Source organism: Pinus tabuliformis, chromosome 8 (assembly GCF_031772625.1).
Source record: "Pinus tabuliformis cultivar Carrire ecotype Pingquan chromosome 8, CPIR1, whole genome shotgun sequence".
NCBI lineage: Eukaryota > Viridiplantae > Streptophyta > Pinopsida > Pinales > Pinaceae > Pinus > Pinus tabuliformis.
Genome location: NC_142294.1, coordinates 848356946 through 849510378, shown reverse-complemented (window position 1 = coordinate 849510378; position 1153433 = coordinate 848356946). Strand labels below are relative to the sequence as shown.

The 1153433-nt window shown below is 39.2% G+C and overlaps 2 protein-coding genes and 2 pseudogenes across 8 annotated transcripts; 3 read left to right on the top strand and 1 right to left on the bottom strand.

Annotated features, from left to right (window-relative positions):
• The first annotated feature begins 22172 nt into the window (after positions 1 to 22172).
• Positions 22173 to 25253, top strand: LOC149238234 (uncharacterized; annotated as a pseudogene).
• Positions 25254 to 204285: 179032 nt separating this feature from the next.
• MLH3 (MUTL protein homolog 3) lies at positions 204286 to 679182 on the top strand. 5 transcript variants are annotated; one of them, XM_089372964.1, is made up of 25 exons: positions 204286 to 204667; positions 269015 to 269162; positions 369164 to 369215; positions 369350 to 369397; positions 390773 to 390927; positions 391067 to 391124; positions 428220 to 428277; positions 428456 to 428548; positions 428631 to 428796; positions 428942 to 428957; positions 429036 to 429280; positions 465443 to 465521; positions 465634 to 467214; positions 467367 to 467463; positions 467566 to 467660; positions 467764 to 467873; positions 468117 to 468317; positions 506453 to 506497; positions 506572 to 506628; positions 506782 to 506888; positions 507101 to 507152; positions 606380 to 606439; positions 678419 to 678491; positions 678571 to 678656; positions 678782 to 679182. In XM_089372964.1, the coding sequence occupies exons 2-25, from the start codon at positions 269037 to 269039 to the stop codon at positions 678983 to 678985; spliced, it is 3864 nt and encodes a 1287-aa protein (XP_089229090.1). In that variant the 5' UTR covers positions 204286 to 204667; positions 269015 to 269036; the 3' UTR covers positions 678986 to 679182. The 5 variants fall into 5 exon arrangements, with proteins under 5 accessions (XP_089229090.1, XP_089229091.1, XP_089229093.1 ...); XM_089372965.1 differs by having other exon boundaries at positions 204286 to 204674; XM_089372966.1 differs by having other exon boundaries at positions 204287 to 204667; positions 507104 to 507152.
• Positions 679183 to 845532: 166350 nt separating this feature from the next.
• Positions 845533 to 856404, bottom strand: LOC149238232 (DNA topoisomerase 1 alpha-like). 3 transcript variants are annotated; one of them, XM_089372961.1, is made up of 17 exons: positions 856022 to 856404; positions 854968 to 855160; positions 852136 to 853808; positions 851772 to 851966; positions 849495 to 849575; positions 849327 to 849386; positions 849055 to 849149; positions 848706 to 848862; positions 848442 to 848567; positions 847859 to 847939; positions 847623 to 847713; positions 847382 to 847515; positions 846880 to 846945; positions 846652 to 846741; positions 846223 to 846326; positions 845952 to 846120; positions 845533 to 845854 (listed from the first exon to the last, which is right to left on the bottom strand). In XM_089372961.1, exons 2-17 carry the CDS (start codon positions 854981 to 854983, stop codon positions 845786 to 845788), a joined length of 3207 nt encoding a protein of 1068 aa, XP_089229087.1. In that variant the 5' UTR covers positions 854984 to 855160; positions 856022 to 856404; the 3' UTR covers positions 845533 to 845785. The 3 variants fall into 3 exon arrangements, with proteins under 3 accessions (XP_089229087.1, XP_089229089.1, XP_089229088.1); XM_089372963.1 differs by lacking the exon at positions 854968 to 855160 and having other exon boundaries at positions 852136 to 853825; positions 856022 to 856403; XM_089372962.1 differs by lacking the exon at positions 854968 to 855160 and having other exon boundaries at positions 856022 to 856403.
• Positions 856405 to 1011078: 154674 nt separating this feature from the next.
• Positions 1011079 to 1011609, top strand: LOC149238231 (uncharacterized; annotated as a pseudogene).
• The last annotated feature ends 141824 nt before the right edge of the window (positions 1011610 to 1153433 follow it).

The window sequence follows — 1153433 nt, the reverse complement described above, 5'->3', positions numbered from 1 at the left end:
TATAAATAAATATGCATCTTTAAATAATTTTATTAAAAATATTTTGTTTGAAAGATATGTAGTAAAAATATTGTTTGAATTCTTTATTAATATGGCATCTACGACAACTCAATATGAAGAAGATGTAAAAAAATTCACCCTCACCTTTTAACATAAATAAAATAGAAAGATGAAATAGAAACAAAAAAATACATTTTATTTTTTCATTTTCCAATGTGAAGAACATGCATATTTCTTTTATTTCTTAATTTGAAGTTGGAACTTGCATTTATATAATAATGTGAATTTGTAGCTTTTCATGCAAATTTTTGTATTCAGATTTTATGTTATTGGTGCATTGTTGTCTATTATTGTATTGTTGAGTATGTTAAATTGGCCAGATAATTGTTTACAAGTTTTAAAATATTGATTAACTCCTGTCCAAGTATATTTTCAATTCCTAACAATGGGTATCAAAGTAGGTTCCATTAGTAGTAGTCTAATAACTGAAAGATAGATCTAAGACATAGCCAACTTGTTTGGAAATTTCATTAACAAGACTTTCTATGATCATGAAAATGAATTACACATTGGAAAGTAAGAATAAGAACATAGATAATTTTTGTTTATGCACATGGCATACAAGAGCATCTTTCCAAAGTCTAAGAGATCTAGAATTTTTTATCACAATTAATAAAGAGAGTAACTTACCTTGATTTGATTTGATGTAATTATAGTTATGAATAAAGATTAGCGAGTTTGTTTATAATGTAATATAGTTTGTTTGAAAGAAATGAGAAATCCATTTCCTCAAGAAATGTAATTCATTATTTTAAATTAGTGGTCGAAGGAGTTAAAAAATTTAAAGGAAAATTTGAGACTTTCATAGGAAAGGTGATTTGATCACCTTTAGTGAATCTCAACAATCACCTTTAGTGGATATCAACAAATCTTTTGTTATGGTACATACACAAATAATTATTTCTTATGGCACATACACAAATTATGTAATTAGAAGCAGGAGAGTAGGTGATAATATACAATGAGGAGATAGAGTAAAACTTTGGAATGTTCTTTTTGGTGATTTATTTGAATTTGTAGTTTCTTTTAAGAGTCATATGTGTCAATCAGTTTTGTTTATAAATATTTATATTCAGTATTTTTTGAGTTTTTGGATTTAAGCTTGGATCATATGACGTTCCCAACATCTGTAAATATTTAATTACCACAATCAACGAACTTGATACAATTAATTATTGTACATATTTAATTACCACATTCAACAAACTTGATACAGTTAATTAAGTAGGAAGTAGAAAGACAATACTTCTATATACATTTAACTATGTTTAAATATTTTGATGAAGATTATGCAAAATGTGAATTGCCTGAAGTAACATCAATCATACGTTTCTCACATGTCAGGTAGTTAGGGCAGGACGTTAGCTACCCTAATTACTCCTTAGAGATTTATTCTCAAGGAAAAGGACTGAGAGGGTAATGCGTACTTGAGGTTAAGAAAGGAAAAATAATGAGGAAGAAAAGATCCATGTTGGAAGGTCAAACGAATTGTACAGGCCATTGGGCTAAGTCTGGTCAGGCCTAGATAGCCATAGTGCGCGATATCTAATAATTATGAGTTTCTGCATGTGAGAAGTTGCATGGGGGGAGACTTGGTTGGGTAATTTCTGATTTCATGGTTGGGAGGCATTGACAAACTGAGTCCAGAGACTGGAGTGAAGAACGAAGATAAGTCTTGACTATACAAAGGCAATATTTAACTTGTACGAAGTACCAGATAAGTATCTACTCTGCCTAAGAAATTACAGTTTCTATTTATTAGAAATATTCATATAGAGTAATTAGGGGTTTAAGAATTGGTTCAAAACCCTAAGGCCAAAATAGATTTAGTAGAGATTTTAGAGAGGAGAAATAAATAGAATTTCCATAATTATGTATTTACCACTATAAAACATAAATAGAGAAAATGCAATCCTACTTAAAGTTGTGTATTTACAACTGTAAAACGTAAATAGAGAAATACAATCCTGCTTAAATTATACCATCCTCAAGAGAGGATAATCTAGTGCCTGGCATGAAAAAAAAAAAGAATAAATCAAAATGTGATACATCTAAGGATAGACTAGCAGACAATTATTTAACAAATTGCTAAAGAGTAAATTAGACTTTCTTGCCGTTCAAAAGATAGAGAAAACTAGAACTAATCTTAAACAATAATAACTGACTAAACCCCAAGTAACCAAGATATTGTCATATATATATATATATATATATATATATCTATATATCTATATATATATATATATATATAGACATATATATATATATATATATATATATATATATATATATATACATATACATATATATATAGATAGATATATACATATATATATATATATATACATATATATATATATATATATATATATATATAAAAAGCGGATGTAACCATTGATAAAGAAAAAAAAAAAAAAAAAGGACAAATTACATTAGCGAGCAAAACCTTGTCAAAAATGGGTACTCATCAAAACAATGATGAGAGTTTCATTTAAATAAATGAAGAAAAAAGAATAACCATGAAAATATGCATTACTACTGAACCCAGAAATCCATGCTCAAGTAATTACGAAAAGGAATAGAACGATAAATACATACATACATACATACATACATACATATATATATATAAGACAAACTGAAAATACACATAATATTGTAACCATAGAAATTCAGTGCATAAATAAGGGTTCTTCCCCAGTAGGTTGTCCAAACCCTTGAAGGTATTTACATTCAAAATACTAGGCACTCTTAATAGATTAACCTTCTTCGAAAGTAAGGAAAACTCATAAGTATCAATTATACAATTAAAATATCAGTCAAAGTAGAAGAAATGACTGAATAAAGGATTGGGCTAACAACTAAAAGCAATTCCCTAACAATCGAAAAACTCAATAGAAAATCTAAGTTCTCGTAAACAAAGACTAACCATCTTACCCTGTATCCATAGAAAATTGGGGCTAGGCATAGTTTAATGACCTGAGAAGGGAACCCTAATCCAAGCTAGCCATTCCATAGCAAAGGAGTGTTAAAACCCTCGCTAGTTCTTGAAAAGGAAACACCATGTGTTCTGCTATAAATCAACTATGAATTTATCGCCAAAGGAAACAACGGTGTTGGAGGGAACATACCTATAATGGATTAGTGAAGTTAGACAAGTCTTTCTTGACATTTAATTGTAGCAAGGACTTTAGTAATAATTGTGGCAGGACGAAGGAGTCAATGAGGCACAACATAGGTACTGGAACCTCAAAAATTCATCAAAAATTAACAAGAACCATAACCCCCTCACCTGAGCAATACTATGTAGCTGAGGAGCCTTACAGACAGATTTCGAAAATGTTGGATCCCACAGTGGTGAGGTTACCCAAGAGGAAAGGGCTCCGTAGTTGATTGTTTGATGAAGCTGAGTTATGGATAGTCGCTGATGAGGAACTCTTCCAAATGCGGCAAGCCCGAAATGTAATGCACCTAGAACTCTCTAGAAGCCCGCACCCACCGATGCTAAGGTGTGGTAAGTCGGGTGTTAGACATAGGAATAAAAGTATGAAGAACTTTGAACTCAAAGCATCACTGCAATAATAATCTTAAAATTTTTCATAAATCATTTTCGTGTACCATAGTGCTAATTTCTCATGGGAAATCTCTTATAAGTCATAACTAAAGTCATGTAATAAATGATTCGAGGACTTACAACATAAGGTCATTTGATTGGTTGATGTTGCTTTTTTTTTTATATAGTAATTAATTAAATGTTGAGGTTTATGACAAGTGGTATCACAATGCTCAGGTTGCAAAGCTGAGACCTATGGAGAATGAATGAATGACATCATTTTTGATGTGCACAGAAAAGCAACCATGATGAGGAGGACTAGATTTACACCTCTTAGACCTGTGACGGGAATCGAACCAACATCCTTTCCAGAAACCAATCCTTAAGTATGGCTACAGTTGGGGGATGAGTCACGTAACCTCAACACTACCAGTTTGGAAACAGTACAAGGATTGAAGGATGAGATGGCCAAGTTGTGGGCAGACAACAAGAGACTAATGCAAGTATAGAAGAAGATTATGAAGAGTTTATCCAACAGATAGAATCAGTGAGAACTGATTCCCAGTCCTAAACATGGGAACATGACTGGTGATGAAGAATTCAGAAATGAAAATCTGGAAATAGAAGGTAGTGAAGAGAATCAAGAGGAGGAATCCGACAATGTATCAGATCACAAAAAAAACAACAGAAAATTGAGTTGTAAGGAGAATTTTTAAAGATAAAATGCTCCCTCTTTGGTGTTGAACAGTAGGAGGTTGTTGAAGCTTGGCTTATCAATATGAATAAGTACTTTCAGTTGTATGAATATGATGACAATCTAAAGGCTCACTTAGCCATCTACCATCTCCAAAGAAAATCCACCTTATGGTGGGAGGAGGTGAAGACAGTACATAAATGAACATAATGTAACATGGGAAAATTTTCAAAAGTATTTTAAGGAAAATTATTTAATTGAAAGATTTTATGACGAAAAGGAAAAATAGTTTCATGACCTTTGACTAAGACGAATATCTATGGATGAATTCATAATGAAATTGAAATCTTTCTTGCGATTCGTCGCCTACATAGGGGAGGAAAAGGAAAAAGTACATAGATTTTTTAGTAGCTTTTCGTTATTTATGAAAGAAAATCTTGAATTTGAAAATCCAAAAACCATGGACGAAGTTATACAAAATGCTTGTTTGTGCTGTTAGAAAACTAGGCAAAAGGGAGATGGAGAAAAGAGATGGACTGATAAAAAGGGAAATAAGTTTACACTAGGCAGTAAAGGAAATAAAACTATTATCAACAAAGAACCCCATAAAGGTCAACCAATTAGAAATTTGAACATAAATTAGCCCATATTCAAATTCCCAAGTGAATCCAAGACAAATGAGTAGTCTTGTAAGGCAAAGTTGGAAACAGTTGTTAGGTCCCCAGTATAACGTTGAAGATGTAGAGGACCACACTATGTTAAAAATTGTCCGTACCGTAAAGGAACTAATCAAGTTGCACAAATCCAAGAAGCATCAACATTTGGAGAGGTGGTGAGAAGTATCCCCAAAATCGATGCTGCTCTCGAGGATCATCAAGCTGAGTACCAAGCTATGATGGTAGAATTGAAAGGTAAGATCTTCGACTGAACTATATCTATTTTCATTGATCGAAGAGCTACTTTGAGTTTTATAAGTCCGAAAGTGGTTGAACAATGTTTCTTATAAGTTCTTAAATTTAAGAACCCTTGGCCAGTACAACTCGCCACATGATCAAAGAGAAGGGTGTTGGATAAAGTCAGCAATTTCCCTCTAAAGCTAGAGGTCTAACCTATTATGATGGACTTGAATGTCTTACCTTTAGGATCGTATGATTTCCTAATAGGTATGGACTGGCTAGAGAAATGATGGTCGCTCATTAACTATAAAGAAAAAACTATTAATTACATGGATGAAGAATGTATAAGACAGGAAATTTAGGGTATACAAAGACCATTGAAATTAAGACCAGTAACAACTTCCCAATTAGAAAAATGTATATGAAAAGGATGTCAAATTTATGCAATACAGGTAGGGTATACTAATTCAAAGGAAAAATTTGTTACTTTAGAAAATATACCTGTGGTACAAAATTTTACGAACGTATTTCCAGAGGAGATTCTGGGACTGCCTCCAAAGAGGGATATATATTTTACTTTTGAGTTGATCCCTGGAGCTACGCCGATATCCCAAGCTCCTTATCACATGAGCATACTAGAACTGATAGAATTATAAATGCAGCTACAAAAACTACTTGATAAAAAGTATATCCTTCCAAGTGTATCACCTTGGGGAGATTCTATACTCTTCGTCAAGAAGAAAGATGGAACCTTACGATTATGCATGGATTATCTGCAGCTAAACAAACTGACAGTCAAGAATAAATACACTTTACCTCGTATTGATGAATTGTTTGACCAAGTGAAGGGAGCTACAATATTTTTGAAGATTGATCTTCGCTTGGGTTACCACCAAATTAGAATAAAGGAGGAAGATATAGCCAAAACATCCTTTAGGACTCGCTATGGACATTACGAGTTCATTGTTTTACCGTTCGGGTTAAATAATGCTCCCACGACCTTTATGTGTCTAATGAACATTGTTTTTCATCAATATTTGGATAAGTTTGTACTGATTTTTATTGATGATATATTGATATATTCCTAGAATGTAGAAGAACATAAGGAGCACCTATGAATTGTCCTGCAAACCTTGAGGGAGCATCAGTTGTATGCCAAGTACATCAAATGTGATTTCTTTAAAGAGAAAATTCAGTATTTAGGACATATCATTACCAAGGAAGGGATTGTTATGGACCCAGAGAAGATAAAGGCCATAATGGAATGGCCAGTACCAAAGAATGTAGCTGATACAAGATCATTCATGGGTCTAGCTGGATACATGAGATTTGTTGAAGGGTTCTCCAAGGTGGCATATCCTATTACCTCTTTTCAAAAGAAAGGGAAAACTTTCACCTAGACCATGGATTCTCAAAAACGTCCTGACCGATCCAAACACTTGCTTGCTACCACACCTATTTTAAGAATTGTAGACCCAAATAAAGAGTATGTCATTTGTACATATGCCAACAAGGAAGGTGTGGGCGGCATTCTAATGCAAAAAGGCAAATTTATTGGCTATGAGTCTCAGAAACTTAATGAGGATGAACAAAAGTATTCAGCTTATGATTTGGAACTGATGGCAGTGATCCACACATTAAAGATGTGGCGACATTACTTAATGGGTAAGAAATTATTATTAATGATGGATCATCATAGTTTAACTAACTATTTCAAGCAGCCTACCCTGAATGCTAGACAAGCCTGCTCAGTCTCTTTCCTAAGTGAATTTGACTTTGAAATGAAACACTTGAAAGGAAAGGAAAATCAAGTCATGGATGCCTTGAGTCGGAAAGTAAACTATATTTATGAAGTCACTTTTAGTGAAGTTCATACCACATTCGAGGAGTAGATTAAAGAAGCAGCAATACATGATCCTGAATATACATTTTTATGGAAGAAAGCTAAAAATCCAAGAAACAATGAACAATAGCTAGGATATGAGGTAAATCAAGAAGGAATGTTGATTTATAGAGGAAGAATGTATGTGCCTAACCAAAAAAATATTAAACAATTAATTCTAGATGAATACCATAAACGTTCTTATGCACGCCATCTCGGATATTAGAAATTAATCACTGCACTCAGGAAGGAATATTTCTGGCTAGGTATGAAGAAAGAAGCTATTGATTATTTGACTAATTTCTCATAGTGTCAGCAAGTGAAAGTAAAGCACCAACACCCAGTTGGATTACTCCATCCATTACCTATTCTGGAATGGAAGTGGGAAACTATTTCCATTAATTTTACTATAGGGTTATCTATGTCCAAAAATAGAATGACTCAATAGTCGTGGTAGTAGATAAGTATAACAAGTATGCTCACTTTATACCAGTACAATCTAATTTCAAGGTCGTACAAATTGCCAACATATTCATGAAAGATATTTTTAGACTACACGGAATACCAAAGGTTATAATTTCTGACCGCAATGTGAAATTTACATATGCTTTTTTGAAAGAATTATTTAGGGGTTTAGGCATGCAACTGCGTTTTAGCACCACCTATCACCCTCAGACGAATGGGAAAACAGAGCGAGTTAATAAAATAGTGGAAGATATGTTGTGTATGTATGTAATGTAGAAACCATCTAAATGGAAGGATTACATACATTTAATGGAGTTTGTGTACAACAAAAGCTACCATACATCCTTGCAGATGAGTCTATTTGAAGTACTATATGGATGCAAGTACAGAAAACCCATGAATTGGGGTGGCGTAGAAGATCAATTAATGTTGGGACCAGACATGTTAAAGGAAATGGAAGATATGGTTAAAAAAGTAAGCTTGAATTTAAAGACTGCTCAAGACCAATAGAAGAATTATGCTGACATGAAGAGAAGTTTTCGATAATTTTAAGTTGGAGATCATGTTTATGTACAAATTAGATCCAAGAAGAGTTCCTTGCAATGGAGTGGGTGTGCTAAATTAGCACCCCGATTTTGCAGCCCTTTCCAAGTCTTGGCCTGAATTGGACCTATGGCTTATCAACTTGCTTTACCCAACCACATATGTGGGCATATTGTCTTTCATATTTATGTGTTAAAAAAATATGTATATGATTCTAACCATATAATCAATTGGAAGGATATACAGGTAACTTAAACATTCATGGGAAACATTGTTATTTATAATAATTTGTAGAAAGGGATGTCAAGGAAAAGCTAACTTTCCATACTGTGTGTAGGTCAAACCAGAAGGCGAGTTCTTGATCAAACCTCTAGGTATATTCGATCAGAGAGAGGTAATGTTATAAAGGTGATTTAGCATCCAAGTTAAAGTGCAATGGTAGCACTTTGGGCCAGAGGAAGCCACCTAGGAGGATAAAGAGGTTATGAAGGATTCCTACTCAAATATGTTATGTAATGAAAAAACATCAGGATGATGTTTGATCTAAGGGGGGAAGATGTGATGTCTCCGACAATTGTAAATATTCAATTACCACAATCAACAAACTTGATACTGTTAATTAAGTAGGAAGCACAATGACAATACTTTTATATATAATTAATTATGTTTAAATATTTTGATGAAGATTACACAAGAAGTGAATGTATTGAAGTAACATCAATCATACATTTCTCATATGTTAGGTAGTTAGGGCATGCGGTTACCTACCCTAATTATTCCTTAGAGATTTATTCTCAAGGAAAAGGACCGAGGGTAATGCGTACTTGCGGTTAAGAGAGGAAAAAGAATGAGGAACAAAATACCCATGCTGGAAGGTTAGATGGATTGTACAGGCTACTGGGCTAAGTCTAGTTAGTACCAGATGTCTATAGAGCATGATAACTAATAGCTATGACTTTTTGCATGTGAGAAGTGGCATAGGGGGAGACTCGACTAGGTTATTGTTGATCTCATGGTTGGGATGCATTGACAAACTGAGTCCAGAGTCTGGACTAAAGAATGAATATAAATTTGAATATACAAAGGAAATATTTAACTTGTACAAAGAACCAGATAAATATCTACTCTGCCTAAGAAATTAAAGTTTCTATTTATTAGAAATATTCATATAGAGTAATTAGGGGTTTAAGAATTGATTCAAAACACTAAGGCCAAAATAGATTTGGCAGAGATTTTAGAGAAGATAAATAAATAGAATTTCCATAATTGTGTATTTACTACTATAAAATGTATACAGAGAAAATGCAATCCTGTTTAAAGCTGTGTATTCCTGTTTAAAATTGTCTATTTACAACTATAAAATGTAATCAAATAAATACAATCTGCTTAAATTATACCATCCTCAAGAGAGGATAATCTAATGCCTGGCATTAACAGAACAAAGTATAAATCAAAATGTGATACATCTTAGGATAGACTAGGAGATAGTTATTTAACACATTGCTAACGAGTAAATTAGAGTTTCTTTCCGTTCAAAAGACAAAGAAAATTGGAATTAATCTTAAATAGTAATCACTGACTAAACCCCAAGTAACTAAGATATTGCCTTATATATATAGTTGAACTTAAAATAAATTGACAAATTATATTATCTCGTCGGAAAAGCTCAACCTTGTCGAAACGGGGTACTCACCAAAACAGTGATGAGGGTTGCATTTAAATAAAGGAAGACAAAAGAATAACCATGAACATCTACATTACCGCTGAACCTAGAAAGCCATGTTCAAGTAATTATGAAAAGGAGCAGAATGATATATATATATATATATATATATGTGGGGTATGAGGAGAAACTAAAAATACACATAATATTGTAACCATAGAAATTCAGTGCATAAATAAGGGTTCTGCTCCAGTAGGCCGTCTAAACCCTCGAAGGTCTTTACATTCAAAATACTGGGCACTCTTAACAGAGTAACCCTCTTCAAAAGCAAGGAAAACTCATAAGTATCAATTAGACAATTAAAGTCCCGGTTGAAACATATGAAATAACTGAATCAATCAATGGGCTAACCGCTAACAACAATTCCCTAACTGTTAAAAAAATCAACAGAAACTCCAAGTTCTCGTATACGAAGACTAGCCACTTTACCCGGTATCCAGAGAAAATTGGGGCGAGGCATAATTTAGTGACTCGAGAAGGGAAACCCAATCCCAGCCAGCCATTCCGCAGTGAAGGAGTGTTACAACACTAGTTCCTAAAAAAGGAAACACCGCATGTTTTGTCAGGAATCAACTATGAATTTATCGCCAAAGGAAACGACGGTGGTGGAGGGATCATACCTGTAATGGATTAGTGAAATTGGGCCGGCCTTGCTTGAACTTTGATTACAAAAAGGACTCTAGTAATACCTGTGGCAGGACGGAGGAGTCAATTAGGCACAACATAGCTACTGGAACCTTAGAAAATCATCAAAAATTAACAAGAACCATAACTTCCTCACCTGGGCAATACTGTATAGCTGAGGTGCCTTGCAGACAGAGTTGGAAAACGCTGGATTCCGTGGTGGTGAGGTTACCCAAGAGGAAAGGGCTCTGTAGTCGACCGTTCGATGAAGCTGAGTGATGGAGAGCCATCAATGAGGAGCTCTTCCCAATGCAGCCAGCCCCAACTGTAATGCACCCGGAACTCTCCAAGAGCCTTGACCCATCGATGCTAAGGTGTGGTAAGTCGGGTGTTAGACATAGGAATAAAAGTTCGAAGAACTTGGAACCCAAAGCATCACTGCAATAATAATCTTAAAATATTTTATAAATTAGTTGTGTTCCACAGTATTAATTGCTCATGGAAAATCTCTTATAAGTCATAACTAAAGTCATGTAATCAATGCTGCGAGGACTTACACCGTAAGGTCAATCAATTGGTTGATGTTGTTTATTTTTATTGTATATGGTAATTAATTAATTCCTGAGGTTTATGGCCGATCACAGTGTTAATTTTTCGTTAGTTGTTGCAGAACCATTGTACGCCTGACATAAGAACCATTATTAGTTCCAGAGATATTTGTTTTAATTGCATATTGAACTGGATTCAACGTTTCTTAGGTGCGTCCGCTAATTAATAGAGATGTGGAGAATTATTTCATAAAAGTCGTTTGTAGAAAGAATCTGAACCCTTCTACATCTGGTGGATATTAAAACGTGCGCAAGTTAATACTAACTAGACCTCCTTATTGGTGAAATAAACAAATAGAAAAATATCTATTTGACATAGGACCATTTCGAGTATTCAACCCCTCTTTAAATCTACAATCATATTTTTTTTCCGAAAATCCCCGACCAGTGCGAGAACAGCCTTGGTTTATTAAGAAACCATTTAGGCCTTCAAACTATTCCAATTTAATAAACCATTTAGGCCCTCAAACTATTCCAATCTTGATTTTTTTTTTTCAACTTAAAGTAGCTCTCAGACATACATAGTCTTGCTTCAAACTATTCCAATTTAATAAACCATTTAGGCCCTCAAACTATTCCAATCTTGATTTTTTTTTTCAACTTAAAGTAGCTCTCAGACATACATAGTCTTGCTTCAAACTATTCCAATTTAATAAACCATTTAGGCCCTCAAACTATTCCAATCTTGATTTTTTTTTTTCAACTTAAAGTAGCTCTCAGATATACATAGTCTTGTTTTAGGCATACATAGTCTTCTTTTAAGTTGGATTACTAAATATATAAGACAAAACTTTACTGCCTAACCATTAAACCACAGCCACAAAATGTATTCCAACCTTACTCAAGTGGACATACCTAACCTTCAGCATATCATACCTCCAGACTCGGCTGAACACTATTGTGAACCCCAGCGAAATGCGTAGATATAGGTAGAGTTCATTTAGTTCATAAAAAGCTTTATTTCCATGCTTTAGAGAAATCTAGGCCTTGTGGCATCCAAATTTTTAGAACTTCGATCCTCCAATCCTCCAAATATTTGATAAACATCTAGAGCTTCCTAAATTTGGATTTGAGAAGAAAGCAATGGAGGAAGATCTGTAGTTACGACCCAGATCACGTGGAAGGAGGATTTTCGATAAATTAATCATAAAGGGAAAAGAATTAAGCGACAAGGGCACCAGCTTAGGCGCATTGAGACTTAAGCTCTTGGTCATGGTTGTAGACATATAGGAATTTTCAAATAAGATCCAGGTGTTAAAGAGATAACAAAGGATTGAGTTTCACACATCTAAATTATGAGAAAGTGGCTTTTGCTTCGATTGTAAATGAGTTATTATGTTTTTGAGGAAAGTTATCAGTGTTAAAAGTTGAAACGAGAGTCGAGCAATGGTATTAATTTAATTTGAAAGTAAAAGTTCTAATGTCAAACTCAGAAATTATAGACAAAGTGGATACGCTGCATCAGAGTAGAAGTAGTATATTTACTTCGAAGAAAAAGACATGATAGAGGGGATTTGTGTATGAAAGTGTTTTGTTTTTTGTTTTTTGTTTTTTTTTCGGATAAATAAGAAATGAGATATGAAATATGATAAGGAGAAGAGGGTGCCTATGAGTGATACAAGTTCAACCGAAGAACTTTGAAGTGGTAAATTGGAGAACAATTTCAGCAAAGAAGAAAAGTTGGATAAAAGTAGCACCAAAAAAGGTACTCTAGCAAAAGAATTACAATTATAAAGATGAGATAGAGGAGCTAACGATAATTGGAGTTCTCAAGTAAAAAAGAGTGTGACAGAAATCCTTTATAGCCAATATTTTATAGCAAGAAAGAAGAACAACTTCTAGTTGAGGTTGAGTAGAAGTTCTCAAAGGAACTAGGTGTGAATAGAGTTGTTTGGAAAAAGAGCAAAGGAAGATAAGGTGAAGTTCTCGAAAAGTGAAGTGAGAAAACTACAAGGGCCTAAAAAAATAGAGAAAGCTCAAAAATTGTAGCTCAGAGAACCTAAACTCACTGAGGAACTGAATCCATTTTCTTTAAAGTTGACATCCTCAGTGTTCATGTAGCTGGCTACCATTACGTTTTTTATACACATGGTGTATATTTTCCAATTGATACAGAATTTGATGTTCAACTCATTCATATATATATATATACATTCTCATGCCTTAGGTTATTGAGAACCTTGCGGCTGGAGTTCTCTTACCCATTTCATGTTTTCGAATAACTTTGGCCTAAGCCTTATTCCTTTTGTACTCACTATAGTATTAGAGTTAAAAATATATGTTTCAGGACTATTGTTTTTGGAATGTTATGTGTCATTGGTAAGTTCTACCATTGCATGTATGGGTTGTCCATTCACCCGCGTGCAACCTAGTTTAGTGGCATCTAGCTGTCGAGATGTACACATGAGTTGTCATCAAGGTTTACCAATTAACATAGATGGTGAACACAGATTAATTGGTAGTTAGGGTAACCAACAACCCCCTGTCCGGTCATAAAATCACATTCTCTTCAAACTTTCTCGAGGAATTGATCTGCAAATTATCAGCTAATTTGAAACCCTAAGGGTCTTGTTTTAAATTTCTATGAGATCAGTTCCATTCCAGGGCAGCGAGACGTGTTTTTCTACTTTCCCCATATACATTTATTTGGTAAACTTTTATGCATTTTTCGTCTTCTTTTTCTACACAGTTCTTGGCTAGTTAGCACAATGTGACTCCCTTATGTTTTTCGGATAATGGTTTGACTTCTGCTTCCTATATTTCTAAGTTAGTAGCCCCTTTGTACTGCGGGTTCTTTTGCAACATTCCATGGAAAGCACAACTTCAGAATTCTTGGTTTTTGGTTGAATATGTCCTCATTCCCCTCGACCATTCGACAGGGTGAACAAATTATTTATCTTCTTTAGAATTCTTATTTGAGAAGAAGGTTACTTGGTATTATGGTTTCCTTCCAGGTTTCCATCTATGGGACCTAAACAAGTTTGGCTTTTCTATTTCTTGTGATCGAGGTTCAAGTATAGTGGACGACCATCTTAGTTTCGCTTTTCTCAGGTATAATATTTAGTAGAGTGGACAAACATATCAGCTTCACTTTTCTCATGTATAATATTTAGTTATGTTCATACTCTATAGATTTTTCTTAATTTTTTTCATTGCTAATCTCCATGACTCATCATCACATGTATGGAGATTATTTTCAACAAGGGAAGAGAGAAGTAAATTGGTCTCTATGGGTTGCTAATACAAAATGGGAATTCCATTCCTACATCAAGTCCTCACATTTTCTTGTTTATTCCAGGTTGCCTTATGCCCTTGTGGTTTCATGACGAGATTGTATCATTTGGAAATTAGAAACCCTGACCATTAGGCCTAGACTCGATCCAATCGATTCTTTAAATAGTTTAGTTTATTAATGTATCATGTAAAATTTGTTTATGAAATCAAAGGTTGTGGCCTTCGCTAAGTTTTTCCTAGAAATGAATAGAGGTAAATCATAAGTATATAATCTGTGTCTTATTTTCTCTCCTGGAAAAGAAAAGGGTTTTATGTCATATTTGAATAATCTCTATTTTTGTTCTAATATGAGAATTGTTTTTATCGTTTTCAGTGACAATATATTTTCCTTAATTTGGTAAGCCCTTCAAGGATTTGGTTTCAATTTACTTGTGTTCTTTTGAGAATATACGTGGGTATATGTATTGTCGTTAAAACTATTAGATTAAACATTTGCTTATATAGAATTAGAATGCAAGTTATTCTTTCCATCTGAATATAAATATAAATAAATATATATATATATATATATATATATAGTGTTCAATATACATGGAATCTTTTTTTAGAATTCTTTAATCTACATATAGTCCTAGTGGACCATTTGGAACTCTAATGGCATTAATGTTAATGTTTCATAGAATATTTCTACCTTTTCTTTATATGTATGTATATGTGGTTCACATATCTCTGGTAATGATAGATAATTTCTTATTTTTATGTGTCATTATAATATAATATAGACTGAGAGTTTCTATGGATCTATGTGAGGGATAATCCTAGTCTTATCTTAGGTCCTAACTTCTTTATCGTGCAGGACTGAGGGTTCTGCACTATAAATTTCTTTTTACAACTCTACCTTCTAACATGTATGAACTTTTCACTAGTTTCTACAATCTCTTCTTAAGGAAATATGGTAGAAACTAGTGAGTATATGCATATATGAAGTAACTAGTGTTTAATACTTCAATGCATATTGTATTGAAAATGTGTTATAAATATATACCACATTTTCAACACAACCTGCACTGAAGTATTAAACACTAGTTACTTCCTACAACATAACATTAGTCAGTACATCGATTTCTCTTAAGCATATAAACTTCCAAATTCTCTCTTACAGAAACAAGACTTTCCTGTATGCACAACGTTAGTATTTTTTCTAATCATCCCTCAACTTTGTTTTTTTTTTCTAATCATATTTCAACTTTGTTCCTTTCTTTTACACATGAATATGTACTCCTAGTCATACATATATTAACACTTCTCTATTACACAAATAATATTTTCCTGTATGCACAAAGTTATTTTATTTTTCTAGTCACATTTCAACTTTGTGCCTTTATTTTACACATAAATATGTACTCCTAATCATACATATATTAACACATAGTCATTTTTCCTCAAAAATACTTATTTAGTACAAATAACAAATTCTCCTAAACTAATACAATTTTTATAACTACTTCTACATTCATAAATTTAACCTACTCTTGTCTAAGTCCTTTCTCGAAATATTTAAAGGCCTGCATAATCGTCTCAACCTTGAACCTAGCAATCACTGGTTTCCCTCTGAGCTATCCAAAAAATGTGAGGAGAAACAAAAATAAAACAAGAGTTATTTCTATAGCTTTCCCTTTCTAACCATCAACAACATCCTACAAAAAATTTTGGGTTCTTCCAACTTTTCTCTCTCATTGGAAATTTTCAAGAACTTTCTTTATGTCCCATGGAACTTGAATTTACAGATTCCAAATCAGAGAATTTATCTCTATCCATCAAAGTTTTTTGGACTACCACTATGTCTCTCTTCTCTTTTTCTCTCAGAAGACACTGATAGAAGGATGATTTTCTTTGCTTTATTTCTCCCTCACTAGGCATAATGAACTCTAGTTGTTTTTCCTTATAGTTAGGGGTTAATATGTTGCATTAGCGATTCATTTTTCCTAAGAGGATCAGTATACTGAAAAAGTTCTCATTCATTACCATTTTTTTTTAAAATAGTACAATAATTCATCATGTGTCATTTATCTCTCTCTTTTTAAACTTTTCAACTCTCATTACAGTTTGCATTTCTGAACTAGAGTGGGGCATCATGCCTAGAGAGTACATGAATGCTGATGAGAGATCCATTAAGAATCTCTTGGAATGTTTGGATCAACATAAAGAAAAGAACATAGAAATATCAACAATGACTTGGGAATCTCATGTTTTTGAAATTAATGAATTGTGTGTGAATGTAGGCTATGGAGAAAGACGATCCTTAAAAATTGTTCCAAAGAAAGAAAAAATTGTAGAATTGCCTAAAGGAGATAAAGGTAAGAGGCATTCAACGAAAGAAGATTAAGGAGAATAGAACTTGCATATAATTCCTATTAAAGAATAAACAAACATTAAATTTAAAGGAGGAAATATAAGATAAAATGTTTTGTACATTGAGGTAAGGTAATGAATTTACCTTTAACAGGTTCAAATTTGTTTAGTTAATATGTGTTGATAAGTAGTAAACAAGGAGTTTTCTTTCAAGACAACAATGATATTTTAAATAAGAAATCTCTACAAGAGGCAAGGTGGATGATTGCTAAATCAAATTTATAAATATAGTTGGTAAATAGGATAAGATCAGAGGAGCATGAAGTTAGCATAAAACCAAGGAGAAGGACAATCATTTGAAGAAAGTAAAGTCATAGGAGGATTCTTATGATTATATTTTAGGCAGCCATACATATTTTTGAAGATTGAGCAAAAATTTTCAAAGAAAACAAAACAAAGAGTTATAGAATGGAAATTTGTTTCAAAAGAATAAAAATATTGCTAGAAATGGAAATGAGACTCAAGAAAATTGATGTGAAATGCACTAGTAGAAAATGAGATATTAGTGACTAAGTGACTAAAAAAGTTAGTCACCACAGATTTTCCAAGTGAAATACTACCAAAAATGAGAAATCTTAAGTGCCCCAACTAAAATGACTGACATAAATGACTAATTTAGTCTTGGGTTGAGATATACAACTAACTAATAAGTAATACAACTAGAAATGACTAATGCAAATGACTAATTTTGTCTAGGAACAAAAATACAACTACCTAACAAGTACTACAATAATATGAATCCTTTTTTTTGTTAGTAATTTTAATACAAATCAATATCCTTATTTTAATTCCCTAAAATTGTTACATAAGTAATAAGGTATGAAAAGTCAAGCTATCTTAACTATTATCCCATATTGAGCTTCCCTTATTCTCTCTAACCTTACCTCTATAAAGAGGAGCCTACCCTCTCTCTATCTTTTCACAATTATGTGGGTGCCATTCCTGCCGTTAACTAAAAAATTTCAAGATTATATATATATATATATATATATATATATATATTAGGAACTCTCGGGTATTCAAACAATGACCTAAGTACCTTTTGAGCCTTTCTTGGAGTTGAATTTTATATTGGATTTAGAAAAAATCACTAGTACACATGGGTGGAAAAATGACGTTGTATTGTGATAGTTTAGTCATGTTGTTGGATTTAATTGCGATTTTTTAAAAAGGCCCAACTTTCATCAAATATCTGATGGACACAATTATCATCGGATATTGTATAATATGTTAGTAAGATATCTGACACTAATTATATTCTGAGGACAATTGAATGTTTACCTAATATCCCACAAAGATTCACTTTTTGTCAGAAATGCAACATTTCACCATATCAATAATAAAATAAACTTAACATAATACATATAACACTTTATAAATCACTATTTTAAACATGAATTTAATTCATTTACATTTACACCACTACCAATTTTTTTTTATCCTCATGTAATTTGTGAGCTTAATGATCCAAATATTTGAAGTCCCTCACAAAACTCCAACAGTCAAAGAGAAGGCACTAGCTGGAAAAAGAATTGTGAACCATCTCTTATGGGAACCGTCGACTCAACGCTGGAGAAGGGGTTGCAAAATCAGTTTCCATAGGGTGAACGCTATTTTCCCTTGAAATTTTTGGCGAAATCTGCTACTCTAAAAGTGTCCTTCAAGTATGTTTGAAGTCGAAGGTTTTCACATTGAAGCCTTTAAATTATTGAACATCTCGAAGCCTAGCTGCAAATTTCGGTGGGGTTTCAAATTTTGTGTGTTCAATCTCAAGAAAAATCAAACCAGTTAAATTTCATACACCTAATGGTGAAATGATCCGCTTGTCGATTTCAGTAAATTCAAGGACATGAGCTTAGGAAATTCCATATTGTTATTAGGGTTTAAACTATAGAGGGTTTGTACACTGGCATCGAGTTACAATCGTACTCCATAATTGGAAGATCAAACCCAATTCTTTGACTGGATTTTCTTAGGAAAAATTGTCTTATATAAGAGGTATTCCTTCATCCCCATAATATCCCTCGTTGTGACTAAAATAAATTGTGTGTACATTGTATGATATTCAACATTCTAAAATTTAATTATGTAAATGATTTATTAGCATATTTACATCTATTGTCTATTTCTCCATGACTATAAACATATCCTGACTAGAGGCATACACATGTTTTCCTATGGTATGTTGGCTTCATTATTAATTTTGCATTTTCTTATCATGATGGTGTATTTTTCTATAGGCATAACCGAATGAATTCGATTCTCACCAATAACTTTCATGACACTTTGTGCATGCTGATTTAGTTGGTTTCATTTCGAGGCCTTAATTTAATCATTAGTAGAATTTTGATTTTGATATTTCTTGCATTTTTCCATTAAGAACGATACTCCTTATGATTGAAAATTTTTCTTACGCACACCATCAATATATCGTCCTTGGTCTTTGATAGAGATAAAGACAATCAAAAAATAATGCCACGAGGGCAACCTAGTATTTAATATTCTAAGTCACTAATTTGTTGGGTCATAAAAATAAACAAAAATAAGCCAAAATTGGCAGTTAAGAGAACAAAATTTGGAAAAGGGGGGTTTAGGTTGAGAGTCCAAAGTCACAGAAAAACAATTCAAAATTAAATCCTTTGTTGATAGGCTAGGGTCCTAAAATAGACATATAATTCAAATTATTTATGGGAACTTGGGGTCTCTCCACATTTTTCATCTGGCATCACACCTTGTCACAGTAGCTTTGACAATATTCACCCTTAAACCACTTTTTTCATATTTCCTCTCCAATTGGGAGAAATTGGCTATCCTATTTATTCCTGGATATTAAGGGTGGGGCACATTTCTGCTAAAATTGCAAGTGTCTAATCCCGAGTGCTTCGGACATTGTTTTCATGTGGAAAGATATGAAGAATAAATAAGCGAATTACTGTTTTTTGAAATTAATGGTTGAACTCTAATAGTGAGGCCACATAAATATAAATTTATGGCTATGATTCTAGATGTAGTAGAGGATCTCCACTCTCAATAATTGTCATGTAGTGTGAAATAGTGATAGACCATTATGTCGTAATTCCTAGATGTTTGATAGCCAATCTAAGTGGGAGTCTAGGAGGGGTTTGGCCAAAGCAATGATTCAATTCGATGAAAATGACTAAGTTGAAGAATGAAAAGATATGTAGAGCCAAGTGTTCCTTTTGACAAATTATATAATGTGAGACAACCTGTATCTGTTAAAGAGATCATGATATAAAAGGGAACAGGCTAAGAAGGCCTTTCTTAACTCGAGGAATTTTTCCACAAATAGTTGAATTATGATAACCATATCCAATAGGAACCACACTCCCCATATATTGTACAATTTCCCTGTTATATAAGGACCCTTAAATAACTATAAAGGTGAGCAGAAGAGACATATATAGGATAGGTGTGGAGAACTTCTATATCCAATCTCTCCGAATACTCTCATAATTGTTCACTGCTATCTTGGCAAGTGTATAAACTGGTAACAAGTCGAAACTTTCTGATGTAATTTTGAGTTTAAAATGTTTCTCAATATTTTCTAATTGAAGGAACCCATAAATCTAGTAATGTTATACATTGGTTAAAAGTCCTTTTTACTTAGTCTATTTATATAAGACCAGGGATCCCTGACAAAACACATATTATTAAGATAAAAAAATGATGCACCATATAGGCAACTTGTTTGCAAGATATCTTATGGTAGACACATTCCATTAGAGAAGGAAGGTTGTCATTTATGTGACACATCTAGGGAGTTCCTTTGGCCATTTTAGGTTGTAGAAGATTTTTTTATCTTTTTTTTCTCTGGATGATCTTGACAATCCATATAGTAGAAAAGGCTCTACCTTACTTGGCGACATAAGTGAAGCCAAGTTCCTCATTCTTGCTAAGGCAACAAAAGACCAATTTTGGTGTGGTGAGGCCCATTTTTCCCTCTCTTGGTCTTGATAAGAACTTATAAGGTTATGAAAAAAAATGTCAACAAACTATGCCTTTTGGAAGGGCATTGGAAACATGCATAAGGTGCAGTGAAACTATCTTGATGAGACACATTTTTCATGCTCAATGTGGAAACGCAACCATCAATATCCATCACATATCATATTGGTTACATAGGGAACCTTTTCCTAATGGATCTTAAAAGACCAGAAGGGTTTTAAGGTGGATTTTAAGGATACATTTAAGTTTCCTAGAAGTGTCATTATCTAGGATTTTCAAATACAATTGGAGGTCAATCTAGGGTAACTTCATTTGGATATGAGCTTAATATTGTTTGTATTACCAATTTATCATGATGCCAAGTAAATTGCATCTTAAAACTTCTTTTAAACTTTCAACAAGATAGGCCCAAAGAATTCCCAATTGGTTTTGTAGTATTCACAGGGAAGCCCAGTTATTCTTGGATATTTACTATCAACCATGTTATTCAAGGTAATGTTAAATTCATTTATTGAGATGTTCAAATCACAAACCTCTCTATCCACATGAGAAAAATTAGAAGGGACAACTTGTAAACAATGAGCCAATACCTCTTCATTAGACTTCTCATTGAAGTTCTGGATGTGATATTAGTTTGTGGTAGGCTACAAGCATTTGAAAAAACTCTTTATTATTAATAGGCCTACATTTCTTAGTCTGAATAGCTTTGATGTCTTAAAAATTCTCTTATTGTTGAAGATCCTGAAAAACGAGTTTGGTGCATTTATCCTTGTCCCTTAGTTCTATGGAGTTTGGCCCTAATTTATACACCTTTTCCTTTTGTACCCTTAGCATCTCTAAGGACATGCCTCGATCATGGAGCTTGTTTTTTGTTTCAAGATAACATGGGTTTAATTTTAAAGCCAATCCAACTAAGAGTAAGTATTATTATTATTATTATTAAAAATACATTTATTATTTTTGTTGGGAGTTATATTATTCAAATTATTACACATATTAAGAGAATTAATAGTTTTCTCATTATTATTATTATTATTGTTAGGGGTATTATTAGAGAAATTATTATTAATGAGGGGTTTATTATTAATTAAATTATAATTAGTAAGAGAGTTATAATTGGAGAGTATATTATTAAAGTCTGATAAATGAAGGGGGAGGAAAATAATTGGGGACTTCAGGGAACATGATTAGGATTAGAAAGTGAAGAGATATATTTATAATCAATTATATTTTTAGGGTTATTTTTAGTAAAAAAATACTAGTGATGGAAGAATAAGAATATTAGAGTCAACATGTGAGGATGAGGGGGGATTTTAGGCGGGATTAAGAATGAGAAAAATTTGACAATCCAATACAATCCAATGGTGGAGGAAGAGAGGTTAGAGGGGAAATCATTCGCGAAGGTATCACTTGCAATTGTTGTCAATTAAACTATGTCATCATCCAATGATACTTGAAATCCTGGTGGATTTATAAGTTATATAGAAATAATCCCCATTTAGATATAACATAATGGATCCCGATGATAGAGGTGAGGGTCGCTATGGTGGTGGCTTTGGTAGAATTTTTGGGGATTTTCCAAGTTTCAGAGACCCTTTTTCCGGATTCGACTTATTTGGTGGAGGGGCTTTGGTGGAGGGGTAGGAGGACGAAGCTTGGTGGGGGAATTCTTCATCCATGATGCATTCGATGATCCTTTTTTCTGGCACCCATTTGGGGGCTTGTTTGGCCCTCTTGGTAATAGTTTGTTTGGTTTCGGTAGCATTTTTGGGTTGATGAGGGGAATATGGACATGGACATGGGCATGCTAGATGATGAGCCTTTCCCTCACCCTTCCAACTAGGTTTTTATTGATTGGAGGCCCTTCAATCTTGCACAACCATAAGGTGGATGGGTAACTATTTTTGAGGAGTTGTCTAATGACAATGAAGCTCCAGCATCTGAACCTAAACCTGCTAGCACAAATCCCATAGTTGAACACCTAGATGAGGAGGCTGTTTCAAGTGATGTAGCATATGAAATAAGAAATATCAGCCAATAATACCAGTCATCTCAAACCCACATTAATTTTACTTCGCAGCCATTCAACTACCATAGATCTACAATTTTTGGGTCTGAAGGTGTCTATTATACTTCTTCATCTAAAAGGAGGGTTAGTCCAACTGGGGTGATGGAAGCGAAACATCATGAGAAAGATAAATTTGTTGGTATCCTTGACCTTCTACCAATTTCCTATCTGTGCCACTCTGAGTGAGAAGATGAATAGAAATGACGAAGGACTGATGATTATTATTGAGCTAGGGAAGATGTACTCGCGTGTCAAAGTATGGCATAATGCCAGGGTGGAGATCATCGCCAATGATCATGGGAATGAAACCACTCCCTCTGTCGTCAACTTCACTAATAAAGAGCATCTTATCGGAGTGTGCGTTGAGAACCAAGTTGTCAGAAATTACAATAATATAGTTTTCGATCAATAATCATCAATTACTTACCCACACAATTTTATTTGTTACATTCTTCCTCTTTTAGTCAAATTTGTATATGTTTTTCATGTCTAATGTTATATTATAATTATAAGGCTAAGTTGGTTTGTTAACTTATGGCAGATGCAAAGTCGTTAATAGGAAGGAAGTTCTTTGATCCGTGCATTTAGAGAAATTTTGGGCTACGACCTTTCAAGTTTATTCCCAGAGTTGGTGATAAGCCCATCATCATTGTAACATACAAATGGGAGGACAACCATTTTGTAGCCTAGGAGATATCTTCCATGGTTTTAGCAAAGATGAAGGCGATTGTTGAAGCTTATCTTATGACCACGGTGAAAAAGGTTGTCATTATTGTTCCTGCATGTTTCAATGATTCTCAGAGGAAGACATACAAGAATGTTGTTGTCATTGTTGGCTTGAATGTTATCAGAATTATGAATGAAACCACTACTGCTGTCGTTGCTATGAACTAGACAAGAAATCGAGTAGTGTTGGTAAGATCAATGTTCTCATTTTTTACTTGGGTGGAGGTAACTTTAATGTTTTTGTTATGACAATTGAAAGTTGTCGTTTTGAGGTGAAGGCCACAGTTGGTGATAACGATTTGGGAGGCAAATATTTTGATAACATATTGGTTAACTACTTTGTATGCTACATTAGGATAAAGTATAGAAAATACATCGGCAACAATGAGAGAACCCTTGTGAGACTGAGAAAATTGTGCATAAGGGCGAAGATAACCCTCTCATCAAATGCCAACAGCACCATTGAGATTGATTCTCTCTATGATGGTATTGAATTTTATTCCACTATTACTATGACCATTTTTGAAGAACTTAACTTAAATTTGTTCTAGAAGTGTATGGAGCTTGTTGAAAAGTTCCTACGAGATGTCAAGATGTGTTGGAACTACTACACACCTACATGCGGACTCTTAGTTAGAGCATGGGACTACATGCAAGATTCCTTCTATATGATTTACTCCTTGATTTTCTCCTTCTTTAACTCCACAATTGGTTAGTTCTTCTGCATGATTTACTCCCTAATTTTCTCCTTCTTTCACTCCGCAACTGGCTAGTTCTCTCCGGAACTTGTTGTAGGTGTTGAGTCTTCTCATTGATCACCACTATGGTGCATTACCTTGGGATCTTCACCTAGTAATTCTATATCATGAGCATTGTAACCTATTTTCTAATGAATCATTCTTTTGCTCTTTCGATTTATTTTAGTGTTTTTGCTCTGCAAAGCTGTGTGTAAAACCTTTAATAGCTAGATTCATCTGTGCAGGTTTTCTAACAAATTTACATGGTATCAGAGACCTAGGTTTGATTCCCCCGAGCTACGTTTGAGGGGAGCTGTTGGAAAATCACTGCACCTCTATGGAATCCATAATTTCCACCCTGGGGATCCTAGTTACATGTTTGTAATGTTTACCAACACCTGTGAGTTTCGGTGTAATGGCAAACCTCCACAAGATGGACAAGAGTTCCATTCATGATGTGATTCTTGCTGATGGGTCTAATAGGATTACCATAGTGCAATCGTTATTACAATAGTTGTTTAATGGCAAGGAACTCTACAATAATATCAACCCGATGAGGTCATCACATATGGAGCTGCAGTGTAGGTTGTTATTTTGAGTAGATAGGGTGATGAGAAAGTTCGAGATACCCTTCTTTTGGATGTAACTCCTCATTCTTTATGGATTGAAGCTATAGCTGGTTGTCAGACCATCATGATTCCTAGGAAAACCCTCATCCCCACCAACAAGAAGCGAGTCTTTTCTACTGTCTAAGACAACGAAACTGGTATTGAGAAAGATAACTTTTCTCTGGAAATTTTTGATAAGATGCATGTTATGTGTAAGAAACAGAATGTAAATGGAAGAGAGAATAGTGTAGAGACTCTTTACAACATGGCTGAAGAGGAAGTTTTCAAGTTGAATGAAGCTTGGGAAACGCATGCAACAAGTTCTCTCCCTTGATCAAGAAATAGGTCAAGGATGTTGGAAGGCAACTGTAGTGGATAATCTAGTAGACCTCGACTTTGCTTTCCCTCTACTGAAGGTCATTTATATGGACGGCCTGGATTTAGGCGATATTAAGATCTTTTCATATGCACGACATGTACCCTCACCCTCTCGTCTTGGGAGGCCTGCAAGAGTCAACTTCACAGGTTTTGAGCATGAGATGATTATTCTTTACCTTGGTAATCAATATTTTCATCTAATTCTCATCCATGCTTTTATTTTTATAACTGATAGGAAATTAAGTTTGAACCTTGTGTTATGCGTGAGCGTATTGACAAGAGAGTTCCTTTCCGAAATAGCCAGGTGAATCTTTTCTATGTCGTATCATGTCTTCTTTTGATTTATTTTTATTGCTGGATGTTTATGTTTAGATCTTTGCTATTTGTATTTTTATACAGTGCTATGATTTTTTTTTTCACTTCTGGTTCACGGATACCCGGGTCAATGGGTAGCCGCTACATCCAGGGTTGTTCAACACTGAGTGGACGCACCCGAAGGCATCAACACCCCTCGGCCTATTTACTGACCTAACCCCAAGAGCTTTCGGGATTCGACCCTGTGACCTCCCATTGGCGAGGCACTTGATTTGACCGATTGAGCTAACTCTTAGGGCTTATACAGTGCTATGATATATCTTGAGCTCTATGCTTTTTATTTTACCATAATTTTGTAGCTTTTTTAGCAGTTGCATGTACATGTATACCTTCATTTTGTCATCAATCTGCAGCACTATAATTGCTTGTGCCATTTAAATTTTTGTGAACTCAAATATAACAACCCTCTTATTAATGTTGGAGATATTATTTGCTTTCAGAGGGCTCTCTCAACAGATGAGGAGGAATGGTATCGATATCCACATGTGAGGTTATTTTTGGAGTATGTGTGTAACAGATAGGTAAAATACTCTTTTACTTCAATATTAAAATATATGTAGCATTTCAAGTAAAATACATGAGAAGGATTGCAATGCAGAGAAAAAATTATGTTTATTCCATGGATGAAATTATAGTATTTTTGTTGGTAGTTGTTTCCCTCTGCAACAGTCTGAATATAGGTTTGCAAAATTCTTTTAATCTAAAAAAGTCAGCTAGGTTCTTTTCTAATTAGTAGTTTCGTTGTAAGTCATTTTTTGTTCTTTGTATCTTTTGGGCTATTCTTTTTGTGATTCAAATAGTAAATACCTCTTGGGTTCATATGGTAAAAAAAATTGAAGGCTTTGGACTGAAGATAATGAAGATTGAAGGTATACCAAAGATTCAAGAAATTCCCAAAAAAAAACATAATGTATTATATCTATAGCTTGCTTCTTGTGTTTGTACATATAGCTGGTGCTATTTGATAAATAGGGACTTCTTCTCCATGTTTTGTTAGCTTTAGGTTTCGTATGTACTATTGGGAGATGACTTTTGCAATCCTTTCCCAAGTACTTTTGGGGTCAAATTCCCATTATTTAAATGTCTAAAATGTTTCCTTTTACACTTCTTGAGAAGTTGAAAAATTCAAAAATGGGGGTTATCCTATTTTGGTCCAACTTCAAATGAAAATTTGTTTTGAGCATTTTTTTTGCATTGACAAAAACATTGCTTTATCCAAATGTTGTAACTCTAAAACAATTATCTGGGTTCTTCTCTAGCGTGATTTGTAGTTTTTTAGTAAGCCTTTTTTTTGTTCTTTGAGTCTTTTGGGCCTTAGTAATCCAACTGTGAAATTCACTATTGCAATTTGTGGTTATTATTCTCCTATCTTTTGAGGGTATTCATCAATTGAAATTACTTTGTGAACATAATGAATAAAAAAAATTGTATCTCTACGAAACAATGAATACAGGAATTGAGAAATATATGCACACACAAATATAGAACAAGAATATTTTCAAAAAATGTCCCTAGAAAAACCTTGAAGAGAAAACCATTCTACAAATGAGGGTTTTATTATTAATATTCTTTAGCAAAAATAATATTACAACTACTTTCTTGACACTAGCAAATCTTCACTCAAATTATTTCTTCACTTCTACAAGACACCTCAGACCTCCTAGAAGCTACTTGACCCACCAAAATCAATTTGACCTCCCTCTGAAGGTGATTTTGACTCGCACGTGTGGCCCTAGATGAGGAACTCAACCCTCCTTGCTACTCACACTGGCTAGGAAAGGAGAAGCATGAGGAATTTTGGACTTAGAATGATGTGAATGAAACACTGTGAAGACGAATGGTAATCGAAGCCCAATTCTAGCATGATGAGTTAGAAGATGAACAAGAGAATGTGAGAATCATTGTTTTATGTGTTGATCCCACATAAAGTTATCATCCTTGGGCTCATGTAATTAGTATCAAAATATTATCTTCTGATCTGCATTTCTTGTTGTTTAGTTAATTTTCTTAGTAGGAGTAATAAAGAAGTTTCCACTGCTACAAAACTTTTGTGTATCCATGAATTTCCACAAAAATCACACATTTCTATAGAACTGACGCATTACTATGAAATTGCTAAAGAAAAATGCATGGGAATTAATTTGGGTTCTCAAAGGGAAACTCACCATGCACTACCCCTAATAATTTTTTAAGACAACTCAGGAGGAGGTGAAGTACCACTAAGATTGTTGGACTACGATGTGAAATTAACAGTTTGAGGGTGAATTGTAAATCTAGTGAGTTAACTAAAGAGACTTTAGTTCCAACAGGTTTCAATGGGAGAAGAGAAGGTTCAGCTCAAATTTTGAAACAAGAGAGAAGGTTCAATTCAAGCTCTACAATTGAATAAGGGGTAAGCTCCAAGGAACTGAAAGAAGAAGAATAAAATGAGTACCACCGTATGTTTAGGGAAGTCTTAGACTAATTGGTAGTTTTATCATGCTAGTCTAAAATAGTATGAATTGTGGAGAGACTATAACCTCTAGATTGCATTTCTTAAGCCCAAATCAGCATGTTATTCAATAAGGGGTTAGGTTGTCCTTCTATTTTATTTTATTTCCATTATTAATTATGTCATATTTAGTTATGTAGCATTTGTATATTGTGATTTCTTAAGTACACTACTTTTGTGGTCAGTGCACTTTGCGGGTGCCAATCTAGTTATGTTGTTGTATTAGGGAATTATAGAACCATATCATGCAAGAAAGGTTTAACTCTGTTTCAAAATTTTCAAAATTTTTAGAACTAATTCTCTCTTGAAAGTTGGTTTCCACAAGATCAATTATTTTGCAATTGATGTACCAACGAAATAGGTAGAGGGTTGTTTCAACATGAATTTACTAGAAGAAGAGTGGTGGGAGGTAGTGTAGAAACAAAATTATTTCCTAATAGATATATAGAATATTCCCTCTTTATCTTTATCAACTCCAACAATCCCTGCCAACCCAATGTGAAATGTAGTTGCTATGTTAAAGTGAATTTTAATCATCTCACCCTTAGGATATGATGAAGTGGTGTTGCATGTAGGGACATGCAAGTAAGAAGTGTCCAAACGCCCTAACATTGGTAGTGTGCAAGAAGAACCCAAAAGAGTGGTGTGAATATGAGAATGAAGTAGCTAGAATGTTTTGGATGATATCAAAGCCATTAGTGGGAATTTCAAAAGCTTCCATTTCTGCTCCAAAGCCCATGGGTATGGGTCCCCTGAAACTTGAAAGTAGTTCTTATGTAATCATGGTTGTAAATTTGTAATCCACAATCTGCTTGCATTTTGTAGGAAGTACAATAGATATATCCAATTATAAGTTTTATTTTCCATTGTTCCTTACATTAGGCCATCCAATTGTAGGGATGATAGTATGAAAATTTAATTATATATGATAAACATTATCTTCCATGCATTTGTGGAATGAGTTAATAATTTCCTTACATACATTCTACTTATGGATATATAGGTCAATTTCCACACTTGTTCATGAGTTCATATGTTAGTGTGTAACTCTCTTAGATCATGTTATAGTGTATCATGTGGATTATGCACTGAGGACAATGTTGCATAGGGGTACTTGTCCCTACTTCTAGGATGCATCCTCTGGATTTTCCTGTCCTTGGGGTTTTTAAGGGGAAATTCCCTATTTTGAATGACACATCTTTGAGGATGTGTGATCCTCTCCCACATTGTCTAAATGTTTATTACTATGGGATGTTTGGTAGATGTCTTATGATGGTTTTGGGGACTTATCCCAATTCCTCTAGATTGTTCTTGCCAAAAATAGGGAGTTTTAGGAGATCTATTGGGATGGTTTTGAGGAAATATGAATACCCACTATCAAATATAGTGCCCATTTGGTTAAAATTCTCAAATAAAAATATTAACCAAGTGGTTGTACATTCAAACCTATACAAAGGTTATATATGTGTTGCATGCATGAATACTATGTAGTATGTTTTTCTAAATAAGACTAATTGCCTTCACAGTTTTGACTCCCATGTTTGGTAAGTTTATGTATCCTATATCAACTCTTTCTTTCGGGAAGGTTATAACATCTATGTAGGCAAGATATTTAACAACTCTTATCTAAGACTTGTTACTTTTGTTTGAGTTACATTATATATATTATCTATGGTAGTTACTTTTATTGACTTATATTATAGCACTATGTTCTAGAATCTTTGTTTTTAAATTTTATATTTCTTTAAAATTTTATTTTTTAAAAACATTTTTGGTTGCCCCATTGAAATTTGGGGTTAACTTCTATCCATCTTTGAAATCATTCCCCTCACCCCCATCCCTAAAACACCATGAATAATATCCCAAGTTGTTCATAAGTTGTACGATTTGGTATGCAATGTATTAATTTCTTCAAAAATCAGAGATTTGCCCCTTTTTCCCACTTATCATTTGAAAGTTAACATCATTTTAATTTCCTCCCTTGATTTTATCCTTGGGTTGACCATGCAAAATTTTTCTAGTTACTAGTTTACCTCGCATCTTCCTTACCCCTTTATTTTCCATTCATTCATTTTTTCAAATTTATAAAGTACAATAAAAAGGATATGGAATTGTACCTTGAGTTCTATTAAAACTTCCATCTTATTTTATGAGTTTCCCATTTTCACTTAAGACCTTCAATAAATGGAAGCACACCTCAATATAATATGTAGGATCAAACTTTGAGGCTTTGTGGAAATGAATCAATTATTTATTCTTTCTAGTTGTTGGAGTTTAATGAATTGGGACAATAATGGACCATGTTTCTATGTTTTTCCATTTAAATTGTATGTTTGTCCCATTATTCACATTCATTCATTTTTCCAAATTTATGAAGGATATACAATTATATCCTCACTGCTATTATAACTGCCATCTTACTTTATGGGTTTTGAATTTTCACATAACACCTTCAATAAATGGAAGCACATCTCAATACGGTATGTGGGATCAAAATTTGAAGCTTTGTGAAAATGTTCCAATTATATATTCTTTATATTTCTTGAATTTTAATGGATCAAGTCATAATGGCCTACCATGTTTAGATGGTTTTCTATTTTTCTATTTGGCCAGTTATGGTATAATACTAAAAATACAAGTTGTTATATGGTTTCTAGATAGTTAGCTCAGGATTGAATTTTTTCAATCAAATTAATGAAGATGGTAGTTAGCTTGTTTAGTATAAAACTGATTCATATGGTGTTCATGTATAAGGAGATGTTATGTACCTATTCCTTGAGACAAATAATTCTATCACAATGTCAGGAAACATTAGTGTGGAAAAAAAATTAATCAAGAGCCACCAAGCAACATTTAGGAATTACTTTAGATGAAGAGCTTCATGTTTCTTATCCTTATGTTTTTCACTATGATAGGTAGGTGAGTAAATATATATCTTATTAACATCATTTCGTAAACATATGTTTCGAAGAGAAGGATGTTTCACTATCATTCTTGTTTAATTAGAACTAAAAGTTGACTTCTTAAAATCTAGGTAATTTCTATACAATTATGATACCACTTTAAGTATAATATTCTTATTGATAGATTCATTTCTTACAACCTTTGTCCACATTTGCTCTTCTATGTTATTGATATTTACAAGTTCAATGAGCCAATACCTAAATAGGTAGGACTTGTACTCTTCTGAAGGTACGTACAAACAATTCTTTTGGTAAATATAAATGAGACAATTTGTTTAGTAAATAGTTTTGTGAAAATTTTGAGTGATATTAGCATTAATTGGTAAGCTTTAGAGTAGAAAATTATGATGCTGTCAAAAAAAATGCATTCCTTGGGATTTTGGTTAATTCATATTTTCTTTGTAAAGAAGGTTTTTAATATTGAAAGAATGTTTGTGGAACCTAGAAAGATCAACATTATTTTTTGGCTTGTTTGAAATCATGTGAATTTCTCCCTTTATCATCCTCTTCAGGGTACACTTTAAAATAAAAACACTTTTGATGATGTTTAGGAGAACTGGTATGAACAAAATGGTTATAACGATGATATTTTTCTTATGTAAATATTGAGATTTGTTTGTGATTTTTGCTTGAATTTTTCCTTATGAAAATAAATTAGGTTTATCAATTGTATTTCCTTTTTCACATCATGTTACCATCGTCATCTATTTCAATTTTATATATATTTTTTCTGCACACTTTCCTCTTACACTCTTGTTTTGTATATGTAGATATACATGATTCTTGAGAGTAACCAGAAAGGGGATCCTCATCTTTACCGGCATTCAATTTCCCTCTTGAGTGGAGAATGTAGAAGGTGCTTCTTAAGAAGTTTCTTGTAGAAAATTTCTTGATCCACTATAATGAAAATTATTGGATTTTTGGATTAGATGTTAGTTGTTTTGGTGCAATAAAAAATGGAGAGTTGGAAATATGGTATACTAACTACCACTTGGCTCTTAGATCATGTAACTTAGTTTGCATGATTATGCCTAAGCTTTTTCCCAAAGGTCGAATACTAAGTTCCTAAAGTGTTCTTTTCTATAGTGATATTTTATTTACTTTCTTTATACAAGTCATCTAGCCACATGGTGGCCACTATCTCCAAACTAAAGAAAACTTGTTCAAGTTTATAGTAGGGATTCATATGGTTTTTAATGTTGTGATTCTTTCACCCCATGGTTATTTTAGGCAAGAAAATGTTTTATGAATTCCAAACAAGACACTAGTGGATAGGTAAACAATATTTTTATAATTGCAATGTCCATTGCATGATATCCTCGCTTTATTGTTTGATTGTATTTTGAATTTTTCTTTTGATTTTGTTTTGTCTTTGAACTATGAAATTGAAAATACTTGGCATCATGTCCATTTAAAAAAAAAGCCAAATCTTGAAGGTGAAATTAGTATTACACTCCATTGTTTGAAATCATTTTAGCTATTTTGTGTTTAAATGTTTTCATTACTTTAGAAAAGTTTAATTTTGTGTTATAACTTGAGAAGAGGTTGTTTATACACTTGATCAAGTTCATGGTTAGATAATGAAATGTTGTTGTGAATAAAAAGGCAAGGATTAGACATCACACCTTAGATTATTTGTTTTCACAAGTTATCTACAACTTGATATTTTTAGCATGTAACTTAATTGACATGATTGTGCCTAAGATTTCCATCAAGGTTGAATACTAAGTTACTTACATGTTAGTCTCTATGGTGATGTTTTATTTTCTTTGTTTATACAGGTCATCTAGACACATAGTGGCCATTATAGCCCAACTGAAGAAAACCTGTTCGAGTTTCTTGCTTTGATTGGGAAAAATGGCTTTGACATTGCTGACGTTGAAGTATATGTTGTATATCTTTTTTATAGTCTACGTTAGTTTATATTCTAGTGTTCAAAATCTTTCATATCTTATACTTTGTATTGTATATTATTTTGTTTTTAGAAAAGGAACTCAATATTGACGGTAAGAAGCAGAAAATGAAGAAAAATGAGAACGATAACACTCTAGCAACAAATACAAAAAGAGAGAGAGAGAATAGAATCGATCTAGTGATAGCCTTAGAGACAATATTCCACATAAGACGTATACATAGAGACTGATGGTGAAGTATTCAAAGTTGGTTTATTCATGTGCAATGCCTTGGGAACACAATCATAATGTTTCGAAGTAATGAAACAATATTTCATGTGTAAATTGTAGTCCAACCAAGATTAAGTTGGAAACTCATATTGTAATACTTGACATTTCATATAATATAATTTTTGTGGTTGAAATTATTTATAGTTGCACTTGATATTGTTTAGTATTGTAATTAACATATGTAACTTTGTGTTTTCATATTAGATGAATATGCAAATTGTGTGATTCTTTTTTAATTTATTTATTTATTTTAATTTAGTCGCAATGTCATCCTAATTAATTTATGTTGATAAATAATGAACACAAAATTAATCTAAAACTACTACATTTATACTTTATATTGATTAATGATGAACACAAGTAAAATGAATATATGGCTAAATTAGTCATTTATTATGATTATTAATGAAAGTAAATGAAATTAATATAAACTACTAAATTAGTTGTTTATATAATGAATATGAAACCACCACGAAAAGATAAATGACTACTGAAATTGATAAATTTTTAATTACAAATTACGACTACAATTTTCTTATATACGACTGTTAGTAGCTAATTTACAGTGTCTTATAACACGACCAAAATTTAGTCATATTTCTTTGGTCATTAATTGGTTTTAAATGATGACTATATTTTGCAGATATATGACTATTAGTAGCTAATTTACAGTATCTTCTAACATGACCACTATCTTGGTCATTAATTGGTTTTCTAAGGTCATCATATAGTAATATATTTTGTTGTATATTTGGTCATTAATTTTGAAAATTAATGATTAAATCAATGACTAAATTAATGACTAAATATACTAGCATACGATAAAATTGAGACAAGTAATTAATGACTAAGGCAAAAACAATTAAAAGTTGGTCGCATTATACGATACTATAAATTAGCTACTATTGGTCACCGACTGAAAAATGGTTGTTTATATGCAAGTTTTAGTAACTAATTAGTCATTTTGTACTAGTGATATTACTGAAAGTTACAAAGTTTTGGGTGTATGATTACAATTTAGATAAAATATTATTTGGAGAGGAAAGGAGAAATTTGTTTGAGTGGATGGACAAGGATTGTAATTGAAAAGGAATTCTTTTTCAAACACTGCCAAATAATACAAATTTGAATATCATTTTCAAGGATAAGGAGGCTGAAAATATAATTAGAAATATGTGAATTTTAAAAATAAAGAGTGGTCATGGGAGCGATGTAAGAGTGTTTTGAACACTTATTGTGAATTGTATCGAGTAAACTAGAATAGGATTTTGGATGACATAAAATTCCCATTAATATATGGATCTTTAGAAAAGGAATTTGCAAATTTCAAAGGGATAAAGGAGTTATAAATTATCATGAAATTTTAGGAGCAAGGTGGTATAATATCCTAGTCACATATTTTTCTATTTGGTGATATGGAAATGAAATCTGAACTCTGTGTTAGCAATTTAATTAGCTGGTTATATTCCTTACAATTTTAACGAGAAAGGAAGACAAAAGGAAATTTTATAATTTACTTACATCTGGAAATTAATTGGATTGACCAAAAGGAAGTGGTAAATTGGAAGAAATTTATATTTTTGAGGTGTAATGGAAATTGGGCTTGCTCAACATATTTATACCTAGAGATACGAGAAACTCTAAATTTGTCATCCCTCCCAAATGTTTGGAAGACCATAGAACAAGGATAAGATCACTAGTACAAAATGACTAATTAGTTACTAAAACAATTACTAAAATTTGCATATAAATGACTATTTTTCAGTCGGTGACCAGTACTAGCTGATTTACAGTATCTTATAACGCAACCAACTTTTAGCCATTTTTAGCTTAGTAATTAATTGATTGTCTCAATTTTATTATCTAGTAGTATATTTAGTTATTAATTTAGTTATTGATTTAGTCATTAATTACCACAATTAATGATCAAATATACAACAAAATATATTACTATATGATCACTTGAGAAAACCAATTAATGACCAAAGAAATATGACTAAAATGTTGGTCGTGTTATAAGATACTGTAAATTAGCTACTAATAGTCATGTATATGCAAATTTTATTTATCGTTTGAAACCAATTAATGACCGATGGAATATGACTAAATTTTTGTCATGTTATAAGATATTGTAGATTAGCTGCTAATAGTCGTATATATACAAAATTTAGTTGTCATTTGTAATGAAAAATTAATCATTTGCAGTAGTCATTTATATTTTTTTGGTAGTTTAATATTCATTATATAAACGACTAATTTAGTAGTTTATGTTCATTTCATTTATTTTCATTAATAATCATTATAAACGACTAATTTAGTCATATATTCATTTTATTTTTGTTCATCATTAATCAATATAAACTACTAATTTAGTAGTTTTTGATTGATTTTATGTGTTCATTATTAATAAACATAGATTAATTAGCATGATTTTGTGACTAAATAAAAAAAACATCATACAATGTGAATTAATTCATCTAATATGAAAATTCAAAATTACATATGTTAGTTAAAATACTAAACAATATCAAGTGCAACTATAAATAATTTCAACCACAAAAATTCTATTATATGAAATGTTGAGTATTACAATATTATTTTCCAACTTAACATTGGCTAGACTACAATTTACACATGAAATGTTGTTTCATCACTATAAAACATTATCATTGTGTTGTCAAGTCATTGCAGGTGAATTCATCAACTATGAAGACTTGAACATCAGTCTCTATGTGCATGTCTAATGCAGGATATTGGCTTTAAGGGTACCACTAGACTGATTCTCTTCTCTTTATTTTCTCATTTGTCTCTCCAGTGTTAGAGTTCTCCTCTTTCTTCAAATCCTGCTACTTACCATCAATACCGAGTTCCTTTCCTAAAAACAAAAGAACCTAGAATGCAGAGTGTAAGACCTAAAAGATGATGAATAGTAGAATATAAGTGAAAGTAGACTATAAAGGATTTATATTGCATATACATCAACATCAACAATGTTATTTCCATTCTTCCCCATAAGAGCAAGAAACTCAAACAAGTTTTCTTTAGTTGAGTGATAGTGGTCACTATGTGGCCAGATGACCTATATAAACAAATTAAAGTCACCATAGAAAATAACGCCTTAGTAACTTAGTATTCAACCTTCAAGGAAAGCTTAGACACAATCATGCCAACTAAGTTACATGTTGAAAATCTCAAGCTATAAATAACTTGTTAAAACAAATAGTCTGAGATGTGATGTCTAATCCTTGTTATTTTATTCGCAACAACAATTTGTTGTTTAGTGCATGAAATTGGTCACGTATATAAACAATATGTTCTCAAATAATAACATGAAAGTAAAATTTTCTAATAATCATGAAAATATTTCAATACAAAATAGTTTAAAGGATTTCAATCAATATCGTGTATATTAATTTCATCTTCAAGCTTTGGTTGTTGTTTAAATAGACATAATACCAAGTACTTTCAAATTCATAGTTAAAATACAAATAAAAACCGAAATAAACATTCAAAATACAATCAAACAATAAAGACAGGATGTCATGGAATGGACATTGCAATTATAAAAAAAAAATTTACCTATCCATCGATACCTTATCACACATTCCTAAAGCATTTTCTTGCCTAAAATAGCCATAAGGTGAAGGAATCACAACATTAAAAACCATAGCAATACTTACTAGAAACATTTCCAAAGTCAATGGTTGAAGTGCCTGAAGGATCTCAAACAATAAATGAATCATATCCAAGACATGATTTCTATATTGTCTCCCAATCCTTTTTCCAATCACATTTCATGTAACCTACCCACACCAGAGTCAAGTAATAATCAAATGAAGGAATTGACATTTCCTTTTATCTTTTATATGTATAAAATTCGAATATAATTTTTTTGGTAACGTATTAATTCGTATTTAAAGCCTTCATGTCATGAGAATGTATCAATCAAGTAGAACATCAGAAAAATTGACCTCAATGAGGTCCCCTAACAATTTCTACAATATCAATATATGTCTTGCTGTGATATCTTGGATAGAAAAAAGAACATATCTGCGAACGAAAAAGCCATATATTACATATGTGCAAACTATGTATATGGTGTATTCTTAGGTAACTTTTCAAGATGTCCCTCTGCCTTTACCAAAGTGGATTGTAGCTTGGTTAAACTGCTTATCCTTTCATTCAACATCAATTTCTACAAGATAAATGTCACACATTATTCTTTCTCAGTTCTCAACATTCTAGATATGATAATTTTAAAGTCACATAAAAGCAAGAGAAAACCATTTTCTAACAAAAACAAATAAACAAACAATGCCTCTAATAAAACTTCACACCTCAGAAATTACTCTGCCACATGCTCAAACTAAAGGTGATATTCTTAGAATAATCTTTAGATCATATTTAATGGGATATTCGTATTTTTACCATGATTTAAATTTGGTGCTAAAAGAAATATATAAATCCAAGTTATTATCAGTCAACTTCAAGTATAATAAAAAAAATAATGTCATTATATGGTATGGAGAGAGAAACATCTTCATAACTAGGATTCTCTATTTTAGTTTGGTTTGAGTTGAGTTGGTATTTGAATATATATTTTTCTCTATAGAAGTGAAATATAAAAATGAGAATTGAAATAACCTTGTGAATTTTTAACTAATTCATATTATATATATCTAAAATAGATAGGTCATCCTTCTCTGCTATTTGATAGAGATTTATTGGCATAGAATAATAATGAGTTAACTATCAAACACAATGATGCAATATATTAACCAAGGGAAGAAAAATGGCATGGCTTTGGTATTTGTGTGCTAGAAGGAAATCCAACAATGGTTTTGTTCATTATTTATCATGAAATAGAATTGAAGACAAATGTTGGTTCAAAAATTGAGCTTCGTTATGAATAGGAGATGGTTGTGTTGGTTAAGGAAAGGATAAATTGAATGGCTCAAGATCTGGCTCCAATAAATAGTTATCCTTGTCACTACAAAATACAAAGTTGTCATCATTTGCTTATCCAGGTAAAAATAAAAGTGAGTTTGTATTTGTGCACTTGTGATAGTATATGAAAAAGAGAGCACTGGTGTGTTGTCCCATCATTCATCATAAAAGAAAACATATATATTCAGTTGTTGACTACAATGGAAATCAAATGTAAAACCCACTCAACTTGATCTCTACATGACATAGTCATAATGAACTAGTACAATAGAAGCATGTTAACTCATAAACAAGAGATGATAAAAAATAATAATGGAACATTATTTCCTGCCACATAATTGGCATGAATAACATTTCCATAGAATTCATCCAAAAAATGAGAAGAATTTAAGGAAAAAGAACATATCATTAGTGTTTTGTACCCTCTTTAACACATGTAGCCTAGGGTAGTAGAGGAGGCCAAATGTAGCAGGATTCCAATTGTGTGGGATATAAGAACAAAAATGTGGAAAAACATGCCTGCTAATTCATGAAATCTCACTCTAAATAATAGAACATGTTAAGGATAGTAATGATGAAAATATATCATGTATTAAGATCAAGCCCCTTATTAGTCATGAATTAGCAAGGCAGCTGGTAATTTTTACTCTTAAAATAATATATCATAATTAGTGAATGACTGCGTGGATCTTTTTGTGAATTTTTTTACATTTATATTATGGCGTCCTTGCAAGAGAGAGTGATGAAAGTTTTCCAGGTTTGGTCACAGTGGTTTCTCCTTTCATATTCTTATGTGAATGGATGGAGAGCTACCTTTCTTCGGTTTGGAATTTCAAGTGTCCCTCCCTTTCATTCAATATGTGGAGATGCCCCACCATTGAAGAACCTTGATAGTTCTGAATCCAATCTTACAGAAATAAAATATGGATGTAGTCCAAATCAAGATGTTGCTATGGTGATTGGAGAGGGAGAAACAACTCGAGAATTGTTTAGCATTCCTCTTATGGAGCTTTAGATATAGTGTAGGAAAAATGGTTTATCTAGTTGTGGTGGTAGGGGGGTAATGTATTTATGATTACTTAGCTTAGAAGAAAAAGAGAAGCATAAGAAAAAATATCAAGATGAGGAGTTCAATTATAGGTATAACTTTGCAATCAGAGGGAAGCATGCAAGAGAAACTAATGCTTATATACAATTGGGAGGGGGATGTTGGAGCACGGGTGAAGAAAGAAAATCCATACTTTATGATGATAAGGACTATATATCATTATCATCATCTAGGAAAAATGTTTAGGAAGAATCATCTTTACGGTCACCGGTTGTGGAAGGTGAATCAGTGGATGCCAATTGCAATGGAAATTTACCAAAAAATGTCGGTGTCATGATGGTAGTGTCACATGATGTGCCCCCAAAAGTTCAAAATATTTTAGGCAATGTCAACGAAAATTTCTTTCTCTACTCCTTAACTCATATTTCGCCCCATCCACGTTTTGATAGACCAATTATCAAGATCATAGAATGATCTTTTCTTTAATGTAGGAGTCCAATGGATAACAATTTAAGGATATGATCATTTTTTTTTAAAATGGACAGTCTTGTCTAACTTGCAAGGACTTGGGTGTCAAACTTGCTGCCGAGCCAATGTTATTCACATGTCACAATTTTGAGTATGACTTGGGGTTTAGTTTGAATGAGAGGATTTTTCTTAATACTGTTTAGTCAAGGAAAAGAACCAAATTCAGAATCCATCTGAATTATGATTCATGAAGCATAGTAACAGAGTTGGTGAGATGAATTTCAAAAGGCTAAGATATGATATAAATCTTTGGTAATTTTGACCAAATAAATAACCCAAACCTGACACTTGAGATACGATATAAATCTTGGGAAATTTTAACCAATTACATAGCCCAAACCTTAAACCTAGTAGTGTGAAATCCATTGTTTGAAGTGTGGCTACTGAAGACAAATTTTTTAAATACTTTTAAAAAGTAACGTAAAAATAATTTATAAATGCATGGAATTTCATTGTCAATCAAATTTCAATCCAGATAAAAATTAAAGCAATAACCCACAATGATAATCCAAAATCGACAAGACATATTGGACAAATGTTCAAAACTCATTGGGAACATCCTAATCCTATAGGTTGCTCATCTAAAGAAGACGAAGATGTTACCTTTCCATGGAAACATGGAATGTTAATGATATAAATGACAAAAAGATAAATAATTAAAATTGACTATTAGAAACAAAGCAAAAACATGAATGATAAATGCCTAAGTTGGCATTCTCTGTAATTCAGTTACGCATGGAAAATCAGTATTGTATCCTTCCAGTTGGATGTCTGGAATATGTAGAATTCGATATAGCAAGGGTAAATACTTATGCATATTTTGAGGTAATAAACATTATGGGAGACAAAGACCCCTATCTAGCATTACTAGGAATAGAATTGGCCTTTGAAAACTATATTGTAATTGACCTGAGAAAATAAACCATGACCTTTGAAGTGGAGGGAGTCAGGGTGATCCAATCCCTGGACCCTTATCAATGTTCGAGGTTCACCGAGCTAGGAAATGACAAAGAAGAACCTCAGTTACTAGACCAGTTGTACCAGATCACAACAGGAAACAAGGAAGATTAATTCAATCCCATGGTTGGAAGTTCAATTAGCTGGATAAGTGTTCAAATATATGAAGTTGGATCTGAATCTATGTGGGATGACTGGCAGTAAGGTGGACATGAGATCAACACTAGGTGATGCGCAACGATCCATCGTGTTCACTAGGTTGGTACCAAGGTGTGATAATTTCCTATTTTTAATGGTATGGGTTCTATTACCAATCTTATCAATGAAGTTGATTCAAACATTTTGGAAGTACATAAAGTGCCCTTGTTGGATGTTTCCCTCCAAGCGATGCCGACAAGGTGGTGGGGCTCTCATTGCAACCATTTTAGAGAGTGTCAAGTGGTTAAATCTACATTGATAGCCAAATTATGGTACTCAAAATACTGCCCATCTAATTTCATTTTCATTAGGTATGGAGGGAAAACTTATCCCCACCAACAAATACAAGATTGTAAATCTAGATGAATCAAAGAAGGACTTTCGGAATACTTGTGGGTTCATAGTTTTGTCCACACTTTAGGGACTTTTCCACAAACGTGGTATGTGAAGGAGGAAATAAGGAGGAAGACTAGTGAATGGGATTGTATGGTAGCTCGGTTTATTAATGACATTTCCTTCATTGATGATGACAAAAGGATAACAATTGCTCTGAAAGCATTCAAAAGGGTCTTATTCTCAGCAGGTAAGCTTACTAAGGACTACCTTGATCATGATTCCCTCAAGCACATATATGAATATGGATTCCAAGAAGTTGTGGCTTGTGGAATGATAAACCTAGAACCTGATGGAGACGACCTAAAGGGATTAAGGCACTTGACATTTAAGTAATCTGAATGGGAGGGGAATGTCAAAGATGGGCTTTCAACCGCTGGTCTGCAACTACTACCTCTGAAGTTGTGGAAGCACAATATCAGTACTGAGTAGAAGCCAAAATTAGCTTTGATTGGGGATTATTGGGATGAGGAGACTAACAAAGAAATATTTGATCTTTTATGGGAGTATGAAAACCTATGCCCTTCATCTATGGTGGAGCTTAAAGGAATTAAGGGGAGTTGGGTGAAATGAAGATTATGCTTAAGCCAGATGTGAGGCCAATGAAACACCAGCCATATAGATTGAACCCGAGGGTCAAGGAGAAGGTGAAGAGGGAGAGTGACAAAATATTGGTAGTATGTCTTATCTTCCCAGTTGATAAGGTTGAGTGGTTCATTCTAATTTTCATACAAAACAAAAAAGACTCTGAGAAAATACAGGTTTGTATGGATTAGAAGAGTTTGAATAATGTTTGCATTCATGACCCCTTCCCTACTCTATTCAGTGATGAAGTCGTAGATAATGTTGTAGGTAGTGAAGCTTACTCCTTCACAGAGGGGTTCTCTGGTTACACCAAGTTTGTGTTACAAAGGAGGATAATAAGAAAACCACATTCATGACTAAACGGAGTTCCTATGCCTACCATGTCATGCCCTTTGGACTGAAGAATGTGCTGACAATGTTCTTGAAGATCATAATCGTTGCCTTCTGGGATTATGTTCATAGATTTTTGGAGGTCTACATAAATGATTAGACAGTCTATAGTTTATTAAAAATACTCTCCAATTTGCTCTGAGTGATGTTTGACCACTATAGGCAGCTACAGATATCCTTGAACTTGAAAAAGTGCATTTTTGTCATCCCCTTTGGAACACTTCTAGGGCATATATTTTTCTAGGAGGGGGTGTGCATCGATCCTACCAAGGTCAAGGTAATCCTGAATATGCCTCCACCAACAAGTGTTAAGCAGCTGAGATCAACTCTATGTTGGGCATGGCCCAACTTGTTCCAAGTTTTGAGTAAAAGACCCTGTGAAATAAGGAGCGGACTGCGTGGAGCTGGCGAAGATATATTCATCGCACATACTTTTATGGATTTTGGAATGGGATAAATCCCTTATCGGGTAGTAGTCCTTGTTTTATCTATCCATGGCATGTGGACCATGGTTTTTGTATAGATGAATTGTATATAAGGATATGTAATTCTTTGTAAAGAAAGTTAGTAGAATGTTAAGTATAGAAGCATAAGTGAATATATATTTTTCATCTATAGTCTGAGTGCGTGGAGACCTTGAAGAGTGTGTAGCTGAGTGCACAGTTCAGGGAAGTGAATGTAATTGAAGATTTGTCTAATAAAGAAGAAGATTTGGTGAAGTATTGTGCCTTTGTATATGTTATTTGTCTATTGTTATGTATCTGATTATGCATGCTTTTCACCGGATTATGCGAAGACCTGTAAGATATATTGTTATGTGTTAGAGTTTATGTGTTTCTATAAACTAATTATATATGTGAAGTTATAAGATTGATACAAAGTAGAAGTAAATACATGGCACCATTTCGTAGATATACCTTCGGTTATGGAAACCTAGTTCTACAACCTCCCATAAATGCTTCGGGTGAGACTGTGACCTGCTTGCAGGGCATTGCCAAAAGGGCTAGCAGTTGAGGGTTTTTTTGGTGCGCAGAACAATCTGAACCAGGGTCAAGCCCCCTCAAACCAACAAATGGTTCCATTGTCGGGACCGAGATCTACTTAAGGGATATGTTTTGGTGTTCATCAAAGAAAGAACTCCAGGAGTGCGTTGAACAGAAAGAAAGGAAATTTGTAGAAAAAGAGAACAAAAACTTGCATTTATCTACTGAAGCTTGGTTGCATAGATATATCTTCAAAGATCAATACAAGATTTTCTTTGGCATTCCACATTGAATTGCTTGAGTGGATAGCTAAGTTAGCTGAGCATAAGAATTGTTTCAAAGGTGATAAACCTAAGGAGTGGAACCCTAATTTGATACCACGGCTCAATAGAATTGATAATAGTATCTCAAGGGTTGTTGATTTCTGGATCAATAGCATTTTGGGAGGATTTATCACTGAGTTCGTGATCGACCAAATCATGTCCTATAGTGAAGTTGAACGAATATTCTTCAAAGTACCACGAGGTAAGTTCTTAAATTCTTTGAAGCTCTGGATTAAGATGTTATTGTGTGAAAAAAGGATTTTGCGGATGCAGTCAAATTAATGTTTGGGAAAAGAAGAAATAAGTCAGAACCAGGAGCTACGCGAAGTGGAAAATGATATAGAATAGATATGAAGAATTTTATTGAGGCTGACTATAGCCCTCTATTGGGATCTGAGAATGAATAAGAAATAAGTAACCCTACAACCCCGCGATATTCCCCCACCCATCCTGAAGGCGCCTTGAAGTCAAGGGCTAAAAAGAATCAGATCATATTTAGGATTCCCCATCCATCCACCCTCCTCACACCAAATCCCCCTCCCCATACTTCCCCTACAACTCCACCTCAACACCCCTCTCCACCAGGTGATGGATGTCTTCATGGTGTATCACAGCTTCACCTCCAGATGGCGAAGTGCGCGGAGTCTTTGATGGTCTTTGGTTCACTTAATTTGGCATGTTGTTCCTTGCTTGCATGTTGGAAGGCTTGACGAGCTCATCTGTTCGTGAAGGTTTATGTTTATTTGTTCAACCATTGGTGAGCACATCCCTTCCCATGCATCGTTCATTCATCCGTTGGTGAACCTATCCTTCTGCATGTGCTCCCTTCGTTCATCCCATTCGTTTTCTTGCCATGTTTGTTGGTGTACTTGTACCTGTAGTCACTCAAGATGAGAAGACATAAAATCCAAAACCTCCTAGTCTATCATGACACATGAACATTTCGGATGCAGGTGAACGGGAGAGGCAGCAAGGTTGTGAAGCGGGATGATGTCTCTGGGAACTGTTGTTGAAAACTACGCAATAGTCACTAAGTGATGGAGACAAGCAATCTGAGTCGACAGTGACTTTCTGCGAGGTCTGGCTCGGCTAGGAGGCAAAATTGGGCAAATTTTGGGAGGGACAATCCAGGCTCCAGGAAGGCAAGGTAGGTAGTGTTATCACTCAGGTTGTCCCTTGGCTCCTTAAGGGATACAGCTGAGGTAACCATAAACCAATCTTTGGATTGCAGGTACTAGCCTACCTGCAATCAAAGAGGGCTCTCTCTTTTATAATTTAGCTTTGTTTTGATATGATTTTAGGCTAGTTATGGTGTACATGGGTTTTGTTTAAGTTTTGGTGGGAAGGATGATGCTCTTCAAACGGAGTTGGACTGCAAAGTGTGAGAAGTTCAAACCATTGGGCATGGAGTCAAGGATAAGGGTTGTTGGTGTGTTTTCTTGGTCACAAGAGGAATACAGAGCAGGATAGCTACACAGAGAACAATATCCAGCTGGAATAAAGATGGAATGAAGGTCAGAGATGAAAGGAAACTAAGAATATTTCATCAGCTAACAAAAGGAGGGTGAATGAACTTTATCTAGGAGCAGTCAAGGATTCTTAAACAATCATTCATAAATGAGAGAAACGGTGTAAACATGATCATTTAAGTATGCATATTCATAACTATTTCTGAGGAAAACATGGAGAAATAACAGGAATTGAGCATAGAGTGCTGTTGAGCAAATTCTAAGATATTCTTCTTTTCTGTTACTTAGATCATGACACAATGGTGATATAAACACATATAAAATGAAAACAGAGGCAAGAAAGGCTTATTGGGCCATGTAGAAGCACAGGATTCCCATAGTTCACTCTTCAGCCTTTAAAACACAACAGACAGTTCATCATCCAAGCATTCCAGTGATCTTTGATTATAGAGGCTCTCAAAGAATACAGAGCAAGTCTTGAGAGGGGTTATCAACCAACCAACCCTTAAAACAATGAACAGGGTGGTTTATATAGAAAAAATATCCACAAAATATCTACAATCAGTAGATCTTAAATAGATTTGAGGGAATAAGTGCCTTTAATCTAACTTATCCTGAAATAAATGCATAAAAGATCTATCTAACTGTTGCGTTGGGGCAGCTGCTTCAAAAATGAGTAAATATGATGTCCTTTGAGCTCTATGTTGTTCATTTGGCCATAACTGTGCTTTTGTTTCTGCAGCGCTGCCCTTAGGTGGCCTTATGTGCATTAACTCTGATCTGGTGAGCATTAATGGCTTTAAATTCCATCACTGATACTCTTTGACTTTGTTGGGGCTCTTTAATGTTCCTTTGATGTGGCTTTATGATTTCCATTGATATTTTCCACTGATACACTTTGCTGCTACTCTGATACTCTTTAATACTGAATCGGGGCCTTTTCTCTCCACTGATACACTTTGTTGCTACAAAATCACCCTTGCCTTCCACTTTATGGCGAGATTTGACTGTTGTTGTGCCTTACGTGACCTTTAGAACTGTTTCAGTGCTTGGCTGATCAAAACATTATCAAAACTGAAGAAATATTGCAAAAAAAGAGGAGGAATGGACGTTGATAGCCTGCTGAGGCTGTGCTCGTTGTCCGGAGCAAATCTAGGTTTGGAGCGATCAAAAATGGCCGAGAAATGCTAAGCTTCCTTTGAACTGGAGTGCGCGCGGGCGCAGATTGAAAAACATGAAGAAATGCCCTTTTTCCTTTATAAAGTAAAAAATCACTTTACATAGGAAATTTGATGCAAAATAGGGCAGAAGCGATTACTGTAGCGGAGAATTAATCTGGGCCATTGGATCGCGCGAAGGCAAATCCAACGGTTGGCGCTCAATCGGCGATCGGTGATCGGTGGATTTACAATGAAATGGGTTCGCGGACCCGAAATCCCTTTCAAACTGTTGTTTATAACTTTTTGGCTCCAGTTATGGAGCGTACAGTGCCAATCCCTTGCGGATCCGACACCCTATTAAGCTCCATTCTATAGTATTTCGGCTCCGGCATATCAGAGCTCTATATGGGGTTGCGACTTAATGAGGACCGTTGATCTGAGGGCCCAAATGGGCGGCTGCGATTAAATCGGCATTTTGCTATCGGCGGGGACATGGGGGCGGGGCTTTATATATATGTGATTGCCGAAATGGGACGATCGCCGATAAGATCTGAGCCGTTGGATGGACGGGGTGATCGGACGGCTGGCGTGCAGTCGGCAAAGGGCCACTTGCGATCAGAGGAAGGAAATATGGCATCGGAGGGGTTTTTGCATGATCGGAAGGGTTCCAATAACATAAAAAGAGGGTTTTTATGGAGTCGGAAGGGAAAATATGAGATCGGAGGTGGACTTTGATGCATTTGAAGGGGTTGTTAATGCATCGGAAGGGGTCCGAATGCATAGGGATATGGTTAAAGAGGCAAAATGAGGGTTCTTACTAAGTTTCAGGCAAACTTAGTAATTCCCAAGCAATATTTATGGTTATATTTCAACCAGAGGGAGGGGATATGTATATAGAGGAATTCTTATCATATTTTAGTAGGGGAAGGGGAAATATATAGGGATTTACATAATAAGTTAGAAATTAATATGAATTTCGATCAAAAAGCACTAAGGATAGAAATCTTTAGGCTTTAAAGGGGAAATATGACTTGTAGAGGAAATATAAGCATCCTTAAGCAAAGCAGATCTTTACTTAGGCAATATTTATGGAATATGATGAATTTTAAAGATATCAAGCAGATCTTAACATCTTTAGGGGAGGTTAGTGAATGATTTTGGGGAAAAGGAAGAAGGGGAAGTTAGACATGCCTCGCCTGAGCTGCTCTGAATGGATTTTGCCTTATACTTGTGATCAGAATAGATTTAACACTTGAAAACTTGAAATAGATCACAATTCATCATTCTGCCACCTCAAAACTACCTACCAGCCTACTTACCTAGCATTTTTTCTTCTTTTTGGTTTGGGTGCACTTAGGCTAGCAAACCCAGCTTTTCATCTTTTCTTTTTGGCTATCATCCTATCTAACTCTATCCTTATTTCTGCCAGGGGCTCAGATTAAACAGTTGAGCACCCTTGTTTCTCTACCTATCTAATGATCTACCAAGATTAAACAGTTTGGACAGATATTTATTCTCTATCTCTACAACAAGCAATTTAAACCTAGGGAAGCCAAGATTAAGCTGTTTGGCCTTCCCTTAACTGTGAAACTCTCAAAAAATGGAATAGTTCTTCAAAAATGGAATATAGTAGTGGCATTTGAGCTAGCACACTTTCCTGGCCTTTTGTTTGGGGTTCATTTCATTTATTTTTCTCTTTGGCCAATTGATTCTTTTTGCCCTTTGATTATTCTTTTAGGGCATACCCTCTTTACATTTTTTAAATTTTCTGAGTTTTCTAGGAAATATGGAACCTTTGCAGCATGGAAAGAATGACATATTTGGCATGTAAACAGTCAATCATGAAATATGAAAACCTATTGCAATAGGAGGCTAACAGTGGCTCCACTTGGGGATGGCTTTTCCAGATGAAAAGCCAAGAACAACAGGTCAGAATGCCTTGGTCTTCAATTGTTGTTGTAATCTGAAAACTTCCTTCTTCTTTGATGCTTTTGACTGAATTCTTGTAAGCTGATATACAGTATCCTTTTTGAGCTGATTTGCAGAAAAATTACAGCTCTGCTTCTTGCCTTTTGGGTGCTTGTAAACATATTCAAATCTACCTGAGCACTTCTTTTTGAAAACAATTCATAACAGAGATCAAATGGTGCATTTGCTTTGATCCTTCCTTCAAAATTTGTTGTGTTATTCCCTTATCAGACTATTGTAAATAGACATGCTAAAAATACAAATAATAATGTACAAAAATAATATATAGCTGCATTATGTACATCAAAAGGGGTCATGATAGTGCTTTAGCATTCGGCCATTGACAGGGCCTTCTTTAGCTTCTGTGCCATCCAAACTCTTGAGAAAATATGTGTTATTGCCTTGTACAGCTTGAATAACATATGGCCCTTTCTACAGGAAATCGAATTTGCCATGCTTTTCTTTGTCCTCTCTCCTTGAATCCCACCTTAAAACTTTGTTGCCTATGTAGAAATCTTCAGCCTTTGCTCTTTTATCAAACATCTTCTTCAGCTTCTCTTGTAAAATCTGAGCTCTGTCATACACTTGCTCTCTTGTCTGCTGTAGATGGATGGTTTGATTGATTCTTCTTTGGATATCATTGGGCTCAGCCTGAATCTCTTGCAGTAATTTGATAACAGGGATTCCCAAAGATGAAGGGAATCTTGCCTCCATTCCATAAACTAACTCATATGGGCTTGCTCCAATGGATCTCTTAGTTGTCAATCTATCAGCCCATAGTGCATTTGTGAGCTTCTTGTGCCAATTCTTTTTATTCTCCTCCAAGACTTTCTTGATGATATTGATGAGGCTTTTATTGGATGACTCGGCTAGGCCATTACCTTGAGGGTAATAGGTTGTGGAGTGACCTAAGGAAATGTGGTATTTGTGGCAAAAACTGATCATTTTCTTGGATTTAAAGGCAGCAGCGTTGTCTGTAATGATCTTCTTTGGACAGCCAAATCTGGACAAGATATTGGTCTCAAGGAATTGGATGATGGTGGAGTCATTGGCTTGCCTGCAAGGGATGGCCTCAATCCACTTGGTAAAGTAGTCTGTGGCTGTTAAAAGCCACTTGTGCTGGCCGGAAGAGGATGGGTGGATCTCACCAATGAAGTCTAAACCCCATTGTTGGAATGGTTTCTCGGTTGAAATGGGCTTAAGGGGTAAGGGCAGCAGCTTTCTTTTGCCTTCAAAGATCTAGCATTTATGGCAAGACACCACAAATTTTTTCACATCAGCAAACAGAGAGGGCCAATAGTAACCAACCTTTAATATCTTATCAGTAGTAAACTTCCAATATAAGTTCCCTCCACAGTCCCTTGCATGAAACTCCTTCATAACACTATCAGTTTCATTTAAAGTTAAACAATTCAGCAAAATTCCTTCATGAATCTTCCAAAACAGGGCACTATCCAAGACACAAAACTTTGATGCTTTCATTTTTAAGAATCTCTTTTTGGTTCTGGACAACCCTGGGGGAGCAAACCTGTTTAGCAATATAAAACAAATATCAGCATACCATGGGGATTGCAAGAAAGCTTGACTGATCTGTGGAGTTGCCAGCTCCTGTTCGTTGTCCAGTTCATTTATGTCTAAGGCTTGGAAATTTGTTTCGGACATCAGTTTGGCTAAACCTTGTCCCTTTATCAGTTTAGTGGGATTTATCTCAATGTCATACTCAAGGATATTGGCAATCCATTTGCCTCTTTTTCCCTCAATTCCCTCTTGAGTTAGGATGTCTTTTACAACAGAGTTTGGGACATAAGCAATCACATGTGAATATAAAATATAGCTTTGTAAATCTTTGATTGCTTTAACAAGGGTATATGCTTGCTTCTCCATGATTTGGTACTTCAAGGGGGCATCTCTAAGGGCTCAGCTGAAGAAAGCAATGGGATTTTCACTTCCTTGGTCATCCTTTTGTAATAAGACAGCAGCTATGGTATGCTCAGAAGCAAAGGAAAAAATGATGAAATATCTATCAAATTTGGGGCTGGTAAGGACTGGTGTTTCTGTTAAGGCTATCTTGATGCCCTCAAAGGCTTGCTTGGCTTCTAAAGACCATTTAACTTTAGAATCTTTCTTAAGCATGTTGTTTAGCATTCTTATCAGCTCGGCCAATTTTGGGATAAATCTTCTCAAGAAATTAATCTTCCCTAAAAAGGCTTGCATTTCTTTGATGTTTCTTGGATAAGGGATTTGGAGAATGGCTTGAATCCTTTCCAGATCGATTCTAATTCCATCTTTTGAGATAATATGGCCCAGCAATTTGCCTTCTTCTAGGCCGAAGAGAGACTTCTTGGGGTTTAAAGATATGCCATACTTCCTACAAGTAAGGAATACTTGTCTCAGATGTTTCAAATGTTCTTGATTAGATTTGGAGAATGGAGTAAGATCATCAAGGTAGACCACTAAGAAATCATGGATCTCTTTGGCAAAGGCAATGTCCATTTCCCTTTGAAAAGTAGCACCTGCATTCTTAAGTCCGAAAGGCATTTTCACATATTTAAAAGTTCCCCATGGTGTTGTAAAGGCTGTCTTGTCCTGATCATCCGGGTGAACTAATATTTGATTGAATCTTGAAAAGCCATCAAGCAAAGAAATTCTTGAAGACCCCACAACCCTTTGTAGAATATGGTCCATCTTTGCAATGGGTAGTGGTCTTTGAGAGAGGCTTGGTTCAAATTTCTTAAGTCAACACACAATCTAATCTCACCTGTTTTCTTCCTTGTGGGCACTAAGTTGGATACCCATTCTGAAAATCTGATTGGTGCAATGGTACCTGCTTCAAACATTCTCTTCACTTCTTTCTCAATCAAGGGAAGAATCACAGGATTGATTCTCCTTAATTTCTATTTGAAAGGCTTTTGATTTGGTTTCAAAGGGATGGTATGTTGAATGACAGAGGTGTCATAGGACTTGAGGTCCTCATAACTCCATGCAATTACATCTTGGAACTCTTTAAACAGGTCAACATACTTTAGCTTTTGATTAGGGGGAAAAGACTTGGACAGTTTTATCATTTTGGGCTTTTCTGATGTTCTAATATTACAGTCTTCAATTGCAGCGTTTAAGGGTTGCGTTTTTGGCTTTTTGGGAATGTCATTTGAATCGAATATGTCTTCTAAGGGAGTCAAGCCTGTGGGTAGGAAATTGTCTTTCAATTGAATAATTTCAATCTTTACCTCAGCTATTTCATCCAAATTCATTTGTTTCAGCTCTTCTATGTTCTTGTCATCAAAAATGATTGGGTGCAGCATTTGATTTGTTGCTTCAACTGTTATAGTCTGCTCATTTTGGCTCATTTGTTGTTGTGGGTCATCCATGGCATCTGTATCAATCTTTAGGCTTGAAAATTCTTGCTGTAAAGTGAGGAAATTATTGATCTATGCATCATTTTCAAAGACTTGCCAGTCTTTGACATTGTTAGGGACAGCAGGCCTGTGCTTTATCTCAACTGTAAAGTGGTGATTGGGCTCAAAAGGCAGCTTACAAGTGCTAGAAAAAGTAGCTAGACTATGCGCATGGAGATTATGGCTTCTTGGAATTTTGGCAAGTTGGGATTCTGTGAAGGTATTGAGTATTTCAGTGGTTGCCTTCCTATAAGCTCTTAGCCTATTGTCATTTGTAACAAAGTTGCCTTTCATCTATTGAATGATCAAATTGGAGTCACCTAAAATGGAAACTTTTGCAGCTCCTAGAGATTTGATTAGCTTGAGGCCTAAAAGGAGGGCTTCATACTCTGCCATATTGTTGGTACATCTGAAATTTAATCTATAAGCATGACCCTCTGCATGGTTGTTTTGTAGATTATGGATCCACACTCTTGCCCCTGCTCCTAGCTTATTTACTGAACCATCAAACTCCAAATACCATAAGATTTCTTGCTCTTGGCTAATATTGAGAGTTTCAATCATTGTCGGAGTGGGCAAATTTGAATTTTCTATTTCATTGAGTTCTTCTTGTGTGCTGGTTGCATTGATTGTTTTGACAGTTTCTTGGGTATGGGCAACCGATTCCTCACTTATGCATGTTTCTTGTTCTAAAGCCAAAGGCTTATCATCAGTGGGAGGAGACATATCATCATTAAACAAGATAAATGAATCCATATCAGAATGGATTGAGTAAATTGGAAAGTTTTGGGGCTTTTCCTCACTACTTACCACATATTTCATAAGTGTTTCCCTATATAGTCTCTTTGGTTGCCCAAAGACCGATATAGTGGCATAAGAGAGGTCTAATTGGAGAGATCCTTGGAGTTTTGCTCCCCAAGATCTTGATAAGAGCATGCCATACTTTGGTGGAATGTCAGCAACCACCACGTCCATTAGGATTGTTTTGTTTGGGTATTGGACTAAAGACACACATAAATCTTTGATTAAGCCTAAACACTTGACTTGGCTAGAATCAAATGAGAACAGGTCTTTGTATGGTCTAGTAACATCAAGGTTTAGCTTCTCCATTACAGCTTTGGGCATTAGGTTGTGTGAAGCACCTGAATCAAACATTGCATTGTGCAAGACTTTATCATGTATGTGCAAACTGACATAAAAGGGTAAAACAGCTCCATTTGCTGATTTTCCATCGACTCCTAGACCAAAAAGTAGCTCAGGTTGATCATCTAGGACATTAACATCATCCCTATTCCCTGGCATTTGCAGCGATCTTTTGATTTTCTGTCTATATACACATGCTTAGCAAGCTCAGAGAGAGGAATAGATACCTTTAATTTACCAATTTCTGCCTCTAAATCGAAGGGTTTCCTAATTGAGTCTTTGTGTTGTGACTCGCAGATTTTCCTTTTTCAACTGCACTTTCAGTGATTTTCTCTTGGTTTTCAGTGATTTCTTGAGATTTTTCTGTTTTGGGAAGGCTTTGAGGAGTGTTGTTTGAATTCTCTTTTGAGGAAGAGGATACACAAGGCTGATTTTTAAAGATCTGAATGTCTGATATATCTGTTATATCTTCCACAGTCACTTCTTTTAATTTTGAGTCTATTTTATCAGCAGGTTCTGTGATAGCGACCTTGTCTTTTACTTTCTTAGGCTGCTTGGCATCCTTTGGCTTGATGGGATCAGACACATCAATGGTTCTTGTTCTCAATTTGTATTGTTTAAGGACTTCATATACTGTTGCATCATAGCCTTCTCTAAAGTCAAATGACTCTCCAGATTTAGTTTTAAATTTATTGATATCCTGGTCATCTTGGTCTTCTTGGGTTAGGAAAACTTGTTGTTCACCCTTCAAACCCATCAAGTTTATGTGAGAGTCCTCTGTTGGCTCACTAGATTTTGATGCTTCAACATAGTTTTCTTGAAAAGGAGGTCTTTTATCATGGTCGGGGCTAGTCCTTCCAACGTTTGGATTTTGGTTTTTTCTAAAATTTGGGTTTCTGATAGTATTAGCTTGTTGTCCATCCCATGATGTCTTTCTTTCAATAGTTTCCATTCTATCTCCAATACTGTGCACGGTATTGCTGATTGCATCCAACTTTTGCTCAAATGTTGAAGGTTCTTCTTTAAAAGTAGTTCTTCTCTCAGCTCTTGCTCTGTTTCTCTTGGCAATTAGGTTTGCCTCCACACTAACAGCTACATTCTGCATGTCTGCTAAGCTTTGAGGGGCTCTTTCCCTCAATTGATATGCCATGTCAGAATCAAATCCGTCAGGGAATTTGTATAAAGCTAGATCAGGTGGAGGTCTAAGGTTTTGTGGAATAGCATTGTAAACATTGTTGAACCTAGCACAATAGTCTAAGACAGCTTCTTGAGGGCCTCTTTTGATAGTGTCATATTCGGATAATATGTGCAGAGGGTCCCTCTTCTTCTCCCATCTGTTGAGAAATGTTTGGTAAAGGGCCTCTGGATCAGCTATGGAATTTGCAGGGAGAGCTCTAAACCAGGGCCTTACATCACCTGTTAAACTTTGGACAAAAATCTTCATTCTTACATGATCATCATCTATTTCATAACTCTCAAAATAGTCCTGCATTTTCTTGGTATGTTTCAGGGCAGTGTTAGAACCAGTACCATCAAAATATGTGATTTTGGTTTGATAATCCTGAGGCATAGCCCCAGGATTTGCAGGTAATTGTAAAGGAGCATATCTATTCGCCATATTTACTGGTATAAGTGGAACAGCAGGAAGAAATGGAACGACTGGAACAGTAGTAACAACAGTGGTAATAGGAGGAGTATGTGCAGAGAATGGAGGAGTGGAAAAGGTGCTTTGAGAGGTGGATGATGAACTAGGAGAGGTGGGGGCTGAACGAAATAAAACTTTGACAGGGGTTGGAATATAGCCTTGGGGAATTGCTTCAGGACTCGAATCAGCAATATCCTCTTTTCCCTCTTGTTTCCTTAGAAACTTTGGGATTAAATTGGGATTTTCAAAAACAGTTGGGGGATTTGGGTCTGGATTTGACCTTGTATAGCATGATTTCTTCTTGGGAGCCAGCTTCTAACTTGTTTTTTGGAATTTTCTGAATAAGTCCCCAGGGGAGTCGTCAATGATGTTATCACTCAAGTTTTCCCTTGGCTCCTTAAGGGATACGGCCGAGGTAACCATAAACCAATCTTTGGATTGCAGGTACTAGCCTACCTGCAATCAGAGAGGGCTCTCTCTTTTATAATTTAGCTTTGTTTTGATATGATTTTAGGCTAGTTATGGTGTACATGGGTTTTGTTTAAGTTTTGGTGGGAAGGATGATGCTCTTCAAACGGAGTTGGACTGCAAAGTGTGAGAAGTTCAAACCATTGGGCATGGAGTCAAGGATAAGGGTTGCTGGTGCGTTTTCTTGGTCACAAGAGGAATACAGAGCAGGATAGCTACACATAAAACAATATCAAGCTAGAATAAAGATGGAATGAAGGTCAGAGATGAAAGGAAACTAAGAATATTTCATCATCTAACAGAAGGAGGGTGAATGAACTTTATCTAGGAGCAGTCAAGGATTCCTAAACAATCATTCATAAATGAGAGAAACAGTGTAAACATGATCATTTAAGTATGCATATTCATAACTATTTCTGAGGAAAACATGGAGAAATAACAGGAATTGAGCATAGAGTGTTGCTGAGCAAATTCTAAGCTATTCTTCTTTTCTGTTACTTAGATCATGACACAATGGTGATATAAACACATATAAAATGAAAACAGAGGCAAGAAAGACTTATTGGGCCATGTAGAAGCACAAGATTTCCATATTTCACTCTTCAGCCTTTAAAACACAACAGACAGTTCATCATCCAAGCATTCCAGCGATCTTTGATTATAGAGGCTCTCAAAGAATACAGAGCAAGTCTCAAGAGGGGTTATCAACCAACCAACCCTTAAAACAATGAACAGGGTGGTTTATATAGAAAAAATATCCACAAAATATCTACAATCAGCAGATCTTAAATAGATCTGAGGTAATAAGTGCCTTTAATATAACTTATCCTGAAATAAACGCATAAAATATCTATCTAATTGTTGCGCTGGGGTAGCTGCTTCAAAAATGAGTAAATATGATGTCCTTTGAGCTCTGTGTTGTTCATTTGGCCATAATTGTGCTTTGGTTTCTGCAGCGCTGCCCTTAGGTGGCCTTATGTGCATTAACTCTGATCTAGTGAGCCTTAATGGCTTTAAATTCCATCACTGATACTCTTCGACTTTGTTGGGGCTCTTTAATGTTCAATTGATGTGGCTTTATGATTTCCACTGATATATTCCACTGATACACTTTGTCGCTACTCTGATACTCTTTAATACTGAATCGGGGCCTTTTCTCTCCACTGATACACTTTGCCACTACAAAATCACCCTTGCCTGCCACTTTATGGCGAGATTTGACTGCTGTTGTGCCTTACATGGCCTTTAGAACTATTTTGGCAATTGGCTGATCAAAACATTATCAAAACTAAAGAAATATTGCAAAAAAGAGGAGGAATGGACGATGATAGCCTGCTGAGGCTGTGCTCGTTGTCCGGAGCAAATCTGGGCTTGGAGCGATCAAAAATGGCCGAGAAATGCTAAGCTTCCTTTGAACTAGAGTGTGCGCGAGTGCAAATTGAAAAACATGAAGAAATGCCCTTTTTCCTTTATAAAGTAAAAAACCACTTTACATAGGAAATTTGATGAAAAACAGGGTGGGAGCGATTACTGTAGCGGAGAATTAATCTGGGCCGTTGGATCACGCGAAGGCAAATCCAACGGTTGGCGCTCAATCGGCGATCGGCGGATTTACAATGAAATGGGTTCACAGACCCGAAATCCCTTTCAAACTGTTGTTTATAACTTTTCGGCTCTGGTTATGGAGCGTACAGTGTCAATCCCTTGCGGATCCGACACCCTATTAAGCTCCATTCTATAGTATTTCGGCTCCGGAATATCGGAGCTCTATATGGGGCCGCGACTTAATGAGGACCGTTGATCTGAGGGCCCGAAAGGGCAGCTGTGATTAAATCATCATTTTGCTATCGGTGGGGACATGGGGGCGGGGCTTTATATATATGTGATTGTCGAAATGGGACAATCGCCAATAAGATATGAGTCGTTGGATGGACGGGGTGATCGGATGGCTGGCATGCAGTCGGCAAAGGGCCACTGGCGATCAGAGGAAGGAAATATGGCATCGGAGGGGTTTTTGCATGATCGGAAGGGTTCTGATAACATAAAAAGAGGGTTTTTATGGAGTCGGAAGGGAAAATATGAGATCGGAGGTGGACTTTGATGCATTTGAAGGGGTTGTTAATGCATCGGAAGGGGTCTGAATGCATAGGGAGATGGTTAAAGAGGCAAAATGAGGGTTCTTACTAAGTTTCAGGCAAACTTAGTAATTCCCAAGCAATATTTATGATTATATTTCAACCAGAGGGAGGGGATATGTATATAGAGGAATTCTTATCATATTTTAGTAGGGGAAGGGGAAATATATAGGGATTTACATAATAAGTTAGAAATTAATATGAATTTCGATCGGAAAGCGCTAAGGATAGAAATCTTTAGGCTTTAAAGGGGAAATATGACTTGTAGAGGAAATATAAGCATCCTTAAGCAAAGTAGACCTTTACTTAGGAAATATTTATGGAATATGATGAATTTTAAAGATATCAAGCAGATCTTAACATCTTTAGGGGAGGTTAGTGAATGATTTTGGGGAAAAGGAAGAAGGGGAAGTTAGACATGCCTCGCCTGAGCTGCTCCAAATGGATTTTGCCTTATACTTGTGATCAGAATAGATTTAACACTTGAAAACTTGAAATAGATCACAATTCATCATTCTGCCACCTCAGAACTACCTACCTAGCCTACTTACCTAGCATTTTTTCTTCTTTTTGGTTTGGGTGCATGTTAACGGGAAAAGTGTCTACTTAGAATGCCCCTATCCCACTAAGGTGTGACAGTACCTTAGAAACAAACAAGGAAAACTACTTTCGTATCCTTCTTTATGAATTATAAACGAAGAGGAATAGGATGAACCAACCTGTGTCTTGCGCTAGTCCTTTGATCCAATCTCTCTCCTCTTTGACAGCTTCCAGCTACCTGCTCCTTTACTTGCCCAGCTTCACCAAGTTCCCGCAAGATCACAGAAGAGGAAAACTACACAAAGACATGGATTTATATTCATAAATAGCTTAGGATCAGATTTAAGCTAAACATGCAAATATAACAAAACATCACTGATACACAAGCATGTAGGAGAAACTCAAATAGTTTTATTGATATAACAAGAAGGTCCAGGGAGAGTTACAACCGATGATTCTTGATCCAGCATCAAACCCCCAGCAAAGGAATCCCCTCTTCACCTCCAACAAAGCATAAATCACCCAATACACTGATCTCTATCTCAAAACCAACAGCAATTCTCTGCAATGTACAAAATTCCAGCCTCTGGATCTCTGGGATGAGGGATCCATATATAGATGTATGCAAAGAGGATGAGTCAGCTTATGATTTGACTAGTGGCCTCTCTCTGTCAGTTCTTGCTTCCACTTGGAGACTGAGAGCCTCTTACTCATCCTTGGTCGAACTCAGTGAGGCAAGTGTCATTGGGGAAGATTCTGGAAGCTTCCATTGTCTGTCCACCTCGCGGAATGACACTGCCATTTGTCATTTCCCGGTCAGCGCACCCTGGTAGTGTATTTAGGTGAGTTGCAACGCACCTAGCTAGTGTACTGGGGTGCTATGCAACGCAGCTAGCTAGTGGAGCAGCTGAAATGATCCTGATTTGACTGATTCTGAGCAGTTTCTGGTGGAGAACTTCTGGGAGAAGCTGTAATTGGTTGACCTTGTTCCTCTAGGGGTAGGAACGACACTTTTAGGGACTTAGGATCCCTTGGTTTATGGACATTTCATGCTTAGAGCTGTAAGGCACAAAAATGTCTATAACAGTTGCCCCCTAAAGTATGAGGTCGTTTATCGGGTGAAATGCTTTATTAGGAGGATCCGAAGTTCTTTCAATGCTGGGAGGAGACCTGTAATAAGATACAATACAATACATTATCTTCATATTGTTTTCATGATCTAGCTGAGGCGGGCATTCCCATGCTCAGCTTTATAAATTCATTTTTATGTACACAGGACAGACAATCGTCTGATGGTAGACTGATGATTCTAATGAAGTCATCATCCTTTTGGTAGGATGATTATCTGTGCTGCAATGTTGTACATGTCAATGTTTTTATTTTTCCTAAATATATATCACAGCTCAGATGGATGAAACTAGATCCGGGGTCTTCAATCTCGTCTGATCTTCACTCGAAGTACAAGTCAATCCATGTGAGAAATGTTTTGAAGTCGAACATGGAAAGACATCGCTTGATTACCAGTCGATGATGTAAACTGTTAACAAGCGCGAGAGGAATCACCGATAATGATGATGACCCTCAAGGTACTGCAGTACAATTCACGTGGTGTGAATAAAGGACTTGGCATCAAACACCACGCAAAATCTTTCGGTCGAAGGTCATTGATGTATACCTGTCGCCGGAAGTGAGAAACTTGTCATTGAGGCATGCAAGCTTCAAAGTACTGAATCGGGTGTTCCTAGATCAACTTCTTGGATAATGAGCTGATGTCGACAAGAAGCGATCCGTCAAAGGAGGGCCTTGATGAATCCCACATCAATGACACGGAACGGAGCAAATGATTTTGATGGAGGTGAAAACGGTTTGATGATATATGGTTCAGGATGGCGGTCATGAAGGAATGAAGTATAATGTATGTTAGTGGATGGGACATGGGTGACTTCTCTGGATGACTTCTCTTGAACATGTCGGCGACACTTATGTGATGGATTGGTAGCATTTACCCCAAATGTGGATGGTATGGCGTGACCATGGTGATGTGACCGGTGAATGAAACAACCCAACCCGACTCAGGCACGGAGTGGAAGTGTCATGTTCAAGAGTGACTTGCTACCAATAAAGATTCTTTGAGCTTCTTCCCAATTTTTCCCCAGTCATTGCTGACCAGTACCTCTTTATTTTTGTCAAGCTTGAGGAGGATAACGTATGCTTGTTCTATAATTTTCCCTTCGGGCAAACCCATCGCTATGTTTTAACGAGCCTAGCGATAGTGAAACTCGTTCTTGCCTAAAGACAAGTTTGTCGCTATTAATCTTTTTAACGAGTTTAACGACAAAGATAACTCGGTCCTTTTCATTTTTAGAGAGTCTGAAAAGGTACATAAAGGTAACTCCGAAATTCCTTTTTCATCATCTAATCCCTTAAGTCCGAAAAAGTATAAAACAATACAGAAGGGATGAATTTTCGATAGTTTTAACGAGCTGAACAAAACAAGTGCTCTATCTTTTTGTGCAATAATCCCTCAGGTCCAAAAAGATTAAAATCTAGAGGAGGGATAGCACTTCCGGTCGCTTTAATGAGCTGGAAGGCCAAAACTCGGCAATCTTTTCATATTTTACGATTCAGTTGAAAAGAGCTTAAAGAAGACTCGTCTTTTGAGGAACGAGTGATAAAATGGGTAGCAGCTGATTCCAGGTAATGGTTGGAATTTTCCAATCACGGCAGTGTCACAAGGATGGCTAGTGAAATCACTCTTCGCAGTTGTTCCTCAAAATGGGTAAACAATCAAATGGAGGTGAATGATCAGCCAATGGAAAAGTGGAGGTGATGGTGCAAACACGACCAAGGCTTTAATGGCTGAAATGCTTCATTCACGGTGGTTATTTACCGAGGAATAGTTCATTTTTTAATGAGCTTAAACGCGGGTGGAAACATTTGCTCATGTCTTATGTTTATTTTTAACGAGCTTGAACTATGCGCTAAAACTGCTCGATTTTCAATTTTTACCATAAATAGCTTTGTCTTTCCAAAGATAGTACTGTATCTTCAACTGCTTCATCAAACTAGTTAGAAATGAACAATATTTGCTTGAAAATGAGATTAAAACGCTAATATTTTACTTTGAACTACGTAAAAGCAATCAAAAAGTGTTTTTTTTACCTCTCATTTTACCATTTCATTTGAACTTGGTTTGTTGGAGCTTTGGAGGTGCCTTTTCCCCCTTGATTTTCATCAGCTGATTTCGGGAGATTCTGTGGACGATTCTCGGCGCCGTCTGGACCAGGTAGGAGCTCAACCCGAGCTCTTTCAATTCATGGTTTCCTTTTTGCATTCTATGCTTCATTCCCTGCTTTTCTGAGTCCCTGGGGTTTGATGGGTTCATTCTGCCATCAACGCACCCTGAGCACATCGAAACCTGCGCTGAATGTTGGCCAGTATGAAGGCAGTTTGACATTCAACGCAGGTGGAACACTGCTGCAAGTGCGCTGGGCGCAGAAGGGGAATTTGTTGCACAGTTTTTTATGAAAATTTTTGCCTGTTTCTCATCAAAATCAGGATCTAACTCCTCTCTTGTTTGTTTTTCAGAGATCTCGGAGCAAGATGACCCTTACATGGCGAGAACAAGAACATGAAGAAGAGGACATGATTGCCCTACATGATCCGGTTACAGTGAACGCGCTGCGGAACTGTGGCTTGCTGAAGTTCTTCTGCATCTCTAGCATGAGACAGCAGATCAACCTACTGTAGTATTTGCTCGATGCTTGGGATCCTATCAATCAAGTTTTCCATATTAGGGGCAAATCTATCCCCTTGACTGCAGTAGACATTTACTTCTTGACTGGCTTGTCGAGGCGGGGTGCCCCCATCTCTTTGTCAGGTTCGGCCCGAGGAGGTGACTCTGTGAGAGATTATGTCCGCCAGTATTGTAGGGAAGGATCTCAGCCGAGTAAAGACGGCAAGATCATCATCCGTGATGTCACTGACAGGTCCCTTAGGTCTATCCTATTTACTTTTGGTAGGATGGCTGGTAGTGCGTCTCTTCATGTAGCCAACAGATCCTATATGCAGCATGCCTTGGAGTGTCTCCAACCGAAAGTATTCAACTGGTGCGACGCAGTACTTCTTGTGATGAAAGATCAGTTGACCAAGATAAAGGACAGGAGGTTGAAGAACTTTGGGTTCAGTTCTATTTTGACCGCCTTTGCCTTGGAGAGATAACCACTGATGCAGCCACAGTACATTGCACTCGACTTACCTTCTCCTACTGAACCACGTATGCAGAGATGGGTTGACCATATGTCTAGGCATGCTGGCCAGTCTCAGATTTCGTTTTCTGATACCTTCTTTAGGTGGTTTGATCGTCAGGAGATGGTTTATGCCGAGTATCCATATGCTGGTATGGACTTCCGGGGTGATCCAGATTTAGTACTGCCGGATGGCGAGCAGTGGGGTGCTATTGGTAAAATCTTTGACCATATCATTGTTTACTGTTTTTTATTTATAATGTCCTTGTGCTTTATTCTATCAAGACTTTAATCAAACTCATGTGTACATGCAGATGTTGGTCCTGTTCGTCCAGTAGTTCGCCTGAGAGTGCCAGCCGTTGCCACCACAGGAGAGGCCGCCGGGAGGGTTATTCTTCGTGACCTCGATGTGGCCGAGACTCTCACAGCTGTGCAGGAGCAGGTTGAGAGCCTTACTCTTGGTATTCCAGATGTGAGGATCGACGAGCTACCTTTGCAGTTACAGCGGCATACTACTGGTGTGCCCAGACGATGGACTTGTCTCTTAGCATGATCGCACAGGCTGTGACTTGCTATCACGAGCATCATTAGACTAGGGTGCCCCCTAGATTTTGAGTTTTTGGGTCATGTGACCGATTTTGTCTTGGTTACAGAACATTATATGTAAAACATAAACAGCTATATATATATTTTGATTTTCGGGGTTTATTTTGGTTGAGCTATATGATCCACATGTAGAACATTGATGATGTGTTTCTTTTTATAAATGTTGCAAATGTCTATCTAAACACATATTTTGCTAATGAGTCGGTTAATGTGTTTAAGTTTCTGGAAATATGTTGGTATTGAATAAGATCAAATTGTTTTTTCTTTCCAAAATCTTAACCCTTAGGAACATGCGATAAATAGCTGGTTTCGGACGGAATATATACCATTGAGTTGTAGTATTACGAGTTGTGAGTCTAGCCTGACAATTAGTCGGCGTATACCATGGGTGATGGCATCAGAGAGAAGTTCTATCAACGCGCTATACTCAGCGATGTTATTCGTTGATTGACCAATACATACACCTCTGAAACTTACTAACTCGTCGCTTGGATCAAAAATGGCCCAGGCTGCGGAGGACAGGTTCCGCGAACTACGACTCGCTCCGTCGGCATATCCAACACATGTCTCCAAAAGGTTTGACATCTGCAATAAATGTAAAAAAGGTGGATTACTCGACCAAAACAAACACTTTAGCGAAAACAAAATATAACAAAAGCATATTGGTTACTATTTAAGCATAGTAACGCTTGAGGTACAACCCATTACGAGGTTGCGCCAGTGGAACTCCGTCATAATCCATTAACTCGTAGGCTCCTTTTGCCAACACTCGTTTAACAATATAGGGGCCCATCCATAAAGACTTAAATTTACCTGCTCCCAATTTATCGGATTCTTGGTCGTAAAGCAAGACCAAGTCACCTTCTGAGAAGAAGACACGGGGTTTGAACATTTTTGTCGAACTGCGCCTTGACTCGTTTCTTATGGGCTTCATTAGCCAAAGCCGCATCACGACGGGTTTCATCCAATTGGATTAATTCCAAGAAACGAGCCTCTTCTTCTGAAGTTCCGGGGAGGAGATCGATTGCGAGTTTAAGAGAAGAGATTTCGCACTGGACTGGTAAGACTGCTTCCAGGCCATATACCAATTGGAAGGGTGTGAACCCGGTTGCATTCCTTACTGATGTTCGGCAAGCCCACAAGGCTGAGTATAGGATTAGGTGCCACCTTGTTTTGTGAACTCTGATCATCCTTTGCAACATGCGCTTCAGGACCTTGTTGATTGCTTCAACTTGTCCGTTGGCTTACGGATAATACGGAGTAGAGCTGTCGTGAGACAATCCTAGTTTGGCAGCTAATTTGAGCATCATGTGATTGTGAAAATGCGATCCATGATCTGTGACTATAGCCTGTGGTGCACCGAATCTGGCGACTACATGATTGAAAAAGAAAAGGGCAGCTGTTTCACCAGTATTATCTAATGTAGGCATCGCCTCGGCCCATTTGGTAAAATAGTCAACTGCGACTATAATATACCCATGCCCCCCGGTCGAGGTGGGATTACATGTCATGAAATCGATGCCCCATTTGGCGAACGGCCCAACAGCAACTATTGGTTGTAGAGGTGCGGGTGGTCTTCTGGTTTTGCTATCAAAAATTTGACAAGCATGGCAACTCCTGATTGCGGTTATGCAATCTTTGAACATTGTTGGCCAGAAGTATCCTGCTCGTAAGATTTTTTGTGTTGTAGCATATCCAGATTGATGCCCCCCACAGGCTCCTGAATGACACTCATTTAGGGCTTTTTCAGCCTCCTCATAGGTGAGGACCTTCTTAGAACTGTATCGATACCACGACGGTAAAGTGTATCACAGACGATCATGTAGTCTTTTGCTTGGTATCGAATACGTTTTTGTTCAAAGTGTGAGGTGTTAGGCCTAAACTTTTGGGTTTGGAGATAAATTATTATATCTCCATACCACTCATTGCTTGTAGATATCAGAAACAAATTTTCATCCACGATTGATTCTTCGGATGTTTCATCGTTGGACGACGATGGGAGATCGCATAATAGTTCCGCAAAAACTAGAGCTTTCTTTGATTTGGATTTTACGAATTCCAGATCAAACTCTTGAAGGATCGCTATCCATTTTGAATATTTGCCCCCCAGCAACTATCGCGACAATATATAAGTCATGGGGTTGCAATCAGACAGAATGGTAGTTTTCTGAAAGAGGACATAGTGTCGAAATCTTTGTATCGCTTGAACAGCTGCAAGCGCTAGTTTTTCAACGTAAGAATATTTGCTTTCTGTATCATTTAAGTTCTTACTTAAATAATATATAGCATGTTCAATTCCATCGACTTCTTGAACTAAAACCATTGCGATGGTTGTATCTACTGCAGCTAGATACAGGTTAAAATCTCTTTGATAATCGGGGGCGTACATTAAAGATGCTTTCATTAGGGAATCTTTTAAAGCATCAAAGGAAGCTTGCGCGACCTGATCCCAGACAAAGGGTACCTCCTTTTTCAAAAGACGTGTATAACCTTTAGCAAGTTCGGCATAATTTGGAATGAACCTCCTCAGAAAGTTTGCTTTCCCTTGGAGTTTCTGAACATGAAGCAAATTTGAAGGTGGAGGCAAATTTATGATTGCCTAGACCTTGCACGGGTCGAGACGAATCCCATCCTTGGAGAATACGAAGCCAAGTAAACGACCAGAACTGACGCAAAATACACATTTGTGTGGATTGAGTCGTATCTTGTAGTGTCGACAACGTAGAAATATCGCTCTTAAATGCTGCGGATGATCAGTCCGCTTTCGCAAATGAGCCGGAAGGTCGTCGAGGTATGGTTGAACGATGTTTTTGATATCATGGAAGGCATAATTCATTGCCCTCTGAAACGTCGCCCCTGCGTTCTTTAAACCAAAGGTTTTTTCGATATGCGAATGTGCCCCACGGACAATTGAATGCAGGTGTTGACGGGTCCTGCGGGCGGATATTTATTTGATTATACCCGGAAAATCCATCCATGAATGAAAATATTTCGCATCCAGCACATTCATCAATTATCTGGTCGATGAAGGGTGTAAGGTTGTTGTCTTTTGGACAAGCTTGATTTACATCCCTGTAATCGACACACACTCTAATTGTCCCTTGTTTCTTCATAACAGGGACAATATTCGATACCCAATCGGTTAGAAGAGAACGGGTAGATGAAACCAGCATGGAGAAGTTTTTCAACTTCTGCCTTAATGGCAGCGGCTTTCTTGGGGTGCACCTGCCTTAGCCGTTGTCGTACCGGTTTGACATCTGGATACATCTTAATTTCGTGTTCAATGATACTCGAGTCGATGCCTGGCATTTCACTGTATGACCAAGCAAAGACATCTCTGAATTCGCAAAAAAGAGCGTTATATATTTCCAGTTTGGAAGGAGAACAACATTTGCCAACATAAATATTCTCTACAACATCTATTTTAGTCGAGATATTTATGGCTATAGTCTCTTCAATGTTGGATAAGTTTCGCTCGGAATCCACAGTATTTACAGTATTTGAAAGAAAATCGAATACTTGAGGGATGATAAAGGTCATGTTGAATCTCTTCTTCACAATTCGGAAGAAGGGAACGATGGTGGGAATCATTCCATGGTGCTCCTTCAACTACCATAGCTTGGAGAATTCCTTCGTCGGTGACATGCACTTGCGACCAAGGATCTGAAGGAGTACCATATTCTCTAGACCTATCTATCCAAACGCTTGATGAGCGTTGATTTGGGTTTGCCTCCCATGCTAGAAACATTGATTGCTATAATATTTCTATTGGGCTTGGGGGAAAAACCATTGCATGATCCATGTTGATATCGTTTTCTAAGATCTTTGTGGAAGATATCATATTGCAGGTTCCTATCAACGCTACTTCCGATAGATTGATTGGAGGTGGAAGAGCGAAAGTTCCCATTAGTATAGGATCTTTTAGTAGGTTACTCCGATATTCTGAAGCGAATGGGGGCTTCCATGGATCATGGGAATGCTTCCTCTAACTTGAGAACCATTGGGGAGGAAGTTTTGTTGATCGACGATTGTAATCCCTCCTTGAAAGGGAAATGCAATCTTTCTAAAATAGGTCGATACAACAGCTGCCATGGCATATATCCATGGTCTTCCTAGTAGGATGTTGTAATCAAGATTCCCATCGATGACTTCAACATCTATTTCTACCGTTTTTCCCCCTAGTTCAACTTTCAAGTTATTTAGGATACCATATGGGGTATATGTCCTTCCGTCAAATGCTTTTAATGTCGTCGAGGATTGTGACAAGGTTGGATATCCTAAAGTTTTCCAGCAACTCATCGACATAATGCATGTAGATGCCCCCTCATCAATAATTGTTCGATGAACAGTTTTGTTGAGGGCTTTCACTTGAACAAGGAAAGCTAGTTGAGCCGGTAACTGAGGATCGTATCCTTTGTGGTCGAAGGATACAAGATTGGAATCCTTTGGGTCAATCCCACCAATCGCCGATAACAAAGCCTGCCTTTGGAATGGGCAATTTTGTAGTACTTCAAGAGTCGACATAGCGGATGGCGATTGGGCCAAATCATCCACTATGTTATAATGCTGTGCCGCTCTAGCGCGGGGATTAAATGTCGACTTGTGTACTACTCCCTTTGGCAGTTTTATTGTTAATTCAGGAATGATGGGTGGTACAACTTCTGTCGAAGTTGTTGTCAAACTACTTGGTTGATCTTTATCCTTGTCGTTCGACAGCTGCGGATTCCCGTAATCTTTGTTCCTTGTCGAAATCAAAGCATCATTCTGCTGTTTCGAAATCGACAACATTAGCACTTGAGACGGGGAAGCATTTCCACTTTCAACTAGATTTTCTCCTGGATTTGGGAATGGATCAGTTAACACAGCTGAGGTTTTCGAACTTTTAAAGAATTTCTTAAGCTCAGCTCTGTGTGGACAATCTGCGGTCCAATGATCCCCATCACATATATAGCATGGATTTTTTGGTTTCCTATTTCCAGGAGGGTTTGAAGAAGATTTTTAGGTGATTATTCATCCTGTTTCTTCTTCTTCCCTTTGCCTTTCTTCTTGCTTCCTGGTTGTTTGGTTTCTTTGCCCTTATCCGTCGACACGGCATTTAATTCCGAAGCAAGAAGTTCGTCTTTTGCATTTTGATCTGAAATCTTACGGGCCTTCTTAGATGTAGCCTTTGTCGATTTCGTGTCTGTTGTGCCAATCACGCCATCGCCGGCATGAGAGTCATTGTTCGATTTAGGAGGAGGAGGAATTGAGAATTCCGGTCTAGGGGCGTTAGGTATCTTGCCGTAGAGCGTGCCGGACTGAGTATAGATCAAGTCCAGATATTGCGCACGAGCGATAACTTGCTCTTCCTTTACGACTCCCCCTTTGCCACATCTTCCGTAATGGAAGGTAGTAATGACTTGATAAACCATTCAGCTAATAGCTGATCGGGAACGTACGTTTTTACCATCCTACGACGACGTCGCCACTCATGTATATGATCAGATATGTGAGTGGTTGTTGTCTGTTTGAAGTTGGTAAGGAGTTCTGTTCCCGTTTCATACCTTATCGGTAATTGAAAATGGGTTAAAAAGGTTGTGGCTAAGGTACTGAAGTTGTCGAACGAAGCTCTAGGCAATTCAATATACCATTTTGCCGCTGGACCCGTTAATGTCCTCTGAAAGAGGCGAAGCCTTATCGAATCATCATTTAGGGTATTTGATGAACACCATAGATGAAATGTCATCACGTTATTCGATGGGTCTTCACCCGGATTTCCATTAAATTTAGGAATATCTGATGGAAGTTTATGCGGAATTACTGGCCACCAAGGGGCGTAAGCAATTGGATTGTTTGTTAAACGGTTTAAATCAGGTAACTCTAAAGTTGCCACGAATGGTAACTGCTGATTCAGATTAGGTGAAGCATACCCAGGTTAAGATGGGATTGCCTGAGCAGTTGGTCTTTGCATGCCAGCATAATGCATTTGATGCTGGTATGACTGATACGGTTGGTGGACATGACCATTGTAAAATGGTTGATTTTGACCATTTTGAATGTACGGCTGTCCACTGTTCGCAAATATTTGCTGCTCAGAACCTTGGTATACTTGTTGGAATTGTGGTTGTTGGTATTGCACCAGCCATGGTTGAGAGGCCATGTGTTGTTACGCTATACTAACCGTTGGACCAAGGTGTGGGGTAATTTTACCCGTCTGGACTTGTGTCGCCCCACTAGTTGGTGATTGCGGTTGAGTCACAGGGTCAAGGGGCTGTTGCATTACAACCTGAGAAATCTGAGGTTGACATACAACAGACAGCATTTGAACTTGTGACACCGTCACAATAGCTGGTGTAGTCGGGATATTCGACATAGGTACACATTGTTGCATCGAATACACAACCCTTGGTTGTTGAGGTAGTATAGGTACCCAACCACTTGAGGTAATTCCAGTATAACCTGAATATTGTTGTGAAATCCCGTATGGATATCCTCCCGGAGGGGATAATGATAGGGCGTACTGCCCCCCATACGGTGGTAATACAGAACTCAAGGGGATTGTTTGCCCTTGGGGACCAGACTGCCCAAATTGACCTCCAAATGGATCAATTTGTTGAGACTCAACACAAGAGTTTTCGGATATTATTCCGGATGAACAAACAGGAACGGACCAGACTGTCGAAATGGCCCCTGAGTGGGCTCCTTCTAGCGGTTGAGAGCTAGTTGGGACAGATGGTATGCCGGCGAACATTGTCGGAGTGACGGCAGGGAGTTCTGTTGTCACTGTGTCAGACGACATAGTCCTAGATGTTGACGGTTGTTCAGACATTTGGAGTCTATCTAAAAGATTACCTAGCGATTCTACAGGAACTTCCACTGGTGGTAGACCAACTTCTGATGAAGAAGGAAATAGAGTGACCCCGAATCCAAAGTGCATTGGAGTACTTGTTTGAGGATCTTCTACAATTTCTTCAATCGCAATCAAACCAGGTGGAAGGGGAAGACCGTCAGGTCCGTAAAATATTTCTGGTGCCGAAGAAGGGGTGGAATCGACAGCGACAGATGTTTGAAGAGTAAGACTCTCCGAACCGGTTGTAGATGGAACTGGTTCGGTAACACAAGTGTTTACTCTCAGACTAGGATCAGTACCGCTGTCCCTCTGTGACTGTTGAACTTCTTCTGTAGAGGCAGGGTTTCCAGAAATGTTTGGAGTAACCGGAATCTCGGATGTTGTTGGAACACTTGTTCTAACTTTAATAGGAGATTTCGAACCGGTTAAACGAGTTCGCTTTGTCCGTACTGGTTTCGATTCCGGAGACAAAGACGGTTGACTCGTAAGCCTTCGCGAACGACGGGGTTTCAATTGACTTTCTTCCACGATTGCGGATTACTCGATCAACTAAAATAAAAAGGGGAAGTATGTTTCCGAATTAAATGAATTTTAGACGCTTTTGACACAACTTGTTTTTTCAATTTTAAAGAGTCGAGAAAAAACAAAAGATGACTCTAGTCTCCTTCAATTTTTAATGAGCCTAAAGTGACAAGTGCTCAGATGGACCTTTTCCGTTAAGGAGTCTGAAAAGGAATGAAAGGGACTGCTCTGGAGATCTAGGTAGAGGGAGTACCAAACCAATCGCAAAACTGCAGAATACTTTTTACGGTACGGCAGTCAATCTTCCCGAATGTTGTGTTCGGTGCATTGCAATCAGTAGGGCGGCCGACACGGCTTCCTATGGATAAAAGGTTTTAAGCCTATAGGGGTCTCCCAATATATACTCGACGGTACGTGGGAGCACAAGTCCGTACTGGCACTTATCGTCTCAAAGTGGAGGAATCACCCAACCATCAGTGAGGACAACAGTTACCAGGCTTTACGACGCCGGAATACGTCTCTAGCCTAGACCTCTAAATGTTGTGCGTTAAGTTCCAAAGCGTTGTTAGATTCATTCAATTTATTTTAAGTTGATATTTCTTAGAAGTTTGCCTTTTGGGATCACCACGAGATGTAGATGTAATTCCTAAAATGCAATCTAAAGATGATAAGCAAATTTTATCTCTTTTCAGCAATGAAAATCCTAGCTACAAGGGGAAAAGAAAGACACAATCTTTTCTCAAAGAGCAAAGAGCACACTGTAAATGCACTTTTCCTAAATCAAGCCAAATAGACTATCAATATGCAAATGCACATATGCATGTATTTGTTTTCACTTTCTTAATATTGATGCCTAAAAAGAAAGTTGATGTACAAATCTGAATTTGCTTTCAAGTGACAAACACAAACAAGCTTCTTTTCGAAATCAAAAGGTAGAGAAGATTACGACACTTTATGATTTTGAAATAAACACTCGTTTCGACACTAGAAAGTGACAAATTTAAACCAAAGGCAAAAGTAAAAGCATAATCGACTGTCAACAGCAAATAAACTTTCTCCTAAGATCAAAATCGACACTTACGACAGATCTAAATCCAAGGACGACAGTATGACTGTTCTACTCTTTCAATGGAAAACTTTAAATGATGTAACAAACACACAAAGAACATCTACAGTCTTTTTGTACAAAGGAGGCGGAATTAAGGCAAAGAAAAGGGGTTTTTCAACAGACACACACTGATCACAGGCTGCAAAAATCAGAGACAAAACTGAAAAAATGAAGCAAAGAACCTCAGCTGCACAGGGCAAGGCTGATCAGCGCACCTGTTACACAGAGAAACTGTATTGCAGCGCAGGTATCCCTCTCGGGAACTGTGTTGAAATGCAGAATCTCTTCACAGAGCCTGCGCTGGGGCAGAAACGAGAATTCCTTCCGGGTTCTGGGTCACGGTTTGCAGTTTAATCTATGGTTTTTGGCCGAGTAAAAGCAATCAGTAATGCACAATCAAAGGGTGGATTTAAAGGAGGTCTAAGAGCTATCGCAAAGGGTAATCAGATCATTTGTGAATCAGCTGTTCAAGTCATAAACAAATCCAGTGAATGGATTGAAGTAGCAGGTGTCTACTTTGCATTTGATAATGGCAAATGCAGTTCGATTGCTACTTCTGTGTTTATGAAACAAACAACAAGAGAAACAGAAACAAACTAACTAGACACGATCCCCAGTGGAGTCGCCATTTTGTTAACGGGAAAAGTGTCTACTCAGAACGCCCTTATCCCACTAAGGTGTGACAGTACCTTAGAAACAAACAAGGAAAACTACTTTCATATTCTTCTTTATGAATTATAAACGAAGAGGAATAGGATGAACCAACCTGTGTCTTGCGCTAGTCCTTTGATCCAATCTCTCTCCTCTTTGACAGCTTCCAGCTACCTGCTCCTTTACTTGCCCAGCTTCACCAAGTTCCTGCAAGATCACAGAAGAGGAAAACTACACAAATACATGGATTTATATTCATAAATAGCTTAGGATCAGATTTAAGCTAAACATGCAAATATAACAAAACATCACTGATACACAAGCATGTAGGAGAAACTCAAATAGTTTTATTGATATAACAAGAAGGTCCAGGGAGAGTTACAACCGATGATTCCTGATCCAGCATCAACCCCCCAGCAAAGGAATCCCCTCTTCACCTCCAACAAAGCATAAATCACCCAATACACTGATCTCTTTCTCAAAACCAACAGCAATTCTCTGCAATGTACAAAATTCCAGCCTCTGGATCTCTGGGATGAGGGATCCATATATAGATGTATGCAAAGAGGATGAGTCGGCTTATGATTTGACTAGTGGCCTCTCTCTGTCAGTTCTTGCTTCCACTTGGAGACTGATAGCCTCTTACTCATCCTTGGTCGAACTCAGTGAGGCAAGTGTCATTGGGGAAGATTCTGGAAGCTTCCATTGTCTGTCCACCTCGCGGAATGACACTACCATTTGTCATTTCCTGCTCAGCGCACCCTGGTAGTGTATTTAGGTGCGTTGCAACGCACCTAGCTAGTGTACTGGGGTGCTATGCAACGCAACTAGCTAGTGGAGCAGCTGAAATGATCCTGATTCTGAGCAGTTTCTGGTGGAGAACTTCTGGGAGAAGCTGTAATTGGTTGACCTTGTTCCTCTAGGGGTAGGAACAACACTTTTAGGGACTTAGGATCCCTTGGTTTATGGACATTTCATGCTTAGCTCTGTAAGGCACAAAAATGTCTATAACAGTACACTTAGGCTAGCAAACCCAGCTTTTCATCTTTTCTTTTTGGCTATCCTCCTATCTAACTCTATCCTTATTTCTGCCAGGGGCTCAGATTAAACAGTTGAGCACCCTTGTTTCTCTACCTATCTAATGATCTGCCAAGATTAAACAGTTTGGACAGATATTTATTCTCTATCTCTACAACAAGAAATTTAAACCTGGGGAAGCCAAGATTAAGTTGTTTGGCCTTCCCTTAACTGTGAAACTCTCAAAAAATGGAATAGTTCTTCAAAAATGGAATATAGTAGTGGCATTTGAGCTAGCACACTTTCCTGGCCTTTTGTTTGGGGTTCTTTTCATTTATTTTTCTCTTTGGCCAATTGATTCATTTTGCCCTTTGATTATTCTTTTAGGGCATACCCTTTTTACATTTTTTAAATTTTCTGAGTTTTCTAAGAAATATGGAACCTTTGCAGCATGGAAAGAGTGACATATTTGGCATGTAAACGGTCAATCATGAAATATGAAAACCTATTGCAATAGGAGGATAACAGGCAGGGTCTGCACAGTTACCGGAATAAGCGGGCAGCAGGGGATGGAAGGAAAAATTTGGCAATTTTCTAGAGGAACAGGTCGGGCTGTAAGGAGGGTCAGCAAGCAGGGATTGTGTAGTTTTTTGGGAGGAAATTCTTGGGAGGCTTGCTGGTCACTGGCAACAGAAACTACGTAATTCCTGGAGGGAACTCGCAGTTTGCTGTTAGGAGCTGCTGGCAGGGGAAACTGCACTGAGGCTGAGAGGCTGGCCTGCTGATCATCTCTACACAATTTCTGAGATGAGTTGACTGCTGGGCAGCAGAAGGCCTGCTCATGAAAATTGTGCAATTTATGATATGAACAGTCGGGATGACTAACTGGGAAAACTGCGCAATTTTCTGAGGGAGACAGGGATGGACACTTGGTATCTGTTTGGCCTGTCTGTGCAATTTCCTTAGTTAGATGAGTGAGTAAGGTCAGTGGCCTTTGCGAAATTTTTGAGGGGAGTCAATCCCGATGTGATTTTTAGGTCCAACTGCCCGAGTGGCTAGCATCAGAGTTGATTGAATTGCTTCCAAGCAACACATCTTGAAAAGACTAGCTTGGTGCTTTTGTGTTGTTCTGGTTGACAGTTGAACGAGTCGATGTCAGGGTGATGGTCCAGCTGTCAAAGGGGAGTTTGGTCGTCAAAACTTCAGCAAAAATGATTAAGTGTGTGAACGATCAAAAGATGCATAGGTGACCATACAAACACACTCTCACATGACTCAACAACGAAATGACTCAAACCATCTAGACACACATGTTCAACATGACTAACTGACGGAGCAAGCGACAAGCGCGACACTCGTGATTGATTGTTCATTGATCGAGATGACACTTACACAACAGTGAATGTGACTCCGTGCATGAGTGCGACAAATACTTTCATAGCGAACACAACAAGCACATACGAAGCGAAGACTTTGAGCATAACCAGAACATGGTCGCAAACATGACTTAGACACCAACATGCAGAAACTTGAATGAAATGAACAAGCAAGGTGGATGCAAGGACTCACACGAGCTTATGGAGTGAACTCGAGTATGTGTAGTCATCAAGTGAAAATCTTAAGCGAGGCTCCGAAATTGGTGCAAGCTAAAATTTTGGAGGGTGGTTGTAGTCGCTACAACACTTGGCAACACACTGGTAGAACTCCAGCTTCTCTGTTTCGGTCCATTGCTAACACAGGGCCTTGGTATTTTGATTAGTATTGAATAGTTGTGTGGGTTACTTCAGCTTCCCCACTCACCCCATTGACATACATGGTTTGCCCTTTGCCAACTTAGTCAAACATAATCAAAAGTTTAGCTTCATCTAAGTGTTTCGAATTCGGGAAGGGTATTTTAGCCCGCGAGTTGAAGATTTTCAGAGTATAAGATTTCATCTCTGGTGTTGTTCCGCTGCCATCAGGCCTGGACAGTACCCCGGTAGAGTCACGTAGGAACACACACATTGCTCCACTGTCAGCGAGCCTAGTCAGTACCCCGATGGAGTTGCATGCTTCACCTCTCTATGCAGGAAGCCTTTCTCTACTTTCGTCGTTGTATTTTTCAATAGGACTATGCATAAGCACTTATTTATTTTTGGGGTGGAAGAGTCCCAAATTATTGAGAGCAGAAGAGGTTGTTCATTCAGAGAAGCATGTAAGACCTCTGACATATGTTTTCTCATTTAGATTTCCCCTTCTCCATTCCTACTAGTTGGATGAGCTTGGACACACATAGCAGAAGGCTGAGTATAGGCATGGGGCTTCCTAGTGTGGACACAGGTTCATGGTTGGACCCAAAACTTCCCTTGTAGACGGTTCATATTTTTTGTCAAGACTTCATCGGCCGAAGGTTACAACCAAACATATAGAAGATGGACACAACACTGGCCAAGTGTTATAGTGTCACAAGCTCCTTCAAATTTCAACCACATACTCTATCCAGAAACCATAATGTAGCAGTTGGCAGCATTTATTTCTGGAAACAAAAATAGTAATATATCAAACAAACAAAAAGAACGTGAATAAAAATAGTAAGCAGAATCAAACAAAGCAAACAAGATGAAAACAATAAGCAACAAGTAGACTATGTACATGGCATGGGTGCGGCCCGACCTATTGAGGGTAATGCTTGAGATCTTGGTCGTTGATAGGAAGGTTTTCAATCCTCCCATCAAGTGATTGCAAGTGATATGTGTGTGGGCCAATCTTCTCGAAGACCAGTGCAAGTCCATCTGGATCCACTACCTAAACCTGGTGGCATTCCAAAATACCTTTAAGTGAATACGACACCACTGTTTCAAGTATTTTGTGCAATCTGGGCTCGAATGATGGCACAGGGTAGTTGTTTTTATTCCAGAAAGGGTTCAAGTTTTTGAAGTCAATGCATAAGCGACTTTTCCCAGATTGCTTACGTGCGGGAGTTAAACTAGAAAACCAAGTATGATGATGAACTTTGCAAGTAGTCCAATCACCCAAAATGTTAGTCAATTTTTCTGTAAAAGGAGTGCAAACAACATGTATGTGTTACCTAGTCTTCGCTACAATTTCTTGTCTCCTCCTTTACCTGGAATCTCATGTTGGATTGCTCACGTGTAGTGTGTACTCAGGTCATCATCTACTCATGCAGACCCATCCCGGTACTGTTTTTTTCAAGTGGTTAAATATTTTTCACTGCTATGGGTGTATCTTGCACCAAGATTGGCCATCTTTGGATCATGATAAGTCCCGAGGATGCTTTGTTCATTCGTAGCGGTGGTCCTTTCTATGTTTAGCATGATAGCTTCATACTCAACATTGTTGTTTATTCCTTCGAACTTCAAACAGCTTGAAATCATGAATCGTTTGTTGTTTTGGATGACTGAGATACACTTGGTCCTTGAGCCATCATGTGTTTATGATTCATCAAGACTCATGGCCCACAACTCGTCTATACATGGACCGTTTGGCATACTAGTAATACTGCTACTATTGTTGCTACTACTACTGCTACTATCGGAAAAATAAATTGTACAAGTTTCATTACCATTAGTTAGGAAAGGAAGGAGTCCCTAATGCGTGTCTGATGAGGTTGGAGCTAGACGTGTAAGATAACACTCCAATGTCATTTCTAGGAGGCAGTTTCCAAACATGAGTTCTGCGAAGGCCAACGGTTTGTTCTTGTCGTTAAGGGGAGTGACATTGTGTTTCATATACCTCTTGGATAACACCCAGATTTGGTTTCATTTTCCCTTATACGGAATCCACATGTGAGACCAGCCAGTGGCAAAATATCCATCTAGCTTGTTGGACCAGTCTCTGCTGAGTAGTAGGCCATATGCTTCCGATATGTCCAGAACAACTATGTTGATCCATTGGTGGACTCGACTGGCATGAGATAGTCGAATGATCAGGTCTCGCAGTTCACCAATGGTTGGTACCGATGTTTGATCAAGTTGGATGATTCTTACGGATGTTTCGCTCCATTGTGCATTGATCTTCTTAGTAATGGAGAGCGGCATGACATTGGTTGTCATGAAAGAATCAACCAAGGAGTTGTGAACATTGTAGTTAAAGAATTCAAATGAGAGTAGGAATGGAGGGCAACCTAAGTTTTCTTCTTCCATCTGAAGTGTATTGAGCACAGTGAATAGTGATCCGGGAGGTGTGCTTTCTCCCTTGCTAGTGGAGGCTGCGTTATCCATTACTATATGTCTCATTGCGCGCAGTAGGATATATCGCTGACTTTGGACCTTAGCTAACTCAAACAAACTGATTTTCACTCAAGTTTTCTTCATATCTTCAATAATGTTGTTGTCCAGAGGTGGTAGACTTACCGAGGTGTCCAGGGTGGAACGAATGTCTGTGTTGTCCGGCGGGGTGTTTTGCAACTTGAAGCTCTTGGATGTAGTATTATCTGCCACTGTCTTCCGGAATTGCTTTGTGTTTTCTGCCTTGGGGCAGCCGATGGACCAGCCTTCTTTATCAATACTCTCACCTTCTCTTGAATTTCCCCAAGTGTAGGGGGAGCCCCTTTAATCCTAATATTGTAATGATCATTTTGCTTTTGGGATTTCTTCTCAGTGTTCATCTTTGACATTACTTGCAAGCATTGGTATGCATTCACCACATGCCCAGCACTTGATGTTTCATCAGGTGCAGCCTCTTCATCATCGTCAATGTCTTCTGGCTACTCCTGCATATTTTTTTCCGCATCAAGTGTATGACTGCAGATAGAGCTAATGACTCGCTTCTAATCTAAACAAGAGTTCTCGGGGTGATACTCTTTGTGGAGGGAACAGAACTTAGGATCTACGCACTGTTTGAGTTGGAACACAGGCTTCTATTGAGTTTTTGAAGCGAACCGGTTGTTGCTTGATGAGTCGGTTCATGAACTGTTTTCCTATCTCTGACTGGGCAGATGAATACTTGTGAATGTGTCTGTTTTCTATTGCTTGAGCTCGAACATTTCCGTGATCAAGTTCTTGACAAGGCGAGTGAGGGTCTCAAGATCAGTTGCTTCCTTGTCTCTACCCTTACTCATTGTTGCTTGGGGCTTCCTTGGAGTCCTTTGTTGATTCGTCATCGTTGATGACTTCGATTGTGCGCAAGTCCTTTTCAACAACAATAGCCTCTTCACAACTTTCCAAGAGTGTTGGTTTCGCAGCTCGCTTGACGAACTGCGCAATGCTGGTTGGTAGAGCGGATGTGTAATAGTCAACAGTGATGGAGTCGTGAGGTTTAGTGTCCACTACAAACTTGTTCAAAATATGTGTAAACCTTTGATTGAAGTCTTTCACTTTCTCTTTTCCCTCCATCTTCAGGTTTCCCAATTCTTTGAGTAGCAAGGTTGGGGTCTTGTCATCAGCAAACTTTTCAAGGAACATACATTTGAAAGCACCCCATTTTTGTATCGAGTTGGGTGGAAGGTTGTGATACCAAGTAGCTGTGCGGTCGTCCAAGGTACATGGAAACAATATACATGCTACATCATCATAACGTACCTCAAGGGTCTGCAGCTGTAGGTAGAAGTTATCTAAGTGGTGTTCTGCCTTCATCATGTTGTTAGGGGTGAACTTGATGTTCATTCTCTCCACTCGCTTCAACATCTTATGTAGAACAGTTGGGAGAGCCAATGGTCCTTGAGTCATCCATTCAATATTTGGGTCAGCCATCTCTTCTTCTTCTTCATCCTCTTCCTCTCCTTCAGAGTCTAATGGTTCTGGCTCTGACTCTATTGGTTTGTCTCCGCCTCCACCTCCTATACCAGAGTTCAATCCCAATATCACAAGAGTGCCTTGTTCACCTTGCCAGAAAATTGGAGGTTCCTCTCCACCTTCAATAGCTTGTTTTAGACCTTCAAGCGTGGCAAGGACTACTTCTTCCACAGATGATACAACAACTCCTGTAGGAGTGGATTTCAGCTTCTTAGATGTGTGTGGGAGATGTTGTATGCCTGGGATCATTCCGACTGCTTTCGCAAACTGGCAAGTTATGGGATGGATGGAGCGAAGGTGTTGATATGAAATATCGTGTTCAATTCTGGGAGGTGAGGAGTAACAAACTACAGAGTCACGTGTAGGTGAGAGGGAGTGCAAGTTACTACCTTGACCGAATGGTTGATGAATGAGTGTGACGGGAATTTCAGCCATGTACAGTTGGATGCCCTCCTTCTAGCGCCAAAAATGTTGATGGTGTTGGACCTGCCAACATTCAAGGGATCACCCCAGTATGAAGTCCCAATTAAACCTCACACCATTTAGTGTGGGTGTCCCATCCGCTATGATGGCTCAATTTCCATTGTCTTAATGATTTGCCTCAACTCTTGCTTGTTAGCACAGGAGAGTGGTCTGCTTTGTCTTCGAGAAGAGAGGTTTGCGTGCCTGGTGATTGTAAGTGTCACTTATGTAAATGGTTCTTTCACTATAGAGGGAGAGGGTGGGAGTGAGTCCCAAATTTTTTTGGATGAATTCCCAACTCAGCTAGGAACACACAACACAACAGGACATGCATAGATTTTGGAGGAGCAGTCCACACGGATGTGGCAGTCACAACGTACAAGGTAAGATAACTCATACAACACTCAACGAATGAGTCTGAACAAGTGCAACATTAGTTATAGCAAGTTTTATGTGAAAGGTTTGTCTGGTGTTCGGGAGAGTAGTCTACATGGGTCAGACAGCGTTAATAACATATACAACACATTTCCATTAATACATTATGTATTACAACAAGTGAAATAGTTTAGATGTAGAACACAAGTTAAAGCAACATGCATCACAAGTGTTAAATATTAGTCTAACAACATGTTGTATCGGCTATAATCACCCTCCAAAATTTTGGCCTACACTAATTTCAAAGCCTCCGTTCAAGAGTTTCACTTGATGACTGCACACACTCGGGTTCACTCTGTGAACTCATGTTAGTCTTTACATTCGCCTTGCTTGATCATTGCATTCAAGTCTCTGCATGTTGATATCTAAGTCATGCTTGCGACTGTGTTCTAGTTATGATCAAAGTCTTCGCTTCGTGTGTGTTTATTTTGTTCACCATGAAAGCACCTGTCGTGCTGACACACAGGGTCACATTCATTGTCACACAAGTGTCATCTTGATCAATGACGATCAATCACGAGTGTCGCGCTTGTCACTTGCACCATCGATCAGTCATGATGAACATATATGTCTGCATGGTCTGGTCGTTTCATCGTCAAGTTAGGCGAGTGTGTGTTCTTATGATCACCGATGCATCTTTCAACTATTCACACAATTAGTCATTTTTGTTGAAGTTCTAACGACCAAACTCCTCACTGACAGTCGGACCATCACCCTTCCTTCGACTCAATTGACTGTCAACCAAAATAGCACAGAAGCACCATGATATTATTTTCAAGTTGCGCTGCCTGCAAGCATTTCAATCAACTCTCATGCTGGCCACCAGGACAGTCGGACCCGGCAGTCACCTCGGGACTAACTGCCCTCAAAATTTACGCAAAGGCCATTAAACATACCCACCCAAATAACTAAGGAAATTGCGCAGTTTTCCTAGTCAGTCATCCCGACGGTCGACGATTTCTCATCCAAGAAATTGTGCAATGCTCATGAGAAGGCCTTCCGTTGCCCATCAGTCAGCTCAACTTAGAAATTGCACAAAAATGATTAGCAAGCTAGCCTCCTGGCCTCATTGCAATCTTCCCAGCCAGCAACTCCTAACAGAAAACTGTCTGTTCCCTCCAGGAATTGTGCAGTTTTTGCTACTAGTGACTGAGCAGCCAACTGGCAATTCCATCTGGGAATTGTGCAGTTTTGGCTACCGGTGACCCCAGCAGCCAACTGCCAGTTCCCTCTGGGAATTTTGTAGTTTTCACTACTAGTGACCCCAGCAGCCAACCAGCAGTTCCCTCTGGGAATTGCGCAGTTTTCGCTGCCAGTGACCCAGCCGCCAACTGGAAGTTCCCTCTGGGAATTGCGCAGTTCTGGATGGCAATCTCCCAGGCAGTTCCCCCAAAAAACTGCGCAATCCCTACTTGCTGACCCATCATGAAACCCAGCCCGTTCCTCTGGGAAATTGCACAAATCTGGTTGTCCAGCCCCCACTGACTATTCATTCCGGAAAATGTGCAGAGCATGCCCACCTTGCCCTCCTGTAGTCTGGGCTGTACCTCCCAAAATTTTCACAATTTTGCCTCCCAGCCGAGCTAGACCTTGCAGACAGTCATTGTCAACTCAGATTGTCTATCTCCATCTCTTAGTGACTCTTGCACAGTTTTCATCAGCAGTTGCCCAGAGCCATCATCCCACATCACAGCCCTACTGCCTCTCCCAGTCACCTGCATCCGAATGATCATGTGTCATGGTAGACTAGGAGGTTTTGGATTTGATGTTGTCTCGTCATGAGTGACTGCAGGTACAGGTACACAATAAACATGTCAAGATGATGAACGGGATGAACGAAGGGACCACATGCAGATGGACAGGTTCACCAACAGACGAACGAACGAAGCATGCAAAGTAGACGAATGCGATGAACATGCATCTTCGCGAAGAAGTGAGCCTGTCAAGACTGCCAGCAAGGAACAACATGCTAAAGCTTCATCAAGCGAACCAAGGACCATCGAAGACTCCATGCACTTCACCATGTGGAGGTGAAGCTATGATACACCATGAAGACATCCATCACTCAGCAGCACTGTAGCTCGACATGCACTTCAACAGCAGCACGAATGTACCAGCATTGTCATGTCAAGTCATTTCGAGTCAAGTCATGAGTCATGTTTCCCACATCTCCACTATGGGTTTGTTGTCAATCAATGTGTTGTAACATGGAAGTCCAAGATACCCACTCGTTGAACATAGAGTCATGTAAGTCAGAAATTCATGGAAGTCGAATGGTTATTAGGGTAATCGAACATCCATAAGGGTCAGTTTCACCCTTGGCTATAAATACCCCCCTCATTTGTGCATGAAGGGACATTTCACCTCAGCTCCTCCCACATAACCAAGAGAATCTATAATATTTTATTTGAGGAGTAAGTAGTGACTCCGACATCCTGTTGACGGGGTTAGTGATGTATGGTGTAATGATGTGTCTTGGAACTTTCGCTTAATTCAGAAGCCTATTAACAGACCAGCACGTTTTCACACATGTATTGTATTTGTTGTAAGTCTGATATTTAACACTTTTAATGCATGTTGCTTTAACCTGTGTTCTACATTTGAACTCATTCATTTGTTGTAATGCATAATCTATTAATGGAAATGTGTTGTATATGTTGTTAATGTTGTCCCGTCCATGTTGACTGCTCCACCGAGCATCAGACAGACCTTTCACATGAACCTTGTTGTAACAACCATTACACTCGTTCAGACTGATCCATGAGTGTTGTATGTGTTATCTTACCTTGTATGTTGTGACTACTGCATCCGAGTGGACTGCTCAGTCAGAAGCTGTGTATGTCCTTTTGTGTTGTGTGTTCTTAGCCGAGTTAGTACTGATCCCTTTCAACTTGGAACTCACCTTCACTCTCTTCCCCTCACAGTGAAACAACCATTGACACAAGTACACTTACACTCACCAGGCACACGAACCTCACTTCCCGAAGACAAAGCATACCACTCTCATGTGCTAGAAGCAAGAGTTGAGGCGAATCCTTAAGATAATGTCAATCGGATCATCATATCGGATGGGACTCCTACACCAAACGGTGTGAGGTCTATTTGGGACTTCATACCGAGGAGACCCCCTGATGTTGGCAGGTCTAGCACCGTCAATATTTTGGCGCTAGAAGGAGGGATATATGACAAGTTGAGCCCGTACAGATGGGTTGAATCTCTTACCCAATGAATAATACACAATTCATGCTCCCAGGGTGTTTCTCTCATTTCTCCCATAATCAGTTATCAATCCCCAATGAGCTTCTCGATCACTTGTCCTTGTTAAAGTTTGACGGTGAGGACAAAACATCTGTAACCGAACACTTTCTGATTTTCTTCATTTCTGTGAATCTCATGAAATCCATAGTGATGAGCTTGCTTGAGTACTCTTCTTCCTCGTTGTTATCGGGAAATCTAGTGTCCACTCGGAGCTGCTAGTCCCACTAAGACTAGTAGCTATCTTAGAAACAAAGAAACTAAAACTACTTCCATTTTCCTTTATGAGAAGTAGATAAGAGTGGAATGAAGGACACCAACCTCAGTCTTGCGCTTGGTTCCTTGCTTGATTCCTCTCCCTTCTGACAGATCCTTGTCGCTTCTCCTTCGTCTTCCCAGCTTCAAAGAGCACCTGTGGAATCAAAGCAGCATAATACTATCGAAGAACAGAGATCTACAATCATAAACAATATAGGACCAGATGTATATTGACCACACAAGTGCATATATCATCAAACATACAAGAATGTGGAGGAAAACTTGAATAGCTTTATTAATATCAAGAATAAGAAAAGAATATTACAACCAATTGTTCTGACCCAGCGTCACCCTCCAGCATGAAAGCCCTTCTTTCACCTCATGAAAAGCTTAGATCACCCAACACTATGATATTCCAATAAGAGACCAACAGCACTTCCTTACAAGATACAAAATTCCAGCCTCTGGATCTCTGGGATGAGGGATCCATATATAGATGATTGTAGGGGGGTGAGTCAGCTTCTGGGATTTTGATTAGTGTCCTCTCTCTGATAGTTCTTGATTCCACTTGGAGATTTATGATCTCTTACTCATCCCTGGGCGAATTCAGAGAGGCAAGTGTCACAGGAGAAGTTTCTGGAATATTCCATGATCATCCACCTCGCAAACTGTCTCTACCATTTGTCCACTCTCGCCCATTGCACCCCATAGAAGGGCTTTTCAGTATGCATCGCACCTCCCGTGTGTATTAGGTGGGATGCATCGCACTTTGACCATGGAGCAGGTGAGATGGTCCAGTTTTGACCAGTTCTGAGCAGTTTTTCATGGAGAACTTCTGGGAGATAATGTAATCAGCTAACCTTTTTCTTTTAGGGTATGGAACAACACTTTTAGAGACTTAGGAGCCCTTGGTTTATGGACATGTTTGATTGGGGTTGCAGTGCCCAAAAATGTCTATAACAGTTTCCCCCTAAAGCATGAGGTCGTTAATCTTTTGATGTCGGGTCAAATGCTTTATCATGAGGATCCGAAGTTTTTTCGAGCTGGAAGGCGACCTGTAATAAGATACAATACAATACATTATCTTCATAATATTTTTCATGATCTAGCTGAGGTGGGCATTCCCATGCTCAGCTTTATAAATTCATTTCCATGTACATAAGACAGACAACTGTTTGTGCGGGAGACTGATGATTCTAATAGAGTCATAATCCTTTGATTCGGATGATCATCTATGCAGCAACAATGTATATTTGATGTCTTTATTTTCCTGAATGTATCGCAGCCCGGATGGATGGAACTAGATCTGGGGTCTTCAAACTTGTTCAATCTTCACTCGGAGTACAAGTCGATCCATGTGAAAGATGTTCTGGAGTCGAACATGGAAAGACATCACCTGATTACCAGCCAATGATGTAAGTTGTTAACAGGTGCGAGAGGAATCACCGATAATGATGATGACCCTCAAGGTACTACAGTACAATTCACGTGGTGTGAATAAGGGACTTGGCGTCGAACACCGCGCAAAATCTTTCGGTCGAAGGCCATTGATGTAAACCTGTCGCCGGAAGTGAGAAACTTGCCATTGAGGCATGCAAGCTTCAAAGTACTGAAAGGGTTGTTCCTAAGTCGACTTCTTGGATAATGAGCTAATGTCGACAAGAAGCGACCTGTCGTAGGAGGGTCTTAATGAATCCCACATCTACGGCACGGAACGGAGTAAGTGATTTTGGAGGTGAAAACGATCTGATGATACAAGGTTCAGGGTGGCGGTCATGAAAGAATGGAGCGTGAATGTATTACAGCGGATGAGACACAGGTGAATTCTTTGAGTGACTTCTCTTGAACATACCGGGGACACTGACATGGATTGGAAGCGTTAACCCCAAATATGGATGGTGCAGTGGACCAATGGTGATATGATCTGTGAACGGAACAACCCAACCCGACTCGGATGCGGAGTGAAAGTGTCATGTTCAAGAGTGACTTGCTACCAATAAAGTTTCTTCAAGTTTTCTTCCCAATTTTTTCCCCAGTCATTGTTGACCAGTACGTCTTTATTTTTGTCAAGCTTGAGGAGGATAACATGTGCGTGTTCTATAATTTTCCCTTCGGGCAAACCTGTCGCTATATTTTAACGAGCCTAGCGACAGTGAAACTCGTTCTTGTATGTATGGACAAGTTTGTCGTTATTCAATTTTAACGAGTTTAACGACAAAGATAACTCAGTCCTTTTCAATTTTAGAGAGTCTGAAAGGGACGTAAAGGAAACTCCAATAATCGTTTTTCGTCATATAATCCCTTAAGTCTGAAAAAGTATAAAATAATACAAAAGGGATGAATTTTTGATAATTTTAACGAGCCGAACAAGACAAGTGCTCGATATTTTTGTGTAATAATCCCTCGGGTCCAGAAATATTAAAATCTAGAAGAGGGATAGCACTTTCGGTCGCTTTAACGAGCTGGAGAGGCCAATCACTCAGCAATTTTTTCATATTTTACGAGTCATGTGAAAAGATCTTAAAGGAGACTCGTTTTTTGAGGAACGAGTGATAATTTCGGGTAGCATCTGATTCCAAGTAAGGTTTGAAATTTTCCAATCACGGCAGTGTCACAAGGATGGCTAATAGGATCACTCTTTGTAGTTGTTCCTCCAAAGGGGTAAACAATCAAATTGAGGTGAATGATCGGCTAAAACAGAGTGGAGGTGATGATGAGAACATGACCAGTGCTCAAAAGCTGATGATAATACATTCACAATGGTTATTTATTGGAAATTGGTTCATTTTTTAATGAGCTTAAACTCTGGGGGAACATTTGCTCATTTCTTATGTTTAATTTTTAACGAGCTTGAACACCACATAAAAACTGCTCGTGCCAGTCGTATAATAAGGATATCTCATCTAAGATGCCATTTTTTATGGAGCTTGCACCTTTCAAAGCTTTGCCCTGGATCCTTTCTTTATGCAAGTTAGGAACGACCAATCCTACGAGTTTAAAGGGTTTGAGAATCTACAAACTAAGAAAATAAATGGTCGCTCTTCACTTGCATGCAAAAAGGTTTTCATGCCCCCAGGTATAGTGACAAATTTCCAAGTTACCATATAGAAGTTCCTGCTTTTGCAAGATAGTTTCCATCCACACCACAGATAGAAACACTCTCTGGCTTAGTCCATATGGACCAGGGTGGTTCTAAATCCCAACCTCCTAACCTTGACGAAGGAATCTTATTCCAGTCCAATCCCGAACAGGTATCGGATCAGTCATTTTCCTTCGCGGAAACCTACTCTATACCTAGAGTTTCCCTGCCGGAGTAGGCCATGGTGCATGCCCCCTGGGATTCATTCATGTCCTCCCGAATCACTCATGCTCATCAGGTGGACGGACTGGAGATTGATGAGACATTCCTTGTGTGAAAAGACCATTTAGGGATGGTATTTGACTATTAGCTATGTGTGAGCTGGGAAATGACAGCTGGTCTACGAGCTTGACCACTCTACCTTCATGTGGAAAACACATTACTCTAAAGAGTGAGGAGACAATGGCTCCTATGCTATAAATATAGTCGCGTCCAAGGAGTAGATTATAATCTAGAGGTCCTCGGACTACCATTACGTTCATGTAAACGGTTTTCCTTCTCAACATTATGGGCACATTAGGAAGGATCCCTAATGGTCGACTGGTTCCTTTGTCGAGGCCTGCCAGATTTCTCATCTCAGGCAGAAGCAATGGCAAACCAAGATCTTCCCAAGCAATTGAGGAAAGGATACTCACAGAAGCCCCTTCATCTATTATGGTACCGACCATGATCATTTTGTGAGCTTGTACAATGATTCTGAATGGTACATTGGCTGGTAGCCGGGGTCTACCTAGTAGATTCCAATCGAAAGAAACGACTAGGTTGCTTGGAGGTGGGACCGAATAGACGGCCGGATATGACTCTGATGAACTTCCTTCCTGAGGTAAAGGAATGGGTAGACTGCCCTCATGTTCATCGGAGTCTGTGTTTACGAAAAAAAAATGGACGGTGTCGTTCTCATTCTCTTCGGTGATTGTGTCATCCGAAGATGGACCTTCCAAAGACAAGACTGGGTCGACTGCCGCCTCAACCTTTTGAATTTCGTCTGGTATGGGTTCAGCGGGTTTATCTTCAATGGCAGATGATTCGACCGACCACAATGGCGTGTCGGTCGGATTTTCAACTAGCGACAGACTCGGAAAGAGTTTCTTATATCCAGGAGGAAGCCGTAGCGGTGAAGATGGACGGTCATCCAAAACTCTTTTAACTTCGTCTAGGAAGGGACAATGGTGGACGGCGTGATCGCCTTCACACAGTTTACAAGGAAATTTACATTTTCCTTTTTGTCCAGGGACTTCATTTTCATTAGTTGATGGTGTGCTCTCAACATGATCAACCAGAGGTCGATGACACCGAATTGTGCAAACGGGGACACCAGTCCCTTAAGATATGAGGGATGCAGGGACAATCTCGGTGGTAGTGGTCTCCTTTGCAAATGACACATGGAGATTTAGGCCTAGATGGTGCAGTGTGTGGATTTTCACTAGACGATGCATGGTTGCCCCTTTTCGCCTTTGGCTCCTTCTTCTTCTTCTCTTTCTTCTTCTTCTCTTTCTTCTTCTTCTCCTTCTTCTTCTCAGTTACTTGGTTTTGAGCCTTACCGGCTTTATCAAGCGAAGAGGAAGGAGGGGAGGGAGAATCAGATGAAGTAGGAGGTTGGGGGGTAACTTTAGTATCATCTAGTTGCTAACTTGTTTGTTTAGGAATCACGGTGTTCTGAACGACGGAGGTCGAGAAGAGCCATATTGGCAAGCCATTTGTCAATCTTGGAAGTGACAATGTGGCCATATGAGGTGCCCCAACATCTCCCCAAGAGGAGAAAGGACTAGGATTTCCTCCAAGGGGAACTCCTAGGTTGGTGGGCTCCATTTTCCTCAACCTAAGACCAACGCGGGAATGGTGATATTATTCCGATTAAAATAAATTTTAGACGCTTTGACACAACTTGTTTTTTCAATTTTTAAGAGTCGAGAAAAAACAAAAGATGACTCTAGTCGCCTTCGATTTTTAATGACCCTGAAGTGACCAGTGCTCAGATGGACCTTTTCCTTTAAGGAGTCCGAAAAGGAACAAAAGAAACTACTCTGGAAATCTATACAGAGGGATTACCAAACCAATCACAAAACTGTAGAATACTTTTTACGGTACAGCAGTCAATCTTCCCGAATGTTGTGTTCAGTGCATTGCGATCGATAGGGAGGCAGAAACAGCTTCCTATGGATAAAGGATATAGCCTATTGTGGTCTCCCAATATATAGTCGACAGTATGTGGGAGCACAAGTCCGTACTAGCCCTTGTCGTCTCAAAGAGGAGGAATCACCCAACCAACAGTGAAAGCGACAGTTACCAGGCTTTACGACGCCAGAATACGTCTCTAGCCTAGACTTCTAGATGTCGTGCGTTAGGTTCCAAAGCATTTTTAGGTTCATTAAATTTATTTTACAGTTGATCTTTCTTAAGAAATTTGCCTTTCAGGTTCACCGCGTGATGTTGATGTACAATTCCTAAAATGCAATCTAAGATGATAAACAATCGTTTAATCTTCTTTTTGCAATGAAAATCCTAGCTACTAAAGAAAGAGAGACGGTATTCTTTCAACATAGAGTAGAGAGCACACACTAGATGCATTGTCCTAAATCAAACCAACAAGCAGTCTAAATGCAAATGCACATGCATGTATTTGTTTTCAGCTTTCTTAATGTGTAAATGACAAGAAGAATGTTAAGTACAAATATGAATTATCTTTCAAAGCGACAGTACTAACAAATTTCTCTTCAAAACGGAAGGAAGATAATGACGACACTTTACTATTTTGAATTGATAATTGCTTTCAACACTTGAAAAACTACTAATTCAAATCAAATACAAGAGTAATTGTATAATCGACCATTAAGAACAATAGAATTCTTTTCTTTGACTGAAAACTACACTTGTGACACTTTCAAATCAAAAGACGACAGTTCGACTATGCTACTACTTTGTAAAAGAGAACTGAAAATGGCAGAAAATACATAAAAACATTCACAGTTCTTTGCACAACAGAGGCAGAATAATGGAAAGGAAGGGGGTTTCCACAGTGGTATACTGATCACAGACAGCAAAACTCCTTAATAGAGCTGAAGAGAATGAACATAGAAACCAAAATCTGAGAGCAAGAGAGGTCTTGTCTGATCAACGCACCTGTAACACAGGGAAAGTGCGATGCAGCGCACCTACCGCACACGGGAAGTGCGATGCATCCAGATTCCCAAGAGTAAAAGGTGTGATGGTCCAAGGACGAGACTTCAACTGGGTTCTAGGTCACAGTTTGTAGCTCTGTTCAGGGATTTAGGCCGGGCAAGTGATGTACAGTAAATAGAAATCACAGGGGTTGATCTAATGAGGTTACTAGAGCCACCACTAGGGAAATTAGAAGGTTTACAAATTAATTGTTCAGTTTATAAACAAAACCCGGAGATGGACTGAAGCAGCATTGATCTACTTTGCACTTGCATAGCAAATGCAGTTCGAAGGCTAGCTGGCTTGACTTCAGGATCCATCTGTAAGTTTATAAAACAAACAAATATATACAAAAAAACAATCTATTCGCTCCCTAGTGGAGTCACCATTTTGTTATCGGGAAATCTAGTGTCCACTCGGAGCTACTAGTCCCACTAAGACTGGTAGCTATCTTAGAAACAAACAAACTAAAACTACTTTCATTTTCATTTATGAGAAGTAGATAGGAGTGGAATGAAGGACACCAACCTCAGTCTTGCACTTGGTTCCTTGCTCGATTCCTCTCCCTTCTGAGAGATCCTTGTCGCTTCTCCTTCGTCTTCCCAGCTTCAAAGAGCACCTATGGAATCAAAGCAGCATAATACTATCGAAGAACAGAGGTCTACAATCATAAACAATATAGGACCAGATGTATATTGACCACACAAGTGCATATATCATCAAACATACAAGAATGTGGAGGAAAACTTGAATAGCTTTATTAATATCAAGAATAATCAAAGAGGATTACAACCAATTGTTCTGACCTAGTGTCACCCTCCAACATGAAAGCCCTTCTTTCACCTCATGAAAAGCTTAGATCACCCAACACTATGATATTCCAACAAGAAACCAACAGCACTTCCTTACAAGATACAAAATTCCAGCCTCTAGATCTCTGGGATGAGGGATCCATATATAGATGATTGCAGGGGGTGAGTCAGCTTCTGGGATTTTGATTAGTGTCCTCTCTCTGATAGTTCTTGATTCCACTTGGATATTGATGATCTCTTACTCATCCCTGGGTGAATTCATAGAGACAAGTGTCATAGGAGAAGTTTTTGGAAGATTCCATGATCATCCACCCCGCAAACTGTCTTTGCCATTTGTCCACTCTCACCCATCGCACCCCATAGAAGGGCTTTTCAGTATGCATCACACCTCCCGTGTGCATTAGGTGGGATGCATCGCACTTTGACCATGGAGCAGGTGAGATGGTCCAGTTTTGACCAGTTCTGAGTAGTTTTTCATGGAGAACTTCTAGGAGATGATGTAATCAGCTGATCTTGTTCTTTTAGGGTATGGAACAACACTTTTAGGGACTTAGGAGCCCTTGGTTTATGGACATGTTTGATTGGGGTTTTAGTGCCCAAAAATGTCTATAACACTCACCCTTGAAGGTTGTGCTAATTGGTGGTGTCAGACCCTGCCACCTGCTTCCGTCCATTCCCTTCTCACTTTCGCCACAGAGCTCCATCAAGCCTTTGATGAGTGTGACCACCAAGATGTCTATGAAATAATCTCTCATTTAAGAATGAAGCCTAGCGATTCAGTTAAGGACTTTTCTACCTGCTTCCTTCACCTATGTCACGAAATTCCAGAGCAGTTTGTGGACCTTGAATTCATGAGCCAAGAGCTGAAACGCTTGGTTCATGTCTCCCGAAATGGTGAACTTCCTGATTTCCCTTCTTCCTCAACTCTTGCGGATCACAAGACACCTCATGTCTCGAAGAGGGTGCCCCCTCGCAGCAGTTGCAAAGCTTATAGATCTACGCAACATGTTCCCAATCCATCTGCTCAGTTGTCTCCCACCCCAACAGAGGAAATTCCAGAATGGTTAGGAAAGCCTATGGAGAAAACTCATCCCTCCATTCCGCAAGAGGACATCACCATTCCTAACCCAAGTCTTGAGTCTAATCTGCATCTCTACCATCCTCCATCATCTACAAGCCATGACTCCTTGCACCATGACTCGCTTGAGTGATCTACTTCATAAGCTAGTTGTGCACACTCTCTTGATTCTCGAACTGCTGACTGAAGTTGCAGAATTGTGCAAGGTAGTCTCATCATATAGGTAGAGGAGCAGGATGGTGAAGACACAATCAATTCCTCTCAAAACATTGAGCTTCCATTCTTGATCGATCCTCGATCTGCGAATCTTGGTGAAACATCATGCACAATCAATTCTTTCGATCAACCTCCAGTCTTGGGATGTCATCACTCCCATGCTTCTGTATGTTGTGATGAACACCCAAGCACATCATATGATCTATTGTCATCTCATGTACACTCTAACTCAGATATGGAATGCACACCGGTCAAAGCAGACATCCATATCGAAGCTTCCTCTGCACCTCACTTGCCTTTGTGTCATATCATTCACAGCGCATCAACATGCGTCGGAGACACTCAACATTCCCTTGTTCTTTTCATCTTCTGAGTTATCTCCTCGATCAACACAAGACAACAAGGTTGTCCATGATGAAAAAAGTTTCAACACAGAGGATTCTTCCCACCCGTCATCATCTTGTGTGTTGCATGAAGACAGCTCGTCGAGTCAGCTTGCTGAAAATTTTGATGAAGACTGTGATAAAGATGGTTGTAATCCTAAGTGAAGTTTTGAAATCAGTAACAACAACCATCCTCAAGCCATGCATGATCTGGTTCACATCCCAAAATGCAATTTCTCAATTCTGGAAAGTTTCGGGACATGCCAGGGAGTTGAGGCAATTCAACATCCGTTCATGGTTATGTCAAGACCTCATGACTCTAGTAAGCCTTCAAACCAAATCAAAACTAATTTCTCATGCACAATTTGTCCATCTTCATGGTTTCACTCGATGTGGATCCCCGTGTAAAGAATATTTACTGTGCGGGGTATGATTTTTCAAAATTTCAGATTTTCGCTAATGATCGAATCCACGAGTCTGTTACAACATGTTTGTCTTCATGCACCTCTATTACATCCAATTCAGGTTGGGAGTTTCCATCCCTCATCCAATCATGGGACAGTGAGGTTGACCATCTCTATCTGTAACCACACTTATCAGATGTTCTCTCTTGTAATCAACTCCTTGGTCTTTTTGCAAATTTTGCACGTCAAATCTACCCACTCATCACAACCTATCATGCGAATCAAGTTACTCTCATTCTGCCAAACCCTAACCAGTTTCACACATTCACAGCGTTGGCATCCTTTCTACATTTTTGTGATGACCATGATGCCTACGCACTTTTTTACTAGTTGCAAGTGGGTGTTCTATCATGCCTAACACGCGATGAACTTGGTTCCCTCATTCAGAGCATTCGTACAATTGTTCAAAAGGTTTCTTTGTTCATGTCAAACTGGGAATCCAGCATCTCGACCGACTGGTCTCATTTCTCTTCTATCTTGGGTGGCTGGCATGTATTTTATCATTTTCCCAACAATATATCCAATGACAGTTGCTTCGCGCACTATGATCTTCACCATGTAACATCTTTCTTCTTAGACTTCTGTCAAGCAAGTGAGGCACTTCGGCCTGCATTGATGGCTATGGCAGGCCCTCACTGTCTTGACATGACTGATGAGAATGACCAGATCTATCTATCTGTATCAAATTCCCATCATGATCCCCTCTCTCGAATAAGGAACCCATCTACTCAAAGATCACGAATCTTTCAGAACAACCATCACAAATTTTATGATCCAATCGTTGAATGGTTGGAACAATCTTACTTGGCGAGTCATGTTGAAGGTAACAAGCTTTGATCTTTCCTCGCACTCGCCGAGAAACTTAGTGCAGAACAACACACACTCACAAGAGGCCTTCGAGGTTTGTTGAAAAATGGTAGTCATGGAAGAGGTAAGCATGTGTGTTGGGTGGTTGTGACACATCCTTCCACCCACAAGCGAGACCTTCTCTCTCGTGTGCAAGTTTTTCAAGTTTTTTCATTTTATGTTGCACACTAATTTTTATATGTTTTAATTACTCGTATCTTTGTGACTGCAGGTCAAGTACGCCTACAGTGGATTCATTGGAAATTTTTTTTACGTAACCCCGACCATTTAAATAGGAGTAGGAGTAGTGTTTTCTTTTTCGCTTGTATTTTCTTTCTGGTTTGCATGATTGTTTGCTCACTGATTTGGTTGCTTTGCTTGCTTGTTGTTGTTTTCACTTTGTTTGCTTTGCTTACTATTTTTGTTTACGTTTGTTTTTTTTGTTTGGTATATTACTATCTTTGTTTTCATAAATAAGTGTTTCCAACTACAATGTTCTATCTTTTGAATAAAGTACGTGGCTGAAATTTGAATAGACTTGTGACACTGTAGCACTTGGCCAGTTTTGTGTCCGTTTTCTCTGTGCTTCGTTACAACCTTCGGTCGATGAAGTCTTGACAAAAAATACGAACTAGCTATAATGGAAGCTTTGGTCCAACCTTGAACCTGTGTCCAATGGGAATCCCCATGTCTATACTTATCCTTCTGCTCTATGTGTTTAAGCTAATCCAACTAGTAGAAACGGAGAAGGGGAAAAATATAAATGATAAAACCTATGTCAGAGGTCTTACATGCTTCTCTGAAGGAAAAACCTCTTCTGCTCTCAATAATTCAGGATCCCTCTTCTGCCCCAAAAATAAATAAGTGCCTATACACAGTTCTCTTAAAAAATAAAAAAATACAAAGGCGAAAGAAGAGAAAAGCCTGCTACGTAGAGAGGTGAAGCATGCAAGTCCACCGGGGTACTGCCCAGGCTCGCTGGCAGTGGAGCAATGTATGTGTTCCTGCGTGACTCTGTCAGGGTACTGTCCAGGCCTGCTGGTAGCGAAGCAACACTAGAGATGAAAACTTATACTCTGAAAATATTCAACTCGCGAGCTAAACTACCCTTCCTGGATTCGAAACACTGAGATCTAAGTTGAACTTTTGATTGTGTTTGACTAAGTTGGCAAAGGGTGTACCATGCATGTCCATGCTAGAAATGAACCGAAACAGAGAAACTCGAGTTCTACCAATGTGTTGCCAAGTGTTGTAGCGCTACAATCACCCTCCAAAATTTTGGTCTCCACCAATTTCGGAGCCTCCCTTGAAGAGTTTCACTTGATGACTGCACACACTCGGGTTCACTCTTTGAGCACGTGTGAGTCTTTACATTCGCCTTGCTTGTTCATTGCATTCAAGTCTCTACATGATGATGTCTAATTCATGCTTGTGACCGTGTTCTAGTTATGCTCAAAGTATTTGCTTCGTATGTGTTTATTGTGTTCGCCATGAAAGCACCTATCGCACTCATACACAAAGTCACATTCACTGTCACACAAGTGTCATCTCGATCAATGAACGATCAATCACAAGTGTCGCGCTCGGCACTTGCACTGTCGGTCAGTCATGTTGAACATATGTGTTTGGATGGTTTGGTCGTTTCATCGTTAAGTCACGTGAGTGTGTGTTCGTATGATCACCAATGCATCTTTCAACTATTCACACACTTAGTCATTTTTGTTGAAGTCCTGACGACCAAACTCCTCACTCACAGCCTGACCATCACCCTGCCTTTGACTCGATCGACTGTCAACCAGAATAGCGCATAAGCACCAAGCTATTATTTTCAAGTTGCGTTGTCCGCAAGCATTTAAATCAACTCTCATGCTGGCCACCCGGATAGTTGAACCCGACAGTCACCCCGGGACTGACTCCCCTCAAAACTTGCGCAAATTCCATTGAACTTACTCGCTCAACTGACTGAGGAAATTGCGCAGACAGGCCGAACAAACACTAAGTGCGCGTCCATGTCTCCCTCAGAAAATTGCACAGTTTTCCCAGTCAGTCATCTGGAAAACCGACTAACTGCTCATCCAAGAAATTATGCAGTGCTCATGAGCAGGCCTTCCACTTCCCATCAGTCATCTCAGCTCAAAAATTGCGTAGAAATGATCAGCAGGTCAGCCTCTTGACCTCAGTGCAATTTTCCCGGCCAGCAGCTCCTAGCAACAGACTGCCTGTTCCCTCCAAGAATTGCGCAGTTTCTGCTACCAGTGACTGAGCAGCCAACTGGAAGTTCCCTATGGGAATTGTGCAGTTTTGGCTGCCAATGACCCCAGCAGCCAACTGTCATTTCCCTTTAGGAATTGTGTAGTTTTGGCTGCCAATGACCCCAGCAACCAACTAGAAGTTCCCTCTGAGAATTGTGCAGTTTTGGTTGTTAGTGACCCCAGCAGCCAACTGGCAGTTCCCTCTGGGAATTGCGTAGTTCTGGTTGCTAGTGACCCAGCAGCCAACTGGTAGTTCCCTCTAAGAATTGTGCAGTTCTGGCTAGCAGTCTCCCGAGCAGTTCCCCCAGAAAACTGTGCAATCCATGCCTACTAACCCATCATGCAGCCCAGCCCATTCCTCTAGAAAATTGCACAAATCTAGCTATCCAGCCCCTGCTGACTATTCACTCTGGAAAATGCTCAGAGCATTCATGCCTTGCCCTCCTATAGCCCAGACTGTCCCTCCCAAAATTTGCGCAATTTTTCCTCCCAGCCGAGCCAGACCTTGTAGACAATCACTGTCGACTCAGATTTTCTATCTCCATCTCTTAGTGACTCTTGTGCAATTTTCATCACCAATTGCCCTGAGCCATCATCCTGCATCACAGCCCTGCTGCCTCTTCAGGTCACTTGCATCTGAATGATCATGTGTCATGGTAGACTAGGAGGTTTTGTATTTGATGTCGTCTCGTCATGAGTGACTGCAGGTATAGGTACACCAACAAACATGTCAAGATGATGAATGGGATGAATGAATGGAGCACGTGCAGATGGACAGGTTCACCAATGGACGAATGAATGAAGCATACGACGCGTATGAATGTGATGAACATGCACCTTCGCGAATAATTGAGCCTGTCAAGCCTTCCAGCATGAAAGTAAGGAACAACATGCTAAAGCTTCATCAAGTGAACCAAGCACTTCGCCATGCGGAGGTGAAGCTATAATACACCATGAAGACATCCATCACTCAGCAGCACTGTAGCTCAACATGTACTCCAGCAGCAGCATGAATGTACCAACATTTTCATGTCGAGTCAAGTCATGAGTCATGTTTCCCACATCTCCACTATGGGCTTGTTGTCAGTCAATGTGATGTAACGTGGAAGTCCAAGAGACCTACTTGTTGAACATAGATTCATGTAAGACAGAAAGTCATGGAAGTCGAATGGTGTAGTCGAACAGCCACAAGGGTCGGTTTCACGCTTGGCTATAAATACCCCCCTCATTTGTACATGAAGGGACATTTCACCTCAGCTCCTCCCACATAGCCAAGAGAGTCTGTAATTTTTTCTTTGAGGAGTAAGTAGTGGCTCCAACATCCCGTTGATGGGGTTAGTGATGTACGATGTAACGATGTGTCTTGGAGCTTTCACTTAATTCATAAGCTTGTTAACAGGGCAGCATGTTTTCACACGTATTGTATTTGTTGTAAGACTGATCTTGAACACTTGTAATGCATGTTGCTTTAACCTGTGTTCTACATATGAACTGATTCATTTGTTGTAATGCATAATGTATTAATGGAAATGTGTTGTATATGTTGTTAATGTTGTTTCATTCGTGTCAACTACTCTATTAGAAATCAGACAGACCTTTCACATGAACCTTGCTATAACAACTGTTGCACTCGTTCGGACTGAATCGTGAGTGATGTATGTGTTATCTTACCTTGTATGTTGTGACTACCGCATCCAAGTGGACTACTCCACCGAAAGTTGTGTATATCCTTTTGTGGTGTTGGTTCCTAGCCACGTTGGGACTAATCCCTTTCAACCTGGAACTCACCTTCACTCTCTTCCCCTCATAGTGAAAGAACCATTGACACAAGTACACTTACACTCACCAAGCATGTAAACCTCACTTCCCGAAGATAAAGCAGACCACTCTCCTGTGTTGACAAGCAAGAGTTGAGGAAAATCCTTAAGATAATGGCAACCAGGCCATTGTACCAGATGGGACTCCTACACCAAACGGTGTGAGGTCTAGTTGGGACTTCATATCGGGGAGACCCATGATGTTGGCGGGTCCAACACCGTCAACACAACAATTACAATACATGTGTGAAAACGTGTTGACCTATTAGCAAGCTTCTGAATTAAGCGAAATTTCCAAGACACATCGTTACACCATACATCACTAACCCCGAGTGCAGGGCATTGGAGCCACTACTTACTCCTCAAAGAAAAGGTTATAGACCCTCTTGGTTATGTGGGAGGAGGTGAGGTGAAAAGTCCCTTGCATGTACAAATGAGGGGGTATTTATAGCCAAGGGTGAAACTAACCCTTGTGGTTGTTCGACTACCCTCATGACTGTTTGACTTCCATGACTTTTCGACTTACATGACTCTTTGTTCAATAAGTGGGTCTCTTGGACTTCCACATTACATTACATTGATTGACAACATAGCCCATAGTAGAGATGTGGGATACATGACTCGACATGACAGTGCTGGTACATTCGTGTTGTTGTTGGAGTGCATGTCGAGCTTCAGTGCTGTTGGGTGATGGATGTCTTCATGGTGTATCATAGCTTCACCTCCACATGGTGAAGTGTGTGGAGTCTTTAATGCTTGATGAAGCTTTGGCATGTTGCTCCTTGCTTGCATGTTGGAAGGCTTGACAGGCTCATTTGTTCATGAAGGTGCATGTTCATCCATTCATCCATTGGTGAGCACATCTCTTCGCATGCATCATTCATTCGTCCGTTGGTGAACCTGTCCTTCTGCATGTGCTCCCTTCATTCATCACATTCGTCAGCTTTCCATGTTTGTTGGTTTACCTATACCTACAGTCACTCATGACGAGACGACATCAAATCCAAAACCTCCTAGTCTATCATGACACATGATCATTTCAAATGTAGGTGACTGGGAGAGGCAGCAAGGTTGTGAAGTGGGATGATGGCTTTGGGCACTGCTGATGAAAACTACACAAGAGTCACTGAGTGATGGGGACAGTCAACCTGAGTCGACAGTGACTGTCAGTGATGTGTGGCTTAGCTAGGAGGAAAAATTGCGCAAATTTTGGGAGGGACAGTCTAGGCTGCAAGAAGGCAAGGTAGGCAGGATCTGTGTTGTTTTTGGAATGAGTGGGCAGCAGGGGCTGGAAGGCCAAATTTGCACAATTTTATGGAGGAAAAGGTTGGGCTGTAAGGAGGGTCAGCAGGTAGGGATTACGTAGGTTTTGGGAGGAACTACCTTGGAGACTGGCAGCCAAAACTGCGTAATTTCCAGAGGGAACTGGCAGTTGGCTACTGGGGTTTGTGGTAGCAAAAACGTTGTAATTCCTAGAGGGAACTTGCAGTTGACTTCCTTGTCACTGGTAACTGAAACTACATAATTCCTTGAGGGAACTAGCAGTCTAGTGCTAGGAGCTGCTAGCAGGGGAAACTGCACTGAGGTCAGGAGGCTAGCCTACTGATCATCTTTGCGCAATTTCTGAGTTGAGCTGACTGTTGGGCAGCAAAAGTCTTGCTCATGAAAACTGCACAATTTCTAATATGAACAGTCGGTCGACTATCGGCATGACTGATTGGGAAAATTGCGCAATTTTCTAAGAGAGAAAAGGACGGACACTTGGTGTCCGTCCAGCCTGTCTGTGCAATTTCCTTATTCATCTAAGCGAGTAAGGTCAATGGCCTCTACGCAATTTTTTAGGGAGCGTTCCCGGGGTGATTTCTGGGTCCGACTGTCCGGGTGGCCATCATGAGAGTTGATTGAATTACTTTCGAGCAGTGCAGCTTGAAAAGACTAGCTTGGTGCTACTGCACTGTTCTAGTTGATAGTCGATCGAGTCGATGGTGGGGTGATGTTCCAACTATCAGAGAGGAGTCTAGTCGTAAGAACTTCAGAAAAAATGACTAAGTGTGTGAATGATCGAAATATTTATAGGTGATCATACAAACGCACACTCACATGACTCGATGACGAAACGACTCAAACCATCCAGACACACATGTTCAACATGACTAACCAACGGTGCAAGCGACCAGCGTGACACTCATGATTGATGGTTTATTGATCGATATGACACTTGCGCGATAGTGAATGTGACTCTGTGTGTGAGTGCGACAGATTCTTTCATAGCGATCACAACAAGCACATACGAAGCGAAGACTTTAATCATAACCAGAACATGGTTGCAAGCATGACTTAGACACTAGCATGCGGAAACTTGAATGAAATGAACAAGCAAGGCAGATGCAAGGACTCACACAAGCTCACGGAGTGAACCCGAGTATGTGCAGTCATCAATTGCAACTCTCAAGGGAGACTCCAAAATTGGTGCAGGCCAAAATTTTGGAGGGTGGTTGTAGCCGCTACAAAATTACGAAAATAATATCCAAGAATAATACTACAAAAAATGGATTTTCTATAACCAATCTCTAATTTACCATGGAACAAATAAAATAAGAAATATTCATGGTTTTTGAAGGATTGGCACGAGAGATAAGATTAGTTCCTTTATCAATCCACGACTAATGGATTCTAGGAATAAATATATTGGGAAGAAAAGATATGGATGTGTATTCAAATAAATTAAGGGAGACAAGCACGTGTCCCTCAACCTAATGTCCTTCTATCTTCTTTGGAGATTGAAAAGGAGGGAGCTAAGCCTATGTCACCTTAATAGAAACTGGATGAAAATATTATGCAAGGAGATTTTAGAGACATAAAATTCGACAAAACCTTGGTGAAATTTTGATTAAAATCTAATTCACAAACAAGAACAAGATGGAAGAAGGTGACACACATTAAAACAACACATCAATCAAAGATTCACCAATAATCATCTAAGGAAGAGAACCATCCATAAAAAAATCCTCTCAGGGAAATTCACTCCACTAAGGCTCCATGGAACACAAGAGAGAATGGACAAGTTTTTGGATAGTTGGCATTGTCTAGATGGTTATTAGTAGCAAGTGTGTTGGCATGGATGTCAACAAGCATGGGGGAGATGTGTTGGATAGTTGGCATTACCTGATGCCTAGTGACAACAAATGTGGTGGTATTGGTGTTAACCAGGTGTGCATTTATGTCGACTAGGCTATTTGTGATGGAAACTAGGCTAGCATTGATATGCATGGTGTGTCAAGCTCAAGGGAAGTTTCATGGTTGTTGCAGTCTTAGGTAGAGAACCCTCATAGTAGCAAGATAAAAAAATATTCCATAAAGTATTATAGCTATGATGGTTAAGGAGTCCCTGTATTTGGAGGAGATTATGCCTTAGGAGTTTAGTTTAGATGCTCTTGGAGATGGCATAGATGGATTGAGCTCAAAAAGTGCTTTCCAACGATATATTGAATTCCGCAAATGGCCTCCTAGATCGGGAAACATTTCCAGTCAAATTTAGGTTCCCTTAAAGTCAAATGGCCAAAGCCAAAAGTTGTTGGAGGACCCTTTAGGACAAGTTTAAGTTTGGTGGTGTGGCAAGAGCTGGCAAAGCTACTAATGGAGGCGTTAAAAAAGAGTCATGCAGACATGGGCAAACAAAGCAGCGACAGGAGGATTTTTTATTAGCCAACGCTAGATCCCCTATTACAACACACCCCAGTGAAGGTATCCCAGAGGTAATACCCCGACAAAACCTTAAGGAGTGAAAAGGAGAGTGAGTAGGCAGACGTGGAGAACCTACGCAGCGGGGAGACTTCCCATTGGTCGTAAGCGGATCCCACCTACAACCTGGCCCAGTATAGGAAGCCCAATGATACAATCCCGAAGGATTTTGGTGTGCACACAGTGGAAGTGTTGGTCAGCAGGTGTCGATACACGTTGCACTTACACAACGCAGCGGATGTGTTGAGAGGCAAGTGTCAAGACATGTCGCACTTACATAGTGCAGCGGAAGGGACCATTCATGGAGATTAGAGCATGAGGCCTCCACACTAAAAACTCAGCTCATTGAGGCTAGTCTGGAAAGGTGACCCTAGAAGGATATCAAGGTAACATGCAAAGGAGAGTCGACCCAAATAAATTTGAGCAGAATAAAAGAAATAAGTCATGAGCTGTTAAAATTTTTATAAAGGAAATTAGTGAGAAACTAGGTCGTGGGACCCTTCTCTCTTCTCTATGATAGTGGGACACATGGAAGTATTTCATTAGCCCAAATAATGAAGTATGATGATGTCAGCACACCTAATAGGAGCATGACACATGGCAGGTAGATTTGGTGTTTTTGGGCACCTGAAGGGCCCATTTCTGATTGACACATGGACCAATCAAAGGTCGACACATGACAGAGGTAACATCAACATATCGTCATTCCACTGGTATGTGCCTGAAATGTTAAAGTGATAGGATAAATGACCTTCAGGAAGATGTGGCGGCTGACTAAGCCCAACGAAAATGTAATTGGCTCTTGGTTCCAATGGCATACCCCACGAGACATCTCAGCCTATAAAGGGAAGCACACTGGTTTTTTATGATGCGCAGGGGGCATTGGGAAGCCATCATCGGGCTGATGAGCCATTATGGCAGAGTGACAACCAATGAAAGTGTGGGGAAGACCCCGCAGGACAACTAAGCCCGTAAGGCCCATCCTGAAAGATTTCATGGAGGCAAGATGATAGTGTCAGGATAGAAGGGCTACGAGGTTAGCCTAACATAAAGGCTAATCCAGGTAAGAGAACCAAGGGAATGGAGTAGTTAAAAAATGCAATTAAGCCCTCGTATTCCTTTAAAGCAATAAGTGCCTCAAGCCTTGAGTGGAGGTCATCGCACTTGATCCTACGGCAGGAAATCAGACTAGCATCAGAGCGAAAGGTGCTTAAGGCTAGTTTCGACAATTTTTAGCAACGATGTTTAATAACATAAAAAGGGGCTGAGGTAAGTTAATTTGAAAATGTAGTTTTGGCAAGGCTTGTGGGTCTATAGTAAAGTGCTTAGGCACTTAGATGAATGAGTTGACAGTTAAAATTGCTATTTGAGCTAATGGTGAATGTCAAGAGCTCTGGTTCAAGACAGTGAAGGACCACAATGTGCAAGAGAAAATTAATGGAGTATGTCTTGAAATAGAATTAGCCACTTTTAATCCTTCTTGCATGTCATAAAGAAAATATGGTCGGGTGCATAACTTTCCGTACCTGAGTGGATCTCATGGAAAGAATAATTGAGGAAAATAACTGAATGATTTCACCATAGCTTTGAAATTCATGCCTGCGGTACATTCTATATTTTGTGGGCAATTAATTAGTATGGGGAGCCTTGTTGTAGCCTACAGATTGACTAAGAATTAATTATCAATATAGAGAAATGCTCAAAAGCCTATTCCTAGTGTTTAATCATGTTGCAATGGCTAAGAAATTAAACACAACAATAGGATGGAGAGCCATGTTGCGAGTACACTCTCAAGCAGTGTGGATGGCAGCAAAGATAGGATGATTCCATGTGCAGCAGAGGAACGAAACCCAATATTGTAATTGATAAAAAGGGGGGAATGCAACATAGTTGAGAGAGCTTAGTGGAGATATCTATGAGTGGGTGATTTTTTGTGAGAGGCCAAGTGTACCTGTGTCGCAGAGAGAGGTTGAGAGTGCTAGTTCAGAAGAAGAGTACAAAGAGTTGTTATGTGCCTAATGTATGAGGGTCGAGAACAATGAGTTGTTGCAGTTTGGACAGAAGGTGTAAAGAGGGTTGAGTACGCGTGAAGCATGTTGAGTAGAACATAGGGTCAAATGCAGAAGAGAAAAAAGGGCCAAGTGGATGAGAATAGAGAGCTGAAACAAGGAAGAGTAAGTGCGAAGAACAGTGAGCAGTGGTTTCCTTATTAAGTGTGGGTTGGAGCTTGCAAAATAGGGAGTTAGTGCTTCCATATAAGTGGATATATGAATAAATATTGGGGGTTGGTGCCTCTTGCAAGTTGGTGCTTGGATAAATCCAAGAAGCTACAAGTTGGTGCTTGCAACAAATCTAAGAAGTTGGTGCTTCTAGTAAGCAGATCAGGTGTCTACAAAAGAAGGGATTTTGTGCTTACTTCTAGTGGGTGCTACCAAACAATATAAGGGAGTTGGTGATTCCTATGAGTGGGTGCTCACAAAGAATGATGTAATAGAGTAGGATCTCATATTTACATCATAGTAAAAAATAATCTTAGGTGGTTTATTTCCCAAAAGGATTTCCACATTAAATCCTCAGTGTCATATGTGATTTCTCATGGTGTTTGTGTTTATGTGTTGATTTTATATGGCTACCACATGATATTTTGTTGATGATGTATATGGTCGATTTTCAAGTTTGAATGTTGAATACAAATCAGCATAAAAGTTTAAATTAGCCTTAATATTAATGCACCCCTGCGCCCCCCACCACCTCTTAGTATTAAACATTATTTCCAACAATTGGTATCAGAGCAAGGTTCCTTCAAGAACATCTTAACTACTTGAAGGTTAATCAAAAGGAAACAATGGCTAATCAAGTTTCGATAACACTAGAAGGCATCCCATTTTTTAATGGAGTAGAGTATGAGCTCTGGAGGATTAGAATGGGAGTCTATTTAATGGTCATCAATGAAGATGTTTGGTTTTCTGTGGGATATGGAGATAACAATGAGTTTAATTCAAAATCCAATGAGATCATTATGAAAGGGCTATCAAATTGAGATTTTGATAAAGTAAGGCATTGTGAGACAACAAAGGAAATGTTGGATAGACTGCAATGTATATATGAAGGAGAGAGCTACGCAGCAACAGAGAAGGTTGATGAACCTTTATACTCAAGTAGTGAACTCGAACATGCAGATGTTGTTTCTGGAGAAAAGAAAATAAGGAGAAAGAAGAATGATGTTCAAAATGTATAAGATCTTTTTCCCAATGTGAAAGTTGTTTATCATCACTCCAAAGATGATGAAGAGGAAGACCCAAGTGAGAGGTCAGGCTACTTACAAGGTATGATATTTTTTGTGATGAATGTAAAGAAATAGGTCACTTTTCTTCTAGATGCTTAGAGAGATTGTCTAAAGAAAACAATAAAAATACATCTAGTAGTGATGTAGATAAACCTACTTTAGTAGCAATAGCAAATAAGGGATCCTCTGAAGAAGAAGATGGTATATCCCATGAATAGAATAGGAGTATCCTAGATAGTGATGAAGATGAAATACTTCTCAGACCTATGGAATATCCCATGGACACAAAGAGGAATTTAGATATTTGTGGTGGCTTAGTTAGCACCTCTGATAGCAAAGAAAAATATATGAATGGAAGGATATACTATATAATAAGCTCATCTCTCCTCTAAAAGAGATCAAGGAGCTATCATAATCCAATCTCAATAAAAGGGAGTATTTTCTTGGGTATGAGCTTGAGAATGAGAAGTTGAGCAAAAAAATTGTTGACCTACATTATCAAAAAGGAAAAGTTAGTAGATTGAATGAAATGATGACCAATCAAATGAACAAAAAAAGAAACCTTTTGTGAAAGACTGCAAGTTGAAATAGTCTCGTTGAGACACGATCTAGAAAAGAAAAATAAAGAGATGTCTCAACTTCATAAGCTTGAGTAGAGTAGGAAGGCCTTGGATGAGATACTTGCTAAGCAGAGATCTCTTCTCATCAAGGCTAGTTTTGGTTTCAAAGAAGTTTCAGACTACATGAAGACAAATGTTGATCCCAATAACAACAAAGGAAAATGAGTTGTTGGATAGTAGCAACGAAAAAGGCAAGCAAATCAGCAGCAAAAACAACAACGCCAAGAGAAGGAAAGTAGCAGAGAAGGAAATAAGAAGCAGAATGTTAAGCAACAACAGCGAGGAGTGCAACAGAAGAGAGCTAAGTAGTAGCAAGGAAGAATGCAAGGAAACAACTCAAACAACCATGCAAGGCATATGAACAATCAATAAAAGTTGTTTCTCCCTCAAGGAAACAGGCCCCATAGAAAATATATCTTCTGTTATCAATATCCATTTTGAGACTATTATTTTTCTTATAGTAATTTTGGACATAAATCCATTTATTGTATATGGCATGCAATAAAACAAAATGTGTTGGGTAGTAGCAACCCAAGAATGCACAAAGTGGAAAAGAAAAAGCATGTTTCTAGTTGTAGCGGCTTTGACAAGAATGTTTTAAGATATAGCAATTCTTTTTCTCTATTCCTGAGCCATGTCGAATGTTATAATTGTGGGAAACTTGGGTACAAGATAGCAAGCTGAAAAAATAAGAAGATGAAGCATGTCTCGTAGCATATGCATACAAATGTAGTAACTCGGGCATTAAAGACAAAAAGGAAAAATAGAACAAAGGAATATGAGTTTGTCTTCAATGCTCTATGTCATAGGAGCAAGCAAAAAAGTGGAGAAAGAAATCAAAAGGAAAATAAGAAGAATGATCCTCTTGTCCCTATGATGGACCCCTCTGTGATTATTGGTTGCGTTCAGCATAAATTGCCGAAAGAAAGGCAGCAACAACCCAACTACTTCTCTCTTGCAAAGAAAGAAAATATGTTGCAAGAGGATTTGGGTGAAGAAACAATAAAGGAAGGAGGAGTGATCTCTGGCCATATGCAGTAAAGTGAGAATCCAAACATGGGAAAAGGAGAAACTAGAGAGAAATGTTGTTGTTAGGGCTCGACTAGTAAAGATGTGGAAGAAAAATGAGGACATTCTTATCAAGGGGAGTAAATCCTCTGGTTCTATTCATTAAAAGAAGAGAATGGACTCAAGTGAGGCCACATAAGTCAATTATAGGCAACCAAAGAAGAATAATCAAAAGTGCATCTAAATGTTGAAGGTATTATTGAGTCCCCATGCTGATTATTGTGATAATTTTTTATATTTCGAATGTATCAGCATTTCAAGAGTAAGCAAAAGGAAAATGCATCTAGCATTGGCTCAAGGGGAGTTTCTTTAGCAATAATAGCAAGAAACAATTGATAGCCTTAGGAAGGGTGATTGTTTGGGAAATGAAAGGTCAGCATCTTAGGTGAAATACCCTTATTTCATTTAAGTTGTGAATTTGAGTATCTGACCCTATCTTGTATGCATTGGAAGGAATTACCACTCCTCAAACTCTCAAGATAGATGGATAAACGAACATAGTGAACAAATGTTTGGAAGGATATCTTCGTTGCTTTGTATCTGATAAACAAACGCAATGTGTCAATTGGTTACCTCTGGTTGAATGGTGGTATAACACTTCAGTAAAAATGACCCCATTTATGGCACTTTATGGATATCATACACCATCCATCACATCATCTTTAAGAGAAAAATCTAAGGTTCAAGCAATGGAATATCACATCAAGCATCAACAACAAGTTCTCCAACTCTTAAAGGATAACCTCACTTTGGCACAGAATCAAATGAAACAATAGGCAGATCAACATCGTAGCGAAAGAAGTTTTGATGTAGGCGACTGGGTATTTTTATGGCTACAACCATACAAACAAATGTCCCTCAAGCAAGATAAGAAGGATAATAAATTATCACCAAAGTACTATGGTCCTTACAAGGTGTTGCAAAATATTGGTACTATGGCATAAAAATTGGAGCTTCCTGCATCTTCCCGAGTGCACCCAGTTTTCCATGTTTCATGCTTAAAGAAGGTTATAGGTTACAAGCTCCTAATACAAACAATATTGTCGGAACTTGACAAGGAAGGAAAATTCATAGTGGAACCTGAAGCAGTCATGGAAACAAGAACTCGACAGCTACGAAATCAATTAATTTTAGAGTATCTCATCAAGTGGAAGAACTTACCCATTGAAGATTTCACATGGGAGGGTGATAATTTATATATAAGCATCCAAAACAACTCAAGCGTTGAGGACAACACTTTTTGAAGGAGAGGGGCATGTTAGGTCCCTATACTACTAGTGTAGCCCCTTATTGTTATTAGTGCAACCCCCTTATTGTATTGTTGTGCCCATGTAGTCCCCATATTGTTATCATTGTGCCCCATAGAACCCACTATTGTTACTATTGTCTCCTTACAATGTTATTGTTTTGTTAGCTCTAATTATATTATGACCCCTTAGACTCCTATATATATATAAAGGAGGTATTGTCATTTATATCATCCAAGAATTGTTCATTTTTGTAATGTAAAGGAGGTTTCCCCCTCAAAGAGGCTTATTTTGAAGACGTTGATCTATCTCTTCTTCTATTTTGTGAGATGGTTGCATAACAGTTTTGGCAAGGTCTGTTGGTTTATAGTAAAGTCTTAGGAATTTGGATGAATGAGTCGACAAATAAAATTGTTATTTGAGTTAATGGCGAATTTCTAGAGCTATGATTCGAGATAGTGAAGGACCACGATGTGCAGGATCAAATGAATGGAGACTATCTTGAAACAGAATTGGCCACCCTTAATCCTTCTTGCACGTCATAAAGAAAAGATGGTCAAGTGCAGAATTCGACATACCTAAGTGTATCTCACAACAAGAAGAATTAAGTGAGGAAAATAGCTCAGGGATTTGACCATATCCATGCCTAAGGTACGTTATGTATTCTATGGGCAATTAATTAGCATGGGGAGCCTTGTTGTAGCCTACAGTTTGACTAAGAGTTAATTCTAATTATGGAGAAATGCTCAGAACAGGATGGAGAGCCATGTTGATAGTACACTCTATGGCAATGTGGATGGAATCAAAGACAACATCATTCTCTGTGCAACATGTTAGAGTCGGTCTGGTCATCCCTCTGTCAGAGATCATTTCTCTTATTGCATTTCATTTTTAGGTGTCTCACTTGATTCACTCAGCTGCATTCCGCTAGGGGCATGCCATAATCTGGCGGAAGGGTCTTGTCATTCTTTACCCCTCATGCCTTATCCATGTTGGCTCAGGTCTATTCATCAAAATCCAGTTTTAAAGTCACTCACAGTCCGGTTTCAGTTTCTTGATCAGCAAGAGTCATTTCAGTCACTAGGTCTAGGGTTGGTTAATTTTGTCTTCAACAATGTCCAACAATGCCAGCAGACCCATGAGGGAGGTCCTTAATAGGTTTTCATTTCCAATATTTTCATCATCATATGCTCGACTATAACTTTTCTTCAAAACTTTGTTTTGAAGAAAATTCGTCATTTCGTTTTGTAATAAATTGCCATGTAATTTTCAAAAGTTTTTAAGTTGTTGAATTCTCCAGGCGCAGCCCTGGTCTTCCTTTGTAAAGACATGCCACTATCCCTACAAAAATTGCCAAAATAAAACATCAATCAAGTCAAAGAAACAAAGAGACAGAATTGAATTAATTGTGGAAAAAGTGCCAAGTCAAAACATTACAAAGTGGGTTTGTGGGAAACAAAAATCAAATCCATCACTATAATATGTTCTCATTGTTTTAAAACATTCATTTGCATCTAAGAGAACAAAAAAGGTCGAAGTTTAGTGGTGAGAGGGCGAAATTGTAAATTCCCAAGCCAAAGCTGTGTTCAAAGCCGGCGCGGCGCACTGGGAGAAATCGCGTAGTGCATTTTTGAACGGGCGCGACACACTGGGAAGGCGCGGCACGTTGAGCAAGCTGCGCGGCGCGTTGAGCAAGCTGCGCGGCGCGTTGAGCAAGCTGCGCGGCGCACACAGCTGACTGACCTGAAAAGTTCCAGAACAGCCTCCAAACGCCAAAAACGTGCAAATTCCATTTGTTTCAAGTAGGTGGAGCTCCATTTCTCTTGTTCATCAAAGTTTGGCAGTTATGCTATGATGGTTGATGTGTTGAGTGTCCAAACAAATGATCAAACCCTATCATCTTAAATTCCTCAAATAAAAGTTGTTGCCTAGGGTTTCAAAAATTGTTTGCCACCAAGCTTATTCTTTTTCCATCATTTTCTTTCCTCCTTGATTCCATTTTTTCCCCTGATTTCATTGTTCCCTATCCCCTAAAATTACTAAACCCCTATCCCAAATTTCCTTTCCCAAACTTTTAAATGTAAAACCCTATTCCCACACATAAATCCCAAACCCTCTCCCATATTTCCCTAATGAATCTATCCCAATAGTCCCTAATCCCTTACTATTATTTCCCCTTCCTAACAGTCCCTTGTTTCATTTGTTTTCCCCTTGGTGGCAGAGTTTAAACACATCACAAAAGAGCAGTCCAACACAGTTTTTATACATCAGCAATCAGTTTTCTCCAAGGCATTTTGTACAGTAGTCATGTCATCCGGTCATTCATCTGATTATGGAATGGAAACCCAAAGTGACTCACCCATGGAGGAACATGCACCCCGGAGGCCTCATAGAGGAGGCAGACATATCAGAGAAGAACCAATCACCCTCACTGAATTACAGGCCTGCCCTCTAGCCATTTTTTGTTTTCAGCATCAGTCATGTTATGAGTTTTGTGAGAAGGTGGCTAATGTTCAATTTCATCATGAGTTGGCTCATCTATTTGTACTGCATTTACATGGAGATCAGGTTACTTTGGCTGGTGTCACCTTCACACTTACACCAGAATCTATCTCACTGGCAACCGGCATACCCAACATTGGAGAACCATGGAACAAGAGGAAGAAGATTGACCGACAGCATTATGAGCCATATATTAAAACCGGTTTCTTGAGGCAGCTCAAGAGAGTGTTTCCATTCTGATATCTTAAAGATGAATATGCTCCACTAATGAAATTAATCATGAAGTATTTCAGCTGTGAGGGACGGTTCTCTCGTTTATATGCTTATCACATCAGGTTTCTCATGCATTTCACCTGGGTACGGATGATGAACATTCCGTATTTCATTTGCCGGAACATAGAGAGGATGACCACCCTTGTGTAGCACAAAACCCCTCAGCAGCAACTTAATAGTGTTTATCATTTTGCTCTTATTAAGATTTTGGTGGTTCATCAGCTTGGATTACAAGGCATCACTTGGGATGATTTCATCTCCCGTGATTTCTTCAGAGCTTCACAGGGGCTTTCAGAGATTGGGCATGACACAAGTGGACCTTCTCATCAGTATGAGCACCATGAGACCATTAGTGTGCCAGTATTCATCACATATCAGAGGGGCACTAGACATTTGTTTGCAGCAGCGAAGCGAGTGTTATCTCCACCCAGTGTGGAAGGGGCCTCGCTTCTGACATCAGCACCACAGGTACAAGACAAAAGCAAGAGGCCAATGCAGGATGAGGGGCCTTCAGGTGAACAAGAGACCGACTTTATTCTTATTCAGGATGACGATACAGACATGGGCCCACAAAGTGCACATCTTAGGGAGATCATCCAGGAGCAACAAACAGAGATCAAAGCCTTATCCCTTGACTTGGAGAGGGCTAAGTGGAATACTAAATATTTGGAGCAAAGGAATAAGCAGCTTGAAGATCAGCAGGCGATTATGGAATTACAAAACATCAGCGAGAATCGTCAAGCTGCCCAAAGGAGGAGGGCAGAACTCTCTTCATTGGAGCAAGAGATTAATGATGATCGGGAGTCTTGGCTAGAGAGAGTCAACATCCACTTAGAGGGACTGCTGGACAAGGCTGACAGAGACAAAGCATTGTTGAGACACATGGCTTTCCAGTACATGGCGCGGAACAAGGTTTGCAAGACATGAATAAGGAATCTAAAGGCAAAATTAAAGAAAGCAATAAGGAAGCAAAAGAGGCAAAAGGAGCATGATCGTCTTCAGATATTGGTCGAAGCCTCTACAGCCTAGCATGACACTTGATGGAGAAGCTCTAGCCAAAATTTCAAGAAATTTGGGGCATTTTTGGCATTTTGACAAATTTTGGCACAAAAAACAGGGTTTTCCTCCCAATGTGTCGCGCCATGTGGCGCGCGCTTTTGCTATGGATCCCCAAATTGCAAAAACTTTGCATTTATAGATTTGGCATGAAAAATCATGGTTTTTGGTGCATGGCCAAGAAATTTGGGCAGGTTTTGAGTCCTCGGGAGGCCAAAAACACCCAAAAAAATGACCTCACTGCCCCTATTTTGACACACAAGAAGTAGTCTTGGGAGATTGAAGTTTTGGAGGGGAAAATGACATCCAAATTTAGAAATTCCACTTGGGTTGGAAAGTAGACAGGCAAGGCTTTCCAAAAAGCACACTTGGGCTCAATTTGGACTTCAGGAAGTACCTCAACATCAGCTCCAAAGTGGCACAATGCATAGAGAATCAGGCGCGGTGCATAGAGGATTTTTACCTATTTTTCACTGTTCAGCTCAGCAATTCGCCCAGTTTTGACCAGTTTTTCTTCTTGATGTTATTCTTGACCTTTCATGATGTAATTTGATAACCATGATGTAATATTGGCACATTTTTACTTGTTCTAGAGGATTCATTCACTAAAAAGTGAAAATTAAATGAATGAATCAGTTTCCTAGCATATAGGGGTAAGTTGTTTGACTAGCTAGATTTTAGTTCCTTGTTTAGAATTGGTTCAAACAGCTCCTAGAATGATAATCTCGACCCCTAGAGGCATGGGAAGGAGTTAGGCTTGTCTATATCATGTAATTTCTCAATCCTTTTTAGGGTTGGATACTTGGGATTGCTTGGCACCCTATTGTACATTTCATTTCTGCAATTTTGGCAAAGGAAAGACCAAGGTTTTGCAGCACTTGTTGGGATCCATGTGGCTCTATGTTTTGATGGTGTGTTTCTCTATGTATTTGTAAGTTCACTGATGTTTATGTGTATCATTTTCCCTGCTCTTGTCTTCTGCAATTAAACAAATGAGTGATTAAGGTAGAATTCATTGGACTGATATGCTCTGCCTAGATATTTTGTTTAATTCTTCATGTTTTCATCTATTTAGGGAGGACTCTTGAGACCATCTTGCCCTTCTTGGCTCCTCACCAGTCTGAACCACCCATTAATTCAATCCAAAGCATCAAAACTACTACCTATCTTGCCCCTACCTGAACTCTGCAAAAATTTGGCCTCATCCCCGGACCCGAAATTTGCCTGTCCCTTTTTTCCAACAAAAACCCTTAAAAAATCAAATAAAATCCTTGCATTTCATACCTAGCCTAAAATTAGTTGGTATGTCAGTCATCTCTAGCCCCATTAATTATCTTTTGCTGAGATTGACCTAGAGAGAGCCCTCTCCTATCCTCGTAGGGCTAGCTACGAGGCTGAGCGTGGTTTGATGTGGACCTAGAACCTTGCCTTTTCATCCTGAGGCAAATCTAGGCTCTAACACAACAAAGGAACAAAACCCAGGATTGCAATTTAACAAAAGGGGGAATGCAACATAGATGAGAGAGATTTGTCGATTGGTGAGCTACTGTGAGAGGCTAAGTGTGCATGTGCTACAAAGAGAGGCTGAGAGCGCTAGTGCAGAAGAAGAGGACAAAGAGTTGATATGTGCCTAATGTATGAGGGACAAGAATAATGAGCTGCCACAGTTTGGACAGAGGTTGCAAACATGGTTGAGTATGAGTGAATGTTGTTGAGTAGAACAGAAGGTCAAATGCAGAGGAGAGTAAGGGCCAAGTGGATGAGAGCAGAGAGTTGAAATATGGAAGAGTGAGTGCCAAGAACATTGAGCAGAATTTTCCTTATTGAGTGTGGGTTGGAACCTACAAAATTGGGAGTTGGTGCTTCCATCTGAGTGGATATATGAAGAAATCTTGGGGGTTGGTCCCTCCTAGAAGTTGGTGCTTTCATAAATCTAAGAAGTTGCAAGTTGATGCTTGCAACAAATCCAAGAAGCTGGTGCTTCTGGTAAGCAGATCAAGTATCTACAAAAGAAGTGAGTTGGTGCTTCCTGCTAGTGGATGCTAGAAAATAATATAAGGTATATTGTGCTTCTTGTGAGTGGGTTCTCACAAAGAATGATGCAATAGAGTAGGAGCTCATATTTACATCATAATAGAAAGTAAGCTTAAGTGGTTTTTCTCCCAAATGGGTTTCCTCGTTAAATAATTTGTGTCATATTTGCTTACTACTCATGGTGTTTGTGTTTATGTATTGATTCTTTATTGCTTCCACATGATATGTTGTTGATGATGTATCTGGTTGGTTACCAAGTTTTAATGTTGAATACAAATCTACATAGAAGTTTAAATTAGCCTTAATATTGATGCACCCCCCTTCCCCCACCCCCCGAGTATTAAACATTTTTTCCAACACAAGTAGCTAGTGTGAGTTGATCTCGAAGTGTGTTAGTGATCCAAGGAAAATTGATTTCCTTCTTTTTGTATGACGCTAACCAAGTCAATTTTCCCTAAAATTAGCCTAAAAGCCTTAAAATAATAATAAATCATGATTATAATATGTCACAAGACAACCCCCAAAGATAGCTAAATCATTTATTTAACTAAAATTATGCATTAATTAACCCACATGTGTGAGTTAAATGTCCTCCAAGGTGACGCCATCCTTCAAGAGGTGTGTCTATCCATGAAAATTGTAATAAATGGCTCCAAGGGATGCATCTCATTCCAAAATCCATGTGTTGTCATCAAATGGATGTCTAATCATCAAGCAAGGCCTCCTCAACCCAACATCATCCACAAAGGTGCCCACATCATTCTCCAAAGAATCAAGAAGATGATGTCATCATGTTAGGGCACAATGCATCATGGTGAACAATGTGTAATATCCTATAAAGGGGTCCCATGTGATAATGATCATCAAGTATCCTCAAAAGCATGGAAATGTCCTTCAAGTAGGTGTAATGCCATCCTATTGTCTTCCGAAATGTTCCTTCCTGGAAAATCCTTAAATTTTCAATAATTTTTTGAGTTTATGTTGAAGTTTTTCAATGATACATTTTGTCAAACAATTTGCTTCCTTACTGTTGTAGGTGCAGATCATATATGTTCTAACACAATAATTTTTATGACAAGCATTTCACATTAATAGGGACATTCTTCCTCAATCACATATGATTCCTTAAATTCTCAAAATTGCATATACAAATGTGCACAATGTTGATACAAAGGTAATGACATTAAAACTAGAAACAAACAACCATATAAATTTGTTTACCAATATATTTTTTTCTTTATAATGAGAGCTATATAGGAAGAACCTGGAATATTTCTTCAATAACAGGCTTGAATTCGAGACTTCTCAAAACAAAGTATTAAGGTGTATGAAAATATATGTATATTAGCTTCCCTTCCAACAACTATTTTTTAGGAATGACACAACGCACGAGTTGACAGATCAACATTCATATCCCCTTGAATTATTCTCTCTGGAACTTTGCATATGTAGGGATGGAGATAGTTATGAAGGCATCCAATAAACTAGAGTCCAAGACTTCTCAGAACTGTGGTATCCACCAACACTTAACACGTCCCATACAACTAGCTAGTGACTCTAGAATTCATTTTCTTTAGGAGGTAGGTTCAGCCACATGCATAGGTATTTTTGTGGCACAAAACTAGATATAAAATTTTCCTCTAATGGTAGAAATACAACCCATAAATTAATGGTTCCTCTAGAAACCAAGATAGAGTGATTTGATTTTGTTTTTCCCTTTAGGATTTCGACCCAACTGAGAAAATTGTCCAACAAGAAGAAGAAAGGACTTGAGCTCTATACTTGCTTCAGGAATTCTTCTAATGGCACAAGAAAATTCATCCCCTTCAGTCGTATGAATCTCATTTACAAAATCGACCCATTGGATTAATATTGAGGTTGAAACTCTTCATGGGTATCTTCAATTTGTCAAGAAATATCTTAAACGCAATATCATTATGTAAAATCATTGATAAAACATCAATACCTCATTGTCTCTTGCAAATCATCTTCTCCTTTGAATCCTAATGGTGAAATCTGAGTGATTCCACTGCTTGAACCAATTAGAGTGTATAGTTTCAACTCTGAAACCAACTATAATGGCTAGGGTTTCCCAAACCCCAAATTCTTCTCCAAAAACTCTCCAAGAGATATTTTCTCAAAAACACAAGTGAATGAATGAGGAGAGAGCCCCTCATTTCCCTTTTTTAACTCACTTACCTTTTCCCTCCAATTAAATATTAAAAGCACTTTTCCTTTCTTTATTAATAAAGTGACTTTTATAAACTAGTGAAAGTCACTTTTAATGTCAAATTATGCTTAATTCGCTTCTATGGTCACATTGGCCACCCAAAGCCCCTTTTTATTATCCTACCTTGTAGATATTTTCACCCCAATTCCAATAAGCTATTAGACTAAGGTATTTCTCCAAGTAATTGACCTAAAACAACACCTTAACCGTAATTAATTAAAATATATCCATTAATAACTTCGTTTTCAGAAATTGTCAAAATGCAATGGAACCAAAAGAAAATTGTGTATAGTTTACCCTAATGATGAAATATGGTAAAAACATCTCAGTTAGACCCCATAGAACTCCTCAAAACCCTGCAAGCCCACTAATAATGTAATCCAGCTCATGTAACCTAGCTGACATAAGCTCTAGAGACTCCTCCTTATCTCTTCATAAGATAATGTAAAAATTGGGGACATTACAGTCTCCCCTCCCCAATAGTGCTTGTCCTCAAGAAATTTCATAACTTGTTTCCTTTGCACAAGTTTATCATGATTAATACCAGAGACCCATACCATCCTGATCATCATGAAGCATTCCTCACTCCACTCACTCCCCAACAAGGCATAGACACCAAAGGCCCTTTGCATATTACCAGTAAGTATAGTGTCCCAAAAATGTGAAATTCCAACCAACTCCTCGAGAAGTTGCTCTACTAGAAAACCAATCCCATGTACCTCTCGAGTGAACTTCTGAAAGTACGATCCATCACGTGTTGAAAAGGGTCCTTGTCCACATGAACTAACTCCTACATCCTCCTTTGATACCATCAATGAATAGCTAAGAAGTGAAACGATCTCCTCTAAACTAAAGTCCAATGGAATATTTGAGTGGTCTTCCCCTATAAATACCAGCTCACCCATAATGGTAGCTAAGTTGTCAAGTCCTATAATGTCAAGGTCCTATGCTAATCCTAAAAGGAAACTACCATGTTGTTCTTGTGCCATTCTGATCATAACTAGCTATTGTGGAGAAGTATTACTAATTAATGGTGCTCATATATGCCTCATCACTAATCCCTATATGCAACCAATATATGGAAACCATGTATCATGAATCAATATGGTGCATGCTAAAATACCCTACTCTTGCCTAATAACAAAATGGACTCTGTTATCCCATCCCCGGGTGATGTACCTAATTACAACGTGGAGCCCACACACCCTATTGTAAAAGAGGTCTACCATCTGTTGTATCCCATGCTCGTGAAATGCCTCAAAATGTCCTACCAAAGGTGTGTCATGAAACTCTCTCCTGATAATCTCCCCAAGTGTATACTCAAGGGTGGAAAATATGTTGCATGTGCAGTGGGTCACACCTTCCCTAATCTTGTACCTATCAACTCGCGCTTCGACCATCTACCTCAAATGGGAAGTCATTCTCTTGTCCACAATGCATTGTGTCTCACCCAACTATCTCAAGTGAGTCCCATGTGTTCTTATGTATGTGATGAGAAAATCAAAGCACAATAACATAAGCCTTTGCAATAGTATATAGGACTAGAAAGTGAGAAATGCATGGCTCAATACCAAGGGTGTGTTCAAGAACCCATATGGATACCCAAGGGTAGTCCTACAAGTATCATGTTCTTTGACTCTGATTAGGCGATGTTCCAATCAAATATCAAACTTCGAGGAATGTAATTCTCCCTGATGCTCATCCATCCACTCATGAATCCTAGGTAAGCCAGGCCCACTAGTATGCCGGATGTCCCAATCAATCGGTCTCCCCAAAAGCAATTCTCCAAGATACTGCTATGCAAAACCATACACCACTGCATAAAACCATGCATCATCGTACTCCTCTACGTAACTTTGCAAACCATGGCATATCCATGTACCCAACTAGGTATCACCTCCTGTTGTTGACGCACCTTGAATCGTCTGGTATCCCGCATGTGCCAATGTATTATCCACCTTGCTAGTGGACCCACTATGATGTGATGCCTATCTCCTTCCTTGTCCCAGTAGACCTAAGCAGCATTACTCCTCACATGTTAATGGGGATGTCACTACTATGTCGATCCTTGGTGGCTGTTGGCTTGTTGGGGCCTGACCTAGGTTCAGAGTTAATTAGCCAAACAAATCCCGGTACTACTGGCCCTTTCGGCAACAGTCCGTGGAGCAGGGATTAAGGTCTCACCCGAAGTAGTATGGGAGGGTGCTAGAACCATTTTTCCACACCCTGGAGATGTCTGATGAGTTCGACTGGTCCTTCGTTTGTCCCTGCACGCAAGTGGCTTCGCGCACTTTCCTGTTCCTCGCGGCCTGGTACACTGCTTTCGCGCAACCCTAACTAGGGGTTGTACCGCGCTCTGCGCTATTACCCGAGATCTTATTTATATTCCAGTCTTGTTTAAGCACCTTTGCCTACTTAAGTGTTTGAAGTTATACTTAACAATACAAAACATTCATACAGGTGTGTGCAGTGAATAAGCAGTATATTTACAAACTATATTAATCATGCATTAAACCAGGAAAAGATACACAGAATTATAGAAAAACTTATCTTTATTAATTCGTCCAATGGTTATATACTCGACCTGCCCTACGCACTCAGCTGCAGTGGTCCACGCACTCAGCTGCGAACTACTAGGCCTTTGTGCACTCAACTGCATAGCCTTCCCCTACTCTATGACCCACAAACACCCTTTACACTTTGGCTCAATCACTTAGACTTCCTTATTCCTTCATTATTAGTTCTTTTTTTCTTTTACACCTAGAGCCTTGCTCTATTTATACAATCCCATGGTCTGCAAACCATGGGTAGGTCTATCCAGCCGACATTACATTACAAAACTAGGGTGAACAACCCTATGACTCTATCATACTCTTGCACCCCGTGCCCGCAATTCGCGGAGCTTTTACAAAAATATGGGTCAAAACTTGGGCTTTAAGCCCCAAAACATGCCTTGGGGGGGATTCCATGCCCAACAGTGGCTCTTGTGCCCAATAAATCATCCCCATATATTTCTCTATCTAGTGGCATATAAATTCCATCCCATATGAATAACAACTGTTGGGGCAAGTTGACCACCCTGCAACCCCATGCATGAATGATGTTCTAAGACATATCTCGATGTTTGCACACTCCTTCATCAAACAAATTGATCACTAGCTTGACCAGAACTCTGGTGGAAGTGTGAAGGAATGTGATTGTTTGGTCATCGGGTCAATCACCATGTCAACCAGGGTCTCTAATATCCACTCCACTCATGTCAACTGAATTTGGATCCCAGATGGATGTATCCTCATGTGAAATATATTTGTCGCCACATCCCGTGGGTGTAGAAACCTTTGGAACATACTTCTCCGCATGTGTTAGTTCATCCTCGTGCTCCATTATCACCAAAGGCTCCTCTATCAAATCATGAGTGCCTCTAACATCCTCTTATGTGACGATTTCCATAGTTAATTGATTGTCTGCTATGGAGGATTAAGAACGCACATAAATCAACTCCATACAAAGTTTCTCAACCTACAACTTTGATTATTGAAGGGCCATTTGAGTTCTCTTCAAGGAAATCATGGGTAGTCTCAAGCTCATTTGTAAGCCTGTCAACTTCCACCTCTTTCCCTACTAGTGCATCATGATATATCTTAGCAAGTGTGAGTGGGTGATCTTTGTCTGAGATAAGGTGTGGGTAGTTGAATTTCATCTCTACCAATGCCTTTCTAAGGGTATAAAAATATGCAAGTGAGGCCTCTCCTCCTAAATTGTTATGTGTCACTGCACTTATCCAACAATAATCTATCACCAATGCCAGTGTATCATCATAATTCCCTGTGGTTGCCTAATCTTGTCTGCATCCATATTTAGTTGGTTTTCTAAGTTATAGGCATAAGTAGGCTTGTGAGAAACATTTGCCTCATCAACTAATGGGTTTGGGTTTGTACCATCAACTACATATGCGTTATCATCTTTGCATGCCTATTAGGAATCGTCATCAATTGTCGTAGCCTCGTGACTTTCTTTACACTCATCATCTAAATCAAAAATCTCACTAAGTTACGACAGGCATTCTATAGCAATTTTTTACTCTCCTTCATCCCAAACCCTTATACCAACATGTTGGGGTGGATTCGTGCAAGCTTCATCTTCAATGGGTATGTCTTTCCCCAATTCATCCTGGGAGGTTTAGTCATGTTCTTAACCTTCAACTACAAGCGTTGCCCCTTCTATATGAGTTAATACTTTTCTCTGTCTTTATCTGAACTATTACTATCCTTTGGGCTCCCTTCAATCCTTACTTCCTGGTCCTTAGCTACATTTTCATCTTTGGATCTATTATTCCTTTTTGTATTCGTCGCCTTTGATGACACCCATGTTTCCATGTGTTCTATCACCGTTGCAAAGGTTTTGTCATAATTTTCAAATTTTTGGGCAAATAGTTATCCAAGAATATGCTCTGATACCACTGAAATATTCCTTCCCATAAAATCCTTATATTTTCAATAAATTTTTGAGTTTATGTTGAAGTTCCTTAATGATACTTTTTGTCAAACAATTTACTTATTTATGGTTGTAGGTGCAGGTCTGATATGTTCTCACACAATAGTTTTTATGAGATGCATTTCATATTATAAGGACAATTTTCCTCAATCACATATGATTCCTTAAATGCTCATAAATGTATATACAAGTGTGCACAATGTTGATATAAAGGTAATGATATTAAAAATGGAAATGAACAGCTATATAAATTAGTTTACCAATATATTTTTTCTTTATAGTGAAAGCAAGATAGGAAGAACCTAGAATATTTCTTTAATATCATGCTTGAATACCAGACTTCTCAAAACAGAGTATTAGGTGTATGAAAATATATGTATATCAACTTCCCTTCCAACAACTTATTTCCAGTAATGACACAACACACAAGTTAACAGATCAAAATTCATATCCCTTTGAAGTCTGGTCTCTGGAACTTTCACACACAAGGATGGAGATAGCTATGAAGGCATCCAACAAAATAGAGTCCATGACCTGCTCAAAACTATGGTATCCATCAGCGCTTAACACGTCTCATACAGCTGGACACTAAGTCTAGAATTTGGGTTCTTTAGGAGGTAGGTTCAACCACATGCACAAGTATTTTTGTGGCACAAAACAAGATATAAACTCATATTCTAAGAGCAAAAATACGACCCAGAAATTAGTCGTTGCTCTAGTAACCGAGATAGAGTGATTCAATTCCCTTTTCGCTCTAGGGATTTCAACCCAACTAATAAACTCGTCCAACAAGAAGAAGAAAGGACTCGAGCTCTATATTTTCTTCGAGAAGTCATCCAATGGCGCAATAAAACTTGTCCCCTTCAGCTATATGAAGCTCAGTTCCAAAATCAACCCACTAGATTAATAATGAGGCTGAAACTCTTCATGGGTAGCTTCTATTTGTCAATAAATACGATAAACACAACATCAGATAGTAAAATCATTGTTTACACCTCAATAGCTCAATGTCTCGGGCAAATCATCCTTTTCTTTCAATCCCAATGGTGAAATATGAGTGATTTCACTCCTTGAACCATTTAGAGTGTATAGTTTCAACATTGAAACCAGTCATGGTGGTTAGGTTTTCCTAAACCCCAAACTCCTCTCCAATAGATCTTTTCTTGAAAACACAAGTGAATAAATGAGGAGAGACCCCCTCATTTCCCTTTTTATAACTCACTTACCTTTTCCCTCCAATTAAATATTAAAAGCACTTTTCCTTTCTTTATTTAATAAAGTGACTTTTATAAACTAATTAAAGTCACTTGTAATGTCGGAACATGCTTATTTCACCTTCGTGGTCACACTAGCCACCCAAATCCCGTTTTCATCATCCTTCCCTGTAGATATTTTCACCCCGATTCCAACAAGTTATTGCACTAAGGTGTTTTATAGAAATCGTCAGAATGCAATGGAAACAAAATCAAACAGTGTGTAATTTATCCTAGTGATGAAATATGGTAAGCGATCTCACTCGGAACCCTTAGAACTCCTTAAAACCCTCTGGGCCCACCACTAATGTAATCCAACTCATGTGACCTGGTTGACATAAGTTGTGGAGACTCCTCCTAATCTCATCACAAGATAATGTAAAAATTGGGGACATTACATATTTCCATTTCTAGGGTACGTCTGCTTCGAAGGTGATGTCTTAACTCTAGTAGATAGTGACCAAGGTCCCAAATATGGGCGACGGTGTCGTCAATTATTTCAATCCATCCTAAGGTCAACACTCCTCAATAAGTGCTCAACAACCTCTATCAAAGTGTATTGTTTCATCAACTAATGGGTTGGACATCCTCTTTAAAGTGTTAAAGAAGCATTATACAAACCCTTGATGGATGGTGGTTGTACCTAGGAGAAAATATCTAACACATACTCAAAGTATCAAGTGAGATCAACATCATGGGTGTAGTAACCATAAGAGTATCTAAGTGGGCCATATTCAATGTTAAAGGCATCAAGCATTTTATACAAGCATCATCTTCAAATGTTTTCCTAGCTTGTAATTTGTACACGAGTTATCATGCTTAGGCATGGGATGGTTATTACATGGCCCTATTAGATGCTTCCAAATCTGATGGAAGGAACAATTAATAAGTCAACCCTTTCAAAAGATAGGTGTATGTGATGAGTGTTATGGATTTGGGTGTACTTCATGAATGAATCCATAGTCTCATGCTAGGTTAAATCAAAACATTATCCATGAGTGCTTTTGTAGAAGGAGCACTTATCTTGCGAAGCTTACCTTCCTCACCTTTTTTTTTTTAAGCCCTCTTATTTTCATTTTTTCTCTCTTCATATAGTTTGTTTAATAAGCTTCATTGATCATTATGTAATAATTGTTGATAAGTGGTTGTCATCGATGTCAACCCAAGCAACACAAGGATTACCTCGATCTTCCATGGAATATTTGACATAGAAATTCGTGGAATCTTCTATCAAGATCCTTCTAGATAGATTTTGCTCGACGAGATGTTTCCAGCGATATATGATACGCCTCGCGGTTCCTCCTGATTTGAGAGAAAATTGAGGTTGAAGTTGAAGACCCATTTTTGTGGGCTAAAACCCCTGGGGGTAGAGACATGACACCTTATTCACCAATGATTATCAATGTATGACAATGATTCTCACCGTAATCTCACCACGTATAAGTTGAATAACTTCAAGATCCAAAGGTAGTAAACTAATCATTGACTCACACCCGGGTAGGACTATATGCATTAAGAAAATCATTGATTTCACATTTCTAAGTAAAATTGAAAATATTTCTAAGAAAGATACTTAACACAATATTAAATAGGGATCTTAAGGGTGAGTTATTATTATTAATATTAATAAAATTATATTGTTGAATTATTAAAATAAGCGTTCATCCATTAAATAGGCTAATAACCTTGTTTGCTTGGCTTAAGATAATATAGAAATTAATTAAAAAATAAACATTAAAAAATATTTGTAATCATAATCCTCTCTAATGTCTAGCTCATTAAGCTCTCCTATCCTTCAACATTCTATCTTTGAAACCCTCAATAAGGTCAAAAGGTCTACGCATTATTAAGATTAAAAGTGTATTTAATTATAGCGGTCCTTCCTTAATTTACAAGGCATCTATTTGTTCTAAGGGCTTTTGAGGTCTCTAACGGTCACAAAATAAATCCCTCCCTAACCTATAATAAAAAGAAGACTAATTCCTCACCAAAGGATAGATTGTACAAATAGAAAATAATAAGTTATTCTTGTAATCTTCGGCCACCCTCAAGAATTATTAATGCAAGTATCTAAGGTGATTGGGGTTCGTTCTTTTATAAAGTTTGGATATAGTTCTAATACAGGTCATCTCCAAGGAAGAGCGAGTTTATACTCGCATCATCTAGGCCTTTGTTTAAGATTGTATGGTACAGGATCAACGTCTTTGGACCTGGTGATTACATTGAGCATTGCAGAAGGAAGCGAAACATTTTAGAATCACCTTTTGGATTTAAATCTGTGGAGGTAAAATCTGTGTGTATGCTCAAGTAAGAACGAGTTCATAACCATGCTTCCTAGATCACTTTTAAAGGTAATATATCGGCAATTTCAGACCTATTAATTAAGTCTTTCATATATCTCTTTTCAAGGTAATATATCAACAATTTCAGACTTGTTAATTAAGTCCTTCCTAGGTCTCTTTTCAAGGTAATATATCAACAATTTTAGACATGTTAATTAATTCCTTTAAGGATAAAAGTTCAGAAAATTCAACGCATTATCTTCACAACTTGATTATTTTTTTTCATAACCAAGATGCCTAAAATTGTCAAAAACTCATATATGTTTAATGTCTCAAATCAATTTTGATTACTTAAGATTGTTTAGAACATTTTTGTCTTAAGTTTGAATCTGGTCTATCCCCAGAATTTATGCTTGTATAAGTGTGTATTCTAGGATCGTGTTAAGGTTAGTTTTTAGGTAAATTAAGGGTTCAAAGTAGGTCTCTTTAGGTCCTGTTTTATATAATGTCAAAAGTGGCTAAAGGTTAGGTTAGCCCTAGAAAGTAAAGGCTTTGTTCATTCTATCAAACTTGGACCAATGAGGAATTCTTCCAGTGGAAGGGTTGGACTTGTTGCATTCATCTATTCAGGTAAGTATTGCAGTAGTTTTTATTTTGTTTGCTTCAAATCTAGCATATGTTCTTATTGCAAGTAGAAGTGAGAACACATCAAGTACGTAGATTTTGTTTTGATAATTGATCATTTAAACAGCCTCTTGATACACTTCATTTGTCATTTAAGATTCAAATTTGGGTTCAGGGTTATTTTTGTGTTTGGAAATTGGTGTTTTGCTTGGGCATATTGCAGGTTCAAATAGAATTCAAGCAGTACAACAACCTTGAGTAGTGGATTAGTGGAATGAACTTAAGGTCAACCAGTGGCATCAAATGAAGTAGTGAAGGCACAATCAGTGAAGTTTGAGCAAAAACATTACAACAGTGGAACATCAACAGCAGTAACCCACTATCTTGTACAAGATATTTACAACTCATAACTTCGAATTGAAGTCTCTCTAAGAAATGAATCCTATAGCATTTAACTGACAGCTAGAAAAAGTCTAAACATCAAAGAGCAAGAGCTAAAGCCATTTATCACAAGCAGAGACAGGAGAGAAGTAGACCCTTAAGGTCCAGTATCACTTGCAACAACATCAACAACTAACAGGTAGAGCAGTCCATCACTCTCGACCACTTTAATCTGCAAGCGCCATCATCAGAATCAAGGATAATATGTTCAACAGTTTTCAAGTCTTGTAAGAATTGTAAAAAAAAAATCCTAGAGTCCTTTTGTAAATTGAAGTCAAACATTGTAAAAGGTTTGTGTCATTGCCTAGAGTTGAAGAAGGAAAATTTGTCTTGGTAAAATGGCATTGGTTTAAATTTGGGACAAGGGTTCTTGTTTCGTCGGGTCAAGGGTTTAGGTCCTAGTGTTATTGTTCAATCAAGAAAATCATTGTTGTGGATCATTGTCCCTGGTACAGGAGTCCACACTTTATGTATTCAATTTTTTGTCTTTAGTGTGGTAGGGTGGTGTTAGGTAGGTGAATGAAGTTACCTACAATTTGGGGCCTGTAAACACTTCAGGGTGGTAGGATGGTCCTAGGGCGAGTTGTGGCTCGCTAGGGTGTTGGGGCATCCATTCAGCTGACTACTGATAAAACCAAGGCATTGGGGCGCCCTTCGAGTGGGAGCTAGAGAAGAATTATTTTCTAGATTTCTAGGAAGTCGTAGCTTTATTTTTAGTTGGGGCTAAAGATTAAAGAACTTATTAGAAAAGTGTTTGGTGGTTTTTGACTCGAAGGGGGTTTTCCACCTAAAAATTGTGTGCCTATTGTCTCTATTTTGTATTATTGTTTATTGATCTTATTGAACAATAATAATAATAAATGAAGATTAACTAATGCTTTGAAAAGGTTTAATAAAGTGCTAATTGCCAAGAAATATTGATTCACCCCCCCCCCCAGTATTTCCAACAATTGGTATTAGAGCTTGTTTCCTTCAGTAGCAGTTTAACAACTAGAAGGAGATCATGGAATACACCAAGAATAGAGTTCCTCTATTTAATGGAGATAACTATGCACTTTGGAGCAGAAAGATGCAAGTTCATTTACTTGCATAAGGATATGAAGTTTGGGAAATTGTCGAGCAGGGCTACGCAACAAAAAAAGATGAACAAGGTAAGAAAATTATCGTAAATGATGCTAAAGCAAAGGATCTTATTATAAGTGGACTCACTCAATCTATCTATGTTAAAGTATTGGGTTGTAAAATAGCTAAGGAGGTATGGGACAAGCTTCAGAATATATATGCAGGAGACTCGAAGGTCAAGGAAGCAAAACTTCAAATTTACAGAGCTCAATTTGAACAACTAAGGATGAAAGAAGATGAGAACATCGAAACTTACTTTCAACGTGTAGATGAAATAACAAATGCCTTGGAAGGATTAGGAGAACCAGTTGATAAGAAGGTCATTGTTTGGAAAGTCCTCAGAACTCTTCCATCAAAATTTAATCCTAAGGTTTCGATATTAGAAGATAGATCAAATTTAAGAAACTTAAGTATGGACAAACTACATGGGATACTTATAGCTTATGAAATGAGGAAGAAGAAGATGGCTCATCTAATATAGAAACTGCATTTACATCATCCAAGAAAATCGAGAAGGGCAAACAGGTATCCAAAGCTAGATCTAATTGTTGCAAAGAAGAAGAAGAAGAAGAAATGGGACTTTCATATGAGGAATTTGCATACATTATAAGGAATGTGAAAAGAGGAATAGGTAAGTATAAAGGAAAACTTCCATTAGTATGTTTTGATTGTGGTGAGATAGCTCATTTTTCTGCTAAGTGCCCTCATAAGAATAAAAAATTTACAAAAAGAAAGAAAGTTCAAAGAAATTTCAACAACTAAGGTAAGAAGAAAGGGTTTAAGAAAAACTTCCTCTCCAAGGAAGATAGTTCCTCATCTGAAGAAGAAAGTGACAGTGATGAAGAAAACAAAGAAAGAGTATTATTTGTTGCTAAGCATAACAATATGGAAGCATCTAACAAAGAAGAAGATGAAGAAGAATAAATGACTGAAATCGAATTTCAAAACGAAGTTGTCAGTATTATAAAAGAACTCAAAGCATAGAGGAAAAATGTTAATTCTCTAGAAACCAAATTGAAGGAGGTAAAGAATCTCAACAAAAGGAATGAAGAAGAAATCATCAATCTTAGATTAAAGATAGAAGAAGCCAAAAGAATTGAAGAACCACTCAGGGATGAATTAACATAAAACAACGAGTCAAGGGAAGAACTAAAGGCCGAAATAGTCTGTCTACGAAGGGACGTAGAAAGGGAAAATGTCCAACAAAACCTTGCAAGTAGCTCTAGAGCATTGGATGAGTTCATAAGTAGTCAAAGGAAAAATCAAAATGAAGGACAAAAGAAAATTAAAAATGACGCAATGCCAAGAAGTAATCAAGAGACTATTCCTCTTCCAAGAAGGAATGAATACAAAAGACCGTTTAGACAAGATAAATCATTCAGACACGCAAATTCGTTTAATGATTATTATTTTTCATGTGCTAACTTTGGACATATGGCTAGGCACTGTCAAAATTATAATAGGTACAATTATCAAAGATATTATCAATGGAATCAAAACCCTAGAAGCAGCTATCCTAGAAGTAAGTTTGCAAGATCACAAGACAGGTTTCACAACAACTCTGACAGTATAAATTTTACATCATATGCTCCATTATTCAGGGCCAACATTGAATGTTACAAATGCCATAAGTATGGGCACATAACTCGATATTGCAGGTACAATATGGAATCCTCCATGAATAACAACCCTAACATCAAGTACAAGAAAGGACAACAGATGCAAGAAGATCAAGAAAATGAGAAAGTTTCAGCAGTAATGCTTTCAGGCTTTGTAAAGGAAAAATATCTTGAGGTAGAAACAAGTGCAATAGATAATGACAAGGTTCAAGATGATCCAGCCAAAGAGCTCGGTGGTACATTATTTTGAACAATCCATCATGATGACTCCCTAAATATTGAAGAGGGGGATTCTAAGTAGCAATAATCGCACATTTGAAAAGCAATCATTGACAAGTTGACATAAAGGAATATTATGGACAGTTTCAGTGGCAAGCAAAGTTAATCCATACTAATAGATAAAATCAACAATAACAGTTTGTGTGAAGCATAGTAGGTTAAGTGAGCATTAAGAATTTATGTATCCCGGTTCCTAGCAACACCAAAAGAATCCCATGTCATTACAGTAAAAACTATTTTTCGATATCTTAAGGGAACAACAGAATATGGACTATGGTATCCTAAAGGAAATGAGCTAACCATCAAGGCTTATACCGATGCAGATTGGGCAGGAAGAGTTGATGATCATAAGATCACTAGTGGAGAAACCTTCTACCTAGGTGGTTGTCTAGTTTTGTGGTTGAGCAAGAAGAAATATTCAATCTCATTATCCACAATGGAAGCAGAATACATAGTAGGAACAACTTGTTGTACCCAAGTCCTCTTGATGAAACAAACCTTGCACAATCTTCAAGTGAAGTTTGATGAGCCCATTCCAATATTCTGTGGTGAGACTAGCGATATCAATATCTCTAGGAACCTTGTCATGCATTCAAAAAGGAAACACATTCCGATCAAGTACCATTTTTTTATAGAACCAGTTGGTGAGGAAAACATCAAGGTTGAATAACTTGGGACGAAAGAACAAATCGTTGACATCTTTACCAAACCTTTACCACGTGAGGCATTTGAGTATCTTCACCAAAAGCTTGGGATTCTCCCACGTTCGCATTAGACTATTCTTGTATCCAGTCAAGTTGAAAGGGAGAGTTAAGGTAGGTTACAGGTCTGTAGGAGAGGCAACTTATCAGGGGGAGTTACCCTTTGCCATTGGTTTCAAGGGGGGGGGCTAGGAAGGTTAGAAGCATGATGTCATGGGGAGTCATTATCACTGGGGGAGTACTTGTGTTTCCATCAATGCCAAAGGGGGAGATTGTTGATAGGTCGTTGCCATTGGTTTCAACCCAAGCAACACCAGTAGCTACCTCGATCTTCCATGGCAGATTTGACATGGAAATTCATGGAATCTTATGTCAAGATCCTTCTATATAGATTCTCCTCGACGAGATGTTTCCTTTGATATATGGTATGCCTCATGGTTCCTCCTGGTTTGAGAGAAAATTGAGGTTGAAGTTGAAAACCCAGTTTTGTGGGCTAAAACCCCAGGAGGTAGAGACATGACACCTTATTCACCAAGGGTTGTCAATATATGGCAGAGATTCTCACCGTAATCTCATCATGTATAAGTTGAATAACTTCAAGATCCAAAGGTAGTAAACCAATCATTGGCTTCACACTCAGGTAGGACCATATGCACTAAGCCAATCGTTGATTTCACATTTCTAAGTAAAATTGAAAATATTTCTAAGAAATATCCTTAACACAATATTAAATATGGATCTTAAGGGTGAGTTATTATTATTAATATTAATAAAATTATATTGGTAAATTATTAAAATAAACATTCATCCATTAAATAGGCTAATGATCTAATAATATAGAAAATAATTAAGAAATAAACATTAAAATTATTTTTAATCCTAATCCTCTCTAACGTCTAGCTCATTAAGCCCTCCTATCCTTCAATGTTATATATTTGAAATCCCAAATAAGGACAAAAGGTCTACGCATTATTAAACTTAAAAGTGTATTTAATTATAGCAGTCCTTCCTTAATTTACAAGGCATCTATTGTTCAAATTCTATTTGTTTTAAGGGCTTTTGAGGTCTCTAACGATCACACAATAAAGCCCTCCCTAACCTATAATAAAAATAAGACTAATTACTCACCAAAGGATAGATTGTACAAACAGAAAATAACAAGTTATTACTATAATCTTCGGCCACCCTTGAGAAGTATTAAAGCAGGAATCTAAGGTGATTGGGGTTCGGTCGTTTCTAAAGTTTGGATATAGTTTTAATATAGGTCATCTCCAAGGAAGAGTGAGTTTGTACTCGCATCATCTAGGCCTTTGTCTAAGATTGTATGGTACAGGATCAACATCTTTGGACCTGGTTATTACATCGAGCATTGCAGAAGGAAGAAAAACATTTTAGAATCACCTTCTGGATTTAAATCTGTGGAGGTCAAATCTATGTGTATTTTCAAGCAAGAACGAGTTCATAACCATGCTTCCTAAGTCTCTTTTCATGGTAATATATCAACAATTTCAAACTTGTTAATTAATTCCTTCCAAGGTCTCTTTTCAAGGTAATCTGTCAACAATTTCGGACATGTTAATTAAGTCCTTCCTAGGTCTCTTTTCATGGTAATATATCAACAATTTTAGACCTGTTAATTAATTCCTTAAAAGATCGAAGTTCAGAAAATTTAACGCATTATCTTTAGAACTTGATTATTTTTTTTCAGAACCAAGACACCTAAAATTGTCAAAGACTCATATATGTTTAATGTCTCAAATCAGTTTTGATTACTTAATATTGTTTAGAACATTTTTGTCTTAAGTTTCAATCTGGTCTATCCCAAGAATTTATGCTTGTATAAGGGTGTATTCTAGGACCATGTTAGGGTTAGTTTTTAGGTAAATTAAGGGTTCACATTAGGTCTCTTTAGGTCTTGTTTTATATAATGTCAAAAGGGGCTAAAGGTTAGGTCAGCCCTAGAAAGTAAAGGCTTTGTTGAATATATCAAACTTGGACTAGTGAGGAATTATTTTAGTGGAAGGGTTGGACCTGTTAAATTCATCTATTCATGTAAGTATTGCAGTTTTTTTTATTTTGTTTGCTTCAAATATAGCATATGTTCTTATTGCAGGTAGAAGTGAGAACACATCAGGTACGTAGATTCTTTTTTGATAATTGATCATTTAAATATCCTCTTGATACACTTCATTTGTCATTTAAGATTCATATTTGGGTTCAGGGTTATTTTTTGTGTTTGGAAATTGGAGTTTTGCTTGGGCATACTTTCATATTGCAAGTTCAAACAGAATTCAAGCAGTGCAACAACCTTGAACAGTGGATCAGTGGCATGAACTTAAGGTCAACTAGGGGCATCAAATGAAGTAGTGAAGGCTGAGTAAAAGCATTACAGCAATGGAACATCAACAGCAGTAACCCATTGTCTTGTACAAGATATTTATAGCTCATAACTTCGAATTGAAGTCTCTCCAAGAAATGAATCCTACAACATTTAACTGTCAGCTAGACAAAATTTAAACATCAAAGGGCAGAAGCCAAAGCCATTTATGACAAGCAATGACAAGAGAGAAGTAGAGCCTTAAGGTCTAGTATCACTTGCAGCAAAATCAACAACTGACAGGGAGAGAAATTCATCATTCTTGACCACTTTCTACTGCAAGATTCATCATCAGCATCAAGGATAATTTGTATAGCAGTTATCAAGTCTTGTAAGAATTGTAAAAATTTGTCCTAGAGTCCTTTTGTAAATTGAAGTCAAACATTGTAAAATGTTTGTGTCATTCCCTAGAGTTGAAGAAGGCAAATTTGTCTTAGGAAAAGGGCATTGATTTGAAGCTGGGACAAGAGTTCTTGTTTTGTTGGGACAAGGGTTTAAGTCCTAGTGTTATTGGTCAGTCAAGAAAATCAAAGTAACGTGGATCATTGTCCCTGATACGGGAGTCAACACTTTCTATATTCAAATTTTTGTCTTTAGGGTCGTAGGGTGGTGCTAGGAAGGTGAATGAAGTCACCTATGGATTGGGGCTTGTACACACTTTAGGGTGGTAGGGTGGCATTAGGGTGAGTTGTGGCTCACTAGGGTGTTGGGGCATCCATTCAACTCAATGTTGATAAAACAAGGGTGTTGGGGCGTCCTTCCAGTGGGAGCTGGAGAAGAATGCTTTTCTAGAGTTATGGGAAGTTGTAGCTTTCTTTTCAGTTGGGGATGAAGATTAAAGAACTTATTAGAAAATCGTTCGGTGGTTTTTGACCCGGAGGGGTTTTTCCACCTAAAAATAGCGTGCCTACTATCTCTATTTTTGCGTTGTTATTTACTTCTCTTACTGAACAATAATAATAATAACTGAAAATTAACCAATGCTTTGAAAAGGTTTAAGAAAGTGTTAATTGCAAAGAAATACTGATTCACCCCCCAGTATTTCCCACAATAATGATATAGGCCCTTTTAGTGACAAGAAATTTATTACTTCATCAGGGTCGCGATGTTCATAAAGAGTTCCTTTTACTCTGATAGGAATGATATGCATGGATACTCTTGGAAATGAGTGGATATATAAGAGGGGATAAAGCTCAAGCTATAATCTCACTATTTATTACTTTCCATCCCTTGACATTCTTTCACATTTTGACATTTTGGCTCGTGCTCTTTCTTCTCTTACAACTACATCAACCTTGAGTATATACAACCCATTTTATTCATAGGACAAGGTCAACATTGAACTAGCATGAGTGATTGAAAACAACCAATCAAAATATTGGACAACATAGTAAGGGAATGATGACAAATGTTAAGTATGGATAATATGGAATGTTACAATCATTAGCACCTACTATTTGTGCCCTCTTAGATAGTGAAAGAAAGGCCCTTAAGAAGGTCAAATTGGATTGGGGATAAGTGATAACCACTAAGGTGAATCATGGGAACAAGTATACAACCAATAATGGTCTATAATATAATTCAACCTATCGTCCATGCTAAAATGCCATTAAACATCAAATGAAAGCACTTGAATCCAAAAATAGTCATTGTACCTCACAATTAATGACCCAATTTCATTAGATGAGCAAGCTAGATGAATGAATGCAATAATCAGTGGATGAGAGGCATTTGAGACTAATTATCAATAGATCATGGTAGGGATGCTAGCTGGAAAATAGAATCATAAGTGAAAAATTATCCTCGGGTTATCTAGACATGTGGGTGGGTAACATGGATCATGGATGATAATGTTGAAAAATGCAGCGAGAAAATCTCAATTTGATTTTTCCTTAGTGAAATTGAGAAAAATTGATTTTCCACATCAGCAAACAACTTGGATGTAGTTAACTTGTATGAAATGGCTCTTGTCACTCAATTAGCTCAGTAAATTTGAGTTAGAGGAGTTGGAGTTCAGTTAAGCATGTGTGATTGCTAAATTGTAGCAATCAAGGTCAATTATTTCAAGTTGTTTTCAGTTAAACTAGTTCTAACTATTGGAGGAACTAGTGGAAGGTCAGTTGTGTAGTGGTATAACAATCTAACTCAGTTATCATCCAATTAACTGATCAATCAACCCAAAATAGCTAGTGCATTCAGAGAATTCAAGTTCCCTAGCTTTGGTGGAGATTCCAAGGCAGTGTGACATCAATTGTAGACTAGTCTTAAGTGTACATGTGTTGCATGCAGCCAAATGATCAACCTTGGGAATTGCACAAGAATTTTGGAGGAAATTCCTAAATAATAGGCGCCTAATTTCCTCAGGAATTACGTAAGGAAATAGGGGCTCAAGCTGAGGCAGAAATTGAAATTCTAGGTCATATATTCTCAGTGAGCAGAGAGATAGGTTATTCACTTGCAAGTTGAGCTCATATTGAGCTAGCAATTGTAATACATCTCTATTCATTAGAATACTGCAAGCAGGAAAAGGGGTTTTTAGCATATTGCTTTCCCCTAGAAAAATATCGAGTGCATGTATGTGATTGTTGTTCTAAATTGTGAATTGAATTCAACGTAGCAGTAGAGTAGGATTATGTCTTGTGATTTAGATTAAAACTTCATGAATAGTTGCAATTATACACCATAATTTATACATGGTATCAGAGCAAGATTCACATTAGAACATGAATTTCAAAGTTGTTTCTCAGGAGGTTTGAATTTGCAGCTTCAGTGCAATAGGATCTCTTCAGAGGTGGGAAGATCACCTTTAACGGGTTGAGGATAGAGTATGCCTTGGAAGGATACTCTAATTTCACTACATGGAAGGATCGCATCGAGATGGTGTTGGATGACAATGGATTGCTAGAATATGTTAAGACAAATATTGCAAAACCACAGGCATCTGATGCACATAACCTAGCCCAATGGAAGAAATATGTAGCCAAGGCAAGGATAATAATCTTGGAGAGAGTGTGAGACCACGTTGTCTCAAATATCCATGGGAAAGAAACTCCTTACACAATCTGGCAAACATTGACATATCTATTCCAGAATAGCAGTGACCATAGGAAACTCGCCCTCAAAGACAAACTTCAAAATATCAAGATGCAGAAGAATGACATTATTCCATAGTATATAAGCATATTTACACAACTTCGTGATGAACTTGGTGGGGCTAGTGTTAAAGTTGTAGAAGATGACTTGGTAAACCTAGTGCTACTAGGCCTTCCCAAACGCTGGCACAACTACCAAGACTCGATGAACGGGTGGGGGAAATTACCAAGTTGGGAACAGTTATGGTGTAATTTGATACAAGAGGAGATCAGGAGGAATACCAGAGATGGAACTTCATCCAAGGGCGAGGATGAAGAAAACTTTGCATTGGTTGGAAAGGGAAAGAAGGGAAAAGGGAAGAAATCTCAAACCAAACCAGAATCCAGCCAAGGGAGCAAGAAGAAATATTTGTCCAAAATTAAATGTCATGAATTCAGGCACTATTCCATGAAGTGCCCACACAAAAATTTGAGCAAGAAGAAATCGGGAGGAGCAATAGGTGAATTTTTGGCTTCACAATTCAATCTTGACTTCACCCTTATCACATGCATGGTCAGAAAAATGATGGGGAGTGTGTGGTACTTGGACTCTGGTGCCTCATTCCACATGACAGGGTGTAGAGAGTTTTTAGTGACCTAGACAAGAAAGATCTCCATATGCATATTGAGTTGGGGGACAATGGAAGGTACAACGTGACTGAGATTGGTATAGTCACCTTTCAAAGGGAGTCGGGATCCCATCTTCACCTCAAATATGTCATGTTTTTTCTAGGCCTAAAGAAGATACTCATCTCTATAAGTTTTGGAACACTGCGGCTATGATGTGATCTTCAGCAAAGCGAAAGAATTCATGGGACAGATAGCCATTGGACAGGTGAAGCATATTGGGGTTCATGTGAAGAACCTATATAAGCTAGATGTGGAAGATTGTCTTTCTTTAAATTATGTCAGAGAAAGTGCAGAGTCATGATGTCGGTGAACTTTGGCCCAAAAGACTAGGACATTTGCATCATGGTGACCTGGAAAATATGCAACAAATAACCATTGGCCACCCTGGTGAGCTCCATTATTGCAGCAATAATGTTGCAACCCCAGGGGCTCCCTACTTTACTTTTATCAACCCGATAGTTCGTAACAAACTTGGAAGAAACGATGATGTATGAACAAGTACTAGCTCTTAATGCAGGTTGTCACTTGATCATCTAGTGCAAGTTCGGTAGGAGCTTAAGCCAACTTCTATGAATTCTCAGAAAAAGCTTTTAACTGTGATGAAAGAAAGCTAACTCGAAAGACGTTATTCTACTTGCAAAAAGAGAAGGAAAACTGAAATGTAACGCAAACCCTAGCAAACCCTAATCTACCCATTAACCCTACTGTTGCAGGAAAAGAGATCAAAATTGATGAAATGAGTGCCATTAACTACTAAAAAGATAAATTTCATTTATTCAAGCTACTTCTGAAAGGAAATGAGAAGAAAACATCATTTTGTATTTTTTAGTGTTTTTATGTGAAATTATTATGCTTGTGATTTATCTGGTTAAAATTGTGCAGAGGTTTGGTGGCAAAGGAAGATGGAGTTGGCTTTTGCAGAGGGTGAGGAAGGTGTGGAGAGGTCCTAAGAAGCCCCTAGTACCCTTCTGAAGACTTCCATTGCAATTAGACTTTGAAAAATCACTCACAGGAAATTCTACAGGAGGCTGCAGGGGATCTACAGGAGGATCTACACAAGGAGGCCGAAAGCTATTTTTGGAGTTTTGAAAATGGAAAAATGTTGGGAAAGGGGAACTAAAGGCTGGGTGAAGGTTTTGAGGTGTCTAGAACTTGTCAAAGAAGATCAAGAATGAACATGATGGTTGGATTTGTTTAAGGGACGAAAGGAAAGCTTATGGAGCAAAACGCAGAAATTAGGGCAGATTGGCGAAATGATGTGATTGACTTGGGAAATCTATGAGAAGTGAGCTGGTGTTGGTTGTTGCATGGATGGATGGTGAGCTAGAATGTCCTACAAGAGATTTCTGCAATTACTTAGCAAAACTGACCAGAGAAAGAACTAAAAACAGAATTTTGTCTAGCTTGACCTAATCTCTGACCTAAAAACAGAAAATGCTAAACAGTACCTTGTGAACAGAAAATCAGATGAGAGAACTATGGTAAATTTACAGGAAATGATCTAAGCAAGTGGATCGGAACTAATGTCAACTTTTCCCAAATCAGGTTATCACACTAGCAGTTGCATGGAAGAGCAAAAACTGTGTTTTTGGTGGCCGCAATAGTGCCTTGACCTCAAATCATAGTCCCAAGAAGGGAGAAACGGGATCAGGGCCTATTGTTGCATTTTTTAATCTTATTTTGTCACTACAGTAACCTAATTGATCAACTGAAACAATAAAAACTATACTAACCATCAAAAGCAACCTATTCTAACAAAGCAAAGTGAATTGATGCAACAGAAATTAACTAACGAATGGAATAAAAAAAACATATAAATACACAAAGGAGGTGCTCGGAAACTTGGGTTGGGCCCTAACCCAAGAGCTTCAACCCTCTAAAAGAGATCAATGCTGGCTCAAAAATTGTTTCATCTTCATTTATAAAAAAATAGCAGTTACATCACATAAATGGTTCTCAAAAAGAACTCGAAAATAAGCTGACCAATGTGCTACACAAAAGTGCGAAAATATACTAAGAACTGACTAATCTATTGAGGCTCAAAGCCTTCTTATTTATACAAATGGAGACTTCCAACAGTCCTCCTAAAATCAAGGAACTCGCTTCCTAGAACTGAAGATAAACAGCAGTCTGACTTGACTTGCTCAGCTGCCCCTTGGAATCATCAATGTGGGCCTTTGTGCTCTAAGTTACTGAAGGAGGATTCGAGGAAAGGTGTCATTAATGAAGGAGACACCCCCCTACAAGTCCTCTTCCTTGTTTTCCTCAAGTTTGGCTGCCATTTGCTCATAAATTCCTTGTCTTTGTCCAAAAAATCTGCATAAAACACTCATTAGACTACATGGCAAAGTGACTAACCCAAATCACTCTATTAGCATAAATATATTGAAAAACATGCATTAATTCGCAATAAGAGGCAGAATGATCCCATATAATTACCCATTTCTGGGGCTCATCATCACCCCCCTGCTAAATGGGTTGCTCATCCTCTAAGAAACTAATCTAAATCTTCATCCTTAAGGGCTCTGACAGATTCCCTAACATCCCAAGCCTCTGATGTGATGTCTTCCTCTTTATCATGGAAACCTGCTTTCCTATCCACTTTCTCCCATTGTTTTTGTTCTTTCTCTTCCTTAACTCCTTCCAATAGTCCTAGCAGTGGTGGAGGACTGAACTTAAGACCAATCCAGTTGGCTTTCAAATTTTGCATTGAGTGCTTATGCAGGGCACTTTCCTCATGGCCTCCCTCATCCTGTTTGGGGAGTGATACTCCCTGATCCTTAGGTTATGTGGCAATGTATTCCACCTTCTCATGCAGGCATGAAGGCATTCATCGCGAAACAATCTCTCCATATCCTCGAAATGAGCAATAGCCTGTGCTTACCTGTCAACATAGTCAAGGAGAACTTGAGGATTAGCTGCAAGGTGTTGGTGGGCATAGATGCGAGCTAATGGGTCTGTTGGTTTTGCTCTAATCATCAGGGGCTCACTTAGCTCTTTTGTCATCATTTTCTAAATTTCCACTGCTCTCTTTTCTTCATGGCTCATCCACGAAGCCATAGCCATTAGCTACAAGTCTCCCAATGCAGCATTTGGATCCCATAAATGCATGTCAGGAAGTGCCATTTTGTGTAGGTAAAATTATGCTAGCTTTGCTTTATCCTCAGTTGAGCTATGATCACATAAATGCATAAACTGGCCATAATTTTGAAATGGTATTATGCTCCTCTGGGCCAGTGCCTTAATATGGAATTGGAGCCACTGATCTTTGAGATACATTGCATATGATTTAGCTGGTTGTCTGCACTGCAATGCCTCTATTGCCCAGCTGGCCATGCAGGCTAACTGGGCTTCCTTTTCCTGTCGCTGCCTTTTCAAAATCATCACTTCAGTTTCTACCTGGGATTCTTTTTCTTGTTGTTGTTTCATCAGTGTTTCACTATTTGCCTATGGTTCTTCTTCTTGCTGCTATTTCTCTACTGCCTCACTATCTACTTGGGGTCCCTCCAAGATTGACAACTTATTTCCTCCTTGAGGTTCCCTACTTGTTGTCCTTCCAAGATTGACAGCTTATTTCCTCCTTGAGGTTCCCTTTCTTGTAGCTTCTTTTTCAACAATTCATTTTCTTCCCGTAGTTGATCTCTTCTGATGCTCTCTGTGTGCCTTACCATGCTCAGTTCTCTGCTCGTCTCTCTCAACTTGTTTGCCATGTGCCCTATATCTTCGACCCCTTTGGATTTTGCAATCTGCATCCAGGTGTGGGTCCTGACTCTTTCCTTCTCTAATTCGAAGAAGAGAGACACTGCAAATTTTTGTGGGATGATCTTCCCACCTTCTAGAAGGTTGTAGTAGGAGCCTAACTTAGGCTGTGGTCTAGGCTCGGGAATCTCTTTTGCTTTACCTTCATCTTGGGATTGTTCTTCTACCTTCTTTTCCAGTTTTTCAGTTTCTTTGAGCTTGGCCAATGTCTCCGGTAGAGAGGTTTGTGCCTCCTGTAGGAATGCTTTAGAGTCCATTAATTTGATCCTTTCCTTCCAGGTGGAGGTCTTAGGACTCCCTCTCTCATAGGTGATAGAGATTTTGGAGGGAGATTCCTCCTTTGTCATAGTTGGTGCATCTTCAATTATGATGGGCTCCTTTGAAGGTGGCTGAGGCTTCCCTATCTTGATCCTGGTGCTCTTTTGAGCTTTGAAATACATAGATGTTTGTCTCTTTTTCTTCCCTTTTTTCTTAGCTGGAGTACTAAGTGCAGCAAGAACAGTTGCTGCTTCTCTTGCTAGTGTCTCAAGAGACACTTCTTCTTGTTGTTTTTCTTCTTCATCTTCTACAGTCTTTCCTGTGTCTGTTGTTCCTGATTTTGTTTCTGCTGTCTCTAGTGTTGTTTTCTCCTTTTCTTGTTGAGTTTCTGCCTTTCCTGTGGCAGTCTTTTTCTAAGCTATCTTGGGCTTCTTCTTCTCAGATTTTGACCTCTTCCTTTTCTCTGTTTTGATGCTATTTTCTTCTCTGCTTTAGGTTCAACTGTGGTTGTGTCATGTTTCTCTTCTCCTCTCTGTTTTTCTTCTTTGTCTTCTCCCAATTGAATATTTTGTGTTTCCTCATGGATTTCCATCTCGAGTTCCTCTTTATGCTCCTCCTCTTCACTACTAGATGGGCTAAGGTCATCAGTGAGAGTTTTTATGTCATCTTCCCTAGATATATTCCTGAAAATTTCACAGGCTATAGGGATGGTGTATGTGTGGAGGGCATCTTCTACCAATAACTTAATAAGCCCATGGTGGGCCAGTTGGTTTGGAACCCCTGCATTCAACTTGGTGCCACACTCTATCAAAGATTGGAGGAGGAAATATGGGAGACTGAGTTTTCTAGACGCAGGTAGGTCCATTCCATATCTTAGTTCATGCAATAATCTGAAATGATAACCATAGACTATATTGTATCTCCCTTCACAGGAGATATATTTCATGATCTGGTAGCTGACCTCACCCCATGGATGGGGTATACTTGTCCTTCTGACCCCATTCTCATCCTCTACAGGTTGTTCATCAGGTTGGAAAAATGTCTTTTTAGCAACCTGTCCTAATAATTCTTCTTCTTTGCTCCAGGGGAGCACAAGTGGAAGACCTGTGATTCTACTGATAAATTCTGGTGTAAGCTCTATGGTTAGACCCCTGAAACTGACTGTAGCATGGGTTTTTGAATGGGGTCTTAAAGACATTAAAAATTCCTCGGTTACTTCCTCATCATACCCATGAATTCTCTCAGAGAAATGCATCCAATTTGTCCTGGTAAAGAGGGCTACCACCTCTAGGTGTTCATGCAATTTGGTGGAATTCAGAGGCTTTTTTCTCATGAAACCCCCTAGCATGATGTCTAGTGACTGCTGGAAATTCTCAGGTGAGGAGGAAGGCAACCAATTTTCAAGACCGAAAACAGAGAAACAGCTGAGGTTTGTCTTTCTGGAACCAGAGAGGGAATTTTTTTGTGTTCTTTTTTCACAACAGCAATTTGCAATTTCCCTCCCTTAAAACCTTGTTTTCAACCTGAATCTACTTCTCGGGCTTTTTGAGGAAATCAAGATTTTGAAAAAACAGAGAGTATATAAACTAGTGCTTTGCTTTCTCACAAGATAAACAGACTTCCCAAATGCAAATTCACTTTCTTTTTTTTTTGACAAGCTTGATTTTCTATGATTACATCCCTTCTTACAGGAGAATACGGAAAGAAAATGACATATTTTTAGTGTAGAGAGTAAAATGGAGAGACTGTATGTAATTCAGAAAAACACAGGCAGACTTTTGTTTTCACTTTCCCTTCCTTTTTCAACCTAGTACTTTGCTTCAAATCCCACCACCTTTTGTAGATATATCACATGCAGAGTGGGTTTCTGAGCCTACCTTGTTTCGAGCTCGAATTTGGCAAAAATTTTGAATTTTCCCTCTACAGAGCTGCTCTCTGGGCTTCCTGTAGAAAGGCTCCTGTAGACTGTGTTTTTGCTCCTGTAGAATGCGATAATGCTCCTGTAGAGCCCGATAAGCGGGAGGGTTTTGAAAACTGGCAGAGAGCGACTGTTTCAATGTTTTGAAGGTGGTAGGTGAGTTGTTGCAGCCGAGAACTCGTCGATGCCAATGAAAACAAAAGGTGGTGGAGGCTTCTACCGCAGTGTACTTAAGCTGATGGCGTGATCTGTGGTGACGAGGTGAGGTGGCAGGATGGGTACGTTATCCCCATCCGGACCATTGGTCCCTACTCTAGTGCCATTATGGTTTTTCATGTCACCTGCTTGCCATCACTTCCATCATTCCCGTTATACACCGCCACCACTACCGGTTCTGAGTTTTTCTTTCCGAGTTGACGGACCACACGTGCTGACTGCACCTTCTAACCGTCGTTTGAATTGGACGAGGCTTGTTTGAACTAGACGAGGGTGGCCAGTTAGCTGGCCACCGATTTCGTTTAATCGTGACCATCTCAAAGGTTCATGCAGTTTCTAAATAATATTCATGCAATAGAGGAATGGGTTTAGCCACTTACCTGTGAGTCGCTACCGTGCTCTACATGCTCAGACTTTGGCTCTTTGTTCTTTGATTGTTGTTGTTGTTGATGCTCATGGCCTCTGAACTGGTGGCTTGGCTACCTTATGCTGGTGATTGTCGATCACGAACCATTCCTTACACATTGCATACATCTTGACTGCACTGACCCTATCTCTGGAGATTTTTTTTAAAAGGGATCAGCTGCTACAGGAATCCTGCAGGATTTCCTATAGTTGCTTCTCCCTCTAAAATTTATGGTTGATGCTTGAGAAGGGACTGAAGAGACAGCTAAGGAAGGTTTTGAAGGAAAGAAAGAGTAGTTGGAATGCATCAGGTAAGAAACAAATGAGGAATGTTGTTGTTTTATTCATCATTTTTTATTTAAAAACAAAAACAAAAAACAAAAGAAACAGAATTTGTGTGTTTTTTGTGCAGGGAAGGAAAAGCGAGTGGAAATGTAGTGGTGCATGGATTGGAATGGAGAGTTAGGAGGATGAATGGTGGCAGGGAGGTCCATAGGCCTTTTGGACAAATTTCTAGCCCTCGGATTCTCTTCTGAACTTGATTTTGAGCTTTATGTGGTTTCTACAGGAGCCTCCTATAAAATGCACAGAGTTTCCTGTAGGATGCAAAATTTCTAGCACGAGTGAGACCAAGGCTTGGGAAAAGACAATGGCAATAGAGAAATGAGATATCAAGGGTGTATGCAGCCTGGCCATGTCCTTTCTCCTTTTGTGACCCTCCTACAATCTGAAATGTATTCAAAAGAAGTTAGTTTTTCTGTTTTTTTATTTTATTTTATGAGACAGTTGGGGCGCCTCCTGGAGGTTTTCACCCTAACTGCCTGCCCTGGGCACCTCCAAGAGGTTTTCACATAGAAATATATATATATATATATATATGGTGTGGGTGGAGTGGACGCAGAAACCTGCTCCCCTACCAACACTGTTTTACTCAGATTTTCAACGAATTCCTGCTTGGAAAGGAGCTTCATGTAGATCTTCAACCTATTCCCATTGACGATCATGGGGATGGCTTCTTCATCGATAGTCCGGATTAGGACTGAACCATTGTCATTGCATTTTTCTACTGTGTACGGTCTTGCCATCTTGTCCTCAGTTTGCCCTTGAAATCCTTATATCTGGAATCATACAGCAGCGCCCAATCTCCTTCCTGGAATTTTTTTTCTTTTAGGTGTCTGTCATGCCATATTTTTCTTTGAAGTTGGACTACCTCTAAGTGGAGAAGGGCCTGCAATTTCTATTCATCCAATCCATTTAGCTGAAGTAACCTTTCCTTTTGTGCATGGCTGAGATCTAGGTCCAGCTGAACTGCCATCCTTAATGTGTTATATTCAAATTCTATTGACAGCAAAGCCTTCTTCCCATAGACCAGCTCATAGGGTGTGAACCCCGTGGTGGTTTTCCAAGTGGTGTTATAGGCCCATGTGGCCTCAACCAATCGATCTGCCCAATCTTTCCTGTTGCTGCTCACTACCTTAGTCAAAATCCCTTCCAAAGCTCTGTTAGTGACTTCCACCTGTCCGTTTGCTTGCGGATGATAAGGGGTGGAAGTTTTGTGCTTAATTTTGTGATGTGTGAGTAGGTCTTCAATCAGATTGGATGTAAACTAGCTCCCTTGATTTGTGACTAATTCTCTTGGATAGCCAAACTTGTAGAAGATATTCTCTCTCAAAAACTCAGCTACTTTTTCTTCTGTTGCTGCCTTGATCACCTTTGTTTCTACCCATTTTGTCAGATAATCAGTACACACAATGATGTAAGATTTCTATTTTGAAGGAGGGTTGATAGGACCCACAAAGTCCATGCCCCACTTCTCAAATGGCTTGAAAGTCACTTGAGGTTGCAGGGGCATCTCATCCCTTGGAGTAGGTTTCCCCATCCTTTGACATCGGTCACATTGGTTGATATATCTCCTGACATCTTGATGAAGAGTGGGCCAATAGTAACCTTATTGCAGAATTTTGAAGACAGTCCTCTTTGCTGCAAAATGGCCCCCACAGGGCCCATCATGATAGGTTAGGAGAATGTCAAAAACTTCCTCCTCCTTGACACATCGCCTCAAAATCTAATCTGGGCCAAGTTTAAAAAGATTGCCCCCAATCCAAGTGAATGGGGCACTTTTCCTCACAATCTTGCTCTTCTCTTTTGAGGATAGGTGTGGGGAAAACTGTGCTAAAACCAAGTAATTTGCTATATCATCAAACCATGGAGAGAGTACTGAAATAGAAAATAGGTGTTCGTCTAGCATTTGATCATCCACCATTCCTTCTTCACCTGTAGGTAGATCCAGTCTAGACAGAAAATCAACAACGACATTTTCCTTACCCGGTTTATCAACAATGGTTAAATCAAATTGCTGCAATAAAAGTAACCATCTAACAATACGAACATTCACATCTAGTTTGTTCATCAAATACCTAATTGCAGCATGATAAGTGTGCACGAATGTTTGATAGCCGGTGATGTAGTGTCTGAATTTATTTAGGGAATGGACTACAGCTAGGAGCTCCTTTTCGGTTACAGTGTAGTTTAATTCTGCCTTGGACAAGTTTTTACTTACAAAATATATGGCATAAGGCATCTTCTCATCAACTTGCCCTAAGGCTGCTCCTATCGCTTTATTCAAGGCATCTGTATGAATGTGGAAAGGTAGGGTCCAGTTTGGACCTCTCAAAATTGGGGCAGTTACCAGTTTACCTTTGAATGTGTCCAGAGCCTCTTGACAGTTGTCAGTCCATATGAACTCAGCATCTTTTCCCAAAAGACCAAACAATGGAGAGGCTAGCTTACTAAAATCCTTAATGAATCTTCTATAATACCCTGCTAAGCGTACGAAACTCCGAACATCTCTTACCTTTTGAGGAGGTGGGACCCTTTAGATGATGACAATCTTATTGGGATCCACCTGTAATCCTTGCTAAGAAATTGTATGACCTAACACGGTCCCTTTACTCATCAGGGATTCGCATTTTTTAGGACTGAGGGACAGGTTCATTTCGATGCACTTGGATAAAACTCTTCCCAGGTTAGTCAAAGCTTCCTGGAAGTTAGAACCATAAGGAGTAAAGTAATCCATATAGATTTCCACTAAATCATGAACCAGTTCAGCGAATATGCTCAGTACTGCTCTTTGGAAAGTGGCGAGAGCATTGCACAACCCAAAAGGAAGGACCTGGTATACAAAAGTACCCCAAGGACAAGTGAAAGTGGTATTATCTTGGTCTTCCGGGCTGATTTGGATCTGGTTGTACCCACTAAACCCATCTAGGAAGGAGAAAAACTTCTTCCCTGCCAGGCCATCTAACACTTGATCTATGAAAGGTAAAGGAAAATGGACCTTCTTGGTGACCTTGTTTAGTTCTCGATAATCGACACAGATTCTCCACTTCCCATTTTTCTTTGTCACTAGCACCAAAGGAGAGACCCATTCACTGTCAGAGATGGGGTAGATGAATCCTGCATCTAGCAACTTTTGCAGTTCTTCTTTGACAATGTCCTTAAGGGCTAGATTCATCCTCCTTTGAGGCTGCCTGACTGGTTTACAATCTTCTTTAATGTAAATGTGATGAGTATAGACTGAAGGGTGGACTCCCTTCATCTCCTTATAGCTCCAAGCAAAAGCATCCAAGTGGTTTTTCAATAAGCTACACAGTTCTTTTTCCTGAGAGGTGGATAGGGATGAGTTGATCTTTAAGGTTCTCTCTAGGCCAAATTCCACATTCTTAACTCGGAGAGAGGTCGGATCAGCCACACAGAGATCAACTAAAGCATTGGTTTGGGTTTCTTCCACCAGCTCTTCTAATGGCAACACACTGGTGGGTGGATTCTGAATCAAGTTTTCAATAAGGTCATCTTCAATTTGTGGGCACCCCATGGTAGCTTCTACTGTACACAATGGTGTGGAATAGACTTCATCCTCATCTTCCTCCTCCAACCAGAGACATATGCCCATTCTTGATTGTCATGTTCCCAGCTCGACTACTGATGTAGGCATCCGCAGCAGCCAACCAGGGTCTTCCCAGGATGAGAGGATACCCAGTGAGCTTTTCCTTTGGCTGGAGAACCAGGAAATCAGCAGGGTACTCCCAAGAATCAATAGAGACCATTACATCTTCCACAATCCCTCAGGGGTCACGGTGGAGCAGTCTGCTAGCTGCAGTACTGTTGTGGTCTTTCTCAAGGAACCTTGAAGGTTGAGCTTGAGCATAGTGTCCTTGGTCATCACATTAATGGCAGCCCCTAGATCAATCAGGGTATGGGGGATTATGGTGCCATTGATGTGGACATCGACTACAGGACTCCCAGGGTCTAGATATTTCGGACAGATTACCTGCCCCAACATTAGGTTGGACAGTTGTCCTATGACATTGATAGTTGGAGCATCTCTCCTGCGCCTTCCTGGGTGCCTGAAGCACTTCTCCTTGATCATCTTGTTGTATATAGGCACATCTTTTATGGCTTGGAGAATTGGTACCTTTACACATAACTCTTTCAATTCTCCCAGAAGTTCAGTCTCTTCTGGGGTCAGTTGTGTGGTTCCAGTTAGTCTCTCGGGAAAGGGTGGAATGGCTTTTGGTTCACTTTCTTGTTTTTCTTCCTCATCCTCCTTAGGAGGAGGTTGGCTATCTAGGAGAACCTTCCCAAATTGTACATTAATCTCCTGGATCTCCACAGCATACATCGGGAATGATGTCTCTCCAGTATATACCTATTGGGCCTGTCTGTTATTAGGGTTTGAGTTCGGTTGAGCAGGTATTTTGGGTTGCCTTGGTGGAGCAGGAGGCAATGGTTGTGGTTGAGCAGGGGGTGGAGGCAAAAGAGCGAGAGGAGAGTTGTACTAGGGCCTCCACCCCTGATGAGGTGCATTCCACTGAGGCTGTGGCTGAGCATAAGAGTGAAACGGAGGAGCAACTGGTTGAGTATGATAGTGAGATGGATATGACCAAGGAGGGGGTGTGGACCAGGAAGGATGAGCAGGGGGACCCCAAGAAGGCATGGAAGTGGCTTGATTGGGGTTGTAATAGGTCTGAGATGTCCCTTGCATCCCCTGTTGGTAAGGTCTGGGTCCATGTGGCCTTCTTTGGTTCATGAAATAGAGTGGTTCAGTGGCGCCTTCGGCCCCCTGATATGTAACTTTAATTCCAGGCAAGGAAGGGCACTGATTCATAGGATGGTCTTCTTCACAAACTAAACACACTTCTATAGAGTGCAATGGACATTCGTTCCTAGGATGCTTTCTAGTGCACTTGGGACAAAAGATGGCCAAATCCCTTTCGGATTCCTCTTGTTTCATTTTGATACGCAACGTATCCATTTGCATGGCAAGAGTCTGCCTCATCTTGCTCTTGAAATCTTCCCGTTGATTCTCAAGTTCGCTTCTAAGGGATGAATTGCATAAGGGTGTACTGGCTAAAGGTTGACTTACCCTACCTCTCTTTCGGGCTTCCCTAGAATGGTTTCTAAACACAGCCTTTATGTCATCATAAGGGAGTTGGTAGATGTCTCCCCCAGCGAGCAAATGGAGGGTATCTAGAAGGTCTTCAGGGACTCCTCTGAGCAGGACCAACTTCAGAGATTCGGGGTCAAATGTGCACCTGGCCCTTTTATAACTGAGCTGAAACCTTTCTTCATAGTCTTCTAAAGATTCATCACTTCCCATGCTCATTCGGAAGATTTCTTCCTTGGTATCCTTTGACCTACAGTAGTCCCGGTATTTGTTGTTAGAGGCTTGCTCCATCTGAGCCCAAGTTGTGATACTCTTTCTAGGTAACCCCATGAACCAGCGCAATGATGCATCCTTGAGGGCAGAAGGAAACAGTTTCAACTTTTGCTCATCTTCTGCATAGTCATAGGTTCGACAAAGAACAACAATTTCAAACAAGAAGGTATCAGGATCTTCGGTAGTCCATCCATGGAAGTGAGATAAGGCTGAAGGACTTATGTTTTTCATTTTTGTGTCCCTATTGGTCTCTCGGATAGGAAAGGTACCCTCTATTCTTTCCCCATTTCCTCTAACATTTATGTTTTTAGCCATAGTCTCAGGAGGAATGGTTTCTTGCTCTTCTTCTGTTATAGGATCTTTGTATATCTCTGGAGGTTCACCTATAGGTTCTTCTACATCACTTCCACCAAATAAAAGAGAAGGGTGACTTAGTGATGTGGTGGAGGTGTTGGGTAGGAATTTTCCTAAATTGTCTCTGTTCCTCCGAGGCATGAAAGGAAATCTTTTTTTGGATGATTTTTTTTTTTCCTTATACCTGCAAAACTGAAATGGATTGAACAACAAACTACAACTAACTGAAATGAACTTGTTGAAATAAAATTGCAGAATTGAAATGAAAGCAAGGAAATGACTAATCTATTTTGCTGAAATGGAAATTGCAGAATTGAAATGAAAGCAGGAAATGACTAATCTATTTTGCTGAAATGGAAATTGCAGAATTGAAATGAAAGTAGGAAATGCCTAATCTACGCTTGCTGAAATGGAAATTACAAAATTGAAATGAAAGCAGGAAATGCTTAATCTACGCTTGCTAAAATGAAAATCGTAGAATTGAAATTGCAGAATTCAAATGAAACAACTACTCTACTTTTGCTAAAATAAACTACTTAGCAAAATGTTGCAGTAGAAAATAGAAGAAAAGAAGTAATCACAAAATACTCTGACGCTTCCCTGGCAATGGTGCCAAAAAGATGGTGAGCTCCAGTATTGCAGCAATAATGCTGCAATTCCTGGGGCTCCCTACTTTACTTTTATGAACCCGGTAATTCGTAACAAACTTGGAAGCGACGGTGCTGTATGCACAAGTACTAGCTCTTAGTGCAGGTTGTCACTTGATTAGCTGGCGCAAGTTCGCTAGGAGCTTAAGCCAACTTCTATGAATTCTCAGAAGAAGCTTTTAACTATGATGAAAGAAAACTAACTCGAAAGAGGTTATTCTACTTGTAGAAAGAGAAGGAAAACTGAAATGTAACGTAAACTCTAGCAAACCCTAATCTACCCATTAACCCTATTGTTGCAGGAAAAGAGATCAAAACTGATGAAATGAGTGCCATTGACTACTGAAAAGGTAAATTGCTACTTCTGGAAAGAAATGAGAAGAAAACATCATTTTGTATTTTTGAGTGTTTTTATGTGAAATTATTATGCTTGTGTTTATCTGGTTATGGCTATGTAGAGGTGTGGTGGCAAAGGAAGATAGAGTTGGCTTTTGCATAGGGTGAGGAAGGTGTGGATAGGTCCTAAGAAGCCCCTAGTACCCTTCTAAAGACTTCCATTGCGATCAAACTTTGAAAAATCACTCACAGGAAAATTCTATACGAGGTTGTAGGGGATCTACAGGAGGTTCTACAGGAGGAGGCCGAAAGCTATTTTTGGAGTTTTGTGTTAAGTTATGGTATGTTCTATGCTTATAACAGTTTACTTCTTTTTCTTATTATATTCCACCATGTACATAAAGTAAAGTGCAGATAGAACATTAAACGATCGACAGAAAACAAGCCAAGACAAGAGACACAAGATGTGGCGGCTAGCCAGGGACAAACCCCACAATGTGTGGGGAAACCCTTTGATCAAATCTTCTTTTATATTCAATAATTTAGCAGAGAGAAATAGTACAATAAATCTGATTCATATCAGTAGTAGCAAACCCTAGATCAGTAGCATCAGCATTAGCGGCTTCATTATCAAACTAGGGCAGAACATATCTCACAAACCGACAGTCGGATTGACTTCATTCCACCACCAAAAGTTTCGGCTTCCAAAGGAGGTTCAGATGAACCTACAGCACAGTTCAGATGAGGAGATCTTCTAGGCCAGGCAAGTCAATCTTTACTTCTACAGTTGCAGCTTCAGTTTCAGCAGTTTCCGGCTTCAAACTAGGGCAGTCGATATCTTGCAAACCTTTCGTCGGATTGACTTCATTCCACCACCAAAAGTTGCGGCTTTGAAAGGAGGTTCAGATGAACCTACAGCACAGTTCCAAAGAGGAGATCTTCTAGGCCACGCAAGTCAATCTTTACTTCTGCAGTTGCAGCTTCAAATTCAACAGCTTCCGGCTTTACATGTGAGAGAGAGACCCATTTCAGCGCAGTAGAGAAGAGACTCATATTTGCGCAGTAGAGAGAGAGAGATGTGATGAGATGAGTGAGTGCAAATGAGGAAAAGTCCTCTTATATTTATACACAACGTTGGTGGGTGAATAGATGCGACTGTTGGGCTTCTGAGCCTACATGAGTTGTAGGTCGGCTTGATAATAATTCCATAATCAAAATAAATTCATATCTCCATGAATACTAATCGGAATTGGATGATATTTATATCAATCCTACACCTCTCGACAAGAGGAATCTAATAAAAATATTATTAGCCATGAATAAGATGACCCACGTGAATTTTTGCCATGGTTGCCAATTTTAACACTCCCTCTCAACCATGGAGAACTTCATCTGCAATCAGTCTATCGGTCGTTACTATTCATCCATCAAATGCACTACCTTGTACAGCCTGACCCTTGCCCTGCTCTGCTCTATTTTGCTTGTTCTGCTTTGTCTTGTTCTGCCCTGCACTGATCTGTACTGTTTTGTTCTGTTCTGCTCTGCTCTTGCATTGTTCTGTTCTACTCTGCTTTTGTCTGAATTATGAAGAAGAAGAAATGATCGAGGATGTATCATACTGACTCAAAGTCAGTCTCAGAGTATGTACCACTGGTCCCAGACCAGTCTCAACCGACCCGAAGTCAGCGTCATAGTGAGTACAACTCCAATGGTCCTAGACCAATATCATCCTCCATCGACTCAAAGTCAGTCTCAGAGTATGTACCACTGATCCCAGACCAGTCTCAACCGACCCGAAGTCAGCGTCATAGTATGGTACAACTCCTACCACTGGTCCCAGACCAATATCATTGATCCCAGATCAATGCAGGTCATCCTAGCGTAGGGAGTACGGTAGTTACAACGATGCATCCATCAGTACTACTATGGTCCCTAACTTAATTTCCCTGCTCATTGATCAGATGAGAGGTACTTCCCATGAGTCCCAGACTGCATGGGTAGGATGCATCGACAGGAGAACTAATCAATCCTGTCCTCACAGGAGAACACATCAATCCTGCTACAATTGCCATGGAGAACACATCAATCCAGGCCTCACAGGAGAACACATCAATCCTGCTACAATTGCCATGGAGAACACATCAATCCAGGCTGCCATGGAGAATGTTAGCGCTTGAAATTTCACCTCATGCTGAGAAAGGTAAACCTCAAGGCAACATCAAACCATTTAGCCTCGTAGCTAGCCCTACGGGGCAGGAGAAGGCTCTCTCCGGTCAATCTCGGTAAAATCTTCAATAGATGAGATGACCAATAAGGTAACACTGATATTAGGCTAGTAAACTGGTCAAAGAGTTTGATTTGGGGTTTTTTGGGTTTTTGGTGGCAAATTGAGGAGAGGGCAATTTTGGGTGCGAGGATTGGACACAGTTTCTGCAGGGGGTTCCTTGGGGCGAGGTAGGAGACAATGTTGATGCCTTTGATTGAGGTGGATGGTCAGGAATGAAAGGTGAAGAGCTAAAGAGAGCAAACAATAACTTTGAATTCTCTTTAGACAGTAGAAAACATTGAAATTAAACAAACTTAAAAGCAGAGCATGGCAGGCATGAATTCTTACTTTAACACTTCATTTGTTTAATGTGCAGAAGTAAAAGAAAGGAAATGAATCACATAACAAGCTTACAAGTACATTGAGAAACACACCATCAACACATGAGTCCACAAGAATCCCAAAGAGGACTGCAAAACCCTGGTCTTCCTTAGCCAAAAATTGCAGAGATACAGTGAATAATACAATGATAGCTTCTCCCTCAAGAGTCCAACCATGAAAATGAGCAAGAAAGTACATAATATAGATGATCTAACCTCTTTCCCCGCATCCATGGGTCGAGCTCACTATCCTAGGAGCTGTTTCAACCACTTCTAAACTAAGCACTACAAACTAGGCAGTCAAAACAACTTGCCTCTATAAGCTAGGAAACCAATTCATTCATTTAATATTTATCCTTTTCATGAATGAATCTTCTAGAAATGTTACATAAGAGTAAAAGTGTCTAAAAAGTATAATAATTACATCAAAGAGGATCACATTTCATCCCAAAAAGTCAAACTGGGTCAAACTGTGCTTTTCCGAGCTGTACAGCGCATTTTTGGAAAACTCTGCCTGACGGGTCGCGTGCCTTTGGAGCCATATTTGGGGCACTTGCATGTGGCCAAATTGAGCAAAATTAGGCTTGTTGGAAAGGCCTGTGAGTCTACTTTCCAACCCAACTAGAATTTTTGAATTTGGAGTTCATTTGCCCTGTCAAAAATCAAATCTCCCAAGACTGCTTTCTGCAATTCAAAAAAGTGGCAGAAAGTCATTTTTTGCTATTTTTTGACTTTCTAGAGGCCCAAAACTTCATAAAATCTCAAGTCCATTGATGAGCATATGTAACTTCTCATGAAAAATCTGGAAATGCTGAGTTTTTGCAAAATGGAGTTGCCAGGATGAAGGGTCGCGCGGGGGGTGAGATCCGTTAATGGAGAAAACCTGTAAATTGCCTGAAAAAACCAAAATTGACCCAAAATGCTCAAAATTTCTTGGGATTTGTGCTGTGGCTGAGCTATTTAGTGCCTTTATCCTTCAAGGAAGCCTCGGCCAAGATGTGGAGGGGATCGGGCCTTTTCCGTCGTTTTAGTGCCTTGGCCAACCTCCTTGGATCTGGCGATTGCAATTTTGACATTTCTCTAAAACCATGACACATGTGCAAAACGTGAAGGAGGTTTTTCTTCTTTTGCATATTGTGGACAAAAACCTCTCTCAGTTTTCCAAAATTCATCTTTGATTTCTCTGGAACATCATTTGAGTGCGACTTGTCCCGATGTGTGAAACAAGGAATTTTGTCGAAATGGAGCGAAATGAAGGGGATAAGAGGCTTCTAAATTCTTGGGGAAATTTTTGGGAGTGGGGAGGGATGTTAAGAAGCAGGGGAAAGTGGAATCTCAGAGATTGAGTGAGGGGAAGGGGTCCAAAAGGGCAAAACACAGGCAAAACCTAGAAAATTGCCAGGTTGTAGCTAGAAACTAGGGTTTGTGCAAAAATGAGGAATTTGGCAGATCTAAGGGATGGGAAGTGTTTGATAAGGTACTTTAAGGATAGGGGAAGGTGTATGAACATCAGGAAACAATTTTTTCCGATGATTTGACCGTCCAAGAGAAATTGGCTTCAAAACCCTAGGAGAGGAAACTGACCTTACCTAGGCGCAACTGAAGCATGAACAAGGTGTACAATGACTCATTAGACACTGAGATGATAATGACAACCCTATGAATGATGATAGACTCAGCTGAATGATGACATGGACTGCCATTTGGACAACTTTAAAAGGAGTGAAAGCAAACCCTAGACCTAATGCCTAGTGACCAAATTTTGCTTGAAGATTCACTGAAATGACAAAATTTGGCCTTGACACTCTGAGACCACTTTGTAAGAGCATATTTGATCACTGGAGGAAGGCTGGAAAGACTGTCACTAACAGAGAACACATCAATCCAGGCCTCACAGGAGAACACATCAATCCTGTTATAATGTCGCCACGGGATGTACATGTATACCACCAGGGGATAGTGAATAATCCTGTGGTCATATGCTGCTCCAAGAAGCACCCCGCACCCCCCTGGAGCTCTCAGAGCTCAATGCATCATACATGACCGTGTTGGAAATAATACTGAGAGGGGGGGTGAATCAGTATTATCAGATCAATCAATCTTTTCAATTTCATACTCAGAAACATATACGCTACTTCAATTAAGTGAACACGCGTGTACACGCTACTGTGTCTAATGAAACTCGCGTATACCCAGAGATCTTATAATTCAGTTAGCTTAATCTTCAGTAAATGCATCAGATCATTATTAAGCATATTAACAGTAAACAGGTGCAGAATAACAGAACAGAGCATCACACAAGAGCCACACACATGAACACAAAGATATAAGGTGGAAACCCAATGTGGGTGAAAACCACCTGCTGCAAGTCATCTCAATCTTCTTCTTAATAAGAAAATCCTTTTACAATATTTGTACTGGTGCAGTCTTATACCAGTACGGGAGCTACAACCCCCTTTGCTCTTGTACTAGCCGATCCATTTACTAGTACGCAGGCTGCTACCTGCTACAATGCTCCAAAGATCTCCTTTAGCTTTTGTACTAGCTTAGATACTAGTACGTAGGTGCTTGCCTACAATCTTCTCACCTCCAGGTACCACGTTTCATCAATTTTCAGACTGGATACACTGAAGCACGACACATAATCTGTAAGGCCACTTTTCATCCAATTTTCATACTGGACCCATAACTATCATTGAAGCTTAAAACAATCATCAAACCCTGAATCACTGAAACCCTGTTAACAACAGTCACCAGAACACAGAGCAGACACAGAACTCTGTAATAACCATCAGATCCATCTGCAATTTCAAATATTAAGATTTACAATGTATACGCTACTTCGATGAATCAAACCCGCGTGTATACGCGCTTTTATCAAAGCCAACCCGCGTACAGATTAAAAATAATTTCTCATAACTTGCAGCTGTACCAGACATCAGTCATACTCATAACACTTATAGAACAATACATGCGTCAGTATGTAGATCTAGAATAAGCATCATAAAGATAGTTCATTTCAAACCATTTGATCCCGATCTCTCCTTAGATCTAGTTCTCCATCAACAGGTGAGATCTCTCCTTAGCTCAGATCAAGCAATGCATCATCAACCCATAACCCTGCATCCTGGATCTAATGCTTCATCAGATATTCAAGACATTTCAGATGCACTTGCCTAATGATTTCCTTCTCCTTATATAGCCTTAGGCCTTGTTCAATACCAAGAGCCAAAACCATAGTAACACAATACCATCAACTTCAATACTAGGGATCGACACGCCCGTCGAGACACAATGGTCCGAAACCATAGGCACAACTTCCAAGGACTAACCGCCATGGATCAAAGGTACGTTTCCACATACACGCGCTTTTGCTGAAGCCAACCTGCGTGTACACGCGACTTGGGCTTAATGAACCTGCGTGTATGAACTTTTCTCTTCTTCTTATAGTCTGATCATCAATTCCTTGCTGCTGACCTTCTGTACTATGATTTGTCATCAGTGAGGTTTGCCATCAAGGACAACACTTATCTCATAATGCCAACAATCTCCCCCTTTGGACTTGATGGCAAAGCTAACTTTGTCATACTTAGAACTATCATCTGATTCCTTTGAGCTGTCCTCCATCAGTCACATCTGATATCTCTTCTGAAGATTCATCCAGTTATACTTAAGTGAGATATTCTTCTATGAGAGGGTTGCCATCAAGTACAATACATGCATCATAATGCCAACAATCTCCCCCTTTGGACTTGATGGCAACAACACCAAATCACTCTCCCCCTTTGACATCAAGGGCAAAGGGTGGACCAAGATATTCTCTTCCTTTGCTGAATCATTCCTCTGTCCATACTCCCCCTGAGTACCTGCTGAAATCTCTGAATAATCTCCCCCTTTGTATATGCCAAGGTGTACCAATCTGTCAATGCTCCCCCTGAGTACATGCCAAGTCTCTGTACTGCTAAAGTGTGCTGTTCATGCTCTTCCTGACTGTAGGCAAGATCTGCAAAAGATGTTCTTCAAGAAGAACATGACTCTATACATCATAAAAGACCTTCCTATCACCAAAGACTCATACATACATCCATCTCTCAACTAAGTGAGGATATACAAAAATTGGCTCATCCACCCAACCAAGTGGGGATATATCAAAAGTTTACATATGACAACCAATCATATTGTATTAATCATCCCAGGCATAGTGGGGAAACCAAAATAGGCCGTTACATGACCTTGACACCATGAAAGAGATACCACAAAAGAGATATATGACATAGAGATTAGACCAAGACTTATGAAAGTCACCAGCAGCATCTGATAATCACCATTCAGATCAGCAACCAAGAGATCCTTCTGTTCTCCTTTCGCCTTTGTTCCTCCTGAAATCAACACCAAATGTGAACTAGAACCAAAAGATTTAAGATAATGCCAACAATGCATTATTGGAAGATTATCTGCTCCCTCTGAACCTGTGCCAGATGATCTCTGTCAGATCCATATCAGACTTTCTGCAACCAACATCTGTCCCTGCTGATTTCCTTCAAAAACTCCATATACGCGTCTGCATCCACATAAACAAGCGTATATACGCAGATATCCCTTACGCAACACGCGTACACCATATACGCGACTATCCCCTTGTAAAACGGCGTATGCACGCGGATATCCTTTAAACAACACGCGTACACAAATTTTCATATCAGCAACCTGTAAATGTCCTGTAGAGAATAGGTCATCAACCTATAACAAGGTATGTCTGCATCAATTTATCCCTTTGAACAGAATTCAGAGTCATTCACATTGTTTCATGTGTGAAACCACCATAGCCATTTCATCAAGCTCTACATGATCCAAGTATCATTACTTGGGAACATCTGCATCAATTAACATATGTAAGGATCAACCTATCATCATATAGATAAGAACTCATCACCATGTCTTCAATAAAGCAACTTTGAGTAGTCATCCATGTGTCAGCACTATGTATCTTGAGCTCAAGCTCATTTGACAAAACTTCTTGATATCATCAACAGCAACAATCCTTATCCACATGAGTGCCTGCATCATAACTGTATGATCTTTATGTATATGACAACAGCAGTATATAAGTGACTCATCATCAAGTGAGGAAGATGTGAATTCAAGCTTTGTACTTCTCCTTGTTCTTATGAAGATCACCATGTAAGCACCATACATGCATCATCAAAGAATCAACCATAAATCTGATCTGAACATCTTCTATGTAACTCCAAGAATCATATGAGAGTTTATCATAGACAACTCACAATAGCAAGATATATCATTTAGCCATATAAGAATCATCACCAAGGATTATTAACCATAATGCCAACATTGAATTGCTAAAGGCATATGCTCCCCCTCAACCTGTGCCATCTGTTAGATCTGATTATGTATATATCAGCAATAAGCACCAAAACATCATCATCCTCAAGTTAGGATCAAAAACACTTCTAGACATCATACAGGTAACAAGACATTTCCACACATCCTCAGCAGACTGTAACCAATAGAGCAAATAATAGACTGAATCATATCAGATCCTTTTTCTGATCCTGCCCCCACTGCTTTTCCTCAGACTGACATATACGCGACTTTGCAGTGTCTAACTCGCGTATACACGCGACTTCCATTTAAGGAACTTGCGTATGAGATTCAGAACACTGAAGTTTTACACCTTCAGCTCCCCCTGAGTCTGATATGTCTGTGCTGTGCTGTGTCTCAGTACATTGTGCTGACTGTACTTCCTTCTTCCTCCATATCTTCAAGTGTGATGAGGTTTTCTTCTTTTGGTGTGATGTCCATCCTTTGTTCCTGCATTCCTTTGCTATATGTCCAGGCTTGTTACATGTATAACATCTTACATGTTTCATATTCCTCCTGTAGCAATCAGCAGCTTTGTGACCATACATATTGCACGCAAAGCAATATCCATTAAAGTACCTTGATTGAGATGACCTGTCCGCATAATGGTCTTGAACTCTTCTTCTTCTACATCTAGCTGCAACATGTCCAAGATTATGACATACATAACATTCAACATTATTCATAGGAGGAGTAAAAGATTTTCTTTGAGGAGTTTCTTTCCTTGATTGTTGATGGGGTTGACCTTTCATCTCCTTGTTGATCATCTTAGATTTCTCTTTAGAGTTCCTTGCCTCACCTTGTGAACTAGATTCACCTTCAACAGATTCTTGAAAACCAAGACCAGTCTTGATAGCAGGAGACCTTTGACTACTAAGAATATCATCCAAGACTTTAGAACTATCTTGAAATCGTAAAAGCTTATCCTTTTCTTCTATTTTACCTTTCAAGATATTTACCTCAACTTGAAGTTGTTCCTCGTTTTCTAGACATTGCTTCTTCATGTCTTCTCCATCTTTCCTTCCTTCTTCCAACTGATGCCTTAGATTGAGTATCTCCTTTTCTTGCTTTTCATACAGATCCTGCTGAATTTGACGAACTCTGAAGGCACATTCCAACTGTGATTTTAAGCTGATGACTTCGTTGTCTTGTTTTTCAATTGCTTGGTGTAGATCTGTATTCTGCTTCTTTGATTCTTCAAGATCTCCTTTTAGTGAGAGGATTGTAGCTTCAAGATTTTCATAGTAGCTGGATCTATCTTTGAGTTTCTTGATGGTTGTGCTTCTTTCGTTGACTTCTTTTCTTAATGATGTCACTTCATGCTGCAATTTTTGACATTGGTCTTCCTTGTCCTTGAGAAGCTTTCTTACCTTGTTTCCTTCTTCTAGTTGGGCCTTTAGTTCGGTAACTTCTTCTTTGAAAGCACATTCCCTTTTGTTCAATAGATCTTGTTGATCTTTAACTTTGTCTGTAAGCCTTCTAAATAATGCCTCTATATGATACTTTTCTTGCTCACCCATAAAAGCATGTTCAGTAGTTTCACTATCACTTCCATCACTTTCACAAGGAAATATAGCAGGAACATCAGAGGATAATACATTCATACCTGATAATGATTCTGAATCTGATTCTGAATCTGAAGAGCTTCTTATACCTAATCCCCAATCGACTCTCCCACTGTCATAGATCTCTTGAGATGTCTTCTTCTTCTTATGAGCTTTCTTTTTAAGCTTCTTTCCCATTGTTCCACGGATCTCCTTCAAGCGATCAAGCTTCTGTCAAAGGACCTGCTCTGATACCAATTGTTGGAAATAATACTGAGAGGGGGGGTGAATCAGTATTATCAGATCAATCAATCTTTTCAATTTCATACTCAGAAACATATACGCTACTTCAATTAAGTGAACCCGCGTGTACACGCTACTGTGTCTAATGAAACTCGCGTATACCCAGAGATCTTATAATTCAGTTAGCTTAATCTTCAGTAAATGCATCAGATCATTATTAAGCATATTAACAGTAAACAGGTGCAGAATAACAGAACAGAGCATCACACAAGAGCCACACACATGAACACAAAGATATAAGGTGGAAACCCAATGTGGGTGAAAACCACCTGCTGCAAGTCATCTCAATCTTCTTCTTAATAAGAAAATCCTTTTACAATATTTGTACTGGTGCAGTCTTATACCAGTACGGGAGCTACAACCCCCTTTGCTCTTGTACTAGCCGATCCATTTACTAGTACGCAGGCTGCTACCTGCTACAATGCTCCAAAGATCTCCTTTAGCTTTTGTACTAGCTTAGATACTAGTACGTAGGTGCTTGCCTACAATCTTCTCACCTCCAGGTACCACGTTTCATCAATTTTCAGACTGGATACACTGAAGCACGACACATAATCTGTAAGGCCACTTTTCATCCAATTTTCATACTGGACCCATAACTATCATTGAAGCTTAAAACAATCATCAAACCCTGAATCACTGAAACCCTGTTAACAACAGTCACCAGAACACAGAGCAGACACAGAACTCTGTAATAACCATCAGATCCATCTGCAATTTCAAATATTAAGATTTACAATGTATACGCTACTTCGATGAATCAAACCCGCGTGTATACGCGCTTTTATCAAAGCCAACCCGCGTACAGATTAAAAATAATTTCTCATAACTTGCAGCTGTACCAGACATCAGTCATACTCATAACACTTATAGAACAATACATGCGTCAGTATGTAGATCTAGAATAAGCATCATAAAGATAGTTCATTTCAAACCATTTGATCCCGATCTCTCCTTAGATCTAGTTCTCCATCAACAGGTGAGATCTCTCCTTAGCTCAGATCAAGCAATGCATCATCAACCCATAACCCTGCATCCTGGATCTAATGCTTCATCAGATATTCAAGACATTTCAGATGCACTTGCCTAATGATTTCCTTCTCCTTATATAGCCTTAGGCCTTGTTCAATACCAAGAGCCAAAACCATAGTAACACAATACCATCAACTTCAATACTAGGGATCGACACGCCCGTCGAGACACAATGGTCCGAAACCATAGGCACAACTTCCAAGGACTAACCGCCATGGATCAAAGGTACGTTTCCACATACACGCGCTTTTGCTGAAGCCAACCTGCGTGTACACGCGACTTGGGCTTAATGAACCTGCGTGTATGAACTTTTCTCTTCTTCTTATAGTCTGATCATCAATTCCTTGCTGCTGACCTTCTGTACTATGATTTGTCATCAGTGAGGTTTGCCATCAAGGACAACACTTATCTCATAATGCCAACAATCTCCCCCTTTGGACTTGATGGCAAAGCTAACTTTGTCATACTTAGAACTATCATCTGATTCCTTTGAGCTGTCCTCCATTAGTCACATTTGATATCTCTTCTGAAGATTCATCCAGTTATACTTAAGTGAGATATTCTTCTATGAGAGGGTTGCCATCAAGTACAATACATGCATCATAATGCCAACAGACCGTCATTGGAGGGTCTTTGAACAACTCCAAGTTGTTCACGGAAAGTCAGAAATTTTACTTTCCCAAGGGGTTTTGTCAGAATGTCGGCGACCTGTTCATCTGTACCGATATGATGGAGCCTTATAGCTCCCCGTTGCACCATATCTCGAATATAATGGTATCTGATATCAATATGCTTGGAGCGATAATGGAATACGGGATTCTCTGACAAACGAATCCCACTTTGGTTGTCACAAAGGATCATAGTGGTATCCAATGTGAATCCAAACAACTCACTGAAGAGCTTTCGCAACCAAACTGCCTCACAAGAAGCCATGCTAGCAGCAATATACTCTGCTTCAGCGGTGCTCAAAGCCACCGACTTTTGTTTCCTGCTCATATAGGATATCGAAGCAGATCCCAAGGAGAAACAACACCCGGAAGTGCTCTTACGGTCCTCCACATTGCCTGCCCAGTCAGCATCTGTGTATCCAAATAGTCTCACATCTCTGGCGATGTATCTTAACCCATAAGTGATAGTGCCACGAGAATATCTCAGCAGATTCTTGGCACCAATCCAGTGTATGTGGTGGGGTTCAACCATATGCTGGCTCAACGTGTTGACTGCAAAGCATATATCTGGACGGGAGTTCACTAAGAACATTAATGCTCCGACGAGTTGCCGATACTCGGTAGCATTTCGTAAAACAGGTCCAGCAGCACTACCGCTTAACTTCTTGAAGTCAAGCTCCATCGGAGTAGTTACAGGCTTGCAGTCCACCATTCCGAATCTTTCCAATATCTTCACCACATATTTTCCTTGAGATAGGAAAATTTCTCCTGGCTTTTGCCACACTTCAAGTCCTAGGAAGTAGTGCATCAGTCCTAGGTCTTTCATTTCAAATTCAGAGGCCAGCTCCCTCTTACATTTGTGAATGAGAGGGTCTGCACCTGTTAGAAAGAGGTCATCCACATACAACACCAATATGAGAGGCTTGTCATCTTCAACCTTAAAGTAAAGGTTAGGATCGGCTTCACTCCTAGTGAATCCCAGCTTCATCAAGTAGCTATCGATCCTCTCATACCATGCTCGGGGAGCTTGCTTCAGCCCATAGAGAGATTTCTTCAACCTGCATACATGAGATTTTCGATCATAAATCTCAAATCCTTCGGGTTGCTCCACGTATACCTCTTCTTTGATTGAGCCATGCAAGAACGCAGCGTTAACATCCATCTGATGTAGGTTCCATCCTTGTGAAGCGGCAAGGGCTATGATCGAGTGGATGGTCGTATATCTGGCAACAGGTGCAAATATCTCATCATAGTCTATACCTTCCTTTTGGGACAAACCTTGAGCAACAAAACGAGCCTTATACTTTTCCGTGCTTCCATCTGCTGCATGCTTTATCTTGTAAAGCCATTTGGAAGTAACAACAGTCTTGTCCTGGGGTCTGGGAACTACTTCCCAAACATCATTCTTTATGATAGACTCATATTCTTCGGTCATAGCATCCTTCCATACTTGATGCTTGAAGGCATCTGAGAATGACGAAAGCTCATTTTGTATGATCGTGCTCATGATGGTCAGGTATCCTTGATACCTATTAGGTTTCTTACTTTCACGAAAGGTTCCTCGGGGTACAGCATGTCCTTCAGCATCATCAAGTAACCCCTTAAGCCATGAAGGCCTCTTCCTAGAAGAGGAAGGCTCATATGGAGGAGGATCAATCGGATCCATGGGTTCTTCTACATCAGGCATTGATTCATCATCCTTTTCTTTCGGTTCCCTGGTGTCGGCTTCTTGAGAGCGCCTCAAAGTCGGAAGATTGATCACCTTGCTGAGAGCCATATCTTTGTCAAAGGTGACATCATGACTAATTATGACTTCCCTTTGACCGGCTACATAGATTCTATAGCCTTTAGTATTTTCACCATAGCCCACGAAAATTCCCTTCTTTCTAGATGCTCCCAATTTATTTATTTTCCCTTTCGGCACATGAAAGTATACAGGGCTTCCAAAAATTTTAAAATGAGAAACATCAGGTTTCTTACCAGTGAATTTTTCTTCAGGAGTCTTGGAACCCAATGCTTGATGAGGGCATCGATTTTGTACATATACGGCAGTGTTTGCAGCTTTAGCCCATAGAAACTTAGGAAGACTTTGATCATGTAGCATGGCCTAGACAGCTTCCATAACTGTGTGGTTCTTCCTTTCTGCCACACCATTTTGTTCAGGAGTATATGGTGTAGTAGTCTCCCTCTTGATGCCAGCCTCTTTACAAAAATCATGGAACTCATTAGATTCATATTCAGTCCCATTGTCAGTGCTTAAGATCTTGATCTTCTTTTCGGTTTGATTCTCGATTAGGGCTTTGAAGTGTCGGAACCAAGGGAACACTTCATCCTTCTTTTTCAAGAAGTATATCCAGGTCTTTCGAGAATGGTCATCTGTAAAAGTGAGATAATATGAATATCCTCCAAGGAGTTCACAGGCATCATACCTGATATGTCTGAGTGAACTAGTTGTAATATATCGGAGGTCTTGCTTTGACTTGAAGGGAATGGTCCCCTTTTGAGCTTTCCTTCGGCACATCCCGGACATACACCTTCTTTCTCTACTTGGAATTCAGGCATCCCTGTTACCATCTGTCTTACATCGGGTAGAGCTTTGTAATGAAGGTGGGCAAACCTCCGATGCCAAAGTTCGGACTGAAGCATTGTGTCAGAAGACATGACACCTAGCGGACTTCCACCGACTTGATATAAAGAATCAACTCGAAACCCAAGAGTGAAAGCATCTTTAACATTATTTTTCCATATGCGTACCTTACCATCGCTGAAGGTTACCTTATAGCCTTTGTCTTCCATTGCCGACATGGATACCACGTTCTTTTTGAGATCAGGTACATATAATACATCTTGTAAGTGAATCGTATTACCTTGATTCAGTTTAAGAGAAACATTGCCTACACCTTTCACTGGGTATTTCATGTCATCTCCAAGGACAATTTCCAGGTTAGTTTCTTTTTCTACCAGATTATAGAGTACTTCTTTGTAACCAGTGAAATGTCTTGAGGCACCACTATCAATGAGCCAAATTCCCATTGAGTCCGAAGGAGCGGAAGTAGATAGAGCAGCTGGTAGATAATATTCAGCCTGCTTATCGTCAACAGTGTTAGATTCATACCTGGAATTTCTATCCTTCTTGAATGGTTGCCCTCTTCCTTGATTTCCCGCATTCCTTTTTCCTTTGTTGTTGAATTTTCCATTCCTTCGATTACCATGAGAGGGATTTTGATCATCGTCACGGTGAGAGTCCTTTCTATCAGGGCATTCCCTTGCATAGTGACCTGCTTTATTGCAAATGAAACATCGTCCTTTTCTTCCACCCTTAAATCCAGCCTTTTCTTAGCATGAGAAGAAAAAGCAACACGAGGACCTTTAGGCAAGGGCATTTCCTGCTCTTCTACCCTTGTTTGTTCTTGAATGCATGTAGCCATTAATTCCTCGAAACTAGGAATTACATTATTGTTCAGAAGAGTAGTCCTGAACACATACCATTCAGATGGTAATCCTCCGAGAGTTGTGAGTGCCATTTCTCTGTCAGTAATGGTTTCCCCAATAGATAGGAGATCGTTCTTGATCTCGGTGATTCTTAAGAAGTATGCTTGCATAATTTCATCTTTACCCTTCTTGATTTCCCTCAACTTATTTCTAAGAAACAAAACTTGATTTGCATCATTAACTTTAAATAAACTCACCAGTCTGTCGTAGATTTCCTTGGAGGTGTCTAGATCAGAGATGTAGGCCACCAAGCGCTTGTCGATAGAGTCCCAGATGATCTTCTTTGTTTTGACTTCTCCATTTTTCCATTTGTTCCAGGCAGCAACAGATGCATTTGATGAAGGCTCAACAATATTACCTCTTACATGGTCCAGCACTCCTTGATCTTCAAGGGTTAGATCGATAGACATCTTCCATCCATGATAGTCAGCTTTCTCACGGAGCTTGTCTTCGGCAGGAAAGAGTGTTGAGGACCCCATAGTTCTTTTAGGATAGCCTTGCCAATCTTCTCTTCAATGATTTCTCTTGCTCTTGCTCGGGCTTTGTCTTCACCTTAGCTCCGATACCATGTTAAGTTATGGTATGTTCTATGCTTATAACAGTTTACTTCTTTTTCTTATTATATTCCACCATGTACATAAAGTAAAGTGCAGATAGAACATTAAACGATCGACAGAAAACAAGCCAAGACAAGAGACACAAGATGTGGCGGCTAGCCAGGGACAAACCCCACAATGTGTGGGGAAACCCTTTGATCAAATCTTCTATTATCTTCAATAATTCAGCAGAGAGAAATAGTACAATAAATCTGATTCATATCAGCAGTAGAAAACCCTAGATCAGTAGCATCAGCATTAGTGGCTTCATTATCAAACTAGGGCAGACCATATCTCACAAACCGACAGTCGGATTGACTTCATTCCACCACCAAAAGTTTTGGCTTCCAGAGGAGGTTCAGATGAACCTACAGCGCAGTTCAGATGAGGAGATCTTCTAGGCCATGCAAGTCAATCTTTACTTCTACAGTTGCAGCTTCAGTTTCAGCAGTTTCCAGCTTCAAACTAGGGCAGTCGATATCTTGCAAACCGTTCGTCGGATTGACTTCATTCCACCACCAAAAGTTGTGGCTTTCAAAGGAGGTTCAGATGAACCTATAGCGCAGTTCCAAAGAGGAGATATTCTAGGCCACGCAAGTCAATCTTTACTTATGTAGTTGCAGCTTCAAATTCAACAGCTTCCGGCTTTACATGTGTGAGAGAGAGAGACCCATTTCAGCGCAGTAGAGAAGAGACTCATATCTGCGCAGTAGAGAGAGAGAGATGTGATGAGATGAGTGAGTCCAAATGAGGAAAAGTCCTCTTATATTTATACACAACGTTGGTGGGTGAATAGATGCGACTGTTGGGCTTCTGAGCCTACATGAGTTGTAGGTTGGCTTGATAATAATTCCATAATCAAAATAAATTCATATCTCCATGAATACTTATCGGAATTGGATGATCTTTATATCAATCCTACACCTCTCGATGAGAGGAATCTAATAAAAATATTATTAGCCATGAATAAGATGACCCACATGAAGTTTTTCCCTGGTTGCCAATTTTAACATTTTGAAAGTGGAAAAATGATGGGAAAGGGGAACTGAAGGCTAGATGAAGGTGTTGAGGTGTCTAGAACTTGTCAAAGAAGATCAATAACGAATGTGATGGTTGTATTTGTTCAAGGGACGAAAGGAAAGCTTATGGAGCAAAACGCAGAAATTAGGGCAAATTGGCGAAATGATGTGATTGACTTGGAAAATCTATGAGAATTGAGCTAGTGTTGGCTGTTGCATGGATGGATGGTGAGCTGGAAGGTCCTACAAGAGATCTGCGCAATTACTTAGCAAAACTGACCAGAGAAAGAACTAAAAACAAAATTTTGTCTAGCTTGACCTAATCTCTGACCTAAAAATAAAAAATGTTGAACAATACCTTGTGAACAGAAAATAAGGTGAGAGAACTATGGTAAATGAATAGGAAATGATCTAAGCAAGTGGATCTGAACTAATATCAACTTTTCCCAAATCAGGTTATCACACTAGCAGTTGCATGGAAGAGCAAAAACTATGTTTTTGATGGCCGCAGTAGTGCCTTGACCTCAACTCATAGTCCCAAGAAGGGAGAAAGGAGATCAAGGCCTGTTGTTGCCTTTTTGAATCTTATTTTGTCACTACAGTAACCTACTTGATCAACTGAAACAATAACAACTATACTAACCATCAAAAGCAACCTATTCTAATAAAGCAAAGTGAATTGATGCAACAGAAATTAACTGATGAATGGAAGCAAGAAAACATATAAATACACAAAAGAGGTGTTGGGCAACTTGGGTTGGGCCCTAACCCAAGAGCTTCAGCCCTCTGAAAGAGATCAGTGCTGGTTCAAAAATTGTTTCATCTTCATTTATCAATAAATAACAGTTACATTACATAAACTATTCTAAAAAGAACTCGAAAATAAGCTTACCAATGTGCTGCACAAAAGTGCGAAAATCTACTAAGAACTGGCTAACCTACTCAGGCTCGAATCCTTCTTATTTATACAAATGGGGACTTCCAACAGTCCTCCTAAATTAAAGGAACTTGGCTTCCTAGAACTGAAGATAAACACCCGTCCTACTTGACTTGCTCGGCTGCCCCTTGGAATCATCAATGTGGGCCTTTGTGCTCCGAGTTGCTGATGGAGGATTCGAGGAAAGGTGTCATTAATGAAGGAGACACCCCCTACAAGTCCTCTTCCCTGTTTTCCTTGAGTTTGGCTACCATTTGCTCATAAATTCCTTGTCTTTGTCCAAAATTGTCCAAAAAATCTGCCTAAAACACTCATTAGACTACATGGCAAAGTGATTAACCCAATTCACTCTATTAGCATAAATATATTCAAAAACATGCATTAAACTAATGAGAATGGTGGATTAAGTCGAAATAAGAGGCAGAATGAGCCCATATAATTACCCATTTCTCGAGCTCATCACACCCTAAAGGAGAACTTGAGCAACAATATGCCTGCAAAGGTTTCACCTTGGGGAAGTATGCAAAATCCACATTCCATGATCAAGACAGCAAAGCACATGCAGTCTTGGAAAGGATCCACTCTGATGTTTGTGGACCTTTCTCGACAGCCTCCACTACCAGACATAAATATTTTGTTATTTTTTATTGATGATTTCTCAAGGAAGTGTTGGACCTTCTTCATGTGGAAAAAGGATGAGACATTCCCCAAGTTTATAGGATTCAAGGCACTAGTTGAGAAAGAGACTGACAAGATGATGAAGGCTCTCTAGAGCGACAATGGAGATGAGTACGTGTCGAATGACTTCAAGAATTTATGTGTGAAAGAAGGCATTCGAAGAGAGCTGCCAACACCCCACAACCCACTTCAGAATGGGGTAGCTAAGAAGAAGAACTGGAGCATTGTGGGAGCAGCGAGGGCTATGCTACATGACCAAGGCATACCGCTGCATTTGTGGGCAGAGGCATGTAACACAACAATCTACTTGTAGAATGGGAGTCCTCGTTAGATTCTTGGTATAACTACACCAGAGGAGGCTTTCTTAGGAAGGAATTCAGATGTGTCTCAGTTCAAGATTTTTGGAGCCTCTATTTACTACTATGTCTCCAAAGATTCTAGGAAGAAGCTTGAGATGACACCAGAGTTTGGAGTATTTGTGGGTTACACAGAAACTTCACACAACTGCAGTGTGTACTTGTCTTCCCTTAGAACGAAGGTTGCGTGAATCACAGTAAAGTTTGATAAGGAGAAATTGATGTGGTGCTCTCTTGAGAGGGAGCTTCATATCCCATCAAAAAAGGAGCCTCAGGAAGTTGTGGAGCAGCCATAAATTGAGGAGCAGAGAGTGGAGACATCCACTCAAGTAGAACCATCGAGAGAAAGGAAAAAAAAAAAAACCAAGGAAGTTGAAAGACTTGTGCAGGATGAGAGGGAGAATGTAGGAGCTCCTTCAAATTTGGGCAGGTAAAGGAGGTCACCTGAGAGGTACACTAGCTACATGGCTCTAATGAGTGAGCTTGTAGAGACTGAGACATCCTCTTTTGAGGAAGCAGTTGAGAAACCTGTTTGGGTAGATGCAATGGTGGAGGAATATGAATCCATTATAAAGAACAATGTTTGGGAAGTGGTCCCAAGACCAACAGATGAATCAGTTGTGGGTTCAGGATGGATCTTCAAGGTTTAGCATGTTGCAGATGAAAGCATAGAGAAGTATAAGGCCAAATTTTTGGCCAAGGGATACTCTCAAGTTGAGGGAATTGACTAGGAGGATACCTTTGCTCCTTGTTGTAGCGGCTACAACCACCACCCCAAATTTTGGCCTGCACCAATTTCAGAGCCTCCCTTAAATAGTTTCACTTGATGATTGCACACACTCGGGTTCACTCCGTGAACTCGTGTGAGTCTTTGCATATGCCTTTCTTGCTCTTTTCATTCATGTTTCTGCATGATGGTGTCTAGTTCATGCTTGCGACCATGTTCTGGTTATGCTCAAAGTCTTCGCTTCGTATGTGCTTGTTGTGTTCGCTATGAAATCATATGTCGCACTCACACACAGAGTCACATTCACTGTCATGCAAGCATCGTCTCAATCAATGAACAGTCAATCACGAGTGTCGTGCTTGTCACTTTCACCGTTGGTCATTAATGTTAAGCATGTCTGTTTGGATTGTTTGGGTCGTTTTGTCGTCAAGTCATGTGAGTGTGTGTTCATATAATCACCTATGCGTCTTTCAATCGTTCACACACTTAGTCATTTTTTGTTGAAGTTCTGAAGACCAAACTCCTCTCTGACAACTAGACCATCACCCCGCTTTCGACTTGATCAACTGTCAACCAGAACAACGCAGAAGCACCAAGCTAGTCTTTTCAAGTTGCACTGCCCGCAAGCATTTCAATCAACCTTCATGCTTGCCACCTGGACAGTCAGACTTGGCAGTCACCCTAGGACTGACTCCCCTCAAAATTTGTGCAGAGGCCGTTGACCTTACTTACTCAGCTGGCAAAGGAAATTGTGTAGATAGGCCAAACAGACATAAGTGCCCGTCCCTATCTCCCTCAAAAAATTGCGTAGTTTTACCAGTCAGTCATCCCAACAGTTGATCGATTGTTCATCTTAGAAATTGTGCAGTGTTCATGAGCATGCCTTCCAGTGCCCATCAGTTAGCTCAGCTCAGAAATTGCACAGAGATGATCAACAGGCCGGCCTCTCGGCCTCAGTGCAGTCTCCCTTGTCAGCATACCCTGGCAACAGACTGCCAGTTCCCTCCAAGAATTGTGCAGTTTCTGCTGCTAGTGTCTCCAACAACCAACTAGAAATTCCCTTTGGGAATTGTGCAGTTTTGGCTACCAATGACCCCAACAGCCAACTAGCAGTTCCCTCTTGGAATTGCACAGTTTAGGCTGCCACTCCCCTGAGAAGTTCCCCCAAAAACTCTGCAATCTCTGCTAGCTGAACCTTCATGCAGCCCGGCCTATTCCTCTGGAAAATTGCACAAATATATTTGTCCAACCCCTGCTACCCATTCGTTCTGAAAAATGCACAGAGCATGCCTGCCTTTCCTTCCAGTAGCCCAGACTGTCCCTCCCAAAATTTATGCAATTTTGCCTCCCAATCGAGCCAGACCTCGCAGACAGTCACCATTAATTCATATTGCTTTCCTTCATCACTTAGTGACTCTTGCACAGTTTCCATCAGCAGTGCCCGGAGCCATCATCCCACTTCACAATCTTGTTGCCTCTCCCAGTCACCTGCATCTAAAATGATCATGTGTCATGGTAGACTAGGAGGTCTTGGAATTGATGTTGTCTCGTCATGAGTGACTGTAGGTACAGGTACACCAAAGAAGATAGCAAGATGACGAACAAGATGAACGAAGGGAGCACATGCAGAAGGACAGGTTCACCAACGGACGAATGAATGATGATTGTGAAACGGATGAACACGACGAACATGCACCTTCGCAAACAAATGAGCCTGTCAAGCCTTCCAACATGCAAGCAAGGAACAACATGTTAAAGCTTCATCAAGCGAACCAAGGACCATCGAAGACTCCACGCACTTCGCCATGTGAAGGTGAAACTATGATACACCATGAAGACATCCATCACCCAGTACCACTGTTGCTCGACTTGCACTCCAACAACAGCACAAATGTACCAACATTGTCATGTCAAGTCATGTCGAGTCACGTCATGAGTCATGTCGCCCACATCTCCACTATGGGCTTGTTGTCAATCAATGTGATGTAACGTGGAAGTCCAAGAGACCCACTTGTTGAACAAAGAGTCATGTAAGTGAAAAAGTCATGGAAGTCAAATGGTCATGAGGGCAGTTGAATAGCCACAAGGGTCAGTTTCACCCTTGGCTATAAATACCCCCTCATTTGTACATGTAAAGGACTTTTCACCTCAACTCCTCCCACATAGCCAAGAGAGTCTGTAATATTTTCTTTGAGGAGTAAGTAGTGGCTCCAACGCCCCACACTCGGGGTTAGTGATGTATGGTGTAACGATGTGTCTTGGAACTTTCGCTTAATTCAGAAGCCTGCTAATATGCCATAATGTTTTCACACGTATTGTATCTGCTGTGATACTGATCTTTAACACTTGTAACACATGTTGCTTTAACCTATGTTCTACATTTGAACTGCTTCATTTTTTGTAATGCATAATCTATTAATGGAAATGTGTTGTACATGTTGTCAATGTTGTCTCACCCATGTAGACTGCTCTCCCGGACATCAGACAGAACTTTCACATGAAGCTTGTTGAAGCAACCGTTGCACTCATTCGGACTGATCCGTTGAGTGTTGTACATGTTATCTTACCTTGTATGTTGCGACTGTTGTATCCGTGTGGATTGCTCCTTTGGAAGTTGCACATGTCCTGTTGTGTTGTGTGTCCCTAGCAGTGTTGGGACTACTCCCAATCGACCTGGAACTCACTCTCACCCTCTCCCTCGACAGCAAAAGAACTATTGACATAAGTGACACTTACACTCACCAAGCACACGAACCTCACTTCTCAAAGACAAAGCAGACCACTCTCATCTGCTAACAAGCAAGAGTTGAGGCAGATCTTTAAGATAATGGCAACTGGGCCATCGTACCGAATGGGACTCCTACACCAAACGGTGTGAGGTCTAGTTGGGACTTCATACCGGGGAGATGATCCGAATTGGATCCATAGAAAGACTGTTAAGAACCATGACTAAATCAAGTCGAACAAATCTCTAATGAAATCCAAACAGTATCAAAAACACCCTGAACCAGTGGCCATGGCAGCCGATGTGGAACGACGAGGACCTCGGTCAAAGCGTGCTGACCAAGGCCCATGGAGACCACGCAGGGGGCCAAAGTAACCCCTGGGAGCCTAGAAATGGAAAAAGGGTGAGGTTTTTGATGCGTGATTAGCGCATCGCTAAGCGAACAAGGCCAAAATGGGAAAGCCCAAGCACCCGGTCGCGTGGGGGAACTCGAGGACTGCGGGCGGGAAAAGGTAAAAGTGCTAAAGTACAAAGGCATGACCCATGCTCTAGAAACTAGTAGTTTTGATCGAAGTGCCCTTGAATGGTAAGAGGTTTTGGACAGGAGCGGAGCGATTCCATACACCGATCAACGCATGGCAAGCGGAGGTGAGAGAAAACCGTCATTGATCACGCGCTATCGGTCGAGCAAGTCAACCGCACGAAACGTGCGTATGGCATCGAATCTGGAGGGCCCAGATCGGACGGCTAATATTGCACCCGATGGAAAGCAATGGAATCAACAGGGAATTAAGCCGCGTTCTAAAGGGTTTTGGAATCCGTTTGACCGCCATGGTGGAAGAAGAACACATCCATGGCATAATTGAAGAAACGAACTGACGAAGCATGTTGGCACCATTTAGAGGAGGACAAATGGCCACTCCCTGAGCGTTCATGATGACGCCGAACACAAGGAACTCCAAGCACAGCTGCAAAAGGTGAATCGACACAGGCGGAAGAGGAACCGAACAGGCATAGGGATCGAATGGCTAAAGCCATGAACAGAGACAGTCGAACCAGTTGGAGTTGATTTGGAATCAGAATTGAGGAGATTCCAAGCGACCAACAGAGACAGTGAAAAATGAACCTTGAGAGGAGGACTGAACACAGAGAACAGTAAAGCCAAGTAGAAGAGACAAAGCGTCGAGCTGACCACAGGCAGTGTCGAGCACCAGAGAGCTTGAAGATTCAAGCCTTCCCATAGATGAATCTGTCTGGACTGAGCATCACATTTGGCTCTCTCCACTGTAGACCAAGGGTCACAAAGCTGGTAGGAAGAAGAAGAGTTTGTGTACTCCGAGTGGCTTGGGGAATCCAAGAACCACCTTGCTAAGCAAAATCTGCTTCAGGAGAACTCATATTGAGTCCCTGTATTATAATTTCTCTGCTGAAAGACACAATAAAGCAAGGCCACCACTGAAGCTGGACTGGAGACGTAGCCCTGGAGAATAGGGTGAACTCCTTATTAAAATTGTTTGTGTCTTTGTGTTGCTTACTGTATTTCTCTGTTGTCTTTCCGTTTTATTTTTTGTATATTGGCAATCTGATCGATCCGTTGTTTCAATAACACAAAACACCCACACCAGCACATGAGTTTGAAATACCTTTAGTTTAATAAATCTTTAACTCATGGCACTCATAGGGTGAATATCAGAAGTGAGAAGCTTCTCAGGAGCAACACAATATTGGAGGAAGTTCATCTCTAACTTCTCCATGATTGCAGCTCCCTTACATGCTTTAACATGATTGAATAAGGTGTTTCAATGGGGAGGCAAAGATCAAAAAGCCTTCGACACCTTGAAAGACAAAATAAGCACAACACCTGTACTAGCACTGCCAGATTAGCAAAGACCATTTGAGATCCAACCTGATGCCAGTGACTATGCCATGGGAGCAGTGTTGACACAGCACGGCAAACCCATATGCTATCATTCTGAGACTCTTAATCCTACAGTAGTTAACTATCCTACATATGATAAAGAATTGTATGCATTAGTTCAGAGTGTGGAAAAGTGGAAACATTACTTAATGGGAAAAGAGACAGTAATACATACTGATCACCAGCCACTCCAATATCTACACTCCTAAACTAAGTTGTAACAATCAAGACATTACAGGTGGATGGGTTTTCTACAATAGTTTCACTTAGTCATTAGATATAAAAAGGGCATACATAACAAGGTTGTAGACATGTTATCTAGACCCATTATAAATGCATCTACCATACTTAAGCATAATTCTGTACTACATGAAAGCTACATAGAACAATATGCTCAAGATATGGATTTTAAAGATGTATATGCAACTTTGAGTCAAGGCAAAAGAGTAGAAGAATTAGACTATCATATAAAGGACTGACTCTTATACCATTTTGGGAAAATCTGCATTCCACAAACTGAGACGATAAAGATAATTATGGAAGCACACAATTCTCCGATATCAGGTCACTTTGGAGTAAGCAAAACAGTTGCAGAGCTGCAAAGATTCTGCTATTGGACGAAAATGAATGAGACAGTTTTTAGATATGTAAGAGGGTGTGCCATGTGTGCTAAAAGCAAGCCCAGCAATAGAAAACTAGGCTTGTACACTCCATTGCCAGTCCCTTCTCACCCTTGGGAAAGTGTTTCCATGGATTTTGTAGGAGGACTGCCTAAATCTAGGAAAGCTCATGATTACCTATACGTTGTTCTGGATAGGTTCAACAAAATGTGCATTTTGATACCTTGTAGTAAATAGGTCACAGCTGAACATACTGCAAAATTGTTCTTTGAACATGTATGGGTTCATTTCGGATTACCCACTTCCATTGTATATGATCGAGACACCTAATTTGTGGGCAAGTTTTGGTCTAGTCTGTGGGAACTGATGGACACCAAGTTAAAGAAAAGCACACCTTTTCATCCACAAACAGATGGCCAGACAGAAGTAGTAAACAGGACTTTGATCCAGTTACTGAGAGAATATTGCAGTAAACATCCTAAGCTTTGGGATGAACACTTGTGTTATATGCAGCATGCTTATAGCAGAGCCAAACACTCTTCTACACAGAGATCTCCTTTTGAGACCTGCTTTGGTTTCACACCAAGGTCTCCTTTGGATTTTGTCTTTGGTAAAGATACCATGGTTGATGGGCACAGTGATGTGGATAAGGCAACCAGGTTCATTGAATAGATCCAGGAGATCCATCAGGCAGTACAGGAACAGCTAGAAAAGAGCCAGGCCAAGTATAAGGCTAGGCATGATAAGCATCAAATGGAGCATAGTTTTCAAGTTGGAGACCAAGTCTGGCTGTATATCAGCAAGGACAGGATGCAAGGTGAAGGTAAAAAGCTAAAGCCTATCAGGTATGGACCTTTCAGGATACTTGAGAAGATTGGTGAAAATGTGTTTCGCCTTGATCTACCAGCTTACATGCACATCTACTCAGTCGTAAATGCAGATTGTTTGAGATTGTTTGAACCTTCAATGATTGAGGACCCTGAAGAGAAAATTCAATTGCCTTCTATTGATGACCTGCTACCTGAATACCTCAATGAGTTGCAGGAAGACACAGTGCTGGACAGGAAGGTGAGGACAACGTGCAGGGGAGAAGTTGAGTACCTTAGGATTGGGCTCAAAGGTTCAAAGCCGAGTAGCACAAAGTGGATTGAGATTGGACAAGTGAAGAAATAGTATCCTCACTTAGTCGATGCTTGAAAACCAACTTTTGGTGGTCCAAAATCTTTTTCATTAGGGAGGTCGTGATCCGAATTGGATCCATAGAAAGACTGTCAAGAACCATGATTGAATCAGGTCGAACAAATCTCTAATGAAATCCAAAACAATATCAAAAACACCCTGAACCAGTGGCCATGGCAGCCGATGTGGAATGACGAGGACCTCGGTCAAATCACGTTGACTGAGGCCCATGGAGATCGCGCAAGAGGCCAAAGTAGCCCCTGGGAGCCCCGAAATGGAAAACAGGCGAGGTTTTTTATGCGCGATTAGCGCTAAGCGAACACGGCCAAAATGGGAAAGCCCGAGCACCCGGTCGCGTGGGGGGACTGGAGGACCGCGGGCGGGAAAAGGTAAAAGCACTAAAGTATAAAGGCGGGACCCACGCTCTGGAAACCGGCGGTTTTGATTAGGGCGTCCTTGAACGGTAAGAGGTTTTGGACAGGAGTGGAGCAATTCCATACACCAATCGATGTGTGGCAGGCAGAGGTGAGAGAAAACCGCCGTTGATCGCGCGTTATCGGTCAAGCAAGTCAACTGCACGAAACGTGCGTATGGTGTTGGATTTGGAGGGCCCAGATCAGACGGCTGAGATTGCGCCCAATGGAAAGAAGCAGAATCAACAGGGAATTAAGCTGCGTTCTAAAGGGATTTGGAATCCGTTTGACTGCCACGATGGAAGAAGAATGCATCCACAGCATAACTGAAGAAACGAACCGACGAAGCATGCTGGAACCATTTAGAGGAGGACAAGTGGCCACTCCCTGAGCGTTCATGATGACACCGAACACAGGGAACTCCAAGCACATCTACAAAAGGCGAATCGACACAGGCGAAAGAGGAACCGAACAGGCATAGGGATCGAATGGCTAAAGCCATGAACAGAGACAGTCGAACCAGTTGGAGTTGATTTGGAATCAGAATTGAGGAGATTCCAAGCGACCAAGAGAGATAGTGAACAACGAACCTTGAGAGGAGGACTGAACACAGAGAATAGTAAAGCCAAGTAGAAGAGACAGAGGGCCGAGCTGACCACAGGCAGTGTCGAGCACCAGAGAGCTTGAAGATTCAAGCCTTCCCATAGAGGAATCTGTCTAGACTGAGCATCACATTTGGCTCTTTCCATTGTAGACCAAGGGTCACATAGCTGGTAGGAAGAAGAAGAGTTTGTGTACTCCGAGTGGCTTGGGGAATCCAAGAACCACCCTGCTAAGCAAAATATGCTTCAGGAGAACTCATATTGAGTCCCTGTATTATAATTTCTCTGCTGAAAGACACAATAAAACAAGGCCACCACTAAAGCTAGACCGGAGACGTAACCCTGGAGAATAGGGTGAACTCCTTATTAAAACTGTTTGTGTCTTTGTGTTGCTTACTATATTTCTCTGTTGTCTTTCCGTTTTATTTTCTGTGTATTGGCAATCTGATCAATCCGTTGTTTCAATAACACAGAACACCCACACCAGCACATGAGTCTGTAATACCTTTAGTTTAATAAATCTTTAATTGATGGCACTCATAGGGTGAATATCTGATCAGGAGATCCCCTGAATGTTGGTGGGTCCAACACCGTTAACACTCCTGTAGAAAGGTACTCATCCATTAGATCAATTCTTTCACTGACTACACAGATGGGGTGGAAGATCCACTACATTGATATAAAAATAACGCTTCTCAATGGAGTTATTGAGGAAGAGGTGTACATCAAGAAACTAGAAGGTTTTGATACATTTGATCGAGAATCTCACGTGTGCATGCTCAAGCGAGCATTGTACGGTCTCTAACAAGCACCTGTGCTTGGTACACCAAGATCGACGACTATCTCACTGGTTCGAGTTTCACCAAAAGTGAAGCGGATATGAACCTCTATCATATTTTGGTAGAAGGTAAATTTATTATTATTATCTTATATGTTGATGATTTAATTTTAACTAGTGATGAGAAATTGATTAGATCTTGCAAGGAGGATTTTGCAAGGCAATTTGAAATGAAGGACATGGATCTCAAGCGCTACTTCCTTAGGTTGGAAGTATGTCAAGGCGGGGGGAGTTGTTTGTATCTCAAGGAAAGTATGAAAATGAGATACTATATAGATTCTGCATGGAGAGTTGTAAACCCATGGAGACACCTCTGGTGACAAACTATAGGAAGGAGGATGCCACTTTAGGTGCGGAAGTGGATGCTACCATTTATCGACAACTAATGGGTTCACTAATGTATCTTGTGAACACATAACCATATATGTGATATGCAGTCAACCAGCTAAGCCAAGTTATGGTTAGGCTAACCAAATTATATTGGAAGGCAACTAAGCATGTTTTATAGTACCTCAAAGGCACTACCCAGTTTGGACTATGTTACATACAGACAAAGGGAGTGAAGTTGTATGGCTTCACAGATGCAGATTGGGCAGGAAGTCCATCCAACTAAAAGAGTACATCAGGTGGAATTTTCAGTGTTGGGTCCATAATTATTTCCTGGTATAGCAAGAAGCAAAGATTTGTGGTGCCCAGCTCAACAGAAGAAAAATACATGGCTGCAAGTCAAGCAAGATGTGAGGCGAACTCGATGATAAAGATAATTGTGGGACTATTTGGTCAGATGATGGATCCAATTGTGATCTATTGTGATAATTAGAGTTGCATCAATCTCTCCGAGAATCCAATATTTCACGATTGATCCAAGCATATATCCAATATCACCATTTACAGGATTGTGTGCAGAGGCGGATAATGTTTCCACAATACTTTCTGACAAAGGAACAAGATGTTGACATTTTGACAAAGGATTGTCAAGAGGGAAGTTCGAGTTCCACATTTGTAGGATATGGGTGGTTGAGAATCCCTTTCTTGCTAAGAGGGAGTGTTGAAAAATGCAGCAAGAAAGTCTCGATTTGATTTTGCCTTGGTCAAATTGAGAAAATTCAAATTTCCACATCAACATAAAACTTGGACGCAATTAACCTGTGTGACATGGCTCTTATCGCTCATTTATCTCAATAAATTTGAGTTAAAGGAGTTGGAGTTCAGTTAAGCATGTGTGATTGCAAAATTTTAGCAATGAAGGTCATTTATTTCAAGTTATTTTTAGTTAAACTAGTTCTAACTGTTGGATGAACTAGTGGAAGGTTAGTTGTGCAGTGGGATAGCAGTCTAACTCAGTGATAATCCAATTAACTACTCAATCAGCCCAAAATTGCTAGTGCATACAGAGAATTTGTGTTCCCCAATTGTGGTGGAGATTCCAAGGCAATGTAACATCTGTTGTAGACTAGCCTTGAGTGTATAGGTGTTGCATGCATTCAAATGATCAATCTTGGGAATTGCAGAATCATTTTGGAGGAAATTATTAAATAATAGGGGCCTAATTTCCTTAGGAATTGCATAAGGAAATAGGGGCTCAAGTTGAGGCAAAGATTGACTAAGTCTGGGTCAAAGCTTCTCATTGAGCAGAGAAAGAGGTTATTCACTTCCGGGTTGAGCTCAAATTGAGCTAGCAATTGTAATACATCTCTATTCATCAAATTAATGCAAGCAGGCCAAGGGCTTTTTAGCAATTTTCTTTCCCTTGGAAAAATACTAAATGCATGTGTGTTATTTCTTATTGCATGTTTGTGATTGTTGTTCTAAATTGTGAATTGAATTTCGCAGAACAGTAGAATAGGATTGTGTCTTCTGATTTAGATCAAATTTTCAGGAGTAGTTGCAATTCATTATCATAATTTCTACAGATCATGCATAAACAAGGTGTTGTATAACAACATCAAGAAACTTTGGGTCCTTTCAATTCAAATCATATTTATGGTTTTCATTTTTTCTACAACATATTGAACATTATAGTGGCAGTGGCATTGAGATAGAATGAACAAGTTTTTGATATCGGAGGATTGGAATGTTATTGAAATCAAATAAAGGTAATGGTTTGGGCTACAACAACTTTTGGGTTGCCAACTACAACATTTCCCCTCCTATTAATAAGGGAATTTGCCTATCCTAATGGGTAGTCTAGTAGTAGTTGAATCCTAACTTGCATTATTAATTTGTGGGGTTTTCAAAGGACTATAGAGATAGGTCAGCCAGAAAAGAGATTGGGACCATCTCGAAAGACTTTAGAGGAATTGGTTAGGTTCTTAGGACATAACTTGTTGTCATTGGTTGAAAACACCATTAAAATTATTGTAACTAGACACATATATTGGCTACACTTTATAAAGTTTTATACTGTCTTGATAGGCTCTTCACATTTTCTAACCAACATAGTCTCCCTACTCCAAATAATATTCTAGCCACCACTTAATGCCACAATGCTCTACGCAACACTCCACCCATGATCATCATTGACTGGAACCTCTACTAGATGCTTCATTTCCACTCTCACTATCATGTTATCCCATCACAATGAGGCTTTCATTGTTCATATCATACACCATATTGCCATCCTATGTCTATACACAAAGGCCACCTTATAATACATCTACTTAGTGTGTCATAGGGAACTCATGCAACTCCAAATCTTGGTAGTCATTGTCTACTTGATTAATCTAAGACAAATCCTTAGCCAGGTCTTTACAACACTATCATTCTAGTCAAGCTCCAGGTTTATAAACTATGGGCCCACTCCCTTATTGGCTATCCAACCAACTAAATTATTGGTTTTCCAATGAATATGGGAGGGAATGAAGATAGGGATGAAGTTTAATAGAGAATAGACTTGGTGGAAATTATGTAAGAGGCACCAACTCCTATAAACCACTTTTGGATTAGTTATGCACTGCATCTTTTCCAATTGGATGATGATGAATGTGTCACATTCAACTGAGAGTTGATGAAAGTTATGTTGGCATGCAAATTGTAGGCATTGGATATGAGATTAAAGCTAAATAATGTTGTTTGTGGCTTTACCTAAAGAGGAGGTTAAGATAAATAATTCTCCCACCACCATTACAAAAGACAATACTCACCCCTACAATTCTTGGGTTGCATGCCCCATCAAAATTTAGCTTAATAAAAGTGTCAGGTGATCTCGACCAAATATCAAGGCATACTAGGCTTGGCCTAACATTAGAAAGGATGTATTTTGGAAGTGTTATTGGAAAACATGCTCTATTCATTACCTTGTAGCTAGGCTACATCTTGCGGAAAAAGAGTGTGGTTGATAAACTCCTCGATGCTCTTCTTGATATCCAGCGAGATGTCTTCTCTTTTCTTGTGTTGTTGCTTAATATTTGTTTGTTTTAATTCCTTCCATGGCAGCCATGGCAAGAAACACAAAAATACATTACAAGCTTTGTTGATCATAAGTTTTTAAGGGTGAGGATCTCTAATTCTCTAGAGTGAGGATGATTCTTTCCATTGATCTATTCACCTACCTGAATAGGGTTGCATATGCATCCCACATCGAACTATTTCTAGGGAAACTATTGAAAATACATTTTATTGTATCTTCACTTGCTTGCCACATATAACAAACTTTTAGATGGACCTCTAAAACCTCATTTAATGAGTCTTAGGTAAGAACTCTTGGGCTAGAGCTCCATATTCGAATTTTCCCATATTGAAACTGGTTTTGCTAGGATTAAAGGGTGCAAGGTTGCTTAAATATGAAATTCCCACTTCCTTGCAAGCCCCATCATAAGATATCTTCCCCATTTTGGCTTTGGATTCATAGGTTTTTGAGGTGGTTATCTAGAAGGCTTTTTGCATCAGAGGATTGGCATACCTTCTTCAACCACCCAAGTATGAGATACTCTTTGTTCATTAATGTTGGTATCAATCAAATACTAATTTGTAAACTATAACCTCATTTATCAAAAGAGACCATGTTTCTCTTAGGGTGGGTTGTTTTTCCAGAATAGCCCCTATTGTCAAACATCATCTTAGAAATGCATCAATGTGGAAACTTTGACTTCCCATAAACAATGATTCTAAACCAATTCTTTACTATTCCATCCATGCACCAACCTATAAATGCATCGAGGATGCCACTCTAACTTCACAAAAATAATGATTCTGAGCTATTTTTGTACTAGTCCAAACTCGGGATAGTTGCCATCCATTTAGAACAAGGTTTATTTGTTAGACTTATTGGCGTATTTATTTCTCCAAATCCTACACAAAAGGGCTTATTTATCCATCTCCACCAAATTTTGTTTGTGAATGCTTTACTCATGAGTAGGGGATCTTTCAAACCCAAGCCACTAGCTCACTTAGGGAGGTAGAAAATATCCCAAGCTACTGAGGCCCATTTACACTCCCTTGTCGAAGCCCCCTAAAGGAAAGATCTTTAGAGGGCATGGATGCATTTAATAACTTTGGCCAAGGAAGCTAAAATAGAGAACAAATATAGAGGCATATGATGTAGGACAAACTCGACAAAGGTAATCTTTCCAAGGAGATATTTCCAAGGAGAGTTAAGAAATAGAAGGTCTAGGAAGTGGGCTTGGCTTCCTACTTAGATAACAAGTCTTCTTAGGACACATTTCTTGGACGAATATTAAAAATGGGAGCTACAAGTTATTTGGAGTGAATGGTGTCTGTTTGGAAGCCCAAAATTGTGAGTATATGGATTTGGACTATGAGGTGGTTATAGAAATGAAAACTAGATATTTACCATTATTGATTTTACTGTTAAAGGCTAGCATAAAGGTATCAATGAAAATTTTGAATGCATGAGCCTCCTAAGTAGAAGGAGTATCTACAAGCATTGTGTCATTAATAAATTACAAATAAGAAAGGGGGTCAGAGTTGGGGCATAAGTTGATACCTTTTCTACGACCATCCAAAAGGGTTGTTTTGATGCTCCTTCTTAGACCTTTTGCTACCAAGGCAAACATAATTGGGGAAAGAGGATCCTATTTACTGATACCTTGAGAGGGGTTGGAGGTGTCTAAGGGGGGACCATTAATCAAAATGAAAAAAAAAAGGTTAGAGATGAGGTCTCAAACCCAAAGGATCAACTCTTGATAAAATCTAGAAGCCTTAAATACACATTGAAGGAAGGTCCAACTGAGCCTATCATAGGCTTTTGACATGTCAAACTTGAGATTCATATAAAAGGTTTTATTTATTTTTATGGAGTGGATGGCCTCATGAACCATATTAAAACATTAATGATATGCCTTCATTCCACACTACTACCATGTTCCGAGGAGATTATTTTATCAAGTGATTAGCAATTATTTTGTAAATAACATCACACACAAAGATCAATTGAAACTTATCTATCGTGCTTGCATCTTGTTCCTTTGGAATGAGGGTAATGAATGTTGAGTTGAAGTATTTGAGGATGTTATTAGAGACTCTTGCACTTTACTCCACTTCCTATGCCTCCTTTCTAACCATGTATTAACAAGATAGGAAGAAATCCACTATGAAACTGTCTATACTTGGCCCTTGTTGATTTTATTGATGCCATTTCGAAAATTGTTTAGGTAAGCCCTTTGAAAGAGATGAAGTATAGTAGGTTGGGGTTTTTCTTTGAAGAAACCATGTTATGAATCGACTGGGTGGTGTGTTACATTGTGGCTTGATTATCCTCAACAAGCTAAGATAGAATTTGGTTGAAGTGACCCCTTAGATCTTCTCTTATATCTTGGTGTCTTTCCAACTTATCCCTGGTGGCTTATTTGAGGCTAGATATGTGGTTTTGGTTACATATATTGACAATGGAGTTGTGAACAAACTTGAAGTTTTGACCCCCTTCCTTGAGCTATTCGACTCTTGATTTTTTCCTCCTAAGAGTTTCCACTTGTTGGGATCTAACATTTAACTCCTTTTGAATGTGGTGCTATTGTTCTACACATTCCAACATCTATAATTGCGGAATATGTCTACTTGTAGCCAATCCTTTTCATATTCAAACAAATTCTATGCGTAAAATGTGTTATTGAAGACCTCCTTGTTTCATGTCATGATGCATTTTTTGATATACTTAATCTTATATTGGAACTAATACATATTGAAACCTATTGGATGAATAAATTGATGCCACTAGGCTAAAATACTAGGAAGGAAGTGATTATGTTCTAGCCAAAATCACTTGAACCCAAATGGTTTCAAACATGATGAGAGGGTTTCATCCCATGAGAGGCTACCCATAAAATGGAAGAAGTTATGCTATGATTTCATATTACATCTGCGTGAGATTATTCAAGAATAGGAAGTGGTATAGTCTAGCTACAATTTGTTGTGTTCCTCTGTGTTTGTTGTTTCAAGTGTGACACCCATTGGAGATTTGGATGTCAGCTAGTCTAAGTTGAGAAATCATATCTTTAAAGGATAGGCTATCATTGTCCAGACTTTGGTGTCCACCCTTTTTCTTATGTAGCGATGTTATCATGTTGAAGTCTCCCCACTATAATCCATGATTTATCTAAGATGAGATTCTTGATGGTTAACAAACTATCTAAGAGTCTTAAAGATGTCTCATGGGATTCTTCCAACAACAACTTCCAAGTTCTTTGATGCCTTGTTCAAAGATGTCTTCCAAATAGATCTTCCTTTAGAGAGAGAGATCAACAATCTTCTTGAAGTCTTTCTTTTAGATTTTCCTTATATTTGAGCTTGATGTTGACTTGATCTCTTTGTATAAATCCTCCTACTAGGTATTCTACCAATGATTCCTCCATCCTTCTTGAATTCTTCTTCTTTAGTATTTTCTTGAGAGTTTCCTTTTTCCCTCCCCCTTGACGAGAGAATCATTCTAGTGTCCTTCCAGCTGCCTTACTTATTCACCTTAGCTCTAATACCATGTTGGAAAATGGATAGTGGAAATTATTAATATGATTTTCCTTAGCTTTAATATTTGCTTGTGAACTTATTAGCTTTCTGGTGTTCTTTTAGTTAGATCTTTCATCGAATAAATATTAAGAATATAAATTGCAACAATAAAGGACACATGTATTAGGATTTCAACCATGGTAAAATCCCTCCAAGGGGAAAACCCATAAACTCTTCTCTTCTTAGAATCTGCTTCAAATGAGATACAAAGACCCAAACCCTAGACCAGTCCTTCTCCTAGTACCAATTCAACCCTTCTTCAACTCCTTCTTTGAATCTGCACGCAACTGCTTTACATTGCAACTTTGACCTGCCAGCTTCGATATTGCTACTCATCCTGCAACTTCAACCCTACGATTTTGGTCTTGCAGCCTTCAAGAAAACCCTAAATCAACCTCCTCTTGAGACCTTCCTGGAGCAATACAACTACTCCTAAGATCAATGAGGTCTAGACAGAGTATCCTTCCCTACAGCTACAAGATGTTTCAATTCATCTCACTGGAACTCGGTCTATAATTGTTGTGTTCTTCTATAGCACTAGAAACCCTAGAACTTCGCAAATGTGAGAGAGATAGAGTCCAAAACAAGAAATTGGGTGCTTCATTCTCTTCCTTGCCTTCCACTCTCCTTTTTCTCTTCCTAGTTACTGGTCAAACTTCTTCTTGTGATATTTGTGGAGAGAGTGTGTCCCAAATGAGGTCGAATTTCTCCTTTATATAGCCTTCTCAAGGGGTCGAATTCCCTCCTTTAGGCTGCCTTGATGTTCCTAGGGCCGAATTATACTTTTGGACTTTCGCGGACTTTCTAGACTCAAAATAATTCTTTTTACAATTTCATTTTTCCCGGAAGGGTCTTATAAACATGATGTTGACTCCTTTGACTCATGACAATAAATCCTAAGACCTAACAAACCCTAAAATCATGAAGAACATGATTTTACCTAGAAGACCATCAATAACGAGCATGAAACCCATGCTTTAATAATAATATCTTTTCTTTTCTTTTTTCTTGTTTGGTAAATAGGATACATATTGAAATGAGTACAACAATTATGAAGATTGAAATTGGTTATATTTCTCAACAATTCCAACTTTAACTCATGCTCCCATCTCAAAATGCCCCTTTCGACCATCCATTTCTCCATCGCTACCTTTTTTTTCCATCTTTTCTTGTCCTCCTCAATGGGAAATCTCCCTATATTTCTAATTTGGATAGTCTTGCAGGTCTCCCTATTTGGGTTGGTGCTTTAGTGGCATCTTCCAGTGCCTATAGACTATTGTTGGTTTTGGATTTCTATGAGCCAAAGGTAGCATTACCTTTTCTACTATACTTCCTTTTGCATGAATATTAGCAAAAACCTCTTCATTAGTAGCCTCCTTGGGTTTAGTTGGATTGGGACCAACATTTAGTGGGAAATCTATTAGAAAGGGATATATAGCCAATATTTTACCCCCATTCCTCATATTTGAAGTTGATAGATATGGATTTTGGTAGAGCTATTGCTATATCCATATACAAGTAGATCCATGCACAAGAAGTGTATCACCTTATTCTCATGACTTAGATATCTTCACAAATGAACCTAGGGTATTAGAAATGCCCTCCAACTTTTCCTTACCTAGGAATTCATAAGGGAGAGATTATATCTTAATCTAGATTGAAACCTCAATGAAATATTCCTTTTTTGAATTGAAGTGCTCCATCCAATATTCTAGATACAACCTAATAGAGTTAAAGAAGTAGGGGTCTTATTGAAAACCATTTATTTATCTTATAAACTCATGAAAATCATGGTAAAAATCCTTTAGATCCCAATTTTAGTTCCACTTGGTCTTTGGGTCTCCATTTGGAATATATCTAACCCATAAATGCTCTCTCAAATGACCAGATGCCCATGAATTTCCCAATCATTGCATGACATTTCGTGAATTGGATGTATTTACCTATAATGGTGAAGTGACTTTGTACCTGGGGTTCTTTAGCATTTTGGGTGAATCATTTAGCATTTTAACTATTCATATTTTCTAGATTCCACTTTAACCGTCACATCTTTCCTCCACAAGTCCTCTTCCTATCCTGCCCATTTCCACATTCGGAGTTTTTGACTACTTCTAGCTTATCATGGTTTTGTTGTCCTGAAGGGGGTGAGCCTATCACCACCATTGTCTGTAAAAAAATTGCACCCAAATCCTAAAAACAAAATTGAAATCTATATGCTCTTCCATTTTCCATCTCTTTAGTCCCAATGAAAACAAGTAAATTTTTTTGTTAAAACCATTCAAAAGATGGACTAAGTTAGCCAAATATACATGTTTGCAAAAACTATCATGATCTGCAATAGTTCTTTATAATATTTAAAAGAATTCATTTAATGTTTGTGTTTGCAACCCCTTTATGTCTTGTGATAGATGTCTACAGTGTATTAAAATCTCCAATTAAGGTTTGTGTTTGCAATGACTATGGCCTTGATAGCTTATTGTTCTATAACAAGTAAATGTGGACATCTCTTTTGCAATCTACAAAACTAATATGGATTGGAGAGGTACTTGAGAGAAAAGAAAGTTGGTGAACGCTGTTCCTACTATGACCATTTGCGATGCCCTTGGTATGTGGGCATCTAAATGTTTCTTCTTCTCAACAACAACATCTATTTGAGCTAGATTGGTTTCATGCTTTATTGTCTTCTTGTCTCCATGTGGTCTCCATGTGATCACATATTTAAGTCTCATAACTAGCTAAGCTTTTCCCCACTTGACCGCATAGTGGAATTTCCCACAAAGAAAGAGACACCTTATATCTTGTTAGGACAAAGACACATGTTTTTAATATGAAGAAAGGAATACATAATTTCAATATCCCCATCTATGACTCATCCATGTGGGAGGAAAATGATCCAATGATTCATTCAAAATGAGGAAACTCTCAATTTTGATAGGGACAAACCACCAAGATATGTGCACACTTTACAAATATAGCTATTGACGAAACTTTCTACAAAAAACTAGGTTTCCATTGTTATAAAAACAACAAAACATTTGCTTATGAGGGATTCTTCATGGTTTAATTTGCAACACATTTTGACCATATTCTAATATGATATTTATCCTAAGGTATTATTTTGATTCCTTAACAAAGTATTAGACACTTTACAAACTTGGAAACCTACCATGCTAAAATAACCAAATGAAGAATACACAAATGGGAACTCCAAGGTGATTGGGGAAAGGAATTTCAAGGTAAGGCAAGAATTGCGATTGAACTAGGATCTCATCGAGTAGTCACCATAACATTTTTCAACAAAGATGTTGAGTTAGAGATATGAACATGCTTTAGGAAGGATATGTTTGACCCCACTTCCACTATTAAGTAATAAGAGAGGTCATTATTTAGCTTCTTACCAGAGAGAAGTTTTGATGCGGAATGATATCCAATATATCATCTTCAAATGTTACAATTTATAGTATCACATTAATAACAATTACAAGTTAAGTATGTCCATGGTTGTGATGGGGAATTGCCATATAAACACCCTAATGAGTGTAGAACCGTTATGCTAGGTTGTGGACCGTGTAAATGACAGAATACTTAAACAAAGAACATGCTTAAATATAAGTCTTATAACACAATTTTTAAACAAAAGAGAAAGTGGCTCCTACTACAAATCTTGAAAATTTTAACAAAATATATATATTCATCTTATTTACTTTGGTGGAAAAGAGAGTTCATTTTTTAATTATTATGTTTCACATAAAATAAATTGTATAATAAAGGGTTGAAGATTAGGTACATGTCCTTTAAATAAATAGTATTAGATTTATTTTTGCTTTGATATCACATGCTCTAGAGTATATACATGAATTCTAACCTTCTTTATGCCAGTGCCTTCATTCTCTTATCCAACATCTACTACCAACTCATCGTAAAATGGTCCAATGTGAAGCCTTGTCAATTAAATAAAGGAAAATATTAGAAATCAAATAAACACAATGACTATTTTTTCACATAAATATACTATTTTTAAGATGGAGAATCCACATTAGATGGTGAGTATGTCTCAACATTTATAACCTCAAAGTCAGTTCATCTCCGGGATAACTTTAAAAGGGTCACAATTCCCTTGAACATGGATTAATGGTATTACTACTTATAATTCAATCTATCTTGAATAGTTAGCTATGAATCAAGTCACTGAAAAAATGCAAGAGGAAACTTGATTCTTGAGATGTTGAATTTTCCAAGTCTCTTTAAACCTCAAACAATCATCTCAATTGATATTGTTTTTAGATTTTTCAATTTCTAATGTCTCTCTATTTTTTCTTTTATACAGGAATTATTGCTATAACTATTGAATATTCAAACATATATGGTGTTTGGAAGTGTGAGAGTGCCTGGTAATCATTAACCCTTTCATAGTGAATATCCAATTTGTGTTCATTTAAGCTGGTTTTGATTGAGTGACTAGTTTTCCCAAGGTATACTTTTCCACAAGAACATGGAATTGCATAAACCTCGCTAAGAAGCTTTGGTTCAATTGAATCCTTTATCAAGTCTAACATATTTCTTAAAAATGTCATAAGAGAGAAGGATACCCTTACGTGTATCTTCCATATACTCCTGCAAATATCTTTGGTGGCACCTTGAGCGTACAAGATAGTAATTTTAAGATTATCTCTCAGTGTTTTTCTATCTATTTCTCTTACAAAGCATGCTTTTTGGATCATTTCAACATTTCAGTTTTTCATTGTACCCTTTGTTTAATAGGACCTTACTGAGATAGTTGATTTATTATTCTAGGCGATCCCTTTCCGAAGCTCTTATAGCTTGAGTTTCTAAAGTATTAACTACATTGATCTTTTGTGTTGGGTTGTGATGTGACTCAATATACATGAATATTTTCATTGAAAACATTGACCATTCAATCAAACCCTTAACCTAGATCAAACACATATTCATAAATAGTTTGCAATTTCAAAGTAATTTAGATTTATCTTCAATTCTTACCATGTACACCATCCCCTTTGTGAATGTCATTGCTAGATCAAACCAATGAATTGATGATGAGCACACCAATTAGTTGCACCCAAACTATTTTCTATGGTGTGTATGTGTTTTACATACCATGAGTCTCACACTCTCTCTTCAAATTTGACACCTATACATGTAGAGCACATGAGTAGTGCCCTTGCCTCCTCTGGTCCTCGAGGCCTAATCTCCCAAACTCTCTTCCATATTGTTTCTGCCATCCCACTCACTATTATAGATGTCACTCTTGTTACAACAAAGTCTCTAACCATAGACAATTCTTTTTGGTATCTAATTATTGTTAACATTATTTAGTGAACCATAAACTGTTGTGGATATTCCATTGGACAGTTCGTCACAACAGATCTAATAATATTATATTAAAAACTCTGAAAATTCTACACTATTACAATTTATTAAACTTTAAGATCTGTGGATTTAACTATAATTAGTGCATGCACGCGAATGGAAATTATGCAGAAAAATAAAGAATGACAAATAAGCACACACAAGACACAAGATATGCTCTATGGGAAACCCTTTCGAGAGAAAAACCAGTTGGAAGGTGAGGCTGCTTCACTCTCTTTCTCTATCTACAAATATGGTTGCAGGTACAAAGAAGTAATGTCTGTGGCTTGTGGGTTGCTATAGTGCACAGATTCTCTGTGTGTGCTCTACCTCCTATCTCTCCTCGGCTATTGAACAAAATGCTCTCTAAAGAATGGAATGCCTCTTCCTCCTAGTGGCTCGGTTATAACATAGCCCGATAGCCTTCTAGTGGTTAAGTTTGACTACATCAACTCTTAACTAGAGTTCAAAATATACTCTTATAGAGTCTTTGACATCATAAACACGTAGCTAGCCCCTTTTCCATTAATATTGGGGGCTGACGTGACATCCTCCTGAACTATAGGTGTGAAAATAGGAAGGTCAACTTCTAAGTGGCATAACTTTTGCATACAGACTCTGATTGACGTGTTTTTTATGCCGTTGAAAAGGTCTATGTGTGTAGAATAACATGAGAAGGTTATGCGCTCATGCACCAAAGTTTTACCTTTAAAAAGAAAAAAGAAAAAAAACGTCATTTGATGCCTCAAAACTCTCCCAGAAGGTTTTAGACCTTGTTTTGCCAAACTGGGTCCTGTCAGTAAAAATGGTCTTGTGAGTTGATTCCTCCACTTTTTCCACTCCAAATGCATCGAGATGGATGAAAAACAATATAATGATCCAATTTGGATCACACCTCCCCATTTTGGGAGGCTTTTGATCCCCAAAAGATTTTACTGAATGAGGTGAGGAAATTTTTCCTCCACCTTCTCTTTGGTGTACCATTTAGCTTTGCTTGGAAGTTGCCCCTTCAACCCAATCTGCCAAACGTCATGTTGCCCTTGTCTTGTAGTTCTAGACCTCTTCTGCAAAACTGTATCTTCTAACAACTTTGTTTGAGTGTCTAGTGCCAAATCCTCCACAGAAGGTAGGACCTATTCCTCTTCCTAATCTAGCATGGAAGGCTCATAGAGTTTCAAATTCTCTACATTCACAACTGAGTAAATGCGCATATATGGTGGTAAACTGAGTTGATAGGAATTATCACCCACCTTTTCCAGTATCTCAAAGGGGCCATACCTTAAAGCCTTGATTTTCTTACCAGGCCCTTGCAGCCTCTCCTTGTTCAACTGTAGCCATACTCTATCTCCCACCTTGAATGATTTCTCTATTCTGTGTTGATCATGTCTGGCCTTATACTTCTCCTATGACTTCTGCAGTGTTTCCTATATACCCGTAGATGGATCCGCCTGATCTTCTCAATAATTTTTTCAGCCCTCAAAGCATCTCCTGTAAGATGTTCATTCACCCCTCCTTGTTTCCCATATGCAATATCCAAAGGTGAAGGTGGAAAATATCCAAAACAAATATCAAATGGGTACTTTCCTATAGAAGTGTTGACTGCTCTGTTATAAGAATGTTGTATATATACCAGATTTGCATCCCAGGTCTTTGGATGCTTCTCGTTGTATCCCCTCAAAAGCTGCACCAAAGTGCCGTTGACTACTTATGTCTACCCATTTGTCTGTGGATGGAATGTTGTAGATCTCTTAAACTTTGTGTCCACCTTCTCCCACAATGTAGTCGAGAATGCACTGAGAAATATTGTGTCCCTGTCTGAAATGATGGTCCTTGGTATCCCAAAGTGCACCCATACCTGTCCAAAGAACAAGTTTGCTACTTCTTGTTCGTTGATGGTCTTTTTACAGGGCATCAGAATACACATCTTGTTGAACCTGTTAACTACCATGAACATGTAGTCATGTCCCTTCCTGGTTGTCGGTAAACCTCCCACAAAGTCCATGGAAATGCTTTCCCAAGGAAGAGTAGGTATAGGTAAAGAATGATATAGACCTTGTTTCTTGTTGCTATGCTTGTTGGTACAACAAATCATGCATCCTCTTATGAACCTAGCTACCTGCTCTTGCATCTTGGGCCAATACAAATACCTCTGCGAGTTAGCCACAATCTTCCCTACACCAAAGTGCCCTGCAACCTTAGAGGTGTGAGCCTCTCTAATTAGCTGCAAACGATCACCTTTAAGAACACATAACTTATCCACCCTGTAGAGTAACCCATTCTGGAGATGGAAGTCAACAATTTTGTCACCATCCTGCACATTACTCTAACTCTGTAATTGTTGATACATCTCCTTGAAGTCCTCATCTTCTGAATATGCCTCTTTGTATGCATCATGGGTGAATGGCTCCATGTGCATAAGAGTCCCCAAAGTTGTAATCTTTGATGTGGGTGGCCTTGAAAGCATATCGACCAACTTGTTTGTGCTTCCCTTCTTATACTTGATCACCAAATGAAATTGCTGTAAAACCCCATCCACTTGTAATGCCTGGTCTGTTGTAGCTTACTCTAGGCTTGCAAGTACTGTAATGGTTGGTGATCTGTGCAGATTATTGTCTTCTTTCCCATCAGATAGTGCTTCCACCTCTTCATAGCTTGCACCATGGCACATAATGGTAGCAAATGAGTCTTCCTCCTTGTATCAAGACAACTCCCATAGCATACCCACTCGCATTTGTTTTCACTTCAAAGGGCTACTGCAAGTTTGGTAATGCTAGAACTAGTGCTTGACTGATCTTCTTCTTTAGCTCCTTGAAAGCCTTTTGCTGACCTTTTCCCCACTGAAAACTCTTGCCACTTGCTATTATGGCGTGGAGTGGTGTTGCTACCGCTGAAAATGAGGCTATGAACTTCCTCAAGTACTGTGCTACCCTAATGAAACTCTTGACCTCGGAAACATTAGTAGGCACCGACCATTTCATGATGGCCTTCATCTTGGAAGAATCTATCTTCAACTCTCCTCCACCAATCACATACCCCAGATACACCAAAGACTATTGTGCAAAGTCACACTTCTTTATATTTGCTAGCAGTTGGTTCTTCTTCAATGTTTCTAGCACCTATGTCAAATGTGACATATGCTTATACTAGGTAGCACTATATATCGGTATATCATCCAAATAGATAATAATAAATGAATCTATAAAAGGGAGAAATACATCATTCATTAATCTCATAAATGTAGCTAATGCATTACATAGGCCAAATGGCATAAATAACCACTCATACGAACCTTGCCTGGTTTTGAAGGCGGTCTTCCATATATCTTCTTCTTTGACTCGAACCTGGTCATATCCAGACTTCAAGTCCAACTTGGTGGAATGCTTTGCTTGCTACAATTGATCTAGCAGATCGTCTATCCTAGGAAGGGGGTATCTGTTATTGAGTGTGATTTTATTACATGCCTTGTAATCTATACACATCCGCCAAGTCCCATCCTTCTTTGGCACAATGATGATGGGTGACCCACATGGTGATGTACTCGGTTAAATGACACCCTGTTCCAGTAGCTATTGCAATTGTTTCTTCACCTCACTTGCTTCTATAACAGACTGACTGTACAACCCAATATTTGGCAATGGGGAGTCTAGCAATAGTTGGATCTCGTGTTCCACTTCTCTCTTAGGTGGTAACCCTTTAGGCTCTCAAAACACATCCTTGTATGCCTATAACAACTCCTCCAATTGTTGTTTATGTTTCTTAGTACAACCCTCCATGGATGCCCTGCCTCCTATTGACACCTATTCAGATTGAATTTCTCTTAAAAGCAATAAAACATGCTTCTTGTTGGAACTATTCAACTTCTTGGCTTGGTTGGAACTTACCAATGAAATTTTCGACTTGCCTTTATACACGTTTATGATGAATTATTTTCCATCCTTGATGAATAGGTATTGGTTATCTCTCCTAATAAATATTGCATCAAACATGTACACATATGGACTCCCAAACATGACTCTGCATACAACAAGGGGAACCACATCCAGATCTACTTCATCAATAAAATCAACATTGATAGCAAATCTAAGTTTGCATTGTTTTGACCTTCAGCTCTGCATCCTTATTTACGCAGCCCAGTGGATATGGGTTTGGATGATCACGAACTTCTAGCCCCAACTTCTTGACTAGCTCTACTGCAATGAGATTCGCCTGCGATCCTAAGTGAAACAGAGCATCAATCTTTGTCTACTTGACCTATATGTTTATATGGAAGAGTTTGGTCATTTCTTTCTCTTCCTATTGCTGAAGGCTACTCAGATTCACCTCCTTCTGCACTAATGTATAGACAATATTCTCATCCATGTCCGAGTTGCTTTCAACTTGGTTTCTCAAATCAATTACCATGAGATTCTTATTCTTATTATTTTTCTTCTTGTTCTTTGGTTTTCGCTCTAGATGCAACTTCCAACACTTCTCATCTGTATGGCCATCAATGTTGTAGTGGTTGCTAGGATCTTGCACTGGTGTGTTGTGGCTATTGTCTATTTATATTTCCCCCCTTTTGCTTCTTCTTTCCCTCCTTAGAAGCTTCTTGTTGCTCCTTCTGCTTCGATCCACTTGATTGCGCTCTTTTCAGGCCTATGTTCTCGAGGTATTGTGCCTATACACAAGCTTCATTCACCAATTTGGGCTTGAACAACATCACTTGTTCACGCAGATGGCGGTGTAGAGCCCCCAAATACTTGAGAAGTACATCTGGGTTCTTTGGAGAGATACCCAACATAATAGCCATCTTTCTTAATGTTGTGGTGTACTCTTGCACGCTTTGGCCTGACTTTTGTCGATAGTAATGCCACTGGATCCACTGGTCTTCCATGTACCCAATGGATAAAACTGTGACTTAATGAGGATTTTGAAATCCTCCCACTTAGCCACTGTAGGTTCTCCCTCTAACCTCAAGGTTTCCATGTGGCTCTCCCACCAAGTGAGTGCATGGCTCTCTAATTTCAGCCATGTGAATGAGATCTTTTGCCCTTCCTCGATCTGATGGATGCTTAAATAAACTTTCAGTTGTTGCAACCAGTGATTCAGCTTCAGAGCATCGATCTCATCGTGGTATGACTTGATATCGAATTTTTCTTCCATTTTGAACAGGGATTGATTCACGACACTCATACTGGGTTGATCTTTTCCGATTTCTTTCTTCGGTTGGTTCTTCATGTCTTCTCGATCTCCTGATCCGCCTTCTGATTTATCCTTTGCATTTGAACCCCCATATTCTCCAAATATCCCCAACATATTTCTTAGGGCTTCCATGAGGAGGTTTACATTATGGTTTATGTTGGGTCCCTATAATACTAGTGATTACCCCATTACTATTGTAGTTATACCCCTTATTTATATCGTTGTTACCCTATTACCCCCATATTGTTATTTTTGTGCCCCATAGAATCCCTCTATTGTTATTTTTGTGGCTTTATATTATTATTGTTAGGTCGGCTGGATTATATTGTGACTCCTTAGACTCCTATATATAGAAAGGAGGTTTTGTCATTTGTATCATACAAGAATTGTTCATTTATGTAATGTAAAGGAGGTTGCCCCCTCGAAGAGGCTGAATTCTAAGGCGTTGATCTATCTTTTCTATCTTTTCTTGAGCTGGTTTCATAACATTTGGTATCAGAGCTTTGGATTCTAGGGTTTCGCTGCTCCAAACAGGTCATCGTGGCATTTTTGCTATAACTTTTTTTCTGTGACGTTTCAGAAGTCTCAAAAAAAACCCATTTGAGAAGAAATCACGATGAACCTTGGATCCAAATTTCAGAGCTTTTCGCGTGATATTTGCGGAGATATGATCTGAGGAAGTTGGTCTTTTTGCAGACTCCTGAATTACATTCAAAACAGGTGACCTGGGGAAAATCGTCATAACTTTCTCTCTGGGGATCGGATTGAAATTTCGTAAGAAGGTACAGAAAGAGGATAGACTGTAGTTTCTTGTGTGTGTGTTTTAGATTCAAAGGTTGAAACAGTGACTCGTGGCACGTCGTACAAGTTCGCTCTACTGAACCAGTCTAAAAGCAAGTCATTGTGGGAGATTTCACATAACTCTTCCTTGGAGAATCCAATTTGGCTCAGACTTGTGGCATTGGAAAGAGGACGCAGAAGGCTACTATAGGTAGCAATTTCAGAACTGGATGATCCGAAATTACAGAGATACATCAGATTCAATATCAGGCTTCTATAAAGTGAAAAAAGGTGTGTAGTTTTTTTTTTTTAATTTTTGTGTAAGCTTGGTTTAACGGAATTCAAAGGGCATAGTAAAGCATTATTATTGGTAACTGATGCCCCGAGGAAAGAAAATGCAAACACCTAGTAAGGAACCTGAAAGCTCTAGCATGACTCATGAAGAAGAGGAAGAAATGCTACATGATATATCAAAATTACAAGAACAAGTGCAACAAATGTCACGCTCACAAAAGCTAACAGAAGCTAAGATAAGTGGCGTGGAATCGAAGATAAATGGCGTGGAATCTAAGATAAAGGGCATGGAAGCTAAGATGGATGATTCGAAGACAGATTTGAAGAGAGACATGGCAGATTTGAAGATAGATTTGAAGATAGACATGGAAGTATTGAAGAAGTTGCTACAAGAAAGGGTCACTAATGGTGAAAAGGTAGTAAAGGAAACTCATGATGAGAACAAAAGAAATGTTAATCATGATTCCATAGACGCTAATGTTGGATCGAATAATCACCATATTCCAAAAATCGATATGAGGAAGTTTGATGGCAAGGATCCCGCCACATGGATATTACAGATGGAGCAATTCTTCGATCTCAATAATGTGCAAAACGCACAAAAGGTATGTATGGCAACTGTATATTTGGAACCAAATCAGTTTGTATGGTATCAATGGCTTTGATCTCGTAAACAATTTATCACTTGGGCAATTTTTACGGAAGAATTGATAGCACATTATGAAGATACAAAAAGCAACACTTTTTTTAGCCAATTGATAAGTCTCAAACAAAAGGGTTCAGTAATGGAGCACATTGAGGAGTTCCAAAAATTGAACATAAGGGTAAAAGATATTCCAGAGGAGCATAGGATTGATGTGTTCATAGGGTCTTTAAAGGATAATATCCAACATGATGTTCGCCTTTGGGAACCTGATTCATTAGAGAAGGCATTCAGGTTAGCAAGAAAAATGGAAAGCAAAATTATGGCAACCAGGAAGCATACCACTCACAACTATAAAGACGGAAGTGTTGTTGCCCCTAGTCTTCCACAACCTATAAGGTTGACACCACAACAATTGGAAGAAAAAAGAGAAAAAGGGCTTTGTTACAGTTGTGATAGCAAATACATTAAAGGTCATAAGTGTGCTGAGAAGAAATTATTCTACATAGATTGTGAAGAGGAAGAAGAAAAGGAGCAAGAAAGGTCAAAAGAAGAAGATATACTCCAGGAACAAAGCCTAGATGAAGAACAAATAAATCCGACCATATCTTGTAATGCATTGGCGGGAATTACCACTCCTCAAACCATCAAGATAGAAGGACAAATCAAGAAGAAAAAGGTAATAGTGTTGATTGATTCAGGAAGCACCCACAATTTTATTCATTGTAGGGTAGCAAAAGAATTGAATTGCTTCCTATATCCAGCACCAGAGTGTCAAGTGATGATTGCAAATGGAGGAACAATAAATTGCTCTGGAAAGTGCCATAATATCAAGCTATCCATGGGAGAATATGTATTGACTAGCCCAATGCTTTCCATTCCAATGGGAGGTGCTGATGTTGTACTAGGAGTCCAATGGCTACAATCCTTGGGTACAATAGCTTTTAATTTTCAAGAACTTTTCATCAAATTTTCTACGGAAGGAAAGGAGTTGAATTAAGGGGTATTGCAGGGAAACCAGGAAAGATAATCAGCTCTAATGGTATGACAAAGCTTCTAAAAAAGGAGCAAAGAGGTGTAATTGCACAATTATGTTCGCTAGATGTTTCCACATTGGAATCATCTATTTCTCCAGATCTCCAAAAAGTCCTGGACAATCATTCCAAGGTATTTGAGACTCCCAAAGGTCTCCCACCTATGCGTGATCATGATCATGCTATTCATCTGATTCCAGGAAGTGTTCCTCCAAACATCAGGCCGTACAGATATCCCTATGTCCAAAAAAGTGAAATTGAACGTATGGTTGCAGAAATGCTAGAGGCTGGTATAATTCAACCGAGTCAAAGTTCTTTCTCAGCTCCAGTAGTATTGGTGCACAAGAAGGATGGATCATGGCGCATGTGTCCGGATTATAGGGAGCTCAACAAGCTCACTATTAAAGATAAGTTCCCCATTCCTGTTATTGATGAATTACTGGATGAATTGCATGGATCAATTTACTTCACCAAGTTGGATCTTCGTTCGGGATATCATCAAATCAGAATGAAGATTGAAGACATTCCGAAAACGGAATTTAGAACTCATGAGGGTCATTATGAATTTTTGGTCATGCCTTTTGGCCTTACCAATGCACCTTCAACATTTCAAGGTTTGATGAATTCAATTTTCAAACCATTCCTTAGAAAATTTGTGTTAGTATTTTTTGATGATATACTAATCTACAGCAAGTCTTGGAAGGATCATGTTGAACATGTTGACAGGGTGCTACAACTATTGGAGGAGAAACAATTATATGCAAAAAGATCCAAATGTTTCTTTGGAGTCCAGGAGGTGGAATATTTGGGTCATATTGTATCTCATGAAGGAGTTAAGGTAGACCCTAGCAAAATTAAAGCCATTAAGGAATGGAAAATCCCCACATCCATAAAGCATCTGCGAGGATTTCTTGGGTTGACAGGGTATTATCGCAAGTTTGTTAAGAATTATGGGAGAATAGCAGCACCTCTAACAACATTATTGAAGAAAGATTCATTTTCATGGACTCCGGAAGCAACAAAGGCCTTTGAACATCTTAAAGAGGCAATGTGCCAAGCACCGGTCTTAGCTACACCGGACTTCACAAAAACCTTTATTGTGGAATGTGATGCTTCAGGAAATGGAATTGGTGCTGTTCTAATGCAAGATGAAAGACCCATTGCTTTTGAAAGTCGTCCAATCAAGGGAAAGTTTTTAAGCAAAGCTATTTATGAGAAGGAAATGTTGGCAATACTCCATGCACTTAAGAAATGGCGACCCTACCTAATGGGAAGACACTTCAAGGTAAAAACGGATCATGATAGCCTTAAATACTTTTTAGAACAAAGATTATCCTCTGAAGAGCAACAAAAGTGGGTCACAAAGATGTTGGGTTATGACTTTGAAATCATCTACAAAAAAGGGAAGCAAAATGTGGTGGCAGATGCACTCTCAAGAAAGGATGAGGATGTGGAAGCATTGTTGTGTGCCATTTCTATTATCCAACCAGATTGGATAAACGAAGCAAGGGAGGAATGGAAGAATGACGAAGAAGTGTGGGCACTTATTCGAAAGCTACAACAAGATTCCAGTACTTCTGATACATTTAGCTGGCAAAATGATTCGTTATGGTACAAAGATCGCTTATACCTCTGTAAGAATTCCCAGCTAAAACAAAAGATTCTTATGGAATTGCACACTTCTCCCTTAGGAGGGCACTCAGGATTTTTAAAAACTTACCACAGGGTTAAGAAGGAATTTTTTTGGGATGGCCTTAAATCAGATATTCAAAAGTTTGTGGCGAAATGTTTGGTTTGCCAGCAAAATAAAGTTGAAACAATTAAGACACGGGTCTATTACAACCTTTATCCATTCCAAGCCAACGTTGGGAGGAGGTTTCAATGGATTTTATCACAGGTTTACCCAAGTCTGAGGGAAAGAGTGTCATCATGGTGGTAGTTGACAGACTTACCAAGTATGCACACTTTTGTGCATTATCACATCCATTTAAAGCCAGTACAGTTTCTACTGCATTTATGGAAACAGTTCAAAAGCTACATGGAAACCCAAAGATTATTGTAAGTGACAGAGATCCCATTTTCACTGGAAATTTTTGGACATAATTATTTTCTTGTCTTGGTACTCAGTTAGCTCATAGCTCATCTTATCATCCTCAATCTGATGGGCAAACTGAGATAGTAAACAAATGTTTGGAAGGATATCTTCGTTGCTTTGTATCTGATAAACAGACACAATGGGTCAAATGGTTGCCTCTGGCTGAATGGTGGTATAACACTTCCTTCCATACAGCAACAAAAATGACCCCATTTATGGCACTTTATGGGTATCAACCACCATCCATCACATCATATTTAAGAGAAAATTCTAAGGTTCAGGCAGTGGAACATCACATCGAACATCAACAACAAGTCCTCCAACTCTTAAAGGATAACCTCGTGTTGGCACAAAATAGAATGAAACAACAGGCAGATCAACATCGCAGTGAAAGAAGTTTTGATGTAGGTGATTGGGTATTCCTATGGCTACAACCATATAAGCAAATGTCCCTAAAGCAAGCTAAGAAGGATAATAAATTATCACCAAAGTATTATGGTCCGTACAAGGTGTTGCAAAAGATTGGTACTATGGCATACAAATTGGAGCTTCCTGCAGCTTCTCGATTGCACCCAGTTTTCCATGTTTCATGTTTAAAGAAGGTTATAGGTGACAAGCTCCCAATTCAAACAATATTGCCAGAACTTGACGAGGAAGGAAAAATTATATTGGAACAGGAAGCAGTCACAGAAACAAGAACTCGACAGCTACGAAATCGATCAATTTCAGAGTATCTTATCAAGTGGAAGAACTTATCCGCTGAAGATTCCACATGGGAGGATGAGAATTTTATGCAGAAGTATCCAGAACTACTCAAGCGTTGAGGACAACACTTTTTTGAAGGAGAGGGGCATGTTGGGTCCCTATAATACTAGTGATTACCCCATTACTATTGTAGTTATACCCCTTATTTATATTGTTGTGCCCCTATTACCCCCATATTGTTATTTCTGTGCCCCATAGAATCCCTCTATTGTTATTTTTGTGGCTTTATATTATTATTGTTAGGTCGGCTGGATTATATTGTGACTCCTTAGACTCCTATATATAGAAAGGAGGTTTTGTCATTTGTATCATACAAGAATTGTTCATTTATGTAATGTAAAGGAGGTTGCCCCCTCGAAGAGGCTGAATTCTAAGGCGTTGATCTATCTTTTCTTGAGTTGGTTCCATAACAGTTTACATCCGCGACTTGTTGTTCGAGCTGCGAAAACCTCACCTCTACAAGGTCACGAGGTTCATTTACAAATTCGTCGACCATGATTAGGGTTTTACAATTTTCGACCCCGCCGACCTAGATCTCCTACAAATATCCACAAATACCACTCTAATACCAAATGATCTGTAAACTTCCGTGGATATTCCACTGAACAGTTCCTCACAACATATCTAATAATATTATATTAAAAACTATGAAAATTCTACAATATTACAATTTATTAAAATTTAAGATCTACGAATTTAACTGTAATTAGTGCATGCATGCAAATGAAAATTGTGCAAAAAAGTAGAGAATGACAAATAAGCACACACACACACACACACACAAAAGACACATGATATGCTCTCTGGGAAACCTTTTCGGGAGAAAACCTAGCTGGAAGGTGAGGTCGCTTCACTCTATTTTTCTCTCTAGAAATATGGTTGTAGGTACAAAGAAATAATGCCTGTGGCCCGTGGACCACTACAGTGCATAAATCCTCTATTTTTGTACCTCCTATCTCTCCTGGCTATCTTTGCTCAACTATGGAACAAAATGCTCTCGAAAGAATGGAATGTCTCTTCCTCCTAGTGGCTTGGTTATAACACAACTCGATAACCTACTAGTGGTTAAGTTTGACTACATCAACTCTTAAATAGAGTTACAACATAGACTCTTCTAGAGTATTTTACATCACAAACATGTGGCTAGCCCCTTTTCCATGAATAATGGGGGCTGACGTGACATCCTGCAGAACTATGGGTGTGAAAATAGGAAGGTCAACTTCTGAGTGGCATAACTTTTGCATATGGACTCCAATTGACACACTTCTTGTGTTGTTGGAAAGATCTCTGTGTGTATAATAACATGAAAAGGTGATTCACATAAGTGCCAAGGTTTTACCCCAAAAAATGTAGTTTGATGCCTCAAAACACTCCTGGAAGGTTTCAAACCCCGTTTCGCCAAACTGGGTCCCGCGGTAAAAACGATCCTGCAACTTGATTCCTCCACTTTTTCCACTCTAAATGCATTGAGATGAATGAAAAACAATATAATGATCCAATTTAGAATAGTTAGTCTCAACTACAACTTGAAAATATAATAAATTATCCACTTTAAATAGTTTTGTTAGCCCATATGGGTGGCGTGATACTTGCATTCAATCAACAAGATTTTGTAACACCTTCCTTCATTGGGTGCTTATATTAGGCTCGATAATAACTATAAAGATTGAGTCATTATATTATTTGTTCTCTATATCAATGCTTTTAGAGTGAAAAAATTTGAGGATTCAAATTGCAATGTCATTTTTATCAGCATGTCCTAGTTTTGAAAATTGAAGTCTAAAGCCTTCCACAACCATTTTGAAGCATTAAGCAACACTTTTTGGGGTCAAAAATTCTCATTTTAATGTAAGGCCTTGGGACATTGTACATTAAGAGAAATTTCCAACGATGCAAGAATCACGTTAATTAGAGTTCATATGCAAAAGTTATGCTTCCTACAAGTTGACTAATCATATTGACCACCATGATATGAGTGGATGCCACGTCATCCCCATTATTCATGCATATGGTGTTAGCCATGTGTGGACTTTGAAGAAGACTATAGATATTTCACATCCATAATTCTAGTTAAGGGCTGAGGGGGTCAAACCTTACCCCTAAATGGCTACGAGATATGTTATATACGGGGCCACTAGGAGGAGTAGGGGTTCCATTCTATGCGAATATATATTGTTCCATAGTTGAGTCGAGCAATTAGGAGTGGGAAGTAAGAGAGACAAATAGAGGAGGTTAGGATTTTGTAGTAGCCTTACAAGCCACAGGTCTCATCTAACTCCATAGAGAGTACATCTTCTTTGTACTTACACATTTTCCATTCTAAAGGAAAGAGAGAAACCTCACGTTCTAGCCGGTTTTCTCCTATAAGTGTTTCCTAGGGAAAATATTTGTTTTTATTGTGGATGGTGTGTATATTTATTTATGTTTTCTATTTCTCACACTTTAACTTTTTAATTAATTAAATAGAAAATTAGTTAACTAAATAATTTAGAATCTAAGGAAAATTTAATAATAAAAAATTCAGTATTTTTTTTTGTAAGCTTGGTGGGACTACATCTTCATCATGTCCAATATATCACCCCGATCGGGGTGGGGAATTGAACTGGTGACCTCATGTCAAGGAGTACCTTAATACAACACCCAATCATTGTCTATCCAAGACCACATAGACAAAAAATTCAGTAATTTTATTAAAATTGTTGTGACAAATTGTTCTAGTGGAATATCCAGGACAAGTTACATATCAATAGCAATGGTTTAACTATTTAGATAGTAACTTGTGAGTGAACATTTCACCATAGACATAATGGGCTCTCTCTATTATGGTGCAAGAGACTTTCTCCCTCTATTATTCTCTAATCTTTTAATTTGGCAAAGATTGCAATGGTGAGAGGGAAGGACCATGTAAGATAAAAGAGAGAGAAATTGTAAATAACACATGCCATATGATAACATTGACAACAAGAGATCATGACAGTGTGTTTTGTTAATCTCCAGACATCTTGTTATTTTCATGTAGCTCCATTTGTATGATAATCTCAATAGTTACACACTTGATCCATCTACTTGCCACACAAAAAGACTTTGTTATCTTCTCAATATCTTTGGTAAGGGAATACGATCCCTATCTTGGCTTGAAGATTTGGGAATTTGAATTTGAACTCAATAAACTATGATTATAAAACTTAGAGAGATTTTTATGATATTGAAACAATTCAAAGACGCATAAATGTTAGGCATATTTGACTTAGTAATGGGAACTTTGTAGGGAGACACATCAAAGGGGTAATGTGGAGGATTGCTAGTGAACCTTTTTTAAATTTGTCCATAAAAGGAGGGGAAGGTTAAGTAATGAGCACACTTACACCATGATCATTCAAAATGCCACTCCATTAAAACAAAGATCATGGTATGTTAAAGTTTATATGTTACAATAAACAACTTCTCTCTCTCTCTTTTAATAGTAACTATGAAATATATATTAAAAAAAGGTTGTGTTAAATGCACATAGTAAAGATATAGGGAATGTTTTCTTTAGAAATTTAGAGCAAAGATGGATGACAAAAAAACAATCCTTTCCCCATCAAAATGAAAAAGGAAAGGGATCCAACTCTGTACCTTCCAAAACTTAATCTAACTGCTTCCTAATTACAAGAGTAGATTCTCACAAATTGCTTACATAGATGATACAAAAATAGAGAATAATCAAGGATTGATCAGTACACACCTTCCACTAAAACTAAGGGAGTCTAGAGTTTACCGAGAACTAGAGTTTTTTTTTCTTTGCAGTCTTTTTTTCCTCTTGTCAATTGAGGAGAGGAACACAAATTTTTCTTTAACACATATGAAAATGAGGGAGAGAAGGGGGCATTTTTTCCATCCTTCTCTATCCCCATTTTTGCACATGAATCTTCATTTTCTAGAACTGATGCCCTATCTTATGAAGCTTTCGAAGAACCCAATACAAGAATTGCATCTTCTTTTGGAGGATTTGTGTTTTCTAATTGCACTCAAGGAGAGAATGCAAATTTTTATTTAACACATTTGAAAAAGAGGGGGAGGAGGGGGCATTGTTTTCAAATTGCACTTGAGGAGAGGAACGCATATTTTTCTTTACCACATCTTAAAAGGAGGGAGAGGAGGGAACATTGTTTTCTAATTACACTTGAAGAGAGGAACACAAATTTTCTAATTGAAGTGGAGTAGAGGAATGTGAATTTATCTTTAACACATATGAAAAGGAAGGAGAGGAGGGGCATTGTTGCCATACTTCTCCATCCTGTTTTTTGCAAGTGAATTTTCTTTTTCTAGATTTGGGTCCTTATCTTGTGAAAGTTTTGAAGAACCAAATATGAGAATTGCAAATGCTTTTTAAGGATCTGTGTTTTCTAATTGAACTCAAGCTAATAGTGGCCTATCGCCATTGAGATATTGAACCTATTCTACTTCCTCTTGAGATTGCTGAGCTTCATGTCTATTCTTGAAGCGAGATTTAGGTTTGGAAGGAGGTGGAAGATTGATGGGAGACTGAGACCCATTTGGGGCCCGATTCTTTTTCTTTCTTGAAACTTTATTAAAGCCTTGCTAATCATTGTTTTTAGGAGTTGCATTTGGCTTACAAGATGACTGATAATTTTTTATGTTTGGACAAATTTTTGCAAAGTTGCCATACTCATGGAAAGTGTTACATTTGAAAGGAACCTACTCATAGTCAAGAGCTTGAAGATGACTCCAACCCTCTTATTTAATCTAGATCACCTCAGGCAAACCCTTATCAAAATCTATTTCCATGCACATTCTAGCACATGTGAAAATACCAGATTCAGGCCCTGCATAGGTTATGTACTGACCCAACTAATTTTCAATTGCTTTGAATGGGGAGGTGGAGAAGTCAAACCCATACAATGGCAGAAGATATTTCCATGTCCACATTGAATTCAAGGGCCAACTGGATAGGATCATTTCGTTGGAGCCCATGAAGCAAGGGCCAATTCAAAAGATCATGTCCCTAGCTTCTTTGCTTTTAAAAATGTATACGAAAAAACCCTTACCACAATAAAACATCGGAACAAGGTCTTGATTACCCTAATTCATAGTAGTCCATTCAGAGATAGAGTGATGACTAGGACAAATCCTCGTAAATGTACCGATTGATCCTCTCTCCTTAAAGACATTGACATTCCAAGGAGCCTCAAAAGTTCCTAAACCCAAATTGGGAATGACTTCTACCTGTTTTGCACATTTGCATTTTTCAGAGTTGAATTTGTCTCTAAAAGAGGATTGAAAGGGGGTATCCATATTAGATTGGGAGGAATGCTTATTGTGAAGCAGACAAGCCACATACGAGCACAAAGAGCACCCTGCAACGCGATTAAGGGGCTTTAAAACTTGGTTTATGTCTTATGATCACAACTTCTCAATATGATAACACTAAGAATGAAAAAAATGTTGTGACTTGAATCACAACAAAACCCATACAAACTAGATCCAATTTCGCGCAAGCACATGGATTCAATACCTATCATGAAAAAATCCATAGATCTATCACCTCTCGTTACGCAATCATGATCTGGGAGTGTAAATATTCTTAGTCTCTCTAGGCAAGTGCGAGATGGCGATAATTAGGGAAACCTTAATTACACTCGATCTTTGTAACCATTTCTTGGATATGCCATCCAACTCATCCAAAGTTTCATGTCCTTTTTTTTAATAATCATGGACAAACTCCTTTAATCAATATAATATAATACTTTTATATAAATATATTTATGTCCAAAAATATTTTAAAAACATAAAAGAAATAATTATATAAATATATTTATTTAGTGATTTATTCATTTTTTTAAATAAAACATAATCATAATTTTGAAATACAAAAATATTAAAGGTATCTAAGATGATAATAAACTAATAAATATGTGTGGCCCACATATCACAGTAACAAATCATTTTGCCATCCAACATTTAAGTAACCCCAACCTAAACTCTACTAAATTCATATATATATTATAAACATATTCTCCCTCTGTAAAACCTAAATGCCTAATTATTTTAACGTCAAATTTTAATTATATACATAATTGTATATGTAGAGATTCAAAAAGGTGCCGACTTAAATGGTTTAAATACCACGCCACTAACATCTAGACTTTCATGCGGACAAATCCTGAACTCCATCCTTTTGTTCAGATTCGCGCGGTTCATCGCTGAGAGTTCATAGGTAGCATCTGTTGTGCCCAAACACCGATTGATATACCCCAAACGCAATTCAACTTTGTTTAGCTGGCTTTCCGAGTTCCCAACTGTGACCTGCATTTTTGGGGGGACGAATATTGTTTTACATTGTGGCAGCGTAATGCCAATTGGGCTGGTCTCTTATAACCGTGGACGTTAGCAGAGCGGGCATGAATCGAACTCTTAATCTGCAATGAATGTTCTCGTGGGCTATAACGCGAGGTATACAGCGGAATTCATGACAGCACAGGTCCAGGAAAAGGTTATCAGTTATTCTCTTAAAAGCCTTGCTCGTTTTTAACAGAATTGTGGGTCATTTACAGTTTCTTACGGTATATTCGGCAATTATATTAGGATTATAATTCAGAATGAGGAACCCATAGGGGCTTATCCTCTAGAGTGAGAAACTGGCTAATTCCTTTCAGACTGAAATAGTAAATTTGCCATATATTACATGTTCTTTTATAACTCGAAAGGAAACAAAGGTATTAAATTGCCCTGCCTTGCTCCGCCCTGGGCCAGAAATTTTAGACCGTCTCGCTTCATCCTCCATCCCTGTGACTAGCGTGCGTTATAATTACTAATCCCAAGGTCTCAATGGCCCACAACTTGTTTACTAGACTTTGGACAACGAAGCTAATATAATATAATGTACATGGAACGAGGCTTGTTAATGTTTATGAATCCGGGTTCCTTTGCTCCAGGAAAAATAATTAGGATACTTTGGTCACACAGTCTCGGCTGAAGGTATGAAGGTGGACACTGCCAAGACGAAGGTAGAGGCAATATAGTCCATACACATGAACATTACCAACTTGATAATTTCTTGGGCTGCTTGGATATTATTGCAAATACACATTTAGAGGGTACCCACAAATTATTTCATCCCTGCTCAAATTATTCAAAAAGTGAGCTGACTGTTGTTTCAACAATCGAAAGTTCGTCTGTTCTTACAACATTTAACTTCAAGAAAACCATTGTGATTGAATGTAATTATTCAAGCATTGGATTCTGAGCAATCCTTTTGCAAGATTGCCAATGTTGAGGCTGAGTCCCAAAGTTCCTAGTGAACTTAGCGACCAACTTCAAGGTCTTTGTGACAGAATGCAATTACTCAGTTATTGGATTCAGATCAATCTTTTTGCAAGATTGTCAATGACAAGACTTAGTCCCTAAGCTCCTATTGAACTTAGTTAGACTCTGTTTTGCAATTCTAATTTACACTTGTACGTAATTCTTGTCCCATCTCATTTTAAATAATTAACAGATGTCTGGGTGAAATTTGATCACTCACCTTTTAATTGTACTTTATTGGAGACATGGTCAACTTATGACTCTCGCACAGTTTTGTATTCCTATTCAGTGGACAACATACATTGCAGCAATCTCCTTGCCACTTGCATGTTTACTCTTTCTCTTGGGGTTTTTCTATCTATTCTTGTATCTGAGTATTCGTATTTTTGTTGTGTGATCACATTAGCCGATCTGTAGCCATTGACAATAGAAATTTAAAACCCAAGGATCTACTCAAATATTTTAACAATGAAAGATATGTTAGCTATTACGCACATGTTATGAAACTGGTGACAATATACATTGGGCAGCATGTTTTTTTTGTTTTGTTTTTGTTTGTTTTTTTTTTTTTAAATAAGTCACAACAGCCTTCAAGCAGCATCACGGAACAACAGAAGCGGATCTGTAAAATATTTATATTTAATTTTGAAGATTTTTATAAGATGTAAAACTTGAAAGACGTCATTGTTGCTGATTCATTGTTTTGCTAAACTGGCAACCTCAACCTGCACACTTCGATAGTATCACTTAAGTTGGTTAACTAATGGGGTACATGCAAAATGCATAAGGAATGACCATACCTAAAAAACTATCAAATTAATAGGAAAATAAACTTCAGAAGATAGTTCAAAATATCATGGGAGAATTAACATAATCTAAGACTAATGCTAACAGCGAATATGTTCACCCTCAACCTTTTAATGTAAGAAACAAATTATGAAGCAGGGTCACGAGGTTTCTTTATCAGGACATGTCATATTCTTTAGAACTTATCATCTGTTAATCCTTCTACTTGAAGGTGATGAAGAAGGAGACGAGGCAATTTGCTATAAAACATGACACATGCCAATGCTGAAGGTGCAAAAATATGCTTCCCCCCAGCTAACCAAAATCATTGAATATATCTGATCAGAAATGGGAGGAAATCTTAGTAAAGTTCATGATGTGGATCCCCAAATTGGAAGGAAAGGACTTATGGTAACAGATGGTTAATCAAATATGTCTATTTCATTAGCTTGAAGAGCACACTTAGAAACAATCCACTAACTAACGTTTTCATCAGACATATTTACAAATTACCTTTGTTTGTTAGGCAATTCTTACGATGAAAACTAAATTTACGAGTAACTTTTGGAAGGAATTATTTTTCTAAGCAGGTGCTACACTTGCCATGAGCACACAATACAATCTGCAAAGGGATGTGCATACAGAAACATAAGCAAATGTTTGGAGGGACATGTGTGCAATTTCAAACTTTCACCACCCTCAATGGAATTAGTGGCTGTGCCGTTTGAATTGTGTGCAATATGACATTCATACATCTTAAATAAAAGAGTCAAGGGATCTCTAAATGAATAGTGCATAAGTCACAAAATACTTGTGAAGGTTTTGCAAATGGAGTAGCAAGCTAAGTGGGCTTGACTATGGAGAAAACTTAATGCTTAAGCATGCTTGAGCTAGAGCAGTCTTGGGATGACTGAGTTTATTGGGAAGTCACGGTTACCAGGTGCAAGTTTTGGAGGTAATTATTGATGTTATGCACTTCATTTCGCTAATCTTGACTCTCAATTCTACTTGCTTACCCTGGTGAGCATCACATGATGCAACTAGTGCTGTGGATTATTCAAGTTCATGAGAATTTGGTCATTCTGACTAATTCTCATTGGTCATGGGTCATGTGTTAATAACTTACAGTACGAGATAATCCCCAAAATGATATTTCATATGTAAATCTTGCAAATGATTCCATCCATTTGTAACACTTTTGTGGCAACCATGACCAAAGTTCCTGCTGTTATAGATCATCTAAAACTATCGAAGAATATTATTCAAGTGTTGAAGGAAAACTTGAAAATGGCATAAAAGTCAGTGAAACGTTTGGAAGATCGGAAATGATGTAAACATGGGTTTCATGAAGAGTGGTTGTACATTCACTATCATACTTACAACTTTTATTAGGATGAGTATAATGAGAGTAGTTTGCTCTGAAAATCTACATAATAAATTGAATTAGAAGAAAGGTTGTACAAAAGGCATAGAACCTCAATCTTCCAAATGAAGGATGGTTTCATGATGTATTTCATGCTTTCTGTCTAAAAATGAGTTGGGAGTTGGGTCCCTTGGAGTAACGAACTTATTCATGGAAATAAAGTATATGTAATTGGGTTATTTTGCATGTAATTCCATATTAAACTTGTTTAAGCTTTAAAATCTCTGTTCTAAGCCTTATGATACATGTAAAGTGCTATTTATGAGAAATAAGGCCTTAGAGCCCCGACTCCCAAGTCATGTTATGCAGGGACCTATGAAAATTCCTAATCCCAAGGAACCCCTATTGCAGCAAACCTGAATCTACTTGACCTACTTGATTTTAATATACATTATCAAGTTATTCTTTGAATATTGAAGCAAATTACTTCTGCAGCCTACACTTCTTTAATATTTGAATACATGAAACATAAAACTGAGCAAAGAACAAGATACATAGGACACACTTATTTTTGGACAAAATAGTCCCCGGAAAAACCCAATGCGGGAAAACCGATGCAACAACTCTGAGGGTTTATTTATTATGCAAGAGAAAATTATGAATACAAATCTAGGATGCTCAACTAGCAATCCTTTACAGAGAAAATACTGGACAAAATATTGGTGAAATGATCTCACCCTGTCATTGGAGAAACAGTGACTGATCCTTCAGCTCTGGAGGCTCTGCGTCACCCTCTACGTGGCCTCTGCGCAAAACTGCGTCACCCTGGGCAGCTTTTGCATCACCCCTCTTGGGTATTACGCTGCCTCTCTGCTCTGGATCCTCTGCTGGCTGAGAAATCAACTTTCCTACCTCCCAGACTCACACCTTGGCTTCCGGCAAGTGAACTTCGAATTCCCTCTGCAGAAACTCGACTGCCCCTCACTGATTGCGCTACCTCTGCATTAGCACTATGTAGGCTAACTTCAGCCCTCCTCTGGACGTCTTTTTGTCCTCTCTCTGCCTTGTATTCTCTGGAAATTCCTTCTCCCGGATTCTCACTGCCCCTCAGCTGCAAGATCTCCCCAATTGATTTTCCTCCTGAGAACTTCTCACCTTAGAAAATCGATTTCCTCAATCTCTCTGTGTGTCTCTAAATGAACCCCAAGCCTCCTTCTTATACTTTTCTCGTTGAGACTTCAATGGCTGAGATTAAGTCTCTAATCAACGGCTAAGATTAAAACATGACTTGATCCGCCTTCTAGATCATTCTCACCCATATTTTGATTAATACCCATTAATATTTTAATTTTCCTAAGTTTAGACTTAGGAACCCCATTAAAAATATTAATTATTTTAATAAAATACAATCTGGGTGGAATTTCACCAAACGGTTTCTGGGTTCTTTAGAACTCATGTGCCTTAGCCTCTCCACCAATTTTCATGGCTAGAGCACATCCGATGCTACCAAAAACTAACAAGATCCCCTTGGTGTGGTATTTTGTACCTAGTCAGTGAGTATAAGGATAAAATATGGATAAGGTTGACCCATGGTTTTGAATTGTGGGATTGGGTAGTGGCTTTCAATCGCTTGTTTTGAGTCCATGGTTTTGGTGAGTCAGTACACATATAAATACGAGTGTGTTGCTAAGTTGCATGAAATGTTGAAACAGGTATGTTGTGGAAACATTACCCCTTCAAATTTTGGAAATGCAGAAACAAGGCATCTAAAATATGCAAAAAAAATATAAATATTCTAAAAATAGCAAATTATCTTGCAAATTTGATCTAATGATCAAGAAATTCAGTGTGTTTTAGGTTTCCTTTTAGACTTTTCATCACTGTTTTCTTGTCACTAGTAATTTGTGTGCTTGTTTTAGGTCCCACACACTTTTAAGAACTTTTGTGGGCCAAAACACACCCTGTTTGTGCTGAAACGTTAGCTGTTTGGGCTGAAATATGTCAGAAATGTGGGTATGCATTTCAGGGACATGTTTCCAAATCCCAGAACACCCTTTCAACCTTTGCGGACATTTCGAAACACATCTCCAAGATTTTTTGACTTGGAAATGTACGGTAGTGACATTTTCTGCCACTTAGTTGTATTGTTATGAATGTATCATCTTGCTTTTGGATTATATGGACTCTTCTATTTGAAGGAAATGATAGGGTGTGTGCTTCTATAAGGATAAGTGTATGGTGAAACCCTACCTTAAGGGTTCTTTTGGTACTAAATATATAAATTTCTGCATTATAGAGTTTAAATACAAAATAGAAATTTCACCTCTTAACAAGAGGTTCTCTGGATCTTAACTTCTGAATGTTCAGCCTTAGGGCTGTTATGAAATACAATTAAAAGAGCAATGGCAATGGACAATATTTTAATCCTTGACAACCCCAAACTTCTAGGCAATCCGAGAGAAAAGACACTAAAGTGTTCTGATAAGTTTCACCGCTCTAGGACAATCTAATCATGCATAAACCAGATCTTTAAACCCTTATTTACGGAAGCAAACCAGTCCTTATCTTTTGTCAATTACAATGTTAATCAGTTAACAAAAATCATCCTTAACAAATCAGCACGACATATATAGCTGGAAAATACAAACTTTGAAGAACATGGATGGTTGAAAATCAAAGCTGCAATTTACACAAGTATTGGACAGATGAAAACTTCATCAATATGCATAAGATGAGGTTCATTTGTATACCATAGCTTTATCACAAGGCTAGTACAATCCACAATCTCTCAAAAACTCTAGCTCAACCAAGGTGTTCCCACAAGTATGAATCACTTAGGCAAGTGCTCCAAGGCAATATATCTCTTCTTTGAGAACAATTCAAAATTCCATCTCAAAACCCTAACTCCCAAATCTCCAAGTAATATAACCCTAACCCTAAACTTCAAGGTGCTCTGAGAAGCTCAAGAAATTGTAGTGACTCCAATAGAGAGACACTAAGCACAAATGGAGATATAAGGGAGACAAGATATTGGATAACTAGTGCACCCCTCTAGTCACATTTCTAACACAAGATGAACAAGAATGTAATGTTCTTTTTTCTGGTATTCCTTATGCCATGGTTAGGATGGACTTTCAGAGTTAGGGGCAGACAGGTCACATGTGCAGGTTGGTGTCATCAGTGGGCCCAAGGACTTTTGGAGGGGTTTTGAGGAGTTTCTATAAGGTCTGATGGCAATCACTTATTATATTCCATCATACATGCATCTTGCCTTTTGTTCTGGCGCATTTTGACAACTTTTAAAAAACAAAGTTATTATTGGGCCTGACTCAATTAATTACACTTAAGGTGGCGTTCCGGGAGGAATACTTGACAAAACACCTTAGTGTAATAGCTCTTTGGAACCAAAATGAGAAGATCTACATGATGGGATGGGTAGATGTGAGTTTCAGTGACCTAAGGAGACATGGTGGCCAATTTGCCCTTTCCTGCATTAAAGGGAATATTTGAATTAAAATAAAAGAGGGAAAAGTGCTCCATGATTGAAATAATAATAAAATAGGAGGTTCTAGAGGGGTCCATCAGATCTATAAAAGAAGAAGAGGAAGCCATTGGAGGACATCTTGGATTTGACATTACTTCTTGTATGAGAGGTTGAGAACTCAATTCTCTATTGCATGGGTAGCCCCAGGACGGAAACCCTACGGTGATTTTGGTGAGAGTGGACAGAAACCCACCTCATCTCCTTGGTGGATTCAACCAGAGTTCACAGGTGTAGTGATTGATTTCAGTTCAATTTTGGGAGGTTGGTGCAACATTGGAACAAATTTGTTGAGGCCAGCTTTTCATCTCAGCTATATTGGTTGTATTTGCATGTAACTCAATTTATCTATCATAATAAAAGCTGAGATTATTTTCTGCTTATCATGTTGTGAAATTGCATGCACTCTATCTGTTATATTTTACATGGCAATCTTATGTTAATATAATTTTGATTTTACGGTGAAATTTTGGGTTGAGTAAATTTATGCATAATTAGCGTAATATCTTGTTTGGGACATTACAGTGGTATCAGAGCCTTGGTCTTGGCTCACCCTGCGGGTTTCAGTTTTCAATTGTAGATCAACTTCGGAGAAGCTCAAGGGGTTTAGGATTATTTGCAAAAATTCTTCTATTTTGTTAGAGAAATCTGTCTTGGGCATTAATTACTCTACAAAATCTTTGTTGTAAGTGCCAAGCCAAAATTTTCTTCAAATTTGTTGTCTGCTTAATAATCATTGGACAATCTGCTAAAAAGTTCAAATATTATTTAGGGCCGTATTTTTGAAAGACACTAAGAAGCCAAAATTTTGGCCAAACTACAGAAGGGTCGTGAGCAAATTATTTTTAAGTAGGATCCAAATTCATTGACCCGTTGTGGGGGCCGACCAAATAAAAATGGGGCTGAGTCAACATGAATAATTAAAGGATCGAATTTGCTGCGTCGGTGGCAACTGAATCAAGGCCGAGAATTGGCGGTGTAAATCGCTTTACTAGATTGTAATTGCCGGAATTGAGTCGAGTTTTTGTGGAGTCCTAAATCGAGCCCACCTGTTGTGCAATTATTTGCTTCGTGATTGAATCGTGAGGCAGGTAGAGTGGGCCATCCACAAGCCTTATGCACTCGTAATGGACGTAGCAAAGAACCCCTGGAGCCGAATTTGATTGCTGAGGTTCACAGTCGGTTTCGTGGTGCTCCGAGTCCCCCATTGGTTTAGCATTCTTGTTGGTCGCATTTTGGAGGAAGACTCAATTTTCGCATATTGAAGGGTGTAGCATGATCGCATGGATGTGTGACCCATCGTGTGTGGTTGCCGACGCACAACAGGAAGGGACGTGAAGAAAGTGGCTATAGTCTGAGGCTGTGAACGGGCCATTTAATCGATCTGGCTATGCAAGTTAAAGCCAAGAGCACCAATGAGGAGAACCATCGATTTGAAGAATGGTGTACCAAAGCTACTGGCACCCGACTGCATCCTAACTCAAGTGCACACAGTGAATGGCTTCAGGTGTACGGAATTTATTGTAATTGTTAAGTGACAACGTGAGTTAAGCGATGGGCACATTAATTTAATTGAGCATGCCCTATGTCGATTTGAAGTTTGGACGAGTTTGGTCATTCGTTGGAGGCCGAGAACGCAATTCAGGATGGTGATCACGACATATGCTAGCCGATAAACAAAACAATTAAAGTTGTGATTGCAGTTACAGGGGATCAATGCTAGATGCGTTGATAGTTCATTTGCTAGAGTCGTCGAATTTTGCAAGGTCAAATTAACATGAGATGCGACTGTTGGTGATTAAGTGTCGAATCGGACGAACCCCATCTAGTAATTCGATTTGCTAATTAATGTGGTCAACTGTGGTGAGATTGACGTTTTTATAAAAAAGGTGGCCAAAATTTTTGTAGCGGCCATTAGTTAAGTCAGAATGCTAAGTTCGTGGGTTGCATTCCATTTCCAGGGCCAATCTCATTAATTTACTTGGAATGAGCATCATCGGTTTGGAGCAAGTTACCATCTCCTCGCAAGACAATTAGGAGGAAACAACTTAAGAAGTCCGAGAATCAACCTCTTGCACGATGGTTGTAATCCAAGGCCCTTGATTGATAAGGTGGGCCGCATCCCTTATCTTAGCAACAATTGTGAATGATAATATTGAGATGAGCCAAGCAAAATCCGGATTGATCTAACAGCCAAGAAGGAGGTGTTTATGAAAGGAAGATCATATTTGTTTCCAGATTAGATTGATAGCTTCATGGACTAGAATGTAACAGACAATAGGGAACCTGTTAAAATTGGAAACTAGGGCCAAACTCCATGTGGGTCATCTTATTTATGGCAGTTGATATTTTTCTTGGATCCCTCTCATCGAGAGGTGTAGGATTGATCTAAAGATCATCCTATTTCGATAAGTATTCATGGAGTTATGAATCTATTTGTGTTATAAGACAATTTGTCAAGGTCGGCCAACAACTAAATAACACCCACATATGCTCAATGTTTTAGTATAAAAGGATTTGACTTGAGAGTCATTTCACACACACTTCTCTCTTGATTTCTCTCCACTCGCTTTGGGTTTTAGTGGAAGAGAAATCTAGGAGTGGAAGCCTTAGAAGTTGGAGGAAAGGAAGCTGCCCTAGCCGCAACAAAGAAGACGGGCCAGCGAAGCTATGGAAGGGATCTATACGTTGACCTAATGGAGCCCTTACCTTTGTCATGGATGAAGTTTAACATAGCTATGGAGGAGGCCTTGGCAAGCCCTAGTCGCAGTCCTTAGCAAGCCCTAGCCCTAGTCGGAGTCCTAACAAGCCCTAGCCCTAGTTAGAGTCCTAACAAGCCCTAGCCTATGACAACTCTACACATCCATTTGTGCAACACACAAGGAGGAAGAGAGCTCATTGAAGGAGGATAATTCTCTGTGGTAGCCGCAACAAGAAGAGGCCAAGGCAGCGAGGAGATCAGGGACTGTTTTGTGGGTTAAATAGGGCACCGAGTTGCTGAAAGGAAGGCCAAGTTGCTTGCTGGGAAGACCGAATTAGGAGACCTCTCTTGTAGGTCTGTTTGGGCACTGTTTTGTGGATAGAATTCTTGTATGGTGCTCGTCGCTACAGGTTGACTGTGTGCTAGACCGCAGGCCATAGCACCACAGTTAGGGTCTGTGTAGGGAGGATTAAGGGCTAGTATATGCCCAGAACAACAACGTACTAAGTGTGGAGTCTCATGAAGGTGTGCCACAGTCTTTGAGGTTTGTCTATGGACTATTAGATGGGTTTGTAAGGGCTGTTGCAGCATGACTAGATGCCCTAGCCAGTCACAGTATAAATATCAGTGAAAACAGACTCGGAACAACAGTGTTGAAGTGTGTTGGGTCACATTGTGTGACTAGATTTGGATCAGTTTTCCTTCCAGCCTGTTGGAGCCATTTATATGACATTCCAAGGTGATGGGACAACAACAATGACATGTGGATGCAAAGGCACAATGGGACAATAACAATGACATGTGGCAACAAAGGCACAATGGGACAGCAGGAATGACATGTGGCAGCAAAGGCACAATGGGACAGCAACAATGACATGTGGCAACAAAGGCACAATGGGATTACATCAATAACATGGTGCAACAATGGCACATGATGTTGTACAGTGATGGGGCACAGTGAGGTACAGGATGAGGCATCTCTGGTAAGTGCAGCAAGATGATAAGGTAAGTTGCAGTAACGGAAGGTGCAACATAAGGTGCAGCAGTATGATGTGTGCAACATGGTAATGAGGTCTAGCATAGTGATGATGGGTGCAACACGATGCAACACAGTGAGGTGCAACACAATGATAGGTGATGGAGTCGCCTTGGAGAATCAGTTGAAGCAACATGTCTTCAACTGAGTTCAGCTACCTCATGTATCATCTTCTTAGAGATGATCCATGCTATTATAAGTCAAAATGTTGACTTCTGTTGTAAATGTACTCTCTCTTTCTCTCTTTGCTGAACTATTGAAGAACATATAAGAAGAATTGATCAAGGGTTTCCCCACATTGGGGTTTGTCCCTGGCTAGCGCCACATCTTGTGTCCTCTTGTCTTGGCTTGTCTTCTGTGATTTATGTTTATGTTCTATTTGCAATTTACTTTAATGCTGATGTGATTGCTAATCTGGAAAAGATATTTAGCTAACTGTAAAATTGAAATAAATTGCTCTAAGCATGGAATATACCTAAAATTAACATGGTATTAGAGCTGAGGTGAAGACAAAACCCAAGCAAGAGTGAAAGAGCAATCACCAAAGACAGTTGGGAAAGGACAAAAGGCTCAATGGGTTCCTCATCCCTCTTCAAATTCACCAAGGGTGAAGTCGAAGCAGAGAATATTATCAGAATGGCGCAGTGGAAGCTTCTGATGGCCTACCTAAAGATCACTTCAATGGGAAGTCCGGATCTAAGGGTGGAAGGAAAGGCAGATGCCTTGTTTGTAATAAGTTCGACCATTATGCGAAAGAGTGTCTGGATGGTAGGGACACATCACTTGATGAAGATAGCAATCATTCCAGGGACATCTTCAATGATAGGAGGAATGATAGATATTGCAGGTCATCAAGGAAATAGCTGACTCTTCAAAGAAAGCAAGGAACCCCAGGTATGAAGAATCAAATGTTGTTTTTGATGAGATAAATAAGTGTTATCTTATATTGGCCCTCTCCTTCAGACTCTTTGGGAATCTGATAGTGCTTCAAGGCACTTCATCGGATAGAAGGCTGCACTCTCTAATTTGGTAGAGATGGAAACAATCATGGGATTATACTTGGAGTCCATGCCACCTATCCTGGAAAGGGTGTAGGGAATGTTACCCCTCAATTGAATGAGGGAAACTTGATTCTTTTACAGAATCTCTTTATGTACCTGATTGCAAGAAGAACCTGGTGTCCATTTTGGCAATGGAAGTCAAAGGTTTCATGGTGGTATTCATCGATGGAAAGGTACGTGTTTGAAAATGAAATTTTCAAAGATGCTTTTACTCATGGGTTCAGGGTTGGCTATTTGTATCAAGTTGCAGGATGGTCCATTGGGGACCATATCAGTCAACACATCTCATCTATAGCACCTGAGGTCTACTTATTATGGGGCCCTACCCGATGTGAGTCAGATGGTGACAGGGATGCCTGAATTCAAGAAGAGCATGAAGGTACATGTTTGAGATGTACCGAAGGAAAATCTTACAAGGGGACCATTCCCCTCATGTAGCAGGTCCACAGATTTGGAACAACTCGAGGGGTTTGAGATTCATGATCGGGAATCTCATGTATGCAGGTGGAAGAAAGCCCTCTATGGCTTGAAGAAAACACCCCGGGCTTGATATGAGAGGATTGATAGTTGTCTGATGAAGCTGAGATTCACTAGGAGTGAAGTCGATCCAAACCATTGCTTGAAGGTTGTGGATGATAGACCTCTCATACTGACACCTTTTGAGAACGATCTCTTTCTGTCAAGTGCAGACCCTCTCATTTGCAAAAGTAAGAGGGAGTTGGATTCCGGATTGGGAATGGTGAACTGCAAGCCCATGACTACCTCGATGGAGCTTATTTTTTAGAAGTTATGTGGTAGGGATACCGGACCTGATTTGGGAAATGCCTCTGAGTTTCACAAACTAATACTAGCATTGATGTTCTTGGTGAACTCCTGTCCGGATATATGTTTTGCAGTTAGCATGTTGAGCTCATATATGGTTGAGCCTCACTGGATTGGTGCCAAGAATCTTCTGAGGTATCTTCGGGGCACAATCTCTCACGGATTGGGATACACTGCCAAAAATGTGAAGCTGCATGATTATTCAAATGCTGATTGGGCAGGCAGTGTGGAGGATCGCAAGAGTACTTTTGAGTGTTGGTTCTCTTTGGGTTCTACTCGATATCCTGGATGAGTAGGAAGCAGAAGACGGTTGGTTTGAGCATCGTTGAGACCGAATACATAGCTACGAGTATGATCTCGTGTGAAGCTGCCTGGTTCTGAAAGCTCTTCAGTGAGCTGTTTGTATAGATGATGGATACCATCGTGATCTTCTGTGTCAACTAGAGGGGGATTTGATTATTGAGGAATCCCGTATTCTATGATTGCTCCAGCATATAGACATCTAGTACTACCTTATCTGGGATATGGTACATCGATGAGCAAGAAGGCTCCATTGCATTGGGATTGATGTGCAAGTCGCAAACATTTTGTCAAAGCCCTGAGGAAAGGTCAAATTATTGACTTTTCGAGGACGACTTGGAGACGCTAAGAGACCCTCATATGAGAGTCTTGCATGATGCATGCATTGAGCTCTGGGAGCACCGGGGGGCTTGGGGTACTTCTTGGAGCAACAGGCGACTCACCCTCCCCTAATGGTGCACTGTGTACAGTGTGAATGGTTCAACCTTCCCCTGTGATACCCCGTGGTGACTTATGGATAGGATGAGTGGTTCTCTTGTCGAGGCATCCTACCCATGCAGTTTGGGACTCATGGGAAGTACCTCTCATTTGACCAATGAGTAGGGAAATGGGGTTAGGGACCATAGTAGTACTATCGATGGACGCATCGTTGTATCTACCGTACTCCCTATGCTAGGATGACCTCCATTGATCTGGGATGAGTATGAGTGGTTTGAGACACTCTCTTTTGATATTGATCTGGGATCAATTGGAACTGACTTCGGGTTAGTAAGAGTGACATAACTCACTCTCTTGGAACTGATCTGGGATCAGTAAGAGTGGTATGACACACTCTCTTCATATGGAATTGACTTCGGGTCAGTAGAGAATGGTATGAGACATTCTCGATCAATTCTTCTTCTTCATGGTACAACAGAGCAGAGCAGAGCAGAGTAGTGCAGGGCACTGATGACAGAGAAAGTACAGTCCGACAGATGGATTAGCGATGGAGTTCTCCCTAGTTGAGAGGGAGTGTTAAAATTGGCAACTAGGACCAAAATCCATGTGGGTCATCTTATTTATGGCACCTGATATTTTTCTTGGATCCCTCTCATCGAGAGGTGTAGGATTGATCTAAAGATTATCCGATTCCGATAAGTATTCTTGGAGTTATGAACTTATTTGTGTTATAAGACAATTCGTCAAGGTCGGCTAGCAACTAAATAACACCCACATATGCTCAACGTTTTAGTATAAAAGGAGATGACTTGAGAGTCATTTCACACACACTTCTCTCTTGATTTCTCTCCACTTGCTTTGGGTTTTAGTGGAAGAGAAATCTAGGAGTGGAAGCCCTAGACGTTGGAGGAAAGGAAGCTGCCCTAGACGCAACAAAGAAGACAGGCCAACGAAGCTATGGAAGGGATCTATACGTTGACCTAAAGGAGCCCTTACGTTTGTCATGGATGAAGTTTAACGCAACTATGGAGGAGGCCTTAGCAAGCCCTAGCCGTAGTCTTAGCAAGCCCTAGCTGTAGTCTTAGCAAGCCCTAGCCGTAGTCCTTAGCAAGCCCTAGCTGCAGTCCTAGCAAGCCCTAGCCTATGACAACTCTACACATCCATTTGTGCAACACACAAGGAGGAAGAGAGCTCGTTGAAGGAGGATAATTCTCTGTGGTAGTCGCAACAAGAAGAGGCCAAGGCAACGAGGAGATTAGGGACTGTGTTGTGGGTTAAATAGGGCACCGAGTTGCTGAAAGGAAGGCCAAGTTGCTTGCTGGGAAGACCGAATTAGGAGACCTCTCTCACAAGTCTGTTTGGGCACTGTTTTGTGGACAAAATTCTTGTATGGTGCTGGTCGTATGCTACAGGTGGACTGTGTGCTAGGCCGCAGGCCATAGCACCACAGTTAGGGTCTGTGTAGGGAGGATTAAGGGCTAGTATATGCCCAGAACAACAATGTACTAAGTATGGAGTCTCATGAAGGTGTGCCACAGTCTTTGAGGGTTGTCTATGGACTATTAGATGGGTTTGTAAGGGCTGTTGCAGCATGACCAGATGCCCTAACCAGTCACAATATAAACAGCAGTGAAAGAAGACTCGCAATAGTAGTGTTGAAGTGTGTTGGGTCATAGTGTGTGACTAGATTTGGATCAATTTTCCTTGCAGCCTGTTGGAGCCATTTATATGACATTTTGAGGTGATGGGACAACAACAATGACATGTGGCAGCAAAGGCACAATGGGATAGCAACAATGACATGTGGCAACAAAGGCACAATGGGACAACAACAATGACATGTGGCAACAAAGGCACAATGGGACAACAACAATGACATGTGGCAACAAAGTCACAATGGGACAACAACAATAATATGGTGCAGTAATGGCACATGATGCTGTACAGTGATGGGCACAGTAAGGTATAGGATGAGGCAGCACTGGTAAGTGCAGCAAGATGATAAGGTACAACAATAAGTTGCAGTAACGGAAGGTGTAGCATAAGGTGCAACAATATGATGTGTGCAGCATGGTAATGCGGTCTACCATAATGATGATGGGTGCAACATGATGACAAGGTGCAACACAATGATAGGTGATGGAGTTGCCTTGGAGAATCAGTTGAAGCAGCATGTCTTTAACTGAGTTTAGCTACCTCATGTATCATCTTCTTAGAGATGATCCATGCTATTATAAGTCAAAGTGTTGACTTTTGTTGTAAATGTACTATCTCACACTCTCTCTCTCTGATGAACTATTGAAGAACATATAAGAAGAATTGATCAAGGTTTTCCTCACATTGGGGTTTGTCCCTGGCTAGCGCCACATCTTGTGTCCTCTTGTCTTGACTTGTCTTTTGCGATCTATGTTTATGTTCTATCTGCAATTTACTTTAATGCTGATGTGATTGCTAATCTGGAAAAGATATTGAGCTAACCGTAAAATTGAAATAAATTGCTCTAAGCATGGAACATACCTAAAATTAACAGAACCATATAGAGGCTACAACCAACATGGTCGAGACTGATCTATTAGAGCTTGTATTGAGGCTATGGCTTGTTTATCTTGTTGGATTTCGGAAAGCGTGGACCATCTCACTGAGTCCTTACTTCATTTGGGGTTGGAGAAACTATTGATAAGGAGGCTGAATCTGAACCTATTTCTCCTGTAAAACACTGTCGTCACTGTGGATAAAAATTACTAGGTTCCATTGTTTGGTTTCCATTCATTATTTATAATTTATATTATTACTGTGTATTTTCTGAGCAATGCTTGGTGAATGACCGGGTTGTCTGATGCTTCAGTGACGTATCTCTCCTGCTGGGTTTAACTTAAGCATTAAACTATTATTTCTGGAGTATTACATTCTAGCCTGTGTATTTATTTTGAAGAAAACTACATCTAAAATAGTGTATCAACCAATTGTTTGGTGGAAACTCTCCATAGAATTTGGTCAATGCTAGTGTCAGCTGTTATGAATAACATTGCTAAGGATTGGAGTGTGGAGAGAGAGTTGTCAGTCGAAGTTATGCATAAATAATTTTGATTCTTCAACTAAAACATGGACCAAACCCTCAAAACTGCCCTTAATAAATTTGCGCCAGAAATTAATAGATCCCTTTCCAAGGGGATACTCACCTTGCTACAACAAAAACAACCACAAAGAGAGCATGAGTTGGGACATGAAATCTTTAAATTTGGGACAGATTTGAAACACATGAAGGTCCTAGTGAAAACTCTTTTCAAACTAGAAGAATCGGATGCACTCCTTTCCAAAGTAGACCAGTTAGAGGGGAAGAAACTAATCTGGGCCCTAAAACCAACTATGCTTGCCCTAACACAAACCAAGTTCTAGGAGTACCCTTGTGAAGGGGTCACACTTCCAGTCGCATCTTGTCTTAGCAGTATCATAATGTTGACTGCACCTATATCTCCTTACAATGATGACATAATGAGGAGAGTCTTCACACTGATAGTAGAGAACTTTCAGGATTTGGATAACAATGAGGGTCCTACTTTTGGGAAGAAGCTTGAGATTTTAGAAGCCATGGCCCTGGTTAGATCTTATGACATCATGCTTGATTTGGAGTGTGATGACTTGATCTTGCAGATGTTCCAATGCTTCTTCAGCATTAGGAAACATCATCATGATACAGTCATAACACACATGCAGTTCATTTTGTCCTCATGTATGGGAGGCCATGATGCCATTTGCAGAAGATTGTGGACTAGATTGTTGACCATTCGGAGGAGAGAACAATTGGTCTCACCTGTTGCGTATGAACTAGCCGAAAGTTTGGCTGACCAGAACATCGGGTTGTTCAGAAGACAATTGACTAGGGAGGAGTTGCTCAGGTTTGGTGGATCATGCAACAAGAATGAGCTGAGGAGGAGGGGACTTTGCTTCATTTTCAAGGGACCTTGGGGACCTGACCACTCATGCTTGAGTGATGTTGAGGAGATGACAGAGGTAGAGCAGGTGGAGATTCCTTCTAACCTTCAAGGTGAGGATTCTTCTTCTTTAGATGAGTCCATGGGTTCATACGAGGAGGCCTCCGAGGAGCATGAGTCATGTAGAGTTGTTGACAACAGGCCAAATTTATATGATAAGCAGTCAGTGGACTCTATGGGGGACATTCAGGATGATGAGTCACTAGTGATGAGTCAGTATGGGCAGCATATGGTGGAGCATGAGTTAGCTGAGGAGGAGGATGCGCATAGTATGCATGCTAAGCCTTTTGGGGATAGGCAGTTGGAGGTTCATATTGAGCCCGCGATGGAGGAGGATGGGCATCCACCCTTGGGCTCAATCATCAATGAGGAGCAGGCAGATGTATAGATAGCTAGCAGGGTGGCAGTATCTGCAGACGCATGTCCTCAGGAGGTGCGAGGGTCTGACGGGATAGTTTTGCAGGAGGATAGTAGATGGTCGGAGCACGGAATTCCCGACCAGAGGAGGGAGGAGCTGTTGGAGATGGTGGCGCATCCATCTTTGGGTTGACCCATTGATGAGGTGCGGGTAGATGCACAGGCAACTGGCAGAGCTGCAGTACTTTTAGGGAGTAGTCCTCTCCAGAAGTACATAGATAGGGTTTGCAGCATAGTGTGGCCACTTTCCCATTGCAGGGAGAGAGGCAGGGTTTTCTCGATGGATATTGTTGACTGACCAGGCGGGGTTGCATGAGTGGGGCATAGTGCAACATAGGGGACTTATCACATATACAAGTGCCTATGCATTCGATCCTTCCCATAGGATTGATTAGTGAAAGATCATGAATTGGTATCCTTTTGATGGAGTATCAACCTTAGTCCGGGCACAATACAACAGGGGCGCTTAGATGAGGGGGTTACTACATGTTTCAGTGGGCAGTGGGATGTGGACCGACAGTTCATCAGTATTTCAGTAGCACTAGCCCAACATCAACAGAGTGGGGTTGACCTCGGCCTATGCCAGAGGTGGGATTGGAGAGAGTTGATGAGTTGGTATTCGCTTTATGGAGCAGCAACTATAGCCGGAGACAGAGCACAGTCTGAGCCATGGGACTTGGGCGATGATTGGCCATGGTGGCATTGGGATCCAGGAGGATTGGTTGATGATAGGTACAGTCAGAGATCAGTTTGGGATCCAGGCATTGAGGGGTCCATTCATGATGGGTTGACATAGAGGCAGAGCATCACCTAGTGGTTTGTATGGGATTCGGGCATTGGGTCTCAGTTGTGTTGGGCCACCAGAATGGTCCACAGGTTTGGATTGCTTGAGGGCAAGCAATCTTGGGGCAGGAGGATTTGTAATGTTCCTTTTTCTGGTATTCCTTATGACATGGTTAGGATGGATTTTCAGAGTTGGGGGCAGACAGGTCACAGGTGCAGGTTGGTGTCATTAATGGGCCCAGGGGCTTTTGGAGGGGTTTTGAGGAGTTTCTATGAGGTCCGATGGCATTCGCTTGGTATATTCCATCATCTGCACAATTTGCCTTTCGTTTTGGCGCATTCCGACAACTTTCAGAAAACAAAGTTATTATTGGGCCTAACTCAATTAATTACACTTAAGGTGGCATTCTGGGAGGAATACTTGACAGAACACCTTAGTGTAATAGCTTGTTGGAACCAGAACATGAAGATCTACATGATGGGATGGTTAGATGTGAGTTTCAGTGACCTGAGGAGACATGGTGGCCAATTTTCCCTTTTCCTGCATTAAAAAGAATATTTAATTAAAATAAAAGAGGGAAAAGTGCCCCATGATTAAAATAATAATAAAATAGGAGGTTCTAGAGGGGTCCATCAGATCTATAAAAGAGGAGGAGGAGGCCATTGGAGGACATCTTGGATTTGACCTTATCTCTTGTATGATAGGTTGAGAACTCGGTTCTTTACTTCATGGGTAACTCGAAGACGAAAACCCTTGGGTGATTTTGGTGAGAGTGGACGAAAACCCACCTCATCTCTTTGGTGGATTCAGCCAAAGTTCATAGGTGCAGTGATTGATTTCAATTTAGTTTTGGGAGGCCGGTGCAGCATTGGAGCAGATTTGTCGAGGCCAGCTTTTCATCTCAGCTATATTGGTTGTATTTGCATGTAACCCAATTTATCTATCATAATAAAAGCTGAGATTATTTTCTTCTTATCGTGTTATGAAATTTCATGCACTCTATCTGTTATATTTTACATGGCAATCTTCTGTTAATAGAATGTTGATTTTACAGTGAAATTTTGGTTTGAGTAAATTTCTGCATAATTAGCATAACATCCTGTTTGGGACATTACAAAGAATGATGAGTGAGTGAAGGACTCTCTCCTTCTTCTATGTATATGAGAAGTAAGAGAGGCCAACAATACATATGTGGGCCAATCCACTTACAAGAGACCTTGAATAACCACATGTAAGCTCACACATGTTGAGTGCTACACTCCAAGGGCACACATGTGAAGTTCCAATGTGATGTAGTTCACAAGCAAGGCTCTAGATGTAAGGGTGCTCCATGAGGTGTGTCCAATGCTCCTCCTACAAGCCTCCAAAGGCTCCATCAATCCCCCTAAGCCATGTACTCCATTGGATCCAGATCCCCATGCATGAACACTATTGCAATATAAGCATACCCAAGCCCAACTCCAAGCTTCCATATTTAAATTCAACCTACCCCATGTTATCTAAGGCCTTATGTCCTCCTCCAAAATGCACAACGCTCCTCCTCATAATTAAGGCATTCTCCAAGCAAGCAATCATCTCCATGTTGCCATTGTGAAGGACATCTACCAAGTTGTGAAGAGAACTTTAACACCCTAGGGAAGAAATCCAAGCAAGCACCCACTGAGGTCAAGCAACTGTTGAGTAATCCATTTCTATTGTACCAATATATCATAGACGCATTTCCCATGTGCAAATCCATTTTGGACCATCAAGGGGTTGAACATACACCATGTACCCTGAATCTCATGAAGCACCCCCAAGCATGGTGTAAATACTTTCAGAGTAACTTGAAAACTAACATTGAAGCACTTTTGTTATCTTATTTCTTACCAACATTTTACATTTTCTGTAAATGTATCCTCTCTATCATGATCTTTGAGATCTATTCCCATTATATTTTTGTTTTACACACACACACACATATATATGCCTTTTCTAATGATGAATATAAATAAAGATGTTCATATGCATTTGATTAAAAAAATGTGGGCTGGAAATGCATTTGCCACTAGCACTAAACTAAAAAACTAGGTTGGTTACACACCCAAATATGCTTGTCAGCCTAATATTGACTTCTCAAGGGACACATATAGCTTAAAAGTTTATATAGTATCCAAAAATTGCATAATAAAATGGAATGAGGCCCAAGGACAAACACAATTGTGAAAACATCAAGCAACTATAGGCAAAGGCTTGACATTTGGCGATAGATCATCGTGATCATTTGGTATTTGGCCCCAACTTGTAACATCAAACTTTGAGTTGATGATTGTCTCTCAACAATTAGTGTGGGGTTCAAGTGGCTTCTTGGCAGCATGCTACTTTTATTCCTAGAAATTAGAGTTTTATGGGATTTAGCCTATCGGGACTAAACTTTGAATAATTGTACCGTCACTTAATAAAGAACATCACAAACTTTAAAGGAAAGGGGGACCAAATATTAGTCGGGGAATTTAATGGCAGAACAAGGAGCCTCCAAATGATGAGTTTTGTAGAAAGCACTCATGTCTTATGGTTGTTTGAAGATGAGGGGATTTGGAAAATGGAATCAATAGAGGGCAGAAAGGAATCATGCATTATGTTGAAGAGATCCTACACTTGTGCAACTCACACAAATTTTTTATATGTAATGGTCTTGAGTAGTGGAAAGGGTTGGGGGAGGCCCACATGCCACACACACAATGGTCAAACTTGTAGTGGATTACATAATGATTCAACAAATATAATACAAAAAATAACAACTTTTGCAATCCACAATTTCCTTAAGGAGATGTCACTGGACCATGACTCCTTGTTCTTAGAGATCAGACGCATAATAGGTTTAGGAGACAATGCACCAATATACTAGTACCACGAAAAGCAATAGTTGTTACCATAGAAAACACAAAAATATTTGGAGTATAAATTGAAAGGATCGCCTTCCAATTGGGTCCCATGAACAAAACCAATGAAACAATAAATCTCTACAAGGCGCTGATTGAGACAATCCAAACAACCTTGGAAAGTTGCAAAGCTAAGAAACTATGGTGAAAAAGGATAACACCAAATAACTTTGCAGTGAACTTATTTTGTTCAATGAAGAGTTTTAAGGCAACAAGGGCAATGTATAGGACAAAAAAGAGCAAAGAGCATCCCATTCTATATAAGTTCACTATGAAGAAGTAGAATGTTAAATTTGTAAGGTTAAGACAATAAATGTTGAAGATGATGAAAGAAAAGCCAAAATCATTTTGGAGGGAATTGGCAAACCCGAAAACAAATTGAACTAATGATAGCACAATGGCCTAATGGTTATCTCATGTGAGAAACTTTTATGAAAATCCAACAGAGAGAAAGCGGCCATTGGAAGCCAATTAGAAGTAGTCTTCATGAAAGAGGATGTGCGGGAGGGTATGAGAAAGATGACATTGAGAAAAGAAAAAGGCATTGAAGGTTGCAAGAACAATAATAGGTAAAGGATTCCCACAATTGACATATTGTAGCCCTACTTAGTAAGATGGTCAAAGATGTTAATTTTTTTGCAAACCTAATGCCCAATACTTAATTCCTAGCAGAATTAACAGATCTACTGATTAAATACATAGCTAGGTTGATAAACACAATCAAATTTAGTGGAAACAAATATGCTAATCTCAATCACAAGGACACAACAGAGTTTGCCCAACAAAGTTTTTCATTAATAATCCGAACTTAGTTGGGCTTCCATCCTCAGATGATGGCTTAATTGAGAAAATGCAAATGCCTTGGATCTGATCAAGCATATTTGTCCTAGATTGGTGCTCAATCTCCTTGCAGATCTAGATCTCTAGCCTCTTTGCACTCCCTTGAACCCAACACACTTGCTTATTGAGACGCCTCTCTCAATCTTGTGCTTCTATAATGTGTCTTTCTCCTCTCCTTGGCCTTGCTTTTATAACTGTACATTTAGTTAAATGCCTAACTCTAACCCTAATCTCGAAGTGATTGACAATCGGGATTAAATCTCGCCTCACTTGAGATCAACGGTTGAGATTAAAACAAAGTCACTAAAGTAAATTACTTTACTTTTCCTAAGTTTTTTTAGCTCAATAAGCCAACATACTAATATGTGTTTTTTTCTAAGTTAGACTTAGGCTAAGTTACATTAGCAACTTGCTCACACTTGAGTAAGTGTTCCAAGGAGAATGTGGGTGACTTCTACATGCCTAGATACAAGGCCTGTGCAGAGGTACGTACCTGAGCTACGAACATCAACACGAAGTGTTCCCAAGCAATTGGGAAACAAACCTTGTTTTGTCCATATTTAAAGGGGGAGAAAAAACCAACTCAAAGAACTACAAAACCATCATGATCAACATTGTGTTTACCTAAGTCACCTAGTTCAATAACCATGAAGTTCGACACAAATTCAACAATGCAAAACTATGTAATAAAATTTGACGTAAAATTCAAGAACTAGATAGTTCAAAATTTTAAAAATTAACAAATAGCTCATTAGACATATATAATAAAAATGAAAATTACATGCCAACATTAAACATATATTTTAACAAGATGACATCTTCTTCAAAATTTAAAAACATGTTAAAGATCCATAGTGGAAGCTTGAAGTTCAAAAATCAATTTGATTTTTGGCCGAGATTAGAGTTTGGTGAATTTGGAATTTCACACAAGCTGTAATTAGCTTTTGATTGCTTTACATTCTTTGCCATTATATTGCAATTTAACATTTGGTTTATGTTTTTTTTTTTCCTTTACAGTTGCATCAACTTCAGGTATTTCCTATTAAAATTGTAGCTTGGAAGGTGATTCTGCATGGATTAGGTGCCATGACATGTAGTGAGTCACTTTAATTATCTCCTATGACAGTTAATTAATGGATTTCCTAAGTCAAGACTTTAGACGACAATTTAATTTCATTGTTGGTTACCTTTTTATTGAAAAGGCAAAGTCAATGACAGATTAAGTCGTAGTCGTTGATCTTAGTAAAGTGAGATCTAATCTCAACTGTTGAGATTAGGGTTTGATCTTTTTAAAAGGGAGGTTTGAGCCAAAGGAGAGACACAATTTGTTTGGCATGAGTTGGGATTTAGTGGAGTGTAGTATTTGGCTGCGAGGGCAAGGAAAGGATAGATTGAGGCAACTAGAGTGAGATTAGGGAAAGCGAGATCAATAGAGAAGCCAAGTCATCTTGAATTGAGTAGGCTGAGTTTCTTAGAGTGAGTAGGCCAAGGTTTCTCTTGGGCCATGAAGCCAAGTTTTCCGTGTGCGCAAAAGTTATTTTGCTGGGCCGCACTTGTGCGTTGCATAAGGGTTGAGTGAGAGAGAAGTTTGAGATATTTTGCTATGTATTTGTCAGAGCAAATTCTTGTAAGATTGTCGTAAAAAATATTTCTCCTGAGGCTGAATAAGAAGCCCAATGTTTGCTAGTTTTCCCCACATTGGGGTTTCTAGGGTATATCTCTGTTATTCTCTGTTGCATGTGATTGGTTTAAGGTATTTTTGCTTCTGGTGTTTATTTGGTAAAAAACCCAAACTATTATTGTTACAAATTAGATTAGAAAGCATTGTTTATTTCAAATATGTGATTATTTGTTGAGACAATGAATTTGTAATTGGGTTTAAAGAAATTAAAATGCAAGTTGCGGGCCTATGCAAGTACAAAAGTGGTTCCTCTAGCGAATGATCCCATTGCCCTAGATTTGCATGAGGTTAGAGAGGCCAAGGCAGAGAGGGTTGTTCTCGATGGGGTCAAAGATCGTCTCATACCCCATTTGTGAGATAAGAATATTGCGAAGAAGATGTGGGATGCGCTCATGAAGTCATATAAGAGCGACTATCATGGTTGAAAGATGATGTTGGAGGACAAGTTGCATGGCACAAGAATGTCCAAGGGCGAGAGCATGCCATGTCACTTGTTTAGGCTGACACAGGTTAGGGATGAATTGGCTGTTGTTGGAGAGACGATTGCTGAGGAGGAGCTAGTGCATATAGCCTTGAATGGCTTTTCGAAGCACTGGGAGGTCTTTGTCAAGTGTGTTATGGGTCGGGATCACCTACCTGACTGGGCGAGGCTTTGGGATGATTTCATCCAAGAGGAGATCAAAGAAAGTGGTCAACGGGGAGACCAAAAGAAGAGATTTGAAGAGGAAGAGAACCTTGCCCTAGCAAGCAATGGTAATTTTGTTAGTTTTTGTAGCATCAGAGGTGCTCTAGTCTTGAAACTTTGTGGACATGCTAAAATGCAGGAGTTCTCCATAACCCATAAATCGTTTCTGGAAATTTCACCTAGAAGTGTCTCAATCAGATTACTAACCTATTTTAAAATATTTCCTAAGTCTAAACATAGGAAAAGGGGTTAATTAATCAATATTAATTGAGAAAGGTGTGAATCATCTAGAAACTCACACGAATCGACTAGGAAATAATCTTAGTAGAAGATTATAAGAAGAAGTCGATGGGCAGATTGGACAACACACACTTGAGATCGATTTCCTTGGAGAGTTCGATTTTTCAAGAGAGCAGCAACAGTTGACGAAAGAGTTCGAGCTTCAAAAGGAAAGCAGAGACAGAGAGGCGCAGGGATAGTGATGTCAAAGGAAGATTTTCCAAATTCGGTGAGTACTTTGCAGAGAGGCTGAGATTTTCTCTAGGAGGCTGTGCAGAGGCAACATAGACCCTCAATTGAGTAGTTGCAATAGGATCAAACAAGGAAGCTTAGAAGCAAAGGAAGAAATTCGTTGTTTAAAGGAGTAGCAGGACAAATTTCTGAGGGCTGCATAGAGCCTAAGCTAGGCAATGCGAGTTGTTTAGGGAAGTTTGATTTTTCAGTTTAGGTTGACAGAAAAATTCGGCTTGCCAGTTGAGTGATTCTAGTAGGCAGAGGTGTTGAAGAAAGTGTAACTAGGTTCGGACTTCATAAATGTACTTTTGATATTTGTATCTATTCAAGAAAAGAAATATTATTTTTGTTATATTTATCAATGAGTTTCTTGCTCATTGAAATAGGTCTAGCACATGTCAAAGTGCTAATGGTGAGTCAAAGAGTCAAAAGAAAATGTTGAAGACCTTAAGGGAATGTTACACCATGTATATATTTGTATAAGAGTCAAAGAATATCTCTCCAAGCAAAGTCAAAGTCCTTTCCATGCAACGACATCATCAAAGAAGCAATTCCGATGCAAAAGAAGTGAAGTCAGTCTACTGTCCTCAAGTCGGCCTAAAGGAGGGACAATCCTCTATATATAGAGGCTGTCCACTCCTCCAACGACAAGCCTACAATACCTCTGAAATTAGCGAGAAGGAAGACAAGTTAAGGGTGAAGGGAAAGAGAGTTTAAGGAGCCTCTAGTGCAGCGAAGAAGGAGAAGTCTAACCGAAGTTGAAGGGACTGTTTTTAGGGTGAAAAACAGTCACATGTGCGAGAAAATAAGGGTAGTCTGCGGTCATAACAACAGCAAGATCACAGTGATACATATCTTATTGTTTGGGCTAGTAAATTAGGCCTATAACGCGTGCTACTCAGGCGAAGAAGAGGGTCTCTCAATCGAAGGAGAAAGGAGCCAAAAGTATAAGGGAAACCTCCCACATGTGCGAGAAACTAGCGTTGCAGTGTTGTCACATCAAGTCTGCAACTACACATCAAGGAGATGCTTGGTTGGACAAGAGAAGGAAAGTATCTTCATAGGTGAAGGATCTCACTAAGGATCAAAGATAAGTCTCTCTTTTAAAGCTCACATAACAAGGTCTATCACCAGTTGTTTGAAGGAGGAGGACGAAGTTTCGGGGAATGAAGTGTCGGAAGGAGGAGGACGAAGTCCTAGGAGACAAAGTGCAGGAAGAAGGAAGGACTTGACTTATGCTTGGAGGATATTCTTGTCAAGGATCTAGGGTTTGGCATTGATCAATAAGAAGCTTCAATAAGGGAGGGTTTTTCTCTCTAAGAGAGAGGTTTTACCCTAGTAGAGAGCCAACATCTTGTGTTCTTGTTCTTATGTTTTTGGTAGCAATTTGATGAAGCAAACACACATGCATTAATAATAAGAAGAGGAAGATTAAGCTAGCAAGATAAATTGTAAAAGAGCTTCACAAATTGTTATCAAGTCAAGAAGAATCCTACTATACCCCATTGCCCTAGATTCTTCAACATGGTATCAGAGCTAAGGTGACACATCAAGGAAAGGGCATCTCAAGAACACTCATAAGGTGACTCATCTAAGAAGGACATCTCAAGAACATCTACAAGGTTGAAGCATCAAGCCAAGAAGTCTCAATCACATCAAGGACAAGAAGGTCTACTATCTACTATTCATCAAGGAAGACTACAAAACAAGAAGAAAAGCCTTATATAAAGGCACCTACAAGAAGAGAAAATCAAAGAGGGACCTACATCAAGCTACAAGTCATCAAGCAAATCTCATCATCAAGCAAGTCCATTTGGAGAAAGCAACTTGAAGAACATCAAGATCGAAGGAAGGCAAGCCATCAAGTCTTCAAGAAGAAAGCAAGTCCACTACATCTCAAACTCTATCAAGTAAGTATATGTCCCCTTCTGAATATACATCAATGTCTTTTTGCAAGGAAAGCAACAAATTGGTTGGGACCAATAACTTCCTTGCATGGAAAAAGAGGACTGATTTACTTCTCAAAGAGAATGAACTTCTAGATCACATCAAAGGGAATATCATTATCCCCGCTAAGGAACAAACTCAAACCTTAGCAAAGTACAATAAGGATGAGACAAGAGCTCAAAGGATTCTAATAGAATCTATCAAGGACTCCCTCATTCCTTGTGTCTCCAAATTTGAAACATCAAAAGAAATCTATGACAAGCTAATAGAGCTATTCTCGGTAAGCACAACTAGAGAAGTTATATCTCTACGAAATGATTTGTACAAGATGAAGATATCAAAGGAAGGAATAACTCCATACTTCATGAAGATCTCTGAGATGAGGGATCAACTTCAAGAACTAGGAGAAGTCATGTCTGACAGAGAAATGACAACTGTAGTACTCAATGCTCTACCTGAGGATTGGGGCAACTTCACATCAAGCATCTATGCCAAGAAGGAAGCTACCCCACTAAGTGAATTAAGGTCTCTATGCAAGATAGAGGAAACTAGACTCAAAACAAAAGATGACGTGGGATCAAAGGAGCAAGCATTTGCTACCATGGCTAAGAGAAAGGGAAAATTTGTTCCATGAAGATTAAGCAATAGAGATATGTCCAAAGTCTAATGCTTTGGATGCTAAGAATATGGACACTACAAAAGGGATTGTCCTAAACTTAAGAAGGACAACAACAACAAGAGAAAAAGGGAAGAAGCTCATGTAACTCAAGAAGTGAAAGAAGACAAGAAGCAGAAAAATGAAGATCCTCCATATCTCTACTATGACTAAGTCAACCTCCTTACTTAAAGTCTTCTTTCAAAGTTTTGAGTAGTATAGGAGCATATATAAATAGAATAGATTGCATGGTTAAAGATATCTTCTAGAATATAGGAGCATGGTGTAGATATAGCTCAAGATATTTATATAGAAGGAGCATACCTATTATAGGACCTCATCCACAATGAAAGAATAATTGATCATGATTAAGAATCTTAGAAGGCCTCTATCATCAAAAGGAAGAAACATTTGCAAGATAAGGCTATTCAAGATCCTTTGATAGAATCTTCAAAAGAAGGTTCATACATAAGGGAAGATGTCTCATTGGGAGTCCCATTCAAGGGATTCAAGAAAAGGATGATATGCAGACAAGAAAAGATGAAGCAAGAAGGGCCACACCAAGGACAATCAAATGAAGCCAAGATGATCAAAGGAGAATCAAGATGAGGTATGTATGCATCAAAGATTAAGTCATGTCATCATATATATATTATTGAGTCACAGGAATAGTTCTATGCCATGATCAAGTGTAAAAGGATCTCTTTCACCAATGACATTCTCAAAGGCATGTGCTACAATGCAATGAAGGTCAACATAAAGAAGTTCTCCCATAAGGAGTATAAGGTGGTTGACTAATCATCCGCAAAGAAGCTAATGAAGAAAGAGATCAAGCATATGAAGAATACCATGGTCACAAAGAATCACTATCTGACAAGATCCATGAAAGACATCTCCTAAAAGAAGGCATGGCAACTCTGACAACGGAAGAAAAAGATCAAAGGACCCTTGACACCTATGAAGGCCTTGGAGATAGTAAGGTGCATATAACTGATTCAACTCTACAAAGATGTCATGATGAAGAAGCCATCCAACAAAAGAACCATTTGATGTTGAAGCAATATCAGGATGAAGTCATGAAGGGCTACTAAATCAAAGTATGGGAACAAGCAAGTACAACTAAGCATCCATGTGATAAGTATTCTGAAGCATAGACAAGATGACAAAGGAGTAGCTAGATGACAAAAGGACCTGATATATATCAAGAAGGCCACTTTCCACGAAGGGAGCAATGACATGACAAATCAAGAAGGAAAGTGATCGATGGCTAGTGCCCTACCAAGAAGAAGTTCAAACAAAGACTTCATGACATCGAAGGAAAGAAGGAGATCAAGCAATTAAAGGACCCACGAAGAAGAAGTTGCTGATGAATGGACAAGTCCCTAGCTAAGAGGGAGTTCTAACAAGTTCCCAACTACAAAGGAGCTTGGGCAAGTTCCTTGTCAGAGGAAACTTGGGCATGTCTTCCTCAATTAAGAGGAAGAGATAGACACAACATTCTTGTCTTCACTTGGGAAGAAAGAATGGGAGGATTGGGTAATCATCTGGCATCCGATGCTCTTTGAGGATGTGTAGGGCATCCAAGACAAGAGTAGGCAAGATGACCGATATTCTTTGAGGGTTGGGAACCCAAGACAACAATAGTCCTAGAAGGTCATACTCAGTGAACACTCGGGTGGGTATGTATGTTGAGAGACAATGACTAAGGTGTCTATAAGTCATTGGTCTTGCCAACATTTGACTTTGATCTTATGAAAGATAGAGCTGTTAGTCAAGGCCTTGCTATGAACAATGTTGGTTAGTATGATGCTATAACAGATGGATTGAAATCCGATTTCTCTTATGTGAATTCTTCAAGATTGAAAAATAGCGAAACACCTTATAATGATTTATGAATACCTCCCTAGTTAAGAGGGAGTGTTGAAGAAAGTGTAACTAGGTTCGGTCTTCATAAATGTACTTTTGATATTTGTATTTATTCAAGAAAATAAATATTATTTTTGACTTTCTTGCTTATTGAAATAGGTCTAGCACATGTTAAAGTGCTATAAGTGAGTCAAAGAGTCAAAAGAAATGTTGAAGACCTTAAGGGAATGTTACACCATGTATATATTTGTATAAGAGTCAAAGAATATCTCTCCAAGCAAAGTCAAAGTCCTCTCCATGCAACGACATCATCAAAGAAGCAATTCTGATGCAAAAGAAGTGAAGTCGACCTACTGTCCTCAAGTCGGCCTAAAGGAGGGACAATCCTCTATATATAGAGGCTGTCCACTCCTCCAACGACAAGCCTACAATACCTTTGAAATCAACGAGAAGGAAGACGAGTTAAGGGTGAGGGGAAAGCAAGTTTAAGGAGCCTCTACTGCAATGAAGAAGGAGAAGTCTAATCGAAGTTGAAGGGACTGTTTTTAGGGTGAAAAATAGTCACATGTGCGAGAAAAGAAGGGCAGTCTGCGGTCATAACAACAACAAGATCACAGTCATACATATCTTATCGTTTGGGCTAGTAAATTAGGCCTATAAGGCCTCCTACTCAAGCGAAGAAGAGGGTCTCTCAAGCGAAGGAGAAAGGAGCCAAAAGTATAAGGGAAACCTCCCACACGTGCGAGAAACTAGGGCTGCAGTGCTGTCACATCAAGTTTGCAACTACACATCAAGAAGAAGCTCAGTTGGACAAGAGAAGGAAAGTATCTTCATAGGTGAAGGATCTCACTAAGGATCAAAGATAAGTCTCTCTTCTAGAGCTCACATAACAAGGTCTATCACCAATTGCCAGAAGGAGGACGAAGTGTCGGGGAACGAAGTGCCGGAAGGAGGAGGACGAAGTGTCGGGAGACAAAGTGTAGGAAGAAGGAAGGACTTGACTTGTGCTTGGAGGATATTCTTGTCAAGGGTCTAGGGTTTGGCATTGATCAATAAGAAGCTTCAATAAGAGAAATTTATGAAAGGGTTTTCCTCTCTAAGAGAGAGAGGTTTTGCCCTGGCAGAGAGCCAACATCTTGTGTTCTTGTTCTTATGTTTTTGGTAGCAGTTTGATGAAGTAAACACACATGCATTAATAATAATAAGAAGAAGATTAAGCTAACAAGATAAATTGTAAAAGAGATTCACAAATTGTTATCAAGTCAAGAAGAATCATACTATACCCCACTGCCCTAGATTCTTCAACAAGAGGGAGTAACAACTCAGGTATGTTCGCTGGGTAGATTCGTTGTTTGGGCGTAGAAGGGTTTTGCAGCAGTTTGCATCAAGCAGAATCGGTGCCAGGTGGAAGAGAAAGTGCACACACAGAGGGAGGAATTTCTAGTTTTTCCTAGAGGGTTTCCAATTCCAGTTTTATGAAGGAAATCCATAATTTTTTAGTTACAGAAGGCTGTGTGAGTTTGCCAGACTAGCTAGTTCGAGTTGCTGGGGTTATTGTTCGCGTGCCAATTTTCCAGAAAAGGACGTTCGGAAAGGCTGAGCGAGTAGTTCTAGAAAGCAGCTAAGGGCAAAGCGAGGTAGATAGAGCAGTTTTGCGCATTTTAGGAGGGATTGCGAGTTTCAGGACAGGTAGCCAGGCAGGAAAACAAGAGGAGATTCTTGTTAAATTCCAGTTTTGAGTTTCGCAGATTTTGCAACTTTCCAAAGATGGCTGTACGAGATTGCCAGAGGAGGCTGTGCAAGCTATCTAGAATGCAGATCTGGGCAGCAGATCGACTTCTAGTTGTTGGAGACAGGTGTCGGAGGAAGTGCAAGTTGCAAAGCGAAAAAAGGTCCCAGTGAGGGACAAGGCTCAAAAGGAGATAGTGGGGCACCAGATCCAGGTGGAGGAGTATGAGACTCTAGTGTGCTAGATGGGTAGGGTCCATTGAGGTGTCCTCCTCATGGATCATTACCTTACTACAGGGGCTCACAATATTTTGTAGCAAGATGGATTAGTGTCAGTTGATGCAGTCAGGTTCCCGAGCAACAGTCGCAGTCAGGTGTTGAGGAGTGTAGAGCAGTGTTGACAACAGAGCAAGAGGCTTAGTAGCAGAGCCAGTAGCAATGCAGATTTCCTAGTGGACAACGCAAAGGCTAGTAGCAGTCAGATGCTTAGGAGATATATGCAGCACAAAGACAGTTGATTCAGTGTTTTGGATGCGTCTTAGTTGTAGTAGCAACAAGAACAGATGAGAGGGAGTTGTAGTGCAGATGCAGAGTTGACAACAGTATAACAGTGTCAGCAACAGCAACAAATGAGAGGGAGTTGTGGTGCCGATGCAAAGTTGACAACATTATAACAATGTTAGCAGCAACACAGATGCAACATCAAAGTTGTGTAGTGGTTGGTGGGCAATGGCAGTCAATCATAGTGGCCAAACATTAGCAACGTACAAAGGTTGATACAGAGACAAGGTGTTGTAGCAGTAGTGCAACGCTAGAACACCTCGCTAAGAGGGAGTGTTAGTTTTTGTAGCATTAACGGTTTTCTAATCTCGAAACTTTGTAGACAGGCTTAAACACAGGAGTTCTCCATAACCTAGAAATCGTTTCTGGGAATTCCACCTAGAAGTGTCTCAATTAGGATATTAGCCTATTTTTAAATATTTCCTAAGTCTAAACTTAGGAAAAGGGGTTAATTAATCAATATTAATTGAGAAAGGTGTGAATCATCTAGAAACCCACACAGATCGACTAGGAAATAATCTTAGCCCTTGATTAAGTTTTAATCTAGGCCATTGGAGTCCCAACAAAAGATTATAAGAAGTTGTTGATGGGTAGATGGAGAACACACACTTGAGATCGATTTCCTTGGAGAGTTCAATTTTTCCAGAGAGCAATGCCAGTTGCCGGAAGAGTTTGAGCTTCTGAAGGAAAGCAGAGACAGAGAGGGGTAGGGACAGTGAGGTTGGAGGAAGATTTTCTAGATCCGGTGTGTACTTTGCAGAGAGGTCGAGATTTTCTCTAGGAGGCTGTGCAAAGGCAACGTAGACCCTCAAGTGACTAGTTCAATTTCGCTGGAGGGGAAGACTTTTTCAGTTCCAGAGGCCGGAAAAGTTTCCAGAGGGCCGCAGAAGCATTTTCTCAGTCAGCAGCATGCATGACAGTTAGATTGGTAGTCGATTTAGACAACATGTATGGCATGTGTTGAATTTTGATAGCTTGGGAGGTACTCCAAGCCCTAGGGTTCGGGGTTTGGAGGTTGGAGCACCACAAAAGTCACTTGTGGGCTTGGAACCCAAGGTTGGGGTTTTGCACCCATTGATGTTTGGGCCAAAACCATGGAGCATTTTGGACATGTGATGGATGGAGATGATAAAGGACGTTGAGGAGAATCCAACGCAATGAAAATCATCGAATTTTGAGTTGTCTACGATGAGTTATGAATTTTTGAAGTTGTGGAGTGGGCTTGGTTAAGGTCGGCCTAGTGGTTGGAGACGTTATGTTGTGCTAGACAAGCCCTTTTAAGGAATTTGTTGGAGCCACATGTGAGGATATATATTAGACACGTGTGAGGTTATTTGATCATCCCATGTGCAACGCTTCATAGAAACACAACTTCTAAAGAAACCGCAGTCACTTGATGACAAGACATGGAGGTTAATAGGATTGTTTTGGGTTAGAATTTGTCTCCTATGTCGGTCCAAGTAGAGGATTAGGCAGGTCGCAGCGCCTAGATGAATTCTGGGTTGATTTGGAGTATCCTAAGGGTTGGTTCTGTTGAAAAATGTAACTAGGTTTGGTCTTCATAATGACGTGTTATTGTGATTTTATGTAATTGATGCAAAGAAGAAAAATTAAGTTATTATTGTAATGCTTATCTCATGGGTTTCATGAGCAAGGAATTTTATTTTTAGTATGACTCCCATTGTGAGTCCTTAGGGTTGGTCATAAAGTCAAATTGAGTCAGTCATGTATGAAGGACCCTTCTTGGGTATGTTACATTTTGTATGAGTCATTAAATCAGTATGTAAGCCCACCAAAGCCAAGCACAAAACAACTCCTTCAAGTTGGCCACAATATGGAGTATATAACCTACTCAAAGAAACATGTTGACTCAACTCTCTCAAGTCGGCTAATTATGAGGCTCTAACCACTATAAATAGGGCAACTTGGCCTTATTTCAGAGCAAAATTTTAGAGATACAATTCGGTCAAGATCTGAAGCTTGGAAGAAGTGCAAGGGTCATTAAGGGAGTCTAATAACCAGTGAGAAAGAAGGAAAGAGCAGCGAGGTCTCTAGTGTTGATTTGGGACTGTTTTGTGGGCCAACTTACCTCCACACATACGAAATTGTAGACCTGTATACTGCAGAAGAAGTTGAGGTTCTACTGTGATACTTGAAGGTTGGATCTAAGAGAAATTGAGGTGAAACACAAGCCGAGTTGCCAAAGAGGAATCCTCCACCTCAAGTGAAGGAAATCAAGGTAGAAAGGACGATCATCTACACGTGCTAGGGTTTCTGATTTAGGGTCGAGAAGTTGCAGGCTTGAAGCAGAGGAAAGGAAGCCGAGATTTGAAAGAAAGTCGAAGCAGAAGGAAGGAGCAGGCAGTTGACTATCGTTGACTCAAGAGGGCAAGATAAGAAGCTTGGTGTCTTGGTCTTGGAGAGGTCAAATAGGTCAAGGGTCTTGGTCTTGGTATTCATCAATTGGAATCTCTATAAGAAGAAGAATTTGTTCGGGTTTTCCTCTCAAAGAGTGAGAGGTTTTGGCCCTGGTTGATAGCCTATATTCTGTCTCTTCTCTCTTTATGTTTATGCATTGATAGCTGTTTGATGAAGAAGAACACCATAATAACATAAGTAAAAGAAGATCCTAATCTAAGAAGTCAAAAGAATTCACAAGCAATTATCTAAAGAAGATAAATCACCTAATACTTGATGCCATAGATTTCTCAACAGGTTTTTCTCCCATTCTTGGAGCCGCAGGGTGGTTGTAGCCTTCAAGAGGCTGCAGGTCTGTTTGGGCAACATTAAGAGGGGCCAAGACCATGTTTTGAGGAGCAGTCTAGCTCAGATTGAAGGAGAGAAGAAGTCGTAGCAATATAAGGCAGTTTGGGAGGATTAAAGTGGGTAGGTGTGGACTGTTATCTTGCCCTAACCAGTAAGCCTAAGTTGCAGTAGTGTTACACTAGTCAAAGAGGTATGTGTATGTTGTGTTTATGTTGGAATTGTTGCTAGGAGGATAGGTCCAAGTGTGGACAAGACAAGTAGCATGTGGAAGCCAAAGAGGAGGGGCAAACTTGGTGGTTAGATGCCCTAACCAGTGGGCAGATTCTACAGTGGATGATAGACGTGTGTATTGGGCACCTTTGGACTGTTGGAGGGTAGCGTGTAGGTAGCTGAAGTGTAGCCCTTGGTCAATTGTCACAAAGGGAACTTGGCAGCTAAAGTGGGTAATGTTTGGAGCCTAATATGTAGCACTTTGATGGACAAAAGTGACTGCTAGATTGACAGGTGGATAACTCAGGTATTGGCCAACATAGAGGAGCAAATTGATGAGCCGAAGTTCATTGTAGCAGAAGTGACTTACAAATGTGATAGTAGGTAGTCCTCCTAGAGTCTCTATGTGTTGTTCTTTGATGGACTAAGGGGCAACTAGAGAGCAGATCGGAAGCGAAGGACCAACAAGACGAGATACAACATAGAGGCTATGATTATGCACTAGAGCAGTGAGATTGTCATTATATCTTGTATTCTTGTACTTGTGGATATTTAAGGGCCATTATCCCTTGTATGGGAGCCCTAGACTATTGTATTATATGTTGATAATACAATGAAGTTGGGTTACATATATTGTTGTTATTGTGCACATGATTGATTTACTGCATTACATTGTTCCACCGTGAAAAGTAGATTTGTTGAGATTCTTGGTTTGGTAGCGTCAGAGATTGAAGATTCTATCCTAGACTCCAAGGTCGTGGAAATTCAACAAGCAACAGCTCAAGAGTGACGCAAAGCCTACACAGACCAAGTTGGACGGCTAGCCTTTTCAGGGGTATAGTCAAGTGCTGGGATTGCTCGGAGAGAGTGTAATTTCCCTCGGATAATTGTTGCCAGTATTTTCTTTGAAGGATTGCTAGTTTTCAACATCCAGATTGTACTTGGATTATTTCACTGTTGCATAATAATAAAAATCCTCAGTTGTTGCATTGATTTTCCCAAGTTGGGTTTTTCCAGGGACTTTAGGCCAAAAACCACTACATCAATTTTTTATGTGTGTGCACTAGTATATTTCTCAGTTTCCAGCGCTATTATTTTCCGCAATATTTTTTGTGAATATTGCAGTGTGTTTATTTCGTTGTTTCCGTAGCAATAAACTATTTTAATCAACAATTAGAAGAAATAATACCAATTACTACAATAGGATTTCAATAGTGATTTTTTCACAATATCTAAGGTCAAGAAGGGGCCGAGTGATGGATCTTCCAAGAGTGGGAAGAAGAAAGATCTAAGCAAGGTTAAATGCTTTGCATGCCATCAACTTTGTCACTATTTCAGCTAGTGTTCTAAGAGGAAGGGCAAGCAAAAGAAGCAAGTTGCTGCTATCGTAGAAGTGGACGAGTTTGCAACACGGTTCAAGAATGAGTTTTCGTTCATTACATGTCTCTCGAGCTTAGTTGCCACCAACATGTGGTACATTGACAATGGGGCTTCTTGCCACATGACGAGAGTCAAAGAGTATTTCACTAGTTTGAAGGAGGAGTTGGATTTCTACATAGAGCTTGGAGACAATGCCAAGTAACATCCAACTGGTATTTGCACGGTCAAGTTTCAGAGGGAGTCTGACAAACCCTTGTTGGTGGAGGACATGTTGTATGTTCCAGGTATGACAAAGAACTTGATCTCTGTTGCTACCTTGGAGGACAAGGTTACATTGTGACCTTTGACACAGACATGTTAATTTGGTAGCTCAGGGGCAAATTCCCTCCATTGGACAACCTTCCACATCAAGAAAAACCCTTACTATCCCTTGGAAGAATTTAATTTGGTCAAGGAAAAATATTATTTAAGGAGAAACCCACATGTGCACAAAAATACTAGTCGGCTTGGGCAAGCTAATTTGACCCCTTGAGACACATATAAATAGACCTCATGTCACATCACTTTGGAGGATCATCCCAAACATCTCTCTTCTCTTGATTGGTTCGACTTGATCTGAAATTGCAGGGGTTCGAGCTCACACGTGTGAAGAGGAAAGAGACATTTCCGTTTTGGGCATCTTTGACCAACGTTGACCTTTGGATATTTTGACTTCGTTTGAATTAGAAGATCTCTGTTTTGGAAGGCTGAATTGATTGGTCAAGTGGCCAAATTTTTCTTTGCACTTGACCTCCTTTGACTGCAAAAGTTGACCTTGACATTGACCTATTTCTTGAGTAGATCTTTAGATTGTTTTGACCTAGTTTGTTCGGGCTAGAGAGGCCGCGTCTTTTGATTGTTGACCAAGCATATTTGGAGGAGGTTTGATCTTTGACTTGTGGACTAGTTAGGGCTGTTGCTGTTGCTGTTGACTTTTAGCAAGATTGCAGATTTGACTTGTTCACTAGATTTGACTTTTGGACTCATCTTTTGGATATTGGTTGGTTGGTTGGTTTCTTGGATAGTCAAAGGTTTGACTTTGACTCTTTTGTTGGTGAATTGAACATTGTATCTCACTGTTGAACATTTGATGACAATCTAATAGAAGAAGGATTTTGAAAGGTTCTCCCCTTGTGGGGATTTTTCTCGGTCTTTGACCGGATGCTGTGTCTCTCTTGTTCTTGGCTGTCTTCTATTGTGCATTGGATTTACTATTCTAGGTACAATTGTTATTGATACTAGAAGATTGAATAAATTGATTGCTAATTGAAGAAGAATTGGAATAAGTGATTGTGTTAAGCATAGAATAGTGGAATTTTAACAGGGTAAAGTGTATATTCGGCCCAAGAACTCCAAGACAACGAAAATGATAGGGGTCAGGAAGGGCAACTTGTTTCGATTGCAGTTTGAGCCAACACATGCATTAGTGAGTTGTAGTAAAGGGCTGGGAGAGTTGTGGCACAGGAAGATGGCACATCTTCATCATAGAGCGTTTAATGTGCTTAGGGAGATAATGACGGGGTTGCTAAAACTGAAGGTCGAGCAACATGAGGTGTAGAAGGGTTGCGTACTGAGTAAATATGCCAAGATCAATTTTTCAAGCAATGACACAGCTCCAAAGGGATTTTGGATCTAGTACACTCAGATGTGTGTGGGCCCATGTCAATAGTATTCTTGAGTGGGTACTAGTATTATGTAACCTTCATTGACGATTTCTCTAGGAAGAACTGGATCTATTTCATGAAAAATAAGGACGAAGTCATTGGAAGATTTAAGGAGTTAAAAGCTCTAGTCGAGAATTAGACAGGGCAAAAGATCAAGATATTGTGGTTAGACAAGGGAGGTAAGTACACATCTAATGCCTTCAAGGACTTTTGTGCGCATGATGGCATCAAGAAGGAGTTGACATTTCTGTACAACCCTTAGCAGAATGGGGTTGCAGAGCAAAAGAACAGGGCTATTGTTGGAGTTTCCAAGGCCATGCTCCATGGCTAGGATTTGTTGAGAAATCTAGGGCATTAGCAATAGATGATTCCTCTTCTATTAGTGATTGTTTGTGAATACTTTTTACTTATTTAGATTAGAATCTTCTTCATGTTAGATTATTGATGTTCTTCTTCATCAAATAGTAACCAATGCATGAACATAAATAGACAAGAGATGCAACATGTAGGCTATGAGCCAGGGCCAAAACCTCTCATTCATTGAGAGGAAAACCCGCACAAATTCTTCTTATAAAGATTCCAATTGACGAATACCAAGACCAAGACCCTTGACCTATTAGCCGCTTCGACGATCAAGACACTAGCTCTCTTGACTGTCTTCTCCTTCTTCCTTTCAATTCTTCTTACGCATTGGGATCATCTCCTTTATGAGCGTAGTATGATAGCAATGTACAATTGACACACTTGAGATGGCACTGTACCATATCACTATCTTGTCACCAAACTGTCCTTACTGTAGCATTAGCAAGACACTGTAATATTTTTCTTAATGTCATCTCCTTCACATCACCAAACCGTGGCTTCTATACATCATCTAGCTGTGGTATAAATACCCTCATTCTGACTCTATCTTTCTGCTGTAGTAAGGAGACCTATTACCCAGAGATCCAATCTTCATACTGTCACTATTTACCCGAGATTACAGAGAGACATATCTGAGCTTCTTTCACTGTGGAGATCCGAACTGTATCCTAGAGAAACCTTTGTTGTCTCTTCTCTTTTGTTCGAACTGTGTACCGTGATATGACATTCGAATTCCAGAGGGATCCATATTCCCTTGACTGCAACAGTATTCAAACTGTTTACTTCTAGCTGTCCACTCAAAGTCATGAAGATGTCCGAACTTCAGTCTATCACCTCATCCGAACTACAGAGAGATGTCTGAATACTTCTCTGTTCTACCCATCCGAAAAACTCAGAGAGGTATGCGAAAATCTCTGTCTTGAGGAATAGGCCGAGGTTGCTATATAGTGGTTTGTCCATTATATTAAGCCGACATGAACCATGTGAACCGTTGTGTCTTCATAAGGTAAGCCGACGTGATCTTTACTTCATCTTTGAAACCGACATGAGGAAGAGAGCTAGTGCTTGTCGTTGGAGAGCTTTTAGACAGTCCTATTAACTCAAATACATTTGTTACATGCCCAAGAGGGCCTCTTCATACATGACATAGACTCTTTGACTTTTAATGACCAATCCTAAGGCACTCAATGGGAGCTATCTAAAATAAAATCACTTGCTCATGAAACCCATGAAGCAAGGCTTACAAAAAAATAATTTTATTTTCTTCATTATATCATTTACAAAATTCACAATTACATGTCATTATGAAGACCGAACCTAGTTACACTTTTCAACACTCCCTCTTAACTATGGAGGTATTCATAATGGTACTTGGTCATTCTCAATCTGAAGAATTTCTCATAAGAAGAATCAGATTGGTAACCCATCTGTCTAGCATCATATCAACCAACATTGTCACATAGCAAGGCCTTGACTAACAACTCTATCCACATGATCAGAGCACAATGCTGGCGAGACCAATGATTCATAGACACCAAAATCATTGTCTCTCAAGGTACATACTCCACCTGGGTGTTCACAGAGTATGACCTTCTTTGGACTATTCTTATCTTGGATAGCCAGTTCTCAAAGAATATCGGTCTACGACTACTCTTATCTTGGATGCCTTATCTCATCCTCAAAGAGTATCAAATGCCAGATGATTACCCAATCCTCCATTCTATCTTCCCAGGTGAAGACCAGAATGATGTGTCTATCTCTCCCTTTCAATTAGGGAGGACATATCAATTCCAATAATGGAATGTACTCATTCCTGCATAAGGAATGTACCTAAGCACTCTCTTGGCTTAGGAATTTCCAAGTTTCTTCCAACTAAGAAGCTTGCTTCTAGGCTCCCTCTTAATGAGGAACCTACAACAGCTCCTTGACAAGCTGCTTGAAGAACTCCTTCCTTCGATGTCATGAATTTCTTTGTCCAGGAGTCTTCATCTTTTGTGGCTTCTTTCATAGGGCACAAACCATCCATCACTTTCATCCATGAGTCAGTCATGTCATCATTCCTTTCATCAGAAAGTGATCCATCAGTCTTCATCTGGCCTTGCTTCATGTCATGCTGCTTTCTTCATGCCATATTTTCGGAAGGATCTTACATCCTTCTATATGGTCCTTTTGGAAGTCATCCACAGTTCTTCCCTTTGGCAGTCCTACATAAGCCCATCTAGATATTTGTTCAAAAATAAGAAATGAACACTTAGATCAAAATTACCTTTATGATGGTCTTTCATCATGACATCTTCCTGTAGTTATCAGCTTCCTGCATACATGTTGAGACATCTCCCAAAGGTATCCATTGTCAAGGGTCTCTATCTTTTTCAGACTTCCATTAGGGTCTTAATATCTTTCCGGGAGATTTCCTAGTCAAATTTTTCTTGGTCTTCTGGATGTTGATTGCCTTTACCATGGTTGCATACCTCACGATCTCTTCCTTCCTTTCACACATTTCATTCCAGGAGCTTCCAATCAGAGTTCCTTAATTGTAATCAATCACCTCATACTTCATGTGAGGACATATTATGTTGATTTCATCTAGTGTGACCTATGCCTTCTTGCATCTTTTCAGAGAAGGAGATCCTTTCTCCTTTGATCATGCTTCTCAAGATAGAAGTAGTGATCCATGTTACCTGCAACCATACGACATGACATTATAATATTAAATACAAGCATACATACCTCATTTATCTTTAGGTCATCTAGGCTTCTTTCAACAACTTCCTTGATTGCAAAAGATCTTCAACCCCTCGATGTGCTTCATCTCTTATGTCATCATACCATCATCCCATGAACTCGACAAGTTGGAGTTCCTGACGAAACACTTGCTTCCTCTCTAGATTGGTGAACCCTCCGATGAGGATTCCATTAGAGAATCTTGAGGATCTTGCATATCCCTATTTGACAAATGTTTCCTTTTTGACTGGATGTATGATGAGCCTTGTCCTGGATGACTTATTCCTTTCCTTAAGTTTGTAATGAGGTTCCCAAGAGCTATATTCTTCATATTTGACTGCCAAGGATTTTGTTCCAGACATCCTTCATGTTTCCTATGGTGATGTCACGAGCTCTTGTTTCTAATGCTTCCATGATGCCACGATGCATCTTATTATTTATTATAGCCATATCCTATAACATAAGATTTAGAAGCTATGTCAAGACCTTTTGTGAGGGAGACTATCTCAGCATAGTAGAGATCTCTTACTTCCTCTTTCCTTGAACTTCTTCTCTTTGACTTCCTCCACTTCTTTGGTGATATGGGCTTCTTCTCTTTCTTTTGATATTGTCCCTTTAGGACAATCTTTCCTGTAATGTTCATAATTTTTACATCCATAGCATTGAATCTCAGCGATGCTCTTCTTTCTTTTCTGAGGACCAAATTTTCCAAATTTCCCTTTCCTTCTTGCAAATGTTTGAGTCCTTTAACCTTCAACACTTTTGCCCTCAACTTGCCTTCTTCTATCTTGCATAGAAACCACAAGTTGTCAAATGAGGCAACCTTCTTATTCCCATGGACATTTGTTGCCATGTTCATCAGTTAGTGCATTTGGAACAATGATGATTATCTTCTTATCATCTCTCCCAGATCTCGCAGTTGAGTTCTTATGAAGATATCCCTTCATTCTTTGATAACTTCAATTTTGTGTAGATCAAATCTAAGTCATGTGACCTTCTTTATCGCATCTTCATAGAATAGTCTTACGAGCTTATCATATACATCTCTTTGATGTCTCCAATATTGCTATATGAGGGGACCTTTCATAAGAATCCCTTTCCATGTATTCAGAGGAGACCTTTTTCATTGATGTGTTCAATGACTTCACTTTCTTCGAGGACTATGTCTATCCTCCTTTTTCCATGCAAGGAATTTTGATGACCCAACCAACTTATAGATCTCCTTGCAAATACGAAGTCATTTTACCAAATTTGATTAAAGAATGAAAGATACTTACTTGACAAGTGAAGATGAAATCTTCAACTTGATCACTTTGATGATGGTTGAAGAAGATGTATTAGTGCTCCCTTTTGGATGATCTTCTTCCAAATGAAAAGGCCTTTCTTCAATAAAGGAGATTGCTCCTTTTATGATGTCAACGCCTTTAGATCTAGCTTTGTTTGTTGATGGTGATTATCGCTGCTTCCTCGGATGATATTCTTCAAGGATAAGAAGAGGTTCCTAGCTTTAGTGAGAGGGAACTTACTTTGTAGCTTTTGAAGATGATGGCAATGCCTTCCAACCTTCTTTGTCTTCAAAATACTTCACCTTCTTTGGTAGTGAATGAGTGCAGATCAGAATTGCTTCTAGGGTTTTGACTTTCTTCAAGATGATGTGATCTTCGTCTTGAAAGTCCTTCGAGCTACCTTGCTTTGTAGATAACTTGATGAGGGTCTTTGTGGTCTAGAGGATCTGAAACTTTTGTTGTTGTAGACTGCTTCTTCAATATAGGGTTTTATTCTTCAAAGTAGATCTTGATCTCTTGCTTTGATAACCTTCGACTTGCTTAGATGCCTTTCTTGAAACTCGATCCTTGAGTGTCTCTTTGATTAGATGCCCTTCCTTTGACTTTAGCACCTTAGCTCTGGTACCATGTTGAGAAATCTAGGGCATTAGCAATAGATGATTTCTCTTCTATTAGTGACTGTTTGTGAATGCTTTTTACTTATTTAGATTAGGATCTTCTTCATGTTAGATTATTAATGTTATTCTTCATCAAATAGTAACCAATGCATGAACATAAATAGACAAGAGACACAACATGTAGGCTATGAGCCAGGGCCAATTGAGAGGAAAACCCACACAAATTCTTCTTATAGAGATTCCAATTGACGAATACCAAGACCAAGACCCTTCACCTATTAGCTGCTTTGAAGATCAAGACACTAGCTCTCTTGACTGTCTTCTCCTTCCTCCTTTCAGTTCTTCTTATGCATTGGGATCATCTCCTTTATGAGCATAGTATGATAGCAACGTACAGTTGACACACTTGGGATGGCACTGTACCATATCACTATCTTGTCACCAAACTATCCTTACTGCAGCATTAGCAAGACACTGTAATATTTTTCTTAATGTCAGCTCCTTCACATCACCAAACCGTGGCTTCTATATATCATCTAGCTGTGGTATAAATACCCTCATTCAAACTCTATCTTTTTGTTGTAGCAATGAGACCTTTTACCCAGAGATCCGATCTTCATACTGTCACTATTTACCCGAGATTACAGAGACATATTTGAGCTTCTTTCACTGTGGAGATTCGAATTGTATCTTGGAGAAACCTTCGTTGTCTCTTCTCTTTTGTTCGAACTGTGTACTGTGACATGACATCCAAATTCCAGAGGGATCCATATTCCCTTGACTGTAGTAGTATTCGAACTATTTACTTCTAGCTGTCCACTCGAAGTCATGAAGATGTCCGAACTTTAGTCTATCACCTCATCTGAACTACAAAGAGATGTTCGGATACTTCTCTGTTCTGCCCATCTGAAAAACTCAGAGAGGTATGCGAAAATCTCTATCTTGAGGAATAGGTCGAGGTTGCTACATATAGTGTTTTGTCCATTATATTAAGCTGACCTGAACCATGTGAACCGTTGCGTCTTCATAATGTAAGCTGACGTGATCTTTACTTCATCTTTGAAATCGGCATGAGGAAGAGAGCTAGTGCTTGTCGTTGGAGAGATTCTAGACAGTCCTATTAACTCAAATACATTTGTTACATGCCCAAGAAGGGCTCTTCATGCATGACATAGACTCTGACTTTTAATAAGCAATCCTAAGGCTCTTAATGCGAGCCATCTAAAATAAAATTACTTGCTCATGAAACCCATGAAGCAAGGCTTACAATTTTTTTATTTTTTATTTTCTTCATTACATCATTTACAAAGCCACAATTACATGTCATTATGAAGACCGAGCCTAGTCGCACTTTTCAATAGGATCTGCTATGGCTTCTATGGGCAAAATCTTGCAACATTGCCGTATACTTGCAAAATAGAAGCCCACACAAGGTGTTGGACAAATTGACACTAGAGGAGGCGTTTACAGGGAAGAAACAGATTTGGGGCATATTCACATCTTTAGGTGCTTTATATATTTCCATGTTCCCAAGGAGAAAAGGACCAAGCTGGAACCTACTGCAGAGAAAGGAATCCTTGTGGGGTATAGCGAGACTTCAAAAGCCTATCGTGTTTACATTGTTGCTCTCAGGAAGACAATAGTGCGTAGGGATATAAAGTTTGAAGAAGAGAGGGCTCTTTGGAAGTTTGGTAGCATGAGTTTTTTATAGTTGAGGTTTAGGAAGAATATGCACCAAATACTGAGTCAATGCAAATTCCTCTCGCTATAGTCATGTAGGTTAGTGAGCAGAGCGAGCAGGCCAAGTAGAGAGATCAAGATGAGGAACAGGGGATTCCTTGCACCTAACCTCAAACTCTAGGCATTGGGAGGAAGAAGGCCAAGTGGGTAGAGAAAAAACTAAGAGAGGTCCAGGAGTATGTTGGTACTCCGAGGTATTTAGTCATATAGAGCAAGGCTCCTTAATGCATTTATGAGTGAAATAATTGAGGCTCAACCTACCAACTTTCTAGAGGAGTCCAAGCATTAGGTGAGGATGGATTCCATGGTGAAAATGTATTCTTCCATTATGAAGAACAACATTCAGGAGGTTGTGCCACAATAGTGGGCAAGTTAGTTGTTGGCTACATTTGGTGTGCCATCAAGCTTGATGTGGATGGCAGCGTGGAGAAGTTCATAGCTTGTTTTGTGGCTAAGGGATTTTCACAGAAGGAAGGGATCAATTATGACAAGGCCTTCGCTTCAATAGCCAGATACTCATCCATCAGGGCTATCATTCCTATAGCAGTGCATATGGGTTGGAGGATTCACTAGATGGGCGTGAAGATGGACTTTCTCAATGGTATCGTTGAGGAAGAGAAGAGCAGTCAGAGGGTTTCAAGGTGCATGGGAGGGATTCCCATGTGTGTAGGATTAGGAGAGCATTGTATGGGCTCAAGCAGGCTCCCAGGGCGTGGTATGCGCGAATTGATATTATTTGTAGAGCATGGGCTGCACCAAGATTGAGGCAGACTCGAACCTATACGTTGCACTAAGATTGAGGCAAACTCAAACCTATACTACATTCAGGTGAATGATGATCCTCTCATATTGGTGTTATATGGTGATGAATTGTTTCTCATAGGGTTTGAGGAGCTCATAGTGCATTGAAAGCGAGATTTTGCAGAAGAGTTTGAGATGAAGGATTTGGGGCTAATGCACTACTTTCTGGGGTTGTAGGTGCAAAAGAGAGGGAGAGATTTTCCTTGGACAAGGGAAATACACAGTTCAGATCTTCAAGAGCTTCAGGATGGAGGACTACAGACCCATGGCTACACCGCTTGTGACCGACTCGAAGAAGATTGATACTTTTAGATCAGAGGAAGTGGACCTTACCTTGTATAGACAATTCATTGGTTCTCTCATGTATCTGGTCAACACTAGGCCAGCCATTTGTTTTGCAGTGAACACACCCAGTCAGTTTATTGCAGAGCCTAAGCGAGTGCACTGGGTAGCTGGAAAGCATGTTTTGAGATATCTTCGAGGCACAGTTGAGTATGGGCTGAGGTAAACTTAGTAGGATGGAGTGAAGCTGGAGGGGTACACCGATGCAGATTGGGTAGGCAGTACAACTGACAGGAAGAGCAACTTTGGGTGTAGTTTCAATCAGGGATCAAGAGCAATCTCTTGGTACAACAAGAAGCAAAGGTCAATTGCGTTGAGTTTTGCAGAGGCAGAGTATACGGTTGGCAATATGTGAGGCTGTTTGGCTTCATAAACTCCTTGTTGGGCTTTTTGATCAGGAGCTAGATCCGAGTCTTAAGATTATAGTTTAGAAGGTGATTTTGCATGGATCAAGTGCCATGACATGCACTGAGTCACCTCAGTTATCTCCTGTGACAGTTAATAAATGGATTTCCTATGTCAAGACTTTAGACGACAATTTATTTTAATTGTTGGTTACTTTTCTATTAAAAAGGAAAAGTCAACTACAAATTAAGTCGTAGTCATTGGTCTCAGTAAAGAGAGATCTAATCTCAACCGTTGAGATTAAGGTTTGCGCTTGAGATTAGGGTTTGATCTTTTTAAAAGGGACTTGATCCAAAGGAGAGACAATTTGTTTGCCACGAGTTGGGATTTAATGGAGCGTAGTATTTGGTAGTTAGAGCAAGGAAAGGCTAGAGTGAGCTAGCTAGAGTGACATCAACAAAGAAGTCGAGTTATCTTGGATTGAGTAGGTTGAGTTTTTTTTGTACGCAAAAGTTCTTTTGTTGGGTTGCACATGTGGTTCGAACAAGGGTCGAGTGAGAGAGAAGGTTGAGATCTTTTGCTGTGTATTTCTCAGAGCAAATTCTTGTAAGATTGTTGTAAAAAATATTTCTCTTGAAGCTAAATAAGATAAGGGGAGATTTAAGTCCTTTTTTTTAAAATTTTGATGTTGTTTGTTGATTTTATTGCTTTTTTTTCCAATTTTTTTGCTTTTTGGAACCTCACTAATTTTATCTCGATGCAAATCAATGTGCACTTGCTAAAATATGAGAAGCTTTGCATATATATATATATATATATATATATATATATATATATAGATTTATGCAAAGCTTCTCATATTTATCGCAAGGGTGCACATAACCAAGATAGCACTGAGTGCAATCAATATCTAAACCAAAAATACATCAACAAAGAGGCTCTAAATGGCCTCTAGAGTAAAAGAAATCATGCTAAAACAAATATCTACATATCATCAAAATCATTGTCTATTCTAGGATCCTCATCATCAATAGCACCCTCTTAGCATTCAAATAAGGTAGAATATATATATATATATATATATATATATATATATTGTTGGCATTATGATACATGTGTTGTCCTTGATGGCAACTCACTTAGATGAAAGATGATGGTGCAACATGTCAACAACAAAAAATTACAGATTAGACTACAGAGAATGAAGGAAGAGAGGTATACGCAAGTTCACCTTGACCAAGCTGCGTATACACATAGGTTCACTGAACACAAGTAGCGTATACGTACACACACACTTTCACAGAAGGAAAAGCGCGTATATGTTGGAAAACTAAGTTTTTGGTCTGAGGTATTTGGTCCAAGGTATTTTGATCCATGGTATTGGTCCAAGGTATTTGGTTCGAGTTATTGACCCTAGGTATTTGGTCCAAGGTATTGGTCCTAAGTGGTTTTGATCCATGGTATTGAGAAAGGCTTAAAACTATATAAAGAGGAGAAGATCATTAGGCCAATGTGTGCAAGTATCGAATATTTGATGAAGTGTGAGATCTAGTATGCAGGTTATTGGCTTATGGTGCTTTGCTTGATCTGAACCAAGGATGAACTTTAGCCGTTGATGAGGGATGGGATCTAGTGATGGATCGGGATCTTAAGGCTTAAAATGAATTATCATTATATGGTTTGATCATGTATAGTCTAGATCTGAATACTGACGCCTGTGTTATTCTGTAAATGTTAAGATTTGGGTATAACTGAAGTCTGGAATAGCTGCAAAATTATGAATTAACATTTACAGATGTATACGTTGGTTGGCTTTGATAAAAGCGTGTATACACGCTGGTTCGACACATGGAAGTAGCATATACCTTATGAAGTATGTTTCAGTTGTTTCTGTTTGCTGTTGCAGAGTTTTGGGTTCTGCTTTGGGTTTTGGTGACAGTGTTCTGAATGATCAGATTCAGGTTATGAGTTTCAGTGATTGGTTGATGCAGATGTACTTGATGATTGTATTGCAGTTATGATGTTGTTGATGGGTCCAGTATGAAAATTGAATGAAACGTGGCCTTCAGATTGTGGTGTTGTGTTCCAGGAGTATCCAGTCTGAAAATTCATGAAACGTGGTCCCTGGTAGAAGAGTGGAGTTTTCTGTAGGCTGGCACCTACGTACTAGTAAACATATTGGCTAGTACAAGAGCTAGGGGGTTGTAGCTCCCTTCCAGTAGTAGCTGGAGAATGAGAGAAGGTTGTAGCCTTCTGCAGGTGGGTGCCTGCGTACTGGTATGAGTTTGCACTAGTACAAGATTGTAAACATATTTTCTTATTATTAAAAGAAGACAGAGACGACAGTGGCAGGTGGTTTTTATCCACATTGGGTTTCAACCTTATATCTTGGTGTTCATGTGTGTTGCTTATGTGTGATGCTTTATTTTGCTTTTACTGCACTGTCTAATACATCTCTGATATACTGGTTAAAGTTCAATACATGATAAACTGTCTAAATCAAAAGTTCTCTGCATATACGCTGGTTGCTTTAAGTACAGTCACATGTACACGCTAGTTCACTTAGCTGAATTAGCGTATATAAATCTGTTTGGGAAATTAAATTATTGATTTGATAATACGGATTCACCCCCCGCTCAATATTGTTTCCAACAATTGGTATCAGAGCAGGTCCTTCAGAAGGAGCTTGATCGCTTGAAGGGAGATCCTTCATCATGAGTAATCAAGAAAGCGTGGGATCCATCAGACCACCAATCTATGATGGGAACAACTTTGTTTATTGGAAAATAAGAACCACAGCCTATCTACAATCACTTGGAACGGATGTCTGGGAAATTGTGGAAGGAGGATATACATTTCCAACAATAATTCCTACAGATACGGCAGGTAAAAAGCAATATGAAACCAATGCCAGAGTTGTCAATACCTTATTGGGAAGTCTGTCACAATCAGAGTTTGTCAAAGTCATGCAACTCAAATCAACCAAAGAAATATGGGACAAAATCGTTCTGAGCTACGAAGGAGACTCTTAGGTAAAACGTGCTAAACTTCAAACTCTCAGAATTCAGTATGAAACTCTTAAGATGCACAGTGATGAAAGTATAGCTAGTTACTTCTTACGTATAGATGAGGTTGTTAATTGTATGAAGAATCTGGGTGAAGATATAAAGGAAGTTACCTTAGTTGAGAAAGTTTTGAGATCCTTGTCTGCTAAATTTGAATCAAAAGTGTCTGCCATAGAAGAAAAACAGGATCTGCAGAATATCACTATGACATAGCGTCACGAAATCCTAACTGCCTTTGAGATGAGAAAATGAGGTCCATCAGATATGAGAGAAGCCGCATTTAAAGCTTCAGCAAAAGGAAAGGAAGAACACAATGAATCAGGACATATTTCAGAAGAAGAAGATGAGGTAAACTTTGTCAAGAAACTTCAACGGGGTTCCGGAAGATTTAGAGGTAAGCTACCCTTCAAATGCTTTTCCTGTGGCAGAGTCGGTCACTATGTTGCCAAATGTCTTCATAAAGATAAATATGAAAAAGGGAAGGAATATGCGAAATGGAATAGAAAACAAGTTGTAAATAAAAGAAGTTACTATACTCATGAAGATAGTGATGGTTTATCAAATAGTGATGAAGATGAAAATAGTAATGATTATAGACTTCTAATGGCTTATGATGATGATAATTTTTGGGATGCTTTAGAAGAAGACGACCTTCATGAAGAAATTTCTAAACTCAAAATCTGTTTAGAAGAAAAGAATATGATTATAGATACCTTGACATACCAACTTGCTGAAAAAGAAAAACACAATGAAAAACTAGAATGTGAAATTGTGGGTATAAGAAAGGATCTTGAAAAAACGAAATCTCTCAATCTTAGATTTGCTAAAGGATCAGAAACCTTAGATGAAATTATCAAAGTGCAACGTTCTCCTCTGATAAAGACAGGTCTTGGATATACTGAAGAAGCATCTCAATCACAGAAGCTGTCAACCTCCACTAAAAGCTATCTTGATGCAGCAAAGACCAGTGAACAATATGACAATCGTCAGCAAAGGCATAAAGCAGATCACCAGGTAAATCAGACTCAATTTATTCCAAGGATGAATAGAAGCCACAACCAATCTCAGGTAAATCATACTCAATTTGCTCCAAAGATGAATATCAATAGAAATTGCAATCACCAGGTCAATAGATTCGATAGTCACAGGAACTTCTTTAATGGGCAATGTTTTTCATGTCATAATTTTGGACACAAAGCTGCTCAATGTGTTGCTTACAAAACCATCATGACTAGAGAACAAAATCAAAGGAATGTAACAGGGGTCAAGAAAAGTTCCTATAATAACTTTTCTCTTCTTGAAAATAAAATAGAATGCTCAATTTGTAACAACTTTGGTCATGAAGAATCTGAATGTAGGAGCAAGTTTCGGCAGTCATCTCAAAAGGAGCAAACTCCATTAAATCCCAAGATATGGAGAAGGAAAGAATCTCAAACAGAAAGATGTGGTATAGCCTTGTATGCAGGAGGACAAGAAAATCAATGTTACATCGATAGTGGATGCTCAAAACACATGACAGGTGACAAAGAAAAACTTCACTCATATAATGCCCATTAGAAAAGGAAAAGAATGTCTCATTTGGAAACGACACTCCTGCTGTCATAAAAGGTAAAGGATCTGTTTGTTGGAAATACTGAGAGGGGGGGGTGAATCAGTGTTTCTAACTATTTATTTTTTTAATTGTTCTAGTGATTGCCAAGAACCTATATAGATATGTATATGTATACAAAGAACACAGAAATCAACAGCTGAATTTAATGCTTTTATTAAAACTCAAGACAGTGCAAAGAAATAAATACAAGTATAAATCTGATTGTGAATAGTTGCCAAGCTCCAACTTGGACTTCAGTGAGGTTCGAACCTCCAGAGCACCAACTCTGTTTTGCAGTGGTTCTGCACTTAGGAGCACCTACCCCAGTGACTTCAGTCTTGTTCAGTTTTGAGGCTCCAACCTCTTGGGTTCCAACCCAACCTTGGTATAAACAGGTATGCTGCTGTACTCTATTCCGCTGAGGTTGTCTCACTCCTGCTCTCCTGCCTCTGCTGCTTCTGCTGCCTCTACAGCCTCCACTGCTTTTTCTGCCTCTTTTGCCTTTGCTGCTTCTACTGTCTCACCCTCGGGTTCTTCACCACCATAACCGCACCAACAGTTCTCTGTTTCTACTGTTTTATACATTCCCATGCCTTTGTCCATTCGTTTCCGCTTACACCGTCTCTTAGGCTTCCTCCTTAGTCGCTGTCGTTTCCTCTGACTCGCTTGATCTTTCAGCTTCCCTCCTTGATCGCTGTGACTGTTAGCTCTGCTATAAGATTAAGCTTTTGATGGGTAAGAAGCAGGTTTGGCAGTGTTAGCTCTGCCTTCTCTGTTTCTCTTTCCCCGAAACCTCTTTGTTCCCTGATCAAACACTATATTCCGCCTTTGCTTCGCTGCATAAGCCTATGTGCTTTAGGCCCTGAGCGCTAACTCTAAATCGCCATGTGACCCGACCATATGACTCGGCGCTCTCATTTAATCCTCCGCCTGACCCCCACCGTCGATCGCATTACGATCCGACGGTCTCTGTTACTTCTATCGCACGTTAAACCCTGTTCGTATCCCTGCCGTTGATTACATTCACCGCTTGATCTAACGGTGATCGCGCCTCCCGCTTTTGTTAAGTGCTCACGCGTTAACGTGCAATCGCGGCAGTTTCACGCCCGTCACTTCAGCCACGTGTCGCGCATTAACTGGATCGTGCGGCCATATACGGAAACCGCCTTGGGCCCAAAGGTGGTGCGGGGAATACCGCTCGCCCGCGAAACCGCCTATCCCCCGGCCGTTAACCTCCGCGCGACTTTCGCTCCCGATCACCGTTGGATCCACCATGCCCTGATTCGACGGCCCGCATCCCTCTCGTTAACCTGTGTGCATCTTTATCGCCCGCGACCGTTGGATCTGCCCGTTGTGCTGTATCTGCCGTCCATTGCGATCATAATCATGTGCATATGGTTCTACCTTCCTATGTCTCAATGGTGAATCAGAACCTGTAGTACCTGAAGTTTTGTATCCTTTCATGTCGTATCCTGAGGACGGAGGTAATCTGTCACCAGCAGCAGCACGATCGTATGCACGGCCATGACCGTTGGCGCGGCGTGGCTCCTCGCGCCTGATCTCTCCGGGCTCGTAATCGTTCCCTCCTCCTCCTTCGCTGTCTGAGGGTCTCACCACCAGACTGCTAACACTCCCGTAGACTTGATCTCTCGTTCCCATCGTCACCTCTGCTCTTCGTTCCTCTTCTTCGGCTCTGTCTGCTCCTCTCATCTCTATTTTCTCCTCGAATATTGCCATATTGACATCAATGACAATCTGTGTCCAACACTGTTTTCTTGAAAGAAAAGGTTAACGCTGGAAATGTTATGTATGTAGACGGTTTAAAGCATAACCTGTTGAGTGTCAGTCAAATGTGTGATCAAGGAAATGAAGTGGTGTTTCGATCAAACGGATGTGTTGTTCGTGAACTTGATACAGGGGAGACCATGATCAAAGGTACAAGAACTCCAAACAACTTATACATACTCAAGGGAGGACAACAACAGTGTTATCTAAGCAAAAATGATGAAAACTGGCTGTGGCATAGAAGATTGGGACATCTAAGCTTTTCTCAAATAAGAAAAGCATGCAGATTCAAGGCCGTTCGTGATCTTCCAGATATTAGCATCCCTGAAAATACAATATGCAAACCATGTCAATTCGGTAAGCAAACCAGAGCTCACTTCATTGAAAAAGAAGGGTCAGCTAGTAAGCCTCTTGAACTTGTTCACACTGATTTATGTGGACCATCAAGAAAAAAGTCACCTCACGGAGAATAATACTTTATTTTGTTCATTGATAGTTTTTCTAGAATGTGTTGGATAGGTCTACTAAAGCATAAAGATGAAGCATTTGAAAAGTTCCAAGCCTTCAAAGCATTGGTTGAAAATGAATTAGATCGAAAAATCAAATGCCTCAGATCTGTTCGAGGAGGGGAATTTACTTCGGATGAATTCTTTGACTTTTGTGAACAACATGGAATAAAAAGGCAATTCTCCACCGCAAGGCCTCCTCAGCAAAATGAAGTGGTAGAAAGAATGAACAAAACTGTTCAACAAATGGCTCGAGCTATGCTAGATGAATCTGGAACTCCTGCAACCTTCTGGGGTGAAGTTGAGTTGCATTCGCCGCTGTAACTATTCTCAACCAAGAAAATGTTTGGGTAAATAGCACTCAAACTCCACATGCATTTTTGTATGGTAAGACTCCTACTGTAAAATACTTTAAAGTTTTTGGAAGCAAATGTTATATCAAAAGGACTGATGAAAAACTTGGTAAATTTGAGCCCAAAGCAGATGAAGATATTCTTCTTGATTACTCTTCCCGAAGTAAAGGATATAAATGTTATAATAAAAGACTTGGGAAAATTGTTGAAAGTATTGATGATGTTATTGATGAAGCATGCAAAAATCCAAAACAAACAAAAACAAAAAATTATGACAATGAAGAAGATGGGGAGTATTTTCCCACATCAAATCACGATGATATTGAAGAAGAAACCAATGAAGCACCAGAAGAAGAGATAACGGTAGAAGAAAAGACTCCGTCCAGGTATGTTCAGAAAAATCATCCAGAGACTCAGATTTTAGCGGAAAAAGAGGCAAGTGTGCAGACAAGAAGAACTATTACAGAAACCTCAAGCTATCTAGCGTTACTATCCTCCATCGAACCTCAAAATGTAAATGAAGCATGCAAAGATGAATGTTGGGTCAAGGCCATGAATGAAGAACTTGAGCAAATTGAAAAGAATAATACTTGGGAATTAGTTCCTAGACCTCACGATAAAAATATTATAGAAACTAAGTGGATATTCAAAAACAAGCTGAATGAAAATGGAGAAGTCATTAGAAACAAGGTCAGACTTGTTTGTAAAAGGTATGCTCAACAAGAAGGTATAGATTTTGAAGAAACTTTTGCACCTATTGCTAGACTTGAAGCCATAAGGATGTTTCTTGCTCTTTCTAGCTTTCAGAAATTCAAAGTATACCAAATGGATGTAAAATCTGCTTTCCTTAATGGAGATTTAGAAGAAGAAGTTTATATTGAACAACCAGAAGGATTCATTCTTGGAAATGATGCAAAACTTGTATGCAGACTCAAAAAGGCTCTCTATGGTCTGAAACAGGCTCCAAGGGCTTGGTATTACTGTCTTGACAAATATCTACACCAACAAGGTTTTTCAAAAGGTTCAACAGATAACAATCTATATACAAAGATTGACACTGATAAATTGCTAATTATTGTTGTTTATGTTGATGATATCATTTTTGGTAGCAATGAAGAATCCATGAGTCAGAATTTTGCTTCAGTAATGCAGCAATAATTTGAAATGTCCTTGCTTGGTGAACTTACCTATTTTTTTGGCCTTCAAGTTCAACAGAAGAAAGATGGTATTTTTCTTTCACAAACCAAATATCTCAAACAGATCTTGAAAAGGTACGGCATGGAATACTCTAAACCTGTATGTACCCCAATGGTAATAGAATGTAGTCTCAGCGCAAATGATGAATCAACAGTAGTACATCAACCAATTTACAGATCCATGATTGGCAGTCTGCTTTATCTCATAGGTACCCGACTTGACATCATGCATGCAGTAGGAATAGTTGGAAGATTCCAAGCAAATCCAAAGGAATCACACCTTCAGGCAGTCAAAAGAATTTTCAAATATCTTCAAGGAACCCAGAACTTTGTTTTACGGTATCCTAGAGATACAGATCTCACTTTTCATGCATATACAGATGTAGATTGGGCAGGAAGTGTTGATGACAGAAAAAGCACTAGTGGTGGTGCATTCTATATGGGTTCTAGGTTAGTGTTTTGGTTTAGCAAGAAACAAAGTTCAATTGCGCTATCTACAACTGAAGTAGAATATGTGGCTGCTGCATCTTGCTGCACACAACTACTTTGGATGACGCAAACCTTGCAAGACATTTAGATCACATGCACTCCACTCATCTCCATTCTATGTGATAATACAAGTGCCATCAGTGTTTCAAAAAATCCAGTCATGCACTCCAAGACCAAGCACATACCCATCAAATACCATTTTCTACGTGAACAAGTGCTTGAACAAAAGGTCAAACTGGAGTATGTTCCCTCCAAAGAACAGGTTGCTGATATATTCACTAAATCACTGCCCAGAGAGACATTTGAATATCTCAGACAAAAGCTGGGAGTAATTGCTGCATCATCCTGCTGTTAAATCCAACTTTTTCAGAAAAAGGTTATTATATGTGTGTTTCATGAAGTATAGTCGCGTACACACATGGGTTTCTATGGGTAAAGGAGCGTATATGTGTTTCAGACAAGAAAAACAGTGGGGCAGGATCTGATATGGGTGCTCTGACTGATATTGATGATTAATGTCTATATGCTCTGTTCATTAATTTTATCTGATTGACAAAGATGCCTTGATCATTGACCTGTTAACAATGCACAGGTAGCACAGGTTCAGGGGGAGCATTAGCCTTCATGTACATTTAGCATTGTTGGCATTATGGTTGCTGAGTCCAGCTATGGCTTCAGATATTTATACCATTTGTTACTCAAGTCATGTAAAAGTCTAGGAAGTGATATGAGTCCTCTTGGACAAATGATGTAATTTGTATCCCCACTTTACATGGGATGGATGATGTAATATTTCTTGTTTCTGTCATGTATAAACAATTGGTATATCCCCACTTGGTTGGGTGGATGAGTCAAATTTGGTATATCCCCACTCGGTTGGGAGATGGATGTATGTATGAGTCATTGGTGATAGGAAGGTCATCCTCACATAGTTGAGTTATAGAGTCATGTTATTCTTTTAGAAAATATTTTTTGCAGACTTTGCTTGTACTCAGGAAGAGCATGGACGGTTTTAGTGCATCTCAGCATGTATAAAAGGGAAGCTCAATTAGAGATTTCAGCATGTACTCAGGGGGAGCATGACTAGCATAATATATGTCAAAGGGAAAAATTATCTTGGTCCACCCTTTGCCCTTGATGTCAAAGGGGGAGAGTGACTTGGTGTTGTTGTTGCCATCAGGTCTAAAGGGGGAGATTGTTGGCATTATGATACAGGTGTTGTCCCTGATGGCAACTCACTCAGATGAAAGATCGCGGTGCAGCATGTCAACAACAAAGAATTACAGATCAGACTACAGAGAATGAAGAAAGAGAGGTATACGCAAGTTCACCTTGACCAAACTGCGTATACACGTAGGCAGTGTTTTACAACTCGGACTCGGACTCGGACTCGGCCGAGGATCGACTCCGACTCGGACTCGGACTCGGTAATGACTCGGCCGGCTCGATTTCAATGACTCGGTCGTTGTAAAAAATACATTAAATATTTATTTTTTTTATAAAAAAACATAATTTTAAATATTTTAAACATAATTTTAAAGATTTTCATTCAAGTTTCCAAACACACAACATTATAATATACATGGAAGACAACCATTCAATTCCATAATAACATACCCTGCATGGAGACTGAGTTATTGTGGGTGTTTGTGAGATACTGAGCTGTGACCTGGGCTGAGTTTGGTGCCTGTTCGCGGAACTGATATATTCAGTAAAAAGGGGCTAGATTTATCAGTTTTGGAGGTCCAGCTACAGCCAACCTTTGAGAGGACGTGTTGCTGATTAGAAGACTGTATCTCGGTGGAAGAAGGGCTGAGTTCACAACCATCTAGGAGCCATTATAATTTATACCTGAAGATGACAATCCTAAAACCACTCAACAAGTGACTGAGAAACTAAAGTTTGTATCACTGGAGCTACCCCAGGTTCCTCTTATACTGTGCACTGTAATTCTTCAAGAACTGTCCCCTAAATAAAGTTGTATGGTGAAGGGTCTTCTGAATCCATATTAAGAGGTGAGTCACATAAATGAACATTTCACACGGTTATATCCAGTGGATAGAAGGTTCAAAAATCAAATGCTGAATCAGGTTTCCCTAAAGCTGCCTGAATTAGTTTGCTGAAAGACTTTAAAGTTTAAAGAGCCATGCACTTGAGTATTTTTTTTATCAAATATCAGCAAAAACATGAATTTTTTTACCAAATATCAGCAAAAACATGATTTTTTTTTATTAAAATTGCTGCCCAGCCGTCCTTTCCATGACTCGGCCGAGTCAATACAAACCCGGCCGGGTTGACCGAGTCAGCAATGACTCGGCCGAGTCATTGGATGACTCGGCCGAGTCATTGCTGACTCGGTCAGCCGAGCCGGGTCATGGGCCGGGTCAACTTGTGGGCTAATGAAACGGTCAGAAACGGCCGTTTCCGTTTCAACCCGCCCGTTTTGTAAAACAAGGCACGTAGGTTCATTGAACACAAGTAGCGTATACATACACACGCATTTTCACAGAAGGAAAAGCGCGTATATGTTGGAAAACTAAGTTTTTGGTCCGAGATATTTGGTCCAAGGTATTTTGATCCATGGTATTGGTCCAAGGTATTTGGTCTGAGGTATTGACCCTAGGTATTTGGTCCAAGGTATTGGTCCTAAGTGGCTTTGATCCATGGTATCAAGAAAGGCCTAAAACTATATAAGGAGGAGAAGATCATTAGGCCAATGTGTGCAAGTATTGAATATTTGATGAAGTGTGAGATCTAATATGCAGGTTATTGGCTTATGGTGCTTTGCTTGATCTGAACCAAGGATGAACCTTAGCCATTGATGAGGGATGGGATCTAGTGATGGATCGGGATCTTAAGGCTTGAAATGAATTATCATTATATGGTTTGATCATGTATAGTCTAGATCTGAATACTGACGCATGTGTTATTCCGTAAATGTTAAGATCTGGGTATAACAGAAGTCTGGAATAGCTGCAAAATTATGAATTAATATTTACAGATGTATACGTTGGTTGGCTTTGATAAAAGCGCGTATACACGCTGGTTCGACACATGGAAGTAGCGTATACCTTATAAAGTATGTTTCAGTTGTTTCTGTTTGTTGTTGCAGAGTTTTGGGTTCTGGTGACTGTATTTTTGTGACAGTGTTTTGAATGATCAGATTCAGGTTATGAGTTTCAGTGATTGGTTGATGTAGATGTCCTTGATGATTGTGTTGCAGTTATGTTGTTGTTGATGGGTCCAGTATGAAAATTGAATGAAACGTGGCCTTTAGATTGTGGTGTTGTGTTCCAGGAGTATCTAGTCTGAAAATTTATGAAACGTGGTCCCTGGTAGAAGAGTGGAGTTTTTTGTAGGCTAGCACCTACGTACTAGTAAACACATTGGCTAGTACAAGAGCTAGGGGGTTGTAGCTCTCTTCCAGTAGTAGCTGGAGAACGAGAGAAGGTTGCAGTCTTCTGCAGGTGGGTGCCTACGTACTGGTATGAGTCTGCACTAGTACAAGATTGTAAACAAATTTTCTTATTATTAAAAGAAGACAAAGACGACAATAACAGGTGTTTTTTACCCCCATTGGGTTTCCACCTTATATCTTGGTGTTCATGTGTGTTGCTTATGTGTGATGCTTTATTCTGCTTTTACTGCGCTGTCTAATAAATCTCTGATATACTGGTTAAAGTTCAATACATGATAAACTGTTTAAATCAAAAGTTCTCTGCATATATGCTGGTTGTTTTAAGTACAGTCGCATGTACACACTAGTTCACTTAGCTGAAGTAGCGTATGTAAATCTGCTTGGGAAATTAAATTATTGATCTGATAATACTGATTCACCCCCCTCTCAGTATTATTTCCAACATATATATATACACACACACAAAGCTTCTCATATTTATAGCAAGGGTGCACATAACCAAGATAACACCGAGTGCAATCAATCTCTAAACCAAAAATACATCAACAAAGAGGCTCTAAATGGCCTCTAGAGTAAAATAAATCATGCTAAAACAAATATCTACATATCATCCAAATCATTGTCTAAATTAGGATCCTCATCATCAATAACACCCTCTTAGCATTCAAATAAGGTAGAAAAACCTTAGCATTCCAAATCAATGATTTTTCTTGAGCGAAGGATACATTTTTACTAGTTTCATGATAGTGGAGTTCCATAATTATTGTCATCAACATCAGGGTACGTAGAGGGCTTGGTTCTCTTAATTAAATGCTAGTTTCATACCCACATATATGACAGAATCCAATGGAAACATTGCTATCCCGCAAATCCTGAAATATTGAAAGCTGTTAAGTCTACTGAATTTTGAACGAGATATAAAATTCTACCTTCTTCATACAAAATCCAATGAGGTTGGAAGTTGGAACCACTCTCAATGATCTTGAAACAATTAATGGTAATTTTTAAAATTGAAGTAAAAGGATGAAGTGACATTCTCCTCTAAGAAAATTACATAGCATTATTAGGGCCCTAGGGTTGAGTATTAGGCTGCCCCACTCATAAATTAGTCTTTTTTTTTTGAAATTGGGTTTCATGGGTACTTAATCACATCACACAATGTTATATGGAATTGGTTGGTTCCCTACAAAACTAGCCGGTTCAGTACTGAGCCATCCTTTTCTAGTTCGGTGCCATATTAACCTTCTTCGTTTTGGGGCAACCGGTCAAACTGGTTTTGCCTCCAAACAGGTTGGATCGGTTGGTTCCACTAGTTCTGATAACACTGGATCAAAGAATGGGTGAGAGGCATTTGACGCTGGCAACCTGCGGATCATGGTAGGGGTTGTTGGCGGGCAAGCTGCATCATAGGGGATTTTTTTATTGTTACCCATGCGTTTGGATGGGTAACAAGGACTAGGTTGCATAATTATATGATCGCCTCCCCACACCCCTGCTTACTTGGAAGTCAACTGTATTGGGAAATAACTTATGTTAGACTATCAATATTGATGCAACATGGCAACAAGTTAGGGTAGATATTTTATTTCATGTTTGAAAATGTTGTAATGATATTTAGCTGTATAAGCCATGAGAGTTTTCTTGTTTTGACAAATTGGTAATTATGAGTAGTCTTTCCTTGTGCATGGAGATCGAAGTGGACAATGTTTCTTTGTCTATTGAGTGTTTGCATCAACTATTTGATTTTTGGGGCAAGATTCCATGTATGATGAGTAGGGTCTCACTCAAATCTTCCTTAGTTGGATCTTGCGCCCCATCCCAACACTCTTGTCAAAGATCTTATCTCATTAGTGGTTTGGGCCGTTGGCCAATGTTAGACATGGTAGTGTGTTGGTTGACGAGTGAGAAAATGCAGACATAGGAGTTGGACATATGGTTGCCACGACAAACCCATTGCTAGCCCTTGGATGACAAAATTTCAGGTATTCCATTGGTGATTTTTGACATGTTGTGGCTTTAGGAGGAATATAATGATGGGTGAGACCCTTAGTGGGGGAGAAATCTCCCAAATCCTTGGGGTGTCCCTTGAAGCTGAATGATGGTGACCATCCACTTTTTTTATAATTTTGGTTCTAGCTGCTTTATTGCTTATGTTTATATCAATGTATCTCACCCTATGGGGTTTTAATTACCAGACCTTAAAATTTTGTATGGATGTATTGATTTGTAGGCCAAAGGATGGTTTTGATATGATATTTATTAGGTCTAGGCATTTAGTTCACATGGGAATTTCTTTAAGTTCCTTCATTGTGTCTTTATAATAGTCACCCACTTGGCTTCTAGTTTTTCTTTAATAATATGCTGTTGCTTATTTCGTATTTATTATATCCTTAGAAGCATATCTCCAAAAACTAAACCAACTTTGATAACCCATTTATTGTTTATCAAAAACTTTATTGAACACTGTTAGGCTGTATGGAATTAATTTCCCCCCAAAATTGATATTTGTCAAATCTCTAGTATGTGCAAATTTAATTACCATGCATTTCCTTTTAATAAAAAAATGCAAAGTAAGGGGTTATCCTTTGCCCCGATGAACAAATAGAAACTCAATATGCTTGGGGATTGGGTGTCACATCCATTAACCACGCTGAATGTCTAGCGCTTTGGCAGGGATTGGAAATAGCAATAACAAAGAAAATCACCAAAATATCAACATTTGGAGATTCAATGATTGTAATTCATCAGATGTGGAAAGCTAAAGGATCACATTCTTTAGAGGATCGTTTTGCAATTTTAGCAAACTGAATTCTTCCACGTGTATAGAGTCAGACAATTGAATACAATGGCAGATTCAGTGGCCAATAGAGGAACCACATTGGAGTCGGGGAATTTAGAATTGGATCAAGGGTTGATTCTTAACTCACCAACTCCATGAATCTTGAAATCAAACTTACGACCATAATAAAAATTATAAAGGCTTTCTTAGTCGAAAAATTGAATGAGATCTCAAGGCAGAATCTGCCCAAACATTCCTCCCAACAAGCATTCGGACCTCGGCTCGTAATTTGGCGCAAGCATGTATGGAATGGTGGCAAACATAAAATTTCCGGTTACATAGACCGAAGAAGATGAATCCCTGTCTAAATCATCATAACATTTGGCGATCAAAGGATGTAAATTGCACACAAAAGTGACGTAAGGTTTTAATACTTCAAGGCTAGAAGGAGTTTACATAAGCGAGTGGAGCTTCGACCCTGTTAGCGCATTCAATTCATTGCAGAATTGCGTTAATACTTCTCCTCCTTTGTATCATTTGATTGACATTTTTAGAGATTTGCCGAGATTCAGGCATGGATTTGGAAGCTCCGCAATTCAATGATCTAGGGTGGTGGTTCAGAGGAAGATGAGGTTTTGTATGGCTCTATGCTCTTCTTCGATCTTGCTCTGCGCTACTGTTGAGTGTCCACAATTGTGAATAGAGGTGGCTATTAACTTTTGAAGCTTGAAGCGTGGAGCACCATAGTTCTGCTATGGCGGAATTGGGGGATTAGTTTCAGGAGGACAAGTAGGTTAAAATGAAAGGCTGCTGGCAAGATTGCTAGAATCTGTTGAAGTGTTGCTGAGGACCCTCAAATAGAGGAGCTGTGTGGAGGAGAAGCAGCAGAAAACATATCAATTTCTCATGGATACCAAACATGAATTACTACAGAGTAAATTGGAACAATTAAATTAGAGTAAATTGGAACAATAATTTTCCCACTGAATTGACAGCATTGGATATTAGGGTGTTTGAGCTCGAGGAAAACTCTAGCAGTGGCATCAAGTTCACTGTGGAAGCGGCCGGGACCGGCAATGAACCTGTGAAGAAAAAAGTTAGAAGCGCTCGAGAGGCAGGAACAACGGGATAAGGATGGGGACTCAAACTGCGTGGAGAAGTTGATGAACCAAGACCTTCCTCTGGCAGATAAACTACTAGCTTCTGAAACCCTTTGATGTTATCTAGATATATATTGCTATTAGGAGTTTTTTGCCGAGAATATAGCAAGCATTTATTTAGAATAGTTGGTAAAAACTGTTGCAAGAACAAATTTTCTATACTTATGGACCTCTGAATGCAGTACAATTTTGGAACATGAAGAGTTTGTTGAAGAAATTATAACTAGGTTCGGTCTTCATAAGTCTGAAATGTAATTTTGATTCTTGTATTTTGTCAAAGAAAAAAAAAATGATTATTATTATTATTGAGCTTGGGTTTCTTGCCCATGAAATTTGTTTTATAGGTCAAGCACTAATTGAAAGTGCTTCTAGGATTGTCCTAGGTCAAGAAGTCAAATAGGGACATTGTCATAATATGAAGACCCCATTGGGCATCTTGTAAATTGTAAAAATAATTATTTTTGTATTTTACTGAGCCCTCCAAGACCAAGTTGGCTTGCTAGCCTGTCAAGTCGGCCTAGAAGCTGGAACTCGTACCCTGGGAAGCCTATATATAGGAGGCAATTTGACCTCATTTGGACACAATCAATCCTCTCTCTCTCTCTCAAGCAAAGGAAGAAGCAGAAAAGGATAATGAAGAAGGCAGATGAAGAAGAAGTGTTTTGGGTCTCTCTCCCTTTTGTTCTCTCCACATGTGCGGCGAAGGAGGCTGAAATTATGCAGCTTTTATCTAGGGTTTCTGCAGTCAAGCTAGGGTTTCCTTGTGAGGGTTTGACTTTGATCTGATGAAAAAGGGCTGAAAGAAGGGCCAACAAAGTTCCCTTCTAGATCCAGAAGTCAAATTAGGTCAAGCGAGGTAGCTGGAGGCAAAGAAGCAATTCTTGTCCACATGTGTGAAGTAGCAGCAGCTACCAGGGGGCCGAAGTTGCAGATCTGCAGTTAGGGCCAAAAATCTGTGGCTGGAGGTTGAAGTAGTGTTGCCAGAAGAGATTTTGCTGGGTTTGGAAAGCAGTAAAGCAAGCACATTATTGAGAAGCTGATCTTGGTGTTGGAAGGGCTTTAGTGTTGGTCAAAGCGCTTGGTATTTGTCAATAAAGAATCTATAAGAAGGGATTGAAGAGTTTTCCTCTCAAGAGGAGAGGTTTTGCCCTGACTTGGAGCTTACATCCTTTGTACTTGTATCTTGTTGATCTTCTTGTTTTGGTAGCTGTTTGATGATTGAAGAACACACGATAATAATAATAAGAAGTTAATCCTAATACGTAAAAAGACATTTAATGTTATTTTGCCCCAGATTCTTCAACAGAATTATGTAATGGTTCTGGCCCAAAATCCATATTTTCTTTCTAATATAAATTACTATCTGTTTCTTTGAAAAAAAAAGTGAAAAAGTAAAAAATGGAAAGTAACAATTAAGGAATTGTCTCCTTTTTTGTTAGACTAAAGGACACACACATTGATATGCATTTTTGAACTTAAGTTGTAACATGTTTTGAGAAAGTTGAAATAAAATTTGTTTAGTTCTCTTTGCTGATTATAAAGGTGAATTTAATTGTATTTTCTTGCACAGATGCTCTTTTTTTATTCTTTGAATTTCATAGTTGCCTAATTGAAACACAAACGTGAACCAGGTGGCTTAGCTCTTAGGCATCCCCATGGTTGCTGTTAGCACTGCTATTTATGAGATTTTGGTTAATTTTGAAATTATCCATAAGTCAATCATAGCGCGCTTAATTGATGCCATGAACATGTAAATATTCCAAATGGATTTTAAGTCTATGCAGATCTTCAAGGCCTTCGTTCTCCTCCCTGTTCATGTCATTGAGTGACCATCTCAAGCAGCTAGTATGGAATCATAGATCAAGTGGTTATATTCCACAGCTCGCCCCTCCTTTGCTATACCCTGAGATCTGATCTCTGTTTTTTGAGGTGATCTCTGTTGTGCTTTAAGACCAGAGAAATCCCAGGAACATGATTACCACTGTGAATCTATTTAAATATAATGCAATACCCAGAGATCTGATCTAGAGTATCACAATTTGGTGGATGTAAATTACTTGACTTTTCATTTTCCATGGTAAATGTGAGATTACATTAATTTTGTCAATCTGACCACTTTATCAACAACAGCCACTGCACCTCCTTCCAAAATGGGTCAGAGAGATTCCCTTAATAATACAATTGGAATTGTTGATAGATATATTTCTGTTTCAAATATGGATAACATTTGTATGTCCTATGTTCTTTGGTAGAGTTTTGATGAAAACATTGTTAGCAGGGATTCACTCAATATACCATAGATGGGGTATATTGCTCGCCTTCCCGAGGCAGTTTTCAACTCTCTGCGCTCCAGTACACTTTTGACAGATTTTGCACAGATTGTAGAGGAATTGGTATCAAACAGCATTGATGCTGGTTCAACAAAGGTAAATGATATTAACCTGATGCTTAGGATATCTGATATTTATTCCTCTTTTTATTACCGTGACAGTAGCTGGAATAATATTCATGTCAAAGTAATGAAAAATTGATAAATTTGGCCTGATATTGTCTTCTTTGTCCAAGGACATCTTTTTCTAGCAGCACGCAATATAATTTGACTGACTCATGTTTTTTTGAATTGTTTTCTTTAATTGAAATATGTTGTGAAAAACATGGCAGAGTGCCATCTTTTTACTGTTGCAAACACAACTTACCATATCTGGTTGCAGATTCTCTTCATCTACTTGTAAATATATAGACCTTAGTTCAATATCTACAAAGCACATGACATTACATGCTTATTATAATAATTGTCAAAATTCCCTCTTACCTGTGTTGTATAAAATTTTTGGAGAATTTTTCATTCTATGGTTTTTGACAGAATTTAGGCAAATATTGGATTGTAGCATATGTTGTTGTTGAAAATTAAAGTAATGGATGGCATATTCTTTTAAGGGTGGTGTATTTGAAGAGTGATTACTCAGCCTGTCACAACTATCTTGTAATGTCTCTTCCTAAATTATTTTGGAACATGATTAATTTCTACATTTTGGGGCCAATTTTGGAGGTGATGGGGCCCATTCGATTTTATTAGGAGGCTAGACTTAGTAGAATTATTTTGATGTGGTTAATTTGTACATGGGGGTCACCACACTAGGAGAATACGCATTCCCTAGTTCGATTTGCATAGAGGGGAAATCGATGGTTAAGTGAGGGACCCACGATGGAGGGAAAAGTGCTCCATGAAACCTATATAAGGAAGACAAATATCTTCATTTCAGCATCTTATCTTTTGACACATTGAACTCAACCTTAGTTGCTCGAGCTGCTTAGCCGGGTTACTGTGCTGTTTAGCACACGAGTGTCTCCGAGCAGAGATCTCAATCCTTGCTTTGGTGGACTTTGAGTGCCCTAGGAAGGCAATTCGTACTACCTTGGAGGAGAGCCAGTGGAGTTTCACAATGATATCATTCAACATTTGTCTCAGCCAGTACGTGTTTTTAGAGGACGCAAAAGGGGAACACGCAAGTGTTGCTTGTGGGTTCATCCAGGCAACAACTGCCGGGGAGTTTGGGCATTGGAGCTACAGTGGAGGATCAACCTTTCGGGAGAGTTTTGGAGCAGAAGGTTGCTGCATTGGAGCAGTTCGATTTACAGTCACCTGGCCCTGCGTAGAGAGCCATCATTGGGCTCACATGGGAGTTGGAGGAAGGAATTGTAGAGCTGGAGCTGATCAGGAGAAGTAAGAGATCATTTGGAGGGCATTTGAGGAGGATTGTTGGAGTTGGGAGAACAGAGATTGACAGCATTAGTCATAGCAACAGAATTCGAAATTGGAGGAGGGTCACGCTGTGAAGGGTCAATTTTTGATGGTCAGAACCAAGGGAAACCCTTTTTGGGTTTTTCTGGGTTTTGGGCAAGGATCACACTCCTAATTTTATAGAGTTTTCTGGGTAGTTCTAAGGGGTCAAACATGGGTCCCAACTCAGCTAGCAACTAGAGGAGCTAAGGGGAATTTGGGCCAAATTTCCGAGGGTCAACATTTGGCCAATTCCTTTGTGGGTTATTCTGGGTATTTGGTGGAGAGGCTGGGGTAAATTTCCCATAATTTTCTAAGTATCGGAGGTGGGGTTTCCAGCAGCATCTTTGCAGCAGACAACACAGTTTCACAAGGGCAGCGCAAGGCATCATTGCAACAGTTATTTGTGCCATCTGGGCTTGACCACGCTTTCCATTGAGGCAAGCCCAGGTGCACCACTTCCACATTATTGTACTTTTCTACCAGATTATAATAAAATGGCTTAGCTGTTGGTTGTTCCTGGACTTTTTATGGGTGTGCACTGAATGTTTCAATTTTATGGTGTTGTTTTTATTGTTTGCTTTGCATAGCACTATTTTTCCTAGTTTTGAACATTACAGTGGTATCAAAGCTTGATCTTGGCCCAGCTGTGGGAAATTAGCCAGAAGATCATAGAAGCTTTGGGTATGAGTGCACAGTGATGGGTTGAACCGGAGACAAACCCATGGCTCAAAGTAAATTTAGTATGCAGAAATTCTGGGGTAGAATTCATTGGGATGATGAGATGTTGGTCCAGTTGAGGAGGGTGAGAGACCAAACCCATCCTCCCCCTTACAACAGAGATGTGAGAGGTGTGCAGGCCATGGGGGTGCAACGATCTACATCATGTGGGGAAAGTTGACCAGATCACGACACTAAATCTCCAGAAAGGGAGCAACAAGGACAGAGACAGTTAGAGGGTGAGACTAGGGGGGCACTTTTGCTGGTGGAGACTTGGATTCAAATATTAGGAGCTGAAGGAGGAGGTTGAGCATGATGCTGAGAGCCCATAGGATGGTGAGGAGCACATCGATATACCTGGTGTGGTGCAGGAGTTACCTTTATTAGAGACCTCTTTGATAGCCCCAATTGACACCTTGGTGGAGAGGATAGAGCCTACACACATAGAGCCATCTGTTGAGGAGGAGCCACCCATGGACGAGATGCCAACAGTTGCTGAGGTATTTGGAGTTGTGACCGAGTTTACAGGTGATAGATGCCCATGGCAGTTCCACCAGTTTCAGGCCGACCTTCTAGCATTACAAAGGAAGGTTGCATTAGTGCGTGAGGCTATTCTGCAGCAGAACGAGGAGCTGGAGGGCATGAGAGCGGTTTGTGTCGAGTCCACGACCAAATTGACTCATGTTGGGGAGTGGTTGGATTCCCTACTGGTGCAGCTAGAGTGCACATTGGGGCATGAGAGCAACCCTCTTCGGGCATACATAGACAGGGTTGGCAACACTGTTAGGTTACCTTGGCCCATTGGACAGAGAGAGACAAAGCTACCTAGTCAGATTTCATGTATTGACCAGGATAGCGAGATGAGACGACTTGAGTTGCACAGGGTGTAGCACCCGCATGCTGGGATTGTTCTATGTGATGGAGTTTGTGCATTCGATCCCTCTCTTGGGGTTGGATGGCGAGAGATTCTGAGTTGGTACCCGATGGAGTGGGCTATGGAGATGGTAGTGGACCCAGGTGGAGCTCAACAGGAGTTTCTAGACACTGGGGATGCTAGAAGCCCCGATTGGCATTGGGATCCAAGAGGGACCGCCTATCATTTCCCAGGTATACCGGCTAACTACAGCCTAGAGGGTATAGTTGACCTAGCAGTTGAGTATGCACCTCCGCTTGGGGAGTTTCGGTCAGCACTAGTGGCCAACCAGTTTATGGACAAACTCTTTTGGTTGCCTTGGTATGGCATTTGTACATAGGATCACTCGGTGATCAACATACTTTGGCAGGAGTTTGTTGGAGGAGGTGGCATTGGCAGGCCACCAGACGGTGCCTTATATGGAGCTGGGGATTCTTCGCATTTGTGTGGGACACAGAGGAGCAGAGCAGTGGTGGCATTGCTGCTGACACTTGGGGAGATTCACTTCTTGGGTCCCTTATGCAGGACTTTGAGGGGAGGTCCCCTCATTGGAGAGCATGGTGATGCGATAGTGGAGGTGATGATACACGTTGGATGGGGGTCGACCCATATGGACACAATTTAGGCCATTTCATTCAGGAATGGGTAGGAGCATCTAGCGTGGAGCAGTGGTCTGCAGATGGGTATGGAGACGCATTGGGGTGTGCCATAGCATGTTGGACTATGTTGTGGAGTGGGGGTGCCTCACATCGCATTGGGTACATGCGGAGAGTGACAGGTGCGGTGACACAGGAGGGAAGCAGGACGGTACGGGATGGCATAGTTGTAGCCGAGGGTATCCAACAGTGTACAGGGGTAGGCCACGTTGTACAGTGGCATGTCCAGGAACACTGGGATGATCGGTGGTATGCAAAGGCGTATGGTGCTGCACAACGAGGTCTTGGAGTGTTGTCTCTAGGGACACCCATGGACGGAGATACCGAGCATACCTTTGGTGTAGTTCACCCAGGATCGATGGCGACGCAAATGAGTGATACTTGATGGTATTTGTGGGGACTCACATGCTTGACCGTCTTCTACATCACTTACAGGAATTAGTGTTCTAGTTGTTTCCCTTTAATACTCTGGGCACTAGCAGTAGGGGACGGGGAGCTCACCCAAGATATTTGGATGACACTTGGTGTGATAGAGGGGAGACTTCTCAATGGGGGCATCGAGTCAGTACGCGAGTTGACAGCCATGGGTCGAGGGATGAGGTGATCATCGACAGGGATGTCATATCATTCATCATTGATCCTATGCTTGGGGAGCTGGTCACAGGGGAGACTTGTGTCACTCTTTCCACAGGGCAGTCTGGACCATGCATGAGCAGAGGATACTATGTACGACTGAGACAATTGCCCAATATGTATCCGGGTTCCTGACATTGTATCGGTACATTCTCCAGGGGGTGGGTAGTCGAACCAATGTCGATGGTTGTCGGGAGCAGGATGGATACGCATACATTGAGTCGATTGCACGTATCAGATACCCATCTATTGGTTGCATTCAGGGGTAGCTATTTGGCACACGTGGTTTCCAGTGGTCATCAGTACTACACAGTGGCAGGCACAAGACAGTTTAGCATGCCTCAGATTAGTTCATGATGTATGGAGCCTATATATGGGTGGCATGCAGGGACTAGAGATGAGGGCCAAAGGGATTCCATCAGTTGCCAGGGCTATGCCGTAGCAAGTTTGGCTATGGGATGTAGGGATTCAGTTGATTGATAGATCACTCGTGATGAGCGGAGTCATGGCAGAGAGTGATATAGTTTGCTCTTGGGATGACACATGGGGGTTCACAGAGGGTTTCATCATACGGGGAGGCATACATTCACTGTTGTTGCGCAAGTTCAAAGTTAGATTTCGATGGGTAGGCCTTGGCGCCATGGAGATGCCCAGGCAGGATGTGTCTTTCCTTTTTCAGTATTCCATCATCGAGTTCCAGGAGAGGAGGATACTGTTTTCGCATGATGGGGAGTATGACATAGTCAGAGTAGCACAACGTCAACATGGTGGCACCACTCTGGGACTAGTAGGGAACTGGGGCTTCACAGCTCTTCATAGCTCAATAACCTTTGGGGATGTGTCGACAACTACAGGGGGAGATCATACAGATCTTCCAGTGGGCTTTAGCGAGTCACTGATGGAGCAGGGGACTTCCGGAACTTGCATCGGGCAGGATAATGAGTGGAGCGAGGGGAGCTTCATGTTAGACATGATGGCCTGGGATCCTGGTGTTGAAGGACTCTTTAATTTCAGGACAGTGTAGAGGAAAAGCACGATCCAGTGGCACATCTGGGACCCTGGTACATTTTGTAGTGACAGTGGGTAGCAACAGTTAGAGAGGATGCTTGCTCAGGCATTGCTTGAGGACAAACAATTTTTGCTGCATTGGAGGAGCTTGCTAGATGAGGATGCTACTTGGGAGGGTGAGCGCATACTTGAGCATCCGACACTGAAGTTGCTTGGGGATAAGCGACATTTGCGAGGGGAGGACTGTAATGTCCCTTCCTAAATTATTTTGGAACAAGATTAATTTCTACATTTTGGGGCCGATTTTGGAGGTGATGGGGCCCATTCAATTTTATTAGGAGGCTAGACTTAGTAGAATTATTTCGATGTGGTTAATTTGTATGTGGGGGCCACCACACTAGGAGAACACACATTCCCCAATTTGATTTGCATAGAGGGGAAATCGATGGTTAAGTGAGGGACCCACGATGGAGGGAAAAGTGCTCCACGAAATCTATATAAGGAAGGCAACTCTCCTCATTTCAACATCTTATGTTTTGACATATTGAACTCAACCTTGGTTGCTTGAGTTGCTTAGTCGGGTTACTGTGCTGTTTAGCACACGAGTGTCTCCGAGCGGAGATCTCAATCCTTGCTTCAGTGGACTTCAAGTGCCACCCTAGGAAGACAATTTGTACTACCTTGGAGGAGAGCCGGTGGAGTTTCACAGTCATATCATTCAGCATTTGTCTCAGCCAATACGTGTTTCTAGAGGACGCAAAAGGGGAACACACAAGTGTTGCTTGTGGGTTCATCCGGTTAGCAACTGTTGGGGGAGTTTGGGGATTGGAGCTACAGTGGAGGATCAACCTTTCGGGAGAGTTTTGGAGCAAGAGGTTGCTGCATTGGAGCAATTCGATTTACAGTCACCAAGACCTACGTAGAGAGCCATCACTGGGCTCACGTGGGAGTTGGAGGAAGGAATTGTAGAGCTGGAGCTAATCGAGAGAAGTAAGAGATCATTTGGAGGGCCATTTGAGGAGGATTGTTGGAGTTGGGAGAGTAGAGATTGACATGACCATTCACAACAACAAAATTCGAAATTGGAGGAGGGCCAAGCTGTGAGGGTCAATTTTTAAAGGTCAGAACCAAGGGAAACCCTTTTTGGTTTTTTTTGGGTTTTGGGCAAGGATCACACCTAGGAGAATACGCATTCCCCAGCTTGATTTGCATAGAGGGGAAATCGATGGTTAAGTGAGGGACCCACGATAGAGGGAAAAGTGCTCCACGAAATCTATATAAGGAAGGCAACTCTCCTCATTTCAACATCTTATCTTTTGACATATTGAACTCAACCTTGGTTGATCGAGCTGCTTAGCTGAGTTACTGTGCTGTTTAGCACACGAGTGTCTCCGAGCGGAGATCTCAATCCTTGCTTCGGTGGACTTTGAGTGCCACCCTAGGAAGACAATTTGTACTACCTTGGAGGAGAGCCGGTGGAGTTTCACAGTCATATCATTCAGCATTTGTCTCAGCCAGTATGTGTTTCTAGAGGACACAAAAGGGGAAAACGCAAGTGTTGCTTGTGGGTTCATTCGGGTAGCAACTGCCGGGGGAGTTTGGGGATTGGAGCTACAGTGGAGGATCAACCTTTCGGGAGAGTTTTGGAGCAAGAGGTTGCTGCATTGGAGCAATTCGATTTACAGTCACCTGGACCTGCATAGAGAGCCATCACTAGGCTCACGTCGGAGTTGGAGGAAGGAATTGTAGAGCTGGAGCTGATTGAGAGAAGTAAGAGATCATTTGGAGGGCCATTTGAGGAGGATTGTTGGAGTTGGGAGAGTAGAGATTGACAGGACCATTCATAGCAACAAAATTCGAAATTGGAGGAGGGCCAAGCTGTGAAGGGTCAATTTTTAAAGGTCAGAACCAAGGGAAACCCTTTTTGGTTTTTTCTGGGTTTTGGGCAAGGATCACACCTAATTTTATAGATTTTTCTGGGCAGATCTAAGGGGTCAAACAAGGGTCCCAACTCAGCCAGCAGCTAGAGGAGCTAAGGGGAATTTGGGCCAAATTTCCGAGGTCAACATTTGGCCAATTTCTTCGTTATTCTGGGTATTTGGTGGAGAGGCTGAGGTTAATTTCTTGTAATTTTCTAACGACTGGAGGTGGGGTTTCCAACAACATCTTTGTAGCAGACAACACAGTTTCACAAGGGCAGTGCAAAGCATCATTGCAGCGGTTATTTGTGCCATCTGGGCTTGACATATTACCACTTGGGCTTGATCACGCTTGCCATTGAGGCAAGCCCAGGTGCACCACTTCCACATTATTGTACTTTTCTCCCAAATTATAATAAAATGGCTCAACTGTTGGTTATTCCTGGACTTTTTATGGGTGTGCACTGAATGTTTCAATTTTATGGTGTTGTTTTTATTGTTTGCTTTGCATAGCACTATTTTTCCTAGTTTGGAACACTACATATCTGCAATCTAAGGGCTTTGTACTTGTACTCAGTGAAGTTTGTGAATGCCTCGTCATTATTGTGTGATCAGTCTGTACCTGCTTTGCTACGTTCTGTCTATTCTATCTAAGTGTCTGGTGAAAGCATCACCTGTATCTAAGGGATTACAAGTGGGAAGAAAATGCCCCAGATCGTAGTCATGCTTAAGGTACTTAATAAGTGTCAGATTCAACTGAAACATTGAATTTATCCTCTATGGCTTCAGTAAAGAGTGCAGGAAATAAAGCTCATTTTTATGTGCAACAATTAATATTGCAGATGAAATATTTCAAAAAAAGCTGAGAGATGGATGTTATGATAAATGAAAAGTACAATCCACATGTCAATGTGGTGATTACTTATTAGCTTACCTCTAGCCTATCTAGTAATCTATAGCCGGCAGAGACAGGTAGATAGCCTTAACAAAGAGCAAGAGAGTGGTATAAATGACTGCTACAAATATCACGTTAGAGGAATATATTGCCAAAGGAAAGAAACTTATTGGAAATATCAGTGAAAATTGACAAGCATAAATTTGGTCTTGAAAAGCTCAGAAAAATTGGCTTCTTGAAAAACTTGAAAGAATTGGAATATTGGTTAAAATTAGAGATATTGGCAACACTACTATATATAGATCTGAGAATGCTTGGATGGTCTGACTGCACAGAAAGAGGAACTGACACTCTTTCTGTAACTGTCAAACCACCGGTGTTCACTGTTTTGAACTGTAAACATTTGGGGAAAACTGTAAGTAAAACCAAGAAAAAGGGCCCTTTGTTTTATAGTTATTTGCAAGCAGCGGGTCACAGGGGCAGTATACACAGGGAAAGACGCTGTTCAGGGCACACACTTAAACCATTAAATAATAGGGAATTTGACTGAAGTAAACTCATAAATAGGCATGCCTCAATGGAATTGGGGGCGCTTGTGGACCTGGATGGGGCTTCTGTGACTAACAGTGGCATGTATGATGCACAAGCCCCAAAATGGTCCAATTAACTAGAGAGAGACTTAAATAGGGATGCCATTTGTTTACTATGACCAAATATGTGGCCAAGAGTAAAAGAGACCAAAGTTTAGGCTAGGGGTATCATCTTGTGTTACTGAACCTCAAAGGGGAGGCCAAAATCACTTGTTTCAGTTTGGGGCATTGTAGGGACACACAAAGGAGGAGCTTTGGCACTCGTGAGTTATGGCGAGGATGGGATTGAGGACCGCCATGTCATCCTAGGGTGGGTTTGGCATGTCTACTCCACATTTCAAAGTCTACACTACACATCATTTTCTTATATATGGGTAGTAATCCTCCACTGAACCACTGTTTAAGGAAGCCATTAGTGGCCTTTGCATCCATTTTTATGATTATTGCTTTAAGCTTAAAATTATAAAGTTAATCACTTTGCTCTCTTTCCTGTTTCAGATTGAAGATTCACATCTTCAACTTCACTTTCATCTCTTAACGACTTAACTTCTTTTTCACTGTCATTATTTGATTTTTTCCATTTCTCAAGGTGATGTGGGCTGAAACTCTCTATCTAGTAGTTATAATTTATAACATTGCTATCAAATGGTCAATCATCTACCTTCAAGTTCCAAGTTTCAACATATAAATTTTGTCATCAACAAATTTTACCGAGAACATCAACAATGAAATGAAACAAAGCATCATATTCATTACCAAAGGGTTGTAAGATCTAGTCAATAATTCAAAGGTAGGTTCAAAGTTCATTAAATTGAAATATAATGTTTACAAAATAGGCTATAATTAAGACAAAATACTAAGTTCTAGAGATTACTTCTAAACAGGAAAAAGATAAATAGATCTAGTATCTACTGAGCTTTCCTCTTTCCACGAGAAATTTCTAGTTTCTTTTCCTATGATCTATGAACAAGGGGAGTAGGAGTAGGTGGAAGTGTTCATGGAACACGACCAACAACTACATGGTTTGAATGCAGGGTTGGATGTTATGAAGCTAAAGGCAAAGCTATTGCATCTAGAAACTTGCTAGTGGATGGGGGTGGCATCTCTTCTCCTTGAATATGATCACCATCATGATCACCCAAAATTTTAGGATTCAAGCACTGTAAACTATGGCTCCAACCTCCAAATTAGACTCTTGAGAATTGTTGTCGCAAGACACATATTTTCTATCATTGTTTGCTGCCTGACAATTATGAGACAACAACCTCAAGCTGTATTGCACATAAACCAATCCCTTTGCCCGGTCTAAATGCTCCCTCTGGGAGCACACTTCGGGAACAAAGTATGTGGGTGGAGGGTGCTCCCCTGCAGTGTAGTTCTTGTAAATTTTCTAGCTCAGGTGACTGCTGTCCCAATGTTATCTTATTAAATAACTCGAAAACATAATTTACTTAGAGGCAAAAATTTAAATTTCTAAACATTGGATCAAATCACATAATAGCTGAAAAATGAACAATGAAAGAAATGAAGCACATACATAGGGATTTATTCTTCTAATAAGCTTTTCATTCCTTTGATAAAAGCTTACAAGGTGCCCTCTGTAGTCTGCTTGAACCAGTAGCTCTACAATCATGCAAATCACCTCAAACGGTAGTGTACAACCTCTGTAAAAGAGGGTACAATTATAGTAGTATGGCTTGATTTGTTTTTGCTTTTCCTGGACAACAAACTTCTCTTTCTCAACAAAACACTACAAAACGCTCAACAATCTGGTGTACAGCTAGATCTGAAGATGTTTGACCAGATCAGAAGGTATATGGCTTGTGAATAAAGAAAAGGTGGTCATAGCAATGGTACAACTTGTACAACTTGCTTGTATCTTAGCAATCACTTTAGCAATATGTCCTATAACTTATCCGATTAATAGGGTCATTAAGGTCCCAGCAAGCCTGCTGGATGGGCACACATAGGGCAGGGACCCACTGACACCTTGGTCAGTCCATTCCCCCGCTGTTTAGACCCAACAACCTCCTAAATGGTAAAGGAAGGAGTACCAAAAAGAACCTCAACTAATTCCAAACAAAGCAGGTGCTTTATGTGGGGTCAATTGAAGGTGGAGGTGCTATTTCCAGAAAACTGTCTAGCTGTTTATGATGTAATTGTGCAACGGAAAATTAAATAGTGGATTAATAGACATCAAATTACTGAAAATAGATCGTGTGACCAATTGTTTTTGGTGTACAAAATTTATGCTAACCAAATATGTAATTTGTTTGCTGTTTGGACTCTTAGATTAGGATCTACAGGACAAAACAACTTGCTGTCCTGTAAATCAGATTGTGAAAGTCTGAGTAAAACACATGGACAACAACTCTTAAAGCCCAAATCAGCCACCCTATGAGTGCTAGAACATTTCTAGATGCTATGTCTGGGGTGGGAAGTTTGAGGACTTAATTTGAGGCTTGTGAGGTGTCTCCCCAACCTATGCTAGCTGAAAAAGATAATTTCCAGTAAGATGGATATTGCTCTTTTAGAAATTGGGTTAAAACCCTCTTGGGCAAATCACCCAAAAATTCCAGATCTAAGAACAATCTCTAAATATAGCTGGAAATTAAATGAAATTTACTCTAAACAAACAGAATAGACAATATTTTGCACAATAGAGTTACTAGAGAGATTTCTTGGGTAAGGCTTCCTTGTGAAGTGCTGGAAGTCTTTGGTTTTATCGCAGATTTACGCAGGTACAACAGGCAAAATGCATTCAGATCTGCAAAATATCAGCTAGAGACAAGTATAGAATATATCATATAGAATATTTATCTAACCTTGGACTAGTCAATAAAATTTAATTTCCCCAAGGGTTTTAACTTGATATTAAGATAATCAATTACAATTAGCAAGTAAACAAAGTCCTAAACTAGTGCAAAAAAATAAAAGTTTTCTATTTTTAAAGGAATAGAATGGTTGTTGGATTAATACCTTGCCCCCAACTGACCTCACCTTTGCTGGAGTGTGAAATCTGCACCTTCTTAAGTCAATCTTGCGGATAAACCAAGAGAGTGGGTTTGGTCTCCACGAGAAGTCGCCCTCACTATTGACTTAATAACCTAAAAATGTTCAAACTCAACTAGGAGCAGCCCCTTTAGTGTGGTGTCTCCAGTTTTCAGCTTGAGTGTGTGATGAAGATGAATTCTTGGGCGATTTGAAGCTCCCCTTCAGAATGGTCTAGTTGCTTGGAGTGATACACTTGCTGTTAAATTTCCTGCAAACCTAGCACCCGACACTTAATTTCTAGCAGAGTTAACAGATCTATTGGTTAAATACATGGCTAGGTTCTTTAAATAATAAAATTCAGCGGAACCAAAATATACTGATCTCAATCACAATGACACAATAGAACTTGCCCAATCACAAATTTTCATTAATAATCCAAACTTACTTGGGCTCCCGTCCTATGATAATCACCCAACTGAAAAAATGCAAATGCCTTGGATCTGATCCAACAAATTTGCCCTAGATTGGTGCTTGATCTCCTTGGTATATTTGGATTTCCAAGTTCCTTTCTGTACTTCCTCGGACTTGGCACTTTGGAGTATCACTCTCCTCCTCTTGAGGCTAGTGCCGCTATATGGTGTGTCTTCTCCCTTACCCTAGCCTTGCTTTTATAACTTTACATTGAGCTAAATCCCTAACTGTAATCTCCAAAGTGATTGATAACTGAGATTAGATCTCATCTCACTTGAGATCTATGGCTAAGATTAAAACATAATCACTAAAGTAAATTCCCTTACTTTTCCAGAGTTTACTTTAGCTCAATGAACCAACATAATGCTCCCGTGCTTTTCCTAAGTTACAAAGCAACTTGCTTAACCTAGAGTAAGTATCCTAAGGAGACCTTTTGGGTGACTTCTACACGTGTAGACACTAGGCCAGTGCAGGAGTACTTGACTGAGCTACAAACATCAACACTTGCAAAACAATAAAGCCAAGTGGGGTTTCCCCCAGTTTGCCCTCTCCATGTGATCAAGTATCCCCTTGATGGCTCAACTTGTTAACAACTATGTAGTTTTACTTATTATTGAGATTATTATTAGAATCATGATAACAATGAGATTAAAAATAATACAAATTAAATCCACTCCACACAATGTATATAAAATACATGGACAAAGGTTTGCAAAAAAGGTGAGCTCTTTTATTAAAATGATGACACTATTCTCATATGTCAACAACAACAAATACACAAGGGGAGGCTAGCCTTTATAGAATAATTTGCAACGACTAGATAATGGTTACTTTGGACTCTTCCTCAAAATATTGTTTTTACTAGTCATCCACAAGTTGGAGACTTAGTAATGTTTTATAAAATATTCCACCTACAATTTTTGATTTCCCTTGAAAGGGTCGACTTGACTGAATTTCTCAATTTGGTTAGTGAATCCATTTGCTAATGGTCTGGAATGGTCAACAAATAAAATAGTAGACTAAAGTAGCTTAATGGTCCACCGGAAGGTCCTTGGAACAACTTGACTTGGTCCAAGAGAGGCTCAACTTGGAGAGAGGAAATCAAATTGGTCATTTGAAGGTTGAATTCATCTTCTATTGGCTACTTTCTTGGTCCAACACTTAACTTCTCAGCCCATCACCATTCCAACGACTAGTTGACCTCTCTAGTGGCTAGTTTGACTCGACTTTTTCCCTTTAGTAATTTGACTTGGCCACTTGGAAGTTGGATCTCCAATGCCCTTTATCTTTTGACAATTTTGGAACCAAGATATGAATAAATTGGCCTAGATCTGAACTGGGTCTCTCTCATAATTTTAGAATCTTGCATGGTGTTGTCACGTCATCACCTACTCTACCATGTTATTCGTCCCTTGTGCTTGTTTTGTTACCACATAATCTAGGAGGCCTTAGAGAGGGAAACCCTACAAGACAAAAGCTAGACAAAGTGTTATCAATGGGGTAGAAGCCCAATGCCACCTCAGCCACAACCCCCTGCTATTTACAAATTTTCACTGATGGGAGGAGTCCTGGTAATGGAGGAATCACTTATAATTGATATGCTAATGATAAGGTACGAAGTGACCCTACTAAAGCTCATTCAAAGAGAGTCACAATAAAGGTACAAGGCTTCAATGAAGCATTTCACTCTTTAAGAAAAGCCCTATAAGAGAAGGCTCAAGACTTAGGGTTTTGAGGTTTTCTGATGGTAATACGTATTCACAAGGTCAAGGCTTGAGGGAAAGGGTTTTTCGCAATGTTATTAAGCTAATCCAAGGCTCATGAAAACCTCAAGAAAGTCCTCAAGTTGAGGGAGAAGAAACTAGGGTTTCCCTCTTAGAGCAACACCTAAGGCAAGATATTTTGTGGATAAAATTTGAGTCGATGCCCATCAAATTAATAGGTCATGTAGTCAAGACCTACCTCTTGATGTTTAGGCTCTCAAACCACCAAAAAACCCCCTCTTGAAAATTTTGATCCAAGCCCTAGTTTTTCTCTCTAGCTTTAAAAGGACCGAATTTGAGAGGAGAAAAATATGGATAAAGTTTAAGGTTGATCACCAAAGACTTGGACTAGTCTCTTTTCCTTGGGCATATGGAGTCAAGGATGCTTTAGATAAGTCTAATTTGTTGCTAAGGAGGCCGAAATTTGATGCCCTAGGTATCAAAATTCCAACATTTACCCACTCAATGATAAATGGAGTTTGATGGAGAGTTATAAGAATTCCTCCACTAGGAACATTCATTACATGTTATACAATGAGTAACATATGCAATTCTCAACTAGATAACCTTTAAAAATTAATTTTCAACAAATTAGGGCACAAATTAGTATAATCTAGAAGCAAAAATTCCATACATTAGACAATTTCAAAATGAAAATCTTCAACAATAAGAACTTGCAAGATAACATGTAGTATATCCATCCATTCACCCAAAGAAGTAGCTCCAAAGACAATCCAAAATAGCTTCCACACATCGAAATGCATCAAAGATACCCCAATAGCCAATAAAGAAACAATTGCAAATTCTTTTTAGAGGTATGAATTCTCCAAGTGATGATGATAAGAGGATCAAATGATCTCTCTCACATATATACGTGTCCAATGATCTCTAATTTTAGCCTAAAGCCCCTCAAATCATAAAATAATGGGCAAATACTAAGTGAGGTTACAAGCCAACCTCATAGCCAATGTAGAAACATAACAATTAACCCACAAAGAGGCCAAAATGTTGACATCATGCATGCGTAGGCCCTTCTAGGGAATGCGTTGGGCTCCTCTAGTGCCAAAGTGAGTGTACAAGGCTCCAAAAATCACGATCTAGGGGTTGGCCCCTTTGTCTCCATGCAAATCATCACATGGAACCAGTTTTGTGTTTGGGGCACAAAATGGGTCTCTCCTGGTGATAGAATAACCTGATTCTGCTCCAACGTTGAGTGCTTTGAGGATGGTGCTAGCCCTTCCATGTCTCAAGGGGTGAGACAAACCTCATCTGGGCCTTGGATCAACTGCAAAACTGTGTGTACATTGCTAATGCAACTAGGGCATGTTGGTCCAAGAGCATCATCTCATGAATAATGTGGGGCAAAGTGTAGACTACTAGGGGTGATATAGGTGCCCATGGAGTGGAATGATGCTTTGGAAGTAGTAGGAGTCCCATGGATCTCAATGCTTCTCCTGTAGGGTGTCATAATGTTCCTCTAGTGGTTTTGGGCCCCAGTTAAGTTGCCCAGTCGATTACGAAAATCACTTTCTAGTCACACACAATGTTTAGTGCTGCATCTTTACCACTAGGTACAATAATCATTAGTGCATATAAGTGAACCAAGCTTGTTAATCAAGGGAAAATTAACACTTCATACGGTGCTTCCCTTCCAATGTTGGGGCTTTGATCACGTAAGAGTGTTACCTCCCTAGGTAGGAGTGGCTAATAAACGATCCTAGTAGGTGTTCCCAGTCCCTAAGGGGAAATACATGTCCTTGTTACATCCTTCAATCAATAGGTGGCATGTGAATAATGATGCAATGGAAGGGGGGTAAAGGGGGCTTAGGGCCATATGCCATGGTCAAAGGGGTGGCAATGATGAGGAAATCCACATTTTAGGCATATAGATGTGAGGAGGGAGCAATCGTGGATGCACAAGTTACCCTCGCCTTTGTTTTTCCACCCCTCTTATTGCCTTTTGCCTTTTCTTGATTTTTCTTTGTGTTACTATTCAAAACTCTAGGAAATGAGAGCATGCTGTGAATAATGTGTAGCAGTGGTTACCCCCTTAAAGGTGGGGCAGTTCATCACCCACCGGGGGTTGGGACATGCAAGGGTTCCTTTATAATGATGTGACAGGGAAACATTGGCCCCATTAACTGGGTGTTGGCCATAATGATAAGGTTAGAGCTCATGCTTGGCTTTTGCCCACGTGCTACTATTAATGTCCCAACCATCTTCTGCATTTTTATGATTTTCTTTCTTTTGTTTTTTTTGTTTGTGGCCATAATATGCTTTTTACTTTTCTTTTAGTTGCATCATCCTCCGAGGCAAAGTTTCTAGGTTCGACCCATATATGTGGACAAGGGGAGGGGGTGTGCTAGAACCCAGTGGACCCATAGAAGGGAGGTGGAGTATAGGGCTCATAATGTGCGGAGGGAAGTAATACATATGGAATGGGGAAAACGGGACCACGCTATCAAAATCAGGGTTTCCCAAGTAGTGCCATTCCTAAAGCCATGGGCCATTGAGGTCCCATTGGACTAGGATTGAAGATTAACTGTCCTCCCCCCCCAATTTAAGGTGAGGGAAAAAAACCATGGTCAAAGCTCGTCCTTTTTCCAAGTCACCCAATAATCCATGCCAAATGCTCAAATGAAAAACATGCATATACACCCAAATGCACAATCAATAACATACCTTTTGGATTGGATTGCCCACCTTCTAATGTGTGCTCTTGAAAAATGGGTGAGGAAACATATGGTTGATTCAATTGCAGAGATAAAATGGCACATCACATCGGCGACAAGGTGACTATAAGGGCCTTTCGGTTGGAAGAAGATGATTAGGAGAAAAGTTCTCGTAGGGGTACCCACTTTTGGTGGGTAAGATGTTCTCTGATGCCTTGACGAAACTTTGAAATTTTGCACTTGGATTTTATTCCTCTCACTCTACTGATTAGTTTTGACATAATGCATATATGATTATGCCCAATGCTACCCCTGTTCTACCACCTGGTGATCTATTTGACTTATTGACTAAGTTTGACCAAATTGTAACTAGCTACTGACACTGTTGATTAGAAAATTGGAATGTGGCATGGACTCCTCTCATCAAGCTGAACAATCTAAGACCAAGTTGGATTTTTGACCACTGGGACCACTTTGCATTAGGAATCGTGCACTGCCTTGGCAAACATGAAAGTTGTCAGAAATGAGACTACCATGCATGAGAGATGTTTGAGGAATATTGCACCAAAGCCAAGGCCACTTACAGACTCTATAGACCATAACCATGTGGTAAAGATATAAGTGCACCTTGACATGTATTGGACTGGCCCACACACTGATGAGCACCCTGAGCACCCTTACAAATGCAGGCTCCCATAAAACCATGAGTCCTCAAGTAGGATCACTTAAGGTTTTCCAATCATATATAGGGTGAGATACACCCGACTTGAACTACGAGGGACTTGTTGAATTTTGGTAGCTCAAACAAGTGATTCTGCATAGGTTTAGTGTGGAGCATGCAAAAGATGTCCGACAAACATTTCTAGCAAAGAGACTTTTATTTTTTCCTATGTAAAGGCACATTAATTAGTTTAATTAATTAATGTTGGCTAAAGTAATGATTTATTATAAAGTACCTTTGAGTGACTTTATGATTAAATTGACTATCAAATCTAAGGAGATTACGAGATTTAATCTCATCCATAGATCTCATCATGAATTACAAGGTTGACTTCATGTATTATGAGGTTGGGGAAAAAGGATAAATGTAATTGCTTGGAGAGAATATTACACACATTCTTAGGCAACACACACTTCAAGAGAAGTTGGCATGCATACCAAGGAGCAACGTGTGCAAAAAGAGAGGGAAAAGGGACATCACACAAACTGAGGCAACTAGGCATTGAAACTAAGTTAGGTAGAACGTGTGAGAAGATTGCGCAAAAAATTGTAGGAACAAAAATCGAGGCAGTTGTTGGCATTCAGATCAAGGTTGTTTTGTAGGTTTGAACTTTTCGTTGGCATGTAGATCTAGGTAGAAAACTATTGCTTGGCACATAGATCGAGATATATCTGTTTGTGACAATCTCTTAGGTGCTGGAATAGGTTTTATTGCTGTAATAAATTTTTGGTTTTCCTCCGCAAGCTGAAATAAAAACAAAAGATGAATGTCTGAATGGAGGCTTTAATGAGTAGAGTTTTTTTGAAATCTGTCTTCCAGATCCATCACATCAATATTTTAATTGCCGAAGTGTTTCAAACCAACCAATGTGGTTCATCTTCAAGATGAATAGAGATGAATGCTGGTTTTTGAAAATTCTATCACTGCAGCAACTAATTTATTTTTCCTACTTATTCCACAATAAGTTATTTATGAAATTACTTCAATAAACATTAAAATAAATACTGCTGCAGATATCACACCGTAATACAGAAACAAACATATGCACAAGTATTAACACATTGACATAGATATTTTGGACAACAGTCCCCGGAAAAACCCAATGTGGGAAAACCGTGCAGCAAGGGAGGATTTTATTATTCAGCAATTCTTCAGTACAATAGGGTGCCAAACTGGCTTACCCACAGAGAGAAATAATTCTCCAGCACTTCTCCCAATCCCAGCGTCAGCCTGACTGACCTCTACGTGGCTCTCAAACCCTCTGCGTCAGCCCTGGGCCTCTCTGCATCACCCACGCAGGCCCAGCTAGTGACTGCGCAGTCTTTTGCTGCCTCTGCGTCTGCCTCTCCTGCCTCAGCGCTGATTTACAGTGGCTGATCCCACCTCTTTGCTCCATAGTTGCTGCCTCCTGACTACTCACCAGAAAACTGGTTCAATTTCTCAGCTAACCCCGCTTCAGAAATTGAACTGACTGGTCTCCCTCAGTGTGTTCTCCAAGTGACCCTCAAGCCTCCTCTTATACTTTTCTCATTGACAAATCAACAACCGAGATTAAGTCCCTAATCAACGGCTAAGATTAGATCTGGCTTGATCCATGACTTTTGGACCCTTCTAACACAGTTTTATATTAATTCTCATTAATATTTTATTTTCCCTAACTTTATAATTAGGGACTCCATTAAAAATATTAATTATTTTAATATCTCCCAAACTGTTTAGAATCTGCCCAAACCCTTTCTGGATATTGGAGATCTCGTGTGCCTTAACCTCTCCACCAATTTTCGTGGCTAGAGCACATTCGATGCTACCCCAAATCAACATGGTTTTCTCAAGTTCGGTTTCATGGTAAAAAGTTGTGTAAACATTTATGTGCTTGATTTTTGTGTTTGTTGTGTAAAATTTGTCAGAAGCTCAATAGTATTTCCTGTGCATAAATTCTATATTTGGTTTTATTGTTAAAATTAAATTCTGGATATAAAATTTATTGGCACTCAATTGATTTGTTGGGCTTAGAAAAAATAACATGGTATCAAAGCCAAGCCTCCAAAATAAATTCAAGCGTTGCACAGGGTCAAGCTCAAAGGGGTTCGTGGTCTTTCAAAAATTTTCAACAATTGTTAATCAAAGGATTGATTTACTGTGGTAATTAGTGTCAAGTATGAAGACATGTTAGAAGGAGCCTCAAGTTATCCCTAGTGGAAAGTCCAGTTTACAACTGTTCTTAAGGAGAACATATTGTGGAGCTTGTTGAAAATCCTAACTAGGTTTGGTCTTCATAATTACCATTTTACTTGTATCATTATGTATTTTATGTAAAAAGGAGAAAAAGAAAAAAAAGAAGAAAAAACAATTTTTATTATTTCATTAGCTAAGCTTGTTCTTCATGCTTCTAGGATTTATTGAGTCAAAGAGTCAAAGTCCTATTTAGACCTCTTGTAAAGAAAAAGGAAAAATAAATTTTAAAATGTAATTTTTGGGTCAGCTCACCTAAAGAAGCCAAGTCGGCCCTCCAAGATGACAAGTCAACTCAATGAAGGGATGTATCTTTTTGCACATAAGAATATATTTGCATACATCCACCTCCAGAAGAGCAAGCTAATTCGATGTTTTCCAGTGGTGTTCTGTGTAAATTTTGGCAGCTCAGGGACAAATTCCCTCCTTTGGACAATCTTCGTCTTCAAGGAAGACCCCTACTAGCCCTTTGAAGAATTTAATTTGGATAAGGAAAAATATATTTTAATATGGAAACCCCCATGTGCACAAAAGGGATAGGTCTGCCCAAATGATAAATTGGACACCCTTGGATGGCTATAAAACAAGTAAAGTTGCCCTCATTTGAAGGTCATCAATCATTCTTCTTTCTTTGTTTTGGCTCGCTCAAGTTTGAGGTTGGTTCGCTCAGGTCCAAAATTACAAGGTCTGAAGCTCGCATGTGTGATTAGGGCTTTTGGTTCTCAACCGCGACAATGCTACAGGATATTTTCGGTTGTAACTGCAGGCAAGCAAGCCTATGAGTGCAGTTGGAGGGTTTCAACCGCATGCACATCTCTCTCTCTGTGCGATTGTAACCTAGGGTTTGATTTTGATAGTTGATCGCAAATTCCGACAGTTGATGACAGTTGACCGCAGGCTTCTGAATCAAGGTTTTGATTATTAGCATTGTTGGGTTCATCTCTTGGATGTTGTTTAGTTGATTTTGCTGGATAGTTTTGTGGTTGAAGATATGGATCATTGTACTCTCTCTTTGCTGAAATATTCAATGACAATCTAATAAGAAGAATAATTTGAAAGGGTTTTCCCCCTTGTGGGGTTTTTCCCTGGTCTCTGACCAATCCTAGTGTCTCTATATGTGAATGCTTTTCTTCTATTGTTCCTTTATGTTTCGTTGCATTGATGATGATATTGTTCTTTCTATATAGTTGCATATGTTGCTAAATAATGTTATGATGTTGTGGGGTGAATTCAATATGTAAATAATGAAATGCAATTATCTCAAGCAAAGAAGAATATAGTCCTAAGAAAAATTAACATTTTGTGGAAAGTTCGATGTATTCTTGTGATTGGGACGAGCCTCCTAGGCTAGATATGAAAGATTTCTTTATGGCAGAAGATCTGATATATGAATACGAGTTTTTGTGTGATAGGAGATCTGAAATATATATGTGAACTTTCTAAGATGACAAATCTGTGATTAATGCATGTTTCCTGAGGTGATCTCCTTGAAATAAATGCGAGTTTTGGTCAGATGACCTACGAGCTTTCTGTGAAAGAGAATCTGAAATTAATGCAAAATTTTGATGGCAGAAGACCTAAGCTTCCTGTGGCACAATAACTGGAATTGATGCTTGTTTATATAATTGAGATTGATGACATTTCTTGTAATTTGGAGGGCTTGAATTGGCTTCTTGAAGGGTTGGAGTTTTGTCATGGTCTTGGGTCTTGGATTTGTCACTTTGATTTGATTCTATAAGAAGAGGGATTTCTCTGGGTTTTCCCCCTTGTGGGTTTTGCCCTTGGCTTGGAGAGCCTACATCTTTGTGTTCTTTTGTCTCTTGTGATGTTCGTGTCTGTCTTGTACTTTTGGTAATTGCTTGATGAAATAAGTAAACACAATGTTCCACCAAGAGTCTGGGACAGGGAGATGCGGGTGCGGGGAGACGCACAAGGGGGACGTGTGGGAGTATCGTCAAATTTAGGGGGGATGTCACTTTCTAAGATGACAAATCTGTGATTAATGCATGTTTCCTGAGGTGATCTCCTTGAAATAAATGCGAGTTTTGGTCAGATGACCTACGAGCTTTCTGTGAAAGAGAATCTGAAATTAATGCAAAATTTTGATGGCAGAAGACCTAAGCTTCCTGTGGCACAATAACTGGAATTGATGCTTGTTTATATAATTGAGATTGATGACATTTCTTGTAATTTGGAGGCTTGAATTGGCTTCTTGAAGGGTTGGAGTTTTGTCACGGTCTTGGGTCTTGGATTTGTCACTTTGATTTGATTCTATAAGAAGAGGGATTTCTCTGGGTTTTCCCCCTTGTGGGTTTTGCCCTTGGCTTGGAGAGCCTACATCTTTGTGTTCTTTTGTCTCTTGTGATCTTCGTGTCTGTCTTGTACTTTTGGTAATTGCTTGATGAAATAAGTAAACACAATGTTCCACCAAGAGTCTGGGATAGGGAGATGCGGGTGCGGGGAGACGCACAAGGGGGACGTGTGGGAGTATCGTCAAATTTAGGGGGGATGTCAGGGTATATATATATATCTATATATATATATATATATATATATATATATATATTTCAAATTCATATTCAATAATGAAAGCATAAATACAATGATACATACATAATTGAATTAAGTAATGAAATACATTGATCCATACTCATCATCCGTACTAATACATAAATGATTCATTCGTAGACCACGAGATTCAATAATGAAATACTCTGATACATATTTATTATTCATTATTCACCATTCTAAAATCTACATTGATTTAAAAATTAAATTCATCATTCTAGATTCTAAATTGATTTAAAATTAAAATTCATCACTCATCATTCTAGAATCTAATTAGTACTAAGCAAAATCGACTATAATAGATACTGAAATCTAAAGACTGGAATAGTAAATTGATATAACTAAACTAAAAAACAGTGGAGTGATGAGTCTAAAAGTCACTCTAAAGTACACAGAGGGCTTGGTGCTCTTGATTAAATACTAATTCCATACCCTTGTACATGATAAAATGCAATGGAAACATTGCAATCCATCGAATCGTGAATTCCTGAAAAGCTATTAAGTCTGCTGGATTTTGAGTGAGCTAAAATTCTACTTTTTGCATATAAAATCCAATGAGGTCAGAACCACTCTCAAACATCCTGAGTCATTTCATGGTAATGTTAAAAATTTAAGTAAAATTATGAAAATGAAAGATAAAGGAGAATCACTTTTACTTTAAGAATTTAACATTACCATGAATTGCATAGCATTAGTAAGGCAATATGATCAAATACTAGGTTTCCCCTGTCATAAATCATTGTTTACAAGAAAATTTAAGGGGGACGCATAGCCCATTTTGAGGGGGGAAGCCCAAGAGTCCTCCTTTTGGGAAGTCGCGTCCCCCACACTAGGGAAACGTCCCCCCTTGCGTCTCCCCAAAATGAAACGTTTCCCTAGACGTCCCCCCGTCCCGGGTGCGTGGGGTGCAAGCGGTGCGCGCACCCGACCCTGGGGGACGTGTCCCCATGGAACACTGAGTAAACATAAATTTAAATAAGCCAACAAATTCAAAAGTAATTATTATGATAGAGAAATCACATACATAAGCCTATTGATTTCTCAATTGTTAAAAAATGTGTAACTGGGTTCGGTCTTCATAAACTTTTGATTCTTGAAAATTGTAAAAAGAAAGAAAATTATTATTATTATTTTTGGATCATGGGTTTCATGCTCAAGGTCTTTTATTGTATAGGTCAAGCACCCGTTGAATGCTTCTAGGGTTTCTCCTAGGTCAAGAAGTCAAAAGAATCATTGTCATAAGTTGAAGACCCCTTTGGGCACATTGTAACTTGTAAAGAAAATTACTTTTGTCCTTAAAAGTGTCAAAATACCCTCCAAGATCAAGTTGGCCTGGCAGCTAGCAAGTCAGCCTAATTTGAAGAGCCACGTCCACCTTTGAGAAGCCTATATAAAGAAGGAAACTCGACCTCCTAGGACCACTTTCATCTCTTACTAGGTCAAGCAAAGGAAGGAGAGGAAGAAGGCAGCGAAGAAGGAAGAGGACAAAGAAGACTTGGTTTTGGGCTATTTCTCTCTTGCACGCGCAAAGGAAGGCTAGGGTTTTTGCAACAAATCTAGGGTTTTACTCTGCAAGTTCGATCTTAAAGGAGAGAAGGCAAGGTCACAAGAAGCCATTCTGAAGCTCCAAAAGTCAAAGAAAGCCAAGCGAAGGTTTAAAGAAGTCATAGGAGGCTAAAAGAAGCTCACACGTGTGGCAACAACAACTATTGGAGGGCCGAAAATTTTAGGTCTGCAGTGGAGGCCGAAATTCGACAATTGGAGGTTGAAGTTGTGCTACTAGAAGATTGGCTGGGTTTGACTTGGATAAGGAAAGCACATCATTCGAAAAGGTTGGACTTGGTCTTGGAGGGTATTGGTCTTGGTCTAAAGGTCTTGGAATTCGTCAATTGAAGAATCTATAAGGAAGAGAAGAGATTTGCGGGTTTTCCTCTCAAGTGGAGAGGTTTTGGCCCTGGCTTGCAGCCTATATTTTGTGTTCTTGTTCTTCTTGTTTTGGTAGCTGTTTGATGATACACAAACATAATAATAATAAGAGAAGCTAATAAGTAAGATAAGTAAAAAGACATCACAAGCAGTTATCAAAGAAAGAGAAATCACTCTAATCATTGCCCTTTAGATTTCTCAACATGGTATCAGAGCTAAGGTTGGCTAAGGGCATAATGAAGATCTCTACTACATTGAAGAAGTTTCTCAAGAAGTGTTCAAAGGTAGCAAGCCATCTCAAGAAAGGCATCAAAGAAGTATGGAATCTCCTATTTACTCCAAAGAAGGAAGTGACCGAGACAAAAGACGAAGGACTCTTCTCAACACTCATAGGCACATTTCAAGATGAAAGCATTTGGGTGATTGACAGTGGAGCATCAAGGCATATGACTGGTCATCACAAGCAACTAAAGACACTATCAAAAGGAAAGTCTTCTTACTTTGTAGAACTTGGAGATAATAAGAGCTATCTTGTGCGAGGAATTGGATCAACCTCGATAGAACTAGAGAATGGAGGCAATATTCATCTCAACAACATCCTATTTGTTCCAGGTTTGCATAAGAATTTACTCTCCATTTCAAGTCTAGAAGATAAAGGTGATAGAGTGGCTTTCATTGATGGAAAAGTTGTAATATGGAGTAAAAATTCAAGCATAGAAAATGTTAGAGTGATTAGCATTCGTGAAGAAAGACTTTACAGGTTGATATTTCCTCTTGTTCAAGCCCTGGTTCACATTGAAATCAGTATATGTGAGCTTTGGCATAGAAGATTTGGTCATCTCCATTTCAAAATTCAATAGCAGGTGGAATCCCTGAATTAAAAGAAGATCACGAAGGAGTATGCAAGGGATGTGCATTGGGTAAGAACACCAAGAGACCATTTGGAAATAGTGCTTCACGATCAAAAGAAATCATGGATCTTATTCATTCCGATGTTTGTGGTCCTATGACTCCTAAATCTCTTGGAGGTCATCTTTACTATGTCACATTCATAGATGACCATTCAAGGAAAACTTGGGTTTACTTCATGAAATCCAAGCATGAAATCTTTAGCAAATTTCAAGAATTCAAAGCCTAGTAGAGAACCTTACAGAAAGGAGAATCATGATATTGAGATCTGATAATGGAGGAGAATATACTTCAGAAGAACTAATAGCTTTCTGTAAGGAGTCTGGGATTAAGAGGGAGATGATAGTCCCATATAATCCCAAACAAAATGGAGTTGCAGAACGAAAGAACCGATCTATTGAAGAAAGTGTTAAAGCAATGTTACATGATCATAACTTATAGAAATTTCTGTGGGGTGAAGCTACAAAGACAATTGTATACATTCAAAATCGAAGTCCCCAAAGGTCACTAGATAACAAAACTCCTGAAGAAGTATTCACTGGGAAGAAACCTACCATAGATCATCTCTGAATCTTTGGTTGTCCTGTCTATATTCATATACCTAAGGACAAAAGAAAGAAGCTGGATCCATCAGGCATGAAGGGAACTTTTGTGGGCTACATAAAAGAAGGACACCAAATAGAAGTCAGTCGAGATGTGATATTTGACGAAAGTATTGCATTCAAGAAATCAAAGGATCTCCCTATGGACTTTGATGATGAAGAACTTCTGGTATACAAAGAAGAAGTTACTAGGGAAGGAGAAGAATCAAACCATGAAGATGAAGGTCCCAATGAACCTTTACAACCTGTGGCTATCCCTGAATCTAGAAAAATACCTAACTGGTTGAAGTCTACACTTCTAGATGTAGAAGGTCATGGAGCAACTCAAGGTACATTCAAGGAAAGCAAGAAGCCCAAACGATATTCTAGGTATGCAGCCTACATAACAAAACTAATAGAAGCAGAGCCATCCACTTTCGAAGAAGTTGTCAATCACCAAGAATGGAAGGATGCCAAGAATGAAAAATATCAATCTATAATGAAGGATGAAGTTTGGGAGATCGTACCTAGGCCTGAAGACAAATTTGTGATAACTTCCAAATGGAACTACAAGAACAAACATGCAGCAGATGGAAGTATTGATAAATATAAGACAAGATTTGTGGCTAGGGGCTTCTCTCAACAAGAAGGCATCAACTATGAAGAGACATTTGCTCCGACAACAAGGTATACAACTATACGTTCGTTGGTCTCTTTGGCAACATCAATGGGATGGAGCATCCACCAAATGGATGTCAAGACTGCATTCTTGAATGGCACAATTGATGAGGAAGTCTATATAGAACAACCCTTGGGATTTGAAGTTAAAGATAGAAAGGCATATGTGTACAGATTGAAGAAGGCATTATATGGCCTCAAGAAAGCACCAAGGGCATGGTATGCTAGGATGGATGCATACCTTCAGAGATTAGGCTTCATAAAGAGTTCTGCTGATCCACAGGTGTGGATGGCCTTCTCTTGACAGGTGTGGAAGGTCGAATTGAAGAATGTAAGAAGCAACTAGCAACAAAATTTGACATGAAGGATCTAGGGCTGATGCACTACTATTTGGGACTAGAAGTCTGCCAAGGACTTGATGAGATCTATCTAGGTCAAGGAAAGTATGTGATCAAGATGTTGAAGAAGTTTGACATGATGGATTGCAAACCAATGACAACCCCAATGATCACAAATTTGAAAAGACTAAGGAGTTCCGAATCGAGCCCCGTGGATCCTTCCAAGTATAGACAATTGATTGGCTCCTTGATGTACTTGGTAAATAATCGAGCTGACAAATGATTTGCAGTAAATGTTTTCAGTCAATTCCAATTGGAGCCTAAGCATGATCATTGGATAGCAACAAAACACATTCTGAGATATCTACAAGGAACTATCCACTACTACCTGAAATATGACAGAAGGAATGATGTCTACTTGGTTGGATATATAGATTCCGACTAGGGAGGCAGTGAGTAGGATGGAAGGAGAACTACAGGAGGATGCTTCAGTTTGGGATCCTCGATCTCATGGATGAGCAGAAAGCAAGATACAATTGCTTTGAGTAGTGCTGAGGCAGAGTATATTGCAGCCTGTGAAGTAAGTAGAGAAGTAGTCTGGTTGAGGAAGCTGCTATCTGGCCTATTTGAAGGCCCTGTGGACCCTACTATGATACATTGTGATAACACTAGTTGTATTCGATTGTTTGAAGACCCAGTGTTTCATGGAAAGACAAAGCATATCAACAACAAGTATCACTACATTTGTAAGCTAGTACAAGATGGTGTTTTACAACTACAATATGTCTCCACCGATGAGTAGGTAGCTGACATATTGACAAAATCTCTTCCTAATAAGAAGCCTCTGTATTTAAGAAACAAGCTTGGTTTGGTTGATGTATCTCCCTAGTTGAGAGGGAGAGATAGGCACAACATTCTTGTCTTCACTTGGGAAGACAAAATGGAGGATTGTGTAAGCATCTGGGATCCGATACTCTTTGAGGATGAGGTAGGGCATCCAAGATAAGAGTAGTTGTGGACCGATATTCTTTGAGGATTGGTTATCCAAGATAAGAATATTCCAAGGAAGGTCATACTCCGTGAACACCCGGGTGGGGTATGTACCTTGAGAGACAATGATGATGGTGTCTATAAATCATTGGTCTCACCAACATTGTGCTCTGATCTTGTGGAGGGATAGAGTTGTTAGTCAAGGCCTTACTATAGCACAATGCTCGTTGTTATGATGCTAAACAGATGGGTTACCATTACGACTCTTCTTGTGAGATCTCTTCAGATTGAGAATGTCCATGTACATTTTATGAATACCTCCCTAGTTAAGAGGGAGTGTTGAAAAATGTGTAACTTGGTTCGGTCTTCATAAATATGAAATGTACTTTTGATTCTTGAAAATTGTAAAATGAAAGAAAATTATTATTATTATTTTTGGAGAATGGGTTTCATGCTCAAGGTCTTTTATTTTATAGGTCAAGCACCCATTGAGTGCTTCTAGGGTTTGTCCTAGGTTAAGAAGTCAAAAGAGTCATTGTCATAAGTTGAAGACCCCTTCAGGCACATTGTAACTTGTAAAGAAAATAATTTTTGTCCTTAAAAGTGTCAAAATATCCTCCAAGATCAAGTCGGCTTGGCAGCTAGCAAGTCGACCTACTTTGAGGAGCCACGTCCACCTTTGAGAAGCTTATATAAAGGAAGACACTTGACCTCCTTGGAGCACATTCATCTCTCTCTCGGTTAAGCGAAGGAAGAAGAGGAAGAAGGCAACGAAGAAGGAAGAGGACGAAGAAGACTTGGTTTTGGGCTATTTCTCTCTCACACGTGCGAAAGAAGGCTAGGGTTTCTGCAACAGTTCAAGGTTTTTCCTCTACAAGTTTGATCTTGAAAGAGAGAAGGCAAGAAGGTGAAGTGAAGGTCACAAGAAGCCATCCTCAAGCCTCCAAAAGTCAGATAAATCCAAGCGAAGGTACAAAGAAGTCCTAGGAGGCTAAAAGAAGCTCACACGTGTGCAAAAACAACTGCTGGAGGGCCGAAAATTTCAGGTTTGCAGTGGAGGCCGAAATTCTGCAGCTGGAGGTTGAAGTTGTGCTACTGGAAGAGATTTGACTGGGTTTGACTTGGACAAGGAAAGCACATCATCTAGAAATGTTGGACTTGGTCTTGGAGGGTATTGGTTTTGGTCTAAAGGTCTTGGAATTCGTCAATTGAAGAATCTATAAGGAAGAGAAGAGATTTGCGGGTTTTCCTCTCAAGTGGAGAGGTTTTGGCCCTGGCTTGCAGCCTATATTTTGTGTTCTTGTTCTTCTTGTTTTGGTAGCTGTTTGATGATACACAAACAAGCATCACAAGCAATTATCAAAGAAAGAGAAATCACTCTAATCATTGCCCTTTAGATTTCTCAACATCAACATGGTATTAGAGCTAAGGTTTAAAGAAGGAGGCCTGAAGATCACTTCTATTGGCATATCTCTAAGGCGGTTCGTTGAAGAAATAACGTAAGCTCCCTATGGTAGATATCCTAAATTGATTGATCCGATCCATAATAGTGATACAAAGTTTTGTAATTTGATGTGAACAATGGTACGAGATATCTATACCTGGGCAGTAATGTCTATAACTGAGATCCAAAGACACCTATCCAAGATAATCTTGACAATTAATCTAAGATGTCTCTACAATGATTCAAATATCTACCTTGAGTGACTTTGATATGGCCGTGGCCTTGATGTAACAATGATAAATGGAATGATAACTATGGTTTGCATGCCCTAAACAACAGTTTGTGTTCTCTATTATGCTTCTCCTCGTTTGAAATTCAGTAACAACAAAAATATAGTGATATACTCTGTGGCACGTATCATTCTGATTGTGGTTCACATTTTTGTAATTACTCTGTGACTCATTTTGCTGCCTTGCTTACACACCTAAGTTAATGTGGAAAATGTTGGAAATTTGGCAGCTCAGGGATGAATTATTAAAAATAGAGAGTCCAAAAACATAATTTATAAAAATAGGAAGTCTCAAGTATGACTTTCCAAAAATAGTAAATCACCTTGCAATTGGTAATCAAGTATTGTTGATGCAAACTCCCTTCTGATTATCAATCAATCGTAATAGTTAAATTTAGACTTAATCATTATTATTATTCTTATTATTCTTATGATACTATTATATTATTATTAAAAAGAAATTCAACTCACTCAATCATGACTCTCAATAATGTTCTCTTACACTCTCATTATTGGCATGGCATATTCCTCTTACACTCTCATCAATGCTTTTACACTCAATGAAAACATGTCATAAAAGATTCTCTTACACTCTCTTACACTCAATAAAAACATTCATAAAAGATTTCTCTTATTCACTCTTTAATTCATATGTTACACTCTTTCTTAAAAGCATAAGTTACAAGGCATACTTACCTCCTTAATGGCACGAGTTACATTCACTAAATGGGCATGAGTTACACTCCTCTTGGTATGCGAGTTACTCCTCCTTTATCGCATGGATTCGTTGCTCTTCCTATATATATGTGCCTCATTCTTTCTCCCCTCACTACTTGTGCGTTGTGAAAGAAGAATTCAAACTTGAGAAAGAGTTGGAGAGAGTTGAAGGAGATTATGAGAGAGAGACTTGGAGAGTGAGAGCAGAACTTGGTGAGCTAAGGTTGAAGGGAAGGTTGATTAAGTGTGTGCATCTGCTGCTATTAACAGTGATGTTCATGCTACAACTTGTTCAGATTTGGGTGAACTTACTCATTCTCTTGATCTCTCATTGTATTTTGTATCTCTGTTGAACAATTGATTTCTAATAGAAGAAGAATTTGGTTGGGTTTTCCTCTTGTGGGTTTTGCTCTGGTCATTGGACCTAAATTCTCTGTGTCTCATTGTATTCTTGGTTGTCTTCTATTGTGCATTTGATTTATGTTCTATCTACAATTGCTTATCTAATATTGCAACATAAAAAAGTTTTGTAATACGTAATTGTTACAACATAGAACATTAGAATTTTAACATGGTGTCAGAGCTTTAGTAAAGATAAGCTCCATTCCCTACTCTTTTTTCTATTGGAATATCTCTTGCTGTTTGCTCCATTTCTAGCTCTCTTTCTGCTGGAATATCTCTTGTTGTCCGCTTCATTTGTAGTTATCTTTCTACTGGAATATCTTTTGTTGTCTGCTCCATTTGCAGTTCTCTTCTGCTGAAATATCTCTTGTTGTCCGCTTCATTTCTAGCTCTATTTCTGCTGAAATATATCTTGTTGTCTGCTGTATTTGTAGTTTTCTTTCTGCTAAAATATATCTTGTTGTCCGCTCCATTTACAACTCTCTTTTTGTTGAAATATATCTTGCTGCCTGCTCCATTTGCAACTCTCTTTCTACTGAAATATCTCTTGTTGTTTTTCTACTTATTGCTCATTTTCTGCTAACCTTTTTGCTTCTGAAATATCTCATTTACAACTGAAATATCTCTTGCTGCCCCTTTATATTTACTGCTGAATTTTACTACATAAATTTTACAGTTGAAATTTTGTTGCTGAAATTTTATAGCTACCATTTTTCCAAGTTTCAAGGAACCCAAGATATGATAGTAATTTTGTAGATAGTAATTAAGGTGTTGCATGTGTTTAATAGTTGTGGTTTTGATACTTGTTGATGCATGCAAAAGTAAAGAGTAGTTTTACCTCTGTATATGCATGTGCAAAAAAATGTTGTCTTGAAAAGAAGTATAATGCATAGAAGGTTATGAAAAAATAATTGATAGAAATTGAATGCTGAAGATAGGGGGATTTTGACTCTCTCACATTATATGAGAAAGGTCATAATCTTATGGGTTTTGGTAATTTTGATATTAGAGTTTACTAATAATAGTGGTTGTAGGTAAAAATCATGACTTTTGCAAAAGATGGAATGATAGTTTTCTAAACTAACTTATTTTGCAACAATCAAAGATGGATTATAACTAATATCATTGCAGACAATAAAGTCAATATGTATAATTATTATTGCATGCCTTCACTTCAGGATTAAGATTTGAAGATATTTATAAAATCAATGGAAGACATATCCATGCATTGATTCATGATAAGTAATCATCAATATAAACTGTGGCACCGAAAGTTCACTCATCTTCACTATAAAGCATTACCTCATGTGAGAAAGATGGTTTTCGAAATGCCTGAGATTAGAGTGGATCATGATGGAGTTTTCCAAGTGGTGTTCAAGAAGATGCATTTCTTTTGCCAATGACATATGACTAATGGACAATGGTAACTTATAGAGGTCAGATCAAGAGGGAGCTAACAACTTCCTTCAATCCCCATTAAAAAATAAGTATTTTCAAGTCTTATGTTGTTTCTTTGTGTCACTACTCTTGTTTAGATTTATCTTTATAGATCATTGGTTATTTTTACTTCATGAATGTTTGAATGATTCTTTCACTAACTTCTTGATAAGGATGCGATCAAGAAAAACAAATATTGAAGATCATTAGGGTGTAGAATAGTGCAGAAGAGTACACTCCAAGAGGAAGCTGGTGCAAGGATAATGAAGGAGCCACTCTCACATCTAGAAAAGAAGGAAAGACTTGCCTCATCACTAGGTAATATTTCATTATGTTTATTTACTTTGATACTATTGCTCTTGCTCTTGTTATGGGATCAATAGGCACATTTGATGAATGTGAGAACCAAGTTCCTCGTATCGAGATTGAGGAAAATGTTGAGCCATCCCATGATTTGAGTGGAAATGAAGTGGACAAGAGCTCAAGACTTCTACAAGGAAGTTGGAATCAGGAAAGAGACCACAATACCGCATAACCTAGAACAAAATGGTGTGGCTAAGAGAAATAATAGAACTATCATGGAACCAGTCAAAACTATGTTGCATGATCATAAACTACCAAAGTTTCTATGGGGAGAAGCTGCTAACACAATTGTCTATGTTCAAAATATATCTCCTCACTTTGCCCTAAATTACAAGATCCAGAAGAAGTCTTTGGTGAGCTCCAGTATTGTAGCAATAATGCTACAACTCCTGGGGCTCCCTGTCTCTCATTTTATCAACCCGGTAGTTCGTACAAACTTGGAAGCGACGGTGCTATATGCACAAGTACTAGCTCTTGTCGCAGCTGTCACTTGGTCAGCTGGCACAAGTCCGTTAGGGCTCAAGCCAACTTCTATAGGCTCTCAGAAGAAGCTTGCTAATTGATGGACGAAAGCTATTCTCAAAGGAAAACTACTCTACTTGACAAAATGGACTAAAAGCAAATCAAAGCATGTAAACCTAGGAAACCCTAATTTGACTAGTCTAACCTCTACAATGCAAAGAATGTAAATGCAACTTCTACCAATGCTGTCATTACCTCTAATAAGTGAAAATGCATGGATCTAAACTACTTGCATCATGAAAGTTATGTTTTTGTATTTTTCCTTTAAGTGTGTGGAATGATTGTGATCTTGTGCTAACTAGGGTTTGGTTGTGCAGATGGGATGGAGAAGGAGGAAAGTGTGGGACAGGTTGGGGAGGCTAGGAGAGGTCCCTAGGGATCCTTAGCATCCATCCATAGAGGTCCTCACATTCAGAAGCTCGGCAACCAAGTGAGTGGCCTCCTACAGGATGTCTGCAGGGGATCCTACAGGATACTCTGGTTTCTACAGGATGTCTACAAATGGCTACAGGATGACCTACCGTGAGTGTTTGAAGTGATGGAGGAGTAATGGAATGGTAGGGGGAGATGTGTAAGGTAGGAATAAGGCTGGTGATGGCTTTAGAAGTGAAGGAATAGGATGGGGAGTGAGTGTAGGGAGTGGGTTGGAAGATAGAGGGCTATGTCAACGAAAAGGCTAGAGGATGAAGCTACGTGAGGAGTGAAAGACTTTGGGAGATAACAGAGCGGAGCAGGGGTCAAAGATGTGTTTGCATGCGTGATCAAGATGGAGGACGAAGTGATGGAACGAGAGAAAGCAGTGTAAGTGAAACAAATGCTTATGACTGTCACCAAACCGAAAATGCATCAACCTAAACTACCTATGCTTGTAAATTCAATGAACAACAATCCAAAACGCGAAGGAGAATGTGCATGAAGCTGTGGTAAAGGAGTGTGGTGCAGGTGTGAATCATGTGGAAGCATCTAACATAACGTGACTGTGTTTGCAGCAATCATGAAATAAAGAAATGCGTATTTTTGGTGGTTAGTCATGGACTTCACTCCAATCCCAGATGAGATGGCAGTGAGCCTTAACAACCTTTTTGTTGGAGCTCCAATCGATTATATCTATCCTCTGCTACACTAAGCAAGTGGAAACAAATTCACCATAAGCAACTCCTATCTAACTCATGAAAAAGACCAACTTAACAACCTGTAATTCGAATTGCATGTGCAAATGAAAAGCTCAAAGTGCTGAAATGAAATGGGAACAACACTACATCAGAGAGGATCTATGGCTCTCAGGTTGGGCCCTAACCTGAGAGCTATAGTCTCCTTAAGAAAACTCAGAACTAGATCAGAATCTGCCTTCTTTATTCATAATCTGATATCATGCCAAATTGGCTTACAAAAAGGAACAAAAACTGAGCTGTGCTCCAAAATTACAATAGCAATACGAGAGTTTCAACAACCTATCCAAGGCTAAGGCCTCTATACTTATACAAAAACGATGATCCAACAAGTGTCCTTGATTTTAGGAGCTCGGCTGTCCAACTAGAGTTTAACTGCAGATCCTGTAGGACGGTCATAACTGCTGTTCCTGTAGAGCAGTTTATAATTGCTGTTCCTGTAGAACAGCTGGCTGCTTCTAAGCTCGGAGGGGAGATGGATTGGAGCTCGGAGTTCTTGGTGGGAATCACGAGGAATGTCCCTAAGACCGTGGACATCCTCTCCTAAAAACCAGCAGTGCCACCTCATTGTCTCCTTGTCTCCTTTTTCGTTGTCTTTTGCTCCCTTTTAATGCCAAAACCTGGAATCATAATGCATTAGTCACGTAGATAGAGTGCCTACCCTTCTTCCTACAAACAACATGAATAAACTAAGAAATGCATGCATAAGCAATAAAAAATGAATGGTTTGAGCAAGTAGAATAGGCCAAAATGAGCCCAAATTGTACCAAAATTGGGGCTCATCATCACCCCCCAGCTGAACCATTTGCTCATCCTTGAGCAACCTTGCTCCTGCTCCTTGTCCTTGGCCGAGGACTCGGGACCGGTACAGGCTCTTTCTTTTCTGCTTTTGATGGCCCTGCCTTCTCTGCCCCTGGTGGTGACCAGGGTGATGCTTCCTTCCCCTTTCCTATTTCCTTGAGTCGGGCTTCGGAAGGCGACTGGCCTATCTTTGGTGTCCAGGAAGTTATTTTTGGGCTCCCCTTTTCGGGGGTGGCTGATGTTTTAGAGGGGGTCCTTGCACTGGGTGAAGTAGGGACATCCCCTGAAGTGGTTTGGCTGCTGGGTGGAGGCTGTGGCTTGCCCGTGGTCATCCTCTTGCTTCTCCTGGCTTCAGGTGGTAGAGGGGTCTCCCTCTCCCTTTTCTCTTTCGGTTTTGGAGGTGTGCTGAGGGCAGCCAGTGCCGCTGCTGCCTCCTTTTCGAGAATGCCAGCCTTCTCTTTCTTGCGTTTTGCTCTCTCGGAGCTCCTTGTAGAGGGCCCCTCCTTTTTAGATTTCGGGCTTCCTGTGGAAGACCCTGCTTTGCCCGCTTCCGGGCCTCCTGTAGAAGATTCTTTCTTTGTCTTCGGACTCTCTATAGGAGGTTGTTTCTCAATGACCTTCGGGCCTCTTGTAGAAGCCCCTCTTTCCAATCTCAGGCTTCTTGTAGAAGCCCCTGTCTCTGTCTTCGGGCTTCTTGTAGAAGCCTGTGGTTGCACTTTCGGGCTTCCTGTAGAAGCCTTTGTCTCCGTTTTGGGCCTCCTGTAGAAGCCTGTTCTCCAACGATTTTCGGGCTTCCTGTAGAAGCCTTGGTCGTTGCTCTTGGGCTTCCTGTAGAAGCCTGCTCCTTACTGATCTTCGGGCTTCCTGTAGAAGCCTTTGTCTTTGTTTTCGGGCTTTCTGTAGAAGCCTGTGTTTGTGTTTTCGGGCTTCCTGTAGAAGCCTGTGTTTGTGTTTTCGGGCTTCCTGTAGAAGCCTGTGTTTGTGTTTTAGGGCTTCCTGTAGAAGCCAGTTTTTGCGTTCCTGCAGATGCAACTCTCACCACCTTTTCTTGCTTGGCTGCATGGATTTTGCTTTTGGCTTTGACTGCAGGAGCTGACGAGGTGCTTGGGCTGGCAGGGACCACCTCAGTTTTGACTGCCCTGCTTTTCAACCTCTTTTCCCTTGCTGACAGGATGGGGGTGTCCTCTTTTGCTCTGTCATCCTTTCCCTCCTCCTTCTCCTTTCGTTCTTTCTTCTGTGTTGGAGTCGGGACCTTTTGGCTTTTCCCTTTCTTACTCTCGGCTACTGGCTCTTCTTCTTCACCGCTAGAGGATCCCGTTTCTTCAAACAACATTTTTATGTCCCCTTCTCTTGTTAAATTCCTAAATGATTCCCATGCGAGGGGGACTTTATATGAGTGGAGAGCATCCTCCACAAGCAATTTTATTAACCCATGATGGGCTATCTGATCAGGGATTCCGTCCTTGAGCTTTGTAGAGCACTCCATCAAGGACTGCAGTAAAAAGTAAGGAATGCTCAGCCTCTGTGCTGCAGGGAGGTCAATCTGGTGTCTTAGTTCATTGAGCAGCCTGAAGTGATACGCATATACGATGCTGTAACGACCCTCACAGGTGATATATTTCATAATTTGCAAACTGACTTCGTTCCATGGTGGCAACAGGCTTGTCCTTTTCACCCCATTTTTGTCCTCTGTGAATGATTCTTCAGGTGGGAAGAACTTCTTCTTTGCTTGCTGGCTCTGCTTCCGCTCTTCTTTATCCCACGACAGACCCATGGGCAGTTCTGTGATTCGACTTATATGCTCTGGGGTGAGTTGGAGGCTGAGACCTCTGAAGCTTACTGTGGCCAGTGTCTGGGATTTAGGCTTCAATGCCTGCAAGAATTCCTCGGCTACTTCATCATCGTAGCCCTGTAGCTTATCACAAAAAGGCATCCATTGTGCCCTGGTAAAGAGATCTACCACTGCTGGATTTCTCCTTAATTTGGTGGAATCTGTGGGTTCTCGCCTGATAAATCCACCCGGCATGATGCACAATTTTCTTAACCGGAGGTGGTGATGGTGGAAGAGAGTTTAGTTTCGGTGACAGAGTGCAGAACAATGCGTATAACCCACAAAAATTTTACAACACAGTCTAACCACGCAACAATCCTGTAGAATTGCAGTATGGGCACACAGACAACAATTGGTCTACTTTCTCATTTACCCTGACAGTAACTGACAATCCTACCACCTTAAATGAGCAATTGCATGAGAAGTCCAGGGTTACCTCGTTACTCGGCCACCTTTTTTCGTGAACACCCGCGTTCCTGTAGAAGACTGCGTCCTGTAGGACTGCGTTCCTGTAGAAACTGTTCCTGTAGGAGCAGTGTGCAAACTTCGGGGAGGACTGCAATTGGACTGCGGTTGAGGTGCGCTTCACTGGTGTTCAGTCGGCCGAAAGCTTGGCGTATCAACATGCAGAGGTATTCAGAAGAGTTACTCAAGTTTTGAAGTGGAGGTGGATGGATATACGCGCACAATCTAGCCGATTAGATTTTGAATCGGCGCAGCTCGTGGCGCGGAGGGTGAGCTGTCCCCGCCGGACCGTTGGGTGACGTCACCCATCATCCGCCTGCACATTCACTTGCTGCCGCATTCATTCCCACAGATCTGCCGCCGCCCTTTTCGGTTAAACTCGTTTCTCGGTTGACGGGACTGATCTTCACGTGCGTGCTGCGTGTTCCCTTTGTCGTGGCTGCCACCCCATCATCTGACTATCCCTTCACTAGCCAACGTGGCTAGTCAACTGGCCTTACGGCCGCTCAACCATTCATTTCTACGCCATGCAAACAAATCAAAGTAATACTCATGCGATTTGATGGAAGGAAGGATTAGAACACTTACCTGCGCGCGTCTGCACATGATTTTCAGTTTTTTGGACGACGGATCTACCTGCTGCATGTGGCTTACACAGTCCCGGAGGCTCGTGGTTACAGGATGCTGGCGCTGTAGTGGACGCTCTGGTTGCATGCGCCCGCGTGTTGCTTGCAGATGGCTGGGCGATGAATGGTATCCACTCCTGCAGGTTTGACTGCTACAGGATTCCCGCGGGGTGCCTTGCAACAGTCTCACCTCCTTGGGTGCATGCTACTTGACAATGGAGATGACCTGCTAATCGCGCTCCCGAAGCTTCTGATGCTCGACATGGACATGGTATGAGCTCTCGGTGTTCATTTTTCTCTGACAACTGATTTTTCCACGAGAACTCATTGATCTGGTTTGCTGGTGCAGGGATCTTAGTTGCATGGTGACGAGGATGGTGGAGCAAGGTATCAGCGTCGTGCATGGGTCCAAAAGAGGCTTGCATGCGTCCACACCAACCCGTAGTCATCAGATCTGCTCATGAAACGCATTCTGGCTCGTTCTGAGCTTCTACAGGAAGTTTCCTGTAGAAGTACAGAGCTTCCTGTAGACAGGCAGCTCTTCCTGTAGAAATTTGCACCTTCCTGTAGAAAATCGCACCTTCCTGTAGAAAATCTGTGTCTTCCTGTAGGAGACTCAGTTTATAATAAAAGTGCACATACCTTGAAGAACATAGGCATTCTTGGAGGAGGTGCTGGTGAGGTGTCCTGGCTGCATGATAAGGACTTCTGGCTTTGAGTTGAGAGGCTTCCTCTCCTCCATAGAACACCTGCAATCTGCATGCAAATTTCACATAATGACTTATTGATCTTGTTTTTTCTTTCTGTTTTTTTTCTTTTTTTTGAAAGATAGCAGGGGCGCCTCAATGAGGTTTTCACCCCTACCACCTGCCTTAAGCGCCTCAAAGAGGTTTTCACTCAAGGATCTTTATCTCTTTTTTTTTTTTTTGAAAGATAGCAGGGGCGCCTCAATGAGGTTTTCACCCCTACCACCTGCCTTGGGCGCCTCAGAGAGGTTTTCACCCAAGGATCTTTATTATTTATTTATTTATTTTTTTAGATGCTTCAGGGTGTGCCCAAAGCAGGGGCAGGACCCTTCTCTATGACCAATACTGCCTTCTCCATTGTTTTGATGAACTCTTGTCTTGAGGGAGGCTTCCTGTAGATCTTCAATCGATGCCCATTGACAAGCATGGGAATGGCTTCCTCATCAATGGTTCGAATGAGGACGGATCCATTGTCATGACACTTTTCCATTGAATATGGTCCCAGTAATCTGGTTCTCAACTTCCCCTTGAAATCTTTGTATCTGGAATCATACAACAAAGCCCAATCTCCCGGCTGAAATTGCTTGTCATGGAGATGTTGGTCATGCCACACCTTCCTCTGAAGTTGAACCACTTCTGAGTGAAGGAGGGCCTGCATGCGGTGCTCATCCAGTCCATTCAGCTGCAATAACCTTTCTTGCTGTGCATGGTTGAGATCTAGGTGCAGCTGAGCTGCCATCCTCAAAGTGTTATACTCAAACTCAATGGACAGCAAAGCTTTCTTCCCATAGACCAGCTCATAAGGTGTGAAGCCGGTGGTGGTCTTCCAAGTGGTGTTGTAAGCCCATGTGGCTTCAACCAGGCGATCTGCCCAGTCCTTTCTACTGCTGCTCACCACTTTAGTCAAGATCCCTTCTAATGCTCTATTGGTGACCTCCACCTGCCCATTTGCTTGAGGATGATAGGGGGTGGAGGTTCTATGCTTGATCTTGTGATGAGCTAGGAGATCTTCAACCAGGTGGGAGGTGAACTGGCTCCCTTGATCGGTGACCAGCTCTCTTGGATAGCCAAACTTATAGAAGATGTTCTCTCTTAGGAACTCGGCCACTTTTTCTTCTGTTGCTGCTTTGATTGCTTTGGTCTCTGCCCACTTCGTCAGGTAGTCAGTGCACACAATGATGTAGGATCTTTGCCTCGAAGAGGGATTGATTGGACCCACAAAGTCCATGCCCCACTTCTCAAATGGCTCAAGAGTCACTTGAGGTTGGAGAGGCATCTCATCCCTTTGGGTCGGTTTCCCCATTCTTTGGCATTGGTCACACTGGCTGACATATCTTCTGACATCTTGATGAAGTGTGGGCCAATAGTAGCCTGCCTGCAGGATCTTGAAGGCAGTCCTCTTTGCTGCAAAATGTCCTCCACAAGGCCCATCATGACAGGTGAGGAGGATGTCAAAGACTTCCTCTTCCCTTACACAACGCCTCAAGATCTGATCGGAGCCAAGCTTGAACAGATTTCCCCCAATCCATGTAAATGAGGCACTCTTTCTGATGATTTTGCTCTTCTCTTTTGAAGAGAGGTGCGGAGGGAACTGAGCTGAAACAAGGTAGTTTGCTATATCAGCAAACCATGGAGAGAGTACTGAGATAGCAAACAGATGCTCATCAGGCATCTGGTCATCCACCGTCCCATCTTCATCTGCAGACAAATCCAATCTAGACAAGAAGTCAGCAACAACATTTTCTCTCCCTGGTTTATCAACAATGGTTAGATCAAACTGCTGCAATAAAAGTAACCATCTAATAATACGAGCATTCACATCTGGTTTATTCATCAAATATCTAATAGCAGCATGGTCAGTATGTACAAAAGTCTGGTAACCAGTAATATAATGTCGGAACTTGTTCAGTGCATGGACCACAGCTAAGAATTCCTTCTCGGTTACAGTGTAATTCAGCTCTGCTTTGGACAAGTTTTTGCTAACGAAGTAAATCGCATATGGAAGTTTTTGCTCAACTTGTCCTAAGACTGCACCTATGGCTTTGTTCGAGGCATCAGTGTGGATGTGGAAAGGTAGGGCCCAGTTTGGACCTCTCAGGATTGGAGCTGACACTAACTTGTCTTTTAATTCATTCAAACTCTTCTGACAATCGTCAGTCCAATTAAACTCCACATCTTTTGCCAACAGACCAAACAATGGTGAGGCTAACTCGCTGAAATCTTTAATGAATCTCCGGTAGTATCCTGCTAATCCCAAGAAACTCCGGACATTCGTTACTTTTTGAGGAGGTGGAACCCTCTTGATGAGAGCAATTTTGTTAGGATCCACCTGCAATCCTTGGGAAGAAATAGTATGGCCTAGCACGGTCCCTTCAGTCATTAGGAATTCACATTTCTCAGGGCTAAGGGACAAGTTCATCTCGATGCACTTGGTTAGGACCTTTCCCAAGTTGGACAATGCTTCCTGGAAGTTGGCCCCATAAGGAGTAAAGTCATCCATGTATATTTCCACTGCATCATGGACCAACTCCGAGAAGATGCTCAAGACAGCTCTCTGAAAAGTAGCAGGAGCATTGCATAGCCCAAAGGGAAGGACTCGGTAGGCAAAGGTACCCCAAGGACAAGTGAAGGTGGTCTTATCTTGGTCTTCCGGGCTGATTTGGATTTGATTGTACCCGCTAAACCCATCCAGGAAAGAGAAGAACTTCTTTCCTGCCAGTCCATCCAACACTTGATCTATGAAAGGTAGAGGGAAATGGTCTTTCTTGGTAGCTTTGTTCAGCTCATGGTAATCTACACAGATCCTCCACTTCCCATTCTTCTTGGGAACCAACACTAGAGGGGACACCCATTCACTATCTGAGATGGGGTAGATGAATCTGGCATCCAACAATTTTTGCAACTCTTCCTTGACAATGTCCTTAAGGGCTGGATTCATTCTCCTCTGGGGTTGCCTAACTGGTTTACAATCCTCTTTGATGTATATATGATGGGTACAGACCGAGGGATGGACTCCTTTCATCTCCTTATAGCTCCAAGCAAAAGCATCTAAGTGGCTGGCCAATAGGCTACACAACTCCTTCTCCTGGGAAGGAGATAGGGAGGAGCTGATCTTTAATGCTCTCTCAGGGCCGAACTCCACACTTTTGACTCTGGGAGTGACAGGGCTGGTTGTACAAAGGTCCACTAAGGTGCTAGCTTGGGCATCCTCCACCAACTTCTCTAAAGATAGTGCACTGGAAGGTGGATTCTGGATCAGGGTCTCAATCAAATCATCCTCGGTAGGAGGGTCTCTTCTAGTGGTATCTAGGGTGCACAGAGGTGCAGAGTACACCTCGTCTTCCTCTCCTTCCTCCAACCAGAGTGGTAAATCATGCTCTAAAGAAGGTTGGGCAGGAGAGTATAGGACTAGCTGTTTGGACATGGGACCATTTTTGATGGTCATGTTTCCTGCCCGACAACTTATGTAAGCATCTGCAGTAGCTAACCAAGGCCTTCCCAAGATGAGAGGATATCCAGTAAGCTTGGCCTTTGGTTGCAGAACCAGGAAGTCTGCAGGGTATTCCAAGAATCAATAGAGACCAAGACATCCTCCACAATCCCTTCGGGAGTCACGGTGGAGCGATCTGCTAATTGCAGTACTGTCGAGGTCTTCCTCAAGGAACCCTGAAGATTGAGTTTAAGCATGGTATCCCTGGTCATCACATTGATGGCTGCCCCCAGATAAATCAAGGTGTGGGGGATAATGGTGCCATTGATGTGAACATCTACTACAGGACTTCCAGGATCTAGGTACTTTGGGCAGATGACTTGTCCTAGCATAAGGTCAGACAGTTGTCCTATGACATTGATAGTTGAGGCATCTTTCTTCCGTCTGCCTGGGTGTTTGAAACACTTCTCCTTAACCAGCTTGTTATATATTGGCACATCCTTGATGGCTTGGAGAAGTGGGATTTTTACACACAACTGCTTGAGCTCACCCAAAAGCTCATCTTCTTCTGGGTTAGGTTGTGTGGTGGCTGTTAGTCTCTCAGGAAAGGGTGGAATAGGCTTTGGTTCACTTTCCTGATGGTTTTCCTCATCCTCTGGGGGAGGAGGTTGGCGATCTAGAAGAGTCTTTCCAGATCTAAGATTGATCTCCTGGATCTCCACAGCATAGGTAGGGCATGAGGTCTCCCCAGTATATACCTGCTGAGCCTGTCTATTGTTGGGGTTCGGGTTCGGTTGAGCAGGCATCTGAGGTTGCCTTGGAGGAGCAGGAGGTAAAGGCTGAGGTTGAACTGGTGGTGGAGGCAAAATGGCAGGAGGAGTGTTGTATTGGGGCCTCCACCCCGACTGAGGAGCACTCCATTGAGGCTGCGACTGGGTATGTGAGTGATATGGATGAGAAGTAGGTTGAGTAGGGTACTGAGGTGGATAAGACCATGGAGGAGGCATGGACCACGCAGGATGAGCAGGGGGACCCCAGGAAGGCATGGGAGTCGAGTGGTTGGGGTTGTAATAAGCTTGAGATGCCCCTTGCATCCCCTGCTGATAAGGTCTAGATCCTTGAGGCCTCCTTTGGTTGATGAAGTAGAGAGGTTCAGTGGGGCTTCGGTTCCTTGGTACATGGCTTTAAACCCAGGTAAGGTTGGACACTGATTTGTTGGGTGGTCCTCCTCACAAACGAAACACACTTCAACCGAATGCAATGGACATTCGTTCTTAGGGTGTCTTCTGGTGCACCTAGGACAGAAGACAGCCAAGGCTCTCTCAGCTTCTTCTTTCTTCTGCTGGATCCTGAATGTGTCCAGCTGCATGGCAATGGTCTGTCTCACCTCACTCTTAAGATCTTCTAATTGGTTTGTAAACTCATGTTTGGAGAAAGGGACACCAGTGGAGAGGAGATTTCCTCTACCTCGTTTTCTAGCTGCCCTGGAATGATTTCGAAACACAGTCTTGATGTCCTCATAAGGCAGTTGGTAAATGTCCCCCCCAGCTAACATGTGAAGGGTGTCTAAGAGATCTTCAGGGACTCCTCGGAGTAGAACCAACTTGAGGGATTCAGGGTCAAGTGTGCACCTAGCCCGTTTATAGCTAAGTTGGAACCTCTCCTCATAATCCTCTAAAGACTCATCATTCCCCATGGTCATTCGAAAGATCTCTCCCTTGGTTTCCTTGGACCTACAATAATCCCTATACTTGCTATTGAAGGCTTGCTGCATCTGAGCCCAAGTAGCGATGCTATTCCCAGGTAATCCCATGAACCAGCGTAGTGCTGCATCCTTAAGAGTGGAAGGGAAAAGCTTCAGCTTTTGCTCATCTTCAGTATAGTCATAGGTTCTACAAAGGACAACAAACTCAAACAAGAAGGTATCAGGATCCTCAGTGGTCAGTCCATGGAAGTGAGGCAAGGCGGAGGGGCTAATGTTTTTCATTTTCATATCTCCATTGGTCTCTCGGATGGGGAAAGCTCCTTCTATTCTCTCATCTTCTCTCCTATTATCAGCCATGGCTTCAGATGGAGTGGTCTCTAACTCTTCTTCTTCTATAAGGTCTTGGTATATCTCAGGATGTTCACCTATAGGTTCCTCTGGGTCACTGTCACCAAAGAAGAGAGAAGGGTGACTCAGTGATGTGGTGGGGGTGTTTGGTAGGAATTTGCCTGATCTATCTCGGTTCCTACGAGGCATGAAATGGAAAGGACTTTTCTTTTTTGAGTGCTTTTGCTTTTTCTTTGGTACCTGCAAAACTGAAACAAAGTGATCTACAACTAACTATATTGCTCAAATGAAATTGCAGAATTGGAAAGCTAATCTAGGAAAGCAAGAAATATTAATCTAGGAAAGCAAGAAATATTAATCTAGGAAAGCAGGAAATGCTAATCTATGAAAGCAGGAAATGCTAATCTAGGAAAGCAGGAAATGCTAAGCTACTTTTGCAGAATGGAAATGAAATAAACTACTGAGCAGAAGTAAGAGTACGAAAGTAGAAGAAAAGCAACAATTACTAATACTCTGACGCTTCCCCGGCAACGGCGCCAAAAAGATGGTGAGCTCCAGTATTGTAGCAATAATGCTACAACTCTTGGGGCTTCCTGTCTCTCATTTTATCAACCCGGTAGTTCGTACAAACTTGGAAGCGACGGTGCTATATGCACAAGTACTAGCTCTTGTCGCAGCTGTCACTTGGTCAGCTGGCACAAGTCCGCTAGGGCTCAAGCCAACTTCTATAGGCTCTCAGAAGAAGCTTGCTAATTGATGGACGAAAGCTATTCTCAAAGGAAAACTACTCTACTTGACAAAATGGACTAAAAGCAAATCAAAGCATGTAAACCTAGGAAACCCTAATTTGACTAGTCTAACCTCTACAATGCAAAGAATGTAAATGCAACTTCTACCAATGCTGTCATTACCTCTAATAAGTGAAAATGCATGGATCTAAACTACTTGCATCATGAAAGTTATGTTTTTGTATTTTTCCTTTAAGTGTGTGGAATGATTGTGATCTTGTGCTAACTAGGGTTTGGTTGTGCAGATGGGATGGAGAAGGAGGGAAAGCGTGGGACAGGTTGGGGAGGCTAGGAGAGGTCCCTAGGGATCCTTAGCATCCATCCATAGAGGTCCCTCACATTCAGAAGCTCGGCAACCAAGTGAGTGGCCTCCTACAGGATGTCTGCAGGGGATCCTACAGGATACTCTGGTTTCTACAGGATGTCTACAAATGGCTACAGGATGACCTACCGTGAGTGTTTGAAGTGATGGAGGAGTAATGGAATGGTAGGGGGAGATGTGTAAGGTAGGAATAAGGCTGGTGATGGCTTTAGAAGTGAAGGAACAGGATGGGGAGTGAGTGTAGGGAGTGGGTTGGAAGATAGAGGGCTATGTCAACGAAAAGGCTAGAGGATGAAGCTACGTGAGGAGTGAAAGACTTTGGGAGATAATAGAGCGGAGCAGGGGTCAAAGATGTGTTTGCATGCGTGATCAAGATGGAGGACGAAGTGATGGAACGAGAGAAAACAGTGTAAGTGAAACAAATGCTTATGACTGTCATCAAACCGAAAATGCATCAACCTAAACTACCTGTGCTTGTAAATTCAATGAACAGCAATCCAAAACGCGAAGGAGAATGTGCATGAAGCTGTGGTAAAGGAGTGTGGTGCAGGTGTGAATCATGTGGAAGCATCTAACACAACGTGACTGTGTTTGCAGCAATCATGAAATAAAGAAATGCGTATTTTTGGTGGTTAGTCATGGACAGATGGCAGTGAGCCTTAACAACCTTTTTGTTGGAGCTCCAATCGATTATATCTATCCTCTGCTACACTAAGCAAGTGGAAACAAATTCACCATAAGCAACTCCTATCTAACTCATGAAAAAGACCAACTTAACAACCTGTAATTCGAATTGCATGTGCAAATGAAAAGCTCAAAGTGCTGAAATGAAATGGGAACAACACTACAGCAGAGGGGATCTATGGCTCTCAGGTTGGGCCCTAACCTGAGAGCTATAGTCTCCTTAAGAAAACTCAGAACTAGATCAGAATCTGCCTTCTTTATTCATAATCTGATATCATGCCAAATTGGCTTACAAAAAGGAACAAAAACTGAGCTGTGCTCCAAAATTACAATAGCAATACGAGAGTTTCAACAACCTATCCAAGGCTAAGGCCTCTATACTTATACAAAAACGATGATCCAACAAGTGTCCTTGATTTTAGGAGCTCGGCTGTCCAACTAGAGTTTAACTGCTGATCCTGTAGGACGGTCATAACTGCTGTTCCTGTAGAGCAGTTTATAACTGCTGTTCCTGTAGAGCAGTTTATAACTGTTGTTCCTGTAGAACAGCTGGCTGCTTCTAAGCTCGGAGGGGAGATGGATTGGAGCTCGGAGTTCTTGGTGGGAATCACGAGGAATGTCCCTAAGACCGTGGACATCCTCTCCTAAAAACCAGCAGTGCCACCTCATTGTCTCCTTGTCTCCTTTTTCGTTGTCTTTTGCTCCCTTTTAATGCCAAAACCTGGAATCATAATGCATTAGTCACGTAGATAGAGTGCCTACCCTTCTTCCTACAAACAACATGAATAAACTAAGAAATGCATGCATAAGCAATAAAAAATGAATGGTTTGAGCAAGTAGAATAGGCCAAAATGAGCCCAAATTGTACCAAAATTGGGGCTCATCAGTCTTCTCTGGTGAAAAACCCAAGGAGGGGAACTTGAGGATCTTTGGTTGCTCTATCGACTTCCATGTGCCAAAAGAAAAGAGGAACAAGCTGAAAGCTTCAGGCAAGAAAGGTATGTTTGTTGGTTATTGTGCAAATTCTAAAGCTTACAGAATACATGTACCTGGACAAAGAAATATAGAGTTTAGCAGGAATGTAACATTTGATGAAGATGCAACTCTTGGAAAGGCTAGAGACACTCCTCTTCATCCTGTTAATGTTGATAGTCAAGATGATGCATTTGAGATACAAGAAAATCCTGATCGTGTTGATGAATCCATGGAGCCCATGGATCCTTTGGATCCTTTGGATCCTCCTCCATGTGATCCTCCTACTAAAAGGAGACCTTTATGGCTTTGTAACACCCTTCAAGATGCTGCTAAACATGCTGCTCCCAGAGGAATCTTTAGAGAAAGCAAGAAACCATACTAGTTTCAAGGATATGTTATAGCCATGAACAACATTATTCAATCTGAATCATGCACTTTTGAAGAAGTTGTGAAAACTAAAGTGTGGAAAGATGCAATGACTGAAGAATATAAGTCCATTATTCATAATGATATAAGTTCCAAGACCCTAAGGCAAACCATTTGTGTCTTTTAAATGACTATATAAAATCAAACATGGTGCCGATGGTAGTATTGCAAAATATAAAGCTAGATTTGTGGCTAGAGGGTTCTCTCAAAAAGAGGGAATAAACCATGATGAAATCTTTGCACCTGCTACTTGTTATACAACCAACCGATCTATTGTGGCTCTAGTTGCTAGTTAAGGATGGTCCCTTCACTAAATGGATGTGAAGACTGATTTTCTGCATGGCTTCCTCAAGAAAGAAGTATTTGTGGAGCAATTGCAAGGCTTTGAAGTACATGACCGTAAAGCTTATGTGTGTCGACTGAAGAGAATCCTCTATGGTTTGAAGCAAGCTCCAAGAGCTTGGTATGCCCACATTGATAGCTTCTTGATGAAGCTTGGTTTTACCAGAAGCAATGCTGATCCAAATCTCTACTTCAAAACGGTCCAAGGTATGTCTATGAGTTTGTTATTATTTGTTGATGATTTATTTTTGACCGGTGGTGAACCTCTTATTGTCCAGTGTAAGAGGGAGTTAGCTTCTGAATTTGAAATGAAAGATCTTCATTTTATGCACTAATTTTTGGGTCTTGAAGTATGGCAGAAACTTGGTGAGATTTTCCTTTCTCAAGGAAAATATGTTTTCAAGCTGCTAGAAAGATTTGGTATGACATAATGTAAATCCATGAATACTCCAATGGAGATGAACTTCAAGAAGCTGTGTGGTGAAGTTGCAAGTTCTGATTTGGCAAATCCTTTTGAGTATCGACAACTGATTGGGGCACTGATGTTCTTAGTGAACACTAAACCAAACATATATTTTGCAGTCAATACTCTAAGCCAATATATGGTTAAACCATATAATGCACACTAGATCGCTGCAAAGCACGTGCTGAGATACTTGCATGGGACCATCAATTTGGGATTGAAATATATTGCCAGTGATATGACTACATGGATACTCAGATGCTGATTGAGCTAGTAACTCTATTGTAGAAAAAACACATCTGGGTGCTGCCTTAGCTTAGGATCTGCCATGATATCCTAGATGAGCAGGAAGCAAAATTCTATAGCCCTCAACACGATTGAAGTTGATTACATTGCTGCTAGCATGGCTTGCTGTGAGGTAGTATGGTCGAGGAAGCTCTTTGGAGAGCTGTTTGAGCATGTTCTGGATACAACAGTAATTTATTACGACAATAAGAGTGGGATTCGACTTGCAGAAAATCTCGTGTTCCATGACAAGTCCAAGCATATTGAGATCAAATATCACTATATCTGGGATATGGTGTAGAGAGGAGTAGTAAGACTCCATCATATAGTGATTGATGACTAGATCGCTGACATTCTTACCAAGCCTTTGCCGAAAGGAAAGTTCTTGGTTTTTAAAGAGCAACTTGGATTGACAGATGTGGCCCTTCCTAGAGAGGGTAGTCATGTGTGATGAACCTTGGTTGAGCGAGATCCTTGTCATTTGTTGACAAGTGGATCCCCCCAAGCAGTGATGAGCCTTGGATGTGCGACATCCTTGTCATGTGTTAACAAATGGATCCTTCCAAGCAAAGATATGACTTGGTTGTATGAGATCCTTGTCGTATTGACAAGTGGACTCCCCAAGAAGAGATGAGCCTTGGATGAGCGAGATCCTTGTTATGTGTTGACAAGTGGATCTCCCCAAGTAGTGATGAGCCTTGGAGGTGCGAGATCTTTGTCATGTGTTGACAAGTGGATCCCCCCTAATAGAGATATGACTTGGTTGTGCGAGATTGTTGTCGTGTGTTGACAAGTGGACCCCCCCAAGCAGAGATGAGATCCTTGTTAAGTGGGTCACCGCCCCAAGCAGAGATGTGGCTTGGTTGTGCGAGATACTTGACAAGTGGGTTATCCCCTTAAGCAGAGATGAGACTTGGTTGTGCGACATGCTTGTCATATGTTAGCAAGTGGCAATCCCCCCAAACGAATATAGTGTGGTAGCTAGAGCTCCCCTATGATGATTCTTCTTCATTAGAGTGAGACATCATTGTTCCAAATGATACAAAGCGAAGATGAACATAGATGCGCAGAGAAAGTGAATATCTTTTGTGCAGAAAGAAAATCCTCTCGCGCTGAGAGCGAGTGTTGGAAATTTGGCAACTTAGGGATGAATTTTTAGAAATAGCAAAAATAAAATTTCTAAAAATAAAGTCTAAAACTGGAATTTCTAGAAATAGAAAGTCTCAAGTATGACTTTCCAAAAATAGTAAATCACCTTACATCAATTGGTAATCGAGTATTGTTGATGGAAAATCCCTTCTGATCATCAATCAATCCTAATAGATCAATTTTGACTTAATCATCAATATTATCATTAATATTATTATTATTAATATTCTTATGATACTATTATATTATTATTAAAAAGAAATTCAACTCACCCAATCATGAGTATCCATAATGTTCTCTTACACTCTCATTATTGGCATGGCATATTCCTCTTACACTCTAATTATTGCTCTTACACTCTATTACACTCAATGAAAGCATGTCATAAAAGATTCTTTTACACTCTCTTACACTCAATAAAAGCATGTCTTAATAGATTCTCTTACACTCTCTTACACTCAATAAAAGCATGTCATAATAGATTCTCTTACACTCTTTTACACTCAATAAAAGCATGTCATAAAAGATTCCTCTTACTCACTATATGTTACGCTCTCTCTTAAAAGCATAAGTTACAAAGGCATGTTTACCTCTTTAATTGCATGAGTTACATTTCCTAAATGGGCATGGGTTACACTCCTCTTGGCATACGAGTTACTCCTCCTTTATGGCATGGATTCGTGGCTCCTCCTATATATATGTGCCTCGTTCTTTCTCCCCTCACTACTTGTGCATTGTGAAAGAATAATTCAAACATGCGAAAGAGTTGGAGAGAGTTGAAGAAGATTTTGAGATAGAGACTTGGAGAGTAAGAGCAGAACTTGGTGAGTCAAGGTTGAAGGAAAGGTTGAATAAGTGTGTGCATTTGCTGCTGCTACCATTGATCTTCATGCTACAATTTGTTTAGATTTGGGTGAACTTACTCATTCTCTTGATCTATCATTGTACTTTGTATCTCTGTTGAACAATTGATTTCTAATAGGAGAAGAATCTGGTTGGGTTTTACCCTTATGGGTTTTTCCCTGGTCATTATACCTAAATTCTCTTTGTCTCATTATATTCTTGGTTGTCTTCTATTGTGCATTTGATTTATGTTCTATCTACATTTTCTTGTCTAATATTGCAACATAAAGAAGTTTTATTATAAGTGATTGTTACAACATAGAGCATCAGAATTTCAACAGGAAAAATCCTCAACCCCACTAGTTGTGGCCTTTGTGGCAAAGCTTAGAGAAGGGGTTGTCACCTAATCCCAACTCTCTTCATCTAGGCTCTCTCCTATCTAAAGCCAAGGGGGTGGACCTGTTGTCGCCTAAGATGTACACTTAAATGTGGGAAAAGTTTTCAACTCCACAAGGTATAGCCTTTAGGGCACAACGCTCAGAGAAGAGGCTGTCACCTATTCCCAACTCTCTTCTTTTAAGCTCTCTCCTAGGTAAGCTAAGGGGGGTAGTCCCTAAATATGATGATCGAAGGAAAACCTGTTGTAAACAACAAGTCTAGGAGACAAACGACAAGGCAATTACCATTCAATATAACTTGAATTAAGGATTGATTAGCAAGTGTGAATATTAATGAGCAATGTTAATGAGATAGATTCGATTAAATCAATATGGCATTCAATGAGATAAAATGTAAGAGACCAATTCCTTTTAAACAATTCTCAAATAAAATTATGATACTTGCAAAAGAAGAAGATGATATTTTAAATTACAAGATTGGCAAATGCTGGAAGACAAGCGAGTACAAGAGATAGCATGATATTGAAACACGAGCAATAAGATAGAACTTGCAAGATAAATAAAACTTGTACTTTAAAAAGATGCTCAAATAAGATAGAACAATATCAAAGGACAATGAACAAGTAATTTAAATGACAAGTACAAGAGTAGTACAATACAATATTGCAAGTAAATGAAGTGCTCACAATTCAACTTGTACAATGAACAAATGCAAGCTTAGACAATGATATGTGAGATGCAAGTGATCTTGGTTGATTTTAATTAAATTCCTATTCTATGGTGAGAACTTCCCCTCAATTCCTCAAAACTTGGTAAGGACTGAGGTGAACTACAAGAAGGCCAGGCCGAGGAGACACTTATTCCATTATTAATGATACCCACTTAGACTTCTTGACACCCCACGTGCCTTTGTTCCTACACTGGCTCGGTCAGAAGAGAACTGCGAGGTCACGTGTTTGAACCTTTTCTCCAAATTCAAATTTATTGAATTGAATGACAATTAGGGAGGTCGGTCCTAAAATTTCTATCAACCAAGCTTATGCTTGGAGGTAAATTTTAGAGATGCAAACCTAGATCTAATATGCAAATGAGATGCAAATGTTAATAGAATGCTTCAATGAGATACAATTAGAACAAGATGCTTCAAAGAGTGAAATACCAATTCACTTATGATCAAGATTACTTTGAGCACAAAATTATAATGAGACAATGATCAATGAAGCATGTAAATACTACTCAATGAAACAAAGCGTTAGAGAAATAACACAATTGCTTTGAATGAAAATACTCTTAAATTGAATTATTGATTAAATTATATTGTCACTTCACTTATAATATGTCTTTAAGAATGTTTAAGAGCAAATATGAATTATAGAGCACAAGTAGCTATTTAAATGAACGGAGATGAGATTGCTAATTAGTGATTTTAGAGATATGATACTTTAATCCAAAACACAAGTGAGATAAAGACAAGAATTCCTGCAATGTAAATTAGATCAAGTAGCAATTAGATCAAACAATTAGTGATGAAGTCTAGATCTATCGATGACCAAGTGAATCAATTCAAGAGGTTAGAACTAAAATACAATGAATATGAAAAGGAAACTAATCTAATGAAAACAAAAAAAATAAGTTAGAAGTTAGATCTAAAGACTATGATAACAATAAAATGAAAACAAATCTACGATGTTAGTCACCACCACAAGAAGCCCTCCCTTTAAATAAGGAGGTGTGATACCATGGGGAGAAACCTTAGCTTCCTCAAAGAAGAGATCCGTTTTATTATTAGATGTTACAAAGAGAGAGACCCTTAGACAAAGAGAAGGGCTTTATAATCTTGAGCAGATTTTACAAATGATAGATCCTTACAACAAGAAGGAAAATCCCCCTTCAATCTACAAAGAAACCATAAGGAACAATGAATAATCTTCCACAAGAATTTGCTCTAAACCCTAAATTGAATACGACCTTCCAAGAAAAAAGGGACACTTCTTTTGCTCACGACCTTGAGAGAAAAACAACCTTCAATAGCTCACGACCAAGTAGGGAAAAATAGCTCAAAATTTAAATTCAAATTTTACAATTTTTTTTATGATTAATTCCTTAAAGTTTAAAGCCTTAAACCCTAAATAAAATCGCTATCTCTGCAAGACGTCCAAGCCAGAGAGGCTTTCACACCAAAGGAAATGTAATGGCTCTTTAGTTCTTGGTCAAAGGAAAAATGCTCCCAAAGGATTACGGCCTTCACAAAAACTTTAGAATTAAAATTCCAAGTTTCCAAACAATGGATTCTCCTCCAAATTCGAGCGGAAGACCCTCAAACCCTAGTGGCTGGGGTAGACACGGATAAAAGGGGGGTTTTAAAAGCCACGAGCAAGGGATTTGTCTCTCAAAAAATTTTGATTTTTCCCTGATATCCAACCAATACACCTGCAAATAAAATTTAAAAGAAATTTTCAAGAGAAAACCTTCTCCTTAAGCTAAATTTGCGCAAGCCAAAGAGAAGCAAATATATACAAAATGAATGAAATTTATATAAAATGGTTATATTTATATACAAAGTGTATTTACAAAAAAAAATAATGAATGCTAAATCAAAGGAGTGGTGAGTACAACTCTGCTCCTTGATTAGTAAACAAAAAGCTTTATATAACCAAATATATTCAGTAAGAGCACAATAGTTGAGAGAAATATGAAGAAAAATCATTTTTTCTTTAGAGAAAACGGCAAGAAAACTCCCTAAAAAATTTCATATGGTAAGTCTTTGAAAAATCCCACTGTGGGTTCTTCAGCTTCTATGCCTTGAGTAGTTGGTTGGTTCAATCGAGAACGTCCCCAAGTGCTCAAGATCTGATCAAATAAAATTGATTTCTACACACTTTTGAAAATATTTGTTAGATCCATAGGGATTGGATGGCATAGTGAGAAGGAAGTCTAGGGGTTCAACCGAAAACCCACTAGATCTGCCCAATCTAAAGTGTTTCTCCAATCCAAATAATGATGCAAGATAACTATACACCAATAAATCCAAACGGCAAATGGAAATAACAAGTTATAACATTAGTAGAATATGAAGCACAATAGATCAAAATGATATTACCATAAAAGACTGAAGAATAACACCATAGCTTTGCCCCCAAAGACTTTCTTTTATTATCCAAAAAAAAATATTACAAATCCAGCAGAGCTTCACTTAGCCAAGAGCTCGAAATTTTTCATGTCTACAATGCGGAGTTTAGAGCTCAATTTATAGAAAGAAAAGGGAGATCTTGATCCCTCTCCAAATGAAAACGGCTAGGTACAACAAATTGCACAAATTTGACTTGATCCCACAATAAAACGGCTAATCCAAGGCTTGATCCACGTCCAATTAATTCTGACCCTTGATGCACAATGCTGATCTTGGGGAAGGAGTTCAATTTCCCTTGAAGATGGAGGTGGATTTACCAAAACTTTTGATCCTGGACCAAAAACTAATTTTTCCTAATTTTCTCATTCAACTTAACCAACTTGGACCATCTCATTTAAAAAATCGATTTTTCAGGGAAATTAGCTGTTGAAGTGGACCAACGAATTTTTTTTTGTGACTTTTCTCGCTTGATATGTGGAGATTCCTTAAGTTTTTTACTTGATTCCTTTCTCGGGAAAGTCCACATCCTTTTAAAAATATTTTTCATTTCAAGAGAATTTTATTTTTCTCTCATTTTATTTTTTTTGACCAATTTTCGGCTAATTATTTTGCCATTTTTTCCTAAAAATATTTTTTTGTTTTGTTAATCTTGGCAGATCCATCCATTTTCTATTATATATTAGGCAAATTTACACCACATAGATTGACCGGGTGGCCTCAACTTGCCCCGAGGGGAATCCAAGTCTGTTGGCCACTGGTTAGCATTATACGCCGTCCAAAAACAAAATTGCTTCAATATTTCTAGCCAAGCTAGATAAGTGTCAATCTCATGTCCAAATACTACATAACTGTAAAAACTAACATATGCAACAGGAAACTTAAAAGCTAACCGCATAAACAAAAACTAAGCATGAGGAATCTAGTCTTTCTGCTCATTCTGCTCATCGGAGACAGAGGCTACAGGAGCAGGATCTTCAACAATTTCCCCTGGCATTCCATACAACTCCAAGATTTAAGGGATGTGGCAGTCGATTCGATCCATCTTGATGTCCTGTTTGTGCAACTAAAAGAGGAATTTTTCCATGTCTTTTTTATAACTTGGCAGGCCCTGCACTGTTACCGCCATCCCCACATAGATTTGTTCCATCGCTTTTCCAAGAAGACTTTTCATTAAGAAATACAAGTAAAGGGTGTGTTTAAACTGAGTAATTCTACCATGGGTATTCCCTGGATCTGGGACCATTGTCCTCCAATTGTCGATCTCTTCCTCTGGTTCACTTTCTTGCTTTATCTCCGCTTCCCAGTCTTCAATCAACTTCCAAATTCCCACATTCATCTCATCTCGGTATGTCGCTGCTGCCTCTGCTATGAGGTGCTCGACAGGCTTACGACCCCTGTGAGCTTCCGACGTGCTCGACCCCTTGTCTGCCCGATGGGTCGGGCCTCTCCTTCCTCGACCACGCCCTCTCGCTGCTCGAGCCATAGTCTGTGCAGTGATGCCCTGTGGACAGTCAAACAAAGTTAGGTCTGTCAACCCGTGCGCATCATCCCATCTTTGTTGTTCATACAGTGCCTCTCTTCCATGCTTCACCATCTGAGAGTTAAGGTAGCCTTGAGCCCACAGGTGGCCAAGGGAATTGGGTTTCTGACTCATCTCCCAGGGCTCCTCATAGTACCCCTCCCCTCGCTATGGTTCAATTGCCGGTCATTCCATTGCATCTGGAGCCAAGCCCTCAGGCTCGTCCGAAGCCTAGCTTGACACTTGCATTTATACCTGCTTTCAGCACCCTCATCCAGCAGATGCCAGCCATGGTTTTGCTTGCCCCTCTGTCTAGAATGCCGCCCAGGGTCCCTAGCTATGCCCTTAATACCATGCAGGTGCCTAGTTGCCCAAGGTTTTCTCAGCGTTCTACTACCGTGGTTGAAATCCCGGCCCCCTGCCCTCAGCTTTATCGTGCCTCTCCCTTCAGCACCCAGCTCCCCAGGAATGGCAAACCCACTATCCCCTATTCCCCTAGTCTGAGCAACTAGATATAGGCCTGCGTATCTTCTCAACCTGCAATTGCCAATGCCATTGCCAAGATTCTGGTTCGAATGGGATAAAAACATAAAACAGAACCAGGCCATGGCATTCCCTTTCCTCCCCCAGTTCCTCCCATACAACGTTGCTTCCCACTGAGGCGACCTCTTGCCCCTCCCTTCCCCCTAGCAAAACCCCAACCAGATCATGGAATTGATACAGGAGCCCAACCAGATCATGGAATTGATACAGGAGCAGGACCAAATTACATACCAGGAGACCGTTTCTTGTCCGCAACCAAGGTTCCTTGCTTGCCTTCGCCCCTCCCTAGCTCTAAGTCGCCTCCCATCTCCACAGCTGGTCTCTCTTACCTTGCACGTCGAATGCCTTAACCTTCTCCACCACCCTTCCTTATTCCTTCCTCCGCCACCTTGCCAACCCACTGTCCATGCATTCATATCAAAGGACACCGCACCCCCTGCCTTGAGCATGTGGGGGATGATGGTTGTTATGAACTTTATACAACCCATATCACATCCTAGCCTATCGCCTCTGACACTGTACCGCATCCCGATCGGGAGGGAAAATCGGAATATGATTCTAAAGGGGTATAAACATATTTTTCCACCCTCAAAGTGTGTCTAGATAGAAAGTTGAGGTGTAATTTTAAGTAGTCATACCCCCTACAACTTATATAGACATCATTTTTTTTATATTTTACATCAAATATTACATAAAAATCTTGTTTAACAAGGGAATTTTGACAATTAAAAAACTGACCCCTAAACACAACCAAATTCTGTGAAACTTTAGACATGATCTAGTATGGCATTTTACATCGACTCTATACACTAGGACTCACCTAAGACTTCACCATCAAACCTCACTCTAGCTTTGGGGGATGCGTGGGAGAAAAACTTAACCAATTATTTAGTGTTGAGAAACACAAATAATTAGCTAAGGAAAAAAAACTCCCTAGAGTGAAAACTCTAGCAAAAATCTTAAGCTACCTAGATGTGTTACATGGCTTTATATTCATCATACTAGAATCATTTTTACATAATTACCCACAGGGCTGCAAAATTTGAAATTGTTTATGGAAATTACACCTAAAAGTGTCTTAATTAGATTATTAGCCTATTTTTAAATATTTCTCAAGTCTAAACATAGGAAAGGGGTTAATTAATTAGTGTTAATTGAGAAAGGTATGAATCATCTAGAAACTCACACGGATTGATCCAAAAATGATCTTAGCCACCGATTATGTTTTAATCTTGGCCGTTGGAGTCCCAACTGGAGATTATAAGAGGAGGTCGATGGGTAGATGGAGGACACACTAGCAGTAGATACTCAGTTGCTCAAGCAGTTTGATTTCCTAGTGGCAGGTAATTTAGCAGTGGAAATCGAGTCAGTGAGTGAGTAGCGACTGTTAGAGGGGCAGGGACAGTGATCCAGAGGAAGTTTTCCAGTTACGTAGAGGTAGCAACAAGAGTTCGAGTTATTCCTAGTAAGGCTGCGCAGAGGACTGCGTAGACAACTTAGAGGGCTATTCGATTTAGTTGTAGGGAAATTGATTCAACTTCCAGAGGCCGGGAAAGTCTTCCAAAGGGTCGGAGAATCATTTCCAGCAGCAGAGACCAGCAAAACGACTTGATCAGAAGCAATTCCGGGCTAGACGTCAAAGGGTTTGTGCAAGGACTATGCAGAGGTCTACGCAAGGGGTCGAGGAGGATGAGTTTCTGAAGCCGAGGTTGCTTGTGGAGGCAGGGAAATTCACTCAGATAATTTCGGCTAGATTTCCTTGCTGTGGATAGCCAGTTTTCAACATCCAGATTGTGTTGAATTTCCACGACCTTGGGTTTAGGTTAGTGTCTTAAAATCATTGATGCTACAAAACCGAGAATCTCAATGGTAAACTACTTTGCACAGTGGAATAAAATAGCGGTAAATCACACATGCATAGAGTATAGACGACTTTTTAATTTTTCAACCCAACTTCGTTATATTAATCCAACTGATATATACAACAGTCTAGGGCTCCTGTACCCGGGACAATGGCCCTTAATCATGCACTAGTACAAGATACAAACTGGGGCTTGGTGTCAGTCCATCAACATGCAATTTGCCCTCAACAAGATACTCTGACCATCTGGCTGATGAAGTCGACTCTCTCAGCTCCCCTCGATTGTACCCTATACCTGCCCGGTCCTTTGGCTCTTGATCTGCAGCTCCTGCCTCTATCAATGCTCCAAATCCATCTAGCTACTAAATCTCGGCTATCCAATCTGCTCATTAGTTGATCGTTCGTCCATCAACGCATCAACACATCGAGACTCCTGTCGAGTTGTTCACAACTCCACTTGTGAACAACTCTCAACTACCTATTGCTGCTACTCAGGGACTTCAACGCACTATGGTCTCCCTTCACTGCTCCAATGAAGACCAACATAGGGCACGGAGAGTTGCCACCTATCACTGCAAGATGTCCATCTCCCACAATGAACACGGGCTAGGAGGACTGCCCATCATCTGCTATAGAAGTCCTTCTCCACACACAAGACTCAGGCTACACAAACTTGCTCCGGGTTGATCAAACCCTTGAGCTCGTCAATTGCTGCTCTCGCAACTACCTTTGTCCATCAAGGTGTTTCTCACCGAGCTCCAACTTGGACACTATCACGCTGTCCTCCAGTAGATTATAAGTGCTCAATCACGTCCACACTTGGTCCACTCTCACGTTGCTCTCCAACAGTCCATGAGAGACCAAGTCCACGCTGTAGCATCTACACCTAGTTAGGGCATCCCCACACTTTGGAGACCCTTACACATGGTTGCCCATAGACTCCACCAATTTGCCCTTTGTTATGCAATAAAGGAGCTATTACACAAATCTGGGCACATCAATATGTCCTTCACCTAGGACACCATCAACTCATCATCCAAGGGAACATTTGCAACACTCCTTGCTGCTGTCCTCTTGCCTTCCAATCTGATGTGCCTACTATCACCTTGGTTGCTTGGTAGGCCTCCCAACAATCCATGTGGGCTCCGCCAAACAACTCTAAGGCCTCCTACAGGCAACCCATCAACTGATCCACACTTTGGTCCACAAATCAAGGACCCAACACCCCTCCAAAACACTGCTGTAATGGTGTTTTCTTCTGCGTTTGTGACAACCCTGGTTAGGGCACATGTTGCAGCCCTAAACCCTTATGACAATTCACAAACAAGCCCTCAAGGGGCTGTGGCATACCTTGGGAAGCCTCTTCCTCACCCATGCTGCCTTCTTATGTAGGAATTTACAGGGTAAGTTCCTCAGACAGAACATCAAAGGACACCACTCACAAACAGATCACAGATCAATACACCAATATTCTTGACGTGGTTAAAACCCTTAAAGAGGGAAACAGTCCATGGCCTGAGCCAATGCGGCCACTTCAGGCAATTTATTAATAAAAGAATGAAAATTTACATAAGCTTCTCTCATGAACGGTTACCCTACAAATGACCCTCTATGCTCTTTAAATAGAGATCATGGACCAATCAGGTGTTAAGCCACGGATCAGGTGTCAGTAATACTGAGGAGAGAATGAACTGTCAGATCACTTCATGTCTAGAACATATTGCGACCGTCGGATTGTAAGTTACAAAAGTACATAGTAAAGAAACACACTTTACCTAACTCTACACTAGACCAAGCTATACTTAACTATTTCCTATGTGTCGGAATATCCTAACATCTCCCCTTAAGAACAACTTGGGATAGGATTGAAGGATGTACAAATATGACACAATAGGAGAAGGAAGGAGGCATTAGAGCCTATCCCCCCTTAGTGACAACTTCCTGAACTCCAACCATAAATCAAAGTTTAGTAAACTTTGCCTCTATGAGAGCCTTTGTAAAGATGTCTGCAACTTGATCATCTGTTGAACAATATTGCACTTCAAGAACATGGTCATGAATGAGCTTTCTGATGAAGTGGATGTGCAGTTCAATGTGTTTGCTGCGCTGATGTTGGACTGGATCTTTGCATAGTTGAATGGCACTTTGATTACCACACCAAAGTGTAGTCGGATGCTGCTGCTGAAAGCCAAACTCTGACAGGATCTGACGAAGCCACAGGGCTTCATTACTAGCTTCTATGGCACCACGATACTTTGCTTCTGCTGAAGAAAGAGAAATGGCATTTTGTTTCTTGCAAGCCCATGTAATAGGTCCTGAACCAAGAGTGAACACAGAACTTGCGGTAGACTTCCGATCATCAGGGTCACCAGCGCAATCGGAATCAGTGAAACCAACCAATAGAGGAGATGCTTTTGCACTGTAATGAATCCCAAACTGAACTATACCTCGAACATAATGAAGTATTCTTTTAGTTGCTTTCCAATGACTTTCATGTGGGTTTTGCATAAACCGAGCAATAAGGCCAACAACAAAGGAAAGGTCAGGACGAGTATGGGTCAGATACAAAAGTTTTCCTACAAGTTGACGATATAAGGTAGCATCAACTTCAGGGGAAGTATAAGTGACTGAAAGTTTGGCTCCAGACTGAAAGGGAGAAGGGGCTGGCTTACAGTCTTCCATGTGAAAATGGCGTAGAAGATCACAGGCATACTTGGACTGGGAAAGGGAAATACCTTCCTTGGATTGCAAGACTTGAAGACCAAGAAAATAATGCAAGTGTCCTAAGTCTGTCATTTCAAACTTCTTTTTAAGGCTGGACTTCACATGGTTTATAAGGTTGGGATCACTACCAGTAAGGGTAAGATCATCGACATAAAGAACAAGAATGATAAGAGACTTGCCCACTTTCTTGGTGTAGACAATATTGTCAGAATGACACCTAGAAAAGCCAGTTTCTAAAAGAAAGCTATCCATTTTGGCATACCAAGTCCGAGGGGCTTGCTTGAGACCATAAAGGGATTTCTTAAGCCGACATACAAGGCTGGAGTCTGTTTGTATAAAGCCAGTAGGTTGTTCCATATAGATTTCTTCATGCAAGTCCCCATGCAAGAAGGCGGATTTAACATCCATCTGATGGACTTCCCATTTGAAAGAGGTAGCAAGGGAAAGAACAAGGCAGATAGAGTTCATTTTGGCAATAGGGGAGAAGGTTTCAGTATAGTCAATGCCTTCAACTTGTGAAAAACCCTTAGCAACAAGACGAGCTTTATGTTTATCAACTTTTCCATCTGGTCCATACTTGGTTCTATAAACCCGTTTGCATCTAACAAGTTTTCGTCCCTTTGGAAGAGGAACAAGATCCCATGTATCATTTGCGAATAATGAACGATATTCTTCATTCATAGTTGCATCCCAATCTGGATGGCCTCAAGCTTATGCAAAGGTGTCAGCATCATAATTCGTTGAAGCTTCAACCAGTAAAGAAGAGGCTCTATCAAACTGAGAACGTGTACATCGTTGATCTGTAGGATCACCGGCTGCATCCCGAGTAGCACGGACCCATTTTGGAAGATAAGGCGCTGAAGGATGATCCTAAGAAGGTGCGGGAGGATTGCCATCCTCGCTGTCATCATCTGAAGAAGAAATATTTTCAGAAGTAGAAGGGATAGAGAGAGGTGGCACATCTGCCGAACTAGGCTCGTAGACCGATATATTTTAAGCAAACTTTACATCTCTTCTAATGATAACATTTTTGGATTTAAGTGGAATAAGTCTATATCCTTTGACATCTTCAGAATATCCAACAAAAATACATTTTTCACTCTTAGGTTCTAAAGCTTTATGTTTCTCATCTGGAATATGGGCCCATGCTGCACTTCCAAAAACACGAAAGTGACTTACATCTGGTTTAATTGAGCTCCATGCTTCTTCTGGAGTGATATTCTTTAAAACCTTAGTAGGAGTGTGATTTACTATGTAATTTGCACAGTTAATTGCTTCTGCCCAAAAGTTAAGACTAAGTCCTTTAGATTGAAGCATACAATTAGCCATTTCCTTTAAGGTGCGATTCTTCCTTTCAGCTACACCATTTTGTTGTGGACTATATGGAACAGCATGTTACATTTGAATTCCATTCTCAGTGCAAAAGTTGATGAATTTGTTGTTAACATATTCTCTGCCATTATCAGATCTTAGCTTAAGAATTTGTTGTCCAGATTGTTTTTCAGCAAAGGCCTTAAAGGCCAAGAACATGTTAAATACTTCACTCTTGAGTTTTAAGAAGTATACCCAAGTGCGTCTGGAGAAATCATCAATGAAAGTTAAGAAATACTTGTAGCCAGAGAATGAAACAACTGGAAGTGGACCACATAAGTCACTATATGCACAAGCTGTAAAGGGGCTGAGGCATGCCAAGAGGCATGTTTTTCAAAACTAACATCCCGATGATGTTTTCCGAGTACACATGATGATGTTTTCCGAGTACACATCCGGAACAAACACCATCTCTGCAAGATACGATTGGAAGACCTGTCACCATATTTTCTTTACGTAGATTCTGAAGGGAGCGATAGTTTATGTGACCAAATCGCTCATGCTAGAGTTTGCTCACTTCATCATTATGAACAAAAAATTCCGAGGGAAGATTTGATGACCCAAAGTTGTTAAACTTATACAACCTTGTAGAATCATTAGCAATACCAGTAGCTAAAATCTGTTTAGGATCTCTTAGGTCCTTAATTATAATATCGTGAGGTGAAAATTCAACGATTTTACCTTCACCTAAATGAGTTATCTGATATACAGATAGAAGGTTGCAAGATAAGGTTAGAGCACATAATACATCATTAAATTGACCATTGTCTAGATGAACAGTTCCAGTCCCTACAACACTAAGAGATCTATCATCACCAACATATATATTTTTGGTGTTACAATCATTTAAAGAAGAAAACATGGCTTTGTTTTTGGCCGTGTGATAAGAAGCTCCAGAATCAATGAGCCACTCATGAGAATGAGAATAAGAAGATACATTTAGTGCATAACCAGACCGAGATGCTTGACAACCACATGCAGAAAGTGTTATTCCTGAAGATGAAGAGTGCTCCAAATGGATGTTAGGCTTCTTCGTTGTTGGTTCCAAGGCTTCCATATTCTTAAAGCATTTGGATTCTAAGTGGCCATCTCAATTACAAAAGTGGCAATGTCTATCAATATTCTTCCATTTGTTTTTATTTGCCTTATCATTTTGAGACTGAAATTGCTTAGGACCCTTGTTTGGTTTAGGACCATTCTTTTTAGGATACTGCTTCTTAGGATTCTTTGAATTTGGTTGCTGCTGGGCGGCTAAGGCTTTCTTAGAAGAGTTTCCAAGATTAAGAAGACCAAGATGTAAGAGTTTTTCTTGTTCTCTTATTAAGGAATCACAAAAGGCATCAAAAGAGGGGGACTTGTAGTTTTGTCCTTGAGAAATAAATGCTTCTCTAGTAGAATGGAAGGTGGAAACAAACACAGAGTAGGCTGGTCCCAACTTAGTAAGAATGGAATAGATAAGGCTACCATCTTCTTTCTTAACCTTAACACCTTCCAAGAGGCAACAACGAAAGGCCGAGTTATTCCCAGTGAAGCTGTGCAGAGGATTGCATAGGCAACTTAAGAGGGCAATTCGATTTAGCTGTGGGGAAATTGATTCAGCTTCTAGAGGGCCGGAGAATCATTTCCAACAGCAGAGAAAAGAAAAATGAGTTGATTAGAAGTAGTTCCGGGCTAGACATCAAAGGGTCTACACAAGCACTACGTAGAGGCCTGCGCAAGGGGTCGAGGAGGAAGAGTTTTTGAAGCCGAGTTGTGCCGGGGTTGCTTGTGGAGGAGGGGAAATTCCCTCAGATAATTTCGGCCGTATTTTCTTGCTGTGGATAACCTGTTTTCGCCATCCAGATTGTACTTAGATTATTTCACTATTGCTTAATAATAAAAACCCTCAGCTGCTACACTGGTTTGCCCAAGTTGGGTTTTTCTGGGGACTTTTGTCCAAAAATAACTGCGTCAAATTTATTGTGTGTGTGTGTGCCAATGTTTTCTTAGTTTCTAGTTCATCTTCCGCAAAATTTAATTTGGTGAAACTTGTAGTTGTGAATTATTCGTCGTTTGTGTGGGCAAAGAAATTGTTAATTAATTTACAGTTGGAAGAATAATTTCCAGTTGCTGCAATAGTTGAAATTTTCACATTAAGCACAAATAGATGAAACAATGTTACCTCACAAACATGGAATGAGAACACCACACCAAATCGAAACCCCAAAGTCTTTACTTTATTTGCATATAAGAGAATTGAGTACAATTTTTTGCAGAGTTTCCTCAAGCATAATAGCTCGTCTAAGAATGATACAATAGGAGCCCAATGGCTCGATTTATAGAGAAATTGGAGAACATCCCATTGTGGAACCAAATGACAAGTGGAGAAATGGCCATCTCAATGAAAGCAAGTCAAATTCCAAGTGGTGAGGTTGAATTTGAGATATGGCACCGATTTACCTTTTCCCATGTGCCAAAATTGAGCAGCCTCCTTTTGGTTGCCAAGTGTGGAGCGTAGTGGGTGGAAAGGGGGAGAAATCCCCATGAAATCCTCACTAAAAATGCCACAATCCCTGCTGTGATGACACCTCCAAAAAATGGAGCTCAAAATTGCCTGTGCGTAGAGCTATTTCTGAACTGCGTGGAGCTTGAGGTAAGAAGCAACATACAAGTGTTTAGTTTGGTAAAATATTATGGAGACAATACTCCATAAATTTCTCAAAGTAGTCTTCAACCATATTGCAATCTATGGGTTAATTTCCTCACCCAAGGCTGTACTATCAAGCTGCACTCCAGCTTTGGGGGTATATCTAGGTGAAAAAACTCAACTAGTTATTTAGTGTAAAAAGACATGAATAATTAGTTAATTGAAAACAACTCCCTAGAGTGAACTCACTTGATAGTAAAGTCCCATGCTACCTTGGCCTGTTACATGGCTTTATTCATCATGCTAGCATTATGTTTACAATATCCTCTCAAGGCTATGGAACCTGAGTACAAAATGAAGAGAGAGAGGAAAAGGGATTCAAAGTCTTGATGAAATCTGGAACTATGAATGATCTAAAAGTTTTGGAATGCTCTGAAGCATCCTTTGGGCATGGAGTCTTCAAAATTTTTTCAAATGCAACTTTAGTAGTCAACAACTCAAATCTGTAATCTCTGCGAAGGCTCGGGTTTGACCTTTATAACATGGGCACACATTTCTCTATGTATGGATCTCACTCCATGTGATGTATGGGTCTCACTCGTTGTGACATGGAACTCGCATTCTGCGATATGGTTCATACCTCATACCTGTAGCTCGCATTTGGATCGCTCATAATTTTTATACGGATCTATTTTTACAACAAATGGCATCAATACTTTGTGGCTCACTTCATATTTTCTATGGTTTGCTTAGTCTTCTATGGTATGCATAGTAAATCTGTGGATCACATTCTATTCTCTGAGATTTGCATTTACAATGATATACTCTGAGGTTCGGATTTACAGTGAGATGGCTCACAAGTCTTCAGTAGCTCGCTCTATTACGTTGGCTCACATCAATGGTCTGCATTAATACAGTTGCTCGCAACATCATAGTGGTTCGCAACAATAGTTTATGACTCACATTAATCTAAAATGGCACAGATATATCTTTGTTCTGGCATTGCTTCTCCGTGCATCGTAACAATTATACAATGGCTCATACTTATTATTATGGCTTGCATTGTATGTCAGTGGATCATATATTGTTATGAACTTAAATTCATAAAAATTAATTAAAATATTAAATATTATTTAAATAAGTAAATTATTAATTATAATCAATTAATTAACAATTAATTAGTTAAATGAAGAGACATTAGTCCCGAAGGGACATGTCTCTCTGATTAGGCATGGTCAGTCAACTCCTATTAAAGGAGCACTGCCTCAGCCTTGTAATCATCATTCGAATTTATCAATAAATATATATATATATATATATATATATATATATATATATATATATATATATTACATTCAGAACTCATTTGGTGTATTTTTACAGTTTAATAGCAAATTAGAAATAAATATTTCTAACAGTGGCATCAGAGCCAGAATTAGTCTGGTGACACCCATGACGTTCTGCTGGCCGTCAGGCCCTACGGGGCCTTCCATCCGTAGCCTGCTTTTCGCTGTTGCAAGACTGTTCTCTCGGAACAAAAGTGCGGTTTCCAGCGGCCGTGGAGGAGAAGACTGCAGTGACGACCACTATCAGCGTGTATAAATCGACGTAGAGAACAACTAAGGTACATCTGCGAGTTAGACGTAGAGCAACTGCCACCATGGAAGACCTTACACTTGCTGTTCGCAGGTAAACGGGAGCCACGTGGCCACGATCGGATGTAGCAGGAGCCAGGAGGAGCCACGATATTAACGCATGGAAGATACGGGGGAGTCACGTTCAAGGTCAACGGACGTGACCTGAGCAGACCGTGATGTTTGTTCATTTAAAAAAAATCGATTTATACGATCATTAAAAAAAACTATATAGTATAATAACTAAAGTTTAATTAATTAATTAATTAAAAAAATATTATTATTGTTATTATTAATATTAAAAAAAATTGGGTCTTCAAGGAAAAAATGAAACAAAATGGCGGGCAACAACAATGACAATATGAAAAAAATTCAAGAGGACATCAACAAGCTGAATAAACACCTGGATAACGTTGACAAGTCAGTTAGTAAGCAGGACCAAATGGCCAATGATATCTCTTAAAAAATCTTGATGAGTCGGCATTTCGGAGGGATTGATCCACCTTCAGCGACACAGAGTCCCAAGACTCCAGAAGGTGAAACTTCTATGTAGCATGAGTTCCTGAGGCATTAGAAGCAACGAATATCACAAATTCAATTCGAAGGAAGCCAATATTATACTAAATCTTCCGAGAGGAACCATCTTAAAATAAAAAATGAATTACCTAAGTATGATGGTAAGAACTATAAGGGCGTCGTCGTATGGGTAAATAATATGGATGCTATTTTTTTAGCAAACCCTCCACTCGACGAGCAAGAAAGAGTCATGGCTACATCCAACTACTTAGAAGTAGAAGCGTACGCTTGGTTTTTGTGGTGGTCATCTAAATGTACGGGTTGCTCGTTCAATTGGCAAAACTTTAAAAACACCTTGCTAAAAATGTTTCATGACGAGGAGGAGGATGATGTCTACGAGAGATTCGTTCACCTGAAGCAAAAAGGATCAGTGAGTGAATACACTCATGAATGGGAAGTATTAGCAGTAAGGCAGAGAGGGTTCTCAGATGAGGAGCTGTTAAAAATGTATCATTGTGGCCTTAAAGATTACATTCGTGAAGAATTAAAATTGCATAAACCCAAAACCATTGAGGAGGCCAGACACGCAGCCATAATTATTGAGCGGAAATATAAACTTCACAAAGCACCATATGCCAGTAACGACAGAACTAACAACTATTCCAAGGGGAAGGCAGGTAAACCCTCGTCAGAGAATACTAGCAAGTACGTTCCACCACCATTGCGAAATGAGGGAAAATAACAATCTAATGTCGAAAGGAAAAATGATGGAAAATGTTGGAAGTGCGGAGACAAGTATTACGCATGACACAAATGCGCAACACAAAAGTTGTATAACTGTGGAGCCGAACAAGAAGAGGAATCTTCAGAAGAAAGCTCTGACGAAGAGGACAATGAATAAAATCCAAACCCTAGTCCAGAATCAGAGGAAGAGAAGCCACCAATTTCCCTAGTAGCTATCACAGGGATAGCTCAACCACAGATACTGAAGCTTAAAGGTCACATCAAGAAGCAAAGCGTTATCGTTTTAGTAGACTCAGGAAGTACACACAACTTTGTAGATGTCAATGTTGCAAAAAGACTGAACATTTTTGCTTACTCGGTAGCAAATTTAAAGGTTATGGTAGTAGATGGAAAACGTATAGATGGAGTAAGCAAGTGCCATAAGGTTAAGTTGCAATTAAGCGACTCCACAATGGAGTCCAGTTTTTATACAGTTCCCCTAGGAGGAGTAGATGTTATTTTAGGTGTACAATGGTTAAGAACACTAGGCACATATTCAACAAATCACATAAAGCAGTTCATTAAATTCAAATGGGATGGAAGGAAATATAAGTTGTTCGATTTTCAGGAAACCACCAACGCAAGTCATCTCCGCTCAACAGATGAAGAAACTTATTCGCAAGTGGGCACCAACATTTGTCACACAATGTCAGCAATTGGAGTTATTATCGATGGAAGGGACTCATCAACCATCAGAAATTTCATCCTTGATTCAAAAATACGAGAAGGTTTTTCAACATCTACCAATGAAGTTACCCCCTGAGAGGATCGAAGTCAAACCAGACTCAACACCAGTAAATGTTAAGCCATATCGTTATCCCCATCACCACAAGACATAAATAGAACGCTTAATACAAGACCTGCTGAAGCATGGAATCATTACGAAAAGTAGAAGTCCATACACTGCACCCGTAGTATTGGTCAGGAAGAAGGATGGATCCTTCTGATTATGTATAGATTACAGAGGTTTAAACAAAAGCACTATTAAACATAAGTTTCCGATTCCGTTCATTGATGAAATGATAGATGAACTACACGAAGCAGAATACTTTTCCAAATTAGATCTAAGATCAAGCTACTACAAAATACAAGTAAGGCTAGAAGACATTGAAAAGACAACATTCAAGACTCATGATGGGCATTATGAGTTCAAAGTCATGCCATTTGGATTAACAAATGCGCCAGCCACCTTCCAAGCAACCATGAATGAACTCTTTCACCCTTATCTACGGAATTTTGTATTAGTTTTCTTTGATGATATTCTGTTCTACAGTAAGACGTGGAAAGAACATCTTAAGCATCTGGAAGAAGTATTGTTTGTATTGGAGAAGAACCAGTTTTACACCAAGCTACCAAAGTGTACATTTGGGAAAAAGGAAGTTGAATACCTAGGACATGTGATATCCAAGGAAAGAGTCCAAGTGGATCCCAACAAAATCAAGGCAATCAATGAAATGGCCCAAACCCGTGAATGAATCAAAGCTAAGAGGATTTTTAGGCTTAATGGGCATTACAGAAGATTTATAAAAAACTATGCATATCTGACAACACCCCTGACTAATTTGTTAAAGAAGAATACCTTTCAGTGGAATGACCAAGCAGACAAGTGTTTTGAGAATTTAAAGGAAGTAATGTCAATCACACCAGTGCTAGCAACTCTTGACTTCTCCAAACCGTTTGTAGTCGAATGTGATGCTTTTGGATTCGGAATTGGAGCCGTATTAATGCAGGACAACCACCTTATAGCATTCGAGAGAAGGAAGCTTAGTAAACGAGAAGGCTTAAAATCAACATACCAAAAGGAGATGCTCGCCATCATACATGCTTTAACGAAGTGGCGCCAATATTTGCTTGGGAGTAAATTTTCAACCGAACCGACCACAATAGTCGTGCTTACTTCAACAAAAGACATTATCAATAGAACAACAGAAGTGGATGGAGAAGTTATCAGCTTTCGGCTTAAAAATATTGCACAAGAAAGGAAAGGAGAGCGTCGTAGCTGATGCACTCTCACGTAAGGATGATGACCACACAACATGTGCCGCCATGATAGTTGTTCCGGAATGGTTGGACGAAATATGAACCGAATATGCCAAGGATGAGGATTGTGACTCCATGATTAAGAATATCAGTTAGTATACCAACTTTGAGTGGGAGAATGACATCTTATGGTACAAGGGTAGAATTTACCTAACACCCATGTCCAAATTTAAGATGAAAATACTAAAAGAGTCTCACAATTCGCCTGTATCCGGACATGTCGGATTCTACATGACTTACTACAACATCTGACAATCATTCTATTGGAAGGGCATGAGCAAGGAAATTCAGAAATATATTGCAGAATGTGATATTTGTCAAAGGAACAAGAGCAAAAATGTTCCAACTTCAGGATTGCTACATCCACTACACATTCCAAATCAGAAGTGGGAGGAGATTTCAATGGACATTATTGAAGGACTACCTGCATTTGACAGAAAGGATAAAATATTTTGAGTAGTCGACAAACTCACTAAATATGCCCACTTTATGGCTATTAAAAAGACAGACACTACTAAACAAATCGCTGATGTGTTTTGTAAAAATATTTACAAGCTACATAGGGTTTCCTAAGGTCATCATCAGTGATAGAGATGTAAGGTTTAAAGGAAAATTTTGGAAGGAATTCTGCCACCAAGCAGGAATATCCCTCAACATGAGTTTGGCCTATCACCCCCAAACAAATGGGCAAACTGAAAGCGTTAATAAATGCTTGGAAACATACCTTCATTGTTTCATTACAAATAAACAAAACAGATGGACCCAGTGGCTATACCTGGTAGAATGGTGGTATAATACCATGTACCACACGTCAGCTAAGATGACACCCTTCCAAGCCTTATATGGTTACGAGCCACCCAAGTGGAAGGACTTTGCACTCCTTGATTCTAGGGTACCAACAGTTAAAGACCACCTAGGAGAAAGTCAAAGGATCATCAACTTACTAAAAGAAAATCTAACCTCGCTTCGTAATAGAAGAAACAACAAGCCGACCAACACTGCTCTGAAAGAGAGTTCGAGGAGGGAGATTGGGTCTTTGTTAGACTCCAACCTTATAAGCAACTATCACTAAAACAACAAGGGAAGAATAAATTGTCACCTAAATATTATGGACCGTATCAGATAATAAAAAAGATAAGTAGTGTAGCTTATGGGTTAAAGTTACCGGACAACTGCTGAATCCATAATACCTTTCATGTATCAAGTCTCAAAAGAGTATTAGGGCAAAACCAAATAGCACAAACAGAAATACCAGAGACCGATGAAGAAGGGAGAATAGTCCTTGAACTTGAAGGTATACTCGCTACCCGAGAAAAGGCTTTACGATCCAAGATAATAAGGGAATACCTCATCAAATGGAAGAGGTTGCCAGAGGAAGATTCATCTTGGGAATCAGAACGTTTCTTGCATCAACACCCAAGCCTACCTATGTTTTGAGGACAAAACATCTTAAGGGGAAGGCAATGTTATGAATTTAAATTCATAAAAATTAATTAAAATATTAAAATATTATTTAAATAAGTAAATTATTAATTATAATCAATAAATTAACAAGTAATTAGTTAAATGAAGAGACATTAGTCCCCAAGGGACATGTCTCTCTGATTAGGCATGGCCAGTCAACTCCTATTAAAGGAGCACCGCCTCAGCCTTGTAATCATCATTCAAATTTTATCAATAAATATATATGTTACATTCAGAACTCATCTGGTGTATTTTTATAGTTTAATAGCAAATTAGAAATAAATATTTCTAACATATATCTTACGCGCCACGGTCATGGTGACTTGGAGACTTGATAGTGGCCCTGTTGCCTAACAGTAACCTTGATGTATATTTGACTATGAGACAAAGTTATATATGACAATAATTTAAATAACAATGAGACAGTAACCCACATAACAATGTGACAATGACCTATGGCAATTACATATGCTGATAAGTGATACTTATGATAGTAGGCCTGTGTTGAGTTTCTAGGGCAAAGTAACTTTCAGTGATAATAATTCTTGATGATAGTAACAACCCTACTCTAGATGTTAGTATGACTCATACCTGTAATGTCCAACTACACAATGATGGATTGTGACAACAACCATAAGACTTCGTTTTTATTCGATGGATTTCATCATGAAGTCAACTTGTATAAAAGGAACCACAACTTTGTGAAAGAAACAAAGTTAGCGGCGTAATGAAGGTTCTGTAGTTGGAGAAGTTGAGGCACTTTTTGAAGAAAGATTGGCACTTAACCAGATATTTGCAAAAAGAAGAGGTAACGTAAAGGAATGTACTATTTTTGTATATGATGATCTTCATAAAAAGGGTCTACATAAATTTAGATTAGAGACAGTGACATGTAAAAAAGTGATGTATTTAATTGCATATGAAGACTAGAAGGTATGTCAATCAATGTCATTAGGGTTTTGCTGCATGCTAGTAGAATTTTGCAATGCATGGATGACAGGTCTTGATAACCTTGAAGGATTTAGTGTTTGCAATTAAATTAAACTCACTTTTTTATTATTAATTAAATTAATTAATTAACTATATAATTAATTATATAATTAATATATATATATATATATATATCTATATATATATATATATATATATATATATATATATATATATATTTGTTTTTTTAATTATATATAATTATATGATTAATTCATTATTTCGATCTATATATAATATAATTTAAATATATATAATTTTTTTATGATTTTGTAAGTATGTTAATATACATAACATAAATGGAGTAACGACTCAATGAAAAGATGACATAATGAAACAACGTGACGGCTTGTTGGGACAAAGCGACTGGTAGCAGAGGAGGATTGTCGGACCTGTCGTGGCACAATGAGTTCGGAAATATGTGCAGTCGGTGTTACGATAGAGGGAAACAATGGCTCGATTAATCGCTGGGCACACAATTGAGTATATGCCGGACGGTAGGAGGGAGTAGATCAAAGCGACGAGAATTTAGAGAGTGGTGGGAGTTTGGTCGAGTTGAGACTGTGAATGGGAGTATGGATGCAGCATTAGTCGGTGGTGAAAAACAACGATGAAGGTGGCTCGGTGCGTGGAAGGAACATGAGCGGATTGATAGCAGAAATTGGATGCGATGGCAGGGTCAACGTGGCTCTGATACCATTGTTGCAGGGAGCTTGATTGCAGAGAACACCGTTATGTGTATATATGTAAAATATATGTCTATTATTGAATTAATTGTTGAATAATGATACAATAACCTTCGTGATGGTTGCTTATAAAAGCATTGACTGGTCACGAAGGAGTTGGGTCACGTCTTTTGACCATAAACCCTTTCATACATATTAATGGTTAAATTAACTAATCTAATAAATAAATAAATGAATAATTATTTATTATATTATTATATATACTATTTATTTTATTATTTTTCTATGAATTAATTATTCATAGCAAACGCATGGCCTAACCAAATAAAAAAGTTACAAGCACAATGACAAGAAACAGGGCTACGACGCCTTGTACAAAACCTCACATGGCCGTTACATGGATTTGACTTGATACCTTGGGCTTACAATGGTGGTGGATGCTGCACTATAAATGTTTTTATGTACCCCTCCCGATAGAGGGGCTAAGTCATGGTTTGGGTTTGTTAATTTTTCATAAGGCTATATTGTTCTTTGATTTGATAATTGCATTTCTTCATTAACACATTAAGTTCACCCCATAACATCATAACATTATTCATATTTACATCATTATTCAGGAACATATGCAACTATGTAGAAAGAACGATATCATTATCACCAATGCAGCAGAACATAAAAGAACAATAGAAGAAAAACATTCACACATAGAGACACCAGGATTGGTCGGAGACCAGGGCAAAACCCACTATGGGGAAAACCCTTTCAAATTCTTCTTCTTATTAGATCGTCATCAAATGATTCAACAAAAGAGAGTAAAATGATCCATATCTTCATCTAAGCAACTAATCAGCAAAACAACTACAACATCCATGAAAAGAACCCAACAATGTGTATACTCAAAATTCTGATTTTGAACTCTGTATTGAACTGTCACTATCTGTAGTCAACTACCAAACCCCGTGGTCATTGAGCGAAATCTTCAGAAGACTGAGATTTCATCTTTTAGGTCCTAGTCGCACGGAGGAAGTGACATGCAAGCGACTATAGTTGCCCAGTTGCTCCCTTAAGCCTAGCATGCGAGCGACTAGGGTCAGATCTGGATTGCAGAAACCCTAAATCCCCAATGGCATGGATGGAGAGTTGTCTGTGTGACTCGAAGGCTCCAGTCGCACAGATGAGCTTCTGTGCGTGCGACTATGGTCAAATCCTTCCTATGCTGTGCTAGTGACTGAGGCCCAAAACCCTAAATCAGAGATGCGAGCTTCAGACATTGTAATTTCACCTTAGAGCAAACCTGAACCCTCGCAGACGAGCATAACTGTGCTAGTCGAAAACTAAGATAGAAGTGTCTCGCCCTTGTACCTAAATGAGGTAGAGGGCACTTGTATTTATAGCCTTTCAAGGTGGTCCACTTTGCTTTAGGGCTGACCTTATCAAATATGCACATGTGGGCTTTTCTTCATAAATACACTTTCCCTTATCCGATTTGAGTGATCTTTAGGTTGATTTTGGTCCTCTCGAAAAGAGGAATTCAATGAAATCATTATCTCCATCAAGTGAGCTGTCCAAAGTGGAATTTGACTGCAATTGCATATTTTTAACAAGGCTCGACAACCATTAAGTTTGATTCAGGCTTGAATTTTCCAATATTTGGATGAAGTTCGACTTTAGGTTTGAGATTGTATATATATATATATATATATATATATATTGCATTAAGTTATACAATTAAATATAAGATTATGTATATAATCTAATTTGATTATAATTTATATATTCTATATTCATTAATCAAAATTCCTTTATAAATCATTAATGAATATAAAGTATATAAATTTTATATTCTATATTCATTAATCAAAATTCCTTTATAAATCATTAATGAATATAAAGTATATAAATTATATATATAATCTTATATTTAATTGTATAACTTAATGCAATATATATATATATATATATAACTTGCATTTAAATTAATTATATATATGTAAATAAACTTATGTTAAATTATATAATTTATATAATTTTTCTAAGATAAAGTTTTACTTTTAAATACATATTATTAATATTAATATTTTTAATGAATTACATACATATAAAATTTTAAATTTAAAAGTCAACGACGGCCAACACTATTTGCCCTACGGTCTGCGATGTATAATTTGAATGGTATACGTGTAGGAAACCTGCAGAACTGGCGATGATTGCAACTGCTCATTTTGTAATTTGCATCGACGTTTTGTAAATTTCAATTGTTAATTGTTGTAACTACCAAACCCATAATATCTTAAGAACTTGCACAAAATTATGATATTGAAGCACTGAGACTATCAAAACTCTCTGACAAAGGTCATACATGGACGAGATAAGGTTGGACTCCATGTTTTGGCATAGACCCTCCTTGATTTGACAATTAGTGTGTAACAAGTTCCTTTGCCCGTTAACCTTTGAACACGTCATATTCATATAGAAGTGAGTTACCTAGTCATAAAGGGTTTCAACATGATGAAAATCGGGTTCCAATTTTTATTTATTTATTTTTTAAATAAATTTAGAAACCTAAGTCGAACTTGAGATCAATCCTACCTGAGTTTTTCCCATTAAATTTGTGATATATATATATATATATATATATATATATATTTTTTTTTTTTCCACTGGAAAAATCGTAACCTTTCATTAGTATTGAAAAATTACATGTTGTAGATGCTTGTCGGCATATGCTGAATGTCAAATATGTTGCTTTAAAAGATGCAGTAAACCGTTAGCACCACACAGGGTGTACGATTAGCAAGGAAATGTCATGCATGCAAAAAATGATAATGTACATGTGGAGGAAAATCATAGTTTTCGCCCCTTTTTCTTCTCAACTTTTTTCCAAACCCCTTGTGGCTCTGTTGGACTTATCAGTGCAAGAGCAGTTTCATCCACAGGTTGTGGAAGTTCTTTATCAGAGTCATACGAATCTGATATATGATGTCGTTTGTTGTTACTTATATCCATAGAAACTGTTGCAATTGCCTGTGTTGTTTCTAATTGTTCCTGTGGTATTTTGTCTTCCGCTGTTGATTCTTTGTTCATCTGGCTGGGCTGTTCGGGATTTAAACACTCCATCTCTTCCTCCTCCTCGTCATCTGGTTCAGGTGTGGAAAATTGCCATCCCTTCACTTGTTTTTCTGTTTTCTTCTTTCTTCGGTTGTCTTTTTTGGCTGCTGGACATGTATTTTGTAGGTGACCTGTTTGTCTACATATTCGACATCTGAAGGCAGTGTTTTCATAGTCTAAACCTTGAGTCCAGCTCCTCTGTCTATGCTTCAGCTGAATCTGGTCTGGCAGCCCTTTGCTGAGATCTACTTCCACACATATCCGAGCATATGTGTATATTCTTTCCTCCAAACGCTGCGTGTCCCATTTGATGTAGCGTTCGATGGTATTTCCAAGTCCAGCTAGTACTTGATCAGTGCAGAGATGTATTGGTAGGTTGTGTAGTCGCACCCAAACTGGCATTTTGGTGACCACCATTGTGTTTGCGTCAAATTCTGGAAACCAGGGTGTGATGAATAGTCCTGTAGATCCCCAAAACCAAGGCCCTTCCTGCAGAACTGCGTCCCTGTCAGCTGCTGATAGGAAGTTTACTATAAAAAATCCTTTGGAACATAAATGTATTTCACATTGCAAGGTCCAGTTCGTGAAGATCCAGTGGAATAAATCCACTGGTTTGGGCCAAAAGCTGTTAAATCTGCATATTATTGCTTGCCTTTCATAAATATTGCAGTAATCCTCTGTTTCTGGTGTGTCTATGTTATATACTGGGGTATGATCCAGCTGATCCACAATGTATGGCCTGGCCCCCAACCCTGTTTGATTTGGTTCTGTTCCTTCTTTGTTTTTCCCTTGTAGGATGTCTTTGAAGGATGTGTTACTTGGTTTTTTCCCTGCGCCTATACCACTCCCTTCAGCTCTGTTATTGTTCCTGCCATTGACAGATGCTCCCCCTCTCATTCTCAGATTGAGTATGATTGTTGATAGGGGTTTAATCTGGTATTCCCAGAGATATTTTGTATCTTGTAGAGCTCTGCCTTCATGAATCAGATTTTGAGATCTGATGGGGAATCCTAGTTGTTTCATGATCATTTCCTGTACTTGCTTAATAGTATCCGATTCTTTCACCCAAATAAACTTCGATTTTCCTTCAGGTAGTTTTATGAATACTTGGAATCCTCTTACCAGAGTTCCAACTCTAGTATTCGTTGGATCTGATGCTGTGGTTTTGATCTGTGGCTTCTGCATGTCCCATATCGAAGGATGGGCGTCCAGATCTGATAGGCGATGTGTCCGATTTATCAAACAGGACCGATCTGCCAAGCGAGGATCTAGTTTAATGAGCCCAGATCTCGATCTGTGCGGATTCCCCTGGATCGGTGCAAAATAGGGTCGATTTGCCCTAAAAATATCCAGATCCGATTGTCCAGGGCTCGTACGGGTCAGGATGCCGCGGAGAGGTGGGAGTAACTCCCATGCAGGGCTCCCTGGAAGAATGGAAGCCAGATCTGTACCAAATATGAACAGATCAGCGGTCAGTTGTTCAAAGAAATAAATTTTTTCTCCATACCTTATGCATAGTCTATGATTTTCCTCCCTGCGGGTTGCATTATTGCGGGAGACCTCTTCCTTGCCCAGCTTGTTCTCATTGGCAACTATGGCCTGTAGGCCGCCTGTCGAATAGCCGTTCGAACCATTAGTTTTGACCCAGAGATAGTCGGCAGTCTTTTTCAGATCTTGGCGTACAGAGGGTTCCTTTAGCTCTGAAATCGCTTGAGCCGGGTGTTGAAGTGACAGGCGATCGGCGATAGCTCTGACTCCTCCATACACCAGCAATACCTCTGGATAGCTCAAGGAACAGGGGAAGCGGAAAGCCGAGGCCATCTCCGGAGTCGAAACTCGGTTCTGCGATCTCCACGAAACCCTTCGTCCGCTCTATATATATAAATATATTAAAAAAAATAACAAATTACACTTACAAAAATGAAATATAGACATAAAGATTCAAATCTCGTTAGAATTTAGAAACTAGAACATTTACATGATACAAATTCAAGCATACAAGTAATTACTAGTTAGTACTTAGTAGTACTACACCAATGATGATTAAAAGACAAACAAACAAGAAATTAGAACCATAAATTGTAGTTTTTTCATTAAGTCATTAAAATCAAACTATATTACATAGATAGAGAGTCACTGCTACTATAGGTGGAAATGCTATTGGCGAATTCAAAATAGGGTAGATACTCGAACCATAGATGGAAGAATCTCACAACTTATGACTATCGATAGTCCTCGTCCATGTTAGAATCATCAAAATCAACATCACTGCCAGTGCTCTCTCCTCCATTGTCCCCCCCCTTCTCCTCCTCTTATCCAATCCGATTGGTGCATCTGTTGGTGTGGACGACCCCTTGAGAGGATCACCATCATCAAAAGTGACTGGCTCTAGCACTGGCTCATTAAATCCAAGTCTAATAATGCCAACTCAACTTTGTTGTCCAAACCCATATCATAAAGGAGACACATCCCACATCTTTGTCTTTCTCTTCAACCACTTCACCCGCTGCTTGCAAATAAGACTGAGGTTGGTGTGCACATACACCATTGTCCAACACTTGGAATCCCTTCAAAGCTGCACTACAACCTTCAACTGCACTCCAAATCATCTTAGAATTCCAACTTTCTATATGAAGCAAGGAAAAAAGACAACCAAGGCACCTTTTTTAGACCCTTGGGCTATTTTTTGACAGGACGCGTGTCCTAAACGTCAGACAGACCCTTGGGCTATTTTTTTGACAAGACACATGTCCTAAACGTCAGACACATGTAGGGTACAAGTCGTACATGAGTTTGGCATGTGCCTTGTGAACAAGACACATGCCAAACTTGTGTTCGACATGTGTCCTCATTAGTTGGTGTTCAACACGTGGGATTCGTGATATGTGATCCCTTAGGGGTGTGTCTTGTGACTTATATTCTTAGAATATACTAAATAGTGGGTCATCAGGAAAACGATCTTGTATAGCTAGTCCATCAATGCCATCTGGAAGTGGAGAACCTATATCCTCACAAAGAGATTTCTAACATCTTTTTGAAGAAGTTGAAGAACTTTGCAATAAGAGTACGAGGAAAAGGAAAATTTGGTGTCTTTATGTGTTGAAGAATGCAGAAATTCCATCAAACAACCTTTTGATGTTTTAGATAAGAGTTTTGCTACTTGCATTGCTAGGATATTACATAATTTTTTTCCCTATTTTTAAATTTTTTATGTACCTAATTTATTTAAGATACAAGAGTTGAATGTTGTTGTAAGCCTTAGCAATGGATGTTAGATTTTGTCTCCAATTCTTATTTGTGAACATATATTTTATCAGCAAGATGTAATGTCTCCAATCACTTGAGCATGGAGTTGTCTTTCCTACTAGCCTAACTTATCTCCTTTAGGCTAGAAAAGGGGAATTACTAAGGTGACAAAGAAATTTTTCCGAACTCTACTTTATAATATTAATAAATAAAATGGGTAGAAGTCACTTGGAGAAAATAATAAAAACCCACTTAGTGACTTTATCAATTAAAATAATAATAAAGGTGCTTCTAGAAGATTGGAGAAAGATCCCAACAAATCTTTAAAAAGGGAGGAGCTCTCTTGAAAATTGACTTGGCTCAAGAGAGTCTAGTGGAAGGGTTTCAAGTAGAATTCTTCTACTGATTTTGTTGGACTTCAAGTGCCACCCTGGTTGGCTCTTTGGGGGGAGATTACTTCAGATCTTCCATTTGTGATTTGCAGGGACATCTTTGGGAGAAGGACAAATCATTGTCTTCAGGGAGATCAAATAAAAAGAGGCCGAATTGCATTGCTATAATTTCTAGAGGGCAAATACCATCTTATTCTTGGAGGCCGAATTTGTTGCTAAGGCCGAGTTTGTTGTTAGGGTCGAGTTTCCATAATTTCCAAAATGACCAAGTTCATTTACTGGGGTTGAGTTCATTTGCTGGAGGAGGTCGAGTTTATACTGTTGGAAGCCGAGTTTATATTTTTGGGGCTGAGTCATTTTTTAGAGGGGCGGACATCATTTTTGGGAGGCTGAATTGTTGTTGGGCTGAGTTTGTTTGCTGGCTGGGACAGAGTTCCAATTTGAATTTGCAGAGGGCTGAGTTCATTTGGATCGAGAGATTTTCCTAGAGGTGTTTTACATGTTCCATAGATTGATAATTTGCATGTAATCCCCTGATCAACTTTAATAAAATTTTGGCTGTGCCTTTGGAATTTATTAAGGGTTTCATCTTTTTTTTTTAACAGAGTCGGTTACTAGATTTCTTTTCCAAAAAAAGAAAAAAGGAGGCATCATGGAAGAAAAACAGAGGGCAAACATTCCCTATCTTCCATGCCCTTCCTCTTTTGATTCTGAAAATACCAAATGCACTATCCTTATAAATACATACGAACTGTTTCAACAAGAATTTGCATTTACATAGCATAAAAAAATACTAGAGGAAGAACTTTACAGAGAGGAGAAGAAAAGAGATGTAGCATCTATTTTTTGTTGACTGAAGGTTCATGATGAGATGAAGGCTGGTTCTTGCTGCTTTGATAGTTAGAGTTCTCTCCCATCTGATTGATTAGTAAACTCTTCAAATAGTTGATCGTTTCATCCATGTGCTTACATTTGTGCTTTAGAGCTGCAATTTCCTTCCTTTGTTCTGCTAGCTGTCTCTTAAGGAAGGAATTCCTAGGCTTTGCTTCAAATTTATAGTCCTTGACCATTTCTCTAATCTGATTGATCATGTATTTGTTAGCTCTACACATTGCGCAACTCTTGCACTTTGGGACATTTGCCAGAGGATTCCATTCCATATTTTCTGAGGGATGTAGGTGTCCTTTCCAACAGGGAGAAGAAGGGGCGATAATAAACCGAGGGAAGGTGCTAATTTTTCCACAAGACAGGCCAATAGAGACCAACAGCTGCCATTGAGAGGAGTAAAAAGTTTCGTAGGCTAATGTGACTTTCTTTAGAAACAATGGAATAAGCCAAGAGTCAATTTTGGTATTAAGCCACCAGAGCTGCCCGAAGGGGAGAAACACACCAACAAAGCTGCGCGAAGGGGAGAAGCACATACCACTAGAGTTGTGCGAAGGGGAGTAACAAATACCACCAGAGCTGCGTGAAGGGGAGGAGCACCTTCTTTTTATCGAGTAGTGGACAATAAGGCTCTAATATTTATTGTCGATTTTCCTTCATAACATTGAAAATATTGTAGATAAGTTAACCTTCTATTCTTTTGCCGTCAAGGATCGAAGATCCTTTATTAAGGATGCAAAGGATGGATCGAAGATCAAAGTAAGAAACTCAAGGAAAGTAGAAAACTCAAGGATGGGCCCCCTTTGCATCATTAGTAAAGGATCAAAACCTCCCCGCCCCCCTTGATCCTTTAGTAATGATGCAAAGGGGGCCCATCCTTGACTTTTCTACTTTCCTTGAGTTTCATACTTTGATCTTCGATCCATCCTTTGCATCCTTAATAAAGGATATTCGATCCTTGATGGTAAAAGAATAGAAGGTTAACTTATCTACAATATTTTCAATGTTATGAAGGAAAATCGACAGTAAATATTAGAGCCTTATTGCTCCACTGCTCGATAAAAAGAAGGTTCTGAGGGTCTTTTTAGCCCTCTCTGGGCTTGTTTTTTGCATTTTAGTTTTTGCAACATGGGGGGGTGTACTTGTCTAAGGCAGAGTGGATACACTTATTCACCAAAGGAATGCAGTGACAGTGATAGGAAGTTTGAAAACAACTTCTGAGACTAGGAGGAAAATAAAGGAGGTTGTAGGAAACTAAGCCCAAGGACAAGAAAAAAACAGAGAGAATGAGCAGCGAAGAGACGAGAACAATCACCAGGAGGGGAAGGTTATATAGCTGTGCTGAGGGCCACTTCAGGATAAATAACTTGAGCATTTCACGGGGAGCATGAGTAGCTACTAATCGCTTGATAGACGGAGTCTGACAATGCTGTCTGTTCATTGTGATTTTCCTGATTTTCTTGTGCTTCTGAGTTCTTGCTTTTTGGGCTGAAACGACTGTTTCCCACCTTGATGTCCTTGGCTTGAGTGCGATTCTCTGCACTTGGAGGCTTGAGGTCCTATGGGATTGGTTTTTGAGCAATCTTATTGTCAATTCTGGATTCTCCCATAGGACGATTGACAACAAAATTGGCTTGCATATCAACAGTACAATTATTTTATCTTAGGATATGATTGAAGGTGACTTCTCCAAGATACTGAAGATTTTTTTCCACCCTTTTTGTTATTTGACTCAGTGCCTGATTCTTGAGGCTTCTTCTCTCCACCATCGATTGAATAATTATTGCAGAGTCCCCCAATATGACTGGATTCTTCATACCTCGCTGCCTTAAGATTTATATTCCCAAGAGGAGGTCATATGCTTTTGCCCTGTTGTTGGATAATTCTCCTAATCCCCATTCATAAGTGATGGGATTTATTCCTCCTAGATCGAAAAGGAGACCTCCTGCTCCAACCTTGCCTGGATTAGACTTAGAAGCTCCATCAAACAATAAGTAGGGCCTATTTAAATTTTCAGACCATGCTTTGAAATCCTCTTTTTTAATTCTGATTTTCTAGTTCTGAGTGCTAATAACAGATCTGCTGATAGTAGATTTGCTAATGTTTATTTTTTGCTGCTTGCTCATTGCAAATTCTAGCCAAGTTCTTTCCTCGTGCTGCATGTGTTTGACATCTATTGCTTTAGCTCCATTGGAATTGATGAATTCGGTTGTCATGCTCCAAGTTTTAGCTAGAACTGTTCTGTTGCTTGGAGTGCGATCTTTGAAGAGCCTCCGGTTTCTTGCTAACCAGATTTGCCAACACATAAATGAGGGCAAACTCAGCCAAAATCTTTTAATTGTTTCTTTATTTTTAAAGTATATGGATAATTTTTTTTCCAAGTTGTTAAACACGTTTGTAAGGGTAGCGAATGCAGAATACTAACCTCCAGGGGTCTTACTAGCTCTTGCCAGCAGGCACGAGCAAAAGGACATCCCACAAAGAGACGCTGGATGTTTTCTTCACTCTTCTAACACATTGCACAATGTGAAGGGCCTTCATAACCTTTCTTTTTAAAGTTATCAACGCTAAAAATCTCGCCTTTGAGAAGTGTCCACATGAACACTTTGATTTTTAGAAGGGTTTCTATTTTCTATGCCTCCCTCCAATGTTCCCAATCACTATTTCCTTGCTGATGTAAGGTGGCATATCCAGATTTGACTGAAAACACCCCTCCATCAGGATCCCATCAGAGAGTATCTTTTGTGTATAGACTCAATGGTGCAACCCCTTTAAGTTGAGAGATTAGGGTCTTCCACTGAGGGACAAGGCCTTGGGGAAGATTGTGGATCCTCCAGCCCTCCCAATCTCCATCTCTCGAAAGAGAGATGTCTTCCAAAGTACTGATTCCTTTTGTTTTCATCCACCTTCTCAGGTCTTGAAGATTTTCTTGAAAAGATATACGCTGATTTTCCATTATTCTGTCCTTCCAAATTTTGATGAGTTTACAATTCCCAGGGATCATGGAAGAGTGTTCTTTGATTAGGGAAAGGGTCTTTTTAATCAGACTCGAGGCCTGGGTGCATGGCCTTATCGGGGAACCTTTGTTTAATACAAGAATTCTATTATGGTTCATGTATTTTGCTTCTAGGATTTGCTTCCACCAACTGCTCTCTCTAGTTATAAATCTCCATGTTATTTTTGCCCCCAGTGCCAAATTCATTATCCTAGGAAGTCTTATAGCCAAACCACCTTTCTCATAAGGCTGTGTTACTTCATCCCATTTCACTAGGCTGAGCTTCTTTGTTTCTACTTTACCTCCTTGCCATAGGAACCCCCTAATTACTAGCTCGATTTGTTTGTGTATGCTTGTTGGAGCTAGTATTGTTGCATACTGATAAATTGGGAGTGCTGTAAGTAATGCCTTGATTAATACCACCCTTCCTGCCATGTTTAGCCAGTTCATTCCCCAGTTCTGCACCTTTTTATTCATTTTTTCAATGTACTTATTCCATATCTCGGTCTTCACATTTTCTTTGGAGATAGGGAGGCCAAGATAATGAAAATGGCTCCATTTTTCTCGTAAAGGAATTTTTGAATTTTTTGGGAGAGAACGAAGAGGAGTGTTCCAGCTGAATATTCTACATTTTTGATTATTTAGAAGTCCTCTAGAGGCTTCCATAAAGCTGTTAAGCACCTTTTTGATTCTTCTTGCCATTATACAAGAGGTCCCTCCCATGACCAAGGTGTCGTCTGCGAATAGAGAGTGGTTTATGCTTTTTCCTTCCGGAGAGATTGAGAGTCCTATGATAGACCGATATTGTTTGCATTTCTTGAGGTTTCGGCTCAGAGAGTCCGCCATTATAATATATAGGAAAGGAGAGAGGGGGCAGCCTTGTCGAAGCCCCCTTGAACTTTGGAAAAATTCACTTGGTCTTCCATTGACCAATGGAGCAATCCAGGGTCCCACTATACAGGGTTTTCTTATATATATTGCCTATTTTGAGAATCCAAATCTTTGTAGGACAGCCACAAGGAAGCCCAGATTGATCCTATCAAAAGCATTTGCCATATCAAGCTTGATAATCATTCCTTTTTCCTTTTTCAGAAGGCTAGAGTGCAGTGCTTCTTGAACTATTAGAATATTGTCAAGGATTTGTCTTTTTGGAACAAATCCTCCTTGGTTTTCTGAGATAATTTCTGGGAGCACTACTTTTATTCTATTTGCCAGAATCTTTGTAATAATTTTGTGGGAGGTGTTACACAATGAAATCGGCTTGAACCTGCTAAATGTATTTGCATTTGACTCTTTTGGTACTAGAGCGAGGAAGGAGGAATTTGTGAATCCTCCTATCTTGTATTTCCCAAAAACATTTCTGATCATTCTTATCAAATCTTTTTTGATGATGCTCCAATTATTTTTATAGAAGGAGATAGGGAACCCATCTGGGCTTGGGGCCTTATCCGGATGTAAATCCCAAATAACAACAACAACTTCCTTTTCTTCAACTTCTTTTGTAAATTCGCTGTTTTCTCCATCGCTGTTTGTTTTTGCGATATGCTGTAAAAATTCTTCATACTCATTATTTGCTGCTGAGGATGATAACAAATTTTTGTAATATCTAAAAGCCTCTTTCTTTATTTCCTCTTGTCCTCTCACTTCTTTGCCTTCATTATCCTTAACACTGTTTATTTGATTTTGGATTCTCCTTATCCTAGCGGTATTAGGGAAGAAAACTGTATTTTTGTCTCCTGCTTTAAGCCATAGACTTCGGGATTTTAGTTGCCACTCTTCTTCTTCCATTTTGTTTTGCCTATGCAATTGCCAATACGCTTGTTTTTCTTGCCATAAACTCTCCTTCATTTCCTCTTGCTGCACTTTTTCCACTTGAATTCTCTCTATTTTTTTTGTTATTTCTAGCTTTCTTTTTTGTGTTTCCAATTGTTTGCTCCTTGCCCAATGTTTCATTTGTTTCCTCAATGCTTTAAGTTTAAATTCCTAGACATAACTAGGGGAGACGCTAATTTGATTTGCCCATACTTATGCAATAATTTTTTTAACTTCTTCACTGTCATTCCAGGGGGAACTGAATCTGAAAGGAACTGGGCCAAAGTTATCTAATGACCCAAGTGAAAGTGCCACCGGGTTGTGATCCGATGCTATGTTATGTATGATTTTGGATTTTATTTCACTGAAGGAGGTGGCTATTTTGTCTTGAATTAGAAATCTGTCTAGCCTTTCCTTTATATTATTTTTTCCAATTCTTTTGTTGCTCCATGTATACTTCCCATTGCTAGGAGGCATGTCCATTAATTTGCAAGTTTCCATAATAGATTCTACCATTTCCCTTGATGGATCAACATTATATTTCCCACCAAACTTCTCCTCTGCATTCAATACCAAGTTGAGATCCCCTCCTAAAATTATGCCTCTGTTTTGGACCTGCAAAAGATAATTTTTTAAGGTGGTCCAACAGACTTCCTTATCCTTGTAGTGATTTGGGGCATAAATATTAACAATGCAATATATCTCTTTTGACTTTTTGTTTTTCAGATCTATTTTTATCCAATGCAACTCTTTTTTTGTTGAAACAACTCCCAATTCTTTGTTTTCTATAATGTACAAGTTCCTCCTGAAGCTCCGATCGCTGGAATTGACGTTCCTTGATAACTTTTTATTTTTTGGGTCATTGTTTCCATTTCCATTTCATTTATCTTTGTCTCCTGGATCATAAAAATATGAGGATTCTCTGATGCTATTAAGTCTTTCATTGCCTTAATTTTTGGCATACTTCCCATTCCTCTGCAATTCCAGGAGACTATATTCATTATCACTTAGTATTGTTGGTAGAGGGACCTTTCCCTCTAATCGGATGAGCGTTTTTATTCTTTCTTTTTTCTAATAAAGTGTCCAGTGGTTGTTGGGTGCCTAGAGCCATTTCCTTTGCAGCAGCTACATCTCTGATTTCTGGGTTGGATTTTCTGCCTGCCCGTTTAGGGGTAGTCGAGGGAGGAGAGGAGGTCTTTGGAGAGGGTTCGAGTGATTATTCGGTCGAAAGTGGAATGCGGAGGGCTATGAGAGAGAATGGGAGAGGAAGGGGAGGGATTATAGGGGAAGGGAAGGAGAGGAGAGGAGGAAGGAAGACCAGGGTCCCCAAGAGAGCCAAAGGGGTTAGATGCCAATAGATACGAAGAAGGGGGGGGTAGAAAAAGGAGGTAAAGATGAGGAATGAGAGGGGAGATCTATAGTAGGAATAAGCAAAGGAGCAGAGGAGGTAAGGGAGAGGAGAGGAAGGGTGGAAGAAGGGAGAAGGGAGGCAAAAGAAGGATGGGAAGAGGATTTGGTTGCCGACTTTTTCTTCATGACTTGCTCCCATTTTGGTTCCTGGTTTTTTATTTCTTCTAATTCCTGTTGTTTAGCACATCTATTAGCAAAATGACCATAGTCATGAAACACCTTGCATTTGAATGGAATTTGTTCATAATCTAGCCGTTGAATGTGAACCCAACTATCAACTTTGATCTTGACTGCTTTCAGTAGTCCTTTCCCCAGGTCTACTTCCACACATATTCTCGCGCAGGTGTGCATGTTTTCCTTTGGCTCACTTCTGTCGATATATTTCCCCACTGTGTTTCCTATTGCTTTAACAAATTCATCTCCCCAGCAGTGCAGAGGAAGATGAGGAAGCCTCACCCACACTGGCACTACATTTGGCACATCTAGCTCTGGATCGAAGTTCGAAGTCCATCTATTGAGATAAATCCCCCTTGAATCCATGAAATATGGTCCGTTTCTGAAGATTAAATCTCTGTCCTCTTTCGTTTCGAAGTGGAAGGCGAAGTAACCTCTTCCACAAAACCTAATGGAGATTTTCCCCATGATAGAGGAGGCTCAGTTTCTTTCCACCCATTTGAGAACCAATCTGGGAGAGGGCCATAGTCCTGTAAACTGTCCAACCAATCCTCGTTGTTGGAAATAATACTGAGAGGGGGGGGGTGAATCAGTATTAGCGAATCAATAATCTTTTCATTTCCATTATCAGATTCATATACACTACTTCAGTTAAGGCAACCCGCGTGTATATGCAACTGCGTTTAATGCAACTAGCATATATCCAGTAAACTTATGATTCAGTTAGTTGATCTTTAATGAGTGCATCAGAACATTATTAACCATATAAACAGTAAATAGGTGTAGTAAAACAAAACAGATCATCACACATAAGAAGCACACATGAACACTATGATATAAGGTGGAAACCCAATGTGGGTGAAAACCACCTACTGCAATCGTCTCTATCTTCCTCTCAATAAGAAACTTCTTTTTACAATTTTGTATTGGCGCAGACTCATACCAGTACGCAAGCACCCACCTACAGAAGTCTACAACCTTCTCTTGTTCTCCAGCTACTACTGGAAGGGAGCTACAACCCCCTAGCTCTTGTACTAGCTAATGTACTAGTACGTAGGTGTTGACCTACAAAAGGCTACAACCTTCTCTTTTCTTCCAGGGACCACGTTTCATAAATTTTCAGACTGGATCCATCAATACAAAACAATCACTACTGCAATATAACCATCAACTCTGAATCACCCTACAACTGAATCACTGAAACCCTGTCATCAAAACACAGTCACCATAACACAGAGCAAAGCACAGAACTCTGCAACAACCACTAGAACCAACAACAACCTCAAATATCAAATCTCATAAAGTATACACTACTTGACTGTGTCGGACTGGCGTGTATACGCTCTTTCACCAAAGGGAACCCGCGTACAGATTTGAAAATAATTACTTATACCTTCGCTGCAATTTTCAACTTCAGATATACCCAGAACATAAGATATAAAGGATAAGGCATGCGTCAGTATTCAGATCTATTCATGATCATACCATATAATGATAATGCATCTTAGTCTTCATGATCCCGATCCATCAACCTTCATCAACCGCATAGGTGCACCCTTGGTTTAGATCAAGCAAAGCATCACAAACCCATAACCAACATACTAGATCTCACACTTCATCAGATATTCATTACTTGAATACTTGCACTTTGGCCTAATGATCTTCTTCTCCTTATATAGGTTTAGGCCTCTCTCAATACCATGGTCCAAAACCACGGAGGACCAATACCTTGGACCCAATACCTGGGGTCAATACCTCGGACCAAATACCAAAATACCATGGACTAAATACGATGGACCAAAACATAGTTTTCTGACATGTACGCACCTTTCCATCTGTGGAAGTGTGTGTGTACGTTATACGCACCTTTGTATATAGTGAACCTGCGTGTATACCAATGTTCCACCAAGTCTCCGGGACGGGGAGACGCGGGTGCGGGGAGACGCACAAAGGGGACGTGTGGGAGAACCCTGAAATTTTAGGGAAATTTAGGGGAGACGGGGAGACATCGAGGTATATATAATATAATTTTTAATTATATATATTATAAATTTATATATGTATATAATTTTGAAATTTTCATGTTCATATTCATTGTTCAATAATGCTAATTCATCAAGATTCAATACCATAAGATTCAATAATAAAATTCAATATGAAATTCAAATATTCAAATACAATGTACATTGATCCATATCAATTATCATTCATCAATCATCATTCTATAATTTACATTGAAAACTAAAATAATAACTGAAACTAACATATATTCCAAACAATTGTTTCTATATGATTAAATCAAAAAGTTATAAATAAATTAACTTCTAATATATCTGACCAACCTCTGCTATTTCGCTTTGGTTTTCACTAAAAGAATGACGATAGATGAACCACATACTTGTAATCTTACAATGCTCTTAATTTGTTCACGGTCTAGAGGTTGGAAAACAATATACTCATCAATGCGATTCATGAACTCAGGGCGGAATGTCGTTTGAGCCACTTCCATAACCCTGTTCTTCATTCTCTCATACAGTTCCTCTTTTGAGCCAGGTAAATCATCAAGCCTACTTAGAATGTACTGAGAACCAATGTTTGAAGTCATAATAATGACAGTGTTGGTGAAGCTTACAGTTCGACCCTGAGAATCAGTGACCCTTCCGTCATCTAAAATCTGAAGTAGAATATTGAAGGCATCTGTATGTGCCTTCTCAATTTCATCAAACAGAATAATTGCATAAGGCCTTCTACGTATAGAATCAGTCAACTGTCCCCCTTCTTCATAACCCACATACCCTGGTGGTGCTCCAATCAGCCTTGAAACTGCATGCTTCTCCATGTATTCTCTCATGTCAATCCTCACTAGAGCTTCATCAGTATTAAATAAATAGGATGCAAGAGCCTTAGCTAATTCTGTTTTGCCAACACCAGTTGGGCAACGACTGCTAAGTGCTAACAGCAAGTCGCTGTGTGGAGAAGAGTGAGGATGTGTTGAAGCTCTCGTGGGCGCAGTGAGAGCAGATGGAAGAAAAAAATGCGTTGAGGTAAGAGCATAATGAATGGCGGCAGAATGAAAACTTGAAAAGTGGAGTTAACCCTAACTTGTTCATGTAATTTTTTATTTGTAATTGTTAATTTAGTTTATTTTTATTTTTTATGTTTTTTTAATAAATTAATTTTCATTTCTTTTTAATTTTTTTTGGTTTATAAAGGGTAATTAGACAAAAATGAAGGGGGGACGCCCAGAAGAACCCCATTTTCGGGGGGACGCCCAGAAGAACCCCATTTTTGGGGGGGACGCCCAGAAGTACCCCTTTAGGGGAGTCGAGTCTCCCACATTGGGGAAACGCACCCTCTTGCGTCTCCCCGAGTCTCCCCAAAAGGGGGACGTGGGGAAACGCACCCCCGAGAGTCTCCCCGTCCCGGGTGCGTGGGGTGCGAGGGGTGCGCGCACCCCACCCTGGGGGACGTGTCCCCGTGGAACACTGGTGTATACACTACTTGGTATATAGTGAACCTGCATATACACGCGACTTGGTATGTAGTGAACCTACGTGTGTACACGACTTGGTATATAGTGAACCTGCGTATATATGCGACTTGGTATATAGTGAACCTACGTATACCTTTCTTTCTTCATTCTGTGAGTCTGATATGTGATCTGACATCTGAGTGAGTTGCCATCAAGGACAACACTTGAGTCATACCTGTATCATAATGCCAACAATCTCTCCCTTTGGACTTGATGGCAACAACCACACTAAGTCACTCTCCCCCTTTGACATCAAGGGCAAAGAGTGGACCAAGATATTTTCTCCCTTGATAAACATTCTGCTGTCCATACTCCCCTTGAGTACATGTTGAAATCTTTGATTGAGCTCCCCCTTTGCATATGCTAAGATGTATCAATCCGTCCATGCTCCCCCTGAGCACATGCCGAGTCTAAACAAGACCATGATAGTCATCAGCAACTATCATACACCATATGATCTGCACTATAAGCATCTCTCATCAACATCAACAACCTGTAACCTGCAATATCATTCTCTTGACCAACCAACAGTAAGTAGCAAGATGTATCATTTAGCCACATAAGCATTATCACCAAAGTCTTCTAACCATAATGCCAACAATGCCAACAATTATGCCAACAATTATTCGAAGCATATGCTCCCCCTGAACCTGTGCCAACCAACACATACCATGACTAAACCATATCAGACTTCTTTCCCTGAGTCTGTCCTGCTGCTTTTTCTTCAGAGCTCCATATACACGACTCTGCAGCCTCTAACTCACGTATATACGCGATTTCTCTTTATAATATCTGCGTATGTAAATTGGAATACTGAAGGTCTACACTTTCAGTTTCCCCTGTGTCTGTTATGTCTGCTAACTGAGTTATGCCACATCTTTCTGATTCTAATTCTGTCTTCTTCAATACCTGGAATTGCGATGATGTATGATCCTTTTGCTTTGGTGTCCAAATTTTGCTCCTGCATTCCTTTACTTTATGTCCAAACTTGTTACATGCATAACATCTTACATGTTTCATATTCCTTTTATTGCAATCAATAGCTTTGTGACCAAACATATTGCAAGCAAAACAATATCCCTTAAAGTACCTGGAACATGATGATCTTTCTGTGTGATGGTCTTGAACCATTCTTCTTCTGCATCTGGCTGCAATATGTCCAAAATTATGACATACATAACATTCAACATTATTCATTTGAGGAAATAACCGACTATCACTTCCATAGTTAGGAGCAAAAGATCTTCTTTGAAGAATTTCTTTCCTTGGTTGTTGCTGGGGTTGACCACTTATCTCTTTGTTGATCATTTCAGATTTTGCATTAGAATTCCTTTCCTCACCCTGTGAGCTAGATTCACCTTCGACAGTTTCATAAAAGCCAATACCAGTTTTGATAGTAGGGGATCTTTGACTACTAAGAATATCATCCAAAATCTTAGTACTGTCTTGAAATCGTAACAGTTTATCCTTTTCTTCTAATTTACCTTTTAAGATATTTACCTCAACCTGATGTTGTTCTTCCTTTTCCAGATATTGCTTCTTTATGTTTTCTTCAACTTTTCTTCCTTCTTCCACTTGTTGCCTTAATTCAAGCACTTCATGTTCTTGTTCTTCAAGAGCTTCTTTATTCTGCTTCTTTGATTCTTTAAGATCTTCTTTTAGAGAGAGGATCTTAGATTCAAGTCTCTGAATTGTTATGCTCTGATCTTTTACTACATCCTGCAGCTGCTCCCTTACTCTAGTTACTGTCTCCAGCTGATCTTTTAATCTGGTAACTTCTTCTGTTTCTACGTCCTTATTTTCATATGCCATGAGAAGTCTAATGTCTTCATCACTATTGGATGAGTCATTACTTTTATCATGAGTATAATAACTTCTATTACCTTCTTTAGACATCTTTCCTTTGTTATGAGGGCATCTAGCAGCGTATTGACCAACTCTACCACAAGAAAAACATTTGAAAGGTAGCTTACCTTTGAACCTTCCAGATCCCTGTTGAAGATTCTTGACAAAATTTACCTCATATTCTTCTTTTGAAATGTATCCTGATTCACTAAGTTTTTCTTTTCCCTTTGCTGATACTTTAAATGCGGCTTCTCTCATATTTGATGGTCCTCCTTTTCTCATTTCAAAAGCAGTTAGGATTCTGTGAAGCTGTGTCATAGTGATTTTCTGCAGATCCTCCTTTTCTTCTATGGCAGACACTTTGGATTCAAATTTAGCAGACAAGGATCTCAAAACTTTCTCAACTAAGACAACTTCCTTAATTTCTTCACCCAGATTCTTCATACAATTGACAATCTCATCTATACGTAGGAAGTAATTAGCTATGCTTTCATTACTATGCATCTTAAGAGTTTCATACCGTATTCTGAGAGTTTGAAGCTTAGCACGTTTTACCTGATCATCTCCTTCGTAGCTTAGAATGATTTTGTCCCATATTTCTTTGGCTGATTTGAGTTGCATGACCTTGACAAACTTCCCAATAAGATAGTAACAACTTTGGCATTGAGTTCATATTGCTTTCTATCTGCCGTATCTGTAGGAATTGCTGATGGATATGCATATCCTCCTTCCACAATTCCCCAAACATTCGTTCCAAGCGATTGTAGATATGTTGTGGTTCTTATCTTACAGTAGACAAAATTGCTCCTATCGAAGATTGGTGGTTTGATGGATCCCTCTTTCTTGATTACTCATCCTGATGGATCTTCCTTCAAGTGATCAAGCTTCTTCTGAAGGACCTGCTCTAATACCAATTGTTGGAAATAATACTGAGGGGGGGTGTGAATCAGTATTAGCAAATCAATAATCTTTTCATTTCTATTATTAGATTCATATACGCTACTTCAGTTAAGGAAACACGCGTGTATACGCAACTGTGTTTAATGCAACTAGCGTATATCCAGTAAACTTATGATTCAGTTAGTTGATATTTAATGAGTGCATCAGAACATTATTAACCATATAAATAGTAAACAAGTGTAGTAAAACAGAACAGATCATCACACATAAGAAGCACACATGAACACTATGATATAAGGTGGAAACCCAATGTGGGTGAAAACCACCTACTGTAATCGTCTCTATCTTCCTCTCAATAAGAAACTTCTTTTTACAATTTTGTATTGGCGCAGACTCATACCGGTACGCAAGCACCCACCTGCAGAAGGCTACAACCTTCTCTTGTTCTCCAGCTACTACTGGAAGGGAGCTACAACCCCTTAGCTCTTGTACTAGCTAATGTACTAGTACGTAGGTGTTGACCTACAAAAGGCTACAACCTTCTCTTTTCTTCCAGGGACCACGTTTCATAAATTTTCAGACTGGATCCATCAATACAAAACAATCACTACTGCAATATAACCATCAACTTTGAATCACCCTACAACTGAATCACTGAAACCCTGTCATCAAAACACAGTCACCATAACACAGAGCAGAGCACAGAACTCTGCAACAACCACTAGAACCAACAACAACCTCAAATATCAAATCTCATAAAGTATACACTAATTGACTGTGTTGCACTGGCGTGTATACGCTCTTTCACCAAAGGGAACCCGCGTACAAATTTGAAAATAATTACTTATACCTTCGCTGCAATTTTCAACTTCAGATATACCCAGAACATAAGATATAAAGGATAAGACATGCGTTAGTATTCAGATCTATTCATGATCATACCATATAATGATAATGCATCTTAGTCTTCATGATCCCAATCCATCAACACCCTTGGTTCAAATCAAGCAAAGCATCACAAACCCATAACTAGCATACTAGATCTCACACTTCATCAGATGTTCATTACTTGAATACTTGCACTTTGGCCTAATGATCTTCTTCACCTTATATAGGCTTATGCCTCTCTTAATACGATGGTCCAAAACCACGTAGGACCAATACCTTGGACCCAATACCTAGGGTCAATACCTCGGACCAAATACCATGGACCAAATACCACAGACCAAAACTTAGTTTTCCAACATGTATGCGCCTTTCCTTTTGTGAAAGTGCGTGTGTACGTTATACGCGCCTTTGTATATAGTGAACTTGCATGTATACACTACTTGGTATGTAGTGAACCTGCGTATATACGCGACTTGGTATATAGTGAACCTGCATGTGTACACGACTTGGTATATAGTGAACCTGCGTATATACACGACTTGGTATATAGTGAACTTGCGTATACCTTTCTTTCTTCATTTTGTGAGTCTGATCTGTGATCTGACATCTGTGTGAGTTGCCATCAAGGACAACACTTGAGTCATACCTGTATCATAATGCCAACACTCGTTCAGAGAGAGACAGAGCAACGCGACAAGGAAGGGAAGGAGGGAGGATTATTTCAAGTATTTCATCGATCTTCTTAACAAACTTTGATATTGACGGCCTAGGTCGTGACGGACCAAGGGAGGAGATCAGAGAGGCAAAGGCTTCTGCATTTTCTCCCAGCTAAGTTGAAGTTTCAGGAGTAGAGGCAGGAATCGATGCACCCACAGGAGGAGGCTCTGTATGGGCCATCGCAGTCCAGTCGCAAGTCAGCAAGCCCCAGGAGCCGAGGGAGGAAGGCGCGCTCAGTGTTTGAAATCGCCAAGGCGGGAGTAGCGCAACGCTTCAACTCGTTTTTTGTTTGTATTAGTGAAATCTAACTATTGTTGTTGTAATTTATTAAGGGTTTCATGTTTATTAGCATGCGAAATGTTGAAGAAATTTCCCTGCTGTAAGTGTTTTATTTTGTTAACACACAGTGTTCAAAGAAATGCTTGCATTTGAAGTGTTTGTTGTAATATATGAAAGGGAAATTCAAATATTTTGGCAAGTTGTGCTAACATATTTTAGCAAGGGAATATTACATAAGGCTTGTACTTTTTTAAACCAGACAATTTGATGTGGTGAATGTTTTGGGATGGTGGTGGGAAAGTAAAGGGGAGAGAAGGAGAATTAAATCTACCTTATTTCTTGAAATATCATTGGGAAGCTTGTAGACAACCAGACATTTGACTACACAAGGTTCTAAATCGTCCTTGTCAATTTAGTGATTACCACAATACAATAGTCTCAACCAACTAAACTTAGATTTCTTGTTCTTGCTGATATATGTGGTGATCTTGAGCAATATATTGGTGTCCTCTAGGCAAGGGTGATGACGGCATACTAGAGGTGTTCTCTACAAATCCATCTTACAATTCGTGATACTATATGTGAAAATTCCAAACTAGAATCCTATTGCAGCAACTGGTATTATTTCTCCTAATTGTTAATTAATTTAACAATTTATTTGCTATGACAAATATCGAAATAATCACACTGCAACCTTCACAAATAAGATATTGTAGAAAAATAATGTGTTGGAAACTGAGAAACACTAGAGCACACATAAAATATGAGACAATTATTTTTGGACAAATGTCCCCGGAAAAACCCAACTTGGGAAAACCAGTGCAGTAGTGAGGGTTTTTATTATTATGCAACAGTGAAAATTTGAGTACAATTTGGATGCCTGAAACTGGCCATCCACAACAAGAAATTTTGGGCAAAATTATGGAAGGGAATTTACCCTTCCTCCACTGACAATCTTGGCACAACCTGCCTTCAGAAACTCACCCTCCAACCCTCTGCGTTAGCCTCTGCGCTGCTCTTCACAATCTACTTAACGTCAAGCCTCTAGCTAGTCTCTGATGAAGTCGTTCTGCCTCTAGCTGTTGAGGAAATTGTCTCTCCGACCTTCTGGAACCTCTGCCCAGGCTTTGGAACTGAGAATGATTTCCTCTCCAGGAAATCAAACTGCCCTCTCTGAAGATACTACGCAGTGCTTTGTGTTGCCTCACTGGGATAACTCGACTCTCTTGTTGCTACCTCTCCGGATCTGGAAATCTTCCTTCGGATCATTGTCCTTGCCCCTCACTCACTGCTTCGATCTCTGGTTCTCTCTGACAACTGACTGCTGCTACTTTGGAAATCGATTTGCCAAGAAATCGAACTGCACAAGTGTCTTCTCCATCACCACATCTATCTCTTCTTATAATCCACTGTTGGAGCACCAACGACCAAGATTAAAACTTAATCAATGGCTAGGAATTTAAGATTGTCTCTGGATCGATCCGTGTGAGTTTCTAGATGATTCTCACCTTATCTTAATTAATACTGATTAATTAACAATATTCCGTAAGTTTAGACTTAGGAAATAGCTAAAAAACGGCTAATAATCTAATTGGGACACTTCTAGGCGGATTTTCCAGAAACAATTCTGGGTTTTGGAGATATCATGTATTCTACCCTCTCCACCAAATTTCGTGGATAAAACACATCCGATGCTTCAAAAACTAATACTCCCTCTTAGCAAGGAATGTGTTATAGTGCTGCACACCTTGCCACAACACTCTGTTTATGTATCATCTCCAGTCATGTTGTTGATGTCTGGCTGCTGCTACCCACCAACTACTACACAACTTTGATGTTGCATCTGTGTTGCTGCTGACGCTGCCATACTGCTGCCAACTTTGCATTTGCATTACAACTCCCTCTCATCTGCTGTTGCTACAACTACAACTAAAAAACATCCAAAATACTGAATCAACTGCGATCAATATGATGCATCTGTCTCCTAAGTCTCTGACTGCTACTAGCATCTACACTGTCAATGAAGAATCTACGGTGCTGCTAACTCTGCATTGTGCTAGCTGTACTGCTGACTACTATGGACTCCCTGCGCTCCCCTGCATCTGACTGCTACTAGTCTGCAACTGTCACTTTTGTATTGACTGCATCTACTGCCACTGATCCCTACTATTGAATATTGTGGCCCCCCGTAGCTAGGTAATGATCCATGAGTTGGACTCCTCAAGCATCCTACCCATCTGTAGTTCTCTGGGGCTACAACGCCAAGTCACCCCAATTTACTCCTGGAGGTATATCGACAATCATAGCGAAGTCTTCCTCCAATCTGGAGGACAACCTATTGATCTCTGCAGAGGCTGCCTGCTGGTCCTGCTTCTCAAATCGACCCACATTCTATCCCAGTTTGGTAGCCTATCTCTGCCCAATATGCTTTGGACAAAGACCTGCCAATCCTCTGAGACGTTATTGAGTGCCAATCGCACTAGCTTCGTGGGTTGAGGCGCTGCCCCAACAACTGACAGCTGGTCTCAGACCTCTTGAATCCTGGTAAGGAAGGGATTTATGCCTTCCCCTTTCTGCATCCGGATGAGTCTCAGCTTCTCCTCTAGGTACATCTTTCGCTGCTCGGAAGTACCCTGATATAACGTGGAGAGAGCATCCCACATCTGCTTGGCAGTATCTTGCCAACTTTATGTGAGACAACATGATCCCTAACTCCATCTAGGATCAATCACTTTGCTAGCACCATCTCTTTCTTGTATTCTTTTTGCTGTTTTGCATCCTGGGGAACTGCCACTACATTATCAATGTAGACTTTCAGGCCATATTCATCTAGAAGGAAGGACATCTTAGCCTTCCAGATGGCATAGTTGGAAGCTCCATCCAACCTATCTTGATCACGAAGCCCTGCATTGGCCATCTCAACGAATTGTCGAAAACTCCCTCTTTCCTTCTGCTTGGCTGCTGCCTAACTACTCGCACTCCCTTCTGGAGTGAGAAGATCTGCTCACAACTATTGTCAATCTGCAAGGAAAATCAAACTTCTTGAGACTAGAAGTTCCCCAAGGAAAATTTTCCCTCTGTGTGCGCTCTTCTCTCTTCCACCCTAACGCTGGCTCTACTCTAGCGAATTGCTGCAAAAACATCTGCGTCCAGCTAGAGATCTGCCCAACGAAAAATCTGAGCTGCTCCCTCTGCCTCTGGAATCACTCGATCTGGAAGGATCAAATTTTTCTGCCCCTCTCAAAAAAATCGAACTTCCTCAAGCAATTCGGCCTTCTGGCAAAAGACTGCGCTGCCCTTGGAAATTTCAGCCTGTGGCCCTCACTGAATAGTGAAAATTCCTTCTGTTCGCTTATGAGTTTTCTAGCTGATCAATTACGCTCTGATACCATCTAAAAATTCCAAACTGGAATCCTATTGTAGCAATTGGTATTATTTCTCCTAATTGTTAATTAATTTAACAATTTATCTGCTACGACAAATATCGAAATAAACGCATTGCAACCTTCGCAAATAAAATATTGTGGAAAAATAATGTGCTGGAAACTGAGAAACGCTAGCACACACACAAAATATGAGACAATTATTTTTGGACAAATGTCCGTGGAAAAACCCAACTTGGAAAAACCGGTGCAATTTGAGTACAATTGAAGGCAATTTACCCTTCCTCCACTGGCAATCCTGGCACAACTTGCCTTTAGAACCTTGGCCCTCTAACCCTCTACATTAGCCTCTGTGCTGTTCTACGTAGTCTGCTTGACGTCAAGCCTCCAACTAGTCTCTGATGAAGTCGTTCTGCCTCCAACTACTGAGGAATTCGTCTCTCTGGCCTTCTAGACCCTTTGCCCGGCCTCTGGAACTGAGAACGATTTTCTCTCCAGCAAATTGAACTGCCCTCTCTGAAGCTACTGCGCAGTGCTCTACGCTGCCTCCCTGGGATAACTCGGCCCTCTTGTTGCTGCCTCCCTGGGATAACTCGGCCCTCTTGTTGCTGCCTCTCTGGATCTGGAAATCTTCCTCCGGATCACTGTCCTTGCCCCTCACTCACTGCTTCGATCTCTGACTCTCTTCGACAATTGGCTGTTGCTACTCTGGAAATTGATCTGCCAAGCAATTGAACTGCACAAGTGTCTTCTCCATCACCACATTGATCTCTTCTTATAATCCAATGATGGAGCACCAACAACCAAGATTAAAACTTAATCAATGGCTAGGAATTTAGGATCAACTCTAAATCGATCCGTGTGAGTTTCTAGATGATTCTCACCTTATCTCAATTAACACTGATCAATTAACCATATTTCTTAAGTTTAGACTTAGGAAATATTTAAAAAATGACTAATAATCTAATTGAAACACTTCTAGGCAGAATTTCCAGAAACGATTTCTGGGTTTTGGAGATCTCATATATTCTAGCCTCTCCACCAAATTTCGTGGATAGAACACATCCGATGCTGCAAAAACTAACACTGTATATGAGTAAACAAAGCTGTGAAACAAAATTTCTGACTCGGGACTTGATTCCATTCAAGAAAAGTCTTCACTACAGAAATTTACCGAAACCCTTGAGAAACTTCTATGAAATGTTTCCTAAAGGTTTCAGTTATAAATCACCAAGAATTTTTTTTGAAACATTTCCTAGCAGATTCAAGTATGAAAATATGGTTTCTGTTTTGTAAAAGCAGTTTATAATTATTTTTTAAATTAGGCATGGGTGTTCTCTGCTACTTGAACCAAAAGGAAGGAATAAAACAATAATGAACAAATAGTTAAGAAATGAACTTTGAAAGTTCTTGCTCATACATATATGCAAACACTGCATATATATATTTTTTCCTCTTCATGTTTCTATATATAGACATGCCCGTTTGCAGTTGCCTGAAATTTTGAGTGTTGTTTCATAAATCCATTTATTTTCCAAAACTTGTACTAGGTTTCCTACTCAAATTGATATATAAGGGAAGTCACTTTGTCATTGTAGATGCAAATTACATGTTCATCATGGGAAGGGATGAAATAGAGCAATGTAACTGATATTTCAACAGTTTGGTTGCTGGCAACTTTATTTTCAAGGAAACAAGTTACAATGTCTTAGTTTCAATGCAAGTATGTTTTCTTTGCTTCCATAGCTGAACATTTAGCCATGAACATAATATTTCTTTCAATTAATCTGCCATTTGTCTCGAGGACAGATATAAGGTGGAGGGTGTTAGCATATGTTGTTATTGGAGAGGTGCTTGGCTAGTTGGGTCTACTGCCAGAGAATGCCAATGTGACAATCTTGACATTCCTACAGAATGATTGATATTCTGTCTTTATAAAGCAGAACTATATATAAGTGTTAAGGGTTTAGTTTAAATCTAAAGTCAGTTTTTTTCAAGAAGATAAGGTTTTAATTTAAGCTCTTTGGGATTTTCATTAATCTTCAGGTGGACGTTTCTGTAGATGTGGAAACAAGCTATATCAAAGTGGAAGATGATGGTAAGTCATTAGTTGACTCCGTGTTTAGAGTTTCATTTTGATAGAAATGAGGTAAACTGATTTACTCTTAGTTGAGGCATGTTTGCTCCTTTAAGTCTTTCTTTATCACTGACTGGATTGCATTCCTCTCATAGGTTGCGGCATTAAGAGAGAGGATTTGACGCTCCTTGGTGAAAGACATGGTATCTTTCTTGCTGTTGAATCATTCATGCTTTTTAAGTTTTTTCTTATCTATATTTATCTTTGTTAGTCTTTCAAAAGGCTTCTGTGGCTGTCCTTATAGCATACAAATAGAAATGTTTGAAAAAGTGCAATAGTGAAGAATTTAGTATTGGTTCCACTTACCAGTCAAAAATAATGGAACAATATGAATCTTATGTGTGTTTTCTATACTCCTGTAAGTGGAGCTCCATAAATGAGAAACTAAGACCTCATAAAGCTAAAATCCATTAAAACTTGGATGCAGCTCACCCTTTCTAATAGTTCTACTACTGTTTACTATGTTCACCGGCACTAGAGAGGCATGCAAATAACTAACAAGAGACATGTAAATTGAACATTGGAAAAGTGTTGATTTTGTAGCCTCGGAAGGTCTTTGACATTGACTTGGTTTCATAGCATGTAGAAGATATTTGATTGCCTCTTTAGGTGCTTGTTTGGTGGAGTAAGTGATTTATGATTTCTTTTTTAAAGTTAGAAAAAGTACAATAATTAATGTAATTAATTATTGTGTACTATTAGGCCAAATTTTAAGGATAAATAAAAAAATTATTAATGTGACTTAGATATAATCTCAACTGTTGATCTCAAGTGAGACTTAGAATTTAATCCTAGTCATTGATCACTTGGGAGATTAGGGTTAGGGATTTTGGCCTAACAAAATTATAAAATAAGCCTCAGAGAGGGGTGAAGAGACACAATTGTTGAGGAAGCGATTTTCTGAAGAGCGAGAGGCTCAATTAGACTGGAGAGAAGTAAGGAGAATTGCAGCAGGAAATTTCGAGAGAAATTTCAGGGAAGTCGAAGCTAGGAAAGAGACAGGCTGAGTCAGTTGAAGAGAAGGGCTGAATTACTGGAGGAGGGCTGCAATATCCAGAGGCCAAATTTCTCAAGTATGTAAAGCCATATGAGGGAAAAGAGGGGCTGAATTGATGGTGAGGGAGGCTATGTCTTCTAGAGGTCAAGTTTCTTTAGTAGTGCCGATTTCCAGGGGCCGATTTCCTTGAGGCCGATTTTTCCTAGTGGGGTTGAGTTCTAGGTTCCCAATATTTGTATTTTTTGTGTATTCATTGTGGGTCTAGGCCCAATTTTCTTGAGAAATTTAATATGAAGGAAGATTGTGTTGGACACAAATTTGCTGTTGTAGTGTGATTGATTTCCATAGTTTACTTCCATTGCATTTTATTTTTTGAGTTAATATGCTAGTGTGTTTGTTTTATCGTCAATTTTAGAAATATTTGAGATAAATATGTTTTGGGGTTTTAATAAGTTGTTGAAGTAAATTAAATCAGATCTGGTATAACAGAATTTAACACAAAGCAAAACTTGTAGCATCTTCACCAACTCTCCTGTTAATGCTACGATGAAGACTTCAAGTATTATTACTATTGGATATGTTGTTATTGGGACCTTAGGAAATGAAGTCTTCGAGTATTTAATCCTATTATATGAACAAAATAGCCAAGCGTACAAGGGATTTAGGCCACTGGTATTAATGACAATCACACAATCTTATAGCTGCCTTAATTAAGGATTCATGAGCTGGCTGTATGTTCCTATTTCTCTTTTACTATTCATGTTCAGGGTCAAACGTTTGGGTATATATTATAGTAACTTGAGACTACAATCCATGCTTTAGGTGCTTTGCTCTGCTTTGATGTACTCTTGCCTCTTGCCTGCTTTTTGCCATTTGCAGTTTTTTTGGAACTATGACCCTGTTACCACCTGGATTAGCATTCTCAGGAAGCTTCAGTCAAGGTGCTAAGTGGTAAGCACACATGGTGTACACCGACTATCACCTCAACACAATCTTCACTCACTTTAGCCCAACTTCTACAATGCCACAGTGGGTATTCCAATATACACACACTTCACCAACAAGCCTAAGAGACCGGTGCCTAGAAACACTAAATATGATGAAGGTTACGAGTTAAATGAAACAAAATGCTTAGTATATGATTTATAATTGCAGAAGACACAAACCAACATTAACAACCCACTCAAAATATCCAACAAATAGTTATCTTTGATGCTTGAGAGTAAGGGGAAGGTATAAATACCAAGTGAGATGACTTATCCTTGATTTCCACTTGATTTGTAACCTGATTTGGACAAGTTTGCTGCTTTCCTACACTTCAAGATCTACAAAATAACCAAAAAATGCAGAAATACCAGATTTGGAGTGTCTTTGAAGCAACTTGGATGTGTGGAAATCACAATAGGATGATGGATCCTCGAGTGCTTGAGCTTGAACAACGACATGTGAGTGAAAATACAGCCTAGCTATGAATAATATGCAAGTGAATAGTAAACTACAGTAATCTTATCCAAACTTTCATGAAAAGGGGGTCCAATCCTCCAGGGTCAAAAACAGAAAATGCCCTAACCAAGATAAAACTTTTTGCTGCAGTTAGGGCAGCTTTAAACAATTCCAAATATTGATAAATATGCAATAGAAATACTTCAAAAATGTAACCAGGCTTCAAGTGGGGTCTAAACAACCTCTTTCATGAATCCCTAGGCAAGTTTCCTTACCAATCCTTAAGAAGGTGTTGCTGTAAATAAATTTCAGAATTGTGAAGGCACCTTCAAAACCCTCAAAGTGATGTTAAATAACCTTTAAAGCATAAAACAAGAGGGCCACATTTTCCCTGGGCTCTAGATCATCAATATGGCACAAATCCCAAGAAAATTTTTATAGATGAAAAATGTAATTCATCAACTTCCTTTTAGACAATAACATAAATATTTTCCACAATTACTCTTTATTTTTTGTGACTAGATTTTTTGTTTGTTTAAATTTTTCTATTTTTAAGGTTTTTTTCAATAATATAAATAAATAAAAGACAACAAATTTTGGAAAAAATGGTTGGTTGTCGGATTAGGGCTTAAGTCCCTTACTTCTTTGTCTAATCAAGACAAATTATGCAACCAAGCCGTACTAGAAGGGATCTGCCTCAAGTGGAAAGCTTTCGACCATAAGATCAAGTATGGAATGAAATAAAATAAGACCCTTGTCCAAGAACCTTAGGGCATGGCCCAACAAGGAGCTTTAATCCGTACCTCACACCAACAAAGGAGAAGTGAGAGATTTACCTTAGATGTGTCCCTCCAAGTGACAAAGTTTCCTTTTAGATGGATTGATCTAGATAGCCTCGTAGTAGTCTTGAACTAATCACAAAATTGCCTTTGAAAAATATTGTAAAATAGCCAAGAAAGAGAAACTCCAAAGTCAACACCAAAGCTTCATGAAAATAATTACATTATGGCAAGAATGATTTCAACAATTCACAACGATTTGGGAGGAGAGTGAGCTCTCTATTCATAGATGAGGCTCTCAAAACCTCCCCTCGTTTTGCTTCTTAGAAAAAGTTTAAGAAACCTTAAAGAAAATTTGACTTGTCATCCAAAAAGCTTGGAGACTAAGTCATTACAACAATTTGATTTTACATCGCTTCAAACCCTCAAAAAGGAGGTGATGTCCCCTAGAAAAGGCTTGATTTGATTTAGGGAGGGGCCAATTTGGCTTAGGGGTCTAACATTCCCTTAAAAAACGACTTGAAGTTGCTTGGAGGAAAATTGGAAAGCCTTAGGAAGCCCAATGACTTCCTTTTCTTGCTCATTGTTATTTTGACCTCTTTGACCTTCAACATCTAGAAAGGTGGACAGGTTACTTGATTTTGGTCCAAACCCGTCTGTTTTGATGATTTAAGACTTCACTTTGCTTGCTTATATGTTGGCCTTGGTCCATTGGAGTGACTTTGACTTGAGGAGACGCTTCATTTCCTTATGAGATGTGCCACGTTTTCTCGTTTATCTCTCATGCTTGACCAAAGAGAAGTTGGATCTCTTTAAATGGAGAAATAATACTTGAAATGGCATTTTGAGAAGGGTGTTTTGAGTGCTTCAACTTGGAGATGATTTGGCTTGACTTGTAGAGTTCAATGGATCTTCTTTCTATCTTGGCGGGTGTGGGATGCTGCCTTGGTGAGTGCATATGCATTGTAGATTGTGAGACTGCCATGAAGAATGATGGCCATGGCCAAAGAGGTGTACATACTTAAGATAAATGGTGCATTTGGGGAGCATAAAATAGGTGTGCTAGTATAACAATAAGATGGCTATCTCCACCCTTACATAGTGCTATCACCTTTACAGGGCTACTACAGTAAGTGTTCCTTTAATCCATGTGTCCAAATAGATCCACCTCCATGATGCCTGCATACCAACCTAGGACATATGCATGTCCATCAAGGCAGGGAGTTATCGCCCACTGAGGGGTAGTTAGCAAAGCCATAAAACCAAGCACCATGAAGATGAAAAAGGACCGGTCATGGCCATCCACCTAAGGGGAACTAGGACACACTTTTACTCTTCATCCTACATGGCCTCACAAGGTCATAAATTGCACACATTTTGGCTTACAAATGGCATGATCTAAAAATTTTGGGGTACCCCTATTGAAAGAGGTGTAATAGGCCCTTCGTTTTTTGTGTGCGCACTCTTGGCTATAAGTTGTGTTGACCTCTACTGGTCAACTACCCATGCAGTACACCCCCTTTTTCTTGGCAGAAAGGGGCAGCACCTGATCTACGTGTCCGTGCCAGCCTGCAGTCATCAGCAGCTTAATCATTTTGATTGTAAACCCAGTCTGCATGTATGAATTGTAAATAATCTTAGTAGATATGAGTCGTTTATGTGAATTGCCTAGGTGGACCTAACTTTCTAGTGGTAATCTACGTCCCGGAAGGTTTTTCGTCTCACCGATCTATGGATCGGCAGAGTTTTCCTTCAAACCTGACCCCAAAGCCGGGATGGATTTTGTCATTAGAACTTTAGGAGAATCCTAGTGTGTTAATCTGCTAGATTATAGTTGTGTCGCAGAACTGGGTGATTTGTGAGGGTCTGTATTAAGTGGGTTTGTCCCCTTAAGATGTAAATTTGTAAAAGTCATGATGTAATGTGTCCTGAGGGTCGAAAAATGTTTTAAATCCCCTCATGAGTCCTAAGTCCTAGGTCCTAGGTGATGTTTCCGAAGGCTTAGTTCGATGATCCATTTTAAAATGAATTAAGAAATTAAAAAAATGAATAAAAATAATAAAATAATAAAATAAATAAAAATTAAAAAATGAAATAAATAAAAAAATAATAAAAAATTAAAAAATAAAACAAAAACCCTAACTAATAAAATAATAATATTTTAAGTGAATAAATCGACGGATGAGATCAAGAGATGTCTTGATCCTCATCAACGGTCGAGATCATTTCTACATGGATCACTCGAACTAGCCGTTGGGATCATTTCCTTTAAATAGGGTGCTAGGGGTCATTTTCAGATCATTGGATCTGTGAGTCTAATACTGAAGAAGCAATCTTGTAAATCTGTTTCTGGTTAATAAAAGAAGACTTTGGGGTCCATATCTTGCTGGTGTTACTCTCTTGAAATGCTGTGAGATTGTTTAAATTTTCTGCATATTTTCTTTTCAGCCATTAATAATAGCTTTTTTGTAGAGTATTGTGAGCACAGGTATCTTGTTCACTTGCTGGGGTTTGAGTGCTGTTAGGGTTTCTGAAGTAATGGCAGGTATCTCCATTACTTCCTGAGATCTAGCAGCATTTTTGCCCTCTTTACTGATGGTTGTTTTGAGCTGTGCAGAAAGGATTTTCTGAAGGAATTTTGTGGGCGTTCAGGGAAGTTCTCGGCTGAACCAGCCAACTCCCGCAAGCATTTTTTGCTGAGCCCAGTTGGATTTGATCCTGGGTCTATCATTCGTTTTATTTTTCTAAGTTGCATGAGAGATTTTCTGAAGTTCTTCACAGTGAAAACCTAAAATTTCTGTTTCTTCTAAAATATTTCCGTGCTTATTGCCGAATCTCGCTGTTAAGGGGCCAAATCTGTAAATTTATTAGCTGTCTTAGGGTTTCAAATTTTTCTTTTTTTGATCCAAGGTTTTAGATTTTTTTGCTTTATGCAGTTTTGATTAGGGTTTTGGTTTTCTTTTCTTGTATTTGCAGGAATAGGGTTTCTGGATCAGGAGAAATTGAGACTTTGGAGTCAGATTACAGACGGTGAAAACACCATTTTTTTTTTAGACAAGATAACCACTGCATTGCATGCAGTCTCAGCACCCCTGTCCCCCACGGAATCAGCATTAAGATTTTCTGCCTGTGCTGCGTAAACTGAGGCTTCATATAATTCACCTGAGTAGATTCTTCTGGAAGTATATCGAAATCATTTCAGTACGAGCAGCTGGTGGGACGTTTTCAGCTCCAATACGATTTTATTTGGGAAACGATAACTGCATGCTCTCAAAAGGTGGCACGAGATTCTATCTGGGGTCACGATTTTTTTATCAAGCCGTGGATAGCTTCAGCGTTGTAGCACATTTAACCTCCGGAGACCAGCATTCCCAGATCGATGGTAAATTTTTTTTATGCGTGGATCATTCTAAGCTCAGCCATTTCAATTGTCAAACGTCGGCCTGGAAATAGAAACTGTTGCCGGTTGCTACCATCGGATACCTGCAAAACAACCAGAGAAGAGGTATTGGGACGCGGCAACGCAGTGATTTATTCTCCGTTTGCGTAGCAGGCCATCACTCAGAAATTTTGAAGCACGGGCCAGGTTAATGCATTGTACAGGCGAGGTATTCTCTAAATCGCTTGTTCCTGCCGGCATTAGTTGTTCATGGTTTCCGCATTTAGTTTCTCTGGTTCAAATCGATTGCCGCCCAGCCGCCGTCTGCTATCAAAAACTGTCCAGGTAATCTGCGGCTCAGACCTCAGGTAAGTATAAACTCGCTTCATTATTGCCATCGACCGTGTTCAAAATCCGCTGGCGTAGGGTTTTCACGTTTTCGTCATAGGTAAATCGAATGTTTTTTTTTTATCAGTCATAAAATGCGTGCTGTATGATACATAGCTAAGGGTTTAGGCATATTTAAATAAACTTTGATCGTATTTTTTTTTAGTTTTAGCTTGTTTTTCTTTTTTTTTCAACTTAGCATAATTTTGTGTAAATAAAATAAAAAGGGTTCTGCATAGTTAAGTTTTTATTTTTTATTTTTTAGATTTTAATTTTTAATAAATCATTTTCCTTTTTTTATATAGATTTTTATTATATGAAAATCAAAAAATAAAAAGGGATGTATTTAAATTAATTTTGGTTTAGTTTTATTTTTAATATAGTTTAGTTTTTTTTTTAGAATAATTTCTAGTTTTTATTAAAAAAATAAAATAAAAAAATATTCATGTTTTAGACTTTAATGTTTTGTAGTTAGATTTCGATTTTTTTAAATTAGATTTTAAGTTTAAATTTTTATTTTAGATTTTTTTTATAATACAAAAAAATAAAAAACAAAAAAATCTTAAAAAGAATTTTATAAATTTTTAGGTTTTTAGTTTAGATTCTTTTAGGGTTTAAATTTTTTATTCAAAAAAAAAAAATTCGAAAAAATATAAAAAAATTTGTGGAAAATTATTTTTGCCAGTTTCAGTGGTTTTTCATGTTATATCTTTCATGCTGAGATCTAAAATTTTTTCAAGTCGAGATACGGATATGATATCTGGTTAATGATGTATGATTCTCGTGGTGGTTCAAAGCATTCATCTTTTCAAAATTTTCAGTTGCCGGATATCGTTTTGGTCATGTGATTTAGTTGATGACAAATGATTGTTGTTCACGGTTTATGTTTTTTATATCATTTAACAAGTAATCATTTTAATAACAATCTTATAAGGCACTGGTCTGCTCAATTAATTAAATCATTTTAGTGCTTATCTTGATCGTGTCTCGTGTCTCCCAACCAACTGGTCGACAGTTGGTCTCATTATCTCACAGGGACTACCCCCCTTAGCCGCGGGAGACAGGCTTAAACGGAGGGATCGGGGATCAGAGTGACAGCCCCCGGTCTGAGGGTTGTCGTGTCAATCCGCGCGACAACATTTTTTGGCGCCGTTGCCGGGGACTTTGTTTTCTCGGTGTTTCAACGACAATCATCCTTCTCATTTCTTATTTTGTCATCTGGCCCGGCAATGCCAACATTTTTTGGCGTCGTTGCCGGGGAAATTGTTTTCTCGGCGTTTCAACGACAATCATCCTTCTCATTTTTATCTTTTCATCTGGCCCGACAACGCCAACATTTTTTGGCGCAGTTTTTCTGTTCTTGGAGGTTTCATCGACATTCACCTTATCATCTTTCTCATCTCTCATTTGAGCTGGCAGATTCAACCTTTGGGGGTTATCATTTGGATCTTTCATTGCCTTATCAGTGTCTCTTCGGTGTGTTTCTTGTTTGGATGGCGACTCCACTTTCTCATTTTTTCCCAGACAAGAAGCTTCCCTCATATCTGCTTGTGATTACTTTTTGGATCCTAGAATCAGATTCATTGTTCAAGTGGCGACTCCACTTCTTTCATCTCTTAATTTTCTTGAGCAGAAATCTCTTTCTATCATCGATTTGATCCCTTACTGTTCATCATGGATTATTCATGTAAACCATGTCATTTTACTGATAATCTCCATGATCTTCCGAAAGAGGCCATTTCTAAATTATTTAAGTTCTCGGGTGGTGATTCGGTCACTGTTAAACAGCATTTAAACATGTTTACTTGTGTAATGATCTTATATTGTAGATTTCCTCAATATAATAATGAAGATTTCAAGATGCGTCTATTTGTCCATTCTTTAGAGGGTGATGCCTTGAATTGGTTTAATAATTTTCCTAATGATTTTTTCACTTCTTTACAAGACATTCTCAATGCTTTTAAAGATAGATATGATAGTCCAAACAGCTTGCCTTCTACCTCTAAAATTGTGCAACAGAAAGATGACTCTTCAGATCAGAATGTGTCATCAACCGAAAATATTGCAGATCAAGTTCATGATAGTGAAAAATCAGGGACAAATGACAATGAAAGGGAAGAGCAAAAGCAAATTTTACGAGATCTAATGATGCTGGTAAGAAATATGGAAATCAACCAAACTAATTATGTCAATGATGTGAAAACTTTATGCACCCACCTGAAAAAACGTAAGAGAAAGAAAATAAGAAGAAGATTTGACGCATCAGACGGCCGCGAGCAGCTTGATTTTCGGATAGGAAAAAGTCCTACCATATGCAAAATTGGACATGGCACATCCGACAAGCAGCCGACAGATTTGCCTGAAAGCAGGCAAATGCTCAGTATGCACTATATTGAACACATCTGATGCCATGGGGCATCCTTTGTATCGTATTTCTAACCCTGCTCCTTGTTTTTTTTTCCCGCATTTTTATTTCTGCTTTAGATAGTTAATAAATGAAGAGCTTTTATCTTTCCTGTGCTTAATGTATATGATGATTTTGGATGGACGCTACTTATTTTTGTGTTGTATGGATGCAGATTCTGGATTCTCACATTCCTGCAAGCAGCAACGTGTCCCCAAGTAGAGCCAGATGTTGACCTCTACTGGTCAACTACCCATGCAGTACACCCCCTTTTTCTTGGCAGAAAGGGGCAGCACCTGATCTACGTGTCCGTGCCAGCCTGCAGTCATCAGCAGCTTAATCATTTTGATTGTAAACCCAGTCTGCATGTATGAATTGTAAATAATCTTAGCAGATATGAGTCGTTTATGTGAATTGCGTAGGTGGACCTAACTTTCTAGTGGTAATCTACGTCCCGGAAGGTTTTTCGTCTCACCGATCCATGGATCGGCAGAGTTTTCCTTCAAACCTGACCCCAAAGCCGGGATGGATTTTGTCATTAGAACTTTAGGAGAATCCTAGTGTGTTAATTTGCTAGATTATAGTTGTGTCGCAGAACTGGGTGATTTGTGAGGGTTTGTATTAAGTGGGTTTGTCCCCTTAAGATGTAAATTTGTAAAAGTCATGATGTAATGTGTCCTGAGGGTCGAAAAATGTTTTAAATCCCCTCATGAGTCCTAAGTCCTAGGCCCTAGGTGATGTTTCCGAAGGCTTAGTTCGATGATCCATTTTAAAATGAATTAAGAAATTAAAAAAATGAATAAAAATAATAAAATAATAAAATAAATAAAAATTAAAAAATGAAATAAATAAAAAAATAATAAAAAATTAAAAAATAAAACAAAAACCCTAACTAATAAAATAATAATATTTTAAGTGAATAAATCGACGGATGAGATCAAGAGATGTCTTGATCCTCATCAACGGTCGAGATCATTTCTACATGGATCACTCGAACTAGCCGTTGGGATCATTTCCTTTAAATAGGGTGCTAGAGGTCATTTTCAGATCATTGGATCTGTGAGTCTGATACTGAAGAAGCTCTCTTGTAAATCTGTTTCTGGTTAATAAAAGAAGACTTTGGGGTCCATATCTTGCTGGTGTTACTCTCTTGAAATGCTGTGAGATTGTTTAAATTTTCTGCATATTTTCTTTTCAGCCATTAATAATAGCTTTTTTGTAGAGTATTGTGAGCACAGGTATCTTGTTCACTTGCTGGGGTTTGAGTGCTGTTAGGGTTTCTGAAGTAATGGCAGGTATCTCCATTACTTCCTGAGATCTAGCAGCATTTTTGCCCTCTTTACTGATGGTTGTTTTGAGCTGTGCAGAAAGCATTTTCTGAAGGAATTTTGTGGGCGTTCGGGGAAGTTCTCGGCTGAACCAGCCAACTCCCGCAAGCATTTTTTGCTGAGCCCAGTTGGATTTGATCCTGGGTCTATCATTCGTTTTATTTTTCTAAGTTGCATGAGAGATTTTCTGAAGTTCTTCACAGTGAAAACCTAAAATTTCTGTTTCTTTTAAAATATTTCCGTGCTTATTGCCGAATCTGGCTGTTAAGGGGCCAAATCTGTAAATTTATTAGCTGTCTTAGGGTTTCAAATTTTTCTTTTTTTGATCCAGGGTTTTAGATTTTTTTTTGCTTTATGCAGTTTTGATTAGGGTTTTGGTTTTCTTTTCTTGTATTTGCAGGAATAGGGTTTCTGGATCAGGAGAAATTGAGACTTTGGAGTCAGATTACAGACGGTGAAAACACCATTTTTCTTCTAGACAAGATAACCACGGCATTGCATGCAGTCTCAGCACCCCTGTCCCCCACGGAATCAGCGTTAAGATTTTCTGCCCGTGCTGCGTAAACTGAGGCTTCACATAATTCAGCTGAGTAGATTCTTCTGGAAGTATATCGAAATCATTTCAGTACGAGCAGCTGGTGGGACGTTTTCAGCTCCAATACGATTTTATTTGGGAAACGATAACTGCATGCTCTCAAAAGGTGGCACGAGATTCTATCTGGGGTCACGATTTTTTTATCAAGCCGTGGATAGCTTCAGCGTTGTAGCACATTTAACCTCCGGAGACTAGCATTCCCAGATCGATAGTAAATTTTTTTTATGCGTGGATCATTCTAAGCTCAGCCATTTCATTTATCAAACGTCGGCCTGGAAATAGAAACTCTTGCCGGTTGCTACCATTGGATACCTGCAAAACTACCAGAGAAGAGGTATTGGGACGCGGCAACGCAGTGATTTATTCTCCGTTTGCGTAGCAGGCCATCACTCAGAAATTTTGAAGCACGGGCCAGGTTAACACATTGTACAGGTGAGGTATTCTCTAAATCGCTTGTTCCTGCCGGCATTAGTTGTTCATGGTTTCCGCATTTAGTTTCTCTGGTTCAAATCGATTGCCGCCCAGCCGCCGTCTGCTATCAAAAACTGTCCATGTAATCTGCGGCTCAGACCTCAGGTAAGTATAAACTCGCTTCATTATTGCCATCGACTGTGTTCAAAATCCGCTGGCGTAGGGTTTTCACGTTTTCGTCACAGGTAAATCGAATGTTTTTTTTTTATTAGTCATAAAATGCGTGCTGTATGATACATAGCTAAGGGTTTAGGCATATTTAAATAAACTTTGATCGTATTTTTTTTTAGTTTTATCTTGTTTTTTTTTTTTTTTTTTTTAACTTAGCATAATTTTGTGTAAATAAAATAAAAAGGGTTCTGCATAGTTAAGTTTTTTTTTTTTTTTTAATTTTTTAGATTTTAATTTTTAATAAATCGTTTTCCTTTTTTTTTATATAGATTTTTATTATATGAAAATCAAAAAATAAAAAGGGATGTATTTAAATTAATTTAGGTTTAGTTTTATTTTTAATATAGTTTAGTTTTTTTTTTAGAATAATTTCTAGTTTTTATTAAAAAAAAAAATCAAAAAATATTCATGTTTTAGACTTTAATGTTTTGTAGTTAGATTTCAATTTTTTTAAATTAGATTTTAAGTTTAAATTTTTATTTTAGATTTTTTTTATAATATAAAAAAATAAAAAATAAAAAAATCTTAAAAAAGAATTTTATAAATTTTTAGGTTTTTAGTTTAGATTCTTTTAGGGTTTAAATTTTTTATTCAAAAAAAAAAATTCGAAAAAATATAAAAAAATTTGTGGAAAATTATTTTTGCGAGTTTCAGTGGTTTTTCATGTAATATCTTTCATGCTGAGATCTAAAATTTTTTCAAGTCGAGATACGGATATGATATCTGGTTAATGATGTATGATTCTCGTGGTGGTTCAAAGCATTCATCTTTTCAAAATTTTCAGTTGCCGGATATCGTTTTGGTCATGTAATTTAGTTGATGACAAATGATTGTTGTTCACGGTTTATGTTTTTTATATCATTTAACAAGTAATCATTTTAATAACAATCTTATAAGGCACTGGTCTGTTCAATTAATTAAATCATTTTAGTGCTTATCTTGATCGTGTCTTGTGTCTCTCAACCAACTGGTTGACAGTTGGTCTCATTATCTCACAGGGACTACCCCCCTTAGTCGCGGGAGACAGGCTTAAACGGAGGGATCGGGGATCAGAGTGACAGCCACCGGTCTGAGGGTTGTCGTGTCAATCCGCGGGACAACAAGTTGCAATGACTCATTGTGAACATAAATGTTTGTCGTTCAATGATCAAATACATCACAGGGGAGGGTGTGTTCTCATGCCAAGATTATATATTTGTATGCCAATGTTTCTAATAAACTAAATTGTGTTTGCACATGGTACCTCTTGCCCACCAAAGTGGGTAACCCCATAGGGGAAAAAATTTCTCCTATATTTGACATCCCGATTAGCCAAAGAACTAACAATCCATGACAACCACCATTAGCTGATGATATGCCACATATCTCCACCACTGGCATCAACCACTTACTTCTCACACATCTAGCATAAGCACATGGACGAAGGTGGGCTTCCACTCAAAAGGTACTTTGGTCATTTTGCAATTGGGTGCTTATACTTGTTTGTTTTTGGGCATTTAGTATGGATTATGAGGTGATCTGGAAGACTAACAGACTTTGATCGTGATCTTGTTCTCTCACCTTACTTGGGGGGTTAATCTTTGATCGTAGTCTAGTGGGAGCTCTCTCAAGTCCCACTAGGTATAGGAGGGGCACTACTTAGGAAACCTTGATTGAGGTAGCGTACATTACAAGCCCATATCTCACCTCCATCCTTCAGGTTCAACTTGTCACTGGCCCTTTGGGATTTGGCACTCATATGTCCACATACCTGGGTAGTGCCCGGAAACTTTTTCCTGGGAGGTTGATGCAGCTAAAAGAAACAAAAAGAGAATATCATGGCCACAACAAAATAAAAGAAAGAAAGGTTAAAATGAAAAATCAAGATGTAAAAGGCACACAAGAGGGGTGGAAAAGTAAAAGGTCGAGTTGGTAACTACTGCATAACGAATGCTCCCTCCTCACATCTATACATTCAGGATGTGGACACCTCCATCAGTTGGTTCCTTTGACCATGGCACTTGTCCATGAAGTCTTATCCCATCTATTACCATCATTCTTATTCACTAACACCTATCAACTGAAGGGTGGACTAGGGAAATGTTACTTTCACTTAGGGGCTGGAAACACCTAATAGGGTTGACCTTTAGCCACCCGTAGCTAGGGAGAAAACACCATTGCGAGATCAGGGTCTTCATTTTGGAAAGGGATCCATGTTTGAAGTATTAAATTGCCCTTAACATTCAATTTTGGTTCACTTAGGTGCACTAATTAGCTTTGTCCTTGATCACTGGTTGCTTTCACTAGAATCCATGTTCTTGTTAGGTGGTTCAACAACTCAGGCCTTGGGCACCTTCTCCACAGGTACCCAAGCCCTTTAGAGAAGTATATTGGCATAAATAGGTGAAACATCGAGACTCTTGGGCTTCCTAGCAGTAGCATTGGATGACACATGTCGTGGAGCACCTCCAACACCTTGAACGTTGGATAACTTTGTACCAGATTTGATGATTCCTCAGGATGGCACAATTGGACCCAACATGCCCTAGGTCGAACATGACACAATTTAAGGAGTAACAGTTGATTCAAATCCCAGATGAGGATGGTCTCATTGTGAGAGACAAGGGAGGGCTTATTACACCTAAGGAGCAGTGGAGGCCTCCTTTAGTAGTTGGAGACCGATGGAGACCACTTTGTGTTGCTTCAGAGGATATGTTGTTGCATGAGAAGTAGGAAGGAAAACATCTGATTGAGGAATCTTCTGTCAAAAATTCGGTTGATAGTCCTACTATGGAAAGTTGAGAAGCAACATCAAGTTGTCTAGAAGACCTCGGAGGTTTGTATTTGATTATGTACATGTGAAAGTATATTATTGATTGGGGTTATGTTTGTACAGGTGAATCTCTCGAAGGTTTTGATAGCATGCTGGTTACCAATCAGGTTGATTGGGAGAGATTGATCATTCTTGATCTGTTGGATCAAGGGGTGTTGAGGCTTTGTGAGTGAAGCATTGCCTCAGAGGACATTTGGTCGACACATTGTGTTGATGTCTAGAAGTTGGAAAGGTGGTGTTAATCAAAGAGCTCTGTTTTGGATACACACCTAGATTTTTTGGGTTGATGGTTAGCAAGTAAGCTTGAGGGTACCTAAAGGGGCTGAAAGCTTGAGTCCATCTTAGTCCCACCTAGATAGATTGCCTTGGTCAGGAATCTAGTCCTTGGCATTGTGATGCCTAAACTATTGAGTGACTGTTTGGATAGATTGCCTTGGTCAAGAATCTAGTCCATGGCATTGCGGTGCCTAAAGTTCTTCATGGTTCATATAGTTTGAGATCTTCCATTGTATTTGTACATTATGAATACCTCCCTAGTTAAGAGGGAGTGTTGGAAAATGTAACTATGTTTGGTCTTCAATAATGTACTTGAGTCATTATGTAATATACTTCTCAAAAGAATAAAGAAAGTAATAATAATAATTATTTGTGACTTATTAAAGCATGGGTTTCATGCTTGGGTCACCATGTTTTAGGTCAAAGTCCCCATTGAGGACTTCTAGGATTTATTCTGAGTCTATAGAATTATTGTACATTTAAAGAGACCCTTCTTGGGCTTTTGAATCATGTAAAAAGGTTAAGTATTGAGTCAAATATGAATTATGTAACCTCCACACCATGTCGGCCTAAGAGAAGATCAAGTCGGCCTAAGGACCCTATTCGACCCCACAAGAAGCCTATAAAAGGAAGCACATCGAATTCATTTGGAGCATCATTCTCTCATCAAGTTCGAATTCTCTTGTTGCTGGGCAGAAGTGCGAAGTTCTCTTGTAGTTGGGAAAAGGTGCGAAGTCTGTTGTTGGGAAGCCGAAGTGAATGCGAGTTTGGGGAAGTCTAAGGAGAAAAGAAAAATCGAAATTTTGGTGCCTCTCTCTCTGTGTTTCGTGTTCTGGATTGGGAGAATGAAGTCTCCTAAGTTTCGCTTTTACCGGAAGTTGCCAGGTGCCATGAGCTGCTGCCCTAGTCGAAGTTTTTGGAAAGAGGTTGAAATTCTGTGAGGCTGACTTGGTGTGGAGGGAGGGTCTGGTCTTGGTCTAGGGAGAGGAGTCTCAAAGAATGCTATTGAAAGGAAGAATTATCTTGACTGGGTTTTCCCCTCGAGAGGGGGTTTTGCCCTGGCATGTGCCTACATCTGGTGTCTATTGTTTTCTGCACTGCTGCTTTTGGTAATTGCTTGATGAACTAAAGAAAGAAGATATAAAGAATCTTAATAATAAGAAACATCGCAAGTAATTAGCAAGATCAAGAAAATTTTTACTGCCTTTCTGATTTTCTAACAGAGTCTATTTCCGGGCTCCTACAGGGCTACATTGCAACAAGACAACCAGTTCTACGCACTTCCTGGGCGTAGAGGCAGTTTGTGTGACACATTTTGGGCCAGCTTCAGTAACTTGTTTGAGCTGGGAATCTGCAGAAGAATTTCCTACCTTGAGACCAGAGTTTTGACACCATTTTACAGGGCTAGAGTTGAGGCAATCTTGAGGGCCGAATTTCACTAATTCTGGCAGTGTGCAGGGGTTTCTGGGCAAAGCCTGCGCAGGTGTGAGCGAGGGCTGATTCAAGGAGCTAAGGCCTGGAGAAAGTTGGGCTTCTTGAGAAAATTTTGCAGTGAAGCTTGGGGGCACTTTCAGTGGAGCATTTGGGGCATTTAGCAGCAGAATTCCTTCAGCAGTTCACGTGGCTAACCAGGAAAGCCACTCGCAGCTCTTGAAGGGCTTTCTAGTCTTTTGGAACTAGCCCAAACCCTTATTGGGCTTTTGTGGGTATTTGGAGGAAATCCTGTAGCTGAAGTTTTAGAATTTTTTGAGCAGTGTACAGGGCAAAATATTCAGTTTCAGTGGGCAGCCAGCTACAAAATTTTCTGGGCAGTGCGCATTACCAGTTTGGAGCCATTTCAGCATTTGGGTCAACAAGATTCCACCTGGGTTTTGGATAGCTTGCTTACTAGCTTAGCAAGCCCATATTCCATCACTCCTACCCATTTCTATGTACTCATATTCCAATAATTAATAAAATGGCTAAGCTGTTCTGCTCATTTTCTTTGGTGTTCTGATTTGGGTGCTTGGTTTTAAATTTTATATTGTTGTTCCTTGATCATAGTTCTGTTTTCACTGTTAATTTCCTAGTAGGAATATTACATATTTCTCCTCAATTGTGAGGAGTTGTGTTGTGTGCTACCTACCATTGGAATTGGCATGACATGGAGAATCAACTGATGATGGTCTGACGATTGAAGTCACTGTCCTTTACATCCATTTTCCTCAACAAGTGTGGGGCATCTAGGGCTTCCCTTCCACTCTTCCAAGGTTTCTTGTCATTTAGAGCTTACAATTAATGCAAACTAGACGAATATTAAGAGCGTTCAAGGACCGACGTTGGCATCAATGACAACATTCAACAGTAATGTCCTTTTATAAGGAAAGGTGAGTTAATCTAATGAAATGCAAAGGCTATTTGCATTAGTGAATTAGATGAATCTCAATGATTGATTTCAAATGAAGTTGAGATCTAATCTCAGCTGTCAATCACTTTGGAGACTAAGGTTGTGGATTTGGTCAATACGGAAGGCTAGGCTAAGGGAAAAGACACGTAAAGTGAGCACAAGAAAGTGAGGATCTCAGTGATTGTGTGAAGAATGACATTCCTCCAAAGTGTGCAGGGTCATGAGAAACACAGTGAGTGATAAGGGAACTTCACTCAAGTGCTCAGTCTAGGAAGATAGCAAGTAGTGTTCAACAGTAGAGAGGGCATATCTGGGTCATACCGGACAGCCATACAGCAGGCAGAGAAAGGTCTGTACAGAATTGCCATACAGTAGGTGAAGTGACAGCAGGCTGTACGCGGCACGTGTAGTAGTGACACAGCAGTAGGCTATACATGCAGTGCAGAAGCCATACACGCGACATGTGTGATGCACAACAGGCTATACAATGCCATTGTACAGTTCCTACAGCAACCGAGCTAGTCCGTATAGCGACAACAGGTTTGTTTGGGTGATTTAGGGGTTTTTGGAGCAGTCATATAGTCTGTACATGTGCCCAGTAATTTCCAGAAATTTGCTGTAGCTTGTGTTCAATTTTTTGTGGGCTAATTTCCCACTAAGGAAGTACATGGCTCCTTGTAATTGTATGCTGTAAAACTTAAGTTAATGGACAACAAACTTAAAGGGAAAATTTTTCTATGTACGTGTATGAGATTGGCTAATTTTTCTTCCGCTGTTTCATGTTTTATTTACCTGTTAAATTCCTAGCAGTGCATTTATTCAGTAACTTGTAGTAAATTAATTAGCAGCAAGTGATTTACTAGGAAATAACTTTCTAGTATTTGGGGTTAAGGGAAATTAATAGAAAGTGGTTGGGAGTTGGTTAAGGAACCATTTGTTTACCACATGGTATTATATGATGGCATTTGGACACCTCCTCTCCTATAAAAGCGGTTGCTCTAGCTCATCTTAACTTGCTGAAGAATAAAGGAAAAATTTTGCGTATCATTTTGCCTCTAGTACTTTCTCTTTCCATTGTGCAAATGTTTCATATTTTTTAAAGGAGCTCGATTTCGCTTGTGGCATCTTGAAGTAGTAAAGGTTTGTGGCAAAGTGAAGAGACCCAAAGGGTATGATTTGTTCTGTATTTTCGTATTCTTTAGATAAATTCATGATTGTATTTAGGAGGAATATCGCTTCATATTTTGTCTTATTACTTCGTGCCTATCTAGAGAAGCCTTTGTTTGCCTTGTGCTAATTATTTCAATTAGATTTAACTCTCTTTAGGAGCTTTGAGTCTTTGATCTCGGGTTGATGTTTTTCTCTCAACTCTAAGTGGGTCAAAACTTATGCACATCTACAATGAAGGATCTACAGGGAAGAGAAGGGCTCCATGGTCGAATGGTAGGCTAGTCTCACCTCTTTTCTTCAACCAGCTTTACTCCTTTTCATTTAAATTTTCTAAGCAAGTTTGAAATCTCCTAGTTTAATCTTTTTATTAGTTTGCTCCAGCTAAGTTAGGGCTTATTAAATTTTTTGATTTAACTTGGGTGAAATCAAAATTGATCTAGGGTTTGGAATCTCAAATCTTAATCTAGGTTGACTAAAATCCAAAGTGTCTCATTGGTTGTATCTCATTTGACTTGAATCTAACTTGTGCTGGCATCTGCCTTGTAATAGTATTCAAGGATGGCACAAGTCTTGTGTAGATCTTGCTTGAGATTGTTTATTTATTTTGGATCTAACTCCTATTAATCAAGTAACCCAAAAGACAATCAAAGCAATGTTAAAAACATCATGTTGGCAGAAATCTTGTCAAGGGCCGGGAGAAGAAAATATCACAACATTGAGAAAATGTTGCGAATTATTGACAAAATTAAATACAAAAATATTAAAAAAAAAGGAGGAATTTATGTGCCTTTGTTGGCAGGCGGGCTGATATTTTCATGTGTCTCGTGATAATATCATTATCTTTTTTAGAATGAAAATATTATGCTGTTTACCGGCAATAATATTGTTTTGGGGATGTTTGCAACACTGGTTCAAAGCATCACTACCTCCATTTGGGTTGCCATTGCATACTTGAGATGCATAACTTTACATTGATTTTGCTTTGTTAGTAAGGATCTAAAATCCATCTGCAAACAGTGAGATTTGTACTCCTTGCGCATTGAATTTGATGTCTGAGTCCAAATCCCAGCTCCATAGCATTTTGGATAAAGGGTTTAACTGGATCTGAGTTTCCATTGGTAACTATTCTCCGTAAGAAATAATAATTTGGTATGCCTTATTTATGCCAAAATTTGGGCTGCATTTCACACTTATCATAACTCAAATATGTCCCTAAATGAAATAATGCAGCGAGCCATGTAATGCTATGGTATTTAAGGTGGAACATCACATTTGCCACAAGTTGTTTTAAGGGTTTCATCTATGGTTTATTGCACAGTTTATATTCCTTATACCTCCAGATCACATATATAAAGATTACCAGTGTGCAAATTTAAGGTAATAGCTGGTTTTTATAGACAAAAATGAGCATATCCTACATTATGGTATCTCTGGTGGTTTAATCTGCTTTTCCATACTTGTGTTCTGACAGTATATAGTGACTGATACACTGGCTGCTGTTTTCTCTAAGTATTGTTACCAGCTGCTCATTGTTTGCACATAACTGATAATGAGATTGGTATCTACTATCTATCCTTTGTTGTCAGCATATGTTTAATTCTGGTGTTATAAATCTGATCACGTTTATGCTCATGGTTAAGACAATTAATTTATGGACTGCAATAATAATAGAGCTGCTTACTGTATAAACTCTGTCACTAATCTGGGTTGAAAATTTGTGTTAAAGGACTGAGTCACTGACCCTAGCACATTATGGTCCATATTTTTCACACTGCATTCTGATATCATTATTATTCACTGTTACATGATGCAAAACATTTTATGTTCCATTGGTTAAATTGATCACCTCGGATAGTGATGATAAATCTTGATACTGAGGGTGTGATAGTTGATATGATTCACCAGGGCATTATCTTATGTTTCATGTTACAAGACTTGATAGGAGTTGTGCTATTCTTTTGATTACATAATGAATGATTCCCATATGTGAGAATAATGTCTGACGTATCTTACCACTGGTTGCGTATAACACTTGCGATCTTTTGAGGTTCATGGTGCAAGTTGAACAATTGTAAATGACCTATTGAGCAAGATCTTATTTTTACTGTTCCAACTTCCAAGCATTCATAATATGTTAATAAGCATTGTTTATCGGAGTTAATCACTATAAGCTTGTTCACTTTTAATGTAGTCAACTTTATCTATTCACACATTTGCACTCCCATTTCTTATCTTTAAAGAGTGAGTTGAGTTGATGAATGAATCATTTTTAGTCAATCCGACCTAAGTGACTCCCATTGCTTATCTTTAAAGAGTGAGTTGAGTTGATGAATCATTTTTAGTCAATCCGACCTAAGTGACTCCCATTGCTACAACTGGCTAGCTTAGATTGATGCTTAGGGTTCTCCCACCCCCCCCTCCACAGTCTAGTGTAGATCTCTCCACTAGTTTGAAGAGTGGAGCAAGGCTGCTAGGGTGAGTGTGTAGCTTGCGTGTTGTATCCTTAGGCTTTCCCTTTGAGTGAGGTTAGTACTTTTCCTTTAGGGAGTGTCTGAATGATAACAGGATGGAAAATTCTAATGTAAAGTTACTTTCCTAAGACTATTTTGAATGACTCCATTTCTTGCTGTATGATGGAGCTGATACTGTTTGGTGTAAATTCATGTTTGTAGTATATACCATGTACTGCTGAATGTTTAATATGTTTTCAGAGTCGCTGCTCTAGAAAACTTCCTTGGGCAATTATTGTTACACTGATAGTAGAAGGTTTGGATTTGAATGTTGCCTAGCAGTGTAGGAAGTTGGAATCTTGATTGGCTTATATTTCTTCATTAGAAAATAAATCATACTAATTGATGTTAGTACCCTGTCTGTACTAACACTGAAGATTCCCCTGATACTGACACAAATAACTGTGCAGCAACTTCAAAACTTCACACTTTGGCTGAGCTCAATGCGGGGATAAGGACCTTAGGGTTTCGTGGAGAAGCTTTAAGTTCTCTTTCTGATGTTGCTTTGCTTGAGGTGACTACAAGAGCACATGGAAATCCGAATTGCTACAGGAAAATAATAAAGGTGTGCTTATCTTTTGGGTTCTGTGTTTGTTGATCTGAACTTTTTTTATTACTGTAGAATTTTCTGTCAGTACTTTTTGTGTGGCTTGAAGTCAGAAATAATCTATTGACACATGTTTTAATGTTTAAACTTTCTTCAGGGTTGCAAGTGTCTGTCCCTTGGGCTTAGTGGCAGCAAACAAGGACATGGAACAACAGGTACATATTGAAATATATATAATGGTTTGATGTGCCACATGTGCATTTATGATTGTTACTGAGTTAAAAGCAAAAAGTTTGTTGTTCAAATGTTTCTCCTACATCTCAACTGGACTTTATAGTATCACAATGAACACTGAATTCTTGATAGGCATGATGTATTTATATGATGTAAACAGGAGGGGATGAAGTGATATTTTGCAATTTAAAGGGGAACTTTAGTTAATACTTTTATTATTTATATCCTTGTTTGTTTATCTGGGAAGGCAAAGATTATGATGGAAGAGTATAGGAATGATTATGGTGGACTTAAGAGTGGATTAACACTCTTAAGGGCTCCTTTAAGGCCTCCTCATGACAACGGATCTTGCTGCGTATAGAAGCTCCCCTAAACGTGGATAGATCTCCTTCAATGATCTTGCTTTTAGGGCTTCATCCTCTTAGATTTCTCTTGCCAATAAAACCCAAAACAAGTGGAGAGAAATCAAGAGTGAAGTGAGTGTCTAAATGACTATCAAACCATCTCCTTTTATACTAAAACATTGAGCACAAGTGGGGGTTATTTGGTTGTTGGCCGACTTTGACGAGTTGTCCCATAACACAAATAAATTCATATCTCCATGAATACGTATTGGAATCGGATGATCTTTAGATCAATCCTACACCTCTCGATGAGAGGAATCAAGAAAAATATCGGCTGCCATAAATAAGATGACCCACATGGATTTTGGCCCTAGTTTCCAATTTTAACACTCCCTCTCAACAAGGGAGAACTCCATCCGCTGATCCATCTGTCACACTGTGCTATCTCTGCCATCAGTGCCCTGCACTGCTCTGCTTTGCTTCATTGATCCTAGATTAATATCACAAGAGAGTGTCTCAAACCACTCATACTGACTCGAAGTCAGTTTCATTGATCCCATATCAATATCACAAGAGAGTGTCTCAAACCACTCATACTGACTTGAAGTCAGTTTCATTGATCCCAGATCAATATCATCCTAGCATAGGGAGTATGGTAGTAACGCGATGCGTCCATCGGTACTACTATGGTCCCTATCCTCAATTCCCTACACATTGGCTAGATGTGAGGTACTTCCCATGAGTCCCATACTATATGGGTAGAATGTCTCAGCAGGAGAAGGATGAACCGCTCATCCTACCTACATGTCGCAAGGGTTATCCCAGGGGAACGCTGAACCACTCACCCTGTACACAACAAATCACTAGGGGAAGGTTGATCCACTCACCCTATGATTGTGTTGCGGCCGGAGAAGGATGAACCACTCATCCTGCCTACATAGAAAAAAACTAGGGGAGCACTGATCATTCACCCTATGGTTGCTCATCACTCCACGATGTACCCCCAAGCCCCCCGAAGCTCCCAGAGCTCAATGTCCATATCATATAGGACCCTTAGGAGAGAGTCTCTCAACGACTCTTAGTCATTCTCGAAAAGTCACAAATTTGACCTTTCCCAGGGGCTTCGACAGAATGTTGTCGACCTGCACATCAGTTGCAATGTGATGGAGCCTTCTTGCTCATCGATGTACCATATCCCAGATAAAGTGGTACTTGATGTCTATATGCTTGGAGCGATCATAGAATGCGGGATTCCCCAACAATGATCCTCCTCTGGTTGTCACAGAAGATCACGGTGGTATCCATTATGTGTCCAAACAGCTCACTGAAGAGCTTCCTCAACTAGGCAGCTTCACACAAGGTCATATTCATAGCTCTGTATTCGGTCTCAGCGGTGTTTAAAGCAACCGTCTTCTGCTTCCTGCTCATCCAGGATATCGTAGCAGAACCCTAAGAGAACCAACACTCACAAGTGCTCTTGGGATCCTCCACACTGCCTGTCCAGTCAGCATTCGAATAATCATGCAGCTTCACATTTTCGGCAGTGTATCTCAATCCATGAGAGATTGTGCCCTGAAGATATCTTAGAAGATTCTTGGCACCAATCTAGTGAGGCTCAACCATATATGAGCCCAACATGCTAACCGCAAAACATATATCCGGACAGAAGTTCACCAAGAACATCAATGCTAGTATGAGTTTATGAAACTTAGAGGCATTTCCCAAATAAGTTCTAGCATCGCTACCACATAACTTTTGAAAGTTAAGCTCCATCGAGGTAGTCACGGGCTTGTAGTTTACTATTCCAAATCCGGAATCCAACTCCCTCTTACTTTTGCAAATGAGAGGGTCTACACCTGTCAGGAAGAGCTCATCCTCATAAGGTGCCAGTATGAGAGGTCTATCATCCACGACCTTCAAGCAATGGTTTGGATCAGCGTCACTCCTAGTGAATCTCAGCTTCATCTGACAAGTATCAATCCTCTCATATCAAGCCCAGGGTGTTTTCTTTAAGCCAAAGAGGGCTTTCTTCCACCTGCATACAATAGATTCTCGATCATGAATCTCAAACCCCTCGGGTTGTTCCAAACTTGTGGACCTGCTACATGAGGGGAATGGTCCCTTTGTAATATTTTTCTTCAGTACATCTCAGACATGTACCTTCATGGTCTTCTTGAATTCAGGCATCCGTGTCACCATCTGACTCACATCGGGTAAGGTCCCATAATAAGCAGACCTTCGGTGCTATAGAAGAGATGTGTCAACTGACATGGTCGCCAATGGACTCCCTGTAACTTGATACAAATTGCCAACCTTGAACCCATGAGTAAAAACATCTTTGAAAATTCCATTTTCAAACACATATCTTTCCATCGATGAATGCCACCTTGAAAGCTTTGATTTCCGTTGCCGAAATGGACACCAGGCTCTTCTTGAGATCAACTTCATAAAGAACTTCTTGTAAATGAATTGTGTTACCCTCATTCAATTGAGGGGTAACATTCCCTACACCCTTCCCGGGATAGGTGGCATTGACTCCAAGTATAATCCCACGATTGTTTCCATCTCTACCACATTAGAGAGAGCACCCTTCTATCCGATGCAGTACCTTGAAGCACTACAATCAATAAGCCAGATTCTCAGAGTTTGGAGGAGAAGTAGTGGAGAGGGCCAATATAAGATAATACTTCTTTAGCTTATCAGAAAAAACATTTGATTTTTCATACCTGGAGTTCCTTGCTTTCTTGAAGAGTCGGCCATTTTCTTGATGAACTGCATTCCTTTTTCCTTTGCCAGTGTACTTGTCATTCCCTCAATCATTGAAGATGCCCTTGGAATGATTGTTATCATCATCAAGTGATGTGTCCCTTCTATTCGGACACTCCTTCGCATAATGGCCAAACTCATTGCAAGCAAGGCATCTGCGTTTCCTTCCATCCTTAGATCTGGCTTCCCGTTGAAGTGACCTTTAGGTAGGCCACTAGATGCTTCCGCTGCACCACTGGGATAATATCCTTAGTTTCGACTTCACCCTTGGTGAATTTGGAGAGGGATGAGGAACCCAGTGAGCCTTTTTGTCCTTTCCAATTGTCTTCAGTGATTGCTCTTTCACTCTTGCTTGGGCTTTGTCTTCACCTCAGTTCTGATACCATGTTAATTTTAGGTATGTTCTATGCTTAGAGCAAATTTAATTCAACTTTCCATATTAGCTCAATATCAATTCCAAATTAGCAATCAAATTTAGCATGATAGTAAGATGTAGATAGAACATAAACATAAATCGCAGAAGACAAGCCAAGAAAAGAGGATACAAGATGTGGCGCTAGCCAGGCACAAACCCCAATGTGGGGAAACTCTTGATCAATTCTTCTTATATGTTCTTCAATAGTTCAGCAGAGAGAGAGATAGTACATATACATCAAAAGTCAACCCTTTGACTTATCTAAATAAGAGCAAAGATCTTCTCTAAGAAGATAGCATATGAGGTAGTTGATCTAATCTGAGTAGAAGGCTTCCACTGATCCAAGGTGACTCCATCACCATGCTGCTCCTCACAATCATCATGCTGCACCTGACACTGTGCTGCACCCAATCACTGAGTTGCTCTCATCACTGTGCTGCTCCCATCACTGAGCTGCACCCATCATGCTACATCCATCACTGCATCCAATATGCTGCAACCATCATGCTACATCCATCACTGCATCCAATATGCTGCAACCATCATCGATTTAGCAAATTTACTTCAATTTTCCATATTAGCTCAATATCAATTCCAAATTAGCAATCACATTTAGCATGATAGTAAAATGTAGATAGAACATAAACATAAATTGCAGAAGACAAGCCAAGACAAGAGGACACAAGATGTGGCGCTAGCCAGGGACAAACCCCAATGTGGGGAAACCCTTGATCAATTCTTCTTATATGTTCTTCGATAGTTCAGCACAGTGAGAGAGATAATACATATACATCAAAAGTCAACCCCTTGACTTATCTAAATAAGAGCAAAGATCTTCTCTAAGAAGATAGCATATGAGGTAGCTGATCTGAGCTGAGTAGAAGGCTTCCACTGATCCAAGGTGACTCCATCACCATGTTGCTCCTCACAATCATCATGCTGCACTTGACACTGTGCTGCACCCAATCACTAAGCTGCTGTCATCACTGTGCTGCTCTCATCATTGAGCTGCACCCATCATGTTACATCCATCACTGCATCCAATATGTTGCAACCATCATCGATTTAGCAAATTTACTTCAATTTTCCATATTAGCTCAATATCAATTCCAAATTAGCAATCACATTTAGCATGATAGTAAAATGTAGATAGAACATAAACATAAATCGCAGAAGACAAGCCAAGACAAGAGGACACAAGATGTGGCGCTATCCAGGGACAAACCCCAATGTGGGGAACCCTTGATCAATTCTTCTTATATGTTCTTCAATAGTTCAGCAGAGAGAGAGAGATAGTACATATACATCAAAAGTCAACCTTTTGACTTATCTAAATAAGAGCAAAGATCTTCTCTAAGAAGATAGCATATGAGGTAGTTGATTTGAGCTAAGTAAAAGGCTTCCACTGATCCAAGGTGACTCCATCACCATGCTGCTCCTCACAATCATCATGCTGCACCTGACACTGTGCTGCACCCAATCACTGAGCTGCTCCCATCACTGAGCTGCACCCATCATGCTACATCCATCACTGCATCCAATATGCTGCAACCATCATCGATTTGCACTTACCAGTCTTAGTTGCTCTTGTTAAGTTTAGGTATGTTGTCAAGTTTTCTAGATGTTCTATGCTAAGAGCAATTTCACTTTTCTCACAGCAATCATACAAGTAGAGAAGCAAAATGCAGATAGAACATATAAGAAAATCTTACAGAAGACAAATCAGAAACAAGAAAAATGTATGTGTTTGTTTCGGCGGTCAACAGGATGCTTCAACCAGCAAAGTCTCCTTTGGTCAGCCAACCCAGCATGTGTCACAACAACCCTCCAACCAGTAGATAAGTCAACCCAAGTCAGTTCTACAAAAGTCAACGCTGTCCTGAAAAGTCAACGCAGGGGCAGCAAGCTAAAAGTCAACGCAGCAGCAAAATGGTCAACCCTTTGACCTCGATTTTTGTGCCAGGTAGTATGGCCTTCAAAAATCGAACCTCCCACAAGTTTTCAGCTTGTTTGGACCAAGCGTTGACCAAAGTCAACGCTGGTCAAACTTCTGCGAAACCCTAGCAGCAGAAAAATCCTCTTCGTCCTTCCCACGTGTGGCTGAAATTCGTCCTCCAGGTAGCTCGTACTTTTTAGGATGAGAGAGGAAGATGTGAGTTGTGTTGTGATCAAATTCTCTCCAACTTTTCCTGTATATATATATCCATCAATGAGGGTGTGTGACACATCTGTTGGGCATGTGAGCCTACATTACAAAACTGGCTGACCTTTGCACATATAATTTATTAAGAATAATAAATTCAAAATATAAGTTCTGCTCATCGGATTAAGACTATTTTTATATGGATTTTACACCTCTCAGAAAGAGGAATCCAACAAAAATATTAGCCTCTTAATCTGAGCATCAGAACATGGAGTTTGGACCTAGTTGTCCAAATTTAACACTCCCTCTCAACTAGGGAGAACTCCATCTATTAGTGCAATTAACATCGTGAGTCATCCCGCCGAAACTTGCTTTGCTGGCTTCTTTATTTCAGAACAGAAGTGGGTCAGTCACAAAGACATCATTCCCCGACTGACATAATCAGTCCAGAGGTCCCAGACCTCACAAATCTTGATCCCAGATCAAGTGGTTGGACCATGCCATCCTAGATAGAGAGTACGACAATCTCTGATGCGTCCATCAGTCTTTGCTAATAGTCTCTAGCTTTTCCACACCTCATTGGCCAAATGAGAGGTACTTCCCATGAGCCCTGAACTCAATGGGTAGGATGCATACGGGGCACAGATTAAATGAGTGGCGAACCAGCTCAATAATCACAAGGGTGGGGCAGAAGCATTATGAGTGCTTATAGCTCCGAGAAGCTATCCCCAAAGCCCCCAGAGCTCCCAGAGCTCATCGTCCAACAGGACCCACATCATAGGGTCTTTCCACGACACCAAGACTCTAACGGAAGGTTAGGAACTTGACCTTCCCCAGGGGCTTAGTGAGAATATCTGCGACCTGCTCATCAGTTCCTATATGATCGAGCCTTACGGCGCCTCGCTGTACCATATCCCGGATAAAGTGGTACCTGATATCAATATGCTTGGATCGGTCGTGGAACACAGGATTCTCAGTCATACGAATCCCACTCTGATTATCACAGAGTATTACAGTGGTATCTAGCACATGTTGGAACAGCTCACTAAAGAGCTTCCTCAACCAAACTGCTTCACAACAGGCCATACTAGCAGCAATGTATTCGGCCTCCGCGGTGCTCAAAGCCACCGACTTCTGCTTCCTGCTCATCCATGAGATCGAAGCAGAACCAAGATTGAAACAGCATCCAGATGTGCTCTTACGATCCACCACACTGCCAGCCCAATCGGCATCAGTATATCCCCGGAGTATCACACTCCCGGCAGTGAATCTCAGCCCATGGTTTATCGTGCCCCGAAGATATCTCAAAAGATTCTTGGCACCAACCCAGTGAAAATGATGAGGCTCAACCATCTGTTGACTCAAAGTATTTACTGCAAAACATATGTCCGGACGGGTGTTCACTAAGAACATCAAAGCTCCTATGAGTTGACGATACTCAGTAGGATTGGCCAAGATAGGCCCTGCAGCGCTGCCACTCAACTTCTTAAAGTTGAGTTCCATTGGTGTCGATACGGACTTACAGTCCACCATCCCAAATCTTTCCAGAAGCTTCACAATATACTTTCCTTGAGAAAGGAAAATCTCTCCAGGTCTTTGCCAGACCTCCAGGCCTAGGAAATAGTGCATCAGTCCTAGGTCTTTCATCTCGAACTCAGCAGCAAGCTCCCTCTTACATTGATGAATGAGAGGGTCATCACCTGTCAGGAAGAGGTCGTCCACATACAACACTAGAATGAGAGGCTTTCCTTCCTCAACCTTAAAGTAAAGGTTTGGATCAGCATTGCTTCGAGTGAAGCCCAACTTCATCAAGTAACTATCCATCCTCTCATACCAAGCTCTGGGTGCTTGCTTTAACCCATAGAGGGCTTTCTTCAACCTGCAGACATAAGTGTCTCGATCTTGAACTTCAAATCCCAGAGGTTGTTCTACATACACCTCTTCCTTTATTGCACCATGCAGAAAAGCGGTCTTGACATCCATCTGATGAAGACTCCATCCTTGCGTAGCAGCAAGGGCTATGATGGATCGGATGGTGGTATATCGAGCCACAGGTGCAAATATATCGTCATAGTCAATTCCTTCCTTTTGAGAGAAGCCACGGGCAACAAATCTTGCCTTAAACTTTTCAGCACTCCCATAAGATCCATGTTTAATCTTGTAGAGCCATTTAGCGGTGACAACAAATTTGTCCTTCGGTCTCGGGACCACATCCCAGACATCATTCTTCATAATAGCCTCATATTCTTCATGCATAGCATCCTTCCAGACTTGATGCTTGATGGCTTCTTCAAAAGATCCAGGTTCAGATTGTATAATAGTACTCATGGCAGCTAGATACCCTTGGTATCTACACGGCTTCTTGCTTTCTCGGAATGTTCCCCTTGGGGCAGCATGACCCTCAGCATCTTCGAGGGTGTCCCTGAGCCATGATGGCCTCTTTCCTAGAGAAGGGGAAGGATCAATAGGGTCCATTGGCCCTTCAACATCAGGCATAGTCTCATCCTGGGGTTCTTCCAGATTTCCAGGTCTTTCTTCATGGTTTTCTTCAGATCTAGGAAGATCTACTACTTTCTTCAGGGAAGCATCTTCGTCAAAAGTGACATCATGGCTTATCTCTACTTCCCTTTGACCAGGTACATAGACTCTATATGCCTTAGAAGTCTCACTGTAGCCCACAAACATTCCTTTCTTCCCAGTAGCATCCAGCTTACTTCTCTTTTCTTTCGGCACATGAAAATAGACAGGACATCCAAAAATTCTAAAATGTGAGACATCAGGTTTCTTACCAGAGAAAACCTCTTCGGGAGTTTTGGAGTCCAAAGCAGAATGAGGGCATCGGTTTTGAATGTACACAGCAATATTTGCAGCTTCTCCCCACAGAAACTTTGGAAGACCCTGGTTACATAGCATGGCACGGGCAGCTTCCACAATAGTCCTATTCTTGCGTTCAGCAACACCATTCTGCTCAGGAGTATATGCAGTGGTAGTCTCCCTCTTAATGCCAGCTTCTCTGCAAAAGTCTTTGAACTCATTTGACTCATATTCAGTGCCATTGTCAGTCCTCAAAATCTTGATCTTCTTTCCGGTCATATTTTCCACCAAGGCTTTGAAGGTACGGAACACATGAAAGCCTCATCCCTCTTCTTCAAGAAGTATATCCAGGTTTTGCGAGAGAAGTCATCAGTAAATGTCATATAGTAAGAACATCCCCCCAGGGATGTTACAGGCAACATACCGGAAAGATCAGAATGGACCAGTTGCAATATCTCAGATGTCTTTGTGACACTTGAGGGGAAAGGTCCCCTTGTATGTTTTCCTTCAGCACAGCCCTTACATACACCTTTATGATTATTTCCAAAATCAGGCATCCCTGTCACCACCTTCCTTGCTTCGGGAAGAGCCTTGTAATGAAGGTGTCCAAATCTTCGGTGCCATAGTTCGGTTTGACGGATAGTATCACAAGTCATAGCTCCCAACGGACTCCCTCCAACCTGGTAGAGTGTACCAACTCTAAAACCAATTGAGATAGCTTCCTTGAAGCTCTTCTTCCACATGAGTACCTTTCCATCAGAGAAAGTTACATTGAATCCTTTGTCTTCCATGGCAGATACAGACACAAGGTTCTTCTTCAATTTGGGTACATAGAGTACATCTTGTAGATGGAGGACTTGTCCTTGAGACAAGTGGAGGGTCACAGTCCCGGTCCCTTTCACAGGATAAGTGGCATTATCCCCAAGGATAATTTCTAGATTAGTATCCCTTTCAACCATGTTAGAAAGTGCTTCCTTGAATCCGGTGATGTGTCTTGAGGCACCACTATCGATTAGCCAGACATCCATAGTGTCGGGCGGAGATGCAGCTGAGAGAGCAGATATTAGAATATACTCATTTCTTTTATCAACAACATTAGACTCCTCATACCTGGTATTTCTGGTCCTTTTAGAAGGTGGATGGTTTCCTTCAAAGTGAGCCTTCCTCTTTCCTTTGGATTTGTCATTTCTTTGATTCCCATTCCTTCGGTTGTTGTTGTTGTCGTCACTATCGGGAGAATTCTTTTGGAAGGGGCATTCTCTAGCATAGTGTCCAGTCCTATGGCAGGTGAAACATTTACCCTTCTTCTTTTGAGTCTTAGTCCTTCCTTTGTCCTTGGAACCACCAGAGTTCTTCTTTCGGGAATGAGCAACATAGGCAGCATTTCTTTCATTATCAAATTCCTTCATCCTTGTTTCTTCTTGCATACATCTAGACAGAAGCTCATCAAAGTTAGGGATGGTATTATTGTTGAGAATGGTAGTTGTGAATACTTGCCATTCATATGGAAGTCCTCCAAGTGCGGTGAGAACCATCTCACGATCAGCTATTGTCTCCCCAATAGCTAGCAGATTGTTCCTGGTTTCGGTCAACTTCATAAAGAAAGTTTGAATAGACTCGTCTCGGCCCTTCTTCATATTCTTCAACTTGTTCTTGAGGAATAGCACTTGGTTCACATTGTTTACTCGGAACATAAGTATCAGTTTGTCATACATCTCCTTGGATGTGCCTAGTTCAGATATGTAGGCAACCAGACTCTTATTTATGGATTCCCTGATCAGCAGTTTTGCTCTGATTTCTCCCTTCTTATACTTGTGTTTAACAGTAGCAGAGGCATTTGATAGAGGTTCTTGAATCTTCCTTGTCACATGATCTAGGAGATCATGATCTTCTAATTTGAGATCTAATAACATCTTCCAGGCATGGAAGTCATCACTTCCAGTCAGCTTGTCATTCTCCCTGAATTCAAGCTTAGAGGAATCCATTTCCTTCGATGATGATTGCTATAGATAGAGTTTGTCTTCACCTCAGCTCTGATACCATGTCAAGTTTTCTAGATGTTCTATGCTAAGAGCAATTTCACTTTTCTCACAGCAATCATACAAGTAGATAAGCAAAATGCAGATAGAACATATAAGCAGATCTTACAGAAGACAAATCAGAAACAAGAAAAATGTATGTGTTTGTTTCGGCGGTCAACAGGATGCTTCAACCAGCAAAGTCTCCTTTGGTCAGCCAGCCCAGCATGTGTCACAACAACCCTCCAACCAGTAGATGAGTCAACCCAAGTCAGTTCTACAAAAGTCAACGCTGTCCTGAAAAGTCAACGCAGGGGCAGCAAGCTAAAAGTCAACGCAGCAGCAAAACGGTCAACCCTTTGACCTCGATTTTTGTGCCAGGTAGTATGGCCTTCAAAAATCGAACCTCCCACAAGTTTTCAGCTTGTTTGGACCAAGCGTTGACCAAAGTCAACGCTGGTCAAACTTCTGCGAAACCCTAGCAGCAGAAAAATCCTCTTCGTCCTTCCCACGTGTGGCTGAAATTCGTCCTCCAGGTAGCTCGTACTTTTTAGGATGAGAGAGGAAGATGTGAGTTGTGTTGTGATCAAATTCTCTCCAACTTTTCCTGTATATATATATCCATCAATGAGGGTGTGTGACACATCTGTTGGGCATGTGAGCCTACATTACAAAACTAGCTGACCTTTGCACATATAATTTATTAAGAATAATAAATTCAAAATATAAGTTCTGCTCATCGGATTAAGACTATTTTTATATGGATTTTACACCTCTCAGAAAGAGGAATCCAACAAAAATATTAGCCTCTTAATCTAAGCATCAGAACATGGAGTTTGGACCAAGTTGTCCAAATTTAACATATGTTCTATGCTTAGAGTAATTTATTTCAATTTTCACAGTTAGCTCAATATCTTTTCCAGATTAGCAATCACATTAGCATTAAAGTAAACTGTAGATAGAATATGAACATAAATCGCAGAAGACAAGCCAAGACAAGAGGACAAGATGTGGCGCTAGCCAGGGACAAACCCCAATGTGGGGAAACCCTTGATCAATTCTTCTTATATGTTCTTCAATAGTTCAACAGAGAGAGAGAGAGAGAGATAGTACATTTACAACAAAAGTCAACACTTTGACTTATCTAGATAAGAGCATAGGTCATCTCTAAGAAGATGATACATGAGATCAGTTGAAGACATGCTGTTTTAATTGATTCTCCAAGGTGACTCCTTCAACTATCATTGTGCTGCATCTCGTCATCATGCTGCACCTCATCGTGCTGCACCATGCTGCACCCATCATCACAATGTTGCATCTTATCATGCTTCATCAATCATGATAGTACCCATCACTGTACTGCATCATGTACCCTCATGTGTCATTACTGCACCTTGTTTTGCCACCATGTGCTTGCTGCACCTTGCTTACCATATTGCTATGCCAATTGCTATTGCAACACCATGTCTTGCTGCTGTCCCAATTGCTATTGCAGCACTATGTCTTGCTGCTATCCCAATGCTTACTATTGTCCTTGTGCCTTTGCTGCCATGTCACAATTGTCCCATGTATCTATACAACACTATGTACCTTGCTGTCCCATATATCTTGACAACACTATGTACCTTGCTGTCCCATATATCAGCACTATTGTACTAGTTGCCTTGCTATTCCATGCATCTAACTATTAGTCCACAAACAACCCTCAATTCGCTGCATGCTACTGCTGATTTTTGCCTAGGTTTCTGTGCATGTACTTCACTGGTTAGGGCACACCAACAAGCCTAACATATAGGGAGAATACCCTTGTTTGCCTCATTGTCCTTAGAGATGACTGCGACCTAGTTAGGAGGTCCTTTATCTTCCAACAACTGCTGTAATAGTCCCTTACTGCATCCCTATAAACAAAGATATACACCCCAATATCATGCATAAAATAATCATGAAACTCACCCCTAGTCTTCGGCCTGATTTGCACGGTAAGACTGCTCCAATGTGTCACCTCAAGCCATCCTTCTTGCCTCATGCAATGACTAAGAGCTGCAACTCTTCTTCTCTAAAATCTGCACCCAAAACAGTCCACAAACTCGGACCTGCCTCAACCTTCCTTGCTCCAAATTTGCACCATATTTCAGACCTTAGGATTGCATTAGTGCATCCAACATTAGGGCTGCTTTAGGTCTGTGTTAGGGCAACCTTTAGGTCTGTGTTAGGGCAACCTTCTATCTACATCTAGGGAAGCCTTCCATGTGTATCTAGGGCAGCTTTCCATCTGCGTCTAGGGCAGCCTTCCATGTGTGTCTAGGGCAACCTCTCTTGCTCCAATGTTTAGGGCTTCCACTCCTAGATTTCTTTTCCACTAAAATCCAAGACAAGTGGAGAGAAATCAAGAAGTGTGTGTGAAATGACTCTCAAGTCATCTCCTTTTATACTAAAACGTTGAGCACATGTGGGGTTTATTTGGTTGTTGGCCGACCTTGACGAATTGTCTTATAACACAAATAAATTCATAACTCCATGAATACTTATTGGAATCGGATGATCTTTAGGTCAATCCTACACCTCTTGATAAGAGGGATCCAAGAAAAATATTAGCTGCCATAAATAAGATGACCCACATGTATTTTGGCCCTAGTTGCCAATTTTAACATTCCCTCTCAACTAGGGAGAACTCCATCCGCTGATCCATATGTCCGATTGTACTATCTCTTCCAACAGTGCCTTGTACTGCTCTGCTCTGTTGAGCTCTGGTTTGCTCTGCTGAACCATGAAGAAGAAGAATTGATCGAGAATGTCTCATACCATTCTCTACTGACCCGAAGTCAGTTCCATATGAAGAGAGTGTGTCATATCACTCTTACTGACCCGAAGTCAGTTTTATTGATCCTAGATCAATATCACAAGAGTGTCTCAAACCACTCATATTGATCTTAGATCAGTTTCATTGATCCCAAATTAATGGAGGTCATCCTAGCATAGGGAGTACAATAGATACAACGATGCGTCCATTGATAGTACTACTATGGTCCCTAACCCCATTTCCCTGTTCATTGATTAGATGAGAGGTACTTCCCATGAGTCTCAGACTACATGGGTAGGATGCCTCGACAAGAGAACTAATCATCCTATCCACAGGAGAACGAATCATCCTGCCCCACAGTCGCCACAGGATAACTAATCATCCCGACCCGTAGGAGAACTAATCATCCTGTTTCACAGTTGCCACGGGAGAACTAATCATCCTGTTTCACATTTGCCACGGGAGAACTAATCATCCCGGTCCACAGGAGAACTAATCATCCTGTTCCACAATTGCCACGGGAGAACTAATCATCCTGGCCCACAGGAGAACTAATCATCCTGTTCCACAGTCGCCACGGGGTATCACAGGGGAAGGTTGAACCTGTCATCCTGTACATAGCGCACCACTAGGGGAGGGTGAGTCGCCTTGTGGTCGTATGTTGCTCCAGTAAGTACTCCAAGCCCCCCAGAGCTCCCACAGCTCAATGCATGCAACATGCAGGACCCTTATAAGAAGGTCTCTCAGCGACTCCAAGTCGTTCGGGAAAGTCCATGATTTGACCTTTCCACGGGGCTTTGACAAAATGTCTGCGACCTGTACATCAGTCTCAATGGGATGGAGCCTCCTCGCTCATCGACTTACCATATCCCAGATAAGGCAGTAACTGATGTCCATTTGCTGGAGCAATCATCGAAAATGAGGTTCCTCAATAATCGAATCTCTCCTTTGGTTGTCACAGAGAATCATAGTGGTATTCATCATGTGTACAAACCAGTGATGTTAAAATCGTGATTTTATCGGATTATCGCGATTTTATCACCCAATTTAACGATTTATTTTTCTTTTATTTTTATTTGTTTCGCGATTTTTTCGGAGTATTTGAAATAATCGCGATAAAAACAAAAAAATCGTGATTCGATGCATAGTTATCGCTGGGCCGACGGACAGCGGGTTTATAAGACCAAAAAATGATTTTTTAAAATTCATTTGGACAGACAGCGACAACGACGTGGTTTGGGAGTGACCTAGGAGAAAAACCTTGGTTGATTGGGAGCTGATTGGAGGAGAAAAATGGATTGAGAGCTAAGGAGGAGAGGAATTTTCTCTAGCAAACCGGTATGGGCACCAAATTTATGTGTTTTGTAACTTTGTTTTGGTTTTTTTTTTTATGTTTTTGGTTGGGTTTGGAATATGGATAACCCATTGTTTATCAAATATTTTTGAATTGATTTGATAGGGTTTTTGTAAAAAATTCAATGTGTTTTGTAATGTTACTCATGTATGTAAATTTTTTTAATTTTTGTTACTTGCAATCCCTATTTTGCCATAGGTTCACCATTCAACTTCAAAGTTCAAACTTCATCTTACAAATTTAAAACTCAAGAGTTAAGAGTTCAACCAAGTTACAAATATGCCAAGGAAATTGGACCCTCTGTGGGAATTTGGTGAACCTGATGGAGGGTTTGAGAGAATAAACTTGTCTTGCAAGTTGTGTGGGCAGCACATGTTGGGGGGGTTTATAGATTGAAGTATCACCTTGCACAAATCCATGGATTTGATGTAGGGCCTTGCAAAAATACAAATTCTGAAATCATCCGAAAAGCCATGAGATCATTGGAAAATTTAGAGCACAATAAAGAGGCTAAAGCAAAAATGAAGAAGCAACTAACAAACACTGTGTTAGGCTCAGGTGAACAAGGAAGTGGCACTGGTTCTACTTCAAAATCAATATCTACAACCAACCTGGTAGCTGCCTATCATTTTTTGTTCCTAGAACCACGCCTGGGTCACAAAGAACAAGCTGACAAGTTGCTGGCCAAATTTTTCCTTTGGAGTGATATTCCTTTTAGCGTTGCAAGGAATAATCCATTTTTCCAGCCTGCTATTGATGCTATTGCAATTGTTGGCCCAAGGTACAAAATCCCTTCTTATGATGACTTTAGAGGCCGGATTCTTTAAAATGAAAAGGTTGATTGCACCAAAAGATTGGAGGAGTTTAGGGCATCATGGGCACAAACAGGATGCACTGTGATGTCAGATGGTTGGACTGACCAAAAGGGGAGAACTCTTATAAACTTCTTGGTTAGTTGTCCCAAGGGGACAATGTTTATGAAATCTGTTGATGCATCTTCACATATCAAAGATGCAAAAACTTTATGTGATTCGCTGGATGTGTTTATTTTGGAGGTGGGTGCAGAACATGTTGTCCAAGTCATAACGGACAATGCTGCAAATTATGTCGCTGTTGGCAGGATGCTTATGGAGAGGCATTCTACTTTATTTTGGACACCTTGTGCTGCACATTGTATTGATTTGATGTTGGAGGACATAGGGAAAATTTCCTTTGTCAAAGATATTGTTGAGTCATCAAAAAACATTACAAAATTTATATATAATCATACATCTTTGCTTAGCTTGATGAGAAAATTCACCAACAACAAAGAGTTGGTGCGCCCCGCCATTACACAGTTTGCCTCTAGTTTCATATCTCTTCAATCCTTCTTGATTCTATGTGGGATGTGAAGAGAATGTTTTTTTCAGAGGAGTGGCGTGCTTTGACAATGAGCCGCAAACCAGAGGGAGAGGCCATATGCAGATTAGTTTCATACTAACTAGAATTCTAGGCGGGAGTGCAGGAGGTGTGCACCGTTACATAACCTTTGGTAAGGGTTCTTCGATTAGTTGACGGTGAGAAGCCCGCAATGGGCTATTTGTATGAGGCCATGGACAGGGCCAAAGAATCCATTCGGGCCTACTATGATGATAAGGGAGATGAGGGGTTTCAGGGACAACTCCTTCTATGGGAAGTGATTGATGAACGATGGAACAACACACTTCATCATCCCATTCATGCTGCAGGGATCTACCTGAACCCCACATTTTCTTACCCATGTGGGTTCATATTTGATGCTCAAATCATGGATGGATTCTTAATCTGTGTTCAGAGGATGGTGCGATCTCCAGCAGAACGTACAAAAATCTCCAAAGAAATTGAGACATACGGGATGGCAGGTGGCACATTTGGCTTTGACATGGCTGTGACTGATAGGACGACTAAAATGCCAGGTATTTTTTAGTTTGTTTCAACTTTCATTGTCTCTTCAAGTTTATAACTTCATACTTTGCTTCAACTTTCAAATTTCATTTTTTTCTTATGTTTATTTAAAATTGTATTTGTAATTTTGTTTTAGATGCATGGTGCCAGGGTACCCCTTCTGTAAAAGCTTGCCATTCGAATCCTCAGCCAAACATGTAGCTCCTCAGGATGCAAGCGCAACTAGAGTGTATTTGAAAAAATACACAACAAGAAGCGCAACAGTTTAAACTTAAAACTTAAAATATTGCAAATTTCCAAATAATTTTTTGAATTCATTAAACAATATTTTTTTTTATAATTATTATTTCATGATCTTTGTACAGGTTGGAGTCCCAATGACTTAATGACATGGTCTATGTCTACTACAATCTTCGATTGTGGGTGAGGCAACTTGAGAGGATACCTGATATGGAGGCCATCTCATTGGATGGGATTGACACCACTGCTGCATGGAGGGTTGAGGCCGAGAGGCCTCTCATGGAGTTTGCTGATGATTGGTTAGAGCAGGAGGTAGTGGAGGGGGAGGAGGAGGAGGAGGTGGAGCAACAGGAGGAGGAGGTGACACCACCTACCCGGGCTACCCCTGCCACCAGTAGAGGACGTGGTCTACCTCCTATAGCTCCTAGTTCTTCAGCTTCTAGAGCATAGCAGAGTCCACTGCCAACTCCACCGGCATCTACATCTAGAGGGAAAGGGAAAGCTATTGCATTTTCTCGCAAGAGGGGCAGAGGAAATCAGTAGTATTAGACTTTAGTTATTTGGTTCATTTCATTGTATATGACATTATGACTCATGATATGACTCATGAGATACATTATTATATTTTTTGTTGATATTTTGAGGCTGAGTTGGGACTCAGGAGTCAGGACTTACTATTCAGGACATGATTCACTGTTATGTGTGATGTAGCACTAGAAATGATATTACACATCTTATATATTAGTTCTTTTATCATATTTATGTGTCAATGTATTTATTTTATGTTGTAGATGCTTTAGATATTAAAAAAATTGAAAAAAAAATGAATATTTTTGTATTTTACGATTTTTTTCCCGATTTTTACGATTTTTCCCCTCGTTGATAATATCCCGATAACGATTATTGCAGCATTGGTACAAATAGCTCACTTAAGAGCTTCCGCAGCCAGATAGCTTCACACGAGATCATACTCATAGCTATGTATTTGTTCTCGGCGGTGCTTATAGCAACCGACTTCTGCTTCTTGCTCATCCATGATATCGAAGAAGAATCCAAAGAGAACTAGCACTGAGAAGTGCTCTAATGATCCTCCACACTGCCTATTCAGTCAACATTCGAATAATCATGCAGTTTCATATTTCCGGCAGTGTATCTCAATCCATGAGAGATTGTGCCCCGAAGATATCTCAGAAGATTCTTGGCACCAACCCAGTGAGGCTCAACCAAATATGAGCTCACCATGCTAATTGCAAAACATATATTCGGACGGAAGTTCATCAAGAACATCAATGCAAATGAGTTTATGAAACTCAGAGGCATTTCCCAAATCCGGTCCGTCATCACCACCATAAAACTTCTGAAAGTTAAGATCCTCGAGGTAGTCACTGGCTTGTAGTTTACCATTCCACATATGGAATCCAACTCCCTCTTCTGCAAGTGAGAGGGTCTGCACTTGTCAGAAATAGGTCATCCTCAGAAGGTGCCGATATGAGAGGTCTATCATCCACAACCTTCGAGCAATGGTTTGGATCGGTTTCACTACTAGTGAATCTCAACTTCATCAGACAACTATCAATCCTCTCATACTATGCCCGAGGTGTTTTGCTTCAAGCCATAGAGGGATTTCTTCCACCTGTATACATGAGATTCCCGATCATGAATCTCAAACTCCTCGGGTTGTTCCAAACCTGTGGACCTGCTACATGAGGGGAATGGTCCCCTTGTGAGATTTTCCTTCGGTACATCTCAGACATGTACCTTCATGCTCCTTTTGAATTCAGGCATCCCTGTCATCATCTTTCCATCGATGAATGCCACCCTGAAACCTTTGACTTCCATTGCCGAAATGGACACCAGGTTCTTCTTGCGATCAGGTACATAAAAGAGATTCTGTAAATGAATCGAGTTACCCTCATTCAATTGAGGAGTAACATCCTACACCCTTTTCGGAATAGGTGGCATCGGCTCCAAGTATAATCCCACGATTGTTTCCATCTCTACCAGATTCGAGAGAGCACCCTTCTATCCGATGAGGTGCCTTGAAGCACTACAATCAATAAGCCAGATTCCCAAAGAATTTGAAGGAGAGGGCCAATACAAGATAACGCTTCTTTATCTTATCAAAAACAACATTTGATTCTTCATACCTGGGGTTCCTTGCTTTCATTGAAGAGCCAGCTATATCCTTGATGACTTGCATTACCTGTCATTCCTCTGATCGTTGAAGATGTCTCTGGAATGATTGTTATCATCATCAAGTGATGTGTCCCTACCAGTTTAACACTCCCTCACATAATGGTTGAACTGCCTTTTCTTTCATCCTTAGATCCGGACTTTCCATAGAAGTGATCTTTAGGTAGGCCATCAGAAGCTTCCGTTGCGCCACTTTGATAATATTCTCTGCTCCGATTTCACCCTCGGTGAATTTGAAGAGGGATGAGGAACCCATTGGTCCTTTTGTCCTTTCCCAACTGTCTTCGGTGATTGCTCTTTCACTCTTGCTTGGGCTTTGTCTTCACCTTAGCTCCGATTCCATGTTAAGTTTAGGTATTTTCTGTGCTTAGAGCAATTTATTTCAATTTTCACAGTTAGCTCAATATCTTTTCTAGATTAGCAATCACATCAACATTAAAGTAAACCGCAAATAGAACATAAACATAAATCGTAGAAGACAAGCCAAGACAAGAGAACACAAGATGTGGCGCTAGCCAGGGACAAACCCCAATGTGGGGAAACCCTTGATCAATTCTTCTTATATGTTCTTCAATAGTTCAACAGAGAGAGAGAGTACATTTACAACATAAGTCAACACTTTGATTTATCTAGATAAGAGCATAGATCATCTCTAAGAAGATGATACATGAGATCAGTTGAAGACATGCTGCTTCAACTGATTCTCCAAGGTGACTCCTTCACCTATCATCGTGCTGCATCTCGTCATCATGTTGCACCTCACCGTGCTGCATGTTGGGCCTCAAAATAGTCCCTATTTTCACTCCATTATTCACCAATATTTTCACATTTTACCTTCATGTCACCTCCATTCCACCTCCATATCATTACATTCACCTCATCATTAGGTTATATCTATGCTTTTCCAAAGTTTATTAATTCTTAACATTTTAAAGTGGATTTATGGCTAAAACATAGAAAATAATATGCTTAAACTTATACCTAACAATTAGCATGAGTTTGTTGACATGTGTAGGCACAAAGGAAGCTTCCAGGGCATCTTTATGTGGCCTTGAATGATCAAATTCGAATTTGATAAGATAAGCTTCATGGAGAAGATCATGGACCTCATGGAGGAGATCATGGAGGATAGGGTTATGTGTCATCATTGGTTGAGAAATATGTGGGTCAAAGGAGAGAATAGTGGGTCTACATTTATGAGGTTGTTATCATAGTTTTTGTATAAATAGGAGTACCTCCTCCATTCCAAAGGGGAGGACTCTTAGAGCATTGTATCCAATTGATGATGGAATAGAATAAGGCTTCATTTTGCATATATTTCCATTATGTAGTTTTCTTTCCATTATGTAGTTTTAGATTTAATTTTCTTTAATGTAGTATATGGAATAATTTGTCTTGTTCTTAGGAGAATTGAGCTCACTCTAAAAGGATGAGAGGAACATGTTATTTCATAGTAGATCTTATTTCATTTAATTTCTTATATGTTTGAGGATTTGTTTGTGATTGATGAATGAGTTTTAAATTAAAATGTAATCAGCATATGAGAGGACAACTAAGGGTCTAAGTTAGGCTCTCTCTCTCTATTTGATTTGTATGATAATTGGAATTCATTCTTTTGCTTTTATGTTTCAAGTATCATATGAGGAGATACCAAGAGTCTAAGTTAGGCTCTCTCTCCAATGATTTATATGGTAATTGAAATTCATTCTTTTGTTTTCATTTCAAGTTTCTAGTTTTATATAATCAATGATTTCTCTATGATACTGTAGGGAAGGACAACCAGGACCTCCTTAGTTAGGAGCCTCTTCCCTTGCATATTGTATTGAATCTTAAATAATTTAGTTAGACATAGAGTTAGTTGCCTACTCTTGCATATATATTGTTGGCACCATCACAAGCTTACGAGTTTCCCTGGTCGATAATTTATGCAACAATTTAAGTCCAATAAATTGCCCAACATTTTGGCGCCGTTGCCGGGGATGGTGCTAAGGGATTAGGCATTAGAAATTTAATTTAGTACTAGCATTTTTCTTTAGACAAAATAACTTGTGAGACCTGGTGACAGCAGGATCTTCACAAAGAAGTTTAAGTTTGAGTTTTCTTATGTTTTAGTGTTTAGCTAGTTTTAAATTTTGTCTTTCAAAAAAAAACACCCCCCCTGCATGAATAAAAACGAATCAAGCGATGAGTATGCTCTCTTCCTGCGCTTCGTGCGATCAGGAAGATTAGAAAATCTATTGATTTCGTTCGAATAAAACTACTCTTGCTGGAAAACTAATGTGCAACATGATAATAAAGAAGTTTGTGAAAAAAACATCTTTAAAGTTTTAGATGAAATTTAGTTTTTTAGATTTTTAACCAATAAAAATTAGTTTTTACTTTTAGATTAAAAAAAAATATACAAAAAAAAATCCTTAAATTTTTAGATGATATTTAGTTTTTTAATTTTAGATTTTTAACAAAATAAAAAATTAGTTTTTCATTTTAGATTTAATAAAAAAAAGAAAAATCACTAACCATTGGCAGGAATCTACAATCAAAGGAATATTTGTAAAGAAGGAAAACAAGTGGAGATTAGAAAGTTAAAATTTGAGGTTTGAAATCAAATTCTTCTTATATTTCTTTTCAAATTTCAGATTTCAATTACATAAAGAATCCATAAGTATGCTCTCCTCCTATGCTTTGTGTGATCTGGAGGATCAGAAAAAGGATTTCATGTTAGTATATTTTTATTGAAAAAATCAATATTTGTTTTTCTAAATAATAAAAATAAATAAAAACACAAAAACAAAAATGAGAATAAAGTAAACAAATGAAAATTCATGGAAGCCAAGGAAACAAATCACTGCAAATGTTATGTGTGATTTTGAAAAAATAAAAGATAGTTGTGCATTGCTCTAATTTAAAAAAAAAACTAATTTCACTGTAGTTAACTGAACAGAGGCCAAATTCGCAGAGGTTAAAAACGTCATTTTTAAAATGAATTTTGTGACCAAATGAAAACGAATCTGAAAAATCTAAAACATGGGTTTTTCTCAGAACGGGGTGAATTATGTTAAGCGCGGAATGTTTTCGCAAAATTCGTAACCATTTGAGAGATTTTCAGGGTTCTCTGGAGTGTTATTTGTGAAGTTGCGTGAAAAAAAACGGTTTTTCAATTAAATGTAGCCAGCAGCCAAGGCCATGGCCATCCATTGGCTCAGCCACAGAGCTATGGCCAGCCACCCAGTAGTGTTGCCAAGCTGCAAAGAAAAAAATCAAACAATAAATTTAAAAAAATTTGATAAAAAAATTTAATAATTAAATAAAAAAAAAAGTTAATTAAAAAAAAATAAAAATTCTTACTACAAAGATGAGATTTTCTCCATACTTACAACCTGCAACAAAAAAAAAATATATAAAACAAATCATAAACATTTCCTAAGCTTTTATAGAATAAAAATTGGTTAAAGAATCCACTTTTTAGGCAAAAAGAATAAATTCAAAAGATATGAAAAAATAATTTGCCAAATATTTTGGAATTCCATTTTCTAAAAAAACTTGGAAATGATAAATTCAAAAGATATGAAAAATAATTTGGCAAATATTTAGGAATTTCATTTTCCTAAGAATCTTGGAAATGATGAATTCAAAAGATATAAAAAATGATTTGGCAAATATTTTTGAATTATATTTCCTAAAAATCTTGGATTTAGATTGGCCACTTGTCAAGTTGTTGTTTCAATTTTCATTTTAGAATAATTTTCAAATTTCCATTAAATTCATAAATGTGGCTTGTGACTTATTGGTAAGTCATACAAATTACATAATGGAGGTCATGAGTTCAAATCTTGTAGGGATTGGTATTTGTTAATTATTCTTCAATTTTGACACAACAGATAATTCAAATGACCATCTTTTCGCGGAGCACATTTCAGAAGTTATCTGACAGGGAGTATTATTTTTCATGGTTACTTTTAAAATGGATTGAAACTTAAATCATGAATTGAGTCACTTGCAACACTTTGATTTCTCTTAAATCTGTTTTATTTGGTATGAAATTTTTGCGTAAGAATCATGAAGGAAATGCGCAATTCTTCTTGAACAAACTTATGTTTTCTTTCTGCCAAGTTTTTTTTACAGGTTACAGGATAATCAAAGCGAACATTCAGGAGATTACATTGTGACGTCTGTTGACCCCTACTGGTCAACTACCCATGCAGTGCACCCCGTTTTTCTTGACAGAAAGAAGCAACACCTGATCAGCATGTCCATGCCATCCTGCCATCATCAGCAGCTTGATCTTTTTGATTTTAAACCCAGTCTGCATGTATTAATTGTAAATAATCTTAGCAGACATGAGTCATGTATGTAATTTGCCTAGGTGGACCTAACTTTCTGATGATAATCTACGTCCCGGAAGGTTTTTTGTCTCACCGATCCACGGATCGGCAGAGTTTTCCTTCAAACCTGACCCCAAAGCCGGGATTGATTTTGTCATTAGAACTTTAGGAGAATCCTAGTGTGTTGATCTGCTAGATTATCGTTGTGTCGCAGAACTGGGTGTTTTTGTGAGGGTCTGTATTAAACGGGTTTGTCCCTTAAGATGTATTTTTGTAAAAGTCATGATGTAATGTGTCCTGAGGGTCGAGAAATGTTTTAAATCCCCTCATGAGTCCTAAGTTCTAGGTCCTAGGTGATGTTTCCGAAGGCTTAGTTCAGTGATCCATGTTAAAATGAATTAAAAAATTAAAAAAATGAATAAAAAATAATAAAATAATAAAAAATTAATAAATGAAGCAAAAACCCTAACTAATAAAATAATAATATTTTAAGTGAATAAATCGACGGATGAGATCAAGAGATGTCTTGATCCTCATCAACGGTCGAGATCATTTCTACATGGATCACTCGAACTAGCCGTTAGGATCATTTCCTTTATATAGGGTCTTAGGGGGTCATTTCAAAACATCTGATCTGTGGGTCTGTACTGAAAAAGCTCTCTTGTAATCTGATTTTCTGGTTAATAAAAAGACTTTGGGGTCCAAATCGTGTTGGTGTTGCTCTCTGGAATTGCTGTGAGATCTTTAATTTTCTGCATATTTCAGTTTTCAGCCATTAATCATAGCTTGTTTTTTAGAGTAGTGTGAGCACAGGTATCTTGTTCACCTGCTAGGGTTTGAGGGCTGCTAGGGTTTCTGAAATAATGGCAGGTATCTCCATTATTTCCTGAGATCTAGCAGTTTTCTCTCTCTCTTTGCTGATGGTTGCTTGAGATGTGCAGGGAAACATTTTTTGAAGGAAATTTTGTGGGCGTTCGGGGAAGTTCTCGGCTGAACCAGCCAACTCCCGCAAGCACTTTCTGTGCAGAGCCCAGCTGATTGTGCCCTGGGTTAATCATTAAGAGTTTCTTATCTGTTTTACATCGAGAGATTTTCTTTCTGTTCACAGTGAAGTTCAAGTTTCTGATATTCTGAAAACATTACTGCTGTTATTGCTAAATCTGGCATTTCAGGGGCCAAATCTGTAAATTATTAAGCTGTCTTAGGGTTTAAATTTTTTCTGTTCTAGGGTTTTAGATTTTGCTTTATGCAGATTTGATTAGGGTTTTGTCGTTTTTTTGCAGGACTGCCATCAAGGGTAACACGCCGGCAACAGAGAAAAAAAAAGGGCATTCAACAGTGGCATTTTTTCCGCGTGAATACCGTCTACTGCCATCTCCATTGTTGCAGCTTTCAAAACGCAATCCTGTGCACCAAACCGAATTTTTTTTTGCTGCTTTCACACTCAGAAAACGCCCAAGAAAATCGTGTTTTGTTGAGCCAATTTTTGTTGCTTTCATCAGTGGTGATTTTGGTCGCTGGAGGCTTCAAAGCGGTGGCAAATAGATACATAGGCTCAGCACATGAAAGCATCACTTCCTCAGCGTGAAAATCCGTCCACGATTTGTAGTTACGGGCCAGGTAAATCCGATTTCTCGTGGGCATGTAGCGTGTTTTGGGAGCTGCTACGTCCTCTGCCGAATCCTTCAAACGCCATTCCGTCTGCCATCAGATACATTGTATGCGTTACCAGCCGTCGAGCTTTCCAGCGATTTCCAACTGCGGATTTAGCATCAAATGTAAATCGATTTTCAGGCTGCCAACAGCTCCAGGTAAATCACGCCAGGTTTACGTTTCAGTATATCAGCGCCCATTCATTTTTACCTGTGCCCTCATTCGAATCCTTTCTCAACCGTAGCATATCGTATTCCATTGTTGACGGCCTGTGTTTTTTGTTACGATTTTTTTTTTGATGCGTTTGATGACTTTCGTTTCATGAGGTGTGACTTTTATTTAGACTAATTCTTTTTATGTTTTAGTTAGAATTTCTATTTAGTTTAATTTTCATTTGTATTTTAAATAAAATGTTTATGTTTTAGATTTTAGTTAGATTTTTTAAGCTTGATCTTAATTTTTAGTTTAGTTATTAACTTAGATTTTAATTTATTTATGTTTAGATTTAACTTTAGGTTAGATTTTAATTTATTTTTTTTAAGTTTAGTTTAAATGTTAGAGCTATGTTTTAATTAAATTTTGACTTAGACTTTAATGTCTATAGTTAGCTTTTTAAATTAGATTTTAAGTTTAATTTTTCATTTTTAGATTAAAAAAAAAAAAAAAAAAAGGTTTATATTTTAGAATTTGATTTAGGTTAGAGCTGTCTAGAATTTAGATTTAGATTTTAAATTTTTGATTTAATGTTATATTTTAGTTTAGATATTAGTTAGATTTTAGATTAGTTTTAGAATTTTAAATTTTCTAGATTTATTTTTTAATTTCCATAACATTGAAAAAATAAAAAATAAAAATAAAAAAAATTTGAAAAAAAAGATTTAAAAAATTTTGAAAAAAAATAAAAATTTTGTGGGAAATTATTTTTTGCAAGTCTCAGGAGCTTTCGCGTTATATGTTTTATGCTGAGATGCTAAATTTTCAAGTTTGAGATACGAAATATGATATCTGGTTAATAATTTACAATTCTCGTGGTGGTTTTAAGCATTTATCTTCTCGAAGTTTTCAATTGCTCGATATCATTTTGGTCTTGTGATTTAGCTGATGATAGATGGTTGCTGTTCATGGTCCATGTTTCTATATCATTTAAAAAGTAATCATTTAAACATTAACTCCACAAGGCACTGGTCTGTTAAATTAATCAAATCCATCGAGTGCTTTTATTATCGTATCTCGTGTCTCCCAACCAACTGGTCGACAGTTGGTCTTCATTATCTCGCAGGGTCTACCCCCCTTAGCCGCGGGAGACAGGCTTAAACGGAGGGATCGGGGATCAGGGTGACAGCCCCCGGTCCGAGCGTTGTCGTGCCAATTCGCACGACAACAACGTCCATTAGTCTTCCAAAGACTAAATTCATGATAAATTCTGGACAAATCCATCTCGACAACCACTACCTTCCAACTCCCTTTCTGAAAAGATTTTGAATCCCACCAATTGTACATCTATAAAGCATGACATTTCCATATCCATTTTTCACAGCAAGAGTTCTTATTCATCCACCATGCATTTTCCTTACATCCATCCATTTTCTTTGTCATTATCATTCCCCTTCATTTCCACCAATAAAACTCTGCTTGAGTCAAAGTCCTAGAGTCTATGTATCATTGAAAAAACACCTAGAGGCTTGCATGCCTTAATGGCAAGTACTCTTGCCAATGAACAATGGGAGTACATTAATATCCCTTGTTCGTTGGATCTTGTAGGTGACTTGACTACGACAAATTTATTCGTACCTACAAATATGTGTTAGGCATCCTGACTCCCATTGGAATCAATGGTGGGAGCTCTTGTGTTGGCTAGGGGCATTCATTAACGGCCACTAAGTCAACAACTTCTTGCTATGTTCGACATCGACACATTTAATCGCATAGTAAGATTTGTGCCATCGAGCGTTGAAGACTTGAAGACCCATATTTTGTAGCAGATGAAGCCAATTTCCATTCATTGTATACATTGTATTTCACTTGAGGACAAGTGAATAAATAAGGCTGGGAGGAAAATGTAACTTCTATATTTTGTATACCTTCCAAGCCTTATATATTTTCAACCATATTCAACAAGACTCATCAGATTCACCATCCAACAGCAGATACAACTTTCAGCCATGTTCAGCAGACTCCTCAGATTTTTCATCCAGCAGCAGAGGATCCAGCAGCCGATACAATCATACAGATTCATCTTTCATCCACAGCTTGAAGAAGCAGATTTAGAGCAGAATTGTGGCAGCTGCACATGCATGATTCATGCATGATTTTTCCAACCAAGTAAAGAAGACCATGAACAAAAGTTCTTGCAGCCACACGTGCACAACTCTCATCCATTTTGGAAGGGTAAGTTAAGGTATGATATTTTCTAACTTTTAACCATTAAATTCCTTGAAAAGTTAGAATAATAATTTTTGGAAAAACTTCACTTCCTTTTTCCTTGCTTTCCCCATTTCACATAATTTCCCAAATCATCCGTTTAAGGGGAAGGATACATCCACATTCATATAACATCCACATTCATATATCACATTCTTAACCCCACTTACCTTCAAGCTATATTCACTATTACATGAGCATACAAATAGCTTTGTCAAAAGTATTTAAAAGTTAATTGGATGCTAACAGAATCATGGTTGTTACACAAGAACCAACCATGGTGCATTCCAATAAAATGCCGATACAAGCATGGTTGTTACACAAGAACCAACCATGATGCATTCCAACAAAAATACTCTGCAATAAAAAGCACATTATCATTATGCAAAGGTCATACATTGAATGCAACAAACAAAATATGGTTGAAACACAAGAACCAACCAAGTTGTAATTCATCAAAAATGCTTTACAAAAGTTAAGTAAATGATATCATGCAGAGTTCGAGCCAAAGCTCAAGTACCAAAACGTAATGTAATAGATTGCATGAGGACATGCAATACCATAGATTGCATGAGGACATGCAATATCTTGAGTTTGGGGGAGATGTTGGGCCTCAAAATAGTCCCTATTTTCACTCCATTATTCACCAATATTTTCACATTTTACCTTCATGTCACCTCCATTCCACCTCCATATCATTACATTCACCTCATCATTAGGTTATATCTATGCTTTTCCAAAGTTTATTAATTCTTAACATTTTAAAGTGGATTTATGGCTAAAACATAGAAAATAATATGCTTAAACTTATACCTAACAATTAGCATGAGTTTGTTGACATGTGTAGGCACAAAGGAAGCTTCCGGGGCATCTTTATGTGGCCTTGAATGATCAAATTCGAATTTGATAAAATAAGCTTCATGGAGAAGATCATGGACCTCATGGAGGAGATCATGGAGGATAGGGTTATGTGTCATCATTGGTTGAGAAATATGTGGGTCAAAGGAGAGAATAGTGGGTCTACATTTATGAGGTTGTTATCATAGTTTTTGTATAAATAGGAGTACCTCCTCCATTCCAAAGGGGAGGACTCTTAGAGCATTGTATCCAATTGATGATGGAATAGAATAAAGCTTCATTTTGCATATATTTCCATTATGTAGTTTTCTTTCCATTATGTAGTTTTAGATTTAATTTTCTTTAATGTAGTATATGGAATAATTTGTCTTGTTCTTAGGAGAATTGAGCTCACTCTAAAAGGATGAGAGGAACATGTTATTTCATAGTAGATCTTATTTCATTTAATTTCTTATATGTTTGAGGATTTGTTTGTGATTGATGAATGAGTTTTAAATTAAAATGTAATCAGCATATGAGAGGACAACTAAGGGTCTAGGTTAGGCTCTCTCTCTCTATTTGATTTGTATGATAATTGGAATTCATTCTTTTGCTTTTATGTTTCAAGTATCATATGAGGAGATACCAAGAGTCTAAGTTAGGCTCTCTCTCCAATGATTTATATGGTAATTGAAATTCATTCTTTTGTTTTCATTTCAAGTTTCTAGTTTTATATAATCAATGATTTCTCTATGATACTGTAGGGAAGGACAACCAGGACCTCCTTAGTTAGGAGCCTCTTCCCTTGCATATTGTATTGAATCTTAAATAATTTAGTTAGACATAGAGTTAGTTGCCTACTCCTGCATATATATTGTTGGCACCATCACAAGCTTACGAGTTTCCCTGGTCGATAATTTATGCAGCAATTTAAGTCCAATAAATTGCCCAACACTGCACCTATCATCACAATGCTGCATCTTATCATGCTTCATCAATCATGACAGTACCCATCACTGTACTACATCATGTACCCTCATGTGCCATTTCTGCACCTTGTTTTGCCACCATGTGCTTGCTGCACCTTGCTTACCATACCTGTCCCAATTGCTATTGCAGCACCATGTCTTGCTGCTGTCCCAATTGCTATTGCAGCACTATGTCTTGCTGCTATCCTAATGTTTACTGCTGTCCATGTGCCTTGGCTGCAATGTCACAGTTGTCCCATGTATCTATACTACACTATGTACCTTGCTGTCCCATATATCTTGACAACACTATGTACCTTGTTGTCCCATATATCTTGACAACACTATGTACCTTGTTGTCCCATATATTAGCACTGCTGTACTAGTTGCCTTGTTGTCCCATGCATCTAACTATCAATCCACAAACAACCCTCAATTCCCTGCATGCTATTGCTGATTTCTGTCTAGGGTTCTATGCATGTACTTGACTGGTTAGGGCACACCAACAAGCCTAACGTATAGGGAGAATACCCCTGTTTGCCTCGCTGTCCTTAGAGATGACTGCAGCCTAGTTAGGAGGTCCTTTCTCTCCCAACAACTGCTGTAATAGTCCCTTACTGCATCCCTATAAACAGAGATATACACCCCAATATCATGCATAAAACAATCATGAAACTCACTAGTCTGTGGCCTGATTTGCACGGTAAGACTGCTCCAATGTGTCACCTCAAGCCATCCTTCTTGCCTCATGCAATGACTAAGAGCTGCAACTCTTCTTCTCTAAAATCCGCACCCAAAACAGTCCACAAACTCGGACCTGCCTCAGCCTTCCTTGCTCCAAATTCGCACTATATTTCAGACCTTAGGATTGCATTAGGGCATCTAGCGTTAAGGCTGCTTTAGGTCTACGTTAGGGTAGCCTTTAGGTCTGCGTTAGGGTAGCCTTCTATCTGCGTCTAGGGCAGCCTTCCATGTGTGTCTAGGGCAGCCTCTCTTTCTCCAACGTCTAGGGCTTCCACTCCTAGATTTCTCTTCGACTAAAACCCAAGACAAGTGGAGAGAAATCAAGATAGAAGTGCGTGTGAAATGACTCTCATGTCATCTCCTTTTATACTAAAATGTTGAGCACATGTGGGGTTTATTTGGTTGTTGGCCGACCTTGACGAATTGTCTTATAACACAAATAAATTCATAACTCCATGAATACTTATTGGAATCGGATGATCTTTAGATCAATCCTACACCTCTCAATGAGAGGGCTCCAAGAAAAATATCAGCTGCCATAAATAAGATGACCCATATGGAGTTTGACCCTAGTTTCCAATTTTAACAGCTCTCCATCATCATGTTGCACACATCATACTGCTTCATCATGCTGCATCTCCTTGTGCTGCATCTTGAAACACTTGTGCTGCACACCCTTGACTGCCATTAGCAGCCCTTGCTATGGTGCTATGGCCTGCAGCCTAGCACATAACAACCCTTGTAGCAAACATATCCTAGAGAGTGTCCAACGCAACAACACTTAGCCTTGTTGCAATGCTGCAGTTCTGGGACTGGTTAGGGTACTAACCACAGTCCCTAACAACCCATCAAAACTGGCCCGTAATTGCTCCTAATGACTGTGGTTGTCCTCCATGCTGCCCCTTTGAGGTAATTTCAAGCCCAACGCTTTTGCCTATCCCCTTAACACAACTGCAACATCCAAAGAATCCCAAACAACAATGTTGTCTTGTCATAAACTCTGCCTAGCTAATAGCACATGCCAACACCCAAACACATTCATACTTCATGCTGTCATAGGGCTCCTTTTGCTGCTGCTAGGGCTCTTCTCTTGCTGCGGCTAGGTCTCCTTTAAGGCCTCCTCATGACAACGGATCTTGCTGTGTATAGAAGCTCCCCTAAACATGGATAGATCTCCTTCAATGATCTTGCTTTTAGGGCTTCATCCTCTTAGATCTCTCTTACCACTAAAACCTAAAACAAGTGGAGAGAAATCAAGAGTGAAGTGTGTGTCTAAATGACTATCAAGCCATCTCCTTTTATACTAAAATGTTAAGCACAAGTGGGGGTTGTTTGGTCGCTGGCCGACCTTGTCGAATTGTCCCATAACACAAATAAATTCATATCTCCATGAATACTTATCGGAATCAGATTATCTTTCGACCAACCTACACCTCTCGATGAGAGGAATCCAAGAAAAATATCAGTTGCCATAAATAAGATGACCCACATGGAGTTTGGCCCTAGTTGCCAATTTTAACAATTTCTGTACTGGAGCTGTTGGTTCTACCCTTCTTACATGAACACCTTTTTGGTTAGATGTCATTCTCATTGCAATACGCAAATTAGGATTCTCCATTTTCTGCCATTCAATTTCAAGTATGGGAAATCCTATGTAGTCTTCCGAGCGCTCATAATCCGTGATAAAGTATGTAATAACAAGAATTGGTATAACATACCCTCCACTTGGGTCACAGAGTTCCTTGATCACGTCTAACAATTCCAACGCACGTTTTTGGAGCATGCAATGTATATTTATACCGATCAACGAGCGAATCGGTGTATCGACCACACTTGTTGACCCTTCGCCTAAGTACACCGCTTGACGACAGGGAGGATACGATAATGTTTTATTTTTATTTTTTTCATATATCAGTTGGTGGAACAACGAATTGATTTGCGGAACCTATTGGGGCAGGCACAGCGGAATGTCTAGCACAATAATACGTTGGCTCCTATGGATAGTGGATGATGTTTTCATTTGCTAGCTTGCAGATTGATTCGGTGTGCTGGTAGGACCAGTTGACTATTCCATGGAGGGATGCCCCCAGGGTTGACCCGAACGTGATTTGGAGAGGTGCGATGACAACTCGAAGGCTGGTGGCAGTTTGTGGATCGAAGTCAATTGATAACAAAGTTTTGTCGCCATAATTCAGTTTTACTTCGCGGATAGTAGAGACGAACAAAAATACTTTTCCCTCGGGGACGTGAGAGGCAGCAAAAAACCAAAGCACTTGAATGGGGTCTGTAGCAAGGAATTTTCTCTGAATCCTTACCCCATAGGGCAATCAAATTGCTATATTTACAATTCCAGGCATGCCTGTAGTGGGTTCTGGTGGAGGTTTTGGATATTCAATCCCTGTAGATGATATTCGTTTTTCAGGTACAACATAATCCTGAGACGAAGGGACATCCTGATTATTTCTATCTTCGGAAATATTCACATTACCATCCACAGGTCCTTTCTCAGTGTACAAGCTCAAAATCTCTATCATCCTTTGGGCATCAACACTGCCTTCTATCTGGTGCATTTTGTTTCCTATGTGAGGATTTATGATGAAAATAGATGGCTTGTGGTTGATCTTGTACCAGTGAGTCAGATTTTCTGCTTCCTCAAAAAAATCGTAAATTTGCTAGAAAATAATATGTTCACAGACAATATCATTTCTTTGGGCCCAAGCTTTGGCCTCTTTAAATTTGCCATGAAACTTCAATTGATAAGGTACTATTTGAAATTGTTGGGGAGATTGAATGCTACTAGCAGTCGTTAATTGCCCTAATTGTTGTTCTGATAGCCTTTGATACGCTGGAGAGCGAGAGCGAACTTGACTTTGCCTAAATTGAGCACCAGGAGTAATTGGATCACTATTAAGCTAGAGCTCAGGTCTGAGACATTCCAAAAATCTTCTACTAATATCAATGTTGGTGTGTTTTACTAGCACCTTATTCTTGTATTCCTCGTTTATAGCCAATTTAACTATAAATTGTTCCTCATCAGTTGGTGGATCAAGTTTATAAAATTCATTTAAGGGAACATGTTGCATAACTTCAAATGTTTCAAGGTCATCTTCATCATTATCATCATCATCATCTTCATAGTCATCTCCATTTTTAAGATCATCTTCATTCTCATCATAATATGAAATTGACATAACCTCTTTTTGATCTGTTGCAGAATGTGGTGATTTTTTCTCAAAAGTATTTCCTTTTTTTTTTTCATATTCCCAATTGTATTTAGGTTTTGAGTGGTCTTCTTCTCTAGTTTTCATATACCCACTTTGACTATCCTTCTCATCACAATCGTTGTTGAGATCATCTTCATCTTCATGTGGATCTTTTTCATCATCTTCCTCGTTGTTATGATATTGTTCATCTTCTTGTTTCTCATGATAGTCTTCATCCACATCAAGACCAACTTCATACGGATCCTCATCTTGATCTATATCAGCTTCATCGTAATCTTCAACATTATAATCATCTATTCACCTTATTTCGTTTCACCATCGCTATCATCTTCCTTATTATCAATTTCCTTTAGACGTGCTTTAACTTCTGCATATGATTTTTCCCATTGCTAAAGCTTTTCTTGAATTTTACTAAACTGCTCAATGCATTCAGGGCGAAAACTTAATGGCATATTGTGCGGCGAACAATGTTCAAAGACTCGCATGGTTATATTGTGCAGTGGATAATGTTCAAAGTCTTGCATGGCTCTGATACCACTGAAGCAACAAAACTTATAGCTTGTTGACTTTAAATGTAAAAATACACAAGAGGTATTTGTAATAATAATTTATTAATATATATAAAATGTACAAGTGATGATGAATGTTACAATGAGGCCTTGCTTATATATCTAGCCAGGTGTCCTTTCATGACTGGGCATGTCTTTTAACTTAACTTAATGACTATTTAACATATTCAATATTTGATTATTATTTATTTACATTATTTATATTCATTTTATTTTATGTAATTTATATTTGTAACAGAGATCCTCGATCCCTGCTACCCTACAGAAATCCTGGAACTCGTTGGAGGTATACTCGTCCCCATTATTTGATCTCAATAGCTTAATCTTCTTCTTGGTTTGGTTCTTCGCAAGAGCTTTGAACTCTTGAAATCGATCAAAGACCTCACCCTTGGGCTTCAGGAAGTAGATCCAAGTCTTCCTAGAAAAATCATCTATGAATGTCGCAAAGAACAAAAACCCTTTAATAGACTCCACGGACATAGGATCACGAATGTCTGAGTCCACCAAGTCTAGCACTCCTTTAGACCTGGTCTCACTATGAGGAAACATAGCCTTGCCTTGCTTTCCAAGTGCACACCCTTTGCACACTCCTTTTTGCACCACCTTGATCTCCAAAAAACCTATAACCATTCTCCGTAACATAGGAAGAGTCCTATAGTGTAGGTGTCCCATCCTCCTATGCCAAATCTCACTTTGGTTGTCATTGTCATGCATGAGAGACTTCATCGACTATCCTCTCAACAGATAGAGATTCTTCTCCCTTCTCCCAATTACACGCTTGTTGCTGGGATTAGTTCCTTTCAGCCCAACAATCCCTTCACCTCTTGTGAAGCTGACTTCTAGTCCTTTGTATTCTATGGCTGAAACTGATAGGAGAGTCTTCTCCAAACCCGATTCAAACAACACTTCATTCACATTGATGATACCACTTGAGTCCATCTGAAACTAAATCCGACCAATGCCTTCTACTCCATACTTGGCATTATCACCAAGCTCTACATGTAAATCCCTATGCTCCTTGGTCATGCTGGTGAAAATGTCTCAAGATCCCGTCATGTTATGAGATGCTCCACTGTCCAAAAACTAGACACCTCCCGTGATGGTTCCAAAAAGGCATGACACCAAGGAAAAGTTCTTCTTGAACTTTTTAGTCATCTCGTCCTTCTGAGCCGTGGTTGATATGGCTGTCTTTCCCTTGTTCTTCTTCCTATTTGGACATTGACTTGGCAACATGCCCAAACTTGTTACATGCAAATCAATGGCTTTGCTCATGTCTTTCTTTTTTTTTAACTTTGTGAAGGTCCATCTCCACTCTATTTTTGCTTGGCTTTCCCTTTTCCTTTTTTCGCTTGTGTAGCAAGAGCAAGCTCATATTTCTCCTCACTACTTCGTTGTCCTCTAGTCAATGAGTTCTCCCAGGTCTCTTTCTAGATGAAGTCATCCCACAATCGACTCCAATTAGGAAGTGGTTTCCTAGCAACGATCCCATCCATAGATGTGGTCCAATGCTTAATGCAATCCTTCAAAGTTCAAACCTTCACCAACTCCTAATCATTCAAATTTCCCCAACAGCTGAAAGCTCAGCACGAGCCTGTTGGATCCTCGTGAAGTAAGATGTTACGGTCTCTGATTTGTTCATTCTGATGCTGCTTAATTTCTCCTGCAACACGATCTTCCTGTTTTTGTTTGTGCTCTGATAAAGACCGTTTAGGGGTACCCATATCTGACGTGTTGTGTCCTTCCTTGATATGTGAGGAATTATATGATCCTTCACACCATCCAAAAGTATACTCCTAGCTTTCATATCGCTGAGATCCTGCTTAGGCATTAGGTTTGGATTTGAAGGAGTCCAAATGTCTGTGTTTGCAAAATCCCACAAACCATTCATTTTTAGAATTATGGTAATCCACTCCTTCCAGGGACTGAAGTTAGTGGCCCTGTTTAGCTGGTCTTGATATCACAAACTATTCAGTGATGCCATCCTCACAAATCAACCTTGGCTACAAATCCCCAATTGCAAAATTAAAAATAATTTTGCTGTCATAAAAGAAGAAACTTGCTGCTGCAAACCCTAGTGATATTGGATCTCTCTCTTAGAGGTATCTAGAAAGCTCTAATACCATGTTAAATCTCCTAATACTAGTCCATATTTATTTTATTACAACTGTTATTTATTCCCAACAATTTATTTAATTAACCAAATAAATTTTGAATTACCGAAAAATAAAATCACTGGTATTTTAACCTCTAGAAATATATGCAACGGAAAGTAAAAATTAGAAGAGATCAATCACACATTGCAATAGATAAATACCCACAACAATTCTCCATCATTCATTAATCTGGAAAATCAAGGTTTTTGACCCACAAAGAATTACAAGGAAAAATACATTTATTGGAACTTGTAACTTGGCCCCCACTGGATGAATTTGGCTGAAGGAATTCTGCCTATGAAAGAACTTGGCCTGGAGAATTTTGGCCCAACAATTTGTCAGGAAATTGACTCTGACACTTCCCTTCGAGCTGCCACTGTGCCTCAAGAAATTTGGCCCTGGCAAATCAGCTTCTCCAGTCAAATCAACCTCCCTCTCTCTTCAGCAACTCGACCCTGCAATTGATTGAGCCACTCGCACTAGAGAGAATCGCTTTCTCTTGTTGTGTCTTCTCCTTTGTGTCTTCACCTCTTCCTTAGGCTTCTTTTTATAATCTTTATTAACCCCAAGTCTCTAACCCTAATCACCCTTCTAGAATATCTTGGAGATCAATGGTTGATATCATTTCTAAGTCACGTAAATAATTAAATTATTTATTCTTTGAAAATAAGTTAAGAGTCCACAATAATTAATTGACTTTAATTATTGTACTTTTCCTAAATTAGACTTACGAAAGAAGATATAAATCACTTACTCCAAGCAATTACCTAAAGAGGCAATAAATCATCTTCCACATGCTAAGACACCAAGCCTATGCAAAAGACCTTCCCAAGCTACAATAAGCTTCAACACGAATATCATATTCATGAGGTATATTATCAAAAACTATCAGAAGTTGACCGTACTGAATCTGTACCAGAAAGTTAGCTGAATTTTGTATTACTGTTGAATTTTTGGATAGCAAAGGCTAGTATCAAATCTTGCTACTATATTTTAGAGTACCAGGAAAAAGATGCCCTAAATGCTATTGCAGGTCTATTTACTGTTGCTTATAATGGAGCTTTGCACTATTCATTGTAGCCCTCTCTCTCTCTCTCTCTCTATATATATATATATATATATATATATATATATGTTATTTGCCATTGATATGAATTTGAATTTGTACTGTGCAGTCATTGCTCGTGACATATTTTACAGCCAACCAGTCCGAAGGAGGCTGTTTCGGTCAAGGTTCTTTTTTTAAATGCACATATTCTTTTTGGAGTGCTTAAGTGCAGTTTTTTATGTTTTATTGATAACGTTATTGAAGTGGTTTTCTCTAACAATGCTATGTTACATATGTTATAGTTTCTGTAATCATAAGTTCATATTCATTGTTTTGCATTTTGAAATGGATGAATATAAGCAGCCAAAGGAAGGTTCTGCAGTCTGTGAGAGAACGCATTATTCGTATTGCCCTTATTCATCCCCAGGTGGCATTTAAAGTGATAAATATGGACAGGTAACATGCTTTTAGATTGCATATCAGACATTAAACAACTTTCATGTTATCCAGATCTGGCAGTTTTCTGCTTTTGCTACAGGGAGGAGGAGTTGATTCACACTGTTCCTTCGACGTCACCCCTTTGTATACTAAGCAACATTTTTGGGAAGGAGCTCACAAGTGACTTGCGTGAAATAGATTTTGCCCAAGGGAAGTTAAGGCTTTCCGGATTTTTATCCAGTTCACCTCATCTACTGTCCTCAAAGGTTGGTTCAAGTTGTTATTAATGTCTTTCTTTATAGCTAATTTGTAATATATATGTTTCATCTGGGACCATTATTTTTCTGGTTTTGTCTTGTCACTTCATAGTAAGCTCTTTTTTATTAAATGAATTTCCTTTTTCCTTAGCAGGGGCTGCAGTTTATTTGTATCCTTGGGAAAAATACTGTAGAATGTTTTAATTTCATGTGATGTTTTATACTGTTTGTAGCCTTGACCCTTATAGACATTAACTCTCACTTTGTTGATAAAACCCCCATTCACAAATTGCTGAACAATTCCTCAATCAGAGTTGAAAGTATTTTGACTCCATCACAGAATTATTTGTGTCGAATAAAGGGAGGAAAGGAAAAGCCAGGCAAGGATTCTTGTGAGAAGCATTCATATCCTGCATATGTTTTGAATCTAAGTTGTCCTCACTCGAGCTATGATATCACATATGAACTATCAAAGACCATGGTAGAATTTAAGGTAAACTTTGTTCTACTTTACTTTAACCTTATATTATATGTGGAATACATGCATTTACAGTGAAGTATGTTTTGTGTATTATTTTAATTTGCATGGATTTTTAATGGATGTGCTAAATAATTGATCCAGGGATTATATTTTCCTTTATATGTTCATCCTTGGTTGCGGCAGCGACTCTGATGTAGTTTGGTCTGTATGTTTGATCTGAATGAATAAGGAACCCATATAAATCATTGCTTGAAGATATGGAGATTATTCTTTCTATAGTGAGATTATAGCTTTTGCTTCATTTTCTTTAAAGTCATTTTTAATTTTCTTTGATAATAAGAAAAGTGAACAATGAAGAGGCATCTTCTTGCTGGTCTACCTACCATGATCAAGATTAAAAGGTCATAGAAAAATTCAAAAACTCATTTGGAAACTAAAACTGGAATCATAAAACAAATTAACCAACTGCCTGAAACCACCTTCTTTGATAGCTTGTTGGCACACTTGATCAGAAATCTGTCATGCCTCCAATTCATGTATCTCAGGCTCTTCGGAGAGGTAGTTCCGCTGAAGTCTTCATGGAACAACATGGTGAACAAGCTCCTTCCCACATAAGTCCTTTGGGACTGATCAAATGTGGTGGATTTCATTTCATCTTCTGCAAGGTGCAGGATCTTGTAAGGGTTTGATTGCATTGGTCAAAAGGCCCTCCTTTTAAAAATTTATTTCAATAAAGCATACAATGGAATTGAATGGGATTGTTGCCGCAAAATCTAGTAGGCTTTGGAGAGGGAAACCCTACAAGGCATAAACTAGACCAATAGACAACAATGGGGTAGTGGCCCACTGTCACCACAGCCAAACCCCCTGCTCTTTACAGATTTTCATCAATGGGAGGAGTCCCAGTGTGTGATAAAGGTCACCTATGTATGATGTTCTAGGTAGAAAATATTAGGTGACTTGACTAGACCTTCTACAAGAAAGACACAACAAAGGCTCAAGGCTCCAATAGGAGGAAATTCACTTTCTATGTAGAGACCTAGGGTTACAACTAGCACAAGACCTTGCGTTTGGGTAATTTGTTGAGTGATGGAGTATCCAATGGTTTGTTGAAAATGTAACTATGTTCGGTCTTCTTAATTGTCATTGTACTCATGTCATTATATCTTATGTATCTATCAAAAGAAGAAAGAAAAGAAGAAAGAAAATATTACTTTTCAAGCATGGGTTTCATGATCCATTTAAGTGGTCATCTAGGTCAAGCATACATTTCATGCTCCTAGGGTTTGTCAAGTCAATAATAGATGTGTCTGTGAAAATTCCGAAAACTAGAAGCCCTATTGCAACAATTGATTAATTACTGAAACAAATTATTTATTGCTTCTTACAACAAATATCTAAGCTAGTACACTGCAGCCTACACCAATTAAATAATATGCCCAAAACAGGAACAAAACAATAGAGAAAGATACAACACAAATGACACAATATTTTTTGGACAAATGTCCCCTTGAAAAACCCAATGCGGGAAAACTGGTGCAACAACATTGAGGGTTTTATTATTATTCAGTAATTTTCTGAATACAACGTTGGATGCCCTTCTGACAATCTAGTTACAGAGATATACCAGGTCTCCTCCCATTGGTGAAAGTCTGTAAATAGGAGCCTTAGCTTAGGTGACAGTGGGATAAGTCTCCATTTGTTGCCCTTGGCCAACATTTGCCCTTTAGGAGTCCCCTTTAGGTCCCCTGCTAGTTTGAGCGGTAACATTTTAGCGCCGTTGCCAGGGACATAAGACGTGTGTTTTGTTCCCCATACGACATATTGACATATCATTATTGGCAACTCCACTGGAAGAATGAAGCCTTAGTTCTTCATTGAGCTTTAAATATAGTGCTTGTAGGGTGAAGCAAGCATCTATCGAGGCACTTTAATTCACCCTGGCGACTCCATTATAATATTAATATGCAAAATCATAGAAAATGGAGATTTCTCTTGGTCCTATATTTGAAAAACTCAATAACCAAGAGGTTCAAGAACTGCAAAAGAAAGTGGTGGAATATGCAGAATCTCTTCAAAATATGTTGGAGGGCATGGATATGGAATTCATGCTCAGGTTTTATAGGTCGCAAGAAGTACAAATCGACATAGTAAGGTGTGACTATGAAAAGGATCCTAGTCGTCTCCTTGACCTTGCTCACATAACATGTGTTGTGAATATTTTGGATAACCTCATCAATAACAATGGGAAAGGGAGTACCTCCTCTGAGGACGACGAAGAGTTGGATCCCGCGAGCCTCTAAATCACGCAAGAAAGAGTCGATGAATATAGTAGATCATGCAGGGAGGTAGTAAGGGAATATAATTCTAATGAAGTTTTCTCTTGTTTATATGGTGAAGAGGTGAAACTTCATAAGATGAAATGTGAATATAAAGAGAACCCTACTAATGCTCTCCTCCTAGAAGCATACAACCAGAATCAAGTAACAATTACCTTAGCCATTGTTCTTCAAGAGAAGAGAGAAGAAGAGAGGTCCCGCTTGTCAACCAACCAAGATGAAGATGACCTTGAGGATCTTGGTGATGAGCAGGAAGATGAGTCCTCGTTGGGGCTGCAGGATGGGCAAGATGATTTTGAGAGCACATGTGTTGAGGAGAATGAGGCTATGGAAAGTAAGGCCGAGACTGAACTTACCTTTCTCAAGGGTATCACTCCTGATGAATCTCCTTTTGAGAACCTTGAGGAAGGTGATCCCATGAGCTCCTTGGAAGATGACATTGGAGATTACTTCCACATTGAAAAGGAGAAATGGGAGATTGTTGGGCCTCAATTTGATTGTGCTCCCATTTATGATACTGACAAAGAAAATGAGGTTGAGATTGGTTTTTCCTTTATCCCGGGAATTACTTGCGATTGTTGATTTTGGGTAGCATTAGATGTGCTCTAGCCATGAAAATTGGTGGAGAGACTAAAGCTCATGAGATCTCCAAAACCCAGAAATGGTTTGGACAAATTCTAACCGGTTTGGGAAATATTAAAATAATTAATATTTTTAATGGAATTCCTAAGTCTAAACTTAGGAAAAATAAAATATTAATGGGTATTAATATAAAATAGTGTTATAAGGTTCCAAAAGTCATGGATCAAACCAAATTTAATCTTAGCCGTTGATTAAAGATTTAATATCGACTGTTGAAGGACTGTTGGAATTTCTATGTCTAACTGTTAGAAATCCTTCTTGTACCTTCTAATTTATTTCTTCCTACTTGTTCTGTTAATTAACAAGTTATTTACCATGTAAATACTGAAAATAAATACAAGTTCAGTCTCAACACATACAGATCATCAACTGAAGGAAAAACAAACACACAAGTGACACCATTGTTTTTGAATTAATGTCCCCGGAAAAACCCAATGCGGGAAAACCGGTGCAGCTATTTGAGGGTTTTATTATTAAGCAGTTTTAGAATACAATCTGGGTGCCAGAAATGGCTCACCCGACAGAGAATTCCCTCGGCAGTAGTATGTCTCAGTCGGAGACAGATATCAACCCCAATCTGCCCCACAAAATCTCCTAGCATCAGCCTCTAGGGTCTATGTCAGCCTCTCGGGGTTCTGTGCCAGCGTCTCTGGCCCAGCTTTAGCCTCTCGGGGCTCTGCGTCAGCCTCTGGAGCCTCTGCGTCTCCCACGCTGGCCGTCCTTAGGCTCTGCACAGCTCCTGGCTGCCTCTGCGTGGCCTCTAGCTAGCTCTGCGTCAACCCTCTCTCGGCTTCTGCACTAATGCTCCCGGTACTATCTCTGCCTCTTTGATACTGCATTCACTACCCCTTAGCTGCAACTCTGATCACTCCTTCGATTTCCTCAGCAAAGCCTGCCCCAGAAAATCGAATTCTTGATCAACTCGGTGTGTTCTCCAAGTGACTGTCAAGCCTCCTCTTATACTTTTCTTGTTGACAATTCAGCCCCCGAGATTAAGTTCCTAATCAATAGCTAAGATTAGATATGGCTTGATCCATCACTTTTGGACCATTCTAACTCAGTTTTATATTAATTCACATTAATATTTTATTTCCCCTAGACTTAAGAATCCGTTAAAAATATTAATTATTTTAATATCTCCCAAACTGGTTAGATTATGCACAAACCATTTATGGGTATTGGAGATTTCATGTGCTTTAGCCTCTCCACCAATTTTCGTGGCTAGAGCACATCCAATGCTACCCTAAATTAACAAGGACCAATGAGAAAAGTATAAGAAGAGGCTTGAGGGTCAGTTGGAAGACACACTAGGGTGATCAGTGATTCGATTTGCTAGAGTGGGGTTGCTAAGCAAAGTTGAGTCAGTGATCAACAACAAGGGGCAGTCAGTACTGGGCGGGGTTGCTAAGCAAAGTTGAGTCAGTGATCAACAACAAGGGGCAGTGAGTATTGGACAGAGAGGCAGAGATATTGTTGAGAGACCAGCGTAGAGGTAGAGAGCGAGAAGTTGTAGCCAGAGCAGGCCACACAAAGCCCAACAGAGACAGTGCAGAGCCCAGAGAGACTGTGTCATCCACGCAGAAGGCAAAGGGAGTGACGCAGAGGGTCCCAAAGGCTGTGTAGTGCCTCAGAGGGTTGATGCAGACGCCGGAAGGGCTAGTGCAGAGCTTCAGAGTCGTTGGAGAGGGTTTCGTGAGACAAGTTTTCTGAATACCTGTTTTCTAATAGAGAGGTATTGCTGCCGTGTATTTTTCTTGTCGGGTGAGCTAGTTAGGCACCCAGTTGTACTCAAGGAAATACTGCATAATAATAAACCCTCAAAATAGCTACACCGGTTTTCCCGCATTGGGTTTTTTCGAGGACATTTGTTCAAAAATAACGGTATCACTTGTGTGTTTGTTTTCTTTCAGCGGATGATCTATAGATGTTGAGACTGTATTGTTTTTATTTCGTTATTTATATGTTTTAAATAACTTGTTCAAAATTTACAAGTAGAAGAAATAAACCAACAAAATACAGATTAATTTTCTAATGGATAGACTTAGAAAATTCAACATGGTATCGTAGCATTGTTGCAGATCACAAGAAAGCTAAAGGCATCAGCTAAGTAGAGCATTTGCAATAGAATCAGCTGTCCCGAGTCACAGAAGTTGATCCTTGTAGAAGCGACAGAAGAAGGGTTGATGCAGAGGTACTGCGTCATCAGTCCGGGCCAGAGAGAGGCAGTGCAAAGGGACTACGTCATCAGTCCGGGCTAGAGAGAGGCCAATGCAGAGGCTGAGGAGGGCAGAAAGAGGTTCACATAGAGCCACACAGACACTAGGAGGGTTGACGCAGTTGGCTGAGGGAGTTGTTTTGCCAATGCCGCGATTGTGCAGAGCCTAGAGGTTCAGTCCTTCAGTCGCTATGGCATAAGGAAGTTGTGGGTAGTTTGCCAGGGCGAAGCTGGTGGGGTATTGTGGTCAGAACAGTACCTAACGGGGAAAGACCAAGGTAGAGGGAGTTGCTATTGAGGCAAATTTCTAGCCAAGGAATCTAGATTAGTGTTGCAGTTGCATTGACGATTGGAGAGGGGAAACTTGATAATTGGCAAAAGGATTTCTAGGAGGGAAATCGGGACTCAGAGGGAGTCTAGCAGAGAACTTTCAGGCGGGAAGTAGAGAGACTCAGCAGGAGAACTTCCAGAGGGAAGTAGAGATACTTGGAGGAGTCGACAGAAGAGCAGCGAGATGGCTGTGAATGGATTGAGGGATCAAGACAGGCTGGATGGGGTGTCCAACTTTGTGGTCTGGAAGGCCAGGATCTTGTCCATTCTAGATAGACATCGCATTAAGGGCTTCGCCTTGAGAGTAATGGCTATCCCAGTTGACCCGGTAGCTAATGGGAAGTACGAAGAGGTAATAGCCAAGGAAAAATGCACATCCTTGATGGGGTCAAGGATGATGTGGTCCAACATTCTGTCGAGAAGGAGATGAAAAAGGAAATGTGGGACACCTTGAAGACGTTGTACCAGCATACTTCCGTGCAGAGGAAGATGTTACTTGAGAATCAGCTACTGTCATACCAGATGCACAAGGGGGAGTAGATAGATCACTTCCTCAGGCGGTTGAAGGAGATCCGGGACCAACTGACTTCCATAAGAGCCATGCAGGATGAAGAGATGATGGTAAGGACCGCACTTAATGCAGTCTCCGAGGATTGGGAGACATTTGTCCAGAGCATACTGGGTAGGGTGGATCTTCCAGATTGGGAAGAATTGTGGGCGACTCTTCGCTAAGAGGAGATCAAGTGGTTGAGCAAGGCGGGAAGTAGCAGTAAAGGAGCCTGGATCAAGAAGGAAGAGGAATAGGATGCAGCTTTAGCATCTACAGGAAAGCAGGAGAAGAGGAAGAAGAAGGACCTCTCAAAGGTCAAGTGCTTCCACTGTGGGGAACTGGGTCATTATGCGAACCAGTGTCCGAGGAAGAAGAACAAGGGAGAGGCGTTTGACTCTAAGGCAGCGCCAACAAAGGCGGAGAAGGAAGTCGAGGAGGATGATGATTGTGCCATGAGTGCTCATGTACCTCTAGAGAAGAGGTGGGGAGACATCGAGCTGTAGTTAGGAGGACTACAGGCAATGAGGGGCAGGATCCTTGAGTTACCCAACCTCTTGGATTATACCTTGCTACGGGAACCCTGAAGAGAGAGTAGTAGGACTGGTGGATGTCAGTAGAAACGGATGTGGATGAAGCGGCAGAGTGTGCTACAGTGCAGGAGTCCCCAAGCAGTGCGAGGCTAGCAGGCTGCAACAGTGCGAGAGGCACGAAGAGTGTTGCAATAGTGCATGATGGCACAGAGAGGTTTGCAATGGTGCGAGATGTAGGGAGTTGTTGCAGCAGCACAAAGGTCGGTAGAGGGAGCACGTGTTAGCGGCAGAGAGAGCTTCAACATCGAGAGTGTGTCTAGCCTAATAGGGATGTCAGAAGTTGGGTGGATCAATTACTTACTTCTCAGTAATTGAGTTGCAGTGCAGTAGCAGTATGGAGTAGCATGATGCAACATGATGAGAGGGGTATGTAGTGCAAATGCAGTGTTGGGAGGATGGACCAACAACAGCACGAATGTAGAGGGAGTTGCCATACGGATGCAACAATGGTAGTGGTAGGGCCATGGGCAGCAGTACAGGATGCAACAGTGTAGAGGATTTTGGGCAAGGAGGCCTAGCATCAGCACAGGTATTGGTGCCAAATAATCAGTTTGATGCTCAGTGAGGAGTATTACTAGAGCACAATCTTCGCTAAGAGGGAGTGTTGATTTGGGGTAGCACCAAATGTGCTCTAGCCATGAAAATTGGTGGAGAGGCTAAAGCACATGAGATCTCCAAGACCCAGAAATGGTTTGGACAGATACTAAATGGTTTGGGAGATATTAAAATAATTAATATTTTTAATGGAGTTCCTAAGTCTAAACTTGGGAAAAATAAAATATTAATGGGTATTAATATAAAACCGGGTTAGAGGGTTCCAAAAGTCATGAATCTAGGCAAATCTAATCTTAGTCGTTCATTAGAGATTTAATCTCGGACATTGAAGGACCAACGAGAAAAGTATAAGAAGAGGCTTGAGGGTCAGTTGGAAGACACACTAGGGTGATCAGTCATTCGATTTGCTAGAGCGGGGTTTCTAAGCAAAGTCGAGTCAGTGATCAGCATCGAGGGGCAGTGAGTACTAGACAGAGAGGCAAAGATAGCACCGAGAGACCAGCGCAGAGGCAGAGAGCGAGAAGGAGTAGCCAGAGCAGGCCGCGCATAGCCCAACAGAGACAACGCAGAGCCCAGAGGCACTCCATCATCCAGGTAGAAGGCAGAGGGAGTGATGCAAAGGGTCCTAGAGGCTGCATAGTGCCTTAGAGGGCTGAGGCAGAGGCCAGAAGGGCCAGCGCAGAGCTTCAGAGTCGCTAGAGAGGGTTTCGTGGGACAAGTTTTCTGAATACCTGTTTCCGAATAGAGAGGTATTGCTGCCGTGTGTTTTTCTCTGCCGGGTGAGCCAATTAGGCACCTAGTTGTACTCGAGGAAATACTGCATAATAATAAACCCTCAGAATAGCTGCATCGGTTTTCCCGCATTAGGTTTTTCTGGGGACATTTGTCCAAAAGTAATGGGGTCACTTGTGTGTTTGTTTTCTTTCAGTTGATGATCTGTAGATGTTGAGACTATATTGTGTTTATTTCGTTATTTATATGTTTTAAATAACTTGTTTAGAATTTACAAGTAGAAGAAATAAACCAGCAGAATACAGATTAATTTTCTAACGGATAGACTTAGAAAATTCAACAGTGATGACATCTCCATCGATACCCTTGGGAAGGAGAATTATTATTTTTCCCTTGCATGAGGAAGGACAATCTTTGATAGAAGTGATTGATTCTCCTTTTAATGAAAGCCCAATCTTTAACTCTCCTTTTAATGAAGGCCCAACCTTTGATGCTTAAAATGAGAAAAGCAACGAAGCTCTTACCTACCCACCTTATGATTATGTATTCAAATCACTCGAGCCTTTAAATTGTGGGGAAGGAAAACCCGTTGAATATGGCACTTCACCCTCCCCATCGCCTTTCCCTCTTGTTCATCCCCTTGAATCTTCCTCATGTAAGTCCCTACCCCCTTTTGGCATAGCCTTGAGTGACCATGCTCTTTTTCCCCTTTCTAAATATGGTGTCAAGAAAGAACCCTTCATTGAATATACTTTATCCCCTTTGACCCATCCTCAAGATTATGATCACTCTGCGACCTCCCCTCTCCGATGTGACCATCACATTGAGCGACCTGTTTGTTGCACTCCTTCTTTCTCTCACCCTTCGTTCCCCTCTCATCACAACCATGTGACATCTTCAAAGCATGATATTGCAAACAATGATTGTGATGAGGAGTTCTTGAGAGTGATCATTCATTCCACCATTGTGTACCTAGAAGGAAAGCTCGAGACCTCTAGATTGACCTATTTTCTTTCTCCTAGGACTTCCCTTTACCTCGGATGGAGATCATATTTTCTTGCCTCCCACCCGCTTCATCCATGTGACTATGTCTACATTCGACTTGGGAGTTGTTGCATGAGTAATAATACTGATAGGCATATGTATATTGATGTGATGATATGTTGGTTGCACTAGCATTATGATTTCTACATCTGAAATAACATCAAATGATTTCTCTCATGGTAGATAGATGCATATTTTATTTTCTGTTTATTTTATGGCCTAACATATTAGTATGTGCGATCATGAGACGCCGCGAAAGCATGTTGCCCTGTGTTTTTCCATTTATTATATGTGCAGGTGACAGGGCCCTCGCCCATTTGCCATGATCATATGTTTGAAAGTGGGCCTCTCGAATCTAAAGGTATGCGTTGTCATTTGGAAATTGAGTATTGTAGTTTGCTTATCATGGACACTTTTGGTCATGGATTAATGGGGGGATTCAACGAAAAAATGGGCTAGGTCTATGCTTTTGTCCCCTAGACCCCTTGTAGGAATTAACCTTGGATTCTAGTCCCGTGGGATCTCTTTTACTGACTATTTGGTTCCAGGGATGGTATTTCACAGGAAACCCTGATTTTGGTTGCATGGTCTCGTTCCCTTATCCGTTATATTACCTTCTTTCCATTCATTATTACATTGTTGATAATTTCTCCCACTTGGGTCCACATTCCTCCATTGGGTCCACATAGGGTTAGCTTGCCCCTTCCCCTTGCCCAAACCTTGGGTCATGGTCTGGAATGAATCCTGTAGGTTGATGCAGCTGAAAAGAAAGATAAAAGCATATATGGCCACATTCAACAGGAAATGTACCACAAAATGCAAAAGATGGTCGGGACATATACATTAAGCACGTGGGCAAAAGCCAATACATGAGCTCTACTCCATCAACATGGCCATCACCCTAGTTCCTACATGTTCTATGAGCCTTCTTCATCATATAGGAGCCCATGATTGTCCCAACCCCTGGTGGGTGATGAACTGTCCCACCTTAAAAGGGGGAATTCACTGCTATATCTTATACATCATGCTCTAACTGTTAATCTAGGATGTCATTGATGTCAATATAGCAGTGTTTGTGATGGCAAATTCTTTGATACATGATGTTGCCTATTGATGCCCATTGATCATAATGCTCATAGTGATGAATGTTTGATATATGATGATATGATGAGATGGAAGATCCAAGTGGATTAAATACATATATACAGACAAAATAAAAGCAGTAGAGCCATCAGAGCAGTTTATCGGAAGCCATCAAAGAAGAGCTATCGGAAGAGAAGCCATAACAGAGGAGTTAACAGTAAAGACCACAAAACACATTGGCGGCTTATATCGGCGCTTTATCGACAACTTTATTATATGCCACCGCACAAAACCTGTGATTGCGATTTGAGTTGCGGACCCGACCGTTCCAATAGAACAAGCTTTAAAGGAATATCGCATCTGTCACATTGAAAGTTTCATATCGCAAGTCTTAAAGGGTTGTCACCGCGTAAAACCCCGATTGCGATATTACTGCAGACCCGAAACAGGTTATGGTAACAACCCTATACAATATCGCATCCACCGCATCACAAGTCTTGAAGCCTTGTTACATTCAAATCCTCCGATTGCGATATGTATTGCGGACCCGATGGTTCCATTGCAATATGCCTTAATACAATATCGCATCCGTCGCAAATCACAAACCATAAAAGTTTATTATGTATCACCACCCCAAATCCGCCGATTGCGATATGTGTATTGTGGACCCGCCGGACCATTACAATACACCGTTATGTTATATCACGTCTGCCTCGTCGGGAGTCATATCACAAATTATAAGAGTTGACATGGCCAAACCGCCAATTGCGATAGTATTGTGGACTGCTGATTGTGATAAGGGCATGGACCCCGAACCATCGATTGTGATAGACCCGATGGATCACCGATTGCGATGAAGCTGTGGACTCGACAAGTTTATTAATTGTTATTTAATATTATATTGCGTCCGTTTCATTGACATTATGAATATCGACCATGTTACATCGGTGCTATTAAGAGTTGCGATTGTGGGATTTCGGATAATTGCGATTGCAGTTAATAATGTGGCATGTGGGATGTTGATTTGGGGTAGCATCAGATGTGCTCTAGCCTCAAAACTTGGTGGAGAGGCTAAGGCACATGAGATCTCCAATACCCAGAAATGGTTTGGGCAGATTCTAAACAGTTTGAGAGATATTAAAATAATTAATATTTTTGATGGAGTCCCTAAGTCTAAACTTAGGGAAGATAAAATATTAATGTGTATTAATATAAAACTGTGTTAGAATGGTCCAAAAGTCATGGATCAAGCCAGAATTAATCTTAGTTGTTGATTAGGGACTTAATCTCGGCCGTTGAATTGTTAACGAGAAAAGTATAAAAGGAGGCTTGAGGGTCACTTGGAGAATACATCGAGTTGATGAAGATTTTGAATTTTTGGGGCAAGGTTTGTTGAGGAAGTCGAAAGAGTGATCAAAGTTGCAGCTGAGGGGCAGTGAATACAGAAGCAGAGAGGTATAGAGAGTACCGGGAGAATTAGCGCAAAATTCGGGAGAGAGGGATGCAGAGCCAGTCAGAGGCCACGCAAAGCCAAGCAGTGCCTCAGAGAGCCATCGTGGGTGATGCAAAGGCTCTAGAGGCTGACGCAGTGCCTCCAGAGGTTGACGCAGGGGTTATTGGGCTGACGCTGGGCCAGGAAGGGCTGACACAATCCCTAAAGGTAGATGCTGGGGTTTTTGTGAGGCAGATTGGAGCTGGGAGCTGTCGGAGTGTTTATCCGGGGTTTTAGCCAGAATATCTGCTTCTGAGTAGAGAGGTACTACTGCTGAGATTATTCTCTGTTGAGTGAGCCAGTTTTGGCACCCAGATTGTATTCAGAAACTGCATAATAATAAAACTCTAAGAAAAGATCAGAAGGCTGACCAAGGCAGGAAGCAACGACAAGGGGGTCAGAATCAAGAAAGAGGAGGCGGTGGATGTTGCCCTAGCATCTGAGGGAAAGCAGGAGAAACGAAAGAAGAAGGACCTCTCCAAGGACAAATGCTTCAACTGTTGGAACTGGGTCACTATGCGAGCCAGTGTCCGATGAAGAAGAGCAAAGGAGAGGCTTCTGAGACTAGGGTTGTGCTAGCAAGGGTGGAGGAAGTGGAGACAGATGATGATTGTGCCATGAGTGCTCACACACCACTTGAGCAAAAGTAAGGAGACATCGAGCTGTAGTCAGATGGACTACAGGCGATGAGGGGCAGGATCCTCAAGGTACCTAGCCTCTTGGATTATACCTTGCTACGGGAGCTCCGAAGAGGAGTAGCAGTATTGGCGGATGTCAGTAGAGACAGATGCGAATGGAGCTACAGAGGGAGCTACAGTGCAGGATTCCCAGGACAATGTGAGGCAATAGTGCAAGATGCATGGAGTTGTTGCAGAAGCGCAGAGGTCAGAGAAGGGGCACTTGCTAGCAACAAAGGGAGTTTAAGCATTGAGGGTATCTCTAGCTTGACAGAGATGTCAGAGTTGGGAGATCATTTACTTACTTCTCAGTAACTGAGTTGCGTGCAATAGTTAGCAGTGGTAGTGCTATGGGCAGAACGATGCAGATGCAACAATGGCAGTGGCAAAGCCATGGGTAGCAGCACAGATGCAGAGGGAGTTGCTGTACAGATGCAACAGTGGCAGTGGCAGGGCCATGGGTAGTAGTACATGATGCAACAACTTCAAAGGATGTTGGGCAGCAGGCCTAGCATCAACATAAGGACCGATGCCGGATGATCAGGGTGATGCTCAGTGAGGAGTAGTACTAGCACATTCCTCACTAAGAGGGATAGTTGATTGGGGTAGCATCAGATGTGCTCTAGCCTTGAAACTTGGTGGAGAGGCTAAGGCACATGAGATCTCTAATACCCAGAAATGGTTTGGGCAGATTCTAAACAGTTTGAGAGATATTAAAATAATTAATATTTTTAATGGAGTCCCTAAGTCTAAACTTAGGGAAAATAAAATATTAATGTGTATTAATATAAAACTGTGTTAAAATGGTCCAAAAGTCATGGATCAAAACAAAATTAATCTTAGTCGTTGATTAGGGACATAATCTCGACCGTTGAATTGTCAACAAGAAAAGTATAAAAGGAGGCTTGAAGGTCACTTGGAGAATACACTGAGTTGATCAAGGTTTCAATTTGTTGGGGCAGGGTTTGTTGAGGAAGTCGAAAGAGTGATCAGAGTTGCAGCTGAGGGGCAATGAATACAGAAGCAGAGAGGTAGAGAGAGTACTGGGAGAATCAGCGCAGAAGCCAGGAGAGAGGGATGCAGAGCCAGTGAAAGGCCACGCAGAGGCAACCGAGAGCTGCGTAGTGCCTTAGAGAGCCAGCGTGGGTGATGCAGAGGCTCTAGAGGTTGACATAGTGCCTCTAGAGGTTGACGCAGGCGTTATTGGGCTATTGCTGGGCTAGGAAGGGCTGACATAGTCCCTAGAGGCAGACGATGGGGTTTTCGTGGGGTAGATTGGAGCTGGGAGTTGTTGGAGTGTTTATTCGGGGTTTCAGCCAGAATATCTGCTTTTGAGTAGAGAGGTACTACTGCTGAGATTATTCTCTGTTGGGTGAGCCGGTTTTGGCACCCAGATTGTATTTAGAAACTACATAATAATAAAACCCTCAGATCGCTGCACTGGTTTTCCCGCATTGGGTTTTTCTGGGGACAATGGTCCAAAAACAACGGTGTCACTTGTGTGCTTGTTTTTTTTCCTTCAGTTGATGATTTGTAATGTTTTGAGCATGTACTTGTATTTATTTTCAGTATTTACATGGTAAATAACTTGTTAATTAATCAGAACAAGTAGGCAAAAATAAATCAGAAAAGTACATGAAGGGTTTCTAACAGTGAAACTTAGAAATTCCAACATGGGACCTCCATATGGGCCTTGTGAATATTAAAAAGGGCCTCTCTGATATATTGTGTAGTAAGAGACCTCCGAAAAGTTGCGATTGCGATTAGCGATGATGTGGCATATGGGGACCGCTAGACTTCTATTATAATATGGGTATAGCCTCTCTTATAATGTGATTTTTGTAAAAAGGCTAAGTTATAATTGATTGAATATTAACAAAAGGCCCTCCAATATATTTTAATATACCACCTCATGCACAAGTCGGCCCCTCCACCAATGAACGGGTCGTTTCGTTTATTGGCAAAACTCATATATATATATATATATAAGTTGAAACGCTTCACTTGATGTATGTATTCGGGCATCAATTACAGAGAGAAGAAGTAACAGTTCACAACTCGTGAACTTGAAGGAACAAAGGAAGTTGAAGATCGAGCAAGAAGGAAGAAAGTCGAAGGTCCAATAGGAAAGAAGCCAAAGGACAAGCAATTTTGTTGATTGGGTTAATCTTTGAAAGGCTCGGACCTGTGATGAATTAATCAAGTACAAAACAGTTCTGTGAAGGGAAAATAAAGTTTCATCTGTCATCGTTTGAAGGGAGCAGTAGACAACACCAGCATTGAAGCGTTTGTGAGTTTGTAAGATATCGCGACAGTAAGAACAGTGAGAAGTAGTCACTCCTGAAACAGTTACCACAACAGTAAAGAACAGAGGGTTGAAAACAAAGAATTATCTTTGTGCAGACATTGAGGGCTTAGTGCAACCTATCAAAGATATCCTGTTGAAAAACATCAGTAGATCTTGGAGACATTGTTGGAAATCATGATGGCTATTTAAAATCATCATGAGGCAACTTCTGTAGATTCTGTTTGGGCAATATGAATAGTTGTGAAGACTCCTTCATATGAAGACAGGTTGTCATGAATATAGCAGTGATGCTGTAGGTTCAAAAAATTTAGTGAAGAAGATTTTGGGAGCAGAGAATTACTATCAAACATATCTAGACAAAATATAGCGGTGGGTTGGAGCCCAGAGGGTTGGTGCTCTGAAGGTTGGAGCCTCGAACAAGACAGGGTTGGTGTCTTGACAAGATAGGGTCGGAGTCCTTGGGGTTGGTGCCTTAGAATTGAAACGATTGGTGTCCTTGGAGTTGGTGCTTCCTAAATCCAGGGTTGGTGCCTTGACAAGACAGGGTTGGTGCCTTAGAGGTTGGAGCCTCACAAAAGACCAAGTCGGTGCTTGGCAACAGGTTGGAGCCCTATATATATTGTATTTGATTTATTGTGAATATTATATTAATAAAATCATTTATTCCTATTGTTCATTTTGTGTTCTATATATAATTGATTTAACTGGTAAAAATAACAATTGAAAAGAAATACTGATTTAGCCCCCTTCTCCGTATTTCCAACACTAACCCTTTGAGCCCCGAGCAGTTAATCAAAGAAAATCATAAAAAGGCAAAAGGCATAAAAAGAAGGGTAGAAAAGTCAAGGTCGGGGCACCTTATATACCACGATTTCTCCCTCCTATACATTGTAAACCCAAGTATGCGGTTACCTCTTATTAGCTACCCTTGTACCCCAGCATGTGACCTAGGGCTGCTCCTTCTCATCCCCCACTTCATTCACCTATATGTCACATGCCACCACCTTTTGAAGGATTTACCTTCAACATATTATCCCCTTTAGAAGTAGAAACCACCTAATAGGGTACTGGGTTAACCTCATTCGAAGTTTAAGAGACATTGGCACATCCCGAAGTCCATTATGGAAGGGCGGGCCATTATGAAGTCCCCACCTATGGTCCGTGATTTGGTAATTTCATTTACTCGATTTCTTTAATGACTTATTGTACTGGAAGGCTAAAGGATGCATTGGACCTTATGCAAGATTGCAAATGGTTTCCATCTTGGGTTTGGTCTCCCTATAAGGGGTCCTAATCCTCTAGAGGGCTACATTGGCACATGTAGGGTGAGCATTGAGAGCCATGGGACTCCACAACATCAAATTTCACTCCATGGATCCCCACAACCATTCATAGATTGCTCGTGATTCACTTATTGGACGAGGAGGATGCACCTAATCCATCATGCCCAGATGGCCCAAGATCTACGCCATACAATTGGCAATTGATCCAGGACTTGCGCGATGATGTGTCATCACTTACACCATTATCCTAGCACTTGCAGGCGATCTATATGCATCTTCTATTTGTTTGGAGACCGATGAGGACACTTGTGTGCCCCCACATGTCATTTGGAGCACCATAGGTTATTACAAGGGGCCAATCCATTCTCCACTTCTTTTGAGAGTCCTACTCTTCATTGTGGTACCCATGGACCTCATCAAGCCTCTTTGAGGGCCCTACAACATGCAGAGATTATTATTTGACCTCTTGAGAGGCTTAATTTTTCATTTATGAGCTAGTTTGGTGGGCTTGTCACCAAAGGTTGAATTATTAGAACATTATTTTATTTTTGGGGCTTATGTAGGCCAAGGAGGCTAATTCAAACTCCTAAGTTGTGTATATATACAAGTGAGATGAGTTCATTTCTCATCATCACTTTGGTTTGGATCTTTTATCTCTCTTGAGATTTTCACACTTTTTCTAAGGGATGAGTTGGAGCTTTATGGATGAATTTTGATGTGTGGATATTGGTCTATCTTCTCTTGGAGCTCCTCTCTTGTCAATTGTGAATGGTTGGATATATTCTATTACATGTAAGTACATGGTTTTAATGTTATTCTTGTTTTACTGTCAGGCCAGGGTAACTCCAGAATGGGCAGAGAAAAACTGATTGCATAATTCATTAGCTAACTATCATTTATATACATAAATGGGACGGATCAGTTCATCTTCTTGATGACTATTCGCGTTCCAGTTCACCCATCCGTTGAGGATTAGGTGTCAACATTCCCCCCCTTAATCTGAAGGGATGTTGGTGAGTCCAAGCATCGTTCTGAATCTTTCAAGCTTTTCTCTTCCAAGCGCTTTGGTGAAGATGTCTGCAATTTGCTCGTTTGTGGAACAATGACGGAGATGGATTGTTTTGGCCTCAACATGATGTCGGATCAGATGATATTTAGTATTGATGTGCTTAGTACGATCATGGAACTTTGGGTTCTTGGCCAACTTTATTGCAGAGGTGTTATCAATCATGAGTGGAGTTGATTGTATTTGTTTTACCTGCAAATCTTCAAGAATTTTCCTGAGCCACACAATTTCTTTCGTTGCTTCAGCTGCTGCCACATATTCTGCTTCTGTTGTGGAATTTGCTGGTACTGATTGTTTGCGTGATCTCCAGGAGATAGCTCCTGATCCAAGACTCATAGCATATCCTGAAGTAGATACCCCAGTTTCTTTGTCTCCATCGAAGTCTAAATCAGAGTATCCAATCAAGTTGAAGTCGTCCACCTGTGTATACTTGATTCCAAGGTCTTGAGTTCCCTTCAAGTACCTTAGAACTCTTTTTGCAGTAGACCAATGTCCCTCACAAGGCTTTTGCATAAACCTGGAGAGGATTCCAACAGCAAATGAAATGTCTGGTCTGGTAGTAGTGAGGTAGATGAGACTTCCTACAAGCTGTCTATACTTTGTTGCATCCTCAAATTCCTTTCCTTCAATAGATGTGAGCTTCAAGTTTTGTTCCATTGGAGTAGAAAGAGGATTGCACTCTGTCATGCCAAATCTGTTTAACAAATCTCCAATGTATTTCTTTTGAGAAAGAAATATGGATTTTGGATGTTGGGTTACTTCAATGCCAAGATAGTAATGAACATAGCCCAAATCAGCCATTTCAAAACTTTTTCCTAATTCTTTCTTTATGGATGCAATATAGCTTTCATTGTTCCCTGTCATTAAAAGATCATCTACATATACCACAAGATATACAACTGTTTTGCCAACTTTCTTGACAAATAAAGTTGCATCATCAAGATCAAAATGATTGAAGTTGAGTTTCAGAAGATGCTCAGTTAGTTTTTCATACCAGGCTCGTGGTGCTTGTTTGAGGCCATACAAGGACTTCACAAGTTTGCATACTTTATGTTCATGTCCTTTGACAGCAAATCCTTCAGGCTGGGACATAAAAACATTCTCTTTTAGATCTCCATTCAAGAATGCAGTTCTTACATCCATTTGATGGACTTTCCAACCGTTCTGAGCAGCTAGTGCAAAGAGTGTCCGGATGGTGGCCCATTTTGCTGTGGGGGCAAAAGTTTCCTCATAATCGACCCCTTCCTTCTGTGCAAAACCTTTTGCCGCAAGCCTAGCTTTGTGCTTGTCAAGTGAGCCATCAGCTTTGTATTTGTTCTTGTAGACCCACTTGCAGCCAATTGGTTTGGTTCCAAATGGAGGATCAACCAGCTTCCAAGTGCCATTCTTTATGAGGGCATCATACTCCTTCTGCATCGCTTCTTTCCATTCATCATGAGAAGAAGCTTCTTTGAAGGAAGTTGGTTCAAAATCTGTAGACAAGTTCAATTCACAATCATAAGTAACATCCATATCAACAGGTGAATTAGAGTTATCTACATCACCTCCATCTTGTCGGTTTGTATTTCTAGTTCCTGTTTTTCCAATTTCATCAGGATGAACACTTTCAAGTGTCTTTGTCAGCCACTTTGGGGGACCTTTCTGAGATGGTCCAGGCGGCTCTGTTGATTGAGTTGGGACTGAATCAAGGTTGAGTCTCCCAATTATATCAATTACATCACTTAAGGGATCATCCGGCGTTGGAGTTTCATGCACGGGAGATTGTTCTTCAGAAGAAGATTCCACATGTTGATCTAGTATAGGGATCCCCCCTTCAAGATGTGGAATCTGATTATCAAACTCTTGAAATGATTTCGTTTTTGTGCATCTATCCAAGCGATCAAGTTGCTGCTCAACAACACTGTCAGATTTGGATGATTCAAGAAAAATGACATCTCTAGATACAACAAACTTTTTATTTACTTCATCATAGAGACGGTATGCTTTAGATGTGTTTGAATACCCCAGGAAGATACACTTACGACTTCTAGCACCAAATTTGTTTCTATGTACCTTTGGTATTAAAGCATAACAGGTGGAACCAAGATCCTTAGATGTTTTACCGAAGGAACATGTCCATACCACAATTCATAAGGAGTTTTGTTTCTTATAGCACTAGATGGACATCGATTCTTTATATATGCAGCACATAGAACAACATCAGCCCAAAACATTATCTTTACATTTTTGAAGAAAAGCATGGATCGTACCATATTCAAAATTGTTCTGTTCATTCTTTCAGCTACACCATTCTGTTGAGGATTATAAGGCACAGTTCTTTGATGTTTAATCCCATGTTGGCGAAGATAGTGTTCAAATTCATTTGATGTATATTCTTTTCCATTATCAGTGCGAATAGACCCAATATGAGATTGTGCATCATTTTCAATCCATTTATGAAAATTCTTGAATGTTTGAAAAGCATCAGATTTGTTCTTCAATAAATAAACCCAACACATTCTGGTGTAATCATCAATAAATGTCATGATATATTTATTTCCATTTGCAGAAGGAACAAGCATTGGACCACATAAATCTGAATGAATGAGTTCAAGATTCCTATGTGCTCTTGAATGTGAATCATGAAAAGACTGTTTGCTATGCTTTCCTAGAATGCAAGCATCACATTGCTTATGTTTTCTAGGAATTGTAGGCAAACCAGCAACACCATTTTTCTTCAACAAGCAGAGACTATCATAGTTTAAATGTCCAAATCTAGCATGCCATAATAAACTTGACGGAAGTGTACCTTCTTCATGATGAGAAATATATGAGAAATGTTGTGCATGAGCAGAAGTTCCTTGCAGTTTAAGAAGTCTTTCTTCTTCTATACCCCTCATGACAAGTGAGTGGTCAGATGCCTTTCTTACCTCAAGCTTGCCATCAAACATATGAATGGAGTGACCTTGCTGGCGGATGTGGACCAGGGACAACAAGTTTCTCTTGAGCTGTGGGAGATATAGAACATGGTCCAGAAGAAAGTCTGGAAAACCAGGCAGTTTAAGCCTGATTGTGCCAAGCCTTGATGGCTTGATTTTTGACTGATCTGCAAAGTATACTGCTCCATCAACATTGTCAGTGAAATCTTCAAAAAAATCTTTCCTATGAGTCATATGACAGGTTGCTCCTGAATCAAACAACCAGTCATTTTTCGAAGAAGCAAGTGAAGCATTAAACAAATATTCATTTACTCCAATGTTACATTGTGCCTCAATATAGTGAGCGGATTCAGGTGCTTTACCTTTGTCTGTGTCATCAGTTTTACCTTTCTGCTGATTTCTTCTCTGCTCAATTTTGTCCCATGGTAGCTTGCATGTAGAAGCATCATGTGATCCATTTCGTTTGCAGCGAATGCAATGCAGATCTGCCTTTTTTGCTTGAGAATGTCTGCCCCCCCTGCCTCTGAAGTATCTTCCTCTTCCTCTTCGTCCACCTCTTCCTCTTGTAGAATCTTGAGCATGATGCTTTTCTTTATGAGCAAGGCAAACAGTCTCTTCAGAAGATTCAGGGACTGTTTTTTTTCCAAAGGCTTTCTCTCTTTCAGCAAACTTTTTCACAAGAGACTCAAAGGTTATGTCTTTAAGATTTCCATTTGCTTGTAAAGACTCAAGATAATTGGAGTAGGTACGATAGAGTGCCTTGAGAAAGGCAATAAGAGAGATATCCAGCTCAACCTTAGTGGATTTAATATCATGCATTATAGACTTTATTTCAGATGCAAGAGCAAGGGGATCATTATTTTTCAGTTCAAGAGTGAAGAGCTTAATCATGAGCTGGACAACTTCAAGTGCAGAATGTGAATCATAGAGTTCTTTCAGCTTTTGTAAAGCTTCAAAGGCAGTGGAATAGGATGAAATATGACAACTTACTTCTTCATTTACAGATGCTGCGATCAATGCATAGGCTTTGCTGTTCTTGTTTTCCCAAATGACAAGTTCTTTATCTGATGTAGGCTGCACAGGGTCTTTGTCTTCTTCTCCGACACACACTCCTTTCCACAGCTCATTGTAGATGAGGGTGTGTTTTACCATCCGAGACCATTCAGAATAGTTCTCCTTGCCAGTGAGAACTATTCCTACCATAGAAATGATTGAATGCATTCTGTAAAAAAAACTTCTGCTGATATAAAAAAAACTTTTGCTGATGTACAGTGAAATTGTACTCAAAAGATTTCTGTGGGAAATAACTTTGGTTGTTTAAAAATAATCAGTCATTCACCGCGAGCTCTACAAAGTTGGAGCAACAACGGTATTAACCGCGAGCTCTACAAAGTTGGAGCAGCAACGGTATTACAATTTCAAAGTTCACTGAAAAGACTAAAAAATCACCATAAATCCCTTTGATTCTCTAGACCTGAGCTGTTCATCCATACATTCACTCATATCATAACTTCAATATTTACAAGATTATCTGAATACTTAAAAATTACAATGATGCAAACTCGGTTTCACCTTATAACTTTCTGGGACAAAACGTCCAGTGAAGATGGACCATTGAATCGGGCATAGCGTTTGAGAAAAGAAATACTCGAGAAAAGACGATTTCTCTTCTTGTTCTTTGATCTAACAACGTCTATGCTGGAAATGTTTGTCAATATTTGAACAGTTTGTTAAAAAATGCTAAAGAGCTGCTGCATCGACCTCAATGTGATTCAGACACATCTCATTCATTCCCGATACTTGGCACATAAAATAATAATAAAAGAAGGTAGCCACTTCAATCCCAAATCATTCTCTTCGGTGAGCTTGTAATGTTCACTTGAACGGACGTCTATAGCAGGTTCCAAGTTAACTAATAACACAATTTAATAGATTACTGCAGAATTCACCACAATGTAAATAAATAAGAGCACAAACTCTTCCTTTCCATGCATCCCTGTTTAGTCAATTTAGTGTTCCTAAATTGATGTCATTAATTGTCAACCCGGGGCTCGTAAGCTGATGAAGTGAAGGTGTACTATATGTACTTAAGCAACCTCTTAGAGCTTTTTGTCGTTTGGGGTGTTGTTTGTGGTTAATTTATCTTCCTAAGATGGAGTGATGATTTATAAACAGATGAGTGATAGTGTGTGTAAGGTGAGTTCTAGATGGGTGAGAGTGTGTGATTAGTGGTTTCTAACTACTTGCTGAAAAGGAAAAGCTTGAAAGAAATAAATAACTTGAAATGACTTGAAAGCAAAGAACCACTTTCTAATGGCACTAGACACCATTCATGCTGCTGCAAATAAAAGGTAAGAAAATCACTTTAAAAACCAATGATAATGTTTATCTCTTCCTAACTCCCTGCTTCTAACACATAGTACTGTGTAAAACACGATTAGGAAGTAGCTAAAGATGAGTTAGAAAAGTGATCAAAAATAAGAAGAATCTACTTTAAAGACTAGTTATAATGTTTTGCTCTTTCTAACTCTCTGCTTCTATCATATGGTACTATGTAAAGCACGATTAGAAAGTAGTTAAAGATTAGTTTAAAAAGTACTCAAAGCCAGCTGTAAGTTATTAGGATTCTGATCTCTAAAAGATAAACAATTTGTGATAAAGAGACCATTCATATGTTAGCAGACAACTTTGAGAAATTAAACTAAAAATCAGCTATGAAAGTAAAGGCAGCAACTTTGAATCTGTCAACTGAAAATACCATCAGTTATAAAGCAAATACATAAACACAAAAACAATCCCGGGTTAAAAACCTGCAAAAGAACAATACTGATCAGCTTAAAATAAAGGCTGGAAATGAAATAACATGAAAGTGAATCAAGCTGTACATGTTTCAAGAAAAGAAATGCTGAATGGAAAATAAAGAAATAGCAAGAATATAAACATGAAATACTATACAAGGGCAGTCATGAACAGGGGCCCTCCATTCATAATACCCAAAGAAGACTCAAGGAATTGAAAACTTCAGAACAACACTGCTTCTATTACTCCATGTGCAGAAAATTACAGTCAAGAGTGCTAGAACAGTACTATTAAAACAGAGTCTTGAAATGCACTAAAATGATAACAAGTTCATAAAACACAGCAACTAAAAAGTAACCATAAGCGTACGCAGACGCAAGTTTTTATAGGCATCTGAAAGATGGCCTAATGCGTACAGCTAAAACTTGAAAAATAAACTAACTGTCATGCGTAATTAAGGTTCAATAACACGTCATAAGCCTCATGGATGAGCTGGAGGTTCTGGTCGTTATGGGCATTGAATCCAGAGTTGGATTATGTCCCCCACAGCCTGCGTAAGACGGACAAATCACCGTTTGAACTGACGTGACCCAACAACTTACGCATCACTGTTAAGCTGCCTTTGTTGACCGTAACTTGACCCTCGTTGACCGGAGGTACAGATGACGTGGCTGGCTGAACCAATAGCACAGGAACCTCGAGCACCTTGATTCCTAAGTGCCCATGTGGCTCGTTTGGCAAAATGACACGTGGAACCTTGAGATTAACAAAAAGGCTGCGGAATCATCAGATGGCTGCGGAATTATCAGATGGCTGCGGAATTCCTGTAAATATGTCAAAATCTAAACAAAACAGTCACACATTAGCAAAATTCCTTAATCATGCTTAAAGTCATCTAATGTAATGATCTGGGCTGGTTTGCAAGGAAAATGAGGCAAAAGAGAGAGATGAATGAGGGAAAACTGTAGGTAATGATGGATAATCAAGTGTAAAGTAGAGGCTCTACAATCCCTAAGCGAGATAACCCATTAACTCATGGAAATATCGGAATGAAGGGGATATGAAAACTAAGGTCATCTAATATTAAACGACCATCGAATCTTCGAGACGGAGGCCGCCTGAAACCACGCGTTTTAATGCATTTCTGGTTTCTCGATGACATGGGCACGATAACGTTGGTTGAAAACACATAAAATACTTGGTCACGCTCATGTATCTTCCTGAGCTTCGAGGAAATGGTTGCAGCCAACATGGATTGGCTTCTGGAAACCTTCGACGGGGCTGGAGAAGCCAATATAGAGCATGCAGAAGAGTTGAATAACGCAGAAGGGGAGATGAATAACGCGGAAGGGGAGGAGAGCGAGAGCAGGCCGTAGGACAATCAATGATTTTTTAACCGATGCGCAGAGACCCAATGACACGCAGGACAGAGGTAGAAACGCTCAGGTATTCAGCGCAGAGAATGAAACGCATGACAGAGGCAGCGCTCAGGTATTCATGCGCAGAGAAAAGGAGTTACGACTATTCTTAGGACTGGGACCTGTGCTCTGATACCATGTCAGGCCAGGGTAACTCCAGAATGGGCAGAGAAAAACTGATTGCATAATTCATTAGCTAACTATCATTTATATACATAAATGGGACGGATCAGTTCATCTTCTTGATGACTGTTCGTGTTCCAGTTCACCCATCCGTTGAGGATTAGGTGTCAACATTTACTTTGTCATTTACTTTGGGCTGAGATTTCGTTGTTCTAGGACTAATTGTTGCATGCATTTATTGCTTAAAATTGTGGAATTTTGTCTCTATTATAGCATCTCTTAATGTATGGGCCATGTAATATGAACGAAATCTCCTAGGGGTAAGTCTATCATAGAATTTGACCTTGATAAGCCAGTCCCTTTGTGCATCGAAGTATAAAAGCTGCAAGACTGTTTCTCCTTGACCTAGAAGGCTAGCGAAGTGGTCTTGAGGCCTTCTTGACTGGGAACCAAGATATCTTATTCATATTCATCATAGACTCCATTCTCCCAAAGATTAAGGCACTGATCTACCAAAAGGTGTTCACCAAAAACCACTTTCTTTCAGCTTCTTCGAGGTCTAGCCAAGTTGGGCTACCTAGGGCATTAATTTCCTGGCGTGCTAGCCCTCCAAAAGGTTCAATCTCGTAGGGTCTCTTTTGCTGGCATTTCCTCAAGCTCTCCTCCAATTTTGAAGCCATTTCGATGGTGAAGTTGGGAGAAAAGCCAAGCCCTAGCTCCGGGATCAAAACTTGCCTTAACATCCCCAAGGCTAGTACCTCAAAGGGTCAAATCAACACCTTCAAGTGATAATTCTAGTGTTCGACGGGGTCGTGTCCCCCCACCTAGGGGTCGAGTTTCGTAGCTCCCTCGCGCTCTGGGGACTTGGGGACAAGAGAGGGACGTTTCCCCATGCTCCCAAAAAATAGGGTACGTGAGGAAACTTGAAAGGGGTTGTTTCCTCCAATTGGGGTCGTTTCCTAGGTGAAAGGGGTCTTGAGGGGTCGTTTCCCTAGAAAAAAATCACAATTTTTTTTTATGAAACAAAAAAATCGTAATTTTTAATATTTGTTGACCGACCGGGAAGGGTTTACATTATGTTCATTTCACATTTCATTTTCTGTTTGCTCCTTCGTTGAACTGAACACTGTCGCCATCGCCAAGCAGCCTTTTGTCTGCTCCTTCGTTGAACGAAACGTTGCCGCTGATGTATCAGACTTGACTTTTATATTATTCAATATTCAATGTTCATAGTTGGAAGTGGAACATCAATATGGTTTAAAGTTTAAAGTTTAAAACTTTAAACATTTATAATTTTATAATTTATTTTCATTGTGCATTGTTAGTAAGTTAGTAGACTAGTAGTTACACTGTACAGTTACAAAATTACATGTATGATGTATGATTATAATTTATATGATAATGATATCAATGATCATGCTTTTCGTTTTAAATTTGTTTTGGTTATATGATTCCTCGATTTATATTTTATATTTATAAGTTTGTAAGACCTTGATGTCCCCCCACATTTCCTAAAAATTGGTGGGGAGCTTTTACATAGGCCGCTCTTGCATTTCCCCGCTCCCTCGCCTTCTCGTCCCCAATACTTGGTGGAACATCGGAGAATTCTTTCTTTGATCCTTTCTCCACCTTGTCTAGGGTGAGAACATCATTGGTTGCTATACTTATTCCCCTATCCTAGACCGGGTCCACTTGGTCCTGTGTGGTCTCATTCCCCTGAAAAGGAAATTCTTCAAGAACCATCCGGGATACCAATTTAAATAAGGATTTTAAGGATTGGGAAACTCCTTCACAGGTCATATTCCATAAAGCTAACCCTTAAATCCTCTGTTTCCCTAGAATACATTGTACCTTGCTTAGAAAGCAAGCAAGCTCCATCCTTCAAGTCCTTCTGGGAAAGGAATTATTTGGGTCAATCATATCCTTTCATTGTTTTATCCTTCATGAGTGACTCCATAATATACCGGGCCTCCCCCCATCGGTGAAAGTCCATAAATAAATGGGAGCCTTAGCTGAGGTGATAGTGGGCTAAGTCTCCATTTTTTGCCCTTGTCCCTAGCATTTGCCCTTTAAGAGTCCCCTTTAGGTCCCCTGCTAGTTTGAGCAGTAATAGGTCCAACATTCCACTTTGACCTACCACTAACTCAACATTCCACTTTATTGACTTCCAACAACTAGTAGAAGGGGCTCAACTTGGTCCATTTAGCTAAATCTCCAATGCCTTGGATTCTTTTGACTTGATTGCTTGACTATTTCCAGGATCCTTGACCATCATTAGTTTTCCACTAGCCCAATGACTAGTTTGATCATTGTAGCTTCTTCTTTGACCTCCACGTGGCCCTTAGTGAGGATGTGATCATGCATGAAGTGTAGATGCCTCAAGGAACGTGAATTATTGAAAACCGTGAGATTGCCATGTTGAGATTTGGTTGATAAATACTATGTGAAGGCCATGGATGGATACAAACTCCATGACACATGACCATGTGGTAAGATAGGTGCGCATGACATGGACTGGACTGGTCGCTATACCTGTGATCACCCATACACAATGTTGCTTGGGAGCGGGAGCGGGAGCGACCATTTTCAGAAGCTCCCGGTTTGGGAGCGAATCCGGGAGCGATTTTTTAAAAATATATATATATATTTTTTATATTTTTTAATTTTGATACATATATGTCAACAAAAAGATGTAGAATGATGAATTAGACATAAAAAACATAAAAAAACATAGATTGATCATTGAACCATATCACATCAATCATCTAGAAATTATAATCGTCATCAACCATGTCCACAAGTTAGTAAAATACGTATTACCACTGCAACATATTGAGTCTCATGAATCATGATTCATCAAATTCAATCTTAAAGTTTCAACTTCAAGCTTTCAAAATTGAAAATTCAATAACATTTATCATCATTGATCACCAAAGTTGTACTTGTAAGCTAAGTTTAACCATTACAAGAAGTAATATCTTTGATATTTCTAAGTCCTAACTTCTAACTGTTAACATGATATGAAATGTTATAAATTTTAAAATGAAACATGAATAATGAAATGAAATGAAACAACTTTAGTCTTTCACGAAGCATCATATTCATAATTCACAATCATTACCAATGAGTTATAATTGCCAAGGCCCAACTTCAAACTTCAAATTTTCATTGTCATAGTGATATATTGTTTACAAAGAGTCAAGAGTCAAGAGTCAAGGACTCAAAACTCAACAGTTATGAAAACTAAAGTCTAATAGAAACTAAAAAAGACAAGTAAACTGTAAATCTACATGTGGCCCTTGCCACGAGAGTCTCTAGGAGTATAAGCAGGTCGTGGTGGTCTTCTAGGAGTCTCCCGCACAGACCGACGACCAGAACTAGAACCTCCACGTGAGGGTGTAGATGGAGGTGGCGACAACAAATGAACAAGACTCAGACCTCGAGCACTGCTACTGGATGGTGGAGGTGGAGGTGGAGGTGGCATGGCTGCTGCAGTTGCTTCATCTTCATTCCTTACAAGTTCCTCTTCCAGTTCTTCAATATTTACAATGCCATCCTCCAAATTGTCATCCTGTGGGTGATTGTCCCAAATTTTATATGTGGGATCCTCATAAGCCCGATCACAGTAATGACTCAACAACCTCAAGTTGTAGTGCACATAAACCAAGCTTTCTGCTCGGTTTTCATTGAGTCTGTTTCTTTTCACATTATGTATGTAGCTGTAGGTGCTCCAACACCTCTCTGCAGAAGAAGTATTTACAACCTGTGAAATAACTTTTTTTGCCAATTTTGGCAAAAGTCCCTGGCCGCCATATGTTTCCCACCATGTGAGAGTATCAAATCTATCTCTGTCGTCCATTGCATGGAAGTTACCATACAAACTAGTGCCACTGAAGTATCTGCCTGTTTCAAGGCGCACAACTGCACATTCCTCCCTGTCAGGTACCAGCTTTTCTAATGCTTCCAAATATCCTCTAGTTACCTCTGGATCTAAATGGGGTTTGGTCCTAACCCTACCCCCTGCTGCAGGTTGGCCCAACCAAGATGTAGAGTAGTATTTTGGCGTAAGGATATACGCCAAGCAATGTAGTGGAAGATTAAGTCTATTCCACCGTTCACACACAATCGTGAATCAGTTTGTAGAAGTCGAGATCTCTGTTATGAACAATATCTTTTATTTGCCCCAACATGGTATCCATCTGCTCATACACCTCGCCAATCACTGCTTTGTCTGTATCTGCAAACCGAATCATGTGATAAATGGGCTTGGTGAAATCCAATACTTGCCTCACACTTGTCCAAAACTGACCATCAAGAGTGGCCTCCTCCACCATTTCAAAACCTCCCCTGTCAGCTGCATTTGTAGCCCTTTCCTTTAATACCTGCCAATGTGGACTTGATACCATGCTAGCCAATGACTCTCTTACCTTCAAAAGGCGCCTGAAGGTGAGGTAATAGCTACCAAATCTGGTCTTCGCAATCTTCAACAACTCCAATCTCGAGTGACTGCGGAAAAGGCCATGGGTATTACTATGATTTGTAATAAATTTTATCATTTGTTTGCCTTTCTTGTACAAATCACCAATCCATTGGTATTGTTCATTTTTGTTCTTGACAATATCATGCAACAGAAGGTTCAATGTGTGAACCAAACAACCAGACCAAAATATGTTGGGGTATTTATCCTCAATAATTGCTCCCGCTGCCCTACAATTAGGAGCATTATCAATGATGACTTGGATGACATTGTATGGCCCAATACGGTCAATTGTTTCAAGTAATGCTTCTGCAATGTTGATGGCGGTCTTGAAATTGTCCGAGTAATCATGTGCAGTTAGAAATATGGGACCACTAACAGACACAGCAAGAACACTTATCAATGGCTTGCCTTTTACATTTGTCCATCCATCAGATACAATGGACACCCCATGGTTAGTCCAAGAACTTGCCATTCTATTCAAAGAATGTGATATTTTTGCTTTTTCATGATCAAGGCCAATGTTTCTTGCCTTGTCATACCCAGGGCTCTTGTATCCTTTAGGGGCATCATTTATGGCAGAAACCATTTCGTGCCAATAAGGTGAGCAAAGAACATTGAATGGTATCCCACATGCATAGAGAAACCTGTAAACCTTTGAATCCACATCATTCCTACATCCCTCATCAAGGAAATCTGATATGGTTCTACGCCTTAAAGATGATGACCCTGTGCCTCCATATCCACTGCCTTGGGAGGATGCTGAAGGAGTTATTTGTGATTGTGAGCTTGGTTCAAAGAAACCCCTTGATTTTTTTTATTTGTATTGGGCTTCCTCCTCTTCCCTTATGTATTTGGCTCTATCCGCTGCTGACACCGTTGTACAAGTTTTGATTCCTGTTTGTCTCCATCCCATGGCCTTTTCCCGCAGAGGTGTCTTCTAGCACGGGTGTATGAACCTGTGTAATTAGTGTTGCAATGGGGGCACTGAAATTTAGTGGTTCCACCCCCTCTCCCTGTTTCAGCCTTGTTAACATATTTCCACATTGGGGTTTGGTCTTGTTTAGTTTTTAGAGGTTCATGTTCACCCTCCTCCAACTCCTCACCGGGGTTTTCACCAATTCGACTTTCTCCAGCTTCTTCATCCCCCTCTTCAGTTTGGCCCCTCCGTTTCCTACTCTCCAGCACCATAATAACCATAAAAGGGACCAAGAAGAGGAAAATGCCAAGAAATATAGCCAGGTCCATGGTGTTTGATGTTTGTAGGGTTTTTAATTTGCAAATTAATTTAATTTATTGGGATTAATTAATTTAATTTAAATTCATGATTTTTAAACTAAATTAAATAAACTAAATTACTACCTAACTAAATTAAACTAACTAAACTACTAAGTTACTTACCTCTGCAGGCTTGCTCCTCGTTCCTTGGCACTTGCTCCTCGCTCCTCGGAACTTGCTCCTCACTTCTCTTTGCTCCTTTGCTCTTGCTCTCCAACAAACTCAACTCAATGAAGTGACAATGAAGTTTTTTTAGGCCCATTGGGCTTTTAAGACAATTTTTTTTTTAAATTTAATTTTTTTTTGAGGTCCGCGGAATTTTTTCCCGTCGGATCGCTCCCGGCGCCGCTTGAAATGCTCTCGGAGCGATTTTTTAATGCCCAGGAGTGATCGGGAGCAATCGGGAGCAATCGCTCCCTGATCTCTCCCGGGCTTAAAATTTCGCTCCGGGAGCGACGGAGCGACCGCTCCCGAAAATGGCAGGGAGCGCAAATTTTTCCCGGGAGCGATTTCGGGAGCGCGCTCCCGCCCAGAGCGTGATTCGGGAGCGAGTTCGAGGGGGGGGTGGGGCACTCCCCCACAACTATGCCCGTACATAACCAAATGCTCCCAATAAACCATGATTAGCATTGTGATCCACTCTAAGTCCTCCAATCCTATCCAGAGTGAAAGGAGGTAATAATGGGAACCAAAGGGATGATCCATAGGCCTAGAACACCTCAATACAAAAACTTAGATGGCCTACAAGGCTTTGGCTCACATCCATGGGCTTGCAATGGTATTATGCAAAGTGAAAAATGTCTCTGTGTACCCCTATTGAAATGAGGGGTAACAGGGCCTTCCTTCTATCGGAGTAGAGTAACCCTTAACAAATAGCCTTTGAAGCAGATTTTTTTGCAAGCAACTTTCAGTGTCAACTTTCAGCGAGTGTAGATAAAAACATGGGCCTCCCATTAGACAAGAAGGAAACCCTTGAATTTCCAAGCCTTCAACCAAATCCTCAACAATAGTTCAATAATAATATTCAAGTTTTAGATTCACGATCTCTCCTAGGAAAACATAAAATATAATATATCCTAATGAACTCATAGAGAGAAGTATGATATGAATATTAAAATAAAAGGACAAAGAATGGACATGCCACTTGCCCCCTCCTCAAGCAAGATGTCTCCTTGGAACTTTCTTGTTTGACCATGCAATTCCATCCAAAGTGCCATGTATGAGCTCTTGAAGTGAAGCATATCTCGAGAACTTTAATGCCAATCTTCCTTGTTGTATCCAACCCAGAATGATCGCCTCATATTCAACCACATTATTTGTGCATTCAAATTCAAGCTTAAAACCATAAAGGAACTCTTTCTTTTTAGGGGAACCAAGAAGTCCTGCCCCATTTCCATCTTTATTACAAGCACCGTCAAAATTTAGAGTCTGGAGGCTAGGAGGGTTAGCTTTTTTCTCTTTTAGTGTTGCCTTATTAATATATATATCATATGTAATTTATTAAAAAACATTTATATATGTATAATATAGAATATGCTACCTGATATACTATAAAATTATATAAGTGATAAAATATTACTATATTACTATAATATGATATACTATAATTATTATAATATAGTATAATGCATAATAATACTACATAATATATGTATATACTATTGTTATTGCATAATAAGCACAGATTACTCCAATTGAGCAAAGATAAGCTCCCTATTATTGTTTCTAGCATGAGCAGTAGCCACCCCAGGGTTAAAAGATGTTGGGATAGAGAATCTGCGGCTTGTAATATCGAGAATATTAAATATTACATCTCTATGAAGTTGAAAGATAAGATCTGGGATGACAATGCTAACATCAATAAGAGTAAATTGAAATGAAACAGACTTTATAAATCCCAATTTTGCTGATCAAAACTACTATTCCAATATTTAAAGAACGAAATGAATATTGCAAAAATAGAGAACAAATGCTTATTACCTCCATAGTGAAACTGGTTATTGACCAACCCAAAAACATATTGGGATGAGCAAAGCTGAAAATTTGTGAAGCGTAGAACTTATGAAACGCAGAAATAGATATATAAATATTTTATTAATAATAAGATGAATTACAGATGATGATCATTTACAATGGGTTTCTGGCTTATATACCGCCATGGCACCCTTTGGGAAAGGGCATGATCTTATGATCGTGCCCTTTCGTCTAACTAAACCTAAAATTAAACAATAAACCTAAAATTAACTAGTTTTTTACATAACATTGCCTTCCTCTCGAAAGAATGCTTTGTCCTCAAAGCATACGCAACGACGGATGTTGTTGACAAGGTGCTTCATTCTCCCAAGAAGCGTCTTCTTTGGTAAGTCCTTCCACTTGATTATATATTCCAAGATGATCAAGGTCCCACATTTTAAAAGGTCTTGGAATAATCTTGCAATTTCCATTTTTTGGTGATGTGGATATCGGTATGGCTTGATGTTGACGGGGTCTGATCTTACCTTGACTTCAATTGTATGCTCAATTTCCTTATTAGGTGGCATCTTCATAGGTAGGTCCTGAAATACTTCTTCATGTTTCCTAATTAGATCTTGTATCTCTGGTGACTCCTCACTGGTCATATTTGCAGATGACATTTCTAATTGGTGACATTGTACTACATAAGCAGGTGCTCCATTTCGACTCAGCTTCATCATCTGGGATGATGATGTAACTTGATTTTCTGGTGCTTGGAATCCGTGTAGCTTGTACTTCTGACCTCCCCATTTGAATTTTATAAATTGTACTTGATGGTTGGCGGCATAAGTACCTAAAGTTCGTAGCCATTGGATACCTAAGACTACATCTACTCCTCCTAATGGTACCGTGAAGAATGGAGACTCTAGATTAAAGTCTTGAATCTGCAAATTGACCTTATGGCATTTCCCTACCTTTTCAATCTTCTTACCATTAGCTACCATCACTTTCATGTTTGGTAAGGGAAATGAAAAGATATTGAGTCTCTTTGCCACGGTTGCATCTAAAAAATTGTGTGTGCTTCCAAAGTCGATGAGAACCACTACGTTGTTCTTCTTTATGTGTCCTTTTAACTTTAAAGTCTGAGGTTGTGATATACCTGTCATAGCTGATAATGACACTTGTGGAATACTTCCATCATCTAATTCTGGTGAGAATTCTGGGGCGTCTTCTGTGTCTTCTATGTCATAATCTTCATTGTTTGAATCATTGGTTGCTTCACAATTACATAGGTTCTTTGGTTCTTTTCCTTTAGCACATCTATGTTTGGGGTCCCACTTCTCACCACAACGTTTACATTTACCCTCTTTTATCCTTTGCATTTCCACATTAGGTTTTTCATCTTCACTACGATGTGGTGGAACATATCTTGTACTATTTGAGTCCACATACTGGGGTATCCTTCGTCTTGCATAAGTTTTTTCCGCTTTTGACCAAAATATTGGTTTGGATTTCTTTTCGGCTGTTTTTGCTTTTCGTCTTGCTACTTCTATAGATGTAATGTCATGCATCTCAAGTTTTGCTTGTAAATGGGTTTTGAGTCCCGAGATGTATGACTGAATTAGACGAGATTCTGATAACCCAGGTACTCGTGTTACTAAGGTCTCCCATTCTTGAGTGTATTCATCCACACTTCCTTTTTGTCGTAATTTGATGAGTTTTGAAAAGAATTCTTCTTCCTTTACACCTTGGAATCTTTTGAAGAATGCATCTTTAAATTTTCTCCAGCTAATGACGTGTGTTGTCTTTTTCCACCACATATACCAGTTATATGCTTCTCCTTCCATTTTCATGGATGCATGCCTGAGCTTTTCGTCATCGTCATTGATGTCATATATCTCAAAGTATTCTTCTGCTTTATTTATCCATGCAACATTGTTTTTTTCGTTTCCATCGAATTTAGGCATCTCGACTTTTGCCCTTCGCTGGTATGTTGCTACTGGTTGAGCGAAAAAAGGGTGTTGATTGGTAAAGTTATCCTAGAGTTGCTTGTTTGTAAAGGCTGTGTTACTCGCTTCTTGGTGGGGTGTCGCTGATTTTTTTGGGGATTCAACTTTGTCATGAGAGTCTGTGGACTTAGTTGAATCTGACGAGATGTGTTCTTGATTCTCTTCACCTTCTTTTAGTAGTTGTTCGGGTGTACAATTCGACCTTTTACACAGAATTTTCAGCATTGTTAAGACCTCTCTGATGCCTGCTTCTGTCTGGACATGGTAATTTTCCATCTTTATTTCTATTTGATTTGTCGTATCGTGAAGATTTTTGATTTCATCAGCTTGCTCCCCAAGCTTGATCTGGAATTCATTTAATCTTTTATTGACCTCATCGTGGTTGCTATTTATCCTATGCTCCGCATCCAACAATTTTTTTTGGAAATCCGCCATTGTCATTGTCGACATTGAGCGGGTTTGTGGGGGCATGTATTTATTTGCCAGCTAAAATATTTTTCCTCCCCTCTTTTATTAGCTAAAATAAATTTTATACATATAAATTTTAATTAATTAAAATAAATTTAATTAATTAAATTAACTTTTTTTTATATATATATAAAACTTATAACTAAATTAAGTTATATATTATATAACTTATAATTAAATTATAATATATATTATATATATATATATATATATATATATATTATTTATGTTACGGCTAGTCACGTTCCGTTGAACCGTCACGTTCGACTTTGACCGAGCGTATATCACCGCAGGCAAGTAATCGAACAGCGGCAGTGGATATTTCAGACCGCGTAAAATGGACAGGGCACCGATGGATGAGAGACTGCTTCAAGCGACCAGGGGTTTTGTCTGTATAATTATATTTTTCCGCTTACGACGTCGCCTTCAGCCGCTGTTCCCACAGACACCGGCACACTCTCACGACACCCAGGCAGAATACAGGCACGATGTCAAGGAAGTGGCAGAGAACAAATTAATAAGATACAGTGCACAGTGGACGGGGTATTAGACAACAACAGGGATAACGACGAAGTAGTGGAGCACTGGGAACCATGCTAACAGCGGATGGCGGGGACAGTAAATAACAGTCGAACGGAAACAACGGAGTGCAGATGCGGTGGGCAGCAGACGATGGGAAGATTGGTGTGGTTGCACAGTTGGCCAATGGAATTAAATGAATGAAGGAACCGTGGCAACAGAAGGAAATCGATGGCAGTAGACAAATAGAGCCCGAGGACTGAACTCGCTCTGATACCAGATGAAGCGTAGAACTTATGAAACACAGAAATAGATATATAAATATTTTATTAATAATAAGATGAATTACAGATGATGATCATTTACAATGGGTTTTTGGCTTATATACCGCCATGGCACCCTTTGGGAAAGGGCATGATCTTATGATCGTGCCCTTTCGTCTAACTAAACCTAAAATCAAACAATAAACCTAAAACTAACTAGTTTTTTACATAACAATTTGTGATACAAAGGAGGTTGAGGATGAGTTCGATTTCCTTCTAACTTGCCTTATCCTTAGTAAAATACAACATAACTCCACCCTGTTTCATAACTTCTCTATTCTTCAGCATCTGCCCACTTGGGAAAACCATAATGATCTTGGCACTTTTATTTCCGCCATGTCCAAACATAGAAATGAAATTCTAAAGAATATCTAGTATGATTCGATTTCTTTGTTTGATACTTATTGGTCTTGGAGAATGGTAAACATCATCATCATCATCATCAACAACGACATATAATAAAATGACATTGAATAATATATCTGTATATAGTAAATATGCATGAGCTCATTTTTTGTGAAAAAATATTTATCCCCATCTCTCTTATGCAAATGAAACAGTGTTAGTTTATAATATTATATGGAGTCTTGGTTTATCTTCTGCTGACGTTGCACAAATATAAAACTCAAATTAGGGTTATAAGTGAAATGGAAATTCAAATTGTATAGTTTTTGAATAGGCAAGGCCCTTTGCTTTCATCAGTGCAATGACTGTACAATGTACATTGATAATATTAATTTCTTTGACATGAGAATAGCACATTGTACTTGCTAAATTTACTAATATTTAAACATTTTGTAAGAATTGACCCACTATCTGTTAGGTTACTGTTTCGGGCATTCCCTGAAGAAAGTGATGCATATATTTTTCAATTTGATCAATTCCTTTGTGGTTGAGGGCTACATTCGCAAAATTAATATTCCTACAAAGTTAAAAGTTACTCCCATTCTGACCACCATGAAATTCACTTCAATTCTTTATAGGATTGGGCACCTGTTATTTCCTTTGTTGATGAAGTTATCCAGGACATTTGGGGAAAGCCCTCTGCTGACTTTTCACAAGGTATTACATATTATATATACATCTAAATGCTTATTCGCTAATATTCCATTGCATTCCAAATATTTAAGGACTTTGATAGTATGAATTTCTAAGTTTTCTGGCATGACTGAAGGAACTTCAAGAACCAGTTCATCCCAAATTGAAACAAAACCAGTGCCAAGAAAACGAAAAATCTGGCAGCAGATAGATCCATTATACACTTCTCATTTTAAGGCTGAAGCTTCAAATCCATTAGAGCATGATGGTTCTGTGGCCACCACAGAAGAGTGCTACAAAAGAAGGCAAAGAGAGGTTTCAGAAGAAACATTAACAGAAACTGCAGATTTGGAGGTAAAACAGAAAAATGAAACCCCTCCATTATCATTTATTCCTTTTCAAAATGGGCCAGGAATAGCAGAGAACAGTATTCAATGGCATCTGAAAGATGCACAGGGATTTATACCAGACTTAAGCCCTTTAGGACCAACGAGTTCCTTTTCTAAACAAAGTTGTGAAGATGAAGAAAGCAATGGACATATGGGAATAGAGTGGGCAAATCAAGCTCCTGGCAGTGACTTGGGGATCGTGGATAATATCATTCACAGTAAGTCTAAAACACTTTCTGATTCATTTCATGTTGATCATGTGGAAGCTCGATCACCATTTCTATTACAGCCTTGTAGTAGCAAGAAATTGGATGTGTTTTCAAACCATTCACCTACTGCAAAATTGTCAAATGCTGTAATGCTACCTGTTTTTAGCGAGGAGAAGCTGCTGATAGGAGATAGCTTTGAGCAAGAAAATGGAGAATTCACTTATGCACAAGATGCTTTTTGGTCTGGAAAGCTTGATTCTAGCAGTAATGATGGATATTCATTCTCTACTAAAATTTACCATTCATCTTTATCTCCAATCAGTTATAAGAGGAGCCCACTAACCCAAAGATTGAAGTCCCATATATGGGAAAATGGTCAGCTTAGTATTTGTAATGAAGTGGATTGGGCCAAGCCAGAAAAGTTCTTGGAAAATGACTATTTGTTTTATGAAGATATTCTTCAGTCAAATAATCTATATTGTGAATTAGATTCTTTGGAGAAAAATGAGGGGAATCATTTGGTCAGAAAAAGATCTATCAGACTGGACGATGAAACTAGTTCATATGAAGATGAGTGTGCTCAGAAGCAAAGAAATGTTGAGAATATAAATCTTTGTGCCAACTCAGATAAGCTCTTCAAAGATTCATGTCATAAGCTGTCTTTTGAGGATGGGTTAAACTCGCTGCAAATAAAATCCAGAACACATGGCAGAAAAGGGAAGGATGTTGCTGAAAGGCTGAAGGAAACTCGAATTCATGAAGGTCAACTGGATATATCTTTGTCAGAGATGGGGGATTGTGGTGGTGTGGATTATCAGATTGATAACTTTTACTTGGATCGTCCACCTTCGACAAAACCTAGAGACATGTTTCCAACAGTCTCATTTTGCAGTCGCTCGGAAGATTATTATCAGAAAAAATTGGGGTACAGATATGAAATGAATGTAGAATGCCAGAATTTTCGTAAATGTTCTCCCAAATCTGCCAGAAGGAGAAGTCTATCTGCTCCACCATTCTATAAGTCCCAAAGAAAATTTGGTCTTCACTTCAATCCTTTACATAGCCTATCAACAGTTGCAAGAAATGACCAACATTACTATGGCTGTGATAAAGCACTAGGTTAGAATTTGTGCTCACTGAGAGTTTAAAGTTTATAATGGAAATGAACAAAAATTCCATATTGTACATTTTCTAGAGCTTTAGTCCGTAGGTGTAAACGAGCTAAGTTGGATTTTATGAGATAATGTATGCATTTTGGATTGGAGTTTCAGTTCCACGGAATGATATGGAAGCTATACAACCATCTGACCTGACGATGGAATCTCTTACAATGTCAGATTACCAGCCTGGTTTGGAGACATTTTTCAGGTGCATTAATGTTGTAGTCTATAGCTTTTGTAATATGGTGTAAAGTCACCATATAATGTTTCCCATGCTATTCTGTTGTCAATTGTGTGTGTTCTGTTATAGGGATATGAAAGAATCAAGTTGTCCAGAAGGAGACATGCAGAAAAAAAGACAGATTTTGGGAAACTTTGAGCAATCTGAACCATTGCTTCTGCCAGGTAACATGCACTATTATCCAGGTTTTGCCAGTATCCAGTCAATTTTTACATATTATTATCATTCACAAATGTCTTTTACTGAGTATCTCTAATTCTTTAATAGATAATGGAGATACCATGCTCAATTGGATAACAGCTGAAGTGATACCCAGCCCAGTTCCTGTGTCCATCATTGAATGCCCGGAAGTTTTGCCAGTGGCAAGTAGATTAAAAGTGAGCTAATATTTATCATACTTTCAGTGAGCTCCAAAACAATCTACTAACAATTTCATTGTAGAATTAGCTAAACTGTTTTATTCCATTTTTGGCATGTGTATTATAGTGGTTCAGTTGTCTCACCTAACTTTCTAGGGTTTCACCTTCAGGAAGTTGTTTTGAGAATATTGCAGAAATTAACATATTGATAACAGTTGCTATAATCTTTCTTCTTATCATTGGTGTCTCTTGTTCATGTAGGAGTGGAACCAGTCACGTATAAGACACGATTATGAAGATGGCATTCTAGATGTTTCTTCGGGAGCCTTGCTTTCAGCTAACAGTGGTTTGGTCCCTGAATCGATGAATAAGGATTGTTTGATGAAAGCAAACGTTCTTCAACAAATCGACAGGAAATACATTGCTGTTGTTGCCCAAGGAAATCTTGCTGTTATTGACCAAGTATATTGTCTTTTCTTCTTTACTGCAAATTTAAATAAAAATTTGTTGCAACAGGTTGCAAATCTGAACTATGTTTCGTGGGATATATATGTTCTTTACCCCGACTATTAAAAAATAAAATAAAAAATAAAAAATAATAGAAGTAATAAAAAATATTGAAGATACATGGGAGCATCCAACATGCATGGGACACGTACCCTAATTAGGAAACTTCTCCTGTGCGTTTGACAGTCAGGAGATCCATGTCATGTGTGTTGAGGTGTTTTATGTGTATACACATGAGACATTGCCCTGGGAAGGCATGTCTTGTTTTGTAGTACCTTAATCATTCAATACATTCAATAAAATTCCAATTTGTCCTTTCTGAACTACTGAAATGAACTCCAAATACTTTTCTATTTGCTTATTGTTTAAAAATGTAAGGACAATGCTTGCCAGCATCCCATCTTAAAGTACATACGTTGTAATCAACTATGCTTTTTTTTGAAAGAATGCTTCTTACAATGAAAACAAAAGTACAAAATAAAACCAGCAAATGTCTATCTAAAGGACAGGAAAATAGGTTTTGAAGTTTGAACTGCACCGTTCCTTCCTTTATATAGGCTTTTTGAGGTAAACTATAATTGTAGGGTTTGTAGAAATGGGGTTATATATTTCAGACTGATATGGGGATAAGGGGACAAAGCGCTCTGACTGGAGAGACCTCTCAAATCTCAAGGGACAACATTCGAACAAATATAAAAAATATGCAACCTTTCACAAATTATAACATTTGCTATTCAATTTGAAATTCATCCATACATCATATGTCATTCATGATTTCACATTCAATGAAAAATTTTAGCATCCATGATCCATTTTACTAAAGTCTTCAATCCATCAACCATAGAATCAAAATGTTAAAATGCTATTATATATGATATTACATATGCAAATTAAAATTCAAAACAAAAATGGAAATAAGCCACTAGTCAGGATTAAGTATTAAATAGCCCATGCATGGTTCTCTGCTGTAGTGAACAAAGTTCGTATATGCAGTGGAATATTCAAAATATCTGGTATATGTATATATCCATAATAGGATAGTAATATTTATATATAAGAAATGTTGAATGTATAAGGGATATGATATTGATTGTAACGAACAAAGTTCGTACTTCACAATAATCTTCAGAACACTTGGCACACAAAGACATCCACTGAGGATAAGAAACATATATATTTAATAGTGTATATAAGAATTGATATGAGATGTGATGACATGTTACAAATGAGGGCCTGTTTATATACTTAGGCAGGTGCTCCTTCATGAATGGTCATGTCCCTAGTGACATGCCTTTTCAATAACTAATTATTGTTTAATTTAATTATTTTTTATAATATTATTATTCATATAATTTATATTATTTTTATATATTTTTATTCATAAAATTACCTTCCCCTTCAAAAAGCTTTGTCCTCAAAGCTTATTGTTAATAAGACGTGTCATCTATTTTTATTTTTATCTTGTAATCTATTGGTATCTTTCATAGTTCTTCAAATTGTCATCTTCGATGATACAAGATGATAGGATCCTCTAAGTGATAAATAAAATTGTCGAACTGAGAAAGGATTTGACCATCCTAATCAATCTTTTGTTGAAATTTGCAATCACTTGATAATTGGGATAAATTGTTATCATCAGACTAGATTGTGTTGACATCATTATTCTTTAGAACATAAGTCTATTGTTTTTGTTCAGAGTGATACAGATATGCAGAGTGATTGAGATGTCCACTCTTGTGATTTGGGTGTTGATAAGGAGTTCTTGTGATTTGATTCCCTATTAACTTGTCTACGTCAATTTCTTGATTTACTTGGATTATTTGATTTTCTTTAGGTATGGAAGTCACTTGGTTAATCGCTGGATCTTCACTTGAAATCTCCATCGTTTGAACTGCAACATATGAATATGTTTTTACTTCAACTGACTTGTCTTCTTTCTTCAACTTGCACTGTTACGTCTGAAGATTTCGATACTTCTTTCGTGATAAGTTCTTCTATTTTTTTTTCAACGATTTCTTATCATTTTTAAGTTTCTTAATTTGCTATATTAATTTTTCACTATTGTCTTTGAGCTGGGAAACTTCCTCATTTTTTTCTGTGGTGATTTTACTTTCTTGAAAAATTACTTTTAAGATATCTTGTATGTCTTTTGGTGTTACTGAATTTGATTTCAATGTAATGTCTTATAGTGCTATTTTTTTCTTCTTGTAGGAAAATATTAAAAACTTATCTATTTAGGATGAAGGAGCCTAATGTTTCCATCCTGGGTGAACCCAGAATAATGTCACGTTGATCGTTCCATATGGTTTGAATAGAGAATTGTGATTTAAATGTATAATCCCCAATGTTTAATTGTAAATCGATTATTTCATATTGTATTTTGTCAAAGAAGTCTAATTTTTCAATTATATTTGACTTAGGAATTACCAATTGGTTTGCAATTTTAGGGTTTATATACTTTTTATTTTCGGCGGGAGAGATAGAAATTATAACATCTTTTCCTGCTAGAGTTCCCTTAATTCTAAATAGCACTGAAGCATAGTTAAATGGAGTTTCTGGAAATCTTCCTTCTGTTGAACTTGTGATTGTGGTTATTTTTAGTTAAACTTTAAAAGTAATACACCTTCCGGGGTTGATTTTCCATAATTTTTTGAGCACCGGAGGTGGGTTTCCAGTAGCATCCTTGCAGCAGACAACACAGTTTCACAGGGGCCTCACAGGGCATCATTGCAATAGTTATTGTGCCATTTGGGCTTGACATATTACCACTTGGGTTTGATCATGCTTGCCATTGAGGCAAGCCCATGTGCACCACTTCCACATTATTGTATTTTTATCCCAAATTATAATAAAATGGCTTAGTTGTTGGATATTCCTGGACCTTTTATGGGTGTGCATTGAATGTTTCAATTTTATGGTGTTGTTTTTATTATTTGCTTTGCATAGCACTATTTTTCCTAGTTTGAAACATTACAAGATCTCATGTATTCTAGGCTCTCCACAAAATTTTGTGGCTAGAACACATTTGATGCTACAAAAACTAACACTCCCTCTTAGCGAGGAATGTGTTCTAGTGCTCTATTGCGCTGTTGATTTTTGGTAGCGTCAGATGAGGAGTTATTAAAATAATTAATATTATTAATGGGTTCCTAAGTCTAAACTTAGGAAAAGAAAAATATTAATGGGTATTAATAAAGATAAGGGTGAGAAGCTTCTAAGAGACGAGGATCAAGTTTGTTTTAATTCTAGCCGTTGATTAGGGACTTAATCTTGGTTGTTGATTCGTCAACAAGAAAAGTATAAGAGAAGACTTGAGGATCATTTGGAGACACACCGGCAGATACTCAGTATTTCAAGGAAAATCAATTCTCAAGTAGAGGTGATCGATTTCAGAGGGAGAGTTGCAGGGTGGAGGAAAAGGAGTGCAATCAGCAACAGGCAGTGACTGAGGAGGAGGTGACGCAGGGACAATGGGAGACAACGTAGAGAGAGACGCAGTCCGGAGGAGAGACACAGAGCTTACGCAGGTTGACATAGATGGACACAGAGCCACTCAGAGCCACGTTGGGTCACGCAGAGTGATGCAGGGATGACGCAGAAGTGGGAGCAGGGTCTCCAAAGTGTCAAAAGGTCTCAAAGGGAAAGTCTCAAGTGTTTTCTTTTAGTTTCTCTGTAAAATCATTCCTTGTAAAAGCAATTGCTGCTGAAGATTAATAAAGCCCTCATCTGTTGCACCGGTTTTCCCACATTGGGTTTTTCTGGGGACAATTGTCCAAAAATAACTGTGTTGATGTGATTGGTTCTTGTGCATGAATTTTTCTCTGAGTAATTGTGTGATAGCTACAGTAGAATTTATTTTAATATTTGCTGAAGGGATTTCATAAATAACTTATTGTGAATAATAAGTAGGTGAAATAAATCAGTTGCTGCAGTAGTAGAATTTCAGTTTAGAAATTTTCACATGGTATCAGAGCAGAGATCTGGCAACAGGAGAGGAAAATTGATTATGGGTCAAGAGCATGATGTAGAGGCATCCACTCAAGGGGACTCGCGCAGATTTCTAGAAGAATGCACAAGGGACATAAATTACGATTATTCTATGTTAGCTTCCAAATTGGAAGAAGAAGTCGCTTGCTTAGCAAGCTCTGCCTCCTCGAAGGTTTGGTATATAGACAGTGGAGCTTCCTGGCATATGACAGGAATCCGAGAATGTTTTTCAGATTATCAGGAAGAAAGAATGAATTTTCAGATCACCATGGGGAATAAGGCAAAGTGTACTCCAGTAGGAAGAGGTACTATAGTTTTTCAAACCGAAGCAGGAGAGCGGCTTCATGCAACCAATGTGCTGCATGTGCCAGGATTGGGGATGAACTTACTTTCTGTATCTCAACTTCAAAACAAGGGCTATGATGTTTTCTTCATTAAGGAGAAAGTATATGTTAAACACCCGAGTGGGAAAAAGAAGGCCCATATTGGAATAAGAAGTAACAGGTTGTACAGGTTTGCAGCTAGAATCACCAATGACACTGATAGGAAGTAATGGAGACAAAGATTTTGATGAACTATGGCACAAGAGGATGGGACACTTACACCATGGGGCTCTGAGAATTCTTAGGAAAACAGTATCAGGAGTTCTAGATCTAAGTACTGAACGAGATGATCTATGCAAGGTGTGTGCTCTGGGAAAGTATGCCAAAGCAACGTTTTCCAGAAGTAACAATAGGGCTAAGAGTGTGCTAGGATTGATACACTCAGACATCTGCGGACCGATGTCCACAAAAACTCTTAGTGGTGCCGAATACTTCGTCACCTTCATCGATGACCATTCCAAGAAGACTTGGATCTACTTTCTGGAAAAGAAGGATGAGGTTTTCGGTTGATTCAAAGAGTTCAAGGCTCTAGTGGAGAATATGACAGGAAAGAAGATAAAAGTGTTGTGCTCAGACAATGGTGGAGAGTATGTTGACAAAGACTTCACCGATTTTTGCGCTAAGGAAGGCATCAGAAGAGAGTAGACAACTCCCTACAATCCGGAGCAAAATGGAGTAGCAGAAAGGAAAAACAGGACTACTGTAGAAGCAGTTAGGGCAATGTTATATGATCAGGATATGCCTAAATTCCTGTGGGTAGAAGGATGCAGCACGGCAGTTTATGTCTAGAATAGGACTCCTCACAGGGCATTGGGCAAAATCACTTTGGAGAAGGTCTTCACTAGGAAGACACCTGAAGTCAGTCATTTCAAGATATTTGGGAGTTTAGCATATTGTCGTATACCCGAAGAGAAGAGGAAGAAATTAGATCAAACTGCTAAGAAAGGATATCTTGTGGGATATAGCAAGAATGCTAAGGCATATAGAGTCTATTTTCCAGGAAGTAGGAAGGTAGTAGTTCGGCGAGATGTAAAGTTCATGGAGGATAGAGCTTTCAGGAAACCCCGAGAAATGCCTTTTGAGGAGCAATCGAAAGACAAGTCGTTGGTCCAACCACTTCAACCAGCGGAAACTAGTACCATAAATTCTTCTGGAGACAAAGCTTCAGAACAGGTGTAATCTCAGGAAGAGGAAGAGTTGATAGATGTGCCTACTACCTGTGGAAGAACGAGCCAGGAACTTCGATAGATTCTACGGATGCAGAAGATTTCATTGGTGCACCCAGGAATAGTAAAAGGGAGCGAAGACAGCTAGACAGATACCAGGCCTTAGTAGCTCAGGTTGGGGAACCTTCTAGTTTTCAGGAGGCCGTTCAACATCAAGTATGGGTGGATGCTATGGTGGAGGAATACAACTCTATAATGGTCAATGATGTCTGGGAAGTGGTACCTAGGCCTCAGGACAGATCAGTGGTAGGTTCAAGATGGATCTACAAGGTCAAATATGTTGCAGACGGTAGTGTGGAGAAATACAAAGCCAGGTTTGTGGCTAAGGGGTATGCTCAAAAGGAAGGGATAGACTACGAAGAAACCTTCACCCCAGTAGCCAGGTATACTTCTATTAGAACCGTGATATCTCTTGCAACACAGATGGGGTGGGAGATTCATCAGATGGATGTCAAGACGACATTCTTGAACGGGGTAATAGAAGAGGAAGTATACATTGAACAACCAAAAGGTTTTGAGACACATGAGAAGAAATCTCATGTATGCAGATTAAAGAAAGCCTTGTATGGGCTTAAACAGGCACCTAGGGCATGGTATGGTCGAATTGATGGCTACTTGCAGAAGATGGGGTTCGTCAAGAGTGACGCAGACCCTAATCTCTACTATTTGGTCATGGAAAATGAGCCTCTAATTCTAGTGTTATATGTGGATGATCTCTTCCTGACAGGATCATCTAGGCTCATCAAAGACTTCAAGAAGAACGTAGCCACAGAATTCAACATGAAGGATTTGGGACAGATGCATTATTTCCTAGGGTTGGAAGTTGTTAAAGTTTCTAATTTTACTTAGAAACCCTCCATGCACTTTATCTGATTTATTCCTACCTACTTGTTATTTTCCTTAACAAGTTATTTACAATGTAAATACTAAAATTAAATACTAGTGCATGCAAAACATATTACAGATTAGCAACTAAAAGAAACAGAAACAAACAGGCCATATGACACCATTATTTTTGGACTAATGTCCCCAGAAAAGCCCAATGTGGGAAAACCGGTGTAGCTATCTGAGGGTTTTCTTATTAAGCAATATCATAGTACAATCTGGGTGCCAAAACTGGCCTACCGAATAGAGAATTTCCTTGGCAGTAATACCTCTCAGGTTCTGACAGATTTCCTCACTAAAACCCCAGATAATCCTTCCAGCAGCTAGTCAGCACAAATCCGCCCCAGAAACCCTAGCGTCATCCTCTCTTTGGACTGCATCAGCTCCTCTCTGCCCAACGCTCGCCCTGCATCACCTTGGATGGGTCTGCGTCAGCCTTAGGAGGCCCTACGTTAGCCCTCTAGCCCTCTGCGTCAGCAAGCTGGCCACTTTGAGGCTTTGCGCAGCTCCCGGTTGCCTCTGCGTGGCCCTTCGTGAGCCCTGGCTAGCTCTGTGTCACTCTCACCGGCTACTGCGCTGCTCTCCCGACACTATCTCTGCCTCTCTATCTCTCTGCATTCAAATGCACCTCAGCTGCATCTCTCGATCACTAATTCTATCTCTCTTAGCAAACCCTGCTCTAGAGAATAGAATGACTGATCTCTTTGGTGTATTCTCCAAGTGACCCTCAAGCCTCCTCTTATACTTTTCTTGTTGACATATCAACAGCCAAGATTAAGTCCATTATCAACGGCTAAGATTAGATTTGGCTTGATCCATGTCTTTTGGACCATTCTAACACAGTTTCATATTAATACACATTAATATTTTATTTTCCTTAAGTTTAAACTTAGGGACTCCATTAAAAATATTAATTATTTTAATATCTCCTGAACTGTTTAGAATCTTTCCAAACTCTTTCTGGGTATTGGAGATCTCATGTGCCCCAACCTCTCCACCAAATTTCGTGGCTAGAGCACATCCGATGCTACCCCAAATCAATAGAAGTTTGACAGCAGAAGGGTGAGATCTTCCTTGGACAAGGGAGATATGCTACAGAAATCTTGAAGAGATTTAGGATGCAGGACTGTAGACCTATGGCTACTCCAATGATAACCAACTAGAAGAAGATTGATGCATCAAAAGATAAAGATGTTGATCCCATCTTGTACAGGCAACTTATAGGTCCTTGATGTATCTGGTCAATCCCAGGCCAGAAATTTGCCAACAACCTCAGTCAGTTCATGGTGGAACCTGAGAGGGTGCACTGGCCAACAACCAAACATGTTCTCAGGTATATACAAGGAACAATCGAGCATGAACTACTGTACACCAGAGGCAATGACATCAGGCTGAGTGGGTACACTGACACAGATTGGGCTGGAAATTTAGTAGATTGGAAAAGTAAAACTGGGTACTATTTCAACATTGGATCAGGAATGACCTCCTGGTGCGGTAGTAAACAGAAATCCGTGGCTCTGAGCTCAGCTAAAGCAGAATATATGGCATCTAGCACAACTTTGTGCGAAGCCATATGGCTTAGTAAATTGCTTGTGAATCTATTCAGGAGAAGGATGGAAGCGACCAGGATCATGTGTGATAATCAGAGTTGCATCAAGCTCTTTGAGAACCCAGTATTTCGTGATCGGTCGAAGCACATTGATATCAAGTGTCACTTTGTCAGAGACTGCGTCTAATGAGGAGCAGTATAGTTGAGATGTTGAAGTTTCTAAGTCTACTTAGTTAGAAACCCTCCATGCACTTTATCTGATTTATTCCTACCTACTTGTTCCGTTACTTAACAAGTTATTTACAATGTAAATACTGAAAATAAACACTAGTGCATGCTCAACATATTACAGCTCAACAACTGAAAGAAACAGAAACAATCACACCATATGACACTATTATTTTTGGACCATTGTCCCCGGAAAAAACCCAATGTGGGAAAACTCGTGCAACTATCTGAGGGTTTTCTTATTAAGCAATATCAGAGTACAATCTGGGTGTCGAAACTGACCTACCCAACAGAGAATTTCCTTGGCAGTAATACCTCTAAGTTTGAGACAAATCTCCTGGTTGAAACCCAAGATAATCCTTTCGGCAGGTCCTCAGCTCTAGTTTGCCCTAGAAAACGTAGCGTCTGCCCTTTCTGGACTATGTCAGCCCCTCTCTGCCCAATGCTGGCCTTGGATCACCCTGAATGGGTCTACGTCAACCTTAGGAGGCCCTGCGTCAGCCTTCTGGCCCTCTGCGTTAGCAACGTTGGCCTCTCTAAGGCTCTGCGCAGCTCTCGACTGCCTCTGCACGACTATTGTGTGAGCCCGGGCGGCTACTGCGTCACTCTCTCTAGATACTTGCTGCTCTTTCGACACTATCTCTGCCTCTTTGTCTCTCTGTACTCAATGCCCCTTAACTGCAGCTCCCGATCACTAATTCTATCTCTCTTAGCAAACCCAACTCTAGAGAATAGAATGACTAATCACTATGGTGTATTCTCCAAGTGACCTTCAAGCCTTCTCTTATACTTTTCTCGTTGACATATCAACGATCGAGATTAAGTCCCTAATCAACAACTAAGATTAGATCTAGCTTGATCCATGTCTTTTGGACCATTCTAACACAGTTTCATATTAATTCACATTAATATTTTATTTTTCCTAAGTTTAGACTTAGAGACTCCATTAAAAATATTAATTATTTTAATATCTCCTGAAATGTTTAGAATCTGCCCAAACCCTTTCTGGGTATTGGAGATATCATGTGTCCCAACCTCTCCACCAAATTTTGGCTAGATCACATCCGATGCTACCCCAAATCAACTACACTCCTATAGGAGAATAGGTGGTAGACATCCTCACCAAGGCTCTAGGAAGAACAAAGTTTTTTTTTTAGGGAGAAGATGGGGATGGTAAAGAATCCATTTTAGTAGCAAAAATGGATAAGTGTCAGGAGTTGTAGTGCAGCAATTAGCAGTCGCAGTGCTATGGGCAACATGACGCAACATGTTGAGAGGGAGCTGTAGTACAGGTGCAACAGTGGCAGTGGTAGTGTCATGGGCAGTAGTATAGGAAGCAACAGTGCAGGGGATGTGAGGTAGCAGGCCAAGCATCAGCACAGGTATTGATGTGAAAGATCGGTGTGATGTTTCTATAGTGAAACGTTGCTAGAGCGCATTCCTCATCAAGAGGGAGTGTTGATTTTTGGCAGTGTTGCACACATCGCGATCGGGATTTAATCGGCGCCGGGAAAAAAAGCGGAAAAAATCGTTAAAATCGGGAAAAAATCGGAAAAAAGCGGGAAAAAATCGTTTGGCACAAAAATATTCATTTTTTAAAAAAAATTGAAAAAAATTGAAAAAAAATGAATATTTTTGTGCCAAACGATTTTTTCCCGCTTTTTTCCGATTTTTTCCCGATTTTAACGATTTTTTCCCGATTTTAACGATTTTTTCCCGCTTTTTTCCGATTTTTTCAAAAAATCGCGATTTTTTCGATAAAAATCGTTATAAAAAAAAGTGGCGATTTTTATGTATAAAAATCGCGATTTGAATCGGCTAAATGAAAAAATCGCGCTTTTACGATAAAATCGCGATTTTATCGCGATTTTAACAACACTGATTTTTGGTAGCATCAGATGTGATCTAGCCTTGAAATTTGGAGGAGAGGCTAAGGCACATGAGATCTCCAAGACCCAGAAATTGTTTTGAGAAATTACACCCGGATGAGGAGTTATTAAAATAATTAATATTTTTAATGGTTTCCTAAGTTTAAACTTAGGAAAATAAAAATAGTAATGGGTATTAATAAGGATAAGGGTGATAAGCTTCTAAGAGACAAGGATCAAGTCTATTTTAATCTTAGCCGTTGATTAGGGACTTAATCTCGACCGTTGATTCGTCAATAGGAAAAGTATAAGAGAAGACTTGAGGATCATTTGGAGACACACCAGCAGATACTCAGTATCTCAAGGAAAATCGATTCTCAAGTAGAGGAGATCGATTTCAGAGGGAGAGTTGTAGGGTGGAGGAAGAGGAGGGCATCAACAGCAGGCAGTGACTGAGGAGGAGGTGACATAGGGACAGTGGGAGACAACACAGAGAGAGACGCAATCCAGAGGAGAGACGCAGAGCTTATGCAGGCTAACACAGAGGGATACAACGCAGAGGTAGTGGGGTCGACATCCTTGTCATCTGATGTGTCTATCTTCTTCCAGTTGGTAATCATGGGCGTAGATATGGGACTGCAATCCTGCATTCTGAACCTTTTTAGAATATCTGTAGCGTATCTTCCTTGCCCAAGGAAGATCTCCCCATCCTTCTGGCACACTTCCAATCCTAGGAAATAGTGTATCAACCCCAAATTCTTCATGTCTACCAAGTTCCTCTTGCAATCCTTTATGGGCCTTGATGATCCTGTCAAAAAAAGATCATCCACATAAAAAAACTAGAATGAGAGGCTTATCCTGAACCATCAAATAGTAAAGGTTGGGATCTGGGCCACTCTTGACTGTTAACACCTAATCCGAAACGGATGAGGTGAAGCCAGACAGTCATCTAGAAGATGAACTGATCCGTTTCTCTTGTATATAAATAATTGTTATCTAATGTGAAATATCAAGTTGTCTTGCGTTCATCAATACCTGGAGTTACCCTGGCCTGACATGGTATCAGAGCCCAGGTCCCTTAAATTAGCTGTAACTCCTGCCTCTGCCTCTGCCTCTGCGCTCTCTGACCTGAATAGTCTGCCGTCTGCCTCTGACATACCTCTGCCTCTGACATACCTCTGCGCCTCTGTGCGGTGAGCGTGGAATACGCTGCTGTATGTGAGCGTTTTGTTTTGAGAGAGGCAATCTCTCGACCTGGTGCGCATCCGGAGAAAGCAAACGAAGTCCGTGAAGATAGAGACTGCGTTTGAAGAAATCTGTTTGGATTAAAACAGTGGCAATCTCTCGACCTGGCATTAAAATTGCGGTATAGTTTTATTGGCATCATTTTATAAGCCTGCGTATCATTTTATACGTTTTTCTGAATGTTGTATACACCACACAACCTCTCACTTGGCTTCCTCATGACCTCCATACCCAGTCGACTCCTTCTCTCGGCTCACTGGTTTCCATAGCATCCTACAGTCATACTTAACACTCTGTCATCTGCGCCATTGCAACTCTATTATATACCCGCGCCATTGCACAATACAATGCTTCCATCCACGCTGCCTAAGTTGCCATCCACACTGGTCTTGTAATCTGTCATTGGCGTGTTTCTACATAATAAGTTAATATGGTTTTATGAGAGAGTTTGTTCTTTGCAAGAATCCTTTCTGTCAGAAGAAAAATTGCTTCATGTTGATCTTGGCTAGTCTCGGTGGCCGGTTCTCTGCATACAACCGTGAATGTCGAGGAACTTACTGTTGCATCTAACTGATTCAGTGGCATTGCATTATATGATCTGCGAGGGTTCGATTCCTCTTTGGGCCAAATCTGTGATGGAACTTTGAAGAGCTCGCGGTGCTTGCTTGTTAATTGACTGTGACTGCATTTTTATTTGAAGCCGTAGACTGCGTCCTTTGTAAAGATTTTTTGGTGGCCCGAGCTACTGTATTTGCTGCGTTTTTCTTATTTAAAGACAGAACTGTGAAGTCCGAGAACTTGTGAAGGCCGAGAACTTGTGAAGTCCGAGAACTGTGAAGTCCGAGAACTTGTGAAGGCCGAGTCCTGACATGGTGTTTGAGAATGGTATCAAAGCGTTTTCATGCAATATATATGTGAACGCCCTTTTTATTGCTAAAACAGTGATATACCAAAGCATTTTCATATATATATGTGAGCGCCCTTTTTTGCTAGAACAGTGATATACATTGAAATATGTGTGAAAAGTAATATGTATATGAGCGCCCTCCTTTTTTACAGTGATTTTCATATGAGTGTCTAAACAGTGACATATATATATGCGCCATCTTTTGTTCAGGAGTGATATATGTAAGCAGTCATATATATGAGCGCTAATTTTTTTTTCTCAGATATTGATATATGGAAAAGCAGTGAGGGTCCTTATTTTTTTTAAACAGTAATACAGTCATATATGTGAGCAGTCTTTGAGCAGTAAACAGTGTATTGAGCACCCTTGTTATATATATACTGTTGCATAAGGCAATCATATAAGGATTTTTTTTCTCTCAAACAGAAGTATTTTTTGGCAGAGATTTTTTTTCTCTTCTTCACAGAATGCATTCAATCATTTCAATGGTCGGAATAGTTCTCACTGGCAAGGAGAACTATTCTGAATGGTCTCGGATGGTGAAACACACCCTCATCTACAATGAGCTGTGGAAAGGAGTGTGTGTCGGAGAAGAAGACAGAGACCCTGTGCAGCCCACATCAGACAAAGAACTCGCCATTTGGGAAAACAAGAACAACAAAGCCTTTGCATTGATTGCAGCATCTGTCAATGAGGAAGTAAGTCGTCATATTTCCTACTATTCCACTGCATTTGAAGCTATACAAAAGCTGAAAGAACTCTATGATACACATTCTGCACTTGAAGTTGTTCAGCTCATGATTAAACTCTTCACTCTTGAACTGAAAAATAATGATCCTCTTGCTCTTGCATCTGAAATAAAGTCTATAATGCATGATATAAAATCCACTAAGGTTGAGCTGGATATCTCTCTTATTGCCTTTCTCAAAGCACTCTATCCTACCTACTCCAATTATCTTGAGTCTTTACAAGCAAATGGAAACCTTAAAGATATAACCTTTGACTCTCTTGTGAAAAAGTTTGCTGAAAGAGAGAAAGCCTTTGGAAAGAAAACAGTCCCTGAATCTTCTGAAGAGACTGTTTGCCTTGCTCACAAAGAAAAGCATCCTGCTCAAGATTCTGCAAGAGGAAGAGGTGGACGAAGAGGAAGAGGAAGATACTTCAGAGGCAGGGGGGGCAGACATTCTCAAGCAGAAAAGGCAGATCTGCATTGCATTCGCTGCAAACGAAATGGATCACATGATGCTTCTACATGCAAGCTACCATGGGACAAAGTTGAGCAGAGAAGAAATCAGCAGAAAGGTAAAACTGATGACTCAGACAAAGGTAAAGCACCCGAATCTGCACACTATATTGAGGCACAATGTAATATTGGAGTAAATGAAGATTTGTTTAATGCTTCACTTGCTTCTTCGAAAAATGACTGGTTGCTTGATTCAGGAGCAACCTGTCATATGACTCATAGGAGAGATTTCTTTGAAGATTTCACTAACAATGTTGATGGAGCAGTATACTTTGCAGATCAGTCAAAAATCAAGCCATCAGGGCTTGGCACAATCAGGCTTAAACTGCCTGGTCTTCCAGACTTTCTTCTGGATCATGTTCTATATCTCCCACAGCTGAAGAGAAACTTGCTGTCCCTGGTCCACATCCGCCAGCAAGGTCACTCCATTCACATGTTTGATGGCAAGCTTGAGGTAAGAAAGGCATCTGACCACTCACTTGTCATGAGGGGTATAGAAGAAGAAAGACTCCTTAAACTGCAAGGAACCTCTGCTCATGCACAGCATTTCTCATATATTTCTCATCATGAAGAATGTACACTTCCATCAAGTTTATTATGGCATGCTAGATTTGGGCATTTAAACTATGATAGTCTCCGCTTGTTGAAGAAAAATGGTGTTGCTGGTTTGCCTACAATTCCTAGAAAACATAAACAATGTGATGCTTGCATTCTAGGAAAGCATAGCAAACAGTCTTTTCATGATTCACATTCAAGAGCACATAGGAAGCTTGAACTTATTCATTCAGATTTATGTGGTCCAATGCCTGTTCCTTCTGCAAATGGAAATAAATATATCATGACATTTATTGATGATTACACCAGAATGTGTTGGGTTTACTTATTGAAGAACAAATCTGATGCTTTTCAAACATTTAAGAATTTTCATAAGTGGATTGAAAATGATGCACAATCTCATATTGGGTCTATTCGCACTGATAATGGAAAAGAATATACATCAAATGAATTTGAACACTATCTTCGCCAACATGGGATTAAACATCAAACAACTGTGCCTTATAATCCTCAACAGAATAGGTGTAGCTGAAAGAATGAACAGAACAATTTTGAATATGGTACGATCTATGCTTTTCTTCAAGAATGTAAAGACAATGTTTTGGGCTGATGCTGTTCTATGTGCTGCATATATAAAGAATAGATGTCCATCTAGTGCTATAAGAAACAAGACTCCTTATGAATTGTGGTATGGACATGTTCCTTCGGTCAAACATCTCAGGATATTTGGTTCCACCTGTTATGCTTTAATACCAAAGGTACATAGAAACAAACTTGGTGCAAGAAGTCGTAAGTGTATCTTCCTGGGGTATTCAAACACATCTAAAGCATACCGCCTTTATGATGAAGTAAATAAAAAGTTTGTTTTATCTAGAGATGTCATTTTTCTTGAATCATCCAAATCTGACAATGTTGTTGAGCGGCAACTTGATCGCTTGGATAGATTCACAAAGCAGAAATCATTTCAAGAGTTTGATAATCAGATTCCACATCTTGAAGGGGGGATTCCTATACTAGATCAACATGTGGAATCTTCTTCTGAAGAACAATCTCCCCTGCATGACACTCCAACAACGGATGATGCTTTAAGTGATGTAATTGATAGAATTGGGAGACTCAATCTTGATTCAGACCCAACTCAATCAACAGAACAGCCTGGACCATCTCAGAAAGGTCCCCCAAAGTGGCTGACAAAGACACTTGAAAGTGTTCATCCTGATGAAATTGGAAAAACAGGAACCCGAAATTCAAATCGACAAGATGGAGGTGATGTAGATAACTCTAATTCACCTGTTGATATGGATGTTACTTATGATTGTGAATTGAACTTGTCTACAGATTTTGAACCAACTTCCTTCAAAGAAGCTGCTTCTCATGATGAATGGAAAGAAGCAATGCGGAAGGAGTATGATGCCCTCATAAAGAATGGCACTTGGAAGCTGGTTGATCCTCCATTTGGAACCAAACCAATTGGCTGCAAGTGGGTCTACAAGAACAAGTACAAAGCTGATGGCTCACTTGACAAGCACAAAGCTAGGCTTGTGGCAAAAGGTTTTGCACAGAAAGAAGGGGTCGATTACGAGGAAACTTTTGCTCCCACAGCAAAATGGGCCACCATCCGGACACTCTTTGCACTAGCTGCTCAGAACGGTTGGAAAGTCCATCAAATGGATGTAAAAACTGCATTCTTGAATGGAGATCTAAAAGAGAATGTTTTTATGTCCCAGCCTGAAGGATTTGCTGTGAAAGGACATGAACACAAAGTATGCAAACTTGTGAAGTCCTTGTATGGCCTCAAACAAGCACCACGAGCCTGGTATGAAAAACTAACTGAGCATCTTCTGAAACTCAACTTCAAACATTTTGATCTTGATGATGCAACTTTATTTGTCAAGAAAGTTGGCAAAACAGTTGTATATCTTGTGGTATATGTAGATGATCTTTTAATGACAGGGAACAATGAAAGCTATATTGCATCCATAAAGAAAGAATTAGGAAATTTTTTTGAAATGACTGATTTGGGCTATGTTCATTACTATCTTGGCATTGAAGTAACCCAACATCCAAAGTCCATATTTCTTTCTCAAAAGAAATACATTGGAGATTTGTTATACAGATTTGGCATGACAGAGTGCAATCCCCTTTCTACTCCAATGGAACAAAACTTGAAGCTCACATCTACTGAAGGAAAGGAATTTGAGGATGCAACAAGGTATAGACAGCTTGTAGGAAGTCTCATCTACCTCACTACTACCAGACCAGACATTTCATTTGCTGTTGGAATCCTCTCCAGGTTTATGCAAAAGCCTTGTGAGGGACATTGGTCTGCTGCAAAAAGAGTTCTAAGGTACTTGAAGGGAACTCAAGACCTTGGAATCAAGTATACACAGGTGGACGACTTCAACTTGATTGGATACTCTGATTCAGACTTCGATGGAGACAAAGAAACTGGGTTATCTACTTCAGGATATGCTATGAGTCTTGGATCAGGAGCTGTCTCCTGGAGATCACGCAAACAATCAGTACCAGCGGATTCCACAACAGAAGCAGAATACGTGGCAGCAGCTGAAGCAACGAAAGAAATTGTGTGGCTCAGGAAAATTCTTGAAGATTTGCAAGTAAAACAAATACAATCTACTCCACTCATGATTGATAACACATCTGCAATAAAGTTGGCCAAAAATCCAAAGTTCCATGATCGTACTAAGCACATCAATACTAAATATCATCTGATCCGACATCATGTTGAGGCCAAAACAATCCATCTCCGTCATTGTTCCACAAACGAACAAATTGCAGACATCTTCACCAAAGCGCTTGGAAGAGAAAAGCTTGAAAGATTCAGAACGATGCTTGGACTCACCAACATCCCTTCAGATTAAGGGGGGGAATGTTAACACCTAATCCGAAACGGATGAGGTGAAGCCGGACAGTCATCTAGAAGATGAACTGATCCGTTTCTCTTGTATATAAATAATTGTTATCTAATGTGAAATATCAAGTTGTCTTGCGTTCATCAATACCTGGAGTTACCCTGGCCTGACATTGACGAACCCTATTTGCTACAAGTAGGTGTCAATTCTACCATACCACGCCCAAAAAGCTTGCTTGAGTCCGCATAGAGCTTTCTTCAACTTGCACACATGTATGCGCCTCTCCTGTGTCTCAAAGCCCTCTAGTTGTTCTATGTACACTTCTTCCTCTCTCACCCCATTCAAGAAGGTTTTCTTGACATCCATCTGGTGAATTTGCCATCCCATTTGAGATGCTAGAGATATAACTGACGGGATAGAAGTGTATCTGGAAAATGGGGCGAAGGTCTCCTCATAATCTATTCGTTCCTTTTGTGCATACTACTTTGCCACAAACCTAGCCTTGTACTTTTCCACACTACCGTTTGCCGCATATTTGATCTTATAGATCCATCTCGAACCTACAACTGATCTGTCTTCTGGCCTTGGCACTACCTCCCAAATATCATTCGTCATGATAGGGCTATACTCTTCTACCATGGCATCTACCCACACCCGGTGCTTTGTGGCCTCCTCAAAGCTGGAAGGTTCTTCAACCTGAGCTATCAATGCTTAGTACTTGTTAGGTTGTCTACGCTGTCTCTTGCTCATCCTAGGAGTTCCAATGAATTCCTCTGCATCTCTTAATGTCCGACGAACCTCTCTGCTGGGTCGACCACTAGTCGTGAGAGGTTCTGCCAGCGACTCATCTTGTCTCTGCTACTCCATCTGCTAAGAACTCCCCAGATTTCCTGCACATGAGGAAAGACTGGTGCTGGTCACAGTACTTGACCCTTGTGACTATCCTCCTACCTGTCCCACTGGTTGCCCTTGTGGCTGCCCTTGCTGTTGGACTAAAGGAGCTTCTGCTGACTGATTTTGATCACCTACAGGCATCTCACGAGACCTCCTAAGAGCTCGGCCTTCCATGAACTTCACGTCTTGCCTTACTACTATCTTCCTATTGCTAGGAGTGTAGATTTTAAATGCCTTTGAGGTTTCGTTGTATGCAACGAAGAACCCCTTCTGCGCAATTTGATCTAGTTTAGTGTAATGTCCCTTCCTAAATTATTTTGGAACAAGATTAATTTCTACATTGTGGGGCCAATTTTGGAAGAGATGGGTTCCATTTGATTTTTATTAGAAGGTTTAGGAGTAAGAAGTAAGTTATTTTGGTTTTGTTAGTAGCATGTGGGGGGCACCCACACAAGGAAATACACTCTCTAAGCTTATGGTTGAAATTGCATGAGAGGGAAAATCGAAAACTTAGTGAGGGACCCACGAAGGAGGGAAAAAGGAGGAAAAAAGGCTCCACGAAATCTATAAAAGGAAGGCAACACTCTTCATTTGATCATCTTTGGCATATTGAATTTCTTCTTAGTTGCTCGAGCTTCTTAGTTGGGTCACTTGCTGTTTAGCACGAGTTTTCCAAGCGAAGAACTCACCCTTTCTTCGGGGGACTTCGAGTGCCACCTTAGAGAGGTTCATCCATAATCTTCCAGAGGTGATTTTCAGTGTGGTTTCCAGCATTTGTATTCAATGTCTCTAGGTTGTGCGTATTTTTGGAGGATGCAGTGGGAGAAAATGAGTTGAGATCTTGTCAATTCTTCAGGGGAACTATTGTCGGAAGAAATTCTAGGAAATAAGATCTGGTGATTTGCTGCCATTTGGGTGAGTTTTTGGGTTGGAGGAAGGAGATTTTTGTAGTGGGGATTTCACACTTCCTGGGGGCTTGCGCAAAAGGAAGAGATTGGGCAAATGTGGGTAGTGGAGACTCAACCATTGGAGTTGTTCCTTTCCGGGAGAAATAAGGGAAGTGTTAGTGGAGGTGATTGCTACTTTCTAGAGTGTTTGAGGAGGATTTTACTGGTGTATTTACTATTGACAGTTAGTGTGCTTTAGCAGTCTTGGAGGGTGTAGGGCCTTTTGGGGGTCGATTTTGGAAGTTCAAAACTAGGCCAAACCATTTCTGAGTTTTTGTGGGTTTTGCTTGAGGAGGCTAGAAATAATTTTGCAAAATTTTTTGAGCACCAGAGTTGGGATTTTCTGCCATATTTTTGCAGTAGACAGTGTAAAATTGCTGGGGACTGTGCAGTACAACAATTGGTCAGTTGATTGCAACTCCAGATTGTCATTGCTTCACTTGGGCTTTGCTCCGCTTGCCTTTGAGGCAAGCCAAGGTGCATTCCTTCCATATTTTTGTAATCTTGCACCAGTTTATAATAAAATGGCTCAGTTGCTTCCATATTTTTTATTGTTATGGGAGTGTTCAAATTGTTTTGAAATTTCTGTGGTGAAAATTTGTTATTTGCTTGCATATCATTTTTTTCCTATTTTGGAACATTACAGTGGTATTAGACTTTCCTATGAGTGAGGAGGACAGACAAAATTTTACGTACAGGAGTCAAAGGTACCGAAGCAGGGAGAGGTAGCTAGAGATCACTCCAGATATTGAGGATTGTGGGAAGGCAGTGATCAAAGAAGACATGGGGGAGCCCAATAGCAGAGAAGAGGTGGCCTTTGACAATCTCTTGAAGGCCTTGTGTGATTTGGCAAAGGAGCAGAAGGAAATGTTAGATGAGATTAAAATACAGAACCGAGAACGAAGCATTCACCGAGATTTTCTATTTGGAGAGACTTCAGGAGCTTCTCAATAGTTTGATCACCCTTCACCTACTACGCAACCACCATCCTCTAGTGGGCCAAGTAGAGCCACGCTACCTTCTTTCCTACCTTTCGCACTAGGTGAACCGGAGGTAGTTGATGATCAATCGCCTATGGGGGAGCATTTCAGGGAGTGGCAGTCCATGGGAGCGGACTTCAGAGAAGCACTATCTTTCAGAGATTTTTGCCAGCTCAAGCAGAATGAGAAGGGAAGGAGCTATGGAGGCCATGGCACGTAGAACTACGAGTTGCTGTGCACCATTGGGAAGATGTACTTCCCCACTTACGATGGCACTACCAAGTGCACAACTCGTGCTTGGGTGGAGAAGCTGAACACCTATTTTCAACTCAACAGGATGATGGAGGTAGAGGCCATTAAAATGGCCACTTTGCATTTGGAGAGGGAGGCACACGACTAGTGGTTTCATGGCTTGTCCACTCTGGGGCATGCCAACGTGACCTCCTATGAGGATTTCACACGGAGAGTAGTGGAGTGTTTTGATCAGAGGGATCTGGAGGCTCATTTCAGGGAGTTGACCCAACATAGGCAGACAGGACATCTAGAGAAATATATTTGAGAGTTCCTGAGGGTCTCAGTCATGGTGTTGGATTTGTCGGATGCTAAGCGATTATACACATTTGTAAAGGGGTTGACGGAGCCACTGCATGGATTGGTGAAGTCATGTAGGCCCTCTACTGGAGGTTGTGACTTGTACAAGATACTTGCAAGGGGCCATCCCCAAGACCCGGGAACCCTTTCCACCACGCACTCCCTACCCTTAGAAGGGGAATGACACTAGAGCACCCCCAACGCAGAGAGTAGCCTAAGGGTGAGGGCAACTGGACGATGAGAATAGGAGAGACCTCAACAGGAGGAAGTTCCGTTTTACATGTTAGGAGCCATGGGCACCAGGCCATTGGTGCATAGCGGGAAAACAGTATTGCAGACTATACATACATACAGATCATGAACTGAAATATAACGAGACAAATACACAAGGGACACCGTTATTTTTGGACAATCGTCCCCAGAAAAACCCAATGCGAGAAAATCGGTGCGACAGCTCTGAGGGTTTTCTATTATTAAGTAGTAGTTTTGAATACAACTTTGGATCCCCTCTCGGATATCCAGTTACAGAGATAAAAATATACTAGCAAAAACCTAAGTGAGATTACCTCTTTTCACCCGACAAAATCTCTCCACTTCGACAACTAGACTGGCTGTCCCTAGCTACAACTACGCTGCCCTTTCGCAGTAGCTGTGTGGGCCTGCGTGGAGCACGCTGGGACTCTGGATCCCCTCTCGGCTATCCAGTTACAGAGATAAAAATATACTAGCAAAAACCTAAGTGAGATTACCTCTTTTCACCGGACAAAATCTCTCCACTCCGACAACTAGACTGGCTGTCCCCAGCTACAACTACGCTGCCCTTTCGCAGTAGCTGTGTGGGCCTGCGTGGAGCACGCTGGGACACTGCGTCAACACTGCGATGCCTCTTCTTCTTCTTGGAGCTCTAACATTAGCGTTCTCGGCTGATCCTGTTTCTCCTTGGTTGAATTCAGAATTCTGCTTGAGGGTGCCTCTACCCTAGCACTAGAAATGCGTGGGCCCTTCCTGGCCCAACATGAGTCTCCCTTGTTGAATTTTCTAAGTCTATCCGTTAGAAAATTAATCTGTATTCTGCTGGTTTATTTCTTCTACTTGTTTAAATTCGAACAAGTTATTTAAAACATTTAAATACCAAAATAAACACAATACAGTGACAACATCTACAGATCATCAACTGAAAGAAAACAAGCAAACAAGTGACACTGTTATTTTTGGACAAATGTCCCCACAAAAAGTCAATGCGGGAAAACCGGTGCAGCTATTCAAAGGGTTATATTATTATGCAGTCTTCCTGAGTACGACTGGGTGCCTAACCGGCTCACTCGACAGAGAAAAATACACAACAACAATACCTCTATATTCGGAAACAAGTAATCAAAAACCCTGTCCCACGAAACCCTCTTTGGCACAACTGAAGCTCAGCGTTGGCCCTTCTGGCCTCTGCGTTAGCCTCCTGCTAACTTGCGTCAACCCCAGGACCCTCTGCGTAAGCCCTCTGAGGCACTGCGCAGCCTTTGGGACCCTCTGCGTGGATGACGCAGTCCCTTTGGCCCCTGCGTAGCCTGGACTGGCTGCTGCTCTCACTCTCTACTTCAGCGCTGGTCTCTCAATACTGTCTCTACCTCTCTGCCTCGTACTCACCGCCCCTCGCTACTGATCACTGACTCAACTTTGCTTAGCATCCCCGCTCTAGCAAAATGAATTACTGATCACTTTGGTGTGTTCTCCAACTGACCCTCAAGCCTCTTCTTATACTTTTCTTGTTGGTCCTTCAACGACCAAGATTAAATCTCTAATCAACGGCTAAGATTAGATTTGGCTTGATCCATGACTTTTAGAACCTTCTAACCCAATTTTATATTAATATCCATTAATATTTTATTTTTCCGAAGTTTAGACTTAGTAACTCCGTTACAAATATTAATTATTTTAATATCTTCCAATCTGGGTACAATCTGTCCAAACCATTTCTCGTTCTTGGAGATCTCATGTGCTTTAGCCTCTCCACCAATTTTCATGGCTAGAGCACATCCGATGCTACCACAAATCAACATCCTTGGGTCTGCGCTGCCTCCTCTGCATCTCTCTACCTCTCTCTGTTGTGTATTCAAGGTCCTGGAGAAGATCCTCCAACCTCAACTATCCCTGCCCCTCTGCTGCCACAGATTACTTGTTCGATTTTCTCAGCAAACCTTGCCCCAGAAAAATCGAATTGACTGATCTCTCAAGTGTATCTCCAACTAACCCTCAAGCCTCCTCTTATACTTTTCCTGTTGATGAATCTACAACCGAGATTAAGTCCCTAATCGACGGCTAAGATTAAAACAGAGTTGATCCTTGTCACTTAGAAGTTTTTCACTCATATTCTTATTAATACACATTAATATTTTTATTTTCCTAAGTTTAGATTTAGGAACCCATTAAAAATATTAATTATTTCAATAACTCCTCATCCGGGTGGAATTTCTCCAAACGATTTTTGGGTTCTGGAGATCTCATGTATTCTAGTCCCTCCACAAAATTTTGGAGCTAGAGCACATCTGATGCTACCCAAAATCAACAACACAGACCTCGTCGCAAAACGAAGCCAATGCTGCAACCACTGTTTGCGCTGTCCAACCATACATCCACAACCATTGTTGCACAGTCCACTGGGTGAACTTGTGGCTAGCCAATACCATCATTTTGGGTCCACTGGGTGAACTCGCGTCCAGTTAGCTCCATCGTTCACTACCACTGTATTCATGCCAGTCAAGAACTAGTAACGAAGCGATTTATCAGTTTGTCGTTGCCATTAGGGTAAGGAAAGTCCATTGGTTCGATGGTCAACAATTATTCCGGCCATGAGTGTGGAAAGTGACCCATCACAAGGGTCACGTCTCGTGAGAAAAAAATATTGAAAAGATCACCATATAAATTATTAGGAGGGTTATTATAAATTATTTCTAGCTACTAATTATATATATCATAAAGGGTATTCAAGTAAAAAAGGTGTATTACAAAAAATAATAGTTATATCATAAAATACAAAGGTATAAGGTATAAAAGGGAAATTAATATTTTAAAAGAAAATGTTTTGAAGGTTATTAAAAAAGGGGGGGGATCACTTTCAAAACCCTAAGCTCATCTCGACAAATGCAAAATGGAGTCAATCATTGAAGAAAAAGGAATGAACATTGTTCCAGTCAATACCACAACTCAAGATGATGATAAACAAGTAGAAGTAAAAGCATATTCAGATGTTGTAGTTCAAACGGTGAAAAATCCAAATGAAGGCTCTGTAACCAACTCGACAACAACACCTGAAGTAAATCAGGAAGTTGTCACACGCATGAGAAGGGAAAATCAAACCACAAGAACTGCTTGTCAACATTCGAATCACAAGAGCAGACAACTCAATTAGTGCCCATATTTGTATCCCTCATAACATAAACCATGAACTTATGTTCCGAAGACTATTAATGTCGGTGCAATTCAGTCTTGTGATAAAAATTCACATCAAGTATCTAGTAACAACGAGATTTCATAGAAGATTGATTTAGGATGGTCAAATCCCTTCTCAGTTCGACAATTTGGTCATCACTCAAAGGATCCTGTCATCTTGTATCAACAAAGATGACAACTCAAAGAATTCCGTAAGATGCGAATAGAAACAAATGACATGCCTTGTTAGCAATAAGCTTTGAGGACAAAGCTTTTTGAAGAGGAAGGCAATGTTATGAATATAATTTATATAAAAATAATATAAATATAAATATATAAATAATAATAAAGAATAGTTAATTAAATAGTAATTAGTTAATGAAGAGGCATGTCCCTAAGGACATGATTGTTCATAAAGGGGCACCTACCTAGGTGTATAAGCAAACCCTCATTTGTAACAAACTCATCATCTCGTATCTTTTGTACATTTTTATATAAATATCAGGGTTGCGGGGGAGCGTCCCTCCCCTCCTCACGATCTTGCTCCCAATTCGAGCTCTGGGAGTGACTCAGGAGCGGGTCGGGAGCGTGCTCTCGACAAAAAAGTTTTGCTCCCTGGTTTTTTTGGGAGCGAAGTCGCTCCCGTCGTTCTGAGAGCGATGTTTTCAATGGGGGAGCAGTCGGGGAGCGATCGCTTCCTGACCGCTTCCCCATTGAAAAAATCGCTACTCGCTAGTGGAAAGGAAAGACTGCACGGGTGAGAGGGAGGGCGATGACGATGTAGAGAGGGGGAAAGGGAGGGAAAAGGGGAGATGAGAGAGGGAAGGGGAGTGGGGGAAGATAAATAGACCCTCTCCCCTCCCATTATTCACTTCATCCCATTGAGAGAGCAAGAGAGTTTGGAGCAAGAGAGAGTTTGAAGCAAGGAGAGGAGCTTAGAGGAGCTTGCAAGGGGAGATTGGGGCTTGAGATTGGAGGCCAAAGAGGTAGGATCTACATTCTAATCTAGCATTTTTTTTTTTATGTTCATTGCTAAATAAATAAATAAATAAATAAATAAAATTATCTTTTTCCCATTCCCATTCATCCATTTTTTTGCAGATTCAAAACTTCAAATTTCAAACATCATGGTTATATGGCTTGACATTTTCTTCTTCTTGGTTCATTTTTTGGTTATTATGGTGTTGGAGAGTAGAAAAAGGAGGGTTGAATATGAAGAAGAGGACGAAGAAGTGGGTTATAGTGGATTTGATGAAAACCCCAGAGAGGGGTACCTTGGTGAGGAGGAGTAGAGTGAACATGATTCAACCCAAAAAACTAAACAAGACCAAACCCCATTGTGGAAATATGTTAGTAGGCTTGAAGCAGGGAAAAAGGGTGGAACCACTAAATTTCTCTGCCCATTGCAACAATAATTAAACAGGTTCATACACCCGTGCTAGAAGGCACCTCTGTGGGAAAACGCCATGGGATGGAGATAAACAAATAGGAATCAAAACTTGTGCAAGTGTGTCAGCAGCAGACAGAGCCAAATACATAAGGGAAGAGAAGGAAGCCCAATGCAATTCTAAAAAATCAAAGGGTTTCTTCGTGTTAGTTTTTGGTAGCATTGGAAGTGCTCTAGCCTTGAAAATTGGTGGAGAGGCTAAGGCACATGAGTTCTAAAGAACCCAGAAACCGTTTGGTTGAATTCCACTTGAATTGTATTTTATAAATATAATTAATATTTTTAATGGAGTTCCTAAGTCTAAACTTAGGGAAATTAAAATATTAATGGGTATTAATCAAAATATGGGTGAGAATCATCTAGAAGGCGGATCAAGTTATGTTTTAATCTTAGTTGTTGATTAGAGACTTAATCTTGGTCGTTGAAGTCTCAACAAGAAAAGTATAAGGAGGCTTGGGGTTCATTTAGAAACATAGAGGGATTGAAGAAATCGATTTTCTGAGGTGAGAAGTTCTTAGGAGGAAAATCGATTGGGGAGATCTTGTAGTTGAGGGGCAGAGAGAATCCGGGAGAAGGACTTTCTGGAAAATACAAAACAGAGGTAGAGAGAGCTTGCATAGAGGCAACGCAATAGCCGGGAGAGCTGACGCAGAAAAGCTGCCTATCAGACAGAATCCAGAATTGCCAAAACAACCGAAACTTTCGGGAACTGCCGGAACAACCAAGAGAGTTGACGTAGAGGCAGCATAGTAGCCGGGAGAGTTGACGCAGAAAAGTTGCTTGTCACACAGAATCTAGAACTACCAGAACAGTTGAAACTGTCGGGAACTGCCAGAATTGTTGGAACAGTCAAAACGAGATTGGGAGAGCTGACGTAGAGGGCAGAGAAAGTGACACAGGGCTGATGCAGAGCCAGTGCATAAATAGTCGGGGTTAGCCATTCTTGTGCCGGATCAGCCAAAATTCTGCTAGGTCAAGTGAGGCAAAACTCACTCATATTTTCCGCTAGTATTTTCTCTATAAAGGATTGCTAAATGAGAATCCTAGAGTTGTATTCAAATATTTCTCCTGCATAATAATAAACCCTCAGAACGGCTGCATTGGTTTTCCCACATTGGGTTTTTCCAGGGACTATTGTGTCCAAAAATAATTGTCCTATGTATCTTGTTCTTTGCTCTGATCAAATATTTAATTAGTGTAGGTTGTAGAAGTAATTTTCTTCAGTATTCAGAAGAATAACTTGATGAATGTAATTTAAAAATGAAGTACGTGAATTGATTCAGATTTGCTGCAGTAGGGGTTCCTTCAGAGTGTAGGAATTTTCACACTTTGAACGTAGCTCACAATCACATCAACATGCACAAAGGATTCCTTCAACATCCTCCCATGGCAGTGGATATGGAGGCACAGGGTCACCAAACATCTCTTTAAGGCGTAGAACCATATCAGATTTCCTTGATGAAGGGTGTAGGAATGATGTGGATTCAAAAGTTTACCAGTTTCTCTATGCATGTGGGATACCATTCAATGTTCTTCGCTCACCTTACTGGCATGAAATGGTTTCTGCCATAAATGATTCCCCTAAAGGATACAAGAGCCCTAAGTATGACAAGGCTAGAATTGTTGGACTTGATCATGAAAAAGCAAAAATATCACATTCTTTGAGTAGAATGAAAAATTCTTGGACTAAGCATGGGGTGTCCATTGTATTTGATGGATGGACAAATGTAAAAGGCAAGCCATTGCTAAGTGTTCTTGTTTTGTTTGTTAGTGGTTCCATCCTTCTTTTAGCATATGATTACTCTAAGAAGTTCAAGACCGACATCAACATTGCAGAACTATTACTTGAAACAATTGAACATATTGGGCCATACAATGTCATCCAAGTCATCACTGATAATGCTGCTAATTGTAAGGCAGTGGGAGCAATTATTGAGGATAAATACCCCAACATATTTTGGTTTGGGTGTTTGGTTCACACAATGAACCTTTTGATGCATGATATTATTAAGAACAAAAACCGGCAACACAAATGGATTGGTGATTTGTAGAAGAGAGGCAAACAAATGATAAAATTTATTACAAATCATAGCAATACCCATGGGCTTTTCCGCAGTCACTCAAGATTGGAGCTGTTGAAGATTGCGAAGACTAGATTTGCTAGCTATTACCTCACCTTCAGGCGCCTTTTGAAGGTAAGAGAGTCATTGGCTAGCATGCTATCAAGTCCACACTGGCAGGTATTAAAGGAAAGGGCTACAAATGCAGCTGACAAGGATACCCATGGGCAGTGGGTCCGCTATGTCCAGGATCGAACAATGCTAGGGTGGACCCCACCCGAAGGGGGTCACACCCCTCGGCCTATTGACTGACTTGACCCCAAGAGCTTTCGGGTTTCGACCCTGTGACCTCCCATTGGCGAGGCCCCGACTTGACCGATTGAGCTAACCCTTGGGGCTTAGATGATTGTTGTTATTTGGTTCAATCTATGTTTTTTATATCTAATTCATCATTCTACATGCTTTTGTTGACATATATGCATCAAAATATAATATATATATATATATATATATATATATATATATTATATAAAAAATTGCTCCCGCTCCCTCTCCCTGTTTTCGCTTCTGCTCCCAAGTAGCCTTGATAAATATATTTGTCCTATTATGGATATTTATATATTTCAGATCTCCTAAGTATTCTACAACATTTATGAACTTTGTTCATCACGTTATCCCAACTATCACATAATTGCAAAGTTTTGCAGAAGATTAATTTAGGATGGTTAGAACCCTTCTTAGTTCGACAATTTTATTTATCATTTCAAGGGTTTTATCATCTTGTATCAACGAAGATGACAAATCGAAGAATTCCAAAAGATGTGAATAGTTTACAAAGACAAAGAACAGATGACACGTCTTGTCAGTGATAAGTTTTAAGGACAAAGCTTTTTGAAGAGGAAGGCAATGTTATGAATATAATTTATATAAAAATAATATAAATAAATAGATAATAATAATAATAATAATAGTTAATGAAGAGGCATGTCTCTAAGAACATAACCATTCATGAAGGGGCACCTTCCTAGGTATATAAGTGGGCCCTCATTTGTAACAATCACATCTCACATCAATTCTTGTATACATTATTCAATATATATGTTTCTTATCCTCAACAGATGTCTTCGTGTTCCAAGTGTTCTGAAGATAACTACATAAGTATGAACTTTGTTCATTACAAATAAATTGTTATTGTTAGATTGGATTTTGCTGACATCATTATTCTTTGGAACATAAGTTTGCTGTTTCTGTTCTGAGTGATACATATACATAGGCTGATTGAGATGTCTACTCTTCCTAATTTACTTCAGGTACCGCTGTTGATTGTAAATTTCTGTGGTTGTCAAATTTTGAAGAATTGTTTCCGTAATTTTATCCACAGTGAACATTTTTAATCGATGTTACGTCTGAAGACTTTGATGCTTCTTTCATGATAAATTCTTCTAATTTGGTTTTCAATGATTCCTTGTCATTTTTAAGTTTCTTAATTTGCATCAATAATTTTTCACTATGGTCTTTAATCCAAGAAACTTCTTCATTTTTGTTAGCAGTGATTTTGTCAACTTTCCTTTGCATATTTTGTATTTCTTTTTTACTCTCATGCGTGACAGTCTCATTTTTGACAACTGTCGTATTTCCCAAGGTAGTACATGGTTCCCAATGCAAAGTGGTCCCGATGGTCAAAAAGTCAACTTGGTCTTAGATTGTTCAGCTTGATGATAGGAGTCCATGCCATGCTCCATTTTTTCATTCAGAGGTGGCAATGGCTAGTTACAACTTGGTCAAACTTGGTCAACAGGTCAAAACAGGTTTTGAGATGGCAAACTAGGGGCAGTGTTGGGAAGAATGAGTGGAATAATACCCATGTGTCAGATTTTGGAGATTCCTCAAGGGGGACTTGCACATGTGGTAGATAACGTTGCAAGGCAGATGATGATGTGGCAACACTAGGCGGGATTTGGAGATTTAGAGAGAGGCCCAGTGCAGAGCATGTTTAGTTTCGCCAAACCCAGATACCAGATTTGTTAGATAATTAATTATGTTAGAGAACCAAGTTCAAGGTGGCTAAATCAAGTTAGTAAAAGGAGAAAGTCAATTCAAACTAGCTGTTGGACAAGTCAACTAGTCATCAGAAGGTCTAACTAGCTGTTGGAGACATCATGGACCAAGCAGTCAAGCACAATCAAACTTGCCAATGAACCTTTTCTTACATTGCCATGGTAAGCCTCAGCCATTGTTGATGTTTTTCCAAACTTTGGCCTTCCTTTATCCCACCTTTATTCCAGGCAGGAGCCAGTTTACTTCTTCAACTATAACTAGGAAGGATCACAAAGGAACAACAGCCTTTTGCAAGAAGCCAGAGTAAAAATTACACTACCAGCCCTGTAAAGTTTTGTAGATGTTCTATGCTAAGAGCAATTTCACTTTTCTCACAGCAATCATACAAGTAGATAAGCAAAATGCAGATAGAACATATAAGCAGATCTTACAGAAGACAAATCAGAAACAAGAAAAATGTATGTGTTTGTTTCGGCAGTCAACAGGATGCTTCAACCAGCAAAGTCTCCTTTGGTCAGCCAGCCCAGCATGTGTCACAACAACCCTCCAACCAGTAGATGAGTCAACCCAAGTCAGTTCTACAAAAGTCAACGCTGTCCTGAAAAGTCAACGCAGAGGCAGCAAGCTAAAAGTCAACGCAGCAGCAAAACGGTCAACCCTTTGACCTCGATTTTTGTGCCAGGTAGTATGGCCTTCAAAAATCGAACCTCCCACAAGTTTTCAGCTTGTTTGGACCAAGCGTTGACCAAAGTCAACGCTGGTCAAACTTCTGCGAAACCCTAGCAGCAGAAAAAATCCTCTTCGTCCTTCCCACGTGTGGCTGCAATTCGTCCTCCAGGTAGCTCGTACTTTTTAGGATGAGAGAGGAAGATGTGAGTTCTGTTGTGATCAAATTCTCTCCAACTTTTCCTGTATATATATATCCATCAATGAGGGTGTGTGACACATCTGTTGGGCATGTGAGCCTACATTACAAAACTGGCTGACCTTTTCACATATAATTAATTAAGAATAATAAATTCAAAATATAAGTTCTGCTCATCGGATTAAGACTATTTTTATATGGATTTTACACCTCTCAGAAAGAGGAATCCAACAAAAATATTAGCCTCTTAATCTGAGCATCAGAACATGGATTTTGGACCTAGTTGTCCAAATTTAACACTCCCTCTCAACTAGGGAGAACTCCATCTATTAGTGCAATTAACATCGTGAGTCATCCCGCCGAAACTTGCTTTGCTGGCTTCTTTATTTCAGAACAGAAGTGGGTCAGTCACAAAGACATCATTCCCCGACTGACATAATCAGTCCAGAGGTCCCAGACCTCACAAATCTTGATCCCAGATCAAGTGGTTGGACCATGCCATCCTAGATAGAGAGTACGGCAATCTCTGATGCGTCCATCAGTCTTTGCTAATAGTCTCTAGCTTTTCCACACCTCATTGGCCAAATGAGAGGTACTTCCCATGAGCCCTGAACTCAATGGGCAGGATGCATACGGGGCACAGATTAAATGAGTGGCGAACCAGCTCAATAATCACAAGGGTGGGGCAGAAGCATTATGAGTGCTTATAGCTCCGAGAAGCTATCCCCAAAGCCCCCCAGAGCTCCCAGAGCTCATCGTCCAACAGGACCCACATCATAGGGTCTTTCCACGACACCAAGACTCTCACGGAAGGTTAGGAACTTGACCTTCCCCAGGGGCTTAGTGAGAATATTCGCGACCTGCTCATCAGTTCCTATATGATCGAGCCTTACGGCGCCTCGCTGTACCATATCCCGGATAAAGTGGTACCTGATATCAATATGCTTGGATCGGTCGTGGAACACAGGATTCTCAGTCATACGAATCCCACTCTGATTATCACATAGTATTACAGTGGTATCTAGCACATGTTGGAACAACTCACTAAAGAGCTTCCTCAACCAAACTGCTTCACAACAGGCCATACTAGCAGCAATGTATTCGGCCTCCGCGGTGCTCAAAGCCACCGACTTCTGCTTCCTGCTCATCCATGAGATCGAAGCAGAACCAAGATTGAAACAGCATCCAGATGTGCTCTTACGATCCACCACACTGCCAGCCCAATCGGCATCAGTATATCCCCGGAGTATCACACTCCCGGCAGTGTATCTCAGCCCATGGTTTATCGTGCCCCGAAGATATCTCAAAAGATTCTTGGCACCAACCCAGTGAAAATGATGAGGCTCAACCATCTGTTGACTCAAAGTATTCACTGCAAAACATATGTCCGGACAGGTGTTCACTAAGAACATCAAAGCTCCTATGAGTTGACGATACTCAGTAGGATTGGCCAAGATAGGCCCTGCAGTGCTGCCACTCAACTTCTTAAAGTTGAGTTCCATTAGTGTCGACACGGACTTACAGTCCACCATCCCAAATCTTTCCAGAAGCTTCACAATATACTTTCCTTGAGAAAGGAAAATCTCTCCAGGTCTCTGCCAGACCTCCAGGCCTAGGAAATAGTGCATCAGTCCTAGGTCTTTCATCTCGAACTCAGCAGCTAGCTCCCTCTTACATTGATGAATGAGAGGGTCATCACCTGTCAGGAAGAGGTCGTCCACATACAGCACTAGAATGAGAGGCTTTCCTTCCTCAACCTTAAAGTAAAGGTTTGGATCAGCATTGCTTCGAGTGAAGCCCAGCTTCATCAAGTAACTATCCATCCTCTCATACCAAGCTCTGGGTGCTTGCTTTAACCCATAGAGGGCTTTCTTCAACCTGCAGACATAAGTGTCTCGATCTTGAACTTCAAATCCCAGAGGTTGTTCTACATACACCTCTTCCTTTATTGCACCATGCAGAAAAGCGGTCTTGACACCCATCTGATGAAGACTCCATCCTTGCGTAGCAGCAAGGGCTATGATGGAACGGATGGTGGTATATCGAGCCACAGGTGCAAATATATCGTCATAGTCAATTCCTTCCTTTTGAGAGAAGCCACGGGCAACAAATCTTGCCTTAAACTTTTCAGCACTCCCATCAGATCCATGTTTAATCTTGTAGAGCCATTTAACGGTGACAACAAATTTGTCCTTCGGTCTCGGGACCACATCCCAGACATCATTCTTCATAATAGCCTCATATTCTTCATGCATAGCATCCTTCCAGACTTGATGCTTGATGGCTTCTTCAAAAGATCCAGGTTCAGATTGTATAATAGTACTCATGGCAGCTAGATACCCTTGGTATCTACACGGCTTCTTGCTTTCTCGGAATGTTCCCCTTGGGGCAGCATGACCCTCAGCATCTTCGAGGGTGTCCCTGAGCCATGATGGCCTCTTTCCTAGAGAAGGGGAAGGATCAATAGGGTCCATTGGCCCTTCAACATCAGGCATAGTCTCATCCTGGGGTTCTTCCAGATTTCCAGGTCTTTCTTCATGGTTTTCTTCAGATCTAGGAAGATCTACTACTTTCTTCAGGGAAGCATCTTCGTCAAAAGTGACATCATGGCTTATCTCTACTTCGCTTTGACCAGGTACATAGACTCTATATGCCTTAGAAGTCTCACTGTAGCCCACAAACATTCCTTTCTTCCCAGTAGCATCCAGCTTACTTCTCTTTTCTTTCGGCACATGAAAATAGACAGGACATCCAAAAATTCTAAAATGTGAGACATCAGGTTTCTTACCAGAGAAAACCTCTTCGAGAGTTTTGGAGTCCGAAGCGGAATGAGGGCATCGGTTTTGAATGTACACAGCAATATTTGCAGCTTCTCCCCACAGAAACTTTGGAAGACCCTGGTCACATAGCATGGCACGGGCAGCTTCCACAATAGTCCTATTCTTGCGTTCAGCAACACCATTCTGCTCAGGAGTATATGCAGTGGTAGTCTCCCTCTTAATGCCAGCTTCTCTGCAAAAGTCTTTGAACTCATTTGACTCATATTCAGTGCCATTGTCAGTCCTCAAAATCTTGATCTTCTTTCCGGTCATATTTTCCACCAAGGCTTTGAAGGTACGGAACCACATGAAAGCCTCATCCTTCTTCTTCAAGAAGTATATCCAGGTTTTGCGAGAGAAGTCATCAGTAAATGTCATATAGTAAGAACATCCCCCCAGGGAAGTTACAGGCAACATACCGGAAAGATCAGAATGGACCAGTTGCAATATCTCAGATGTCTTTGTGACACTTGAGGGGAAAGGTCCCCTTGTATGTTTTCCTTCAGCACAGCCCTTACATACACCTTTATGATTATTTCCAAAATCAGGCATCCTTGTCACCACCTTCCTTGCTTCGGGAAGAGCCTTGTAATGAAGGTGTCCAAATCTTCGGTGCCATAGTTCGGTTTGACGGATAGTATCACAAGTCATAGCTCCCAACAGACTCCCTCCAACCTGGTAGAGTGTACCAACTCTAAAACCAATTGAGATAGCTTCCTTGAAGCTCTTCTTCCACATGAGTACCTTTCCATCAGAGAAAGTTACATTGAATCCTTTGTCTTCCATGGCAGATACAGACACAAGGTTCTTCTTCAATTTGGGTACATAGAGTACATCTTGTAGATGGAGGACTTGTCCTTGAGACAAGTGGAGGGTCACAGTCCCGGTCCCTTTCACAAGATAAGTGGCATTATCCCCAAGGATAATTTCTAGATTAGTATCCCTTTCAACCATGTCAGAAAGTGCTTCCTTGAATTCGGTGATGTGTCTTGAGGCACCACTATCGATTAGCCAGACATCCATAGTGTCGGGCGGAGATGCAGCTGAGAGAGCAGATATTAGAATATACTCATTTCTTTTATCAACAACATTAGACTCCTCATACCTGGTATTTCTGGTCCTTTTAGAAGGTGGATGGTTTCCTTCAAAGTGAGCCTTCCTCTTTCCTTTGGATTTGTCATTTCTTTGATTCCCATTCCTTCGGTTGTTGTTGTTTTCGTCACTATCGGGAGAATTCTTCTGGAAGGGGCATTCTCTAGCATAGTGTCCAGTCCTATGGCAGGTGAAACATTTACCCTTCTTCTTTTGAGTCTTAGTCCTTCCTTTGTCCTTGGAACCACCAGAGTTCTTCTTTCGGGAATGAGCAACATAGGCAGCATTTCTTTCATTATCAAATTCCTTCATCCTTGTTTCTTCTTGCATACATCTAGACATAAGCTCATCAAAGTTAGGGATGGTATTATTGTTGAGAATGGTAGTTGTGAATACTTGCCATTCATATGGAAGTCCTCCAAGTGCGGTGAGAACCATCTCACGATCAGCTATTGTCTCCCCAATAGCTAGCAGATTGTTCCTGGTTTCGGTCAACTTCATAAAGAAAGTTTGAATAGACTCATCTCGGCCCTTCTTCATATTCTTCAACTTGTTCTTGAGGAATAGCACTTGGTTCACATTGTTTACTCGGAACATAAGTATCAGTTTGTCATACATCTCCTTGGATGTGCCTAGTTCAGATATGTAGGCAACCAGACTCTTATTTATGGATTCCCTGATTAGCAGTTTTGCTCTGATTTCTCCCTTCTTATACTTGTGTTTAACAGCAGCAGAGGCATTTGATGGAGGTTCTTGAATCTTCCCTGTCACATGATCTAGGAGATCATGATCTTCTAATTTGAGATCTAATAACATCTTCCAGGCATGGAAGTCATCACTTCCAGTCAGCTTGTCATTCTCCCTGAATTCAAGCTTAGAGGAATCCATTTCCTTCGATGATGATTGCTATAGATAGAGTTTGTCTTCACCTCAGCTCTGATACCATGTAAAGTTTTGTAGATGTTCTATGCTAAGAGCAATTTCACTTTTCTCACAGCAATCATACAAGTAGATAAGCAAAATGCAGATAGAACATATAAGCAGATCTTACAGAAGACAAATCAGAAACAAGAAAAATGTATGTGTTTGTTTCGGCGGTCAACAGGATGCTTCAACCAGCAAAGTCTCCTTTGGTCAGCCAGCCCAGCATGTGTCACAACAACCCTCCAACCAGTAGATGAGTCAACCCAAGTCAGTTCTACAAAAGTCAACGCTGTCCTGAAAAGTCAACGCAGGGGCAGCAAGCTAAAAGTCAACGCAGCAGCAAAACGGTCAACCCTTTGACCTCGATTTTTGTGCCAGGTAGTATGGCCTTCAAAAATCGAACCTCCCACAAGTTTTCAGCTTGTTTGGACCAAGCGTTGACCAAATTCAACGCTGGTCAAACTTCTGCGAAACCCTAGCAGCAGAAACCCTAGCAGCAGAAAAAATCCTCTTCGTCCTTCCCACGTGTGGCTGAAATTCGTCCTCCAGGTAGCTCGTACTTTTTAGGATGAGAGAGGAAGATGTGAGTTGTGTTGTGATCAAATTCTCTCCAACTTTTCCTGTATATATATATCCATCAATGAGGGTGTGTGACACATCTGTTGGGCATGTGAGCCTACATTACAAAACTGGCTGACCTTTGCACATATAATTTATTAAGAATAATAAATTCAAAATATAAGTTCTGCTCATCGGATTAAGACTATTTTTATATGGATTTTACACCTCTCAGAAAGAGGAATCCAACAAAAATATTAGCCTCTTAATCTGAGCATCAGAACATGGATTTTGGACCTAGTTGTCCAAATTTAACAAGCCCCATGTCCATGGCAATATTCAAGATACACACAAAAACCACTTTCTCATCTTCGGTTAAATGACATCATATGACACCTTTCTCATCAGATGCACTTGAAAGAGTGCCTCATGCACAACCTGGTCTGAAGACTGAGTAAGTTAGTATGCATGATTGGAACCCTTTTCTCTCCCTTCAAAATTGTCACTGACCATTTCTCAACCAGCCATAACCTTTCATTGTTTTTCTTATTCCACGGAGATTCTCTTCTACTGTGTTCTCCATATTTCCAGCGTCCACAAATATTTGTTTTCTTAAGGAAATCGGGTGTGATATGAGCTATGTTCCAATATGTATATGTGCATATAACCCTGTTTTCTTACACTTCTTTGTAGATCTCAACTAAGTGCACATTTCTTTACTGTGTTTTGTCTTTTTCATCAGGCCGAAGTCTTCATGGTCTTCTTTAAATCATTAAATATTTCAGTTCCAAAATTTCCTTGAGCAGCAGAGAAGGATCTTTCACAGATCTCTAAGCTTTCTTCTTCTGGATTTGTGGTATATAGATGAGTTGAGATCATAAACAGAAACCAAATCCATGGAAAATCCAACCTGCCCAAAATGTTATTGCTTCATCACCTACCATATCATATGATGACCCTGTCCTTCAGTCCACAAAATAGTTTTCCCATATGACAATTTATTGCAAATCCAGGGATTAGCAAGTTAACGACCAGAATTACTGAAAGCAATTCTGCACCAGGTAGGTGGGTAAGTTGTATCGGGCCTGTTACACCATGGTATGCCTTGTAAAAGGATAAGGGACTTGTCACATAATGAGATGTTTTTGCAGTTCAAATGCACTATATTTTTTTTTGTTAATTTGGAATGTAAAACCTGGGAAGGCTGCTTCTTGTTATGATTATTTGTTATCTGTGGAAAGAGATTTCTCTATAGTTTCTTCCAGTGCTTATTTATGACAGCCACAAGATCATGATCGCAAAATTTCTGCTTGCTTGCTTTATTAAGACACCATAGAAGAGCTTCTAGTGCTAAAATTTGAATATTATGTTTTTCAAGCATACCTTAAAGGCCATCTGTCTTTCTGGATAAATTTGATTTTGGAAAATTTCTCTCTTTTTTCTTGTTCTTTGAATGCTCTGTTGATTACGATCTATATTTCAATGAGTATGTAGTATCTCTTTTTAATTAAATTAAAAAATTAATAGGGCATTTGCTTCAGAAAATTATGACATGCATTTCTATTCCATAAACACCATAAATTGTGCACAATTTTACACTATAGATATTGCTAGCAAATTAACAAAATTTGCAATATAAAACCCAGAAATTAAATGAACTGCTGCAACTCCAGCAATATTTTATTAATGAAATTTCAGGAGGAAATTTACATAAATATTTGAAGCAAAACCTGGGGAATTGACTCCTGAACTGCTTGCACATGATCTCTTTGACAACTTGGTCCTCTGAAGCACCACAAATTTGTCCTCAACAAATATGCTATTCAGCCTCCACCTAGCTGTAAATCACTTCGCTGCTGCTCAAGGATTTTGACCCTTATACAAAAGTAAATGATCAGCTAGGGTGGCTTTACAACCACTGAAACCGTCTGCCAACAGCTAGGGTGTATATCCCAACACCGAAACTGGGAACTCTACAAGGGTTTTCCCTCACACTGTAAGCTATGAGAGCTCCAATAATAATTTATCAAATATCCAATCATAACCTTGAATGAACCCTGTCTTTTCTTTTTATAATTTTTCCCATCCAAATGCCATGGGTCTCTGAAATACCATGGGTCACTTTTTAATACTAAAGTGACTTGATAAGTTCTATTTCTTAATTAAATCAATAAGTCACTTATAGTCCCCTTTTCAATTTAATCATTCAATATCACCTTTAAGATGACATTAAATAATTAAATTAATATTCTCCTTTCTTCTGTTCTTGGAAAGAGACATTACAGAATATATCATCCAGTTAGTAATAGAAGAAATTTCAAGAATTCTGTTCCCTTTTCTTTGATATAATATTTAGAGTTTTAGATATTATACATATTTTTCATGTCTTTAAATATCTTATTTTTTTCTTAATATTTGCATTCAGTGAATGGTGTTGAAGGTCATTCAGAATGATGATGTTGTCCATTCATGTACATGTGCAGCATGCTGCAGATGAAAGAATTCGCTTAGAAGAGCTACGTAAAGAGGTATGGTTTTTTACTGTTCTTTATTTTCTGATCAAAACTATGGTTTGTTGAGTTATTGCTAATTCAGTTTACAGGTTCTTGAAGGTGTAGAAAGGCCAAAAGTTACTGTCCTGGAATATGAAGAAGAATTGGTGCGTATTTGGATTCTTACAATATGTTTTTATCTATAGAATTACCTGCTTGATTGTTTTGCGTAGTTTAGCAGAAATCTGTGGTTCTACAGAAATGCAGGTGCAGTAGGCTTATCCTGTGTTGTTTTACATCTGTTATTTTATTTCTTTCAGACGCTTCCTTTTGGTGGGTTGCAATTACTTCAAAATTACAGGGAGCAAATAGAGTACTGGGGTTGGCGCTACAAGATACTTTCTCGAAATGAGGCATCTGTGAAAAGGTATTCTGCCAATCGGACTATGAACTTGGCTACGAATTTGTTCCTCTTGCCTTTTTTGCAGAGGAAAAATAATTTTTATTTGAATGGACTGTGATATTGCTTATAAAATCATGTAGTATTTTGCAGCAAATGAGAGTCTTACTTATGCATTATCTTAGTTTAATTATCAAATGTAAAATATAATACTTGTAATTTGAACTTTGGATATGTAGCAGGAAGGCACATCAGCTCCATAGGAGCAGCTGTAAAGCCATCCTGACTGCGGTAATTTTCATGGTCTTTTCTTCTCTTTTAATTCATAAGCTATCATTGGACAAGACATCCTGAATTTCCATTCGTTTTGGACAAATGTATTTAAAAAATGGATTTGGTCATCAGGGAAAGTATCCTTTTCTATCATAAAACAGATGGAGAAAATTAACTCAATGTCTTGTTCACCGAAGGTCTTTTTGGTTTATAACATACAAAGCTGTCTTTTTTATTTTTTATTTTGAGACGTGCAATTGAACTTGGAAAGTGGTGGTCACTCAGTTTGTCTTTTGACATGTTGCTTTATTATATTTACCTATACTTTTGACATGTTGCTTTATTATATTTACCAAATTACCTTTCCTTTTGATATATTCCTGTAGTATATCTGTCCAAGTACCTTGTATTTTGACAGGTTCCTGTAGTAATTTTTGGTTGAGTACCAGTGTGTGTGGCTTTAGGTGTGTGTATCGGTGCATCTGTTTTGAGATCTAGGTTCGTGGTAGTGGGTGTGGCAAGACACACACACACACACAGATAAATATAGAGATATATAAAGCATCCAAGGTGCAAATACAAGTGCAAATGATTATATCCCAGGTCAAGAGACTGATCCTCTAGCTACTTGGATGTTTACTGAAGACATGTTTCTGGGATAGGGTGGCAATCTATGTCACCTAGAGAATGGAAATTGGTGTGATATTTAGAGATAAATGGGCTTTGGATATGCATTTTCAAGATAATAGATCAGGGAAACCAAATATAAATATTTAAATATATGAATATGAAGGGAATGTTTTATATATGTAGTGTAGATCAATGTTACATTTATTATTATCAAGACTTTATTGCTGAGGGTCTTGTTACCATTCTGTTAGACAGGTTGTTGAAGATTTTATACAACCCGCTATGGCTGGCACACACAGGACAAAGATTCACTATCACCTTAGCCTAAATCCCCACTTTTTAAGCCCAACTCCTTTCAGAAAAGATTATGGGAGACTTCTCGTAAATGACTCCAGCCAACCACTACAAGATTAGTGCCGTATAATGGGGTCAAATAGCTGAAGTGGAGAAGTTTTGTCCTGCTATTTTACTATTAAAACCTATCTAAAATAGTTTAAAACAACAAGAAGTACACCAAATACTAACAGATTAAGAAAAAAAATTCAAAATTGATGTACACAAATTATACTAACCAATTATATAATTATATTTATGATTTGTTGCCTAGTTAGAGGTGTTACTGTATAAAATTGTTTGCCGCCCTATTTTGACAGGTCTATAAATTTGCAAGTAACACTAACGACAAGCAAGCGACACTGAAACTTGATAAAATAGAATGTGCAAATTGTCAAATTAAGTATGTAGAAAATGTCATATCCAAACATACAATTATTTCAGTCAACAAATGGTCATTTAGGGGGGTAGCTATATAAAACAACGTGCTGCCTTGTTTTTACAGGACTCTAATTTCTACAGAAAATGCAGAAATTAACAAGCCAACCCCTTAAAATTTCACTCAAAAGTGCATAAACACTTATAGATCTTGGATCTAGGGGTGAGGAGACGAGGCAAGCTAGAAATTCAGTTATGGAAGTCTTGGGTTTAAAACTCCTTGGTGCAGAACCCATAAATTTATTTCAGCGAGTAAACTTTTAAGAGGCCGAAATAACTAATTCGAAGCTACAGATTTGAAAGATAGATTCAATAAATGAATCTAAGCTAAAACTAGGCAAATAAAATATACTTGTAAAATAGTGTCTTGTAAAGTAGAAATTTTGCAGAAAAATGTTTGCCACAACATTCATTTATTGCAAATCTGCAAAAGTAAAACTAAATACATTATACACCCATGAAAGATATGGAAATAAATTCAAAATTAGATGTATTTCTTCCTTGGTTTAAATATGAAATTTTGCTCATTTTCTCCAAGGGTTTTGCTAGGTAGAAAGATAAGAAATTTACAGCAAGCTACTAAATTAAAAAAAGAAAAGAAAAGAAAATGTTTTAAATTTTTCTGAATAAAGTAGCTAATGTGGGGGGCTTACCTTTGCCTTTACCTTTCCATTTCATAGAGTTGCTATCACAACACTTCTTTTATCATTTCTCTTTTGAGACTAGAGAGGTGTGAGGAGTTGGGTGAAACTATAACACACTCTTAGCCTTGAATTATCTGTAGGAAGATCTTACTCACTAGGAGAATCTACTCCTTCAAAATGACCCAACCAAAATAGCAATAGTAGTGCTAATAGCCCATAATTTCATAGGGTGTAATGTTCCAAAAAAGAAATAACAGTGATAAACAAAGTAAAATACCATACAACACCGAAATATTTAAACAACAATCAAACACCCACAATTTACACCGGAACTACACCAAAATTCAACGATTTTATTATATATGGAGAAGAGTACAATGCATGAAATGTGTGCACTCAGGCTTGCCAAAGCAAGCTAAACAATCCCAGGTGAGAAAGATGCTACCTGAATGCAAAGGAAAAGCTTCTCCTCAATGTTCTGCGCTGGCCCTGCAAATTCTACAACTGCTGGCTAGAAGAAACACCTGTTTGAGCCTTCGAAAATGCTCAGAAAATTCCGCCAAATTAGTCTTAAACTCTCCAACAAAAACCCAAAAAAAAACCCATAAAAGGGGTTGGCCTATCTCCAAGCCAAAGTTGAACCCACAAAATGGTGTAAATTCTTCAGCGAACTAGCAATTCGCCCTGCTATAAGAATTAGGATTTCAGGCCCGAATATCACCCGGAAAATTCTGTAAAATTAGTCAGAGACTCCTCTCAATAAACCCACAAAAACCAGAAAGTGTTTGGGTTGAATCCACCTACCCCCAGTGACCCCTAACAAGTGCAAATTGCCCAATTTGGCCATAAAACGCCCCACAAAACTGATACTGTTGAATTAAGCCGAAATCCACCACTTGAAATCTCTCCCAACTTTGGCTAAATTCTCCCCTGAGAAATACCTCCAATCTCCGACCCTTATCTATCCTCAACCTCTATTCCTCCAACACCTGTGCACTTCCAGAAATGTAGAATTTCGGCCCCAAGGATTCTCTCACCTCAACCCTGCTAATCACCACAAAATATCTGGCTAAATTGGGAGAAAAATCCCTGCAAATCCTTCGGTGTTCTTCTCCTTTGTAATTGATCTCCCCATAAGCAATTTGAACCACTTCTGCGCCCTGGAAGAAAAAATGTACCAGCTGAAATAACTTGCAAATATGCCCAATGGAAACTCTTAATTGAGCTCCCCAAATTGCCTCACTAGGGAGACACTCGAAGTTCTCTGAAATGAGGGTGGAATTCCCGCTCGAAAATTTATTGTGCTGAATAGCACGGTTAGCTTGGCTAAGCAGCTCAAGATAACTAATGTTGAATTGTCAAATCATCAAAGATACCAAATGTGTTGAAGTTTCTAAGTTTACTTAGTTAGAAACCCTCCATGCACTTTATCTGATTTATTCCTACCTACTTGTTATTTTCCTTAACAAGTTATTTACAATGTAAATACTGAAAATAAACACTAGTGCATGCTCAACATATTATAGATCAACAACTAAAAGAAACAAGAACAAACACACCATATGACACCATTATTTTTGGACTAATGTCCTTAGAAAAACCCAATGTGGGAAAACCGGTGCAACTATCTGAGGGTTTTCTTATTAAGCAATATCAGAGTACAATCTGGGTGCCGAAAGTGGCCTACCCAACTGAGAATTTCCTTAGCAGTAATACCATTTAGTTTCTTACGAATCTACTCGCTGAAACCCCGGATAATCCTTCCGGCAGATACTTAGCACCAATCTGCCCCAGAAACCCCAACGTCTGCCCAATCTGGATTGCGTCAGCCTCTCCTAGCCCAGCGCTGGCCCTGCGTCAGCCTATCTTAGTATGTGTCAACCCCAGGAGGCCCTGCGTCAGCTCTCTGAGCCTCTGAGTCAGCTACGCTGGCCCCTCTGGTGCTTTGCGCAACACTTAGCTGGCTCTGCGTGGCCCCGCGTGAGCACTCGCTGCTCCGACGTCTCTCTCTCTGGCTGCTCTGCTGCTATCCCATCACTATCTCTGCCTCTTTGTCTCTCTGTACTCAATGCCCCTCAGCTGCTCTCCGATCACTAATTCTATCTCTCTTAGAAAACTCTGCTCTAGAGAATAGAATGACTGATCACTCTGGTGTGTACTCGAAGTGACCCTCAAGCCTCCTCTTCTACTTTTCCTGTTGACATCTCAACGGCCAAGATTAAGTCCCTAATCAACGACTAAGATTAGATTTGGCTTGATCCATGTCTTTTGGACCACTCTAACATAGATTCATATTAATACACATTAATATTTTATTTTCCCTAAGTTTAGACTTAGGGACTCCATTAAAAATATTAATTATTTCAATATCTCCTGATCTGTTTAGAATCTGCCCAAACCCTTTCTGGGTATTGGAGATCTCATGTGCCCCAACCTTTCCACCAAATTTCGTGGCTAGGGCACATCCGATGCTACCCCAAATCAACAAAATGGAGGCCTCCAAGCTCTATTTATAATTTATTAATTACTAGCCCTCTCCCTTAGTGGTCCCCACCTTCCACTAATAAAATATTACTTCCCTGCTATTCTTCATTAAAATAATAATTTCCACTTTTCTCCTACAAAATAATATTTTCTCCTTTTATTTAATATCACCAAAAATTGGCAAAACTCCTTAGTGAATTTTGCACTCACAAAAGAAATTGGGAACATTACAGTCCTCCCCGCCAAAAATTGCTTGTCCTCAAGCAATATCCTGTTGCTCCAAACGTTGGCCTAGCCAATGTCAGGGTCCCAAATGTGCCACTGAACCACTCCTTGTTGTTGAACATCCTGCCATACTAGTGACACTCCCCATGTCAACAGTGAATCACTAGAACCCAATGGAAGATCTGAATGATCTCCCCTTGTAGAAACCAGCTCACGCCTGAGGGTAGCTGAACCACCAAATCTTGTTGTACCTGGATCCCATGCTAGTCTCAGAAGGGTGCCACCATGCTGATATTGCGCCACTTTGACTATGATAAACTACCCATCATGCTCAGACTGTATCCTCCCCTCCTGAAACATGATGGTGGAATATCTATGAAGGCCAAGCTTATCTTGCCTAGGCATCTCCATGATGTCAATGTCTACCCATCCATGGCTAATCCTGATCCTGAGCTGCAACTAGAAAAACAGGGCTCGTGATACAATGGAGGCCTCTGCGAACCCCCATGTGCCGACCCAAGGGTGAGCTAGATCACTCTCTGTGATGACTCCACTCATCACGAGACAGAGTGATCTATAAACCAACTGAATCCCTGCATCCCATAACTGGACTTGTTGTGGCATAGCTCTGACAACTGCTAGAATCCATCTGTGCCTCATCTCTAGTCCTTGCATACAATCCATATATTATTATATAGGCTCCATATATCATGAACTAATTTGATGCATGCTAAATTACCCTGTGCCTACCATTGAGTAGCATCGATGATCGTTGGAAGCCACATGTGCCAAATAGCTACCCCCTGAATCCGACCAATAGATGGGTATCTGATACTCGCAATCGACTCGGTGTATGCGGATCCCTCCTGCTCTGGCCAACCATCACCGCTAGGCCTGTCATCCGCCCTCTTGATAATGTGCCAATACAAAGTCTGGAGCCCAAACACATATTGGAAAATTGCCTCAGTTGTACATGGTATCCTCTACATGCATGGTCCCAACATGCCATGTGGAGAGAATGCCACATGTCTCCCTCGTGACCATCTCCCCAGGCATAGGCTCAGTGATGTACGATATGCCACCCCTATAGATGATCACCTCATCCCCCAACTTGTGGTTTTCATCTCGTGCACCTACCCAATGCCACCGCTGAGAAGTCTCTCCCCTAGTGCGCTAAGTGTCATCCAAATATCTCGGATGAGCTCCCCATCCCCCGCTACTCATGCTTAGAGTGTCAAAGGACAACAACAAAATCGACTGTGCCCGTAAGTGATGTAGAAGTGGGTCAGGTGGGTGAGTCCCCATGGATACCATCAAGAATCACTCATTTGTGTCCTCGTCGATCCTAGGAGAACTAGACCCAAAGGTATGCTTGGTGTCTCTGTCCATGAGTCTCCATGGAAGCAACACTCCAAGACCCCGTTGTGCAGCACTATACGCCCCTGCATACCACCAATCATCCTTGTACTCCTCGACATGCCACTGTACACCGCAACCTACCTCTGTACATTGCTGGATACCCCCCTGCTGTTGTCCCATGTTGTATCACCTCGTGTCCTTCATGTGTCATTGTACCTGACACTCCCCGCTAGTACTCAATGCAATGTGAGCTACTCATCCTAGTCCATAGTGTAAAATGACATGCTACGACACACCACCATGCATCTCCATGCTTCTCTGCAAGCCACTACTCGTCATTGTATAGCCCTACACACCATTGGATGCTATGGCCTAAAATTGGGTTTGTACACATTTGTTTGCATCCCTACACTAGACCCTATGACATAACTCTGTGCAATCCTGTGTACCACTACCCGCTGTCGTACCACCCTGTAACATACAGTATCCTACATGTGCCAAAGTATCCGCCACTCTACTAGTAAACCCTCCATGATGTGGGTTACATCTCCCCATCTGCTGTGAAATACCTGAGCAACCCGACTCCTCAAATGCCAACGGGAATGACACTATTGTGCCTATCCTCAGTAGCTTTGGTGTCCAATATACTAATGAGGGGGCACCGTCTCCATGTAATGCCCCGTTTGGTGGCTTGGCGATGCCACCTCCTCCTACTAACTCTTGCCAAAGTAGGCTAATCACCCTATGCCTCCACACACAGTCAGTGTGCGAAGACAACTCATGAAATTTGTCTGCTCCCTTGTTAAGCCATCCTGTCACTAGTGTTCTATGGGGCTTCGATGGAGTTCTGAAAATGTGTGCGCCCAAACATCGGATCCATCACGTAACTACTACCATCACCTACAAGCTCTATCATGTGATGGGAAATCCCACTTGGATACCAACAACAGTTTGGCCCTCGAGTCCCTATGGTAATCCATGGCCTCTGTTGAAATGTGGCCATGGATGTAACCAACCACCTAGCCTGCTCCATCGGGTACCTGCTTAGTACCTCTCGCCATCCAACCCCAAAGGAGGGATTGAATGTACAATCCCCTATGTAAGGAACAAGCCCTGTAAGCTAATGCGATGTCATACTTAACTCATGTTGCTCAGTCCTGCTAACCTAGCCGTCCCCTCGGGTATGTTTAGACAACATTGCCTCCCTCAATCTAATGCGTAAGGGTGGGCTAATAACGTTGTACATCTCGTCAGTGTGCCTCTGAAGCGAACTGTGCTGAAATCCCAATGTGTGGTCTCTATGCTGCCCCTCATCAATGGCTAGCCCAAAGGATGGTTGCACATCCTCCTCCATCATGGACTCAACATAAACCTCCAACCGCTCCTCCATAAACAACCCAACACACAAGACATGCTCACTAGTCAGTTGTAGGTGACTGTTGTTCGGCAACTCTGTCATAGATCTAGATGCCTCGGTACCTATCAGCTCCTCATCAAAGGTGGAGATATCTCCCGACACCTCATCAATCTGTGGTGCACCGCTATCACCTGAGAACTTGGTCACAACCCCAGATATCTCATCAATGGATACCTCAACAATGGATGGAATCTCATCAACGAGTGTATGCTCAACTGTCTCCTTGCGAACCATGGCCCCTTCAACTACTCTTTCATCTTCTGCCTTAATCCTCCTCATCATCCCTGCATAATTCCACTGAATTCCCACTAATTTTTGCATGTCTCTTAGTTCACAAAACTCCCAAAAGGAGAGGGACACCTGAATGCCATGTCCTAATGATTGATATGCATTCCAGTTTGCTGCCAATAACTCCACATCAATTGCAATCATGTCTTGCCATCTTGATGCATTATCCATAATTTTGGGCCTAGTGGATTTATTATATAATTGAGAATGGTCTTGATTCCCAATTTTGGTATGAATCATCTGCTCCCCCACATCAACAATCATCTGTTGCATCCTAATCATCTCACTCAAGGTTATTACCCTATTGGTTGCTTTTAACCTTTCTTTGGATCTCGTGATGTTTTAGCTTTTATTCTGGTGTTGTCATAGAATGAAGGGTTTCCCACAGACTGAGCCAAGATTATGGCTCTAATACCACGATAATGTTCCAAAAAGAAAATAACAATGATAAACAAAGTAAAATACCATACAACACTGAAATATTTAAACAACAATCAAACACCCACAATTTACACCGGAATTGCACCAAAATTCAGCCATTTTATTATATATGGAGAAGAGTACAATGCATGAAATGTGTGCACCTGGGCTTGCCAAAGCAAGCTAAACAATCCCAGGTGAGAAAGATGCTACCCGGATGCAAAGGAAAGGCTTCTCCTCAATGTTTGCGTTGGCCCTGGAAATTCTGCAATTGCTGGCTGGAAGAAACCCTTGTTTGAGCCTCCAAAAGTGCTCAGAAAATTTTGCCAAATTAATCTTAAGCTCTCCACCAAAAACCCAGAAAGGGTTTGGCCTATCTCCAAGCCAAAGTCGAACCCTCAAAATGGTATAAATTCCCTAGCTAACTAGCATTTCACCTTGCTATAAGAATTAGGATTTCAGGCCTAAATATCACTCCAAAAATTCTGTAAAATTAGTCAGAGACTGTTAAAATTGGCAACTAGGACCAAACTTCATGTGGGTCATCTTATTCATGGCTGATAATATGTTCATTAGATTCCTCTCGTCGAGAGGTGTAGGATTGATCTAAATATCATCCGATACCGATAAGTATTCATGAAGATATGAATTTATTTTGATTATAGAATTATTATCAAGCCGACCTACAACTCATGTAGGCTCAGAAGCTCAACAGTCGCATCTATTCGAACATCAGTAGTTGTGTATAAATACAGGAGGAATTTTCCTCATTTGCACTCACTCATCTCATCACATCTCTCTCTCTCTCTCTACTGCGCAGAAAAGGGTCTCTCTCTCACACATGTGAAGCCGGAAGCTGTTGAAACTGAAGTTGGAACTGCAGATCCAAACTTTGACTAGCGTGGACCATCAAATCTCCTCCTTTGATCTGCGTTGTAGGTTCATCTAAACCTCCTCTGAAGGCTGCAAATTTTCGTGGTGGAATCAAGTCGATCTGATAGACGGTTTGCGAGATATTGATTGCCCTAGTTTGAAGGAAGTTGCTGAAACTGAAGCTGCAACTGCAGAAGTGAAGTTTGACCTGCATGGACCAGAAGATCTCCTCATCTACATTGCGTTGTAGGTTCATCTAAACCTCCTCTGAAGGTTGCAACTTTTGGTGGTGGAATCAAGCCGATCCGACGGTCGGTTTGTGAGATATCGACTGCCCTAGTTTTGATGATGAAGCCGCTAATGCTGATGCTGCTGATCTAGGGTTTTCTATTGCTGATATAAATTAGATTTATCTTACTATTTCTCTCTGCTGAATTATTGAAGATAAAAGAAGATTTGATCAAAGGGTTTCCCCACACATTTTGGGGTTTGTCCCTAGCTAGCCGCCACATCTGTGTCTCTTGTCTTGGCTTGTTTTCTGTCGATCGTTTAATGTTCTATCTGCACTTTACTTTATGTACATGTGATTGCTAATCTGTGGAATATAATAAGAAAAAGAAGTAAACTGTTATAAGCATTGAACATACCATAACTTAACATGGTATCAGAGTTGAGGTGAAGGCAAAGCCCGAGCAAGAGCAAGAGAAATCACCAAAGAGAAGATTGGCAAGGCTATTCTAAAAGAATTATGGGGTCCTCAACACTCTTTCTTGCCGAAGACAAGCTCCGTGAGAAAGTTGACTATCACGGATGGAAGATGTCTATTGATCTAACCGTAGAAGATCAAGGAGTGCTGGACCATGTAAGAGGCAATATTTTTGAGCCTCCATCAAATGCATCTGCTGCTGCCTGGAACAAATGGAAAAACGGAGAAGTCAAAACAAAGAAGATCATCTGGGACTCTATCGACAAGCACTTGGTGGCCTACATGTCTGAATTGGACACCTCCAAGGAATTCTATGATAGACTAGTGAGTATATTTAAAGTTAATGATGCAAATCAAGTTTTTTTTCTTAGAAATAAACTGAGGGAAATCAAGAAGGGTAAAGATGAAAGTATGCAAGCATACTTCTTAAGAATCACCGAGCTCAAGAACGATCTCCTATCTATTGGGGAGACTATTATTGATAGGGAAATGGCACTCACAACTCTTGGGGGGTTACCATCCGAATGGTACATGTTCAGGACTACTCTTCTGAACAATAATATAATTCCTAGTTTCGAGGAATTAATGGCTAGATGCATTCAAGAAGAAACAAAGGTAGAAGAGCAAGAAATGCCCATGCCTAAAGGTCCTCCTGCTGCCTTTTCTTCTCATGCTAAGAAAAGAAATAATTCCGGGACTAAATCAAAAGGAAAGGCTGGACCTAAGGGTGGAAGAAAAGGATGATGTTACATCTGTGATAAAGCAGGTCACTATGCAAGGGAGTGCCCTGATAGAAAGGACTCACACCGGGATGATGATCAAAATCCCTCTGATGGCAATCAAAGGAATGACAAATTCAATAGCAAAGGTAAGAGGAGAGCTGGGAATCAAGGAAGAGGACAACCATTCAAGAAGGCTAGAAATTCCAGGATGTATTAAATGCACCTGACCTCAAAAAGAACCTGGTGTCCATCTCAACAATGGAAGACAAAGGCTACAAGGTAACCTTCAGTGATGGCAAGGTACGTATATGGAAAAATAATGTTAAAGATGCCTTTACTCTTGGGTTTCGTGTTGATTCATTATATCAGGTCGATGGAAGTCCGCTAGGTGTCATGTCTTATGACACATCTCTTCAGTCCGAACTTTGGCATCAGAGGTTTGGCCCCCTTCATTATAAACATCTACTCGGTGTAAGACAAATGGTGACAGGGATGCCCGAATTCCGAGTAGAGAAAGAAGGCGTATGTCCAGGATGTGCTGAAGGAAAGCTCAAATGGGGACCATTCCCCTCAAGCCAAAGCAAGACCTCTGATATATTACAGTTGGTTCACTCAGGCATATCTGAGGCTGGCATTAAGAGGGAGACTGCTACACCACATACTCCTGAGCAGAATGGTGTTGCAGAAAGGAAGAACTGTACGATTGTGGAAGCTGTCTCTATGTAACAATGCCTGATATGGAGGAACCCATGTATCCTATTTATCCACCTGAGCCTTCCTCTTCTAGGAAGAGGCCTTCATGGCTTAGGGGGTACTTGATGATGTTGAAGGACATGCTGCACCCTGAGGAACCTTCCGTGAAAGTAAGAAACCTAATAGGTATCAGGGATACCTGACCATCATGAACACGATCATACAAAATGAGCCTTCATCATTCTCAGATGCTGTCAAGCATCAAGTATGGAAGGATGCTATGACCAAAGAATATGAGTCTATTATGGAGAATGATGTCTGGGAAGTAGTTCCCAGACCCCAGGACAAGACAATTGTTACTTCAAAATGGCTTTACAAGATAAAGCTGCAGTAGATGGAAGTACAGAATAGTATAAGGCTTGTTTTGTTGCTTGTGGTTTCTCCTAGAAGGAAGGTATAGACTATGATGTGATATTTTCACATGTTACCAGATATATGACCATCCACTTGATCATAGCCCTTGTGGCTTCGCAAGGATGGAACCTACATCAGATGGATGTCAAGACTGCGTTCTTGCACGGTTCGATCAAAGAAGAGGTCTATGTGGAGCAACCCGAAGGATTTGAGATTTATGATTGAAAATCTCATGTATGTAGGTTGAAGAAGGCTCTCTATGGGCTGAAGCAAGCACCCCAAGCATGGTATGAGAGGATCGATAACTACTTGATGAAGCTGGGATTCACTAGGAGTGAAGCCGATCCTAACCTTTACCTTATGGTTGAAGATGACAAGCCTCTCATACTGGTGTTGTATGTGGATGACGTCTTTCTAACAGGTGCATGCCCTCTCATTCACAAATGTAAGAGGGAGTTGGCTTCTGAATTTGAAATGAAGAACCAAGGACTTGAAGTGTGGCAGAAGCCAAGGGAAATTTTCCTATCTCAAGGAAAATATGTGGTGCAGATTCTGAAAAGATTTGGTATGATGGACTGCAAGCCTGTGACTACCTCAAGGATTTTAACTTTCAGAAGTTATATGGTAGTGATGTCGGACCAGATTTGGGAAATGCCTCTGAGTTTCAAAAAAAAACTCATTCGCGTTGTTGTTCTTGGTGAACCTCTGTTCGAACATATGTTTTGCAGTTAGCATTGTGAGCTCATATTTGGTTGAGCCTCACTAGATGGTGCCAAGAATCTTCTGAGATGTCTTCAGGACACCATCTCTCATGGATTGAGATACACTACCGGAAATATGAAACTGCATGATTATTTGAATGTTGATTAGGCAGGTAGTGTGGAGGATCACTGGAGCACTTTTAGCGCTGTTTCTCTTTGGATTCTGCTTCGATATAATGGATGAGCAGGAAGCAGAAGTCGGTTGCCATAAGCACTGCCGAGACCAGATACATATCTACGAGCTCGTATGAAGTTGCCTGGTTGGGGAAGCTCTTCAGTGAGCTGTTTGAACACATACCACTGTGATTCTCTGCAACAACCAGAGGTGGGATTCGATTATTGAGGAATCCCGTATTCGTCGATTGCTCCAGCAGATAGACATCATCTGGGATATGGTAAGTCGATGAGAAAGGAGGCTCCATCGCATTAAGATGATGTACAGGTCGATACACCTTGTCAAAGCCCCGAGGAAAGATCTAATCTGTGATTTTCCCAAACGACTTGGAGTCGTCAAGAAACCCTTGTACAAGGGTCCTGCATGTTGCATACATTGAGCTCTGGGAGCTCTGAGGGCTTGTGGTTCTTACTGGAGCAACATACAACCACAGGGTGACTCACCCTCCCCTGGTGGTGCGCACTGGAACAAGATGATTCGCTCTCTTGTGGGACAAGATGATTCGCTCTCTTGTGGAACAGGATGATTCACTCTCTTGTGTAGCAGGATGATTAGTTCTCCTGTGAGGCTTGGATTGATGTGTTCTCCATGGCGATTATAGTAGGATTGATGTGTTCTCTTGTGAGGCTTGGATTGATGTGTTCTCCATGGCGATTGTAGCAGGATTGATATGTTCTCCTGTGAGGCCTGGATTGATGTGTTCTCCATGGCAGCCTGGATTGATGTGTTCTCCATGGCGATTGTAGCAGGATTGATGTGTTCTCTTGTGAGGACGGGATTGATTAAGTTCTCCTGTCGAGACATCCTACCCATGCAGTCGGGACTCATGGGAAGTACCTCTCATCTGATCAATGAGCAGGGAAATGAAGTTAGGGACCATAGTAGTACCGATGGACGCATCATTGTATCTACCGTACTCCCTACGCTAAGATGACCTCCATTAATCTGGAATCAATGATACTGGTCTGGGACCAGTGGTAGGAGTGGTACATTCTATGACACTGACTTCGGGTCGGTTGTTACTAGTCTAGGACCAGTGGTACGCACTTTGAGACTGACTTTGAGTCAGTGGAGGATGTTATTGGTCTAGGACCAGTGGTAGGAGTTGTACTCACTATGACGCTGACTTCGGGTTGGTTGAGACTGGTCTGGGACCAGTGGTACATACTCTGAGACTGACTTTGAGTTAGTATGATACATCCTCGATCATTTCTTCTTCTTCATAATTCAGACAAAAGCAGAGCAGAGCATAATAGAGCAGAGCCGTACAGATCAGTACAGGGCAGAACAAGACAAAGCAGAACAGGCAGAATAGAGCAGAGCAGGGCAAGGGTCAGGCTGTACAGGGCAGTGCATTTGATGGATGAATAGTAGTGACCGACAGACAGATTGCAGATGAAGTTCTCCCTAGTTGAGAGGGAGTGTTAAAATTGGCAACTAGGGCCAAACTTCATGTGGGTCATCTTATTCATGGTTGATAATATGTTCATTAGATTCCTCTCGTCAAGAGGTGTAAGATTGATCTAAAGATCATCTGATTCCAATAAGTATTCATGGAGATATGAATTTATTTTGATTATGAAATTATTATCAAGCCAACCTACAACTCATGTAGGCTCTGAAGCTCAACAGTCACATCTATTCAAACATCAACAGTTGTATATAAATACAGGAGGACTTTTTCTCATTTGCACTCACTCATCTCATCACCTCTCTCTCTACTGCCCAGAAAAGAGTCTCTTCTCTACTGCACAAAAAAGGGTCTCTTTCTCACACATGTGAAGCCGGAAGCTACTGAAACTGAAGCTGCAAGTGTAGATCCAAACTTTGACCAGCGTGGACCATCAAACCTCCTCTTTTGATCTGCGTTGTAGGTTCATCTAAACCTCCTCTGAAGGCTGCAACTTTTGGTGGTGGAATCAAATCGATCTGACGGACGGTTTGCGAGATATTGACTGCCCTAGTTTGAAGGAAGTCGCTGAAACTGAAGCTCAACTGCAGAAGTGAAGTTTGACTTGCATGGACCAGAATATCTCCTCATCTGAACTACGTTGTAGGTTCATCTGAACCTCCTCTGAAGGCTGCAACTTTTGGTGGTGGAATCAAGCCGATCCGACGATCGGTTTGTGAGATATCAATTGCCCTAGTTTTGATGATGAAGCCGCTAATGTTGATGCTGCTGATCTAGGGTTTTCTACTGCTGATATAAATCAGATTTATTGTACAATTTCTCTCTGCTGAATTATTGAAGATAAAAGAAGTTTTGATCAAAGGGTTTCCCCACACATTGTGGGGTTTGTCCCTGGCTAGCCGCCACATCTTGTGTCTCTTGTCTTGGCTTGTTTTCTGTCGATCGTTTAATGTTCTATCTGCACTTTACTTTATGTACATGTGATTGCTAATCTGTGGAATATAATAAGAAAAAGAAGTAAACTGTTATAGCATAGAACATACCATAACTTAACAGGGACTCCCCTCAATAAAATCACAGAAACATAGAAAGAGTTTGGGCTGAATCCACTGACCCTCGGTGACCCCCAACAAGTGCAAATTGCCCAATTTGGGCCGAAAGCGCCCCACAAGACTGATACTACTAAATTAGCCCAAATCCACCACTGGAAATCTCTCCCAACTTTGGCTAAATTATCCCTTGAGGAATACCTCCAATCTCCGACCCTTATCTCTCCTCAACCTCTATTCCTCCAGCCCCTGTGCACTTCCAAAAATGTAGAATTTCGGCCCCAAGACTTCTCTCAAGTCAGCCCTGCTAATCACCACAAAATCTTTGGCTAAATTAGGGGAAAAACCCTTGCAAATCCTTTGGTGTTCTACTCCTCCGTAATTGATCTCCCCACAAGCAATTTGAACAACTTCTGTGCCCTGGAAGAAAAATGTACTAGTTGAAATAACTTGCAAATATGCCCAATGGAAACTTTGAATTGAGCTCTCCCCAAATTGCCTCACTAGGGAGACACTCGAAGTTCTCCGAAATGAGGGTGGAATTCCCCCTCGAAAATTCCTTGTGCTGAATAGCACGGTTGTCTTGGCTAAGCAAATCAATAGAACTAATGTTGAATTGTCAAATGATCAAAGATACCAAATGGAGGCCTCCAAGCTCTATTTATAATTACTAGCCCTCTCCCTTAGTGGTCCCCACTTTCCACTAATAAAATATTACTTCGCTGCCATTCTTCATTAAAATAATAATTTCCACTTTTCTCCTACAAAATAATATTTTCTCCTTTTATTTAATTTCACCAGAAATTGGCAAAATTCCTTAATGAATTTTGCACTCACAAAAGAAATTTGGAACATTACATATGGATATCCCCCAAGAGGGCTTGTCCACAACTTGGAAAAGTGTATTTTCAGCAACTAAGGGTAAGGTGAAGGCTTGGGTGTTGATCTCCACTATTGTATGATCATTTGTCTTCAATTGATTGGTACATTGATCTTGTAATGAAAGAAATGTACCTGCAAAGTAACCCTCTAAAAGCCCAATGATAGAGGTGAAAACTAAGATGGAAAAGAATAGAAAATTCAACTCATATGAAAATGCTTTTTCCAAAATGGTTTCTTTGTATAATTACTAAAGGAGAGACTAATGTTTTATAGCAACTAGATAACGACTAACTAATGGCTAGTTTGAATCCCTCTAGAAAATAATGTTTACTATTGATCCACATGCTGAAGACTTAATAATTTTTTAATAAAATATTAGATTAAATTCATGACTTTTCCCACTAAGGGTTCAAATTGACTCTCACGAAACCCATGGAAGCCCAACATTCCACTTGTAAAGGACTTGGAAGTTAGTGAGATGAACAATAATAGCCTTTAGTGCTCCAACGTTCTCCTTCACCTTTCCAATAGTTATCTCACCCTTTGACTTAACTTTCCAAGTGTTATTACAATTCAAATTTGACCACCCTTTTATAGTTCTCCAATGCCTTTATGAATTTGCTAATTTTGCCATTTGGATTTGCTATAACTTGACATGATTTCATTTGGGTCTTGCTTTGTTTGACCAAATTATGCCTTGCGTTGCTAGATCATCATTTCCTAGCATGTCGTCATGCATTGTGTTGGATCTCTATGCCCTTGGGAATTTGGAGAAATTGAGATGTGGGTTTTGTTCTTCTTTTGTAGACCAATTTTGTTGTATTGTGAATTTGCATGTCAAATTTTGTTAATATTTCCCCCAGTATGCCCCCTGGAAACTTATCCTACCACATCATCACACCTAAATGGATGATCTCTAATGCCCTTGAGGATTTGGGAAATTTGAAACATGGGTTTTGTTCTCTTATTGAATAGACCACTTCATGATGCATGTCCAAGACACTACAACGTCACCTGTTTTGCACTCTGCAAACTTGTGCCCTATTGTTTCCTAGCTTTGACCAATTGTAACTTGAGAATGCCTCATCCAACTAGAAAAATTCCACATGCAATGTTGTTCTCTCATCAAGCTTTGCAATATGAGACCCTATTGGATTTTTGACTTCCAAGACTAGTTTGCATTGGGAAATGTGAATTTCCTTGGGAAGCATGAAATGTCATTACTATGACACTGCCATGCTTGAGAAACATCTAAGGGAGACTACACCAACGCCAACGCCAACTATAGACTCGATAGACTCATAACCATGTGGTAAGAAATAGGTGCACTTTGGCATGGGCTAGAGTTGCCCATATACTAGTGATCACCCCTACAAAGGCAAGCTCCGATAAAACCATGAGTCCTCAAGTAAATCCATCCAAGGTCCTCCAATTTTATCTAGTACAAAAGGAACTAGAGATGAACTCAATGGGACAAGACATGGTCTGGCCAAAATAACAAGACACAAATATGGAGACGCAAGGTCTAGGATACCTCATATGGGGCTTCACATGGTTGTTACATGGCTTTTGACTTGTGACTTGGGCTTACAATGGTGTGAAAAGATGTTGCAATAGAATATAGGTGCCCTTGCTGAAAGAGGGATAAAAATCGGCTCCAACTGTGGGACATATTCCACCTAGGAGGATGTGAGAACCCCAGAATCTTCCATCTCTCACCTAAAACAGATTCACAAGATAGGAATAAGATACTGGGATAGAATCAGACTAAAGTCCTATCCCTTCCTAAGATGGTAAAAATCAAAATGAGATAACATAATGAAGAAGTAAAATTGAAATGACTGAAATAAAAATGCAAATGCAATGGAAGTAGCTAAGGTAATGCTCATAATAGAGATAATTCTATCATAATCTAATCTAAGGGAAATGAAAAATGTTAGGTAAAATCATGCAAGTAATGAGATCAACAAATAAATTCATCATTACATTTGGTTTTACCTTTGTGCTTGGTTGCTAACCAAAATAATGAAATGTCAAACCTGAGATAAGCATATTTTGGAATCTCCTTGATAACCTAGACCACATTTACTAGGAAAGCTTCACCATGCAGGAAGATATCAAAGAAGCACCAAGGCTTCTCTATGATATAGTGAGCTTCTTCAATACATAGATAAATTGGGTTGATGAAATAGTGTTTCTCATTGTAAGCATAAGACCACTCACCATTGTTGTTTGTTAAATAGATAGACAAGGAAGGTGTTAAAATTGGCAACTAGGGCCAAATTCCACCTTGGGATAGCTCATATGATGAAGATGGTTATTGCATTGGATTCTTCTTTCCGAGAGGTCCAAATTTGATATAAAGATCATCTCATTCAGACAAGCAAAAGTGGAATTTTGAATTTATTCTCTCTCATGCACAAATTGTTAAGGTCAGCCTCAGCTTAATGTAGGCTCAAGAAGCCCAATAGATGTGTCGTTTCACCCTCATCGAATTGTATAAATAGGAGTGACCTCTCTCCTCATTTGGACATCACTCACTCATCATTTCTACTCTCTCCTAATCTGATTGGTTCGTACAACTTGGTGATCTTCTCTCTCTCTTACAAGTGTGGCTGGAGGACGAGTTTTCTGGGACAGATTACAAGCCAAAATTTTCAGAATTCAGGGATAGTTTGACCAGCATTCACCAAGGTGTTTTTGACCAAGTTTGACTTCGATTTTGGGTGGAAAAGTTCGATTTTTGCAAGCTGTACAACTGGGCACAAAAACTGAGAATTTCTAGGCTAAATCACAGAACCGAAGTTGCAAAAATTTCAGATTGTTGACCAGCGTTGATTGAGACCTTCCAGGGATCATTTGACTTCGATCTTTTGGGTAAATTTTTGTCTCAGCAGGCCACAGCTTTTGGCACAGAAACCGAGCTTTTCTGAGCACTTTGACCGCAGACCAAATTGCAGGTTGATCGCAGAAAATTACAATAGTTTTCTCTCTCCTTTGACCGAGTTTGACTGGAGAAGATCAAGTTGACATTTTATTGCTGCGTTGACTTTCTGGTTAGGGCCAATTTGACTGCAGTTGACTGCAGAATTTGACATTGCTGATTTGACTGTGAAGTAAATTTGATTTTTGTACTCTCTCTTTGCTGAACTATAGAATAATAATAAGAAGATTTGATCAAGGTGTTTTCCCCACATTCGAGTTTTTCCCTGGCATCTGCCAATTTTGGTGCCCTCTTGTCTTGGCTTGTCTTTTGCATCTGTTTTTATGTTCTATCTGCATTTACTATCAATGTGATTAAGTTAATGTGATTGCTATTGGAAATAATTGGAAATTGTCGTTGGGTTGCTAAAGGAACATTGAAGTAAATTGTGCTAAGCATAAAATATATCATTGTTATCTAACTTTAAGTTTTAACATGGAATTAGAGCTCAGGTGAAGACAAAGCCCAAGCAAGAGAGAGAGAAAAGCAATCACTAAGATCTGTTGGACAAGGCCCAAGCCTCAATGGCTTCTACATCTTACTTGAAATCTGAGGATAAGCTCAATGATAAATCTGATTTTCACGCATGGAAGATTTCTTTGGACTTGAATTTGGAAGAAAATGATGTCATGGATTATGTGCAGGGAAGTGTGGTGGAGCCTCCTTCAAATGCACCAGCTGCTACTAAGACCAAGTATAAAAAAGGTGAAGTCAAAGCTAAGAAGATCATGAGAGACTCCATTCAAAAACATTTGGTTGCTTACATTTCTGATTTGAGCACATCTAAGGAGACGTATGACAAGTTGGTTGGGATGTTCAAAGTCAACAATGCAAACCAAATCCTCTTTCTCAAGAACAAGCTAAAGGACATCAAGATGGATAGAGGGGAGTCTATCCATCCTACTTCATGAGGATTACCGAAATCAAGAATGATCTTCTATCCATTGGAAAAGTTATTTCTGACAGGGAGATCACTCTTATTGCCCTTGGAGGTCTCCCCTGAGCTTGGGATGTGTTTAACACCACTATTCTTAATAATGATAGGATTCTGGGATTTGATGCATTATTGGCTAGATGCACTCAAGAAGAAATAAGGATGATGGAAAGAGACAAGCCCTCAAATGGAAACGATCCTATCGCCTTCTCCGCTCATGCTAAAAGAAAGAACAATGTTGGTCCAAGAAGACAAGGTCAAGGATTCAAGTAGGGATTCAAAGAAGGAAGAAAAGGAAGATGCTTCAATTAAAACAGGTTTGGTCACTTTGCTAGAGAGTGTCCTCACAAGAAGGATACTCCAAGAGATGATGACCACAATAACAACTTCAAAAGCAATGGCAATCAAAGGAACAATAGGTTTAACAACAAAGGAAAGAGGAATGCTCCCACTACTCGATATGGAAATGGTTGTCCTCCCAAGAAGTCGAGAAACTCTAGGTATGAAGAAGATAAGGTTGTTGAAAAGAAAAAATAATTTTATCTTATTTATGCCTTCACCACGACCTCTCCTCCAGATACATTAAATCATTGGTTGATTGATAGTGGTGCCTCAATGCACTTCAATAGGTACAAGGAGGCCCTCTCAAAGTTGATTGAAAAGAAGACAAATATGGAGATTATACTTGGGGATAATGCTACTTATTCTGTGAAAGGAATTGGGACTTTTACTCTTCACTTAAATCAAGGTCAAACCCTTCATTTACAAGAAGTGTTGTATGTAGCTGATCTGAAAAAGAACCTGGTCTCTATTTCTGCAATGGATGATAAAGGTTTCAAGGTGAAATTCGTTGATGGGAAGGTTCGTGTTTGGCAAAGGAACCCGAAAGATGCATTCACTCTTGGATTTAAGGTTGAAGGTCTCTATCAGGTTGGAGGAAGTCCATTGGGAGCAATGACTTGCAATACTTCTCTTCAATCTGAATTATGGCACTGGAGATTTTCTCACCTTCATTACAAAGCCTTACCTGATGTAAGGAAGATGGTCACAAGTATGCTTGAATTCAACTTAGATCACGAGGGAGTTTGTCAGGGTTGTGCAGTTGGAAGACATACAAGGGGACCATTCCCTTCAAGTGGAAGTCAAACTATCGATATTCTTCAATTCATCCATTTTGATCTATCAGGTATGCTGCCCATAACATCTTTAGGAGGATATTTTTAATATGCAATTTTTTTGAATGACTTCTCTCGTAAAACGTGGATCTATTTCTTAAAAAAGAAGGATGAAGTGTTCAAATGGTTCTGCTCTTTCAAAGCCTTGGTCGAGAATCAAACAACGAAGAGGATCAAAATACCGAGGACCAATAATGGGACCAAGTATGAGTCAAATGAATTCAATGACTATTGTAGAGAAGTTGACATTAAGAGGGAGACCACTACTGCATATACTCCTGAATAAAATGGTGTTTTCGAAAGGAAGAATCGAACTATCATAGAAGCCATTCGTGCCATGCTTCATGACCAAGGTCTACCGAAATTCTTATGGGCAAAAGTTGTCAACACCATTGTGTATGTTCAAAGTAGATGTCCGCATCAAGCATTGGACTTCAAGACACCCGAAGAAGTTTTCACCAGTAAGAAACCTAATGTTTCTTATTTTAGAATTTTTGGTTCTCTTACATATTTTCATGTGCCGAAAGAGAAAAGAAACAAAATGGATGCTTTTGGGAAGAAAGGAACGTTTGTGCGCTATAGTGAAACTTCGAAGGCATATAGAATCTATGTGCCTAGTTAAAAAGAAGTGGAAATAAGTCATGATGTCACTTTCGATGAAGAGTTTGCCCTTGGGAAAGTCCGAGATCTTCCTATCCCTAGGAAGGACAATGATGATGATGTCAGGAAGTTGGATGAATCTTCGTCAGATGAACCGAAAGCCCTCTATGGGTTGAAGCAAGCCTGTAGAGCTTGGTATGAAAGGATTGATAGCTATCTTATGAAGTTGGGATTTATAAGGAGTGAAGTTGAGCCGAACCTATACTTCAAGGTTGAAAAGTGCAGGTCTCTCATTCTGGTCCTTTATGTGAATGATCTCTTTCTGATAGGTGATAACCCTCTCATTCATCAATGCAAGAGGGAGTTGGTTTCTGAATTCGAGATGAAGGACCTAGGACTGATGCACTATTTCCTAGGGCTGGAGGTTTGGCAAAAGCCAAGTGAGATTTTCCTTTCTTAAGGAAATTACATTGTGAAGCTACTTGAGAGATGTGGGACGATGGATTGCAAGTTCGTGTCTACTCCGATGGAACTCAACTTCAAGAATTTATGTGGAATTGTTGTTGGGCCCGTATTAGCAAACCCTTCCAAGTATCGTCAACTTGTGGGGGCTCTGATGTTCTTGGTAGACTCTCGTCCTGAGATATGCTTCGTTGTGAACACGTTGAGTCAATTTATGGTTGAGCCTCATCACATTCATTGGATTGCTACTAAGAATCTCTTGAGATATCTCCGGGGCACAATCCACTATGGACTGAGATACACTGTGAAGAATTCTAGGATACATGGATATATTGATGCTGACTGGGTTGGCAGTGTGGTGGATCGTAAGAGCACGTTTGGGTGTTGCTTCTCTTTGGGGTCTGCTTCAATTTCTTGGATGAGCAGGAAGCAGAAATCAGTTGCTTTAAGCACCGCCAAGGCCGAATACATTGCTGCGAGTTTGGATTGTTGTGAAGTTGTTTGGTTAAGGAAGCTCTTCAGTGAGCTATTTGAGCACGTGCTGGATACCATTGTGATCTTCTGCGACAACCAAAGTGGGATTCGCTTTTCAAAGTATCTCGTGTTCCACGACCGCTCCAAGCTCATTGATATCAAGTACCACTTTATCTGGGATATGGTACAATGGGGAGCAATAAGGCTCCAGCCTCCAACACATCAAGACGGATAAGTAGGCCACAAAAATCCTCTCGAAGCCCTTAGGGAAAGTCAAATTCTTAACCTTCTGAGAGAGACTTGGAGTCATGAAAAGACCCTCCTGTGAGGGTCCCGTCTGAGTTCGACACAGAGTTCTGGAGCTCCTAGGGGGCTTGGGGTACTTCTTGGACCTATGAGCGACTATAGGGTGAGTGGTTCACCTTCCCCTAATGGTGCGCTATGTATAGGGTGAGTGGTTCACCTTCCACTCTGATACCCCATGATGGTTGACATGTGGGTAGGGTGAGTGGTTCACCTCCCCCTACAATTGTAGACACATGTATGTAGGGTGAGTGATTCACCTTTCCCTACGATTGACATATGCATAGGATGAGTGGTCACCTTCTCCTATGTTAGATGCGCAGGATGAGTGGTTCACCTTCTCCTGCCGATACCCCAACATACATCCCACCCATGGAGTCTGGGACTCATGGGAAGTACCTCTCATCTGGCCAATGAGTTGGGAAAAGTGGTTAGGGACCATAGCACTACCGTTGGACGCATCATGTACTATTGTACTCCCTATGACTAGGATGCATGGTGTTCGGCAACTTGATCTGGGATCATGGACTGACATTTGTCAATGTATATCGTTAAGGTATTGTGACTCACTCTCTATCACTTCTTCTTCAATATTACTTCATGGTTCAGCAGACCAGAGAAGAACATAGTAGAGCAGTGATGACAAAGATGGTACATAATGACAAAATGGCATGATGATGACGGATGGATTGGCGGGTGGAATTCCCTAGTTGAGAGGGAGTGTTAAAATTGGCAACTAGGGCCAAATTACCCATTGGGACAACTCATATGATGGAGATGATTATTACATTGGATTTCTCTTTTTGAGAGGTCCAAATTTGATATAAAGATCATCTTATTCGAACAAGCAGAAGTGGAATTTTGAATTTATTCTCTCTCATGCACAAATTGTTAAGGTTGGCCTCAGCTTAATGTAGGCTCGAGAAGCCCAATAGATGTGTCTATCACCCTCATCGAATTGTAAAAATAGGAGTGACCTCTCTCCTCATTTCGACATCACTCACTCATCATTTCTTCTCTCTCCTAATTTGATTGTTTTGTACAACTTGGTGATCTTCTCTCTCTCTTACACGTGTGGTTGGAGGACGAGTTTTCTAGGATAGATTATAGGCCGAAAATTTGAGAATTCAAGGACAGTTTGACCAACGTTGACCAAGGTGTTTTTCACCAAGTTTGACTTTGATTTTGGGTGAAAAAGCTCGATTTTTGTAGGCCATACAGCTAGGCACAAAAATCGAGAATTTCTGGGCTAAATCACAGAACCGAAGCTGTAGAAATTTCAGACTGTTGACCAGTGTTGACCGAGACCTTCCAGGCATCATTTGACTACAATATTTTGGGGAAATTTCTATCTCAATAGGTCGCAGCTTTTGGCATAAAAACCAAGGTTTTCTGACCACTTTGACCGCAAAAATTACAGCAGTTTTCTCTCTCCTTTGACCGAGTTTGACTGGACTGTTTTAGGCTGATTTTGACCTTCTGATCAGGTCGAGTTTGACTGGAGAAGATCAAGTTGACATTTTATTGTTGCGTTGGCTTTCTGGTTAGGGCTGATTTGACTGCAGAATTTGGCAAGGTTGATTTGACTAGGTATTGGGTAAGTGAATTTGACCTCTTTCTAAGAGGTCCAAATTTGATATAAATGTTGACCTAGATTGTCATTGATGTCAATATGGCAATATTCTGGATGAGTAAACAATGATGTGAGGCCAAGGAGAAGTAGAGTAGATCCGTGAAGAAGTAGGAGCAAGAAGCCATGAGGAGAAACCAGAGGAAAGCCAATACAATCAAGCCATTGGAGAGAATATCAGAAGTCATAGGAGCTATCAGAGCAGAGCTATCAAATCAGAGAAGAGGTATTGGAGCGGTATCGAAAGCCATTAGGGAAGCCATCAGAATAGGAACACGCATCAGGGGGAGAAGCCGGCGGAAGAGCAGTTAACAGAGGAACCATATTGTTCATTGGAAGGAACAAAGAGGAACACGCATCAGGGGGAGAAGCCGGCGGAAGAGCAGTTAACAGAGGAGCCATATCATGCGATATCGAAGGAATATCAGAGAAGAGCTATTGGAGCAGTGCATCAGAAGCCATCACGGAGTCATATTAGACCAGAAAAGAGCGGAGGAGTATATATCGGGTTAAAGTATATAACCACATATATCGAGTTAAAGTATATAATATTGGGTTAAAGTCAAAGTGAATGCACATGGTTATATTCCAAAAGGCGGATTTGTAACAGTGGCAGTGGTTTTCGGGCGGACGCTAGGCGGTAAGTGGTATTTAGAGGAGAGCGCCCAATTCCATTAACCGAGCGACACGTAGCAGCGAGGAGGAGAGAGGAAACCGTTTTTCAGGCGGGTAATCCTCGAGCTATTTGTCCACCCGAAATCCTTGTGAATCGTTGGATCTTGCGGGAGGTGATCGATGGCGGAGGATCAACGGACTGTTTGAAACTTGGGTGTAATATCAACCGTCAGATCTGATGGAGGGAAATCTACGGTGGAGAATGAGCCTGATAAAGGTAAGCATCGATAAATACGCCAAGGCTATGGAAAAGCGAAAAATGTAAGTTTTTGTGTGTTTGTGTATATTCCCATTATACGAGGGTTATAATAGAATTAAAGGGGATAAAGGGTTATGGGTTAAGTCCGCATTAACCAAAGTTAAGAATGGAGGAGTATATATATTATATAGATGCGATAATAACACGGACCCGCGGCTCCATTATAAACCGCCCTAATGTAATATCGCATCCGCTGTGTTGCTAGTCTCAAAGGGCTGTCACCCCCGAAACCTCCGATTGCGATATACAGTTGCGGACCCGATGGTCCTATTATATCGCGCCCTAATGATATATCGCGTCCGCCATATCAGGAGTTATGTATCGCAGTGTTTTAAGCCTTGTCACGTTAAAACTGCGATAGCAAATATATACGGACCCGACTAGACCATTGCAATATGACTTAATATATTATCGCATCTGTCGCATATCGCAAGCCTCTTGTAAAGCCTTGCCACATTGAAAGCGCCGATTGCGATATATATATATATATATATATATATATATATATAAGTTGCAGGAAACGTGGCCCTAGGGGGCGTTTCGCCAGGGGAAACGAAACGAAACGCGTTTCCCCGTACCGTACGGCCTGGAAACGCGTTTCCGGCAGTACAGCCACGAAACAGAAACGTGGTCGTACGGCCAGAAACACGTTTCCAAGCCGTACGGACCACGTTTCCCCAAAAAAATATTTTTTTTTAAATTTTTTTTTTCTAATGTAGATCTCTTACATTTGTTTGCCCTAGTGTTGATATGCAGTTCATGGTAATGTTAAATTCTTAAAGTAAAAGTGATATTCTCCTTTATTTTTCATTTTCATCCTTTTACTTAAATTTTTAACATTACCATGAAATGACTCAGGATGTTTGAGAGTGGTTTCGCCGTCATTGGATTTCATATGGAGAAAGTAGAATTTTAGATCTTACTCAAAATCCAGCAGACTTATCTGTTTTTCAGGATTTCAGGATTGGGGGGATTTCAATGTTTCCATTGGATTTTATCATGTACTAGGGTATGGAACTTGTATTTAATCGAGAGAACAAAGCCCTCTATGCAGGGGAGACTCCCAATAATCAAGAGAATGTAGGATACTAGGGTATGAAACTTGTATTTAATCAAGAGCACTAAGGTCATTCGACTATGTAGGAGGAGACTCCCAATCAACCACGAGACAAAAAATTAGAAATTTCTCGTGGCTGATTTTGGATATTTCTATTTTCATTATGTGATTATTCAAGAGTAAATGTGATGTAAATTTAGATACTTATAGTCTATGCATTGACAATTGACAATTTTATCATAATGTAATAAATTAGAATGTATCATATATGCTTTATGATTGCACATATTTCTTAAATTCCTAATCTATATATATATATATATATATATATATATATATATATATATATATATATATATATATTCGCGTTTCCCCGTTTCCAAAATTTGGGGAGGTCGCGTTTCATATCGCTTCCCGTTTCGGAAACTCGTACCCGTTTCCCCGTTTCGTGCAACCTTGATATATATATATATATATATATATATATATATATATATATATATATATATATATATATATATATATATATATATGGACCCGACGGAGTTATTAAAACAATTTAAAATAATATCGCGTCCAGGTATCGGGGAATTGGCTATGTTATGTGCAAATCTGTCGATTGCGATAAAGTTGTGAAAGAGCGGACCCGATGAAGTTATAGATGCGGGCATAATGCATTTGAAGTCCGGCCTTATGTGTTCGGAGGGTATATTTTCCGTGTATTTCCTGTGCATCCTTGTATTTCGATATATTGTATGGTCCCGGGTTTAAAGGCTTAAGGCCTTGTCATATTAAAGTGGCAATTGCAATAAAAGGATGACGTGGCATGTGGGACCTCTATATTGCTATAGTCTCTCTTATATGGTTTCTGTGAACAATTAATATATATTGTATGAATATTAAAAAAAAAGGCCTTTGTGATATTTTTTAATATGCAACACTATTGTAATTCAGCCTCTCTTCCACATTAATGTGTCCTGTGTGTATTGATGGATTTGAAGAGACAGAGGAAGCCGAAGAGACAGCAGAGAAAGGAAGCCAAAGGTCAGGGGTATCGGGAATATAAAATAGAGAACAAGGAAAGTTTAGAGGTTGAAAAAAATGGAAGAAACAGAGGCAGCGGTAGGTCCAGCAGGACAGGAGGAAGTCGAAGGTCCAGCAGGACAAGAGGAAGCTGAAGGTCCAGCAGGACAGGAGGAAGCCAACGAATGAGAAACTCTGTTGATCGGGCTAACCTGTGAAAGGCTCAGACCAACGATGAATTAATCAGAGCTTAGTGCAGCTAATAGTAGACTCACTAAAGTTGTGTGGAGACATTATCAAAGATCATGATGGCTATTGCAGACTTTGTGTGGACAGTATGAAGAGTTGTATAGACTTCTTCATATGAAGACTGATTGGCATTGATGTTGTAGCATGGAGACTATAGTGAAGCTGTAAACAGACAGAACTCAGTAAAGAAGAGTTCTGAGAGCAGAACATTACTATCAAACATGCCTTGACAAGAGGGTTGGAGCCCTTGGGGTTGGTGCCTCAAAAGTTTGAAGGATTGGTGTCCTTGGAGTTGGTGCTCCTATATCCAAGGTTGGTGCCTTGACAAAATAGATCTAGACAGTTTGCAACAGAGGGTTGGAGCCCTTGAGGTTGGTGCCTCAGAACTGGAAGGATTGGTGTCCTGGGAGTTGGTGCTCCTAAGTCCAAGGTTGGTGCCTTGACAAAACAGAGTTGGCGCTCTAGAGGTTGGAGCCTCACAAAAGTCCAAGTTGGTGCTTGGCAACAGATTGGAATCATATATATATTGTATCTATTTTATTGCAAAGATTATATTAATAAAAGCATTTATTCTTGTTGTTCATCTTGTGTTCTGAATATAAATGTTTTAATTGGTAAAAATAACAATTGAAAAGAAATACTGATTCACCCCCCCTCTCAGTATTTCCAACAATTGGTATCAGAGCTAGTACCTTCATTCAAAGCCTAACAGCTTGAAGGTTGATCTTTAGAACACAAATGGCGAAGTCAAGGAAGAAAGTCTCCAATCCTCCTAAGGATGTGTCTCCCTCTTCCACTAAAATAGAAGACAATCAATTTGAGAAGGCTCCATGGTTCAATGGAAACTTTAATATATGGGAAGCAAGAATGAGGAATTTCTTAAAGACTCAAGGCATTGAAATCTGGAAATCAGTAATTGTTGATAGCATGATGGATGGAGAATCCAAGGAGTACAATGAAAAAGCAATGAAGGCAATCTTGAATGGGCTACCTGATTCTATAAAGAACAATTTAGGAAAATGTTCGTCAGCAAAGGGTATGTGGGAGAAACTTCATGACCTCCACTCAAAAGGAGCATTGACCATGACCATCAGTCAAGAAGATGATGGAAATCAAGAAGAAAATCCAGAACCCATCATAGAAGCTGAAAGTGAGAATGATGACATCAAGGCTAAAGAAGACCTAGAAGATGAAGAGAATGAAGAAGATTTTGTAGAAGATCTCCTCGCTCAACTTACAACTGCCATGGAAGAGATTATCAGTTTGAAAAAGGAAAACAAGGAACTTAAGAAGAAAGCACTAGTTGGTGACCAAGACCAAACAAGGGAGAAAGTTGACCTTGTCCAGCTTCAAATACAAGAAAGGGATGAAGAGCTTGCCAAGCTTAAGAAGGAATTTCATCAAAACAAAAGAAAGCATCATGAAGAAATCATATCCATGACAAATCAATTGGATAAAGCAAAGAAATGGGAAGATACCTTGTCAAGTCAACTACAAGAAGCAAGAAAGTTAGCACAAGGAGCTGAGAAGACAATGGAAGCATTAGCAATCATAGAAGAACAGGTCGATGAAGCAAAAAAGGAGAGAAACACCATGATATGTCAACTAAAAGCAAAGGATGAAGAAATCTTCAAATTAAAATCTAACATCAAACTTCTCAAGGCCGAAACATGTAAAGCTACAAGGATCAAGGAAGAAATGGAGAGAAGTCTAGCAAAGGAAAATGAAGAAATCTTCAAAATGAAGTTAGATATCATCTCCCTTAAAATAGAAGCAAATGAAGCTGCTCATATCAAGGAGGAAACTGAGAAACAACTTGCTAAGAAGAAATATGAGTGTGAAAGATTGGAAGAAGAGATTGTCTTCCTCAGGAAAAAGGTTGAAGGGATGAACAAAACCATGAAGAGCTCTCAAGCCTTGGATGACATGCTCAGCCATCAAAGATGTCCATTTGATAAATCAGGTCTCGGGTATGTAGGTGAATCCTCAAACAAGAATGATAATGCTTCAAACAAAAGGGATGTGAAGAAGCCAGAAAGAAATGGTGATGCTCCCAGTTCCAGCAAAGGCAAGGAGAAAAATCAAGGCAACAATGGAAGAAATCCTGCTCCAAGAAGAAATGTAGATAATGTCAAGGATGCTAGAAGCAATGGTTATCATCAAAGGATCTCAAGACAGAAAGACTTCAGAAGTACATCAAGGAAATCTCCATCCCCCAGGTACCAAAGTTTATTTCTTGGTTATTGTTATTCTTGTACAAACTTTGGTCACATGGCAAAAGATTGTAAAGCATATCATAAAGATAGATGTTATGGTCCCCAACCATATCATAAAGATAGATATTATGGTCCCCAACAATCTCCAAGGAACAATTTTGCAGGAAGAAATCATGAATTCTTATTCACGAACAATGTAGAATGCTTCAAGTGTCACAACATTGGTCATATGGTACGTGATTGTAACTTAACTTGGGCTCTTACACAAGCTAGAACCATGCAAAAGAAGAAAGTTACACAAGTATGGAGAAGGAAGCAAATACAATCCGAAAGTCCCTTGAACTCTCCAGCCAACAACACATGTTATTGACTTGATTTTTGACAATCTAAGAATTTGATGGTAAGACTTTGCCAAATGAGATGATGCATACAGTTAGGGGGAGCCTGTGATTCTTGATCATTATTGCAGAAGCTATTCGTGAAAGGATCCTTATGGAATCCTTATTGAGCTATATTAACAATCATTCTTTGATAAAGATCATCTCTCAGGAGCACTCCATTGAAGAATTGATCTGTTAACTATTCTTTGAACTGTTGTTGAAGATGTTTTCCACTTGATCACTAAGTAGTAATTGGAGCAACAGAGAAGGTCATCTAATACTAGAGAAATAGGGCAAATAACTATGGTGCTGATATTACAGATGTTAAATGTTTCGACTTAGGGATTTGATGTGAGAACGAGTAGATTATGGCACAAATAGAGGCAACCTTCAAACAAACAGATATATCTGGGAATGAAGCATGAAGCAAGAGCAGTTGGCAGCATCTAACAAAACTGAAGCATTGCAAAAAGATGCCAATCAGTAAAAAGAATTTAAAAGACAGTCACAGATTGGATATCAAAATCTGCTCGTGGAGATAACTTGCAGAGATTTTTTTTCAAGAACACAAGGAAAAGATGGCTCATCAAAAGACTATAGAAAGGAGAATGTTGTGCAGTCGAATATAGCTCAGTAACTTAAGGAGAAGCACAGAAATACAAAGGAACTCTGATCTAAAGAGAGATAGCAAGAAAGACAATTTCAATGGCATTTTCTCTTGATTTGGACTATGAAGGCCTCTTAATTTTGACTGTGGAGACAACAGAATATGGATTGAAGCATAAAAACTTGGACTTGATCATTTGGTGTGTGTCTATTTGCAATCTGTTTGAAAGCATTGAAGTGGAGCATCCTTAAGCATTGTTGAAGCCATGATAAAGTAGTTCTGAGACATGAAGAGGGGATAATGTGCTAATTGATGATAAAGCATCAATCCCTCTATCTTGAGTAAAAAGAAGAGCACTATTATAGGGGGAGTAACATACTCATGAAGATCTACAATTCATAAAGAACAAAAGAAGTTTGATAGGGGGAGTCCCTGAGCACTCCTTTGCCATTGATGTCAAAGGGGGAGAGAAGAAGAATATTGCCATCAATAACAAAGGGGGAGATTGTTGACCTAGATTGTCATTGATGTCAATATGGCAATATTCTGGATGAGTAAACAATGATGTGAGGCCAAGGAGAAGTAGAGCAGATCCGTGAAGAAACAGGAGCAAGAAGCCATGAGGAGAAACCAGAGGAAAGCCAAGACAATCAAGCCATTGGAGAGAATATCGGAAGTCATAGGAGCTATCAGAGCAGAGCTATCAAAGCAGAGAAGAGGTATTGGAGTGCTTTCGGAAGCCATCAGGGAAGCCATTAAAAGAGGAACATGCATCAGGAGGAGAAGCTAGCGGAAGAGCAGTTAATAGAGGAGCCATATTGTTCATTAGAAGGAACAAAGAGGAACACACATCAGGAGGAGAAGTCATCGAAAGAGTAGTTAACAGAGGAGCCATATCATGCGATATTGGAGGAATATCAGAGAAGAGCTATTGGAGCAGTGCATCATAAGCCATCACGGAGTCATATCAGACCAGAAAAGAGTGGAGTATATATTGGGTTAAAGTATATAACCACATATATCGAGTTAAAGTATATAATATCGGGTTAAAGTCAAAGTGAATGCACGTGGTTATATTCCAAAAGGCGGATTTGCAATAGTGGCAGTGGTTTTCAGGCGGACAGTAGGCAGTAAGTGGTGTTTAGAGGAGAGCGCCTGATTCCATTAACTGAGCTACACGTAGCAGCGAGGAGGAGAGAGGAAACCGGTTTTCAGGTGGGTAATCCTCGAGCTATTTGTCCACCCGAAATCCTTGTGAACCGTTGGATCTTGCGGGAGGTGATCGACGGCGGAGGATGAACGGACTGTTTGAAACTTCGGGTGTAATATCAACTGTCAAATCTGATGGAGGGAAATCTATCGTGGAGAATGAGCCTGATAAAGGGAAGCATCGATAAACACGCCAAGGCTATGGAGAAGCGGAAAATGTAAGTTTCCGTGTGTTTGTGTATATTCCCATTATACGAGGGTTATAATAGAATTAAAAGGGACAAAGGGTTATGGGTTAAGTCCGCATTAACCAAAGTTAAGAATGGAGGAGTATATATATTATATAGATGCGATAATAACACAGACCCATGGCTCCATTATAAACCGCCCTAATGTAATATCGCATCCACTGTGTCGCTAGTCTCAAAGGGTTGTCACCCCCGAAACCTCCGATTGCGATATACAGTTGCAGACCCGATGGTCCTATTATATCGCGCCCTAATGATATATCGTGTCCGCCATATCGGGAGTTATGTATCGCAGTGTTTTAAGCCTTGTCACGTTAAAACTATGATAGCGATATATATACGGACTCGACTGGACCATTGCAATATGACTTAATATATTATCGCATCCATCGCATATTGCAAGCCTCTTATAAAGCCTTGCCACATTGAAAGCGTCGATTGCTATCTATCTATCTATATATATATATATATATATATATATATATATATATATATATATATATATATATATATATATGGACCCGACGGAGTTATTAAAACAGTTTAAAATAATATCGTATCCGGGTATCGGGGAATTGGCTATGTTATGTGCAAATCTGTCAATTGCGATAAAGTTGTGAAGGAGCAGACCCGATGAAGTTATAGATGCGGGCGTAATGCATTTGAAGTCTGGCCTTATGTGTTCGGAGGGTATATTTTCCGTATATATCCTGTGCATCCTTGTATTTCAATATATTGTATGGTCCCGGGTTTAAAGGCTTAAAGGCTTGTCATATTAAAGAGACAATTGCGATAAAAGGATGACGTGGCATGTGGGACCTCTGTATGGCTATAGACTCTCTTAAATGGTTTCCGTGAACAATTAATGTATATTGTATGAATATTAAAAAAATAGGCCTCTCTGATATTTTTTAATATGCAACACTATTGTAATTCGGCCTCTCTTCCACATTAATGTGTCCTGTGTGTATTGATGGATTTGAAAAGACAGAGGAAGTTGAAGAGTGAGCGCTGAGGAAGCCGAAGAGCCAGCGGAGAAAGGAAGCCAAAGGTCAGGGATATCAGGAATATAAAACAGAGAACAAGGAAAGTTTAGAGGTTGGAAAAACTGGAAGAAACAGAGACAGCGGTAGGTCCAGCGGGACAGGAGGAAGCCGATAGATGAGCAACTTTGTTGATCGGGCTAACCTATAAAAGGCTCAGACCAGCAATGAATTAATTAGAGCTTAGTGCAACTAATAGTAGACTCACTAAAGCTGTGTGGAGATATTATCAGAGATCATGATGGCTATTGCAGACTCTGTGTCGACAGTATGAAGAGTTGTATAGACTTCTTCATATGAAGACTGATTGGCATTGTTGCTATAGCATGGAGACTATAGTGAAGTTGTAAATAGATAGAACTCAGTAAAGAAGAGTTCTGAGAGCAGAACATTACTATCAAACATGCCTTGACAAGAGGGTTGGAGCCCTTGGGGTTGGTGCCTCAGAAGTTTGAAGGATTGGTGCTCCTATATCCAAAGTTGGTGCCTTGACAAAACAGATCCAGATAGTTTGCAGCAGAGGGTTGGAGCCCTTGAGGTTGGTGCCTCAGAACTGGAAGGATTGGTGTCCTGGGAGTTGGTGCTCCTAAGTCCAAGGTTGGTGCCTTGACAAAACAGAGTTGGCGCTCTAGAGGTTGGAGCCTCACAAAAGTCCAAGTTGGTACTTAGCAACAGATTGGAATCATATATATATTGTATCTATTTTATTTCAAAGATTATACTAATAAAAGCATTTATTCTTGTTGTTCATCTTGTGTTCTGAATATAAATGTTTTAACTGGTAAAAATAACAATTGAAAAGAAATATTGATTCACCCCCCTCTCAGTATTTCCAACAATAAAGATCATCTCATTCGGACAAGCAGAAGTGGAATTTTGAATTTATTCTCTCTCATGCACAAATTGTTAAGGTCGACCTCAGCTTATTGTAGGCTCGAAAAGCCCAATAGATGTGTCCATCACCCTCATCGAATTGTATAAATAGGAGTGACCTCTCTCCTCATTTGGACATCACCCACTCATCATTTCTTCTCTCTCCTAATCTGATTGTTTTGTACAGCTTGGTGATCTTCTCTCTCTCTTACACGTGTGGTTGGAGGACGAGTTTTCTGGGATAGAATACAAGCTGAAAAGTTGAGAATTCAAGGACAGTTTGACGAATGTTGACCAAGGTGTTTTTCACCAAGTTTGACTTCGATTTTGGGTGGAAAAGTTCAATTTTTGTAGGCCATACAGCGAGGCACAAAAACCGAGAATTTCTGGGCTAAATCACAGAACCGAAGCTATAGCAATTTTAGACTATTGACCAACGTTAACCGAGACCTTCTAGGCATCATTTGACTACGATATTTTGGGAAACTTTTTGTCTCAACAGGCCGCAGCTTTTGGCATAGAAACCAAGGTTTTCTGACCACTTTGACCACAAAAAATTACAACAGTTTTCTCTCTCCTTTGACCGAGTTTTACTGCATTGTTTTGGGCTGATTTGACCTTCTGATCAGACCGAGTTTGACTGGAGAAGATCAACTTGACATTTTATTGTTGTGTTGGCTTTCTGGTTAGGGCTAATTTGACTACAAAATTTGGCAGGGCTGATTTGACTGTGTATTGGGCAAGTGAATTTGAACTCTTTCTGAGAGGTCGAAATTTGATATAAAGATCATCTCATTTGGACAAGCAGAAGTGGAATTTTGAATTTATTCTCTCTCATGCACAAATTGTTAAGGTCGGCCTCAATATAATGTAGGCTCAAGAAGCCTAATAGATGTGTCCATTACCCTCATCAAATTGTATAAATAGAGTGACCTCTCTCCTCATTTGGACATCAGTCACTCATCATTTCTTCTCTCTCCTAATCTAATTGGTTCGTACAGCTTGGTGATCTTCTCTTTCTCTCACACGTGTGGTTGGAGGATGAGTTTTCTGGGACAGATTACAGGCCGAAAATTTGAGAATTCAAGGACAGTTTGACCAACGTTGACCAAGTTGTTTTTACCAAGTTTGACTTCGATTTTGGGTGGAAAAGTTCGATTTTTGTAGGTCGTACAGTTGGGCACAAAAACTAAGAATTTCTGGGCTAAATCACATAACCGCAGCTGCAGAAATTTCAGAGTGTTGACCAGTGTTGACCAAGACCTTCTAGGCATCACTTTGATATTCTGGGGAAATTTTTGTCTGAATAGGTCGCAGTTTTGGCTTAGAAACCGAGGTTTTCCAAGCACTTTGCCCGCAAAAAATTACAATAGTTTTAACTTTTCTCTCTCCTTTGACCGAGTTTGACTGCATTGTTTTGGGCTGATTTTTACCTTCTGATCAGGCCGAGTTTGACTGGAGAAGATCGGGTTGACATTTTATTGATGTGTTGGCTTTCTGGTTAGGGCTGATTTGACTACTATTGACTGCAGAATTTGACAGGGCTGATTTCAATGTGTATTGGGCAAGTGAATTTGATTTTTGTACTCTCTCTCTCTCTCTCTGCTAAACTATTGAATAATAATAAGAGGATTTGATCAAAGGGTTTTCCCCACATTGGGATTTTTCCCTGGGGTTTGCAAAATCTAGTGTCCTCTTGTTTTGACTTGTCTTTTGCATTTGTTTTTATGTTTTCTCTGCATTTACTATCAATGTGATTAAGTTAATGTGATTGCTACTATAAATAATTGGAAATTGTCATTGGGTTGCTAAAGGAACATTGAAGTAAATTGTGCTAAGCATAGAACATACCATTGTTATCTAAATTTAACAGAAGGCTTAGATGGAAACTCTAACTGGAAACTGCATAAGGATTGTTGTCCTTGGTTGCCCTTGTAGAAAAATTGCACTTGTAGATCCCTCCCTGATTTCAAGTTTATTTTTCACAACAAGTTTAATTGTTGAATTTAGGCTTCTGTGATCCATATCAAGTTTTATGAGAAGATTCTTCGGCGTAAATCACATTGGGATGCTTTTGTCGACGCATTTCGAACCAACGAGTGTGGTTCATCGTCAGGACAAGTTGAAGAACCAGATCTTGGCTACAAGTTAAATAGAAGAGCAGATCATCCACCAACTGTATTAGATCAGGTAACAACTATATTGGACTGGGCAACTAGACTTTCTAACAGCTATATTTGACTGGGAAATGGCTAACTAGACAGGACTACTGGATAGGGGTGGGAGAAATAAGATTATATATTAAATTAATAGGAATTAATTAATTACCGGAAGGATTTTAATTAAATAATTAATATAAGTTAGTTTCACAACTATTACCATATGTAAATGAAGTAATGTATTTAATTAATATGAAAAAGGTTTTATATCACAAACTATATAATTAAATATTTAATACTATATTAAAGTTAACAAGTTGTGCAAATAAACAATTAATTATCAAATCTGAAATAACGGGGGGCTAATATTACCAAATTAAATTGTTAATTGCGAGTTAGTTATGTTATAGTTAATATCGTAACCTATTAATAAAAACTATATAAATAAACAATTAATATCATATTGAAGTTTTATAATAAATATTTAGTTAAATAATTGTATATCTAAGTATCCAAAGGGCTAATATTATATAATTAAATAATATAACAGATTAATAGTTTGTATAACCTATTAATAGAAACTGTTAAATTAAGTGTAAACTTAAACCATTAAGTCATAAACTGAAATATCTAATATAAAATTTTTTAGTCAATAATAATATATAATAAAGGTATTTCATTAAAAGGATAACTAATTAGGCTAGAGAAATCATGGACCTTCTAATAAATAATAGGAAGAGGATAAGGGGCAAATACCTAAAGAGTGATCGAAACAATGAGGAGCTAAAGAGAAACAAAATAGATTGTTTTAAAATGGTAGTTAATTAGGAACAATTTTCATCTTTTAAATAAAATTTAGGTAAAGAAATATTAATAAGAGGGATTTATATTCAGGAAGAACTTTACAAAGAAGAACAACCCAGGGATCAGAGTCGACTAGGAAGAGAGGGCAGGGATCCAGCAACTGCTAATTTTCCAACCATCATCACTATTGAGATTGTTCGGCCTTTTTTCAACTTGTAGCCAGGATCTGGTTCTTCAACTTGTCCTAACGATGAACCACACTTGTTGGTTTGAAATGCGTTGACAAAAGCATCCCAATGTGATTTACGCCGAAGAATCTTCTCATAAAACAAGTTTAATGTTGATCTGAACTTGAATTTAAAATCTCAAAATGAAACACACAATTCTACTCTAATTTCACATTTTTAGAGAAATTACACATGCATGCATAAAATTTAGACACAATATTTTTGGTCAAACTAACCTCGGAAATGTGAAATTTTCTGGTTACCCAGAAGATGCTATTAACCTAGTTTATTATTTCTATTACTTATACACAACACATTTCAATCTTCCACTAAAAGCAATAAATAAAAACATGAACATCACCATTCACCAAATAAAATTGCAGCGGAATACACGAGAAACCAATCACACAAATGACAAATTTTTGGACAAACGTCCCTGGAAAAACCCCAATGTGGGGAAAACCAGTCTTCAGTATGAGGGTTTTATTATTATTTTCAGCAAAACTTCTATTGAGAAAATACAATTGCTTGCTTGACACTGGCAAAGCTCCAAAAAATAATTAATCTCCACTTCTGCTAATCGAATCAGCTAGGGAAATAGCCCCTTTCCTGCAATGCACACTACCTCCAGCAACTCGCATCGACACTCTAGAAATTCACACTACCTCTAACAACTCCCACTATTCACACGTGCAACCTTCTGAAGCTCTATATGCCTTATTAGAAATTCGATCTGTCTTCTAAGCAATTCGCACTGCCTCCTGGAGAACTCACACCTCCTATGGCAAACTCGCACTACAAAAAATTAACTCGACCCTCTCTGCAGAAAATAAACTGATGGCAAAACCTTCCTCTAAAACTCATAAGCTGGAAGCCTTTCGGATGAAGAATAACTCCCCGAAATCTTTCCTCAATCACTACTGCTGAAACCCTCTTGGTGTCTTATTGAAAACTCACCCAACTCGAACTATGTTTGATCTGTCTCAATTGCTTTCCATCGATCTCCCTTTATAATCTCTCATTCACAAATAAATGTCCATGATTAGTAGTTCACTTGATCCAATTGATGGCTAAGATCATCTTAGAAGCTTTCTTCAAGCTTCTAGCAGTCAATCGATCTTTTCTCAACTAATGTCAATTAATTATCTAGCAATGCTTGAAGGAAGCAATTCTCCCTGAATGGTTTGGACTCCTGTACCAGGGATAATGGCCCAACTACAATCAACTCCTCGTCAAGTTGCAGCCTCTTCTGCTGCACTTCACTACCACTGTTGTGCACTACTAAAACCACTGCTACTACCACTACCACCACTGTTGCTACTGTTGTCCACTGCTACCACTACTTCCACTGCTGACACTACTGTATTGCTATCCACTACTTTTCACTGACTACTACTGCCTCTATTGTTCTATTGCTCATTGTTGCAACTGCTGCACCTGACGTAGTCACTTGGCCTCACACTGTTATGTTCATATACACTATCATCATCGAGGTTGTTGTCATTGTTAGGTTAAGGCTACTACCATACATCCATATCATTGTCATGTAGATTTATCAAATGTCACTGTCATTCATTAAGATCACTGTCAAGCATATATCAACATAAATCAATTGCAGGTAGTCATAGCAATTTATGTCATCCCTGAAGAGTAAGAATCTCTGTCACATATCAAAGGTGTTGTCATACTGTTATCACACCAGCAATCATTGTCATCCTGTCATGTCCCTTCTCAAATACATTAGTAACAGGGTGCTGCTACACAATTTTGCACATTTTTTACTAAGGAAGAGGGCCCCACACTTTCGACTTAGGGAATTAGGGACCAAATCGACTTTATTTAGCTACTAGTGGAATGTGGGGGCCACCCAAATAGGAGTTCGAACTAGCCATTCAATATACTTGGAGGGAAATTTGAATGGGTGGATGGAGGGGCCCACATGAGGCTAAGGGGGCCCAAGGAGTTATAAAGAGAAATCAGCTCTCATTTTGTTTTCATCTTTGACATTTGCAAACAAACACACATTTATTCACTCTGCTGTTTAGTGAGTCTACCCGTTGTTTATCCACGAGTCTCTCACGTGGGAGATTCAACCTCTACTTCGAGGGACTATCTGTGTCCGCCCTAGGGAGGCTATTCTATAGGAGTTTTCAGGAGTTTCGGGGCAGTGACACACATCAGCGACAACACAGAGGAAGGGAGTGCGTATTTCTGGGCAGCCAGGAATCACGCAGAGGGAGTTTGAGACCAGTAGGGATCACACAACTTGCCGAGAGGTGAGGGAGTTGAGGTAGCAACATTGGATAGGCATTTTCGCTGGAGCTTTCAGCCAGTTGAGCCAACATTCCAACAATTCACATTTCTGGGCTGAGAGATAGCGCAAAGGCCACACAACAGAATTTCATGGTGCTTGGAGAGCAACTGGGTCGGGCCAAGAGTTCATTCGGGGAGTTAGGAGTTGGATAGCAAGGGTAAACCCAGCATTTTGGAGGAGTTTGCAGGTGGATTTGTAGCCAGTTTCCAGCAGGTCGAATTTGGCAGCCATAGCTGGGGTGAGGCTCCAAGGGGGTCGAAAAACCAAAGTCAAAACCAACTAAAATCCCTTCTGGGTTTTGGCCATGGAGTCTGGTGTTAAAAGGATATAATTTTCTGGGCGGGTTTAGTACCCATTCCAGCCATTCGAACTTTAGCAAAGCAGTAATTTTTTGTGCAGAGTGGTGCAGTAGTTGGGAAGCCTTCAGCTCTGGCCTTTTCCTACCTAGGTTTGGTCCTGCGTGTCCATTGAGACAAGCCTAGGTGCACCATTCCATCATCTATTGTATTTGGCTTGCAGAAAATTAATAAAATGGCTTAGAAGTTCTCCATTTACCATTTTTATATGGGTGTTTGTTGAACATTACCGCTGCGTAGAATATTTGTTGTTATCACTTGTATTTCCTATTTAGGATCATTACAGTGGTATCAGAGCATGATCTTGGCCCAGTTGTGGGTAACCAGTAAGATCATGGGAGATTTGGGCATGTATGCACGTGACGAGTTACACCGTACACTACCCATGGCTCAAGGGAGATTCAATAATCAGGAATTTTGGGGTGGAATCGCTAGAGGGATGAGAGGTTGGTTCAGTTGAGGAAGGTGTCAGACTAGATCCATCCTTGTCCTTACAACATAGACACTAGAGGTGAACAAGCGTGGGAGTACAACCATCTACACTGTGGGGAAAGCCGACAAAATCAGGGCACCAGATCTCTTAAAAAGGAGCAGGGAAGCCAAAGACAATTAGAGGATGAGTCAAGGAGACGATTTTGTTGGTGGAGACCTGGTCTTTAGACATCAGGGGCCTGAGGAGGAGATGGAACATGAGGCAGAGGACACGTGGGAGTGTGAGGATCACATTGGTATAACCAGTGTGGCACAAGAGTCACCATTGTTGGAGGCCTCTTTGATAGCACCAATTGTTGGAATTTCTAAGTCTAACCCATTAGAAACCCTTCATGTACTTTCTGATTTATTCCTACCTACTTGTTTTGTTAATTAACAAGTTATTTACCATGTAAATACTGGAAATAAATACAAGTGCATTCTCAACACATTACAGATCATCAACTAAAGGAAACAGAAACAAGCACACAAGTGACACCGTTGTTTTTGGACCAATGTCCCCGGACAAACCTAATGCGGGAAAATCGGTGCAACTATCTGAGGGTTTTATTATTATGCAGTTTCTAAATACAATCTCAGTGCCAAAACCGGCTCACCCAACAGAGAAAAATCTTGGCAATAGTACCTCTCTACTTGGAAGCAGATATTCCAGCTGAAAACCTGGATAAACACTCCGACAGCTCCACAGCTCCAATCTGCCCCACGAAACCCCAGCGTCAGCCTCTCTCTGGGCCCAGCATTAGCCCAACGTCACCTTGGCATGGTCTGTGTCAGCCTCTAGAGGCACTGCGTTAGTCCTCTGGCCCTTTGTGTCACCCACGCTAGCCCTTTGAGGCACTGCGCAACTCCTGGCTGCCTCTGCGTGAGCCCTGGCTAGCTCTGCGTGAACCCTTGGCTGCTTCTATGTCCCTCTCTCCGGCTATTGCGCTGATCCTCTTGATGGTGTCTTTGCCTTTCTGCTTCTGTATTCACTGCCCCTCAGCTGCAACTCTGATCACTCTCTCAACTTTCTCAGCAAACCCAACCCCAAAAAGTCGAAATCTTGATCTCTTGGTGTGTTTTCCAAGCGACCCTCAAACCTCCTCTTATACTTTTCTCGTTGAAAAATCAACGGCCGAGATTAAGTCCCTAATCAACGACTAAGATTAGATCTGGCTTGATCCATGACTTTTGGACCATTCTAACACAGTTTTATATTAGTTCACATTAATATTTTAGTTTCATTAAGTTTAGACTTAGGGACTCCATTAAAAATATTAATTATTTTAATATCTCCCAAACGGTTTAGGATCTGCCCAAATCATTTCTGGGTGTTGGAGATCTCATGTGCTTTAGCCTCTCCACCAATTTTCGTGGCTAGATCACATCCGATGCTACCCCAAATCAACACTCCCTCTTAGCGAGGACTGTGCTTTAGCATATTCCTCATTGAGTATCACCCTGATCATCTGACATCGGTCCCTGTGTTGATGCTAGGCCTATTGCCCATCATTTGCACTGTTGCATCCTGTACTGCTACCCATGGCCCTGCCACTGCCACTGTCACTACTGCATCTACACTACAACCCCTCTCATCATTTTGCATCATGTTGCCCATAGCACTACCACGGCTAACTGTTGCACTACAACTCAATCACTGAGAAGTAAGTAACTGATCTCCCAACTCTGACATCTCCGTCAGGCTAGAAACACTCCTGATGCTGAAGCTCCCTTTGTCACTGACAAGTGCTCCCTCTCTGACCTTTGCACTGCTGCAACAACTTTGTGCATCTCGCACCGTTGCACACCTCTATGTGTCATCTTTCACTGGTGCAACACTCCCGTGCTTCTCGCACTGCTGCCTCACGCTATCTTGGGAATCCTGCACTATAGCTCCCTCTGTTGCTCCATCCGCATCCGTCTCTACTGACATCCACCAGTACTACTACTCCTCTTCGGGGCTCCCGTAGCAAGGTCTAATCCAAGAGGCTGGGTACCTCGAGGATCCTGCCCCTCATCACCTGTAGTCCGCCTGACTACAGCTCGATGTCTCCCCACTTCCGCTCAAGTGGTGTGTGTGCACTCATGGCACAGTCATCGTCTGTCTCCACTTCCTTCTCTGCCCTTGTTGGCGCAGCCTTGGTCTTGGAGGCCTCTCCCTTACTCTTCTTCCTTGGACACTGGGTCGCATAATGACCCAGCTCCCCACAGTGGAAGCATTTGACCTTAGAGAGGTCCTTCTTCTTCCGTTTCTCCTGCTTTCCCTCAGATTCTAGGGCAATATCCACCTCCTTCTCCTTCTTGATTATGATCCCCTTGCCGCTGCTTCCCGCCTTGCTCAACCTTCTGATCTCTTCTCAGCGAAGAGTAGCCCACATTTCCTCCCAATTTGGAAGGGTCGCCCTGCCCAGTATGCTCTGGACAAACACCTCCTAGTCTTTTGAGATTGCATTCAAGGTTGTTCTCACCATCAATTCTTGATCCGGCATGGCCCCTATGGAAGTCAGCTGATCCCAGATCTCCTTCAATCGAACAAGGGGTCGATCGACTCTCCCTTCTGCATCTGGTATGATCGCCGCTGATTTTCTAGTAACATCCTTCTCTGCACAGAAGTATGCTGGTACAATTTCTTTAGGGCCTCCCACATCTCATTTGTCATTTCCTTTTCATCAATATGTGGTACTATATGGTCCTTGACCCCGTCAAGAATGATGCTCTTGGCCCTCGCCATTGCTTCCTCGTACTTTTCATTATCAGCTGGGTCAACTGGGATAACTATCGTTCTCAAGGCGAAGTGCTTAACATGATCCATGTCTAAAATGGATAGGATTCTGGCCTTCCAAACTATGAAGTTTGAGGCTGCATCCAGTCTATCTTGGTCTCTTACCCCATTCACTGCCATCTCGTTGCTCCTCTACTTCCCTCCTGGAAGTTCTTGGTGTGACTCCCTCTGAGCCTCGATTTCCCTCTTGGAAACCCTTCTGCCAATGTCGAGATGCCCCCCACTCCAATCGTTAGTGCAGCTACACCACTAATCCGGATTTCTCGGCTAGAAATCCTCGGTAGCAACTCCCTCCTCCTTGGCCTTGCCTTGTTAGGTATTGTTTTGACTACAGTACCCACCAGCTCTACTTTGCAACTTACCCACTGCCTCCTAAACCCTAGCAAACTAAAGGTTAGAGCTCCTAGGCTCTGCGCAATCCCAACACTGACAAATCAGCTTCCTCAGCCAACTGCGTCAGCCCTCCTAGCCTTTGCGTGGCTTTACGTGAGCTTGCCTTTGCCTCCCTCGGCCTTTGCGCTGCCTCTTCTTGGCTCAATCTTGATGATGCAGGCACTGCATCACCCCTTCCTTACTGCTACTCTGCTAGGAACAGCTTATGTTACTCTGGACAACTGTTTTCTGCTACTGCTGCTCTGCTCGACTGATGTCCTCAGTTCTCCTGTGATCTGCAACCACACTCTGATACCATGTTGGAATTTCTAAGTCTAACCCATTAGAAACCCTTCATGTACTTTCTGATTTATTCCTACCTACTTGTTCTGTTAATTAACAAGTTATTTACCATGTAAATACTGGAAATAAATACAAGTGCATGATCAATACAGTACAGATCGTCAACTGAAGGAAACAAAAACAAGCACACAAGTGACACTGTTGTTTTTGGACCAATGTCCTTGGACAAACCCAATGCAGGAAAACCGGTGCAGCTATCTGAGGGTTTTATTATTATGCCGTTTTTGAATACAATCTGGGTGCCAAAACCAGCTCAGCCAACAGAGAAAAATCTCGACAGTAGTACCTCTCTACTCGGAAGCAGATATTTCGGCTAAAACCTCGAATAAACACTCTGGCAGCTCCACAGCTCCAATCTGCCCCAAGAAACCCTAGCGTCAGCCTCTAGGGACTGTGTCAGCCTCTCTCTGGCCCAACGTTAGCCCAACGTCACTCTGGCTTGGCTTGCATCAGCCTCTGGAGGCACTACGTCAGTCCTCTGGCCCTTTGCGTCACCCACGCTGGCCCTCTAAGGCACTGCGCAGCTCCTGGCTGCCTCTGCGTGAGCCCTGGCTGGCTCTGCGTGAACCCTTGGCTGCTTCTGTGTCCCTCTCTCCGGCTACTGCATTGATCCTCCCGGTGCTATCTTTGCCTCTCTACTTCTGTATTCACTGTCCCTCAGCTGCAACTCTTACCACTCTCTCAACTTTCTCAACAAACCCAGCCCCAGAAAGTCGAAATCTTGATCTCTTGGTGTGTTCTCCAAGCGACCCACAAGCTTCCTCTTATAATCTTCTTGTTGACAAATCGACGACCGAGATTAAGTCCCTAATCAACGATTAAGATTAGATCTGGCTTGATCCATGACTTTTGGACCATTCTAACACAGTTTTATATTAATTCACATTAATATTTTATTTTCCCTAAGTTTAGACTTAGGGACTCCATTAAAAATATTAATTATTTTAATATCTCCCAAACTGTTTAGAATCTGCCCAAACCATTTTTGGGTATTGGAGATCTCATGTGCTTTAGCCTCTCCACCAATTTTCATGGCTAGAGCACATCCAATGCTACCCCAAATCAACACCAGTTGACACCTTGGGGGAGAAAGTAGAGCATACACCCATAGGACCATCCATTGATGAGGTGCCAAGAGACACAGACATGTCCACCATTGAGAAGATGACATCCGTTGTTGAGATATCTGGGGTCGTGACCAAATTTTCAGGTGATAGCAGTGCATGATAGGATGATGAGGTGCCGAGAGACATCACCACCCTTAATGAGGAGCCGATAGGTATAGAGGCGCCTAGATCTATGATAGAGTTGCAAGATGACAACCACCTACAACAACATGGAGAGCACATAGAGGGGCATGAGCTAGTCATGAAGGGGCAGTTTGTGACTCATGTTAAGCCCATGGTGGAGGAGGATGAGCAGTCTTCTTTGGGGCCCACCACTGACTTAGAGCTATTAGATGCACAGACCGTCAACAGAGTTGCAGTACTTCTAGATCATAGCTCTCTCTGGGCTTATATAGATGGGGTTTGCAACATTGCTAGACTACCTTTGTACCACGGAGAGAGAGATGCAGAGACTCCCCGACAAATTTTGTGTTGACCAGGATGGTGAGTTAAGGCGACATGAGTTGCGCAGGGTGCAACACTCGCAGGATGGAGGGCTTGTTCTATGTGCTAGAGTTTGTGCATTTGATCCCTCTCTTGGGGTTGGATGGCGAGAGATTCTGAGTTGGTACCCAGTGGAGTGGGCTAGACTTATGGAGATGGTCGTAGTCCGGAGTAAAGCTCAGTGGGAGCTCTCAGACATTGAGAGCTCTGGAGGCTCAGGTTGGCATTGGGATCCAAGCAGGGTTTCCTATCCAATATCAAACATGCGGGATGGCTATGGCATTGATGAGGTAGTCAACCCCGTGCCTGAGCATATGCATTCCTTAGGGGAGTTCCAATTGATGCTAGTGGCCAGGTGGTTTGTGAGCAGACTCCATTGGTTGTTTTGGCATGTTGGTTGCACATGGGGGCACAAGATGATTAGCATTCTCTTGCAGGAGCTGGTTGGAGGAGGTGGCATGGGTATGCCACTAGACCGAATATTGTATGGAGACGATTTTCTCCCATTGAGATTTAAGATTCAGGGGTCACAGAGGATCGACACAACAAAGATACCCCCCCTAGCAGGAGTGGAGTTAGGGTGCTCAAGTCTACCAGGATGGACGAGGGGACATGATGTGTGTCATGGTGGGGTCACTATCAGAGTGGCGGACACTTTGGCACATGTGGGATACCATATGTTACTGGGTGGTATGATAGTAGGCAGTGGTACACAAGACTGCACAGAGTCAAGTCGTAGCATCCAGTTTTATATAGAGGGATGTGGCCTGATGTATACAAACCCAATTCTAGGCCATAGTACCCAGTGGTGTGCAAGGCTATGCAGCGAGGAGTAGTGGCCTACAAAGGAGCATGGAGATACATGGTGGTATACCACAACATGCTAATTGACACTGGGGTAGGAGTGACTCGTGTCGCATTGAGGACGTGTAGGGAGTGATAGGTGCAGTGACAAAGGCAGGACATAAGACGATACAGGATGGTATGGCTATAGTTAGGGGTATTCCATGGTGTACAGAGACAGGTTGCAATATACAGTGGCATATCGATGAGTGCGGTGATGTTGATTTGGGGTAGCATCGAATGTGCTCTAGCCATGAAAATTGGTGGAGAGGCTAAAGCACATGAGATCTCCAAGACCCAAAAATGGTTTTGGCAGATTCTAACCAGTTTGGGAGATATTAAAATAATTAATATTTTTAGTGGAGTTCCTAAGTCTAAACATAGGAAAAATAAAATATTAATGGGTATTAATATAAAACTGGGTTAGAAGGTTCCAAAAGTCGTGGATCAAAGCCAAAACTAATCTTAGCAATTGATTAGAGATTTAATCTCGTATGTTGAAGGACCAACAGGAAAGTATAAGAAGAGGCTTGAGGGTCAGTTGGAGAATACACTGAGGGAGACCAATCAGTTCGATATCTGGAGCGGGGTTGGCTGAGAAATTCGAACTAGTGCTCTGGAGAGCAGCAAGACGCAGCGATTACAGAACAGAGAATCAGGAATAGCACCAAAGGATCAGCATAGAGGTTAGAGAGGCAGACGCAGAGGCAGAGGCAACAAAACTGCTCAGTCATTGGAGTGCCTGCGTCGATGACGCAAAGAGGCCCAGTGCTGACGCAAAGGGTCTGGGAGCTGCGCATAGGCCAACAAGCCTGACGCTAAGACTGGGAGAAGTGCTAGAGAATTTTTCTTTGTTGGGTAAGCCAGTTTGGCACCCAGCTGTACTGAAGAATTGTTGAATAATAAAAATCCTCCTCTGCTGCACTGGTTTTCTCGCACTGGGTTTTTCCAGGGACAATTGTCCAAAAATATATGTATTGATGTGTCTGATTCTTGTGCATGTATTTGTTTTTGTATTATGGTGTGATATCTGCAACATAATTTATTTTAATGTTTACTGAAGGGTTTTCGTAAATAACTTATTGGGAAATAAGTAGGTAAAATCAGTGTTGCACACATCGCGATCGGGATTTAATCGGCGCCGGGAAAAAAGCGGAAAAAATCGTTAAAATCGGGAAAAAATCGGAAAAAAGCGGGAAAAAATCGTTTGGCACAAAAATATTCATTTTTTAAAAAAAATTGAAAAAAATTGAAAAAAAATGAATATTTTTGTGCCAAACGATTTTTTCCCGCTTTTTTCCGATTTTTTCCCGATTTTAACGATTTTTTCCCGCTTTTTTCCGATTTTTTCAAAAAATCGCGATTTTTTCGATAAAAATCGTTATAAAAAAAAGTGGCGATTTTTATGTATAAAAATCGCGATTTGAATCGGCTAAATGAAAAAATCGCGCTTTTACGATAAAATCGCGATTTTATCGCGATTTTAACAACACTGGGTAAAATAAATCAGTTGCTGCAGTGATAGAATTTTCATAGGTGATACTGGGTGGTATGCAGTGGGTGCTTGGAGCATTACCTCTAAGGAGACTTATGGACAGGAGCAGTAGGTGTACCATTGGGTGCATCTCACCTAGGATCAATGAGGACATGGTTGAGCATCTGGTGACACCATGTTTAGCGGAGATAGGGCCTCGACGGGGTTGTCAGCAGATCCAAGGCAGAGATAGGGACATCTGTAGGATTACTCTTGAGCATTCTGACAAACTCTTGATCATACCCTTCGGGACATACCCACCCATCCTCCTCCGGTGTTGCTTACAGTCACATAGTGTTTGGTTGTTGCCCCTTGACACTCTCCATTCAGGCAGTAGGGCATGGGAGGCTCACCCTAGGCAGTTGGATGAGACACCGCGTGTCATGGGCTAGGAGGAGACTCTCCAGTTGAGACACTTGGTAGGTGCACGAGTTGACAGATACAGGCTTAGGGATAACATGGTTGATTGTCGAGGTAGCATATGTTCCACCCCTAGGCTCACACTTGGGGAGGCGACTGAGAGGGAGTTGTGTGGTGCTTTTCTAGCTCGACAGCTTGAGACATTAGGTGAGCATGAGGTGTGAGGGATGGTAGCCCTTGTTGGCAAGATGATTGCTAGGCTTCTAGCAGGACCAGGGCACATCATCAGGAGTTGGGATAGTAGATCTTGTTGTGTGATTTGGCAGGCGTGGAGCAGTTGGTTATTCGCAACATGGGTTCTTGATGCTCGGTGCCTACCTATTGGATACCTACAGGAGTCAAAGACGGGACACAGAGGAGTCCCAACAACTAGTAGCATATCACAGCGACAGGCAGAGAGGACTGGGGGTTGTGGACCTCTAGTATGGTTATGGGATCTAGGGATCCAGTGGATTGGTAGGATACTCCACTCCTCATTGAACATGGGTAGGGTAACATGCAAATTGATTCATTCACAGGTAAACACATGGGGAATCACCGAAGCCCTCACCATAGGGCAAGGTAGATTGTTGCTCAAGATTGGGGCCAGCCATGGAGGGATAAGCACTAACATTATTGGATCGCTTTGGCAGGTTGGGCCTAACCTCGATCATCGCATAGATTGTGGCCGAGACCTATGCAAGAGGAGGCTCTTGTATGAGCATGTTAGACAGATAGTGATGACCAGAGTGTCACGGGGTTAGCAGGATAGTTTCTTACTATGTTGGGAATGGGACCCTAGCAATTCAGATACCCATAGGGGTGAGTAGGTTTCTATAGGGGAGGGTCATCAAGATTCTCCATCGGGTTTCAATGATTCGCTAATGGCGTGGGAGACTTCATCAACATGGCAGGATGGCCAGCAAGAGGCTTTCAGGAGGAGCTCATGCAGGAGAGGCTTCATTTGCATAGCGATTGAGTTGTATCTTTAAGGGCCCACAATCAGAGTACATGGGGTGGACTGTTCGGTAGAGTAGCTTCAGGAGGATTTGGGCAGAGTTTTACATCGTCAAGATGCTCTACTTATTGGTGATAGACACAGGGGTTCTAATTCCCATATCTGGCAGGATAGTGAGTGGAGCAAGGGGGGCTTCATGTTAATTAGGTTGGCTTGGGATCATGGTATCGAGGGACTCCTTCACTATAGGATAGTACAATGATCAAGGATGATCCATTGGTCACATTTGGGACCCTCGTGAAGTTTGCAGTGATAGTGGGGGACCATAGTCAGAGAGGTTGTTTGTTCAGGGATTGCTTGAGAACAAGCGATGTTTGGTGCATTGGAAGAACTTGCCAGATGAGGATGCCACCTGGGAGGGCGAGCATATTTTGGAGTACCAAACTTTGAGTTTGCTTGAGGGCAAGAAACATTTGGGAGGGGAGGACTGTCATGTCCCTTCTCAAACACATTAGTAACAGGGTGATGCTACACAATTTTGCACATTTTTGACTAAGGAAGAGGGCCCCACAATTTCGACTTAGGGACTTAGGGGCCAAATCGACTTTATTTAGCTGCTAATGGAATGTGGGGGCTACCCAAATAGGAGATCGAATTAGCCATTCAATATTCTTAGAGGGAAAATCGAATGGGTGGATGGAGGGGCCCACATGAGGCTAAGGGGGCCCAAGGAGTTATAAAGAGAGATCAGCTTTCATCTTTGACATTTGCAAACAAACACACATTTGTTCACTTTGTTGTTTAGCGAGTCTACTGGCTGTTTAGCCACGAGTCTCTCACGCGGGAGATTCAACCTCTACTTCGGGGGACCATCCATGCCCGCCCTAGGGAGGTTGTTCTACAAGAGTTTTCAGGAGTTTCGGGGCAGTGACACACATCAGTAACAACACAGAGGAAGGGAGTGCATATTTCTGGGCAGCCAAGAATCACGCAGAGGGAGTTTGAGACCAGCAGGGATCACATAGCTTGCCGAGAGGTGAGGGAGCTGAGGTAGCAACGTTGGATAGACATTTCGCTGGATGATCCGGATTTAAACAGGAACGCAACAAATTACAGAGATAACCATATACACAAAGATGCAGCGGAAATAATACTTCATTTCATTAATGGAAAATACTGAAATATACTTACAACCAGAAATGGAAATAAACCAGTTAGGGCGATGGTAGCTTATCTCTGAGAAGAGATGTGATGGCTACATGCCTCTGAACTGTAAAGGCTACATTGTGGCGGACAATCTCTCCTTTTAGAAAATGTGACTTGTTACTTATAGTATTTTTCAGTTACAATACCATGGGTCAATTCCATGGATGAATGAATACCATGGATGGATTTTACAGTACCACGGGCAGATGCCATTTACAATACCATGGGTAAATTCCATGGGTCGATGAATAATATGGGTGGATGAGTACCATGGGTTGATGCCATTTTCCATTCGGATCATTCCTCCCTCCTTAAGAAGCAATGGTCCCCATTGCGTAAAGTTCCCTCCTGCAAAGCCTTTGTTGAATATGAAGAGCCACTGAAGATAAGGGTTTTATGTGGTTAACCCAAAACCCTGATAAATGAAGATCCGAGGATAGAGATACCCTGTAATGCTTGTGACCAACTGTGATTCTGACAGTGTGCGGCCTAGCAAATGGACTTCGATGACAAGGATTTTATGCGGTTGACCCATAACCATGATGTTGGTTGCTGATGAAGTAGCAGGTGCCTACATAGCCTGGGGTGGGAGGGCACGTCTCCGAATAACCCAAGCCGAATGCTGCTATGTTGAACCTGATGAATGTGAAGCAGGTGCCTACTAAAGTGGGGCGGGAGGGCACGTCTCTAATGGGAACCCACTCCGAATGCTGCTCCAGAATTAAAATGGACATAACTCGGCCAATATAACTCAGAATATTTATTATAACCTGTTTTTAGAAGCAGAAGGATCATTTTGCATCTTCCCATGAGCTGGAAATCCTTATCTGGAGACTCTGAGATCTCAGATTCATGCTGCAACAGTTCCGCCGTCACAAAATTTTTGATAAAATAGCTGATTTTAAATCAGCGATATCTCCCACATCTAGACTCCGATTTGACCCATTTTTTTTTTTGAACTTGGGTGATTTTTCGAGAGGAATCCAGATCTGGTATTTGTTTTTGCAAATTTTGTACCAAATTTTTCAGATCTGATCTGCAAAGTCGCCGGCCAAAAAAAAAATTCCTGCAAAAAATGAAAAAAGAAAAATTCTTCCTGCTTGACCCAAGAAAGTGCTCTGTGAAAGTTGTAGCACATGCCTGAAGTTTGTTGAATATTGTTGCAAACTTTGAAACTGAAATATGCATCAAATCCTCGTTCCCATGGAATCATAACCTGCTCTGATACCACTGATCCAGATTTAAACACGAACGCAAAAAATTACAGAGATAACCATATACACAAAGATGCAGCGGAAATAATACTTCATTTCATTAATGGAAAATACTGAAATATGCTTACAACCAGAAATGGAAATAAACCAGCTAGGGCGATGGTAGCTTATCTCTGAGAAGAGATGTGATGGCTACATGCCTCTGAACTGTAAAGGCTACATTGTGGCGGACAATCTCTCCTTTTACAAAATGTGACTTGTTACTTATAGTATTTTTCAATTACAATACCATGGGTCAATTCCATGGGTGAATGAATACCATGGGTGGATTTTACAATACCACGGGCGGATGCCATTTACAATACCATGGGTAAATTCCATGGGTCGATGAATAATATGGGTGGATGAGTACCATGGGTTGATGCCATTTTCCATTCGGATCACTGGAGCTTTCAGCCAATTGAGCCAGCATTTCAGCGATTCGCATTTCTGGATTGAGAGACAACATAGAGGCCACACAGCAGAATTTCGTGGTGCTTGGAGAGCAGTTGGGTCGGGGCAAGAGTTCATTCGGGGAGTTAGGAGTTGGATAGCAAGGGTAAACCTAGCATTTTGGAGGAGTTTGTAGGTGGTTTTGCAGCTTGTTTCTAGTAGGTCGAATCTAGCAGCCATAGCTAGGGTGGGGCTCCAAGGGGGTCAAAAAACTAAAGTCAAAACCAGCTAAAATCCCTTCTAGGTTTTTCTGTGTTTTGGCCAAGGAGTCCAGGGTTAAAAGGATATAATTTTTTGGGTGGTTTAGTACCCATTCCAGCCATTCGAACTTTAGCATAGCAGTGGTTTTTTGGGTAGCGCAGTGCAGAGTGGTGAAGTAGTTGGGCAACCTTCAGCTTAGCCCTTTTCCTACCTAGGTTTGGTCCTGCTTTTCCATTGAGACAAGCCCAACTGCACCATTCCATCATCTATTGTATTCGGTTTGCAGAAAATTAATAAAATAGCTTAGAAGTTCTCCATTTACCATTTTTATATTGGTGTCTGCTGAACATTTCGTTTTTGTATTTTGTTGCATAGAATATTTGTTGTTATCACTTGTATTCCCTATTTAGGATCATTACACATCCAAGCACATCTAACATAGTCCTAATCATCATTGTTATAAGTGCAAATATCTTACGCAAACCTCACTGTCATATTAATTGCTTCTTCACTGCCATATTGTAGATATCACTGTCATAAGGCATATCATTGTCATACTTCCATCTGCAAGTTAAGGATACTGCTGACAATAAATCTTTAGTGCAGAGGAAACCCTAGCTATCAAATCAGATCAATGCTTCACATCACAACTATTGCCAAACCCGAGAGTGCTACACAGGACAAGTTATCATTATGACAGGGAGAACTATGTATGCTCAAGCCTCAAGGTCTAGGGCATAAGAAATTATGTGATGTCACTGGTGACGAGGCTTGAAACCACAGTGTACAGATGTAAAGATCAGTTTTAAACAAAATGCATTTACCCAAAAGGACCTTTATATATATATGCCCTGGAGACTCCAAGCACCATCACATAGATCATGGTTTCACTTGTCATATAGGTCACAAGGTTGTTATCTTACAAGCATTTGTAAAGGTTACTATCATGTTGATCATCGTCTCATTCTCACTATCTCACAAGAATCACTGCTTAAATATTATTGTCATCCACATATCAAGATTAAGGTCACTGTTATAGTCAAAAGTCAGTGCCACTCATCAAGGTTTGCTTCCATGTCAAAGTCAATACATATATGGAGCATTGTCTTACTACAACAACCAAGCATCATGTAACACTATAGGTCACTATCAGCTATCTTTGCTAATCATAGTATGTTGCAAACCTTTTGAGATAGTAGGAAAGAGACTCTTGAGTCAACCTTTGAAGATTTCATGCTAAAAATAAATTCACTCTCAACTTCATTGAATATTGTCACAGTCTTCGAAATTCAAGGTTATGAGTTTCATTGTTCCTTCATCACTGCTCTAGGTTTTGTTTCTATTTATGCTACAAACCTTAAAGGATTTTACCACTATTCGACCACCAAAACCCGTGAACTAGATCAACACAACATCACAGTCAACATATGGTAAGTTTCACTTGGTTTTCTTCAAGGTCACTTCAGGTCACTGCAATAATGTGATTCCGAGTGTAGAGGGTCACTTCTCGATGCGATTTTTAGGTGCTTGAATTTGGCAACTTCTAGAAGACGAGAGACTTCTTAGCGAAGTTATATTCCTCAGATCATTGCAACTTGTTTCAGTATATCCACTAATTCGAAATATCAACAATGATGCCACTTAAATGATGACAGGACTAGTGGATCTTCAAGCCTCAAATTACAAGACTTGATTCCATAAAACTATAACAATAGTGAAGAGAAGCCCAATTAAAAACTTGCAGATGTGTTGTAGAAGCGAATTCATGATGCTCTTGGAGTTGTATTCCTTCTGCACCAACTCGTGATGCTCTTGGAAATGTATTCCTTCTGCACCATACACTTGCAAAAGAAAAAGCAAAACCCTTCTTCCTGTAAAAAAAAACACATAATCCCAAACAAATTTCCAAGCACTCACTAGGCCTCTGATTTGCATAGAGGCCGTAGAGCAACTTTGTTTCTACCTTAGAAATTCGTGGATCATTAAGAGGAACCTCACATGTATATACCCGGAGTTTGCATGAAGGTTTTGTCTTAGATCTGCGTAGAATGTTATTTTTGTAGCATCAGATGTGTTCTAGCCACAAAATTTGGTGGAGAGGCTATAATACATGAGATCTCCGAAACCCAGAAATCGCTTATTGAAATGCCACCTAGAGGTGTCTCAATTAGATTATTAATCATTTTTTACATATTTTCTAAGTCTAAACTTATGGAATATGGTTAATTAATCAATATTAATTGGGATAAGGCAAGAATAGTCTAGAAACTCACACGGATCGATCCAGAAATGTTCCTAGCCCCATCAATTATGTGTGGTTGTTGGTGTGAATTTTTCTCTATTGCAGCTACTGAAAATTGTTCTTCTAACTCAAAAATTAACTATGCACTTTATTCGCTAAGACAAATAACGAATAAAATCGCAACTGCAATTTGCACCATAAAAATACCGTGGAAAATAAAATACTGGAAACTGAGAAATTCTGGCACACACACAATAATTTTGACACAATTATTTGGACAATTGTCCCCGAAAAACCCAACTTGGGAAAACCGGTGTAGTAGATGAGGCTTTTACTATTAATATTCAACAACAATTCTAAGTACAATAATTTAGATGCCCAACTGGCAATCTAATCTGAGGAAGACACTGGAAAAAATATTGTGAGAATTTTCTCTCACCCACAACGATTTTCTGCCTCCGAAATAGCTTCCCCACCCTCTGCGCTGAGCTCCATGCATCACCCTCTGCACTGAGCCTATGCTTGCTCTCTTTAGATTTCGGCCTTCCTTCCTTTGACTCTTCCTGGAACTAGAAATCCTCCTCCCAAAATGCTACTGCTTCCTCTTCCACCTACTACTCACCCTCTGGCTCTATCTTCTCTACTGAGTTGCTGCTATTGAGAAAATCGAATTGCCTGGGCAATTGAGTATCTACACTTGATGATCTCCATCACCACATCGACATTCTTTTATAATCCACTGTTGGAGCACCAATGACCAAGATTAAAACTTAATCAATGGCTAGGAGCATTTCTGGATTGATCCGTGTGAGTTTCTAGATGATTCACGCCTTATCTCAATTAACACTGATTCCCTAAGTTTAGACTTAGGAAATATTTAAAAATTGGTTAATAATCTAATTGAGACACTTCTAGGCGGAATTTCCAGAAACGATTTATGGGTTTTGGAGATCCCATGTATTCTAGCCTCTCCACAAAATTTCATGGCTAGAACATATCCGATGCTACAAAAGTTAACACTCCCTCTTAGTGAGGAATGTGTTCTAGTGCTACTGCACACCCTATAGCAGCACTCTGTCTCTGCCTCATCTCCTGTCACGCTATTGATGTCTGACCGTACTGCCCACCAACCATTGCGCAACTCTGATATATGTTGCATCTGTGCTACTGTTGACCCTACCAACACTGCATCTGCACTGCAACTCCCTCTCATATGTTGCTGCTACAACTACAACATCCAAAATAGCTTGTGCCTACTACTGAAACGGGTTCTCCACCATACCCATTTGTTCTATGAAATAAACGAACTTAGCTCTCCCTAGAGCTTTCATGAGTATATCTTCTGTGGGAACATATTGTAGTTGGACTGCTCCTCGTTGTACACAAACTTTAATGAAGTGATATAGAATATCGATGTGTTTTGACCTAACATGAAACAATGGATTCTCAGAGAGCTTTATGCAACCCTGATTATCACAATAGGCACTGGTTGCCTCCATTCTCTACCTGAACAAGCTTACTAGTATGAAAATTCCTCAACTGGAATCCCTACTATAGCAACTGATGATATTACTTCTATTTGTTAAATTCCTTTAAACAAATTACTTGCAGTTTCCTATGTAAAATATCATAATACATAGACTGCAGTGTTCACTTAATTAAATTATATTCGGAAACAAGAGACTGAGAAAGAAAAAAATACAACACAATTAACACTGTTATTTTTGGACAAATGTCCTCGGAAAAACCTAATGTGGTAAAACCGGTGCAGCAGTTTTGAGGGTTTTATGTTATTAAGTAGTCTCTGAATACAACTCTAGATGCCCTCCCGGCAATCTAGTTATAGAGAAATACAACTAGCAGAGAAGAATTGTGAGATTATCTCACTCTACCCGGCAAATCCCGGTTGTTCTAGCAGTTGAATCCACTGTCCTCAGCTACAACTACGCTGCCCCTACGCAGCAACTGCGTGGAGCTCTCTGAGGCTCTGCGTCAGCTCAACTGGGAAACATCTTGCCTTCTGGAGCAGTTTCCAGCCCTCCGAGCTCAAAAATGTCAGCTCCTCTGCAAAACTTAGACTTCTGCGTGGGTGACTGAGCTGCCTTTGCGTGAGCCCTTTTGGCTTAGCGTCAAGCTCTGCGTGGGCCCTTCTGGCTCAGCATCAACCCCTCTGGTGTCTCTCTGCTACATATCCTAGGCTTCGGAGAAGATACTCCAACCCAACTATCCTTGCCCCTCAATTGCAAGAAATCTACCTGATCAGAATTCCCTCCTGAGAACTTCTCACTTTAGAAATTCGATCTCTTGATCTCTCGGTGTGTTTTCCAAATGACCCTCAAGCTCCCTTAAATAATCTTCTCATTGACATTCAACGGCCCAGATTAAAAGTTAATCAATAGCTAAGATCATTTTAGCTTGATCCTCGTCTTCATCTAGAAGTTACACCCACAATTAGATTAATACCCATTAATATTTTTAATTTCCTAAGTTTAGACTTAGGGTCCCACTAAAAATATTAATTATTTTAATAAAATTGTTTCTGGATAGAAATTCCCAAAACGCTTTCTGGGTTCTTTGGAATACATGTGCCCAAGCCTCCCTGCAAAATTTAAGGCCTAGAGCATATCTGATGCTACCCCAAATCAACACTCCCTCTTAGCAAGGAATGTGGTCTAGCAATATACGTTGTTGCATACTGCTCTGACTCTGAAGCATTGTCCTCTGCACTGCTAATGTCTGACATGTTGTCCACCAACTATTGCGATGTTGTTGTAACTGTATTGTTGCTAATACTGCCACTGTGAACACTGCATCTGTACTATAACTCCCTCTCAAGTGTTGCATCTGTGTTGTTGCTAGCACTACCACTGTCGACTGCCACTGCACTACAAATTGTTGCTGCTACTCCATCAGCAACGAAAAGACATCCAAAATTATTGAACCAATTGTGTTCAATAGGATACCATGTGAATGTGAAAATTCCACAATAGGAACCCCTACTGCAGCAACTGATAATGTTTCTTCTATTTGTTATATTAGTCAACCAAATTATTTGCAGTTTCCTACAGAAAATATCGAGACATATACACTGTGGCCTTCACTTAATTAAATATTATGCGGAAACAAGAGACTGAGCAAGAAAGAAAATACAACACAATAGACACTGTTATTTTTGGACAAATGTCCCCGGAAAAACCCAATGCGGGAAAACCAGTGCAACAGATCTGAGGGTTTATTATTATTAAGCAGTAGAAAATTATGAATACATCTCTAAATACCTCTTGGGTTATTTAGTTACAGAGAGAAATACTGGCAAAAATATTTTTGAGATTATCTCACACAATCACTGGGAAAATCCCAGTTGATTCGAACACTGGATGAAGTGCCTCTGGCAGGCACTATGTTTCTCTACGTAGTCCTCACGTAGTCTCTGTGTCAACCCCTCTAGGCTTTGTGTCATCTATTTCGTTGATCAATTTGTTGCCTAGAGTCTCTGCTCTCAGCCTCCCGATCTCACACCCCGGCTCCCAGCTTCTGAAACTGACTCTCCCCAACAAAATCTAGCAATACACTGCTCTAACTGTGCATCAGCCTCTACGTGGCCTTGCTTCAGCCTCTGCATCTGGGCTACTATATCACTCTCTGCCTCTCTCTGTTGATGATTCTCTGGCTAAGAAAATCTCTCTCCGGATGCTATCCCTACCCCTCAACTACAAGAAATCTTCTCGATCATAACTTCCTCCTGAAAACTTCTCACATCAAAAATTTGATCTCTTGATCTCTCAGTGTATTTTCCAAATGACCCTGAAGCGCCTTCTTATATCTTTCTGTTGGACAACCAACAACCTAGATAAACTCCTAATCAAAGGCTCAGATCGTTTTGGCTTGATCTTCGTCTTCTTCTAGAAGTTACACCCACAATTAGATTAATACCCAGTAATATTTTCAATTTCCTAAGTTTAGACTTAGGGTCCCACTAAAAAATATTAATTATTTTAATAAAATCGTCTCTGGGTGGAATTTCCCAAAACACTTTCTGGGTTCTTTGGAATACATGTGGCCAAGCCTCCCTGCAAAATTTGAGGCCTAGAGCACATCTGATGCTACCCAAAATCAACACTCTTTTTTAGCGAGGAATGTGCTCTAGCAATATACTGCTCTAACTCTGAAGCATGGTCCTCTACGTTGTTGATGTCTGACATGCTGTCCACCAACTACTGCGCTACTGCTAACACTGCCACTATCAACACTGCATCCGTACTATAGTCCCTCTCAATTGTTGCATCTGTATTGTTGCTAGCACTGCCACTGCCAACTGCTACTACACTGCAAACTGTTGTTGATAGCAAGAGAAAAACATCCAAAATTACTAAACTAACTATGTTCAGTATGATACCACGTGAATGTTGAAGCCTGATTACTGCTAGTCTCTGCACTGACCTTCTAAATATACTACGCTGCTACTGACCTCTGCTTTGTGCCATCTGCACTGCTGTCAACTCTATTTTCCATTGTTCAGTGACGCTCCTAGCCACTGCAACTGTCTCCTCGACACCATCCGACACTAGTCCATCCTACTACTGCAAAACTGGGCTCTCGTAGCAAGGTATTGATCCAAGAGGTGGACTCCTCAAGGATCCTGCCTATTTGTAGCACTTTTGAACTACAACTCCAAATCAGCCCAACTCCCTCCTGGAGGTATCTCGATTGTCATGGCGAACTCCTCTTCGATCTTTGCGGGCGTAGCCTTCAGATCTCGTTTCTCGTCCTTGTCCTTCTTCTTGAGAGGACACTGAGTAGCATAGTGACCCATCTCACCACACCTGAAACACTTGATCTTCGAGATGTCCTTCTTACATCTTTGTTGCTCTTGTTGTCCCTTCGAAGCAAGGGTTGCATTAGCCTCCTCCTCCTTGGGCTTCGACCCACTATTGTTGTTGCTTCCGTCAAGTTTGACCTTGACTAAATCTCTCCTCAACTCCTCTTGTTTTAGAGCTGCCCACATCTCATCCCAATTCGGCTATGCTTCTCTGCCCAAGATACTTTGGACAAATACTTGCCACTCATCTGAGACAGAATTAAGGGCTAGTCTAATCAACTCTAAATCCTGAGGTGTATGCCCCGCAGCAGACAACTCATCACGAGTTTCCTTCAACTTCGTGAGGAATGGATCCACATGCTCTCCCTTTTGCATCTGAGCAGATCTCAGCTTCTGCTCCAAAGTACATCTTCCACTGCTCGGAAGATCCCTAATATAATGTGACCAAGGCGTACCACATCTCCTTAGCAGTCCCTCTGCTAGCAACATGACACACTATGTGATCCTTGACTCCATCAAGGATCATCCTCTTGGCCTTCGCCATCTCAGCTCTGTACTTCTTCAACGGATCTGCATCCACAGGTTCAGCCACCACGTTGTTGACGTACGTCTTGAGGGCATGCTCATCTAGAAGGAAAAACATTCTAGCCTTCCAAATGACGTAGTTGGATGCTTCGTCCAACTTGTCCTGATCCCTCAAGCCACTGGTTGCCATTTTTGCCAAAAATGTCAAAATCTCCTCTTTGCTTCTCACTGTTGTTGCTCAGCCAATGGGAAAATAGACTTCTCGGCGGGAAGTCTGTTGAGGAAAAGTTCCCTCAAGGTGCTTCTCTTCTCTCTTCTGTCTTTTTTCATCCCAGCAATCTGCCTGCTGAAAATCTGTCCCACCAGCTCTCTCACGCAGAGGCTTTAGCGCTGTAACCTCTGCCCCAGCAAAAAATTGAACTGGAAGTCCTTCTCTCCGTCGACTCACTTAGAGAAAGATTGCCTCGAAAATCTACCCTCCCGGTTTGAAACTGCATCAAGCCTCCTGCAGCGTTTTCGAACTCCCTCTTCTACTCAGCGTTGGATCTACTGGCTCCGCTCTTCTTGCTTCACCTGAACTCCGATACCATGTGAAAATTCCACAACAAGAACCCCTGTTGTAGCCACTGATAATGTTTCTTCTATTTGTTATATTAATCAACCAAATTATTTGCAGTTTTTCTACGACAAATATCGAAACATATACATTGCATCGTTCACTTAATTAAATATTATGCGGAAACAAGAAACTGAGCAAGAAAGAAAATACAACACAATAGACACCATTATTTTTGGACAAATGTCCCCGGAAAAACCCAATGCAGGAAAACTAGTGCAACAAATCTGAGGGTTTATTATTATTAAGCAATACCAAATTTTGAATACATCTTTGAATACCTCTTGGTTTATTCAGTTACAGAGAGAAATACTGTTTGAAAGATTTGTGAGATTACCTCACACAATCACTAAGAAAATCCTGGTTGATCCGGACACTGGATGAAGTGCCTCTGGCATGCCCTACGCTGCTCTGCACAGTCTTCACGCAGTATCTGCATCACCCAGTCTACTGATCGATTTGCTGCCCGGAGTCTCTGCTCTCAGCTTCCCGGTCTCACACCTTGACTCTTGGCTTTTGAAACTGACTCTCCCCAGCGAAATCTCGAAATCTCTCTCACCCTTTGTGTTCCCTCGGCGTGGCCCTTTGTGGCCTTGCGTCTAGGGTACTGGATCACTCTCTGGCTCTCTGCTGATGATTCTCCGGTTGAGAAAATCTTTCTCTCCAGATGTTATCCCCGTGGAAATTTCTAAGTCTAACACATCAGAAATCCCTACTACATTATCTGGTTTATTATCTCCTACTTGTTCTTTCCATTAGCAAGTTATTTATTAATATAAATACTGAAATAAACACAAATGCAGCCTTCACACATATACAGATCAGCAACTAAAATAAACTGAGACAACACAAGGGACACTGTTATTTTTGGACAATCATCCATGGAAAAACCCAATGCGGGAAAATCAGTGCAGCAAATATGAGGGTTTTATTATTATGCAGTTTTCTGAACATAACTAGGGTGCTAGAAATGGCTCACCCTTCAGAGATTTTCCTTGGCAAAAGTACCTTTCTTCAGAGAGAGATATTCCGGCTAATCAGCAACCAGATGAATAGCCTCACAGTGACTTCAATTGTTCCCTTAGCTGGACAATGAAAGCTGCTCCAAGCTACCCTCAAGAACTGCATCACCCTCTAGAGACTGTGTCACCCTGTACGACTTTGCGTCAACTAACCAGCGCTCAATCTACCCCACGAAAATTCCTCAGTGCTGCCTCTTCAGCCCAGCGTTAGCTCGCAGTATTTTGTGTTGCCTGATCATCCTTTTGGCCCTCAGCGTCCTCTGCGTCAGCCTTCTAAGGCTCTGCATTGTCTCTCTGGCACTCTACTGTGTATTCTTGGCCTTTTGTCACACTGCCCCTCGCTGCAACAGATCACTAACTCGATTTCTCAGCAAACTCTGCCCCAAAAAATCGAATTCTTGATCAACTTGGTGTATCTTCAACTAACCCTCAAGCCTCCTCTTATACTTTTCCTGTTGACAATTCAACAGTCGAGATTAAGTCCCTAATCAATGGGTAAGATTAGATTTGGCTTGATCCTCGTTATTTAGAACTTTCTCACCCATTTTATAGTAATACGCATTAATATTTTAATTTTCCTAAGTTTAGACTTAGGAACCCCATTAAAAATATTAATTATTTTAATATCTTTCCATCCGAGTGGAATTTCCCCAAACAATTTCTGGGTTGTAATATTCCTAATTAGCCATGGTTAATTAGAATATTCCATTTTGTTCAATTTTGCCTTCTATAGTTATTTGTAAATAAAAAGGTGAGGAAAAGAGGACATAACTCACTTTCAGAATAAAAAGTCACTTCCTAGTAGCACAACGTTGTGACTTAAAGGGGAGCCAAGGGGGCCAAAGCACCACGCAGAGATGGGGCCCATGCAGACACTTGGAGGGACTGCGCAGATGGAAAGGGAACACATGGCAAGAGGGGATTACATTGGAGGAGGTGAGCCTTGGGATTGGGAGGCCAATGCTATAAAGGAAAGAGGAGCCCCCTCATTTTGTCATTCGATTATGTGCATTTGAGCTAGTCACTTCGACTTAGAGCACGTTGGCTGTTTAGCTAGTCTGCAGCACTGTTTAGTGCACTGAGTGTCTCCATTCGGAGATCTCACCCTTAGCCCCAGGGACTTCGAGTGCCTACTCGGGCAAGGTATTTTCAACATTCTTTTTGCAATAGTTTGATCTTTGGCATTGAGGTGGGGCTGAGCATTGGGAGACTGCGCAGTCTTTAGAGAGAGGGACGCAGTTCTTCTGGGAGCAGTTTCGGGTTGAGGATTTGTGGAGGGGTTGAGTTGGGATATTGAGTAAGGGATCAGCTCTTGCATATTGGAGGGGTTTGGCAGAGTTTCAGGCAGTATTTTGGAGGATTCTACTCAGTGGCAGTGCAGGGATTTTCGGGGGTCAGCCATTTCAGAAAAGCTTTCTGGGTTTTTCTGGGTTTTCTGAGTAGGGGCGAATTCCAAAGTTTCAGCGTTTTCTGAGGAGGGGAACATCCCCAAATCCTCATTTGATTTCCAACAGTAGCAGCAGCACGGCAATTTCCCAACAGCATCCACGCAGAGGTCATTCCTTTGTTATTCTGAGTGTATTTCTTCACTTGCCTGGTGCAAGTCGGGGTGCCATCCTTCTGATCACCTCCTGTACTCATTCCATTACTCAATGTAATAAAATGGCTTAGCATTTCTCTCTGCATTTCTCGAGTATCTGCTTATATTTCATGCTTATATTATTATATGTTACACCACTGTTATTTTTATCATTTTGAGTTTCTCGGTTATTATATTATTTGTGCGTATTTGGTTGGAGTTTACTGGGGTTTTGGGGAAAATCTCTGAAACGGGATATTACAGTGGTATTAGAGCATAGATCTGGCACAGCGTGTGGAGCTAGCAATCTATGACACCGGGGGAAAAGCCCTACATTTGTTACAGAGGTAGGAGATACAGAGACACTGGGCGTAGGTTGGAGAACACCTACGGAGAGGGAGACTGTGTTCCTGTGGTGGACACAGGACAGGAGGAGCCTGTGGTGGACGCAGAGCAGGAGAATCCGATGGCAGATGATGACGGGAAGAAATTTGCGGACATGCTTCTCAAATCAGTGCAGGATCTGTCGAGGCAGATCGAGGTGATGGGGCAAAGATTCACGGCAATGGAGGCTAGACAGCGTGAGAGCCCACGAGTTTTCCAGGTTGGAGAGGGATCGGGTGCATCTCACCATTTGCCAGAGCAGGGTGCCACTCAGCATGATACTACTTAGCAAGTGGCCTCACATGCCCCTATACGCTCTACCATACCCACTTTCCTAGGAGCAGATACAGGGGCTGGAGCACAGCAGGAGGCAGAGCTCGGTCATATGGGCAATTATTTTGCAGAGTACCAGGCCTATGAGCAGGAGTTCATGGATGCTCTCTCATTCAGAGACTTTGTTCAGCTCCAGCGGGATAGTAGACCCCGCAACCATCACAGAGGATACCGGCATTATCACGATGGAGACACCCACCGCAATGCTAGTAGATTTCACTTGCCTATGTTTGATGGCTCATCAAACAGTTCGACAAGGTCTTGGGTGGAGAAGATGGACATCTATTTCCAGCTTAACCAGATGTCGGAGACAGAGGCCATCAAGGTGGTGACATTACATTTGGATGGTGAGGCCTAGGATTGGTGGTTCCATGGGATGGTTACACTCGAGCATTCCACAGTGACGACGTATGCTGAGTTCACCAGGAGATTGATTGAGAGGTTTGACCGGAGGGATCTGGAACAACACTTTGTTGAGCTAACGAGGCTCAAACAGATAGGGAGCCCAGAGACCTACATTGCGGACTTTTTAAGGGTTTCAGTGATGGTGCCAGATCTATCCACGGCACGGAGGATCTACATGTATGTTGAGGGGTTAGCAGAGCCACTTCGGGGTCTAGTCAGATCCGCTAGACCAACCACCCTTCAGGATGCTATTAGCAGGACCTGGGACTTACAGGATGTCTTACCCAGGACCCGGACACCTTACCCCCAGCGACAGGCTTTTCAGCCTAAGGGGAAGGATGTGAGGATTCCACCTCCGAAGGGGAATCCAAGACGAGTACAGATTGATGATGATGCCAGGAGGGAGTTGAAGAAGAAGCGATTGTGCTTCACTTGTTAGGAGCTGTGGGCACCAGGACATAGATGTGCTGCTGGCAAAGCACATTTTATTGAGGTCTTTTCCGAGAGCAGCGGGGAAGAGGATGAGGAGGATGATGTGGAGGTAGGAGATAGTCATGCCATGCAGGGTCCCTTGCCGCCTCCACCACCAGTAGTAGGTGGTACAACTTTTGCACCTACTGGAGGAGCCCTTGCAGCATTGTGAGGAGTTTCCAAGTATTTGACGCTGCGCATACGGGGGACAGTACGTGGCTAGCGAGTATCAATTTTGGTTGACAGTGGAGCCACCCACAACTTCATCGATGCACAGATGGTTGAGCGGAGAGGTATACCGACAGAGAGCTTCGATGGATTTTCAGTTTTGGTCCCAGGAGATCAGACCGTGGTGTGTGCTTGTTATGTTCCAGAGTTATCAGTGATGATGGGCACCGACACACTGATTGACCACTTCTTCGTCGTCAATATTCCGGACACCAACATAGTACTGGGTGTTCAGTGGCTCATCACTCTAGGGAAGGTCACTACAAATTTGAAGGCCCTAGGGATGGAGTGGGATGATGAGAAGACAGGGAGGCATGAGAAGATACGAGGACAACACACATACCCTCCTCAGACTGTTTCAGCTCATCGGATGGAGGCAATCTTCCGGAAGGGAGACATAGAGTGGGCAGTGGAGCTACGTGCATCAGAGGCAAGGACTACAGGGCAGAGCGTGCACCCAGAGATACAGGCCATCCTTGACCAGTATGCCATAGTGTTTGGGGAGATTCCACCTGGACAACCACTGGACCGGGGGTTTAAGCACACCATTGAGCTTGAGTAGGGCATACAGGCAGTGATTACTACCCCCTATAGGCATCCCAAGGCCTATCGGGATGAGATTGAGCAGGCCATTCAGGAGTTGTTGGCTCCTGGGCACATTCAGCCGAGCACGAGTCCTTTTGCTTCTTCCGTGGTGTTGGTGAAGAAGAAGGACGACACATTGAGGATGTGCATTGACTACAGGGCCCTAAACAAGAAGACCCTGAAGAACAGATACCCCATACCCAGGATCGATGAGTTGATGGATGAGTTGAGAGGAGCACGGTTCTTCTCAAAGATTGATTTGAGATCTGGGTACCATCAGATTCGCGTGAGGGAGCAGGACATTCCCAAAACCGCCTTCAGGTGTCACTATGGGCACTTTGAGGTTTTGGTGATGCCCTTCGGGCTTACCAACGCCCCAACTACATTTCAGTCTTGCATGAATCACATCTTCGACAGTCACTTAAGGAAGTTTGTGTTGGTGTTCTTTGATGATATCCTCATTTACAGCAGGACTTGGGAAGAGCATCTCCAGCACATTGAGACAATATTGCGCACCTTGGAGGAGCAGCAGTTCTATGCCAAGCTCTCCAAATGTGAGTTCAAGTTGATGGAGATGTTATACTTGGGACACATCATAGGAGTGGACGGAGTAAGGGTCCACGAGGAGAAGATCAGGGCCATCAGAGATTCGTTGGAGCCGAGAAACGTGACGAAACTTCGAGGATTCATTGGCATTTGTACTTACTACCGGAAGTTCGTCAAGGGTTTCTCACAGCTTGCTGCACCCCTGACAGATTTGACAAGGAAGGGGGCATTCAGTTGGTCAAATACAGCGCAACGAGCCTTTGATAGGCTCAAGGAGATTATGAGCAGTTGCCCAGTGCTTGCGTTGCCAGATTTTATGCAGCCATTTGTTTTGGAGTGTGATGCGTCGGGAGAGGGGATCGGCGCAGTGTTGATGCAGGGAGGTCACCCTATAGCCTTTGAGTCGGAAGCTCCTTCCGCACGAGAGGTTGTATTCTATATACGACAAGGAGATGCTGGCCATCATGCATGCATTGGCTAAGTACCGGCAGTATTTGGTGGGTAATAGGTTCAGGGTGAGGACTGATCACAACAGCCTCAAGTTCTTTTTGGAGCAAAAGCAGCTACAGGAGAGGCAGCAGAAGTGGATCAGCGAGATCCAAGCATATGACTTTGACATTGAGTATGTCAAGGGTAAGAACAACGTGGTAGCAGATGCCCTTTCACGAAGGCCAACCACGTTGTCTCTTATGAGCTTGGACGCAAACTGGAAGGCTCGACTCTTAGTGGAGTACTCCAAGGACAGATTTACATGTGAGGTTCTGGATGGGCAGGTGGCGGATGACAGGTACAGGGTGGTCAATGAGATCATCTACTACAGGGACCGAATCTTCTTCACTGAGAGTTCTCAGCTCAAGAAGAAGATACTTCAAGCGTCACATGATTCACCATTGATAGGTCATCAAGGGTGTACCAAAACCTACAAGGCCATTAGAGAGAGGTTCTCATGGAAGGGCCTCAAGGAGGACGTACTCCAGCATGTTTGGGAGTGTGATGTTTGCTGCCAGAGGAACAAGGGGGAGATGAACCATCCAACCGGACTATTGCAGCCTCTTCCCATTCCGGAGGGAAAATGGGAGTGTGTTTCCCCATGGTACAGGGCAAGGATTGCATCTTTGTCGTTGTTGATCGGCTGACAAAGTACTCACACTTTTTCGCCATATCCGCACACTACACAGCAGCACAGGTGGCTGAGCTATTCTTCAGAGAGATTTTCAGGTTACATGGTCTTCCCAAGACCATCACCAATGACAGGGACAGTCGTTTCATGGGCAGATTTTGGTAGGAGCTTTTCCGGTTGGTGGGGACGGAGTTAACACCAAGTACCAGTTATCACCCACAGACAGAGATAGTTAACAAGTAGCTGGAGGGCTACTTGTGTAACTATGTCAGTGGGCAGCAGCGAACATGGCTGAAGTGGCTGCATCTAGGGGAGTACTGCTACAACATTACACATCACATGTCCATTGGTATGTATCCATTCTATGCTTTGTATGGATATCATCCTTTATCTTTTGTTGACGTGATGTTTGGTGCTAGTAAGGCTTCGAGAGCCAAGATTTGGATCCAAGGGAGTCAGAATATTCTCCAAGCTCTCAAGGATAACATGGCTACAGCCCAGAACCAGCAAAAGTTGTATGCTGACAGGGGTCAGGTGGAGAGACAGTTTGACGTAGGAGACTTGGTCTACCTACGATTATAGCCATACCGACAGTCGTCACTGAAGCAGAAGGGGGCTGAAAAGTTCAAGTCCCGCTTTTATGGGCCATACAGGGTGATACGCAGAATTGGACAAGTAGCATATGAGTTGGAGCTGCCCCAAGGCAACAAGATTCATAACGTTTTCCACGTATCATGCCTGAAGAAGGCGTTGGGACAGCATGTGACAGTGACAGATGAGCTACCACCCACGGATGATGAGGGGTATTTGGTGTTGCAGCCAGAGGCTATTATTGATACCAAGGAGAGGCAGCTATGGAGCAGGACGGTCCGAGAATTCTTGGTGAGGTGGAAGAATTTACCGGATGAGGATGCCACTTGGGAGAGTGAGAAAATTTTGCAGTATTTGTCACTTCAGTTGCTTGAGGACAAGCAACATTTTGCCGGGGGAGACTGTAATATTCTTAATTAGCCATGGCTAATTAGAATATTCGATTTTGCTCAATTTTGCCTTTTATAGTTATTTGTAAATAAAAAGGTGAGGAAAAGGGGACATAACTCACTTTTAGAATAAAAGGTCACTTCCTAGTAGCACAACGTTGTGACTTAAAGGGGAGCCAACGAGGCCAAAGGACCACGTAGAGATGGGGCCCACGCAGACACTTGGAGGGACTGCGCAGATGGAAAGGGAACACGTGGCAAGAGGGGATTACATTGGAGGAGGTGAGCCTTGGGATTGGGAGAGGCCAATGCTATAAAGGAGAGAGGAGCCCCCTCATTTTGTCATTCGATTATGTGCATTTGAGCTAGTCACTTCGACTTAGAGCACGCTGGCTGTTTAGCTAGTCTGCAGCACTGTTTAGTGCACTGAGTGTCTCCGTTCGGAGATCTCACCCTTAGCCCCGAGGGACTTCGAATGCCTATTAGGCAAGGTATTTTCGGCAGTCTTTTTGCAGTAGTTCGATCTTTGGCATTGAGGTGGAGCTAAGCATTGGGAGACTACGCAGTCTTGAGAGAGAGGGACGCAGTTCTTCTGGGAGCAGTTTCGGGTTGAGGATTTGTGAAGGAGTTGAGCTGGGATATTGAGCTAGGGATCAGCTCTTGCATATTGGAGGGGTTTGGCAAAGTTTCAGGCAGTATTTTGGAGGATTCTACTCAGTGGCAGCGCAGGGCCTTCAGGGATTGCATGATTCCCAAGGGGGCGATTTTCCAGGGTCAGCCATTTCAGAAAAGCTTTCTGGGTTTTTCTAGGTTTTCTGAGTAGGGATGGATTCCAGAGTTTCAGCATTTTTTGAGGAGGGGAACATCCGCAAATCCTCATTTGATTTCCAGCAGTAGTAGTAGCACGGCAGTTTCCCAGCAGCATCCATGCAGAGGTCATTCCTTTGTTATTTTGAGTGTATTTCTTCACTTGCCTGGTGCAAGTCGAGGTGCCATCCTTCTGATCACATGCTGTACTCATTCCATTACTCAATATAATAAAATGGCTTAGCATTTCTCTCTGCATTTCTCGAGTATCTGCTTATATTATTATATCTTACACCACTGTTACTTTTATCATTTTGAGTTTCCTGGTTATTATATTATTTGTGCGTATTTGGTTGGAGTTTACTGGGGTTTTGGGGAAAATCTCTGAAACGGGATATTACATGGGTCTTAGAGATCTCATGTCCTTTAGCCTCTCCACTAATTTTCATGGCTAGAGCACATCTGATGCTACCAAAAATCAGCACTCCCTCTTAGCGAGGAATGTGCTCTAGCAATGCTTCACTATAGAAACATCACACTAATCTTTTGCATTGGTACCTGTGCTGATGCTTGGCCTACTGCCTCACATCCCCTGCATTGTTGCTTCCTTTACTGTTGCCCATGACACTGCCACTGCCACTACTACATCTGTACTGCAGCTCCCTCTCAATATGCTGCCCATGCTGCCCCTAGCACTACCACTGCTAACTGTGGCACTGCGACCCAATTACTAATAAGTAAGTAACTGTCTTCTCCCAAATACTAACATCCTGGTCAGTGTGGAAGCCTCATGTTGCTGACACTGCCTCTGTTGCTATCCTGTGCTCCCTTTGCTGCCACTGCGTTGCTGCATACACCTATGTGCCTCTCGCACTGCTGCAACCTCCACTGCACTGCCTCAGATTTCTGCACTCAAGCACTGCCTTGCTACTCCACTGCACTTTTCTCCACCTGACACTTGTCATCATGCTATTGTCGTTAAAGGCTCCCATAGCCGAATGTGATCCAAGAGTTTGGGCACCTCAAGGATCCTGCCCCTAGTATGTAGTCGTCCTAACTACAACTCGATGTCTCCCCACCTCTTCTCTAGAGGCGCATGAGCACTCATGGCACAATCGTCATCAGTCTTGACCTCTTTCTCCGCCTTAGCTGGAGCTGCCTTTGAATCGGAAGCCTCTACCTTATTTTTCTTCCTGGGACATTGGGATGGATAATGTCCCAGCTCCCCACAATGGAAGCACTTAACCTTGGAGATGTCCTTTTTCTTCCTCTTCCCTTATTGTCCCGTAGATGCTAGAGTTGCATCCTCCTCCTCCCCTTTCTTGATTCGACCTCCCTTGCCACTACTCCCCACCTTGGTCATCTTCCTAATCTCTTCCCGGCGAAGAGCTGCCCACATCTCCTCCCAACTGGGAAGAGTAGCCCTGCCCAAAATACTTTGGACAAATGTCTCCCACTCCTCGGAGATTGCATTCAGGGCAATCCTGACCATAAACTCTGGATCTGGTGTAGACCCCACGGAAGTAAGTTGGTCGCAAATTTCCTACAACCTGAGAAGGATGGATCTATCGGCTCTCCCTTTTTGCATCTGATATGACCGTAGTTGATTCTCCAATAGCATCTTTTGTTGCACAGAAGAGCCCTGGTATAAGGTGGTCAACGCCTCCCACATCTCCCTTGTTGTGGTCTTCTTAGTGATATGTGGTATGACATGATCTTTGACCCCGTCTAGGATCAAGCATTTTGCCGTTGCCTCGACCTCCTCATACTTCTCATTAGTATTTGGGTCAACTAAGACAGCTACGGTTTTCAAGGCATAGTCCTTGATGCGATGTCTGTCCAGGATTGCCAGGATCCTGGCCTTCCAAATGAAAAAATTGGAAGCTTCGTCCAATCTGTCCTGATCCTTCAATCCATTGATTGCCATCTCTTCTCCTCTTCTAGACTCCCCTTGAGTCTCGACTTTCCTCCTAGAAATCCTCCTGCCAATTGTCGAACTACTCCTTTGCTGCTGCTACACGGATCTAGATTTCTTGGCTAGAAATCCATTGAGGTAGTGATTCCCTCTACCTTATATCGACAAAAACAACGTCCCACCAGCTCCTCCAATCACAATCTTCCCATAGCTCCCCAAGGCCCAGCAACTAAAGAAACTAAGCCTTTCAGGCTCTACGCAATCTCGACAAAGGTTGAATCTGCTCCTCCAACCAACTGCGTCAATCCTACTTGGTTGAGCAGGATGATGTGGCTCTTTGTGAGCCTCTTCTGCCTCTGCGCTGGCACTTCGCTTGGCTTGAAATGATGATGCAGGCTCTGCGTCACTTCTTCTCTTGTTGCTTCTACTCTGGAACAGCGTTGTCTCTCGGGACAACTGCTTCTGCTACAAATTTTCAGATTTCTACTGGTGTCTACAATCCTCTTGTGATCTGCAACGCTCTGATACCATGTGGAAATTCTTAAGTCTGACATATCAGAAATTCCTAAAATATAAATACCGAAATAAACACAAATGCAACCTTCACACATATACAAATCAACAACTGAAATAAACTGAGACAACACAAGGGACATCGTTATTTTTGGACAATCGTCCCCGGAAAAACCCAATGCAAGAAAATCGATGCAGCAGATATGAGGGTTTTATTATTATGCAGTTTTCTGAATACAACTAGGGTGCCAAAAATGGCTCACCCTTCAGAGATTTTCCTTGGCAGAAGTACCTTTCTTCGGAGACAGATATTCTGGCTAATCAGCAATCGGATGAATAGCCTCACAGTGACTTCGACTGTTCCCTTAGCTGGACAACAAAAGCTGCTCCAAGCTACCCTCAGGAACTGCGTCACCCTCTACGGCTCTATGTCAGCTAACCAGCTCAAAATCTACCCCATGAAAATTCCTCAACGTTGCCTCTTCAACCCAGTGTCAGCTCTGCAGCCTTCTGCGTTGTTTGCATCAACTTCTGCTACCTCTGCGTCAGCCTTCCAAGGCTTTGCGCTCTCTCTAGCACTCTCTTTGCCTCTCTGCTATGTACTCTCGGCCTTCTGTCAAACTGCCCCTCGCTGTAACAGATCACTAACTCGATTTCTCAGCAAACCCTGCCCCAGAAAATCGAATTCTTGATCAACTTGGTGTATCTTCAACTGATCCTCAAGCCTTCTCTTATATTTTTCCTGTTGACGATCAACGGCTGAGATTAAGTCCCTAATCAACAACTAAGATTAGATTTGGCTTGATCCCCATTATTTAAAACTTTCTCACCCATTTTATATTAATACACATTAATATTTTAATTTTCCTAAGTTTAGACTTAGGAACCCCATTAAAAATATTAATTATTTTAATATCTCTCCATCCAAGTGGAATTACCCCAAGTGATTTCTGGGTCTTGGAGATCTCATGTGCTTTAGCCTCTCCACCAATTTTCATAGCTAGAGCACAGCTGATGCTACCAAAAATCAACAATCCCTGCCCCTCAACTGCAAGAAATCTTTTCCATCAAAACTTCCTCTTGAGAACTTCTCACTTCAGAAATTCAATCTCTTGATCTCTCGGTGTGTTTTCCAAATGACCGTCAAGCCCCTTCTTATATCTTTCTATTGGACAACCAACGGCCTAGATAAACTCCTAATCAAAGGCTCAGATCGTTTTGGCTTGATCTTCGTCTTCTTCTAGAAGTTACACACACAATTAGATTAATACCCATTAATATTCTTAATTTCTTAAGTCTAGACTTAGGGTCCCATTAAAAAATATTAATTATTTTAATAAAATCGTCTATGGGTGAAATTTTCCAAAACGCTTTCTGGGTTCTTTGGAATACATGTGCCCAAGCCTCCCTGCAAAATTTGAGGCCTAGAGCACATCCGATGATGCTACCCCAAATTAACAGTGAATGTTGGAACCTGACTGCTGCTAGTCTCTACACTGACCCTCTGAATCTTATGTGCTATCGTTGATCTCTGCTCTATGGCATCTGCACTGTTGTCAACTCTGCTCTGTGTTGTTTAGTCTCTGGTGCTCCTAGCCACTGCAACTCTCTCTGAAACTCCTCGGAACCATCTGACACTAGTCCATCCTGCTACTTCTGATCTGGGCTCTTGTAGCAAGGTATTGATCCAAGAGTTGGACTCCTCAAGGATCCTGCCCATCTGCAATCCTTTCGAACTACATCTCTAGATCACCCCACCTCCCTCCTAGAGATGTGGCTGCCATCTTTGCCAAAAATGTCAAAATTCTCCTCTCTACTTCTTACTGATGTTGCTCAACCAATGAGAAAACAGTCTTCTCGACGGGAAGTTTGCTAAGGAAAAGTTACCTCACTGTACTACTCTTCTCTCTTCTGATGTTTTTCAACCCAGCGATTTGCCTGCTAAAAAACTGTGTCCCACCAGCTTCTCCTCACGTTGAGGCTTTAGCGTTGCTCCCTTTGCCCCAGCAAACTTTCGAACTGGGAGTCCTTCCTCTCTGTCGATTCACTCAGAGAGAGATTGCCTCGAAAATCAACCCTCCAGCTAGGAACTATGCAAACCCTTTGGGGTTTTGAGCTGCTGCCTTTTGCAGCTTTTCAATTTCCCTTTTCTGCGCGGCACTAAATCTATCGGCTTTTCTCTTCTTGCTTCACTTGCAGCGCTGATACCATGTGAAAATTCCTCAACACTGCAGCAACTGATGATATTACTCCTATTTGTTAAATTCCTTTAAATAAATTACTTGCAGTTTCCTACGGAAAATATCGTAATACATACACTGCGGCCTTCACTTAATTAAATTATATGAGGAAACAAGAGATTGAGCAAAAAAGAAAATACAACACAATTAACATCGTTATTTTTGGACAAATGTCCCCAAAAAAACCCAATGCGGGAAAACTGGTGCACCAATTCTGAGGTTTTTATATTATTAAGCAGTAGTTTCTGAATACAACTCTGGATGCCCTCCCGGCAATCTAATTATAAAGAAATACAACTGGTAAAGAAGAATTGTGAGATTACCTCACTCTACCCAGCAAATCCCGGTTGTTCTGGCAGTTGAATCAACTGTCCCCGACTACAACTACATTGCGCTTGCTCAGTAACTGCGTGAGCCTGCATGGAGTTCTCTTAGGCTCTACATCAGCTCAACTAGGAAATATCTTGCCTGCTGGGGCAGTTTCCAGCCCTCCCAGCTCAGAAATGTTAGCTCCTCTGCAAAACTCAAACTTTTGCTTGGTTGACTGAGCTGCCTCTATGTGAGCCCTTTAGGCTCAACGTCAAGCTCTGCGTGGGCCCTTCTGGCTTAGCATCAACCCCTTTGGTGTCTCTTTGCCTCTCTCTGTTGTGTATCCTGGGCTCCAACAAAGATACTCCAACCCAACTATCCCTACTCCTCAACTGCAAGAAACCTCCCTGCAAAATTTGAGGCCTAGAGCACATCCGATGCTACCCCACATCAACAACTAGCAACTTCCGAAGCCATATAGCTTCGCACGTCACTGTGCTGGCTGTCATATACTCTGCTTTTGCGGAGCTCAGTGCTACTGACTTTTGCTTCCTGCTACACCAAGAAACCATCCCTAACCCAACACTGAAGCAGTAGCTGCAGGTATTTTTCCTATCCACAAAGTATGACATCATCCTCTCGAGTATATTTCAACCCATACTCGATTGTGCCGCGAATATACCTCAGAATATGCCTCGTTGCTGCCCAATGTACCCTTTTCAGTTCCACCATGAACTGACTAAGGGTATTGACTGCGAAGCAAATATCTGGCCTAGTGTTGACCAGATACATGAGAGACCCAATGAGTTGTCTATACAAGGTGGGGTCAACATCCTTGTCATCTGATGCGTGTCTATCTTCTTCCAGTTGGTAATCATGGGCGTAGACATGGGTCTGCAGTCCTGCATTTTGAACCTTTTCAGAATATCTGTAGTGTATTTTCCTTGCCCAAGGAAGATCTCCCTATCCTTCTGCCACTCCTCCAATCCAAGGAAATAGTGCATCAACCCCAAATCTTTCACATCGAATTTTGTTGCCGGGTTCCTCTTGCAGTCCTCTATGAGCCCTGATGATCCTATCAAAAAGAGATCATCCACATACAAGACTAGAATGAGTGGCTCATCCTCTACCATCAAATAGTAAAGGTTGGGATCTGTGTCACTCTTAACGAACCCCATCTGCTACAAGTAGGTGTCAATTCTACCATACCAAGCCCTGGGAGCCTACTTGAGTCCGTATAGAGCTTTCTTCAATTTGCACATATGTGTGCGCCTCTCATGAGTCTCAAAGCCCTCTAGCTGTTCTATATACACTTCTTCCTCCACCATCCCATTCAAGAAAGTTGTCTTGACGTACATCTGGGTACTTTGCCAACCCATCTGAGCTACTAGAGATATAATTGACCTGCTAGAAGTGTATCTAGCAACTGGGGTGAAGTTCTCCTCATAATCTATACCTTCCTTCTGTGCATACCCCTTTGCCACGAACCTCGCCTTGTACTTTTCTACACTGTCATTTGTCGCATACTTGATCTTATAGATCCATCTCGAACCTACGATTAATTTGTTCTTTGGCCTAGGCACTACCTCCCAAACATCATTTGTCGTGATAGAGCTACATTCTTCTACCATGGCATCTATCCACACCTGATGTTGTGCAGCCTCCTAAAAGGTGGAAGATTTTGCAACCTGAGCCACCAAAGCTTGGTATCTGTCAGGCTATATGTGTTGTCTCTTGCTCATCCTAAGAGTTCCAATGAACTCCTCAGCATTGCTTAATGTCTAACGAACCTCTCTGCTAACTCGACCACTAGTCGTGGGAGGTTCTGCCAGATCCTCCTCATCTTGTCTCTGCTGCTTCATATACTGAGAACTCCCTGAATTTTCTACACCTAAGGAAACACTAGTGCTGGTCACAGTACTCGACCCTTGTGATTGTCCTCCTACCTATCCCACTGGCTGCCCCTGCTTTTGGACTAAAGGGGCTTCTGAATGCTCGATCCTCCAGGAACTCCACATCTCGCCTTACTACTATCTTTCTATTGCTAGGAATGTAGATTCTGAATGCCTTTAAGGTTTCACTGTATCCAACGAAAAACCCCTTCTCTGCAGTCTGATCCAGTTTGGTCCTTTTATCATTTGTCATGTGACAATAAGCAACGCTACCAAAAACTCTGAGGTTGCTAACTTTTGGCTTCTTCCCTATGATGACTCTTTCTAGAGTTTTCTTCCCCAATGCTCTATGAGCAGTCCTATTCTGAATATACACTGTCATGTTACATTCTTCTGCCCATAGAAATCTGGGTAGATCCTAGTCATATAACATAGTCTTTGCAACTCCAACAATGGTTCTGTTTTTCTGCTCCACTACACCATTATGCTGTGGATTATATGGAGTTGTCCATTCTCTCTTGATGCCTTCATTTGCACAGAAATCTGTGGAGTCTTTATCAATATATTCTCCACCATTATCTGAGCAAAGCACCTTGATCTTCTTCCCTGTCGCATTCTCCACGAGAGCTTTAAATTCTCTGAAACGATCGAAGACCTCATCCTTGGTCTTCAAAATGTAGATCCAGGTTTTCTTGGAATGATCATCAATAAAGGTGACAAAATATTCAGCACTGCTAAGAGCTCTAGTGGACATCGAACCGCAAATATCTAAGTGTATAAGTCTCACACGCCATCTGCTCTACTGTCATTTCTTGGAAATGTCGCCTTGGCATACTTTGTTGATTTCTGGTAGCATCGGATGTGCTCTAAGTCTCAAATTTTGCAGGGAGGCTTAGCCACATGTATTCCACAATATCCAAAAATGGTTTTGGGAAATTCCTCCCGGAGACTGTTTTATTAAAATAATTAATTTTTTTAATGAGTGCCTAAGTCTAAACTTTGGAAATTAAAATAATTATAGGGTATTAATCTAACTGTGGGCGAAACTTCTAGAAGAAGACGAGGATCAAGTCAATATGATCTGATTCATTGATTACAATCTAATATGGGTCGTTGAATACTCAACCAGAGGATTATAAGAAGGACTTCGCTGGGCATTTAGAAAACACACCAGGCAGATACTCAGTTACTTGAGTAAAGTCGATTTCCTCACTGGTCGAAATTCGGCAAGAGGAAATTGATTCAGAGGGAGAGTTGCATGTGAGGAGGAGAGAGGGTATCAGCAGCAGTCGAGAGGCAAGAGTAGAAGAAGTAGAGCAGAGAAGAGAGCGCAGAAGCTGTGATGCAGAGGGACAGCGCGAAAGCTGAGACATTGGGACTGCGTAGTCCCTATGCAGAAGTTGACGCAATGAATGACAGGGGGGCAACAGATCCTCTCCCAGATCAGAATCTCACCAAGGAGTGTGAGAAAGTTGTCTGTAAAATTCTCACAAAGATATCTTTTCTATTCTGCTAGTTGCATCTTGTACATGAGATTTTTGTTGAAGATTAATAAAGAAACCCTCATTTGCTGCACCGGTTTTCCCACACTGGGTTTTTCTGGGGACGATTGTCCAAAAATAACTATGTCATTGTGATTATCCTTGTGCTAGTATTTTTCTTTGCATTTACTTTCCACATTGTTTTAATTGTGAAGGCTGCAGTAGAATTTATTTCGATATTTTTTGTAGAAACACTGTGAATAACTTATTTCTAAATTAATAAATAGAAGAAATAATATCAGTCACTATAGTTGGATTTCTATTTTGAAATTTTCACATGGTATCAAAGCTAAGATAAGTGCAGACTGGAAGAGCCAAACGTTGGAGAGAAGAAGGGAGTTTGAAATTGCTGCATAGGCAAAAAATTGAAACCCCATAGGAATTGCGCAAACCAGTCCTAGAGGGGCAAATTTTTCATAAGAAAATCCCTCTCTGAGTGAGTCGACAGAGAGGAAGATTTCCAAGTTGAAATTGCCAGTAACAGAGGGAGCAACGCAGAGCAGTGTTCAAGTAAAGACGCAGTCTTTTTTGCAGCAGTTGCTAGGGGCAGAAAAAATGTCAGAGATTGATAGCACTAAGAAGGATGGAAAATCAAGATGTATCCAGATTATCTTCTAGATTAGAAGAAGAATTCGCATGTTTGTCAAGTTCATCATCAGCAGATGTTTGGTACATTGATAGCAGGGCTTCAGCTCATATGACTAGAGTACGAGAATGTTTCTCGAGCTATCAAGAAGAACAAATGGACTTCCAGATTACTATGGGAAACAGAACGAAGTGTACTCTAGTAGGGAGAGGCACCATAGCATTTCAGACGGAAGCAAGAACCAACATCCGAGTCACTAATGTTCTGCATGTGCTCGGGTTAGGAATGAATTTGATTTCAGTGTCCTAGTTACAGGACAAGGGATACAATGTATATTTCATTGGAAGGAAAGTATATTACAAACATCCAAGTTGGAAGAAGAAGAGACAAATTGGAGCTTGAAGCAACAGACTATATAGATTGCAACTCGAGTCTCCAGTGGCACTGATAGACAGCAATCTTAATGGTGAAAAGGAACTGAATAAGCTATGGCACAGGCGAATGGGACACTTACACCACGGAGCACTGAGGATGCTCAAAGAGACTGTGACAAGAGTTCTAGTCCTTAGTACTGAGCATGACGATATATGCAGAGGATGCATACTAGGGAAGTACGCTAAAGCAGCTTTTCCTAGGAGTAAAATTGAAGCGGAAGGCGTATTGGGATTGATACACTCAGATATCTATGGTCCAATGTCCACAAGAGCTCTTAGTGGTGGCGAATACTTCGTCACCTTTATTGATGATCACTCTAGAAAAACCTAGATCTATTTCTTAAAGACTAAGGTTGATGTTTTTGATCAGTTTAGAGAGTTTAAGGCTTTCCTTGAGAACATGACAGGGAAAAAGATAAGAGTATTGCGTTTAGATAATGGTGAAGAATATACGGAAAAAGACTTCACAGATTTTTGCACAAAGGAGGGCATCAAAAGAGAATGGACAGGTCTCTCTAATCTAGGGTAGAATGGAGTTGTAGAGCGTAAGAATAGAACTATTGTTGAAGCGGCAAATGCTATGTTGTAGGATCAGGATCTGCCTAAGTTCTTATGGGCAGAATCTTGCAACACAACGGTGTATATCCAGAATAGAACTCCTCACAAAGAATTGGGGAAGAAAACGCCCAAAGGAGTCTTCACAAGGAAGAAACCGGAAGTCATTCATCTTAGGAGATTTGGAAGCGTGTCATATTGTCACATTCCAAATGAGAAGCGTAGTAAACTGGATCAAAATGCAGAAAAAGGGTACCTCATAGGATATAGTGAGACCTCAAAGGCATACAGAATCTACATTCCTAGCAGCAGGAACATTGTAGTGAGACGGGATGCAAAGTTCATGGAGGATAAAGCTTTTAGGAAATCTCGAGAGATGCCAGCAGAAAGTCAGTCAGTAGATGTTCCATTAGTCCAACAACAGCAAGGAGGATAGGCAGGGGGGCAAACACCTAGATCGAGTACAATGACTAGTACCAGTATTTCCTCAAAGGAAGGAAATCCAAATAGTTCTCAGCAGATGGAACGACAGGATCAGGAGGAGGAGTTGATTGAGCCTCCCACCACCAGTGGTAGAACCAGTAGGGAAGTACGGCAGACACTGAGGGATGCAGAGGAGTTTGTTGGAGCTCCTAGAACCGAGAAGAGGCAATGTAGACAGCCTGACAGGTACCAAGCATTGGTAGCACAGGTTGAAGAACCCTCTAGCTTTCAAGAAGTCGTTCAACACCAAGTTTGGGTGGATGCCATGGTAGAAGAGTATAGTTCTATCATGATGAATGATGTCTGGGAAGTAGTACCTAGACCAGAGGATAGATTAGTTGTAGGATCAAGGTGGATCTACAAGATCAAGTATGTTGCAGATGGCAGTATAGAGAAGTACAAGGCTAGGTTCGTGGCAAAGGGGTACGCACAAAAAGAAAGAATAGATTATGAAGAGACCTTCGCCCCAGTAGCCCGATATACCTCTATCAGATCTATTATATCCCTAGCAGCTCAAATGGGATGGGAGATTCACCAGATGGATGTCAAGACAGCATTCTTGAATGGGGTGATAGAAGAAGAGGTGTATATAGAACAGCCCAAAGGCTTCGAAACTCATGAAAAGAGAACTCATGTATGCAGATTAAAGAAAGCCCTGTATGGGCTCAAGCAGGCACCCAGAGCATGGTATGGTCGGATTGATAGTTACTTGCAACAGTTAGGATTCGTCAAGAGTGAGGTTGATCCCAATCTCTACTATTTAATGGTAGAGAATGAGCCACTTATTCTAGTATTATATGTGGATGACTTGTTTCTAACAGGGTCATCTAGGCTCATACAGGACTACAAGAAGAATCTTGAAGTAGAATTCAACATGAAGGATATGGGGTTGATGCATTATTTTCTAGGATTGGAAGTCTGGCAGAAGAATGGGGAGATCTTCCTTGGGCAAGGAAGATATGCTACAGAGATTTTGAAGAGATTCTGAATGTAGGATTGTCGACCCATGGCTACACCCAGAATCACCCACTAGAAGAAAATAGATGCGTCAAGAGACAAGGAGGTGGACCCACCTTGTACAGATAGCTCATTGGGTCGCTCATGTACCTGGTCAACACTAGGCCAGACATTATGAAAATTCTTGCACTCAAGGAAGCCCTACTGCAGCAAATCTGAATTTACTTCTCCTACTTGATTTTAATATACATTATCAAGTTATTTTCTGAATAATACTAAAGTAAATTACTTCTACAACCTACACCAACTAAATTTGATTACATGAAACAAGAAACTGAACAAAGAAAAAGATACGTAGGACACAGTTATTTTTGGGCAAAATAGTCCCTGGAAAAACCCAATGCAAGAAAACCAGTGCAGCAGCTCTGAGGTTTTTATATTATTAAGCAGTAGTTTTGAATACAATGATGGTTGCCCTCTCGGTAATCCAATGACAGAGAAAAAAAAATATAATGGCGGAAAACTCGATGAGATTACCTTATTTCACTCGGCAGTTTCTGGTTGATCCGACAGCAGAATTGGCTAACCCCGGCTATCTTTGCATTGGCCCTGCGTAGACCCTGCATCAGCTTCTGCATTGTCTCTTCTACCTCTTGGAACTTTCGCGTCAACCTCTCCCGGTCGTTCCGACAGTTCCTTGGCAATTTCGACTTTCTGCGTGGAGGGCAGCTTCTACTCTGCATTGGCCCTCCTGGCTCTGCGTCAGGCTTGCATGGGCCTAGATTGGCCCAGCGTTAGTCCCTCTGGATGCTACGCTACCTCCACTAGTGGCTGTCCGCCTCTTTGCCCAATATTCCCAAACTATCCTTGCCCCTCTACTACAGAATGATCACTCAATTTCAATTCTCAGCTTCCTAGCCCCAAAAATCAAAGTCCAAATCAATTCATTCTCTCTGTGTGTATTTCTAAATGAACCCCAAGCCTCCTTCTTATACTTTTCTCGTTGACACTTCAACTGTCGAGATTAAGTCTCTAATCAACAGCTAAGATTAAAAATTTGACTTGATCCGCTTTCTAGAACATTCTCACCCATATTTTAATTAATACCCATTAATACTTTAATTTTCCTAAGTTTAGACTTACGAACCCCATTAAAAATATTAATTATTTTAATCAATGTTGCATTAATCATTATCGGGATAATATCGGCGCAAGGAAAAAATCGGAAAAAATTGTAATTATCGGGAAATAATCGGGAAAAAATCATTTGGTACAAAAATATTCATTTTTTTCATTTTTTTTCAATTTTTTTAATATCTAAACCATCTACAACATAAAATAAATACATTGACACATAAATATGATAAAAGAACTAATATATAAGATGTTTAATATCATTTCTAGTGCGAAAATCACACATAACATTGAATCATGTCCTGAATAGTAAGTCCTGACTCCTAAGTCCCAACTCAGCCTCAAAATATCAACAAAAAATATAATAATGTATCTCATCATGTCATAATGTCATATACAATAAAATGAAGAAAATAACTAAAGTCTAATCCTATTGATTTCCTCTGCCCCTCTTGCGAGAAAATGCCACAGCTTTCCCTTTCCCTCTAGATGTAGATGCTGGTGCTGGTGGAGTTGGCAGTGGAGTCTGTTGTGCTCTAGAAGCTGAAGAACTAGAAGTAGGAGCTATAGGAGGTAGACCACGTCCTCTACTGGTGGCAGGGGTAGCCCGGGCAGGTGGTGTCACCTAGAAACATTACAATCTCCCAATCCTGAAAAACTGATAAGTCTGTTGGATTTTGAATGAAATCTAAAATTCTACTTTCTCCATATGAAATCCAATGAGGCCGGAACCACTCTCAAACATCCTGAGTCATTTCATGGTAATGTTAAAAATTAAAGTAAAAGTCCTTTTACTTTAAGAATTTAACATTACCATGAATAGCATATCAATACTAGGGCCTAGACTTGATCATTAAGTTGCCCCACTCAAAAATTATTTGTTTCTTTCAAAAAAATTTGCATTTCGAACATTTAGCATCCCTTATAAAACCACGCTGCCCCGACCCTTGGCGATATATTGGGAAAAAATCGCGACTTTTTCAAATTATCGCGATTTTTTTGAAATTATCGGGTATAAAAAAATCCCGCGATAATATCGGCTTCGGGAAAAAATCGCGATAAAACGATAATATCGCGATTATCACAACACTGATTTTAATAAAATACAATCCGGGTGGAATTTCACCAAACAATTTCTGGGTTCTTTAGAACTCATGTGCCTTAGCCTCTCCACCAATTTCATGGCTAGAGCACATCCGATGCTACCAAAAATTAACACTCCATCTTAGCAAGAAATGTGCTCTAGCAACAATGTCCAACTGCATGTTGCTCTATCTCTGAAGCATCTCCTTTCCACATTGTTGCTGCCACCAACATTGTGTTGTTGTTGCTATTGTACTGCTGCCCATGACACTGCCACTGCTAGCTCTACACTGCATCATTTTCCAATTGTTGTTGCTCAGCAACGGAAAAGCATCCCAAATTTCTAAACTAATTGTGTTCAACATAATACCATGTGAATGTCAAAGTCTGACTGCTACTAGTCTCTGACCCTCTAAATCGTATGCACTGTTGCTGACTTTTGTACTGTGCCATCTACATTGCTGCCAACCTTGCTCTGTGCTGATCAATCTTTGGTCTCAGGCTACTGCATTTGTCTTTCTAACCAATCCACTGCATCATCTGACACTAAGGCCATCTCGCTACTGCTTAATCTTGGGCTCCTATAGCAAGGAATTGATCCAAGCGGTGGACTCCCCATCCTGCCCATGGGCACTCATGGCAAACTCATCTTCGTCAATTTTTGCTGGAGCAACCTTAGGATCATGTTTCTCATCCTTATCCTTTTGCTTCAAAGGACACTGGGATGCAAAGTGGCACATCTCACCACATCTAAAACATTTCACCTTCGAAATGTCCTTCTTCCGCTTCTGTTTCTGTTATCCCTTTGATGCTAGAGCTGCGTTCTCCTCCTCCTCCTTGGTCTTCATGTCACTCCCACTGTTGCCATTGTGGTTGACCTTAACCAGGTCCCTCCTTAATTCTTCCTGTTGAAGGGTTGCCCACATCTCCTCCCATGAAGGTAGTCTTTCCCTACCCAATATACTTTGGACGAAGACTTTCTATTCATCCGATACTCCATTCAAGGTCGTCCTTACCATCACAGTAGACTTAGGAGTCGACCCCACTGCAGCAAGCTAGTCTCTGGTGTTCTGAAAACATTGAAGATAGGAGTTAACCCCTTCTCCCTTCTGCATCAATGTCCACTGCAACATTTGTTCGAAGTACATCTTCTGCTATTCGGAAGAACCTTCATACAGTGAAGACAAAACTTCCCACATTTCTCAGGTTGTATCTTTGCCCTGCAAGTGTGAGACCACATGATCTCGAACTCCATCAAGTATGAACCTCTTCACCTTTCCCTACTCAGCCTTGTACTTCTTCTTCTTATCATTGTCCGCATGAACAACCACAACACTCTTGATGTATGCTTCGAGATCGTATTCCTCCAGAAAAGCTAAGATTCTGGTCTTCCATATGACAGTTGGAAGCTCCTTCCAACTTGTCCTAATCTCTGAGCCCATGTGATGCCATCTCACCCAACTGTCGAACTGACTCCTCTAGTCACTGCGTAGCACTAGTATATTGCCCGGCAAGGAAAAAATTCGAACTTTTGGCGAGAAAATTCCCCTTCTATGTGTCGTTGCTCTTTTCCGACGGATTTCTGCCCTGGCAAAAACTGCGCTAAGGCTCTGTGTCACTACCTCTGCCTTTGCAAATTGACGAACCAGAAATCATACCTCTCTATCGACTCTCTCAGAGAGGGATTTCCTTGGAATATTTGCATCGCCGGCAAGGACTATGCAATCCCTTCAAGGGGATTCAAATTGTTGCCAAATGCAGCTATTGGCCTCTCTGCTCAGCGTTGGATCTGTTCTTCCTGTTTCAAAATCAATCCTCTGATACCATGTGAAAATTCCTGCACTCAAGGAACCTTTACTACAACAAATTTGAATTTACTTCTCCTACTTGATTTTAATATACATTATCAAGTTATTTTCTGAATAACACTGAAATAAATTACTTTTGCAGCATACGCCAACTAAATTTGATTACATGAAACAAGAAACTGAGCAAAGAACAAGATACATAGGACACAATTATTTTTGGACAAAATAGTCCCCAGAAAAACCCAATGCGGGAAAACCGATGCAGCCCAATGATCAAGCCTATAGCCCTAGTATTGATAAGTGATTCATGGTAATTGTAAATTCTTAAAGTGACATTCTCCTTAATCTTCATTTTCATCATTTTACTTAAATTTTTAACATTACCATGAAATGACTCAGGATGTTTGAGAGTGGTTCCGACCTCGTTAGATTTCATATAGAGAAAGTAGAATTTTAGATCTCATTCAATATCCAGCAAACTTAACAGTTTTTCAGGGTTTCAAGATTGTGTGGATTGCAATGTTTCCATTGGATTTTGTCATGTATTAGAGTATGGAACTTGTATTTAATCAAGAGCACCAATCCCTCTATTTACTTTGATGTTAGTGACATTGGTTGTCGAACTCCTCTATCATGACCCTACTAAAAATGTACCCATCACTCAAACAAAATCTTGACTTGACATGCTATGTTTTTTCTATCTTATGTTAATGCTTAGAGGGTGATATTAATGACAAAGATCATGATTTTCCAACAAGACTCAAAAATTAGACATTTCTCGTGGCGGCAAGAGGCCCAAGCGTTAGCAATAGATAATAGATTTACTTGTTTTTTCTAGTTTCTGGTAGTTTTTATAACTGTTGACTCTTTCATATTTATTATGATATTTTTTGTAAACAATATATGACAATTTAAGTTTGAATTTTGAAGTTGAAAGTTGTTTCATTTCATTTCATTTTATAACATTTCATTTCATGTTAGATATTTTTTGTTGTAATGGTTACACTTAGCTTACAAGTACAACTTTGGTGATCAATGATGATAAATGTTATTTATTGAATTTTGAAAACTTGAAACTTTAAGATTGATGAATCATGAGACTCCATATGTTGTATGTTACTAACTTGTGGACATGGTTGATGAAGATTATAACTTCTAGATGATTGATGTTATATGGTTCAATCTATGTTTTTATGCTTTTTATATCTAATTCCTCATTCTACATGCTTTTGTTGACATATATGCATCAAAATATAAAAAATATATTATATATAAAAATTCGCTCTCGTACTGGGAGATTCTGAAAATGTTGCTCTTGTTCTTGCTCCCCGTTTTCACTCCCACTCCCAAGTAACCTTGCTCCTGCGTCATGTTGGGTGTATTTATGTACCCCTCACAACCCTGCGTGCCCTCAGCCTCTTGCTCAACCACCTCCTCAGGCTCCTGGAATATAAAACCAGGTCTCCACCAGCGAAAGCGCCCCTGGTCTCACCCTCTAACTGTCCCTGCCCCTTCTGCTCCTTTTGAGGAGATTTGGTGCCCCAATTATGTTGACTTTCAACACACAGTGTAAATGGTTGCACCCCCACGGCTTGCACACCTCTAGTGTCTCTGTTGTAAGGATGAGGATGGATCTGGTCTAACACCTTCCTCAACTAGGCCAATCTCTCATCGTTCCAGTGGATTCCACCCCAAAATTCCTGCATACTAAATCCTTCTTGAGCAATGGTTTAACCCATCATTGTACATATGTGCCCAAATCTATTATAATCTAGTTGGCTACCCCACAGCTGGCTAAGATCATGGCTCTGATACCACTGTAATATTCCTAATAGGAAAATGCAAGAAGTAACAGAGGCTATGAACTAACTGTGAAAATTCCTACACTCAAGGAACCACTACTGCAACAAAACTGAATTTACTTCTCTTGCTTGATTTTAATGTACATTATCAAGTTATTTTCTTAAAAATACTGAAGTAAATTATATCTGCAGCTTACACCAATTTAATTTGATTACATGAAACAAGAAACTGAGCAAAGAACAAGATACATAGGACACCGTTATTTTTGGACAAAATAGTCCATGGAAAAACCCAATGTGGGAAAACCGGTGCAGCAAATCTGAGGGTTTTATATTATTAAGCAGTAGTTCTGAATGCAATGTTGGATATCCTCCCAACAATCCAGTTATAGAGAAAAATATAATGGAGGAAAATTGAGTAAGATTACCTCACTTCACCCGGCAGTTTCCGGTTGATCCGGCAGTAAAACTGGAAAACCCTCGGCTATCTCTGCATTGGCCTTGCATATGCCCTGCATCAGCCTTACAAGATTTGTGTCAGCTCTACGCAGTCTCTTATGCCTCTTGGAACTTTTGTGTCAACCTCTCTCAGTTGTTCCTTCAGCTCCCTGCCAGTTCCGGATTTCTACGTGAGGGCAGCCTCACTTCTGCGCTAGCTCTCCTTGGTTTAGCATCAAGCCTGTGTGGGCCCAGGTTGGGCCAGCGTCAGTCCCTCTAGGTGTTGCGCTACCTCCACTGGTGGCTCTCCACCTCTGCCTAGTGTTCCCAAACTATCCTTGCCCCTCTACTACAGAATAATCACTTAGTTCGAATTTCTCAGCTTCCAAGTCCCAGAAATTTCGAACTCTTGACCAATTCGTTCTCTGTGTGTTTCTAAATGAACCCCAAGACTCCTTATACTTTTCTCGTTGAGACTTCAACAACCGAGATTAAGTCTCTAATAAACGGCTAAGATTAAAACTTGACTTGATCCGCTTTCTAGAACATTCTCACCCATATTTTGATTAATACCCATTAATACTTTAATTTTCCTAAGTTTAGATTTAGGAACCCCATTAAAAATATTAATTATTTTAATAAAATACAATTCGGGTGGAATTTCACCAAATGATTTCGAAGTTCTTTAGAACTCATGTGCCTTAGCCTCTCCATCAATTTCCATTTCTAGAGCACATCCGATGCTACCAAAAACTAACACTAACTACAAATTGCAATCTCAAAAACATGCAAGCACATGAATTAAAAACCAGACGTATGAACCAAGCTCTGAGCCATTTTATTAATATGAGCAGAATGTGTACAATAGATGGTAATAGTAAGGCAAAAATGAGGTGATAATAATGAAGCCCAAGTGTTGTAGAAGCTCCTCCTCAATTTTTGCGCTGATCTAATGAATTTATGTTGTTGTTGCCAAATAGGAAATGGAAAATCTGCCCTCATAAGTGCTCAAAAAATTCTGAGAAATTAGCTGGTGCACTTTCTCAAGTAGGCCAACAAAACCCAGAAAGGAATAATTCCCCAAACCAACTCTCCAGGAAACCCATAAAGTGGTGCAAAATGTCAGTTGACTAGTAAAACGCACTACTAAAAGAAAGTGGATTTTTTTCTTGAATATTTCCTGAATCACGCTAAAAATACTACCACAGACTCCTCTCTAAATACCCACAAAAACCTAGCAAAATTTTGGGTTGATTCCGAGTGACATGAGAGCCCTCCAAATAGTGTGAGTGGCCATCTGGCTGACTACACGCACTGCTAAGAAATAATGCTCCAGAAACTCCCAAATCCTCTGTTGTAATGCCACTAAAATTCCACACAGAATCCCCTGCAGAATTTACCTTCTCCCCCAGCCAATCTCCTTTGGAATTAGTTCCCCTCTTCCCCTATGCAAGCTTTCTCTAGTGAGCTTTGCGCACTGCCAGAATGGAGAAATTCGGCCCACCAAATGGCCAAGACTTCTGCCCTGCAAAATACTACCAAAATTCTGATCTCAAGGCAAGAAATCTCTTTGCAAATCACCGGCCTTCCTGACTCACTCTAGCTGAAGAAATCTGTGCTCCACAAACTGCCTCTACACCTGGGAAGTGCGCAAAACTGGGTGAACACTTGCAATAAAGCTCAAGGAAAGCCTTGAATTGGACTCCCAAATTAAATCACTAGGGAGACACTGGAAGTTCTCTGTGTTGATTTCTGGTAGCATCGGATGTGCTCTAAGTCTCAAAATTTGCAGGGAAGCTTGGGCACATGTATTTCAAAAAACCCAGAAAGCGTTTTGGGAAATTCGACACAGAGACAGTTTTCTTAAAATAATTAATTATTTTTAATGGGACCCTAAGTCTAAACTTAGGAAATTAAAATAATTAATGGGTGTTAATCTAACTGTGGGTGTAACTTCTAGAAGAAGACAAGGATTAGGTAGAAATGATCTTAGCCATTGATTATCTTCTAATCTAGGCCGTTGAATGTCAACAAGGAGATTATTTAAGGAGGCTTGAGGGTCATTTGGAAAATACACAAAGAGTTGATCAGTCAGATCAAATTGCTGAAACTAGAGGCAGCACAGTGATTTCGTAGTGATCACGCAGAGAGGGGCAGAGAGTTTTGGCTAGGGGATCTTCTTCGGAGCCAAGAATACTCAGCAAAGAGGGTGACACAGAGCCAGTAAGGGCTCACACAAGACCCACGCAGAGGTCTGAAATTTGCTAAGGTGGTTAACATTCTGTGCCTGCAGGGCTAGAGTCAGCTACTAAGAGCAAATCGATTCCCAGTAGAGGTGATGCAGCGCCTTAGAGGTTGACACAGGCCCATGCAGGGGCAGTGCAAAAGTAGCGGGGGACTTGTTGGTTCAGCTATCGAATCAGCCAGAACTTGCAGTGTAGAGTGAGGTAATATCACCAATTTCATCTGCTGAGTGATATTCTCTGTACTGGATTGCCAGCAAGGCATGTAGAGGTTGTATTCAGAAATAACATCTGCTTAATAATAAAAACCCTCAAACATGTTGCACTGATTTTCCCGCATTGGCTTTTTTCGAGGACGTTTGTCCAAAAACAACTGTCATTTGTGTTGTATTTTTCTCTTGTCAGTTTCTTTTTTTGGCATATTATTTTAAATGGTGTAGGCTGTAGTGTATGTATTTCAATGTTTGTCATAGGAAACTGCAAATAACTTGTTCATGTAAATCTAACAAGAAGGAGAAATATCATCAGTTGTTGCATATAGGGATTCTGATTTTCAGAATTTTCACATGGTATCAGAGCAGTGCAGGTTAGACAAGAAGAACAGTGCCAAAGAACCTAGTGTTGAGCAAAGAAGGAGATCGAACAAGCTATAGGAGGCAGCAATTCGAATCCCCAGAGGCTTTGCGCAGTCCAGGTCAGGAGGGTTGAATCTTCGAGGAAAGTCTCTCTCTGAGTGAGTCAACAGAGAGGAAGGGCTTCCAGATCGAAATCTTGTCGTGGCAGAGGAAGTAGCGTTGAACCTCAGCGTGAGGAAGAGCTGGTGGGACAATTTTTTCTGTAGGCAGTTTGTTTGGCAAAAAATCGTCAGAAGAGGGAGGAAAAGCACAACGAGGGAATTTTTCCTCAATAGACTTCCCACCAAGAAGTCCATTTTCTTATTAGCTGAGCAACAACAGTAAGAAGCAGAAAGGAGCAGTTCGACATCTTCGTGGCAGAGATGGCAACCAGTGGGCTAAGAGATTAGGACAAGTTGGATGGGGCATCCAACTATGTCATCTGGCAGACAAGGATGTCATTCCTTCTAAATGAACATTCTCTCAAGACCTATGTCGACAACGTGGTGGTTGTGCTTGCAAATCTAGATCCGTTGAAGAAGTACCAAGCAGAAATAGTGAAGGCCAAGAGGATGATCCTTGATGGAGTAAAGGATCATGTGGTCTGTCACATTGCTAGCAGAGGGACTGCTAAGGAGATGTGGGATTCCTTGGCGATGTTGTATCAAGGATCTTTTGAGTAGCGAAAGATGGACTTAGAGCAGACACTGAGATCTGCACAGATGTAGAAGGGGGAGCGCATAGATTCGTTCCTCATGAAGCTTCAGGCGACTCAGAACAAGTTAGCAGTTGTGGGGTCTACCCCTGAAGGTTCTGAGATGATGAGACTGGCCCTAAACTCAGTCTTAGAAGAGTGGCAAGTCTTTGTCCAGAGTATCCTGGGCAGGGCGACTTTGCCAAATTGGAATGAGATGTGGGAAACTCTTAAGCAAGAGGAGAGACTTGGTCAAGTGTAAACTTGACGAAGGCAGCAACAGTGGGTCGAAGCCCAAGGAGGAGGAAGAAAATGCAGCCCTTGCATCCAAGGGGCAGCAGGAGCAACGGAGGCGGAAGAAGTCTTGAAGATCAAATGCGTCAGGTGTGGTGAAATGGGTCACTACACAACATAGTGTCCTCTCAGGAAGAAGGACAAAGATGAGAAGCACGATCCAAAGACTGCACCCGAGAAGATCGAGGAGGAGTTTGCCATGACAACCGAGATACCCCAGGATGGAGGTGGGCCGATTTGGAGTTGTAGTTCAAAAGAGCTATATATGAGCAGGATCCTTGAGGAGCCCACCTCTCAAATCAATTTCTTGCTATGGGAGCCCAGATCAGAAGTCGCCGGAGGGACCAGTGTCAGATGGTGCAGAGGAGTGTTGGAGTGACAGATGCAGTTGCTAGAATGCCAAGTCTGAGCAGCGTAGTGCAGAGTTGCAGCAGTGCAGTAGCAACAGCAGTGTCGTAGCTTCAAAGGGATAGCGTGGGACTAGCAACAGTCAGATCTTCAGCATCGAGATGCATCTACGTTGAACACTAGTTCAGTAATTTGGGATGTTTTTCCGTTGTTGATGCAGTTGCAGTAGCAGTTTGCAGTGCAAGGGCAATTGGTAGTGGCAGTACGAGCAACAACACGGATGCAGAATTTCAGAGGGAGTTGTAGTACGGATGAAGTGTTGACAGTGGCAGTGTCAGCAGCAGTACAGTTGCAGCGGTAGCGCAATAGTTGGTGGACAGCATGTCAGAAATCAAGCAGCGCAGAGGATGATGTTATGAAGTCTGGGTGATGCTTGAGTGGGAGGCATTGCTAGAGCACATTCTTCACTAAAAGGGAGTGTTGATTTTTGGTAGCATCGAATGTGCTCTAAGTCTCAAATTTTGCAAGGAGGCTTGGGCACATGTATTCCAAAGAACCCAGAAAGTGTTTTGGGAAATTCCACCCCAAGGCAGTTTTATTAAAATAATTAATTACTTTTAATGGGACCCTAAGTCTAAACTTAGGAAATTAAAATAATTAATGGGTATTAATCTAACTATGGGTGTAACTTCTAGAAGAAGGCGAGGATCAAACAGAAATGATCTTACCCATTGATTAGCTTCTAATCTAGGCCATTGAATGTCAACGAGGAGATTATTTAAGGAGGCTTGAGAGTCATTTGAAAGATACACATAGAGTTGATTAGTCAAATCGAATTGGTGAAGCTAGAGGCAGCATAGTGATCACGCAGAGAGGGGCAGAGAGAGTTTTGGCTGGAGGATCTTCTCCGGAGCCAAGAATACTCAGCAGAGAGGCAGAGAGACACACAGAGGAGGCAACGCAGTTGGCAAAGAGGGTGACGCAGAGCTAGGAAAGGCTCACTCCGGACCCACGCAGAGCAGCGCAGAAGCCTTCCATGCAGAGGTGACACTATGCCTTAGAGGCTGACACAGGCCCACGCAGGGGCAACTCAAAAGTAGTCGAGGACTCGTTGGTTTAGTTGTCGAATCAATGGGGACTTGCAATGTAGAGTGAGGCAATCTCACTAATTTCTTCTGTCGAGTGATATTCTCTGTACTGGATTGCCAACAAGGCATCCGGAGGTTGTATTTAGAAATAATTTCTGCTTAATAATAAAACCTTCAGATCCACTGCACCGGCTTTTCCGCATTGGGTTTTTCCCGGGACGTTTATCCAAAAGCCACTGTGTCATTTGTGTTGTATCTTTCTCTTGTTCAGTTTCTTCTTTCGGCATATTATTTTAAATGGTGTAGGTTGCAATGTATGTATTTCAATGTTTGTCGTCAGAAACTGCAAATAACGTGTTCATGTAAATCTAACAAGTAGGAGAAATATCATCAATTGCTGCAGTAGGGATTCCGGTTTTTAGAATTTTCACACTCTGAAATGAGTGTGGAATTCGAGTTGGAATTCTGGGTGCTAAACAACCCCAAGAAAAGATGAAAGGTGAAATGTAATAGTCAAAAAATGAGTCCATCCTCCTATAATTTCTCCCCAGGGCCCATACTACTAGACCCCCTTTTTAATTATTATGTTATTGGTGGGGGCCATTTTCCGCTAAGTGACTTTTTCCTCCATTTTAATAAAATAATCATTTGCCACCAATCTCTAATAAAATAATACTTGCCACCTTTCTCCTTTTATAATTTCTCCCCATACTACTAGACCCCCTTTTTAATTATTATGTTATTGGTGGGGGCCATTTTCCGCTAAGTGACTTTTTCCTCCATTTTAATGAAATAATCATTTGCCACCAATCTCTAATAAAATAATACTTGCCACCTTTCTCCAAAATAATATTTGCCCCTTTTACTTAATATTACCAAAATTGGGCAAAATTCTCATGCTCACAAAATTGGGGATATTACAATGACTTAAGATTAATTCTTGATGCCTTAGGTGAATTATTAGGTGAATTTAGGCTTGATTTAGATGCATGTAAGCCCTAAATATATTGCTGTCATAAATTAATTCAAAATTCAAAAAGAGGACAATGATGAAATTAGAGGGTTAGAGAGCAAACCAAGAGGCCTAGTGGCCTTGTAGATGGCTAGAGAGACTTCCAATGACTTGAGAACCTGCAACCACCAAGTTAGCTCTAGAAATTGCTGCAAAACCAAATGTTAGAGATGAAATATTAAATCAATGACTAAATAATGGTTGAATGAGGGCTAGAATGAGAAGCTAGGGTTAAGAAAACCTTAAACCAGGTCTAAGAATGGTTAATGAAAGGCTAGAAAGGGAAAACAAGGGCAACGATGAGGGAGAAAAGGCCTTAGAAGGCCACAGCTAGGGGAATGAAACCCCTTAGGGCTGATGTAATGCTAGAAAAGGCCCTAAAAGGGCTAGCGGCCAAGGAAATAGCCCTTTTAGGGTTGCGGCTAGGGCTTCAAGGGGGGCCGAGGGGCAAAGGAGGCTTCCCAAGCCCACAACGAAGCAAGAAAAGGGGGATCGAGGCCCTTGGAGACTTGCAGCTAGGCAAAGGGAGGGGACCTAGGGGCAAAGAAGCCTATGGCAAGCCCTAAAAGGGTTGTGGCCAAAGGAAAATGGGAGGCCGAGGGCCTTATTATCCACCAGTTTGTGGGTGATATCCCTAGGAGAAAAAATTTCTCCAAGATGGTCCTCAACTAGCAGCCACCAACTAGTTCGTTGTGCCATTTCTCCACCACCTGAGCCAGTTATGTGGTCCGTCACCCATCTATTATGATCATATGTTTGGAGGTGGGCCTCCCGAACCTAAAGGTATGCCTTGTCATTTGGTAATTGAGTATTGTAGTTTGCTTATCATGGATACTTTTGGGCATGGATTAATGGGGGGATTCGGTGGAAAGAGTGGGCTAGGTTTGTGCTCTTCTCCCCTATACTTCTTTTTAATGTTAACCTTGAACCTTAGTCCCGTGGGATCTCTTTTACTGACCTGTGGGGCTTTAGGGATGGTGCTACATGGGAAACCTTGATTTTGGTTGCGTGCTCCGACTCCCTCATCCATATATATCATTCCCCTTCCACTCATTATAACCTCATTCATCATTTCTCCCACCTGGGTCCACATTCCTCCACTGGGTTCACATATCGTTAGCCTTCCCTTTCCCCTTGCCCACACCTTGGGTCAGGCCTAGAATGATGCCCCGAAGGTTGATGCAACTAAAAAGAAAAGTAAAAGCATAATTGGCCACTTTCAACAGGAAGATGTACCACAAAATGCAAAAGGTGTCCAGGACAAACACATTTAACACGCAGGAAAAAGCCAATACATGAGCTCTACCCCATTAGCATGGCCATCACCTTGGTTCCTACAGGCCCTATATGAACCTCCTTTATCATTTAGGAACCCATGATTGCCTCAACCCTTGGTGGGCAATGAACTACCCTACCTTAAAGGGGGTATCCACTGCTATATTTCATGCATCATGCTCTTATCCCTTGAGCCCCGAGCAGTCAATTAAAGAAAAATCATAAAGGAAAAATGCATATAAAGAAGGGTGGGAAAATCAAGGTCGGGGCACCTCATGTACCACGATTGCTTCCTCCTGTACATTATATACCCAAGTGTGGGCTTCCCTTTTATTAGTTACCCTTGTACCCCAGCATGTGGCTTAGGGCTGCCCCTTTCATTCCCTACTCCATTCATCTCTTTATCACATACCACCACCCTTTGGAGGATGTACCTTGGACATACTATCCCCTTTGAAGGTAGAAACCACCTAATAGGATACTTGGTTAACCCCATTTGGAGCTTGGGGACATTAGCACATGCTAAAGCCCATTATGGAAGGGCATGCCATTATGAAGTACCCACCTGTTGTTCATGGTTTATAAGCTCTTTGACTCTATTTCCTTGGATGACTTGTTGTACTGGAAGGCTAGGGACACATTGGATCTTATGCAAGATTGCATATGGTCTCCATTTTGGGTTTGCTCTCCCTATACGGGGTCCTAACATTCTAAAGGGCTACATTGGCACATGCAGGCTATGTGTTGAGAGCCATGAACCTCCATAACAATAGACAACACTCCATGGATCCCCAGAGAAGTTCAGAGATTGCTTGACATTCACCTATTGGACGAGGAAGATACACCTGATTCACCATGCTCAGTCGGCCCCACAGTTGTACCATACACTTGGTAAATGCCCTAGGACTTGTATGTTGATGTGGCATCACTTACACCATCATCTGAGCCCTTACAAATAGTCTACAGGCATCTTCGACCTACTTGGAGGCCCATGAGATTACTTGTGTGCCCTCACACCCATTGGGAGCACCACAGGTTTATTATTTGGAAAACAAGGGGCCAACCCCTTGTCCACTACTTTTGGGAGTCCTATTCATCATTATGGCACTTATGGACTTCATTAAGTTTCTTAGAAGGGCCAACGACATGTATTGTTGATCATTTGACCACTTGAGAGGCTTATTATTTTATTTATGAGCTAGTTTGGTGGGTTTGTCACCAAAAGTTAGTTATTTGCACATTATTTTTATTTTAGGGGCTAATGTAGGCACAAGTAGCTAAATCAAACTCATTATAACTGTATAAATAGAAGCGATGAGAATTCATTCGATCATCATCACTTGGTTTGGACTTGTATCTCTTTAGAGATTTTTACTATCCTTCTTGGAGAACGAATGTTTGGAGCATGGAATGCATTTTGATGTTTGGATAATTTTCATATGTCTTGGAGCTTCTTCATGGCAAGTTTTTGGATGGTTGGATATATTCTTATACATGTAAGTACATTCTAATGCTATTCTTTCTTTCTAATTTTGTCTAAATACATTGTTGTTGGGATTTCGCTATACTAGGGCTTATTTGCTGCCTCTCTTATGCGAAGTTGTGGAAATTTTGTTTTCGAATGGTGAATGCTTCATGTATGGGCCATGCATAATGAATGAATGTTCCTATGGATGTTTCATTACTAAAATTCATCTTGAAAAACCATTTATCTTGCAAAATGAAGTGTAAAGTCTTTGAAGTTGCTTTTGTTGCTGCCCTAGTGCCAAGCGAAGTTGTCTTTGAGGCCTCCTTGACCTAGAAAATTCGAAGGTCCATAGTCATAATTCTACCTAACTCCAATCTCCACAAAGGATTAGGCATTAGTCCACCCAAAGGTGATCACCTTAAACCTTTTTTATCCTACTCCCTCTCCTCTTCTCTAGGTCACCTAGGGAATCAATTATCTCACAATCTACCCATCCAAATACTTCGATTTTTGGTCCACAACTGGGTTGGTGTGTCCTCAAGAGGCCCTCCAAATTTCATGACATTCCGATGGTGGGATCTTAAGATATTGCAAGCCCTAGCTCGAAGACCAATTCTTGCCCTTGGTTTCCCTTAAGCTAAAAACCTCACTGGGATCCTTGCATTTCCTTTCATTGAAAATTCATTCTTTGATCCCTTTTCCCTCCCTAATTAGGTCAAGCATATCATTGGTTGCTAAACCCTACCCCTGGGTCCATTTGGTCCCTTGTGGTCCCATACACTATTAAGGGTAATTCTTCAAGAATCACTGGGAATACAAGCTTTCACAAGAATTTCAAGGTCTAGAAACCTCCACTGTAAGATACATACGCTAAACCTAAACCTTGAAGTTCCCCTTAAGCTCTTTCTTGAGAGCTTTAAATCTTGCTTTCAAAGCAAGCAAGCCACATATTTGAGCCTCTCTTGTGAATAGGCTTCTAGGATCACCCCTCACCCTGCCATTGGTCTATCCATTTAGTCATCCTCATCATAACAGGGCTTCTCCCATCAATAAAAGTACGTAAAGAGCAGGGAGCCTTATCCATGGTGACAATGGGCTATTTCTCCATTTGTTTCCCTTAGCCTAGTAGTAGCACTTCAAGGATCCCCTTTTAAGACCCCTGCTAGTTTGAGCGATAACAAGCCCTAGGAGGCCTCACGGCTAGGGCAGAGGAGGGAGGACGACTAGGCTTTAGGGCCTAAAAAAATTTGAAGCCTCTAATTGCCAAAAAATGCCAAAATCACTACCAAAAAGTTAGACAACTTCCCTTCTTTAGCTAGACGTTGAGTTGCTAGACGCTGAGGAGGCTATATCTTACCCTCAAGGGCTTAGATTAGCCTTCCTTGCTTGGTTGAATAGCCCAGAGAAATTTGTTGCTTCAAATCCATGAACTATCACTTGCAAAAATGAATCAAAGAATGCCAAACCCCAAATATATACAAAAATTTAAAACCCTAATTACCCAAGTGCTGCAAAATAAAATGGGATAGGTAATTATTTACAAATGTACAATATTTACAAAATAATAATTTTGGAAAAATATTTTTTGAATAAATAGCAATGGATGAATAATTTCGAAAAGTAGATATTGGCCAAAACATTCCTGCAAAATCAATTACTACAATGAAATCTCAGAGCCCAAACATAGTCAGCTCTTCCCCACAATCTATGAACTTGGGGCCCAAGGGCTAGCATACCTATAAATCTCTATAACTTTCTCAAAGTAAAATTGTTAGATCATATGGTGAATTAGATCAACTAAGCTAGCATGTACCAATAGAATATTCTTATTACTGACAAATGAAATAACAATTTATTTAACAATATTCAGCACAATATAGGATCACACATAACTAACACATACCACATATCAGCAGAAGAAGAACACCATGAACTGAACCCCAAAGTCTTTCTATTATGATAAAATAATGTTCCCGGAAGAGCAGCAGCTCAATACCAATGTTCAAGAATTACATCATCCAAAGATATCAAATAGAATCTCAATAGCTTCTTTATATAGAGAAACCCCTCCAAGTGGAAAATAACGGCTAGTTGACTTGATTCTCGTCAAAATAATCTCGACCATCAAAAAAAATTTGATTATATCTTAATCTCCATCGTCGAATTAGTAATTTTGAGGAAAATTTTGAATTTTTTTTTAAAACTCACTTTTAATCAATTCAAAAATTAATATTTTGGATTAATTTCCTCAAAAATTTGACTTTAACTTAACCACCAAAGTTCCAAGGGCTCAAATTTTCTTAAAATATCTATTTTTCCCTATGTGGAGGGTCTCTAAAAATTGATTTTCCTTTAACCCACGAATTTTTTATTATGTTCCACTTGGAGAGAAATTAATCTTTATAATTATTTTTTACTCAAAATTAATTAATTTTCTGACTTAGGATTTTGATTCAATTTAACCAGAAAAACTAATTAATTAACACTAGAGGGGATTTAATGATTTTTCCACCCCCAAATATTTTAGCCATGGTGTCTAACTATGAGTAACCATGCACTAAAATATTTTTTTACATCAAATAATGACAATATCAACCCTTGAAAAGAGAAATACATATTTAGACTTAGACTCTCAATAATTTACCCAATTCTGTGACACAATATGATCTAGTGTGAAACCAAGTGTGCTTGTAATAAAATAATTTAGCCAAAAGTGCTAAAATTATTCCCAAACACACTTTCACAATAGACTCGATATAACACTAGGACTCACTTAAGATCTTGTCAATGAATTCCACCCTAGCTTTGGGGTTTAAGCTGGAAGAAAAGCTCTGTCGATTCTCTGTGTTTAGAAACACACATAGTTCGGTGAAGTTAAAAAACTTCTTAAGTTGAAATCCTTTGCCAAAATAAGAGGCGTACCTAGGTGTTGTTACATAATTAAACAGTCATACTAGTATCATTTATAATACAACTTGCAGAATTTGGGTTTACAATGATAAAATTGTGTTCGCTGATGACTTTGATTCTTGAATTTTGAAAAAGTTTATTCACATCTTTGTACTCTGCTTCCCTGAACTGTTGACAAAGTGTGGTCAACACTATCCAACTATCAAAAAACTAACACTGGTCACTCCAACAATGAGATTTGAGATTTGTTTTATATGTATGAATTTTTGCAGTATACAAAATCTAAATATGCCTAATACATGGATTTTTCTAATGCAGGTACCCTGCATTTTGGGAGTAGACTTGACAGCAGAGGACCTTTCTGAGTATATTCAACAGGTAGATATTGTTTTTCCCTGTCAACTAAGTGATTACTTCCCATTATGTGTGTGTGTGTGTGTGAAATCATCATACATTATTTAAACTAATAGCATAATTTGGTACTACTACCAATGACTAGGAATCAAACACACTGTTCAAAATGAACTGCAATTGAAATGTGAATATATATATATATATATATATATATATATATAACATAATTTGGAAGTACTACCAATGATTATGAATCAAACACTGTTCAAAATGAACTGTAAATGAAATGTAAATTATGTGTTTTATTATTGTGGTCTTTAGTTATGTGTTCCTTCTTGTATCAACTTTATTGTCTCTTTGCTGCATAATGTGTGAAACAATTTTTGGATATGCTCCAAATATTTTGAAAATTTCGAATGTCATTTATTGTGTAATCTAACCACAGGTCTATCATTCTACTTAAGTTTGTGTTTGTATTCTTGTATGGATATGTTGTCTTACATAACAGAGTCACGGCCTTACTCATACAAAAGATGGCTAGTGAGGCACATATAGATGTATGTTTATCACTCCAATAGCAGGTATTGGAGTACAAGTCCCTCGTTTGATGTCATAGCATCCTCACTCCCTTTTGTTCGTTTGCATGTTATTTTGATACCTGTGGCTTGTTGGGTTGTGCACATGTATTTATGTTCAGTATGGGTACTTAATTTCATTGTGATATGTTCCCTTTCATATTGCAGGAAATTTAGTGCTTTACTAAAATGTTATACTCTCTCTCTAACCCCCATTACAACAAACAATATCAATGCTAAAACAATTAGATATAATTCTTTATGTACAATTAGCAAATCTTCGAGATCTTAACAATGGAATATCAATATGCGAATTAGATGCACAAGAAAAAGATAAGATACCATATGGATGCAATTAGATCTCTTATCGCAATTATGATTAAATTAGATTAAGGTGCTTCAAGAGTGACTTAGATTATAAATCCACAAGAGCTATCAATGAAAAGCAATATATCCACTTATCAAACAATAATAATAGCAATGGGAAACAAGAGCATTAATCACAATGTTACTTGTTAAGCCAATCTCATTAAAACAATTATCAACTCAATTAGAGCACTTGTGTTTGTTAATGCAATATGCTAGTGCAAGAGTGCAAATAGATGCCAATGATGCAAAAAATGCAAATGGAATGCAAGATGGGGCGGCCAATAAATGAATGATTGCAACAGCAAGAGAGAAACCCAATTCCACCATAAAACAATTATCCAAGATCCACAAGATGCAAGGAACAAGAGCTAAGTGAAATTAGATGACTTTCAACACTTTTTCCACCACTGAAAATTTTATATCAGACCTTTATGCAATGTATATCAGACCTTTATGCAATGTATATCAGCGCTTAAATTTTTATGACAACCTTCAAATAATGATCAAATATGCCAATAGATGCAAGCCTAAACAATGCCAATGATAAAATATGCTTGTAAATTGATTATTAGGCCAAGATTATGTGATTTTACCACTGCTATAGGTGAAATTATATCGCTGTAGCAAGCATATCAGATCTGGAAATCAACCCACAATCCACAAAAGTTCACATATATGAATCCAATTTCACTTTAGATTATTTGTTGATGCTTTAGGTGAATTACTTAGTGAAATTAGGCTTGATTTCGATGTACTTAAGCCCTGAATATACTGCTGTCATAAAATGCTTTAGAATTTGAAAGGGGAACAGTGAGAGAAATGAAAGGTTAGAGGGAAAACCAAGAGGCTTAGTGGTCTTGTAGTCCACTAGAGGATCTTCCGATGAACTGGACTAACTCTAACTACCACGTTAGCTCTAGAATCGCTGTAAAATTAAATGTTAGAGATGAAATATTAAATCAATGGTTGAATGAGGGCTAGGAATGACAGATAGAGGGTTGAATAAGGGCAGAGAAGGCCCAAGAAAGCCATGACCAAGGAATAGAAGCCCTCTAGGGCTGACATCAAGCATCAAAAGGCTAACACTAGGCTAGAGGAGGCCCTAAAAGGGCTAGCGGCTAGGGCTTGAAGGAGGGTCGAGGGCCAAAAGAGCCCCCCCCAAGTCCACCATAAGGGCAGAAAAGGAAGGTTGAGGCCTCTAAAGGCCTACGGCTAGGCTAAGGGAGGGGGTCAGCGACCTTAAAAGGACACGGAAATCCCCAAAAGGGTTGTAGGCAAGCCAAGGAAGGGGGTCGAGGGAACTAGGAGGCCCTTAGGCCTCACGGCTAGGCTCTAGGACCTAAAAAAAATTGAAGCCTGCAATTTCCAAAAATACCAAAAAATCACTGCCAAAGTGTTGGACGGCTTCCCTTCTTCAGCTAGACATTGAGTTGTTGAAAGCTGGGGAGACTAGATGTTACCCTCAAGGGCTTGGATCAATGTTCCTTGCTTGAATGAATAGCCCAGAAAAAATTTGTTGTTTCAAAACTCTTGAGTTATCACCTGCACAAATGAATGAAAGAATTCCAAACCACAAATACATATACAAAATATAAAATTCCCAAGTGCTGCAAAATAAAATGTGTTAGAGAAATCATTTACAAATATCTACAATATTTACAAATTAAATATACAAGATCTCACTAGCAAATAAATTATTTTTAGCCCAAAATCAAATAATAATTTTGAGAAATATTTTTTGAATAAATGGCAATAGATGAATAATTTCGAAATATAGATATTGGTCAAAACCCACATGCAAAATTAATTACCACAATGAAATCTTAGAGCCCAAACATAGTCAGCTCTTCCCCACAATCTGTGAACTTGGAGCCCAAGGGCTAACGTACCTACAAATCTCTATAATTTTCTCAAGATAAAATTGTTAGCTCATATGGTGAATCAAATCACCTAAGATAGCATGTATCAATAGAATGTTCTTATTACCGACAAATGAAATAACAATTTATTAAAAATATTCAGCACAATATAGGATCACACATAGCTAACACATGCCGCAAATCCGCAGAAGAACACCATAAACTTAACCCCAAAGTGTTTCTATTATGATAAAATAATGTTCCCAGTAGAGCAGCAGCTCAATTCCAACGTTACAAAATTTTCAGATTATCCAAAGATATCCAAGATGTCAAATAGAAGCTCAATAGATTCTTTATATAGAGAAACCTCTCCAAGTGGAAAATAACGGCTAGTTGGTTTGGTCTTTGTCAAAATAATCTCAACCATTAAAAATAACTTGATCATCTTTTAATCTCCACCGTCGAATTTTTAATTTTGAGGAAAATTTCGAATTTTTCTTAAAACCCACTTTTAATTAATCCAAAAATTTATATTTGGATTAATTTCCTCAAAAATTTGACATTGACTTAACCACCAAGGTCCAAGGGCTCAAAATATCCATTTTTCCTTTGATGGGGGATCTCCAAAATTTGACTTTTCTTTGACCCATGAATTTTTTATTATTTTTCACTTGGAGAGAAATAAATTTCTCAATAATTATTTTTTGACTAAAAATTAATTAATTGTCTAGCTTAGGATTTTAATTTGATTTCGCTAGAAAAAATGATTAATTGACACTAGAGAGGATTTAATAATTTTTCCACCCTTAAATACTTTTTCCATGGTTTCCGATTGCAAGGAACCATGCATTAAAATATTTTTTACATCAAATAATTACAAATTAAACCTTTAGAAGGGGAAATACACATTTAGACCCAAACCCTAAATAACTTACCCAATTCTGTTACACAATATGATCTAGTATGAAACCAAGTGTGCTTGTAATAAAATAATTTAGTCAAATGTGCTAAAGTTATTCTCAAACACTATTACAATATACTCTATATAACACTAGGACTCGCCTAAGATCTTGTCAACGAATTCCACCCTAGCTTTGGGGTTTACGCTGGAAGAAAAACTTTGTCGATTATTCATGTTTACAAACACACATAATTTGGGGAGATTAAAATTTGGGGAGGTTAAAATCGTTCCTAGGATAAATTCTTTGTCAAAATCAAAGGCTTACCTAGGTGTTGTTGCATAATAAAATGGTCATACTAGCATCATTTACAATACAACTTGCAGAAACTGGGTTTACAATGATAAAATTGTGTTGGTTGATGACTTTGATCTTTGAAAAAATCTCTTCATTGCTTTGTACCCTGCTTCATTGGATTGTTGACAAAGTGTGGTCAATGTCTAGCTCCATATGGGGACATGTTGCTTTGTTGAAGGAATGTGAGAATCCAAAATCCTATATCCAAGAAAACAAAAGTCCATCAAATAGATATCCGCTTGAAATCAAAATTATCATGTATACATAAAACATCTATTGGAATAGAAAAAAACATATTCTAACACCAAAACGTAAAAACATAAAATGTAAATGCATGAAAAGAAGACTAACTAATGACATAAATAAAATCCTAACTAAGAGTGTGGGATTAGAGATACAATACAGAGGATGCCTTATGGCATCAAATGTCATTCCTGTGGCACAATCTGGAATACTCGTTTGCTTATAGGTAAGTCAATAGGCTACTTATCAAAAGTGACTTGTTGAATTTTGAACCTTTTTGGTTGATGAAGATGGTCGTCACTACGCTACATAACTTCGTTGAATTTAAGCCTTTTCCTTATCTTGCTAGATGAGAAGAAGAAAAATGATGGATAGGCTGGAAGAATTCTGTCACAACTGTATTATACTCTGAAGGATGACCCTATGGTTCAACTTCGTCATCATTGTCTATCCTCTTCAGATTTTCAACATTATACCTCCTCTCTCCTTCTTTGTACAACCTGACCATACCACCTACTTTTGAAGAATCTAGGGCAATTAGTGATAATAGGATTCTTCTAGAATTGATAACAATTTGTGAAGCACTTTTTTCAATTCTTCTTGTTGGCTTGATCTTCTTCTTATTATTACTATATGTGTGTTTACTTCATCAAACTGCTACCAAAACACAAGAAACAAGAACACAAGATATTGGCTCTCTCCCAGGGCAAAACCTCTCTCTCTTAGAGAGGAAAACCCTTTCGTAAATTTCTCTTGTTGAAGCTTCTATTGATCAATGCCAAACCCTAGACCCTTGACAAGAATATCCTCCAAGCATAAGGCAAGCCCTTTGTTCTCCTTTTTCCGACACTTCGTCCTCCTCCTTTCAGCACTTTGTTTTTCTTCCAACAACTGATGATAGTCCTTGTTATGCTAGCTCTAGAAGAGATACTTCTCCTTGATCCTTAGTGGACTCTTTCACATACGAGGAGAACCTTATCTCTCGCCCAACAGAGCTCTTTCTTGAGATATAGTTGCAGACTTGATATGACAGCAATACAGCCCTATTTCTTTGCACGTGTGAGAGGATTCCCTATGTGATTGTCTTTTTCCTACTTTGCTTGAGTGAGCTCCTTCTTCGCTTGAGTGAGAGCCTCATAGGCCTAGTTTTCTAGCCCAAACAATGAGATATGTGTTGGCATTATGATACATATGTTGTACTTGATGGCAACCCACTCATCTCAGATGATAAGTTATAGTGCAGCAAAGTTCACGCACTTTCATGAAGATAAAAGTTTCTTTCATGAAGATAAAAGTTTCCTTCATGTAGAGAAAAGTTCACGCACTTATATGCAGAGAAAAGTTTATTTCATGTAGAGAAAAGTTCACGCACTTTTATGCATAGAAAAATTTATTTCATGTAGAGAAAAGTTCACGCACTTTTATGCAGAGAAAAGTTTATTTCATGTAGAGAAAAGTTCACGCACTTTTATGCAGAGAAAAGTTTATTTCATGTAGAGAAAAGTTCACGCACTTTTATGCAGAGAAAAGTTCCTTTCATGAAAAGAAAATTTCACGCACTTTCATGGTTGGCTCATGGTATTAGTCCGACAGTTTTTGATCCTATGGTTTTGGTCCGTGGTATTGCATCCAAAAGTGTTGATATCACGCACTTTCATGGTTGGTTCATGGTATTAGTCCTATAGTTTTTGATCCTATGGTTTTGGCTCATGGTATTGCATCCAAAAGTGTTGATCTCACGCACTTTCATGGTTGGTTCATGGTATTAGTCCAACAGTTTTTTGATCCTATGGTTTTGGACCGTGGTATTGTGGAAGGCCTAAGACTATAAAAGAGAAAGGAGATCATTTGGCAAAGTATCATCGAATGAATTGAATATCTAATAAGTGCTAGATCTGAAATATTTGTGATTGGGTTATGGTGCAGATCTGGATCTGAATGAAGGAGGAACCTTAGCGCATAAAGAAGGATAAGTTCTTTTGATGGGTCATAATCTTTATGCTTGAATAATAGTATCTTTGCATGATTTTGATCTGTTATATGAGGCGCATGCTTGATCTAGAAATCTGACAATCTGGGTTAATTAGTGTCTGAATATTTGAAGGAATTATCCTTTATAGATCTTCACGCAGGTTTCAGGTTGTTGAAGTAGCGTATATCTTTAAATTATGATCTAGCTGCCTCTGTCTATTGCTGCAGTATTCTGGGTTCAGAATTTGGTGTGTGGTTACTGTTACTGTGTTCTGGGTACAGCTGTCAGAGAAGTGTTTACTTGATTCAGTGCTAATTGGGAAAGGAGATTGTTTGATGCAGATATACTTGATGATTGATTGATGTTCATGGATCCAGTCTGAAAATTTATGAAACGTGGTCCCTGGAAGAAAGAGAAGGTTGTAGCCTTCAGTAGGCCAGCACCTACGTACTAGTATCTTGGCTAGTACAAGAGCTAAGGGGGTTGTAGCTCCCTTCTAGGAGAAGCTGGAGAACGAGAGAGGGTTGTAGCTCTCTGCAGGTTGTAACCTGCGTACTGGTAAAGGACTGCACCAATACAAAATCATTGTAAAAGGAGTTTCTAATTGAAAGAAGATAGAGACATATTGCAGCAGGTGGTTTTCACCCACATTGGGTTTCCAATATCTGGTGTTCTTTTGTGTGACTATTTGCTTTTCTTGTTCCTGCTCATTATTTTATGATACTGACATACAAAGTAATGATCAATATTTGAAGAATTATTCAAAGTATAAATAAGGAAGATAGATTGATAAGAATTTGATAATACTGATTCACCCCCCCTCTCAGTATTATTTCCAACAATTGGTATCAGAGCATGTCCTTCTGAAGAAGCTTGATCGCTTGAAGGAAGATCTAACATCATGAGCAACTACGAGAGGGAAGCATCAATCAGGCCACCGATTTTTGATGGAACAAACTTCGTATATTGGAAGGTAAGAGTTACTGCCTATCTTCAATCTTTGGGTACAGAAGTATGGGACATTATAGAAACAGGGTATACTTTAACATCAGCTACTCCTATAGATTCAGCTGAGAAGAAGAAATATGAAACAAATGCAAAGGCGGTTAATACTCTTCTAGGATGTCTATCTCAATCTGAATTCGTGAAGGTTATGCAATATAAATCCGCAAAAGAAATATGGGACAAGATTGTTTTGAGCTACGAAGGAGATGAACAGGTAAAACGTGCAAAACTTCAAACCCTCAGGATTCAGTATGAGAATCTCAGAATGTATAATGATGAAAGTGTGGCTAACTATTTCCTTCGGGTAGATGAGATTGTTAATTGTATGAAAAACTTGGGTGAAGAAATAAAAGAGCCTGTTGTGGTTGAAAAAGTCCTAAGATCATTGTCCCCCAAGTTTGAATCTAAAGTATCTGCAATAGAAGAAAAGGAAAATCTATCTTACTATGTCTCAGCTACACGGAATTCTAACTGCTTATGAAATGAGAAAAGGAGGTCCATCAAACAGGGGAGAAGCTGCTTTTAAGGCTTCAGCCAAAAGAGACTACTATGAATCAAGTCACGTGCCAGAAGAAGAAGAAAAACCAAATTTTGTCAGAAATCTTCAACGGGGTACTGGAAGGTTCAGAGGTAAGCTACCTTTTAAATGTTTTGCTTGTGGAAGAGTAGGTCATTATGCTGCCAAATGTCCTCATAAGGATAAGATTGACAAAGGAAAGGAACCTGCCAGATGGAACAAGAAATAGAATGCAAATAAGAAAAGCTACTACACTCATGAAGACAGTGATGGTCTATCAAATAGTGATGAAGATGAACGAGGTAATGACTATAAACTTTTAATGGCATTTGAAGATGATGATTACATGGATGCTATAGATGTGGATAGTTTTTATGAAGAGATTTCTAGACTTAAGACATGTATAGAAGAAAAGAATATGATCATTGATACTCTACAATTTCAAATTGATGAAAAGGAAAAATATCTTGAAAATTTAGAAGGTGAAATTGTTGGCCTTAGAAAAGAAATTGAGAAAACAAAGGCTATTAATCTTAAGTTTGTCAAAGGATCTGAAACTCTGGATGAGATCATCAATGTACAGCGTTCTCCGCTAAACAAGACAGGTCTGGGGTATAATGGAGAAACATCTCAAGCATCCACCTCAAAGAGTTATCTTGATGCAGCAAGAAGGAATGAGCAAAAGCACAATGGAGATCACCACGTAAAGCAGGGACGAATTACATCAAGAACGAACAAAGACTATCAGGTAAACCAGGGGCAATCTGTCTTAAGGATGAACAAAAGCTACAACCAACCACAGGTAAAATCTTCTCAATTTGCTTCAAGAATGGATGACAATAGAAATTGCAATCATTTGGCCAGTAGATTTGATAATCGCAGAAGTTTCTTCAATGGGCAATGTTTCTCTTGCCATAACTTTGGTCACAAAGCAGCTCAATGTGTTGCATATAAAACAATCATGACTAGAGAAGCTCAAAAACAAAGAAGTATGATCGGGATTACAAAAAGGACCTATAACAACTTTTCGGCTCTTGAAAATGAAGTTGAATGTTCTATTTGCAATAACTTTGGTCATGAAGATTCTGAATGCAGGAGCAGGTTTCAGTAGACAAAGGAACAAGCCTCAAGCACCAAAACATGGAGAATAAAGGAACCACAAACAGAAAGATGTGGGATAACATTTTATGCAGAAGGACAAGAAAATCTATGGTACATTGACAGTGGATGTTTGAAACATATGATAGGTGATAAAGAAAAACTTGAATCATATTCTGCTTTAGAAAAGGGAAAGAAAGTCTCTTTTGGAAATGATACTCCTGCAGCTATAAAAGGAAAAGGCACTGCTCAGTTAAAAGAAAAGGTCAAAGCTGGAAATGTTTTGTATGTTGATGGATTGAAGCATAATCTTCTAAGTGTCAGCCAGATGTGTGATCAAGGAACCGAGGTGATATTTAGATCCAACAGATGTCGTGTTCGTGATCTTGATACAGGTGAAACAGTGATCAAAGGTAGAAGAACTCCAAATAATCTATACATATTTGAAGAAGGACAACAACAATGCTATTTGAGCAAGGATGATGAACACTGGTTATGGCACCGGAGGTTGGGGCATCTAAGTTTTTCACAAAAAGGAAAGCATGCAAATATCAGGCAGTTCGTGGTCTTCCAGATATCAAAATTCCAGACAACACCAGATGCAAATCATGTCAGTTTGGAAAGCAAACCAGAACTAACTTTCCAGAGAAGGAAGGATCAGCTAGCATGCCTCTTGAGCTAGTCCATACAAATGTATGTGGTCCATTTAGGAAAAGGACACCTCGAGGAGAAGAATACTTGATATTATTCATTGACGATTTCTCCAGGTTTGTTTGGTTAGGACTTATGAAGCACAAAGACGAAGCATTCGAGAAATTCAAATCCTTCAAAGCCTTGGTTGAAAATGAATCAGGTTACAAAATTAAGTGCCTCAGGTCTGACAGAGGTGGGGAGTTTACCTCAAATGAATTTTTCGATTTCTGTGAAGAACATGGGATAAGAAGAGAATTCTCTACAGCTAGAACTCCTCAGCAAAATGGAGTGGTGGAAAGGATGAACAGAACAGTCCAACAAATGGCTCGTGCTATGCTGGATGAGTCTGGAACTCCCACAATTTTCTGGGGTGAAGCCGCATATGCTGCGGTTGTTATTCTCAACAAAACAAATGTCCGAGTGAACAGCACTCAAACTCCTCATGAGCTCTGGTATGGTGAGACTCCTTCGGTAAAGCACTTCAAAATCTTTGGGAGAAAATGCTATATTAAGAATACTGATGAGCAACTTGGCAAACTTGAACCTAGAGCAGATGAAGGCATTCTTCTTGGTTATTCTCCACACAGCAAAGCATATAAGTGCTACAATAAGAGACTTGGAAGAATTGTTGACAGCATTGATGTAGTGGTTGATGAAAAGGAATACATTCCTAGGCAAGTAAATCATGAAAATATCGAAGAAGATGAAGACTACCCTCAAAGACAGAATGATGAAGAAGAAGAACCTCAAGAAGCACCAGAGGAACAGATAAGGATAGAAGAGAAGACTCCATCCCGGTACGTTCAGAAGAATCATCCAGAATCTCAGATTTTGGGGCAGAAAGAAGCAGGTGTACAAACAAGAAGAACAATTGCAGAAGCTTCAAGCTATTCGGCATTACTCTCCTCCACTGAACCACAAAATGTAAAAGAGGCATGCAAAGATGAATGTTGGGTCAAAGCAATGGATGAAGAACTTGAGCAGATCGAAAAGAACAACACTTGGGAGTTGGTTCCTAGACCAAAGGATAAGAATGTTATAGGGACAAAATGGGTCTTCAAAAATAAGTTGAATGAAAATGGGGAAGTAATTAGAAACAAGGCAAGACTTGTTTGTAAAGGGTATGCGCAGCAAGAAGGAATAGATTTTGAGGAAACTTTTGCTCCTGTTGCAAGACTTGAGGCCATCCGAATGTTCCTTGCTCTCTCAAGCTTTCAAAAGATCAAATTATTTCAAATGGACGTGAAATTAGCCTTTCTGAATGGAGACTTAGAAGAAGAAGTATACATTGAGCAGCCAGATGGTTTCATTCTTGGAAATGATCCAAATCTTGTATGCAGACTGAAAAAGGCTCTCTATGGTCTTAAACAAGCTCCAAGGGCTTGGTACTATCGTTTGGAAAAATATCTTCATCAACAAGGTTTTTCAAAAGGATCAGCAGATAGCAATCTTTATATAAAAATTGAAAATGACAAATTGCTAATACTTGTTGTGTATGTAGATGACATTATCTTTGGCAGCAATGAAGAATCTGAGTCAAAGCTTTGCCTTGGTGATGCAGAAAGAATTCGAAATGTCCTTGCTTGGAGAATTGACATATTTTCTTGGCCTACAAATCCAACAAAAGGAAGGAGGGATCTTCTTGTCTGAAACCAAGTATCTCAAGAAGATTTTGAAGAAATATGGCATGGAAGATGCAAAACCAGTATGTACACCCATGGTCACAGGATGTAGCCTCAGTGCAAATGATGAATCAGTAGCAGTACATCAACCAACCTACAGATCTATGATTGGAAGTTACTTTATTTGACAGGTACCCGACCAGACATCATGCATGCAGTGGGAATAGTTGGAAGATTTCAGGCAAATCCAAAGGAAACTCATCTTCAGGCAGTAAAGAGAATCTTCAAATATCTTCAAGGGACTCAAAATTATGGCTTATGGTATCCTAGAGATATAGATCTCACACTTCATGCTTATACTGATGCAGATTGGGCCGGAAGCGTGGATGACAGGAAAAGCACAAGTGGTGGTGCATTCTTTATGGGTTCCAGATTAGTATCTTGGTTCAGCAAGAAACAAAGTTTGATTGCCTTGTCTACAGCTGAAGCAGAATATGTTGCTGCTGCATCTTGCTGCACTCAACTCCTTTGGATGATGCAGACCTTGCAGGATTTTCAAATCACTTGTACACCACCCATCTCCATCTTATGTGATAATACAAGTGCAATCAGCATTTCAAAGAACCCAGTCATGCATTCAAAAACCAAGCACATACCAATCAAGTATCACTTTCTTCGGGAACAAGTGCTTGAACAAAAGGTCAAGTTGGAGTATGTTCCTTCTAAGGAACAGGTTGCTGATATACTCACCAAACCATTGCCTAGGGAGACCTTTGAATACCTCAGGCAAAAGCTGGGGGTTGTTGATGCATCATCTTGTTGTTGAATCTCTTCTGATTGTTGGTTGTACGCAAGGTTCATCTGAAGTATATGCGTACATGTGCTAGGTTGCGGATTGGTCAAAGATCGAATGGCACAGGTTCAGGGGGAGCATATCATGCATTGTTGGCATTATGGAGGAAGTACAGAAGGAGATCATGGATGCTGGTTTGAATATTGCTACAATACGTCTCTATCTCTTTCATGGTCATTTATGGTGTTTGATGGATTATGGTTCTTCTTTGCAGATCTGGTTTATAGTCAGGGGGAGCATGTTCTTAGGGGGAGCATAACCCTTTGCCCTTGATGTCAAAGGGGGAGAATGATTGGTTGTTGTTGCCATCAAGTCCAAAGGGGGAGATTGTTGGCATTATGATACATATGTTGTACTTGATGGCAACCCACTCATCTCAGATGATAAGTTATAGTGCAGCAAAGTTCACGCACTTTCATGAAGATAAAAGTTTCTTTCATGAAGATAAAAGTTTCCTTCATGTAGAGAAAAGTTCACGCACATATATGCAGAGAAAAGTTTATTTCATGTAGAGAAAAGTTCACGCACTTTTATGCAGAGAAAAGTTTATTTCATGTAGAGAAAAGTTCACGCACTTTTATGCAGAGAAAAGTTTATTTCATGTAAAGAAAAGTTCACGCACTTTTATGCAGAGAAAAGTTTATTTCATGTAGAGAAAAAGTTCACGCACTTTCATGCAGAGAAAAGTTCCTTTCATGAAGAGAAAATTTCACGCACTTTCATGGTTGGCTCATGGTATTAGTCCGGCAGTTTTTGATCCTATGGTTTTGGTCCGTGGTATTGCATCCAAAAGTGTTGATCTCACGCACTTTCATGGTTGGTTCATGGTATTAGTCCTATAGTTTTTGATCCTATGGTTTTGGCTCATGGTATTGCATCCAAAAGTGTTGATCTCACGCACTTTCATGGTTGGTTCATGGTATTAGTCCAACAGTTTTTTGATCCTATGGTTTTGGACCGTGGTATTGTGGAAGGCCTAAGACTATAAAAGAGGAAGGAGATCATTTGGCAAAGTATCATCGAATGAATTGAATATCTAATAAGTGCTAGATCTGAAATATTTGTGATTGGGTTATGGTTTAGATCTGGATCTGAATGAAGGAGGAACCTTAGCGCATAAAGAAGGATAAGTTCTTTTGATGGGTCATAATCTTTATGCTTGAATAATAGTATCTTTGCATGATTTTGATCTGTTATATGAGGCGCATGCTTGATCTATAAATCTGACAATCTGGGTTAATTAGTGTCTGAATATTTGAAGGAATTATCCTTTATAGATCTTCACGCAGGTTTCAGGTTGTTGAAGTAGCGTATATCTTTAAATTATGATCTAGCTGCCTCTGTCTATTGCTGCAGTATTCTGGGTTCAGAATTTGGTGTGTGGTTACTGTTACTGTGTTCTGGGTACAGCTGTCAGAGAAGTGTTTACTTGATTCAGTGCTAATTGGGAAAGGAGATTGTTTGATGCAGATATATTTGATGATTGATTGATGTTCATGGATCCAGTCTGAAAATTTATGAAACGTGGTCCCTGGAAGAAAGAGAAGGTTGTAGCATTCAGTAGGCCAGCACCTACGTACTAGTATCTTGGCTAGTACAAGAGCTAAGGGGGTTGTAGCTCCCTTCCAAGAGAAGCTGGAGAACGAGAGAGGGTTGTAGCTCTCTGCAGGTTGTAGCCTGCGTACTGGTAAAGGACTGCACCAGTACAAAATCATTGTAAAAGGAGTTTCTAATTGAAAGAAGATAGAGACATATTGCAGCAGGTGGTTTTCACCCACATTGGGTTTCCACCTTATATCTGGTGTTCTTTTGTGTGACTATTTGCTTTTCTTGTTCCTGCTCATTATTTTATGATACTGACATACAAAGTAATGATCAATATTTGAAGAATTATTCAAAGTATAAATAAGGAAGATAGATTGATAAGAATTTGATAATATTGATTCACCCCCCCCCCCCTCTCAGTATTATTTCCAACAATATGGATGACTATAGTAGAGGGTTGTTATGACAGCAAAGAGAACCTTTGTATCTTCGCACAGGTGGCTGTAGTAGGCCTTAGGACAGTCCTCTAAGGCTCGGTATATTTCCTTCTTCCTTCGATGCACTAGAGGCTCCTTTCGATGCTTCTTTTCCACCCTTAACTCGTCCTCTTATCTCGCTGATTTCAAAGGTGATGATACTTGTCGTTGGAGGAGTTGACATCCCCTATATATAGAGGTTTGTCCCTCCTTTAGGCTAACTTGAGGCCGACTTATCATTTTTCACTTCGGATTTGCTTCTTTGGTGATGTTGTTGCTTGGAGGAGACTTGTGACTTTGCTTGGAGGAATATCTTGGACTCTAATACATATTTATACATGGTGTAACATGCCCTTAAGGGTCTTCAACATTTCTTTTGACTCTTTGACTTTCCTATAGCACTTTGACATGTGCTAGACCTATCTAATGAGCAAGAAACTCATTGATATAAATACCAAAAACAATATTTCTTTTCTTTTATAAATACAAATATCAAAATTACATTTATGAAGACTGAACCTAGTTACACTTTCTTCAACACTCCCTCTTAACTAGGTAGGTATTCATAAATCATTACAAGGTGTTTGGCTATTTTTTCAATCTTGAAGAATTCACATAAGAGAAACCGGATTGGCAATCCATCTGTTATAGCATCATAGTAACCAACATTGTTTTATAGCAAGGCCTTGACTAACAACTCTACCTCTCATAAGATCAGATCACAATGTTGGCGAGACCAATGATTTGTAGACACTTTTATCATTGTCTCTCAAGGTACATACCCACCCGGGTGTTCATTAAGTATGACCTTCTAGGACTATTTTTGTCTTGGGTTCCCAGCCCTCAAAGAATATTGGTCCTCTTGCCTACTCTTGTCTTGGATGCCCTACACATCCTCAAAGAGCATCGGATGCCAGATGATTACCCAATCCTCCATTCTTTCTTCCAAAGTGAAGGCAAGAATGTTGTGTCTATCTCTTCCTCTTAATTGGGGAAGGTATGCCCAAGTTTCCTCTGACAAGGAACTTGCTCAAGCTCCTTTGTAATTAAGAACTTGTTGGAACTCCCTCTTAGCTAGGGACTTGTCCATTCATCAACAACTTCTTCTCCATGGTCCTTCCGCTGCTGGAACTCCTTCTTCTTTGTAGGGCATCGGCCATTGATCACTTTCCTTCCTAGTTTGTCATGTCATCTCTTCCTTTGTGGAAAGTGGTCTTCTTGAGATATGTCGGGATCTTCTGTCATCTGGCTACTCCTTTGTCTTTTGACTATATTTCGAAATGTGTATCACATGGATGCTTAGTTATGCCTGGCTTTTCCAATACTTCAATTTAGTAGCCATTCTTGACTTCACCTGATATTACTTCATCAAATAGTGCTTTGTTGGATGGCCTTCCATCATGACATCTTTGTAGACTTGAATCAGTTATCTTCATCTTAATATCTCCAAGGCCTTCATGGGTGTCAAGGGTTTTTTGATATTTTTCTTTGTCAGAGTTGTCATGCCTTTTTTTTCGAGAGATGTCTTTGATGGATCTTGTCAGATAATGATTCTTTGTGACCATGGTGTTCTTGCATCTTTCATCTCTTTCTTCATCTACTTATTCATAGATTGTTTAGTCAACCATCTCGTACTCCTTATGAGGGTACTTCTTCATGTTGACCTTCATTGGTTTGTAATCCATGCTTTCGAGCATGTCATTTGTGAAAGGGGTCCTTTTATACTCGATCATGTTTAGAACTATTCTCGTGATTCAGTAATACATATGATGACATGTCTAAATATTGATGCATACATACCTCATCTTGATTCTTCTTTTTGATTATTTGTGAAAGGGATCATTTTATACTCTATCATGTTTAAAACTATTCCCATGATTCAATAATACATATGAGGACATGTCTAAATATTGACGCATACATACCTCATCTTGATTCTTCTTTTTGATCATTTCAGCTTCTTTTGTTGGTCCTCCTTGATTGAGATTGCCTCAATTTTCTTGCTTCATATTTTCTTGCCTGCATATCATCCTTTCTTTGAATCCCATGAATGGAACTCCTATTGAGACATCTACTTTTATTTATGAACCTTCTTTTGAAGATTTTGTCAGAGGATCTTGAAGACCTTCATCCTGCAAATTCTTCTTCCTTTTTGATTGATGGAGGATTTCTAAGATTTAATCATGATCAATTTTTTTCCATCATGAATGAGGTCCTCTAATAGGTATATTCTTTCTACATGATTATCTTGAGTTATATCTACATCATGCTTCTATATTCTAGAGGATATCTTTAAACCGTGCATTCTATCCTATTTCTATATGCTCCTATGATACTCAAAACATTGAAAGAAGACTTATGTAAAGAAGTTGAATTAGTCATAGTAGAGATCTGGAGGATCTTCCTTCTTATGCTTCTTGTCTTCTTCTTTCACTTCTTGAGTTATGTGAGCTTCTTCTCTTTTTCTCTTGTTGTTGTCCTTCTTAAGCTTGGGACAATCCCTTTTGTAGTGTCCATATTCTTGACAGCCAAAGCATTGAACTTTGGACATATCTTTGTTGCTTGTTCTTCGTGGACCGAATTTTCCAAATTTTCCCTTTCTCTTTCCCATGGTAGCAAATGCTTGCTCTTTTGATCCCACATCATCCTTGATTTTGAGTCTAGTCTCCTCAATTTTGTATGGAAACCAAAGTTCACTTAGTGGGGTAGCTTTCTTCTTGGCATATATGCTTGATGTGAAGTTGCCCCAATCCTCAGGTAGAGCATTGAGTAGTTGTCACTTCTTTGTCAGACATGACTTCTCCTAGATCTTGAAGTTGATCTCTCATCTCAAAGATCTTCATACAGTAGGGAGTTATTCCTTCCTTTGATATCTTCATCTTGTACAAATCATTACGTAGAGATATCACTTCTCCAGATGTGCTTACCCAGAATAGCTCTATTAGTTTATCATAGATTTCTTTTGATGTTTCAAATTTGGAAACATAAGGAATGAGAGAGTCCTTGATAGATTCTATTAGAATCCTTTGAGCTCTTGTTTCATCCTTATTGTACTTTGCTAAGGCTTGAGTTTGTTCTTTAGCAAGTTTTCAAAACCGTTTTAAAAAACCGGTTACCGGTCTAACCGACCGGTTAGCAAGGCTGCCGGTCTAAACCGGCCAAAAAACCCGGTTGGAAAGGCCCTTTCACCCATTTTTGCCCTAACCGGTGAAAAACCGGCCGGTTTAGGACGGAACCGGCCGGTTTGTATCAAACCGGCCGATTTTGTCCTAAACCGGCCGGTTTTAGGCATGCCCACCAAAACTTGCAAAAAGTGTATTCCTGATTGTGGTTTAGGGGTTTTGGGGGGAAACTAAGGATGTTTCAACCCTAACAATGTTGGCAATTAATGGTAATGTTAAATTCTTAAAGTAAAAGTGACATTTCCTTTAATTTTAATTTTCATCCTTTTACTTAAATTTTTAACATTACCATGAAATGACTCAGGATGTTTGAGAGTGGTTTCGACCTCATTGGATTTCATATGGAGAAACTAGAATTTTAGATTTCACTCAAAATTCAGCAGACTTGATGGTTTTCAGGATTTCATGGTTTGGGGGTAAACAATAAATGCAATTAGAGCTCCAAATGATGAGCAAAACTCCTGATCTAGATCCCATTGTGTTGGACGATATTGATCCAACATCAAAATGGGTGGAGGAGACTGAAGAACCTATGTTTGAGGTTGATTTTGATATCGACATGGCTTTAGCAGGGGTTGAAGCAGATTATGTGGTGGCATCAGAACGAGGATCAGTAGCGGCATCAAGGAAAGGCAAAGAACCAATGGAAGGCACTAGTCATGCAGGTCAACAAACTCGTGCTTCCATTAGGTCCACTTCTATTGTCATTGGTGGCATTGATACTGAGGTTGCAGATCAGGCTGAGGCATCTTCAGACTTTGAACCAGATGATGTCTATGTAGCTCCTGATGATGATCCTGTGTCTAGTAGTGGTTATGAACTTGATGATTGATCATGTGTACACTGTAGGCTTGTAGTAGGCCATTGGCCTCATAGCTTACAACATTGTTTTTAGACTTTATAGGCCATTTAGAGCCTCATTTCTTATGTATTTTGCTATTTTGTCGATGATATGTATTGCACTCGGTGCCATTTTGATATATTCACCTTTACATGGTATATAAATGAGCAAATTTTGCATATTTTGTCTCTATTGGCTTGGAATCATGGTTTTACATCTTAAAAATAGTTTTGTTTCATTAAAAATTAATTATTTAATGTATTTTTTTTAAAACCGGTTCGTTTAGACCAAACCAGTACCGGTTAGACCGGTTCCGGTCGGTAAACCGGTTCATTAGGTGGACCGGTCCGGTCACCGGTTCCGGTTTTAAAAACATTGAGTGATAGTCCCTTTGATGAGGTCTAGAAGTTCATTCTCCTTGAGAAGTAAATCAGTCCTCTTCTTGCATGCAAGGAAGTTAGTCGTCCCAACCAATTTGTTGCTTTCCTTGCAAAAAGACATTGAGGTATGTTCAGGAGGGGACATATATATACTTGATAGAGTTTGTGATGTAGTAATCTTGCTTTCTTCTTGAAGACTAGATGGCTTGCCTTCTTGGATCTTGTGATCTTTAAATTGCTTCCTTCAAATAGACTTGCTTGATAATGAGATTTGCTTCGAGAGGAGGACTTGACTTGTAGTGCTTTTTGCCTTGAAGATGGTGTAGGTCCTTCTTTGATTGGATCTTCTTGTAGGTGCCTTTAAATGAAAGGCTTCTCTTCTTGCTTTGTAGTCTTTCTTGATGGATAGTAGATGGTAAACCTTCTTGTCCTTGATATATTTGTGACTTCTTGACTTTATGCTTCAACTTTGTAGATGTTCTTGAGATGTCCTTCCTTGATGTGTCACCTTATGAGTGTTCTTGAGATGCCCTTTCCTTGATGTGTCACCTTAGCTCTGATACCATGTTGAAGAATCTAGGGCAATTAGTGATAATAGGATTCTTCTAGACTTGATAACAATTTGTGAAGCAATTTTTTCAATTCTTCTTATTAGCTTGATCATCTTCTTATTATTAGTGTATGTGTGTTTACTTCATCAAACTGCTACCAAAACACAAGAAACAAGAACACAAGATATTGGCTCTCTGCCAGGGAAAAACCTCTCTCTTAGAGAGGAAAACCCTTTCGTAAATTTCTCTTATTGAAGCTTCTATTGATCAATGCCAAACCCTAGACCCTTGACAAGAATATCCTCCAAGCACAAGTCAAGCCCTTTGTTCTCCTTTTTCTAGCACTTCGTCCTCCTTCTTCCAGCACTTCATTTTTCTTCCAGCAACTGATGATAGTCCTTGTTATGCTAGCTCTAGAAGATATATTTTTCCTTGGTCCTTAGTGGACTCTTTCACATATGAGGAGAACCTTATCTCTTGCCCAACAGAGCTCTTTCTTGAGATATAGTTGTAGACTTGGTTTGACAGCAGTGCAACCCTATTTCTTCGCACATGTAAGAGGATTCCTTATGTGATTGTCCTCTTCCTTCTTCGCTTGAGTGAGAGGCCTCATAGGCCTAGTTATCTAGCCCAAACAATGAGATATGGATGACTGCAGTAGAGGGTTGCTATGACAGTAAAGAGACCCTTCGCATGTGTGGCTGTAGTAGGCCTTAAGACAGTCCTCTAAGGCTCTGTATATTTCCTTCGTTGCACTAGAGGCTTCTTTCGATGCTTCTTTTCCACCCTTAACCCATCCTCTTATCTCGCTAATTTCAGAGGTGATGATACCTGTCGTTGGAGGAGTGGACAGCCTCTATATATAGAGGTTTGTCCCTCCTTTAAGCCGACTTGTAGACTTGAGGCCAACTTATCATTTTTCACTTTGGATTTGCTTCTTTGGTGATGTTGTTGCTTGGAGGAGACTTGTGACTTTTCTTGGAGGAATATCTTGGACTCTAATACATATTTATACATGGTGTAATACGCCCTTAAGTGTCTTCAACATTTCTTTTGACTCTTTGACTTTTCTATAGCACTTTGACATGTGCTAGACCTATCCAATGAGCAAGAAACTCATTGATATAAATAACAAAAATAATATTTATTTTCTTTTATAAATACAAATATCACAAATAGCAAAATTACATTTATGAAGACCGAACCTAGTTACACTTTCGTCAACGCTCCCTCTTAACTAGGGAGGTATTCGTAAATCATTACAAGGTATTTGGCTATTTTTTCAATCTTGAAGAATTCACATAAGAGAAACCGAATTCGCAATCCATATGTTATAGCATCATAGTAACCAACATTGTTTTATAGCAATGCCTTGACTAACAGCTCTACCTCTCATAAGATCAAATCACAATGTTGGCAAGACCAATGATTTATAGACACCTTTATCATTGTCTCTCAAGGTACATACCCACCCAAGTGTTCACTGAGTATGACCTTCTAGGACTATTCTTGTCTTGGGTTCCCAACCCTCAAAGAATATCGGTCCTCTTTCCTACTCTTATCTTGGATGCCCTACACATCCTCAAAGAGCATTGGATGCCAAATGATTACCCAATCCTCCATTCTTTCTTCCAAAGTGAAGACAAGAATGTTGTGTCTATCTCTTCCTCTTAATTGGGGAAGGTATGCCCAAGTTTCCTCTGACAAGGAACTTGCTCAAGCTCCTTTGTAATTAGGAACTTGTTGGAACTCCCTCTTAGCTAGGGACTTGTCCATTCATCAACAACTTCTTCTCCATGGGTCCTTCAGCTGCTGGATCTCCTTCTTCCTTTGATGTCATGAAGCTTTGTTGAGCTTCTTCTTTGTAGGGCATTAGCCATCGATCACTTTCCTTCCTAGCTTTTCATGTCATTCTTCCTTAATGGAAAGTGGTCTTCTTGAGATATGTCAGGATCTTTCGTCATCTAGCTACTCCTTTGTCCTTTGACTATATTTCGAAATGTGTATCACATGGATGCTTAGTTATGCCTGTCTTTTCCAATACTTCAATTTCGTAGCCCTTCTTGACTTCATTCTGATATTACTTCATCAAATAGTGCTTTGTTGGATGGCCTTCCATCATGACATCTTTGTAGACTTGAATCAGTTATGTACATCTTAATATCCCCAAGGCCTTCATGGGTGTCAAGGGTCCTTTGATATTTTTCTTTGTCAAAGTTGTCATGCCTTTTTTTCCCGGAGATGTCTTTGATGGATCTTGTCAAATAATGATTCTTTGTGACCATGATGTTCTTGCATCTTTGATCTCTTTCTTCATTTGCTTCTTCATAGATTGTTTAGTCAACCATCTCATACTCTGAAACCTTCTACACTGCATCTAGACCTTGTCATTGTAGCAGCACCAAAACCATCTTGTAATAGCACCAAATTGCGGTTACTATGGTAGCACTGAGATCATCCCTGTGCCTAATCTGAGCTCCTGTAGTGACATCGAAACATCCTCTCTACTCAGTTATTGTGATATCTGAACTTCAATTTCGGAGATAATCCGAGTTTGTCCTTCTCTATTCCACCGAACCTTTCTTCAAAGATTTATGCGATCTTCTAAATTGAACTGTGGAGCAAGGGATAGGCTTGTATATATAGTTGTTCCTTCTTGAAATAAGACAACATGATAGCTTGAACAGTTGTGACTCCATTTTAGGTGAGGCCGACATGATTTCACTTGAATGTAGCCGACTAGAGGATGATTTATTTGAAGTCATCTTGAAGGAGACTTTATGGACGAGTCTTTCACCAATAAACAAATTGACTTTGACCCACATAAATAATCCTAATGTTAGTTTTTGGTAGCATCGGATGTGCTCTAGCCATGAAAATTGGTGGAGAGGCCAAGGCACATGAGTTCTAAAGAACCCAGAAACTGTTTGGTGAAATTCCACCCGGATTGTATTTTATTAAAATATTTTTAATGGGGTTCCTAAGTCTAAACTTAGGGAAATTAAAATATTAATGGGTATCAATCAAAATATTGGTGAGAATGATCTAGAAGGCAGATCAAGTCATGTTTTAATCTTAGTCGTTGATTAGAGACTTAATCTCGTCCGTTGAAGTCTCAACGACAAAAGTATAAGAAGGAGGCTTGGGGTTCATTTAAAGACACACAGAGAGATTGAGAAAATTGATTTTCTCAGGTGAGAAGTTCTCAGGAGGAAAATCGATTGGGAAGATCTTGCAGCTGAGGGGCAGTGAGAATCCGGGAGAAGGAATTTCCGGAGAATACAAGGCAGAGAGAGGACAGAAAGACGTCCAGAGGAGGGCTGACGTTGGCCTACGCAATGCTGACGTAGAGGCAACGCAGTCAGTGAGGGGAAGTCGAGTTTCTGCAGAGGGAATTCGGAGTTCAGTTGCCAGAAGCCATGGTGTGAGTCTGGGAGGCAAGATAGTAGATCTATCAACAAGCAGAGGATCCAAAGGAGAGAGGTAACGTAATACCCAGTAGGGGTGACGCAGAAGTTGCCCAGGGTGACGCAGTTCTACGCAGAGGCCACACAAAGCCTCCAAAGTTGAAGGATTGGTCATTGTTTCTCCAGTGACAGGGTGAGATCATTTCACCGGTCTTTTGTCCAGTATTTTCTCTGTAAAGGATTACTAGTTGAGCATCCTAGATTTATATTCAGAATTTTCTCCTGCATAATAAATAAGCCCTCAGAGTTGTTGCATCGATTTTTCCGAGGACTATTTTGTCCAAAAATAAGTGTGTCCTATGTATCTTTTTCTTTGCTCAGTTTTTTGTTTCATGTATTCAAATATTAAAGAAGTGTAGGCTATATAAGTAATTTGCTTCAGTGTTTAAAGAATAACTTGATAATGTATATTAAAATCAAGTAGGTGAAGTAGATTCAGATTTGCTACAGTAGGGGTTCCTAGAGGATTAGGAATTTTCACATGGTATCGAAGCATTGATTTTGAAACAAGGAAGAGCAAATCTAGCGCTGAGCAGAGAGGCCAATAGTTGCATTTGGCAACAATTCGAATCCCCTTGAAGGGATTGCACAGTACTTGCCGGGAAGCAGAGATTCCGAGGAAATCTCTCTCTAAGAGAGTCAACAGAGGTACGATTTCAGAATCGTGAGTTTGCAGAGGCAAAGGGAGTGATGCAGTGCTTGAAGGCCTCAGTTTCTGCTGGGCAGAAATCCGTCGAAAAAGAGCGAAGACACAAAGAAGGGGAATTTTCTCCTCAGAGAAATTTTTGCCAAAAAGTTCGAATTTCTCACTTGCTAAGCAGTGGAGCAGTGACTAGAGGAGTGAGTTCAACAATTTGGGTGAGATGGCATCGCATGGGCTTAGAGATCAGGTCAGGTTGGAAGGAGCTTCCAACTATGTCATATGGAAGACCAGAATTTTCGTTGTTATGGAGGAGTACGATCTCGAAAGGCTACGTCAAGAGTGTTGTGGTTGTTTTGTTGACAATGATCAAAGGAAGAAGTATAAGGCCAAGCAAGGGAAGGTGAAGAGGTTCATACACGATGGAGTTCGAGATCATATGGTCTCACACTTGTAGGGCAAGGATACATCCCGAGAGATGTGGGAAGCTTTGTCTTCACTGTATGACAGTTCTTCTGAACAGTGGAAGATGTACCTAGAACAGAAGTTGTAGCAGACATTGATGCAGAAAGGAGAAGGGTTTAACTCTTATCTTCAACGTCTTCAGGACACCAGAGACCAGCTTGCTGCATTGGGGTCTACTCAGTCTACTGCGATGGTAAGGACGGCCCTGAATGGAGTCTCGGATGAATGGCAAGTCTTCGTCCACAGTATATTGGGCAGGGAAAGACTACCTTCATGGGAAGATATGTGATCAACTCTTCAACAGGAGGAATTAAGGAGGGACCTAGTAAAGGTCAACCTCAATGGCAGCAGTGGGAGTGGCACGAAGGCCAAGGAGGAGGAAGAGAAAGCAGCTCTAGCATTAAAGGGACAGCAAAAGCAGAAGGACATTTCAAAGGTGAAATGTTTCAGATATGGCAAGATGGGCCACTTTGCATCCCAGTGTCCTTTGAAGCAAAAGGACAAGGATGAGAAACATGACCCTAAGGCTGCTCCAGCAAAGATTGACGAAGAGGAGTTTTCCATGAGTGCCCACGCATCTCCAGGAGGGAAATGGGGCAATATAGAACTGTATTCGGGAGGACTACATGCGGGCAGGATCCTTGAGGAGTCCACGTCTTGGATCAATTCCTTGCTACGGGAGCCCAAGATTCAGCAGTAGTGAGATGGACTTAGTGTTAGATGATGCAGTGGATTGTTTGGAGGATAGATGCAGTAGCCCAAGACCAGGAGCTAATCAGCGCAAAGAAAGGTTGGCAACAGTGCAGAAGTCAGCAGCAGCACAGAAGATTCATAGGGTCAGAGACTAGAGCAGTCAGATTCCAACATTCATGGTATTATGTTGAACACAGTTAAGTTCAGTTAATTTTGGATGTTTTTCAGTTGCTTCTCTCAGCAACTGAGTTGCAGTACGAATGCAGTGTTAGTAGTGGCAGTGCTAGCAGCATAGCAGATGCAACATTTGAGAGGGAGTTGTAGTACAGATGCAGCAGTGCCAGTGGCAATGGGATGGATAACAGTACAATAGCAATAGCAGCACAGTGTTGTGTTAGTTTTTGGTAGCATCGGAAGTGCTCTAACCTTGAAAATTGGTGGAGAGGCTAAGGCACATGAGTTCTAAAGAACCCAGAAACCATTTGGTGAAATGTTAATCAAGGTTGTCATTGATGTCAAAATGGCATTATTGGGATGGAAAATATTCTTGTGATGCATAATATGATGATGTCCTTGCTCATGATGACAAGTCCCTCTTGTTTGATAAGGATGCCATTAATGAAGATGTCAAGCTATTAATGATGCCATTAATATGTCAAGCCACTAATGAAGTCCTGGAACTAACTATGATGTTGCCAAGTGCATTAATGAAATCCTTGCAGTGTTGAAGATGATAAAACTCTAAGCATTGTTGATGAAGTCCTAGAATTGTTGATGTAAACCCTATACCAGTGTTGATAATATCGGTATCGGGAAAATATCGGCGAGGGTCCAGAAAATATCTTATCGGCAAAAATATCGGCAAAATATCGGCAAGCATAAAAAATATTTTTTTCAAATTTTTAAATATAGCCGATATTTTGCCGATATTTTCAAAATATCGCAATATTTTGCCAATATTTTCCGATATTTTCCGATATTTGCCGATATTTTCAAAACAGAAAATATCGCGATATTTTCTCGGCGATATATCGTTTTGCCGAAAATATCGCGATATTTCCGAATATCGCCGATATTATCAACAGTGCCCTATACTACATGATGCCTTAACCTTAGAATTGTTGATAAGATGCTCTAGATTTTGTTGAAGCAAAACCTAGTAGATAAAGCATGCCCTAATATGCTCTTGGTGATAAGTTGAAGAAAGCTTGGCCCTAAAACTGGAAGTTTAGTGTGCACTTATCAAATCTTTAGATTAACATAAACTAAAACTGTGTGAAGGTAAATTCAAGGGTGAAAACACTACATTCTGTCAGCAATAAAAAAAACAGCAGATACAAGGAAGCTAACTTCACATAAAATATACATATCAAGATGACATGGATGAAGCATATCATGATGACATTATGACCCTAAATACTAATGTCTACTTGTTTTTATAAATCCCAAACATTATTAAAACAAACATAATCCTTGGCAACGAATATGTTTTGAAACAATATCAAAAATTCCTTATTAACAAATGGCTTTGTTTAATGGCAGACAATTCTAGCATACATATGACCATACATGACAGACATAATGTATAATGTAGGCAGAATGGTTCCCTATGACCATACATGGTAAACATAATGTATAATGCAGTAACATGGTGTTAGACATCACTCACATGGCAAACGATGCTTTTTTTCCATAGTTCTTATATGATTCATCTTTCACATGGCAGACAAGGTCTTATATATCCATGTTTCACATGGCAAACAAGGTCCTATATTATCCATCACATGGCAGACAGATGTAATGCATACATCACATGGCAGACATAAAAAAAAATTGTTATAATATCCTAAAGATATGTCGGCTTCAGATGTTATAAGTCGGCTCCTCCACAAGTGTGACGTTTACATTTCTCAACACATACATATAAAGCTTGGGCATTCGTATGTGGATTTATATAGCATTGAGGATCAGAATATCCGACGAAGAAGAATTAATAATTCAGATCTGCAGAGGGGATCCATTTTCGGATCCTTTGAAAGTTCTGTAGAGACACATTTTTTATATCTACTCCCCTTGTGGATTTGTGAAGGTTTACCTTTCGACTGGAAATTACATAACCTTGAAGATCTTAACAGCGTATTGTAGACCTTAAAAACATAGTTCTAAACCTTGAAGGCAGAGTGTTTTGAACTTGGACTGCAGATCTTGAAAACACAGTTTTGAACTTGTATAACAAATTGGAAGCATTTTTGAAACACTACTTTGATGTTTTTAGAGCTTCTCTTGAAAGGTTTTTTGAAGCAGCGTTTTGAAGCAGCATGATTGTTGAAGAATTTGTTAAAATCCTTATTGAAGCGAAATAGAAGACCCTTGGATTGTTGGAGCAGATCTTGACCTCTATTGTGAAGTTGTGTTTATATTGATGTTGTTTGGCATCACAGTTCATGAATCAGCATCTTTGAGCAGATAACTCTGAAGCAATCTGTGTAGCAGAGGAAGCATAGTTGCAGCAGTACATCAAAGATTAATTGAAGATCATTTTGTTGACTTGTTGAAAGAAACATTTTGTTATGCAGATCATCAAGGAGAAGCATGATTGAAGTCTTGTTGTAGTCACCTTAAAGAAATTGCTTGGATACGATGAAGAGCAGTGGTGACACCTTTTAAGAGAACAAGGTTGTCATTGATGATGTAACGTGGAGACCAAAGTGAAGACTAAGCAAAGATTGACAGGGCTCGTTGAAGAAGACATTGGAATTTGGGAGCCGTGAAGTATAACCAAATACATATTTGACAAAGTGAAGCGGAAGGTTGGAGCCTTGAAAAGACAAGGTTGGTGCCTTGGAGGATAGGGTCGGAGCCATAGAGGATCGGAGTCCTCAAGAAACCAGGTCAGAGCCTGAACTAGATATAGGGTTGGAGCCCTTGAGGTCGGTGCCTCAAAATTGACAAGGTTGGAGCCTTGGAAGTCCAAGCCGGTGCTTGGCAAATACAGGTTGGAGCCCGGGAGATTGAAAATCAGTGTCTTCATCTAGGGTTGGAGCCCTACATATATTGTACTTGATTTATTTAAGAAATTAATAAGAGCATTTATTATTATTGTTCATTTTGTGTTCTAAATATAAATTATCTAACTGGTAAAAGTAACAATTGAAAAGGAATACTGATTCACCCCCCCAGTGTTTCCAACAATTGGAATTGGAGCCAGAGCCTTCACTCAAAGCCTAACATCTTGAAGGTTGATCATTAGAACACAAATGGCGAAACCAAGGAAGAAAGTTGCCAATCCTCCTAAAGATGTGTCTCCCTCAACCACCGAAACTGAAGTCAATCAATTTGTGAAGGCTCTATTGTTCAATGGAAACTTTGATATATGGGAGGCAAGAATGAGGTATTTTTTAAAGACTCAAGGCATTGAAGTCTGGAAATCGGTGATTGCTAATAGCATGATAGATGGAGAATCTAAGGAACATAATACAAGATCAATGAAAGCAATCTTGAATGGGCTACCTGATTCTATGAAGACCAATTTTGAAAAATGTTCATCAGCAAAAGGCATATGGGATAAACTTCATGATCTTCAGTCAAAATGAGCATTGGCAATGATCTCTAGTGTATCAATCCTAGCACACTCTTAGCCCTATTGTTACTTCTGGAAACACTGCTTTGGCATACTTGCCCAGAGCGCACCCTCTGCATACATCATCTCATTCAGTACTTAGTTCTAGAACTCCTAATATTGCTATTTTGAGAATTCTCAGAACCCCATAATGTAAGTGTCCCATCCTCCTGTGCCATAGTTCATTCAAATCTTTGTCTCCATTAATGCCTATCAGTGCCATTGGTGATTCTAGCTGCAACCTGTACAACCTGTTACTTTTGATTCCAATCTGGGCCTTCTTTTTCCAACTCGGGTGTTTGACATATACTTTATCTTTAATGAAGAAAATGTCATAGCCCTTGTTTTGAAGTTGAGATATGGAAAGCAGTGTTGTTAAAATCGCGATAAAATCGCGATTTTATCGTAAAAGCGCGATTTTTTCATTTAGCCGATTCAAATCGCGATTTTTATACATAAAAATCGCCACTTTTTTTTATAACGATTTTTATCGAAAAAATCGCGATTTTTTGAAAAAATCGGAAAAAAAGCGGGAAAAAATCGTTAAAATCGGGAAAAAATCGGAAAAAAGCGGGAAAAAATCGTTTGGCACAAAAATATTCATTTTTTTTCAATTTTTTTCAATTTTTTTTAAAAAATGAATATTTTTGTGCCAAACGATTTTTTCCCGCTTTTTTCCGATTTTTTCCCGATTTTAACGATTTTTTCCGCTTTTTTCCCGGCGCCGATTAAATCCCGATCGCGATGTGTGCAACACTGATGGAAAGTAAGTTCATCCCCAATCCTAGCACATGCAGCACATTGGTTGCTCGAAGTCGCTCTTCTGCTTCGGTTTGAAAAACTATAGTACCTCTTCCTACTGGAATACACTTTACCTTATTTCCCATGGTGATCTGAAAATTCATTCTTTCTTCTTGATAATTTGAAAAACATTCTCGAATTCCTGTCATATGCCAGGAAGCTCCACTGTCTATATACCAAACCTCTGAGGCAGAGCTTGATCGTAATTTATGTCCCTTGTGCATTCTTTTGGAAATCTGTGCGAGTCCCTTTGAGTGGGTGCCTCTGCATCATGATCTTGACCCATAATTGATTTTCCTCTCCTGTTGTCGGATCTCTACTCTGATACCATGTGAAAATTTCTAAACTAAAATTTCTACTACTGCAGCGACTGATTTATCTCACCTACTTATTATTCACACTAAGTTATTTACGAAATCCCTTTAGCAAATATTAAAATAAATTCTACTGCAGATATCACACAACTACCCAGAGAAAAATACATGCACAATAACCAATCACATCAACACAGTTATTTTTGGAAAATTGTCCCCGAAAAAACCCAATGTAGAAAATCGGTGCAGCAGATGAGGGCTTTATTAATCTTCAACAACAATTGCTTTTACAAGGAATGATTTTACAGAGAAAGTGAAAAAAAAAACCTGAGACTTTCCCTTTGAGACCTTCTCACACTTTAGAGACCCTGCTCCCACTTCTGCGTCCCCCCTACGTGGCTCTGCGTCCCTCTGCGTAAGCTTTACGTCTCTTCTCTGGACTGTGTCTCTCTGCATTGTCTCCCACTATCCCTGTGTTTGCTCCTCCTCAGTCATCACCTACTGTTGATGCCCTCCTCTTCCTCCACCTTGCAACTGTCCCTCTGAAATCAATCTCCTCTACTTGAGAATCAATTTTCCTTGAGATGCTAAGTATCTGCCGGTGTGTCTCCAAATTATCCTCAAGTCTTCTCTTATACTTTTTCCTGTTAACGAATCAACAATCGAGATTAAGTCCCTAATCAATGGCTAAGATTAAAACAGACTTGATCCTCGTCTCGTAGAAGCTTTTCACCCTTATCTTTATTAATACCCATTAATATTTTTATTTTCCTAAGCTTAGACTTAAGGACCCATTAAAAATATAAATTATTTTAATAACTCCTTATCTGGGTGGAATTTCTCAAAACGACTTATGGGTCTTGGATATCTCATGTGCCTTAGCCTCTCCTCCAAATATCAAGGCTAGAGCACATCCATTGCTACCAAAAATTAACACTCCCTCTTAGCGAGGAATGTGCTCTAGCAATGTTTCACTATAGAAACATCACACTGATCTTCCGCGTTGGTACCTGTGTTGATGCTTGGCTTGCTGCCTCACATCCCCTGCACTGCTGGTTCTTATAGTGTTGCCCATGACACTGCCACTGCCACTGCTGCAGCTTCCTCTCAACATGCTGCATCATGCTGCCCATAGCACTGCCATTGCTAACTGTTGCACTGCAACTCCTGACACTTATCCATTTCTGCTACTGAAATGGATTCTTTACCATCCCCATCTTCTCCCTGAAATAAACAAACTTTGTTCTTCCTAGAGCCTTGGTGAGGATGTCTGCCACCTGTTCTCCTGTAGGAGTGTATCTCAACTGTACTGCCCCTCGTTGGACACAGTCTCTGACAAAGTGACACTTGATATCAATGTGCTTTGACCGATCATGAAATACTGGATTCTCAGAGAGCTTGATGCAACTCTGATTATCACACATGATCCTGGTCGCTTCCATCCTTCTCCTGAATAGATTCACAAGCAATTTCCTAAGCCATATGGCTTCGCACGACACTGTGCTAGCTGCCATATATTCAGCTTCAGCTGAGCTCAAAGCCACAGATTTATGTTTCCTACTGCACCAGGAGGTCATTCCTGATCCAATGTTGAAGCAGTACCCAATTGTACTTTTCCGATCTATTAAACTTCCAGCCCAATCTGCGTCAGTGAATCCACTCAGCAGGACCCGATGAAGCACCGGTTGAATTGGAACCGAATAGATCCATCACCATTAGCAAAAGGAAACGTAGGAGTAGAGCAAGCATCTGAGCACACACTCCTTCCAACTCGAGGACCACCATAGTCTTAAAATGAATCGAGCATATCCAGTTGATGCACCACGGTAAGCAGAGTTCAAGATAGCAGAAGGCTCCGCTTATCTTATTCGATTGGATTTGATATATGCATTGCAATTCCTCCTTTTATCGAAACCCAAAATTTCCTTTGGTGTACAATAGTCCATGCTTGATTATTCCTTGTATATACTTGAGAACATATTTGGTTGTTGCCCAGTGTGCCCTCTTAGGTTCCACCATGAACTGACTAAGGGTGTTGACAGTGTAACAAATGTCTGGTTTGGTATTGACCAGATATATCAGGGACCCTATAAGCTGCATGTACAAGGTGGGATCAACGTCTTTATCTTCTAATGCATCAATCTTCTTCCAGTTGATGATCATTGGAGTAGCCATAGGTCTGCAATCCTGCATCTTGAATCTCTTCAAGATTTATGTAGCATATCTCCCTTGTCCAAGGAAGACCTCACCCTTGTGCTGCCAAACTTCCAACCCAGGAAATAATGCATTTGTCCCAAATCCTTCATGTCGAATTTTGTGGCTCGGTTCTTCTTGCAATGTTTGATGAGCCTGGATGATCCAATTAGGAAGAGATCATCCACATATAACACGAGGATTAGAGGCTCATTCTCTATGACCAGATAGTAGAGATTAGGGTCTACGTCGCCTTTGACGAACTCCATCTTCTGCTGCCTGTTTAAGCCCATACAAGGCTTTCTTTAATTTGCACACATGAGATTTTTTAATGTGTCTCAAAACCTTCTGGTTGTTCAATGTATACTTCCTCTTCCATTACCCCGTTCAAGAATGTCGTCTTGACATCCATCTGATGAATCTTCCACCCCATCAATGCTGCAAGAGATATCATGGTTCTAATAGAAGTATACCTGACTACTGGGTTGAAGGTTTCTTTGTAGTCTATCCCTTCCTTCTGAGTATACCCCTTAGCCACAAACATGGCTTTGTATTTCTCCACACTGCCGTCTGCAGCATATTTGACCTTGTAGATCCATCTCGAACCTACCACTGATCTCTCCTAACGCCTAGGTACCACTTCCCAGACATCATTGACCATTATAGAGCTATATTCCTCCACCATAGCATCCACCCATACTTGATGCTGAACGACCTCCTGAAAACTAGAAGGTTCCCCAACCTGAGCTACTAAGGCCTGGTATCTGTCTGGTTGTCTTCGCTCCCTTTTACTATTCCTAGGTGCACCAATGAAGTCTTTTGCATCCCGTAGAATCTGTCGAAGTTCCCGGCTCATTCTTCCACTGGTAGTAGGCACATCTATCATCTCTTCCTGAGATTCCTCCTATTTTGAAGCTTTGTCTTCAAGAGAGTTTTTGGTAGCAGTTTTCGCTAGTTGAAGTGGGTTGACCAACGGCTCATCTTTCGACTGCTCCTCGAAAGGCATTTCTCGGGATTTCCTGAAAGCTCTATCCTCCATGAACTTTACATCCCGCCGAACTACTACCTTCCTACTCCTTGGAAGATAGACTCTATATGCCTTAGCATTCTTGCTATATCCCATAAGATATCCTTTCTCAACAGTTTGATCTAATTTCTTTCTCTTCTCTTCGGGTATACGACGATACGCTAAACTCCCAAATATCTTGAAATGACAGACTTCAGGTGTCTTCCCAATAAAGACCTTCTCCGGAGTGATTTTGCCTAATGCCCTATGAGGAATCCTATTCTGGACATAAACTGTTGTGTTGCATGCTTTTGCCCACAGGAACTTAGACATATCCTGATCGTACAACATTGCCCTAGCTGCTTCAACAATAGTCTTGTTTTTCCTTTTTGGTACTCCATTCTGCTCTGGATTGTAGGGAGTTGTCCACTCCCTTTTGATGCCTTCCTTAGCGCAAAAATCCGTGAAGTCCTTGTCAACATACTCTCCACCATTGTTTGAGCGCAACACTTTTATCTTCTTTCCTGTTAGATTCTCCACTAGAGCCTTGAACTCTTTGAATTGACCGAAAACCTCATCCTTGGTTTTCAGAAAGTAGATCCAAGTCTTCCTAGAATGGTCATTGATGAAGGTGACGAAGTATTCAGCAACACTAAGAGCTTTTGTGGATATCAATCCGCAGATGTCTGAGTGTATCAATCCTAGCACACTCTTAGCCCTATTATTACTTCTAAAAAACATTGCTTTGGCATACTTGCCCAGAACACACCCTCTGCATACATCATCTCGTTCAGTACTTAATTCTGGAACTCTTGATATGTTTTCCTGAGAATTCTCAGAGTCCTATGGTGTAAGTGTCCCATCCTCATGTGCCATAGTTCATTCAAATCTTTGTCTCCATTACTACCTATTAGTGCCATTGGTGATTCTAGCTACAACATGTTACTTTTGATTCCAATTTGGGCCTTCTTTTTCCAGCTTGGGTGTTTGACATAGACTTTCTCCTTAATGAAGAAAACGTCATAGCCCTTGTTTTGAAGTTGAGATACGGAAAGTAAGTTCATCCCTAATCCTGGCACATGCAACACATTGGTTGCTCGAAGCCGCTCTCCTGCTTTAGTTTGAAAAACTATAGTAGCTCTTCCTATTGGAGTACACTTTGCCTTATTCCCCATGGTGATCTGAAAATTCATTTTTTCTTCCTAATAATCTAAAAAACATTCTCGGATTCCTATCATGTGCCAGGAAGCTCCACTGTCTATATATCAAACCTCCTAGGAGGCAGAGCTTGATCATAATTTATGTCCCTTGTGCATTCTTTTGGAAATCTGTGCGAGTCCCCTTGAGTGGATGCCTCTGCATCATGATCTTGACCCATAATTGATTTTCCTCTCTTGTTGTCGGATCTCTGCTCTGATACCATGTGAAAATTTCTAAACTAAAATTTCTACTACTGCAGCAACTGATTTATTTCACCTACTTATTATTCATAATAAGTTATTTACGAAATCCCTTCAACAAATATTAAAATAAATTCTACTGCAGTTATCACACAATTACCCAGAGAAAAATACATGCACAAGAACCAATCACATCAACACAGTTATTTTCGGACAATTGTCCCCGAAAAAACCCAATGTGGAAAACCGGTGTAGCAGATGAGGGCTTTATTAATCTTCAGCAACAATTGATTTTACAGAGAAACTGAAAAAAAATACCCGAGACTTTCCCTTTGAGACCTTCTGACACTTTGGAGACCCTGCTCCCACTTCTGTGTCCCCCCTCCGTCACTCTGCGTGGCCCAGCGTGGCTCTAAGTGGCTATGCATCCCTTTGCGTCAGCTCGCTTAAGCTCTATGTCTCTTCTCTAGACTGTGTCTCTCTCTGCGCTGTCTCCCACTATCCCTGCATCACCTCCTCCTCATTCACTGCCTGTTGCTGATGCCCTCCTCTTCCTCCACCCTGCAACTCTCTCTCTGAAATCGATCTCCTCTACTTGAGAATTGATTTTCCTTGAGATATTGACTATCTGTCAATGTGTCTCCAAATGATTCTCAAGTCTTCTCTTATACTTTTCCTGATGACGAATCAACGACTGAGATTAAGTCCCTAATCAATGGCTAAGATTAAATAGACTTGATCCTTGTCTCTTAGAAGCTTCTCACCCTTATATTTATTAATACCCATTAATATTTTTATTTTCCTAAGTTTAAACTTAGGAATCCACTAAAAATATTAATTATTTTAATAACTCCTCATCTGGGTGGAATTTCTCAAAACGATTTCTGGGTCTTGGAGATCTCATGTGCCTTAACCTCTCTTCCAAATTTCAAGGCTAGAGCACATCCAATGCTACCAAAAATCAACAAATGATGGAAAACAAGAAGGAAATCCAGAGCCCATCAAGGAAGATGAAGATAAGAGTGATAACATCAAGGCTAAAGAAGACCTAGAAGATGAAGAGAATGAAGAAGATTTTGAAGAAGATCTCCTCACTAAACTTATGGCTGCCATAGAAGAGATTAACAATTTGAAAAACGAAAATGAGGAACTTAAGAAGAAAGCGCAAGTTGGTGACCAGGGCAAGACAAGGAAGGAAGTTGACCTTGTCAAGCTTTAAGTACAAAAAAGAGATGAGGAGCTGGCCAAGATTAAGGAAGAATTTTATCAAAACAAGAGAAAGCATCATGAAGAAGTCATATCCATGACAAATCAATTAGATAAGGCAAAGAAACGGAACGATACCTTGTCAAGCCACCTTGAACAAAGGCACAAGAGCTTGAACAAACTTGAAGCAGAGATTGGTCAATACAAGGAAGAGGTCTCCTCCCTTAGACCACAACTATAAGAAGCAAGGAAACAAGCACACGGAGCTAAGAAGGTAATGGAAGCTTTGGTATTCATAGAAGGACAAATTGATGAAGCAGAAAAAGAGAGAAACACCATGACATGCCAACTAGAAGAAAAGGATGATGGCATCACCAAGTTAAGATCAGAAATCACTTCTCTTAAGGCCCAATCATGTGAAGCAACCAAGATGAAGGAAGAAATGAAGATCATACTATCAAAGAAGGATGAAGAATGCAAGAAAATGAAGGAAGAAATTGTCTTTATTAAAATGGAAGTTGACTTGCTGAATAAGAACTTGAAAAGTTCTCAAACCCCAGATGACATCCTAAGTCATCAAAGCTCTCCCCTTGATAAATCAAGTCTTGGCTATGCAGGGGAATCCTCAAGCAAGTATGATAATGCTTCAAACAACAAGGATGTGAAGAAGCCAAAAAGAAATGTTAATGCTCCCAGTTCCCGCAAAGGCAAGGAGAAGAGCAACTATGGAAGAAATCTTGCTCCAAGGAGACTTGCAGATGGTGTCAAGAATACAAAAGGCAATGAATATCATCAAAGAATCCCAAAGCAAAAAGACTTCAGAAGTACATCAAGGAAATCTTCATCTCCCAGGTACCAAAGTATATTTCTTGGTTATTGCTATTCTTGTACAAACTTTGGGCACATGGAAAAGGATTGTAGGGCATATCACAAAGACACATATAATGGTCCCCGTCAATCTCCTAGAAGCAATTTTGCAAGAAGAAGTCATGATTACTCATTCATGAACAAGATGGAGTGCTTCAATTGCCATAACATTGGACATATGGCACGTGATTGTAACTTGACTTGGGTCCCTACACAAGTTAGAACCATGACAACCAAGCCAGAAAAGAAATTTACACAAGTATGGAGAAAGAAGAAAATTGGATCCAAAAGTCTCTTGGACACTCCGACCAACAACACATGTTGTTGATTTGATGAAGACATCCTTGATATTCCAAGTATTTGATGGTGAGACTCTGCTAAAAAGAAACCATGCTTACAGTTAGGGGGAGCTAATGATTCTTAAACATTCTTGCAGAAGCTATCTGTGAATGGGCCCTATGAAATCCTTGATGAGTCACACAAGGACAATCATTTTTTTTTATAGATCATCTCTCGGAAGCAACTCCATTGAAGAACATGATTCCTTACTTATCCGATGGACTATTGTTGAAGATTTCTTCCACTTGATCACAAGGCAGAAATCTTTCTTGTCTAAAGAAGCTAGAGGAGTTTATGCAGGCAAGGGGAGTTGGTTCATCACATGAAGAAATGTAAACACATCTATCATGGACCACATTGCCAGAAGGAAGAGCACCATGACAGGGGGAGTAACATACCTATGAATAACTACTATTGATGAAGAAAAGAAGTAGCTTGATAGGGGGAGTACTTGGGCACCCCGTTTGCCATTGATGTCAAAGGGGGAGAGAATGTTGGAAGGGCAAGAATATTGCCATCAATGACAAAGGGGGAGATTGTTAATCAAGGTTGTCATTGATGTCAATATGGCATTATTGGGATGGAAAATATTCTTGTGATGCATAATATGATGATGTCCTTGCTCATGATGACAAGTCCCTCTTGTTTGATAAGGATGCCATTAATGAAAATATCAAGCTATTAATGATGCCATTAATATCTCAAGCCACTAATGAAGTCCCGGAACTAACTATGATGTGGCCAAGTGCATTAATGAAATCCTTGCAGCGTTGAAGATGATAGAACTCTAAGCATTGTTGATGTAAACCCTATACTACATGATGCCTTAACGTTAGAATTGTTGATAAGATGCTCTAGATTATGTTGAAGCAAAACCTAGTAGATAAAGCATGCCCTAATATGCTCTTGGTGATATGTTGAAGAAAGCTTGGCCCTAAAACTGGAAGTTTAGTGTGCACTTACCAAATCTTTAGATTAACATAAACTAAAACTGTGTGAAGGTAAATTCAAGGGTGAAAACACTACATTCTGTCAGCAATAAAAAAAACAGCAGATACAAGGAAGCTAACTTCACATAAAATATACATATCAAGATGACATGGATGAAGCATATCATGATGACATTATGACCCTAAATACTAATGTCTACTTGTTTTTATAAATCCCAAACATTATTAAAACAAACATAATCCTTGGCAACGAATATGTTTTGAAACAATATCAAAAATTCCTTATTAACAAATGGCTTTGTTTAATGGCAGACAAACATGGCATACATATGACCATACATGGCAGACATAATGTATAATGTAGGCAGCATGGTTCCCTATGACCATACATGGTAGACATAATGTATAATGCAGCAACATGGTGTTAGACATCACTCACATGGCAGACAAGGCCTTTTCCATAGTTCTTATATGATTCATCTTTCACATGGCAGACAAGGTCTTATATATCCATGTTTCACATGGCAGACAAGGTCCTATATTATCCATCACATGGCAGATAGATGTAATGCATACATCACATGGCAGACAAATAAAAAAATTGTTATAATATCCTAAAGATATGTCGGCTTCAGCTGTTATAAGTCGGCTCCTCCACAAGTGTGACGTTTACATTTCTCAACACATACATATAAAGCTTGGACATTCGTATGAGGATTTATATAGCATTGAGGATCAAAATATCCGACGAAGAAGAATTAATAATTCAGATCTGCGGAGTGGATCTATTTTCGGATCCTTTGAAAGTTCTGTAGAGACACATTTTTTATATCTATTCCCCTTGTGGATTTGTGAAGGTTTACCTTTCGACTGGAAATTACAGAACCTTGAAGATCTTAACAACATATTGCAGACCTTAAAGACATTGTTCTAAACCTTGAAGGCAGAGTGTTTCGAACTTCGACTGCAGATCTTGAAGACACAGTTTTGAATTTGTATAAAAAAATCTTGGAAGCATTTTTGAAACACTCCTTTGATGTTTTTAGAGCTGCTCTTGAAAGGTTTTTTGAAGCAGCGTTTTGAAGCAGCAGGATTGTTGAAGGATTTGTTAAAATCCTTATTGAAGTGAAATAAAAGACCCTTGGATTGTTGGAGCAGATCATGAACTTTATTGTGAAGTTGTGTTTATATTGATGCTGTTTGGCATCACAGTTCGTGAAATCAGCATCTTTGAGCAGATAACTCTGAAGCAATCTGTGTAGCAGAGGAAGCATAGTTGCAGCAGTACATTAAAGATTAATTGAAGATCTTTTTGTTGACTTGTTGAAGCAAACATTTTGTTATGCAGATCATCAAGGAGTAGCATGATTGAAGTCTTGTTGTAGTCACCTTAAAGAAATTCCTTGGGTACGATGAAGAGCAGTGGTGACACCTTCTAAGAGAACAAGATTGTCATTGATGATGTAACGTGGAGACCAAAGTGAAGACTAAGCAAAGATTGACAGGGCTCATTGAAGAAGACATTGGGAGCCATGAAGTATAACCAAACACATATTGACGAAGTGAAGCGGAGGGTTGGAGCCCAATAGGTTGGAACCTCAAAAAGACAAGGTTGGTGCCTTGGAGGATAGGGTCGGAGCCCCAGAGGATCAGAGTCCTCAAGAAACCAAATCGGAGCCTGAAACAGACATAGGTTGGAGCCCTTGAGGTTGGTACCTCAAAATTGACAAGGTTGGAGCCTTGGAAGTCTAAGTCGGTACTTGGAAAATACAAGTTGGAGCCTAGGAGATTGAAGATCAGTGTCTTCATCTAGAGTTGGAGCCCTACATATATTGTACTTGATTTATTGAAGAAATTAATAAAAGCATTTATTCTTATCGTTCATTTTGTGTTCTAAATATAAGTGATCTAACTGGTAAAAGTAACAATTGAAAAGGAATACTGATTCACCCCCCCCAGTATTTCCAACAGAAATTCCACCTAGATTGTATTTTATTAAAATAATTAATATATTATGGAGTTCCTAAGTCTAAACTTAGGGAAACTAAAATATTAATGAGTATTAATCAAAATATGGGTGAGAATGATCTAGAAGACAGATCAAGTCATGTTTTAATCTTAGTCGTTGATTAAAGACTTAATCGCAGTCGTTGAAGACTCAACGGGAAAATTATAAAATGGAGGCTTGGGGTTCATTTGGAAACACACGCAGGGAGAAAGAATTGATCTAGAGTTCGATTTTTGAGGCTAGGAAGCTAAGAAATTTGAACTAAGTGATCATTCTGCAGCAAAGGGGCAGTGAGAATCCGGGAGGACTTTTCGGAGAATACTAACAAAGAAGCGAAGAGCTTGTAGAGAGGCAGCGCAGTAACTGGGAGATTTGACACTGGGCTCACGCAGAGCCAGCAGGGCTAGCGCAAAGTTGAAAAGTTGCCAGTCACGCAAAATCCAAAACTACCAGAACAGTCGGAATTGTCGAGAACTGCCGGGAAAGCTGACGTAGAGGGCAAAGAAGGTGACGCAGAGCCAGCGCACAAATAGTCGGGGTTAGCGAGTCTTATGCCAGATCAGTCGGAATTCTGCCGAGTGAAGAGAGGTAAAACTCACTTAGATTTTCCACCAGCATTTTTCTTTGTAAAGGATTGCTAGATGAGCATCCTAGATTTGTATTAAGATATTTCCCCTGCGTAATAATAAAACCCTCAGAACTGCACCAGTTTTCCCGTATTGGGTTCTTCTAGGGACTATTGTGTCCAAAAATAATTGTATCATATGTATCTTGTTCTTTGCTTTGTTTTATGTTTCATGAGATCAAATATTTAATTAGTGTAAGCTGCAAAAGTAATTTGTTTCAGTATTCAACAAAATAATTTGATGAATGTAATTTAAAAAATCAAGTAGGTGAAGTAGATTCAGGTTTGCTGCAGTAGGGGTTCCTTCAAGTCTAGGAATTTTCACATGTTGGTGGCAACAACAATGCAGAAAGGAGATGCTTCAGAGACAGAGCAACATGCAGTTGGACATTGTTTGCTAGAGCACTTTGCTCGCTAAGAGGGAGTGTTAGTTTTTGGTAGCATCAGATGTGATCTAGCCATGAAAATTGGTGGAGAGGCTAAGGCACATGAGTTCTAAAGAACCCAGAAACCGTTTGGTGAAATTCCACCCGGATTGTATTTTATTAAAATAATTAATATTTTTAATGGGGTACCTAAGTCTAAACTTAGGGAAATTAAAATATTAATGGGTATTAATCAAAATATGGGTGACAGTGATCTAAAAGGTGGATCAAGTCATGTTTTAATATTAGTTGTTGATTAGAGACTTAATTTCAGGCGTTGAAATTTCAACGAGAAAAGTATAAGGAGGAGGCTTGGGTTCATTTAGAGACACACAGAGAGATTGAAGAAATCGATTTTCTGAGGTGTGAAGTTCCTAAAAGAATTAAACCAAAAGAGGATTTGTGCTTTCACACTAAAAATTTTAATGTGGCCTATGGCCCATTAAAATTTCAAATTATTAGCCATTTTGATTTGTTTTACTTTTGTGACATTAAAAATTTAATTTCTTCATTTACCACATTAAATTAATTGCCTAAGGGATAATTAACATTCAAATTTAAAGCTCCTTGGTGTTAAGTGTAAAATTTTAATTTTTGTGGTATTGATTTCTCTATTGCCAAGTGCGATTAATGTTTTAAAAATTATATTGTTTATAGGAAAATGATAAATTATTCTAGATTTGTGTTATTAATGAAAATCATTTTAAATCTGGAATCATTGCTTAGCATTTAAATTTCATAATTCTTCACAGGATTTAATTGCTAGAAACTCTTGCATGATAAAATTTTGGGCGTTGACATTTAATTGTTCATGATCGTCACTTTGCCACATTTATAAATTGCTTTGGATAACTTGTTTTTATTTAGTCTATGGTTAATTGAGTATAAAGGCACTAGTTTATACTCATTTATGTCTTGTGGTTGTGTCTTATTTTATTAAGACTTGTCCATTTCGGTTAACCAAGACTTGTTCTAAATTCATCAAGTTGTCCATCTTTAAGTCTCCTAGAGCCTGTGTTTCACAGGCTATTCTCATTCATTCACCTTAGTGACTACCCCCCTTGACTTGTCTAGGAGAGAGTCTAAACGGAGTGGGTAAGGATTAGAGTGACAACCCTTACTCTGAGCGTTATCGCAGTGCCTAGACACTTCGTGCGATAACAAAGCTTACCAAATTATGGACCACGGGTGGGGACTTCATAATGGATTGCCCTTCCATAATGGGTTTTGGGATGTGCCAATGTCTCCTAAAATCCAAATCGGGTTAACCAAGTACCCTATTAGGTGGTTTCTACTTCTACAAGGGGATAATATGTTCAAGGTACATCCTTCAAAAGGTGGTGGCATGTGACATATAAGTGAATGAAGTAGGGGCTGAGACAGAGTAGCCCTGGGTCACATGCTAGGGTACAAGGGTAGCTAATAAGAGGGAAGCCCACACTTGGGTTTATAATGTATAGGAGGGAGCATCGTGGTACATGAGGTGCCCTGACCTTGATTTTTCCACCCTTCTTTGTATGTCTTTTCCCTTTTTATGATTTTCTTTGATTAACTGCTTGGGGCTCAAGCAGTTAGAGCATGATGTATAAGATATAGCAACAAATTCTCCCTTTTAAAGTGGGGTGGTTCATCGCCAACCAGTGTTGCAAATACTAAAGAGGGGGGTGAATCAGTATTTCTTTTCAATTGTTACTTTTACCAGTTAGATCACTTATATTTAGAACACAAAATGAAAAATAAGAATAATTGCTTTTTATTAATTTCTTCAATAAATCAAGTACAATATATGTAGGGCTCCAACCCTAGGTGAAGACACCAGTCTTCAATCTCCTAGGCTCCAACTTGTATTTGCCAAGCACCGACTTGGACTTCCAAGGATCCAACCTTGTCAATTTTGAGGCACCAACCTCAAGGGCTCCAACCCTATATCTGGTTTAGGCTCCGACCTGGTTTCTTGAGGACTCTGATCCTCTAGGGCTCCAACCCTATCTTATCTAAGGCACCAACCTTGAATTTAGGAGCACCAACTCCAAGGACACTAATCCTATATTTTCCAAGCACCAACTTGGACTTTCAAAGGCACCAACCCCAAGGGCTCCAACCCTATAGCTTCACTTTGTCAAGGTATGTTTGGTTATACTTCACGGCTCCCATGTTTTCTTCAACAATCCTATCAATCTTCAGCTACGCCTTTACTTAGTCTCCACATCACATCATCAATGACAACCTTATTCTTCACATGAAGGTGTCACCATTGTTCTTCATGTTACCCAAACAAAACTTCTTCAAGGTCACCTCATAATGGCTTCAATGCATCATGGTCTTTAATGATCTCCACAAATCTTCAATATGTTGCTTCACAAAGTTCTCCAACTCTGCCCTATTTTATTCTCAAGAGAAGACTTCAACAAGCTCTATTTGTCCAATCCCAATAAATCAACACTTCGACCACGACAACTATGAAAACTTCGACCACGGCATCTTCAACCATGGCAACTACAACAATTTCAACCACGGCAGCTTCGACCACGACATCTTCAACCATGGCAACTACAACAGCTTTAACCATGGCAGCTTCAACCACAACAACTACGGCAGCTTCGACCATGGGAACTACAGCAGCTTTGACCACAACAACTATGGCGGTTTCAACCACGGCAACTATGGCAACCTTAACCACGGGAACTACGACAGCTTCAACCACGACAACTATGGTAACTACAGCAATTATCGCAGCTTCGACCACGGCAACTACGACAGCTTCAACCACAGCAACTACGACCACGAAAAATACGGTAGCTTCGACCAAGATTTTATGCCCAAACAGAATTATCCTTTTTTTCATCCTAAATAATAGTCTCCTTGTTCTCCTCGTCCTTTTGCCTTCTCTTGTACTTCGTATCTCTGAATTCTTGCATGAATTGCTGATTAAAATGAAGTGTTTAGACGTCTATTTATAGAGATTTCGTTTATAACTGAAGGGACACGTCTATTTGAAGTGAGGCCAACTTGTATGACTGAGTGTAGGTCGGCTCACTGCTAGGAATAATTTCCTTAACTTAAAAATTCAATATCTCACAAACTATTGGGAGTTTCGGGGCAAATAAAGGCTCGTTAGAAAGAGGAAAAAATCCTCTTTAAGATGGTCTAGGATCCATTTTCAAAGGATGCCTCCAAGGTGTCCAAAATAATTTTTCTTTGTGATTGTCCTTAAATTTTATGCATAAAAAGTTTGGGACAGCATGAGGAATGTTTGGGACAACATGGCTTCTTCATTCTTTGGCTTCTTCATTGTTATCAATGTCATCATAGGATCATAAAGTCATTATGTAGGAGTGCAACATCCATGTAGCATGACACATGAACAATGTTATCATATACTAGTGCAGTCATAGTGCAGCATCATTAGGATAACTCCAAAATAATCTTCCAACCATCAAATGATCTCCAACCATGTTATCAAGACCTCATCAAGTGCCATCATCAATTGTGGTCATTCATCAACAATATGACATCAACAAATGTAGTCCTCCATATGTCATCAAGGGCTTTTAAATACTTGGCACTTGGCACTTCTTAAGACTTCTTCATTAGTGACTTGACATATTAATTGATGACATTCTTATGAAACAAGAGTTATGACATCATCATTTGGAACCAGGGATCTCAACAATATTTTCCATCTCGACTAGTGCCATATTAACATCAATGACAACCTAGATTAACACCAAGATTTGGGACAACCATGAGTTCCTATATGATGAAGAAGATTCATATAACTTGTAGGAACCAGGGTGATGGCCATGATGATGGGGTAGAGCTCATGTATTGGTTTTTGCCCACATGCTAAATGTATTTGTCCTGGCCATCTTTTGTATTTTGTGGTACATTTTTTTGTTGAATGTGGTCATGTATGCTTTTATCTTTCTTTTCAGTTATATCAACCTCCGGGCTTCATTCCAGAACATGACCCAAAGTGTGGGCAAGGGAAAGGGGCAAGCTAACCCTATGTGGACCCAATGGAGGAATGTGGACCCAAGGGGGGGAAATGATGAATGGGATAATAATGAATGGAAAAAGGGTAGTACAACGGATAAGGGAGCGGGACCACACAACCAAAATCTGAATTTCCTTTGAAATGCCATCCTTGGAACCAAATGGTCAATAAAAGAGATCCCACGGGATTAGAATTGTTGATTTGGGGTAGCATCGGATGTGCTCTAGCCATGAAAATTCGTAGAGAGGCTAAAGCACATGAGATCTCAAAGACCCAGAAATGGTTTGGGCAGATTCTAACTGGTTTGGGAGATATTTTTAATGGAGTTCCTAAGTTTAAACTTAGGAAAAATAAAATATTAATGACCATTAATATAAAACTGGGTTAGAAGGTTCCAAAAGTCATGGATCAAGCCAAATCTAATCTTAGCCGTTGATTAGAGATTTAATCTCAGTCGTTGAAGGACCAACAGGAAAAGTATAAGAGGAGGCTTGAGGGTCAGTTGGAAGATACACTGAGCAAGACCAGTTGGTTCGATTTCTGGAGTGGAGTTAGCTGAGACATTCAAACTAGTGGTCTGGAGAGCAGCAGCAGGCATCAAGTATGGAACAAAGAGTCGGGATCAGCAACAGAAGACCAGCATAGAGGCAGGAGAGGCAACAGGAGATTGCGCAGTCACTAGAGCACCTGCGTAGGTGCACAGAGGGGCCCAGGACTGACACAGTCAAGCAGGGGCTAACGCAGAGGTCAACCAGGCTGACGTTGGGCCTGGGAGAAGTGCTGGAGAATTTTTCTATCTGTTGGGTAAGCCAGTTTGGCACCCTGTTGTACTGAAAAATTGCTGAATAATAAAATCCTCCCTTGCTGCACCAGTTTTCCCACATTGGGTTCTTCCAGGGATTGTTGTCCAAAATATCTGTGTTGATTCTTGTGCATGTGTTTCTTTCTGTATTATGGTGTGATATCTGTAGCAGAATTTATTTTAATGTTTATTGAAGGAATTTCATAAATAACTTATTGAAAATAAGTAGGCAAAGTAAATCAGATGTTGCAGCAATAGAATTTTCACATGGTATCAGAGCAAGTAATCAAAGATAGGAAGGGAAAATCAGTTATGGGTCAAGATGATGATGCAAACGCATTCACGTCAGGGAACTCGCACAGATTTTCAGAAAATTGCACAAGAGAAAGAGATTTCGATTTCTCTATGTTGGCTTCCTGGCTAGAAGAAGAAGTGGCTTGTATGACTAGTTCTGCATCATCAGAAGTATTGTATATAGAAAGTGGAGCCTCTTGACATATGATGGGAATCAGGCAATGTTTCTCAGAATATCGAGAAGAGAAGATGAACTTTTAGATCACCATGAGGAACAAGGCAAAATGTACTCCAGTAGGGAAGGGTACCATAGTTTTTCAAACAGAATCGGGAAAACGGTTCTGTGCTACAAATGTGCTGCATGTACCAGGATTGGGGATGAACTTACTTTCCGTGTCACAACTTCAAGGCAATGGCTATGATGTCTACTTCATCAAGGAGAAGGTATACATCAAACACCCGAGCTGGAAAAAGAAAGTGCAGATCGAGATCAAAAGTAACAAGCTGTACAGATTACAACTAGAATCACCAATGGCACTAACAGGTAGTCATGGAGACAAGGACTTGTACGAACTATGGCACAGAAGAATGGGACATTTGCACCATGGAGCTTTGAGAATTCTCAGGAGCACTGTAACAGGAGTTCTAGATCTTAGTATGGAACGAGATGATATATGCAGGGGTTGTGCTCTAAGAAAGTATGCCAAGGCAGCATTTCCTAGGAGTAGACACAGGGCCAAGAGTGTACTAGGATTGATACACTCAAATATCTGCAGACCTATGTCCGTCAAAGCTCTTAGTGGTGTCGAGTATTTCCTTACCTTCATTGATGACCACTCAAGGAAAACTTGGATTTATTTTCTGAAAACCAAGGACGAGGTTTTCTGTTGATTCAAAGAGTTCAAGGCTCTGGTGGAGAATCTGACTGGGAAGAAAATAAAAGTTTTGCGCTCAGATAATGGTGGAGAGTATGTCAATAAGGACTTCACTGATTTTTGCGCTAAGGAGGGCATTAGAAGAGAGTGGACAACTCCCTACAATCCGGAGCAGAATGGAGTAGCAGAAAGGAAGAACATGACTATTGTAGAAGCAGCTAGGGCCATGATGTATGATCAAGATATGTCAAAGTTTTTGTGGGCAGAAGCATGCAACATAGCAGTCTATGTTCAAAACAGGACTCCTCATCAAGCATTGGGCAAGATTACTCTAGAGAAAGTTTGTATAGGGAAGATGCCTGAAGTCAGTGATTTCAGGATATTTGGGAGTTTAGCATATTGCTGCATACCCGAGGAAAAGAGGAAAAAGCTGGATCAAACTCCGGAAAAAAGATATCTGATGGGATATGGCGAGAACGCTAAGGCATGCATAATCTATCTTCCAGGGAGCAGGAAGGTAGTAGTTCGACGAGATGTAAAGTTCATGGAGGACAAGGCTTTCAGAAAATCTCGTGAGATGCCTTCCAAGGAGTAGTCAAAAGAGTAGTCGTTGGTTAAACCTCTTCAACCAACGGAAGTAAAGAATTCTTCCTCGGGTCAGGAAGATTCACAGGATGAGGAGGAGGAGCTAACAAAAGCACTTGCTGGTAGAGGAAGAACTAGCAGGGAACTTTGTCAGATTCTGCGAGATGCAGAGGACTTCATTAGTGCGCCAAGAAACAGTAGGAGGGAGCGAAAATAGCCAGAAAGATATCAGGCATTAGTAGCTCAAGATGGGCAGCCTACCAATTTCCAAGAGGCAGCTCAACATCAGGTTTGGCTAGATGCGATGGTGGAGGAGTACAACTCCATTATGGTGAATGATGTCTAGGAGGTAGTGCCAAGGCCTCAAGACAGATCAGTGGTAGGTTCAAGATGGATCTACAAGATCAAATATGCTGCAGACGATAGTGTTGAGAAATATAAGGCCAGGTTTGTGGCTAAGGGGTATGCTCAGAAGGAAGGAATTGACTATGAAGAGACCTTCACCCCAGTAGCCAAGTATACATCTATTAGAACCATGATATCTCTTGCAGCTCAAATGGGGTGGGAGATTCATCAGATGGATGTCAAAACAGCTTTTCTGAATGGGGTAATAGAAGAAGAGGTATACATTAAACAACCAAAGGGCTTTGAGACACATGAGAAGAAGTCTCATGTATGCAAGTTGGAGAAAGCCTTGTATGGGCTAAAACAGACACCTAGAGCATGGTATGGTAGAATCGATGGCTATTTGTAGAAGATGGGATTTGTCAAGAGTGACGTTGATCCAAATCTCTACTATCTGGTTGTAGAGAATGAGTCGTTGATCTTAGTATTGTATGTGGATGATCTCTTTCTGATAGGATAATCCAGGCTCATTGGGGATTATCTAGCCACAGAATTTGATATGAAGGATTTGGGATGAATGCATTATTTCCTGGGGTTGGAAGTTTGGCAGCAAGATGGAAAGATCTTCCTTGGGCAAGGGAGGTATACTACAGAGATCCTGAAAAGATTCATGATGGAGGATTGTAGACCCTTGGCTACTCAAATGATCACCAACTGGAAGAAGATTGACACATCAGAAGACAAGGATGTTGAACCCACCTTATACAGGCAACTCATAGGGTCCCTGATGTATCTGGTCAATACCAGGCCGGACATTTGCTATGCTGTCAACACCCTTAGTCAGTTCATGGTTGAACCGAAGAGGGTGCACTGGGCAGTAGCTAAACATGTTCTCAAGTATTTACAGGGAACAGTCGATTATGGACTCTTGTACACCACGAGTAAGGGTATCAAATTGAGTGGATTTACTGATGCAGATTGGGCAGGAATCTTAGTGGATCGGAAAAGTACCTCTGGGTACTGTTTCAACATTGGATCAGGAATAACTTCCTGGTGCAGTAGGAAACAGAAGTCCATGGCTCTGAACTCATCTGAGGTAGAATATATGGCAGCAAGCACAGCTTCGTGTGAGGCCATATGGCTTAGAAAACTGCTTGTGGACCTATTCAGGAGGAAAATGGAAGCGACCATGATCATGTGCGATAATCAGAGTTGCATCAAGCACTCTGAGAATCCAGTGTTTCATGATCGGTCAAAACATATTGATATTCAGTGTCATTTTGTCAAAGACTGTGTCCAACGAGGAGCTATACAGTTGAGCTACACTCCTACAGGAGAACAGGTGGCAGACATCCTTACCAAGGCCCTTGGAAGAACCAAGTTTGACTATTTCAGGGAGAAGATGGGGATGATAAAGAATCCATTTCAGTAGCAGAAATGGGTATGATGTTGCAGTGCAGATGCAGTGTTGGGAAGAAGGACCAGCAGCAGCACGAATGCAGAGGGAGTTGCAGTGCAGATGCAGTGTTGGGAAGATGGACCAACAATAGCATGGATGCAGAGGGAGCTGCAGTACAGATGTAGTAGTGGCAGTGATAGAGCCATGGGCAATAGTACAGGATGCAACAGTGCAGAGGATGTTGGGTAGAGAGACTTAGCATTAGCACAGGTATCGATGTCGTATGATCAGAGTAATGCTCAGTGTGGAGTATTACTATAGCACAGTCCTCGCTAAGAGGGAGTGTTGATTTGGGGTAGCATCGGATGTGCTCTAGCCATGAAAATTGGTAGAGAGGCTAAAGCACATGAGATCTCCAAGACCCAGAAATGGTTTGGGCAGATTCTAACCGGTTTGGGAGATATTAAAATAATTAATATTTTTAATGGAGCCTTAATATAAAACTGGGTTAGAAGGCTCCAAAAGTCATGGATCAAGCCAAATCTAATCTTAATCGTTGATTAGAGATTCAATCTCGGTCATTGAAGGACCAACAGGAAAAGTATAAGAGGAGGCTTGAGGGTCAGTTGGAAGATACACTGAGCAAGACCAGTTGGTTCGATTTTTGGAGCGGGGTTAGATGAGAAATTCGAACTAATGGTCTAGAGAGCAGCAAGTATGGAACAGAGAGTTGGAATCAGCAACAGAAGACCAGCGCAGAGGTGAGAGAGGCAGACGCAGAGACAGGAGGCTGCGCAGTCATTAGAGGGCCTGCGTGGGTGACGCAGAGAGGCCCAGGACTGACGCAGAGGTCAGCCAGGTTGATGCTGAGGCTGGGAGAAGTGCTGGAGAATTTTTCTCTCTGTTGAGTAAGTCAGTTTGGCACCCTGTTGTACTAAAGAATTGTTGAATAATAAAATCCTCCCTTGCTGCACCAGTTTTCCCACATTGGGTTTTTCCAGGGACTGTTGTCCAAAATATCTGTGTCAATGTGTTGATTTTTGTGCATGTGTTTCTGTATTATGGTGTGATATCTGCAACAGAATTTATTTTAATGTTTATCGAGGGAATTTCATAAATAACTTATTGAAAATAAGTATGCAAAGTAAATCAGATGTTGCAGTGATAGAATTTTCACAAGAATCCAAGGCTAATTCCTAAAGGGGTTTAGGGAACAAAAGCACAGACCTAGCCCATTCTTTTTGCCGAATCCCCACATTAATCCATGACCGAAAGTGTCCATGATAAGCAAACTACAATACTCAAATTCCAAATGACAAGGCATACCTTTAGATTCAGGAGGCCCACCTTCAAACATATGATCATGGCAGATGGGCGAGGGACCACAAGGTTAGCTCAGTGGCAGAGAAATGGCACAATGAACTAGCTGGTGGCTGCAAGGAGCTGTTGGCTGCCAGCTGAGGACCATCTTGGACCAAAAAAAATCCTATGGATATTACCCACAAAACGGCGGGTAACAGGTCCCACTGGACTAGGATTGAAAATTAACCCCCATTTAAGGTGAGAACAAGATCACAGTCAAAACCCATCCTTCTTCCAAATCACCCCATAATCCATTACAAATGCCCAAACACAAACAAGCATAAGCATTGTAATGTTCCTAAATAGCTTTACAAATGATATAAAGCAAATGAAACTGTGCAACAGAATATAAAAATGAAATACACATTAAACACCCATGGAAATGCTACAAACAAGGAATTGTTGAGCCATATTATTAGAATTCTGCAAGCAAAATACAATATATATCGGAATGGTGCACCTGGGCTTGTCCTAATGTACAAGCAAGACCAACCCCAGGTGGGAAAATGGCTGAGTTGAAGACTGCCCAACTGCTACACCAATCTGCACTGCGTTGCCCCAGAAAATTGTTGCACTATTGAACTTCGACTAGCTGGAAAATGCACTAAAACAGCCCAACATTTTGTGTTTTTAACCCCGAACTCCTTGGACAAAACCCAGAAAAACCCAAAAGGGAATTTAGCTAGTTTTGACTTTGGTTTTTCGACCCCCTTGGAGCCTCTCCCTAGCTATGGCTGCCAGATTCGACCTGCTGGAAACTGCCTGCAAATCCCTCTGCAAACTCCTCCAAAATGCTGGATTTACCTCTGTTATCCAACTCCTAACTACCCGGATGACTCTTGGCCAAGATCAGCTGCTCCCCAAGTCACCACGAATTTCTGTTGGATGGCCTCTGTGCTGTTCCTCTGCTCATAAATGTGAATGACTGATGTGTTGGTTCATCTAGCTGCAAACTCGAGCGAAAATACCTACACTATGCTGCTCCCTCAGCTCCTGGATCTCCCAACAAGCAAAGAATCCCCTACTGGTCTTCAACTCCCTCTGCGTGTTTTATGGTTGCCCAGAAGTATGCACTACCCTCTCTGCGCTGATGACTGAAGTGTATTGTTGCACCTGACTCCTTGAAACTCCTATAAAATAGCATCCTTAGGGCTGGCATGGATGGTCCCCCGAAGTAGAGGTTGAATCTCCCACGTGAGAGATTCATGGCTAAACAACCAATAAACTTGCTAAACAACAAAGCATACAAGTGAGTGTTTATTTACAGATGTAGAAGATAGTCCAAAATGAGAGTTGATCCCTCCTTATATTCCCTTGGGCCTCCTCAGCCTCATGTGGGTCCCTCCATGCACCCATTTGATTTCCCTCCAGGCATATCGAATGGCCAAGTTCGAATACCCCCATGTGGGTGGCCCCAACATCCCACTAGCTAAGTCGAATTTGCCCCAAAGTTCGTAAGTTGAAGTGTGGGGCCCTCCTCCTAAGTCAAAATTGTGCCAAAAATGTGTAGTTGCACCCTGTGACTAATGTTTGTGAGAAGGGACATGACAGTCCTCCCCTCCCAAATGTTGCTTGCCCTCAAGCAACCTCAAAGCTAGGTGCTCCAATATGTGCTCACCCTCCCAGGTGGCATCCTCATCCGACAAGTTCTTCCAGTGTACCAAGAACTCCTTGATGGTCCTACTCCTTAGTCTCCTTTCCCTGCTCTCCAAAATGGCCTTTGGTTCCAACACCAAGTGGCCCTCATCATCTAGTGGGGGTAGATCAGCTGTTGTCGTCACCTGTTGTCCCAACACCTTCTTCAGGCATGAGACATGAAACACATTGTGGATCCTACTCCCTTGAGGCAACTCCAGCTCATAAGCCACCTCCCCAACTCATCTAGTCACCCAGTAGGGCCCATAGAAGCGTGGTTGTAGCTTCTCGGCCCCCTTTTGTTTCAGCGTAGACTGCCTGTAAGGCTGCAGTTGAAGGTATACCAAGTCCCCCTCCTCAAAGTGTCTCTTTGTCCTGTGCTGGTCTGCATAAAGTTTTTGTTGATTTTGGGCTGTCACCAAATTATCCTTGAGAGACTTGAGGATATTCTGGCTCTCTTGGACCTAGTCTTTGGCCTTTGGGGCCTGACTGTCTCCAAAAACAATATCAGCAAAAGTCAATGCATCATATCCATAAAGGGCACGGAAAGGAGTCATATCGATGGACATGTGTTGCGTGGTGTTGTAGCAGTACTTGCCTAAATGCAACCATTGAATCCACGTCCTCTGCTGACCTGTCACATAGTTCCTCAGGTATCCCTCCAACCACTGATTAACTCTCTTTGTCTAGCCATCTGTCTGAGAGTGATAATTGGTGCTACGAGTGAGCTCCATCCCAACCAACCTAAAGAGTTCCTGCCAAAAGCCACCCATGAATCTATTCTCTGTCGCTCACTATGTTCTTGGGGAGCCCGTGCAGTCTGAAAACCTCCCAGAAGAACAGCTCGGCAACCTGTGCAGTGGTGTACCTAGTGGGGATGGCGAAGAAGTGGACAAATTTGGTCAACTTGTCGACCAATACGTATATGCAATCCTTCCCCTGTGTTGTGGGGAGCCCAGTGATGAAATCCATCAAAATACTTTCCCATTTCCCCTCTGGGATGGGAAGTGGCTGTAGCAATCCTACAGGGTGGGTCAGCTTCCCCTTGTTCCATTGACAGGCCTCACACTCCTGTACGTGCTGCAGCATGTCCTCCTTGAGGCCCTTCCATGTGAATCTCTCTTGAACAGCCATATAAGTCTTCCGAAACCCCTTGTATCCAGACAGTGGTGAATCATGAGCTGCCTGGAGTACCCTCTCCCTCAACTGCAAGTTGGGCACTAAGTAAATGTGCCCCTTGTAATAGATGACCTCATCCATCACACAGTAATGCTCATTGTTGAATTTTCTAAGTCTATCCTTTAGAAAATTAATTTGTATTCTGCTAGTTTATTTCTTCTACTTGTTTAAATTCGAGCAAGTTATTTAAAACATTTAAATACCAAAATAAACACGATACAGTCGCAACATCTATAGATCATCAACTGAAAGAAAACAAGCACACAAGTGACACCATTATTTTTGGACAAATGTCCCCAAAAAAACCCAATTCGAGAAAATCGATGCAGCTATTTAGAGGGTTATATTATTATGCAGTCTTTCTGAGTACAAGTGGGTGCCTAACCAGCTCACCTGACAGAGAAATATACATGGTAGCAATACCTCTATATTTGGAAACAAGTATTCAAAAAACCTGTCCCACGAAATGTGAAAATTCTATCACTGCAGCAACTTATTTACTTTTCCTACTTATTTCATCATAAGTTATTCATGAAATTACTTCAACAAACATTAAAATAAATATTGTTGCAGATATCACATTGTAATATAGAAACAAACATATGCACACATTGACACAATTATTTTGGACTAATGTCCCCGGAAAAACCCAATGTGGGAAAATCGGTGCAGCAAGGGAGGATTTTATTATTCAACAATTTTCTAGTACAACAGGGTGCCAAATTGGCTTACCCACAGATAGACAAATTTCCAGCACTTCTTCTGAACCTAGCATAGGCCCTACTGACATTTGCATCAACCTGAAACCCTCTGCATCAGCCTACTGAGGCTCTGCGTCAGCCTACTGAGGCTCTGCGTCAGCCTATTGAGGCTCTGTGCAGCCTCTCTTGCCTTCTGCATCACTCCTGCAGCTTCTGCATGGATGATGCAGGCTCTGCGCAGTCTCTGCTGCCTCTGCGTGGCTTCCTCTGGCTCTGCGTCTGCCTCTTTTGCCTCTGTGCTGATCTCCCGTCTCTCTGTTCCGTACTTACTGCCTCCTGACTGCTCTTCAGACCACTGGTTCAATTTCTCAACAAACCCTGCTCCAGAAATTAAACTGATTGGTCTCCCTCAGTGTGTTCTCCAAGTGGCCCTCAAGCCTCCTCTTATACTTTTCCTGTTGACATCTCAACGGTCGAGATTAAGTCCCTAATCAACGACTAAGATTAGATCAGGCTTGATCCATGTCTTTGGGCCCATTCTAACACAGATTCATATTAATACACATTAATATTTTATTTTCCCTAAGTTTAGACTTAGGGACTTGATTAAAAATATTAATTATTTTAATATCTCCTGATCTGTTTAGAATTTTCCCAAACCCTTTTTGGGTATTGGAGATCTCATGTGCCCCAATCTTTCCACCAAATTTCGTGGCTAGAGCACATACAATGCTACCCCAAATCAACACGAAACCCTCTCCAGCACAATTGAAGCTCAACGTTGGCCCTTATGGCCTCTGTGTCAGCCTCTCTCTAACTTGCGTCAGCCCTAGGACCCTTTGCGTCAGCCCTCTAAAGCACTGCGTAGCCTTTGGGACCCTCTACGTCACTCTTGCAGCCTTTGTGTGGATGACGTAGTCCCTCTAGCCTTTGCATTGTTTCTGTTGGTCTCTGCGTAGCCTGGACTGGTTGTTGCTCTCGCTCTCTCTGCTTCTGCGCTGGTCTCTCGGTATTGTCTTTGCCTCTCTGCCTCATACTCACTGCCCCTTGCTGCTGATCACTGATTCAACTTTGCTTAGCAACCCCGCTCTAGCAAAATGAATGATTGATCACTCTGGTGTGTTCTCCAATTGACCTTCAAGCCTCTTCTTATACTTTTCTCGTTGGTCCTTTAATGGCCAAGATTAAATCTCTAATCAACGACTAAGATTAGATTTGGCTTGATCCATTACTTTTGGAACCTTTTAACCCAGTTTTATATTAATACTCATTAATATTTTATTTTTACTCCATTAAAAATATTAATTATTTTAATATCTCCCAAATCAGGTACAATCTGTCCAAACCATTTCGTGCTTTAGCCTCTCCACCAATTTTCATGGCTAGAGCACATCCAATGCTACCCCAAATCAACACTCATCTGCATGTGTCCCCTCCAATACCTCGCATGCCCTCCTGCCCTTGGAGTACTCCACCAACAACTAAGCCTTCCAATCATGGCAGATGCTCATGAGAGATTTGGTCTCTGAGATAGAGCATCGGCCACCACATTGTGCTTCCCCCGCACATACTCTATGTCAAAATCATAGCCCTGCACCTTGCTAACCCATCTCTATTGCCTGTCATTAAGGCCCTGCTGCCCCATGAAATGTCAAAGACTATTGTGATCAGTCTTCACTCGAAACCGGTTGCCCACCAAGTACTGGCGAAACTTGGCCAATTCATGCATAATGGCCAGCATCTTTTTGTCATATATGGAATATGACAGCTCATGCGGTAGGAGCTTCTGACTCTCGAAAGTTATGGGATGCCCCTCCTGTGACAATATTGCTCCAACTCCTACCACGGATGCATCACACTCCATCGTGAATGGTTGGGAAAATTCCGGAAGTGCCAAAACAGGGTAACTGCTCATCAATTCCTTGATGTGATCAAAGGCAACCTATGCTCCATCAGTCCATGCGAAGGCCCTCTTCTTGGTCAAGTTTGTCAAAGGCACTACCAGCTATGAGAACCCTTTGACAAACTTCCTGTAGTAGGTGCAAATGCCTAGGAAGCCCCTCAACCTAGTCACGTCTCGGGGTACTAGCCAATCCCAAATGGCCCGAATCTTCTCCTCATGGACTTTCACCCCATCTGCTCCAATGATATGCCCTAGGTAGAGCATCTTCTTCCAGGAATCCTGCAGAACGTGGGGGTTCTTCAATAGCCAAGGGGACAGTGGTTTCTTTCCTTCTCAATGCCTGGCTTATGATCATTTTGGCTAAGTGGAAACCCACCTTTTTGCTTGTTGCATAACGCCGAGCTTCGTACTCCTCGGGTGACATCCCCCATATGCAGATATCTGCATCGGGATAGACATCCGGGTCGGGAAACATTGAACAAACCTTTCCCCAACCTTTGACTTTCATAAAGTGCAGTTTCCCCCCAACGACCACGAACCTGAACTCTTTTAATAGCAGTATCTTTAGATCCTGAAAGGTGTATACGGGATTTCTGGAGAGCTTGGCATAAAACTGCTGCTGCTGTTGAATGCGCCATACCTCGTCCAAGTGTTGGAGGTGCTCCTCCCATGTCCGGCTATAGATCAGAATATCATCGAAGAACACTAGCACGAACCTCCTCAGTTGTCCCCAGAAGACATGGTTCATGCATGACCGGAATGTGGTCGGAGGGTTGGTCAGCCCAAATGGCATGACCAGAAACTCAAAGTGCCCCTAGTGGCACCGAAAAGTTGTGTTAGGGATATCCTGATCCCTCACCCTGATTTGGTGGTAGCCTGAATGCAAATCAATCTTAGAGAAGTACTTGGCTCCGCTAAGCTCATCCATCAACTCGTCAATGCGGGGAATAGGGTACCGGTTCTTTAGAGTCTTCCGGTTGAGGGCCCGGTAGTCAATGCACATCCAAAGGGTTCCATCCTTCTTCTTCACCAGCACCACCGAAGAAGCGAAAGGACTAGAACTTGGCTTGATATGGCCCAATGCAAGCAGCTCCTAGATGGCCTTCTCTTTCTCGTCCTTATAGGCTTTGGGATGTCTATGAGTAGTGATCACTGCCTGTACACCCGACTCCAACTAATTGGTGTGCTCAAATCCTCTATCTATTTGTGCCCTGGTGGAATGTCCCCAAAGACTACTGCATACCTGTCCAGCAAAGTCTGTATGTTTTTTGTTGGTGGCTGCGCCTGTCCCCTAGCCTCTGAGATCCTCAACTCAACTACCCATGCAATGTCCCCATGTCATAGGTCTGCCTCCATCCTGTGGGCCGAAATTGTCTGAGGTGGGTAAGACTGCATGCCTCTCAAGACTACCAGTTTTCCATCTGGCCCAATGAACTCCATCTCTGGTTTCCTCCAATCCATCGTGACTCGCCCAAGGGAATACAGCCATTGGACACCCATCACCACATTGGTGCCTGGCACATTGACCACAAAGAAGTGGTTCGTCATCAAGTAGTTCCCCATAACTACTGTCAAGGAGGTCACATATCTAGTGCACTGGATGGTACAGTCACCTAGCACTAGGACTAAGAAACCCTCGAACTCTGTTGTGGTGAGGCCCCTCCTCTGGACCAACTGGGCATCTATGAAATTGTGGTAGCCCCACTGTCCACCAGCACTGACACCCTCTGTCCCCGTACAATGCCTTTGATCCTCAATGTCAGTAACTTAGGAATCCCGCATAAAGAAGCAAGGACTCCTCTTGCTAGGGCAAGAGATGCCCCTCCGTGTGGAGGTGGTGGTGGTGGCCCTCTGTCTGCCGGACTCTCTCCATCTGTCCCACCGCAATCCTGCTCCACCTCATCCTCTTGGTCACTGTTAGAAAAGACCTCAATGTAGTCTGATCTACCTACAGTGCACTTATGGCCAAGTGCCCAGGGCTCTTTGCATGTGAAGCACAGCTTCCTCCTCCAGAGGTCCTTCCGTGTCTCCTCATCTAACTGCCCCCTCCCCTATGTGGTCCTCAACAGTGGGGGTCTAGTCTCATGCCCCTTCTGTGGGAAAGGTCGTGCAGGAAATGGTGCTTTAGTCTTGGGGATGGCCCCTTGTATATATCTGGCACACAAGATTGCTTCCTACAGTGTGGAGGGTATGCGCGACATCACCAGTCCACGCAGGGGCTCAAGCACGCCCTCAATGAAGGTATACACCCTCCTTACCTCAGATAGATCTGGGACCATCGCTGACACCCGCAAAAAATCTGAAAAGTATTGCTCTGGGTTGCCTCTTTGGCGCAGTTGTGTCAGCTCTCTGAAATAAGCCTTCGGATCCCTCTGATCAAATCACTCCACCACCCTCCTGGTGAAGTTCTCATAAGAAACTATTTGGGCATGCCCTAGGGTGGTCAAGCCATGAAACCACCAATCATGGGTTTTTCCCTCCATGTGCAGTGTGGCCATCTTAACGGCTTCTTGCTGTCATTCGATTGAGTTGAAAGTATGTGTCCATATTTTCAACCCAAGCCCTAGCCATGCACTTGGCAGTGCCATCAAAAGTAGGGAAATACATCCTCCCTATGGTTCTCTGCAACTCATAGTTCTGGGTCCCTTGTCTTCCGTACCCCTTGTTCTTCTGACTCTGCTTGAGCTTACGGTAATCTTTGAAGAAGAGGGCTTCTTTGAACTCTTCATCCATAGATTGCCACTCTTTGAAGTAATTCCCCATATGAGGAGGGTCTTCCTCCCTTGCAAGCTCGATTTGTGCCACTGGCACGAAAGAAGGTAGTATAGCCTAAGTCAGCACACTAATTGAAGGGCGTTGTGCTACTAGTGAGGTCCTTTCTAGGCATGGTCCTTTCTCTGTTTTGTGATTTGATCTCCTCTATCATGTCTTTCTGCCCCTTGGCCAAGTCACTCAAGGCTCTTAGGAGGCTGTTGAAAGCCATCTCCTCCCTGCTCTTAGGCTCTGCAATTTCCTCATCTTGGTGATTGTTTTCCCCCTGTCCTCTGTGTCTGGAGTAATCTCTAACTCCCTTTCTCTGCGCTTGTACCTCTGTCTACGGTAGTTGATGTTTTGCTAGTGCCCTTCTCTCATAGGAGACAATCCCCATAGTTGAGCCAATAACTAGGCTCGGATACCATTGTAATGTTCCTAAATAGGAATACAAGTGATATAAAGCAAATAAAACTATGCAACAGAATATAAAAATGAAATACACATTAAACACCCATGGAAATGTTGAGCCATATTATTAGAATTATGCAAGCAAAATACAATATATATCGAAATGGTGCACTTGAGCTTGTCCTAATGGACAAGCAAGACCAACCCCAGGTGGGAAAATGGCTGAGTTGAAGGCTACCCAGCTGCTGCACCAATCTGCACTGCACTGCCCCAGAAAACTATTGCACTATTGAACTTCGACTGGCCAGAAAATGCAATAAAACAGCCCAGAAATTTGTGTTCTTTTAACCCCAGACTCCTTGGACAAAACTTAGAAAAAACTCAGAAGGGAATTTAGTTGGTTTTGACTTTGGTTTTTCATCCCCCTTGGAGCCTCTCCCCAACTATGGCTGCCAGATTTGACCTATTGGAAACTGCCTGCAAATCCCTCTGCAAACTCCTCCCAAATGCTAGATTTACCTCTGCTATCCAACTCCTAACTACCCGGATGACTCTTGGCCAAGATCAGTTGCTCCCCAAGTCACCACGAATTTCTGTTGGATGGCCTTTGCGTTGTTCCTCTGCTTAGAAATGCGAATGACTGATGTGCTGGTTCAGCTAGCTGCAAAATCCAGCGAAAATGCCTACACTATGTTGCTCCCTCAGCTCCCGGATCTCCCAACAAGCAAAGAATCCCCTACTGGTCTTCAACTCCCTCTGTGTGTTTTCTGGATGCCCAGAAGTACGCACTTCCCTCTCTGCGCTGATGACTGAAGTGTGTTGCTGCCCCTGACTCCCTGAAACTCCTGTAGAACAGCCTCCCTAGGGCGGGCACGGATGGTCCCCCGAAGTAGAGGTTGAATCTCCCGCATGAGAGATTCGTGGCTAAACAGCCGGTAGACTTGCTAAATAACAAAGCATACAAGTGAGTGTTTGTTTGCAAATGTAGAAGATAGTCCAAAATGAGAGATGATCCCTCCTTATATTCCCTTGGGCCTCCTTAGCCTCATGTGGGCCCCTCCATCCACCCATTCGATTTCCCTCCAAGCATATCGAATGGCCAAGTTCGAATTCCCCCATGTGGGTGGCCCTGGCATCCCATTAGCTGCTAAATAAAGTCGAATTTGCCCCGAAGTTCCTAAGTCGAAGTGTGGGGTCCTCCTCCTAAGTCAAAATTGTGCCAAAAATGTTTAGTTGCACCCTGTGACTAATGTTTGTGAGAAGGGACACGACAAGCACCCAGTTGCAAAATTACCAAAGTACCTTTTGAGTGGAAGCCATCCTTTGTCCATGTGCTCATGTCGGATGGGTGAGAAACATATCATTGATGCAAGTGGCAGAGGTATAATGGCATATCATCTACGAGTGGTGGTTGTTAGGGGCTACTATAGTTGGCCAGCTGGCTATCAATAATAGGAGAAAAGTTTTCTCCTATAGGGTTACCCATTTCGGTGGGTAACATTTGGCTCCAACTTGGGGACATGAGCTCACCACAGAGCATATGATCCATATTGCTTGAACGAGAAGTTCATGAGAACTCTAGCAATCCCTGGGCTCGCAGACCTATAACCTACACATTGCAATCAACTTATTTGGGAGCATGTGCATTGGGTGTAGGGTATCATCTACGTTTTTCCTTAAGATAATAAATTTGTACTGAAAATAAAATCTATTCTAAATGCAATTTATTCTATCATGAAACATGATATTAATGATGCTAGAATGATCACACAAGATGCAATGCAACTAAACTACAATGCATATGATCAATGTATGTTAGTTTCCATCAAAGAATGTAAGGTTTCTCCCTTTCACTCGAGAAGGCAAAAGTTCACCATCACGCTTGGCAATGTAAAAGCATCCCACACCTACTTTCCCATGGATTCTAACAGGGATGAGGTCTTTATCAAGCAAAATGAGATCACCCACTCGATATTCTCTCTTTAAGTTTTTGGACCCATTGCTTCTTGGGAATGGTTGATCTCGAGTTTGACTTCTTGATTTGGAAGACCCCTTGAGAAGCATGAGGCTTAATTGGATGTGAATGCCCACAAGGATGCTTTTGATTCTTAACTTTTAGGGCTTTGATTATGTCAACATGGTCATTATGGGCATGGTAAGGGAATGGCTCAATGTCCTCTACATGATCATGCAACTGAGGTTCCCTATAGAAGACGAATGGTGTCCCATCAGATTCAAGGATGGTGGTATATGATAGATCCATTTGCAATTTTCCACCTATTGAAGCACACCACTTTCTTGACAATACATGCCCTAGGCATCTAACACATCAATGACCACAATATCCATTAATACAACAACATCTTTGTTAGCTGCCAAAGATGCCTTCACATCTTTAATGATACCATGCACAAGGATAGCCTTGGATGATGTTCATTTCTAATTAATGCATGACCTTTGATGGCATAACATTAGCAGAGGCACCTGAATCAAGCATGCAATTGTGGAATATGAGGTTATTTATCACCGGGGCCAATAAGATAGGCTCATGACCCTCATTTTTCTTATCAAAGCACATATTCTACAAAATAATAGGAGGATCATTAGGCTCATCTTCAAAACCCAAAGCCTTCTTAATTTTCTTCGTCTATAGAGGGAGCTTAGCCATATCTATAAGGAGGACTTGCACATTCACCTTAGCCAAAACATTACCCATGTCAACATCCGAAGCAATATCGTTATTTTTAGGTTTTCGTTTGGGTTTATTTTGAGTTTGCACATGGGAATTGTCCTTCCCTTGAGATGGATTTCCAAAACTAGATCTCACTTGAGCTTGGTCATTATTCCTTCTAGAATATTGAAGACCCTTAAATTTTCCACCATTTTCAATAGCTAGCACAAGCTCAACTTGATTAGTAGTAATAACATTATGGACTTGGCTAAGCTCTGGGTGGAAGTATGTATCCCCAAGCAAGATATTGAAGGGTGCACTATCTTCAACTATATTCAAGTGGTTAGGATTTTCTTCCTCCTCTTCTTGACTATAAGGATTATCTTCTTGAGGGTGAGTCCATCAGAAGATTGACAATAAGGAGACTCTTCTTGTCTTACCAGGTTGGTAGGGGCAATATTGTTGGGAACACTTTGTTGAGTGGCATGGTCTCCCTCAATGGTCTTCCTAGTGAAGGACATGTCCTTATTAAATTGATTTTTAGGAGGAAAATTCAGCCTTGATCCCCTCTCCCTCTATCATCCATATCTATTCATTAGAGTCTTTTGACTTTAAATTATTTCATTGGTAAACTTGTCAAACTTTTGGGAAAAGGCTTGCATAACCGGTTCAACCTGAGATCTAGGCTTTGTTTTAGAATACTCCCTGACCTTGGGATAATTGAATAAATCAGATCTTGCAACATTCAGATTTTGTTCAATTTCAGCAGTGATCTTCTTAGCCTCTGCCAAGTTATTAGGGTTCTTATCTCTAAGGGCACAAGTCAAATGTCCATGGAGAGAACTAATGTATCTATCAAGAGTGGCATCATTAGAGGGTTTAAATCTATCAAGGACCTTTCTAAGGAGGTTATCAAATCTTTGAGTAAATTCCTTTACAGTCTTTGTTACTGCAAGGAATCTCTCAAGGAGGAGATTGTTGACTTCTGGTAGCATCGGATGTGCTCTAAGCCTCAAAATTTGCAGGGAGGCTTGGACATATGTATTCCACAATACCCAGAAATCGTTTTGGGAAATTCCACCCGAAATCAATTTTATTAAAATAATTAATTATTTTTAATGGGTGCCTAAGTCTAAACTTAGGAAATTAAAATAATTAAAGGGTATTAATCAAACTGTGGGTGAAACTTCTAGAAGAAGACGAGGATCAAGCCAAAATGATTTGAGCCATTAATTAGAATCTAATCTAGGCCGTTGATTCTCAAAAAAAGGATTATAACAAGAGGCTTGATGGGCATTCAGAAAACACATCGAGTGGGAGATCAGAGATTGAATTTCTAAACAAAGAACTGCAGTAGTTGCCGAAGAGTAGTTCGAAGTCATTTCTTTCAGTGAGGGGTAGGGATAGTTTCGGTTGGATATTTCTCCTAATCTGGGAATACACAACAGAGGAGGCAGAGAGAGATCTAGGAGAGGCAGCGTAGAGGCTACGCTAGGCAACTTAAGCTAAAGCAGAGGCAACGCAGAGCCTTGAGGAGATCCGTATTTTTGCTAGAGAGGTCGATCTCTGAATCCGAAAGCGGGGGTGTGAGACCGAGAGGACAGAATCAAAGTCTCAGAGGCAAATCGATCAGCAGAAGGGGTGACGTTGTCCCTAGAAGTTGTGATGTTGGACCTATGCAGTGACTGCGCATAGGCAGCCAGGGACAAGCCATTTTGTGGTTGGATCAGTCGAGATCGTCAATCACAGTGTGAGGTATTTCTCACCAATCTTTTGTTAGTCATATTCTCTATACTGGATAGCCAACAGGGCATCCAGAGATTGTATTCAGAAAACTACTGCTTAATAATACAAACCCTCAATTGCTGCACTGGTTTTCTCGCATTGGGTTTTTCCGGGGACATTTGTCCAAAAATAATTGTGTAATGTGTTGTGTATTTCTTTCTTGCTCAATTACTTGTTTCCGCATATAATTTTAATTGGTGAAGGTTGCAGTGTATTAGTTTCGATATTTGTTGTAGGAAGCAGTAAATAATTTGTTCAGTAATTAACAAATAGAAGGAACTTAATCAGTTGCTGCAGTAGAAATTTGGGCTTCCAAATTTTCACATGGTATCAGAGTTGCAGGTGAAGCAAGAGAGCAGAGCCAAAAGAACCCAGCGCTGAAGAGGAGGAGGGTCGAAGTGCTGCGTAGGCAACAAATCGAATCCCCAGAGGGATTGCGCAGTCCAGGACAGGAGGGAAAAAATTTCGAGGAAGGGCTCTCTTTGAGTGAGTCGACAAAGAGGTAAGACTTCCAGATTGAAGTTTGACAGTGTCAGAGGGAGCAGTGCAGAAGCTTCAGCGAAGAGGAGGTTTCTAGTGTGACGCAGTTTTCTGCATCAGTTGTTGGGGCAGAAAAATGTCAGAAGGAAGAAGAGAGACATTGTTGAGGGAACTCTTCCTCAGAGGACTTCCAGCCAAGAAGTCTAAAAACTCATTTGTTGAGCAGCAGCATCTGGGAGTGTGTAGGCCAACCCAGCAGCACCGCAGAGGAGAGAGGAGGCAGTTCGTTGGCAGAGATGGTAGCTAATGGGTTGCGAGATCAGGATCGGTTGGAGGGTGCATCGAACTATGTCATCTGGAAGGCAAGTATCTCATGCCTTCTAGATGATCACAATTTGAAAACCTATGTCGACAGTGTGGTAGTTGTACCCACGTATCCATATCCACTCAAGAAGTACAAGGTTGAAATGGCAAAGGCCAAATGATTAATCCTCAACGAAGTGAGAGATCACGTAGTATGTCACATTGTCGACAAGGATATTGCTCGACAGATGTGGGAAGCATTGGCAACGCTATACAAAGGATCTTCCAAGTAGCGGAAGATGTACTTGGAGCAGAAGATGAGATCCACGCAAATGCAGAAGGGGGAACACATTGATTCGTTCCTAACGAAGCTTCAGGAGATTCGAGACTCGTTCGTAGATGTGGGGTCAACACCTCAGCCTACCGAGATGGTGAGGCTAGCCCTAAATTCATTCTCAGAAGAATGGCAAGTGTTTGTCCAAAGCATCCTAAGTAGAGAAAGATTGCCAGATTGGGAAGGGATGTGGGCCGCTCTTCAGCAGGAAGAGATGCGGAGAGACTTAGTCAAGTGCAAACTTGATAGTAACAATAGCAGCAGTGGGTCGAAGCCGAAGGAGGAGGATGAGAATGTAGCCCTCACATCTAAGGGGCAATAGGAGCAGCGAAAGAAGAAGAAAGATGTTTCGAAGATCAAGTGCTTCCGGTGTGGCAAACTTTGTCACTACACTACACAGTGTCCTCTCAAGAAGAAGGACAAGGATGAGAAGCATGATCCGAAGGCTGCATCCGCATAGATCGAGGAGGAGGAGTTTGCCATGATTTCCCAGAGGTGGAATGATCTAGAACCGTAGTTCGAAAGGACTGCAGATGGGTAGGATCCTTGAGGAGTCCAACTCTTGGATCAATACCTTGCTATGAGAGCCCAGATCAGAAGTAGCAGGATGAACAAGTGTTAGTTGGTGCAGAGGATTGTCAGAGTGATAGTTGCAGTGGCTAGGAGCGCCAAAGACTGAGCAACGCAAAGCTAGAGTTGGAAACAATGCAATTGGCATAGAGCAGAGTCAGCAGCAACGCAAAGGCTTCAGAGGGTCAACGCAGAGACTAGCAGCAGTCAGAACTCGAGAAACAAATGCATCATACTGAACACCTGTTCAATAATTTTGGATGCTTTTCCATTGTTGATGCAGTAGCAGTTGGAGAAGATTGCAGTGCAGATGGAGTGTTGGCAGTGGCAGTGTCAGCAGCAGCACAGATGCAGAACTTATGAGGGTTGCAGTACAAATGCAGTGTTGGCAGTGGCAATGTCAGCAGCAGTACAGATGCAGCAATTGTGCAGTAGTTGATGAGCAGCGATGTCAGACATCAGCGGCGCAAAGGGAGATGTTACAAAGAAGGGTGATGCTTTATCAAGTTGCATTACTAGAGAACATTCCTCGCTAAGAGGGAGTGTTGATTTTTGGTAGAATCAGATGTGCTCTAAGCCTCAAAATTTGCAGGGAGGCTTGGACACATGTATTCCTCAATACCGAGAAATTGTTCTGGGAAATTCCACCCAGAATCAGTTTTATTAAAATAATTAATTATTTTAATGGGTGCCTAAGTCTAAACTTAGGAAATTAAAATAATTAAAGGGTATTAATCAAACTGTGAGTGAAAACTTCTAGAAGAAGACGACGATCAAGCCAAAATGATCTTGAGCCATTGATTATAATCTAATCTAGGTTGTTGGTTCTCAACAGAAGGATTATAAGAGGAGGCTTGATGGGCATTTGGAAAACACATCAAGTGGGAGATCAGAGATCGAATTTCTGAAGAGAGCAGCACAACAGTTGCCAGAGAGAAGTTTGAAGTGATTTCTTGCAGTGAGGGGCAGGGATAGTTCTAGTTGGAGATTTCTCCTGATCCGGGAATACTCAGCAGAGGAGGCAGAGAGAGATCCGGGAGAGGCTACATTGGGCAGCGTAGGCTGACGCAGAGGCAGTGCAGAGCCTTGAGGAGATCTGTATTTTTGCTGGAGAGGTCGATTTCTGAAGCTGGAAGTCGGGGTGTGAGACTGGGAGGACAGAATCGAAGTCTCAGAGGCAAATCGATCAGCAGAAGGGGTGACGTTGTCCCTAGAAGTTGTGACGTTGGGCCTACGCAGTGACTGTGCAGAGGCAGCAAGGGACAAGCCATTCTGTGGTTGGATCAATCGAGATCGCCAGTGATAGTGTGAGGTATTTCTCACTAATCTTTTGTCAGTCATATTCTCTGTACTGGATAGCCAGCAAGGCATCCAAAGATTGTATTCAAAAAACTACTGCTTAATAATACAAACCCTCAGTTGTTGCACCGGTTTTCCCGCATTGGGTTTTTCCAGGGACATTTGTCCAAAAATAATTGTGTAATGTGTTGTGTATTTCTTTCTTTCTCAGTTACTTGTTTCCGCATATAATTTTAATTGGTGAAGGCTGCAGTGTATCAGTTTCTATATTTGTTGTAGAAGCAATAAATAATTTGTTCACTGATTAACAAATAAAGGAACTTAACTAGTTGTTGCAGTAGAGATTTGGGCTTCCAAATTTTCACAGAGACCTCCATCCATTGTTGTAGCCCACCTCTTCTTGAATGCGTTGTGAAAGGTATCCCAATCAGGAACCCTTCCTTGGGGTAAGCTAAGACACCTATTGGGAAGAAAACCCTCCCTCAAAATACAATGTGTACTATGTCTACTATGTAGTTGCTATGAAGAAGGATTGTGTTGTTGATCAATGAAATCATGTATCTGTCTTCAAATCTATCTTATGCCATCATATGAGAAGCATTTTGATTTTGTTTGAACATTATACTTGCTTACAATCACAGTGAGAGCTTGTGGAGTACCACAAAATTGAAAACTAGTTCTCTGTCTTGGCAATATTACCCACTAGCTCACTAGATACCTGTAAAGTATAATGTGCCCTCCATAGCTTGCAATCTAGATCTGCAATAGGTTGTTGATGGACATTTAAATCAGATCCTAAAGGTTGATTAGAAATATGATCCAAAGAGTATTGAAAATCATCTCGGAGATCTCCCTTAGAAAGAGGTGTTGGAGAAATCATTATAGTAGGACTAGTGCAAGGTACCAAACAAGAAAAAGAATGCTTTGATGCAACCATATGATTAGAGGAACCCGAATCTAAAATCCATTTATTAGATGATGAAGCAATAACAGTCAAAACATGACCCATACCTTGATCCTTTGGTGTGTTGTCTTTAGACTTCTTGAGACTTTTTGGGATGAAGTCATCTAGTGTCAATTTTTGTAGCTTTGGCAGTTACTTCTGCACAATCCTTGTGTCTAGGCGTGCAGAAGTTGCCCACATTCTCCTTAGAACACTTGCTCAAGTGTGAGCAAATGGCTGATGTAACTTAGCCTAAGTCTAACTTAGCAAAAAGCACACATTAATATGTTAGCTTATTGAGCTAAAAGAAACTTAGGAAAAGTAGAGTAATTTACTTTAGTGAATAAGTTTTCATCTTAGTCATTGATCTAAAGTGTGTTGGATCTAATCTCAATCGTCAATCACTTTGGGATTGGGGTTAGGATTAGGATTTTGGCTCAAATTTATAAAAGCAAGGTTGAGGAGGAGGAGGAGAAAACACACTATACAACAACACTAACCTTAGGAGGAGGAGAAGACACATTATACAACAGCACTAACCTCAAGAGGAGTGTGATACTCTAGTGTGTCGAGTCCGAGGAAGTGCAAAGAGGCTGGAGATCCATATCTACAAAGAAGATCGAGCATTGATCTAGGGTAGATTTGTTGGATCAAATCTAGGTTTATTTTGTATTCTATATTTTCTCAGTTAGGCAATTATCGCAGGATGGGAGCCCAAGTAGGCTTAGAGTCATTTTAATGATGAACTTATTTGGTTAGGCAAAAATTTGTTTGTGTCATTGTTTCATGTGATTGATTATTTAAATTTTCTTTTGGTAAATATTTTATTAGGAACCTAGTTTTGTGTTTATTCAATAAATTTCTATTAGGAATTAAATACCAAGTGTTAGGTTCGCAGGAAATCTGACATCTAGATTATGCTGCTGAAGTACTTTGGTCATGAGATCGATTTCCTTCACCATACAAGAACTCTCTGAATGAAATCATCTATAATAGTTGCAGTTTGTTCTCTCCTTAGATTTTCCTCCCTTGGGGTTCAAAGACTCAATTCTTTCTCCATGATCCCTTGTGTTATGCTTGCTCTTCTTGTTGTCATCCTTCACTGTAAGCGCATGCGCATTGGAAGACTTAAAGGCCCCCGTGTGAATGAGCTTATTCTACTCAAGTATCAAGGAATCAATAAAATTATACATAGATGGCATCTTCCAATTTTTATCAATGGAGAGTCAAATGGTATGGAACGAAGAGATAAAGATAGAATATTCATGACCCAATTTAGAAAGTACTAAGGATAAGTTGTTCCTCTTTCCTGTCTATGCCACAAGCTTTTACCTGAGTCATCAAAGTCTTGAACCTAGAGAATAATTCCTCTAGGGTCTTGAAATGGTTGGGATCTAGAGTGATTAGCTCATTCTCTTGCTAATGGCCTCTCAACTTATCTTGTTTGCCAAACAATCCCTCCAATTTTGTCCATATGTCATGAGGAGTTGCATGTGCTTCTACATGAAATAATAAATTAGGGGAGATAAACAAACACATTATCTCATAGTGTTATCGATTATGTTGGAGTACTTTGACTTCTTTACAACTGAATTGGGCTCTACTTCAGTCCCCATAGTGTTCCTATAGAGTCCCTTATTGTGTAGTAACAATAGGACCTTTGGTTTTCACTCAAAGTAATTAAATGGAGTTAGAACCACATTGATTGTTGGGTTGTTCAAACTTGTAAAACCTGCAATGATATGTTAGTACTCCCCACCACACTCTAATGCTCTTATACCATGTTGGATTTTAAGCACAAGCACAATATCTATTGTGTAAAAAATACTACACTAGCAATTGCATAACAAGAAAGCAAAGAAAATGAAATTGCACTAAAAAAGACTAAGTAGCTGAAAAGACAAATTCGAATTACTCATGAGCTCTTCCATGTGTTATCTTTTGACATTAGTACATATATATAACACTCCTTGAGAGGGAACCAATGCGCACTAGGTTGGGGTTCTGTAGTTCATGCATAGTAGAAAATAGAAAAGTGGTTTCCCTAATTAGCTAGTAGCTTGAATTAGAATAGGAGACCCTAAAGTAGAGAGGGAGAATCTAAAATAGGGTTGACTAAATATAAGTGGAGTCGAAAATAAGTTAACTAAAGTGTAGACTTCCTCATGCAATTCCTAACTCATAAATAGCAAGAAACCTCCAAAAATAAGATTGAAATTCAAAGGATAAGGCTGGTAGGTGAGTGGATAAGGTAGTCTCCTAAAATAAGAAAGGGAACGTGCATTTGTAATTAGGGACCTTAGGGATAAGGTAACGTGCAATAATGGAGTGGAAATTGATATGTCACTACCTAATCAATGCCCAATTATCGCCGCATGTCATCTCGGGTTCATCCCTGCTAAAGATAAACTTACTGAAAATAAAAATTGCTAGTTTTAGGTGATGATCCCAAATGGTTGAATGTCTAGTAGTGAAAGAAAAGTGATCATATGTGGCCCTAATATTGTATGGAAGAGGGTTAAATGATATCATAATTGAGCACTGAGAACCTGATAAGGTCCTTAGTGTGCATGTACCCCAAGAAGGGGGTTGTCTACTCTTGACCCTCGGATTAGTCTCCCAATCTTCAAAGGTCAACAACCCCCTGGATATCATCTTTGTTTATGCATTTTTGGCTCACATATGGACTTCACTCGATGCTATTTTGGTTATATGCACCCTTACTTACTATATACATGAGAAATGCATATTTGTGTCTAATGGTTTGGATTTACACACATACACATATAAATTTGAAGATTTTATGTATCTTTTGGTTGACCAGTTTTTGTTTCTGGTTTTTTATTGGTCCCTCTTTTGGGATCAACCAGTTCAGTTATTGGTCCAGTTCTGATAACATTGATACCAAAGTATTTATAATGCAAGAAATAACAAGGAGAAAGATGAAGGGTTGGGGGCACTTGTGCACTCTAGTTGAATTGCACCTACAAACCCTAAAAGATGAAGGAAGACATCATGTAAAATGATACTCAAGAATTAACATGTTTTGATTGATAATAGATTGTATTCTTAGAAGTGAGTGGGGAAGACCGCTTCTAATACGACTCCCATAGTAACACCTCTCCACTAACATAGTGGCGAACCATTAATGCATGTACCTAATTCATATCCACTTAGTGAGAACTCATTAATGTTGATTTGGGGTAACATCGGATGTGCTCTAGCCACGAAAATTGGTGGAGAGGCTAAAGCACATGAGATCTCCAATACCCAGAAATGGTTTGGGCAGATTCTAAACAGTTTGGGAGATATTAAAATAATTAATAGTTTTAATGGAGTCCCTAAGTCTAAACTTAGGGAAAATAAAATATTAATGTGAATTAATATAAAATTGTGTTAGAAGGGTCCAAAAGTCATGGATCAAGCCAGAGTTATTCTTTGCCGTTGATTAGAGACTTAATCTCGGCCGTTGATTTGTCAATGAGAAAAGTATAAGAGGAGGCTTGAGGGTCATTTGGAGAACACACTGAGGGAGACTAGTGAGTTCAATTTCTGGAGCGGGGTTAGCTGAGAAATTCGAACTATTGGTCTAGTGAGCAGTGAGGAGGCAGCAAGTACGGGACAAAGAGATGGGATTAGCCACTGGAGACCAACGTTGAGGCAGGAGAGGCAGACACAGAGGCAGTAGGACGCTGCGCAGTCACTAGAGGGCATGCATGGGTGACGCAGAGAGGCCCAGGGCTGACGCAGAGTGTCTAGGAGCCACGCAAAGGTCAGCCAAGTTGACGCTGGGACTAGGAGAAGTGATGGAGAATTTTTTTCTCTGTGGCTAAGCGAGTTTGGCACCTTGTTGTACTGAAGAATTGTTGAATAATAAAATCTTCCCTTGCTGCACCGATTTTCCCACATTGGGTTTTTCCGGGGACTGTTGTCCAAAATATCTGTGTCAATGTGTTGATTCTTGTACATGTGTTTGTTTCTGTATTACGGTGTGATATTTGCAACAGAATTTATTTTAATGTTTATTGAAGGAATTTCATAAATAATTTATTGAAGAATAAGTAGGAAAAGTAAATCAGATGTTGCAGTGATAGAATTTTCACAATTCATATGAGTAAGTAACAACTCTTAAAAACCCTTAACTAATTTAGTGACAGGGCATTAATGGTTTTATAAACAAAATAGCTGATGTACAAAATATGTCATTTACATGTACACAACATTGAGATGGCCCAATGTGCTGGCCAATTCCTCTTCAATAGAGTATCTTTCATAAAACCAGTCTAACCATTGTTCCCTATCGAATTGATCCTTCTCCTTGAACCTTCGCATGTGAGGATCCTCAATACTTGGGCTTTGTAAATATAAGTAGTGGACTAGCATTATTCCATATAGTGCCTAGCATTCACATATGCATGTGCATACATTCTTCACCAAGCTGCTAGCACCAATGGATATGATAGAAACTATCTTTCGTTCTCACTAGAAGCTCTTGAAAATTTCAGTCATCTGCAATGGTGCCAGATTTTGTTTAGAAAGAACGGGAGTGCACAACTGATGACCAATAAACAAGCATTCTTTCAACAGCAAGAAAATGCTACATAAGGATAGCTAGGTATTGATCATTTGTTGAGCTCTAAGCACACTTAAGGCCTGTAACCATTCGTGAAAGGCTGCTAGGAGACATAACTTTACGCTAGACAAACTCAACATTAATGCCATTGTAATCACTTTAAAATTTGAGTATATATATAAGGCATTGTCTAACTATTCTATGCTTTGGCATTTTTAGCTGGGATTTAGCAAAATAATTTTTGGTTAGATTGTGATTTTTTGTTATTTCAAATGTGTTTTCCAATGCATAAATGGATTCAGCATCCTATAAAACCCCGGGGGAATTTGGATTATGCAGACTTCACAACTCAAACTTGTGATTACAACAAATCCCTGCCAAATTTCAGGCAAATTTGACTGGAAAATATGCCTGAAAAAAGTTCCAAAATGTAGAAGAGCTAGACTACTTTCATTTATAAGATGACAAGTTTATTTCCCATGTATTAATCGTCCAAGTAATATCCTACTAATAAATTAACAGGATTGTATATATTATAAACACAGCTACATGTAATAATAACATTGATTTGAACAGCCATTAGGACAATAATCAATTAGATGGCTAGGAGTCATTTTCAGAAACTCTTTATGTTTTATCGATTTATCAAATTAATAAATTAATAATCAAGTGAATAAATCTCAGTATTATCAAGCATTTTGCCTAAATGCCCTTATTTTGTGGCATAATCCTCACTTACTGCCTTCTCCAGCTTGCACAGACAGATGGGTCTTCAGCTGCTCCTCCGGCTGTTCTGCGTATTCTCAGCTTCAAAGCTTGTAGAGGTACAAGTTAAATTATGTGTTAATAACTAATATTTGCAACAAGGTCTAGTTTTATTATTCTAATTGAATTCTTGAATAGGTGCAATCATGTTTGGAGATTTGCTGTTGCCATCGGAATGTGCACTTCTTGTAGAGGAGTTAAAGAGAACATCTCTTTGTTTCCAGGTATGTGATGCTGAAAGATCTGAGATATCACGTAACTTTTTAAGATTTCTGTATTTCTCATTCTTAGATTTTATAATAAAACATAAGCAGTTTACTGAATGCCAAAAGGAATTATTTCATTGTAGTGTGCTCATGGTCGGCCAACAACAGTTCCCCTGGTCAATCTCGAGGCTTTGCATAGGGAACTAGAGAAATTTGGGAATTCCGAAAGGGTACTGAACCAGTTAGAAATAACGAATGGCAATGTTGCAAAGTATACAAGAAAGTGTTGGCATGGACTTCAAAAGCATCGTGCAAACCTTGAGCGAACCAAAATGCGGTTAAATTGAAACTGTCAAAGTTAATTTTAAATTTGAATATGTTTTGAATAAATATTATTCCATTTCAGTTTCTGTATATTATTAATGTGCCAGAAAAATCTAGTTGAGGATAAATATGTGTACATGTACGAGTTATTCTTTGTTAGCAATGTCCCATTTCATAATGATTCTATATCAAATGTTTCTTGTGCCCATTAGAAAGTTGACTTTCTAGAGAGCATTTCAGTTTAGTGCTTCGTATTTAGTAGGATTAGATGGTCTAGAACTGAAAACTGTGTCAGGATTACAGAGCAACATTCAATTTTAGTAAAATGAACATGTTCCATTTGAGAAGTGTTCTTATTGTATGGAAACAATCTGACTACTATTATTGATCTTTTATTAATTATTATCAAAAAGGGAGAAATGTTCAAGTTTTATATTGGAGTTACTATGAATAACTCACCTAGTAGCTAACCGTGTATTGGTAGTGAAGCTGGTCAACATCTTGTTGAATGTATTAAGCTGCTAGTGTTTGAAACATGTTAATGGATTCTACAATTACACAAAATGCCATTATGTAAGAGTTACAATGAATAACTCACCTAGTAGCTAACCGTGTATTGATAATGAAGCTGGTCAACATCTTGGTGAATGTATTAAGCTGCTAGTGTTTCAAACATGTTAATGGCTTCTACAATTACACACAATGTCATTGATGTAATGTGAAAAGGATGATAATTAGCATTCACAATTGCAGCTACAATGTCCTAAAAGAAAATCCAACCCAATTTGCCACCTCCATCTTCATCTTCCATCCTCCATTTGAAATGTCCACTTCATTCTCATTTATATTTTTATATGGTTCCTGTCTGAACATTTGCTTCCCTTAGTGCTCTTTTGCAAGCATAATCTGTGCTCTTTTTAACTTGCGTAAACTATGTTTTCTTTGTTGATCTTGATCACTGATCAAGTTAAAGCAGTCATTTTTGTTAATTGGTGTTGGTTGTCACTGTAAACTGGACTTTGATATTTATAAAGCATTGTATGTATGTTGAAATGAGAGTAAGTAGAATTTCCATCCAATGCAGTGTGAATTAGTCGTTATCAAAAACATGAACCATACTTTATAATATAGGAAATTCAAGCATACATCAAACTCCAAGCAATTGGAAATTAAATATGCATCTCTAAATATTCAATAGAGAAGCAAATGTGGGGTAATTCTGAGTGACGCGATCAGGGACTACTCAAAACACAAAATGCAAGTATGGTGGCAGTTTCCCATCTTTGCAGATCTGTATGGAAATTTCTTCTCTCTAAAAATATCCAAGTAGATATGTTAAAATTGGCAACTAGGGCCAAACTCCATGTGGGTCACCTTATCTATAGAAGTTGATATTTTTCTTGGATTCCTCTCTTCGAAAGGTGTAGGATTGATCTAAAGATCATCCGATTCCAACATGTATTTATGGAGATATGAATTTATTTATATTATTTGACAATTTCTCAAAGTCAGCTAACAACCAAATAACCCCTAGCTCAACCTCAACATTGCATTTAAATAGAGGCCTCAAGTCATTTGTTACACACATCTCTCACATGATCTCTCTCTCCACATGTTTTGGGTTTGTCTTCTCTCAAGGGAGACGTTGTGGAAAGAGTCATCAAAGAGAGTCCTAGCCAATGTTACTTGGGAGCGGGAGCGGGAGCGGGAGCGACCATTTTCAGAAGCCCCCGGTTTGGGAGCGAATCGGGGAGCGATTTTTTAAAAATATATATATATTTTATATTTTTTAATTTTTGATACATATATGTCAACAAAAACATGTAGAATGATGAAATAGACATAAAAAACATAAAAAAAACATAAATTGATCATTGAACCATATCACATCAATCATTTAGAAATTATAATCGTCATCAACCATGTCCACAAGTTAGTAAAATACATATTACAACTGCAACATATTGAGTCTTATAAATCATGATTCATCAAATTCAATATTAAAGTTTCAACTTCAAGCTTTCAGAATTGAAAATTCAATAACATTTATCATCATTGATCACCAAAGTAACAAGTTGTACTTGTAAGCCAAGTTTAACCATTACAAGAAGTAATATCGAAGATATTTCTAAGTCCTAACTTCTAACTGTTAACATGATATGAAATGTTAAAAATTTATAAAATGAAACATGAATAATGAGATGAAATGAAACAACTTTAGTCTTTCACAAAGCATCATATTCATAATTCACAATCATTACCAATGAGTTATAATTGCCAAGGCCCAACTTCAAACTTCAAATTTTCATTGTCACAGTGATATAATGTTTACAAAAAATATCATAATGTCATAATGATATGAAAGAGTCAAGAGTCAAGGACTCAAAACTCAACAGTTATGAACATTGAAAACTAAAGTCTAATAGAAACTAAAAAAGACAAGTAAACTGTAAATCTACAAGTGGCCCTTGCCATGAGAGTCTCCAGGAGTATAAGCAGGTCGTGGTGGTCTTCTAGGAGTCTCCCGCATAGATCGACGACCAGAACTAGAGCCTCCACGCGAGGGTGTCGATGGAGGTGGCGACAGCAATGGAACAAGACTCGGGCCCCAAGAACTGCTACTGGATGGTGGAGGTGGAGGTGGCAGGGCTGCTGCAGCTGCTTCATTTTCATCCCGTACAAGCTCCTCTTCTAGTTCTTCAATATGTACAATGCCATCCTCCAAATTGTCGTCCTCAGAGTGATTGTCCCAAATTTTATATGTGGGATCTTCATTAGCCTGATCACAGTAATGGCTCAACAACCTCAAGTTGTAGTGCACATAAACCAAGCTTTCTGCTCGGTTTTCGTTGAGTCTGTTTCTTTTCACATTATGTATATAACTGTAGGTGCTCCAACACCTCTCTGCAGAAGAAGAATTTACAACCTATGAAAGAACTTTTTTTGCCAATTTTGGCAAAAGTCCGTGGCCGCCATATGTTTCCCACCATGTGAGAGAATCAAATTTGTCTTTGTCGTCCATTGCATGGAAGTTACCATACAAACCACTGCCACTGAAGTATCTGCCTATTTCAAGGTGCACAGCTGCACATTCCTCCCTGTCAGGCACCAACTTTTCTAATGCTTCCAGATATCCTCTAGTTACCTCTTGATCTAAATGGGGTTTGGTCCTAACACCACCCCCTGCAGCAGGTTTGCCCAACCAAGATTCTGAGTAGTATTTTGGCGTAAGGATATACGCCAAGCAATGTAGTGGAAGGTTAAGCCTATTCCACCGTTCACACATTCATCATGAATCAGTTTGTACAAGTTGGGATCTTTATTATGAACAATGTCTTTTATTTCCCCCAACATGGTATCCATTTGCTCATACACCTCACCAATCACTGGTTTGTCTGTATCTGCAAACCGAATCATGTTATAAATTGGCTTGGTGAAATCCAATACATGTCTCATAGTTGTCCAAAACTGCCCATCAAGAGCGGCCTCCTCCACCATTTCAAAACCTGCCATGTCAGCTACATTTGTAGCCCTTTCCTTTAACACCTGCCAATGTGGACTTGATACCATGCTAGCTAATGCCTCTCTTACCTTCAAAAGGCGCCTGAAGGTGAGGTAATAGCTACCAAATCTAGTCCTTGCAATCTTCAGCAACTCCAATCTCGAGTGACTGCGGAAAAGGCCATGGGTATTGCTATGATTTGTAATAAATTTTATCATTTTTTTTCCTTTCTTGTACAAATCACCAATCCATTGGTATTGTTCATTTTTGTTTTTGACAATATCATGCAACAGAAGGTTCAATGTGTGAACCAAACATCCAGACCAAAATATGTTCGGGTATTTATCCTCAATAATTGCTCCCGCTGCCTTACAATTAGGATCATTATCAGTGATGACTTGGATGACATTGTATGGGCCAATACGCTCAATTGTTTCAAGCAATGCTTCTGCAATGTTGATAGCGGTCTTGAACTTGTCTGAGTAATCATGTGCAGCTAGAAAGATGGGACCACTTCGGGACACAGCAAGAACACTTATCAATGGCTTGCCTTTTACATTTGTCCATCCATCAGATACAATGGACACCCCATTGTCAGTCCAAGAACTTGTCATTTTATTCAAAGAATGTGATATTTTTGTTTTTTCATGATCAAGGCCAACAGTTCTTGCCTTGTCATACCCAGGGCTCTTATATCCTTTAGGGGCATCATTTATGGCAGAAACCATTTCGTGCCAATAAGGTGAGCGTAGAACATTGAATGGTATCCCACATGCATAGAGGAACCTGTAAACTTTTGAATCCACATCATTCCTACACCCCTCATCAAGGAAATCTGATATGGTTCTACGCCTTAAAGATGATGACCCTGTGCCTCCATGTCCATATCCACTGCCTTGGGAGGATGTTGAAGGAGTTCTTTGTGATGTGAGATTGGTTCAAAGAAACCCCTTGATCTTTTTGTTCTGTATTGGGCGTCCTCCTCTTCCTTTATGTATTTGGCTCTATCTGTTGTTGACACCGCTGCACAAGTTTTGATTCCTATTTGTTTCTCTCCATCCCATGGCCTTTTCCCGCAGAGGTGTCTTCTAGCACGGGTGTATGAGCCTGTGTAATCAGTGTTGCAATGGGGGCAATGAAATTTAGTGGTTCCACCCCCTCTCCCTGTTTCAACCCTGTGAACATATTTCCACAATGGAGTTTGGTCTTGTTTAGCTTTTTGAGGGTCATGTTCACCCTCCTCCACCTCCTCCTCACTGGAGTTTTCACCCATTTAATTTCCTCCGGCTTCTTCATCCACCTCTTCAGTTTCAGGCCCCCTCCGTTTCCTACTCTCCACCACCATAATAACCATAAAAGGGACCAGGAAGAGGAAAATGCCAATAAATATCCCCAGGTCCATGGTGTTTGATGTTTGTAGGGTTTGAGTCTTGAATCTGCAAATTAATTTAGTTTATTGGGATTAATTCTTTTAATTTATTAATTTAAATACATGATCTTTAAACTCAAACAGGTAAATTAAACTAACCAAATTAACTACCTAACCAGCTAAACTAACTAAATGATTAAGTTACTTACCTCTGCAGGCTTGCTCCTCGCTCCTTGGCACTTGCTCTTCGCTCCTCAGCTCTGGCTCCTTGCTCCTTGCTCCTTTGCTCTTGCTCCATCTCTCAATCTCTTGCTCAATGAAGTTGAAATGAAATTTTTTTGGCCCATTGGGCTTATAAAATAAAATAAAAAATTCTAAATTTTTTGGAAATTTCGGGTCCGGCGGATTTTTTTTCCGTCGAACCGCTCCCGGCCCGGCTGAAATCGCTCCCGGAGCATTTTTTAATGCCCGGGAGCGATCAGGGAGCGATCGCTCCCCGATCGCTCTCGGGCATTAAAAAATGCTCCGGGAGCGATCGCTCCCTGAATCGCTCCCTAACAGACCAGGGAGCGTAAATTTTTTTACGGGAGCGATTTTGGGAGCGCGCTCCCGCCCGGAGCGCGCTTCGGGAGCGGGTTCGAAGGGGGGGGCGCTCCCTCGCAACACTGAGTCCTAGCTGCAATTCAGATGTGTCCTAGCCACAGTCTTGAAGGAGAGCCCTAGCCACAGATTGAAGGGAGATCTAGCCACAGTCAAGTGATGCCCTAATCCGTTGTCCAAGACGCTCTTATATGCAGCAAAAGGATCCCTTTATCTGCTGTCAAGAGATGCCCTAATACACAGCTAAAAGATGCCCTAAGATGCAGCTAAAGGAGACCCTCATTCGCAGCTAAAAGGAGACCCTAAGCTGCAGCAAGAGAAGGAGCCTTAAGGCAAGGAGAAGGGTCTCTGTTTTAGGGCCTCAAATTAGGCCAACTTCAGCGAAGAAGGGAAGGACATTAGGGTCATTCTCTTGACTATTTTGAAGTGCACATGAACCTGCATTAAGGCCACATTACAGGAGTTTACTTCTGGGCTGTTTGTAAGGGCATTTGTGGCAAGGTTCATCTCTGTCTTGAGCAGCGGATTGCACAGAAGACATTGCGGATGGACTGAGCCCTTTTAGTGGGTTGTTGGGTGAATATAAGGGCTGGTTCTAGCCTTATATTCCAGCGTATGACAGCAGCTAGGAAGGGAGACATACCGCAGTCTATTATGCCTGATCAAGAGGCTGTTTTGTAGCCTAGGAGAAGGTTAAAGGGCAGCGTATAGTTGGAGGGACTGTGTGAAGGAAAGTCGCAGTCAATAGGTGGGTTGTTGGGTGTGTTTAGGGTGCTGTAGCAGACAGAGTTTGTGCCCTAACCAGTAACCAGGTTTGCCAAGAAAAGACACCAGTCCTTGAAGCATGTAAAAGGTGCCAGATTTGCAGCTTTGACATAACCAATGATGTAGCGAAGGAAGGAGGGTCTTATGGAAGGAAAGTCGCAGTACTCTGGGTGATTGGTTGAGCTGTTCTAGGGCTATCATCTGTTGTATAGAAATCTTCAGTCCTTGGTGTCAAGATTGCAACCTCATTGTGTCATCTTCATGGTGAAGATCTCCGATGTCTGATCTCCTATTTGGCAAGTCAGTATTGACTTTAAATCATTGTGCTCTATCTCTCTCTCTCTGCTGAACTATTGAAGACTAAAGAAGATTTGATCAAGGGTTTCCCCACATTGGGGTTTGTCCCTGGCTAGTGCCACATCTTGTGTCCTTTTGTCTTGGCTTGTCTTCTACTATTTATGTTTATGTTCTATCTGCATTTTACTATCATGCTGATGTGATTGCTAATCTGGAAATTGATATTAGGCTTATAAGAAAAATAGAAGTAATTTTCTCTTAAGCATAAAACATAACAAAAATTAACAAGATACATATTAGATGCACGCTTTAACAAGTGTAAAGTTTTCATCTACTTCTTTTGGTTATTTGACTGATGTTATTTGTAGCTTTGTAGCATATTTTGGGATATATATTACAATGTTTTATATTCTTTCATGTTTAATAGGTTGCATATTAAGAAGGCTATAGAAGAATATTTAATCAGTTTAACCAACCACAATTCTAACTGGATTTATCTGCCAACACAAACTGGCTCTTGTATAAATGGCACATCTTCCTGCATTACATGTTATTATCTGGTATAAACCTAGAAAATTTTGTGACTTCATTGTCAAAATGAAGAGACTAACAGAATGAATGCAACAGTGCAGTCGAGAGTTCTATTTCACTCCTGAATGTTTTTCCAGTAAGGTCTGAACTATCTCACACACTTTTCTATTAAATTCCTTCAATAGAATATATAATATGAATGTTTTTCGAGTAAGGTTTGAACTATCTCACACACTTTTCTATTAAATTCCCTCAATAGAATATATAATATGAGAATTTCTCTTAAAATGAAAATGAATTATGCATCATATATGTGTTTGTATATTAAATGTCTCATGAATTTTACTTTTGGTTTAATTTGGTGAGTAATGAACAAAGTCCATATACGTGTTGATTTGGGGTAGCATTGGATGTGCTCCAGCCACGAAATTTGGTGGAGAGGTTGGGGCACATGAAATCTCCAATACCCAAAAAGGGTTTGAGCAGATTCTAAACAAATCAGGAGATATTAAAATAATTAATATTTTTAATGGAGTCCCTAAGTCTAAACTCAAGGAAAATAAAATATTAATGTGTATTAATATGAATTTGTGTTAGAATGGTTCAAAAGACATGGATCAAGCCAGATCTAATCTTAGCCATTGATTAAGAACTTAATCTCGGTCGTTGATATGTCAACGAGAAAAGTATAAGAGGAGGCTTGAGGGTCACTTGGAGAATACATCAGAGTGATCAATTATTCTATTCTCTAGAGCGGGATTTGCTAAGAGAGATAGAATCAGTGATCGGGAGAGGAGCTGAGGGGCATTGAGTACAGAGAAACAGAGAAGTCTGAGATTGTGCCGGGAGAGCAGCGCAATAGCTAAGGAGAGTGACGCAAAGGCAGCCAAGTGTTGTGCAGAGCACCAAAGAGGCCAGTGTGTCTGACGCAAAGGCCGAGAAAGCTAACGCAGGGCCTCCTGGCGCTGACACAAGCCAAGAAAGGCTGACGTTGGGGTTGCAGAGCAGTTTTGTGCTGAGGAGCTGCCGGAAGGATTTTTCGGGGTTTCAACAAGGAGATTTCTCTCAAACTGTGAGGTATAGTTGCTAAGGAATTTCTCTGTTGGGTAGGCCAGTTTCGGCACCCAGATTGTACTTTGATATTGCTTAATAAGAAAACCCTCAGATAGCTGCATCGGTTTTCCCGCATTGGGTTTTTCCGGGGACATTGGTCCAAAAATAATGGTTTCATGTGGTGTGTTTCTTCTTGTTTCTTTTAGTTGTTGATCTGTAATATGTTGAGCATGTACTGATGTTTATTTTTAGTATTTACTTTGTAAATAACTTGTTAAAGAAAAATAACAAGTAGGTAGGAATAAATAAGAAAAAGTGCATGAAGGGTTTCTAAACTAAGTAAACTTAGAAACTTCAACAAGGTATCAGAGGGTGATTGTAGATCACAAGAGGACTAAGAGGCATTAGCCGAGCAAAGCAATAGCAACATAAAACAGTGGTCCCGAGGTGACAGAAGTTGTTTCTAGCAGCGCAAAGGCCAAGAAGTGTGACGCAGAGCCAGCCAGAGCCACGCAGAAAAAGCCAAGAGTTGCGCAGAGCCTCAGAGAGGCCAGCGTTGCTGACGCAAGGGGCCAAAGCACTGACGCAGACCCATCTGGGGTGACGCAGAGCCAGCGTGAGGCAGAGAGGCGCTGATGCAGTTCACAGAGAGGCAGTTGCTGGAGTCTAGAAGGCTGCAGAAATATTACAGAGTGGAGCTGGTGAGGTATTGTAGTCAGAACAGTACTTGACAGAGCAAGGCCAGAGGAGTTGTTACCGAGGGTTTCTAGCCAAGGAACCTGGATCAGCAATGCAGTTGCACAAGACGATCAGAGTAGGGGGCATCTCGACAAGCGGCAAAAGGATTTCCAAGAGGGAAATCAGGACTCAGAGGGAGTCCAGAAGAGAACTTCCAGACAGGAAGTAGAGACTCATAGGAGTCGAACAGAGAACTTCCAAGAGAAAAGTAGAGAAGCATCATGGCACTACACGGGGTAAGAGACCAAGATAGACTGGACGGAGCATTGAACTTCACAATCTGGAAGGCCAGAATCTTATCAGTGCTTGACAGGAATCGTGTCAAGAACTTCACCTTGAAGGTTATAGCTATCCCAGTGGACCCCAATGATAACGACAAGTACGAAGAGGTGATGGCGAGGGCCAAAGCCGAGAAGGAAACGGCAATTGTGATGTGAGAGGCTCTCAAAAACCTGTACCAACATACTTCTATGCAGAGAAGAATGTTGTTCGAGAACTGGATGAGGTCGTATCAGATGAAGAAGGGTCAATCGATTGACACCTTCCTCGGAGGACTGAATGAGATCCGAGACCAATTGACTGTTATAGGAGTGACACCGGATCAGGAACTTATGGTGAGGACAGCCCTGAATGTTGTCTCAGAAGATTGGGAAGTGTTTGTCCAGAGTATCTTGGGCAGAGGGACTCTCCCACCTTGGGACGAGATGTGGGCAGCTCTTTGCCAGGAAGAGATCAGACTACAGTCAAAGACCAGTAGCAGTAGCAAAGGGATCAAGGTCAAGCAAGAGGAGGATGTGGCCCTAGCATCTGAGGGAAAGCAGGAGAAGCAGAAAAAGAAATCTCTCCAAGATCAAGTGCTTCAATTGTGGGGAGATGGGTCATTAGGTGACCCAATGCCCAAGGAAGAAGAGTAAGGGAGAGTCTTCCGAGACTAAGGCAGTGCCAGCTCGGGCAAAGAAGGAAGTTTTGACAAACAATGACTGTGCCGTGAGTGCACACGCACCACTTGAGAAGAAGTGGGGAGACGTCGAGCTGTAGTCAGGCGGACTACAGGCGATGAGGGGCAGGATCCTCGAGGTACCCAGCCTCTTGGATTAAACCTTGCTACAGGAGCCTCGACGAGGAGTAGCAGGACTGGCTGAGTGGGTAGAGACGGATGCAGAGAGAGCTACAGTGCAGGAGTCCCAAGACAGCGCAAAGCTAGCAGGCTACAGTAGTGCGAGAGGCATAGGAGTGTTGCACCAGTGCAGGAAGGCACAAATAAGTGTGCAATGGTGTGAGATGCAGGGAGTTGTTGCAGCAGTGCAGAGGTCAGAGAGAAGGAGCTTCAACATCTGTGGGTGTTTCTAGCCCAACAAGGAGGTCAGTTGGGAGATCAGTTACTTACTTCTCAGTAACTGAGTTGCAATGCAGCAGTGGGCAGTGTGATGCAATATGATGAGAGGAGGTGCAGTGCAAATGCAGTGTTGGGAGAAAGGACCAACAACAACACAAACGCAGAGGGAGTTGCAGTGCATATGCAGTGCTGAAAGGAAGGACCAGCAGTAGCACGGATGCAGAGGGAGTTGTTGTACAGATGCAATAGTGGCAGTGGCAGAACCATGGGCAGCAGTGCAGAGGATGTTAGGCAGGAAGGCCTAGCATCAACGCAGGTACTAATGCCAGATGATTAGAGTAATACTCAGTGAGGAGTATTGCTATAGCACAATCCTTGCTAAGAGGGAGTGTTGATTTGGGGTAGCATCGAATGTGCTCCAGCCATGAAATTTGGTGGAGAGGTTGGGGCACATGAGATCTCCAATAGCCAGAAATGGTTTGGGCAGATTCTAAACAGATCAAGAGATATTAAAATAATTAATATTTTTAATGGAGCCCCTAAGTCTAAACTCGGGGAAAATAAAATATTAATGTGTATTAATATGAATCTGTGTTAGAATGGTCCAAAAGACATGGATCAAGCCAGATCTAATCTTAGTCGTTGATTAGGAACTTAATCTCGGTCATTGATATGTCAACGAGAAAAGTATAAGAGGAGACTCGAGGGTCACTTGGAGAATACACTAGAGTGATCAATCATTCTATTCTCTAGAGCGGCGTTTGCTAAGAGAGATAGAATCAGTGATCAGGAGAGAAACTAAGGGGCATTGAGTACAGAGAAACAGAGAAAGCAGAGGTTGTGTCGGGAGAGCAGCGTAGCAGCCAAGAAGAGTGGCGCAGAGCCACGTAGAAGCAACCAAGTGCTACATAGAGCCCCAAAGAGGCCAGTGTGTCTGACGCAAAGGCCCAGAAAGCTGACGCAGGGCATCCTGGGGTTGGCACAGGCCAAGAAAGGTTGACGCAGGGCTAGCGTGAGACAGAGAGGGGTTGACGCAGTCCAGATTGGGTAGACGCTGTGGTTGCAGAGTAGTTTTGTGTTGAGGAGCTGCTGGAAGTATTTTCTGGGGTTTCAGCCAGGAGATTTCTCTCAAACTATGAGGTATAGCTGCTAAGAAAATTCTTTGTTGGGTAGGCCAGTTTCGACACCCAGATTGTACTCTGATATTGCTTAATAAGAAAACCTTCAGATAATTGCACCGGTTTTCCCGCATTGGGTTTTTCCGGGGACATTGGTCCAAAAATAATGGTGTCATGTGGTGTGTTTGTTCTTGTTTCTTTTAGTTGTTGATCTGTAATATGTTGAGCATGCACTGGTATTTATTTTCAATATTTACTTTGTAAATAACTTGTTAAAGAAAAATAACAAGTAGGTAGGAATAAATCAGAAAAAGTGCATGAAGGGTTTCTAAACTAAGTAAACTTAGAAACTTCAACAATACACAGCGAAATACTAAGAGGATCTGGTATATGTAAATATCTATGATAGGATATATATTTAAATAAGAATTGCACTGAAAATATGAGATATGACATGATTTAATTACAAGTGAGGGTCTCGTATATATAGCTAGGCAAGTACCCTTTTACGAACAGTCATGTCGATAGAGACACGCTTCTTCAATACTAATTATTAGCTAATTAATCAGTGTTCATTATATATATATATATATATATATATATATATATATATGATTCATGACATTGTTTTCCTCTTCAAAAAGCTTTGCCCTTAAAGCTTATTGCTGACAAGATGTGTCATATCTTTCTTGTTTTGTAATATGTTCCATCTTTTATGAATTCTTGAAGTTGTTATCTTCGTTGATACAAAATGATAGGATCCTTGGAGTGATAAATTAAAATTTTGAACTGAGAAGGGATCTGAGCATCCTAAATCAATCTTCTGCAGCATCTTTTGGTTACTTGAAACTTGTGATGAATTGTTATCATCATACTGAATTGTGCAAACTTCAGTGTTCTTTGGAATATAAGTTTTTTGTTTATGTTCAGAGTGATACAAATTCGTAGATTGATTGAGATGTTTGTTCTTGTGATTTGGATGTAGATAAAGAGTTATTTTGGTTTGTCCTTCCCTTATCATGTGTGTGGCAATTTCTTGATTTACTTTAGGTACTAATGTTGTTGAATTGGTTACAAAATCTTCACTTGGAATTTAAAAAATTTCATCGTCTAAATTGCAACATCTGAGTGTGTTTTTTCTTCAACTGGCTTTTCTTGTTCTTGAGTTATGATATTCACTGGATTGGTATTCATTCCTTTCTTTTCTACTTGAATTTCCACATTTGAATATTTCGACGTTTCCTTTTCAATAAGGTGTTGTACCTTGTTTTCCAACAACTTCTTGTCCTTCTTAAGCTTCTTAATTTTCATTAGTAATTTTTCGTTATGGTCTTTAAGCCAAGAAACTTATTCATTTTTCTCAATGGTGATTTTGTCAACTTCTCTTTGCATACTTTGTAGTATTTTTTTACCTTCTTGAAAATTTACTTTTGAAATATCTTGTATGTCTTCTAGTGTTACTGAATTTGGCTTCAATGTAACATCTTGTAATGTTATTTTTTTCTATTTGTATGAAAATGTCAAAAACTTTTTTTTGTATTTAGGATGAAAGACTCTAGAGTTTCCATCCAAGGTGGCCCTAAAATAATGTCACCTTGATCGTTCCATAGGGATTGAACTGAAAATTGTGACATAAATGTATAATCCTCAATGTTTAATTGTAAATTGGTTATGTCATAATATTTTTTGTCAAAACAATCTAATTTTTCAATTATATTTGCTTTATGAATCACTAATTGGTTTGCAATTTTTGGGTTTATAAAAAAAAAAATTGGCAAAGAAGATAGCAATAGTAAAACCTTTTCTTGCCAAAGTTTTCTTGATTCTAAATAGCAGTTGAGCATAGTTGTGTGTAATTTCTAAAAATAATCCATTGCTAATCTCCATTTATTTTTATTTTTCTTCAATAATTGACTCCATTTGTCTTATGAGCTTAGGGTTTAAAGGTAACCCTTTCAAATATTTATATTAATACTCTTTTGCTTGTACTTAATTAAATTAAGTTGACCCCCTTTTTTTGTGTGTACTTTAATAAAAGGTAATATTATATTAAATCACCCTTTATGTATATATAAACTTTATTTCAAAGTCAATATTATATTAAATCACCCTTTATGTATATATAAACTTTATTTCAAAGTCTATATATTATATATCAGCCCATGAGCGCTTTTGACTTAAACAGTCCTTTTTGAATTATTTTATTTAATGTGTACTTTATACTTCAAACGGACTTTTATGAAAAATTAATTTAATACTCTTTCATAAATTAAAGGAGATCTCTTTATGAATCTTTCTTTACTCCCCCATTGATTTTTTTGATGATATGAACTTTCTTAATTTATTTAAATTAATAATGTGTTACTTATTTTTTCACTATTTGGTTTATGTGGTGTCCTTATCGCAAAGAGATAACATTAATTATTAAGTGGCAATCATGAAGGATTATAAATTTTTCAAAACCTTTTTATATTCCATTGTAACCTAACCTCATAACAAGGGTTTAACTTTTTGTTGTCTCCTTATATTTCTCTTTGTTTTGTTTCGTTCAGCTTGCTACTTCATACGATTTTGAAATATCCAGAATTTCCTTTAGTGCTTGGAAGACTTTTTGGGTTTCAAACATATTGAAACAAAGACTGTATATGCAATGGAATACTTAGAAGATTTGGTATATGTAAATATCCATGATAAGACAATATATATTTATATAAGAAAAGTACTAAAGATATGAGATATGAGATGATTTGACTACAACTGAGGGTCTCATATATATAGTTAGGCAGGTACACTTTCACGAATAGTCATGTCCATATAGACATGCCTCTTCAATATTAATTATTAGTTTATATATATATATAACAGGTAGACACCCACCGCCCAATTGTCTACAAAGAGTTGCATCATTTTATAATGCCAACAGCTATTAAATGATCATATATATATATTAATAAATTTTTAGTGAGTTCATTTGGCACGTTCGTAAAAATGTAAAGCAAATAGGATTACAAATGTTCTTTGTTTAAATCCCTGATTATTTGTGGTTGTGTGCTAGGGGGTAACATGGTTCATCTAGAAACAGTAGTACTTGTCATAATCAAATTTGTGTCACCCAATAACTATATCATAAGCACCCATTCAATAACGAACATGTGAGTTTTGCGATGGTGCTCACCAAGTTGTAGTTTCACATTTTCACGTCAAACCCCACAATTCATTACACTATGATTGGAAATAATAATTTGAAAATTATATATGGGATGTATGTAAAAACATGTGTCTTGTATTACTTTCCTACCGCTGAAGTTGTGGGCATTTCCACTACCATTCAACATAATCACTTTGTGGTGCTTGATGTAGCCAATAAATTTCAAGGTTTGGGGTGCCATGAAAATTAATAGAGCATGGAGAGAAAATTGGGATTGCATGCAATGATCTTGCGTGGGGGCTCCATCTTCCATGGTGGAGGTTAGTGTTTACCAAGGTTGGTTCATGAGTATCTTCAACCAGATTTCCTTTGAGTATTCATGTGGATAAACATCCATTTGAAATAATTTATGTTCTTTACATTTGTTCTCTTTGAAACATCTCCCATCAAAATTATAGGAAAAGCAAAGGTGATGACATTCTACCATCTGTTTGGGAGATAACTTGTGGAAGTGAATTGGTTGTGAGTTGTGTTGAAAAGTATGGTAGCCATGGTCGGTATTTTCATTTTGAAAAGAAAATGAAATTTTGAATTTTATTGTTGCTTAAAAATTTATTTCAAGTTAGCCTCAAAATATTTTAGGTCAGCTAGGCTTTAAGAGGCACTTATTCGACCCCCACTTGAAGGCTATATAAAGGAGATCATTTCTCCTCATTTTGACACACAATTTTGTCTCACACATCTCTAATCCAGCGAAATTACAGGAGGGTCAAAATTTCAGGAGGCCGAAATTCTAGTGAGGGCTGAAATTTTAGGAACTTGGTTTTTGACGTGGCACTTGGTTATGATATTGGTTACTAATTTGGCTATTATTCTCCTATTGTTATTTATGATGTATTGATAAATTTGGAATCTCTCTTTCTCTCATAGGGAGGACTTTTTCTAGGTTTTCCCTTTGGGGATTTTGCCCTGGCTATGAGCCTAATTTATGTGTCTTGTGTTTCATGGTTTCTTAATGATTTTACTATGACTTTTTACTACTCTTTTATGCTTATGAATGATTTTCTTATTATTGTTTAAAGAAGTAATTAGATAATGCTAATGCTAATGGTGATTTGATGTTGTAAAAATAAGGAAATTGTTCTTAGTTATGCCCTAGTCAAAAATTCAACATGGTATTAGAGCGGGGGGCAATTAAGAGAAAAATTGAAGATCAAAAAGCAGTTTATGGAAGGCTAGCAAAGTTCTAGGCAGTATTATCTCTGAGGGTCGAAGGCATTCTAGCTTCTTGTGGCATCTAAACCCATCAGTGGACTTACAGAGATCTGCAATATAGGTCAAAGCCCTATGGAATTATATCTTTGTTTATGAGAAAAATTGCGGCCTAAAACACTCATTCATTGTGATTGTGAATTTAAGATGTTTGAGTTGTACTTCTCTATATTAATGAGTTGTGTGACTTCCTAATTCAAGCTACCTCTAGCAATTTATTATTTCTAAAATATGAAAATTATGTAGTAACAAGCGAGACTTGTATGTAAGTTTCCCTGAGGAACATGATCTTTGTGTCATTCTAATTTTTATGAAGCTCCCATCTAGATCTTGTGAAGTCTAATTTCTATGAGCCTCTCTCTGAACTGTTTTGATAAAATGATCACCTTTTTTTATGCGGTCTTGAGGCTATTCAAATCAAGGCAAGTCTGTGTGGCATTCGAAGGTAAGTAATAGTATATGAAGCCATCTCCTCTGTGGAAAATTTCTTGATCCAAATTATAGCAAAGATGTAAGTCCAATCCTTTATGATTAAAGAATTGTTCATCTGTGTTTTTCCTCTATAAAATCCAAAAATGATGATTGAGCTCCATCTATTATCACAATTCAAGTTCTAAGCGAATGTTTTGAGTTTTCTAAGATTTATATATGCAACACCAATTATATAGGAACATTGTTCCATGATTATATGCAAAGTCTTGAGGAACGTTGGAATGATACTCTATGCATATGCAAAGGACTGAGTTTATGTGAATCTAAGGAAAAATTGTAAATTTGAATCTATAATACAAAGTTTTGTAGCTCTGCGATATGTACAAGAGGCTGCTTACCTCCATACATTCTCGGGGCTCTCTTTTATGTCAAATTTCGAAACCTGAATCCATGACTACCATGATCATGCGACTCTCTGTGAACAAAGCCTAGTCCATATTTCAACATCTCTTCGAGTGATCCATGTTTTCTTTGGAGTAGTTCGTCTAAGATGTTACATTGGATCGGTGACAAGTAGGAATATATTTGAGGTATGTGTCCTTTATATATATGAGTATAGGCACAGTTAAGGCAAGTAAGATTTGACTTGTCCAACTGGTCAATCAATGTTTGTTCCTTACATATGTTGTTGCTCATCATCTCTAGAGGACAATTTATTTTGCATAATGATCTAAATTTTGTGTGAGCTTATGGGGAAAGTCATCATGCAAATATGTAATTCATTATAATCAAAATTATAGGGATTCTTGAGGTATCTTTGCATGCATTTTGTGACGGTATATAAGTTTATGTTTGTGGATTTTATGACCTGAGTTTATGACTATGGAAGGGTTGTGGATTTATGGTTTTCTACATTTCGTCTAAACTATGTGATTTGAGGTGAAATCTAAGAACAATGCTCTCCTGCGAAGTTTAAGGCCATCTTATCTCTATGTCAAGTAAGATTCTCTGCATATTATTCGTAAACATTCAAACCCTCTATCTCCATGGCATCTAACTGATTTGATCCTGCAAAAAAAATCTAAGTTTTTTTTTAAAACCATTTGTGAATTCTAGATTAAAGATGACATGTATAAGTTCTCATTTTTATGTTGTGAATCTATAAGTGAAAGATCATCTTCTTTCAATTCACTGTAAAGTTCATATAATTATGTGTAAGAATCATTGTAGACCGAAAATCCTTACTATGTTTCGATCGTGAGCTTGCATATCTGAGACGGTGATTGACCTGGTTATTAATCTTTGTCTTATTCATGAAGGAAGGACATCTTTTATTGCAGAAGTCAAGCTCTCTATTATTTTATAATCCCTGAGTACATATGATTAAATTCATACAGGACCAGAATGCTAGAATGATGGGAGACTTAGACCTTTGTCTTGAAATGATGAGGCTTCGAAGTATATATATATATTTAGTATATATATATATATATATATATATATATATATTTAAAAGACCTTTTGAGACATGATAAAAGAATTTTTTGTGAGGATATTCTGCAAAGCTAGTATACATTGCTGACGGGTTGCAAGTCTGCAAGTGAAGGTTCAGTACATTGATTTGTACCTTGTGATCTTTGTTCTAGGAAAAGAGAGAAATATTAAGAGGACAAAGTCTGATCAGATTATTATTGAGAATTTGGATATTATGGATTAACAAAACCCTAGTACAAGGTTTGAAGAAGTAAGTCTTAGGGCTTGTGAAGCCCTAGGATTGTTGGTGTTGGAAATTATGAATGCTGGATTTGGAGTTAAAAACCTAGCCAATCAATTGTATCCCCATCTAGGGTTGGCATTGTAAATTAGTTGCTTCCAATTAAAAATATCATATAGCTTGATGATTAGATTGATCTGTAGGTTTCATGCAAGAAGGCTAAATATTAAGAGGGAGTTTTTATGTACTTTAGAGGAAGACTAAATATCAAGAGGGAGTTGTCTTGATCAAAAAATATAAGTATATTGTATGTCGTTCAATGTTATAATTATCACTGACATTGGATTGTTCATGAAACCTGGGTAGAGTTTGGAGAAATCAAAGGCTTATGGACCATTATGTCCTATTGATAAAAGAAACCCTAACACTTTAATATTGATGTATAATTCTTGATGATATATCCCTTGTTGATGATAAAACTACACCTTGGTAATGTGGATGTGAACTCTTTGTTGAGGCAAACTCCTTGATGATATGGATGATAGGCTTATGGACCATTATGTCTAGTTGATAAAAGAAACCCTAACACTTTAATATTGATGTATAATTCTTGATGATATATCCCTTGTTGATAATAAAACTACACCTTGGTAATGTGGATGTGAACTCTTTGTTGATGCAAACTCCTTGATGATGTGGATGATTTACTCCTTGTGAATTCTTTGATGCTAATATTAACTTCTTAATGATAATGTGGTTTGAACTCCTTGAATGAATTTCTCAATGATGATATGGACGAGGTCAACTTCTTGATGATAACATAGACTTGGTGATGATATGATGTTAATGATGATGTAGATTCACTAATGATGTGGACTCCTTGTTGATGATATGAACTCCATGATGTTAATGATGTGGACTCCTTTATGCAGATTCATTAATGATGTGGACTCATTGATGATGATGTGGCCTCATTGATGATAATATGGACTCGTTGATGATGATGTGGAATTGTTGATGATGTAGACTCCTTGATGATGATAATGATGTGGACTCGATGATGTAGACTCCTTGATGATGATAATGATGTGGACTCGATGATGTAGACTTCATGATGATGAATATGTGAACACATTGATGATGAACTCTTCGTTTTTGTGGACTCCTTGATGATGGTATGAACGAAGTTAACTTCTTGATGATGTGGACAAGGTTGACTAGATCGAAGAATTCTAAGAACAAGAGGGAGTTGATACACTCTCAAAGATAAGTATTATTTTTATTGATTATTTCATTATGAATCTATTGGCTTGCTTGGTTGTTCTTGTTCTTCCATAGCCTCCTAGTGACGATTGTAGATGCATAATGGACACTGCCAAGATGTGGAAATCGTTGGAAATGACAAAAGAACAATGTGACAAGAAGGCTCATGACAAGCCCTGTACTCAAAGAGAGCAGACAAGATCATCCTGATTGAAGCACATTTCCATGAAGATGGCTAGAAGTTTTGAACACTGATGTTGATCTGGATATGCTAAAGATGAGCTCGTGATTTTTCTGCTATGTAAAGGACTTCTATGTCAGAGTAAGTTGCTTTTGTAAAAGCATGAACTTGGTGATATCTTTGGCACAATGGACTGTAGTTCCATCGACATCTCCTTGCCGAAAGATTTGAAGAAGCTACAAGACTCTGATATCAGCTTGGTTGATTCTTTGATTGGTTTGTTGATCTATCTGATGATGTGTGTTTCCATTGAAGTGTATTGTTATCCACGAGATTCAATTATGGTTTGTTGAATTCTTCTATGGTTGTTGATGCCTTCCTCTGTGAGAAGCCACTTATGATTTGTTGGATACGACTATGGATATTGATATTCACTTTTGTGAGAAGCCACTTATTCTCTGTTAGATTCAACTACGGATATTGATATTCACTTCTGTGAAAAGCCACTTATTATCTGCTAGGATTCGACTATGGATATTGATGTTCGCTTCTATGAGAAGCCACTACTGAAGTCTATTATTAGTTGTTGATGTTTTATTTTGAGAGAAGCCCTGACTGAAGTTAAATGATGTTGTTTGTTGAAATGTTTGATAAAGTACTGAGATCCACCATGGCTACGTTTCTGATGTTGAATTGGTTGTTTATGGAACTGGAATGAATGATAATACCTTTGTAGAGGGAGAATTTATTACATAGCATCCTAAATATTCCTTAGGTTGCGGCTGTGAGACCAATGGATTGGTCGGGAAGATTGTTCCTCCCGTAGGCTGTGTTGTGAGACCTTGTCATCCAGGAGATGTATTGTTAATTCCTCCTATGGGTTGTGTGTTGTGAGACCTTGTGGTCTAGGAGATGTATTGTTTATTCCTCCCATAGGCTATTCTATGATACCTTGTGGGCCGAGAAATGTATTTTGTATTCCTCCTGTAGGTTTTGTGTCGTGAGACCGTGTGCTCCAAAAGATGTATTGTTGATTCCTCTTGTAGGTTGTGTAATGAGACTGTGTCATCCAGGAGATGTATTTTTGATTCCTCCTATAGGTTGTGTGTCGTGAGACCTTGTGTTCTAGGAGATGTATTGTTTATTCCTCTTGTAGGTTGTGTTGTGAGACCGTTTCGTCTAGGAGGTGTATTTTTTATTCCTCCTATAGGTTGTGTGTCGTGACACCTTGTGGTCTAGGAGATTTATTGTTGATCCCTCCTTAGGTTGTGTGTTGTGAGACTTCATGGTCAGGGAGATGATTTGAAATGGATGTTATGTATCTTTATTTTTTATGAGATTTATGATCTCTCCCTTAGGTTGTGGGTTGTGAGACATATGATTGGTCGGGCAGATTGATCCTGACAAAGAGAGAGATTTGTATTTGTGATCTCTTCCTTAGGTCGTGGGTTATGAGACCTATGATTGGTCGGGAAGATTGATCAAGAGAGAGAGAATGAAAAGTGCCTCCCTAGCTAAGAGGAAGTGTTGAACAATATGGTAGCCATGGTCGATATTTACATCTTGAAAAGAAATTGAAAATTTGAATTTTATTGTTGCATCAAAATTTATTTCAATTCAGCCTCAAAATATTTTAAGTCGGTTGGGCCCTAAGAGGCACCCATTCGACCCCCACTTGAAGGCTATATAAAGGAAATCCTCATTTGGACACAATTTTTTCTTCCACGTATATAATCCAGCGAAATTGCAGGAGGGCCGAAATTTCAAGAGGAGGCCGAAATTCTAGGGAGGGTCGAAATTTCAAGAACTTGGTTTTTGACATGGCACTTGGTTATGATCTTGGTTACTGTTTTGGCTATTATTCTTCTATTGTTATTTATGATGTATTGATAAATCTGGAAACTCTCTCTCTCCCATAAGGAAGGACCTTTTCTAGGTTTACCCTGGTTGTGAGCCTAATTTTTGTGTCTTGTGTCTTATAGTTTCTTAATGTTTTTACTATGATTTTCTACTGCTATTTTGTTCTTATGAATGATTTTTTTATTACTATTTAAAAAAATAATTAGAAAATGTTAATGCTAATGGTAATTTGATGCTGTGAAAATAAGGAAATTGTTCTAAGTTATACCCTTGTGAAAAATTCAACAAGTTGGATGAGTTGGGGGTAGTTTCCAGAAGCAGAAAAGGGAAATGTTGAATGGTGTTGTCATTGATTTTAACATAAATCTTTGAATGCTCTTAATATTTGTTTATGGATTGCATTGATTGGAAACTCCACTAGTCAAGAAGCCCTAGAAGGACGCGAAGCTCTTGCAGTGTAGTCATGATGCCCCGCTTTTGATAAAGAATTTGAATAAGAAGATTAAAGTATTTGCAAGAGATTCATTAGATGATATAGCTCATCATGAAATTTCTAACAGTAGGCGGCACACCTTATAACTCCCCTCGGTTGAGAAGATATGGTTGATCAAAGTTGAAGCCTCGAAGTTTGGCCAAGGAACCCCAAATTGAATGCTAAAAAGTAGCTCTATGATCGGTTGAGTTTGGAATTAAACATTCATGATGTTGGTGTTAAAATTTATGGAAATATTATGGGTCATGAGTTGGCCTAGTCAGCCTTGTTGGAAATACTTAGAGGGGGGTGAATCAATGTTTCACTAATAACAGTTAATTTTAACTTCACATAACATTAATTATCGTTAGCATCAGATAAACATAAATAGTTATCAACACCGTTTAACAATGCACAGCAATAAAGACAATACACCAAAGAGTTTTAGGTGGAAACCCTTCCTTTAGATGGTAATGATCAGGCTACGAAACTAATTGAGATTATTTGAATCAGGGGTAACAATTAATTGCAAAACTTAGAAATATCTGTCAAAATAGTCTCAATAGATTACAGAGGATTTTTTCCTTGTTCCAAGTTCAGGGAAGTGCAACCTCACAAAGATCCGAGTTAGGGTAAATACTAGGATTTCAACATTGTATATTCACCCTCAAACCAAGCAAGTTTTGACCTCAAGTGTATTTAGATTTGCCTTAAGAGTATGATTTTGTCCATAGAAATTTTCTTTGATTTACCCTCTATCACTCTCGTTGGCCTCGGCACTATTTTTTTGCTTCATGAACTTAGAAATAGAGTGACTAAAAAATCATAGGACACTTTCGGATGGCCTGGATTGGGTCTTCGCTGACCTTCGGGATATTTGTTGGCTTCAAGAGCAATGTTGATATGGACCCAAATTACTTCGTATACCCCAAATAAAAACTCCTCCAACCTTAACATGTAGTGTTGGATTTGTGCACAAAATCATGGGCTTGTAAAAGGCTATGGAAATGGACTAGAAAATAGGTTTCGGTATTATAGGAAGGGCCAAAGATTAGATAGCTATAAAAAAGGGCCTTAAAATATGTCATAGATCTGTCATCCTTTGACTTGAATAAGCATATAGTTTCTTCAACGAATAGTCGTAACGCAAAAAAATACTTCAACCAAACTTCATATATGTCAGTGGTATGTGCCTTAAGAGGGTCAAAAGGTACATAGATGCTATCACAGATGTGCCAAAATAATTCTTCATACATGTCTTAGGATTTCGACATCCAATTTAGATCTTCAAGACTTCTCACTAGGTCGCAGATAATAGATGAGTAAACCTTCTTTGCAAGATAGATCAAGTAAGGATAATGCAAGTTTTATATATACTTGGTGAAGATACTCCTAGAGGAAAGCCAGTCGGCTTAACAAAGGAGGTGAATGAAAATTTCAAATTTTATTTTGGAGCCAAAAAAAAATTAGGACCAAAATTTTAAATTTTAAATTTTATTTTGGAGCCAAAAAGAAATATGGATGATTCATAATAAACACCCTTTTCTTTGACTTTGAGAAGGCCTCATTAATTAATTTTCTCAAATAAATAAAAGTTATTTTTATCACCTCCTTTGGGATTCTTTGACTACTGAATGGGGTTACAACTTTGCACAACCATATCTCCTTAAAGGAAAAGGACCCACATGACGTGCCATGTATCAGTGGAATTAGTGTGACAAGGAGAATCAAATGAAGATGGTTATGACAGAAAATTCTTTGGTCTTCATCCTCAAAACCTTTAACAACTATGGGGAAATATGTGATCTTCCAAGACATCTTGACCATTAGAGCTTCAATCAATGCAATCTAGACGAATATTAAGAGCGTTCAAGGATCGATGTTGGCATCAATGACAACACCATTCAATAATCTCCCCCTTTGTCATTGATGGAAACACACATACTCCCCTTGCAATTTGTGCTCCCCCGAACTCCATGCTTTGATCCTTCTTTCTTGATTTCTCTCCCCCTTTGACATCAATGGAAAAGGGTTACTCTCCCTGACAAAATAACTTCCTCTATATTCCTGCAATATTGCCTCAAACAAATGGTGGTTATCCTTGCTTTGATTCTAATTTTTGGTAATACTAAGAGGGGGATGAATCAATATTTCTTTCCAAATAGTTAATTTTTAACCTTCAGAGCTTTAAATTCACATTAACATTAGATTAACATCACATCAAGTAAATAGTAAAAAACACAATTCAACAATGCATGACATCAAGACACATTTTTAGGTGAAAACCCTTCCGGAGAAAAATCGTTGAATGCTTCTTAATATAGGTCTTCAATTTACATCAATTAGGAAGCTCCAACTTCCAAGGATTTTAGAAAAAACTTAAGGAGGTTCCAACCCCCTAGTTTAAAAGCTTCAACCTGAAGGACACTCTAATTCCCTAATTTACCAATTCTAACTGGAAGGATGCTCCAGCGCCCTAGTTGACAGGCTCTAACTTGAAGGACGCTCCAATGCCCTGATCTACCATAGCTCCAACTATAAGGATGCTCCAACGCCTTAATCTACCACAGATTCAACTAGAAGGACGATCCAATGCTCTGACTTTATCAGTTCTAATTGAAAGGATGCTCCAACACCTAGTGCAAGCTCTAACCTTCCCTAGCACCACCCTACCACCCTGAAGTGTTCTCAGGCTCCAACCTAAAGGAGACTCCACTCTCTTGCCTTGCACCACCCTGCCACCTTATTCAACAAACGAACTAAGTTTCACAATTTTCAAACTAGATCCATATTTGCTCAATATCTATCATAAATAATATCAAAGCAATCTATTGACTCTGTCAGTCCTAAGTGCATCTTTAACAAATCATTCCAACAGTAATATAAACAATATCTCTCTACTCCCCAAACAACTTATTCACATGTCAAACCCTAGTAGTTGTTATAGAAACAAGTATACATGGCATCATTTTGCTTTCTACAACATCCCAATTCAAGTACTCAATCATACACACATATGAGGACAACCTAGCAGCAATCTCTCTCAATTCTTTTCCATACAATGAACTTTGTAGCACATCAACAACTAGCCATTGTCTCTCTACCCATTAAGTTCCATTGTTAAATATAAATTTGTATACACATATCAATTGCATCTCCATTGTCCACATACATCTCCCATCTATAGTATATAAACCATGTCATTATTCTTTTAGTTCAGATCATACAATTCCCTAACTTTAATGATGGGCATTCTCTTATGTCGTCTTCCACGTGAAGATGCCTTGTAATCTCTGAATGATTCCACTGATGTCTTTTTCCAAGTAATAATTTTTCCTTTGGTTTCCACTACTCCTTAACCATGTCTTGATGTGCCTTTGATCAGTCATGTAGAATCACAATGGATGTCTGAAATATTTTAAGAAAATTGACGCATAGATAACTCTTGTCGATCCTTGAGTGTATCTGCCCCTAACCAAACATGTCTTGTATCATTGAAGTCTTGTTCTTTGCTATAATATAGTCAAGGATATAAGCTACAAGGGAACTTTGTCTCAATTCTCATACAAATATGAAGTCACATTTGAGCAACAATATATAAATTACTTCAACAATTTTTTTATTGAATATATATCGTGATCAAACCTTCATAGATCCACGTTCAAATTTGGATAAATTCACTGAACTTCAAAACCCCATAGAATATGCTCCAGGTATATCATAAGATAGTTGTAAATAGGACGAGTTAGCTTAGTCACATGGTAGACACAAGTATTGCGCCAAGGTTTTGTCACAATAAGTCTTCAAGCATTCCATGAGTGGCCTTAGACATTTTAACTTTTGAAATTTCAAACAATTTTGAATTAAACACAATTTTTTACCTTAGAAGCTCACCCTAAATGTTTCTTCACAAAATCAAACCCTAAGAAGAGAATTATACAAATGCACAACCATCCAGAAATTGAAGATCTCTCCTTAAGAAGATGATGAACAAGATGCTCAGAACAAAGGTATATGGTATTGAAGCATGATCCAAGCCAGCATTAAAACTTTGATTATATGGATAAGCTTTTAAGGAAGGGTTAAATCAAACTGATCAAAATGCTAAGCAATTTGCTTCAATAGTCCTCATGATTTCAAAAATTTGGACACAAAACACTACAAAAGTATTTCCTCAAACAAACAGTGGTTATCCTTCCACGGCTTCTTGTCTATTGAAGTTTCTAACTAAGGTAATCTATGACGTATATTAAGAGTGTTCAAGAACCGAAATTGGCATTAATGACAACACCATTCAACAAGCCTCAAAATACAAATTTTATATTGTAAAATGGATTTAAAAAAGGGAATGTTGGCTCCTCAAGAAAAAATCAAATTTGGAATGTTTAGGTTGGCTCAAATTGTTTAGAGGCATTTTTAATTAAATTTGAAATTAATTTAATTGGTGCCCCCTTTTCGGTCCTTTTGAACAAGTATATATATATATATCACATGTGAGCCCTCTAAATGTGTCTCTCATGTTCTCTTGTGCATTCTCTCTTAGGTCATGTGCATATATGAAGAAGTGGGCTTAGTAATCAAAGTTTCTTGGCAGATATTTTCTTTGTTTCAAAGCCAACGAAAGGCATAGGAATCAAGCTACCATGTTTTCTTGAAAATAAATTCTATCGTATACATTTTCATGTGTTCTTGAGTGCTTAGTGTGAAACCTCACAAGAAACATTTTATTTGCCGAGGAGCGCAGCTAGTAAATGTTCTACGGCATGTCATTATGTTCTAGCACATGGTTACATTCTCCCTTTTACTCATTTTATGTAGCACAAAAAGTGAAACAACAGTGAAATTGCATCTATTTGGAAGCCAATACAGTTTTGTAATTGTCTAGTTCTAGTTATGGAGTAAGATCGATTCATTGGTGATGATTCGCTATTTTTGTATTCGCCCGTGATGGACTATGTGATTTTCTTGATCACAATTCATTGGTGATGAATCATTGTTTTTGTATTTTCTTATGATGACCACATGCATAGATGTACAAAATTCTGATGATGTATGTCCAATTCGACAATTTGGCAAAGGTGTACTTCGTAACAACGAGTTTTGGTTTTGGTTGGTTTCGCTTCTATGGTTTTAGTTACATCTAGTTTCGTCTCCTCATACATTCATGATGTGATGAAGTATGGTTTGTAATGAAGTGGTTGAAAACATGTTTTTTCCAAAGTTGAAGATCTAAAGAAGTGTAACTTGATCCATTATCAACGAGGTGCTATGTTTTTTGTGCAATGAATTCCTTTGACAAAATGCAACTTGATCCCTTGATGTGATCAACGAAGTCTTAACATTAAGTTTGAAGTTTATGAATAAATTTGTCTCTATTCCTTTTTCTGAGGTCAAATGGTGCTCTGTTTTGCATGCATGAATGGGCATGTGATCAGTGTTCAAAATTGAACATGTCAGAGCCCTTCAAAGGGCCTCTGGCACGTCATAGAAGTAGGGAGAAAAATTTCCCAGTCAAAAAAAAAATAAAATTTGAGTTTTGCAAGTTTAAAAAAAATTGAAATAATATTATAAAATGTTTTAAGAAGAGCTATCAACCCACAGAATTTCTTTAAAATTTCAATTTTACTGAAGTCTGGACTCTTGTCCCCGACTTGTCTCCGACTCACCACAGTGGTTACCCCTCTTCTTTTTATCATTCGCCAAGAAAGAGCAGTCTCTGAACCTGCCCCTTACATTTCCCTTTGGATGTCACCTGCAAAAGGGGTTTCATATGATGGTTGCCTGTCTTATACATCATTAAACCCCCCTACTACCAAGTTAGTGCTGCTTCAAGAAGATGACGTTGTGGTGATCAGAGATTTCCTAGAGCAAGTGAAGGTAGCACAAATATTAAGAGAAAGTCCCAGATTTTTTGTCTGCCATGCCGATTCAATGCGTTTCGATGAGTATGTTTCTCCGCTTTCTATAGAGCATGAACTGCAGATGGAGCACCTCTATTTTATTCTTCCTGTAACCAAACTACAGAATCCTCTAAGAAGCTCTAACATGGCTACCCTGGCCATAAAAACCAGTGTTACCATGGATCGAAGCCACCACTGCTTCCAAACACATATATTTATATCTTCCCTTTGTAGCACCAAAGTTGGAGATGAATGTAGAGATGAGCGATCAAAATGGAAAAATGAGGAATGCGTTGATAAATTCGAGAGGGAAAATGGGCATGATGGACTCCGTCCTTGTGATGCCGGCATGGGAACGATGAGAAGGAATCTGAGAACTATTGAGGAGGCGACCTTCAGTTATTGACACAACAACTTCACTTTTCAGCTCCTGGTCAGTAAACCTTATCCTCCACAGATGCTCCTGGTTAGAATCAAGTTTGAAATTAGATTTCCCTCCAAACTCAGTCCTGAGTAGAAGGCTGGAATCAAGAGAATTCTGGGAGGCCATGCTTGACATTGTTGTTTCAAGTTGTGCCTCTTTTATTGTAGATACTTAACAAGACTGAAATAGATATAACAAAAATAACTGATTGTAGTTGCGAGTTCCTCCACCAAATTGTAAAAGTTACCATTTGTATATCTTCTCAGTGAGCTGAAATAAGTGGCCAGAGTTATATCTACCTTTTTTATTGAGTCCTACCGTCTATCGAATTCATTCCTTTTTTGTGTTGATTTTGTACAACTTGTTGTATTGCCAAGTTTTTTTGCCAATTTTTGGCCTTGGCTTTCTTAGCATGTCCATAAAATAGATCATAACTACCACTATATTGCAATGACATTGCTTGTACCTGCAGATTATGCCAATTCTTATGAAAATTCCTTATTCTTTAACTCCACTGGAGTACCAATGATGTAAGAAGTTCCAAGCCAATGATATGATTTACTTTCTGTACCCTTAACACCAAGACAATACAACCATCCAAAACCTTTGGTATGATTTTTAATCTAGCTAACCACGTCTCAACAAAAGTTCTTCAGACGTGAAGGAAAAATTAATAGATTGTTTTCAGCTATCTTAGTGTTGGCATGTCTTTGGAAAAATGCGTATTGAATCTTCAAATGCCACATCTATTTTACTCATCATTAGAAAACTACCAAAGGCACTCTTTTAGTCCAATGTAGCATGTTTGTAATTACAAATCCCATTAATCGTAATTTGATCATCCATCAACAGTGTTTCCTTTTACTGTTTGGATAACATTGTATTTCTTACATATATGTTCTTCACTACTCATATCAATTTAATAGCAATTTCCCATACCACATCAAATGACTCTTGGCACAATGGAATTTGTACTATGAAATCATCTTATTGAGGCTCTTCTGCCCCATGTTTTCAGAGTTTAATCTTCAACTGCACGTTGAGATGTAAAGTTTTTATTTCATCACAAACTAATTCTTTTTTGGATGTTCTTACACCAACCTCTACTTAATATAACAATAATTCAAGGAAAAAGACATAAAACATAACATTTGGCGAACATAAATGTTATGAACACAGTTGGCCTATTTGAAATTCACTTGTCAGTTACAATGCGTATAAATTGTATGATGAATACTGGACTTGCAGTTGTGTTGGAAGGGGCTATTATTCTTGATAAACTGAGGAATATCTTGCAGCTTGCAACATTGTAAAGACATCGACAACCAATAGTATGTTGTCTTGGAACTACCTTTACCAGAATGTTTCTCTTGGACAAGCTTAGACTAATCAAAATTTATTTTTATCTATGAAATGGGTGGTTTCCCCTTACCTTCCAACAATGGAAATGAGGTGGTGAATGGAATTTCAAAGAATTTCTTTTTAGGTTTTCTAACAAGGACAAATCTATTGTCTATTATTTTATATTCCCAGAGTTGCTTAACTACTGGGAATAATTCATCTCGGCTTTGTTCAATGATTTCCTTTTTGGCAGAAGGCTCACCCCTAAAGATCCAGATCCCCTTTTCCAAAGGAAAACATTGATTCCCAGTTGGGTTCCTCCTAAATTGAAGAGCCTCTTAAAATAAAATTTTCTTACCATCTCAGTGCTTTTACCAATTATCCTAATCTCAACCCCATGTATGATATGTGATGAAATAAAGTTCTATGTGAATTTTCTGGGGAGAAGAAGAATGACTGTATAGGAACCACGTCTTTGCTTACAACTGATAAAGAATGATAAATACTAAGTAGATAAGTGCATGTACCCTTAATTTCCTTAAACATACTTCTATCTCATGTGAGCTAACTGGTTACAGGTTTAAGTAATTTGTTTATTGGAAAGCACGTGGACTACCAGATAAACAGAACAAATGCACAATTGCAAGTACGATACACAATAGATCTAATTTGCATTAGTCACATAGGGGAGGGATAAGCTACATAGATGATAGGAGTAAAAGGGAAAACTATATTTAGACACAATTGATTATGTATTGGGTGATTGGCCAAGCCAGTTGAGTAGCTATTAGCTAACAAAATGATTATTTAATTACAACATTTCTTGTCTGTTAGTATTGCTAGTGTCAGTCTTTCCAGCCTTCCTCCAGTGATCAAACGTGCTCTTACAAAGTGATTTTGAAGTGTCAAGGTCAAATTTTGTCATTTCAGTGAAGTCTTCAAGCAAAATTTGGTCACTAGGCATTAGGTCTAGGGTTTTCTCTCACTCCTTTTAAAGTTGCCCAAATGCCAATCTATGTCACTATTCAGCTGAGACTATCATCATTCATAGGGTTGTCATTATCATCTCAGTGTCTAATGAGTCATTCTACACCTTGTTCATGCTTCAGTTGTGCCTAGGCAAGGTCATTTGCCTCTCCTAGGGTTTTGAAGGCAATTTCTCTTGGATGGTCAAATCATTAGCAAAACTAGTATCCAGATGTTCATACACCTTCCCCTATCCTTAAAGTACCTTATCAAATGCTTCCCATCACTGAGATCCCCCAAATTCCTCATTTTTTCACAAACCCTAGTTTCTTGCTACAACCTGGCAATTTTCAAGGTTGGGCCTGTGTTTTGCCCTTTTGGACCCCTTCCCCTCACTCAATCTCTAAGATTCCACTTTTCCCTACTTCCTAATATCCCTCCCTACTCCCCAAAATTTCCTCAAGAATTTAGAAGTTCCCTATCCCCTTCATTTCGCTTCATTTCGACAAAATCTCTTGTTCCACACATCGGGGTAGGTTTTACTCAAATGATGTTTCTGAGCAATCAAAGATGAATTTGGGAAAACTAAGAGATTTTTTTGTCCAAAAAATTCCAAGGAAGAAAAACCTCCTTCACTTTTTACACAGGTGTCATGGTTTTATAGAAATGTCAAAAATACCGTTGCCTCAGGAGAATCGAATGCACCTCTGAAGTGACCTTGGGAAAATCAAGTTTTCTCCTAGCTTGGTTGGCCAAATGACTTTCTTGATGAGTCAAATGATAACTAGACACAAAGAGATTTCCAATGAGATATCATGAGCTCAATTTGGAGGTGAGGAAGGCATTCAAAAGTTGACTGCAACATCACTCTGCCTTGAGGCAGCCTCATTTGGCACATTTTGACCAGTCTTGGGAGATTTGATTTTTGACAGGTAAAATGAACTCCAAATTGAAAAATTCCAGTTTGGTTGGAAATTAGACTCAAATACCTTTCTAACGAGCTATCTTTCACCCAATTTGGACACCGGGAAGGCCTCCAAAAATCATCTGAAAGGCGCGCTACGCGTCAGGAGAGGCGCGCTACGCGTCAGGGGCGCGCTACGCGTCAGGCAGACTTTTCCAGTGTTATTTTACAAGGGCGCTACGCGTCAGGGGCGCGCTACGCGTTGGGCAGGGCGCGCTACGCGTTGGGGTTTCAGCTCAAAAAATTGCCAGCAAGTCATCAAATTGATTTTTCTCTCAGGCAAAGTGCAAGTAGGCTTCTCCTTTATGCCTAGATTTGGTTTTGCAAATTGAAAAGAGAATTAATATGTTCAAATGCTATGTGAATGATAAATCAAAAACCCTCCCTTGTTATGGAAAATTTAAAGTTTCAATGGCACTAGGGTTTCAAATTGCTCTTGCTGTCCAAGGTTGCCCATTTGTAAATCCCTTTTTCCCTCATTTTCATCACCTTTATCCCTCAAATTTTCCCTTGAAATTTCATCATCCTCCTCTTTAAAATTCCTAAAGGCATACTTAATTCCTAAACCCTACTACACTTCAAAATCCCACAATCTTGTAATTTCCCATGCTTGCCTTCCCTAAATTCCTTCTTTATGTTTATTGTCCCTAATTCCCTCATGTTCCCCTATCCCTAACAATTCCCTTGTATTTATGTCCCCTTGGTAACAGCATTTGAAAAGTCATACAACAGTTTCACATATCAGCATTCATCCAAGGCAGTCGTGCAACAACAGTTATGTCATCCGGTCATTCATCCGATTATGAAGTGGAAACCCAAAGTGACTCACCCTTGGAAGGATATGCACTCATGAGGCTTCATAGAGGTGGCAGAAATATCATTACTTGTCCCGGAACTTGGTGTACAAAGCGAGAATCGGAAGTTTGAAAGCAAAGGTAAAGAGAGCTTCAAGGAGGCAAAAAGTGGATGAAGGACTCTAGATATTGGCTGAGGCATCCTTGGCTCATCATTTCCCTTGATGAAGAACCTACAGTCCAAATTTCAAGAAATTTGGAGAAATTTTTGACATTTTGGAATTTTTGCACTAAAAAACAGGTTTTTGCCCTCAACGCGTAGCGCGCCGCGCGCTACCCTGAAGATGGGCAACTCCATTTCATGAAAACTCAGCATTTTTGGATTTTTCATGCAAAAATACACTTTCTCAGCAATTGCCAAGAGATTCCATCAAGTTTTGAGCCTCCAGAAGGTCAAAAAACAAGCAAAAAATGACTTTCTGCCACCTTTTTGACACACAGGAAGCAGTCTTGGGAGATTGCAATTTTGGAGGGTCAAATGAACACCAAATTCAAAAATTCCACTTGGGTTGGAAAGTAGACATCCAGACCTTTCCAACAAGCCCACTTTTGCCTCATTTGGACACCAGGAAGTGCCTCAAAAGCAGGCCCAAAGGCGCGCTACGCGTTGAGAATCAGGGCGCTACGCATCAGGTTATTTTTCCAGAAATGCACCTTCAGCTCAGCAAAACGCAGTTTTGACTAGGTTTGACTTTTTGGAGTGGATTTTGATCCTCCTTGATGTAAATGATGTAATTTTATGATACTTTGACACTTACTTATCTCTTCTAGAAGATTCATTCATGAAATAGGCAAAAATTTAATGAATGAATTGGTTTCCTAGCTTATAGAGGCAAGTTGTTTTGACTGCCTAGATTTTAGTGCTCAGTTTGGAATTGGTTGAAACAGCTCCTAGGATAGTGAGCTCGACCCCTAGAGGCAAGGAAGTGTGTTATCTTGCCTATATTATGTACTTTCTTAGTCATTTTCATGGTTGGACTCTTGAGGGAGAAAGCTTCTATTGTATTACTCATTATATCTCTGCAATTTGGGCAAAGGAAGAAAGACCAGGGTTTTGCAGTCCTTTTTGGGATTCCTGTGGTTACATGTATTGATGGTGTGTTTCTCTTTGTACTTGTAAGTTTGTTATGTGAATCATCTTCTTACTTTTCCTTCTGCAAATTAGGCAGATGAAGTGTTAAAGTAGAATTCATGATTGCCATGCTCTGCTTTTAAGTTTGCTTAATATCAATGTTTTCATCTGTTTAAGGAGGATTCAAGGTGTTTACTTGATCTCCTTAGCTCCTCACCAGTCATTCTTGCCCGTCTGACTCTTTCAAAGGCATCAATACAGTCTCCTACCTTGCCCCAAAGAACCCCCTGCAAAAACTGTGTCCAATCCCCGCACCCAAAATTGCCTTTCCCCAATTTTCCACCGAAACCCTAAAAATCGCAAATCAAACCTTTTTATCAGTTTACTAGCCTAAAATCAGTGTTCTTTATTGGTTATCTCTGCCCGTTGAATATCTTTGCCGAGATAGACCGGAGAGAGCCCTCTCCCGCCCCGTAGGGCTAGCTACGAGGCTAAGTGGTTTGATGTTGCCTTGGAGTTTGCCTTTCTCAGCCTGAGGTGAAATTTCAAGCGCTAACAAGTACTTATGTGGATCACCTTTCAACGAGGGATCAATGTTCCTCGTCTAATTCTAGGAAATCCCTTTTCCTAGAATTAGATGTCAATTTGTTATCTAGGAAATCCCTTCTACAGATAGAAATGATCCCTCTAGTCCAATGAGTGGATCTAGTAACAATCGAAACAAATACATGAAAAACTCTCCTAGTTTAAATCAGAATGACATGAGAGAGGAAAGATGGCCTACATCACTCCTGTGTGGTCATTTTTCGATGTCAATTTTGATCTCCTCACTTCCAATCTCGATCCTCGTTATTTTGTTGTGAACAAATACAAGAGAGCTCAAACAAAGACAAAAAAGGAAAAACATAGCATATGCATTCTAATGTAAACCATATTGAAAATCAAGGAGCATCATACTAAGCAAGTAATCATTTACACACTTATGGAAAGTAAACATGCATTGTATTAATAATAAACACAAGAGGGAAGCATACAACCACTGCCTTGATGTTGGAAGCCTCCTTCGGGATGGGTTTCCAAGTCCAAGCCAAGACTTCTCAAGCTCTCCTTTCTCCTTCACAAATTGGCAGCAATTAGGCACAATTTAGTAGCAGCATGACCAATCTAGTCTGACCAACCATTTGAGGGTATAAGGGAATGTATTTATAGGGAAGGAGAGGGAGTTAGGGATCCACAAAAGGGGGAAGAAGGTCCACATATTAAGGGGAAGATCCCTAAAGGTAGGATCAAGGAATCAAAATGGGAGAACTTGACCATATCCTTACTCAACAATAACAAGCTCGTTGTTCTCGAGGATTCTAGTAAGAGAAGCTTCTACTCCATTTTTGGACAAATTTCTTGAAGAGGATCAGCGTAGATTTTCCTATTCAAATTCGCGCTACCAGCGCTAGTCACTAGTTATACCAAAGGGTACCAACATGAGTTTTCCTGCTAAAAGTAGCGTTGGGCTTGCAAATATGGTTTTTTGACAAGCTCTTCCAGAATTACTTCAAGGTGTTTCTTCTTCTTTTCTTCAGGAATGCTCTGATTAATGTTTTTCATGGTGAATTCAGTGACAGCTTTTATCGCTTTGAGACATTTTAGGAAAAGTTCGACAACTCAGGGTATGAGACAAGGAGTGCGATAAATTACTGTATAACATGACAGGTGAAGCGGATTGAGGTTCAAGTGAAGAACCTATACAAATAGGAGGTGTTATCACAAAACCAGTACTAGGGACTGCAACCAAGCAAGGTCTCATGTAACTGTTTCAGACCATACTTTAGATTAGGAATTAGCCTTCCTAATCAGAGAGGGCTTTCTCATGACTCTTGACAAAATCCTTCAAACACTAGAGGGCTAACTCTTCACACATTTATAAAAATATAGCTGGCTGGACATACATCAAATTAGTCTTCATTGGGCTATGGAGTCTCTCACAGTTAATAAACCAAATCACAGTCATCTCATAGAAGCCAAGGCTCTTTGCATCATCAAAGGTTCAAACATAATTTACCTAAATCAAAGCCTGCTGAACATACAGGAAGTCAGAGCATTAAGAAATGAATTCTGAGTGATGTTCAAACATGCTTCACCAAAACCCACAGCCTGTCAAGCACACAGGAAGTCAGAGCATATAATATGAATTCTGAGGGATTGTACCATAACAAGGCTGTAAAAAGAACATTAAGAAACTAAAACCACCATCACATTTGAACAAAAAGATGCATTGAGAATCTTGGGAAGAAAAAAAACTCTGTTTGCTATTACTGTAACAGTCTTTTCATAAGCTCTATAAAACTCTGTTTTTGTATATACAGTCCAACCCTTTCTACATCTAACCTTGGCCCATATATAGGCAGGCAAACTAAAACACCTCCAGCTTCCTCCTCCAGCATGAGGGGAGCCTCGAAGGTGGCTATTAACTCTTCCTACATGCTCTTAACTACTGCATTAATTACAAACATGCTGAACTAAAATTACACACAATCCTAATCCAACTAAAATACTAATTTCATTCTCCTCGCAGACTTGATGCTTTCTTGGATGCTGGACAGCTGTATGATTTTCATTATGGCTAAGATATGTTAAGGGAACAATCACCGAGCAAGCTGGTCTCGGATGCTAGCTGTAAGGCAGCTTATTAATTGATAAAACTAATCACCCTACATCCACGGTCCCCTGTCTTCCATTCCTCTTCATCATTTAAAGACCACACTCCGAGTTCTTTGAACCTTCAATTAATCAACGCATAACCACCATATGTTATATGATCTGGATACTTCAAGGACCAACAGGTGTATCAACCGAAGATTCTGGTAACCCCACCAATACGTTAGTAGCTCGGTCATAAATTGCCTTTGAGAAAACTTTGTGAAAATAAACAAAATATTTTATCTTCTCTTCAAGAGCTACACCTGTCACTGTTTGAGTGGTTATGAAACACATGTATGATCTCACTGCCTGAGTTTGAGACCTTCTTTCACCATTAACTGACCTCATCATCAAAATTCATTGTTTTTCCACAAAACAGCATTCTACAGCAGTTTCGTAGCGCGCTACGAAACTGCTGTAGATAACCTCTATTTGTTCCGTAGCGAATAAATCTTGAGTTGGTAAATGATCTGCTTGAGAATCTGTGTTTTCTCCGGTTACTTTGACTATGATTTGAGTCACTATGAGCTCCTTTACTGTTTTGATGCTGTGGTGCAACTTCAAATCGGATCTCTGCAACCTGAGAAGTTGACTGAACCAATAACACTGTATTAACATTATTGCAACCAGGGGCCATCTTCAAAATGTCAAATACTCCAGCTAATGCTGTTGGAATGATCACAAATAAATTAAGCATTCACAAGAAAATTATGAAGCATTCTGTTTTAAGCTATCAACCCTGATGATCTGATAAGAACCATCCAATATCTAGTCAAATTATTTTAGCATAAATCTTTGGAGTCCGAGTGCACAAAATGATATTGAATGCTGCTCACAGCCGTGCATCAAACATCCAAGTTGCATCTAGTTAGAAACTAGAGTGTTAAAAACTGGAAGGGTGGTTCCGGAAAATCTCAGTTTCGTTTCACAGATATGAAACATGTATGAAGTTCAGCTACCCAATTTTACACTTTTTATTTAGCAGACTATCCCCTCTCTGGCTGGCAATTGGGATTCTGTTGAAACCAACACCCATTGAGCTTCGATCCCTCCTATCCTTCAAAATGTTGTATCGTTCAGCAAATTTTCATCTTCCTCACAAACAATTCTTCTATCTCTGCCATAGTATAACGATACAGAAGACACTGCTGACCTGGGTTGCATTTCACAAGGTCATTCTTGTATGTTGTAGACAAACAAAAGCACCTGGTGTTAACTGCACACAACAACAGAAAGATGTAAAAATATCAACATATAATACATTCTGGATCCTCCTCAGTACCGCCAACATGTTCAGGATACTTTTAAATTCACATCTTCTGCGCAATTCAATCTGCAATTGAAACCCTTGCGGTTGTAATTTGAACTCTGAGATATACTCTGAACCTTCTCCTTCCGGGCACTATTATGCAAATCTGACATTGATGCTCTCTGCGCGCCTTTTCAACAATTAGATACTTGAAAGTACCACTGTGCAACGAAACCACTGATTGCATACACCTGAGCCTAAACATGGTTGTTGCAGAGCAGATAATTGTGTAAATGACTGTCTCTGTTTGAATAAATGACCAAAAGAACGTTCCCACATCAAGCAAATATGAACAGAAATGTAGAAATCCTGAGAGCCAAGCTAAAACACATCCTTTGCAACGTTGATTGACTGTACAATGTATAATGTCAAGTTAATCCGGCGATGAGACCCTGGTTCTACAAACTTATCATAAGAAGCCGAGAAGTATAAGATACTGGATGCCGTGCTGAACTTTCCAGTTCTTACCTAAACTTATCTAAACTTTCCCATCCAATATCACATCTTCTGGTAATGTTCTTTTCTTAATCCATGGCTTTGAAGTGAGCGCTAATGATATATGACAATCCCCCTTCTCAAAGCTAATAGCTGAAGCATATAACGGGCACGGCAACCACGTTTATAGCAGACAACACCTACACGATACAGTCCATATTGACTGAGGAAACTTATCTATTTCGAACTCTTTACCATTTGCTTCCTTGTAACTACGACAGCGATTTCTCTTCTCTGCCACCGACATTTGATTATGGAGATGATTTGAAAAATTAATGCCAAACAGAGATCATTTGGAGTGTTCAGATCAAGAAGCCCTGTATTGATAGTGTCTCTCGTAGTACTTGCACCACCCTTCTTTTGTTTTGCGCACACATCTGTTAATGACAGCAGTTAACATAATTCCCGCTTTTGTGCCACATTTCTATCGCGGTGTCACCGATAATGGCGACCTTGTGGCGACCAAAACTTTATGAAAGCTACTTGACACTTGGCGTTAACCACTACATCTCATAAGAGCGTTTTCATAACTTCATAACATGCATTAATAATGAAACAACGTGCTTAATAACATTCACGCCATTTTCATTTATATCAGTCATTTTTAAAACCTGTGTGCCTTGAAGAAATGGCTGTAATGCATTTCGCATAAGCCATGAAAGAGGAGTTGCTTGCTTTTTTTTTTAGGTAGCAGGGTGTAACTTAAATCACAGATAAATCCCTTTTCTAGCAACAGCTTGGCTTGCAAATTCTCAAATGATACCATTCGCAAATTCTCAAACGATACCATTCGCCCTTCAAGAATTCAATTACTAAACTCTTCTTCTACATTGCTACCACTCGGACCATTGTGATGACAAATACAGGGGCTATGGTTGCTGAGAAAAGTTCTGGCCTCATACCACGTTACCAATGCACAATAATTATAAAATCAACACCAGAAGAATTCGGCCTCTAATATCTCGTTTTCTGGCTGAAAAGTTCATGTTTTATAGAATGCAATAGATGAACTTTAATATAGGATTACTCAATAGCTGGGAAGAAGCGAATCTCAGCCTCTTACACCGGTTCCAAACAGAATTCTTAGCGTCCCTTTTTCCTTCTGCCAGCAATAAATACAATGCTGCCTATCTGTAATACTGGCACAAACTTGCTAAGCACACACTTCGATAATGGTGAAGGGATAGTTTTAAAGTTCCACATCAACTCCAGGAAATGCGCTCCTTAACATTCCCTTTAACTGGACTCAATAGACTGACCTTCCATCGTACATTTCTAAGATCTTGACAAAACTCACATGAATGATTTCCAACCTGTTGAAGTAGCTTTTCATTCCTCCACCAGCAGAACTTGGATAGTAAATCATAACACTGTGGTCATATCCATGAACTGGTTTTTTCACAAAAGGCTTCATAATTCACTTTTCATGAACTTGAACAAAATCTCTTGCTCTACAAAATAGTCCAACTCTTGATAGAGGTAATCCCCGTTTACAAGTGCATACTTGGAGTGAGAATGCCTAGAATTTTGAAGGCGCTCATATACCTTTCGACTATTATGGAGAGGATGTTAAGATCTAAGCTCATTCAGAAGGAAAGGCTTTCAAAGAGTAGCATAAGCTTCAACTTTCTCAAAAGGATAGCTGGTTTAATAAAAACAATCACAAATTGGCCACTCATCCACAGCAGTTGCAGTCAGTGTACAATAGACATGCTATGATTCAGGCCTCCACTGAAAACTCAAACAAATCCCCAGTTTCGTAGCACGCTACGAAACCACTCAAACAGGTAGCGCTGCGAAACTGCTAAAAAGAATCCTGGCGCTGCGAAACTGCTAAACAGAACTCAGGCGCTGCGAAAACACCCTGACCTTAAGCTAAGCTAAAAAATTTTGACAACTGCATTTTCAGTGATAACAGTGGCTCCACTAGGGATAGTGTGCCCTTGTGGTGCGCTAAGAACACGCAGCTCCAGTGCCTTACCCATTTGTAACAAACAGAAATTTGCTTGACACGCCTGACTGTAGGAGAAAGAAACTAATGCTACTGAAAAATAAATGCTCAGCCAACCTTGAGCTTATTTGCAATTTACCTACCTACCTACCCTAACCATTTAAACTTTCCTCAGCTCAATCAATATGAAACTTCCAATGCAGCCAATCCTTTGCTTTGTCTGACATTTGACTTCTTCGCCTGTCCCGAAGTTCAGCGCCAATGTGATAGTGAGATGACAGCTGCCACTGAAAATGTCTTTGACTGCATCGGATTTCAGAGCCAATGTGATAATGTAATGACCCCTGCCACTGAAACTGTCTCTGATCTTCATAGGTAAGCTGAAACACTGGAGAATAAAACTCTTCCATGTAATCAGCTATAGGATCCCAGAACACATGATCAACTTGTCCTTCCACGACACTTTCCAGCTGTGCAAACTGATCTTCAACCACAGTGTTCAGTTCCTCAATCGTAAAAGAGAGGGGAACCAGCATAGTCTCCTTGCGTTCAGTCATAAAAAATTTCTGGGAATAATGATCATGATCAAGAAAATTGTATGCCTGAATTTGTCCTTCTAAACCTTCAATTTCTTTCTCAATGTCTTTGGCAAATTCATCAAAAAATTTCATCTTATCCTCTGACTTGCAGTCAAAAGATTTCAGATATGAGGACAGGGACAAAGAAAAAGATTCATTTGTTTCTTCTTTATTATGATCATCATTCCACTGTTTAAAACCTTCAACTGAAGGAGAGTTTACTTCCACCTCTGACCTATCTATCCATTCCTCCAAGAACATAAGCCAAAAGTCTGGCAATGACTTAATGGACTTGGCAGGCAAGCGTTCAACCCACTGTTTGCATTTCCCTTGGAATGAATCATAAAATAACCTTATGCAAACATCCTCATGTTTAATTCTAAGAAGCTGTGCAAATTCACAAAAATCTGAGATATGCTCCAACGTTAAACTCAAATCTTCACCGTTAAATTTTGGACCATTCCTTAGAAAGTATGCATCCTTGGGAAAATGGTTTGGGAAACCATGAAATCCTGAGAAATCTATGCATGCATACCTTGAACAAAGGAGGGCAGCTTCTGGGTCTTTCATAACTCCAGTGGAATCACCATGAATATATAACTTTGAATTCTTCAACAATGGAGTCGCCAAGGTAGTTTTGCAGCCTTGAAAATCATTTGAACTCCTGCTACCTTCAGAAATCCAATCTTAAGCTCCCGGCAGACGCACCAAAATGTTATCACAAAACCAGTACTAGGGACTGCAACCAAGCAAGGTCTCATGTAACTGTTTCAGACCATACTTTAGATTAGGAATTAGCCTTCCTAATCAGAGAGGGCTTTCTCATGACTCTTGACAAAATCCTTCAAACACTAGAGGGCTAACTCTTCACACATTTATAAAAATATAGCTGGCTGGACATACATCAAATTAGTCTTCATTGGGCTATGGAGTCTCTCACAGTTAATAAACCAAATCACAGTCATCTCATAGAAGCCAAGGCTCTTTGCATCATCAAAGGTTCAAACATAATTTACCTAAATCAAAGCCTGCTGAACATACAGGAAGTCAGAGCATTAAGAAATGAATTCTGAGTGATGTTCAAACATGCTTCACCAAAACCCACAGCCTGTCAAGCACACAGGAAGTCAGAGCATATAATATGAATTCTGAGGGATTGTACCATAACAAGGCTGTAAAAAGAACATTAAGAAACTAAAACCACCATCACATTTGAACAAAAAGATGCATTGAGAATCTTGGGAAGAAAAAAAACTCTGTTTGCTATTACTGTAACAGTCTTTTCATAAGCTCTATAAAACTCTGTTTTTGTATATACAGTCCAACCCTTTCTACATCTAACCTTGGCCCATATATAGGCAGGCAAACTAAAACACCTCCAGCTTCCTCCTCCAGCATGAGGGGAGCCTCGAAGGTGGCTATTAACTCTTCCTACATGCTCTTAACTACTGCATTAATTACAAACATGCTGAACTAAAATTACACACAATCCTAATCCAACTAAAATACTAATTTCATTCTCCTCGCAGACTTGATGCTTTCTTGGATGCTGGACAGCTGTATGATTTTCATTATGGCTAAGATATGTTAAGGGAACAATCACCGAGCAAGCTGGTCTCGGATGCTAGCTGTAAGGCAGCTTATTAATTGATAAAACTAATCACCCTACATCCACGGTCCCCTGTCTTCCATTCCTCTTCATCATTTAAAGACCACACTCCGAGTTCTTTGAACCTTCAATTAATCAACGCATAACCACCATATGTTATATGATCTGGATACTTCAAGGACCAACAGGTGTATCAACCGAAGATTCTGGTAACCCCACCAATACGTTAGTAGCTCGGTCATAAATTGCCTTTGAGAAAACTTTGTGAAAATAAACAAAATATTTTATCTTCTCTTCAAGAGCTACACCTGTCACTGTTTGAGTGGTTATGAAACACATGTATGATCTCACTGCCTGAGTTTGAGACCTTCTTTCACCATTAACTGACCTCATCATCAAAATTCATTGTTTTTCCACAAAACAGCATTCTACAGCAGTTTCGTAGCGCGCTACGAAACTGCTGTAGATAACCTCTATTTGTTCCGTAGCGAATAAATCTTGAGTTGGTAAATGATCTGCTTGAGAATCTGTGTTTTCTCCGGTTACTTTGACTATGATTTGAGTCACTATGAGCTCCTTTACTGTTTTGATGCTGTGGTGCAACTTCAAATCGGATCTCTGCAACCTGAGAAGTTGACTGAACCAATAACACTGTATTAACATTATTGCAACCAGGGGCCATCTTCAAAATGTCAAATACTCCAGCTAATGCTGTTGGAATGATCACAAATAAATTAAGCATTCACAAGAAAATTATGAAGCATTCTGTTTTAAGCTATCAACCCTGATGATCTGATAAGAACCATCCAATATCTAGTCAAATTATTTTAGCATAAATCTTTGGAGTCCGAGTGCACAAAATGATATTGAATGCTGCTCACAGCCGTGCATCAAACATCCAAGTTGCATCTAGTTAGAAACTAGAGTGTTAAAAACTGGAAGGGTGGTTCCGGAAAATCTCAGTTTCGTTTCACAGATATGAAACATGTATGAAGTTCAGCTACCCAATTTTACACTTTTTATTTAGCAGACTATCCCCTCTCTGGTTGGCAATTGGGATTCTGTTGAAACCAACACCCATTGAGCTTCGATCCCTCCTATCCTTCAAAATGTTGTATCGTTCAGCAAATTTTCATCTTCCTCACAAACAATTCTTCTATCTCTGCCATAGTATAACGATACAGAAGACACTGCTGACCTGGGTTGCATTTCACAAGGTCATTCTTGTATGTTGTAGACAAACAAAAGCACCTGGTGTTAACTGCACACAACAACAGAAAGATGTAAAAATATCAACATATAATACATTCTGGATCCTCCTCAGTACCGCCAACATGTTCAGGATACTTTTAAATTCACATCTTCTGCGCAATTCAATCTGCAATTGAAACCTTTGCGGTTGTAATTTGAACTCTGAGATATACTCTGAACCTTCTCCTTCCGGGCACTATTATGCAAATCTGACATTAATGCTCTCTGCGCGCCTTTTCAACAATTAGATACTTGAAAGTACCACTGTGCAACAAAACCACTGATTGCATACACCTGAGCCTAAACATGGTTGTTGCAGAGCAGATAATTGTGTAAATGACTGTCTCTGTTTGAATAAATGACCAAAAGAACATTCCCACATCAAGCAAATATGAACAGAAATGTAGAAATCCTGAGAGCCAAGCTAAAACACATCCTTTGCAACGTTGATTGACTGTACAATGTATAATGTCAAGTTAATCCGGCGATGAGACCCTGGTTCTACAAACTTATCATAAGAAGCCGAGAAGTATAAGATACTGGATGCCGTGCTGAACTTTCCAGTTCTTACCTAAACTTATCTAAACTTTCCCATCCAATATCACATCTTCTGGTAATGTTCTTTTCTTAATCCATGGCTTTGAAGTGAGCGCTAATGATATATGACAATCCCCCTTCTCAAAGCTAATAGCTGAAGCATATAACGGGCACGGCAACCACGTTTATAGCAGACAACACCTACACGATACAGTCCATATTGACTGAGGAAACTTATCTATTTCGAACTCTTTACCATTTGCTTCCTTGTAACTACGACAGCGATTTCTCTTCTCTGCCACCGACATTTGATTATGGAGATGATTTGAAAAATTAATGCCAAACAGAGATCATTTGGAGTGTTCAGATCAAGAAGCCCTGTATTGATAGTGTCTCTCGTAGTACTTGCACCACCCTTCTTTTGTTTTGCGCACACATCTGTTAATGACAGCAGTTAACATAATTCCCGCTTTTGTGCCACATTTCTATCGCGGTGTCACCGATAATGGCGACCTTGTGGCGACCAAAACTTTATGAAAGCTACTTGACACTTGGCGTTAACCACTACATCTCATAAGAGCGTTTTCATAACTTCATAACATGCATTAATAATGAAACAACGTGCTTAATAACATTCACGCCATTTTCATTTATATCAGTCATTTTTAAAACCTGTGTGCCTTGAAGAAACGGCTGCAATGCATTTCGCATAAGCCATGAAAGAGGAGTTGCTTGCTTTTTTTTTTAGGTAGCAGGGTGTAACTTAAATCACAGATAAATCCCTTTTCTAGCAACAGCTTGGCTTGCAAATTCTCAAATGATACCATTCGCAAATTCTCAAACGATACCATTCGCCCTTCAAGAATTCAATTACTAAACTCTTCTTCTACATTGCTACCACTCGGACCATTGTGATGACAAATACAGGGGCTATGGTTGCTGAGAAAAGTTCTGGCCTCATACCACGTTACCAATGCACAATAATTATAAAATCAACACCAGAAGAATTCGGCCTCTAATATCTCGTTTTCTGGCTGAAAAGTTCATGTTTTATAGAATGCAATAGATGAACTTTAATATAGGATTACTCAATAGCTGGGAAGAAGCGAATCTCAGCCTCTTACACCGGTTCCAAACAGAATTCTCAGCGTCCCTTTTTCCTTCTGCCAGCAATAAACACAATGCTGCCTATCTGTAATACTGGCACAAACTTGCTAAGCACACACTTCGATAATGGTGAAGGGATAGTTTTAAAGTTCCACATCAACTCCAGGAAATGCGCTCCTTAACATTCCCTTTAACTGGACTCAATAGACTGACCTTCCATCGTACATTTCTAAGATCTTGACAAAACTCACATGAATGATTTCCAACCTGTTGAAGTAGCTTTTCATTCCTCCACCAGCAGAACTTGGATAGTAAATCATAACACTGTGGTCATATCCATGAACTGGTTTTTTCACAAAAGGCTTCATAATTCACTTTTCATGAACTTGAACAAAATCTCTTGCTCTACAAAATAGTCCAACTCTTGATAGAGGTAATCCCCGTTTACAAGTGCATACTTGGAGTGAGAATGCCTAGAATTTTGAAGGCGCTCATATACCTTTCGACTATTATGGAGAGGATGTTAAGATCTAAGCTCATTCAGAAGGAAAGGCTTTCAAAGAGTAGCATAAGCTTCAACTTTCTCAAAAGGATAGCTGGTTTAATAAAAACAATCACAAATTGGCCACTCATCCACAGCAGTTGCAGTCAGTGTACAATAGACATGCTATGATTCAGGCCTCCACTGAAAACTCAAACAAATCCCCAGTTTCGTAGCACGCTACGAAACCACTCAAACAGGTAGCGCTGCGAAACTGCTAAAAAGAATCCTGGCGCTGCGAAACTGCTAAACAGAACTCAGGCGCTGCGAAAACACCCTGACCTTAAGCTAAGCTAAAAATTTTTGACAACTGCATTTTCAGTGATAACAGGAGGTATAATACTGCTATGCTTTTAGAACTAAATTAGAGAAGGTGCAGAGTCGTGACATCGGTGATTTGTGGCATAGAAGATTTGGTCACTTGCACCATAGAGCTTTGAAGATCATGCAGAAATTTTTTATAGGACTTCCCAAGGGTACACTAGAGAAAAGAGATGCATGCAAAGGGTGTACATTGGGGAAGTACACCAAAGCTTCCTTACATGAAAAAGAGATTCGAGCACAAATGATCCTTGATAGAGTTCACTCAGATGTGTGTGGACCGTTCTCAACAACATCCACGGCCAAGCACAGGTATTATATAATATTTTTTGATGATTTTTCTCGTAAGTGTTGGATTTTATTCATGCAAAAGAAAGATCATATGTTCGCTAAGTTTTGTGAATTTAAAGAACTTGTCAAGAAAGATACTAACAGGAAAGTTAAAGCTCTCAGAAGCAACAATGGTGGAGAGTATGTGTGAAATGAGTTTAAAAAATTTTGTGCTTCAGAAGGCATTCGATGAGAGTTGATAGCACCTCATAACCCACAACGAAATGGGGTGCTTGAAAGGAATAACATAATTATTGTGGGAGAGGCACGAGTGATGTTACATGATCAAGGCCTACCATTACACTTGTGGGCTGAAGCATGAAAAACAACTGTATGTTTGAAGCATAGAATCTCTCATCGAATTCTTTGGATGAGTACACCAAAAGAGGATTTTTCAAGGAAGAAACTAGATGTGGAACACTTCAGGATATTTGGTTCATCAGTCTATTGATATGTTACCAAAGATGCACAGAAAAAGCTAGATCCAACAGTTGAGTTGGGCATATTTGTGGGGTACACTGATACACCTCACAACTATCGGGTGTACCTGCCAACCAACAAGATGACAGTGGTTCACAGAAATGTGAAGTTCTATGAAGAGAAGGCCATGAGATGTTCCCTTGAGAGGGAGATTCAACTACATGTAGTTAAAGATATTTTAGCTCCAAAGGAGGAACCTCAGGAAGATGTGGAGCAGCCACATGTAGAGGAGAAGGGAGTGGAAGCACCCACTCATGCAAAGACTTCCAGATATGGGAGAAAGCACACCAAAGAGGCTGACAGGTTATTGCATGATGCTGGAGAGAATGTGGGAGCACTCACATCACAGCGCAGGCAAAGAATGTCACTAGAGAGGTAGACTAGCTACATGGCTCTAATGAGAGAGAGTGTAGAGATTGAGTCATCCTCATTCAAGGAAGTAGTGCAGCAATCAGTGTGGGTTGATTCCATGGTTGAGGAGTATGACTCCATTATCAAAAACAGTGTTTGAGAAGTGGTCCCAAGACCAACAGACAAGTCAGTGGTGAGTTACATATGGCTTTACAAGGTAAAGAAAGCAACAAATGGGAGTGTGGAGAAATACAAGGCCAGATTTGTGGCCAGAGTATTCTTTCAGGTGGAGGGAATTGATTACGATGAGACTTTCTCTCCTGTAGCAATGTACTCATAAATCATATCTATTCTAGCACTATCAATGCAGATGGGATGGAATATACATCAGATGGATGTAAAGACAACATTCCTCAATGGCATGATTGAGGAAGAGATGTATATTGAGCAACCGGAAGGATTTGATACCTTCAACAGAGATTTTCATGTGTGTAGACTCAAGTGAGAACTATATGGACTAAAAGAAGCACCCTGTGCTTGGCACACCAGGATTGATAGTTATTTCATCGGGTTGGGCTTCACCAAAAGTGAAGCAGATGCGAACCTTTACCATATTGTGGTTGAAGGTAAATTATTGATTATTGTTTTATATGTTGACGATTTGACTCTAACATGTGATGAGAAAATTATTAAGTCTTGCAAAGAGGATCTTGCAAGAGAGCTTGAGATGAAGGACTTGGGTCTCATGCATTATTTTCTTGGTATGGAAGTATGGCAAGAAGATGAGGAATTGTTTGTCTCTCAGGAAAAGTATGCCAACGAGATACTGAAGAAGTGCCACATGGAGAGTAGTAAACCCACGGACACTCCCTTAACTGGTAACTGGAGGCTAATATTTATAGACAACTTGTGGGTTCACGTATGTACTTGGTGAACACACGACCAGACATGTGTTATGTAGTTAACTAGCTTAGTCAAGTTATGGTTAAGCCAACCAAAATGTATTGGAAGGCATCCAAACATCTGTTGAGATACCTCAGAGGCACCACTCAATTTGGTATTTGGTACATATGGACAAAAGGAGTGAAGCTTCAAGCCTTCACAGATGCAGATTGGGCAGGGAGTCCATCCAACAGAAAGAACACATGAGGGAAATCTTCAGTATTGAGTCAGTAGCAGTTTCTTAGTAAGTAGGAAGCAGATATCAGTTGCACTCAGTTCAGCAGAGTCAGAGTACATGAGTACATGAGTACTAGTCAAGCAACTTGTAAGGCTATTTGGATGAGGAAGATTCTTGTTGGTTTGTTTGGTCAGCAGATGGATCCAACAATGATTTACTGTGACAAACATAGTTGTATCAAACTCTCTGAGAATCTAGTTTTTCATGATCGGTCCAAGCATATTGACATCCAGTATCACCATCTATGAGATTGTGTGTAGAGGAGAATCATGTTGTTGGAGTACATTCCTACAGAGGAGCAGGATGCAGATATTTTGACAAAGGCATTGTCAATATGCAAATTCGAGTTTCACATATGCAAGATTGGGGTAGCTGATAATCCATTTCTTATTGAGGGGGAGTGTTAAAAATAGCAACAAGAAGATCCTAATTTAATTTGTCCTTGAATTAAATTCAGAATTAAATTGCAATTCTATTCTCATAGCAACTTGTAGCAGTTAACTAAGTTAAGTTGAATTATTTGGCTCATTAAATTCGATTTGGAAGTCTATATAGAGTCATGTAGATTTATCCCTAAATTTTAGAGGCCTGGGTTGAGTTCTTATTGAGTTGTAATTATTCAATTCAGCTTAACTGAGTTAAATTTAGTTAAACTAGTTATAATTATTAGAGGAACTAGTGAGTGGTCAAGTGAATTAAATTGGATTTAATTTACATGCAGCGATCAATCAGATAACTGATAATTCACTCATAAATAATGCATGCATGTCAATTCTGAGAAGACCTAGTTGATATTAGAGTTCAATAACAGTGTGCTATGATTTGTATAATTTTCCGAGTTGTACAGATGGTGCATGCAATCAGTAGAAGGCCTATGATGGATTGTGTAGTTGTGGTGAGGGATTTTCCCAATTAAATATAGGCTAATTCCCTTAGGGATCACGCAAGGAAGTAGGGGCTTGGAAGGTAGTAGATTTGGCCAAGTGTTGGCTTGAGCTAGTTTTTGAAGTAGTGAGATAATTTGTACTTGTGCAGAGATTGTTTGAGTTGAACAAGCATTGTATTTTCTTCTTAGATCTTCTGTTTAATGCAATATAGATAGTCGGGTTGTTGAGAAGTTGTTTTCCCCAGAAAAATATTGTTTTATGTGTGATTGAAATTCTTCCTTTTCTGCTTCGTGATTTCATCAATCAATTTTTTTTCTGCTAATGAGTAGAGTAGATTCTTGTCTTTTCTTTTAGAATATCACGTAAGCATTTTGAATCTATAGTAAAAAACTACAAAACCTACCACTGACTTGTCCTCTAGCCTTGGGAAAACTTCCCAAGCATTGTTCCTAATAATGGATTCATACTCCTCTACCAAGGCATTAACCCATACTAGTTATTGTATTGCTTCATCGAATGAGGATGGCTCAGTCTCTACACTCTCGCTCATCGGAGCCATGTAGCCAGTGCAATGATCTGGTGACCTCCTATGTCTACACTGTGATGTGGGTCCTTCCACATTCTCTCTAGCATCATGCATCAATTAATCATCTTCTCTAGTGCTCTTCCTTCCATCTTTGAATGTCTCTGCATGAGTGGGTGTTTCCACTCTCTACTCGTTTGCATGTGGTTGCTCCACATCATCCTAAGGTTCTTCCTTTGGAGCTAAACGATCCTCATCTGCATGTAACCGAAGCTCCCTCTCAAGGGAATATCTCATGGCCTTCTCTTCATCAAACTTCACATCTCTACAAATAATTTTCATCTTGTGAGATGGAATGTACACCCGATAGTTGTGAGGTGTATCAGTGTACCCCACAAATATTCCCAACTCAGTTGTCGACTCTAGCTTTTTCCTTGTATCCTTGGTAACATCAAAGTAAACTGATGAACCAAAAATCATAAAGTGTGACACATCTAGTTTCTTCCCTAAAAAATATTCTTCTGGTGTACTCATCCCGAGAGTCTAATGAGGACTCTTGTTCTGCACATATACCGTTGTGTTGCATGCTTCACCCCACAAGTCCAATGGTAGGCCCTGATCATGCAACAACACTCGTGCAACTCCCACAATACTTTTGTTCTTCCTTTCAGCAACCCCATTCTATTGTAGATTATGGGGTGTTATTAACTCTTGTCGAATGCCTTTTGATTCACAGAAGTTCTTGAACCCATTCAACACATATTCTCCACCATTATTTCTCCTGAGAGCCTTCACTTTCATGTCAGTGTATTTCTCAACAAGTACTTTAAATTCACAAAAATTTTAGAATGTTTGATGTTTCTTCTACATGAAGAATATCAAGCACTTACGTGACAAATCATCTACAAATATCACATAATACATGTGCTTGGTCGTGGAGGCTGTCAAGAACGGTCCACACATATTTGAGTGAAATATTTCAAGGAGTGCTTACGCTCGACTATCCTTATCATGAAAAGTGTATTTGGTGTACTACCCTAATGTACACCCTTTGCATGTATATCGTTGCTCTAGTCCACCCTTGGGAAGTCCTATAGAAATCTGTTGCATGATCTTCAAGGCTCCATGGTGCAAATGGCCCGATCTTCTATGCCATAATTCACTGATACCTTGGCTTTGCACCTTCTTTGATTTCGTGCTCAATGGTACACAATCTTCTACATATAATTTGTAGAGGTTCTTCACCTGAACCCCAATCTACTTCACTTGTCATGTGGCTATGCGATGAAGGAAAGTCTTCTTTGCTAAATATCACATCGTAGCCAGAGTCTTCCAACATAGCAACTGAAACTAAATTCTTCTTTAGACATGAAACATTCATGACATCTTTTAATGTGAGAGGAGAACTAGACTCCCTCTTAAAAGTAACAGTACCAATTCCGATTTTGGTATACCTTCCATCATCTCCCATCTCGATGTGCATCTGGAGGTCCTTCTCCTCCAAGTCATTGAAAAAATCTTTGTTGTCCATCATATGGAATGAGGCTCCACTATCTAGATACCACACACTACCCATCACCGATTTCACCATGTCTGCAATGAGGGTGAAATCCAACTCAAATTGTGAAGCAAGAGCTTCACTTGCTACTCCTCCTAAGGGCTTCTTTTCAACCTTGTGTGGACACTTCGTGGCATAGTGTCCTAGCTCGTGACAGTGAAAACATTTAATCTTCAACAAGTCCTTCTTCTTGCTGCCCTAACTGGAGTCCCCTTTGGATTTGGATTTCTTCCCTTTCCCTTTATTTCCCTTTCCATCCAAGGCACAACTATCCTCATCATCATGCTTGGATGAGGTTCCATCTCTAGTGTTCTACCTTATCTCTTCTTGTACCAAGTCGGACCACAACTTCTCCCATTTTGGTAGATTCTCCATCCCATTTACCGAATCCTGGTAGATTTGTTAGCTCTTAAGAAGGCATAGAAGTGTTAGGTTGACCAGATCATCTTCAGCAACTGTAATACCAAGGCTCCCAAGCTCATCCCGACATTTTGTGAACCTGCTAAAGTATTGTGATATTATGTCACTCTTCTCAATTTTGATCTTTCGAATCTTGTCCTTCAGTGCCAGCTTCATGTGGTCATTGTTGTCCTTAAACAAGTCTATCAAGGCTTATCACATTGCATATGATGTATCATTCCTATGGATATTCGAGACAATATGATCTCAAATTCCTTCTATTATGATCCTCTTCACCTTTGCAACACATTTCTTCCACTCTGCCAGATCTTGAGCATCGGTTGTTGGAGGCTTAGGAATATCGTTTTCTATGAATTCCTTTAGCCCGTTGTCTTCCAACACTGCCTCCATCTTGTCCTTCTAAGAAATATAATTTGAGCTACCCTCAAGGGCATACTCGAGTCTTAATCCATTGAACAACATCGTGCTTGCTCTAAAGAATGATCCTAAAAATTCGATTTCACCTACAAAGACAAACTTGTATTCTTCTCTTCTGGTGTGATTTTAGCTCTGATACCATGTAGAAATTCCTTGTAGATTCAAAACTTCTTATGTAATATGCTAAAACAAAAGACTTGAATCTACTCTACTCATTATAGGAAACAATTAATCAATCGAGAAATCACGAAGCATACAAGAGAAAGAATTCAATCAACACATTACACAATGATTTCTTAGGGAAAGCCACAGCTAAAAACCCCTACTATTTGTATTACATTAGTCAGAAAATATGAGAAGATTGCAATGCTTTTCTCAATCTTGAGCAACCTTTGCACTATCTCTATCTGTCTCATAGCTTCCTCGATAAGCCTTTTCCAATACTTAACCATTTTTTTTCTTGCCCAAGTCCCTATTTCCTTGCGTTGTTTCCCTTGGAATTAGCCCCTATTAATTAGGGAAATCCCTTAATTTTAATTGTGAAATTCATCATAGGCCTTCCTTTGACTACATGCACCACCTGTACAATTTGGATGATTACACAATTGATAGTACATTTCCTTTGAACTCCAATCTCAACTGGGTAACTCTCAAATCACACATGCATGAGTTATTTATGGTTGAATTATCAGTTAACTAGTTGAACACATGAAGCAGCACCCCAATGTTAGACCTCCTACTAGTTCCTCCATCAGTTGGAACTAGTTTAACTAGATTTAACTCAATTAAACTGAATTAATTAATTACAACCCAAAATAAACTCAACCAGGGCTCCTATAAAGTAGGAGACGCTATAATGACTCAAGTTAGACCCTTAACTAAAATTAACTAAACCAACTAAGTCAAATTAACTTAGTTAACTCATACAAGTCGTCTTGTGATGTGGAATTACAATTTTTCTCCTAATTTAATTCAAGGGAAAATTAAATCAGGATTTTCTTATTTCATTTTCAACAATGCCAAGGCCTGAAGGGAAGTGAGTAGTGACCTCCAAGTGGATATACAAGATTAAGCATGTTGCAAATGGTAGTTTTGAAAAATACAAGGCATGGTTCATGGCTAGAGGATTCTCCTAGAAATAGGGAGAATACTATGATGAGAACTTTGCTCCAGTTGTCAGGTACACTTCTATTGGATCCATCATTTCTCTTGTTGTTTCATTGGGATGGAAATTGCACCAAATGGATGTGAAGATTGTGTTCCTCAATGGTGTGATTGGGGAAGATGTTACATAGAGCAACATCAAGGCTTTGAGGAATAAGGAAAGGAATCTCATGTTTGCAAGTTGAATAAGGCCTTGTATGGACTCAAGCAAGCTCCAAGATCTTGGTATGATCGTATTAACAGTTATCTGATGAGATTGGGATTTACCAAGAGAGAAGTCGATCCAAACCTTTACTTTAAGGTTTTGAATAATATACATGTTGATGACTTGTTTCAAAAAAGTTGTCAAGCCTCTTATCATGCAGTGTAAGAAGCAATTGGATTTTGAGTTCGATATAAGGATATTGATTGATGCACTATTACTTGGGATTAGAAGTGTGGCAGAAACCTGACAAAGTCTTCATTGGTCAAGGAAAATATGTGTTATATATCCTTCGAAGATTTGGTATGATGGATTGCAAATCCATGGTGACTTCCATGGTGACTAAATTGAATAAGTTAAGAGGCTCTCACATACTAGTAGATCTGTCTATGTACTAATGGTTTATTAGTTCGTTGATGTATTTGGTTAACACCAAGAGAGACATATGATTTTTTGAACACAATGATCCAGTTCCAAGCTGAACTCAGACATGAGCATTGGATTGCAGCAAAGCACATTTTGAGATATTTGTGTGGTACAGTGAATTACGGGTTGATATTTGTTGCAAACAAGGATGTACAGCTTTAGGGATACACAGGTGTTGATTGGGTAGGAAGTGCTGAGTAGAGGAAGAGTACCTCGAGAGTATGCTTCAGTTTTGGATCTGCTATGGTATCGTGGATGAGAAGGAAGAAAAGGTTGATTTCTCTCATCATTGTTGAAGCAGAGTACATATCAACTAATGTGGCTTGTACCGAAGCAATATGGCTCTAGAAGTTGTTTGTAGGATTGTTCAACCAAGAGTTGGAACTGACGATGATACATTGCGATAATCAAAGTTGTGTGAAGCTTTCAAAAAATCTTATGTTACATGATAGATCGAAGCATATTAATATTATGTACCACTACATTTCCGACATGGTGTAGAGGAGAGCAGTGAGGCGCAATTACATCTCTATCGATGGGCAGACATTCGATGTTCTAACTAAGTCATTGTCGAGAGATAAGTTCATGTACCTCATAGGCAAGTTGGGGATCATGGATATTACCCCTCTTGCTGAGAGGGAATCTTGATATGTCTGCGGCAAGGATGGACATTCTCCCAAAATGGAGAATAGGTCCAAGATACCCAGAGGGATCAACAAGTAGCGTTGAGTGAGTGTCTCTTGGAGGAGGACCCTGAACACACACTAGGAATAGTGAAGTGAGGTCCTAGACCCTGATCACACACCAGGCATGGTGCAGTGAGGTCCTTCAACATTTGGGCCCTGATCACACACTAGGCATGGTGCAGTGAGGCCCTTCAGCATTTGGACCCTAATCACACACTGAGAAGGGTGGAGTGAGGTCTTGGACCCTAATCACACATTAGGTAGGGTAGAGTGAGGTCCTTTCAGCATCTAGACCTGATCACCAACTAGGAATGGGTTGAGTGAGGTCTTGGCCTAGAGTGCTCACCTAGGAAAGGTGAGTGAGTTCTTTGTTGATGGTATCAGCATTTTGGCCTAGGTAGAGGCCATGGGATTCGAGGATCAATCACTCTAGAGGAGTAAGTCCTGATATACTGATGACATTTCCATGGGTTTGGTACTACAACCCTAGATGTGGCCACCAGTGGATTTTTATGATAGATGATGATGTTGGTAATAATGAATAAACTTTTTCTTTAGAGAAATTTGTTCAATCTGAGAACACTGATGACCTTAATTAAGAATACCTCCCTAGTTAAGACAGAGTGTTGAATATGTATCTATGGTCTATATTCATAATGTACATTTGGTCACTTGATGTAATTTTATTTATCATTGTAAATCATATTTATAAATGCTTGAGTCAAACGAAAATTTGTTTTGATTCAAAGTCCCATTATGACTTTTTAAAGATAAAAATTTGAATTTTTGAAATGTAAATTTTGGCTCCAAAATTTACAACTAGGCTTCTCTCCAAGTCAAGTCAGCCCTGGAAAAGGGACACGTCCATTCACCCAAGACATACTACTATATAAAGGCAGCTCAGCCTCCTCCATTTGGGCATTTGCATTCTCTCATACAAGACAATTTATGAGCAAGCAAGTGGAGGACAAGAACGATGAATTCAGACGAAGGAGGTTGAAATATCTCTTTTCTCTCTCTCTCTTGCAACTCACATTAGTGGAATAGTCTCTCTCTCTCTTGTTCACATTTTTCTATGGCAACTGTTGCATGGGGAGAAATTTCTAGGTTACTGGGACAACTGTTGCAAGGTGATCGGTCATGGGGAGGAGAAGACAAAGCACACCAAGAAGACGTCATCGGTAGGAATTCGATTTTGTGATGGAGTTAGGGATCTCTGTATGGGTTTTGTCACGGTTTAGGGCTTCCGACAAGTCCCTGAAGCACATTTACAGCTAACATTATGGAACCCTGCCGCTCTTACCTGCCCATACGTCTCTACTGTTACTTTTCTGTGTTTGCCGACAATCAATTGCGGTTAACACATCCTCTCAGTCGTTTAGCCTCTCGTGCCCTTCCCTGTTCGTTACTATTCTAGGTCATTCAGCGACAGGCTCCCCAACACCTCAAAGGCAGCTGGTGCGAGTTTTTAGTGATAGTTATGGAGGATATAGTAGATTATTTAGCGGACCCTTTAGAGGGAATTTCTATTTGGACACATCCACATTCTTCCCCAGCAGGTGTCTTCTCTTTTGACTGTGAACTCTCCGAGGCCGTCGAAGCACTGCCATCTATCTCGGGACCCAAAAGCTCGGTAATCACCCTCCAGGAAATCAGCCCCACCCTGCCTGACCTCACAGATCAGCCTCTATTGCCCTCTACTCTCCAGTTTGTGGATCATCCTCCAAACCCTAGTAGTGAAACCCTAACAGCAGGACCTGGTTCTTTCCCTCCCTCGGCTGGCTCCTGGGCCTCCTTGATTACTCAATCCCTCAATCCTGTGTCTCAAGTTGATGCCCATCATCCCTCGCTGCCTCTTCCTACCCCCCCATCTGGAAATCTCACCAAAATTCCTCCCTTATTTGGTGTCTTCACCTCAGCACCTAACCCGGACTCTACTATCCCTGGAACTAGCCCCCCTTCGACTGAATCTCAGTGACCCCCACTTGATGATTGGACCAGGCCAAAAAAAAAAGATGTTTGAAGCCTAAGGCCTATGAGGTCTTCCTTAGGCTAACCAAGGATACTCAATTATGTGATTCTATGGACATAGCAGATAGGGTTGTGGTGGGTCGTGTCAAGGGACGCAACTATATCGTGGCAAGACTGAAGAAATGGGAAATTGAGGTATGGGGTCATCACCTGGTTGAACCTCCTTCCATCCAAAATTTTGTCAAGGGATGGTTTTCCCTACGTTTTGCTAGGGTCGAATACACAAAATGGGTGCTCTCAACTGTCTGGCACATAGAACAGGCGTCGGTGCTCCTCTACAGATGGACTCCCCTATTTGATCCTGAACAAGAGCGGCTTGAAGCTATCCCCCTCTGGGTCCGTCTTCCCGGGTTACCATTACAATTCTAGTCTGAGGATGTCTTCAGACACATTGGGAATGCTCTTGGCACTTACTTAGAACATGACAAATCCTACCTCACTATAGGGAAGATGGCCTATGCCAGGGTCCTGGTACATTTGGATACCACTGGCGGATTACAGGAGTTCATCACTATCCAATGGAGGAATTTTTCACGGTGGCAAAAATTGGATTATGAAGGAGTTCCCTTTAGATGTAGAAGATGCCATAAGGGAGGGAACCTATTTCATGATTGCCCTCTTAATGGCAAGGCGTGCACAGGGGGCTATGGAAGGGTGATCCCACCAAAGTCACCACTGAAGACAGGAGAACAATCCCCTGGAATAGACTCAGAGGTACAAACGGATCCGGCTAGTAAAAAGGAGACCCCCACACAAGCAACCCTGAAGAAGCGAAGTAGACCACCTCTTCGGCCACCCTCTCCTCCTCTCACAAGGGCTAGGGTGACCGCCGGGATTGCGGATGCATCAGGTAAGAATTCTTCCTCTGAAATTTTTTCTCATCTACTCTCTAATGCAACTGGTAATGTTTCTTCTACTTCTGGCATTATTCATGGCTTGGTCGGACTCTCTCTGCCCCAATCCTCTTTGGCCTCCTCCCTTGGCCCCCCCTCATCTACTTTCTCTTCCATTCCCCCTTCATTCCCGGATCCCCCTCCTCTAATCCCTTATGCACCAAAGTTGGGGCCTCCCTCCCTGTGATATCAGACCCGATCCAAGGAAAAGAGACAGGCCTTGGACCACATTGGATTAGATCTGATTGCTTCCCCCTTCTCCCCTAAACTCCCTCGTGGTCGACCCTCGTCTCTCTCCAATGTGCAGAGCCTGGTTGGAGATGATATTTCTTCTAGCAAACAAGCAACCATTCATGGGGCACTTAGATCACGGACCCCCCTAAAGGAGCCCCCCCCAATGAAGATAGTCTCCTTCAACTGCAGAGGGCTAGCTAGGCCCAATAAAAAACTATCACTTCAAAGAATGATAACCGCAGAACCAGTGGATGTCCTCTTTTTACAGGAAACCCTTGGAACAGCGGAAGCTATCACTCACTTTCTTGAATCAATGCTCCCTGGATGGAAATTTCTTGGCCTTGATGCCAATGGTAGATCTGGTGGAATCGCCCTAGGCTTCAACCCGCGCACCATTATTCTCCACAACTGTTGGGATGGATCTGGGCATATTGGGGTGGATTTATTCATAGATGACCTGGGGCTAGAGATTCGGTTTTATAATGTGTGAGGGCCTTCTCACCATCAGCCTGAATTCTAGGATCATCTCTTGAGCTCTGAGCTTCTACAAAAGGAATACCTTATCATGGAAGGTGATTTAAATTTCTCCTTAGGCCATTCTGAATCATGGGGACACCGAGCTCAGAGAGATCCTCTATCTGATTACTTTGAGAATGCTCTGGATGCATATAACTTGATAGATATCCCCTCTGCGAAGCTGCAACCCACTTGGAGGAATAATAGGATTGGGAATGACAGTCTAACCCGCAGACTTGATCGATTCCTGTTTAGGGAAAAACTGCTTGACCATGGCTTTAATCATAGACAATGGGTGGGATCAGGAGGCATCTCCGATCATTTCCCTATTTATATGGAAATCTTTGGTGGGCAGGGGAAGCCTAAGGGGCCATTTAAATTCTGCTCGACATGGTTAAAAGATGCTTCCTACATACACATGGTCACAGATTTTTGGAAGAGAAATCCCCCAGATGCTAGAGGAAACATAGCTAAAGGTTTTGCTCACAATCTCACTGAGCTAAAGAGGATTTCTAAAATATGGGCACACAACAAGAGGGTCAAGGATGATCAAGCCTTGAGGCAGGCAGAAAGTGAGATAGCAGAATTTGAAAATGATCAGGGGGGGTTATACAGCTCCATCGAACACAAGCAAAAAATCACCTATTGCTATGCAGCCAGAGGGAAAATCTTAAAGGACCGAGAAGAAGTGTGGAGATTGAGGAGCAGGGCAATCTGGATGCAAGAGGGAGACGATAATACTAAATTTTATCACAAATTTGCAAATGGGAGGAAAGCAATAAACACCATCTGGCAACTCTCGGATGAGCGAGGACAAACTGTAAAACTTTCCCCCAGCTGGCTTCACTAGCATCCTCTAATTTCTAAAATATTTACAAATCTCCCCCTGATGTCAATCTAGCTAAAATAATTCAAGTAGCTCAGATTTTTCCTCGCTTTGTGGAATAGGAGGATGTCAGGGATCTGACTATGGAAGTCTCCCTAGAGGAACTCGAAGCCACTATCAAATGTTTTAAGAAATATAAGAGCCCTGGGCTGGATGGGTGGTCGATAGAGTTCTATCTAGATTTCTTTGAGATTCTGGGTGCAGACCTCCTCAAAGTCATTGAGGACTCCAGACTTAACGGCAGAATGCATGCTCCCTTCTCCTCAACCTTTATTACTCATCCCCAAGACCGATAACCCGACCTCTTTTGATGACTACAGACCGATTTCCTTATGTAATTGCATTTATAAAATCATGGCCAAAATTATAGCCAACAGACTGAAACCTATCTTATCCAATCACATATCTCTGGAGCAATTTTCCTTCCTACAAGATCGCTAGATCCATGAAGCCATGGGAACATCTCAGGAGGTATTGCACTCTCTACATGTCAAGAAAATCAAAGGTATGATTCTTAAGGTAGATCTCTCAAAGGCTTTTGATAGAGTTTGTTGGTTTTACTTAAGAATGTTGTTAACCCACCTGGGTTTTCCTTTTGCTTTCATTAAATGGATTATGAGTTGTATCATTGATATACCATTCAGTGTTTTGGTTAACGGAAGCGCATCTCCATTATTTCATTCTGAAAGAGGCCTATGCCAAGGATGCCCTTTATCACCATTACTTTTTCTCCTCATAATGGAAGGGCTCAGCAGAATAGTCAAAGAAGAATTCAGAAGGGGCAGATTGCATGGCATAAAAATCACAGATGACTGCATCTTGACTCATTTGTTATTTGTGGACGATGTCTTGATATTTCTCAATGAAGGCATTGGGGACCTGACGAATATGAGGAATATATTTTCCCTATTCAAATCATCCACTGGAATGACTATTAACTGCACCAAGTCTACTTTAACAGTGGCACACTGCTCCCAGCATGAAATCCATTATTCTCTTCAAAAATTTCAATTCTCCTACCTGGTTCTCGAGGAGGGTCTCAAATATTTAGGATACAAGCTAAAACCTCTGGGCTACAAAACAGCAGATTGGACCTGGCTTATTGCAAAGATGGAAAAGAGACTCAACATTTGGTATCATAAATATCTATCCAGGGCAGACAGGCTTGTTCTCATTAAAAGTGTACTGGAGGCCACCCCAGTCTATTGGATGACCCTAGCATGGATTCCCAGGGGAATTCTCTCTAGGATACAGGCCTTATGTTGCAAATTCCTTTGGAAGGGTATTCAGACAAGGAAAATTTTTGCATGGGTCAAGTGGGATGCTCTAAACCTGCCAAAAAAATGGGGTGGCTGGGGGATTAAGAAGCTGGAGCATTTCTCCTCAGCACTAGCAGCAAAACTTGGTTGGCAGCTCATTACTACTAGCAGTCTTTGCATAAAGGTGATTGTCTCCAAATACATTGCCCTACAAGTGATGGACTGGCTTAGACTTCCTCAAAGGCTCTCCACGAGGATATCTATAATATGGAAGGTGGTCATCAAGTTTATGGACTCCATCAGAGCAGGTATTACTTGGAAAATACAATCTGGATCAGCAGTGGGGATTGGGCTAGACCCATGGATTGGTTGTGGTAATGCTCACAGGCTACCAATAGAACTCACAAACCACCTCAATGCAACGAATATCACTCACATTAGTCATATCGCACACTCTGAGCATTCCACTTTATTTCAACAAGCATGGAAATCAGCTCATCGTTTGAATATCCCATATCAGTGGTACCAGACCTGGAATGATTATATCGAGGCTCTTACAGAAGCACACATCCGAATAAGTGAGGGTGAAGATGACGTAATCTGGGCTCTTTCAAAGGTTGGGAGATACTCTCCAAAGGAATGCTACCTTGTTTTGGTTGAATCTTCCAGACCTCTAGACATAGATTCATGGTGGCAGAATCTTTGGAAATTAAAAGCACCTCCCAAATGTAGACTCCTTATGTGAACAATCTTAAAAAAAAAAATTCCCACAAGAAACAACCTCCTCAAGCATTCTCAATATGGTCCATATTATTGTTGTCTCTGTAAATGTTGCAATGAATCAGTCCCCCACCTATGTATAGAATCCACAGCAGCACAAGAACTATGGCAATCTCTTTTAACATCGGTGGCACCACAACGCAAGTGGACGGGAGCATCTATCGCAGAAGCATGGTCCGATTGGTGGAATAATTCCATCCCGACCAAGCTTAGGAACCTACCTCTCCTTGTTTGCTGGGCTCTCTAGATTGCAAGAAACAGACTCATATTTCAAAACATCGCCCCACACTGGCCCTCCATTGCTGCCCATATTACTGAAATTGAGTCTATTAATCATCGGTTACCTTGGGCCTATTTTGATGGCTCCGCCTAGGAGGGAGGATGTGGTGGGGGCTCCATTCTTCATTTATCTATCTCCCACCAATACAACATTCAAATGGATTAGGGAGGTGAACAAATAACCTTGCTGAATTAACCACCGCAAAATTTATTGTGCAATTTTCTTTGGATAAACATTGCAGAGATCTACAATTATTTGGGGACTCTAAAGTTGTTTGTGACTAGATAAACAAAACTACTAGATGCTCTGCTTTTTCATTGAGACATATTCTGGATGAGGCCTTGCAAATTATCTCTTATTTTGACTCTTTTACATGCCATCATATCTACAGGGAACGGAACACAGCTGCTGACAGACTATCCAAGGAGGTTGCGGACAGGCCTCCAAACAATTGGTTAATTCAGGGACAGAGGGAAGGCGCTCATTATCAATACTTCCATCGGCCATATATGGACATAGTTGTATAGCACCGGCTCAATGGCAGCCAGGACTACTTCATATGTTTATTTTTTGTCGTCAGTCTTTATTCCACCTGTAAATATACATATTTTCTCTTGAAATGCTCAGCACTATTCAAGTGTTGGTCTACTTATTTGGTAAATTATCATACAGTATATTACATGACATCGTTGCCTCCCTGTGTGGAAACAAGGCATCAATTTTCTTGAACAGATACACACCTGAACTTTATTTTTGGATAGGCAATGCCTCTCTTATAGCATATGCATCATGCATTTACAACATGTAATTTTCCTTACTTAATGAAACTTACGATTTTTCCAAGGGGAAAAAAACTCTTGCAAGGCTGAAATTTCTATGGCAACTGGCTATTGCAAGAGGGATGATATTATGGGCCACACAGACAAAGAGAAGTGAAAGATAATATTGGGTTACCTGAATTGGAGAATTCCAAGTTTAACCATAGGTCTAGGTGTATCTCTCATTGAACAAGAATAATTTCTCTATTGAAAAAGGTTGTTTGGTTTTCCCCTTTGTGGGTTTTTTCCCAAGGTAAATCTTATCTTCTTTTGTGTGTAATGATCTCTGCTATTCCATTGTTATTTATGGTTGAATTTTTTAATTATAATTGATAAATGATATATTGGAATAAGTTAAAAGAAGAACTATATCAAAAGTAATTATCATAATTTCAAAAAATTTGTGCTAACCCTAATTGCACTAAGAAAATCAAGAATTTGAAACATCATGATGAATCTACAATGGAATATGTAAAGGTTTAGGATGATCTGGATGCAAATCTATTTCATATATTATTCTGAAGAATCCATCTTGATGACTCCTTGTCCTGGATGTTGAAGAGGTGCATTTTAATTATTAGTGGTTGCGAAGTTGAAGATTTTTCCTTCAGCATGTTGATTTGGAATGGCATGTTGAATGGAGTTTTCATTTATGCCAACACTGTTTCTTGAACACTCTTAATATATGTCATGGATTACATCAGTTGGAAAATTTAACAGACAAGAAGCCCTAGAAGGATGGTAGGAAATCATAGAAGCCCCGCACTTGTTGAATTTTTTGAGGATGAAGATGATTGAATTTGCTTTGGAGACCATCATCCTTTGATTCTCCTCATTGTGCTAATTACAATGGTATGTGGCACACCACGAGGCTCCCCATGGTTTGAAAGATATGTCAAATAAAATTTGATGACCCCATCTTGTGTTCAAAGTCCCCATCGTTAGATGATGTGGCAAGTTACTCCTTGGATGGTTTGTTTGTGACAAAATTATTTTTTCTTGCTTCTAAGATAGTCATAGGATGGTCATTCTATATTAATTTCATAGATCAAAATTAAATTGGCCTACTCGGCTTCCAAAAGGAGGTTAATCTGGCTCCAAAAAGAATTTTTAAAATTAAAATTAAAGTGTCCTTCCCTCCAAGTCGGATCCCCCCAAAAAAGGTGAGGTCAACCTCCCTTGAAAATCCATTTCGACCCCTTTAAATAGAGGTTCAACCTCCCCACAACAATGGCACAAATTGGCTCACATCTTCTATGATTTATGTGTGGCTAGAAGGACGAAATTTCTGTGGTTTTCACTAGAGGCACACGGATATTGAAAGGTATTTTCTGTGGGGTTTTTTTTCTTGGACTTAGGGCTACACTGGCAGTGGGTTATTTGTTTATTTTTGTTTTGGCTAAAATTTCTTTGTTTTAGGTTATTTATAGTAGGATTTTTTTTTTCTAAGTTTAGGGTTGCATTGACTTTCGTTTCTTGAGGCGCTTCAGCCTCCCTTGGAGGGTAAATATGAGCCTACAGTCCAGTGTAAATTCGTTCCTCCACCTGTGATATATTACAGCATGAACCCAATGTGAATTTGGCCCTCAAATTGTGGAATACTTTAGCCCTAACCTATGTATATTTTGGCCCTCAAAACTCTGAGTCTTAAGCACTATTTAGGCCCTCCAAAGAATCAGTGGTTTAATCTTGTTTCAACTCTCCAAATATCAATAAGCTTCATTTATTCATTGTAGCACAAGCCCTACTATTGTGCTAATTTGGCCCTCAAAATTCTATCATTAAAGAAATTTTGAGGTCAAAAATGAGCCTCAAAACAAAAATGTACAACGAAAATCAACTTTATAAGAACCAGTAGGATTCAAGATGATGATTTCAACCATGGGGGATGATTCACCATTTTTGTAGTAAAAAAATAAAATTATTAATAAAAAAAACTACTTTTCCAACTCATATTTTCAACTTATCTCCCTACGATTTTACTCAATTTTTTAGTGGGATCCCATGTTGGATGCATAATTTAATTACACATCCAAGGAGTAACCATGTTGCATACTTTCGATGGACCCGACTACATAAAAAAAATGAGAAAACATGAAAAACATGATTGCAATCATGTTTTTTCATGCATTTCTCATTTTTTGTGAACAAGGTCCATTGAAAGTATGCAACATGGGTACTCCTTGGATGAGGAATTAAATTTTACATCCAACGAGTGCTCCCACTCGAAATTTAAGTAAAATGATAGGGAGATAAGTTGAAAATATGAGTTCAAAAAGTAGTTTTTTTCTTTATTCAATCTAAACTTTGATGATGTAATCTAATCTTATTTTATTATTTCCACTATTATTTTATCATATTCCTTAGGAGGCCCATTTTGGACCTCAAAAATTCTCTAATTCTAATCCTTAATCTAACCTTACTTCGGCCCTTTCAAAAGTTAGTGGTATACGCCTAGATTAAGCCCAAGTTTAGAACTTGTTTTGGCTTGAGACATATGCCCTAAATTTTGTGTTGATTCGACCTTCCAACGTCATTATCTTCTAATCTATAATGCATAAAAAAGTATAGTTATGTTTGAAGGAATTGCAGTGGAGTGCTTGCAGTAACTTGGCACTTTGTTTGTAGCAAGGGTATCTTTACATCAGCATTTAAAGATAAGAGAATTAAAAGAAAATCAGCAAAGGTCTAACCCTTGGCAGAAAGAAGTATATTTGATCAACTATCTAGTCTGACGTAGGCATCCATTATCTACAAGAATCTGAGGACTAGAGCAAGAGCATGCATGAGATAAATATTGTTATTTATGTTATGGTGTTGAAATTCAGTGCTTTACTTCATGTATTGACTTGTTTAGTATAAGAGAGTGTATTTGTTTGATTATACTACAAAAAACCTTAACATTGCATGTAACCCTATATGTTGGCATATACTGGTCAACGTACTTGTACATTTATGTTGAGTTGTGGTTAAGAGAGTGTATTTGTTTGAGTATATTACAGAAAACCTTAACATTGCATGTAGCCCTATATGTTGGCATATACTCGTCAAAGTACTTGTATATTTATGTTGAGTTGTGGTTGTGAGGGTTGGATGACAATAGATTTTTTGTTGTGATTTGCACTTCATATAGGGATATGCAAAGCATTCATCTCCATATCTTCAAGAACAAAGCACTCATCAAATCAATGATACACTTCAAATATAAGGAGTTGTGTTTGAGCATCGATAGGGTTTGACTTACATTGAAAATCTTGATGGGCAGTTGGCATTGAGATTCAGTAGTGGAATGTATTGAATCATTGAATCAAGTTTACATTGCATAGGCTTCGTTCCTTCAATGCCCTATGATCCTAAATTCATCAAGACAGAAGTTGAGACAACTTACAACTGGGCATAGGTCAAACAGATGGCATATAGGTCTCCATTTTTTAAATTAGAGTTTTATTTGTAGATAATTTATGCCAGTTGAAGTATAGAATTGGTATTAATAGCTAGGTTTTGATCATTTAAACAGAAGAATTTATTGTTTTTTCTAATAACTTTGTGTCAATACTACAAATCAAAAAAAGCTAGCAGATTGCGTTGATGTTATTTATTTTATTGAGTACAAGGGGTTTCATTCTAAAAAGTGTGAAATGTGGTCTATCAATGTGAATTGAATATTGGAGCCTTGAGGGAAAGTTGCAACTTGCTGAGCAAGGTGGCAGGGTGGTGCAAGGCAGGATATTGGATTCTCCTTTAGGTTGGAGCCCGAGAACAAGGTGTCCAAGCATCATTCATATTGAGCTAATAAAGCCAAGCCATTGGTGCATCCTTATAGTTGGAGCTAGTAGACCAAGGCGTTGGAGTTGGTAAACTAGGGTGTTGAAGTGTCCTTTCGGTTGTAGCTGATAAATTAGGGGGTTAGAACCTCCTTCCAATTGTAGTTGGAGAATTTTGGAATTTGTAACTTCCCATTGATGTATTCTTTAAAAGACAGACTAAAAAGCGTTCAGTGGTTTTTTTCCCGGAATGGCTTCCACCTAATAATCTGGCGTCTACTATATTTGATATTGTGCATTGTTGAGCGGTGTTGATTTATGTTTTGATATGATGCGAATGCTAATTAATTATTTGTAAAGTAAAATTAACTAATAGAAGAGAAATATTGCTTCACCCCCCTCTCAGTATTTCCAACAATTTGTATCAGATTTGATTCCTTCAATTGTCACTTAACATCTAGAAGGAAAATCTCGAAGTGCATATATGGGAAATTCAAAGAAAAAAACCTCCAACGTTCAAAAGAATCAAAGGAAGTCTCCAGTGTTGCATTAATGAAGTGAATCAAGTTGGTCCACCAAATCCTGAATTTGATGAAGCCAAATATGAAATATGGGAATCTAGAATGAAAGTCTATTTGCAAGATCAAGGATATGATGTATGTCAATCTTGTGTTTTTAGAGACACGTCTATGGACGAATCTATAAGGTACAATACAAAATCCATGAATTTCATATTCAGTGCCTTTCCAGACCCTATAAAAGCCAAATTTGATCAGTGCTCATAAGCCAAAAGGTTTTGGAAGAAGCTCCACAATCTCCACTCAAAGAAGCATGTAGGTCAAGCTTAAAATGATGATGATGATTGTGATTCAAATCAAGCAAATGAGGAAGAAGGAGTAGTACATTTGGAACTAGAATTGATGAGTGCCTTATGTGATCTTAACAAAGCAAAAAAGAGAAACCAGGTACTCAAAGAAGAAGTTTCCCTTCTCATACTTCAAGTGCAAGAAGATGAAGAAAAAGAGAAAAAACTGACAAGTCAACTAGAGGAATACGGTCATAAGTATGTAGTTGAAGTTGGTCAAAAGCAAAAAGGACTTGATGCATCCTTAGTAGAAATTAAGAGTCTCGTGAAGGAAAATGAAAGGCAAAAGGAAAAAATGCAAGATCTTAAAGTAGTAACAGAAAATGTCACTCTTCTAAAGCTACAAGTAGAGGAGGAAGAAGAAAGAAGAAAGTCTTGAAAAGTCAGTTTCAGGGAGATATTTCTCAAAAGAAAAAAGAAATTGACATTTCCCTAACTGAAATAGACAAGCTAAGTAAGGAGAAATTGTTGGATGATGAAAGGAAGAATAATATTGCTCAGTTGAAAATAAAGGCAAAAGAAGAAGGTGAAGCTCCATGTGATGAAGACACAAGTTCCCAATCCCCATAGACCAAGATTGATGAGAATCCTGATAGCGGGATCCCTCAAAGGCCAAATGAAAATGAAGGAAAGAAGAAGATTAAAAATTGTGTGGCTCCAAGAAGTAACGTTGAAGGATTCAAGGACAAGGATCAACAAAAGGTTGTACATTGTAGAAATTTTGAATAATTTAACACATATTCAACAGAGATTATCCTAATCATGTACTATTGCGGAATACATACACAATACATAAGCTCCTCTACGTTGATCATCAATATAGCAGCATCAATAACAATAAAACATCAAGAGCATTCACACATTAACACAGTATGTAACCCGGGGAAAGCATCTCGCTAAAAACCCCACACTATCTGTATATTAACGATTGAGAACATGTAACATTACAAAGTACAATGCTTATCACAAGAAATCCAGTACCAGCTCCACATGTTACACACAATACAGCTCAGATCTGATCTCCAAATCTATTCCACTGCTTGCCTGCCTCTCCAGCTCAATACCTGCTCAAGAACTGATGAGAATGGTTTACCAAACTCGTATTTCACCTGCAAAGAATCACTCACACTATGTTGGACGTGAGCACAGGCTACAATTCTTGATATTGGCCAATTCATTGGCATACTCAATCCCTTTGATTGTGAAAATCATCATGCACAACTATAGTCACAACTGATAGCAATCTGATCCTCTAACACCTGTCCCTGCTGAACTGAACATGCACTGACATGCAACTGAGTTAACTGATGTATTCTATAGTTGCATTATGATTTAATAACTTGTGAATTAATTAATAACTAATTCACCCAACTCATCTCTAGTCTATTTGCCAGTTAGACTAAATACAACCAGTTTAACAAAGCTAAATTGAACACAACTCCATCAACTGCACCTCCAGTCCACTAAACTCAACTCACTTGAGTTCTAACTGAAGTCCTGCATGCAAATATTAGTCATCCCATAGGTAACCACGTATTTCTCTCTGGGATCTGCATGTACCACATCCGTAGCTCATCTTGAAGTGCTCCAAGAGAATAAGATCAAGTTTATAGTCCAAATATTATTATGAGACAATAATATTTGACTTTTCTATTTTTGACAGCCAGTCTAAAAATAGACTTTGATCACTCATACTGTGATCACTCACACTATGGTCACCCACGCTGTGGTCACTCATACGGTGGTCACCCACACTGTGATCACCCACACTGTGATCACTCATACTGTGGTCACCCACACTGTGATCATCCCTACTGGGATCAAAAATAGAACTTGCGCCATAATTTTCCTGCGGGCCCACTTAGTGAAGCCGACTCTTTTCACTAAGCTCCATCATCTTGTTGCAATCTCAACACTCCCTCTCGACAAGATATGGATTATCAGCAACCCCTATCCTGCCTCGGTGGTACTCAAATTTGCTCCTGGTGAGAGCCTTCGTCAGAATATCAACATCCTGATCCTCCGTTGGAATGTATGAAAGCAACATGATCCTCCACTGCACACAATATCTAATATGATGGTACCTGATGTCGATATGCTTAGATCTATCATGAAATACAGGATTAGCCGAGAGCTTAATGCAACTCTGGTTATCACAGTAAATCACAGTAGGATCCAAATGAGAACCGAACAAACCAACCAAGATCTTCCTCATCCATATAGCCTCGCATGCAGCCAAACTTGCTGCCATATACTCAGCCTCCGCTGAACTGAGTGCCACGGATCTTTGCTTCCTACTGTACCAATAAACTGTTGTCGATCCAATATTGAAGACCCCTCCTGATGTGCTCTTTCTGTCCGTTGGGCTCCCTGCCCAATCTGCATCTGTGAAGCCACATAGCTTCACCTCATCCTCCTATCTGTACCATAAACCATATCTCGATGTGCCTCTCAAGTAGCGCAATACATGCTTGCCCGCCTTCCAGAAGATCTTGGTAGGCTTAACCATAGCTTGTGAAAGTTGGTTAACTTCATAGCATATATCAGGTCGTGTATTGACCAAATACATCAGCGACCCCACCAACTGTCGATAAACAGTGGCATCCACTTCTTCTCCCGAAGTGGCATCCTCCTTCCTCCAACCTCCAGGAAGAGGAGTATCAACAGGCTTGCAGCCATGCATGTTGAACTTCTCCAGTATCTCCCAAGCATACTTGCCCTGAGGAACAAACAGTCCACCACTGCGCTGCCATATTTCCAATCCTAGGAAATAGTGAAGGAGGCCCAAATCCTTCATCTCAAACTCTGTAGCAAGATCCTTCTTGCATGACAGTATCAACAGCTCATCACCCGTTAGAATCAAATCATCAACATACAGTACAATGATAAGCAAATTACCCTCCACCACAATCCGGTATAGGTTAGGATCCGCCTCGCTCTTGGAGAATCCAAGTCTTGTGAAATAGCTATCTATCTGTGTGTACCAAGCACGTGGTGTTTGCTTCAACCCATACAACACTCTCTTGAGCCTACACACATGCGACTCGCTGCTGAATACCTCAAAGCCTTCAGGTTTCTCAATGTACACCTCCTCCTCAATGACTCCGTTGAGGAATGCAGTCTTCACATCCATCTGATGAATGTGCCATCCCATTTGCGCTTAGAGAGCAAGAATCGTCTGTATGGAAGAATACCTTATGACAGGTGCAAAGGTCTCCTCATAATCGATCCCCTCTATCTGTGAAAAGCCTCGGGCAACAAATATTTCCTTGTACTTCTCCACACTCCCGTCAGCTGCCTGCTTAACTTTGTAGATCCATCTCGAACCCACCACTGATTTCCCTTCCAGTCTAGGAACAATCTCCCATGCACTGTTTCTGACAATAGAATCATACTCTTCCACCATGGCGTCTACCCATGCGGGATCCTCCACAGCTTCCTCGAAATAGGATGGCTCAGTCACAACGCACTTGCTCATGAGAGCCATGTATCCAGTGTACCAATCAGGTGACTGTCTCTGCCTGCGTTGGGCTGCAGGTGGTCCTACAACTTTCTCTGCATCTTGAGCCAGTCGCTTAGCTTCTATCAAGCGCTTTCGCCCTCTGATGGTTGGCGCTGCATGAGTGGTCTCTTCCACTCCATGAACCTCGTCCTGTGGCTGATCCACATCCTGAAGCTCATCCTTAGGAACTAATAGCTCCTCATCTACATGCAAGTGTAGCTCCCTCTCAAGCGAACACTTCATGGCTTTCTCCTCCTAAAATTTTATATCCCATCGCACAACAGCATTGTTTGGCAAATACACACGATAGTTGTCGGGCATATCAGTGTACCCCACAAATATCCCAACCTCTGTGGTCGGCTCCAACTTCTTCCTGGCATCCTTCGTCACATGCATGTAAACGTTAGCACCAAAAATCCTCAAATGAGAAAGATCAGGCTTCTTACCAGAATAAGCCTCCTCGGGTGTACTCATGCCAAGTATCCTATGAGGACAACGGTTCTGTACATAAACTGTTTTATTGCATGCTTCCACCCACAAGTGAAGGGGTAGGCCCTGATCATGCAACATTGCCCGTGCAGCACCCACAATCGTTATGTTCTTCTGCTCAGCTACCCCGTCCTGTTGTGGGTTATGGGGAGCTATGAGCTCTCTTCGAATCCCTTCTGCCTTGCAGAAATCCTTGAACTCGTCCGAGATGTATTCACCACCATTATCGCTCCTAAGAGCCTTCACCTTCTTCCCCAACTCCTTCTCGACCAGTGCTTTGAATTCACAGAACTTTGAATATGTCTCGCTCTTCTTCTGCATGAATAAGATCCAACACTTACGAGAGAAATCATCAACAAAAATCACATAATACCTGTGTTTTGTTGTCGAAGCAATAGAGAAAGGTCCACACACGTCTGTGTGAATTCTCTCAAGGATCATCGTGGCGCAACTATCCTTCTCGTGAAAGGTGGCTTTCACAAACTTCCCCAAAGTACACCCCTTGCACTGATCTGACTGCGCAAGTGTGCCTTTAGGAAGCCCTGTAGTGATCTGCTGCAGTATCTTCAAGGCTCCATGGTGAAGGTGACCCAATCTCCTGTGCCACAACTCGCCATCATCCCGGCTCACCAATCCTTCTACCTTGCCCGCCATTGCTGCGCATCCATCTACATGCAACTGATAAAGGTTCCTCACTCGAACCCTTATCTTCCGGGTCTCACCAGTTGTCTTGCTGCGCAAAAAAGCCTTGCCCTCGCTGAAAACAACATCATACCCTTGTCTTCTAACATCGCCACTGAGATAAGATTCTTATTCAATCCTGGAACATGCATGACTTCCTTCAATACGAAGGGTTTACTAGACTCCCTCTCAAAAGAAATGGTACCGATACCGGTCGCACTGTATCTACCATCATTGCCCATCTCGATGTGCACTCCAAGATCTTTGTCCTCCAGTTCAGAGAACAAATCTCTATCTCCCGTCATGTGAAAAGACGCACCATTGTCCAAGAACCACACTGATCCCATCACACTTGAAACCAAGCATGTGATCAATGAAAAATCAAGCTCAAACTGCGAGGCTAGAGCCTCTCTTACTGCCGATCCAGCAGCCTGCTTGTTCTTCTTCTTCTGTGGACAATTAGTGGCATAGTTTCCATGCTGGTGACAGTGAAAACACTTCACCTTGGACATGTCCTGCTTCTTGCCTTTCGCACCGGAATGAGAAGCTTTCTTGTTCTTCCCCTTCTTTGCTTTGGCAGCCAAAGCGCAATTCTCTTCATCATATACCTTTGATGAAGATCCATTCTCACCTTTATTGTTTCTGAGTTTATCCTTGAGCACCAGGTCGCTCTTGCTTTGGAATAACATTTGCAATCCGTTGAAAGACATTTTCAACAACACTGCTGCAAATTCGATTTCCACCAGCTAAAACTCAACCGCTTCTGATCTAAAATTTGTGAGAACAAAATATTTCTCGTACAGAGATCGATTGTATGGGCATTCACCGGATATCTCACCTTCCAAAGGAAGGATGAATCTAGAGGCTATCTGGCCCGATTACAGACTCTGCCTAAAGAAATAGAATGTAAACACTTCCTGAATAGTAGATCCAATGATCAACAGCTCCAATACCATGTAGAAACTTTTTCTACAATTATCTAGATCGCTCTGATACCATGTAGAAATTTTGAATAATTTAACACATATTCAACAGAGATTATCCTGATCATGTACTATTGCGGAATACATACAAATACATAAGCTCCTCTACGTTGATCATCAATATAGCAGCATCAATAACAATAAAACATCAAGAGCATTCACACATTAACACAGTATGTAACCCGGGGAAAGCATCTCGCTAAAAACCCCACACTATCTGTATATTAATGATTGAGAACATGTAACATTACAAAGTACAATGCTTATCACAAGCAATCCAGTACCAGCTCCACCTGTTACACACAATACAGCTCAGATCTGATCTCCAAATCTATTCCACTGCTTGCCTGCCTCTCCAGCTCAATACCTGCTCAAGAACTGATGAGAATGGTTTACCAAAATCGTATTTCACCTGCAAAGAATCACTCACACTATGTTGGACGTGAGCACAGGCTACAATTCTTGATATTGTCCAATTCATTGGCATACTCAATCCCTCTGATTGTGCAAATCATCATGCACAACTATAGTCACAACTGATAGCAATCTGATCCTCTAACACCTGTCCCTGCTGAACTGAACATGCACTGACATGCAACTGAGTTAACTGGTGTATTCTATAGTTGCATTATGAGTTAATAACTTGTGAATTAATTAATAACTAATTCACCCAACTCATCTCTAGTCTATTTGCGAGTTAGACTAAATACAACCATTTTAACAAAGCTAAACTGAACACAACTCCATCAACTGCACCTCCAGTCCACTAAACTCAACTCACTTGAGTTCTAACTGAAGTCCTGCTGCAAATATTAGTCATCCCATAGGTAACCATGTATTTCCCTCTGGGATCTGCATGTACCACATCCATAGCTCATCCTGAAGTGCTCCAAGAGAATAAGATCAAGTTTATAGTCCAAATATTATTATGAGACAATAATATTTGACTTTTCTATTTTTTACAGCCAGTCTAAAAATAGACTTTGATCACTCATACTGTGATCACTCACACTGTGGTCACCCACACTGTGATCACTCATACTGTGGTCACCCACACTGTGATCACCCACACAGTGATCACTCATACTGTGGTCACCCACACTGTGATCATCCCTACTGGGATCAAAAATAGAACTTGCGCCATAATTTGCCTACGGACCCACTTAGTGAAGGTGACTCTTTTCACTAAGCTCCATCATCTTGTTGCAATCTCAACATACATCCTCCAAGAAAGAATGTCTACAAAAGATATTCAAGACAGGAAAACCCATCCAGGTATCTTATTGGCTTACTGGTTATTGTTTTTCATGTACTATTTTTGGGCATATGGCTAGGGATTTAAATATCATAACAAGGATGATTATTTAGGGCATATCAAAACCCTAGAAGTAAGGTTGCACGAACTCAATACAAATATTCCAATGGCGTTGTCAGCATAAAGTATATGTTAGTAGCTTCATCATTCAAGCCCAACATTGAATGTTACAAATTCCATAACTATGGGCATATAGCTCGCGATTGTAGGTACAAGATGGAATCTTCCATGAAAGATAGCCCTAATATCATATTCAAGAAGGTCTAGAGAAGAAAACAAAAGCAATAAGATCAAGTGAATGAGAAAGTATTTGCAATCATTCTTTCGGGATTTGTAAATTTGAAAGGTCATGATGAATCTACAACGGAAGTTGTCCTACTTCAGCATGCCTTGGTCGAAGAGCTAATTCATCATATTATTTTAAAAAATAAAGATTGATGACTCCATGTCCCATGTTGAAAAGGGGGAGTCTATGTGATAGTGGTTTCACAATTGAAGATTTATTCTTTGGCAATTTGAAAAATGTCATTTGTAAATAAGTATTTAGAACAACAGTTAGTGCGTAGATTAATCAACATTGTGTTCAAAGGAATAGCAAGTTCGAAGAGACAAAACTGCAAAAGATCTCAGTTGTGGAAATTCGTAAAAGGAATAACATGATAGGGGGAGAAAGGCGATCTATTGCAGGAAGTATCAGAGGAAGATAATTGGTCATGGGGGGAGAAGTACTTACAAGAAGATAGACATTTTGCACAAAGTTAGAAGAAGTTATTTCTTCAAGGAAAGTAACCCTTTTCCATTAATGTTAAAGGGGGAGAGAAATCAAGAAAATAAGATCAATTCGTAAGGGGGAGCAATAGTTGCAAGGGGAGTACGTGTGTTTCCATCAATGACAAAGGGATAGATTGTTATCATTAATGCCAAAGTCGATTCTTGAATGCCCTTAATATACATTATGATTACATCATTTGGAAACTTCAATAGACAAGAATCCCTGGAAGGATGGTAGGAAATTATAGAAGCCCCACACTTGTTGAAGTTTTTGAGGATGAAAATTAGTTAAGTTTCTCTTGATACCATCATCATATGATGCTCATCCTCATGTTGATTCCAATGGTATGTGTCACACCACAAGGCTCCCCGCAGTTTGAAAGATATGTCAAATCAAATTTGATGATCCTATCTTGTGGTCAAAGTCTCCAACAATAGATGTGTTTGTGACAAAAAATAATTTTCCTTGCTTCTAATATGGTCAAAGGATGGTCATTCTAAATTAATTTCATAGATCAAAATTAAATTGGCCTCTATGACAAGTTGGATTCCAAAAGGGGATTAATTTTGGCTCCAAAAAAAGTTCTGCAATTCAAATTAAAGTGTCTTTCCCTCCAAGTCAATACCCCCCAAAAAAGGCCAATCAACATCCCTTGTAAATCCATTTTGACCCCTATAAATAGAGGCTTGACCTCCCCACAACAATGGCACAAATTCGCTCACATCTTTTGTGATTTTCCAGCAGCTAGAAGGATGAAATTTCTATGGTTATCTCTGGAGGTTGTGATGTTCCCAAAAAAGAAAATGTAGAAATAAGAAGTGTAAAGACTAGCTACAGCAATTAAATTTCAGAAATTTATAGTCACACATAATAAACACTAGAAACTGAACCAAAATGTTGAGCCATTGTATTAATATTTAGAAATGGAATACATCAATGACAAATTTGAAACCTAGGCATGCTACTGTAAGTTATCATAAAAACCCAAGCTAAATAGTTGGCTCAAAGTGTTGGAAAGTCCCCTCCAAAACTATACCCTTCTGTTAGTTGTAGGTGAATAGGTGTTTGGGCCCTTTAAAGTGCCCAGAAAATTCCAACAATTTAATTGGAGCATCCCCTCAACAAACCCAGAAAGGGTTTGGCCCCTTTCCAACCTACCTCAAGACCCCTAAAGAAGTGCATATGGCCCTCCTACTAGTAACTCGCACTACTAGAAAATACCTCTGCAAAAATGTGTCCAAAACTCTCCCTGAATGTTCCCAAATTTCCCCACAAAAATCCCTTCATAAATATCCCAACTTTCCAGCCCTTTATATCTCCTCTAGCTCAGTCACTCAACCCCTGTGCAGGCCTTGCCTTGCAATCTCTACGAAAGCCATTTAATGGCCAAATTGTGCCAGAAAACTCCCAAAGATTCAACCCTACAAACCACCTCCAATCTATTGAAATTACCAATGAAAAAACATGTTAGGTCCCTATAATACTAGTGATTCCCCCATTACTATTGTCATTGTCACTCCTATTGTTATTGTTGTGCCCCTATTGTCCCCATATTGTTATTATTGTGCCCCATAGACGCCCACTATTGTTGTTGTTGTGCCCTTATATTATTATTGTTATGTCAGATTTGATTATATTGTGACCCCTTAGACTCCTATATATAGAAAGGAGGTTTTGTCATTTGTATATTCCATGAATTGTTCATTTGTGTAATATAAACGAGGTTTCCCCCTCGAAGAGGCTGAATTCTAAGGCGTTGATCTTTCTTTTCTATCTTTTTGTGAGTTGGTTTCATAACATTTGGTATTAGAGGTTTGGATTCTAGGGTTTCGCTGCTCCAAACTGGTCATCGTGGAATTTTCGCCATAAATTCTTTTTCTGCTATGTTTCAAAAGCTAAAAAAAAACCTTTTGAGCCAAAATCATTCTGAACCTTGGGTCCGAATTTCAAATATTTTCTCGCTATATTTTCAGAGATATGATCTGAGGAAGTTAGGGTTTTTAACAAACTCCCTAATTACATTCCAAACAGGTGACCTTGGGAAAATCGTCCTAACTTTATCTCTGAGCATCATATTGAAATTTCATAAGAAGGTACATAACGAGGATAGATTGTAGCTTTCTGTGTATCTTTTTCAGATCTGAAGGTCGAAATAGTGACATGTGGCATGTCGTACAATTTCTCTCTAATGAAAAATTATATAATCAGATCATCTTAGGAGATTGGGCATAACTCTTTCTTGGTGAACCCAATTTTTATCAGACTAGTGGCATTGGAAAGAGGACTCAGAGGGATACCACAGGAAGAAATTTCGGACCTTGGAGATCTGCAATTACAGAGATACAACAGATTCAATATCGAGCTTCTACAAAGCGAAAAAAGGTGTGTAGTCTTTTTAAAATTTTGCATAAGTTTGGGTTGAAAAATTAGCTTGAAGTTCAAGGGGCATAGTGAAGCATAATTATCATTAATTGATGCCCCGAATAAAGAAAATGGAAACACCTAGTAAAAAACCTAATATCTCTATCATGACTCATGAAAAAGAGGAAGAATTGCAACATGATATATCAAAATTACGAGACCAAGTGCAACAGATTTCACTCTCACAAAAGGTAACCGAAGCTAAGATGAATGGCGTGGAAGCTAATATGAATGGCGTGAAAGCTAATATGGATGGCATGGAAGCTAAGATGAATGGCATGGATGCTAAGATGGAATATTTGAAGATAGATTTGAATAAGTTGCTACAAGAAATGCTTACTAATGGTGAAAGGGTAGTAAAGGAAACTCATGATGAGAACAAAAGAAATGTTAATCATGATTTCATAGACTCTAATGTTGGATTGAAGACCCACCATGTTCCAAATATCGATATGAGGAAGTTTGATGGCAAGGATCCCGTAACATGGATACTACAAATGGAATAATTTTTTGATCTCCATAATGTGAAAAACACACAAAAGGTACGCCTTGCAACTTTATATTTGGAACCAAATCAGTTTGTGTGGTATCGATGGCTTTTCTCTTGTAAACAAATTGTCACTTGGGAAATTTTTATGGAAGAAATGATAGCACATTATGAGGATACAAAAAGCAACACTTTTTTTAGCCAATTGATAAGCCTCAAACAAAAGGGTTCAATGATGGAGCACATTGAGGACTTCCAAAAATTGAATATAAGGGTAGAAGATATTCCAGAGGAGCATAGGATTGATGTGTTCTTAGGGACTTTAAAGGATAACATCCAACATGAGGTTCGCCTTTGGGAACCTAACTCATTGGAGAAGGCATTCAGGTTGGCAAGAAAAATGGAAAGCAAAATTATGGCAAAAAGGAAACCTACCACTCACAACTATAAGGATGGAAGTGTTGTTTCCCCTAGCATTCCACAACCTACAAGGTTGAAACCAAAAAAATTGGAAGAAAAAAGAGCAAAAGGGCTTTGTTACAGTTGTGATAGCAAATACACTCAAGGTCATAAGTGTGCTGAGAAGAAATTATTTTACATAGATTGTGAAGAGGAGGAAGAAAATGAACAAGAAATCTCAAAAGAAGAGGATATACACCATGAACAAACCCTAGAGAAAGAAGAAATGAATCCAACCATATCTTGCAATGCATTGGCCTGAATTACCACTCCTCAAACTATCAAGATAGAAGGACATATCAAGAAGAAAAAGTTAATAGTGTTGATTAATTCGGGCAGTACCCATAATTTTATTCATTGCAAGATAGCCAAGAATTGAATTTCTTCTTATATCTAGCACTAGAGTGTCAAGTGATGGTTGCAAGTGGAGGAACCATAAATTGCTCTGGAAAGTGCCACAATATCAAGCTATCCATGGGAGAATATGTAGTGAATAGCCAATGCTTTCCATTCCAATGGGTGGTGTTGGTGTTGTACTAGGAGTCCAATGGCTACAATTCTTGGGTACAATAGATTTTAATTTTAAAGAACGTTTCATGAAATTTTCTTCGGAAGGAAAGGAAGTTGAATTAAGAGGTATCATAGGGAAACCAAGAAAGATAATCAGCTCTGATGGAATGAAAAAGCTTCTAAATAAAGGACAATGAGGCATAATTGCACAATTATGTTCGCTAGAGGTTCCCACATCAAAATCATCTATTTCTCCATATCTCCAAAAAGTCTTAGATAATCATTCCAAGGTATTTGAGACTCCCAAAGGCCTCCTACCTATTCATGATCATGATCATGCTATTCATTTGATTTGAGGAAGTGTTCCTCCAAACATCAGACCTTACAGATATCCCTATGCCCAAAAGAGTGAAATCGAATGTATGGTTGCAAAAATGCTAGAGGCTGGTATAATTCAACCTAGTCAAAGTTCTTTCTCTACTCCAGTAGTATTGGTGCATAAGAAGGATGGGTCATGGTGCATGTGTCCGGATTATAGGGAGCTCAACAAGCTCACTATTAAAGATAAATTTCCCATTCCTATCATTGATGAGTTGTTGGAAGAATTGCATGGATCAATTTACTTCACCAAGTTGGATCTGCGTTCAGGATATCATCAAATCAGAATGAAGACTAAAGACATTCTGAAAACAGCATTTAGAACTCATGAGGGTCATTATGAAGTTTTGGTAATGTCTTTTGGCCTTACCAATGCACCTTCTACATTTCAAGGTTTGATGAATTCCATTTTCAAACCCTTCCTTAGAAAATTTGAGTTAGTATTTTTTGATGATATACTAATATATAGCAAGTCTTGGAAGGATCATGTTCAACATGTTGACAGGGAGCTAAAACTATTGGAGGAGAAACAACTATATGCAAAAAGCTCGAAATGTTTCTTTGGAGTACAAGAAGTGGAATATCTGGGTCATATTGTATCTCATGAAGGTGTTAAGGTAGACCCTAGCAAAATTAAAGCCATTAAGGAATGGAAAATCCCCACATCCATAAAGCATCTGCGAGGATTTCTCAGGTTGGCAGGGTATTATCGCAAGTTTGTTAAGAATTATGGGAGAATAACAGCACCTCTAACAACATTATTGAAGAAAGATGCATTTTTATGGACTCCAAAAGCAATGAAGGCCTTTGAACATCTTAAAGAGGCAATGTGCTAAGCACCGGTCTTAGCTACGTCGGACATCACAAAAACCTTTATTGTGGAATGTGATGCCTCGGGAAATGGAATTGGTGTTGTTTTAATGTAAGAAGAAAGACCCATTTCTTTCAAAAGTCATCCAATCAAAGGAAAGTATTTACACACAGCGATTTATGAGAAGGAAATGTTGGCAATACTACATGCACTTAAGAAATGGCAACCCTACCTAATGGGAAGACAATTCAAGGTAAAAACAAATCATGATAGTCTTAAACACTTTTTAGAACAAAGATTATCTTCAGAAGAGAAAAAAAAAATGGGTCACAAAGATGTTGGGTTATGACATTGAAATCATATACAAAAAAGGTTTGTGGCAGATGCACTCTCAAGAAAGGATGAGGATGTGGAAGCATTGATTTGTGTCATTTCTATTATCCAACCAGATTGGATAAACGAAGCAAGGGATGAATGGAAGAATGACGAAGAAGTGTGGGCACTCATTCAAAAGATACAACAAGATGTACTGATCTCAGTACATCTGATACATTTAGCTAGAAAAATGATTCGTTAGGGTACAAAGATCACTTATACCTATGTCAGAATTCCCAACTCAGACAAAATATTCTTATGGAATTGAACGCCTCTCCCTTGGGAGGGCACTCTGAATTTTTAAAAACTTACCACAGGGTTAAGAAGGAGTTTTTTTGGGATAGCCTTAAATTTGATATTCAAAAGTTTGTGGCGGAATGTTTGGTTTTCAAACAAAATAAAGTTGAAACAATTAAGACCAGGTCTATTACAACCTTTATCTATTCCAAGTCAACGTTGGGAGGAGGTTTAAATGGATTTCATCATAGGTTTATCCAATTCCGAAGGAAAAAGTTTCATCATGGTGGAAGTTGACAGAATTACCAAGTATGCACACTTTTGTGCATTATCTCATCCATTTAAATCCAGTACAATTTCTACTGCATTTATGGAAACAATTAAAAAGCTACATGGAGAACCAAAGATTATAGTAAGCGACAGAGATCCCATTTTCACAGGAATTTTTTAGACAAAATTATTTTCTTGTCTTGGTACTCAGTTAGCTCATAGCTCATCTTATCATCCTCAATCTGATGGGCAAACTGAGATAGTAAACAAATGTTTGAAAGGATATCTTCGTTTCTTTGTATCTGATAAACCAACACAATGGGTCAAATGGTTGCCTTTGGCTGAATGGTGGTATAACACTTCCTTCCATGTTGTAGCAAAAATGACCCCATTTATGGCACTTTATGGATATCACCCACCGTCCATCACATCATATTTAAGAGAAAATTCTAAGTTTCAAGCAGTGGAAGATCACATCGAGCATCAAAAACAAGTTCTCCAACTCTTAAAGGATAACCTAACATTGGCATAGAATAGAATGAAACAATAGGTAGATTAACAGCGCAGCGAAAGAAGTTTTGATATAGGTGATTGGGTATTTCTACGGCTACAACCATATAAAAAAATGTCCCTCAATCAAGCTAAGAAGGATAATAAATTATCACCAAAGTATTATGGTTCATACAAGGTGTTGCAAAAGATTGGTAATATGGCATACAAATTGGAGCTTCCTACAGCTTCCTGAGTGCACCCAGTTTACCATGTTTCATGCTTAAAGAAGGTTATTGGTGACAAGCTCCCAGTTCAAACAATATTGCTAGAAATTGACGAGGAAGGAAAAATCATATTGGAACCTCAAGCAGTCACAGAAACAAGAACTCGACAGCTGCAAAATCGATCAATTTCGGAGTATCTTGTCAAGTGGAAGAACTTACCTGCTAAAGATTCCACATGGGAGGATGAGAATTTTATACAGAAGCATCCATAACTACTCAAGTGTTGAGGACAACATTTTTTTGAAGGAAAGGAGCATATTAGGTCCCTCTAATACTAGTGATTCCCCCATTACTATTGTCATTGTAACCCTTATTGTTATTATTGTGACCCTATTGTCCCCATATTGTTATTATTGTGCCCCATAGAAGCCCACTATTGTTATTGTTGTACCCTTATATTATTATTGTTATGTCGGCTTTGATGATATTGTGACCTCTTAGACTCCTATATATAGAAAGGAGGTTTTGTCATTTGTATCATCTAAGAATTGTTCATTTGTGTAATGTAAAGGAGGTTGCCCCCTCGAAGAGGCTGAATTCTAAGGTGTTGATCTTTCTTTTCTATCTTTTAGTGAGCTGGTTTCATAACAAAAACCCTCCAAAATCCCAAAAACTGACTCCACCTGAATTTTCTCCCACGTGTACCATGAATTTGTCTTCTATGCTCCGGGAGCATGCAAAACTAGCTTGGAAACTCCTAAAAAAAACCCCATAAATGACCTGAAATTGCTCCACTTGAATCTCCTAGGTTGACACTCATAGTTCACCGAAAGAGAGGTTGGAAATCCCGCTTGGAATTCCCTTGTGCTAAGCAGCATAGGTTGACTTGGCTATGTTGAAAAATGTAACTAGTTTCGGTCTTCATAACTATTTTTACTCATTTCAATATGTATCATATGTAACAAACAAAATAAGGAAATAAAAAGTTATTATCATTAAAGCATGGGTGTCATGCTTCTTATTGATGGTCTTCTAGGTAAAAGAATATTCTTCATGCTTCTATGGTTTGTTCGGTCTTAGGATTTAATGCCATGAGGCAAAGGAGTCAACATCATGTTTATAAGACCCTTCCGGGCAAAATGTAATTGAAAAATGAATTTTTGTTTTATTCTAGAAAGTCCTGAAAACTTTAAAATTACAATTTTTCCTTGGCAGCTTCAAGTCGGCCTAAAGGAGCGAATTCAGCCCCTTGGAAAGGCTATTAAAGGAATAGTTTGACCTCATTTAGAACTTACTCACCAAGGAAAAAGTTTGATCTCAAGGAAAAAGCTCGATCTATAGTTGGGAAGCAAGAAGACAAGAGAGTGAAGGTCTAGAAGAAGAAGAAGACTTGATTTTGGGATCTCTCTCTCTCTCTCATGAGCAAAAGTATAGGGTTTTTGTAGCCAAAAGGAGGCCAAAATTGTAGATTTTAGTTGCAGTAGGATGAAATGAAATATCTTGTTGCTGGAAGGAAGAAAACTCTGTCTTGACCTCGTTGACCTTGGAAGAAGTTGTCTTGCTCAAGGAAGGTCTCAAGAGGAAGTTGGATTAGGTATTCTGCACTTGCTACAGGGCCAAAGTTGCAGGTCGAACAAGTATTATTAAATTTGGGAGGTCAAAGTTGCAGTATTGAAGTTGATTAGTGTTAGATCAAGGAAGCATTTGTTCGAAGGGTTAACTTGTTACTTGGAGAAGAACTTGGTATAGGATTGGGTCTTTGTTGTCTCATTGGAAGTAGATTCTATAAGAAGAGAAAAAAAAATCAGGATTTCCCCTTGGAGGGGTTTTTCCCTAGCTGAGAGCCTAATTTATGTTTCATTTTTTGTTGTTGTTTCAGTTCTTAATATTTTTTGATGAAAATATCTAAATAAAGAACACAATAATATTAACTAAGTTCACATGCAAATATTAAGGTAAAGGAAAATTGATTTAATAAGCTGCCACATTGCTTTTTCCAACATGGTTTCAGAGCTAAGGTGAACAAGGAGGCAGCTGAAAGGATCACCTTGTGGACACAAAGAAGGGGTTACTTGTCCAGGGGAATCATTTGTGGAAGACCTATTGATATGGAAGGAGGGTTTCTACATTGTAGAAGATCAATCCTAGATCAATCTCTCATCAAAGGAAGACTTGAGAGGAAGATTACAATAAGGTTGTTGATCTCTCTTATAAAGAAATATATTTGGAAGGAATATTTAAAGGAAGCATCAAGGGATCTTAGTATCATTCATCACTCTTAGAAGTTGTTGTTGTAGGAATCCTAGGAAACTTCTTTCAAGGACATTATTGAAGTCTCTTCAAAGATATTGAAGGCATAAATGAAGTTATAGACATCATCAAGAAAAGAGAATAATCTTGGTTATCAACTAAGTATCATATTATTACTTTATGTCTGAATCTGTGAGTCATATGGGTTCTTTCTACAAGGAGAGAAATAAACTCATTGACGTCGAATTTCCTAGCTTGGAAGAAAACGGTTAACCTGACACTTACAGAACATGAGGTAATGGAAATATGTTACTGGTGAAATCAGTAAACCTAGAAAAGACCAGAATCAAGAACTATAAAAGTACAAGAAAGAAGAAGTAAGGGCTCAAAGGATCATAGTTGAATCCATTAAGGATCCTCTTGTTCCATTTGTTGCAAATTTGAAGACATCTGAGGCTATGTTTGATAAGCTAGTAAATTTGTACTTTATATGTACATCAGGACAAAAGATATCTTTGCAAAATAAGCTATACAAAATGAAGAAATCAAAGGATGAGGACATGGCATCCTTTCTGATGAAGATCTCTAACTAAGAGACCACTTGTATGGGCTTGGAGAGAATTTTTTGTTTGGAAATGACCATTTGTGTATTAAATGCATTGTCACTAAATTGGAGCATCTTTGCAATAAGCATTTACTCTAAGAAATATTCAACTCCCTTTGATGAGTTGTGGATGCAACGTATTTTGGAAGAATCAAGGATCAAGGTAAAAGATGTCATTGGATCATATGAGCAGACTGATGTTAGGATATTCTGACACATAGGAAATAGTTAAGTTCAACTTGGTCTAGTATAGAGTTAGGTAAAGTGTGTTTCTTTACCGTTGTACATTTTGTAACTTACAATCCGACGGTCACGATATGTAGTGATCCGACGGTTCACTCTCTCCTCGGTATTACCGACACTTGATCCGTGGCTTGACACCCGATTGGTCCATGAGTTCTATTTAAAGCGCATGGAGGGTCATTGTTCGGGTAATCTGTGCATGAAAGAAGCTTATGTAAATTTTCATTCTTTGATTAATAAATTGCCTGAAGTGGCCACGTTGGCTCAGGCCGTAGACTGTTTCCCTCTTTGAGGGTTTTAACCACGTCAAAAATACTGGTGTATTGATCTGTGATCTGGTTGTGAGCGGTGTCCTTTTGGTGTTCTTTCTGAGGAACTTACCCTGTAAATTCCTACATGGTATCGGAGCTATTTGAGGGCCGCGTCCGTTGGTGATCCAAATCTGAAGCTGGTAGAACTGCATGCGGCTGTCGTTTCCTAGATCTACTATTTCTGACTGCTTTCGGGCCGAGAGGACTGCTCTGTTGTGTTCGGAGCATCTGTTCCAGTGAGGAACCCCTTTCGTTTCACACGAAAAGGTTTCCGGTAGCCCTATCTGCGTCATTTTTAAGATCTGAGGTATACAGTGTTTATCTGCAGTTTACTGTTATTTTCTCTCTGGTTATTTCGGTTTCTATTTATTTAGCTTTTTTTTTACCAGATCTATACCTTTCATTTTTGCGTATGCTCTTTGCCCTGCGACTCTGTGCGATCTGGGCAAATCAGAAACAGAAAGGAAGTTTTTTTTCTCATGCGTATGCTCTTTTCCCTGCACCTTAGTGTGATCTTGGAAAATCAGAAACATTGAGAAAAATATTTAGTTTCCCGCTAAAGCTAACTTCAAGCCGTAAGGTTCGTTTTTCTATGCATATTCGTGTTGGGTTTTGTGTTTTTGTTTTGTAGGAAAAAAGAGCTTTCTCAAGGCAAGCACGCAACCCGAGGCCGCCCCCCCCCCCCCTCTCTCTCTCTCTCTCAAATTTTTTATATAGCTCAATTGGTTCAAAGCTATTTTAAGAGAGTAGAGGTCTTGGGTTCAAATCTCCATTTTGTGGGGGCGTTTTTTTTTCATTCCCGCACATTCGCGCACTTTGCCGGCAACTTCAACAAATTTTTTTCAAAAAGCCATAACTTCTTCATCCGGAAGCCTTTTTCAGAGCCGTTTTTTTTTAAATAGCCTAATTTTTCGAGATCTATCCATTGGAACACTTACTTTTAGCATCTTCAGCTTCAGTTTTTTTTAAAATGGAAAGTCCATGCCAAGTCATTCTTGACAGCACTAACTACTTCCAATGGATATCCTACATGGAAGATTTACTTAGAAGTAAAGGTCTCTACAGAATAGCCACAGGCCAAGAGAAGAAACCAAAAGATGAAGACAAGGCTGCAAAATGGGAAAATAGACAAGATCAAGCATGTGGTTTGATAGGGATGTCTATTTCTCCTGATCTTAGATTCCATATTGCAGAACTTGATACTCCTCATGAAGCATTGGAACAAATCACTAAAGTTTTTGGGATTAAAAATGAAATTAGAGCCCATCAACTTGAAAATGAGTTGCTTACATTGGATCCTAATAATTTTTCTTGCATTGAAGATTTCTTGTCCAAATTCAAGACCCTTAGATATCTCTTGGAAGGTGTTAAGGTTAAGAAAGAATATAGTAACCTTATTTATTCCATCCTTACTAAGTTGGGACCAGCCTACTCTGTATTTGTTTCCACCTTTCATTCTACAAGGGAAGCTTTCATTTGCTGAGGAAAAGACTACAAGGCCCCTTCCTTTGACTCTTTTTGTGATTCTTTAATAAGAGAACAAGAAAAACTCTTACACCTTGGTCTTCTTAATCTTGGAAACTCTTCCAAGAAAGCGTTAGCCGCCCAGCAGCAACCAAATTCAAAGAATCCTAAGAAGTCATATCCTAAAAAGAATGGTCCTAAACCAAACAAGGGTCCTAAGCAAACTCAGCCTCAAAATGAAAGATCATTTCAGCAAAATGATAAGACCAATAAAAACAAATGGAAGAAGACTGATAGACATTGTAACTTTTGTAATCGAGATGGCCACTTAGAATCTAAATGCTTTAAGAAGATGGAAGCCTTGGAAGCCGCAATGAAGAAACATAACATCCATGTGGAGCATTCTTCAACTTCAACTTCATCTTCAGGAATGGCACTTTCTGCATGTCGTTGTCAATCATCTCAGTCTGGTTATGCATTAAATGTATCTTCTTCTTCTCATTCTCATGAGTGGCTCATTGATTCTGGAGCCTCTTATCACATGGCCAAAAACAAAGCCATGTTTTCTTCTTTAAATGATTGTAACACCAAAAATATATATGTTGGTGATGATAGATCTCTTAATGTTGTAGGGACTGGAACTGTTCATCTAGACAATGGTCAGTTTAATGATGTATTATGTGTTCCAACCTTATCCTGCAACCTTCTATCTGTATATCAGATAACTCATTCAGGTGAAGGTAAAATTGTTGAATTTTCACCTCATGATGTTGTAATCAAGGATCTAAGAGATCCTAAACAGATTCTAGCTACTGGTATTGCTGATGATTCCACAAGGTTGTATAAGTTTCACAACTTTGGGTCATCAAATCTTCCCTCAGTATTTGTTGCTCATAATGATGAAGTGAGCAAACTTTGGCATGAGCGATTTGGTCACTTAAACTATCGCTCCCTTCAGCATCTATGTAAAGAAAATATGGTGACAGGTCTTCCTATGGTATCTTGCAGAGATGGTGTTTGTTCCGGATGTGTACTCGGAAAACATCATCGGGACAGTTTTGAAAAACGTGCCTCTTGGCACGCCTCAGCCCCTTTACAGCTTGTGCACAGTGATTTATGTGTTCCACTTCCTGTTGCTTCATTCTCTGGCTGCAAGTATTTCTTAACTTTCATTGATGATTTCTCCAGACGCACTTGGGTATACTTCTTAAAACTCAAGAGCGAAGTATTTAACACATTTTTGGCCTTCAAAACCTTTGTTGAAAAACAATCTGGACATCAAATTCTTAAGCTAAGAACTGATAATGGTGGAGAATATGTTAAAAACACATTCATCAACTTTTGCACCGAAAATGGAATTCAAATGCAACATACTGTTCCATACACTCCACAACAAAATGGTGTAGCTGAAAGGAAAAATCGCACCTTAAAGGAAATGGCTAATTGTATGCTGCAATCTAAAGGACTCAGTCTTAGTTTTTGGGCCGAAGCAATTAATTGTGCAAATTATATAATAAATCGCACTCCTACTAAGGTTCTAAAGAATATCACTCCAGAAGAAGCTTGGAGTTCCATTAAACCAGATGTAAGTCACTTTCGTGTTTTTGGAAGTGAAGCATGGGCCCATATTCCAGATGAAAAGCATAAAGCTTTAGAACCTAAGAGTGAGAAATGTACTTTTGTTGGATATTCTGAAGATGTAAAAGGTTATAGACTTATTCCATTTAAGTCCAAAAATGTTATCATTAGAAGAGATGTAAAATTTGATGAAAATAAATCGGCCTGCGAGCCTAGTCCGGCGGATGTGCCACCTCTTCCTATCTCTTCTACTTTTGAAAAAATTTCTTCTTCAGATGATGAAAGTGAGGATGACAATCCTCCCCCACCTTCTCAGGATCCTCAACTTCCAAGATGGGTCCGTGCTACTCGGGATGCAGCAGGTGATCTTGCCGGTGATCCTACAGATCAGCGACGTACACGTTCTCAGTTTGAAAGAGCCTCTTCTTTACTGGCTCAAGCTCCAGTAAATCATGATCCTGACACTTTTGCAGAAGCTTCAGGCCATCCACATTGGGAAGCAGCTATGAATGAAGAATATCATTCATTGTTGGTGAATGATACATGGGATCTTGTTCCTCTACCAAAGGGACGCAAACTTGTTAGATGTAAATGGGTTTACAGAACCAAGTATGGACCAGATGGGAAAGTTGATAAACATAAAGCTCGTCTTGTTGCTAAGGGCTTTTCACAGGTTGAAGGCATTGACTACACTGAAACCTTCTCCCCTGTTGCCAAAATGAACTCTATCCGCCTTGTTCTTTCCCTTGCTGCCTCTTTAAAATGGGAAGTCCATCAGATGGATGTTAAATCTGCCTTCTTGCATGGGGACTTGCATGAAGAAATCTATATGGAACAACCCATTGGCTTCATCCAAACAGACTCCAGCCTTGTATGTCGACTTAAGAAATCTCTTTATGGTCTCAAGCAAGCTCCTCGGGCTTGGTATGCCAAAATGGATAGCTTTCTTTTAGAATCTGGCTTTTCTAGGTGTTATTCTGACAATACTGTCTACACCAAGAAAGTGGGCAACTCTCTTATCATCCTTGTTCTTTATGTTGATGATCTTATTCTTACTGGTAGTGATCCCAACCTTATAAACCATGTGAAGTCCAGCCTTAAAAAGAAATTTGAAATGACAGACTTAGGACACTTACACTATTTTCTCGGTCTTCAAGTCTTGCAATCCAAGGAGGGTATTTCCCTTTCCCAGTCCAAGTATGCTTGTGATATTCTTCGTCATTTTCACATGGAAGACTGTAAGCCAACCCCTTCTCCCTTTCAGTCTGGAGTCAAACTTTCAGTCTCTTGTACTTCTCCTGAAGTTGATGCTACCTTATACCGTCAACTTGTAGGAAAACTCTTGTATTTAACCCATACTCGTCCTGACCTTTCCTTTGTTGTTGGCCTTGTTGCTCGTTTTATGCAAAACCCCCGTGAAAGTCATTGGAAAGCAGCTAAAAGAATACTTCGTTATGTTCGAGGTACAGTACAGTTTGGGATTCATTACAGTGCCAAAGCAGCTCCTCTATTAGTTGGTTTCACTGATTCTGATTGGGCTGGTGACCCTGATGATCGGAAGTCTACTGCCGGTTATGTCTTCACTCTTGGTTCAGGACCTATTACATGGGCTTGTAAGAAACAGGCTGCCATTTCTCTTTCGTCAGCAGAAGCAGAGTATCGTGGTGTCGTGGAAGCTAGTAAGGAAGCCTTGTGGCTTCGTCAGATCCTATCAGAGTTTGGCTTTGAGCAGCAGCATCCAACCACACTTTGGTGTGATAATCAAAGTGCCATTCAGCTATGCAAAGATCCAGTCCAGCATCAGCGCAGCAAACACATTGAACTACACATGCACTTCATCAGAAAGCTCATTCATGACCATGTTCTTGAAGTGCAATATTGTTCAACAGATGATCAGGTTGCAGACATCTTCACAAAGGCTCTCACAGAGGCGAAGTTCACTAAACTTCGATATATGCTTGGAGTTCAGGAAGTTGTCACTAAGGGGGGATAGGCTCTAGTGCCTCCTTCCTTCTCCTATTGTGTCATATTTGTAAATCCTTCAATCCTATCCCAAGTTGTTCTTAAGGGGGGATGTTAGGATATTCCGACACATAGGAAATAGTTAAGTTCAACTTGGTCTAGTATAGAGTTAGGTAAAGTGTGTTTCTTTACCGTTGTACATTTTGTAACTTACAATCCGACGGTCACGATATGTAGTGATCCGACGGTTCACTCTCTCCTCGGTATTACCGACACTTGATCCGTGGCTTGACACCCGATTGGTCCATGAGTTCTATTTAAAGCGCATGGAGGGTTATTGTTCGGGTAATCTGTGCATGAGAGAAGCTTATGTAAATTTTCATTCTTTGATTAATAAATTGCCTAAAGTGGCCGCGTTGGCTCAGGCCATGGACTGTTTCCCTCTTTGAGGGTTTTAACCACGTCAAAAATACTGGTGTATTGATCTGTGATCTGGTTGTGAGCGGTGTCCTTTTGGTGTTCTTTCTGAGGAACTTACCCTTCCTACAACTGAAGCCTTTCTATCTTAAGTCAAGAAGTTGAAGAAAGGAAATTTCAGGAAGTCCAAGAAGAAAGATATGTCAAAGGTTCAATGCTTTAAGTGTAATGAATATGGACACTATAAGAGGGATTGTACAAGCCAATAAAACAAAAATATAAAGGAAAGAAGTGAGGCTCATGTAGCTGAAGAAATGGGAGAAACTAATAAGAAGCTGAAGAAAGAAGATGTGAAATATCTCTTTTATTAAGGAAGGAATCTTGTTTGACACACTCCTTGTAAATTTGGTATTTCCTTTAGGATAGTATGCATTGTTGTTTACTTTAGAAGAGTCCTGATTTTGAACAACATCATAGAGAGAATCATGTGATAGTAGCATATGTAGAGTCTACTTGGTTATGTTTATTTGCAGGAATCATCTAGTCTTTAAGAAGATAGATAAACCATTTTGCATTTTGTTCATCCAGGCCTTATCTAACACTATGTTAGAGGTAGTCATCGTGCTAAAGTGGATCATCAATATCCTATAAGAACCATCATTTTGGAGGTTCTTAGGAGAAGCATTATGACACGGCTAGTATATATTCCATGTAATGTGGAAACAATACTTTTGAAGGGCTGAAGGAATGCAATGGGTCACGTTGCGGGCTCATTTCCACATATATATATATATATATATATATATATATATATATATATATATATATATATAGTCTGGCCAGGAGGTAACTCCTCAAAACAAATCATGATATTCATTCAGGTTGGTCATTATTATATACATGAGGGAGAGACTATTCATTTCATCTCCCAGTGACTCTTCATATTTTCTAGTATTTATTTAGATTAATTACAGTTGTTCACCCAATCCCTATGATTAGGTGTCAACATTCCCCCCTTAATCTGAAGGGATGTTGGTGAGTCCAAGCATCATTCTGAATCTTTCAAGTTTTTCTCTTCCAAGCGCTTTGGTGAAGATGTCTGCAATTTTCTCATTAGTGGAACAATGGCGGAGATGGATTGTTTTGGCCTCAACATGATGTCAAATCAGATGATATTTAGTATTGATGTGCTTTGTTCGATCATGGAACTTTGGGTTATTGGCCAACTTTATTGTCGAGGTATTTTCAATCATGAGTGGAGTCGATTGTACTTGTTTAACCTGCAAACCTTCAAGAATTTTCTGAGCCACACAATTTCTTTTGTTGCCTCAGCCACTGCCACATATTCTTCCTCTGTTTTTGAATCTGTTGGAACTGATTGTTTGCATGATCTCCAAGAGACAGCCCCTAATCCAAGACTCATAGCATAACCTGAAGTAGATACCCCAGTTTCTTTGTCTCCATCGAAGTCTAAATCAGAGTATCCAATCAAGCTGAAGTCGCCCACCTGTGTATACTTGATTCCAAAGTCTTGAGTTCCCTTCAAGTACCTTAGAACTCTTTTTGCAGCAGACCAATGTCCCTCACAAGGCTTTTTCATAAACCTGGAGAGGATTCCAACAGCAAATGAAATGTTTGGTCTGGTAGTAGTTAAGTAGTTGAGACTTCCTACAAGTTGTCTATACTTTGTTGCATCCTCAAATTCTTTTCCTTCAATGGATGTGAGCTTTAAGTTTTGTTCCATTGGAGTAGTAAGAGGATTGCATTCTGTCATGCCAAACCTGTTCAACAAATCTCAAATGTACTTCTTTTGAGAAAGGAATATGGACTTCGGATGTTGAGTTACTTCAATACCAAGATAGTAATAAACATAGCCCAAATCAGTCATTTCAAAACCTTTCCTCAATTCCTTCTTTATGGATGCAATGTAGCTTTCATTGTTCCCTGTCATCAAAAGATCATATACATATACCACAAGATATACAAATTTTTTTCCAACCTTCTTGACAAACAAAGTTGCATCATCAAGATCATAATGTTTGAAATTGATTTTCAGAAGATGCTCAATTAGTTTTTCATACCAGGCTCGCGGTGCTTGTTTGAGGCCATACAAGGATTTCACAAGTTTGCATACTTTATGTTCATGTCCTTTCACAGCAAATCCTTCAAGTTGGGACATAAAAACATTCTCTTTTAGATCTCCATTCAAGAAAGCAGTTTTTACATCCATTTGATGGACTTTCCAACCATTCTGAGCTACTAGGGCAAAGAGTGTCTGGATGGTAGCCCATTTTTCTGTGGGGGAAAAAGTCTCCTCATAATCAACCCCTTCCTTCTGTGCAAAGCCTTTTGCCACAAGCCTGGCCTTGTTCTTGTCAAGTGAGCCATCAGCTTTATACTTGTTCTTGTAGACCCACTTACATCCAATTGGTTTGGTTCCTAATGGAGGATCAACCAGCTTCCAAGTGTCATTCTTTATTAGGGCATCATACTCCTTTTGCATCGCTTCTTTCCATTCATCATGAGAAGCAACTTCTTTGAAGGAAGTTGGTTCAAAATCTGTAGACAAATTCAATTCACAATCATAAGAAACATCCATATCAACAAGTGAATCAGAGTCATCTACATTCACCTCCATTTTGTCGGTTTGAATTTCTAGCTTTTGTCTTTCCAACCTCATCAGGATGAAAACTTTCAAGTGTCTTTGTCAGCCACTTTGGGGGACCTTTCTCATATGGTCCAGGCTACTTCGTTGATTGATTTGGGACTAAATCAAGATTGAGTCTCCCAATTCTATCAATCACATCACTTACAGTATCATCCATTGTTGGAGTTTCATGCAGGGGAGAGAGTGCTTCAAAAGAATATTCCACGGGTTGATCTAGTATAGGAATCCCCCCTTCAAAATGTGGAATCTGATTATCAAATTCTTGAAATGATTTTGCATTTGCGAATCTATCCAAGCGATCAAGTTGCCTTTCAACAACATTGTCAGTTTTGGATGATTCAAGAAAGATTACATCTCTAGATACGACAAACTTTTTGTTAAATTCATCATAAATACAGTATGCTTTGGAGGTGTTTGAATACCCTAGGAAGATACACTTATGACTTCTTGCACCAAGTTTGTTTCTATGTACCTTTCGTATCAAGGCATAACAGGTGGAACCAAAGACCCTGCGATGCTTTACCGGAGGAATGTGCCCATACCACATTTCATAGGGAGTCTTGCTTCTGATAGCATTAGATAGACATATATTCTTTATATATACAGCACATAGAACTGCATCAGCCCAAAACATCATTTTTACATTTTTGAAGAACAGCATGGAGCAAACCATATTTAAGATTGTCCTATTCATTCTTTCAGCTACACCATTCTGTTGGGGATTATAAGGCACAATTGTTTGATGTTTGATCCCATGTTGGTGAAGATATTTTTCAAATTCATTTGAAGTGTATTCTTTTCCATTATCAGTGCGAATAGAGCCAATATGAGATTGTGCATCATTTTCAATCCATGTATGAAAGTTCTTGAATGTTTGAAAAGTATCATATTTGTTCTTCAATAAATAAACCCAACACATTCTGGTGTAGTCATCAATAAATGGCATCATATATTTATTTCCATTTGCAGAAGGAACAGGCATTGGACCACATAAATCTGAATGAATGAGTTCAAGTTTTCTATGTGCTCTGGAGTGTGAATCATGAAAGCACTGTTTGCTATGCTTTCCAAAAATGAAAACATCACATTACTTAAGCTTCCTAGGAATTGTAGGCAAACCAATAACACCATTTTTCTTCAACGACCGCAGGTTGTCATAGTTCAAATGTCCAAATCTATCATGCCATAATAAACTTGATGGAAGTGTACCTTCTTCATAATGAGAATTGTATGAGAAATGTTGTGCATGAGCAGAGGTACCCTGTAGCTTGAGAAGCCTTTCTTCTTCTATCCCTGTCATGACAAGTGAGTGGTCGGATGCTTTTCTCACCTCAAGCTTGCCATCAAACATATGAATGGAGTGACCTTGCTGGCAGATGTGGACCAAGGACAGCAAGTTTCTCCTTAGTTGTGGGAGATATAGAACATGATGTAGAAGAAAGTCTGGAAGACCAGGCAATTTAAGCTTGATTGTGCCAAGCCCTAATGGCTTGAGTTTTGATTTGTCTGCAAAGTATACTGCTCCATCACCATTTTCAGTAAATTCCTCAAAAGAATATTTTCTATGAGTCATGTGGCAAGTTTCTCCTAAATCAAGCAACCAATCATTTTTCGAAGAAGCAAGTGAAGCATTAAATAAGTCTTCATTTACTCCAATATTACATTGTGCCACAAAATAATGAGCGGATTCAGGTGCTTTACCTTTGTCTGTGTCATTAGTTTTACCTTTGGGTTGGTTTCTTTGCTGCTTAATTTTGTCCCAAGGTAACGGCATCACGTGATCCATTTCTTTTGCAGCGTATGCAGTGCAAAATCTGCCCCCCCTGCCTTTGAAATTTCTTCCTCTTCCTCTTCGACCACCTCTTCCTCTGGAAGAATCTTGAGAAAGATTCTTTTCTCTTTGAGCAAGACACGCAGCCTCTTCGGAAGATTCAGGGGTTGTCTTCTTTCCAAAATCTTTCTCTCTTTCTGCAAATTTTTTCACAAGAGAGTCAAAGGTAATATCTTTGAGATTTCCATTTCCTTGCAATGACTCAAGATAATTGGAGTAAGTAGGATAAAGTGCCTTGAGAAAAGAGATCATAGGAATATCCAATTCAACCTTAGTGGCTTTGATATCATGCATTATAGATTTTACTTCGGGTGCAAGAGCAAGAGGATCATTATTTTGTAATTCAAGAGTGAAGAGTTTAATCATGAGTTGAACAACTTCAAGTGTAGAGTGCGAGTCATAGAATTCCTTTAGTTTCTGTAAGGCTTCGAAAGAATTTGAAAATGGTGAAATATGGCGACTCACCTCTTCACTTACTGAGGCTACAATCAATGCATAGGCCTTGTTGTTCTTATTTTCCCAAATGGAAAACTCCTTGTCTAAGGTAGGATGTTTTGGCTCTTTGTCTTCATCTCCAACACACACTCCTTTCCACAACTCATTGAAAATGAGGGTGTGTTTTATTTTCCTGGGCCACTCAAGATAGTTCTCCTTGCCAGTGAGAACTACTCCCACAATAGATATGATTGAATGCATTGTAAAATCTGTGTACTGTGGGGAAAAAAATACTTCTGCTGCAAAATTTTACTCCTAACAAAAATTTGATTCTAATATATGGAGAAAGAGGTATCATTCTACAAAATGTAATACCACACACCGTTGAATATCATTCAACGTAATAGCATTCACCATTCACAGACTCTAATATTCAATGCCATACACATACAATGCAACAGCTCACAGTCACTAAAAATTAATCATACCATTTGCGCAGGAGAGGAGGTTGTCACGCATAGGCCACGAGCGTATCAACTAGAGGACTCACGTATAGGAAACAAGTGTATCAACTTGAGTAGCAATGAAATGAACAGTCCACCCGGTGTGCCAGCAATATATCCCACTCAGCGTTCACCTTACGGAGGTCGTTCTCCTTCTTCCTGTTGCGGGGATATGCAGTGATGGCAGTGGAGGCAGAGCTTTTCCCTCTTGCTGTTGTGGGGATACACAGTGATGGAGGTGAGCATTTTCCCAATGGAAAATTCACAATTCTTACAGAGATCGTCTAAGGGAGAGGCGGGAGCGGCTACGGCGGGAGTCTCGATTTCATCAACAAGCAGCGCCCATTTCATCGACAAGTAGTGCGTAGCAAATGAAACCGTTTCAAAATTAGGGAGTCGACTGTGTATGAGGAGCACCAAGCTAGGAGTTGATTGTATTCTTGGATGGGAGGTAGCGTCAGAGCTGCCAGGCTAGCCAGAATCAGCAGAATAATAGTGAGAGAGATGTCAGTCTACATAGGCAGAATAGGGAGTTACAAAGCAGAGGGAAGCCAAAAATGGCGCTGGCTCTGATACCATGTCAGGCCAAGAGGTAACTCCTCAAAACAAATCATTAATGGCAGAAGTGTCCTTAGACACGTAATTTTATTAATCAGAAAAAAAAAAAAACAATTACATAATTGATTTTGCAAGAGTTTATACCCGAACAACCAAACACTCTTGCAATGAGCTATTTATAAGCTCCATGTCCTAACTACCTCTAATTGTGGATCACTTATTAAATAACAAGTGTCCATTTACAATAAATGCTATTCAAACCAACTAGCTTAACTAATCTCCTAAAATAGAGCCTAAGATACGACACATTTGGAGAGTCATATCTAGTTACAACAATATGCTAATTCTAAAAGTCTCCATTAAATAATTAAACATTCTAGAATAATAATTATTAATTTAAGGGAGACTTTTAGAATTAGCATATTGTTGTAACTAGATATGACTCTCCAAATGTGTCGTATCTTAGGCTCTATTTTAGGAGATTAGTTAAGCTAGTTGGTTTGAATAGCATTTATTGTAAATGGACACTTGTTATTTAATAAGTGATCCACAATTAGAGGTAGTTAGGACATGGAGCTTATAAATAACTCATTGCAAGAGTGTTTGGTTGTTCGGGTGTAAACTCTTGCAAAATCAATTATGTAATTGTTTTTTTTCTGATTAATAAAATTACGTGTCTGAGGACACTTCTGCCATTATTGTGGTATCAGAGCTCCAGTAATGCTGCAGTGGATTTGAGATTCCAACTCAACAAAGTCCTGGAAAACTCTATTCAGTTGGCCAGCAAATCATTGGTATGGAAATTGTACAGTTTTGTTTAAAAGGAAAATAAATTTTATCATTGATTTTAGATTTTTTTAAATCTAAAATTCATTTTTTTTTATTATAAAAAATTGCCTCTGCTCAGCCTTCACACTTTTCTTCTGCTCAGCCTTCACACTTTTCTTCTCCAAATCATCTATATTTTCCCTCAATTTATTAATCATTTCGCACTGAGATTCGAGTTTACTCTTCAATTTTTTGACCTGTTCTTCTGGTGGAAGATCGCTCATGCCTTCCTTTTTCTTTTAAGATAAAATTTGATACTAAATTGTGAAGGTCCTGCCAATTTAAACAGAAGAAGTCCAAAGTCCATGTATCTTCCAGAAATTTTCCCTTTCTGTCAAGGCTTTGGAACGTTTTTCAAACTCAATCTCGTCTTCACGCGTACCAGGCCAAAGCGAGATTGATTCTTTGGAATTTCATCGTATTTAAACCATTTTGAGTCGGAGTTGCTTCCGCGAATTTCTGCCATTATTGATTGACATAGTTGTTTCTTCCGCGGGCCAAATCGATAGAAAACCGGCCGAGGCATTTTGAAATTGACACAGTTGTTTCTTCATTTCAGTTCCAACTAGGAGCCGATGGTCTATAAATTTGAAAGAAACAATCGGATTAAGATTTGAAATCTGGATCGTGCCAATTTATCATCTGGAAATTTGACAGGTTAAACGAATTTCTGCCTTCGCACTTGATAAGATACGATTCCATGATGCTCACCTCTACCCAAAAGATAAGTCCTGGCTCAGAGGCTCTTGCTCATTGATTTTCGGACAAAGACGAACCGATTTTTCTAGGGCCTTTGCTGGAATCCTTGTTAAATATATATTTTTGTCCTGCAACCCCCACTGCCAAAAGACAATTTCAACACTCTGTTGAAAAGGTGGAAAATCTATATGATGATAAATCTTCTTCACCGGAAGTAAGGTGCGCTGGAGTCAGATGTATGCAGGAGAGCTCTGGTTCAGAGCACGTGAATAGAAACTGAGTTGTAGCAGTTTAAATTTTACGGGGCTGTGGGGCGTATATGTTTTCAGGAGCTCTCATCTGTTTGATGTATTTCTACAGCATTGTATCTCTAGGTTGTGAAAAAGCGAAAGCTCCTCTGATTGTATGTGCAATGGGTGTAACTGTTTATTTTCATTAATATGATCATTTCTGGAGTGATTTGTGCAGGTATTCAAGTGTCAAAGAAGCGAGAGGCTTTTGCAGCAATGGACACGCAGCTATGCATCATCCACTGCAGCCTCAGCCAGTCCCATGCCTACCGTTCAAAAAATGCTCAAGCCAGGGGCAAGCACATTTTGTAAATTTGAAGAATATTTTGTGGAGATATAAGTGTTTTATTTTGTATTTGGAGTAATAAGGAGTTTTACTTGTAATTTGTAAATTGGGGAGATAAGGTGTGTTGGGTAATTTGTTTTTAAGAAGTTTTTTGGGATCATCACATTGTAACTCAAAGTATTTTTTACTTTGAGGGGGGGTAAAAAAAATTTTACCATATTGTGCAAAAGCACCATTGTAAAATGTCAAATTTTGAAAGTTGCCTTGTAAAAATTTGAGAAATTGACTAGAGCCAAGTGCAAAGCTCAGTCAATTGTCTCATGTTTTGACGACTATTCGAGGGTCAAGGCCAAACCCCGATAGATCGTGTTTTTTGCGTGGTGTGTTGTGTTGACTATCTTGTCCTTTCTGTTCTGATTCTTGGTGCGACGCTACAACACTAAAATGTCTAAGTTGATTAATTTGTTTTCTGATTCCGACAAACTAGAAGGCACCAAATCTTATAAAAAATGGCATCGTCTCATTGAATGCACACTCATTTACAATGAATTATGGCAGGGAATATGTGATGGAGAAGTTAAGCCGAATAAACCCACAGATGCAGATGCACTGGAAAAATGGGAAATCAAGAATGCTAAAGCCTTAGCTCTTATTAAATCGTCTGTGAATGATGAAATGTATGTTCATATAGAAAATGCTTTAGATGCATGGACTGCCTTGAAAACTTTTAAAGACCTCTTTGATACTTAGCCTGAATCAAAGAAGGTTTATCTATAGTTAAAATTGTTGCAACAAAAATTAAATGAAGACGGTGATGTTCTTGAATATCCCTCAAGACTTAAGAATATCAGGCAGGAAATTATTAATGCTGGTTTTCCCGCAATTGATGATAGCTTTATGGTCACAATTGTAATTGCTGGGCTTCCTTCTTCCTATACGCATTTTTTAGAGACTTTACAAGTAACTGGGAAATTAGAAAAACTAAAGTTTGATGAACTTTGTGAAATGTTAAGTCAACATGATAAAACTTTTGGGAAGAAGAAGAAAGTTGGTGAAGATGTTTTTCTCACAGAAGCCAGCACTAGTAAGTCATCAGCAGATAGTTCTCGAGGAAGAGGCAGATGGAATCAGAATCAAGCAGCACAATTACAATTACAATTACATAATTGATCTTGCAAGAGTTTACACCCGAACAACTAAACACTCTTGCAATGAGCTATTTATAAGCTCCATGTCCTAACTACCTCTAATTGTGGATCACTTATTAAATAACAAGTGTCCATTTACAATAAATGCTATTCAAACCAACTAGCTTAACTAATCTCCTAAAATAGAGCCTAAGATACGACACATTTGGAGAGTCATATCTAGTTACAACAATATGCTAATTCTAAAAGTCTCCATTAAATAATTAAACATTCTACAATAATAATTATTAATTTAATATCTTAAATTAATAATTATTTTATTCTAATTTTATAACCTATGATAAAATTGTATTTTTGGATCATCTAACAATCATGATATTTATTCAGATTGGACATTATTATATACATGAGGGAGAGACTGTTCATTTCATCTCCCGGTGACTCTTCATCTTTTCTATTATTTATTTACATTAATTACAGTTGTTCACCCAATCCCTATGATTAGGTGTCAACATATATGATGAAATGAGAAGCGAAGGAATACACATTGAAAGTGAATCTTAGATAATATTAATATGGATAGAATATTATAACATGCTTAGTTTGATTGTATGATGTTTAAATGGAAGAATTTGACTTAATTAAGGACGTGTAAAAGATTAAGGCTTTCTCTAGAATATGTAAAATAAGGATTAAACATCTAGTATCATGTCCGGAAGAAAAGGTTGTAACTTGGTAATCAAGTTCTATCCTTGGGCACTATGATGCATGAAGGAAGATTCATATGGATATGTACCATAAGGATGTTGATGGAATGAGAAGGTCACCATGATGAGGTAATTTTGATTTTAATTATTGTTTGTTATCTAGTCAACCTATTATTTTTCTACCTAAAAGAATGTTGCAGGAATACATGATGGTAGTTGAGGCAAGTTCAACTGTATGAATGGAACTGTATGGAGAATGTTGAGGGAAGCTCAATATCGGGTACCTAGAAACTATGAAGTCAAGATGTGTCCATATTTGGATTGAAAGGTAGCAATGTGAGAATATAACCTGAAGTTCAAAGGAGATCACTTTCATGAGGAAGTTATGATACGCTTGAATTTTGGAAAGGCTCAATGTAATACCTTCATCTCTGATGTTGAAATATGAAAGTGATGAGAAAGAAAAATGACATGTATCTTGTCACAAGATTAAAAAGGGAAGATGGATCCATGATACATCGAAAGGAAGCAAGCTCGATGCAAGAGATGTGAAGGAAAGAGGGAGCCATGTGGCTATGAAGAACAAGTATTTGATACTCTCATAAATACAAGTGATAAGGCTTGTGGCGTTGACTTCCTAGTTTGAAAGGAAGTCAATAATCTTCTCCGGTTTTGAGAAGAAGAAAAGGAGCCTCCATTAATAGGTGCAATGATCTATTCCATAATCAAAATGAAATAAGGATATCCTCTTTGATTAAGAGGGAGTGATGTTGGACATCACATGTGCATTCTCTTCTTTAGGTAATGAAGAGAGAATCGTGAAGGATTGGATAAGCATTTGTGGTTTCCTTAAGTATATATAATCCAAGAAGGAAAGGTATCGACACTCTTTGAGGATGGGACATGTATGCAAGAGAGGAGTGGTCGAAGAGGATTGATATTCTTTGAGGACTCGAGAATGGAGATCCAAGATAATAATAGTCCTAAAAGGAGATACCTTGTGAACATCCAAATGGGGTATGTCCCTTGTAGAGGTAGTTTGGTATCACATGTAAAGCCTCCCAAAATAATGCTCTCAAATAAAGTTGAGCTTTTGAAGTTAGGCCTTAGTGACAATGTTGGTTATATTGTTGATGCTTATAGTTGGCTTATCAATCTGACTCTTCTCATGAGAACTCTTCCATTTGAGAATGAAGTTGTATTGGTTGTACAATTATGAATACCTCCCTAGCTAAGAGGGAGTGTTGAAAAATGTAACTAGTTTTGGTCTTCATAATTGTTGTACTCATTTCAATATTTATCCTATGTACTAAACAAAAGAAGAAAAGAAAAATTTATTATTATTAAATCATGGGTTGCATTCTTCTTATTCATGGTCTTCTAGGTAAAAGCATGTTCTTCATGCTTCAAAAGTTTGTTAGGTCTTAGGATTTATTGTCATGAGTCAAGGAGTCAACATCATGTTTATAAGACCGTTCCCGGGAAAATGTAATTGTAAAAAAAAAATTGAGTCTAGGTAGTCCTGGAAACTCCAAAAGTACAACTCGGCCTAAAGGAGGGAATTCGACCCCTTGGAAAGGCTATATAAAGGAGCGGTTCAACCTCATTTGGCACTCACTCACCAAGAAGTTTGATCTTAAGGAAAAAAATTGATCTATAGCTGGGAAGCAAGTAGACAAGAAGAGTTAAGGTCTAGACGAAGAATAATACTTGTTTTTGGGTTCTCTCTCTCTCATGTGCAAAATTATAGGGTTTTTACAGCTACAAAGGAGGCCAAAATTGCAAATTTGAGTTGCAGTGGATGAAGTGCAGTCTCTTGTTGTTGGAAGGAAGAATACCCTGTTTTGACCTTGTTGGCCTTGGAAGGAGTTTTCTTGCTCAAAATAAGGTCTCACGAGGAAGTTGGATTATTATTAGTTTATGCAGTTGCTATAGGGCCAATGTTGCAAGTCAAAGAAGTAGTATTGAAGCGGGGAGGTCGAAGTTGCAGTATTGAAGTTGATTAGTGCTAAATCAAGGAAGTAATTGTTGGAAGGGATGACTTGGTACTTGGAGAAGAATTTGATCTAGGATTGGGTCATTGTTATTTCATTAGAAGCAAATTCTATAAGAAGAGAATAGTTTTTCAAGTTTTCCCCTTGGAGGGGTTTTACCCTGGAAGAGAGCCTAATTTCTATGACCTTTGTTGTTTTTGTTTATGTTCTTGATATTTTTTTGATGAACATATATAAATAAAGAACACAAGAAGGCTAACCAATTTCATAAGCAAATATTAAGGTAAATGAAAATTGATTTAATAAGCTGCCACACTGAATTTTACAATAGGCTAAACAGATCAAGTAAATTGTACATTCAGAAGGTAAACTGGAAAAAGTCCCAAATTGGAGACATCCTCTCCTATTTATTCTTTTTGGTCCCCTTTTCCCTTTTGGGCTCCACCATCACCTCCTTTTTCCCACAAGTACAAATTTTCCCAAGGGTTTCGAATCCCCCTTTAGGGTAGCCCCCACATTCCACTTTCTCCTTAACTTTTCCTTCTCCTAATGTTTGTGGCCCTTAATCATTAAAATTCCAAGTGGGGTCCACCTAACCCACTTTTCCTAAGTCTAATCAATGTCAAAATTTTCAAAAAGGAATGTTGTCATAATTTTATTGAGTGGGCACATCACAGTACTCCCTGCCCAAAGCTTGCTTGTCCTCAAGCAACTATAAATTTAGATGTTGCAGTACCTATTCTCCTTCCCATGTGGCATTCTCTTATGGAAATTCTTTCCAGCTAACAAGAAACTCCCTAATGACTTTGTGTTGGAGTTTCCTCTCCCTCACCTCCAAAATGGTCTCCAGAACTAATAACAGGTGCCCCTCGTCATCCAATAGTGGAAACTTTGTGGAATTTGTGACATATTGTCCCAAGGCCTTTTACAGGCAAGACACATGGAACACATTGTGTACTTTTCTCCCTGGAGGGAGCTCTAGCTCATAGGTTATCTCCTAAAATCACCTGATCACCCTGTATGTCCCATAAAAACATGGTTTGAGCTTCTCAGCTCCCTTCTACTTCAGTTTGGATGATTTGGATCGTTGGAGGAATGAGACCAAATAAATTGACAAACCCGGATCGTTGGAGGAATGAGACCAAATAAATTGACAAAATAATAAGGTCTAAAAAAAATCCCAACAGGCCACCCATCACAATACTATTCTAGTCGAAGCATCCCTAGTGCGTTAATGTTGGCACAATCCAATTTGTTTAAGAAATGAAACTTAACGGATAAAAAAAGGAATATATCACAATGTAAAAATGACTAGGAATATGACACATTGCGTAAGAGAAATATTTTAGAAGAGAACAACATTAAAGGAACGAAACTAATTTTATTGAATGTGAAATATAGCATAAGACTACATTAGGACAAAAATATTGCTTTACAACATGCTAAAGTCTCGTATTTATACTTTTTACGGGGATCTTTTACAAAGAGCCATGCCTCCCATTACATTTCAAATACCATGGTTTACAAATTCCATGTGTGAATACCATGGGAAAATATAATAATTTACAATACCATGGGTAAATACCATGGTTTACAAAATCCATGGGTAAACACCATGTGTGAGTATTATAATTATGATGGTAAAATTGAAATCATCATGCCATTAGATTCTCACTTTAATATTATGATTTATTTCATTTATTATCATGCATCATCCAAGGTTTTAACAAACATTGATATAAAAATAATTATTAACTAAAGTAATTATTTTCCATCTAGATCAATCCTCCCCCCTTAAGAAGAAATGGTCCCCATTGCGTAAAGTTCCTGTTGGGGAATCCTTTGTTGAATATGGGCATAACTATGGGTTTGTGGATGAACCAAAATAAAGTGTTGTTGAATATAACAGTTTTGCGTGGTTGACCCATAACCGTGGATTTTTGGATCACGCTTAACCATGATGAACGAAGATCTGAGGATAGAGATACTCTGTAATGCTTGTGGGCCAACTATGACGCTAACAGTGTGTGACCTAGTAAATGGTCTTCAGTGGCAAAGGTTTTGTGTGGTTGACCCATAACCATCAAGAAGGCTCAATTCCCTCTTAAATTGAGCCTTCTTGATGATTCCTTGATGAATTTAAGGAGACATTGAACAAATATGCATTCATGACCTGTAGTTACTATGTTTACCATGTGTTTGATGAAATGTTCTCATGTGTTTGGAAACTTCTGAGCAAGATATAGCCTTAGTACTTATCATATAGACTTGTCATCACCTTAAACTTGATTCTAGAAAGTTTTGGTTTATTTTTTATAGTGGCCTGTAGGCTAGCCCCGAAAATGCGGCACTAATTTCGATGTCGCATGTATGGAATTAGAAAATTCCGGCTGCAACTGCACGAAGGGAGGCTTATGTGTGCTTTTATAGCTTTCCAATAGAACTCATTTTGCTATGCATGAAACTGGGTTGTGAGCTCAGTTAAAAATAAGTTCGAGCTCAAGGTCTAATCACCAATGGTTGTTGTATGACACCTAGGTGATATTGTGTCCCCGAGAGGTTTCAGTAAGTTTCTGGTTAGCAGACCCTGCTTCCATAACAGGAAATTGTATGTTGGGTCATGTCATAGTAACTCTCAACTCATGTTTTCTTGGAGAGCTTTTGAAACCGGGTAAATGTGGGATGGGGTGGTTAGAGGTTGGTATCGGAGCGAGGGTGCAACACTGGACCTTGGGGTAAAGGTATATTGTTATGCATGCATGCCAATTGTCTATGTGTTTATCATGCATACATGTTGGTTATTTACTGTTATGATTATGATATCCATGTATGAGTTGGTATGCTTAAGATATTGTATCGTGCTAATATGGATTAGCCTATGTAGTTGCGATAGCCTCCCCTGAGATACCTTGAGGTATGCTTTTGATTATGTTTTATATAGATAAATATGGCATATTGCAGGAAATAGAAGTCCAAGAGATGAAGAGTAGAATGGTTGAGTACAGTTCATATGACTCTTTGTACTGGCCTGAAGAGACATTGGTATGATGGGAGAGATCACTTGAATAGCAGGGGGAAGGGACATTCTCCTGGTTTAGTAGACACGTTGAGAAGTCTTAAGGCAGAAATTGTGAGTTGCAAGTGTTATGAAACCAACTCACAAAGAAGAAAATGAGTGGTTGATTGAGGCACAAGAAAGGCTTTCCAGATCTCAAGAAAATCAAGCTAAGGTTAATGCAGTCATCCTCCAGAGCCTTTCAAATTTGCAGAAGCAGGGATAGTTGGGGATCAATCATGGACAAGAAGAAAATACTAATGGTGCAGATGGAAGCAGGTCTCGGAAGGCATACAGGATGGACATAGATGATACAGCAAGAGGTGGAAGATCCTTGGATACACTTGAGAGGAGGGATAGCACTCATGTATTTTATTCTAGCTCTTGTTCTAAGAGACATCATCGCCATCACTGCTAGCATCCTTATAAGAGGAGTGAGAGGGGATATTTTCCAGAAGAGTTCAAGAAAGCCAATCCTCCTACATTTGATGGAGAAATGAAGAAATCAGAAGATGCAGAAGCATGGCTGCTTGGGATGAAGAAATTCTTCAGATTACATGATTATTCAGAGAACATGAAAGCCAAGATAGCCACCTTCAATCTCAAGGGAAAAGCAGATATCTGGTGGGAGTATGTTAGGCATGTCAGAGGCATCAGATAAGAGAAGTTTATTTGGGATGAGTTTGAAAGATTCTTTAGGAAGAAGTACATGTCTGAGAGGTATTATGATGGAAAGGCCAAAGACTTCCGAGCTCAAAATAGGTTCCATGACAAATGAAGATTACACAACTAAATTTCTATAGTTGTTGAGATATGTGCCTTATCTCAAGGATGAGAAAGCGAAGATCCAAAAGTTCATCAGTGGATTTCCATCATCATTCAAAGATCGGATTGAGTTTGATGAGCCTCGGTTATTGGATGAAGCCATCAGAAAGTCAAACAATTGTTATGAGTAGTCAAAGTGCAAGCCTGAGTTCTAGCATGACTGGAAGCATAATGAGAAGACATTAAAAATTCCACCTCCTCAGTTGGAAGAAGGTCATAGCCCCCTATGAAAGAGGGGAGATTGGAATCAGGGAACCTAAACTTATGAATATAGCCCTTGGAGTGAAAATCCTTTGGAGATTAATCACAGAGGGGTCATCATGGTGGAAAAATGTCATAGAAGGAAATTATATGAACACCTCCCGACAACAACTTCTCAAGTCTCATATAGATTTATGGAAATTGTGGAAATGAGATATATTTATGGGAAGACAACATTATAGGAAAACCAATTACATCCATCATCCCTAATTTTCAACAGCTAAAGAATTGGTGTGTAAAAAAATGTATAACAAAGTTGGAAAAATTTTCATCTTGGGAGCAAAATGTATCAGCTTAGAGGGTATGGAAACCTCCACCTCTTCCAATTGGAATTTTCTATCAATGGAGCTTACTTTTTTAACATTTAAAAATTGTTTCCACAGTCCAAATAACTCATAAGGATGCATTCAAATGGAATTTAATAGGGAAAGATTACACAATCAAAAGTGGATACAAAGCACTTCAAGAAGAGAAAATCCAACAACCTATCTGGCCACATTGGAAATTAGTATGGAAATCTAAAAATTTTCCCAACATCAAACTCTTCACCTAGACTCTTCTCCGGGAAAGATCCTGATAGCAAAAAATTAAAGAAGTGCAATATGCAGTGACCTTCTATATGCCCCCTTTGCATGAATTCAGAAGAGACAATCCAACACTTGTTTGTTTCTTGCCCCTTTTCTCAAACATGTTGGAAGTCCTTGCTTCAACCACTTCCACTCCATCTAAATTTTGATTTGAATCTGGAAGAATTATTTGCTTATTGGAATATAAGTTACCCCTTCCCTCTCAAAAAGAAAAATTTGATCAAGCATTTTTGGTTAAATCTTCTACCATTCCTATGCTGGAAAATCTGGATAGCAAGGAACAAGAGCATATTCGATTTCAAAAATACAGAGAGAAGAAAGATATTGGTCAAAGTTTGGGGCCTTGCATTTGAAGTTATCCTCCCAAAAGGTAACAACAAGTTGGATCTCCAAAGTCTAAAGGATACAGAGACTCGATGGTTCCAATTTTCCCTCACAAAAACTACTCAAGTCGTCCACAGCCCTCCTAATAGTCCACTACTTAAAAATAGGAAAATAAGGTTGAAGGAACAAGACTTGTCGACTTGGTTAAAAGAGCATAATAGGGCTTGTCTTTTTTTCAATGGAGCTTCTAAAAATAATCCAAGGAAAAAAGAAATACCATGGGAGTCATCATCACTCCCGAGGGAGAAGAATGAGTTTCATCTAAATGGGTCATCGGACAAGAATCAAACAACAGAGCAAAAGTCGACAGTTCTCCTCTGGGGCATCACCATTCTTCATGAGCTCCACATTGGTTGTCCCATAGATTTGGGGGACTATGCCTTGCTCATTAATCAGCTAGTCAAAGGCATAAGTCCCAACAATGTTGAGCTAGGCCAAACTCTAATATGCATTCGAGCTCAACTAGTGCACCTAATAGGGGCCTTATCCTATCACATCTTAAGAGGCAACAATAAAGTAGTTGATCACCATGTAAAAATCCTGTCATAGATAACAAGGAGAGGCAAGAATCAACTGAGAAGTTCATATTATCCCCATCCCTTGACCATGAACATCGATGTTAGCATACCGCTAGAACTTGTCCCACCCACCACAAGTCCCATGTCAGCACTAACCACCAAATTCGGTAACTTCAGTGATCCTGACCTCAAAAAGACACTTTGGGATCAAATCAACCCCTTCTCAAAAGATCCTCTCAACTACGAAGGATGATATGCATAGTTTAAATCCCCAACTCCGTCATCTCTCCTAATTATGTGCATAGATTTTAATCTCTTGAGCCTCTCACATCGTATGAATAAATGAATTTGGTTTCTACTTAACGCTTCCCCTCATTTGCATTCTCTCTCATTCCCTTTGCTTGGATTCCTATTGAGGTTTGGTAGCTTGGGAGGTACTCCAAGCCATAGAGTTTAGGGTTTGGAGGTTGGAGCACCACAAAAGTTCTTTGTGGGATTGGAACTCAAGCTTTGGGTTTGTACCCAAAGGTGTGGGGCCAAAACCAAGTGGAGGTTAAGTGTTTTGACCGATGCAGATGATAGAGGACCTCTAGAGGAGCAAGGGGTAGTGAAAATCAATCAAATCAAAGGTCTAGAACATGAGAAATGAATTTTTATATGTTATTGGTAGTTAATTTGTCTAATTAGGTCATTTGACTTGGGTTAAAGAAGTGCCCCAAGGACAAATTCGTTGGAGCCACATGTTAGCATATAAATAGAGGTTAAGTGTAAGGTTGTTCTCACACATCCAAATTGCAAATCATATCAAGGATTACCTCTTAAATAGAATAGCGAATCTAAGGCAGCCTAGCAAAGTTAGGAGGACGAGTTTTGTGGTGGCTTTTGGACTGCTAGATGATGTTGATCTCTTGGAGAGACAGGGCTGCATTTTTTAGGTAAAATTTTGGGTAATTCTGTACTTGTTTTGTGTGGTTTATTTATGTTTTGGACCAAAAATATAGTTGTAGGTACAGTGGTGTGTGGAGGTGTGTTTGAGGGCCAAGAGCTTAATTTAGAGTCTCCTTTTCAAGCCGCAGATACATAGGATGATGCGCAGACAGAACATGGGGTATTTTCTTGTGCTAGAAGGTCACAACTCTTGTTGTAGAAGACCAACATATTGTAGGGTGTCTTAAGGAGGATCCTTAGGCCCAATCAGTGTGTGGAGAGACCTATAAAAGGACAGTGAAGGAGCATCCAGTTTTGACAATGTAATACACTAATTAGAGCATGGTTTAGGGATGCTAGTGTGCCCTAACTAGAGCTCAAGAAGCACATATCCCGAGGAAAATAGAACTAGTAGTGTGTTGAAGAGAAAGGTATGTGTATTCTCTTGTTGATGTTGATTTTCTAGTGGATTTAGAGGTCTAGATTGGACAATGGTATTGGACACTTATGGATTTTTGGAGGGCAGCGTGAGAGTGGCCCAAGTGTGCCCTAAGTTAAAACCTTAGGAAGGACACTAGGGATAATAGATGAGGCAGAAATTGAAGAAGCTCAATGTCTGATCAGCCAAAGGAACAGTTTTGGATAGCCCAAGTTCATTGTTGGAGAAGGGACCTTTGACAGTGATATGTCGCAGCCCTCCGGCCTAAATTTTGTCTTCATTGGAGTGGTGCAAGAAGGCATTATAGGGAAGAAAACCCAATAGCGATGAGGAGCAGCAGTGAGCATAAATCTCAAAGTGTTCTGGCCTTGAAGGACTAAGGAGAAACTAGTGACCGTGAAGACCCTATGTGTTGGTTGTAGATGGACTTATGATCAGGTAGAGAGCACATTGAAGAGTTGAGTTCAGTGGCCTAAAGGAGTCGGTACATTGATAGAGGCAGTGTTGTAAAATGGAAGCGAAGGACCTGCAATGTGCTCAAGATATGACAAAGTTATTCTGATCATCGACCACATCAGTTAGACCGTCAGTGTATCTTGTTCTTGTATTCTTGTACTAGTGGATGTATGAGGGCCATTATCCCTGGTACGAGATTCCTATACTGTTGTATTATCATATTGATAATATAGCAAAGTTGGGTTGTTGAAAATTTGTAAAAAAATTATCTATATCTTGTGCACTAGTAGATTTACTTATGTACATTCTTTCGTTGTGCAAAGTAGTTTGTTGTGATACTTGGATTGTTAGGATCAGTAATTGTAAGATTCTAACCTAGACTCCAGTATCGTAGAAAAACAACAATTCCTCCTTCCTTCAGCCCTCTATTATTATTTGTCCCTCAGTCCCCCATTTTCTCATTAGCATCTTGCAATGGATCCCTCAGGATTCTCTAAATCCCCATGCTGATGTTGTGAAAGCCTTTTCAAGGAGCTAGCTTGAACCAAGGAAATACAACGATGTTGGAACGAACAGTTTGAGAAAGCTTTCATCTCTAAGACAGAAGTTTGCAAGCTAATGCAACATCAATCATAGAGGTGCTTAATCGAACAAATCAGCGTTGCAAGCATATTGAAAAGGCAATTTTTTCTCTCCACAAAGTTACTAATGCTCACCATCATCAAATTGTAACTCTGAAACAACAAAATTCATTGTTGCAAAGGAAATCTGCAGAACTCTCAGACTCAAACAATAGAAATCACATGCAAGCCATGGCAGAAGAAAAATCTACTAATCAAGCCTAGCAATAGCAAACAAACAGGAATTATACAAAAGCATCATCACTTTTCAAAGCATTTTTGGATCAACCAACAAAGTGAAAATATGTATTTCTCCTCTAGCAATTCATACATTGTTATATAAATAGTGCAATAAGAATGGGTGAAATTTCTTTAGTGCATAGAAGTAACACAATGGGAATTCTTCCCCTAGATCTTCCTTTCTTCCTTGCATCTATGTACCCATACTTTCATGCCTTAATTTTTTCGGAAATTAATACTATATATATATATATATATATATATATATATATATATATATATATATATATATATTTGGCATAGACTAACTTATAGACTAAATAGCCTTTTTCATGACGTTTTTTCTGGTTAATTTTAATCAAAATCTGACAGAGATTTCTAAAAACTTGAGTTTAAATTCTTTAATCTGCGTAATTTGAGTGTCCCAAAAAAATTTTAATGTGTTAAATCCATTTATGCATTCAAAAATGTATTTTAAACAAAAAAAATCTTGAAATTATATTGCTAGATTTTAGTGAAAAAAATAATTTCATTTATAAATTAAACTATGCCTATATATTTTATAATATTTTCATAATATTTAGAACTTCTAATTTGTAATTAAACTATATTAAATAATAGAAACAAAAGTGATGCAAAACTTCTAAATCTACTTTACTCTCAACATTAAATTCAACGCAGTCAAAAGAATCAGATGATATTTGGCAACATCCTTCCTCATTGTTATTTTATTCCAACTATTTAGCAATGCAAACTATACCTTTATTCTATTAATATTAAAAAAATTATGTATATATTGGAAAACCCCGCATGAAAACCAATTATTCGTTTTTCCAAAATGAAAATTAGGTTGGAATCCAATTGTGCCATCCATAGTGAAATTTCATGGTGTAAGGGAGTTGTCTCTGCAAACATCAATGTGAGGAAAAAGTGGTGAGGTGGTCCAACCCATTTGCGAAGTAAACTTGAAATATTCATTTTTTCTCTTGTTTTAATTAATATTAAATTTTTATTTATTGTACATTTTAAAAAAAAATCCAACAATAGCTTAAGCTGAAAAAAAATTATCTTTTATTTTAAATTTATTTTTTTATTCTAAACTAAACTAAATAATTATCGAAACTAGTTAGTAATCACTTTTTTAAATGATTTAATTTTAACGTATTTCACTACTTAAAAAAAAATGAATTTTCAAATAATTTATTACCTACAATATCCAACTTAGAATATAAATTACGTTACCATCATGTTTTTGTTCGTTCGAACTTTTAAGTTTATATATTTATGGTTGTATTTTCATTAATTGTTTGCCCTTTTTATTTTCAAAATCTGAATTTAAACATTTACACTTTATAGAAAGGCTAATTCTTTGCATTTTAAGTAGACACATTGTGAATCTAGTTTTTAAAATTTATATTTTGTTTTTGTTTTATTTTAATGGTTTGTTTGTATTAAAAAAAACCAGTGAAATTAGATATTTTGTATTACTTTAAAAGAGAATTATAGTTAAACAAATAATTCGTTATGGTCTGTTAAAAAAGAAACCAGATTAAAAGTTGTTGTAGTGGTTATAACCATTCTCCAAAAAAAATTCTTGTATGCAAATTTCGAAGCTTACCTTGGATCCTATCATCAATCGTCCTTGGTCACTTGTTGGTAAGTTGATGATATCAAGCTCCCCCCTCCTTGACCTTAATATTTGTTCATGTTCTCATCTTTATGCAGCGTGTGTCATCTTTGGGCGTAGGGATTGTTGTTTGTCATGCAAAGGGTATGTTGTTTTGCTTCAAGGGAAAGCATACACACATGAATTGTCACCATGACATAGACATGTTTCACACTCACTTCACGCACTCTTGTCACGAAGGTTGTTGCATCAATCAGAGTATGTTTCATAAATTCTGAATGGTCTATGTTGCATCACTAAGCGTTCGTGTTTGATCACAGTCAAGTCTTATTGATGTTTACATATGTTTCATTGATATCACACTTAGCCAATCTCCCAAGCAACTTAGCCTCATCCAGAGTCCCAGAATTGTGCACTTTTCTTATGCAACCATCAAGCTTCCTCCCTTGCCTTCTGGAACTCCGCAGCGTGCAGAGACTCCAACATCCCTTGACATCCAAAATTGTGCAGTAGTTTCCTTCAGTGTCTTTCCCTAGCCGGAACCTGTTGTCTCCAGAAACTACATAGTGTTGTCCCTCAACTGCCTGTCCAGCACTGCTCTCCAGAAATGCGTACAGAGTCTGGTAGCCAGCACTGCCCTCCAGAAATCCACAGAGCAGTCTAGCTGCCCTGCATTCAGAAATTGTGCAAAGGTGTCCTCCTAGGACCCCCATCCCGCAGCAATATCGTGTCCCTCAAAACTGTGCAATGTTGTCCAAGCTGCCATGTCTGCCTTGCATGCAGACACTGTGTAGATAGGCCTCCCAAAGCCTCATTCCGACCGCAGTCACTGCCCGCTGAAACAGCTTTGACCTATCTCTCAGTGATGACAAGAAAAAGTGACATGCTGAGATCACTCCCAAGGAGTTGAGGAGAAGGACCAAGAGACCGAGTAATGGAAAAAGATCAGGGCCTCATGCAAACTCCGTCGGATGCATGATCATCTCGAGGGTAAGTATGTAAGTAAAGAACACATTTCAAAGTACACCTCTTAGTTGAGTTTGTAGGGTTGCTTGTCAGTGTCTTATCATCATGTCATCAGTAACATGCATGTGTGAAAACACAAAAGTCATTTCATGTGTTTCCTCTACATGTCTTGCTTCATTTTCGCTTGTTTGACCAACTGTCGTCTTCGGCATGTTGATTGTTATGTCATGCTTGCAACCTTGTTCTAGTGATGTTGAAAGTTTGTCTTTGTGGGTATGAGTTGTGTTCGCTATGTAAACATCTATCACACTCACACACGAAGTTGAAAACAATGTCTCACAAATGTCATCACAGTCGTTCAAGGTCTAACCCGAGTGTCGCACTTGTCGCTTTCACCGTTAGACGGTGTCACTTAGACAAGTTGTCTTGTTGGATTGAGATGTTTTGTTGTCGAGTCATGTTGAGTGTGTGTTCGCAAGGTCATGTATATAGGAGTTCACTTGCCCACACACTTAGCCTTTTTTTCCGAAATTTTGTCAACCAGACCACACTCCATCACTGGGACCTCCACTGAGCTTCACTGCGTAGCCTCAACCCTCAGTGACCAAGCACTGTTTCCCAGAACTATGCAGAGCTTAAGGTTGCCCTCCAGGTAGTCTGCACTACACAATTCTGGAATCAACCTGGCTGATTGTCACCCAGAACAACGCAGATTTTGCCCAAGAAGCTATCTCAATCTGTGCTTCCCGCAAGCCTATCCATCAAGCCTCGTGCTGGTCAAGCGGAGGATTTGACTTGGGCAGTGACCCAAGGCTGCACTCCTCCCAAAAATTGCGCAGAAGTTGCAACCCTACCTTCCAAAAATTGCGTAGAAGTTGTAACCCTGCCTGCTTGCACTGCCTTAAGAATTTGTGCAAACAAGAGGGGCAGGGACCCGCTACTTGTCACTGCATTGTCTCTAGAAATTGTGTAGTTTTTTCAGTTAGTCCCCCTGTCGGCCTGCTTTCCACTCTTCAAAATTGCGTAGTTGTATTGGACAGTCAACCCGCTGCCCGACACCCCGCTTAGCCCAAAAACTGCGCAGACATGTCCTACATGACTGCCTCCCAAATCTATGTAGTTTTGGCCAGCAAGCTCCTGCAGCCTACTCCCGGTCTCCTTTAGAAATCTACGCAGTTTTCACTACCAGTGCCTCTTGCTGCCCGCAGTGCCTTCCCCAAAAAAATTGTGCAACTCTGCCTCCCAGCTAAGCCAAATCCCGGAGATGTCACTGTTGTCCCGGACTGCTCAACCCAGCCTCTCAGTGACCTATGCAGTTTTTCTCGACAGTGCCCTCAGAGCCTCGCATCCCGGCCTGAAATGTGCTATGCGCAATTCTAGAGCCTTGTCCACTCTCCCGGTCACCTGCACCCAAAAGCAAAAGATGATGCATCACGGTGGACTAGGGATTTATAGATTTGATGTCATCTTGTCATGACTGATTGCAGATACAGGTACATGGATGAGACATGGTGAGATGACGAACGAGATGAACAAGGAGTGCATGCTAGAAGACTTTCTCGCGGTTGGACGAACACACAAAGCATACCAAGTAGCAAACAAAGAAGACACATGCGCATGCATGAACCATCAAACAAACATCAAGACCATTGAAGACTCTGCGCACTTTTCCATGCAGAGGTGAAGCTATGGTACACCACGATCACGCTCATCATTCAACGGCACAGTAGGTCGACACGAACAGCTCAGCGAGCATGTGCATACCAGTTGTGTCATGTCGAGTTGTGTCATGAATCGCCTTGACCACATCACTATTTTGGGTCATACTTGGGTAATTAATGTAATGTAACGTGGAAGTCCAAGAGACTCATAGATGATGAGTCATGTAAGTCGAACAGTCATGAGGGAAGTCGAAGAGTCACAAGGGTCAATTTCACCCTTGGCTATATATACCCCTCAATTGTACATGCAAAATACTTTTCACCTTTAGTGCATATGTTGTTGGAAATGTGTTTTTTACTTACTCCGTCAGACACTCGAGAGATTCATTCTTGTAAACTTGTTATAACGACCATCGATCTCATGTGGACTACTCTGTTGGGTGTTGTACGTGTTTTATGTTCACCTTTGTGTTTGTGACTATCACATCCGTGTGGACTACTCCGCCGAAAGTTGCGCATGTCCTGTTGTGTTGCGTGTCTCTAACAGAGTTGAGACTATTCCCCTTCGACTTGAGACTCACTCTCACCCTCTCCCTTTGCAATGAAAGAACTTAGACACAAGTTACACTAAGCACTCACCAGGCACACGAACCTCATTGTTTGAAGACTAAGTATACCACTCTCATGCGCTGACAAGCAAGAGCTAAGGCATATCTTTGAGATAATGGCAACCGCCGGATGGGACTCCTACAGCAAACAGTGTGAGGTCTAGTTGGGACTTCATACAGAGGAGATCCCCTGAATTTTGGCGGGTCCAGCACCGTCCACAGAAGCATAGGTGCAAAATTTTGAGGTTGTTGAAACCTCATCTAAACAGAGCTTCAAATGTGTAGAAATACATGTAAATACGTTGAATACCCCAAGTCGTGACATACATTAGCAAAGTTAAACATAAAAAGCTATTGAAACTTGAACAAAAAAAAAATGGTAAAGCATAGTATTTATTAAATTGAGTCTCTAGGCAACTATGTCAGCTAAACATCATTCTTATCCAAGGAGGAGTGGTTGGTTGAACTCCTAACAAGAGTAGTGAGCTTATGATCTATACCATCAATTTTCTCCTCCAACTCTACTACCCTAATGGAGTTCTCATGTCGATTGTTGGCACTATCCATGAGAACTTGACCCATAAGAATTTTGGTATGCCAATATACATTAACAACTTGCATATACCCAAAGAAGCATGAGTTCAGTCTCAAGTGGGTGCATCAACATGATAATCAGGGGTGTAATGACTTTCCTAACACACCTCTGCCTCCACATGTTCAATCTCTCATCACACTAACTTAAGGATGATTTCTTAGTGACAAGCCATAGACTCTTGATCTTGAACTTGAGCATAGAGTTGAAAGATGGAAGCGACATGGCTATCTCTTTTCCTAGAGACAGAGGAACACCATCACCTACCTCCCCTTCCTTTAGAAACATATCGACCATGCGGCATGGGAACACAAAGAGCTAGGAGGAAGAACATATGGCAAAGGGAGACAAAATAGGGGTAGGAAAAGATACAGAGGAGATGAAGAAAAATTGAAGTATAAGAGTGCAACAAGGAGCTAAAGAGCAAAGGAGTTGCACTACCTATGAGAGGAAAGCACTCAAGGTGGAGAAGGGTGAAGTTTGATAATGATAGGAATTCAAGCGAGTAGAACAAAGTACTAGAGACCAAGCCAAACCACAAAACCCTAGAGGGAAATGCAAACCCATACTCCAACTAAACCACAATTCAATAATTTGAAGTCAAAGGGGACATGCAAAAATAAAATCTTGATAGAGAGAAGTTACCCTTAGTGCCGAGACATCCCTTGTGAGGCCAATTTCGATAACGATAATAGAAGCCAAAGGAAAGAAACCTATGTATAGGAGTGCAGCTCCAGTGAATCCTTGCGTGATTAGGTTGAAATGTAAACAATGCTTAATTTCCACTCTAATGAGGAATGGTCATAGTGCAAGTGGTTATGTAACCAGGAACGTTGAGACCCCATTGCTTGCATTCGTCATGAAAAATGGGCATAAGAATAAAGAGCCACTACCAAATACATTATAACTCAAACAGGTTGGAGAGTCTTTGTACTCAACCACCAGGATGGCCTCTATGTGTTGGTCCTACAAGTGTACTTTGTTTGATGTTTCCACTGATGCAAGGTGTGAATCATAGCATATGATTTTATCATGGCATATACATTGGTCCATTAAACCTCATATTCACATCAACCTACTTGAACTTGAGCATGGAGTGTATTTTCCACAAGTACACTCGCCTTGAGTTAGAGAGAAACCAACCTAAAGAGTGAGCAGGTTCTATTGATAGTTTTCCTAAATTATACAAGACTACCCCTTGACACTTGGGACATTTCATCATATGTGGGTGCTACATTTGTTGTAGCACTCGAAATTCCATCCATAAATGTGGAGAAGCATCCCTTGGGTTACTACACAAATTATGTCTAATATATATACACTACCTACTAGGAATTTTTTGACATATCACGTATGGTTAGTTTTTTATCATTTCTAGTTTATGATTTATTTTGTTTTTGGCCCCTCTATTAATTTTCATTCCCTTTCAAAGCATAATCCTCATCACCAAATTCCCTCTCACCTTTGTTTCCTCCTGCGTGTTATATTCACCCACCTTCCCCTCAACCTAACTATTCTTACCTCTTCACTTGCTTGCCTAATCCTATCCCCAAACTTTTCATTCAACTCAATGCTCTCCCCTAAGTTGTCAATATGCCACACCACTCGCTCAAGAAGGGAGGTATGAGGTCATGGTGCCCACAACAACACCCAAGCTCAGGCGAAGGATTTTGCTTTGGCCGATAGATACCACAAACACACACCATTGGTTGTTCAACATGAAATCGTTGACATTGAGCAAAAACTAGCCAACAAAAGAGATGATGTATCATATGTATAGGTCATGGTAGAGGTGTCAAACTGGGTTTCAAAATTGGGTACTCCAAGAGAATGCCAAAACCAATATCTACACACTATTACCCTATATTGGCATGTCAAAAATGTATTGGGCAAGGTACTATTCTAACGCAATGAAAGCAAAAGATGAAACACTCCTCTACATGGAGGAATTGCACTTGCTTTATCAAATCATGGATGAATGCATGCAACACAAGGAGGGAACTACGATCAAGCACCACTGGACCAGCATGGGTGTTCTCCTCCAACCAATTAGTCTCCACATATTCTCATGGTATGTTGCATCGTACAGCGATATCTTCAATTTATATGCCATTTAGTTTGTCTCTTATTTCCAGTTACTCTAATTTCCATGGCTTTTAGGCCAAATTCCAAGACATATCTTCAATTTATATGGCATTTAGATTGTCTCCTCTTTCCAATTACTCTCATTTCCATTGCTTTTTGTTAAATTATGGTATGTTCTATGCTTAGAGTAGTTTACTTCTTTTTCTTATTATATCCACAGATTAGCAATCACATGTACATTAAGTAAAGTGTAGATAGAACATTTAAACGATCAACAGAAAACAAGTCAAGACAAGAGACACAAGATGTGGCGGCTAGCCAGGGACAAACCCCAATATGGGGAAACCCTTTGATCAAATCTTCTTTTATCTTCAATAATTCAGCAGAGAGAAATAGTACATAAATCTGATTTATATCACTTGCAGCAAACCCTAGATCAGCCCTAAACTAGGGCAGTCAATATCTGTCAAACCGGAGGTCAGATCACCTTGATTCCAATGCCAAAAATTGCGGCCTTCCAAGGAGAATCAGCCACACCAAACTCGCAGTCAAAGAGGAGTCCACACTAGTCAACGCTGGTCAAAGTTCCTTTCTGCAGCTTCAGCACTAAATTCTGCGTCCTCTTTTCCACATGTGTGAGAGAGAGAGCCTTTCTGCACAGGAGAGAGAAGAGACTCTTTCTCTACGCAGGAGAGAGAGAGATGTGTGATGAGAAGTGAAGTGTGCAAATGAGGAGAATGCTCCTTGTATTTATATGCAAAACGTTGGGGTTGAATAGACATGATTGTTGGGCTTTTGAGCCTACATAAGTTGTTGGCCGACCTTGACAATTTGTCCATAATCAAAATAAATTCATATCTCCATAAATACTTATCGAAATCGGATGATCTTTAGATCAATCCTACACCTCTTGACGAGAGGAATCTAAGAAAAATATCAACATCCATAAATAAGGTGACCCACATGAAGTTTGGCCCTAGTTGCCAATTTTAACACTCCCTCTCAACTAGGGAGAAAATCATCTGCAATCTGTCGGACCCTCACTACTTGTCCATCCATCAAATGCATTGTCTTGTATGGCTTGACCCTTCTTGCTCTGCGCTGCTCTATTCTGCTCTGCTCTGTTCTACTCTGCTCTGTTCTGCTCTGCTCTACTTTGCTCGAATTATGAAGAAGAAGAAATGATTGAGGATGTATCATACCATCTGTAGAAATTTCTCATTTCCCACCCCAGTTTTTCAGTTTCACATTATTTCTCCAAAATAGTTAAATGCCCTTTCCCATATCCATACATTCAACAACTAGAAAATAAATTTTGCTGAAAACACAAATTCTAGAAAAATTACAGAACACTGGAAAATGCAGAAATAAATATCATCACATACAAACAGCCATTCAACACATTTAAACACATTGATTTTTGGTCAAGGTGAACCTGGAAAAACCCCCTACAAATATAGGGTAAAACCAGTTCGAAAGTTCCTTCTTATTTCTGGGAAATGCTTTTATAGTAAGAGAAATATTCAGCAAAAATCAGCAAGCAAACTTTTAAAACTTATCTCGTTTTCCGTGCCTCACAGCCAACTGGAAAAACTTGCAAATAGCAAAACATAACAGCAATAAATGATGTACGGCCTCCTCTATTTGTATGTCAAATATCAGCGTTAAACGTTGCTGTATTGCCTGCCTAGAAAAGCGTGCAAACTGCCATAAATGCTGTTGTACGCTTTCCTCGATTTCTGTGCAAAAAAACAAAAAACAAAAACAAAAACAAAAACAAAACAAAACAAAACAAAAAACAAAAAACAAAACAAAACAAAAAACAAAACAAAAACAAAAACAAAAAACAAAAACAAAAAACAAAAAACAAAAAAAAACGAACAAAAACAAAACAAAAACAAAAACAAAACAACAACAACAACAACAGTACAGTGTACAGATTTCTGCCTAGAAATGTGTGTCAAGGTATAGCTACTTGCTGTACGGCCTCCCTTGAAAAATGTGCCAACAAATTTTAGAATTTATGCTCCTTGATTTCTGTGCTAACTTGTTGTACGGCCTCCTTGGAATCTGAGCCAAAACTGTTGTACGGCCTTTCTAGAAAAACATGCCCAAAACTTGCCTTTCACTGTGTGCTAACTCAACTGTACGGACTTGCTGGAATAGTGCCTTGGAATGTGTGCCAAGCTGCTGCCTCCTCCTCCTCACTGTCCAGAAATCTCCCTTGCTCTCTTGCTCTCCCTCTTTCAATCTGCTCATGAAAGAATGAATGACCTTTTCCTCCTTTCCCTCCTTTAATCTAAACCTAAGTGACTTTTGGGGAATCCCTAAATCCAATGACTGAAATAGATTGAGATCTAGGGCTGAGATTAAATGCTCATTTAAATCTCACTTTCTATTTTTTAATTCACCCCACTTTAATAAAGACCCACTTAGTCATTTATTTCCAAAGTCACATTTCATTTCTAATTTTACATTGACTTTATTAAAGTCACTTTAAAATTAGACTTTAGTAACTTTATCACTTAAAGTCACTTTCAAATTAGATTTGACTTTATAAAAATTATAAATTCACTTTAGGAAAAAAATTAAATTCTTTTGGACACATTTCCCTAGGCCAAAGATCAAAGCCTTAGGGAACCACCTGTCCTGCGGTACCAAATTTCAACACTCCCTCTTACCGAAGAAGGTGTTCCTCACCACACCCATCTTTTCTCTAAAGTAGACATGTTTGCTCCGTGGTAAGGTTTTAGTAAGAATATCTGCAACCTGCTCATCAGTGGGAATATACTCAAGCTTCACAGCACCCTTCTGAACATAGTCTCTGATAAAATGATATTTGATCTCGTTATGCTTTGACCTGTCATGAAATACTGGATTCTCCGTGGGTTTAATGAAACTCTGATTATCACAGTAAACCACTGAAGGTCTCAACAGTTGACCAAATAAGCCAAACAACATCTTGCGAAGCCAGATGGCCTCACAACTAGCTAGACTGGCTGCCATATACTCTGCTTCCGTTGAACTCAATGCTATTGACTGCTGCTTCTGGCTGAACCATGACACTACTGCCGAACCCAACCCAAAACAGCACCCTGAAGTGCTCTTCCTATCAGAAACACAACCTACCCAATCAGAATCAGTATAACCGGCCAATCTCACTCCATCCCCATGCCTGTGGTCCAGACCATAATCCACTGTCCCCTGCAAGTACTGAAAAATGTGTTTTGCAGCCACCCAGTGAACCTTCCTAGGCTCACACATAAACTGACTCATCGTGTTGACTTCAAAACAAAAATCTGGTCTAGTGTTGACCAAATACATCAAGGAACCAATCAGCTGCCTGTACAATGTGGGATCCACCAACTCGAAATCCGAAGCATGAAGCTTCTTCCAGTTGGTGATCATCGGTGTCAACATGGGTTTACTATCCTCCATGTGGAATCTGCCAAGGATGTCCCAATATACTTCCCCTACGAGAGGAAGAAATGCCCCTCCTCCTGCCACACCTCCAAACCCAAAAAGTAATGCATCAAGCCGATGTCCTTAATCTCAAACTCCACCGCAAGATCACTCTTGCAGTGCTCTATGAGTCTCTATACACCTGTAATGACCAAGTCATCCACATACAGCACCAGAATGAGAGGCTCCTCACCTATCACAATATAGTAAAGGTTTGGATCTGCCTCACTCTTTGTGAAACCCATCCCCTGCAAGTATGTATCTATCCTGGAGTACCAAGCTCTGGGAGCTTGCTTCAGGCCATAAAGGGCCTTCTTCAGTCTGCACACATGGGACTCCTTCCCATGCACCTCAAAGCCCTGTGGCTTCTCAATGTGCACCTCCTCCTGTATGAAGCCATTGAGAAATGCAGTCTTCACATCCCTCTGGTGGATCTTCCAACCCATCTCTGCAGTTATCGATATAATGGATCGGATCGAAGTATATCAAGCCACGGGAGCGAAGGTCTCCTCATAATCAACTCCCTCTACCTGGGAGAACCCTCTAGCCACAAACCTCACTTTGAATTTCTCAATGATGCCATCTACGGCATGATTTACCTTGTAAATCCATCTGGAAGTAACCACGGATTTGCCCTCAGGCCTCAGCACCACCTCCCAAACATCATTCTTGATGATAGAAGAATACTCCTCGTGCATGGCCTCTCTCCAGACCTGCTGGCCAGCTGCCTCCTCATAGCTAGAAGGCTAAGAGTCAAGGATGCTAGTAGCCATTGCCATATAGCTACAAAACCTCTCAGGTGGTCTACTCTCTTTGACCGGCCTCTTAGGCTCATCAACAGATGTGGCATCTATCAAGGTGTCCTGAAGCCACTCGGGCTTCCTCTTCCCTGAGCGTACTTCTCCCATTGGAGAATGAAACTCCTCCTCCTCATCATCATCAGGAGCCTGAACTCCTGACTATCTGTCTGTTGTCCTCCTGCCTGCACCTGAACCTGTAGAAGGTGAGGTACCATGTGAACTGTCCATCAGTGGACTCCCTAGTGAACTGCTCTGTTAACTACTCTGCATGCTGCTCGGAGCACCACCCCTCTGGCATGGCGAACCACTGCTCACTAACGGACCTGACATCCTCATAGATGTACCTTCGGATCCTCCTGATCCCTGCCCACTAGATCCCTGCGACTGACTCAACTGTTGTTGAGGGTCTGGCTGAATCAGATACTCTAACTCCCGTGACCTCCTAAAGGCCTTGTCCTCCTCAAACTTCACATCCCGCCTAACAACAACTTTCCTCTGTGCAGGAATGTAAATCTGAAAGGCCTTTGAGGTCTCACTGTAGCCCACAAAGATATCCTTATCTGCGGTGGGCTTGTTGGTACCATTCCATGACCATCTTTTTCTTCTTGAAACACATCATTTGTCTACCTTTTTCCTCCATAGATCCCTTATATTCCTTGAAATTGATTAGTTAACAGTATTATAGTTGTTAGTTTGTATTAAAGTTAATTTATGAGTTTTTATGTTAGAAATTAGGAATTTTTAATAAGAAGGTTACAGGAAGTCACAACATCTTGTAAATGGTTCATCATCTTACACGTGGCATGACAGGTAAGCTAAAGCAAGGGATAGGAACGAAAACTAGAATGTACAATCATGGAGAAACATCGATCCTACAGCAAATCAAACACTCCTGGTTATGCAGTCAACACTGGTCAAAGCCCCAGCCTTTTGGTGACAAAGGCAGCAACAGCGTTAGGTTTCCCAAACCAGTTTCATTTTGTTTCTTTTTGGAAATCGGTTTAGAATGGAAATGACCCAAAAATCATTCCATGGTAAAAACGGAAACAGCTGCATAGTGAATGTACATTAAATCCAAATGAAAGTCGTGTATTAGTTGTTTTTAAAACACGGATATAGTTACAGTTACATGGTTGTTGATCTCTGTATATCGTTTTGAGAACAGAGCTTTTGTATGATCTTCAGAACTTAATACCAGAACTCGATTACAGTCACGGTTTTATTATAACATTGTTCATGTGTTAATACCTTAGTTTCTTGAGCATATTCCAGTGTACCATCAAAACGCGGGCGGGCCCTGCGTGGACGGGTATACTGTGATTTTCATTTCATTAGCAGCTTTTGAATATTGTATAGCATGCATAGTGATTAGAGTTATGCTTATAATTTTGTTGATTTAATTAGCAATCTTTACGAATGATGTTTATGGTGATAGCTTAAAGGATTTATCGTTAAGATCATTGAACCATATCTTGTAAGAGATCTGATCCATCGTTATATTTTTAAAGCATCCTCATAAACTCTGTTCACATGTATTTAAATTTGTAGTATGCTTTTGATCTTTCATGAATGTTGAGTATTAACTAGACAGAGCTTTTGTGCACAGCAGCCTTGTAAGGGGATTAAAATCTCGGTCTAGCAATACACAGTGTCTTTAGGACAGTTAGATGAGTTGAGTAACCTAAGTGTCAAGGTGATAGGGAACATATCTTAACCTTCCGTAAAGAAGTACTGTAACCTACCACAATGAACACTTAGTTAGGAATCCTTTATGTCTATAGATTTTAGACGCATCCCTCGAAGTTTACTTACCTTGGTCGATAATAAATTTAGCCTAATCTAGCACCCTAGGTTAGTCACTACATTTTGGCGCTGATGCCGGGGAGGCGTAGTTAGAGGATTTCAAAAAAATATTAAAATATTAAAAAAAAATTAATAATAATAATAATAATAAACAAAAACAAGCAAAAACATAGATTTAGAAGTCATGTTTACTTATGCCTAGATCTAGAGATAATAAAGGTAGATTCATAAAAACCCCCCATCCAAAAACTAACCTACCATCAGGAGCAGACCCTTTAGGAAACATTGAACACACAACATTAGCTGAGAAAGTCACCATACAAGAATTAGAGGATAAACAAAAATCAGGGCAAAGACTCGCACTCATCGAGAGGCAAATTCTATTAGCACACAAATCACAGAAGAAACACTTCCCTGGATCCTCTATACAAGGAGAAAGTAGCACAGTGACTCAACAATCTTTCTTTAATCTTCTCTTTGAAACAAGTGACACTGAACAAGAAACAAAGGAACCTATCAAAATGGCTGAGGAAGGAGATGGATCAGTACCAAATCAAGGTCGAAGAGACGAGGAAGATTCAACCTTTAAATTTCCTATTCAAGAACCACAAGAAGATGATGAAATAAAAATGAAAAACATACCTCCATCTGTGCTACCAAAATTTTATGGCATGGCTTCAGAAGACCCAGATTCATTCTTGTTTGAGTTTGACATTGTATGTCGAACATATGGTTACATAGATGATGCCCATAGGCTTAGACTCTTCCCAGCAACATTAAAAGCATCAGCATTAAGATGGTTCATCGGGCTTGGTGAACATGCGATAACCGATTGGGATGGCATGAGAAGAATATTCCTAAAGAAATACCAACCTTATTGTAGATCGAAAGATTCCAAAGATGATATCTTTAGGATGAACCAACAAGAGGATGAAAATTTAGAGGAATACTTAGAACGGTTTGTTTACAATTTACAAAAATCAAAACACCGAACCATGCCTCTTGATTTGATTCGGACAATATTCTTGAAAGGCATTCGAGAGGAATAATTAGATGATCTTAACTTGATGAAACTGCCCCTCGGATAGGATCGAAGTATATCAAGCCACGGGAGCGAAGGTCTCCTCATAATCAACTCCCTCTACCTGGGAGAACCCTCTAGCAACAAACCTCACTTTGAATTTCTCAATGCTGCCATCTACGGCATGATTTACCTTGTAAATCCATCTGGAAGTAACCACGGATTTGCCCTCAGGCCTCAGCACCACCTCCCAAACATCATTCTTCATGATAGAAGAATACTCCTCCTGCATGGCCTCTCTCCAGACCTGCTGGCCAGCTGCCTCCTCATAGCTAGAAGGCTCAGAGTCAAGGATGCTAGTAGCCATTGCCATATAGCTAAAAAACTTCTCAGGTGGTCTACTCTCTCTGACTGGCCTCTTAGGCTCATCAACAGATGTGGCATCTCTCAAGGTGTCCTGAAGCCACTTGGGCTTCCTCTTCCCTGAGCGTACTTCTCCCATTGGAGAATGAAACTCCTCCTCATCATCATCATCAGGAGCCTGAACTCCTGACTATCTGTCTGTTGTCCTCCTGCCTGCACCTGAACCTGTAGAAGGTGAGGTACCATGTGAACTGTCCATAAGTGGACTCCCTAGTGAACCACTCTGTTAACTACTCTACATGCTGCTCGGAGCACCACCCTCTGGCATGGCGAACCACTGCTCACTGACGGACCTGACATCCTCATAGATGTACCTTCGGATCCTCCTGATCCCTGCCCACTAGATCCCTGCGACTGAATCAACTGTTGTTAAGGGTCTGGCTGAATCAGATACTCTAACTCCTGTGACCTCCTAAAGGCCTTGTCCTCCTCAAACTTCACATCCCACCTAACAACAACTTTCCTCTGTGCAGGAATGCAAATCTGAAAGGCCTTTGAGATCTCACTGTAGCCCACAAAGATACCCTTCTCTGCGGTGGGCTTGTTGGTACCATTCCATGACCATCTTTTTCTTCTTGAAACACATCATTTGTCTACCTTTTTCCTCCATAGATCCCTTATATTCCTTGAAATTGATTAGTTAACAGTATTATAGTTGTTAGTTTGCATTAAAGTTAATTTATGAGTTTTTATGTTAGAAATTAGGAATTTTTAATAAGAAGGTTACAGGAAGTCACAACATCCTGTAAATGGTTCATCATCTGACACGTGGCATGACAGGTAAGCTAAAGCAAGGGATAGGAACGAAAACTAGAATGTATAATCATGGAGAAACATCGATCCTACAGCAAATCAAACACTCCTGGTTATGCAGTCAACACTGGTCAAAGCCCCAGCCTTTTGGTGACAAAGGCAGCAACAGCGTTAGGTTTCCCAAACCAGTTTCGTTTTGTTTCTTTTTGGAAATCGGTTTAGAATGGAAATGACCCAAAAATCATTCCATGGTAAAAACGGAAACAGCTGCATAGTGAATGTACATTCAATCCAAATGAAAGTCGTGTATTAGTTGTTTTTAAAACACGGATATAGTTACAGTTACATGGTTGTTGATCTCTGTATATCGTTTTGAGAACAGAGCTTTTGTATGATCTTCAGAACTTAATACCAGAACTCGATTACAGTCACGGTTTTATTATAACATTGTTCATGCGTTAATACCTTAGTTTCTTGAGCATATTCCAGTGTACCATCGAAACGCGGGCGGGCCCTGCGTGGACGGGTATACTGTGATTTTCATTTCATTAATAGCTTTTGAATATTATATAGCATGCATAGTGATTAGAGTTATGCTTATAATTTTGTTTATTTAATTAGCAATCTTTACGAATGATGTTTATGGTGATAGCTTAAAGGATTTATCGTTAAGATCATTGAACCATATCTTGTAAGAGATCTGATCCATCGTTATATTTTTAAAGCATCCTCATAAACTTTGTTCACATGTATTTAAATTTGTAGTATGCTTTTGATCTTTCATGAATGTTGAGTATTAACTAGACAGAGCTTTTGTGCACAGCAGCCTTGTAAGGGGATTAAAATCTCGGTCTAGCAATACACAGTGTCTTTAAGACAGTTAGATGAGTTGAGTGACCTGAGTGTCAAGGTGATAGGGAACATATCTTAACCTTCCATAAAGAAGTACTGTAACCTACCACAATGAACACTTAGTTAGGAATCCTTTATGTCTATAGATTTTAGACGCATGCCTCGAAGTTTACTTACCTTGGTCGATAATAAATTTAGCCTAATCTAGCACCCTAGGTTGGTCACTACATTTTGGCGCTGGTGCCGGGGAGGCGTAGTTAGAGGATTTCAAAAAATATATATATATATATTAAAAATATAATAATAATAATAATAAACAAAAACAAGCAAAAACATAGATTTAGAAGTCATGTTTACTTATGCCTAGATCTAGAGATAATAAAGGTAGATTCATAAAAACCCCCCATCCAAAAACTAACCTACCATCAGGAGCAGACCCTTTAGGAAACATTGAACACACAACATTAGCTGAGGAAGTCACCATACAAGAATTAGAGGATAAACAAAAATCAAGGCAAAGACTCACACTCATCGAGAGGCAAATTCTATCAGCACACAAATCACAGAAGAAACACTTCCCTGGATCCTCTATACAAGGAGAAAGTAGCACAGTGACTCAACAATCTTTCTTTAATCTTCTCTTTGAAACAAGTGACACTGAACAAGAAACAAAGGAACCTATCAAAATGGCTGAGGAAGGAGATGGATCAGTACCAAATCAAGGTCGAAGAGACGAGGAAGAGTCAACTTTTAAATTTCCTATTCAAGAACCACAAGAAGATGATGAAATAAAAATGAAAAACATACCTCCATCTGTGCTACCAAAATTTTATGGCATGACTTCGGAAGACCCAGATTCATTCTTGTTTGAGTTTGACATTGTATGTCGAACATATGGTTACATAGATGATGCCCATAGGCTTAGACTCTTCCCAGCAACATTAAAAGCATCAGCATTAAGATGGTTCATGGGGCTTGGTGAACATGCGATAACCGATTGGGATGGCATGAGAAGAATATTCCTAAAGAAATACCAACCTTATTGTAGATCGAAAGATTCCAAAGATGATATCTTTAGGATGAACCAACAAGAGGATGAAAATTTAGAGGAATACTTAGAACGGTTTGTTTACAATTTACAAAAATCAAAACACCGAACCATGCCTCTTGATTTGATTCGGACAATATTCTTGAAAGGCATTCGAGAGGAATACTTAGATGATCTTAACTTGATGAAACTGCCCCTCGGATCGGATCGAAGTATATCAAGCGACGGGAGCGAAGGTCTCCTCATAATCAACTCCCTCTACCTGGGAGAACCCTCTAGCCACAAACCTCACTTTGTATTTCCAATGCTGCCATCTACGGCATGATTTAACTTGTAAATCCATCTGGAAGTAACCACGGATTTGCCCTCAGGCCTCAACACCACCTCCCAAACATCATTCTTCATGATAGAAGAATACTCCTCCTGCATGGCCTCTCTCCAGACCTTCTGGCCAGCTGCCTACTCATAGCTAGAAGGCTCAGAGTCAAGGATGCTAGTAGCCATTGCCATATAGCTACAAAACCTCTCAGGTGGTCTACTCTCTCTGACCGGCCTCTTAGGCTCATCAACAAATGTGGCATCTCTCAAGGTGTCCTGAAGCCACTTGGGCTTCCTCTTCCCAGAGCGTACTTCTCCCATTAGAGAATGAAACTCCTCCTCCTCATCATCATCAGGAGCCTGAACTCCTGACTATCTGTCTGTTGTCCTCATGCCTGCACCTGAACCTGTAGAAGGTGAGGTACCATGTGAACTGTCCATCAGTGGACTCCCTAGTGAACTGCTCTGTTAACTACTCTGCATGCTGCTCGAAGCACCATCCCTCTGGCATGGCGAACCACTGCTCACTAACGGACCTGACATCCTCATAGATGTACCTTCGGATCCTCCTGATCCCTGCCCACTAGATCCCTGCGACTGACTCAACTGCTGTTGAGGGTCTGGCTGAATCAGATACTCTAACTCCAGTGACCTCCTAAAGGCCTTGTCCTCCTCAAACTTCACATCCCGCCTAACAACAACTTTCCTCTGTACAGGAATGTAAATCTGAAAGGCCTTTGAGGTCTCACTGTAGCCCACAAAGATACCCTTCTCTGCTGTGGGCTTGTTGGTACCATTCCATGACCATCTTTTTCTTCTTGAAACACATCATTTGTCTACCTTTTTCCTCCATAGATCCCTTATATTCCTTGAAATTGATTAGTTAACAGTATTATAGTTGTTAGTTTGCATTAAAGTTAATTTATGAGTTTTTATGTTAGAAATTAGGAATTTTTAATAAGAAGGTTACAGGAAGTCACAACATCCTGTAAATGGTTCATCATCTGACACGTGGCATGACAGGTAAGCTAAAGCAAGGGATAGGAACAAAAACTAGAATGTAGAATCATGGAGAAACATCGATCCTACAGCAAATCAAACACTCCTGGTTATGCAGTCAACACTGGTCAAAGCCCCATCCTTTTGGTGACAAAGGCAGCAACAGCGTTAGGTTTCCCAAACCAGTTTCGTTTTGTTTCTTTTTGGAAATCGGTTTAGAATGGAAATGACCCAAAAATCATTCCATGGTAAAAACGGAAACAGCTGCATAGTGAATGTACATTCAATCCAAATGAAAGCCGTGTATTAGTTGTTTTTAAAACACGGATATAGTTACAGTTACATGGTTGTTGATCTCTGTATATCGTTTTGAGAACAGAGCTTTTGTATGATCTTCAGAACTTAATACCAGAACTCGATTACAGTCACGGTTTTATTATAACATTGTTCATGCGTTAATACCTTAGTTTCTTGAGCATATTCCAGTGTACCATCGAAACGCGGGCGGGCCCTGCGTGGACGGGTATACTGTGATTTCCATTTCATTAGTAGCTTTTGAATATTGTATAGCATGCATAGTGATTAGAGTTATGCTTATAATTTTGTTGATTTAATTAGCAATCTTTACGAATGATGTTTATGGTGATAGCTTAAAGGATTTATCGTTAAGATCATTGAACCATATCTTGTAAGAGATCTGATCCATCGTTATATTTTTAAAGCATCCTCATAAACTTTGTTCACATGTATTTAAATTTGTAGTATGCTTTTGATCTTTCATGAATGTTGAGTATTAACTAGACAGAGCTTTTGTGCACAGCAGCCTTGTAAGGGGATTAAAATCTCGGTCTAGCAATACACAGTGTCTTTAGGACAGTTAGATGAGTTGAGTAACCTAAGTGTCAAGGTGATAGGGAACATATCTTAACCTTTCGTAAAGAAGTACTGTAACCTACCACAATGAACACTTAGTTAGGAATCCTTTATGTCTATAGATTTTAGACGCATGCCTCGAAGTTTACTTACCTTGGTCGATAATAAATTTAGCCTAATCTAGCACCCTAGGTTGGTCACTACATTTTGGCGCTGATGCCGGCGAGGCGTAGTTAGAGGATTTCAAAAAAAAATTAAAATATTAAAAATATAATAATAATAATAATAAACAAAAACAAGCAAAAACATAGATTTAGAAGTCATATTTACTTATGCCTAGATCTAGAGATAATAAAGGTAGATTCATAAAAACCCCCCATCCAAAAACTAACCTACCATCAGGAGCGGACCCTTTAGGAAACATTGATCACACAACATTAGCTGAGGAAGTCACCATACAAGAATTAGAGGATAAACAAAAATCAGGGCAAAGACTCACACTCATCGAGAGGCAAATTCTATCAGCACACAAATCACAGAAGAAACACTTCCCTGGATCCTCTATACAAGGAGAAAGTAGCACAGTGACTCAACAATCTTTCTTTAATCTTCTCTTTGAAACAAGTGACACTGAACAAGAAACAAAGGAACCTATCAAAATGGCTGAGGAAGGAGATGGATCAGTACCAAATCAATGTCGAAGAGACGAGGAATATTCAACCTTTAAATTTCCTATTCAAGAACCACAAGAAGATGATGAAATAAAAATGAAAAACATACCTCCATCTGTGCTACCAAAATTTTATGGCATGGCTTCAGAAGACCTAGATTCATTCTTGTTTGAGTTTGACATTGTATGTCGAACATATGGTTACATAGATGATGCCCATAGGCTTAGACTCTTCCCAGCAACATTAAAAGCATCAGCATTAAGATGGTTCATGGGGCTTGGTGAACATGCAATAACCGATTGGGATGGCATGAGAAGAATATTCCTAAAGAAATACCAACCTTATTGTAGATCGAAAGATTCCAAAGATGATATCTTTAGGATGAACCAACAAGAGGATGAAAATTTAGAGGAATACTTAGAACGGTTTGTTTACAATTTACAAAAATCAAAACACCGAACCATGCCTCTTGATTTGATTCGGACAATATTCTTGAAAGGCATTCGAGAGGAATACTTAGATGATCTTAAGGTGATATTTCTACTTTACCTTTTGATGAAATTGTTGAGTTATGTGAAAAGTATTCTAGGAGCAAAGCCAAAATTGGAAAAAGAACCATATCATCCAAAGCCACAAAATCTGCTTCAGCAAGTGTCACAAGGGCTGAAATAGGGAACCTATTAGAGGAATTCAAAATAGATCTGTTAAGTACCTTAGGAACCCAAATTGACACTTTAAAATCTAAGAAGAGACAAGAAGAGGAAGATCAGATGATGGCTATCTTTTGCCCAAAATGCCAGAAGAAACTTGCCTTAAAAGACTGCCCAGTAGAAAACATTCAAGTTTGTGCCTTTTGTACTAAAAATCATGATATATTTCATTGCTCTAAAGTCAAGGTTTTGCAGAATTGTAATTTGGCAGCTAATGCAGATATGGAAAATGTGTATTACATGGGCGCAAAGAGACCATGGCAGCCAAAACCAGCACCCCAAGGTATGTTCCCAAATCAGAATTTGCAATTTCTTGTACATGATCAGATGTATGCTCAGAATTCATGGAATGTACCTATGCCATGGCAGCACCAAAATTACCCCCAACAACAATGGAGACCATCTCAACAATACTCTCAACAATATCATTCATATCCTCAATCATACCAACCATATTCGCAGCCATATCAACAATATCATCAGCCATACTCGCCATATCCTCAATCATATCAGCAATATCCTTAGCAGCAAGTTGTTTACCCACATCAACCTCAACCCACTCAACAAGCATTGCCTGCTCCTCCACCAATAAATCCACCACAATTACAACTCCCATCTAACTCACAACCTCCCAGACCTACTCAAATCCCTGCTCAACCTGTACCAAATCCAAATAACAAAGGAGAGAGACCAGCCTACAATGTAGATGAGGGAACCTCATATCCCACATTACCCTTGCAAAATATCAATTTGAGGCCTGGTAAGGTACTCCACAAAGAATCTCCAACAACTGATAAACAACAAGAAAACGAAGAAAATGAAAATGAAACTGCAAATCAAAGAAAACAAAATGATGACACCAAAAATAAACAAATGCAACCATTACATCCACCACCTTTTCCAAACCGATTGGTCCAAACAAAACTTCCAATGTCTATACCACAGTTTGATGTTTTAAACGAGCTCAAGAATGTCTATATAAAAATTCCACTACTACAAGCCATAAAAGACATTCCCATATATACTAAAGCAATCAAAGAACTGTGCCTTAAGAAGCCCACTAGGAAATGGGTTGATCCACAAACCATTCATGTTATTGGACATTTAGCTAGCCTTATGACAAACACCATCTCAATGGAAAAGTATGTTGATCTTGGTATTCCCAGAGTCACCACAATAATTAACAACATACATATTCCAAACACCTTAATAGATCTTGGGGCCGCAATAAATTTCATGATTCTTGAAACCATGAAAACACTCCAGCTCACAAATTTGCAACACACAACAATTGTTCTAGAACTCGCTGATAGGTCTAAAGTGATTCCTGAAGGGATTTTGGAGGACATAATTGTTTCACTGGACGCTTGGGAGTATCCAGTGGAATTTTTAGTTCTTCAACCCAAATCCAATTTAGGAGGGCACCCTATCATCCTTGGTAGACCATGGTTAGCAACTTCTGATGCATTCATAGGATGTTGATCGGGTAATATGATCATTTCAAGAGGAACTGAAAGAAAACAACTCACTCTTTACCCATCAGCACAATCACCAGCAGTAGCACACAATTTATGGCTTGACGATAAATACAATGACAAAGAAGAAGTACAATCTGTTTTTAGCATCAACCAAATCTATGATTTTCAAAAACATAATAATGATGATTTTGTAGAATTGTTCCTTTCTCAACCTAATATTGCCAAAAATTTGAGAAATGACCAATATCATGCTGCAGATGAACTTTTAGCCCAAAATTTTCAGGAAACATGCACCATTCAATCTTTGCAAACAACATTCCACAATATTTTTCCCATTCAATCCATCACAAACACACAGAGTAAGACCATAGAGATTAGTCCAGGAAAAACTCTGAATATTGGCACTCACCTAGACTCATCTCAGCAAGAGAAATTGATTCAATTATTGAGAAAATACCAGAAAGCATTTGCTTGGGACTACACCGATATGCACGGGATTCACCCTGAAACATGCACTCACCATATTTATACCGATACTACTGTCAAACCAGTGAGGAAATCGTAAAGACGAATGAACCCCATGCTCCAGGATATTGTTAGAGAGGAATTACAAAAACTGTTGAAAGTTAAATTTATCTATCTTATCTCTAACAGTCAGTGGGTATCCCCATTGGTAGTAGTACCCAATAAAAATGGTAAGTGGCGGATTTGTGTCGATTACAGACAATTGAACAAAGCAACGCTCAAAGATTATTTCCCACTACCATTTATTAACCAAGTGCTAGACACATTAGCTGGGAAATCATCATTCTCTTTTCTTGATGGTTTCAGTGGCTACAACCAGATCAAGATAGCCTTAGAGGACCAGGACAAAACCACTTTTACTTGTCCCTGGGGCACTTATGCTTATAATGTTTTGCCATTTGAACTTTGCAATGCTCCAGCTACATTTCAGAGAGTTGTATTAGCTATTTTTGCTGATTTAGTTCATGATTGCGTTGAAGTTTACATGAACGATTTTTCAATGTATGGCAATTCATTTGAACATGCATTAGAAAACCTTGAAAAAGTTTTAAAGAGATGTATTGAAGCTAATCTGTCCCTGAGAAATGAAAAGTGTTTTATGATGTTAAATGAGGGGATAGTATTAGGCCACTATATTTCGTTTCAAGGCATTAAAGTTGATCCATCAAAAATCCAGATCATTGTCAATTTGCCAATTCCGAAAACTCAAAAAGAGGTAAGAAGTTTCCTTGGGTATGCAAGCTATTACAGAAGGTTTATTGAACATTTTAGTAAAATAGCTTCACCTTTGTTCAAGCTTCTAGCCAAAGATGTACTTTTCAACTGGAATGAGAATTGCCAGCAAGCATTTGAAACACTCAAGAAGAAGTTGTCAACCACACCAGTCCTAAAAGGACCTAACTGGAACCTACCATTTCACATCTTTACAGATGCATCTGATACTGCAGTAGGTGCCTCATTAGGCCAGAAAGAGGAGTCTTGTCATTATGCCATCTATTTCATTAGCAAAAATCTAACACCTGCAGAATTAAACTACACGGTCACAGAAAAAGAAATGCTTGCCATCATATATGTTGTGAATAAATTACGACATTATATAACTGGTTATCAAGTTTTTGTACATACTGACCATTCTGCCATTAGGCATTTAATGAATAAACCAGTAACTAGTGGCAGAGTTACCAGATGGTTATTATTGTTACAGGAATTTAACATCACAGTGTTAGATAGACGAGGTAAGGAGAATCATGTGGCAGATTTTCTTTCTAGACTGCAAAATCAAGGTGAGGTTGTTCCGGTTGAAGATTCTTTTCCAGATGAAAATCTATTTACAATTTCAATAGTGAATCCTTGGTATGTTGACTTGGCCAATTATTTGTCTACAGGAAGAACACTTCCATACTTTACTCCAAAGGAAAAGAATAGGCTAGTTAAACAAAGTGTTCGATACTCATGGATTAATGGCGATTTATTTTACACTGGTTATGATATGATTATTAGACGATGTGTAAGAAACGATGAGATAATTGATATTTTAAAATCTTGCCATGATGAACCGTGTGGTGGGCATTTTGCAGCTAAGCGAACAACATTCAAGATTCTTAGTCTTGGATACTACTGGCCCTCTATTTTTAAGGAATCCAAAAAGTACGTGAAGAGTTGTGATAGCTGCCAAAGAATGGGTAGGCCAACAGCGACAGATGCGATGCCACTTCAGCCCCAAATGCACCTAGAGCCATTTGAAAAATGGGCTCTAGATTTCACAAGACCCATTAATCCAACCTCCAATGGTAAGAAGTACATCTTAGTATGTACTGATTACGTAACAAAATGGGCTGAAGCAAAAGCACTAGTTCGAGCAACTGAACAAACAGTGGTAAATTTCCTTTTTGAAGAGATTTTTGTAAGGTATGGAGTACCAAGGTAGATAGTGACTGATAAAGGTACTCAGTTTACTTCAAAGTTAGTTAAGGACATCACAGAAAAATATCAAATCAAGCACAGAAGAAGTACACCTTACCATCCACAGGCCAATGGCCAGGTGGAATCCACAAATAAAACTTTGGAATGAATTATCACTAAAATTTTGGCAATGAACAGAAAGAATTGGGAAGAGAAGCTCAAAGATGCACTCTGGGCTTATAGAATCACGTGGAAGAATACTACAGGATTTACACCATATCAGTTGGTGTATGGAAAAGAGGTAATGCTTCCTATTGAGTTTCAAATACATACTTTTAAGATGGCTGCAGATTTGGGAATTGATCTGAATGAAGCACAACAAGAAAGAATTCAGCAGTTGAACCAGCTGGATGAAATGAGGCAACAAGCAGAGGAAAGAACAATCCTCATGCAAAAACAAAGGAAGCAGTGGCATGATGCACATATCAAGAAGAAGCAGTTCAAGGAAAGAGACTGGGCTTTACTCTTTGATTCTATATTCAGAGATCATAAAGCCAAGTTTACCACACATTGGATGGGCCCATACGAAATCATTCAAGTTCATGACAATGGAGCAGTCAAGCTCATTACTATTGATGGAGAAGGCCACTCCTTTACTGTCAATGGTCATCTCTTGAAACTTTACAATAAGCCCATTACCAAGCAAAATTTTCTTCAAACTGTATCTCAACAGAGAGAGGTTGAGATACTGCAGGCTTCAGCTGTAGTATCTCTGCCTTAGTTCATTTCATTTCAATTTAGAAATTCAAAAAAAAAAAAATAATAATAATAATAAATGGGTTAGATGTGAAAACTAGACTCTGGCATACTCTAACCCAGAAATTTAAAAAATAATTAAATAATTAATAATAATAATAATAATAATATAAATGGGTTAGATGTGAAAACCAGACTCTGGCACACTCTAACCCAGAATTCTTACTTGAAAACCAATTCGTTGGCTGGTAAGAATTCCTTTTCTTTTTGTTTCCTGTTTGATTCATCACTTGAATAATGACTTGAGTACAAGTCAACGCTTTAGTGGGGGAGAAGCATCAGCATTTTGTTTTCTTATTTCATCTCCTCATTGTAAATTCTTAAAGATTTCTTATCTCATATCCTCACTGTAAATTTCCAAAGAGTTTGTTTCAGCACTCCAGATTTCAATAAAAAAGTTGTTTTGGTCTTTGTTCTAATCAGAGGGACCTGTTTAAAAACACTATGCAGTGGGACCTGTTCTGTTCAGAAGACCATGTTACCAGCACCAACAGTAGTGGGACCTGTTCAACATACATAAAAGGGACCTATTAAGACACTGTTATCTCAAGTTACTTCAGTGAAGATTCAACAAAGATTCAAAGATTTCTTGTCACCGAGGCTTCGTCAAACACCAAAGATCAAGGAACCTGCACACATATAATTCTTTTCCAGATTTCAAAGAAGCTGCATAAACATTTTCCAGATCTCAGAGGGACCTGTCATGAACAGCAAAGATTAGTCAAGAAAGACTAGTCCTACCTAGCATGCCAATTCAACGCTTGATCAACCAATAAAAGTGTAATGTATTCTTTATTTTTAACATTTAAATTCTTAGATTATTTTTAATGTTAAATGTGATGACTATGACTGCTACGATCAATTTCAAAAACACCTACATACCTATCGCCCCTTATCATATTCTTAATCCCTATCATCTCCCAACACTCTAGCCTATCCCATATTTATACGATTTTTTTAAAATCCCCATACTCTCCATACGATTTCTCAATCCCCTCTTATATCACCCTTCCAGCCTTTGTTGTTAACTCTTTATCGGCCAATCAAACCCTACTGCCAGTCCAACATCTCCCTATTCGGTCGGGTACCAATGAACGAGGGACATGTGGTGAACTGTTTGAAAGCCAAATGTTAAACGGCTTTGTTCATTATGTTTGAATCGGCCAAATTATAACATAACCACCCGACGAAGTCGAATGATGCAAACAACTATCTGATATCATACTCCAGTACTCCATACATGCCTCCAGCGCTCTCATGATGGTATTCATACGACCCAGTACAGCTACTCCTCTGACATAAAATATGAATATGCTATGAATTGAGTCGGGTCAGTTATTAAAAAAAATCATTTCATTCTCAGTTGTTCTATATTAGCAATTCCACTTATGTGATTTCAACAGCGAAGACTGAGAGTAGCAAGTGCTACAAAAGGAAAACACAGTCATTTGGGTTTAAAAGTTTCGACCTCCACCATAATTACAAGACAGTCATCTAGGCATCGCTTAAGTCACTGAAGGAGTTAGTTTCGAAGAACAGAGGGCGCCACCAAGTCAGCAGTGTGGAGCAAAATAAAAAGGTAACAAACCAAAATACCTTTGTTGAATTCGTAAGCATAAACGAAGAGGGTTAGAGCAAAATTTCTGTCAAAATGACTAATAGGGTAGAGCCAAGCACATTTGACAGTTCTCAGTACCACGATGACTGCATTGAAATTCTAAAAGAAAAACAATGGATACCCTTCTTGGAGAAGTTTAATGGAAGCAATGAGGAAGTCACTAAACAATTTTCCTTTACATTCAATGGGGAGAAAGCCTTGATAGGTAATTTTTCATTCAGGGTCTCGGAAGACACCATAGCACAGTCCTTAGGGATCAGCCCAGAAGGGGAGAAATACTTCATGACAAAACAGTTCAAAGAAAAATCATGGACCCAATTCATGTCCAGAGCGAGGGTTTCATCCGTTAACTGGAAGAAAGGTGTCCCTAGGAGCTGGCTGATGCATCCATGGGACGAAATGGTGTATGTCATCCAAAAATTTGTTACTTGTGAGGGCCGCTACAACATCATTTATTTATACCACATCAAACTACTGTTACATTTGAAAGGGCAGTGCACTATTAGCTTACCATATTTCCTCTTGCAGAGCTTAACCAAAATGTCGAAAACCATCCAAAAGCAAAAAGGTAATGAGGACAAGAGCTTATATCATTTCGGGCTAATTAAAATTCTTATTGAGTGTGAATTACAGAGAAGGGGAAGAACGTGGAAGGAATTCTTGGCTGCCAACCAAATCAAAGATGAAGAGGATGAGCAAGAACAGCAAGAGCACTCAGGATTTATGCATGACATTGATGAAGAGATTCATGTGCACAAATCAAGCAATGTACCTCCACCCATTAGTAGTGTGAGGACGAGGAAAATGAGAAAATAGGATGCCCAGAAAGCAGAGCAAGATAAAAATTTTACTACCTATACAAGAAGATCCAGGAGAGCACAAAAGACCCAGCTACAAGAAGACCAACCAGAATCGAATGCACCTGCATCGATGGACATTGAGAGTGGTGCTCACTCACAACCTGGACCAAAAGCTGAGATGGAGGTTGAGAGCAACAATAGACAAGAAAAAGAGTCACCACTCGCCATTAAGAAACAAAGGAGGCTAGAAAAGCAAATTGAAAAGTTAAAAGAAGAACTGATGAAGGCCAACATGTTGGAAAAAGTCATCAAGAAAGAGAATGAAATGCTAAGAGCACAGAGTAAAGAGACTCAACAGAAAAATGAGAAGTTGAGGGAGCAGATCAAGGAACTCGAGGCTGAACAAACTGACATTTGCAAGTGGGCAACCAAATGGTATAACCAAAAGAAAGCCCTCAAGGAGAAATACAAGAGTTTAAAGCATGAGCTCCACAGTCAGAAAGATGCCCAAGCTAAGAAGAACATGGATGCATTGTTGAAAGCAGCAGAGGTGCAGGCAGGGACAGAGTTTAGAGGCAGCACATCAGGATTAGCATGAGGGCATGCTAATTCATTAAGCTTGGGGGAGATGTTGGTACCATTCCATGACCATCTTTTTCTTCTTGAAACACATCATTTGTCTACCTTTTTCCTCCATAGATCCCTTATATTCCTTGAAATTGATTAGTTAACAGTATTATAGTTGTTAGTTTGCATTAAAGTTAATTTATGAGTTTTTATGTTAGAAATTAGGAATTTTTAATAAGAAGGTTACAGGAAGTCACAACATCCTGTAAATGGTTCATCATGTGACACGTGGCATGACAGGTAAGCTAAAGCAAGGGATAGGAACGAAAACTAGAATGTACAAGCATGGAGAAACATCGATCCTACAGCAAATCAAACACTCCTGGTTATGCGGTCAACGCTGGTCAAAGCCCCAGCCTTTTGGTGACAAAGGCAGCAACAGCCATAGGTTTCCCAAACCGGTTTCGTTTTGTTTCTTTTTGGAAATCGGTTTAGAATGGAAATGACCCAAAAATCATTCCATAGTAAAAGCGGAAACAGCTGCATAGTGAATGTACATTCAATCCAAATGAAAGTTGTGTATTAGTTGTTTTTAAAACACGGATATAGTTACAGTTACATGGTTGTTGACTTTGTATATCGTTTTGAGAACAAAGCTTTTGTATGATCTTCAGAACTTAATACCAGAACTCGATTACAGTGACGGTTTTATTATAACATTGTTCATGCGTTAATACCTTAGTTGCTTGAGCGTATTCCAGTGTACCATCGAAACGCGGACGGGCCCTGCGTGGACGGGTATACTGTGATTTTCATTTCATTAGCAGCTTTTGAATATTGTATAGCATGCATAGTGATTAGAGTTATGCTTATAATTTTGTTGATTTAATTAGAAATCTTTACGAATGATGTTTATGGTGATAGCTTAAAGGATTTATCATTAAGATCATTGAACCATATCTTGTAAGAGATCTGATCCATCGTTATATTTTTAAAGCATCCTCATAAACTTTGTTCACATGTATTTAAATTTGTAGTATGCTTTTGATCTTTCATGAATGTTGAGTATTAAATAGACAGAGCTTTTGTGCACAGCAGCCTTGTAAGGGGATTAAAATCTCGGTCTAGCAATACACAGTGTCTTTAGGACAGTTAGATGAGTTGAGTGACCTGAGTGTCAAGGTGATAAGGAACATATCTTAACGTTCCGTAAAGAAGTATTGTAACCTACCACAATGAACACTTAGTTAGGAATCCTTTATGTCTATAGATTTTAGACGCATGCCTCGAAGTTTACTTACCCTGGTCGATAATAAATTTAGCCTAATCTAGCACCCTAGGTTGGTCACTACAGGGCTCTAGTTTGGTCCTCTTCTCCTTGGGTATGTAGGAGTATGTAATGCATCCAAAGATACAAAGATGACCAATATCAGGCTTCTTCCAAGAAAAAGCCTCCTCCGGAGTCATGTGCCCCAAGGCACGATGCAGACTCTTGTTCTGCAAATAAATTGTTGTGTTGCAGGCCTCTACCCACAAGAACAATGGCAACCCCTGATCATGTAACATGGTTTTGGCAGCCCCTTCGATGGATCTGTTCTTCCTCTTCGCAACCCCGTTCTGTTGGGGGTTGTAAGGAACATTGAACTCCCTCCTAATGCCTGCCTCTGCACAATAGTCAACAAACTCTCCAAGGGTGTACTCTCCCCCATTGTCCGACCTCAGGGACTTGATCTTCCGACCTGTTTGTGTCTCCACAAGAGCTCTAAACTCCTGAAACCGCTTGAAGACCTCACTCTTGGTCTTCAAGAAATAAATCCAGGGCCTCCTGGAGTGATCATCAATGAATAAAATATAGTACCCATATCCACTCAAGGAAACATAAGACATCCGACCGCTCACATCGGAATGAATCAAATCAAGTATTCCAGTGACTCTATTGTCACTGCTGGGAAAAGAGGATTTGGCAAACTTTCCCATCGCACATCCTCTGCAAGTATCAAGTTGATTAGTACTGAAATCTGGCACACCTGTAGTGATCTCCCGCAAGGTCCTCAAGGCTCCATGATACATATGCCCCATCCTGCGGTGCCAAATCTCGCACAGCTCAGAACTGCTAGCTCTACTATCGATACTACATCTCAATGCCAAAAGGGGCTGGAATGCAAACTTGTACACCTTTGCATGGCATACACCTATCACTCTAGCTGAATCAGCTAGAGTGCCTCTGGGATACATTAACACCTGTCCTCCCTTGAACAGTACCTATCTTCTGTCCTCCAAAGCTGAAATGGATATGAGGTTCTTCTTCATCCCTGGCACATAAAGAACATCTGACACCTTCAAGGGAGGTTTGGACTCCCTCTGAAATGTCAGTGTCCCCACACCGACTGCTCTAACAACTCTATCATCACCGAGTACTACCTCTATATAATTGCCACTCTCTGAAAGCTCTTAGAAGTACTAACGGACTCCTGTCATGTGACGTGAAGCCCCACTGTCCACATACCAGATACCCGAAGATGCTCCGTTAATCGAGGGAAAAGCATGCTCCCTCTGAACCTGTGTGGCAGGTGCTCCTGCACTAGAGGACTCACATGCAGTGAACCCAAACTCCCGGTCAAAACGATCTGCAAAGTCCTCAACCTCTGTTGAAGCTGCCATGCTCTGGTTCTTCCCCTTCTTCTTCTTCTCCGGACACACAACTGCATAGTGTCCCATCTTTTGAAAATTCCAACACTTCACCTTGGAATAGTCCTTCTGTGAGTTACCCTGTTTACCTTTACTTTTGCCTTTGCCCCCACCATTGCTTGTGGAAGCCCGCTTCTTCCCTTTGCCTTTCTTGCCCCCTGCCAACAGTACTACATCCTCATCCTGCTCAACTGGCTTGGCTGCCCCAAGCTGACCTTTCATGATCTTTGTCTGAATGCAATCATCCGAAAACCTCTCCCATGTGGGAATGGTCTCACGTGCACAAACCCCATCAGCAAAGTTCATCCATGAACGGGGGAAGCCATTCACTGCAATCCGCACCAACTCTGTGGGTGGAATGACCTCTCCCACTGCTGCGAACTCATCTCTCACATTAGTAATATTTGTGAGATATCCAGTTGCACTATCATTGCCCATCTTAATGGTTTTCAGCTTCTCCTTCAGGACCATCTTCTGGTTTTCATTGGTACTCTGGTAGAGATTGGACAATGATGTCTACATCTCATGGGCATTTCTCTTTCCTCTCACATGAGGAATGCAATGGTATTTGACTCCGTCTAGAATTAGTCTCTTACCCTTGTTGTTCTTTCTATTATAAGCAGCCAACTGAGTGGCATCAGTAGGCACAACAACAGGGTTCTGTGTGGTATGCACCATAATGTCCCAGACTTCTGCCTCCTCAAAGATACTCTGCATTCTCTCCTTCCAAACGTTGTAATTGGTATGCCCATCCAACCTATCCTCCACCCTCAATCCCAATGACATCCTGTTGTCTTAAAACTAAAAAATAACACTGCTATAGTAAATATAAAACTGTTGTTTGTGAAAATTCAGCTTGCTGGAATTTTCTAAGTGAAAAATCCGCAGGCTGTAATTTTCCTCCTTGCTTTCCCAAGCTGCACTTCAGCACTCAAACTCTGATACCATGTAGAAATTTCTCATTTCCCACCTCGGTTTTTTAGTTTCACCTTATTTCTCCAAAATAGTTAAATGCCATTTCCCATATCCATACATTCAACAACTGGGAAATAAATTTTGTTGAAAACACAAATTCTGGAAAAATTACAGAATGCTGGAAAATGCAGAAATAAATATTAGCACATACAAACAGCCATTCAACACATTTAAACACAGTAATTTTTTGTCAAGGTGACCCTGGAAAAACCCCCTACAACTCTTGGGGAAAACCAGTTCGAAAGTTCCTTCTTATTTTTGGAAAATGCTTTTACAGTAAGAGAAATATTCAGCAAAAATCAGCAAGCAAACTTTTACAACTTATCTCATTTTTCGTGCCTCACAGCCAACTGGAAAAACTTGCAAACAACAAAAAAGAACATCAATAAATGTTGTACGGCCTCCTTGATTTTTGTGCCAAATTTCAGCGTTATATGTTGTCGTACGGCCTGCCTAGAAAAACATGCAAGCTGCCATAAACGCTGCTGGACGGTTTCCTCTATTTTTGTGCTAAAAAAAAAACAACAACAGTACAGTGTACGGATTTCTGCCTAGAAATGTGTCCCAAGGTACAGCCACTTGTTGTATGGCCTCCCTTGAAAAATGTGCCAGCAAATTTCAGACTTTCTGCTCCTCGATTTATGTGCTAACTTGTTGTACGAACTCCTTGGAATCTGGGCCAAAACTGCTGTATAGAAAAATGTGCCCAAAACCTACCTTTCACTGTGTGCTAACTCAGGACTTGCTGGAATGCTGCCTTGGAATGTGTGCCAAGTTGTTGCCTCCTCCTCACTGTCCAGAAATCTCCCTTGCTCTCTTGCTCTCCCTCTTTCAATCTACTCATGAAAGAATGAATGACATTTTCTTCCTTTCCCTCCTTTAATCTAACCCTAAGTGACTTTTGGGGAATCCCTAAATCCAATCGCTGAAATAGATTGAGATCTAGGGCTGAGATTAAATGCTCATTTAAATCTCACTTTCTATTTTTTAATTCACCCCACTTTAATAAAGACCTACTTAGTCATTTATTTCCAAAGTCACTTTTCCTTTCTAATTTTACATTGACTTTATTAAAGTCACTTTAAAATTAGGCATTAGTAACTTTATCACTTAAAGTCACTTTTAAATTAGATTTGACTTTATAAAAATTATAAAGTCACTTTAGGAGAAAAATTAAATTCTTTTGGACACTTTTCCCTAGTCCAAAATTCAAAGCCTTAGGGAACCACCTGTCCTCCGGTACCAAATTTCAACACCATCCTCCACTGACCCGAAGTCAGTGTCAAGAGTGTGTACCACTCTCACTGGCCCTAGACTAGTATCATTGATCCCATATCAATGAAGGTCATCCTAGCATAGGGAGTACAATAGATCCAATGATGCGTCCTGTTATCACTTAGAACTATAAACATATGTATATAATCCTTTGTCCAAGTTAAATGTCAAAAAGTTGGTGTCAAATGGTTTTTGTCCTATGTTTCTTACTTAGGGTTGAAGTTTTAAAGGTGTTTGATGTAAATCGTTCTCTAATCCTATTGATCATCCTCCATCATGATTGCTAAAGCCATGTCTTGTCTTATCCATGTCACCGATCCTTTCCGTAATTCCGCAGCGCAGTCTCATTGGTCAGTTTTGCAGCGTAATCATTGTTTAGCCATTTCGTAGCGCGTCAGCATCAAGCCGTTTCGCAGCGCATTATGCCAATTCATAACTAACTGCGCTACGAAATCGCAGATTCGTGCATTTTGCAGCGTATATTCCTCAAAGGGTCAAGTCTGTTGATGAGTCACCATTTCCGTCCGTTCATGTCAGTGGGCGTACCTCCCAAACACTCATTAACCATCACTCCACCAATAGATTTGTAGGCATGCACATAAATATTATTCAAATGGTTTTTACCGTGCAAGGATTTTTATTATGATCGTAGATTATGCATAAATGACCAACCTGTGTGATGAGATATTTGAGTTTGCAAGCGAGCCCGAGTTTTTCAAGTGAGCCTGATTACAAGCGAGCCCGCCTTAAAAGGAATTGAATTACCTTTTGAGTTGAAGTTGTTGGCCATTCTCTAGGTGAAAATTTCAAAAGCGAAATGGAGAGGAAAGAGCATAGGTCTGGAAAATGTCAGAGAACGGAGCCTGAAGGTTTGGATCTTGCATTAAGAGATGAAGGCGTGAAGAAAGCTTTCAAGGATGCCGGCTGTTGGAATTTCTGTAAGAAGCTGCAGGGTGGCCATGCTCAGGTAACAAAGGATTTTGCTTTGAACTTCACGGGTTTGAATTCTAAAATAGTTATGTTAGAAGTTCAAGTGTCTCCGGAGGCAATTGCTGCTGTTACTGAGATTCCAAGAGGGGGGCAAGAATGGTTTAAGAACTTTAAATTTGATATGAACCCCTGCAAAGAGTTTTTAAAAGAGGCATATGTGAATGAAAACCTAACAAAAGCAGTGCCTAGAAACTATGTTAAGGAGCACTATGCCCTTCTTCTCACCTGTATTCAGAAGTACTTAACCTGTGAGGGAAGATATAATAAAGTCTACTCTTATCACTTCAAATTGCTGTTACATTTCACTGGTAAAGCATCCATAGATATTCCCTTTTACTTGTTTCGCAGTCTAAGCAAAATGTGTGACAAAGTGCAATTAAGGAAGGATGACTGTGAAACATCTTTATTTCACCATGGTTTGGTTAAATTGTTAGTTTTGGATGGTCTTCAGAAAATAGGTAGGGATTGGGACTCCTTCATCTTCATGGCTGGTTTTCAAAGTAAAACAGGTCTTACTCCACAGCCAGTTAGAGAAAAAGAAAAATCAGTTGAAGAACCCACAATAGCTGAGCTTCGAAAGGAGGCAAAGGATAAAAAGAAGGCCAAGACACAGTTGAGAAAATCAGTGAAGCCACTGATCATTAAAGAGCAACCTCGGCCATCATCAAAAGAAGAAGCTAAGCACAAGAAAGCTGTACCTGGACCAAGTGGATCTGAAACAGTGTCAAGAGTTAGGACAAGGAGTCAAATAAGCAAAGAGAAAGGCAAAGCATTGGTTGTTGAGGAAAGCCCGATATCTAAGGCCAGCTTGAGTGATTTGCTTGAGGCCATTGAGTTTGAGCAGGTTGAACCAGTGCATATTGAACCAATGCACATTGATTTGACTCAATCATCACCAGAAAGCACTAAGAAAACTAAAGCTTCAAAAAGACTGAGGTTTGATGAATCAGGTGATGAATTTATCTTCAAACCAAGAAGACCTGTTACAAGAAAACAAGTAAGGGAAGCTGAAAATTTGCCCAGAACAGAGGTAGCAGAGGAATTGTCCAGAACAGAGGAGGCAGAGAAAATTAAGCAAAAAGACAAGAATAGAACAGTCATTATTTCCCAAGGAGGCAACATTATAGCTATAAAGAACTAGTTGGAGGCAGCAAAAAATGAAATTGCCAAAGTGAAGAGTGCCATTAGGGAGTCTGCAGTCAGGTATGCAAATTATCGAAAAGTTGTTTTGAGAGGAAGTAAAAACCTAGTAAGCCAGGTGGATTCAGTAGCTGATGTTTACACATGGACTGTTCCAGCTCTCAAACAGGCCAAATCCATTAGAAAAATAAACATGCATTTAAGAGCTGAAAACAAAGCCTTAAGGAAAGAGGTTGCAGACTTAAAGGGACAGCTAGGTCAAATAGCTGCTAATTGATGTTGAGAAAGGTGTTGTTCTAAGTTTTGTAAAATTTTGCTTAGTTTCATTATTTTGAGGACATATAGATCTCTGCCACATGTAAAGAAGATTTTAAAAATCAAAGGTCCAAGTAATGAAAATCTCAAGGAAAAGATAGATTGTTTAAACAGTTTTGCAACAGGCCAAATCCATTAGAAAAATAAACATGCATTTAAGAGCTGAAAACAAAGCCTTAAGGAAAGAGGTTGCAGACTTAAAGGGACAGCTAGGTCAAATAGCTGCTAATTGATGTTGAGAAAGGTGTTGTTCTAAGTTTTGTAAAATTTTGCTTAGTTTCATTATTTTGAGGACATATAGATCTCTGCCACATGTAAAGAAGATTTTAAAAATCAAAGGTCCAAGCAGTGAAAATCTCAAGGAAAAGATAGATTGTTTAAACAGTTTCGCAGTTTCGTAGCGCGCTACGAAACTGCGAAACTACTGTAGGTGTTGTTTTTAATACAGGCAAACAGTTCGATGGGATAATCAGAAATTTTCAAAGGAAACATCTGAGGGACATTTAAGAGACCAAATGAAGATAGCATAGCCATTCAAATGATGACAGGTGTACCTTTGTAAAAGTGTAATGTTTTGGTTCAAGTTAAAGTTTTGCTTGTAAAGGCACTTTATTACCGGTCATTAGGGTTTGGAAGGAGTTGCATACGAGGAGACTTGGCTGGCACACCTGTCCATCAACGAAGCCTCCAACACATCTGGAAACATGGTGGTGCTCTACATTTTTGGGGCATTAAAGAGCTGGAGACATGTTGCTGCATTTTCGAATAAGTGGTGGAAGACTGGAACAGGAAAAACAGGGGTTTTCTCCTAACATCTCTGAACCATCAAAGCATTCAGCATCCAAAGCTAGTATGGGACATTGAATCCTTTTCTCAGCTATCTTGGCCAAACTAAAAGGAGACAGGTGTCAAAGATCAAGAAAGAATCATTCTACGAGAAGGATAGAATTAGAGTTATAGTTAAATTAGGACTCTTTAAAATTCCAGTTTAGCACTTATTGTATTTAATGAGTTAGTTCAATAGTGGATAGGGGTAATTAGTGGCAGTCATCGAGCTCCCCTCATGCTGGAGGAGGAAGCTCAAAGTAGTTAAAGTTATGTTTCTATATATAGATGAAACTTTTATGTAATGAGGGTTGGATATTTTGAAAAAACAGAGTGTTATTTTGGCTTGTGTACAAACTCATTTCAGTAATACAAGTGACTGCTTTTCTTCTCAGGATTCATACAGTGTTTCAAATGCTCAAGATATGTGGTTTTGTTTTATCCTTTATGCTTTTACAGTTGTATAGATACACAATCACTCAGAATTCACTTTGCTGCTCTGATTTCCTGTGTGTATTTGTAAGCTGAGGTTTCTATGAGATGTGTTTTGAGTATTTAAACATTACATGCCCTGACTTCTATGAATGAGTAGTGTTATAGTTTACTGAAGGATGATTAACTCCATAAGCCCAATGGAAGTCTTTGTAATGTCTGTCCAGCCAGCATGTTTGTTAAATTTACCTTACAAGAGTTAGCCATCTTATCAATATTCAAAATCAATAACCTTTTGAGAGAGCCCTCTCACGCTAGGGAGGCTAATCCTTAGTCAAAAGATTGGTCTGAAACAGTTACACAGAGTCTACCTGATCAGAAGCCCTTCAGTGCTTGATCTTGTGATAACATTTTGGTGCGTCTTCCGAGAGTCTGAAGATTACTCATTCCCGAAATTTTAAGTTTGAACTTCTGAAGGTAGCAGGAGCTCAAAAAGGTTTTCGAGGCTTCATTCTACCTTGGTGACTCCATTAATTCTTAAAGTTTAAAAGGTGGCTTCGAGAGGAAGATATACAAGGAGTAATCCTGACCCAAACCCACCTAGTCCTGTGGATAATCCTAATATCATCTCAAGGAGTAGACAAAGGTTTGCTGATATACCAGGTACTTCAAATATTTCAAAGTCTTTGTTTCCTGAGTTTTCTAGAAGTCCTGAAGATAAAATTGTTGATGATAAAATTCAAGAAGTCTTGTTGAGGTCTGAAAACGAAGAATAACTTATTGGTATCATTTTGGATTTACAAAAGAGAGGTATTGATACTTCATCTTTAGTGTCACAAAAAGATAAGGAAGAGTTTTGGGAAATTGTTACTTCTGAATTGTTATTAGAGGAGGAGGATTTGAAACAGCTCAAGGAGCTTGACCCTTTTGAAGTTTTGCTTAAATCTAAAACTAGTTTACCTCTTCCAAATTGGAGTTCTTTTGTCAGTGGTTTACAAAGTCCCAATAGCCCTTTCCGTACTCATACTTTATCTTCTGCCTCTGCTAGTCCAAATAATCCTCAGATAACATCTCATACTAGTTCTGGTCCCTCTGGTCATACAATACCTGTTGTCACTGTTCCTCCATTCATTATGGATGTACCTGCTAGGTATGCTCCTCTAGCTCTCCCTGCTGTTTTGCATGATCTCCCTAGTAAATATGCTGCTAGAATTCCAACATGGGGAGGAGATGAAGACATTTCAGCTGAAGAACATGTGGATAGATTCAATGATTTTGTTGATAGGGAAGAAGTGGATAATGAAGATGTAAAATTAAGACTGTTTGCTCAAACCTTTATTGGGGAAGTCCGAAAATGGTTTAAAGCCCTGGGAGCTGGTAGCATTCATAGTTGGGCTGAGTTTGAAGATAGTTTTCTGAGGAAATGGGGAAATAGAACCAATCCTGTTCAAGCCCTCACTGAATATAATAGTCTAAGAAGAGCTCCAGATGAAACTGTCCAAAACTTTTCTAAGAGGTTTAATAAAGTATATAATTCCATTCCAGCCCATTTGAAACCTCCTGGAGCTTTCGCACAGTTAAGATATGCTGAGTCATTTGATTCAGATTTCTCTCTTTTGCTCAGAGAAAGAGAGTCTGCTACTCTGGCTGAAATGCAAAATGATGCAATTAAGGTAGATGTCAATATGCTTGCTGCTAAGAAGTCGAAGATGGCAAAGACTAAGATAAAGGAAGAGGAGAAACCTTCTACCTCTGCTCAAGAAGAGAAGTTTGAAACCATGATGAAAACCATGGAGAAATTGATGGATCAATTAGCACTTGGGAATACTGCTGCTCCCCAAGCACAACAAGAGCCTCGGTTTAGGAACCCTCAATTTAGAAGGCCTCAAAATCAGCAAAGGCCAAGAGACAATAGAAATCAGCAGGCAGATCCTCCAGTGAGACCTCCTTTCCAACAGAACATGGTGGATGAAGAAGAAGAACCTGAAGTTCCTGAGGAATCTATTCATTGTTTTGGTGAGGAAGACTCAGAAATTTTCTTAACTAAGGAGGAACATGATGAGTCTAGTTTGGTAAAGGCAGAAGAGGAGCCTTCAGATTTCTTAAAGGGTTATCAGCATGCCATATTTAAGATTCAGAAGCAGTACAATCTCAAAAACCGAGATGTCCCTATTACAGCAAATAAAGCACAGCCCAAGAAGAATATTTCAAAGGCAGTTAAAGATAAAAAGGAAAAGTCAAAGCAGATTGATGGTAAAGGTGATTCCTCTGTTGATAGAAAGGATATTCAAAACCCTGCACCTCCTAAGGAAATAGAAAGGTCTACTTCTATTTTTAATATAGAAAATGAGATTGCTAAAATTAAAATATCAGTCCCATTTAATGAAATTCTGAAAGTAGACAAATATAGAAGCAAGATTGTGGAAATGCTTAATTCTCCACCAGGAGGGGCTGATATTCTAAATGTACAAGAGGATAATCCTATTATCTGTTTAGGACCAAGACTTGAGGATGAACAAAATGATGAGTTTCCTCCTTTTTATATAAGCATTAATATCCATGATATGACTCTACATAATGCTATGCTGGATTCAGGGGCATCACATAATCTCATGCCTAAGGTAATCATGGAAAGACTGGGATTAGAAGTAACTAGACCATACAAGGACCTGTTTTCATTTGATTCAAAGAGAGTTCATTGCATTGGTTTAATTAAAGATGTTGTTGTGGCACTCACACAAATCCCAGCAAAAACAACTGTCATGGACATTGTTGTTGCAGACATTCCACCTAAGTTTGGGATGCTTCTTTCAAGGTCATGGGCAGCAAAAATCAAGGGTACCATACAAATGGATCTGACATATGCTACCATTCCAGTTTTTGGTGAACAAAGGAGGTTGTATCGTGAAACAAGGATGGCATATATGGTAAGCAGCAAGGACAAGCCTCAGAACTTTCCTATTTATTCTTGTGATACAGGTCTTGGATCAGCTATCATTTTCAATGAATCAGTTGGAAAAGAATCACAAGATGAACATGCAGAAAATCAGTGTCAGGAGGTACAGCAGAGAAATGAAAGAGACATCATTGGTTGCTGGTCCCTATACTTTGATGGAGCAGCAGGGAAAGAAGGCGCAGGAGCTGGGATTTGGATCACTAGTCCAACTGAAGAAAGTAAGTTCATGTCATACAAACTGAACTTTGATTGTACCAATAACATGGCTGAGTACGAATCTCTGGTTTTAGGCCTTGAAACCTTGATAGAGTTGAAGGCAAAGAACATTGCTGTTTATGGAGATTCTGAATTGATTATTAAGCAATTACAAGGTGCATATCAAACAAAAGATGCCAGGATGAGAGCCTACAGAAATTTAGTGGTGGAATTATTGGAAAAATTTCAATCCTATACCTTCAGTATAAAAACCAGAGATCAAAATTCTATTGCAGATTCTCTTGTTGTTGCAGCTAGTCTCTTTGTTATTCCTAAACATTCTTCTGATAGCTATGAAGTGAAAATTCGCCATAGACCAGTCATCCCAGATAATATTATAAACTGGCAAGTCTTTGAAGATGATCCGCAGGTAAGGAATTTTCTTGAATTGAAAGAGGAATTTGAGCATAATCAAATAGATCAGCAGAATATGTTAACAGAGACAAGGGAAAAGTTTGAAGTATTGCAGCTCCAAAACAACCTAATTCCTAAAGGCCTTATTCCACTTGAAAAATTATTTGATCAAAATGATGTGTTTAAAGCACCAAGATTGCAAGCTAATGAAGAGGAAATAGAAAGCTGTAATTTAGGTGACTCAGTTGTGCCCAAATTAGTCAAGATTTCAAAGTTCTTATCAGCTGATATGAAGGTCAAATATGTTGAAATGATGAAGAAATTTATTGATGTTTTCGCATGGAGCTATGCTGATTTGAAACAGTATGATTCTTCAATCATACAACATACCATCCCAATTAAGCAAAATGAGAAGCCTTTTAAGCAGAAATTAAGGAGGATCAATCCCCTTCTGATGCCACTGATTGAAAAAGAAGTGAAAAAGCTTTTTGATGCAAAAATTATTGTTCCAATCAGATTCTCAAATTGGCTTGCTAACTTGGTACCAGTCAGGAAAAAGAATGGGGAGATTAGAATTTGCATAGACTTCAGGAACTTAAACAAGGCTTCACTGAAAGATAATTACCCTCTTCCCAAAATGGATTTCATTTTGCAAAATATTGTTGGTTCACAAAGAATGTCTATGCTGGATGGCTTCTCAGGGTATAATCAGATCCTTGTTCATCCAGATGATCAGGAGAATACAGCTTTTACTACACCATGGGGCACATTTATGTATGCAAAGATGTCTTTTGGCCTCATGAATGCAGGAACAACTTTCCAGAGGGCTATGGACATTGCTTTTGCTGAAGAAAAAGATAAATCAGTGGTGGTATATCTTGATGATATCACAGTCTTTTCAAAAAGGGAAGAGGATCACTTAAAGCACCTTGAAAGGATCTTACTAAAGTGTAGGAGGTTTGGTATTTCTTTAAACCCAACCAAAAGTATCTTTGCTTTAACTTCTGGAAAATTGCTTGGACATATTATTTCTGAAGAGGGAATTAGGATTGATCATAATAGGGTTAGTTCTATTCAAAGGCTAGATTTGCCAAGGAGCAAGAAAGAGATTCAATCCTTTCTTGGAAAGGTTAATTTTGTTAGAAGATTCATTCCTAACTTTGCTGAAGTAGTCAAACATATAACAAAAATGTTAAGGAAATGAGCAGATTTTAAGTGGACAGCTGAAGCAAAGAAGTCATTTGAAGAGATTAAAAAAGCACTCACTCAAGCACCAGTCCTCATCAGCCCGGATTTCACCAAGGAGTTTTTGATCTTCACATTTGCTTCTGAAGATACAATTGCTGGAGTTTTATTACAGAAAGGAAGTCAAGGTATTGAACAGCCCATTTCTTTCTTTAGCAAGACATTGGCTAATGCTGAATTGAAATATAATATCTTAGAGAAGCAAGCATATGCATTGGTGAAAGCAATTAAGGATTTCAGAATTTATGTGTTGCACTCTCATATTGTTGCATATGTGCCAAGCGCTGTTATAAAAGATATTCTTACACAAGCTGACCTAGATGGAAAAAGGGGGAAATGGATAGCAAAGCTGTTGGAGTATGACATTGAGATCAGGCCCACTAAGTTGGTAAAGGGCCAAGGCTTAGCAAAATTGTTGACTCAATCAAATCTGGACTGCACTGATATCAATTTTAGCACAGAAATCTCAGAAATTTCTGAGATTGAAGAAGAATTGGTCCAAATCAATGAAAAAATTTTAATCTCAGAGTGGTATAAGGATGTAGCATTTGTCTTGCAGCACAATAGAGCCCCTGATAACCTTTCAAAATCTAAAGCTCGGTTCACAAAGTTGAAATCTCTCAGGTATTTTGTATATGATCAAAATTTATTTTGGAAGGATGCAGGAGGAATTTTATTAAATTGTCTCATTGAAGAAGAAGCTGATAAGGTAATTGATGAATTTCATAAGGGGGATTGTGGAGGCCATCACTATTGGAAAGCCACTGCTAATAAAGTTTTGAGAGCTGGATATTTTTGGCCAACTATGTTCAGAGATATTTATAAAAAGATAGCATCATGCCATGAATGTCAAGTATTTGAAGGGAAGAGAAAGTTCATGCCAATGCCATTGGTCCCTATTTATGTTGAAGCACCTTTCCAGCAGTGGGGATTAGATTTTATAGGGGAAATCCATCCTCCTTCATCAGGACAGCATCGCTGGATTCTCACAGCCACTCATTATTTTACAAAGTGGATAGAGGCAATACCTACCAGGCAAGCAAATGATTCAGTGATAATTTCCTTTTTAGAAAATAACATCTTATCAAGGTTTGGTTGTCCAATCAAGATTATCGCAGACAATGCCCAAGCTTTTAAGTCCAAAAGACTGATAAATTTTTGTCATCAATACCACATTTCCCTTGGTCATTCCACTGCTTACTATCCACAGGGAAATGGCTTAGCTGAAAGTTCAAACAAGAGTCTTGTGAGGATTATTAAGAAGTTGCTGCAGAAAAATAAAAAGGCTTGGCATTTGAAGCTGAAGTATGCCTTGTGGGCTGATCGAATTTGCACAAAGAGATCCATTGGAACATCACCATACGAACTTGTGTATGGAGCAGAGGTTGTATTCCCAACTTCTCTCGGGGTACCAGTTATGAAGCTGATTCAAGGATTAGAAGAGGAACCAAATGCCATACAGCGAAGGATAAATCAACTAATAGCTTTGCAGGAGAAAAGAAGTGAGGTGTTTGAAGGTCATCAACAAAACCAGAATCGGGTCAAGCGAGCATTTGACAAGAAGATCAAAGAGGTTGCATTTCAGATTCATGATAAAGTCCTGAAATGGGAAGCCAGAATTGAAGAGAAAGGTAAACATGGTAAATTTGAGAATTTGTGGAAAGGGCCATATCAAATTTCTGTTTTCCATGGAAATAACACCTATATTCTGCAGGAAGTTGATGGAACACCATATGCTGGAGGACCTGTTAATGGCAGGTTCTTAAAGCATTACAATCACTGAAAGTCTGCCAAGAATCTCATGAGCATTGTATATAACCGTTTTATGAATCTTTCCTGTTAAAAATAAATGACAAGCTGAACAGAAAAGCTTTAGCCCGAGGAGAAGGCCCACAAAGCTAGAAAGGAATGCTTGTCAACTGTGTGTGTGTTTTTAAGAAAAGGATAAAGGCACTGGAACTGCATGTTCTTAGTGTACCACAAGGGCACACTATCCCAAGTGGAGCCACTGTTATCACTTAGAACTATAAACATATGTATATAATCCTTTGTCCAAGTTAAATGTCAAAAAGTTGGTGTCAAATGGTTTTTGTCCTATGTTTCTTACTTAGGGTTGAAGTTTTAAAGGTGTTTGATGTAAATCGTTCTCTAATCCTATTGGTCATCCTCCATCATGATTGCTAAAGCCATGTCTTGTCTTATCCATGTCACCGATCCTTTCCGTAATTCTGCAGCGCAGTCTCATTGGTCAGTTTTGCAGCGTAATCATTGTTTAGCCATTTCGTAGCGCGTCAGCATCAAGCCGTTTCGCAGCGCATTATGCCAATTCATAACTAACTGCGCTACGAAATCGCAGATTCGTGCGTTTTGCAGCGTATATTCCTCAAAGGGTCAAGTCTGTTGATGAGTCACCATTTCCGTCCGTTCATGTCAGTGGGCGTACCTCCCAAACACTCATTAACCATCACTCCACCAAAAGATTTGTAGGCATGCACATAAATATTATTCAAATAGTTTTTACCGTGCAAGGATTTTTATTATGATCGTAGATGATGCATAAATGACCAACCTGTGTGATGAGATATTTGAGTTTGCAAGCGAGCCCGAGTTTTTCAAGTGAGCCTGATTACAAGCGAGCCCGCGTTAAAAGGAATTGAATTACCTTTTGAGTTGAAGCTGTTGGCCATTCTCTAGGTGAAAATTTCAAAAGCGAAATGGAGAGGAAAGAGCATAGGTCTGGAAAATGTCAGAGAACAGAGCCTGAAGGTTTGGATCTTGCATTAAGAGATGAAGGCGTGAAGAAAGCTTTCAAGGATGCCGGCTGTTGGAATTTCTGTAAGAAGCTGCGGGGTGGCCATGCTCAGGTAACAAAGGATTTTGCTTTGAACTTCACGGGTTTGAATTCTAAAATAGCTATGTTAGAAGTTCAAGTGTCTCCGGAGGCAATTGCTGCTGTTACTGAAATTCCAAGAGGGGGGCAAGAATGGTTTAAGAACTTTAAATTTGATATGAACCCCTGCAAAGAGTTTTTAAAAGAGGCATATGTGAATGAAGACCTAACAAAAGCAGTGCCTAGAAACTATGTTAAGGAGCACTATGCCCTTCTTCTCACCTGTATTCAGAAGTACTTAACCTGTGAGGGAAGATATAATAAAGTCTACTCTTATCACTTCAAATTGCTGTTACATTTCACTGGTAAAGCATCCATAGATATTCCCTTTTACTTGTTTCGCAGTCTAAGCAAAATGTGTGACAAAGTGCAATTAAGGAAGGATGACTGTGAAACATCTTTATTTCACCATGGTTTGGTTAAATTGTTAGTTTTGGATGGTCTTCAGAAAATAGGTAGGGATTGGGACTCCTTCATCTTCATGGCTGGTTTTCAGAGTAAAACAGGTCTTACTCCACAGCCGGTTAGAGAAAAAGAAAAATCAGTTGAAGAACCCACAATAGCTGAGCTTCGAAAGGAGGCAAAGGATAAAAAGAAGGCCAAGACACAGTTGAGAAAATCAGTGAAGCCACTGATCATTAAAGAGCAACCTCAGCCATCATCAAAAGAAGAAGCTAAGCACAAGAACGTTGTACCTGGACCAAGTGGATCTGAAACAGTGTCAAGAGTTAGGACAAGGAGTCAAATAAGCAAAGAGAAAGGCAAAGCATTGGCTGTTGAGGAAAGCCCGATATCTAAGGCCAGCTTGAGTGATTTGCTTGAGGCCATTGAGTTTGAGCAGGTTGAACCGGTGCATATTGAACCAATGCACATTGATTTGACTCAATCATCACCAGAAAGCACTAAGAAAACTAAAGCTTCAAAAAGACTGAGGTTTGATGAATCAGGTGATGAATTTATCTTCAAACCAAAAAGACCTGTTACAAGAAAACAAGTAAGGGAAGCTGAAAAATTGCCCAAAACAGAGGTAGCAGAGGAATTGTCCAGAACAGAGGAGGCAGAGAAAATTAAGCAAAAAGACAAGAATAGAACAGTCATTATTTCCCAAGGAGGCAACATTATAGCTATAAAGAACCAGTTGGAGGCAGCAAAAAATGAAATTGCCAAGGTGAAGAGTGCCATTAGGGAGTCTGCAGTCAGGTATGCAAATTATCGAAAAGCTGTTTTGAGAGGAAGTAAAAACCTAGTAAGCCAGGTGGATTCAGTAGCTGATGTTTACACATGGACTGTTCCAGCTCTCAAACAGGCCAAATCCATTAGAAAAATAAACATGCATTTAAGAGCTGAAAACAAGGCCTTAAGGAAAGAGGTTGCAGACTTAAAGGGACAGCTAGGTCAAATAGCTGCTAATTGATGTTGAGAAAGGTGTTGTTGTAAGTTTTGTAAAATTTTGCTTAGTTTCATTATTTTGAGGACATATAGATCTCTGCCACATGTAAAGAAGATTTTAAAAATCAAAGGTCCAAGCAGTGAAAATCTCAAGGAAAAGATAGACTGTTTAAACAGTTTCGCAGTTTCGTAGCGCAAGATAGACTGTTTAAACAGTTTCGCAGTTTCGTAGCGCGCTACGAAACTGCGAAACTACTGTAGGTGCTGTTTTTAATACAGGCAAACAGTTCGATGGAATAATCAGAAATTTTCAAAGGAAACATATGAGGGACATTTAGGAGACCAAATGAAGATAGCATAGCCATTCAAATGATGACAGGTGTACCTTTGTAAAAGTGTAATGTTTTGGTTCAAGTTAAAGTTTTGCTTGTAAAGGCACTTTATTACCGGTCATTAGGGTTTGGAAGGAGTTGCATACGAGGAGACTTGGCTGGCACACCTATCCATCAACGAAGCCTCCAACACATCTGGAAACATGGTGGTGCTCTACATTTTTTGGATATTAAAGAGTTGGAGACATGCTGCTGCATTTTCGAATAAGTGGTGGAAGACTGGAACCGGAAAAACAGGGGTTTTCTCCTAACATCTCTGAACCATCAAAGCATTCAGCATCCAAAGCTAGTATGGGACATTGAATCCTTTTCTCAGCTATCTCGGCCAAAATAAAAGGAGACAGGTGTCAAAGATCAAGAAAGAATCATTCTACGAGGAGGATAGAATTAGAGTTATAGTTAAATTAGGACTCTTTAAAATTCCAGTTTAGCACTTATTGTATTTAATGAGTTAATTCAATAATGGATAGGGGTAATTAGTGGCAGTCATCGAGCTCCCCTCATGCTGGAGGAGGAAGATAAAAGTAGTTAAAGTTATGTTTCTATATATAGATGAAACTTTTATGTAATGAGGGTTGGATATTTTTGAAAAAACAGAGTGTTATTTTGGCTTGTGTACAAACTCATTTTCAGTAATACAAGTCGCTGCTTTTCTTCTCAGGATTCATACACTGTTTCAAATGCTCAAGATATGTGGTTTTGTTTTATCCTTATGTTTTTACAGTTGTATAGATACACAATCACTCAGAATTCACTTTGCTGCTCTGATTTCCTGTGTGTATTTGTAAGCTGAGGTTTCTATGAGATGTGTTTTGAGTATTTAAACATTACATGCCCTGACTTCTATGAATGAGTAGTGTTATAGTTTACTGAAGGATGATTAACTCCATAAGCCCAATGGAAGTCTTTGTAATGTCTGTCCAGCCAGCGTGTTTGTTAAATTTACCTTACAAGAATTAGCCATCTTATCAATATTCAAAATCAATAACCTTTTGAGAGAGCCCTCTCAGGCTAGGGAGGCTAATCCTTAGTCAAAAGATTGGTCTGAAACAGTTACACAGAGTCTACCTGATCAGCAGCCCTTCAGTGCTTGATTTTGTGATAACACGTCCATCGATAGAACTACTATGGTCCCTATCCTCATTTCCCTGCTCATTGATCAGATGAGAGGTACTTCCCATGAGTCCTAGACTGCATAGGTAGGATACCTCGACAAGAGAACTAATCATCCTATCCACAAGTGAACGAATCATCATGTCTAGTGGATGCCATGGAGAACTAATCATCCTGGCCTACAGGAGAACGAATCATCATGTTCCACAATCGCCATGGAGAACAAATCATCCTGGCCCACAGGAGAGCTAATCATCATGTTCCATAGTCGCCACGGAGAACGAATCATCCTGGCCCACAGGGGAACTAATCATCCTGGCCCATAGTCGCCACGGGGTGTCACAGGGGAAGGTTGAACCTCTTACGCTGTACAAAGTGCACCAACAGGGGATGGTGAGTCACCCTGTGGTCATATGTCGCTCCAAGAAGTACCCTGCACCCCCCTGGAGCTCCCAAAGCTCAGTACATCATACTTGACCCTCATCAGAGGGTCTCTAAACAACACCAAGTCATTCTCGGAAAGTCAAGAATTTGACCTTTCCTAGGGGCTTTGTTAGAATGTCGACGACCTGTTCATCCGTACCGATATGTTGGAGCCTTATTGCTCCTCGCTGCATCATATCTCGAATATAGTTGTACCTGATATCGATATGCTTGGAGTGATCATGAAATACGGGATTTTCTGATAAACGGATCCTGCTCTTGTTGCCACATAGAATCACAGTGGTATCCAACGTAAATGCATACAACTCATTGAAGAGCTTTCGCAACCAGACTGCCTCACAGGAGGCCATGCTAGCAGCAATGTATTCTACCTCGGCGGTGCTCAAAACCACCAACTTCTGTTTCTTGCTCATCCAGGGTATTGAGGCAGATCCCAAAGAGAAACAACACACGGAGGTGCTCTTTCGGTCCTCCACATTGCCTACCCAATCAGCATCAGTATACCCAAGTAGTCTCACATTTCCGACAGTGTATCTTAATCCATGAGTGATTGTGCCACGAAGATATCTCAGCAAATTCTTGGCACCAATCCAATGTGAGTGACGAGGCTCAACCATATGTTGGCTCAAAGTGTTCACTGCCAAGCATATATTCGGATGAGAATTCACCAAGAACATTAATGCTCTGACGAGTTGTCGATACTTGGTAGCATTTCGTAAAATAGGTCCAGCAGCACTACCGCTTAACTTCTTAAAGTTAAGCTCCATCGGGGTAGTTACAGGGTTGCAGTCCACCATGCGGAATCTTTCCAATGTCTTCGCCACATACTTCCCTTGAAACAGGAAAATATCCCCTGGTTTCTGCCAGACTTCGAGTCCTAGGAAATAGTGCATGAGTCCTAAAGCTTTCATATCAAATTCAGAAGCCAGCTCCCTCTTACATTTGTGAATGAGAGGGTCTGCACCTGTTAGAAAGAGCTTTTCAACATAAAGCACCAGTATGAGAGGCTTGTCATCTATAACCTTGAAGTAAAGGTTAGGGTCGGCTTCACTCCTAGTGAATCCCAACTTCATCAAGTCATTGTCGATCCTCTCATACCATGCTCAGGGTGCTTGCTTTAGCCCATAGAAGGATTTTTTCAACCTACACACATGAGATCCTCGATCATAAATCTCAAATCCTTCGGGTTGCTCCACATAGACCTCCTCTTTGATCGAACCATGTAAAAATGCAGTCTTGACATCCATCTGATGTAGGTCCCATCCTTGCGAAGCAGCAAAGGCTATGATCGAGCAAATGGTTGTATATCGGGCAACAGGTGCAAATATCTCGTCATAGTCTATACCTTCCTTCTGGGAGAAGCCAGAGCGACAAAACGAGCCTTATACTTTTCCATACTTCTATCAGCTGCATGCTTTATCTTGTAAAGCCATTTTGAAGTGACAATTGTCTTGTCCTGGGGTCTGGGGACCACATCCCATACATCATTCTTCATAATAGATTCATATTCTACTAATCTCGACTTCCCTTTGACCAGCAACATAAACTCTGTATCCCTTAGTATTTTCACTATAACCCACAAAGATTCATTTCTTTCCGGATGCACCCAATTTATTCATTTTCTCTTTCAGCACATGAAAATATACAAGGCTTCCAAAAATTCTAAAATGAGATACGTCAAGTTTCTTACCGGTGAACATTTCTTTAGCAGTTTTGGAACCCAATGCTTGATGAGGGCATCGGTTTTGTACATATGCATCGGTGTTTGTAGCTTCGGCCTATAGGAACTTTGGAAGTCTTCGATCATGGAGCATAGCACGGACAGCGTCCACAATCATATGGTTCTTCCTCTGCCACACCATTCTGCTTAGGAGTATATGGTGTAGTAGTCTCCCTCTTAATGCCAGCCTCTTTGCAAAAGTCATGAAATTCATTGGATTCATATTCAGTGCCATTATCAATCCTTAGGATTTTGATCTTCTTTTCAGTTTGATTCTCGATCAAGGCTTTGAAGTGTCGAAACCAGGAAAACATTTCATCCTTCTTTTTCAAGAAATGTATCCAAGTCTCGCAAGAATAATCCTCTGTAAAGGTGAGTTAATATAAATATCCTCCCAAGGAGTTCACAAGCATCATACCGCATATGTCTGAGTGAACCAACTGCAATATATCGGAGGTCTTGCTTTGACTTAGGGGAATGGTCCCCTTTTGAGCTTTCCTTCGACACATCCTGAACATACACCTCCTTGCTCTAATCTGAACTCGGGCATCCCGGTCACCATTTTTCTTACATCAGATAGAGCTTTATAATGAAAGTGAGCAAACCTCCAATGCCATAATTTGCACTGAAGAGATGTGTCACAAGACATGACACCCAATGGACTTCCTCCGACCTGATATAATGAATCAACTCGAAACCCAAGAGTAAAAGCGTCTTTAAAGTTCTTTTTTCCATACACGCACCTTGCCATCGCTAAAAGCCACCTTGTAGCCTTTGTCTTCCATTGCCAAAATGGACACCAGGTTCTTTTTGAGATCAAGTACATATAATACATCTTGTAAGTGGATGGTATTACACTGATTCAATTGAAGAGTGACATTTCCTACGCCTTTCACGGGATATTTTGAATTGCCTCCAAGAACAATCTCCAGGTTGGTTTCCATCTCTACCAGATTATAGAAAGCTTCTTTGTAACCAGTGAAGTGCCTTGACGCACCACTATCAATAAGCCAATTTCTCAGCGAGTCCGGGGGAGCAGTGGTAGATAGAGCAGCTGGTAGATAATATTCATCTTGCTTATTGTCAACAGTGTTAGATTCATACCTGGAGTTTCTTGCCTTCTTGAATGGTTGTCCTCTTCCTTGATTTCTAGCGCTCCTTTTACCTCGGCCATTTGACCTGCCATTTTTTTTATTGCCTTGAGAGAGATTTTGATCATCATCCCGGTGTGAGTTCCTTTTATCAGGACACTCCCTTGCATAATGACCTGGTTTATTGCAATGGTAACATCGTCTTTTTCTTCCACCTTTTGGTCCAACCTTTCCTTTGGATTTAGACCCGAAATCGTTTCTTCTTTTAGCATAAGAAGAAAACACAGCGAGATGACCTTTCAGTGTGGGCATTTCCTATTCTTCCATCCTTGCTTCTTCTTGAATGCATCTTGCCATTAATTCCTCAAATCCAGGAATTACATTATTGTTGAGGAGAGTAGTCCTAAATATATACCATTTAGATGGTAGTTCTCCAAGAGTTGTGAGTGTCATTTCCCTGTCAAGAATTACTTCACCAATAGATAGGAGATCGTTCTTGATCTCGGTGATCCTTAAAAAATACGCTTGCATATTTTTATCTTTGCCTATCTTAATTTCCTTCAGCGTATTTCTAAGAAATAGCACTTGATTTGCATCATTAACTTTAAATAAACTCACCAGTGTATCGTAGATTTCCTTTGAGGTGTTTAGCTCAGAAACATAGGCCACCAAGCATTTGTCGATAGAGTCCCGGATAATCTTCTTTGCTTTGACTTCACCCTTGGTCCATTTGTCCCTGACAGCAGCGGATGCATTTGATGGAGGCTCAAACAACTCCACCTCTTACATGGTCCAGCACTTCTTGTTCTTCTAATGTTAGATCGAGAGACATCTTCCATCCGTGGTAGTCAGACTTCTCACGGAGTTTGTCTTCAGCAGGGAAGTGTGTTGAGGACCCCATAGTTCCTTATAGATAGCCTTGCCAACCTTTTCTTCAGTGATTACTCTTGCTTGGGCTTTGTCTTCACCTCAGCTTTGATACCATGTTAAATTATGGTATGTTCTATGCTTAGACCAATTTACTTATTTTTCTTATTATATCCACAAATTAGCAATCGCATGTACATTAAGTAAAGTGTAGATAGAACATTTAAACGATCAACAGAAAACAAGCCAAGACAAGAGACACAAGATGTAGCAGCGAGCCAGGGACAAACCCCAATATGGGAAAACCCTTTGATCAAATTTCTTTTATCTTCAATAATTCAGCAGAAAGAAATACATAAATCTGATTTATATCAGCAGCAACAAACCCTGGATCAGCCCTAAACTAGGGCAGTCAATATCTGTCAAACCGGAGGTCAGATCACCTTGATTCCGATGCCAAAAATTGCAGCCTTCCAAGGAGAATCAGCCACACCAAACTCGCAGTCAAAGAGGAGCCCAGGCTAGTCAACACTGGTCAAAGTTCCTTTCTGCAGCTTCAACCCTAAAATCTACGTCCTCTTTTCCACACGTGTGAGAGAAAGCCTTTCTGCGCAGGAGAGAGGAGACTCTTTTTTTGCGCAAGAGAGAGGAGGCTCTTTTTCAGCGGAGGAGAGAGAGAAATGCGTGATGAAAAGTGAAGTGTGCAAATGAGGAGAATACTTTTTGTATTTATATGCAAAACGTTGGGGTTGAATGGACATGACTATTGGGCTTTTGAACCTACATAAGTTGTTGGGCAACTTTGACAATTTGTCCATAATCAAAATAAAATATAATCTCCATAAATACTTATCGAAATCTGATTATCTTTAAATCAATCTTACACCTCTCGACAAGAAAAATCTAGGAAAAATATCAACATCCATAAATAAGGTGACCCACATGAAATTTGGCCCTAGTTGCCAATTTTAACACTTTTAAGCTAAGTCCGACACAACATACTTATTTTGGAAAACTCATCCCTGGGTCTCAATTACTACTTTTGGAAAACTCATCTCTAAGCCTCCATTACTTCCTCTGACCTAGTTTCAAACTAGCAAACCAAGGCTAATTAAGATGTCTATTGCAAAAGGTTAGTGGAGATATTTCTCTAGCAAACCAAGGCTAATCAAAATGTCTATTGCAAAAGGTTAGTGTAAATACTTCTCGATTAGTGTAAGAATTCAAACTTACAAACAAAATATGGAAACTACAAGGAACTTCCTAAAAAAAATCTTTCGAAACAAAAGTCTTTTTTTCGTATCTGAATGTAATCTCCCATTACAAATGAGAATTCTTGCATGGGCCTAATTTTACAACCGAGAATTCTTGCATGGGCCTAATTTTACAACCGAGAATTCTTGTATGAAAGTCCTAATTACTTAGGAACGTCTACTTTGTAACTTTGCACCCTCAAACAAAATTACCCTCTATTTTCATAAAATTTAAAAATATATATAACACAATTACCCTCTATTTTCATAAAATTTAAAAATATATATAACACAACGGTTGGAACTTGTAACACCAACCTCAAATTAAAACACCGATATTTTCATAGTAGTTAGGGTTAATTTTAATTAAGTTATAAATGGCGATTACAACTCACTAATTTAATTAACCAGAAACAGCTGTGACAATAGAAATGGTGTGCCTGGAACTTCTACTTTTAATAATTATAAAAATAATGGTATAAAAATAATGGTTCGAAATTTTAATCAGCGGGCATTTTAATAAAAGGCAATAATATTTTTATAATATTTTCATAATTATTAGAACTTCTAAGTTGTAATTAAACTATATTAAATAATCGGGGCAAAGACATGTGAGAACCAAAGTGATTCAGGGCGCCACGTTTGTTATTGGGCACTCGTCTAAATATACTTTAGACAGCATTAACGTCGATACTCGGTCAACAGAATCCGAGACATTTGGCAACTTCACAAAATTGTTAATGTTTCCCTCGTCATTGGAATATATCATGAATTGCGAAGTTTGCTATAGTCCAACTATTTAGTAGAATATATAACATTTTGAATAATACGTTATAAATAAAATATTTTGTTCCTATCAAGCTGTTAAGAATAATCCAAAAAATAAATTCTATATATATATATACACGGTTAATAAAAAAACACTATATATATATACACGGTTAATAAAAAAACACTTTGCTCTGGGTAGTTCATAGAGTCAATTCACCTAATTCTGGTTGATGTCTAATAAAGCCAAAACACTTTGTTATGGGGAGTTCATGGAGTGAATTCTCCTTAATGGGGAGTTCATGGAGTGAATTCTCCTTAATGTCTCAGGAGTAGAGTTGGACTCTACTAATAAAGCCAAAGTTAACGAGTAGTGAGTAGTGATGAGTAGAGTTGGACTCTACTAATAAAGCCAAAGTTAACGAGTAGTGAGTAGTGATCTCTTCGCGAAATCAACAAATAGTGATCGCGGGTGAGTAGTGATCTCTTCGCGAAATCAACAAATAGTGATCCCTTCGCGTGGATCTGCCTGGATATGCCTAGATATTTCTTCAAAAATATATGCATGGATCTGCCTTGGATCTGCCTCGCGTGGATCTGCCTGGATCTGCCTCTGCCTGGATCTGCCTGGATATTTGATATTTCCTCAAAAATATATATATAACCGGGCATATATATAGGGCCCTCAAAAATATATATATAACCGGGCATATATATAGGGCCCGCATGAAAATATATTGTCTTTCCAAAAGAGAATAAGGTTGGAATCCAAATCATTTGCCATGTGGATGAAATTTATATATATACACCCTGCATGAAAATAAATTATGTCTTTCCAAAAGAGAATAAGGTTGGAATCCAAATCATTTGCCATCTGGAGTGAAATTTATGTTGAAAGGGAGTTTGTCGCCTGCGAGAATTGTTTCCTGGGACATTGAGGTGGAACTTATCACCTACGACAATTGTCTTCGGAAACAGAGGGGTAGATGAAATGGTAAGGAGGTCGAAACCCGTTTGCCAAGTGTACTTGGGATTGGGCAATACGAGGACAGAGCGACACGTGGTAAGAACTAGTCTTCAGAAAATAGACACGTCGTATGAATAAGTGTCAAGAATATAAACTCTGATATAAAAAAGGTGTCAATGAAAGAGACTTGGTAGAAGAGTGTCAAGAAAAAAACCAATCTCCCCAAATGAGAGAGACTAGGAGAAGGAAGATGTTTTATGCTCAACTAAGGATTTCCAGGTCATACTTAAAGAATTAATGTCGCGCTAAAGTTGACTTCTTATGCTAAACCAAGGATTTTCACATTTCCAGAGTCTTATAAAAATCAGTGCACTAATTTGCAATACTACTTTGTTTTGCCCTAATTGTTTGCTGACTTATTTCTCAAATTGTGCAATTTATCACTTGAGAGACCCATGCCACTATAAAGCCAGTTCAACTTCATCAATAAGTGTGTTCAAATCTCGGAAGGGTATTAAGTAAATCCATGGCTTATAAATAAATATCTGTAATAAGCATTAATTGTGTTGAAAAACAGAAGCATTGAATCAAAAAAATTATTGTTAAAAACACAATCAGCAATGCTGCAAATCACTCACCAACGTGAGACAATTACGGTATTGATCTTCAATAATATAGGAGGATCGTAAAACATGGAAACGCATCAACAAGTAAATACCTGAAATGAATTGGCAGTAAGACCAGGACAACAGTTTACGAAGAGACAAACTACATTTTGCCACAAGGCTTCTCTATCAATCCGAGGGCAAATTAGGGGATTGATCTTCGATAGTACAGAAGAAATGATCCAAAGCATGAAATGCACCAACAAGTACATATACGTGAAATAAAATAGCAGAAGACCTGCGAGAAAAATACAATAAACAAACTACTTTGGCCCAAAAGGCTAAAAGAAAGAAGCCATGATTGGAGAGAATGATTTTTGTTCATCTGGTGAAACACAAATAGTTGAAAACCCCAAAAAGATTCCTTTAAAAGAATTCATATGAAGAATGGCAACATAAAGTTGACGATCATCTCTGGTTGAGAAGAAGATTGACAATAATACCCACCTGCAGGCCAGCTCTCATACAATTATATAAAAAATTCTTGCCCACTTACTCGAGAAGGCACACAAGGCACATGTGCGTGTAATAAAGAGCAGTTGGCATCTGAGGCACTAAATATATATAGATCATGTACTTCCCTCTTGGAGGGAAAGAATTACATAGATTCAATGCAAGGATGGGCTGTTGAGTTCAACAGTTTGCATGGACTCCAGCCACTAAATACGGCTATGAGCCTCAAGAAAATTGTTTTACACCATCCTTAGCAAAACAGAGACTAAAGCACGTGGGCATATTGTGTTTATCGTAACACCCCATTCTTCATTAAACGATAATACAGAGTGCACCATTGGGTACATGATAAAAGCTGTGAACTCAAAGCAACATTAAAATCTGTAATCTGGCTCAACATCCATTGCCCAAGCAAATTTGGCCAGAAGCGACTTGTTGAATATCTGGAGAAAAATAAAAATAAAAATGAATTCAATATGAGCCAACTCGAAGTTCCAAAACAAATAGATCATACTAAAAACTACAAAACAGAAATGTTACCTTTTCAATTGGAACTTCATGGCGTTTGCACCAAGCAACTGAAATTCTTGGGTCCAAGTAATTGATCTTAGAAGTTCCCAATGCCACAGTCTTGAGATCATCTTTTATTCTCATGTTTAGACTCATTTTATCCATCTTCACCTTGGCCTGTGCAATTTTCTTTTCCAACCTGCAATACAACAAAGTTATAACTTGTCATACTAGAAATTACAATATACACTTAAAACAAAAACAAGAACCATAAAAATAAATTCCATATAAGAAACCATACACTTCTGGACTCAGATTTTTTTTGGGCTTCCCTTCTGCATCATTGAGTGGCGGCTTCCCTTTTCTTGCTCTATTCAGATCAATTTGCAGCTCCTTGATCAGGCTCTGCAAACAATAAAACCAAAATGTTATAATTGAGAATAACAGAAGAATAAATCCTAGCTCAATCTTTAAACCCTCACCACAACATACTTGAGCTAGTTCAGGTCATCAAGATTCAAAACCAAGGCTTTGGGGCCTAGGCATCAAGATAAAGAAAACATAAACACTAGTTGAAGCTCAATTTGTGTCAAAGTGTCAGTGTTCTGTACACTTGACTGATTGCTAGTTGTTACACAGGTAGTAGCATATAAAGAGTTCTGATGTAGGATAAAACCACATGCCCCTCTGGATGGCTGTTGATTTTCAGACAAAAAAGATCAAGAAATACCTGTAACTCTGCCATTTTCCCTTCAAGTCTTTCCATTTGAGCACCATGTGACTTTGAGACAGATCGCTGATGGTTACACAGAATTGCTACCTAATGATGTCAACAACTTGCCATAAGCACTGTGTGACATTGCATTTTAAGGTTGCCAACTAATTAAGCATTACATTAAGGCCAAAGAACATGTCATGAGAACAATGAGAATAACCTCCAGAACATAATGGTTCTTACCTCCTTGTTTGCACGTTGATAATCAGCAATCTTCTCTGGTGCAATGCAACCAGTTGTATCCTGAAGCTGTTTTTGAGATCAACAGAAAGACATGCAGGGGACATAGAAAAAATTATGACTGTGAACATAGTAAATGAAATTTCTCCCCGCCATCATATAATAAGCAATATAATCAACATAACAAGATGTCCGACCGAGAAAGACAAACCAATGGCATTTATGCACAGATTATTAGCTTAATAAACATGCCATTCCATTGTTTTACAATTATTTTTAGAATGCCCAATATCCAGATAATTTGCAAATAATTTAGACCTTACATCACAACAGATGTTTTACATAAAGAAAAAATAAACTACATTTTCTGAAACGCATATATTGGAGATGTTTAATATACCATATTGGGAGAGTTTAATATACATTTAAACTAGTAGCATGCACTCACTAGAGTCCTTTTTTGGCTAGTAAATTAACATATGATTAACTGCAAATGTTCACATACCAATCTATCCAATGTGATAGATGCATTATATGTACGGAAGACTTTTGCTGTAAGGCCAGGCATAATTTCCTTAAGATGAGCATTTAGCTTGCTTGTGTCAAGCTTATCAAACAAGTCATCCCCGCCACTTTTACCTGGAGCATACAAGTATAATTATAACAAAGATAAAAACATCATGTTAACCCAATCAAAATACAAGATGCTGTACAACATTTGATGCTCCAAATGAGTCCATCATTACCCTTTTTGAAATCACCAATCGCCTGGTAGACTCGTTCATCTACCTCAACTGTGTTGAAGTACCGAATTGAATCCTTACCTAGGAAGTCAAACTGTAAAAAAAGGGTGTCATGAATCTTGAAATTTCAAAAACAATATTCAAATGATGTTATTCAATAGATTTTCACAATTCTGGCCAGTTGCCAAAAAGTCAATTTTTGAAATTCAAGCCATGGAGATTAATAACTAGCATCTAACCTGCAGAGATTTTGGTTCAAGTAATTGCACATTCTCCACTTTTAATGTGCAACAACCAACTGTATCAGCCTCATCATCATCCTAAAAATCAATGTGAAACAACAAGTATTAAGAAAATTCACAAAAGGCCAAAAAATGAGACAAGGTCTATTACTTGAGATGATTACAACACATGTGCAAGAAACCACAAACCATAAAGCTACCGACTGCAATATTTTTTATCATATACAGACAAACTCAGTTTTTGAGCATGCTTGCAGTAATAACCTGCTAAGCACTATAGCTACAGGAAATAAAGAAAAAATCAGAAGGGAAACCAAAGAAAAGATACCAGACTTTTCTTAAAAACAGATTTGGTTCAAAATCATCATGCTTAGTAACTGGATAATGAGGTCAACATCAATTATTCGAGCAAAAGTTAAAACAAGCGCATAATATAAAGCTGCAAAACATATGAAACAATAAAGAAATAACATGAAAAGAGAGATGTACATCATCGTTAATTGTCCATCCAAACAACAACTACAAAGAAATTATACCAATCGAAATTCCAACTTCTTTACAGATAGCCTTTACAAATCACCTTCTCATTGCCAGCTCTCAGAGCAAGCCTATCAATAAGGTAAGTTGCCACGGCAATTTGTCTCTTGGTTTCATCCTTTGCTTTAAAATGTCTTGTATATGTTTCTCGAATGTTATCTATGTACTCCTGTAACAGGACAGAAAAAAAATGAACCAATGTTATAAAAAAAGTCACCCTTTTCGTATGTCACATATACAGTCAAAATGTCATGTAAATAATTGTCAAAGATGCTACCAAATTTATAGAACTCCCCCGAAGCATTACCTTCAGCATTCTTGCTTTCTCGTACTTTTCCTTGTCACTTTGACCTTTTAAAGAACTACTCGCAGCTAAGAATACATATTTGAATTCTTTTGGATTGATTGGGTCATTCCAAAAAGCCAACCATGTGACTGAGTTATCATGTCTGACCTCTTTCCACCTGTCAGACAGTCATTACACACAGATTCCTTTCAGGAAACAAAATAAATTCAGGTTTCCATCCTCAAGAACCCGCAGAAAAAAAAAATGCATCTAAAATTGGATTAAGTGATAAATAAAGACATGCATGCTTTGGAAAAGGAATGAAAGTCCATAAAAATGCTAAAGTCACAAGAGCAGATGTTAATCTAACCTGTGGCCAGGTATTGTACACTCCGGGATCGGAGCCTTAGACCCAATATTAATTGTAATGTCCTCTGGATAAATTCTCTTCTTCAATTTACCCATCTAAAACCAGTAAAATAAATGAAAGCACTAAGAAATGCAATCACAAACAACTGAATAAAAGACTGACAGAAAAGAAAGAACACACTAGCATTAAATACTAGCAAGTTTATAGCCTTGCAAAAAAACACTTCCCACACTTGGAGATTCACAGATGTTAAAGGTATGACAGAAGCAAACCTTAGGATGCTCTCCACGGCCACGAAATAATCCTGGGGGCTCAACTCTGAAATTGCCAACCTGTAAAAATAGATAGAAACATTGTCATTTGCCACAAAGACAACACAGAAGAAGCAATTGTGACTGTATACTGAATTTAGTTGATGCTGCTTCAAATTATTTGCACACCTTCTCTTTCACTCCATCAACAACTGCCCACATGTATTTTTCCTCTTGCTTTAGCTTTTCTTCTCTCAATGCTTTCTTTTCCTGCACAAAACACCATAGCTTAATAAACTTAAGCTAAATATACTAAACACAAAACTAAAGGGAATCGAACGGTAGTATGTTAAAGTTTTTAGTGCCTATAACTTAACTTACAAACTCTTAATTAATGATTACAATTTAGTTAAATACTCCATCAAAGGCTGAGAAAAACCCTCAGATGACCTGGACTCCACACCCAAAGATAACTGGGTAAAAAAAAATCGATTGTGCAACCATAGGACGAGCAGGATGTTGGAGGCTCCCAGATATAAAGGATGAAGTTCTATAGATACATTTCAGATTCTTAGCAGAAGCCACAAAGAATCAAAGCAAAAACGGGGACCTTGTTGATGATATCAAACTCTCCTATAATCAAGGAATCCAGAATTATTGACCTGTTACTAATAAACAATGCAGGGCAGGACTTTCGGGTGCTCCAAAATAAAATCACTTGGGTGGGACAGGCAAGAAAAAAAAATGTTTCCTTTGGCCACATGAGAAGAGGAGACAACATGCTGGCAAATCCACTTGCCAACATAAGAATTAAAAAGAAAATGGAACTGCACATGATGGAAATATGTAGAGCCCTTAGGGAAATAAAAGGATGGGAGACCAAGTTAGCTCTAATTCTAAACCCTCTCATTTAGATATGGTACAGTGTGGACCAATACCACTCCTCATTAACCCCTTATCTCTTTCCAACCTCAGAAGTTTTCATATTTCATTTGGCAGAATCAGAGCCACCCTCAAAGTATAGAGCATCCTGCCACCCACGTCTTAGCATCATATCTCATTCATTACCCAGGTTGGAGCAGGTAGAAAACAGATTGTCATCCTCCTGAGTGCAGACATCAAATTAGAGCAGCTTGATAACTTTTATTCCATCTGTCCCGATATTGATTGTGGGGAGAAGCACAAAGGTCAGCATTCAATGCAGAAGAAGGTAAAGAAGCCAAAACCCAGGTTGGAACATGTAGCGAACTAGACTGCCATCCTCCTGACTGCAGACATTAAATTAGAGCAGCTTGATAAATTTGATTCCATCTGTCCCGATATTGATTGTGAGGAGAAACATGGAGGTCAGCATTCAATGCAGAAAAAGGTAAAGAAGCCAGAACCAAACAGTTCGAGTGGCAAAAAAGAGGCATACGGAGATGTCAACAGCAGGCTAAAAGCAGTAGAACACTACACAGTAGAGAACAAGGATGTCATAGAAGATAAGTTGGAAATAATGAGGGACAAAATCCATAAAGTTCATTATAATGCACATGGGAAAACATGTAAATAAATACTAAAAAACTAATAATATGACTAATGAAATCTCAAATCTGAGTCCAGTGTCAAGAATGAGACCCTGAATATCAAAAGCAGAGCTCACAGGATCTCGACAGACCAGAATATTAATGGCTCAAACATTTAAAACACATCCATGTCAGCCTAGCAAGTCTAAGGCATTGAGACTACTTCTTCCAGAGATTGAGACTACTCCCGACCCTCACAGTTAATTGGGCGGACTGCTTTCATCCAGATAAGCTACCATTATAGACTGTTAAGGAAGTATTGTCTCTGTGAGAATCAACAAGCAGAACTGGTAGTAAAACTTTAAATGCTTATTGGTTTCATGCAATGGACCTCCAAGTTATATTGTTTAATTGATTACAAGCATTGTCAAGTTGAGGGATGTTCACGCAATACCCTTGTTGTTTGGCTAGGCCTTGACATCGCCTGCATAGGCAAGTTTATAACCTTTTTTTTTTAGTCTAGCAGAAAAATACGATCAGTTAAAAATAATACTCGCATTTTGATTTTTTTACTTCCACGAGGCAGTAATAGTGGTTGCACATTAAGGTTTTGTCACCACAATTTATCCACACTAATCCAAGAATTATTAAAAAGCATTGACTAAAATAATGCATGGCTTACATAGAGTTGTATATTATAAACCAATGAGTCGGGCAGGAAAACCAAAACAATGAAAACTAAGGACATGAAAGCAAATACCATTGCTTTTGACAGGTCATAAAAGAAAAATATGTCGAAGAAATACGAATGCATCAGAGTTGCTAAATAGTAGGATGTCAGCACATTCTCAATATGACAACACCAACTTCTATAAAATAACCACTAGGATAATACAAAATTACCCCTCTGCCATCTAACTAATTTTTCTAACAAAACAAGTTAACTGTAATAACTTACCTCTGCAGTCATTTGTTTCTTCTTCTCTTTTTCCCTGAGATGCCAATCATAAATTGGTGTAAAATCGCAGAGTTCAAACTTTTGAATAACATGCTTTGGCCCCAGAATTTTCTTCCAATCATGCCAAAAGTTCTCTAAGAATTTCGGCTTTGTTGCATAGTCAGTGTCCTTCATGACAGCAAACATAGTGGCAACCTAAAAAACCAAAACAGACACAGAGAACAACAGAACATCCACCCAGTCATTTTTTATAATAACACTCATCAACATATCACAGTTTTCCAAGGTTCTATTTTCAAAAATACAGAAAAGAGAAGCTCAGAGAAACAAAAGACTGCGAGCTTACAGCCCAATAGAATCTCACCTCCTCTTCTTCAGGAGTTAGATCAACTGGCTTGCCATTGTAAAGCAGCTTAACTCCATGAGGCTTGTAAGGCGGAGGGAAAATCACTCCATTGTGCTGCAAAGTTGTCCACTTCTGACCTTCTCCAGATCCAGGAGGCAATTTCCCCCCTTTCAACTTTTTTGCACTGCTTGTTATGCTCTTAACTGGCAGCACCTTCTTCTTGAAAGCCTTTGACTTTGCTATAGAAGGCGATGGTTTTGCTATAGAAGGTGATGGCTTTGCTATAGAAGGTGATGGCTTTGGCAATTCAGTTTTCTTCAAGCGCTGTGCAATTGGAATATCATCCTCATCGTCGCTATCATCATCGGGATCTATCTTAATATTCTCCTTCCTCTCTTCCTTGACAACCTTTTCGATTGAGGAAGGTAGCTTTGCTAAAGGAGGTGATGGCTTTGGCATTTGAGCTTTCTTCATGCGCTGAGCAATAGGAATATCATCCTCATCATCACTGTATCCATCAGCCTCTGCCTTAACCTCTGGTTCTGCTTTCACTTTGGGCTCTGGTGATACCCCTGATGGCTTGGCCTTTTTGGTGACTGAAGAGCTTAGACTGTTATCCCCCTGATCTGAAGGTCTCTTCTTGGAATTAATTTCAATTTTAACAGATTGAGTTTTTCCATTTATGTCTTTCTTAACCAATCCATTTGGTTTGTTCTTTAATGCTATATTATTTACATCACTATCCATAAGGGAACCTTTATTGGCTTGTTTTAGATTGTCTCTTGTTGATAAAGGTTTCTCATCTTCAGAGTCGTCACTATCCATGGGGGATCTTTCATTGGGAGGATTTGGTGTGTGTCTTAATGCTAAAGGCTTCTCATCCTCGGAGTCAACACCACCCATAGGAGAACCTTCACTGGGTGGTTTTGTCAACGGTTTTACCTGAAACCTCTTACGCAAGGGAACATCATCATCAGAATCATTCTCAGACTTCGCAGACTCTGTTTGCATAGATACTTTGGGCTGAATAAATTTGCTACTAGGCAGCAAATTGCAACTTTTTTTTGAATCTCTGGAGAATGTATTTTCTGTAGCTCCTTTTGGCAATATAGACACCTTATGACTTAAAGGCTTGCCATCTTCAGAATCATCAGAATCACCATCATCTACTCCAAAAAGCAAATTCTTCAGAGGCCTAGAGTCATCACCATCTGGAGGTCTCTTTCCAGATCTCTGCTCCAAACTGGGAGCTCTACCCACACAAACAGAAACGTGCTTGGGCTGAGGCAATCTTGGAGCAGAACTCATGTTGCCAGAGCTGGATTTCGAAGGATAAGGAGCTGATGGCCTTGCCACTGGAGTGTTCTTAGATTGTATGGCAGGTCTCTGCACAATGGGTGGGACTGGAGTGTTCTTAGATTGTATGGCAGGTCTCTGCACAATGGGTGGGGACTTTGCCTGCACTACATCTCTTGAAGCAGAAGTATTTGAGACAAGCCTTTGAGATGTAACAGATGTGTTGTTTTGGTAAGCATTGGATTGTTGTTTTGGCTTGACAGTTGGATTGGACCGTCTGAAAATAAGAGGAGCATCCTCATCATCATCATTCAAACTGTCCATTTTCATTCTACCCTTCTGATCAATTACATCATCAATTCTTTGTCTCTTTGATAGATATGCTTCATCTTCTTCTGCAAGACAAACATGCCTAAAAGAGTCAAATGTCAATTCCATGCTGAACCATTGGAAATCAATCAATCTTTCACATATAAATATTGATGGAAATGGAACTTCTTGCACTATTTTTGTACTCCAATGTAAAGTTGTATTGATAACAACATCGAGATGTACGGAAATGAAGTTAATCATTTCCAGTCCACCAATGATAAGCTATACATTACCACATAAATAAATATGCAACAAAACACCACGCTTCTTTATATATGTTTAACCTCAAAATTACGAGCTGGGGCTTCAAATCCAAGGCCCTATGGATTTATGTAAGATTGATGAAAAATACAAAATAAGCCATAATGCAATCTTTCAATACACATAACAGAAAACCTGAGTGTCGATACATTTAAAGATAAGGTGGCAACTGTCACTTTCGTATTTAAAGGCAATTTTAAATTAGATGAGATATCAGCACACAAATGACAGGACGTGTTAAAAACATGGGATGTTATTCTCTTGCTGCACCATGGAAGTAACCAGCATTATGATTCCATATCAGAACAGAGCATATACGGAATATGTTGTACTGCGTCTCCTAAGTTGAAATATTTTAATATTTTCCAGCGAAGTGGACTACTGTAGTTTCATACCCTCAGAAATGAGAGGATGGGAAACAGATCACCCATTACAGACTGAATTTAATTTGCTAAGAAAACTAGCTACTCCAAATTGAACACTAGATTCTGATCTCTCAACTGCCACTGAAAGAATTCAAATATGTGTGCTTGCATTATGTGTGCTTGCATTCTGTTTTCTAATTAGCCGCAGTTTAAGTGATATGATCATGCAAACAGTTGATTGGACAGTAGTCAGAATTGATCATCATGGATTAATGAATGAATACCACGGTTAACTCGGTTGCAATAGCACAATATGCTTTTTTAAATGTCAAAAATCAAAGGAGAGCTGAAACAAACCGCTAATTAATTTTCCAATCAGAATGTTACAGTTAGAAAACTCAAATTCAAAAACCGCTCATTTCAGACACAAAAACAGCTGCTACCAAATCCGATCCCAAATCCAATCAGCTCCGTTAAAGGACTACAATGCAAGTTAAAAAACGGAAAGATTTTCCAATAGGATCGCTGTCAATGGAGATCGGTGGAAGCAACATACTCCTAGAGTGTAACATTTTCACAAGCTCCAATTGCCCCGGAATTAAGCAGTCAGCTTTGAGATTGTCTATAATTCATGTATCTAAAGAACAATTTCTATAACTCTGCCAAGTAATGAGCAGCACAACTTGAGCAGCCACCAGATGCTATCTCCACACTACAACAACTCTGCCTCAATCCAAACCATAAAGGAGCTGCAAAATAAACAAGAAAAGTACTCCACAGAATCAGAAGAACAGAAATCTCCCCATTATCTACCCATTTTATTCCATCTCAACCCCAAGCAGAGCACTAGATGGGGCATCAAATACAAAAGTGAGTTCAGAAATCTAGAAGATAAAACAAACACTACCCACAAAAAATGCAATAGTACATGATAAAACAAATCGTGTACTAACAAAGGAAATAAAATATAAAGTGCAGCAATCTAAGGAAAATCTAAGCAATCTAGGTATTCATGACAAATATGAAGAAAGTTTAGAGATTTTAAGGAATCGAAAACCACGCAGAGGGGAACATGCACAAACTCTAAGCAATCTTTACAAAACTTCAAACAATACTAGGGTCTCTCGCGCAGATTCTGCTTAAAATATCCTAAATATAAACCTATTTAGGTCTATTTGAACTCGATATCAACAATCGGCACCTAGTTACTAATCCATCCATATTGTTTCAGGAAAACCCTGGCTAAAAGAACAACTCTATGTAGTTTCGATATGATTCTGAACAGTATTTCGCCGTTTTTTTGCAATCGGCGCCCAACGATAAGAATTTGCCGGAAGTCTTTCAAAAGTTTTTGACTAGACACGCAGCTTTTGACAGTCCCAGTGCATTTCTGTGCCCTTAACAACAGATTTTTTAAAATCGGTGCGTATACAGACCAATACTTTAAGGTTTCCCGGCGGATTCTGCCATCTCCGACAAGTTTTTGTCCATCCTCTGGCATTTTGAGGGGGAGATTTCAATCATCCGCCGTTTGTGTGTGTCCGAGGGTTTCTGGGTCTATTTTTTCAGGGCTTGAAAATACAAAGAAAACAATCAAAGAAAAAACCAACCGGTTCAGATTGAAGCTTCCAGAGTCGACGAGCGACAGAAAATCCGTCAAGCAAGCCGTGGTGAATTCGCTCTCGCGCTGTTCTCGTTTCCGGCTACGGCTACGGCTTCGGTTTCTCCTACCCCTATTTCTCCTTTCCCCTGTGAAAGGATATTAAAATCAAAGAACGCTACAATAACCCTCTTATATGCGGCCCCTCCTGCCCTCGATTTCCAAAATTGGGAAAAACCGACGTAAAATCGCTGATAAATCCCGAAAATCCTAAAATACACAGTGCCGCTTGGGTAAAAGAAAACCAGCAGGCTATAAAGATGTTTTGCCCGGAAAGGCGAGGGCAGGCTGATAGTGCGTTGTTTGCAATGGCCTGGGCAGGTGTCCGGCTGCCCGTTAGTCTTACGGAAAACGAAGGAAACTGTGTTATTGAACTGCCATTTAAAAAAAAATTGAAATTTGGGGTTGTTGGGCCAGGTCAATCCTTAACACCATGGGCACGTGTCAGTGGCCACTCGCGTTTACAGCCTTAGCCGGTTTCCCCAGTAGATGAGCAAGAAGTCCAGCCGCAAGAATAAGAAGAAAATTTTAAAAATCCAATAAAAATAAATATTGCATGGGTTTAATGTGGAAATTGACTGCAAAGGTTTCTAGATAGCGATGTGTATCTTTCTCTCTGATGTAATGTTGTTTGTCCACTAATTACCTTTTGTTTTGGGGGAGTTATGACGACTACGAGATTTGAACGCAGAACCTCGCGCTTCTCCTTTAACTTAGTTAACCTAAGACGTTATCCATTTTGGGATTCAATATTCAAATTTTGCTTTTGCTAGTGAGTTGAACCCTTTTAAATATGTTGATGTTGAGTGTGTGATAATCTTTAAAGGAAAATTTGAAACTTAGGAAATTAGGAAATGGATATATAAAATGTGTTAAAAAGGATTGTGTTTTTTTAAAGTGTAGAGTTGTTATTAAGGTGTGAATTTATTGTCGAGTAAATTGTGTATTTGTAAGTAAAGGTTTAATTTTAATTGTTTTATTGAATTTGAAATTTCTTTAACAAAGAATATTGTTAGATCTGAGACTTTTGTGATTCATAATGTAGAAAAATGTCTTTCAGATTAATTATATTTTCAGGATTGGGTTGACATTTCGAACCAACTAATGTGGTTATTAAGAGGAACCACATTAGTTAGTTCGAAACGTCGATCCTCATGAACCACATTAGTTGGTTCGAAACTTCAACCCAATCCTGAAAATGTGATTAATCTGAAAGACATTTTTCTACATAGAATATTGTTAATGAAAATAGAAGAAGAACACACATGGAAGAAGAACACATATGGTCATGTACACAATAAACAATCTTGAAACATTTTACGTATTAAATGCAAAGAGTGTATTCACTTGCATTGATATAACACAATTTTGTCATTTGAATCCTCCATAATGGTTTAGGGTTTAGGGTTTGAACAATCTAATAGATAAATTGGATGAGAGGTGGTAATAAATTTTCTGGTATGAGCATTGATTTATTATCTAATGGACATTTTTTCACTAGCTTAGACTGCTTGGATGAGAGGTGGTAATAAGTTTTCTAGTATGAACATTGATTTGTTATCTAATGGACATTTTTTCACTAGCTTAGACTCCTTGAATCAGTTGGTGCATAATGTAAAACTAACGATTTTCATATAATTAAAAGGGATGGAGGGTTTAATTTCCATTCATACATAAACAAGATAAACATGTTATCTTCATTATAGTGAGTTTGTTTATGTGAATACCACTCAACAAGCATGAGAAGCATCAGAAACTTCTAACTACAATATAAATTGAATTTAAAGCTATCCAAAATTGAGATAAATAAATTCATAATCAACTTCTACTTAAAATACAAATATATGATTTTTTTTTAAATGTTAAAAATAATAAAATAACATCTTCTTATTTTCCCTCTATTAACATGTCTATCATCTTTTCTTTTTTTAATATTTTTTAAGGTGGGAAAACCTAGCATAACTCAGTTGTCAAACTAACAGTGAGGACAACCATTTTTGGCTATTATCCGTGAATGCAAGCTGACTCATCACTGTTATTCAAGGAAAACCACGCCACATGAAATAACCCGCTAGTGGTCCGTAAGGGGTAGGCTTTCACTCCTACCATATGCCTCTAGATCTTAGGTCGTTAACATGTTTCTTTATATCCGAAAAAACACTCTTAACCAAATAAAAACAATTTTAAAACATACTCTAAGCCCAATTATTTTTTTAATATTATTTTTGACTACATAATAAAAACAACAAATTTTATTTCATTGGAAATAAACCCATAAAACCTCTACATCCCCATTCATTTAATCAAATGGGGGACATCATGAGTGTTCATGTGGAGCATGAGAAGGACAAATTAACCAAAATTGAGTAAGATTCAATTTGATCTTTTTTGTGTGAATTGATATCTACAAGTACAAAGACTTTTGTCCAAATAAAATTGATTGGTTTGAACAAAATCGACCTTTCCTCTCAAAAGTCTTTATTGTGTAACGAAAACCCTTGTCATGACACAAAAATTTAGGAGTATCTTAAGCTTTAATGACTTTCAACATTTTATTACCTCCTTCCCCCTCTTGTGACTAAACTTTGCAACAAGGGGCACCATAAGTTCTTATTATTAAGATGTCACATTGTTTATTATGCCCAAGGCCTGAAACTAAGGTAAGCCTTTCTTCAAAACTTGGTTGTTCAATACCCCACGCCTTCAAATTGTGATGTCTACGATCATTTGTCCTTATACCTTCAATGGTGGGATGAACAATTGTCCTTATACCTTTATAGTTGTGCTAATTGCCCACCCTCCACTATCATTGTAGTGATCATTTTCACATATGTGAATATGAATAAATAGATATATTGCTATGGAGTGATTACAAATAGTGATGAATTTATGTAGAATTTAACTCATGATAAATAAAAAAGTTATAATAGTTTTTTTCACTTTACAAATTCAAATTTGATACTATGTGTTTGTTAAGAAACATGAAGGAAAAGTATTTGGAAAGTAGTGAGTATAATGTTAAGAAATATGAAATATTTGTTTGAAAGTAGTGAGCATATGATTGAGATACAATTTTAATATTTTTTTGAAATCTAAAAGTAAATTAGTGTTATTTAAAAAATATGTTAAGTGTGTTGAAGTGATGTGATTTCGTTTAATAAAAAAATTTAAAAATAAAACAAAATAGGTTAAAATAAGAGAGAAAAAGTAGATATTATGACTAAATATTTTAGCAAACAAATAAAATTATTTTTAATATGTAAATTAAAATATAAATATAAATAAATGGTTAGCATGAAAGAATATATAGATTCATTTTTTGTTTTTTGTTTTTTTCTTTTTTTATTGGTGTGTGGAATAATAATAAATAGCATACCATTAAATAAAACAATATTCAACCAACTCAAGCATAGTACAAAATGCAGAAGAAAACCCTATGAAAAAGTGAAATTTAAAAGGTATCCATGCCCAAGCTCAACTTGTAACCCTCATTGATATGCATATTGCACATCGAAAATTTCATGATAGGATTTATCGATTTGCTAAAGTTCAAAGATGTGATGTGTGTGAGGAGTCATATGTTAGAATTCAAGTATTTAGTACAAAATATAGGTCCAATGAGAATGAGATGTAGAAGAGAAGGAACTCATCAGATTAATGTTAGAAATATTCAACATATTCAAAATGATCAAATTAATCATATGTTCGACAAATTTTGTGTGGCCACGCATGATTGAATCTAGCCTAGATCCATCTCAACTCTAGATCTATCAAGCATCGAGAGGGATCAAATTTCTCGAGGTGCAAACATTTCCTTAAGTTTTGCAATCACAAAGAGGTATGCGCCTCAAGAGATTTGATCCCTCTTGCTACCTATAGGTCGAGAGTTGAGATGGATATACGTCGGTTAATAAAACGTTATAATATAATTTTTTTCATTTACAAATTCAAAATTGATACAATGTGTTTATCAAGAAACATGAAGGATTTATTTTACTGGTATTTGGAGAGTAGTGAGCATACTCTGTGTTTGTTACGAAATGTGAAATATTTGTTTGACGAGTATTTGGAGAATAGTGAGCATAGGATTGAGACAAAATTTCAATAATTCCTTGTTGAAATTTAAGGGTAATTGGATGATGCTTGAGTGCTTGAGATTAGTGGGATTTCAAATGGGTGTTGTCATGCCACGATAGGGAGGGTGGGGAGGAGGAGATTAACAGGTATTTGTGTTCAATGTCTTTGAAGTTAAAATAAAAACAACACAAAATTATCTCACCACGTGACAATTGAAATTGTTCACATAAGAAGGGTATATAAACCAACATCATCATGATGCCTCTTTTGTAGGGATATAACCACATCAAAGAAACACCTTTAACATGTAAGTATTAATTGTGTTTCTAATATCTATATTTTTGCCTTTATTGTTTGATAGGCACTACAAATTCCAGTTTTGCATTTTCATAGACCAAGCAGAGAAATAATTGCACTAAGGTGTCCCTTATCACATACATATAGGGGATCTCATACAATGATTTGATGTCTAACTAAATTGTGACTTTAAATGAGATGATGATGATGACGATAACAACCCATTTCAATATGATAAGAAATAGATTTGAACTTTTCATCTTGTACAAAACATTTACAATTTTTCTATAAATAAAGAAAATCAAACATTATATTGTCGTAATAAAAACATTATAAAAAAACATAACTATTAACAATCCTCATTCTTTCCCGGATGCGGGTGCCACCTCGCATGACCTGGTAAGGCCACTTGCCACGGTCGATAGGACACGCGACGGACGGAGGGCTTTAAGGCTCCTCGCCGCCACCTCCCATCGACCAGCAATGCAGCACTCGAGCCTTTATGAAGGCGCAGGAACCACAGTGGAGGAGGATGGCCGCATTCAATGCGGGGACAAATCGAAGGAATGAAGGGGTCGTTAAGAATGTCGATTTGGGAGCAGACGAAACCCACAACGATGGTGTTTTTGCTCTGCGTTCTGAGATTTCTGGAGTTATTGTGGAATTGGGGGAGGCTGGCCGACTGCTGGTCCTCCCTGGTTCATGCTTACAGTCATTTGTCTGCCATCGCAAGCCGAATTGGAAGGAAGCTTCGTCTGAGGAAGAGGAATTTGGAAGAATGGTGCGGGAGCGAATGCCATGCCGTCGTGGCAGAGGCTCAGGGCGAGCCAGATCCGCTCGCGGGCCTGCAGCTGACCTACACCACCATTGCTGTTGTGTTTACTGTTATCGACGTGTGGGAGCTCCTCAGGTGCAGGCGAGTCAATTTGTGGAAGCTGGAGGGTCCAGCAATGGCGAGCCAAGCCTACCTGCATTTGGCTCTGTCATCTTCTCACTGCGCAATCCCAGAGAAAATTTGGGCCTCAATGCTCATATTTCTGTGTTGTTTACCAGGATCCCGGACGAGAATGAAGACGGCCTGCCTCGGCCACCTGCAATGGAGAATCCCTTGGATAATGAAGAGGGAATTCCCCTGGTGCGAGAGAGAAGTCTGCCTCAGGCTCTGGAGGAAGAATGTCGGGTTGTGGACAAAGGTAAGAGGCCTTTGGGGGAGGCCTCAAGCTCAAGGGATGCGGCACTGCGGGAGAGCGAACCTGAATTGTCGGCTTTCTTGGACGGCCTACCAGAAGGACATGGTTGGGCTTGGATTCGGGAAGCTAAGCCAGAGGACGAGCCAGGGGACGACGCGAAAGAGGGCTAAGCCCAGGTGGCTCTCATGCATGATGCCTGGACGCGTGTGGGATCGTGGTCGATTCTGTTATCTCTCCTGTTGTCTTTAGTCTTTCTAGTTTTTTTCTGTTAAATGGTGGTTCTGGGTCTTTTGTATCAACTGCTGTCTCTTGGTTTCTCTTCCGTCACGGAATGGAGTTTTTTTTTGGCTTGGGCCATCACCACAGGCCCTGTATCCATGTGACAAACTCTGCCCCTGTGTGGGCTTTACAGAGATGCTTTGTGTCTTTTTGTTGGCGGTTTTAGGAAGTTGTCTAGGTACCTTCAGGTGGGGCTCACAGAGATGTAATGGGTTTTGGGACTATGTTACAGCTGCCATGGCGCCACATGAGCAGCAAGTTATATCGTATGTAAATTTCCGCTGTAAATATTAATACAAAGTAGGTAATGTTGCTTAGAAAAAAAAAACAATCCTCATTCTTAATATTTCAATTGGAAGGACACTTCATATCCATGAAGGACATTCTCTTTGGTCTAGTCAAAATTACAAGTGCAAAATTGGTTTGGTTTTGGTTTATTTTTTTATTTCACTACTTTTGCAACTATTAAGGATAAATGTTCTAGCTTATATATCTAAGTTTTCATTTTTCTTGTTTTAATGTGGAAATCGATTATAATTTTATTCATAAAGATAAACTTACATTCATCAATACTTTATAAGAAATAAGATGATATCTTCAACATCTCTATGACATATGAATTACAATTCTTAATCCCAAATATCCATCTAGGTGTGTGTAAAAAAAATTAACTTAGACAAAAAGTATCTAACAAGAGTCCAAAATACATCACAGTCACCATAAACATATCATCTCAAAATTTTACATAAGTCCCAAACAAAAGATAACATTAACTTCTCATCAAATACTCCAAACAAATGAAAATAAATCATGATAGATCTAAAGAAATCTCATCTTATAACTTAGACTTTATATAAAGGAGGATAAACATATTGAACAAAGTGTGCATTGTCTTCTTCTTGAATAATCCAAACATTGCTTGAGTGATTAGTTGTAAACCAAAAGAAATGATATGTTTCATTTTCCCTTAGGTTTACTATTATCTCTTATTTAGTTGTAGGGTCTATAATAGATGGAGGCGCTTTATAACTTTAGACATCTTGATGCTTCTAAATTTGATGGAGACATTGTATCTTTCGGTAAATTTGAATTATCTAAAACAATGTGTCTCTTTATCCCACCAAAATATTTCAAATGCGACTACATGCATAAAAAAATGGAGGCATTAGAACCATGTTCACATCACAACCCTTAAATGGAAGATTAGGCACTAGAATTGGAGTACCAAGTCGTGATCACTTTGTATGATTATATAGAATTTCTTATGTTGGTGTCTTCTTCTTTGATCACCAGCATTTGAGTTTAGCCTTTCTCCCCCAAAAATTTAAGGTTATTGGATAACAAGCTTTAAAAGACATCTCCATTGACAAATTCAATAGTGACAGATCATGTGCTAATAATCCAAAGCTAGAAACCATCCCATCACACTATATCAATGACTCTTTTCTTCTAACAATAACACTCGTATTTTTTGTGTTGAGTTGAGGACTAATTTGCCCCATATCAACCTAACCCTTATCAAAATATGCTTTAGCTATCTATTGAAATCGAGTCTAAAGGGCAAAGTTAATAGAATCATCACCCTTTGGACATGTCACTTAAAATACTCTTAAGTAAAATGCAAAAGCACCATCCACTATGAATTGAACTTAAGTAACAATGAAAAATCCATCAATTTGTTATTAAACTAGCCTCGATTAATTAATAAGACCATAATCATTTAAATTACAAGAAAATAAATTTGAATCCTTATAAATAGCAAATTAATTTTCAAATCTTAAAAATAACCAAAAAAACAAGCAAACAAACAAACAAACAAACTTTTATAATTATCTCTAGATATCTCTTAAACAAAATATAAAAACTTACATGTTAAACTTATATATCAAACCAACTATCTCCTCATATTTCTAAATTTTTTGTTTTAATCAAACAAAACCACATGAAAATGGACCTTAATCATTTTATCAATATACCAAGAAATCATCCTTTATATACTCTTCAACCAAATTTACTGAAGAACCTTTCCTTAATATTATTAAACTAAATTACAATATTATTAAACTAAATTACAAGCTTATCCCCTCCAATAACTTTAGTATAAGAAACAAAATTATCATACTAGGACAACAGAAACAAAGCTTATCCCCTAATTTATTTTTTAAAATTTTGAAAAATATGGAAAAATAAATATAACCTAGTCAACTACGTATACCTTAAAGTAGTGGTTCGTTGGTATACGGTTGCTAGGGTTATCGTATCGAGGAATGCAAATTTAGTAAACTGTAAAATTGTTGCAATTCAATTATCAACCTACTTGGCAATTTTTCGAAGAGCGTGCCTTAAAAGTTTTGCACATGCTCACGCTTGTGGTCGACTAATGCTTGTTTATAAAAAATAACTAAAATATTGGCTGGTTTTACTAGTTTAGGTATGAAGAAAAAGCTATAGCCACCTTTCATTAAATTATTAATTATATAATTTTCCAGTTAGTTATTTTCAGTCAATTATTTTGCAACTTGACTTTTTAAGGGACTTTCACTAGATTTGAAGTTAAGATTAATACCTTTCTTATCGGTTACATATTTTAGGGGATGGTTGAGTAGATGAAGCTAATCCTTAAAATTGATAATGATGGTGTATATTTAGAGTAAGTTTAAGGATTAGTTTAATTTATTGTTATTAATGTTGATGGACATGTGGTTAGTTATTGTATCAGTAGATATTAAACTATTAGTTTGATGTAGATTAGTTGATACCGACAAGTTTATTAGGGATATTATTCACAAATGTGGGGAAGTATCCCTTGAATTTTTTGGCAATGTTTTCGTTTAGTTTTATTGTCAATTGAATACTAACTGGTAATTCCAAGAGACTTAATGAAGTTTGATTTAGATATCTTTATGGGCTTTTTCATAAAAACATATACCAACCAAAATAAGTCCAAGAGACTTAATGAAGTTTGATTTAGATATCTTTATGGGCTTTTTCATAAAAACATATACCAACCAAAATAAGTCTTGGGAAGTTGACGCGGGGTTTTGTTCGTTGTGGTTAGGGTTTTACCCTAGCCTAGGAGGCAGTCCCTCCTATGCTCAGATTCAGTGTCTTATGGCCTCTCTATCTTCTTTGAGGTCATTTTTCCCTACTTTTTATTCGATTCAATGTGAATATTTCCTACCTGCTAGTTCTATTTGAAGCATGGTGGCAATTATCTCTATTTCCTCAATGTCCCCTTCTTTGGTTCACCTAATTATGTAACAATCCCTCATCCACCTTGAATAAACTAGGCTAGATGGAAGGTGTATTATCATTGACCCAACCTTCAATGTCTTGTTATGGAAATGGGGTCTAAAAAATTCATCATTTTTCATACTCCTTGATACTTAAAATAAGTGTCGACATTGCGCCTAGATCACAAGATATAAACATTTCCCTGAAATTGATTATTGGATCACATGATATGGCAGTTTGGATTTTACACTCATTAATCTCGCCATGTCTGCAAGCGTTACCATGTGGCACCCACGTGGTACCCACATGGAAACCCCACCACGCCAAGTAGGTCCATGTCATCACACATATGCCATTATGGCATGCCTGTGTGGCATATGCCACCTCACCACATTGTGGCCCCCACTGGACCACCCCCCCTGCTTTGCAATTCATCGATTTCACATTACAACAAAATCTGAACCCTTGGCCATATCCCTTGGTACACTATGCAACCATAAGGCATACAAGCCAAAGGATTGAGCGAGAATATTCCCATTAACCCCCCCCCCCCCCCCCCCCCCCGGGAGAAATCACCATCTCCATTAGCCTTTGTTAACCTCGTCCCTTCGGACCCTTGCCATATCATGTATAACATCTACCACCCCGAGGTCCCAAGGCCTGAGACGACAATATTTCCGCCATTTGTCTGACATATCTCCATCCCCTTGATCATCAATCTTGGCCTCTTATGAAACTCTCTCATAAGCAACCCCACCGAGGCTCTGAGGTGATGTCAGCTCGAGATGACGTCATCCCAATATGACGTCAGGTTGATGTCATCACATCCACATGACCTCCAAGTGCACCATGTGTCACTGAATTTTGGGTTCCTTGACCCTCCAATATGGTCAATTTTGGCTACCACATGGCACGCCACCATGGTGCGATGTCAACTTGATTCTATGTCAATTTTGTTATCTGGCTTGGGTCCCACCATGGCACGCCACCATGGTGCGAAGTCAACTTGATTCTATGCCAATTTTGTTATCTGGCTTGGGTCCCACCAAGGTCTTAGCCCTTGGTTAAAATATGAAACTCTCGTTATAATGAAAAGTTGGGTATTCAGGCCTCACAAAACAAAACATTCACCAAATCTGAAGAACCCCAAAACCCTAAAATTACTTATGTTTTGCTAACACATTGGCCTGAACTTCCAAACTCCTGGTATAGTTCGGCCTCAAACTAGCCACTAATCTTCAATACATTCGGCACCTAAACTAGCTACCAAGAATGAATACATTTGGCCCCAAAACTCCCATAGTAGTTAGGGCCTAGGTCCAGTCCTGGCCATTCGGCCACTTGGACCCCTCGCCCATTCGGTCCTTCTCTCAATTTTCCATGGTACAAGATCTGGACACTCAGACACCAAACTTGTTCAAATCCTCGAACTCGCCCGAGTTCAGTCTATTTTCAAGGTGGATTTTGCCTTAACACTTTAGGATGATTTTCTCATTTTATTTATTTATTTTTTTTTTTTTTCTGCATCTTTCTCGTGGATTTGAACAAGGTTCTTCTAAAATCCTAGTCATGCCCAAAATATGCTTAAACAAGGAAATTCATTTGTTCATGTAATTGATATGCATTCAAGAGTGAAACATCAATAATTAATTACACACACAAAGACAATAAGCGCAACCTCATGCACAACCATCATCATAGCCTTCTCTTGGAAAACAACATTCCATAAGTTCAATGACAGCTACACCAAGCCTTACTAGTATGTCCATGCATACATACCATCCCATGAGTAAGGATGATATTGACCCATAAAGCATTGCTTTGACCACAAAACCATGAGAAACATATTTAACACATGGAGCCACATGCCTCCAATCCACATAGGATCTATGCTACTCATAACATGTAGACCATAGGATCCACACACCACAACAATTTATATAGCACTATAACCACCAACTAAATCATCCAATTGCTATGCATATACAAGGAACCATGCACAAACATCCATATGACATGATTTTACAAAGATCTCAGTTACCTTCTGAGCTATATCTTCCTTTTATACACAGTACATAAATCAATCTACTAATGAAAATACTAGTCAAACATGCAAGTGGCCAATAATTCCACACATATCCATGCACACAACCTTGTAGTTATTAAGGAATCACATGCATTCTATGTCACAATAGTAAGTTGCCCAGACCTTCTAGATACAAGATAGCAATACATGAGATACTCAAGGCATCCAAGCAATTCCCAAACATCCTACATCAACAAGTTAGTTGTCACTCCTATTCTTACTAACAATAGATGACCAACAAGTACGAGGCACTAGAATAAGTATTGGTCATTGTAGACCACCAACCATACAAACATAAACTCTCCTACAACGATTCTTCGAGGTTAAGTACACCCTAACAATTGGTCCTTATTTACCATAAACGCATTAATATTTGAACATCCATGGCCCTATGATAAATCAGGTGTGCTCGCTTGAATGTACAGGAGAAATTCATACTGGTCATTCATAATACGAGTACTTACAAGAAATAAACAATTATCTGATTTAAATAAAGATGTTGGAAACTACATGAGGGACTTCAACTCTCCTCCCAACTGTAGGCTAATATGCATTGCAATATTTCTTTCAAATAGCCACTGTTGAGGCAGATTTAGAGCCTGAGTAGGGAAGTGCTTAAGGGAATATGCTACAACTAGCCAACTAACCACATGGGAGTCCAAGGACCTCACACTGGAATCCACCTACAATCCCACCAGGACTTTTCCAACTATTGTGACTTCTTCTCCTCAACAACAATTCGTCCTTTCTTCTCTCAAAATCATTCCATTTCTGTTTTTTCCTGCATGTTTTTTCATCCGCCTCTTTTTCTTTACCTCCCCAAAAGGCCTTCCTTTTTTTGTTGTGTGATGTCGTACCCAGTGCTCCCCTTCTTCTTTCTGCTCCTTTTTCTCATATTTTGCACTTCCCCTTACGTGTCGACCACACCAACACGTTTCACAAGAACTATACAACCTCATCCTTGTGTGTAGGTACCCATACCATGTTCTTAAATGCTTGTACAAACTTGCCTTAAATTCCTACAAGTAGATAGGAGACTTCTTGAATGCACCTCTGATTTTAGTCTTTTCCCCAACAACTTCTATGTTGAAGCTTTGAATCTATGTCCTCTCCTCCACCAATCAATATGTTACATTTCCACATTATATACATGAATATAGTTCATAATACAATTACAAGAGGGATTATGGAAAGGGATGTCACAATTTCTCACTCGAAAGCCTATCTTGGTGACTTTGGGAAGTCTACAGGAGAAAATTTGCACAGATCATGTTCTTTGGTTGGCAATATGGCCAATGATTGCAAACTTGGTTCTCTTCCTCTTATGATTAATGTGGGTAAATCTTCTTTCAGTGATATTATGAAGAATGTTCCATGTTTTCCTTGTCGCTTAATTCAAGAAGCTCCCGTAATCACTATTCCATAGTGGAAGATGTTTCTTTTATGTGGCCTTCTACAATTCAAATGGGTTTGTTTGTCATTTCAATGGCTTCTTGCCTCATTTAGTTGGTTTCCATAAACAGATTTCAGTCTCTTAGAAGCATTAATTAAAATAAAATGCCTTTATTCATCCTTGTGCATAGGGTTACTTCATTTTTGAATTTCATATTTCTAAATAAGAAGATTTTATTTTAGACTCTAGTGCTTTCTTTGGGAAACTCTTGTTTATGCATAAAACTTTGGACTCCTTCCTTCAATCCTTCAATTCCCTCTCCTTGGCTCCTATGTGAGATAGACTTCCAAATCTACCTTTGCATCTCTCAGGTTTTGCCTCTTTTAAAGCCATTGACAAATCTCTTGGAATATATTATCACAAAAGTATGTGTTTATATGGACCTCAACAAAGGGTTTATAACGTAAATAATTTTACAATGTGAGAACTACTCTTGGACCCAAAAACTAAATTATGAACATGCTTTTTTTAGTTGTAAATCTTGCTTTCAAAAAGGGCGTGTAGCAACAAATTTCCCAAAAAGGACAATGACAACTAAGATGCAACAATAAAAGCTTGGTAGGTTGGAGCCAAGGAAGAAAATCAATTGATTTCCAAGGAAGATCCACCTAAACTAAACCCTCATATAAAAGAAACAAAACCACATTCAAACGAAATTAGATACCTCAGTGGAGATTAAGCAATTAAAGGATATCCCCTCAAATGAAAACCCTTCATCTCAACAAGAATCAACACAACAAGGCTTGGTGGTATCTCAAAATGTAGAACCTCTTAAGGCAAGTTGGGTAGATAGAGCTAAAGAAGAATAGATGCACAAGTGATTATAACCCCCACCTCTAGACAAATTGGGAAAGACAAGAATATTAGGGATTGTGTCAATGACAAGGGAAATTTGGATAAGTGGTAAAGAAGAAAAAATTCCCTTCAATGACACAACTAATGGTGATAAGAAGTCGAGTGCATAATCCAACTTAGTCATACATTTTTTTTGTCCTATATTATGTCAACAATTGGTTAGAATTTACTCGTGTAAGAAATATAGGGATGAATTTTTTGCGATCATAAGTATTTTAAGTTTTTGGCAAATAAGGAATTAGAAATTTTACTTGAAACACAAAGCTAGTGATTATTGTAATATCACTTGATGCACGATCTTGTTATATATATATATATATATATATATAACAAGATTCAACACCCTCAAAAACTCTCATGACATTTGGATTATGCAATCTCAACAACTAAAGTCTATAATTCCAAAAAAATTAACCAAAATTTTAACACATTTTTTTTTATAAACTGGTGCAAGATATTTTCATTAATGAAACAAGTTGTGTATTGAGATCATATAGCTAGTTTTAGCAAAAAGCACAGCATGGTAGGGTAAGTATCCATCCAGGTATAACAAAATAAACACAATTCTTGCTTATTACACGCTGAAGCCTAAGTAATACAATACTAGAACATCCATGAAGTCAAGTTTTTTTATCATAAAAGTAACATTTGCCACCTCTAGTGTTTTCATAGAAAAGTCGAACACATGAAACAAAATACCCAATAGGCAAACAATCATTCTCCTGCAGAACATGACTTAAAACTTGCATAACAAAATAAAGATCAGTTGCTTGCCATCGAGTAACGAATCCAGGAACCTATAAGCGTGCTAGATGTATAATCTGCATTATCAACCATATGGAGGCTTTGCCAATATGCTAGAGGGAACACCACAACATCTCATAGGCAAGACAAATCCATCACACGTTGCAAAATGTTCATTCCCAACCAAAAGTCGTGACAAGAAACACCAAAAGCACGTCGAAGAAATTCAATAACCATAATAATAATTGATCCCAAGGTATCCAAAACTTAACCAACAAAGGCTGATGTTAATCAAATATAATAACTAGACAACGAGTAGAATTAGCAGCGGGTGGAACATTAATGACTCCAGGAAGATCAAAAAGCTTCTCAAAATTTGACTCCAACACACATATTTTTCTACCCTGCACAAGCATGCAACAATATCATCAAGGCATAAACATAAATTGCGTAGAATACATTTAATGTCCTCTTGGCCTGCAAAAACTTTGTAATTGTCAACTTGCTTATCTCTTAGAACCATGCGGAAGAGAGTATCCATTTATTAGTGAACCGAGAGAGAATGTAGGAAACACAACCTTTGTTTCCTATAATTTTTAGGATCTAGAATCCATTTGAGGCCTTCTGCTCCTACCCCTGAATCATAAAAGTAAGGGCGGTCCCCAAACTCCTTTGATTCTGGTTGAGGAAATTTTCTCTGGACTTCCAGATGGACTAAATCAAAGTATGTTGTTATAGAATCCCAACCAAACTGTCTATGATGTCGAGAGATACAACTACTTGTGTCCTCGCAACCCTCGACAATACAACTACCAGCAAGACTAGCAGGGGAACAAAACACAGACCCTTTAAAGATCGACCAAAACACAAGCAGGTCATCCCCGAGACTCCACTCCTGGATCCAAATACAATATTGATTTGTAAAACTCGACAAGTTATAACCATGGACCTCTGAAAACCCCAAATGTAAGGCACAACATTGACAATGGACAGCTGTAGAATGATTCCAAAATCCCCCCCAAAGTTAAGGAAGACCACAAACTCAACCATGACAATCCCAAATGGAAATATACAGAGAGAGTTCCCCGTTGAGATGCCAAAACCCCATTTGCCTAACACATAATTTGACCAGTTTATAAGGAGGAAGACAGCATTGAGAACCCTAAACCCAAATTGCACTTTCAAACTAAAAGATAAACCACTCTTTATAAAACCACATAGAGAAATTACCAAGATACTAGCAGCTGCAAACTAGGACCGGGCAGGGATAATAAATACTTTCAAGATCAATTTTTTGAAGAGCCAAATTGGATAAAACAACCACTAATTCAAATATCGACCCGCAAACTATGTTGTGAAAAAATAAAATGAAGAACATTGACCCAGTTCACTCATGACCCTTAAGGAAAACACAAGAAAGGATGTTGTTTTACCACCAGAACGAACACCACTACCAACTTCACCAAAGCAGCGAGACAATACTCTCAAATTACTAGAGCTCATTGCATCTGAATAACATGAGCAATAGGGTGAGGATGGGACCTCACCACCACCACAACTAGAAACATACCTTTTCCACCCTATATCAACCCCAATGTATCTATAATGAGGGGACGTGAGGTTATTACCCCAAGCTAGAAAACTAATTTTGTGACATGCCATAACAAGGAGCAGACAGGTGTAATCTAAACACGTGTTTTGAGAAACATTCCCTTCCAGGCTCACAACCCCATCAGGGAACCTTTGTCAATAGATGCCTTATCCATGTCAAGCAAAGTATGCATACTATGTATTTCCTCGTCTCAATGCTCAAGAGGCTAAGGCTCATGCAACTTCAAATCCTTAAATCGACAACCCGGATTAGTGAGAAAATCTGTGATTTTGTTCCATGCCCTTCTCGTATGTTATACTATTACATACTCCAAAATGCCTAATAAAACACAAATGTTAGACACCAACCCCTCTAATCTCCAACTCTATATGATATTAGAAGTAAGTTGCCCATATAAGAGTTTTTGGACACATTGTATGATGAGCAAAGAATCACCATCAATTTGTAACAATTTAAAGGCTTTTCAGATAACAATTTGAAGGCCTTTCTCTAATGCCAAGAATTTTTCCAAGTTATTACTTGCAAACCCATAATCCATAGCAAAAACTCTTAAGAGAACAAAATTCTCATCTCGAAAAATATTGCCAAACCCTTTAGAACCCAGGTTACCCTTAGAGGCACCATCAAAGTTCAATTTGACAAAATTACTAAGAGGAGGGAGATAAAAAGAATTTACATATAAAAGGTTATTTTGGTCTGAATTCAAAGGAGAAGGTGTTGGTTCTTGAAAATGTCATTCATTTCCATTACACTTTCACTATTATGTCCATTATATCACCTCCATTTCATTACTACATCACTACGTTCAACCCACTTTCATTATCATTGGGCCACATTTATGTTTTTCCAAACTTTATTAATTCTTAGCCTTTTTAAGTGAATTTGTAGCTAAAAATTAGAAAATAATATGCATATGCTTATACCTAACAAGTGGGTTGAGATTGTTGACATGTGTAGGTCAAAAGGAGGCTTCTAGAAGACCCTTATGTGGCACTCTAAGGCCAAATTCGAATTTGAGTGGAAAGAATCATGGGATCATGAGGATATGTGTCACATCTCATAATTGTATTGAAACTCTAAGAAGACATGTGTCTTATCAGTTCCTATTTTGATTAGGACTCTAGAGGTAGAGGGAGAGATTCATGGACTCTCATTAATGAGATGGCTTCTCATCTTTTTGTATAAATAGGAGATCTCTCTCCTTCATTTGTTAGCTTGTTAGTTTAGAGCTTGTTAGCTTGTTAGTCTTGGCTTAGTTTGACTTTTTAGATCTTTAGCTTAGAGTTTGTAGTTTTTCCTTGATGGCTTTAGAAAGCTTTGGAGAGCTTTGTTGTACTTTGTAATTTTGAAGAATTTGAATAAAGCTTTGATGTTCTCAACATGGAAAGGAGATGTGAAGTAGATGTCATAGAGCACATTAGAATGTAAGGTAGAGTAGATTTTATTTTGTAATTTTGCTTTGATTTCATTATGTCATTTGATTGCTTTCAAGTTTGATAGATTAGAGTTTCCATTGATGCAATTTTAATTCATGCAAGTGTGTTCAACCGGTTGATTGTAGATTAGTTTTTCTTTACATGTTTTTGCATCAAATAGTGACATGAGATTTGCCTCTCTGCTGAACTTTTTCTTAAGCTTTTCAATTTCAGTTATGCTTTGATTTTAGTCTTATTTATTTGCCGTTGTTAGTTAGTTTAGATATCAAATTCTTCATGTCATTTAACATTATCTCCAGAGCCATGGCTTAACCTTGAAAAGTTACTTGGTGAGCTATCGGATTATGAGTGAAGTGATTTGATTTTACTTTCATCTCTGTAATTAGATATCATGTTCTTCATGTTATTGACATTATCTCCAGAGCCGTGGCTTAACCCCAAAAAGTTACTTGGCGAGCTATCGGATTATAAGTGAAGTGACTTGATTTTACTTTCATTTGCAAGTAGTAATTTAGATATCAGGTTCTTCATGTCATTAACGTTATCTCCAGAGCCATGGCTTAACCACGAAAAGCTACTTGGCGAGCTATCAGATTATAAGTGAAGTAATTTGATTTTGCTTTCATTAATCTGCAAGTAGGTAATTTAGTTATCAAGTTCTTCATGTTATTTGACGTTATCTCCAAAGCCATGGCTTAACCCCGAAAAGCTACTTGGCGGGCTATCGGATTATGAGTGAAGTAATTTGATTTTGCTTTCATTTAGATATCAATTCTTCAAGTTATTTGACGTTATCTCCAGAGCCATGGCTTAACCTGGAAAAGCTACTTGGCGAGCTATCGGATTATAAGTGAAGTAAATTGATATTGCTTTCGTTAGTTTGCAATTTTTGGTTTGTTTGAGTGAAATAGTTTAGATTGTATTTCTGTAATTAGATGGGCAACAGAGACAGTGATTTCATGATCAATATTTCATCTTTTGTTTGATTTAAGTAGCTGCATATTTACACTTTTGTTCAAGTATTGATTTGATCAATAGCATGTTTTGAGATCTTTTGAAGTGCTAAGTTTTGGAAGTTACCATAAGGGACATAAACCTTGTCTTGAAATCTACATCCATACTTGAACTTTAAAAGTATTCTTAAGACCTTAGAATAGGATTTCCATTTGCGTTAAACACTTTAGGAAACCAACAAGAACAAAACTCCAAAACCAACATAAACTATAAAACAACGAAGTAAGAAAAAGGTTAACTAAACACATATGGTGCACCACATTTCATCAGTTTACGATACCTGGATTGATAATTTATGTAGAGCAATTTAAGACGTTAAATTGACTAGACATTTTAGCGTCGTTGCCGGGGAAGTGTAATTAGGAGACTTTATTTCTTACATTTAAAAAATAATAATAATAATTCTTGAGTATGCTCTCCTCCTTCACTTTGTGTGATCTAGAGGATTAGAAAAAGAATTGTCATGTTAAAAAAAGGAGACAAAATAAACTTCATCATTTTAAATGATTAAAAAAAATAAAAATGAAATCCAACTGTTTTGATAGGTTCAACTGTCCAAGATTGACTGGTTATGGTTTGTAGTGGTCCTCAAAACACTATGTCATGTTTTAATAAGATTTTGCAAATTAGCTGTGGAATGCAGTCTGATTCTGCAGCTAACTATGAATTCCGCAGCTAATTTCAAGGTTTAATAGGTTACAGCGATCCAATGAAGAAAATGACCACATGGGCATCTCCGGAGTTGTCCCGACATGGATCCTATCCTAGTCACCCAACCCAGATTGATAAAAAAAATCAGCTCAAGACCTCAGTCAAAGTCCTGTTTTTAGTATATTTTACTTGAAGTCTTTGCTGCCTGAAATTGAAAATCATTAATCCTTCTTATAAAATTTCAAAATTTCAGAAAAAAAAAAAAAAAAAAAAAAAAAAAAAAAAGAAGAAAAAAGAAGAAGAAGAAGAAGAAGAAGAAGAAGAAGAATATAAACATTCAATGGCTATCCCCAATTCCAGTTTCCACTGTGGCCTCAATAGAAAATCTGCATTCCTGTTTGAGCTTTGGCCTAGAAACAAACCTGCAAAAGCATTAAAAAAAACAATAAAAAAAAACCTGCAGCTCTATGGAGTTAACTAAGATCGACTCAAATAATTATGCCATAGCTTGGAATAGAGTGCGTTATCTATTTGGCAAAATTCATGACAAGAGATGCCACAATGTTGCTAAATTGCAACCATGGCTTCCACACAGAATGCGTAGACAAATGGATTCATTCTAACTCTTCCTGCCCTACTTATAGACATTGTCTTCATTTTGGCTCTAAAACAAGGAGAAAGCACATTCAAATCAACAAATTATATCTTTGACAAGCTCAAATTCATCAACCAAGAACTCAGGAGTTTGATGTAATCGTCGACTTAGAATTTGGGGTTAACCGATTTATAATTCCTTGATTAAATTATTCTGAGAGTGCACCTTTGTTTGAAGTGATGCTGCACTGGAGGAAGGGAAGGAAAGCCAGTCAAGCCAAAAGCTAAACCATCTTATGCTACAACAGTTGTTTCTGTTCTTGATCCAGTCGTCGATGAAGCAACAGAGGCTATTCTCTGTGCTGAAAATTGCAAAACTACCCATAGCTCAACATGTTAAAGATTTAGTTGTTTCTACGAAAACATGGGATAGTTACTGTAAAAGATGTTCACTTGCTGCCATTGGCTACTGTAGATATTGCAAACCTAAAGAAAACGCATTTGCCACAGCAATTTAGAAAAAAAAACACAAATATAGAAAAACGTCAAACTTTGAATGCACAATCTGGCCAAACGGAGGCGAATTTGGAAAAAATAAAACATGGGTTTTTTCGGCAATAGGGTCAATTAGATAACCCAAAAATGGTTTTAAGAAATTCATGGTGGTTTGAGATAATTTCTTGGTTCTCTGAAGCCTCTTTTTGCATGCCGCGTGAGGAAAAACAGTGCTTTTTGAATAGTTGTGGCCATATTTTGATTTCTTTGATAAATCCGCCCAGATCCGATTTCCTTGGCTGCCAAGTCATCACCGTGTCACTGAATGCATGAGAAGAAATGATTTCTATTAAATGAACAAGGAATAGTTTGAACACGGCACACCGTAGTTGTTTGAAGAAACACGACTCTCTATCATTAAAACCCATGAAGTTGCTGCCACCCATTTGTACCTGTTCCGTTAATTCCGGTTAAATGTTGGGAGAAAATGGAACATGGAAGATAACGTGTATACCCATGCTGGCTAGTTTATTGAAACCAGATCTTGTAGATATGGAGAATCCTGAATCCAATGTGTCATACAAACCGTAGAAGATCAACTGAAGCTCCAATCAACTGTTAGGCATTTATTGCACCAAAACAAAAACAAAAACAAAAAATCCGTGATTCATATACCCACCCTCAATTCACATCTGATGTCATGAAACCACTTCAGATTGAACAATTAATGTAGCAAATATTTCTAGTAGAGAATTACAGAGGGTTGTAAATGCATACCTGGATTCAAAACAACGTATTGTTGCAGCATGAAGCTGCACAAATAGTCTAGTCCTTGCTCAGGCCAAACAATTATATTATTATCAAGCATGACCTTAGTATCCTTGATTATTTATCGGACTTTATCTGCTATTTGTATGGGAAGCCTGAGGCTTATTGTGTAGTAACACTGGCATTTTCAATTAGAGAAGGGATCAATATCATTTTGGTTGGTTTTGTTTCAACTGAAAATCTATGTTTTAAAGATGAATCACTTACTTTTAAGGTTGCATAAACTCCACAGGAAAGTGCGAAAGAGATAAAAATCTATGCACGACACAAGTATCCAAATATGTGTAAAACTAATGGTTGGATTTCTTTTAACTACGGAATGCAGCCTAATTCCGCAATTGTTCTCCAATTCCGCAGCTGGAAAACCTCATTGTTCAAATCAGCCTAACTTTCTCATACAAAAATAGATTTTGATGATTCAAGTATCGTTGGAAAGATCTCAACAAGATCTACACAATGAGAAATCCATCATTAGAGTTTGAAATGGTAAATAATGAAATAAATTTCTGAAAAGAAACAACATCAACTTGAGGCACTAATTCCAAATCAGGTATAAATTCTTTTGATTTTTCCTTTGAGAACTTGTGTCATTAATACAAATTCTTAGTTTTGTGTGTAAATATTATAACTAGAGGGATTGATCACCTCTCTCATTTGATAATCTTACATTCCATTGCAAGAGAAGTATTAGTTTTTATGTAGGTTCCAGGAGGAATGACAAATGATTACAAGAGAATGGTGTCTCTCTAAGAGACCAATTTGTTTCATAAGAGGATGATCAACAACAAAGAGGAAATATGCTGATGCAAAATTAGATCCAAACACTTGAAAAACTTTCAGATACTATTGTCTCCATCACATCCATACCTCATAATAACCCATTCACCTCATTTCTCTTCATATTTTCCATTTACATCCACATACACTTTCCATCTCTTTTTGTCCATTCACAACCCACAAATAAAAGCAAGAGGCTCATTCACATGCTTATTACCCATTGCCATTTTTGCTCTCCATTGCCATCTTCCATTTTCATCTTCTATTTCTTGTAATTTTCATTTCGCAAATAAGCCCTGCTTCAATGCAAATTATTGAGTCCATAGTCCTTTGAGTCTAAGTTCCTTGTAAAGGCACCTTGAGGCTTGCATGCCTTAATGGCAAGTTCTCATGCTGACACGCAATGGGAATACATTAACGTCCCTTGTTCATCAGATCTTCTAGGTGACTCAACATCGACAAAACTAATTGTACTTAGCAAGATGCGTTTGGGCATCTTGACTCTCATTGTCATCAATGGTGAGAGTTCTCGTGTTGACTAGTGGCATCCATCAATGGTCACTAAGTCAACAATTTCTTGCTATGTTCGACATCAGAACATCTTTTCACATAGTAGGAATTGTACCAACGAGTTTTGAAGACATGTAGACTATTATTTTCAGCATTTTGGAGCAGATTCAACAAGTTTTAGTAGAAGCAATAAAAAGTCATCTTAACTCTTTATCTATGACTCTTCTTGTTCAGCCACTTGAAGAAGAATATGATCAGAATTTTGCAACCACCACACATACAACTCATCCATTCCAAAGGGTAAGTTAAGGTACGCCACTTTCTAACTTTTGACCATAGAATTCCATAAAAAGCTAGAATGATAATTGTTGGAAAAACATTTTTCTTCCTCATTTCATAAAATTGCCAATACCATCAGTTGGGGGGGAATACATTCATCTTCATATCTTGCCATCTCCATATCATACTCAGGAGTCCACATACTTCCAACATATATTAACTATTACATTGTTATTATGAGCATACAATGGCTTTTCAAAAAGTGCTTAAAGGATAAATTAGATACAAACAAAATCATGGTTGTCACACAAGAACCAACCATCATGCAATCCAATAAAGATATACTTTGCAAACAATAATCAAAATATCATTATGCAAAGTTCAAAGATAAAAATAGAATGCAACAAAAAAAAATGGTTGTAACACAAGAACCAACCATGTTGCAATTCAAGTAAAACACTTTGCAAAAATATGAAGTTATCAAATGATATCATGCAAAGTTAAGCCAAAACTCAAGGATCAAAAGAGTTAATGTAATATATATCGCATGAGGACATGCAATAACTTCAGTTGGGTGGTATGTTGGGTCTTGAAAATGTCATTCATTTCCATTACACTTTCACTATTATGTCCATTATATCACATCCATTTCACTACTGCGTCACTATATTCATCCCACTTTCATTATCATTGGGCCACATTTATGTTTTTCCAAACTTTATTAATTCTTAACATTTTTAAGTGAATTTGTGGTTAAAAATTAGAAAATAACGTGCATATTCTTATACCTAACAAGTGGGTTGAGATTGTTGACATGTGTAGGTCAAAATGAGGCTTCTAGAAGACCCTTATGTGGCACTTTAAGGCCAAATTCGAATTTGAGTGGAAAGAATCATGGGATTATGAGGATATGTGTCACATCTCCTAATTGTATTGAAACTCTAAGAAGACATGTGTCATATCAGTTCTTATTTTGATTAGGACTCTAGAGGTAGAGGGAGAGATTCATGGACTCTCATTAATGAGATGGCTTCTCATCTTTTTGTATAAATAGGAGATCTCTCTCTTTTATTTGTTAGCTTGTTAGTTTAGAGCTTGTTAGCTTGTTAGTCTTGGCTTAGCTTGGCTTTTTAGTTCTTTAGCTTGGAGTTTGTAGTTCTTCCTTGACGGCTTTAGAAAGCTTTGGAGAGATTTGTTGTACTTCGTAATTTTGAAGAATTTGAATAAAGCTTTGATGTTCTCAACATGGAAGGAGATGTGAAGTAGATGTCACGGAGCACATTAGAATGTAAGGTAGAGTAGATTTTATTTTGTAATTTTGCTTTGATTTCATTATGTCATTTGATTGCTTTCAAGTTTGATAGATTAGAGTTTCCATTGATGCAATTTTAATTCATGCAAGTGTGTTCAACCAGTTGATTGTAGATTAGTTTTTCTTTACATGTTTTTCATCAAATAGTGATATGAGATTTGCCTCTGTGCCGAACTTTTTCTTAAGCTTTTCAATTTCAGTTATGCTTTGATTCCAGTCTTATTTATTTTCTGTTGTTAGTTAGTTTAGATATCAAATTCTTCATGTCATTTAACGTTATCTCCAGAGCCATGGCTTAACCCCGAAAAGCTACTTGGCGAGCTATCGGATTATGAGTGAAGTGATTTGATTTTACTTTCATCTCTGTAATTAGATATCAGGTTCTTCATGTTATTGAGGTTATCTCCAGAGCCATGGCTTAACCCCGAAAAGCTATTTGGCGAGCGATCGGATTATAAGTGAAGTGACTTGATTTTACTTTCATTTGCAAGTAGGTAATTTAGATATCTGGTTCTTCATGTTATTGACGTTATCTCCAGAGCCATGGCTTAACCCCGAAAAGCTACTTGGCGAGCTATCGGATTATAAGTGAAGTAATTTGATTTTGCTTTCATTAATCTGCAAGTAGGTAATTTAGATATCAAGTTCTTCATGTTATTCGACATTATCTCCAGAGCCATGGCTTAACCCTGAAAAGCTACTTGGTGAGCTATCGGATTATGAGTGAAGTAATTTGATTTTGCTTTCATTTAGATATCAATTCTTTATGTTATTTGACGTTATCTCCAGAGCCATGGCTTAACCCGGAAAAGCTACTTGGCGAGCTATCGGATTATAAGTGAAGTAAATTGATCTTGCTTTCGTTAGCCTGCAATTTTTGGTTTGTTTGAGTGCAATAGTTTAGATTGTATTTCTGTAATTAGATGGGCAGCAGAGACAGTTATTTCATGATCAATATTTCATCTTTTGTTTGATTTAAGTAGCTGCATATTTACACTTTTGTTCAAGTATTGATTTGATCAATAACATGTTTTGAGATCTTTTGAAGTGCTAAGTTTTGGAAGTTACCACAAGGGACATAAACCTTGTCTTGAAATCTACATCCACACTTGACCTTTAAAAGTATTCTTAAGACCTTAGAATAGGATTTCCATTTGCGTTAAACACTTTAGGAAACCAACAAGAACAAAACCCCAAAAACAACATAAACTACAAAACAACGAAGTAAGAAAAAGGTTAACTAAGCACATATGGTGCACCACACTTCATCAGTTTACGATACCCGGATTGATAATTTATGTAGAGCAATTTAAGACGTTAAATTGACTTGACAGAAGGGATGATTTCTTTATCCAATTTGAGGTTCTACAAAATCAGAGCCTCAGTCTCACCCACTTCACAATCATCAAAGGACCATTGAGTGATTAGAAGTGTTTCCCTTAAATTTGAGAAAATTAGATATCTGATCACCCGAGAATTTCATTTCATTTGTTTAGGTATCCTACCATTACACTCTTTCCATACATTCCACAATATAAAACCAAGCATAAGCCTCCATTTAAACACGGTACTCAACCATTGATCCAATACAATATTGAGATTGTGATAATTTGGTTGAGCAATAACAAAAAGGGTAATAAGAATATCCCACACTTCCAACGCAAAACCACATAAAAGGAAAAGGTGGTTTGTTGTTTTCTCCTCCTGAAAACAAAGAAAGCATATAGATGGTCCTTCATGTCCTCTCTTGCAGATATTATCCCATTTAAGAAATCAGCTCTAGGCAATTAACCACAAAAAGTTGAGTTTTTTGACCACCATATTCCAAACCAAATCCACCTCATGATTTTCTCCTTTCCCAAATTCAAATGTGCTGCAGAAATAGAATAAGCCTTCTTTAAGGAAAAGGAGCCACACAGGAGCTTACCCCATCTCAAAATATCCTCACTAGTGGAGCATCTAATCATCTTATCCCTTAGCTCTTGGTGCAAAGATTCCCTTGGAAGGTCCTGTGAAGATGTAGACCAATCGTCCTTATTCTTCCACGTCCTCCAAAATGAAGTGTCCTCCCAAGGTTTCCAATAGTCAGATACCTTAACTGCAACCAAATTTGACATAAAAATTTGGATCCCACAAAAAGTTGCTTTTTCATTCAAGCGTGGCAATTGTTGTTAGGCGTCATCCCAAAACTTAGCAATTTCCTAGAGTGCATGTTGTCGCATCATTGCTTTGTTGTCTTGTGCCCATGTCCATAAAATAGAACACCCTATGGTCAAGTCATAATGTAACCTCTCCTCTTGAGTCATCAAAGGAGTATGTGTACACAACCAAATTTGTTTCCACAATTCATTTCTGCCTTTCACCCACAACCACCATAATTTAGCTCCAAATGCTTTGCTCATGAGTTCAGGGTCACGTAAGCCTAATCCTCTAGATGATTTGGGTTGTGCAAGTTTCTCCCATCCCATTAACAACCAACACTTGGCCTCATTTGAACCTCTCCATAGGAAATCACACCATATTGTTCTGAGCTTGCAACATATTGTCTTTGGAATAAGCGTAGTCGCTAAATGATATACTGGGATAGCCTGCAATACTAACTTAGTGAGAATCAACCGATCTGCAAAAGTAAGAGCTCGAAATGTTCATTTTTGAACTCTAGTATACAATTTTGTGAATAAGTCTCACCAACAGGAAATGCATTTAGAATAAACACTATTGGAACCCCCAAATACTTAGTTGGGAGTTGGGCTTTGCAAAATTCCAAAACACGAGTCAGATGGCACTCAATGGTTTTCTTACTGTTAAAGAAAAAAACATTGGTTTTCTCCTTATTAATAGTAGTGTCTGAGGTTGCCATGAAAATTTCTACGATCGATGGAATTCCTTTAGCTTCAGGGAGAGTGAGTGGACCCAACAAGCAAAAATCATCAACAAATTGTTGGTGTGTGAGCGATAAATCGTCTCAAACAATTGTAATTCTCTAATAGAACCCTATGAATGGGAATGCAGGAAAAATTTGCCAAGGCCTTCCATAACCAATATAAAGAAGAAGGGGGATAAAGGATCACCCTGACATAATCCTCGACACATGTTAAACATAGATGATGAAGAACAATTAACTAAAATTGAGAAAATAGGGAAAGAAATGAGAGAATAAATCCAAAAAACCCAATACCAAAAAAACCCAAATATATCTAGAATCTATAGCATATAATCCCAAATAATAATTTTTTTTTTAAGAAGGTCGTTTACTGATGTATTATAAAACTTCAAGGAATAAATCCTGTCACATAAGATGAAAAGAACAGTGAGGGGAGGATCCAAAATGGGTACGCAGACCCTTGATCCTTGTCAGTGGACTTGTGAAATGCAGTTTGAAAAAGATAACGGCTATATTGCCGTACAAACAGGCATACTAGAAAGCAAAATTTATAAGACATAGAATAAGTTACAATTGCTGGTTGACAGAATCATCGGGCTAAGGCTCCTTTTTTTCGCTGACCTTTGTCGAGGCCTCTGTGTGCATGCTTTGAGTCATTACTTTTATGTGAGCAATAGCTTCTTCCATGTGGTTTCATTTTTCTTTGAGACCTTCGATATGCGCTTTCTGTTTCCCCAGCTTTTTTCTTTTTGATTTACTGTCAGCTTGGAATTCCTCCTTAAGGTCGTTGAAGAGTTTTACGAATCTAACGATCATGAAACAGTGGGCTTTACACAAAGTGCAACTACTGTTGGTGATTACTCGCTCCAGAGGGTTCTCAACTGGTTCACGGTCTGCTGGATTCTCGGCCATTTCGGATCCTCTCTTGGGGGGAGCTTGAAGAAGATGGAGCAGAGGGGAGAAACGGAGGGAGCAGAAGGGAGAGGGGAGAAGGGGAAGGGATGAAGGGGAGGACTGGCAGTGAGCGCGGGCCTGTAAGAGGCCGCTAACAGCGAGGAGAAAGATGGAAAGAATAGGATAGAACTGAGGGGAGGATGAGAACGCTGGAGGGAGAGGGCGCTGGGACAAGCAAATAGAGCGATAGTTAGCATGAAAGCAAAAAAAGACACTAAAAACACGACGATTACCACTGGAGTCGGATGGAGACAGCTTCCTTTCGAAGCTAGTCGCAGGGCACCATCTGAAACTGAGGAGCACCGGGAACTTTCTGTAATGAGTCGAACCTTTACGCTTTTGGAATTAAGGAGCTGAATGAGGAATGAGGATCCGTGGAGAATATAAAGCAGGGCGAAAGACTGATCGTCCAAATCTGTTGCGTGATACGCAAGGATTTTGCTGGTCTTGTGATCATGCCTTGGATTTTTTATGCAGTCGGTGAAGATTTTGATGAGACTGACGCCTAACTTCTGCTTGGAGATGTCACAGGGACTCTGAGTGAGCTTGGACCCGTACCTGTTCAGTTTGACAGTGGGGATTTCCTTTGCAGCCTTCAGGATGAGGAGGGTGCCAGTGTCAGAAGGGGTGAAGACTGCGGGCGGCTTGTCAAATTTGGGAGAAAGAGCGGGCAGGATAATATGATTGCTGAGGTGACCGATATTCAGAGAAATTGCAGTATGGTGGATCAAGTTACGGGATTGGCTTATCATAAGTAATGTCGTTTTCTCTAACCTGTCCAATGGATCTATTAGTTACCCTGTCGGCGAATCCCAAATAATAAATTATAGGCTTTAAAAAAATCAAATTTAATCAACGTAAATTAATTAAAAATATATACTCGCAAAATATTAAAACATCAAAAAATTAAACTACATTTATCCATAATCTCAAATTTTGTAGGTAAAAAACCTACCAATTAAAATAACTTGCATGACTCTAGATACACATTTGAACTCTCAAAGATTATTTTGATTTATATGTTTAGATGCAAAAATTCATAAAGATATTTAAATTAATTTTTTTGAGTTCCTTGGAATGATTCAATGGTATTAAATTAATGGCCAAGCTATTCTCTATCCGACAAAACCATTTAAAATGAAAGAAATTTACAACTAATAACAAAATATTAATCTTTCCGATTAAAACACAACCATTTAAAATGAAAGAAATTTACGACTAATAACAAAATATTAATCCTTCCGATTAAAACACTTAACTTACGTTTGCGTGCAAAAATTATTATCGTATTAAGATCCAAGTTTATTGAATTTTTTGGAATTATTGAGGGGATTGAGTGATCACTGGTCAAACCATTCTCCATCCAAAAAATTAAAAATGAGAAGGCAAGCTTAAAAAAATATTAACATTTTCACTTAAAATGCCTCAATACGTTTGTGCACAAAAAATCACGTAGATATTAAGTTTAAATTAAAATATTAACATTTTCACTTAAAATGCCTCTTGTGCACAAAAAATCATTTTAAATTTAAACTATTAACATTCACTGAAAATGTTTCAATATGTTTGTGCACAAAAAATCACGCAGATATTAAAGTTAATTTTTTTTGGGAAATTATTCACTTAATAGTAAAATCATTGCATATCCAAAACAATAAAAAAGGAGGGGAAAACTCAGGACCAATAAAGAAATACAAACTTTTTTACCTAAAACATCTAGATATGTTTGTGTGTAAAATTTATGGTAAATATTCTAATTAAATTTTATTAAAATTTTATATTATTAATTAGTGGTTAAATTATTTATTATTTAAAAAATAAAATTTATCGTCAATAATAAAAGGTTTACTTTAATTTATAGACGAAATTGTTTTTTTATGATTATTTTTTCTGGTTAATTTTAATTAAAATATGACAGAAATTTTTAAAAGGTCGAGTTTAAATTGTTTAATTTACATAATTCGAATGCTCAAGGGTTTTTTTAGGGAGCTGAATACATTTATGCACTCAAAACTGTATTGTAGACAACAAAAAATCTTGAAATTGTATTGTGAGATTTTGGTGAATTCCGGTGAAAAAGGTTATTTCGTCTATAAGTTAGACTACACCGTAATAAAATACCAATTTTTGCATGTGAAAGTTCTCATAGATATTGTTCACGAGCCAGGCCACGTATGATCCCCATGTGATTTTGATGGCTTCGATGCCCTTCGATCATAATTACTCAAGCCACAAGTTATGCGTGTCAGTCATCTTAAAACTCACATTACATAACAAAAAAAATCATAAATATTAAAATTATATTATATTATTATTATTTTTTAAAATTATTCACTTAAAAACACCTAAATGTTTTTATGCACAAAAGTTCATGTAAATATTAAGAATAAATTTTATTGCATTCCTTAAAATAATTTGTTGGTATTAAATTAGTGGTTAAACTATTAAATACATAAATATGCTTACATGCAAAAGTGTGCGGAGATATTAGAATTTAATTTTATTGAATTCTTTGAAATTATTCATTAATATTAAGTTTGCAATCACATCATTTTTCATCCCAAAAAACTAAAAAGGAATTGAGAATTTATAATCCATAATAAAATATCAACTTTACATTTTACAATTTAATAAGGGGAGATGTTGTCGAGTGTTTACAAAATATAATACTAAATTTATTAAAAAATATAAATTGGCTTTAAAATAAAAAGATACGGATAAATTTAGATTTATATTAAATTTAATTTTAAGGTCACCACATAGGTGTACAAGCCCCACTTGTTTGTGGGACAAAGGACCCACCTCCAAGTAGCGATTTGACCATGTTTAAATCAATACACTTTGATTCACATTAATATAATTACTCCATAGCTCCAACCCATACAATTTCACTTGAACATTAGAATCGGTGTCTAAATCATAGACTATAAAAAGCTGCAAATGGGTTAATCTTACGACAACAACATCAAGGTTGTATTTGATATCCCACAGTATGTGTTTTATCTCCTCCTATCCTGCAAAGAGCTTGTTGTTGTCCACCTACTTGTCTCAGATCACCATGTTGAGCAATATCTCCATCTAGTGATGATGAGCGATGGAGTGTAAAAAGTGAATTCTTCTTCTTTTTGAGTTTACCAGGGTCTGGTGCCCATTTCATATTACTTCCAGCTATCTCTGAATCAGAGAAGTATTTACGGTCTCTGAATTCCTTTACTTCTAGATTTAGGATTTCTTTATTGACTTCAAGAGGGGCAACGTCGAAAAAATGGTGATGAATTCCCACACAAAAAGTCGCTTATGCCTTGAGGAAGACGCAATTGATGCACCACCCCGTCACACTAGTAGTCATCATCTAGGAGCCATTATATACCTGCAATGCAAACAATTGCCAACAAAACCTACAAGATGAAACACTACCCAAAATTGGTACCTCGATGAGAGTATACTGACTCGAACACGAATGGAAGGATTACAGTTGCCAAAAAAAACTAGAAGGAAAAACACTTCCTAATTATGGTACCTATATGAGAGTATATTAACTCCACCGCGAAGGAAGAGACTTGGGACACGATTGGAAGTTAAAAAACTGAAGTCAGGAAGTTATAAATGGAAATTCCCAAAACCCTGGGGAGGAAGAGAAATAACACTTATGGTTTTATCAGTGAAACCAGATTCAGAACCAGAATACCACACCCCACATACAAGAACTGGACAGTTAAACGACACTCCTGATGGCTCAGACGCTTGCAGAGAGGTCGGTGATAAGACCACCACAAGTTCGAAGGATGACCCAATCTTCGTGTTATGTAAGAACAACGCAAAAAAATTGATGAAGAACCTAATTCTAGAAGACTCTGTTAAATGAAACTCGACGATAAGAGTAGTTAACACTAAAGGATTGCCCAAAGCAAAGACTATGGTTACCTAAACCTTGACCATGACATGATGAAAGAGTCGAGAGATGACCTCGCTTGTGTTGGAAGGACGCCTCCTGAGGCCGGTCGGGTCGTTCTCCAGTTTTTACCATACAATCAACGTTTCACCACCCTGCTAACGTTCGAGTGTATATAAAGACCATTGCATGTATGACGAACCTGGTACCATAGAAAGAGATTAAACCTTGAACCCTGCACATTGATGTCCAAGTATCGCAGTCTAACCTGAGCTTATCAAACCTAAGACTAGACTGCATGATGAAGTTATTAGTGAGCGTAAAGCCTCTGTCAAATTGATCAAACCAAGTAGCCAATCTGCCATTGTAGGGGTTTGCCATATCTAGGCCAACAAAAGGAATGATCTCGTTTGAGATCCTGAGACATGCAATTTCTTTGTTTTGTAGTTGAGGGCATTTAATCACCGTCACCCTTGCCCTATGGTGTTGCTTATGAGCCCGCGGTGTTGCCATGTACAAAACATGCGAGGGGATCAATTGCCAACTTTGGGGACTGCCAACTTCCGACCCATTTCCATTACACACTTTGAATATAAAATTAATTATATTTTAATTGATAAAAAGGTATTAAAATATTTCTTTGAAAAAAAAAAAAAACACTCTTGAAAGTAATTAATTTTTGAATCTAATTTAAATTAATCTATTTTATAATTATTTAAAAACTAACATACTATTTAAATAGATCACTAATTAATTTCTAATAATTTTATTAAAAAATAAAAATAAATTTGGACTATGAATATAAAATTTATTTTATTTTATTCTAATTTTTATAACTAACTAATAGGTATATAAGAACTTGGATAGGTAACAATTCTAATTTAATACAGTTTTTTTTGTTTTACTTATTCTAATTATTTTAAGTTAATTTATTTTATTATATATTTATATAAATCCTTTTAATTAAAATTTAATTAACTATTTATAGATCACTCTATTAAAAAATAAAAAAAAAAAAATAAAATAAAATAATAATAATAATAATAATAAATTTAATTTATGGTAATTTATATATAACGGTCCACTTACATTTATAACCGTATTAACTTTTTAAATAAATAGAGTTTTTACCCCTTATCAAAGTCAAACTAGCCGTTTCCCGGTCAAATCTAGCTGTTGTCATTTTAGCCGTTATCTTGTCTGGAAAATTGGGTCATGGGATATTCTGCCCTGTCTATTTAATGTGCAAAACGAGATCTGCTCATTTAACTTGTCCTGACGATGAACCACACTGGTTGGTTCGAAACGCGTCGACAAATGTTTCTCTATGTGATTTTCGCCGAAGAATCTTCAAAAATTTGATATGGATCACAGAAGCCTTAATTCAATGTATTAACGTGTTTTAATGTTCATGTCTCCAGAACAGATGAAACATACCTAAATCTGTTTACTCTGTTCACTGGAAACTGGAAAGGGAATACCCAGAAGACACCTCATCGGAGTCACATCAATAACAAACTAATAAAAACCATTTAATGATAAATAAAAATACGAATGTTATTAATATAATTTTCAAAAATAACTAATTAATTTATAAAGATTAAAAAACTATAAAGTGAAAATAGAAACATTAATATTATTTATAAATATTAAAAAAAATTAAAAAATCCATTTAGATATATTTTAATTTCAAATTTAAATTTAATTTTAAAAAAAAATATCAGATTTAAAAAAAAAAAATCAAATTTTAATTTCATAATAAATTCCAAATTAAAATAAATATTATGAATATTCTCTATCTAATGGTTATTCAATAATATTAAAATAATATTAACACGATAAGATTATGGATTATATTTCAAGTTAAAGAATATGGGTGCGCCCTCGATTCTCATGATTCATTTAAATAATATTTGATATTTTTAATAATATTAAATAATTCTTCAACACATACACATGCCATGCCGGCTAGCAAGTATTTGTGGCTTGGCTTTATTTATATTTCACCATGAAAAAAATATGTTAATTCACTTAGGTGCATAGGGACTCACATTAAATAAATCCACTTTATCGATATTTGGATTTCAAAGTGTCAAGTTGGGTACGGTATTTATAAAAAAATATATCTTGGTGGAGAAATATTTTTAAAAATTATATACGGTCAATTTTTCGTTTAGGTCGGTTCTGAAGTTGCAGGATATTTAATGATGAAATATAATATGAAGGTTGGAATAATGTAGAAGCGGAGTCAAAGGGAGTTCCTAACAAGGCAAGCAAGAGAAGCCTTGTAAATCGGTATTGTGGCTTTTAAGATATGTGACGAATCGGGAGCCTTTTCAAATTTTTGCACGTGCTTTCACATTATTATAATAATAATAATATTTTTTTTTTCATATATAAATAAAAAAATTGAGGGCCCACCATGAGTAGGTGTATATTTACTTAATACTTTAATTAGCATAAGTTCCAATACTTAATACTTAACAATATTTCTAATTATAGTAATTTTGACTCAAAAGTTCCAATTTAGAACAATCTATCTATAGAAATTTTTACTTATATGTTCCAAATTAGAACAATCTATCTACTCTAGTTGAATGTGATATGCATGTGATCATGTATATGTGCATAATTATTAGTCCTTGTTCATGTATATGTGCATAATTATTGGTCTTTGTTGGCAAACTTGGAGCAAAATTTAATAAATAGAAAAAAGGGAATTGTGAATCGCTGTGGGAAAAAATGATGGAACTGGTGTGTATTATATAGATATTAAGGTTGGTGAGCTTAATATGGTATATATATATATATTTTGTTTAAATTTAATTTTAAGGTATAATTTAATTAATTTATTATTATTATTATGTTCAAATGTATAATTTTGTTTGTATTTGATTAGTTAAATTAGTGGAACTATGGATTGTGGATTTGATGATATTTTTCATTGTGAAAAGAATAGTTTATTTTAATAGTCATTTTGACACAAATTAGGATGAGGTTAATTCATGTTTTCGAATGTGAACACATTCATTTGGTAATTTTGAGATGGAATCAACCATTAAGGAAGTTTATATGGGGTTTTATGAGGTAAGTTTAACTAGGTGAGATGATTCATCATAAATTATTATTTACAACATATGTATATCATGTGTTTTCTTATAAGCTATTTTTTTTCAAGAAATTTTACATCTTTCTATAGTTGTTGAATGTCTCTAGTCTATGAGATTTTGAAAACTATGTTTTTGGGCTCTCGATTATGGAAGAACCTGAACTAGGGTTTTGAGTTAGGGTTTTGTCGTTGGTCACCATGGCGGGGCGCAGAGGAGGGAGTTCAGCTCCCTCCTACAGACAAGTGGTTGCGGACAGGAGCAAGGGAACTAGATCGCATAGCTTCAAGAAACCAATGGAGGTGGCCTCAGAGGCTACGAATACAGAAAAAGCGGAAAATATCAGACCTCATGGACAGGAGGAGAATCATGAGGAAGCTAGTAAGGAGAAGAGGACAGAGGTTAGCAGTCAGAAAGTTGCTCCTATGAGTAAAACAGGGGTCTGTAAACCCAAGTCGACCACTATTCCTCGGGTTGTTTTAAGTGATCCAGCGCTACAGGTGCACAGAGATCACATGGCGGAATATGCGGTTATCTGCAAATTTATGGGGATTTGGCTGACGGAGAAGGCCCTGCAAGCATGGATAAGGAACCACTGGAAACCAAAGGGGGAAATCAACCTTCACCTTGGGTCCAAGGGTTTCTTCACAGTGGTGTTCACAAGCTTAGAGGATAAAGACAAAGTGTTCGAGGGAGGACCCTATTTTTACGCTTCTGCAGGCCTTTACATGTGACCATGGGTGATGAACTTTGTCCCGGAACAAGAAACTTTCACATCGGTACCAGTATGGATAAGACTCTACTCCCTTCCTTTAGATTATTGGTTGTCGGAGTCTCTAAAGGCTATCGACAACAAGCTAGGGCATTTTATAAAGATCTCTGATGCTACTCTAAGAGGCAAATATACCTCCTTCACCCGGATATGTGTGGAAATGGACTTATCTGGGGCACTTCTGGAAGCAATCATTTTAGAGGTGTATGACGAGGAATGGGTGCAGGCAGTGGACTATGAACACGTCCCATTTAGGTGTCGTAAGTGCCATGAACATGGGCACCTATACAGGGACTGCCCATTGAACAAGCTGGAGAGCAAGACGAAAGACACTACAGGCAAAGATCCTAAGGGTTTTACTAAGGTGGGGGCTAAAGGGAAAGGAGGTAAGCAGTACCAAAAGAAAATTAATGAAGACAGAAAACCAAGCCACAATAGTTTCAAGATATTAGAAGCAGAAGTTACAAACAACGGGACAAACCAGGAATCAGAGAATATTCCCACTAAGAAGGAAAGGGATGCCAATATGAAGGATATACCATAGAACAATAAACAAAAGGATGATATGTCGAGCATGATGGAGCTTAGTAGGGACCATGAGATGACCCCAAGTGAGGCTGGAATGGAAGACCATGAACTGCAGGAGATTCTAGAGAGAGAGAATTTAGATCTAGAAAAGTTTCTGGAGCAGGGAATCACTAAAGGGGTAGACCCTTTGCCAGAAGAGGAGTTAGACAGAGTTCAACAGCTCTTCCCCTAGAGATCACAAATGAAGGGTTCTGTAGTAAAAAAAAACCATGATAGCCATGAGAATAAAGGGGTGAAAACGATGGAGGATACACCAATGTATTCTTCCAGGAACTCGGGTAGGAAAATAGGTAGAAAAAAACAGAATGAGTTGCTGACAAAATGTGGGAAACTTATGATCAACTCAGGTAAGATGAGGGATCTTACTAGTTACTCCTTTACAAACCTTTCTTAATGAAGCTTACAACCTGGAACATTAGGGGTCTAGGAAGTAAAAGGAAACAAAGAAATCTTAGCAGTAGAATAAAAGAAGAAAAACCTGATATGGTTTTTATTCAGGAAACAAAATGTTCGATGGACAATATTAGAGAGATACACAGCAAATGGTTAATCAAGCATGAGTATCTAGAGGTTAAAGCTGACAAATCGGTGGGTGGGATTCTCATGCTATGGGATCCTCAGAAACTTGGAATCCTGGATGTTGAAGCTTCTAGTAACTATCTATTGCTGGTGATTCAACCTTTGGGTGATAAGGAGATCTACATGATCACTAACGTATATGGTCCTAAAAAACTAGAAGAGAAACTTAAGCTTCTCACCTCACTTGAGGAGCTGAGAGAGAGAGATATCCTGATGTGCCCTAGATTCTAGTAGGGGAATTCAATATGATCAGATCTCTTACAGAGAAAAAAGGTGGTACCAGAAAACTAGGCAGAGACTCCATTGCCTTCCTGAACTTCATGAATAACATGGGGCTAGTGGACACTGAAACAGTAAATGACACTTTTACTTGGAACAATAAGAGGGGAGGGGTTTCTCAAGTCGCCTCTAAACTAGATAGATTCATAATCTCAGAGGACCTCCTTCTAACATGCCTTGAGGTGTCATCTTTAATCCTTCCTTCGGAGGCTCGAACCACTGGCCTGTCCAGCTTGAAGCGTCTTTTATGGGTACATAGAGGAACATACCTTTTAGGTTTGAAAACTTCTGGCTCTCTCACCCTAACTTCACCAGCAATATTGACAAATGGTGGAAGGAAGATATGCCCGTTCAAGGCACTAAAATGTTCATGTTACAACAGAGACTTAAACACATCAATCTAGGCTTAAAGATTGGAATGCAAAAGAGTTTGGTAATATTTTTAAAGCCAAAAAAGAATTTGAGCAAAAACTCCTGGGGATTAATCAGATCATCATCATAGAAGGTTTCACCAAGGAACAAAAAATTCAGGTTAACTCTCTTCAGGACGAATGGGAAGATCGGTGCATGCAAGAGGAGATTTTCTGGAGACAGAAATCGAGGGTGCAGTGGATTAGAGGAGAAAGAAACACGAAGTTTTTTCATAGATTAACCTTGGATCACAGATCACATAATAGAATTTCAAAACTTAAAGATTCTCAAGGGAAAGAGCTCGTCTCTCGCAAATAAATGGAACTTGTCCTAGTTCAACGCTTCCTTAGCATAATAGAGGAGCCTCTCATCGATAGATCTCGGTTCATTAACAACTTCAAAAAGTTCATTCCTAAGCTTGTAACCAGGGAAGACAACCACAATCTTTACAGGCCAGTGTCTGAAGAGGAAGTCAGTGAAGTTATCAATGAGATGCAAAATGGGAAAGCTCCTAGCCCTGATGGTTTCAATGTGGACTTCTTCAAAGCTTGTTGGAAAACAGTTAAACAAGATATCCTAGATGTTGTGGAGGACTCTAGAAGATCCAAAATTGTCCTGAAGGCTCTTAATGCCTCTTTCATAGCTTTGATTCTGAAGCAGGAAAAAGCTATGACTCCGGACAAATTCATACCCATAGCCTTATGTAATGTGGTGTACAAAATTATTTCCAAAGTGATCGCTAACAGACTCAAGCCCCTTCTTTCTGCTCTTGTCTCAGAGGAGTAAGCTAGATTTGTGGAAGGGAGACAGATTCTCAACAACATTATACAAGCTCACGAGGTGGTACACTCTCTTAATTATAATAAGCAAGTTAGTATGATCATGCAGCTTGACCTAGCGAAAGCTTATGATAAGCTAAGCTGGTCTTACATTAGGGCAATGCTAAGAGCTTATGGATTCGACCACAACTGGATAAGATGGGTCATGGCCCTTGTATCCACGACTAGCTTCTCCATTATGCTTAACAACTCTCCCTCTAGAACCTTTAAGCCTTCTAGGGGTCTTAGACAAGGGGATCCACTCTCCCCCTTCCTCTTTGTTCTCATGATGGAAGGGCTAGGCAAAGTGATCAAAATGGCAAATGTTGAAGGAAGAATCCAGGGTTTGAAACTTACCCTAGAGGGTGATGCTTCTACTCATCAACAATTTGTGGATGACATAATGCTGCAAGGCATTCCCATGGTTAAGGAAGCTAGAGCTTTCAAACAAATCCTGAACGACTTTGCTTTGGCCGCTCGTACAGAGGTAAGCCTTGACAAATCAAAGGTTTTCTTTTTTAACACCGACATTGCTATTCAGAGGAATCTCACCAGAATTCTTGGGTTTCAAAGGGATCAGTTACCTTCCAAGTGCCTTGAAATGCCTCTTATGGACAAACCTCTAAGCAAGGGAGTGTGGGAGTTGGTAACTAATAAACTGCAGGACAAAGTCAGGAAATGGACTTACAGGTCTTTGAATTTGGCGGGGCGTCTTGTGCTTATAAAGGATGTCCTGCAAGCTATTCCCGTTTTCATATTTTCAGCTCTTCTTGCTCCTAAAGGAGTTATGCAACAAATCAAGAGTATTCAACGAGATTTTCTTTGGGGCAAAGGGGAAGAGAAAAATAAGTGGGCTTTGTTAGCTTGGGACAAGCTCTGCAAACCTAAGGCCCATGGTGGTTTGGGGCTTACTGACCCTGAAACCCTCAGCAGAGTTTTAGGAGCCAAACTTTGGTTGAGGTGGCTCAAGGAATCGGCAACCCCTTGGGCCAAGCTTTGGAAACAGAAATATGCATACAATTGGCAGGAGAGGGATCATACCCGAATGTCTGGGATCATCAAGGGCTCCCACATTTGGAACCTTGCCTGGGAGAATAGAGCCATTATCCAACAACATAGTTTCTGGGAGATCCGAGCTAGGAACCTTGCACACTTTTGGGAGGATAATTGGCAACAAGAACCAAATTTGTTTAGAGAAGAACTAACCGCTCTAAAAAATAAAACTAACAACAAAGGTTTACTTATGGTAAGTGACTTCTGGGATCAGGTAAGGGACAATGGTAAATGGAGAATGTGGAAGGATCTTGGTTATAGTGAAGCGAGTCCTTTGAAGGCCCAGGTGGATTACCTAGCTCTTGACCTGGAACAGAGGAAGATTTTGGTGTCATCCTCGTCTGACCAACTGAGATGGGGTCGAAACACCAAAGGCACCTTTAACCACAGAGAAGCTAAATGCAAGGCCCTAGGTTTTGATCATCCAAACCATGATCAAGTTTGGAATGACCTATGGCAGAACCCGCAATGGACGAAAATCAAGTTGTTTATGTGGCTGGATCACCAAAAGAAAATTCTCACATGGGAGAATCTTCTGAGATGGGGTTTTCTGGGCCCATCCAAATGCTATCTATGTGGCTTACAGGAGGAGAGGATGGAACATTTACTAAACCTCTACCCCTTCACCTCAACCTTGTGGGATTGGGCAACCTCAGTCTTCAAGCAAACTGACAGGGACAGACTCAACATCACCAACACTTTGAAGAATTGGAGGAAAGACTTCTCAAGTAGTGAAATTATTAACAAGGCTTGGACTCTAGTTCTAGTATTTATTATCTAGGATGTCTGGAAAGAACACAATAGTAGGATTTTCAAGAACAAAACAAGCTCGACCCAGAACATCATTGTCAAAAATTTACGATAGCTCAAAGATATAGTAGGAGCCTTAATTTGGAAAATTCTTGAGGACCCTCCATCGGCCCAGGATGCTAGCATACTACTGCAGTTGAGTCTCCATTCTCTGGTTCCCCAAGGCACTGACAAGGGTGTGGGGAAAACAACTGCTGGTAAAGATATCTGGAAGCCTCCTCCTCACGGTTTTTTGAAAATCAATATAGACAGTGCTTCTAAGGGCAACCCAGGGATGGTTGGATTTGGTGGTGTCATAAGAGATGAGCTGGGGTGCATAAAGGATATATTTCACAGTCATTTTGGGAATGCCACTAATAACATGACGGAGCTCATGGCCTTAAAGCAATGCCTGGAAATCCTGGTGGAGTCAAATTTACACAATGACATCATTGAAGATGACACTGAATTGGTCATCAATGCAGCCAAGAAGATGTGTAATGGAACGACACCTGGAAAAGTGTCAAAACATTAGAGGCTATCACAGGTCTTTCATCATATTCATTCCCACTTGCGAACCTTGAGAACCGTCAGCTTCATCCATGTGAGAAGAAAAGCCAATATGTTAGTTGATCATCTGGTGAATGAAGGAGTGCTATGTAAGGAAAGCTATATTCGACACGATTGGGAGTCTATACCCTCTGGCAAACTGCATGATGATTGTCAATGTCAGGCTGCTAAAGATATGGAGCAGTTCCAGACCATTAGCAGTGAGCAGGAGGAAGACTGGCAAAATGAGGAGAGAGCGGAGGCCCTTAAGCCGCAGCCACTCCTAATCGTAAAAACTCAAACGAAGAGAAGAGTGAAGTAATGAAGTGTATACATAGTAACCATTGGATCTAGATGATCAATGGACGAGATGTGTTCAGGATGGGCGGCCAGGACTAAGTCGCATAAGGTGGAGCTTAGAAATGAACAAGGAAGTTTCAATCTAAGTACTGGCAGATGTCAAACGACGAGAATCGATCTGGACCATCGGATCGAAAAGGTGGATCGACGGTGCTTAGTAGATTAACGGGAGTAGGAGAGAGAGGAAGTCCTGGAGCCTGGTTGAAATGCCGTAGTAAATCCTAATCATCGATCCCGCAGTCAATGCTTACGTCTTAGTCAACTACAGGGGTCGAGAGCTAGTTAACCCATTTGCTAGATGAAGGGTCGCAGACCGTGGGATTTAATGGCCTTAGTCATACAACGTATATCGGGCCGGAAAGGGACCAAACGTTAACCACAAGGACAGACCCGAACATTTATAGATTAAAGTGGTTTAATCTTTATCGGCTCTGTAAGGATGTTAATTGTCGTGTAAGTGGTCCGAGGCGATGTCATTGTAGACTGTCGGACCAAATGGGTTTTGATCAACGACGCTAGATCACTGAGTAGCTCTGTTGATCAGAGGAAGTATCGACCGTCGGATGGAAGGTAAGTTCGATGGTGGTGATTGAGCGTTTAGGCTTGGGCAAGTGGACCCAAGAATATTATCAGGGTGGTTTCAATTTATTTGAAGTTCGGTGGTTTTCGCATTTCGCATGCGAGAACGGTGAAATCACATGGTGGTGCGTTGTGATGCGATCTTGCGACAACCGTTGATTTGGCAGATTAGATCAATGGTGGAAAAAGGAATTCGCATATTGCAAGTCAGGAATTCTGTGTGAATTTGCTTTTGAGTCTTTGTAACTCCGTGATGCGATGTATGATTTTGGGTTTTGTTGACCCTGTTGTCTATTAACCAGCAACAGGTATGTCTTGAGCTGGTCTTTACACTGTTAAAGATATGTACCATATGTAATCCCCTTTTCCGGTTAATTGAAGGTTCCACTCTTACTTGAACAAAAAAAACAAAGAAAAAGAATGTCTCTAGTCTACCACAAAGGAAACTGGATCATGGACATAAAATTTGTTGTTTTGTAGTCTAAAGAATCATATATGAAAATTGTACTCAAAAATTTAAAAGTCTAGCAAATTGTGCCGCCCCATAGGAGGGGAAACCAACAATTAAGGAACTCAAAATATAACTATTTTTACTCGACTACCTAACAAAGATAGACCCATTGTTGCTAAACAAAAAAATAACAAACCCTCTAGGGGAAAGGTGAAGTCTTAAAGTGGCAAGCATGGAGATATGGATTCTAAACCACTGAAACATAAAATCAGTAATGAAAACCCTGATAGGGAGGCATCCAAGTTGACAGGTCGATATGCTCCTTTGTTGTATGGAGGCATTAGAGATCCTCGAGGTGAACCAATCTCGAAATGAGCTAAATGACCCTCCATGTCCAACAAAATCTCCTTTAGCTCCTCGAGGTCATGCAAAAGATGGTCCCATGCTTCCTGTTTGTCAAGGATAACCTTTCTTAGTAAAAGATTAGATCAACCGTATGGAGATAGCGGTTTTGGTGGCCTCTAGTGTTTCTAGTGTCCAACATCCATATAACCACACCATCCAAAATTTTTGAATCTAACATGGTTTGTCTTTCATGGCGTACCTCTACTTCAAATTCATTTTTTATGACTGGATTGTGGGAGAAGTATGAACATGGTAATGATGAGCTAGAGATTCCACTTGAAAACGAGTTTGAGAATCATCAATGGTGCCATGACCACCACTCCCTTTGCAACAAGAGGGTGCATTAATGTTTTATGGTCATCGTTGTTGGGGGGAGGAGAAAAGTGGTGGAGTTGACAAGGTGGAGCATAGAAGGAATTAGAGTGCAAAAACCAAATAAGAAAGAGAAAGTGTCCCACGGAGGAAGGTTTAAGATAGAATAAAATAGGGTGGGGCCCTCCTCATTAGACAAAACCTACGAAGGCAAGAGAAATGCTAGTGGAGGGAGGTAGAATGAGAGTGTCTAATATAAACAGTTCTAGCCAAAAGTCATAGTAGTTAGAGGAAACAACTTGCATGGGAGGAACCAAAGTGAAATAGAAGTCCAAGGCACACACCAAGAAAAGATAGTGGCATAGAATTCTTTAGAGAGACCAACATGTAGGAGATAAATGTTACCCATAATGCATTACGAGTGGCGCTTTGAATAATGATCATCATAAATACAATGCAGTGGCGGTGGTTGATGAGGAGGGAAGGTGGCACAAGGTCGTAAAAGATCCCATGCTTCAACCATTGTGTGTAAGTGGTGTCACCCCCATTGGGAGTTCACATATATCATGTAAATTTGAGAAGGGTCCTTACATTCACCTTTTCCAGTTACTTTCAACCCATGAAAGCAAAGAGAGATGTGAGTTGTGACATGATGATAGGTAGGTCAACTAATAGAGCTCTAGAATTGATAAAAAGTTTGTGATAATATAGAACAAGGATGCAAGTATATCTTGATGCTACATCATGCATGAGAGGGAGAAAGAGTGTGTAACTACAAAGGACAAGTTAATATTCTCCCTTGCTTAAGATGTACACAACTAGTTTCCAGGGTTATGTTATGCCAATTTTACCATTTTATGTTTATTTGTGGCTCAGTCTATTTAGTCTAAATTGTTAGGATATTTAGACACTTAGGAGTTAGTTAAGTTCAACTTGGTCTAATATGTCTATTAGGTAAAAGTATGCTTCTTTAGTATGCATTAGTTGCATTGTAATCTAATAGTCATGATATGTTCTAGACATAGAGTGATCCGAAAACTCAGATTCTTTTCGATACCAATGACTATTGATATTTGGCTTAGCACCTAATTGGTTCATGATCTCTATTTAAGAAACATGGAGGGTCATGGCTAACAATCAAATGTGAAAACTCTCTTATGTAGAATTTTTTCTTTTGCATTAATAAAATTGCCTCAAGTAGCAAGGTTGGTTGGGGTTGTAGATTATTTCTCTTGTAGAAGGTTTTTAGCCACGTAAAAATACTAGTGTTGCGATCTTCAAACTGGTTGTGTGAGTGGTTATTGAAGGTGTTCTTCCTATATGGAATACCCATTTTTCTCGAACATGGTACCATAGCTCGTTTGAAGAGCTACTCTCGTTGTTGATTAAGATCTTGAGCTCGAGTTATCACAATTTCGAGATTTGCTATTTCTATACAATTTGGGCCTGAATAACCTATTCCATTGCATCCAGAACACCATGTTCAGTCAATAATGCCTTTCCTTCAATAAGAAAAGATGTTTGTTTTCCCGTAGTTACAACATTTTGTTAGATCCGGAGGTATATGGTCTGAATATGCCCTTTTTGGATTTTTTTATAGAGTTCATATTTCATTTTTGTCTATATTCCAAGTTTGCTACTATTTATGGTATGCATATGCCCTTTCCCTTGCACTGTGTGATCTCAAAAAAATAGAAACAAAGCGGAAAGTGTTTTCTTGACTGCGCATGTTCTTTGTCATGCACTCTATATGATATTGACAAATCATGAACAATGAGAAAACTTGCATTTCCTAGGTAAGCTAATTGATATTTGACCTCGTTGTTGTTAAGTTTTTTTTTTTTTAAACTATTGTTTGTTTTTGGATGATAACATTTGTTTGGTAAGCACACACATTGAAGCAATCTCCAACAACAACAACAACCCCATCCTTCAATATTATTGTTATGTTTATTGCATTAACTCAATTAGCTAAAAATCTCTATATTTAATTAGAGGTTTAGATTTAAATCTCTTTTTTAAAGTTACTTTTAAGAAAATGCATGCATACTTAAGTTATTTCATAGCTTTATTGTAAAATGCATTTCACTGATATAATAAAAATGAACCATACTTTTGGAAAAAAATCATGCAAACTTGATTATTTCATAACCATTTTATATGATGTATGTCACTTATATTATAAAAGTGAATCACTATAAAATAGTTATGTCGATAGGTGTCTTATTGTGAGGTTCTTCTTATGGACATTATAGAGATTCATTGTCTTCCACTGTAGAGATTTAGATGATGTCATGCAAGGACTCATCGTGCTCCAATTTGTCGTGATCATGATCCAATAACCTTTGGAACATTGCCTTTGACCAGATTACTGATTATGTGCATGGGTTATTTTCCAGAGTAAGGAGGGTTACCTTGAGAAAGCTCCATGGCGGTAATGCCCAAAGGCTAGATATTAACTTTTTGGTGATATCCTCTGTTTGTTTCACAAAACATGACCTCTGGTGCCATCCAATAGAGAGAACCTATAATTGTGTTTCTCTTCATCTTTTCCTTGTCACTGGACTAAAAAATTGATGCAGATACACTGAAGTTCAAAAGCTTTACAGATCCATCATTGTCAACTAAAATATTCTTGGTCTTGGCATCCCTGTGAATGTGAATCTCCTTGCAGAGATAATCCAATGACTTTAGGGTGTTGAAAAATGTGTAACTAGGTTCGGTCTTCATTAGCATGGAATGTATTCTTATATATATTAAATGAAAAAGAAATTATTATTATTACTGGAGCATGGATTTCATGCTCAAGTTCTTTTATTTTATAGGTCAAGCACCCATTAAGTGCTTCTAGGGTTTGCCCTAGGTATAAGAGTCATTATCATATATGGAAGACCCTATGGGCACATTGTAAATTGTAAAAGAAAATTTATTTTGTCTTGAAAATGTCAAAATACCTCCAAGATCAAGTCGGCCTACATGAGCTGTCAAGTCGGCCTAAGTGAAGAGACATGTCCACCCTTGAAGGAAGCCTATATATAAGAGGAACTCGTCCTCCATTTGGATCATTCACTCACTCATCTCTCATACGAAGAAGGAAGCAACAAAAGGATGAAGAAAGAAGTATGAAGAAGAAGTCGAAGTGTTTTTGGGTCTCTCTACTTTCTTTTGGGAATGCGAAGTTAGGGTTTCTGCATTGGGGAAGTCTAGAAGTTCGATTTTGGAAGCAGGAAGAGAAAGAAGGAAAGTGAAGGTCTCTTAGGGTTTCCTATTAGCCCTAAGACTCAAATCAAGGCAAGCGAGGTCAAGGGAAGAGTAGCAAGAGGGAGATCGAAGTCTCCTAGTGAAGCAACAACAGTTGTAGCAGTTGTTGGGACAAAATTTTGGATTTTACTGGGGAGGTCGAAGATATTGCAGCAGGAGGTCGAGGAAGACTTGATCTTGGAGGTTACTTGTATAAGTCTAGGTCATGGTATTTGTCAATTGAAAGATCTAAAATATAAGAAGAGATTTTACGAGTTTTCCCCTCAAGAGGAGGGGTTTTGGCCTTGGCTTGGAGCCTACATACTGTGTCATTGTTCTTAACGTTTTGGTAGTTGTTTGATGTATTGCATATTGAACTAACAAATATAAAAACTAATAAGGAAAAATCTAGCACAAGCAATTATCAAGTTAACAGAATTAACATATACATTTCCCTACTTAATTCTCAACATGGTATCAGGGCTTTGGTTATATAAGGGCATCATGAAGATCTCCTCTACAATGAATAAGGCCATCAAAAGGATTGCAATCCATTTCAAGGAAAGCATCAAAGAGGTGTGGAGTCTCATATTCTCTTCAAAGAAGGGATCAATCATAGAAAAAGATGAAGGACTCTTCTCTGCTCTCTTTGGAACATTTCAAGACGAATGCATCTGGGTAATTGATAGCGGTGTATCAACGTACATGACTGGTCACTCTCACCAATTAAAGACCTTATTAAAAGGAAAATCCACATACTTTGTGGAACTTGGAGACAACAAGAGCTATACCATGAAAGGAATTGGATCATCATCCATAAAGCTAGAAGATGGAAGCAACATCCACCTCAACAATATATTGTTTGTTCCAGGTTTGCACAAAAATCTATTTTCTATTTCAAGCTTAAAAGATAGAGTAGCATTCATTAATGGAAAAGTAATTGTTTGGGCAAAATACACAAGCATAAAAAAAGCTAAAGTGATTGGCACCCAAGAAGGAAGAATCTACAGATTAATATCTCCTGTAAATCATGCCCTAGTTCACACTGAGATTAGTCCATGTGAACTTTGGCATAGAAGGTTTAGTCATCTGATAATCCCAATTCAAACAATCATATGCTTTAGAAAGATCTAGATTGATTAACATACATGGGGTTTTGGAAGAGGAAAGGGAATGAGTTGCTTCATGAGCCACTGGGTCGTTGTCTAGGATCTGCCGTCCTTCCACAAAACCAAACTACTCAGGTCTGATTATTTCTTTCAGAAGGGGCTTTAGCCGTCGAACAATAATATCGAAGATAATCTTGTAAACCACATTGCAAAGGGCAATGGGATGGAAGCCACCCGGGTTTGTAGCCACACCCTTCTTTGGAATGAGTGTAAGGAAAGTAGCGTTTAGTCCTGACCACATTCGTTTAGAACAACGTGAATCTTCCACTAGGGTATGGATTTCCTTACCCAAGAAATGCCACCCTGCTTTGTAAAACTCTGCAGTGAAACCATCCGGACCTGGAGCTTTGTTCACAGGGAGTGTTCTAACCACCTCTTCTACTTCTTCATATGTGATCTTCCTCATGAGCACATTATTCTGGTCCTCCGAAATTATTTTAGGAATACATTGACAAATTTTGGAGATAGATTCACTTCTATCCACTTTTGGTTCCCAAAACAGGGATTGGAAATGCCCAATCAGTTCTTCTGTGATCTCCTCGTGTTGCACCAGGCGGTTTCCATCTGATCCATTCAGAGAAAATATCTGGTTGACCTGCCTGTGTTTTAACATGGTCCTATGAAAGAATTTTGTGTTGCGCTCCCCTCTTTGAGCCATTGGATTCTTGATTTTTGCCTCCATAAGATTTCTTCTTGTTTCCAACGTTGTTCTAATTCGGTCAGGACTCCCCCCTCCTGTTCTATCAGTTCCTCCATTCTCCCTTCCAAGATAATTATTCCAGTATACACTTATCTTGGTGAATTTCCCCAAAATATGACTTGTTCTATTCTTTGATTTTCCTTTTCAACTCCTTCATCTTAAGTTGGAAGGTTTCCATAGAGTTGCATCCTGTTACACTTATTTCTTTCCACCATGATTCTAGTTTGGTGATGAAGTCCAACTTGTCTAGCAAGAAGGATTTGAAATGAAATGGGCGATTCTAAGGAGCCATCCTTAGGTCGATTTCAAGGCTTATCGGCCAATGGTCCGAGCCAAAGCAAGGAAGGATCATGGCTTGTAACAAAAGATCCTGCTGGAGGATGTTATCAAAAATGAGAAAGTAGTCCAACCAAGATGCTATTTACTGTTTCTTGCCTCGTCTGTTATTCCATGTGAAGGAGCCATTACCAAACTCAATATCTTCAACTTCCAAGGCTTGAATGGTCACTTGGAAGGCCAGAGAAGGGAAAATTTTAAGAACCCCCCCTAAATTTACATGTATAATAAATGGGCGAATCTCCATGGTATATAGGAAAGATGGAAGGCGATTTTATCAATAATATGATATGTATATATAATTTTTTGGCGAATCTCTCACCAGGCATGGCGAATATTTTACTCAATTATAAAATCTTGTATTTATTGAATACACAAATGAAATCATTGCATTTCTTTAAAATATCTTTTGAAATCAAAATTACCGAAATTACATATCGATAAACTAGTGGGTGTAGGATAAAATTCACCCGTGCCATTCACAGAAAGCATGAGAAAAAACCTAATACTATATATAAAACCAAGAAAAATTCAAATTCATCACTTCTAGGGACCTCGTAACCACCCAGCCAATACACAAGTATGTTCCTATTTGCAATTAGAAAAATTACCCAAATTACAATCTGTTTACTCTAGCATATGTTGGAAAGTTATAGAAGGATGACTAGTGAAAACAATCCATTCCTTTTAGACCTGGATTTGTTTAAGTTTAAAACAGAAGTATACAAATATACTTGTCCAATGTCTATGCTTTAACCATTCACCTTAAGATGTTTTTACAATATAATTTCCTAAGTCTATTTAATATCTTCATTATCATAAAAACCAACCTATATCCATCTTAACTCCACATCTACCACTCTTAGGGGGATGAAATCTATTTATCCCTCTCAGAGCACTTGGTAGACCCAGAATTAAGATGGATCTAAGATAATAGAATTTCCCCTTTAAATAGTCTATGCTCACATGAATACCATGGTATTACCATGGGTTATCATAAACCTGGAGCTTAAAAATTACTATTAGTAATTTATAAAAATTAATAAAATTAATAGTTGATTTTTATTTATTTATTTATTTATTTATTTTAACCAAGCTAAAATGTTTAACATACATTAAATTACAACATCCATTTTTCCTCTTGATCGGATCAATGCTAGTTTGCATATCACGATATTTGATACCTCTCGGGGGTTAGTAGATCTAGAGTAAAGATGGATCTATACTAGTTTAATTCCCCCATTTAAATAGGCTACATTCCAGGTGAATACCATGTGCCATTTTGGTGAATACCATGGGTCAATACCATGCGCCATTTTTATTTTTATTAATGTTTTTTGGCATGGTATTAATAACAATCTAGTCCATGGTATTTTTCCCATAGGTTTCACCTAATTATAATGCATTTTTTGAGTGTTCGTAAATATAACGTGACTTATGGAGTAAATATAAAAAAATGTTTTATTTGTTTACCATACCTCTCGTTTATTTATATTTTTATTAATTTACCATACCTCTTTTACAAATATGGTATTTGGCCCATAGGATTCATTTAAATAAAACCTCTTTCTTGAGCCTTCATAAATAGAATGAGGGTTATGGACTAAATATAAAAAAAGGTCTTATTTATTTACCATGCGTGTAGTTTATTTATATTTTTATTTATTTACCATACCTCCACTTTACTTATATTTTTATTTGTTTACACCCTTGCATGTATATAAGGTGACTTATGAGGTAAATATAAAAAATGTTTTATTTATTTACCATACCTTTCATTTATTTATATTTTTATTAATTTACCATACCTTTTTTATAAATATGGTATTTGGGCCTTTGGCCCATAGTATTCACTTAAATAAAACCTATTCTTGAAAATGGGCGAATGGATTCACTTAAATAAAACCTATTCTTGAAATTGGGCGAATGGAAGGTTGTAACTCCTAATTTCAAGGGCTAAATTTACCTTTTTTACCCTCTCCCTTAAAATAAGGTGGGCTATTTGAGGTTATTTGTAAAAATGTACTATGATACAAAATATTTGCCCACTAAAAATTTAAAACCCCTTAATTTCACCAAAGGGCGAACATTCGCCCCTAAAATTTTCTATGCCAGAGATATTGGTCCAGCCGTTTTATGCCTCCATTTTTATTGCTTAGGTCCTTGATCATATTAAGGTCCCCTACCAGGATCCAAATTGAGCTTTCTATTATGCTTTTTAAATATCTCAGATTCCTTAAGAACCCATTCTTGGCTCTTGGTAGTGTAGGCCTATAAACTCCAGTGCACCATACTTTCTCTATGGATCCGATGCACGTGAATTGAATAGAGAGGGAGTTTGGAGAGGTGATCCAACTTTGGAAGAAGATGGATTTGGGATCCCAAAGGATTCCCATCCCCCTTGCACAACCCCTTGCATCTAGCGCCATGCACTCCACTATTGGCCAACTTCTACTAGTGATGTCTTTGAGCTTTTCCATTGTTACTTTAGTTTCCTAGAGTACTACAATATCCGACTTCTCTTTCTAGATCCTATCCTTTAGGTACCTCAACTTCCCCTTGGAGTTGAGTCCCTTATGTTCCACGATAATAACTTCATTGTGGGGGGGATGAGATGGAGCGTTGGTAGTACTCTGTCAATACATTAGCCTACCTTGAGTTAACTAGGATCACCCCTTCCTTGCAGATCACTTCACTGGTGGGTCTCCTGCCTTTTTTCCTAGTGCTCTAACAGGTTTTCGACCTTCTCCTGGGCAGATCACCTTCCCATATGGTCAGTTCCATCTGGGGGGGTGGCTCAGGTGGGGCCTGTCGTTGTTCCCATTCTCTGTATATCTTATGAAATTGTGCTAGTTGATCCTGAGGTATTTCCTCCAAGCCATCCTTAGCCCAACTCCACAGATAGGCCACCATTACCCTTTCATCCGAGTTAAGTTGCTCCAATTTGACATCCTGTTCCAATGCTTGCCTCACTTATGTGAGGACTTGTTGAATTTCTTTTCCCGCCAGCTATGCTTCTGGAGACTTGCGTTTGCTGGGCTGTTTATTTTTAGGGTTTTCTATGTTGGTCTCCACTTCCATAGCTATTTGAGTCGTCATTTCTGCCTTAGGCCCGGTTGGTTACTCGGTTTCACTTGCCTCCACCAGGAGGGAAAAGCAGTTAGTGGTAGGGAAGCTGGAATTCATCGTGGAGGTCCTGAGAGATGTTGGATGAGGGATAGAAGGGGCTTGGGAAGGGACTTCTTTGTTGGATGGAGGGTGCCACCTTGATACTTCCTGAAACCCATCCGAGGAAGGATTTGTTGGGGCGACGTTGGCCTGTTGAGGATAGTCACAGAACAAATGTCCATACTCATGGCAGAGCTTGCATTTAAAGGGGACATGTTCATAATCTAACGGCTGTGATTAAACCTCATCCTGGTACTCAATCTCCACTAGCTCGGGGAGAGGTTGGGATATATTCATATAAACAAAAATCCTGGCATAAGAGGAGAACCTGTGGCATTTGGGAATCTTGGAGACCTACACAAAGACCTCGATGGAGTTACCGATTGATTCTAGAATATCCATTTCCCATAATTCTTCTGGCAGGGAATATAATCGGTCCTAGATAGGGGCTGCAAGGAATTGTTCCTTCTCCGAATTATAACATGGTTCCCGGTGTCTCATGAAGAGGCCTGCACTATTCATAAAGTATGACCCATTATCTAGGATGTGTTTGCGATCCTCCAGATCTTCGAAAATCACAGTGAAGAACCCCTTTGCTTGGAGTCGTAGGTCAAATGGTGCTCTCGGCTACCATTTTAGCTGGATACATCTCAGAATTTCTAAGATGACGGATCATGGGAAGGACGATTGGAGCCCGTTATTATGACTTTGAAGGAGGGGGTTGATCCCCCTCCCCCTAGAGGGCCCGAAATTTGGCCGCCCAGTCAGTTAGATGCGACAGATCAAAGGCGTGTGGGAGATGGTAATCTAGAAGGGAGCTGAAGCACTTCGACAAGGATCCGAGACCCCCGCGTCATTAGAGCAGATGAGAAACCCTAGCAGGGCTACCTCCCTACTTGTTTTGTAAGTAGATTCAATCACTTCTACCATGATCGATCATTATTTTTTTTATAGTATGTTCTACCTTTATCTCTCCTAGAAAAATTTGACAACAATGTCAAACAAGTTATATATGATATGGAAAATACATGAGGTAAGTAGAGATTTATGTGCAAAGTTTAATTTGTTCAGTAAGTTGTTGTGTCACATATTTTTGACTACATGTGTTTTTCTTGTCATCATGTATTATGTTATACTTTTTTTGTTGAAACCCGTGATTTGCTTGCTTCATTTGTAGATGGTTGTCATCTAAAGAAATCAATAAAGAAGATATAAAGTATTGGAGAAAAAAAATTCCTCGTGTAATGTGTGAAATGAAAAAGTATCTACCTTCGACATTTTTCAATGCATAAGAACACTACCTCATACAATAAGTCTAGGAAATTGAAAAGTGTGGACCTGTACACACAAGATCAATGTGGATGGTTGAGAGGCACTTGAAATCACTAAAGGCTTTGGTTAGACAAAGAGCATGTCATAAGGGTTCTATGGTAGAGGGATATATGGTATATCAAACCATGGTTTATATTCGTTAATATAGTGATGAAATAGGAAATAGTATTAATGTATTGGATCACATTTGGGATGTCAACTCCATGGAAGATTTTGAAGGGGAGCACCTATTAGGGAAAGGTAGAATGAGAAAAGTGAGATGTAAGTAGATATATAGTGGAGATTTATAGCACATTTGACTTTTTTGTTTTATGTATATCGTACTTATTTAATTTTTAGTCTTCCTGCATAATCCATTATTATGAAGGTATAACATGGTAACTAATTATATATATGTGAATTGTTTTATTTTAATACAACCAATTGAGAGTGGGATGCAATACATTTATACATTGCAAACAATCAAGATTGGATGAAGGTATGGATTGAATGATGCAAACAAGCTAATAATGGTAGGTTATCATGGTATGGTGTGTCTACATTGGTCAAAGAAGCTCAATGTAGTGGAGATACCAATCTTACATAGAGGGAAATTGATTTAGCATATGGTTTAAAATATTATCAGGAAAGCATATTCACCCATACTAAGTTTTTTTACAATTATATTGATGCATATGGTGTGTGTTTTTCTTAATTTTCAAATTTTGAACGTATAAATATGCATGCTTATGAATTGACAATGAATTTTTATTGTTTGATGTAATGCAGTTGAAACACCACAACAAAATGTGGTGCAATGGCCACAAATTTCGCATCAAAAGGTTGGAAAAAAGATTAACTGCAATTTTTCAAGTTATCAATGTTTCATCTAGAGGTGACATACATCCATAACTCTCTGAAAATAGATACTATGGGTATCTGCATGATATACTTGAGTGTGACTTGAATCACTCAAAATAGTTGTGTTCGATGTCAAATGGTTTAGGCTACGAATCCATGAACGTGACCCTGATAGATGAGCATGCTAACAAATTTACCATGGTTGATACAAGGAATCTTGAGGCAGGATCAAAGAAATATGTTCTTTCAAGCCAACGTGAATAGGTATTTTATGTAGACATTCCAGGTAAAGCGACTTTGTCATATATTGTTAGATATGATCCCAGAGGAATGCTTGTAGAGAATAATGTAGCAAAAGAAGATTAATTTGAAGAAGAATATGATGTAGAGGAGCAAGAGGTTCATGCACTGTCAGACGAAGATGTCAAAGAAGTTCAAGGAATATATGTTAATTGAAACAATGCTAATTTGGATGAACTATATGATATTGATATTGTGTCAGACGAAGAACTTGAAGAAGTAGAACCAAATGTAGAAGAGAATGTTCTAGATGATGATATAATAGAGGACGATGATGATGTTGATATGGTGACTACTTTGTACATGAATGTTGAAATCAATGATACATATGTTGAGATGGATGGGGAAGAATATTAATGATATAAAAATCTTGAAAAGTACGAGGTATATATTTATACATTTTCAGTTGGTTTTTTCTCTTTCGTTCACTTTAATTTTTGTTCTCCTAGTTTTTATGTTTGAATGTTACTGTGTTTCCTTCAAATATATTATAGTATATAGATTGGATATCAGGGAATTGAGAGTGATGTGAGGGGGGGATGGGTCATATGAGCTTCCACCTTCACGTGGTTGGCCTTGTTAAGTAGAGAATATATTATTCTTGAAACAAAGAGAAGCTCATTTATGTTTATACCGTAATTTCCAATTTTGAGGTTAATGGTTAATTAAGAAGACATGATGGGTGAGTTGGGTGGTGGGTGAACTAGGCGATAGGATAGTTGGATAGGCATGTGAAGTAAGGTCAACCCATGACAGCCCGTAAATTGAGTTCCCACCAGGGTGTCTCATAATTATTTTTAGAAAATTGACTAAATTAATGTTTAGGGTTTAAAAGGCGGCTTATAATTGATTGGTTATGAAACATAGACATATTAACAAATGATAATATTTTGTTGTTGATTGATTTGTACAGTAGGGAGAATGCCCACGCCCTTGATGAACCTGCACGAAGGCGGAGCACCTGGGTGCCCCTAGGGACATCGCGAGCTGGGCACGCTAGGACATTCGTTCGGTAGGGGCACCCATGTGATGAGTTGGTGGGTCGACCCAACTTGGAAAGGGGTGGCCGCATAAAATAAGTAAGGTCATCCCATGACTTCCCATGAACAAAGTTCCCACCAAGGGGTCTCATAATGATTTTTAGAAAATTGACTAAAGTAACGTTTGGGTGTTAAAAGTTGGTTTATAATTGGTTGATTATGCAACATGGTACTAAAAAATTATAATATTTTGTTGTCATTGATCTCTAATGATTTGTGTTCACTAATTTTCATAGCAAGGCGAACTCTCATGCCCTGGGCACACCTGCACGAAGTCGAGGCACCTCGATGCCCATGGGGGCATCATCGCGTGTTGGCTTCCACGGAAGGGGCGCCCGTGTGATGAGTTGGTGGTTAAAACTAACTTGGCCAGGGGCACCCACACAAAAGAAGTAATTTCAGCCCATGATTGCCCATGAACAGAGTTCCCATAAGGGGGTCTCATAATGATTTTTAGAAAATTGACTAAATTAATGTTTGGGTGTTAAATTTCAGTTTATAATTGATTGATAATGTAGCATGGAAATAAAAAATGACGATATTTTGTTGTCAATGATGAGCTAATGATTTGTGTTCATTTATTTTCATAGTAGGGTGAATACCCGTGCCTTAAGCGCACCCACATGAGGAAGGTAGGGCAGCTGGGCAACCATGGGGGCATCACGTGTTGGGCATGCTAGGGCACCCGTGCAATGAGTTGGTGGGTTGGCCCGATTTGGCAAGGTGTGCTTGCACAAAAGAAGTAATGTTGGCCCATGACTACCCATGAATAAAGTTCTCACAAGGGGGTCTCATAATGAGTTTTAGAAAATTGACTAAATTAATGTTTGGGTATTAAGATTCTATTTATAATTGATTGATCATGTAGCCTAGAAATAAAATATGATGATATTTTGTTGTCATTGATGGGCACCTGAGAACCCTGCCTTCGTGCAGGCCTACCCCTAGGCATTAAGCTTATTTTTACTTGTTGCAAGCCTTCCCCTATGTACCAATCCACCACTTAACATTTACCAATTAGTTGAAATTATGATTTAATTAATTGACCTCACATATAGCGACATGTGAAAGGGGCCAATGTTGAATTTTTTTTCTTCAGTTTGTGCTTGTGTGCATTGAAATTCAACATGGTTATAGTAGATACATGCATTGAAGTTATGGGAGGGTTTGAAGACACATATATGAATGTGGGAGGGTTTGGAAAGGTGTATAAGTTAGTAATATGTTTTGAATTATTATTATTTTCTAAAACGAGTTTTCACCAAGTGGATAAAATGAACAATATGTTTTGAGTTATTATTATTTTCTTGTTATATTTTAAACAATTAGTCCAAACATGTTTCATTCCATTCATCATGGTGCTAAGTATTTTTTAAGGTTCTCTTCAACCCCATATATCTTATTCTTTGTTTCTACTTCTTTTGGTTTCATGCCCACTTGGACATTTTTTTGACTCAATAGGTTCCTTGAGGTCTATCCTCCACCCTTATAGCTTTTATCCTCTCTTGGTTCTCTTAGTCATTGGGTAAACCTAGAAAACTTATATTCCTCATACATTTTTATAGATTGAATTTCATAGGCTTAATGCCCACCCAAACACACATGCACTTTATAATTTGGAACTCTCACTCCCAACTCGCTTATGTCACATCACCTTCTATAACTCTTATACACTTCACCCTACGATATCAAAAATTCTATATTTGGGTTTCAAATGATCTTTAACATTTACCCTAGCCATTTCTCCACCTAGGATTTAATTTTCAACATTTACCCTATTCATTTCCCCACCTAAGATTTAATTTTTATATGTCTATGAAAGTATCATGATTTTCTATTTCTTCATGCTTTTGTGCAATGATGACTTTCCAAATGAGGAAGAATGTAGCCTCTTTACTATCATTTAGTTATTGTTCAATGCATTGATTAAGCTCTACATTGACAACTTGGGAGTTCCACCCTAACTTCAAACTTGATACTAAAATTTCCTTATCCAAATATGATGGACAAATGCATAAACATGTTTTGGATTATTGGATTTGTATCTTAATACTTTCTTTATAGACATACATAAATATAATCGATTGACATTTGTTTCTTGCTAGCAACTACTTAAATTATGTTTCCACCTTTCTCTCTCTATGTCTTTCTTTTTACCTCAACCCTCTCCCCCCCTCCAACTCCATCTCTTTCTCCCCCTCCCTCTCTCATTCTCTCTCCTCCTTTCTCTCTCTCCATTTCTCTCCCACCTCTCTCTCTCTCTCTCCACCCTCCAACTCTATCGCTATCTCCCTCCTTCTCTCCTTCTTCCCCCTTCTCTCCATCTCTCCTTCTTTGTTTCTCTCTATATATGACCCCCAAACATACATAATCTCTGATATTCATCTCTCCCTCTTTCCCTTTCTCCACATTTCTCTCTATGTATTTCTTCTTCCCTCCCTCTCTCCCCCTCGAACTCCATTTCTCTATCCCTACCTCTCTCCTCTATATCCCTCCCTCTCTCCTCTTCTCTCTCATCCTTCCTGTCTCTCCCTTTCTCTCCTACCTCCCTCTCTCTCACCCCATCACTCTCTCTCTTCCCTCCAACCTTATCACTATCTCCCTCCCACTCTCCTTCTCTCTCTCCCCCCTTCCATCTTTGTGTCTCCCTCCCTCTCTCTCTTACCCTTCTCTCCCTCTCTCACTCATCTCCTTCTCTCTCTCTCTCAATTCCTTCTCTCCCCCTTCATTCACTCTATCTCCTTCTCTCCCTTGTCACTCCCTCTATCTCTCCACATCTATGTCTTTGTTATTCCCTCCATACATATCTAGAGTTCAATGTATTATGATATATTGATATATATTATAATATCAAAAAGTTAATATTATATTAAATTTAATATTGTATAAAAAATAAATTAAAAATTAAAAAACAAAATAAAAAACAATGAGACACAACATAACATCCATATATATAACATAAATATTAAAACAAATTCCAAATCTCTCTCAACCTAGCCTAATCCTTCCTCCGCCCAAATCCAAGCTGCAAATGGAAAGCCTCTGCCATCACCCTAGCCTGAGCCCGCCTCCACCCACCTCCACTCACTTCCGAGCTATAAGAGGAAAGCCCTCCTCTGCCCTTTTCCTAGCCCGAGCCTACATCCACTCACCTCTAATCTGCAAGAGAAAAGCCTCCACCATAGCATTAACTCAAGCCCACCTTTGCCCACCTCTGAGTTGCAAGAGTAAAGCCTCTGCCATCGCCCTAGCCCAATCCAGCCTTCGCACACCTCTAATATGCAAGAGGAAATCCTCCGCCATTTCCCTATCCTGAGCTCGCCTCTGCCCACCTCTGAGCTACAAGAGGAAGATGATATCCACCATTTCTCCTCACCCGCCTCAACCCATCTCAATGTTACAAGAGGAAGAGCCTCTGCCCACCTTTGAGCTACAAGAGGAAGAGCCTTCGCCATTGTGACAGGACCTAAGGGAAAGCTATCTCAAGGGCCTAAGGAAGAGAAAAGCATGATGACTAATTATCTTCGGTAAGTTTCAACTAATCCAACCCGACGAGATTATTATGTTCTGTTATTATTTCGTATGTTTTTCTTACATTCTACCACAACAAAAAATTAATTTTTTGTTTACTTATGGCAAAAACAAAATATAAAAATATGTTACGCTCAAGGTATAATATGACATAACAAAAACCTTTTTACCCTTTACTTAGCCCTAACTGTAACCTATGGAAAATACCTCTTTCACCTTGGCAAAAAGAACTCTAATCCATACTATGCTATAATAGATAGTACTGCGAGAAGGCCTAGAGTTTTCTGGAAAAAAAAAAAGTGTAGTAGAGTCCCACACATAGATGTCAACACCTTTCAGACATTGTATTTTCTTCCAAGGTCTTTGAAACAGTGAAGAGTTTCTTGTCATGGATGCTTATAGTGGCTCGACTTCCCTACCCTGGGTATGTATTATACTTCTGTCATTTGAAACCCTGGCAAAACTTGGTAGGGTGTTGTACTAGGACTAACATGTCTTGCTTACTTGAAAAATTGATTGTACATAGACATCACTTGTCTCATAAGGATGGGGGGGAATTTGGAAATTTATATTGTAGATTTGTATAGTTCTGTAACATTCGACCAAGAAACACATCATACTTCCAATGGTAGTTGATAGTTACAGTGTACATTATTACTAGTGGTAGTACTGCATTGACCTAGGGATTTATTTGTAGTGAAAAGGAGATTTTAAGACTTGCTAGAGGATTTCATGAAGGAAACATCTTGATCTAACAATATTATTGTTTTTAATTATGGTATGATGCCAAATTTATTTTTGTATTAGATTACATTTTGATATACTTCGGTTCATGTAAATATGATAATTTTTATCAGCACAAATGCTAAGAATTGGTTCTTGATTTTTAACTTGCTCACTAATTTGTTTGTCCTGAGAGGCTTGTTTCTCTTTATAATGAAAATTTGCGTGAAGTTTAGAAATTTTTAGTTACAGTGTGTTTTGAGAGCCATTGAAATAAAGTTCCAACTGATGAAAATTTGCATGGAGTTTAAAAATTGTTAGTTACAATGTGTTTTGAGAGCCATTGAAATAAATAGGCTTCTTGAGGGCTAAATTAGGTCTCTTCTAGGTCGAATTGTCCTTTTGGTAGCTCCTAGACCAATCTTTTTACATAAAATATATTTCCTTTCTTTGATACATGAGCCCTTCAAGGGACTTTACATCATGATCTTGACTTCGACTCTTCTTCACAACCTTAGAGCACTTAATGGGTGCTTTGACCTAGGACAAATAACTAATGGGAAAGAAACCCATTTCATAATAAAGTAATTTTATTTTTATAAAGAAATATTTTCTTTTCTTTCTTTGACAAGTACAATAATTACATCTAGTCATGGCATCATTATAATTATGAAGACCAACATTAGTTACTTCTTCAACAAAGATTACTTCAAACCCTAACAATGTTCTTTTTCCATAACCTTGAAAAATTCCTCAAAATTGTAATTCAACCAAATTATAAAGCAACTTATAGTGACAACAATGTTCTTTAATAGAACACGCGGGGAGGTTAAAGGGAGAAGTATGCAAAGAGGACTTGTCTCCAATAAATTCTATGTTAATGTAACCTACTTTTTTGGATGAATTATTTCTAGTATTTCCTATATGAATATTATTTGTGCTAGCTTCTAAGGCTTTAAATATTTTTTTTCCCTTTCTGTTAAGTAAGTTTTGATGATTCATATAGAGAAATATTAGCTATAGTTCTCTTCATGTCTTTGACCAAGTCATATTCTAGAGTTTCAATCTAAACAATTTTGTTTGAGGTAGAAGTTACATGTTATGATATGGTTATAATAATTTATGTGTTACACTTGAATATCATCTTATGATTTGTCAGGTTGCACATAAACAACAGGTTAATTTTACAATGCCCGAATGTTTGTAAAAGGAACATTGAATTCCAACAAAACAATATTTCATTCCAATAAAACAAAATTTAATAATCCTTGAATTTCTATATCAAGTAGTCATAAAATAATGCCACCAAACAATCCAGATGAAGACTTCCCAAGACCAAGAGAACCACTAGACAAGCCAGACAAAGACTTCCCAAGACCAAGCTAGCCACCAAACAATCTTCCTTGAACAAAAACAAGATCTCCAATGAGTCAACAAGGTTGACCTTACCAAGAATGTAACTTCTCTAAATTTTAGCTTCATCAATAAGGTCTACAACTTCGATTTCCAAAAACTTGAACTTGTAGTAACCCAAGTGATGAGCCCCAAAAATGGACAATTATTTGGGCTCATTCAACCTCCTAATTTGACTTAATCCACCATTCTCATTAGTTTATTGCATGTTTTTGATTATATTTATGTTAATAGAGTGAATTTGGTTAGTCATTATGCCAACAAGTCTAATGGGTGCTTTGTGTAGCCTTTTTGGTCAACTTGGAGACAAAATTGAAGGTCTTAATGAGCACTTGGCAGCCAAATTCGTGGGAGAACAAGCTAGAGGATTTGTAGGAAGGTGTCCCCCTCATTTATGGGCCCTTACCTCGAATTCTCCACCATCAGCTCGGAGTTCAAAGGCCACCAAATCAATGAGCACAAGGGCAGCCAAGCAAGTCAAGTAGGACTGCTGTTAACTACAAGTCTTGGGCAGCCAAGTCCCTAAATTTTAGGAGGACTGTTGGGTCCTCAAGTTGTATAAATAAGAAGGCTTAGGGCCTCATTTGGGGTTAGCTAGTGGTTAGTCAATTTGGTTAGCCAGTTAGTCATCTTGTTTTAGCCATTAGTTAGCTAGTTTGTAGTTCAATTTTTATGCAATAGATTAGCTTTGCTTTCAGCTCATGTTCAAGCTCTCCTTGTGGACAGTTTTGATGTAACTCTTCATTCTTGTTTAATAAAGATGAATCCAGCTTTGCACCAGCTCTAAATCTCTCTTGGGAGGCTGTAGCTCTTGGGGTTGGGCCCATCTCAAGCGCCCAGTACCTCCCTTGTTTATCTTTATGTGTTTTGCTGCATTCTGAGAATAAAATCTGCTATTTTGTTTTGTTATTTAGTTTGTTTTTTTGATGAGTAAAATAGCTTTTCATGCTCAGATTTAGTTGATAGGTTGTTAACAGAAAAAGCTTCAAGAAAAGGGCCAACAAACATCTGTGGTTTCACCTCTCCCTCAGTGGGATCAGGAGCTGTGACTAGGATGACTTTGCTGCCCACAAAAACACTGATTTTGCTTTGCCATGCAATCACTAGTGTTTGACTTTCATGTGTAGAAGTTGGTTACAAGTTCAAACTTTCATTTGCTTATTTGCATGAGTTAAAATACATGGTTTCATTGCAGGTCACACTTCTGTTCATTCTCTTTACTAACAGCTAGCAAATTAGGTCAACGTAACTAGGTCTTTGAATTTATAAGTTTTGTTGGTTCAGATTGGAAAAATGACTTGCAGAGCACCTGTACCACTCCTTCATCTGCTTATTCTCCATCAGCACCATCCACTCCACCCTCTACTTAGAACCCTTGCTTCACGTTTGCCATTCGCTCCCAAAACCCTAATTTTTGTGCAACATTGCTTCACTCTCCCTTGAACAAATTGAACCATCCTCGCCATTCCTTAGCTCCATCCATCAGTTCCTAGGCCACTTCAGACCCCTATCCTACCTCCATATCCACTCATGCATCTTCCCTCACTCACCCATGCTCCAAAATCCCATTTCAGAACATCTTGTAGAAATCTCTGAACATCCTGTAGAAACCCCTGCAGACATCCTGTAGAAGGCCTGCACACTCGGTTGCCGAGCACCTGAACGTTGTGGACTTCTGTGGAATGATGTTTTGGATCCCCTGGAACCTCTCCTAGCCCTCCTGACCTTTCCCAAGCTTTCTTTCCCTTCGAACTACCCCTGCACAGTCAAAACCTAATAAGAAACAAGTCATAATAACTCCAACCACTTAAGCAAAAATATAAAAACAATGTTCTTTTTAGTAGAAGTAGTTTAAATTCATGCATCTCATATCACTATAAGTAATGGCATCATTTCTAGAAGTTTGCACTCCCACCATTGCATCATAGGGATTAGACTAGTCAGATTAGGGTTTACTAGGGTTTCCATGTTCTGTTGGCTTTCAGTTCATTCTTGCAAAGTAGGTTAATTTCCTTTCAGATAGTCTTCGTTCATCATTTAGAAAGCTTCTTCTGAGAACATATAGAAGTTGGCTTGAGCCCCTAGCGGACTTGTGCCAGCTGACCAAGTGACAGCTGCGGCAAGAGCTAGTACTTGTGCATACAGCACCGTCGCTTCCAAGTTTGTTACGAACTACCGGGTTGATAAAATTAAAGAAGGGAGTTCCAGGAGTTGTAGCATTATTGCTACAATACTGGGGCCCACCATCTTTTTGGCGCCGTTGCCGGGGAAGCGTCAGAGTATTGGTGATTGTCGCTTTTCTTCTATTTTCCACTACAATCTTCTGCTAAGTAGTTTATTTCATTTCCATTCTGCAAAAGTAGCATAGACATTTCCTGCTTTCATAGATTAGCATTTCCTGCTTTCATAGATTAGCATTTCAATTCCACAATTTCATTTCTGCAAGCGTAGATTAGCATTTCAATTCCGCAAGCGTAGACTAGCATTTCATTCCTGCAATTTCATTTGAGCAAAATAGATTAGTCCTTTCCTGCTTTCATTTCAATTCCGCATTTTCATTTTAGCAAGATAGTTAGTTGCAGTTCAATCTATTTCAGTTTTGCAAGTAGAAGTAGAAAAAAGCAAAAATCAACCAAAAAGATTTCATTTCATGCCTTGTAGGAGTAGAGATAAGTTAGAAAAATGATTGCACAACACCCCCACTGCTTCACACAGCCAACGTTCTCTCTTCTTCGATGGCTGTGATTAAAGAACCCCTGGGTGGACATCAAGGCATATTTAAAGAACCTCTAGGGAAGAAGAAGAAGAAACCATTCCTCTGGAGCAAATGGCTACAAGCAGAAATGTTGGGAGCAACATCTTGTCCAAATATGAATTTGAAAATCATATCGAAGATTTCAAGAGTGATATGAGGCAGTTTCTTGCCATGCAACTGGATACCTTGCGGATCCAAAAGAAGCAAGAAGAAGCCAAGAGGGCTTTGGCCATTTTTTGTCCTAGGTGCACTAGAAAGCATCCTAGGAACGAATGTCCAATGCACTCCCTAGAAGTGTGTTTCATCTGTGAAGAATACCATCCTACAGATCAGTGCCCTTCCTTACCCAGATTCAAAGCTGCATATCAGAGAGCCAAAGGAACCACTGAATCACTCTATTACATGAACCAAAGTTGGCCACATGAACCTAGATCTTATCAGCAGGAAGTGCAAGGGACATCCGAGACCTATTATGACTCCTATCAAGCCACTTTCATGCCTTCTTGGGGTCCCCCTGCTCATCCTTCCTGGTCTACACCTCCTCCTTGGTCATATCCTCCTTGTTCCTTCATAGATCCATATTATACCCAACCAGCTGCTCATTCGTTTCACTCTTATGCTCAGCCACAGCCTCAGTGGAATGCACCTTATCAGGAGTGGAGGCCCCAGTACAACTCTCATCCCGCTCATTTTCCTCCACCACCTGCTCATCCACAACCATCACCTCCTCCTCCACCAAGGAAACCCCAAATGCCTACCCAACCACAATGCCATCCATCTCCATCTCAATTTCACACCTCCACTCAACTACCCGTACCATTTCCAAAGCCATACAATGGAGTAGCTCAACCCAGTTGCAAAGCTGAGGCACAGCATGTGTAAATGACTCCTTTTGAGCTCAATGATGTTCACCAAAGCTCAGGAAGAGTGTTGCAAAAGAGAGAATCTATTGACAACATTGAAGGACCAAAGGAAAAAGAAGGTTCCAAAGAGGATATCAAAGAACCATGGGCTGCACTTGATGAAGAGAAGAGATCTAAATCAGAGATCGAGAGAGTTCCCTCATGGTTATCATCAAATCCTCCATGTACTCAAGAGGAAGATCAACAAAAAGAGGAAGATCAGAAGGTCATGATAGAAGGTGACATGAAGAATGATCCAAATCAGCAAGACGACCAAGGATATCAAAGCTATATTGAGATATGGTTTCAGAAGGTCACTAAGTTGCAGCGGTACTTTCTTCCTCAGTTATGTTTGATCCCTTCAAAGCCAGATCATTTGGTCTCTGAGATCCGGATACCTATCCAAGCATGCATTTCGAGCCTTCACATCATCTTGTCTCTAATCTCGATGTGCACATGGCTCCATTGGAAGTATTCTTATACTTGAAAATGATTTTGTTTTTCAAGTAGGGTAGGGTAGAAAAAAGAAAAAAAAAAAGAAAAAAAAAAGAAAAAAGAAAAAGAGAAAAAATGAAAAAAAGAGGAAAATAGAAATCTAAGGTGAAAACCTCCTCGGAGGCGCCTTAGATTGGCTCATTGATTGAAAACCTCCATGAGGCGGTCAATGGGTTGGAAAAAAAAAAGAGAAAAAAAAAGGGAATAAGATCTTTGGGTGAAAACCTCCCTTGGAGGTGCCCAGGGCAGGCAATTAGGGTGAAAACCTCCATGAGGCGCCCTAGTTGTTTTTCAAAAAAAAAAAAAAAAAAAAGAGAAAAAGAAAAAAAAATAAAACTAATTCCATTGGCTAATTGCAAGTTACAAGAAGGACGTTTCATGACAGGAGGAGCACTCAAATCAAGGTTAAAGGAAGTTTTCTTGTGCCTTCTACAGGAAGCTCTGTATTTCTACAGGAAACATCCTGTAGAACCTTTGGACGAGCCAAATCCAATTTCAAAAGTGAATCTAATGGTGGGAATCTGTTGATTAGGCCTACAAGCACTTGTGTGTCCATCCCTTGCCTTTATCCATCATTTTTTCCACCTCCTTGTGCTTCTACAGGAACTTCCTGTAGAAATTGTGGGAAACTAGACATGGATTTCAAAAAGTTGTTTGGTGAACATGGTAGCTTCCTCAAGGGTTCAGAAACCCTCATGCAATCTTCCAACTCCTCCTCCATCATCTCCATACCTGCATCACAGCCCGAGCTCAGTTTTTCCTTCCATGCAAACATTTGCAAAAAGCCTTGAGGCAAAAATCCATAGAACAAAATTTGTTTTTGCCATAACTTGAAAACCATGCATCCATTTGACAAACCGTTTTATGGGGAATTGTACAAGGGTGATGGTAACATGCTTGAGCAGTTTCAGCCAATTCCGGTGCACGGTTTCCAAGAAATCAGCCTCCATCACCATCAGCCATTTTTGCATTTTCTCCATAACCGTGCATCCGTTTCAAAACCTGTTTCATGGGGATATGCATATGAGTGATGGTAACCTACCCAAGCAGTTTCAGCCGATTCCGATGAACGGTTTCCGAGAAATCGATCTCTGAAATCTTCAACCATTTTTCATTTTTCTCGAAATCTGTGCATCCATTGATCACGATTTTGCTATGGGAGATGCATAATGATGATAGAAACATGCTCAACAAGTTTCAGATCGATCCGCTTTGCCGTTTGGCAGAAATGGCGAAAACAAGTTCTGGTTCTGTGACATTGCAGCAACAGCAGCTTGAAGGTGCAGATTGGAACGTGGAAACAATTGCCTGGAGCTTAGATCCAGCCAGAGGACACCTGCACAAGGAAAAAAACAATCAAATATTAGCAGCTAAGCCACATGCAATCAGAAAAACTAATGCATGCAGCAATGACTGGCCACAGCAGCTCACGGCAGCCATTCAACTTCGAGGTATGTGACTGAAACTCATTCTTCTATTGCATAAATTTAATTTCAAAACTGCATGAATTAATGGAATGGTGGGATTAAGCCACGAATTATCAAGGTTAAGCTGATTGTCTTCTCTAGAACTCAGCCGGCAGTCACACAGTACACGTGGACAGTTGACTCACGTGGAAATTTAAAAAACAGGAAGTGTTGGCCGTTTGAACTCCAGTGCAACTAATGGTGAGTGATTACAGGCAGAGAACTACAGTTCATAATTACACTACAGTGAGGAACAACACTTCTAGTTGCATGAGGCCACGTACACTTGGCCACTTCTCTCTCTCACGTGAATCACGCCTCAATTAAAGTTGCTCGGCTGAATATTTGCACGCTTTGGGATAAGAATTGGTTTTAGTAACAATCTCTACCACTATAAACCACCATCTAAAAGGTAATTCAGCTTCTAAAGGTGTCTCTTGTTATCCCAAAAAGACCACCAATTCTCAACTGCTTCAATTCGTGCATGCTTCATTCTCTGTGTGCGTTGACATTTTTTTACAAGTACCTGTGCAACAAAGTGAAAAATGAACAAGTACTCATGGAACTCCAGAGACGCTGAAAGATTCAGTTGACTTTGTGCAGCACCTTCTTGATAAGTATGACAAAATTATTAGCATGGCATTTAGCAATGATAAAACTTTCCAAAATGCTTTGAATTCATCATTTGAATTCTTTATTAATTTGAATACAATGTCACCAGAATATATTTCTTTGTTTGTTGATGATAAACTTCGGAAGGGTCTAAAAGGAGTCAGTGAAGAGGATGTAGAAGTAATACTTGACAAGGGAAAACTGTTTCAGATGATGCTGAGAGAAGTCTAATTGTGAAATTGAAGACAGAATGTGGTTATCAGTTCACTTCGAAGTTGGAAGGTATGTTTACAGATATGAAGACTTCCAGGGACACTATGCAGGCTTCAATGCATTGCTGGCTGGCTCCAATGAAGTCATCGAAGAGCCTACTTTGGCCGTGCAAGTTCTCACAACAGGTTCATGGCCAACACAGCCAGGTGCATGTTGCAACCTGCCCACAGAAATCTGGGTTGTGTGTGAAAGGTTTAGGGGATACTATCTCAACACACACACTGGTCGAAGATTGACATGGCAGACCATCACATGAAAAATCACAGGAGAAGCCACAGAAAAAGCAAGAAAAAGGACCAGCTGTTGAGACCAAAGCTGCGGGTGAAATAAAGACACAAACACCCCGGAAGAAACAATTGCAAAGCAGGGCAGAGAGGGCTGAAAAATTCCAAACAAGTGAAGACAAAACCAAGGCAACCATAGCAAAATTGAAGAAGAAGACACCCCCAGCCATGCAAGCCAAATCAGGAAGTGTAAAAAAGGCTTCTACAGGAAGCCAGAAATCAGCTACAGGACTTTCTACAGGAAGTCCTGAAAACACTATTTTGGCTTGGTTCTGATTGATTGTCTTGTGTCTCCTTGTTTCACTGATGTTTGTGAAATTTATAAAAGAGGAAGGTGTTTTCAACTTGGGACTTGGGTGTGTTCGTATATTGCTACTTATTCCATTTACTAATATGCTTAAGCACAATAACCTGCTTACCAAAGCCTTTGAAAAGTGGGGTGATTTGGTGATGGCTTCATTCTGCTAACTGGTCCAACTTAGCATTTGAGGAATTGTTGGCAAGATGTTCATATTTGGTGATTTCTGTGAAGATCTTACATTGGAGCTGAGAGGTGATAGTTTGATGGTATATTTGCTTTCACACAAAATGCTGGTGAATTGTCTTTGACAGAGAAGAGGGCACCATTTCTTCCATATGATTGCATATACTTGTGCACTCATAACAAGGCTGAGGATTCACTAAGAAAAGCAGCAGACAGTGAGGAAGAAGAGCAGAAGGGCGAGAAGATGAAGGCTGCCACAGCCCAGCTGAAAGGAAAATCGCCCACAGCCAAGCAAGATACAGTGGTGCTGTCTGTTTCTACAGGAAGACAGAGGACTGTTTCTACAGGAAGACAGAGGACTGTTTCTACAGGAAGACAGAGGACTGTTTCTACAGGAAGCCAGCGAACTTTTTCTACAGGAAGTTTGAAAAGAGAGAAGCCAAAGGAGAAATCAGCCGAGATGTTAGCCAAAGAAGCCACCAGGGCCATCAAAGACAAGGAGAGAGATTGGTTGCTCAGAGGATGAGCAACACTTTCAGTAGGGGGGTGATGATGAGCCCCAAAAATGGACAATTATTTGGGCTCATTCAACCTCCTAATTTGACTTAATCCACCATTCTCATTATTTTATTGCATGTTTTTGATTATATTTATGTTAATAGAGTGAATTTGGTTAGTCATTATGCCAACAAGTCTAATGGGTGCTTTGTGTAGCCTTTTTGGTCAACTTGGAGACAAAATTGAAGGTCTTAATGAGCACTTGGCAGCCAAATTCGTGGGAGAACAAGCTAGAGGATTTGTAGGAAGGTGTCCCCCTCATTTATGGGCCCTTACCTCGAATTCTCCACCATCAGCTCGGAGTTCAAAGGCCACCAAATCAATGAGCACAAGGGCAGCCAAGCAAGTCAAGTAGGACTGCTGTTAACTACAAGTCTTGGGCAGCCAAGTCCCTAAATTTTAGGAGGACTGTTGGGTCCTCAAATTGTATAAATAAGAAGGCTTAGGGCCTCATTTTGGTTAGCTAGTGGTTAGTCAATTTGGTTAGCCAGTTAGTCATTTTGTTTTAGCCATTAGTTAGCTAGTTTGTAGTTCGATTTTTATGCAATAGATTAGCTTTGCTTTCAGCTCATGTTCAAGCTCTCCTTGTGGACAGTTTTGATGTAACTCTTCATTCTTGTTTAATAAAGATGAATCTAGCTTTGCACCAGCTCTAAATCTCTCTTGGGAGGCTGTAGCTCTTGGGGTTGGGCCCATCTCAAGCGCCCAATACCTCCCTTGTTTATCTTTATGTGTTTTGTTGCATTTTGAGAATAAAATCTGCTATTTTGTTTTGTTATTTAGTTTGTTTTTTTGATGAGTAAAATAGCTTTTCATGCTCAAATTTAGTTGATAGGTTGTTAACAGAAAAAGCTTCAAGAAAAGGGCCAACAAACATCTGTGGTTTCACCTCTCCCTCAGTGGGATCAGGAGCTGTGACTAGGATGACTTTGCTGCCCACAAAAACACTGATTTTGCTTTGCCATGCAATCGCTAGTGTTTGACTTTCATGTGTAGAAGTTGGTTACAAGTTCAAACTTTCATTTGCTTATTTGCATGAGTTAAAATACATGGTTTCATTGCAGGTCACACTTCTGTTCCTTCTCTTTACTAACAACTAGCAAATTAGGTCAACGTAACTAGGTCTTTGAATTTATAAGTTTTGTTGGTTCAGATTGGAAAAACGACTTGCAGAGCACCTGTACCACTCCTTCATCTGCTTATTCTCCATCAGCACCATCCACTCCACCCTCTACTTAGAACCCTTGCTTCACGTTTGCCATTCGCTCCCAAAACCCTAATTTTTGTGCAACATTGCTTCACTCTCCCTTGAACAAATTGAACCATCCTCGCCATTCCTTAGCTCCATCCATCAGTTCCTAGGCCACTTCAGACCCCTATCCTACCTCCATATCCACTCATGCATCTTCCCTCACTCACCCATGCTCCAAAATCCCATTTCAGAACATCCTGTAGAAATCTCTGAACATCCTGTAGAAACCCCTGCAGACATCCTGTAGAAGCCTGCACACTCGGTTGCCGAGCACCTGAACGTTGTGGACTTCTGTGGAATGATGTTTTGGATCCCCTGGAACCTCTCCTAGCCCTCCTGACCTTTCCCAAGCTTTCTTTCCCTTCGAACTACCCCTGCACAGTCAAAACCTAATAAGAAACAAGTCATAATAACTCCAACCACTTAAGCAAAAATATAAAAACAATGTTCTTTTCAGTAGAAGTAGTTTAAATTCATGCATCTCATATCACTAGAAGTAATGGCATCATTTCTAGAAGTTTGCACTCCCACCATTGCATCATAGGGATTAGACTAGTCAGATTAGGGTTTACTAGGGTTTCCATGTTCTGTTGGCTTTCAGTTCATTCTTGCAAAGTAGGTTAATTTCCTTTCAGATAGTCTTCGTTCATCATTTAGAAAGCTTCTTCTGAGAACATATAGAAGTTGGCTTGAGCCCCTAGCGGACTTGTGCCAGCTGACCAAGTGACAGCTGCGGCAAGAGCTAGTACTTGTGCATACAGCACCGTCGCTTCCAAGTTTGTTACGAACTACCGGGTTGATAAAATTAAAGAAGGTAGTTCCAGGAGTTGTAGCATTATTGCTACAATACTGGGGCCCACCACCAAGAATCATAGGAACTCACACAAGTGGGCCAATAATAATAGGAGATCTAACTACTTTCTTTTGCTGAGATTATTCTTTTCTTCGCTAGGGTGATTTATTTTCTTCTAGCCTCCTCACACTAATTTTATATCACTTATCAAATGTTAATATGTGTGTCACTTGAGGAGGTCGAATCCCTCTTATTTATAGTCTTTATAAGGGCTAGAGTGGGCCTCTCTAGGCCGAATTTATCATGGATGGCTGACTTGGTCATGGGGTATTTCTAGAATTATCTAAAAATGAAAATAATATTTTATTTCTTGATACAAGAGCCCAATTAGGTCTATTACATTATGACATAAATTTGACTCAAGACAAAAACCCTATAGCACTCAGTGGGTGCTTAGACCTAGGAACCAAACACTTTGAGCACGAAACCCATGCTTTAGTAAATACATTTTCTTTTTCTTTTGATAAGTACATAAGTGATACATCATTTCATGAGCCAAATACAATTATGAAGACCAATACTAGTTGTAACTTTCAATAGGAACTTCACATGTTACAGACCTTCAATGTCTTATAGGGAAGATTGCTCCTCAACTAAACTCATCTCTCCTTCTTTTATACTTCACATTTATTCTAATCCAAAAAATTGGTCTGAAATGAAGTGCATGTGTGATGTCTCTCAAAGGAGGTCGAATGTTTGCTTTATATAGCCTTCCAAGGGCTCTTTAAGCCCAATGGGAGCCCAACTTCAACTAGCTAGCTGACTTGTTCTTGGGAGCACTATAAAACTTTTTCCAAAATAGAAAATTCTTTTATTTCTTTGATACAAGTTCCCAAATTGGTATTTACATAATGACAATGACCTTTTAACTCAAGGAAATCCTATGCACATGAAATAGATGCCCGATATATTAACCAAAGAGTCAAGCATGAAACCCATGCTTTATAAAAAAAAATTACAATTTTATCTCTTCTTTTGATAAATATATAATAATTACATCATGACGTGAGAAAAATGACAATTATGAAGACCGAAATTAATTACATTTCCCAACAGACAGGAGCATGTTGATTCAACTGAACCATAGGAGAAACACCAATTATGTTTCCATATTAAGTTTCTAGCTCAATTTAGGACAAAGTTTCATTTGATACACAATGACAACAAGAGAACTATGGTTCATGATATATGTTTCATGATGAGATATCCAGTCCTCCAAGTGAAGTAAAACAAGATATCAAAGGGAAGCGAAACAAGATCTCTTCAAGATGATGGCTCTTCTAACCTTTCGTGCTCACCAAGGCGACCTGCAACAACTCCTACATTTTTGGACCTGAGGAAACCCTAGAAACCCTAGGGTATTTGCATGTGTGAACATTAGAAGACAAATTACAAACTTCTGAAATCTTGATGTGTCTCCCATAGGTCAAAGATCCATCTTTATATAGCCTTTCCAAGAGGCTCCATTAGCCCTCTCTAGGTCGAAATTTCCTTGGCTAGCCAACTTGGAATTGGGGGCCTTCTAGACATTTCTAATTTCAAAATAATTTTTATTTCCTTAATAAAAATTCCCAAAAGTGTCTTTTACAATATGACAAGGTCTCTTGACTCATGAAAAACCCTAGGAAAATTCAATGGTTGCTTGAACTAATGACAAAATGACTTGAGCATGAAACCCATGCTTTAAAAAAATCATTTTCTTTCTTCTTTTGATAGATACATAATAATTACATCATGACATGAGTCAAACGAAAATTATGAAGACCAAAACTAGTTACATTCTTCAACATATTGAAGTATGTGGGTAATACTTTGTAATGGAAGATTAAATGCTATCAGATTATGTTGAGTTCTCAAGTTATTGAGTGAGTTCATTGGTTAGGATGAATAGGTTCTTAAGTTTTTAAATATTACTTGAATATTTTAAAGAAAATAACTTCCTTATAACTCACTTGTACTAATATAATGTTGTTATGGTTTCGTCAAGACATTTCTCAACATCCCTTATGACGCTCGCTAACAATTTATATCATTTGATGGAGTGTTATAGGATGTTCAACAAAACAAGTATTTATCATATCTATCTTCATCGAGTGACATAAGTTCGGGTAGGATAGAAGAAATTTACCAAACATCTGCTACATCATCTAGCAGGTGAAGATCAACTAGAGGTGAAAAGAGTAGAAGAAAATTTGATAAACACATGGATTTTTTTTTTTAATCTCTAAAGGGGGGTGATGTTCTTATAATAATGAGAGCATATATGACATCGAGGTGCCCTTGAGTTACAAACATATAGTGAAACAATGGGCACCCGAGGATATTCTTGAAATAAACACTGATTTTTCTGTCAATGAAAGGATATATTGCATTTCCCCATCATCATTACATGGTTTGGGCTATTTTCCATGGATGGCATAAAGGTATGTTATAGAGGATTAATTGAATTGATGGAGTATGTCAGACCCTGTTACAACTACAATGATTGGGTACGACTAGTCCAATATACCAAAAGTATGTGAAGATATGGAGTGGCCACAAATTATATACAACTAAAATACAATGATGAAAATAAAGGCGCAACTATGTATATTGATGGAAGGCCAAAATAAACAGGGAATATTGCAAGGTTTATAAATAGTACACGGTCTGTCACCACAAATAAGAAACCCAATTGCATATTCGAGGGACGTGAAGGAAACTGTGTATTCGTATGTGCCATTAAATCAATAGTTGCAGGGGAAGAGTTGCTCATTGATTACAATTTGAATAGAATAAATACAAATATTGCTATTATGGGGGCGGTATGTATTCAATTTTACCCAACTTGTAAGCAATGTCTATTGTATGTTATGATTTTCATTTACTACATGAAGTTTCTATATAAATTTAGACATATGTCAATAATGATTTTCTTATTAATATAATAATGATTAATTGTGGATGAATTACAAATTACACTTATTTGATAAACAAAGTGATAAGGGGAAGGCACCAGCCTTAGATCATTCCACAAATGCTCATGAGGAAGAGGTTATTGATGATGCAATTTTTATGTCTGTTGATCCAATCCAAGCAATAAGGAAGCTTAAAATCAAAGCAAACAAGAAACTTAATTCTTTAGTTCTGATTGAGCCTTAAATATATGAGATAAAAGGTGAAATCAGAACCTTGATGCAACAAATTCGTTAGTATGGGGTGACCAACTCATTTAATTATCCCAATTATTTGTTTATGTTGTACTTATCTCATCCTTTATTAAAAAACCCTTTATTTCACATGAGTTTTTGTTGAAGTTCAATCCTCATGCTAGGACTATGGCCCAAGTCGACATTGTGATGCTCCACCTGTGAGTGAGTCACCGGTCATTGAGATTGGTACAACTACTCAACCACCCACAACAAGATCTGCACCCCCTGAATAATGTACGTCAGGATCTACACATGATGTTGTGGATGTAGAGCATGATACAATTACACAATTTGAAATTAGCTTTACTGGATCTTCCCATGTTACTAACACAAGATCACTACCAATCACGTTTTTGATAGATGATGACAATGTCCCTATGAAAATAGAGAAACTTCCAGGTATTTAAGAAGTGTTTTAAATATTAAGTACAACCTAAATGAAATTAACATATAGTCTGTGATTATTTTAAACTAATGATAATATCGTTTTGCAGGAAATGATGTATTTTATAAGCATTTGTGTGACATAACCTTGGAAAATTTTTGGCTGACCATTCGCAAAAACTAGGAATCCCAACGTTCCAAATTAAAAGAGGAACTTATTAACATGATGGTTTTCTTGTTCGATGGCAGTACCTTCAACAAATCTAGATTTACCTCAAAGGCAGACCTACATTTAAAATATTTGCACGACCAATATATTGGAAAGGTTTAGGTCGCATGAGCACCCTCCATTGATTCCAGAGATAGAATGGAGAGCACTCATGGTAGATGCACACGAGAAGGCACTTCGAAAAGCAGGGAAGACTCCACCCAAACCAGGAAGGTATGAGGCACTTTTAATAATGTAATTACGATGCTTTATCAACATTGCGACATATAATTAATTTTTTTAATGTTTTAAATATAGGATCCCACATACTTCCAAAGCCACACAGGCTAGAATAACCAAACATGGGAAGCATCATCTTGGCTCGGGTAGTTACTCGAAACTGACCACAAAAATTGTAAGTATATATAAAAATAATTTGCATCCAAATTAAAATTGTTAGCAATTTTAATTTAATATCACAAAAGAAGAAAAATTCATGTTCTAATGCAAAATTCCAGGGGACACAATTCAAAGAGTCTCCCATGGAGGAAGACCTAAAGCTTGCTTTCAAGTACGACTATCAAGTCATGGTTGAATGGAGGACAAGTTTGGCGTCTTCATAGTCTTCCACCAACCAATATAACACTCAAGCAAATAAAAGCAATGAATAACATTTATAAATCATTACATGTACAATATATTGGTTATTATTTTTGGCCATAAATCAATGTGCTTGATTGTAAAATGCAGGCAAGAAATGCAGATTAAACACATGACCCTACTGACAGTGTAGTGCATGATCTTGAGACTGATGTTCAGCTCAGTACTAGAGGTATTTCATGTGTTATAAAAAAATTGTAATATGGAATACAATTAAAAAAATTTAAATGCAAATGGTGTATTAATTATAAAATTCTTGTTTCTACACTAGAGCATGTACAAGATGTGGCTAGAGAAGAGAAGGAACATATGGCCACATCCAAAAGTATTTCGCTTCCCTCCACCTTCGAAGCAGGTAAAGAACACTATACTACTCTTTTTATTAATAAAACATTTGTAATAATAATAACTATAAATATGAATTTAACATTTCTTTCTTATTTCAATTGATGCTCAACCCCACTTGCAACAGCATAGTCATAGGACTAGGTCAGCAACAAGACATATTACACTAGAGACCACAACAACTGAAGGGGGCCAAGATCAAGACATCCTGGATAATTACATATTAAAAAAGAGAAAGAAAGCTGATAAAAAATGACTGAACTTGTTTATTTAGAGCCTATTTTTTTGAGTACCACATTTTTTACTAAGAGGTTGAATGCCTCATGGCATGTGCACATGTAACTTTATACTATCTTAATAAAAAGTTGTGGTTTTTCCGTTGCAAAAAATTAGAATGTTTTTGTTTGATATTGTGTAAACATATTATTTGTGATACAAGGAGGGTGTAGAATACCATATATTTGATAAATGTGTGGTATAAGTCAATTAACTCTATTACAAACACCAAGATCCTATAATCATATTCCCGTGTTAAATTAAGCATTTACATAATTTGTGCCCATGATAATTCAACCATATACTAATTTGTACACCTATCTCACTCCACCATACACTACCACACTCCTAATTTAGGTGCTAGTTACTCCTGCTTCAATGCATAATCACAACAATTTGTGATTATGATGACAATTTAAGTACATATGTGTGTCATTTCCATGATGGGACATATGAATTGTCGTTCCCAAATTTCCCATCAATGATTATAACCTTAAATGTGTTCGTACTGGTCCATCTCATCATCTCAAAATGACTCGACAGATGAAAATTTACAATTTTTTCATAATCACTTCACACTATCTCATGAATGACCCTTTCTAAATATTATATGCATGAATTTATGGAAAACCATCCCCTCTACCTATCCTATGATTTATTGTAACAACAAGTGCATAAGGGACAGTTGATTGATCTTTGTTAACAAGATCTCCTACATATAAATTGTACTTTGTTCACATGTTCTCACAATCAATCATAGGCTAGGTAGAGGGGGTCTTTTGCTAAAAATTCATGCATATAATCTATAGAAGGGGTCATCTATGAGACAATGTGAAGTGATGATGAAAAACATGGTAAATTTTCATCTACGGGGTCATTTTGAGATGGTGATGACAAACTAGTGCTAACCCATTCAAGGTTATAATCATTGATGTGCAATGTGCAGAGGACAATTCATACATCCCATCATGGATATTACACTCATGTGTACATAAATTGTCATCATAATAAACAATTGTTGTGAATTGACAACTAATATATGTTAGAATTTTGTTAGGCTAATATAGGTTAGAAAATGCAACCAATATATAGATTAGTTACAATAAATATAGTAGAAAATATAGCAGCCATTCCAACAGTGTCGACTAGGCCATCAAAAATAAAGAAAAAGAAAAAGAAATGATTGTAATAGTTATATCATTAGAAACATCACGTACCATATTATGAAAACATATTTTTGATGATAAATTATTTTGAGATGAATTATTTTATGTCTATGATTAATGAATGAATGAATGAATGTTATATGTTAATGAATAATTGTTATATGCCTCTTTTTGTTCATAACATTGTTTCATATTATGTAAACATATTTTTGATGATAATTTTTTTTGAGATGAAGTATTTTGTGTCTATGATTAATGAATGAATGAATGAATGTTATATGTTAATGAATAATTTCTATATGTCTCTTTATATACATGACGTTGTTTCATATTATGTAAACATATTTTTTATGATAAAATTTATTGAGATGAAATATTTTGTGGATTTACAAATGAATGATTGAATGAATGTTTGCTATTATTTATTTATTTATTATTATTATTATTATTTTTATTATTTTTATTTTTTATTTTTTTATGTATCTTAATGTCTTGCTTTCAACTATCTCTTATATAGTAGATAGATTGGGAACTGGGGAATTAAGAGTGATGTGGGGGGGGGGAGAGGGGCCATGAGAGCTTCCACCTTCACATGGTCGGCCCTGTTCAGTAAAGAATAAAGAGGATTTATATAATATTGGAGAAAACCACCCTCAATCCAGCATAGCAACAACAAAATCAATGTTGACTTTGTTGCTACTTCGTCAAGTGGAGGGAGGTTTGCTCCAAGATTAAACTACTCCAACAATTTATTCTCGAAACCAAGAGGAGCTCATTCAGGTATTCATGCACGCAAGTCTTTTTAATTATTATTTATTCATGCAATTAAATTTAATATTTGGTCAAATTTAATCTAAGTTTGCCTCACTGGTATCATGAATATGTGTAGGACAACTATTTTCAATTCATATGTTGAAGTGGAACAACTATTTGAAGCAAATAGCTCAAAATGGTAAGGGTTTAGGTGAGACAACAAAATTTGTTTGATATTTGTGTTGTATGTCTTGGCTGAGTGGGAGTTACATAAAGTTTTATAAGAAATAACAAACTTTTCCATGAAAAAAATTCATGTAGTATTTGTCTTTCTTTGACAATTGTGTTTGTATTTGAGTGAAAGACCATAAACTGTCATTTTTCATGCAGGGCAGTAGGAGAAACTCTTACTCTATTAATTGGGCATAAGGCACTGATATGATTTTTCTTCTATTTTATTAATTATTTATCACATCTAACTTCTCCTCCTTTTTTTGTTTTGTAGGTACTTTCATTCGCATATCTGGATTTGAAATATTTATTATGGTTGGAGTCATATACATGAAAAAAACTCATCGAAGTACTGCTCAACTTTAGCCCACCAAGCGCTTGGCTACTAGGTGTGTGATTTAGTTTTGCATTGCATTTGATTTCAAGCAATTTTTTATTTCTACATTGAAAATATTCCAAGACCATAAATGTTGAGAAAAACTAGGGCAAACGAATTAGGGATTTTTTTATAAATTTTTATGTTGTTATATTGACAATTCTTGTGATATAATGTTAGTTCATCATCAACATTATTATTTTGCATTAATCATCAAGACAATGCCAACAAAGAAGATTGTTGGCTTAGTGGGTTCTGACCCAAGTTCAGAATTAATTGCGCCAAACAAAACCATACACTACTGGCCCTTTCAGAATCAACCCGCGGTGCTCGGACTGAAGTCTCACCCGAAGAAGTATGGGGGGATGCTGGAACCAAGTTTCTGCATCCAAAGATCAGTGCGATGTCTTTTTATGCCCTAGATCTGCCTCCACGCAAATCTATAAGCCTTTAGGGCTTGGTACTATAATTCCCTTTGAACGGACTTTAGACCTTCGTGAAGGTCTACAATTGGATTTTGCGGACCTTGAACAGATGAATTAGCTACTTACGTGCACCTTAGATTACTCTTAGATCAGTATGTACTCAGATCTACCCAAGTGTTCAATAAACCTAACAGAAAGTGTTATGATCTTCGCGTAATCACTTAACATTAATTGCATTCAGTTAATAAGACGGATCTAGTAAATTCGCGCATCAATACATCATTATTTCATAAATACATTATTCATTACAGCCGCAATCATAAATAACAAAAGTACGGAGATAAACCATAGGAATTTATGCAATGACCTTCTTTATTGATCTTCAATATAAGTTTACAGACTCAAAACTTCCTTGTGCACTCAGTTGCAGTGATCCGGACTTAAACAGGAACGCAACAAATTACAAAGATAACCATAAACACAGATATGCAGCGGAAATAATACTTCATTTCATTAATGTAAAATACTGAAATATGCTTACAAACAGTAATGGAAATAAACCAGCTAGGGCGATGGTAGCTTATCTCTAAGAAGAGATGTGGTGGCTACATGCCTCTGAATTGTCTTACAATGAGGCTCGAAGGCCTATTTATTGTTGAGAAACAGTGGAAAACCCTTAACATTCCAAAACCTAACCCTAGAAGATGAAACGCCAAACTGTGGGCCCCGTTTGGGTAAATTGGTACATCAACTTCCCGGGGCCGTAACTTTAGCATACGATCTCCGTTTGATGTGTACAATAGCTTGTTAGAAAGATATATCCGAGCACTACCACTTTAGGAAGGGCAACATTGGACCCATGTTGCCCCCATATTTCCCAAAAAACGTCGTTTAGGGCCTCAAAACGACTTCGGAAGTTCAGGACCCGAAAAATTGCTAAAAATAGTAAGTTGTGCTACAATTAAGGAAACTGAAAATGTTGAGAGAAACAATGGTGGGGGTCAAGGTGGACTTGGCAGGTGGCCACCAATATCCACCTAGATCATTCCTCCGCCCTTAGGAAGCAATGGTCGCCATTGCGTTGAGTTCCTCCATGAGATGAGGAAACTTTTGCTAAACTTGGTCCCTAGTGAGCCACTTGCCCTGGTGAAGGAGTTGGCCTGCTTTGACAACTCGATACAGTTGGATATTCTGTTGGCGAGTGTTCTTGGTCTATGTTTCCATGATCCAATCAGTTGCAGCTTGTTCCATGCAATTTGGATTTAATTCTGTGGGTGTGAGCTGTTCTGCAATGTCGGATGTGTCTAGTAATGGTGGAAAGTATGGCCGAAGGCGGTCCACATTGAACACTGGGTGTAGGCCAAGGAATGGGGGAATGCTGAGCTCAAATGCATTGTCTCCCACAGCCTTAGTAATGGTGTAAGGACCATATCAGAGTGGTCTCAGTTTCCGATAGGCTCCAGTAAGGCGTTCCTTTTGCAAATGCAACCAGACTTTGTCGCCCACCTGAAACTTGTGTGGCACCCGATGTTGATCATGTCGCTGCTTGTACTTGGCATTTGATTTCTCCAGAATGTCATGGACCTGCTGGCGAATATGTTGGATGTGCTCGATGAAGCTAGTTGCCTTATCTGTTTCGGACTGGACATGAGCCGAATCTATGTGAGTAGCTGCAAGTGGCATGGCCACGTCAATGGGGCATAGTGGCTGGAATCCCAAGCCCACCTGAAAAGGGCTGTGGCCAGTCGAGCTGTGAAGAGCTCGGTTGTAGCTGTGCTGAACATAGGGGAGGCTCTCGTCCCATGTGCGTGGATGCTTTGAGTTGTACATGCGCAGAATGTGCACAATCATCCTATTGACAACCTCTGTCTGGCCATCAATTTGAGGATGGAAGGCTGTGGACTTAGTGAGTTTGGTGTCCAGCATTGACCAGAGACTAGACCAAAATGTACTGAGGAACTGACTGTCCCAATCTGAGATGATAGATTGTGGGATCCCAAAGTGCACCCACACTCATTCAAAGAAGAGTTTAGCAGTGGCTTCTGCTGTGATATTCTTCTTGTAGGCCGCCATAATAGCCATCTTCGAGAACCAGTCGACGGCCACAAAAACACAGTCATTTCCATGCTTAGTGGAAGGAAGGCCTGACATGTAATCCATGGAGTTGGATTCCCAAGGTCGACTAGGGGTAGGTAGTGGGGCATAGAGGCCTTGCTTCTTGATGGTCAGTTTGGTAATGGCACAGGTAGTACATGATCTGATATACTTCCCAACATCCTGTTGAAGATTCGGCCAATAGAAATACTTTTTCAGTACTGCCACTGTTTTCTTGACCCCGAAATGCCCAACAGCCTAACTGTAGTGTGCTTCCCAAATCATCTTGGCACGCTCGCTTGAAGGAACACAAAGGTGACCCAGGTGGCATAACAAGGCATCCTGGAGGTGAAAATCTGGAACATGCCGACCCTCCAAGAGTGTCTGGTATGTGTGGCCGAATTATGGGTCAGTTTTGTAGAGGAGTGGCCAATCAAAAGTCTCGTGCCCACAAGAGTTGAGCACAGTGGTTAACGCCATAATCGGTGGTCGACTGAGGCAATCTGCAACATTATTGGTGCTACCCTTCTTATACTTGATATTCAAATGGAACTGTTGTAGGTATGTAGACCACTTCTGATGGCGATCATTCTGCAATTTCCCTTAGGTCTGTATGAACTGCAGGGGTCGGTGGTCTGTGTGGATGACCGTTTCCTTCCCCAAAATGTAATGCTTCCATTGTCGATAGGCCTACACAATGGAATACATATCTTTATCATAAGTGGGATACTTCTGGACTGTGTCTGAAAGTGTTTCACTGTGATATGCCATTGGATGCCCGTGTTGAGTAAGGGTTGGCCCAATAGCATAGTCAGAGGCATCTGTCTTGACCTAAAATGGTTGTTGTAAATATGGTAACGCGAGCACTGGTGTCGTGCAGAGGCGATCTTTCAACTCTATGAATGCCTTTTGTTGAGATTCAGACCAAAAGAATTTTGCTTTCACTCCTCCCTTGGTGACTTGACTCAAGGGCCAAGTGATATGAGAAAACCCCAACACAAACCTGCGGTAGAAGTTGGCAAGACCTAGAAAGCCACGGAGTTCTGTCAGAGTGGTTGGAGATGGCCAATCCCGGATGACTTGGATCTTGGCGGGATCCACATGCACCCCCTGTTCATCAATAATGTATCCCAGATACTGAACCTTGGTCATGCCAAAAGTGCATTTCTCCAAATTGGCACATAGCTTGTGTTGCCGCAGTGGTTGGAGAACCTGTCGGATATGGTGGAGGTGCTCTTCCCAACTCTGGCTGAAGATCAGAATGTCATCCAAGTACACCACTACAAATGAGTTGGTGAATGGCCACAAGATGTCATACATTAGCCTCATGAAGGTTGCAGGAGCATTCGTCAATCCGAAAGACATAACCAACCATTCGAAAAGGCCCTCCTTGGCTTTGAAGGTAGTCTTCCACACATCAGAGGGTTCAATTGGTACCTGGTGATATCCTGACTTCAGATCGATCTTGCTGAAATATTTCGCCCCCTTTAGTTGGTCCAGGAGGTCATCAATCCGCGGGATTGGGTACCTATTATGGACAGTGATCTTGTTTAGCGCCCGATAGTCAATACAGAGTCTCCAAGTCCCATCCTTCTTCTATACCAACACTATCAGGCTCCCACAAGGTGATGAACTCGGACGAATGTGACCTTTCTGCAAGAGCTCCTGAATCTGCCTCTTGATTTCATCATTCTCCATAATGGAGTGCCGATAAATTGGTCCATTGGGTAGCGGCGCACCTGGGGTCAGATCGATGGAGTGCTTGACCTGACAGTGCAGAGGAACCCCTGCGGGGGAGGTGAAGATGTCCTTGTACTCCTCCACAACCTTGTCCATCTGTAGTTGTCGTGCGGAGGGGCCCTGTCTGAAGGCCGCGACCACCGTCTTCTTCTTCCCTTGAGGGCGTATCATCAGGAAAACAAATTTCCCGGTTTTGGAAATGAGCTTACTGCATTGTTTTGCAGTAATCAAAGAGATGGCGGTAGGCGGTGCTACCTCTAGTATCCTGTACAACTTATTTCCCAATGTAATAATAACAGCACGGGGCCTTGATTAATACACAACATGTCGCTTCCACAAGTATGGTTGTCCTAATAATACATCACAAACTTCAAGGGGAGCAATGTACACAATACCTCATCCGTGAAGGGCTTGATTTTGTATGGAAGGCGACACTGCTAGCTCACGCGAAGATCTTGTCCTTGGTGAAGCCACCCGATGTTGTACGGTTGTGGATGTGCTGTGGTCGGTAAGGCCAACTGCTTCATGACCTCTGCCGAAATGAGGTTCTTTTGGCTCTCGCTATCAACAATGAACTGTAGCGGGGAGCCCTTTACCCACATCTGGGAGTGGAAGAGACGATCCTCCTTCTCTGGATCTTCGGGTTCATTTTTCTGGATCTTGGCGGTAGCAACAGTGGAGTTGGGATCCGCATCAATGAACTGCTTCCCTTTGTCATTCCCCTTGTTGGTTCTGACTCAGAGTCAGAACATGCATCTGATTCTGAAACCTTTAGCTCAGCCACCAGTGACTGCTTGACCCGACACTCACTTGTGTTGTGAGTGGAGCTCTTATGGAACTCACACCATTTTCCCGTGTCCTTTTTCGGCTTCACGGCGTTCTTCTTTGCTTGCAGCTTCGGCGGGTTGTCTTGGGCTGCCCTGCCTTGGATTTGTCCTTTGTTCTGTGGTTTAGGGGCACCTTTCCCTTGCTTTGGATTCACAGATCCAAAGTCTCGCTTCTTTTGTTTAAACTTTTGCTCGACCTTGACAGCATATCGGTATGCTGTGCCGAGCGAGGAGATGTTCAAGAATTGTATTTCTTCCTGGATGTACTTGTGCAGGCAGCCGCGGTATTTGAGTATCAAATGCTGCTCTGAATCCTTGATACCCAACTTTGTGCAAAGGGTATGGAAAAGATTGGTGAACTCTGGCACGTCTTGGTCCCTTCCCTACCGCAGCGTGGTCCACTTTATGTATTCATCCTCATAGTTTCCGACAGGGTAGTACTGCTCCTTGATGGCCTCCTGGAATGAATTCCAGGTGGGTGCGGCTGAAAATAGTGAGTCGGTACTTTCATCCTTCTGCTCGCAGTAGGTTTCCCACCAGTCCTTGACGTGGGGGGCTGCTTTGAGAAGAGCGAAAACAATCTTTTCCCGACTCGAAAATTCATGAACAGAAAAATAACCCTCTAGCAGATTTAACCATTTATCTACGATATCTGTGTCTATCTGACCCTCGAATATGGGGATTTCAAAATTAACTTGTACCTTAAAGGGCATGGCGTTTCTAGAGTAGCTGCTGGAAGCTGATGAGTCACTTTTGGGTAGCCACTGAAGGATCTGGGCAAAGCTGTCCATCATCGTGTTCCGTTATCACTCGAGGGCTTCTTCGAGCAATATTTTGATAGGATCTCCTACCCCCTTGTCTTTCTTCTCATCCGCCATGGGAGGCCGTCGGGATTTGCGAGGCTGGTCTTGCAAAGGTTCGACCAGTTCAAGCCCTAACTCCTTATATCCCGACCTCGTTGGGGACATGCGAAGAAAAACAGAGAAAAAGCAGACCGCTCTGAGACCACTGATCCAGACTTAAATAGGAATGCAACAAATTACAGAGATAACCATAAACACAAATATGCAGTGGAAATAATACTTCATTTCAATAATGTGAAATACTGAAATATGCTTACAAACAGTAATGGAAATAAACCAGCTAGGGCGATGGTAGCTTATCTCTGAGAAGAGATGTGGTGGCTACATGCCTCTGAACTGTTTTACAATGAGGCTCGAAGGCCTATTTATTGTTGAGAAATAATGGAAAACCCTTAACATTCCAAAACCTAACCCTAGAAGATGAAACGCCAAACTGTGGGCCCCGTTTGGGTAAATTGGTACATCAACTTCCCGGGGTCGTAACTTTGGCATACGATCTCCGTTTGATGCGTACAATAGCTCGTTAGAAAGATCTATCCGAGAACTACCACTTTGGGAAGGGCAACATCAGTCCATGGACCCATGTTGCCCCCAAATTTCCCAAAAAACGTCGTTTAGGGCCTCAAAATGGCTCCAGAATTTCAGGACCCAAAAAACTGCTAAAAATAGTAAGTTGTGCTACAATTAAGGAAATTGAAAATGCTAAGAGAAACAATGGTGGGGGTCCAGGTGGACTTGGCAGGTGGCCACCAATATCCACCTGGATCATGCAGGGGTCCACGCACTCAGCTGCAGACACTACTCTAGACCTCTACGCACTTAGCTACAGAACCTTTTCCCCCTCTAAGATTTGCTTCCCCGCGCTAACTCTTTAAACTCCTTCCATCGTACCCATAGACAAAGACATAGATTTGCCTTAGACTCTCTAATACACACCTATTTATACAGTCCCATGGTCTGCGGACCATGGGTAGATCTAAAGAATTGACTCAACTTTACATAAACGAGGGTAAAAACCCTTTTTGACTTATAACTAACTACGCACTCCACAACCACAATTCGAAGAGACTTTACATATTTTTATCATACATTACATCGAAACTTGGGCTTTTACCCCAAAAATGACCCAGGGGACCCCATCCCAACAAGCCCCCAACACAGAGGTCGTGACTCGCCCTCGAGTCACTCGGCTGGCATGTGATATTACTGTGAAGATCCCCTAGCTCCACCTACACAACTGCTACTTCAGCCGCGCTCTACGTGGCTGCCTGCTTCACTTGTTCGAAAAACTTCTCTGTAGTTGGTCCTTCACTGAATAGATTGATCTTTTGCTGTGTGAGTTGAAAGTTCGTCAGCTTTTCTTGAATGTTGGTTGAGCCTTGGTAGGCTTCTTCCAACCAAGGATCCAACCTAGCCTTAAGCACTACCTCTTTTCTCTACGCTGCTTCCACTTGAGGGAGGAGTTGTTTCCCCTCCTGCAACTTGGCGAGGCGCTGCGCTATAGCAATGGAGCGTGTCATCGCCCTAACCTCGTCGTACTGCTTTTGGAGCTCGCAGATCTCTGTACTCAATATCTGCAGGTTAGGATCTTCTTGCAGGGTCGTCACCACTTCCATGGCCTGTTCAAACAAAGTTGTGCAGTCAACAACTGTGACATCCACAGTAGCTATCCCTTCCTTGATGGCAGCTCCACATTGTTCCCTGACCTCGGGTGGAGTTGAAGGTTGTGACTTGAGTTCCAGCTCCATGATTTTCATATTGAGTTCAAATTGAACTCTTGCCACCTCTACCTTTGCATCGCGGATGCCCGCAACGAGTTTCCGAATCTTGGCATCTGGTTATGCGTCCTCAGGTATGTGCAACTTTGACACTGTTCTGCATGCCTCTGCAATTGTGGCCGCCAACTGGGCACTCTGCGCCTGGTCCAAATCTTCCATCTTTAAAAGGGGAACCTGCGCCAAGCACAAACCTTCGAAGGTTATCTTTTCTGGAAATAGGGGCATGTGAATGACAGATTTCTCCAAGTCTGGGTCCTTGGTGACCTTTTCCTTCCCTTTACACGGAGGGATATATTCCAGTAACTTGGTGATGGGCTCTGCACCCTCAACATCTATATCCTCAGTGCCCTCTTCAGCCTCCAAATCTGCAACCTTCTCAGGCTGCTTGTCCTTCTTCTGTGTCTAGGCAGCAAAATGCTTCCTAGGCTACTTGCGCATTGGCACCGACCTCTTCTGCTTGTCTTTCTTCAGCGTTTGGGTCTCTTGGGCAGGTGTAGGGGCCTAGGCGACCTATGCACTATAGGCACACGAGCCAGAGCCTCCATGATCACAACCTCTGGAGCATCTCCTTCGGAGGTGACAGTTCCTCCAGTGCTTATAGTCTCAGTGGGGCCTGGTCCTGACATGGTGTCGCAAATGAATTTCTGAGTTAACTCAGTCAAATGATTGAATGCAGGGCTTGCAACCAAATCTTCAAAGAACTTATGATTCATACACAACAAACAAAACTAAAAAAATCTAAGGGTGCAAAGTGTTCTCTACTAGACTGGCACACATAATTTATAGGAGAATTCGAATTCAAATCCGACGGTTCCCCCCAAAATCTCTCCATCAATGTTGATTTGGCCGCAGATCTCCAAATATTTCAGCCTTAAATGTTTCCCACCCACTCCTATTAACCGTCTCTGGGCTATCAAATCATGAATAGTGACTCTAATGGTCACTTTCTTGCTATGTTGTGCAGTATCTCCTTTCATAGCGCAACTCCCTTCATGCAACCTCTGATACAGAGACATCTTCCTTTTGCGTGCAACCCCTCTATCGTGTAGTTCCTTAAGTCGGGAAGTGTATTTTATAGTCCCGTGCTTCCTTACAGCTTCCTGGAGCACTAAGATTATCCGGCCGTCATATAGTCATTGAGCCAGATCTCCTGCATACAACTTCAATCAGCTTCCATTCACTTTTCCCAGAAAAGGTTCTCTGTTCAGCTTTGCAAGCTGAACCGTGCCCCCATCTATGATTTCTTTGATGACATATGGCCCCAACCAGTGCATCTGAAACTTTCCTGGAAACTTAGAGAACTTACTATCATATAATAATACCAAATCATTTACCTTGAATATGTGCAGCTTGATGTGGCGATCATGCCAAGCCTTTTCACGTTCCTTCTGGACTTGCTGATGGAATCCAGCCAAGAATATGTCTTCTTCAAGCTCCATTAGTTGCGCGAGCCATTATTCTGAGGCTCCGTGGTCTTCCATTCCCGTGAAATCTGCTATGTGGAGACTAGGCACAATATATTCCATAGGCATCACAACTTCTACGCCATAGACCAACTGAAAAGGTGTTTGATCGGTTAGATTTTTGCAAGTAGTCTTGTATGCCCACAACACTGCAAGTACGCGTACGTCCCAATCATTCCGCTGCGTGTTGCAAACCTTTGTCAGCACATTCTCCATGATCTTATTGAAGGCTTCAATTATTCCATTATCTTGAGGATGATATGGTGTACTCTTCTGATGATACACCTGGAACTCTTCCGTCAGTGCACTGATTGTTTCATTGAGGAAGTGTGTACCACAATCACTTATCAACACTTTTGGGCAACCAAACCTGGTTAACATGTACTCAAACAAGAATTTAGCTGTTGTGGCTCTTGTGTACAATCCTTCACAGGCTATGCCTCTGCCCATCTGGTTAGGTATTTTGTCACGGTGATGATATAGCGCGCTTCTGTCTTCTTTCCTGGGGGCTGAATTGGTCCTACAAAGTCAATTGCCCATTTCTCGAATCGCTGCAGTGACACTTGAGGATTTAATGGTAGCTTGTCCCTCCGCGATGGTATGCCCATTCTTTGACATATGTCGCATGCCCTACAATATTCTTTAGAATATTTATGCAACATAGGCCACCACAACTCGACATGCAAAATCTTCTACGCCTTTTCCTTTCCTGCATAATGTCCTCCCGCATCTCCTCCACGAGCTTCAGAAAGGATGTTATTTCATTCAAAATCAAGTACATACCATTGGAGTATCTCGTCTGAACCCATATTATATAACTGTCCTACAATTACTGAGAAGTCTGCGATGCGTACTACTAACTCCTTCTTCTACTGGCTGGTGTATCATTCTTGAGCCGTTTTGGTAGTCAAGAAGTGGATAATATATGCAAAATGGTTATCTGCTACACACACAACAAAGAGTTGCACGTCGGGCAACCCTTCCTCCAAATTAGTAGGCTCCTCCCCCGTTTCAATGCGCAACAAATGGTCAGGTCCTGTATTCAACCTTCCTGGCTTCACAATTACTTCATAGTCATATTCTTGAAATAGAAGTAACCATCTGCAAATCTCCCCCCCCCACCCCAACACAACATGGAAAATTTTAGGGGCGAATTTTCGCCCTTGGGCTAAATTAAGGGGTTTTATATTTTTATTGGGCGAATATTTTGTATCATAGTACATTGTTACAAATCACCTCAAAATTATTTTATAAAAATATTAGGTATGGAGGTTAGCCCACCTTATTTTAAGGGAGAGGGTAAAAAAAGTAAATTTAGCCCTTGAAATTAGGGGTTACAATCTTCCATTCGTCCTCATTTTCAAGCAAATGTATTTATAATAGTTATAAATAAAAATATAAATACAGTGGAGGTATGGTAAATAAATAAAATCTCTTTTTATACTTCAAAGGTATTGTAAATAAATAAAAATACAAATAAACTAGAGGTATGGTAAATAAACAAAACCTCTTTTTATATTTAGTCCATAACCCTCTTTCTATTTAAGAAGGCTCAAAAAGGAGGTTTCATTTAAGTGAATCCTATGGGCCAAATACCATATTTATAAAAGAGCTATGGTAAATTAATAAAAATATAAATAAACGAGAGGTATGGTAAATAAATAAAACATTTTTTTATATTTACTCCATAAGCCACCTTATATTGACCCATGGTATTCACATGGAATGTAGCCTATTTAAAGGGGGGAATTAAACTAGCATAGATCCATCTTTACTCTAGATCAAATATCATGATATGCAAACTAACATAGAGTGAAAAAATATTTGATCCCTCTCGGGGCTTGGTAGGTCTTGTAATTTAATGTCACTTAAACATTTTACTTGGTTAAAATAAAAATAAAAAAAAATAAAAATCAATTATTAATTTTATTAATTTTTATAAATGATTAATAGTAGTTTTTAAGCTCCAGGTTTATGATAACCCATGGTAATACCATGGTATTCATGTGAACATAGACTATTTAAAGGGGAAATTCTATCAGCTTAGATCCATCTTAATTCCGGGTCTACCAAGTGCTGGAGGGATAAATAGATTTCATCCCTCTAAGAGTGGTAGATGTGGAGTTAAGATGGATATAGGTTGGTTTTTATGATAATGAAGATATTAAATAGACTTAGGAAATTATATTGTAAAAAAATCTTAAGGTGAATGGTTAAAGCTACATTTAGTCACTTCACGAAATTTAGTAAAAAATATCGATATCTCCATTAATATTGGTTTTTCTGATTTAACAAAAAAAATAAATTCAAAACAATATAGTCGTTGCCCAGATTTCCCACCATTTTTCAAACATTCTCAATATGATATCTTCATGAAAAAGTTAAGGTACTGATCTTGGATTAGTTGTTTGAAAAATATGTTGGTTTGTACAACCTTTCATCTTCTCTGCTATTCTTAGTTTGTTGTAATGATCTGGGTCACTGCACCATATTGTCCTAAAAGGCAGAGATTGTGCACCAAAAAGGAAATTAATCCACATGTTACAACACTGTTAAAAATGGTATGAAGGTAGAAAATTATGCTAATAAGGAATTTAGATTGGGAGAGACGTAATTAAATTTTATTATTTAATTGAAGATTTCCAATTAAAATAATAATAAATCTACATTTATATATTTATATATTGATTGGAAGGCTTCTGACAACGGTCACTTCTTTCCATTAGATCCCCTTCAAGCCTTTGGTATACCTACTACTTCATTATATATATAGTTGGAGCTTGCTACTTGTTGGCGTGTTGGGGTAAACAAACTTGATGTGGTTTTTTTTATTTTTATTTTTTATTTTTTATTATTATTATTTATTTTATTTTATTTTATTTTTATTTATTTTATTTTATTTTTTATTTATTTATTTCATTAATTAATTAATTAATTAATTTTTTTATCTCGCGGTTGGAGTCTATGGAATAAGAAAGAAATTTGATAGCTTGGCAAAAGTGGTAGAGAAAACATTAATCTCTCCTACCATGACAAACATGGCTACTAAAACTTGCAACATTGTTTGTAGGAAGTGAAAATTATGTTTTTTTTCCAAACATGTATGTTAGTATATTACAGTTTCTATCGCTGCTGCCCTGCTCTGCGCGCGCGCGCCTGAGCCAGCCCTCGGCCTGCAGCCTTCGATCCAGCCTTGACCAGTCTCGCGGATCCCATGGATCCCCCGGATCCTCCAGGGGAGGACCCAGCATTGCAGCAAGCCTTTTCGAATCTGATCAAGTCTTTGCCCCAGCAAAGACCAAGACCTTCGGCTACCAAGTTCGTCAAAAAACTGGATGTGCTTCAGGAAGTTATACTGCCTCCGACCATTCCTCGCATGGCAACTATCTCACTAGCAGAGAAAGGATTAATCGGCCAGTTTACAGGACTGTGGCCTTCTCCAAAAACTGTGCAACGGTGGGTAGAGAGAAACTGGGTAGATAAGACTCAAGGAAAAATCTCAATAAGGTTTTGTGGCAGAGGCTACTTCACCTTCCATTTTGAAACCAAGGAGGACAAGGACCTGATATTCAGAAACGGGCCTTACTTCATGGATGCCAGGGGTCTCTATCTCAACAAATGGACCCCGGACTTCGATCCTGAACTAGACATTCCAAGCGCAGTTCCTGTCTGGGTCAGGCTTCCTCATCTCCCTCTGCATTGCTGGGGCGATGACTCGGTTAAGGCAATCGGAAACGCGGTCGGAAAATATATAGATCGCAGCGAACCCAAGGACAACATGCAAGCCTGCGCGCGAATATGTGTCGAAGTCGATCTGGGGCATGGTCTGCCGGAAGCAATCAAACTGAAAGTGGACGACTGGTGCCATATCCAACAGCTGGACTACGAACAGATCCCATTCAAATGCAAGGTATGCCACGAATACGGACACTTTGCTAATAGATGCCCTAAACTTATTAATGTTGAATCAACAGAGCAAGAGGGACAATGGGAAACGGTAAAAAGGAAAAAATCGGCTCCAAACCTCAAGCAATCTGAATCTGAACAACTGGGACCAAACCATCTTCAACCTTCCCATCCTCCTTCTCCCCGCCAGCATCCATCTTTGTCCTCTCTGCAGCCCCCTTCTCACCTTCCCTCCTCCCCCCCTCGTCCTTCAGATCCCTCCATCCCTCCTTCATCCAACCCTTTCGCATCCCTATCTGAAGATGACCCTATTCAGGACCCCTCAGTAGATCAGCCCCTCCACCCCTCTTCCCCTCATCCCTCTCCGCCCTCCCCTGGCTCTACATCAACAAGGATCACAAGAAGCTCGTCAAAAGACCATGGAGCACCTAGCGAGATACCAAAAAAGCATGGGCCAGGTAGGAAGTCGGCAAAACAACATAGAGAAGAAAGCGCGCAGAAAGATATAGCAATGGGATCACAGACGCCGATTGAAACCTACATCCTAGGAATCTCGGATAAGGAAAACAACATCAAAGGCAAAGAGAGGCGAGCACCTCTGCATACCACTGGTAAATCATGTTGAAAATACTTTCTTGGAACAGCAGGGGACTAGGGCACCCCTCCAAAAAAGCGGCCCTCAAGGAGCTAATTCATAGTGAAAAGCCCGATATCATCATTATACAGGAAACAAAGCTAGAACAGTCCGAAATCAGCAAACTCATTGATCAGCAAAAACAGTACAACGGCTGCACAAGTGAAGCAAGAGGAGCTTCAGGAGGTATATTAACACTGTGGGACATCAGCAAATGGAGCCGCAGCTTCATCAAAACACAACAACATTGGATAAGTGTTAAATTAGAGAGCAAGGACAATGGCAATGAAGTCAAAATTTACAACATCTACTCACCAAACCACTACAGGGAGAAAGAAGCATGCTGGAACACTCTAGAGGCCGACCTAGACGAAGATCAAAACAACAATCTTATATTAGCAGGGGATCTAAACTTGGTCATGCACGCCAATGAGAAAAGGGGAGGGAACTTCAGCACTGATCACTTCAGAAACCGGCTCGAGCATATCATGCAAGAGAAGGACTTGGTCGACATGAAGCCTAAGAACCGAAGGTATACCTGGACTAATCGGCGGTTGGGAGCCGGTAACATTATGGAAAGGCTGGACCGTTTCCTTATCAACACTGCCTTTCTGTCCTCTTTCTCCAACGGTCAGTCAGACATTCTCAATACTTCCGCCTCGGACCATTACCCAATCACCCTTTCTTTGCAAATCCACAGCCACCTCGGTCCCCTCCCTTTTAAATATTCCTCCCTCTGGAACCAAATCCCCGCAGCCCGTTATGCGGTGAAGCAAGCTTGGTCACAGCACGTGGAAGGCTCCCCTATTTTCATTTGGGAATCCAAACTGAAGCAAACAAGACAGGCTCTTAAGTCTTGGGCAAAGTCCAACTACAAGGAACCCGAGGCTCTAAAAAAGGATATCAAACAAAATCTTGAAGAAATACAGCAAAGCATCGAAACTATAGGACTTACCCAGCACGCTAAACAAGAAGAGATCAGGTTATACACCAAGCTGCGCCAAACAGTCAGAGACGAGGAAATCAAATGGCGGTTAAAATCAAGACAAATATGGCTGCGTGAAGGTGACAAAAACACCTCCTACTTCCATAAACAAGCCACAGTCAGGAAGGTAAGGAACACAGTTAGCAAAATCCAAGATAGTGAAGGGAACACTCATGAGACCCAAGACTCCATAAAAGCTGCTGCAACTTCCCATTTTAAAACTCTCCTGACTGAGGACAAAGAAGAGTAGGACTACTCAAGTTTCCTTCAGCATATGACCAGAGAAGTCACTCAAGGAATGAACAACAAACTCACCCAAGAAGTTGAAGAGGAAGAAGTTCAAAAGGCCATCTGGAGCCTCCACCCGGATAAAGCACCAGGCCCTGATGGGTTTCCTATCAGTTTCTACAGAGAGTTCTGGCAAATGTTAAAAAAGGATCTCCTAAAGATGATTCGATGGGTCCTTAGGAAAGGCAAATTAGGGGGTTTCACCAACTCAACGTACTTAGCTCTTATCCCAAAAGAGAACAGGCCCATTACTTTTTCCAGATTCCGGCCCATTTCCTTATGTAACTCTGCTTATAAAATAATCACAAAAATTTTGTCTTCTAGACTCAAGCCTCTTCTCCGCTCCCTAATTTCTGAAAATCAAGGAGGCTTTCTAGCCAATCGACACATCTCCGACTCCATTCTTTTGGTTCAAGAAGCCATCCATTCTAGCATCAGTCGCAAGGAAAAAGGATTCATTCTTAAACTAGACCTTGCCAACGCCTTTGACAGAGTCAGACACTCCTTCCTATTTGCTGTTCTGCTCAAAATGGGATTCAATACCTCCTTCATAAATATGGTCAAAGCTTGCATCTCTAACCCCTGGGTTTCCCCTTTGGTGAATGGAAGATCTTGTGTAGCCTTTCAATCCTCCCGAGGCCTCAGGCAAGGCTGTCCCTTGTCCCCTTACTTATTCATCCTCATGGCTGAATCCCTTAGCAAAGACTTGGACTACCACCGAAGAATAGGTCTCATCACAGGTATCCAATTCGAGCAAGGCACAAAGAATATCAACCACTCCCAATTCACAGACGACACCCTCTTGATGGGCGGAGCCTCAAACACCATTGCAAGGTGATTCAAAAAGATTATGGATCAATTCATGGACTGCTCTGGAGGGAAAATTAATCAAGTTAAAAGTTGCATCTATGGATGGAATGTAACAGCTCACACCATTCACAGCATCGCAAATATATTAGAGGTCTCATACAAGCTTGAATGGAGTCACTTCATCTATCTTGGTATGCCGGTGAGTACAGGACCCCTGAAGATCGAAATATGGAATGAGATCCTCGACAAAATCAAAAGGAAAATCCAGCAATGGGGAACTATGTGGCTCAACCCAGCTGGACGTCTTGTCCTTCTCAAATCAGGTTTGGCCTCTCTTCCCATCTATCGATTTTCATTGATACAAGCTCCAATGGTTTTCCACCATAAATTGGAAAAGGCTCTTAGACATTTCCTCTGGCAAGGAGGGAAATCGGAAAAGAAAAAATTTAACCTGGTTGGCTGGAAATCCGTCATCCAACCCCAGGAAAAAGGAGGCCTTGGAATAAGGTCTCCAAAACTTTTGAATTTAGCTCTCGGGGCTAAAACTGTTTGGAGACTAATCACAGGGGACGCAGCTTGGTGGAAATCAGTTTTAGAAGCCAAGTATCTCAACAGTACTAGGCATAAGCTCTTGGAATCCAATATCCCCATCAGGGACAGCTCCAACATCTGGAAATTATGTAAGAAAATAATCCCAATTATGGCTCAACACATATCAAAAGTACCAGGAGGGGGAAGCAGCATCAGTATTTCTAGAGACAGAATCCTAGGCCAGAGCCCTATAGGGTCCAATGCAGATGCAACTCCAGCCATAAACTGGCTAAATAGCAGAGGCATTTGGTGTCTAGCTCAAATCGCTCAGTGGGGAAACCCCTCCCAAGTTTGGACAGGCTGGACTCTGCCGGAATATCCAAGGGAATTGGAAACAAGTTTCAATTCTCTAAGGAACCAACTGCATAGCAAGGCCCCGATATATAGAGGAGGAACAGATAGCTACCGCTGGGATCCTTCGGGAACCATGTACACATCTAAAGCAGGGTACCATCACCTATGTGAAAGCGCCTTCCCACAGGACATCTGGAATCATTGGAGATTAGTTTGGAAGGCGGAAGCCCCTCCAAAAGTAAAATTCTTTTGCTGGCTACTCTTGAAAGGTAAAATCTTAACCGCTGAGAACTTAAAAAAAAGGGGCATTCTGGGCCCTTCCAGGTGCCCAATTTGTTGCCAAGCAGAAGAAACTATGCAGCGCTTGTTCTTAGACTGCCAAGTTGCTGTAAAATGTTGGAAGGAGATAGCTTCAGTTGGGGAAGTCGATTGGGATCCAAAACCACTCATATCAGAGACAATCCATAGCTGGAAGAAACTTTGCCCATGGAAGAGCAAAAAGAGTAAATTATCACAGAGGATATGGAACACATTACCTCTAACACTCCTTTGGAGCATATGGTTAGCTAGAAATAAGAAAGTTTTCCAAGACAAAGGACATAACACAAGAACCATGTGTCACAAAGCCATGAGTCTTGCGGTGGAAGCTGTCACAATTCGCAATCACAGTAAAATCAATCTCAGTAATTACAGTGTAGAAGAAAGAAACTTGATTAATTTTGGACACAGTAGCACCATCAGCTCCCAGGAATTAGAAAAAGAAAAATCAAACCTGAAGGAGTCATCTACGGCTTGGAAACTTAGGCTTAAGGAAGAGGAATTTGCTCTATGGTTGAGCAAATGCAGCAGATACTGCCTTTTTTTCGATGGTGCCTCAAAATCTAATCCTGGCCAAGCAGGCGCAGGAGGTCTCATATGCAACGCAAATGGTGTGCCTATTCTGCATTTCGAATGGGGATTGGGCGACCTCTCAAACAATAGGGCTGAAGGTCTGGCCCTATATCAAGGTCTCAACCAAGCAATCAATCTGGGAATCACAAAGGTAAATGTCTTTGGCGACTCTGCGATCATAATCCGGCTTATGGAACAAAAGCAAAACTCGCCGAATACTCTGCTGCAACAAATTAACAACAGGAATCAAATTCTTCATGGTATGCTGGAGGAAGCCCACTACTACCACATCCTAAGGGATCTCAATAAGGAAGCTGACCGTCACGCCAGCAAGGCCTGTGCTCGTCCTAAAGGCCAGCTCAGCTGCAATGATACTCTAACCATCCAACCACTGCCATGAAAGTCATACATCCAATCAGCACGCGGGGCACCACACCCAATAGAATCTGCCACAGCCAACAAATCAGTAAAACAGAGGATAGAACAGATAAGGATGGGAGAAATTTTGTCAAAAGTCTGATCAAGCAACCAGTTCAGGGCATGGGAATCAGGATTCATAGCGCAGAAGATCGTCCTCGCCATCAAAAAATCGATTTGGGTCAAGATATGTGCAGGACGAGTCAGAGAATTATCGGGAAGTGCAGCTCTCCTTTCCAATCTCGCAGACATAGAAACTCTTTATATATTCATGTTATGCAAACTAAACTCCCCACACTTGAAGTCTATTGTTGTAAGATAGAGAAAGGAATCGTTGTTGAACCCTATCTCTGTAAGCTAACTCGCGGGCCTTCTTCAGAGCTTCGCTGCGCTTCTTCCTGCGAAATCAGCGATAGCTACAGTCAGTCCGATCGACTTCCCCCAAACGTTCTCAGCATTTCCGAGAATCTGACTACTGTTGGTCTTAATATCAGCAAGGCAAATCGACAGAAGCAAGAAGACAAGCAAAGGAGCAGCGCCACCAATCAGTTCAAGCAAATGATGGAAAAGAAAGATGCCACTTCCTCCTCCAGCGCTAAACCAATTGAAGCTGAACAGGATCCTGAGGGATCAACTGCAAGAAAGATTAGCCATATTGAGATTGATTAGTCATGCTTTGTAAATGTAAATTTTGGGTCGGCAATATGTTAAAGTTTACAGTAGTATAAGCAGCAAAGGCACAATCTAATCAAAGTAAGAACCAAGGAAATATCCCTTTTTGTAACTCCTTGGCAACAAAATGCTCTTGAAGCATCTTATGTAAGGCAATCTGCCTCCTCTTTTTTTCAGATCAATACATAGCACCCGAACATTGTCTAAAAAAAAATATTACAGTTTAATGAATATGTTTTATTATTATCATATATGGTTTCATACTTTAACAAAACATTCGCCAAGACTTCACAATGTTTTATTATTCAGTGAAAGATTTTCCAAGATCTTACAAGATTTTATAATTCAGTGAAAGATTCGCCATGACTTTACAAGATAATATAATCTGGTGAGAGATTCGCTAAACACACACACACACACACACACACACACATATATATATATATATTAGTGATAAAATCGCCTCCCATTTTTCCTATGTATCATGGGGATTTGCACATTTATTATACATATAAATTTAGGGTGGTTCTTAAAATTTTCCCTACAACACAGGCTTATTCACTAGATACTTCAAGGTAGAATGGTCTATGTACATCTTGAAATGTCCGCCCAACAGATAGTGTCTGAACTTTTGGAGCGTGTACACCATAGCCAATCCTTCACGCTCTATTGTTGAGTAATTCTTCTCGGTGTTTGACAACTTTCTGCTTTTTAGATAGAGGAGGAATGACCTGTTATAGAGTTTTGTGAACCCAACATTTCAGACTACCAAGTGAGTCCATCATCAGGGGATGCATCAATAGATATTCTCCAGATCTTAATGATGTATCTAGGAGCTAGATTTAGGTTATATATATAGGATATTAAAGAAAAGATGTAAGAAAATAGGTCAGCTATTATTTTACTAGTTTTTCATTTATTTAATTAATTCATTATTATTTTTTTTTTTTTTTAATAAATTGGTTAATTAATAGGTTTAAAGGATAAATTAATTAATTAAATTATTAATAAGTTAAAATGATAACTTAATTAATTTCATTATTTATAGAATTATTTATTATGTTTATTAATTTTATTTTAAATAGTTGGTTTAATTGATTTATTAATTAATTTGTTAATTAAATTAATTAATTAATTAATTAAAAGAATTGATTAATTGATTAATTTTATTAATTATTCTTTATTAATTTATTATATTATTAATTTGTTAATTTGATTAATTAATTAAGTTTATTGTTTGTTGATTTAATTGCTATGTTTATTTCTTTAATGTAAAATTAATTATTTAATAATTTGATTAATTATTTTGCAAATGTTATAGGATGATCCATCTCTCCTTCACCAGCCTGTGTCAGTACTGTTCCCAACGCAATACACGAGGCATCAACGTGCACATGGAATTCCTTCTGCCAATCTGGGAAGAAGGAATCCCCAATCTTCGCAAATTTTGGCTCTGCTTCAATACCAATGTTCACTTGCCTAGTCTTCAATGGCGTGGTGATGTTCGATTTCTCTATCTGCGGACCTTCAACTACGCGATGGCCTTTTGCCTCTGGAATATTGATATTCCTTGGAACCTCATTTCCCCTTCAATAGTCACATTATAACATTCCAGCGCATGGCGTAGCTAGGTGCTCCAGTCTAGTTGAACTAGTTCCAAAGGGTTTTGTGGTATTCTGAATATCACTGCCTTAACCTCCTGTAGAGCTTCATCAATGCTTTCAAACCCATCTTCAAAATTGAAGGTCATTAAGTGATCCAGGAGGATCTTGTCAGATCATTGCACATGTGTTCAAGTGTCGTCGTTAATATTCGGTGTCATCATCAATTCAATCTAGCTTCGACAGCATTTGTTATGGATCAGGTTCTTCAGGTAATGTTATGGTTTCATGGCGTTCAGTTGATATGGGTTGGTATCTGGTTGTCGACTTATGTTCATCGACAGTTTCGCCAGGATTGGTCGACGACATGTGTTTTGTCATTCGTCTTCGTAGGTTTTGGTGTCGACATAGGTTTCGTCCATTACAGAGGTTCGATATGTTGTCAAGGTTGTCGTTGCAAAGGTAACTGGTGTTGATGATGTATATGGTTTTATGTCGCATTGTCAACAAGTTTGTCATCATGCGACAAATGTCGCTAATGTTGCTTGGCGACAATTGATTGTAAATGGGTGATAAACTTTAGGTATTAAAACCCTAATCTACATCTAAACCAAAATGTAATGCTATCACCTAAGTTGCAACCCTAACCATCTACAATACATTTGCAATATGTATTTAAAAACCTATGCCTTAGTCCTACCTATTTTCCAAACCTACCATACTACATTACAAAAACCATGTATTATCGCATTAAACCTAAGCCTAGACCAAAACCTTACCATATAACTCTCAGCATAAATGAAACTACAAAACATTATAAACAATGAAAAAAAATTACACAGTTGACCGCAGTTGGTAACCATGTCGAAGAGCCATGTGACAGGGCTATTGTAACCGTCGGGTTATTAACCATGGCTCGGGGTTCACCACAGAGTTGGATATGACCGCAGAATCAAACCGCGCAGTGGACCATGGCCATGTGAGCAGGTAAGTGGTTGTGTAAGCCGCTAGGTATCGGAACCACAACCGTCGGAGATAGCAGTCAACGCAAACTGCAACAGTTGTCACATGCGGCAGTTAGCGAAACCGTCGTTAGAACCGCTGGGGGAAACCACAAAGGTAGCATCTAGTGGTTAGACCACCGACGTTCACATGGAAACCATTAGTCCTCCGCTCGGTTAGCCTGACTACCTGCAGTTATGGCTTATCCTAATGTTTATTTTGGCTTTTATTTTGTTTTTAATTAATTATTTACAAACAATTTTTGTAAAATCACTATGTGACACACCAAATCACACCTAAAACCCTAAATCGTACCCTCAAAGGCAGCTGATGCATTCCCAAGTTAGCCACAGTCGTTATGATGCATCTAATCACTGTATAAATGTACATTTGCAGACTTGTGAAGAGCTAGTGAGGATTTTGATTGTTTTTGGAACTTGTCATTTAGAGGTTGAGACAGAGAGGTGGTTGATGTTTTGATCATATCTTGGGCATTAGGAGTTAGATTCAGAATCTGTAAGAAGCGTTGGAAAGATGGTTTAGAGAGCTTCCTGGTTACAGAGGTCAAAATTTCCTGTGTGCAAGTTCAATCTAGAAGAATCACTGTGTAATCAACTTCTTCTTTTCATTCCTAATAAAAACGGTCGTCCATCCTGAAAGTGGACCCGGAGATGTAGTCCATCAGGGATGAACTCCATCATCAATCTCAGTATCTAGTATAAATGTGTTTTTACAATACATTTCTTCTTTTCATATGCACCCTAATTGTGTTTAATCAACTGTCTTAAAGTCTTATTTTCAAGCAGTTTTCCTCGATTTCTCTGTTTTGAGCTAACATTCAATTCATTAATGGTTAATCGATTCTACATCAGTTTAAGTCTATGATCATTTAAGATCATATAATTTGGTATCAGAGCAGGTTGCGTTTGTAGAATTTTCCATTGAATGTTAACCAGGTCAAAGTCGCAACGAGGAGAAGGAATCCTTGAGCAGATCGATCCAGAGATTGGAAAGCGATGAGTCGTTCATAAATCGACCATGTCACAACCTGATGTAGGTGAAACAACTGAAAATAAGATGAGTGAAGAAAAATTTCAGCAAGCATTCTTGACTATGCATAAGATGTTGGGAGAACTGTACGAAGACAAGGAGGCGAGAGATGCAACTTCTTGTTCAAAGGAATCGAAGAAGGACAAAGGTAAAGGCAAGGATGATAAACCACCTTCACCTCCATAATCTCCATCATCATCATCATCATCTTCTTCTTCCAGTGCAGAATCTGAAACGGAAAAGAAACCTAAGAAAAAATATCTTTTGAAACTTGAGGTGAAATTTGAGTTACCTATATATGATGGCGAAATGAATCCTGAAAAGCTAGATAACTGGATTAAGTAGTTAGAAGTGTATTGTTGCATTCAGAACATTTCTAATGATAAAACTAAAATTTAGTTAGCTACACTTAGAATGGGGGGAACAACTTTAATCTGGTGGGAAAGTAAAACTCAGATAGATGTAAAGCGTAAAGGAAAAGTCATCTCTTCATGGTCTAAGTTTTTAAAAGCTCTTAGGAAACAATTCTATCCTTTAGGATACATGCAGCAAGTTGTTATTGATTGGCAACATCTGAGGCAAGATAAAGGGCAGAGTGTTCAGGAGTTTACTTAGGAGTTCAGAAAGAAAGCATTGACGCTTGGTATTTCATTGGATACACATGAAATTTTGTTAAAATACATCGACAATTTACATTCATATTTGTAGGATACATTATTGATGTTTAATCCTGATGATTTTGATGAAGTGTGTGTTTAGGCCATATATATTGAATCATGTGGTAGACCATTCAAGTTTTCATCGCATTCATCCAAAGAGTTGGAAACCAAAGATTCCAGTGATAGTAAGGGGAAGAACAATTCGAAGAGAAAGAAATCAGCGATGGCTCAGAAGGAAAGACCTACTTGTTCTCATTGCTAGAGAATCGGTCATGATGAATCTAAGTGTTGGAAACTTCATCTAGAACTTAAGCCCAAAAAGTTCCTTAAGGAGAAGGATGAAAAGAAGGCAATTGCAACAGTCCAGCAAGATCTAGGTTCAGATTCAGGTGATGAAAGGAGGATAAACGCCATGGTTACGATAGGTAAAACTTCTGACACTGGTTCAAGTTCGAAAACTATTGCATCTTCTTCAAACATAAATCCTTCAAATGAGGATAAAAGAGTTGAATTGTTTAACATAAGGATAACTTCTAAGCATACAAAAATAGAGACAATGTTTGATAGTGGATAACAGGCCAATCTAATATCTAAATATTTAGTTAAAATTTTGGTTTTGGAAACACGGAATCATCCAAGGCCTTACCCATTAGGATGGCTAAACAAATCAACTCAGATAAAAGTCACCAAACAGTGTCGATTAAGATTTGCCATTACATCTAATTACATTGATGAAGTGGAATTAGATGTGGTTCCAGTAGACATATGTGGAGTTGTATTAGGAAGTCCTTATCTTTATGATTGTGATGCAGTATTTTACAGGAGAGAACATAAATATCACCTTAAGAAAGATGGGGTTGAATTTATTGTCAGGGCACATCAAAACAAAAATCACTTGAATTTAGTTAATGCTAATCTGATGAAGCGATTAATAAGTTCAAACAAGAGATTTGTAATCATGTGTATGAAAGGACAACATAACAATCGACATGATGGTTGTTTAAGTTATGAGACTCAACTTAAAGATGGTTTGATTAAAGAGATAGAAACTATTCCAGTTCTATGTAAAACCAAACATCTTATTCATAAGTAGGGATTACAACATGAATTATAGTTTGTGCCTAAAGCTCCTCTTCCTAATGTCAGAATGAATCAATTTAGTCCAAGTTTGGAAATAAACAGTTGCAGGGATACAGGTCAATATTGGGGAAAGTCAGTGTTCAATTTCTCTTGTATTGTGTCGCCATTTCATGTCTCGAACAGTTTGGAAACCTCTTTTCAAGTGGAGAGGAAACCTATTTGTTTTCATATCAAAGCCTTTTCTAAAGCAATGTCAAAGTGTCTAATGGGAACTTATGCATCAAAGGAAAGTGCTAATCAATGGAAACATCATTTAATGAATGAAGGAAAAGTGATTCAAAAAAATCAATAGCTAATTCAATACTTTCAAAGACAAACTAAGTTGCAGCAAATTTCACCTTACAGTTTGATGGGTTCATTGCAGCAAGTTCACTTAGTAATCAGGAAGCAGGAAAGTATGTTTAATCAAGTAGCTGGTTTGATGTCAAAAGTATCTTTGATTGTCTCTGTTATTCTGCAAAATAGATTGTTTATACATGTTGATGGTATTAAACAACATCCAGTAGAGACTATTTTCAAAGATTATGAATCACTAACTCATGGTTCTTCGTGGAAAGAAATCAATTGCCATGTTCATAACAAGTTGTTGCCCATCGTCGCAAGTTGTCCATACTGTAAATGGATGAAACAGGTCACCGACTTGAAAAGTGTCACGGTCAGCATCATCAAGGTCATCACTTGCAAGTGATTGATCGAATGTATTGGTACATCATCAAGTCAAGGTGGAAAGAGAGGGAGTTCTACCCTCATCGACTATTTGATTAGTCAAAATTTTGTGGTCCAAAAGCTTTCAAGTGGAGAGGAATGATCCAGGAGGATCTCGTCAGATCATTGCACAGGTGTTCAAGTGTCGTCGTCAGTATTCAGTGTCGTCGTCAATTCGGTCCAACTTCGACAATATTGATTATGGATCAGGTTGTTTAGGTAATGTTATGGTTTCATGGCATTCAGTTGATATGGGTTGGTACCTGGCTTTCGACTTATGTTCAATGACAGTTCCACCAGGATTGGTCGACGACATGTGTTTTGTCGTTCATCTTCACAAGTTTTGGTGTCGACATAGGTGTCGTCCGTTGCAGAGGTTCGATATGTCGTCAGGGTTGTCATTGCAAAGGTAGCTGGTGTCGACGATGTATATGGTTTTATGTCACATTGTCGACAAGTTCGTCATCATGTGACAAATGTCGCTAATGTTGCTTGGCAACAATTGATTGTAAATGGGTGATAAACTTTAGGTATTAAAACCCTAATGTACATATAAACCAAAATGTAATGCTATCACCTAAGTTGCAACCCTAACCATCTACAATACATTTGCAATATGTATTTAAAAACCTATGCCTAAGTCCTACCTATTTTCCAAACCTACCATACTACATTACAAAAACCATGTATTATCGCATTAAAACTAAGCCTAGACCAAAACCTTGCCATATAACTCTTGGCCTAAATGAAACTCCAAAAAATTATAAACAATGAAAAAAATACACAGTTGACCGCAGTTGGTAACCATGTCGGAGAGCCATGTGACAGGGTAACTGTCGGGTTATTAACCATGGCTCGGGGTTCACCGTAGAGTTGGTGATGACCACAACATCAAACCGTGTAGCGGACCATGGCCATGTGAGTAGGTAAGCGGCTGTGTAAGCCGCCAGGTCTCAGAACCGCAACTATCAGAGTTAGCAGTCAGCGAAAACTGCAACAGTTGTCACATGTGGCAATTACCGAAACCATCGCTGGAACCACTGGGGGAAACCACAGAGGTGGCATCTAGTGGTTAGACCATCGACATTCACATGATAATTTCCTGTGTGCAAGTTTAGTTTGACAGAGTCACTGTGTAATAAACTTCTTCTTTTCATTCCTAATAAAAACAGTCGCCCATCTTGAAAGCGGACCCGGAGATGTAGTCCATCAGGGACGAACTCCATCATCAATTTCACTGTCTGGTATAATTGTGTTTTTACAGTACATTGCTTCTTTTCTTATGCATCGTAATTGTGTTTAATCAGCTATCGTAAAGTCTTCTTTTCAAGAAGTTTTCCTCGATTTCCGTGTTTTGAGATAACATTCAATTCTTTAATGGTTAATCGATTCTACATCAGTTTAATTCTATGATCATTTTAGATCATTAAGAATCCTTTCCTTAATATATCCCACTCCGCGGTGCCATGGAGGATCTCCGTTTTTAGGTACCAATTCATAGGGATTCTATCCAGAGTGTGACAGAATAAATGCACCCACTCTGGCTGCGGCTCTGTTCCATAAAATTTAGTCCATTTTTCTAAATGATTGTGCTGATCATTCCTCCCATCATATTTCTCAGTCAAATTAACTTTTGGGCAACCAAATCGCAACCTCATCATTCTCCTATAATCGGGTGATTCATCAAAGCTGTCTTTGTGCGTACCCCACCACCATGCAGGCATAGCGCGCAGCGCCAAACCCAATGCTTAAAAGTAATGATCCTCAGGTCCTTATCTTTCAAAGGCATCCAAAAAATTATCTACATCAGTCAAACCATCATAATAAGGTAAATTTCTTACCTCTGATGACACACAACACAATGATTTAGTCATCATGTTGCAGCGTAGTGTAGATACTTCATGCAACCTATTTTGCCAATGCTCCAATTCTTCATCTGAGTTTGAGGTACAAGAGCTTTCGTGGTCCCATGTAATCCGTCCATTATCTATCAAATTAATCCAGTCCTGGTCTCATGCTGTAATTTTATAGATCTGATCCAAATCATCATCACTGTCCTCATAGTCGCGTACCGGTTCAGTGTAGCGCGGTCCTTCTGCAAGGTCTAATGGTACTACAACGTGGAGTGATTTCCTTTCAAATGACATTGTCCGCTTCTTCAAATTGATTACCCCATTCAATCAATTCCATGTAGCCCCGCATGGATTGTTGTCATCAACAATTTCTATCACTTCAAAATCATCCAGGGTGCCTGCACCTTCTATATCTACGGTAACTCCATGCAGAAGTCCCATAGGGATAATATTATGCTGGTTATCCATCCTCAACTGAATCGGAGACCATCACAGTGCAGGTCTCCCCATTCTCTCCCATGTATGTTTAGAAAAAACATTCGCATAAGATCCCAGATCCAAAATAACCTGGTCCATCTCATAGTCTCCTATTTGCGCGGTGAGCCTCATCTCGCGTCCTGTTCTTGTCTTATGTTTAGCGATTTTCAGACTAAGTGTTGTCCCTTAGGAGAATTATCCTTACCAGTACACTTTTTTATCAATTCTTGTAGCCCTTTCACAACTTTTCTATTGCGCAATAGTTTCATACAAGTCTCGAAGAAAGTGGTAAGCACATAGGGGTCAACCTCTGTAGGCACACCGGTTTCTGGAAATTTGTCCTGACTTCCTAAGGTAGAGGCCTCAATGAAGATTTTCTTTGCCTCTATAAACATTTCCTTTGCACACTCCAGATCAAATCCAATCTCCTTTTCCAGAGCCTTGCGGACCCATCCATCCTCTCGAGGTTGTTTTCCTTTATCGTCACTAGTCGTGATCCCGCTTCTCAGCACGATATTCACATTTGGATCCTCTTCACTGGGCTCAATCCTCATCATCTGTAAGTTTTGGGTATGATTATGAGGCTGTGCCTTCTTCTCCTACATCTTGGCTATCAGCAAAGGGCATTCCTCTATTGTGTGGTCAAATTGAGTGCAGTACTAACACGACAGACATTTATGATTTGTACACTCCCACACATAGTTTCATGGCGTTCCGCAATTGTAGTAAATGACCTGTACACAACCTCTACCAAGTCCTCCTCCTCCTCCTTGGCCTCGTTCGCACCCCTGATATCCTCCACACGCTCCCCCAGCGCCTTGATCCAGAGGCCGAGTTTCTGCTTGCATTCGATATGTAGGCGTCCTCTCCATCATTAATTTGTAGCTAAGGCAGTGGAGTTCATCGTGGCCCACCAATTTGCAGAAATTGCAGAATAATTGTTGTGGTGTCTGTACAATTTTTTGCAGTAAATGAGAGTTATTTGTTACATGTTTTCCAACCACATGAAAATAATGCACCATAGCGCGTGCCCCGTACTTGGTCCCACTGGACCTTCCTGCCTTAGGGGAATTAATCCCCCCTCGTGATATAATTCGCAATGACAGGGAAAATGATCCTTATCATGCCCCTAGATCTTACACTTGAGGCACCAGACTTCTTCGTGAACCTCTGGCCTGGCCTCCTTTTCTTTTTTCAAGCTCTGCAATTCCAAATAGAGGTTCTGCAACTGCGACTAAATTTTTTGGACTCCCAAAGACGTGTCCTGAATAGGTGTTTCATGCAATCACATCATGATTTCCAAAGCTTTCACCTGAGTTCCTTTTTTTTGCTACGATAAAGAAATCCTTAGGTGGGGTAGGAGCGAGGATATAAATCACACGTGGTGCTAACTATCTGTGAGATGCATATTAGCTTCACGGATCACGCACTTCAATCTTTGATCTAACTCTCAGGGCGTTTCACTGGCCCTCATCATGGTTTCCTTAAATCCAGTTACTGATTGCGAGTTAGAATTAGGCTTACCGAATTCTTTGTTCAAAGCGGCCTGAGTGTTTGCTAATGATGCCAACAGATTATCGGTGCAGTACTTAATGTACCATGTCAGCGCACGATCCTGCAAGCCGGTAACCAACTGCGCCTTCTTTATATTATCATTTGTAATATGTTGTGTTATCCACATATCCTTTGCAACAAACCAAAACTGATATGCTTCCTCACTTCCTAGGCCTTTGAAAACTGGCAACTTCATCGTATTCGACATGCTGAACAACGGTGGTGGTGGCGGTGTGGGTGAAGGTGTGTGCTGTGGGGTTGAAGTTGGAGGTGGAGTGGATGGATGATGTGTCTGTAGAAAACTTTGCCTTATCAACTGGATAGTGCTCCACGGCGAGGCCTATACTGCTCCTTCATCGTCACTTGAAGGAGGTCCAATCAACGGGCTATATGCAGGACCTTCTTTTCCTTGATTTCTAAAGCTTCGTCCACTTTGCGTAGATCCAAACATAAAGGCAATGGGATAACCTTTTTTCCACATAAAATAATCTTAATCCAGGTATTAAAAGATCTCAAATACTTACCTTATGGTCCCTTGAAGAAGCATCACTCTGCTTCACTGTAACTGACTGAGGTGTCAACCGCGAACTTTGTAACAAATCCTCCTATAACCCGATCAAGCCAATGGTCAACAATGCGCATGATCTTATCTTCATAGGCTTCCAACCTCCGCACTAGCTCCAGAGTCCACACTATTGGACCGTCAAGCCTCCACCTTCCTTGGTTGTCTGCCAATTTAGCTATCCACTCGTATAGTTCAATCGGGAAGGTGTAGAAGAAAATTTCGTGTATTTCTGTGTACAAATATCTGTCCAGCCACTGCTCTTTTGTCAGGCGTAAATTTCTGTTCTCTTGCATCGCTAATTCATGGATCTTCCTATCCAACCACTTCCTAATTTCCTTTTTGGTCAGATTCCAGTGATGCGACATCACACATCTCTTTTATGCAGATTCTGGTCCCGACAATGGAACCATTTGTTGGCTTAGTGGGTCTTGACCCAGGTTCAACGTTAATTGCGTCGAAGAAAACCCTACACTACTAGCCCTTTCAGCATCAACCCATGGTGTGGGGGCTGAAGTCTCACCCGAAGCAGTATGGGGGGATGCTGGAACCAAGTTTCCACATCTAGAGATTAGAGTGATGTCTTTTTATGCCCTAGATCTGCCTCCGCGGAGATCTATAAGCCGTTAGGGCTTAGTACTACAATTCCCTTTGAACGGCCTTCAGACCTTCGCGAAGGTCTATGACTGGCTTTTGCGAACCCTGAACAGATGAATTAGCAACTTATGCACACCTTAGATTACTCTTAGATCAGTATGTACTCAGATCTACCCAAGTGTTAATAGAAAGTGTTATGATATTTGCATAATCACTGAACATTAATTGCGTTTAGTTAATAAGACAGATCTAGTAAATTCATGCATCAATACATTATTATTTCACAAAGACATTATTCATTACAACATATATCGCAATCATAAATAACAGAAGTACGAAGATAAACCACAGGAATTTCTGCAACAACCTTCTTTATTGATCTTCAGTATAAGTTTATAGAATCAAAACTTCCCTGCATACTCAGCTGTAGGGGTCCATCCACTTAGCTGCGGACACAGCTCTAGGCCTCTGTGTATTCAGCTGCAGAGCCTTTTCCTCCTCTAAGACTTACTTCCCTGTGCTAGCTCTCTAGACTCCTTCCGTCGTACCCATAGAAAAAGACATCGATTTGCCTTAGACTCTCTAAGACAAACCTATTTATACAATCCCATGGTCCACAAACCATGGGTATATCTCAAGAACTGACTCAACTTTACATAAACGATGGTAAAAACCCTTTTTGACTTGTAACTAACTACGCGCTCCGCATCCAAAATTCGCGGAAACTTTATATATATTTGATCATACTTTACATGAAAACTTGGGCTTTTGCCCCAAAACTGACCCAGGGGACCCAACCCCACCAAAGATCACAATGGAAATAAGAAAACCAAAGATAGGCTCCAAGCCAAGGCAAAACCCCTCCAACGGAGAAAAACCCAAAAAATTATCTTCTTATAGAAATTCAAGGAAAACTTCCAATGCCTTTGATCAAGAAAACTCACCAAGTGATAGGCCAATCACACAAAAAAAAATGCTTCTATCTATAACTCTGTTTGTTGCTCTTCTCTAGCTCAAAATCTGAACAAAGATAACTTTCTTCCCATACGTGCGAGCTTTCCAAACAAAGAATTGATGCACAAGCCAAAAAACTAGACCTTCTTTCTTTCCTCGCTATCCTTCACCTCCTTCTCACTATGAATTTTTGTTAGAGTTATTGAAGAGACTGAATTACTTGTGTGATTGAAATGAGGTCCAATAGATTCTTCAATTTGATTTCTATTATCTTGACATTTACTTGTGAAATTATATGTTGATTATGTTAATGTTGATTTCATCAAATAAATGCCAACATGAAGATCACAAAGACAAAAACACAAGATGTAGTCACACATCTAGGGAAAAACCCTTATGAAGGAGAAAACCCAGTCAACTCTTTCTCTACTAGATTAAATATGGTTGAGACACACTTGACCCTTTGACTAAAGAAATAGACTTACTCCAACCACCAAACCAGTTCCTCCTGCAATTGTCTCTTCAATCATCATTCTTGGATCCTTCTGTTTCAACTTCAAAATTTCGACCCTCCTTCTGCAATAGTCTTGACCCTCCTACTTCAGAAATCTCAGCCTTCCTGTTTCAAAAATATCAGCCTTCCTTCTGCAATAGTCTCAACCCTTTTTGTAATCATCTCTACAATAAGGAACTTCTGCCACCCTATAATTCTTTCTACAATTCACATTTTTAGCTTCCCCTCTATAATAGTCTTCTAAGATTCTATGCTTCCTCTCCATTTCTCTGTCTTGTAATAATTTCTCTTACTTCTTGAATGAATTCTCCACTTATCTCCTTCAAATGGTGAAATAGTAGGCTATTTATACTTATTGGTCACTATGCATTTGAGCCAACATGAATAATTTGACTTGAAGCCGACTTGTAGGCTTGTAATGAAGGTCGACTTGATTATCTTTTGTTTGGAGGCCAGCTTTAAAGGATGAATGGTAATCCTTTTGGGAGAAGGAACTAATTTGGTGGAGGATATATTTAGACACAAAAACGTTTTTCCCTTCTTGACCTTAAGGACCCCAAGAAGGGTCTCTTACAATAATGGATTTGACTTTGAATCAACAAAAAAATTGCTTCACAATGTCCAAAAAATGTATTTTAAGGAAAACATTTACAAAATTAGATTTCAGAGGCCTGCCTCTTGCTAATTCAATGTTTTCTTTTCTATAATGGCTACGCATTCAAAGTAACATTTCTTGTTAACAAAATATTTCCATGTAAAACGACCCATTTTTGAGAGTTAATGATAAAAGTTGAAAGAGATGAAAATTATGCTCAGTACCCAAGTATCAACTCCTTGGAAATATGTGGAACGAGATATAAGTCAAGCACATAATCCCTTTCAAGACATTTGATCGCATTTCTGACTTATTGAGGGGTTCTAAAATATTCCTTTCTTAAGCTTGTAATCAATGCTATAGAAAAAATTCAGAATGAACTTAAAGATGAAACAAAAGCTTGGAAAGTTGTAAAGTAATATAGAGATTTAGATGACAACCACCTATGTCTTATAATGTTATCATGTGGAATTCATTTGCATGAATGAATGCTTATTGGATTGACTAGAACCACCTAGGTGTTACACCGGATAAATCCCTTTTGCAGACAAGAGCAAACTCCCTAGATCCTTGACAGAAACTAGAAACAAGCAAGACAATTGAACTGACCCTTTCCCTAAGTTGAACTTGTTTGAATTATAATAATTAAAGCTAATGGATGAGCCTCTTACCTATTTCACAAAATGCTCGATGAATATCCCTTGTTGTGATTTGATGTAGCTCTTCAATGCTTGACAAGACCTGCAAACATCGACCATAAAAGGATCAAAAGCACATGCGATATAATAATCCAAAAAACTTAACCTAATGATCAAGGAAATTAGGAATTAAATTTGCCTTAAAAAACATTATAAACAATTGTAAACCATATTTTATTCCAATAAGACAAATCAATGGGACAAAGTGTTCATTTGTATTAATCAAAGATTAAGAGGAGTCTTACAACCTTCGCCTTGATGCTATGAGGTCCCTCCAAAATGCCTTCAATCTCCTCCTTAGATGAAAAGCTTTCCAATCTCAAACCAACAACATAAGTTTGTCTTCTCTGAGTTTTGACCTCCTCAATCCCTCTACCCTCAGTCATTTTATAGGCCAAGAGGAAGAGGTTTCAGATCGAAAAGAGGAGGATGGGACTCCTTCATTGAGGGATTAGGTTACCATGAGAAAATGGATTAAGATGCATTATCTAAGGGTTATAGTTTGAATAGTCATCACCTGGAAGATTTTAGTTGGAAAATATTCGACCAAATATGTTTCTAGAATGTACTTTTTAATTTTATTTTCTTGAATTCACCTGCGCGGGTTTAGAGTGGTAGACAAAGCGTAGCTCTACAATGTTCTCAGAGTTAATTCCAGTGAATACTCGTGAAACTCTAGAAAAATCAATGCAGGTGGAACTTAATAAGGTGTGACAACTATTTTCCCCAAATTTCTCATCTACTTCAAGATATTTTGGATTGTTTGACTTCTAAGGGAGTTGGTTCAAACATTTTCACAGATGGTAAAAAGACCCATAAATTGATCAAGTGTCATGGCAATAAATTGACATGTAACACTAGGGGCACCATGAATGAAATGTAAAGCAACAATCTTAGAATAGGTATCTAGAATAAGCACATGATCCTAGGGGCGACGCATGGGAAAATATATGGATAGTTATATACATAGAGTCTACTAGAGTTTACATAGAACCAGGTCATTAGTTAGTCCCTTGATACCAATAGGAAAGAGAGAGGAATAGCGTATAAGCCCACCAGTTAGCAAAATATTCCCATGCTAATGGTAAAATACTCTAATAATTAAATATAAGGTTAGTCTATGTGTTGCATTCTTGGTACCTTTATGTGTAGCATTTCACATGGTATTAAAAAATTTACGATCATTCGATGTCTAAGAATTGTATCCATTTCGCTTGAAAGAATCAACTTATCTATGTGAAGTCATTTATAGCTCTGTTTGATCCCTTTTGACTCAATATTAAAATACAAGCTCCTAGGGACCTCTTGATCAACTCAGAGTGTTATTGGAGTCTTTATTCTCTAATACCCATTATTGACATAGTTTTTATATATGATTATTCATATTTCACATTTACAATATGGCTCCCACTTATTTCTGGCTCTTGCTCTCATGTCTTGTAGCTCATGAATAGAATGTTCACACTTATGACTTGAGGCTCACACTTTGTAGCTCTATTTCTAAGGTTCACTCTCTAAGGTTTGTGACCATCTCATAATGATCCTGTAGTATATATATATATCGTGATATTGCATTATTTGTGGCAAGTTATTCTAGGAGGTCAAAGTCTTTCTCTTTATATAGTCTTCCAAGGGCTTGACTAGGCCTCTCCAGGCCGACTTCATATTTGTTGGCTGAGATGTCACTTTTTTCCACCAAGGAGAGTCTGAATAAGAGGGTTGAACTGAATTCTTGAAGTCATTGTCAAGGAGGTTTGAAGTCACCACTGTAATAACCAACTAGCTACCCAGAAAATGTACTCAGTCAACTTCGGAAGTGATCACAAAAGGGAGAGTGAATCTCTTTGCAATTCTCGTCCAGAGTATCAACACAAACATATATATAAGTGATCCAAGTTATTGTATCAACAAACCCTTTAGGAGAACCAAACTACATCCAATATAGCCTTCTTAATCTTCTTCTCACTTGTAGATATACCTTGTAATAGAATACCGAAATATTTGCATTTGTAGATTGAATTTGATGAGCTTGATGGTAGTCGAAATGGTGTCAACGAACCCACCTTAAGCACAATTGAGGAGTATCCTAGTTAATGAGTCTTGGAATTCTCAACCATATTAGGTACTAATATACAACATAAATAAAATATAATGTCAGGTAAGGAGGAAAAATCTGGTGGGAATAACTGCCACACTCAAAATAAGAGTGCTTTATCAAAAAATTCAACTACTAAGAACCTATGTCCTTCACTCCTAAGAGCTCCCACAAAGATGTGAATCTTTGTTGCATGAAAATGTTGGTGAATATGTCTATATAATACTCAAAATAATGGGAATACTTCATATCAATGACTCATTTATTCATCTTCTCTCTAATGTAGTGCATGTGAACCTTAATGTGCTTGGTCCATTGTCCCTAAACTCGGTCTTTATAAAACTTGAATGTATTTTGGTTAACACATCATATCATTGTAGGAAGTTGAACTTGTATACTAATATCTACCAAAATGTCATAGGAGCAATGACTTGAATAAAAATCTTCATTACACCCCTATAGTATGTTGTATCTCAATTTTACCTGTGCATTTGATTATTTTAAATGCATAAGTTTCTTTCAAAAAAATGTAGTTAAAATTGATTTTCTGCACTTTGTAATAAGCGAGCAAATCCAAATGTCGCTTTTGAAATTTGAATCACTGAGAAAAAATTATTTTAAATTATTATTTTATGAAAATAACTACATGTTGTTGAAGGAGCTAAACAACATGCACTTATCAATGGCCAAGATTGCGCCCACCTAGATCAACAAATAACAAGCAATTGCCGGACCCCGCGAACTCCCAACGGATAACAAAGAAGGGGGGGGTGTTCCGCAAATTCATTTTCCCTTTACCACCTTTTACTATGTGGCGCACTCCCATGCATTGTAGGACCCTCCCCCCAGCGTATGCCACTTATTGCCTACCCACCTCCCCCACAAACTACTTCTGCTTATTGTCGATTCCTCCGCCAATGTTCCCGCTAATTTAGCACTCTGCTACTGCCCCTGCTAAAATAACCATCGCCAAACCTTTCGATAACTTAGAAAAGTTATTAATTAAGCTATTAAATTATCCTGCCAACGTTCAGATTACTAAATCTTGATGCACCAATGATGGTAATTTGAATAAACCATTGAAACCCATTCCAAATTTAATTTCTTATATCGATCTATTCTTCATATTTTCATTATATTTTCCCAAAGAGTTTTGACAGACCAAACAATGATTGTTTGCAGTGATCTTCTATGTTATCATCCATCAATTTGATTGTTTAATTTCTTAATTTATCCTTTGTTCTATTAATTTATTGAAATGGCTAGTCAAAAGGGAAAATCTAAAATAATTGTAGAGAGTCTGACCCTACCCCCTGTGATTAACCTGGATGAACTCCCTTTGATCGATACACAATACAAAATTATTGAAACCTAATGTGAATTCGATCTCTATGAACTCCATAACTGGCATATCAAAAATTTGAGGATGACAGTGACGAATTTTTCTTCTCGAAGTCAACATTTCCTCAACTTTTTCCCCCAAACCCATCATTTTCCCAAATTCATTTCTTGGTGCAAGAGTCGTTACTTACCAAGCCAAAGAGCCATAGTGGCCAGAAAAAATGAAATTTTGTTCTCAATAACCTCTGAATCCATTTGTCAAGTGTTGCAGATCAATCCCAAGGCCCCTTCAATCCCTTTTCGATCGATTCCCTCATGGAAATTTACCAAAATCTTACCTTTCAGTAGTGAGCCCACATTTTTTAGTCGTTTCTACCTAAAAATTCATAATTTCCTAGAACCAATCCACCATATTCTTCTACAATTTTTCCATAGATGTCTAGGAAATTTATTTCTATGGTTTCTTGTCTTTTAGGGTGTCAAACAGATCAGTGGGTAGATGAAGTCATCCTTGGATTTCTGATAGTATTTTCACATGGAAAGAAACCCTCATTTATTTTTAATTTTAGTAAGTTTTTATCAGATGTTAGTCATGACCAATTCCTAAAGTTTAGTGTTAAGGGTATTTCCAACATCAATCTGTTCTAGTCTATCTGTTTTTGTATCATCAGTTAGAGAGGTTTAAATTTCCGTTACAAAAGATGGATTCACAACGCAGACCACAATTAGTCATCCATTAGACCTCTGTGTTTAGGATAAACACAGAGGAATAATCTTTTAGTTATTTTTTTAATCAGTTTTTGCATATGGCATTATGCCTTTTGAGCAATGATGCAATTCCTAGAGTATCCATAGAAATCAAAAGAATTTTACGTCTCAGTGAACAACCTAAGGTTGGAGACTAATATCTCTATCAAAATTTTATAGAAATTAGAGTCTATGGCTGTGAACTTCCTTCTTATAAATTTCCAATTTTCTTGCCTACGAGGGTATTTGCTTTAGAATTCATTAGGTAAAGGATGAAATACATTTTGTGTCAAGAAAACATAAAGCTCATTTCAAGTTAAATGTAAAGATTGGCCCATTTGTTGTTAACACCATAGCAAGAGAGAAGGAAGTGGACAATCTACTCAGACAAATGCAAGTCAAATTAAGTTTCAGTTGGCCTTATGACCCACTAGTAATAATTTCAAAGATAAGATTTGAGCAAAAGTCAACACCTTATGTTCATATAGCAAAGCCAAAGATTGAGCAGTTTACAAATCGAGAGGAATGGGAAGAAAACACACTGCAAGAAACTGAAGAACATACCTCTACTCAAACAACATTGGAAACTCCAAGATTAAAGGAAAAGGAATTAAAAATACCAAGAGAAAGTGTCACCTACAAGTTCAAGACCTAAAGAAGTTGGTTTCAAAGTTTTCAAAAGGAGGAAGTTAATGAATATAGAAGAGGAGTCATCAGAAGGCATAAATTCATAAGAACATACTACAATAGTATTATCAGGCGAGCTTGCATTTTCATTTCAGCAAACTGAAGAAACAACTCTTGATTCTCCTACTTCTCTTGTTTCTCCATTTGCAGGACAACAAAGTATATTTTCCAGATTTAGAGAGATGAAGAAAAATAATGAGGCATTGAAAACTTCCACCTATACTGAGTTCTAGAAACAGTCATCCACCACTCAACACAGGCTCTTATCTGCACTAGACCCTGATAGAGGGCAATTTCATTTGGCATTCCTTGAGCCAAAAGTACCAGTTCTTAAAAGTGTATATGACTATAAGGCTTTTGTTTTTTCTTTTGATACCAAGTAGATACACCCAATAGATTAGATTGATCTCCACAAATAGGCAAGTGAGATGATTTATTCGTCACTAAAAGGTTCATCTATGTCAACTTCTAAATTAGAAACATCTTAAATAATATTCATTCACATCTCAAGTTAGAAAGAATATCTTCCTTAGCCAAGGATACTAGAATATAAGGCCTGGAATATCTGGTCATAAAGCTAGGATTGGATCCTAATGATGTTAATGTTTCTTAAGAGATAATCAAGAGGAGAAATTTAGATATATAAGCGCTCAGAAAGTAGCTGAAGTTTCCTACAACAAAGCATCCACAAACTAAGGAAGTAGGACAACTTGAGAAAGAGAAAGAAAACATGTTGAAGATGATTGTGGAGCAGAACATCCAAATACAGAAAATGGAGGCTGATATGGAAAGCTTGTTAAAAGAAAAAGAATAGCAGACAAGTGCAGGGACCTCTACACTACAAACAGAGATAGCAAGCCAAGAAGCCATAAAAAGATTATCAAAGGCCATGGGAGATTTATCCCTCAAAAATGTGGAGATATAAAAGTTGAAAGCAGTATTGCAGAGGATGGAAGAAAATAAAATCAAATCAAATAATGCATATATATTTGAAATACAGAAAAATTTCAAGCTAACCAAGCAGCTTGAAAAGTATGCAAATGAATCACTCATAGCACAAACATTATCTGAAGCAAAGGAAAAGATCTAGGTTGATATCAATTCAACCATGTCAGAGCTTTGGACATCTATTGAGATTATCTTTGAACAAGAGGAACTGGTAAGAAAAGAAAAGGCAACCATAACAAAGATTAAAGAAGACTTGGATCATAAACCAAGGGAGGCAATGAAGATCATCAAAGTGTTGAATTCAAAGACCAAGGATGAATTGGAAGACCTAGGAATTGAAGATAGGATTGACACAGTCCTAGAAGTCAGAAAATTTTTGAATAAAAGAAATTTAATGTTACAATTAGAAAATAAATGTCAAAAATTAGAAGTGCAGATAAAGAAATTTCACAGAAAATTTGCCATCCTACAACAAAAAGGACTTCCACCTCTAAGATATTCTAGTGGCCAATTGACTCCACTAGAAAATTACCAGCATAGATTACATGACATAGCAGTAGACAAATCAAAATTTATAAAGTAAAGGGAATCATAAGTGGTAAGGATTTTCTAGAAGGTCTAGAATATGATTTATTTATCCAACATGAAATTCAACATTTATTTATTACTAGACCAACTTTTGAAAAGTACACAGAGGTGGATGAAGCATACAAAAGAGTGGTTAAATTCTCAATTCCAGATGATGAAAGATGGGATAAGTTACTCGAGCTTATTGAGTAAACTAAATGCAACATTTCAGGGCAGAAGCACAAGAAAACAAGAGTTGAATACATATTTTCAGGTGCTAGTATAGCGAAAGAAGGAGCACAAAGAGCATAAACATGTTTTCAGGCAACAGTTACAAACAACACCCTCGAATAGAGTGTTGATTATGCAAATCAGTTTCAAAAAGTCTATTTTTATATTGTATTAGTTTGATATATCCAAATCATTTTGGATAAGATTTTATTTTGTAAAGGATTATAAATATTTTGTAATTCGAAGTAAGAAGGGTTGAACCCTTGTGATAATCCAGATACATTATTGTACTCTTCTGAAAGCTTTTGAAGATAATCAAAGGATTATGACTTTAGTCTTAACAACATTTGTGTTCATGTGAGTGTTTATGGTTATTCATCTCTGTTTTTCATCATATATTCAAGGTAACATAAGAGTTAGGGTAAGGCTAATTTAAGTGTTAACTTCCCTGACAACCCACTACAAAGTTATCATCTTTATGGAGATTAGCTAATTGAACAATTTGTTTGAATTAGTTCCTCTGCACCTTTAAATTGTTGCCTTATGTTATCTCTTAAATATATATTTGTTTGGTTGTAGAATTCTTCTACACGCATCTAAAATATCTGGTGAACTAAATATTCATTATGAATGTTTAATTGTCATATATCTTCTCCCTTTTCCATTTTCAAAATCAATTCAAAGATTATATGTTGCTATGAATGAAAATCAACCCTTTGAATTTCTCAAGAGTTTTTGGATTATACAAGTGTTAATGGTTTAATGCATTAGTCATCCAATTCAAATAAAACCCTTACTTAGATGCTTTGGCACAGTTCCCGAGCCTAGAACTGTCTACAAATATACAACATAGTCTTCCTCTACTAATGAAAGAGCAGTAGTTGTATGCTTCTGGATTGACCAACACATGGGATTGAAAATAAGGTAGAGAACATATCTTAATGTGGATTTAAAATATGGTCTATCACTATCCTAACATGAATCTATGTAACCAAAAATATCCAAGGAAGACCCTACTGCATATTGTAAACCATAACTTGTAGTCACATGTCTAAGAATTGTCTTAGCTTCTTTCTAGTTTAGCTCATATTGTTCATGCATGTATCCAGAAAGTGATCCAACTACGTAGGAGATGATTATTATAGAATGTGTAAGGTATAAAAGAATTCTAATCAACTATTGATATATGGTAGATTACACTAATGTTGTAGCATTTTCATCCTCTAGATTAACTCTCAAAAGAAAAGAATTAGGAACCTAATTGCAACTAATCATCTAAAATATGTCAAAAATGTCACTAACATTTATGGAATGAATCAAATTGATCTTATAATCATCTTGTATGATCTCCAAACAAAGAAACAATGACAAAAATCCCATATTAGTCATGGCAAACCTATCTATAGGAAGAGGTGCCAATTCCCAAGTGTTGATCTCCATTAAGTAGTTGTACTCCTCTCTCATAGTTGCTTCACAAGAGGGGTTCCCCTGAACCTCTGCATAGGTTTGAAGTTTTGATCCAAAAATAAAATAACAATGGATATCACGTTAAAGATCCATGATGGCTATATCTTACAAGGGCTCCACAAACTACGACTTGGGTCTCTATGGATTGGTAGGATCAACTGCTAGATCACCAACTACCTAAATTGTTTGTTATACCCTTTAAGGCCTTTGTTATATATCTACAATTTGTTTCTACTATTTTGAAATATTACGATCCAAAATTTGATCAAATTGTGATATGATGAAATATCACTAATATTCATCACAAGTAGTGGTGGAGAGGATGAAGTAGGGTACAATGGAAGTTATTGTAAGGACCTTCTTCAAATCTGCCACTTCTATGGATGAAAAAAGTATTTCATGAAGAGTCTAATAATTGGTATATCTTAACTCCATCTAGATATCCCATGAATATGCACTCCCTACTTTGAGGATCGATGGCCTTCCTCCTATTAGAGGGAATCCTAGCCCATGCCCATGAACCAAAATCTTTGAAGTGAGTAACATATAATTTATTTCATATAAATAATCGATGCCAAGACTGTATTACATATATATTTTTTTAAAACGCCGACCTCCATAGAATATTCAACAAAAAAGGTCGACCATCAAATATTCGATGACTATCGGTCAGAGTACTTATCGATAATCGATGCTCAAATTGGCAAATAGAAACGTCAGTAGTTTAACACTCTTGTCGGACAGAATTCTTGTCCATCACATATCTGATACGTCACAGCTAGAATGCGAGAATTAAAGCGATACCACTCTTCTCACACAATTTACCTATACCGTCAATTCCCTGATGCATAAACATCGATTTTCCCGTCAAACAAAATGACCTATTAGTCGAATATCCAACTATGGGTTGACGTGAGACCTTCTGGATATTTGATGTTCAGTCCATCTGATATTCGATGATTTTTAGCGTCGCAAAACTGACTTCTAACTTTGGTTTTTTAATGACAATTTCGACCTTTTTATGTGTCGGATAATCAACATTTTCACTGTTGAATATCTTATGGTTACTAAACATCAGATATTCAACATAATTCCAACAATGATTTGATGAGCACAGATGTGTCAGATAATCGACGCCAAGAAGTCGCATATCTGACTAATAGTTGTCAAATTGTGGCCCCATTTGTACTAGTGATTGTTATAAATAAATTTCTCATTATATCGCACTAGAACATATACATTGTAGATCTGAACATGATTTCTTGATTCCCTGTGTCTCAACCTTACCAAAACCCAATGTTGGATTGATTAATTATTCAAAGCTTCAAATATATTCTTGTCCCATAGAGTGCATATCACTCTTGATGCACCTTGAGCACTGATGATGTATCCTTGACTTACATTATGGTGCATGCTACTTAGTTCAAGCATGACCCTACAGTCTAGATTTATCTCCTATAGTGGGAGGATATCATAGTCTAAATTTATCTCCTAGAGTCGGAGAACATCAGGCTTTCATTTCTTATTAATTATTTTAGAGATTATTTTTTACATTAGCTACCTAAACCCCTATAATTTTAGGAGACAAATTTCATTGCTTCAATATTGAAGGAGTGAGACTTCCCTCATGTGCATCTAACTGCTTTTTCATGCATGGACTTTTGAATGAAATGATTTTAACACCTAATCCAAAATAATTTTCTATTGTGTCATGTAATCATGCGTTCCTTTTCCTTGGAGTCCACCTCCTCCATTTTCTCCCTATAAGCCTTTATTATTGGAATCTTAAGTAGGCTCTCTTCCTCCAAATATTCATCTTCCCCCCAATAGCATCTAAGCCCTTCTTTGAGTTACTACCCCTCTCATTGGTGGGTCCAACAACTTATCAATAGTTGATTTTCTTGTCTTCTCTAGGGATGTCAAGCTTGATTTTCAAGAAATAGGGAATAGGAGTCGACAAAAGGGATTATATCAAAAGGAATAATGACTAAGGAGAGGTTGATCCCAAAGCTCACTAGCCAAGGTTAGTTAGAAGATGTAGGAAAATTTGGATTTGTTTAAGACAACCACAAAATTATTTAAGGAGAGAACAATTGATTTTGGAGCAACCTTGGAAGAAGAGGCTCCTTGTTATAGGTCTATTTGGGCACATCACTCCCGAAATTTAGATCAATACTTTTAGGGCTCATCAAACCCTAATTCAGTTGTTACATGCCCTAGAGAAGTCAACTCATTGAATGCCTCCTTCTATGAAAGTTTCATGGCCTGAAGCCCTCCTCAAATGCCTCCTTGGGACATCAACGTAGCCTATGCCTTGAGATAGTGCACTGCAGAGTAGGCAAGCCCACTTTGGCCTGCATTGCAATGCACTTAAGCCCTCTTTAGCCTACGCTGGGCGAGATTGAGTGAAATTTGCATAGGGTTATGGGAATATTTCTTCATTCTAGATGATTCTAGAAGGTTCCCATCTCTTATATCCTCCTATGAACTCGAAATTGGATAGGCTAAGGATCCATTGACATCTTATCCTCTCATCCCTTGCTCCATGGAACTAACTCCAAGTTTGGAAGGCCATTCAATACCCTCATTTATGAAAAAACCACCTCCATTTCCTATAAATTGAGCACTCGTCATAGTGATCAAGGGGCTAGAATCTGAAGTTTGTAAGGAAATTTTGTTGTTTTGAGGATTGAGTTTATGTTAAGAAATGTTATGTTGCTGGAGTTGTGTGCTTTTGATGTGGCAAGGTTTGAACTAAAGTTGGAGGAGTGGCACATAATCAAACTGTATTGGGTGATACTCTTCCTTCTACATTAATAAACAACTTATTCCTTTTCTCATACGATTGTTCATATCTGTGATGATTATGTGTTTCAATGTCTTTGATTCCATTGTTTTGTAGTCAATAGCCATGTATGCTTTGATCGTTTCTTGTTTATGTTTCTATTGATGCAGGTACGTTTTGAGCATATTTAGTTCAAGTGGGAGCGACGAGAGCGATTCAAAAGAGATTTAGGAAGCGAAAGGAAACAAGTAAGTTCCTCCATCTCATCTATCTTCTATAAGAAAAGGTTAAACTACTTTCTTTCTGTTGTTCTAGGTGTAGTCACCCACCTAGGGAAAATGTGTTTATCTGTAGATGCAAATTCCATGTAACAAATTGGCGACCATACTGGGGAACGACTGTCATTATTGGTGGCTTAACCTCATCATATCACACCCTAGTAGACTTTTCTTAGCTTTATTGATCTTATTTCAATCTTCTTGAAGTGTTTTTAGTAAAAAATGGTGCTTGAATGTCCCTTGAATTGACTCTCTGGCACCAAAACAGTGTTAGTCTTGAAACAGTGTGCTACAGAGAAGCCCTTGCCTTAGAGACAGTGCATTTCAGTGCACTATCTCCCTCCCTGGCTTGCGTTGATTCGTCTTAGGCTAAAAAACCCACCTTTGGTCTGATTTTTCCAAAGTTGCTTCTCTTGTTGTTTGCTGAAAGATTAATGATTCTTTTGGTTCTGAAATCAAGTTGTATTTCTCTTCCTAGCCCTACTTCGGCCTTGATTGTTTAGTGTTTCTTAAGTGATTTCTTTATCATTATCAATTCATTGTCAAAGTTATCTTATAGTCGATTAATCTTTTCTAAAAAGGAAGTGTCGTAAAGTCTTCGTTTCTTTCGAAAAGGAACTCTTGTAAAGTCTTCGTTTTTTGAAAAAATATTAATTGATTGTATGTGCATTAGTTTCCTTTTTTTCATCTCAACATTAAGGAAATTGAAAAGAAAAACTTGCATTATGCAATTAGAGGTTTTTGTGTGCTTGTAGGAATAGTTTAGGGAAATTGCATTAGATGTGCTCTTTGCTCTTTGATCAAACATTCTGATTGCTCTATCCCTTGTAGTTAAGGTTTTCATTGTTCAAAATCAAATGAAAAGAATGTTTCTCATCATAGTTGCATTCTAGGAATTTCAAAGACATCACGCAGTGAACCTGAAAGACAAACTCTTAATCAAGATCAACTTAAAAGTTATCTCAATTAACCTAATGGAGCATTGTCACCTAACGAATAACATTTAGAGGTTCTAGGCTAGAGACGTGTTCTGGTGTCGTAAAACATAGAAATTGTCATTAATTGTCTGCGATACATTTTGAGTGTGACACCTCATTCCACGTACGTAAGTATATTGTAGCTTGTCCACATACCTTCGGGTATATAGGGTGCGTTATAGTATGAAAAGTATAAAGGAATGCTCTCATTATGCGGTTTCGCATTAGACAGTGCTAACACAGATTGGGCCTCTATGTACTTTAGAGTATATATGGGAGGACTACATTAGGTTGCTATCCATCCTTAGGTAACCGAGTTAGCCGCCTTGTACATTGTGATACACTGAACACAACATTTAGGGAGATTGCCTGCACGTATGTTAAGTCCTTGGTTTACTGAGGCAGTATATTGCAGTTCACAGTTACTTGGTAATCCTTTTTCCTAGATTATTCCTCTTTTGTTTTGTTATGTTATTTTGATTAAAATAAAATTAATTGACCGCAGATAACATCCTCCACGTCACTCCTTAGTTGATCTTAGGTTGAGACATATGGCAACAACTTCGGAGTCCATCAATCAAGGAATTCCTTTTGATGGGAATCCTAGTCCTTTTCCTCCTTTCGGAAATATTGGTGCTCCATATATGGCTACATTATCCCTTCCGAGATTTACCATTAGCTTGCCAGTATGGTTGTTTTCAACCTCCTTGGTTCAAAATGTCGTGATTTCTCCGCAATCGAGTACTCCTCCACCTGGAAAAAATCAACCTCCAGTTGATCCTAAAGTTGACCATTTACCTTCTTCATTAGTTGTTTCTTCCTCCCCTTCTTCCTCTTCACCTAGTGAAAGTATTGACACTAGTAACCAGGTGGCTAAGAAGAAGAAGAAAGGGAAGAAGAAGAAGCAAATTCAGTAGGGGGGCAACCAAGCAACCATTTCTTCGAATGCAACTTATAATGAGAAACCGTCTGATAAGCCTCACAAACTTCGATATCCTTGCAGACTTTGTACGTGAGACCATATTCTTCGAAACTATTCTGGTGTTCCTCAGATCTTGGAATAATGGTCTTCTCATTCACATCATCCTGTGTCATCAAATTTCGGAGATCATGCTGGTGACACACCATCAACTAGTTTTAATAAAGTTCATGGAAAGAAGGGTAAAGTTAAGTTTCCCTGTAGGTTATGTGAAGGGAACCATCCCATTCACCTTTGTCCCTATCTGGATGAAGCCCAAAAAGTGTTGGATAATCATCCTCCTTCTCCGCAGTGACTTCCATCTGGTTACAGGTGGTTCTCCCTTAATCCTTCACTAGTTGATGAAGTGACTGACCCAAATCAACCGTCGGTCAAACCCACTCTCTCTGAATGTGAATCCCATGAGTCTATACCTGACCAATCACAGGCCAGGGAAATAGTTGACCCGATTTCACCTTCAGTTAATCGTACCTATCCCATAGAGAGTGAGTATGATACCACTCAGGTTCTTTTCATTTCTTCATATTCCAATGAGCTTGGAGGAAACCCTCTTGTTCCATCAAGACAGGAGGAAAATCCTCCCGTTCTCATAACTCAAGGGGTAATTCTCCCATTCTTATGGTACCCCCTCCAAGTAGTCTGGTCACTTCCTTTGATATGAATCGACTAACAGGATGTCGTCTTCCTTCTTATGTGCCTTTCTAGATCATAGTACAGGTTTATAATATGATTTTATCTGGAATTATTATAGATGAAGGTGCATCAGTGAGTATCCTTTCCTCCACTGCTTGGCAAGCACTCAGTTCGCCGCCACTTGTGCCTGTTACCTAGAATTTGTTGGCTTTTAACAGAGGAACCAGTCAACCATTAGGGATCCTTCCTCAGTTGCCTATTACTTTGGGAGGAAAAATTGTTTATCTCAATGTGATGGTAGTCCCAGGCCCTTTAGATTACAATTTACTTCTTGGGTGCGACTATGTTTATGACATGGGAGCTATTGTTTCAACACTCTTTCGAGTGATGTGTTTCCCGCATGAAGGCAGAATTGTCACCATTGACCAGCTTTCATTTCTCGGCCCAAATATGGCTTCCAGTCAACCATCTTCCATAAATGGTCCTTTTGTCCCAATGGTATCTTCCCCACCACATGTCAATTATGTGGCAACCCATTCCATGCCTACATCAACTGACGATCAATTCTGTGATGTTGTGCATTATGTACTAGGGGCATTGGAACCAGATCTCTATAATGGATTCCTTGCTACGTATCCCTTCCAGAGAATTGTTCTCCCGTCTGATGAGAACATCTTGGAAGTCATGACCTCTTATGGGTCATGATCAAGGAATATGAGGATAGTTCTTTGTCTTGTGTCAACCTCGTTAAAAAATGAAACAAATGGTATGAGCATAGTTCCTTGTCTTGTGTCAAGCTTTTTAAAAAATGAAACAAGGAATATGAAGATAGTTCTTTTACTGTGTCAACCTCATTAAAAAAATGAAATAGGTCCCAGAGCATAGTTCCTTGTCTTGTGTCAAGCTCGTTAAAAAATGAAACAAGGAATCTGAGCAGAGTTCCTTGTCTTGTGTCAAGCTCATTAAAAATTGAATCAAGGTCCATCATGCTGGGGGCCTGTAAACCAATCTCAAGCATATTTTTTTCTTGTTTCAAGCTTGTGTAAAAATGAAATTGAATCCAAGCATAGTTTTTTTCATTTCAATCTTGTGTAAACATGAAACTAAATCCAAGCATAGTTTTTCGTTTCAAGCTTGTGTAAACATGAAACTGAATCCAAGCATAGTTCCATATGGTTCAATCTTGTGTAAAATGAACCCATCTCCATTTTAACCCTCGTGATTGCCATTCTATCAACCTCTTCCGTCAAATGAGCCTTGGTTTTTCTCCTTCCATTGTCACTATTTGCTTGGCCGATCATATGCTTTCACTTGGTTGTTTTACCCTTTTTTAGGAACAATTGCAATGAGTGGTATTATTAGCCAGCCTCTTCACATAAATCAACATGTTTTGAGAAGTTCCAACATCACTGGAACCAGTTTTTATCCTAGACACCACTCGTTCCTCTACTTAGAGTCCTCTTTTGAGCTCTTTTTCGACTCTTTAAACATGAAAAGATTGTCGAGTTCTTGTCCTTTTCAGCTTGTAAATGGATTGGAAACGACATCTACTTAGTATAAGTTTAACCCTTTTCCGGACTGAGATAGATTATTTACGAAAAAGGAATACATTGATCGAACATGGTCAATAGGTTCTCTCTTGTATTATTTTACGCTTTTTCGGACTTGAGAGACAAACTTATGAAAAATAACTTGTGGAGTTTTCTTTTAGTCACTTTTCAAACTCTCTAAACATGAAAAGGACCGAGTTCTCATTATTGTTAAACTCGTTAAAACATCAAATAGCGACAAACTTGTCCATCATGACAAGACCGAGTTTCACCTTCGCTAGACTCGTTAAAACATCACATAGCAATGGATTCACCCGAAGGGTGGAATTATACTACAAGCATATGTTATCCTCCTCAAGCTTGTTAAAAAATAAAGAGGTACTGGTCAGCAATGACTAGGGAAAATGGGAAAAGGGATAAATCACTTTATGGTAGCAAGTTTCTCTTGAACATGACACTTTCACTTCATCTTCATGACTATTTTGGTTGGGTTATCTGCTTGATGGTTATCATACCCATGGTTTATCACACCATCCATCACTTTAGTTTTGGGTCAATGCTGCCAATTCATTCAGTGTCGCCGACATGTTCAAGAGAAGTCACTTAGTAAAACTCATCCTTTTCAATACTCATAAACCTTCATTTTCATGACCACCATTCTTGAACCTTGTGTCGTCAGTCACATTCCGTCTCCAAAATCGTTACACTTGTTTCATGTCGTTGATGTGGGATACATCAAGGCCCTCCTGCGATGAGTAGTTTCTTGTCGACATCAACACATGATACAAGAAGTTGACTTAGAAACACCCTTCCAATACCTTGGGGCTTGCATACATCAATGGCAAGTTTCTCGCTTCCGGCGATATGTTGACATCACTGTCCTTCGACCAAAAGACTTTGTACTACAGCACCTTGAGAATAATTATCATTATTGGTGATCTCTCTCACGTATGTTAACGGCTTACATCATTGGCTTGTAATCAGATGGTGTCTTCCCATGTTCGACTTCAAATCACATATTCACATGGTTAGACTCATACTTGAGCGAACAATTGGACAAGATAGAAGACCCCAGATCTAGTTTCATCCATTCGGACTGCGATTTCAGGAGAGAACTAAATCATTTGTACGATAGCTTTACACAGTTGGTCATCCTATCATGGGTCTATATCTGTAGACAACTATCTATGTACATGTAATGAAAATTTTATATGCTGAGTATGGGTATGCCTTCCCTCAACAATTCATGAAAAAATCAAAATATCATGATTTAATGTATTGTAATTGATGTAGGTCACGTCCGCTTTAGTTCCTCTCTGTCACATCGTAAAGCATATCACTCAACATTATCATTTTTGACTTCATGCTTTAGGGGGAAACTGTTACAGGTTTATTTGGGCACATCACTCCCAACATTCATATCAGTACTTTTAGGGCTCGTCAAACCTTAATTTAGTTGTTACATGCCCTAGAGAAGTCAACTCATTGAATACCTCCTTCTATGAAAATTTCATGGCCTGAAGCCCACTTGAAATGCCTCCTTGGGACACCAGTGCAACCTATGCTTTGAGACAGTGCACTGCAGAGTAGACAGGCCCAATGTGGCCTGCACTGCAATTCACTTAGGTCCTCTTTAGCCTGCGCTGGGTGAGATTGAGCGAAATTTGCATAGGGTTCTAGGAATATTCCTTCATTCTAGATGATTCTAGAAGGTTCCCATCTCTTATCTCCTCCTATGAGCTCGAAAGTGGATAGACTAAGGATCCATTAACCTCGTATCCTCTCATCCCTTGCTCAATGGAAACTAACTCCAAGTTTGGAAGGCCATTCAATACCCTCATTTGTCATAAAACCACCTCCATTTCATATAAATTGAGCACTCATCATAGTGATTAGGGGGATAGAATCTAAAGTTTGTAAGGAAATTCTGTTGGTTTGAGGATTGATTTTATGTTAAGCAATTTTATGCTACTGGAGTTGTGTGCTTTTGATGTGGCGAGGTTTGAACTGAAGCTGGAGGAGTGGCACAGAATCGAACTGTATTTGGGTAATACTCTTCCTTCTACATTAATAAAGAGCTTATTCCTTTTCTCATATGATTGTTCATCTCTGTGATGATTATGTGTTTCAATATATTCGATTCCATTATTTTATAGTCGATAGATCATGTATGCTTTGATCGTTTCTTGTTTCTGTTTCTCTTGATGCAGGTACATTTTGAGTGGATTTAGTTCAAATGGGAGTGAAAGGAGCGATTCAAAAGAGATTTAGGAAGCAAAAGGCAACAAGTAAGTTCCTCCATCTCATCTATCTTCTATAAGAAAAGGTTAAACTACTTTCTTTCTGTTGTTCTAGGTTTAGTCACCCACCTAGGGAAGATGTGTTTATCCGTAGATGCAAATTCCATGTAACACTCCTCCATTCTTTGGTCCTCATGATTTTTTAACTTTTACCATTTTATTCCTTTTTTGGAGATCACCAACTAACAATCTTTCACAAAATGTTTATATTCATGACATACCTTGCATTTGAATGGTAGTTGTTCATAACCAAGTTTCTAGATGTGAGTCCAAAGTTAAAGTGATTTCCTTATGTAGTCCTTTTTCCAAATCTACTTCAACACATATTACACAAGCAAACATTTAGGATTTTGGTTATGATTTGTATATATATTTTCCAAGAGAATTTTCCATAGTAGTGTTGATGGGGTTGGACCCACCCACATTCAGGGGATCTCCCCAATGTGAAGTCCCAATTAGACCTCATGGTATTTGGTATAGAAGCCCCATACGGTATAAACGTTGGGTTACCAAATCCATAAATATTTTCCTTGGCTCTAACTGTTACCAAGAGAGAGGGATGCAATGGTGTCTTTGAAAAGCAAGAAGGTGTGCCTGGTGAGTGTTCAATTGTAAATGTGTTAAGGTTCTTTTATTGTGGAAAGGGGAGAAAAGTGAGCCTCTAAGTGAGAGGTAGTAATACCACCAAGAAGAGACACACATGAACTAGAAGGATTTGTCTAACATACAATGGAATAGTCCATAGAGGATGTGACGGTCATTACAACCAAGAAATGAAGAAAGATTTGTCTAATATCTTGCGAAATAATCCACAAGGATGGGACAACAATAACAACCATTACAACACATTCTCAATCAGATAAGTACTAAAATAACTGAAATAGTTCAATTATCTTAGCACATGTGAAAGAAAACATGAAATACAAACATCCGTAAAATAGTCTTACAAACATTCATAATCCATGCATGAAGAACATGTTGGCCTTGAAGGCTTCTATTATTAAGTAAAAGTTCCCAGACACATGTTTACAATGTACATCACTAGCTCCAGTAGTGGAGCATTGGAGCCACTCATTGCTCCTCAAAGAACTAGCTTATCTCTCTAATGCCTTACAGGAGGAGCCAAGGTGAAAAGTCCTTTGCTTATACAATGAGGGAGTATATATAACTAAGGGTGACTCTTCGACTACCCTCATGACTGTTTGAATTCTTATGAATTTTCAACTTACATGACTCTTTACATTCCATCTGTGTCCTTTGAACTTCCACTTTACAATACATTTTGAATACAATACACATGATCCCAAATAGTTTTGTGGCATATGACCACTCATGACATGATACTGCTGACATGGACTGCTTGATGATGTGGCAGTGTCAAGCCACTGTTGCTGCTAATTGTTGCATGTCTTCTTGAAGATGTTTTTATTTTCACCTCTGCATGGCTTAGTGATGAGGAATCTTCAATGATCTCAAGTCTTGGATAGTGGTCGTAAACTAGTGCCCCTTCACTTTCTCTTGATCAATCAACTTGTAAGTTAAACTATAAGAGAGACTTTCTTCCCCTCCTCCATCAACTCTACATGACATGATAGGGTATATGTTCCTGCAATTCACTCATGACGAGCGATATAAATCTGAAAATCCTCTAGTCTAAGATGATGCATTTTGATCCATCGACTAAGCCTGGAAAAAGTGAGAGGCTAGGAAGAGGGCCTATGTGATTGCACAGTGCGCAGTTCTAGTAGCTAGGGGAAAATATTGAGCCCTGAGATTGCGCAATGTGCAGTTCAGGCATGTCTGAGGGACAAGACTGTACATTTTTCGGAGCCAGTGGGACAAGCTAAGGGAATGGGAACTGGGAGAGCTAATTGTGTAGTTATGGAAGTCAAGGACAGATGGGATACTACACAATTCAAGGGCTCAGGAGATGAGCTTGAGGCTTGAGTATGCGAAGTGTGCAGTTTATGTCGGGCTGGGGACATGATTGTGAAATTATGGAGGTCAAGGTCGGGGCTTGGGCATATAAATTGTGTAGTGTAGTAGTCCTAGGAGGAAGGAACTATGCATTTCACAATGCCAAGTAGCAAGGTCACGACTAAAGGACTGAGACTTCATAGTGCGCAGCTCCAGAAAGGCCTAGTGAAGCTAGGTTTCTTGGTTGAGAAGATTTTCCAAAAATGGCTAAGTGTGGGATCAGTGTGAACGGTGATGAACTTTGACTGTGATCACACACACATAATATTTTGACAAAATGACAACATAGATTATCCAAACATATGAAAAAATCATCTCCCTCTGTGCGACAAGTTTACGGCAAGCTACGACAAGTGCGACACTTAAGATAGACTTTGGGCCGACCATGACAAAACTTGTGCGACAGTTCTCAAAACCTTGTGAATGAGTGCGACATATGTTTACATAGTTAGAAAAACTCATATACACAAAGATAGACCCTTGAAACCATCAGAATAGGCTCGTACACATTGCAAGATAGCCAAACATGCTAAAAGACTATAGTTTACTCAACATGCAAAAGGGAACAAAATACTTCAAGAAAGTTCATGAAATAAGCTTTGGTGTTTTCAACAACAATGTACAAGACCAAAGAAGGCTCTGAAATTGAGTGTAAGCCAAAATTTTGGAGGTTGTTGTAGCATCTACAACACTTGGTGACACACTAGTTAAATTCCAACTTCTCTATCTTGGTTAGCTTCTTTTGTGCAGAGCCTCGGTTCTTCAGGCAATATTGATTCATCATGCAGATTAATTTGGTCTTCCCACTTACCCCATGAATAAACATGGTCCCCTTTATGCCTTCTCAATTGAACACAACATAAGAGTTAGTGCTATCACAATGTTTCGAGTTGGGAAGGGTAGTGTAGCTCACGAGCTTAATATTTTCAAAGTATAATTCTTTGATCTTTGGTGTTGCTCAGCTACCATCAGGCCTGGACAATACCCCGGTGGAGTCACGCAGGAACACAAACATTGCTCCGCTGCTAGCAAGCCTGGATAGTACTTCGATGGAGTTGCTTGCTTCACCTCTCTGTGTAAGAATCCTTTCTCTTATTTTGCCTTTATTTATTTATTTATTTTAAAGAGGATTGTGCTTCGACACTTGTTTATATTGGGGCAGAAGAGGAATCCTGAATTTTTGAGAGAAAAAGAGGTTGTTCCTTCAGAGAAGCATATAGATAACTCTGATTTAGGTTTGCTCATTTAGATTTTTTCCCTTCTTCTACTCTACTGATTGGATAAGCATGAAAACATTGAAACATAAAGACCAAGTGTAGGCACGAGGTTTTTAGAATAGACATGGGTTCATGGTTGGACCAAAACTCTCTTTACGGATGGATCGTATTTTCCATCGGAACTTCATTGGCCAAAAGACATAACCAACACAAGGAAGATGGAAATAAGGTTAGCCAAACATTGAATTGTCACACAACTCTTTAGATTTTGGCCACGCACATACTTAGAAGCCACAACATGTACATGCACAACACTTATCCACAAGAAGGAAACAAAACAAAACTCAAGCAAACAAGAAAGAAAAGGCTATTTACACAGTGTAAGGAATAACCCGAGATATTCATTGGAAGTAATGTTTTAAGTCTTGGCCATTTACAGGGAGATATTGAATCTTCCCTTCAAGTGATTGAAGATTATAAGTGTGTTGGCCAAGCCTTTCATGTACTATGAATGTTCCAATCCACAGGGACTAAAACTTAGTGTGTTTGCCTTTGTCCTTGTGGGATTTATCCCACTTCAAGAGTAATTCATCCACACTAAAGTTTTTCTTCCCTGCAAACTTCCTGTCGAACCACCTCTTGATACGATTCTAATGAACTAAAAAAAAAAATTCGCTTTTAACCTTTCGTCCTGTAGCTTGTGAAGGGTGTCCATCCTACGCTGCACTAACGCACACAACTTTCCTTGGGATTCTTGTGAAAGTTGGAGGGAAAGAAAATAGATTTTGGGTGGTAGGATGGATTCTTTTTAGTATACCAGGAAGTAAGGGAGGTGTTTAGGGAAGGCTTCGATGTGATTCGGTCATCCCTAAGGCATTTACCAAAGTGGAGTGCCAGTTTCGCTACTCAGAGAATATTTTGTTTTCAATAATGTTGATTAGGTTCTTATTCGTGGATTCAACAAGACCATTCCCCTATGAACAATAATTAGTTGAGTGTTTCAATACAATACCATCTTCCAATGCTAAATTTTAAAGTCTTAGCGATGAGAAGTATGTTGCATTGTCGAAAACAAGTGACATAGGAATGTTGAACCTAGAAATGATGTTTTGCTGAAGGAAATTTACGACTTCTTGATCACTCACTAGTTTGAGCAAAATTGATTCTGTCCACAACGTGAAGTAATTTGTGGCAGTAAGAATGCAACGGTGTTGCTTTGATGAATGCGGAAATATTTCTCCAATAATATCCAAGCCCCAATGTTGAAAAGGTTCTTCCACTATAATGGGCTGCAATGGGGCAGATGACTTCTTTTTTCTGTCAGCACACCTCAGACCACATGACCTTATGCGTTGTTGTGTTTCCCACAAAGTTACCCTTGGTTGTTCCGTGTGGAGATCTCGCAATACCTTTTCTACATGTGCTTCTAAACACCTAAGAAGTACTTCGTTGTGGTGATTTATGAAAAGCACCCCATGCACCATTGATAGGATAATTATTTAAATCTGAGTTCCTTTCTATGTCGTGTGGAAAAATGGGAGGACACGGTGTCATGCTCAAGGTATTGGCGCACATCAATGTAGGAAGAATTTGTCCTAGTAGTGGAGGAGGCTTGCTCAATGTTGTACATCTCAATTTCTTGATCCCGTCCTGAAAGATATTCTTCTTCTTCCTTTGTGTTCAATGCTTCTTCCACTAGTCGACAAAGACCATGGCCCTTGATCGTGTGAACTGGATTGATCTTTAGATTATATTCTTGCAAACCAGTCATCTAGTTCGCTCTCCTTTCACCGATCTCTTGTTGAACGAGTAGTGATCTAACTACTAGGTGAAGAACAAAGATAATGCAATGAATGTTTAATAGATAGGTCTGAAAGTGCTTTGTCACCTTGTATATTGCATAATCTTGTTTATCCACGATGGGGTAGTTGATTTTGGGTCCTTGAAGACTCACGCTCATGAAATAAATAGGTCATTCATTGTTTAGATCATCCTTTTGGGTGAGTACAGCGGCGAGAGAAGTGTTAGAAGCAAAGGTGTAGTGCAAAAAATATTTATTAAAGTTTTGGTTGTACAATGTGGGTGCTTTTGCGATAGCCTATTTAATATAGGAAAATGCATCCTTTTCCATTTTATCCCATTTATAGATTGTATCCTTCTTCACCATCTCCTGTATCGGCTTAACAATCTAAGCGTAGTTGGAGATGAACTTGCGGAGGAAATTAGTTTTCCCTAAGAAGGCCTGCATAGCCTTTTTGTTCACTGGGAAGGGAATTTGCATGATTTCTTTGACCCTATCTGGGTTTACCTTAATCCCACTTTTTGCAATAATGTGGCCTAAGAGATTACCCCCAGACAATGTGAAGATACTTTTATTGGGATTTAAAGATAACCCATACTTGCAACATTTCTTGAAAACTTTTTTTAACTGACGTATGTGTTCTAACCTTTTTTTGGAAAATACTATTACATTGTCAAGATAGACCACTACGCTCTGTCCAATCAGCCCATGGAAAGTGATGTCCATAGCACATTGAAATGTTGCACCAGCATTGATTAACCTAAATGGCATTCGCCTAAATGTGAACATGCCCTACTTCATACGGAAAGTGGTATTAGGTTTGTTAGGCTCTGAAACGAGAACCTAGTTGTATCCTGAGTAACCGTCTAGAAAAGAAAAACATTTCTGACCCTAAAATTGTTTGTAGTATTTTTTCCATGGATAGCACATGGTAGTTTTCCTTGTCCGAGGCATGATTGAGATTTCAGAAATTGACACACAAGAAGATTTCCCCAGAATTCTTTCTTATTGCGACCAAATTTGACACCCAAGTTGAGTGTCGCACTCTGTATATGATCTAGGAATCCAACAATTTCCTTAACTCTTTTTGAATAAGAGGTTCAAGCGTTGGATGCACTTTTCTCAATTTTTGTTGGAATGACTTGGCCCCTTCTTTTATTGGTATCACATGCTTGATGATTCATGTGTCATAAGTTTTAAGCTCATCGTATGTCCACGCAAACACATCTCGATACTACTTGAATAGGCAGATAAAGGATTTCCACTCTTGTGGTGTACAACAAGTACCAAGATTGACGTACTTCAGATCCTTTTTTGTTCCCAAGTTAATTTTCTCGTGCAACGACGTGGAACTGTGGGTTTTAGAATTAACAGGTCCCCGGAAGCGATTCTGCAGGTCATACAACTTTTCCAATGATACCACACCCTTTGGGATGAGATTTCCTTTACTTGCATTGGTTGCATCCTACAATGCCTTCTCGTGCTCGTCCTCATCGATCGATGTGCATTGAACACATTAGTGTTTGCCACAAAGCATAGTATCTACTGGTCATCATCAAAAGCATGTAAATTAGTGATATTATTGGGGCGGGTGGCTTATAAATAATTTCAATAGAAAAACCATCCCTCAATGGTGACAACCTAGCAGCGACATTTGCCAATGCATCTGCAACTGAGTTATCCATTCTTGGAACAAAAATGATATTAAAAGCTTGGAAAAGTGAAATCAAATGCCATACCTCTTGTTGATAGCTTCTAAGATGAGGTGACACACAATGTATGGTATTGCATACCTGTCGCACCACAATTTTTGAGTCACTTACTACTTTCATGATAGAAATGTTGAGTCTAATGGCTCTTTGCAAGCCCAAAATGAATGCTTCATATTTTGCAGTGTTGTTCATGCATTCAAATTCCAAGAAGATAGAGATCAAATGCTTTCTTTGTAGCGGGTCTATCAAAACGCAACAAACTCCATAGCCCTCCTGCGTTTTGGAACCATCAAAGTACAAAGTCCACATATCATATGTACAAGGAACGAGAACTACAATAGTACTATTATTACTATTGCTAATTGTACAAATGTCATTTTCACCAATTGGACTACAAAGGAGCTCCAACTATGTATCTAGTGGGACTGGGGATGACTATGTAAGATAACACCCTAGTTGGGTTTCTAGGAAGAAATTGTCGAAGATAAGTTCTTCGAAAACCACAGGTTCATTCTATCCATTTAAGGGAGTGACAATATGTTTCACGTATCTTTCTAAATTCACCCGGATATGATTAATTCTGCCCTTATATGGGAGCCATAAATGTGACCATTCCATAGCAAAGTACCCTTGTAGCTTGTTGGACCAGTCTTTGCTCAACAACACTCCATATGCTTCTGGAATGTCCACAATTACTATGTTGATACATTGGTGGACTTGCTCATCGGATGATAAACAGATGATCACATCTCTGAGTTCACCAATTGCATGGACATGAGTTATGTCCAACTGAATAATTTGTGCATTTGTTTTGTCCCATTTTGTGTTGATTTTCTTGGCGACAGATAATGGCATTACATTCATCGATGCATCAGAATCAACCAAGCAATTGTGTACATTGAAATTGAAGATTTCAAAAGTTAACAGAAAAGGGGGGTAGAGTGTATTTTCATCCATTGTTAAAGCATTAAATACATATTCGAGGGAACCAGAAGACGTACCAGATCCCTTGTCAGAAGAAGCATCATTACCTACGATGGACTTCCCAAGTGTGTGTAAGAGGATGTCCTGCTAGCTCATGATCTTTGTTATTTCAAACATTGAAATGTTTGCACAAACCTTCTTCATGTCATCAACTACGTTGTAATCTACAGTGGGAAGGATGGCTGAAGTGTCTGGGGGCGTAACTTGGTTTGTGACTTCCCGAATGTTGGTCTTCTTATTAATACTTACAGAAGCACTTTTCATTGTAGCTGGGTTACCAAACTTACTCTAAGAGTTTTGTGCCAAGATGACGGGTGGATTGATCTTCCTTAACAATTTTTCTTTGATTTTCTACTTCGTCAACTTTGGTGCAGAATCTGGCCCTTGATGTCTCAAATTGTACCGATTGGTCTGCTTCTGGGTTGGACCATCACTCGGAGGATGTCCGTCGGCAGTAAGATTTTGGACTGTGAGTATGAAATTGAACATGTTTAATGTGTGCCCCACACTCAGAGTCTCTTCGATTGCAGCAACTTCTAGATTTTATTCTGCAAGCTAAGTCTACTCCTCAACTATTATCGTATCAACCAGATGCGTAGCAAGAATGCTCATGGCCTGATTTCATTATGGGTATGTTTTCTCGGAATGATATTCCTTATGATACGAAAAATATTGATATGTGCCCATGTTTTCAATATTTAATACAACATTGGATCTTTGTGCAGACTTAGTGGGTTGGTTTTTGCTACTGTTGGAAGTTGTAGTCTTTCTAAACGGGTTGAACTTAGGAGGATTGTTTCTCACGGTGGTCTCACTTGGCCTTTTCTTTAGTTCTGCCAACTAATTTGACTGAGTCTTGATGATACGGGTCAAGCTTTCAATATCAATGGTTTATTTCTCTTTGGCCTTAATTACAGAGGCTTGAGACATTTTACCTGTGTCCTTGGAGTCTTTAGTTAGTTCATCATCTGAAATGACTCCAATCATGCGCAAGTCCTTTTCAACCATGATTTCCTCTTCATAATTTCCAATCAATTTTTGTTTCACAATTCTCTTTACAAATTGCGCAATGCTAGTTGGCAAAGCAGAAGTGTAATAATCGATGGTGATGGAGTCATGAGGTTTAGTGTTTGTTGATAACTTGTTCAAAATGCGGTTAAACCTATGATTAAAATCTTTCACTTTTTCCTTTTGCTCCATCTTGAGACTGCCCAGCTCTTTCAATAACATGGTGGGGGTCTTGTTGTCAGCAAATTTCTCAAGGAAATTTTTCTTAAACCCCCTCCAATTCTGGATGGAATTCGGAGGAAGACTATGATACCACACAGTTGCTCTACCATCTAAGGTACACAGAAATAGTCTACATGCAACATCATCATGGTGTACCTCAACTGTTTGTAGATGTAGGTAGAAGTTGTCTAGGTGGTCCTCCGCCTTTACTGCTCTAACAAGGTCATACTTCATTAGGGGCTTTTCCAGATATCTTGACATCTTGTGTAACACACCTGGTAGTGCAAGTGGGCCCTGAGAAATCCAATCGAGATCTTCATCTGCCATGTCCTCTTCATTGTCTTCCCCTTCTTCTCTAGAGTTTGATTGGTCTTCTTCTTCTTCTTCTTCTTCTCCGCCCAACCCACAGAAAGTATTGTCTGAGAGCACTACGTTATCACCGTCACCACTATTGAAGGTTGGAGGTTGTTCTAGTTTTTCTATGTTTTCTTCAGAGTCTATTAACTCTTCAAGGGTGGCGAGAACCAACTCTTCAACTGTTGAAACCACTATCCCAGTAGGGGTGGTTTGGTTCTTCTTCAGAAAATATGGAAGAGTTTCTATTGCAGGTATTAGTCCAATAACTCTCGCAAACTTTCGGGTGATGGGGCGGAAGGCTCGAAGTTTTTCGTATGTAATTTTGTAAGGCTATGCAGTCTCGACCTTAGAATAATTACCAATTTCAAGAACGCGTGAAGGGGAGTTGCTGGGAATATTACTTCCTTGACCAGAGGAAGTAATATTGGGGTTGGTGGGGTTATCAACCATAAAAATCTATCTACCCTCCTTCTAGTGCCAAAAATGTTCACGGTGCTAAACCCACCAACATTCAGGGGATCTCCCAAATGTGAAGTCCCAATTAGACCTCACAATGTTTGGTGTAGGAGTCCCATCTAATATAAAGGCCCAGTTGTCAAATCATTGAAGATTTGCCTTAGCTCTAATTGTCAGCAAGAGAGAGGGATGCAATGGTGTCTTCGAAAAGTAAGAAGGTGTGTCTAATGAGGGCTTAGTTGTAAATGTGTCAAGGTTCTTCTACTGTGAAGAGGGGATAAAAGTGAGCCTCTAAGTGAAGGTAGTAATACCACCCAAGGGACATGCATGAACCGAAAGGATCCCTCTAACATCCAACAGAATAGTCCACAGAGGATGTGACGGTTGTTACAACCAACAAATGCATAAATATTTGTCTAATATCTTGTGGAATAGTCCACAAGGATAGGACATCAATAACAACCATTACAACACATTCTCAATAAGATAAGTACTAAAATAACCGAAATAGTTCAACTATATTAGCACATGTGAAAGCAAACATGAAATACAAACATCCGTAGAATAGTCTTACAAACATTCATAATCCATGCATGAAGAACGTGTTGGCCTTGAAGGCTTTTGTTATTAAGTAAAATTTCCAAGACACATGTTTACAACATACATCACTAGCTCCAATAGTGGAGCACTGGAGCCATTCCTTTCTCCCCAAAGAACTACCTTATCTCTCTAATGCCTTGCTGGATGAGCCAAGGTGAAAAGTCCTTTGCTCATACAATGAGGAAGTATATATAACCAAGGTTGACTCTTTGAATACCCACATAACTGTGTGACTTCCTATGGATTTTCAACTTACATGACTCTTTGCATTCCATGTGTGTCCTTTGGAATTCCACTTTACAATACATTTTGAATACAATACACATTATCCACAATAGTGATGTGGCATATGACCACTCATGACATGACAATGTTGACATGGATTGCTTGATGATGTGGCAATGTCAAGCCACTGTTGGTGCTAAGTGTTGGATGTATAATTGAAGATGCTTTTCTTTTCACCTCTGCATGACTTGGTTATTGAGGAATCTTCAATGATATAAAGTCTTGGATAGTGGTCGCAAACTAGTGTCCGTTCACTTTCTCTTAATCGACCAATTTGTAAGTTCAGCTACAAGAGAGTCTTTGAGCATGATTCCCTTATTCTTCTCCTCCTCCATCATCTTTCCATGACATGATAGGGTATTTGTTCCTCCAATTCACTCATGATGGGACGATCTCAATCCAAAAATCCCCTAGTTTAAGATGATGCATTTTGATCCACCGACTGAGCCTGGAACAAGTCACAGGCTAGGAAGAGGGACTCAGTGACTTCGCAGTCTACAGTTCCAGCAACTAGGGGAAAAGATTGACCCCTGAGGATGTGCAATGCATAGTTCAGGTAGGTCTAAGGGAAAAGACTATGCAATTTATAGAGTCAATGGGTCAAGCTGAGGGAATGGGCACAAGGAGAGCTAACTGTGTAGTTCTGGGAGTCGAGGAAGTTCTAGGCAGCTGCACAGTTCAAAGGCTCAGGGGATGAGCTTGAGGCTTGAGGATGCAAAGTGCACAATTTAAGTCGGGTTGGGGACATGATTGTGCGATTCTGGAGGTCAAGGTCGGGGCTTGGGCACAAAAACTGCACAGTGTAGCAATACTTAGTGGCAGGAACTGCACATTGTGTAGTTCCAAGCAGCAACGTCATAGCTAGAGGACCGAGATTGCACAATGCGCAGCTCAGGAGAAGCCCAATGAAGCTAGGTTGCTCAATAGGGAAGTTTTTTTAAAATGGCTAAGTGTGGGATTGGTGAGATCAACGTGAACGTTGATGAACTTTTACTGTGATCACACACTTAGAATATTTTGATGATGCGATAACATAGATCATCCAAACATATGAACAAAGCATCTCCCTCCATGCAACAACTTTACGACAAGTGTGACACTTAAGATAGACTTTGGGATGACTGTGACGACACTTGTGCAACAATGCTCAGAACTTTGTGAATGAGTGCGACAAATGTTTACATAGTTAGAAAAACTCATATACACAAAGATAGACCCTTGAAACCATCAGAATAGGCTTGTACACATTGCACGACAACCAAACATGTAAAAAGACGAAAATTTACTCAACATGCAAAAGGGAACAAAACACTTCAAGAAAGCTCATGAAATAAGCTTTGGTGTTTGCAACAACAATGTACAAGACCAAGGAAGACTTTGAAATTGAGTGTATGCCAAAATTTTGGAGGGTGTTGTAGCAGCTACAACAAGTAGATAAGGAATTATCATTCCAATAGTGCAATGGAAAATGAGGAACATGGAACCAAATTAGCATAGCTAAAGATACATTCACCTTTTCATCAAAGTCTAGAGTTCACGTATTCAAATACATGACTCTTAGGCCAATGAAGTAAGGCCCACTCTTGTAAACCATACATCTATCTTCCTCCTTATATAAAGGACAACGTAAAACCCCCAATCATAAAAGTAATAAGACATTGATCCTGAATCAAAACCTTCTAGTTTTTGGAGAGCCAGATTTCCATAGAACGGGGAGAGGGTCATAACCCTATGAATTGACTGACAAGCCTATGCTTAGCCAAAAATAGTGTTTTATAATAGGACACAACTGGGGAAGATTCAATATAAAAACATCCAAAACCCTTTTAACAAACCTATATGGAATTGACTTTGGTTTGATGTAGTTAGAGAATGAAAGGTTGCAACATCTATGAAAAGGGGATAATATTTACTTCCCGAAAGAAAACCAGATGACAAATAAACAAGAGGTTTAACTAGAACAATGACTTGTAATTTTTGTAAAAGACAAGTTGAGTAGTGGTTCTAATAAAAAAGAAACCACGTCTTTATTAACAATCTAAATTATAAAATATTTATTTTAAAGTACATCACTACCTAAATTTATTATTTTATTTTTCTACAATATTGATTCATTTTTAATTTTATATTCAAATTTTTAAGTAATTGTAAGTTTTGATGCAGGGACGTTTTCTTTTTTAAAATTATGGGGATAACAAAACTAAAAGTTAAGAGTTTTTTTTTAGTATGGCCGGTGAGACTTTTAAAAAGAAAAATTAAAAGTTATTAAGATGAAGACTTTAAGTTTGTTACTTTGTCGTTTGAAGGCCCTAGACTTATGGGTATGAATTGTTTTTTTCATTTACAGTTGGCATTTCCAGCAACTTTAGTTGATATTGATTTTTAATATCTCTATATATTAGGTGAACGAATTATAGAGAATGCGCAAATACCTGACATGACACCTAAAATTTTTATATTACATTTTAGATGGGTTTGGTATACCAAAGAGCATAAGGATTAAATTATTTTTTCAATTATTATACAATATTTTCTAATAGCAAGCTTTTCTACAAGTTGTGGGTGGTTTGAGATCATTTATCATAAGTTGTCCTCTTTATGTTTCGAATTGTTCTCGCAACAATTTTTGGAGATGGTTCCTTCCAATGGAGAATACCCTTTTTGATATGATTTTTCCTTGGAAACCCATAACCCCATTTTTCCTTATATACTAGTTTATGATATTTAAATATTTGTGGGGGCAATGGAATGATACCCCACTTGTTTACACATGTTTACATAGAATGTTCATGGAAGAATGCAAGCTTCCTTGCAAAGTAAAAATTATTTAAGGTAAATTCCCTGTCACTATTGTATGGTCACATAAAAAATTTCAAACATGTATTTGGGTTATGTAATTTTTGGGTTTTTGGGTTTTGTAAATACTCATAGTAGACCATGAAATATTGATTTTATTGGATTATTAGTTTTGAAAGTATAAAATATTTGAAAATAATAAGAATATTTTGTTTAGTATATCATATTTGTATTCAATATTTGTTGATAGTTTTTTCACATATAGGTAGAAGTAGATTTTTAAGTATTAAATTTTGGTGCAGGTTTATTTTCTTATCGGATTTCTTTTTTATTATGAGTAGTTTTTGTACTTACTTTTATTCATTATTATATTATCTTTTGTTTGTTTTCTTGTGCGATAGTTTAAATTTGATAAGCTATAATTGTGTTATAGATCGAAAAAATTGTTTGTAAAGGTGGGAAAAGTCTCAATATTTTGGAGTTCAATCGATAATTTATCTTAGTCATACATATTTTTTGTGTTTTAATCTATGTAAAAACAACTTCCCAAAGGATTTCAAGTTTGATGAAGGGTCATTTACTCATCAACACAAAGCCTTACATGTTTCCCAATGTTTAAAAATTTGATGTAGCGCATATACTTATTAGATTCCACCTTCATCACTAGTGATCTTTGCATGTACTTTCATTCATAATATATGTAACACTTTACTTGTTTGTTTCCATGGTATTCAATGTTAGAGTGTGTTTTAGTATTATCTACTAGCTTGAACAAGTAGACATTATTGTGATACAAAGAATAATTTATTTACGATATTGTGAACAAATTCGTAAATAAGACCAAAAAAACGAAAGAAATGTAACCCAAATAAGAAAAAAATTTAAAAAGAAAAGAAAAAAGAAACATTTTACATTTTTTTTAAGCATATTTTAAAAAAGAAGAAAAATAAAAAGAAAACCAGGCTAGATCCATCTTTACTTCGGATCTAGCAAGTGTCGAGAGGGATCAAATCTCTTTTCACTCTAAAACAAGCTTGCACCTCAAGAGAGCCGATCCCTCTCGACGCTTGATAACTCTACAGTTAATATGGATCTAGGTCATTTTAATTATTAATTATAACTATAATTATAGTTAAAATTATATTTCTATGTAATTTGACCTAACCAAAATTTCTTATTAATAATTATAGTTATTAATTTTTATTTTTATGTAATTTGAGTAAGAGTACTCTTTAATTGCAACTTTTTGGAGTTTCTGGCAGATTTCTGGCTAGAATCTGAAGAATTTTGTTTTGGCCAAATCTTGATTTGTGTTGTTTAAACTGGTTTTTTGACTACATATATGGATTCAACACCTTCAAAAACCCCTAAGGCACTTCGATTGTGAAGAGTTCACCTGTCAAACTTGTGATTTCAATGAATCCCTACCGAATTCTAGACAAATTAGATTGGGAAATTGTAACCACCCCTCACACATTTACCCAATTTCATTGACCTTCCAAGGTAAACATGAGACAACGAGCTATTATGACATGACTCGACCTCCAAGCTCTAGTTACGGAAGTGGGGCCTACAAACTGACAAAGTCTAACATACCTCGAGACTACAGGACACTCAGAGGCCAAAGGACCACCCCAGGTGACCAAACCCTAAGCTGGGGCTCTTTTCACTGACCTAGACTCCCAACGGCATGCATGACAAGGTCAATGTGTAATTATAGACCTCCAATCGCATGCACAACACTAGCTCCATGCGATTGTGACCTAACTTGCCCATATTAGAGGGTGCGGTCCCAAGATCTTAGCCACCTTTTCAGGCTAGCCTCCAAACCACTGCCCAGAATTGCCTCAGATTTTCAAGAGTAATTATTGACATGAGGACAAAGCTAAACATTCAAACTTGAATCAAGAACTTGACCTAGACTACCTAGAACACACTAGACATTTCTTCAAACACGTGGAAAACATGTAAGCTATAGGTCATGATTTCGTATCTTACCATAATACTCTGAGATTCATCGGAGAATCACCAAGAAGGCCCTATTCCCTCTCCACATAAATACAACAATAATTATTTGTCCATACATTCATCAACCAATCGATAACTACACAATTCATGACAAGATCCATAGATAATACACATCATATCATTAGCATATAACTAGAACATAACTAGCATAGAAACCATGACAACTCATCTATAATATCGCCAACATAATCGCTACAAATTCTCACAGATCACAATAAGGAAATGTCTCATATTAACATATGAAAATACCAACTGAGTAAAGGACTTACACATACCACCCAACCATAGATTGGGCTGAACCAAATATCTCTTTCAACCAACCACCCCCACACCATATTCCAAGCATGAATGTGGCATCTCATGAAATACACAAAAACAAAACCAAACCAGGGCTTCTAGAGGACAAATTACCTCAACCCTCAATCACAGTGATTCCACCTCCACAGTCGGACATCACTAACACCAACCATATCGGCCTCTACCTAAGTTGTCCAGGGCTCCAGGAACTAATAACTCAACCCACAACCTTCTAGGGCTCCAGAGTGTTTGTCCAACCTAGCTCCAGGGACTAGTAACTCAACCCACCAAAGGCTCTAGAGAATTTGTCCCAAACTATGCTACAGGACTAGTAACTCAACCCAAGATGTTATAGGGATTTCAAAGAATTTGTTCCAATCCACAACCACAAGGAATTATGAGCACCAATAAGAAAACAATCAAGTGGAAAAACCCACAACACCATGGCTATCCAGGTAATGGAAATGACAGGATAAAACCACTGTCAATCTAAGCAAATCTCCATGCTAATGACAACACAATCATAAAATCGCATGCATATACAATGCATCAAAAAATCTACAAGGAAATGAATCATGCAACCTATTACCTACAAAGCAATCCAGTTGTAGCTATTGATCCACTTTCTGCCTTGCACTTTTCTGCTTTCATTTTCCTTCTTTCTCCAAATCCAATGTATGCCAAAGTGCTTCAAGAATACTCTAAGTGTGCAAGAGTATGAGAGAATGAGAGAATATAAGAGAGCTCCAAGACTAAAACTAACAAAAGATTAACTAACAAAAAGCTATGAACTAATCCTCATAAGCCTTTTTATCGCTGAGTGATCAGGTGCTCATGTCCTAAGTGTCGTAAAATGCTCAAAATTTAAAATGTTCAGAACTGGTTCAAAGTTGAGCGACTGGAAAGTGCTCGTCCTCCTGATTCCGGCACCGTGAACGGTTCAAAAAACGGTCGCAGTATGAGAAAGTTATGGCAAAAAGAAGAATTTCTTAGTAACATTGAAATTTTGAATTTTTCAAATTAAAAAAAAAAGAATATTCCACATAATATTCCTTGGAATATTCAGGGAATATTCCTTTTGGGCAGCGAATCAAAAGCTGCCACGTGGCAGGCCCGCAGGGCGCCACGTGGCCCTAGGTGACGTCAGCAAAGTTATGTGGGCGCATGTTAAAATTTGTTTAGAGGCGAAGAGTTTTGAACCTGCGACCTCATTCATATTAACCAAACGCCTTACCATTAGGCCACAACATCAGATCTTGAATAATGGGCCACAGATATTTAATATGAAGTTTAAACGTGCTTTGGGCGGGGCCCGAAGGGGGCCATCCCCCATACACGTGACCTCCGCCATTGAACCCGGGGCTCTAAACCCTTAACCGCTGGCACGCTATTCAATGCATAACAGCGGACACTCCAACACGTTCACATGCACTAACTGCAACCCTTAACAGGTGGTCAGACTGGCGGAGGAATTGGCGGAGCGCCAAAATTGGCGGGCCTATCTGGCCTTAACTAAAAGTCTAACTGGAGTTTTTCAAGGGCAACTGGCAGTTGGGAGTAAATGGCCATAACTTTGGCTAGGAAAGGCGGTTTTGGACATTTTTTTTTTTTTTAAATATATTTTGGGTATTTTCGACCTTCTGAAGCTATTGGTGTAGGTCTTATAGCCATCTAAGGTCATTTGCAGAGGTTTTGGAGTCGTGAAAGTTCTAGAAGCCACTAGGGCCCAGTATTGTGAAGACTGTATAGGGTTGCAGGTACCCATTTGAGGTGAACCGGTAGTCAATCCTGAAGGATTCAAGTGTTCTGAATCCGTTTTTATCATCTATTCCACATGTAGATGCTTCTATTCAGCTGTATATTCAATTTGAGCATTTAATTAAAACAAGGACATGCCCATTTGGGAGCCTTGGACCCAGCAGACGTAGCCTAGGAGGGGTGAACTGCTTCATCAACTTCTTTTGCATCTGTGGTTGATTTATTTTGCAGAACAAATTCGTTTTAGTGTGTTAAACAGTAAAAGGAAATGAATCTGCTATACTTAAATGGGTCATGAACAGCTGAAAATTTCATTTGTTTTCTTTCTACAAGACATGGACATCTTTTAAACATGTATATATCTGAATTGAATACCTTGCAAACTATTTACAAGTAGTTTCAAATTCAGATCAATTTGGTATCAGAGCTATGTTGTTGTTTCTTTGTATCAAAAGCAGTCAAATAAGCTATAGACAGAGCCTGAAACGAGCCAGGAAGCCTTCAAAATGCTCTTGTTATACAATACAAAGTAGATAAATGCTCTTTCAATCAATCTCTGGTGTAGTTGTCTTTTGATTGTTTTTGTGCAAAGATCTTCTAACTGTCTTGCAAGTATTGATGCTTACCAAGTTGAAACTTAAAAGAGGGGAAGGGCAGTTGACTAGAGAACGAGAGAATCCTCAGTCAAGGAAGGCTAGAGAGCCATCACCTCCACCTTCAATTTCACCCTCAAGAGTCTCAGCAGAAGCTTCAAGAATGTCTGCACATGAAGGAGAAATTCCTGCAGACATGGATCCAAAAGAAGAAGAAAGAGTCTTCAGAAAGGCTTTCTTGGACCTCACTGAAATGGTGAGGATATTGTACCAAGAAAGAAATGAGAAATTGGCTGGAGAAGGGTCCAAACATCCACATGAAGGAGAGGGCTCTTCAGGAGGTAAGAAGGATGATGATCATTCCAAGAAAGGACATGGAGGTAATGGTGATCCACCACCCCCATCGTCACCTTCTTCCTCTTCATCCTTGTCTTCTTCTTCTGTGCATAAGCATAGATCCTCTGGAAAAAGTCCTTTTTTGAAGCTTGATGTAAAATTCGAATTACCTATGTTTAATGGTGAAGTGAATGCAGAAAAACTTGACAACTGGATTAGGTAGTTGGAAGTTTACTTGAGGATCCAAAATATGCATGATGATGCCACAAAGATTCAGTTGGCTTCTTTGAGAATTGATGGAGCAGCATTGGTCTGGTGGGAGGCCAAGACTAAAGAGGAGATCAAGAAATTTGGTAAGGTTACCTTAACATGGCCTGAATTTCTGTTAGCCATTAAAAAACAATTTTATCCTCTTGCTCACATGCAGAAATCCATTATGAACTGGCAAAATTTCAAAAAACTTAAGGGTCAGAGTGTCCAAGACTACACCCAAGAATTAGGGAGAAGAGCTCTCTTGTTAGGGGTAGATTTACAGACCCAGGAAACCTTGCTGAAATATATTGGTGGCTTGCATAGCTACCTTAGACACACCATCTTGATGTTTAACCCTACTAGCCTGGACGAGGTTTGTGTCCAAGCTACACATTTAGAGGCAAGGGGAAAAACACATTTGAAGAGGGTAGAAACAAGCCTCCCAAGGGGAAAAACAAAGAGAAAACCTCCAAGGGAAAAGGCAAAAAGAATGCATCTATCAAACAGGAGAGTAAGAAAGTGATCTGTAAACACTGTTCTAAATCAGGCCATGAGGAGAAAAACTGTTGGAAATTACATCCTGAAAAAATACCTCAATTTAACAAATCCAAAGGGAAACAGAAAACTGTTGCTACTACATCTACACCACAGGATTTAGGGGATGATTCAGGTGATGAAACCAAAATTGCAGCCATGGGTTTGAAAAACTTGAAGGGAAAAGAAATTGAAACTCAAGCCAGCACTAGTACCTCAAACTGTCATGTACAAGCTCCTAATGAGGAAGAAAGAATTGAACTGTTTCATGTGAGGGTGATTCCAACACATACTAAAATTGACACACTTTTTGATAGTGGGTCACAAGCAAACCTTATATCAGAGGACTTGGTCAAGCAGCTTAAACTTGAGACCGTTCCACATCCGAAGCCATATCCACTTGGATGGATTTGCAAGGATGCAAATTTACAAGTTTCAAGAAAGTGCACATTGCGCTTTGCGATTACTGCACATTTTATTGACACAGTTGAACTTGATGTGGCACCTTTTGATATAGCAGGAATTGTTTTGGGAAGTCCTTACTTGTTTGATAGGAAAGCTATCTTTCTTCGCCATGAAAACAAATATCATCTTTTCAAAGATGGCAAGGAGTTCATTGTTAGAGCTCATCGCAAGAAGACAAATATAGCGATGGTGAATGCAGGACAGGTAAAAAGGCTGGTCAATTCAAGTAAGAATTTTGTTCTTCTTATGATTAAGCCCAAGGTTGGTGTGAATCATGAGTCATTTGACAATTGTGATCCAAAACTTAAATCAGATCTATATGATGTAGTTGATGCATATCATGAGATGTTTCAGGAGCCAACAGGTTTGCCTCCTAAGAGGGAGATTCAACATGAAATCCATTTGCATCCAGATTGTCCTCTTCCAAACATAGGCATGTACCGCATGTCTATTATGGAGAATGCTGAAATAAAGAAGCAAATCAAGGACTTGTTGGACAAGGGTTTCATAAGGCCAAGTACTTCGCCATGTGGGTCACTGATTGTATTGATTCCAAAGAAAGATGGCACTTGGCATATGTGTGTTGATTTCAAGGCCTTGAACAAGATAACGGTAAAGAATCGTTACCCATTCCCAAGGATAGATGATTTGCTAGACTAGCTGAAAGATGCTCGATATTTCACTAAGTTAGACTTGTGAAGTGGATATCATCAAGTAAGAATTGAAGAAAGTGACATTTGGAAGAGAACCTTTAAAACCAAACAAGGACTCTTTAAGTGGCTTGTGATGCCATTTGGTTTGTGCAATGCACCTGCAACTTTCATGCGGGTAATGGATGATGTCTTGCATCCTTTTCTTGATGATTTCGTTATTGTCTACTTAGATGACATCTTAATTTTCAGCAAGTCTAGAGAATATCATGTCATGCATGTTAGGAAAGTACTTGATGTTTGGAAGAAGAATCAGTTATTTCTTAAAATGTCAAAGGGTAAATTTGGAAAAACTTCTTTGGTTGATTTGGGACACATAGTAGGAGGAGGTGCTTTGAGAATAGATCCTGCTAAAATTGAGGCTATTGTGAAGTGGCCTACTCCCAAATCCATAATAGAGGTAATAATTTTTTTGGGTGCAACTCAATATTGGAGGAAGTTCATCTCTAACTTCTCTTCTATAGCAGCTCCTATGCATGCAGTGACAGGTGTGAAGCATGCTTTCCAATGGGGAGGTAAGTAGCAAAAAGCTTTCAAATCTTTGAAAGAGAAGATTAGTTCAATTCCGGTCCTTGCATTACCAGATTTGAGATAGCCATTTGAGATACAAACTGATGCTAGTGATTATGCCATGGGTGCAGTTCTTCTACAACATGGTAAGCCTATTGCTTTTCATTCTGAAACTTTTAATGCTCCTGTTGTAAATTATCCTACATATGATAAGGAGTTGTATGCATTGGTACAACGCGTCAAAAAGTGGAAACACTATTTGATGGGCAAAGAAACTGTTATACATACCGACCATCAGCCCTTATAGTACTTGCAATCACAAAGCAAGTTATAACAGCCACAACACTTCAGATGGATGGGCTTCTTGCAACAGTTCCATTTGGTATTAAGGTACAAGAAAGGTACTTTGAATAAAGTTGCTGATATGCTTTCAAGGCCTATTATTGGTGCTGTTACTTTACTTAAGAATGATTCCATTGTACATGATAGTTACATAGAACAATATGCATCTGATGATGACTTTAAAGATGTGTATGCTAACTTGAGTAAAGGGAATCATGTAGAGGAAAATGACTATCACATGCATAACAATTTGCTGTTTCATTTGGGAAAGTTGTGTATACCACAGGGGGGGAGAATAAATGTCATGAGAGAAGCTCATTCTTCTCTTATTGCTGGCCATTTTGGTGTAAGCAAAATAGTTGCACATCTACAGAGGTATTGCTATTGGCCTCGCATGGTAGATTCTGTTTCAAGGTTCATAAGAGGTTGTTCATTATGTGCTACAAGCAAGCCTAGTAATAGGAAGCTTGGTTTGTATACTCCTTTGCCGGTACCTTCTAGACCATGGGAGAGCATCTCTATGGATTTTGTAGGAGGTTTGCCAAAATCTAGAAAGCAACATGATTATTTATATGTAGTAGTTGATCGTTTCAGAAAAATGTGTATACTTATGCCTTGTAAGAAAACTATAACTACTGAACAAACTGCTGAATTATTTTTTCATCATGTATGGATTCACTTTGGTTTGCCTACTTCCATTATTAGTGACAGGGATTCCAGATTTGTGGGGAATTTTTGGTCCAACCTATGGGAGATGATGGACACAAAGTTGAAGAAAAGTACTACTTTCCATCCGCAAATAGATGGACAAACAAAAGTTGTGAACAGAACCATTGTGCACCTCTTGAGAGGATATTGCAGCAAGCATCCCAAGCTTTGGGATGAACATTTGCACTACATACAACATGCTTACAACCGTGCCAAGCACTCTTCCACAAACACCTCACCGTTTGAAGCTTGTTTTGGTTACTTGCCAAAATCACCTCTTGATTTCATTCTTGAGAAAGATGTCGCCATTGAGGTACATAGTGATATTGACAAAGCTCGTTCATTCATTGAAAGAATTCAGCAAATACATCAGCAAATTCAAGAACAACTTGAGAAGAGTCAAGGCAAGTATAAGGAAAGACACGACAAGCATAGAGTCGATCACAAGTTTTAAGAAGGGGATGAGGTATCAAGGAGAAGGTAAAAAGCTGAAGCCTATTCGTTATGGTACATTCAAAATCCTCAAGAAGGTTGGAAATAATGCTTTTCAATCAGATTTGCCTTCCAACATGCAAATGTATTCTGTTGTCAATGTGGAGAACTTACGTTTGTATGAACCTCCTTTGATTGTTGATCATGAAAGTGCTGTTCAGCTGCCATCTATAGAATATTTCTCGCCAGAATTCTTAGATGAGCTGAAAGAAGATACAATCCTTGACAGAAGGACACACACTTCAAGGAGGGGCAATATAGATTATGTTTGGGTTGGTTTCAAAGGTAGCAAACCGAACAAGGCAAAGTGGATGGAGGTGGACAGAGTGAGGGAGCTGTACCCTCACCTCTTTAACAGGTAGTTGAAGGCTTTTGGGGTCCAAAATCTTCCCAATGGGGAGGCGTGATCAGGTGCTCATGTCCTAAGTGTCGTAAAATGCTCAAAATTTAAAATGCTCAGAACTGGTTCAAATTTGAATGACTGGAAATTGTTCGTCCTCCTGATTCCGGCACCATGAACGGTTCAAAAAACAGTCGTCGTATGAGAAAGTTATGGCAAAAAGAAGAATTTCTCAGTAACATTGAAATTTTGAATTTTTCAAATTTTTTTTTTTAAAGAATATTCCACAGAATATTCCTTGGAATATTCTAGGGAATATTCCTTTTGGGCAGCGAATCAGAAGCTGCCATGTGGCAGGCCCAGAGGGCGCCACGTGGCCCTAGGTGACGTCAGCAAAGTTATGTGGGCGCATGTTAAAATTTGTTTGGAGGCGGAGAGTTTTGAACCTGTGACCTCATTCATATTAACCAAACGCCTTACCGTTAGGCCACAACATCAGATCTTGAACAATGGGCCGCAGATAGTTAATATGAAGTTTAAATGTGATTTGGGCGGGGCCCGAAGGGGGCCAGCCCCCATACACGTGACCTCCGCCATTGAACCCGGGGCTCTAAACCCTTAACCGCTAGCACGCTATTCAATGCATAACATCCGACACTCCAACACGTTCACATGCACTAACTGCAACCCGTAACAGGTGGTCAGACTGGTGGAGGAATTGGCGGAGCGCCAAAATTGGCGGGCCTATCTGGCCTTGACTAAAAGTCTAACTGGAGTTTTTCAAGGGCAACTGGCAGTTGGGAGTAAATGGCCATAACTTTGGCTAGGAAAGGCGGTTTTGGACGATTTTGTTTTTGATTTTGGGTATTTTCGACCTTCTGAAGCTATTGGTGTAGGTCTTAAAGCCATTTGAGGTTAGTTGCAGAGGTTTTGGAGCCATGAAAGTTCTAGGAGCCACTAGGGCCCAGTATTGTGAAGACTGTATAGAGTTGCAGGTATCCATTTGAGGTGAACCAGTAGTCAATCCTGAAGGATTCAAGTGTTCTGAATCCATTTTTACCATCTATTCCACTTGTATATGCTTCTATTCAGATTTATATTCAATTTGAGCATTTAATTAAAACAAGGACAGGCCCATTTGGGAGCCTTGGACCCAGCAGACGTAGCCCAGGAGGGGTGAACTGCTTCATCAACTTCTTTTGCATCTGTGGTTGATTTAATTTGCAGAACAAATTCGTTTTAGTGTGTTAAACAGTAAAAAGAAATGAATCTGCTATACTTAAATGGGTCATGAACAGCTGAAAATTTCATTTGTTTTCTTTCTGAAAGACATGGACATCTTTTAAACATGTATATATCTGAATTGAATACCTTGCAAACCATTTACAAGTAGTTTCAAATTCAGATCACTGAGGCCTCTATTTTCTTCTTTTACCTTAATTTTTCTTTCAATTTCCCTCTCATGCAAATTTGTGTCTCTTCACCTTCATTTTCTCCCATTTTCCTTTATTTTCATAAATAAATGTCAATTATTGCCACTTTGTCTTTGCCAATTTCCGTATCCATTAATTAATCACAAATGATACCCCATAACTATGTTTTTCCCAATATTTAGCTTGGAATACGTGCCCTGTGACATTCGTCTTATTATATTTACGTAGAAAATCAACCAGGGGTAGTTACAAAAATAAATCAGAAAACTTTCCAAAAAATCGCATTTAAAGACTACTCGAGTTTGGTCAAGTCAAAATGTTTAATAGGACAGGACATGACATTACCACATCTCTTCCATACTAGACTAGAGAGCACCTCTCACGCAATAAAATAAAAACAAAATGCATTTTTTAAATGTAAAAACAAAAATTAAAATAAAAAATTATATCTCTTTATAACAATTTTTTAAAGTATATGACTCTTCTTAATAGTTTTTTTTTAAATAAAAAAAGTATTAAGGAAAAAATAAAAAGTTAAAAAAGAAAAATAAATGTACAATGTTATTTATTTTTAAATTAAAAAAACATTTATTGTCAATTGAGTTTATTTCGAGTGGGTGGAAGGAATGATCATTATCTTCCCCACCCATAGTTAATTCACACAAGTAACATGCTGATCTGATATCGATTATATTGTTGTAATGCCTTCAAGCCTTGTTGTCAAATGACCTTGAGCCCTACAAAATGTCTTACCCTATGGGTTGGAGGGTAAGGTGTTTGGTTACATGGAAAGAAAAACCACATATTAGAAAGGAAAAAAAAAAAAAAAACACGAAAAGATTTTTCTCTCAAAATAAGGATTTAAAATAAAAAATTTTGGTGATTTAAGGTTGGGTTGGGGGGCGGGAAAAGTCGAGGTGTGATTTTTGAAATCATTTCCCATGCTCTCCCCATATCCAAATCATAAAAAAAAATTGCCTCTTAGCTCAAAGAAGGGTTGGAGCTATTCCCTTAAGAAATGGGAGCGAGGTCACCCCTTCAAAGGATCGATTGCAATGCCCCTTTGAGCAACTAGGTGGGGGAGGGAGTTGAGAGGAATTTTTTTTGGGTGGTTTAGGGGGATGGGGTGATTCGAGGAATCATGTTTCCTCCCTTGACCCTTAAATAACCAAAAAAAATGAAATCCTTTTGTTTAAAAACAAGAATCTTTTCGTATTTTACTTTTTATGTATTTATTTATTTAGACTTTTTTATATTTTATTTTCTAGAGTGTTTGTGACTTGCAGGGAGGGTTGAGAAGCAATTTTTTTGATGATTTGGGGGGAGGGGTGATTCCAAAAATCACACTACCTCTCTCGACCCCAAGTCACCAAAAACAATATCCTTTTGATAAAAACTCAAGATGTTTTCATATTTTGGTTTTTGTTTATTAGGTCGTAAGGTGTTCCCTCTGGGAAGAACTCCCTTAAGCTTCCACTCTGTACTCATCTACACCATTCAATCAATTGTTAGACGATTGAAAATTTTGTGGTTGTTTGATTCGTAGGCTATGAACTGGAAATGAATTTCCTTGCTTAACTTCCTAACTTCCTTGATTTACACAGATCATTACCTAATGGTTTTAATGACAGAAATGAGGGTTTTGTAAGGTTTTCCATGGCGATTCTAATACCTCAAAACGGTTGGAATTTGCACAGAAAATCCATCGAGTATTAAAAAATCTCAAAATGGAGCCACTATATTAACGAACCATTATGTAAATTATTCTAGAAAGTGACTATCTTGTAAAGCACCGAGAAATTTTCAGGGGATGCTTGAATTTGATTTATGGTTCACTGCATCAGATGTTTTGGGTCCTCTTGTTAGAGTGTTCTCATCACCTTCAGTTCGTGTTGTTCCAGATTTATAAAATTCCAGTTCCATTTAGTTCTACTTTTGCGTTGCTTCTCTTTTTATAATTTACTTCCATTTTTAGGAAAAGAACAATTGATAGGTTTTACAAATATGATTTTTGTGTTGAGTGATTTGTTCCTAAGGTTGTTCTGTTATAGATGCATTTCTTGAAGAATTTCAGCCACTACCAGAGACGAGGCTCATATCCAATTTTATGGGAGTTAGTTTCAATATGTTGAACAATGTATTCTAAGATGGGGCAGTTAGAAGGCATCAGGAAGGGTTCACTGCACTGGAAGGAATCAAGAAGGGCTCACTATGACATGATGGGCTTGCATCTCAATGCACTTCCTACTTCCTTATGAAAATAAGATTTTGCAGTTTTGATGGTAATTTTAGTGTTTTGTTGATATAAAGTAAATAGGTTACGTCTGATTGCTAATATTGTTGCTATGTGCTGAGAATTTCAACACTTATCATACAACTTCAATACCCCTACCCTCCCTTTCCACCCCAAACAAAGCCTACCAACTTGCAGTATAACAAATGTGGCAAGTTGGCAATCATGTGCACAAATAACATGTTATCCATGTTTGAAAATTCAATGCCCTGAACCTTAAAATAAAATAACACTTGAATGGTAGGAAGTAGCTTTTGAATTGTTTCCACAACAGTTGCAGATCCCAGAGTCCAAGGCTAGTGCATTCAACTTTTTTTGAAGCCCTTTTCAGTCCACCTTAAAAGAGAGAACTTCTTGAAGAATTTCAGTTGTTGTAGGAGACGAGGCTCATATTCAAGTTTATGGGAGTGAGTTATCATTCAAGAGCTGCGAGTTGTTGAAGAATATGTTGCAATTATGCCCTTCTATGAAGCTATGAATTCAATATTTTGGGATGTGAATGGCTTCTACACCACCTTGATACAAGGCCTAGAAAATCTAGAGAAACCAATCTCTCCCCATAATTTCATGTTGATGGATTGACTTCAATAGAGTCTTGCATGTTAAGGTCCATACATAGGGAAATCATCCAATTGGTGTAGAAATTGTAGCTTCCAGTGGGAAACATATGGCTTGATGAATATATGGATGAGAGCTCAAAGCTCTGGGATGTGTGATATGTACCAAAATGTGGAATTACATGCCTAGAGAAATACCAGAATGTAGTAGAGAACATTTCCATGGAACTGAATGCTAACAGTGCAGGCACATGATGAGGAGCATATCAAGGTGCTGGAGGCCATCAACTTGGAAGAAGAGAACAAGGTGTTGATAGAAACCAAGATTGAAGCATGTGGGAAATAGTTTTTGCAATTTGATGATAAGGCCTTTGAGGCAAATTTTACAAACTGGAATAGGCCCAATGGCCTCAAAGGGTTCATGTCGTAGGCCTAATTTTTTTTATGAGGTTGGAAAGGCATAATCCTCGTTGTATAAGCACTGGATCCAACTAGATCTGAGGTCCACGGGCTCCCAAAGGAGCAACAACAACTATGTTGAAAACCAAGTGAGCTTGATTGACAAGATTCGACAATTGGAGCACTTTTTTGATACCCTGCTTGATGACTTCTCCACCAAGATTGTTGATAGCATGAAGATGCTCTTCGAAATTTGTAGTCTAGATTAATATGGTCACTATCTAGAAGTTGATCATTTAGATTACAACCTTAGGTAAAAACCCTCATCACATTTTAAGGTTTGTTTAGACTTTGACATATATTTGGAAACATTAGGAGGTAAGAGCATGCTCAATTTTTTTTCTTTCATTATAATAATGTCATTCTTTGTGGAAAATTTTGATTGAAGAAGATTTAAAGGAATTGGATTGGATATTTATAAAATTTAACCTAACCTTGATCATGGTCCAATTCAATGTGTTGAATTGAAGGCATCCAATTTAATGAATGGGCATACCCTTATAGCATGGTAAGGCCATTTGTCGACTATGTGGAGCAAACCCACTTTTCGCTTGTCCAGTAAGCAGACTACAACGAGTATGATTCAAGAGATCATATCATCATAGGCTTAAAGAACATTTATGTGAGAAGAATGAGGGTTTGATGTTGTAAAAGGTTGATGCCATAATTACAGAACAATATGTACTCCCTAAAATGACACACAGTTTTGATACAACAAGTCCAATTGGTAGCTAACTATATTGGTTTGGAATCCTAAATTTTTGGATGAAAAATCTTGATAGAATGATTTATGTCAGTGGAAAAATATATTGTTGGATTTCTCTGTTTATCAATTCTATATTTGGTTTCATGAGTATTAATACCAGGAATTATGAAAAGTTTTGGGCAATAGATGTTATGAAGGGAACCATGCATGGTTACTGAGTATTTGTTTCGTTTACTTTCTTGGAAATAATTATTCCAACTGTTGAAAGCTTTTCACGTGCATCATTTGAAAATTCGAATGTTGTTGGAAAGGATTGTTATACGTGAGACTGAAGGATAAATTTGTTTCATGGTTGTATTAACCATTAGTATCATACATACTTTATTAGTACCATTCTAATAGTTACTAAGTCTGTCAAGCACAATGTTTCACTATACTAGTTAAGGATTGTGATGATAGAGGGTAAGGAAAATTAAAAGACAAAGGCATTCCACATTACACACATTATGGCTCACAACACCTGGATTTGTAAGGTTCCATATGCCAGTGCAATTCCTTTTTGCCATCTTAATCATGATATTTACTTTTATTGAGTTTTTATTGCTTCTTGTCTCTTGTTGGTTCTTAGGTCCATCGAAAATTTCCAATAACCAGAGGAATACTTGCATGGATCTATTTCCAAACTGCTCAGAGATATGTGAAAATTCTCTTACTTATGGAAAAAATTTGTGTAAAAATACTTGTCACCATGGGGAATTTGATCCTTGTTCTGTTTTTGTTAATCAGAGATGTCGATGTGGGTCATCATATCAGATAGTCCCTTGTTGGATAACCACATAGCAGAATGAGAGCGTGAATTTCAAATGTGAAAAGATATGTAGGCAAAAGAAAAAATGCAATAATCACAAATGCAATGAAAGATTTTGCCCTCAGGTAAATCGAGGTTGTTATGGTTTGTTCTATACCTTTGAACAACCTCAAAGTGTTGCAGGCTATGATGTAAGTTAGTGAACCTTTGAGTTAAAGATGTGGCCATTTTGGTAATTGCATAGGAGGGTTGAATATTTGATGGATGTGAACTTTTGTAATATAAGAAGTGATGGCAGAAATTGAAGTTCAAGCATCTCACAATGCACTTGAAACGTGCGCTCAGACTGAGAACATTGAGAAAGTTGTGTTCACTTTTCTGTGGTTGCAACTATTTGGAAAGAAGATGGATACTACAAGGTTAATGCCCTTAATGAGAGGCATTGGAGTGATACAAATATTTGTAGGAAATTGAAGGTCTGTGTATGGCAAAAAGTTAGGTTATTATACAATCTCTAAGTAAAGTGGATTGATTTCACAAATTTTCCTCCAAACACTTTTATGAAATTTATTGTTCATGTGCTTCAGTATCTCCTATGCATTACTCGGTTTATTTCATGTTATTGGCCTCCACGACTTGTCTCAATATGTTCATTAACATGTCTACTTTAGTTTGGAATTCATGTTATGTTATCTCTTATAACTCCTGCTCTATTTGTATTGAATGTTAAATGCCATGCATTTTACTATTTAAAATTTATATACATTCAATATTATCTGAGTGTCTGGCCAAATTCTAAGATGTTTACATTATGAAACACTTGTTTGAAACATGATTTTTGGAAACTAATGAACTTGATTTTTTCTTCTAAGAGTTGCGCCTTGTGACATTTTTGAAAAAAATTGAGATTGTGAAATATGTTTTCGAACCACACTGGTAATATGACAACCATCACAACGATACTCATGAGGTTATTTACCTATATTTTTATGCTCATATGCTTTATAGTATCAATTTTGTCAAAATATATTAAGTTTAAGATATGCTTGTTTTTTTGTTTTCAAAAAGGGGAGGATTTCAATTACTTAAATATCAAATAGGAAAATTTCATAGTTGTCGGTTATTGATTTCCATAGCGTGACAGATTGGTTGTGTTTCCTCTCATTTTATTTCATGGTGTTGGAATTTTTTATTCGGCATGATATGTCAAATCCATTTTTTTACTAATCTATTGTCCAAGACTTATTGTGTAACACCCTCCTCCCACATATACCCAAGTAACTAGCCAACCGGGGTAAACATGAGATGAGAGGCTACTATGATTGGATTCAACCTTCTATGTGACCTTAAGGAAGTGGAATCAATAGAAACATCACAAAAAATCATCCATTATCAGCTTTAGAATCCTTAGGAGACATGTCAGCCACGTAGATATCCTGTCCCTGGGTCCCACTGATGTTCTAGACATCTTAGGCCTTAGTCTCTCCCATGCTATGGGCAAGAGAGCATCCAGAAACCCAAATTCGCTCTCACAGGATTTCCTTCCAGCCACAAGAGACTAAAATTGCCAGTTTTGTGCCAGCGACCCCCGGATCTAAGCCACTTTTTCAAGCCCAGAGCCCAGGTCACTACCCAGAATGGGGCGATAGCTTAAAATCGGTAAAATTATAGGGAAAAAATGATGCAAAAGAAATAAGCTGAACAAGACCTTAACTAGACCCCTATTATCCATGACAGTCATTTCATCAAGCATATCATCAACATGTAACCTACAGGTGTAAACAATATAATTAAGTGTAGGGATCTCATACTTATCTGAGAATCGCTATGAACCATTTTTACCTCATGTCATTTGTTGCATTATCATCTGTTATCACTCAGAATTTTCTCAAGGTTAAAGAAAGAAATTTCTGAGGTAACCACAAACCAATCTTTTAGACTCGGGTTCTAGCCAACCTAAGTCCAGAGAGGGCTCTCTCTTTATAATTTAACTTTGTTTTGGGTGGGATTTTAGGCTAGTTCTTAGTGTTCATTAGGTTTTGAATTTGGTTGGGTGGTGGAATTCTAGGAACAAATGGATGGAGCAAGGCCTTCTAGTCATTGGGCTATGGATTCAATAAAAGGATGGCTTAACTAGACCAGATCACTAAAGGGAGTGTTCACAGGGCAGGCTAGCAAAGCAAAAGGCAAATATTCAGGTTCAATGGATGAGATAGTCCTAACCAAGGTCAAAGGGCAATGAAGAATCCTTAGACCGAGATCAAGATGAAGACAAGGAGGTGATCATGACCAAAGGGCAACTAAGAATCCTTTACTAGACCGAGGGGGAAACTATGGAAGTAAGGGGGCATTTAAGAATTCCCTAACTAAGATAATTTAGCAGAAAACATTAAGAATGTAAATAGTCAAGACAGAGAGAATTAAAGCCAGTTTTGAAATATCATTCCTAGTTTGCCATTCAGATTTCATAGAAACACATATGATTATTAATAAATATAAAGAAAAATGATAATACACATAAGAGAGAGAATACTTATTTGATTTCAGCTTTACACAAGAATCCTGTGAAATGTATTTACTTTATTCCTTGATCCAGCAAGCCAATCCAGTCTTAATACAATAGCACTTTAAGTTGATAGGAAAATTGTCTACAGAAATTTCTTTGAATCCACCCCAAAATACTTCAAATGAAGAAGTATTTATACAAATTCTAAACTGAAGTATCTTGAAAAAATATCAAGATTGGTTTTACAAATATCTCAAACTGTTTTATATTAATAGAACTTAAATAAAGGACATTCAAAACTAATGGATATATTTGGAACTATTTTTATCGATTTATGGTGAAAAAGAAGAGAAAGTCGAATTTGATAGAAACTCTTAGTTGATGATGAGGCATCCCAGTCACTAATTGCATCCTTTCTTTGTGCATTCTGCTCCAACAATTCTGCAAGATTCAGGTCCATTGATACCCTTTTATATCTTAATCCATGATAGATATGTAAAAAGTGAAAGATTTTATTGTAGATAAGGATGTTTTTGAGATAAACCTCTCTCAGTTTCCCAAAATTCAGTTCCAGCTGTTCACAATAGTATCTTCAAAAAGATGTCAAAAATAGGACTTTGCACAGTCCAAACGATAGGCTGTGAAGACATGCACTTATCTCACTTTTGGTAATACTTGTTTAAAAAGTGAGATAGGTTTTTGTAGATTGGCCTGTTAGGAACACAAACCTCCTTCAGTTTCTCCAAATGTATCTTGTATTGGCCACAATAGGTTATGCAAAACTATGACTTAAACATGAAATTTCTGAAGAATGTACGATTTCTGCTCTGATTTCATCTTTTAAACTTAAATTTCTTTTAATTGTCTTTCACTTTTACTTTGGATAAACTTCATTGTTGCTGGTGAAAGTGTTTTCATCTCTGTTTAACCCTTACTTCCTCCATGTTTACTTTTACTATTTACTTTTACTGCTTTGTTTTTTCATCTATCTTCACTTTGACATGAATATGTGTGCTTTGTAACTATCTTCCCTGCTATTTGTCTTCATGCTAGCTGCTTTACTTGACTTGGTCTTCAATATGATACTCTTTAACCCTGATACACTTTGACTATTCTTTACTGTGTCCTGTTACCTTCACTATATATTTTAGTTTTTTACTGTCTATTTCAACAGTAAATCATTTAATTTCATGTTTCTTCTACTTGTCTTTTAATAGTATGTTTTATTTTGCATCTCTGTTTGAATAGATTTGATAACAATCTTGGAGTAAATAGGTATTATGACTAGTATTAATACTGTTTATCCAAGGCTGCGGTATTTTGATCGCCTGTAAAACAAGAGGAAAACGTTGGGTTGACAAGGAGGGTCAATAATGGCTTTATCAAGATTTATAGGTATATGGAGTGAGTCCAAAGTGATTTCGAGAGATAAACCATGTTTGAATTGGTTATCAGAGGCTTCAGGTAGCGCAGAAGGGTTACACAGGGTTTTACTGCACAAATAGGCGAAAACGAGCAACACTAGGGTTTTTGTGTTTAAACGGGTAAACGTTTGATTTGTTTGAATTTTGGCGCAAAGTGAACAGTAGACGGTTTTTCGTGTAGCGGGCGGCAGTATGCGGTTTTCTTCGCACAGATTTTGGGCGCTGGGTGGTTTTGGGGGTAGGCCGCCCGATTCCACTCATCGAGCGCCACATCGCCTCGGGGGCTCAACAGAAAACAACCCATTTCGGGCGGGTATTGTTCGGATTTCGGGCCCTTCCGAAATCAATGTGGGTCGTCGGATGGGGAGGTGGGAGATCGTGCGGTGATTAGGCACGGGAGTTGCACGGAGGGTAATGGAGGGGCCTGACGGTCATTTAAACGAGGCGGTTTGAGTTTAATGAGGGGTTAAGGCGGGGATTAATGCATCGGGCGTGATTTGATTGGTTTGAATTTAATTAATCATAGATCAATTAATTATGTCATTTGTTGGGGTTTAGGTATAGTATAGTTTATATTTCAAGGTCTAGAGATATTTAAATTAAAGGGATTTAATAAATACATACAGGAGAGGGTTTTTTATAGGAATTACTATATATAAAGTTAGAAATTAATATGAAAATGGCGAACAATGAATTGCGCTAAGCATAATGTGTTTTTGTGTTTTGTTTGATTTTCTCATACATACATTATAACTTAGGCTAAAAAGTGTTTTTTTGGGTTTTTTTTAGAAAATGGGGTTTACATGGGGTAGTTGCTTTTCCAAGGAAAATAGAGTTTTATCTTTTAGGAAAAGGGGTTTATTTAGGGAAAATGAGGGGAAGTGAAGGGGGGGAATGTTTATCAGGGGACTTTTAGGACCTATAAGTCATTGGGCCGAGGGTCTGGTCCCTCCAGAAGTTAGAGAAATGCTATGAGCCCCATTGACTTAAGATTTTGGGTACTTAAGACTTTTTGTTGGAAATTAGTTAAGTGAAAAATGTAATGAGTGAGGGAAGTTAATCATTTGAGTTTGTGAACTTGATATATGCCCAATTTTCATCCATACTTAGAACTTTGATGATGAAGGTTGATTAATATGCTTTTATCTAACAATCATCACAATTCTGCAACCATTCTTCTACTTACCTACCTACTCATCCTACCATTTTTTCTTCGCTTTATTAGGGTGCACTTAAGCTAGCAAACCCTTCTCAAAACATTTTCCTTTTACTTTACAATAGTAAACTAACTAAATCTAACCTTATTACATCCAAGGGCTCATATTAAACAGTTGAGCTCCTTTTATTCATTCTACCTAATCTACTTATCTGCCAAGATTACACTGTTTGGCCGGATTTTATTCTCTATCTATGGACATGAAATTGAAAACATGAAATAGACAAGTTGAAACATGTTGAATATTATGGATTGTGGCAAAGATTGCAAGTTGAACACAATTATTTATTTTGTATAAAAAGTAAATAGTAGTGGCATTTTGACTTGCACACTTTCATGGTCTTTTCTTTCTTGGGGTTCATATTTTTCATCTTTTTTGACCTTTTTTATTCTTTTTGTCCTTTGATTTTTCTTTTAGGACATACCCTCTTTACATTTTTTAACTTTTTGAATATGGAAAACATTTGCAGAAAGAAAAGGTATGTACATATTACAGGTTTAATCTCAGCCATTCAAAAAATTATGACTCCTATTGGTATAGGAACCTAACATCATCTATTAGGCCATAGATACATTATCCATTCATTTACAAGTAAAAACATGTTGAGATCCATACATAGTTGTTGCCATAAAATATACATATAACCAGCATAATATGGACAAAAATATCTTAAGCATATCAACCATAAAATCCACATATACATCAACACATTTACACATGAAAATCAAGGGAATCAATTTCTCATTAATGAATGCAATAAACCAACCGGAGATGGGACTACCACATTCCACCCGACCATAGATTGGTTGAACCAAGTCTCTCTTCATCCAATCACCCCCATGCCATATTCCAAGTATGAATGTGGGACTCATAGAACACACAAAAAAAACACCAACAAGCATGGATGCCACCGGAGTTCTCTGCCTACACCGTGAAGAATTAGAGTGCCTCCTAGTCTCTCATGCTTTACCATAATCCACAGTCCTATCCAAGGATCACTAGAACCAACATCGAGACACACTCTCTAGGCTTTACCGTACATCCCATCCTAGGACTACTAGGCCCAACGGAGAGAAATCCACCTCTTGGCTTTACCGTATATCCTGCTATTCACCGACAAGGATTCCTAGGCCCACCGAAGCACACAATCTGGCTTTACCGCAACCCAGAGTCTGGTTCAAGGGTTACTAGGCCAATGACTTTACCGTGATCCACAGTCTGGTTCAAGGATCACTAGGCTATGTGTTTTTCAGTTTGAAAATCCACCCCACTCAGCTTCGAATACAATCCGACCATCCCACATTAACCAAATGTGATAACCCATCTCATCAAAGCTATCAGGAAATGGTAAGGCTAGGCTGAAGAACATTGTCACGCTTAGCAAAACCCATGCCATGATAGAAAAGAACCACATGTAATCCCATGCATGCCAAATATAGCAAGGAAAATACACGTGCAAGTCGATACCTGCAATGAAGCCTGTTGTAGCTGCTTGATCCTTCCTTTCACTGCTTGATCTTTTCTTCCTTGCCTTCTTTTCCTTTCTTGCTCCAATGACAAAGTGTCCAAGAGTATGAGAGAAAGAGAATAATGAGAGAGCTCCAAAGCTAAACTGAAAAAAGGTTACAACTGATCCTCATAAGCCTTTTTATGAATGAGGCCTCTATTTTCTTCATTTTCCACTATTCTCCTTTATTTTCCTCCTCACATGCAACCTGCGACCTTTCACCTCATTTTTCTCCTAATTTCCATTATTTTCATAAATAAATGTGCCAAAAATGACATTTTTCCTTTCCAAATCCTTAGTCATTGCTTTTCCCAATTTCCTTAGCCATAAACAACCAAATGAATACCCCCTAGTATGTCTTTCCAAAAATTCATCTTCGAACAAGTGTCCCATCAATCGTGGTTATCACTTTTAACTTTTATTACATGGAATTTTCACCATGGATGTTACAGAATCCTCCCCCTTGGGGGACACCATCCTCGGTGTTCAATCACAGGTATACCTCAGCAACCCATTGAAATAAGACATACTACTCATGGAGCTTTATAACATAGCTTGATGTAGTATTTACAATGAAGGACCTGCTCAAAAGAAAAACATCATGACAACATACTGCATATTGGAGCTTTATAACATAGCTCATTACGGTATTTACAATGATCATCCTACTAATTTCCAACCCACATGACATCATAACATCATAACATCATGATAACATAACCATATGATAGCATAGTAACATGACAACATAATCACAATGACATGACACCCATACCGCTTAGTGGAGCTTTATAACATAGCTCATGGCAGTATTTACATCCATATACATATGTACATATAGCGATATCACCAAAATATATACCAAAAAGATGTACCAAAACATATACCAGAACATCGTATCAAAACTTATACCAAAACACCAGATCAAAGAATATACCAAAACACCATATAAAAGCATATACCAAAACACCATATCAAAGCATATACCAAAACACCATATCAAAGTTACTTTGCCTCAATCAACAAACAAGGAAGGATACATAGCTTGCATCTAATCTGCCATCTCCCATGTAGCTTCATCGGGCCCAAAGTTCTTCCATTGCACTTTAACTTACTCGATTGCTCGGTTTCGGAGCATGCACACCTTTTTTCTGCAATATACACTGAGGCTCTGACTGTAATTCTCCATCTGGTTCCACCTGCAATACAGACCAGTCAATCACATGATCAACATCCTTAACATACTTCTTAAGCAAAGATACATGGAAAACATCATGGACTTTCACTGTCGGAGGTAGTGCAAGTCGATAGGCTACTGGCCCAATCCTCTCAATGATACTGAAGGGTCCACAAAATCGTGGTGCCATCTTGGCACAAGATCCAATCTGCAAGGAGCTCTTCTTCAGTTTGATGCACAAGTACACATGTTCCCCAACCTGGAACTCCTTGAACAACCTGTTCCTATCTGCATAACTCTTCTACCTATCATGTGTTGCCTTTAGATTCTTCTTGATCACCTACATTTCATGTTCCATGTCTGCCAACATATCTGGTCCAATCAATACCCTGCTAACCAGATCACTCCAATTGATAGGAATGTTATAACTCTGCCCATACAATGCCTCAAAAGGACTTATCCTCAATGAATCCTGATAAGTGTTGTTTTATGAAAACTCTACCAAGGGGAGATACTCTTCCCATTTCCATTGTTGATGCATCACATACATCCTCAACATGTCCTCCAATATCCTGTTGACCCTCTTTGTCTTTCCATATTTATATGGATGATAAGATGTACTGAAGACAAACTTTGTGCCTAAAACTGCAAATAACTCCTTCCAAAACTTGGAAGTGAACTTTGCATCCCTGTTTGACACAATATTCTTTGGAACATCATGAAACCTAACCACATCTCTGATGAATATCTATGCTACATCACTAGCTGAGAATGTAGAATTCACTGGAATGAAGTTTGAAACCTTTGTCAACCCTTTCACAACAACCATGATGAAATCATGTTGCCTCACTATCTTTGGAAACCTTGTGATGAATTCCATGGAAATTACCTCCCATTTCCACTCTGGAATCGTGATCGGTTGTAGCAGTCCACCTGGATGTTTGCACTATGCCTTTACTAGCTAACAATCAAAACACTTAGCCACAATCTCTGCTACATCCCTCTTCAGATTCAGCCAATAATAAAATTTCTTCACTGCAGTCAATGTCTTCTGATAACTCGGATGACCTGAATAAGGTTTCACATGAAACTATCTCAGGGTCACCTTCTTGAGCTCGTTGCTATCTAGCACATATATCATGTCTCAAAACCTGACCAATCCATATGTTATAAGACAATAATCCATACCTTTTGCACCTACACATGTACCTGTACATATTCATGTACCTGTGCTACCACCTGTACGTGTATCACTACATGTACATGTACCTGCACCTATACATGTACCAGCACCATGCTGCAACCTATGCATAATCTCCATATACCTGACATCTTGTTGACCTGCTTGCAAGATCCTATCCTGTAAGTCTGTCCCGTAGGAGCTCATAGCTACCAAGTGATTTACATGTATCTGCCTACTAAGAGCTTCCTCCACCCTGTTCTCTTTACCTTTGATGTACCTGATCTCGAAATCAAACTCACTGATTGTGGCCAACCATCTAGCCTGCCTGGTGTTCAAATTTGGCTGGTCAAACAAATACCTCAACCCAATGTGATCACTCATAAGTACAAATCTCTTGCCAAGAAGATAGTTCCCCCACATCTTCAATGCGCGTATGATCATTGTTAACTCAAGGTCATGTGTCAAGTAGTTATGCTCGTGCTAATTTAGTTTCCAGGACTCATAACATACCACATGTCCATCCTGCATAAGGACTCCACCTAGTCCTCTCTTGTAAGAATATGTGCATACTACAAACTCTTTATCCAAATCTATAATCTGTAGCACTAGTGTATGTGTCAACAACTGCTTAAGCTACTTAGATCTAGCCTCACACTCTTCTTTCCATTCGAACTTCTTACCTTTCCTTTTCAATGATGTGATAGGATAAGAAATCTGCGAGAAGTTCCTGATGAACCTCTTGCAATAGCCTACCAAACCCATGAAAGATCTCACCTCATCCATACTCTTAGGAGCTACCCACTCCATGATGGCCCTTATCTTCTCTGGATCTACTGCAATTCCCTCCTTGGAGACAACATGCCCCAAGTAGTGTACCTCAGTCTGAAAGAAACTACACTTGTTGAGCTTAGCATACAATTGATGCTCCCTCAACAACCTCAACACTGCTGCTAAATGCTCGACATGCTCTTCCTCATTTTTAGAATATACCAGTATATCATTAATGAACACAATAACAAACTTATCCAAATATGGACGCAACACACTATTCATCAAGCACATGAATGTAGCTGGAGCATTAGTTAAACCAAATGGAAATACAACAAACTCATAATGTCCATACCTAGTCTTGAAAGTTGTCTTGTAAATGTCCTCCTCTTTTATGCATACTTGATGGTATTCAAATCTCAGATCAATCTTCAATAACACTGTTGTTCCCTCTAGTTGATCGAACAAGTTATCAATCCTTGGCAAAGGGTACATGTTCTTGATTGTCACTTTGTCCAACTTCCTGTAATCGATGCATAGTCTGACAGTACAATCTTTCTTCTTCACAAACAATATCAGTGCGCCCCAAGGTGATACACTTGGCCTAATGTATCCCTTGTCCAACATTTCCTTCAACTTCAACTTTAACTCAACCAACTCAGGTGTGCTCATCTTGTAATATGCTTTTGATGTCAGAGTTGCCCCTATCACTAACTCAACAGAAAAGTCTACCTCCCTGTGAGGTGTTAACTCTATGATGTCCTTAGGAAATACATCCTGAAACTACTACAAAACTGGGTACCCATTCAACACATCTTCATCCTCGACCTCCTTACCCCTATCACTAGAAATGTGCACTGCAAATAACACACACACTTTCTTGGGACTATACTTTTCTTGCATAGTTGTCACCATCCTAACTGATGTAGCTTTCTTCTTGCCCTGCAAGACTCTTGGTTCTGTGATGCAGGTAAGTTCCCTCTGCGGATAGAGGCAACCCATTTAGCCCTAGAGTGGGTCTAGTCACAGCAAGAACAATATCAAAGCAAATTCCCTTAGATAGTTAATGTCATGAAGGCCTACCTTCAAATCCTCATCTGATGAAGTTCCTGTTGTGTTTCTCTAGCTTTAGTTCTAATCACTTTTGTACCTAAAACATCATACAGAGAACAAAAACAAACATAATAGAATACAACAAAAATGATCTACTTAAAGGGTCAAGGAACTTCAAACTATCAATATGCAATTTGACATAAGATATAGGAAATAAACCGTTGTTTTGTATTAATATGAACTAAAGTAAAACTTACAACCATCCTTGACGTTGTAGGTCTCCTTGAAGGGTCTTGTCAGCATGTCTCTGTAAGAATTCACTCATGAATTGTCTCCCAAGAGGATTAATAACTCTCTCTCCTACCCAAAAGGCAATATTATGATAGTAGAACACTCATACAACCAAGCCAAATCCACACAAACTATCCCAGGCTAAGTTACATTAGAGGTTATTCTCAAACTCTATCTAACTTCAACTCTCACTTCCACTTCCACTAGCAGATCTTAGCCATGAAGGAGATATTTATAAGAGGAGGAGCCTCCATAAGGGATTGGAGAAAGAGCTTATCCTTTTTGGAGGTTGCACAAAAGGTGGAACAACCATCCCAAAGGAGAGAGTCGAGCTCATCTGATCCAACAACCAACCCTAGGACCGCCCATTGACAATTTGTTAAAACAAACTCGCCAAAAGTAGCTCATTGTGAGTGAAACATAGGGACAAAGCGATGACATCGCTAGGCTTAGTTCAATCTTGGCCATGTTCGCAGGTGGAATAACTGACGACCCAAAAACAAAGGTTAAAAAGGGTCTACTCCAGGAGTAAAGAACTGAGATATTCTTCCTGATATGATAAAGAAAACATTGACACATAATTTGCAGCATGACATAAAGCAGATGTCAATAACATGGACTGGAAGTGTCCAGGATCAGGGAATGTGGGGTCGGTGACAAAATATTGTGTAACAGATGCCCCCTAAAGCATGAAGGCCGAGAGAGTGGGAGGGGTGAAATGCTTTACGAATCCATAACTGAAACAAAACACCATCACGGAGAACCTGCAAACGCAAGTACAACTGATATCTCTGATACATAAGTACATAGTGAAAGGAAATACATGTGCATAAGGCATGGGCGCAGCCATCCAGAAGATAAACATAAATGATTTGCAGTATGGACGTAACCATCCAATCAAAAGGACCATATAAAAGACTCAGGTATGGTCATAGCCATCCAATCAAAAGAGTCATGTATACAATCATGAACCAATCTGTGCAACCTAGACTTATGTAATCTAAGCCCAGGGTCTTGAATCCCAACCCGATCAAGGTAAAAATTCTAATATGCGAATAGATGTGCTAAAGTCGAGCATACTAGAAAATCGCTTGATTACCAGTCAATGATGTAAACCATTAACAAGCGCGAGAGAGACCACCAATAATGTCAATGGTTCTCAAGGTACTGCTAGTACAATCCACGAAGTGTGAAGAATGACATGAATTTGAACACCCGTGAAATCACTCGATCGAAGGCCAATAATGAAAGCCCATCGTCGAATGCGAAGAACTTGCCATTAAGGCATGAAAGCTCCAAGGTACCAGAAAGGAATCTCTAGATCAACTTCCCGGATAATGAGCTGAAGTCGATAGGAAGCGATCAGTCGAAGGAGGGCCATAATGTTTCCCACATCATCGACACGAGACAAAGGAACAAGATGAATGTGGATGAGACAGAGAATCTGAGGAAGGTGTGTAAGGATACAAACTACAGAAGGATTAAGCTCTTGAACATATCGGCGACACGACTCCGGAGTTTGGCAGCATTTTGGTACCAAGGGATCAAAGGGCTTGATGATGCAACAAGGATCAAATGGAATGAGGCAAAATGGATAACCCTAAACCTGAAAGGCCAATGATAAAGTGAGGATATCCCAACTCGACACAAAGCAGAAAGAGTGTCAATGTTCAAGAGCGACAAGCTGTCGTAATAATTAATACAACCAACAGAATACTTCCAAATTTTCCCCCACCATTTCTGGCGAGTACCCCAATTATTTTTGAAACACAAGCTTGAAGGGGATAGCATATGCTTGTAATATAAGTTTGTCCTTCAGACAAATCTGACCTAGTAAATTTTAACAAGCCCTAGGAAGGAGAAGCTTGGTCTCATCATGATGACAAGTCCAATGTTGTCAGGGTTTAACGAGTCTGACATAGGTAAAAATCGGAGTCTTTTTCATATTTAGAGTTTGAAAAAGACACTGAAAAGAAAACTCCAAAGGTCCCTTTTCATAAAATTTTCCCTAGAATCCGAAAAGGTAGAAAACAATACCCAAGGGAACCGCTTGACCATTTCAGCATATTTTCGTTTGTAAAGGGTCGGAAAAGAACTGAAAGCGGACCCCCACCCCCATTTTTATTCTCTTTCACGAGTCAAAAAGGGAAAAATACTCGGCAATCTTTTCATATTTTACGAGTCAGAAAAGAGCTTAAAGGTGACTCGTCCTGGAGGAATGAGTGGTATAAAGGGTGGCAACTAGTTCCGGCAATGGTGGAACTGATCAAAACATGTAATGGTCAAGATGATAACTAATAAAACCACTCATCATTGCGGTCCCTCAGGAAAGGAAAAACAACCAAGTGAAATCTTATGATCGGCCAAAGATACGGTGGCGATGGAATGAAACAACCAAGGCTCATCTAGCAGAAATCAACTTATAAAAAGAACAATCACAAGATGTAAATTGGGCATGAGTTCATTTTTTCACAATCTTGAACCATGGAGAACTCTGCTTGGATTCAGTTTCATGTTTACACAAGCTTGAAACAAAAAAATATGCTGGCTATAAGTTTGCATGCCCCCAACATAATGACTCAAATGAGGTACATGCCCCCCAAGCTTCATTTCAATCAACTAGGTGAATGGAATGAAGGTTCACTTGCGAGATCTTGGAAAGACTCGACTGGGATTTTACGAGATCTTAATCAAAGACTCAATTGAAAAGGGAGTTGCTTCATTTTTTAATGAGGTTGACACAGTAAAAGAACTATTCGCAAGACCCTTGTTTCATTTTTTAATGAGCTTGACACAAGAAAAAGAACTATCCTCATGACTCCTTGTTTCATTTTTTAACGAGCTTGACACAAGACAAGGAACTATGCTCCGAACCCTTGTTTCATTTTTTAAGGATTTTGACACAAGAAAAGAACTATCCTCATAACATTTGTTCATGGATCATACAAGAATATGGCTCCCAAGAGATCCTCACTAGATGGAAGAACCACACTCTGGGAGGAATACATGTCATTTGGTACCATAGACAGATCAGGTTCTAATGCCTCCAGTAAAAAATGTACTACACCATCGGTGTGATCATCAACTAATGTGGAGACGGAATGGGTAGCCACATAATTAACCTATGGCAGGGAAGGTACTGCTTGCAAACAAGAGCTGATAGGGGATGATGGTTGCAAAGGAGACGCCTAGTGACAAATGAATGATAGTTGATCAATATTCACAATTCTTCCTTCGTGTGGAAAACAAACCACACGGAAAAGTGAAGAAATAAGAGCTCCCATAACATACACATAGTCACGTCCAAGGAGGATATTGAAATCTAACGGAACTTAGACTACCATCACGTCTATATAGATGGTCTTTCTTCTCAAAGTAATAGGGAACTACGGAAGGATCCCTAAGGGTTGACTGGTTCCTCTGTTGAAAGCCAACAGATTCTGGGTGACAGGCACAAGCTGTGGGGAGCCCAAAGCTTGTGAAGTAGTAGAATACATGATGCTAACAGACACACCTTCATCTAATATAGTGCCAGTTACTACCCTATTATAGGCTTGTATTGTAATCTGGAAAGGCACATAAGATGGGAGGCAGAAAGCAGTTAAGTGACTCCAATCGAAAGAAATGACAAAACTACTTGGTGGGGGAATTATATGATTTCCCCCATGCTCTGTAGGAAAAGAAAAAGGACTCTCCTGAATAGCCAGGATGGGAGGGTCACTCTTCGATTCATGAGACTCTGAGGAGATGAGAAGAACATGAGCAGTATGATCATGATGCTCTTTCGGAACAGAGTGATCAACTAGGGGCAGAGCCAAGTCGACACTCTTTTCGACCAATGGTTGTTTGGGAGCAGACACAAAAGAGTCTCGCTCAGGAAGAGTAGGACGAACAAGAGATGAACCCAAGTCAATCTCTTTACCAACCGGGAGAGGGTTAGAAGAAAGCCTCTGATAACCAACAAGGAGTTGGGGTTGAGGAGCTGTAAGGTTTTCCAAAACTTTGGAAGCTTTATCCATAAGAGTACAAAGGTGAAGAAGATGCTCTCCTTCACATAGCCTATAGGGGAACCTAATCTTCCCTTTATTTTTACCATCGCTAGCCAAGAGTGTAGCATCGACATGATCTCCGGAGGTCAAAGGGGATGGTCGATCCATATTTTGATACCATACCTCTAAGACTCTGGGAATGCCAGGTTAGTCTCGGAGGAGATGGTCACCCTTACACAGCGTGCAAGCGAATCTGACCTTCCGTGGAGGAGCAAAAGGTTTGCCTATAGGAGGAGCATTTGGATTAATAGCCGCACAATTGGCCTCTTGCTTAGCTGACTTCTTCTTCTTTTTCTTAGCCTCCTGGTTACTAGATTTGATACTTTCACCATGCGAAGTAAAAGAGGAAGGTGAAGAAATAGGGGAAGAAGGCGAGGGGTCAACCTTAGAGTCATCGTGACACGGTTTGAATGAAGGAGACGTCAGGGCAGGAGTTGGGACACTCGGGATCACTAAGGTAAAAAATAACTAGATAGGTAAACCAATGGTTAACCCAGGGAGGGACAACGTTGCCATATAAGGAGCACCAACATTTCCAAAAGAAGGAAAAGGACCAGGATTCCCTTCCGAGGGGAACCCTTGACTGGTGGACTCCGGAAATGTTGCCATTGGAATCGAATCTAAATAATTACCAAGGAAGATAACTTTTACCAGGAATATTTCATGCGAAGTTAATTTTAGAACACTGAAAAAAAAACTTTTCCTTTTCATGTTTTAAGAGTTGAGAAAAGGACAAAAGGTGACTCTATCACTTCCGGTTGGAAACGAGCTCGAAAGGACAAGTGCTTGAACGATATTTTAAGGTTAACAAGTCAAAAATATCAAATGACTACTCTAGAACTATAGGCAGAAGGTTTACTAGACAAATCGTAAAACTGCATATACACCTTGGTAGTAAAATGAAAGAGAAATGACCAAGGACTTCCCGTACGGCAGCTAATCTTCCCGAATGTTGTTTTTGGTGCATTACGATTCGCAAGGCAACAGATGCTGCTTCCTATGGATAATAGGATTGAAACCTAGCGGGGTCTCCCATCATATACGCGACGGTACAGGGAGCACAAATCTGTACTAGCACTTATCGAATCACAAAAGGAGGAACCACCCAACCTTAGTGAAAACAATAGCCACAAAGTTTAAAGACGCTGGAACACGTCTCTAGCCTTGACCTCTAGATATATGAGCATTAAGTTGCAATGCATTTTTAGATTAATTCGATAAACTTTAGTAGTTTATCTTGAATTAGATCTCAGTTTCAAAGTCCTACCGAATGTATCTTCAAAAACTCCAAGAATGACACTAAATGAGTAAAGAAGCCGGTCCATTTCAATCAACAACTAACTAAAGAAAAGTGAGAGGTTCATTTCAAAGCAATCAAAGCAATAAGAAAGCAAATGCAAGAATCATACTTTTCATTATTTCACAAGCAAACCAATCAAGAGGAAAGAGAAATACTTCTATCTTTCACTATCTTTCAAGAAATCTAATTAAGAAAATGAAAAATACATCCTTTGCTTTTCAACTTCTAAATGTCAAGAATTTACTAACGCAAAAGATTGTTCTCATTTCCTAATGCAAAATGAATGTGATATTTTGATTTTTCGAATAGATGACAAGCAACCAAATGCAAAACTCAAAACAATTCTAGTGTTAAACCCTTTTCAAATGAAATCATTCAATAAGTAAAGAGAAACATTCCACTTAGAAACTAATCAAAGACTTAAAACAAAGAATATGTTTTTTTTTTGCAAAAACTTGAAAGCTTTCTAGCTGATCGGGAAGCAACATGATCTATGCCAAAGTGATGGAAGGAAACCAAACAAACAAGACTTGAAAGTTTTGGTAACCAAATGTCACATACCAATTAGGAAGATGAAAGAACAGTCAATAAGGAAAAGCCTCAAACAAAGCAAGGGATCGTCCCAAACATAGCTCAAAGGTCCAAACGAACAAGTAACCCAAGAAAAATCTAATGCTTCAAGAAACCCTAAGGTGAACAGGTGACACAGTTCAAAAGGAGAAGTCTCAACGGAATGAAACCAAGAGTCAAGTATTATAGAAAACAACAATTTGACACATAATACATAGGCAGAAGACAAGCTCAGAAGCATAGGACACACTGGCCAATCAACAAACAGAACTTCAAAATTGAAACCTACAGGAATCTTCGTGAGTGTCAAACTGACAACTAGCGCCGACAATGAAAAGTTGCACCCCCTTAACTAGCAACTTTGCGATGTCATCGCAGAAGTACACCAGACAACAACGTCGAGCCTATTTTAGAGCCTATCATGACTGTGAGGTGATTTAATCACGCCAAATAGTAGAAAGTGCAACTAATTAAATAGAGCAGACGCGACTATCATCGCGACTGTCATAAAATAAAAGGCGATGACCCCAAATCAAAGGAAAAATTTAAAAATTCAGCTGAGGAAAGGCCAGACCTATCACTTATGATAGAGGGAAGACTACCAGGAGTAGTCAAACAACCCACAATATGGATAATTTTACCCAAAAATTAAAGGAGACAATAAACAAGCAAAGAAAAATCAAATCAAGAGACAAAAGACACAGTCTCCCCATTATGGTTGCTAACTTGTGATGCAGGTAAGTTCCCTCTGTGGACAGAAGTAACCCCTCTAGCCCTAGAGTGGGTCTAGTCACAACAAGAACAATATCAAAGCAAATTCCCTTAGATAGTTAATGTCATGAAGGCCTACCTTCAAATCCTCGTCTAATGAAGTTCTCGTTGTGTTGCTCCAACTCTCGTTATAATCACTTTTGTACCTGAAACATCATACAGAGAACAACAACAAACATAATAGAATACAACAAAAACGATCTACTTAAAGGGTTAAGGAACTTCAAGCTATCAATATGCAATTTGACATAAGATATAGGAAATAAACCATTGATTTGTATTAATATGAAATGAAGTAAAACTTACAACCATGCATTGACATTGTAGGTCTCCTTGAAGGGTCCTGTCAACATGTCTCCGCAAGCATTCACTCATGAATTGTCTCCCAAGAGGATGAATAGCTCTCTCTCTGACCCAAAAGGAAAAATTATGATGCTAGAACACTCATACAACCAAGCCAAATCCACACAAAACTATCCCAGGCTAAGTTACATTAGAGGCTATTCTCAAACTCTCTCTAACTTCAATTCTCACTTCCACTTCCACTAGCAGATCTCAGCCATGAAGGAGATATTTATAGGAGGAGGAACCTCCATAAGGGATGGGATAAAGTTCTTATCCTTTTGGGAGGTTGCACAAAAGGTGGAACAACCATCCCAAAGGAGACAACCGAGCTCATCTAATCCAAAAACCAACCCTATGACCGCCCATCGACAATTTTTTAAAACAAACTCGCCAAAAGCAGCTCGTCACGAGTGAAACACAGGAACAGAGTGACGACGTTGCTAGGCTTAATTCAATCTTGGCCATCTTCGCAGGTGGAATAACTGATGACTCACGATGACCCAAAAACAAAGGTTAAAAAGGGTCTGCTTTTTGAGTAACGAACTGAGGTATTCTTCCTGATATGACAAGGAAGACATTGACACATATTTTGCAACATGACACAAGGCAGATGTCAATAACACGGACCGGCAGTGTCCCAGATCAGGGAATGCGGGGTCGGTGACAAAATACTGTGTAACAGGTTCCTGATTGTCATCAACACACTCAATGGCTTTGTCATAATAATCTACCTTAGTTCTATAAAGATACAACCAATCCATGCCCAACAACATATTGTATGATCCCAAGTGTAGTACATTTAGATGTGTTGCAATAGGCATACCATTCAAATCAAATGCACAAGCTCTTACACAATGATGCATTCACTTCTTGGTACGTGTAGCCAACTACACTAACCAAGACTCTGCATGAAATTCTTTACTCAAACCACACTTATCCACCAAGTCAGGACTAACATAGCTATAATTAGATCTAGGGTCAATCAAAATATAAATAAATTAATCAAAAATCTTACTGTCCATCTCAATGATAGATGTGTGGTTCCCTACTTGTTTGTTGTCCACTGCTACATAAATACGAGGAATACTCTAGCCAACATCCCCAACATTTGCGCCTCCTATGCATTGTATATCTTAGGCATACCACCCTGATGTTGCAAACAAACTCTCCTAAGGTGTTCCTCACCACATTTCCAACACTCCAACTGACAAGTTCCCTCACCTCTATGTTCTTGTTGTTGTGACCCATGCCCATGTCTAGCTACATTAAACTTATTTTGTGTTGCCATATTTTTTCCCATCTGCATTTTGAGGCCTTGTTCTCTTAGGCTACCATTTACCTCTACCTTTGTCTTTTCCCTTCCATCCTTGCTGAGATTCATTCTTACACTTTGATTGTTCATAACAATGCTTCAATTTCCCAATGACTTCCTCAAGTGACTGAGGCTCATCATACTCAATCTGATCTCTAAATGCTAATGGAAAACCACTGACAAATCTCTAAACTTTAGCCTTCTCATCAGTAAGATACATTACATACCTCAATAGCTCCAAAAACTTAGCCATGTACTCTTCATCTATCATTGATCCCATCTTTATCTCATAGAATTCTTTTGCCTTACTATCGTAGTACTTCTCTAACAAGTACTTCCTTAAAATCCTCTTAAACTCCCACCAACTCAAGTCATACATCCTTATATCTCTGGCTTGCTTAATATCTTCCCACCAGATGTCTGCTTTGCCTTTCAAGCTGAAGATAGTTATTTTGGTCTTCATGTTATCTGTGCACTCATGCAACGCAAAGAATTTGTTCATCAAAAGTATCCAAACCTCTACATCTTTTGGCTTCTTCAGATCTCCATAAAAATTAGGTGGTTTTTCTTTCTTTAATTCATTTGGCTAGTATCCCCTATCACTCCTCCTATAAGGATGATAATGATGGCAATAATGATGTCTATCAGAACCAGAACTAGAATAGTACCTATACTCATCAGCCCTCCTATCTGAAGTGTCCAACAACCTAAAATCTCTCAATGTATCAAATATATCTAACATGTGTCTACCAAGAGACCTACTGCCATATGCCCCATTAGTTTTATCCTCCTATCCATGGCTGATCCGAAGTGACCCTTGTCACTGCAAGTCTGACAAACTTTGAAGAAGTATTACATTAACCTTTGCTTGCTTCTCTTGTGCCTATATGATCCGGTCATTATCTGCCTTACAACTCCTTATCTCTTCCTTCAAGCTCCTCAATGTATCTGCCAAATCAGAAGTGTGCCCCGCACCACGCTGCTCATCTAATGCATAGGGAGATTCTATGTAGTCTACCACCTTGCTAGCCATTTGATCTTTTTCTTGTAATACATAATATGTCAGATAAACCAAATCACAATAAATCAACATACCTTAGCATAATTCGGGGAGGATACCTCGTCTTCCAAATCAACAAATTAGCGCGATACATGTATAACATAAACATAATAGCACATAGACACACACAAATAAATGTATCAACACATAAACATCATTCTAGTTAGGGTCCAATCATCAATGCAAGGCCATATCAATAATACATTCTATGACCTCATGCATGACAACAACCATTACTCCATTGTACACATTTCCACATGCAACCAACAACATGTATGAGCAATGCCTAATCAACTACACCTACACATAAATGCATGTAGTCGAACATAAGCGATCAATTATTATAATCAACTTACAACACTGATACATGTCATCAAATCTACAAGAATGTAGGCTAACATATAAGGATGTAAGTAGGAGACATAAAATCAACATGTAAGCAACATATAACAATATGTAACCATTCATATACTCATGACAAATTCATTCCACAGAATCAACATCAAATTCAACATGGAAACCTTACTACAACCATAATCAATCATCCAAGAAATGCAACAAGCACATGGAATGCAAGTGTAAAAAACACACATGCAACTGACATGCATGCATGACCAACACACGCTACCCATCTAGTCTGAGGGGTGAACCATGCTCTGGTACCACTCTGTAACACCCTCCTCCCACATCTAACCCAAGTAACTAGCCAATCAGGATAAACATGAGACGAGAGGCTACTATGATTGGATTCGACCTCCTATGTGACTTTAAGGAAGTGGAATCAACAAAAACATCACACATAATCATCCAACATCAGCTTCAGAATCCTCAAGAGACATGTCAGCCACTCAAATAGCCTGTTCCTGGGTCCCACTAATGTTCTGGACATCTTAGGCCTCAATCTCTCGCATATTATGGTCAAGAAAGCATCTAGAAACTAAAAGTCGCTCTCACAGGCTTGCCTGCTAGCAATCAGAGACTAAAATTACTAGTTTTGTGCCAGTGACCTCAGGATTTAAGACACTCTTTCAGGCCCAGATCCCAGGTCACTGCCTAGAATGGAATGATAGCTTAAAATCAATAAAAGCACGGGGAAACAATGATGCAAAAGAAATAAGTTGAACAAGACTTTAACTAGACCCCTACTAGCCATGATAGACATTTCGTCAAACATATCGTTAGCATGTAACTTACAGGTGTAAACAACAAAATTAAGTGTAGGGATCTCATACTTATCTGAGAATCGCTATGAACCATTGTTCCCTCATGTCATTTGTTGCATTATCATCTATTAGGCCATAGATACATTATCCATTCATTTATAAGTAAAAACATCCTGAGACCATTACATAGTTGCTACCATAAAACATACATATAACCAACATAATAGGGACAAAAATATCTTAAGCATATCACCCATAAAATCCACATATACATCAATACATTTACACATGAAAATCAAGGGAATTAATTTCTCATTAATGAATGCAATAAACCAACCGGAGATGGGACTACCACGTTCCACCCAACCATAGATTGGTCAAGCCAAGTCTCTCTTCAGCCAATCACCCTCGTGCCATATTCCAGTCATGAATGTGGGACTCATAGAACACACCAAAAAAAAAAAACAACGAGCATGGATGCCACCGGAGTTCTCTGCCTACACCGTGAGGACTTTGAGTGCCTCCTAGTCTCTAAAGCTTTACCATAATCCACAGTCTGATCCAGCGATCACTAGGCCCTACATCGAGACACACTCTATAGGCTTTACTGTACATCCCATCCTAGGACTATTATGCCCAACGAAGATAAATCAACCTCTTGTCTTTACCGTATATCCTGCCATTCACCGAAAAGGATTCCTAGGCCCACCGAGGAACACAATTTGGCTTTACCACAACCCACAGTCTGGTTCAAGGGTTACTAGGTTAGTGGCTTTACCATGATCCACAATACAGTTCAGGGACCACTAGGCCAAGTGTTTGTCAGTTCGGAGATCCACCCCACTCAGCTTTGAACCCAATCCAACCATCCCACATTAACCGAATGTGAGAACCCATCTCATTAAAGCTATCAGGAAATGGCAAGGCCAGGCTGAAGAACATTATCACACCTAGAAAAACACATGCCATGATAGAAAAGAACCACATTCAATCCCATGCATGCCAAATCTAGCAAGGAAAATACAAATGCAAGTTGATACCTACAATGAAGCCTCCTACAGTTGCTTGATCCTTCTTTTCCCTACTTGATCTTTTCTTCCCCTTGCCTTATTTTTCTTTCTTGCTTCAATGCCAAAGTGCTCCAAGAAAACTCGAAGTGTCCAAGAGTATGAGAGAGAGAGAATAATGAGAGAGCTCCAAACCTAAACTGACAAAATATTACCAACTGATCCTTAGAAGCCTTTTTACGAATGAGGCCTCTATTTTCTTCATTTTCCTTTAATTTCCTTCATTTTTCTCCTCACATGCAACCTGTGACCTTTCACCTCCATTTTCTCCTATTTTTCATTATTTTCATAAATAAATGTGCCAAAAATTCCATTTTTCCTTTCCAAAGCCTTAGCCATTGCCTTTGTCAGTTTCCTTAGCCTTAAACAACCAAATGAACACCCCCTAGGATGTCTTGCCCAACATTCAGCTTGGAATAAGTGTCCCATCAACCGTGGTTATTGTTTTTAACTTTTATTACATGGAATGTTCCCCAGGGTTGTTACATATTGACATTTATATATTCTGACTTGTGGGAAAAAGTTGCAATGTGGGCAACATTTATGTGAGGATCTTTACCACAATGGGCGTTGCCCACCCTACCTTCTAGCCATTTTCAATGATCTTTCTTCTGCATGTGGGAGGGCAAAAATTCCTCCTCCACAACCTTGTGAGACACCTATTACTTATTGTCGGCACTCTGCCATGTGGTCATCCTGCTACCCACAATTGCCATCCCAAAGGAAATTGTGATCATCCTGCTACCCACAATTGACACTCTATCCTTAAACTTTGTATCTTTAAGAAGCCAAGTCCCCCATTTATACCACTCACAACTGATAATGTAAGGCAATATAGCACCTCTGTAATACACTGAAAAGGAACGAAGATTCCATAGCATGGATCGGTTGGCATCAAAAGCTCCCTATATCAGTTCATGGTGGTTGCAAATAAACTCAGAAACTAAAGCATTGGTTTCACGACAGTTTCTGCAACATCATCCCAAAAAACACTAGATGATGGAGGAAACGAAGTGTTGACCACATCCATAGCCAAAGGGGTTCCTACCTTGATATGATGCAACTTATATCTAAGCAGAGCTCGCCTAATTCTTAGCATAGGATGTACTAGCTAGTATTAGTTCTGGTAGTTGTAGTCTGATAAAATTTCATTTCCCACCAGTACTATATTTATCCTCGTTGCAAGATAGAAGTAAACAACATTATTCCTCACCCATTTGTCTGCAAATCATTGGTTGGCCAACGCACTGGAAATGTATTCATTCTTAACCATGACAGAGACCTTAATACTGATGTGAGAGAGTGCCTTTAGGATTTCTGAATTAGTATCAGGGATCAAATTATTACATTGACTTTATATGCCAATTCCTTTAATGTGGTCTTATTGATATATTGTATAAGTGCAAACTACAGATTATATAACATCTTATTTCATCAATGCTACTCTTCCCTATGCTACCATGTTGGAAACATTGGGAAGTAAGAGCATGCTCTATTTTTTTTCTTTTGTTAGAATAATGGAATTCTTTGTGGAAAATTTTGATTGAAGAAGATTTCAAGGAATTGGGGAAGCATACTGTGATTGGATATTTATAAAATGAAACCTAACCTTGATCATGGTCCAGTTCCACGTGTTGAATTGAAGGCATCTAGTTTAATGAATGGGAATACCCTTATAGCATGGTAGGGCCATTTACCGACTCTATGGGTATCTAACTAGCGATCTCCATGAGGAAAAATAGTTGTGGAGCCACTAGAGCAAACCCACTTTTCTCTTGTCTACTAGTCAGACTTCCTCGAGAATGATTCAAGAGATCATAGTGTGATAGGATTCAAGAAAATTGATTTCAGAAGCATAAGGGCTTGTTGTTGTAAAGGGTTGATGTCACAATTACTCAACAACATATACTCCCTAAAATGACACACAATTTTGATACAACAAGTTAGATTGGCAGCTAACTATACTAGTTTGGAATCCTAAATTTCTAGATGAAAAAACTTGATAGAACGATATATGTCAGTGGAAAAATATACTGTTGGATTTCTCTGTTTATCAATTCTATATTTGGTTTCATGAGTATTAATACCAGGAATTATGAAAAGTTTTGGGAAATAGATGTTATGAAGGGAACCATGCATGTTTATTGAGTATTGGTTTCATTTACTTTCTTCGAAATACTTATTCCAATTGTTGAAAAGCTTTTCACATGCATCATTTGAAACTTCAAATGTTGTTGGAAAGGATTGATATACGTGAGATTGAAGGATAAATGTGTTTCGTGATTGTTTTAACCATCGGTATCATACACGCTTTATTAGTACCATTCTAATGGTTACTAAGTCTATCGAGCACAGCGTTTCACTGCACTAGGTAAGGGCTGTAATGATAGAGGGTAAGGAAAAGTCAAAGATAGAAGTCATTGAACATTACACACATTATGGCTCACAACATCTGGATTTGTAACTGATCTGAATTTAAACAAGAATGCAACAAATTACAAATGTAACCATAAACACAGAGATGCAACAGAAATAAAACTTCATTACATGAATATCAGAGCACTGAAATATGCTTACATACATAATGGAAATAAACTAGCTTAGGCAATGGTAGCATATATCTGAGAAGAGATGTGGTGGCTACATGCCTCTGAACTATGTTACAATGAGGCTTGAGGGCCTATTTATTATTGAGAGGCAATGTAAAACCCCAAACATCCAAAAACCTAACCCTAGGAGATGAAAACGCCAAACTATGGGCCTCATTGGGATAAATTGGTACATCAACTTCCTGGGGTTGTAACTTTGGCATACGATCTTCGTTTGACGCATATGATACCTCGTTAGAAAGATCTATCCAAGGACTACAAGTATTAAGTTTGAATAGGGAATTCAAAATTCATATTCACAACCAATGATTTTCCCAAAAAAACATCATTTAGGGCCTCAAAACAGCTTTGGAAGTTCAAGACCTGAAAAACTGCCAAAAATAATATATTGTGTTATAATTAAGGAAACTGAAAAACTAAAAGAAACAAAGGTGAGGGTCTAAGTGGAATAGGCGAGTGGCCACCAATATCCGCTTGGATCATTCCCTCCCCCTTAGGAATCAATGGTCCCCATTACGTTGAGTTCCTCCATGAGATGAGGAAACTTCTGCTGAACTTGGTCCTTGGTGAGCCACTTGCCCTCATGAAGGAGTTGGCCTGCTTTGACAACTCGATATATTTGGATCCTTTGTTTTTGGGTGTTATTGATCTGTGTGTCCATGATCCGACCAGTTGTGGCTTGTTCCATGCAGTCTGGATTTAACTCTGTAGGTGTGAGTTGTTCTGCAATGTCTAATGTGTCCATCAATGGTGGGAAGTATGGTCAAAAGCGGTCCACATTGAACACTAGGTGCAGGCCAAGGAATGGGGGAATGCTAAGCTCAAATGCATTGTTTCCCACAGACTTGATAATGGTGTAAGGACCATATTGGAGTGGTATGAGTTTCTGATAGGCTCTGGTAAGGCATTCCATCTGCAAACGCAACCAAAATTTTTCGCCCACCGGAAACTTGTGTGGCACCCGATGTTGATCATGTCGATGCTTGTACTTGGCATTTTATTTCTCCATAATGTCGTGGACCCATTGGCAGATGTGTTGAATGTGCTCAATGAAGTTGTTTGCCTTATCGACTTCAGACTAGACATGAGTCAAATCTGCTTGAGTAGTTGAAAATGGTATGACCACATCAATGGGACATAGTGGCTGGAATCCCAAGCCCACCTGAAAAGTGTTGTGGATAGTGGAGTTGTGGAGAACCCGGTTATAGTTGTGTTCAACATAGGGGAGGCTCTCATGCCATGTGTGTGGATGCTTTGAGTGGCACATGTGCAGAATGTGTATGATCATCCTTTTGACGAGCTCTGTCTGGCCATCAGTTTGGGGATGGAAAGTTGTGGACTTAGTGAACTTGGTTTAGACTGGACCAAAATGTATTGAGGAACCTGTTGTCCCAATCTGAGATGATAGACTATGGGATCCCAAAATGTACCCACACTCATTCAAAGAAGAGTTTAACATTGGCTTCTGATGTGATATTCTTATTGTAGGTGGCCATAATGGTTAGCTTCGAGAATATGTTGACGACCACAAAAACACAATCGTTGCCATGCTTAGTAGAAGGAAGGCCCGACATGTAATCCATGGAGACGGATTCCCAAGGTTGATTAGGGATAGGTAGCGGAGTATAGAGGACTTGCTTCTTAATGGTCAGTTTGGAAATGGTGCAAGAAGTTCAGGATCTGATGTACTTCCTCACATCCTGTTGAAGATTTGGCCAATAGAAATACTTCTGCAGTACTGCCACTGTTTTCTTGACCCAAAAATGCCCAGAAACCCGACTGTAGTGCGCTTCCAAAATCATCTTGGCACGCTTGCTTAAAGAAACACAAAGGTGTCCTAGGTGGCATAACAGTGCATCCTGGAGGTGAAAATATGGAACTTGTTGACCCTCCAAGAGCGTCTAGTATGTGTGGCCGAATTCTGGGTCATTTTTGTAGAGAAGTGGCCAATCAGAAGTCTTCTGCCCACAAGAGTTGAGCACAGTGGTTAACGCCATGATTGGTGGTCGGTTGAGGTAGTCTGCAACATTATTAGTGTTGTCCTCCTTGTACTTGATATTTGAATGGAATTTTTGCAAGTATGTGGACCACTTCTTATGGTGATCATTCTGTTAGCCTCCTATACCAATAGGTTTCATTTTTCATGATTGGCAGGGGAAATTCCAAATATGTTCTACTTTGATGATGCAAAGATCCCATATTTCTGTGATAGAACATGTCTATACATAGTTTCGTTGGTATCCTACTTCTGGATGGGTGATCCAACAGTCTAATCTGGATCATGCCATGTTTAAATTGATGTTGTAGAATAGAGAAAGAGAATTTGTCCAAACTGTCTAATCTTGGCAGATTAGTAGTTAGGTAGAGAATAAAGGTTCCCAACTGCTTAATCTGGGGCCTTGGAAGTGATAAGGGTAGTTTTAGATAGAAACTCAAAAGGAAAAGAAAAAGAAAAAGAAAGAGAGTAATTGAGGGTTTGCAAGTCTAAGTGCACCCTCCTTGAAGTAATAAAAAATGCTAGGCACTAAGATGGGTAGGTAGAAAGGGGTTGCAGAAGCTTGTTTTCCTTCATATTGCTGGCCTTGACAGAGAAAGCATATATTGGCAAGAGCAGGACCACCTACTCAGCATTTTGGTAGCAACACAGTGAAGCATGTCTAACTCCCCAATCATTCCCCACAAAACTTTTTTCTAACATTCCCTAAAATGTCCAATGGGATTTCCTCATTGAGTCCTGGCATCTCCTTTTGATTTTGGCAACCTCAAGCCAAGGTGTTGATTCCTATTACATAAGAAAGCCACATTTCCTGTGCAAAATCCTTGATCATTTTCATTTGTCTCTGCACCTAAGTTTACTCATTAAACTTAGTAGTCAGTTCCTCTCTCCCATCTCAAATCCATATTGACCCCTAATTTTACTAGTTAGCTCCCCAATTTTCCCCTTTTCCCTATTATTATACTATTTTCGTGCAAAAAACCCCAGAAAATATATATATTCCCCCCCCCCCAGGCAATATAGCCTTAATACTCTAAGGGTGAAGGCATGATAAAGTCGGGCGCTAATGCAAATGTGCATTAATATTTTATTTTTGGGGGATTAAATCAACAGCTGGTTGATTTAATAGCCCTAGCGCACCTTATAAATCTGTATATTGTTTACCACTGATCCCTAAAACCTCATAAAACCCACAAATTCAGTTTGTCCAAAGTTTATCCCGGCGCAATTTACCAGAAATAATAATTGTTTATTGGACGGGCCCCGCCGTATCGCTCTGTCATCTTCGCGTCCCGTCGTCCGTCGGATCCGGGCCCTCCCATCCGATGGTCCTCGGCGATTTCGGACCGCCCCCGATCGCCGTCCTTTAGCGCCCGATATTGTCAGAATGCTGACGTCTGTCCGTGGACGCGTGTCGGCTTTTGATTGTATCGGGCGGCTTCCGACACAAACCGGGCCCGTACCAAAAGCGGTCCGACAAAACCGCTTACCGCCATTGCCTTTCTGCCTCACGTCATCCTCGCATCATCGCCACGTCATTGCCGCATCAACATCGTGTCAGCTCCCGTTTTGCCATGGTTCCGACAGCTCTGCCACGTCGCTCGTCCAGGTCAGCCCACTCACTGGTTGACACGTCGTCCCGCCATACTCGACCCCACCAATGACGTCATGCTGACGTCATCCGTCAAAAAGGCGCCAAAAAACTAATTTTTCCATATTTCGCCCAAAAATCATTTTTTTTCTTATTTTTCATAATTCGAGCACTCTGTCGCTTGCATGCGTTTTACAACGTTTTTTCCGCCAACCTCCAGAAATTCATCCTGAGCTACTGCCGCCCCGAATTACGCACGGTCAGCTCCCCCCGTCGCGCGACAACCAGGTATTTACTGTTTTCTCTGTGTAACCTGGTCTTCCTAATTTTATACGGTAAAAAACTCTAAACAACTGGTCTAATTACCTGCATACCAAGCCCCTGTAATTACCAAATCAACCCGAAGTTCATCTGAAGAGGGTTCCTGCTCTGAAATTTACTCAATTCCCACAGCTCCCTGCGCATTTGCAACTAAAAAATCACTGGCAGACAAAGTCCACTAAAAAGGCAGCGCTTACCCCCAGCATTGGTTACTTTCACCCTCTCGACAAGCTGTTGTTCTCTGTTAGCCCAATTCTCCTCCTTTTTTCACCTCTGCAAGTCATCCCATCGACAAAAATCTGTTGTTCACTGCCAGTCTTGCCAAACTGAAAGCACAAATTCAACTTCAAGTAAGAAATAAGCAATGGAGACCCCTGTGGCATTGAATATTACTCCTCTGAATGCCCCACAGAGGAACCTGGAATGGTTGGCCCTTGCTGACCGGGATTATCAAATCAAAGAAATAGTCGAGATAAGTACCAAATATCACATACACACTGTTTGTGAGCTGAAGAAGAAATACATGAGTGGTGCTGATGACATAGGTATCTGGGAGTCTAACTTGCCCATTTATTACCTACCCCAAGTCAATGTGTTCCCAGACCTCATCCATCAGTGTTGTGAACACTATGAACCCTCACAAAGAGCAGTTTTGGGTTCATCTGGGAATATTTTATTTCACATCACTCCTCAATCCATAAATCAGATGCTGAAATTTAAGCCAACTAAACCTTTGGTCCCCCTTTCTATGGATTTTATGCTCAAAAAAGCTGCCAAGTTGCCCAGCTCAGAGGTCACAAAGATTGGCCAGTTGTTCATGAAGCCAGAATATCAGCCTCGACAACCTCCTCCTTATCTACATGTCTGGTTCAATGAAACAGGGAGACTGTTAGTGGATATGATATCCTGCATTCTAGGATTCAATACCAGTGAGTTTGTGGATGAAACAACCTTGGTAATGTTATCCATGTTCACTCCAGGGCAGCCCCCTGCTTCCCAGTATGATTATGCCACATTTATTGCTGACAAGATTCATGAGCAATTCATGAATTTGGAGAGGGAAAGGGTATTCAAGTACACCTCCTATATATATCATTTGATATTATATTATCAGCCTGATAGTTTCCCTATTTTCTTGAAAAAGCTGGATGCAGAAGGAAACAGGAGGTCAGTGGTATTTTGGTCATCAATCTGTCACCATATCTCTTGCTCCCCATATAACCATTGTGAGTTCATTGATCTGTTCATCTATCCGGCCTTGTCTCTGCTACAGAGTTCTCCTCTTCCTAGACTCACCGATGAAATGCAGAAGATCCTCCAGCTTTCAAAGAATTACAACATTGGAGATTGGTACTTCTACCAAGACCACACAGTAATTAGAATATATGGCTGTGAGCTAGCCCCTTACAGACTGCCAAAGTATGTTCCCATGAGACTTTTTGCATTAGAGTATTTCCAGCAATTTGGAAATGCAGACATGATTCATTTTCATAGCAGAAATAAAAAAGCACAGCTGAAAATCAAACACCAACTGGGTCCATTTATCTTCAATAAAAGGGAAGAAGCTTGGGAAGAAGCATATAAGATCCTAAAAAGCCTCCAGTTGAAAACAAGCTTCTATTGGGCACCATATGACCCTAATCATTTCATAAGCCTCAGAAGAATCAAGTATAGGCTTGCTGTCTATGATCACTTTAGCATTCCACAAATTGAAAAATATGCTAACCAACTAGAGTGGAAAGAAGGCACGTTAGTGGAGGACTATTCTGAAGAAGAATTAGCAGAAAGAGCAATTAAAAATCTAGAAAAAGCAGTTGACTTGGAATATTTTGGACAGGTTTGGTCTCCAGCCCCTCGGCATCTTGGAGAGAGTGCCTCATCCTCCACTGTTCCCCAGCAGGCTGCCAAAGTAATTGATCAAACAACAAATCTAACCAAAGGCAAAGAAGTACAACAAGAGGAGTCACCTCCCAATTTGGAGCAGCAAGCAGAACAGCAGGAAGAAATGGCTAAAATGCCTGCCTCCACAGAGCAGCAAACCCAAGAACAGATCCCTCCAAGGCAGGAGGTGACAGTTGAAAATACAGTCTTACAGACACCTGCAAACGAGGAGAGAACAAGAAAAAGAGATAGACAAGAGCAGACTCCTCCTACCACTTCCACAGATCAGCAAGGTGAGAAAAGACAAAGGCTGAATCCCTTTTCTGAGGAGGAGATGCCTGAAAGACCCACTGATACTATGCTCCCTCCTAGCATTGAAACATCAGCCAGCTCTTTACAGCAAGAGCAAGAACTACAACAAGGGACATAAGTAAGTTCTTCAAGGCAGCGCACCAAGGCAGAGTCCAGTATAAAGAAACAATTTACAGACATAAAAGCAAGAAATGAGCCGGTTAGATTCCAGCTTTATAACCAGCTGCTCAAAATGGCACCAACTAATCAAGAAAGGCTTATGTCAGCCTATGATATCCAAGAGGGAAAAATGACTCTTAGTCATTTTAGGCCCACCATGCTGCAGCCCCAATCAGCTGCTGACTATATCAGGACCAACCTAGAGGTATTTGCCAAGGACATCCATCCCATGGATCAGATAGAGCTGCACAAACAAACAGGGGAGATGGTTTATTCCACATTGGCTGATAAGACTCTATTGGCACATAGGTTGCAAAACTCCATGCATAACACTACTGCTCAATTGGAGCTAGAGAAGGCTTCTTCTCAAGCCAAGGACAACAGAATCAAGTCCTTGGAAGAAATTATCATAGAATTAGGGCATGATCCAAATGACCCTAAGGGAGTGCAAGCATTAATGAAGAAGAAAGATGAGGACATAGCAGCTTTGAAGAAGCTGGTTAAACTACCACCAACCCTTCACCCTCAGACTGAAGGTGTTGCCCAGCAAAGAAAAGATCAAGATGTGACGACCATGCTGTTGGCCTTGCACAAAAGGTTGGTAGAGACAGAGGGTGCCTTGGAGGCAGCCCTAAAGCAAAAGGAAGGAGAACAGGTGTCCCAACCACCTCAGCCAGTTATAAATATTGAGGATGCTCCTCAAGTAATAATTCCTCCCCCGGAAAGGACATCAGAAGCGGGCCCTTCAGCACCAGCACCAAAGCAGGCACCCAGCCTCAGTATGCAGAACATGATGAAGGATCTGGAGGCTCTAGAAGCACAGATGGTTGAGTTAAAGGATGCCAAGGAAAAATTAGCCAAACTGGAAGAGAAATATGACAAATCAAAACAGCATGTGGCTGAGAGGACAAGAGAAATAAGAACCATGAACAAGACTATAGCTGATGTGAAGAAAATTCTATGGGCTAAAATTGGCCAATCCATTACAGACCAATGGCATTCCATTGAAACAGTTCATGAGCAAATGGATCTACTGAGCAGAGCTCAAGCTGAAAATCAAAGAGCCAGGGCATCTTTAGGGAGTATGCCTGAAATAGCCAACAAAATGATAAATGTCCTTAACAATCGGATTGGCCTTCAGCTGGCAGGAATGGGCATTAGAGACAAGACTGATACTATTCTGCTGATAAAAAGGGTGCTTACCCTGAGGAATTATGTCCAGACATTGGAGAGAAAGTGTCAAGAAATACAAGCAGAAGTGAATGGGTTTATTGCAAAAATCACAATTTTACATAACAAGGGCCTCCCCAATTTGGTGACCAGTGCAGGAAGATTGTTATCACATGAACATTATGCCAAAAGGGTCAATAACTTTGCAACAAATCAAATAACAGCATCTGCAAGCGCTCCAGAGGAAGCAGGGCCCCCATCTGGGCAGGATCTTTATGATAAGCTGGAAAATTTATTCTTTATTGAGCATGAGATCAAGCACCTTTTTGTAGTCCCTCCCAATTATTACAAATACACTGAAGCTGATGAAACTCTAGTTAAATTACAGAGGCACCAATTTCCCACTGAAGAATGGTGGAGGAGCATGATAGAAACTTTACTCTGATGAATTAATTTTGGCCTAAAGTCTTTGATCAATCGCGAGTCAGCATTTTCAAATGACTCATGTATTAAATCTACCTGGAGCAACAGTGGGAGATAGCTAGATGAAAAGGACAGTGTCTGGGTACAGCTGGATGATGCAATTGATGTGTCCAGTACAGCAACATCATGACAGGGCAGCGTAAACGCAAGAATTCTCAAAATCAATGCAAAGGTGCTCAGTCGTCCCAAGGCGCTCCAAAGGTCAAAGATCTCTGACAGGAATGAACAGCTGTAATCAATATGCTTTAATAGTAATAACTATTGTATCCACTATTTTTGAGAGTTGGTAGAGAAAGTTATGAGTCAATGACTCATTTTTGAGATATTTTTTAAGTTAATTTTGTATATATGCGCCCCGCTTAGCTTATTTGGGGGTTGTTGTTTATTTTTTCTAAAGAACTCGACTGTATATTCTGAGAAGTATAATACAAGAAGCTGCTGGTTTTCTCATTTTGGCTATGCTTGGATGCGTTGTGATGGGATTGTTGGCTGTTGCAGAACTCTCGTGTTATCTCATGATGCAATAAGTGTTTTCCTAACTGTGTCTGTGTTTTATCTATTTACATAACTCATCTATGCTATATGTTTGATAATCTTAGTAGGAAGGAAAATGAATAGTTCAAGATTTGTCTATTAAGACACCCTAACCTCAATCTTTCCTGCTAACTATGTTTTCTTCAGGATTAGCTGTAAATGTGGAATTCTTAAATGCTCCTGTTTACTCTAATTTTATGGTGAACTCTATTCGGGAATTCTCTTTTGCTCTTGAATAGGATTCAACCCTTTATTTTCTGTATCACCAAGAAAGAAATCTTTGTTGCCTTTCATGGTGTGATCCTATATTGTTTCTTCTTAAATCAAAAGTTTGTATCATGAATACCTATCTGGCTCTGCAGTAACACTCTCTTTATCACAGGTACTAAGTAATAATCAGTCATGGACTCCAATTTCCCAATGGAATGAACCCTCTTTGAACATTGCAAACCCTTCTTCAGACAATAGCTGACAACCAAAATTCAAACAAAATTTTATACTTCATAGCTAGCCTAAAATCCCGAAAAACAAAGCTAAATCAAAAAGAGAGAGCCCTCTCTGATTGCAGGTAGGCTAGAACCTGTAATCCAAAGTTGGTTTGTGGTTACCTCGGCCGTATTCCCTTAGGAGTCAAAGGGAACAACCTGAGTGTTAACACATTCTACAACTTCCCTTACGTCTATATGAACTGCAAGGGTCGGTGGTCTGTGTGGATGACATTTCCTTCCCCAAAATGTAATGCTTCCATTGTCAGCAGTCCTACACAATGGAATACATCTCTTTGTCATAAGTGGGATACTTCCGGACCGTGTCTAAAAGTATCTCATTGTGATATGTGACGATATGCCCCTATTGAGTGGGGACTGCCCCAATAGCATAGTCAGAGGCATATTTATCGATCTCAAATGGTTGTTGCAATTATGGTAATGTGAGCACTGGTGCAGAGTAGAGGTGATGTTTCAACTATGCGAACGCCTTTTGTTGAGATTCAAACCAAAAGAATTTTTCTTTCACTTCTCCCTTGGTGACTTGACTCAAGGGCCAAGTGATATGAGAGAAGCCCAACATGAACTTGCGGTAGAAATTGGAAAGACACAGAAAGTTGCAGAGCTCTGTCAGAGTGGTTGGGGCTGGCCAATCCCAAATGACTTGGATCTTGGTTGGATCCACATGCACCCCCTGCTCATCAATAATGTATCCCAAATAATGAACCTGGGCGATGTCAAAGTTCACTTCTCTAAATTGGCACATAGCTTGTGTTTCCACAGTGTTTGGAGAACTTGTCAAATGTGGTGGAGGTTCTCTTCCCAACTCTAGCCGAAGATCAGGATGTCATCTAAGTATGCCACTACAAATGAGTTAGTGAATGGACACAAGATGTCATCCATCAGCCTCATGAAGGTTGCAGGAGCATTCGTCAACCCAAAAGGCATAACCATCCATTCGAAAAGGTCCTCCTTGGCTTTGAAGGCATTCTTCCACACATCGAAGGGTTCGATTGGTACCTAGTGATATCCAAATTTCAAGTCGATCTTGCTAAAATTTTTCCCCCTTGAGTTGGTACAGAAGGTCATTAATCCATGGGATCGGGTACCTATTCCAGACAGTGATCTTGTTCAGCGCACGATAGTCAATACAGAGTCTCCAAGTCTCGTCCTTCTTCTGTACCAACACAATCGCGCTCCCACAGGGTGATGAACTCGGCTGGATGTGCCCTTTCTGTCATAGCTCCTGAATCTGCCTCTTGATTTCGTCGTTCTCCATAACAGAGCACCGATAGATTGGTCCATTGGGCAACGACGCACCTGGGGTTAGATCAATGGATTGCTTGACCTAATAGTACAGAGGCACCCCTGCGAGGGAGGTGAAGATGTTCTTGTACTCCTCCACGACCTTGTCCATTTGTTGTTGTCATGCGGAGGAGCCCTTTCTGGAGGTCATGACCACCATACTCTTCTTTCCCTGAGGGCGTATCATCAGGAAAACAAATTTCCTAGTTTTGGAAATGAGCTTACTACATTGTTTTGTAGTAATCAAAGAGATGGTGGTAGGTTGTGCTACCTTCGGTATCTTGTACAACTTATTTCCCAAGGTAACAATAACGTCATGATGCCTTGACTCATACACAACATGTCGCTTCCACAAGTATGGTTGGCCTAATAATACATCACAAACATCAAGAGGAGCAACATCACATAATACATCATTTGTGAAGGGCTTGATCTTGTATGGAAGGTGACATTGATGGCTGACGTGAAGATCCCGTCCTTGTTGAAGCCACTAGATGGTGTACGGTTGTGGGTGTGCTATGGTTGGTAAGCCAAGCCGCTTCATGACCTTTGCTGAAATGAGGTTCTTTTGGCTCACATTGTTGACAATGAACTGTAGCAGGGAACCCTTTACCCGCATCTGGAAGTGGAAGAGGCAGTCCTCCTCCTCTAGATCTTCAGGTTCCTCCTTTTGTATCTTCGTGGGGGCAACGGTGGTCTTGGGATCCGCATCAATAATCTATTTCCCTTTGTGATTCCCCTTGTCAGGTTCTGACTCAGAGTCGTAACATGCATCTAATTTAGAATCCTTCAGCTCAGGTACCAGTGATTGTTTGGCCCGACACTCACTTGTGTTGTGAGTGGAGCTCTTATGGAACTCACACCACTTTTCCATGTCCTTCTTCGGCTTCACAGTGTTGTTATTTTCTTGTGGATTTGGCAGGTTGTCCTGGGACCCTACCTTGGCTTTGTCATTTTTTGTATGGTTTGGGGGCACCTTTCCCTTGCTTCAGATTCACAAATTCAAAGTCTCGCTTTTTCTGTTTAAGCTTTTGCTCGATCTTGATAGCGTATCAGTACGTCGTACCGAGCGAGGAGATGTCCAGGAACTCCATCTCATCTTGGATGTACTTGTGTAGGCAATCGCAGTGCTTGAGTACCAAATGTTTCTCGGAATCCTTGATACCCAACTTCATACAAAGGGTATGAAAAACATTGGTAAAATCTAGCATGTCTTGGTCCCTTCCCTGCCGCAGCGTGGTCCACTTTATGTATTTATCCTCATAGCTCTCGACAGAGTATTACTTCTCTTTGATGGCATCCCGGAACGAATTCCAAGAGGGTGCGGCTAAAAACAGTGAGGGCATAGTTTCATCCTTATGCTCATATATGCTCATAGTAGGTTTCCTACTAGTCCTTGACGTGAGGGGCAGCTTTGAGAAGAGTAAAAGTAATATTTTCTCGGCTAGAAAAATCATGAACAAAAAAATATCCTTCTAGCAGATTTAACCATTTATCTACTGCGTCTGCATCTATTTGGCCCTTCAAATATGGGAATGTCAAATTTTAATTGTACCTTAAAAGGAGTGGCGCCTCCAGAGTGGTTGTTGGATGTAGATGCATCGTCGGTGGGCAACCGTTGAAGGATCTAGGAAAAGTTATCCATCGTCACATTCCTTTGTTTCTAGAGGGCCTCTTCGAGCAATATTTTGATAGGATCTCCTGCTCCCTCGTCTTTCTTTTCTTCCCCCATGGGTGGCCATCGAGCCCTAACTCATACCCCAACCTCGTTGGGAGCATGCAAAGAAGGATCTAGAAAGAGCAGACCGTTATGATACCACTGATCTGAATTTAAATAGGAATGCAAAAAATTACAGATATAACCATAAACACATAGATGCAGCAGAAATAAAGCTCCATTTCATTAATATCAAAGAACTGAAATATGCTTACATACATAATGGAAATAAACTAGCTCGGGAGATGGTAGCTTATCTATGAGAAGAGATGTGGCGGCTACATGCCTCTGAACTGTGTTACAATGAGGCTTGAGGGCAAATTTATTATTGAGAAGCAATGGAAAACTCTAAACATCCAAAAACCTAACCCTAAGAGATGAAAACACCAAACTATGGGCCCTATTGAGGTAAATTGGTACATCAACTTCCCGGGGTCATAACTTTGGCATACGATCTCCGTTTGACGCATATGATACCTTGCTAGAAAGATCTATCTGGGGACTATCAATATTGGTAGTGAATACTAAGTTAGTAATTTTTTTTCGCCACCAGTGATTTTCCCAACAACAAAAAACGTCATTTAGGACCTCAAAATGGCTCTGGAAGTTCAGGACCCGAAAAACTGCCAAAAATAGTAAACTGTGCTACAATTAAGGAAACTGAAAAAACTAAAAGAAACAATGGTGGGGATCCAAGTGGAATAAGCGGGTCGCCACCAATATCCGCCTGGATCAGTAACGTTACATATGCCAATGCAATTCCTTTATGTCATCTTAATCGTGATATTTACTTTTATTGAGTTTTTATTGCTTCTTTTCTCTTGTTGGTTCTTAGGTCCATCAAACATTTCCAATAACTAGAGGAAGATCTGCATATATGTCAGTGGAAAAATATATATATTCTATATCTAGTTTCATGAGTATTAATATCAGGAATTATGAAAAAATTTGGGCAATAGCTATTATGAAGGGAACCATGCATGGTTACTGAGTATTTGTTTCATTTACTTTCTTGGAAATACTTATTCCAACCACTGAAAATATTTTCACGTGCATCATTTGAAACTTCAAATGTTGTTGGAAAGGATTGGTATCCGTGAGATTGAAGGATAAATTTGTTCCATGATTTTGTTAACCATCAGTATCATACATGCTTTATTAGTATCATTCTAATGGTTACTAAGTCTATCAAGCACGTCATTTCACTGCACTACGTAAGGATTGTGATGATAGAGGGTAAGGAAAAGTCAAAGATAGAAGTCATTGCACATTACACACATTATGGCTCACAACATCTGGATTTGTAAAGTTACATATGCCAGTGCAATTCGTTTTTGTCATCTTAATCGTGATATTTACTTTTATTGAGTTTTTATTGCTTCTTGTCTCTTGTTGGTTCTTAGGTCCATCGAATATTTCAAATAACCAGAGGAAGAGTTGCATGGATCTTGTGCCAACCTGCTTAGAGATATGTGAAAATGATCTTCCTTGTGGAAAACATTTGTGTAAAAATAATTGTCACCATGGGTTATCTACTCCTTGTGCTATTTTTGTTAATCAGAGATGTCGATGTGGGTCATCATCTCGAACGGTCCCTTGTTAGATAATCATAGAGGAGAATGAGAGTGAAAAATTCAGATGTGAAAAGATATGTGGGAAAAAGAAAAACTGTAATAAGCACATATGCAATGAAAGATGTTGCCCTCAGGTAAATCAAGGTTGTTCTGGTATGTTCTATACCTTTGAACACCCTTAGAGTGTTGCAGGCTATGATGTAAGTTAGTGAACCTTTGAGTTAAAGATGTGGGCATTTTGGTTAATTGTATAGGAGGGTTGAATATTTGATGGATGTGAAATTGTGTAATAGAGGAAGTGATGGCAGAAATTGAATTTCAAGCATCTCACAATGCACTTGAAGCGTGCACTCAGACTGAGACCATTGAGAAAGTTGTGTTCACTTTTCTGTGGTTGCAGCTATTTGGAGAGAAGATGGAGACTACAAGGTTAATGCCCTTGATGAGAGGCATTGGAGTGATGCAAATCTTTGTAGGAAATTGAAGGTTTGTGTATGGAAAAAAGATAGGTTATTATAATAAAGTGGATCGATTTCACAAATTCTCCTCCAAACGCTTTTATGAAATTTATTGTTCATGTGCTTCAGTATCTCCTCTGCATTACTCTATTTATTTCATGTTTTTTAGCCTCCGCAGCTTGTCTCAATATGTTCATTAACATGTCTACTTTAGTTGGGAATTTCTATTATGTTATCACTTATAACTACTTATGTAATTGTATTGAAAGTTAAATGCCATGCATTTTACTATTTAAAATTTATATGCATTCATTATTATCTGAGTGTGTGGCCAAATTCTAATATGTTTACATTACGAAACACTTATTTGAAAAATGATTTTTGAAAGCTAATGAACATAATTTTTCTTTGTTGTGCCTTATGACATTTTTGAAACAAATTGAGATTGTGAAATATGTTTTCAAACCACACTATTAATCTAACAACCATCACAATGATATTCAATATTTTTTCAAACCACACTGGTAATCTGACAATCATCACAACAATACTCATGATGTTATTTACCTATATGTTTATGCTCATATGCTTTATAGTATCAATTTTGTCAAAATATATTATGTTTAATATATTCTTGTTTTGTTATTTTCGAAAAGGGAGGATTTTGGTTACTTAAATGTCAGATAGGAAAATTTTAGAGTTGTCGGTTATTGATTTCCATAGTGTGACACATTGGTTGTGTTTATTTCAGGGATCTTCATTTTTTAATTCATCAGGATATGTAAGATCCATTTTTTTACTAATCTATTGTCCAGGACTTATTAACATTTATATATTCTGACCTGTGGGAAAAAGTTGCAATGTGGGCAGTGTTTATGTGAGGAGCTTTGCCACAGTGGGTGTTGCCAACCCTACCTTCTAGCCATTTTTGATGATCTTTCTTATGCATGTGGGAGGACGAAAATAATTCTTTCACAACCTTTTGAAACACCTATTCCTTATTTCCCACATCCCTACTTAGTTCCTCAGCCATGTGGTCATCCTTCTACCCACAATGGCCATCCCAGAGGCAATTGTGATCATCTTGCTACCCACAATTGACACCCTATCCTTAAACTTTGTATCTTTAAGATGCCAAGTCCCCCATTTATACCAGTCACAACAGACAATGTTAGGCACTATAGCACCTATATCATACACTCAAAAGGAATGAATATTCCATAGCATGGATCAGTTGGCATCAAAATCTCCCTATATCAATTCATGGTGGTTGCAAATAAACTCAGAAACTCAAGCATTGGTTTCAGGATAGTTTCTACAATATCATCCTAAAAAGCACCAAATGATGTAGGAAATGAAGTGTTGACCACATTCATAGCCAAAGGGGTTCCTACCTTGATATGATGCAGCTTATATCTAAGAAGAGCTCACTTGATTCCCAACATAGCAAGTACTAGCTGGTACCAAGTCTAGTAATTGTAGCCTAATAAAATTTCATTTCCCACCAGTATTATATCGATCCTCGTTGCAAGTAGAAGTAAACAACATTATTCCTCACCCATTTGTCTACAAATCACTGGTTGTCCAACACATTGGCAATGTCTTCATTCTTAACCATGACAAAGACCTTAATATCGATGTGAGAGAGTGCCTTTAGGATTTCTGGATTAGTATCAGGGATCATATTATTGCATTCACTTTATATGCCAATTCCTTTAGTGCAGTCTTATTGATATCTTGTATAAGTGAAAATTATGAATTGTATGAAATCTTCTTTTATCAATGCTACTCTTCACTATGCTACCACGTTGGAAACATTGGGAGGTAAGAGCATGCTATGTTTTTCTTTTTTCTTTTGTTAGAATAATGGCATTCTTTGTGGAAAATTTTGATTGAAGAAGATTTCAAGGAATTTGATTGGATATTTATAAAATGAAACCTAACCTTGATCATGGTCCATTTCCATGTGTTGAATTGAAGGCATCCAGTTTAATGAATGGGCATACCCTTATAGAATGGTAGGGCATTTGTTGACTTTGTGGGTGATAACTATCAATCTCCATGAGGAAAAATAGTTGTGGAGCCACTAGAGCAAACCCACTTTTCTCTTGTCCAGTAATCAGACTACAACGAGTATGATTCAAGAGATCATAGTGTGATAGGCTTCAAGAACATTGATTTGAGAAGCATAAGGGTTTGTTGTTGTAAAAGGTTGATACCATAATTACAAAACAAGATATACTCCCTAAAATGACACACAATTTTGATACAACAAGTCAGATTGGCAGCTAACTATACTGGTTTGGAATCCTAAAATTTTGGATGAAAAATCTTGATAGAATGATATATGTCAGTAGAAAAAATATATTTTTGGATTTCTCCGTTTATCAATTCTATATCTGGTTTCATGAATATTAATACCAAGAATTATGAAAAGTTTTGGGAAATAGATATTATGAAGGAAACCATGCATTGTTATTGAGTATTTGTTTCGTTTACTTTCTTGGAAATACTTATTCCAACTGCTGAAAATATTTTCACATGCATCTTTTGAAACTTCAAATGTTGTTGGAAAGGATTGGTATACGTGAGATTGAAGGATAAATTTGTTCCATGATTGTTTTAACCATCAATATCATACATGCTTTATTAGTACCATTCTAATGGTTACTAAGTCTGTCAAGCACAACGTTTCACTGCACTAAGTAAGGACTGTGATGATAGAGGGTAAGGAAATGTCAAAGATAGAAGTCATTGCACATTACACACATTATGGCTCACAACACCTCGATTTGTAAGGTTCCATATTCAAGTGCAATTCCTTTTTGCCATCTTAATTGTGATATTTACTTTTATTGAGTTTTTATTGCTTCTTGTCTCTTGTTGGTTCTTAGGTCCATCAAATATTTCGAATAACCAGAGGAAGAGTTGCATGGATCTTGTGCTAACCTGCTCAGAGATATTTGAAAATTCTCTTCCTTGTGAAAAACATTTGTGTAAAAATACTTGTCACCATGGGGAATCTTCTCCTTGATTCTGTTTTTGTTAATCAAAGATGTCGATGTGGGTCATCATCTCAGATAGTTCCTTGTTGGATAACCACAAAGGAGAATGAGAGTGCAAAATTTAGATGTGAAAATATATGTGGGAAAAAGAAAAATGGTAATAAGCACAAATTCAATGAAATATGTTTCCCTCAGGTAAATAGAGGTTGTTCTGGTTTGTTCTGTACTTTTTAACACCTTCAGAGTGTTGCAGGCTATGATGTAAGTTATTGAACCTTTCAGTTAAAGATGTGGGCATTTTGGTAATTGTATATGAGGTTTGAATATTTTATGGATGTGAGCTTGTGTAATACAAGAAGTGATGCCATAAATTGAATTTCAAGCATCTCACAATGCACTTGAAGCGTGCACTCAGACTGAGACCATTGAGAAAGTTGTGTTCATGTTTCTATGGTTGTAGCTATTTGGAGAGAAGATGGAGACTACAAGGTTAATTCCCTTGATGAGAGGCATTGGAGTGATGCAAATCTTTGTAGGAAATTGAAGGTATGTGTATGGAAAAAATTTAGGTTATTATACAATCTCTAAGTAAAGTGGATTGATTTCACAAATTTTCCTCCAAATGATTTTATGAAATTTATTGCTCATGTGCTCCAATATCTCCTCTGCATTACTTGGTTTATTTCATGTTTTTTTCATCCACAACTTGTCTCAATTTATTCATTAACATGTCTACTTTAGTTGGGAATTCATGTTAATTTATCACTTATAACTACTTCTGTAATTGTATTGAAAGTTAAATTCCATGCATTTTACTATTTAAAATTTATATGCATTCATTATTATTTGAGTGTCTGGCCAAATTCTAGGATGTTTACATTACGAAACACTACTTTGAAACATGAATTTTGACAGCCAATCAACATCATTTCTTCTTCTAAGATGTGTGCCTTGTGACATTTTTGAAAAAAATTGAGATTGCGAAATATGTTTTCGAACCATACTGGTAATCTAACAACCATCACAACAATACTCAATATGTTTTCGAGCCACTCTGGTAATATGACAAACATAAAAATGATACTCATGATGTTATTTACCTATATGTTTATGCTCATATGCTTTATAGTATCAATTTTGTCAAAATATATTATGTTTAAGATATGCTTGTTTTGTTGTTTTCAAAAAGGGGAGGATTTCAGTTACTTAAATGTCAGATAGGAAAATTTCAGATTTTCCAGTTATTGATTTCCATAGTGTGACAAATTGGTTGTGTTGCCTCTCATGTTATTTTAGGGCGCTACATTTTTTAATTCAACGGGATATGTAAGATCCAATTTTTTACTAATCTATTGTCCAGGACTTATTGACATTTATATATTCTGACCTATGGGAAAAAGTTACAATGTGGGCAACATTTATGTGAGGAGCTTTGCCATAGTGGGTGTTGCCCACCCTGCCTTCTAGCCATTTTTGATGATCTTTCTTATGCATGTGGGAGGACGACAATTCCTCCTCCAAAAACTTGTGAAACACCTATTTATTATTGCCCACATCCCTACTTAGTTCCTCAGCCATGTGGTCGTCATGCTACCCACAATTAACATCCTATCCTTAACCTTTGTATCTTTAAGATGCCAAGTCCCCCATTTATACCAGTCACCACTAACAATGTAAGGCATTATAGCACCTCTATCATACATTGAAAAGGAATGAAGATTCCATAGCATGGATCAATTGGAATCAAAATCTCGTTATATCAGTTCATGGTGGTTGCAAATAAACTCAGAAACTCAAGCATTGGTTTCACAACAGTTTCTGCAACATCATCCCAAAAAGCACCAGATGATGGAGGAAATGAAGTGTTGACCACATCCATAGCCAAAGGGGTTTCTACCTTGATATGATGCAACTAATATCTAAGCATAGCTTTCCTGATTCTAAGCATAGCATGTACTAGATGGTACCAGGTCCGGTAGTTGTAGTCTGATAAAATTTCATTTCCCACCAGTACTATATTGATCCTCATTGCAAGATAGAAGTAAACAACATTATTCCTCACCCATTTGTCTGCAAATCACTGGCTGGCCAACACATTGGAAATGTATTCATTCTTAACCATGACAGAGACCTTAATACTGATGTGAGAGAGTGCCTTTAGGATTTCTAAATTAGTATCAAGGATCAGATTATTACATTCACTTTATATGCCAGTTCCTTTACTGCAGTCTTATTGATATCTTGTATAAGTGCAAACTACAAATTATATGACATCTTCTTTCCTCAATGCTACTCTTCCCTATGTTACCGCCTTACGACATTTATTTTGCAACATGTGGTGCAATTGCTAGTTTATCTATTTTTATTATTTTTTATTTAGTACCTTGTTCCTGACTTGTAGGACTAGCTTTTGGTATAAAAAAATGAAAATTAAGAAAAAAGTGAGCTGTCAAAATCACTTGGGGATTACATCTAACTTGGACCCCATTAACCTTTAACGTGGTTGTATTTTTTTAGAGTCTCCTCTGAAATACCATGAGTTTCAAACCTTGACTACTTTACAGAATGAAACCCTCAAAATCTAATCAGATTATTAAAATTTTACATTTGTTTTGACTTTTTAATATCTTTTTTCATAATTATGTTTATAAAAATACCTTATCTTCCTCCTCCTTCTAAATTCCTATGTTATGAAAAAATTATATAGTATTTTTTTAATAAGCTTTTAATATATTTTTTAAATAAAAAGGGTATATTTATGTCCTTACAACAAAGTTCTCTCATATCACAATGAAACCAAAAGATATTTTAATGCAGTTGGACAAGCTACAACTGAAGCATCGAGACTTGGGCCTCAAGCATCAAGATATGTCCCTAAGACTTGCTTTGATAGAGGTTATTTTGAATTGTTGCAAGGTTCCTACCCTGCCAAGCATCCCTACGGAGCCCATTGAAATGTCCCTCTCATCCTAAGCTGCTTTTGTAGCCTGTTGTCTCAGTCATTTGATCTCCCATTCTTGGCATAATATGCTTTCTATGTTCAATTCTTTTTTTAGTTTGAAGTTTCTATACAATTGGCCTATGTTCATCTCATCAGTCTTAAAGATGATAGCATACTCAGACATAGTTGGTACAACCAACGTTGTTTTTGTCAAATTTTGGTCCAAATATTTACTCTTTTGTCGTTGATCTAGTTTTTTCTAGTGATAGAGCTCAACGGTAAGAGAGACATCTATGTAAATCTCTTTGATATCTAATAGAAATTGAAAAATTTACAAAAAGAAAGAAAGTATATTTGTATTTCTTTAAAATTGTTTATGTGTGTGTGTGTTCGTGTGTGTGTGTGCACATGTGTTTTGTGTGTCAATTGACTCTGGTTTCTAAATTGTTACAATTTTAAGGTTGAAAAAAAGAAGGTGTTATTAATAGTACGTATTTTTGTTTCAGGAGTTGGTTTTAAGATTTTGGTTGTAAATGTATCGATTTTCAAAGCCATGATTTTAAAAAATCACAATTTAATCCCTTGAAAAAAAAAGACTTCTATTAGGAAACAATTTTTTATTCGGGGATTGATTTTAAGGTTTTGGTTGCAACAATACCAATTTTCAAGTATAAAGGTTTCAAAGAAGTTGTAGCTTTAATCTCGAAAGAAAAAAGCGATTGCATTGTTAGCACCACTTTTTGATACAGGAATTGATATTAATGTTTATGTTGATAATATTATGATATTGTGTCAAAGGAACTTAGCTCAAGTGGTATTGTTCATGATTTTTGTCCCAAGTGGCATGGGTTCAAATCTATGGAGACATGTTGGCTTGTGTGGCATTTATGAAATAGTTCTACTTATGGTGGAATATTAGCAATCATTTCTACGAAGTTATTGATTTTTCCAAGTGGAATGTACTCATTGCTGTTAATATATATATATATATATATATATATATATATAGATATAGATATAATATTATGATATTGTTAAACCTATGCCATTGCAAAAGGTTGTAACTTTAACACTTGAAAAAATGGTGCTACTGATAGCAACACTTTTCGAAATAGGGGTTAAAATACCCATTGCATCCTCTAAAATGTGAGAACTCTAGAGAGTTCTTATTAAGTTGATAACTATGTTTATATACATATCATAAGAAAACACATTTCGCAACAATACTTTCTAGTGATTCTTTTTTGTTATTATAATTTTTTGTATTGCAAGTTTCATGGGCCTTATTAACCATTGCTCTAAAAACTCTTATTGTAGTTAAAATATAACATCATCCTTGTATTCATTGGATTTATTTATGCATTGTAAGTGAAACAAATGTGTATGCACTATTTCCATCATATTCCTTATAATTTTATCAAAATACTCCCCCATCCTATTGTTAACTTACAACACCACTCAAGATGAACTAAGGACCAATTCATCATCATTTATGTAGAATTTTACTATAGATTCAACAGCTTATGTGATATGCTAAAACATAAGACAAGAATGTACTCTACTCTTCAGCGGAAACCAAAATTGATCGATGAAAACAATAAGCAGAAAAAAGAAGAATTTCAATCTCATATAACACAATATTTCTCTGGGTAAAGAAATTGCTAAAAACCTTGACTATCTATATTGCATTAACAAGAAGATCTGAGAAGAAAATATAATGCTTTTTCAACCCGAACAATTCCTACACTAGTACAATCTAACTCTCTTCTTCATAATCCATCTCAAGCCAGCACTTAGACAATTATGTTGCATACCAATCCCCTACTTCCTCGCGCAATTCCTGAGAGAATTAGCCTCTATTTAATGTGGAAATTCCTCATCCATAACCGTGCAATCCATCATAGGCCCTCCTACTGATATCATGCACCATTTGTACAACTTGGAAAATTATGCAATTGATAGTACATTGTCCCTAAATGCTAATCTCAATTGGGTCTTCCTATGAACTGACATGCATGAGTTATTTATGAGTTAATCCTAAATTAACTGGTGTGGCACTAAGGATGCACTGGTGCACTTCCCTACTACTAGATTCCTACTAGTTCCTTCAACAGTTAGAACTAGTTTAACTAACTATAACTCAATTAGACTGAGTTATATAATTACAACTCAAAAGAACTCAACCTGAGCCCCTAAAATTTAGGGATCACTCTACATGAATCTAGATAGACTTCCAACACGAATTTACTGAGCCAACTAAGTCAACTTAACTTAGCTAACTGTTACAAGTTTCTATGAGAATAGAATTACAATTTAATTCAAGGACAAATTAAATTGGAATGTCTAGATGCTATTTTTAACATTTACTATTGTTATTTTCAACACTCGCTCTCAACAAGAAAGGAATTCAACTTTATCCCGATTTGGTACCTTTGGAATGTTTTTCATGTAACACTTCTCTCTAGTGTTATTATTGTTGCAACTTCTGAAAATGAAAAAGCATCCAACCAGAATCAGTATGATGCATCTGACACCAGAGTCTCTGACTGCTACTAGCTCTTGCAGTGTCTACTGAAAAATCTATGCTTATGTTGCCTTTGCACTGTGCCATCTATAGTGTTGCTAACTCTGCTCTATGCTCCCCGGTATCTGACTACTCCTAGTCTCTACCTCTGTCACTTTGACATCTGACTGCATCAACCGCCATTGATCCATGTTGTTGTGGGCTCTTGTAGAAAGGTAATGATCCATGAGACAAACCATCTCAATGGAACCTACCCAAATTTATGCACTCTTGAGACTATTGCTTCACATCGCCCCACCTCTCACCTGGAGGTATGGCTGCATGTGATCCCTCTACCCACTTGGCTTGAAATTTCCCCCTACTAGAGGTACCTTCTTGAGTGGATGTCTCCACTTATTCTCCTCTCTACTTCTCCAGTTGTGGCTACTCCACAACTTTCTAAGGCTGCTTCTGAGGTTTCTTTTGGGGTTGCATGTTGAGAGGTAATTCACTCTCCCTCTCAACCACCAAGTCTCTAACCTTTGCATTTCTCCTCAAGTATTTGCATGCATCTTGTACCTTAATTTCATATAGGTTCTTGACTCACACACCGATCTGTTTCACCTGTCCCATGGCTTTGTGTCTAAGGAAAACCTTTCCCTTACTAAAAATCACATCATAGCCACAGTGTTCCAATACACGACAGAAATAAGATTCTTCTTTAGTCCTACAACATACATCAGATTTGTGATTCTGAGAAGGGAGACAGATTACCTTTGAAAGGTAATTGTACTGATGTCGGTCGCGCTATACCTCCCATCATCTCCAAACTCTATGTTCTGCTTAAGGTATTTCTCCTAAAAGTCATTGAAGAGATCTCTATTCCTCGTCATATGGAACGAAGCACCACTGTCAAGATACCACATGCTTCGCATCATAGTGTTGGCCATGCATGAAAGGAGAGTGAAATCAAGTTCGAATTGTGAAGCTAGAGCTTCACCTGTTGCTGCAATTGCAAGCTTCTTCTTCCTTGCTTTCTTCTTTGGGCAATTCGTGGCAAAGTGCTCGTACTCGTGAAAGTGAAAACACTTTACTTTTGACAAGTCCTTCTTCTTATCACCCTCCTCACCTTGGGACTTATTTCCTTTGGATTTATTTTCTTTGTTGAATAATGCAAATTCCTCTTCCACTTCTTTGGAGGAGGTCCCATCTCTGGTGTTCCGCTGAATCTCTTCCTGTACCAAATCCGACCATATCCGCTCCCAATCTGGTAGCTTCTCCCTCCCATTAATTGATTCTTGGTAATTTTGCCAGCTCTTGGGAAGTCCTAGAAGAGCTAGACTCACCATATCATCTTTAGCACCAATAATCCTAACACTTCCAAGCTCATCCCAACAATGGGTGAACTTGGTCAAGTACTTCGGAATCGAGTCACCCTTCTCCATATTGATCTTTCTAAGTTGTCCTTCAATGCCAACTTCCTATGGTCACTGCTATTTTGAATTAGGTCCTTCAATTCCTTCAACATTGCATATGGAGTGTCCTTAACGTGGAGACTCGAGACAATGTGATCTCGGACTCCTTCCAGGATAATCCTTCTCGCTTTTGCCACACACTTTCTCCATTCATGCCAGATCTTTAGCATTAGATGTTGGAGGCTTAGGAATGTCATGAACAATGAATTCCTTGAGGCCATTGTCTTCCAACACTACCTCCATCTTGTCCTTCCAAGCTATGTAATTCGAGTTGCCATCCAAGGCATACTCAAGTCGCAAACCGTAGAATGACATATTGTTGACTCTAAAGTATGAACTTGCAAATTCGATTTCACCTGCACAACAAACTTGAATTCTCCTCATCTAAACTATCTTCAATTCTGATACCATGTAAATTTTTACTATAGATTCAAAGCTTATGTGATATGTTAAAACGCAAGACAAGAATCTACTCTACTCTTCGGCGAAAACCAAAATTGATCGATAAAAACAATAAGTAGAATAGGAAGAATTTCAATAGCACATAACACAATATTTCTCTAGGGAAAGTAACTGCTAAAAACTTTGACTATCTATATTTTATTAACCAGAAGATGTGAGAAGAAAATATAATGCTTTTTCAACCCAAATAATTCCTCCACTAGTACAATCTAACTCTCTTCTTCGCAAGCCAGCTCAAGCCAACACTTAGCCAATTCTACTGCCTACCAAAACCCTACTTTCTTGCACAATTCCTGAGAGAATTAGCCTCTATTTAATGTGGAAATTCCTCATCCATAATTGTGCAATCCATCATAGGCCCTCCTACTGATTGCATGCACCATCACTACAGCGTGGAAAATTATACAACATATAGCACATTGTCCCTGAACTCTACTCTCAACTGGGCCTTCCTCTGAACTGACGTGCATGAGTTATTTATGAGTGAATCTTTAGTTAAATGGTGTGGCACTGAGGATGCACTGGTGCACTTCCCCACTACTAGACTCCTACTAGTTCCTTCAACAGTTAGAACTAGTTTAACTAACTATAACTCAGTTACATTGAGTTATCTAATTACAACTCAAAATAACTCAACCTGGGCCCCTAAAATTTAGGGATCACTCTACATAACTCTAGATAGACTTCCAACTCAAATTTACTGAGCCAACTAAGTCAACTTAACTTAGTTAACTATTACAAGTTTCTACGAGAATAGAATTACAATTTAATTCACAATTTAATTCAAGGACAAATTAAATTGGAATTCCTAGATGCTATTTTTAATATTTCTTGTTGTTATTTTCAACAATTTACATCCTTCATAATTATTTTCTTCTTAGGAGAGACTTTTAGTCCCTCATCAATGGTCCTCCACAACATTCAACAATGTGAAATCAACTATTTGAAACTAGTTAACTTTGACAATGGAGTACATTTCCAATTCTTGTCTTGCTATGATTATAAGTATCAAAATTGCAATTGATTTACATATGTTATTCATTTTGGACATCCTTACAAAATTTATGTTATCTATTCCCTTCAAAGCGTAAATTCTAACAAACAAAATGTACTATGAACTTAACTCTAGATACATAATAAAACATGTTTAGCTGGAAATCTAAAGCTTCAAACTAGTGTTGGCTTCTTGGTTTGTTCCCATAACTTGAGCTTGGAAAGGTAACTTTTTGTAAATTTATGTTTCCTCTCTGAGATCTATAGAGCTAACTAAGGAGAGCATGTCGATGGAGTTTAAATTCTGAATTCCAAATATAGCACTCAACCTGGATCTAAGCAAACCACAATCATCTTATCCATAAGCTACTATGGATATTCCAATGGATAGTTCGTCATAACATATTTGATAAAATTGTACACAAAAATATTAAATCTACACTATGAGGGTTTATTTCTCTTCAGATTTATAGATATGTAAATATTTTTTTCTTTCGTATGCATGCAAATTATAATTATGTAGAAAATAGAGAACAACGAAATAAAATGCCATGAACCATGGTTAGCACAAGATATATCATGGGAAACCCTTTCCGGAGAAAATCAAATTAAAAAGTGAGGTCGCTCTACTCACTTTCTCTGAATATAAATTGGATGTGAGTACAAATAAGTAATGCATGTGGACTTCAGGAGCATTTATAAAGCTCCCCACGAATCTAACATTCTGGAAATTATGAGAGTGGCTGAGAAATTTCCCAGATTCGTTGATCCGGAGGAACACGATGATCTCACTAAGGAGGAGACAATGGCCAAGCTGGAAGCAACTATCAAATGGTTCAAAAAGGATAAAAGTCCAGGCCATGATGGTTGGACCATTGAATTCTACATTGTCTTCTTCGACATACTGGCATATGACCTATTGAAAATCATTGAACTTTGCAGACAATCGGGCAGGGTCTCCATGGCCATCAAATCCACCTTCATCGCCCTCATCCCCAAAGCTGATCACCCTGTATCTTTCAATGATTTCAGGCCCATCTCTCTCTGCAATTGTCTCTACAAGATCATTGCAAAGATTATTGCCAATCGGCTGAAGCCTATATTATCCCGCCACATCTCATCTGAACAATTTGCCTTCCTTGACCATTGTCAGATTCATGAAGCCATAGCCACTGCACAGGAACTCCTTCATACCCTCCACACTAAAAAGCAAAAAGGCATGATCCTCAAAGTCGACCTCACTAAAGCCTTTGATAGAGTAAACTGGTTATACATCAGATTACTCTTGACTCACCTTGGCTTTCCCTTTGCTTTCATTAAATGGGCCATGTGTTGTATTACAGAGGTTGCTTACAATGTTCTTCTAAATGGGGAGGCCACTCCCTTCTTCACATTGGAACGAGGGCTCAGACAGGGATGCCCCCTCTCCCCCCTCCTTTTCCTGCTGATAATGGAAGGCCTGAGCAGACTTATCATATCAGCTAAAGACAGACATCAGCTCTCTGGTATCTGCATATCTGATAATTTTTATCTTACGCACTTACTGTTTGTGGATGACATTCTTATATTCCTCAATGGAGGGCTGGGTGATACCACAGCACTACACAATATATTTCTACTTTTTCAACTTGCTACTGGGATGATGATAAATGACGGTAAATCTACTATTACGACAGTTGGCTGCTCTCGCCATGAAACTACTTATGCAACCCAGCGGTTCCCTTTCGCCTCATCCATGCTTACTGATGGCATCAAGTACTTGGGGTACAGGCTGAAACCCCTCGGCTACAAAATAGCAGACTGGACTTGGCTCCTTGCCAAGGTGGAGAAAAGACTCCATATCTGGTATCATAAATACCTCTCAAGAGCAGGACGCCTCATTCTCATTAAAGCTGTCATCGAAGCCACGCCTGTGTACTGGATGACACTGGCTTGGATACCCCGAGGAGTCTTAAACAGATTACAGAGCATATGCACCAGATTCTTATGGAATGGTCAACAGCCTGGGAGAGTTTTTGCCTGGGTAAAATGGGACACCATTGCCAGACCTAAAAGATGGGGTGGATGGGGTATCAAGAGACTTGACCTATTTACTAAAGCCCTAGCTGCAAAACTTGGCTGGCTACTCCTGACTACAGACAACCTCTGGTCACGAGTGGCACATGAAAAATATATCAGACCCTCCCATCTCATGGATTGGTTCCGACAACAACACAACCCAGGATACAATATCTCAAATATATGGAAGGCAGTATTACTCTCCCTCCCGCTCCTCAGGGAAGGCATCACCTGGCGCATTAAGAGTGGACAGGATGTAAGGATTGGTATAGATCCCTGGGTAGGATGCGGCAACCTGCACAGACTCTTGGACGACCTCATCAGACACCTACACGATAGGGGCATAACTCATATTAATCATATCGGTGACAGTGCAAACTCTGTCTTCCTACAACAGGCCTGGTACTCATCAGCAACCTTGGGCATCCCGGATCAGTGGCAGACAGAATGGAACGATTTTACTGAGGCACTCACACAAGCTAACATTAGACTATCTGATGGACCCAACGAACTCATATGGGCCATTGCTAAACATGGTCATTATACTCCGAAAGAAGGATATCTGAAGCTAATGGAACCTTATAAACCCCCGGACATCCTTCCTCACTGGAATAAGATTTGGAAATTACAGGCTGCACCTCGATGTCGTTTGCTCATGTGGAATATCATTTTCGACAAGATCCCCACGGGAGCAAACCTCTTGAAAAGATCCTTCCACGGCCCTTTCAGATGCCACCTCTGTTGTTGTGAAGAGGAGAGCACTGATCATCTTTTTATCCACTGCACAGTCATTCGATCATTCTGGCACAGCATATCATCTCATATTCCCGATCTCAAGGATTGGAACGGGACTAACAGCAAGGATGCTTGGAGCAATTGGATCAGAGATCACGCGGGCAAACTCATAAACTTACCCCTGCTTGTTTGTTGGGCTATTTGGATAGCCCGGAATCACATCATCTTTAACAATAGGCCCCCCAACTGGCCAACCATCCTGAGCCATACTATTGCTGACTTCAACCTCCTACCTTCGATTGATAGGAATATACCTACCCGCGCTATTACTCCCCTCAGCATTGATAAATCCAAGCCTTGGGCTTTTTTTGATGGCTCTGCCCAGGACACAGGTTGTGGCGGGGGTGCTGTCTTATATTTGAATGAATCGCACTGCTTTAGGATTCAGATTAAACTCCCAAATGGCACAACTAATTTTTTTGAACTCAGCACAGCCAAACACATCATATACTTTGCAATACAAAAACAATGCAGACACCTCCAACTATTTGGTGACTCCCAGATTGTTTGCAATTGGATAAATTCTGCTTCACATTGTTTTACTTACTCTTTGAGAAATATCCTTGACGAAGCCAAAAGACTGATCACTTCATTTGAATCTTTTGACTGTCGTCATATCTACAGGGAACAAAATGCAGATGCAGACCAACTGTCTAAAGAAGCAGCGCACAACCATCTAGAACAATGGCTGATACAGGAGAAGATTGATGGAACATTCCATCAATATTATCACTGGCCTTATATAGATCTTAACAGGAATGGGTCACCGACCCATCCATAACATCAGACATGGGAAATGGCACTTTTTTGATATGGTTTTTTATACAGTTCATCATGACTATTCCAGTGCTCTCTGCGTAGACCAAGTTTTTGGTATTTAAAATTTTGTATCTATAACAGTAAGACTCCCTGCGAGGAGATCCAGAACACTCAGGTTATTTTTTGTGAACTTTGACTGGCCAACGGCCACATATGAATATGCGATAAGCATCTGCAAAATGTAATTTCTCCCTTTTAATAGAAATTACGACTTTTTCCTAATGGGAAAAAGTAATGCATGTGGTCAATTACCTACTATAGTCCACAAATCCTACATTTTTTCTATCTCCCTATACCTCTCAGCTACTCCACTTGTATATTGAGCAAGATGCACTCAAAAAGAATGGAACCCATTTTCGTCCTAGTGGCCTGGTTATAACACAACCTTATATCCTACTAGTGGTTAGGCTTAACTCCCTAAAATCTTAGCCAGAGCTACAATATGGACTCTTATAAAGTCTTCTTCATCATCATCACATGGATAGCCCCTTTTCCATGAATAATGGGAGTTGATGTGGCATCCTCTCAAATTATGGTGGCCAAAACAGAAAGGTCAACTTCTGAGTGACATAACTATTGCATATGCACTCTAATTGAGGCAATTCTTGTGTTGTTGGAAGGGACTCTTTGGGTATAATAGGAAACAAACACTAAAGAAGTGAATTTTTACCCCCATAAAATGCCATTTAATGCATAAAAAATTCTTCTAGAAGTTTTCAGACCCTAATTTACCAAATTGGGTGTCATTAGTAAAAATGGTGATATGAGTTGATTCCTCTAGTTTTACCACTCTAAAAGCATAGAGATGGATGACAAAAATTACAATGATCCAATCTGAATCACACCTCCCCATTTTGGGGGATTTTTATCCCCAAAAGCTTATATTGAATGAGGCGAGGAAAATTTTCCTTTGCCTTCTCTTATGTGTACCATTAAGCCTTGCCTGGAAGTTTTCCTTTCAACCCAATATACAAAAGGTCATGCTTCCCCCATCTTGTAGTTTTAAACATCTTCTAAAAAATTGTATATTTTATTCACTTTGTTTGAGCATTTGGTTCCAAATATTCTATAGGAGTTAGGACATGTTCCTCTTCTTAATCTAGCATGGAAGGCTCATAGAGTTTCATATTTTATGCATTCACAATTGACTAAATGCACATGTATCAGGTTAGAATGAGTCTATAGGAATTATCTTCCACGTTTTCCAGTATCTTAAATGGAAGATATCGTAGAGCCTTTATTTTCTTACTAGGACCCTATGACCTCTCCTTGTTCATTTGTAACCATACTCTCTTTCCCACCTTGAATGAATTATGTGTTCTATATTGATCATGCCTAGCCTTGAATTTTTCCAATGACTTCTACAGTGTCTCTTGCACCTGTATATGGATTTGACTAATATTTTCTACAAATATTTCTACCCTTAAGGAATCCCCTATAATATCCTCCCTCACTTGTCCTTATTTCCCAAATGTAATGTCAAAATGTGAAGGTGGAAAATATCAACAACAAAAAAAACTTCAAATGGGGACTTACTAGTAGAAGTGTGGACTACTCTATTATAATATTGTTGTATATATACCATATTTTCATCCCAGTTCTTTGGACACTTCTGATTGTGACCCTTCAAAAGTTGCACCAAAGTTTTTTTGACTACTTATGTTTGCTCAAATGTTTATGGATGTAATGTTCTAGACCTATTCCATTTCATGTCCATCTTCTCCCACAATGTAGCACAAAATGCACTAAGAAATCTTGTGTCCCTGTCTGAAATGATGCTCGTTGGTATCCCAAAGTGTACCCAAACCTATCCAAAGAACAATTTTTTGCTTCTTTCCTGTTGATGGTCATTTTACAGGCATCGGAACACACATCTTACCGAACCTATCAATTACCATGAACATGTTATCATGTCCCTTCTTGGTTGTTAATAAACCTCCCACAAAGTCCAAGGAAATTCTTTCTCAGAGACAAGTGGGTACAAATAAGAGTTGATATAGACCTTGTTTATTATTACTAGGCTTGTTGGTACAACAAAGCATGCATCCTCTTATGAAGCTAGCTACGTGTTTTTGCATCTTGGACCAATACACATACCTCTACAAGTTGGTCATCGTCTTCCCTACACCAAAATGCCCTGGAACCTTGGAGGTGTGAGCCTCTTTGATCAACTATAGTGCCTCACCTTTAGGAACACATAACTATAGTAAATCATCCTAGATATGGTAGTAAATGATGTTGTCACCATCATGTAGATGTCCTTGGCTCTGCAATTGTTGAAACACCTCCTTGAAGTCCTCATTTTCTGAATATGCCTCTCTATATGCATCATGGGTGAATGGCTCCATGTGCATTAGAGTTCCCGAAGTTGTGATCTTTGATGTGGGTGGCCTTGAAAGCATGTTCACCAATTTGTTTGTGTTTATTTTCTTATACTTGATCACTAAATGAAACTACTATAGAAACCCCATACACTTGTAATTCCTGGTCTATTATAGCTTACTCATGGCCTGCAGGTATTGTAGTGGCTGGTGATCTATGTGGATTACTATCTCCCTTCCCATCAGATATTATTTCTACTTCTTCAAAACTTGCACCAAGGCATAGATATTTTGTTGTAGGTAGGATAGTTAAGAATTTCCCCATGAAATACTTTAAAATGGTAGCATACAGTCCTCCCTCCTTGCATGAATATTTATCTCGTAACATACCCAATTGCATCTATCTCCACTTTGAAGGGTCGTTGCAAGTTCGGTAATACTAGAACTGGTGCTTGACTAATATTCCTCTTTAGATCCTCAAAGGCCCCATGCTAACCATTTCCCCACTTGAAACCTTTGCCACTTTCTGTTATGGTGTGGAGTGGTATTGCTACCACTGGAAAAAAGGTTATGAATTTCCTCAGTTATTGTGTTGCCCTAATGAAACTCATAACCTCAAAAACATTAGTAGGCATTGACAATTTCATGATGGCCTCCATCTTGTCATGATCTATTTTCACCTCTCCTACACTTATTGCATGCCCCAGATACAACAAATGTTATCATACAAACTCATACTTCTTGAGATTTATTAACAATTGGTGCTTCTTTAATGTCTCTATCACCTGCCTCAAATGTGAGATGTGCTCCTCCTAAGCAGCATTGTATACTAGTATATCATCCAAATAGAGAATAACAAATGAATACATAAAAGGGCACAATATATCATTCATTAACCTCCTAAACATAGCTAGTTCATTACATAGGCCAAATGGCATGAGTAACCACTCATATAAAGCTTGCCTAGTTTTGAAGGTGGTTTTCCAGGTATTTTCTTCTCTGACTTGTGTTAGTGCTTTCCTGCAAAATTGTAAGAAAAAAAAAATTCCTATGGTGGCTAATAGGCTAATAATAATTATAAAGGTTTTAAACCCTAGAAGCATTAATTATTAATATGATATAAAATGGGTTTGCATGAAAAGATTAAAAGAACAAAAAACCAAGCAGTAAATGTTAGATCTGACACATATAATAATCTCAATACTTCCATACCCAAAGAAAGATTTTTAAATGAAGAATATCACTTGTGAGGATGCCCCTTATAGAATTGCTAAAGGGGCCTCCTCCTTGGGAAGGTTATTTAGATTTCTTAACTTGTAGTTTTGTTTTCTCTCTCTCTCCTGAAGTTGATTTTACAATCCATAGACAAAAAAGAAAAGAAAAAAGAAAGAGTGATGTTCAAATAGGGAACTCTCAAAGTCACATGATCATAATTTTGACAATGATAAGGGTCATGGTGAAATGAGGATAGAAAACCTATCTATTTATAATAAATTGTTAGGTCATATTTGATATGGTCAAATAATAAAATAATTGTTGGACAAAATCAAGATCTAACCAGTTTTGGTATTTTATTATTATATGTGAGAGGAAAAAGTCAAAGAAATGTTCAATAACCTTATTTAGCTAACAACTCAAAAAATAATGATTTATTGAGTTAATTAATAAAAATAGGTAAAATAATAAGAAATAATTAATAAACAAATGGGTTTATTAAATTACTTATAGGTGAAATGGTCAAATAAGTTAGAAATAATTTTTAAATAATGATTTAATAAATTATTACTATGAGAATTTTAAAAGATTAAGGAATAATCAATAAATAAAGGATTTATAGAATTATTCCTATAGAAACAGAAAATGTGAGTGAAATATTTTGAATTATTTTCACTTTAATGGTAAAAATACAAGAATAACATAAAATTAATGAATTTATGGGTTATTATCATGTGGATAAATTAATTAATGGAAATAATTTAGAAAAAGTGGCTCCTTATGCTATTTCCTAAGGTGAAAATGGGTTCTAATGTGTAAAAACCCACACTACATGGCATATTTCGGTCCACCTAATTAATTATGGATAGGTGATCACTTTTTTATGTGATAACAACTTGAACCTAGTGATATCCAAAATTTAATTCTAGCTTGGTGAAGTATTTTGCTTGTTGCAACTGATCCAATAGATCGTCTAATATGGGCAGGGGGTACCTGTGCTTGAGCGCAATTTTTTTTAAGTGCCATGTAATCAATACACATCCGCCAAGTCCCATCCTTCATTGGCACAATGATGATGAGTGACCCACATGGTGATGTACTTAGTCGAATTACACCATGTTCCAATAGTTGTTATAATTGTTTCTTAACCTCATTTGCTTCTATAATAGATTTCCTATACAACCCAATGTTTGGCAATGGGGAGTCTAGCAATATTTAGATCTCATGCTCCACTTCCCTCTTGGGTGGTAACCCTTTAGGCCCCAAAAACACATCCCTACATACATGTAGCAACTCTTCAAGTTGTTATTTCTATTTCTTAGTACAACCCTCCAGGGATTCCTTTGCTCTTACTAACTCTTCTACGGAATGATTCTCTCTTAAAAATAGTAAAACAAACTTCTTGCTAGAATCGATCAGTTTCTTGGCTTAGTTGGCATTTACCAGTGAAATTTTCAAATTTTCTTTGTACGCATTGATGATGAATGATTTTCCATCCTTGACAAGCTAGTATTAGTTATATCTCCACTTGAAGATTACATCTCTCATGTACATGTAAGGACTTCCAAACACCACACTAAATACATCAAGGGAAACTACATCTAGTTATACTTCATCAATAAAAACAACATTGATAGCAATCTATTTTTGCACTATTTTGTTACCTTTAACTATGCATCCTTATTTACCCATCCCAATGGATATGGGCTTGGATGATCATAAACTTCCAATCCCAATTTGTTGACCATCTCTGCTACAATGAGATTCACCTGCAATCCTCAATCAAACAGAGCATCAATCTTTGTCTTCTTGACCTTTATCTTTATGTGGAAGAGTTTGGTCATTTCTTTCTCTTCCTGTTGCCAAAGGTGATACAAATTCACCTCCTTCTACACTAATGTACATTTTCTATTTTCATCGTGTTGCAGATGCTTTCAACCTGGTTTCTCGAATCAGTGGCCATGAGATTCGTCTTCTTATTATCTTTATTTTTTTTCTTAGGGTTAAGCTTCAGACACAACTTCCAAAACTTATCCTCTATATGATTGTCAATATTATAGTGGTTGTTGGGATCCTTACACTGGTGTTTTATGGCTGCCATTTTCTTTTATCTTTCCCACTTTCCACTTCTTCTTCCCCTCCTTAGAATCATCTTGGTGCTCCTTCTACTTCGATCCACTTGATTTCCCTTTCTTTTGGCCTATATTCTCTAGGTACTATGTTTATACACAAGCCACATCCACCAATCTAGGCTTGAACAACATCACTTTCTTTTTTTGATGGCTACGTAGACCCCCCATATACTTGAGAATTACATCTAGGTTTTTGGAGAGATACCCAACATTATGGCCATCTTTCTAAACTTTGTGGTGTACTCCTTTACACTCTACCCATGTTTTTGCCTGATGTAGTGTCACTGGATCCAATGGTCCCCTACATACCCAATAAGGTAAAATTTTGACTTTATGAGGGTTTTTAAGTATCCCTACTTAGTCATTGGACAATCTCCCTCCAACCTCAATGTCTTAGCTTGGCTTTCCCACTAGGTTATTGCATGACCTTCTAACTTCAACTGCACAAATGAATTATTATGTTATTCCTCTAGATGATTAAAATTGAAATAAACTTCTAATTCCTACAACCAATTATTTAGCTCTAGAGTGTCAATTTCACCTCAATACAACTTGATATTGACCTTCACTTCCATTTTGAACAGGGATTGTGAATGGTTCATGTCACCTGAATTGGGTTGATCTTTTTTAGGTCCTTTCTTTGACTTGTTCTTTGTTTCTTCTCGAACTCCCGATCTCCCCTCTAATTGGACCTATGCATTAGAACTCCCATATTCTTCTAATAGACTAATATTATTGGTTAGGGCCACCATTAGGAGATTAAAATTGAAACTAATATATGTAACTTTGTGCTTCCAGCTGCGAAAACCTATCCTTTGTAGGATCACGATGTTTATTGACAAATTCATTACCCATTACTAGGGTTTTATGAATTTTGGCTTCGCCAGTCTAGATCCCTTACAAATATCCACAATATACCAAAATAAAATTACTTTAATACCAATATGATCCATAAATGGTTGTGGATATTCCACTCGACAGTTCGTCCCAACAATTCTAATAACATTATACTTAAAAATCCAAAATTAACACCATGAGGGTTTATTATTTCTCTTTATATTTTTGGATATATAAATTATTGTTTATTTTGTATGCATGCAAACTATAATTATTCAAAAAATAGATAAAAACAAAATAAAAACTCACAAACCATGATTTATACAAGATATATCATGGGAAACCTTTTTGAGAGAAAACCTAGTTGGAAGGTGAGGTCGCTCTGCTCTCTTACTCTGAATATAAATTGGTTACAATTAAAAAGAAGTAAGGACTATGGATCGTGGGATACTACAGTGCACAAATCATCTCTATTTTCTCTATCTTTATCCCTCTTAACTACTTTTCTCATATATGGAACAAGATGCACTAGAAAATAATGGAACCCCTTTTCCTCCTAGTGGCTCGGTTATAACACAACTCGATAACCTACTAGTGGTTAGGTTTGACGCCCTAGTCTCTTAACCATTTACAATATGGACTCTTCTATAGCATTCTTAATCATGATCATGTGGATAGACCCTTTTCCATGAATAATGGGATCTGATGTCACTTCCTTTATAATTATGGTGGCCAAAACAAGAAGATTATCTTCTGAGTGGCATAACTTATGCATATGGACTCTGATTGAGGTGATTATTGTGGCATTGGAAAGGTATTTGTGTGTATAATAGGTAAAATAGTTTGAAACTAAATAAAAAAATTTTACCCCTAAAAAACATCGTTTAATGCCTCAAAATGCTCGTGGAAGGTTTTAGGCCCTAATTTTCCAAACTAGGTCCTACTAGTAAAAATGGTCCTGTGAGCTTATTCCTCAACTTTTACCACTTTGAAATATTCGAGATGGATGAAAAACAATACAATGATACACTCTGGATAATCATCTCTTAATTATATAATTTCTTTTTTGCTTGCAATGGTAGCCTCTAAAACTATGGAAATCTCCTTGTCCCTCTTAGTTTCTTGGGCATGAATTTACTCCATGCCCATAACCATAGTTGCATTCAAGTCAACTATTCTAGTTTATTTCACTTTATTATTTCCCTTAATTTCTATAATTTCATAAAAGGAACATTGACATAAGTGTTTGTATGCTATGATGGTTATGCATCCATACTCAGAGTACTCCAATTCCTCTTTTCCTTTTCTTTATTGTCATTGCTTCTTGTGTCGTCCTCGCCAAGGCTATGTCTAATTGAACTATAGAGCCAATAAATCCTATATATTGATCCACCTTCCTAATTCCACTTCAAATTTTGCGTTATTTTGCTTTAACCCTTCCAATTTGTGTAGCTCAAAATAAAACTTACACCCATGAATCTTTTGTCCTCTTTAATTTGTTATATTACATCACTTGACCCTGCTTTATATCACCGGTGTGAATTGCAATCATAGTAAAGGGTGGATAAACTATCTTTCACAACACTCAAAGCCATGTATTGCTTATCCCATCCACCATTTCCATAATTCATTGTGCCATCTAATTGGCATGTATGTTAATTGAATATTATGATATTGATAACTAATACAAAATTAGGGTGGCATTCCTCGCCAAATTAAATTTTAAATTTAAATGCCCCACCATTTTATCGATGTGTGTTGTGAGATCCAAATTAGGGATTGTCCACGCTTATCTTGAAACACAACTTGATGCATGCTACTAGATTGCTTTGCTTTTCCATCCGCCTTGTTGATTGCTCTAATAATGTGATAGAAATTCACAACCTCAAACTTGCCTTGTTCTTTAGGATCATGATGTATTTTTTATTCTTCATATTGCGAGCCTATCTTTGGTGTTTAATTAATTTTCTTAATGTAATTTATAATTCACCCATGGTGATTATTGTATAACATTTTGATTGATCAATGTTTTTTAGGCTCTAAAAAAGAGCTAACACCTCTGCTTGATTATTGGTTGTTGTATCTAATCCCTAGAAAAAGGAATTTTATTCGATTCCTCTAGGGTCTAAGATTAACCCACTCGCTCTTGGACCCCTATTTAACCAATATTCTTAATAAATACATTATCGGTGAAAAGTGAAAGAAAATTATTGTTTTTTTCACCTTTTAATCCACTCAATTCATGTATTTGCAACATTTCTATATAAATTTAATGCTCTTTTCCACTTATATTTTTAACGATCTTATCAAGTATCTTAAAAATTTTGCACTACATGACACACACACATTAACTAATACATATAATTTAAATGTGCAAATAATTAAAATAATCAAAACTTCAAATAACTTTCATTGGTCTCTTATTGGGATATCCTTTCTTCACACTCATTGCTACAAGTTTTTTTCCATGACCTTCTATTATCCTTCTATGAATATGTTTCCGTTGTCAAAAACACCCTCCAAAATTTTTCCTACACTTGAATTTTGGAGCCTACTGTGGATCCGATGATCAATCGTTCTGCAGTCACTTCTTGGTCAATAGATGCTTTATTAAGTCTTTGATCTCCCTGCTTGAATTGCAAGTGACGAATTCACCTGCTCACACATGCTCAGTCTGCAACAAGTCTATGAATGCATTCTTTTACCCAATCTTGAACAAGCATAACACAATCTATCAAGGCAGTCCTTGTGTGATGATCAACCTATGTCATCAGCCAGTGCACACTTTCATTGGAAAACTCTCACTTTTGGCTGTGATTGTACCTCTATTTCGGTGAGTTTCTCAAACTGTAGCTTTTGTGCGCCTTCGCTTTCGTGAGTGTCACTTTCATGTTTTTTATTGTTGATTTCACTTTATTTCACTATAATTAGTTAGTGTCATTTTCATGTTATCTTAACTCTGGCATGTGTCGCTTTCATCATCGTTTGCATAGCGCAAGTGTCATTCACACTTTTCTTTTCATATCGCAAGTGTCATCTTTCAGCATGATAAGTGTCGCGCAATATATAAAGGTATTTTTGGTTAGTTTCAATGGGTAATTTTTGTGTTAATGAGTTGTCCTTATCATGTAGATATGTTTTGCACTCATTTCCAAAGTTTTAAGCATTGTCGCACAAGTGTTGTCATTGTCGTCGCAAAGTGTATCTTTACCGTCGCACTTGGAGTGAGTCGTCGCAATGTCATTGCATTGGAGAAAGTATGTTTTTCATGTGTTCTAAGTGTTATGTGTTGTGTCATTAAGTGATCAGAGTGTGTGATCATGCTCAAGTGTTGTTCTTTTTCAACTTCATTTCATTGATCCCACACTTAGTCAAAACTAGGAAAACTCGCCGACCAGGCCATAACCTCATCGAGCCCTCCTGAACAGCACATTATGCAGTCTTAGTCCTCAAGCAGCAACCCTGTCTCTTGGCACTGCACAATGCATAGTCGTGCCTCCTAGAACTACACATTATGCAATCTCAGTGCTCAAGCCTAGCCCCTAAGCTCTAGAACTGTGTAATCTTTATCTCAATCCTAGCCTAAAATGTGCATTACATAGTCTCAGTCCTTAAGCCTTAGCCTTGAGCTCCTAAACTACGTAATTTTGCAATCACTTGGCCTCATGTCCTTCCACAACTACGCAGTGTGCAAACTCAGTTCTCAAGCCTTAAGCTCTAGCCCTTGAACCCCTCAACTGAGTAATCTACCAACTTGTTCTCCTACCAAAAATGTTCTCCAAGCCTCAAGCCTCGACCTTGAGCTCTTGAGCCCCTCAACTACACAATGACCTAGTATGTCCTCTCAAAACTGCACATTAGGCAACCTCATGCCTCAAGCCTCAACCTTGATCTATTAAACCTGTCACTTGTGCAATCCTTTTACCCTGTCCATCTTGAATTGTGCATTATGTAGTCTTAAGCCTCAGTCTAAGACCTTGGCCTCTAGAACTACACAATTCCTAAATCAAGCACTCAATCGGTAACCTCATTTCAGTCCTAACAAGTGATTTTATGAAGCATTCTAGATTAGGATTTTTCGGACTGATGTCGGCTTGTCATGAGTGGTTTCAATTGGAGGTACTTTATTTTATCATGACAGGATGATGATGGATGAAAAGGAGAAGGAGACCATGCTAGAAGACACCTATGGAGCTAAAGAGATAAGATGATCAGCAGGTGATGAGATGAATAAACACCACAGAACAATAGAAGATCAAAGGGCGGGACGACATGAATACTCCATACCAATTAACAACCCTTTGGAGGGTGGATATGAAGAAAAAAGAATACCTTTCATGAAGACAAAGTATTGGATACATCTTTTATTAAAGACAAAGCAGTAAGAAGGAAAGATTGACACTGCCACATCATCATGTAGTCCATGTCATCAGTGTCATGTCATGTCCAGCCATGAGTCATTATTTTCCACATCATTTTTGGATTATGTAAATTCATTATCATAGAAATGTAATGTAAAGTGGCAGTCCAAGAGTCATCCATGTAATACGAAAATTCATGTAGGAAGTTGAAAGACCATTGAGAAATCAAACAGTCATGAGAGTAGTCCAAGAGTCACAAGGGAGGTCAATGGTCACCCCATTTGTTATATATACACTTTCATTACACATGTAATGGAATTTTCACCTTGGCTTCTCCCATAAGGCATCAGAGAGACAGAGTCAGTACTTTTGGGGAGCAAGTCATGGCTCCAACGCTCCACTATTGGAGCTAGTGATGTTCGTTGTATTCATGTACATTGGAGCTTTTACTTAATACTTGAATTTTGATGGCCAGCACATTTTCATGCATGGATTGTGAATATTTGTAAGATTGTTCTATGAATGTTTAAAATTCATGTTCTTTTTCACTTGTACGAAAGTAGTTGAACTATTTCAGTTATTTAGTGCTTATCTTATTGAAAATGTGTTGTAACGGTTGTAACAATTGTCGCATCTACGTGGACTATTCTACTTGATCTTGGTTAGTTCTCTTTTCTCTTGTGTGCACCTCTACTAGGGTGGTATTGTTACCTCTCTCTTAGAGGCTCACTTTCCCTCCCTCTATAGTAGAAGAACCTTTATACACCTGCAATCGAACATTCACCAGACACACTTACTTTCATTTTACAATTGGGTTGATACTCTATATGGGGCTCTTATTCCAAACAGTGTGAGGTATAATTTGGACTTCACATCGGGGAGACCCCCTTGGTTGATGGATTTCCAACATCGTCAACAGAATAGAATACCTACCTAAGGTAATATGGAAATTTACAAATAAATAGAAAAAATTAGACTAAATTTGTTTTTGGGTTAAGCGTTGCATATTATATAATTGTATACATTGGTGCATTTTATATTGTATTATTCAATAGTGCATTTAAAGATGTATGAAACACTATGTCTCTTAATGTGTAGCTACACAAAACTCTTTCAAACTAATTTGTAAGGTTTCATGCTCGAATGATGCACTCTACAATAGTAAATACACCAATGTTATATGATTTAGAATGCACACCACAAAACTTGAAAATGTTTTTTTTTTTTTTGCAAAAACTAGGAATACCAAGTGGGCACACTATAATAATAATTGCAATGTGTACATTTATTTTACAATGCACACTATAGAACCTATAAATATTTCTTAAAAAATGGTAGGGTCAAGTGGTTCACTATAGAGTAATAAACAAAATAATGTGTGTTTACTGTATAATGCAACACACACACACACACACCCACACACACACACACTGATCTGATAATCACCCTATGAGTGACATCAGTTAAAGATTTATTGAACAAAGGTATTACAGACTCATGTGCTGGTGTGTGTTCTATGTTATTTAAGCAACGGATCGATCAGATTGCCAATACACAGACATTTAAATGGAAAGACAACAGAGAAATATAGTAAGCAGACACAAAACACAAGTTAATAAGGAGTTCACCCTATTCTCCAGGGCTACATCTCCAGTCCATCTCTCAGTGGTGGCCTTATTTTATTGTGTCTTAAGCATAGAATTACGATGCAGGGACTCAATGTGAGTTCTCCTAAAGCAGTTTTGCTTGGCAGGGTGGTTCCTGGATTCCCCAAGCCACTGGAATGCACAGACTCTCTTTCTCCTACCAACTCTGTGACCTTCTGGTCTACAGTGGAAAGAGCCCATTGTGGTGCTCAATCCGAACAGATCCTCTCTGGGATGGCTTGAATCTTTCAAGCTCTTCTGGTGCTCGATGCTGCCTTTGGTCAGCTCGGCCCTCTATCTTCTTCTACTTTTGCTTTACTGCCTACTTCTCTCTGTTTTCCCGTCCTCCTCTCAGGGTTCTGGTGTCTTTCTCTGTCTCTCGGAGTTCTTTGTCCCTCTCTCTCTAACTCTGACTAACGTCGACTTACTCTGTATTCTGTCTCTGTTCATGGCTTTGAAGCCATTCGTTCCCATGCATGTTTGGTTCCTCTTCTGCCTCTATCGATTCACCTTCTGCAGCTGCGCTTGGAGTTCCATGTTCAGCGTCATCATCAACGCTCAGGGAGTGGCCACATGTCCTCCTGTAACTCGCGCCAACCTGCTTCGTTGGTTCATTTCTTCAGTTACATCACGGATGAAGTCTTCCTCCACCGTGGCGGTCAAATGGACTCCAAATCCTTCTAAAACGTGGCTTAATCCTTCATCGATTCCTCTTCCTCCATCGGGTGCGATCTCAGCCATCTGATCTAGGTCCCCCAGATCCAACGCCATACACACATTTCACGCGGTTGACTTGCTCGAACGTTAGCGCGCGATCAAGGGCGGTTTTCTCTCACCTTCGCTTGCCATGCGTCGATCGTTGAGTGGAATCACTCCGCTTTCCTCCAAAACTGCTTACCATATGAGGGCACCCCGATCAATCCCGCCGGTTTCCAGAGCACGAGTCCTACCTTTGTCTTTTTAGCACTTTTTTCCTTTCGCCTGTGGTTCTCTGGCTCCCCATGCGTCCAAGTGCTCCGGGCTACTCCATTTCATCCTTGTTCACCCCGCGATGTGCAATTAGCGTTAAGCATTAATCGCGCATCAAAAATCACCTCCTTTTCCCGATCCAGGGCTCCCCGGGGATACTTTGACCTCCCGCGCAGTCTCCATGGGCCTCGGTCAGTGCGCTTTGACTGAGATCCTCGTCATTCCACGTTGGCTGCCATTGCCACTAGTTTAGGGTGTTATTGAGCGCTATTTTGAATTTTTAGAAGTTTGTCCCGACCTGATACAGTCATGGTTCTTTGATAGTTATTTATGGATCCAATTCGGATCACGGCCTTCCCACTAAAAAAGCTTTTGGACCACCAAAAGTTGGTTTTCAAGCATCGATTAAGTGAGGGTATTGTTTTCTCACTTGCCTAATATCAATCCACTTTGCATTGCTTGGCTTCGAACCTTTGAGCCCAATCCTGAGGTACTCAACATCTCCCTTGCGTTGTCCTCACCTTCCTGTCCAGCACTGTGTCTTCCTGCAATTCATTAAGATATTCAGGTAGCAGGTCATCAATAGAAGGCAATTGACTCTGCTCTTCAGGGTCCTCAATCATTGAAGGTTCAAACAATCTCAAGCAATCTGCATTTACGACTGAGTATATGTGCATGTAAGCTAGTAGATCAAGGCAAAAAACATTTTCACCAATATTCTCAAGTATCCTAAAGAGTCCATACCTGATAGGCTTTAGATTTTTACCTTCACCTTGCATCCTATCCTTGCTGATATACAACCAAACTTGGTCTCCAACTTGGAAACTATGCTCCATCTGATGCTTGTCATGCCTAGCCTTGTACTTGGCTTGGCTCTTTTCCAGTTGTTCCTGTATTGCCTCGTGGATCTCCTGGATTTGTTCAATGAACCTAGTTTCCTTGTCCACATCATTGTGCCCATAAACCATGGTATCTTTACCAAAGACAAAATCCAAAGGAGACCTTGGTGTGAAACCAAAACAGGTCTCAAAAGAAGATCTATGGGTAGAAGAATGCTTTGCTCTGTTGTAAGCATGCTGCACATAACACAAATGTTCATCCCAAAGCTTAGGATGTTTGTTGCAATATCCTCTTAGTAACTGGATCACTGCACTATTTACTAATTCTGTCTGGCCATCTGTTTGTGGATGAAAAGCTGTGCTTTTCTTTAGTTTGGTGTCCATCAGTTCCCACAAACTCGACCAAAACTTCCCCACAAATAGGGTGTCTCGGTCAGATACAATAGAAGTGGGTAATCCAAAATGAACCCATACTTGTTCAAAGAACAATTTTGCAGTCTATTTACCTGTAATTTGTTTACTACAAGGTATCAAAACACACATTTTGTTGAACCTATCCACAACAACATATAGATAATCATGACCTTTCCTAGATTTAGGCAGTCCTCCAACAAAATCCATGGAAACACTTTCCCAAGGTTGAGAAGGAATTGGCAATGGAGTGTACAAGCCTATTTTTCTATTACTGGGCTTGCTTTTAGCACACATGGCACACCCTCTTACGTATCTAGAAATTGTCTCATTCATTTTCGGCTAATAGCAGAACCTTTGCAGTTGTGCAACTGTTTTACTTACCCCAAAGTGACCTGATATCAGAGATGTGTGTGCTTCCCTAATTATCTTCACTCTCTCAGTTTGTGGAATGCAGAGTTTCCCACAATGGTATAAGAGTCGGTCCTTCACATGATAGTCCAATTCTTCTACTCTTTTGCCTTGACTCAAAGTTGCATATACATCTTTAAATTCCATATCCTGAGCATATTGTTCTATGTAGCTTTCATGTAGCACAAAATTATGCTTAAGTATGGTAGATGCATTTATAATGGGTCTAGATAACATGTCTGCAACCTTGTTATGTATGTCATTTTTATATCTGATGACTAAATGAAACTGTTGTAGAAAACGCATCCATCTATAATGTCTTGATTGCTGCAACTTAGTTTGGGAGTGTAGATATTGAAGTGGTTGATGATTAGTATGTATTACTGTCTCTTTTCCCATTAAATAATGTTTCCACTTTTTCACACTCTGAACTAATGCATACAATTCTTTATCATATGTAGGATAGTTAACTATTGCAGGATTAAAAGTCTCAGAATGATAACATATGGGTTTACCGTGTTGTGTCAACACTGCTCCCATGGCATAGTCACTGGCATTAGTTTGGATCTCAAATGGTCTTTGTAGATCTGGCAGTGCTAGTACAGGTGTTGTACTAATCTTTTCTTTCAAGGTGTCGAAGGCTTTCTGATGTTTGCCTCCCCACTGAAACACCTTATTCAATCCTGTTAAAGCATGTAAGGGAGCTGCAATTGATTTAAAGTTAGCAATGAACTTCCTCCAATATTGTGCTGCTCCTAAGAAGCTTCTCACTTCTGTAGCAGACCTGGGTTTAGGCCAGTTCACAATGGCTGCCACTTTAGAGGGATCTATTTTCAATTCACCTCCCCCTACTATATGACCCAAGTAGTTTAGAGATGTTTTTCCAAATTCACATTTTGAGAGTTTAACATAAAGTTTTTCTCTTTTGAAAACATCTAATGTCTGCTTAACATGCTTTAAATGTTCTTCCCACGTTTTTCTAAAAAGTCAGAATGTCATCCAGATACACAATAACAAAATCATCAAGAAAAGGTTTGAGTACATCATTCATTAATCTCATGAAAGTAGCAGGAGCATTAGTTAAGCCAGAAGGCATAACCAACCATTCATACAATCCCTGCTTTGTTTTGAAAGCAATCTTCCATGCATCTTGCTCTGCAACTCTGACCTGATGGTATCCACTATGCAAATCTAGCTTGGTGAAATAAACAGCTTCCTTTAATTGATATAAAATATCATCTATGGGAGGAAGGAGATAACGATTTTTTATTGTTATCTTATTCAGTGCTTGGTAATCAATGCACATTCTCCACGAGCCATCTTTCTTTCTCACCAAAACGATTGGTGATCCACATGGTGATGTGCTAGGCCTGATGAACCCTTTCTCGAGCAACTCCTGCACCTGCTTCTTGATTTCAGCATTCTCTAAAGCAGACAACCTTTTATACCTGTGGCTGCTATAGTTGTTTCATCTCCTGAGTCTGACCCCAAATCTTTCTGAATAGCTACAGCGGTATTCTTCTTCTTTCCCTCGGACTTCTTAGGTCTCAACTCAGGATGCAGAATCCAACAATGCTTGTCATCATGCCCATCCTTTTTACAGTGAGTGCATGAAGTTTTGCTTTTCTGTGCAGTGTCAGCCTTCCTTTCTTTCCACTTCTGTTTTCTTTTCTCCTTGCTCTTGCTTACAGTGGATTGGGATGGTCCCCCAACTTCTATATTTCCATTCTTTCCTCTAGCTTCTAGATGAGTAGCTTGTACAGATGCCTCATCTATACTAGTGGGATTAAACATGAGGATGGTATGCCTCATGTAGCTGTGTAGACCACCAATGTACTTCAAAAGAGTCTCTGGTGAGTCTAATGAGATACCCAACATCAATGCTCTCTTTCTGAATTCTTGAGTATACCCTTGCACACTTTGCCCTTTCAACTGTCGAATAGTTTTCCTACTCACCATGGCTTGTTGCATGTAGGCCAATGGATAGAACTGCTTTTTTGTTTCAGCAACAAATTCGCTCCAGACAAAGATGGTCTTACCGTGTCTTTTCATATCAGCTTGGGTTCTGCCTTCCCACCAAACCAAGGCAGTGCCTCCTAGGCGTAGGCTTGCCAGCTGAATCTTACTCTTGTCTGAGTCTATGTTTTGTACTCTGCAATACACATCAATTTGTCTAATCCAATTGTCCAACTTTTTATCATTTAGCTCTCCATCATATATAGACAAATCAAATTTAACATCTAGCTTAATCAAAGATACTTTCTTATTATGCACAGGGCTATTAGGAGGTGTGAGAAAGCTTTCCTCTTTCCCTTTTCCTTTTGAGTGGTCATGGAAGTGAGACTCATCTTCTTCTTTATCTTGTTTAGAACCTGATGAATCCTCAACCTTATGCTTTCTAAAGTCCCTATACATTTCTTCTACCATAGACTTTATAGCTAGGAAATTTTCTATGAATTGAGGGTTTGGCCCCATAGAACCTTCCTTTGACATTGTCTTCCAAGGATATACTCTCCCAATTTCAGGATTAGTTTCCACCAACTCTCCTCCTAATTTGAGCTTTGATCTAGTGAGCATTCACAGCTAAACCAACACAAGCTTGTCTAACCTTACAGCCTAGAGCTATGATACCACTTGATCTGATAATCACCCTATGAGTGACATCAATTAAAGATTTATTGAACAAAGGTATTACAGACTCATGTGCTGGTGTGTGTTCTGTGTTATTTAAGCAACGGATCAATCAGATTGCTAATACACAAACATTTAAATGGAAAGACAGCAGAGAAATACAGTAAGCAGACACAAAACACAAGAAGTTAATAAGGAGTTCACCCTATTCTCCAGGGCTAAATCCCCGGTCTAGCTCTTAGTGGTGGCCTTGTTTTATTGTGTCTTAAGCATAGAATTACAATGCAGGGACTCATGTGAGTTCTCCTAAAGTAGGTTTTCTTGGCAGGGTGGTTCTTGGATTCCCCAAGCCACTGGACTGCACAAACTCTATTTCTCCTACCAGCTCTGTGACCTTCTGGTCTACAGTGGAAAGAGCCCAATGTGGTGCTCAGTCTGGACAGATCCTCTCTGGGATGGCTTGAATCTTTCAAGCTCTTCTAGTGCTCGATGCTGCCTTTGGTCAGCTCGGCCCTCTGTCTTCTTCTGCTTTTGCTTTACTGCCTACTTCTCTCTGTTTTCCCGTCCTCCTCTCAGGGTTCTGGTGTCTTTCTCTGTCTCTCGGGGTTCTCTATCCCTCTCTCTGACTGACTCTGACTGACTCCGACTCACTCTATATTATGTCTCTGTTCAAGGCTTTGAAGCCATTCATTCCCATGCCTATTCGGTTCCTCTTCCGCCTCTGTTGATTCACCTTCTGCAGCTGCGCTTGGAGTTCCCTATTCGGCGTCATCATCAATGCTCAGGGAGTGGCCACATGTCCTCATGTAACTCGCGCCAGCCTGCTTCGTCGGTTCATTTCTTTAGTTACATTGCGGATGAAGTCTTCCTCCACCGTGGCGGTCAAACAGACTCCAAATCCTTCTAAAACACGGCTTAATCCTTCGTCGATTCTGCTTCCTCCATCGGGCACGAACTTAGCCATTCGATCTGGGTCCCCTAGATCCAATGCCATATGCACATTTCGCGCGGTTGACTTCCTCGACCGTTAACGCACGATCAACGACAATTTTCTCTCACCTCCGCTTGCCACATGTCGATCGTTGAGTGGAATCACTCCTCTTTCCTCCAAAACCGCTTACCATTTGAGGGCACCCCAATCAATACCACCAGTTTCCAGAGCGTGGATCATGCCTTTGTCTTTTTAGTTCTTTTTGCCTTTTGCCTGTGGTTCTCTGGCTCCCCATGCGTCTGAGTGCTCAAGGCTACTCCATTTCGGCCCTGTTCGCCGAGAAATGCGTGATTAACGCTAATGTGCGATTAGCGCTAAGCATGAAGCGATAATCGCGCATCAAAAATCACCTCCTTTTCCCAATCCAGGGCTCCCAGGGGCTACTTTGACCTCCCGTGCAATCTCCATGGGCCTCGGTCAGCGCACTTTGACCGAGGTCCTCGTCGTTCCACACTGGCTACCATTGCCACTGGTTCAGGGTGTTTTTGATCGTTGTTTTGAATTCTTAGAAGTTTGTCCCGACCTGATATAGTCATGGTTCTTTGACAGTTATTTATGGATCCAATTCGGATCACACACAAAAATAGGGATAGGTTTTTCAACCCAATGCAATGAGGGGACCCAATCCATTAAAATATTTTTTACATAAAAGTAACCATTGAATTCAACAAATACCCAAAGCCCCGCAAAACAAATATCTGTGTGAAAAGCTAAAGAAATTAAACCCCCATCGTGAGGATTTGCAACAACATAAAATAAAAGGGAAGCAACAATAAAGATAAGGTTCCAAATGTTGAAGGCGAGTATGAAAGACTTATATTTTCTTGAAATGAATTGTAAATAGGAATAGGAATAAATAACCTTTTTTTGAGGAATTTTTTAATTAATTAAAGAAACATTTATTGAGATAAATATACTGGCGTTAAATTCTTAAAATCTCTCATTTTCATATTTATATGTGACCTGTGGTGATCCCTTACAAATCCCACTATTTAGAGATTTCGTTCACTCCAATCTCTTTTTTGGTAAATCTATTTTGCACAAGTCTCCCCTCTAACTTGTGGCACAAAAATTGATTAGGGATTAGGACTTTGTTTAACTAACTTTTACAAAATGAAAATCCTACTTCTATGAAAATTTGTGGTTGGTTCGTCATAATAGGAGCTAGCAGGTTGGTAATTTCTCTTATTTTTGCTATCAATTTTAGAAACAAAATCACATGAATCTTTTATTATGATGCATTCTCTGCACTAAGACATGCTTCGCATGTGAGGGCTGCTCAAACTTATAGTATCGTAGATTACTTGGTTCAATCCCCTACTACCATGTCTTCTTTATAAGTCTCACAAACATTTTTTTCATTTGAAATTTTAGCACATTGATTATAAAAATGGTTGATGCTTTTAATTTTTCTTTTCAACTAATAGCATTCCTTTAAAATTTAAGTGTATCAATGTGCTATTATTGTAATTATTGTAAACATATGGTAGTAATAAATTTTGACAAAAAAATATAAGTGTAAACTTCTACTATTAGTACTTCGTATATGTTTTAGGATATGTTCAATGCACATTAAAATCCAAGGCATTAGTGGATTTAACATAAACAAATGCACCATTACGTTGTTGTAAACTAGGAACATCATATACGTGAAAAATACCTTCAAAAGTTCGTTTGAAGTTAGATCGTTACATACTTCCAAAACTTTCTTGAGAATCTATATACGTATTAATAATGCCAAAAGACACATTCTTTAATTTCCTCTTTTTATGTTATTTCTTGTTCACAAAATTCTCCTTTTCCATTTGCAATAAGTTTAGTTTTTATTTAATATTTTAATTATTTGATTGAATTTATGCCACCTTTGAACATGCATTTGAATAGTTGTGTATTGAATTTTGTAGGATCTGATTTGGTACTCAGTTCAAATAAAATGTCATAAGTTATGACTTGCAGTAAGATACTATAGACAAATGGTAGATTAAAATGGAGGGCCATTTTACCCCACCTTATATATCATGCCATTTTATACTAGTCATCTTGGGTCAATGGTACTTTATCATGAACTAGATTTCCTCTATGACACCCCAATAGTATGGTGTTGTTCATAATGCAAAGTGTTGAAGGCGAACCCTAAGTGTGTCAAATTATCTAATTACATTTATGATATACTACCAAAGTTGATGATCTTATACCTCTTACTGCAATCAAGGATCTAGTAGTTGATATTGAAAATACATGTAGGGACATTACCGTATGCTCACTTTTTGAGAACTTGGAAGCAAAAACAATTGTGTTTCATCCAAAATTCCTAGCCCATCTCCTTATTTTGAGTGAGCTGAAAGTTTTAATAATCCAAAGTATGATATCAATACTACCCAACGCATTCGTGTCAGGAGATTCAACAAGTTGTATAACCAAAGACAAACAATGATCAGTTACACACCAAGATTGATTCATTTGTCGGAGGAAAGTGATGACTTATTTTTGCTTTTCCATCTATAAAACTAAATACCAAACATGTTCAATCATGCTTTCTGTGGAACTTGGCCTTTGCTCGCACTTGATGTTGAGAATGAATCTTGTGTTTTCATAATAATTACATGATTTCCAACTCTAAAATAGATATTGCAAAAATTTTATTATTTATCCTTTCACGTGTGTTTGTTAATCGCAAATAAACAATAGTACTTATGTCAATTTGTGGTTGTCTTAATAGTTTTTTTTTGGTAAAGTAAAATTTTATATTCCTTAATTTCAAGAGAGTACACATGTCTCATTTTAATTTTTTGTTGGCCTCCCACTGGGGAAACTAGATCAAAGACAAAACTTCAATTTTTGCAATAGCCAAGTGAGAAGTTTCCTATTACTTGTCAAAAAAAAAATGAAATGTTTTGGGTTGAAGAATGTAACTAATGTCGGTCTTCATAATTATGTTTGAGTCATGATGTAATGTGCTTTTCAAAAGAAAGAAAAAGAAATTTATTTATAAAAGAAAAGTATTTATTAAGCATGGGTTTCATGCTCTTATTATTTTATATCTAGGTCAAAGCCTCCATTGTAGGCTTCTAGGAATTATGTCACAAGCCCTTGTCCATGTCATCTTCTAATATAGCCTTATTGGTATTTTGTATCATGTAAAGAAATTTATTTTTGATTCAAAATAGGCATTTTGTCCCTCCTCACCAAGTCAGCCCTATCCTGGAGAAGTCAGCTCAGTTAAAGGGAATTTGACCCTGTGGAAGTAGTATATATAGAGGCAAATTGACTCATTTGAAACAAACACTTAACAAGTTCAATCTACAAGTGAAAGAGAGAGAAAAATAAGAGCGAAGTAAAGGAGAAAAAAGAGAGAAGTTGGGAAAGACAAAATCAAAGTTTTGGGCATCTCTCTCACACGTGTGAAGTCTTCTAGGCTTTTTGGATGAGTAGCTGGGGGTTGAATTTTGAAGGAGCTACAGGTCCAAAATTTTAAAGATGGGAGGCCGAAATTTTGATTTTAAGTTGCATTTGAGGAGCTGCACTTGGAAGATTTGGCAAACTTTGTCTACAAGAAGGACGAGCTAACTTAGTAATTGGAGGAGGTCTTTGTCTAGGTCAAAAGGGTCTTGGATTGTCTCATATTGATTTGAATCTACTAGTGGAAGAGTTTGACTGGTTTTTCCCCTTCATACAGGTTTTAAGCCCGGTTGAGTGCCTATATCTGGTGTCCTTGATCTTCATGTTTTTTTTTTGATGATTTCTTGATGAGAAGAAGATAAAAGAAGAACATAAATAAAGTTTATAAGAATATAAGAATATCACAAGTAATTGTCAACATAAGAAAATACTTCTGCCTTTCTGATTTTCTAATATGATTTCAAAGCTAAGGTAAAGGAGGAAAGAAAAAGGAAGCTTGAATATCTATTGAAAGGGTCAAAGAGAAGGATCGTATAAGAAGAGGAAGACCTATTATCTAGTGAGGACAAAATTATAAAGTCTATGGAAACCTCAATGAAATCAAAAAACAAGCTATAAGGAGCCTCCGACTAAAGAGCATGGAAGAAGAGGATCAATGTCATCCTTGCTAAGCACAAAGTACTGGAATTTGTTCTAAGGAAAGTTTAGAAACCAATAGATGATGTAGGAAAACAAAAATACAGGGAAACTAACATATTGGCCATGAATCTAATTGTGGATGGAGTAAAGAACAATCTAATCCACTACATATCCAAAATAGATACTACAAAAGGGATGTATGAAGCTCTCTCCAAACTATTCACCATTAAGAAGATTAGACAAATATCCAACCTCAAGAATGAACTAAGACCAATAAAGATGACAAAATATGACATTGTGTCCTCCTATTTTGTAAGAATATCTCGAATAAGAGATGAACTCCAAGCCATTGATGAAGTTGTGCTAGAGAAAGAACTAGTATTTGCAGCACTATTGGGTTTACCAAAATCATGGATCTCTTTTGCATCAGGTATTATCAGTTGGAAAGATTCATCATCCTTTGAACAAATGTGGAATACATGAATTCAAGAAGAACCTCACATCTCATTAGTAGTTGAAAAGAAAGAAGATGGAGAGAATAACACCTCCAATGTTTACTCTTCTCATCACAAGAAGAAGGGAGGATTCAAGAATTTTAAGGGACCAAGGAAGAAGATTGACCTATCAAAGGTTGAATGTTATAATTTTCACAATATGTGACATTACAAGAGTCAATATCCTGAAAATCCAAGGAAAAAAAAGAGAAAGAGAACATGCAACTATTGTTGAAGAAGCCCCACCTAAGAAGAACAAGACTGAAGAATCTGAATTCAAAGACTTATATTATTAAGTCTTCTCTTACATATTCTTCTAAGTCCACTATTTTCAAGTTTTGTAATGTTTTCTTTTATGTTTTGATTTCTAGAGTTTATAAATCTAATATGTCTTGATAGAAATTCTTGAATTGTTTTTTATAAGTTATAAGTACCCCTCATAAAAGATTTGATTAAGAGGGAGCCTTCACAATTTTACCAAAAGATAATTATATTGTTCTTTGTTTCCTCTTTCTTGTTTGATTTCCTTCACGCATCAATATTTTTTTGTATTGCACACTCTTATTCCTTTCCTTGTATTCTCCTTGGTATGAAAGCTTCCAGGATACACAAAGGCTATGGAGGAAGCTTCAAGGAAAATACTAGTGTCATGAAAGTAAGTTTGTTACTAATGAAAATCTACAAGGTTTGTTAAAGAAAAACTTAAGGTATGTTTAATTTGACTTGTTGAAGAAGGTATGAATATTATTCATTTGAAACTTTCTTTATATTACTAACTCTCTCATGTCTAGGGTTTTGAATCATAAGGATTCTTGTTAGGGTGATTAATCGCTAGATTGAATCTACCCTTATCATTCTATCTCTTGTCATTTTGTTTTGATAAAACCCTAACCTTAGGGTTCACTATAAAACCCTAGCCTTTCGATGCTTAGGGTATGCTAATGATGAAACCCTAATCTTCTTAGGGTTTATTAATAAAGTTTAGATCTCTTGTCGAAATCCTACTCTCTTGATGTTTAGGGTTTTGGTAATGTTATGGTAAAACCCTAGCCTTTTAGGGTTTGTTGTTGATGTCTAGAAACCCTAGTTTTCTTAGGGTTTGGTAAATTAGGGTTTATGACAAAACCCTTGTAATAGTCAATATAAAACCCTAGAAATGGATCTCTAGGTGTATGTGCTTCTATATAATTGAAACCCTAGGCTGGCGAAAAATTGTGGTATATATAATTTTGAAGTTTGACGTTTGTATATAGGGTTTACGATAAAACCCCAGTATGAGACTAATATAAGTTTCTAGGAAATAATAATGGAACCCTAGAGATGAAATCTTGGTATGCTAACTTGATTGTTGATATTCATTATTTTGTTTTTGAAATCTAGGGTTTGTAACAAAACACTAGTAGAGATTGATATTCTAGGGCATGATAATGAAATCCTAGAAGTATAATGTTTTCAATTATTGATATGATTTTGTTTTGATGATGAAATCTAGGGCTTGTGAAGAAACCCTAGTAAATGTTGTTGCAAGAAGTCTTATGGATGAAATTCTTGATTGATTATAAAACCTCACTAAGTTTAGGTCTTGAATGTCTAAAATCTAATTTATTATGCTCCTATTATAATGACATGCTAACTATATATTTATCAAGTTGACTTCATGCTCTTGTACATATATATTTGTTTTTGGTTGTACTTGTTGTTGAAATTTTATACTTACATAGCCTTCAAGATGATGAAATTGCTTACCTCATATTTGATGATAATTTGATGATGATGTTGAGCATGATGGAAAGAGGGAGTTGTGAGAACCTCAATGACATTAAATTTTAATAGGTAATCTTGTTGCCATGTGAAGAAATGATGAATTTTTGGAAGGTCTAAATTCTTCGATAAATTATTGATGCAAAAAGGAAGAGCTTGTGTGACTCGACGAATAAGATAGTTGATGGACTTGTCCCCTAGTTACTTGGATAAATGAAAGTGGATATCCCTAGTTGAGAGGGAGCTTGAAGAGAAGTGAACGACTTGATGAAAAGGCCATGAAGATGTTTGAAATCCGAGAATAGTTGAAGCAATACTGATGGTTATTCGTGATTGAACAAGACTTGGATGTTTTTGGAAGAAGTGTTGAGGTTGAGTTTGGTGTTGCTAGAAATGTTGAATAAATAAAGATTCTGACTTGATGTGTTTGATATGATGATGATCTAAGAAGCATCAAAATGATTAAGGACCCTGAAGTTTTGATAAATATGTATAGTGAAATTTTATTACTAATTGGAGTTGTGTTTGTGCAGATCTCTCCATAATAAGGTTGAATGTTTAAAGCATGCTTGGATTGGTGGATATATCTGGTTTAGGTGATAAGGAGAGATGAATCATGTTGGGGCAATAAGATGCTTGCGAGGACATTTGGTCAACCTATGGTAATGTTTAGATCCTGAAGTAGGGAGAGTGGCATTGGTCTTGGAGCTTTGACCTTGGATACACACCTAGATCCCTGGGTTGGTGTTAGAGCTAAAGCCTTATGGCACCTAGAGTGGCTAAAGCTTGGAACTCACATTAGTCCCACCTAATTAGAATACCTCGGTCAGGTATCTAATCTGTAGCATTGTGTGTGTTGTGACTATTCATAGATAATATCATTTTGAGGTCTTCCATGTACCTATGTACATATGTAATTATGAATACCTCCCTAGTTAAGAGGGAGTGTTGAAGTATGTAAATAATGTCAGTATTCATAATTGTGTTTGAGTCATGATGTAATGTATTTGTCAAAATAAGGAAAAAGAAATGTATTTATAAAACAAAATTATTTATTTAAGTATGGGTTTCATGCTCTTATTATTTTATTTCTATGTCAAAGCCTCTATTGTAGGCTTCTAGGGTTTATGTCAAGAGTCCTTGTCCATGTCATCTGGCAATAGACCCTTATTGGGCTTTTGTATCATATAAAGAAATTTATTTTTGAGACAAAATAGTCATTTTTTCCCTCCTCACCAAGTCGACCCTATCCTGGAGAAGTCGACCCAGTTAGAGGCAATTTGACCATGTGGACGTAGTATATATAGAGGCAACTCGACTCATTTGAAAAACACACTCAACAAGTTCGATCTACAAGTGAAAGAGGCAAAAAAAGAAGAATGAAGTAAAGGAGAAGGAAGAAAGAAGTTTGGAAAGACAATATTGGAGTTTTGGGCATCTCTCTCTCACACGTGCGAAGTCTTCTAGTGTTTCTAGATGAGTAGCTGGGGATCGAAATTTTGAAGTAGCTACAGGTCCAAAATTCTTGAAGCTAAAAATCCAAAATTATGATTTGAAGTTGCATTTAAGGAGCTGAAACTTGGAAGATTTGGCAAATTTTGTGTACAAGTAGGAATGGGTTACTTGGTGATTGGATGAGGTCGTTGTCTAGGTCAAAAGGGTCTTGGATTGTATCATCTTGATTTAAATCTACTGGTGGAAGAGTTTGACTGGGTTTTCCCCTTCATAGGGGTTTTAGCCCTGGTTGAGTGCCTATGTCTAGTGTCCTTGATCTTCATGTTCTATTTTTTATGATTTCTTGATGAGAAGAAGACAAAAGAAGAACATAAATAAAGTTTATAAGAATACAAGAATATCGCAAGTAATTGTCAACATAAGAAATATTTCTCCCTTTCTGATATTCTAACATTTTATAGGGCATCTAGGGCCATTCTCAAATGAAAAATAGAGAAAAATATAGATATGAATAGAAAAATAAAACAACATAGAAACTATCAGCCAAACTTATCAAATTTAGAGGCTTCCACTCAAATGAGCTCCTTCTTGCTACCAAGAGAGCAACTTGGGCGAGCGATAAAGCCCTTATGGCCCTCTTAATAATTGATTTGATTACTTTATTACTATTAAAATATGATCATAAAATTTTTATGTATAATATGTGAATGGTCATGGTTCTAGAATTTTTAATAGGAAGAACATGTTATATATACATGGTCATTTATGCACTCATGGGAACATTGAAGGGTTCATAAAAATTGTGTGTGCTTATTATATTGTTAGCTTATAACACCACTCAAGATGAACTAAGGACAAATTTGTCATCACTTACATCCTTCATATTTTTTTTCTCCTTAGGAGAGCCTTTTAGTCCCTCGCTAGTGGTCCCTACACAACATTCAACAATGTGAAATCAACTATGTGAAACTAGTTAACTATTATTGTTTGACACTGGAGTACATTTCTAACTCTTGTCTTGTTATGATGATAAGTATCAAGATTGTTATTGATTTACATGTGTTATACTTTTTTGTCCTCCTTCCAAAAATTATAGTATCTATTCCCTTTAAAGGGAAAATTCTAGCAAACAAACTCTACTAAGAACTTAACTTTAAGATACGTAATGCCTGGAAATCTAAAGCTTCAAATCGATGTTGACTTCTTGATTGGTTCCCATAACTTTAGCTTGGAATTGCAACTTCTAGTAGATTGATTTCGTCTTTCTAAGACTCGTTGAGTCAAATAAGGGTAGCTTGTTGGTGGAGTCTAAATTCAAATGACCAAATAGAGCACGCAACCTAGATCTAAGCAAAGCACAATCATCTCTGAATTCTACAATTTCTTTTTTGCTAGCACTGGTAGCCTCTAAAATTATGGCAAGCTCCTTATCCTTCTTAGTTTCTTGGGCATGAATTTATTCCATGACCCTGGCCACATTTTCATTCAAGTGAGTTATTCTAGTTCCTTTCTCTTTATTGTTCCTCTTCATTTATAGAATTTCACAAAAGTCACATTGGCGTAAGTGTTTGTGTGTCATGCTTGCATATGCATCTATACTCAGACTACTCCAACTTCTCTTTTTCTCTTCATTATTGTCATCGCTTCTTGTGTTGTCCTCATTGAGTCAATGTCTAATTAAACTATGTAGCCAATCAATATTGTATAATAATCCACCTTCCTAATTCCACTTTAAATTTTATGCTTTGTTGCTCTGACCCTTCCAATTTGTGTAGATCAAAATAAGACTTGCACCCATGAATCCTTTGTCCTCTTTAATTTGTTGCATTGCCTTACTTGACCCTACTTTATCCCATCGATGTGAATTCTAATCATGGTAAAGGGTGAATAAATTGTCCTCCACAACACTCAGCTCCATGTATTGCTTGTCCTATCTACTAATTCAATAATTAATATTGCCATTTAATTGGAATGTATGTTAATTAAATACTATGACATTGAAAATTAATCCAAAATTGGGGTGGCATGGCTCCCAAAATTAAATTTTGAATTTTTTTGTTTAAATGCCCTGACATTTTATTGATGTGTGTTGTGAGATCCAAATTGGGGCTATCCATGCTTTTCTTGAAACACACCATGGTGCATGCTACTAGATTGTTTTACTTTTCCATCTACCTTCGTGTTCATTGCTCCAAGAATGTGATAAAGAATCACATCCTCAAACCTGGCTAGTTCTTTTAGGATCATGATATATGTTTGATTCTTCGTATTGCGAGCCTATTTTTGATGTTTAATCAAGTTTCTTGTTGTAATTTATAAATCACTAGTGGTGATTAAACTACAATAGTCATCAATGTTTCAAGGCCCTGAAAAAGAGTTAACACTTCTATTTGATTATTTGTTGTTATCTGTAAACCATAGGAAAATGAATTTTCTTATTCCTCCAAGGTCTAAGATCAACACACTTGTTCTTATAGCCCCTAATTAACTAATATTTGTAAAAAAAATACATTATCAATGAAAAGTAAATAAAAAAGCTCATTTTTATCACCTCTTAATCTACTTAATTATTATATCTACAACATTTCCATAAATTATTAATACTCTTTTCCACTTAGATGGCTCATGATTTTATTAAGTTTCTTAAAAAAAATCACCACATAACACGCATTAACTAATACAAATCATTTAAATATACATATAATTCAAATAATCAAAACTCCAAATAACTTGTGATGTTCTCTCAGTGGGATGTGCTTCCTTCACACTCATTGTTACAAGTTTTTTCCAATAACCTTCCATCATCCTTCTAGGAATAAAATACCTATATTATTTTTTTCCATAACCTTCTATCATCCTTCTATGGATAAAATACCTACATAATGTAATATAGACATTTAAATGTAAAAAGAAAATTTTATACTAAAATTGTTTTTGGGTTAAGCAATGCATATTATATAATTGTATGCATTGGTGCACCTTATAAAGTAGTATGTAGTAGTGCATTTAGATATGTATGAAGCACTATATATCTTAATATGTAACCACACAAAACTCTTTCAAATCAATTTGTTGGTTTTCATGCAAGATGATGCACTCTACCATAATAAATCCACCAATCCACCAATTTTATACAATTGTAGAATGCACACCACAAAACTTTAACATTGTTTATTTTCAATATCAAGTGGGCACTTTACAATGACAATTGATGTGGTTAAGTGGTGCACTATAGAGTAATAAACAAATCAATGTATGTTTATTGTATAATGCACATTGTTCAAAACACACACGAATTAATAGGCATAGGTTTTTTCATCAAATGCAATGAGGGCCCCAATTCATTAAAATAATTTTACATCAAAATAACCGTTGAGGTCAACAAATGCCCAAAGCCCCCCAAAAACACATATCCTCGTGAAAAAGTAGAGAAATTAAACCATTATCATGAGGATTTTTAACAAACGCGACCGACCATAAAGATAGGGTTTCTAGCGTTGAATGCAAGTATGAAAGTCTTATAGTTTCTCGAAATGAATTGTAAATATGAATGGGAATAAATAACCTTTTTGAGGAATTTTTGAATCAATTAAAGAAAATCTTGTTAAGATAAAGATAATGAAGTTACAGTCTTCAAATTTCTCCTTTGTAGATTGGTATGTGATCTACAGTGATCTCTTACCAATTATTATTTAAAGCATTTTGTTCACTTCAATTTATTATTTGTTAAATCTTTCTTGCACAAGTCTCCTCTCTATCTTGTGGTAGAATAATGGATGAGGGATTAGGGTTTTGTTTAACTAATTTTTACAAAATGAATATTTTTTTTTATCATTTCTATTTTTTAGCATATTGTTGGTAAAAGCATGATCTATGCTTTTAATTTTTCTTTTCAACCACTATCATGTGATCCTTTCAAAATTTTCTTTTCAACCACTATCATGTGATCCTTTCAAAATTTAAGTGCATCAATGTGTTATATTATTGTAAAAATACAATAGTAATACATTTTAACAAAAATAGAAGTGTAAGCCTCTACGATTAGTACTTTGTAGAGGTTTTAGGATATGTTAAATGTACATTAAAATCCAAGGCATGAGAGCATTTAATATAAACAAATGTACCATTGCCTTGATGTCAACTAAGAACAACATATACCCGAAAATTACCTTCAAACGTTTATTTGAAATTAGATTGTTACATGCTTCTTAAACTTTCAACTAAGAATGTAGACATGTATTAATAATGCAAAATAAATGATCCTTTAATATCTTCATTCTATGTCATTTCATGTTCACCAAGTTATCATTTTCCATTTGCAATAAGTTTATTTTTTATTTTAATTATTTAATGGAATTTATGCCACCTTTGTGTTATAAATCAAATCAATACTGAGAGGGGAGGGCGGGGGATCAGTAGTGTTAGTGTTTATAAAATTATAAAAACTTTTCACCAAAATGTTAAATGATCAATAGCCCAGCATATTTAAACATATCTAAATATGTAAACTCAGCACAAAAATTAACACATAAACATCATCAAGATAAATATGCACATGGAGACACAAGGTTTTCTGGTGGAAACCCCGAATGGACAAAAACCACCCTATTGTTGTCGCGTTGCTCTAATTTTTCTATTATTTTTGAAGTAAATCTTTACGTAGATCAGTCGGCCACTACCAGCTAGGAGACACGACCCCCGCTATAGTTTGTTGGCCACCACCAACTAGAAGGACCCAACCTCCTCTCAATTGTTTGCTGGCCACTACCAGCAAGAAGCCATACTCCTATCTTGGCAAGCCACCACTTGCCGGAGACCCCAACCTCCTCAACCTCTATGTGGACCTCATTTCAAAATTTTTAGACTAGACCTAATATGATCTGCTCAACATGCACGCAACAACAACATCTCAAGTCTGCAACTCAATCTCTGAAATTATGTTGATCAATGCTACAGGTATATAAGAGGCATCATTATGCAATGTGGTACGCACTCTCTCTCACCCACTCCTCCAATACAACAATAATACATTTATAATATTTATTCTAGTCATAATGGACCAAACTAAAAACATTAATTACATTCCATGCCTCATGATGACCATATCAAATAAAATTAATTATTTAACCATTTAAGCTCTCACACCAAATACCATGGGAAAAACCCTTTGTAATTTCCCATAGTTTTTTCTTTTACGCTTTCAACACTAAACATTGCATAGTCAAACACCTATAACCAATCGAACATATGCATAACCAAACATCTGCAACTAATCAAACACATGCTACAAGGTTGACATCATGTCAACCAAACATTGTCGGTGCTAACAAGCTCCCCCTTTAGCGTTGATGTCAACCGACATCCACACTAAGCTCAAATGGTTGTGTCACTCTCCCCCTTTGACATCAATGGCAAAGGGCTATAGCTAGAAAGATGATACAATGTCAACAATGTGAATAATCATCCACTGATCACATAGCTGATATATATGTGCAATAAACTCCCCTTGGACACATGTTAACTCTGAAAAAGATGACATGGCTAACATTTTCTCTCCATAACATACGCAAAAATATAAGTAATATTTGGCCCATTAAGCAGCAACAACAAACTCTGGTCAACAATATTATCCCCATCAATTCATAGCAACAATATATTCATACAATAGACAACATCACTCTCATCACTAGCAGCAACAACACATATGCATCATGACTCTTCTTTTCTGCAGAACATGCTTCCCTTAAACAAGAATTGGGGCAACAAACATCTCCATGCTTGTTGTACAATTCCTTTTACCTCCTCACCACATGCAAGAGGTCATAAACTAGTCCAATGAATCACAATCAACTGATGACAATGACAACAATGCACATACAAGGCTTCATAAGAAAATACATGGCTTCATCATGAATGACAAAGAAATACCAACAACCCATACATATTTGCACCAAGACTCTAGACTCTCTCCCCAATGGATGCTCAACACCAAGACCATTCCATCATCACCCAAACAATAAAGGAGACATTGTTACAAGGCATATTAAAGAGATGCTATGACATTGACATCCAACAACTCATATATGGTTGTGCCAAGTCAGCTCATAACAATTAACCTTTCAAACAGAAACAACTCAGCCTTCACTCATACATTGGTCCTTCAATATTAGCAACATTCAACATACTCTCATTTCACATATAACATGGAAACTCATACCAACAACATATTGCATGGACCCAACATTACAAATACATGGAAGCCTACGACATAATATATATTGGTAACTATGAAGCACAACAATTGTTGTAGCATATGTCACCTCTGCAAAACACAATGCCAGTCATAAAACAATGCAGCAAATAAACTATGTTATGTTATTGAGTTTCCTCAACAAAAACACATGCTCTACTACATGAATCTTCTAATCTATGAGCACGGGCTTCTCTATCATAAATCTCAACAAGAGTATTTGTTGTATTGATATAGATAATAAGTGTTGTTTCCAAACCACAAAAACTTGCATTCATATCCATAACATTGCGTACATTTTAAAGATCATAACTTCAGATTCAACGCATTCTTAGATTTTGTCACTCTCCTTTGCCAATTTCTGCAGCGTGCTAAGGAGGTTCAATCAACCGGCTTGGCCACTTTGGAAGCTCAATCAAATTGTTCTCTTTCTCTTTCAATGATGGAAACTACCTAATATATATTTTTAGCAATAGGCACTCTTTTCTAATGAAGATAGAAAGATACATTTGTTTCTTATACATGTACTTAAGGTCATACAATTTAATAGAGTTAAAATTCTTTGCAAAAAAATAGGATCAAACTATCAAAGTTAGCATCATAATCATGACCAAATAACCCTCCTTTTTGTCATATGCCTTTTCAAGTACAAACATTTGCATCAAATATTTTTATTAGACCTTGCTCGACTTTATTTCGAAAGAAATTATCAGATCTACCAAGTCATATCTCTCTTTTACAAGATCATTTCGCTGCTTATTTACTCTCTCTACAACTTCTGCAACTTCCATCAAGGCTATAAATATATAACATTTTACTTCATGTCAATCCTTAAACATACAACATCCCTTATTCTATCATTAGTGGTGCCTAATCCAAGAGGATCCTAAAAGGCCAAATTTTCAAAGTCCTTGAAATGTAGTGAAACCAATCTAAAATCGAAGAGCTGATCGTTATGAATCCAACGGTGTGAACGACACCTCAATCTGACATCGTATGAGAAAGTTATGGCCCGCTAAAGTTTTTGTGAAACAGCGAATTTTTTTACAAGCAAGACCCACACATGATGACACATGGCACTAACATCAGCAGCATGTATGTTGACATCATCTATATGGACGTTGATGTCATCATGATGAGTTGGCGGTATGATAGGTAGAGGGCCAATTAGAAGGCGACACATGGCAGGTGACATTAGCATGATGTTAGCATCCTAGTCAACAGCCTAATCGACAGTATGGACAAATCAGGACACGTTATGTGGCACCCAATGAACAGTCAGCCAGTTTTCTTAAGGAGGTGACATTTTGCATCTTTGCGGTACCTGAAGGCAGCAAATTTGTCACCTAGTTAGTTGTTTGGTAACCCCAAAAAAATTGGCAGGAAAAAATGCCCAATTGGTACTATTATATATTAAATTTTAAAACAAATCGGTCAGCGTCCAGTCAAGCCCCATCGACCGACCCGACCAACGGGCCAACCAACCCGGGGTCGAACCCCCACTTGTGTGCAGTTATAACGTTTGGCTTTTGGTGTGTTTTTTAATATGGACCGGCGCTGGCGGACTTGTTGGGCGGGTTCATCTCCCGCCTCCAGTCATATATATATAGATATATATAGATATATATCTATCTATATCTATATATATCTATATATATCTATATATCTATCTATCTATATATATATATATATATATATATATATATATATATATATATATATATATATATATATATATATATATATATATATATATATATATATATATATATATATATATATATATATATATATATATATATATATATATATATATATATATATATGACTGGAGGCGGGAGATGAACCCGCCCAGCAAGTCCGCCAGCGCCGGTCCATATTAAAAAACACGCCAAAAGCCAAACGTTATAACTGCACACAAGTGGGGGTTCGACCCCGGGTCTCCCAGACCCTAAACCGAGCGGTCACCACAGCGCCAACTGGCGAGCTGTGGTTGGTATGCCCTGAAAAATATTATTTAAATCCATTCAAACCCAGCGCCGAGGGAGGAGGACACGTGGAGCAGTGCAAAGGCCGATACACAATGTGCAGAACCCAGAGGCGGATCTGCGTCCCACCTGGGTATGATTTCTTAGAAATATTCCATGGAATCTTGGGGGGTATTCCTACAGGGAATCTAAAATATTCTCTAGAGCCCTAGAGGTCACCAGCACAAAATAAGGATGACTTTATAGTCATTTTTTTTTATTTTTTGCTAGCAATTCAACCATGCAGTCAGTTTCTTCAGCAATGGTCTACATTTTTAGGTCATCCCCGAAAGTGGAGGTGTAAGGTGTCATTTTATAATTGCATGTAATTTGATTTCGCTTCCAATTAATGAAAGAGGCCTACCCACATTGAGAAGGGCCCGGAGACGTAGCCCACACTCGGTGAACTCCGTTATCAACATGTTTGTGTGCCTTTGTTCTCATGGTTTCTTTTGATTTCCGCTTATTTTATGTGTATGCTTCACTTGGTTACTTGCTCTTTTAAATGCAATTTTGTATGCATCCTTGAAGTAAAAGATCTAGATCAAGTTTGGTATCAAAGTAGGTCTTCTTAATGTGAGTTTCATGAGTGAATGATAACCAGGAGCAAGCTCCAAAGAGGTGAATAAAAACTCAAATCCTTTGATCTTGAAGTAGGGTGTGCAACACGAAGACAGAACATGGTAGATGAGGATGCTTGGTTGGAGGAAGAGTGAAATTATCGCAAGATATTCTTCACCATGGCAGAGAAAGTGGACAAATTGTTTACAGAATATGAGAAGACAATAGCAAAGCCTGAGAAGAAAGAGCCCGGTGATCATGCCTTGGTAAATGGAGGAGAAGGAGGAGAGCCTCTTGAACCTCCCTCTCCATCTTCCAGTGAAATTTATTCTTCCTCTTCTCATCATTCTAACAAGCATCATAGGAATAAATCTAAAAATCCATTTTGTAAGCTAGATGTAAAGTTTGATTTGCCCACATATAATGGAGAATGTAATGAAGAAAAGTTAAACAATTAGATCAGACAGATCAAGGTCTATTGTCGAATTCAGCAGATTGATGAAGATGAGGCCAAGATCCAATTAGCATCCCTTTGGCTGAGTGGCACCACTCTCGTCTGGTCGGAGAGTAAGCTGTAGAAATGTAGCAAAAACTTGGGTAATCTCCTTTCTTCTTGGTCCAATTTTTCTTATGCATTAAAAGATCAATTCTATCCATTGGGTTATCGGAAAACGACTTTAATGGAATGGAAATATTTAGGACAAGTAATCTGGATTGGATCATTATATTGTTTGTCATCCATCTCGATGAATTTGGAGTGGAAAAAGTGGAGGAATCAACTCACGAGACCGTTTTTACCGGCGTGACCCAGTTTGGTGAAACAGGGTCTGAAACCTTTTGGGAGCATTTTGAGGCATCAAACGATGTTTTTTGGGGGTAAAATTTTTTTTCTATTACGCAACACATTTTCATGATATTATACACATATAAATCTTTCCAACAACACAAGAAGTGCGTCAATTGGAGTCCATATGAAAAAGTTATGCCACTCAGAAGTTGACCTTCCTGTTTTCACACCTATAGTTCGAGAGGATGTCGCGCCAGCCCCCATTATTTATGGAAAAGGGGATAAGTCTCCTCTCTAACTTGTGGTAGAATAATATTAGGGATTAGGGTTTTGTTTAACTAACTTTTACAGAATAAATATGTTACTTTTTTATTATTTCATTTTTTTTAGCATATTGATGGTAAAATTGTGATCTATGCTTTTAATTTTTCTTTTCAACAACTATCATATCGCCCATTCAAAATTTAAGTGCATCAATGTGCTATATTATTGTAAATATACAATAGTAATACATTTTAACAAAAATAGAAGTGTAAACTTCTACAATTAGTACTTTGTAGAGGTTTTACGATATGTTATATGCTCATTAAAATCCAAGGCATGAGAGAATTTAATATAAACAGATGCACCATTGCCTTGATGTCAACTAGGAACAACATATACCCAAAAATTACCTACAAAAGTTTATTTGAAGTTAGATTGTTACATGCTTCCCAAAATTTATTCTAAGAATGTAGATAGGTACTAATAATGCAAAATGGATTATCCTTTAATTTCCTCATTCTATGTCATTTCATGTTCACCAAGTTCTCATTTTCCATTTGCAATAAGTTTATTTTTTATTTTAATTATTCAATGGAATTTATGCCACGTTTGTGTTATAAATCAGGTCACTACTGGGGGGGATCAATAGTGTTAGGGTTTATAAAATTATAAAAACTTTTAACCAAAATGTTAAATGATCAGTAGCCCAGCATATCAAAACAGATCTAAATAGGTAAAATCAGCACAAAAACTAACACATAAACATCATCAAGATAAATATGCACATAGAGACACAACGTTTTCTGGTGGAAACCCCAAAGGGACAAAAACCACCCTATTGTTGTTGCGTTGCTGTAATTTTTCTATTATTTGTCAAGTAAATCTTTACGTAGATCAATCAGCCACTACCAGCTAGGAGACACGACCCCCATTATAGTTCGTTGGCCACCACCAGCTAGAAGGACCCAACCTCCTCTCAATTGTTTGTTGGCCACTACCAGCAAGAAGCCATTCTTCGATCTTGGCAAGCCATCACTTGGAGGAAGCCCTAACCGCCTCAACCTCTATGCGAACCTCATTTCAAAATTTTAGACTGGGCCCAATATGATCTACTCAACATGCACACAACAACAACAACTCAAGTCTGCAACTCAATCTATGAAATTATGTTGATCAATGCTACAGGTATATAAGAGGCATCACTATGCATTGTAGCTCTCTCTCTCTCACCCACTCCTCCAATACAACCATAATACATTTATAATAATTCTTCTAGCCATAAAGGACCAAACCAAAAATATTAATTACATTCCATACCTCATGATGACCATATCAAATAAAAATAATTATTTAACCATTTAAGCTCTCACACCAAATACCATGGGAAAAACCCTTTGTAATTTCCCATGGTTTTTATTTTACACTTTCAACAATAAACACTACACAGTCAAACACCTATAACCAATCGAACATATGCATAACCAAACTTCTGCAGCCAATCAAACACATGCTACAAGGTTGACATCATGTCAACCAAACATTGTCGGTGCCAATAAGCTCCCCCTTTAGCATTGATGTCAACCGACAACCACACCAAACTCAAATGGTTGTGTCACTCTCCCCCTTTGACATCAATGGCAAAGGGCTATGGCTAGAAAGATGATAGCAATGTCAACTATGTGAACAATCATCTACTAATCACATAGCTGATAAATATGTGCAATAGACTCCCCCTGGACACACGTTAACTCTGAAAAAAGATGACATTGCCAACATTTTCTCTCCATAACATACGCAAAAATATAAGTAATATTTGGCCCATTAAGCAGCAATAGCAAACTCTGGTCAACAATATTGTCCCCATCAATTCATAGTAACAACATATTCATACAATAGACAACATCACTCTCATCACTAGCAGCAACAACAACATTGGCTCTACTAGGCACAAACAACCATATTAATTTTGGTACAAAATAGCTCTACCCAAGATATCAGCAAAATATTACAAGGCATTCATGCCATCAACATAATGTAGCAACAACAACACATATTCATCATGACTCTTCTTTTCTGTAGAACATGCATCCCATAAACAAGCACTGGGGCAACAAACATCTCCATGCTTGTTGTACAATGTCTTTTACCTCCTCGCCACATGCAAGAGGTCATAAACTGGTCCAATGAATCACAATCAGCTGATGATAATGAAAACAATGAACATACAAGGCTTCATAAGAAAATACATGGCTTCATCATGAATGACAAAGAAATACCAACGACCCATACATATTTGCACCAAGACTCCAGACTCTCTCTCCAATGGATGCTCAACACCAAGACCATTCCATCATCTAACCCAAACAATAAAAGTGACATTGTTAGAGGGCCTATTAAATAGATACCTATATGACAATGACATCCAACAACTCATATATGGTTGTGCCAACTAAGCTGATAACAATTAATTTTTCAAACAAAAACAACTCGACCCTCACTCATACATTGGTCCTTCAATATTTGCAGCATTCAACATACTCTCATTTCACATATAACATGGAAACATTGTACCAACAACATATTGCATGGACCCAACATTACAAATACATGGAAGCATACAACATAATATATATTGGTAACTATGAAGCACAACAATTGTTTTAGCATATGCCACCTCTGCAAAACACAATGTCAATTGTAAAACAATGCAACAAATAAACTATGTTATGCTATTGAGTTTCCTCAACAAAAACACATGCTCTACTACATGAGTCTTCTAATCTATGAGCACGGGCTTCTCTATCATAAATCTCAGCAAGAGTATTTGCTGTATTGATCTAGATAATAAGTGTTGCTGCCAAACCACACAAACTTGCATTCATATCCATAACGTTGCGTACATTTTGAAGATCATAACTTCATATTCAACATATTCTTATAGTATGTCACTCTCCTTTGCCAATGTCTGCAGCGTGCTAAGGAGGTTCAATCACCTTGGTTGGCCACTTTGGAAGGTCGATCAAACTTTTCTCTTTCTCTTTCAATGATGGAAACTAGCTAAAAAAAAAATTAGCAATAGGCACTCTTTTATAGTGAAGATAGAAAGATACATTTTTTTTATACATGTACTTAAGGTCATACAATTTAATAGAGTTGAAATTATTTGCAAAAAATAGGATAAAACTATAAAATTTAGCATCATAATCATGACCAATTACCCCTCCTTTTTGTCATATGCCTTTTCAAGTACAAACATTTGCATCAAATCTTTTTATTAGACCTTGCTCGACTTTCTTTCGAAAAAATTATCAGATCTACCAAGTCATATCTCCCTTTTACAAGATCATTTCGCTTCTTATTTACTCTTTCTACAACTTTTGCAACTTCCATCAAGGCTATAAATATATTACATTTTACTTCATGTCAATCCTTAAAAATACAACATCCCTTACTCTATCATTAGTAGTGCCTGATCTAGGAGGATCCTAAAAGGCCAAATTTTCAAAGTCCTTGAAATGCATCGAAACTAATCTCAAATCGAAGAGCTCATCATTATGAATCCAACGGTGTGAACGCCACCTCAATCCGACATCGTATGAGAAATTTATGGCCCACTGATGTTTTTGTGAAATAGTTAATTTTTTTACAAGTAGGACCCACACATGATGACACTTGGCATTGACATCAACAATAGGTATGCTGGCATCATCTGTATGGATGTTGACGTCATCATGATGAGTTGGTGGTACGATAGGTAGAGGGCCAATCAGAAGGTGACACGTGGCAGGTGACATTAGCATCCCGTTCAACAGCCTAATTGACGATACGGACGAATCAAGATGTGCCATGTGGCACCCAATCAGAAGTTAGTCGGTTTTCTTAAGGAGGAACCATTGTTCACCTTTACAATGGTCGACGACAACGAATTTTTAGCCTGCTTAATTTTTTTGGTAATCCCAAAAAAATTGGTGGGAAAAAATGCACTACTGGTCCTATTATATATTAAACTTTAAAACAAATCGGTTGGCGGCCATTCAAGCCCCGCCGACCGACCCGACCAACGGGCCAACCAATATTATATTTATATATATTATTGGTTGTGGGAGTTGAACCAGCCCAACAGTTAGACCAGCCCTGGTCCATATTAAAAAAACATGCCAAAAACCAGACATTAAAACTACACACAAGTGGGGGTTTGACCCCGCGTCTCCCAGGGGGTCACCACTACGCCAACTAGTGAGTTGTGGTTGGTATGCCCTGCAAATATTATTTAAATCCATTCAAACCCAGTGTCGAAGGAGGAGGGCACGTGGAGCAGTGTGGAGGGCGATACACAACGTGCGAAACACAAAGCCAAATCTGCATCCCACCTGGGCACGATTTTTTAGAAAGACTCCTTGGAATCTTAGGGGATATTCCTATAGGGAATCTACAATATTCCCTAGAGCCCCAGAGGTCACCAGCACAAAACAGGGTCGAATTTATAGTCATTTTTCATGATTTTTCACTAGGAATTCAACGGTGCAGTTTGTTTCTTCAGCAGAGGTCTACATTTTCAAGCCACCCCTGGAAGTGGAGATGTAAGGTGTCATTTTATAATTGCATGTAATTTGATTTCACTTCCAATTAATGAAAGAGGTCTACCCACATTGAGCGAGGCCCAGAGACGTAGCCCACACTGGGTGAACTCCGTTATCAACATGTTTGTGTGTCTTTATTGTTATGGTTGCTTTTGATTTCCGCTTCTTTTATCTGTATGCTTCACCTGGTTACTCGCTCTTTTAAATGCAATTTTGTATGCATCCTTGAAGTAATAGATCTAGATCAATTTTGGTATCAGAGAAGTTCTTCTTAATGTGAGTTGCATGAGTGAATGCTAACCAGGAACAAGCTCCAAAGAGGCGAAGAAAAACTCAAATCATTTGATCTCGACACAAGGCGTGCAACACGAAGATGGAACATGGTAGATGAGGATGCTTGGTTGGAGGAAGAGTGAAATTATCGCACGATCTTCTTCACCATGGTAGAGAAAGTGGACAAATTGTTTGCAAAATATGAGAAGACAATGGCAAAGCCTGAGAAGAAAGAGCCTGATGATCATGCCTCAGTAAATGGAGGAGAAGGAGGAGAGCCTCCTGAAACTCCCTCTCCACCTTCTAGTGAAATTTCTTCTTCCTCTTCTCATCATTCTAATAGGCATCTTAGGAACTAATCTAAAAATCCATTTTGTAAGCTAGATGTAAAGTTTGATTTACCCACATATAATGGAGAATGTAACACAGAAAAGTTAAACAATTGGATCAGATAGATTAAGGTCTATTGTTGGATTCAGAAAATCGATGAAGATTAGGACAAGATCCAATTAGAATCTCTTCAGTTGAGTGGCACCACTCTTGTCTGGTGGGAGGGTAAGTTGCAGAATGGTAGCACAAACTTAGGTAATCTCCTTTCTTCTTGGTCCAATTTTTCTTCTGCATTAAAAGATCAATTCTATCCTTTGGGTTATCGACAAACGGCTTTAATGGAATGGAAATATTTAGGACAAGTGATCTATATTGGATCATTATATTTTTTTTCATCCATCTCAATGAATTTGGAGTGGAAAAAGTGGAGGATTCAGCTCACGGGATCATTTTTACCAACGGGACCCAGTTTGGCGAAACTAGGTTTGAAACCTTTTAGAAGCATTTTGAGGCATCAAACAATGTTTTTTGGGGGTTAAATTTTGTTGCTATAATGTGGCACATTTTCATGCTATTGTACACATAGAAATATTTCCAACGGCACAAGAAGCACGTCAATCGGAGTCCGTATGCAAAAGTTATGCCACTCAGAATTTGACCTTCCTGTTTTCACACCTATAGTTCGGAAGGATGCCATGTCAGCCCCCATTATTTATGGAAAAGGGGTTAGCCACATGTTTTTGATGTAAAATACTATAGAATATTCTATATTATAACTCTAGTTGAGGGTTGATGTAGTCAAAATTAACCACTAGTACGTTGTCAGGTCGTGTTATAACCGGACCACTAGGAGGAACAAGCATTCCATTCTTTCGAGAAAATTTTGTTCCATAGTTGACCAAAGATATCCAGGAGAGATAGGAGGTAGAGCACACAGAGAGGATCTGTGCACTGTAGCAGCCCATAGGCCACAGGCATTACTTCTTTGTATTTGTGGCCATATTTCCAGATAGAGAAAGAGAGCGAAGCAACCTCATCTTCCAGTTAGGATTTCTCCCGAAAGGGTTTCCCATAGAGAATATATTGTGTCTTGTATGTGTGTGTGTGTTTATTTTTTCGTTCTCTACTTTTATGCGTAATTTCCATTCGCTTGCATGCACTAATTACAGTTAAATCCTGAGATATTAAAGTTTAATAAATTGTAATAGTGTATGATTTTTAAAGTTTTAATATAATATTATTAGATCTGTTGTGACGAACTATCCAGTGGAATATCTACGACAGTTTACGTAACATTTGGTATCAAAGTAGGTTTCTTTCAGTGTTTTGTGGAGATGTCATGGATCTAGATCAGTGAGGTCAAAAATCATAAAACCCTAATCATGGGCGACGAATCTGTAAATGGACCTCATGATCCTGCAGAGCTGATGTTTTTGTGGCTTGAACATCAAGTCACAGATATAAACCGCAATGTAAACCTCCTCATGGTGGCCCTAAGCAATAAGATGGGGATATTTGGAGAAGATGGGGGTTCAAATGCAGAGGAAATATCAGAAGGAAGACACAGAGAACTAGCCGAAGAAAGAACCTAGAAAAGGTCAACCCAGCTCGAGCTTCGTGAATCAATCCATGTTCAAAATGGAATCAAAAGTCAATATCAAGGTGTACCATGGCGAGATCGACGCTCTGAAGCTAAACCATTGGTTGCAACAACTTGAATTTTTTTTTAGCATCCATCATATCGAGGAAGGGCAAAATATCTCACTCGCGTGGCTGAAATTAGAGGGCCATGCACTAACTTGGGTGGAGAGCCACACGGAAACCCTGAGGGTGGAGGGAGAACCTCTAGTGGCTATGTGGGAGGATTTCAAAACCATCATCAAGTCACACTTTTATCCCAATGGGTACATGGAGGACCAATGGATCCAGTGGCATTACTTTAGGTAAAAGTCGGGCCAAAGCGTGCAGGAGTACACCATAGAATTCAGAAAGATGTCTATAATGTTGGGTATCTCTCCAAAGAACCCAAATGTACTCGTTAAGTATTTGGGGGATTTGCACCGTCATTTGTGTGAATAAGTGATGTTGTTCAAGCCCAAATCGGTGGATGAGGCTTGTGTACAGGCACAGTACCTAGAGAACATAGGCCTGAAAAGAGAAAAATAAAGTGGATCGAAGCAGAAGGAGCAACAGGAAGCTTCCAAGGAGGGGAAGAAGAAGAAAAAAGGGGGAAAAGATAAAATGGCGGCAGCCACAACACACCAGTGCAAAGATCCTAGCAACCATTTCAACCACTACAACATTGATGGCCATATAGAGGAGAACTGTTGGAAGTTGCATCCAAAGCTAAAGTTGAAGAGCAAGAAGAAATATAATAAGAAGAAGAATCTCATGACAACTGATTTGAGCAACCAAGTTGAAAGCATCTCGGACGTGGATGAGAATATCATATGTACATCGGTGTAAAAGGAGGTGAATCTGAGTAGCCTTCAACAACATGAAGAAAAAAAAATGACCAAACTCTTCCATATAAAGATACAAGTCAAGAAGGCAAAGATTTATGCTTTGTTTGACTCAGGATTGTAGGTGAATCTCATTATAGCAGAGCTAGTCAAGAAGGTGGGTCTGGAAGTTCGTGATCATCCAAACCCATATCCACTGGGATGGGTAAATAAGGATGTAGAGCTGAAGGTAACAAAACAGTAAAAAAATTTGTTTGCTATCAGTGTTGATTTTATTGATGAAGTAGATCTAGATGTGGTTCCCCTTGATATATGTGGAGTTGTGTTTAGGAGTCCATACATGTACATGCATGATGCAATATTCATGAGGAGAGCTAACCAGTATCGGCTCATCAGGGATGGAAAATTGTCCATCATCAACGTGCACAAAGGCAAGTCAAAAATTTCACTAGTAAGTGCCAACCAAGCCAAGAAATTGATCAGTTCCAACAAGAAGTATGTTTTATTGTTTTTAAGATAAATTCAGTCTCAAGAGGATTCAATAAGAGGCAAGGCATCCCTGGAGGGTGTACTAAGAAATAGAAACAACAATTAGAGTAGTTGTTACAGGCATACAAGGATGTGTTCTGAAATCCTAAAGGGTTACCACCTAAGAGAGAAGTGGAGCACGAGATCCATCTATTGCCAGACTCCCCATTGCCAAATATTAGGCTATATAGGCAGTTTGTTATAGAAGCAAGTGAGGTGAAGAAATAGTTGCAGCATTTTTTTGAACCAGTATCATTTGACTGAGTACATCAGCATGTGGGTCACCCATCGTCATTGTGACAAAGAAGGATGGGACTTGGTAGATGTGTATAAATTACAAGGCATTGAATGAATCACGCTCAAGAACAGATGCCCCCTACCCAGGACAAAAGACCTGCTAGATAAGTTGCAGCAAGAAAAGTATTTCACCAAGCTAGACTTGACGTCTAGATATCACCAGGTTCGAGTCAAATAAGATACATGGAAGACCACCTTGAAAACCAAGCAAGGTTTATATGAGTGGTTAGTTATGCCATTTGGCCTATGTAATGCACCAACTACATTTATGATATTAATGAATGATATATTGTGCCCTTTTATATATTAATGTGTTATTGTCTATCTCGACGATATACTAGTATATAGTGCTACCTGGGAGGACCATATTTCACATTTGATGCAGGTGCTGGAAACATTGAAGAAGCACCAACTGCTAGCAAATCTCAAGAAGTATGAGTTTGGGTAGCAGTCCTTGGTGTATTTGGGATATGTGATTGGTGGAGGAGAATTGAAGATATATCCTTCCAAGATGGAGGCCATCATGAAATGGTTGGTGCCTACTAATATTTCTAAGGTCAAGAGTTTCATTGGGGAAGCACAGTACCTAAGGAAATTCATAGCCTCCTTTTCAGCGGTATCAGTACCGCTCCACACCATAACAAAAAGTGGCAAGAGTTTCAAGTGGGGAAAAGGTCAGTAGAAGGATTTCAAGGAACTAAAGAAGAAGTTCATTCAAGCACCATTTCTGGCATTACCAAACTTGTAGCAATTATTTGAAGTGGAGATAAATGTGAGTGGGTATCCTATGGGAGCTCTCTTGATGCAAGGAGGAAGGCTTCATTGCTACCATTCTGAAGTATTTCATGGGGCAGTTCTTAACTACCCTACCTACGATAAGGAGCTATATGTCATGGTGCAAGTTGTGAAGAAGTGGAAGCATTATCTTATGGGAAAGGAGATAGTAATCCATAGAGATTGCTAGTCATTATAGTACTTGCGGGCCTAGAGTAAGCTACAACAGACCAGGCATTACAAGTGGATGGGGTTTTTACAGCAGTTTCATTTGGTGATCAAGTATAAGAAGGGAAACACAAACAAGTTGGTCGATATGCTTTCAAGGACACCCACATCAAATATTACAGCTTTGGGGACTCTTATGCACATGGATCCATTCACCCATGATGCATACAAAGAGGCATATTTAGAAGATGAGGACTTCAAGGAGGTGTATCAGTAGTTACAGATTCAAAATCATGTGCACGATGGCAACAACATCGTTGGCTACCATCTCCAAGATGGATTACTCTACATGTTAGATAAGTTGTGTTCCTAAAGGTGGTTGTTTGCAGTTGATTAGAGAGGCTCACACCTCCAACGTTGCAGGGAACTTTGTTGTAGGGAAGATTGTAGCTAACTTGCAGAGGTATGTGTATTGACCCAAGATGAAAAAGCAGGTAGCTAGGTTCATAAGAGGATGCATGCTTTGTTGTACCAGCAAGCCTAGAAACAGGAAACATGGTCTATATCATCCCTTACATTTACCTACTCGTCCTTGGGAAATCATTTCCATGGACTTTGTGTGAGGTTTCCCGACAACCAGGAAGGGAAATGACTACCTGTTTGTGGTAGTTGACAAGTTCAGCAAGATGTGTGTTATGATTCCCTAAATAATACCATAAGTGGAAAAGAAGTAGCAAACGTTTTCTTTGGACAAGTCTGGGTGCACTTTGGGATACCAAGAAGCATCATTTCATACTGGGATGCAATATTTCTCAGTGCATTTTGGACTACATTGTAGGAGAAGATGGACACAAAGTTGAAGATATCTACATCATTACATCCACAGACAGATGGGCATATAGAAGTTGTCAACAGGACTTTGGTGCAACATATGAGGAGATACAACCAGAAGCATCCAAAGACCTGGGATGAAAATCTGGTATATATACAACATTCTTATAATAGAGCAATCCACACTTCTACAGGAAAGTCCCCATTTGAGACTTGTTTTGGATATTTTCCACCTTCACCTCTGGATATTGCATATGGGCAGCAAGGAGGATTGAGGGAAGATCTTGCAGGAGATGCTTTAAGGGATGAAAATTTTATAGATAATATCAAGAAGATCCATCTACAAGTACAGAAAACACTACAGAAGTCACATGAGAAGTATAAGGTCATGCATGATCATCACAGAACAAAGAAATCATTCATGGTGGGAGACATAATATGGCTACAATTGAACAAGGAGAGGCTACAGGGACCTGGTGAAAAAATTAATGCTCTAAGGTATGGTCCCTTTGAGATATTGGAAAAGATGGGCGATAATGCCTATTGAATTAGTTTACCACTGTATATGTGCATTTACTCAGTTGTGAATGTAGAGAATTTGAAATTCTATGAGTCTTCCATGCTAGATTAGGAAGAGGAGTAGTTTCTACCTTCTGTGGAGAATTTGGCACCAAATGCTCAGGCAGAGTTGACAGAAGATATAGGTTTGTAGAAGAGGTCCAGAACTACAAGACAGGGGCAGCATGACCTTTGGAAAATTGCATTGAGGGGACAACTTCCAAGCAAAGCTAAATGGTACACCAAAGAGAAGGTGGAGGAAATTTTTCCTCACCTCATTTAGTAAAATATTTTGGGGACCAAAAGCCTCCCCAAATGGGGAGGTGTGATCTGGACTGGATCATTATATTGTTTTTCATCTGTCTTGATGCATTTGGAGTGGAGGAATCAGCTCACAGGACTGTTTTTACCAGCAGGACCCAGTTTGGTGAAATAGGGTCTGAAACCTTTTGGGAGCCTTTTGAGGCATAAAATGATATTTTTGGGGGTAAAAATTTGTTGCCTTAATGTAGCACCTTTACATGTTATTCTACACACATATATCTTTCCAATAGCACAAGAAGCGAGTCAATCGAAGCATGTACGCAAAAGTTATGCCACTCAAACGTTAGGGACCAAAAGCCTCCCAAAATGGGGAGGTGTGATCTATATTGGATAATTATATTGTTTTTCATCCATCTTGATGCATTTGGAGTGGGAAAAGTGGAGGAAACAACTCATGGGACAATTTTTACCGGCGGGACCGAGTTTGATGAAACAGGTCTGAAACCTTCTGGGAATGTTTTGAGGCATCAAATGACGTTTTTTGGGGGTAAAACTTGTCTACCATAATGCAACACCTTTTCATGTTATTCTACGCATGGATATCTTTCCAACATCGCAAGAAGCGTGTCAATCAGAGCATGTATGAAAAAGTTATGCCACTTAGAAGTTGACCTTCTTGTTTTCACACCTATAGTTCGGGAGGATGTTGCATCAACCCCCATTATTTATGGAAAAGGGGCTAGCCACGTGTTTGTAATGTAAAATACTCTAGAAGAGTCTATATTGTAACTCTATTTAAGAGTTGATGTAGTCAAAATTAACCACTAATACGCTATCGGGTTGTGTTATAACCAGGCCACTAGGAGGAAGAGGCATTCCATTCTTTCGAGAGCATTTTGTTCCATAGCTAAGAAAAGATAGCCAAGAGAGATAGGAGGTAGAGCACATAGAGAGGATTTGTGCACTATAGCAGCCCATGAGCCACAGGCATTACTTCTTTGTACCTGTAGCCATATTTCCAGATAGAGAAAGAGAGTGAAGCAACCTCACCTTCCAGCTAGGTTTTCTCCCAAAATGGTTTGCCAGAGAGCATATCTCGTGTCTTATGTGTGTGTTTATTTTGTCGTTCTCTACGTTTATGCATATTTTCCATTCACATGCATGCACTAATTACAGTGAAATACTTAGATGTTAAGCTTAATAAACTGTAATAGTGTATAATTTTCAGAGTTTTAATATAATATTATTAGATTTGTTGTGATGAAATTTCCAGTGGAATATCCACAATAGTTTACGGATCAACAAGGAAATGGTCAAACTGTGAAAAGCTTCACAGAAGAGTTTAGAAAATAAGATTTAAATTTGGGAATTCCACTTGATTCACCATAAACTGTAACAAAGTATAATGGTGCTTTACATAGTTACATCAGGCATTATGTGTTGTTATTTGATCCTACTACTGTTGATGCGGCCAGTGTGAAGGTCATTCACCTTGAAAGCAGGGGAAAGTATGACAAAGAGGATCATCCAAGAAATCGTCTTTCAAACCCCATAATGGAAAGTTAAAAGGAAAAAGCAAGGGAAAGGACACGAAGGCAGCTACAACCAAGAAGGCAAAAGGATCAAAGCCATCTTGCACACATTGCAAGAAGGAAGGCCATGATGATGAACATTGTTGGAAGTTGCATCCAGAATTAAAACCAAAGAGATTTGGTGGAAAGGGCAAACAAAATACGGTGGAAACCATGTAGCAGGACCTTGGATCCAATTTCAGTGATGAGACACAGATCACAACAGTGGGCATACAAGGTAACCTTTCTCTTCATGCTAATGAAAATTTTAAAATGCATGCAAGTACAAGTTCTTCAAATGAGTCTCTTGTTAATGAACAAAAGAGGACTGAATTGTTCCATATTAGAGTTGTGATGAAACATACTAAAGTGGAAACCTTGTTTGATTTGGGCTCTCAAGTAAATTTGATTTCAGAATCCTTGGTTAAGAAATTAGGGTTGGAGACCAAGCCTCATCCAAAACCCTACCCTCTTGGTTGGGTGTGTGACAAAGAAAAATTGCATGTAACCAAACAATGTAGGGATTGATTTGTGACTGCATCCAAACTAGTAATTGAGAATTATCTTGATGTTGTACCTGTAACATCCCTGGTGAAAATTCCATGTAATAAATGTTAAAAACAATAACCATGGATGACTAGGACACTTATTCCAAGCTTAATGTTGGGCAAGACATCCTAGGGGGTGTTCATTTGGTTGTTTATGGCTAAGGAAATTGGCAAAGGCAATGGCTAAGGCATTAAAGAGGCAAAATGGCATTTTTGGGACATTTATTTATGAAAATAAGGAAAATTAGGAAAAAAGGAAGGTGAAAGGTCACATGTTGCATGTGAGGAGGAAATTGAAGGAAAATAATGGAAAATGAAGAAAATAGAGGCCTCATTAATAAGAAGGCTTCTGAGGATCAGTGGGCAGGACTTGGTCAGTTCAGTTTTGGAGCTCCCTCATTATTCTCTCTCTCTCTCATATTCTTGGTTACTTAGAGTTTTCTTGGAGCACTCTTGGAGGGTGTGGCATACTTGGATTCTTGGAGCAAGAAGGCAAAGGAAGAATAAGAAAGCGCTAGAAGGCATCGACATCAACAACTACATCAAATTTGCTTGCAGGTATCGAGTTGCATGTATGATTTCTTCACTAGTGTTTTTATGCATGGCACATGCATGTGGTTTCTTGGTTATGATCTATCATTGGTATGGAGGATTTCCTAGATCAACAGTGGATTGCCTAGCCTTACCATTTCCTAGATAGCCATGGTGATTGTGGGTTTACTTTCATTGCTTTGTTTTAGTTGGTTCCCATTTTTCCATAGCTTGGGTTGAGTTACTAGTCCTCGAAGCCCTAGTTGAACAAACGCTCTGGAAGCCCTATAACAGCTTGGGTTGAGTTACTAGTCCTGGAAGCCCTAGTTGGACAAACGCTCTGGAAGCCCTTGGCGGGTTGAGTTACTAGTCCTGGAAGCCTTGGTTGGACAACGCTCTGGAAGCCCTATATAAGCTGTGGGTTGAGTTACTAGTTCTGGAAGCCTTGGTTGGAAAAACACTCTGGAAGCCCTGGAAGGCTTGGATGGAGACCAATCTGATGATGGTTTTTGGTGATGTCCGACCATGAGGTGGAATCACTGTTTGATGGGTTGAGGTGGGTAGCCTCTAGAAGCCCTGGATGAGTTTTGATTGATGTGTTCTATGAGATCCCACATTCATGCTTGGAATATGGCACGGGGGTGATTAGATGAATAGAGACTTGACTCAGCCAATCTATGGTCGAGTGGAACGTGGTAGTCCTATCTCTGATTGGTTCATTGCATTTATTAATGAAAAAAATCATTCCCTTGATTTTCATGTGCAAAAGTATTGATGTATATATGGATTTTGATGGTTGATATTTTTATTGTATTTATGTTCCTAATATGTTGTTTATATGCACATTTACCCTGGAGGTTGTTACAGAGTGGTATCAGAGCATGGTTCAAACACTTGGACTGGATGGGCTCTATCATAGGTAAAATGAAGAACAAAGGTTAAATTTTAGACCTTTTTGTCATATCTGTTATAACTTTTCTTCTGTGGAATATTAGAAGTCAAAAAAATTTCCATACTAAAGGTAAATCCCATTGATAATGTCGTAAAAATTTCAGATATTGGTTCACAATACTTTAGGAATTATGATCTAAGGAAGATGACCTTCTCGCATGCACCTTTAAATAGGTCATGTTGGAATTTCTGCAATAACTTATCTTTTGTAGGCTTTCAGAAGCTGAAATATTTTCCACACTGAGCAAACATACTAATGATTATGTGGTAGAAATTTCAGATATTGGTTCGCAATATTTTAGGAGATATGAGCAGAGGGAGTCGAGCCTTCTGAATGCTCCTAAAATCAGGTCTCAAACAAATCACGTTGACATTTTTGTTAACAACTTTTATTCTGGGCACTCTCAGGAGCTGAAATTTTTTTCAAAGTGAGAGGAAATCCTGCTTATTTTGTGATAAAAATTTCAGACATTTATTCGCTATATTTTAGGAGATATGACCACTGTAAATCTAGCTTTCTTGATAATCCTAGAATTGTGCACCAAATAGGATTGTGTTGGTATTTTGTTATAACTTTTCATCTATAAAATCTCATCATCTGAAACTTGAACCATAGTCAAGAATAATACCACTGATCATATGGTTCAATTTTCATAACTTTTACTACTACGGTTTAGGATATATGCATTGAATCATTCACTATATTAGTTTGCATGCAAAGTGTTTGAGGAAATGCTTAAATGGTTCAATGATTAATTGCATACAAATTGTTTGATAAAATGCCCCAATGAATATGTTGTTTATGGATGGGGATAGTATTGATGTGTAATATTATTTTTGTATTTTATATATGCTTACTTGTATGCAAATAGTTTGTTATATTAGTTTGCATGTAAATTGTTTGAAGAAATGCTTACATGCAAATGTAATAGTATAGTAGTTGTTTGTGGAAAATGTAAAAGTATGGTAATTGTTTGAAGAAAATGTTATTTTTTCTTGGATGGGATAATATTGTAGTATGATAATATGGATGTAGCTAATCTATGCCTATTTGCATGCAAATAATCTTAAGAGTTGCATGTACGGAATTTGAAAGGTTTCATGCAAGGAATTTGAAAAGTTGCATGTAAGGAAATGGAAAAGTGGCATGTTTTAGTTATGATGTTACAAGTGAAATAAGTGCAATATTTTTTACTTAATCTCATACAAATGTATGAGAAATAAAAATAAATTTCTTTTCAAGTATGGTTAAATTTAATAGAGATTTGGAGATCTCATTTCCATAATTGGAGATTAGAGATCGGACCATTATAGTAGCTTCCTCCTTCTACCTTAATGTGGACCATGGATAGTAAAGGGGTATGCTTATAGGTTGTTAGTATTGGTGAATATTGATTTCAAATTAATAGACACAAAGTCTTGATTTTTGGAACATGTCAGTGACTGTGTATGAATTATATGTCGCTTACATGTTGATTTCATGATACCTATTTACATCCTTGTATGTTAGGTTACATTTTTTAATATTTTGATTACATGTATTAGTCTTGTAGGTTGATTACAAGAATTGATCACTTATGTTTGACTACATGTGTTTATGTGTAGGTGTAGTTGATTTGGCATTGCTTATGCATACTACTGGTTGCATGTGGCAATGTGTACAATGGAGTAATGATTGTTGGCATGCATGAGGTCATGGATTGTGTAGTTGATATGGTCATGCATTGATGATTGGACTCTAGCTAGAATGGTGTGTGTATGGTTTTGCACTCATGTGTTATATGTCTATATACAGTTGTTATGCATGTATGGTCTTGGTTATAGTTTTAATAGTAGGTCAAACATGCATTGTGAAGTCATTGTATGCAATTTAGGTCATCATGGTGCTATTGGATGTTATGATGCTAATGTGTTGGCTAAGATAGAGCAAGAGATGTAGATCATTATAATGAGGTTGCAACATTAGACTTTGGGGTAAGAGTAGATCGTCATACAGGTATTGTATGTTCGACATGCAGGTATGTAAGTTAAGGATTATTATATGCATTAGGGTTATATACATTAGGTTTATGAACATGTATTTGATGTTATGGTTACATTCATGATAGATGTTATATGATTAATGTGGTTATATGCGCATGCATCAGATAGTCAAGAATTATAGTAACCTATAGTTGTATGCATTGTTATTGTTGTTTTATATTAGATAACCTGATGATTATGTTGTATGTTGTTGATAAGTATGATATATACCGTATTATTGTTATATGCTATTAACTTGATGATTATGGTTATTTCATTGAGACATTGTTGTTATAATTTGGATTGGTCATATGCGTGATGGTTATGTTCATTGCCTTGAAGATCTTGATGTTATATGTATTGTGTTAACATGGTTTGACCCATGCATATGGTTATGGTTGTGATACTCAAGCATGAGCTCACATGTTTTTGATATGGTGTCGTACTAATCTAGAATGATCATACATATGTGATTATTATGCATGAATGACAAATGCTTATGAGCTTGTAATATGAACTTGTTAGTTAGTTATCATGATTTATGTTGACATGTTGTAAAGTTACATCTCACTAACTAGATTGATTATGCAGACAAGATAGTCTCACCTAAAGTACACTAAGGTATGAGTTTGCTTATGTATTATACTTGGTGTTTCATAGTTGATTACGTCGTCTATTTGGTATTTGAGTGTTCGGTGCCTATTATGTCGTCTAATTGATTTATTTAACATGGTATGTTTGTGAGTTGGTTGAATGTTTGATGAATTGCATAATATGAGTATGTGCTCCAATGATATTGTTTTAAGATGATGGTACTAATACATATGTGTTAAGACAGTTGATAGGTACTTGAGTGTAGTAGGTGATAGTTTTAGTATTATGCCTAATGACCATGAGTTGACTATGGACTATGACATGATGGTTAGTCTTGGTAAAGGTTGATTTCAAATTGATAGATATGGTTGTCTTGATATTTGGAACATGTGGTTGACATGTGTGAGCATGATGCAAGGAGAAGTTGAGACCAATCTGATATGGTCTTTTCACCATATTAGAGAATATTGGAGACAATGCTTTTCATCTCAATTTGTCAGCATACATGCAGATGTACTCAATGGTGAACGTTGAAAACTTGAAGCTTTATGAGCATCCTTTGATCATGGACACGGAAGAGGTTGGACAGCTTCCTACAGTGGACGATTTTGCACCTGAATACTTGGACAAGCTACCTGAATATATCATTCTTGATAGGAGAACTAAGTCTTCATGACGGAGAGACGTGGAGTACCTTTGTTTTGGTTTCAAAAGAATGCATCCAAGTAAGGCCCATTGGATTGAAAATGAGAAAGTGAGGGAGCAATTCCCTCACTTGCCAATTGAATAATAAGGCCTTTGGCAACCCAAAACCTCATTAGTGGGGAGTAATGATCTAGGAGGATCCTAAAAGGCCAAATTTTCAAAGTTCTCGAAACATGGCGAAACTAGTCTCAAATTGAAGAACTTGGTGTTCTGAATCCAACGGCGCGAATGACACCTCAATTCAACATTGTATGAAAAAGTTATGGCCTGCTAAATTTTTTGTGAAACAAATAAATTTTTGACAGGCATGACCCACACAGGATGACAAGTGGAGCTAACATCACCAATACAAATGCTGACATCATCCATACAAATGTTGACATTAGCATTATGATTTGGTGGTACGGTTGGCAAAGGGCCAATTAGAAGGTGACAGGTGGCATGTGATGTCAGCAGCCCAGTCAGCGAGACAAACGAATCACGACACACCATGTGGCACCCAGTCAACAATCGGTTGGTTCTCTTAAGGAGGCGACATTTTGCACCTTTGCAGTGATTGGCAGCGACGAATTTTTCGCCTGGTGAATTTGTCTAGTTACCCCAAAAAAATCTGCGGGAAAAAATGCGCGGTTGGGCCTATTATATATTAAAAAAAAAATTGTCGGCAGCCGATAGGCAGTCAAGCCCCGCAAGCCAACGAGCCAACCAATATTATATTTATATATATTACCGGCAACGGGAGTTGACCCCCCCTGGCAGGTCTGCCAACAGTGGTCCATATTAAAAAAAAACACCAAAAACCAAACATTATAACCACACACAAGTGGGGTTCGACCCCGGGTCTCCCAGACCCTAATATGGGCAAACACCACTGTGCCAACTAGCGAGCTATGGTTGGTTTGCCCAGCAAATATTATGTAAAACCATTCAAGCCCAACTCCGAGCGAGGAAGATGCATGGAGTAGTGTGGAGGCCAATACACAGCGTGCGAAACCTAAAACCAGATCTGCATCCCACTTGTGCGTGGTTTTTTAGAAAGACTCCTTGAAATCTTGGAGGAATATTCCTGCAGAGAATCTAAAAGATTCCCTAGAGCCCCAGAGGTCACCAACATAGAACAAGGTCGACTTTATAGTCATTTTTCACAAGGAATTCAACAGTACATTATGTTTCTTTAGCAAAGGTCTACATTTTCAGGCCATCCCCAGAAGTGGAGGTATAAGGTGTCATTTTGTACTTGCATGTAATTTGATTTTGCTGCCAATTAATGAAAGAGGCCTCCCCACATTGATTAGGGCTTGAAGATGTAGCCCACACTGGGTGAACTCTGTTATCAACTTGTTTGGGTACCTTTGTTCTCATGGTTGCTTTTGATTTCTGCTTCTTTTATGTGTATGCTTCACTTGGTGACATGCTCTTTTAAATGCAATTTTGTACACATACTTGAAATAAAATATCTGAATTAGTGTCTCACAACTACTTTATAGCATCATATATATCAATTTTGCAATCCGCACTTTTTGAAAATCATTGTGCATTTCATTTATTCCCCCGATATTAATGGATTCTTGTTGTCTCACATTGTCATGTACTAAACTGTGGGCATATTTTATAGTAACTATGCCATCTCTTCTTGGGGCAGGCAATTCCTTAATGGCTTTATTCTCTTTAACACCAATGAGTCTTCCGTAGCTTCGTATTCTCACCAACGCAATTCCTTAATGGATTTAGTCTCTACCTTCTTCACATTCACTTCTAGAAACAATGTCATACATTCATTAGATCATATCACACCAGAAAAAGTAGAAATGTTGTATACAGCCAATCCTGCTACTCACTTGTATCATATGCACTATGTTTGTAATGTTAGTCCACTACTGAGGACACATGTAGATATAAAATATTGATTGGCTACCAATAGTCTCTTAAAATGGAAAATATTGTTCATGCAATCAATTGTTGATGATTGTGCTTTGAATAGCTCTTGACTTTTTCCACATTATAGATTACAAAATATTATCATCCGTCAACTGAAAAATGGTTTGCACCCATGTAGATATAAAATAGCGATTGGCTACCAATAGTCTCTTAAAATGGAAAAATATTGTTCAGGCAATCAATTGTTGATGATTGTGCTTTCAATCGCTCTTGACTTTTACCCACATGCGGGTGATCATGATGCAATTAATGGCGATTAGATTGAAGGACGGTGGGCGGCTTGGCCACATGGCCACCCGCGTCCCCTTCCAGGCCAATTTATGGCAAATTCCTGTTGACTTGCAGGCACCATTACTATGGTGCTCAAGTCGAGAAATTTGCAGCGAGCATAAGGATATGGCCTCCACAGACCATAATTCATTCTTCCCTCCCCTGATAAACTGCTCTTGCCCTCCTCAGGCTGCGGAGCCGAGCTCTCGCACCATCACTGGCAGACGATGTTGGTTGCTCAGCTGCGTGGATGTGGGAAATGGGTATCATTTCTCCCAAACGACCCATTGTAAGTTGAATTACACTCAGAACCCCTCTGTTTTCCCTCTGAACAGCCATTCCAGTCCCAGAAATTCCTCTGCTTCCCCAATTGTTAGCTCTGAGATTAATACAGTCATGGCGCACATTCGACACCGCATGCACAGCAGAAGAGGGGGCAGTCGTGGCGGAAGCATTTGTCCCCCGCTATGCCCAGCCCTGAACCTGCTTCTCCCTCCTCTTCCCCATCCATTACTCATTCCCATGGCACCTTCTCCGGCAGATACCCAGACACACGCAGTGGTAGAGGATGGTCTCAGATCCATGGTGACCGCAGAATGAATGTTGCCACCCATACTGCCAATTTTCCCCTTCCCCCTCATCCCTCTCACCATACAACTCAATTTCGCTTCCATAGTTCTCTACCTCAGCCTGTCATCACAGCCACTATTACCATAACCTTCACTGAGGAAATTAACCCGCAGGAAGCTCAGACAAGAAACAGTGGCGAGCAGCAGAGGGCCGCTCAGCGGAACAGGAATGCCCGAGATCCAGGAAAGCAGCAGATGGTTGAGAATTCTACCACCCCGCATGGCGAGGAGCTGGTTGGCAGCCAACATGCCACCGATGGCAGAGCAGGAGGCACGAAGGCAATTGGTGACGTCCAGGGCGACACGTCAGGAAAGCATGCAGCAGAGGGTAGCTCTGTTGGCACTCAAGCAGTTCGTGGCATATCGCGTGGCACGTCAGCAGAGGAGAAGGATTGGTACGAGTATGCGTGTCGCATTGTTGAAGAACCCACTACAGACGACTTCCAGGGGGTCCATCCTGACTGATGACTGGGTTGCCAGGTGTCGCCTTGCCACTAGCTGGAGGTTTCATATGCTGTTGTCTGAGATTTTCTGCTGTGTTTTGTTTTTTAAACATTCCTTCTGGCTTGGTTTGCTAGCTTTCAATCTAGGTCCCTTGTGCGGGCTTTTTGATGTTAAAACTCGAGACCCCTGCGTGGGTTTTTTCTTGTGTTCTCACAGACTGGTTTCCCCTTGATGGGGCAGTCGCGTTTAGGTTTGTGATATTTTTTGACAAAACTCTGTTCAGCACCGCAGAGGCCAGTGCCTCGTTGTATTTTTATTTTGTTTCATATTAATAGAGTAGTATTATTAATAAAGTAGTATTACTTAGAAAAAAAATAAATTAATTAATTAATTAAATCCGCTCTTGACTTTTTCCACGTTATAGATTACGAAATATTATCATCCGTCAACCGAATAAATGGTTTGGTGCACAAAAAAAGGGTCACTGTGATGTAATCTTTTGACTTCATCACTACGATCTAACTTCTCTTTGACTTCATATTAATGGAAACTGTGATCTACCTTGACTCCAAATATATGTTTGCATTCACAACATTTGGACATAATCAACAAGCATTGTGTCTAATCATGCCTTCTTTATAGAACCAATTAACCATAGCTACATTTAAAACCAAAACAAATGCATTTGTAACTTCATGACCATATCAGACCAGAATGTTTCGTTGTTTTCAAAACATATGCGCACAAGATCTACGTTGTTCCATAGAATTTGTGTTCTAACACTGCTTCACAACCATTGTATTCCATTTCTCTATGATGCGCATTGTCACTACAATCGCTTGTGCAAAGTAATGTGTACTATGTACAACTTACTCACATCGATCACTGCAAAGAAAACAATCACAACCTCTCCCTATACTTTTAGGCCATCACATTCTTCAAAATCCTCTGCACACTGTCTTCAAACCTTGTTCTTTCTTTTTTATAAGATTCTCATCACTCAAGAAGCCTTTTAGACCAAATCGACTACCAGTGGCAGAGGCAAGCTCTTATTCTAACATTAACTGATCAAAGCCAATTATGTAATAAGTTTTTTGCTTACGTTGATTTCTAGATCCACATACCTGGCACTCACCAGTCTCAAAAAGCATATAACAAATGATTTAGATTGTGGGTCAACTTCCTTTAAAAAAACTTGAATTTTTTTTACACATCAAACTCTTAATGCCATCGATCATGCTACAATTAATATTCATTGTGTTGGCTTGATAAAAAACTTTCTCCAATGCCTTGTACTCACAACAATGGCGTCCCATGGATCATTAGCACCGTCCACAAGGTCTGCATTTCGTTCAAGTGGGAGGAGCACGTTCAAGTTCAACGCTTCAGGTGGTTGTACCCAATCATCAGCTACCACAAGGCCTCCATTTCTATCGTAGAGGACTACGTCGAGAAATAACATTGCAAAATTTTGTAGGCACTATGCACAGTCAATGATTCCATTACATGAAGTTGCTGCAGCTGCCAAACATATTTAACATGTTCAGCACTGTCATAAATTAAAATGCACGCCTCATGTTGCAACCATACTTCCAGAATAACAACACTCACACTTTTTGGCTCCACTTTTTCTTCAGGAGTCTATAGTCATGTGCACTTTATAAATTTCATTGAAACTTCCCACCTAATTTCTCAAACCATCTATGTACAAAAGAACAGACATCTACTAAATTTGTATGCTTATACCATATCTTCAATAGGCATGATTCTCATACCCTTATCTAATTCAATACAATTGTTATATATTTGGCATGCTAACTTGATTCTCTACATGCTACAGGTGTGCACGTTGGACATTCAACAAATTTTTTCTCAAAACTGCCATCAGTCTGCAGTTTCTCCATATCGCATCAACAACAACAAAGTTATAAAAAAAATCAAGAGCATGATCAGATCATGGTGCTTCATACTTTCACATAGGGTCTGAAAGAGAATACGCTACAACTCAATTCGAATGATAAAATTGAAACAAGGCAAATCTTCTACAACTACTATCAATATTGAAAGAACCTTCTTTTCTTGGAAGAGCTCCCCCTTAGCTCATGCACCTTATGTCACATGCTCCTCCTAAGGTAGAGTTGGACTCAATTTTTCCTTGAGGCTTCTCGATGCTCCTTCCTTTTCCAAACTCTAATATGTTTCTTTATGGGTTGATCTCTTTCCATATTTTCTTTTCTCCTCCATATTTTCTTACATTTATTTGGCATGTTGCTTTGACATGTTGTATTAAGGCTAACCATATATTTATTTGGCATGTTGCTTTGACATGTTGTATTAAGGCTAACCATATATTGTTATTTTCTCTTTAGCTTTGTATCCTTCATGAACTATGTTACTTTTCTTGATTGCTTAAACTAATGATGAGATTTATATTTGCAATCTCATGCTTTGTGGCCATAGTTGTCACAATTATAACATTTTATGTGACCTAGAAATGGAGGAAAAATCCTCTTCTTTCCAAATGATGTACTTAAATTTCTTTTTACAAAATATCTACAAGCAGTGGATTTATGGCCAAAATCTTTGCAGGAATAACAAAAAACATGAAAATAATTTATGTACCTGAATGCACTTTTCCTTTGTTCCTTTCAATCTTGACGAGGAATAATTCTCGACAAGCCCTCTTTGACTCTTTGCTTTTGTTTGGCTCTATTTTTTTACTCATTTCTTGTAGAATCTACCTCAACTTCTAGTTCTTCACATTGTTTCTTTGTCTCCTTTAGCTGAGTTTTCGGATTAGAAATTTCTTCCTTAAAACCATACTCTTTTTCATCAATTATTTCAAGGAGCCTTTTCAGATCTTTGTTTTCTGATGAGATGTTTTATATTTCGGCCAATGTTAAGGTAAGTTGAGCTTGATATTCAACTATTTCTCTTTTTCTCCAAATTTCTTATCCATGCAATGCATGCAACCTATCCTGTATCTCTCTTGCAGTATTGAGATTTGTGATTTTCTCAATGTCCCAATCATGAATATTATCATACATTACACATATGGCCTATGCATCCAATAGTTGATCTTGTTGTGAAAAGGGTTTATTGTCATAACCATTTATCACCATTTTCTAAACTTCGGATCCTCGAGCAGATAGTTCTGATTTCACTTTCTCTCTCAATGCTCGAAAATTTATGGAATTGAGCTATGGAACATCTTGATAACCTGTGATTCGTCTAAATCCACCTTCCAATGATTAAGCTACAACAAAGGAACTGACTCTAACACCACTTATGATAAATCAGATCGCTACTGAGAGGGGGGGTGAATCAGTAGTGCTAGGGTTCATAAAATTATAAAAACTTTTCACCAAAATGCTAAACGATCAGTAGCCCAACATATCAAAATAGATCTAAATATGTAAACTCAACACAAAAAATAACACATAAGCATCATCAAGATAATATGCACATGAAGACACAAGGATTTCTAGTGGAAACCTCGAAGGGACAAAAACCATCTTGTTGCTACTATGTTGGTCTAAATTTTCTATTATTTGTGAAGAAAATATTTACATAGATCAGTAAGCCACTACCAGCTAAGAGACACTACCCCCACTATAGTTTGTTGGCTTCCGCTAGCTAGAAAGCCCCAACCTCCTCTCAATTGTTTGTTGGCCAATACCAGAAAAAAACCATACTCCTATCTTGGTAAGCCACCACTTGCCAGAGACCCCAACCTCCTCAAACTTTATGCAAACCTCGTTTCAAAATTTTCAAATAGGGCCCAAGATGATTTTCTCAACATGCACACAAAAACAACATATCAAGTCTACAACCCAATCTCTGAAACTCTATTGATCAATGTTGCAGGTATACAAGAGGCATCACTATGCATTGTAGCTCTCTCTCTCTCTCACCCACTCCTCCAATACAACCATAATACATTTATAATATTTCTTCTAGTCAAAATGAACCAAATCAAAAATATTAATTACATTCCATACCTCATGATGACCATATCAAATAAAATAAATTATTTAACCATTTAAGTTATCACACCAAATACCATGTGTGAAACCCTTGGTAATTTCTCATGGTTTTTCTTTTTCGCTTTCAACACTAAACACTGGATAGTCAAACACCTGCAACTAATTAAACATATGCATAACCAAACATCTGCAACCAATCAAACACATGCTACAAGTTTGACATCAATGCCAACCAAACACTATTGGTGCCAACACTTTGCACATGCATTTGAATAGTTTTTTGTTGAATTTTGCAAGATTTTGGTTTGGTATTGAGTTCAAATGCATAGCATTCCATTGTACAAATTTGTCATAAGCTCTCATTTGTAGTAATATACCATAGAAAAATGGTATATTAAAATGAAGGGCCATTTTACCCCACCTTATACATGCCATTTTCTAGTAGCCATCTTGGGTCAATGGTACTGCATCATGAGCTAGATTTCCTTTAAGAAACCCCAATAATATCTTATTATTCATAATGCAAAGTGTTGAATGTGCATCCTAAATGTGTCAAACTATCACATTACATGAATGACATACTACCTAAAGTTTATGATCTTATACCTCCAACTACAATCAAGGATCTAATAGGTGATATTGAAAATACATGTAGGGACATTGACATATGCTCCTTTTTTGAAAAGCTAGAAGCTAAAAAAACTGTGCTTCATCCAAAATTCCTAGCCCATCTCCTTATTTTGAGTCAACTAAAATTTTTAGTAACGTAATGTATGATATCAATACTACCCAAAACATTTGTACCAATAGATCCAACAAGTTGTAGAATGTAAGAGTAATAATGTTCAATTACACACCAAGATTGATTCAATTGTTGGAGGAAAGTGATGACTTCTCTCTACTTGTCCATCTATAGAGAAAATACCAAATATGTTACAACCATGCTTCATATGGAACTTGGCCATTGCCTACCCTTAATGTTGAGCTTGAATCCTTTGTTTTGTAATAATTACATGATTTCCAAGTCTAAAAATAGATGTTGCAATGTATAAATTATGATGTAGATTTGCAATTGCTCATGAAATTTTAATCAAAATCAAAAGACACAAACCTACTCTATTGCTCTGCGGACATTAATTCACAATTTAGAACAAAAATCTCAGACATGCAATAAGAAATCTCACACATGCAAATAGTATTTTTCCTGGGGAAAGAAAACTGTTAAAAACCCTAATGCCTTCTTGCATTAATCTGATAAATAGAGATGTATTACAATTTCTTTGCTCAACTGAGCATGACCTAAAAGTGCATAGCCTATCTCTTTGCTCACTGAGAAGCTATGACCCAAAATTAGTCAAATTCAGCCTATACTTGGGCCCCTATTTGCTTGCACAATTACTGAGTAATTGACCCCCTATTAAATAAGAAATTTCTCTAATTCATTGTGCAATTCCCAAGGATGGTCCACCTAACCTCATGCAACACTTATACACTCAACAAGTTTACAACTGTTGGTTAACTGCCTTGGAAACTCCACCACAATTGGGAAACTCATATTTTTTGCATGCATGAGCTAATTATTAGTTGATTGATCAGTGAACTAGATGATATCTGAGTTAGATTGATGTCCTACTACTTAACTAACCACCAACTAGTTTTATTAACAGTTAGAACTAGTTTAATTGATTCAAACTAAAATTAACTCAACCTAGGCTCCTAAATTTTAGGAATCACTACATACAACTGAACTTCATGCCCATACCTCAAATTAACTGAGCTAACTGAGTGATAAGATCCATTTCACCTTAGTTAACTCCTCCAAGTTGTTCGTTGATGAGGAATTTCAAATTTTCTCAATTTAATCAAGGCACAATAAAATTGAGACTTTCTTGTTGCATTCTTCAACACTCCCTCTCAGCAAGACGTTGCCGGTTGAGAAACTATTATGGAAGGAGGAATTCGATCCTATCCTTCTCCGAGCCTATCCTTCTCGAACTAGTTTCACTCGCTCGAGAAAGTAGTTGAGTCAACCGGCTAGTTTTGGCTGTTCCCGACCGAGCTAGTAGCCCTACCATTTGGCTTTTCTTGTCCGACCATCCGGCTGGCCATCCTAGTTGAGCATGCTTTCTAACACTCCCTGCTTTGTTTTCTCCTTGTTGCCATAAAGGTAGTCTACTCCCTCGTCACGAGATAGTGAAATGAGGAGGAAGGACCAGCGAGATCTCTATCCATTCCTGCTCATAGTTGAACGGGTGCTAAACGAACTGGAGCCCAACCCGTAGGAGCCCAACGAAGATAGCCTCAAACTGTATTCTCATATTCTATGACTAGTTAGGACAGCCAAACAATAATACAAGAAAATGGACGGTCCGGTAGCAGCTAAAAAACGATTGGATGGTCCCCAGCTAACAAGCTACTTCCTTCCAAAACAAAGCGACTGGACAGAAAGAAATGATGGTCCAGCTGATTCTTGCCTCCCACCGGGCGGGGGTGTGGCAGGAGAACGATAGTTGAAGCTTGTCCTCCCAGGGGGTGAGGATGGAGGGGAATACATTTCAATAGCTAGTATAAATAAAGAATAGCTAGTCCTCCCAATAGTACACCCCCGGTGAAGGATGGCAAACCCGGATTGCAGTTTCAGGCTTGTCCGAAAGCATGCTCCTCAAGGCAGGAACTTCAGAATGCTCGACCGGTTGGATAAAAGTTCAGGATGGAGTCACCTTACTTTCTTTAACTCCCTCCCTATTTCATTTATAGTATACTCCCTCGGTAATTGAAACGGAGTACTGTCCAGCTCAAAAACGATTTCGTTACCCACCCCGCACCAACGGTTTCCCTATCTAGCTTTGTCGGGTTGCCCTATCTAGAAAGCTTTCATTATCCACCCCCACCGGTTGAACTCCCTCACTCATTAAGAGGCTAGGGAAGGTAGAAAATAAGGCTATCCCTCTAATTAAGCTACTTCATTAAGAAGCTTATCTAAGAAAGTTGAGAAGAGAAGCTAGGAGAGGAAGCCTTACCTGGACTCATCTACCCGAAACATTCAGACTCCCTCATTCATCTAAGAAAGCTTATCTAAGAAGGAGGGCTTAAGAAGGGTAGGTTGATTGCAGAAACCATGGCATTAGCACATGAAATGGTAAGGGAGCTGTACAGGGATGTGTGGGGCAGCAATGTTTTGCTAGACCCCTCCACACCATCCGTAAATCCCTCAGATCTTTGAAGGATCCTATCAAACCTAAGGACATGAAAGGGGTTTATATTATTCCTTGTTCCTGTGGGGCACCCTATATTGGTGAGACTGGTCGCTCCATTAGTCAAAGGATTAGTGAGCATGCAGTTGACCTCAGGCATAGGAGAACCAAGTCTTCCGCTTTAGCTGAGCATGCAGAGAGTACCAATCATCATGTCTGCATAGAGGAGGCGAGTGTTATCGCTAGGGTTTCCCAATTCCATCACCGAAAATTTAGGGAAGCCCTTGAAATTGAAAAAAGACCGAACAATCTCAATAGAGAGGACAAATGGAAGATAAGCAGCTGCTGGATCCCAGCCCTCTCTTCCTAATTGAAGGATTATGATTTTTATTAATTAACTTATTTAACTTGATAATATTTTCTTGTTACTTATTATTATTATTATTATTATTATTATTATTATTATTATTTATTTATTTATTTATTTATTTATTTATTTATTTATTTATCTATTTATTTATTTTTATTTTATTATTCTTTATTTATTTATTTATTTATTTATTTTTTAATTTAATTTATTTCTTTATTTTTATTTTTTTTTAATTTATGGTTATTTGTTACGTTCTAATTAATTAACTAATTTATTTTTTATTTATTTATTTTAGTACCTTTTATAACCAGCTTCTTTAATTTATATACATTAATATTTATTTATGTATTTTTATTTTTATTACCTCGTTCCAACTATATTTTTTTTAAGTTACCTCGTTCCTATATTTTTATTAATTCTAACTAACTTTTATTAACAACCTATTATTATAATCTTTATAATTTTTAATTATTAAATAAATAAATGAATTAGTTTTTTTAACTAACCATTAACACCAATTAAAATTATTTTATTTTTTAATAATAATAATAATAATAATAATAAATAAATAAATAATAGTAATAATAATATTAATAATTTGACCCTGGTCCCAAGGTCAAAATTAGTCGTTGGTCGAATTAGCCGTTGGAGGCTCTGGTCAGAATATTTAACATGCTAAGCTGGATCTGTTTCTTCAACTTGTCCTAATAATGAACCACACTAGTTGGTTCGAAACGCATCGACAAATGATATTCTATGTGATTTACGTTGAAGAATCTCTCATAAAAAGAAAGGGGTTATCAACCACCTCTATCCTGCACATGTGGAATGTACTGCATGCAAAACCTCTCATTGTTGTTGTTGCTACTGCAACATCTGCAACTATGAAGCATAAAAAGAAATGGAAACAACTTTGTCTATAACTGTCTATTGGGAAAACTATGTTGTTCCTGACTCTACTACTGAGCCTCCTGCCTTGTTTTCAACACTCCTTTGTACTCCTCAGTATATGACTGACATTGATCCTTCTGCTACTGAATATTGTGGGCTCCTATAGCAAGGTAATGATCCATGAGGAAAGTATAATACCGTTGCTCTCCTATGGATCTTGCCCAATTCTTTTCAACTCAAGGGTTAAGGCTCGACATCACCCCACCTCACTCCTAGAGGTATAATTGCATGCATGGTGAAATTTGATCTACTCATATTGTTGTTGTTATTACTCTGTTTTTGCTTTCGCACTGTTGCTACAACTATTTCAATAAAGAGTCTGATCTCCCCAGATCCTGAAGTACTAGCTTCCGTGGGGTTGCTCCCTCTGAGTCTCAATCTCCCTGTGGGAAATCTCTCTGCTCCTCAATCTACCAATATCAATGATCACAACTCCCTTTTGTGTGACTAAACATTGGCTCAGTGATTTTCCCACTAGCAACCTTCAAGCTCCATTAAGAAGTATGCTCATAGGGTCTTCTGGATCTGCCCTGAACTAGGGGTCCATCAATCTGCCTCTTAACGGTCCATTGCTCCTTTCATGCATACTATACTTGAGGTATTCAAAATGTTGCATATTTCCTATGAAATTCATTGTTAACATCTACATTTGTGAATAATGCTTAGCCTTCTATATCTTCCCTATCTCTATGACATATCAGCTGCTACTGTCACTCTTCTTAGGGCTTTCAGATCTGCCCACATATAGTCACTCCTTGACTGATCTACAACTTCTGAAACGAGCCCTCTTATCTATAATTTTTCAAACACCAAACTAGTGAACTAGGGCAACAAAACCATCCCACTTGACTGCTCTTGGCTTCTCCAAAAGTTAATCCTTAAGGTATCAAAATACAACCCACTTGTTGTGACAAGTTTGCCACTTGTCCACAACACTTATGTCAACTAGATAGCCACTAACAAACATCCAACACACAGTACATAGGCTGAATGCTTATTCTAATGTGAATCTTGCTCAGATACCATGTAGAAATTTCTACAAATATAGCTTTGATGCCATGTAGAAATTGTGATGTAGATTTGCAATTAATCATGAAGTTTTAATCAAAATCACAAGACATAAACCTACTCTACTTCTCTCTGAGAAGCTCTGACCCATACGTAGTCAAATTCAACCTCTTCTTGAGGCCTTATTTGCTTGTGCAATTCCCGAGTAATTGACCCCCTATTAAATAGGAAATTCCTCTAATTTATTGCACAATTGCCAAGGATGGTCCACCTAACCTCATGCAACACTCGTACACTCAACTAGTTTACAATTGTTGGTTAACTGCCTTGGAAACTACACCACAACTAAGCAACACGTATCATTTGCATGAATGAGCTAATTATTAGTTTATTGTTCAGTTAACAAGATGATCTTTGAGTTAGAATGATGAACCACTACTTAACTAGCCACCAACTAGTTCTATTAACAGTTAAAACTAATTTAACTGATTACAACTGAAATTAACTGAACCTAGGCTCCTAAAATTTAGGAATCGCTACATACAACTGAACTTCATGCCCCTAACTCAAATTAACTAAACCCACTGAGTGACAAGAGCCATGTCACCTTAGTTATCTCCTCCAAGTTGTCTGTTGATGATGAATTTCAAATTTTCTCAATTTAATCAAGGCAAAATCAAATTGGACTTTCTTGTTGCATTTTTCAATTTGAACACATGTGTTTGTTCATCCCAAATAGTCAATATTACTTATGTCATTTAGTGGTTGTCTTAATAGTTGTTTTTTTAAAGTAAATTTTTTTCTATTCCTTAAATTCAACAGAGTACATAAAATTCATCTGAAGTTTGTTCTGACCTACCACTGGGGAAACCAAACCAGAGACAAAATTTCAACTTTTTCAATAGCCAAGTGAAAATTTTTATGTTAATTGTCCAAAAAAAAGAATGGTTTTGCAGGGCCTCAAGGGCCATTCTTAAATGAAAAACGGAGAAACACATAGATAGAAATAGAAAAAACAACATAGAAATTATCATCTAGACTTATTGGATTCAAAGGCTTCCATTAGAATGGGCTCCCTTTTGCTACCACGAGAGAACCTTGGGTAAGGGGGAATGTTAATGTGGTCCTCTTAATAGTTGACATGATTACTTGAATATTGTTAAAATACAACCATAAAATTTCTTGTTCAATATGTGAATGGTCATGGTTCTAGGATCTTTAATAGGAAGAACATGTTATATATCAATGGTCATTTATACACTCATGCGAACATTGAAGGATTCATCAAAATTATAGGCACTTATTATTTAGAGAAAATTTTGTTTTGAGGAACGCTCTAATGACAAAGACTTCTTTGTGAAAATAAAGGCATCCACATCTGTTATTTTTCATGCACTATGAAATGTCTCTCTTGGCAGTCATTTATTAATAAAAACTATTTCGTAAATAACCAACTACTTGTTAAAGTTTGATTCTGTTCGAACTACCTATAAACATCCCTTAGGGGCATATAAGAAAAAAATATTAATAAAATCGTATTTTTTAGGTATTCAATGGAGGTTTTTTGTTTCAATAAAAGAAAAACCAACAAACCATGTATTATAGTAAAATATTTTTTACATATTCAAAAAAAAATCCATCATATGCAACATACAGAAAATATATAATATAATAATTGTTCTCCTATCATGCTAATCTACTAACCATCCCTTCATGTCAAAATATATGCCATGCCACATTAGCATTCATATTATACATTATCCATATGCAAAAAATAAAAATAAAAACTCATATACAATAAAGGAAGAAAAACCTAGGGGAAAGGAATTATTCCAACTTCCTAAAAATGATCATTGTTGTAGGACACATAGTTGATCTCTCTGGGCTTGTATTGATGTCCAACCTTTAGTAGAGGATATGCTACTCCGTTCAACCCCTATAAATATGAGCAAAGTGAATCTCATTGAAGAGGACCAACATTGTCCTAATTCTCCTCATCCAAAAAGAAAGAGAAGGAGGCGCAAATGTGCACTACTCTAGTGCCCAATCAATCGCCACTTTTAAATCACCAAATATATACATTTTCTAAATAGATAACCATCTATAACAAAATAACACTCCCCATAAAGAGATAAATTATGCCCCAGAATTGGAAACAAATCCTCTAAACCAATTGAAATGGAAATACACACCTAATTTAATGACAATGTAGGAACCACATCCGTATGAACTATGGTTCACAACCCCATCAAAAAACCTTGTAGGATAATTACGCCATATATTCACTTGATGGATATATCTGAGTCTTTTAATATTATCCATAGGACCAATTTTTCAAAATATGCACAAATTTCCATGCATGTACCAAATATATTCGACGATTTGTCTTCAAATATGCTCACATTCCTACATCGCCAGATCCCCCACGTGATATAGAAAGGAAGGGACCTTTATGCCTTGTATTCCTATATCCATCCCTAAAGACATAATTCCTATGAAATAGGATCCCAATCAGCCCTTATTTATAAAATGTTCAATACCCTAATCCAAATGGGCAAGTGAGAAAAATATGTGTCACATATTCTTGTGCCCTCATGCATAAAATGCATCTTCTTGGTCCCCTATGTAGAAATTCCTTGTAGATTCAAACTGCTAATTGTAATTTACTAAAACAATAGACTTCAATCTACTCTACTCATCAGCGAAAACAATTAAACGATCATGAAATCACGAAGCATACAAGAGAAAAAATTCAATCAACACATTACACAATGATTTCCTGGGGAAAGCCACAGCTAAAAAACCCATGCTATCTGTATATTGCATTAGTCATAAAAATATGAGAAGATTACAATGCTTTGCTCAAGCCTGAGCAACCTCTACACTATATATATCTGTCTCACATCTTCCTAGACAAGCCTAGGCCAATACTTAACCAATTTATCGCTTGCCCAAGTCCCTATTTCCTTGTGTTATTTCCGTCGTAATTAGCCCCCTATTAACTAGGTAAATTTCTCAAACGAATTGCCCAATCCATCATAAGCCTTCCTCTAACTGCATGCACCACTTGCACAATTCAAAAGATTATAAAACGGATAGTACATTGTCCGTGAATTCAAATCTCAACTGGGTAACTCTCAGATCTAACATGCATGAGTTATTTATGAGTGAATCATTATTTAACTGGTTGATCACTGCAGGCAACACCACACTACTAGACCTGCCACTAGTCCCTCCTACAGTTGGAACTAGTTTAACTGACTTTAACTCAGTTATACTAAATTAATTAATTACAACTCAAAATAAACTCAATCAAGGCTCCTATAATGTAGGAGACACTCTACATGACTCAATTTAGGCCCTTAACTTGAGTTAACTGAGCCAACTAAGTCAAATTAACTTAGTTAACTAATAAAAGTTGTCATGAGATGTGGAGTTACAATTTTATTCCTAATTTAATTCAAGGACAAAATTAAATTAGGATTTTCTTGTTGCATTTTCAATACTCCCTCTCAATAAGAAAGGGATAATATACTACCATGATCCTACCTCTATGAAACTCAAATTTGCATCTAGATAATTCCTTTGTCAAAATATATGCATCTTGTTCTTCTGTAGGAATGTACTCCAACAACAAGATTCTCCTCTGCACACAATCTCGTAGATGGTGATACCAAATGTCAATATGCTTGGACCAATCATGAAACACTCGATTCTCAGAGGGTTTGATACAACTTTGATTGTCACAGTAAATAAATGTAGGATCCATTTTCTGACCAAATAACTCAACAAGGATCTTCCTCATCCAGATAACCTCACAAGTTGCTTAAATAGTAGCCATGTACTATGCTTTTGTCGAACTGAGTGCAACTGATCTCTACTTCATGTTTTACCAAGAAACTGTTGTTGACCCAATGCTGAAGATTCCCCCTAATGTGCTCTTCTTGTCGGATGGGCTCCCTACCCAATCTACATCTATGAAGCCTTGTAGCTTCACTCCCTCTGTCCAACTGTACCAAATACCAAATTGAGTCAAATTGAGTGGTGCCTCTGAGGTATCTCAACACATGTTTAGTTTCCTTCCAATAGAGTTTGGTTGAACCATTGCTTGACTAAGCTGGTTAACTGCAAAACATATGTTCGATCATGTGTTCACCAAATACATAAGTGAACCCTGAAGCTTCCTGTAAATAGTAGCTTCCACTACTTCACCTGAAGTAGCTTCCACTACTTCACTTGAAGTAGCATCTTCCTTCCTCCAATTTCCTCCTAGAGGAGTCTCCATGGGTTTGCTTCTCTCCATGTAGAATTTCTTCAATATCTCATTGACATACTTGCCCTGAGAGACCAATGGTCCCTCATCTCTTTTTCATACTTCCATACCAAGGAAATAATGCATGAGCCCCTAGTCCTTCATCTCGAATTCTCTTGCAAGATCCTCTTTGCAATATTTTACCAGCTTCTCATCACCTATTAGAATTAAATCATCGACATATAATACCATAATCAACAATTTACCTTCAACCACAATGTGGTAAAGGTTCGCATCTGCTTCACTTTTGGTGAAGCCCAACCTGGTGAAATAGTTATCAATCCTGGTGTACCAATCACGAGGTGCTTATTTCAATCCACAGTGCTCACTTGAGTCTACACACATGTGATTCTCTGTTGGAGGTCTCAAATCCTTCTGGCTACTCAATGTACACCTACTCCTCAATCACACCATTGAGCAATGTTGTCTTCACAGCCATCTGATGTATCTTCCATCCCATTTGCACTGAAAGTGTTAGAATAGATATTATTGAAGAGTACCTTGCCACTACAGCAAAGGTCTCCTCCTGATCAATTCCCTCCACTTGAGAGAACCCTCTAGCCACAAATATTTCATTGTGTTTCTCCACACTCTCATCTGTTGCTTGCTTTACCTTGTAAATCCATCTAGAATTCACCACTAACTTGTCTGCAAGTCTTTGGACCACTTCCCAAACATTGTTTCTGATAATGGAGTCATACTCCTCAACCATGGCATCAACCCATATTGATTGTTTCACTACTTCCTTGAATGAGGATGGCTCAATCTCTACACTCTCGCTTATCAAAGCCATGTAGCCAATGTACTGATCTAGTGACCTCCTCTTCCTACGTTGTGATGTGGGTGCTCCCACATTCTCTATAGCATCATGCATCAATATATCAGCCTCTCTAGTGTGCTTCCTTCCATCTCTGGAAGTCTCTGCATGATTGGGAACTTCCACTCTCTGCTCCTCTGCATGTGGTTGCTCCACATCATCCTGAGGTTCTTCCTTCGGAGCTAAAAGCTCCTCTTCTCCATACAACGGAAGCTCCCTCTCAAGGGAACATCTCATGGCATTCTCTTCATCTAACTTCACATCTCTATGAACCACTGTCATCATTTGAGATGGCAAGTACACATGATAGTTGTGAGGTGTATTAGTGTACCCCACAAATATCCCCAACTCAGTTGTTGCTTCTATATTTTTCCTTAAATCCTTGGTAACATGACAATAAACTAATGAACCAAATATCTTGAAGTGCTCCACATCTATTTTATTACCTGAAAACGCTTCTTATGGTGTACTCATCCTGAGAATATGATGAGGAATCTTGTTCTACATATATATAACTGTGTTGTATTCTTCATCCCACAAGTGCAACAATAGGCCTTGATCATGTAACATTGCATGTGCAGCTCCCACACTAACTTATGTTCTTCCTTTCATCCACCCCATTATGTTGTGGATAATGGGGTGTTATTAACTCTTGTCAAATTCCTTTTGATGCATAGAAGTTCTTGAATTCATTCGACACATATTCTCCACCATTATGGCTCTTGAGAGCTTTAACTTTCCTGCCAGTGTCTTTCTCAATAAGTGCTTTAAATTCACAAAATTTGGCGAACGTCTGATCTTTCTTCTGCATGAAGAAAATCCATCATTTACGTGTTAAATCCTCTACAAATATTACATAATACATGTGCTTGGTCATGGAGGCTATCGAGAATGGTCCACACACATCTGAATGAACTCTTTCAAGGATCGATTACACTTGATTGTCCTTACCATGAAAGGTAGCTTTGCTGTACTTCCCTAATATACACCCTTTCCATGTATATCTCTGCTCTAGTGTACCCTTGGGAAGTCCTGTAGAAATATGTTGCATGATATTCAAATCTTTGTGGTTCAAGTGACCCAATATTGTATGCCACAAATCCTCGATGTCTCAGCTCTACACCTTCTCTACTTTTGTGCCCAAAGCACCACAGTCTTCTACATCCAATTTGTAGAGGTTCTTCACCCAAACCATGATCTGCTTCATTTTTCCTAAGGCTATGTGATGAAGGAAATTCTTTCCCTTACTGAATATCACATCATAGCCACGATTCTCCAACATAGCAACTGAAACCAAATCTTCTTCAGACCCGGAACATACATGACATCTTTTAATGTGAGAGGAGAACCAGACTCCCTCTAAAAAGTAGCAATACCGCTATCGATCGCGTTATACCTTCCATCATCTCGCATTTCCATGTGCATATGGAGGTGCTTCTCCTCTAATTCACTGAAGAATTCTTTGTTTCCGATCATATGGAATGAGGCTCCATTATCCAGATACAACACACTACCCATCACTGATGTCACCATGCAAGCGATGAGGATGAAATCTATCTCGAATTGTGAAGCAAGAGCTTCACCTGCCGCTCCTCCTGAGGGCTTCTTATTGGTCTTCTTTTGTGGACACTTCGTGGCATAGTGTCCCAACTCACGACAATGAAAACATTAATCTTTGACAAGTACTTCTTCTTGCTACCTTGACTGGAATCTGATTTTGAATGGGATGAATTCCATTTCCCTTTCTTTTCCTTTCCAACTAAGGCATAGTTCTCCTCATCATCATGCTTGAATGAGGATCCATCTATGGTGTTCTTCTGAATCTCTTCTTGCACCAATTCAGACCACAAACACTTTGACTCTCGTAGCTTCTCCCTCCCATTTACTGAATCCTGGTAGTTGTGCCAGCTCTTGGGAAGGCCTAGAAGTGCTAGGCTGACCAGATCATCTTCAGTAACTGTAACATTGACACTTCCAAGTTCATCCCGACATTGGTGAACTTTGTTAAGTATTTTGGTATTGTGTCGCCCTTCTTCATCTTGATTTTTCTGAGCTTGTCCTTCATTTCTAACTTCTTGTGGTCACTGTTGTTTTGAAATAGGTTTGTCAAGGCCTTCCACATTTCATATGGAGTCTCCTTGTCATGGAGGTTCTATACAATATGATCTCAAACTCCTTATAAGATAACCCTTCTGTCCTTTGCAACACATTTTCTACACTATGCCAGATCTTGAGCATCAGTTGTTGGAGGCTTAGGAATATATTTATCTATGAATTCCTTAATCCTATTGTCTTCCAACATTTCCTCCATCCTGTCCTTCCAAGAAATATAGTTCGAACTACCCTCAAGGGCATATTCGAGTCTCAATCCGTAGAACGACATCCTGCTAGCTCTGAAGTATGATACTACAAATTCGATTTCACCTGCAAAAGACAAACTCATATTCTCCTCTTCTAGAGTGATTTCTACTCCGATACCATGTATAAATTCCTTGTAGATTCAAACTACTAATTGTAATTTACTAAAACAATAGACTTGAATCTACTCTACTCATCAGTGGAAACAATTAAATGATCGTGAAATCATGAAGCATACAAGAGAAAGAATTCAATCAACACATTACACAATGATTTCCTGGGGAAAGCCATAGCTAAAAAACCCCTACTATCTGTATATTGCATTAATCAGAAAATATGAGAATATTACAATGCTTTTCTCAATCCCAAGTAACCTTTGCACTATCTATATTTGTCTCATAGCTTCCTAAACAAGCCCAGAAAAATACTTAACCAATTTATCGCTTGCCCAAGTCCCTATTTCGTTGTGTTGTTTCCATGGGAATCAAACCCCTATTAATTAGGCAAATTCCTCAAAGGAATTGCATAATCCATCATAGGCCTTCCTCTAACTGCATGCATCACCTATGCAATTCGAATGATTATACAACTGATAATACACTGTCCCTGAAATCCAATCTCAACTAGGTAACTCTTAGATCTGACATGCATGAGTTATTTATGAGTGAATCATCAGTTAATTGGTTGATCATTGCAGGTAGCGCCACACTACTAGACCTACCACTAGTTCCTCCAACAATTGGAACTAGTTTAGCTTACTTTAACTCAGTTAGACTAAATTAATGAATTACAACTCAAAATAAACTCAACCAGGACTCCTATAATGTAGGAGACACTCTACATGACTCAAGTTATACCCTCAACTCAAATTAAATGAGCCAACTAGGTCAAATTAACTTAGTTAGCTAATACAAGTTGTCATGAGATGTGGAATTACAATTTTATTCCTAATTTATTTCAAGGACAAAATTAAATTAGGATTTTCTTGTTGCATTTTCAACACCTTGAAACCCCATTGACACAAATTATCCCAAGTTTGTATTTTGTTTTACCATGTTAACCATCCAAAACACTTTAGTTTGAGCAGGAGATTCTAAGACCATATTTTATTAAACCATCCATAGCTTCCCTCCAACTGTTGCGACCTAGTGATAAACCTGTATGCATCTTTGACCTGGATTTTTCTTGTATAGTCTTCCCTGCCCATGTGAATTTATCATCCTCACCATCTAAAGTAATATAGACATAATTATATTTTGAATGTATCTATCACATACCCCAGCCAATTCCCTATATAAACCCAAATCCTTCAAACAAATCCAAATAGGATATTGAAAAAGAGGATCTATAGCCACCTGGATCTGATTGATATAATAGATGCCAAGGTTGTGAATATGGAGGATGAGTGTAGTAGGCATGTTGTGTTCTCCATTAAAACCCTTAATAGGGTCCATACTAATCTCCATTTTTGAGCCCGCACCAATCTTCCACCTCAGATTACCAAGCAAACATTTTTTTATTTTCATCATCCCATTCCAGATGTATGAAGCTGAGATTGGGGATTTAGCCCTGCCTTTGATCCATTCCTCCAAAGATTAATTCTTAAGATATTTCTCCTTAATCATATTCTTCCATCTACCAGAACTATATAAGGCTTGCCACAAACCTTTTACCCCCAGTACCCAACCAAATTTTTCAAAATCTAATATGCTCCAACCTCCCTCCACTGTGGGTTTTCAAATATCTTCCAACCTAGCAAGGTGAAAAATTTTAACATCAATATTTTGTTTAAAAAGTAGTTGGTTGAATGTGTATCAGAAAATTTTCCATGCTTCTAATAATTGTTTGAAAATATTAAAGGTATTAGATTTAGTAATATCATTGATTTAACTTTAATATTTTTGAAATCAATATTTGGACAATCAATGGCATGTCTATTATCTATAGTTGCACCCCACTATGATGTCAACTCGATAGAAGGCCACTAAATGAGCATAACTTGTAGAGGAAGTATAATAGGAATGGTTGAATAAATGACCTATTTAATTATTCAGTTATTACTACATCCATTGAGATGAGCTAGGGGGTGATGCTCATATCGTCAATACCTTCTTCAAAAACATGAAATCTACTTCAACCACCTCTCTCCTTGGAGATGGGTTAGGGTCCAACCAAACAGGGACAAGAATGTTATTATATAATTTAAAAGTAAAGTATGGCATTGTTGGAGCAGTGCTTTGAGGAAAGGATAACCGTGTAGAAGGATATTGCGTAGGAAAGTCAGCGAAGGGTCAACATGCAAAATGTGGAGAATAGGGAAAGTCATTAGTAATAGGTTGTGGGTTTTTTCCCATGGTAATATTTACCGCCCATAGTAAAAAGGGGCTTTTTGTCAACTTTGCACCTAAACGTAAATATATAAATAACCAAAGTAATGGTTAAGAAAAGGAGAATCGAAGTGAAAGTACTTGAGAGAGAACTTGAGTATGTATTGTTCTAAGACATGATCTTGTGTTGTAATGTTGATCTATTAGGCTAGTGAGTCATGACAGTTGGAATGTAATGAAGAATTTTAAGTAATAATAAAAGTATATGTTTTGGGCTTAAATTTTGTGATGAATAGTCTAATTTATGTGTTATAATTTGTTGAATATTTGTTAATGATCGACTTATTGCGTAGAATGAGGGTATACCTCAATTTTTTTTGTGAATAAAAAATGTTAAGTATAATAGTGCTAGCGTAGGATCCATGTCTCCTCATCATTACAAAACTGTCAAGGTTCATGCAGTCCCGTATAAGATCCCTCGACTAAGACTTCACCTACTCGTAGGTGTTGCTAAAAAGGTCGGTGTCTGAGGGGTTTTGTTTTCTAATTCATTCTAAACCTAGGTTTTCCCTTTGCACGCTAATAAAAGGTTTTGTTTTCAAACCCAGGATCTACAATCGAAGGGGATGTGGAGATCTACTAAGGAACAAATACAATAGTGGGTACAATATAAGAAACACTAATTTGCAGTGGAACAACAAATCAACCTTGAGGAATGGTAACAAAGTTACATTTTTACAGACTTTCATGAAATCTTCTTTGTTGAATTCCCAAATATTTTGGCTGAGTGGTTGCAAATATTATCAAAGGAATTCTAAAACTAGTGCTCGGTGATACAACATAAATGGGATTTTGATCTGATCAAAAGGGTAAATTACATGAATGACAAAGTCTTGCACGTAGTATACTTTTGGCTAGATAGCGTAATGGAGGGATATGTTATCAAGTTCACCATAGAAGGTACTTAGCCATACAGTGTAGTTGAAAAATATTTTTTCAAAGGACTGCAAGGAAATCACCTAATATCATTGTTTACCAAGCTAAATATGTTTTTATGCGACAAAGGAGTCATGTCGTTGGATTTAAATACCATGGGAAGCTAGATTCCTTTGTGTGCGATGGGAAGACTGGGGGATGACTGATGGATGGCTTCATGGAATAAAGGTGACAGATATAGTAGAATGAGTAGAGATCAGATGGAAGAAGTTAGCAGAGTGTTGTGCAGTGGAGTGAGATTTTGACACAAAAGAAAGGTAAGGGAGAGATCTGCATTAGAACATGCAATAGATAGAAGGACAATAAGAAAAATCATAAAATAAATAATAAAATAACGTAGTAGTGAAGAGTGGGAAGTTAGAGAAGAAGGAATCAACACAGATCACTTGCCAAATGGAGTGTCTCGTATAGAGGATAATGAAGAATTTCATAAAGGAAATAACAAAGAATGAAACTGTCAGTTCAACTTAAAACAAGAAGAACCAGTGTATCCCATTGAACCTTCTCATGCCATACCCTGTGTCGAACTCATAATGTCGCACGCATCTCCTAGCCAAGAGGTATGGTCACCTAACAATTTGTAGATAGTTTCAGTTAGTAAGGAAAGTAAAGATAGTGATAAATATAGTTAGGGTAGTGGAAGAAATCAAACGAGAGGACTAAAAACACCAGGAAATCAGTTAGGAGTATCACAAAGCAATACTGCACAATGCATAATGTCAGGAGTTGATCCTACTCCACAGATGCCAGTCTTTCATGACATTGGGACAAAGGATCTCAAGTAACACCTTTTTTCTTTTGGTAGTATGGACTGTCAAGGATGTCCAAGATGAACAGATGAAGGTTGCACAATAGGAGACAACCTTCATAGATCATGCACTTACATGGTATATGAAATGCAAGGCTACTTCACCAAGAGGACAAGGTAGATCACTGGTAGAAATTAAGCAAGTGCTGCTAAAAGAATTCAAGAAACCGAAATCAAAATCATAGTATATCATAGATATTAAGGAGATTAAATAGCACATGAATTAATCAGTATGGGATTTCGATCAAAGATTTAAGATTTTACTAGATCATTTAATATTTCCACTTCTGGATTCCCACCATAAAGAGTGGTTTATTGCGGGATTGTTGCCCCACATATGTATCCTGTTAACTCAATGGAAATTCACTTCGTAGTCTGAGGCCTTAAAAATTTCCATAAAGTTGGCAGTATCTCTCGTAGGAAGTGAAAATATCACAGGGATGGCACAAGTTCCTATCATAGCTAACAACTTTGATAATTCAGCTACATGATATGGCAAAATGTAAAGAGGATCACGAAGGATTTTTGTGTACTATATCCAGAAAGGAAGGAAAAGATAAGAATGAATGCCCAACCTTAAAATAATACATGACTACCGAATCTACAAATCCTTTGGCGTAAGGGAAAGACCTATGGTGTGAAGTATGTAGAGTATGGAGACATATACCAACATCTTGTCCTATGATGCAAAAGTACCAAACTTCATTTAAAACCTTGTTTTGTGACTTTTGCAAGTAATTAGCACACAATATCCATACTTTTCATGTATTAGATTTAATGAGAGATCAAACTATTGATATTTACAAAGTACAGGAGGCAGAAGGATATGAAGTTGCAAGGTTAAACTATAACACACCTAGAGCATATAATTAAGGAAAAGGTCAAGGGATGCAGGGAAGAGGACAAGGATTTCAAGGTAGAGAAAAAGGAGGATTAGAAAGAGGAATGGGCCCAATAATTTATTATAATTATGGGAAACAAACACACATTTTGTTATACAAAATCTACAACTGCGGACAAAAGTATCTTCCCTAGACCTATTGGCCTGGTCTAGAACAACAGAAATAAAAGACTATAAAGTTTTCCTTGAAAGAATTGGAGAATGGAAACATGCTTACTTGTGATATGTCGCAAGCTCTTCTATCCTCTTTGCTTGTCAACTCCAACCATAGCTCCAAACGTTATAATTAGAACTTGCCCAAACAAACATCACAAGAAAAAGATCTATGACATCTATGTAGCATTATCCAATCATTCTATTCAATGGATAAACATAGCATTGAAACACATGTACATAAACATAACATAAGACATGTAGGAAAATAATATACTCTTTGTATTAAAATGGAAGGGAGAGAGTTTATAACCAAAAGTGGAAGTTGATCTTGCAGAGAACCTCCCAAGTTGACTTGTCCTTCCTTGCCACAATGTACACCTCAAAGCCACCCTAATGCATGGGAATGATATCTCTCTTAAGGGTATGATTAATCTCCAAAATCCAACCTCTAGTTTGTGGATGGCAGTAAATATATACGAGCGGATGGTAGTTTATGAATTCTTATACATTTACCAATCCAGGCTTGAGATCCACTCTTAATTGGAGGATGAGCTCAAGATATAAGAGGTGAAATATCTAAGGTAGGGAAGATAGGATTTGAAGTTCTTATCGAAGATAAATGGTTGTAACAACTCCTGGGAGATTTTGGAAGTGGAAGCTTCGTGATTCTTTTTTTTTTCTCAAATTTTCTTGATTAACGCACCCCCAACAAGGGCAAACTTGATTTGATCAGAGCAGGTGCAAAACTGAGAAACATGCCACTCAAAGCAGGTCCCTAAAGGGCCAAGGTGCATTGGGCTTTAAAAGCACTAAAATGAATCAATGAAGGTCAGAAACTTAGGGACTTGAGAGAGTCATGCTTAGGGATTTGTGTATGGATGACGACAAGGTGTTCATGGATGTTGATGGATATAGTTTGTATTCCTATTGACTAGATGTGACAAAATGGCCTATAACAGGTTGCCCCCTAAAGCGCAAAGTCAAATATACTGGTTGATGACTGGAGTGCTTTACCTTGTGACAAGTTTGTATCAAGAACAACTGGTCGGATCATCATCTGTTACAATACATTTTCATCATGATATCTTTGTTGAGGGATGCATACCCATAATCACCACATAAGTTAGCATTACATGTAAAATGATCAAGAAGACATGTCCACTGATGACAATGGGTGGATCCATGATCAGATGACTGTCTATATGATCATAACCATCATACATTGTGATCTTGTATTAATCCTGAAATCGCAACCTGGATGGATGAAACTATATTCGGGGTCTTCTATCTCATTCACTCAATTGTCCAACGTACGAGTCTAACCATGTGACTAAAGAAGTTAGAGTTGAACATGGAAGACACCATTGGATTACCATCCAATGATACAAATCGTTAACAGATGCAAGAGAAACCACTAATTATGTTAATGGATCTCAAGGTACTGTAATACAACATGTATGGTGTGAATGAATGAGTTGAAGTCAAACACCACACAGAATCTGTCGGTCGAAGGCCAATGATGTAAACCTATCAATGAGAGTGGGGAAACTTATCATTGATGTATGCAAGCTCTAGGGTACTGAAGGAAGAGTTTCTAATTTGTATAATGAGTTGGCATCGAAAGGAAGTGACCTATCATAGGAGGGCCTTGATGTATCCCCCATCAATGACACGAAATGGGTATCATGATTTGAGATAGAAAGACTTTGATGTAGAACTGTTTCAGGAATGACAGACATGGAATGAAGTCATAAGAGTATTGTTGCAGATATCAACTGAATGATTTCTCTTGAAAACATCGATGACACTGAATGGAGTTGGCAGCATTCACCCAAAAACGAAAATTAAGGCTCTGAAATGTTATGATAAACCAAAAGACAAGCAAATTTCCCAACCCAATAACCATGGAGATGAAGTGGAAGAGTGTCGTGTTCAAGAGAGAATCACTGCCATAATAGATGGAATATCCCATTTTCCATTTTCCCCAACCATTACTAGTCGATACCTCTTTATTTTTTAACAAGCTTGAGGAGGATAACATATGCTTGATCTGTAAGTTCATCCTTCGGATCAATCCCTCTAAGTATGTTTAACAAACCTTGAGAAGTAGTGTTTCATTCCCATCATGTTCGAAGAGTCCATCATTGTTTGATGTTTTAATGAGTCCATAGAAGGTCTAACTCAACATCTTTTTCATGTTTAGAGAGCTTCAAAAAGAAGCGAAAAAGAAAACTCCGAAGGTTCATTTTCATAGATAGTCTCTCAATGAGTCCAAAAAGGCAGAAAACAATACGTAGGAGAACCTGTTAGCCATGTTCGCCTAAGGTATTCCTTTGTCGTAGTTCTTTAATCTCAGTCTGGAAAAGGGTTAAACTGATACTGAGTAGACATATTTTCATTTACTTTAATGAGTTCGAAAAGACAAGGGTTCGGAAATATTTTCATATTTTGGGAGTTTGATAAGAGATGAAAGAGAACTCATCCTAGAGGAACGAGTGGTATCAAGGGTAGAAATTAGTTCCATTCATGATGGAATTACTTAAAACACACAAAGGTCAAGAGGTTGGCTAATAATGCCACTCATCACAGTTGCAGTTATTCCCTAGGAAATGGTAAAACAACCTATTGAAAGAGTATGATCGACCAAGCAGATTGTGACGACGGAAGGAGAAAACCAAGGCTCATTTAGCAGGAATAGGCTGATAAAAATGGCAATCACGAGAGTTAGGATGAAAGTGGATTCATTTTAACATAAGCTTGAAGCATGTGGAAACTATGCTTGATAATATTTGAAGGTGGTTTCATTTTTTCACATGCTTGAAACATGAGAAAAACTATGCTTGAGAGTGGTTTCATTTTTACACAATCTTGAACAAGAGAAAAAATATGCTTGAAATAAGTTTGCATGCCCCCAACATAATGACTCAATTCAAGGTACATGCCCCCAAATCTTCATTTCTTTCACCTAAGTAGACTACTAGTTACTAACAGGTGGATTAAATGAAGGCTCATTTACGAGATCAAGTGAAAGACTCGACTGGGAATTTATGAAATCTAATCAAAGACTCGAATTGGTAGGGGATTTGTTTCATTTTGTAACGAGCTTGACACAAGAAAAGAACTATGCTCATAGACCTTGTTTCATTTTTTAACAAGCTTGACACAAGAAAAGGAACTCTACTCAGGGACCCTTGTTTAATTTTTTAATGAGCTTGACACGAGAAAAAAAACTCTGCTCTAGGACCTTGAACATGACCTCCAAGAGACCATGGCTTCCATGAGGTTCTTATCAAATGGGCGGAAAACATTCTGGAAGAGATACATATCAAGGGATCTAATGGAAATATCAGACTGCAGTTCCCCCATTAAATGATTCACTAGATCATCAGTAGACGTGGGCATGGAACAAGTTGACACATAATTAATCTGTGGCGGGGAATTCAGTTAATTGGGAAGGACCGACGAATGAAAGCTATTTAATGGTCACGATTCTTCCTTCATGCGGGAAACACATCACACGAAAGAGTGAAGAGACAAGATCTCCCAAGTCATAAACATATTCATGCCCAAGGAGAATTAAAATCCAAAGGAACTTGGACTACCATCACATCTTTATAGATAGTATTCCTCCCAAAGTTATAGGAAACTAAGGAAGGATCCCAAACAGTTGATTGGTTCTTATTATGAAACCAACTCACAAAAAGATAGAAAAGATAGATCAACGACTTAAAGCTCAGCCTCTTCGAGGGGGCAACCTCCTTTACATTACGCAATTGAGCAATTCTTGGATGATACAAATGACATGACCTCCTTTCTATATATAAGAGTCTAAGGGGTCTTAATATAATCAGAGCCAACATAACAATAATAATGTAAGGGCACAACAATAACAATAGTGGGCTTCTATGGGGCACAATGATAACAATATGGGGACTACATGGGCACACCAATACAATAAGGGGGTTGCACTAATAACAATAAGGGGTTACACTAGTAGTATAAGGACCTAACATGCCCCTCTCCTTCAAAAAGTGTTGTCCTCAACACTTGAGTAGTCATGGATACTTCTATATAAAATTCTTGTCCTCCCATGTAGAACCTTCAGCAGGTAAGTTCTTCCACCTGATGTGATACTCTAAAACTGGTCGATTTCATAGCTATCGAGTTCTTGTTTCCATGACTGCTTCAAGTTCCAATATGATTTTTCCTTCCTCCTCAAGTTCTAACAATATTGTTTGAACTGGGAGCATGTCACCTATAACCTTCTTTAAGCATGAAACATGGAGAATTGGGGGCACTCGGGAAGATGCAGGAAGCTCCAATATGTATGCCATAGTACCAATCTTTTGCAGCACCTTGTAAGGACCATAGTGCTTTAGTGATAATTTATTATCCTTCTTAGCTTGCTTGAGGGACATTTTTTTGTATGGTTGTATTCGTAAAAATACCCAGTCACCTATATCAAAACTTCTTTCGCTGCAATGTTGATCTGCCTGTTGTTTCAATTGATTCTGCGTGAAATTGAGGTTATCCTTTTTCTTCTTGATATGTCCTTCTATCTTGAGAGTTTGAGGAGTGGTAATTCCTGCCAATGCATTACAAGATATGGTTGGATTCATTTCTTCTTTCTCTGGGGTTGGTTCCTGATGTATATCCTCTTCTTTTGACGTTTCTTGATAATTTTCTTCCTTCTCTTCACAATCAATGTAAAATAATTTCTTCTCAGCACACTTATGACCTTTAGTGTATTTGTTATCACAACTGTAACAAAGGTTGTTTTCTCTTTTTCTTCCAATTGTTGTGGTGTCAACCTTGTAGGTTTTGGAAGGCTAGGAGAAACAACACTTCCATCTTTATAATTGTGAGTGGTAGGATTTCTTGTCGCCATAATTGTGCTTTCAATTTTTCTTTCCAACGTGAATGCCTTCTCCAATGAATCAGGTTTCCAAAGATGTACCTCATGATGAATTTTATCCTTTAAAGTCCCTATGAAGACATCAATCCCCTGCTTCTCTAGAATATCATTTACCCTTATATTCAATTTTCGGAAGTCCTCAATGTGTTCTTCCATTGAACCCTTTTGTTTGATATTTATCAATTGGCTAAAGAAGGTGTTGCTCTTTGTATCATCATAATGTGCTATCATTTCCTTCGTGAAAATTGACCAAGTGACAAGTGGTTTATGAGAACAAAGCCCTTTATACCATAAAAATTGATTTGGTTTTAAATATAAAGATGTAATACATACCTTTTTTAACAATTGCACATCATGTAGATCAAAATATTTCTCCATCTGTAGTATCCATGTTATGGGATCCTTGCCATCAAACTTCCTCATATCGATCTTTGGATATGGAGGGTCTTCAATCCAATGTTAGATTCTATGAAATCATGATTAACATTTATTTTTTCTCATCATGAGTTTCCTCTACTACGTTTTCATCATTAGGAGGCCTTTCTTGTAGCAGCTTTGTCCCACATTCCTTCAAACCTTCCATGTATTTCTTCAAATCTTCCATGCCTTTCTTCAAATATTCTTCCCTAACATCAATATTAGCTTCCATGGCACATATAAAACCATTTATTTTATCTTCGATCACATTCTTCAAATCATCCATTCAAATTTTCTTATTAGGTGTTTCTATTTTCTTGATTCGAGTCATTATTTTCCTTGCTTTTAGGAGATCAATCTTGAATCTATTGTACCTGTGAAATTTTGGATCTCCAAGGTCTGAAATTGTGACTTGCAATAGCCTTATGCATCCTATTTCCAATGCCACCAGTCTGATTGAAATTGGATTCACCAAGCAAGATTTATGCCCAATCTCCCAAGATGACCTCATTATATATTGTTTCAGTAGAGCGAACTTGTACTAAGTGCCACGTATCAATGTTTCGACCTTCAGACCTAAAAAAAAATACACAAAAAGTACAGTTTGTCCTCTTTCTGCAACTTCTTACGAAATTTCAATCTGATACTCAAAGAGAAAGTTATGACGATTTTCCCAAGGTCACTTAT

Excerpts from the sequence above, each read along its gene's own strand:
- LOC149238232 (XM_089372961.1), bottom strand. Across the intron at positions 849,387-849,494 it reads TTGATGGAGTGAAAGAGAAG|GTTGGCAATTTCAGAGTTGA; the intron begins GTGTGCAAATAA and ends CTATTTTTACAG. Across the intron at positions 846,121-846,222 it reads AAAAATCTGAGTCCAGAAGT|GTTGGAAAAGAAAATTGCAC; the intron begins GTATGGTTTCTT and ends GTTGTATTGCAG.
- MLH3 (XM_089372964.1), top strand. The coding sequence starts at position 269,037 with ATGGGGTATATTGCTCGCCTTCCCGAGGCAGTTTTCAACTCTCTGCGC. Across the intron at positions 467,215-467,366 it reads TGGCTGTGATAAAGCACTAG|TTCCACGGAATGATATGGAA; the intron begins GTTAGAATTTGT and ends TTGGAGTTTCAG. Across the intron at positions 506,629-506,781 it reads TGGAATATGAAGAAGAATTG|ACGCTTCCTTTTGGTGGGTT; the intron begins GTGCGTATTTGG and ends TATTTCTTTCAG.